Source organism: Ornithodoros turicata, chromosome 5 (genome assembly GCF_037126465.1).
Source record: "Ornithodoros turicata isolate Travis chromosome 5, ASM3712646v1, whole genome shotgun sequence".
Classification (NCBI taxonomy): Eukaryota; Metazoa; Arthropoda; class Arachnida; order Ixodida; family Argasidae; genus Ornithodoros; species Ornithodoros turicata.
The window spans coordinates 18,004,423-19,083,298 of NC_088205.1; the positions used below are offsets into that span (position 1 = coordinate 18,004,423).

The window sequence follows — 1,078,876 nt, forward strand, 5'->3', positions numbered from 1 at the left end:
GCCCCAGGCATTTTGAACGCTTTTTTTTGAATCAATTAATTTCACTTACATAAATTGCAATGCTATCTGGGGTGTCTCGAACATGTTATAAAAGGACTATATTCACGCAGATTAAACAGTCTACGGATAATTCCCTTGATTCCACGGACGTATACGTACACACACACACACACACATACATTGGATGATGATGAGGTGGGCGATGGCGTAAAATGCAAGGACTCTATAGGAAAATGGATGGAAACGCGCGAGCCGACAGTTTCCTACATAGAAAATAATACTTTGGTAGAATGATGAAACTACTATTTATATCCCGGAGAGCATTTTGACAGACAGAAGCGTTTTCGAGTTAACAGGCATGAAAGTTGCTGGCTTTCCCCATGACAAGTAAAAATTTGGGCAAACGACCCTGCGCAGGGAACCGACAGTTTTCTACCAAGAAACAAATACTTTGGTAGAATGATGGAACTATTCCTCCAATATATCCCGGAGAGCATTTTGATAAACGGAAGCGCTTACCAGTTAGGAGGCACGAAAGTAGCTTCTCTTGCCTACGACAAGTAAAAATTTGCCACATCTGCGTCATAAAACATGGCTGCGCCCATGTGTGTTTCGGAACGAATTATCTATTTTTTTCACGTGATAATGTACCGAAATGGGAGAATGAAGGTGTACCGGGGAGAGTTCGATGTGGGCTTTCAACATGGATGTGCAGCAGGGATGTGAACTACTTGTAGTTAAACTACTGCATGGTACGTAGTCCGGATGGGACATCACAAGGGGGCGTCTTCATAGGCGGTAGTGATGGAACTGCTTGCCGTAGTCGGTCACGCTCTGGCGGGCAATGTCCACGACCATCGCAGGGGAGTATCGCGCGTCCTGGGCCGACTTCACAGGGAGCTGTGCCGACGTGAGTCTTAAAGTGTCTGAGGAAAGCCCAGAGAAGACATCCCAGGCAGCACAGCCGGCGCCGGGATTCGAACCCGAGTCACCTCTCACAGCCGTATCCACAAGTGGTGGTGGTGGTGGTACATCTACCGTGGGAAAGGTAACCTGCTCGCAAGAACCAATAGCACGAACGGATTTCATCCTCATCGTCATCATCCTTACTGCCATAACAATAGGGCTCGGTTTCTCGACCCTCGAACAGAGGAATGGCCATCTCGCACGCCTGACGTCAGGGCTCAAAGTCAAGGTGTACTTCAGGGTCGATATCTCGCTACGTAGTTCACGTAGCGAAAGAAGTATTTTTCCTCAGTACTCTCGCATTCAGTTCAAGTAATGTAATCAACCACAACTATAAGTGTCACAGCATAAGTTTAAATAATTACTGCCAAGCGCTATCCCGTTCACCATCTCTATTCTGGTTCATTATGCAAGGTTTCAGGTGGAAGAGTCCGCATCCTTTGCTGTCTTATCATATGAAATATAACACATGTGCACGAAACGTGATATTTGATCAGTGACTTTTAGGTGTGCGTGTCTGTGTGCTATTATTAGAGACTATCAGCTGTCTCCACAAGCCAGATTAAAGAAGAACCGGTAGCGTTTCCGTGGGTCTGTTTTATTAGGCCTTCTTCAGGCTTTTTGATTAGGTACTTTATTTAGTTCATTCATGAAGCCTGTTTATGAGGATTATTTTGTTCTCCAACAGGCACACACCATTGTAACAGTCACATTCAGAACTCATTTTTCGTAACTGGACTCGGACCCTGGCAACACTGCCGTGCAGTCATGGGTAAATTACTTAAGAAAGTCACAGGTAACCAGCCGAAATAGTAACTGAGCTGCGCTGGGTTAGGGTTAGAATGTCAAAGTAACTTAATTACTCTACAAAGAAAAAAAATAGTCGGAGCTCTTTGGCTGCACGCATAACGTCTGTTTGAAAGTTCTCAAACGTCACCATGCCAGTACTGGACAGCTGTTTCGGCCTTATTGGGCCATCGTCAGCAGTACGCAGGCAGGCAACATTTGAGCGGATGCCGTCAGAAGGTCACATAGCACGTGATTCCTCCCGTCAGGGTGTGCGACGCGCCACTCAAAGCCCACACCCTTAGAAATGAACTTCACCGCATAGCACACTCCTAGCCAACCGTCATCTCGAATGAATCTCGAATCGTTATCTGCCCTGATTTGTGGAAAACAGGAGGCGTACGGTTTTTTTTTGTGACACTTGTGCTGTTCATAATTGTCACAAAAAAAGGCGTACGCCTCCCGTTTTCAACAAATCAGGTCAGATAAGGATACCATTCGAGATGGTGGTTGGCTAGGAGCGTGCTATGCGGTGAAGTTCATTTTTAAGAGTTCAGTGCAAAGCCAGTGAAGTATTTCAACGTATGCAACGTGGTGTGTAGTGAACTACGTCACTGGCTTTGCACTGGCCTTACACACTGTCAGAAAAAAAGGTGGAGCAGTTACACCTTTTAGGCGGTAATAGTTGTCGCATATGTTGTGCCTAAAAGGTTGCAAAGTTCTACCTGTTACCTACGAATGATAGGGTTACCGCTTCTGATTCGGTGAGCGAGCGGGGAGGGGGGGGGGGGGCGTGCGCCTTTTTGTTGCAATTTGGTACATGATAATTGCTTTTACCACCCTTTTACACCGTTTATCAGACGCTATGTTGACCTAGGTGGTAATATAGAGGTTACCACATTTTCACATCCTTCTTTCTTAGAGTGCAGTTGCCTGCCTGCGTACTGCTGACGATGGCCCAATAAGGCCCCAAACAGCTGTCCAGTACTGACATGGCGACGTTTGAGCACTTTCAAATATTAGTTACCCTACAGTTCCTAAGAAATGAAAGTATCAAACCTCCTTCCCTCTCGAAGGGAACTCTCACAAAGTATTTTAGAACTTGTATACCATCTCCACTGTTCGACCGCAATAATATCACGTGCTTGTCACGCTTAAACAGTAATCCCAATTAGGAACGAAAACAATAACAGATAATCAAATGATGATGAATGGGGAAATTCACCACATGAGGGGCGGCCCATGAGATTACGAATTACGGCTACCCAGTATGGAAAATTCTGTCCGGATCATGTCGCAACTTTCTATATAACTTTCTATAACGTTCTAAAGGACGAAGGAATGACGTATGGAAACTAATCCTCGAAAAATATGGCACTCAATAACTTAAAACTTAGTTTCCCAGGAGAGTGACTTGTTACAGGCAGGTACAGGAACAGGCAGCTAGCTACGGAAAAAGCAACGACTACTACTAGCAGTAAGGTAAAGAGTAGCTGAAACAGTTACCACCCAACACCGCTGCACTGTAACGCGATGACAGTTTTGCTTCGATCGCTTCAGAAGAAATACGAGAACCCAACCGTCTCGGCTTTCGAGCACGATGTACAACAAACAAACGTCGAAGGACGGAAGAAATCTTCGAATTGCGGTTAATATCGGAAAGAGAAAGAACAATACGGAACACGAACTGAACTCTAAGCGTTTACATTTCACGTCACATGACTGGCGGGACAAGCTTCGAACTTCGGAAAACGGCGCAGAAATTGATACAGCGCTGTAGTGTTGTTAGAACAAATGCAGTTTATGTCGACGTAACTGCCTTTGTTTTTGCCCCAGAAACATGGAAGGGAGGCTATGTAGAAAGAAAGACGTAATAACGTAATACCGGTCTGAGTGTTACAGATTAATTGCTCTTAATAATTGCGATAACCTGTGGCTTTGCGTCGCGAGACAACTATGGTAATGAAAAGTTATTTGCCTTCGACAGGTTCGAAGCAGCAAAGCTGAATGTTACTTTTGAAATCTTAAATTCAAGGTAAAATGGAGCAGCACTTACGCATTCGGGCATTATCGCGTCTAAATAAAAAGAAGCTTTCGGAGAACGTAACATTGCAACATACCTGTAAACATCCCCATCGCTATCATGTTTCGTGCATGGCTTTGAGCTCTGCAATTTATACGTACTATATACACCCTAAAAACAGAACTTCAGCACATAGCACGCTCTTACACTCTTAAAAATGAACTTCACCGCATAGCACGCTCCTAGCCACCACGGATGATATCGTTATTTGCACGGATTTGTTTAAAACGGGAGGCGTACGTCTTTTCTGTGACACTAATGCTGTTCATAATTGTCACAAAAAAGGCGTACGCCTCCCGTTTTCAACAAATCAGGGCAGATAACGATATCATCCGAGGTGATGGTTGTCTAGGAGCGTGCTATGCGGTGAAGTTCATTTTTAAGAGTGTATGCAATCATCATCCTGAATGACATCGGTCTGCCTCGACTGGTTAAAAACGGGAGGCGTACGCCTTTTTGGAATACTTATGCAGTTTCAAAGGCCGTACGCTCCGTGCTTTCCACAAATCGGGAGTGATAACGGTATATCATTCTGTGCAATGGTTGGCCTTCTGTTTTTAAATTGTACTACTACTAATATAGTATTATAAGCATTTCCGTACACTCTTCAAAATTAGTTTCACCGCATAGCACGTTGCTAGCCAACCATCATCACGAGTGACAACGTTCACTCCCCTGATTTGTTGAAAACGGGAGGCGGAGCCTATTTTGTGCCATTGTGCACGTGCATTAGGAGCGTGTTATGTGGTGAAACTCATTTTTATGAGTGTACTGTTACGTAGTTTCAGTATACACTCTTAAAAACGAACTTCACCGCATAGCACGCTCCTGGCCAACCGTCATCTCGAATGATATGGTTACCTTCTCTGATTTGTTGAAAACACGGGAGGCGTACGCCTTTTTTGTGACACTTATGCTGTTCATAATTGTCACAAAAAGGCGTACGCCTCCCGTTTTCAACAAGTCAGGGAAGATAACCATATCATTCGAAATGTCGGTTGGCCAGGAGCATGCAATGCGGTGAAGTTCGTTTTTAAGAGTGTAGGCCTTGTGGCGAAGATAAAGCTGCTGACTGTAGTGTTTTTCCACTTTTTCTTTTTTTTTTGTGCACTGGAGTTGTAATGTGAACTCCACTACTCTACGTGAGCGCTACTCCACGTTCAAAAGACCTCTCTATTTCTGCGCCCCGGCCCTGTACCCCGAAAGACTAAGAATATACACTAGGCAATCTAACAAACATCCAACGACGTTTCCTTTATTTCTTTTTTTGGTTCGCAACTTGCCGTCGATACGGCATGTAGACTGCTCAGTATTAACTTACTCTATTCTACTAAGGATACTATCCGGCCGAGCCCGATCTATATACAGGACAATCGACGCGGGGTACGGTGATTTTGTTGGGTGGCGTACGATAAAGTCAGATTTCAAATATGATACATAGACAAGTTCAGAAAGACACAATGACGTATAGGCTATGCGACTGCATTTCGTAGAAAGTGAATTAAAAGCCAAATAAAGGAAAAAACAGTGATCGTCAACTTCCATCCAGGCGTTAAGCGCCAAAGCTTCTCATATTATCCTGCCTTGAGTCCTACCTGTCACTTTTAGCGCCAGCTTTTAGCACGAGCTCTCAGCAGTCAGCACCCAGCCTCGTAGCCAGTCACGGGTCGACTGATAATTTGTGAGCGCACGCTTCTCGCCGGCGATTGGTTATGGCGCGAGTCATACGTCATCGTGACGTCACAAGTGCCCTCTGGAGGAGCTCGAAGGCAAGGACTGAGACCCGTCGCCTGTCCATAAAACTGGCGCACGCCTTCAAACGTTGTGGGAGCTACCGTGTTGCGTCCGGACCGCAAGTTTCGTCAACAGGTGAGTCCTATCTCAGTCGTGTTCGTTTACTAAAGCATCCACCCCGTCTACGCAGCGTCGTCTGCTAAGTTTGACTGGCATTTTTCTGAAGTGTGCGAGTTTTGGTTGCTTTTCCGATTTTTCGAGTTTTTATTACTATGCCGGTTCGATGTTGTTCTTACTGAAATTCTTCTGCTTTTCTTGGATTGAAGCTTTCTGGTATGTTCTCGAAGAGTTTCGGATCACTCTTCGTTGAGTTTTCTACTCTCTATCGTTGTGCTTACGAGACGACGTCATCAAAACTGCTACATAACTCTCACGGCGCATTACATGCAACACATTATTGTACAATAGCCTTTCATTAATACGTTAATCATTTTTGTAAAAGCGATGGCTACTTCTCGATTTGTGTTTCAACTTTGATGCACATCATTCTGCCATTGCGTTTTGCTGAATAATTTATGGTCGGCTTCCATGTCCACCACAACGCCATTTCACTCGCTACCGATATTTATGTAACTCAAATATGTTAACCAGTCAAAACATGCTATCGCGATACCGATACTTGTTACTTGGGCAAAAAGCAGCGAAATACCGATATCGATGCTTTCCTCTTAAGTTAACGGAGTACCGCTACAGTTACTTAAAAACGTAACGCGATACTTTACTAGGTACTTTTGCTGAAAATACGAAGAAGCTGCATGAAATCTGCAACATCGAAACCTTGCCTACGTGAGCACTCCAGTTGTATAATAGCGAATTGGGATAAGACAGTTTTGGAACTAAAAGGCAGAATGTTTATTACACTTAGACGCTTGCAGACTTACACTTAGGCTTAGACGCTTTGCTTGACTTTTAGCAAAGTCGGCGCTCAAAGTTTTCGTATAGGTCAAGCTAGTGCGCGTTAAGTGTGTCTGCACAGACACTAAACACACGTTCCGCTAAGGCACTAGAGGGAACTGCCGTGTTCACCTTTTTGAGGACAAGGTGAACGTTCTGAAAGCTGTCCTTGTCACCAGCGGCAATGAATAAAAGTAAGAAATATGAACGGCGAGGAGAAGGGCGGGAGCACTATAAAAGTATCGGTAAAGATACGGAGATCGCGTTACCGTAAACGGAAAGACTTTTCTAATAGCGATTTAAAAAAGTATCGCGATCTGTACTTTTGATACCTAGAAAAGTCTCGATTGCGGTAACGGCGTTACGTATGCAGCACCGGTTCTCGACAGCATTTCTAATTTTGCGTCGAAACGACGCGAAATTCAAGTACCCCACGGAGTACCGCCTCCCAGGGGCAATACCTCCGTTTTTCGGATAAAGTTTCTTCAGATTCTTACGAGAATCACCACTCGCGTCTCTCATAACGCCATAGTATACGTTTCCGCAAAAAATTCTTCGCTCGAATATGAATGGCTCATTCGATATTCATCTTTACGACTTACCGATGCACTTCACGATGAGATTTGCCATCCGTTTTAAAGAAATGCCACCGTCATATGGGTATAATGTAACGACCTCGAAAGTGAGAATCCCTGGTGCGATAACTACACTTTCAGAGCCCTCCCGAGTGATCATATCCGCACAGTATTTCAATCATCGTAACCGACGCCAAGATAATCGGGTTTAGCGGACACGTACGGAAGTACACCCTTTAAAAAACTAGCGGGTCATTTGTTTTATGAAGTTAAACCAATTATGGAGGCGTTTCGAAGTGTTGACTTCATCGGTAGATACGTCAGAGCGCGGAAAAAGAAGAGGATGAAAATGTAAATCAGCTGCGTCCATCGTAACGAAGATTAAGCGTACGAGTATGCCCGCCATAGTAGCCCGCCATAGTACGAGTTATTGTAAATACTAATAAATAACAAGTCGATGCTGTACGTGGCGAGATCATTATGATCGTGAGCCACGGCACGGCGAACAATTCGTGCATGAATTTTACGCGGACACAGGTTCACTCTGGCCAAATTCTAACAACACTCGGACGTTCACACACAGGCAAACCAGCCGAGAAAGGCGGTATTTGGGCAGGTCATATATATATATATATAATGGTGCCTGCCTGGGTTCGTTTGTCTCAGTGTGAATGTGAGAGTGCATCGAATAAGATACTGCGAATAAAATATTAATATGTGCGATAAAAAAATGGAAGGAAATACAAGAGTGAATATGTCTTCTTGAATAGGGCCTCGGTATGTTGACGAGAACGCGATGTTGGCGTACTGCAAACATGCGCAAAAATAAATAAAAAATAAATAAATAAAGAAAATAAAAAGAGAGAGCGTGCTGGTAATGGTAGAATACCTGACCGGAAAAGAAGAGACGTTCGATTCTCTCCACCGCTTTACTTTACTTGCTTACGTGCTTCTCCCTCTTTCATTGAGCTTCCCTTTAATTGATCCCCTTCAAAGATAGGCACCCCTTGCTTACCCTCTCTCCTACCAGCGAAAGTGGGATCGAAAGGTTAGTACACAGCATCGAAGCCCGTCGGAAATTCCCAGAGTAAACTTGAAACAGCGCAGCCGTATGGTAGGTTCGATCCCGTCACCTCGCAGTCTGCATGCGCGCCGCAAGCACATGATTATAGTCTATGCCAAAGGACTAGAGATGGGACGAATCCAGAATTTTACGAATCCGGATCCAAATCCAAGGAAGGTTCTGCGAACCCACGAATCTTGCGAATCTCGAATCTTTCGAATCCTTTCTTTAAAAAGTTTAAAACGCCAGCAAAAAGAAAAAAAAGAAAAAGAAAAGAACTCCTACTGAAAAGTGTTTTGAATCAGGATTTGATAACCTTGTTTGATAAAAAACAGATTAAATAATAGTTCACTATGAGGAGAAAACATACCCATATACTTCTTCTTAAATGTAATTTATATAAGATGCTGTTCATTGACTACATACATACATTGTATATTGTACATAAGTACCTTGACTATTGAAATACTCGAGTCCGAATTATTTCCATAAAGCTCAATGAAAAGTGAAACCATGTTACTTTTAAACTTGTAATGTAAGAGCTCCTGCCTGAACTCTTTCAGTCCGCAGAGCAATGCAAGCGAACAAACAAGAAAACGCAGCTGAAAGTTTTAAATTAATGCAGATTTTTGTTCAAAAACGCCAGCATTTTTACCTGGCCATGGTCTATCCTAGGGCGTTTTTTATCAGCTATGACACACGATGTGCTGAAGAGTCCATCTGACATTACTGTCGATGCGGGTGTGATCAGGAACTTTTTAGGCCAATCAGCTTTCGGCGGACTCTGGAGGCGCCAATAAAAAAAAGAAAAAAAGAAAAAAACGTGGTTGCTGGATTCGAAAGAATCGATTCGCCGTTTTGGATACTGGGATTCGGATTCCCGAATGTCGAATCCCTGCCCAGGATTGGAAGATTCGCGGATTCGATTGGCCGATCCCTACCAAAGACGTTGAGAGCAAAGCTTTCAAAATACAGGCATCACCGCAGCTGATGTTCGTATTTCAATACTATGGATGCTATCACAGTGGAATCGAGGCGCCTGTGAAGGATGATGGATTACGAAAGGAAAGTTAGGTAGCAAGCGAGCTGTGGTGACGATCCATGACTCGAAAACCCGAGACGAGGTAGGAACGATAACAGACAAACACAGACTTAGGAGGCTGGATGGATTGCTGCTACATAAACTTTGTACGCCTTCTAGCACGTAGGTCTTGAAGCGCTCTGTTGTGCAGGTAGCAGGCCGTACGTATAGCAGTCTCTGGATCTATTTTCCCGTTATATGCCATCTGTAATGTTTGCACGTGAAGCTCGGAGAACTATCGAACACATAAATATCGTAAGTGATATATTGTACAATACGATACGTAGTACGACACGGTAAAGAATGTTCGATTGTAAATTTTTAGGTAGTAGTTGCAACTGTAAGTATTAACCTAAATTAAGTATGTATAACGTGGACGTTAGTAAAGTCATCTTTTTACTTTCACTACTTTTGTCGTTTGAAACTCTGTATTTGGTACCCATATACTAAAGAAATACATTGTAACTACGATGGTATTGCATCAGTAAACAACGGGGCGCGCGTCCACTGAGGTGGTTCTGATCCCACGAGCACAGAAGGTAAAGGAACTAAGAGGATGAAAAGAAAAGAAACAAAACAATTAAGAAGCATTTTCGAAACGTACACAGAAACCCTTTCGCAAAACTGGAGAGTAAATTGAACGTAAGTGATTTTTAAATTACTTTTTTTAATGCACAGTTTCTATCAGCTTGTATAGAATTACTGAAATCTGGACGTTAATTAAGCTTTCGCTGCTAACAATTTCGTGACTCATTCATTAACTTTCGTTCTTCGTTTAGGCACCCGAAAGCGAGTTTAGTTTTATACCCCCTGGTACTTTAAGGAAAGAATCTATGGTTTTAGTCACATTATAGTATGTAGCCTAATGTTATCTAAGATATTTCTCTCGGTGACTTGGATATGTTCTTACGCAACCTGCTTTCTTTCTTCCGCTTTGTTTCTGATAATTTTCGTTTTGCTCCTGTCTAGATGTTGTTTGACAAAAACAGACCTTAATCTTGTTCCACTCCGTAGTACGCTAATGATCAACCGAGGGCACTCTACGCAAATTCAGGCCCACGACAAGGATAAGTAGCTCGGGATGCAGAGACAGCGTGGGGCGATCTAGTTATGGATCATGTTCCCCGTAGTGACAACAACACGCCATTGATACTGGATACTGTAGGACACAATGATGGTTGCGCAATCCGTGGGCTTTTGTGTAACGGCGTTGAACGGTAGATAGTCTCAGTTTTGTAAGACTGAGCTTGGAAGGCGGCACGTTTAAGTGCTCAGGATTTTGTTGATACTATTAATGGTTGATTTCGTGGGGGATTCAGATCAACCATTTACAGTATTAATGAGTAACATTGATTGACGTCGTGTTGTAAATTTTTCGTGTGTTGAGGACGCTTTAGAATTTTTTTTTTCTGAATATACTACCTCGGCCAGCTCTAATAGAGGTTTTACTATGTCTAAGAACCAACACGTCGCCCCGCAGCATGCGGATTACTTACGGTATCTTGAAATGTGTAACGGATTCTAGCAGCACTCTGGCGTTCACGCACAGACAAACCAACCGAGAAAGGCGGTATTTGGGCAGGTGATATTTATATATTTGTCCTCGGCTGTCCTCGTCTGGGAGTGCACGATCAAATTGTAAACATCTGCTCAACGTGCAGCCACAGAGCTTCGGCAATTTTTTTTATTGCATGTTAGCGCCGCGAAGCAACTTTGGCTATGAGCGGCGCACAGATGTGGACAGACGGAGAGAGGACAGCAGAAAGGAGTGGGGGACAGAGGGACTAGTATGCATCCTGGGCCAACTTCAGGGGGAACTGTGCCGACATTCGTCTGGAAAGTCTTCGGAAAACCCAGGGAAAACCTCCGACAGCACAGCCGGAGGTTTTCCCCACCACCTCCCAGTCTTCAGCACGACCTTGGTTACCACCAACGAGCGGACCCCTTAGCCCACACGGCCATGCCGCTGGCTATTTTTCCTATATATATATATATATATCGTAAGTAATCCACATGCTGCGGGGCGACGAAGCAAGGGGTGCCTATCTTTGAAGGGGATCAGTTAATCATCTATAACTGATCCCCATGTTGAAGGTACGTAATCCATGGGCGCACAAATAGCAAGATAGCTGACAGCAGTCTTAAGAGAGCAAACCTCACTGGCTGCTAAATATATATATATATATAATGAGGGGAAAAAGCCATTAAAGAAACAAGTAAATGACACTAGACGTGTTTGAAATTCAAATTTACAGATTAAGATGGCTTCTATAGCTGCACGCAGAGAAATAGATACTCATGGAACGATGCGACAGCACCAGAGGACACGTGACACGTGTCCACGTGAGGACACGTGTCCTCTGGTGCTGTCGCATCGTTCCATGAGTATCTGTTTCTCTGCGTGCAGCTATATAGAAGCCATCTTAATATGTAATTTTGAATTTCAAACACGTCTAGTGTCATTTACTTGTTTCTTTAATGGCTTTTGCCCCTCATTATAATTCACTTGCTCGCACAATGGCATTGAGGAGTGGTCAGTCACCCTCCCAGGTGTATATCGCTCGCTGAGCGATCCCTGGTTTGCCAATTCAAAACGATGCGCAGCTACTCAGAGCTGACGAGCCGCAAACACGTCGAAACACGTGTCCTCTGGTGCTGTCGCATCGTTCCATGAGTATATATACATGCATATGTAAATACCACCTGCCTGGGTTCGTTTGTCTGAGTGTGGTGAATGTGAGAGTGCATGGAGGGAAATACAAGAGTGAATATGCCTTCTTGAACAGGGCCTCGGTATGTTGAGGAGAACGCGAGGTTGATGTAGTGCAGGCATGCGAGAGCTTACAGGGATAAGCTAAACATGACCGACGACCCTACATGTAGACAATGCCACACAAGCGAAGACGACATCCATCTACTGCTGCACTGCACGAAATATGAGGACGAGAGAAAGATCCTCGAAAAGCGTCTCTCCACATTGGACAGCCGTTCACTTACCATTGCAAGGATTCTGGGTGCATGGTCTATAGACGACAAATGTCGCAAGGCGGCAGGCCTTGTTTTTTTTTTTTTTGAAGAGTAGCAGGCCAAATATTGGCTGACCTCTCTAACACTTAACACCAAGAACAAACGTGCGCGAAAATGTACAAATAAAAAGAGCAGAGCACTGTGATGGTAGAATACCTGACCGAAAAAGAACAAACGTTCGATTCTCTCCAGCAGTTTGCTTACTTACGTGCTTCTCCCTCTTTCTTTGAGCTTCCCTTTAATTGGTCCCCTTCAAAGATAGGCACCCCTTGCTTCGTCGCCCCGCAGCATGTGGGTTACTTACGGTATCATGAAATGTGTAACGGAAAAACATAAACTTAGTAAACTATTGAAAGGAAATCATTTCAACTGAAATCTAATGATGGTGATGTGACAAAGAAAAAAAAGGGGGATGTAAGTTTCGACGAAGTCGAACTGGCTACCCCAGTACGCTTACACACAGAAAGTACAAACATAGAATGAGATGATGAGAAAACAAAGAGATGATAACCAGAGAGGAACAGAGACGATAATGGAGTTCAACATGTAGTTCAAAAGTTCAAGTGAGTGTAAAATGTCGGAATCGTTGGGGGCACACACAGCACGCATTCAGCGTGTCATAGAAAGGTTGCATGTAGAAAATCTTCAAGTGCCCTCAGAGCCTTGTCCGACGAGTGGGAACAGTTTCTCGATGTGGGAGGCTCGGGAGTCCACACGAGAAAGGCTCGTCTCTAATACCCTTCGAGCATAACGTATTTCCGACGCCTGAGAAGGATGTGTTCTAGGTCCTCCACAACTCCACACCCACTAGAGTTCCGAGAGTCTCGCTTTCCCAGTTTGAAGAGGAGACGTGCGCTGTACGGTACATTGAGCCGTAGCCTATGTAGGACAGTCGTCGTTTGTCGCGTGAAGGAAGGTGGTACCCGAAAGCGTAACTCTGGATCGACCTTGTACAGAAGCGAATCCCAAGCAGATCCTGTTAGCCAGGAGGAGCTGCACATTTGTTGCTTCAGCTCGTTCACATTCGCCCAGCGTCACCCTTGGTGAAATAAATGGACATCATTTGGACACGCCTAAGTTGAAGAGCCCGGCGTGCAGCAGCGTCCACAGCCTCGTTGCCTGCAACGCCTCAGTGACTAGGGATCCACTGCATTTGGATGTCATGACCTTTTAAAACTGCCGCATGGTATGAGTTCAATACATATTGTGCTGCTGACGCCAGAGATCCCATATCGATGATCCAGAGAGCAACTGAAGATTGCGAGTTGATAAAAACTCGACTCAAATCTTAGAAGTACTTGTTCAGAATAATTGATCAGGTAAACAGCACCTGCTATCAAATGCCGTCGACCTAACGTTGAAAAAGCTAAAAATATAAACGATGACATTACTTTTGATAGCCGATCTGACATTGCTTCTGCTTTCAAAGATTACTCTTCACCTCTTGCGATGTGCCCTCCATATACGTATACCTTCTTATGGTCTTGCATGCCTTCTTGAGGACCTACAATATATTCTAAGCACTGAACTGGGCAGGCAGGGACTACGCTCTCCCGTAGGAGAATACAACCACGGGTACAAAGAGGCGTAAACACTGAAGACGCCCTCGTGCTCATTACTCACCGAATATATTTTAAATCCCGCCACTGTCCACGGGCCAGAGTTACACAACAGGGCTCACGTGGACCCACGAGGGATGTCCAACACGGTGTGCCGTCTGCTGGGATTTGACCTGACGTTATAGAACCCACAGGTGCGAAAAAATAATCTATGTGCAGTGATTTATCCAGATCCCCCCCTTACACCCCCAACGCCTCCCAAAATCTGCAGGAGACCCACCCACCTAAAATTTTGTGAGATTCCTCAATATGTCGTCAAAAGCATGTAAATACACCCCTTTGCGGAGCAGAGCACCCCAAGGACGAAATTCTAGGTAAACCACTGTCCACGTGTCGAGCTCCGTGGCGTCGCTCATTGTCGTAACTGTCTCGCGACATAAAGCATCTAATTATGGTGACCAGCGCACAAATAACAATATAACTTACAGCAGTGTTAAGAGAGCAAACAATCCAACAACGTGGTGCCGAGGGCCACGAACGAGAAATGCTTGAAGAGAAGTCCTAAAATAGCCTTCGTTTTGCAGCGTTACTAACGTCAACCACCTTGCCGGGCACAAGGTATCCCCGTAGAGAAAACAACTGTTTCTTTTCTTTTTTTAACGCGGAGCAGCGAGCGGTCCAGCTAGCATCCTCAGCACACCTTAGCTGCAGCCCATCCTTACCAGTTCGGCCGATACCAACAGGCACATAGCCGTTAAACAGCTATAGTTGAAATGCGTCATCCTGGCATACAGGACATGATGCAGAATCATCGACCCTCCCTCCCACGAAAGATCTTCCCCGAGTAACGCAGACAATGCTCCATCGGCTATGCACGGGTTCTGCGTTCACGAACTCGCAACTGTTCAAGATCGGCTCGAGGGAGGATTCCAGTTGCGCTCACTGTCACCATCCGGAAACTATCGAACATATCCTGACAAAATGCCGCGCATACGATATTATGCACGAAACTCACCTTTCACACTCCAGGCCCGGCACGGTGACGGACGTCCTCTTCCACGAAGGTTCTTATGCAGAACGAATTACAAAAACTCGCAACCTCGTGCGTTCTCTTCAAGAAGCGGGCCTCGCGGAAAGACCTAGTGCACCTCTCATCCACAGTGCACCTCCGTCCCATCAGTATCGTTCATGCCTCGCTTTGAGCTCATCAACTCTCTTCCCCCCCTTTTTTTTTGTTGCTATAGTCGTGGCGATGCCCACTCGTGTGCGGCCAACAACGGCAAGCTACTTCGACATCCCCTACCCCCTCTTAGGCAGAAGTGTGCAACGTCACTTTTGCCCTTTCACCATCACCACCACCACCTTCTTCTGCAGAACGATCTATAAAAACTCATAACCTCGAGCGTTTTCTCCAAGAAACGGGTCTTGCGCAAAGACCCCTCTAGCACACCTCCCATCCGCAGTGCACTTCGATCTCATCTGTTTCATTCGTCCCGTAAAGACTGTAGAGGACAAATCCAAAAGCTGATCCGCGGGCACGAGCCTCGCGTTCGTGATCTCGTCAGTTCTCGGCTGATCCACTGGTGCTGCTGACCACGCCGTTGCATCGACCCTTCCTCAAAGTGGTGACCCGGACGTCCCAATGTCGCATCCAGCAGACGTGCACACCGACGACTTACGACACGACGCTCCCCCAGCCGGTGGCCCTGATGGCTCGCACCTGCCTGATGGCTCGTCCAGCGTCGCAGTAATCGCATCCTCATGCCATTTGCCTGCTTTCTGGCCGAACAACCCTCATTTGTGGTTCAGTGAAGTCGAGTCCGAATTGGTGCTCCAGGGCATCTGTGCCGAGTCTTCCAAGTACCATCTGACCCGCGCTCTTTCCGAGCGGGACATCACTGAATTAGCTGACATCGTGGCCAATCCGCTACGCCAGATCCCCCCATGGGTGTATGGAGGACAGAACAAAGACGTCTAGATGCGACGAGATCAGCTACGGAGCTGCTCGTGATTTTAATTAGGCCGCGAGGCTTGAGCTCACTTCCTCTTTCTCGCCACAAAGGCTTCCCCCCCTTAGAAGGGACGGAGTCACTCGTAGTCTTCAAATGTGAAACTGGAGGCCGAGACGTCGGCTTCGGTAAAAGCAGGTTTGAGCCGTTCGATCGATACGGTGTCTGGTCTCCCGTTGAAGTCGATGGTGAAGTGCTGGTGGTTAGCTGCCGGGTGATACGCGGTCGTACGGCAGCGGTTGGTACCCAGGAGCTTCGTCAAGGCCGTGAAAAGGCGAGATTCGAACTGTTTTCCCCTGTCGGTTATGATTTGGGAAGGGGTACCAAAGCGGGCGATCCATGTTGAGACAAAAGTGCGGGCGACGGTGTCGGCGGTAATGTCCTGCATCGGGGCGGCCTCAGGCCAGCGCGTGTACCTGTCGATGCATGTCAAAAGGTAACGATGGTTGTTCGAAGGAGGAAGCGGCCCGACGATATCGATGTGGACCTGGTCGAAACGCGTAGTTGGCAATGGGTATGTGGACAAGGGGGGAACAGTGTGTCTGTGCACCTTGGCTCGCTGACAAGACGCGCAGCACCTTGTCCACAGGTGGACAAAGCCAAAAGCTGATTCGCGGGCACGAGCCTCGCGTTGTAGACGCTATCCGACCTAATGCGTTCCTGCAGTCCATCGACCCCTCACTGGAGTTTGTCATCGGCTGCCGGTGTACCCGCGAGGAGGAGCCCCTTCTACATCGTCTTCGGCTGAACGTTGCCCTCACCCGTTCACTCCTGTTCAAAATGGGCCGCGTCTCATCTCCCACTTGCCCCTGCTGCGCCGTAGAAGACGATATCTCTCATCGGCTCCTCCACTGTCAGAGTCACCACCATCAGCGGGCCGTGCTCTGGCAACACCTCTCAGAGCTTGGTGCACGGACGGACGGACAGACGTTTCTCTCGCAACACTCCTTGGCCCTGTGCAGCGAGCTAACCAGTGGAGAGTCACAAAAGCGGTGCTCCGCTTTCTGCGTGACACGAGCCTCCTGGGCTCCCGTGAGCCGAGTGTCTTTTCCAATTTTTCCTGTTTTCATTTTATTTATCTTTTTGTTATTTCCTTTTCTCTTGTTTATATTTTTCCTTTTTTTTCGTTTTTTTAGGGAATAGCAAGCCGGCGTGCTGCATGGCTGACCTTTCCCCTTTCTTTTTTTTTCTGCCAATAAATCCCCCCCCCCCCCCCGCGTTCGTGAGTGTTCTCGTCAGTTCTGGGCTGATCCACTGGTGCTGTTGACCACGCCGTTGCATCGACCCTTCCTCAAGACCAAGAGGGTAAAATAATAACACAGTCCAGCTTGTTGAAATGTCGTCAAGAAAAATAATAACGTACTTAACTCAAGCCTATTTGAGTGTGGGCGTGGCTGATTTTCATCATCAGTGAATTGTGGCAGTTGGAGAAAAGGCATTTTCAAGATGATTTTCATCATGTTCGCCAGCATGATTATTACAGTGAGACACTGACATGCATAAAGCACGAGCGAAGAACACAGTTCTCCAGTCAACGTTGAAGTTACCTTAGCCTAAGATGGCACGATGTTAATCATTCATCCCACCACCGAGCGTAAACGCTTAAAGTACAGGTGTTGGACATTAAACCACCTCGAAATCTGGCTGCGGCGGTGAATTCGCCGTGACGTTTGTGAGAATTACGAATTGAGAGCGACAACTGGTAGCGGAAAATGTACGGTCGCAAGGAATCCATAGTTAATGTGGACTAGAGATAATATTTATAACATCTGGTTTACTGCTTGGTTTGAAAGAAGTTTATGAGTTGCGAAGTATACTAACAGACGTTTGCACACAAGGGTTAAAAATAAAGAACTTTACTAGTTGGATAGCATATTGGATGCAACTGAATTATACGCAGTGTGCAGGCGCGAAAAGGTGGAAAGAGGGCAGCTGGCGGGAGACTATTGGGGGGAACGCGGGGGATAGGTCTCTTGAGCAAATATTACAAGCATTTGTTCCGACCCCTGTCCTGTGTAAGGACTTCCCGAGAAAGCCAGGAAAAAAACTGAAACGGCATTGCCGATAGTGACATAAACACCCCCTACCAGTCTTCAGGACTCGGTTGCGGCGATGGCGCCTACTACATGTAGATAGGTGAGCCTCGATTCCAAAGGTAGGGCTTAATTCTGACTATGGCAACAGCTACAGGGGCAAGTTCTTATCCTAACCTTACACTAACCCTTATCCTTATTGACATTGCTTAGTGTCTGTCATTAAGCGGGAGTAGATGGCGGATAAAGAATGATACTGCAAACCTCTACACCGTTCCAAGATTGACTGATTGATTGATCGAACCACCGCCACCACCATTCCAAGATGTTTGTCATCGCCTGGTTCATTACATCGATTACATTGAGAAAATAGCTCAGGCAAGACAAAGCGGAAAAGAGCTGGAACACACGAAAGAAATGTCTTTCCTGCGCCGGAGTCACGGAATTACCAACTAGTCTCGTTGACGCGGCCCAACTTCGATCTGGCCTCACGTGTCATATATTGTTATTTACGATTATCATCGCCCTGGTTCTCGTGTGTCCACGAGCACGATCTGAAGGAACAAAACCGGGCTGCACGAGGGCCGCTCATTAACTTCGGTTCTTCTCATCCAGAAGCTGGCATTTCGTCCTCATTTAAAAGACAAAGGAAGCGGAGCTCTGGTATAGTTGTCGTTACTCTGATGAAGAATCGCAACAACATCCTGCACCTTGATTAAAGGACCCCAATCATCATAATCAAATAAAGTTGTTTCTGTTTTATTAACGCACACACCTTTGTTTATTACAGGACATATGTTTACATATGTTAAAATACTGTTATACTATTGTTTGGTTATTGGTCGGATCCGTGCGGACAGGTTGAAGGAAAGAATGGGATGCAGAGGGTGATTCTAAATAAGTAAGATTTCGGTGACATATTACGCGATGTGAGAAGTCAGAAGCTATAGAAGACATTACCTCTAGGCTCGCCCCTTCCGCTGATAGGCTGCTACTAACCGCATCCCTTCTTGCATCCGATCATTGGCCGGCCCCCATACCAATAACATTAAATTTCCGTGCCCCTTGCAAGATACTTTGTTTTCGGGGCAAGTGCAGCACCTCCCGGCAGGCAGACCGCCATTTCTCTGTGTATAAGACCCCCCCCCCCACACACACACACATACACACGATTTCAGGCCATGCATGCAATTTCCACCATAGCTTGCGCAATTTCCACAAAATTTCACTCTGCTCGCCCGCACCGTTGTGCTCCCACCACGCACGCACGCACACTCGCACACACATAAAGAGACGATTATGAGATTGGGCTGATGCCGGCCAGCAGGCCTGGCGTTGCCCCAGTACTAATTCTAAAGAGTGAATGATGATGATGGAGATGGCAGTCCAGGTGATCAAAGCACGGTGGAGAGTCCCGTTGATGAGAGTGTAGCGGTAGCCACAGTGAAGACGACGACGCCTGGTACTAGGTGCTCGCGCTGAATAAATCGTGCAGTAGTTTAGTTGTCCATCGACCGCAATCAGAACGGACACCAGCCTCTCTGTCTCTGTAAAAGAGAAACTCCCAAAAGCGACGGTGACCTTGATGCATATGAGAGGGACTGGACCAGGAGCCCAGAACCTTGCCGAGGGGAAAAGTGCGACGGTCGACTGCATGCATCCCGCGCTGCACGATTTCGCGTTTTGCGCTCGTAGGCGGGACACTCCATGAGTAGGTGCTGTAGGTCAGCGTGCACATTGCATGTTGTACAAAGGTCGGACGGTTCACGGCCAAGGCGCTGCTTCACAACCGGAATAAACGCAACGTTCGGCCGCTGTCACCACGCAGCTTTTCCATCCACCTGTAAAAGCCGAACTTGACCGCATAACACGACCTAGGTAGTCAACTATAATTTCGAATGAGTCGTTCTCGCCCATGATTTGTTGAAAACTGGGGGCGGAGCCTATTTTATACCATTATGTACGGTATAACGGTACAAAATTGGCTCCGCCTCCCGTTTTCGATAATTCAGGGACGAGGACGTTGTCATTCGGGATGATGGTTGTCTAGGAGCGTGCTATGTGGTGAAACTCATTTTTAAGTGTGCAGAGGCCATAGCTGTATCATTGATGCAGAGCGCGCCCAGTCCTGTTTCTAGAGTGCAGCGAGTCAAAGGACTCGAGCACTCGCGTCTCTTAACATCACGTGAATCTGCCATTCTCACATTTTAGTGCATATGCACACAATTTCCACGTCCTTTCTTCTATAAGTACACCCTTACAGCAGAACTTCACCACATAGCACGCTGAAGGCCGACCATTGTACACACTCTTAAAAATGAACTTCACCGCATAGCACGCTGCTAGCCAACTATCATCTCGAATGATATCGTTATCTGCCCTGATCTGTTGAAAACGGGGGGCGTACGCCTTTTTTGTGACAATTATGAACAGCACAAGTGCGTAACAGCACAAAAAGGCGTACGCCCCCCGTTTTCAACATATCAGGGCAGATAACGATACCATTCGAGATGATGGTTAGCTAGGAGCGTGCTATGCGGTGAAGTTCATTTCTAAGAGTGCAGAGTGGTACCGTTATCAATCTTGATTTGTGGAAAGCACTGGGCATACGCCGTTTTGTGGCAGTCGCAGCTCGGCGTTTCGGGCCTTCGAAACTCACGATCACAATCATCTGATAAGGCGTGAGGTCCGGCCGTGCTACGAACTGACGTGAAGGTCGACATAGCGTATCGATGAGCTCGATCATGCCGCATATTAGCGCACTCATCAGATAACATTATATTTGCTCCGTTTATCAGTGCGATATTATCCGGTGAGTGCACTAATATGCGGCATGATCGAGCTCACCGACGCGCCGTGTCGACTTTCACGTCAGTTCGTAACAAGGCCCGAACTCACGCCTTATCAGATGATTGTGATCGTGAGTTTCGAAGGCCCGAAACGTCGAACTATGGTGACAGTTCAAAAGAACGGACCTAGATAATTAACTTTAAATGGGTGGTGTTGCTCGAACATGCAGGGATGACGGTCACGTGTGAGCAGCGTGGACGAGAAAGTCGTGTGAATGAGCTGTTAGGTCGGATCCACGCGGACGTTACGTTTTAAAGCGACAGTCAATTATGTCCGCGGAGAAAGACGAACAGTATTCGTGCGAACACGGTCATAGTCAGAGTGCTAGTCAGTGCCAGGACATGGACCAACTTACCATTCCGAAACAACATTAAAACCAGCAAACACTGTAGCTTTTAAGGCAGATTAGAGCTGCGTTAGCAGATACATAGCCCTCATTACCGTTAGAAGAACACGTGATTTCCCAACAAAGATAATTTAATTAGCGCGATAATTTGCTCCACACCATGCCAGTACACGTGCTGTCTCTAGTGCGCAAATTGCGACATATGGCGTGATTAGAGAATCTGCCATTCGCGAGAATCTTCCGTGATTATGGCGAGCCAATCTACGTCTGCTTCTGTAAAGAAAGACGTATGGGCTGTTTGCTGCTCAAAGAGCCGTTGTCGGATTTGGGCGAATTCCCTCTTAAAGTTAAAAGGCGGATTTTGCATTGGAAATCAGACAGTTGACTTCATAATAATCCAGTGGATGCACGAACCGATGTGTAGTTTTAGTTCCCTTTTGACGTTGGAAAGGGGTCTTTTCTCCATGTCTAGTGCTAGAAACAAGTCGATAACAGTAGATATACAGAACGAGCTATGCCGAGACGGAAGCCCTATAGAGGCATAACACAGGAGATTTCCAAGTTGCTTCGTCAACCAAATTGCCGTATGGCATACCTGAAGTTGTTATCGTGGACGGAGAGACGTCCTTAGACTTTATATTGACTTTATATTTCACCTAATCGACGTAAGAGTAACTTGTGAGGCTTCTAGTAAGTGCGTATCGGCTTAACCTCCGATTGAAAAGCTTCTATCCAACATCACAAGCTCGTGCAGCTCGTGCGTAATGCAGTTAAAACCTTTGTGTTTGTCGAAGTGATGATTGATTGATTTGTAAAAGAAAAAAAATTGAGATGTTAGTGTCGAGCCCCTCGGGCCTGGCTACTCCAGGACGCGTTAATCAGAAAAGAAGGGAAACTGATCGAAGTGATGCTTCGAGATAGTAACGTGGATTTTGCAATGCATAGTAGTGAATGCTTTTCAGCCTCATTGAAAAGGCAGGTCAATTCTGTCAGCTGCATGTTTCATACACCGTTTTGAGAAAAAGAAAAAAAAAATCAAAAAACGTCGTCATAAAATCGTTCTATAGGTTGGGCGGACAAAGGGTAGATAATGTTGATGTTGACGAAAAAAAAAAATAATACGGAGAGATTGAATTCGTCACACGACAAATTCGGCTACTCTCATAAACAGATCCTCCAGAGGAAAAAAAATAGAAAAGAGAGACCCACCGCTTTCGCGATAACTATCGGCCAAAGGCCAAATCACAGGTTAACGTAGCGCACAATGAATCACGCGGTCCTAATATAGACTGACTCCAACGCACTACTCTGAATAAATTCACAAATACTGACAAGGCAGCAGCCAGCCCTCTTGTCAGGTGGCCAGGGACCCAGCACTTTTACGAGGTCAACGTTGCGGTTGTCCAGTCGGTCGAGAGCAGATTTCATGGTAGCCCTTCGAGGTGCGTATCTAGAACAGTGCACGAGAACGTGCTCAGCGTCCTTCACGGTTGCACAAAGCGTACAGTTGGCTGAATCCGCCTTCCCAATTTTATGAATGTATTGGCGCCCGTATGGCACGTTCAGACGGAATATGTGCAAGTGAAGAGGGTCAACTAGATGGAGCAACGAGGAGTTCCCGTCGCCTTGCACACAAGGAAAAAGGGTGTGAAAAGGTGGTAACTTCTAGAGTTACCACCTACACTCTTAAAAACGAATTTCGTCGCATAGCACGCTCCTAGCCAACCATCATCTCGAATAATATCGTTATCTACCCTGATTTGTTGAAAACGCGAGGCGTACGCCTTTTCTGTGACACTTATGCTGTTCATAATTGTCACAAAAAGGGCTTACGCCTCCCGTTTTCAACAAATCAGGGCAGATATCGGTATCATTTGGTTATCAGGATTTGCATGGTCACGCACATCAAACACACAATTGGTAGGATATCCCTCGAAACGTTCATCTTGAGTGTCAGCTGGGTAGACTTCCCGGAGAAGGCATGCCCCCCCCTCCTGGGAAAGTTCGGGGGGGCTTAGCCCCCCCTCCCCTCCCGCAGTCGGCGCCTATGTGCCGCACTGCCTCTTGCGCTCGCAAAACGCATATTGCAATTTCTCTGGCCTCTGCAATAACTAGCACATTAGTGGCGGTACGAGGTACACCTAGGCATACTTTGACGCTTTTGGCTAAGATGCTTTGCAGCGTCTTCTGAGATGAGTCGCATATCCCATGTAAGACGGGTAGATAGTAGCCCAGCACCTGCTGCATCAGTGGACTATGCATGGAGAGTAGGGCCCTCGTCGACATTCCCCGCCGGGAGCACGTTATACGACGTATAATGTTGAGTCGTGCGTCGGCTTTGCCCTTAATATGATTGATGTTAGCAGCCCATAAAAGCTGTGCATCAATAAGTATTCCCAAGAACCGGTGATGGGACACCCTCTTTATCGTCTGGCCATCAAGTCTCAGTTGGAACTGTGGCATTCTTTCCGAGTAAAGGGAAGGAAGCAGAAGACAAAGCGAGTTACAGAAACAGTCTAATGTTATAGCAGACGATATATCTGCAAGCATGCATGTGATTTATTGTAATGCAATAGCGCGTGCCGATGTAGTTCTGGTACCCGCACAACTTTCGCATTCACATGACGCAGTCCTGAAATTCAAAAAGTACTTCTTATGGCTGTTGTGAAATAGGTGACGCAGAATGAAACACCTCAATCATCATCATCATCATCATCAAATTGATGTTGTTGTTGCCTCGATAACGTTTGCGTCGTCTGCAACGCATGTCATGGTCAGCATACGTGAGAAGCGATAGCAGACGGCAGGCGCGACGATGCTAACGTACCTCGCAGTTCAAAGTACAGGGCCACGTAAAAGAAAGAAAGAGCTAGGAAGACGACATAGTGCGGGTCATGTTATTCTCTTTATGTCTAATAAAAAAATCGCTAAAAGAAACTTCCAGTTGGTGTCAAGACTGAAGAGGTCGCAAGTATACATGTTCGATGTTGCTTTGTAGCAGGTTGCTCTATTTCTTGGCGCAGATATTCAAAGTATACACTTAAAAATGAGGGGGGGGGGGGTAATGGCAGGATTGGCTCGCCGTTGTTGGCCACACAGAAGTAGGCGTCGTCCTGACTATAGTAAAAAAAAAAAAAAAAACACAGAAAGAAAGACGGATGGAGGATAGAGGATGAAGGGCGGAGATGCGCAGAGGGTGCATGAGTTTGTCGGGAAGAGCAAAGTGTTAGATGGGTCGTTGAGCAAGACCTGCCTTCTGCAGAAAGAGAATAACGTTTCTTGCTTGAGCGGAACGTTCGGCAAAAGAACCACCGGGGTAGAGGATGTCCGCTACTTAAAAATGAATTATATATATAATAATTGCCACAAAAATGGCGGACGCCCCTCGTTTTCGTCAAATCAAGGATTCGGGATGATGGTTGGCTAGGAGCGTGCTATGCGGTGAAATTCATTTTTCAGAGGCGTGAAGCCCATCTCCCTCACTCCAGCTCTGGCACGCTAGCGGACATCCCCGGTGGTTCTTATGCCGAACGTTCCGCTAAAGCAAGAAACATTGTTCTCTTTCGGCAGGAGACGGGTCTTGCTCAATGACCATTCTAACACTTTGCTCTTCCCGACGAACTCACGCACCCTCTACGCATCTCCATCCTCCTTTCTTTTTCTTTTTTGGCTATAGTCGTGACGACGCCCACTTCTGTGTGGCCAACAACGGTGAGCCGATCCTGCCATTACCCTCGCACTCATTTTTAAGAGCGCACCCGAAGGTAAGTAATATGTGTAAAGTAACGTGCTATTAAGCTAGAAAAAAGAAAGAAAGGAAAAAGAACACGAATTCTAGAAGGGTGCGGTGATGGTTACAGCCTGCTTACAGACGTACAAGGTGTCAAAACTCGTTTTGATGTCGGGATTACGCCCATATGTTTTAGCGAAAAATAATATGTGGAGCATCCACAACAACACGGGGCACCAAGTTATTCTTGATGTTTTATTTTATGCGACAAACGTATGTCGCGTGTAGAATATTTTCATATACAAGAAAGAAAAAACATGAAAGGAAGATGAAGAAAAACGAAGGAAAAGAAGTAATTCTTTTGCAACTTTTCAAACGCGCATGCGGTGACGCAGGCATGGCTTGTCTGAACTGCTACAATTACGGACTGTGGTCCCCCGAAAAGGTTACAAGTGCAGAAGTCACGGCCAGCGATGTCTAAAAAATATATCCTAAAGATATCCCGAAAAGGGGAAACGTTACGAGTTGCAAAGTCCTCGTAAAACAAAAGCATCAAAAGTTACGGGCCCTGCCAGTGCTATCCCAAAGACTGTGACATTTTTCCATATAAATGCCAACTTAAGCATAACGTGAAAATCATAACATGTTGGACGCGAGTACATAATCAGTTTCACCGAGTCGCTCGTATCCTCATTTGCCAAAGGACGTGTATTAGTTTTCTCAAATGACAGGCATCGTTATACATGAAATATTACTTTGCGACTAATCGCGCACTATGCTCTGAAGTCGCGGATGCGTTTTCGCGAAATTATTGTTTTGCGACTGCACCGTGTTACGATCGGAACACGTCGCATAACTTTTACAGCAAAGCTGATGCTGCTTGCTAGATAGTAATGGGAGACATTGACAAGCCTATTTGGAAGGATTTGGCTATGAGGTTAACTCGAACGAGTCCTAGGTATTTTGACAGTAAGCAACGCTTTGTTGGAGGTAAACTAAATCACTACGGAATAAAATACACTGACACACACGGCTAAAAATAGAGTGGCCAGATTTCAAGCGGTATATTCAAATTTTGGTTGTGGAAATGTTCGACCTATGTCACTAATTTCAAGTCGCAGCTTCGTTTGATCTCTTCCAAACGAGGTAGAAACATGAGATTAAGTCATGCAGGTGAAGCAATGTAGGTCATATGTCAGTGACTACCGAGAAATATCAGGTGACATTTAAATACGGCACCCCGTTAATGGCGGGGTACCGCGTACTGGGGTTTCAACGCATGTTACAGAACCCTCAGGTGGAAGAAATTAGGCGGGAAACTGAACACCGTGGGCGTCGCTGACCATCACAGTTGTCGCGCTAGGGAAACCGTCGAACAATTATATTACAATTGTAACCATATCAGACTGGGACCAGCGGCATAGCAATGTGGGTAAAACTATATCCGCTCTTGTTCGCTCGTTGACGGGAGCCAATGTTGTGCTGAAGACTGGGAGGTGGTGGGTTCGAACCCTACCACCGACTGTGAGGTTTGAGGTTTTCCCTGGGTTTTCCGGCAGACCTTCCAGACGAATGTAGGCACAGTATGCCCTGAAGTCGGCCCAGGACACGCACTAACCCCGCGTCTTCCACTAGTTCCTGTTGTCCTGTCTCCATCTGCTCACGTCTGTACACCGTTCATAGCCTCAATTGCTTCGTGGCGCTAACACGGAAGAAAGAAGAAGAAGAAATAAATAGATAAATAAAACTGGCTTCTTCGTATATCTTTGGAGCAATGCAGGCAAAGCACGCTTTAAAGGAGATGTACCGGTAAACGGGAACTTCACATGCTGGCAACTTTGTTGTTCGACAACAACTCGATAGCGAGGATGATGATTGAGGTATTTCATCGCCAAAGGCTACTCCAATCACTACTTTATTGCCCACGGTAATTTGGTGAAAATATGATGATGAGCTCACAGCGAGGATCGAAGGTTGGCAGTGTTTTGAAGGACAGAGGCGTTGGTGGGATAGGTTTATTAAAAAAAGAAAGGGGGGAAAGGTTAGTCAGGCCGACATGCTATTCCTTAAAAGGGGGCCTTAGAGGCTGGTCGAGAGGCCGGAGGCATGAAGAAAGTGCAAGAAGGTAGTCGTAACCGGCCCCTGGTTGTGCATGACTGGGCCGAGCAGAGTGGCAAAAGAGACGTTGGGGTAACCAAGTTGGCGTAAGTGGCGCTGGAGGACAAGTCGTTGTGAAAGATACCGCGTGCAGGATAACAGATAGTGCTCGATATCGGTGTCCACGCAAAAAGTTCTGCAATTGGGGGAGTTCGTCTGACGCATTTTGTAAAGGAGTGAGGGTGTGCGTGCAACATTCATTCCAAGACGACACAGGAGTGACTTTTCAGCTCTATTGCAACGATAGGCAATAGTGAGGTTCTGCACGGGGTCGATGAGAAGTAAGAATTGGTCATATCAGGTAGAGTCCGCTCGGAGCTGTTGGGTAAGGACACAGCGCCAACAGTGAATGTACAGGGAACAGGCAGAGGCTGTTAGGGGCAGAGGGGTAGCAGAGATAGCTCTGGTAAATGTTGCGCATTTCGCCATTGTGTCTGCACGGCTGCTACCAAGAAGGCCTACGTGTCCCGGGATTCACTGAAGCGTCACAGAATGGGTAGTGGCAGTCAGTTTGGTGAGAGCTTGAAGTATGAGCGCGTGGAGAGTGCATATTGTGTTGAGGCGAAAAGAGAGCAGCAGATCCAGAAAAGCCTTGCTGTCAGTTAGAAAAACCCACTGTGCAGCCGGCAGGCCGAGCAAGTGCTTTAGAGCCGACAGGATGCCGAGGGGTTCTGCTTCCATAGAGGACATTGCACTCTAAGAAAAAAAGGTAGAATTTCCTACCCAAGCCGGTAGAACGACTGTACTTCTACCATTTCGGGGCAATCCACGCGCGCCTTCTCCTCCGTGGGTATAAACGGCGGCGTCCCTTTCCCTTGTTCCTCTCTCTCACGTTTGACCTAAGAAAAAAAAAAAGGGTAGAATTTGCTACCCAAGCTGGTAGAACGACAGTTTCTACTCCGTAGTTTGTTTCTACTCTGCAGTTATACCCGAAAGGTAAAATTGGCTTGAGTAGAAATGTGGTTGCAATACATCTCTACCGAAACGGGTAGAAACAAAGAAAGAAAAAAAAAAAGGGTAGATGGGTTGCTGAACGTCAGTGTCAGGGATATAAAATGCAGCGCACGAGTTGTCTGCCGCGACTGAGCCGTCCGTGTAGACGTGACGATGGTTCTAATACGTGGAGCGCAGAAAGACCAGAGCGAGTTGGAGGGCTACAGGTGCGGGAGTGTCACCTTGCGCTGAATACCGGGGATGGAGGAGCAGATATCAGGATGGGCAAACGTCCACATTGCTGGCATACAAGAGGGAGCGAATGGGGAGGAAGGAAGATGATTCTTCAGGCGGTTGACGGCCTTGTCGAAAGCGGAATCTGGGCAGTCGTCGTCAATACGGCGAAGATTGTGGTGAGGGTGACGGGAGAGATAGCGGGTATATACCGTAAACGTATTTTTGTTCGCGATGTGTTAATTTTCGCGAATTGCTGATTCAGCCATTTTCGCGAGTATTTAATTTCGTGATTCCAGGGCAGTACATTTCGCGGGATAAACGTAAAGCTGTGTTTGCAAGTAAAATTTTTCGCGATGTTTTAGAGATCGCGAAAATCGCGAAAATAAACACATCGCTAATAAAAATACGTTTACGTACTCGAAGGGTATCAGTATCCCGCAGAAGGGGAACAGGCGTCTAGCGCGCTTCAGCAAGAGTACAATAAGTCTATGATGTTCGTGGTACTCCCAGACAAATGCGGAGGCCGCAGGCCTGGGTGTCAAGTAGCTCGCGCTCCTGGGTTTGGCTGCCGACAAGCAAGACAAGGAGGCTGTAACGCAATGTCTCCAACACGAGGGCCTTGTGTACACGATGAAGATCAGAGCAGGACGGGCCCCAGAATGCACCAGCGATACGTCTGAGGTCGTGAACTGAGGCATTCGTCTTTGTAGTAATCATCATCACGTGACGGGACCACGTCAGGTCGCGATCAAGTATGAGACCTAGCATCTGCACGACGTGGGAAAAGTCAAATGGAAGCCGTCAAGGTAGAGCGGATACCTGCGGAAGGATTTGCGCGAGAACGCCATTGAAACAGGCTTGGCCGGGGAGACCACTAGGCCACGGGAGACAAGGTATATGTGGCAATAATGTGTAGAGAGCGTTGCAGTCGGCGCAGGATCGCATCTCTCCGTGTTGCAAAAGTCCAGATACAGATGTCGTCGGCGTATATCGTGATAGATGTATGAGAAGGGAGCAACGGGGTAAGGGAGTCCATGATAAGATTAAAGAGCAGGGGGCTAAGGACACTGGATAAGGACACTGATAACGACTCATTGGTGGGCTGGACTGGACAACGCACCAGGTAATTTTGTGATGGTGATAGGAAAAGAGTCCACCTGATTTAGAAGCACTGTGAATGCGGACTTGAAATGTTGGCAGTGTGGAGAATGGACGAAGATGGAATTTTCAAAGTCCTCACAGTGATGGTGACTTGTCGCAAACAGTAATGCCACTCAGTCGTAAAAGCGATATGGAGTCGCGTCCGATGAATTATTGCTGTATCCGGACGAGAGGTATTTCGGTCATCCGGATAGCGAAATGCTTATTCAGTCGGCGTATCTAACGCTACCAATTAACAACAATGCTCTCATAACCGAAACGTGCGGAAGCATTTAAAATAGGCAAACACATTGAAATCACGCTCCAGAGTTGCACAAGAGGTGACCTTGGCTGAAGGGATATCTGGAGGGATATTTATGGAGCGAAAGGGGATGAAGGAGTCTCTGTGCGATATTCAGATATCCCAAGACCATACATATCGATTATTGTTGACACTTGGACGCGTTTAGGCGATATATTTGCGTGAGTTACCGGATCTGACGCACGCATTAGTAAGCGGTGACGATTCGCTAACCTTGAGACGAATATTATATTACGGCAGGTCCTAACGCACGAGGAAGCATGCTTATTCACTTGTCATGGTCGTCTGTACATTTCCATAGAACACAATAAAGGGGATCCAGTATGATGAAGTGAATAAGTGTGATGTTTGGTTTTCGTCGGATGAAGCGTAATACCCGAAAATTTTCTGCTTATTGTACCTGGTGACTTTTCGTTTCGTTTCGTTTTATTACCTTAAGGGCCGTAAGGCATTAAATAAGGGGGGAGGGTTACACCAAAAGAGGGCAATTGCACAGTAACGAAGGTCACTAAGAGAACAAAAAACGAACATTCTTTCATACTTACAACCTATTTCGAGAAACAACACAGCATACTTAATTATTTGTACGCACATGCGTAAATACATTAAAAGAGATACAGCTCCTCGCACATGTTAACAAATCGTGCTTGTCCGCCGCCTTGGAAAACGTCTGACGGAAGCATGTTCCAATCCCGTACACCTGACAACAGGGGCGAGTTTTTACTCCGTCCGTGATAGGGGAACAAACAATGTATGGGGATGGCGTGTACGTTCAGAATAGGGCGGTGCCGCAGAAATATAATCAGAATTTGTATCGTAAAGATTGTAAATTATTTGTAGACGATGAATCTTTCTCCTATTTGCTAGCAAGGGAATTTCTTTTTGTCGTTTAAACTCTGTTATACTGGATTCGCGATCGTATTTATTAAATATAAAGCGGACCGCCTTAGATTGCACAGATTCCAACTTTTGAACAAGATAATTTTGCCATGGGCTCCAAATCGACGAGGCATAGTCTAATTTTGATCGTACAAATGAGGTATATGCCAAAAATTTGACTTCGGAAGATGCAAGATATAGTGTGGAACGCAAAAAGCCAAGCGTCCTCAAGGCGGCACAACAAGTCTGTTCAATATGATATTTCCAAGAAAGATCATTACATATATGCACACCTAAGTATTTCTACACAGTAACCCGATCTAGCTGTATACCGTCAACGGTATAACCACTTGCTATGATTCTTTTCGACCTTGTAAGGCTCATACATTTAGTTTTAGATACATTTATCTCCATTTGCCATCTGTTGCACCAATCGCACAAAGAAAGCAAGTCATTTTGAAGAATAACAGAATCGTCTAAACAAGTGATTTGCCGATACAATACCATGTCGTCAGCATAAAGCCGCACAGTACTATGAATGTTTAAATGAATGTCATTGACATAAATGAGAAACAAAAGAGGGCCCACGACAGATCCCTGTGGGACACCTGACAAAACCTTCGAGACGGGGGATAGTGTGCCATTCCATTTAACACATTGTGTTCTATCAGTTAGAAAACATGAAAACCACTCTGTGATATTTTTGTCGATGCCCTGATGTCTTATCTTACTTAAAAGTCGTTTATGCGGGACTCTGTCAAACGCTTTTTTAAAATCGATAAAAGCTGCGTCAACTTGTTTCCCGTTATTCATATATTCAAAGACATCAGTGACGAACTCGAACAACTGTGATTCACATGAACGATATTTTCTAAACCCGTGTTGATTTCTAAACAGAATTTCATTTATGTCTAAGAACTTTCTGACATGTGAGCATATAATATGCTCCATAACTTTGCAACAAATACACGTTAACGAAATGGGCCTATATTGAGAGATGTCAGTGGGTTTCTCAGTTTTCGGAATAGGAGTAACAATTGCATGCTTCCAGTCTGAGGGCAATTCTACATAGTCCAGTGATTGTTGAAATATTATCTGGAGTATCTTTGACGACGAGTTTTTAGTAATTTTTAATAGTTTAGAAGAAATGTGGTCACAACCAGGAGAACTAGATAGAGGCAAGAAATCTATTACTTTAGAGATGCCCTCAGCTGTAAAGACAATTGGTCCGTAGTCATTCACATGTGTAACATTTTCATCATTCAACATCAGTACACGTGGGAGAATGTCTGATTCTTGAACAAACACAGAGGAAAAATAATTATTCAAGGCAACAGAGCACTCCTCGTCGGACATAACTTCCCCATTATCGTGAAACAAGGGTCTATTTGCATTTTGCCCAGCTTGGCACCTAACTGTGTTCCAAAATCTTTTCCCGAAAGTCCTACTGTTCGTGTCTTTTCATCACTTGCTATTCTTTAATCGAAATATGTAACTGGATGACGCTTAAATGTTGGGTAATTCAGTGTCTCATTTGACTTTAGACTGCTACATTACTTTAGAAATATGCCTCCCGCCTCCATTGCTCTGTCACGCACGTGACTGCGGATGTGACTGAGAACATGTGAGAGATGATGTGTACAGGGCGGGTCCTAGGGCAGCCTCCCGTGCGCTGAAGTGCTTGAAGTGCCGTTTTCAGGCTGTCTCTGTAGCTAGGCATTTCTATCGACACGTCATGAGGTAGAGATTAAAAGTAACGCTATCACGCCAACGCGGACTCTCTCTTCAAAGGACGCGAGGGATTCTTCATAGACTTTATTGCGTTAGAATCGATGAAGGTGGGTGCGTATTGCATTTACCACCTTTTCGTCCTGTTTGTTACAGTGCAGCGAATAAATTGTTGCGCGTCGTACATCTTCCCAACTGTCAAAAGCTTCTCTATCACTTTACAATAATGCTTGCGGAGAAGCAATTTTTTTGCCTCGTGTTTTAAGAGGAGAGTTAAAGCAGCTTCTACAAGATAAACTGGTGCCTTGACAGGCGATCTTTCTAAAGAGTTCACTGAGCTAAGTAATCGAAAAAAGAAGAAGAAAGAAACAAAAAGGCCTATGCGTTTGTGGATACCTGCTGTCTCAAGAAGCCGCAACTTTTGCCGTTACCGCTTTAAAGGCAATACGCGAACTACAATATTACGCTCTATTGCACGTATTTGCCATTTTCGCGATTTGGGCTCCCAACCTTTCCTCTCCGCTCTCACTGGCTGTGAAAGGATTGCAAGGTGAAATTAGTGTCACCTCGCATCTTGCCTTCTGCCTCCTGTAGTCGCCTCCCGCATATTAGGGTGACTGAACTTGCAGGCCGGTACCTTCTCGTCTGGACAGTTGAGAGACCACAGCCAAGAATGTATCCATTATCCAAGAAATCATGATCATTACTTCTAAGAGGGTGTGAACCCTCGAATCCTTCGAGATATTTAGAAATGCACGACACGAGAACGTCCGCGTCTGTTGCCAGGTTTCTTGACCTCATCCTGGCGTGACGGGGGCACAGGATCATTAATCGTTCGAGCTCTTCGACTTGGAGGCTGCGATATTTCGACGGGCTCTCATATATGAAAATCTGCCGCCTTCGTGTCCACAAAATATTAGGCTTTCGAAAGTCGATGAAATCGGCGATAACGATCTGAAAGCATTAGGTGGGTAAGAAATATAATAACCAGCAACCCAGGTGCAGAAGTCGTTGCCGGGGAGGTGTGGTATCTTGGAAGCCAAATCTCAGAAGGAGTGAACGTCCGTCTGAGATAATAACGGGTGAGAAGATGCGCGATAGAATCTTCTGTCCCGATGAGAAAAGGTTACAGGGTGGCAGATAGACGAGGGTCGTTAACTTTAAGGAAAAGGGTCGTTTCGTTAAGGAAAAAAAAAAAAAAACGGGAGATATTAAATTCGTCACCTGACGAATTCTGCTACACCCACAAAGGAGATGAAACGAATGAAGAAGGAAACTGAAAAGATGAAAAGGTAAAAATAGAAAGACGTCATCCCTCCCAGTCACATGCACATGCGTACGTGCACATGCAGTACGCAGTCGCAGTAGTAGTATGTGCAGTACGTGCACATGCGTAGCTACATCCCCTAGAAGTGAACTGAATTGCAAGAAACTAACTGGAACGGGGAACTCGACGACACATGCCTAGAATGCAGTCCTAAAATACAGATTCCATATCGCTGCTCACTACGAAGCTGACAAGCGCTGATAACGCCGCGTCTCTCTTCTTGGGTTCCCATACACCCAGCACCTTGACTTTATCGAAGGTTTTATTGTCCAAGCGGGCTAGAGCAGACTTCAATGTTGCTCTTTGGGATGCATATCTTGCGCAGTGCAGAGCGGTGTGTTCCGTGTTTTCAACGTGACGCGACGTTCAGTTGCATATGAGGATCAGATATGGAACCCACATCCTCTGATTGCCGGTGTAGGAGGTCACTAGCATTCATGACGAGGTCACTGGCATGCTGTAAAGGTAGCATCCCTGATGGTGGCTCCGAGGTCATGCTAAACGCTGGGAATTTCCGATCTTACCACGGCTCTCTGAAGTTTTCCCGCCGTTGTCCGGCACTTGCGACACGGCCCAGTTTCCTATGAACTCGGTCCACCATGGACACCAACCGCCTCTCTATCTGCGTATACATTTACTTAAAACACGCACTCTTAACACTTTTAAAACACTTTTAAAACAGAACTTCACCACATAGCACGGTGAGGGCCAGCCATTGCACGGAATAATACCATTATCCCTCCTGATCAGTGGAAAGCGTGGGGCGTACGCCTTTTTGTGACAACTAACGTAACTGCATAGGTGTCACTAAAAAGCCTACAACTACCGTTTTTAACCAATGAGGGGTAGCAGAGCGATGTCGTTCGGGATGTGGTTGGGTAAGAGAGTGTGCTATGTAATGAGATTCTGTTTTACTCTCCCTGACGATCTCACGCACCCTCTAGCATCTCCAAACTTCATCCTCCATTCGTCTTTTACTCTCTCTCTCTCTCTTTTTTTGGCTATAGTCGTGACGACGCAAATTTGTGTGTGGCCAACAACGGCGAGCCAATCCTGTCATTACTTCTCCCCCCCCCCTCCGCCCCCCTGTTTTTAGAGTGTCTAGTGTCAAGGTTGCTTCGTCGGTTGCTCAATACGCATTGTAAAAGAAGATATACGTGATGGGCAGTTGCAGTTGGACCGTCAACTGGCATTACATTTTCACTAACTGTCGTGCTCGGGCATTTGTAAATTCATCGATAGTTCACCTACAACGTTGGAACACACACTCACATAAAGAGACGATGATGAGATGGGACTGATGCCGGCCAGCAGGCTGGGCGCTGCCCCAGTGCCATTTGCAGATAGTGAGAGATGATGATGGAGATGAGGAGGGTGGAGAGGCCTGTTGATGACAGGAAATCCCAAAGGTGACGGAGACCTTGGTGAACAACCAGTGGAGTTGGAACAATCTTAGTCTGTGAATATTGAAACTCCCACTGCAGCCCATCAGCCTAACCACGCGTCACCCTCATGCGTGAGAACCCGACCGGCCACCTCGTCTGGGAATAGTGGCACGCAAAAGACTCTCATGATCCGTATGTAAACGGCACGTCTTGGCGCTGCCCCACATCCGAGTTGAAATCGAGAAGCTGGTCTCTCTCTCTCTTCCGGATTCGGTGTCAGATTATCGATTAGGGCTCACCAACTTCCCTATTTATCGTGTCCGGACTTGCTTGCAGAAATGCCCTTCATATAAGAAAAACGATATCGGCGTCGCCGGCCCGTTTTCAGGTTTTGCAATCCAGTGGAAGATGTTGTGGACCGTTGTGTAAGCAGCGATTCCATTTTAGTCCTAGGCACGTTGCTCAACACGGTTTGTTTCAGAGTATTGTTTCTTGTGTTTTCGACGTGTGTATGTGCAGGGTTGTTTAGCGATCAGCTTTCGAGGAAGAGCGGCGTTGACTTATTTATTTATTTAGGTCTCATCATCAGGGCACGTCTGATCCTGTCCATTGTGCCTTGGGGTAGTGGGCCGCACCTCATGTGGTGAATTTCCTTATTAATGATTATTAATTTATCTGTTGTTGTTTATTTTTTTTAGTTTAGTATTCTGTTGGCCCTACAAATTAGGAGCGGAACATTTCTTCCTCTTATCCAGTGTTTGCGCAGCGAAGCAACTGTGACTATAAGCAGTGTACAAACGTCCACAGATGAGGAGAGGACAACAGGAAGAAGTGGGAAATCAAGGAGGGTACTCGTCCTGGGCTGGTGTCAAGGGGAACTGGCTTCAGGAAACAAGGGGACATCAGAGCAACGTGTAAAACGTTAAAATATGATAGTAATATTTGTGAAGGTAGTTTCAAGGCACACGTGAAGAGAGACTTCAAATGTTAAGTTTGTGCTTTATTAATACGTATTTTATGGTAGCTAAATGTCTTGGATCGTAGGATTCCATGTATATTGGCACGGAGAACAGTCTAAGCTCTCAAAACAAAGCTACAGATACCGTTATCACTCCTGATTTGTGGAAAGCGTAGGGGCTACACCTTTTTGTGAGAATTTACGTAACTGGATAAGTGTCACAAAAAGGCGTACGTCACTCTTTTTGAACAAATAATGGGAGCGAACGGTGTCATTCGGGAGGACGGTCGGCTAGCTGCGTGCTATGCGGAGAAGGTCTCTTTCATGAGAGCGTCAATACTACCCATCTCTTCCACAAGAGCTGTTCTTTCTCTACGTCTGTACACCGCGTAGAGCACCAGTTGCTTCGCGGCGCTGAAATGAAGTGTCCCTAGAGCACGTCCCGCAGTAGCGAAGGAAAGTCGGACACGTTATTTTGTCCCCCGCACAAGGCAGAAGCAGTACAGCTCTACTACACTGAACAGCGGAAAGCAGCTCGAGCTCTCGACATCTTTGTTCCCACTAGCGTTCCCCCTAAGTTACGATACACTGAAACGGTGTGTAGGTCCCTCGAGGGACGGTTCTTATTCCAAAAAAGGGCTATAGTAAATTATGGGAAGGCAGGTTTCTTTATCAGACAGGAGGGAAGTCTGTTTCCTTTCCTGCTATATAAGAAGAACAACTACAACGCTCTTTTAATGCGCTAGGTGTCACCCTATGAAAAGAAAACTTCATCGCGTAACACTCTCAAGACCAATTAACATTCAGACTGACACTGCTGTGTCACCTAACTTGTTTAGGACGCGAGACGTACATTGCGTGTTTGTAACGCGTTACAGAAAGGCGTAGGTCCCCTCAACCTGTGCTCAGCAATCAGAAGACAAAACCCAACGCTCCCCCCCCCCTCTCCCAAATGTTCCACTATTGTCGCATATGGAACAACTGGAATAATGGAATAATTTATTGCCTTCATTTATTCCGCACCTTTCACCACTGGCCTTTCGTACGTTTAGGGATGCGATTATTCGAGATGCTCGTTAGGAAAAACTTTGCCCTTTCATAATTTTGGGCGACAGAGAAATTAATCGAAGTCACGCTTCGATCCTACACGGGATCCGCGAGTCGAAGGTGGCGACGATTAAAGACAAGAAACGGTGAATCTCCGATAAATCGTCGTATTTCATATGCGTGAGCACGAAGAATTCCTCGAAGACATGAATAAACATGAACTTTCCAGTAAGTTCTTGGTATTTTATGGCTGGGAAAGTTTAGTAAATTCTTCGATTCATTCTCTTCCTGTGATTTGATTGCGTGTTCTGCGGGTGCGTGTGCAGATAACGCTGGGTGAAATATTTAGATTGCTTGCTACTATTAGTTTATTTAATTTTATTTCGTACATATTGCTTGCGGGCCATAAGCTGGCCCAAGCAGGAGGGTATACAGCAGGCAAAACAAAGTACCAAAACGATGCGTTAGTTATTGGAGCAGCACTTATATGGACACTAAGCATAAATATTGATAACAGCTGATTGACTGATTAATTTGTAAAAGAAAAACAGCTGATAACAGCTCTTTCAAAGCTTTCAATGCTCTCCAAGGAGCCAATAGATTCAGGCAGTCTATTCCACTCCTCTATTGTTGTCACAAAAAATGGATTCTTAAAAACGTTTGTTCTGGCGAAAAATGGCGGGAACAATCGAATATGGAATCTGGAACAAGCGAAAAGTGACGCTGGTGTCTCGTCCTTCTCGCCCGGTGCGGCCTCAGCAAACTCTCTGCACTAAAGAACGCCTTACATCGAAACCAAGCGATACGAGTACATACATTTTAACCTATTAATAGTTCTACGTGTCTGTACAGTAGCAATATAATTTAATTTCATTAATCGTGATGGGGAATCGAGCCTACGGTATTTGTTGAAAATGAACCTAGCTGCTCTTTTTCAAACCACGTTTATTTCTGGGCGTTTGAGGCTTACGTGTCTGTGCCGTCCCTAATTGTGGTCTGCCTCGGTCATTTGTCGTTGTTACTAACTGCTCTTCTTTGTACATTTTCTATATTCATATCACGTTTAGTAGCTGGATCCCAGACAATGCTCGCATATCCTAATTTGGATCTTATAAAAGAGTTTTGAGGTCGAGCTTATTGGAATAAACGCTGATCTGTTGGCCGGATTGACCGCTTTCCGACCCAGATAAGCCAAAGCGATGTCGTTTCTGCGCTCAAGAAGTGCGTAGTTCTGGTTTTGCCTTATTTGCATACCAAAGTTTGGCGATTAATATCTCAAAAGTACGTACTCGTTTCAGGATTTTTTTTAGAAAGAGGTGGATTCAAATAATGGTCGCCTCCAATTCTGCTGTCTCGCATTTTTGCGAGTACGAAATATATGTTTACAAGTTGATCGTGCCATCCCAGCCGACGACGGTCGTTTCTCATACTTGGGACGCATCAGCCCGGCGCAGGGAAGTGATGCGATCTTGGGTCCGCACAGACAGTGTATTTCAGCGAGACATCAGTGTTCCACGGTGACTGCGACACATGTGGAGGAGGCAGTGCACGTAGGAAAGTGCATATACAAAGGGAAAGTAGCCGAAGCTCTGTGGCTGCAAGTGGAGAATATAATATTTTTCACGTGCAGCCACAGAGCTTCGGCTACTTTCTCTTTCGCTACTTCTTTCTCTCTCTCTCTCTCACACACACATTTTCCTTAAAGGACTCAAAGGAAAAATAGCGGAAGCTCTGTGGCTGCACATTGAGCATATGTTTACACACTGACACTGAGCACATCCTCTTACGCTGTGCTGCATATGCACGGCCGAGATCCTGTTTACGGTTCGCCAAGCGCAATATCACCACCGGCCCATTAAATCTGAAAGTTCTTCTTAGGACCCTGCAACAATCCAGGACCCCAATGTTTCGCCGTAGTTGCCCAACGACCGTCAGGAAAACGGAAACCTTTACGCGATTCCTGACGAAAACGGGCTGGGTTTCTCGTCTTTGACAGCGTCAACTGCGATTCTTTCTGACTGTGTGATATAAGCAGTGTCCCAGTGACGCATGCGTTTCAATGTGTACTGTCTTCAGCCACAGCAAACGAGTACCAAGTAGCAGGTCGTCATAACTGCGACCAACCTCGACGCGTATTTTAACTTTACATATCCCCCCCCCCCCCTCCCTCTACTGGAAAACGAAGGGAACAGCTCGAACTGGCGCGGTTCGAGCTGCCTCAAACTACCTTTCACTACCTCGAGCAGTCTACCAGCGTGCAGTATTTCTTGAGGAGCCATTTTCTCAACTGGGATTTTATGTTCACCATTATTTCGACATTAAAAGTGATCATTTGCGGACAAATATGATATCAACGTCTATTGAATAATAATAATAAACACTGCGACACAGGGACAGGTTATATAGTGATCACAGTAATTCGTGTACCCGAAAAGACTGATGTTGCCATCATCACTGACCCTGCTATGATCGCCGTATCATTGTTGCAAGTAAATGAGACGATGTACTTTTGGGTCGAGAAGAGCGCCTTACGCGAGGCGCTCGTTCTGTTTCTTCTTTCGGTTTTGGGATTAAACGAAGTTGGTATCCTCAGATGACGGGTCGTCCCCTTCGGTGTCTCTGGTTTCTTTCCCCTTCACTTTGCCGTGCTGTAGCCTTCTCTCGTTCACAACGGACGACGAAACGCGTAGTGCTCACCACTTTCTCCCTCATCTACGATCCCTTAGGGTATCTTGCGCCCTTCGTCATGACCAGCAAAAATCTTCCTTCAAAAGCTGTGGCGGGAGAAGTCCTTTTGGGATGAGCCTGCTAGCGCTGAGGACCTTGTCATTTGGGAAAAATGGACAACTGGTTTAGTTCTCACTGACCGCCTCAGCGTTCCTCGCTGCGCTCTTCTATTGGGCTGCCTCGTGCTAGATGTACACTGTTTCGCCGATGCCAGCCTCAAAACCCATGGTACCGCTGTATATCTCAGAAGTCGGGATTCTGCAGCGGTCATTTCCGCAGTCTTGCTTCTTGCCAGAGCTCGCCTCGCTCCCTTGAAACCCGTTTCAACAGCTCCCGTGGCATAGTGGTTAGGATAATCGCTTTCCACGCCGAGACTGGGAGGTGACACGGGTTCGAATCCTGTCACCGGCTGTGCTGACTGAGGTTTCCAGCGGGTTTTCCGAAGACTTTCCAGACGAATGTCGGCACAGTTGCTCCTGAGGTCGGCCCAGGACGCATGCTAACCCCCGGTCCACGCTCCTTCCTGCTGTCCTCTCTCCATTTGTCCACGTCTGTACGCTACTTGTAGCCACAGCTGCTTCGCACCGATAACACGGAATTAAAAAAAAATATTGTTTGCTGGCGACGCGCCTTTACAGCCACATTTCGAGCATACCTGTTGTGGCCTCTGCTCTGCCACGCTTTTAGACAGACAGTGGCGCTCCAGTGCATCAAGGGCAATGAAGGCAAACAGCCGCAGTTCCTCAAGTCGAAAGCAGCTCATATCGTCTCCGCACCTTGCTGTACGCAATGGTCGCACTGCAAGGGTCGAGACAAACCCGCCAATCTCATCGCGCGCGGCATTTCCGCGACGTCCCCGAAGAAAAGCAGTCTGTGGTGGCACGGTCCACGTTGGCTTTCGTTCGACGACGTCAACGTCTGTCGGCAAGTTGCGGATCTCATGCCCTCGTCCGCGCTCTATACGGACGAGTTGCAGTACGCTGCAGCCGACCTTGCCGTGTGAGCTCTCGTGGTCTCCACCTCGGACTCCTGGATGAATCTCTTCGCCCATAGCACGCTGTTGGCTGTCTTACGTGTCACCGCCTGGTGTGGGAGGTTCGGTCGTAATGCTAGGCGTAGCTGCTCGTCCGTATCGGGAACCCTCACCTCTTACGAGCTTCTCCACGCAGAAGCTATCGGGATTAGATTTGTCCAGCTATACGCTTCCCCACAGGAAATTTCCGCATTACTCCATCGCTCAACGTTCCCGGTCTCTTCGCCCATTAAAGCATTCCGACCTTTCTTGGATGATTCCGGCATCCTACGCGTTGACGGACGTCTATTGCAGCTCCAAGACTCATACGACCGCAAGCATCCAATCCTCCTCCCGGTAAACACCGATTTACTTGCAACACCCATTAGTTATTCTGTGTTAGCGCCGCGAAGCAACAGTGACTTTGAGCCGTGGACAGATGGAGAGAGGACAACAGGGAGGAGCGGTGTGAGGTTAGTATACGTCTCGGGCCGGCTTCAGGGTGAACTGTGCCGACCTTCATCTACAAAGTGTGCCCGAAATCCCAAGGAAATCCTCAGACAGCGCAGCCTGTGGTAGGATTCGAACCCACTACCTCCCAGTCTTCAGCACGACCTTGGCTACCATCAACGAGCGGATGCTCTTACTCACTCTGCCATGCCGCGGGTATTGCCGTATCATTGATGTCTAAAAGTTGTGCCGCCTGAAACAGCACCGACAACTAAACAGATCATGTAATAGTTGGTGTGTCAGGACTCAAGTGTCGAAAACAAGAACAACGACAACAACAACAACAACAATTCAACATCATTTAAAGCTGGCGTCTTGGGATTATGAAGGAGGTGACAAAGAAGTCCTCGTCTTATCTCCAGTTGCCACCCGGCGCCGCTCTAAATGCTTCCACCTGCTTCAGTGGAAAAGATCTAAATGGGCCTTAGTAGCTGAAAGACAGCGTCCCAATCGGGGGGGGGGGGGGGGGGGGGGACGATCCGACGCAAAGACAGACTACTTCACGGGGCATGCTGTCGTTGCGCTTTTACCCATCAGTGTCGTATGATCGGCGGGGCACTCCTACAACAGTATAAGCAATACTGAGAGCACTGATCTGTGTCAGTACCTTAGCCTATCGTCTCACTAGCGAAGTGTTATAACTTCAGGATAAGAAGATAACTATGAAGTTGGACATTTTAGTTGTTAAAGGGCACTGCGGTATGATAACTGTGTTCTGACTCTGGCAATGAATGACAGCCGGGTATCTTTTTGCAAGACTGATTCGATATCTTTCTTTCTTTCACAAACTCTCCGCGCGATTCTCTTGAAAAGGAATAAATGTGAGGTAACAATGACAAGGAGTAAATAAATATTAATAGTTGAAAGTTGCCAATGGGACTTTAGCTGAAAAAATGACGCGTTTTTCGCCGATATTTTTGCAAACTAAAATGCGGGAAGACACGTAGGAGACGTGCATAATGCGAGAGATCCAGGTAACGGGACGCTACATTAAAGACAAAATAAAACCTCGATCTTGTAAATTTCCTCGAGAAGGTCTGACACAAGCGCTTTATAAATGGTAGCAGACAAAAAAATAAATACAAAATGAAATACAATAAAAGAGAGAGAGAGAGAGAGAGAGAACAGACAGTATACGTATTGGATCGGTCAAATCTGGTTCGCTGGTTGTCTGAATGACCGTATTGCGTGATGGCCGCTAAAGGAGAAGGGGGTAGGCATCGACGTCAAAAGACAGGGGAGGATTTTTAAACGTGGACTTTAGGAGAGGATACGATATTTAGAAACTCGTTGATGTTTGATGTTTTTTGGCGCAATTAGAAACTCACTACTTAATCGGGGACGACTGGTACATTGACACCCAGTGTTTCTAGAGGTTATTTTATGAATGAATCCTTCCTATTGGCAACGAGTATGAAATAAATTGGGACCGCGAACGAATAGTAACATTTGTCGGTTACTCGTGCGCAGAGCCGTAGCGACGGGGGTGCGACAGGGGCAGCCGCCCCAGGCGCCCTCGCAAGAGAGGGCGCCGAAGTACAGGCCCCGACAGGTTGGTTGGATAGTATAAAGCGAAAATGAAGATAATTTGAATTTACCATCTCGGCAGTGCAAATAAGCGTTTTCTTTTTTTTTTTGTATGTGTGTACAGGGTTTCTGACGTCAACGGAGAAGAGGGGGGCGCTTTAGATTTGTCCTGCCCTGAGCCCAAATTCGCCTCGCGACGGCTCTGCTCGTGCGTTAGAAAACAACAACAAATAAGTAATGACGATGTAGTGGGATGTTTCGTCGCTAAGGCGGCACCCAAGAAAACCTGCGAGTGCGATGGATTGAAAATGCTTCTCGAAAAAACACAACGGAATTAATGCACGACTACACTCTAAAAACTGAACTTCACCGCATAGCACGCTGTGCGCCAACCATTGTCGCGAATGATATGGTTATCGCTTGTGATTCGAAGAGAGAGGGGGGCGTACGCCTTTTTGTGGCGATTTGGATATATGAAAATTGCCACAAAAAGGCGTACGCCTCCCTCTCTCTTCCAATCAGAAGCGATAACCCTATCATTCTTGGTAATGGTTGGAGCACAGCGTGCTATGCGCCGAAGTTCTGTTTTCAGAGTGTAGGATAAGATCAACTGCCAGGCACCGCGTGTTGGAGATTTCTAGCGCACGTCAAATGAACCTCAGAGGGTCGAAATTATCCGCAGTCCTACCCTGCGACACGTGCATCATGTAGCCACACGCTCTTAAAAAAAGAGGGGGGGGGGAGGTGTCGAGGTAGCTTGCCTCTTAAAAAAGAACTTCATCGCATAGCACACTCCTAGCCAACCATCATCTCGAATGATGTCGTTATCTATCGAATGATATCGCTTATGCTGTTCATAATTGTCACAAAAAGGCGTACGCCTCCCGTTTACAAACAAATCAGGGCAGATAACGACATCATTCGGAATGATGGTTGGCTAGGAGCGTGCTATGCGGTGAAGCTCAGTTCTAAGATTGCACAATTGTGTGGGTGGACTCACTTTACGTGAAAATCTACTCCCCATTATTATTATTATTAGGATGATGACAGGAACCATACAGTAAAAGCGAATGGTGACAATTCTGGCTTGAAAGGATAAAGGTCGAAAGTAAATGAGCAGACCAGTCATAGTCACACTCTAAAGACAGTGCTTCACCACATAGCACGCTCCTAGCATCATCCCGAATGACAACGTTCAATGAAAACGAAGGGCGTACGCCATTCATATGGAAATTATGAACTGCATAATGTCACAAAAATGGCGTACGCCCCCCGTTTCCATCAAATCAGGGAAAAAAACGATGCCACTCGGGATGATGGTTGGCTAGGAAAGTGCTATGTGATGAAGCTCTGTTTTCACAATGTAACGAGGCCTTAGAAGTCGGCCGAGGACGCACATGTGTTGTACGTGACGTTGCCCGCCTTTGTGAGACCGACAAGGGCAAATTCTTTCAGAAGCACCACCACCCACCACCGTCTGTTTTTAGAGTGTAGGATTGTCTTTCACTGTTTCGAGGAAACATGACTCGCATGAAGTCTTCGACTCTGAAGACGTATACTGGAAAACAAAGGAGGGAAGGGGGGGGGGGGGGGTAATGGCAAGATCGGCTTGCCGTTGTTGGCAACACAGAAGTGGGCGTCGTCACGACTATAGCAAGAAAAGAAAAAAGAAAACAAAAAGACTGATGGAGGATAGAGGATGAAGGGTGGAGATGCGCGTAGAGGGTGCTTGCGTTCGTCGAGGAGAGCATAGTGTTAGAGAGATCGTTGAGCAAGACCCGCCTGCTGCCGAAAGAGAACAACGTTTCTGGGGGGGGGGGGATATGTTTAATAGTGAAAAGGAAAACGGAAATGTCAGCCAGGCTATTGCCAGCTTGCTATTCCGAGAGAGAAACAAGAGAGAAAAAAGAAATGGAAAAGAAAAAGGAACTGTGAAACAAAAGAAATAAAAGAAAGGAAAAGATGACAGAAAAACTGGCACGCAGTGCAGTGCAGCACAGGCACGAAGGAAAGTTCGAAGAACGTCCAGTCAGAGGGCAGACGCAAGGCCAGAGTCATTTAAGAAGCGGAGCAGGGCTGTGGTGATGGCCCACTGAGTAGGCCGAGGGACGGGACCGAGGAGGGTGGCCATGGACAGTGTGTTGTAGCCCAGCTGTATTAGACGGCGATGGAGGGCTTGCCGTTGCGGGATGTGCTGCTGGCAGTGCAGAAGACAATGAGCAATGTCGCCCACCTCGCCACAGCTGGAACACAAGGGGGAGCTGGATTGGCCCATTTTGTACAGGAGCAATGGGGTGCGGGCAACGTTGAGACGGAGGCGGTGCAGCAATGATTCGTCCTGACGACTGCAGCGACACGCAATGAAAAAGCTAACCGAGGGGTCGATGGACTGCACGTGACTGTTGTAGGCGACGGCTTGTGATCTAAATGCTTGGGCACGGGTTGCACACCGGCGGCGAATAGCTAAATGGCAAGCCGAAAGTGTAAGTGGTGGACGTGCAGTGGCAGGGGTAACAGCTGCGGCGGCTCGTCTAGCAGCCGCGTCTGCGCGTGTGTTACCGGTCAGGCCCACATGACCGGGCACCCACTGAAGGGACAAAGCATGACCATTGGCACGGAGTCCGTTATACCTCTGAATGATCAAGCTGGGTATACCCTGTATGAGGTTGGAGCGGGCCGACATCAAGCGGAGGAGAGACGCCTTGCTGTCTGTGAGGACGACCCATTTCCCAGGTGGCAAGTCAGTTATATATTCTAGGGCAGTAAGAATGGCGAACAGTTCAGCCTCGGTGGCTTTAGCGGAACGTACGGCAGAAGAACCACCAGGGTAGAGGATGTCCGCTAGCGTGCCCGAGCTGGAGATGGGCTTCGCGCGCAGAATGGTATGCTCGCAGGAAAAACGGGGGGGGGGGGGGTCGAAGTAGCTTGCCGTTGTTGGCCGCACAAAAGTGGACATCGTCACGACTATAGCAAAAAAAAAAAAGGGGGGGGGAAGAGGAGAGTTGACGATTTCAAAGTGAGGCATAGGCAGGATGACCGATACTGATGGGACGGAGGCACACTGTAGATGAGAGGTGCGCTAGAGTGGTCTTTCAGCGAAGCTCGTTTCTTGAAGAAAACGGACGAGGCCGCAAGTTTTTGAAAGTCGTTCTGCATAAGAACTTCCGGGGAAGAGGACGTCCGTGAGTATGCCAGGCCTGGCGTGGGGAAGGTGGGTTTCCCGCATAGTATGGTATGCGCGGCATTCTGTCAGGATATGTGCGATAGTCTCCGGATGATTACAGTGACCGCAACTGGAGTCCTCCCTGGAGCCGATCTTGAACAGTTGCGAATTCGGGGAACACGGGGAAGATCTTTCGCGGGAAGAGAGGGTCGATGATTCTGCATGATGTCCTGTATGCCAGGATGACGCACTCCAACTAGCTAGAAAAACAGAACTTCACCACATAACACACACCGAAGGTCAACCATTGCAGAGAATGATACAGTTATGAGCCCTGATTTGCGGGCGATAATTAACACTACAGCATATGCGTCACAAAAAGGCGTACGCCACCCGTCTCCATCAAATCAGGGGACAGAACGACGTGATTCGGGATGATAGTTGGCTAGGAGCATGTTATGCGATGGGTTACAACTGGGAAACAGTGGTACTTATCACATTAGCATGACTGACAAAGTAGTCTTACAATAAAATATAGTATGCTCTAGTACACTCGTAAAACATAACAACAACAACTACATGAATGATTATGGGATAAGGTGATTCACCGCAAAAATTGCGGTACCATGCCTCAGTTAAAACCCGATAAAAACCGGGCTGTTTGGTGGAACATCCTAAAAGCGATAAAAACAAAAAAATCTGGTTCGTGGGAGGCGTTTACTTGGTGCTCCTGTTTGCGTGATAACTTTGTGATAACTTTGTGATTACAGCATGATGGCCTTAGCTGCCACTAGGGGTCGGGTGTGTGCAGTTGGTGTATTTAAGCTGTGTCTCTGCCATTAAAGTTGTTTGTCAGTCAGTGCTTCGTCTGTTTTGTCTCTCTGTGTCCCCTGCACCGGGGTTTTATCGCTTCTAGGACATACCTCAGTGCCTGTGGGTTAGTACATGAGTGGGATGACGATGAAAAAGATGAGGCATACACAGTCGCACATACGCACATGACAGACGCAAATGAGATATCACACACGTGGGTGCGTCGTAACTGATGGGATAGTAGTTCATTCGGTCGGCTACCGGAGGTGAAATGCTGTGAAGAGCACGTCTCCGCATTCATGGCAACAGCTCTGAGGTCACAGGAGTTCAAGCAGGTTAGAAGACGTCAGGAATACATAGAATGAGTGCAGGCATTGACGGAGTTGCACAGGGTTAGACCAAGGACCCAAGGTTGCTGAGCGGTTTGTTGTTGAGACGGGTCAGTTGGGACTGGAGCAGTGCTCTCTCCGACCTGTATAGAGGGCAGTCGATGAGGACGTGTTGAATGCTTGCCACTATGCCGCAGTTGGAACACGAGCTGGTTGACGCATAACCTACACTCTTAAAAATGAACTTCACCGCATAGCACGCTCTTAGCCAACCATCATCTCGAATGATATTGTTATCTTTCCTGATGTGTTGAAAACGGCAGGCGTACGCCTTTTTTGTGACACTTATGCAGTTCATAATTGTCACAAAAAAGGCGTACGCCTCCCGTTTTCAACAAATCAGGGCAGATAACGATATCATTCGACATGATGGTTGGCCAAGAGCGTGCTATGCGGTGAAGTTCATTTTTAAGAGTGTGGTCTGTGTCTGAACTGCGGGGTGAAGGCAACATTGAGGCGATGTCGATGCAGAAAACATAACTTCACCACATAGCATGCTAAAGGCCACCCATTGCACACAATTTATACCGTTATCTACCCTGATTTGTAGAAAGCGCGGGGCGTGCGCCTTTTTCGTGACAATTAACATAACAGCATAAGTGTTACAAAATGTCGTACGCATTTTTTGTGAGAACTAACGTAACTGCATAAATATCACAAAAGGATGTACGCCTCCCGTTTTTAACCAATCAAGGTGCAGAACGATGTCATTCGGGATGGTGCTCTGCCAGGGCGTGCTATAGCGGTGAAGTTCTAAGAAGTCGGCCCAGGACGTGCGATCCCCCCTGCGATAGTCGTGATGTTGCCCGTCTGAGCGTGGCCGACTACGGCAGGCAGTTCCATCACCTCCACCACCATATGCACCTGCTTTAAGAGTACACAAAAAATTTGGTATATAGGGTTCTGTGGACTTTTGAGTTTGCATATTGTCGCGGGGTTCTCAGGTCATGGAGCTCTCAGACGCTGACAGTCGCCGTCATCTCAGTTTTTACTTTTATTTTAAGAGAGAGAAAAAGAAAGAAAAGGAATGAAAGGCAAAACGCGCAAGAAACTTTTCGCGTTCCTTTACATGACCGAGTGTTTTCTCGAAAAAAAGAAATAAAAAAATAAAGAAAAGAAAAAGGAAAGGAAAGTCTCATCTCGTTCAAGCGAAACACTTTCAATGTTTCCAGACGTGCTCGATTTAGATACTACAATAATACGTACAATAGGAGCATTGCTCAATCAGCTTGACGCCGATGTATCGAAAACGCCAACGTCATTCTTAAACCACAGCGATGATCCGGCATTGTGCGATTCCTAACCATCGCATTATACGTATAGTAGCCATAAACTTTGCGACGGCTAGAAGCAATGAAGCAAAACCAATACGTGTACATAACAGCATTTGCATACATATTGTGAATCGGGCACGACGGCAATTCGTGTGGCGGGGTATTATTCTCATATATGGCGACGATGACGCACGTGGCGTAGATGCGACACATATAACCGTACCGTCTACGATGTCCTCCGTTTTAAGATGGGGGAAATTCGTTAAGTGTAGGGAAGTGCGCGTTTTTTGTCCTGTGGCACTGAGCTGCCACTTATGCTGCCATGCATTTGCAATGGTTGCAAAGGGAATAAGCCTGGTACGCAAATTCCCGAAACCTCTCTAGAAACGTTGACGAAGCAGGATTCTAAAATTTTTACATACGAGGAAACAGGATTATAAATTGGCAAATTCTCGCAGGGACTTCGTGGAGCAGAGACTTGTGCGTTTTCTCATAGACGTGCGGTTAAGATGTAATTTTCTATAAAGGTTCGAGCGGTGGCTGCGACGTTCTTTTCAATTAGTATTTAGTAGTAATTAGTAGTTGTTTACAATTTCAATTATGTAGTTTTTGTACGCTCCTAATTAGGTTCTTTGCCAGCGTTCGGGCGTATTTGCATATTAAGGGATGATTGTTATTTATGCATGGGCGTTGTAGTATCGGTCATGCTGTTGATTTTAATTCGATAACTTTTGATCGCAAAATGTAAACTGATATTTATTGTGATACCAAGTTATTTACACAACGAGAGATCAAACAAGTTTAGAAATTTCTCTCTTTTGTACAAAACTATTCTTCCGAACATGAATCACCACTTCCACGTTTCAATTTCCTAGTGTAGTGTGTTTAGTGTTAACAGTTTACGCGATATACTATTTGAAATATAAACTGAATACAAAATCCGGTATTCAGGCACAATTCGAATACAGTTCAGTATTAAATGATGATTGCGAATACAATTATAAATGTTATTTGCGAGATGTAATGTGAGATACAAACGAAACGCAAATCCGCTTAGAACAACAAATGTGACTTCAAAGAATGTGACTTCAAAGGTACAGACTGGGTGTATAGACTACACTCTTAGAAATGAACTTCACCGCATAGCACGCTCCTAGCCAACCATAATCTCGAATGCTATCGTCATCTGCCCTGATTTGTTGAAAAAAAGGAGGCGTACGCCTATTTGTGACAATTATGAACAGCATAAGTGTCACGCCGTCCATTTTCAACGAGTCAGACAGATAACGATATCATTCGAGATTATGGTTGGCTAAAAGTGTGCTATGCGGTGAAGTTAATTTTTAAGAGTGTATTTTAACTCTAAATTACGGTTAGATGCGAAATGTAAAACCATCCTGCGAAGCGTCATAGCTTTTGAGATAAATAACAAGAACGAACAGCGCGTTCATTGCTTATTGCACCATGGTGGACATTAGGGTGGTGTGCAAGTCATGCGAGGGCGATTGAGACCTGTTTCGACATACACTCTGAAAACAGAGGGGGGTGTCGAAGTATAGCTTGCCGTTGTTGGCCGCACTCAAGTGGGCATCGTCACGACTATAGCCTCCAGTCAAAAAAAAAAAAAAAAAAATATGGGAGAGAAGAGAGTTGACGATTTCAAATTGAGGCATAGGCAGGATGAACGATACTGATGGGACGGAAGTGCACTGTAGACGAGAGGTGCACTAGAGTGGTCTTCCCGCGAGGCACCGCAAAAACAGAACTTCACCGCATAGCATGCTGTGCGCCAACCATTGCCACGAGTCATAAGGTCATCGCTTCTGATTCGAAGAGAGAGCGGGGCGTACGCCTTTTTGTGGCAAATTTGGGTATATGATAATTGCTGCAAAAAGGCGTACGCCCTCCCTCTCTCTTCGAATCAGAAGCGATAACTCTACCATTCGTGGCAATGGTTGGTGCACGGCATGCTATGCGGGGAAGTTGTGTTTTTATTAATTTTTTCATTCCGTGTTAGCGCCGGGAAGCAAGTGTGGCTATGGGCGGCGTACAGATGTCGACAGCAGGAGAGAGGACAGCAGGAATGAGGGGGACAGGGGGGTTTGTATGCGTCCTGGGCCGACTTCCGGGTCTGCCGACATTCAACCGTGCCGACATTCGTCTGGAAAGTCTTTGGGAAACCCAGGGAAAACGTCAGACGGCACAGCCGGTGGTAGGATTCGAACCCACCACCTCCCAGTCTTCAGCACGACCTTGGCTACCTTCAACGAGCGGGGCGCCTTAACCCGCATGGCCATGCCGCTGGTAGTTATGTTTTTAGACTGTTGGAGTTGGACGGACTAAAAATGCGTAGCCAGCAGGTTTTGTCTCGAATCGGTGGCTCGCTTGCTCGGAAGATCAGAGACCGGGAGTTACTGACAGTGACGTCACTGCAGCAGAAGCGCTAGCTATAAAATTTAGTTACAAATAATTGATGCACGTTCAGTCTTGCCATCAGAAGAAAGATATATGACAGCATTGTCTCTTAGCACTGGTTCGTGTCCGGACTGCCGGTTTAAGTACTGCTACTTTGCATTAATTGAAAAGCCACTTATATATCGCAAAATTTTCTACGAGGTTTTCTTGATGCAGCATTAGCGCCGCGAAGCAACTGTGGCTGTGAGAGGCTATGTATACACGCGGAGAGATGGAGAGAGGAGAGCAGAAAGAAGCTGGGAGAGAGTGGGTTTAGTCTGCGTCCTCGGCTGGCTTCAGGGGAACTGTGCCGATATTCGTGTGGAAAGTGTACGGAACAGTCCAGGATAAGGAGGACAGCACAGCCGCCGGTGGGATTCTATCGCTCAGCCTCCCAGTCCCTTGTCCAGAGTCAACCAAACCCTTAGATGCCGTACCCAGTCGATTACTCCGCTGGTATCATATAGGCTAAAAAGCGATTACGATAATTAACTTTCGAAGAGTTTAAGTTTATAAAGTTTATGCGGCTATTTTAGATGTGTCCTGCACGAGTGTAATAAACTTAAACGGCAACAACGAGAACACTGCCGCTCAACTTGCACAAGTCCAGTAGCGTCTGAAGCGAAGAGCAACGTTTGCGAACTTCGTCGCATGTGGAAATGAGTCTGCAGATTACGCTAATAAGCGTAATTATATTCTGCATATATTTAGAGATACAGTTACACTTCCTACACGACGCGAAGGCTGCATCCTGGAAAGCCCACAGAGATGCCGCGATGGAAAGATAAAGTCTCCATGGCAACTGTTTTTCTAGCAAAGCCTTTCGCACGATTCTCACAAAGCAAACAGACAATAGAGAGCGTTTAGTTTCGACAACGCCGGCTTGTACATCAATAAAGAAAAGGTCAGAGTGCGTCGAAAAAACCGTATAGTAAATAGTGTGAAGATATAGTTGAAGATATATATAGTTGAAGACATATATGAAGATGATGGCAATGTAATCATAGTTACAAGCGGAACTGGCATACTTCTACTAAACTTTTGTAATTGTGTCAGAACTACTATACAACTACATCTAACTACATCAAGGTGAAAAACTGGGCGTGTTGGTGTGTTTTGTTGGAAGTCTAGCACCTGTCCTGTCGTCTCCTCTCTCTGTCCCGTTCCCAGTGCTAGTTCGTCATGCTACATCTAACTATACAGCTACAGCTAACAAGTCAAAGTAACTTGGTTATATTGTAATTACCGTTTCGAAAACAAAAGCAGAGCAAACGTAACTAAAAAAAACACACTAAATATCAACGCTTGTAGTCTCCAGACACGATTTCATCGCCCTACTCGATGAACTGAATTGCACTTAGGTTTTGCAGTTATTTTCCCCAAAAGTGGCAAGTAATTATCGTTACAAGTTAGTTTCCCCCTAAAAACTGAAAACTCAACCCAAAATGTCGATCTGATAGAGCAACTAGCAACAGCTACAACCTACTTGTATCTTATTTACTACCTAACACTCATAGCCACACTTTTTCATAGCCATAGTTGCTTCTAGTTGCGCAACTACTCATAGCCACAGTTGCTTCGCGGCGCTAACACGGAATAAAAAAAACTACCTAACACTGGTCACTGGTTCTAGCCATGTAGTAACAGGTTAAAGACCACTCAGCAAGATTGGGAATCTTTTCACGCATTTCGGTCACAGGGCCATCAGTTCAAAGCTGTTCCTCGTGCAAGAGTCCATCGTCCCATCGTCATTCGTGTAGCCTACTGCCTCCCATCGAAGATGCCAGGGCCGTTAGAGTCCGTCATCCATCGCCTGCAACGCAACGTCCCGTTCGCAGCAGCGTCCCTTCATAAGATAGGAGTCGTTGGATCGCCGAACTGTTCAACTTCCGGAACTGTGGAGAACACGGAGCACGTGCTGGTCACCTGCCGACGCTTCGACTCTATAGTCGGGGAACACTGAAGAACGCCCTCGCGAAACTTGACAACCGACCATTTAGTGTTGAGAAGGTACTGGGGAGCTGGCCAAGGCAGCACCAGAAACCTGCGCTGTGTGCGGTCACGACCTACTTCAAGGACATATGTGCTGATATAATCTTTTAATTCATTCAGTGCTTCCACACGTCAAGCGTCCTGGAACAGCTGGTCGCAGCAGTGCGACCTACGTTTCAATTTTTTTCTTTCTATTTCTATTCTATTCTATTCATGTAGTAGGAGGGGGGAGGGTGATGTAGGGGGAAGGTGCGGTCAGCCTGCTCTGAAGTGGCGGCTCGGTGCACCAAGGGAAGGAGAAGAGGGGAGGGTGAAAGAGGGAGGGGAGAGATGATGGTGGCACAAGAGAGGGAGGGGCATGCTAACCTTCTTGCTCTGGGATTAGGGTAGTCCAAGAGGACTACCCACCACAGAAAACATGTGAGCATCCCTCAGTAGTCTTCATTGGGGTGCTCCCTGTACCACGGTAACCACCAGGATTATTGGCGAAGTTACCCCATCGACCAGATTTATGTAGTAGTAGTAGTTGTTGTCATCGTGCAAGAGCGGGGAATGTGACTTAGACGCAAAAGAAAAACAGTCACTCGAATAATGAACGAGTGGCGCAGCTGTTGCCCCGTTTTACGTCCGTCAACGAGAAACATTATGGCTTCAATGCCCTTGCATAGCTACCTTCGACGCATCGTTCCACCGTAGGTAGGAGCATAATATTTCTCCAGCGCTTCTCAACTACCTGCGGGATACCCTTCCCCTCAGTAGCTTGCGACATCGTGAGTGGGACTGCGGAAGTCCTCTGACCTCACATCGCGTGACTCTGACTACCCCGGCAACTTGACTACCAACTAAGGAATTATTTACCGAGAAATAGCGAGTCGTCATTTCTGGCTGACTTTTCCTGTAAAAATAACTAGGTTCCCCTCCTCCCTCCCTGCATGAAAGATAAAGGTTATTTCCACGCGTTTATGTACGGCTCAGGTTCTTATGTGTAGGGCAACGGGACGTGATACTTCATTGAGACGTCATCAGCAGGGCGTAGGCAGGCAACCCTTACATAGCTACGCCCTGCTGATCAAGTCTTAATGATGCCGATAATAATTAACAAAATACGTTAAGGGTAATTGCGGTAACGATTGGTAAGAGCGAAGCGAGTAAGAGCGAGTAAGAGAGAATTGTGTTTTCTGGAAAATTGGGAAAATATTTTTGTTTACAATCAGCGTAATCGACGCAGTGCGTAGCACTTGAATTTCATCGCGCCTATCACGGAGGCTCAGTTGCCAAGATATTTCTTTTCGCTTTATGGGCTTCTAGGTATTATAGAAGTTTAGCAGTGAAAACAGTCCTCTTGAAAGGCGTGACTTTTGAGCTGTAGGACAATAATGCGGCCTTCGGGGGCTCTGCTCATCAGTATCACTTCCAACGCCCTCTAATAGATGCCTACAACACCGCAACATCAACAAATGCGTTTAGCATCTATCGGGTATCGTGGTAACGCATGCAGGGCTCGTCTACTGCTCTGCAGATATCACACGACAACCCTTCAATTATCATTGCCCTACTGAAACGTGATCCACATATAAACTGCAATCGCAATGCTATTATCTGCAAAGTGGTGCGTGTCTCTGTTTACATAGGGAGACCGACAACTGTCCTCTAACGATTTGCTGGAGGAAGAATGTTCCGTTCGTTCAATATTGCGAAAGCGGTTTTCGTCTGCCGCTAAGATGTCCGGAATATCATCGTGGCAGAGAGAGACGAGCATAAACCAAGTACAGACGTAGTCGATACACGTTCAGATAGAGTAAAGGTTCAGTGACTTGGGAGGTGTTGGCTTTGCCTCTCAGCGGCATATACGGTATAGTAGAGGTCGCGTTTTGAATGTCAAATGCGCATCTTGCTGTGAAATTCCAGGAGTTACGGGTTAACTTGAGCAGGCTGAGTCATTTCTATGTTGTTATTCGCAGATTCTGAAAAAGCAAACGCGTAAAAAGAAATTAAAGGTGTGCTTGTAAAGTGGGCTTCGCACCATAGCTATGTAGTTGTGCTGGGGACGCGCGCTTTACAGAAGGGCACGGATGAGAAATGCCAGTCACTACGAAAATTAATTTTACCACTTTAGAACAACGAAACTAACTGAGCGTACGTATTGTGGCACGCATGCGCCGTAAGATATTTGTGCAACACTTGCATAGAAGACTCTGACAGCTTCCAAATAACACTCTCGCAGCTACGTAAATATGTTTCGACACCGATAAACGTTATTCTAGCCACACATTGTGCATCGTTTCTACGGAACGCACCTTTTTAATTGCAGACTAGTTCATATTTCACCGGACTGCGTAACCGTATGATTCTTCATGCTCGAGAGCAGACAATAAAAAGTCCGCACAATGTACCTCGTGAGAACGCGACTAAGTCGTTACCAGTTCGACTAAATTCACGCCTGCACCTGACACGAATTTCAAGTAATTATCTAAGCTTTGCAAGACAGTAATTTCGGCTAGTACAATGGAGCACTAAAATTTAATCATGTACAGGCATTGATTTTCACAAGGTGCTCTTTCAAGCAATGACGGTGGCATAACAACAAAGAGGGAAATCATCCGTCGTTCATATTAAAGCTCTACAACGCTAAGGCGCTCATGAATGCACAGACCTTAAAGGGACGGTCGCGCCCGTTCGAGTCGATTTCGAAGATATGTCATTTTATTCCTCGTGGACCACTGACCAGGGTATCGAAAATCCAACGCGATATAGTGGCGTAGTTTGGTTGTTATTCGATAAAATACATGATAAGAACAGACGTCGGATGTTGAGAGTTTGCCGGAATTCTCTCCCTGAAAAAAATTCAGTGGTGATTTAGCGGTAAATGTGAGAGAAATGCGTTAGCATTAAGCGCCTTTTCCAGTTCATACTTGACTTTCGGATATCCACTTCCGGTGTAAATCCAACTTCCGGTTGTCCACTTCCGGTCTAAACCCGACTTGCGGTTGTCCACTTCCCGCCTGTACTTGATTTCCGGTATCCACCTCCGGTCCAACTCGACTTCCGGTTCTCCACCTCCGGTCTGTACTTGACTTTCGATTGCTATATGTAAGTCCATTTACTTAATCTTTAATTAGCCTCAATTACTTTCAATTACCCAGTAATTACCCTTTAAATACCGAAGGTAACAGCAGGTTACCTGAGGTAATCTTGAATAACATTTAATTATCTTTAATTACGTTTACTTACTTTAATTACTCGCAATTCCCCTTTAATTGACGTTAATTACCTTTAATTACCTCCGGTAACCTGCGATTACCTTCGGTAATCTTTAATTTCATTTAATCTTTCTCTTAATTACATATATCTTACATTCATTACCTTTAAACTAAATTTTCTTGCTTTAATTTCCTTTAATTACCACTAATGACCTTCAATTACTTTTACCTCTTACTCTTGATTATTTACGACTAGTTCAATTTCTAATCATTTATCTCCATTTACATTTACCCTCTTATATCCCCTTTACATCATCCCCTGATACTTCTGCCTCGGTGAGGCTTCACCATCTCACACACACACATACATACAGCTTTTTCCATTTTGACACTCCTAATGCCAACGCATTAAAATGAGAAAACGCCACTCCCTAAGAACCAATCTGAACACGGCCTTGAAAAAAGGAATGCCGCAGCAGCGCGGGTGTCTCATAGAGTTACCAGCTCCGGTGGCGCAGCGGTAACGCGTGTCTTGGAGACTGGGAGGTCCGCGGTTCGAATCCGCGGGCCGGCTATGCCGTCTGGGGTTTTTCCTGGGTTTCCCTCAGATGTGTAATAGGCGTATGCCGGCACAGTTCCCCTGAAGTCGGCCCATGGGCGCAGCTATCCACTTCACCCCTTCCTCTCCTCCTCTCCACCACCTTTCCCTTCCATGCCGCCTAATCAGGCAGGCAGACCTCTCGGGTTCCTCCCAACGACACTCCTCCTCCTCTCATAGAGTTGCGGGGCCACTGGACGGCGCTTTTCCTCCTCTGACGGCACCCTCTCACTCCTCCGGTTAGAGATTGACGTCACGTCGCCGGAGCCTTTGCGGCTGCGGAAGCAGCGCTGATCTCTCAAATTCGTTTATTTAATGTCTATGCATTTTTGTGACGAAAAAAAAATAGCCAAGTATATTGTCGGGCGATGTCGAACATATAGTGATGTCATTTTCACAGGTGGGTTACCGGATGCAACCGTCCCTTTAAAATGTGACACCACTCAGCATTCGCTGACACACAAAGCAGTTCGATACGATTCATGACGGTAAAACTCGGAGACTAGGGAGCTCACAACAAGCAGACACACACAGACAAAGTCGCAAAGTAATTGAGACTTTGTTTATGCTTGTGTCTGGTTTTCGTCTTCCTTCCGTATAGTCTCGGGCTATTACTGCACCACCAGCTCGCTGGCTTTTTGAAAATATACGGCAGGTGTTTAGCACGAAGTTCCTTTGCAAGAGTAACATAAACTGCAGAGGATCAATCAAAAATTATGGCGAACATAACGCTTCCTGAACGAAGTCTCAATATGTTAACGAGGGCGGGATGTCGGCGTAGTGCGATGGTTGCACACCTGAACGGCAATCTCAGATGTTTGGGTTCGATTGCCTCCACCGACATCCGCTGACTTCTCGTCAAATACCGTTCTTGGAATTTGTTATACCCTACTCAGACGGCAAACTTAAGGCCGTTAGCGTAACGGCCTTTACTTCACCCGTAGTCCAAGCATCATTTCGAATGACGATGATTGGACGATGATTCAGAGAACGATGTCATTCGAAATGATGATTGGACTACAGGTGAAGTAACGGCCGTTCCGCTAACGGCCTTAGGTTTGCCGTCTGACTAGGGTATTACAATAAGCTCTTTCTAGAACATGGATTATACATTTTGTGTATTTGCCGCGTCTCGGCATGAACGCCTTCCGAAGACGAACTGTCCAACCGACGTCACCGAATGAGACTAATATGCCGTGCTGCCACGTGCGCCACAGAGAAAAGCATGCGCTCTACTTGGTTGTCATGGCTACAGTGCCGACGCCACCAGTGTCGCGTCGCCCCGCACATCAGGTTCTCGTTTCAGTGTTGTGTTCCCGGTTTCGCTAATACCTTCGCCTTTCTGGTGTGAATTCACTTGGGATTCTTAATACTTTAAGATAAGAAGCTAATAACAGCAGAGACATCTGAAATATAAACGTCATGTACAGCTCCCGTCAAAGTTAATAATAACACTGGAGAAAATTCCGTCTCATTTAGGAGCGTGATAACAGCCACCCTGGGGCACTGGGGGAATGTTAAGCGAACAAAATTCTTGCGTTAAACAAACAGAATAATTCTGTTCAATTAAAATTTTTCTCATGGCCCCAAGGGTTGCTGTAATCGTGCTCGGGAACAAGACCACATTTTTTTCAGTGTTATTATTAACTTTCACGGGAGCTGTACATGATTGCTCTAGCATGAGCGGAGTTTCATGCTAGAGCAAGAGCTCTCCGCATGCTAGAGCTCTAGCATGCGGAGTTCAACGCTCAATCTGTAATCTTATCATCAAGATAAGTTATCATCAATTATCTGTTATCTCATCATAATCTGTTATGTCGTTCAGGGCCCGTCGTTTAGATTAGTTAGCCTGCGCTACGGCGGCTTGCTATTCCCAGAAGAAAAAAACAATCAATTCGAAAATCAATTAAAAAAATTAAGATCAATTTCGTGCTCTGACAGATTTCATAGAGAAACAACTGCTACATATTTGATAGTCGATGTGATGTGATGTGATAAAAAAAAAAGGAATGGCGATGTGAGTTACGATGAAGTCGAACTGGCTACACCAGTACGCTTACACACAGAAAGTACAAACAGAGGTAGTCGATGTACGTCCTTACCGTGTCCTTCGTATTGTATTACTTATCACATTCGTTAATCGTTTGTGTATTTCCCCTCCGTATTTCTTAATTTCTACGTGCACACGGGGAGGACGATTATTAACATTCTGTTCATTCATTCTGTTCTTTATGGCCACGTAAAATAAAGGTTGGATTGGAGTGGATCTTCTAATTTGTAATGCCTCAAACTTTCATATTACATCTAATGAGAATGGGACCATAACACCAACATCAACAACGTGGCCAACACCAGCGCTGACAAAGAACATACTGGTGATTTATATCCGCTACATGCAACTAGCTAGAGTGAGCGGGCATCTTGAAGAGAGCAAAAATGAAATCGCCGCACAGTAGCGGCGCCAGTCAATAACGCAATTACCTTCAACACAGTTACCCCACGTGTGTGATAGATTTATGACTACTTCACATAAGTCTGGCTTTCAGCTACGAATGTTTCTGTTTTAGACGAAGCGCAACGTTTTGCTTCGGAGGAAGGTTTATGTGACTTTCTCACGGAAACCTTATTGCCTACTTGAACCTCCCACCGCCCTCCCCTCCCACCTAGCGGTGGAATGGCGCGCGCGTGGCCATTTTTGAGGTAATTTAATGCGACCAAAACGAGTTGCTGAGATTACAAAGATGACCTTTCGGGCGTTGTAGTTCATGGGCCGTAAACAGGGCGGCGTCTAATGATGTTAAAAGCTCGAGAAGTGTTGCTCACTTTAAAGGAGCGCCGTTGTGAACTCATTGCTGTTCATCACGCTCGCCGTTATCGAATTTCTTCTTGGTATGTTTCTGTTGCGAGAAAGAGAACTTATACAGAAGTTGTTGGCCGGGTTGTTCCATCGCTAATATCTTGTAGTAGTGGTGGTTAATGATTTGAATTGATGAAGCGCCGCTGTTAAATGTTTTGTGCCAATTGGGAGGACCAGGAGAGGAAAACGCTGATCTCCACACCATTCTTTTTTTACCCTGCACATTCATGCAGGACGCCCCCTCTTTAATGAGCACAGCGATGTTTTATATGAAGAATATGAGTGCACCACAGATGCCGTTTAGCAGGCGTGTTATATGGCCAGGCTGACATTCTGTGCAAAAAAGTATGGGACTACAAGATGGCTAACTGGGTGAAATTCGTGCATGAGCTTTTTTGATTAGAAGTTTTCGCAACAAGCACAGCAATCGCGGCGTGCGAGTACGTTGTTACGTGGGTGTTTTTGTTATGTCGTGGCTTTCCTTTGCGCCCGAAAAAAGGAAAAATGAAAGAAGGAGAGAGAGAGAGAGAGAGAACTACGCAAAGCGTACTGTGTTGGAATCACCTCGGTGGGGGTGTTTCTCCAGTCACTCTGCATCTTTCCAAATCCAAGTCACGGTCCTATTGAGCCAATATTTATAACTTTTGATCTAATTAACTAACGAGGCACAATAAAAAATACGGGTGTCTAGGATACACGGCTGCTAACAACGTTCAACTGGATTCATTCGCGTAGAGAACTCTTGACTTGGCGTGTTATTTGGGACACCCAGTATACAATTTCTCGTCAATAATTGTCCGCCAGTTAGCCATGAAGATGGGCATCAAGAGCAACTTTTGCAATATCCGTTGCGGGGCACCATCCACACGTTGTACCCCGAACGCGGACGCTATTGCAGTCTTTCGACGTCAAATTCGGCATGCGTGGCATTCGCTGAAATTCCTATCTAGGAATCCGTGTCAACCGGACATTCTTTCGGTATAGGCATTATAAAACGAAAAATATAAATCACGGACAATCTCTGACTCATTTGCCTGTCCTCAACCATTATCTTCAACATTTATAAAGAAAGAAAAAGAAAAGTGGATGTCTCGCCAGAGTTTGCATATAATAAAAGTGACCTCCGAATATTGTAACGCAGTAGAGTCGACTTTATCTTCAGCATAAGGATTGCGGCGAAAAACCGAAGCACTTTCAAATGCCTGCTTTTAAGCACGTAATAAAAAGTAAACGAATGGAAAAAAAACCGGTCCCTCCAAATCGTTTATAAAGGCAACATTGAGCAGCTTGATTTTATTACAGCACACGTTTGTTTACAATGAGCTTGATATGGGCTGCGAACTTAATTGACAGTGACCCCCTGCATCAAAAGGAACCAAGCAACAACACTCTCACAAAAACAACAACAAAAAGTAAGTTGGGGAGTAGTTACAGCTTATCGTGTCCTAGATTGCAATTACTCCCTATTTTAGTAGTCTGACCCCAAAATTTAGTCCCTAAAGTTTGCATAAACTTCCGTGTCCCGAAAAGGATTAATGTTCGCGGCAATGCACTTAAAGGCCTAGAATTACTCTTTTCTTTTTTTTTTTTAAATGTCGGCTGGGCTAGTTCAGTAAACTGTGCAACTGTGGAAAACACGGAGCATATCCTCATGAACTACTTCCCAAAGAGCTACATTGAAGTCTGCTCTAGACCGCTTGGACAATAGAATTTTCGATATAGTCAAGGTGCTGGGTGTATGGGATCCCAAGAAGAGAGATGCAGCGTCGTCAGCACTTGTAAACTTTATAATGAGCAGCGGTATCGGAACTGTATTTTAGGACAGCGTGCTAGCCTTGCGTGTGTCGTCGAGTTCCTTGTTCGATAGTTTGCCGCGATTCCTTTCACTTCTAGGGGATGCAGATACGCATATGCATACGCAGTTCGGGGGAGGGAGGGGTGATGTTTTTGTTTTTTTACCTTTTCATTTTTCCTTTTCATTTCTGTGAGGTCCATTCATTTAGGGGGGGGGGATATATATTTATTGAGAGGAAAGGTCTGCCAGACCAAGGTCGGCATGCTATTCCATTAAAAAAATCAAAAGAAAACGAAGAATAAATAGAAAGGAAAGGACGAATAGGAAAAGATGAGTCTCCGTAAAAAGGAGGAAAAACAAAAACGAAAAGAAAGAAGGGAAAAGGAAAAAAATAGCAACGAAGAAAGAAGCAAGAGAAGAAGAAAAAAAAAAAAAGGAGAAAGAAAACGAAGGTGAGGCTCCTGGAGCGCGCAGCTCAGAGCTTAGAGGCCAGGCCAGTGCACTTCAGAAAGTGCAGTAAAGCAGTTGTGACGGCCCACTGTGGTGCTGAGGCACAGGGCCAGGGCATTCATTTAGGGGTTCATTATGGGAGTAGCAGAATTCGTCGGGTGACGGATTCAATTTCTCTCCTTTTTTTACGTTCAAACTCAACTCAATTCTTTTTCTTTTTTTCATTTTCTTAGAGTGAGCGGTTAGGCACCATAGTGAACTTAAGCTAAGACAGCGTATAAGCGCAGGCCAGCTGCTGGAAAAAAGCCACGAAGAAGAAGAACAATGACAGATAAACTAATGATGAATGGGGAAATTCGCCACACGAAGGAATAAAAGCCTGAGCAGGCTCTTTGCCTGTCTGACCTTTCCTTTTTTTTTTTATAATAAACATATCCCCCCCCCCCCGAGCTTATGCAACACTCTCAAAAAGGACGATACATACACTTAGCTGTCGTATGTATGTGACGTCCTTCTTGAGAGTGTTGCCCGTGCTCGAGCTTATAATGTCTTCATGAAATGGCTAAGGCCTCAAGAGCTCGTCACAAAGAAAATATGCCGCCTGCTTCGATTCCCCTCGGCTGTGTTGAAGAGAGGGCAGGTAGCATGGGCTTAACTGTTATTTCCTTTTGTGTCTGTTAGCGCCGCGAAGCAACACTGGGTAAAGACTGGGACTATGAGCAGCGCACAGACGTGGACAGATGGAGAGAGGACAGGAGGAAGGAGTGGGGTAGTATGCGTCCTGGGCCGACTTGAGGGGGGAGCTGTGCCTACATTCGTCTGCCGGGAACCCAGGGAAAACCTCAGACAGCACAGCCGGCGCCTGGATTCGAACCCGTGTCTCCCCCAGTTTCGGCGTGGAAGGCGATCATCCTAACCACGCCACCATCGTCATCATGCCACGCGAGCTGGTATGGGCGTAACTGTTACATTTCTGACCGGAAATTACAAGGTGTGTGTTCGACCCCAGTTGACGCATTTGCATCAACTGCCGTTCTTTAACCGAAGTATGCAAGTGGCCGTTATGAGGCACATTTGTCCTTCTAGGTTTCATTGGCCTGAAGTACTATACTATACATTACATGGGACAACGAGACAACGTTTCTCTCTCTTTCTCTTGTTTTTTTTTCCTGTTGTGGGTAGGCGGGTCCGAACTCTCTTCTTAACGACAAAGAAAGAGAGAGAAAGACGGGGTGGTTCCTAAAGACTAGTTTCGCTTCCTACGTATAAATTCAATAGAGAGTTTTAGTACATCGTACGCAAAGGCGATAGCGTACGTAACAGATAGCGTTGAGGGTGCTGCGCACTGCGCGAAGCTCTCTTTCTGTTATTGGCGTGCGCAGAACCATTAACGCTATCCCTTACGTACGCAAAGGCGATATCATACGAATTACTAAAGTTCGCTACAACAACAATAACAACATATATATTGTGATAATGAAGTGGGGAGGTTTTCCTCTCTAGGAGTGGAACGCCACCCCATAGCTAGGGGTGTAATATGAGTGGTGACAATGATGAGTAATGACGATGAGCGATGACGGGAATGATCGAAGTGGCGATGGCGATGCTGAACGTGATCGTGATAGTGGGAATGTCCGAGGGCGCTGCTGGTGTCATAATGAGTCCTTTAGGCCTGTCGCCTCAAAGAAGTCAATCACATGACGTAAGGCCGCCCTGTAGTCGGCCGCGGTGTCCCAAGGACCGAGGATGGTCGACAAGTTGAAGGGGCGGTAGCCAAGGGTGGCAAGCTGTAACTGCAGTGTATACGCCTCTCGTTGATATAGGCCCGGCAGCGGAGGAGTATGTGCTCAACGTTGGCAAGTACCCCACACTTGTTACACATAGGGCTAGCCTCACAGCCTAGCTGGTATCGATAGGACGGAGTGAAGGCCGCATTCAGACGTAGCCTGTGGATGAGCGACTTCAGAGGATGAGGAAGCTTTGCAGGCAGCCGGTATCAAAGCGTTGGGTCTACACTTCCCCAAGAGGACCTAGTTGGAATGTCGTGTTGCCACTGTAGGGTAGACCAGGAATCGGACAAATGCCTGAGGAGGGATCTTCTGTCTCCTCTCGAGAGTATAATGGGCATAGAAGGCCGTTGTTGGTGTGCAGCGGCAGCGGCAGCGTCGGCCTCGTGGTTCCCAGTTATTCCGCAATGCCCTGGAACCCACTGAAAGGCAACGTAGTGGGAGCGATCTTGTAGGGACTTCAGGGCGCACAGGATGTCTATCACCACTGAGGACAGGGAACCGCGGATGCCCATGTTTTTAATGCACAGGAGAGCTGCTTTGGAGTCGGTGTAAATTACCCAGCGCCGCGGTTCGCAGTCTTCCGCATATATCAAGAGTAACAAGATAGCATAAAGTTCAGCGTATGTCGATGAGGTACGGTGAGATAGACGGCACCCACGTATAACAGACTCTGATGGAATGGCAAAGGCTGAAGATGAAGTGTCCCTGGTCGACGATCCATCCGCGGTACTGTTGCGGTATTGAGCCTCGATGAAGTCAAGGGTAAGTTGCCTAAGAATAAAATCAGGATAGCTCTTTTTGTTGTTCTTGAGGCCGGGGATGGAGACAGTGACAGACGGCGATGTCAACGTCCATGAAGGCACTTTGGGTGCCGTCGGGTCGACTATGAATTTGGGGATATGAGGTCTGAATGATGTCACAGCAGCATGAACTGTCGCGTTCCGTCTAGCGTGAAGCTTGTGAATCAGAGAGTGATGGTTATGATGGGCACGGAGACGCATATAGTGGCGTGCAGTTTCCCGAGTACGGAGAACCTCAATGGGGATGTCCCTGGCCTCAGCCACTACTAGACGGGTTTCAGCGGCTCGCGGGACCCCGAGACATACCCGAAGACTGCGCGCGAGCAGGGCTGGAATCCTTTGGATCAGTGTCTGAGGGAGTCCGTGCAGGACGGGAAGGCTGTACATCACTGAGCCACGAACATGGGCATTGTGCAGCATGAGGAGATCCTTCTCGTCTCGTCCCCATCTCATACCTGCGAAGTGACGAATCACGTTGACCCAGCGTGGGACTTTCTTTTCAATGACGTCTATATGTGGCGCTTCCACGACAAATTCCATGATAGAGTCACGCCGAGGAACTTGTGATGTGTCACCTGCTCCAGGGGGCTTCCACCAATATACACGCGATATCTATGCATGTTTTTGCGCGTGAAGGCTAGAACTGCGCTTTTCTCTACGGATATCTCCATTCCTGCCTGGAGTAAATAGAGGCGAATGGCATCTAACGTGCGCTGAAGGCGCTGACGGAGTGCTGGACGGGAAGTGCCTGTAGTCCAAATACAGATGTCATCGGCATACAGGGACAAGTTGACTTTCCGCTGAATGCAGGTTCCAATGCCCGCCATAACGGCATTAAAGAGGAGCGGACTTAGGACGCTTCCTTGTGGTACCCCCTGAGAGATGGGGAATTGCTCTGTGTCGCCTTGTCTTGTCCGGACGAAAATACCTCGCTGACTGAGGAAGTCAGCTATCCAAAGCAACGTTGTACGTGAGAGCGCAGCGCTGTATAAAGCATGTAAGATTGATGGATGACTAACGGTGTCTATGCTCTCTTAACATCAAGAAATACCGCCGCCGAGATCTTCCTGCCTCGTCGTGCCTCTTCCACCGACGTGACCAAGTCGAGGACAGAATCTATCGAGCTGCGTTGCCGTCGAAACCCAGCTTGCTCTTGAGGGAAGAAGGCACGGCTTTCGAGCTACCCCTCAATTCTACGCAAGACCATTCTTTCCATAACTTTCCCCACGCAGCTGGTCAGAGTTACCGGGCGAAATGATGCCAATTGGGATGGGTGTTTTCCTGGTTTTAGCAACGGTACCACTTGGCCGACTTTCCACTGCCTAGGAACCTGTCCATGCCTCCACGAGTGATTGCAGATGTTCAGCAGGGCCTAAAGGGAAGTAGGGTCAAGGTTTCGAATCACCGTGTATGTAATGGCGTCCGGGCCTGGAGACGACTTCTTGCATGCAGCTGAAATTGCTGACGAAAGTTCTGCCACGGCGAAGTCCATATCCAAGGCAGGGACAGCTGATGGGTTGGCATGCTCGAGAAAAGATGTCACATGGGCTGTATGGGTTGGTATGCTCGAGAATAGATGTCACATGGGCTGTATGGGTTAGGTACTCCTCGGTGCTGGTTACATTGGCTCCCTTCGTAATGACACGGCAGAATTCCCTGGTCACCTCTTTCTCAGACGTAGATGTTAAGAGCCCAAGAGCTCCAAGTGGGTTCCGAATTGGAGGGTTCTCCTTTAAACTTCTTGCGACTCTCCATATCCGAGCAGGGCTCTGAAAAGGTGATAAGGAGCAACAGAAGTGCCGCCACCGTTGACGGTCAAGGTTTCGGAGTTCTTTCTGTACAAGCCTACTCGCGCATCTTGCTTCCTGTATATCAGAAAGATCTCCTGTGCGTCGAGCTTTACGTTCAGCGCGCCTTCGGACAGCACGTAGACCCTAAGTGACCAGAACACACGTTGACTGTTTTAGAGGACGAGGCAAGGGCATCGGCAATGATATTTTCGACCTGATCCACAGAAAGCAAAGGGTGGGCTCTATCTCCACGTGCTGTACGAAACGAACGCCAGTCTGTTAATTTCGCCGTTCTACATCCCGCTCTCGTTTAATATCCATCATACGTGATGTATATGGGCACGTGGTCACTTCCCCTGCCATCAAGGTCCGTGTACCAATGTAGCTTCCTATAGATATCTCTTGAGCAGAAGGAGATGTCCAGAACGTCCATAGTGAAAGACCTCCACAAAAACGTGTGTGATCCATCATTCAGGATGCAGAGATCCATGCTCTCGATCAGCTCCATCCATATTTTCCCTCGACGATCAGTTTTGGTGCTCCCCCATGCAGGGTGGTGAGCGTTAATATCACCGGCCACTAGATAAGGAGACTCTAAATTGTCCAGCACAGCCTTCAGATCGGTCTTGGACACCTTAGCTGACGGCGGCACGTTCGCTAATCACTCAGATATGTCGTTGCAGTCGTGTCATTACTCATATTCTATTGAAGACTGGAGTATGGACAATGTTTGACAATACAAATTACATGTCCATTGACCATCGGACAATGGAGTATGGCATCGCTTTTCAAAATCCTACTGCTCCCGGCCTACGCACTAAAAGAAGAGCTTTTCCGCATAGCACGCTGTGCGCCAACCGTTGCCACAAGTGATAGGGTTATTGCTTCTGATTCGAAGAGAGAGGTGATCGTTCGCCTTTTCGCGTCAATTGTTATATATCCAAATTCCAGAAAAAAGGCGTACGCCCTCCTCCTCTCTTCGAATCAGAAGCGATAACCATATCATTCGTGGCAATGGTTGGCGCACAGCAGGCTGTGCGGAGAAGTTACGTTTTTAGAGTCTATATAACGAAGAGCAGTCTCACAATTACGCATTCTATTACCAGTATTTACTGACCATTACTACATTACTACTGAAACTACATTATCAATTTACTAATGAGGTGTACCCTCTCGTGTGCATACAGACAGCGTGACTGTACAGAGACTGCATCATTTAACTCGAATCTACGTTCCCATAATAAAAGGTTGCGGGAGAAACGAAACGCTGACTGAAAAGCCCTCCCATGCACTCTCCGCACGCCTTGTGATCAATAGAATGTTTCGTACACCTTCGCGTTTGCTGTTAGAACATTCGTTTTTCTTAGATCATTTCTTGTGTTCTTATCAGCCACACGGAGAACGCTCGTTCGATGTACCTTTGCAGCCTTTGTACCTTACGCTTTACCCGCGTAGATGTTACACAAGCGAAAATCTGACGACATAGCGCGGAAGAAAATCAACCGAGGACGCAATGCATACTTCCTGAGATACCTTCATGGCGCTCATTCTCAATTACCGGCAGCAATAATGCCCTCGTTGCTTTTTCGATGGCGCTATAGGACGACGGTGTTCTCCTGCAGCAAGCTCACAACGACGTTGATCTGTGTAGCGTTTAGTGAATGCACTGGACGGATTTATCGTTGAAATTTTCCAAATACTGAAATAAACATTAAATATGAAAACTTACGAACCAATTATCCCAACCCAAAAAGAAAAAGGGACCAGCGAATGATTTTAATTTATCAGGCGCATCCAGCCTAAGTTTAGCATAAAATTTGCGTAACAATTCCTAATCAAAAAATCAATTAAAGACCCCAGTGCAGCATGCGATAGCGAAAATAAGGGACGATACAATGAGACGAAGGACGACGTGGCACTGTACTAGCAACCAAAAGTTTATTTGACAGAAAGCAACGTTTTTTATGCATGATAACTATCTTCTCCTCCCCTTTTTTAACCGGTAATCAGTTCTTCGCATTCCGAATTGTTACACTAATTTGTGCGAAAGCATTGTATAGCTTTCGTTTGTAATTCTTTATCTCCAGCAGATCAGATAGGACTCAAACTCACATTCCTTGATGGCCGTCGTGTCAAAGTGTTACCTAAAAAGTTACTAATATCGGCATTAAGTTGAGCTCGTTTACTTATCTTCGATTTACTATCAACAGAGCTAATGGGCTAATGATTTAAGTCTTGCGTTAGGGAACATCGTAAAACGTTCGGAGGCGAAGCTCACGAACATTCCTTGCACGGCAGTTCATCGTTTTCGAATTCCGCTCCCACTGCCAAGCATTATTTCCGTTATGTAACCTATTAATCCGAATAGATTGGACGTGTATACGATATGTCACATCAGGTCATGCTGAAGACTGGGAGGTGGTGGGTTCGAATCCTACCACCGACAGTGCTGTCTCAGGTTTTCCCTGGATTTTCCTGCAAGACTTTCTAGACGTATGTCGGCACAGTTCCCCATTAAGTTGGACCGGGACGTTTACTAACCTTTGTCGTCTCCCCTTCCTCCCTCATGTGCTCCATCTGTCCACGCCTGTACGCTACTGACAGCTACAGTTGCTTCGATCACTGTCCTTCTAACAAGTTCGGAAGTGCCAAAAAATACCCCAGTTTGCCCGAAATCAGGGGCTGAGAACGCAAAGGCACCGGGAGCTCTTCAGAAAGTAAACAGTGTAATCGCGAGCCATCGCAAACGATGTTTGCTTGTGAGAGTGGAAGTGGAGAGCTTTTCATTCCTGCGAGCAATTAGACGCGTGTACTTTGGGAAGTGCCCCATTCTTTGATTTGCTCTTAACTTTAGACTGTTTTCTAGTGTCTAACTACGGGGACCTGGACACGACTAGACACAGCTCACAATATTGATATTTATTGGGTACCGAACAGACGTGAGTAGTTATATAATACGCTTATTTACGTTGCGAGAGAACTGTGATCACCAGCCTGTCCACAGTGCCGAAGCGGGGAATTAGCTTTACCCACCTGAGGGTTCCTTCATCTGCGCTGAATCCCCGTTCGACGCCATTTCGTTTGCCTCACGAAACAGGCGAAAATATCAATGTCTGCGATTCCAAAGAGGGCGTGGCTCAAGTGCAAGAAGAAATGGACAACCTTCTGTGTCACTGTGACGCTGCTACACGCCCCCCCCCCCAACAGGGGAACGTGGAGCTGTCTGACTTGGAGACGCGCTTGGTCGGTGTGGGGTGGGAGGGGGCGCAGGGTTGCGAGTCGCTAGTAGAAGGGTCAAAGTCTGTATAAACGGTGGTGGTGGGGCTCTCGAGATAGGCGGACTTCAGCCTGGTGTCGTTTCCCGCCGGTGGAGATGCGGTAGCTCTTCCCTGCGCGGCCAAGGACTAGATGGGGCCCAATGAACTCCGGACAGACCGCGTGCGAGGTAGACTCGACGCTTTGGGGAATATATGGAGTTCCTGAGATGTTAGCACGTGTAGGAACAGAACGTAGGCGATTAAAGGAACAGTGCAGGATCTTGCACAGCGGAGGGTCATGCCGTCTTGGAACGAGGAAATCTTCTGGGAGCCACAGGCCGCAGTCATAAACTATGTCAATTGAGCTGCATCCCAAATCCGACTTGAGTGCTACGCGTAAATCCAGAAGGACCAAAGGAAGGTGATCAACCTAATGCGCTCTGTCTTTATGGGTCACGGGGCTATCTTCAGGTGACAGTGCAGATGTTCGACCATGCCGTTAGGAGTGATAGGAAGTGGTGAGGATCCTGGAGGTTCCAAGGATTGAAAAGGCGGCAGTCGAACAGTAGACCGCGATCGGTGGTAAGTTGAGAGGGAACCATCAAACCGAGAAATCGAAGTGCACAAGAAAGAATGTCTTTGCAACAGTTTCAGTCGTCAAGTTCGGTGTGGGCGTAGCTTGAAGCATCTACCATCGGAGGCTGTCGGAGCTGTCGGGACTGAGTCCGCGTCGCCATCCCAAGACAGCTGCGGGGCATTAGACCGTGACTGTTAAAGAAGGGCTTCTAGGGGACGTAAAGTGTCTGCACAATACGGGATGTGAATCGGCGGTAGGAATTTACGATGCAAAGGAAACGCGGAAGCTGCTGTAGAGATTGCGGCGGTGGTAAACTGATGATGGCCTCCACACACCGAACTTGCACGTTTGGCGGTTTACGACGATGCCGTGGGCTGCAAGACAGGCAAAAACCTGACACAAGTTGTGCACGTGTTGTTCAGGGCTTGAGCTGGCCACGAAGCGATCGTAATGTGAGCGAAAACGATATGTAAACCCCGAATGACGGAGTAAATAGAGCGTTGAAACGTATAAGCTGCTTCGTGTGACCCGAAAGGAGACGTGATGGCGGCCTTGCTAATATCGTCGGGGGCAACGGAAATTTGGCGGTACGGCTTCATAAAGTTGGTCTTAATATAGATGGCGGTGCCGTGCAAGTTCACAGTGAAGTCGTGTAATCGAGGCAAGGGGCACCGACCGTGACGAGATTCAAGGCGCGGTAATCGCCGCAAGTATGCCAGCCACCGTTCTTCTTTGGAACCATATGCAAGGCGGAGGACCATTCTCTTGAAGATGGTCTCGCAACGCCGATGGAAAGCACCTGAAACTTTCGACACAGGCCGATATTGAGGGGGAAGCTTCGCGGTCAAAAGGCCGGATTACCGGCGTTGTTACGGCAGTAAGGTATAACAAGGTAGAGCGACGTCGATCAGCTTGATTAGCAGGAAGCACACTCACTTCGGCGCCGGTGTCAACGAGGAAACGGATTCGGTAGGCATTGTCTACGACGAAGAAAAGCCGGCTGCTGGATGTGCTGGAGACGGCTGTAGCCGGTAATTGTTGCCGCCGAGGCTTCCCGACCATGTTCAAGGACGTGTGCATTGGTGGGTAGCAGAACCGAAACGCTCATGATACCAACAAGGACAGGGATGACCCTCAGTGCTAGTATAAGTTCTACGAGAGCGGGCTCGTCGCCGAGAAGGATGGCGGAGAGAGGGACTGCGTAGCATTACGGCCGAAGCCACCATAGCGGGGAGGCGACTGAAATCTACACTGAGCTGTGCTTTAAAGCCGTCAGTGGAGGTGGCGCACTAACGAGGAGGAGGAGAGGATGGCAGGGCGTTTGGTGAAGAAAGGGAAAGTGGAGTGGCGCAAGCGGATTGAGTACAGAGTTCCATAATCTTGTCTGCATGGGACCAACTCTTGCAAAGGCAGTGTGGTGGCAGAGGTTGTACGTTGGGTACTAGACCTTTGAGGAATAAGTCATAGAAGAAGGCCCGCGTCGAAAGCAAGAGCACGATCGCTCAGAAAGCTCTGCATGGGGCGGAGAAGCTGATTGGGATGGGAGTTGCCAAGCTCTTCAGCTGTCAGAAGTTGCTGCAGGCGCTGGCGTAGCGCGCGCGCTACGGTAAGCGGTAGTGCGCTCCAATGTAACTGCCTTGAGGGCGTCGTATGGATCGAGTTGTGGTGGAGCGTTGAGGACCTCGATCAGCTGGACAGCAACTTCCTGGGGATCATAGCAAGAACCACCTTACGACATGTCGAAGTTTTGCCTGCTGCGATGTGAAAGGAGAATTGGCATTCCTCCTGGACAAACCATTGTTACGATCGCATGCAAAGCAGATCACCCCGTAGACGGATTGGAAGCAGGAGAGAATTTCGAGCGTCAAGGTTGGACCACCAAACCTGACGCACATTGCGGGAAACAAGCGCACAAAATCCCCTATTGTCCATGATGAGGGGTTTGTTCCCTCCGTCGTGAGCAACGCCTTTCCCACAGACTCTGGCCACCAAAATAGGACTCGTACCCGGAAGCCGACAAGGACGTGGCCCCAAAGCAGTATACAAAAACGGAGGCCATCGGAGCATCTTGGTCTTCCCCTACTATCCATGCTGCTGGACGGCCGCAGCGCCGACCTCTTGTATACCTCTTGTACATAATGAAATAATCACTTTCGTTATACTTTGCTCCCTGAGTCAGTTCTCCATTTCTTTCGTGGATGTCACGCTACCAAAGACACCAAGACGTAACACCATATAGCGGGGTTGTGCGTCTAGACAGATCGTAACCGGACGGTGTAGTGGTGAACAGAAGATGCCATCATGGAAACTTCCGGATTCTGGGAAATTGGCGAGTGTGATTCCAGAGGAGCTGGTGGGGTAGAAGAGGGCGGAGGCTGTTGGATCGTGCTCCGCGACGTCCGAGTCATCAAAGACTGTGGTTCCTAACTGGAGACAGGAAGTGAAACGTCTTCATTCGGCGGCTGCCGGTTAACCAACTGAGTTAACCGAGAGAAGGCGGACATGCTTCGATACTTAAGTATGGTGACTCAGGCTCGTGACGAAACGGGCAACTTAGTTGTCGCTGCTACAGGGGCATAGCAGCAAAACATATCAGAAAGCGCATTCTTTTCACTTGCACTGGACTGCACTACCTTGGACACCACGCAAGACGGGTTTTCGGGAGCTGCACTTTCCAGCTGAAAGGAACTTTATTAGTACTGCCTTTCTTTTCAACAAGAAAGTGCAGCACGCAAATAACCCAGTTCAGATCTGGTACAGAGGTGCAAGCGAAAAGAATGCTCCTAGAGTTGAAACGTGAGGGAGACTACGTTGGCCCTAATGGTGCCCTCCAAGGGAAGACAAGGAAAATGATAAGTTTGCATGCGATCAGAAAGGAAGAAGAGGAAGAAGAAAAAAAAGAATGTAGTTCCGTATCAGGACCACTGGCTTTTTTTAAAAAAAGAATAAAAACAAAAATCAAACGCTTTTACGTAAAAGAAGAACTAATTAGTAACGAAATTAAACAGGAATGATCCTCGTATATTGCGTGAAACGTATAAAAATTATTTTTTTTAATTTTCTGAAGTTTCTGAAGTTCTGAATTTTCGCCCGTTTCTGAAGGCGATCCGCCATCTTTACTGAGGGCCTTCTGATCTAACCCGAGGCACAGTCTCCACGCCCGCACCGGTTAGTGCGTGCCTGGGATCCCCCCCACAATCTGTCCAACCTAAACTGACCCAACCTCACTAAAATGAGGTGATTTAGCCCAATTCAACGAACCTACCTTTTGCAAGATGGCGAGTTTCGATCCGTTTGGCTTAGCATTCCAGTGTTTCTCCTGCGCTAGAAGTGCATCAGATGGGGTTGTTGAAATGCATATAAAAAAGTTCTTGTCCACAGAATTTTATAATTCTTACACTTCTAGATTCAGTATATGACCATCTTTCACTTCTACGCAATATTTACCTTCCAAACGGTTTCACTGATTTTTAAAAACGAGTGGTCCCGATACGGAACCACACACACACACACACATAAAAAAAGAAAGAAAAAAAGAAAGTCTTCAGCGACAAAAATTGCCAGAAAGAACGTCTCGGCCGAGGGGCACTTTCAATTTCAGTCGCAGTTTAGTTTGACTTCTGCCAACTGTACTATTTTATAGATTCTCCATTGTAACCTTTGGCTCATATTTCCAATTACTTTGAAACTGATAACAATTGTAAAAGACGTCGAGCTTTCTGTGCATCCAGAATTTTAGGCTGTGCACCGGCATGGTTATGCGGGGCTTGTAATATACGGGCATCTTCTTGCCTGCACGAGGAATATTTTGATTAATATTCTCCTATATAGTTCTGCCGAAAAGGACTCCGGTCAAGTACGTATTTTGCATTTAAATGACGGTATAACATTCTTCCGCAATGCACCATATTTCTTCGGTGAGTCTTCATGCTTCGAAATCATGTTACAGAGTATTCTGCAGAGCATGCAGTTTTGCGCTACTCGTGAAATCACGCTATAGAATAGTAGCTGCACCCGTTACATAGTATTTATCTTCCTACTAGAAGCACTACTGCAGTACTACTACTGCAGCAGCACTCTTTACAGGAACGGCAGTAAGGATACGGATCTTCGCTGTTTGTTTGTTTGTTTGTAAAAAGAGGAGAAATTGAACCCCCGCAACGTGTTCTGCTACTCCTAACATAAATCTTTTCCCCAAAATAAAATAAGTAAATAAAAATAGATAAATAAAGAAGCTCTCTGTAAAGAAGTCTTTGTTCTGTCTACGTAAGTTAATAAGTTAATTGCCTAATGATATTGCTCCTCCAATCCCCGATATACTTCCGCGCAAACGTACTTTACGCAAATCATTCCGTTCTACTAACCTCTACCATTGACTGGGATAAAGGCGCAATTCCGGGCCACAAATTAGCTGCATCTAATTGATAAACTGGAACCCCGATAAAACCCAGAACTGTTCGTCACCGATAAGTGAGTATCGCAAATAGGACTCTGGAAGATATCTCCCGTTACGCGGGGCGACGACTGAGTACGACAAAGAGGGAGCCGTTGGTTTTCGTAATGAATGCAAATTGGAAAACGTGCTTCAGATACGCAGATAAATTGAGGCGGAATACAAGTGGTCTTCGAGACGCCAAGTGACGAAATGTCAGTGGCAAGGATATTGTGACGTATTGCTGAAGGATGTACGGGAGTGGCTGCATGTCTTTGCGGGTGTACAGACGCGGACAACAGGAAAGAGTGGGTTAGTATGCGTCCTGGACCGACTTCAGGAAAAAAAGAAAAAAAAAAGAAGAAAGAGATCCTGTCACGGGCTGACGAATGTCGGCACGACGAATGGCACGGGCAGACGAATGTCGGCACAGTTCCCCCTGAACTCGGCAAAGGACGCATACTAACCCCCCTGTTCCCCACTCCTTCCTGCTGTCCTCTCTCCATCTGTCCACGTCTGTACGCCGCTCATAGCCACAGTTGCTTCGCGGCAACACATGGAATTCACATGGAATTACAAAGAAGGAAAAACAATGACGATATCCGTCTGGAAAGTCTACCTGAAATCTCATGGAAAGCCTGAGACAGCATGTTCGGTAGTATAGGATTCCAACCTACCAATATTTAAGAGAAAATTAGTAATTTTAGTCATTTTGGGCACTAGATGCACAGCCTCCACCATTCATCCCTTTCAGGACTTAAAAACACGCAAGTTTATTCGAGGTTTCGGGAGTATTTGCTGGACAGTGCTAGGGAATAAATTTCTGGGTCGGGGGGGACCAATATGGAGAGTAATTGCAGTCTAGGGGAGTAGAAGCTGTAATTGCTCCTTATTTCTTTTTAGCCTTTCAGAGTGCACCCCCTAAATATGAACGTGACTGTAGAACTATCACAGTAAATGCCGGTGGCACAGTTCTCTCTGAAGTCGTTCAAACACGCATGCTTGCCTCACCTTTTTCGCTATCCTCCCTTCTGCCCTCTCACCCACTCTCGCCATATGTCCCCGTCCGTAAACTGGTCATAGTTGTTTCGCGGTGCCAACGCCGAGTGCAAAAGGTGAACCCTTTCACGGATGCGGAAAAAGAAGCCGATTTACATTGGTGAGAACTAGGGCTCACGAAAAGAAAACAAATCTCACCTGCTCCACGTGCAGTTTTACTGCGCCGCCTTTCAAGAACCTCCTCAGCTAATATATGAAGGCCACAGAAAAGATAATCGACATAAAGAAGTAGTATATCTCGTGGTGGTTGTGGTGGTGATGGTGAAATGGCTCGCCGTTGTCTCGTAGTTTCACCTCGCACGCACGGTCGAACACGAATGTCAAGCGAAGGGTCATTCGGTTGACGCTCGCACGTGGGATTTCAAATTCGCCGGTTAAAAAAGAAGTTGTAAAAGAGCACGAGTACCGCCATGAATATTTCATGTAATACTTTTCGTTTCACCTCTGAATCGAAATATTTACATTAAAATAAATGGAATAAAAGCGTACAAGCATATGCAAAGTCAAAATTGCAGGTCCAAATATACATTATTCGGATGTTACTCACAGGCGACTGAATGATGATGCAGATTTTTTTCGACTATATGGCGGTTAATGTAAACGGAGCTGAATGTGATACGTGGGAGAGCACGTTCGTCAGGTCTGATGTGTTCGAGCCTGCAGATGATGGTGGACATTTCACATGCACAGTGATGGAATATTTCTTTTTTTTTTTAGGTGTGTGTGTGTGTGTGGGGGGGGGAGTATCGCACATGGCAGCACTTCCGACGTAAGGTCCACAAATACGCATATTCGTAGCATAGTGGGTTGCATTCCAGTTGATGATTCTAGTCCACATTTGTATGGGGGTCGTCGGTGAAACGTGTGGAGGATACGAAGGGCATTTCCAAACGGGCAACGAAATCTGAGAGGCAGTATATATAGTAAGGCCCATTATAGTCAGATTAACCGATTAAGAGCGGGAGAAAAATAATAAATTACGGCAATATTGCGAACAAGTTGTAAATTCGGTACGCTCACGCAAAAGTGACCTCTGTAGTAACGTTAGTAACTGTGGCTCGATCGCTGGGCGAGAAGGAAACCATTCCTATTTCTATGCGGCATCAACCAGAGGAGTTGACTCATTCTAGTAGTCAGACTAGTAAGAGCAACATTATTGGCTATGGAATTCCTTTTCCTAACACCCAGGTCTGCCCACAGAAATGTAATGCGTAAAAAGAAACGCCGGTGATAAAATATTCATAGTCCTCCACGGCCTTTCCTGGACAGCCACTTTGGGGAGCCATCACGAGGCCGTCGCATCCCGTTGCTTGCTTGGAGCAAATTCGTAGGCCTTGCCGTGGTAAACAGAACCAGAAGTGACTCACAAGTAATATTGAGGGGAAAGTAAGATCTATTTCGCCGACACCACCAACGTTTCCGGATGCGATATCTTTCTATGTTTAAGTCACATTCTGCGACGGTAGACGTCCGGGAAAGGTCACCAAAATGCGACGTCGATCACTGGAGAAAATAAGTTTTCGACTCAGTCTGACGTCAATTGTATATTTTTGTCTTCATCTTCTCTACATTTCTACATCGCTTGAGCAGTTAAATATTTGCGTAACTATTAAATGTAAAGGTGAAGTTCGAGTTCACAGATGCGGGGCCGTTGAGCACGAAATTGGAGAAGCCCCGTGATGTGATGTGATGTGATAAAGAAAAACAAAATGGGGAAGTGAGTTGTCGCGTGGTTGCGTTAGAACATCCTTAAACAAAATACGATTTCCTCCTCTCCTTTTTTTTTTCTTTTACGCGAGTGCAGAGACTGCGGGGCATGACACGGAAGTGGTCTGAGGTCGCGCAGTATTCTATTTCATCTCATCGTCGTACTGTCCGTTTCAATCAGTACTCACGTTTTGATGTTCCCAAACAAACCGCTAAACATGTAAACTCTTGTTTCAGCATTTTCTCCCTCGGGGCATATGCTGAGTGGCTACAAGAAGAGCTTCAACTGGTAAAGATATCCTGTGTTTACGTCACTAACCCTCGGCTATAGTTCCGACTTGGTCAAATCAAGTGATCTCAGTCACAGTGTTGTAAGTACAGTTTCTCTTGTATAGCTCCACAAGTTAACAAAACGTACGAATTTGCATCCCTCCACTTCCTTGTCCTTGCACTGCGTCCTTGCACTGCGCACTGCGTTGCCCTGCGTTGCACTGCGTCCTTGCACTTTACAAACTCACGACGTTGAATGAGTGAATACGTGTACGTGGCGAATACAAATGGTGATAAGTGTACTACACAGAGGGGACGAAAGGAAACGCCCCCAAAACACGGGTTGGATTCTCAGGTGGCAGGTGCCTGAGACGAATTGACTCGTCCTCTTACATTGGTAGCCCTAGCTTGTACCGGTCTTATTTCGCTGTACTAGAGAGTAAATACGCTTACAACATTCATCTAAGCGTGGACTGTGTTATAATACGTAACTGAGAATTGGTGCAGTTATGTACCATAATACGTACTCCTATAAGAGAGGGTGTCTTTTGGAAGAGAAACTCGTAGAAGGTAGAAAATCCAGCGAACCGGTGAGGAAATTTTAAGGGTCAATACGAGACCAACCGATATTTCGAACAGAGACTGTTCTCATACACATTAATGAAGCACAAGCAGCTAGGGACTGCGTCTTTGCAAACACTCTGTCCCTCATCTGGGCGCCAGCGTGGTATAGGACCGACACCAAGGTCCTGAGCAGTGTTGTACCCGGTACCGAAATATGGTATCGCGATACCGATACTCGTTACTTCAGTAAAAAGTATCGAAATAGCGATATCGATACTTCTTTTTTAAAGTAACGGAGTACCGCTACCGTTACTAAAAAAAAGTAACGCGATTCTTTGGACGATACTTTCGCTTGAAATGCGGAGATGACGCAACATATAGAAATAACGCTTACGTGAACAGTTTTGCAGTGAAAAGACAGCATATTTCATATGTAGCTCGGAAACGTTCTGCTTGACTTTTATCAATAGCTGGTTCTTGAAATCGTCTTCTGGCATCCTTGCAAGCCGTGGTCTCTCCGGCAGCTGACAGAGGCCAGTGTGACATTTAGGTTAGTGTCAGGCCCACACATACCATGGAGTCCAACGACCAAGAAATCCTATCCGAAGCTAACAGCGCCACAGTATATGTGAGCGTGACTCAGTGCAACACGGCAGCTTAGCAGTGGAATCCAGAGCGCACTGTCAATGTCTTTTCCTCCGTTAAAATAATAATAATAATAATAATGGTACTGTGAAGTTCCACGTAAGGTTTGTCTGCGCAGTGTGGCGCCATGCTGCACATGCCGCAGGGTAGGACTGCGGATAATTTGGCGGACCATTGACAATGAATAAGAGTGAGAAATATGGTCGGTGAAAAAAGGGTGGGGCACTAAAAAGTATCGGTATCGGTAACGATACAGAGATCGCGTTACCATAAATTTGTAACAGAAATACTTTTCCGATACCGACTTAAGAAAGTATCGCAATACGCGTGTTAGAACTCCCCAGTCTTGTTGGTTGTCGCACAGACAGGATCCTATTTTTCACAAACTTATTTTTTGTATCGCGAGAAATTTCTTTATTACCTGTGCATGCAACACATGACATTACGAACAACAACAACAACAAATACACTGATGATGATGAATGGGAAAATTCGCCACCTGGGACAATGAGGGGACAAGGGGGAGGATGATAGCAAGGCCGCACGTCAGGATCAAAGGATATAAAGGGGACCGGTCATTCTGAGGAACATTCCAAAAGCAGGAACGCATTCTTCAGTCTTGCATTCTCAACACTAATTTCCTTTTTCTTTTTCTTTTTTGGCAGTTAATTACTACTACTATTACTACTACTAAACGCTAATTTTAGCTATGAAGAAAGACTACACGAGTGTTGTTGGGGGGGGGGGATTGAAACCGGCCGACCACGTGATGACGTCAGCAGCGCATGGTCGATGCGCAGTGCGAATAAAATACTGGATGGCTTGGTACCAGGGTTGGTTATCGAAAATAATAAAGTTTCGTTCTTGTTTCCGGTAAAGTTAAACGAAAATATTTTCGTTTTCGTTTCCTGCGGAATTTCGGTATTTAACGTTTCCGTTTCCGGTAGCAAACCCTGCTTTCTACGTCATACTTGAAGTAGGAAAACACAGAAGACGTACGTGGTTTTCCCCGACCACTCATACTCGGCCCAGACTCAGGCACCAACTTTGCACAACTTCGGTACAAACTCGAGCACAGCAAACAGTGAGTTTTGCGCTTACAGCATTGCGATTTCGTCCGAATAGTATCCCGAGAAGCTTGTGAGCTCTCCTCTGGAACTTCTCTGCATGAATCATTCACATTGTCTACGTGTGTTTCGTCCACGGACTGAAAACAAAACGAATATCGCTTCGGTTACGGTTACGGTTCAGTGTCAGGACTCCAAAAGTGGTTTCGGTTACGGTTACGGGATTTGCCGTTTATATAGTGAGTTCTAGTATATCGTAGGCTATCGCCTTTGCGTACGTAAGGGATAGCCAGGTGGTTCTACGCAATGCGCATAGCTCTCTTTATGTTCTGCGCGTGCGCAGAACCACCACCGCTATCCCCTACGTACGCAAAGGCGATAGCGTGCGATATGCTAAAACTCACTAATATTTGCGATTATTATCGGTAACCAAACAGTTGAACCGGTACCTTTTTCGATTTTCTCTAGGATGTATCTGCAGGCTTCGTGGATGTCGCAAAATAAGCTACAAAGTGCAAGCGGGTAAAAATGGACATATTTATCTGTTGTGCTCCGAAAGGACGGTTCAGTGTCATCTGCCGGGTCGAAGAAAGAGTGAACTCTTTTTTCAACGCACTTTGGCCGTTTGCGACATTCCCCGTAAAATAATTTGTAGCGTTCTGTAATATCTCATGCACATTCATTTCGCTCGTGCAGCAACAAGATGTATACAAGGCAAGAAAAACTGCGTGCGTTCAGCGGTTAAGCAAGCAGATGTGGAAACAAACAACGTGCAGCGCTTCGTATCTTAAATAATCACAATAATCATAACTCATAAAGGACGTACGCAATACATGCCATACGATGCGTATGTCATCAGATTATGGGTCCAAGCGCATAAGATGATATGTTGTCTACAGTCTACATAACTTCTGAATGAAAAACACATGACGAAGAGATCTACTTTATAATAGAAGTTCGTACTACATCACTAATCAGAGTTGTAAAGCGGTACAAATATCGCATCCAAAGTTGTTTGCGTTCACGCTTGAACCGATTCGCACGAACCGGTAACCGAAATCACATTTTTCGGTTCAGGTTACGGTTTCGGTTAATTGCCGATGGTGAATTGCGGTTGCGTTCCGGTTCCGGTTCTTGAAAAAAAAAAAATTGGGTTCCAAGCGGTTTTCGGTTCCGTTTCGGTTTCAGTCCCTGATTTCATCATTGAATCAACCTGATGAGTAATGATATGTGAATGAGACATTACTAATACACGCATTTTATTGTATATTTTTTAATACCCTCAAGGCAAAGCACTACAGAGTGGAGTGGTGGTTAGTTATTATTCGGTGGAACATATCAGCATTCATACAAAACAATGACTGTGGGAAGTGATTCCACTCCACTCGTGTTCTAGGTATGAAGGAACTAAAAATATTATTGCATGCATATTAAGAGGAAAGGTAGGGGAATTACGTTACGTGAATTCCGTTTCCGTTAACGTTTCCAGGCTTGAATTTCGTTTACGTTTCACGTAAACGTAACGAAGATATTTTTGTTTCCGTTTCTACTGCCGTTTCCTGCGGAACTTGGGTATTTAACGTTTCCAGTTCCTGTTGCCGTTTCCGGTAACCAACCCTGCTTGGTACTTTCGCGCGGTATATTCGCATGTGATCGGCTACGTATCCGCTATGTTGATACGTAACCGATCCGCACCCGCTTGAGGGCTGTCCACACCCATTCCGGATATCGAATCCGCAAGTGCTTTGCGGGCACCTACTTACATCTGCGGATAGTGTCTTTCGCATACAGAAAGTGTTAAAGCCAAACACAGAAAGAGCAAAAGGGTCCAACATCAGAATAGCACTTTCTTGGCTCTTGGCTTTATTCAAAAAAAGATTTATCGCTGTTAATATTAAGACGACAAGACCTACACACCGTTTACGATTGCAAGACCACAGGGGTCGCCAGCGTTCAGTCAGATATTATGCTTGCGGAGACTCAGTCATAAGACCAGCAATAACTGAAGCCCGACGCTGTTATGTCCAGACAGTCTCGCGGGGGACCTCCACGCAATTTCGGCGTTTATAGTGTCAATTGCGGCCGTTTTTAATTACCAGGAAATGTCCTTCCTAATTGAAGGTTATGACCTGATCTATTTACTCCTCTAAGGTACGCGTAGGTTGTTACAACGTTGAAAGATTACGGCGTGAACACGAAATGCCTGAAGGTTGTGTAACAAAAGAAGACGACGCGGTTTATTGTTGCTGCCAAGCCGAGATGTTCCTGTCAGTGGCTAGACACATCGGAGCCACATTTTTGGTTTTGACGTCTTTTCCTTAGCGTTTTTTCACATAGATTGGGAAATTACCCGTCAAAAAGAACTCGTTACCGGTTCAGTTACCGTGTGAAAAATGTAACTAAGTTAATAACGAAGTTCTTCAACCTAAAATGTAACTCGCAGTTACGGAGTTACTTAAATAAAAAGAACCAGTTACTTCCAAGTTACTTCCGACACAAAATAGCACTACACACGTGCAGCGCGAGTGATCAGTTCAGTTCGACATTGAAGTGCCTGTGGAGGAATGCAACACACTTAGATCGTTTTCGCTTATGTCCAACAATTCGAACGCTTTGCCTCTTACTCCCTGTGGGCGCACAATGGTTCAGCTTCATTTCAATGGTGGCGGTTCTTACTTCCTGAATAGAATACTGCCATTGATTGAATATCACGTTTTGTCGCATAAAATGCCATGAAAGAACCGGAGAGAAAGCAAGAGAATATGTGGACGTGATTGAAAAGCGAATTAAAAGTAACTTGCATCTTAGCTTAAGTTACTTTGGCAAAGTTACCTGAAAAAGAAACGGGTTTCTCTTAAAGTTATCACGGTGCAAAAGTACCGAGTTATGTTACAAGTTACCAAAAAGGAACTTAGTTACAGTGGCGAGTTACCTCGAACTCTGGTTTTTCACGTCTGATGCAAGGCCTACGAGTTGTTGCTGAGTTCCTCTCCAGCACATAACTAATGGACGAACTCTAATAGGACACCTTTCCATCATCATCACTTTCTCATCCCTTCCACAAGCTGAATGGGGCAGTGTACCGCCATAACGGCGGGAAACGACCCACCACATCATCGTACCCATTTATGTGTGTGTGTGCGCGTGGGTGTTAGCGTTTTTCTTTCATTGCGTGTAACTAAATCCCAGAGATACTCACGGATGTAAGCGGATATTAGCTAACATTCGCAGGATACTCGCGGATTCGGATGCAGTATGCGAATCGGATGAATTTGGATCGAGTGCAGCGGCAGATCGGATATGGGTAAACCGCGCGGAAGACAGCCACGAGTTCGCGCTGCGCATCGGTATTAAGTTGCTGGAGTAGTCGACGGGGTTCGAGCTCTCAACCTTGTTAAGCAAAGTGAGCGCCGTCCAAATGCAAAATGAGTGCTGAGGAAAAATGGATGTCGTGTCCCCCCCCCCCCTCTTTTGCACGCAGGGGTGATACCCTAGCTTTCTAGAGATACAAAAATATGTCTATGTGAAATAAGGTCGCGTCTCTGTAATATGCACGTATACGCAGTTGTACCGTATACGCAGTTGTAAACTGCTCATCGTCATCATTTATTGTTGTTGTTATTGTTTTTTGTTTCCACATCTGTTTGCTTAACTGTTGAACGGACGCAGTTTCTCTTGCCTTGTAGCTTGTTACAGCGCGAGCGAAATGGATATGCACGAGATATTACAGACCACAACAAATTATTTTACGGGAATGTCACAAACGGCAAAAGTGCGCCGAAGAAAGACTTCTATCTTTTTTCGACCTGGCAGATGGCACTGCGCCACCCTTTCGGAGCGCAATGTTCATTTTCACCCGTTTGCACGTTGTAGCTCATTTTGCGACATCCACGCGGCCTGCAGATACATCCTAGAGAAACCCGAAAAAAAAAAAAAAGTACAGGTTCAACTGTTTGGTTGTCGGCAGGGCTGGGCAGTATTACAAATACATTGTATTATAATACCGTTACTGTAATACTTTAGAGTAGTTATATTACGTATTATAATACCCATCTGATAAGTGTATTTGTATTACGTATTATAATACAAGAAAATTCGAGTATTACTTGCATTGTATTACTGCAAAACTCGTAATACTTATGACATGTCCTGCCAGAGGTGATGGGTCTCACACGTGTATGCTTTCGGTACCATTCCAGTCCTACGAACACGACCTAGTTCTTCCAACAGAGGATCACACTTCAACGTGCAACAAAGGGACGATCACAGGAGCTAGCTGACTCAAATTTCTGAGGAACTTCTCCACTCTGGGTGAACAACCCGGAGCCCTTAGGGGGTCATATCATAGAATGAAGCCAGGGTCGGTGCGTCAGAAAGTAAGGCAGAAAAAAGGGGATTATACACACACACACACCTGCGTCCCGCGAGAGAATGCCCTGAGAGCTGTGCACTGTGCCGTGCGAAGTTGGAAGTCCTCAAGTACCTCGACGACAAACGCGTAGACTTGCCCATGTTGGACGACTACCCATCAGTTAAGAGTGTTTTCTTAAAGTTCAACACCAATTTATGTTCGTCCGCGCCGGTTGAGCGATTGTTTTCGTTTGCGAACCTGCTACTCAGACCAAACAGACGATCGTTAGAAGATGGCGTATTTGAAAAGATGTTTCTTCTTAAGTGCAATCAACTGAAATAAACATGCGTTGACCGGACCGGTGGCTTCAGAAATATGTCGGGGGTTCCTTTTATAATAACTGTCTGCCACGGCACAAAAGTATTACTAGTATTACATGAGTAATACAGGGAAGTAATAGTACGTATTATGTATTATAATACTTGAAAATAAAATGTATTATGTATTATAATACTTGAAAATAAAATGTATTATGTATTAGTATTATAATATAATTTTTAGCAAGTATTATGTATTTGTATTATAATAAAATTTTGAGTATTCCTGCCCAGCCCTCGTTGTCGGTAACCGCAAATATTAAAACGGCGAATCCCGTAACCGAACCGATATTCGTTTCGGTTTCAGTCCCTGGAACCAATTGACCTCTCAATGTTTGTAAAGAAATGACGTCATAGTGTTCGACAGCGCCACCAATTTGGTAGAGTTGAACTACACTCGAAGCTATAGGGCGAACAAGGTCGCGCCCGAAAGCCATGGTCTTGAGGGGATTACGATGGTCCCTGAAAGAGACGCGACCTTCGGTCCTACTTTTCTTTCAGTAGGAGGCAGCGAACAAGTGCCCATTCGTGGAACCCAGCCATCCCCTTCCGATATGTTTCGGTTTCGATCTGTCTACAAACGTCATGATGACATTTCTGGTGTAGATGTCTATTTTAACTTTCTTGACGCAAGCACCGCAACCGCAAAGGCAAGTATCCAATAGGAGGCGAGGATAGAGTGCATGCGCACTGTATGTGCGGGGTGTTCACGGGAGTGTGGGAAGCACACGGTAGCTGCGGCGTTTCCTTTTCCCCCATACACTCTAAAAACAGCACTTCACCGCATAGCACGCTGTGTGCCAACCGTTGCCAAGAATGATAGGGTCATCGCCTCTGATTCGAAGAGAGAGGGGGACGTACGCCTTTTTGTGGCAATTTTCATATATCCAAATTGCCACAAAAAAGTGTACGGCCACCTCTATCTGAGAATCTGAGGCGATAACCCTATCATTCGTGGCAATGGTTGGCGCACAGCGTGCTATGCGGTGAAGTTCTGCTTTTAGAGTGTGGGGTGTGCGCTGTAAACGGCGCTCGTTCATTGGAGGAACATAACGCTACAACGCAATGATGTGAACGGGGACTACGAGAGCGGCAACTGAACCCGTTCTGCGATAAAAAGCACGTAAACGCAAGCTTTAGACGCAAGCGTAAAACGCAGCAGTGTGAACCAGCCTTAAAGGAGCAATGAGGTGACATTTAATGTCACTCGAAATCCTGCCTCATTTGACAAGCTGCCCACCAGGAGTCACTATGCAAAATATTTTCGCTCTGCGTTGCGTTATAGATGTGCAATCGAATTTAGAATAAATAAATAAATAAATAAAGTAATAAAACAATCGAAAAAAGCAGCCGCAGACGGCCGACACGATTCTCGCGTGCCTTGTCTCTTTGCTTTTTTTTCGCAGCTCACGCGCCGCTTCTACGTGCTTGAGCTGTGCCGCTGTGCGTCATTGGTCACGTGAGCGGAGTAGCATACGTCATGGCGTCCTCTCATTATGCGATGCGCTCTTTTAACGAAGAGTAGGATTTTTCAAAGGTGTGCGGAACAGAGCCCTCGTGCTCGATCAGTAGGTCACGTGCGCTCGTCGTTTTTTCTCGGGAACCCATTTTATTCGTTGGAGAACACTCTGCACCGAAAAACAAACGAAATTCTGAAAGTCACCTCAGTGCTTCTTTAACACATCGTCCGTGCATTGCGTCATCTGCTTACGGGGACTATCCGAATGCTGCGTTCCACTTTGCACCTTCGCAGCGCTGGCACAGCCCTATAGTCCTCACCCCATTCTAGCCATGGTAGCCGCGCGTGCGCATTACACAAAAACACACTCTTCCCCATAAACGAAAGAAGCTGGTCGTGATAGATTCTCTTCCAGGAAAGAAGGAACTGAAAACAGGACACTTACATTTTAAAAACATCGCAGCTCAATGCCTTTGATAAAATCTGTACTTTTCGCTTGCTTGAGCTTCCAGTTAAGACGCCCCCGTTCCAGGACCACAGACCCAGGTGGATCTGGAACGATAACCGCATTATTGAGTTCCCTGCACCACAATGTGAAGTATATCTTACTTGCTTCAAGATTCCTTATCTTGCCACCTACGTTTAAACGCGTTCATTGAAACGTGCGGACGCTATATTTTTTTTTTCTCTCTCTCTTTATGTGTGATCGCCGCCTGTTCTTTTTTCGGGCAGAAGAAAAGGTGACGTGGGGTGAGACGGCACATTGTTATATAATTGAATTGTACGTGTAATTCTATTATCACACGGTCAGAATCAGGAAGAAGACGTTCCAATAGATAGATGGAGAGAGAAAGTGAGAAGAAAAAAAAAAGGAGGACAGGAACACCAAAATAAAAAAGAAGAAAAGAGAAGGGGCTATGTGACCATCATTTGTTTGTTTTTTTTTTGCACGCGCCCATGCGTCCTTCAGAAATTGTCGAACGAACATCTGGGTTAGCCTGCACACCTTCACCTAGTAAACCATAACAACAAAATGTATTGTGAGATGATGAATGGGGAGTTTCATCGTCTGGGCCGATACTCTACCCTCTTGCTGGTGGTGATGCGGGGAATGAAATAATGAGCCCCTTTACAATAAGGATCGAAGTCCTATAGTATCCATATTTCCTATTGTAGGGATATAAATTTAGCTTAGATATTAGTAATCTGTCAGTTGCCCTGGTATAGTTTAATTCTTTGGTGGCCGCGTTCGAGCATTCTTTAAATCTAGCTCTGTACGTCGGTTTTGATCCATCCACAAACAGTTATTTTCTTAATCTTGGATCAATCTTGGATCATATCAATCGAAAAGGACCGAAGGAGAAAGAGGCATTTATTTATTTATTTATTTATGTTACCCTCAAGGTATACACTACAGAACTACAGCATTATGAGAAAGAGAGAAACAGAGAAAATTTAAAGAAAAAAATTCAAATTGGGTTCAGGAATTTACACATGAAGGTCGGTCTCTCGGACTTCTGCTACTCCGATATTGAGAACTATTTTTTCAAACCCAGCGTTAGGTCCACGAAGCATATGTACATGTGGACACATGGGGAGAGAGGGTAGGTACGTACTACGCTTATTAGGGTGGGCTTATTTTCAGGGGGGAACTGTGCAGTGGAAAGCAAGAGAAAACCTCAGCCGGTGCTAGTATTCGAACCCACCACCTCCCAAGCACTCCCTCCAGCACGGCCTTGGAGCTACCAGGAACGAGCAGATGTTGTATTCGCTTGGCCACTCCGCTGTTTCTTTGTCACGCGAAATCGCACAGAGATATGTGTGCAAGCAAGAACATTGATTGGTGTACTAGCGGAGACTATAGACTACGAATAAACTCAACTATGAAGAAAGACCATAAAAAACCGGAGCGACGCGCGCTCGTTTCCGCGTTTTCCTTTTTTGCTCCGCTCGGCCGCTTGGAGATGTTAGTGTCCGCACATGCATATGAAAGTTAGTTCCGCCAAATGTTCCGCCAAAAGTCTCGAATAGACTTTACGGAGAAGGTAGCGGCTGCGAGTCAACACGTAAGTACTGTTTGAGGCGATTACGACGCCACCTCACGGACGGCTATGTAAGAAGAAAAGGTCGTTCCATTTTTATTATTTTCCATCAATGCTTATCCTTCACGGGTGTATTTGCGACGCGGAACGCCATCCCTCGTAGCTTAGGCTTTGAAACGGTGAACTCGGAAGACGAGGCCGTGAATACTTGCATGACAGGACTTGCCGATTTGACGCAACATACAGGATGCTGGCGGCGTTACAGTTGCGTTTGCGCAAGCATGCTGCGAGCAAGAGGGAACGCAATTGTGATTCATTGCGTGAAGCCATATTACACACCCACAGGCAACGTCGCCAGGAAGAGATAGACAGATTAGGAAAAACCGAAAACAAAAATAACCGTTAGAGTGTCGGGGAAAACTCCTGATTCGGATAAGGTATGCGTGCGTTGAAAACATCACACCGAGAGAATAAAATGTAGAATGCATATATATATATATATATATATATATATCAAACCAGATATAAGAGATTTTGAAGGTAATGGCTGGAAGCATTTTCTATCTTCTCTGATCAGTAGCAGGCTTTTGAGAGACGCGAACATTTTAAATGTGCCCCACGTTACCTTTATACAACCTTGACTTTTAAAAAATCAAATTCACGGGCTATTTCACGTTTCGCAATTTATTTCCAGAATTTAATCGGGCCGTATCATGGGTGGAGCGCTATGTTTATTGGGATATAGGGAATATTAGACCATACACGCGGACGGCGTGCTATTAAAGAAAACCAAAACAAAAAAAAAAAAAAACACACGTTCTGGGTATGTAATTTTAACTGTAATACGTAGGCAGTAATTTTTATTGTGGCATGCATGTTATGTTTTGATAATGATTTTTTAATGTTAATAAAGTTTTTTGATCTCAGTGTATTTGTTCCAACTGATGAAGTTCTGCAAACCTTCGACGCTTTCAATTGTAGCGCGCGTGCGTCATATCTTAAACTGTATTGTCCTACCACATGTGCACACACGCATGTAGTCAGTGTCCCTCCTACGTCATGCAATGGATTCCTCTGGACAGTTAATTATCTCTCATCAATTATATAAGTAATTGGATACGGAGATTCCGTACCCACGTGCAAACTTTAGGCAAACAGTGTGTCACGGGTCTTCCCTCCCAACACCCACACCGAACCCCGACAGCGCAAACACAAACTCAAGATGATCCGATAGCGGAATCCCTCCACCACGGAGAGCGTCCACATCATGTTATCCTTTTGGACACTGCCCGCTGTGATACAGTATATTTGTGACAGCGGGACGCATGTCCCACGAAGCGGAGCGTCTTTTTGTAAGAGTCTAACGGAGCATCGAAAGCTTCTCGAACAGAAGATTTTTTTTCCATCGGGACACAACTGTTGAAGACAGGTGACGAGCAGTAGTTGCGCAATCCTCAGATTAGTGGATCTCGCTGTGCTGAGAGAAAAGAAAAGATGCTACAAAACACGTGCGTCTCAGACACGAAAGCGAGCGGACATTTTTCAGGTTTCTAAAAAAAACAGATGGGTGACAGGCACCTACCTATATTTAGGGTTCACAAGTTCAAGGAAATGCGCTTTTGTATAGTATTCCAGCGGGCTATCACGTGGGCGGCTACAAAGAAACACGAGGAGGGTCACGTGTGTCTCAGACGTGGAGCGTTTAGTTGTTAGACCTTACCACTGTGTGCAGTTTCATGGAAACCAGCTCCCGTGGCATAGTGGTTAGAATGATCGCTTTTCACGCCGAGACTGGGAGGTGACACGGGTTCGAATCCTGTCACCGGCTGTGCTGTCTGAGGTTTTCCCTGGGTTTTCCGGAGACTTTCCAGACGAATGTCGGCACAGTTCCCCCTGAAGTCGGCCCAGGACGCATACTAACCCCCTTGTCCTCCACTCCTTCCTGCTGTCCTCTCTCAATCTGTCCACGTCTGTACGCCGCTCATAGCCACAGTTGTTTCGCGGCTCTAACACGGAATTTAAAAAAAAAAGTTTCATGGAATGCTGCGATGCATACGTAAGTATCATAAGTATGTGACTTAAGAATTACAAGTTCATTGGAAACGCCAAGAAGAAGAAAAGAAAAAAAAACACGTGAAATTGGCGTAAAGTTATTTGGAAACAACACACAAAATATCTAGAACCTCGTGAAAGATTTTGCGTATGAAATATTGGAAAATAAGCGACGTTCCGCTTTGTTGCGTCGTGTTTCTTCTTGAACCTGACCTTCGCTGGATTGCGCCCAATGATTAGCCACAGTTAACAATAACGCTTTCCTGTATCTTTCAGCACGAGCAGAACCATGTTACGCCATCATGGATCCCATGACCGCCTATATTAAACGTCAGACTGTCTACCTTCCGATACAAGTTGCTTAGACACGCCGTCCTTCGCAAAGGAAGTTAAATACAGTGTGCTAAGCCTTCGGTGCACGTTCGTCGAATACTCAGGCGGGGAAAAAAATGAAGGACGGTTAATGTAATTAATGTGGCGGAAATGAGTTAGCATTAGACGTATTCTCATATGTAACTGACGACGGCCGCGCACCGACTGCGCCGACCCGCCACCCACCCATCACCACTACCCACCCCTATCCACCTCTATCCACCCCTAACTGTCACTAACTGTCTCTAACTTTTACTAACTATTACCAACTAACACTAACTTTCGTTGTTCCTCTGTTTCATGTCTCGCGACGTCAACACCCAATTATTATTCCTCTGTTTCCGTTTCACGGGGGCGTAGCCAGGGGGGGGGGGTTCAAACCTCCCGAAATCGTACCTTTGGTAGTGCATTTGGGAGAGGGAAACGAGGACGGAATCCTCCTTCCCCATTTAAAGTCCCCATAGAACCCCACCCGAAATATTTTCTGGCTACCACAATTCGTTCCCGCATAGCCTCGGCATTCTTTCGGCGACACTCTTGTGAACGGTCATATACACCGCTCGTAGAAGGAACCACATCCATATTATAAACCACGCAGGCACACGCTCACGTACACTCTTAGAAATGAACTTCACCACATAGCACGCTCCTAGCCAAGCATCATCTCGAATGATATCGTTATCTGCCCTGATTTGTTGAAAACGGGAGGCGTACGCCTTTTTTGTGACAATTATGAACAGCATAAGTGTCACAAAAAGGCGTACACCTCCTGTTTTCAACAAATCAGGGCAGATAACAATATCATTCGAGATGATGGTTTGCTAGGAGCGTGCTATGCGGTGAAGTTCATTTTTAAGAGTGTAGCTACACATGTCCGAACGTGCCCAGGAGCAAACGCCAACTACACGCAGCGAATTTTGGCCTCACGCCAGCCTCTCGAGCTCCTCCGCGTGATGCCCTTTCCACTCCTCTGTACACCGACGGACGACACCGGGTTTTCGTTCGCAAACCGACCACGATCATAGTCGCGACGTAAAGCCGCGAATTATCGATAGAGAGTTTTACGAAAACTTACAAGTTACGAAATGTTACGATAATGTTTCCGAAAATATTGCCCGATTCCTTCGGAGTGGGTGACATCACGTTGCTGATATCTGATTGACTGACAGCGATGCGGAATCTGAGGGTGCTTACGATTTCCTAGAACTCCCTAATATCTGTTTACCTTCGAAGACGGAAGCGCTGAATAAGAACTAGTGATGTGGAACAACCGCGCCGGTGCACCGAGTGGGTACTTGACTGAACTACTACATGAGAGGCGCACAAACAACAGGATAATGCGTTCGAGCCAAGTGATACAAATATTGGCACTGTGTTCAGATAAGCCAGCTCCAAATATGGCAAGTGTATGAATGTACACAATGTGATGCGTCCAGAACGTACAAAATCCTGAATGATCCTAGCAAAAGAACCGCACTGTAACTATGACCACAAAAAGTGCGTAGTGTGTAATGTTGTTGTTGTTGTTGTTGTTGATGATGATGATCATGATGATGATGATCGGAGTTTTTATGGTGCCACAAGCAGCTATAGGGCTATATTGCGCCAAAACTGTATTGATAAGTGTGACTAGGTAAAAGTGGAACGATTATGTTACAACTAGACGCAAAAACTATGTGAGAACATTACAATTACAACTCATTAAGATAACCAATAGCGCTATAAAAATTAAGTACCCTACTAATGTGAACAATGGCCTCATCACCAAGCAATAGGCCTATTGCTTGTTATGAGCTTTACAATACCTTTTCACCTCTTCACCCAGCCCGTGCTGGGTGAAGAGGTGAAAAGGTATTGTAAAGCTCTCTAAAATAGTGCTGTCGATGAGTTTCGTGCAGTGGACATGAGTGTCTAATGTAAAAGAAATCAAGCGCGAAACACTCACAAATGGGCACAAACACTTTTTAAAGTACTTCATAATTTAAAACCATTATGTCTATTAGCATCGCGGTACACTCTTAAAAACGAACTTCACCGCACAGCACGGTCGTAGCCAACCGTCATCTTTAATGATATCGTTATCTGCCCCCATTTGTTGAAAACGGGAGGCGTACGCCTTTTTTGTGACAATTATGAACAGCATAAGTGTCACAAAAAAGGCGTACGCCCCCCGTTTTCAACAAATCAAGGCAAATAGCGATATCAGTAAAGATGATGGTTGGCTAGGAGCGTGCTATGCGGTGAAGTTCATTTTTAAGAGTGTAGTTGCATATAAGAGGGCGAAATGGAATGTAATCCTCATCCGGTTACAAAATAATACGTTGTAAACTTATTTTTGTGAGCCTAAACAAGTCCTTGGAGAGGCACGAAAGTGGAAAGCACGCGGTAAGCCCGTTACATTCGAAATGCTTTGCTTCCGCGAATTCTTTGTGAGATTCCCCGTTGATTTCACGCCTGGCTTTCTTCTGACGTTTCGTTTTACATGCGCAAACCTCGAGAGAATATGGGGCTTAGATGTTGCTCCTATAGAGAATGAGCTGTTGTTGTTTGCGATGGTTTTTCATGGGCGCAGTATATACAAACAAAGCCACCGGAGAAGAAAATTCAATTTCCAGATGTTCGAGAGTTCATCCTACGTAGGTGCACGTGGCACTCCACGAGATGTCCCGCAGGGGAATCCTCCACATCGGTGTGCGTACTTACCATTCCAGTGTGATTGGAACATAGCTTTGTTGCAAAGGGGTCTGGTAATGTTATGCCATGCTTTGTATTATACAGGCTTTTTTATTCGTTAAAGAATTTTTATTAAAAAACTACTAGAGCAAAATAGATGGCGTTCTAGCAGGTGGGTTATACGGCCAGGCAGACATCCTGTAGGACGGAGTATGCAACTATACTGGACGACTAATTAGCTAAAATACATAAATTAACTTATTAATTGGATGTTTTCTGGGAAATGCGAGATAGCAGAATTGGAGCCACTCATTATTCAAATCCACAGCCCTTATCAAACACCCTATGAAACGAACGCACTTGGAGATATAAATTGTCAAATTTCGCTATGCAAATGATCCGAAACCAGAAAACGGTTTTCGAGCGCAGAAACGACGCGACCTTCGCCTTATCTGAGTCGGATAGCGGTGGTGGTGGTGGTGCTGTAACTGCCTGCCGTAGTCGGCCTCGCAAGGCGGATAGCGGTCTATCTGGCCAACAGATTACCGCTTCCTCCAATCAGCTCCATCGCTCCAAAGCACGTGGCCGTGTCAGGTGGATTGCCTGTGGGTCTTTCTGCGCTCGAGTGGTGCGTATAGTTCTGGATTCGGCTCATTTGCATAGCGAAATTTGGCAATTGATATCTCGAAGCACGTTCGCTTCTGCTATCTCGCATTTTCCAGAAAACATCTAACTAATTTAAGTTAATTAATGAATTTTAGCTAATTAGTCGTCTAGCAGTTGCATACGCAGTTCTACAGGATGCTCGCCCGGCCGTATAACCCACTCGCTAAAACGGCATTTATTTTGCTCTGCTAGTTTTTACTAAAAGGTCTGTGACGAATAAAAAAAAAACACACACCCTGTATAGCTCTCTAACTGGAAATAACGAATTCTGGCCGAAATAATGCATAACGTGGCTCCTGTAAAGCGTGCTTTGCCTGCCTCGCTTCAAAGTGCTGCGGTGTGGTACCACACAGTATTCGCGAAGACAGGGTACATGCCACGAATGACCACCGTTATGATCCCCAGCACATTCCAGTACAAGAGATCCAATTATGAAGGCGCTGCAAAAGCGCGTCAAAAAAGGCACCCGGCCATCGCATACGTGGTCCGCTTCTTCCGCGGTATGCGAATCCAAGGTACTCACATGAAGTACACATTACGACGAAAGCAATTAAAGTTATCCAGACAGGTAGAGCACTTGAAGGAGTTGGTTACAGGCTGACCTTAAGGTAATGTTGCGGAGTTGAATGGCTGGAATTTCGAAACATGTCTCGACTTAGGGCGCCACAACCTTAGCGCCTACAATAGAGTTACATAATCTATTAGTAGCTCACTGTTTGTACGAACCTACTCTATGCCCTTTGGAGTATGTACCGTTCTGTCAGTTCAACAGTGCCGCTACATTCTCAACTTCTCAACGTCTCTCGATTACACCAATCCAGTTTAAAGGAACTCTGCTCGCTGCTTCGTTGCCTGGGGCGCCCCCTAGCGTCGTTTCGCCAGCCAATCGAAGTGCTTCGTTTGCGTTGGAGCAATTGTAGTACTTCTGATGCGACGTTTGCAGCACTGATAATTACCAGTGACCGTCGTAATAATATCTTTGTCCTGGACACACGTGCGCTAAGCAAGCACGATACTATTTATTGAGACAATTAAGAGTGTTCCTAATGAGGCCCTTCAGAGCGGTAGCCGTGATTGCGCACCATTATCCAAATATGGCTGAAGGACAGCAAAGAGAGGTTACGGTACAGGAGAACGACGGACATTTGCAGCGCTTAGCTGGGCACCGCACCTGGGGCCCTATGCTGAACTGAACATGGTGTTCGTTATCGTTTACCTTTATTTGTTTAGATTGGCGCACTCCAAACGTCATGCGGTGGCACGTGAAAACCGTTTCGCTAGACCGGGGTTTCAAATTAACGTCCCGATTGGCCATCGCGTGGGACATCGTGACGAATCATAGGGAAGCTATGAATTTGTTACGCCGTATGGAATAACGAAAGGTCGAGCATCGAGCCCCTGATATCTCCTCCTCCTGATTGATTTGTAAAAGAAAAAATGGTGCTCCCTGTGAGCCGGGTTTCTTTTTTATTTATTTATATTTCATTATTTTTCTTTAGGGAATAGCAAGCCGGCGTGCTGCATGGCTGACCTTTCCCCTTTTATCTTTCTTTTCCTTTTTTTTCTGACAATAAATTCCCCGACCCCCTGGTATATTACCAATGCAAGCTAACTGTCTTTGCAAACCAATGTTGCATCACTAACTTGGCGAGGTATAAGTTTACACCACGCTACAGAATTGTGTGACTTCTTTGATTCCGTCTTAGCACACGGAAGCAAATGTTGCTATGAGTGGAGGAGAAAGAGTGCAAGGCAGGGAAGTAGTATGCGTCCTGTACCGGCTTTAGGGGAACGTGATCAGTAAATTCGTCTGGAAAGTCAGCCGGAATACCCAGAAAAATTTCAGACCCCCCTCCTAGTGGTAGGATTCAAATCCACCGCCTGCCTGTGTTCAGCTTGTCAGGGCCACTCGGCTCAGCGATTGGCAAATTTTGTGTGCTTTCACAGATTGTTTTTCAAGAATGTCACTTCGTACTTTAATTCCCTTCATTTTACGATTGGCATTCTAAAATCCACCTTTCCTTAAGGTTTCCTTTAATCGCATAAGAGGTGCTTCTACTTCCTGTTACGCGATTTGCGAACGCTTATCATTCTTTTTGTCGAGGTCTATTCAGAATGTTCTATAAAGGAGACATACCGGATGGTAGAAAGACCAGTTTATTGAACAAGTGAGAGAAACTTGAAACAATGATGCGGAAACAAAGGGCAGATTCAGGGAAGTCTTTTAGTATTGCGACCAGGCCTTGCTGTGATCGGGGCCGAAGCTTACGAAGCTTAGAGGCGATCCGAAGCCTTCGCAAAGGTTCCTAGGATTACTGAGGGTAAAGTCAGGACAATTTTGCTATTCGATAAATTAAGCCCGGACGGAAAATATAATGAAAATCCCCTGGTACAATGGGCGCGATTTATGGAAGACCTTTATGCTGGTCGAGCCAGCCTGCATAGAAGTACGTTCTATATCTAAAGGGAGAAATACGTGGCGATAGAATTTCGACGGGCCTTACAGGGAACACAGGGCTCAATGTGCCATTGAACAGAGACGCCCGTAGAGGTGCGCCTCGTCATGCTTACGTCGACATAAAATCCAAACTTCGTCTGCAGATGCGTTTCTTTTTCTCATATGTATCACAATTTTTTATTTATTTATAATGTTAATCATTTGGAGCAGATTTACATGTAAGGTGAGTCAGCCTATTGGTGTGGCGACATGCTGCACGTGCCACAGGGTACGACTGCGGATAATTCCGAACACCTGTGGCTTATTTATACCATTATTTATTATATTGACAAATGTATTTATTGTGCATTGTCATTGCTCGTAACAATCAATCACAAGCCAAATCTCAAAACGCATCTTGAAACCGAAGCTTTATGTAAGCCCATTACAGTATTATATTTGTAAAGTATATTTGTAAAGTATATTACAGTATGTAAAGGGGCTCGTTATTTTATTCCCCCCATTCCACCAAGCACTGGGGTAGAGTATCGCCTGTTGCGATGAAACTCCCCACTCTCCTAGGCCGAAAATAAAGTTGTTGTTGTTGTTTGTTCTTCTTTTCCTGGTGTCCTACCACGTTACTTTCATTGATGGCTTGCATTTCAAAAGAAACGATGAGAAAGAACGGAACAGAGTGCCTCTTGTGCCTCAGAAACAAGTGGACACAACGTTGCTCTCAATGAGCCTTTGCCGAAAAGCACCTATGTTTGAGCACAATCAGGACGGCGTCATTAGCATATACGCATTGTCTTTTCCTTCGCAATTTACGCTTTTGAAGCTGCATGAATTTCGATATTTACTTTAATGAGCAAAAGTTAACAAACGAATAGCGAGCTTACAAAATAACTTTTGCTAGGTGTGTGTGTGTGGGGGGGGGGGAGTAAAGAAATAACGAGACGAAAAATATCTGCAGGGAAATGACTATAAACATGAAAGTATTTTCGTGTATTTACAGTAGCATTATTGGGGAAGGTTTATATCAATTATAAGCACGTTTTCTTTTTCGTCCCTGGTGGATGTTTGCCGTTTGTAACCAGCCAGTTTTGCATACTCAAACAGAACTTTCGTTTTATCAGGCTGACCGGAGGCACAGGCAAAAACGTGTTTTGTTCAGGTTGCAGTTATGGGACGGATGTAATGCGGCAGTAAAATATGTGGCCACACTAAAACTTTTATTGCAACATATTTATATTACATAACGCATTTGGAGTGTCTCGTAATCTTGGGTCTCGTAATCTTTTCTTGGGTGCTACGGAAAAGAGCACGAAGTAGCAGGCGAGGCTATTCCCGCTTGAGGCGTCCGCCAGTGAGTACCAATGTGGCATGCATGCGACCAATGAACAAAACTACCAAACACGTCGATCGGAATGTAGTGACCGAATGGGAGGGGTAAAAGTGAAACAAGAATACAGCAGCATAGCTGGAGTTGTGCGTTTTCAGCTTAATTCGAAAAAAGAAAAAAGAAGCCAATTAATATATGCCACTAAATTTTCTAGCTATTCAGTTTTATCCGGAAGGCGCTTAGTGGCCTACTGTATGTGAATAATGACAATTTAATAGCAAGTATAGACTTGTTGAGTGGCAATTGTAAGTTACGCTAGTGTCCACGGGGCTCAGTGAAGAAAGTTTGTCGTAGTTTACTCTAAGCGAAGAGCGGGAACACAGTAGCACAGTAGGCAACACAGGACAGGTTCACACCACGACCTACTAGATTATAACGACCATGTCATAGGCATCCCTTCCGAACGCCGCATTTAGAAGCTAGTGGTGGCGCTACTCATCGGCCCAGCTATTGCTTACTCAATTTCTTCAATACTTTGTGCTTCAGGTTACCTTAGTATTTTTGCACAAGCGTTGGATGTCCCACGGAAGATGCTAATTTCGAAAGTTGATTATCATCATCATTCTACGCGTTTTCATAGGAGCTGTTGCTGTCGTCTGCTACGGTAGTCGTGCGTCCGCTCCCGCGCGTTCAAAATTCAAATTTCCATAGTCCAATCGTGATACAGATCTCGAGGGCCCACGAGTAGCGCCCCTAGCGGATCGTGCGGACGGGCTCCTCATAGGGGTAGCCGATCATGACATGGTCGTTATAATCTAGTAGGTCGTGGTTCAAACTAGCAAGTGAAGTGATCAAATGTAGAGTACACAAACCGGTCAGAAACAGCCTTGCCAGCCATCCTCGGTCTCCCGCTTCTTCCCTTGACCTGTTTGTGTCTTGTGGATTTGAGCACTTGAGTTGCTCGTTTGGGCTTGTCTGGGGTTGTGCATTCCGTTCCTTTCTACGTTTAGAACGTTCTCTCCGTGCAAAGGAAAGAATGACCGAGAGTCACGGAACAATAGAGACACGGAATCTCTTCTTTCGATACTCTCCGTACTTGTAAAATGTACAAACACGAATAAAAACGAACCGAGTTCCTTGCGGCTTAGAGAAATCACTGCTGTGTGTCTCACAATTTAAATTCACGCCTGTCAGCGGATAAATGAGCAGGTCGCCGCAACATTACACCTAAAAACTCCGAATTATTAAAAAAAATTAGGAAAATATACTCCGAATCCACTCATTAATAAACACTGAAAAACGCGGAACCCTTAAATGCAGCCATGTTTTATTCCGCAACAGCTTCTTTCTTCAGCACCTACACACATCTGCAAGCGATCGTCGACTAATTCAATCCTGTGTGCTCGGAATTGAAGCATACTACGATGACGAACACTCGAACAGAACCCATTATTCCCCGCCCCTTTGTACACATGAACTTCCCCTACAATGTGCTCTTCCCCGAACGTTTCTTGTAAGATCGGCAAACCGGTGCATGCATCTATTCCTGAACTCCAAATCGCCATGTCGCTGCGTGAGGAACGAACATAGTTGCCCAATCGCGTGATCCACGTTTTTTTTTCCGCATCATTCTGGAGTTGGAGTGACACGTTGATTGGTTGTTTTGTCAGAAAATGAGGCACCTGCACGCTAACGGCAAGCGAAGACAACACCACACACCACCGAACCGTAGGGAACAACTGACGATGAAACTTTCTCTTGTACAGTAATTGTTGCTCGTGATTTTTCTCTCTTTCTCTTTGCCAAGACAAAGAGGAAGGGTTCATATGCAGCTGTGGAAAGAACAAGGAGAACATAAGCTGAGGAAAAAGGGCGATGACATCGGGAGTTGACGTTTGCGCCACAAATTTATCCGTAAGAACATTCGCTGCTTTCATATACACTCTTAAAAATGAACTTCACCGCATAGCACGCTCCTAGCCAACCATTATCTCGAATGATATCGTTATCTGCCCTGATTTGTTGAAAACGGGAGGCGTACGCCTTTTCTGTGACACCTGTTCATAATTGTCACAGAAAAGGCGTACGCCTCCCGATTTCAACAAATCAGGGCAGATAACGATATCATTCGAGATAATGGTTGGCTAGGAGCGTGCTATGCGGTGAAGTTCATTTTTAAGAGTGTATGACAGAGGCGGAGAGACTGAAATTAGACCCTGCTGGTCCCGGTGGAAGTCACACCCAATTCCCACTTGATGACGCACGACATGACGCGTGCGGTGGGTGTAGTCCTATGTTCTCTCGACCAATGGGTTGACATTGTTCAAATTAAGCGTTCACGTTTCTCGTCCAATAATGTTGTCCTTTGTCTTTACTTCTTCCTCGTATTTTCTTGACTCGGTGACGGTGGTGGTGGTGGTGAAAGAGGTCGCTGTTGTCGGTCTCACAGAGGTGAGCAACGTCACGACTAACGCCCATGGGGAATGTGCATCCTGGATAGATTTCTAAGGAAGCTGTGCCGACATGTGTCTGAAAGCCCTTGTCTGAAAGTCTTGACGCTTGAACCATGAGGAGCCTGAGAAGTAAAACATGATCATGATCGACTCCTGATCCAGGATCTGTGTCGGGGTACAGAAACATCGAAACGAGAGGAGCTGCGCGCTACCACAGATATCGTGGCGCTCATTCAAAGGATAGGGGACCAAGTCAACATTCCGGAGGGTCACATCAACCACGAGAGGCATGCGTTCCGTTTTAATGCGAACACGAAAAGCGTGCTCACGGGCGACGTCTCTCGGAGTCACCACTCGCGTCGTGACGCGGCGTCGGGCGTTATAAACTGGGAACCGGGCATATAGACTAAACGACGTTTTACAAATTCGATTCGATTCCTCCTTCAAAAGCACATCTTCTGAACCAGACATGCGTCACCCTTTTGCGTCTATCCCTTGAGGACACGGGCACTATTTTGTTAAGTAACTCTTGTAGGCCCACGAGGTCGGTTCGGAGGAACAAAACCGGGCTGCATGATCACCCGCATTCTCTTCTGTTCTCATCCTCATGCCTATGCTTGGCCATCATCGTCATTCAGTTTTCATTAGAAGACGTCCTGGTCCATCTTTACTACTTTGAGGAGGAATCGCAACAATTGGAAAGCTACTTTTTCTTTGACTAGCGGGGTGCGTTCGATAGAGCACACGGCTGGTGCTATACAGCCAGAAGAGTGACGATGTATTCGACTACTGATGTCATTTGTATCAAAATGAGGCTAAAACAAAAGAAGACAACAATGCATGTCCTTTCGCATCGGGGTGGACCATAATGCAGGAAGGGTGCTACGGCTCGATATTTTTGGCACATCATTTTGGTAACTCGCACGCGGGTGGCAAAAATGGTAGAACGGCGCACTTCTTCCCCTCATAATCTTCGGCTGTTCTGCTATTCGGCGACTTGCGAAGTTGTGCAGTGGAAACGTAGACATATGCGCTTACCTTTTCACAGTGTGTTCAGGATGTTCAAACGTAAACTACGACGCCTGGGAGGCCGCTGACTCAACCAACAACTCAGTCAATTAGAACCCATTTTCAGACCTGATATTGAAGATGGCTTGTACCTGGAGCGCCGTCTGATGTCAGTATGATTCGCACGTGGAAAGGAGAGTGACAAGTCTGAAAGAGAAATGACACGGTTGGCATCTTTTCCGGTGTTGGCACCGTGAAGTAGCTGTGTCCTTGAGCAGTGTACAGGCACGGACAGATGGTCTACAGAGGACAACAGGAGGTAGCCGGGGACGGTGGGAGGGTTAGCATGTGCCCTGAGTCAATTTCATGGTGAAGTGCGCCGGAAAACCCAGGGAAAATAACGGATAATAATCTGGTGGACAAATTCCACAGGTGCGGTTGAGTAACGTTTACTCGTAGTTTTTGCTGCCACAGCAGCCAATATTGGGGTGGTAACTGTGTTTACTGTGTGTAACTGTGTAGGCGACTGCTTCTGAGAGAAACGACTCGCGGTTTAGATGCCTTCCGGTGGCATTCTTCACTCGTCCAACACTGGTGCAAGTCGCCTTTCGCAACATATGTAAGGTGAAACACCTCATGTCATCATCATCATCGTCTATCTGTTGTTGTTGTTATGACAGAAAAGCGTAGCCAACGGAGGATGAAAAAGATGCATCATGGAGGCCCTGTTGTTAGATGTTTATTTGCGGATGCCTTAAAATGAATGAAAAAGAAAGGAGGAGAGAAAATGAATGAGAGATGAGAGGCAATTCTTCCTTTTTTTGTCTTCAAACTCAACACTCTTAAAAATGATCTTCACCGCATAGCACGCTCCTAGCCAACCATCATCTCGAATGATATCGTTATCTGCACCGATTTGTTGAAAATGGGAGGCGTACGCCTTTTTGTGACACTTACGTTTTCATAATTGTCACAAAAAAGGCGTACGCCTCCCGTTTTCAACGAATCAGTGCAGATAACGATGTCATTCGAGATGGTAGTTGGCTAGGAGCGTGCTATGCGGTGAAGCTCGTTTTTAAGAGTGTAGCTCAGACTCACAGAAAATGTGAAGATTGCTTCAATAAAAACTTGTTATCAGAGTTCTACAGTTGTATCAAATTACATTACAAAACTTTCCTCCTCGTCTATTCTAATGGAATTCATAATGTCCTCACAAAGAAGACCAACGTTGTAGCCTACCCGAATCCCAATCTGCACCTATCTAAGGCGATGACGACACGTGGACGGTACAGAACAACCCTAATGAGGTGGATATTGTTTTTCTCAATTGTTCTCCCTGGATTACAAAGTGATTACAGCCTAATGCAACTCGAGAAAGTTTAGTCTCCGAAAGCATTTGTGGGAGGGTGGGTCCACAGGGCGATATCTTAAGACTTTCTCAACGAGCGGGCAACGAATACGAAGCGTCTGCGCGAGGTTTCTCCTGCTGTTCACAATCCTAAACTGAAACACAACGCGTGGTTCACAATTTACGCCCTGAATGTACTCGTAGAAACGACGGGGTGGGCACGCAATCAAGTAATTTCGTTGTATATAGGCAGGTGAGACGATAGGTAGTAAATAAAGAGTTTGTTGGAGCAGTTGGGCTTCGCATAGTAAATTGCGATCGAGGTAGCTGTTGTGGTATCGTCTGGTGGCGTGCTATTGACGAGCGGTCTGAAATGGTTGAGACAAGGTTCGTGGGCAACTTGAGGCTTTTTTGTTTTGTTCGTCCTTTTGTGTGTTTCAGCCACAGAAGTGTTATTTACCATCGCGTTCACCAGATGCCGCTGCCTCGCCCTTTTATGATATGTATCTGTATGCGTATGAGAAAGAATGTAGGAGGCAATGTGAAGAGAGCGAATGCACGTCCCCTTAGTCGAATGAAGCCCGTTGGTATCAGTGGATGGAAAGCAGATGCCAGCGTAACGTAGTTGTTAGAGCCCTCGACCGGCAATCGAGAGGCGCGTGGTTTGACTAGAGATGCGAAGCCCCGGAAAAAAACCCGGAAATTAAAAAAAAAAAACGGTTTCTTTTCGTTTTTTTCCCTCGTCTCCGGAAAAATTGCCCAAAATTTCCAGGCGACAAAATTCAAATATGTAAATTTTCGTGCCTTCGATGCGTTCCAACACGCCAACAGTGCTTTAGGTGCCTCTAATCCGCCAACAACCACCAACTTAAAGCCATTAAAGCTCCGTCTGGCTGCTCCAAGCGATCGCCATCGCGTTCACACAATGTCGGAGTTCTTGTCGGAGTGGACGGGTTGTTCGAATTACCTATCGCTGAGTAGACAGCAGTCTCATGGGATGCTCTGCTCTGCATTTATGCCTAAAGGGTGAACACTACTAAAGTTTCTATCTCATTGCATGCTGTGGCTTGGCCGGCAATGCTTCGACTCACCAGTAACCGCATTTGTTTCCATTGTTTCCAATTTTTCGGGAAAAAAAAAACCTGAAAGAAAACCGTTTTTTTCGAGCGATTCAAAATTTCCGGAAATTTGGCGTCTCTAGGTTTGACTGCCCGTCGCTGTCTGGCTTTTTCGACGACTGCCATATTTCAGTTGTTCATGTTCTTAGGCTTGTGTTCATCTGTTTGCATGTTTCAGCCTCAGAACAGTTACTTCCTATCATGTTAACGTTGACGTTGAGGGGGAAAAAAATCCTCCTCCCATCATATTTTCCTTGTTTATCCATCTGTGTACAGTACTCTAGTGCTAGTCTTTGTATACGATATGAATCAAGAAGGCATGCTTTCAGGCACAAGCTAACTGGGACTGTACATCATACGCATACCAGGAGGAGAGAGAGAGAGAGAGAACATACACACACAATAGCTGAACACAACAATAACTTCAGTATCGACATTGGAACTCCTCTTGTGTCGTATTCAATTAGTGCGTCCTTTCTGTGTTTTTCCCCTCCTGGTATGCGTGTGATGCACTCCTGCCAACAAGCCCATAATCCTGCGTTAATACGTGGGAATATGCATATCTGAGGACTTTCTGAGAGAATTCTGAAACATCACAACGTTTTTAGAGCAAATAACAATATGAAGCACAGCGCAAATTCGTGTACTTTTTTTGTCTCTGTCGCATTGACGTTTGTTATGAAATTCTCGATGTTGCCACGTATAAAAAATTAAATGTAAAAAATGTAAAGCGAATTCATGCGTGCCGTCCAGTCTTTCTGCTCCTTTCATCACGTAATAATAGGTGATGGTGCATAAGTAGTGTCAGTGGTAAGTGGAAAACCGCGTGTTGTCTAGCGCATAGCGTGTACGTATCGTGTTTTCCAACTCCTAACTTTTGAACGATAGGAAAATGGTGAAAGATGAAATGGTGGTAGGGTACTACCACCCTTAAGGGTACTTAAGGGTGGTCCTTAAGGGTTGGTACATAAGGGTCTACTCTTCAGTGGTGAACCATCCCATGCCATATAGTCACGACTGACCTGTTGTTGTTGTTATGGCGTGACATTTCCAGATTGCCAACGAAGCGTTTTCTTATTCAAAAATGCGCTTGCAGACTTTTTATATTACATTTGCAGTTCGGTACTTGACAGGAAAGATCTAGACCAAATTACCTGTGGCACAGTACAAAGTAGACAATTTGAAACGTACATGAAGTAAAGAACAAGTACTCTGAAATGCACTTAAACTTACTGTACTACTTGGGTGCTTGGTTAAGTCAATTACTATCTATCACTGAACATCACATGTCACACAACGCATATCAGAGGGACGAATACTACAATTGAGTCTGATAATAAGCCCAGCTGCATATTTCTATCAATAAACTGAGACGCAATGTAAAAGGACTCGAACTCGTACGCTCCTACTTTTAATTTTGACTGCCGTTCTGTAATGGCAGTAGTTCATGTCATTACTTCAACAGGAAGTCGTAAAGCGAGAGGCTAGAAAAAAAAAAAAAGAGAGAGAGAAAATGGTGGAAAGCAAAGAATTTATAATGAGACGTTTATGTAATAGACTCCCAGAGAAAGATCTGCAAATGTAACTGAGGTATTTTCTATGGAGCAGCGGAGATGCTGTACTTTATCTTTGATAACTCTGTATTCTAACTCTGGCGTATTAATGTATGATTGTTTACAGATTACGGGTTGTTATATGACCACGCTATATTATGACTATGAATAAACAACAACTTTATTTTAAGATGACGAATGGGGAGTTTCGTCGCCAGAGGCCATGCATCATAAAGAAGTACAGACCACCGAAGGTCGCATTCAAATATTTTGACTTCGCCCATTCTCAAATCTCAATTCAATTTGAAACTACTAGTATTTATGTAGAAACCTGTCTATACAGATCGAGGGGCAGCTACATTTCTAGCCTCCAAATATACCACTGTTACCACGATACTTGGTCAGTTGAGTGACCATGAAGAATGGGACGAAATATTCTCGATAAAGGTCTCGATAACTTGAGCAGACACGTAAAGTGTGCATAAAATTGCGCGTAGTCCCTGAAAGATGCACGCGAAAATTTAGGAGCTCAATTTAATAAAGCCTGTTAGCTTATGACTATCAAAACCTGCTTTGCACGAAGCCGTTGAAAGCGCAGTGGATGCTCTATTAGGTCCTAAAAGACGAAAACGCGATGAATTAAGCAAAGAAAAAGCAGGAGGAGCAGCGTTGAAAGAGAGGGTTAATTAGAAAAGGCCTAACTTAGATGCGCTTTCAGCAAATGCGAAAAAAAAAAAAGTATGCGTCAAAATTGGATACTGTCAGCTCTCCTTAGATTGGAGCCTAAAAGGAGATCTCATATCCGCATCGTGCGGATATTTTTTTAAAGCAAGGATGGGCATAAATACGTTTTTGGAGTATTTAGATATACACAGGTATTTAAATACTCTGCATACATAGTTTTCAATATATGTATTTCAATACAAACTATAAGTACAGTATTTAAGTACCGTAACTACTACCATAACTATACTGTGAGCAATATGTCATCTGGAATTACGGAAATTATGATGGTAGTAACAACAAATCAGCTGCACTGTTAAAACAGAACTTCACCACATAGCACGCTCCTAGCCAACAATCATTTCCAATAATATAATTCTGTGTCCTGATTTGTTCAAAACGGGAGGAGGCGCCTATCTGGGACAAGATAATGTGTCCCAGATAGGCGCCGCCACCCATTTTCAACAAATCAATACACAGAATGATAACATAACAGTGTAGGACCACTGTTATGTTATCATTCTGTGTAGGATCAATAATCTGAATAATAACAGTGTAGGACCAATATCATTTATTTGTGAGACTATCATGGTGATTTTAATATTAGAGGTACAGCAACTCCACGTGCCCGGGCCCCCGACCCGGCCCGCGGGCCGGGCTGGGCTTGTTATTGGCTGTGCGCTCCTGGTCGGGCCGGGCCCGAGACGACAGAATACGCCAACACCGCGGGCGGGGTCGAGCCCGGGCCGACAAAAGGCGCCAGCACGGCGGGTCGGGCCGGGCCGACAAACATGCTTCCGAGAGCCAGGCTCGACCAGGTACGCAGCTAATTCCACACACTGGAGGAGTATTAGCTCATATCACCACGCGCTTGCGTCATTCCTGTACATGTGTTTGCAAAAACAAGTAAAGGACACTGCATTATGCGTATGATTCAACCCTTTCGAACCTTCTGAAAGCGACTTCACATTGCTCCTCACTCCTCACATATCCCGCAGTCAAGTTCGCATAGCTTGGTGAGAGGGGCAGAGATCGGGAGAAGGAGTTTGTCGACAACGCTATTTTCTTCCACAATAACTTAGTAGTGTAACGACAACGCGTATGCCTGCTTGCGTTCTGGATTTAATTTAGTCTCGTGCTATTGTGGTGTTAAACCGACAGTTCTTCTATGTTTGTGGCGTGTCTTCTCTTCTTATAAATTTACTTATAAGTTTGTTTGATAAGAGCTAGAAACGCGTACGCCACGGCTGGAAATACAAGGCCGGGATCAAACTCGCTTAGTCACCGGACCGGGCTCTATTCAGCGTGTGACTCTGCCGGGCCGGGCCGCATAAAAACATGAAGGTCCGGTGTCTGAAACGGGAAAAAGTCAGCTACGTGTCGGCTACGCAGTCATCATGAGCCTTAAGCCAATCGGGAATATAGAGCACTGTTGCTCGACAAATTTAAGATTATGTCTCACCAGAAGTCACCCCGAGCCGTTTTACCACCATTTTACGGGTAAATTGAACATAGTTCGTGTTTATGATTAAAGGAGGAAGTCACTGAAAAGTCACTAATTTCTTAGGAACTTGAGGCTTTGTACGTATTTGTCCTTTCTATGTGTTCCAGCCTCAGAACACCAATTGCCATCATAGCTAGTGTTCCTCGTCACATGTAGAACTCGTTGTGCTGGGCTTACATGCAACAAGTTGTTAAACTACGCCGCCAACATAACGTGTCCCTCCTCTGCTTTGCCGTACCTTCTCAAATATGAAGCAGTAAAACATGGCTAGAAGTCCTGAGGTCGTCACTGTTATACCGAGACTGAGAGATCGAATATGCATGTTTCTGAAACAGACGACAGATTTTCGACACGCTGTGACGTTGTCGCTTGCAAAAAAAAAAAAAAAAAACTAAATAAAAGGAAATTTCAAAAAAAGTCAGTTGTCCGGATCAACGCGAATAATACCTCGGAGCATGGCAAAAATATTGCTACTAACCTGTCCGAAGGAGAAGCTTTCTTTCAGGGACATTGTCTCTAACCGTATAGTCAAACAGCGCAGGCACACAAAGAGTTCAAGTACGTCGTCCCTTTCCTGCGTGCATTATGTGCTTTCCAATCATGAGCATGGTTCCTGTATGACCTACCTGTTTGTCTTGGGGTTAATAGGATGTTTGCGTACGTGCTCGGATGCCATCCGCTCGGTATGCGCTTTCTGAGTGGGCACTTCCGAATCCGCGTTGCGCCTCCTCTATTGAATGGAAATGATCATATCGAACCGGTATTGCCCCAAAGACCTCTCTCTGCAGCACACTCGTATGACACGCGAAACAATCGTTATCAATAACGCCGGTCTTCAGTGTGAGGATCGAGCATATTAATTGGGAACTATAGGGAATGATAATCGTAGATCGCTATGCTAGACAGATAGTATAGAACAAGAGGTCTTAGGTTCTCGTAAGGGGTTTGATAATGCAGGATTTTACGCGACGTGTGACGACACAGTGGTCGATCAGGATATTCATTTTGCTTACCTCAAGGTCCTTCAAAGTGCACTGAAACTTCAGATTGTCCATATCCCTATTCTTCCTATTTAACTTCTTATTTCACCTCCCTCATAGAGGAAGTGCTTTGACGCAGCTCCAACTGAAGTTGGCCCAAGGTGCATGCAAACCCCAGTTTTCCGCTTTCCTGTTGTACTATTTAAATCCGTTCACGTCTGTAAACTTCTCACAGTCACGGTATACATCACAACGTAGCGAATACAAAAACAGAATTAAAAAAATAAAAATAATGCCCTTGTATCTCCTATAGTTTGCACTTAGTCGCTAAAAAACCGTGTTGCAAAAGAACGCTGATGCAACTCGGGCACCTAATTTCAGTAGCTCACCCTGAACATCTTTCGCTCTCCACCTGCGTTAATTGTTGAAGGCGGCTTCCTGGACGTAACTGCTTGTTTCTCTAACCACAACCCTCTCTAGCAGCCTCGTGGGGCCCTTAATTATAGGGATCGACAAGACGCTCCCCAAGTCCCAGGTGTTACAACTTAGCAACTACCCATCAAGCCTCAGAACCGCTTCCCGCTTTGAACTTTTTTTTTACACACTTCATCACAGTTATTCTCACGGAACCAACCCCCGAGTTACATGCGAACCAGCGACAACGAGTACGAAACATCTTTGTTCTTTTGGTTTTATTTTTTAAGGAAATTTGTTCTGCTCGACTTTGAAGTTTCGAAATTTGCTGCGCGTGCACACCAGCTACGCGGTGGCACTGAAAATATATTTTATTGGCTGTATCGATCTTTCTAGAGAAAATTGCCGGAAGGGTGTAAGAACCATCACGAAATAAAGAGTGAAAAATCGACGTATTTAATGGGTTGCCTCTTTTGATCTTTTGTTTGGTAATTTTTTTTGGGTGGTTCGCTAAACTAAGGCCAAAGTAAATATTGTGTTTTACAAACTGGTTAATCATGGCAAGGTTAGAAGGAAAGGGTTGAGGTTCAACTTTACTAACATAAAGTAACTTCTGAATCTGTAGAACCATGCTTCCTGCGTTACCTAGTTTATTTATTTAAAATAAAAAATTGGAAACTTGCGCTACACATTTGCAGGAGTGCTCTTGTAATTTTAAGTGCGGCATGAACCTTAGGTCGGCATTATTTTGACCTTTCCTAGTTGAAATGAAGCGAATTACCTGGTAAAAATGAATTGGTGCGAATCTTAACGCAACGTCTTATCAATACAAAACAAACAAAAATCATCCTATCATCATCCTATTTCTCCTACCATCATCATCATCATAACAAAAATTATCAACATAGACCACGTGCGTATATCTCGATCAAATAAAATGTCATGCATTACGTAAAAGCGGATCCCTTCATCTATAGGTAATCTTTGCTGCTTCGTAGTAAACATGTCGCCCCCGTAACGCAACAGAACCCACATTGGCTGGATGAACTCTGTCCGACTCGCATATTACCAGGAAAGGGTGTCCAGGAAAACCTATGTACAAACCCCATCAGCATACAGGTCTACGCTACGCTGCGAGTGTGAAAAATGCATTAAGACGATACCTTTCCCGAGTTCCCGTGCATCGATTCCCCGGAGGTTCGTCGGTGATGTATTCCTTTCCCGGCCGTAATGGTCAAGTGAGAGAACATTTCGACCAGCGGATATCTATGTGTGCATCTGCGGCTTCCGGAGTACGTGTCGTGTAGGAGTCATTTCTTCCCTGTGAATGATGACTGCGTGTGTTTACCCTGAGCGTCTGATTGCAAAAAAAAAAAAAAAAAAAAGAAATGGACCGAGACCATCTCGTGCGGTGTCCGTCAAGATAGTGCACCTCTCTCCACCGGGTGTGGCCGAGTGGATACAAGCTGGGAGGTGGAGGGGTCGAGTCCTTCCACCGACTGTGTTGTTTGAGGTTTTCCCCGAAGTTTATGGCAGACGTGCGTGACGGATTTCGGCACTGTTCCCTCTGAAGTGCACCCACACTCTAAAGACAGAAGTTCGCCACATAGCACGCTCCTAGCCAACCATCATCCCGAATAACAACGTTCCTCTCACGTGATTTGAAGAAAACGGGGGGCGTACACCATTTTTGCGGCAACTATGAGCTGCATAATGCCACAAAAATGGCGTACGCCCGCCGTTTTCAGCAGATCGGGGGAAATAACGATGATGGTTGGCTAGGAGCGTGCTATGTGGTGAAGTTCGTTTTTAGGAGTGCTGATTTGTTGAAAACGGGGGCGTACGCCTTTTTTTGTACAAATTATGTACTACATAAGTGGTACAAAAAGGCGTACGCCTCCCGTTTTCAAGAAATCAGGGGCGAGAACGTTGTGTAGAACGAGGCGTACGCCTTTTTGTATCACTTATGTAGTACAAAATTTGTACAGAAAAGGCGTACGCCTCCCATTTTCAAGAAATCAGGGGCGAGAACGATGTCATTCGATATGATGGTTGGCTAGGAGCGTGCTATGCGGAGAAGTTCATTTTTAAGGGTTTACTTGTCTAAAGTATTCTACTATTCTCACTAGGCAAACGTGTTACAGCACTCCCACGACCCTCAACGTCACCCTGAAACATAAAGAAATTTCAATGACTTTCGGGCAGTCCATGCGTCACCGACGAAAGTTTGGAATACTATTGGTATTGTTGTAGTGCTCTAGAATATTGGTGCTTTATCTGGTGAAAGCCTTCGTGACGAAGAGTATTTCTGAGAGCGAGAGGGGAAAAAAGAAAGCAGTGCCACGCTGGAGGCGTTTCCTTTGTCAATATTCCTTCACCGACAGGTGAAACGGATGTTTTTTTGTATTCTCGAAAGAAAAGGCAGGGTGCGACATCGAGCGCAGAAAAGAAGGAGTTGTGCCCCATATTTATTGGGCTCGAATGGTCGGAGTCCCGTTGATTTTTGTCATTTTCGGACACGATGTTGCGAGCGGGCTACGCCGAGGTACACAGGCCAACGTATGATTCTTGTGTACCCATGTAGAATGCTGCCTAGAAAGGAACAAAGAGACGAACGGGTAAATACCCTGCAGTTTTCCAGAGTTTTTGCTCGTTAAACTTTTGACAGGATGCATATGCGGATGCTGGTACGATATTAAGGAGAGGTTTCTTACGGAGAATATGCCCTAGCACTTGCTGGCTTATTTTGTGGTTACCACGAGTTATCGCCGTTATTGTCAAGGTGCAGACTACCCTAATCATCTTCACAAATAAAACGTTATAACCTGCGCGAACGTATTAGAGGCATGATTACGCAACGCATAAGAAAATAAAAAAATAAAACATGCATAACCAATCCGATCGAGAATAACCGATACTCGAACAGATTGCTGAAACACGACTAAGCCTAACCGTATGATCGCAGAACAACATAGTAACTTTATTGCTTGGAAATAAGAGCCACCCGTTTTTTCAAATATCATTTTCTTCCTAAAGCGAGTCACGAGCACGAGCGACACGTGTGCGCGCGCCGCCTTATTCGTTGGGGGGAGGACGTCACTGTGACGTAATCACATGGGCGGACGTTCCCTGTGTGGGATGGACGCGACTTCCCAGCAAAAATGGTTTGCCCGCTGATAACACGCGTTTTCTCTGACCAGGTCCCTCGTGTGAAAGAATGAAGTCCGTCATAGTGGTGGTGTGCTTCACCGTAGCCCTCCTTCCACTTGCTGTCCACTGCAGGTCGGTTCTCAGGTGAGTTTACTGGTACTAAAGTAGACATTGATTGACGGATATGCTAGGTTTTCCGCGCTGTCGCCCCTTATTATTGCGAAAAATGCGGACTTTGTCGTCAAAAAGGAAGTGTTCGGAACAGTCAGCGTGCCTCTCCGAACGAATGCGAGTGCGGTTCGTACGATACAGTAAACGTATTTTTGTTCGCGTTGTATTAAATTTCGCGAATTTCACGACCGCTAAAAAATCGTAAACTATTTTTACTCGCGAACACAGCCTGCCGTTTATCCTGCGAAAGGAAACATCCTTGGAATCGCGAAATTAAATACTCGCAAATAATTTCGCAAATGAATGAATGCACGATTCGCGAAAAAATTAATACATCGCGAATAAAAATACGCTTACAGTATTTCTAGGCTGGATGAAACTTTATAGTTAATAATTATTTATCAAGAGATAACAAAGCCGGTCACGTAGCCAGTTTATGAAATTTCATGTGACTTCTACAACGAAACCAGGTCACGGTTGCTTCTACGTTTCGTTGTGATGCTATTAGCAACAAGTTAGCAGTAATTAAAAACGAATAACGGAAATATGCGAGATATTTTTCTGTGAGTCAAAAGTGAGGAAAATATAAGTGCTACGACAGCGAGTAATTTATTCAGTAATGATTCTCATAAGTTATAACATCACTCGAAAGTAACTTTCACAAAAGCTGAAATAATTATACCCATAATCAGGTACTAGCAATTGCGAATGCAAAACTTTAATTTATGCAGTATGACATAGCTGTCGACGTTCATCACCCTATAGGAAATGATACGTATGTCAACTTGTCAAGTTAACATTCGCTCGCTCGTGTCATTTTTTTTTCCTACATTGTTCTACATTGTTCGTGACAATTTCTTTTGGGACGACAAAAAGTAAGTGCAATGATGAGTATGTACGGCAGGAAGGCCTCCTTTCTCAGTGTTATAGCATAAGCGAAATTTAATTTACCCGGATCTTTCTTCCCGCAAAGAATGTGCAGCGTTAACTAACGCTGAAACGTCTGGACAGAGCGCGGTAACGTAGACGGAACACGGAACTTCAGCTCCGGATCTATGCGATGTAGCAGCGACGAATCACTCTGCAATTGCACCCGTCGCTGTCTGCACATTTCCTGCGACAATGACCTTAATGAAGATGTAACATCTGACTTTGAGTATGTCACCGGATGTAGTGTTGAAGATAGGTGTACTATGTCCGCTAGTTCGTCTGCTGCTTGATTCCCTCCTATAGCCACATGTCCAGGAATCCACTGCAGAGTTACTTTGTGGCCGGCGACTCTACATTTGTTGTATTCATGGAGTATTTAGCGAACTGTTGGTGTCATACAGCCATTTCCCAAGAATGAAAGCATGGCTCGGAGTCCGGCTTTTGAATCGCTGTATACCACCCACTCGGCAGGTGACTGTTGTGCTACTACGTACTGCATTGCTAGCTGGATGGCCACCAATTCTGCTGTTGTTGAAGTTGTTTTGTGCGACAGTCGTGCCATTCCCTCTTTCCTGTGCAGTGTAACCACAAAAGCAGATGCTGAGCCTGATGCCGTCGTCGAACCGTCAGTGAAAATAGCAATGCTGCTATACAGTGACGCTCCATCATAGATAGACAATGCTGTCTCAGCACTGTCGTGGGCAAAGTGGACTTTGGGTGGTGTACTCCAGGCACGGAGATGCAAATCCGCGGTAGCTCTAGAGTCCAAGAGGGATGCTGAGTCGCTCTTGGAGGCTGTGTTTTTGGCGAGTTGCGCTGCTAAGGAGCAATGGCTTTGTAGAAATCAGAATTTCGGCATCTCAATTTCCGTGCCAGGGGGTGCTTGTCATGGCGCAGATTCAGGCGCAGATAGTGGCGCACTATTTCTTGCGTTCTCAGCACCTCTACAGGCAGTTGTCTATAGCTTCTGCTATTGCCAAAACATTGGAGGTAGCTCGAGGTACCCCGAGGCAGATTTTAAGACCTCTTGTTAAAACTCTCTGTAGTGTCCTCTCTGCTGTGTTCCTTATCCGATATAGTACAGGTAGATGGTAAGCCACCATTTGCCGAATAAGCGCCCGATGTACCGTAAGTAGGGACTTCGTTGACATTCCCCAACGGGGGCCGGAGAGACGACGAAACACGTTGACCCGTGCCTCAGACCGCGCTCCTGAATATGTTTTATGTGAGCAGACCATGATAGTCGAGCGTCAATAACGACTCCCAAGAAGCGGTGATGAGACACCCTCTGAATTGGTAGACCATTGAGAGTCAGTTGAAGACTCTTCATTCTTTTCCGAGTAGACGGGAGAAATACAGTCTTCTCGACAGATACGTCCATGCCTCTGTCCAAGAGGAAGGATACTGTGCAATCTAACGCATTCTGCAGTCGCTGTTGCAAAGCAGGCAACCAGACGTCCATATACATATATCGTCAGCGTAAATGCTGATGTAGACATTCTTGGGTAAACGGTGCGGTAAATCTGCCATGATTACATTGAACAGCAGAGGGCTCAGGACCCCACCCTGCGGCACTCCGCTACCGAGGTCGTGATAATCACTGTTCCCCTCCTCAGTCTGTATGTACACAGACCTTCCTTGAAGATAGTCAGCAATACACCGCAGAGCCCGACCACTTATCTCCCGAATGTACAGTCCATGTAGCACGTGGCCGTAGCTCACCGTATCATATGCGTGTTTAATGTCAAGGAAAGCTGCCAGAGTAGTTCGGTTTTGGGCGCGTTCGTGTTCAACAGAAGTGACGAGGTCCAAAACACCATCCATAGTAGCCCTGCCCTGTCGGAAACCAGATATACATTCCGGAAGCATCTTCTGGCTTTCTAGGGCCCACTCTATTCGACCTAGGATCACTTTTTCCATGACCTTACACAGGCAGCTTGATAAGCTAATTGGTCTGAAAGATGCTATATTCCTGTTCCTGGGAGATTTTCCTGGTTTCAACAAGGGTACCACTTTAGAGATTTTCCAGCCAATTGGGAGCTTGCCATCGTTCCAACTCTTATTAATGATACCTAACAATGCCTTCAGAGCGGAGGGTCCTAAGCCAGCGATGTGTTTGTATGTAATACCGTCCGGACCTGGGGAAGACTTGCTTCGCCTTGATCCTATAGCTGCCTCCAGCTCTGTATAGACTGAAATCATTGTCGAGGGACGTACACGGGGCGCTATCGGTTAGCACAGTGCTCCTTGTAGCATTTTCCACAGATGCCTTGTACGCACGCGTCAGAGAGGAGGTAGATGGCTTCGTCAGTAGGCTACAAAACTCATTTGCAATAGACCTCTCGTCGGTACTGAGGTGAACAGACAGCGCCCTGAAAGGGTACGATTGCGTAGTGTTTACTGTTCCGAGATGTCTGCATTACCTGCCATAGGCATGTCATAGGTGTGAATGGTGATAGTGATGAACAGAACGATCTCCACTGTAGTTGAGACAATCGTTGTAAGTGCCACCGTATTACACGCTGCAGCCGACATGCTTCCCGATAATCGACTTGATTTCCTGCTAGGCGAAACCTCCTCTCTGCTCTGCGTCGAATCGCTCGTAGCCTCTCATACTCTGCGTCTACGCGCGTGTGCGTGTTAGGAGAGCTCTATGACGACCTTTGAGGCTCCGTCTGCTGTTTTCTTCACAGCAGCGACAAACTCTTCCTCTGTAGTTGCATCTGCGACATCTATAGCTGATTCGGTTTTATAAAGCCTCCACTCCACTACACGGACGCGGTGATGTCGTTTCTCAGAGCCGAGCATACGACGTCTAACGAGAATGGGCATATGGTCGCTTCCCAAGGAGTTAACGTGCGTAGACCATTCGATGTGGCGTGCAATGTCCGTGGAGCAGATCGTAACATCTATTGAGCTGCGACCACGCGGTCCGCGGAAGAAAGTGGGTGACCCATCGTTGACGGAGATGAGGTGTAATTCTTCTAATAGTGTTTCAAAAAATTTGCCACGAGCGTCAGTGTGCCTGCTTCCCCACAATACACTATGGGCGTTCATATCGCCACACACGATGACAGGAGGAACACCACTCAGCAAGTCTCTTACCTGTTCCAGTACGCCAGTACGTACGCGAGCGACGGGCCTTTAAATCTCAACTTGAAATGCTGGATCAGAGGCCATTCAACATCTGCATAGTTCTCGGCCCATGGAGTAACCGTGGACACCAGTGCCGTGCACTTGGCGCTCTTCTTTCCTTTCTGAGGGCCCCCGGCCTCCTTCATGAACTGTAGGGATTTCCTTCCCTCGTCATCCTTTCATGTGAACCTTTTTGGAATGGGGTAGGGTCCTGCACTCAACGCAGGGAAACATCCCACATCATCATCATCCATTCATCTATGTTGTTGTTGTTGTTACCTGTTCCACTGTGACTTTTGCGTTGGACAATATATATGCACTAGTCACCGTAACGAAGATGTTGTTCTGTCTGATGCGGCACGTCACGTATTCGAAGTCTTCGTCGGTGGACGCACGTAGGAGAGCACATGGTATGTCTTTTCTCACACATAACATGGCTCTGCTGGGGTGATTAATCGAGTGAGAGTGGTATGTCTCATAGCCTGACAGCCTGAACCTGTCGTTTACCCTAGGTTCACTTAGGGCCAGTACTGGAAAACGATTACGATGAACGAAATTGCGGAAGTCACCCATTTTCTGCTGTAGACTATTAGAGTTCCATTGGAATATAGTGGCAGACTTATTCACTTTAGCCATTATATGGGTTCGTTGGACTTTGTGCGAAGGTGTCGCGCCAAATGTACGAACGAGACCTTTAGAGTAGGCTCAGGACTGCCGATTCGAATGGCAAGATGAGCTGTATGATACGTCGTGCATTCCCGGGAAGCGCGTCCAATGTGCATAACTGGCGTAAAGCCGTAAATAACATTGTTGCAATAGTAGCTGCGAAGCTGGTTGCGACCTGTCGTTGCTTCATTCTCACCATAATTCATCCTCTCATATTAACCACTGTGAAATGGGGTAGTGTCCTGTGGCTACCACGGGGAAACATCCCATGTCATCATCACTTCTTCATTTATTATTGTTGTTGTTGTTGCGAAGCTGGTGTACGTTGGCATGGCTTCGATGGCATTGGTCGATGGCATTGCATTGGTCGATGAACGATGCTGTTGGTTATCACCAGGATGAGCCAACTTATTGTGTGGCATGCACTCACTTCTTGCTGAATGCGGGACGGGTGCTGCGAGTGCGCTGGGTGAATCTTCCACCTGTTCCCATACTGCCGGTGAATATGGCTTAGTCTCGTGCTCTCGTTCAGTAGATGTCTGATATTGTATTTGCTGGAGAGGAGCATGACTGCGTGCATCCTTATGTCTTGATCTCTCTGTAGTTTCAGACAAGCAAGGGAAATCTGATATTACATCTCGCTTTTCATTTGCTACCGCCATTGCTGGCAGTGCTACTGATTGTGTGAGCTGTTTGTGTGTCTTATGCGACATGTGGGTCCGCTGGTGCGTTGCGTTCTCTGACCTATTTTTATCCTTATGTTTTCCGTTCACTGTTTGCTTCGCCTGCCTGTATGCGCTATTTGAGCGGGACCTCTCCCTTGCGATGCGCCGCTGCATGCTGAGCTTAGGACATCCTTTCGCAGTAGCAGGGTGGTTCCCTCCGCAGTTTACACAAATGGGTTCCTTAGTCCTACATTCCTCATCTCCGTGGTTGATGCCGCAATTGGCGCAAAGTTGTCTGTTGCTGCAGCACGTCGCGATATGTCCATAGCGGGAACATTTATCACACTGTAGCGCTCGTGGCTGGTAGCGGTAGACATGCATGCTGACCAGCTGGAAGGTGATTTGCTGCGGGGGGTTGTCGCCAAGAAAAGTAATCCGTACAGCTCCGGCGCCTCTTTTGATACGGCGTGCTGCAAGGACTGGGGTGTCACGTTTGATGCTTTTTAAAATTTGGGCATCATCGAGAGAGATGTCGATATCTTTGACTACCCCAAAAGAAGAGTTTTGGGGGCGTGGCTCGTAGGCACGCACAGGTATTGTGCATATGGTCGTCAGCTTCAGCAGGCTAATCTTTGCAGTTGGATTGACGACGTCAACTGCTATGATGTTCCTTGATGGGATTCGACGAATTTCTTTTATTCTTCCTGGAAGTTCTGAGGTAAGATACTCGGACGACTTCAAGTGGTTCATCTTCGCTAGTTGCGCATCCCGTTGAATAGGTGCAAAGATGACAGTCGTTCCTTCTACTGAGAGTATCCTTCTGTCATTGCCCAGGGTCGCTTTGCGTGGACGTTTCTTCTTAATCTCGGTGAACCCACCTTCTTCATCGGAAGTGGTATTGAGGGTTCTTGACGGATCGAAGCCTGTCGCTGGCCTCTTCATGTTGCACTTTTATATGTTATCATCAATAGTGCTATCGCTGTCCGCGGAATAGGATTACTTATCATTTCTGTGCTCGACATGTATTCATCGTTTCCCGATTCCATACTGTAGAGTGCACAGGCGCACAGGTGCGCGTGGAGCGCACCTTTGCCCGATAGCCACGCAGTATATCGGGAGGTACTGGGAGTTAGTCGCAAAGAAGGTAACACAAACCTTGTCTAAGTGTTCCTGTCGCTGGAAATGAGTTAGGAATACGTTAGGCTCAGAAATGAAGAGCAGTCAAAATTATCCGACTACACTGCGTGATCGTCGTAGTCCAGGTCATGGATCTTCTATACTGCGCTCCCGTATGTTGTCATAGCCAGAGGCTTGCGCAAAACTGCACCCTAGCCGCAACGTCGGAAACATTTCAATTTTTCGAATTTAAAGGCGCAGTACTCTCATATCTCCCCGCTTGCATGAGCTTCAACAACGCTGATAGGTATAATCCAAAAATAACGATACAACATTGATTGTTAACATATTTTTTTTAATCGAGTACTTCCAAAAAACATTGTTTTAAACTTTTCAGATCGAGGATCCGTTTATCGCACATTTCCATCGTTTTCTGAAGAACTCCTAGCCTCTACTAAATTCATTCGAATATCCACTTCAAGTGAAAGCGCAAAAATTAATTAGGAACGTGTTGAAAAGCGTGTGGTTGGAAAGGAAAAACAGTAAAACGTAAAATGTGTTACGGTGTCGTACTGGATGATAAGAGAAAGTTGAAGGACTTGGAAGAACAACATAACAGACAGATAGAAACGTGAAAGCGTTACAAGAGTGGGAAAAAGGTCTTTGCAGCCACGCTTGAAACAATAGGGCGCATTCAAAGTGCATTTTTGTTTCGAGTTACATTACCTTCGGCCCAATCAGAATCGGAGACCTCTCGCTGAACCCAGCTTCCCGTGGCATAGTGGTTAGGATGAACGCTTTTCACGCCGAGACTGGGAGGTCACGTGGGTTCGAACTCCCGCACCGGCTGTGCTGTCTGAGGTTTTCCCTGGGTTTTCCGGCAGACTTTCCAGACGAATGTTGCACAGTTTCCCCTCAAGTCGGCCCAGGACGCATACTAACCCAAGACCCCTCCTCCTTCCTCCTGTCCTCTCTCCATCTGTCCACGTGTGTACGCCGCTCATAGCCACAGTTGCTTCGCGGCGCTAACGCGGAATTTAAAAAAGGCCGAAAGTAAGAGGTAAAGAAAAAAAAAACTCCAATGTCTGTTTTCACAAGAATTACATTGGTGCAGTGTGGCCAAACCGTTCCTTAAACAGCCAACACTTTGCACTCGACTGACTTTCTTTCCCTCCCGGTTTCTTTTCTCCTGCAAACATTAAAATAGAAAGAAAACTCGGTTAATTACAGATATAAATCACTTTCATATTGTTGTTAAAGGAACATGGAAAGCACCTGGAACAGAATTTTTTACCCCGTAATATGAACATACTCTCAGGAACCGTCACGCTCACGCAAAATGTTTCCTTATGGAAGTGCGAATTTCCTGAGAAAATTAGCTTACAAGAATGCGCGCAGCAGCAGCCATCTACTCCTACACTCTAAAACCAGGTGGGTGGTGGCGGTCGTGGTGATGGCGAAATGGCTCGCCAGAGGTTCTTCTTCTTCTTCTTATTCGTCTAACTGGATGGTGTCTGGAGCTATGTGGCCTCCCTGGTGGGCACCTGCAACTCCATTTCTTTTAAGCTTCTAGCCAACCATAATCCCGAATGACAACGTTCTCTGCCTTGATTTGATGAAAACGGGGGGGGGGGGGGCTCTCTTTGCGCACCAGGATTGTGCGCTGCTCTCATGCTTTTCCTGCGGATATCCCAGGGATTCTTTTTCTTATTCAATGTTAGCGCCGCGAAGCAAGTGTGGCTATGAGCCTCGTAGAGATGTGGACACATGGAGAGAGGACAGCAGGAAGGAGTGGGGAACACGGGGCTTAGTATGCGTCCTGGTCGGACTTCAGGAGGAACTGTGCCGACATTCGTCTGGAAAGTCTTCGGAAAACCAAGGGAGAAGCTCAGAGAGCACAGCCGGTGGTAGCATTCGAACCCACCGCCTCCCAGTCTCCAGCACGACCTTGGCTACCACCAACAAGCGGGACGCTTTAACCCGCTCGGGCATGCCGCTGGTTCAGGGCTTCTAGTCCTAATTTCGTCTCTTTCTGACATATTTTTTCTCGAGTCCCTCCATGATCCTCTAGTATCGCAAGACATCTCTGTGAATTGCAATCTTCTAACAATTTCAGCCGAAGTCGTCGAAGTGGGATCTCGGACCAGCGCTTGGCCGAACTGGAAACACTGGCAGGACTAAAGTCGCTGCGCCATCGGCTCAAGGGCATCACCTTCCCTGTTGCTTTTGGGCTCATTGACCCAAACAAGATGTAAGTCAATTAATTACCCTTCTTTTGATGTCCCTCCATTCATTTATCCTTGTTTTCTCCTGCCGCGGTTTGCTCTCTCTCTCTCTCTCTCGAGGTTTTCCTCTTTGCTGCTGCTATTTATTTTCTCCCGACTACCAGTATTGAAGTAGTCAGCGTTGACCGCGTCGTGACTAACATCTCCATGTTTTTCTTTTTCCTATATCGTATATAATCTGAACTTCCATGACTGACAAAAAGAAACACGATATCAAACACTTTTGTGTTTGATGTCGTGTCGTCACACTCACACACTTGTTTTCCGGACACATAAATGTTCTTCTGTTTCCATTGTCGGCGTCGTCAGCATCATCCTCATCACCATCCTCTCATTTTTTCCCAATAGCAATGGGGTAGCATTCCGCTCAATGAGCGGAAGTCATCCCCATATCATCGTCATCATGTATTTCTCCCTCTCGCTCTCTGTTTCCATTGAGGACCTGGAAAGAAGTGACATTCATCATCTCACAATAAAGTTGTTTCTTTTTCCAATATTGGAAATTTACACCTCTTTTCTTTTTGCGCGTTCACGTGATTTTATTATTTGTATTTTTGAGAAATGATTTTGAGAAATTTTTGAGTACTAATACCGCCGATTAATCTTGAATCGTCGTAGTTACCTGACTTCGCTTTCAATTACTCAGAGACTCGCAAGACACGCTTGATCTCTACGGGCTAAGAAAGAATCGATAGTACACCACCACAACCAAGCAATTCAACTTCAAAGATCATCGCCACCGGCTGTGTGTGGGGCTCGGCTTCTGATCAAAAACTCGCACATAACGAGCGCTAGCGTTATTTATTTTATTTTTTTCATTTTCTAACGCTTACACGGTTCAAGCAACGAGGTAGAAAGTCTATTCTTTTTCGCCTGCTCTACCTGCACCTCCTGAACTAGTTCAAGGAGTGCAACCCTCTCGCATTCTTTTTGCCATAGACCTCGCATGTATTAAAGAACTGGCGCAGCACTTTTGTTTTGAAAAGAATGGACCTAGAGAGGGTTCAAGTGCGACATGGCGGCACGAGAAAATTTTTTTTTTGTTCGCATAGCTTTCGAGGGTTTCAAGGACGGCTGTAGAAAACTATAGAACTAGACGTGTGAGCCTTTCCCAGCACCCTCCCCCTCTTTTATCTCTTCCCCGAGCAACGTGCCGCCAATCTAGGCAGCCTGACCCCCCCCCCCCCCCCCAAGATTCCAGATAGACATTACGAATGGCCCTCGGGCGGGAGAATCACGGGAAAAGTATGTATTTTATCCGTTCTGCGTAATATCCTCAAGTTCTGCTGGTACGGAGATGAAGCTGAAGATAGGCTGACGCATCTTACGCGTAAATCCACTCTCAACTATTATTGTAACTATTAAGTTGAAGCGCTTGGCTGTGATGAGGACGATACGAAAGGGAGAAAAAGGGGCGAAAAGGTGGGGCTTAGTTGTTCCTATACTCTATAAGAAATAGGAAAAAAATGGGAATGAAAAAAAAAAGGTCAACCTCTGAGTGGACTGTAATCGCATTATTTGCGAAGTGTAATTTCAATCTAAGGACGCAAAAAGTTACATTACACAGATTGTTTCAAACCGCTTAGCGAATAAACGAGCTGAGCCAGCGTGTCTTGGTGGTTCACACACACACACACACAAAAGCGGAAATTCTTCTCTTTATTTTATCGTGTCTTTGCTGTGCATAACAACCACATTTTCTTTTCCAGTGGTAAAAGGAAGCGATCCTTCGAGTCCTTGGAAGACCTACAGCGGTCCGCTGAAGACCAGAGGACCGACGAAGGCGTGGACGACATCTTCACGGGTCTTCCAGCCACTGTTGGGCGAATGCGTCGCTCTTCCGATCTTATGCATACGAGATAAGACGTCAAAGACAGTGTCAATTCTCGCTTCACAACATGTACGCAACGACAGGATCTCCTCCCTTCCGTGTCCGACGCATGACTCTCTAGGTTAGGGCTATTTATTTCAAGTTTTTAAACTGATCGGCTTGTACATAACGACAGAGACATGCGTCGGGGCCCTAATGTAATTTATTTTGTAGTATATAATTGTTTGTCCGTGCAATAAAAATGTAAAACGAATGTACGTCGTTCGTTCAACGAGATTCTTCCGTTTCCCTGTATATTCATGGACATACTATCAACAGACAGCCCGAGGACATGCTGTCGACATCAAATATGCTCCATCTTCTTTTGCATGCAGCAAAATTTCTCCAGACATAGCGTTATATTTCTTACGCACTGTAAACACGCACATAAATGGGATGATGATGTGATGAGTCATTCACCACCGATGTGGTGGTACGCACTGTAAAGTGAGAGGTAAACCTATATAGGGACTGTGCGACAAACTGGTGGCGCCGCGATGCGGCCTCCGGAGAAAGTACCTTGCGTGATAGCCGCCGGGTAGCCAGCTTTGTTTACATGTGAAGTGCGGGTATCTTTTTTTGCCACAGCATTGCTAACTGTGCCAGCACCTAAAAGAACTCTTCATTAGGGACCAGATGCTTCATTTCTCGTGATTTCTACGCTTCCAATACCACCGAGGTCACTAGACTCGCAGCGAATAGCGTTTGTGACGCGCGTTCGGCCATTGCATGAGGTGTGCACAACATGAGCGAATATATTATATTTCTTTTGTTCTAGTTTCAATGAAACTGAATGAGGATCTGCAAAATGATCAATAATTTACAGTTGCCACTTTCGTGACGGTGAAACGCCGCTGGATACTGTATCACCGTCAAATGCACCGACCAAACGGCAACCTATTTCGAGATAATGATTGAGGTGTTTCATCGCCAGTGCCCAGAGCCGATATTGCTCTCGGTATGACGAGTCTCACAGTGAGAACAGAAGTTCTACGTTGTCCAAAAGGTTTAGTATTTACTCAGAGACAATTTCAAAGCTGTCGTCCCGCAAGCTTACGGCGGTAGCCGACGTAAAAACTCATATACTTTCTTCTTTGAGGATCTCTTTAGAGTTATTGTATCTGAAGATACTGGAAAAACTGCAGTACAAGTTCAGGCAATAAGTTGTGATCCCACATGTTTATTTGTATGGATAAAACGGACGCACGATGTAAATTTCAGTGACGAAGCTATGTGTGTGCAAAGACGACGAAAGGAATACAAGACTCAGTCAAAAACATGATATTACAAATGGCTGGAGTCAGAGGAATACACGTATATAACCTTCGCTAGCAAGCCATTTTGTGAGGAGTCAAATAACCATCCTCTCGACGTATCACTTACAAGTGTTTTGACCGGGCAGACGCGAGTGGCTGTTCTCCTTCCGTACTGTTAGATGCATTATAAATACGGTGGTTGCTTCTGTGCAGTTTGTCTCCATTCTCTTCGTTCGCGCCCCAGAAAGGTTCCACATTATTTGCACTTCGAAAATTAGCCCTTCTAATTACGGAGGTCGCCACGCAAGCTACGGTTCCCACTTGAGAATGCATAGAACGGGTGGCCTGGTATCACGTCGGATACGTCCAAGACCGCCACTGGCGGCGCTGTCGCGACGGAGCAGCGCGCCCCCTGTAGGTGTCGCACGGTCCCTATAGAAACTGTGCCCTCCTCTTGAAAGATTGTAACTTGGAAGCTTCAGATAGAAATTAGCTCTGCTGTACATTGAGCATTTCTTTAGCAATCTAATTTCAAAGATTGCAGCGCCAAGCAAAATTTGCGGACTCCATGATGCCGCATCTCTGAGGTGATTCGCATGCCACCTATTGAGAACGCGAGCAACTAGACTAGCCATCTGGCAGGTCGTGCCTAGCTACAATGTGCGCGTCGTCGTCGAAGGTGCAGGGTTGGTGCATCCCGGAACACCAGAACGTAAACCGGACATCCGTCGAAATCGCATGGATCCGAGACGTTGCACGCAGCAGCGATACCAAGCGACATTCACATCTTCTGGTGGTGGTGACGATGGAATTGCTTGCCGTAGTCGGCCACGCTTAGGCGGGCAACGTCACCACTATCGCAGGGGGGTGACGGTGCGTCCTGGGCCGACTTCACATGGAACCGTGCAGACATGTCTTGAAGCGTCTGGGGAAAACACAGGAAAACACCCAGACAGTACAGCCGACGCCCGGATTCGAACCCAGGTCACCTCCAATGGTCACTCTATTCATTTCCCTTTCTATTAGACCCTTTTAAAAAATGAGCGCCACCTGTTGCGCTTTCGTCGAACTGACCTGCACCGGCCATGTTGCGGGAGAATCCAACGCAGCAGCAGACTGCAGACTAAATCAACCTATGAGCTATTGTGAATTTATCTTCCCTTTTCTCTTCGTTGAAATGTGCAAATGATGTAAAAAAGTACACATTTGAAACTTTCTTTTCAAGTGTTTATTTGTTTTGTACTTGACAATCAGAAAATATAGGCAACAGTATTTGAAAATCAAAATGTGTCAGCTTAGGCTACACAACAAAATCGACCCACGTGTCCATGAAATTGCCATTTGCCCGAGAATTTGGTTGTGGTTCTCGTGATTTCTGTTTAGTGAATCAGCGATAAAACTTGGGCGGGTTGGTAGAACACAATAAAAAAGTTAAAAACCCCAGTGGGTTGTGGACAGTGATGGGAAGTAGCTAACTACATGTAGCTAAACAACTAATGAAACTACTGCAAACGTTGTTAGAAACTATCTCTGGGAATGTAATTATAACTAGTAGTTAAACTACATTTTTCTGTAAACTACATTTTTCTACACAGCAGTTAGGTTACTCCGGGTTACAACTACTTCGCATTTTATGACTTCTTCTCCAACCCGCTTCGGAGCTCTCCTCGAGATCGTTTAGGATGGGCAAAATAAAATTTTCTGCTGTGCGCGTCACATGCCGGTATAAGGAACCGACAGCACGGTTAACTAGAGAAAAGGTGGAGACTCTTTTATCTGGAGCAAATGTCTACGTGAACCGTACTCACGGGAATGGTTGCACTTGCTGTTTCTCGGCACGCTCTACTGATTTCTAATTTACACCTCGGGTCGTCATTGAAAACGTAATCACACGGAAAACATAATCAACGTAATCATATGTAAAAAAAAGTAATCATATTAAGCAAAAAATATATAATTAAGCAAAAAAAAAAGCGATTAAAACACAGGGCAACGAATACTCCAGCAGTTCTGCTTCATGTAGAGCGCATCGTCCTGTTTAAACTGTCGGTGTACTTTAGGCTGGACACCGCACAAGACACCGAGGTAGTTAAAAACGTAGTTAAACAGCGTCGGCAGTAGTTACAACGTAGTTTTAACTATTGGTGCTATGATGTAGTTATACTAGTAGTTAAACTACAAAAAAGTAGTTGCCGCCCTGTAGTAAAGATGAGCTTCTGTGAAGCAACTATGCCACAGCAGACCAAAGGCACACACGCCATCACGAACAGTGCATCTGAGCCAAACAGATCAGCGACACGTAGGGGTCATTTCCTTTTACATCCTTTTTCTTATCTTCGTAGCACGATGCCTTGATGAAGTACATAACTTACTGTATATAATAATGTTTCTTTGTTTGTAAGGAAAAACGAACGAACGAACGAATTAACTCACAGTTCATAGTGTAAAGCGTCCCAAATATGCTCATGTCAAAATCTGAATTCTCCGAAATGTGAACACGCCGGCTGCGAGCCAAATACTATCTTCACTCCCCTTGTGAACAAACTGCTCAATGTAAGAGTTGTAACTTGTGAAATTTCGCACATGGAGCCCAGGTGTATATCGATCGCTGAGCGACCCCTGGTTTGCCAATTTCGAACGATGCGCAGCTACCCAGAGCTGACGAGCCGCAAACACGGCGAAACACGTGTCCTCCGGTGCTGTCGCATCGTTCCATGAGTGTCTGTTTCTTGCGTGCAGCCATAGAAGCCATCTTAATCTGTAATTTTGAATTTCAAACACGTCTAGTGTCATTTACTTGTTTCTTTAATGGCTTTTTTCCTGCATTATAATTCACTGGCTTGCACTGTGGCTTTGAGGAGTGCTCAGTCACCCTCCCAGGTGTATATCGCTCGCTGAGCGACCCCTGGTTTACCAATTTCGAGCACACATACCACAAACACGTTGTCGCATCGTTCCATGAGTGTATGTATATATATATATTATATATATATATATATATATATATATAAGAGGAAGAAAGCCATTAAAAAATAAGAAAAATGACGCTAGATGTGTTTGAAATTCAAACTTACAGATTAAGATGGCTTCTATGGCTGCATGTAGAAAAACAGATACTGATGGAACGATGCGACAGCACCAGAGGACACGTGTTTCGCCGTGTTTGCGGCTCGTCGGCCCTGGGTAGCTGCGCATCGTTCGGGATTGGCAAACCAGGGGTCACTCAGCGAGCGATATACAACTGGGAGGGTGACTGAGCACTCCTCAATGCCACAGTGCAAGCCAGTGAATTATAAAAAGAGGAAGAAAGCCATTAAAAAATAAGAAAAATGACGCTAGATGTGTTTGAAATTCAAACTTACAGATTAAGATGGCTTCTATGGCTGCACGTAGAAAAACAGATACTCATGGAACGATGCGACAGCACCAGAGGACACGTGTTTCGCCGTGTTTGCGGCTCGTCGGCCCTGGGTAGCTGCGCATCGTTCGGGATTGGCAAACCAGGGGTCACTCAGCGAGCGATATACAACTGGGAGGGTGACTGAGCACTCCTCAATGCCACAGTGCAAGCCAGTGAATTATAAAAAGAGGAAGAAAGCCATTAAAAAATAAGAAAAATGACGCTAGATGTGTTTGAAATTCAAACTTACAGATTAAGATGACTTCTATGGCTGCACGTAGAAAAACAGATACTCATGGAACGATGCGACAGCACCAGAGGACACGTGTTTCGCCGTGTTTGCGGCTCGTCGGCCCTGGGTAGCTGCGCATCGTTCGGGATTGGCAAACCAGGGGTCACTCAGCGAGCGATATACAACTGGGAGGGTGACTGAGCACTCCTCAATGCCACAGTGCAAGCCAGTGAATTATAAAAAGAGGAAGAAAGCCATTAAAAAATAAGAAAAATGACGCTAGATGTGTTTGAAATTCAAACTTACAGATTAAGATGGCTTCTATGGCTGCACGTAGAAACACAGATACTCATGGAACGATGCGACAGCACCAGAGGACACGTGTTTCGCCGTGTTTGCGGCTCGTCGGCCCTGGGTAGCTGCGCATCGTTCGGGATTGGCAAACCAGGGGTCACTCAGCGAGCGATATACAACTGGGAGGGTGACTGAGCACTCCTCAATGCCACAGTGCAAGCCAGTGAATTATAAAAAGAGGAAGAAAGCCATTAAAAAATAAGAAAATTGACGCTAGATGTGTTTGAAATTCAAACTTACAGATTAAGATGGCTTCTATGGCTGCACGTAGAAAAACAGATACTCATGGAACGATGCGACAGCACCAGAGGACACGTGTTTCGCCGTGTTTGCGGCTCGTCGGCCCTGGGTAGCTGCGCATCGTTCGGGATTGGCAAACCAGGGGTCACTCAGCGAGCGATATACAACTGGGAGGGTGACTGAGCACTCCTCAATGCCACAGTGCAAGCCAGTGAATTATAAAAAGAGGAAGAAAGCCATTAAAAAATAAGAAAAATGAGGCTAGATGTGTTTGAAATTCAAACTTACAGATTAAGATGGCTTCTATGGCTGCACGTAGAAAAACAGATACTCATGGAACGATGCGACAGCACCAGAGGACACGTGTTTCGCCGTGTTTGCGGCTCGTCGGCCCTGGGTAGCTGCGCATCGTTCGGGATTGGCAAACCAGGGGTCACTCAGCGAGCGATATACAACTGGGAGGGTGACTGAGCACTCCTCAATGCCACAGTGCAAGCCAGTGAATTATAAAAAGAGGAAGAAAGCCATTAAAAAATAAGAAAAATGACGCTAGATGTGTTTGAAATTCAAACTTACAGATTAAGATGGCTTCTATGGCTGCACGTAGAAAAACAGATACTCATGGAACGATGCGACAGCACCAGAGGACACGTGTTTCGCCGTGTTTGCGGCTCGTCGGCCCTGGGTAGCTGCGCATCGTTCGGGATTGGCAAACCAGGGGTCACTCAGCGAGCGATATACAACTGGGAGGGTGACTGAGCACTCCTCAATGCCACAGTGCAAGCCAGTGAATTATAAAAAGAGGAAGAAAGCCATTAAAAAATAAGAAAAATGACGCTAGATGTGTTTGAAATTCAAACTTACAGATTAAGATGGCTTCTATGGCTGCACGTAGAAAAACAGATACTCATGGAACGATGCGACAGCACCAGAGGACACGTGTTTCGCCGTGTTTGCGGCTCGTCGGCCCTGGGTAGCTGCGCATCGTTCGGGATTGGCAAACCAGGGGTCACTCAGCGAGCGATATACACCTGGGAGGGTGACTGAGCACTCCTCAATGCCACAGTGCAAGCCAGTGAATTATAAAAAGAGGAAGAAAGCCATTAAAAAATAAGAAAAATTATGCTAGATGTGTTTGAAATTCAAACTTACAGATTAAGATGGCTTCTATGGCTGCACGTAGAAAAACAGATACTCATGGAACGATGCGACAGCACCAGAGGACACGTGTTTCGCCGTGTTTGCGGCTCGTCGGCCCTGGGTAGCTGCGCATCGTTCGGGATTGGCAAACCAGGGGTCACTCAGCGAGCGATATACACCTGGGAGGGTGACTGAGCACTCCTCAATGCCACAGTGCAAGCCAGTGAATTATAAAAAGAGGAAGAAAGCCATTAAAAAATAAGAAAAATGACGCTAGATGTGTTTGAAATTCAAACTTACAGATTAAGATGGCTTCTATGGCTGCACGTAGAAAAACAGATACTCATGGGACCAGATACCCATGGGACCATGGGAACAGATACTCATACACATACTCGCTGAGTGACCCCTGGTTTGCCAATCCCGAACGATGCGCAGCTACCCAGGGCCGACGAGCCGCAAACACGGCGAAACACGTGTCCTCTGGTGCTGTCGCATCGTTCCATGAGTATCTGAAGTTCACCTACCTATTAGTTCACCTACCACTATTAAGTTCACCCACACGTATTCAACTGCAACTGTTAACTTCCTAGATGTTCAGGTAAGACTACAAGACGGAGTTCTAAGCACCGACCTATTCCGGAAGCCCACTGACTCCCAACAGTATTTGTCCTTTCATAGCTGTCACCCACGGCATACAAAGCTTGCCATCCCTTACCGCCAAGCCCTTCGGTACAGGAAAATCTGCTCCAACGATGACGATCTTGACAGGAATCTAAATCAGTTGCAACAAACATTCGTTGACCGCCATTTTCCACCGAACCTTGTGAAAGACGCTCTCAACAGGGCCCGAAAAATAGAGCGCCAGTCACTATTCGGTCCGCGAAAAAATAGCACAAAAGAGGACGCTATCAACCTGATCGTAACATTTGCTGGAAATATCCCAAACATTAAGGGTATACTGAATCGACACTATAGCATACTTCAGCAATCCGAGCGCACAAAGGAAATTTTTCCGCAGGCACCCCGTGTCGCCTACAGGCGCGCACGCAATCTGCTAGATAGCTTAGTTCATTCTAAAATCAACGAACCAAATGATTCACCAATGGGTTGTCACCCATGTGAAGGCCGCAGATGTCAAATATGCAAATCAATGCAAAACACCACCATACCCGAAAGTACTAGTTCTCACTTCAGAGTGACAATTAGAGCAAACCTAGACTGTAATTCGTCCAACGTTATCTATCTCCTTCAATGTAACGCATGCCAAGCACAGTACGTGGGCCAGACAAAAACCGCATTCAGAATCAGATTTAACAATCGCCGATCGGACGTGACGAAAAAACCGAATCTTCCAGTTTCACGCCATTTTAGCCAGCCAGGGCATTCAATTAACGATGTTTCAATTTTCCTTCTTCAAACAAACTTCCCCAAGCAGCACAATGTACTGAAAGTCGAGTGCAATAGGGGTGGACGGTATGTGTCTTATCAATGTTCCTTAGGTTCAAGAATCTGTTCAAGGTCTTCCACCTACCCGTCCACCCCTATTGCACTCGACTTTCAGTACATTGTGTTGCTTGGGTCAGTTCCGACCGGTGCCGAGAACAGCGCGAATCTTACCTTATCTACAAATTCCAATCTATCATAAACGAGGACCCCGGTGTACTGTCAACAATAAGAAACTTATCTGCTTAGATAGTGTACTGCTGCTTGTTCCCCTTTTCTTTGCAGAACAACAGTCCATAGCCCTTGGATTCCATCCCACCTCCCGGACTATGACCTCTTCACCGGACATGACTCAACCACTTCCTTGTACTTGACCTGCTGACGGCCGCCAGGTGGCGGGACCCCCCGATTGTGACGTCATTGTAGCACTGTATAAAACTCCAAGTGTCATTTGTCATTCTTCAGTCCTAACGAAGGCGGAGCTTCCGCCGCAACGTTGACTTCCCCCTTAATTTTCCACTAGTAAATAAATAACTCCCCCTTTTTCTACTTCCTACATCTTCGTTGTCTGCCTCATATTTTGTTAGTACATATATATATATATATATATAAAGAGACGATGATGAGATGGGGCTGATGCCGGCCAGCAGGCTCGGCGCTGCCCCACTACCATTTGATGAGATAGTGAGAGATGATGATGGAGGTGAGGATTCAAAGCCAAGTTCTGCATGATGGTATCTTCAAACATGGTGGCTATATTTCACTTTACAGTCCCTTTAATTTCAAAGGAGGTTTTGTAATTCATTTTCGCTTCATTAGATGCGCAGCACTGTGGAAACTTTTTACTTGGCATTTATAAGGTTTGAAGGCACTACCGCATCAGGAAAGGTGTGTATGAGACCGATACGGTATACGGTAATGTTCGGCACAGTCTATACTTGGCCAAGTTTCTCATCCTAAAACAAGTTACTGATTAAATAAACGAGTTCTAAAGATTCGGACTCCCTCAGCAGTTAAGCCAGAATGACGTAAGCAGGGCACACGAATGGGAGCGCAGCGCAGTTTATGGTCTCCGAGGTGGTCTGCTTCACGTTCACACCGCGATATACTGAGTAAAAGGACCTCGGTAAATACGCCGACTCTCTTTTACCAGTGTGAGTGCTGACGGACGTGACCATGTTGCGTGGAACACGGTGTTATGCTCCTGGTTGTACAAACAGGTACTTCGATAACCAGAAACAGCATTCGACGAGTTATCTCAGACTTTTCCGTGACCTGGAGACGCCATCACTTCCGCACAGCCTTCGGACGCGAAGGTCTCTCTGCCGCCCCTTGATTGGCCTTGTCTGCGCCAAAGGGCGCTCGCTGATTGGCCTTGTCCAAGTGACGTTGACAGAGAGGGAATTTCGGAATGCATCGTCGTCTGCTCTCGACATGCATTACATCAAATTGCACAAAAACAACTCCACTAATTCTCGGCGAGTGGCTCGGGACTAACATATCAATTTTTTTCTTTTACAAATCAATCAATCAACTCCACTAAATCGTTTCCAATTTTTGGCGTTATTGGCGGTGTGGCGGCCCGTGGACGACGATGAAGACGTGCCTCTGCTGGCGCGCGGCACTGCGCCTGCCAGCCAGTTCTACCGGCACCGTCCTAGCGTGAGGCCACGCACATCTGCCCGCTGGGACTTTCCATCATCGCCGGTCAGGACTCATATAGAGGAACACCACCTCCTCTACATTTGGTGACCCGAACAACGAACACCATGTTCGGCGTAATTCGGCCATTCACCATCCTACAGTTTTCAGCGACCAGCAGCAACCCAGCAGCGAACCACCCTCTACCAGGCAAGGCGCACCGCGACCACTGTTCCACCGGGGACCCGGAGGGAGACCACAGTAAACTGAGTCTCCGGCCTCCATCTGCTTCACGATGGTCCCCCCCCTTCGGCACTTCTCTGGCGACAAACAGCATCCCCTCTTACGTACCGGTCGCGGTACTGTCGCCCACTCAGCATCCCACTCACCCAGCAACGCAACTCAACGCATTCACTCAACAACGATCAACGCTCAGCAACTCAACGCATTCAACGGAATCAGCAGCCACTGCACGCAATCAGCAACCACTCAGCACTCACACCTCATCTCTGGAACCCGCCCGGATCGCAGCGCTCGTGTTCCCGCCATACCGCTGCTGCTGCATCAACAGCCACAATCACAAGCCGTGTGTCGAGTTGTCCACCATCCACGAGCCGTCCTCATTCTCCTCTTCATGGTATCGACGCGGCCCTCAACCGCATGCACCGATCCGCGTCTGAGGGGGGGAGTGATGTGGCGGCCCGTGGACGACGATGAAGACGTGCCTCTGCTGGCGCGCGGCACTGCGCCTGCCAGCGAGTTCTACCGGCACCGTCCTAGCGTGAGGCCACGCACATCTGCCCGCTGGGACTTTCCATCATCGCCGGTCAGGACTCATGTAGAGGAACACCACCTCCTCTACATCTGTGATGAACGAGGAGTAGAATGGCATATTGTGGTTTCGGAATCGATCGCGACGGATGCGATAATCGCCTTTAAGTCTGCGTGAAAAGATAGGTGAATCCGGTGAGTACACAAGTCGAAGCTACATTGCGAGGTAAGTCCGGGGTTTCCGCAGGTAATTTTCGGTTTCCGCAATTTCCAAGAGACTTGAAAAAAATATGGTACTTTCTTTTCCTTCTACAAAATACGTCCGTATACCAGTGGCTCCCACAGCGGCTCGTTCGCAAACAGTGTAGTACCACTGTCATCTATCATGATAACCCAGGCGAGCAAACCAAGTGAACGTTACCCTTATTTCCTGTTGTTGGTGGCACAAAATAAAAATAATTCATTTTAGGATTCAGACAATGTACTGCACCCTGTACTCAAGCGCTGCGATCTGTGGCTTCATGCCCTGTACAAGAGTTTTTTTATCAGCCACATCGTTAACGTACGAACGCCATACAGATCTCCACGCCAGTGAAGCAAGTAGAGATGCCGGCATAAGTTACGGAACGCCGGAGCGATGTGTTTCTTGACCGGAGCGACACCCTAACAGCGAGCATGAGTGGACACACTTACTGAGCGGTGCATGGAATACTGAGTCACCTGTCTGTAAGTCTATGTGCTCCAGTTTGCTGCAAGGGTATGGCTCCTATGACGATATACGCCTCTCCGGTGCTCCGTAAACTTTTGTCGGGACCTGTACAAATTCCCAGATCCCGAAGAAATAAACATCTTATGCTGTCATCCGGGCACTTCGTGTCCGGACAGTCACGACAGTCCTCGTTTTCGATTTGTCCCTGTATCATGTCGGTGGAGGGCCCTTGGTGGCAGACCATAATTCAAGATACAATGATGCTGTGTTCTTCGAATACCGTGTCCCTGAGTGTGCACTGCCTCGGATGTACCTCGTGCATGGGGATGGGGGATGGGGTAACGTTGTGTAGACGAGCGGTCTGCCTGTCTAGACTGGCAGCAGCTTCCTTGGGGGAGAGGGAAATCAGAGGAAGGGTCGTGCGTGGTGCAGCAAGAAAAGTCTTCAAAAAAAAGTTCGTCAGTCCACTAACAAGAACCCACAGAACTCAGCGCACGCACTTTAGCTGTCTACGCGCCCGACCAGTTTGGGATCGGTGGGAGCACAGCACCAAGCAGCTGCATTGGAGCGTTTCCTCGAAGAAACTCCACTGATATACACATTGCGACTGTGAAGTGCATGCGGTCACTCGTGTAGGTGAACTAATTCTCATTAGTTTACTGTGGGCGTAATGGGACAGCCAGTGCAACTCCAGTCGACTCCGTGGCAACTTGCGTCCCATTTATTAGTGTTTCTGTCGTCATGAACATCAAGTTATCGACTGTTGTCGCCAGCACGCGGTACCTACTGCGAACAGAAGAATCATGCATAATGTAAAAAACCCCGAGACTAGGGAACACGAAGGGACAGACACAAACACGAAGTCTCAAACATGAAGAATCATGCTACAGCGTGCCATTTATAACGAGGAACAGCTTCGTGAATCGTGTCGTATACCTCAATGAATCGTACGCAGACTACAGTAAGGGTAAGGCAGAGCAAATATTTGCGCCTCCCCCTCCACTCCAAGGGGAGGGGGCGACAACCTGAACCTCTTCTTTATTTTAGAGCGAGATCAGTAATATTTTCGAAACACTATGCATAGACACCTATAATACAGACAGTGGATTCTTGAAGTGCGGTACCAGATGTATCGCTGTAACTAGTCATGGGCAGTAACTAAGTCACAGCGAACCTGTAACTGTAACTATAGTTACTTTTTGCAGTAACTAGTTACTTTCGTGCAGAAGTAACGCAACTTAGCGCTTACTTACCGCTTACTTAATTACCGCTTTTGGCTAAAGTAACTAAAATGTAACTGACTAAGTTACTCAAATACGGCAATATTTTCCACGCGTCAGTTCCCCAGCATCGTTTTGTCGAGGCTACAAGTACACTGCCGTTTTTTTTTTTTTTCGAGAGGAACTTTCATACGCAGCCAGGATAACCTGGACTAACTCGCACCTTGCTGTTAACCCTCATGGGAAATCCACTGTTTATACTACGGTATAACTACGCTAGGTCAGTACATCTGGAAACATTTGAGGGGGATTAATGTAATTAATGCGATGACGATGCGTTAGCATTATACATTCGTCTTCTAATTGCTTCTCATACAGAATGCATACTTAGACCACATCACATCACACCACCAGGCATGACCGCACGACATGATACACAAACATCAACCGCTCGCCAAACTCTCGGAGAACGTACGAGACGTGTGGTGATCTTGCTCTCCAATGGATCCCGTCCCGTGTCGGCATCAGAGGCAACGAACGAGCGGACCAGCTAGCATCCTCAGCACACCTTAGCTGCAGCCCATCCTTATCAGTTCCGGCCGACACCGACAGGCACATAGCCGTTAAACAGCTAGTGCGCCATCCTGGCATACAGGACACCCAGCGAAAAGTGCGGCGCAGTTTGAGGTCAAGTGTCAACGAACGTTTTCCACAGGTTACTATATTTGCTTGTGTTACTTACCAGCTTGTGTATGAAGCAGGGCACAGGCTGGTTCTCCAGTGGGTTCCAGCTCGTTGTGGTATCGTGGGGAATGAGCAGGGTGACAGCGCAGCAGAGGCACCTCTCTGGTCTCGGAGACGGACGAGTATTGCGCTACTGAGAGGAGCCCGCCGTTCCATTCTTGACGCCTCGTGACACACCTGGCTTCCCGCCAATGGACAACTGACATTCTCCCCCCAGCTATGATGAGAAGAGTTGATCCAACGCTCGCTTTCCGCATGCCACGAAACACCTCTCGTCAAGATGCTGCATTAATTTATCGGATGCGACTCGATGTGGCTTTTACAACCCAGTAGCTTTACCGCGAGAAAAGTTGACTCTCCTAGCTGCTGTCGCTGTGGTGCGCTGGAGATCTAGAGCACATTCTTCTTCATTGCCCATACTACCAACCTCCGCGAACCACATTTTCCGGGTCTCTGAATCAGCTCATTATTTCATTCCCCACATCACCACCAGCAATGGGGTAGACAGTATCGCCGCTGACGATGAAACTCCCCATTCATCAGCTCACAATAAAGGTGTTGTTGTCATTCTGTAAGTGTGTGTGGTTGGTGTTAATAGATATTCTACGTAGTCCCTGTCGTCCCATTTACAGCCTTAGGCATAAAGGATGGAATCAGTGGATGCAGACACATAGCGTCACCAGGAGGTGGGGATCTGTTGCCGTGGTGACTTGTGGGGCGGCAGCAGTATAGTATCTCTACAAAGCGATGTGATCAAACATTGCGGATTGACTCGTCTTTCAGTCTACGATGGAAGATATGGTCCTTCTTTCTTAGAGTGCCTGGATACTAGCTCTGTGCAGAGGGTGCTACTGTTGAGGCGCCCTATTCTAGCGTTCCACCGAAAGATCGTTGTCTCTTGGTATCTCACAGCAGTCGACCTGATCATTGTGGTCGTGACTAGTACGATGAGGTCCCCATGTGAGTCTAATCCCTGCGAGGACCAGCTAGGGAGATGGATGTGATCACATTTTCCAGTTTTATGATCGATTGAACTTTGGAATTGGAGTTGGAAAAGAAGGAAAAATATGGAGATGTTAGAACCGACCCAGTCAGAACTGGCTACTCCAAAACGCGTTTGTGCGTGGAAAAATAGATCCAGAAAAAAAGAGGGAAAAAAACAAACAGGAAAGGGGTAGAGTGGCTGAAGCAGGAGAAGCATAACGGAAACGGGGGAAAGCAAAGGGGAGATGTTAGGCACAGAGAAACATTCACTGGTTCATAATGTCAGATACCGCGCGAACACAGTGTCACAGAAGTTGTCAGAGGGTGTCAAGCAGGCTCGAAGCGGTAAGGAAGTCCACAAGAGCGCGCAATGCCGTCACGTGGTGATGGCCAGGCCAGCAACCGAGAACCTTCCCAACGGAGAAAGCGCGATTGCCCAGGCGGGCTGGTGCCGCGTCAAGGGAACGACGGGGCGCTCTGTATCGAGGGCAGGCCTCGATAACATGCTCGGTGTCCTCCAATACCAATACCAAAACTTCCTCAAGAGCGGTACATTCAGGGCACGCATTTACGATGGCTTTGAGGTCTGCAAAAAGTAGACGTGTAACAACTATGATCAGCTCGGCTCGGGTCGTTCCGACGACAAATGTCGACTGAACTCCGCCATGTAAACCGCGTCGGTCCACTTATTAAGCCACTTCCCATGCGTCACGACCGAATGCCTATAGTCTTCCCTCGCCTGAAAGTGGAATAGGTGGATGACGGTCAGAGACGGACATAAATTGTCTGACTCACCTTACGGGAAAATCCATTCCTAATTAGAGACGGAGGAAGAAGAATAGCTGGAGGCTGTCTGATTATGAAAAGAATGGCGTGTTGAGAGGCTGCAAAAGTATTTGAGTTTAGTGTGTGTAGTGTGTGCTTGAGCATCAAGGTTGTGTGTATCGCATATAAATTTCAAGGTTACAATTCAAAGATGAGGGTGGTGCTTCAGTCGACTGAATCCTGCAGAGCTGTATGGCGGCGTAGTAGACAGTCATGTATGCCGTCACCAGTCGACCTTAATGATCAGTCGACTAGGGCCTTCAGACGACATATCCGTCCGTGTAAACAAAGTTCTGCTCTTCCTTCGACTTAAAAAACAAAAAACTTAAGAGGGTACCAGCTTCATCAACAGGTGCTCCAGGGACATCACGAACAACGCCAAGCGGAATTGAAGAGGCCCGCCTGACATCATGCACCGTGCTATCACTGGAAATAGTGTTACCCAACCGGGCTATACGCACTCTGAAGGATGCCTATCTGCAGCATGAACTCTGGTCTAACATTCCAGAAGGCATACGACTCGGTGAAAGCTAGGAAATCGACTGTCTTGCAGTACTCTACCATGCGAAAGGACGGACAAAGAAGCACTACACTCTTAAACCCGTACCTTTTATTGTAACTTTTAGAAACATGTAACTTCTATATAGACGTAGATTTCGAGATTTCTTATACGTTACACCACTGTAACGTATATTTAGAGGTTAAAAGCGACCAAAGTCATGTTTTTACAACACGAATAGAAGTTACATCTCGGAAAAAACAAAAACAGCTTGTTGTAACTTATAAATGTACCCTCTACTCCGACACTGTAACTTCTAAGCGAAATCTCCAACGATAATTTCTTTGTTAGTTTCTTATCGTTTGTTTTCCTTCTGTTTTTCAGCATAATGCCGCGTTTCAGCCTCCCATTCGAGACGACAGTGGCGAATCTACGCTGTTATTTTTTATCTGTTTCAGCGTCATCTATACGTCGACTACATGTTATCAATGCTCTATGAACACAGATTATAAGTTCGCTGTCTGGAATACTGATAGTATGTTTCTTTCTAAAGGGTGGAAAACCATTGTCAATGCCGCAACCACCAAGATTTTCGATTTCGCTGCGTAGCCGAGCGGCCGAGCCTGGTCTAGGTCTATCCACACTGAGAGCGGTTTCCTTGAAACGCTTAACGCTCGTCGTCTGTCCGTTAATCAGTGGTTTTCCTCGCGTTTATCATAGTATCGTCAGGAACAACGGAAAAGCTAGATGTCGCTAGCAAACAAGGATATTTTCGGTGTTCTCAGGGGAAAGTGTAGTGAGTGCGAAGATTGCAAAGAATATATAACCGAAAACGAACGTCACCACCGCAGCCCTAATTCACACACTTCATACACTGGGTAAGTGTACATTTTGTGCTAGGTACGTGCGTTATTTTGATAGCAAGAGCTCTTAGGGCATGTTTGTTGTGATTATGGCAAGCGTTTTGCGGTCCTGCATATGAACGCCACTTACGCTTGCTACTTTTCTGCTCTTACTTGGTCACCAAGTCAATACACCGGCGTGCATTTTGCGAGCTGCGGATATATGCATCGAGATATATAATTCGCAGCTTCCTACTTGTTGTATTCTTACGGTATTCTAAGACTCAATCGCGGAGTGAACGCCTTCCCGCATTTATGCTGCTTTGTACCTTGTGCTTTGTACGGATTTGAATAGTTCCGTAAATGTTACTCTCACTGCCCAAACTTTTGTTCCCAGGATCCCACATGCAGGTTCACATACCGTCACCAGCGCAATGCAGTACCTCACAAACTCTTCCCAGAGCGCCTCCAACGCTGATAACGCAGTAATGTAGTGTCTCCTGCGTTACTGTACACTCATATTCCTCAAGGTTGTGTGCGTTTTATGTAATACTGTATTGCCATTTGCGCTCGCCTCTGCAACACGAATGTGAAATAAATTTTTTTCTGCTGCAATTCTCCATTTCGTTGGGTCTGTTCAGCTTAGCAAACATAGGTCAGTTGTTTTGACTCGCTGGCTTCCTCGCACTTTTATGCATTGCTTCTCACTTAGAAGATAGTTCTTTTTTCCACATACATGGTAAAGCGACCATGGTTTCTCCTCACATCAGAATCGCACTTGTGCACAATGTGTCACCTCTCGACAGACTTCTGTTTTTGTAATATACATATGTTCAAGATGTCCTTTTCTGCTGGTTGATTTTGGTACCTTGGTGTGTTCTGTAAATGTCTGTCCATATCCCACGCACAGGGTGTTTGTTTTTATTCGCATCACACCAGCGCTCATTTGACAGGTGTGTTATGTTACTTTTCGCAAATTAACCCATCCGTAGTTACAAACATTTCCGACATTTCCTGACGCATGTGTTTGTAACTACGGATCGATTAATTAGCAAAAATTCACATAACCCACCTGCCAAATGAGCGCTACTCTGTTGCGAATAAAAACGAACATCCTGTATAAAAAGCCGCACGTTGGCGTAACCTTTACGGGCAGGTGCTGGACTGAAGGCCGTAACCTCTAATTAGTGGGTTTCCTTGTAACTTTTATAAAAGGTACTGCTCAGAGGGTACCTGGTAGCTTCTGAAATAGAGGGTAAAATATTGCGATTTGTTACCCTTTACTAAAGGGTACCGAGTTAAGAGTGTACCATTGTGCACCAGGCTAAGGTGCGACAAACGTCGAAGAGGAAACAGTCTTCCTTGACGGAAATGCTACAGGTGCACTGAACAGCACAACATTGACCAGTGCCAGTACCAAGAGGTCACATGCAAGTTCTGTAAGAAAGTTGGACATATAGAAAAGGCCTGTTTCGCAAAAAAGAAACCGAAGCGTGCACATAAAAAAGGAAGGAAAGTGATTCGAATATTTATACTCAGTTTTACATAAGTGAGGTATCGAGAACAACTCCGCTTTTGGAAGGCAATCATGGGCGCCGCCAGGATTTTTTCCAGGGGGGAGGGGAAAGGCAGGGGAGAATGCTTGGGATGGTGGTTTTCACGGTACGGGAAATGCTGCATCTAATTCTGTGCGTCAACTGCGCTCGCAACTACATTGTCTTGGCCCAGAAACCCTACGTTTCATGAACGTAGAGAGCAAAAAGGAAATAATTGGTGATTGTGTTGCAACGGCATTGTTTCCTTGCTGAAGCCAGGGTGGGGCAACGCCCCCTTTTGAGTTGAGTTGGGCTGGTTTGGGGTAGTTTGGGGTGAGGTGGTTTCGGGTTGGGTTGGGTTGGGTTAGGTTAGGTTAGGTTAGTGCTTCCCCCCACTCCTGCCGTGAGGAACTTCTGACGCCCCTGGCTTTGAGGGTAGTAGCGAATGACGTGGATATATCAGCTAGTAGAAGAAGAGAGAGTAGAAGAAGAGAGAGTAGAAAAAGAGGGAGTAGAAGAAGAGGGAGGAGAGGACAGGAAGAAAATGTCTGAAGGAAGCAGAATACATCTTAAGCGAGGAAGAAGACGAAGAAGGACGTTCCGGTCAGTTCAGCAATTTCAAGTCTCTTTTACATAAAAAAAAGGCGAGTTGACGTTACAAGGAGTTTAAACTCTGCTTTACCTCATGGAATATATTTTCAATGAGAATGCGTGTAACTCTGCTACATGGGCTAAGCAATCAACTGGAACATTGTAGTGAATGACAAGACACGATTAAGCCTCACAACTACCACCATTCAATCAACTGGAGCTTGCTTAACTGTACCAAATCTGCACATTTAAGGCACCTAGGCGAAGTTGCATAGATATACGTATGACGAACAAGAACAGTGAAATTAACTGTACAAGGACTGCAGGACAACTGACCTGTCAACTGTAGGATTAGAATTCTGTACGAAGTTATAACTTCTAGAATTCGCAGGAACTGGTGTTGCCAGAAACGTTCCCTTATAATCAGGAATGATTTTCAGTGAGCTGCTGTTGGGTTATGATAGGTTCTGTGGTGATACAATGTGGGTGTCAATCATCGACAATGAAGGTGAGGGCCTTGATGCAGACCCCGAACTTGCTACTTTCCCACTGTCTCCGACATCTGTGTGATCTTGATTACTGACCAAGACAGTCTCTTCTTCGATATTGACACTGAGCTCGCATTGCGGGGGTTCTTCCCATTACACAGATCGCTGCTATTATTTTACTTCACCTTCATCAACAACAAGAAAGTGCAGAGGTCTACATCTGTTGGGAGCTGTTGAAGGGCATGCCACCAACACAGATCATGATTCGCCTTCGCGGTTCTCGTTCTCGATCTCGAGATATCGGTCACCTCTAGTCAATCATGACATTATGATAATACTGAGGCCCACAAAAGATAGTAGTAGTAGTAGTCATGGGACAGGAGAAACCTATAACCTGCACAGTGGTGCAATAACAGTGCCAGAACTACGTACTCGATGACAAACCCTGGAAAGGGAGATTGCTGCTCGTACCTTTCATACCATGGAACAATCCTGGATACGTAGAAGAGGCCATAGCTGACCATTCTACTCGATGACAATACACAGACAACTAATAGAATGATGATGATGAATGGGTAAATTCGCCACCTGAGTTGTGGTCCGCTACCCCAATACCGACGGTATCATGGGTGATATATAATTTGTAAAAGATACATAATGTACAATGAGGTGACGATGGTTGAGAGATGGTGGTAAGGCTGCATCGGCATCTTCGGTGATACGTAAAGGTAAATGGAGGAAGACACGAGAGGCACAGAACGTAGAGAGGCGCACTGAAGGACATAAAGGAGACCGGTCTCTTGGAGGAAATCCAGGGAAATCTGCAGGGCGCGACGATGCTTCAGGATGTTGGTTCACGGTCCGAGGATTGTTGCAAATGGAACGGAGCGGCACTGATGTGCTTCATGTGGTTACGTAGCGCTTCTCGTTGATTCCTGAAGAGTACACAGTCCAAGATCACGCCCGTGACATCTGCCAGCACGGCACACCTGGAGCGTAGCATAGTGTCGGAGCGGCCAAGCCTGTGTTTTAAAAGCGGGGTGAAGGCCACACAGAGATGAAAGCCTGTGACAATACACATTCGAAAGTGTCCTTACGAAAAGCAGTACAATCCTGTTATGCTGACTTGAATTTGACTTGCCCTTCATCGAACTTGGTGTGTATTGTCATCATGTAGGCAATGCTCATGTACAAGCTTCTTTGACGGCTGTGGGATTCGCCAGTACGCAATTGTCGGTTGTGTTCGTTTACTGGACTCGAGCAATTCGAGAGTCGAGAGAGTCGGCTTGGGCAAAAATGCCGCGGACGGCATCCCCGTGGCAGTGACTCACACTCGAAAATTCGGAGATTCAACGCTAGAGGTGCTCGGTAGCCGACTCCCAGCGGCTCTCCTCTCAATGACGGCCGCAGGAGTCGATGACGTACGATGACTCTCTTATGCCCCGACTCCAACTCACGAGTCGCGCGCGTTCAATGCGCGGAATTGTACATTGGAGTCAAAATGGAAGTCCGACCGCAAGGAGTGGCACCATCTCAAACGGACACACACCATCTGAATGACAATTCAAAGCACTGCAGTTGCATACTGCCTTCAAGTAGGGAACCTAACTATGGATGCAGGGCCCTTAAAAGGGCCCAGTTCGTCTGAATGGACGAACTGGATGACTTGGGACCTGTTGATCGCCGATCGATTAGGCTGTCAGCTTGGACAACGAATTGGGTAATATCATTTCATTATTTTCGTCTGCTACTCTTCGGAAAATTGCAAATGAGAGCATTTCGCGTCGCGTGAGGTCGCGAGGTCATTTCGTAGTGCAGCGGGACGTTTGCGACGTTTGCGAAGCTCAGAGCGTTTTCAAGTCCGTCCCAAGGTCTTCAAAGGGTCCACACCTCAGAATGGGTGCACATGCCGGATTCCTTCCAACACCAGGGTACCGCTGAAGGAGAGAAAAACTACGCTTCCCTGTTCCGTAAACTTAGTTCACCATAGTAAACTTTTGCAAACCAATGTACCACACACACATAAAGAGACGATGATGAGATGAGGCTGATGCCGTCCAGCAGACTGGGTGCTGCCCCAGTACCAACTGTAGAGAATGATATATGATGATGGAGATGGCAGTTCAGGGGATCAAAGCACGGTTGAGAGTCCGGTTGATGACAAAGCTCCCAAAAGTGACGGGGACCTTGATGCATGTGAGAGGGAATGGACCAAGGGCCCAGCACATTGCCGAAGGTGAAAGGGCGGCGGCGACTGCATGCATCCGCGCTACAAGATCTCGCGTTCGCGCTGAACTGTCCATGTATGGGTAATGTAGGTCAGCTGGCACATTGCATGTTGCACAAAGGTCCTGCGGCGCACGGTACCTCATAACTGCGGTAAACGCAACCGTTGGAAGGTGTTGGACATGGGCCATTGCGTAGTGTTACAGTGGGTACCTGGTCATGTGGGCATACCCGGCAATGAAGAGGCAGACAAGGCTGCTTTACGGGGTCACCAGATTACACCAGCCCACTCCATCATCTTGTCCAAGAGCGACCGCCAGCCCATTCTTCGTGCTATCTCTGCAGACAAGACGAGATCTCAGCGATTGCACGACATGACATCCTATTCTCCGCTGCACGTCGTAGACCCCCCTCTCTCACACTGTCGCTTCCTCGTGGTTTTCCGCGACACGCGTCGCTTCTTCACCAACGTACCAGCCGATAAAGAGACTGTCGCGTTTTTGCGCTGCGTTAAAGAGGACCGTGCGGTCGAAATTATCCGCAGTCACACCGTTTGGCTCGTGCAGCATGTAATAACACAAGTGTAGGCGGACCCACATTGACTGTAAATGCACCACCAATTATTATAACATTTTTTTGCGTTCCTCCGGTGCAAATATTCTTAGCTCCGACAAAGTCAGCAGACAGGGCTGAAAACGATTTTCAGCACGTTAGGTGCGCACTCTGTGCATAAACCTTCGAAAGTACTACCTCGCCGTCGGTATACTAGTTCGCTCATTAGCGCTGTAAAAGGAAAGGACATTTAGCGTCAATATGCCAGTCAGCAGTCGGGAAAGAGGAGAGGAGAGTCGAGAAGAGGGACGCACAGAAAAAAAGGGGGGGGGGAGACAAGAGAAGAATGTGTTGGCGGCAGAAACTGCAGATACGCCAAGGGTTCATAATGCCCTTGATAGTGATGAGTGGATGTATAATCTTCGTTACACCATGTGGTCGGCCTGTGTCCCGGACACCGCAGATCTATACGTTGTGGAAGTGGAAAGCGATGGCAAAAATTAGAGTGAATACTGTGGGTAGTGCAATCAGACACCTTGGGTAAAAGTAACCCGTGACAAAAGGGAGAATCCGTTGGCAAGGTATCGCGAGAAGGAGAACGTATTGCCGTGTTCTTTGTTGTAATGGATTGATTGATTGATTGATTATGTGTTTAATGGCACAAAGGCAACAAAGGCCATAGAGCGCCAAAACCATGGTGAGAGTGTCGGAGATGATTGTAATGGTCACAAGGAACCTGCGTCGTTAGGTCCAATGTGATGCGAAGGAACTCCTAGTTCACAAAGGGAAGGAGGTAAAGCTGTATCAGTGCGGCGTAGCTGCCCGGCATGCGACGTTGTTTAAAAGTGAATTGGGAGGATTGGGTGGACCGGGAGTGGATTGGGAGTGAAGGGAGGATTGAACTGAAGCGAGACGCTCGACCTCAATTTCAAGTCGAGGCCTGTACCTTTAGCACGCCAGGAGGGAGTAGCGCAGGAACTGCAAAAGCTTCAACGGGAAGCTTCAACGGGAACGTTGGCTTCAAAGGCTTCAACGGGAACGGTACCTGTAGTGAATCAAGAGAGTTTGGGTGAGAATATATGGGGGTTTCAAGGTGACCATTAACCGAGTTACTTTTGGCGAAAAATATATGGTGCCTAAAATTGAGGAACGCTTGACAAGAGCTCCCTGGCGGGAACCGATTTACGAAGTTACATCTATGTGACGACTATACCTGCAAATCAAAACGCATCCAGAATACCTCAGGCTACGTTATCACGCAGTTAATTAAACCGCACATGGCGCTGTTCGAGTACGACAGGTTACCGTTCGTTGCTGAGTTCGGCGCCAGCCTGGTTCCAGAGAGAAATACGCAATTTACCTCAAGGACTTGCAGTACTGACGTTGGCAACATGTCCCGGATCTTGAAAAAAAATAAAAATAAAAAATAAAAAAGAAGGACAAATGGATAGGACACATTCCTACCTTGTGCTGTCCATTTTGTTCTGTTCTGCCTGTTCACAAAGATCAGAGACGTGTTGACAACGTCGAGTATACACCAGCTCCTGCGCACATTAGTTCTACTCGTATATGCGACTAAAGATTGCTGTCTTGCATTCGGATGACGTTGTAGTAACAGTAGTAACAGGTTCCTGTGACGAAACCTGTGTTCGTGACTTCTAGCTCGTTCTGTGTGGTTGGAAGAGGCCAGACTGCGGCTGGAGTTACAGAAGTGCACGTTTTTTTTAGCGGAGTCGTGGGGCGCGTCATTGATGCTGAGGGCTGCTAGCAAATCCTCGCAATGTTGAAGCTATTTGGAAAGCACATGTCCGAGAAATGTAAAGCAGTTACAAACCCACCTATGACTCATGAATTTGTGTATCGCAGATTGCTGAAGATGTGGCCAGAAGTTCTGCAGCCACGGAATCATCTACTGGGAGCCTGAGTGTCTTGGGGATGGACTAGTAGTAAGCAAGAAGCTGCGTTCCTCAAGCGCATGGCGCTATTCAAAGGAAGTTAAGTTTTGTGTACACTAAGTATGGCTGCCAAATACGGATAGCTTGGGTGGGGCTCTGTTGCGACGCATTAACGCCTCAGAGTAGTATTCCGTCACCGGGGTAACTCAGGTGAGGGATGTCCCGTAAATCAGCATCGAGGAGCTTGGTAGCGACAGAGAAGAACTACAGCCAATTGGCCATGGGAGACCTGGGTGTGGCTTTTGCAGTAACCGAATTTATGTACTTATGTGGGCTAAGGTATTTACGACGCTTGCCGTTTGTGATTCTGTGTCCACAAATCGTTGGTGGGACCACAGGTCCAGAGAAACTAATTCATTTGCAATGACCGCCAAGGCTGTTTCGCTGGACACTGTGAAGCAAAATACTGTGTCAATACGACCTCGTTTACGAAGCCGGGCCTCGGATTGTCCGCATTGATGGTTTAAGTTGAATACCTTTCCCAGTTGGTGATTGAACAATCACCAGTCGGGACAAGGGACATAAACTTGAAGGGTGTGTGAGAAGAAGTAAGATGCGGACCACCGTTACCTATGGTTTCAAGCTTTAACCCTCTCCGAGCTCCCCAACGTACATCCAGTCAACCCATATGTCATCGTGTTTTGACCTTACGTTCATCTCATCGTCGATAGCGCAGCGCATATCATGGCTGACTGGAGCGGACGCTCTTGGGAGCGATCATCTTCCCATCCCGGTCCACCTTCGTGGTGCCATATGGGTCCCCGTCTCACGAACAGAGTCAAGACAAACTGGACTCATTCTCGCGCGACTCTCGAAGGTGCAATCGTACGATGAGAAGTTGACTGCGGGCCAAATTTCTGTCTGAGCGTCGTTAAAGGAGCATGGAAAGGAAATTTGAATGGCTGAAAACCGTTTTTAATTTGTCAAGCAGTGCGTAAAAACCATTCTCGCAAAATATCTCGGCTGAACAATGTTTTGTTGCAACGCAATTCGATTTATAAAATCGCTCCCGTGGCGGGAGGCTCGCGCGCTCGAGCCACAAGCCACTCCCAATAGACTGTGACGTCAAACGTTAAAAGTGCTCTCATTCGCTACGGAAAATTCGTCTGCTTCGGGCACGGCATGCTCCTTGTTGACAGCGGTTCAGTATGTTCTGTCGGTTTGAGGCATAAAACAGAGGTGAAAACGAACAATAAAACATTACGCTTGTAATAGTAACGCGATCGTGTGTCCTATAGTCATTGTTTTTTGTTTATTATATACGTCTCCATCTAACGAAAAGTGCCAGCGTCTCACATGAGGCGATACGCAGGGTGGCGGTTCGTGCTGTTCGCGAAGCGATGCAACATAACGCGGCTCACCTCGTATTCGTTCCTGGAAAACAAAGACAAAGTGCGTTCTTTCTGTTTGCAACTTATTGAACTAGTTCAACGATCGCAACTTCTACTCGCACTGCACCTGCACGTCCCCATTCCCTTTTGGAGGAGTGCTGACCTCAATCCACACGCGAGTTCCCGATTTTGTTGCACTGCGTGTCTTTGCCGTGCAACCGAAAAGAATCGAAGAAAGTTCACTGGCGGCAGATTGATCACACGACCAATGTCCCAACGCCATGTTCTGCAAAAAAAGAAAAAGAGAAGCGTTTCTGATGCGCATGCGCCTCTCGGCAGAACAACGCGCGCGAAAGGCGCCCGCAGTCACCTTGACAGTTGCCGGTGTCAGATCGCAGCCGAGGTCACCTGCGAGCCCTAGGAGTGGACGCAACGTACAGCGTCACGTCGTGACGGAGGTGCCCGTCATTTCTCATGTGTCTTCCACAAGAGTAAGAGAGAGCTCTCCGCACTCGTGAGAATCAATCGACTGCTGCGCGCGACATTTTTCTGCTACGCTTATATTTCTTGCGTGAAAACTTTATTTAGTGATCGGACATTCCATCACGATCAAAAAGTATTTTTTTTTTCTCGGTCTTAGACTGCTCCTTTAACGTCACGCGTTCTGCCGCATGAGAGTACCGTGTACCTGTAAAATTCACTGCTGTCGACGGCAAGAATGAGCGACTGTGGGCAATCCATCGTCGTGCCGAACGAAGAGCTCGTCGTCCTGCCATGTCGCTCAGGCTCGCCGTATACAGAAGGCTATTCAAACGCATCTTTCCAGGCTTGCAAGAGACGGCTGGAGAAGTTTTACGTCCTCTCTCTCTCCGCGGACGCCGCTGTCTCGAATATGGAGTGTTGTCAATGGCCTGTCACCACCTGTCGTTCAGCGGGACTCTTTCAGGTCGTTGTCCGCGCGCTCGGAAGCCGAGATTGCGTAGGAGCACTGTGTCCGCCTCACTGCAACGTCTGGGTCGGTGCTACCCTTGGAACGTGACATCCCTGTAGCTCTCGAGTCGTCGGAAGATGTTGATGTTCCTCCTCTTCCTCTTGATGGTCCTCTTGATGTTCCTTTTTCGCTGAAAGAGATGATGGCTGCCATCCGGAACTCCCCTGCTTACACTTCTCCTGGACACGACCAAACTACTTACAAGGCGCTTCAGAACCTTCCTCCGAGCGCTCATGAGATTCTGTTGTCCACTTATAACGACAGTTGGCAGAGTGGCACTGTCCCAAGCAATTGGAAGCTGGCATTGGTTATTCCGATCTTAAAGCCTGGCAAGTCGCCACACAATCTTGACGCGTTCCGACCAATAGCTCTCAGAAGTTGTGTTGGGAAAACTATGGAGCGGATCGGTGCACTCACGGCTGAACTGGTATCTCGAGTCTATTCGATTTTTCCCAGAAGTTATGGCTGGTTGTCGTCAAGGTCGGTCTGCAACGGACAACATCATCGAACTAGTGGCGGCGGTGCAACAGGCCAAGCCCGAAGGCCAGCTATCGCCGCTAACGCCGCTATCTTCCTTGACGTGAAGAAAGCTTACGACCGTATTTTTCACAGTGCACTTCAAGAGGTCGACGTGGGAGGTCGCACGCTTCTCCTGGGTTCAGGATTTCCTCACTGACAGACTATTTTTTGTGCGCACTACTGAGGGTGAAAGCGCCGTCTGCCCCGCGCAGCCTGGGAGCGTTCTGAGTCCACTTTTATTTAACGTCGTCATGGCTGTACTCCCAGCACAACTACGTAGCCGTACCCGTATTACCGTGTACGCCGACGGTATCTGCGTATGGACTTCTGCTATCCGCCGCGATACTCTTCAGCGTCGTCTGCAGCACGCTCTGGACACCACGGTTTTTCCTATCTCGCGGAACGCGGTCTCTCCATTTCGCCAACAGCAACAAGACAACAGCGATGGCGTTTACGCGCCGCTCTTTCCACAAATACCGAATATTTGTGGAGGGCTCTGGTCTGCAGTTTGTCTCCCACGTCCGCTATCTTCGCGTGATAATTGATCGCGGGCTCACGTGGGTCGGCAAATTAGGGCGACTGGTGCAACCACAAAGAAGTTTGTCAACGTCATCCGGCATCTATGTGGATCATACTGGGGCCCATCCAGTGATGACCTCCGCCAGGTCCAATCTTCGGTGGTGGTTGTGGTTGTGGTGGTGGTGGCGAAAGGACTCGCCGTTGTCGGCCTCACAGAGGTGGGCACCGTCACGACTGACGCCCTGGGGGAATGTGCGTCCTGGGCCGACTTCTAAGGGAACTGTGCCGACATATGTCTGAAAAGGTCCTCTTCGTTGGTCCTCGGCACCTTAAGATACAGCCTACCAGTGTTGCACGAGCTGAGTGTTTCTGGTGACGGGGCATTACTCGATGCTCAAGCTAGAAGCCTTCGTATTTGCTTAGGCATGCCTAAGACAACAGAGACCTTCTCCGTTTTGGCAGAGGCGCGAGAACCTCCAGCCCACATTCTGCGCGACAAAGGAACTCTTGGTACTTACACCAGATTCGTCAGCCGACATACCCATCATTATCTACGAGATATCTATGTGGCTTCCCCGTCGTCCGCATTCTGTCGTGCTCTCATTCATCTAAACAGCTACATCCCTCACAATGCCACCTCCGCTGCGCACGCGCTACCGATGTGGGCACTACCACAGCCATCGTACATTAGTCTATCCCTGGCATTGCTAAGAAAAACAGCATACCACTGTCGCTGCATGTCAACTTACCCTGGACCACATTCATGCCTTCCATAGCCATAGAACGGAAGTGTACACTGAGGCCCTAGCTATCCTTGTATCTTACTCTGTCTAGATAGTGTGCGAGGTGCAGTCCATGATCCTCGTAATATACAATGAGCACCTGTCCTCGCGCCACACTGTAAGGTTTCAATGGGTTCCGAGCCATGTCGGCCTCCACGACAATACTCGCGCTGGCGCCACGGCGAAACGTACCCATGGGTTAGAGCCGATTGCTGGAATACATATCACGACATCCGTCTGCCAACTGCAGCTGCGCCACTTCCTTACTGCCAGCACGAAGCTATTTGTCAAGGACGTTGCCAGGGCCAACCCTCATTTGGGGTCCATTGACCCAACGATGGAGTACACTATCTGCAGTAGTGTCTCAAGGAGGGAAGAATCTATCATCTACCGGCTCCGCCTCAACGCCGCCCACACTCCGTCACTGCTGTTCAAAATGGACCAGCAAGCCACACCCCTATGTTCTATCTGCAACGTTGAGACAGACATTCGACACCTTCTTCTCGACCGCAGCTGTTCCAAGACCTTCCGCGACAAGCTCAAGTCTCACCTGACAGCCTCGGATACTCCATCTCTCTCGCAACACTACTTTGCACACGCTGCGGTGTAACCGCGGCGCTTCTCCACTACCTGCGTGATACCGGTATCCTCAGCAGCCTGTGACATTGTGGGTGGGACGGCGGAATACCTCTGACCCCACATATTACCCTAACTACCCCAGGAACTTGATTACCCACTAAGGAATTATTTAACAAGGAATAGCAAGCTGTCTCTTCTGGCTGACTTTTCCCGTCAAAATAAATAGATCCCCGCCCCCCTCTCCGAGCTCATTTCCAGGATCTGAGTCTACATGAAGGGTGTCTGCTCCGAGATCCCGTGTTTTTTCGCCTAGAGAGCTGTGGAAGACATGCTCCAGATCTTGCACGAATCCTACCCAGGTATTGAGCAGATGAAGGCAGTGCCAGGAGGCAGTAGAGTAATGTTTTGTGATAGCGCCGTGACCGTCACATCGCGGGAGCTGTTGAGGATGTTCCATTTGTCAAGAAGAACGACATATGGCCGAGCATATACCGTGATGAATTCTTGGCCATTTCGTGGCCATTGTCTTGACTTCGTGTAGATTTCAGCATTCTTTGTGCGGGTGGATGCTTTCTGCGAGAGGGTTGAAATGCTGCCCGCGGCGTTACCATCTTCGACAGCATTTGTTAGCCTAGTCTTAAGGAGATGCACAAGATCATTAACGCGTGGGATCCCAGACGTCATTGTTTGTGAAAACGGCGCATCTTTTGTGAGTACTGAGCATAGGAAGATTTTAAGGTGGAATAACATCAAACAACTCCTTCCTACAAAGATCTCGTCATATTGCGCAAACTGGATAAGCTGAGAGTATGGTGCAGACGATAAAGTCGCAGTTAAAGTTGAAGCATGAAGAAGAGTGCTGTCGGAGACTTTAGCACGACGTTAGAAAGGTTTTTGTTACTCGCGCTGTTCACATCCTCATGAGACTGCTCGTTGGACACCAGACAAACTCCTGATGGGGAGGAAGTTGGAGACAGTGTTGGAATGGTTCCGATCTGAGTTGCGGGAAGATGTAGTATTCCGGCAGCTTAAAGCAAAACCTGTAGCACGGCCGGCATTGCTCGGAACTTTCCGGAATTGACCCCATGACACACGGTGTACGCCCGTAGCTGCAGAAAACGACCTGCCTGTGTTCCAGAGCAAGATACACAGGAAAACAAAAACATTCATCGTTCGAAAATCCGCGACTGGATGATAGCACACAGTGGTACCGACTTTCTGATTTCCTAAGAGGACGAGAAAGCAACGCAACGTGCTCTTCCGGAACAGCCCGCTTTCAGAGAGTGAGTGAGTGAGTGAGTGAAAAAAAAAAGAGAGAAAATTGGCACCACCAACGTGGAAGCCGGCTACTCCATACCACGTAGACAACTCAGAAAACATACCAATAGTCACACGAAGTCAGAACAGTGGAAAAAGTCAGAAGTCTTTCCGTTCAGAATATATTTAACGAAGAGCTCAAAACACTGATATACAACTACGTGCAATGCCACTTGCTAACGTATTGAAAGAAAGATAAGTTATCGGAAGAAGAGGATCTAGAAGGGCATGTTCAACAAGGCCAGAGCGGCAAGAACCTACTGGGCTTTCGTGGAGACCTCAGAGGGACTGATGGACAAAGGGAAAAGAGATTGTTAGCTTCCTATCACCAAGAACCAAGCTCGTGTAAACATTGTGATGGCTCCCAAATTACCGTTGACTTTGGGTCAAGTAGTTTGTCAGTGTCATTGAGTGGCATATGGACTGCAGATTCATCCCACTCATTAAGAGAGGATACGAAAATAGGGTAGAGGATACGAAAATAGGGCAGATAGAAGAGATTCTCCAGCGGTGAATCACCCCAGGCCATAGTCATGATCTATTTGTTGTTGTTGTTGTTGCGTAGCCCAGCATAGACCAGCAACGCTGCACTGGTGCCGGCGATGTTGGGCGCCTTACGTTTAGATCTAAAATATGTGATCAGTTAAATGTAAAAGCGTTTAGCTACATACAAAAAATAAAGTGATACATAATCACATCGCCTCCAAGAAGCCTAGTGAATATCTTGATCCGGCTTTCAATGTCATGATCTGTTTCATTGATGTCGTGAGGAAGTTTGATTTCTGTAAGCATTCATTATCTTTGTTGTGCCATTACATGCCATGCATTAGCGTTGCTTAGTTACAATATAAAAACGCCGTCATGAGAACGAAGAAGGTATTCGGAATAAAATTCGAACGGTTAGATCCACGTAGTTTTAATGACAAGATTTCCTGCAGAATCTGCACTTCATCACTTATTCCGTATCAATTTTCACGCATTCGTCGTCTGCAAATCTTAAGATTGAATCTTAAACATTGATGCTCACAGTGATTTTTACTGAAACAAACAGTGAACAATTACTTAGCTACTTACCTACCGCATTTTCCGGTGTATAACGTGCACCCCCAAAAAATTATCGGAATTCGAAACAACCCCAATACATAACGCGCTGCCTCTTCACGACACCTTTTATCACGTATAATGTGCACATTGTAGACCGGCTAATACAGTGCTTACTGTAACCCACAGGGTCCATAGAGTGGTTCCTCCACTTCTACTAGTCCTGTTAGAAAATTTCTGAAACGCTGCGAAGCTTCCTGCTTCACTCGAGGCTGACTGCATCCTTGCTTCACTGTACTGCATGGTGGCACTCTTCCATGGCCTATAAGAACTCCAACCGGTTACAGCACGATGCCTTCGTCGATAATATAAGCATGGCTGGAACATAAAAAAAAAAAACATGTAGTAAGTTTCAATCCAGATGACTAATATTTAACGTTTCAATTGAATAAAAACACACTGTCTGACACACTGACAAAATGCATACTGTCTTAGCAACACGGAGGACAAAGAGAGCTTCCGACTAAGGCACGGTTTCACCAACGTCGATTAACGTTTGAATCGAGATTAGCGGTACCTTAACTTGAATTTAACGCTTAACTGTGCTTTACTAATTTGAGTTACTGCCACTGAAACGTTTATCACGTCACCAACTAACATTTGTAAAGACGAATCGAGTGTTAACTCCAAGTTTTAGCAACCCTTGATCTCAGTTCAAAGTCAACCAGCCTTGGTGAAATCGGGCCTAAGTAGGATGGAAAAGCCGTTCTTTGAACCATAGTCATCGCTGATACACGATAGCCTGCGACGAGTAAACACCGCTCTCAATAGTCGAAGGTGCACACATTCCTAATAACCTGGTCATAATCTTGGTGACACGGCGTTCAGGCAAGTCGGTGTTAGAATTTAAGACCGCCTGTCATGGCTAGGTTCCCTGTATTCCGAGTCAGGATATGTGGTTCACGACAGACTCCTCTCTATTGCGACTGGCGTGACCCAGATTCTGTCTAGACCCTTCGTCTTTCCCGTGCGTCTCTAGGGTGGCTCTGCTTATCAGCTCCTGCCGACGAACGTTATTATTAAGTATGAACTGTACTGAGTTTTACATTACGTTAGGTAAGTCCCCAACTCAATAGAGAACATTAAGGTGGGCGAAATTAGTCTGGTTAAAGACCGCTAGGTGTCTTTAATGATATCAGTCATCTCGCGACGTGAACATTATCAATCAACTGGTTGAACTGTGTGCGATAAACATTTGTACTCTTGATGACTTCAAAGAGATAATCATTCATGGCATATGTTTTGATTATTTCACCATCTAGAGTCTTCATCAAATAAATATTTCATATTAAATTGTTTTTGTAATAGGGGAAACAGTGAACTCACAACAGGCCGGGGTGGGGGGAGGAATATGTTTATTAAGAAAAAAGAAAGGAAAGGTCTCACAACAGGAATCAACTAGGTATTTACGGATATAACTGCAGTCATGAACGATACCACGATGATTGGTTACGTAGACTGGCTTAGCCCACCAATATTTATATAAATATGATTCGTAATTAATCGTAATAAATCGTAAAATTCCTATATGGTAATTTTACAACTTTACCATTTTGCTTCCCGGGTGAAGTCATACGGGTTTATTGTAAGAAATAAATATGTGCTGTCGATAAAGAGGAGTTTAGAAAAACAGATCCATACGAAAACGGTCTCTAGTAGCACGAAGAACCAGATGGGGTAGAAAAATTTCATACCAAAGAACACGATGTTGCCGACTCTTCCCTTGCATTCCTTGGAAACAGTAGAGATGGCGGAAGTTTACCTCGGAATGATCCACTCCCAGTGCTTCCCAGAAGGTCGCTTCAATTGCAAAATTACAATTAGTATATATATATATATATATACACATCAACTAGGGGGACAATATTGTTCGATATTGTTAACGGGTGTTGTACGGTATATTAATGTGTGTTGATGTTGTTCACGAAGTTGTCGGCACGAATGATTCTTATTGTATGACTTCGTTAGGTGTCGCATGTGAACACCATGATCATGAAAAAATGGCTAGGAAGCAAGCGAGCTGGTGAAGATGATGCATAATGTAAAAACCCCGAGACTAGGGAACACGAAGGGACAGACACAACACGAAGTCTCAAACACAGCTGAAAATTTTACTTCACATACAACAAGAAACAATCAACACATCCGGCCTTGAACAGACTGCTCGTTCCCCCGAAATGACCTCCTATTTTGTCCTCAACTGGTTGTTTCCTTCCCTTCTGTTTGTATATATTTCTTGTATGCGAAGTAAAATTTTCAGCTGTGTTTGAGACTTCGTGTTGTGTCTGTCTCTTCGTGTTCCCTAGTCTCGGGGTTTTTACATTATGCACCATGATCATAACTGTCTGACTGGCAGCGCTACAAAATAGCGCATTTCGTTGCGGCTGCAACGGTTAGGGACTTAAAGATGTGTCGTAATCGTTGAGGCTTTACGCTGTTTGTTTGTTCGTAAGGAAAAAAAAACGAGGAGAAATTGAACTCGTTTCCCGACTTCTTCTGCTACTCCTAACACCCCCCATCCCACCCCCCTCCGAACCGCTGTTGTGCTTCACTTCATTGAGTAGCTTGGTACCTTTCTTGGCCTCAGATTCTTGGCATTCCTCCAATCGCCTCATTTGCACAAAAGCAAGTTTTGTAAAGAGTGCTCGAGACAAGTCAATGGTCTACGCCTTACGAAATAAACTTACGATGAACGAAACTATTTATAGCATTAGTTTATCAAGCGTTCCAAGATTTTATGAGGTATTTCACTAAGCCTTATCTCTCAATCAGAATGCGGGCTTAAGGGTTTGCAACACATTACGCATTATTCAGTACGCACCAATAAGTGGAAGAAAAGCTTCGCGTACCTTAGCAGACGACAGACATACGTCCTGGGGGTCGGTATCCAACACCTCCAGGCGGAGGGCTAAAGAACTTTGCTCCCTGTACGTCCGCTTTCCTCATTGTTTTCTTCTTTCTTTGTGGGTTTCAGGAGAGGTTAGCCTAGGTGAGCTGGGTTTTCCCTGTTGGTGACGCTGTCTTTAGCTCATTGCAGGTAAAAGGAGCAGCGGCAACCACTCCTTGCAGCAGGGTCCCAACCTAACGGAAGAAGTTCACCGCTGTGTCCACCTCGATTTCCTCGGCAAAGACACACAGAAAAAAAAAAGAAACATATTAAAATTGCTTGGAAAAACAATACATTAGAGGGAACTCCGATCACCTGCTGCGACCTATTAGGAGCTGTGTATCGCGAAGTCCCATAGCAGAAGCAACCCAGGATGCGGATCACCAAACTGTACAAGGAGAGGAGCTGGGAAGGTGTAGGGATACCCTGTCTTTATCTCTGCGTCCCTTCCTTAGTGGAGAGACTGCTTCCACTAGAAAAGAGACATCTCTTTCGGACCTGCTAGCTAGTGGAGATGTTGGGCCCACGAAGCTGTTGGATCAAGAGTTATAACGGCTGTCCCACTTATCCAGGGTGAGAGCGGAATGTGGAGGGATGGACTTCAAGATCTTTGACAAGACCTTTCTCTTTGTGCTTCCTAAAGACAGTTTTAAATAAGTTTCGTAATCTGTCATTATACAGGGAGCTTTTCTTTGTCCTTTAGGATTTTTTAAATAAAAAAAGCTATGAGGGCAGCATAGATGTCGTTTTCGTAGATGAGTTGTACTAGAGTCACTAAATAAGCTACGCTTCAGCTTATTTAGAAGCGTAGCTTATTTAGTGACTCTAAGTTGTACGGCTAGGCGGACATCTTCTCGAAGAAAGTATGGAATACAAGATGAGTAATTACCTAAAATTCATTAATTATCTCCTTAAATAGGGAAAGATGAAAGGATGGGAGACAATCCTAATTGGAAGTCATTCCAAGTTTAAAAAATCCTGAAACGCGCAGGTGCATTGAAATATCTACCGCCGAATTTTGATAATCAAATGAGCTGAAACCGCGGTGGCCGGTAGCACAGCGCACGGAAGGGCACGTGCTTTGAAACAATAGAGATGTTTGGAGTAGCTGCTGATCTGCTGGCCCCGATAAACCGCTTTCCTGCCCAGATAAGCCTCCGTCGGCAAAGGTGATGCGGCATGCGATGGATTGGCAGGAGCGCGATTTTCGTTGTTGTTGTTTCTAAGGGTTGAGAAATGTCAGCTAATATTTGGCTTGCTACTCTCCAACAAAAAAAAAAAAAAAAAAAGAGAGAGAAAAGTTTGGATTTTGGTTTCGGCTCATTTGCATAGTGAAATTCAGCGATGGATATTGCAGGGCATGCGCTCGTTACTAGATTTTTAGAAGATAAGATGGCTTTCAACAAGGATTGTGTCCCCTTCTGCTATCTAGCTTTTTCTGAAATTCTATAATTAAAAAGTTAATTAATGAATTTCAGGTAATTCATCCTCTTGTAGTTACATACTGTCTTCGATGGGACGTCCGCCTGGTCGTGTAACTCAACTGCAAAAACGAACCGGAATTCGAATTGGAAATGAAAGAAAAATATGGAGATCTTAGTCCCGACCCAGTCAGGACTGGCTACTCCAAAACGCGTTTCTGGGTGGAAAAATAGAGCCAGAAAAAAGAGAAAAACAAACAAACAAACAAACAGGAAAGAGGTAGACAGAGAGGTATAGCAGAACAAGAACGACATCTACGCTCCTCTCATTGCTTTATAAAAAATGTTGAAGGAAAAAAAAAAGAAAAAAGAAAGAAAGAAGAAGAACGCGCTCTATAGATTGATACTTCTTCCCATGCTTCTTCGAACTCGAAATAAACCGCTCCACGAATACGACTACAGTCTGCAGAAAACAATAACGTGCATTCCTAAAGAGAGTGCGAAAGTAGCCTTCTGTACCGCTGGAAAGGTACCGCTAAGCATTAAATTCTTGCGTCTGGATCCTTTGGTTCATTTTTCGCCACTAAGAGAGAGAGAGAGAGAGAGAGAGTGAAGAAATGATGAAAGAGAGGTAAGGCAGAGATATCGAAACAAAACAGCTTTATTTGCTGGGAATCATCCGTTCCCATACAAACAAATGTTGTGTCTTTACTACCACACAACCTTAGGAGGGATTGCAAGAAAGACTTCTCAAAAACTGCTCAAAACACCGCCTTCTGCCTTCGCTTGCGCCTGCATTTCACGAGACCCTAGTTTTAAAAAAAATCTACCAACAGATTCGACCAGAGAGCGTTCGTGCGCTTGAAAGAGCATGGAGAGCTCGCAAAAATAAAAATAAAAATAAATATGCGTATTGGCATCTGATAAAATATGTCGTTTTGCACGAACGGAACATACCTTCGTTATTGCATCCTGTCATGGAGACACTATAGCAAGTAAAATTGCACCTTAAGATCGTGAATGTTAACATCCTATGGGCACAAGTGTTTCACAAACGAGCAATTTCATGTTAAGCACAAACTAGTACCATGTCATGTTAACAGTGAACTTCGCTGTACTTTTGAAACAACACGTGATGCATGAACACACTAGAATATGTCCTATTAATAACATCCATCTCTGTGAGCACCATAATTTTTTTTTTACCTTTGTTTCCGCACACAACAAAATTTTAGAGAATGCGAGGATGAATCCTGTGCGTGCTTGTGTACAGCAGTACAGAGAACACAAAACTCAACTCGAACTGTGCAACTCCAACAGCAACAACGATGCCCATATGTAGCTTTACTCCATAAATTATCACAGGCGACCTATGTTATATCACACAAAGTGAAACCACAGGATTCAACAAATAAAGGTTCTTTAAGCGAAACACGTGACTTGCCGCACATAACACGACACACGAATGCGCGACTCGAAAGAAACTCTGCACAAAGTTCACATTGCGTTGAGTTGAGGAGAGCGAAATAAAGCGATAGACACGAAACTGAGAAAGACGGCAGAACGAACAATTCACAACCAGAAATATGGCATGGTTGGCAAAACCTCTTTTCAAACCTCCTCTGAGCATACGGAACTATCACAACCAGTTTTTCTGCTATTTTCATCTTCGTTATTGTTTATACTGAACTGCAAACATCCCTAAAATACAATGCAAGAAGATTGGCCATCTCTCAGCTACGAAGTAGTTCTGGCATTTTATGCGCGTTAGTACTGGCAGGTGTTGCGTTTTCTTCTAACTAAAAAAACTTTTATCGTAGATAAAAAAATAGCCAGAAATGTCATTAAAAAATTAACGGAAGAAAAAAGTCAATCTAAAAGCAATAGGGACGAGGACTGTCTCGTGTTGACATTCCTTAAATGCGCTTCGAGATATTCCTACACTGTTATGCACGAGCTCCTAATGTTCAGTATGACTAAGGTTACTCTTCGAAAAGATTTCAGAACAAGAAATTCGTTCGCACTTTTTTTTTTTACTTTAGCACGCAGTCTAGCATTCATCCATTCGTCTATATTACATTATGTACATTGTTTTAGGTTAGGCTGGTCATGCCCCAATCGTAGCACTTTGAAAAAACCCTGTAAGCAGACAGAACGAAAGAGAGGTGCAAACATTGAACGACTAGTCTTTGCAAAAGCTTCGAGGATTTTAAAGTGGATTCAAAGTTGGCTCCTACGAGGTGGTCAGGTGAACCCTCATAGTAACGCTAAGCCTGCTGATTTATTTTTCAATGCAGCGGTAAAAAAGGGCGGAAGTATCACAACCTTCTCCTATCGTGTTTATATAACAACGGTTCAAAGCTTTAATCGCTCGTAGACGCGTCCTGGAGATTATTTGGACAGTTTTGGTTAGTCACAGAAGACAGAAGAAGAAACCTGTAAATATTGCGCGCCATTTGGAAAGGGGGCGCCACTAGTTCCGAAAGCACACGCGGTTATGTATTTCGTAGTGACGAGAAAAATTGATTCGTTTTCGGACTGAAATTGCTTTACAGTAAAGGTGTTGGTATCGTTGAACGCGATGTTTCTTGTCAATTTAAATCAGGTTTTAAACTAGGCCACGCTTCGATTTTTACAAAATAGCCCGAGTGATCGCTTTTGAGTCTTGTGAAATCAATCGCCTGTGCAGAAGAAGAATGAAAGTGGTATTGGGAAGGATAGTTTGCTTTTTTTTATACGGAACGACAACTAATCGCGAAAGACTTGAAATTTTCCGCTTTTAACACTCTCAGACTGCAATACGGATCACTTTCAATACAACATACTACCACTGTTGCCCGTTTGATGGTAACAATATGACACATAGGTTCCATATAGCAGCGTTTCGCGAAGACAAAGCGCACATCTGAACCGATGAACCAGCATACCGCACGGATTCTTTTATAACGTGTATATCCATTCGATTGAGTTTGCTGCTCAAATGAAAAAAATAAAAAAAGATTCTGCAAATTAATAATGACTGTATATCTGAAATAGTCAGAGCCGAAACATGATGCAAAAAAAAAAAAATCTGCATTAGGCTCGGTTGATAATCACAGCAGAGAGCCAATCGCAACCAGGCCCAATTTCAGAGCCGTTTCTACATCTCTAGCTCTACAGACCTTGAGCTCAATACATCACTTTACTTTGGGTACCTACGAAAACGAAACATTCATAACCTACCAATGTTAGCCTTCTTTTACTAACAGCTCGAAGATATGCTGTTGGAAACTATATGGAATGTCCTGAGTATAAGCGCACTAGATGAAAAGAAGTTAATTATCTATTAAGGCATCGAAGCGACTGTTGAAGGTTATCAGATATGAAAATTTTAAGCTATAGCGTTTACGTATAAACCTCACATTCAGACTCATATTCCGCTTATCTTCAACTTGGTTCGCAAGCCTGAAGCGTCGACGCCAGCAGAGATTCACACGTTATCTTATCTAGAGCTGTATGGACTATTTGCCAGTACGGCTTTGCATTTATGTGTCATGTATGGAAGAAATCTGTGTAATCAGAAGTAGTATCAGTGGGTTCGAAATCCAAGCTTGATGATTTTTTTGTTTCGTGAATGTATGATAGCAGATACAAGATTCTTCTAGAAAGTCCGAAATTTCAAAGCTCTATGGAGTAAGGTACACCTGGCGCACTATACCGGAACCGGTATGTGTGTGAAGCGCACAGTTGCCGGTATGTTCATCTCAAGCGCTTGTGGATATTTGCGCCCGGACACCCAAGCAAACAAATTTCAAGTTTCCCATTCAATAAACATGCCATGCCGGCCGTGGCCTGGGTCAGTCCGAGACACGCTTTCGTTACCATGTTCACATCAGGAAGCATCAATATTTAAAAAAAAAAAATTTCATCTCGCTAAAATTGGTAGCTGGCTATTCTTTTCCCTGTGATGTTTACTAGAGTATTATTTAAGTATTCGAGTATTGTGTCAGACCGTTGTCGTACGAATCCACAAATACTGGCGACAGGGTCGCATAAGACTTCTTTACAAACTTGAAATATTTTTTGCTAGGGTTCGCATCCAACAGCAACGTTGAGAAATGTTGACTCTGTCCTAGACAAGAAGTCCTAGACAAGAAGGGGGGACAAATGTTGTTGATGCAGAAGTATCAAACGTGGTCAACAAAGTTTAACATTTTCTACTTTGTGGTTACTGCACTGTTGCTAAGCCAGATTAATTCAGCATGCAAAAAGAAAAAAGAAAAAAAAGAGAAAAGATGTGGGAATTAAGAGAGGAGGAAAAGAATAATATAGTTTTAAGATTTATACTAGGAGGATAAATTGGCGAAGCGTAGGTACCAAGGTACCGCAGGCGTGAGGTACATCTGCACTCGTGACTGGACCAACGGAAGTACTTTGGCCACCTTTCAAGATTGAGTAGTAATTGTAGTAGTTAAGAAAAACAAAGAGAAAGATCTATTTACAATAACTAGAAAAGCTAGCGAGGAAAGTGCGTTTTTTTTTTTTTAGACAGGGTCATCAACCTTCCCGTGTCGAACATATACGCTACGGCGTCAAATGGGTAGTTAATACTGAGTGTATGTCCCTTCGATGGAATCTGCCTACACGTTCTTCCAGGTAATGTCCAGTTGAGCAGAAACGGATGTATATTACTGTTGCTGAACGCTTTGCAGACGTGTGTGTGTGTGTGTGTGTGTGTGTGTGTGAGGGAGAGAGACTAGAAAGTATTTTTTTTTTTTCATTCTCGAGAACGCAGTGACTCAGGCCTAACTGACACATGGAGATGGAGGAGGAGGAGGAGGAGAGGAGGAGGAAGGAAATGACCACAATACGAAGCTTGAAAACACTTTCGGGGAATGGGTTTTTCTTTTAAGAGCAGTGTCGTGGCGATGAGCAGAAACAAATATATACCTTTTCAAATATGTGGTCTCTCTAACTCCCTTCTTTTTTTCTTCTTTCCTTTGCAATACCACACGGCTCACAATGTACCACCATGATCGGACAGACAACACGCGTACATGGGGCTTAAAGGTAGTCTGAGTGATATATATATATACTTTTTTTTTTCACTAGCAGTAAATGCTGCCGTCTGATAGGACAACAATAGGAGTTCTGTATTAAGATAAGAGAGAACATCTTTCGAAAAATGTGGACAACGATATTTTCTGTTCAAGTCCTAGGTGTTAGCTCACCAACGTAGAATAGGAATACGGGAAGAGCTTTAGATTTTACAGTTTGTTTCATAAAGTTTTGGTCAGATCAGTGATTACGGACAGCTCAACCTACCTTTGAGCCAGTTCGCCTTCTTCACAGAATTACGCTTGGTACACTCGTCCCTTTCCGATATCTCTTCATTCACATCGTTCTATAAATTATAACGAACAAACAATGTTCAGTAGCAAAGAAAATATGTATATACATGACCGAGTCACTTCATTACATACATTAAAGACAAGCAAGTGTGAAAAGAGAAGAAGGTATTTGTAAGACCACTTGCTAGATGCGCTGTACACTCGTGTGGAATAAGTCTTTGTCCCAGTTCTCGATTCTTGAAGATAGTCTTTTTTTTTTTCATAGATTTGTTCTTTTCACTGAAGGTTTGGTTTTTTCTTTGTCTTCCATACATTCCTTTGGACGGGATGACCGCGCATCCATGAGAATCCCACACAACAAGACGCGGTGCCATTTCAATACCGAAGGCAGTTGTCCCGAAGCGATTTTTCTTTCGGTCGAAAAAATCGCACGGATTTCTCACGATTTCTGCTTCTTGCAAAGTCCGCTATACAGTCCTCTTTGTAGTGCTTTGGACGTTGGCGTGAAGAAGATTTTAAAAAGTGTCTTTGGCAGAGCCGCCACGAAGAACCATGGCGGTGCAGGCGAACGTCACGTGATGGTCACGTGATATTTTTGTTTGGGCTGTTGATAAAAAGGAGGCGTTGTGTGACAACTTGAGTGTCGACAGGGAGCGCCACGTTCAGAAAGCTTCCTTTCTCTTTTTATGTATGCGTCGTCTGCGAGCTTGTTAGGTGTCGTCGGAAAGAAGAGGAGAGTGGTTGATTTCATAAAGCTAGGCAGTTCTGTTTTTCTGAAGCTTTTCTACGCTAATGACCACGTTTGAGTTAACATTTGCAGGGTTTATACTCTGCGTGTCTCTTCAGAATTGCAGCTGTGGCGTTAGGGCTGCGACGTCACTCAGCTGAGGGATTACGGGAGAAGAAAGTAAAAGAAGGACCTGCATGGCGAGAACTTGCAGGGATTTTGCTGGCTATGACAAAATGGCGCATATGCAGACTGGCTGGTGGAGGAACTCCATAATGTAAAAGCTTCAGTCTGGGCATAACTCCATAATGTAAAAGCTTCGTGTCGTTCCTCTGTGTTTCCAGACTCAGGCTTTTACATGATGTTGTGTTGCCATCTTCCCGCGTGGGTTAGCATTGTTATAAAATGCACGAACAATTTCAGGCTTCACGTCAACATCGATTAGAGGATAAAAATATTTTCATAGTGTATCCTGCTGGAATCGAGGTCATCTTCCCCTTGAAACTTTGTGAAATTAATTGCTTCCTTATTGACGTTAACGATGCGGAGGTACCTACTAACTACACTTTACTTATAACAGCATCAGTAGTTGTACTAAGTATGCTGCTTATGAGCATAATAATGATACTCTCTGTCTACAAAAGGATTGAATTTTGGATTGAAAGAAACTTCGGCACCATGCATCCAAGAGATGCACCTGTTTGGCTCGGTTCTGGACAAGATCCTGTGTTCGTGGATAAACTCGATCCACCACTTTATCCACCAGCTCGCCTGCTTTTCTACCATTTTTATCCTGCGTTCGATTCGCTATACAGCGGTTTCAGCTACGATTTCAACGCTAGCCTTTAGGGGCAACAAATCAACAGCACAGAACTTACTTATGACAAAACGCTGACCGTTTAGCTGACCGCTTACCGTGACTGTTTAGACTGCCCGTTTAGCGTGCTACAAAACGCTGACACTGACGCTAATGATGTTTCCACTAACCGGTGTCATAAAACCTGCTTTCCCTTTTACTTAGTTAAACTTCCGATTTAACTGATTTTATTTCCAATAACAGGTTACCTGATTTGATTTAATGCAGTACCTATAGGTACGTATTTACCGAAAAAACAAAACGTGGTGCGAGGAAACTAATCAGAAAATGGTTGTTTCTGAAAGGTTGAAGAGTTCGGGCATGCCACTAATAACACATGTACGTTGCACTTTCCATCTTGTATTGAATTATTGAACTTGTATTGTATTGAATTCTGACTGTGTATTGGAATTAATTGTATCGTCCCTTGTTACACATATTACTGTAATGGGTTCTTTCTTTTGTTCCTTACTTGTTCTGTTTCTTTTTTCTTTCTTTTTCTCTTTCTTCAAGGCTATGTAACTGCGTAAATACTGGTATTAGTGACTGTCTGCCATCTACCAAGGACGGCCCACATGCCAAAAAGCATAGGCCATCCTGTTTTCTTTTCGATGTATAAAACCACCACAATAAAGTTATTATTATTATTCGATTATATTTTGAATTAAGCTTCTCTTGGATTGGATTCTGGATCGTACTGGCTTGAAAATGGGATCTCACCCCACACCCCCGTACAACTGGAGACCACAAAGTAGACGCTTCCTTGGTAGACTCTATTGGATCGTGTGGGATTTATTCTTCCGAAGCTTAAGCAACCAACAAGCTCGCAAGGTGGCGCCTTTTTCTTTTTTTGAGCTTTCTCGAAACGGGGCTCGTGACACGGAGCGTTGTTGGCCCCGTAGCACGCTGCTCAATCGCGCTCTCTCGGGAACCCTGACCCGCGTTTGAAGCTGCACTGGGAGAAGAAAATGGCAGAAAAAGGTCGCCTCGCACGTTCGGGATTCCAAGCCCGAACTTGCACTCGAACAATGGCAGCTTGTGACGAAAACGAAACCAGTTCGGCAAACGCTTTCAGGGTCGCCAGGATGATACTGTTCCTACGCTGATGCCTCAACTCCTGTGTAGCATCGGAAAGACACGAGTTAAGGAAAGAGAAAGAGCAGGAGGAAGGGATAATGTTTTTGACACGCTATATTTCCAGGACGCGCTTTCGTTCTTAGGAGAAGAGAAAGACGTGATTGGTTGTAGTATGGAAAAGGGTATGCAGTGAAAAAATAACGCAACCAAGTATTATTATTATTTCGCACTACTGTGGGCTCTATTCTGGAGCCATAACAGGAGTGGGAAAATGAAAAACACACATATCAAATACAGCGTACAGTTGAAAGATATGGCAATCACTAGAAATTATATATATTTTCCCAAACAAGCAAACAAAAAAAGAAAACGCCAAACAGTTTAAGTTTTCCCAAACAAGAAAAGAAACATTCACAGATCGTTATACAACACATCACGACATATATCCAACAAGTTACTAATCCTTAAAATCAGTCTCGGATCGGAAATAGCTGGCCAATTTTTTTTTATTACAGAATTATATACATCCGAGGGTAATCAATTCCATTCCACTATGGTTCACGGTAAGAAAGAATATTTAAATGCAATTAGTGTTGCAACTAATTTCTTTTATGGATGACATGTGGCGACCTCTAAGTGTTAGTAGTGTGCAGCGAGCTGTTTGGTGTCCGCCTCCTTCGTCTTGTCTCCGTACTTATCTCTGTCTCTGAACTGCGCAACAACAGATGGTGTGCGCCAATTGTCTTGCTACATTGATTTTGTCACTGATTATTCCCTGCAGTGCTGCAGCCAATGGAATCCTCCTTATCTCCCATAGATGAAATCTGTCTTGGGAATTTAAGTGGAATGCCGCCTATTTTTGTGTCTTGCACAAACATTTCGATGATTTTCGAAGTAAATCTGTTTGCTGTAAACAACCTTTAAACAACGAGAAATTAGCCAAGCCGGGCTACAGACATGGACGACACAAACACATAAGCATCCAACGCCCAGAATCAATTAAATCAAACAACTCGAGCAAAAGGCGCTGACGCCAGGATTCGAACGTACACTCTTAAAAACGAACTTCACCACATAGCACGCTCCTAGCCAACCATCACCCCGTATGACAACGTTCTCACCCTAGATTTGTTGAAAACGGGAGGAGGAGCCTATTTTGTGCCGCGCATAATGAGCACAAAATAGGCTCCTCCTCCCGTTTTCAACAAATCAGGGGCAAGAACGTTGTCATTCGGGATGATGGTTGGCTAGGAGCGTGCTATGTGGGGAAGTTCATTTCTAAGAGTGTAGGCCTTTTTAGAAAAACAAAAAATACAGGTTGAATATTTACCGCTTCCCCAAATGGAATTCTGCGTGACGTCACAAGTATGGCACGCGTGCGGCCCCCCTTTTTCCACCCTCGCCTCATGGACATAGTAGCCCTCGTTCTTCTGCTGCCGTCACGATAGTATGGCGGAAATGAAATCGTCGACTAGAGGGTCAGGTTTCGGTTTGAATGCAGTGTTTTCTACACAGTACTGGGCTGATACAGTCAACCCACGTGACGTTCTGTGGTTAAGTTAGTAGTGTAAGCACAATTTCACAAAGATAACGGTTTCTGGATTGAGGAGAGTGCCATTCTGCACAATGAATTTTAAGATAAAAAGGTATAGTCGTCCGGACCAACATTAACATCGAGAAGAGCTGAATGTTCAACTTCGTGTTCTCGAAATATAAGAACAATGGTTTGATGCAAGCTTTCTCGTGGTGGACCAGGCGTCCTCTACGGGGGGGGGGGGGGGGGGGGGGGATATATATATTAGAAAAAAATAAATAAATAAATAAAAAACAGGAAATGTCAGCCAAACGGTGCGTCGACTTGCTATTCCGCAAGAATATAAGTAGAAAATAACGTAACCAAAACTAACTAAGCACAATTAACTAGAAAGAAACTAATAAACTAAGAAAAGGCGAGAGAGAGATGAGAGAGAGAGGGGGGATGAGAGAGAGAGAGAGAGATGTGGTCCATAGCGAACCATGTCCCGCCACTGCGAGAAAGCTTGTAGCAAGTAAATGTAGAAAGTTTCAGTGTTCTTATATTTCTAGTGCTTTTGCCATCGCGGACCTGACTATCCTTTTGTGTCATTCTCTGCTACTCTTTGTGTTCCTGAGAATGTGTCACGTGTAAAGTTTCGTTACTTGTGACGTGTATTCGGGCTACTCTTAATTACTCTGCACACTACGGAGGTTCGCTGATAGGATGCGCAATACCACTTACCTGACATTTGTCGCGTAGTCCAGCGATCAAGAGTCAAAGAAACCTACTGAAGCTCATGCCAACGATAACAGCGGTAAGCAGGAGGCAGGCAGATTTCTGGTTCGTGCATGTCTGGGTCTGTTCACAGGTTGTGATCGCGGTCACCATGCATCATTTTGTACTCGCAGTGGTCAAACCAATTGCCCAATTCCACTGGTGGATCTGGAGCGGCCTTGCAGGGGCGCAGGGGTGGAGATGTCGTCTTTCGCAGGTCGTTTGAGATCAACTCGCTGCGCAACGGGACGCTTTTTCTTCCTCTTCGGAGGAAGCATAGATTCAGCCGGAACTCCAAGAATCACTGTCGTCACTTCCGGATCTTTCGAGGCCGGGCAACAGCGACTGTTAGGAAGCCTCGTTGAGTTTGCCGGATGCGAGCGACGACTTCCGCTAGGCCCTCGGCCGGAGGGTGGTTGTTTTTCGCTGGCGGATTCGGACTCTCCGTACCGGATTTTGTTGGTCTGTATCCGATTCGTATGCTCGCTCCAGATCCACCGGTCGAATTTGTGACGCACGCCTTCATGCCCAATACTTCAAGAATGAGAAATAACTGTAAGAAACAAACAACAAATGATGAAAGAAGGAAGTCATTGAAAAGGTTAGCCAGGCTGTAGGACTCGAATCCACATCTTCTGGATTGCCAGTCCAGGGCTCTATAAATTGAGCTAAGCTAACACGCCTTCCCAAGGACTTCCAAGGGTGCGTCATTTGAAGGGACAAATCACATGCATACACTCACTCACTCGTACCACTTTCACTCTTGCATGTTTTCTCACTCACACACACATTCATAGGACGGAGCGACTCGAGCGGCATCTGTTGAACACGATAGAAATTGATGTTCTGAGGCTGGAACATAGAAGAAAGGACTACAACAACAAACCTCAAGTGAGGCTTGAGGGTGAGTGAGGCTCACTTGAGGCTTGTTGTCGTCATTTCTTCTGTGTTTCAGCATCAGAACATCAATTTCCATTGTAAACAACAAACGCGAGGCTTCCACAGCGACAAGACGAAAATCCCGCTGTTCTTATAACTGTACGATACTTATCCTGTGTAGTGAAAAATTAATAATAATTCGTGGCATTACGTCGTGAGACAATTGCGATCACGAGCGACTCTACACCGGTCGGTCTGTGGATTAATTTTGTCCACCTAAGGGCTCTTCAACGTGCGCTGAAAGCGGAAGACGGCGCCGTCTAAGCAACTTGTACTCTGCCACCATGTTGCTGGCGGCCGAGATCAAACCCGCAATCTTGGAATCAATGGGCGGATACGCTACAAACTGATTCACCGAGTGTAGGGAAAGAAGGAAGGAAGAATACCACACAAAAAGCACTAGCATGTGACCGTGCGAGAGCGTTCCAGCAGTGACAATGAGCTATGCAGACAAAGAGAGCTTTACAGGGCCAAGCGAGCTGTCCATGGCCTGCTGCACTTCTACGAGTGACCTGGCGCCGTATGATGTCAGGGTGGTCGTCGCCGAACTGGGATTATGGGTACGATTATGGCTCACCCAATTGTAACGAGAATTCGAGGTTGGAGTAATACATCGACGACGGACCCGTCATGGGTAAGTTACTTAACAGCAAATACAAAGATGATGAATTCGGCACCTGAGTTGTTTCAGGTTACTCAAAAAAAGGTACTGAAAAACTAAGTTACAGTTACTCTTTTCGAAAGTTAATTAGTTACAGTTATCGCGTTAACGTAACTTACTTAAAGAAAACAGCTGAATAAATGTAACTCTCGAAAACTTCTGATCAGAGCATATATCGCACCTGATGAAGGAAAGACTCCGTCCGAAAGCTTGCTTTTCAGTAAAATAAATGTTCAATCTCCTTAAATACTTATTATATGTAATTAATACATATTCGGATACATCATAGTACATTGTTCACATACGTTGCATTTCTTCTTCTTAGCACTTCTACCGTCAAAGCATAGTTATACCGTTTTAGTGTGCCACCAAGTGAAAATTGCCACAGGGCCCTAGGAGCACGGTGGGAGTTAGTCCAAGGGCATCTTGTTTGCGTATGAGATGACAAAATCCGTGCAAATCCCGGTTGGAAAGAATGGCAGTGTGCTTGAAGCCTCGACAAAACGACGCTAGGGAACTGATGCGTGGGAAATAGAGTCGTCCGATTTTTCGGACTCTGCGCGGATCGCGCGAAAGTCCGAATAAACGAACAGTCAGAAAATACGAATTTCGCTTCAAAAGTCAGCTTTATTAAGCACTAGTAGGCCGGAAAAAAATTTTCGATGCTTTCCTGACGAACTTCGACCTCTGCCTGATAACGTCAGCTTCTATTTCCCGAAGTGGCATTTCCTCATTTCATCATCGTCTCTTTAGGTGTGTGTGTGTGTATTTGTACACTGACGGAGGCACCGCCATCGTCACCATTCCGCAAGTCGGCTTCACCTAAAGCCTGCGCGCTTTAGGTGAACCTTGAGTTACAGCACTGTCGCGTGACTCGCAGATGGACAGCACATGCTGGCCTTTTGAATCACGTCGTTGGACAAAAACGAATACGCAAGAGCGTTACCACAGACCTCTTCTACTCAAAGTAATGGGAAATGCAGAGACACTGTCTATTTTCTCAATTTGTTTTTTTTTTCATTTGGTTTAATTCTTTTCATACAAATTTCGGATTATACGAATACTTTCCGTCACCCCGATCGATTCGCTGGCTGGGCAAACAGAGTCCGAAATGTCGAGCGACGGGGCTGTATGGCGTCCGAAATTTTGGACGTTCTTATACATCAACATTATGGGGCCCGTGGTCATTCCGCGAACACGTCCGAATAATCGAGCATGTCCGAAACATCGGTCGGCGACTGTATTGCCGTACCTGAGTAACTTATTACACCTCCATTTTACAGATACTTTAACCAAAAGCGGTAACTAGTTTCAGCTATAAGCTACTTTTGTAGAAAACTAGCTAGCTACAACAAAAAACCACCTAGTTGCAGTTACAAGTAACTAGTTACAGTTACATTTTACAGGTACTTTAACCAAAAGCATTAACTAGAATCAGCTACAAGTTGCTTTCGTGCAAAAATAACTAGTGCAAAAAGTAACTAGTTATACGTAACTTAGTTACTGCTCAGGACTGGGACGAGCAAACCAGCAGAAATTGTTAATAAGTGATGAAATTTCAAAACAACATTTTAGCGCTAGCGTTGACTTGTACCAGGTACTTCAATTTTTGTACCTCCGTGGTGCTTCGTTACAGGAACCAACGTATGAACAACTTTCCTCTTAGGTGGATGGAGCCTGAAAATAAGAAATGTGCTGCACTGGGACGCACACTCGAGGAAGCAAAGAAACTCGAGCAAATACATCATAACGCAAGACGAATAACACGGAACTGCAATCATTTTTCCCTGCCCGGTTCTTTCGATCGCAATAGTCATCCTTTGAATGCTCTCTTTCTACAGCATTCCATACCCTCTTGCGGCTGTGCATATTTTCTGTTCAGCGCAGCCGCATCACTGCACTGCTTGCGCGCCGGAAAAACACATTATCCATTTGGGAGAGTTAAAAAAATAGTGCGCACGTGCGCGTTTGGTAATGCACATTTTCATTCGCCAATCTTCAAAATGCAACTTCTAAGAAAATGGCATCGAAACAACAAAACAAAAGTCATTCCTAGCTTTCTTACTCTATATTTCATTCCTCCTCCACGGCTCTGTTTCTGCGCTCCGGTTCCCCACCACACGGTGACGTAATGATGACGTCATACAGTATCGACCCCTTTCCCGGAGCAGCCTTGTCGGCGGCGCGAATTGCTTCCCGGGACGCTGCCGCCACTGTACGTGAAATGGAGAAAACACACAAGATCGATAGTTTGCAGAATGGCAAACTGGTAGGGCCAAGTTCGGTGGTTTTGCAGCTGCCACATGTTTCCAAAGGGGATTTTTATCTTGGGACCTGATATTTCGGTTGGTTATTATTATCCTCGTCATATATGTGTCCGCTACATTTCTTTGATGCAGGTTCCCGATCGAGGCGTCGGCCACGGAGGGTCCGTTCGCTGGAGAAAACATATTACGTAGCGGGGAAGAGGCATCGCTTTCTGGTCCACATTCGGTGACGGAAGAGGTGAACACAGCAAAAGGGAACGGAACAGAGGCTCAGCCGCTTTGTACCAGCGGGCATCTCGTTTGGGCACTCGCCTAAGGGAGTTTGGTTCAAAGGCACTGCCGTCTTTCCTACGTTCAACAGCGACCGTAATAAAGCAGACACGGAAGCTTAACAAAACAACAAAACAAAGTTATTCTCACCTGGTTAAAGTAAACTCAAAACAATGGCACTGAAGCTTTCTAAGTTTAAGATGTAATGTAATGTATGTTAATATGTACAAGCTTTCGCGTGGTGGACCACGCTTCATCAGGTACAGTATGAAATGGTGAACTCACACAAGTATACATGGGCACGAAAGAGGAGGAGATAGATATCAGGATAGAGAGTAAGAACGCGAGGGTTTAATAACAAGAGAGAGCTTCTTCCTCCCATCTCCTTCCTCATCTTGTCTGCTTAAACTCTTTCGGTTCAAACGTAAAACTAAATCGTAAGACACCCTAGCCGGCCCCAAAGGTCTCTTCTCTGCTTTGTTTTACTCAGCGCTAACCGCTACATGAATCAGGTATATCAGGCGTCATATTCGCTTCTTCACAGGCGGCAAAGCGACGTTCCCTTTCCATATCCTGTTTCTTAGTTACATTTGTGTATCTGTACCTGCTAAGGTGCAATTTAAAAATCTTTATTGCTGGTTTGAGCCTTGTACCGTTCGCCTTCGGTTTTGTCTTTTGCCCTTCCCCCAGGCTCAGTAACACGTTGCCAACGTCAAGCCACATTGGACGTGACTAGACCTATACCTGCTCAGGTTAAAAGAAACGTAATTTACCTATAAGAAAGGCTATAGCGAGCTGCACCTTCGGCAAGGCATACCTGTCAGGTCGTCAGCAGACACTATTACCGACTATGACCGAACGGACAGTGCATGAGCTCGATGTTGTAGCTCCAAGGCCGTGTTATAGACCAGGACATGGTGGGTTAGAATCCCACCACCACAGTGCTGTCTGATGTTTTCCCCGCGCTTTCCAGCAGACAGTTATCGACACAGATGCCCCTGAAGTCGGCCCAGGACTCCTCTATCTCAATGTCTACGCACTGCGGGCACTGTTGCTAGCCTGGTGGTAGTGCTAACACGGAATAAAAGAAAATACAATCGCGGTATGGCCCCGCATGTTGCCCAACTAATCTGCACGTAGGACAATAGTGTATCGGCTACAGGCCTCGGTGGCTCTGTCGGTGTTCGCCTTCTGATCCCGAGATCGCGGGTTCGAACCCAGCCGAGGACGCCAGCAACTTGGTGGCAGGGTACAAGTTGCTCAGACACGCCGTTTTCCGCGAGGGACGTTAAATACGGGGTGCCGTGTGGTGAGCTTTCATCGCACGTTAAAGAAACCTCAGGTGGACAAAATCCACAGACCGTCGCTCATGAACTCTGTTGTCTCGTGACGTAAACACCCAATTATTATTATTATTAGCGTATAGGCCGAAACGCACGGAGTGTTTTTCCGAGGATTTCACGACTCGCTGCGCTCGTCGTGCGTGTGACCTCAGAAAAACGTTTTCTAACGCGCACGGAGAGTCTAGGCTAAAGTCTGTCCACGACAGATATTCGCGCGTGAACGGGCGGATTTTCCGAGGAGTGGACACAACAATGGCCGCAGTGCGGCAGACAAAGTTGCGCGTGAGTAATTCGCGAAAATTGTTAGGACAATATCCACCACACGAACTTTACTTCTACATTTCAACGTTATGTGGAACGAATGCACGCAGCAACCGTAGAAAACAACAGCATCGTCACATTTCAACAAACGCTTGTGGCCGATGAATGTGGCAACATTGGTGCGCTCTGCACGCGTCCCATGCGTTTCGGGTGGCCGTCTCGTGGGGATTTCTTCGCCGCGTGTGCAAGGCCTCGGTGTGCACGTGACATTTTGACGCTGCGAAAACGTTCCATACGTTTCGCACTTCATAAATGCGTTTCTGTGCCGTTTCCCGAACTAGCCCCATAAGTTGCAAGCGTAGAGCGTGATTAAATCCCGAATTACGGATAAAAATATGACACCTGACTTACTGCTCGAACTTGGAAAGGGGTTTAACTTCCATAAGAGGTAGCACCCGAAGGATCAAAATTAGCACTAGTTCTGTTAGAACTCAATTTATGGACATCAGCATACTCCGACGATGTCATCAAACCAGTGTATCTCCTTTTTCTGCGAAACATCTCCACCAGCAGCACCCAGCGACAACCATCTGGCAAGACTCGAAACGGTCCTCCACTGCATATGTTCAACATCACTTAATTTACGCAATGATCGAGTAAAGGTTCTTCGTTTAGCAAAGGTTGCACATGGTTGCGAAGGAGGAGCAAATTAAATAGCGGTGCCAAAAATTAAAGGTTCCGCTCGTGGAGTGTAACGTGGAAAGGGAAGTTATCGAGAGTTACGAACGCTAAGCATTATTTTTTGCCGCTCTCGGTTTTGCCGGAAATAGAAATCCGGACGAGAATAGCAACGGAATCACGGAGTCCTCTTCGGTACCCGTCGTAAATAGAAAGCAATTACCCATCGTGTTACCTGCAGGCGGAAACACAAAACGCTATGACCTTTCCCGCACGGCAGGTGGCTGTCACATAGCCTGAAGTGGAAATTTTGTTCTCGTGGTTTACGGTTCTGGGTGTTTTTATTGCGTATCACAAATTTCATATTACAGCACGTCGCTAGCTGCACGCCATTAACTACGCCATTGACAGGGCTGTTGAAAATATCCTTTCACCCTTTCGAGTGTAAATGTCTCGTCCTTTGGCACACACCTTTTAGGTGCAGGTTTCACGACGTACAGATTATTACACCTTTCAGTGGAGTCTAGGAATAAAAAAAGGTTGTTTGCGTGTGACCTTTTACATAGTGGAGTGTGAGAGTAAAAAAATGCTGTGTATACATGATAAGGTATGTATGCAAAGCAGTAGAAAGAATTTTCCGCACAGTCTCTTTTCGCTGGGTGAGCAGGAATTCCTGCGTCAGTGGTCTAACCGGTACATATGCGTGAAGTATGGGCGCGTTGCTCTGAGGAACCTCGTTTTCTAACAGTGGACTCAGACTATGTAAATAGTGTAAATAATCAGAACCATGTTTTCAGTCGAATTTTGCCTGATATGTGTACATGCGAACGGTAGATTGTACATATATTTAGCAGCTTGTGCATACTTGTAACGATAGCTTACACGTAGCACATTTACGTTGTTACAGTGTTAGTAACACGCAAAATGTAATCTGTGCGGTTACTTGTGTAATTAGATAATTATGGTAATAAAATATTCTGAACAGAATTTTGCGGATTGGAATGTTTTACCTGAGCACGTAATAGCTGCAAACAACTGAAAAGTTCAGTTATAGTTGATGATCTTGGTGTTCTTCCTTCGTGTGATGTGTGTTATTGGGATTACCACTTATACGACTGAATCTTCTGTTATACCTCTCCTGCTTGAGAATTCCATTTTCCTGCAGTATTTCTATCCCGTTAACGAACAAAACACGAAAGAAATATTGATGGGGAATTTTAAAAAAATAAAAAAATTCTGATATAAAGATGCACTAGGTTGCCTGCGGGCAACACTTTTGACATATAGTCTATACATTTAAAAGAAAGTTTTGTGACCTGCAAAGCACGCGGGCGAACGACGGACGACACACTATACTCCCAATCTTCATTTTTCAACTATTTGTGCAGCTTTTCTTCTCTATAACGGAATGTAAGCGTGTACGACGAGGGGAGTCAGGTCCTGTAGATCACATAAACAAAAGTGCAGAAACCGACACTGATGATTTTTGTTTATGTAACAGAATGCATTGAAACGCTGTGGAGAATGAAACGCAGGATGCCGGGTGCAGGGCTGTCATTACTACAGACTGAGTGAAGAAACGTACTTAACGAAACACGAAAGTTGATGAATGCAGCAGAGACTATGTTGCTTGCTAGAATCATTGCCACATGCTCCATAAATTTCACACCGCGTTTAACGCAATATAATTAGGGAGTGACTTTTTCGGGTTAAATGCCTTTCTCAGATTCGGGGGTAAAAATCGGGCGCTATTTTAAAATCTGTAGTTCGGGGAGAAATCGGGCGATAATTGTGCCTTCGGGTGTTTTTGTTTCTCCTCTTGTCATTAAGTCCTTTCCTAATCTCTCTTTTCTGTTTTTTTTTTTTTTTTGCGGGGTCGTGACCTTCCAGCGGTAATCCCCGAAGGCATAGACAGTGTTGACACACATGAGTGTATTGCTGGGAACGTAAGTGACCCATTCTTACATGTGTTACACGTTGCGACCTTTATTCGTCTTCAGTGGAAACGTCACTTGAGGATTTCATAGTGACTGGAATTCGGGGAGAAATCGGGTTTAACCCGAATTGGTCGGAGGTCAATTCGGGGGGGGGGGGGGATAACCGGGCGGAATCGGGTTTAACCGGAAAAAGTCACTCCCTAAATATAATGTGTCGTTGTCTATAGGTACATTGCAGCATAAATGTAACCACTTATGCTGCGATAAGAGAACGTTCACGTTGCAATGGCGTAATGAGAAACTACAGCACCGCGCATTGTAACGATGAAGGCCACTAACCTCTGCTTATCGTACTGGCTACAATAATAAACCATATCAACCGCATCTAAAATAGACGCGACGAAGAGCAATTTTAAATGCGTCGCATTTGTACAGAAGGTTACTTTAAGGGCCGGTGAATAAAAAAGAAAGAATCACGGGAGACGCTGGAAATAGTGGAGGGCGGTTGAAAGAATGCGTGGAGAACAGAGACAGTGAGACAAAAATAAGCCTCGGTCGGAGAGACAGCGGTGACGCAACGGGTTTGTGCTCAAGTGGCCCTTCAGAGGAGGAAACCCTGAGGATACAGCGCAACGTCCCTCCAGATCAACCACTCCTTCCTGCTAACACGGCTTGGGCTGACACTTTTATCTGTTCTATTCGGCCGATCTGATAGCTGGCTGAAGGCTTTCATACGTGCATTTTATCACACTCTAAAAAGAGAGCTTCACCGCATAGCACGCTGTGCGCCAACCATTGCCACGAATGATAGGGTTATCGCTTGTGATTCGAAGAGAGAGAGAGGGGGGGGGGGGGGGCGTACCCCCACCATCTGAAATAAGGAAAAAAGATGCTGACGCAAGGACACGAACATAGACCTTCCTGATTTGCGGTCAGCACTTTTCCGCTCGGCACTTTTTTCCCGGGTTAATTCAATTTCATTGACTCTTGGACGTTGGAGGCTTATGTATTTGTGTCGCCCATATTTGTAGCCTGCCTAATTCTTCTGGCTTAAGCTAACTGTTGTGGACAGAATTTTATAAAATGTATTTTTGAAAATGCTTTTCTTTTTTAAATTAAAATCAACGGCCCTATATTCTTGCTCAAGTGGGCCACCTTATGGCTGCACTAATAGCCTGCTGGTGCGTTGTCCACATTAGTTTGGACCAATGACATTTTCAATTAAGAAGTTGAACGCGATGACGACATCTGTTACTTTTGGTGCCCTCGTGCAGCCTTAAAAAATAAAAATAAATACAGATGGAGCCAATAGAGCGCGAGGAAATGGTTCGGAAATAATGGCAGATTTGGAGGGAATTTTTGTCGCTCAGCAACAAACGCGCTTTTTCCCTTGCCTTTAAACGCGAGAGTTGCTGTTCGGTCGTATCTAAGGGCAAGGGAGAAAGTGCGTTTCATTCGGGGTGAGAGAAACGACATTAAGGCCTGCCGCACGGAAGGTGTGGGAGCGTTAGTATGTGTCGTGGGCCGACTTCAGGGCGTCTATTATATAACGTTGTAGAGAATGAGGCAATGAGGAATGAATAAACGGACAAATCCCATTGGCAATCATTCAACAACAACAACAAATAAGTTAATGACAATGAATGGGGAAATTCGCCACTTGAGGTGCGGCCCACTACCCCAAGGCACAGTGGGGCAGGATGTGATGTGTCCTGATGATGAGGTGATGAACGATGCTAAATAGGGATAGTCAGTGGAGTCAGTATGACATCAGAACGGTAGGCAAAACCACAGCACACAAAAATACTACACACAGCACACAGGTACGCAGGCAGATCATAGGGTAGACAGGAGACCAGTGTCCCGCAGAAAAATCAATCATTCAATCGCCGACATATATGCGGATTTTCTGCCGGGTGATCTATCCTCCAGGTGGTCCAATTCCCCTTTAAGTCGTCCTGCCTCCCATTCCCATTCATTCCCCCTGCCTCTCATTTCTCCCAGTTGTCCTCTGTATTCGCCGACGCCTGTATATTGGCCATAGCCACTGTTCCTTCGTGCTGCTAGCGCGGGGAACAGTCTTGATTTCTGGTGTCTGTTGCCCCTCGGCTATTTCGCGCCTCTGTACGGAATCCTAACGTGTGTAGGATGCTTGCGTACACTTGTAAGGCTCTTGTAATCTAGACAGACACTTTGACAGCATAAAGCGAGAGAGGTGGGCAAATACCCCCACTATCTTTGCCCTCACCTCAATTTCTTGCCAGCAGAGCTTTCTCCTCACTTCTCCTCAAAAGTTTCCTCACTTCACCTCAATCTTTGTTCTGAAAATTCCTACCTATCTGAATGTTCTTCCTGGCAATCTTCTTTTTCGTTGTTTTTTGCAAGGGAACCCCCTTTCCTATGTATCAGACTACCAGTGCATGGGGGAGTAAAAGCCTCGGCAGAGATATGCCAACGAGCCCAAAGGCATCGTACTTTACAAGGCACCGCTACGTACGTACGTAAGTACGTACTGCACCACCGCAACCACTGCACAGAACATCACTCCTGAGTTGCGAAAAGCGTTTTCGTGACAACTAACATAGCCGCATAGGCATCAGAAAAAGGCTTCCCACTTTCAACACATTACGGGATTCGGGATTATGGTTGGATAGGAATGTGCCATGCATGTGGTAAAGTTCAATTCTTTTTTTTTTTTTTTTTGCTATAGTCGTGACGACGCCCACTTCTGCGTGGCCAACAACGGCGAGCCGATCCTGCCATTACCCTCCCACCCCTCCCCTCCATTTTAACGGCCTAGAGCGATTTCAGAAGCATCACCACCACCACCATCGATTTTAACGGTGTAGGAGGCACGTTATGGAAGCAGTCGACAAAGATACATGAATTAACATTTGTAATTAAAAGAAAGAGGTTCCGGGATGAAAAACATGGACAACACAAACATATAAGCCTCCAACGCCCAAAATCAATTAAATCAAACAACCCAGGAAAAAGGTGCTGTCACCCAGGAGGGAGCCCTCCTGTCGTGGTGTGGAGGTAGCATATCCGACCGGAAATCGGAAGGCCCAGGTTCGAACCCTGGCATCAGCAGCACCTTTTTTCTGAGTTGTTTGATTTAATTGAGGGAGCAGATCTTGTCTTCACAAACAAGAACAGCTTAGGTAAACGAGACGAGGCGAGCTCCATCTAGGGACAAACACAACCCACGAAGCTTCCAGAACAGCTTGTCTTTAGAAAAGTGGTCAAGAGCAACTAAAGTTAGTGATTTAATGATCCTTGTTGGTGTCCTGTAGCCTTATCATTCTGAATACCCCGTGCCTATTTCATTTGTTCTCGTCTCGGCTCATCTTATTTGTATATTTTCAATTGTGTGGTAAGCGCCACCATAGGTTTCCTCCTCACCAGAATATTTTCAATTTCTCCACGTCACCCGACTTTTTTCTGAAACATTCCCTCACCTCACCTCGATCCTCGTTCTGTGAATTTCCCTGGCTTCACCTCAATCTCTTTCTGTAAAAATTACCTCATTTCACTTAAATATGTTTCTCAAAATTTTCTTCACCTCACCTCAACGTCAGTGAGATGAGGGTGAGGACGAATATATCCCTCAGCCTCATCTGCGCTCGTGAGGATTCCCACCTGTGTATGTAATCAGGAAAGTCCAGGTTCAACCCCTGGCGCTGGCACTGATTGGCTTTTTCGTGAATTACTTGTTGACTTTGTTCATTGGGCTCTTGGAGGCTCTTATGTGTTGTGTTTGTCCCTAGATGGAGCTCGCCTCGGCTCGTTTGCCTAACTATTCACAAAAGCAACCTGCCTCGCGTATCAACGTGAGAGTGAGTGAGAAGACATGCAAGAGTGAGTGGAAAGGAGTGTATGTACTGCCTCTTCCCATTACCTGATGCTCTCCAATTCAGGAGAAGGTCATGCATCACTGACCTGTAATACGGAGGTTCAGCCTCTGGTGAGAGCACTCATGGGCTTTTTCGTGTATTACTTGTTTACTTGTTGTCTGCATGGCGGTACATTCGGAGCAGGAGAACCGTGCAGCGGTTTGTAGCAGATGCTAAGAGCAGCGTTTAACTCATAGTTTATATAGATCAATAATACATTAATTAATATAAACAGTATTTTACCCATATAACGGAGCTGTGGTGCGTCGTTTGTGTAATTTTGTCCCGTTTGACGCTCTAACCTGCCTACATTGCGAGATCGATGACCCCATTCTGACATCACGTTTTGGCAAACATTTGCGTTGTAAACTACTTTTCTTCCACTTTGTGTCGCGTGAACGGGAAAACGTCGGCCCAGAGCCAAAAAGATCCATGAGACCACCCCCGCTCTTACGACTGATGATTGACGGTTCAAACACCTTTTCACTAGCGGACTCATTTTCAAAGATATTTTGGTACAACCTAACAAAGCTTAAACTATAATCTGCGAATAATTTCTACAATATGCGACCCCTGATGGTCAACACTAAATATGCGAAGCAAACGTGCATTTGTATCGCTATAGCCATATTGAAGAACGGCACTGGAACGTCATCACAGGCATTGCAACAATTTAAACGGAGTATTGCTGCCAAACCCGTATTGGCCATAGGTGTTTTCGTGGTACATCTCTAACATTTATCGGTATTTTGCATCATGTAAAGTTTTTCCTTTGTCTTTTATAGTATGTTCCTTTCCCTAGTTTTCCCGACGCTTACGCGGTATGTTTCCTTTAAATCAGGGTGTCGAACCGAACCCGAACCCGAACCGAAAACCGTACCCGAACCGTTATTTTTGCCGGAACCGAACCCGAACCCGAACCGGAATTTTCATGACACTGTTGAACCCGAACCGGAGCAGAACCGTAAAAAATAATAGCGGTAACCGGTTCGCAACAAAACGGTTCGGACATAAAAGAAGTCAGCATAAGAGTTCCTCTCTATCCCCGAACGAAGACACATTGGTATCATCATCACGCGCCTATATCATAAATTTCAGAAATGTTCACCTAGCAGTCAGACGACGACGTATAGTAAGTATACTTTCAGCGTCTTTTTAACATGTTGAAGCGCAGTTGTCCTTGTGCGTGCCGCGGCTAGCGCCCCACGCACGCGGTGCGGCGTCTACTCGTCAGAGACCAGGTGCCACGCGGACAATTGAAACACGAATGGAGTAGGCCAGTTATATAGCTCTACAGGACGAATATGTGATCAAATAAGCGCCCAAGATTTCCCTTTACACGTGAGCAGCACAAATTAAACAAGTCAGAAACATGAGAAGTGGAGAAGGAGCGTATGCAGAACGGTGCCTGTTTGATTGGTCGTGCTTTGAAAAGTAAATGTGGTTCTGCTTATTGGTAGCGCAGTTGTGTCGTCGTGACACATTGCCGTTGTGTTGTGGATTAACAACTACACTGCTGTGAGCTCGGACAGAGTAAGGCTTGCAGGCTTATTTTCGACATGCTTCAGTACGGTTTCAGATCGATTCACGCTGCGAAGGCAGTTTGCCGGCAAGTACTGTCGTCTATGTTACGCTGTCCATCTTATTAGGCTTCCTTTAAGTGTATCTTGCTGGCACTGTGCGTGTGAAAAAATATATTTTGGGAACAGAAAGTAGCAGGACTACACCGCTTCAACAGCGTGAACTCTTGTTGCAATAAGTGTTCATCCATTTCTCATTTCTCTCACTAAAGGGCTACCTCACCGCTAGAGACGTCAATGCAGACAACAGCAGTAAGCTATTAGCCACGCATTTCCTGATAAAAGCAGTTTTATGGAACATATATAACGGAAGCGTTGAACCGGTTCGGTGCTGCGAACCGGTTTGCGAACCGGTTCGATTTCTGGCCTGGCCGAACCGGAACTGAACCGGAACGAAATCAAAACAACGCGAACCCGAACCCGAACCGAACCCGTATTTTTTGCGGTTCGACACCCTGCTTTAAATACAAATTTACTTTATTATATGTATTCATTGCCCCGTTATTGCATTCCGTATACCGCATTTTATATTGTACACCATTCGTATTAGCTCTATTTTGCTACTGTGCCTCCGAATGTAACGCGTCACGTGTGCAATAAAACAAAACTAACAAAGAAAAACACGAAAGTGAAAAAAAAATCCGGATTATTGCATTGATTGATTGATTGGTAAAAGAAAAAAATTGACATGTTAGTCCCAAACTACTCGGGACTGGCTACTCCAGGACGCGTTATTTAGGGCTCATTATATGCAAAACAAATGAAAATGTTATTGGAAAATCGCCTTCGTTCTGTTACTTGCATTGAGAATGTAGAGGTTGGTAGAAAAGGGCAGGATTATTATGAAAAAGAGGCACCAAAACATTGAAACCGTTATATGACTCGCGAGTTGTATCCCTACCGCCACACTAGTGACGTCAGCAACAATGTCAAACTGGAACTCATGCATTTTAGCGCCATATTCGTGACCTCACACGCACTCATGTTCTGCGGGGAGAGTCCGTTTGTAGAAAGAGAATACATTCGGAATTAATTTTAAAATATTCCGACGGCTATACGTTCCCGAAAAAGAAATCCTGATTCGAAGCTCTTTATACCCTACACTTTACATATCGGGCGCATCGGGGCGTGACGCATAAAATGAGAGGAGCTTTTCACTTCAAGGGTATCTCCCACTGCTTATTTAGTCAATTTCTGCTTGTACAGGGGTCGTGCTAACAGTAGACAGACACGAACGTGAAGTTTTACATCGTTCCTTAGGCGCCGTTTTGCGAAATTTACTGTACGCATGTCGACGTCTAAACCCTGAAAGTTCATGAGAGATGACGCCCCGCTCTTGGTTACTTTTATTGTTTTCGGGAGACATATTCGTGGTATTTGAGGTGTACGACACGTTTTTCATTCCGTATAATTGGCACCGCGATGCAACAGCGGCGTACGGACGCGGACAGACAGAGAGAGGAAGGCAGGGAGGAGTGGGGGGGGGGGGTAGGTACTAGACAACACTGCTGATTCAGACAGCATTAGGCCTAACTGTGCTCTGGTGATCAAGGAAGCCAAACTGCGTCCTTCCTGGGGACAGAACGTCATAAAAGCGGCTCCTTCCAGTACCTGCTACGGAAGAGTCCATGAAATTCAGTCATACGGGACGCGCTCGAAAGCATGAAATGAAAATCGCCAAATGGGCGAAATAAAATATGTAATAAAACGGAACTGAATATTTTTCCAGATACAATATCCACCACTCGCTTCCATGAACCTGCTGGGAGATGCAGGCTTGCTGTGCAAGAGTCCTGGCGTTTGAACGAAACAAATTTTTTTATGTTGATTAGATGAGATAGAAAAGAAAAGCATGGTCAGAACTATATGCTGCAGCACCCGCAGTTCGCGAAAAACTAAACATGAAGAACAAGAAAATAATAGAACGAAGAGCAAACTTCGCAAATGGCCAGACAGACAAAGACAGAAGAAAGCATAAATACACGTAGAGATCGAAAAAAGAAAACACGCGTCGTTCTTGTAGTTCACGGACCGCTACAAGCTAACACGTATGTCCGAGGAGAACATAACCTAAGACCCTCCATGTCCATCATTGTATGACCGTCCATCCAATAAAAACAAAAGCAATTGTCAGAACCCTTTTATGCTGCAACGCAGCTAAGCAGTGCTCTTCCGAAATGGGTCGAAGGACCGAAACAGCAGGGAAACCGACGTGAGGCTAGACAAAAGACAGTGGGCCAATTTTGCAGTGCGGGGCCTTGACGAGGCCGGCCCTTCCCAGAGGTCCCCGAAATAGGAGGCGTGCCCTTCACGCGGTCTGGAACTGCACCAGCCCACGCGCATAACGCCATCCGACTCATAAATACGTTCGCATGAAACGAAAAATAGGACGAGCGGCTTGATATGCGCCCCGCCATTTCAGAGGACAAACAAGGGGGTTAAGGAAAGCGCATGTTTACGGGTAGCTCAGGAATAGTGGGTGGGTTCACGTTCTTACGGAATATGTAATATACTCACTGTAACGTTCAACCCTCAATTCTGTGGAAGGCACTGTCACTATTTTAGATCAGTGCATATTCCACTAATGAATTCCCTTCCTGGTCACCCCTTCAAGTGAATTAATCGTCTTCCCTATTTCCGATTTATTGGATTGTTGTTGACTGATTAGATGAGTCACGAGAAAAGTGAGCCCATCTTCCTTAAAGTTTTAGCCCAATATTAATTTAACGATTCGCCACTTAATTTATCTATTCGCCGTATTCCCTATTTCGATATTTCCCTATTTCCGATTTATATAATTGTTGCATCTGCATGAGGTAGGTTTAGTTCAAGCGCACGGCTTCCGCGTGATATGATCATGATCGTTAGTACATATTTCACAATATATATGGATTACAGTGTGATATGCGTGATGTCACTTACAGTGATATTGTGCTTATATTATTGTAACTGAACAACCGAAGACTGCTTACAGGAGATAGACGCGAACGTTCGCCTTTCTGTCTTGCATGCGCTCTTCGTTTGTTCAATTATGCGTGACCAACTCGCCCACCCCCAAATTTCCGTTTTCACTGATTAGTTGTAATAATGGTAATGTGTATTACACGTAGGATTATTATGTTGTGTTTTCTTGTGATCGTCATTGTATGATTTCGTACTTCCGTTGCTCACACTTCAATTCTCACACTTCAAGCAGCGTAAAACCACGACTTATCATAATCAACTTATTGTTGCGCAAACTCCTTCACTTCATGTCCACATCACTCACCTAACCTCTCACGCGTCATGGGCTAGGGAACCACACTACAGCGGTGAAACACCCAGAATCATCATCATCATCATCATCATCACCGTTGTCGTCATCATCATGTGTGCATTCAACTCTCTCGCTTAAACGTTAAAAACTAAGAACGAGGCAGGAAAACAAACAGCAGAGTTAGTAGTCCGTCATGTAAATACTTTTGCGCGATTTCGTAAAGCCACGCTTTTTTAAACCTCCTGCTCGGCTCTCGAAATGGGAGTAACATGGACAACAGCGCAGTGGACAGCTTTTGACGTCCTGTCGTAGAGCTGTTGTGGTCTTCGCCGTAGCCGTTGCTACTGGTAACGGGAAAGTGTTCCTAGGCGCAGGTCGTTACTCGTTAGACCCTGATAAGATATCGGAGGGACACTCAATGAAACTTCCTAGCCATTTTGTAGTTGTTGAATATGCACTGTGACATAGAATGACCGCTGAAGCGAGGAACGCGTAATGAGTAATAGCCCGAGCCTGAGACCATTCATTGCGTATAGGTTGATATATATATATAGCGTGTATAGAGTTGTGAAGTAATTATTATGTAAAGCGATATACGTATAATATGATCCGGCCTCGGTGGATCAATAGTACCACCCGCCGCGGCACGTCACATCGAGATATCATGTGATTGGGAAAGAGTGGGTCGTTGGCAAAACAAGCGCACGTTACTCTTGTCGTCGTGTAACTTTGTGGTTTTCGCATTTCGTGAGATGAGGTGCCTCGCACATGAAGCTTTCCTTCGTATCTCCTTCACAAATCTTCGTATCTCCTTCGGAAACAACCGTCAAAACAACGCATGTGATCGGTGGCTGCCAATTCACGTGGCTTTCTTTTGCGTTCCATTCCTAGAGTGGAAAACGACCCCACTTCATCATCAGAATACATCTGTTGTTGTTGTTTTGCCAACGATGGGCAGCGACATGTTTTTGCAAACAGCCAGTCGTCTATTGGTAACGTTTACGCTTTCTGATACCAAGGATGCGGGGTCGAAGCCGGCAGAGGACTCCAGCAACTTAACTTGGTGTTGGTGGCAGGGTACAAGTTGCTTAGACAGGTCGTCATGCGCGTAGAAAGTTAAATACCGCGTGCTACGATTTCGGCGAACCCTGAGCGAACTATATTTACAGACCGACCATTGAGGCTTCGCTCAATGACCACAGTTGCCTGGCGACGTAAAGCCACGAGTTAGCATTATCATAATATATTTCGTTCAAAATAATTTTGATGTGCTAATTGCGTAAACTCGGCAAACGGGAGAGGCATCCTTAGGTAGAATAAAGCAATAACGACAATTGACCGAGAGCACCACAAGAATCATGCAGTTTGTGTATCGGTGTCAAAATGGGAGTCCGGTCATAACGGACTGGCTCCCATGTACACCAACATCACATGCAACACCATGCAATACATTTAAGGGAGATGCGCTTACCACACTTGTGAAGACAGTTCTTAATCCTTATGGAATCTTGAAAGACGCACAATCATTACTGTATCGCTAGACTAGCACCTGAGCTGGCAAACAGGGTATTTGTGTGCTTAAGTGTAAGCACATGAGACCGAGCTTTGGTCACGTACGGCAGCCTCTATCAACCACCGTAGAGACCATCTTTTTGAAGGTCCAGGGAGCTTCGCTGTTCGTATTTGCTTAGACAGCGCTGTTTTTGCTTTTCAACTATGGAATTTGGGTGAAGAAATGTCGATTTTGTACATGCACATTTTCGTTAACACCCACTTGAATTCTTAATATTCATACATGCTTCTATTAGTAGAGAGAATGTGTAAACTGATAGAAGGACAAGCGAAGAGAACTTACCTTGAAGAAAGGTACCGAGAAAGTACCGAGCGCCATAGCGAACAGTGCAAAAGTCTTCCCAAGAGGGCGACATTCTAAGAAGAAAAGGATACACCGAGCAGACGTTCTATCAAACGTCGGTCTCTACGGCAGCCGTTCCTCCTCCACTGCCGGGATTGTTGTTGTTGTTGGCATTGCTGGGCGGTTGATGAGTCAGCGGGAACAGCGGCCCGCTGCCGTCGTCCAGCTCCATGATATCGGAGCCGGACTCCGAGTCCCTCTTCAGCTTTGCACCCACGGTACCGGGCAAGTAGGGGCAGCTGGTTACGTGGTTGAAGTTTTGAGACTGCATCTCCTCTTGGTCGGTCTCCCGGTGGTAAAAGTAGTTGAAGTTGGACACGATGACAGGCACGGGCAGCGCGATGGTCAGCACGCCGGCGATGGCGCACAGCGAGCCGACGATCTTCCCCCAGACGCCCACAGGGCGCATGTCCCCGTAGCCAACTGTGGTCATGGTCACCACGGCCCACCAGAAGGCATCCGGGATACTTTTGAAATAGGAGCGGTCGGAGTCCGCTTCCGCGTAGTACACCGCCGAGGAAAATAGGATCACTCCGATGAAGAGGAAAAAAATGAGAAGACCCAGTTCCCGCATGGAGGCACGCAAGGTGCGTCCGAGGATCTGGAGGCCTTTGGAGTGGCGGGACAACTTGAAAATTCGGAAGACGCGCACTAGCCGAATAACCCGAAGGATGGCGAGGCTCATGGCCTGATTGGAGCCCTTGTCCGGGGGCAGGAAGGACGGCCCTTCCCGCTCGCGCGCGATCACCGTGCCCAATGTAATAAAGTAGGGCACTATGGCCACCAAGTCTATACTGTTCATGACGTCCTTGAAGAAGGCGATCTTGCAGGGACACGCGCAAAAACGCACGAAAAGTTCGAACGTAAACCAAACAATACAGCACGTCTCGATTAGGAAGAAAGGTTCCGTAATTTTGGGCACTTCGTCCTCTACCACCCGCGTCATGTTGTTGGCTGCCGGGAACATGCGGTAATGCTTGAACTCCGGCAGCGTTTCCAGACAGAAGATGACTATGGAAAGTAGGATGACCACCACAGAAATGATAGCCACCACGCGGGCAGCCTGAGAACTTTCTGGGTACTCGAAGAGGAGCCACACACGCCGTTGAAACTGTCGAGCAGGCAGAGCCCGCTCTTCTTCCTTGATGAAGCCCTCGTCTTCGCGGAACTTGTTGAAAGTGCCCTCGCCCAACTCGTAGAACTTGATCTCCTCGGCAAACACGTCCAGGGGCACATTGACGGGACGTCGGAGCCGGCCGCCGCTCTGGTAGTAGTACAGGATGGCGTCGAAGCTCGGCCGGTTGCGGTCGAAGAAGTACTCGTTGCGCAAAGGGTCGAAGTACCGGATCCGCCGTCCAGGGTCGCCTAGCAGGGTGTCCGGGAACTGGTTGAGGGTGCGCAGCTGCGTCTCGAAGCGCAGCCCGCTCACGTTGATGACGACGCGCTCGCAAAAGTCGTGGTCGTGAGGGATGGGCTCGAAGTGTCCACCCCCCGATGACTGGTAGCCGCCTTGTTGTTGCTGTTGCTGAGGCGATAAGAGCGCGCCGCCGACTCCAGGGCCCTCGCACCCTCCACCGGTGTCCTCGCTGCTGAGTTTTGGTAGGGACCTGAAAAGCGACAACACGTAGTTAGTCTCTTCTACATAGTGCAAGTGAGCTTCAAAATATAACCAAATCTATAGTGAAAACAGTTGTTCCAAATGTGAGACGCGGTGCTACCTTTCAAATGCACAGCATGCACCGTACCAAGTCGGTGCTTCTTTTGACTCTATTCAGTGCATCCCAAAGAGAAGGATGCAGATAGAGAAAAGACGCACAATATAACTTCCTTGAGTCATGCGAGTCACGCTTGGTTCTCATGTGAGCAACATCAAATGCAATGAACGGCCCAATAGACACAAAACCCTTATGCTTTAACTCGCAGAAAGCAATATGCAAATAACTTGAATAGCAAAAGCAAATAACTTGAATAATGAATTGTAAAATCATTCTATTCCCGTTTCCAATGTGCCTTAGATTTATTACACGCGAGCGAATAAGCGCATGAACAGATGGTCTCGTCGCGATTCCCTTGACACCACGGACACCACGGTTAAAACTTGAAAGCTAAAGGGGGATGATGCGGCACTGACAACGATACGAACGAACTGCCAGACCTATACACGAGTCGACGATAAAACTTACGCTACATTGGAGAGGCATAGGATTTTATTGCGATAGCATTATTGGGCTAGCTCCTCAGATATTCCTGTGGTCTGCGCCGAAAACTCAGCTCGGACGATAGATGGCGCCACGGGAACCGCGGGCGCAGTAAAGTTTATGGCACGGTATTAAGCGTGACTACTCCCCTTTTCCCGTATACAGTTCGCGTGCGAGAACCCGCTCGCGGTTAGGAGTCCCTAGTAACGCATAGCACCAGGCGTGCTTGCTAGGTGAGGTTATCACGAGGCAGCTGCGGACATAGGAATGCTACGTTATATTACACCTTGCCAGCGAGACTGTCAAGGCGGGAGAGGGATGTCTTGCTTCGCCGTGTCGTCTGAGAACGACCGTTTGTTCACTTCACAAGTTGTTGGCCGTTGTCTACGGGTTACTGTAAGTCCAGTTAGGGCGGTAGTCATTTTCACAGGTTTCACGTGAATGTTTCAGATCATGAAAATCAATGGCTCTCGAAAGACGTATTTCAGCACTCATAACACACACATACATTGGATGATGATGAGGTTGGTGATTCACCGCCATTGGGGCGGTACACTGCCCTGTCGCACATTGGGAACGGATGAGAGGATGATGATGGGGGGAGCACTTTCAGAGATCCGCCACCAGACCGGTGGAGCGCAAGAACTCCGCAAGAAGAGCAACCGCAAGAACTCCGCCTTGCATCTGGTGGGCAGCGTTCGACCACGGTCCGAGGATCTTTACGAGGTTGAATGGCCGTTTGTCAATACTTTGCATAGAAACTTCCGTCGGTGCACGCTCGTGGTGGTATTGCCCACAAGCCAGGATGACGTGGCAGAGGTCGCCGTGCACTCCACAAGTGGGGCAGAGGGAAGACGAGGTGGAGCCGAGACGCGCTCATAAGCAGTTACTATGCATATGCTAAACCGGTGTACATATCGAAGAAGAAACAAAGAAAAAAAAAACGTTATTCTCTAATTCGGGTCAGAGGATCTTATTTCTTCACGTCAAACCCCACAGCGCGTTATCCTCCAGCATTACATCATAACTCATAAGCAGTTCTGCTCCTACGTTTCACCCATATCTGCAAACCAATACGCGCAATTTAAAATTATCTCCGCATTTACTTAGCCGTTCAACGATTGCTATCGAATTACTCTTCGATGCATCAGCAGGGAGATAACTTTTTTTTTGTTCTTTCACACAAAACTATTTTTTTACATGGATAATGGGAAATTTTGTATACTTTTGCGAGCATAATCCGTCTTTTTGACTAATGTTCCATATCTTGACCACGATCCCTCTCTATCTTTGTGCGTTATAGCATTAAGTTAAGAAGATGAACGCGCAGCGAGCTCTTTGGACCTGCCTTTTTCCAGAGGCACAATAATCTGCAAAACTCGCAGCCTAGTCTGCTTCCTTCAGGAATCTGGACTCCCACAAAGATTGTGACTCAGTTCATATGCTCAGGGGATTTCTCAGCAATCCGACCAGCCGACATCTTAACTTTCGACCGTCATCATTTCATCATCTAATATCATATCATATCATATCATCCTGGCTACAGTCGGGTTGAGCTCCACACATAATTGAGGCCAACGGCAAGTCGGTCTGGTCACCACCACCACCACCAACCTCCGTGTCGATCTATCTATAAATGGCACCAACAGCTCGCAGTGCGCACATTTTTTTTCTGAAATTTTGATTTTTTTTCACTGACTATCCTTCTCCCATGCTGCAGCCAATCAAATCTTCCTTATTTCCTGAAGTCCTTCCTTATCCGTCGTCATAGTGACACTGTCGTCTGCCACTAGCCCGTGTGACTATGTGTGAATCCTACCAGCAGGGCTTCGTAGATGGGCCTCAACTCGTGACAGAACAACGGACCTCGGTGGCGCAGGAACTGACAAGTTTGTTCATTTATAGGCTGGTTCGGCTGCCCAGGGGGCGCCCTCACTCATTGTCATCAGTGCCACCTGTGGTGACAAGGATAGGTTATTCCTAGCATATCTTTCACTTATTTCGCAGTTTCCCGCAGTTATATTTCATCAGGCATTGTACCCATGCACTGAGGAAGGTCGAACACAAGACAGAATTCACGAGATGACGTGTGAATTCGCCAACGTCGTCTTCTACGCTTGTAGAATATACTGGAAAAGTTTTCCTCCGTCCGCCACCAGGGAAAAACGCCGGTGCCAGCGTCGCCGTGCAAAACTATAGCCGAACGTCCCTATAAAAGATAGCGCGTGCGAACCCCTACAGCACCATTTTGACAGCCTGGTGGGTGGCTTATTGAACCCTACCATGTCTGAGGTTTTCTGGCACAGTTCCTCCTCAAATTGTCTCCCAATCCTTTCTGCTGTCCTCTCTCCATTTGTCCACCTCTGTACACTGCTCATACAGTCACAGTCGCTTCGTGGCGGTAACACGGAATAAATAAACAGTGAATTGGCAAGAAATCGTGACACGAGGCAGGAACACGGCAAACAGGACTCTCCCTCTAAGTCTGCCAATGTTTGCATACATGATCACATCTTGTCCTACACAGGTCCCAGTACCAAAGGACGCACAGGTAGCGCATACAGATGCGACAAAGAGCTTTTGTTTGTTCTCGGCGGAAGCAGGTGCGACAAGGCGTGACATGTCACGAGGAAGCGTTACGGCGAATCCTCCGAAGCTGCAAAAGAAAACCTTGATGATCCCATTGTTATTTTCGTCCTCATCATGGCCAGTATTCTTAGCGAGGTTTCTCACCTCGTCTCTCTCTACAAAGTAGTGTATGGGGACTTGTTCGTGTTAAATACATTCAGTGAGTTTGGGGGTAGTAATGGGGAGCTAGTTCTTTAATGTGGAATTAGCTCTGAAATTGCATGTTAACGTTGCAACAGAGCACACTATGCTGGGAAGTGCGAGTGTGCACAAATTCATTTCTGGAACTTGCAGTAATGGAGAAGATGAAAAATCGATGGCAAAAAATGATGGTAAAACTCGATGAGATCGAGTGTAAATTGTGCTTGTTACGGAACGGTCAGGAGAAGCTTCGCCAAGTGCATCTGTATTAAAATTAGAATATCGCTTTTTATTCAATGGGGTAAGGATAGGAGCTAGTTTGGTTTTCGCGCGCCAAAGCTGTGAATTAGGTTCTCGGGAAGGTCCGTGTTTTTCGTGTTCCTGCTGTCTTGGGATTTCCTTTTGTACTTTTGCGTAACACCGTAGGAATGCATCCGCATGGTACTACATAATTCTGCGTGACGCTGTATTAGTCTAACTGCTCCATCACCCAGCATCCTGAGGAAGTAAGCTAATAGGTAACAAAAAGAAAACTAAGCATTTTGAACTTTTTCTAAAAAATAAGTTCTTTTGCAATGTGTATTATTACCCTTAGGAGACGAAACGAGGAAGGAATAAGAACGAAACCAGTAAGGGCGCATTTTATGAAAAGATGAAGCTGCATTCATCAAACTATTTTTTTTAAATATTCCCTCCTTGTGCAAGACTGTTTACGAGTACTGAGCCTTTCAGACGACCGTTATTAAGTGAGCAGTTGTCAATAATTTATTCCAAACTTTGTTGCGACGTGTCGACGTTAAACAGCGAAAACAGTTGATGGACATCAGTGGACATAATCTTTTTCACTCTATAGGGGAAAAGGCTTTCCCACCTTCCCTACGTTCTACAAAGCATACGAAGACAATTTTCGTAGACCGAGATTTTAAACAAATGGTGTAGGTATTCGTCTTGAAAGTTTTTGGGATAACTCGGAAGTAATCTGAGACAGCACAGCCGGTGGTAGAATTCGATACCGCTATCAACATGTATATTTTCATTTCATTTCATTTCATTTCCACCTTTTAGCATCCGCTCGTTGCTGGTAGTCAAGGTCGTGCTCAAGTGTGGGCGGCTGTGGAATCGAATCCTACCACCGGTTGTGCTGTCCGAGGGTTTTCCTGCAGACTTTAAAGACGAATGTCGACACAGTTTCCCCTGAAGTCGGCCCTGGACGCGCACTAAGCCCCCTGTCCCCACTCCTTCCTGCTGTCCTTTTTCCATATACCCACGCTTGTACGCCTCTCATAGCCACAGTTGCTTAGCGGCGTTAACAGGGAATGCAAATAAATAAATAAGCGTGACTTAGAGCTACGGCCAACGAGCAGATGCTGTATCCAAGTTGCTGGCGCAACAAAGCTGACGATGTTGCAAAACCAAGCATAACCTTATGCGCATAACCATAAGCAAAACTTATGGGCTATTAGAAGCACTCACAGGCCATTGGACTTTAATTTTCCGCGATTTATCGGAAAAAAGGTCCCATCGATAGGGCTAGCTTCTTTGGTAGCGATAATTTATTTTCGGGAGACCCTGTACGTGAAAAGAATGACAGCTTCCGAGAAGACGAGGTAAACGAGTGTCCCGGAAAGACCCATAACTCAAAAGACGATTCCTCGAACTCTCCATCGTGCGCCAGAGCCAAGCAGAGGACATTTAGTGGCCACTTCACTGCGTGCCTTCCGCTCAATCGGTCCGGGTAGACGCGGCAACTCGGGAGTCGTGCCAAAGACAGTGGCTGAAACTGGCCTCGCGAAAGGAACATGTCCATCATTATAGACTCCATCACTATAGACGCCGGAATGCGTAGCCCGACGGTTGGAAACTCGACTAGATACTGGCAGGTGGAGGCGAGGGGCTTGCGCACCCCGCCTCCAGCCAGAGGGATGCAGTCGACCCTCCGTGGAGAAGAGGGTCTGTGACAGAAGATAAGTGAAGTTGGAAGTAAAACAAGGGGGTAGAAGACTTTGTTTTTTTTTTTTCCTCTTCCAACATTGCGCGGTTTAAATCTGGAGCGACAAGCTCCCGTGGCATAGTGGTTAGAATGATCGCTTTCCACGCCGAGACTGGGAGGTGACACGTGTTCGAATCCTGTCATCGGCTGTGATGTCTGAGGTTATCCATGGGTTTTCCGACGAGTTTCTAGACGAATGTCGGCACAGTTCCCCCTGAAGTCGGCCCAGGACGCATACTAACCCCCTGTCCCCCACTTCTTACTACTGTCCTCTCTCCATCTGTCTACGTCTGTACGCCGCTCATAGCCAGAGTTGCTTCACGGTGCTAACATGGAATTTAAAAAAATCTGGAGCGTGTGAAAAATGAAAAAAAAAAAACAAAGAAAGAGGGCCGCGATGACTATAGAAAATATATGGTGAAATAAAAGGTTGCAAGAAAAACCAGTTGAATAGGACTGGAGAAGAAGTTAAAGTTAGTCGTGACATCTGAAGTTTGGCTCCTTAAAGTATGCGAAACAATGCGAAAGACTTCAAAAGAGGAGTAAGACAACTGTTATGGGTTGTGAAACGATTCTCTCACTTTTGGAGGAATCAGTCTGAAGACGTGAGGTTTTGTATCCTGATTATGCAAAATCCTACGCTGATCCGATCTCGCGTTCGGAAGGTCTCGAACACAGAAAATCGCTCACTCCCACATAGATTGTATATGTATTATCGTAGAAAATGACGCGCGCGATTCTTCATGTGAAGATGCGAGGCGTACCTGTTTCCATGGTAACTGTGTGCTCCTCCGCAGGAAGGCTCCCCGTTTGGGGTTGCGCTCGGTCTGCTGACCTCCCGAAAGCGCAGCCTTTGCAAGTGTTATTACGAAAAGGACGTGATCCAATCACGGGTAAGTTACTCGAAAAAGTAAGTAAGTACGTACGTTACAGTTACGGCCCGCGAAAATAGTAGTTGAGGTAACAGAGAACTGACGCGTGGAAAATATGGTCATACCTGCGTAACATAGTTACAGCTACATTTTACAGGTACTTTAACCAAAAGTGTAACTAGTTACAGTTAGAAGTTGGCTTGATTTTTGTAGAAAGTAGCTAAGTATCGCAAAAAGTAACTAGTTACACTTACAAGTTACTTCTGACCTGGTTACTACCCAAGACTGACGTGACCAGGAGGCAAGTAATTTATTTCAGAATTCTTCCAGTACAAAAAGAATACTCCCCCCCTCCCCCAGTATTCTTTTTGTATTGGAAGAATGCTGAAATATTAATACTGCTGGTATATGTTTATTAGTAAGACAAAGGAGGGAACGGTTAGCCTGCGCTACGGCGGCTTGCTATTTCCCGCAAAAATAACAACAAAAATTAGTCACAGTTCACCCAGAAGGCCAGAGACCCGCAGGAACCGAAGAAGCGCCTTGGTCACCTCACTATGGTGTGTGGGGCCCCGCAGCGTAGTTAGGGAAAAGTCCAAGATTCTGAGGGGAGCGATGCGCCACCGCAGAAGACGGTGTTGGCGGAACGGGTGCAATGGAGCAGCAGGTGCGGAATGTCTCCAACATGACAGGTGATGAAAGGTGCCCCATCTTGGAGAGGAATAGTGGAGTCCGCGCCACATCCAGTCGAAGCCTGTGAGGCAAGGACTCTTCCTCCCTGGGGTAGTGGACTACCAGAGTTTGGGCTATCATCGGGTCAATCGAGCGTAGAAAACAGTTCGTCCTGATGGTGTCTTGGAAAAAGGTCAGAGAGCTATTGATTCGTGCAGTGTCGGCGACTGGCTACCCGGCAAGCAGACGGTGTAAGCGGAACGGAAGTGGCAGACCCGGCTGCACGGGCACACCTGACCGCAGAATCGGCGAGGGCATTCCCCGAGATACCAATCTGGCCCTGAATCCACTGGAACCACACACGGTGGCCTAGAGACGACAGCATGGCGCGAAGGCAAGTATACTGGGACAAGAACAGATACCTACTACACAGTAGCTTGTAAGTATCGAATATGTGGACTACCATATTACAAAAACACCCAAACATTATTACAAAACACAAACATATCACAAAAACACACATTAAACATACGTGGTTTTGTATGGTTTCTGAACCCATTTTCTGTAGTTTCCCTTTCTTTTCTGAATAACGCGTCTGGAGTAGGCAGTCCCGGGTGGCTCGACACAAACAACTCCATTTTTTCTTTTACAAATCAATCAATCAATCTGAACCCCTTTAAGACCGCTGTATGCAAAAATGGGTAGATTTAGACGTCCCCCTCTGCTTTCTACATACAAGGTGTTGTAAAGCAGATTTGTAATCACCAAAATTAGTAAAGATTTGTCTACCCGGCGGATACATTTCGAAAGAACATTCAGTGTTCCCCCTGAACCTCTTGGAACCGCTTGGAGGAATTGAAATGTTTCTTACGTTTGTTCACTACTACAGGTATTTGAAAAGAGATAATGCTTTAAGCTGATTAAAATAGTTAAGTAACAACGAAAATGATATACAAGACGTTGGAAATTAACTTCTATTTCTCACTGACAGAAAAAACGTGACCAGAGAAACCGTAATACATTTACAGGGCTGCGTTGAAAGTTTCCATTTTTTTAAATATATTTTGAGCGCGTTATCTTCTGGGCACAAGCTCAAAATGATGCTAATTGGAAGGCACACGGAAAAGATAACAGTCCAGTGGCTTGCCAGAGGAATGATATTTTCCGTAATTCATTACTAGAACACTGAGATTGCGGAGAAAAGCAATAAGATACAACAGGACAAGATTGCTTTTTTTCCCAATCTAAGGGTTATTGTAATGGCCTGCTTCCTTGCCGTTTTATTTTTTCGAGTCAAAACACGATGAAAGGGATTGACAATTCCCGAAAATTAGCCGAAAGATTTCGCGAATAATTGCTTGCAAACCCCTCAATCCGACAATTGTCATCCAGGTGGTGGTGATGACGATGATGATGGGAAGATGAGAAAAAAGAGTGAAGTAAGTCGTCCAGACTTCCGTGCTACGCCTTGTGTTGTATCATGTAAGGATCATTTGCAGACTGTCTACTGATTATCTTTTTAATTTGGATATTTACATTTCGTCGTGATATCCAAACGATATTAATATCCGTGGTATTGAATCCAAATTATACACATTAGGCATCTTTGTAGACTTTTGTAAAGCCTTCAACTTGGTAGACCACTCCTTGCTCTTGTAGAAGGTGCCGCACTACGGTATTCGAGGGCCAGCTCTGCGTCTGTTTGAAACGTACCTAACCCACCGTCGACAGTTCTTTTAAATAAAGGAGAACCGGTCCACAACACGTAAGCTAAGTACAGTAGTCCCACAAGGCAGCATTCTCGGGCCAATGCTATTTAATATATACATAAATGACATCGTGACCACTGGCACTAACACTCAATATAGTTTAATATATGCAGACGACACAAGTCTTTTTATTTCGCATCGTGACATTTCTCAGTTAAATATACTTGCTAAGGAGTCCATAGCTGCACTTTGTACGTGGTCAAGAAATAACAGTATGATCATTAACCTCAGTAAAACCAAAGCAGTGTTATTCAGACCCAAAACAAAACTTGCCATGCCGCCTCAACAATCGGTATAAATAATAACGTTATCAATTTATCCAAGTCTGCAAAAATTCTTGGTGTAACGTTTTCCGACACATTAACATGGAATGATTACGTCATGGAAGTGACAAGTAAAATATCAAAGGCGATCGGTGTCTTGATGAAGAATCGCTCCTACCTCCCTACATCAGTGAAGCTATTGATATATAATTCTCTAGTTATGTCACATATTAACTATTGTCACCTGATTTAGGGTCACACAACGTGGACAAATACACAGATGCTACTTCTGCTGCAAGAAAGAGCTGTTGGCGCAGTTGCAAATGCTCCGTATGATGCCCACACAGACAACCTCTTTTCCAAATTCAACATACTCAAAATGTCACAACTTTACCCGTTCATAGTCCGTAAATTTTACCAAAAAGCATTCAAATATAACAATGAATATTTTCTCTCCCTGGCGAACCTAATGAAATGCGCCCATATTTATCCCATTCGTGAAGCCAACAAATGGATAATACCCTCCTATCGCACGTCTTAGGGCACACAGTCACTAACAGTAACACTTCCTGCTATCCTCAATGAACTACAGCAAGCCAACATGGTGCTGGAGGCTAACCCCGTGTCACTCAATCAATTAAAAACTTACTTCCTGGCCGGACCTAAAACCGAACATATTAACGTATGTATAATGTTGCAAATGCTACGATCCTTGTATATGGGTGTGACATCGTTGTCCTTGCAATGTTTTTTTATAGTGTATTCTAGTCCAATATCATTGTTAGATAGTTTATTGTAGTGTGTGCATCGTATAGTTTTATTGTATTGTATTCTTCAGTAGGTAGTGCTCATTTTTGCTTGCCTTGTTTCTACTTGTATGTATCCGTAACTTTCCGTTGCAATTGCCGCATTGTCACTGTGGTCCTTGGCCTTTGTCAAGCAGCTTCGCTGCTTTTTGCCAGGCCCTCAGTATGTATGTATTTTTGCATGAGTAAATAAAGAAAATAATAATAATAATAACAATGAATGGAGGTGTATGCGTATATTAGATATCAAAGGAAGAACATGGAGATGTTCGGTTTGTTGATAAACTTTGCCCATCCGAGTGCAAATGAGCACAGACATTTAATGTAAACAACCAGAATTAGCCGAGGCAGACTAAAAACATGAACGACACAAACAAACCAAGAATTTCACGGACATTTAGTCAGCACTAAGCATGCGTTGGTGTGGCCAACAAGCCACAATGTGGTTTATGCTATACATGTTGAAAAATTGTAAGAATATTGAATAATAAATGTTATGTTATATTATTAGTGCTGCTACGCCGGTTAGAGGAAAGTACTTTCATGGTCCTATCTCGTTCTTAAGGAGACTCAAACTAGCAGTACTGCTTTCTAAAATACAGACACGCTGATAAGAACCGGGTTTACATTCTTTTCCAGTCCGAGCTCGAGTTTTCTTTGCAATTTATACAGTCTCATTTTCCCTGTTTTGTCTTCATTTCTAGGAAAAACTTCCTTAATGTCACCCGGTATAGGCCTACCGTCAAGTAGTAATGTAGTGTTACAAATACAAAACATTATAGGCATGTTAGCATAAAACCTTATAGTGGATGACGTAGGAAGAAACACGTTTTCCGCGGCCAATGTTTGATTGATTGATTGATTGAAAGAAAGAAAAAAATGGGGATTCGGCCAATGTTTCTCTATGCGTGACCGACGTATTTTCGATATTTCCCTGCATAGCCAACCAAACCTCCTTCGCATGATACACTTGCAAAAATTGGGCCGAATGATAGGAATCCGTCGTTGGTCTTGACATTGAAGTATATAACAATCGGCACACGACAAGTCGCAACTTGCAAGAGCTTACACTTGAGAAGAAACAAAGATCACATTCATTAAAATCCACAATGCCCTTTTCCTAATCCGGGAAAGCAGGAATCTTTATGAATCAGTAGCGACACGTGGTTTCATTTAAGCCAGCTGAAGTGAATGGTAATTTTCAGTGAGCAGGAGGAAGGAACATTCTTTTTTTTTCTTCTTTTCATTGCTTGCTAGAACCTCGCAGATTGGGAGAGGGCGACAGAAAGGAGAGGGAGATAGGAGGGAGGGGTTAGTACAACCTTCTCGTCCGAATTTCAGATGGAAGCAAGACGCTGTTAATGCTAGTGGTAATTGCACTCTGCTGGCAGTTGGAACTGTTAGGCACTTGTTTTGCTCCGCATAAAGTAAAGTAGCAGTATAAAAGCAGCATCGTTTAGTAAGCTGTAGCAAACGTATAAAGTGTGTAACTGAAAGTTGCGACTTCTCCTTGCGTGCCGCTTGCAAGGCTTTCAAAATACATTGATCTGGCCAAGCACTTGACCCCCCCACCGATCCTTCACAATGTCTGTCGTACCTTGCAAGAGTGTCAGCACCATAATCTTCCTCGAGCGCGTCCATAAACGCCTTAGAGGGCGAGAGCAGCAAGAAGACCGACTCGAAAACAGCCATAACGGTTGTGAAAGATGGTGCTTACGATGTATGCTTGTGAAAGGCAGGCCTAGCATGCTCGTGTCCACCAGTGCCCGGGGAGCTGCCAATCGTGCTCACGCGTATCATGCTGGTGACTCATGATGAACCTGGCCGCATTAATCCACCACCATGAAAACAGCGGCGCGCACCCGGGGACGGTTGCCGCTTTGGCAAGGGGCCGACCAAAGTCGCGACTGTTCGGTTTCTACCGTGTTCTCTGTACCCCCCTCTCCCTTCTCTTTATTTTTATTTTTTTACTCTACTTCAGCTTCCGGTACGTCACCTCCACACTGCGGTGTGTTTGTCTGCGAGGCCGTTTGATGTCGCTCTGTCGCATGTGAGAATGAAAGGGAGGACGTTGGGGGAGGGGGGAAGTGGTGAGTGATTTATGGGAACGGCGGTAAGTATAACGAGGTTCGTGAGAGGTGGCAGACGGGGAAGAAATCGTATTTCATACAGGAAAAAAAAAAAAAGAAAGAAAAAGGGGAGTAGAAAAAGGACACACGTAATTGGCAGAATTGACAGAATCGATTGTTGTGAATGTCGCGATCGTACTGGGGAGCTACGCATGGCTCAATTGGTAGTGGAGCCTTGGTAGTTAATCTTCCGTGATAATGACTGTTTTTCTTTTTCTTTTTTTTTTTGTGTGTATGATCTGTACACTATGGTGTAGAGATTCACTTATTGGTGCAAATATGTTGCCCCTATTTTGTCCGGTATGGTAATTTTAGCGTGAGAGCTATCATGATCACAAATCAGAGACACCGACTGGAAAGCTGGCTTCGCCGTAGACTAGAATACCCTGCAGGGTAGCCAGCTTGACAGGCCGGCACGAGGATATGCGAGGAGGAATAAAATGCGAAAGGGTGTTGAAGGGAGATAACAAAGGGGACTTCTGCGTCACATACTCACGAGCGCCTGCGTACACGCGAGTTCTCGTGCTTATATCTACAATCAAAGCCGCAATGCATGGGCTCAAACAGGCTTCTGCGCTGGCTGAATGCCGTGGAACAATTGAAATTCGCGGTTGAAGAACGTGAAGTGATATGATGGGTCGGCATGAACAGAGGTATGATGGACATCCAATATGGACCCTCCATGGATCTGCGAGGAGTGACGATGATTACATTTATGTTTTAATGCTGCAGAAGTAGCCATGGCCTTGATGAGCGAAGTTTTAGAGCAAAAACAACAAGGATAAACAAGGCGCGGGAGTCGCTAAGGTTATTTTTTGCGATCAAAGAACACGGGACAACGGCATACAAGGAGTGTTACGGTTGCAAGTTAAGAATTCGTCGATAAGCACAATAACAGGTTAAGTTGTCAATGTGGCTACCTTGTGATTACCTTCTCGCAAAACATTTCCTCTGCGGGCATGCTTTCAGTATTTGACAGAGGCGCCCCCGCAACATCTACCATTTTCTCGGGCCTGGTTGGCCTATTTCATCGCATACGAAGTACATCAGCCTTGCCCTGAAGTTGTGTCCTACTCGACTAACGAGTGCTTACTACTTAGTAACTACTAGGCAGCTTTTACATCGAGAGAGGCGTCATTAAATTCTGAAAAACGGCATAAGATATAAAGAATGTAGTTCCGTAAACGGGCTCATTTTTCTTCTTTTTCTTTTTTTAACAAACGGAAATAAACACAAAAGCACAAATGCTTTTACAAGAACGAAGACGAAATAGCAGTCAAAATTAACAAGAGTGAACGCTGTATGCCGTGTGGAGTATATAAAAAAATTAGCGCCGGTGTCTTCAAGATGATTCGCCATGTGTAATCATGATTAACGTTCCCGGGGGTGGAGGAACCACAGGAAACCTCTCAAAATCTGTACGATCCTATCATACCCTTACTTCACTGAGGTGTGCTAAACACTTCTCTACCTTTGACAAGATGGTGACCTCCGAATTCGTTAGGCTTAGCAAGGCCGTTGCCGCAGAAGTGTTTCATTGGCGCTGTACAAATGCCAATGAAAAGGGTTCAAGATTACATAATTTTATGTTTCTTATATTTTTCCATTCAGCTATGTCACCCACGTTCATTTCCACGTATTATCTCACCTTACTAGTTTTTGAAAACCATATGGCAGTCTACGGAACCTACACCCCATAGAAATTAAGAACCGCTTGGGTGACCACGCTTCCTTAGAGTATAATCTGTGTAAAATTACAGGGTTTTTGATGAGGTTTTTGAAATACTTTGTCCGGAAAATACGTCGCTCGGCGAAGCGACGTATGCTGGAGTTTAGGTTTGTGGTTCTGTTGGCCATGCACGAAGACCCTACTCCTTGTGCAAGAAGGAATCAAGGCATGCCGTGAGCGTGCGTGTCATCAGCCACCCGCCACTGATAACGGGCTTGCGTGATAAGAGTACTAGGCAAAGCAATTGAAATTCAGTACTCGACAAGTGCATCGCATATTCGGTCCGCGTATCATTCTATGCGTTGCCATAACGAAACATAAAACGAAACGGTGCTTCCTAGAAGACAACGCTGAGCTACCGTGCCTGGCAAAAATTATTAATGTTAAACTTCTAAGTCGGACATTGTTTTGACACATACAGAGATACTATAGAAAAAATGTGGGAGGAGAGGCCACCAGCCGTAGGAAGACACATAGCTGACCCATGCACTATATCCCGCGACAGCAGCCGCGTACGGCGAGTTGCCGCGCCGCAAGAGGGCTTTATTTATAGACATTTTTAGAGATTGCATGTTATGCCACAGTGCAGATAATAATTCGGTACATATTTGTGATGCCGATCAAATTGGCATACGAAACCCACCACTCAGTAAAACAAACGTGTCAATGAACCCCAGTCCAGTAATAAAAATGAAAAGAGAAAGGGAAAATTATCGTCCTGGCAGAGCTAACGGGCTCCAACAGCATTTTCCGAAGCTTGCGTGGGCACCTCACTGATGTGGGAACCTCCCCATTTCATCGTCACAATATAATTGTTGTTGTTGTTGTTCACGGATCTGTTCCTTCCAAGCGCAGCAAGCTCTGTACGGAGGGCACCGACACTCATGTCTTCGATACAGCTCAACAACTCAGGAGCACCGTCTGAATGGATGACTTGGCAAGGCCTTTCCTGCTTTCTTGAATGCCTCCCCGTGCCAATAATCGTCGTCACTTTTTCTGTACAATCTGTGCGCAGGAGCAGATTGCAATGACTCACTTCTTTTTGCTAGTTTTACAGCGTCCCACTTGTTTGTTTTCGAGTCGTTGTTGGTGGTTTGGTTTCAGGTGGTGTATTGTGAAGGGGCTCATTATTTTATTCCCCACCTCCCCACCAGCAATGGGGTAGAGTACCGCCTCTGGCGATGAACCTCCCCACTTTCCATTTCAAAATAAAGTTGTTGTTGTTGTTGTTTTGCGAGTGGTACAACCTCTTTAGAACGTCAGTCTTCTTGTCTATTCCTTGGCTTGAGTACCAGCTGAGACAGTGGAACTTCGATTGTTTGTAAGCCACATGATGCGCAAGGACTTGGATGTACGGGTTGAACCTCCCGTGTCCCTTTCGGTGTGTCTGGCCGAGTTGTACAAACCTTCGCAAAACATTCGCACCTTTACGTGGAACAGAGAGTGAACTGGCAGGAATTGCAGGAACTAGTTATCCCTTAAAAACTCGTATTCATCGACACGCAGCAGTGTGATCCTTCCGGACTAACAGCTTCACTTCTCTCTTTTTTTGATCTGATATATCTGCCCATAATCTGAATACATATCTCATAATCTATCTACATTAACGAACGCACAACGTGAGCCAAGAGGAACAACATACGGTTTGTGGAGGAGACGGTCGGTGAAGCAGACGTCTACATAGCCACAAGGCATTGCAGCTGCATCGTATTGAATTACGAATGAGCTGCTTTGAACCGAGGCTGTAGCAGTCAGAAGTCGTTATATGACGACTTCCTAATGGCGGGCGCTTTCTTAGAGCAGACGACGAATAACTTTGTATTGCAATGGATACCGGTAATGTTCATATATTGTTTTGCGATCACATATCGCGCTGATACTAACAGATCCTCCATTGCAATGAAGAACTTCTCAAATTCCAAGATCTGCAACAAACTGCTATAAAAAAGTCATTTCCAATACATTTGGTTCAGTTCTTCCTCTCTTTTTGCGTTAGTCGGTACTTTTCCGTTAGGCCAATAACATAGACGTAGCGTAGCAACGAAAGCGCACCATAAGCATACCAGCCAATCATAATCAGATCTGGCATACTTCGCCGTCGAATATACGTAGAATATAAGTCAGCAATTTCCAATGTAATTACAGCCCCATAGAGTTAACACAGAAGTGAATTAATAATTATAATAATATCCATGATTTCGTAACCTCAACGGCAACGTCAAAGCAGAAAAAAGAAAAAAAAACGATTTCGGATGGCCCTATCCTAAAGCGTCAAAGTGGGCCTGTTTGTGCTTTTTGGCACTTTTAATTTAGGCGCTATGCTGTCATGAGCATATTTGATGTTCGGATGAACGTTTTCAGACTCCGAAATTATCATTTGAAGGAAACAGCAAATGACTGCTTGGGTGCGTTAATAGAACGGCGAGCAAACGAGGTATAAAACAGCTGCTGACGAGAGTAGTGCGGTCGAAGCGACATACGGCGGGATTCTCACGCCACCGAAGAAATGTTTTTAGTAGGCGTCGTTTCCAGTTTAGGCGCTGACAGGACGTGACGGCAGTTTGGCGCCGTAACTATCTCGGAAGAATTTGTAAGAAAGCAATGGGAGAAGACGGTGATGCATCTCTTTCACGAGGAAGAGGACACAACCTTAAACGCCCACTCTAGAAAATGGCATTATTTTGTTTCATATCGAATTTTACGCATTGCGTAATACACTTGGCCGGTCAATATAAGCAGGTTCTCTCGAAGCCTTTGCCGATAAGTTGATAAGTAAATTTTTAAAAAATATGGAGAAATTGAATTCGGCACCCGATCAATTCTGAAACTAAAAAAGGGGAAAAATACGAATAAAATATCAAAAATAGAAAGAACAGAAACGCGTCGTGACACACCCACCCAACGCACGTGCGCAACATCAACGACAGCGCAATAGCAACAAAAAAGGTATGGTACGGCGGCTTTGTGTACACTTCCTGGGTATCACATGTAGCCGTGAAATCTCAGTGTTGGGTGCTGAAACAACAGCCCACATTTGACATGAATGGATATCGTGTCTTATGCTCAGAGGGCTGGGAGGATATTGGGAGAAAAATATATAGGAAAGGTCAGTGAAAACCAAGGCATTGAAAACACAAGGAAAAGCAAGCAGAAAAAACAAGAAGCAAAAAAAAAAAAAATAGAAAGGTACCTAGTGCGTTGTCACCCTAACTGAGGGACTATTAGTGTTGCTCATTATACCTATTAACTCTTTATACTTTTTCTTCTGGATATTATTTTCGATCGATAAATGGAAAAACTCGAGACAGGGAAACAAGACGGCACACACACGATCTCATATCGTACAGACGTGAACACATGCAGAGAGGACAGCAGGAAGGAGTGGGGGACAGGAGGGTTAATATGCGTCCTGGGCCGACTTCAGTGTGAACTGTGACGACATTCAATTTTTGGGTATTTATTGCTGTAAGTACCTTATAAAAACTCCTAAATACAGAATATAGTGGCTCATATGTTGAAGTTGTCCTCCATTTGACCTTTCGGGAAGAAGCGCGAGTTTGGGGCGCAGTTATGTCGTGTTTGTGCTAGCATGCGCATGCGACAAACCATTTTAGATGGCGAGTTTTTCACTGTGGTTGTGGACAACGGTCGCGACTATCAGATTACCTTGTTGTACGAAGCATCTTCGTCAAATTTAATAGAAGCCTCTGTTCATCGGCACCTGTGGAGATGCTGTTCTCCTTTGCGAATCTGATTGTACGGCCGAACAGAAGATGCCTAAAGATGCAGTCTTCGAGAAACTTGTAATATTAAAATCGCCACGATAGTCTAACAGATAAACGTTATTGTTCCTTGCTGGTTTATTGTTATGATCATCGTTATTTCTGTAATTCCTGACATCTGCCTCACAGTATGGTACTAGTTACGGTATTTATATACTGTATTTATATTTTGTATTTAAATACTCATAACGAAAAGTATTTATGAAGAGTATGTAAATACCCATTTCAAAAAAAAGTATTTTGTATTTATATTTAAATACTCAAAACTCATGTATTTATGCCCATCCCTGCGCCCAGCACAGCAAGACGCGCCCAATAGGCCGGACCTTCAACGAGGCTGACCAGTCCTGTGTATACTGTACTACCGACGTAGTATATATCCTACTGTCGTCGACAAATGAGGTCCAGCGGTAGCACAGGCGGAATTCTCAAAGTGTTCTCGGCTAATGCTCGCCAACCGTTATCAGCACGTACTCCGCCGATCCACCCGATCTATTTTAGGCCAATCAATAAGCGCATTTTCGTTCAAGAAAGGAAGGCTGAAAACGTCAGCTTTATCACACTCTAGAGACTAGAAAAACAAGACGAGAAAAAATGAAACTGGAATATGCACGCAGGTAGTTAATGAAGCTTAAAACGCATAAAAGCCTTACACTCATTAAAGTCCGCTAATGAACAGCATTCCATCATCCAAAAGAAAGGTCTTATGCAGGTTTAATCAAGCTAGACTAGTTAACTACTAGATGGGGAGAACTATAGAAGGAAACTTTTTTCTCCTCGTTGTTTGGTCATTTCATCATACGCGGCGTAGATGCTTTCGATAGGAAGCATGATCGAGTATGGAATTTGAATCGATTCAATGCAACTGAATATAATCATCGTTTTTTTAAATACTTGTTGCGTAGGCAGCTTTTAAAGCCAAACAAAATCTTTTCACAAGTCTTCCGAGCTTAGTTTACAACTCCTAAACGGAGAAAAAAAAAAAGAAAGCTCAACAGGGGATTATGCCTTCAATGCATAAGCTTCAACGAAAAGTGACGTCGTGCAATTGGCTGAAATACGACTTCATTAAGGAAAGGAAGAAAATGAATGCAAAGTTCTTTTTTTTCTCTCTCTCTCAGAAAGTTACGTGGTAAGCACTAGCGCTTGATTGTTTTTGTTCCACATTCGCACCGCGACGTACCTGTGACTATGAGCGGCGTACAGATATGGGCGGATGGGGACAGGACAGCAGGAAGGAGTGAATGGAACACAATGGTGAATTTAGTGGGATTAGTTTGCCACCTGGGAGGGGGGGGGGGACTTTAAAGGAAACTGTACCCACATCCACCTAGAGTGTATGCCAGAACACACAGGGAAGCCTGAGGTTTTCCCCAGACAGCTCAATCGGTGGTGGAATTCGAACCTACCTCCACTCAACATCACCCTGGCGAGAGCGACCATGAAGAGTGAATGCTGTATCCACACGGCCATGACGCTGGTGCTGACGTTTCAGGACGAAATATAAAAGTCAAGGCCATGGCTCCCAAGCCAATACCTTAATTAAGTTATTTTTCTGCGAATCTGAATGACCATCTATTAACTTGTCGGTCGCAATCACTGCACCGAATCAAGTTTCGGCACTTTAGCTCAGCAGCTAGAACTCGGGAGGTAAAGAAAGCATGGGCGAGAGCTCCGATCGTGACGCAAGGAAGCATCGCAGACAGCCACGGAAACAAATCCAATCAGGAACATGGAAGAACGGCTGCCGATGACGATGTCGATTAGTGGAGCCGACTTCCGGACACAATGGAAAGCGATAAAGGGTCATTCCTGAATGGTTAACGCCAATACATTGATTGGAGACGCGTATTTTTAGCTCCGTCTGACACGTGCCGGGATAGAGTGTTTATTTACGGCATTGAAGGACGCATTCCCACGCCATGGAGGAGGTAAAGGGAATATAATGTCTTCAGTCGTGCCGTGTGCTCGCCTATTTCACTTTATTTTGTCCTCGTTAGCGTGATAATTTTGTTTGTAATGATATAGATTTGGATATTCAACTAAACTGTTCTAACCTCTCTCTGAAGTACTTGTCTCCACCTACTTACAGGTCCACCAGAGTTGACCATATTAAGAAAATTAAGGAGTGCAGTGCTCGCACAGATGCATTTAAATATTCTTTTTTTTTCCCCCGGACGATATACCAGTGGAACAGGCTGCCTGCTGAAATAGCGCTTTTTCTAATTTTTTAGATATAAATACGTGATTTATATAAAAATACTTTTTTTTTTCAAGCTTTACGTACGTTTTCAAGTACACTTTTCAGGTGTACGTTGTTTTACGCCAAACTCCGCTCACGAAGAGTCAGTGACACTTGGTTCATACACGTACGTATTGTCGTGTGTGTAGTTAGAGTTATGTTCTTTTATATTTTGTTAATGTACCCCCTACTGTAATGCCTGATGGCGATGTAGGTAAATAAATAAATCAAAATAAGGCACGTATATAAACACAGGGACGTGGAGTTTAAACACAAAGAGAAACAGATGGAGTTGGAAATTAAGACAGGATATTATTCACGAAAAACCACTCGGAAACGATTGTTCAGATTGTATGGACCCCAGCTCTCAGCTGGCAGGCAGTAACTGAAACAGAATATCTAGCAAGCAAAAATTATATTACTATACATTTATAAGGAAAGCGTCAAGTTACACATATAGTAACAGCATGCAAGCTAGCTGATGTAACTGCCACGAAGGTGTTTGTGTTCGAGGAGTTCAGAACAAGAACAAAAGTGAAGAGAGGGAAGCTGAGGAGGTACTTACTGTCCTATGTAATTAGTAGGCAGGATAGAATGTCTAGAAATAAACACCTGATGAAAGTAGGAGTGAAAAGCAGCTGAATGAATAGCTAAAGCAGATACACGTAATACTAACTGAAGAACGACATCTTAGACAAGATATAACTCGTTGTTTGTGACATCGTATTACTTTTTCCTGCGTTAATCCATTTCCTGTTCTTTTTTGTCACAGTTCTGTTATTATTTTGAGTGCAGTTATGCGTTCTTCACATAATGCCGCAAGGCCCTTGGAAAAGGGGGGGGGGGGACGTGGGCATTCGAGCGGTCTGCTTTTCTAGATTGGTGGCATGTTGCTCGGGGAAAAAATACAACGAGGTGGGGCCAGGGGAAGGGAAAGGCTCACACGTCTGGTTCTACAGTTTCCTGGACTACAACCGACCGTGAAGGCCCTTAGAGCACCACAATAAATAAATAAATATATTTGCTATTATATAAATAAATAGATCGATAATTTCGAACCAAACGGCTGTTGTTTGGACGTGAAACAAAACTGGGAAATAAGTAAAGGAAGGCAGAACGCTACATTGAGCATGTTGTTTGTGTAACCATTAATTACAAGCCCTTATTGGCCCTTGTTGATGACTAACCTTTCCCTTTGTGTCTGTGTGTGCGTTTCACCATTACATATATCCCCCTTCTTTTTCTTTTTTTTGTTGGCTTAGGCAGGTCCTCACGCTGTTATCTCGTTGTAAAAAAATTGAATAAACGTATTGTTATTATAATTTGTTCATTTTAAGTTGAACACCTTTAATAATAATAATAATAATAATAATAATAATAATAATAATTCGTGGCTTTACGTCGCAAGAAAACTATGATCATAGGCGACACAACAGTTGTCGGTTTGTGGATTAATTTTGCCCATCTGAGGGCTCTTTGAAGTGCGCTGAAATCTCGACACACGGCGCACCGTCCCAGTCAACACCGCGTGTTGGTGTGTCAAAGCAACTTGTACCCTGCCACCAAGTTGCTGCTGTTCTTGGGTCCTCGACCGGGTTCGAACCCGCAACCTTGGGATCAATAGGCGGAAAGGCTACCAACTTACTTACTCTTCCACTATAAACTCATATTAAATATGTTATGTGATGTGGCATATAACATCAAATATACTATAGTAAAATTCACATAAGCACGTCGTTGGCGCCCACTCAACTGAAACTTCCTGACTCACTGAGTGTATATGGAAGAGAATTTCGCATAACTCCTCCGGCCCCGGAACACGCCAAACACATATGGGGCGGCCATCCAGGGAGATAAATCGACTACATAATTGACACCAGCCGAGCATGGGATATCGATTATTGAGCTGACCAGTGCTACAATGTACACAAAGGGACAATACAGGCGTTGCCTGCGAATGATGTGCGGTTGGAGAGTAAGCCCTTAAGAAGAGCCACTAGTATCAAATGTATTTTCTGTTGACTTCTGTGACGTTAAAAATAAAATAAAAACAAAAAAAAACTGAAGAGTGATATGTGGCTACTATTTGTACGCAAAGTTTTCAAATGACGTTGAACTGCCCCCAGTCTGGCTTCGCTTTTGTTCTTTTCGGCGTTCCCCTACTATGCGAAGATTCTGTGGATTCCAGTTTAACCGATGATTCGCAAAATCCGAGTTGATCTCAACAAACTCACATACAAACTTGATTTTGCCGGAGATACCTTCGCGACCTTCTTAAACTTTATTAACTCGTTACTTGACCCCTTATTGACCGAGTTTTGTTTGCAAGACAACTATACTACATATCTGACAATATTTCCAACTTGCGAGTGCAATGAACGCGGCGACAAATTAATCGATCACTAACAGTCGGGACTGAGGCACTGCACAGTTTTGTTCGTTGTATACGCAAAGCAATCAGATAACAAAACAGCGTTAACTAACGTGAGACAAGAACAAAATAGCAAGCATTAAGAGCAATTTTCAACTGTGACAGCCGCACCAGAAACAAAATACGCGAGGACACTCCATAATGATCATTCCATACTTCGCTTCAAGTGTAAAGCTGGCTTTTCTGCACTACGTCAGTGTACAGCACTCAAAGCACGATTTACAAGAAGAATTTGAGCAAATGGGGGATGGGGACATGTTTAATAGAAGGAAAAGAGGAAATGTTAGCCAGGTTGATGCTGCTATTCCCCAAAAAACAAAGAGTAAAAAAAGAAACTCAAAACGTTAAAAAAGAAAGAAAAAAATGAAAGAAATGCAATTTGTGCAGCACAGGCACGACATGGCGCGAGAAAGCCCGGTCAGAGGGCGGACGCAAGGCTGTATCCTTCAAGATCGTGTCAAGAACCGTATCCTATCACTACACGGCGTAAACTAAAATCAAAATGCTTACTGGCGGATTACAGACATTCCTTCGGATGAGACATGAGGATAAAAACGACGGCGTAAAGAGACGGAAAAAAGAGGAGGCCTTAGGAGGATAAGCATTTGCGCCCACACACAAAGAAAGCTAGATGCAAAGAATAAAAGAAACGAAAATGACCATAATTATGAACTACATAAATATCGAACGGGAGATATTCTGAACACTGACACGGCTTACATTACAATTGACGTTGTACTGACATTACAATTTATCGGAACCTTCGAGGCCTCAGTGGGTAATAACTTTTTAAAATATTTTTAATCTTACGTAGCGCAGACACCAAATGCCTCAGCGATTCGTGATGAACGAAGCATTAAACCACTAAACCTACTTCACGGATTATCGAGACATAAAAATAAATAAATAAAAGATTAGAAGGTATATTTGCGAAACGTTCAATTCCCAAAGATGATTTCTTTTCCACACATCTGCACTCTCGCAAACAACATCCCGGAAGCGTTTTATTCTTTAATCCTTCGTCTAAAATTGCGGGCCGATATCGAAAGGGTCGTTTCTGTAACAGCAGAACTCGGTGGAAGGAAATTTTATGGGTCCACGAATGGGGCCACTCTGGATTACTTTCACACGTTTTGGCACGAGAGATAGGACCGCGTTTTTTTTTTCTCGATATTTTTTGCAAATGTTGAAAAGTTTTGGACATGATGGCTAGTCGACACGACGAAAGGGGATAGACGATGAAAAGATGAAAAGAACCTGCGAAGGTCCTCATCAAAGTGAGGAGCCAATTTTCTGGTATCTAAAACACATACAGCAGCAGGTCTTTACTAAACCTGCTAGTTATTCTTGTACTTATTCTGCCTCGGTGATGTAGGTCAATGCTGATATCATGGCAGATTATTATATAGCGCTTGGCGGTGGGCTAATTGGTACGAATTCATACTTAGAGGTCTAGGCACTGCGTAGAAGCACAAAAAGGACAGGACGAGGCGAACAGACTATACACGAGACAAGTGCCTGTGTACTTCTACGCAGTGCCTCTAAGTATGGATTATTATTCCATAAATGTGTGCCTTAGAATCGAGCTACTGTTTTTCTCTTTATCCATCTTTTAACGCCTCTCGGTATGTGTTTCCCGAGTGGGGTGATCGTGCCTCCTCGGCCGACTTCATAGGAAACTGTGTGGACCATCTACCGGCCTCGGTGGCGGACTTGGTAGCGTGCTCACCTACTGATCCCAAGGTAAAAGGTTCGAACCCGGTCGAGGACGCCTGCAACTTGGTGACAGGGTACAAATTGCTTAGACACGCGAGTCTTTCGCGAGGGACCGTGTGCGGTGTGTTGAGATTTCAGTGCACGGTAAAGAACCCCCAGGTTGGCAAAATTAATCCAGTCACCAACCACTGTGGTGTCGCTCATAATCACAGTTGTCCCGAGAGGTAAAGCCACAGACTATTATTGTGCGGATATGCTTGACTGCAGTCTGACTTTGTGGTGACTTAAATGCCCCCCTTTTTTTTCTATCACATCACATCACGCTTGACTCCGATGTGTTACCGTGTGTTTTTGTGAACTTGTATCTACGTTTCATGTATGTTCAACTAGACTGTTCCACTGATGTTCTTCAAGTACATAAAGCCAGCTTAATATATGTATCTGTTTCAGATAAGTGTCACCATAGGATACCAACGCATTATACCGCTAAGAAATCTATGCGCAATAATTCACATTCCCATTGCTCTTATTTATGCAAGTTTCGAGTTCATTCTAGCAATATGCGTCGATACAAGCTTCAAAATATGATACCGTTTCACATATGACAATGTGTGACGCGGTGACACATTTCAGGATGACGATGACAATGATGATGATATTAGTGTGGATGTACATGTGTGACCTACGCCGGGATATATCAGTGCGCCGCCGGACGCTACAATACCACGCTTTATAACAAATGCAGCATCAGTGATTTCCTGCACCTTCGTATAACGCCGGCTGGATCGAAGCACGCCGCTCCAAGCTCAATAGGCTTAGCTAGCATAGTTGATGACACGCAGAATAAGCTGACTTTGAGATTTTTAATAAAGAAAATATATTTTCTTTCTTTCCGGCAAGACAAAATACTCTGAAGCACACATTACAAACAGGAGACTGAGGACACGGATTAGGCTTTGTACACATAGATATTTCGAGCTAGTTCCTTTTCCTACGCCGTTGTAGCATGTAATCCCTGAAATCCCGAGCGTAGAATCACCTCTTTGATCAATCAATCTATTCTGACTGGCGGACATAGTAATCGAGAGCATTTTTCATAAACCCTCGAAAATCTGTCAACCATGACTAAGATTTTGCGTGGCCTTATCTCGATTCACACTTCAGAGGGCCGAGGTCCCCTAGTACCAAGGCAAGACATCCAGACTCAAATTCCACGTACAATATGTACTTAGTAGGAGTGGACAGAATACAGCACCGTTTTGTAGGCTTGCTAGGCCTAAGAAAACATTTCGAGGGCTAGAATTTTTCTGTGAGTACAGCGTGTAGAGTTGGGGTGTAACGTAAGAGTTCAGGCAATAATGATATACCTGCCTTCTTTTCTGAACTGTACGAAACGATAATCCGTGAAAGATTCTTACACGCACTAGAGGTATTGCGCCATATATTATCCGATAAGCAATAATGTTGTATAACGTTAAACGTTAGCATCTCAAGCAAGATCCCAAATTTTTGACCACAGGCACGTGACGTTTCATAGAAATCTGAACGGAAAGAGGTTTCATAGCTCGCATCATGAAAGGGTATGGCGCTCCCTCTTTCGAAGAGCATCTGAAACACGTCCTAAAAGAAGTGAAACCCAATGTAGAGGTGACATCGGCGCACACAGGTCAAGCACATCCTCAAGTACACTACGACAAAGCAAGTAGCACCTTGTGCAATGCCAAACTCGGCGAACGACTCGAAATGCCGCGCCGGCACAATTAGGCTAAACGAGAGACACACCACTGAACCTGTCAAATCCTCCCGCAGCAATCACAAGCATGAGCGTTAAGGGGCTCGAATCACCGTGCCTGCCATGGTGTGTGTGTGTGTGTGTGTTGCTATTTACCTGTGGCTGGACGGATCCTTGAAATCGTCGGAAGGTGAACAATTGGTGAATCGCACAGCACCCCCGACGAACAAGAAGGTTGGGGGGGCCCTGGCCCGCGCGGCTCCACCGGGCGCCGCATGCGGGGGGGCCCGGGGCCGGAGTACGGGGGTGAGCCCCCACTTCTCGACGAATTGGTGTCGGGAAATGTTGTTCGAAGGGGCCAATGTCAACCGCGGTGTCCGGCCAGCGCTGCCATAGCGAGACACATTGGCCGTGCGCTAGTCCACACTGCGCAATCTTTCCCTCCTCCTCACTCGCTTGTGAGGGCGACAGACGAACAGCGCATGCGCTACTCCCTGCCGCGCATGAGCTTCCCGTCTGCGTTCAGGACGCTCTTCCCGATTGCGCGTGCGCTCTTGGCCCCGTTGGATGTAAATTCGCCCGCCACTCGGAGCGTTTTGATTTCTTTCTTACGTTTTACGTATCTTCTTTTTCTCCACGACGTTGTAAGTCAAGGATGTCCGAAACGTTATTAATAATTTCTACCGCTTCTGGTGGCATACCGTGCGAGCAAGATTCTCGAATTTGTTGCACGTCCGCGCGATAACCAATAAATTACTTCACACTCGAGTACACGGGTACTTAAAAAGGAAAGGCGTGGTCATTTCGATGCCCCCGTCGCAAGGAGCAGTTTTACAAGGACGACGTTTCTATTGCTGTTCGGGTCAGCTCGTAACTTCACGAACGTGACTGGCAACATCCAATACCATGTCGATTTCGAAAGAGCATATTTTGTTAGGCGTAGGAATTTTAATGGCGAAATTTTTCGTACTGGACGTCGTCCCGGTACGACGTAAATACAGGCGCATTTTCTATTTTCGTGTAACGGTTGCCGGCACTATACTTCTATAGACGGTTCTATTTCTATATCGGGGGGGGGGGGGTATATGTTTATTAAAAGAAAGGAAAGGTTAGCAAGGCAAAGAGCCGGCTTGCAATTCCCGAAAAAAACGGAAAAAGGAAAGGAGAAAGGGAAAAGAAATAAACGAAAAAGAAGGAAAGAAATGAAAGGGTTACGTGCAGCCCCGCTTTCTCTAAACGAGCATAGCGAAAGTTGTACAGGCGTCCCTGATCACCGAAGGATATGGATAATGATGGCTGTGAATGGCATCGGCTATAAACGATTAGTACAAGGAATGACACCCATCGGTAAAAAAAGAAAGAAAAAGGTGATGGAAAACGGTCAACGACGGAGGAACGCTTAACTGAATTCGAAGTTAAAATGCCACTCTTTAAATTTAAAACTGATATATGTAGGAAGATGCTTGTTCCTAAAAGTGATGAAACGCTACGCCAGTTTTGTTAAAAAGGTAAGTAAGTGCACGGGTACGTGTAAGAAGGGACACTATTTCATTCTATTTCTTTTCCCACCAAACCAAGGGGAAAATAGAAGCCCCGTGGCATAGTGGATAAGATGATGACCGAAACCGGGTGGTGAGCCTGGTTCGCACCGGCTGTGCTGCCTTTGTGTTAGGTTAATACCGGCACAGCAATACTGGCATTGCGAATTCTGCGCGGGTCGTCCCCCGAGCAACATGTTGCTGCTCCGGTAACACTCCGAGAACTAATCACCGGAAAAGATAACTACGTATGTACAAGAAGCTGTAATGTCCATAAGAACTTACTGATCTCAATGTTCGAGAAATGTTGGTCAGAATAGCGTGTAGTGCATGCACGCAGATTGAAGCTGATAATTCGACATTCCTTGGACGCTTTTTGTTCTTTCTACTGTGTTTGGCTGCGCTTTTTGATAAGAGCGTGTGTGCATCCAATTTACTCGAGTGTCCACAACGAGTGCATAAGCTCAATGACTCGATAATAAGAGTAATAATTAATTATACATTGAGAGAAGATCAATAGCTGTATCGATCCTGCTTTTCCACGACGCGTGCCTACACGGTGTGAAAGTCGAGAATTCAGTCGAACCATCGCTTTTGTGAGGCTGCCTGCGGGTGGTATCACTAATGATGAATGCATCAAATGATTTAAGGAATACATTCAATGTGAAACTAGGAACGCTTAAGCAGTAACACGTAAGTAGTATGATGAACAACACTACGCGTAAGGATGCCGGGAGGTGAAAAGCAATGCACGGGTGTAATGGCAGGAACGGCTTGTTGTTGTCGCCGGTGTTGGCCAAGCAGAACTTGGCGTCGTCACGTTTATAGTAAAAATAGAATAGACGCACTGCACAAAAACGATACGATACAAGAAGATGTCAAATGAAATGAGAGCAACGTGATGTGAGCCACTTGAAAGAAATTAGGGCTTATTATATTTTTTAACAGACTTATCGTGAAGTTCTTCCGATCTCCTAGCTCTCGTTAGTGTAAAACCAAAATAAACGAACTCTCAATAAAGCTCCGATGCGTTACCGAAGAGGTTTTTCGCGAACCAAGTGCCTCCCAGGCAAGCACGTAACGCACGTTCGCATGGGCCCTGCGAGCCTAAGAAGATGTCAGCTATTCTGTACCTACGAAGAGCGTTGAGCTTCGTTAGAACGCATATTAGTGTATCGTATATTTACAACGATCGAGCGCTAAAATAAAGGACAGGTGGATATCTCAGCGATACATTGATATACGAGAGAGACAGGAACTTTTTGTCAGCAGCTCAGAAATAATACCGAAAACATTAAAATGAGCTGCTGTGACAAATGTCACGCCTATAGAAATAGGATCGGACTCAGAACTCTGGAAAACTATAGAAGGGAGAGAACGCACGGCTAAACTTTGGCGTGACTATGTGTCGTTTGTTCTTGATCGCACAATATCCCAAGGTTTTCCGATTGTGTCCAAAAATGCTCTCCTGCAGCTTGTCTTTCCGTCCGCTCATAGACATACTGTCAGTAATATTAGTATTATAATTTGGATACGCCCGAACAACTAAAACAAACAAATGGTCATTATCAAGGAGAAAGTTCAGGCCCCGTCACCAAAGCCAAAAGAATAGTAGATAAGAAAAGAGATAATACTGGCACTCGGGTTGTACACTATATGCAAAATAGAGTTAAAGGGAGCATCGATATAAAACAACAACAACAGCAACTACATGAAGACGATGGGATGAGGTGATTCATTCAATGCACTGAGGTACCATACCTCAGTGCATGTGGGTTAACGTATGAGTGGGATGACGATGAAAAAGATGAGGCATACACAATCGCACGCACAGATGGCACACGCAAATGAACGATCTAAAAATGGATGTAGTGAGTATGTATTACTCGACAATCAACATTCTTTGTGTTTCGTCTTTGTGATAGAAAACGAACAGGCGTTCGCAATTCGGCAATAATGAGTTGTAATAGTCTGCTATTAAATAACTCATTCTCTTTCGAGCTGCCCTTTAAAGCAGTGTCAGTGTGTGCTTGCTTGGGTGTTCCTGTTTGCCTACAGACAATGCATCCACGACAATTTAGAAGTTTGTTCCAGCACCGTGTGCCGGAGATTTCCGGCGCACGTCAAAAGAACCCCAGGTGGTCCAAATTATCCGCAGTCCTATCCTGCGGCACGTGCTGCATCTCACCACACTAGGCAGAGAAACCTTACGTGTAACATCACGGCACCATTATTATTATTATTAGAAGTTTGTCATGGCGATAATGATTTGGAAATTGGTGTGTCACCCGAAAATGTACACTCAAACACAATGAGTGACATTTGGCCCGGTTTCACCAACGCTGGTTAACGTTGAACCGAGAGCAAGTGTTGCTAAAACTTGAAGTTTACACTCAATTCTTTTCACAAACATTAGTTGGTGACGTGATGAACGTTTCGGTGACAATAACTCCTTTAGTAAAGCAATGTTAGGCGTTCATTCAAGTTACGGAACCGTTGATCGGCGTTGGTGATGTGGCCAATGTGAACTAGTGTCACGAACACACACAAAGACGAAAGCGGAAAGGAATCTTCTGAACTAGCGACTAGTCGCTTAGAGAAGCAACATTTCTAGCGTTCGTTTCAAAAGAAACCCAAGCATTCACAATTCAGTTGGGCCTCAGGAATCGGTCAGATACAGTAATACTCCAGAGCAGCAGCATAGTCAGAAATATATTTCGGGAGGGGTTCTATGGGAACTTTACATGGGAGAGTAGGATTTCCCCCCGTTTCCCTCTCCCAAATGCACAACCAAACGTACCATTTCTGGGGGGGGGGGGGTTGAACATACAGAACCCCGGTCTACGCCAGTGCTCCAAAGAGTGTTGCCCCAACAGACATCCAAAGACACCACCTATGTACGTTAGTTTCGAAAACTATACTTGAAATATTGGGCCATTTATGGTTCGACCAGCAATTAAGATCTTCACCCACGGCTCATGCGCGGTCACAATGACTGCGCATGCGCAAGACAATCTTTCTTGCTTCCTCTCTCTCATTCATTCTTCTTTTTTTTTCTTTTTTTTTTCTTTTTTTTGCTGTTGTTGGTGTCAAAACTGTATTGAAGAGTGCTGTTTGACTAACCTTCGTATCCGGGGTGATAGGCTCATGCAGCAGAGGGCATTGCGTCCATTCCACGAGGAAGAAATGAGGAGGAAGGGGGAAGGATGCATCTATTTTTAGCGCAACGACAATCCCGAAAAAAGAAAGCGAGAGAGAGAGAGAGAGAGAGAGAAAATGTGCCCCAGTTTCAGACATTATAGTCGTTTCCCCCTTCACCTCTGTGTCGATCGCTTGCCTTTGTGCATTGGATGTTTTTTGCAGGATCGCTTGAACAGCGCCGTTGCTTCGGCTTTACTGTAGTGTAGGATACATTCTCCCGCTTAGCACACTTCCACTGACGCATTTCGAAAATGCGTGCGCATGTGTATCGTGTCTTCTCCAGCTGAACATCAGTCTAGTAGCGGGCAGTGTGTATAATGGCTTTCCCCTGTAAAGTGAATTTGAGTAAATTTATGCAAGAGTGGAGTCTTTGCCGCGGCAGTGCAGTGCCCAAGTAAATGTTACCCCTTTTTAGCCGCAACCCACACAGAGAGCGTGATCCACGTACTATACCTAAGTAAGATACTATAATATTATGTATTGAGCATTATGTGGTGTGCTGGTGAATTATCTACCACGTCATGCTGACCTATACGGTACAGTGTATAGTCCCTTCCGACACCGGCAGCACACTTGACTCGTTTCTCTTCACAATTACGAGTCACACAGCATCCGTGCATGACATCACAGTTTGGCACAAATTGAATATCCGTGGACACTATCCCTTTAAACGATTATAAAGCAGCGCGGGTACAAATGCTTGGAGCGTCCGTGATGTGACGTGATAGAGGAACAGCGTTCGTAATAATTAATCATAAACACGTAGTCCTATTGACCCTTTCGCGAGAATTATTTTTATTTCCTTGCTGTTTCTTTAGTCGTGACGTTGTCTACTTGCGCGTGGCCAGCAACGGCAAGCTTATCTCGACATTACCCTCCCCTCCTTCTTCCTCTGTCCCTCACCTTACAAATCCCACTCGTCAACAATACTATACTCCGTAATAGGTCTGCATATAATGAAACGAGATATAATTAGCTACTTATCCGATGCTTAGCATCGTTTGTTTGACTCAGAGTGTTATCCGTTTCTAGCCATTACGTTAATTTTAAATAAGTAAATAGATAAATATATAAATAAATAAGTAAATAAATAAATAAGTGATATATAACAGTTATCGTGCGATTCATATGCGGTGCCAGTACGTAGCAGGAGGGACAAATTATATTAGCGTCATTCCTCTGGTGAGAAACGCAAAATTAACGTCCTATTTTCCCTGTTCTGGACACCTCGCTATCTCACTTGAGCAATCATACCTCCGCCTTGGGCCGCTAATTGAGCCTGGTTATCTGCGTGTTCCTTTTTCCAGGGGCGGCGTTTGAGTGGAAGAGAGGCGGATAGCAGTTTGGCAAGGTTCCTGCATGGTAGATGTATTGCGTCCTCATATCGATTTCTCCAAGAGGGAGGGATACTCGAAAAGAGATTCCGGAGGCCGGGACCGGCAAGGTCAGCAGGACCTCGTTCAGTCTCTTCAGTTACGAGGTCTTCAACGCGACAAATGGCGGAAGGATTCGCAGGTGGGATTCTGCGTGAAATTCTGCACGGAAAGGGTTAGAAGGTCACGTGACGAAAAAAAAAACAGGAAAAAAGGAAAAGAAAGTGGCAATCGCGCGTGTCCCCGTGGCGCCAGGAACTTGCCAACTAGCACTTTTTTTTTTTGCCCGGGCTCGATACAGCCGGGCAGCGGGTTGCACAACTACGAGTATATCCGGTGACGTCACATCCGCAACGCGAGGGCCCTGATTGGCCCGCACACCGGAGTTAACATGGGTTAGCAGACGATGGTACCGGAACACAAGCGACCGCGATGCCCCTAGCGTGATCCAAGCGACTAAAACCGCTAGCTTCTGGGCACCCATGTTCCGGTCATAACTGGCACGTGACGCCTGCCACGGGCGAGTATGAGTATGTTGGTTGGAGGAGCCGGGGAATCCCCGGTTCCGATGAAGAGCAAGTGCTCGAAACGTTAACCCTATCTCTAACCACTTTACTGGGTTTTTGTTTTCTCTTCTTTTTTTTTCTTTTTGCCCTCAAGCTGTTCTTCCCCTCCTTGGTACCTTAGTCCTTTCGTTGTGTTCCTTTCGTTTCGTGTGCCCGGCAACTCGTCAACTCCTCCTATGTTGGTAGAATATCAGCAGCGTGACGGAATGCAAAAAAAAAGCTGTATGTATCTGTGTGTGCGTGCCTGTGTATGAGATGGTGAAGCCTCACCGAGGCAGAGGTATAATTGGAGATGTAAAGGGGAATAAGAGGGTAAATGTAAATAAAGGTAAATGATATGAAAATGAACTAGTTGAATGTAATTAAGAGTAAGAGGCAAGAGGTAATTAAAGGTAACTAAAGCACGAAAGTTGAGTTTAAAGCAATGAATGTAAGATGTCCCTCCTTCCACGGGTAGTCAATCGCCAGAAGTACTACAAATAAATAAATAAATAAAATATATGCAATTAAGAGAAAGATTAAATGCAATTAAAGGTTATTAACGTCAATTAAAGGGAAATTGAAAGTAATTAAAGCAAGTAAACGTAATTAAAGAGAATTATAGATGACATTCAAGAATTACCTCAGGTAACCTGCGGTTACCTGAGGTAATTAAAAGTAATTGAGGCTAATCAAACGTTAATTAAATGGACTCACATAATGAAAGTGTCTAGTGTCTGTCTAGTCTCTAGAGTGCACTACCGGACAACCGGAAGTCAGGTTAGAACATAAGTGAACAACCGGAAGTCGAGGTGGACCGCAACTGGATGCCCGGAAGTCAAGTATAGACCGGAAAAGGCGCTTAATGCTAACGCATTTCTCTCGCATTTACCACTAAATCGACACTGACTTTTTTTTTTCTTGTCCACGATAATCATCATCATATAGAATGCGCTCGTATATATACATATATATATATATATATATATCTTGAAAAGTTGGATCGGACGACTACGTAATTATAGTTGAAATAAATGGGAGACAGAAGACGAAAGTAGGGGAAATAACAAAAAAGGGGGTTTATTAAAACTTAAAAATCATAAAAGTTAGGGAGGATGTCTACGTTACGGCGGAAGCTCCGCCTTCTTCGGGACAAATTTTAGACAATTTTAGGGCATTTAGCTCTTTTGTCCCGAAGAAGGCGGAGCTTCCGCCGTAACGTAGACATCCTCCCTAACTTTTATGATTTTTAAGTTTTAATAAACCCCCTTTTTTGTTACTTCCCCTACTTTCGTCTTCTGTCTCCCATTTATTTCAACTATATATATATATATATATATATATATATATATATATATATATACTATATATATATATATATATATATATACAGGGTGTTTCTTTTTATGTGCAGCAAATTTTTATAAAAAGTGGAATTACCTTAGGACGCTTTTAATTTTGTCCTTGGATTACTCGACGGGGCTACTACTAGGAAACCGTATTTTTTCTCAGTTAGTGAACTAATTAAGAGAGATGTATCAACCAACTTTTTAATTATTGACTTTAGGGAGCACATTGCAATTGCAATATCAGAGCCTAATCTACACATGATCCGCACAAACCACTGATGAAGCACAAAAGTAATTGCAGCGCAAGCAATTGAAAATTCTGGCATCCGAGGGTCATCCGCACCGTTGGTGTTGGATGTGTTAATGGCTTACAACCTTGTCTACGAAGCAGGGCACAGGCTTGTTCTGCAATGGGTTCCACCCCATTGCGGTGTCGAAGGGAACGAACAGGCCGACAGAGCCGCAGAAGCAGCTCTCTCGTCTCGGAGACGGACGCGTATTGTGCTGCTGAGGGGCGATCGTCGTTCCTTAATTCGACGCTTCGTGACTCCTCTGGCTCCCCGCCAGTGGACCGCTAACATTCTCCCCTCAGCCATGCTGAGCAGAGTTGATCCACCACTCGTTTTCCGCATGCCTCGACATACCTCTCGTCAAGATGCCGCATTAGTTCATCGAATGCGCCTCGATGTGGCTTTTACAGCTCAGTGGCATTACCACTTGAGGCAAATTGACTCTCCCCAATGCAGTCACTGCGGTGCTGTAGAAGATCTAGGGCATATCCTTCTCCATTGGCCACACTACCAACCTTACCGAACCGTAGTCTCCGGATCCCTTAATGAGCTGGACTCTCGCCCCCCCCCTCTCTCTCTCACACACACACAAAATTGCTTTGTCCCTGGCCACATCCAGTCCACCAACGCAGTGCCCTCCAAGCTCTCTTCACCTTTCTGGATACCATAGGACATCCATCCTTATTGTGAAGGGGCTCATTATTTCATTCCCCGCATCATCACCAGCAATGGGGTAAAGTATCGTCCCTGGCGATGTAACTCCCCATTCATCATTTCCTAATAAATTTGTTGTTGTTGTAATCGCAACGCGCGCCACAGATCTAACTATTTTAGCTCTGCCGTTACTACACACACTGCATGTGGTCGGCAAAAGAGCGACGGTGACGTCGATATCTCCACTTAACGTCACAAAAACGAAAAAAAAAAACGTGATACGCGATTTAGGCGAACACTTATTGCGGTATGTTTCACGATTTTTGTTTTCTTTTTCTTTTTCCTTCCTTTCGCTCTTTCATGTGTTCGCAGACGCTTGCCGTATCAGTCATTTCAACCTGTTGGACACGGCTCCCGGTACGATAAGCGCTGATATGTAGTGGTGATGCGCAAAGGTCTTTGCAAGCAAAACAACAAAACAAAACAAAACAAAGATCGTGAAACATTACGTTTTTCTGTGACGCTAAGTGAAGGCGGAGATATCAACGTCACCGTCGCTCTTTCGCCGATCACTTGAGGTGCGCAGCGGACGGCAGAGCTGAAATAATTAGGTCTGTGGCGCGCGCTGCGATTAGTTTCGTGATTCGTGAGTGGTTCGAGCGCATCATGTGGAGATCAGACTTTAATACCGCAATTGCAATGTGCTCCCTAAAGTCAATAATTAAAAAGTTGATTGATATATCTCTGTTACTTAGTCCCCTAATTGAGAAAAATACGGTAGCAGCCGCGTCGAGTAATCCGATGACAAAAGTAAAGCGTCCTAGGGCAACTCCCCTTTCTATTAAAATTTGTTGCAGCTAAAGAGAAACACCCTGTATATATATAACAGCTGTACTCGGCTGGAAGTGTATGATTAACTTATAAACATACTCTCCACGTGCAGCCACAGAGCTTCGGCTATTATCCCTTCGTATATGTACTTGCTGGCTTGCACTGCGGCCTTCACAGGTAGCGCTGTCACCGTGGAACACTGATGTCTCGCTGAGACACACTGTTTGTGCCGACCCAAGATCGTGTCACTTCTCTGCGCCCAGCTGACGAGTCCCAAGTAGGACGAAACAGCTGTACTCGGCTGGGAGTGCAGGATCAACTTATAAATATATACAGTGTGTTTCAGTTAAATCCCCGGGCTAGATAATTCGCGAACGGGTGCACCAATCGAATAACTTTTTTACACGTATCTGTCCGATACCACCTACAAGCTGCACACCGTGTGAATGAGTGGGAGGCGCTCATTATTTAAATATCAATCCAAATGAGTTTCGCAAAAAACATAACTTCTAAAGCAGGGCGCCGTCGGCATTAAAATGGGTACTACCCCTTTTGGGACCTTCAGTAAACACCTTTTAGAGAAAAATCTGCCACCGAAGCAGGTCATTTGTTGCAGTAACTAATTGATTTCGGTTAACATATTTTTGTCGCGGCTGGTCGCGGCGAAGCGCAAAAGGACGTAATTCATTTGTGTAAGGGTGTAATTAATTGGTGGACAAGGGAATGGAAGGGCGTCCTTTTGTGCTTCACCGGGACCAGCCGCGACAAAAATATGTAAACCGAAACCAATTAGTTACTGCAACAAATGACCCGCTTTGGCGAACGGACTGGCAGCAGTACAAGGCGGCCATCGACTCGGTCCCTCTGAGCGGCACGCTGGAAGACGAGCGCATTTTCCGGGACACCGTGACCAACGCTGTACAGGCGGCTACGACGGCATTCCGTATACCGCGCAGTTCTCTGCGGTGGACAGCGAATACGCTAGGCTCCGTGCTCTACGTCGCCGTGCTGAGAGACGAGCCCGTCGCACCCAACTCCCTGCACACCAGCAAGACGCGCGTCGAATCCAGATGGCAGTCAAGCGCCATTTACGCAAGCTTGCGCGGGACCGCTGGCGAAGTTTTGCGTCCTCTCTCTCTCCCCGCACCCCCATGACCCGGATCTGGAACGTAATGAAGGGACTTTCTTCTCCTGTCACGCTCCGGCACCCATTCCGTGCCCTGTCCCTTGCCACCGCACGCACGGAGTTGGATATTGCTACGGAATATTGCGCTCGCCTCGCAGCCGATCCCTCAGCCGATCAACTATCCGCCCGCGGCATTCCAGTTGCTTTGGCGTCGTCCGCGGAGCCGGCTTTGGATCTTCCATCCTCGTTTACTGAGATGGACTTTGCGCTGCGGGACTCCGCCCAGCACACATCCCCCGGGCCGGACCAAGTCGCGTATAAAGCACTTCGGAACCTTCCGGATTCAGGTCGTGCTTGCCTCCTGCGGATGCTCAACGCCAGCTGGCAAAGGGGCGACGTCCCTCAAATCTGGAAGACCGCTATGGAGGTCCCCCTCCTCAAGCCTGGCCAATCACCCCGCAACATTGACTCCATCCGTCCGATTGCCCTTACTAGATGCGTGGGCAAGACGTTGGAATGCATGGTGTTCCGCCGCCTGAGTTGGTACCTCGAGACCGTGCGACTCTTCCCCGAAGTAATGCAAGGCTTTCGGCAGGGTCGGTCGGGGATAGATAATGTTATCGACCTAGTGACTGAGACGCAGCAGGCAGGAGCTGAAGATCGCATGACTGGTGCTTTCTTCCTGGACGTAAAGAAAGCGTACGATAGCGTTTTTCATAGTGCCATCATCGCGACACTGCAAGAAACTGGTATCGGAGGCGCTCCCCTTCTTTGGATCCAGGACTTCCTGAGCGACCGCTTCTTGTTTGTTCGCACCACTGAGGGCGACACTGACCCCCACCCTGTTAGCCGAGGCGTTCCTCAAGGAAGTGTGCTCAGCCCCCTGCTCTTCAATGTCATGATGGCCTCTCTTCCTGCACTGCTGCCCCACCACACGCGTCTCACGCTATATGCCGACGACATCTGCTTATGGACATCTGCCGCTCGCCGCGACACCATTCAGCATCGACTGCAGGGAGGCTTAAATATTATCGTCGCGTATCTCGCCGACCGCGGTCTCTCTGTTTCACCCAGCAAGACTGTGTGGCCATGGTGTTCACTCGTCGATCATTCACGAGGTTCCCGCTCGTCATGATTCACCACTCCATTTGTCCCGTACTGCAAGTATCTGGGCGTGGTACTCGACCGTGACCTTTCCTGGTCTCGCCACATTAAGACTCTCACCACCAAGATCAGCAGCTACGTGGCGGTTCTTCGTTGCCTCGCCGGTTTGCGATGGGGCCCGTCCTTCTCTGACCTCCGCCGTGTCCACCAATCCCTCGTGCTGGGTTCTCTCCGGTATAGCCTTCCCATCTTGCGTGGTATAAGCCGAAGCAGAAATCGAGATCTCCTCTTTAGCCAAGCCAAAAGCCTCCGCGTTTGCTTGGGAGTCCCCTCGGCCACCGAGACATACTCTGTCCTAGCCGAGGCACGCGAACCGCCGATCGATGTCCTGCGGGACGGCGCAACCCTCCGCGTTCGCGCACGGTACCTTAGTCGGCACCCTCTTCACTACCTTCGCCAAGTCGACGAAGTATGCCCGGCCTCTGACTTCGGTCGTGCTCTCGTTCGCCTCAAAGGGTCCGTCCCTGCACAGTTCTCCCTACCCTTGCACGCCCCTGCAATGTAAGACCTGCTTGCAAGACCCGAGATCTGTGCCACTATCCCCGGCCTCCAGAGGAAGAACGATGTGCATGTGACAGTAGCCCGGTAGCTCGCGCTCGAGCATCTCAGTTCGGCCTATCCGCTGAGGCGCGCCATCTATACTGATGGATCGGTAGCGAATGAGTCATCAGCGGCGGCCTACTACGTCTCGCAGGAAAACCGTGACCTCGCCCTCCGATTTCCCTATACAGTGTCCTCCACGGATGCGTCAGCGTCACCACCATCATCGGGCCGTGCTCTGGCAACACCTTTCAGAGCTTGGGTGCACGGACGGACGGACAGACGTTTCTCTCGCAACACTCCTTGGCCCTGTGCAGCGAGCTAACCAGTGGAGAGTCACAAAAGCGGTGCTCCGCTGTCTGCTTTACACGGGATCGCTATGAGCAGACAAAGGCAAAGGACCGCCTTCAAATATCAGCAACCACGAAGAACCGAACATGGAAACTACATGCCAACCCGTCAGCCGGACGACCTTCCGAGGACTGAGTGTAGACACTGTTCCTGGCCCAGCAGTACCACTGGCATAGCACGTGCCCTAACCGAGTATCTACCTCCGACCTCACGGGTGAGCAGGGAAACGGGGAGTGCGACCCAAGGCATCAATAATCCATTTCAAGGCTTTCATCAATGAGACTCCTGTTACTGCCTTTCTAGATACTGGATCCACAATTTCAGGTATCAGCGAAGACATCTACAGGAGGCTCCAGCTACAACTCATCAATGATTCAGTCATCACAATTCGACAAGTTACCTCATCAACGCAAACCTTGGGTCGCGTCTCCATTAACCTGAAAATTGGAGAGACAACGAAGAAGGTGGAAGTTCATGTTCTGCGAGGAATGAAGGCAGAACTTCTGCTTGGCCTTGATTATGCCTCCGATTACAACCTTGCCCTCGATCTCTCAACCCTACAGCTCACAGCGCTACCCCGCACTATCCCTTCCCAACCGATGCCGGCACCACAGCCACCGGGTGTACAAAGCCAGAATTATCCAGACGGTGATTCACTGACGCCGACACAACAACGGGCACTGGATAAATTACTGAAGAAGTACAGTTCAATTTTCTCGACATCCCAGACTGATATTGGATCCATCACGACTGAGCAACATTCGATCACACTGCTGAACAACGTGCCAATCTACAGACCACCGTATAGACCGTCAAAGGCGGACAGAGCCGAGATCGACAAGCAAGTGGAATCACTCCTGCGTCAAGGGTTCATCCGTCCGTCTTTGTCCCCATACTCATCCCCCGTAATACTGGCAGAGAAAAAGGGCGAAGGCAGAGAAAAAGGGCGAAGGCAGGACACGGATATGCATTGACTATAGGAGGCTAAACGCTTTAACTGTAGCCGATCATCAACCCATACCGCGTATTGACGACGTACTAGACTCCCTAGGCCCGTCACGCTGCTTCAGTGCACTTGACATCATATCTGGGTTTTGCCATGTGCCCATGAACCCACATGACATTTCCAAGACCGCATTCGTCACTCCTACCGGGCACTACGAATGGCTTGTCATGCCTATTGGCCTTAAGAACGCACCAGCTACATTCCAGCGAGCTGTCAAGACCATTATTGCGAAGCATAACCTCCGAAATGTCGTCAATTATTTCGACGACATAGTCGTGCACGCACCTACTTTCGAAGCGCACCTGACGTACCTCGACGCCCTGCTCGGAGCACTGCAAGTGACATTGTCAGAAACTGAAACTAAAAAAAAATGTCAGTCTGCACGCACCAGCATCGACTACCTGGGCCACACAATTTGCAATGGCACCACGAGACCGAAAAAAGCGAACGTAGAAGCAATTAAAAAATTTCCACGTCCAGCCTGTGTCAAGGATTTACAACGCTTTTTGGGTACCGTAAACGTTTACAAACAGTACATCGACCACTTCAGTGACATATATGTCTTCCTTTAACAGACTTGTTAAAAAGGACGCGTCATGGCAATGGTCCGAGGCATGTCACGCTGCTTTTAAGACTCTCAGGGATCGCCTCACAGAGGCCCCAATTCTTCGCATATTCGACCCTTCAAGACCGTGTACTCTCTTCTGTGACGCTTCTCGCAGTGGAACTGGTGCCGTCCTCAAACAAACCGGCGACGACGGCAACGAACATCCCGTGGCATACCACTCCCGCAAGCTCCTAAAACACGAGAAAAATTACAGCGTAACCGAACTGGAATGTCTGGCCATCATTGAGGCTGTGGACAAATGACACTGCTATCTCCACGGCAGCGCTTTCACGGTTGTGACCGACCACGCGGCGTTACAGTGGTTAAAGACAATCAAGCGCCCCACCGGCCGCCTTTTTAGCTGGTCCCTCAAGCTCTCTATGTATGACGTCACATTTAAGCACCAGCGAGGACTGGACAATATCGAGGCCGATGCACTGTCTCGATCACAATTGGTCAACCTCCTCTCTATTGCTGACTTACAGAACACGCCGTGTGACGTCCGTCCTGGAACCTACACGCTGCAAAATGGCATTCCCATTGTTCGCAAACGCGGAGTCCCCAAGATATACGTAGCGACTCCGCTCAGAAAGGAAATACTTCGCAAAGCTCACGGAGAGTTTGGACACGTCGGAGGGAAAAAAACGATCAGTCTAATCTACCCGTACTACTACTGGCCTGAAATCATCACCGATGTTTCGAGTTTCATCCGTCGTTGTGACACCTGCCAGCGGTGCAAAAAACAAAATAAATTTGGGTTGCTGGAGTCGTTGCCACCAGCCGAGAAACCGTTCGACCTCATCGCGATGGACACCATCGGTGGACTCGCTGGCTGCGTGTCTTCTAAGAAATTTATCCACTTGGTAGTCGACCATGCCACGCGCTACGCCTGGGCCGTTGCGCAAAAGAGTGAAACAGCCGAAGCCTACCTTTCCTGCCTCCGGGAAGTCTTCGCAGCAGGGACACCCCGTCGCTTTCTTTCCGACCGTGGCACGGGTTTTACATCCAACACCTTAAAACACTTTTTGAAGAACCACAACGTTCATCAGCTATTCACATCAAGCAGCCACCCACAATGCAACGGCCTAAACGAGCGAACAAATCAAACTATTGTCAATCGCCTACGCTACAAAATACAAGAAAACCCAAGGACACCCTGGCCTCAGCTACTTATCGATGTAGTCGCCGAGTGCAACAGAACGCCCCATGAAGTCACACGGTTCCCTCCTGCGTATTTAATGCATGGGGTTCTATCCTACTCCCCACACCTACCAGATCACGTCCCGCCACTCGAAGAAGCACGGAAACAAGCAGTGCAGAATTCCCTCGCTTACCACAAAAAAGAACAAGTTGATCTACGACAAGAAATTCATGCCAGGTGAATTTTCCACCGGAGACGCCGTCGTCTATGAGACCCCATGGCACCCTAACCGAGGAAAATTAGCTCCAGCTATGGGAAGGACCATACACAGTGCTCAAAAGAGTGTCACCAGTAAACTACGAAATTGACCGTTCAGTTCTTCCGCTCGGAAGGCAGACCGACATTGTCTACATCAGCAAGCTGCGCCCCTACCATCCACCCATCCGCTTCACTCTTGGAGGGGGGGGAGTGTGACGTAACGACGACCAGACCGAACTCACGCTCGTGCATGGGCGGGCATATTCATTAAACTGACATTGCTCGGGACGGATGTTCCTTTGTTCATCACACACACACACACACACTGCGCAGCCTGGATGGAGGGAGCCGGGATGGAAGGAGCCTCATGCGTCGAAGATGCCGTCACAGTGCAACCTCATGCGTCGAGGATGAGCTTTAACTTGCGGAAAGAAAACAAAAACACATGTATCGGGTGACGCTATCGGAACTGCCCTTATCTTGGGTTGCATTTTCTGTTTTCTTTTAATCTAGAGGCAAACTAATCGCATCTAATAGCAAGAGGCAACAGTGTGCTCTTTCGCCCTCTTACATTGAGGGTGAAGGAAAGACGGGTCTCCGAAGATGCGCAATGAACAAAATAAAAAAAAAAATGTGTTCTTCACGAATTTTTTTCGGACGATCTACAGAACAGATTTTTGTTCTGAAAACGGCTACGATATCAGGTCACCGAAGGGAACAGATATTCTCATTGGGACAATTTCCTAGCTTTTATAATTAAAAAGTTAATTAATGATTTTTAGGTAAGTAGTCATTTGACGGTTGAGCAATATATGGCCAAGAACGTCCGCCGACCCAGAGATGATAGAAGTGAAAACAGCATGTCTATAGCCCTTATAGTTTTTATGAAAAATCTGTATCGAGAAAAAAAAAAAAGACACCCTGTATATATACAGAGTGTTTCACCTAAGGTGATAAAAAATTCTAACTGGCGACGTACTCGCCGGAGGATTGTGGGACTTTCTGCAAATTTATTCTGGAAACCTTTTGCCACCATTGAGGAAGGCTTTGGACAATTTTTAATTGTGGGAAATTTATTTTTGTCAATTGAACTTTAAAAATTGCCAAGCCAACCCCACTTTTTTCTTTTTTTTTTTAGAAATATGAAGTCCTCCACGGATAACCGTAGACCCAACAAAAACTATGTACAGTATCGCAACAGAAATAGTCAAAAAAATTAGTAAAAAATTACGCTTTAGCCCCGCCTGCTTGATTTGCGCAAAGAACCGCGCGCGAAATTGCGTCTAGAGGAGGAAGTGTCCCCGCCTTCATTTGTTTTGCCTTCTTTGTGATAAGACGGTTGTCACCAGCATCAAGGTGAAAGTAGGAGAAAGAAAGGTAAAAAAAGAGGCGGGAACTTCCTCCTCTTCCCGCATCTTCCATGCGCTGTTCTTTGCGACAATCAAGAAGGCGTAATTTTTACTATTTTTTTTCGACGATTTCTGTTGCGATACTGTGCATAGTTTTTGTTGGGTCTGTGGTTATCCGCGGAGGACTTGATATTTCTGTAAAAAAAAAATTGGGGTTTCCTTGGCAATTTTCAAAGCTCAATTGAAAAAAAATCAATTTCGTTATATTAAAAATTGTCCAACGCCTTCCTAAATGACGGCAAAAGTTTCCAGAAGGTAACTGTCGAAAATCCCACAATCCTCCGGCGAGTACGTCGCCAGTTAGAATTTTTTATCACGTTAGGTGAAACACCCTGTATATAAAGGGAAGAGAGGATCGGCCAGACGGCACCAACTTGAGACGCCTTAGGAAGCATAGTGATCCAAACACGGAAGGTCGAACAAGGTTTTAGGTAACTGACGGTTGGAGTAACGTGAGAGTGCGTCTGAAAAGTTCTGGAACGAGGACGGACGGTTTGAAGAATTTTCAATGGCTGTAGATTCACTGGGGAGTCGTTGTACGTTATCGTTACAAGAAAATATGGCGGCGGTGATAGCAAAGTCTGGTTCGCAGTTAGTGCAATTACTGATATGCTTAGCCAATTCTGAGTCACTTGAGCCTCCTTTATATTGTTTGCGTGCTCCTTTAGTCTTTCATTCAGGCATCGACCGGTTTGGCCTGTGTACGAGCCTGCACACTTTAACGGGACTGTATAAACAACATAGTTTTTGCACTTACAGAAAAACTTGGCGTGTCGGGTGCGGCAAATGAAATGTGATACAGGTCTTAGGAACGTTGTAAGATGCCGTGGTAAAATGGTAGGACTATATGCGACGTGCGGAGAGTGTGGGGGGCGGTGCACGATTAATATTGCGTGCAATGTTTCATACAATCTCCAGGGGCATTATACTCCGTCTGAGCGCCGCGAGGCATCCGTGTCCATGTACATTGTACGCAAGTAGCGATATAAAGAGGGGGCAGTAGGACCAGCGGCATGGCCGAGAGGGGTCGTTGGTGGTGGCCAAGGTCGCGCTGAAGACTAGGAGGTGGTGGGTTGGAATCCTACCACCGGTTGTGCTGTCTGAGGTTTTCACTGGGTTTTCCGAAGACTTTCCAGACGAATGTCGGCACAGTTCCCCCTGAAGTCGGCCCAGGACGCATACTAACCCCCCTGTCCGACCCTCCATGCTTCCTGCTGTCCTCTATCCATCTTTCAACATCTGTTCGCCGTTCATAGCCACAGTTGTTTCGCGGCGCTAACACGGAATAAAAAAAAAAGAGGAGTAGGAACCCGTGGGTGTTAATATCCGTCCGTACTTGAGAAGAGTGTACGCCACTATCTGTCTACATGCAACAGCAAGAAAAGCCGTTGCAGGGACGTCCGCTCCCTTATGGGGTTTGTCAGACCTGAACCAACACGGCGACTACCCTTTACAGATCAATGGACGTCGGGTTTGATGGGATCTACCCTCCCCGTTGGTCCCGCTGCGGCGTTCCACCGGACATGGCTTCGCTGGAGAGTAGTATCATCTCTAATCAGCTGCTGTCATTCATTTATGTTTTTTTTCCTCCCCCCACCCGAGCGATACGGCCTAGAGGCTGTGGTACCCGTCGCAAGGAAGTTTAGTCTTTTCTCTACTTCTCTGGTCTAATTTCTTCATAGCACCTGTCAAGTTGTACACTGGAATGTAAAGCTAACAAAAAAAAGAAAAAGAAAAACAGGAAAAACCTTAGGTATACCGCATATCTAAGCCGGCGGGGATCCCGTCACCTTCCCGTCTTTACCACAACCATCACGAGCCCATGCTGTACACATTCGACCAAATAGAGGTGGGAGTGTTTTTCCCCGCCGTGCCTGTTTTTGCGCGGATTTTCTTTGGTCAAAGACCGCCAAATGCTTAATCATCGCACTTATAGTAAAAGACGGCCGAACCATGACACCGTTTGCTTTGTGGTGTTAATAGGGAATGAAAAAAAAAGGGGGAGGGGGGGGGAGAGGGACCCTGCAAAATAAATGTCAGTCAACAATTCCACCACGGAGTGTTCCGATCTACCTATTTGGACACTGTACGTACGAGACGTACATTCAAACATCAGAGGGCATATCCCTGACGAACATACATATATATGAACATAGAGATTCAAAGATCAGTCATTAAAGATATCTTCGTTGCACACTGTCGGAAACATGAAAAGATGTATCTGACCAATATTGATTTCCCTCCACCTCGCTATCGGAGAATGGACGGGGCGTGTTTTTAAACTGCTGCTGCTGCACGGGGAATATCCGCAGACGGGAGAGAAAAAAAAAATCCTTTAACGGCACGATCGATGCGTTATGTGCACGTGCGAGATGCGATCGATAGAAATCCACTTAAATAAACGGGACGATAAAAAATGGTCGAGCATAAAATGTTGCACACTTGTCAGGCTGAATGATGGGCGTTATTTGGTACGTTTCAGAAGGGATACGCGACGTACGGGAGACTAAGAAAATGTGAAACGACGAGAAAGGAACAAGAAATGAGGGTGGGAGGATACCACGCAGGGAGACTTCACTAAGGCACATCACTCGCGCGACGGCCTAAGCGTGCCTAGTGGAATCCCTGTTGTTGTCGTCCACGCAGTAGCGGGTCACTTCTTTTTTACTGGAGTAGAAGGGCGGCAGGCTGATCCGCCCCTCAGAAAAAAAAAAAAAAAAACACAAAAACTAAACGCGCAAAAATTTAGTTTCTTAAATAATATACTCTTAAAAATGAGTTTCACCGCATAGCACGCTCCTAGCCAACCATCATCTCGAATGACACTTATGCTGGTCATAATTGTCACAAAAAAGGCGTACGCCCCCCATTTTCAGGGGGCTTAATCGCTTCATCGTCGTTACGTCAGATAACGTTAACGTTAGGTCAGATAACGAAATCATTCGAGATGATGGTTGGCTAGGAGCGTGCTATGCGATGAAGTTCATTTTTAAGAGTGTAGTACAATCAATACTAAATTTCACTCCCAATCTTAGCAAGCACATCAAAAAAATGGCACGTCATTTGAGCTCCGAATCTGATGTTGAAGAATATCCCCAGCTGCCAAAATACCAGCGAGACATTTGAGGGACCAGCTATATGCTCAGAGAGTAAAGTGCCACATTGACTCGATTTTAACTTTTTTTTTATTCCGTGTTAGCACCGCGAAGCAACTGTGACTATGAGCGGCGTACAGACGTGGGCAGATGGAGAGAGGACAGCAGGAAGGAGTAGGGGACGGGGTGATTAGTATGCGTCCTGGGCCGATTTCAGGGGGAAGTGTGCCGACATTCGTCCCGAAAGTATTGGGCCATGCCGCTGGTTCGATTTGAACGATTGCCATCTGCGCAGCGATGTCATCGAACCCTTTGCGCGGACAAACGCAAGCAAGCTGGTGTAACGACGTTGACGGTATCACTTCCTTCTGCTTGAGGAGGTGTTCTATAGGGGCAGGGAATCAAAACACAAGTAGACAGGACAAGACTTAATGAGTATATAGACCTGCCTATACTTGCGTTTTGTGTTCCTGCCTCTACCACCGCCTCGAGCTCAAGGAAATGATACGTACATCAACATCCTTGTGGCTTTGGAGCTCTTTTATCTTTTAGTGTTGGCCTGTGTGTTCGCCGTTGCTGGCCACACACGAGTGGGCATCGTCACGACTATAGCAAAAAAAAAAAAAAAAGAAGAAAAAAACAGGAAAGGAGGAAGATGAGAGTTGAACGGAGCTGACAGCAGAGCGAGTGTCTCCGCCAGTGAGGCGACCGCAATAGGGGTCACGTGCTAACGAGAACCAGTACGAGTTTCAGAGACTGTTGCCAAGACAAATGTCTGTATCTCGCCAACTATGAGATCTAGAAGAATATTTCTTTTTTTCATCTGCCGTGCTTTGTTTTGAAGCTTGTATGAGATGTGCACTTTAAGCAGCTTATGCTGTTTGTGGTTACACTGGAATATGTGTATGTTACGATTTAATGTACAATAATACACAATTTATGTCTCGCGTATGTCGATGCCAGAAAATTGCAGCGGACTATATTGTACATGCATACGTGCGGGGGATGGGGGTGAGGGAATCAATTTATTTTGGCAGGAAATGGGGGAGTGCTCTGTGTACGTATTTAATTCTAGAACTCACGGTGCTGCACAGCGACAGTAGGATTGGTTGAGAACCCATCTGCCTGACGTATGTTACTAAAGGTGCTATTGGTAATAAACGTGTCGAATATCTACTCTTATGCCTCATTCTGTCCTACATCCTAGAGGGTCTTCCTACTCATAGCCTAGTCTGCATTATCCAGGAAAAGGGACTCGCCCAATGACCAGGGTTTCCTTCCTGACGGGACTTCTAACCAATCCACCGGTACACAACTTAACTTTCGATCATCATCATATAATCATCTCATATTGTCCAGTCTAGAGCCATGATGACAACAACGGCAAGCCATCATCGTCACCACCCCCACTTGGAAAGGCGAAATATCATTCAGTAAAAAAAAAAAAAAAAAACAAGAAAGAAAAGAGAGAAAGGGAAAACTCTCAATCTGACAAAGACTAGGCGAAATTCCTGTACGAGATGGAATCGAGTCGTAATTGAATAAATTGGACCCTACAATCATATTATCTCAGCAGACAAATCTGTCATAATATAAGGTCTCAACTCCTGTACCCCTCCCACCCCCCAAAAAAAATAATAATAAAAGAATGAGATAAAGGAACAGACACCCACAAAAGCACGCGAATGGAGGAGGGAAAGAGGGTCGGCGCCCTCTTTGAGGCATGCTTGCCTGTGAATCTTCTTGAAGGCAGCCGGCCATTCAGCCGCTATAAGGCTACGCTGCTAATAAGCAAATAAGTTAACAGGCCGTACGCTTTTTTTCCTTCACCTCCTTCCCTCTCACCCGCCTCCCGAGCAACGTGCTGCCCGTCTACCCAACCTGATTCCATCGTAAGGATTAAGATAGATGCGGAGGGTAACGCCACGTAAAAGTCACGATCTATCAACGGACCAATCGAATAATCCGGATGCGACACTTTGGGGGCCATCACACATCACTTGCCCAGTTATCTTGTCCCCGAGCCATCATGATCCACACAGCCTTCTCTAATTTGTTGCTGAAACGGTTAGAGCCAAGCCGAGTCCAGTATTATCAGATAAGTAGCCCCTAATCTAGGCTTTTCATCTATTTCTATCCCCAAAGAGTGCATTCCTTTGGACCTCTATGTCGCAAATTCGGGTGCCAAATATTAAACGAAGCTTGCCCGCCTTCATGCAGTTTTTCACACGTTCGGTTGCTATCTGCTCGTGGGTGCAAATGTGCGCGTTCAAGTATGCGTAGTCCCACTGAAAAAAAAAAAAAAAAAAAAAAGCGACCGGATCTGAGGGAGTATGTATTGGATTCCAGCCCTTCGACACGCAGAACGACGCGCCTAAGCGCTTTTCCGATCCCTCCGTTAATGAATATCGAAGGCGTGAGACGGGACATATCCTCATGTGCGCGAAACAGGGACCGCCGAAAAATGTTCTCCGATAAAATATGCGTATCAGCGCACGGAGTAAACGTCGACATGGGACTACGAGAAAACACAGAAGAAAAAAGAAAAAAGAAAGAAAGAAGAGCAAGTGGCAGCGCCGAGGTGGTCGACGCAGAAACTAGAAATCAATATTGTTTCCCGCCGATGAGGATAGATGGCGCGAGTGAAGCGCAATTTTTGGTACTTAAAATAGAACGCCCGGGAAAGCGCATTGGAATACGTTTATTTTCTCTCTCTCGCTCTCCCTCTCTCTCTTGTAAAATTATAGAGCATGCTTGACGCCGATTCACGCGTGGCTGTCAGGATTACATGCCACTGAGCAAGAGGAAAGCTGGCCTTTGGCAACGTGTCATGACGTCATTCCTCCAAGCGACGTCACAATGGATACCCTCAATGTCACAATTTTATTCCCATGCCATCGGCAGTTGCGAAAATAAAATTAATCAACTTAATGAAGTGGAAATATCAAAATACCCCCCCCCCCCCCCCCAGCTTGAGGTGGTTATAACAAAGTCTCCATTACTTTCTCGTAGTCCTGACCCATTTGCGATGCGTCAAACTTATCAAGCTGTCGTCGTAGCAAATAATAACCTAGTGATAACACAGGACAACTGTTAGAAGGTGGTCATCGTGTGTTGTGTTCCGTCCAAGTTGCCGCCATAGCTTCGTTGGACCCTAACTACGGTGGCCTATAATTCTAGCTCACCATACCCTAACCAGTTCCTCCGATGGCATGTTTTTAATGTGATAACTTAATGATAAGGTAAGATGTTAACTTAGAGGTTCCCTTCATTTTCTTTTCTGTCTCCTTTTAATTCGCTTTTTACGTAAAATTAGATGAATCAAAGATAGCACTCATATTTACATAAAGCTTGGATAAATTCAATAAAGATTGCAGAATAATATATAAATACCTATATAAATAATATATACTTTTTCTTCATAATGTGGGTTCCTTGTGATGTGCTGTCTTGTTTAACTTTCCTTTCAGCTAATCGTAGCTAGCAGATAAAATATTCCCACCAGAGCTCTCTGGATATATATTTCCGCCAGCACACTGGCAACAAGAGGGCAACAAGATCGGCGACAAGAAGTCGGTGTTCGCTTCGACGTCGCGGGTTTTCCCATTTCTCTTTTTAATTTCGTGCACCGCGAGCCAACTGTGTCTATAAGCGATGTACAGACGTGGAAAGATGTAAAGATGAAGATAAAGTCAGTATGCGTGCGTCTTAAGCAAACTTCAGGGGCGGGGGGGGGGGGGGGGATGCGCCATCTGGAAAATCCGCCAGAAAATCCAGGGATAGCAAGCACAGTCACATCGCTGATCTGCCTTGTTGTTCTTGTGGTTTCAGTGCTGCGTTGTAGCCTCGCCCCGGGTACTTTCCATGAGGGACGAGCCGCTTCTTTGTTGGGCATCTTGCGTAACCGCTCGATACAATAAGGGCGATTGACCGCCCGCGCCAAACAAACACGGAAGACCGTAGCGTGACCTATGCGATGCGCTGCAATAATAATATTTATCGCGAGTCCCTTCGACGTTCCTTGAATCTTTCCCAAAAAAGGGAAGCCCATTTAGGAAGGCGTGACGTTTCGTAATTAAGTCGAGTCAACGCAAAAGCGGCGCACCCCGCAGCCTCGACTGAGTCGCATGAAATATTAACCACGGCTGAGATGCCTCGACGTGACGTCATAACCGCGATGACCAATCAGGGAAAACAGCTCCTCGCTCGCGAGCTGGTTCGAGGGTACATTGAGACTGCTCGCACTTGAATGTGAATTTATCCGAGGATGATGAAACCCTATTCGCGGGGTTATTAGCGTTTCAAGGTTGGGAATTCTGGGATTATTGATGGCGTAGGAAACGTCATTTGAGAGGTTCTTGTTACGTGCGGGATTGAAGGGTTACTGAGACTGGAAGACATGGAATGCGTTACCGCACGTTAAAGTGCTGGTACAACAAAATTTTGTACGTCGATGCACCGATTAAAGGGACGGACATTAGTACAAGGTTTACTCAGAACGCCAACAATTCCATTCTCTGTCCTTGTTGAAGATATACAGTGCGAATTCTATAGTCCCAACAGGCCCATGATATCAAATGAAGGAATTAGAATTACTAAAAGTGGCATAGTCCACCACGAGCTGTGCTGGGGACAACAACATTCACTACGATGTTGATCTGAATATTCGCACGAGAGTCGATAAAAGCAAGCTTCAAATTCTTTTGGACTCTATAGAGCAGGGACCAGGACAGGGAATGCTGCGTTGATCACGTGATGACATATAAATTGCTGGATGGCAACTTCGATCTTCACCCACTGACCGACTTGTAACAATCAGACGAGTAGAGAATATATTGGCGCAAATACTACACACAGAATAGACAGACACTACGACGCTGATACAAGGGGGGGGGGGGGGCTCTTTCGCAGTTACCGGCATGTGTGCCGGGTTCTATTTTCCAATATGTGTGGTACACGGCTCACGCTACTTGCCGAGCAAGAGCCGGTATACTCTCTAGTCATGTAGCAATCACCCCAAGTATCCACGTTAGTCAATTATAAGACGAGGGCAGTTTTACCCTCCCAGTTTCTTGAAAAACGAAAAAAAAAAAAGGACTGGGACCTACAGTTCGGTTTATACGGTTCTTGAAATTCGTCTGAAACGGTTTCGCTGTTGTGCACGAAGAGTTTCCAGCTGAATTTTCATAATACTCGCGTCTTACTTACAAGATTTACTTAAAATGGATACCTTAGAAATGGATCACACGGCACGGGACCGTCCCTTTAAGATCGGCTGGGTAGGGATGTTAGCTGCATTGTTGAACCTTACACATCCGCAAAAGCTCGGCAAAATGCTCTTATAAAGATACAATCAAGATCAGTATCATAAAGTACGTATATCATCAAGTATATCAAGATCAGTTGATCAAAGATGAACAAAAATGTCAGTAAGATCAAATTAAAAAAAAGCCAATATGTGGGGGCGCGTGTTGTTGAGTAGCTGACGTTTTGTATCCCTTCAATGACGTCACACTTTATAATGACGTCAGGTACACAAACTTCTCCCCGTTGCGCGTTGACGTTCCTACACCGTGACAACCCATGCACGAGTACATGACGCAGGTAACTAGCCGCTAGAGTACTGACTAGTGTTGGGAATCCCGGAGTGCTTTTTCAGTCCCGTGATTTAGGAATCCCCGATCCCGCCGACGAATCCCGGGAATCCGGGATAGAAATGAAACAGAGACAACGATCATACAGAGCAGTTGAGTAGGAAATGTGACGTTTCCTGTATGCGTGTCTCCTAGGCGCTCTAGCTCTGCACACTCTAAAAACATAACTTCCCCACATAGCACGCTCTTAGCCAATTACCATCCCGAATGACATCGTTCTGCCCCCTGATTGGTTAAAACTACACTCTAAAAACAGAACTTCACCGCATAGCACGCTGTGCGCGAACCCCTGCTACGCCATTTCGTGTCAATTTGGATATATGATAATTGGCACATAAAGGCTTACGCCTCCGTGAGGCCGACAACGGCGAGCGCTTTCAATAGCACCACCACCATCTCTTTTTAGAGTGTAGAATCAGCAACAACAACAACATAGATGAATGGATGATGATGATGATGTGGGATGTTTCCCTGCGTTGAGTGCAGGACCCTACCCCATTCCAAAAAGGTTCACATGAAAGGATGACGAGGGAAGGAAATCCCTACAGTTCGTGAAGGAGGCCGGTGGCCCTCAGAAAGGAAAGAAAAGCGCCAAGTGCACGGCCCTGATGTCCAGGGTTACTCCATGGGCCGAGAACTTTGCAGATGTTGAATGGTCTCTGATCCAGCATTTCAAGTTGACATTTAAAGGCCCGTCGCTCGCGTACGTACTGGCTGCAGTCTTCTAAAATGTGTCGGATTGTTGCCGGGAAACCACAAGTTGTACACAGCGCCGTGTTGCTGTGGCCCAGCCTATACCGGAGTGCAAGGATGAATGCGACGCTAAGTCGTAAACGACGCACGCGAGACGTAAAGAGGCGAGGGAAAACGCCTGGGATTTCAAATAAAAGCGTTGCGTCAACAGCATACAGAAGCGACCACCGGGTGATGTCATGACACCATTCCTGATGGGCCCAAAGCGACGTCAACGCGGACAAGAAGGAGCGCCTATCCCCATTCGAAAGTATGATGGGGACTGCTGAGCGGCGATGGTGAGCCGCAGCAGCTGCCCGATCCGCTACTTCATTGCCTCTTATTCCAATGTGGCTAGGGACCCATTGGAGGGTGAGCCGGTGGCCCCTGTCTTCTAAAACCTTGAGCGTCGTCAGGATGTTGACTACCACCGGAGCCACGGATGCCCATGTTGTTTATGCACTGCAGCGCTGCCCGCGAATCTGTGTAAACTACCCAGAGGCGGGGGTGGTGATTCAAAATAGACTTTAGGAATAGCAGAAGAATCAAGCGCGAAATCAAACTTCGGAATACAGAACTGAATGGCTGAAATATCAAGATGTGGAAAGCAACAGGAAGTTGCATGACTGGAAGCAACACAGCTCCCCCCTCCCCACCCTCACACACGCACACACACCGACCGCTTAATATTGAAAAAGAGAAAAGAAAAGACTGGGTTTCAAAACTGTATATGGTTTGCTTGCTTGCGTAACTTATGGGGTTGTATTTGTCTAGCGAGTGGTCCATGTTCTGTTAAATGAGATGTGTGTGAAGGCGAGAGGCCCCCAAGGATTGTTGTTGTTTTTAAGTGTTGAGAGAGATCAGCCAATATTTGGCTTGCTACTCTTCAAAAGAAAAGTTCACCCGGACCACCACCAACAACAACAACAACAAAAACTCTCTCTCACACACACGCACACACAAAAAAAATTACAGAGTTGTCAGTACTTTGCCACGCCGTCTTTATTTAGTGTTCTGTCGATCGTTCCGAGTAAACTTCTTTTTTTTTTTTTTTTACTCTTTAGTTTGCTGATTTTCACGAGGACGGCGCCACACAGTTATGCTTGGTTCACACTGTTGCATTTTCATGCGTTACGGATGCGGCGCGACACGGTTGTCATGACAACGAAGCACGACACTCCGAAAAGCACACGCACCGCAAGAGTTGAGCTCGACCGAACTCCATGCGGTACGGGCTACCTGCGGAGATGCAGCTGACCAATGAGCGAACGCGCTCCGCGCAAGCGCATCACTGCTGTGCTGTCGCGTGCTTTTCCAACGCTTTTTCCTTCTTTTCAGCAGAAGCGCTGCTGCTGCCATTTGAACAACAAGTGGCCAGTTTACGCGCTCTGTATGACGCAGATACGCTTCAATACACCTCAAAGTTTCGCCGACCACATCACGTTGCCCGTTCATGGCTGCCTGTGGAATGGAGACGTGGTGGAGTGGAGACGTGATTGGTCAACCACAAGCGTTTGACGTATCAAGAACGCGTATGTCTGAACAGCGTGTCGTACGACAGCCGCCTCCGCACTGGATCCGCACCGTAACCGCAACGGAGAGAAGTTGTAGTGTGAACCACGCATAAACGATATACCGCTCAATAGGGCAAAATGATGCACGGAACTCCGGCGCGTGTGTAGGGCGTGCAAATTTCGAAGCCCAGCCCGTTTGCCTCCGCCGCGCAAGGAAGCAAATATCCGAACAGTATTACGGTGCTTGGGAGGCATCTAAGGACAAATAATTTTAGATCATTCCTACGAGTGCTAGAAATTGAAGAGCCTGTAATTACTCGACATTTCTGCGTCGCCTCTGCGCCATTAGTAAGTTTCCAGTATTCCCATCCAGTCCTGACATCTCGAGATTTTCTTCGAAAACATCCCAGGATTTCGGCATATCCTGGATCTCAACACGAGTACTGGCGTAACGGACCCAAAAAGCAGCGACATAACTACGTTACCACGAGGCATGTTGGATGATAAGAGCAGTTCAGACAATTAGTTACTAATTGCTAGTACATCCGAATTTTTCGTCGCGAGAAATCTCTGATCATGAAGGACGCCTCCGTGGTCGATTCGTGGATTAGCCGCGCTCGTGGGATGACTTAAAAAAAAGGAAAAAAAAAAACTGTCCGACACATTTTGATATACGGAACGATTCGTTAGAGGGACGGTCGCATCCGTTCTCGTCGATTTCGAAACTATGGTGTCATTTTATTCCTCGTTGGCCACTGACCACGGTAACCCCACACGAAATAGTTGAGTAGTTTGACTGCTATTCGATGGAATTGTGACGCGCCCTTCTGTTCAGAGAAGGACGGGTCGCAAGAAGCTCGGGAAATGAAGTGTGGGTACCCGCAGAGGCAGAGAAAGTCGAAGCGAACAGGTCAACAAGCATTTAATGAAGTGCTCACCGAGGTAAGGCTACGATCAAAGCGCGGTACAACAATGCGATCGCTGCACTAAAGCGGTCAGAACCGAAAGAATGATAGCCCTAGCCCAACGAGGACCCCTTGTGCGGTGGTGATGTCAACGTTCTCACCGAATGCTTGTCTTTTCTTGGCGGTGGTGCCTTCCTGGTTGAGACCGGGGCGCTGATGACGTAGAAACTCTGGGGTAGGCGGCGGCTTGGATCCTCCAGATCAAACAGTAAATGGCGTCTCTGGACGGTACCCGAGTTTGGTGCACAGGCCTTGTAACAGGCAGGAATGCGCGCAACTGGGTGGCGACGATGAAAGGCAGATGACGGACAGGGCCCCAGAAGTAGACGGCTGGAACCCGGAAGGCGGTACGGCAACCTACTGGCCGGTGGACGTGGAGTGGTGGACGTGGATCGGTGGCAGAATCTTCTTCCGTTGCGTCGGCTCTCTTCCCTTTGCATTATCTTCGCCAGCTTATATAGCAACGGACGGAGGAGGAAATTGGGGTCCCACGTGTCGGCCAGGACTAATCACCCCGTCGGACCATAACCACGACAGCGCAAACGACCACATGCAGCTCATTGTAGAACACCAAGCTCTTCTTGCAAATCCTAGTACAAAGCCACCTCTAGAAAATCTATACACGCAGTTCAATGCAGCACTTAACTGCTCTCTATCATAAAGGCAGTGCCCCAGTACAAAACTACCCAGGAACAATCTTTAAAAGCAAAAGCAGTTTGAACCACTTAAGCACTTCATGGCATAACAGTATTACTAACACAAAGCCGGACACGAATAAAAGGAGTTCAGCACAGGGGATTATCACCACGCGTCCCGTGGTCCGTAGCAAAAGAATAGGGGTGCGGAAATAGGGCGTGTGCCGTTGGGAAAAGTGGTCGGTTGAAAACACATTGTCGCGCCGAAACTTTGGGAACACAAGAGGAAACGGGAAAGAACACATACAACGACGACGGTGTGATTGTTTGTCTTTTGAGGAAGTCAGTCCATGGACCGCCACAGAATACATGACAAGAGCAGACGCCGGATGTTGAGAGTATGTCAGAATTCCTTCTGTGAAACGAGAAAATGTCACTCCCCAAGAACCAATGACGGCGCAGCACTGAGAAAAGGAATGCCGCGGCCGTGCGCTCGACAGCGCTTTTTCTCCTCTGAGCACCGCCCTCTCATTCCTCCGTTTAGGGAGTGACGTCACGCCGCTGGAGCCTTCGTGCCCGAACCAAACGACCCATTCTGCCGAACGGGGAAGCGAGCTACAGAGACTTTTAGCAAATCGGAATCACTCATCCCCATATGTATTCCAGACGAATTTGAGCAGACTGGATCGTGGGGGATCATTCACATGGTTTCCTTGTAGTAAATATGACATATTGCGGTGTACTTTCAGACTTTCTCTTTGGGGAAGGCCGTAGTTGAGACGAGCTACGTTAGTCACCGCGTTGTCAACGTGCTGTCAAGCAGACACCGGCACAGTTCGGAGACTCAATCTTACGTTGATGAATCAGGAGATGTAGGAGGCAATTTAGATTTCAAAAGGGCTAATCGCCCGTGTGCGAACCTCTCGATGGTTAGACCAAAAGGGGAATGACAGAGAGATGAGCACTTTGCATAGCTTTAATGCCCCTTGCATATACAACAAACTTTCTCACACGGAGCACATGTTCTGGTGCCACAAGCGGTCGCTGGTGCGCGTGAAATGCTCTACTGAATGTGTTGTTGAATTGTTGGATTTAGAGTTCACAGCGCGAAGAAAAGATCGACAGGAAAAAAGCTATAGGTAACCACCTTACCGCAGAGAAGATATGTCGTCGGCAACAGTAAACATCTGACAGTCTCACTGCAACCACTGCAACTTGCTTCGCGATGTTAATCGATCGTGCACGGCGAGTACAACGATACGACTCAGTGCGAGTGAGTCGTTCGTATGAAACCGCGCTCCTCATGACTCGCTCACCGATTCGTAATGCGCATGCGCGAAACTCGAATCGGTCGTTTCATTCAAGCGAAAACGACTCGCTAAAACTCCCAGCATTTCAAAGCATTTTTCGTACGAAAACATTTCTAACATTTTTCGCACGAAAAAAGATGGCCAAGTAGATTGTCGACCGATGCCAAACAACGCGGTATCAGCAGTTTCATAGATGGGTTTCCGGATGGACCGTCCCTTTAAAGATAGGATGGGAGCAATAGTGCCTGTGTGTCGGTTGCCTTAACATAACAGATGTCTATTATGCACGATGACAGATCCAGGCGCGTAGGTTCCCCTCCTTTCCACCCCTTTTGAACGCGCCATTGTCGATCGTTGCGCGACATTTCACCGGAGGTGAATTCCACGCACGCGAGCGCCGAATAAACGCTGCATTTGCATCGCCTACTACCATCTCGAACAGTCGTCCGTTGTTTTCAAGCTGGGACTAGCATAACACGAACCAAACACCGCTTTGTCGTATCAGGCTTTCACTCAACTTCTACGAGCCGCAGTATAACTGCACGGCGTCTTCGAAACTGCAGCCATTGCACGTTCAAAGTAACGGGTGAGCGAAGTAAAAAGTAAGCGTATAAATACGGCCAAAAGAGAAAGTTACTTACTGCTGTTGTAACCTCCAAGTAAGGTAACCAAGCAAACTCGTACGTTACGAGGAATCAACCTGCAGAATGTACTTTTCAAGTGACCTTTTAAACGTTGGTGTCATTTAAAGCTGCGTCGAAACTTTAGTTTCCTTTTCAGTTATCAATTACTGTTATCCACTACCCGGAAGTATCCAAAGCGCTCAATAAGTTGTTTCAAATAAGTACCGCGAAGCCCCTGTCTGTAACGACCTAAAATAACTAAATAAGCTACGCTTCAGAGTATTGACAGTGAGTTCCAAGAGCGAGCATGCGCCATCTTGTTTCCGCGCCACGCTAACCACGCGCGCTTTAGCGCACGGTGCCACCTATCGTGCGCGGGTGAAATGTTCCTTTTGTTTGCAAGCAGCAGTTGACGGCCTTGAGTTCAGCTTGACATCTTCGGGACACTCTGGTTGACAATTCATGAATCCGCCTTTTCAAAAAGAGCTGGCGCCACCGCGCGGCTAACCCGCAAAATAAAGTGGTAGGCAACAGTGTAGCGCGTGAGCATGCTCTCTTCGTATCCACGATGGACATGGAAGGCTATTTTCGTTCTGATATCAAGACTGCGGAGCCCCAGGAAGCAGCATAGACTACTTAGGACACTCACTGTTTCAATACAAGCTGGAGGAAGATCGCAAATAAGATCGCAAGCAAATACAGGACTTCTTGCGTGCACCGGATCTGCTACGCGCACCGTCAAGCGAAAAAGCGATTTCCACTTACGAAGGGAGGAACACAGTTGCAACATTGATGTCAGTAAACTGCGAAATAAGTTTTGTGCAACTTTTTAAAGCTCGTCACTTTTGTGACGAGCTTTCAAAGCCTTCAGAGTTTTAAAGCCTGTCACTGCTGAGGAAATGCATAAACCGTACGTTGCCATTAAGATATGAAGAAATGACGTTGACCGTGCACGGCGATTTTTATGGTGCTGCGCTGCTAAGATATACAATTATCTATAAAGTCTATTAGCGTTGGGGGAGAAGAAACGTTGTTCGACCTGCTGCAGTTTTGCATGATTAGTGAGTTTTAGTGTATCGTAAGCTGTCGCATTTGCATACGTAAGAGATAGCGTTGGTGGTTCTGAGTACGCGCAAAACATAACGAGAGCTTGCCGCATTGCACAGAACCATAACGCTATCTCCTGCGTACGTAAAGGCGATAGCGTACGATGCACTAAAACTCTCTATTGTTGTTGTGTGCCGGGCGGTTTTCAATCCGAACAAAAAAAAAAAGGGGGGTTAATCAAAGGTGCGTATGTTTCGTGTCAGTAGGCGAGAAACTGTTATTTTGTCTATTTTCAAGTGTTGTCATCTGATATATCATAATATGTATATATATCACCACAAAATAAAAGTTAAAGTCCGTACTGCCTTTGTGCTACTGAATTAGTGCTGCTGAGTAAGATACCGCAGTAGTTGAAAAAGTTGCTTCACGCGTAAAATTTGTGTACCAAACCGCGAAACAAAAATGTGCAACAAAGAGTTACGGCGAAAGTTGAGAATAAGTGTCGTGGGTGTAGAACGCACAGTCCGCGCCCAAAGGCAAAAGAACCAGGATCATGCATAATCCCGTTCCCAGACTTAACAAAAAAAAAAAAAAAAAAATCAGCGCTTGACCCTGATCTTCGTACCAGTGCTGTCCGTTGCAGCGCCCTATTGGCATTACATCGAATGCTGCTTCACTTGCCTTTGTGCTTCGCTACACCGGCAAAACAGAGCCGCGAGCTGTCCCGTGCCTACCAGATCGTTTCGGCATTCTGCCGCGCGGTGCGCAGCGGTGTCGCGCATGCGCTCTACACATTTTTTGAAAAGGCGGATTGTCGCACAACAATCATAACCGCTTCTCTATCCCATAGCAAACACTATGTTAGCCGTCTTTGATCCTCAAATGGGGATGGTACCAGTGTGGTGCGGAAACAAGATGGCGCTCCTGCTCTCCCTTGCACCTCAGTGTCGATACTCTGAAGCGAAGCTTATTTAGTGACTCTAGAACGACCATCTATCTAATCGTCGCCTGCGCGTATAGATGAATGGATACAACGCCCACCAACACCAGTGCCAGATGGCAAGAAACAGCTCTTGTCAAGACGCTGCATTAGTAGACGACTTGAGAAAATCCCAGAGAGCTTAGCGCCACTTTGAACTATGGGAACTTTCTGGTAACAAAGGAGGAGAAGGTCACAAAGCTGTTTCGGTTCCTTCTCTCTAGGCAGATTGTCCACGAGGAGTCAAAGTCAGCGAAAACGAAACGTAATCTCCCAGGATGCAACACATACGCAACATACGCAAGGAGCACTGGGATTTTCTGAAATCGTTTATGCGACTCAATGTGGCTTTTACAGGTGAGTGGCGTTACCGCTTGCGACAAGTTCACTCACCTAGACAGGGCTGAATAAGATCCGGATATTTTAAAAAAAGATATTCTCTAGTGGGCTTTTTTGGATAAAACACGGATATTTTTGGAGAATATAGACAAGCCTAGAAATGTTACACAGAGTAAAAGCAAATGCGCTTTGCTGTTCTTGATTTCTGCCTGTCCCAGTAACACTGAATGAGTTTCCATTGTTTTACGAAAGGTGGGGTCCCATGCACGCCTGGGTGAATGGTGGAGATGCTACCGCCTCAATTAGCTGTCGTACTTCAGTTACAATGCCTCCAGGAAGCAGAAGAAAGCCTCTCCCTGAATGGGCAGAAGTAGAAGAAAATGGGAAAAAAGTTAAATCTGAAAAGTTAGTCAAGTTAAAAAGTTACAAAGTTAAAAAAGGTAGAAGTTAGTGTTGCGCGTACCTGAGCTTTCGTAAACAGCTAACACTGCAATAAAATAAAGCGTGAGTTTTCCGTGTGACGTTGACTTAAGGTTGTCTTTCACATCGCATCTGGACAACATCTCTAGAAAATCCGGATTAAATTGTGTTGTTAAAATTAAAAAAAAATCCACCGAATAAAATCAGTGTGGATTAAATCCAAACAACCCTGCTCCTAGATGCCGCCACTGCGGTAATTTGGAACATCTCGAGTCCAGATCTTCCAAGGCTCAAAGGTTGGTAGACCACCTCCCACTCCATTGCCAGCACTACCAACCTTTCCCATACACACTTCCAGTGTCTGTATCAGCTATAGACTCTCGCCCTCTCGCCATGTGAAAATTGCTTGGTCCATGGCCCAATCCAGCCCACCATACGCCCTGCCCTAAAAGGACACTGTAAGGTCTTCGGTCTTCACTGTGGGGCGACTTCAAACATTACCGTCAGCAATGGGGTATAGGGTATCGCCCCTGGTGATGAAACTCACCGCTCATCACCCTTTAAATAAAGTACTTGTTGCGTAACACCTGTGCGTTTCTGTGGCTTTCCTGGGGCTTTCAGACAAATGAAAGCACAGTTCTTCCTGATGACAGCGCAAGATGCACACTAACTTTCTAGTCTCACACTCGTTCCTGCTGTCCTCTCTGAAATTGTCCACCACTCATGGCCCCAGTTGCTTCGCCGGGTCGACGCGGAATTTCAAAAAGTTCATAATGAGCAACCAGTCACCGCCCGTGCGATTAGGAACGTTGCCTGTCGAATAGACTGCTGATGCATGAAAGACTCTGCGGCCGGATTTCAGGCGACACGATCACGAAGCAGGACAGGGATTACCAGCGGAGATTAGTGGCTAGCGAAAAGATTAGCGAATGTGTAAGGGATTATAGTGTCTGGTTGCGTACAGCATGACTACAACCTAAACAGTCCATCTGTGCATGAGAAAACTGATGTTCTGAGGCTAGAACAACATGGAAGCGACAATCACATACAAGGCCTCAAATTGCCTAAGAAATTAACGATGAAAGGTGAATATCACTGAAAAGGTTAGCCAGCTGGAGGACTCGAACCCACATCTTCTGGATTACCGGTTCAGGGCTCTACCAATTGAGCTAAGCTAACACGCCTTCTCAGCGACTTCCAGCGTGCGTCATCTGAGGGGACAAACCAGTCCCTCTCTCTCACGCATCCTCCTTTCACTCTTACACTTTTGCACACTCATACGACAGGAATCGTCAGGGATACGACAGGATTCATTTGCCGCTTGCGTTATTTGTTGCGTTATATCTGCCGTGATTTGTTGAAAACGGGAGGCGTACGCCTTTTTTTGTGACAATTATGAACAGCATAAGTGTCACAAAAAGGCGTACGCCTCCCGTTTGCAACAAATCAGGACAGATAACGATATCATTCGAGATGACGGTTGGCTAGGAGCGTGCTATGCGGTGAAGTTCATTTCTAAGAGTGTACAGCCGAAAGCGTCAAACTTCCATTCAGAAGATACGAAAATATTTAGAGAATAATTCTGCAAAGTACAATAAGCGAACATATTATTCCGATCAGCCTTGGTCAACATTTCAAGAGAATTCACAAACAAAAAAGAAAAGAAAGTAAGGAAAGAAAATCCGATACGTACTTTTAGTTCCAAGTACCGCCATACGTTTTTTTTTAAATATTATTATTGTATTCTTACGGAAGCCCGTTTTGCGCTTGATTCAGTCTTAGCTACATACAGGCCTATGTTTATAATATTATCTTTCCCCGAGGAGGCGCTGTATTGCCACGATTTCTGCGCCGCTGTCTTGGAGCTCGCTGCTTCGTTTCAATAACTATTTTCTTTTATAATGCGACAAACAGTGCAACTCCCCATATTCCTTTCTCCGAAGAATGTGCGCGCAAGCAAAGAAAGACATCACAAAGAAGCTGGGTTTATATCGAGTTGTGAAAAATATATTGTTGCAGGGGCGCGTGCAGGATCTCCTCACACATGGGGCTATTTATACGACTTCATAACGTGGCACCATTGGAGCTCGGGAGGGCATGCATGCGCTGTTTTGAGAAACAACTCTGAAGGACGAAGAATGGAAAGGATGGAAATATTTCTAGAAAAATATGAAGATGGCGGAAGGACGAAGGAGTCAATATATGTGGAATGTACACATTCAGTTATTTTCAGGCTTCCCCGAAAATGGTTTCGTACTAGCTATCTGTAGGGATCATTCTCAATGATGGAAGCTTTGAATATGAACTGCGCGTTTTTGGTATTCAAATTCTCGTCGACTTGGTAGTTACGGATGTTTGAATGGATGGTTCCAGCAATGGAAATGCGCACGATGCCAATATGCACGTTGCACAAATACGATTCGTTCTTCGTGTGTTTGACGGACGTATTTCGGAGGAGGACTGAGTGCAAAGGAGTCCCGCTCGCGTGCCCCGTTGTTCATGAACAAGCTGGGCAAAGTGTATTTTAGTTAATGGCTTCCACAGCTGCGTGTCTGGCATGCGAGGAAGGGTCTGTTTTGATTCCGTGTTAGGCGTTTGGAAAAAGGAAAAGGCGTGTGTCATGTAATGTGAGAGAAATGAACGCTTCACTTGCGTCGAAACAGAGTCACTGGGGTAGCCCAGCCAGGGAAGCATTTTTTTGATTACTGGGTATATAAAAGTAAAACGAAAACTGGCCGAGGACGCTAGCAGTAAATTGCATAGACTCCTCTCGCCAGCTAAAAATAATTACAACTGTAACTAAAGGAGAACGCCCTTGATGCCTATTTTTATACGTAAATGTTTTAACACTTACATTCCACGCGTCTAGATTACACTCTTAAGAACCAACTTCGCCGCATAGCGAACCATCACCTCGAATGATATCGTTATCTGCCCCGATTTGTTGAGAACTGGAGGCGTACGCCTTTTTTTTTTTCTTTTGCACTTATGCTGTTCATAACTGTCACAACAAGGGCGTACGCCTCCCGTTTTCAACAAATCATGGCAGATAGCCGTATCATTCGAGATGATAGTTGGCTAGGAGCGTGCTATGCGGTGAAGTTCATTTCTAAGAGTGTAGTCACAGAGAAAAAAATTACCTTTACGCACCCCATGTGAATGAAAATGATCACAAATGTGACTGCATTACGTCAATTATAAGTGCGATAGACATCGTGCATTGTTCCTGATTGAAAACGTACTTGCAGACTTTTATAGAACACCCATTGAGAACATTCAAGTGATGCCCTCAGCGATACCAAGTAACACTTCTTACACTTCCCACGCTTGCTGTTCAATAATTCAAAACCCCCGCATCAACTCTCACGTGCGACAACATTCATCCTGGTCGATACCTTCCGCACACGTCTACCCGTCTATTTCTGCACACTCCGTGGAATACCGCATCTCCGCTATTCAGATCCCTTTCGATATTTCGCATCAAAAGGAAGAATAGTCCAGATAAAGAAAGACGAACTCTTTCTCTGGAAGCCAGAAGAGGTGCTGATGTCGGAAGATGGGACGGGAAAGAAATAGCTTTCCGAGTTGACAAGTGAAGTGCGTACCACGCTCAGTACGTTCTCAGTAACCGTATAAACCCTTAAACTTTGTGAATAACAATGAATGCTAGGCGTACTCTATTAAATATCTGCGAAGGTCATCTAATGAACGTATGCATAATCTCACTCGACTATGCCGCGTGGGTAAATGTTCCCTGAAGCTTCCCCCAGAATTGATATTATAGGCTTCTGTATGAATGTAGTCCTTGTTGTTATGAAGAAGTCACATTGGGCATCGTATACATATAGGCAGTTCGGTGGCAGCACAGAGTTACAGTGTACGAAACCGGCTTTCACTAGTTAAGACTCACACACACATAAATGGGATGATGATGTGGTGGGTTCAGAGACACGATCAATTATGAGATATGTGGAATACGAGCTATATGTGTGTATAGGCATTCTGGCCTGAACCATATTCTGGCACATCCACGCAATTTCTCAATCACTAGCCAATAGATTACACTGTAATATCAGACGCGATTTATCGCAAGCGTTCCTTGCTGGTAGCTGAAGACTGGAAAGTGCAAATCCTTTTTTTCTTTTTTTTTTACCAGACGAATGTCGCAACACTTCTCCCTGAAGTTCTCCCATGGAGCATCCTAACACGACTAAAATCTTTATTTACTGCGTGTTAGACGCGAAGCAACTGTGGCTATGAGCAGCGTACAGAGTGGACAGACGGAGAGAGGACAGCAGGAAGGAGTGGGGGACAGGGAGATTGGTATGCGTCCTGGGCCGACTTCAGGGGGAACTCTGCCGACATTCGTCTGGAAAGTCTTCGGAAAACCCAGGGAAAACCTCAGACAGCACAGCCGGTGGTAGCATTCGAACCCACCACCTCCCAGTCTTCAGCGCGACCTTGGTTACCACCAACGAGCGGGACGCCTTAGCCCACTCGGCCATGCCGCTGGTCCGATTTTATCTCTCGGCCACTACCTCCCGCTGTCCTCTCTCTATCTGCTCACAGGCACAGTTGTTTCGCGGTGCTAACACCGTGTTATCTGGAGAACACACACTATTTTCTCATGCTCCAAGAAGCCGTTATCAACTTTAAATGTGACGACATAACGCCTCTCTCAGTTTGTTTCCTTTTTAGAAGATATCATTCTTCCGAAAGACGCTACACGATCGATAGCGTCAAGGAAAGAAGAATTTCCACTAGAAGGCTGGCTTCAATTTTGCTCGCTTTCAGGACCACTGCCCTGCCTCCTCGCTATTTTTTGAGTCAGTTCGTAAACGTCGTTAGGTATGTGGCTGCGTCGCAAAATAAACGCATTATCCGCGGTTTTTACAGCCCCCATCCAAAGACGTCACAAACTACGGATAATGTAGTTACTGGATGGGGGGAATAATAAGTACGGACGGGGAAGGCGCTTATGGCTACGACTTTATGCACGGTGACCTTATTAACTTCTCGTCTCTTAAGTGCTTTTTCCGGCTCGACGATATTTATGAATTGATTAACAGCAGTCAATGGCTTCACGTCGCGGGAAAACTCCGAGAGTGACGCGGGAACTGCATACGACGTTTTCTCGACGCAGACACGCCGAGCTTTGAGGTCGTGACGTCACTCCCGATGGAGAAACGTCGGGCCCATCAGCAAACGGCGTTTTCTCGGCGCAGCCTAGGAGCCGACGCAAAGTTTGTACTCGAGGCCCCTGGCGGCACATCTCGTCATGAGTAAGAGCTATTATAGGCTGGTATAACATACGCGACAGATATCACTCGAAAAACATGCAGTATAACTTTGTATAAATACAATATCTGGTAACCAAAGGCAATAACCAAGGCGCGCCGACCATCAACGTGGAAATCTCTTGCTTGTGCTTCTACTTCCGTCCGCTGTTCTCCCGCGTCTCCCAGTATGGACCAAAGGCGAGAACTGCTGCCGCTGTTAAAAAAGAAAAAAAAAACTGCTTCTTCTCTAGAAGCGACAGCTGTGGCGGTAGAAGGATTGAAGAAGATCGTCCAGACCACTCTACTGGGTGCAGCGATATCTAGGCCAGAGGAAAACGACAATCGAACAATGGCTGGCAAGTGGGATGGTATGTGTTTTGTCGCTCCCGTGTACGCATTCATATTCATTTCCAGCCAATTCTGCTTGGTCCACTTCATTCTCTCGCGAACTTCGCAACCACACCGTCTATGCCCACACAGCTGAGCGGCTGTGGAGACTGTCGTTTCCGGCCAAGCATGTGATTGGTCAAGAGTCAAGACGAACACGTCGCTTCCAGCGCTTGCCGCTCCGATCTGTTCACCTTAGGTGTCGGCGTCCCCGCTCGACGGCTATTGTTCGTGGAGCTGAACGTAAAAATGCCGAGCGCTCAGCGCTCTTGCGTCGAGAAAACGTCGTATGCGGGTCGCCCTTGAGAGAGGCAAGTCTCCGGATTAATTTCGCTCGCCCGTGGGTATTTCTTAAGCGTACTCCAAATTCTCGTCATACAGCATCCTGTACTTAAGGTCACTGGCGGTTAGGGTTGCCGCCAAGCCGGTTATTTGGAAACTAGATGAAACATGGACGGAAACTCTTTGAGCCCTTCGAAGGAGTTGGGAACGGGTGCAACTGACTTGTGTGTGCAAAACATCAATTTCAACTACTCTTGCTATCAACCGGCTCGTCAACGAGAACCGATCGCTTTCTCGATGAGACGCAAAGTATGTCTTTAAAAATAAATGATTCATGGTAGTAATTCCCTGTTTCCAAGTCTCGTTTTCCATGTAGTGCTTGCGACATAGTTGTCTGAAATCGACGGCACGTGGCTTATCCTGTGTGAAATCTCCAGGTGTTGCAAGATTGTTTCTTTCGACTAGTAGACTCATACGGCATACTACCCACCTTCATACACAAGAATGGTACAGCTCCTTCAGGAGCAACCATGCCAATACGGGCTGCTGTACCTTTGAATGAAGATTTCAGACAAGTGTGTCGCAAGCAGTGCATTTGAACACGAACAAAACAAACGGTATGTATCAGATGACATCTTTTTCCTTCCATCCTCTCTTATTACATCTCTCTCTCTCTCTCTATTTCCGTCACCCACTCCCCTGCTCTCCTTTTGATCTCAGCCAATTAGTCGGCGTGTTTCGTAGCGAAAGATGACAACCCTACTGGTCGTGCCGGCCAAGCAGCTCGTACTCTGCCACCAAGTTGCTGGCGTCCTTGCCGCGGTTGTCTCGCTGTAAGACTTATGATTCTTCACGCTGTTTCTATTCTATCGTATAAGCGTTTACGTCCCGCTTTGTACAGCATATTTGTGTTAGAACGATGACTTTTGCGTTAACTAGCTACATCAGCTGTCATCAACGTCCTGGCACATTATGGCTTTAGTTGCTTGCGTGCCATAGAAACTCAAATTGGATTGGGATTGGATTGGAAAAAGAAAGAAAAATATGGAGAGGTTAGTCCCGACCAAGTCAGAACTGGCTACTCCAAAACACGTTTGTGGGTGAAAAAAAAAAGAGCTAGAAAAAAGAGAAGAACAAACAAAACAAACAAAAACAGGAAACAGGAAAGGGGTAGAGTGGGTGTAGCAGGATAAAGCATAAAGGAAAACGGGGGAAAGGAAAGGGGGAGACGTTAGGCACCGAGAAACACAAATAATAATAATAATTGGGTGTTTACGTCGCGAGACAACTGAGATCATGAGCGACGCCACAGCGGTCGGTCTGTGGATTGCTTTTGCCCACCTGAGGGTTCTTTAACGTGCGATGAAAGCTCATCACACGGCACCCCAGAAACACAAATTAATTAACACAAACTAATAGAGAATCAATATAATCTTAATAGAAACTGTTAGCGCTGTTAACACGGAATAAAAAACTCTATGCGCCGCTAAACTCGCGAACACACGTAGCGCAAGTTATTCTACTAGCATGTAGGTCGATATTCGATCTCCTTTATTAAATGCTTACCCTGACTAAGACTAAAATAATACGCCCAGCACCTGCAGAACAAGAAGAAAAGAACATGTTTTGCGTTTTTTTTAAATGAAAAACCCTCTTTGTCTGAGTGATAAAATGCGGACGAACGAAAGCCCTCCTCAGCTAACGTGCTGTGCGTGGGAGTTTAGCGATACGAATAGGCGCGACAAGGCGCAGAATATACGTGACCGGAACCATAGTCACGCGACGGCAGACGTCACGCACCCTGGCGACCACATTTCCTGCCAATCGCGTGGTTCGTGAAACTAGGCACCTCGCAAATGTACCTGGGACGGAAATGCTCCACCGTTGTCCGTTTAACGGTTGTTGTTTGAAATGACACTTTTCAAGTGGTAAAAAAACATGGTCTCCAGTAAGACAATGATAAGGCGAATGCTACAGGACTCGCTACGCGTTTGTTTCAGAGATATTTGCGATTTTTGCGTTTTTGGTGCTCGAAAAATGCTGCACATACCGCATATTTGTACGTTCTAAAATTGAATTACTGTCTCTTGTGGTGTATAGTGCGACGTTATGGTGTACTTGATAAAAAGTATCCTGAAAAGGCAGCGCGCGTTATCCACCTGCGCGCGTTATACTGCACATTGGCGTTCTTCTGGAAGGGCCGTTCCAAAGAGGATGTTGTGCAACCTTTAGCCTCGTGCCCAGCGGCTTTCGATCAAGTATCACGGTCGGGGTACACTCTAAAAAACAGAACTTCATCACACCATTGCCACGAATGGTAGGGTTATCGCTTCTGATTCCAAGAGAGAGAGAGGGGCGTACGCCTTTTTGTGTCAATTTCGATATATGAAAAATTACACAAGGAGGTAGTGGTGATGATGGAACTGTTTACCGTAGACAATTAATTGACACAAAGAGGCTTACGTCCACATCTTTCTTTAATTCCGAAGCGATATCCCTATCATTCGCAGCAATGGTTGGCGCACAGTGTGCTATGTGGAGAAGCTCTGCTTTCAGGGTGCAACGTGAAGAAACCTGACGATAAACATCTAGCACAAGTACAGGAGAAGCGGACAAAAAAAAGTACTGTAGTTCATAACGAAAAACTCGACACTGGGTGGGAGATGAAAGACGCACACCACCTTATTCGTAGTCCTTGTTGATCTATGCCACGATCTTGATCTATGCCACGGACTCGCTGGCATTTCAACCATTTTTTCAGCACTCATAGTCGATACAGTCTTCCGCTCTGATGCCAATACAGAGATACATGAGCTTTCATTTTTCTAGACCCTGACAGTGATGTAGAGATAACGGTTTCTGTGCACTATTAGCGTCCTTATTTGTGGGTTATGGATCGCTGCGCGTTATACACGGCGTTTTTCTTTCTTTCTTTTTTTTCATTTACTGGTTGTTTCTAAAAAAGCTGTGAGAGCAGATAGATGTAGTTTTTGCAGTTGAGTTATACGCCACATATTGAAAAAGGAATAGCAGTAACGACCAAGGACAGGAACCACACGGAACAACTGGTGTGGTTCCTGTCCTTGTCCCTATAGCCAGTGGACTGTCACAAAGGCGGTGCTCCGCTTTCTGCGTGATTCGGGTCTCCTGGGCTCCCGGTGAGCCACCCCGCTTTTTCTTTCTTTTTTAATAGCAAGCAGGCGAGTTGCCTGGCTGATCTTCCCCCTTTTCTATACTTTTTCTTCTTTCTTTCTGCCAATAAATCCCCCTTTGCTTCTATTCCCTTTCCAATATGTACTGTTACCAACTGCCCCGCCTTTCGATGCTCGTTGAGTTATACGGCCCGGCGAACATCCTCTCCAAGAGAATGTGTAACTACAAGGTGTCCAATTACCTAAAATTCATTAATGAACTCTTCAATTAGAGGATTTCCTTCAAGAGAGAGTGAGCAGAATGGGAGACAATCCTCGTTGAAAGAAATTCCATTAAAAAAAGATCCTGAAACGCGCACGTGCGCTGAAATATCTATAGTCGAGTGTTGATATATGCAAATGAGACGAAACCGCGGTGACCGGGAGCGCAGGGAACACAGCGCTCATTCAGTGTCAGAGGGCCACGGGCTTTGGAGCGATGGAGATGATTGGAGTAGTACCGACCTGATGGAGACCAACCGCTTTCCTGCCCAAATAAGCCTCCGACGCCCGTGGCTAGCCTTCGCTTTCTCTTTTTTCCTTCTTCTTCTTAATAAACATATACCCCCCCCCCCCTCCGTAGACGAAGGTGATACGCTCGTGAGGCGCGCTGTTCTGGTTTCGGCTCATTTGCATAGCGAAATTCAACGATGGCTATCTCCCGTTCTGTTATCTCGCGTTTGTCCGAAAATCTTTAATTAAAGAGTTAATTAATGAACAATCTCAACGAGAGGATGTCCGCGTCGCCGTATAACTCAAATCAAAAAACGACAGCTATGCTGCTCTCATAGCTTTCTAACAAAAATTATATAAAGGATAAAAAAAGAAACCTTCTGTATATTGAAGGTTTTCCAAATTCCAGTAATCTTCCCTTGGGGCACGTTACCTATAGCGACGCGATATTGGTCGGAAAATACGGTAAGTATTTTACTGCATCCCTCTTTGGAACATTGACATGTGCATTCTTTTTTTACTATTTTGATTAGTGCCTCAAAAGTGCAGAACTTCTGGATACAACACCGTCATACCTTTACATATTGTACACCGTCGCTTGAAACCTGATCAGAAAACAGACAAGGCTTCCAGACGAATGTCGGCACAGTTCCCCCTGAAGTCGGCCCAGGACGCACACTAACTCCCCTGTCCCCTACGCTTTCCTCCTGTCCTCACTCCATCTGCCCACATCTGTACTCCGCTCATAACCACAGTTGCTTCGCGGCGCTAACACGGAATAAAAAAAAAACGACAAGACAAGACGGAACGGACAGACGGGACAAATGACACGCATAGATAGATAGATGGATAGATACACATTTCATTAAAAAAAAACGTAACGAGTCTGTAAAGCGTGCTTTGCCTGCATAACACTTTCGTGCGACGGAGAAACCGACCACTTACAAGGGTCACTAGTGCTGAAGAGTCCAGTTCTAGAATTCTTTATCTGGAATAGGCGATGGTCAGAGTTCTTTCGAATCTAGTAGCTGCATGTGTATTACAGGCGCCGCTACAGGCTCTATAGTGTTTTTGTGCTTCGCAGGCGCGCAGGTGTAAAATCGAAAGATAATTGGGAAAGAAATCACGTTTTAGCCCGGTATTGACCGAAACGGGCGCAAATCGTGTTTCACCCTCAACACGAAATCGCCACCATCATTATGCGAACGGGTATTACGAAGCTACTATTAATTCCTAAGCGTACATGACAAAAAATACGGAGTATACAATTTGCGAGATCTGTACAATTTGTTTGCAGGTTTTGCCAACAGCACACTCAAATTATTCCTTCCCACACTTTCAAGGAGGGCGTCATCCTACGTGCCTATAAATGTCTCCATCAAAGAAAGCCACAAGTGATGCAGAAGTGAAGCAAGAATACATTCCCGAGAAAGGCAGACTTTATATCTTCCCGTCAAATATATGGCCCACTCCAGCGTGCGCTCTAACAATGCGCAGCTACAAATGTGAGGCATACGCTTTTGCGACTTCCATTTTCGCGCATGCGAATGAGATGTAAAAAAAAAAAAAAAACTCGAAGACTCGCATTTCTTGCCACGGCGCCGTTGTTATTTATGAAAATGGCCCCGTGATACTGACAGTTCGGAGAACTGTTTTTCTTAGTCTTTTCTTCCTTTTTTTCTCCAAGGTGAAAGAGAGCAGATGCACAATGTATTCTCGAAAGGTACGTGCAAGTACACGGCCCTAAAGAGAGATAGGCGTTAAATAAAGACGGGAGAAGTGATTTTTTTTTCGTTCGTCCCCGCAGTGTAGATACTTCCGAGGTTCGGGTTGGAATGGAAAACTGGGACAACAACTGGGAAAAACTAGAGGCTGTGCCAATCTATTTTATTTCCGTGTTAGCACCCCAAGGCAAGCAGGAAGGTTTGAGAGCCAGGGGGTCAGTAGCGCGTCTGCGTCCCGGGCCTACTCCACGGGGACCTGTCCTGATAGTTTGCTGGAAAGTCCAGCAAAAGTTTCAGGCAGCAGGGCCGATTAGGTGGTGGGATTCAATCTATACCACTTGAGGCTACCACCAAGGACCCGGATGCTCCACTCGATCCATTGTGGCCCACTCGGTCATGCTGCTGGTTGGAGTCTTGAATGGTAGTTAACTTACATGTAAATATAGTTACCAGTTTTGATGAAAGCAGACGTAGCTGTACAATGTAACTGTAATTTAGTGGCTCATGCGGTGCCACATTTTTCCACGCAATATACTTTATAGCGTCGTTTTGTCCTTCTTTAGAACGTTACACCCTGAAAGCGACAGCTCTAAAGCGCTGACTGATCCGGTGCGGGTAAATTCACTAATGTTCCCTATGCTCCCGATAAAATTGCGTGATTACACTCTCCCAGGATTTCATGGGGAACGAAACAACCAACAAGCACGACGATGTGCCTCAGAAGTGTAGGTCACGCATGTTGGCGTGATTCCAAAATCACGTTGGCGTGATTCATTTATCCTGGCTGAGGTCAAGACCAGTCTGAGTTCATCTCCGATGGAAGATTTCACCGAGCTTCACAATGAATAGTAGTAACTAATCATATAATGTTGATACGAAAAAATCATCGAGTAAAAATACGCAACGAAATGTTAAGATTACTAACAGATACAAATGGCGAGCTAAGACGTGAGAATTCTGGCTAGTATGAGCTTGTCTAGTGTGGGCCCGCTCTTCGTTAAGGATGTACTACATCCAAATAACCTAACTTTCTACACTGTGTGTGAATTCTGTGTTAGCTCCACGAAGAAACTGTGGTTACGAATGGTGTACGTACAGGCGTGGGCAGGTTGAACTGGGCGGTCGAGGAAGGAGTGCGAGAGAGAAAGTTGGCAGACGTTTTGCGCTGATTTCAGAGGCAACTCCACTGACATCCCTCTGGAAAGGCTACTTACATCTGGTGTTTGAGGCCATTTTTGTTATACAGTAGCAAGACAGAAAAATATTTTCCACGACTTAAAACGTCCGATGAATCAAGCAGGGTTTATAGCAATGCTAAGCGTCATTTGAGTGTCGCTTTAAAGTCATCATAGTTCGGCGTCGTCCTTGAATTAGTATATTTTTGGCGACAAACAGAGCTCTGCGAAAGACAATGGTTCAATGACGTTTTTAAGAATACGTTCCAAATAGCAGATGGAGGTCCCGACTCGAACGCTCGCAATTTTGTTTCTGAGCTATGTTTCAAACCACTGGCGCTCAATTGACGGGAAACCGTTCCCCCAATCACCTAATTCGAGACATCCATGGCCACATCGAAACCGTCTTGCGCGGATCCCGCACGGTTTACGCAATAAAACTCCTATCTCGGAATTGGCATCCCTTTTTACCTCCTCTATCCCTAGAAACTTGGATCCAGCACATCAATCGGAATAATGAAGCCGGAGTTCATCGTATAAAATAGAAAAAAAGAAATAAATCAAACAAAGACTCTTAGCAGGGCGATAAGGATCTATACTAGCAGCCTTCTAATTATCGTTTCACTATCGGCGGAACGTATCGCTCGCGTGTCTTCGGATGAACGAATCCATCATGATTAATCTGCGTCCCCCTCCCCGCTTCCAGACGTCTTCTCCTTCTTTGTCGGTAACGTCAGCCAGCTTTCAGATTTATTTGGGGGAAGCCAACTTGGCGCAATGGATTCAACGGGGAAGAGGATTTCGGTGTCGGATTGCGCCGCTTTAAGTGTGTCTAAAATGTAATTAGACTGACCGTCTGGGTTCAGAACTGACAACATTGTGGCCATGCTTCGGTCGGACAAAGTCGGGCAAGACACACATCCATACTTGGTGTTCACTGCAAGTCTCAACTTGATCCCGTTTACACGTCTGGCTGCGAGTTGCGTGAGTGTATAGGCTGATTCACATTACAGCGTTTACGGATGCGTACAGCGTCTTACGTGTACCTTCGTTCTATCCTGAAGGAGGTTCCGTTGCAATGATTCGCTGTCAGCTCAACGCCAATCGCACGCAGCCGAACGCACGCATTGAGACGCAATAGTGTGAACCGTGCTTATGTAGCAGTGATGCGTTGCGAAAAAAAAAAAGAGAGAGAGAGAGAGAGAGAGAGAGAGAGAGAAGCACGTAATCTGGAGCAGTTGCGAACTTTGCGTTAAACTTAACGAACATAGAATAGAAACCTGCGAAAAATTAATACAGGCTTCTGGAGAGAATGCCCTATCAAGTGCGGAGTAGTTTAGGTAGAATCAAACGTTACTGGATGGTCATGAGAGTGTCGAAGACGAGCCTGATTCTGAAAGACATTGCACGTCAGAGACGGCAGAAAAATGTGACCAATGTGGGTGCTCTTGCAAAGTCTGATAGACGTTTGAAAATCAGAATGACCGCTAGTAACCAATTAATCAACAGTACTATCGTTAAGATGTCGAAAGGCTCAGGAACAGAGTTAACCGTGTTCATCCGGAGAATGGATGCTGCATCACGACAGCGCTCCCTGTCAGACTGCCATCTCCGTAACCGAGTTCTTGACCAAAAAGGAATATTCTAGTGGTTCCGCAGCCTCCATACTCACCTGGTCAGAGACACTGTGACCACATCCATGTGGTCGTTAGAGTGTGTGTCTCCGTGTGTCCTCCTCTGCTATCAGGAGTGGAAGCAACGTCTTCGGCAGTGTGTGGCTTCCCAAGGGGAACTACTTCAAAGAGGACAATGTTGATTTGTGGTTCAGTTGTCAATAAAGAAAATGTGTACCATCAGTCTCAGTAGTTTCAAGAGTTTTAGACACACCACGTATACGACATATCTTCAACCGTATCTGCGGTTACGCGGTAGCATTGCCGAGGACAAAGTTTCAGTTCCTCTTCGCTCGATATGAAGATTAGATTGAATCCAGATACAGGAAATGCGCTGTGGAGTGGGACACATTCAGAACCGAGCTCTGATAATGCGCGCAGTGTTGCATCCCTGACACGATTATCGACAGGACGAAGGTGTTCACTCTGGGAGGTGACACGTGTTCGAATCCCGGCCCAGGACGCATACTATCCCCCCTGTCCCCCACTCCTTCCTGCTGTACTCTCTCCATCTGTCCACGTCTGCACGCCGCTCATAGCCACAGTTGCTTCGCGGCGCTAAGACGGAACTAAAAAAAAAGTGTCCACTGCAATGTCTGGTACCCCATGCTGTCGCCGCAAAGCAACTGCGACACCAGAGGCGTGACCAAATGGATACAGAATTCGCTTGTTGGTGGTAGCTTCAAGGAAATCTTAAAGGGATAGGAGGTGGTGTGTTCTTATTCTACCACTTGCCAAGCTGTCTCACGCTTGTCTGGTGGGCATTGAAGAGAAAACCTGAGAGAGCACAACCGGGAAAAGCACCGATTTTTTTGGCTACAGTCAACGAGAGGACGCTGCCACACCACTTGCACAGTTGTAGTGTACGGTGGCGTGAGTTTGAATCAACATTAGTGATTTTTACGAGGGGTGTTCAAGTCAAACCGGGACTTTTCATTTTTCGCAAAAGTAAAATGAACTTACAGGCGAGAAACTAGTTTTATTTTTCAACGTAATCTCCAGTTGCACTAATGCACCTGTCCCAGCGTGTCACGAGGGCTTGGATGCCAGCAGCGTAGAAATCCTTACAGGAGCGTAGCATCCATGACCGGACCGCATTCTTGACCTCGTCGTCGCAGCTGAAGTGGCGGCCCCCAAGCAACGCCTTCAGTGACGCGAAGAGATGGAAAACGCTGGGGGCGAGGTCTGGACTGTAAAGGGGATGTGGCAGCAACTCCCAGCCAATTTTCTGTAAGGTGCGTGCCGTGAAATGCGCGGTATGCGAGCGTGCATTGTCCTGTAGGAGGAGGACTCCTTTGTTGATGAGGCCCGGCCGCTTTTGCTTCACCGCCTTGTGCACATCCCTGAGAACCTGGTAGTAATATGCACTATTGATGGTGGTACCACTGGGCGGAAAATCAACATGAACAACGCCAGCCTTGTCCCAGAAAACCGTGGCCATGACCTTACCCGCAGACGGGGTGCTTCGGAACTTCTTGGGAGCTGGCGAGCCCGGATGCTTCCACTGTTTTGATGCGCGTTTAGACTCAGGATTGATATGGTGCACCACTCAAACGCTTTGCTGCGGCTAAGTGTATCGTGGACAATCTGAGCCTGAAGTCTTCTGTGAATTTCAGATGACTTTATACCTTCATCCACGAGAAACTTATGACAATTCGCTGTTCGATGTGCGCGCTCACCTCGTTGTCTGCCATCTTGTACAGCACGTGTCTCCTGTTTTGCACAAACTTTGGACCACCACGTGGTGAACGCGGAGGCCTGTCGCCTGCGAAAATGACGAAAATCAAGTAGCGCGAGCCATTTGCACACTCAGGAGGCAGAAAGTCCTGCTTTGACTTGAACACCCCACGTATTATTATTATTATTATTATTATTATTATTATTGGCACGGTTAATATTATTATTATTACGTGCGCGAGAATATTGTCACCAGGCGTCTTCTATACGGTACACATTATACAAGATCCTAGTTGAACACAAGCGTACACAAGACAAAACAGACAATACAGCGCGCTTTGTTTTGCGTGATCTTTTATTCAAACATGGACGGGTTGGATTTGAATTCAAAGTTAATATGGACTCCCACCAAGTTTCCCGTCTCCCCACACAGTTGGTACATAATAGAAGATGTCAGCGCCTTTCCGGTAATCTTGGATAAAATGTTCTGAAAAGGAAGGACAAGGCACAGGCTCTTCAGGAAAGACCCAATGCAAAAGATATCTGTCCCCGAATCGATTAAAGGACAAGGGGAAGTTCCCTCCATACATTTTTCACGTTCGGCTGGGACGGATTGTGCATCAAATAACGGGCGAAGTAAATATGATCGTAGCTGACCTCTAGCGTGAGAAGGACACACCGTAGAAACTCCCTCGGGAGCCCGTAAGTGAATCATGTTACCTGACATCAAGTAGCGCCGCGCTGTGTCTATAGCGGACTATTTTCACTGGGAACCTCCGCATCACTGGTTTTTCTTCTTCTTTTTTTTTTCCCCTGACTCTTTCGCCCTGAAAATTACGCCCTGACGAGACAGCGTTCAGCGAAAATATTTTGCATTGCGGCACCTGAACGGGAGTGCTTCATGAACAAAGCAAGGTATCGTGCAATGTTAAATGCTATTTCATTGCTCCTTTAAACAATACATGGTTTTAGAGAATAATAACCGCAAGTCGGCTTTGATTGCGTCTTGCGAGTGGGATACACAGAGCCCCACAAGTGTTTCAGCGTGCCGGACGCTCAGCGACTATCACGGTGCACTGTGTAACGTGTTTAACTGTGTAACGTGTCATTCGCTCCGGAATCCAGTTGCCGATATCGCCATTATAGACTTGGTGAGACGGATTCAGAGAGGATGTTTTCATTCAGCTACAGGGCCCTTTGGCTCGTAAAACGTTTTAGCTTTCGAGTCAGTTCTCTGATTGGCTCGCAGCGCTGCGGAATATGTGGGCGCTTGCGATTCTCTAAACTGCCTAATAATCTTAATATGCCAAATCACAGTTCATTACGTGTGAGTTGGATATTTTTACGAGAAAGTCAACAGCCGCTATCCTTTCTTTTCGCTTTTTCTTCTATTTTTTTTAACAATGGAGGAGCGTCAGCTAAAGAGGCAGGCTTGACGTGATGATGATGGATAACTCCCGTGTGTTGTGCAGACAGCTCCACTTTAGGGAGAAATCATTGATGCCGACAGATCTCTTTAGAGTAAGGTACAGCATTTAAACGCGGTTCTCCGTTTTTATTTACGCCGCTAGGATCTGAGGCCGAGATTTTGAAGGACGTGGAACAACATGGACCTAAAATGCATCACAGGCTTCTCTTTCGTGACTAGCGTAAAGCAAGGACTTCATGCTGATAATAGCAGGAATAAATTACGTTACCGTGACTTGGCCGTATGATACAGGATCGCAACGGCCTTGGAGCAGTACCAGTTCCTAATCCTCTTGTACACCTAGTACTGTGAGAAAGTAGTACCAAGTCATCGATGGGTTTCAATAGGTTTCACCCCTCCGCTACTCAAAACAAGGAGATAAATGTTAGAACAGTATTTCCAGTATTTCTGTTGTGGCTATATTGCAAAAGAAGCTTTCTGGACACGACTGTTACGCCACAACGGTGGGTTCTCGTTTCGAACTGCCACCTCGCGGCTACTCTCGGAAACTAACTTTTCTGACATTCCTTGTAAGAACAGCGAAACAATTGTGGCTTCGAGCGGTGTAGGCAGATGGAGCGAGGACAACAGTAGGAAGCAGTGTAAGACAGGAAGCTACGTCTGTTTGGAAAGTTTGTAAGAAAAAAGGACAGAAAATCTCAGACAGCATAGCTAGTGGAAGGAGTCGAACTCACCACCTCTGAGCTCGCGGTATGAACTTAGGGTAATCACTAACAAGCGGATGCTAGCTTCTTTTCTTTTCTTCTTGTTTTTGTTTTTCAACATAGCTCGTGGTTTGTATATCCATATACATATCTCGTTTATATATATTAGGGATGAGCCAATCGAATCCACGAATCCTAGGTAGGGATTCGAGATTCGGGAATCGGAATCAACCTAAAACGGCGAATCGAATCTTTCGAATTCACCAACCACGTTTGTTTGTTTCTTTTTCAAATTGGCGCCTCAGGACGAATCCGCCGAAAGCCTCATTGACCGACGGGTGTTTTCTTGTTTACATTTATCTAGACTGAAAGAAAGAACTCTTACATTACAAGTTTAAGAGTAACGTGGTTTTGTTTTTGATAGTTGCTTAGCTTTATGGAAATAATTCAGACTCGAGAACTTATGTATTTCTTGTAGTCGTTGAACAACATGTTAAATAAATTACGTTTAAGAAGAATTATACGGGTATATTTTCTTCTCTGTAACTGCAATATTAATTCGTTTTTCACTAAGCAAACGTATCATATTCTGCTTCAAAACACTTCTCAGTAGTAGTTTTTTTCTGGCTTTTTAAGCTCTTTTTAAAGAAAGGATTCGAAAGATTCGAGATTCGTGGATTCGCAGAACCTTTCTTGGATTCGGATCCGGATTCGGATTCGTAAAATTCTGGATTCGTCCCATCTCTGATATATACATATCAACATATCTCGTGGCTCTCCCTTAAAAAAACAAAAAAACAAAAATAAGAAATAATAAAACACGCATCTGGTTTTGCGAACGACACTGTAAATATTCAGTTGCCTACTTTCTTCTGGTCTATTTGAAGGTGTCTCCTTTTGCAGACTGATTGCTCGCGGGAGCAGAAAGGGTTACTGTGACCAATTGGCGGCAGACGTCTCCCTCGATCCAATTACAACCACTCGGTAATGGCTTCATTCATCAGAGTCGAATAGCCCTTGGGAAACCTGGCACCGACAGTTGTTTCCGCCGCGACCTCCACATTGTGTCGTCGAACGTCGCTCTTGAGGTAGACTCCGCATTTCTTTCGTCCTCATTATAAGAGTCCTGTGTTCGTTGTTTCTTCATACGCATTGCGTAGCATGAATGGATATGCGTACGTAAAATGACAAAAACGAAATGGACAGAGGTTGGTTTCTACAAGCTGGGGCTTGCTAAATTTCAAAACAAAATCGTAGCTTGGTTTGTCTTCTTAGGTCGTATGTAGGAGGCATTAGTAGCAGCTTGCTTCTCCATTTTACTTTTATTTCATGTCAGCACCGCCAAGCTACCATGGCTATGAGCGGTAAGCACACAAGGAGAGAAAGATCAGCAGGAACGAGTGAGTACGTGTCCTGGGTCGACTTCATCGGCCTTTAAAGGCTGCCGGAAAACCCATGGAAAACTTGAGACGGCACAGGTGGTGGTTCCAGCCGACCACCACGATCCCACGACTTTTCCTTTTCCTTTCCATGCTCTCTACTTGATACAGCTCGGCCACGAGGCGGTGCTGTATCTCTCGAGTGCTGCAACTGAAAGACTCGGCGCCTTCGAAAACACTCGGGGAATTTGAGAACGAAAATTATGGATGCATGCCGTGTCATCGAAAACATGCTCTTTTTAAAAGGTTTGCCAGTTCATCTTTCCAGACGGCTGTTGCTCCGTTTCGAGTGCAGTTTTCGGCGTCTGACTCTTGTACGATGCTTGCGAGAGCTCTTCGTGCATAATAATTAAGCGATGGAGGAGGCCGAAGTCGTCGGAATAGGACATGTAAGAAACATGAGTTGTTCGCACGAATCGAAATGGATATACAAGAACGTTTGGCGCTGAAACGTGTTCTATGATGCTGGAGGGATTTCAGCACAGAGTGTGGCTATACAGGAGCTTTCAGTTTGCAGATAAATTCGCTCACGATGGCAATCACGGATATCATTCCCCATCACAAAGTGGAGAATGATCTGACGTTGAGTGATGGTCTGCGATGTGATGTGGTGTCGAAGTTGATGTTAGATAATGCCCTATGATGCGGCGTGATATAGAAGTGATGTGATGAATTCGAATGATGCGTTTTGAAGTTGACGTCCAAGGATGTCTTATGAATGATGCTGACGTGTTGTGATGTTGATGTGATGGAATGCGATGCGAGTAAAACTCACCATGATATGACGTTCAACGAGTTTCAAGAAACGTGAGTTTCAAGTTCGTATTGTTAGACGTTGCTTACGACACGTTGCTTTGCACGTGCGAAAATAAATTTTCCCACACCACACACAGAAACGTGCCGACCTATGATCATAGCGCTCATGTTTTCAGCTTTTGCGTCACGAAGCTTGTGGTGTCCCGTTATCTAAAGCTTAATTGTACAAAACAATATTTGCTCACTGTTCTTCAGTCTCATTTCCTTAAAAATAAAATAAGCGAGCTTCAACACATAAGTTCTTGTTTCAGAGCCATCAGGTTTTGAATATCTGAAAACTCCTCTAATTTCTAACAAAGTCATATTAATTAACAAACATATCCGTAGTCTGCGTACCCATATCAACCAACTCATTCATGTTCTAGCCGAAGAGTACACCGATCCAATTTCCAAGAGTCAATGACCAATCCACAGAGTATCCGCGTACGATTCACAAGGAACCCACAGACGCCTGACATACTACGTATGTACAACCCGCGAACACACCACGAACAATCCATTAACAGCACGCCCATCTTTCCAATCTTGAACAATGCAGGAGGAGACAACTGAGCCAGTGTATCGTAGACGAAGTGGCATTTCCTGTGTTTCGTCCAGCACTCGATGAAATGCCACCGTCGCTTACCATCTTGTAGAATATAATATGTAGGATTACTTCTACCGGAGCCACGATTATTTCGTCCCACATATACACATCAAGATGAACCCTGTCAAGGAGAACTCGCTTGTAAGTAAGTCTTCTATCCCCTCTGAGAAGACGACCCTATAATATGCAGCATGAGACAAGGTCCCCTCGTCGTAAAGGAGCTCTTAGCCCGGACGTCTCGAGCATGTGCGCGGGGGCTATCTGCATATACTGTTCTCTGTTATGCATGGCAGATGCTCGAGAATGCATATGTGCGAGCTCGTGATGAATACGACGAAGGAGAACTGAAGAGGAGCTCGTAATTGGGCTCCCCGTTAATTGGTTCGGACGTCTCTAGGTTAATGAAGATGTGTAGAGTGAATATTCGGACTGCTGAATTCTGATTGATTCTGAAGCTGGCGTACTGCAAATATTTTGTATCTCACAAAATGAACTGAACTGGAGTTGAGTGGACCTCGAGGCAGAACTATGGATTGTGGATTCTATAAAATTTAATTGTAATTAAGCTACTCGGGTGGTGCCAGTATATGTCATGTGTTTGCATGCTCTGAACGACTTTATCATCCCGATGGTGATGAAGGCCTTCCTTTCAGCGCTCCCGCTGAACGACTTTTCATGTTTAGACCGAAGTGATGGAAGCATATGTAGGAACTTCGAGACAGATACTACTTAATAATAATAATAATACTTAAATGTGACGAGGATGTGATGCAATTGCGCTCACTAAAATGAAGTTTTTGAAAGTCACCTTCACACGAACATTGTCTCTCAGAAAGAAGCTGCATATTGCGTAGACTACGTGGTAAGTGTTCCTGTAACAAATTACGTTTCAAAAAGAAGTAACCCGTGTGACGGCCTATGTGCTCCTGCCACAGACGACGATGATGAAGACGTGCCTCTGCTGCCGCGCGCCACCGCACCTGCCAGCCAGTTCTACCGGCAAAGTACTAGCGTGAGGCCACGAACATTTGCCCGCTGGGACATTCCATCATCGCCGGTCAGGACTCATGTAGGGGAAGACCATCTCCTCTACACCCTCACCCGTGGTCAAGCAAACGCGCCACAAAGACAGGAAGCGAGGACGACAGTAATACGCTCTACTCACAACTTAAAGTGACAGAACAAAGGCGACTGATGGAACTTCCCTGATGGACTTCCCTGACGCACTGCTAGAGGCGCTTTTCCTTTGTCGTCGATAACCGTTACCGACTAGCCCAGAAGTAACTCTAACTTCAACTCAGTTACTATTTTCTCGAGCTAATTCAATTTTTTTTAAATTCCGTGTTATCGCCACGAAGCAACTGTGGCTATGAGCGGTGTACAGACGTGGACAGATGGAACGAGGACAGCAGGAAGGAGTGGGGGACAGGGGGGTTTGTATGCGTCCTGGGCCGACTTCAGAGGGAACTGCGCCAACATTCGCCTGGAAAGTCTTCGGAAAACCCAGGGAAAACCTCAGACAGCAGAGCCGGTGACAGGATTCGAACCCGTGAAACCTCTCAATCTCGCCGTGGAAAGCGATCATCCTCACCACTATGCCACGGGAGCTGGATGAGCTAATTGGAACTTGGATGCTTTTTTCAAAGTGTCATACCAATAACTGTAAGTGACATTTAATCCTGAGAAAAAGAGGGGATTTGCCGTCACTCAAAAGGTAAGGTTCGACGCAAGTACGTCAACACAATTCTTGGCCGTACACACCCGATGTTTGCCGTCAGATCTTTCCACAGCGACCACGAAGGCGACGCAACAGAATGCGAGCTTGATCCGAACAAACCTGCAGTTGTCGGTGGAGGAAGACGACGACGGAGATGAAAGACTGGAAAGGAATCGCAGTTGGGAAGGGAGAAGCTTCCGGGCACGCCTCATAAATCATGGCCCGGCCAGAAGAAACCCATTGCCGAGCTTGGCCTGGATAAACATCGCCCATCGGCTATATCCGACATTTATAACGTCCTTGTGCATCGTATAGGAAGGGGTTTAGTGAGTAGGCAGTCTTAACGGAAAGCCGGACCACTCTTAACCTTTAAAAAGCAGGCAATGAGTGTAAGGAGATGTTTGTAACCCGTACTGGCGGATGAAGCGTAGTTGCCGGGAGGGGTAGAGGAGGTAGGAGGAGGTAGAGGAGGTAGGAAGAACAACGGAAGAGGTACCATTTGTGTTTGCAGTTTCGGTTCGGGTCTGGACTGTCGAAAAAGGCAGAAGAATCTCCTACATTTGCACTATCGAACGCCTGTAGTATTTAAGACAGCACACGCACGAGCGCATCGAAGCGACGTTACAGTAAGGATAAGGTTTCCAGACTTTGATATCTTCGTTGACAGGCCCGTTATGTGAGCGTAATTTCGAAAATGTTCCTTGGGTACCAAGCAATGGAATCCGAGCAGGAACCGAGCCAAGTTTAATTTTCGAACAGTTGCGTCCGATTACTCCCTTTAATTGAACGCGACATCAAAGGGAATCCCAACGAATAATGTATACTGGTCCAGTCAGTAATTTGAGGTTTAGGAAAAAAAGAGAAGCTTTCGGTTCACAAGATACTTGCTATGGTATATGGATGCGACGTCTGCACATACAACGGATATGTCACTACCCTATTTCTTGGATTATATCGTCTTTTGTTTGGTTTTGTTTTTATCTCTCCGTTTTATCATTTATTTTGGTCTCGTATGCATACCTCGGAGTGAGTGAGCATGAGTGTGCAAACGAGGAGATGAGCATGAGTGAAACTCACTCATGAGAATGCTCATTCATGCTTGGTGTGGCGAATGAGCTGAGCATGAAGCAACAACAACTTTATTACGGGAGTGAGGTGAAACGATGCTCAAATTGGGTGGACTGAGCATAAGCGGACTTGAGTAACGCTCACGTACTGTGGACTCAGCAGCCTGATGCCACCCTCAGTACTTCTGGTGCCCTCCGCCATACACTTGCGATTTCAGATAAACCACTGCCCTACTCATTACATTACAACCTACATGAGTTCATTATTACTTCAACCTCCCTGTCCCCCATTCCTTCCTGCTGTCCTCTCTCCATCTGTCCACGTCTGTACGCCGCTCATAGCCACTGTTGCTTCGCAGCGCTAATATGGAATCATATATACCTCATCACTTTACCTTACTCCCCTCTCTCATCCCCACGTAATCCCATCACATGAGCTCAACTCTGCTCATACTACATTCTGGTGGTGGTGGTAGTGCTGGTGAAAGAGCACGCCGTTGTCGGCCCCATAGAGGTGGACAACGTCACGACTAACGCTCTGGGTGAATGTGCGTCCTGGGCCGACTTCTCAGGGAACTATGCCGACATATGTCTTGGAGCGTCGGAGGAAACGCCAGAAAAAAAAAAAAAAACAGACAGCAGAGCTGGCATCGGGATTATACTCTTCATGCGCCTGGCAACCTAGAGATCTGTGAGATGAGACCAAACAAAAGCGTTGCCCCCGGCTCCGTGCGTTCGAGCGTGGGCACCCAGAGAGCTTAGCCAGAGACGGGAAGCCGAGCCGAGGACGAGTGAGCATGAGTGAGTAAGCGGATAGCTGAATACGGAGTGGTGAGCGGCAGTCATGAGTGCCGACCTTTGCTGTTATGTCCGAGTTTTTACGAGGATTGCTGCTTATGCTGTTTCCTTTTTTTTTTCGGTTCATTTCTATTTTCGCAGACCACGAATACTGGAGTAGCCAGTCCTGATCACATCGTGACTAACATCTCCATGTTGTCTTTCTCTATCTAATCTAGTTTCACAAAACGAGGGAAAAAAAGGCAAATCAGTTTCCCCCAGGGGAGGCTCCCTGAATTATTTTAAGACGTTTTAATGAAAACGGAATTTCAACGGGAAGACACTTTCCTTGTTGTTATTTTGCTTTCTAAAAAAATCAATAAACAAAAAAAATCATGAAGAACAAGAGGCTGACGAGATAAAGACTTGACAGTTGAGAGGAAGTAGCGCACCAACTACATGACCTGTGGGCGACGTACAACTCAAAGAGGGGGAAAGACAGAGAGAGAGAGAGAGATTTCTTGTTCCCACCATTATTCTGATCCTTAGAGAGAGAGAAAGTTAGAGATGTTGAAGATGAACCGAGACGTAAAACACTGAATATGCAAGCAAGCATGGTACTTTTCCAGCTCCCTCGCACATCGCCTTCATCTTCCGTTTTTCTCGAATCCCGTTTCCATCATCTCCAAGCAGCGTGCATAGTGCGCACGCGCCTGAGAACCCCAGCGTTACCAGCTGCATTATTTACACGCATCACAGGCGGGAATAAATATTTTCCGCGGCCGCAGACAGGACTCGCGCATGACGCGAGGCAGACGACGAAGCTGGACAATGTCTCGAACTCGAACCGTGCCACTAAGTTCTTCAGCCGGGCTCGAACGCGTCAGTTCTGGATCACAGAGCGGACACCTCACCAGAATAGGGTTTTTCTCTTTTACTTCGTGTTAGCACCGCGAAGCAACTATGGCTATGAGCGGCGCGCGGACAGGTGGGGAGAGGACAGGATGAAGAAGACAGGGGAGTTAGTATGTGTCCTTGGCAGACTGTCGGAAAGCTACGGGGAAACCTCAGGCAGCTATCACAGAGCTGGTGGTAGCAGTCAAAGTTTCAGACCCACCATCTCTCCGTCTTCAGCATAATCTCGGAGGTACCACCAGCGAGCGAATGCTGCATTCCACATAGTCATGCCAAGGGTGGTTCAATACACAATATTTGCATACGAATTTTTCCCACGGGGCACCAGTTTAGAAAAAAAAAAGAAAATGAGAAAAAAAGAATGAGAAGACATCAAGTTAAATGTGGCCTAAAATAGATTAGATTATGTAAAAAAAATAAAGCATTGGAATCTCAGTAGACGTCCATAGTTGAAGAAGCCTGAGCTTGGGCACTAGGAAGAATGACAAATACACACACGGGGACCTGAGCTCCAATGTGTGAGTCTGTCGTTCATCGCACTGCACAAGGTCAGGCTTCTTTAACTATGGAATTTATCCACCAGCTTGCCTGAACTGATGTTGCGTGTCTTTGTAGACGTACTATACCATCAGAAGCTCCCAAGCCTTACAGACAATACAAGCTCACCCACCTAGAAATAGGTTGCGACTACAACAATGATGGGGAGTACTTGAAGGATCTTTCTGGGTAGTTGTACTTTACTGGAAGTACATTTCAAATTGTGTAATTTGTACTGTACTTGAAGTATTTTTCTCTAATACTTTACCGTCAAGTACTCAAGCACCGAACTATGATTGCGGACGAAGAACAAGAAAATATCAATTAACAATGTTTGCATCTCAAAATGGTACCTTCAAACAGAAAATTAGTTGTTCACGGTCTTGAAATATTGCAAGGTCATTAAGAATTGCTGCTTTTATGTTATTCAACAGTTAAAAGTTGGGAAGGCAAAGATAGACGCAGAGGTAATGCATAGCGATACGTCGGTGTGTCCTTTCTGCATTCCCATCTTCTTCGTTGCTCCCTCTACTGACAGATAATAAAGGAATGAAGAGAATGAAGGGTACTGGAGCCTTCATTTACGTTTTACCTTTTTGACATACTAAAACGTTGTATTTTCTTTCAAGTAACGAGCGAATAAAGACATTGAGTTTTGCGCAGCGCTTTATATTCTTTGTTGTTTTGATTTAAACAACTCATTGTATTTCAGAACGCAGTGAGGAGTGCCGGGAAATTTATGTTGGATTGTGTCTTTTCTGTCGGAAATCGTGCCTCCTGCACAATGTACCCCGATGTGGTCACCAGAGCACAGCACTGTGCAGGTCGATAAATCAGGCCAAGGACAATGTCAGTCAGGACTATGATACTTTGCACTAGCGAAGCTGCCTGCCCGTGCGCATGTAAATGCAAATGATGCCACCTGGTTCACTTCATACTCATCAGTAACCGATCAGGGACAGTCAAACATCAACGCTTCATAACTAGCGCTTGTTAAACATGTTTGCCAAAAATGCTCGCTAAAAATCTGAAGGTAATTACTTCCATACTTATTGCAACCATCGAACGGTGTAACGTGAGGTGACGAAACAAAATTTGCGATGATGCTTGATGAGTACTGTGAAGAACTTCACCTAGTACTGTACATCTGCAGCATGGCACTTTTTACTGTACTTAGAGCACCAATGATGCCAAGTACTTCGCACTTTGCTTTCAATAGAAGTTAGAAGTACTTTGCCCATTACTGGTCCACAGTGACGTTCACAACGCAACCCGTACCGTCTGCTTCCAAGTAGCAGAAGAGCCATCGTAGTCCCGTCTCCTTTTACTGTATGAAATTCTTTGTCTATCGGTTGATGACCGGTAGGAGCGCAGAACAGCTTAGGCCCACATCCCTAGTACATCTCAGCAAACATTTATTATCGGCAGCACGTAGGAGAATGAAGGGTTAAAGGGATCTTAAGTTAGCCGGCAAGAGCGCATCGATCCAGCTCTTCTGGGAACATCGCTATCCTCTTAGAGCATATGTCTCGCTTCTCTTGTGTTGCTCGACATGTCCTTCTGCTTTCAGAAGAACTGCGATGTCATGAGAGGCGTTGGAGGAATTTCTTAGGATGATCCGACGAAGGGTAGATACTTGAGAGACATTCGGACAATGCACGAGTTTATTTTTCTCGTTCGACGCAGTGTGATGCTCATCTGCGTTTGCATTATCGACGGCGTTGGCTGATATATCATTGATCGCCTCTGTCCCGTGCTCTAAGGCGCCAAGTTTAGTCTTCTGGTCTCTCTGATGTCAATGTACGGAGACCTTCTCCTATTTCTTGCGATAAGCATTCAGAGCAGATTCCTGTACATCGACAGAGAAACTCTACATCGACCGAAATGAATTGAATGGACAACTAATTAAACGTTACATAGAACGCAATGATTTATGTGAGTTCCTATTTGACCTATACGTCAAGGGTAATCATGACATCGCCTTCTGATCACTCATGATGTCGGCGAAACCAGGACTAACTACGGATAGACTACTGTGCGAAACCACTAGCATAGGGGTAGTTTGATAGTTTCCCGCGGTAGTCTGATGCGATACGAAAGGCAGAGCCTGGGATTTGGCGCTGCTGTTCGTCTATTCTGCGTCATGTGACTCAGTAGTCGGTAGCGGAAGCCGTAATCGCGGCGAAGCTTTAGAGGAAAAAGTGTGCAAGCGTGTAGCTACACCAGCAGCTCGCATGAAGTATGCGTCGCAAAGAGAGCCGTCAATTAATTAATTACGAGTAATTAAGTTGCCATGATAACTTATTTTCAGAGTTCCTAGTTATTGTATCAAAATACTTTCGATAAATTGGTAACTATAACAATAATTGAATTAATTTTTTTCTGTGACTTGCATCGAGGGACACTTCAAAATTCTATCTGCACTCTGCAAAATTGGGCTCTTTCCAAAGACTAAGGCTTTTCTCCTGCTGTCAAGTTTTGTATTTTTCTTACAGTCTCGCGCAGGTCTTAGCATCCACTTAAAACATGCTTCTAAAACATATAATATACAATCCAATATATTTAATAATGCATGAAGCTTGTAAAATATCAAAGGTGTTTCCAATGTAATTATAAAATGATGTAATAGAAATAAACGTTGTTTATTGACACGTTATATATATTTTTTTATAGAATGGTCTGTTAATGAAGTATAGTAATAGCATATTTTAATAGTACGTTCCAACCATTGTAATCATAATTCGTGGCTTTACGTCGTGAATTCCAACCAATGTCAAAGACGTCTCTAATCTAATTATACGAGATAATTAAGACATACGCGTCATTGATTGGCAGGTTACGTCGTTACAGCCTCACGTATTCGTAAGAGTGATACATCACAAAATGATACACACAGACGAGAGGGATAACCACAGCCCGGAAGAATAAAGGTCAGAGGGACAGCTAAGGCTGTCGATTTATGCCCTAATGAATGGCTCTGATACCTCGGACCACACCTGCCACTGCTAAGCGGTCTCGTCGAATTCCTTTTGGTCGACGACAGGAATAGCGGAGCCCAGCCGCGCGTCACTGAAGAATATCGAACTTCAATTCGTACGGATTAAAATATACCTAAAGGAGAGAAAGGTCGCAGATTCTCAGTCGATTACGACAAGATAGTATTTGGTATCCTAATGAAATTCACGCGCAGAAACGTGCGCTTTGGTCTTCCACAATGAAGAAACAAAAACGGAAATGATGGAATGGGCCTTCATTTAAGTGTTGCTCAAGCATCTCGATATATGTTTCATGAGAAAAGAGTAAACTTAAATTTTTGAGTAATATACGATAATTGTGCGAATGAAATTATTTTTTAAATCACAAACGTGACGCGCTTTGCCATGCATATTTTGAAGCGCGGCTCATAGAGAGACAGGCATCCAAATTGTTGTCGCTATCGCGCTGAAGTGTCGCTCGTCAAGTTTCGGTTTCAATGTTGCGTTTTCTTCTCTGTTTGGTGCAATAATTGCTCAATAATGTCACATTCTTCGTTTGATTTAACTTGCATGCTGACGATAGAGAGCAGTGTAAACACAATTTTGCGAACATCGGGACTGCTGAAATTACGCATGGTGTCCCAACTGAAACAAATTGGTTCAGCTAGAGGTCCAAAAGCGATCTTTAACATCATCCGCACCATATTGTTCCCGTATCATTAGTATGTAGATCATATCACGCCATACCAAGTGTAATGCCTGGAGGCCGTCCAGGTTTCCAAATAAATAAATAAATATTCACGATTCGGATTGATACAGTACGGGACTCGGTTACTAAACGTCCACACATACTCACAGGGACGCTGTCACCTGATTCTGATCAAAGAGCTTTCCCAAGAACTATGATTTCAACTTACCTGAAAAGAGAAAGAAGAAACATGTTAGAACGTACAAAGGAAGTGCAAAGAATCTCACAGAAACATTTACGACATGATCCAATTTAGTTGACCGTTTTTCTCAGAGATATGATAAATTTGAAGTTAATAAACTTTAAATTCCTGACGTGACCCACGATTGTGGTTATTACGCCCTGTTGTGTGTTTAGTCTCAATTGAATGATGGCAGTTGAACAAAAGGCACCAGCAGTGGGGGCCTCATCGAATACAACGTGTGTTTAGCCCTCCGATAATTTGACCTGGTAATTTAATGTGGTAATTTTTCTTTTTTTCGTTTTACTTGGATTATGTACTTCTTTCTGTGGTAGTTCAAATATATCTTCCATCTGTGTGTGTCAGTAGCTCGTATCCTAGTCATCGTGGACGCAGTCCATTTGTCACGCACTCGTTACAGACGAGAAATCAAAGCTACTTCCAAAGAGCAAATCAATTAATACCTTCGCCCATCGCCAACGCAATGCCCAGTTGTAAATATAGTTGTGGTGTTTATGTCTACGCAAGGACGAAAAATCTATGTTATTGACCACGTCCTCTAATCAATATTGTCTTTTAAATGTTCCTTCGATTGGTGCCTGAAAGAATGACGGGTCGACTGTGGAACATTACAGGCGGCCACGCAATTCTAAAAGCAATCACGTACGTTGCTTTGCAATCGTACGAAGTTTAGGTGTTACATAACAATACGTTCAGGACGTGTAGCCCCATCTGCAGTATTCTTACGGAAAGCTATGAGAACCACTTCCCCTCTGAAAGCGATTTGGAACCGATGCGGGATCGCTTGCTTGACTTTTGTTGATTACTACGCGTAGTTGACATAATTCTTGACATATGACGTGCTAACCCACGTTTACTTTAAATTTCATTTAAAACGCATTCCTTACCTTTATTACGACGTCACCGGCGGACGTCGTCGATAGCGTAAAGGCTGGTTTAGGGTGCGACGCAGTCTTCGCCCATCACCGCCCGCGTTCAACGCCGAAAGCCAGCGTTCGCTACCCCGCCTTTCCTCATCCTACCGGGATCATAGTCTGACGCGATTCGGCGCAGCGCAACGAAAACACTATCGGAGATTTTCACGTTTCGTAGTGGGAAAGCAGACATATCTGGCAAATGGAATCAGACTAAAGACAATCCGTGTTCCCATCATTGGCACTGTTATGTTTATACTACTGTAATACTGTTGGCGGCCGCAAACATGGACACTGAATTGAAGAAGAAAGTCACACGTCTTTCCAGCTGTTCTCCTTCTTTTGCTTGTCTCTATAGCCCATCCATCGTGTATTATATAGGCACGGATGTGCCTTAACAGCTTCAAAAGCTCAATGGGCGACATCATGTTGGGAAATGCGCGTCCACTGGAGCCCACGCCGTGCGCAGCTCGCTGGCCACCGCCAGATGTAGAGCACTGCTTCACTCCCTCGACGGCGGCTGACGCAGTCGCGCGTTGCCGTCGCGCCGCGCTTCGCCGCGTGTCGTCGAACTACAGTCGAACTATGAACTCACCAGCGGCGGCTCGCGATGCGCGGCGGTGCGCTGCGCGCCGTTACGCCCCGTTCCGTCGGACTCTAAACCAGCCTTTAGACGAGCGAATGCACTTTTGCTGCGCTGCTACAAAGAGATATAAACACCAACGTGGTTTCCACTTTATTACGTATTCACTTCGTGCACGCTACAAGCATGAAGCCTCCTGAATGCTCTACGTTTACGAGTGAAACCCATAATTGCATAAGTTTTAACAAGGAACAACTCGCATCTATTTCACTGACGCGTACTTTCAATGAAATGCTACATCGCTGCATTTTCGCCCGTCCAATAACACACAAAATTCGCCAGTGGTATTGGGAAGGCACTGAGCTACAAGTGAAGTGTCATATGCGACTGCCATCGACACATTCACTCGTTCGTTTGGAAGCATTAGCTGTTCATCGCGTCGTTCTGAATGTTACAAATACGTGGCGTCTGTTCTAAACTGCTTGCCGACCTGATGCATATTTAACGAGCATCTCTTTTGATCTCAGCAGCGCCCTCATGACGCAAAACATATATCGTCCACAGACGTCGGCGACATCAAACGATAGGCAGCCAACCTAACTCGTCGATATGAATGCAAAACATCTTCGGTTCCTCCTCGCGTAGCATGCTCCAATTAATTGACTACCTCCGCTTCCTCGGCTGAGGAGGGCGGCGTCGGACGGGCATTTTTCCGTCCCGTTGACTAGGACACGCGTCAGTGCCTTTTTAGCGGCCCTATTTGCGCTTCTTCTTCTTCTGGCTGAGTGTATATGAGAAGGGCAAACGGAGCTAGCTACGCGATGAGGGAGGCTAGAAAAATTAAATATGCGGGTTTCAGGCAGAGAAGTGTACGCCGAGAGTCTAGTCGCAGTTCAGAACATTAAAGCCCATTTTTGTTCCTCCGGAGTGGAAGATAACTATGATACATGCACAGCTCCCGTCCACCTTACTAAGAACACTGGAAAAAATTCCGCCTCATTTCCGAGCGCGATAACAGCCACCCTATAGGGGCACTGGTGGAATGTTAACTGAACAAAATCCTTGCGTTAAACTAACAGAATAATTTTGTTCAATTAAGATTTACTCTCTGCCCCAGGGGTTGCTGTAATCGCGCTCGGGAACGAGACCATACTTTTCCCGGTGTTATTATTAAGGTTGACGCGAGCTGTACATGATGCATGCGCCATATTGCAGGCCAGAGCATCAAAGAAATAAGAAAGAAAAAAATCGTTGAGCACCAGCTCTGACGTCAGGGGAGACAGAAACTCAGCCAAACCTATTGGTTATCCTAATCCCATGACCTTTCCCGAGTCACTAGCGGAGATGTCAGCCGTTATGTCCTAGACAGATAGGTTTCGATTTTCTACGCAATGTGTATTAGCCCGCTTGCTGTAAAACATCGACAAAAAATAACCGTCTTTTACACGTTTATGTGGCGCAGCTTGGTGTGAAGAGTCACAGTCCTTTTAAAATGACACTCTACTCCACCTATCCAAACTTATGTTTACTCCGTGACTTTAGAACATACGAATGAAATGAGTCATTCACACATAACATTGTTTCTCCGTTGTACCTCTTTTTGTGGCTTGCGAAGAGGCCGACGGACGGTAGACTGCCAATACCTCGGTAACAACTATGGCAGGTTCCCAATACAGTTCATTGGAAGGAAAGTGCGGAACTCCTTATCAGTATCACTCTGGAGGGATGCTAACTTCAATTCCAGGAAACTCAAACTCAAAATGTATGTGTTGCTTAACGTACGAAACACACGGTTTCTGAACATGTTTTGCATTAGTGTTATTCACAGATGTCATGATGTTAGCTTGTGCATGTATAATTGCGTTCCCCATTTTATGTGTGAATTTATTCCTTACTCAAGAGTGTATTTCATGTATTACACTGTACTCAAGTCACAGAGTGATTGCATTACAGGCTTGGTCCTCGCAATCCAATTGAAAGAAAGATTATGTTCAATTTATGTATATAAATAAAAATCCTTGAAGTACCTGAGAAAGACGACATTGTTATACTGAGATCAAAACGCAAGGATGACGAAAATGCATGTGCAGGAGCATACGTGCAGGGTGTGACACGAGATGCGGGTAGATTTTCATAAATCCACGTTATGCTTTTCCTACAAAAACTGCCCTGCATATACCTATATGCAATATGGCCCACTCAGACGAAATATTGTTGGAATAGACAGCGCCAGTCTTAATGAGCTCTCAAAACTAATTTCTTGAATTAGTAAAAATAGGTTGGTGGTTTAAATTAAGAAGTTGTAGAGCAGTGCCCTGAGTTCTTGTAATGCGGAAAACGAAAACCGAAGCAAGCTTCTGTGGTGCGAACTTCAGGGGAAACAGTCGCGCCACGTATCCGGAAGCTTGCCAGAAAACCCAGTGAAAACGTTGGTTCATATTCCGATCACCAGCGGCACGTAAATATATATATATATATAGGTATAGCTGAAATGAAAAATGAAACACAGGCTACGAAGGTACGGGAAGTAAGAAAAAAAGGGGATAATTTATTTTCATTTAAGATGCTTTGAATGCTAAAAGGGTTGTCTACGTTATGGCGGAAGCTCCGCCTTCGTCAGGACAAACGTAGAGGTAGAGGTAGAGGTCACGTTTTTTCAGTCAGTGAGAAATGGTTAGTTATTTTCCAACGTCTTGTGTATCGTTTTCATTGTTATTTAACTAGTTTAATCAGCTTAAAGCATTATCTTTTGTCATATACCTGTATTAGTCAGCAAACGTAGGAAATATATGCTAGATTTCAATTCCTCAAAGAGGTTCCAAAATGTTCAGAGGGGGCACTGAATGTTCTGTAGAAATGTATCCGGGTAGACAAACCTTCACTGATTTTGGTGATGAGATATCTGAAATATCTATGAGAATTTCTTATGAGATGCCTGTTTATACTTACAACACCTCGTATGTAGAAAGTAGAGGGGGGGGGGGCGTATCCAAAACCACGTATATTTAATGCGTTTTCTGGTATGGTAGTCCGCATACTCAATACCTACAGCTACTATGTAGTAGCCTTTTGTACTTGTCAGAGTTTTTTTTTCTGTATTGGAAAAATGTTGAAGTAAAGGATAATTACTTGCAGTCGGCCCAGGACGCATACTAACCCCCCTGTCCCCCGCTCCTTCCTGATGTCCTCTCTCCATCTGTCCGCGCCTGTACGCCGCTCATAGCCACAGTTGCTTCGCAGCGCAAATGCAGAATAAAAAACACTGTATATATATATCGGTCATAACATAGTTCACGCCTTCCCATTAAATGTAAATATGGTCGTAAAACCCGTAAAAACCACACTAGCAAGAAAAGACACACTGTCTATACATACATTAACCAGTAGAAAATTGAAAAAGCGCAGATATTATTCGACAAAGACCGGGAACAACTGTTCTTAACATATTCAGCAGCCAACGGAAACTATGTGGATAAATTGTCGTTACCGCGGAGTAACCAAGGTTACTACGAACGGCGTTATATCGCACGGCCACCAGAGGCGCTATAAACCGCACGATCTCCATAAAAGAAACAGACGACGTTGCTACGTCCCATGCTTACATTTATCACCGCCACTCAATTGAGCTTGCGCAGCAAAGCAATCTAATATAGGAGCATCGAGAATAAATGTTGCATTCCACCACCGCTGGCGCTGCTCACAACCACGAATGTGGACCATCTCGCTTTCGCCAAGAAGCCAGGATTCGTCCATTTTTTACAAGCTCAGCCTCGTAAGTAAAGTCGGTCGTCAGTCGTAAACACGAAGGAACCGACGCCGTTTATGAAATGTTTAAGATCAACTTTGCGGCTGGCTGTGACCCGCGGAGAAGGGACACCTGGAGGAGGAATGAACAGCACGGAAAATTACATTTGTTCTGAAAGTTTAAGCGCATCACTGCGAGAGCGAAACTGACTGCGTGAAGTGTGCATCACTATGTGAGATTAACATTTCACATAATCTTATCTCGCCGACTAAGGCTGACGATCTTGCTTTCATCTGAGCATTCTGTACGAGGGGGGGCACTTCAAGAGCACCTTATACTCATTCAGTTGGCTATGAATTTGTTTTAATTAGATCGCGCATCAAAGGTGACACGGAAATTGAATCTAGAGATGTTTCTGCCTTAACATGTATCATGCGTATGAAGTTGTACTTGCACACGGGAATATCAGCATGACCACTGGTTGTAGAGGGGTAAAAATAAAAAAAAGCACACGTTTAGAAATATTTTTAAGGCCGCTTTGAAGACGCCATTTTTTTCCTTTTTGTTGTTGTTCTGTATTAGCAACGCGAACCATACGCTCTGCTTTTCCGCTCTTTATCTGTTCCGGATTTCCTCAACCCTGCAACCCTGTACGAATAAGAAAGTAGAAGGGCAGAAAATTCAGCGACCCGAGTGCCCAGAAGAACACCACTCTGTTTGAAAGATTTGGCTGTGTGTCACACCAAACAGAAGAAGTAGAAGATTTTGCGCTCCTGCCCATCACTTTCGAAGTATACAGTTCCTACTTGATTTCATTCTTGAATCTACTGAAGCTCAGAGGCTTTCCTCGCCCTCCATGCTATCGTTGCACGGTGCAGTTTTTGCAACAAGCCAACACATGTACCACGGATGATAACTTAATGACTGTACTAGAGGAGCTTCCTTTCGCTGTTCACCCGCATCATCCTCAGGTCGTGACGGCGACTTTCCCGGCTAGGACACAGGAGGCCCGTCACTACACGCGGTGTATCTTGACGCCGTCGGCTTTCAACCCTCACGTCAACAAGGAAAACGGCGAAGGCAACAAGACCGCCGCGATGACACGATGAAACGTGCAAGCGTGTCACCCAGTTGGTCGGCTGAAACGCGTACAGTCCTATTCCGACCAGTCGGCACCGGAAACAGTGTATCATCTCTGCAGCTAACCAAGCTGGAGCAATGACGCTTGTGCAGTGACGTCACGCTTAGTCACGTGACTCGTGCAAACATAGTCACAGTAGGAGGGCATGCCGTTAGTTGTTGCGGTAAGCGTGCAATTGCGACGGGAAATTGAAAAAACACACGCTGCTGCCTTATTCGGCCCGCAGTATGACGCCTGTGACGTATCCCCGTGTCATGTGGCTCAAAGGCTGCGCGTGACGTCATGCGCACGATCCTCATTTTTAGAATCGGAAGCGCCAAATGAGCTCACTGAAATACGCGTTAACCACAACAAAAACATTGTTGCAGCGGACGCGAAAACTTCTGGAGGCGTCAGCAAGGTTCTCTGCTTCAATTAACTATGCGCGATCACTGCTCGTGCCTCCCCCCTCGGGGTCGAACTCTGGTGTAGTCCACGTGTCTGATAGAGCCGTGAGTTACTGCACTATCGCCGCACGTACACGTTCCGTCATCCCGACTGTCAGCATCCACAGACTTAGGGATGCTTGTGAATGCGTGAAAGTAGTCTTCTCCCATGGACTCATCCCCCAGAACGTGTATATTGAGATTGTCCCGATAACTCAGTTTCGACTAAATCCCCTTGTGTTCCTTAAATGTGGACGGATCGGCCACGTCTGTGGTGCTTGCAGTCGCGTCCAGGTAAACACAGATTGCCCAGGGCATCACCAGGTGCATAGCAGCGGAACAGGCTCCACCACAGCACACTCTGGTTTTTCTCTTCACGTTGTAGCGGCATCTCTAACTGCACCAATACTTCTTTCGGTCCAGACCTTCCTTCCTTTAAGTTCCTCGACCAGCAACGCTCAGTGTCACTTAAGTAGTATACAAGGACACTACAAAATATTACGATGGAACCGTGTTGGGCTGCACCCAAAGCTGTCAGGACTTAAAATCCGGCTTCAAAAATCCCATTACAGTATCCTCGCGCTTTAGGAACCTAACACAGCCACCACAGTTCCCTTTCAACACGGAAGTGCCGCCATACCAGCCTCCCGCACCACCAACTACCGTCCCAGCACCATTCCGACCAAGTGACGGAGTGTACTGGCTTGATCAGCGCAAGATCACCGTAGCCTCCTATCCAGGGCAGCATGTTGCCCCCCTTACACATAACGAGGATACGAAAAGCTTTTCCTTGACCCCAGATATGTGGCAACCTCAATGCACACCACGCTCTGTGGGGCGCAATGGCTACCGAGATAGACTGCGAGGACACAGCTGTCTGTCTCGCAGATTCGGACCTAATGGTGGCGAATACAGGTGAAGCCGCATCTTTCGACGCCCACACTCCAGTGCTATCGACGAGACAGTCTTGACGTCCCAAGGCTTTGCTTGACCTTCCGATTGAGATCACGTTAGCGTACAAGAAAAACACTCCCATAGACAGTGTACAGACGTTAACTGGGACAGGTACCGTGCTGTATTTTCCAGGGACGGCGAGGATATTTGCAGGAGCATAAGGCGGTGCCTTGCCTCAGCAACTGTGACCATGGCAACGGCCCTAAGCCAGATCCCAAGTATCCGCGCCGTTGCGCAGCCCGCGGAAGTTCTGACATCATGATATTCGCAGTGACGTCACAAAGGCTGGTCTGTGGATTGACGATGCGCGTGGAGCATTCATTAATTTTTTAAAATTAATGTGTCAGCGCCACGAAGCAACTACGGCTATGAGAGGCGTACAGATGTCGACAGATGGAGAGAGGAGAGCAGGAAGGAGTGGGGGACAGGGGGTTAGTATGCCTACTGGGCAGACTTTAAGGGGGGAAAGTCTGCCTGATAACCCAGGGAAAACGTTTTCCCTGGGTTATCAGTCAGCACAGTCTGTGCGGGGATTCGAACCCGCATCACCTCCCAGTCTCAGCGTGGAAAGCGGTCATCCTAACCACTATGGCACGGGAACTGGTGTGGAGCATTCCTGAACATCTACTATCTACTGCGTATGTACAACGACAATGAAAAAGCAACCAGTGTCGCAGTTACGATAGTAAACACGAATTAAACAATACGTACGGGATAACTTGTTAGATAGTTCCGACAGTCCTCTAGCCGGGCAACCTTTCAATTTCCGCGTAAAATGTACTAGCTGTTCCGCGATGTAAACTAGTAGTAGTCAGTGATGGCCAGTAGTTAACTACATGTAGTTAAACTACTAGTTAAACTACCTGATTGTAGTTAAACTACTAGTTAAACTACCTGAATGTTGTTAAAAAGTAGTTATCAACTAATTGTAGAAATGTAGTGTGCAACTACTAGTTAAACTACCATTTCGAGTAGTTAACTACAGTAGTTAGGTTACTGCAGGCGCCAACTACTTCCGATTGTGCACGAAGGCAGGATTGTGCTTCCGACTTTTACCTTGAGCTACTTGTTTGAAGAGAAAGGAGGTACAGAGCAATTCTCCTGTGCATGTGTACTAAATCTCCTCTTTCATCGCTGTGCTTGTGATCCATATTTAGGTGTCCAAGTACGCTATGTAGAATGGGATTGGTGTTGATGGGTAATGTTAAGTAGTTAGATATGTAGTTAAAATACATTGCAGTAGTTAAAGAAGTAGTTTTAACTACCTCCCCTGAAAAGCAGTTGAACTACTAGTTAAACTACTCCATCACGAAGTAGTTAGCAGTTATAGTTAAACTACTGTAGAAGTAGTTAGCGGCCATCATTGGTAGTAGTAACAGTTGCTTCGCGGTGGTAACTCGGAACAACAACAACAAAAAAAAAAAAAAAAGAGAATGGGGGGGGGGGGGAGTTTGTCGCTCCGCGGTAGTTCATATTATTCTGGTCTTTCTCTTAATGACAATTAAACTTGCAACTCTAGATGTAGCTACCTCCACAATCAACTCGTTACGGCACTTAAAATTACACGAACCAGCTTTACTGGCACATAATGACTGCGGACTTTCTATCCCCAAGGCTCCTAACCCAAGAAAAAGAATAGACTCCTATTCGACACACGAAATGCATCCATGGATTCGACATAGGAGATGCAACCAGGTGTTCCGTCGCCGGCTGTCTTTGGTCCGGGTCTTTTCCATCAGTGCGTCTCGTTTTACGATTCAGCGACGGCGTGTTGTCTGGTTTTACGACTGACCTCGCAGTGTGGCGGAAGTGACACCAGGAAGGGGCTGCTTCCGGCTGGATAACGATGGCGCTCTGAATTGCCCTTTGCTACGAGTAGGTTAGTTTTCGTAAATAATAATTCGTAATAACGTTTATAGAAATGTAAAATTCTGAAAAATGGTAGTGTCCACTAATGAGCTGCGCAGACTAAAAGTGCTGGGAACGAGATCAAGAAAGCACAGAGAAAGAACTTTACTTGCTTCGTACACCATAAAAATAATAATTATAATAAAATGACTGGATTTAGGACTATTTTCGGATCTGCGCGGGGAGATACATAACACGGTACTGAAAGCATTCGAATTACGAGAGGCGTTCCGTAAATAACTTTAAAAGATTATTCTAAATTTTGTATTGTGTATCGCGTCCACTATTCTTACTGCAGATGACAGGCCAGGTATACTAATGTCTATGTTGTTTTTTGGAAGTCACAGCGTCCCACGAGCAGTCACGTGGCAGTTGTGGAAAAATCACTCCCCCGCTGTAGGGTTCGCACCAAAGAAGTGCAGCACCCAGTTATACTTTCCTCATGAGCGCAGCTGTGAAACCCATTGACTTCCAATGCCGGATGAAAGCGCAGTATGGAGTGTGATGGTGTCTGCGTATCACTGCAGCAATTGTATCAGTGGACACGTACGTTCGCAGCAGACCACACAAATGTGTTGGGCCCGCCACGGCTTGGTAGCCGGCACAATGCTGTAACGGTCGGAGGCTGAAGCCTCTGGGTTGTTCTTCTTTTCGGGAGGTTGCTCCAAAAGTTGCTGAACGTTCCTCCGTCGCATGGTTTTCCGAGCCTCTTTGATTGGGACTTCGTTGCGGAGACTGAACCTGTAGGAAGCTGTATCGAGCTGCCGCACAGGGCAGGTCTTGTCGGTCATTGTGGACTGCTTTCCGCACTTCACGTACTTCACCAGTTTGGAATCACCAGGGTAGAATTGCTGAACATTAAAGGCCATGGCGAGAAACAGTAAACAACGGAACATACTCTGATCTATTGGTGACACATTTGAAGCCCGCCACCAGAACAAAGCGTCGTGGCCCACTCGAAAAGAGTGTACTGCTCCAACACGACAAATCCCGCCCACATACGTCACGTATGCCATCCGTGATCTTCGATTTGAGTGTCCTCCACATCCGCCATATTCGACTGACCTCACGTCGTCGGCCTATCACATATTCGCCGGTCTCAAGGAGGATCTTTGCGGTCGGAAGAGTCGTTTCCAACAAAGACGATAAGCAAGCGCTGCATGAATGGCTACGTACCCGAACCAAGGACGACCTGATATAATACAGGCCAATTGCGCACCTGCATTTAAAAGCACGAAGGCTACGTAGAAAAAAGATGCCCACTCTTCTACAGGTTTGATTTTTTTAATGCCATTTTAGCGTCACGAAGCAACCTATGGAGACCTACTATGAGAGACCTGGCTATGAGAGACCTACAGACGTGGGCAGATGGAGAAATGACAGTAGGAAGAAGTGTGGGACATGGGGGGGGGGGGGGTTAGTATGCGTCCTGGGCCGACTTCAAGGGGAACTGTGCTGACCTTCCAGTTTTGAGTAATACTCAAAAATATCTATGAGGTTATTTGCTGAACCACCCTGTATATTCCGGAGTTGTTACAGACGTAAACAACGAATATTAGCCGAGGCAGGCCACAAATATGGACTTGAGTTACTTAAATTTGTTACAAGAATTTGAATGAATCATTTTGCACGATCTTCGGGATGATAAAATTTTCGAAATAGTAGACTGTACACAATGCTGTTCCAGAACAGAGCTACGTCGTGTGCAAGGTGTACTATTTGGCTGCGCTTCGCTTGCCTAACTCACAGAAAAAAAAGGCCAAAGCTTTTCGTGCTTCACAATTCGCATGACCTAGCTGCAATACAAAAAATCGACTACAGCACTATACGTACACGTTATTGCTTGTTTGTGTATATTTCCGGATCACTTTTCTAAGGTAGCAAAAACTTCTCTTGGAAGAGCGCACGTATACAAGCCCTCCAGACTTATTTTTTACTATTAATACCACTAATTGCACCGCATTTATTAATTGTTACACTATGTGACAGCCAATACAGTTATACATGCTGTTTCCTTTTTGTTTATTTTTCCCGGTTCATGCATATTTTCTCGAGACTACGTGCATTGACATTGACAGTGCTGACAACTCTGGGACTTAGCACATCCACATCTTTTTTTTTTTTGCATCTAATCTAGTCGCAAGGCAAGCTTACTAGACTTCTAATAAACCGCGGCTTCTATCTACAAAGGGTTACGCTCTGGTATCCAAGCAAACATTTCACATAGAGGAAGCAGAAGCTAGGCCGAGTGCAAATATAAACTTTGCATAAAGATTTATACGCTTGCTTCAGAACGAAATAAAAATGAAATAAACGAGATCACCACAGAAAGGCAGTGGAAAATGGCGCAGTTATTGTGAGAGGCAATACCGGAGCATGTGAGAGCGAGCGGACAGGAAATTGTTAAAATCACCCGGGGCGGGCGTCGGAGATTGTTGGCGGGAGATGTCGTTGCGATGGCCGTGAGGTAATCGATTGATGCCCCGTCGGAACCTCTTTCAAAACCACGTCTCGTCACGTCTCAATATACGACCCTCTGTTCAAGTGGTCGAACAGCCCTCCTAATGCCTCTCCATCCGGGAGTTTCAACCAGAGGATGTCTGCCCTAAAGAAAAATAAATAAATAAAAGGTGGAATGTGCGTTACTCCCTCAGAGGAATAAAGAACTTCTTCGAGAGAAGAAGCAGCATAGCATCTAATTATCCCTTGGGAGGGCTGGACTGAATAAGACTGTTGCATTTGTAAAGTATAAAATTATGCAAAGTGATATGTTCAGTAAAATCGTGCAATCGTTTGAAAGATATGCACTTTATGGCTGTTCCCGCACGCGCTGCTGGGAGTGGGGGTGGGGTATATGTTTATTAAGAAAAAAGAAAAGGAAAGGAAAGGTTAGCCAGGCGAAGAACCGGCACTGCTAGGTTTTTCTCGGAGACTGTACGGACTCCGAAGAAGGACGTGCTTTCTGCTTCCATATTCGTGGCACAAAATCAGATTTATTTCACTTTCAATAGTGTCAAAGATGTGCAAAGACTATTCAGCCGCAGCTCTTCCTATAGAAAAAGCCCGGCGACGAACTTCCCTGTGACTTAACCCGCCAGTCGCTGCTTCTTTTACCTGTTTCTTTGTCTCTCCCCTTTTCTCCTTTGTGCGTGTGCATTCCCCCCCCCTTTTTTTTAACCAAATCTGTGTAGGTGTACTGGGGTAGCCAGCTCGACTTTCTTTTTCTCTTGTCATCATCATCAAACTTCCCGGCTCGTCATTGACATCATTGTAATTTATTTATTTATTTACCATCAAGGCCGCGAGGCAATACAGAGAGAGTATTTAACACGCGATAATACGCTAATATGAGCAGCAGCATACAGAAATATTTACGAAGTCCACATGAACAAATTGCACAGATACATGGAGGTAAAGAAAAAAAGAAAAAGAAACATTCGGGTCGATTAGAGCATACAGCTGAGCGATTCGTCGACCTTCTTAAAGAGGCGCCTCCAGCGACAATTCGACGCTTTCCAAAGCAGATGACACAGTTTTCCTCTGTTTTCGTGTCGTCTGCAATAAATTCTCCCGTGGCGACTCGCCGTTTCCTTCTGAGAATATTGCATATCCTTCAGAATCTGCGTTCTGCGTACTAGTCTAAGGCCCTCGGTGGATGGTTCGATACGCGTTCGTAAAAAGCACAAAAAATAAATCGAACAGCCGGCCGTCGAACATGTTGACAGAAGATACTAGAATACTTGAAAGATACTAGTCGCATGGCTGAGCGTGATACGGTTTTCCGAATATGAATAAGAGATGGGACATGTTTGCACACCTTAGTCACGCATGGCTCTCTTTTTGTCCTCCCCTTTGCTCCCATGTTTGGTTTTATTTTCCGATTTCCCGTTGGCGCAGCGAAGCGACCTGGCTATGAGCGCCTTATAGACGTAGACAGATGGAGAGGGGATAGCAGGAAGGAGTGAGGGATAGTATGCGTCCCTGGGCAGACATCAGGAGGAACTGTGCCGACATTCGTCTCGAAAATCTGCCGGAAAACCCAGGGAAAACCTCTGACGCCACAGTCGGTGGTAGGATTCGAACCGACCACTTCCCAGTCTTCAGCACGGCCTTGGCTACCAGCAACGAGGCGATGCTTCTACCCACTCGGGCATACCACTGGTCTCTCATGAGTTCCATGAGCTGCCGGACGGGATATTTCTTTCGATTTGAGAACATCAGTAATTTGTGCGTTGGAAGCTACAGAATATCTGGCGAACATAATGGGAGAGGAAGGTATAGTATACGAAAAGGTTGCAAGAAACACGCAACTGAGGTGGTGACAAAAAAAAAAAAAAATTTGGTCTGTGTCGCCAGCGTAACCCAAGTTTCCTGTCTCAGGTGACATCCGGAGTGGGCACTGCTAAAGCCTGGATTGTACTTTTTCTGCAGGTTGCTGAGCTTACGATATGGTAATGAAAAAGTAACAAAAATAGCCTTGCGTGAAAATAGGACTGATGATGATGATGCTAAAGAAAATAAAAAAAATGGGACGTAAGCAGCGACAAAATCGGACTGGCTACCCCAGTACACCTACACAGAGTTGGTTAAAAAGGGCGGAAATGCACACACACAAAGGAGTGGGGGGGGGAAATAAGAAAAGCAAGTAACGACTAGCAGGGTAAATCACAGTCCAGCCGATGGGCAAAACTTGTCATGTGACGAAAAGTCACAAAATATCTAGTAGCTAGGTTCCCTTAAGGAAACGTTGAAGCGCTCTCAAAGTAGCCGCTTGTTGAGGACCCAGCATTTTCACGATGTCAAAGGGCCGGGTATCCAGACGAGCCAACCTTGCTTCAAGGACAGTGCGACTGTCAGCGTACTTGGAGCAGCCGAGCAGTATAGGTGCTCTGTGTCTTCTACGACTTCGTACTCGCTGTAGTTGGGAGAAGAAGATTTGTAGCAAACCAAATATTAGCTGACCTCTCTCGTCACTTAAAAAGTAGATGACTTGGCCAGTTCTATACCACAGCTGTACGGTACATTCAGTCGAAGACCATGTAGAAGAGACGTAATTTGTCGTGGGAAGGATGGAGGTACCGAAACTCAAGGTCCACCCTGTACAGCAGCGAAGACCAAGCAGATTCTGTAAGCCAAGAAGTGTTGCACATTTGTTGGTCGAGTCCGCTAATCACCCTCTTTGCATCGTCGAATTTGGTGAAGTAAACGGACCTTAGTTAGACGTGACTGTATTGGAGTGCCCCCCAGCAGCATCCGCAGCCTCGTTTCCGGCAATGCAACAGTGACCAGAGATCCACTGAAACCAGGTGCTAACTATGTTTGAGATTTCAGCATCATATAGGTGCAGCACATCTTATGCACCACCAATGCCCGGAGCCTCGTTATGAACATGTAGCCCAAAGTCTTTAAACCACATGTTGAGTCACTGTACATAGACCATGGAGAGCTCGTAGGTTGAGAAGTGATGAAGCATAAAGGCATGTGTATCCTGTGGAGCTCGGCTGCTGAGGTTGAGGTGATGTTTGACAGACGTTCCGATCTTTTAAAACCCATCTCAGCAATCACGAACGCACAAGACGAACCAGACTTTGTTGATGTACGGATGAAGAATTTTATGATGCCCAGTGACCACTCTAATAAATCTCGACTAGAATAAATAAATTGGAAGACTTTGGTCGATACATCCTTCCTGCCCGGCAGTCCCGGGACACTGATTCTCACTTCAGGAGGCAGTAGATCTTACGTTGGAACAGCTGGGTATGAATGCTGCTTATGTTTGCGTATAAGGAAACGCTGTGTCTGAATAGCATGAGTGAAAGCAGAGTCGGAGCGTCGCAATATGGCTCTAAGCAGAGCATGGCGATGGTGGCGCGTTGCCAGTCGTGCATACTTGTCAGGGCTGCTCCTTTGCAGCCCGTGCACGACAAACTCCGGCCCAGAGTAACCCCAAGGAATGCGGTACTCTGCATATTTGGTACCCCCCAATATGAAGTTTTTTTTTACATGCCGCCGAGTAAAAGGCAGTTTTTTCTTATCGATGCTTCTCTCAAGTAGGAAGGTTTCAACACAGTCACTCTGCAGGCACACTGTAGGGCTGGCCACTGCTTTCCTGAGCATTGTATGCAAATGTCGTCCACAAAAAGACTAATGCACACCCGCTGAGATAACAGAGCAGGCAGTCCATAAAAAACCGTTAAATAGGAGGGGACTATAGGGACGCCTCCCTTGGGTACTCCGGCTGTCAAGCTACGGCAGCATGAAAGAACTGATGCTCTGAGGCTGGAACAACATAGAAGGGACAAATACATACAAAGCCTCAAGCTACGGGAGCTTCTGTCGTCTTCTGCTGATCTCATCAAAATGAATCTTCCTTTAAAGGAGCAGTCGAAGTGAGGAGCAAAAAAGTTATCTCTTTGACGCGTTGAAATGCATAACCAGTGTATTATGTTTTTACACAATAAATACTGCCCTAGCGAATATATTGCGCCCACGGCAGGCGTTTCATTGCCCCGCTCGCGCGACGATCTGCGCTTTTCTGCGGAGGCCACGTGACAAGCCAGAGAACGCGTGTCGCGATGTGACGAAGCATCTGTACCCACTCACAGGAGGGATCGCGGAGTGACGTCAGCTAGGATATGCCACGACCGTGTCGTTCCTGCGCTTTAGAAGTGCGTAGTTCTGGTTTTGACTCATTTACATACCAAAGTTTGGCAATTTATATCACAAAGTACCTGCTCGTTTCAGGATGTTTAAAAAATAGGGTGAATTCAAATAATGATTGCCCCCAATTCTGCTGTCTCGCATTTCCCCGAAAACATATAATTAAAAAGTAGGAAGATAATTAGTCGTCCAGCAGTTCCCACAGGGTGGCGTAACACGTACGCAAGCAAAAATGGCATCAGTGCTGCTCTCGCAGCCTTAAAATAATCTGTAAACGATAAAAGAAAACACACTGTATATATGACATTTATGCAATTATTATACGGGCTAGCGACCTATAAAAGTTCACCCGTACAGGCGTGCAGTGCCCAGCAATTCATGGAGGTGGCACATTCGTGTTCTCTACATGCAGAGCTTTGAAGGCGATTAAGTCCTGGCAGGTTTTAAAGTGACTGAGTAGCGCAATTTCTCATTTGCCTTAGAAATTTTCCATTGACTCACCGAGGAAAACGGAGAGAATACCTCGCACAGCACACTGATGGGAACGCTGTGTTATATCCTGAAGACGACCAAGCTGAAGCTTACACCGCGAAAGCAGAAGCCGTGATAAAACAACTTTCTTAACAGAGTCCTACTTTGAGTGTATGGAAAAATTTCGCAAAATGAACGAGGCGTGGCATTTTCACGTTGCATGGCGCGCGTGCATTGCCGGACAGAGAAGGTCCCCAACATTGGCGAGAGATGGCGCTTTCATTTTGGTCAATCGTACTACCCTCGAGTACTACAGCATGCCTTCCGAGACGCTTAAAAAGACCATGTGAGGAGACCCCATTGTTCTGCCGTATCCTTCACAGCAACACCTTTCTGCTCATTTGGCAAGCATCACGGTCGATTAAGATAGGACACAGATGAACTGGACTGTTTCTAAATTGAGAACCTTTATTTGTAGACACTGCCTTGATCGCGCATAGGGGCGCAAAGCCCTCGACGCACTAAATTGGAATCCCCAGTCGAGGCGTGAGACCCTCTCGCTTATCTGCTTTCTTATATACACATATTTTTTTGCCCGCAAATAAACGCGCTCTTCGCGAGCGGAATTAAGGAACGGTCGCTCATAATTCACAGCGACTTCTGCCGAGCCTGGATGGCGCCGCGGTTCGTCGAGTCCTTATAAGACCCCGTTTCTGTATCTCCTATAATTCTTTATTAGTTTCTCGCTAGAGCTCGTCTTTTCTTTTCTCTCTCTTTACTTGCACGATCCGGAGCTTATTTATAAACCCTATTGTTCCGGTTGAAGGAACGTTCGGAGTCTTAGTGGTTTTGACGGAAAAAGTCGACTGACTTCGTGTTTTATGTTTTGCGTGTGGAAGGGCCTGCATGGGAGTACACACGAATTCAATTGGTTTCTGTGTTCGCGGGTGAGCGAGACGAGGAAATAGACTCAGAGTGTATAGTTAGTTTCTTTCGAAAAATTAGTTACTTTCTAGTAATGCCTATGGTGAAAGTTGGATTAGGTTGGCTCAATTTCTTTTCAACAGAGTAAGTATTTTGTTTCAGCATTATGAGTGTCTTCGCTTTCCCCTGGTATAGTCTAAGCGGGGTAGATATTGTTGAAAATATGGTAATCTATATTTGTAACGGGCTCTTTTAATCTTGCTCGTGTAGTTTTTTCACTTAGCAATGAAGACACGAAGAAAGTGAAATGGAACCGCTACGCGTATGCCGTTTTCCTTCGTTCTAGTGAATCCATCTACGACTAATGTCTAAATATTAGGCACTATTTTGCTTACAAAATTGATGTAGTAGAAGTAAGCTACGCGGGACGTGATATGCAAGGTTACAAACACGTAGAACGAGCAGAACTGAACCCGAGTTTCCGACTGTAGCCGAATAATTTCACATGGATAAGATGAAGCTCCTCTATTCTGTGGACAAAGGCATTCTAGGTACCAAAAAATATCGGCATTTAAAGCCATCTGCTGGCAACAACGCAGCACTCATGAAACAACCTTATTGCGGGGTTTAGTTTTTCTATAGATTGTTTTTGTTATTCATTTTTTTCGTGCTCAATCAGCGAATGAAATCGCCTAAAGTTTTAATTTTAAAAAATCCGTGTTAGCGTCACGCAGCAACTGTGGCTATGAGCGACGTACAGATGTGGACTGATTGAGAGAGGACAGCAGGAAGGAGTGGCGGATGGGGGCTATTATACGTCCTGGGTCGACCTCAGGAGGAACTGTGCCGACATTCATCTGGAAAGTCTGCAGAATTTAAAAAAAAAAACTACAAAACCCACAGACAGCACAGCTCCTGGTAGGATTCGAACCCACCACCTCCCAGTCTTTAGCATTGCATATTTTACCCACCAGAACCATCCGGTCTATCTATCGAAAACCATTCGATTTCATAGAGTTACAATTCAAGGGGTACATGTCATTTACAATGCAAGATGCGGTGATGGAGAGCAATAAGTATAACACGTTGCACTGTATACAGAATAATATACGGGCTTGTGGTGAAGTATGTACATGCGTACAAAGCACCAAGCTAGAGAGATGAATAAAGACTCGCATAGGGTGGAAGGGTGGGCTAGTTGGTAACTTGACATGAATAAGGTAGAGCGAGAGACACACACAGCAACAAGGACCAGCTGTGTTGTTGTGTGTGTGTCTCTCGCTCTACTTTAGTCAGGTGAAAAAAACTAGTGTCTCTCGCTGTACCTTAGTCATGTGAATAAAAACTAACAGCAGCTTGCATAAAAGGTCTCCCCTTCTCTCGCGAAGAAACATATACACACAGAGAAAGGACCATGTCATAATGTTGTGCAAGTAACTGTCACAAGACCAAACAGGCTCAGTCTACAGTCGGACTTGATACAAGAAGCTCAAGTACCTGCAGCCAGCGGAGTCCGCCGCACTGCCTGGTCGGGAGAGGAGAAACCTGCACAGCGAAATCCCCCCCCCCCCAAACCGGAGTATCGTTGTGGCCCCTGATGCTACCCAAGACTGACAAAATGAGTGCATTCCACGGGAGCTGGTCTCCTGGTCGGATTGGCAGGTACAGAATGGCCGGCGGACTCAAGTATGTTTTTCTTTAAGGCACGCTGGAACAAGTCCCAGAAAAAGAAAGCATCCCTGCATGACAGGAAACCATGCTCGAGCTTGCCGCAGGTACCGCAAGTTAACTGATTCTCTTTTGACAACCTTACGGTGACGCTTGTTGTTGTTGTACTGTGTACTACTTGCAGGTATATGAAATTGTGTCTATTTGTATTCTTCACTCTCCTATTGTAGCCTAACAGATGATAATATGCGTGAAAAAATAATAATAAATATTAATGATTAAATGTGCCGCTACCAATATCTCGAACAATATGTGTCTGTCCTTCTGTTGTGTTGTTCGTTAAAAGTGTGTTTCCGCCACCTTCATGATGAGTTTGTACCAACTTATCTTGAGTAATATGCGCGTGCCCTCCCCCTTTTTGGTATCTGAACCCCAGCAGGATTCATCCGTCTTTTCAACTTGATCAGAACCGTTAAGAAGTCGTTAGCCGTGGTTACATGAATACGAGAGAAGCGCACCGTACCGAGTTTTCGCACCTCCTGGTACCTGTCCCACCAGTGGATTCGTTGACGTGATCCTGTCAGAGAGGATTCGTTGCGATAAGTCGATTCGATACTCTTTTGTCGCATGTCATGTAAGCGCGGTTCGTCATCGGGGGAGTGAAAATGGCAGAAAGATGGGCTATCATCTGCTCTGACACAGTCGAGTCATGATAAGGCGACACCACCTAGATACAGAAAGCCTGCGCGCTCGTCGACGTGACGTAACAATTAAGAGTCAGCCAATCAGGATCGTGTTATCAACGGCCATAACCAATCACGAACGTGTTTTCAGCGGTCGTGGCCAACCACCGTCTGCGAGTTGTGATTGAACGTCCCTGCGTACTAAATGAAAAAACATGGAGATAAAGCGCAAAACGGTCTCAATCTTTCTCAAAACTGTTATTTTTGGAAAGCGTTGTCACAAATCCGTGATTCCGGCGCATTTCGGGAACTTTTTCGAACATGGACTATGTAGCCAAAAGTACGGTAGCCGAGAGCTGCATTTGTTTTTTTTACATCATGTACTTTGTCTAGACGTCGAAATGGCCTTTTTCCTGCGAAGAGCAGTTAGTGTTTATGTCTGGGAACCGAACATTGGGAAGGGCAGCGAACCCCTGGCCGTGTGGTCGCAGGTGTCAAGTGACACCACCGAGTGTGTGTGCGTCTGGAAGTCTGGAATTCCTCCTTCCCGGGACTTGAGAAAAAGAACATAACAAGCAAAACGAACAGTGAACCAGACAAGGAGCGAGACCAAGAAACGTCAGTCGTGGTTTGGAAACAAGCGTGTGCGGCAGCGTCAGTCCTCGAGGGGAGACGTCGGCGAGTTCCTTTGTTTGGGTGCGTCGTGCAAGAAACCGCAGAGACCACAGACCGAAAAGGACCCCCGCCGCGCGACCCGACTCATCACAGCACCTTTCTGACAACGGACATTCGGAACTTCTGTGCAAAACAGCTATGACTTTGAAATTATTTCTCACCGTGTTGAAACTGTGTTAAGGCCATTTCCACGTAGATAATGTTCTCTTAATGAGCATTGCACCTTGTATTATTTAGTTATTAATATATTATTATTAATATCTGTGTTGGAGCATTCATCGGTTGTTTCTTTTTTTTTTTTTGTAAGATTGAGTAAAACGTTGTGTTGGATTGTTATCGTTGTACCCTGAGTCACTCCTTTGACGATTGCACCATCGTGCTCTAACGAGTGCTGATTGCCCTGGGTCGAACCAAGTATTGTCGAGGAAATCGTGGGTTGGCTAGAGTGTTGATTTGTCCGTCAGTAACCGCCGGGTGTAGACCGGCGAGTGCATAAGCCTCTCAGTCTTCGGGACCGGGCGCTTAACGGAGTAACGTGGTGTACAACCACATCGCAATCAGCATCCCCACCGATTTTGGGAATCATCTCAAAACGCGAATTCAAGTTCATTCCCAATCGACAATATTGTTATAACAAGCGTCTTGCACTTTTTGTCTAAGTATTTAGGTCTGCCGGTTCCAGGTGAGCTGCAATCATTTGCGTGTTCTTGAATTCGCAGAACGGTGAATCGCAGTTGCAGACGAATTCTGACTCTTAATTGAAAGAAGGAGAGGAGGCAATGCGCAGGCTTTCTCTGTCTAGGTGGTGTTGGATAAGAGCGCCTCCAAGGCCGCTGGCACGGAAGTTTTGGAGAGCCACCTCATCCTTGTGTGCTTATCCCAAACACGACCAAGGAGGCTGCAAATTTGGCTGCAGGGTGATCGAACACGCCGCGAGGGCACGGAGTGACGTATGCATGCAAAAGGACACGCAGGTTGGTAAAATTAATCCACAGACGTCGCAACTGAATGTGGTGTCTCTCATGAATCCAATTATCGTGCAAGCATTAAAGTTTTACGAAACTCATTTCCATCCGCTTATCATACACCTCCCTGTTCTAAACGGTACAGAGGCAGACAATATGAAGTTCCCCTGGCAATAAACGTTTTTCTTTTCTTTTTTTCCCCGAAAAGAATGGCCCGCACATGACTGTTATGTGGAAACGTTCCCGAGCGAATGCCTTGCCCTTTGTGCTGTACAAAGAGATCATTCACTGGACGGTTTCCCTTAATTTGGGTTTGACCGTCGTTTGTGTCGGACGTGTGTGTGAGAAGAGCACGGCGCAGCTGAGCTATTGATCGAGTCACGTGGTGCCTGTTTGGGCATCCCGCTTTCTGCTCCGAAAAGAATCGACCTTGACCCGAGGACGAAGAAGATAAAACCGATACCTTGGAAGGTTCTTCCGACGGGATAAGTACACCGGTAGATGCAACACTGTGCTCATAAATGTTATCACATACAACAAAGGGGATGCGACCAGACGTCCCACGATTTAGGTGGAACTGGTCCCGCTGTCAAACACCTTCTAGATAACGGAGAAGGCATCTGCACTCTTTCAAAAAGGTCACGCGTCTCGTCCGGCTGACATACATTTTCAGTTACGGTGTCTTCGACTGGTTGCTTCCGATCGCTCTAGAGCGCTCTTGAGCGACGTTTCACCTTCCACTGGTCGCAACAGAGCACTCTCACTGCATTCATCTGGTTCAGTCGGAGCGCTCTAGAGTGCTCTGACCAATGCCGTCGGAGCGGTTGCCAAATTTGGTTGGGTTCCGGTCACGTGACTGCGCCAGCTTCCGCTGAGTACAGTGTTTCTGTTCCGCCATGCATGCCATGTCCTGCGTTTTGCGTCGTCGTTGTTCTGACTTTAAGGACAACACCTGAAGTCACGCGAGTTAACATTCCCTCTCCTCTGCTCTGTTCGAACCTGGCGCGTTCAGCTCGTGCACGATTCCTCCAGCTCGGAGCTGGAGTGAGATGCGGTCTGGACCGCTCCGGCTCCGAGTGTCGGAACGACCAATCGAAGACACCATTAGTCAGTGTTTCCCTTCTTTGCTCTTTCGGTGACGTCACATATGTCTTTCGCCAACAGACACAGCAGGGCCAGACGCGTGACGTAAATTGAAAGAGTGCAGGGGCCTTCTGGTATCTAGAAGGTGTTACGCTGTCCCACCAGCCTGCTTGGGGACGGTGTTTTGTCCCGTTTTTGGCTGGAACGATCCCCGAATTGTGGGTGTGGGAACCCGAAACAAGGGTTTTCTACTCCCACGATGCCTTGTTCCGGTTCAAATCTTTCCACGGTCTAGGCAGTGGACATCAACAACAACAATATATGATGACGATGAAATGGAAATGATGATAACGATGACGATGGGGTGGAACACTACGATGCGAGGATACGAAAAAGATGCAAAATCAAAGGTTTTCAAGGCCCCTGGAAAATTCAAGGTTTTCCCCCGACCTTTAAAACTGCATTTTCAAATTCCAGGGCATTCAAGGGTTTCATGGGACCAGTGGGAACCATGAGTTTAAGGATCCTCGCGGAAAACGACGTGTCTAGACAACTTGGACCACGCCACCATGTTTCAGGTGTCAGAATTCAAACCCGCAACCTTGAGTCACTATGCGGACTCTCTACCAAATTTAAAGGAACGGCTTGAGCATCCTTGCCAACCATAACAGTACGAGAAATGTGTGCCTCACCTGACCTACACCATGTAAAGCACGGAAACTTCCGTACTCGGTATTCGGTACAAAACTTAGTGATGATGTCAGCTAGGTTAGCTTGGTTGGATCAGATTGGCTTGCATGAACTACTAGCGACAGCGGGATACTCTTAAAGGGGTTTCCTTTTTCCTTTTTCCTTTCCTACGCTTGTGTAGCGAATCTCAGTACATCAGTCCTTTCTGGCTGACTTTTCCTGTCAAAATAAATAGATCCCCCTCCCCCCCTCAGTGGATCCGAAAACTTTCACGACAATGGCACCGAAAGTCGCGCGATAAAGGAATCGCGCTATTTCTTTGACAACAACAACAACAACAACAACAACTTTATTTTAAGATGATGAATGGGGAGTTTCATCGCCAGGGGCGATAGCCTTTTACCCTACCCCATGGCTGGTGGTGATGTGTGGAATAAAATAATGAGCCCCTTCACAATAAGGATCGAAATCCTACAGGGTCCAAAAATGTCAAAAGAACTTTGAGGGCAGAGCGGTGGTGGATTTGGCCAGATACCAAGCAATTTTGACAGAGAGAGGGTGGGGGGCGAGAGTCCAGCTGATTAAGAGATATATATCTTTGACGCGGTAAATGTCACATTGCTGAGTTTGGATTTGATAGATTCCTTTATCTTATCGTGTTAGTTGAGTGCTCCCGATCTACTAAGGAGTAGAGAGGTTTCGGAAAGCAGTTGAGCACGCCGATCGGCTAGGAGAGAAAGAGCGCCTCGCATGCGCCTCGCAGGGATTATCCATCCCACGCGACGATCTTCCTGACCGCTTCGAGGTTGACGATCGGTTCGCTGCCGATCGTCAGTGTTGCCACATCCACATATTTGTATGGAGATCTACAGATTTTCGGCAACATCTACAGATCTACAGATTTTTTTGACTCCATGATGAAACAAGCCTGAGCGTGGGCTACACAAAATACACGAACAAACACGACGATCGTTGTGTAGAGTATTACTGTGTGTTCCCATGATCAGGCATGTTTCATCATGGATTTCATGCACCAGCTAGTCTGTGTTTACACTGTGTTGTCAGATTTTTGGACAACCGGTAAAAAAAGTTGTGACGAGAAGCCCGATTCGCAATTCATCTATGCTTGTTTGCTTCATGGTGTGCGTGTTAAAAAATGACTGTGAGTACCAGGGTTGCGGAGTCGCCACTCCGGGGTTGGAATGATTCTGGAATCATTCCAGATTTATCAGAGCCCGGAATGGAATTGGAATGGAACGGCGGAAACTGTCCTAGGAATGGAAATGGAATTAGGCTCTTTTTTTTTTTCGCAGGCGGAATAGAATTGGAATGAACTGCTCTGGGTGCCACACGGTCAAGGGCGAAATAACCTTGTCTTTTTGCTTTTTCCGTGCTGGGTAATGTCAATCTCCTCTACAGCACTGCTGGGCTACCCAGCACGGTTACCGGTCCCTTTTTTTTTTATTGGTAGAATTAAAGGAATGGAATGGGGTTGCCAAGCCATTCCAGGAGTGGGAATTGGCCATACCTTTTTAATTCCGAGGAATTCAAAAGAATGGAATTATCACAAATCGCCATTCCTCGGAATGGAATTGGAATGGAATGGGTGATCCCATTCCGCAACCCTGGACTACATCGTTCATATTTTGTATCACTCGTGGCACGGAAGCTGTTCGTACTTAATCACACGATGAGGAATACTAATACTAGTCATGGTTAGATAGTGCTTATGTATTGATTTGTCTGATGATGTCGCTTGATGTTTTGTTTATACTTGCTGCCTCCACTGGAAGCAAATAGACATCGCGCAGTCTGACTAAAAAAAAGAAAAAGCAAGAAAGTGTCAGATGATGAAACGCACAAAATCCCGGCCTGAAAAGGACGTTCTAATTAAGCAAATTATATGTTTTACAGTCATCTACAGATTTTTACTGAAATATCCATACATTTTAATAAGTGATCTCTATACTTTTCTCCCGACAGGTGTGGTAGCACTGCCGATCGTTCTCTTCGGGACCTCCCGAACGAAGATAAAACATGGCAGACGCCGACGCGATGGATTCCATCTACCCTACAGCACTAAAGTATTCCACGGATGACGTAATGGTTTCTCCACAAAGTTCCGTTCCTCGGAAACCTCCTTGCCGCTCGACCCCGCACCGACCGACAGATCGACCGTATACACAGCGCCGGCTTCAGAAAACTCCCTAGCATGTCGCAAGAGCACGGTGAACGAAGCCATTTCCAAGTGCGTGACGCGACTTGCGAGACATAAGCGCTGCGATACAAATGGGAACAGCGCTTTGAGAATGGTTCAACGCCGCGATATGTGTTCCTTGCAACCTTAGCGTTCACCTTCAGGCCAAGGTTAAGACAAACCTAAGATTCGAGTAAGATAACTAAAACATTAAAGAGAACTTCGTTTTCCGAGACTTTCCCGTGGACATTGGGGACAATATTACAGAAAAATTTTGTACGAGATAATATGCTCTTAATAGAAAGCAAACAAAAGGTGAACAGTGCATACAAGCCTCGCCATGACATATATGGTACAAAAAAACGGGTCTTTTATTCGTGTTTTCTTTGAGCGAGTTAAAAGGCACGGATTCCGACCTTTCGGTGTTTCATTTGGCAAAAGTCGGGGCTTTCTCGGAGGTTCTCCGAAAGGCACCTCCGAAAACGTAAAAATTTTCAAGAAATTGAAGAATCCTGCGCACACCGTTGCCAAATGAAAACACCGAAAAATCGGAACCTTACAGTTATTAATAAGGCTACCAGAGCGAGTTTCTACAAAAGACGACAGAAGAACAACCTCAGACGCCCTCCCGTCCGCTTGACTAGTGAGTGGCATTTGCACAGGGCCTACCAGGACGCCATTCCAATTTGCACGTAAGAGATGTCTCGCGGAATCCAAATCAGATTACATGGCAGCAGATCCTATCCCATCCTTGTCCGAAAGGAAGAGAACCTGTCATCTCATATTCGTCTCGTCCATCGAGGAACAGTGCCTGGCCATCGTCATGAGGTGTTGGCCGTAGCGAAAGAAAAGCTTCTCCCAGAAAAGGTTTGTCTTTCAGAGCCACCTTCCTAGGAATGAGCGATGCCCGCGGATGGATGACAGTCCAGTATCTGCGCGCATTTAGGGGAGACTCCCAAGACGGATTTTAAATAGATGTAGTATAAGGAAACGACAATCAGCTACGAAATGAAAATAGGGAGAAAATGAGCGACAAGCGAGCTTCTTCGAGGGCCGCCAGTTACGGCTATACACTCTATTTACTTCTAAATTACACAAACCGTTCGCTTATTTTCTTGCAACTTTGATTCCGTCTTTGATCATAATCCCCCAGACCGTAGCCAATTAAATGTTATTTGCTTCCTATATCTCCTGAAGATGTCGTGCCCTTGGGCGGTTGGTTATCCAAAAGGGGAACTCAGCTATTCCTTGACAGCAAAACGCGGTGTGTTTCGTACGCGAGTTCTTTAAAATAAGGACACACGAAACACTATTTTTCTTAGAATACAACTACCGCCAGATTTTAGCTAGGTTGCGTGTATTTACCGCTCCTACGAATAAAATATTTCCGCGGCATACCGCCAACATACCGTTTGGCTTACCGTTCCTACTTTCTTTTATCTGTTCTAGCTGGTAGGGGCAATATTACTCGTGAAGGTGCACCACAAACTTGCGCAGTAGCACAAAGCTTTAGTGAGCCGTCAACAACGTCGCCAGCGATAGTAATGTATCTATCATTATATTCAATGACAGAAGAGTTTCTATCCGTTGATCTGAGGCGGTACACGAGCAATTCTAACGTGCGACTGAGTCTCTGATAAGTTACAACTAGCGTCTTAGGTCTTATATGGTTCGTAAAATGACGTCCACAACCTCGGGTTGTAAAAATCGGATACTGTTTTTGTAATTGAGCGTTTCTCAACCGGAGTTCCGCAAACGATACTATTCAGCTCGCACGAGTGAAACTTGCCAGTCTTGGTATCCGACCGTATACTCATCGGCTGTCATCGGGATTGGCATCGCGTTGGCACGCGCTCGTTGTAAAGAGCTATCGTCATCATCGGTTGGCGAGCGATTGAGGGACTAGGCTCAACCGCCACCCGATAATATCTGCGCATGACGTGTGGCCCTTGTTCTGAAAGCATGACAGGGACTTGGAAAGCCGGAACTACTTGAAGAAAATTCCAAGCTACTCCCCTGCATGGACCACAAACATCAGTGGTAACCCACATTGCGTTAGCTCTGGAAAAGTACTGTTAAAAAGTTGTCAATGAATGTTTAGACTCTGTTGAGAGTCATATCTCCATATTTTTCTATTTTTTGATCAATCCAACCATTAATTCGGAAAAGCTCAAGCGACATGTTGCTACGAAGCATAACTAATTAAACGAGATCTAGTTCGCCTTACAGTTGTTTCTACAAGGAGTAGTATGTACAAGGAAATCGCGAGCCTCCCGAATAACGCAAGCTTTAATCAATAACTTAGGGAGGAGTTGGGCGCATGGGAGAACAGTTCAGTGATCCAAGCGTCTAAAACCGCTAGATTCCTTCCTGGCACTCATGTTCGGGTGGTAACGGCCACGTGATCCAGCGCGGGCGCCGACCTAGCAATTTCCGAGCGCTAGGCCGCGATTAGTAGACGGTTCATATCGTCACCGTGAAGTTATCTACATACATACTGCAACCAATGACAGCGTGCATGACTTTGAATCACATCCGTTGATTGGGTGCGGTACATATGGTACCTAGGGAGCCACGTTATCGACGGTCTACTAATACACTCCTTTTTTTGTGCGCTAGGATCGTAAACTAGTTTATCCCGACCCAGATTAAAGCCGATTCGGAGCATAGATATCGAGAGGGAGCGGATTTTATTGGAGAAAATCATACCCAAGTCAATCATATCCACATGTGAATCATATCAATTATTTTTTTGCCAACATCAACATGTGAACGTATCAATGAGGAGCAAGACGATGTTCATACCGGCATTTTTGAGGTGAATATAATCCCTTGGCAGGATTAATTCAGAACGTCCATCTCGTCCTAGCCACTAATTCGCCGTGATGCGAGGCCACGCTTTGACGTTATGTCGACGTAGGACAGAACTCGCCGAGCAGGCAGGATTGACCTCCATTACGGTAATTAGGAGGCACGTTCCCATGGGGTCCATCCGAAGAGGTCATTTAGATGGGTTTGCAATGTTGGAACAATTACAGCTCACTGGCGAGAAGGACCACAACACGTGACTCGAATGAAGCCGTTGGAAGTGAAAGATCGTCCTCTATAACCGGCTTAGGGGAAATGAGGACATCCCTTCTGGGCTTATGACGTTCAAAAGAGCAGTCCTTTCCTTGTCACAGTTTATTATTATTCTTTCTTTATTGGCCGAATGTGTAGGCAGGTATGGTTACGGGGGCCATTTTTAGAGCTTGCCAACGGACAAAGAGTTTTCTATTCTTATGTTAGCACCGCGATGCAACTGTGGCTATCAGCGGTGTACAGAGGTGTACAGAAGCGTGGTTAGTAGGCTCCCTGGGTAGACTTGAGGAGGAACTCCTCTCATATCCGTCTAAAAAGTCGGCAGGGGAAACCCAGACAGGCAGTAGTAGGACTGGACTGCGCAGCCTTATATTGGGAGTAATGCATTACATCGCGATAATGACTAATCTTAATGCATTACATATACGCACATAGGATTCCTTTCGTTGAGAATCAGGATAATTATATGGGACAACAGTACACGGCGACTCAATCCACCAATTGATTTATTACGCAAAGGAAAAGCATGACCCTCAAGGAGAAAGGCTGAGTAGGAAAGAAGGTTGCAAATCTACTGAGGGATTGCTAATGCTTCCGGAAATACGGGCCACATGATATATATATATATATATATATATTATATGCATACTATAATAACATGTCTACGTGGTTCCTTAATGTGAAATACACACTCAGTGTCATTAATAAGTGGAACACATCCTGTGCGACTATCTATATGTAAGAACGGTTATATATGTATCGCTTACTCGGAAGTCCTTGTATAATTCTTCATCGTATTGGAATGCTCCCGCAAGCGGTCAACTACACAGCGTCCTGTTTGCCCGACATAAGAAGCCCCACAAGACAAACGAATGTGGTATACCACGCTCTTTTTCTATGTAACGTATTACGTGGAATGCATTCCATTTTGTGATAGTGAGCATATTATAATGCACTGCACTAGGTATGCGTCTCAAAGAGCTACACTGAATGCTATACCTGCTCGACTGGACAGCAGGGTCTTCCATATAGTGAAGGTGTTGGGACTTTGTACCGAACACGAGGAATGCTGCTTTGGCGGTACTTGTGAAATTTGTTCAGAACTGTGGGATGGACACAACCTTTTAGGATTCTCTGTGCATGATCTTGGGATAATTCTGAATAGTGGATTTCTGAATAGCGAACATGTGCATAGTGAATAGCGAACTTGCGAGTAGAGCACATCAGAAGTATTTTTGGGGGGTGGGGGTGGGGTGAGAATTTATGTTAGGTGTAGCAGAACAAGTCGGGAGACGAGTTCAATTTCTCCTCTTTTTTGTTATCTTACAAACAAACAACAAACAAAGATTTTGTTGAGGAGTAATGACTAATGTAATGCCATTACACTTTTGGCCCAGTAATGCGTTTTGGACACATTACTCAGGTTGAAACTTGGACCAGCTACAATTGACATTCTCTAGGATTGCTCATTTAGATTATGCGTACTGCTCTCATCTCTCGACGAAACCCTTCATTTTGCAGACGCTCTAATAACTATCACCGGTAACGTGTAACGAAGTAAAAGTACAATCACGTCCCTGTACAATGCACACTGCAAACACCACGGGTGACTCTGTTGGAGGGCTCTGAGAAAGTGTAATGTCAAAGTAATGACATTAGCAATTACTAAGCATTAAAAGCTCTACTAAAACTCCAATGATCATCATGATCATCATCATTAAAAAGCAATGAGTAATGTAATGTATTACTTTCCAAAACTGCAATGATAATGTGTAACAAAATCAAAATAATTTCCCCACCTGTGCTTCCAGCCGTTGGAATGACTTTGGAGCTAACACAAACGTGTCAACTCAGCATCGCTCGCAGGTGTACTTGATTTAGAGAAAGAGTTCAGAGTTTTAATCTCGCCAACGCGCAAATATGACAAAGCGAGACACACAGAGCCGCATTTCACTTCCCACTCAAAGCCACCCACACGAAACCTACACCGTTTCTAATGGCGACATCTGCCCACCCTCGGTTGACATTTAATACCAACACATAGCGCTCTGTGTAGGACGTCGACAGTGCACGAATGAATCGAACGCCTTCTCAAAATGAATACGTCTTTGAGTTCCACGACATTTTCATTACGTTTTATGTGCTGTTCTGATACGATGAACCAGCAGAAGGTCGTATTACCATCCACTGTTTGTTCACCCTGTTGGAGTAGTTGCCTAGAGGAGCTGTTACGCCGTGCTCTAGCGACGTTTCTCTCACGCAGCTGGGAGGTTTTCAATCTACCAGAGCAACCATTCGCCGTCTTATTCTATAGAAGAAACAATTTCTCATTATTCGTCTTTGTAGTTCTCTTATGGCGAGACGGCGTGGCATTAAATTGCAACGATATCTCGTTCGAGCTTTCCTTTGATACTGGGCTACAGCTTACGCGGTTCATGTACTTTCTTCTCCTGACGAAGCGAAAGTTTTAGGCGTCGCGTTATATGAACGATACTAGTTGAATGCCTTCATAGTGGTCAAACGATCTATTTTATTTGAACTACAATAACAGCCAATAATAATGCTAAATATTTTATACTCAAAATATGAGCGTAACATTTTTTTTTTCTTAGGCTCGCGAGCTCACAGAGAGTCCTTTGGTTTTCTTTTCTCGTTTTGCTTCCTGTAACTGTGCTGGTGTTCAACGTTGTTATGAGAAAATTTAAGACACCCAAAGTCCACACAACCCAAAGTTATTGGTTGAGGCGAGTATGAATTCCAATACTAACCCACGATAGTCTGCTATTGTTGCGAACACAAAATACGTTTCAGAGATTTCGTTCACGGTTCGCTCCGGATGTTGGTAAAATTCCGCAGAAAAGATTGTTTATAATGTTGTTAAACAACCAAATAAATCGCATTAAAATTTTAAATAATGAAAGACTATGATACCTGACTTATTTAGGGAAAAAACGCGCAAGGGTGCCTCATCGTTATGTAAAGGTAAATGTAAACTCGAATCGATTATGCATGCGGAATTAAACTCGTCACTCGAACGAGAAACATCCGCTGAGCCAACAAAGAACACGACCAAGGAAATTTTAGTTTCGCTACAAAACTGCAGCATCAGCTGATTTTTGCGCATCTAACTGAACCATCGGAATGCTCTGCAGAGGATCACGCTCCCCACGTCATCGCCGTCCTGATGACGTCACAACGGTATTACCAAACGGGAGGAAGGAGGCTTCCCCGAGGGAAGAAAAGAATGCTGTTAGCTTACTGTCTCTGCGGCTTGCTCTTACTTGTTTTGCGACTCTTAAAGGGAATGAGTGAAAGGGATTGAATCAAAGAAGGAAAGTGTGAGGGAGAAGCAGGGGATAACCGCGGCCTCTTCTTTTCGGGACAAGCCCGTGGTCACGGGGTACGACAAAACGAAATACTGTCTTTTCCGTATTTTACAAAATTGTATCGCGCTTTATGGATGAAGCGATGCGACATGTAGTTCTAAAAACCATAATTTACCAAACATTCGGAAAATCTGGAATTATCGTGTCACTTCCGCTATGAATTATTTTTTTAAATATAATAATTGGTAGTCTATTTACACGTAAGGTGAATCCACCTACACTTGTGTGGCTACATATTGTACGTGCCTAGGACTGCGGATAATTTCCGCCGGAAATCTCCGCCGCACAGTGCTGAAAGCTATGTTTACCTCCCCCCCCCCCCATTGCTACCGCCCTCGAACCCGCGGTCTTGAGCCCAGCAAGCCAGTATGCTATCGACTGAGTTACCTTTTTTTACTTCGTGAGTCATTCAGACTAGATGATTTACACAGTTGAAGTGTCGTTTGTATTATCGATGCTCCAAGGAGCAAAACACCCATGCAGCCTGAATAGATGTGGAGTGATTTGCATGACTCTTGCACGTTGTCAGCTCTATGACAGCCGCTATCAAATGCGTTTCAATGTATCCCCGCAGCTTGTTCGTAGAATGACTTGAACTAAATTCAAATCGTGGTAGGTTCCTCTCGGGTTCAATTTACTCGCTTTCACCGCTACAAAAGAGCGTGAATCGTTTTCAACTCAAGTAGAAAGAAATGTAGTGCTCATCGAGCAAACGTTAACTTCAACGTGAGGCACGCGAGCCAACCAATAGACTTACTGCCAGTTATAGTCGTGCAGAAGCTCCGGGGGAAGTTGTGGTTCCTGGGTTCCCGTTCCGGCCTGCGACCATATACCCACGGCTGCCATGCTGTCAGTGACATTGACCGCATCCCCCGGCGTCACGCGTTCACACCTTGTGACGCCTCACCACTCCAGCCGCACATGAAAGTCACTCGAAGCACCACCACCGGCACCGTGCACCACGCTTTTTGTAAGAGAAAACGTTGCCTAGGAGTACAGGTATCCGATTTCCAGAAAGTGGGCAATCACAACAGTCGACACCGAGTTTAAGTTCACAAGGTGTGCACTTCCACGAGAGAAAGAAAATGTCTCACAACATTGAGCTACGGAGATCACTTCCACGGATGTAATCCAAGAAATTCGCTGTCTTCAAAGTATCCTTTTGAAAAGAACAGCTACCTCGATTTCTATATCATCCAAGATGCCCGTCATGCGACAGCTGGAGTAAAATGCTTTCTTTCTGAGCGTTGCGTCTAGCGAATCTATGTACAAAAAATGCTGAAAAGTTATCGGCTCATCGTCCCTTGAAACGCTAGGGATTCAGCAAGGGGTCTCGCTTCGTTAGAGGGCTCTATGAAATGTAAGGTAACAGTTCGGCCTCTGATTGTACGTTCATTTTGGACGATACCGGGATGGCAGGCAGGACGGTAGATATGGACGTTGAAAAAAGTCTCCGATTCCTCACGTGAACGAAACCGAAACCGTGATCGACGCAGACCATAGTCCCGTGTAACCTCGTCGGCAGGACGACTCATTCTGACTCGTTCCGAGTTTAAACTCCAGGCCTTCGAAATGTCCGCGATCCCGCCGCGGTTTGCAGACCACCATCAGAAGAGAGCACTGCGCGTGATTCTTCTGGATAACGGTCTGGGTCCGAGGCTAGGCCGCGGTCCAAACACAGCAGACACAACGCCGCACATCCTGTCAAAGCGGGGACACCGTGTTTCGTGAGTTGCGCTCCAGTCACATGACCACCGAAAAGCGAAACATTGGACGCGGGCGACAGACTCTGCAGTGCCTCGCTGTCCGCTCCTTGGAATTGAGCGGAGTGCAGGAACCGGGCTAGAGGTCGCTCGCGATGCGTCGTTTCCTGCGCAGGCGTCACACAAGCCAACGGTTATCCTCGGTCGCGGGAGGAACGGGATAACGCAGTGGCGGGATTTAAAAATCGTTCTGCTCTCCTTCTTTCTGGATGGAATCTCACGGAAAATTGGGTCACGAACATTGCTAAAGTTTGGGTGCATTATCTAGAAATCGTTCGGGAAACACTCCGGCGCCGGATGTGTTTCTGTCAGTCTCTTCGTGGAATTTCAACGGCTTCTGTGGGGTTGGTGTCGGTGATGCGGTTGAAGCTAGCAGGAATGTGTGCCGCAGTGAAACGAATGAAGTGGTTAGAGGAGTGGACCGGTCATCGAGTGATGGAATGCTCATATCATGCAGGGTCGAAATTTTTCGGAATCTGTGCTTTCACAAATTCGGGTGTAAACGTAGGGTGACATTCAGTGTGGGGGGTGGGGGGTGGGGGCTACTTATTCATTCGGCTGTTACCGTGTTAAAGTAAGTAGGATCTTTTAGGGCAATATTACAACACAGTATCAGCATAGAGACTATCGATTTTGCTGCTTCTAACACATCCTGTTACCGTTTCTAGAAGAACATTCATTAATATCATGCGCAATATTGTTTAGCATTTCACAAGGTGATACCACGTTGTAATACACCGTGACAGCAACAAACGCGGGGACACACAGGAAAACACATAGAAACAGCACGTTCTGAGTGGCGTGTGTTGTAACCTTCCAGTAAAGGACACCAAAGAAGGAACATCACCAGTTGCGGCAACTAGTCTTGTAGTCCTAGCCTTCCCTAAACATCCGTGACGTTTATCGCTCCTTTCATAAGTGACTGCAAGAAAAGAGATGAGAACTTGGCAATTAGACTGATGGCTAAGATAGGTCAAGCCTGCATTCTGAAGCAGCGGTCCACACATGCAGCACTGGATACTGCAGATGGGTGCTTGGCCTGGAAGAAATCCCTTTGTGTTTTGCTAACAAAAGCGAGATACGCAAGGAAGAAAGATTTTTTTTCATTGTGTCTTTTACTCACTTTACTTGTTATTGGAAGAAGTCGAGGAGGGAGAAAAAAGGAAGAAGGATAGTCACAATCGGATGGCAATGCACATGCCGGCATTTTCCCCAGGGCGCATGATGATTTGGAAAAACGTTATTTGGCCCGTTTATGGTGGACTGCAGTACTCAAACGTAGGAGAAACAGAGCGAGAGAAGAGGTTTCTATCGAGGGTTCTGTCTATCGTGTTTCTTCATTTTATGAGCTAAGGCTGTGCAAGGGATCCGTTGCTCCAGCCACTCGCAGCACACTGTGCCACATGAAAATGACGGGTAGCTCCATGACATTTCGAAACCAACGCACTGACTTGAAGTGCTGCATTTAGTAGAGTATGTTAAAGGAAGTACCGCAAAACGAGAGCCGTCGATATTTCGAACAGAAAGTGCTCTTCTTCCGGGTCTTTGATAATGTACTACCAGGTACCCTTAGGTAAGCAGATATAGGGAGGAAATAGACACGGCTCCGCTGTTACGTCTTGGCGCTCAAGAGCTTTTGATGGGATGACTAAAGAAGAGTGCGCTCCTGATGCACTTTCGAGTTATAGAAATGAAAATGAGAGGAAAAAGGAGAAACAGGGAAATGTGGCGGCTTCCCTGATCATCATCAACATGGAAGGGGGGGGGATATGTTTATTAAGAAAAAAGAAAGGAAAGGTCAGCCAGGCGAAGGTCGGCTTGCTATTCCAAACAAAAAAGGCAAAAGAAGGGGAAGGGGAAGGAAAGAAAAGGGGACGAAAAGGGGAAGAAAGAAGGAGAAAAGGGGAAGAAAAGAAAAATAAGAAAAGAAAGGGAAAGGAAAGGAGAAGAAGAAATGAAAAGAAAAGGAAAAGAAAAAGAAAAGAAAAAGAAAAAAGAGTTAAGAACAAAGGAGATAAGGTAAGGAAAGGAAGAACATGGAAGCTGGATGCTCGATGGAACTTAGTACCGCTAAAGTAAAGAAAATGAAAACGCGAAAAGTAAAAGCGAAAGTAACTGCATAGACATACATACAGCAGGGACTCAGATCAGTTGTGGGTAGCGAAACGAGAAAAGCCAAAATACTTAGGGGAAAGAAATCCAGACGCAAAGTACTTTGTCCCTCCCGGTGTCTCTAAGGAAATGATATGAGAGCATCCAGGAGCGAAGACTAAACACCCTAATGTGTAACCATATTAAAGCAACACTAATGTGCAAAAAATTCCCCACGCGTAAAGAAAGATGGCGCTACCTTGTCAGCAATGTAAGACGAAGGGAGTTCTTCCCCAGACAAAGACGCTTCTAAAAAGGCACGAACGTAACGCGCACGTTACCCTTAACGCGTCCAATCATCGTAGGAAATTGTGCGAAGAAATCAATGGAACTACCCCTGGCCGCATTTGTTTGTCTAATGAACGCGAGGCGAGCTCAGACTTGGTTGCGATCCGCAGAGGTACACCGGATACACTTGCGCGAAGCAGATCGCTGCCGTCAGTCTGATTCACAGAGTGCGAGGAACTAATGGTTAATTGCGCTGGTCGTTTTCGTGCAGCGCAATGTGGTGTGCCGGAGTGGGTTGAGTGTAGAAACGAACGGAAGGATCAATGAAACGCGACGCACTTTGCACTGAAGCGACCAACGGAACAAACACGCGCAAGCCGGTGTAATATTTTCTGCATTACGACGACAGTGGAACTCGTCAGGAATGAATTGAACAACAAATAAAAAAAAAGATTCTTCCCAGGACGAACAATATCTGTCTTTCCACGTCGACAGCACACCCTGGCGGTCGCTTGCAGATGTCGCTTCATCCGACGGTACTGCGAGAGCAGCGGTACCGCTCAGATCGCACATGCGTGCGCAAAAGAAGGGAGAGCAGTGTTGAGACGGCTATCCGTTGTGCGATTCTGAAGTGTATCTCTTGTGTTGTATGTTCTACGATGGTTTCACGTCGAGCAATTCTTGCTACAAATCCATACGTCATCTTCATTAGCTGGTTTCCTCATTCTGACGCATTCATTCGCCATTTTGACGCGCAAGTCCCATTGACACACACCTCCGAGTCGGCGCGCATAATGGTGCTTCGTCTTGCGTTACAGCACGCCCCTATTCTAACAAATCGGCAACTGAGTAACGAATATACCTCCATCTAGCAGCCTATAAGACCCACAAGCGCCTTTATAGAGTAGCCCTTTAAATAAGCGTCTCTGCCGTGCGCATGCGCAAAGACTGAAGACGAATACGAGCGACGGAGCGCCGTACAAACGCCACCTATACAGGAGGCCCGCTCATTGCCTCCTCTCCCTCTTTCGATTAAGAGTCGTAATTCATCCGCTACTGCGATTCACCGTTCTGCGAATTCAAGAAGACGCAAATGATTGCAGCTCACCTAGAACCTGCAGACCTAAATATTTAGACAAAAAGTGGCAAGACGCTTTCTAGAAAATCAGTTTTTAGAAAGATTGAGATCTTTTTGCGCTTTATTTCCAAGCCTTCTCATTGAGTAGCGGAGACGTTCAATCACAACTCGCAGACGACGGTGGTTCGTCTTCATGGCCCACGATCCCTGAAAACACGTTCGTGATTGGCTACGGCCGTTGAAAACACGATCCTCATTGGCTGACTCTTAATTGTTACGTCATGGCGACGAGTAAGCAGGCTTTCTTATCTAGGTGGTGTTGGCCGTACACACAACATAGGGATATGTTCTGCGTCTTCAGCTACGTCACAGTCCTAACAGCTAGTAGGCACCGCTTGCCCTATGTATTTGTCATGCATGTGTGTGAGGAGTTATGTGTTTAGACTTTCAGAGTGCTTGGAATGTAGTTTACCAATAACAGGTCACACTCGACCTGACTCGACCCGAGGGTGTGTCACGATATGCGTGTATAACATACATGAAGAGTAGAACGACATCACGAGTTGGGACGACATCACACTTATCAGTTGAAGTGAAACTGATAAATGTAGTCTTCTGACGCGTATTCATTGTTCCGTCTCAGGATCCATATTTGGAGACTGTACGTTATATTTAACTGCTCCGATTAATTATGCATTACACGCAGCATTATTACTGTTATTAGCTCTAACGACGTACCTAATATACTCCAGGCCTGGGTTCACCAACGCTGATTTACTTTGAACCGTGATCAAGCGTTGCTAACACTTCAAGTTAACACCGAACTTTTTTTTGTAAACGTTAGCTGGAGACGTGATGAATGTTTTCAGTAACAATAACTCCCTTTAGTGAAGCACAGTTAAGCACAGTTCAAGTTAAGGGATCGTTGATCTCAGTTCAAATGTTAGTCGGCGTTGGTGAAACCGGGCCTCAGTCCAGTCTTGAGTTTACTAAATGTGCCAGCAAGCGTTGGGCGTCCTGTCTACGCCCCAGCACACTAATCGGCTCAGGAATCGCTTATTTTCGCCCAAAAAAGCGTAGCTTTCAATCATATTTTCGTATAACGTCCAAACAGATATAATGCTTTCTCCTCGTGAAATGGTAAGCGGTTCGGTATTACGTAACTGGTGCACTAACTGCACGCCCTCGAAAGCAGTCAAAGAAAGCTCTCCAGTATTTATGGGCATTTTCGTAGCCGTTGCAGTAAAGTACACTTTAATACTTTGTCCAGCAGCTGGAGGCAAGCGATAGATATTTATAGCATACTTTTCCCCTAAACGCGAAAACTGTGCAGACAAAGCACGCTTTACAGGCACAAATGGTCGAATGATTTAGTATCAGCATAATCGTCGCAACAAAGCTATTGTCGTCGCCCGTGATAGGCACCAATGAGCAATATAGTAGAATATTCCGCACTAGTGCGCTGAACATGGGAAGAGAGTGGCCGTACGATGCGCGCACGTGTAGGTGAAGTCCTGTCCCCATTCGTAATTACATGTGCGGTATTTCACTCAGCGGACATACCCAGTCGTACTCAAAGTTTCGCAGAATTTTTCATTCATGTTACGCTTGCTGTCCGGCAGTAATTGTGGAGAACGAAACGTTCCGCGTCGTTTCGAACAAGTTCAATTCAATTGAATTGATCAGAATAACATATGTAGCATCCAACAGGGGCGCAGCGTATCCGAGTTGACGTAGGACAGGAGTTTTATAGATAAAATAATAACTTCGAGGAATTAAGGGCGATACAGAAATTGCGTCCAAGGTATCCTGACATGCGCTTAAGGCTACAAATTATGCGAATATTTCGTAATACTAACTTATTAGTGAGCAACACTACAAGTCAAATACAAGTGAACAGGCCCGTCTAAGCCGAGAGGCTTGTGGGTAAGCAAGTATTATGTAGTGAGCACTGCAGAGGCGGATCTAGGATTTTTCGGAGGGGGGTGGGGGTGCCTTGGACAGCTTCCTTCTAGACTACCTAGAGTTTCAATTGAAGTTCTATGTAACGACAGCAATTGGGGGGGGGGGGGTCAGGACATCCTGACCTCCACCTAGATCCGCCCTGGTGACCAGGTATAGCAAAAATATTTATGAGCTTCAATGTGCTGGCAGGGTGAAAGGGGTTTATCAAGTGTATTACTGAGGTAAAAATATTTGTAGCAATCAAATAGCCGTATTTACTCTGCGGTACTGACATGAAACGCAAAAAAGAAAAACAAATGATGTTGTACTAGCGCCAGCAAATGCTTATCCCAGAAGCTTTCCAGATAGATTAATATTATCTCAGAAGTGAAATCGAAAGGCCAGAGGCGGAAACTCGTAAGTAGTTTATGCCATCACAAAAACAGGCGGAAAACTTTGGAACGTACATTTGCAATGAGAACAAAAGGGCCATTGTACATGTAGGTCAACGCCCAGAACATAATCAATCACCCGCCTCTTTGAAGCAACGAAAACGCAAGCTAAGTGTTTCGGAAGAGCTAAAGCGGCTACTCGGCTATACGGACCAGCAAAAACCTCTCTATGGAGAAAATGCGCTCGAGCGACCTCTCTCCGTCCCCTCGTTATTATCCTCTCTCTCATCCCCTTTCGCATGCTAATACCAAGCGCACAGTTGGACACGTAATGTATTTCGTACAAAAGCACTTCCACTGGAAGTACACAGAAAACTTTTACAATACTGGGTTATTTCCTAAACTGATCACTAGATAAAATGTAGTGTAAACATTAGTGTAAAAAGTACAATGACTCCTTATTTTTATGATAATGATTGAAGTGTTCCATCGTGACAGGCGATACTGTACCCCATTGCTACAGGTAATTTGGTAAAAACGTAATGATGATCATCACAGTGGGGACCGTAGTCCTAGATTGTTCATGAGCGGGGCTTTTAAGATTATTCGTTCGTGACCTGGATTTCTGCATATTGCTGTACCCATTCCACCGTGCCGTTGCGAAATGAGAAATTTCTGCAAATTATTATTATTATTATTGTAGTCGGCATATGGTAACGGCTTGTCGGAATTATCCACCGTCCTTCGCCACGGAACATGCAGCGTGTCGCCACACATAGATACGCTGACTTATCTTCCCTATCGATCAACGACTAATTACAATGGCAGTATGAGGAACACACGGAGAATGCAAGAAATACAAAGATGTCTCTACAGATGACCAGAACTAGTTTCGATCACATAGAAAAAGAAGAAAACATTGGAATCTGTCCCAACCTACCCTGCTGCACGTTCCTGCGAAAGACTTGCAAACGTGGAGTTCTTCCGTGCAGTACAAAAAGAGCGATCTACTTAAAGGGGCACTAAAATGCAAAAACAAGTTCACTTCAAATTGCGTTACACGCTACGTTAACTTCGTACTTGTTATCACAAATCAAAACTTTGATTCCGTTATGGAACTACAATCGAAATTATACCGGGCTCTTTCTTGCTTCGGCGCCAAGCAGTGAAGGTCGTTTCAGCTCGTGCATCGGTGTTTTTAGTCTATGTTGCGCGTGCACGCGCGTGCCACGCCATGAAGCAGTCCCGGTGAAAAACATAGTGCGCGTTGTCAAGCGAACTGACGTCGCTGTCCGAAGGACATGAAGATAAACGTTGTCAGTGGAACATTCGCGAGAACTGTTGAGGGCTACAATTCAGTGAATCGGTATTGAAAAATGTAGCAACAACAACAACAACAACTTTACTACCAGAAGGAGAGTGGGGAGCTTCATCCCCAGAGGCGATACTCTACGCAGTACGTAGAGCAGCAGTACCCATCATGCCGCGCATTTACGGAACACTACGATCGGACCCGTTTCAAATCCACACGGCCACGATAGGTAAGCGCGCGCTTCTCTTGCTGTCTCATTGGATGCCGCCAATCTTCGCCTCCTGTGGATCCCATTCGTTGCCACCAAAGACGACTGTGTTTTCATTGCGTTTCTCTTCTAAACGGTAGTGCTGTGTGAACTAATTTTGCTTGCATTATACTAATTGAAACGCGGACTTTCATTTGACAGCAAGTTGTTTTTGCATTTTAGTGCCCCTTTAAGCGTTTAGCAGAACACGCTGTTGGGCTTGTTGGTGCATCCCCATGGAACTGAATATTGTCGTCTACATCTCTCCGTGTGTTGGCGCTGCATTCAGTTCCATTTAAGCGTTGTTTTTACCACCCGTCTTAGGGCAGCTTCCATTTTTACGATGGACGTCCGGTAATAGTATCGTACGATGTGCTCTCTCTAACGCGAATGGTGGCCAGGCAGTGTTGAACTTAACGAGCTTCCAACGGCACTCCATTACCCAGAGCTCTCAAAATTCCGATATGACTTCGGATGGTGTCGTGTTATCGCCATGCCGCGCGCTTGTCGGTATGGTGGCATGCTACTGCCGGCAGGGATCTTCCCTTCTAGGCCAACTTCACAGGTATGTGCTTTACTGCGTCTGAAGAAAGCCAAAGGAAACACCAACACAGCACAGCTGGGATTTGAACCCCGGTCACATTCCAGCCTCGGCGTGGAAGGCGATAATCTTAGTCACTAAAACGAGGAAGCTTTTCCACTTTTTTTTTTCGTTAGTGCATGTTCGACAGCAACAACTCCGATCGGCCACGTGAGCTGGGAGGTAACCGGAACTTGAACGATAGACACATTTCTTTTATCTCGCTCTCTAAGCTTAAAGTTGTTTCTCCATTGGGTAGAACGCGTTAGAAACTTCATTTCTTTAACCAGATCACGTGCGTCTAGTTTAAAGCTTCTTCGTTTGTGCTTACGAAGCATAAAGGATTACACCTCACCAAAAAAAGTCGTTATTTGTGTTTAGGAGAAAAGAGGAAGAGAAGAATGCCCTTGGAATTAGAAAGAATATAATTGAAAAGCAGAGAGATAGGTACCGCCGGAACGAAAGAACAGCCAGGTGTTTTAAGGAATCTTTTCCCTATCAAGTCGTGGGGAAGGATAGTCTTGTCCTGAGACTTCTAAAAACTGACAGGGGCCTCTAAAAGGGTCAAATTTAGGGTAACCGTCACGCCGTACTTAAAGAATAACTCCGGCGAAGTTTATTTTTTTCTTTTTGTTACGTTGTAAGAGTTGATCTGTAGTTGAAGCGCACATTAGGTTACACTAAAATAATGTTTTGAAAACTCAGCAGTGATAGTTTCATAAACTTGTTCACCGAAAAAAAACAATTGCGTTTCCTGAATGCGACAAGGAGTTGACGTCCTTTGCAATAGGCAAATCCAAGATGTTCGCACGATTGGCGCCGCAGCCACGTGACGACGTAGTCCAGAACACAGCGTTTGTGCACTCGTGTAGTGCTTCGTCTCGCTTTCTTTTTTTTTTTTTTTTTTGTTCACATTTTACTCGCTTTTAACGTCAACCGCCGAGCCCAATATTTGGTTTTATTGAATACAGAGATCAGTGGACACCTTTCAGAAGCCTATTAGTTCCGTCCTTTATGATTCTCGCTTCCTTGTTTGGTGACTTTTTATGTGTAACGTAACGAACCCGCCAACTAACAACTTTATTACGGGACGGTGAATGGGGAGTTCCATCGCCGGGCTTGCCCGCCAGTTGATTTGTTAAGTCGTTGAGCTTTTGTTCTCGTGTTTTCTACTTTGGATTATGTACCTCCTGGAGATGTACGCCAAGGGACCTGTCCTCCGCTAAACCGCCTCGCGGGGCATTTGAGGTCCTTCCACAGGTACAATAATTTTTTCATCGAGAAACAGGTACTCATATTTGCAGTATAGTCGACGCAAATACATCGTTGCCGTGTCCTACACATTGTGCTCCTCACCGTACTTGTTAAAATGTTAGCCCATATGCTGATTTTTTTTAGCACCACGAACAAACTGTTGCTATGAAGTCTAGTGAACCGCTCTTAATTCATCGTATTAATTTACTCCGACTTTATTAACATTACACAGGTTTTAATGACATCGTCACACACAAAAAAAATAAAGGATGGATTGGACATGAAAGTCAAGGTGACGTAACAAGGTTTCGATCGAGCGCATTAGGAAACGTGGATGCGACTGAAGATTTAAGTTCTTGTCCTATAAATGTCGGTCTGCAGCCGCACGCCTGGTTTTCTACACGTGCATCAATAATTATTCTTTTTGTATTATGAAAGGAAAATGTGAAGAATAAAAAGACAAACATCGGCTGCTCCTTCGTAACAAGAGCCCCGTTTGTGCCACAGTCGCTCATTTGCGAAATGAATCTCAGGAAAGACGTTTTTATAAGAACGAATAAAGACACACTTGGAATACGAGTCAGCATGAAATCTCCAAAGAAGCTGGGAAACAATAACATTAAATCGGAACTGCCCTTCAATTTCCGGCAAGCTTTGTTCCTCGCAAAATTTCGTTTGTCGTCGATCTTGTCTTTACTTACCTTACGTCCTTATCCTGTCTTTAAAGACGAGCAAATTTACCGCAGAAATTGTTGCGAAAAATAATGCACGAAACGCAACGTTCATGCCGGAATCTCAACCGCCACACTGATGGCATCAGCAAAATCGTGATGGCGATCAATTGCAGCGCACGTTTTTCTATGGGTGAACATACTGCACGTGCGCAGTCACGACGTCACGCGCACAAGATTGTCCACAAAGGATTTCCATTCAGAAATGCAGAAGCATTTCTAAGTAAGAAGCAAAATCAGTCTTGAAATCTTCTGGTGCCTGTATTTTTGTGTGTGTTAATTTCATGTTAGCGCCGCGAAGCAACTGTGGCTATGAGCGGGGTTAGTATGCGTCCTGGGCCGACTTCAGGGGGAACTGTGCCGACATTCGTCTGGAAAGTCTTTGGAGACCCAGGTAGGATTCGAACCAACCACCTCTGAGCCTTCAACACGACCTTGGCTGCGACCAACGAACGGTCTCGGCCATGCCGCTGGTGGTGCTTGTATTACTTCGTGAACTTTCTCAATTGTTTTTCATACCAACTGCTTTCCAAACAAAACACAAGAACCCGTTCGCGTGATACCCAAACATGAGCGACGTTGCCCGTTAATAAATCAACAATAAAGAAGAAGAAGAAAGCTCAGCATGGCGTGACGAGAGGCAGATATTCGCAGATATCAACGAAGTTTATTAAGCCTGCGTCATAAGGAATTAATAATCGATAAGATCGTTTACTGAGGCGCATATTAATGAGATCGCTCCGTTGTCACCGTGCGAAACAGCGCCAGCTTGCTCGTTAGAAAGCTATAGGCTTCTATAGATATCGGGGACAAACATGCTAGAATAAAGCGTATAGGCAAGTAGACTTTTTAATTATGTAGTTTTTATTTCATTAGTACATATTTCACTATTTAGTGACAACTGTATTTTTATGAGGCTCAAGTACACATTGAAGAGTCACAAACGATTGCATCGTGTTCCATAAGGTGGTGTCACTCCCTATGCGGATTAGAAACACCTTTGACATTTTACAACATTTTTTTTTTAAATTCCCGACACCCAGTGGTGCGGCACCTCGTCAACTGAGATTTTGCGACATCACTCATGGCCACGTGAGCGTGCCATACACCCCGTGGCAGATATCCTGATCACAGTGAGGGAAGTCCCGAGCGAAGGCAATGCTTCTTATAATGCCGAATTTAGGGAATCATCATCCGTGAAGAGGTGAAAATTTTAGATTTCTTCATGTGCCTTTCAAATCCTGACGCGTTCAGCGCACCAAGAAAGTCCTCTTTTCCTACAAAATCCTCTCACATCGTTGGATAATCGATAGATCGATAAAGAAGATATAAGGCAGTGTTGGTGGGAGTGCGCTTTCCTCCACAACCTGATTGGCACATGCATTAGAAAGAGCATCGGAGGATGACGGAATTAGAAAGGGCGGAATCATCTCTGTCGGAGATGCTTTCATCTTCCACAGCGGAGCGCATCTTTCGACGAAGACCTCTCTGAGCATAAACAACGGACATCCTCCTTCCTCGTCGGCAAATCGATGTATTTGAAGCACGGTGACAGTTGGACACAGGAAATTGGCGAATCGCCAAATGATGGTCTTTCCGTGGGTCCACGCCCTGCCTTCTTGCACTTAGTTCCATTAGAGCAGCAAGCTTTAAGTGTTATGGAGTAGCAGGGTCCTGTACTCCCACCATATCCATATTTTTCTTTAAATATCCATTAACCCGGTGAAATGAGAAATGAGGAGATGTACATATAGTTAACTCTTTTTCTGCGTTCAATACTTCTTTTTTGGCGATCTCCGTTGCTTTGAAAGGATGAGAGTCTCATCATCAGACACAGACGCAGAAGGCGAAAGCGACTACGGAAAGGGTAAAAATGAAATGTGCTGCGTTAAAAGAAATAAAATGGGACGTAAAAACTGATACGGTCGAATAAAAACGTTGCGCAAAGTTCGATATCGTTTAAATGGTCAATATCTGAACACACGAAATAAGTAATCGTAATAACCGATATCTTACTAAGGGCACGCCTAGGGCGAAAATCAGCTTTGGTTGATTTCTTTTCAAAAGAGCGAAGGAGAAGAAGCGGTCGCAAACTGTGTACGTACAATGCTTATCGTAATACCTTGCTACGCGTGCGAAGAAGAAAATGTCGATCACTAAGACACAGTTCCGAGCTAAAAGTATCAATTCCAACATTTACACAGGCTGTCTGCTCCTGTACCCCAAACTAAGAACGGCTTCCGACTTACTATTAGGAACATATACCCCCTAGATAGCCCTCGCTCGTTAAGTCCGAGCGTTCCGTATTACACTGGTAAATGAGCATTATCGCATATGGGCTCCCTAGAGAGTAAAGTGTGACTTATGATGCTTTTACCAACACGTGCAAGCAAAGATATTGGGTTCGTAGGCAGAATTATTGCGTGATGAGTACCAGGAAAAGCAAAACGTGTAGACGCACACACACAGACACACACTGGATGAGGATGAGGTGGGTGCGACAATGGTCTTCACTAATTAATTTCTACTTTGATGGTTTCGTGTATTTCTTGTTATACTAAGGAGAAAACTGTCTGTACACGTTAAAGTTGCCCCTAATTAATATTTTTACCCTACATCTTTCGTCTGGTTTTATCAAGTTATCGAAGCCTTATTTTTGTCGAATATGAGCTTTATTGAAGTGGCGATACAGAGTTTATTTGAAAGACGAAAGCGACACATTACGGTCTGTCCCCTTGCCGTACTGTAGAACCTGATAACAATGTAATTAAGAACAGGCCGATGGTATCACAATAACGTCGATACATTATAAGATAGGTGGAACAAGAAAAAATAGATACTACTTGTTCAACAAACTTTTCATCTCTGACTAATGACAAATAAATAACTAGAAAGAAAGAAAGGACTGGTATGGTACAGCTGTGAATGCTTGTTCTTTTTTTTACTTGTTAGGTGAGTCGCCACAAGATGAACTCACGTTACTTAACGTTCAGCCCACCCGATCACCGAATTCCCTTTTCTTTACGTTTCCTTTTTTCTCTTCTTTCTCCTAATAAACATGTCTCCCTTTTTTCGGCTTTAACTAACGACAATGAATAATGGCAAGTACTAATTTGAATACTAAGGGTTACGATACATTACGGTAAAACCCAGGGACAGACAGACAGACGTCCCTAGTCTCAGGGCTTTACCGTTCGCTCTTTAGGGGCACCAGTATTTCGGTAACTCTAGATGATAAATAATGAGGTAACAGTAAAATGGTGACGTGATTTCTCCGTTGTCTCACGTATTATACGCAGGAGACAATACCTTCGCCTGCCAGCCGGAATAACGACGGAGATGTCAGAGCTTAACTTTCGCTTCGTACACGTTCATCACGTTCGTTCGTTCGTTCGTCGTCCCCTCAACATGATCTCCTCATCCGTTCCCAATGAGCAATAGGGCAGTGTACCGCCACAGCGGCGGTGAATCGCGGTAGACTGAGACGCAGAGGTGTACCAACAACAACAACAATAAATGATGGAGAAGTGATGATGACATGGGATGTTTCTCCGTGGTAGCCAGAGGACCTTACCCCATTTCACAGAGGTCAATATGAGAGGATGAATTAATGATAAGCGCGACGGCGAAGACTGGTTCTGTTTAGAGCTCTTCGAGGATGCCAGTGGCTTGCACGAAAGCAAGAAGGGAGCGAAGAATCCGGCACTGATGCGTAGGGGAGCTCCATGGGCCAAGTACTTTGGACAAGCTGAATGGTCTATGGTCAAAGAGCTCAAGTTGGCGTCGAAACACCCGGCGTTCACACGTGTACCGGTCACAGTCCTCGATGATATGGGGAATCGTAGCTGGGGTATGGCAAGCTGGGCACAACGCCGTGTTACTGTAGCCCAGCTTAATCCTGAACACGGGGGTGAAGGCGACGTCGAGTCGTAGACGCCGCAGAAGTGACGTAAAGCTGCGAGGGAAGCCACCTGCCATCTTAAATGATAATGACGGGTCCACTGCATGGATGAGTGACCATTGAGTGATGTCATGGCGGCAAGGGTCATGGCGCGGTCCAAGGGTGACACCAACGCAGACAAGTATAAGCGTTTATCTCCGTCGGAGAGGATAATGGGCACGGCTTTGGTGATACGGTGGGCCGCAGCAGCCGCCAAATCTGCTACCTCGTTGCCTTGAATGCTAGTGTGGCCGGAGACCCATTGTAGGGTCAACCGATGTCGCTGTTCCCCAAGAACCTTGAGCGACGTCAGGGTACTCACTACCACGGGCCAAAGAGCCGCGGATGCCCATTCTTCCTACACATTGCAGGGCTGATTTTGAGTTAGTGTACATTACCCAGGAGCGAGGTGCAACAACAACAATAAATGAGGAAGAAGTACCCGAGGTGTACCAGCGGGTAATATAGCTTCGAAAAAAAAAAAAAAATGTCGGTGCATATTAGGGAGTTTTAGCAGGTTGGAAAATGTTCACGATAACCGAACATTCGGACATCACGATAAGCCAATGGCGCTATTCCTTTTGAGTGGCTGACATCATTGTTCCCGAGCTCTCACTTGGCAGCTTCTTTTATCGCATCGTTTTCATCGTTCTGCTCCCGATCCACCAAAACTATTCATCGTTAATTTCTTAGGCAATTTGAGGCTTTGTATGTATTTGTCCTTTCTATGTTGTTCCAGCCTCAGAACATCAGTTCTCTCATGTTCAACATTTGCCGCCTGCGTCGGTCCCGTCGTATGAATGTGTGTATGAGTGAGCAAAAATGTATGAGTGAAAGGAGGATGAGTGAGAGAGAGTGGCTGGTTTGTCCCTTCAGATGACGCACCCTTGGAAGTCGCTGGGAGGTGTGTTAGCTTAGCTCTCTATTGTCGAGACGCCATCTTCTTTTGGGACGTTTTCCAGCGCGCATTCAAAAAGGATATCTACTTAAATTCCCGTGCTATACGCTTCCTTCCTGTCAGGCCTGGATGCGATTTGCCTCTGGACATCCTACTCCTGTTGGGGTTGTACGCACTGTGGGTAGCTCGACGAATATATGACGCAAACGAGCCACCGGTCGGCTCCTGGCCCATATTCCGTCGCATGGTGTTTTCGTTAGAGCACTTTTTAGTGTTCACGTCCTCTGACGAAACAGCGCACACCTGGCTGAACGTCATCAATCTCTTACGAACGGGCCCCGTAGACTACTCATTTTTTCTTACCAGTCAGTCCTGCTCATGTCTTCATGCTCCTACTTCTTCTACGTGTCCTTATTATAGCAAGCTTACTTTTCCTTGTTCATGTGGGGTTTTGTGTTGGTAACGTTTCGCGGCGTTTGGGCTGTTGTGAATTTTGCTTTTGTAACGCGCATTGCTCTCATTTTGTCGCTGTATTTTGTTAATGTGCAGCAGTTTTCAATTAGTTGTACATAATGTAAATATTGTTATTCATTCACTCATGTCATCCTTGTACGTAGCGCCATAAACCATAACAAATGAAGAAAAAAAAGTGTTAGCTTAGCTCAATTGGTAGAGCCCAGGACCGGTAATCCAGAAGATGTGGGTTCGAGTCCTACAGCTGGCTAACCTTTTCCAGTGACTTCCATCTTTCATCGTTAATTTCTTAGGCAATTTGAGGCTTTGTATGTATTTGTCTTTTCTATGTTGTTCCAGCCTCAGAATATCAGTTCTCTCACGTTCTCTATTCTGTTTGAGCCCCGATATCTATGTAGCGTCGAAAGCTTAAATCTCTATGTCTAGTTCCAACATGACTATACCACATAACAGCTTTCTCTAAGCGATCGTTCAGCTCGTAGCGAGGACCGGAGGCAAGGAACATGCAAGCATCAGGCTATAGCCATGCCTTCCAACATTTTTTGACGCCTTCTTCACCAAGCAGAGCTGCTGGAGCAAACGCGCTAGAAAAAAAGAAAAGTACATGTACCCTAAAATCGATAGAACGCGGCGGCAGCCAGGGAGCAGCACAATCGTCGGGGGAAGTACGTCACATCTAGGTCACAGTGACGCAGTACGGTCTTTCCCGGGACACTACTTCCGGTAACTGAGGTCTTCTTTGGGTGTTCGCGCCATCTCTCCTCGGTGGGATGAAATCTTTTGCTGGGAACTGGGTCGGTCTCTTCTGGCGGCAAATGTCAGACTTCTTAAATAGTGCAGTGGCAAGAAACGACCTGGTCAGCGCATTGAGAAGAAATTAACTCTATTCCACCAGAAAGGTGAAGCTGAAATTGGGGGCAACCGATGTTGTTGACAACTAATGAATTTCACCAATGTTGACACCGCTCGTTTTCCGGTTTTCATTTTACCGTCACTTGCATAGCCTTCTGAATGTTAGTTTGGGAATTCCTGGGTAACGAGTCTGAAACGTGAGATTGGCCCCGAAGTGAGGTGTGCAAAGCCATTCTCAGGAAAGCTTCAAAGGAGCCTAAAATTCCTCCTCTCCGTCTTCTTTCCCATGCACATCAGCATGACTCACGATCGTGTAGTTACGAGTAGCTACGTAAGCATGACGCGTTGCCTTCCTGCCGTATGCACGTATTTCATCGTACCGCCAACATTGTCAGGTTTCTGATGGGTATGTACATTGGACTTCAGGTAAAACAGATACAGTATTACCCGAGTCATACGGAGACATCGGCGCTTCCGAAACACACTATGTCACTTAACGCTTTATTCCATTCGACGACGGTGAAAGTGGGAAATATGAATGATTGGACGTGTAAATAGATCACATGTATTCCGCCGCACTCCTCTAATAGCTCAACTTCAAATGGCCAGAGGCAGATGCTCTACGTTCTAGGTGATACAGACTCTAGTTGACAAGGGCCATTTTATTATGAAACAAAACATGTTGTCAGCAACCTGTACATGAGAAAATTGTTGCGCACAAGGCAATACCGAGTCAGAACGTAAACCAGAATGACCACACTTCTATGTGAACAGCGTGCGGCGAAAATCCTAATAAAATTGATCCTTGCGTGTGTGTGTGTGTGTGTGTGTGTGTGTGCGTGGTGCCTATCTTTAAATGATGTGATGTATTCAATTCATAGCAAACGTTAATAGAAAACTATGCCAAAAGAATAATGGACACATGCCCGTCAACAACACAGCTTTATCTCCCTCTCATCTTAACAGACGACAGTTTTGACGCTTGGGTTCATTAGCGTACGACACATCCGACGTTACCATGATAGCGGAAGACTATGTGATGTGAAACTCATGGAAATATATGGATTGCAGCGACGCTTACTCGGCTGCTATAGATTTTGACACTAGCCAACATATCTTGTCTACGTTAATGGAGTCCTGAGATGGATCACCCATATGCAGTGTTACACAACACTCTGTAAAGTTAAGAGTCCTAATTCGCGTCAAAATGCGCAGCACGTCCTGTAAATATCACGTGGACTTCACGAGTGGCATATAAACGCAGGACTCAGTTCGCCACGAGTGCTTCAGAATTTGACAACAAGCTTCTAATTGATGTGCCGTGATGTTATACAGCTAAGGTTTGTCTGCCCGTGCGTATTGTACTGTGTGTGTATTACATTCAAGAATGTCTCACGGGAGAGTTTGAATACTGTGTGATCAGCCGTCTGCGATTTCTAAAAAGTGAGATGGACAAAGCCAAAATCTCATCTTCCGGCTACAGTCCTGACCCAAATTCTGAGGCCAACCACGCAATCTGTTAACTGGGGAAAGGTACAAGTGGTCCATATTGAGTAGCGCAACCAAAAATACGGATGGAAATGTGCGTGTCGTCCACGTTGTCTTATCGTCCGCGTTTTTCGTTGCGAAGATCATTATGAACAGCACGTTGTTGACGTCATCACCACGCTAAAAGCATGGTGATGTTCAAGCCTCCAACATCTGATGCGCCGTTTTGATGCACTTTTATATCCGCATCCGATTCACATCACCGACAAAAGCAAATCACGCAATGCACAGGCCATGTGTAAGAATATTCCTGCCCATGCGCACGTAGCAGAGATGTGATCTTGTTTTACATAAACCTCTTAAGGGAAGTGCCTCAAGACGACAGCCGCCGATAGTTCGAACCTGTTCGAAATTTCGGCGGCTCTCGTCCTGAGGCACTTCACTTTCCTTAACATTTCCTTATCGCTTCTCTGGATTATCTACTTTTCTACGTTTGCACAAGCTTGTTTTTTTTTTGTTTCTTTTTTTTTTTTGTTTCGCTAGAACCTTCGTTTATTACTTATGCGTATAAGACCGTACATTCCAAACATTGCAAACGCAAGAACGCATTCTCGAGGGATTTATTCTCAACATTTCATTTTTGTTCTGCAAAAAGAGGATATAGACTGCAGGATGGAACCCTGCCGCCAGCAACTTAAGGTTGATGTGAAGGCTCGTTTCATACCAGTGTTGTGCCTGTCGGCGCTACTACAGGTTTTCCCGTTCATTTTAGTCCAAGTGCCAACTGGATTAGTTCAGGTGTCATTTGAAATAATCCAAGCGCCATTCAATTTAATCTGTGCGCCATCTGAAAAAATCCAGATACTATTCAATTTAATCCGGGTGGCATCTGAATTAATCCACGGTGTTTCTAAGCACTATAACCGTGTGTTCACACGCAGACATCTTTGTAGAGTATTTTAGTAGAAGAAAAAGTGAAAAAGAATCTGCTGATGGAACTGAAGTTGTGCCGTGTCTTATGTGGAACATTCGCTCGACGCTGAGATATTGGGAGCTGGAGCGGAAGAATAGCAAACGACGGCACTGGTGCTGTTGTCTGCTACACAATATCTTCTGCCTGAACTGTTGTATATTCCGTGCAGTTAGAATAGCCACCACTAACACTGCAGACGACACCACTGGTGCTGTCGTCTGCTACAGAATGTCTTCTTACTGAACTGCAGGGTATTCCGCGCGGATAGCAGAACGCGAAAAGGCATGATGGTCATAGCAGACGACACTGTTCCTGCCGTCTGCGAAGGAATATATTGTGACGCTGCCGTAGGATATTCTCTGCGGTTTGAAGAGCACGGAAAGACATCCCGCTTAGTCACAAGATATTCCGTAGCAGACGACAGGACCAATGGTGTCATCTGCTATGTGAGTCATTCATTTTGTGCTCTTCTAACCACGTGGAATATCCTGCAGCTCAGTGAGAAGACGTTCTGTAGCAGACGACAGTACCAGTGGTGTCGTCTACTATGTCAGCCATGCCTTTTCGCGCTATTCTAACTGCGCGAAATATCCAGCAGTTCAGTCAGAAAATATTCTGTAGCAGACGACAGTACCAGTGGTGTCGTCTGCTATGGGAGTCATGCCTTTTCCTGCTCTTCTAACAGTGTGGAATATCCTGCAGCTCAGCCAGGAGATATTCCATAGCAGACGACATGACCAATGGTGTCGTCTGCTATGCTTCTGCTTTAACACTCGATATCTGGGCGCCGTGCGAATGCTCAACATAAGACGCAGCAGAATTTAAGTCCTGTCAGCAGCTTTTTACTTTTCCACAACATGTCTGTAGAATATTCTGCGGGGATGTCCCTCGTGCGAGTACACGGTTGTAGTGCTTAAAAGCACCATGGATTAATTCAGATGGCACCCGGATTGAATTAAATGGCATCTGGATTTTTTCAGATGGCGCCCGGATTAAACTGAATGGCGCTCGGATTAGTTCAGACGGCACTTGGACTAATTCAGATGGCACTTGGACTAAAATGGACGGGAAAACCTGTAGTAGTTGGCCGTTAGCGCCGCAATCGTGCTTGCTTCTTCTTCATATTTTCTTTTTTTTTTCTTTTTTCAAATTCGGGTAGCGCGGTACCCTTTCACCGCTGCCGCTTGTTTCAATAGAATGGAAAACGGTGAGCACAGAGGGATGAAGACAAAACACAGATGAGACAGCTTTCCTTCCTATATATTTCATTTGCTTGCGTTTCGTAGAGAGTTCGAGTTTGAACGTTACAAAAGAAAAAGAAAATAAGAAGAAATTGAATTCGTCTTCCGTCAAATTCTCCTACTCTCGTAATGAACCCCTCAATAAATGAAGCCTGCAAAAAGAAACAGAAAGGAAAACATCATCCCTTCCTCCTCCCGAACCGCACATATGCGATATTGCACACGCATATCTACTTCCCACAGAAGTGCACAAAATCGCGACAACTAAAACTGGAACAATGAACTGTACAAGACATGCTTAGCATGCGCTCCTAAAAGACTGCTTCGATATCGCAAGTTACTATAAAGTTCACAAGTGTCGACAACGCTGCATTTTTCTCTTTGGGTTCGCCCAGTACCTTTACAATACACAACGTCTGTCAGGCAGATATGTCCTTGCGATCCTCCTCGATTTCCACTACTCTCACTGAATATAATGAAAAATTATGCAATTCTATTGTACTATATCAGAATATATTACAATTTCTTGTGTGAGTGATCGAGTGAGTGAAAAAGAAAAAAAAGGCTTATAGTTTCCGACGTTTTGCGAAGCGCATAGCACTGTGTGATAGTGAGCACCGTGATGGTAAGTAATGTGCACAACAAGGTTTCGCTTTTATTTATTTATTTATTTATTTATTTATTTATTTATGATACCCTCAGGGCTTTGAGCCTTTTAACTGGACAAGCAGCTGCGAAGCTACTGTGAGCTCGTTGATATATTTCAGTTGTTTACTTTAGTCATATTTTTCGCCGCAGGTAAATACTATGTTGCGTCGTGCGGAATAGGAACACAGAGACACATGGAAACACAACAAAATTTATCCATGGTCAATTCAATGCACAAGGAAATAAAACTTTGCATTCAGTGTTTTTCTTTTAGTACGATGTGAAACAGACGTGGCTGAAGCATTTCTTTCGAGGTTAAATCATCTTAGCTGTAAGAATAATCGAGCGTGATTCTGAATGTTACAAGAGAGAGAGAGCGAGAGGGAAGAAGTTGGTTTTGTCACCCGACGAATTCTGATATGGTAGGCGAATGTGATATTGTTTTGCATGAGACATGTAAGCCTACAGGAAGTGAGCTTTACCTTTATTGACGATTGCCTTTAGTAATAACCCCAAAATAGAGTTGTTGTTGTTGTTGATGTTGTTTCGTTTCTAAGCCTGTTTCTAAATTAATGACCGCCCGCGGTGGCTCAGTCGGTAGCGTGTCCGCTAGCTGATCCCGAGATTGCGGGTTCAAAGCCGGCCGAAGAGGGTGGCAACTTGGTGGAAGGGTACAAGTTGCTCAGACACGCCGTCTTCCGCCAGGGACGTTAAATGGGGTGCGTCGAGATTTCGGCGCACGTTAAAGAACCCTCTGGTCGGGGTCCACACACCCAACCACTGTGGCGTCGCTCATGAGCACAGTGTCCGGCGACGTAAAGCCCTGAATAGACCATTTTAGAAAAGCAAGCGCCACCTGTGGCACACAAGGGCTTATGGGAACTTATAGCGCCTTAAAGGGAGAATCCGCATAAGGTCCCTTCCGAGGTTTTCGAATATTCGTCACCTTTAGCCATCAACGACCATGCCTGTAAAATATCTCTTTCGAAAACTGAGTCAAACTTGATAAAAATGATTTTCTTCTATGACGCGCTCGGTGACAGGGTAGTGCGAGCCACGAGCGCTTTTCTGCAAGCAACACCGAGCGTGATGTAAGTCGCGAGATATCCCGCGCCGTCCGCCTTGCTTTGCTGTGTGTTTTGGCAGTTTTGACGAAGGAAATTTTCCGTAGCAATTGTGTTCGTTACGTCGCACACTGATCTTACACCCACCACGATGGCCGGTATGACATGCTGTATAATCAGTTGTGGCAACAGGTCGGATACAACAACAGACGTAGCATATTTCCAGTTTCCGACGGCCAAACAACGTCGTTTGGAGTGGGAAATGGCGCTGCGCAAAATCAAGTGGAGGAAGACCAGCTCGAGAACGATATGTTCTCATCATTTTGAGCCAGGAATGTTCGACACGAAAAGACGGCTCATGCGGGAACTCGGAGTGGCACCTGCGGGAGGCACCGACCGCATGTGCACCTGCAACATGTTTCATATTACGCGTGCACCCGTGGCACTTATACAGGGTGTCCCAGAAAACGTGTCATTGAATTATAATAAAAAAACTACGCCACCTAGAACCATGCGGTCAACAGCATTTGTTCTTATTAGTTTTTGCCACCTCCTAATGTGAATGTCATTACTCCAAGTTTAATTATGTAAATATTTGCGAAATGAACTCGGAAATTTGCCAAGTAAAGGTCACTTTTTTACCCCACCAATATGAAGAGCGTGCCGAATACACTCAAATTCATGATAATTCACAGTGATATTCACGAGCTATTCCATCGGAAAAAATAGCCGAATATCATGCTTTTCGGAGCACCGGACAATAGCGCGCGATGACGTTTTGAGCGCAATCGCTCTCAGTGCGACGAAAGGAGGTTCCGAAGCCAGCCCACAGAGTGATAGTAGAAAAAGTAACAGTTCCTAAAATTGGGAGAAGGAAAGCAATATCCCAGCGAAAGTCGGACATGATAAGCCGTGCCTGTTTTATCTCTTTCTGCGATGTCGGGGAGGGCTGGGTTTCCAACCTCCTTTCGTCGGACTGACAAAGATTGCGCTGAAAAATTCATCGTGCGCTATTCTGTGCGACCTCCGTAGAGTATGATGTTCGGCTATTTTCTCCGATGGGATAGCTCCTGAATATCCCTGTCAATTATCATTAATTTGACTAAATTAGACACGTTCTTCACATTGGCGGGGTTACAAAGTTACCTTTACTAGGCAAATTTCCGACTTAAGCTCGCAAAAATTTACATAATTAAACTTATGTTACACGACATTCATATGAGGAGGTGGCAAAAACCCAGTAAGAACAAATGCCATTGGCCGCATGACTCTAGTTGGTGTAGTTTTTTTATTATAATTCAATGACACATTTTCTGGGATACCCTGTATAAGAATGTGCGACAACCTATTAGAAACTCATCATTAGTTACTCCGAGTTCGACAGTCTTCAGTGTATGGGTCCGAGGCCTCGGTTTCAAGTGACGCGCGCACTGGTACAGGGTCCGTCGAATACGGCGAGTCGTTGTGGTTTATGGTGACGGTCAGGTCATTCTCCTCATCAGAATACACGTCTGAATCAGGCTGAAGTCCCGTGGAGTTCTATTCTGATGCGGAGTCGGTTTCCATGATTGCACGTTGAGCGTAACTTGCTTCCATGCGTCTTCAATGCAATACAACACATCGGAATCACGGCAGACGAATCTCGCGACTGACGTCACGGCGTGGCGCTCCTCGATTCCGATGCCACCGCCTGCTCTCATAGTTTCGGTTTCGCTTTATCGTTTTCGCTGTTTATAAATTATACGCGCACGTTTATAGGAAACGAAGGCTGTTGTCAGCATCTGGGGGGTGGTCTCTGCTGAAATCAACTTTCACTTAATTTTGGGCACAACCGTTGCGGACCCTCCCTTTAAAGCATTACGAGACGACCAGAGGCGGAGGTAGAAGAAGAACAACAACATTCCCAGTGTGCGCAGCAGCAGCGTCAACCAGGGTAAACCCTAACCGAAGCAGACGACACAGCAGTGTCCCTCAAAGTTCCCATGCTGCTTTGCGCCACGCGCATCTTTTAAAATCGTCTATTATGTATGCTGGGCTTTTCTAGAAGAGAACTCGCTTTACAGCTAAGAAAGTACAACCGAAAATAGTTGTAGCGAATATTCACCTGTAAGGAATCCTGTCATGCATCTCCAGCAGGTTGCTGTCGCTCAGAGTCATCTTCCACAGCTTCGAAAACGAGCATCCGCGCATCCGGACGGCAGCTGATGAACAACACCACGATGACGTCACAAGCTACGACACGCGTCGACGTACTGGACCGGAGTTCACCGAGAGAAGGAGATACAGGTTCCGTCTTCGCACGATCGGTGAGGGTGCTTTCCTCTGAGATTCCGCAAAGACGAGAAGGCTTTCGAGGAAGAGGTACTATCAAAGTTTACATGAACGACTCTACGATCCACAGAACAGTAGAAGGCAGTGTTGTGAAGTAAGTACGTTCGCACGTGGTCACCACTGTTTGCGAGGCTTTACAGTGTAGAAGTTTCAAAACGTCGAGTGCTTGTCTTCCAGTAAGCGGGCAGTGGTTATCCCTGCACGTGAGAGTAGTGCCTCTTATGTCGTTTGTTTCCAAATTGGTTAATTGCGGACGGCTAGAACGTCCTAATGCTTATATGTACAAAATCAAGCACTCGTGGACGGAATGTTCCTTATTCATCTAAATATGGAGCAAGGCGTATCCACTTGCACAATGTAAGTCCACTTTTCGCGCCGAAAGAAACTTCGAACTTGCCCACTCACAGTTCCTTCCACGTCAAACACCGCTCGTAGCCAAAGACGAAGCCACACACTAAGCCGCACAACTTGGACGCACGCTTCTCTGAACTCCACCTAACAAAGCCGGCCACAAGGAGAGTTTACAAACAGTATGCCACGCCCAATGAGACAGCTGGCTACTGATCAATAATGTCGTCTGCTATCTCGTCGCAGGCACTGAAGCAGAAGACACAAGAGACAAGGCACTTTGATCCTTCCGGCTGCGAGGAATGGACGGACCGAACGGCAGGCTGCGGCGATTCCAACTGACCCAGTAACCACGGTAGGCATACTAGCCAAAAAATTGGCCCAGTCACGCGCGCGGGCGGGCAGGCGGACCTTCATATTAATTGGGTCGTCAGGTATTCGGCATTCAGTGGGTTGCCCCGACCCCTGGTGGTCGATGCTCGCTTCAGCGACATTCACGTATTCATGACACGACAACGTCACGAGAGTGATTTAAAGCGATGTCGTTCGCCGTTTTGTGTGACACGTGGGATGCTACGCGGCGATGAGAGGCCAGCGTGAACGTCACGGTACGTGGTTTTGTCCAGTGATGGATGACTTGGAGGGTAAAGGACGCTGATTTGAGCGATTTCCTTTCTGCGTGTGTGTTCGCGTGAGGGAGAGGGATTGTGAATGACCTGGTAATGTGTACAGGTGTGACGTTGGCACTTGTGGGTGTGACGCCAAGTTATCCTGCTAAAGAGGTTAGAACAGTAATATATATCCACTTTCGCCAGTTGCATGGTCGATATATGGCCATGGAAGCCCCGAAACATCAGTATCTCACGTGCATAGTCCACATGATAGCGAGTTTTCGTACATCGGAAGGACCCTTCGAAAACGATACGATAAACGAAATTATCAAATCCAAGCTTATCAATTGATGTCACCCGGTTCAAGGACTTCATCGACCCGGTTCATTGGCTTATCATGTTTTTGGAACCGATATCATGAACACATTCCGACACTGAATCTGCGCCACATGAACGTGGTTATAGAGCCACGACGGAAACCTGCATTTTCTGTTTAAGAGTAATCCAAATAGTTAATATAAAACGACCAATATTGATACAGCTCTTGGTCGACTAGTGAATATATCGAACATCATAGGCTAATTAATGAGCACTACTTACACAAAAAAGTAGTATAGTCAGCGTGAGTAGCTTTTCCTGGGTTGTGGCCATGCGAACTTCCGTCAGTTCGATATTTGGTGGGAAGCGAGGAGGAAAAGTTCAGTCAGCTCCGAGTTACCTTCCTTAGTCTTCCTGCTCATGTCAGCCGCACTGTTGTTCCCTTAGTGCCAAAGCCATTAGGCACGTGACACCCCTTTTAAGCTTCCGCTACCTGTTCTTGGGTCCATCTCGCCAGTGTGATCGTAGCATTTTTTTTTTTAGAGAAAAAAATGAGCGAAACGTCTTATTCTCCAAGTAACACACTAGCGATTATTCACATTCAAAGTAGCCGGCGCTCATCAGAGAGTTACTCGCGAGACCGACGTCAAAACGGACTGGCTAATTACCGACATCATTTAAAGAGCGCAGTCTGAAACGTCGTAATGTTCCAGCGTCATATTATCCGGCGCTGAGACGAGGTCGGACGAAAAGTAGGAAAAATGCAATGAAACGTTCGGAGACGATCGAAGTGGAGCCAGAGAGGCGCCTGCCCGTGCACGGCTGCCAAAAACGGGCAGAGGAACAATTCCAAGGTCATTATGCTGGGTCACCGCTCAAGCACGCCTGGCATTTCTCAGTCGCGCACACGTCAGAGTGACAAAACGAAAGCGACACCGGGACTTTGGAATCATTTGTTGTTCTTATGATGTGGTACAGTTATGGTTATTGTACTGGTATGCGTGCTATCGTTCCGTGTCTTTGCAGTGACGCTGAACATTGAATTATTTCATACTTCGTTATAATGCGTTTTGCTAACTCGCACGGCACCTCTAGGAGCACACGTGAAGCATGAAGCTAAAAAAAGACACGTCACGTGCCTTTCCTTCGTTGTGATTGGCCCGAGACCTTTGGACCAAGTCGCACGGTAACCGACACCCACTGACTTCGGTTGGCATTGGTCTGCGGACACCCACCAACCTTGCAGTAGGCATTAATAGAGAGTTTTAGCAGGAGCAGAGGCAATCGCCTTGCGCATTTTTCTTTCTTTTTTTTACATTCAAACTCAACTCAACTCATTTTTTTGTCTTTATCAAATCACCATCATCATCACGCAAGGAAATTCTCCGCATGACCAGGACGTGACTTCGTGCGCAGTGTGGACACGCTACTTCCTTGCGCCCGCAAGGCGACTGCGTAAGCTACAACTAAAACATTTTGATAATTTGTTGCTTGACGTTGCAACGCCAGAGTGGCTTCTCCGTTGTTTAATTTGGGCCTTCTGAGGGGGGCCACTCTAACGTGCAGCGAAATTTCAGCACGACGCATTTAGCGTTCATGGCACAGGGTGTAAGCAACCCGTACCCTGTCACCAAGTTACTGGCGACCGGGTCCGAAACCGAAACTTTGGGATCAGTAGGCAGACGCGCTAGCAGAAACCGAGGCCGGTGTGTGTGTGTGTGTGTTTTGTTCTTTGTTGTCGGTGTGTTGATATGAGACTGATGCTAGCAAACGTACAGCAAACATCATAATCCACTATTTAACTTAGCATTCTGGGCATAGTACAGGCACTTTACTAACCGAAATAAATTCCGACAACGAAGCATTATGACAACGAGCACGGCGTTGTATAATATGAGGAAGCACATACAAAGCGTTATCGTGAAAAGAAGCCTCAGTCTTGGGAACACACGAACGAGAGCGCCATTATTTCTTCGGCGAGCAGGCGAATACTGATGAGCAATTCCATCAGCATTCGGAGCGCCTTTTACGGCGCGCAGCGATGTCGCTTCGCCCAACGCGACCATGACGAACGGTCTTCTTTCTCTTGCGCGGCACTCGCATCAACCAATTCTGACGCTAACATTTGTGAGGCTACGTGAACGTTCGCGCGTTGACGAGAACGTCGTTCTCGTCAACGCTCGCTTCCATGAGAAAAAGAAAAACAGAGAAATGCAGGGCAGCGAAACCTGCGAGTATTAATTTGATTAGACGTCAAACATAGCGTTGAAGTTACCTAATTTGAATGTTCATATGCTGTGTGCAACGTTATTCACAGTGAGCTACGTTCCCACTACAGGGCAAGCGGCCGCAACGGTGACCGTAACGGCTGAACGGTCGCTTAGTGGTCATCTGAGGCCCGCTTTCCTGCGCCATCTACGGCAGTAACAAACTAAACAAAGCAAAGATGAAGGCGGGGGCCCGTGGCGGATGAAAGCAAACGATTGCCTCGTAGCGCGTGCGGAAGTTTCGCTTGTCTCGCCCACGTTGGTATCTCTCGAGTGTACGGCGAACGTCGGTGAGGGCACTCTCGTCCAGTGGCGTAGCCAGACCTCCAAGGTAGGGGGGGCTCGATACGAAAACTCCCCCCCCCCCACTGACCCTGGGTGCGACAACACACATATACTTGTCCACACCCCAAAATGCGGCTGAAAAAAAAAACCAAAGAACGAAAAGAATTTATTTGGACGTTCACAATACGATTACATATATAGGCTGTCATGTCCAATGAGGCGGCGTCACGAGATTGTAAGTACTTTGAAAAGCTCATACTTTGAAAACCATTCACGAGTGCTGCTTATATAGCCGCCATGAACTGCAAGAACTTCCGCGATCGTCACACTGGTCCTCCCCCCCCCCCATATATTATTTTCTCCTCGGATTTGCACGATTTGCGTGGGTCGGGTCGTGGCAGGCAGGGGGGCTCGAGCCCCCCCTAGCCTACACACGTCCTAGCCCTAGACACGTGCACTCATCCACCCGGGATGCTCTGCATATTACGTTACCTTCTTACCTTGTCTTCTTCGCTGTCAAGTTGTTTTTATTCTGTGTACTGTAAATATGCTCCGACATGATCACCGTGAACAAATATACCTCTTATAAAGATGCAAAAGTATTCTAAAGCATTCTGTTCTTCACGAGCTCCCAGCACTTGCAATCCATATGTGATATCCCGCAAAAAATGCGAGCGCATCTGGTTGCTCCACAATCTACATTCAGCGATTACAACACTGTTATGAACATAAACGCTCAGAACGGCTTCAAACTGTAGCAATTACTTTCATGTGAAGACAGAAGTTGAAAGTCCCTTTGGAAAATTTGATTTTGCAACATGCGGGACATGGAGCCAGCGCCCTGAATGCGCTCCGCGTACAGGGGTGGCAAAAAATTCACAGTACGCCTACCGATCAAGTCCGAATTTTTATTTTTCTGCTGTGCATAGTCTAAGGGACTACCTACAACATTATTTCTCCTAACTCACCGATGGCTGCAACATATATTTTTTTCCAGTTCAGTCGAGACATCAAGTGTACCGGATTGTTCGATCTGAGATGGAACTAGCCTTTTGCCAACGCGGATAAGAAAGTGAAAGCTTCTCACGGCGGACACGCCCCTGCATCCCCAAGTGACGTTGCGTGGAGCGTCATCAAGTGCGCACTGGGCATAACTATTATAACTAATAGCGAGAAAATGTCTTGTCAGTATCGCCGTGACCATGGGCATCGTGCAGATGGCATATGGTGCAAGGACAGCATAACGGAGACAGGGGATCAGTATGTGTACCGGGCAGACTTCAAGACTAACTGTGGCGCCATTTGTCTGAAATCTTAGACGGCGAGCCCGTGCTGGTTCATGTGCATGTAGGACACAGCGAATGTCCTCATGTACATATGAACACCAAAATGCGTTTAAAACGCACAAAAAAGGATGTACGTATGAATGTAACAGGCACATACGTGTTCGTGCACGGCAGTGCCAAAAACAAGCAAATGTGTGTACAAAAATCTCAACATAAAATCTACATTGAACAACGTCACTACAGGGGAATATCCATGCTACTCATAAACCCTGTGGTTTCTGTAGAAGAATGCTGAATCCCGTCTATTGGATATGAAGCTCTGACGTGAAAAGCGTGACCACAAAGGATGCTACGGATATTTGCTGACCGTGCGCCGCATCCATCATTTTTGAGGTTCACATGCAAACAATCTCAACAGCATCAAACATACGATAAGATTAACACACTTCAAAAATAAGAAGCTTTCCACTGCAGCTCAAATTCTCAATTTCACTCGCTTAATATTATTTCCTGTTTAAAGCATCCACACGTCATCTACAATAAAGAGTTGGGCTTCGCCTCATAAAGCCTCTGCGTGAGGCAGAGTGTCCTTTACAGGGGCGCCCCTGAATCAACGTTCGAAGTGGCTCGCATTTCGTGGACGCGGAACATACACATATTGCTCCACGGGTTTCGGATGTCAAACAACCATCCACAGAGGACGCGAGGAAATCGGAGATGTGCCCGCCCTGGGTGCCAGTTTCCGTTCGATTGAGCATCGTGCGCGTCAGAGCCATCTGTGATGCAACCATTAGAAATACGCTGGTTCGGAAAATAGGCGGTAGATGGCGGTAGCGCCGCGGATCACATAAGGAGGTTTCAGCTTCCTCCGCACGTATTTCGTCCGTTTTAGGGAAAGAACGTCCTGGGGCGTCCTCATAGGCTCGTGAAATTTGAGGATCCACAGAAGTTACCGTTCATGATGACGCTGGTAGAAAATTATCCGAATATGTTTGAAGGCTCGAAAGATGACTCGTTCAAAGAGCATTTCAATGACGATACCGGAGAAGGAAAATAATGCTCGCCAATTACTTGTGCGATATTATGTTGCAGTAACTCTTTTGTGAACATACTCTTCCCCATATGCAACAGGATTTGAAGCCAGACAGCAAAATGTATGTGACAACAGTTGCATAGCGATATTCAGGGTGTTTGCTCTAACGTGTCCAGAAATTATATTCAAAGCGAGCGATAAAGGAAAAGCAAGTGGTACTTTTCTGCTACTTGAGTAAGAAACAGGTACTGCTTCAATAGTAGCACATGTGTCTTAGTCAAGTAGCTGAAAAGTAGCGCTCGTTTCTCTTTCATCGCTCGCTTTAAATAAAATTTCTGGACACGTTAGAGCAAACACCCTGTATAGATAAGTTAGGCTAACCATAACGTACATAGAAGACAACTATTGTACTGATATTCAAATTTTACATATTATATATACAGGGTGAAAAATTTAAAAGCAAGGATTCGTATACAGTGTGTTTTCTTTTCTTTTCCCTTTCTTTTTATTTTTATTTTCTTATTTTTTATCTGGGCCAGATTTTCTTTCATTTTTTTTTTTTTTTTAGAAACAGCTATGAGAGCATCATAGATACCGCTCTTGCAGTTGAGTTATACGGCCAGGCGGACATCCTCTGGAACGGGAGTATGTAACTACAAGATAAATAATTACCTAAAATTCATTAATTAACTCTTTAATTAAGGGCTTTCTGGCAAAAGTGAGATAGCAGAATGGGAGATAATCCTCGTTGAAAGCCATTCTATTTTTTAGAGAATCCTGAATCGAGCACGTGCGCTGAAATATTCATCGCCGAATTTTGCCATGTAAATGAGCCAAAACCGAAACCGTGCGCCTCAACTGGTATAGCTCAACTGCAAAAATGGTAGCAATGCTCATGCAGCTAAAGAATAAAATAAAAAATAAAAAGAGAAACACAATGCCTCAAGTCTCAGGGCTTTTTTGCCCTTGTTTCCCGCACTTCTCTGCTCAATAAAGTTAAAGTTGTGTATATATATATTGTCGCCATCGCCACTCCTATAATCGTCGTCATCACTCATATTAGACCCCCTAGCTATGGGGCAGCGTTCCACTCCTAGAGTGGAAAACCTCCCCACTCCTCGTCAAAATATAATTTTTGTTGTTGTTGTTGTTATTGTCGCGAGGGACGCGAAGCCACATCGACGTCCCTAGTATTTTTATCGACCGGTTTCCATTATTAATGCGGACAACAGTAGTAAGGAATGTAACGAAAATGTTTTTATTGAGGAATACAGAATTCAAGGAAGTGTCGGAGGCAGTTTTTTTTTTCTTTACCGTGCTTGACAGCTAGACGCTATTGTTTATTTATTGAATATTCTTAAGATAAGTACTTTATTACGAGGGTGGTTCAATAAGTAGCTTTAAATAGTTTATTGACTACCAATGAAACTGAATATTCTTGGAAACAATATGTAATTTTCCTATACGTAGCCCCCTGCGTTTCAACGCAGGCGTGCCATCGTTAGCGAAGTGCCTGTATTCCAGCAGAGAAGTAGTCGAGTCGATTGATTGATTGAAAAAAAAAAAGATAAGGAGTGCGGGTGTGTAGCCACGCATGCACCGCTTGCTCGACGTGTTCATCGGAACCAATCTTCCTGACGCCCAGGATCCTGTTTAAGACCGCTCGAATATGCAATAGTCCGACGACGGGAGGTCAGGCGAATATGGCGGATGTGGAAGACACTTAAATCGTGGATTGTGTATGGTCGAAGCATATGTTACGAATACAAACCGGCGTCGTCATGTTGGAGCAGTACGCTCTTTGCAAACAGTCCACGACGTTTTGTTCTGATGGCGAGCTTCAAAAATGCCGCCAAGAGATCACAATATGCTTGTCCCCTAGGCATTCAACTCTCAACAATTGTACCCTGAGGATAATAAAAAAAGGGGGGTTTGAATAGACTCCGCCGAAACAGTGCGAGGGCTACCAGGTCGTGGCGAGACCAACATATTTGTGCTTCCTCCTGAGAACCCGCTGCATTGATATGCCGTTGTTACAATACAGTGTCTTCACTGCGACTGTGTGACTGTGGATGTCAATGGGTTTCACACCTTCTCTCATAAGGGAACAGGTAACTGACTGTTGCTCCTCACTGTTGCAAACATGAAGTGGGACAGCCATGTCTAATCAGATGTTGCGTGCTTGGACTTGCCACGCGGAGGCGGCAAAACGCAACATACAGAGTAGAGGACATGCACTACACGCAGCAAGAATATTAGGTATGATACAGAGACCGGAATTTTAATTGAAGTTTTCGGGTCATATCTTGAATCCCCCTAATATAGAGCTCTCTGCGATCTCCTTCCGTAAGACGTTTGTGGGACAAACATGAATTAGGATCCTTGGTAGCGAGACTTCGCTACCCTGAGCGTGATGGAGTAGCCGGTCCAATATAGAGTTGGGCCATATTTCTCCTTTTTACACCAACCAATCAACTAGGACTATGAAGAGCGATATAAACTGAGTCAACAGTTTAGACAGACTGAGAAAAGTGGTAACGTGCAGGACGGGTCATGAGGAAGGTGGAGCTTCCGCCAAAACGTTCACTCTATTTGTATCGCTTTTTATAATCCTAGAGTTGCATAGCTATCAGTCACCTTATATAGTCATAAATTACCAGTGCTCTCTTCCTCCAAAGTCTCGCTTAGTCCTATTACATCCCATTCCTCCCCATTTTATTTTTTTCTGCTGTCACCATCATTATCATCTATTTGTGCATGACTTAGCGACTGTCTTAACTCAGGGACGTTATATGTATACAGAGTGCCTCAACTAACATGCACCAAGATTTCAAGGAGAAAAGATAGAGCAGTCCACACAAATGAAACAAGGTGAATGAATGTTGTTAGCGGATCTGTGTGATAGTTGCCAACATGATAGTATCTTTCATTATTTTTTTTCGCCAACATCAACATCGCCAGTATTTGGTTTCTCATTGTGCCTATAATTACTTAATCAGATCAAACTAATTAGCTTTCTCCTAAAATTCAACTGCTATACGTGCCGTGGTGTCAATCGGATAGTTGTAGAGAGCCTTGAAAGACACCCGACCCAAGTATTTTCAACAGCGTCCGCGTCCTACGAGTGCAATGGGCGGGTGACTCGCTATTTACTTTGATTTCTTTCGATGCCCCAAAACGAAAGACACATATAGTTGCGAGCACCTCGTTCGGGTCTTTTCCAAGGTGCTCTAGAACTTTCCAACTAGCACACCGGACTTGAATTTAAAATTTACCTAGTTAGTCTTGTCTAATTAACCAGTTAAAGAAGAAATACTGGCAGCTGCTAACAACATTCAGTTCAAGGTTGAACGTTTTGCTAATCGGGTCAAATCCAAGGGGGACATGGCACGAACTGAGAAAGAAAAAAAAGGGACAATCAAAGGAAAACAAGAAAACAAAGACAAAAAGAAAAAAGAGACAGAGAAACAACAAAAAGAAAAGAGAGACAACCACAAGAGACAACCGCCCGAGGCGCTTGTCTCTTGTGGTTGTCGCTCACCTTTATTTATTTATTTATTTTTCTTCTTCATGTCCCCCTTGAACATTCAGTCTGCATGTGTAAATGTTCAGCCACGAAGCAATATGAAGAGAAGAATAACTGAAATGGAAGCGGAAGTTCACAAGAAGACAATACGTTTGTGATTCATTGGGGAATGTCCAAAGGAGACATTCACGTTCACTTACAGGAGTCGAAAAAGTTTTCAAGTACCAGAGAATTAGACGCTTCCTCTAACTCTCAACCGGAGAATTACCGGCGAATTAGACGCTTCCTCTAACACTAAACCTCTGCCGAGGTTTGGTGAGCCGTAGTATGTAACCGCATAACGCATTGGCCGCTGCTCGGAGACCACGTGTTCCATCGCGCTTATATTAGAACCGCCGTGAGAAAAGGCTCCTTATAATGTCGCAGCCCATGCCGCGCGACCGTACCAGTTGTCAGGGGAGGAACTTCTCCAGTGGTAATGCGCCGCCAATGGTAACGCCAATGGTAACGCCAGCGACTTGGTGGCATGGTACGGGTTGCTTTGACACGTTGTCTTCCGCGTTGCACGCTCAATACGTGTTCTGAGGTTTCGGGGCGCGTTCAAGAACTATCAGGTGTGCGAAATGAATCATCAGACCGACCACTGTAGCGTCATAGTTGTCTCGAGACGTAAAGCCACGTATTATGACTGTCGGTGAAATGCAAGAAGCTAAGCGGGTCTGCCAGACGAAGTTAAGCGAGGTATTGCGGACGAAAAAACATTGGAGAAGGATCGCATAGCGGTAGGATAAGATAACTGTTGGGAAATTATCACTGGAAAGATATCTAGGATAAGAGATTCCGTAACCGGCAGTGGAGATAACTGTGGGATATGTATAATACGAGGACATGGTAATAATAAATCCCGCACGTCGTCGCACAGGATTCCAAAGGGAATGTAACGGCGCGAATACACGTTTCCAATGGAAACCTTAGTGGCGTCCACACACGTCGCGCGAGAAGCACGTCGCCGATGATCCATAGGCGTTAAAAATGACCGCGGTCTCTTACATTATGAACAAGTGAGTGTTTGTCGGTGCCTAACGTCTTCCCGTTTCATTTTTCCCCTTTCTCCTTTATGCTCTCTTCTGTTTGGCCCACTCTACCTCTTTATTGTTTTCTTTCTTTTTTCCTTTTCTATTGTTTCACCCACAAACGCGTTTTTTGGAGTAGCAAGATTGGGTCGGGACAAATATTTCCATATTTTTCTTTAATTTCCAACTCAAATTCCAGAAAAAGAGTCTCAAAGTCTTCCGATCAGTTTAATAAAAATACGCAGTACAAAACGGCGTTTAATCTCGGCGTAACAAGATCGCGGCAGAAACTGCAGCACAGAAACTGTCGTTGAAGTGCGATATAATTTATGAGTTCATTGCGGAGTCGGAACATGCCCGCATTGAGCTCATAAATGCCATCGCATTTCAACGACAATCTGCGCAGCGATTTCTGACGTTATTTAATAATGCCCAGATTATTCACATAACTACTCGAAACACCATTAATGATAACACTCAACTTACGTATAATGGATCTCATCGCGCTTTAATATATTACTGCTGTATGCCGCAGTTAAAGACAAACAGAGGTCATTTTCACCAAGACTTTGTCGTTGGTGATACGCACACAAGACATTAGAGAGTTTTAGCACATCTTACGCTATCACCTTTGCGTACGTAAGGTATAGCGTTGGTGGTTCTGCGCACTGCGCGAAGCTCTCTTTCTGTTATGGGCGTGCGCAGAACCATCAACGCTATCCCATACGTACGCAAAGGCGATAGTACTAAAACTCTCTATTCAGTCGCTGGGTATTGTAGCGGTTTATTCGCCCTGGAACCACAACAGCGTCTTGCAAACAGAGGGCAATATTTACGCATCAGTGCATTACATTGGCTTCGCACAATGGTCGCATTGCCGATAATACGGGAAGGCAAAAAGTTTGCATACGTCATGTTTCTTTTTTTCTCGCTGTCTGGGAAACGGAAATGCTATGCGTACTTCCACTTTGAGGAAAATTGTATATAGGAGACATAGGTCATAGGAGAGAGCACAAGTAACGTTGCGTGTTCATGTTTACGTCCCACGCTTTTGAGTGATACTAAAATTTCCTTCATTGGTTGCACGTGTTGTAAAGGTTTGCGACCGCCGTTTATGACATGGTGATGCTGGTGGTGACAAAAAACACTGCATCGAGTAATGTATTTGTGTCGGGTAGTTTTACACAACAGATAAATGATGACCTCGACACGGGCTGTTTCACCGCTGAGGAGCAGTACCATTGAGATATGTGGATCAAATGTAATGAGCTAAGTACAATTGAGGTGAGTTTTATACAGGAAGTCAGCCCAGCCTGCGAAAATAAAAACGAAAGATTAAGTCGTCTTATATGAATAAGACCGGGAAAGTGTGGAGGACTTCAATGGTACGGTTTGTCGATACGTACTTCAGTTTCGCGTGCGTAGGTAAGTTATGATAGGGCACGGTATGTGAAGGTATAATACCCCTGTCACACGGCAAATTGAATGTCATTCCCAGCGAATGACGTTCGCACTGAATGACTTCGTTCCGTGTCATATTCGCCTGGTGAATGGTTTCGGGGAACTCATGTGCTTTTGCCTCTCGCACCCATTGCGTACCCTCGCAGCAGACAGGTAGCAAAAACAACAACGATATACCGTTTGAGGAAATCAAACACGAATGTAATCCAATATTATATCACGAATTTGATAACTTTTGACACGAAGGAAGGAAGGCTTAACAATGCTTTTCGGAGAACTAACCCAGTTCCCATACGCCATGTTGCAGAGTGTGGTGCAGATAGGGTTCTTGTCCTCACTTGAGGTACTTAGCCAACTAAGCGTTGTCGAAAACGCAACGCTTTCGTAAAATAATCTAATGCTTCGCTGGTTTCAAGAAACATAAATAGAAACGTAACTAATGTACCTGTATAATGTTTCATATGTTCGGCTCTTAATTTATTATGTTCGGCTGTCTTAATTATCGGCAGTTACATCATTTGCGTACGGCATTCTGTTTCTTCGTGTAGCTCGATGCAATACAAGCGAATGACATTTGGTGCGACTGTCATTCGCTGGCAATGCCATTTAGTTTTCCGCACGCACACACACACATAAATGGGATGATGATGTGGTGGGTCATTCACCGCCATTATGGCTGTAGAGGTATAATAGGTGAATGCAGTGGAGCGACAACTACACACCCTACGTGACGCAGCTGTATTTAACAGCACTAATGAAACAGGAAATTTATTGAACTATGTTACATTCTGCTGCTCGTCTTTTCTTGTTCTTCTACTTTTTTGTTTTGTATGTGCGTGTGTGTGTCTCAGTTTTAGAGTGTTGCGCAATCACAAAAGAATTATTTTGTGAGATTGAAAAGAGAATAAAACGCACGGGGAAAATCGAAAACGAAAACTGCTAGTTTTGTTACTGTCGGGTAACAATTCCGGAGAACATAAGTCAATTTAAGTTGGTTACGTTAGAAGGTTTCTATCTCCGGGACACCAAACCACCGGTAACTACTATATAGGTCTGACGGTAACTATCTTTCACGGTCGTCATCAACGCAGTTTTCCCTTATCCTAGAACACACTCTTCAAACAGTAACCCTCGCGATATGTGACCGCTGAGGCATGTTCGGACAATCTACCTGTAAAAACACCTCTTTTTTGTATGTGTGTGCGTTTTCACACTCGCAAATCGATGAAAATTGTATTCTACGTGTCCGACAACAGTCTGGTGCTCCAAAATACCACTCCATATGTTATTACGACTACGTTGGGTGTCGTACAGAATGTAAACATGGTTCAACGCAGAATAGTATAACCCCACAACATCATCTAGAAACAATATCAATGTCGTGGGCGAATACAAACATGCTTCTATGGCGATTTGAACCATAACTCTGATCGTTGACGAGCCCAATTCGAAATAGATTTCACCACGGTTTCAACCTCGTTCAAAGGGCATTCACTGAAATCCCCGTCACGATTTCTGTATGTCAGCCACGCTTTCACACAGTCACACCTGAAAAGAGCCTCTAACGTGGCATAGCCACGGGTGCCGACCACAGTTTGAACATTTCCCGCAAAACCTCCTCACCTGTCGTCGGTCGGATATTCCTCTACATCTGTATGGCGTGCTCTAGCACTGACATGCCCCGATCCAGTACATCCAGGCAAGTAGAACGCCATTGCGACACTGGCTCGCAGCCAAACGTCTCACACGTCCGCGCGTCCATTGACCAACGCTCGCACCCAAGAGTTAACGCATCACATAACAGTGTTCGGGACAAGCGCCGAACAACTGGCCGTCCGACGCACCGTCCGCACGGCGCGGTGCCGCACCAAGAACTGCGCGCAAGAAAGCTTCTCGAGGGGGTCTGAGCCGGCGTTGCTCGGGATACTTCGATCTTTCTCCAAGCAAAAGCGAAATCGTTTCCAACTGAAAAAGGCCACGGCAAAAAGCAGAGAAAGACCTCGCTATAAACACGCACATGAATGGGTATTATGACGTCGCAACTATATTGGTGCCTGGCTCTGCCACGCGACGGACTGTTATATTTTGGACGGGCTGTAAGGTACGGTGCTTTGCTGATAAGGGTATGCACTCTGCGTTGTTTGAACACGGCGAAAATGTCAAGATGGGACATACAAAACACTGGTAAGATTGTGTGTGCATAGTTTCGTTGGATAATGGTATCATATAAATCTAAATATACGAATAAGTTGTTTCAAAGAAAGATTTCGTATCTGCAGTGCCAAAACTGTTAATAATACGGGGCTTTAAGTTGCGATAGAATAATGGCAGAGAAGGACACCGCGGTGGTAGATTAGTAGTCTAATTTCGGTCGACTTGAGGGTGCTCTAACGAGTGCTCAAATCTCGTACGGACCGGCGATTTTACCACTTCTCGCGGACGACGACGCCTTTAGGCAAATTGTAGCGTCTCAGCAAGTTGCTGGCCCCGCCTCCAAGGCGCTAAAACCCGGTTCCTCGTGCTCATTTAGTGGACACTGCCGAAACTGTAGTGGTAAAAGAGCACGCGATATACAAATGAAAGAAAATATCGGTATTTTAAAAAAAATTCGTAATAATTAAACTTAAGCCGCAATTCAAGCTTTTACACACAAACGGCGTGCTTTTGTGCATAATCCTCCTAGATGAATTAGAGAGCAGCGTTTCGCAAATCCAAACTGACGATTCGTGTGCACCCGTTCTTTCTGAACAACGCCAGTGGTAATATGCAAATCAGACGTATCTGGATCCAGTTTTACAGCTCTCACCAAAAACACACAGTGAAAAGTTCGCAGGGAGTTATTCAGAGGTAGCTAAGAAGCAGTAGCTATGGAAATGCAGCTAACACGTGTTAGCCTATTTATGAGCCGCACAAAGACGTTAGTGTTAATCGCAATTTTATCTAAGGCGTAAAACTCCGCGTATTGAAACGCAAATACACCTAGTGGTTTCTTTCATATACTCACAAAGCGCGTTCTAATCGGATTGAACAGTACATTAAGAATTTGTTGTTCCTTGCGATCAAGCTGAGGCAGGACTGAAACCACCCTCGCCGCTTCAGTCGCCTTCGCGGTGCCTTCATTAACCCTATGTACGCGTCGCTGAATGTCCGCTGCTTCCATCTCAGTTTCAATAATAGCTTGACGGAATTTTTGTGATAGTTTTCAGCGCTCGTTTTATGTCCAAGTGCAGGGAATACTTTCGATTCGCGAATGCTTTTGTTCTCGGCTCATCACCGCTGCTTCCTTAAGCGTCTCCTCCATCAAGTCTTCTAATCCCTTCTCGCAACTGTAACGGTCACGAGGTTAGGTTCCAGTGGGTACCCAGCCACTGCGGTATCCCTGGTAATGAAAAGGCTGACTGTCTCGGTACAGAGGCACACAGTATGCGCGGATGTCGTGCTATTCCATTCACAGCGCATGACGCCCGCCGGCTACTACGCAGCGTCACGTACGACGTTTCTCGTCGACTGTGGTTTGCGGACAGTAGCCGTAACCTGAATGTTCTACGACAGATGGACCCCAATCTAAGATTTTTCATGCCTGGCGGCGTACGCCGAGCTGCTGAGACTCTTATTCACCGTCTTCGAGCTGGCGTCCCGTTCTGCAGTTCTCTGCTGCACAGGATGGGTCTGGTTGAATCTCCGTTGTGCCCCGAGTGTGACGTTGTGGACGACAGCGGTCACGTCTTGCTGGAGTGCCGGCACTTCAGATCAGAGAGACAGTCACTCCTTGCCGGCATTTTACGCATGACGAATGGCCCAGTGGAGCTGACACATTTATTGGGTCCTTGGGATACTCCGCGAAATCAACGGAAGGCAGTCCGTCTGCTGCTGATAGCCTTCTTGAGTGAGACTGGTCTCACTACCGTAATGTGAAGACTAAGTGCGAACTACATTTTAGTGTGAACTGCTGCCACCGTATTTTGTAGATCTGCAGTGTGCTATATTGTTTTCCCGTTCTATTGATTGAGTGCCTGTGAGTATGTAAGGGATCCCGCTGTGATTTGTTTTGATTGCTGTATTTTGAATCATAGTGTGTAATAGCTATACAGCTCTTGCAATGGAGCAGGTAGCACCCATGGTGGGTTGCCGAAAGCTCTAAGGTTGACTTTATTCTACTAATTTACTAACTAACTAACTAACTAACTTGGAATATGTAATGTGCGCACGTCAGGTGCGATTTCCTTCAGTAACGCTGCCAGGGCGGTTCGTGGGTTGCACTTCCTTTGTTCTTCCATTATCTTACAGTGCTCTGTTGACACCGCTTTCAGCTCCTGTTCTCTCTTTTCTCAATGTTTGCTTGTCCAGGCTATGTTAGACTTATTTGCACAAGCTTTCGTTTTTCCACACACCTTCATTCAGTTTCCTGTAAGATGTTCGCTTAGCGTTTTCGTTTGCACTGTTGGCTTGGTAGGAGGAGTTGCTTTCGCGAGTGATATGCAGCCCATGGATCGGAACCGAAACTGAACCCGAACCGAAAACCGCTAAAAACCGGTCTTTTTCGCTGAACCGGAACTGAACAAGAACCAAAACATTTTTTTTTCTCGCGTTGAACCGAAACGGAACAAATAAAATAATAAATTTAGGCGGTTACCGGTTGCCGAAGCGGTTCAGACGTAATGTGCGTTGTGAGAGATTGGAACTGCGATTTACACAGCAGACTGGCGGCGTTGCCAAACATATTGGAAACCGAAACTGACCAAAACAGAACTGCATCCAAAGTGCGCGAGGTATTTGCTCCTAGCAGCTATTGCGTTAGTTTTGAGGTAGTCCTTTTGGCAGTTGTAGGCTTCCTTGTGCGCGATTTTTGTCGTCCAGCAACCTAAAGTTTTCATTTTAGGCTATGAAACTAACGGCCAGTCCCTCAGCACGATGTAACGGAGTTTATACGATGAGTGAACATAGGGAGTGCAGTATGTGCAGTACCGTAGCGTTGCATCTGAAATATAGATCTAACACGCAGTGTTGTTGTGAACCGCTGCTGTATTGGCAACAACACCAAAAGCACGCTTGTGTTTGAGAACTGTAAGGATGTGCTTGCTTTTAACCCATGGCAATCTGCTCAAAATTCACTTTCCTGAACCGGTTCGAACCGATATTTTTCACTGCTGCGGAGCCGATCCCGAACCGAACCGAAAAAGATAACGGTTCCAATCCCTGATGCAGCCTATCTAATCCTACTTGCGCTGATCCCTCCCAATTAGTGTCTATCCATGTGCCATGTTCACGTGCCATGTCACGGCACATGTTTCACTTCTTCCACGCTCTGTTCTTTCGGTCTTTCATTTCGTGACAAATCTGAGACAAGCGAGATCGGGGTTCTCAGGAAAGTATAGAAACGTTGGAAGGAAGATTTTCTGTCGAAGAGATCCTCCCGCACACAGATACTAAATAAGTCCCCCACCCCTGCCATAAAAGCGATAGAAAGAGAACAGTTATACAGGGAGTTTCAACTAACGTGATAAATCGACTTGTCTGAACATTATGTTCAGTCAAGTAGATTTTTAGTACGATTTTTTTATCACGTTATAGGTGAAACACCGTGTATAAATAACCTACTAAAGCAACTGCATACCAATATTTTATGCATACTATTGGCTACAGTATAGCATACCACCCGATGGTGTAACGCAAACGCATTACGGTGACTAGCGTGACTGACGAAGGCACCAAAGCGCACCAAGATTCCAAAATGCACATTAATTACATTAGCACACTTATTTCTCAAACTGAAAACACGCCACAATAACGAGTACATTAAAAAAAAAGCATTAATAGAGGCCGCAAACGCTAGAAGAGCCATTCCAAGCACCGGTGAATGTCATCTCTTAAAGCGGCACATCTTCCAGTTCTTTGTCACTCACAAAACATTCCGGCGACGAAGTCGTGGGAACAGCGTGTTCTTCAGAAGGTGGCGCCACTTTCGAAGTACATTCTGCTTCGTCTCTCTTCTTCGTGTCGTCTTCAAGCGATGTCACAGATGGCGTGATGACGATTTCGAGGGTTTCTTCGTCGGCAGAGCTGTCCAGCTTCGTCTGAGCACCGCACATGTTGCAGTGGCTGCTCGACGAAGAGCGGGGGCTTTCGACGCACTCGAACGGCTTGCTGGGTCGATGTTCCGTGCGGTCAGACACCCGGAAGTAGTCGGGATCAATGCTCATTTGCTCAGAGTCTTCGTCAGAGTACGAGGAAGGGCTGAAGTAAGGGCTTGCGCTAGCTACCGTTCCCGGACACAGCGAACACTGGCCTAAGGGTGCGCAAGTTCGAAATAAGAGAAGTGGCATAGTACCCAAAAGCTCGTTATACGGGGGCGTACTGTTCAAAGCTTATGCGACGAGATTATAAAATGTTTTGCTGATTATAAAATATTGCTCTCTTGCACGTCTGCACCTGCCACTCAGATTAGGGAAGACAGCCGCTCTAAGTCATGCAACACTAGTGGGAAACTACGTTCCTAACTTCGCCTGCATGAATCCCCCCCTGCGAATCCACAAATAGAATGGGTGTTCCTGTGTCGGAAACATGCCATTTGAGAATCGTACCTAGATACGCGAGGCAGGATGACATTTCGGGATCCTTTGCTTCTAACGAAATCCGACAGGTGACTATAAAAGAGCTTTCATTCGTTCCATAATTCAAGAACTATTCGCTCGACATCCGTTTAAGAGCTCTTGTACGCTATCGTACTCTGCCAATGTTGCTGCTAGGTTACGTACACGGTTGTGGACTATCAGCTCGATAAAAGAGCGGCACGGGGGCATGGAGAATCGCCGTATTCAGCACCTACATGAACACTGCTGTGTATGAGTACGCAGTCTAGAGCTGCCCCATTACGAAGTGACCGTAGCTATGAGCTGTGCGCAGATGAAAGAAGGTCGGCACGAAGGAAGAGGATACGAGGTGGGGGGTGAGGGGTTAGTACGCGTATAGGCCTACTGCAGGGGGAGCTGTGTCGACTCCAGTCTGGAAAATGTGCCTGAAAACTAAGGGGTAAACGTGCGATTCGACCCCACAACACCCTAGTTTTCAGCATGACTCTGGAGCTATCACGAAGCAGCGGATGATCTCGGTCTCGGCTGTTTGTCGAAATACGCGTACGACTACGAAACATAAAGGCGGACTAACCTGGCGAAAAGGAATCGGTGGACGAGTACCGTTTAAGGACCTTCACTTGCGTCTCAGTCACCGTAGTGTCAGTGGCTGTCTCCACACGAGAATGAACGGGAAACCCATCTCCTTGCTGCCCCAGATGGTCCATGGAAGGTCTGTCGTAACAGGGTGGAGGGCATTTGCCGTCTTTCTTCCCGGAGGAATCCTTACGACTCCTGGCCAGACATAAGGCTCCGATGAGTAATAAGGGCAGAATTCCCGTTATGGGAATCAGAGAGTACATAGTCTTCCCCGCCGTGATCGCCCCAACTGCTGCGGCGAAAAGGCAAGCGAATATTACGATGGCGGTAAAGACTTGGAGCCATCGGATTCGGCAGCTTGACGGGATAGGGGAAGACATTACGAGGCTCTTCACTGTGTCGTTTGCGTGAGTTCGAATCGTCGACGAGCTTCTTTGTCGTTTTTGAGCGTGAGTAGTAATGGTTGATGGCGACAACCTCTTCTTCTTCTTCTTCCACTCAAAAGATAGGAATTGATTGAGTGTTGTTTGTCTCTTTTTTTGAAATTTGTTATCGGTGAGGCCGCCTTTACTGCAGTACGATGTCCATAACTGTGATCATCAACGTGTACAATATTGACAGAAACTCTTCGGTTCGTGTTTCGGGTTGTCCGAAAATATAGCGCTTTTTCGCACATCTATAAAAGCGGAAGCTCGTCATCACCTAAGGAGCACATTTCGTTTGCTGTGAAATTGTAATTATATTATCAATAGCCTTATCTTATCATCGTAACAATTTTGATCGTCGGAGCTCGTTCTAGCTTCCGCGACCACGAGGCGGCCAACCGTGTTCGACCTCAACAAAAACCTTATCGCGTAAGTTATAACACCGATCAGCCTTATAAAAATTCGCAAACATCAAAAAAGTGCGCGAATTTGTGCTGTCTGATGTTTATATCTGATAACTGTCTCTACCGCAATATTTGACGCATTGAGCGACAAGTGGTGGTCCATTACGGCCTAACAGTATACCGCGGTAGACTCCCTCGCGATGACTTTAATGAAGCAAAGAGAACGACGTCATTATGTGCCATGCCAGGAAGGAGAAGGTCATTTGGCTAATTGCCATTATGGACGCAAAATGTAGTACAGAGCTCTCCCTAAATATAGCGAGGGTGTCCGCTCTACAAGGCCATTATCGTACGTAGAGCAATTCAGCAACTTCCGGTTCTAGTTCTGTGAGCACTCGCTAGCAAATAAAAAAAATATGCGAGGCTCCAACAGGCATAACAGTACAATGCCAGCTGCGTGCGCAAGCAGCATCCATATTTTGCGAAGCTCTATCGAGTATTGCCGACGTCGACCTCGAAACGACAGCGAGCACCGCACTTTTCGCGGACTAAAGCATAAGCAGGGTTGAGAGTATATAATGCGCAGACAGTAAACTGTGTGTTTGGAAATGACAGGTAATATTTAGTAAGGTATACTTCACCAAGGTGCAATGCTAGAGGAGTGAGATTGTCAGTACGTCGGTTCATGCCGTGCTCAAAGATGCACTTCGGCTTCGCTAATACGAAACTCAAATGACATAGCGATAAATGCGATACGGCCAAAATTTCGTAATGTACTACCATTGCGCATAATCCTACCACCAGCTACCGTGGCATAGTGGTTAGGATGATCGCTTTTCACGCCGAGACTGGGAGGTGACACAGGTTCGAATCGAAAGGTTTTCCCTGGGTTTTCCGAAGACTTTCCAGACGAATGTCGGCACAGTTCCCCCTGAAGTCGGCCCAGGACGCATACTTACCCCCCTGTCCCCCACTCCTTCCTGCTGTCCTCTCTCAACGTCTTACGTCGCTAGCCACAGTTGCTTCGCGGCGCTAACACGAAAAAAAAAACAACAACAACAACACACACACAAAAAAACAATCCTACCGGCATACAGGAGGAACCACCTTCTCAGACGGAGCAGCTGTACACAGCCTAAAACATCAACCGGTTCAGTTGTGCCGCCTGCAATGTTTTCCGACTGTATCCTCGTAATCCACTCCGTTTTCGCGCGAAGGATATCTTCTTGAAACAAGTCTCCCGGAGCGAAACACTGCAAGCACTTCGGATCATTTAAAGATCGCTCTGCCTTCTTACGGACTCCACTCTTCTGGTTTGCCGAACAGGGCACCACATTCGACCACTGTTCCGGCCAATCATCTATCGATCCCCCCATAGTAGAAGTGCAGACGCACCAAAGCACAAATAGAACGGGGAAGGAAAGCATGAGAACGGGTCTCCGAAGAAGTGTGGTTGCGGTTGAAGAATAGAGATGGCTTCACATGGGTAGGTAACTCAGGACGTTTCCCTATTGGTGTAGGGACAGCTCTCACATTAGGGAAAAATTTCGGACGCGAAACTTCCGCTGGACACCGGGCTCATCCCTGGTATTGTGGTTTAAACGGGTCACAGATTACCTTCGGATAAATGTAAAGGACGGTTATTCACATCAATCTGAACATATGTTATGTTCTTAGGCACCTTGAGACTTGTGTTGTCTTCGTCTGTTGTGCGTTTCAGCCTCAGAACAGTTACATTTTATATGTTATAAGTTTTACAGCAAAGGGGGATAATATACTCCTCCGCACCGCGACTACCAAATACTATATGGGTCACTTCCAAGGAAGGAGGCCGTGGGAAAGGTCACGCATTTAAACGAGAGGCACTCGGAATGTATATCTCAAAAGCAGCAAATACACAGGGACACGGATCTGAGATGTCCGCTCAGTACCAACTACCCCAACTTCCCAGGTTTGCACTCAGAATGGCCTACCCTCATAGGCACCTCTGACGTGAGAACTCGAAGCCGAAGTGCGTGGAAGGATCTATATCTTGCCGACTGGAAAGGTAATTCCCCTCCCTTTTTTTTTTTTTGATTGCGTGTTAGCGCCGCGAAGCAATTGTGGCTATGAGCGGCGTACTGACGTGGACAGAGGATAGCAGGGAGGCGTGGGGTACAGGGGGAGGGGGGGGGGTTAGTATGCCTCCTGGGCCGACTTCAGGGTGAACTGTGCCCTCCTCCCCACAAGTCCTCCCCACAACTTTCGTCGTGGGGAGAAGAAAAAAAAAAAGAACGCTTTTCCACTCACTTATCCACCAATGAATTACGTCCTTACACCAATGAATTACGCCCTTTTGCGCTTCGCCGCGACCAGCCGCGACAAAAATATGTAAACCGAAACCAATTAATTACTGCAACAAATGACCGGCTTCGTTGGCAGATTTTTCTCTTAAAGGTGTCCACTGAAGTTGTCCCAAAATGGGTAGTACCCATTTTAATGCCGGCTTTAGAAGTTACGTTTTTTCATGAAACTCATTTGAATTTTTATTTAAATAATGAGCGCTTCCCACTCATTCACACAGGACGCAGCTTGTAGGTGGTATCGGACAGATACTCGTAAAAAAGAAAGTCCTTCGATTGGTGCACCCGTTCGCGAATTATATAGTCCGGGGATTTAACTGAAACATCTGGTATGTACGCGTATATATATATATATACAGTTGAAATAAATGGGAGACAGAAGACGAAAGTAGGGGAAGTAACAAAAAAGGGGTTTATTAAAACTTAAAAATTATAAAAGTTAGGGAGGAAGTCTACGTTACGGCGGAAGCTCCGCCTTCTTCGGAACAAAAGAGCTAAATGTGGCCACGAGGCTGATAAGCCCCTCAAGCCCCTTATCAGCCTCGTGGCCACATTTAGCTCTTTTGGCCCGAAGAAGGCGGAGCTTCCGCCGTAACGTAGACTTCCTCCCTAACTTTTATAATTTTTAAGTTTTAATAAACCCCTTTTTTGTTACTTCCCCTACTTTCGTCTTCTGTCTCCCATTTATTTCAACTATAATTACGTAGCCGTCCGATCCAACTCCAACTTTTCAAGATATATATATATATATATATATAATATATGAAGTTATATGAATTTGATACGAAGTCATATTAAGTCAAGTATATGTGTCAAGTTACTTCCGGTAACTTTTAGCTGTGCTGTCCCACCATGTAATGTGGTAAACGAATAAATTGAATTGAATTGAATATTTTGGAGGCTGATAGTATTTTGCGCCTACACGCTCCCTCACGGAGCTCGTAACGCGACAGTGGCGCCAACCTTCAATATAAGCATCAAAGAAAAATAACATATATAGAAGCGGACCTCATTTAGCAGGTATAGCGAAAGGTAGAAAATGTAGCGAACTGGTGAGGAAAATGTTAAAGGAATAGCCTGAGGACGATAGGGAAGGAAGAACGACTTCTTCGGAGCAGAAGAAGAACAAGTCTCTGTTCGAACGGGTGTATTACATTTTTCTTTCTTGGAATTCTTAGCCCAGCGTTGCCGTTTCCTCCTACGTCTGTTTCGATGGATTCGATTACTTGTCTGAAGCGACCAACCGTGTGGAGCTTATTGATTCTGTCATCGAGCACCATTTTAACATAATTCTTCGATTGTCGAGAAGCGCCGTGACGGACGTTGTAGGTACACCGTCTGGACATACCATTCGTTGTCCTACTGCAACAGCTGTCCGAAGCTACGGAGAGAGATAAATGAAGATGATAACGGGCGTTCAAATACCTTATGGGGAGGAAGCATTGAAGGGTAATTTTTCTGGAACATCGCGAAGAATGGTGATATTCTTTTTATTTCATCAGTCAGGGTGAACCAGATGGTGGTGTCCGTCTAGTGATCACGAGGATGCGGGTTCATACCCTGTCAAAGGCGCTGCCCTCTTGGTACACGTTGCAGGTTGCTTAGAGACACGGCGGAAGAGTCGGCTTTGGAGCCTAAAAGGAAATGTTCGCTCTCTACCGTAAATAAAAATGGCCCCAAAACTCCGAACAACGACCCCCGAGCTCTTTTGTTCGAAATCGACATAGTTCTAGAGCTACTGCTGCGATCTTCAACTTTCACATGGCAATGGCAATCGTTATCGTTACATTTAAAGTTCGCGCGCTCCAAAGCCGCTCTGGTAGGCTCGCGCAAGAGCTCGTGGCGAATCACGGGCCTATGTGATGCCGCGTTATGCGCGTTATGGGATAACGATAAGTTGAAGGTCGGGCTCCGGCGAAAAGTTAAACAGTGCCCTTGGCAACAAATATCCACGAATTCAACATTCGTTTGGACAATGAATTACACGCTTAAACATCGTACGTGGATTTTCTTACCGTTCAGATCGTTTTCTCTACCACAGATGTCTACACGTTTCCAATGCATTCTATTCTATTGGGTCACGTGACGTACCGTCTGCCACAAAATGGTGAAGCGCCGCGAAGACTTTCACAATGGAATTTCTGCGCTTTATAAACTCCCTCTAGACCATAAGCTAAGCTTCAAGAGCGTACACCTCTTGCTGCTTAGCCCTCGTGAGCCCAAGCTCCGTTTGACGCCTATTTTCGTAAAGGTTTATTTATTTATTTATTCATTGCTTTTTTTAGAATATCGTCAGGCTTCAGTTAAGACGGCACTATCGCCACGTGTCAATGGCATAAACAAGTGCACAGATCGTATAACTGACATTTTAGTTGGACTCTAGGTGAACGCGTTCATCTCCAATAACGCACGCAGTGCTCAGTCATCGCTACGGCACGCAATGTCCACAAAGAGACAACATAAGCTCCATGTTCAGATACTTTTCTATTGATCGCCCTAACTGGATATACAGGCTGAGCGTCCCACTCGGTTCAGCTTCATGATGTCACTGGCAAATGGTAGAGGTTTCGCGTTGCTACTGCAGAGGCAGCTTGCGCTGATTTAGCTTACGTGATTGCTCGATAATTGCTCCGGTACTTTGTCTGGTTAACTCGCAACGCATTTCGAGGCAGAAACTTATGGAAATTGTGTTTCCTAAAAGCACGTTTAACCAGGAATTTGAAACAATTTGTTATATTTCTGTGATATGATGCAATGACTGGGCGAGCGGCCTGTGATTCATCGTCAGGGTGCACAGCGCTCACTCATCACCTTCGTTAATAATTATGCGCATAGCAGAGAACTAGTCTTTTTAGAAGGTCTTTTTTCCTACTACATCTCGAATAGCTTGTTAGTAGCGGTTAAGCGGGGCACATCTCTATATTCTTCCTTCTACCACCATCACCATTATCAATCCCTATCATCATCATCATCATGACTTCCGGAATACTGCGGGAGATTCTGGTGAATGCAGGGGAAGACACCATGATCATAAGAAAAATGAAGGAAATGATATGATACGTTATCAGTTTGCTACCACTGGCATACTATACAGGGTGTCCCAGCTAAATGCGAACAGATTTTTACGCTTTTTTCGCGGTGAACTCAATTGCAATATAGCATAGGGCACTCATTAGAAGGACACCGGTAAACTCCTAAGACAATGTCCTAATTAACTTTAAATAATTACCTTTTTAATTATAGAAACTACGAAGTTGTCCCAATGAGAACATCTGGTCCCTTCGGTCACATGATACCATAACCGTTTTCAGAACAAAAATCCGTTCGATAGATCGTCCGCAAAAAAATTTGTGAAGGAACACATTTTTTCTTTATTTTGTTCATTGCGCATCTTCGGAGACGCGTCTTTCCTTCACCCCAAATGTGAGAGGGTGAAACAGAACACTATCGCCTCTTACGTCATGGAAAAAAATTAAAGCAAAACAGAAAATGCTACCCAAGATAAGAGCAGTTCCAATAGCGTCACCCGATAATTTTGTTTTTGTTTTGTTTCCGCAAGTTAAAGCTCATCTTGGACGCATGAGGCGGCACTGAGCACTTTCACCCTCTCACATTGGGAGTGAAGGGAAGATGCGTCTCTGGAGATGCGCAATGAACAACATAAAGAAAGAAAATGTTATTCCTTCACGATTTTTTTTGCGGATGATCTATCGAACGGATTTTTGTTCTGAACACGGCTATGGTATCAGGTGACGGAAGGGACCAGATGTTCTCATTGGGACAACTTCGTAGTTCTCATAATTAAAAAGTTAATTATTGAAGGGTAGTTAGAACATTACCTTAGGAGTTTGCTGGTGCCCTCTTAATGAGTGTCCTTCAGCATATAGCTGGGACATCCTGTATTTCGTACTCTGGAACGTTGCAAGTTAATTTCTACTATCTTAACTGTTCTAGAACGTTGTACCGGTATCAAATGTTCCGCTAAGAAAACTAAACATGTTTTCATCCGCATTGAAATTTCATTGTTACGTTTACTGCGAATGACTAGCGACACGAAAGTAGGCTCGCTGTTCAAAATAAACGAATAGATAAATATTAAAAAATTGAAAGAGACGCGCGAAACAGTACTCACATGAGATGGTTGGTCATTGTTCCCTCCCTGTTGACAGTTTGCCAAGTAAGCCAAGCTTTCTGATAATGATCATCATAGCTGGGAAAGCAACCAGCAGGCGGCCGCAAGAAATGGATGATAGGCCAAACTGGATATGCGTACTCCGGTTGAAAAATGTAACTATTGATCCAAACCTCGGTGCATTATGAAGGCATTTTTTTTTCTGGGTCTCCAGTAACATCTCTTCTCTCTCATTTCTTGCCATCCCATCTAACTAATGACTTTCGCGGTTTGCCGTTCCTTTCTCTCATTCTCATTTACGCTCTCTCTATCTATGGTTGTACTACAGATGCAAAATTTCCGGAAATTTTGAATCGCTCGAAAAAAAAAAAACGATTTCTTTCGAGGTTTTTTCCAAAAAATTTGAAAAAAAAGGAAACAAACGCGATTACTGCTGAGTCGAAGCATTGCCGGCCAAACCACAGCATACAATGAGCTAGAAACTTTAGTAGTGCTCATCCTCTAGGCATAAATGCAGAGCAGAGCATCCCATGAGACTGCTGTCAACTCAGCGATAGGTAATTAGAACAACCCGTCCACTCCGACCAGAACTCCGACATTATGTGAACGCGATGGCGATCGCTTGGAGCGGCCAGACTGAGCTCTAAGTTGGTGGTTGTTGGCGGATTAGAGGCACCTACGGCACTGTTGGCGGGTTGGAACGCATCAAAGGCACGAAAATTTTCATTTTTGAATTTTGTCGCCTGGAAATTTCGGGCTATTTTTCCGGAGACGAGAAAAAAAAACGAAAAAACTTTTTTTCCAAAAATTTATGTTTTTTTTTTTTTTTTTCTGGGCTTCGCATCTCTAGGTAGTACGCTGTAATGACCACTATGGATAACAAGAAATATGGTACTGTCTTCAGGCATGCCACCATACTAGTGAATAATACAATAAATGAAAATTGCTCAAACTGTATATCTATCACGCCCGTTTCAGTCAGTGAACGAGGAATGAAAAAGTAATTTCCCCGTTGCGATCGAGAAGGACGTGTTGCACTTCTCTTCCTTCCTTTATCGCAGAGAGACACAGGTATCAAAGTGTAATTTGCGAAAACGAAGTGTATTGCAGAGTAAGAGACGAGGAGTGTTCAATAAGTTGATGTTGGCAACATGCCCCTGAGCTTGCGGTAAGGACAAAAGACAAAAACGAACAGCGCAAGACACGGCTCAAACCAGCAATGAAAGTTTTTATATAGCAGGTACAAACATATAACTATCCATGAACAGAGGAGGAGCAGGCAAGCTAGCTGGTGCTGACTTGATGTTAGCATTACCTTGAGCTTGAGAGAAAACACAGAACGAGTCTATGTCTTCGTCTCGTCCTGTGTTCGTCCTGCGTTTTCCCTAAAGCTCAAGGCGATGTTAACATCAAATATAACATCAAAACACCAGGTAGGGGAAAGGAAACGCCGCTTTGCTGTCTCTGAAAAAGCGAATATGGCCCCTGACTCATTCAACGGTTACCGGCGAGTAAAAGTAAAACAATGCACAGAGCAGGCCGTTTGGGTCGACAAGTATGTCTTACGATTTTGTACAACGGAGAGGTTCAAGTACGCCAGAAGATCAAGTGCAAAGGAGGGGAAGCAACAGAAGCAAGAATCTGGAATAGTCTATGTGTAGAGATGAGTGCGGGAATGTGAATTCGTACCCGCAATCGCACCGTACCCGCGGGAGCAGGACCCGCATCCGCACCTGCATCCGCAGCAATGTCATTGGTGCAACCCGCTTCCGCATCCGCACATCCCGCATATACCCGCAGGTGCACCCGCAGCCCAATGCGTACGCATATTTCAGTTACGCCACATGATCGTCACAACACGAAATGATTTATTGTTGCTGGGCAAACTCTCCGTTAGCGAGCCACTTTTCCAACGGTCAGACGTTGTGGTGACAGTTGACGAGGTTGCCAGCTGACTAATGCGAAGCGTACCTGTCGTCCTGTCGAAAGATAGCCAAAATTAGCCCTATATGTGGCAAACACAGCCAAAGAGTGGCAGTAACAACAACTTTCTTTTGAGATGATGAATGGGGTGTTTCATCGCCAGGGTCGATACCCTATCCCATTCTTTATTGCCCACGCAACCAATCTTCCCGGTCTCATAATCAGCTGGACTCTCGCCCTCCCTCTCTCTCTCTCAAAGTGTAAGCATAGCACGTGGTGCCAGTAAATGACAAAGCTGACATCGTCTCGCACACCACGAAAGAAATGGATATGGAACGCCTTAGAAAATATTTTGTGCATAATGCTAGCGGCAAATCGGGTCATACACCAAAAGGCAACAGGCTAGTTCTGTGCCTGCATGCGGGTATTGCGGGTATACCCGCGGAGGCAGTGGGGGTATACCCGCGCACCTTACCCACAACTCGCGATTACACGTAAGTGTGTACCCACGAAGAACAAATTTGCGCGGATACCCGCGGATATACCCGCACCTCACTCATCTTTATCTATGTGGGGTGAATGGATTTTAAAGACAAGTGGCGATAACTGTGGACGGATTACTTGTGCAACCTGGGATGTGAGTGATAAAAGTTGTTTCCAAAAGTGTGCGAGGAGCATCATCTTTGCGATGCATAGAGTTTTAGCCTCATTGGAGAGAGGAAAGCAATCGAAACACATGTCTAAATATTGGGAAAGTTCGGAGGTTGGTGAACCATTGGGAACGTTGTTTTTGTGCTCTCTTAAGCACTCATTAGTACACCTTTCAGTTTGGCAAAAGTAGAATGCTATACATTTTAACGGAATTGAGTGTAGGACGCTCGATTCACGAAAGGAAATTTGTGGTTTAGGGCGCGTGCTGTCGAAGCGCTGAAGCCGAATAATAATAGATCAGGCCACTAGCAACAGGCACGCCTTGTCAAACACACATTTTCCTCACTGAAAATGGTTAATTTTCTGATGCGTAGATTTACTGCAATATTTTTATTGCAATAAAATGCGTGAAATGCATAAGGACATATCTATGGCTTTGTACTTCGCAAGATGTATTCGTGAAAAAGTATTGTTAGTCTGTTTTTTGCTGGCGTACGCTGGCGAATCCAATCGTTCTTTAGCAATCTTTATCAGGGGAAGTCACCTTCCAAATGAAACGAAGATTTCGCAACCTAGTCATTCATTTTTAATATGCAAATGTAATTACCGCATAGGTGGCGTTAGGCTTGTTTCTCAGAGATTTCTTTTTGGCTTATGCCTAGGATTTTCCAGCAAATTTCCCTGTTCCCTACAATATTTCCAGCAAAGCAGAAGCGCACGCAAAAACGAGAGACCAGCGACACGTCAGACTGGCGGTGCCTTGTTTGCAAAGGAAGGCAGGGCAATGCAGCACCGGGATCTGTGTGATTTTATTGCACATCGTGAGGGCGGTGGGCTCAAAGTGACTGTGTAGTGGCCCACGGGCTTTACTTTGTCTGCTTTGGATTGCGAAAACTAGTTTGTACAGTTCATTACCAGGGGGTGTCTCATCTTGCCCTGAGGGTTGGGGCAAGATGGGACTATCCGAATTTCTTGTTGTGTGTTTCTTTTACATCGTCTACGTCCGTTCTGCATTTGCAGGTCGGAAGCACTAGACCCCTGAGAATGTGCCTATGGCTAGTTTTCTTGAAAAACGCGAAAAATAAAAATTACATATTCAATTGCAAATTTGTCTCATCTTGCCGCATCTTACCTTATTCCAAGGTAACGCTAGATATTTATATTCTGTTAATTCATGTCGTTGCTCCAAAGCGAAATTTCCGTTTCACATTTAAAGTGTCGAATAGCTTTAGGACACATGTGTTTAATATGGCTACCCTATTTTTGATCGTTCCTAATAATGTCCCCCAAGTATTTATCCTTCAATAGCTTACACCGTAGACTTCAGTCTATTTTGAAAACATGACAGTACATTTTTTGTGGTCTAGCAATAGCTAGTGCGATCAGAGCTAATTATCATCTAGGCACGACTGGGTTATGTTATCGGGACCGGTCCTCATTTCTTTGTTTGGTCGGAAACCAATTTAACTAAGGAGTAAAATAGACATTCATATGGAAACCGTCACACAGTAATTTACTCTATCGACTACCCTACACTAGATCGTAGCAATGGTCGGGGACACCGTTACAACGCTGTTCAATTAAATCGGCAATAGACTGTCCAATATTAAAGTTATCGTGCTGGAACACGAAACTTTTCTGCTAACCAAGGACCTGAAACGTATCAGCATGTATTGTACAAGCCACATGGCGACGTGTTGAGTGAAGCGGCATTCGATGAAATGACGTTCGATGGAGTGGGCGGACACCGTATATGTAACATCCCGGGACATGTCCCAATATGCAGATACTTGTTTCAACCATTTCATTACGTTCTTTCATACTGAGGTAGATAAATTATTGAACGCTCCTCGTAGAAGTAAAAGCATACCGCGTGCAAGTTAATGAGAATGCGAGTAAATAAGAACGAACGTAAATAAGATCGCTGCCTCCGTATGGATGTCTCTGCGCCAAACCGAGAGAGAAAACTTTGCGAGCATAGCCGGGAAAAGTTCTGCCGAAATTGCAAAAGAGGACGCAAGCGATGGTGAAACTCGAATGTACTAATTGCATTAAAAGAGAATGGAGTCAGTACCTGGTGATACGTAAATCCAAACGGCAATCCTGCGTCAATCGATGAGGGCAATGCCTGGGAGTACAGGCGGCCGAATGGCACGAATACATTCCTCCGATGTCACATCCGCAGTTGATTCGCACCGATCACATAACGAAGACTCAATTGCCGTGTTGGGAGTCCCCTGCGGGGATCAGGCAGAATCCTTCTAACCGTTACGAGATTCAGTCTTGATAAAGACTCCACCTATGATGGTCTTCGGTTCACATCGTCTTTGCAGACGTCGGGTAGTTCTCCACTTTTGGAGATAGAGCTTGAACCGACATCCAGATATCAGATAAAGATACGAATGCTCACTGATGTCTCTAGCATTTGCTTCTTTTCGTTTTCTTTTCTTTTTTTTTTTTGTGTGTGTGTGTATGCATATACGTACTCATGTTCCAGAGTAAATCCTTTTTGAATAAGAATAACTGAAATCCGTCCCTATGGCTATCAAGCAAAGCTTCACTCGTTTTCTATAGCTTCATGCGAACATTTTCCGACGTTTGATCTAAAAGTAGTTCGTGCATATAGCCTCCAAGCATGTGTCTTTCACAATACAAGCGCTACGCATTATTTATCAACCTTTTAGGTATTCTCGACTTCTTATATCGATTTGAAACCTCCCGTGAAGACTCTCTGCGTGTAACGCCTGAAATATGGCGTCTGCCGTTCTTTGAGGGTCGCCTCTATACCAAAGCGTCCACTCCACTTCGTTGTCCTCGCTACTTTGCTGACGTCACCGGTATGGGGGAAGGGAAAGAAAGGAAAGAGAAAGGCGGAAGGGAAAGCGAAACATGACAGGTCACGTTTCTCTTTCACTGTTGCGTCCTATCTACGTCCTTGGGTTTTTCCATCTGAAGTCGGCCCCGGACGCACGATCCCCCAAAAGAAGCATGTTCGCGGAGCAGTAGGCAGATCGCTCGGTAAAAAAATCGCTATAACAAAGGGGCCATCCAATCATCCCACGTCTTTTTTTTCTAATAACTTCGTTCTTTTTGATCGGATTTGGTCGACATTTCGGAGGACAGGTAACAGTGTAAGCGGATTGTTGCAAATAATAAAGATTGTTGAACTTGTGAGCGGAGTTCTATTCCAAATACATAAATTTCCCTGTTTAGTGCGCCCCGTACAGCATTTTGAAATGTATCGTTGTAGATCTATCGTTGTAGAATCTATACAAATGACATTCACCATGTTTCGAAGGGCAGCACCGAATCTGTATATGTCAGCAGGCACGGATTTCATCTCCTGGTGTTTCACGTTAAAATATTCTGCGTCTTTCCCGCAGTTGGACGGGTCGTTACCAGTGAACTATGGGACAAGGTTTAATCATTGGGATTCATCGCAGTCTGGCGAAGCTAGGCTGATGGAAATGAGCAGTTCTTCTACGTGTATCGATAAACGCACGCAAGCGAGAGAACATCAAAGGAGATACAGCAGCTTCGTGCACTGTCCTGGGGTTGCTACATAACGTTATGAACGCAGTATAATGCCACTAGAAGAATAGGGCAGTTGGTTGTGTCGTGAAGTCAAAGGTAGTTCTAATAAATCACGAGATAACTATGACCTCGAGCAACGCGCCACAGAGTATTCATTCTGGAAGTTCCTGCGCTGGAATAGTAGACATAGCTGAAAGTTTCTCCCTAAGATTAGATTAGATTAGATTAGATTAGATTGGAAAAAGAAAGAAAAATATGGAGGGGATAGTCCCGACCCAGTCAGAACTGGCCACTCCAAAACGCGTTTGTGGGTGAAAAAAAAAAAAAGATGAGCGAAGAAAAAGAGAAGAACAAACAAACAACCAACCAAAAACAGAAAACAGGAAAGGGGTACAGTGCGTGTAGTAGGATAAAGCATAAAGGAAAACGGGGGAAGGGAAAGGGGAAGACGTTAGGCACCGAGAAACACTCACTGCACAATGTCAGATACAGTGCGAACACAGTGTCACAGAAGTTGTCAAAGAGTGTCAAGCAGGTTCGAAGCGGTAAGGGAGACCACAAGGAAGTCTCCCTAGGATATCATCCTGTGTCAAATCGGTCCCTGTTTCATGAACAAGACGTTGATTCAGAACGTTCCATAACGTGATTTTTTTCTGCCGCGAGGCAACTGTGACTATAAGCCTTGTAAAGACGAAGACAGATGGACAGCGGGGGAAGATAGTTCGCGTCCTGTGCCGGCTTAGGTCGAGATTATTTCATGTAAAACCGAGCGCAAAATTCAATATTGAAGCATAACTCAGATACATTTGAGTGACAGATGACAATTCGAAACACCAGCTCCCGTGGCATAGTGGTTAAGGTGATCGCTTTCCACGCTGAGACTGGGAGGCGAGACGGGTTCAAATCCTGGCACCGGCTGTGCTGTCTGAGGTTTTCCCTGGGTTTTCCGAAGATTTTCCAGACGAATGTCGGCACAGTTCCCCTTGAAGTCGGCCCAAGACGCATATTTACCCCCCTGTCACCCACTACTTCCGTCGCTCATAGTCACAGTTGCTTCGCGGCGGTAACACGAAAAAAAAAAAATCGAAACACAAATATTAATGCTCTCTGTGGGAGGTAAGTTGTAATACAATTTAAACACACATTTGCCTAGCACAACAAACGCGTTATTACACGCTTCTAGCTTGCTTGTATACTTGACGATACCTAGTTTTATTCAGTGTTAGCTCCGCGAAACATTTGTGGCCATGAGCGTTGTACGAACGTGGGCAGGTGGTGAAAAGACAGCACGAAGAAGTGAAGGGAGTTAGTATGCGTCTCGGGCAGACTTCAGGGGGAACCTGGTTCATATCCGCCTGAAAAGTCCGCGGGAAAACCGCAGCCTTTAGTAGGATTCGAACCCACAACTTTCCGGTCTCCAGCATGACCTCGAAGCTCCAACTCGGCCACGTCGTCGGTATTTATTTATTTATATTACGTTAAAGGCCCCGAGCCCGCCGCCGCCACCCACCGCGGCATATCACATCAAGATATCATGGGATTGGGAAAGAGTGGATCGTTGGTAAAATAAGCGCACGTTGGTGTTGCCGTCGTGTAACGTCGTGGTTTTCGCATTTCGTGAGATGAGGTCAGGGTAGTATCAGCCTCGCACACGAAGCTTTCCTTTGCATCTCCTTCGCGCAATGGCATCCATCGTCGGAAACAACCATCAAAACAACGCTTGTGATCGCCGCCTGCCAACGGACATGGCTTTTTTTTTTTTTTTTGCCAACGACGGGTCGCGGCATCTGGCGTTGTAACGTAGATTGTTTGCTAACAGCAAGTCGTCTCTTTAGCCCTTGCTGTTTGCAAACACAGAGTAACGGAGTGGCTAGCGTGGGTAGCACCGCAATTTGTACAAACAAAGAGCAATAGCACACGTTCAAACTCAACTCATTCAAACAGCTCGGCTCAGTTTTTAGCTCTGCTGAAAGGGTCCGTCCCTGCACAGTTCTCCCTGCTCTTGCCGCCCCGTTGATGTGGACGCTTGCCAGATCCTAGGTCTGTGCCATTATCCCCGGCCTCCAGAGGAAGAACGATGTGCCTGTGGCAGTGGCCAGCCAGCTCGCGCTCGAGGATCTCAGTTCGGCCTACCCGCAGAGTCGCGCCATAGTATATACTGATGGGAACGGTAGCGAATGAATAATCAGTGGCGGCCTTCTACGTCTCGCAGGAAAACCGTGACCTCGCCCTCCGACGACCCTATAGGGTGCGTTCCAAAACCTACTCGAGTCAACTCGGGAGTAGCTCTCTACCCGAAGCGCCGTTCCAAAACCGGGTCGAGTAACTCGATGACGTCACTACCCGCGCTCCAAAACAAGGTGGAGTAACCAGAGAGTTAACTCGATCCAACTCTCCTCCGAAGGCCGGTCAGGGAAGGTTCGCTCGAGTAATGACGTCATGCTTTTGTCGTCTGCTCTTTTCCGCGAAAGCGCGGTATCGAAACCAGCTGAACGTGTGGTTGTCAAAAAGCCTCGAACCCCACGACGGGTTATCAATACACAACTGGGCACCAAAATGGCAACACTCTTCCGTTGCGGATTGTGCGACATGGTTTTTGAGGACCAGGCCAACGCCCAAAGACATGTGAGCAGGATACATTTCCCAGGATTCCCATTATTACTTTTGTGCGCTTGTGTCGGAAATGGGATTGTAAATGGAATATTACTTTTCTTCCTTACCTTCACAGTTGTAAGATGGTTTGTCGGTACGTTCGTGTGAACAGGCTTCAGATAAAATATGTACGATAGGCGCAGGTTAGCTGGTGGATGAATGCTTGGGTGGAACTTGGATAAATTCTGAGCTGTGAAAGGAAGGGACAACACGACAGAACTCTGTCACGAATTTCCCGTCTTTTCGCCCAAGCTCAGACTTCTTCCAGGATGATTGAAACAGGAGGCTTTTGCGCGCTTCGCGATACGTGTACTATCAGAACCACTTCATGACGCCCTGATTACGTTTTTTGTTTCAGCCGTTCAGCTCACATTCGACTCCGACGCCGCGGACATTTCCGTGACCCAAACCACGCCCGCACCACTACCTCAGTTCTAGGATTCCAACCAGCAGCTTGCACCTTTTGTATTTTTCATCTTCTGTCGTCATGATGTTAACATTTTTCTTTTTTATTTCTTTTGACTACCAAATGCAACGGGATGTATCCATTTCATGCATTTTGGGTAGCTAATGGTACGTGAAAACTTCCATCCCACAAAAAAATTAACAAATAAATGACGACAATGTCAACTGCTTTTCCCTTTCATTCTCCAATAGAGGGGTTTAAGAATAATTCGGCAGTGTCTTGGAAGAAATACTACCAGACAAGCAATCTCTGAATGTAACTGCAGAGTAAGTAACTGCATACACAAAGTGCTGAAAAACCCAACTGCCCACTGGGCCGACAAGACAGAGTTCAACTATGTCCGACGGGGCATGGTGACTCCTGTAGACAGCTCACAATACATTCCCAGTCGCCGTTATCGTCGTCTCTGTAAAATAAATCTGACGCGCGCGAGATGAGAGCGGTGCCGACACCGGCCTCCATCTTAACTCGGTCGGAGTCCCCCATGCGTTCCCAAAGTTACTCGACCGGACGCGTACTCTGTGGTCACATGGTACAACTCGGTCATGTGACCTACTCGACTCGAGGGTTTGTTTTGGAACGCACCCATACAGTGTCCTCCACGAATGCGGAGCTGCTCGGTCTTCTCGCCGCTTTGCGGCATACCGCAGGATCTGTGCCTAACGCGTGGCTCACAGACAGCAAGGCGCCTTTGGCACTCCTGTCAGCATACCACCCGATCGTCGTGTTTGATTTGCGTACCATGGTACTTCAGGAGTACGACCACTTCTCCTCGGTTGGCCACCGTATCTACCTTCAGTGGGTACCCGAGAATACAGGGCTACACGGAAACACCTGTGCTGACGCGGCTGCGAGACGCGCCGCGCTTGATGCGGCCACGCCGGTGCCCCTACTGCCGCTCTCGGTGTCTGCGTGTTGCCTGCTAGTACGGCGTCTCTGCGGCGACGGCACCCGCCAGTTTTTGGTAGACGCTATCCGTACTCATGCATTCCTGCAGTCCATCAACCCTCACTGGAGTTTGTCATCGGCTGCCGCTGTACACGCGCAGAAGAGTCCCTTCTACATCATCTTCGGCCGAACGTCATCTGTTCACTCCTGTTCAAAATGAACCGCGTCCCATATCCCACATGCCCCTGCTGTGCCATAGAAGACGATAACTCCCATCAGCTCCTCCACTGTCGGCGTCACCTCCATCATCGGGCTGTGCTCTGGCAATGCCTCTCAGATCTTGGGTGCACGGACGTTTCCCTCGCAACACTCATTGGCCCCGTGCAGCAAGCTAGCCAGTGGAGTATCTCAAAGGCGGTGCTCCGCTTTCTGCGGGATACGGGCCTCCTAGGCTCCCTGTGAGTCGAGTTTCTTATTTATTTTTATTTATTTTTTGTTTGTTTTTCTTTAATCTTTCTTAGGGAATAGCAAGCCCGCGTGCTGCATGGCTGGTCTTTCCCCTATCTTTCTTTTTCCATTTTCTCTGCAAATAAACCCCCCCCCCCTCATTCAAACACTCAGACTCAACTCAACTCAACTACACAGAATACACAGTTCACACAAATACCAAAAAAAAAGCAAAGAAAGTGCATTGCGAGGTGGTCACCTGGCCGATAAGTACCGGAGAAGTGATGCTTTAAAGCGACCGGGATCAGTTGTGAGGACAACGTGCTCAGGAAGCCTGAGGTTCCAGTCGTTAATTGATTTCGGGAGAAAAGATTTCTGGAAGTTTGTCGTAGCTCATAGTGGTCGCTTTAATTTATGTATATGATCGTGACGTGGTGAGATATAGTCAGGTGTTAGAAGGAGGCGCTTTCTGCTACTAACGTTGTTATATCTAACTTTGTCTGTGTCACGTGCTCCATTTGTGCTTCCTTAGAACGCAAAAATACTTTCATCGAAAACAAAACTGCTTACAAAGTAGCGTAGCAAAGTAACTCGTACAAATGACACCGAGAGATAAAAAAAAAAAAAAAGCGCTGTGTCTTCGTTGTTCCCTGCATGCCGCGATGAAAGTCAATCCAATAATAAGCGGCAGGGACAAAGCTAAGCACTAAACTTGTATTTTTAATGCGCCATTTTCTCAGCGGTAATGTTGATGTGCTACACAAATACATGCTCCTCTCCTTCCTTTCTTTTCTTTTCTTTTTTGCGAGGGAGTTTCAACAAGAAGGGAAGATTCTTCCAAGAGATAATCCGTTCAGGGGAATAACGTTATTGATAATTCGTGACTTTACGTCGCGAGACACCAATGGAGCGACGCCACGCTGGTCGGCCAGAATACGAGCGCATTCAACAGTAACGTTGCCACGGACCAGCACTACGCCTGACCGGCATTCGCGGGGATGCGGGCTCGATTCCCCTGACTTTTCGTCAACAGCCGCCCTTGGATTCTTAGCTGCATGTCGGTAGCGCTTAAACGCTGTATTTATCCATATTGTCGATTGAGTCCTGCTACTACAACGTTGCTGATGTTCGTATCGTGTCCTGCTCATCTATCGTAGCAGTGCATAGCGTGCTTTAAATCTGTGCGTGTTTCGTCATCAGAAATTTATTGCTCTATTGCTAGAGTCTGGTTCCCAAGGCTGCAGCAAGCGTGCAAACAGGCGAGGATTTTTAGGTCGATTAATTCCACTTGAGCTGCGATGTCTGTCATATGCATAGAACTACGTATCAAGTTGGTTGTATTACTTTCGAACTTACATGCTTTTCAGCGACCCATAAGTTACATGGTGATTTGGACAGAGAATCTGTTCAGGAAGGCTAAGTTCGTTTAGTGTAAAGATAACCTGATGCATCGAGAAAAATAATCGGAACACGTCTATTGGACAGCGGGCAGCACCGTGCACTAGAGCCCTGCACGGGCCCGGGCCCCCGACAGGGCCCGCGGGCCGGGCTGGGCTTGTTATTGGCTGTGTGCTCCGGGCCGGGCCGAGCCCGAGCCGACAAAATACTCCAGCACCGCGAGCCGGGCCGGGCCCGGGCCGTTAAAATACGCCACCACCGCGGGCCGGGCCGGGCCCGGGACGACAAATATGTTCCCGAGAGTCAGGCCCGGCCGGCCTACGCAGTTAATTCCACACAATGGAGATGCATTAGTTCATATCATCATGCGCTTGCGTCATTCCTGTGCATATTTTGCAAAGACAAGCAAAGGATACTGCATTATGCTTATTCGATTCGACCCTCTAGAACATTCTCCAAGCCACTTTACATTGCTCCTCACTCCTCACATATTTCACAATCACAAAGCTTGGTGAGAGGGGTAGGGACTGGGAGAAGCAGTTTGTCGACAGCATGCTCTACCTCCGCAAAATCTTGACAGTGTAACGATAACGCCCATGCCCGCGTGCGTTCTGGATTTAACTTGGTCTCGTGCGGTTACGGTGTTAAACCGCCATCACTTGTATGTTTGTCTTCTCTCCTTATAAATTTACTTATAAATTTCTTTGATAATCGCCAGAAACGCGTACGTCGCGGTTGGAAATACTAGGCCGGATTTCTACTCGCCGGGTCACCGGGCCGGGCCGGGCCGGGCTCTATTTGCTTAGACGCCGGGCCCTGCCGGGCTCTAACTCGCTGGGTCACCGGGCCGGGCCGCATAAAAATATGAATGTCCGGGCCCGGGTCGGGCCGGGCCATTTTTCGATGCGCCCGGGACGGGTCGGACCCGGAAAAGTCGGCCCGTGCAGGGCTCTACCTTGCACAACGCTGTCCAACAGGGGCGTTCCGACTACTTATGTCGACCCATGAAGTGATCTCTACATTGAACGAACTAGGCCTCCCAGGATTTCTCAGTGATCACGTCAAAGACTGTAATACAAGACCACGGTATTTATCTTCAGGGAGCTCTAGCCACGTACTTCAGGTAATGTTATCCAAACTTAATTATGGTAAGTTTATTTTCCTCAACTGAACTTCGCGAAGAAGCGCGGTCCAGCGATTGCGCCCGTCTACGCATCCATTTGGGGTGCTTTCTCCAGCTGCTACCACTGCACCAGGAACAAGGGAGCGTATCTCGCGGGAGATTTGTTCAAATCTACGATGTGCTCCCTAATTCTAGCAATGAAATGATACTTTCACTTGGTAAGTCTAATAAAATTTCTCGTAGTACGTGCCAAAAGTACCCTATTCTGAGACTCACTGTTCTGTGGCATACTTTTTTTTTTATTACAACCTTTTAACGCACGTACAGGGACAAACTGGTACAACGAAACAACTTGACGGCCTACTCTTTAAATGAAGTGTTTTCGAATAGTCAAATAGCATCGTCACTGAAGTCAGTAATATTTTAGGCATTTTTAAGTAAGCAGATTTACAAAAATTGCTATCAAACAGTATGCGAATACCGTGGTGGTGGTGATACTGCTGAAAGAGCTCGCTGTTGTCGGCCTCACAGAGGTGGCCAACTGAGTACCGTATATGTTGGCAGAGTACCTTCTACGCCAATACGTAGACGGCTCTTTCAAAGTGATAGAATACATCCGGCCGTGCCGAACAGTTGAACGAACTGTGTCACGCACACCGATAGTACAAACTTCTCTTCCTCGTCTACGGCCCAAAAAGAGGAACACACACACAACACACGAGAACACATATTTGAACTGGTGCTAGCACTCCCATCAACAGCATACATATACAAAACTAATATATACATCTTGGCATGGAACAGCGGGGTGTCGCATTTCTCAATTGAGGCGACACCCTAGCAGCAAACAAAAGCGTGCACACATACTGAGAGATGGATAGAATAGGCAGTCACCCATTTCTTATTCGATCTTTTTTTAACAGCAAGCAGGAGGTTGCTCCAATGGAGAAATACGCCACCGCGCGTGTTCCGTAAAGTTTTGGCCCAAGGTGTGCAAAGAAACGACCTTAGGATGAAATGTTCCAATGATCCAGTGCTTCACACTATTTCACGTTTTGGAGCTCAGCTACAACACCTCTACGATAGGCACATCCGGTTTAACTCCTAGCATCCTATTATGTTTTACAGGGTCGTAAGCAGTAATAAAGTGGGCATTCACAGCATGAGGCACACAGACGGCGCCTCCCCCCTCCAGGTTAATCCATCGCTGTGGACAAATGGCTCGACTGTTAATTGCTTTTCCCTCTCGATCCATTAATATTTTAGTCGGCTCGTACGGGCAGGAGTTATATATTTCTATTTGTAGCAACCTTAGTTCTGCCAGGTTCTGCTGTGATTCGGAAGAATGCAAAGGTGATGACATGGGTGACCGTGCTTAAGAAAGATAGAAATGTGTTCCATGACAGCAATTTGTCATCTGCGAATTACAGTTGTGATCTGTTATACGGATTCATTATGTTAAACATATAATCACTTCGTCCGGTTTATTAGCGAATATTAGCCGCTATGTCTCAAAACTCAACTGGAACGTGCACTGCCTTGCTATTCCTTGATGGAGACCACGTGAACGCCGACACACATAACGCCAGCGGATAGTTGTGGAGAGCAGGAAATGGTGCACGTACCTGAAAAGAGAAACGAAGGTAGTTGTACATTGCGATGAAAATGCCAGAGGCAGAGGCAAAGCTAAAGGTAAAGGAAAAGGTTAATAGCAGTGACTTTTTAAAAGTACTATGGTTGTATAGTTACTCCTGATATTATACTGGTAGAACAAAGTTTTCCTATATAAAATATTTCCTCGTAGTCCAAAGTTTCCTCGATAAAGTACCTAGTGTGTCTCACCGCAAGACAAGCGTTTCTGTTTCTCCCATAGATCGCTATAACGTCGACAACAATGTGCCTGCCAATGCTAACATCACCGTAAAATCGAAACCGGATGTTACTAAATGGTTCGTTGTTCTCCGTTTTCTCTCTCTTTTTTTCTTTTTCTTCTTCTTAGAGTACGAGGCTCTGTTGAATAGCATTTGATCTTGTCACGTGGTGAGGAGGCCACAAAGCATTCCGAACGACTCTTTCAGCCTCAATATCAGCCTGCTCTATAATATCAGGATTTCACGTACTTCGTATATAAGACACTGTACAGTTACCCTATTCTGTAGCGCGCATCTAGGTTCCAGAAACGCGCGCTCCGCTTCAAAAGCGCCAATACAATAGTTGATAGGTGAAAAGTACACGCCGCCCGCGCATTTAATAAGAGGCTCTACAAGGTCGCGCCTTTCGGAGCAGCAGGGTGGCCAGCAAGGACGCGAAAATTTCAAAATCGATTCCTGGAGGGGAGAAAGGAATGATGGGAAAGCCACGAATCGGCGCAGCGACGCTCATTCAGCGGCATTCAAAAAGCGTCGTGCGTTCACGGCGCCTTATCGCAGTGCGCAGCGGCCAGGAAAAATGGGCTGCAGCCAGTATTGATGGAGGAAGTCCTCCCTCATATACCGCTTCTCAGACCTCTATTAGTGCAGTCTATTAAATAGGGTGACTGGGGAAAGAGAGACGTTGATAAGAACTATCTTCGTGCTCATGCGGGTGCCTATTTTTTCCCTATGTATCTAACCGCAATAAGACAACGTAGTGTTTGAAACGTTGTAGTACATAAAATTACTACAGGTCATACGTGCGTTTGAGAAAAGTTATTTCCATAGTTAAATGAAATAAGAATATATTATAAAGTGTTTAGTTCTTCGAGTTCTTCGAGAGTTTAGTTCTTCGTTAAAGTAGTGTTCGAGGTGCTGTTCTTCGGTTGAACGTCACTATAGACAACGAAGCAGTTCTCTTTTGTTTATTCGGTGTTAGTAAAAGAAAATCATCGATGCTATTAGCACGGACGTGAACAGGCGAGGGGAACAAGAAAAAATGGAAGAGAGCAGGTTTTGCACGCGTCCTGGGCAGACTTCGAGGAAGATGTGCCCTGTGGAATGTGTGCCCAGAACGCCCATTGAGAACCTGAGGCAACGCGACAAGCGTTGGTTGGGTTAGATTAGATTAGACTAGATACAATGAAAAGATTGGGACAGTTTTATGCGAGGACACCCTTACCTACTAAGTTTCGTTAACACAGTGAAACGTGGTTAGGTGGTTAGGAACCATGGGAAATAACGGCGTAGATGGATACTAAGTTTCGTCGCTTGACTAGAGGTATACACCTTCTCATTGCCTTATCCACCACATGAAGCCATATGCGAGTAATTTCTCACGCAAACAGCGGGTTGCCCAGGCAGCAACGCTGTTTTCAAATTCAGCGACCAAAATCAGGTAGAGGCAAGACACGAAGCTTAGGCGCACCGCACCCGGATACCGGAAAGTTATGCTTCACAAGTTCACAAATTTCATCGTGATTAGAACCGTTACAGGTTCGGACTCCAACCGCAAGTGTGGGTGCCGCGAAAATGACAAACGCATGATACATTCACCTACGAAGAATCGGAGTAGCCCACAATAGAGGCATAGAAACTTCTCTCTCACTCACTTTCTCCTCATTTTTGTTTTACCCAGTACTTTTTCTCCTTCAGTCCTCCTCTCCCGCCTGGCCTACGTAGTCACGTGTCGCTTCCTCTGCCTTAGCGCACCGTCTGGAGGCAAGCTTTGGAAGTGACTTGGGGAGAATTGCATTCATTCGTCGCGAGTGGGCGCTCTTTGGCGTCGTGCCTCCTCGTTGTTAAGAGCAAAAAAAGAAATGCTCTATTCGTTGCGAGAGCGAGACACATGTGCCGGACATCGCACAGACAAGCTTCTCGGTATTCGAGTCGCTGGCGTCATGCTTCATCACGGAAAGAAAACAAACACTAGTGACAGGAGAGCCATTCATGAAAGATGGTGGAAGGAAGTGTCTTGCCCATGAGAATATTTGGTTATGCTAGTTTCAGCATGGTGTCGTGCGAGATTGTTTTGCGACATCTTAGAGCAAATAGACTTAGCACTAAACAGGCCGGTTGGTACATGTCTATTCCAATCAACAGATCTTAGAGCAAGGTGGCTACAAAGTAAAAAGAGCGCGCAGAAAGACTTTGGGAACATTCTCGTGATACGATTTGACATGCGTCAGATATCGATTCGCGAGAGGGACGGCGCGACAGATGAACCATAGAGGCCTGAAACTTGCTAACATAGCCTGTAAAGCTTGCTCTGCCACATTATAAGAGTGCATGTGGCAAAACCTGCTTTACATTACTTTCGAGCATCAATGTTGCAGTATATCCTCTCATGTGCGGTGCGGTGAGATGGCCAAAGCAGCTCCAACAACCTGAGCTGTGTGCCCTGGCTAATTACCTCAAGGACATACGTGATGAAATATTTTTTTGTTTAAATCATTCAGTGCTTTCACACATCAAGCGTCATGGAACAGCTGGTCGCACCAGTGCCACCTACGTTTCCAGTTTTTTCTTTCTACTTCTATTCTATTCTGTTCTGTTTGTCTGTCGCTGGGGTTTCCTAAAGTTAGGGTCGTGGCCTTGTCAAATGATTTTTACCAGGAATATATATTTGTCATTCTCTAGATAGTTCTCAGTTCCAATAGCTCTGAAGGCTTTTTTTACTTAATTCTGCCACATGTGGTAATGCGCCCTGTAGCCATTATATTGCCAATATCCGGTGGCACTCGGTCCACGTAAAACTGAGCAAGTTTGCTTGAGGAGGCCTGTGGCGCCATTCTACGTACTAAACTGAAGCACGTTATATTAGGTGCTCGTACGCGATGCATTAACCGTGCATTCACACGAGCGACATTTCCCAGAATACTACAGCGGAAGATGCGAAAAACGTCATAGCTTTCTGCTGTCACGTGAGCGCGAGCGCTCAAGGTTGTCGTTACCACGACCTACTAGATTGTAACGACCATGTCATAATCGGCAACCCCTATAAAGAGCCCTGTCCGCACGATCCGCTAGGGGCTCTACTCATCAGCCCGCGAGATATACGTCATGACTGGACAATGGAAATTTGAATTTTCAACGCGCAGAAGCGGACGTACGACTACCGTAGCAGACGACAGCAACATCTCCTGTGAAAACGTGTAGAATGATGCTGATAATCAACTTTAGAAAGAAGCATCGCTCGTGGGACGTCCACCGCTTGTACAAAAATACTAAGGTAAGCCCAAGTACAAAGTGAAAGAGGAGCAGAAATTGAGGAAGCAATAACCGGGCCGATGAATAGCGCCACCGCTAGCTTCCAAATGCGGTGCTGGGAAGGGGTGCCTATGACATGGTCGTTATAATCTAGTAGGTCGTAGTCTTTACGTACACTGCTAACCGTGGGGAATATCCTGCGACACAGCCACAAGATATTCCGTAGCAGACGACAGGAAAAGACGCTGACGGTGTCGTCTGCTAAGTGCGCAGTACGTCACTCCCGATATTCCTGCATCGTGTGAACACTCAACATAACACGGGACAAAACTGCGGCTCAGTGAGCCGTGTTTCCGCTTTTTCTTCCATTAGAACCTTCCGTGACGTCGCTCGCGTGCTCGTACACGGTAATGTCCCTGGGCGGATTCACGGTAATAAAAATTTGATTGGCTGCACTGTGGGAGAGGAGAATCAGTGACCAAATCGCAGAAACATGAAAATGAGCGCGCAGCGACCTGTGTGGCCGAGAATTCTTCGCGAGTCGCATTTTCCTCCTCATTCGGCTGCCTCCGAATGGTACGAACAGTTGGCTCATTTTGACTCTATTTCAATTTAATCACTGATTATCCTCTCACATGCTGAAGTCAATCAAATATACCTTACCCTCTGAAGACAAAACATGTCCTGGGGTATTAAAACGCCGCATGTACCGTAAGCAGACCAATAGTTGAAGTCACTATAGTTAGTTAGTTTCAACTGACAATAATCGGAAGTGGTAGCAGTAATGCAAGTTATAACAAAACAAACAAAAAGACATTTGTTTCGAAAACAAAACTATGTTGATCCGATTTGAGAAGGTGCAAACAAGGATGATTTCACTGGCAAATATAGGATGGAGTCGGGTTTCACCCAAGACACGATGTACGCGAAGGATTTTGTGATTGAAGCCCTTAGAAGGCATATGACATCACAAAGACGACGAAGAATCCCGTCAACGTCCTCGGAAGGCACAGACAGTAAAAAAAATCAACGCTGAAACTTTCTTGTAGCAGAATAATACTTCTACACTACACTTCTTCACACCTGAGGAAATGTAGTCAGCTACAAGAAAGCTTGTGTCAGTATATACTGTTTAAGACGTATGACATGCTTGACCCTACATACACTCTACAATCCAAACAGTTATGATCGACAGGACTCACAATTACGAACAACGAAGACACAGAGAACAGTTTCTATGGTAACCGCGCCGTTTGTAGCGGGAAAAGCTCCTGGCTAGAAACCCCTGACCCGCGAAATTGCAGCACGTCGACGTGAAAAGGGAGGCCTCGCATTGTCAGGGAGAGAGGAACACACGTATAGAACGGAAGAAGGAACAAGTAATATAGGCTGTTACAACCAATGCGGATTTCAGCCGAGGAAAGTTTGATGCAAAGTGAATCACATTTTCATCATCATTCATCACTCGTCGATTCCTCAAAGATGTTGCCTGAGGAACATCTTTCGTGGACACATCATATCTTGTACTTAAGGGCTGCGTTAGCAAATGCAGGTGGTATCTTAAATATCTTAAATGGAGCGAAAAAAAAAATTCTCCGGTGAAGGCACAAATCATGTTCTACTGTTCAACAATTTACTCTCGTTTTTATTATTCTATGCTGGTCTGGGGATCAACTACAGAAACAAATCTACAGCTCTGCATTCGCTGCGGGCTGCATTTGAGCGCTACGTGCTATAGGTACTCCAAATGTACCCCAAATGTACTACCGTCTTCGGGTACCAACGTTTGAGTTTTCTAGTACCCGTCTCTTTTTAACAATCGTCGCGATACTATGTTAAATGCAACATCCCTTGGTGATTTTAAGCGTCGGTTGGTTAATGAAGTTATGTGCCAACTGAGTAGATGCTCCATACGCTGCTCTTTAGATTTGTTGTGTTGTTTTTATCTGTTGTCTTTGATCTGTTTGGTTATCCTGTGGCAACTTGTTTGTAACGATTGCGTCATTAAAGTTCCTTGTTGCCGTCATTGCTTTTGTTTTCTTTTCTTTTTTGTATGTATTCAACTCAACTCAACTTGTTGCCGTTTTTTTATGTTGGTTATTTGCTTGTACATATTCCTTGTTGCCATGATGTGCTCTTTATACCTTTTTTTATCGCATTGGTGCTGTCAAGGTGTTGTGTGCTGAAGACCTGCGCCTTGGGGGGTTTAGTTCCCCTTTTGCGGGAACACAGGTGCTTGCCTTTAACAATAAGTAAACAAACAAACAAACAAACGTACTAGTTCACATAACAATTAAAAAAGAAGCACGGCCGTTAGAGGATGTCAACCAACAGAGTGAAATAGCGAGCCAGAGAATGAGAAACGAGCTCATCTCAAATTATTTTCCTGCGTACAGCTCGGCTACACTGGGTAAGAGAGTTGGACTGAGAATGAAGCTCGTTGGGTTCCAAACCTGTCGTGTAGAATCTGTTCTGTAGGTATATTTCTATTTTGTAAATTAGGTTAAACGAGAAACTTTCGTAATCTTCACCAGCATTTTCTTACTGGGGCACTAAAAGGGGCACTAAAATGCAAAAGCAACTTGCTTTCAAATGAAAGTCCGCGTTTCAATTAGTGTAATGTAAGCAAAATTAGTTCACACAACGCTACCGTTTAGAAGAAAAACGCAATGAAAACAGAGCCGTCTTTGGCGGCAACGAATCAATGCTCAGGAGGCGAAGATTGGCGGCATCCAATGAGACAGCAGGAGAAGCGCGCGCATACCTATCGTGGCCGTGTGGACTTGGAACTGGTCCGATCGTAGTGTTCCGTATATACGCAGCATGATGCGCACTGCTGCATTTTTCAATACCGATTCACTGAATTGTAGCCCACAACAGTTCTCGCGAACGTTCCACCGACAACATTTATCTTCACGTCCTTCGGAGAGCGGCGCCATTCCGCTTCGCAACGCGCACTATTGACGCATTCCATTGGCAGAGCTGGGTCAAATTTTTGCCCCGGGAAGGGACAAAAACTGTTCCAATGGCAGAACCGTGTCAGACGTTGAATGTTATATTGGCGGAGCAAGGGCAAAACGTCTGCTCGAAAGAGCAGTAGTTTTTGAGCCACGTGACCAAAGCGAACCCGGGAAAGCTCGGGCTCACGCGCTATGCGCAGCGCGCGCTTCGTACCTTGAGAGATTGTTAGCATTCCATTGACGAAGCAAACCCGTGTGATCCCGCCGGAGCATGCACTCAAAACCCACCCAGCGCGGGACAAAATCTGCTCTTCCCATGGAATCCGCCAATATGTCCCCGTTTTTTTTTCCTTTTCGTCTAATAAATATATCCCCCCCCCCCGCCAATATGTTTTTCACCGGGACTGCTCCGGGACTGCGTGGCACGCGCGTGCATGCGCAGCATCGTGATAACAAGTACGGAGTTAACATAGCGTGGAACGTAATTTGAAGTGAACTTTTTTTTTGCATTATGTATAATGTAAAATCCCGAGACTAAGGAACACAATAGGGCAGACACAACACGAAGTCTCAATTTTGCATTTTAGTGCCCCTTTAATATATTTTACATTTTGTGTGCCCCTATACTCCAAAGGAATTCGTTCGTGGAGAAGCTGAAGGCGTGACATCGTGTCAAAAATTTGGCGGACCTGCGTGTGTCGCCTATACCAGAAAAGCATGGGCTCCACTTGACGCTAACCTTTCGACGTCAGGGGTGAAGGGAGAACGTCGCGTGGAAAGTCAGGATCGCTGCTTCGTGGTCCAGACAAGCCTCCTCGAACTGGCAGTCCTGCTCGGCAGCCAAACCAGCAGTCGAAAAGAGAAGTACTTCAACTACTTGCCAACAGAAGCCGTTGGCCAAAGCTAAGTATTTGCAATCAATTTCGCCACTACATCGAGATGACGGGCAATGACGTCGGTCGCATTCTGAAAAGGCAGTTGCCGTCGCTCATGCATACAAAGTATTAGCTGCTGTTTCTTTTCTCCTACTCTGCCACGTTTCCGCTCAAAGAAGCGAAATCTGCAACACAAAACGCGCACGAAGAGCGAAAAACGTTCGCGCGGCTTAAAGCATACTTCTCCGCACGTTTTCATGACCAAATCGATCAAGTAGGAAACAGCAGAAAATACAGGATTTCTCTAGAAAAGTGAGTCAGCCAGGTAACATTGAAGAAGACCGTACGAAGGAAAAACAAGCTTTCCTTTTTGACATATCCAGGAGTGCCAGGTGTTTACGCAACTTGATGAACATCAGTACGACTCAGTGTAAACTGACGGAAAATGTAGTCTCGTGCCTATTGAGCGAGACTTTGTAGCAGCAGGGCCGCGTTCGAGAGAACAACTGAGTACGTCAAATGCATGTGTGAAACTATACATAATTCTCTATCAATCTCGGTTGGAACGACGTCGTACTATTGAGATATGGAATGTATTGAAAAACTGAAGGTGTTCAAAGTGGAGTTACGAAATATCGTGAATGAATAGGCAAATTTTAAGGAATCCCACGCTCCAGCTCGTAGCTCGATTTCGCATTCTCTTAACAACCGGAGGAGCGAATGATGCATAGCGAAAATGTCTGACATTTCAGAGTTTTATAACATTTTACGAGTGAAATGTACAGATATATCGTAATGTAAGGTCATTACTGCCATAAGAGGGCTGTCGCTTGAATTGAAATATCCATCAACGGAGCTCTACTTTTGTGCGGGACCCGGTATGTGCAGATACTACGGCTGCATCAATCATCTCATAGCTCAGGCGTAAAACTTTAAATGGGGCTTCTCCTTCCGAACCGTAGATATGACAGCCATTTCGCCGTCGCATGTGGTTGGAGGTATAAACATCACGTTCAATGATATCGTCTTCCTCCAGCCTCTCTGGGACGCATGATACAAATGACGTCGATTCCTTACAGATGAGAATGCGTGATATATCGAGAGATCCCGCAGCGCAGGAATCAACGTAGGTAGTGCCACTGCTAAGCAGAGGGCGTTGTTGCCTCGATGGACGAAAAGCTTTGCGAGCTAGAATGTTCTTACGGTGAACGAAGATCCAATTGTCGACTTCGCCATTGGTTAAAGGCATCTTTATCGCTCGCAAAACTTTGAATAACGGTACCTTCAAGGATAAGAAGCACCTTCTTCGAAAGGGGAATCAGTGCCAAGAATGTTCACCGTGTAACGGAGCTCGCTTGGAGACATCTATGATGTGCTAGGTCAAGTCTTTGGACATCCCATAGTTCGAACCAACTTACACTTGGACTTGGAATACCGGTCAGCTATCCCGTCGATCGATACTACAGGTTTTCCCGGCGATTTTAATCCAAGTGCAAGCTAAATTAATCCACGTGCTATGCAAACTTTATGGGGCATGGATTAATTTAGCCGGCACTCGGATTAAAATGGCCGGGAAAACCTGTAGTCGCCTCCTATACGTTCTTTTAATCTTCTGTCGTGTATCTTATCTAATCTTAATCTAAGCTATAATCGTGACGTTGCGCATAACTGAGTCCAACAACGGCAAGTTGTTCATGCCTTCACCACTACCACTAACCTAGAATAAATTGAAGCCATAGCCTAGGACTATGTAAAAGAGTCAGCAATACTGATTCTTCCGTTTATAGAAACTAAAATTGGTAATATTTGCGCTGTTTTCGAGCAATCGATACGTCACTGACGACGGTTCCAACGCATGCCATAAGACTGGTACTTGTTTACCATAGTAAGATACGTGAAACCTCATATAGGGAAAACTTGTATACTTGACAGACATATTTTAAAGACTCTCGCTCCAATTACTCATATCATGTTTCCTTTTGGGTTAATTTTGCATTGCACGCAAGATGAGAAACTAGCAACAAGGTTTCACTTTCACCAAAGCACGACCATCCAACTACCTGTATGATTTGCATCCCGCACGCAAAGAGGGGGGACATGTTTATTTAAAAAAAAGAAACGGAATAGGGTCTTACATCCTTACATTATATTATATGGAATTCATTATATACATTATATCTTTTATGTTACACACGTTTAGTTTTCTGCGCACAGTTAACGTTAAAAGCGCGTCTTTCGGAACCTTTTACGGAGCTTCCACGACGTGGGCACGGATCTTCAACTTTCACATAGCGATCGTTGTCGTTATATTTAAAGCTCGCGCGCTTCAAAGCCGCTGTGGTAAGGAGAGAAGATAAGGTAAGGTAAGGAGAGAAGAATCACGGGCCGAAGTGATGCACTTACCCCGCGTTATGGGATAACGACAAGTTGGAGACTGGGCCCTTGTTTCACTTCGTCAAAATTGCATATATTATGCAACTTCTCTGAGGTGGAACAATGAAGGCTTTCTCAAGTTTAGCTTCTTCCTCTTCTTTATAATGCTCGAGACAATGGCTTTAAGAGAATGATAAAAATGTGCGAAGAATCTGTTGCATTGTTTTGTTGTTTTATCTATGTCTTAGAGCTTAGCGATGTGATTCCTCAGTAGCGTTTCCTGTGCTCCATAAGCGATTTGTAGCGTGCAAGTTGTGAAGAGCCTATTATCTATGGGGTAGAGTATCGCCCCTGGCGGTGAACCTTCCCAATCATCATCTTAAAAATAAAGTTGTTGTTGTTGTAGTAAGCAAGTTGCAGTAATCTAAGTGTAACGCGATATAGGCGATGTGCAACTTGCAAAGCTTAGAACTTAGACTTAGAACTGGAAGTGCATAGAATGGGAGAAGGAAGCACAGGAGAGACGCTGTCCGGTTCCGTAAAGCAGAAAGATAAATTTCGAAAGTGACGTCAGAAGTTAGGAATTGTAAGTCTTACTCACTTAGGCTTCACCTGATTTCGCTAGTTGCGGTCTTGTAGCAGGGACGTTTGCATGTATGTGATGATAGGTTCAGGTGTTATGGTGCACAAAGTCGTGGTGCGCCAAACAATGATCAATAATGGACAATTAAAGTTACAAATTGAGAGTGGCACGTTAAAGGAAAAGAGTTTTTTATAATTCGGTGTTAGCGCTTTCGGTGTTAGGTTAACTGAGGCTATGAGCGGCGTATACACGTGGACTGATGGAGAGAGGACAGCAGGAAGGAGTGGGTGATGGGGGCGAGGGGGGTTGTATGCGGCTTGGGTCGACTTCGGGGGGCTGTGTCTGGAAAGCATGCGGAAGGGTCCCAAACAGTACAGCCGGTGGGTGCGGGGATCCGAACCTGCGTCACCTCCCAGTCTCGGCGTGGAAAGCGGTCTTCCGAACCACTATGCCACGGGAGCTAGTAAAAGGAACGACGCGTACAATTAAAGTTGATTACGAAAATAAGTAGAAGTCGTATGAAAACTACAGATCCTCCGAGAACCGTTCACTTAAGAAGTCGCAAACACAAGAGAAAAAACAGAGGGGGTTATCATGCAGCAACAAGGGGTGGTGAAACGGTAAAATCATTAGAGAGTTTTAATGTATCCGACGCTATCGCCTTTGCGTACGTAATGAATAGCGTGGTGGTTCTGCACAAAGCTCTCTGTATGTCTTGCGCGTGCGCGGAACCACCAACGCTACCCTTTACATACGCAAAGGCGATAGCGTACGATGTAGCCAAGGCCATAGTCGTGATCTATTTGTTGTTGCTGTTGTACGATGTACTAAAACTCGCTATTATAAAGCACAGAAAAGTGTCGCTAACGCTAATGGGTTATGAATTATGATATGATATGATGGACATGATACGAAATGGGCGTCACTGAGCGTTACTCCTTACAGTGCGGTTGCCGGGGTAGAATGTGGCTTCCGTGTGGCTCTGAAATGTAGCAACGGCCCGCCATGTAGAAACAAGGAAGGGAGTTGCCTCAGGACAGAAGCCGCCGATATTTCGAACAGAGACTGTTCTTCTTCTGGGCCTTCTTTGATGCCAATACACTCTAAGATTACTGAGGGAAGTTCGGATGTTTTTTCTAGTGGGTTGTCCCGTGGGACCACCGAATTTAGATGGAGATATCACCCCCCTACCTTTTGTACACTGTCATAACACTTCCCTTTGTCTTTTATGCACAACTTTTCCCATCCCCATCGAGTGTGTACTATTGCGAGTCGCTTATAAGCGGATGCACATATATTCCCAGAATAAATACGCCCATATACGCCCAGAAGAAGAACAGTCTCTGTTCGAAATATCGGCGGCTTCTGTCCTGAGGCAACTCCCTTCCTACATTCTACCGGTTCGCTGGATTTCTACCCATCTACATGTAGAAACAAGTGCGTTAAAACGGCGTTCTCCACCCTTAGGGTAGCCACATGCGAAGTGATTGACGCCATGCATAAAACATGACAAGACACTATGCAGTGATGCTCCGCCATGCAACTTTTTTCCCCTCAGAAAAAACCGCGACGCGACGCAGAATCGGACACTGCGGGATTGCTTCTACTGTTTTCCTCCACAACCCACAGTGAAACATTCATCCATGTTATACTAACGAAGTAGAAAGTAGTGTTTTCTCCTGGTTGTGCAATAGGATTAACCGCTAATGGAAGGCGCCAGTAATGCGGTTCCTTATTTAGCTATAGAATCTTCCCGAAGTCACAACAGTTTTGGGAAGGTCGTATGAAGGTCACGTTAATGACAGGAAATCTATCTTGCAGACGCGGATATTACGTGACATTCTAACAATAATAGCATTTTATATTTTCTGTCGGACGTCATTAAAACGGAACAGAGAAATAGGAGGCAAGGTAGCTGGTACGGATGCGATGAGGGAAAGATATTCTTGAGTTTGAGGAGTAAGCACAGGAACACAGACTAGGGGAACATGGAAGAACACGAAGTCGGAGTCGTTTGAGTTGTCTCGTCAGCGCCTTCGTGTTTTTCAGTGTTCCCCTAGTCTGTGATCAATTTCGAGTTGTTTCCCTTTTTGTTTGTTTGTTTTTCTTTTTCTTCTTTTCTTGTTGCTTTCTTTTCTGGGAATAGCAAGCCATCGCAGCGCAGGATAACCTTTCCCTCCTTTTTTATAATAAACATATATTCATATACATAATATATTACATATAGGCTGAGGGAAAAAGATAATCAAATAATCAAACGTCCACGAAGTTTTACAGAAGTTGCAGAAAAAGACGCAGAAAAAAATTTAGGGAAGTTAGAAACACTAGTTTATTACGTAGGGAGACGCTAAAAAGTAAAATGGGCAAGAGGTCGGCGATTATATATATATATATATATATATATATAGGACAAGTAGGTAAATATATCAGACGGCTGCGAAGTTGAATAAAAGTGAAATAATAAGACGTGGACTACAGATTATAGGAACGTTAACAAAAACTAATTTATTTAATGGGTAATTTAACACATAGATTAAAAAAATTTTAGAAGTAGATTTTTTATTTATATGTTAAATAACCCATTAAATAAATTAGCTTTTGTTAACGTTCGTTAAGGGGCGATGGGGGGGGGACGATAGGGGAAAAAAGACACCGGAGGCTGAAGTAGGGAGTGGGGGAAAGTTATTTATTAAGGTGGCGTTTAAACTAAGGGCCTGGGGAAGTCTACGTTTCGGCGGAAGCTCCGCCTTCTTCGGGACTAAGACGAAAATCTATGTACAAGGTCTTTTAAAAGGTTGACCTTTTAAAGGTTGTAATACGTTACTGATTAAAAATGTAACGCGTTACTTTTCCCGTTACTTTTAAATTGTGTGCCATAGCAAAGCCAACAAGCCTGCACTGAATGCAACCATGCAGCTCTTGTTGCAAATTCTAGTATGAGACACCAACATACGTGATAAGTGAAATTCACAAATACATTTGAAAGCAACATACAAAACACATACACGCGTTTATTACAGTTTTATACATACATTTAAAACAACATCGAAACTTCGGCTTCGTTTTGTTACTGTTGTTGTGTTCAGCCCCACAATTTATCAATACAGTCACCTATTTTACTGTTGCTCTAGTAGGTCGCGGTTGTAATATTATCATATCATCATATTATCGCGGTGGTATCATATTACTGTGGTAATAACGCGTGTGTATAACACGTGTGGACTATAGAGACGGCCGTCACAGTGACGTCTGCGTCATTGCTTCAGTCGAACTGGTGGTGGAACAGAAGAACAGATTGGCTTGCTGAAAACGGTTGCCATTGTTGACAGAAGCTTAAAGAAGTAATCAATTACTCAGTAATTGATTGCCGTCAATTGTAATCGGATTACTTGGAAAATTACTTGCTCACAAAATTAATTGATTACGTTAAAAAATGCAGAAAGAAGTAATTGATTACTAGTAACACAATTACTAGTAACGCGTTACGTACAACTCTGTTCAGCAGGTAATGAGGTAAGAGATGAGGGCACAATTTCTTTTTGTACCTGTTGACGCGTGCGTGATCCATCACGCGAAGGCCTGTACACATTAAACCTGAGAAAGCTTTAGTGTCATTGTTTGTGTGTTACGTTCCATTAATGCCAGGATGCTGGAGAGAGAGGTACCTAACGTTGGGTAACTTCTGTGGATGAATATAGAACGCATGCGTCACGTTCGGAGAGCAGAAGTGGGAAGAAGGGAAAGAGGTCCAAATGAAATAATAGTACCGTGACGTTACACGTAAGGTTTGTCTGCGCAGTGTGGCGACATGTTGTTCACGTGCCACAAGGTAGGACTGCGGATAATTTGGACCAGCTGGGATTCTTTTGACGTGCGCCGGAAATCTCCGACACACGGTGCTGGAAACAATGTTTATCTCCCCAACATTGCTACTGCCCTCGGCCTGGATCGAACCCGCGATCTTGAGCTCAGCGAGCCAGCACGTTACCGACTGAGCTACCGAGGACGGTCGGTCCAAATGAGGACTTGAAAAACTCGACAAAAAAGACCGCTGGTAATTCAATTGAATTTGGATACTTCGTTGAATTTTTTTTTTTTTTGTACACCGACGCGAAGCACTATAAGAAGTCACGTGATAGAGGTTTACAGGAGTATAGAGTTACAGAAGAAGTCGTGCGAAGTAACAGCTTAGCTTTGTCGTTTCGAGAGAGAAAGCTTGATTACCGTGCAGTTCCAGTCGTATTGTATGGTTGCTTGTATAACATACTGCAAAGCAGATGGATAAAATACAGACTACATGACGCTTACATCAAATGGGTGTGGTTCCTTTAACAATATGGGAGATTTCTTTACGACAAATCGACAGCGGCTAACAGAGGAATAATAATACATTTTTCGACAAGGCAAATAATACGTTTGATAAATATTTTACTGTAATAATTAAATACAATATATAACTACTAATTAATATATCACTACATGCATATTACTTATAATTATACATTATATTACATAGTTTACTACACCGGCGGGAACCAAACTACCTATTATTTTAAAAAAATTAAGGAGCCTTTCGCCGTTTGGGAGATCCGCGGGGTTTTGGGCGTAAAACTTACTTTGGTAAGCTTTAATTTAATATAGGTAATTAATTTAGTGTTATTGATGAAGTTAAATAATTTAATTATTTTAACCCAACACCAAGCCATTAACAATATCCCATGAAAAAAACATTCATAATGCGCCTAGCGAGACGTATACTGAGCTCAGTTATTTACTGCGATACTTTTAGCTTTGCTTGCTGCCGCTTGTGCATGAACATTCATGTTGCACTAATGCACACTATATACTGAAACAGAAGTTGTCTAGTTTCTCGTTCGGAATAGTTATTCGTGTGTGCAGGAATCTAATTTGGGCCCGCAGCGCGCCCGAGCACGTATTGTTAGGTAATTCAGGTAATTCATCGTGGGTGTAGCTTTCCTTGAAAATATATGTTCCGGCGTACGGCGTATGTTCCGCTAGGGTGTCGTACCGAGGAGAAAATACACCGCTCGCGTGTTCCGTAAACTTTTGTCGGGACCTGTACTGAAAATCAAGTGCAATAGGGGTGGGCGGTATGTGTCTTATCAATGTTCTTGAGTTTTAGGAATCTGTTCAAGGCCTTTCACCTACTCGTCCATCCCTATTGCACTCGACTTTCTTCCGTACATTGTGCTGCTTGGGAACATAAGTTCGCCCGGGAACTCCTGCCCCCCAAAGGAGTAATGTACTTAAACAAATACTTCGCACGCACTTTTCTTGTGACAAAGATAAGATTTTGTGACACATCGTGCGTGTTTCGGTTTCTGTTACAACGCGGTCAACTTGACGCGTCAGATAACAAAGATAACAAGCAACATTTCAGATATGACACAAGAAAGTGTACCGGTACTAGTTTACGCAGCAATCTTATGCGCTCTGGGGGTAGCACTCATGCAGTCGCTTTCCTTTAGTTTTGGATGAAGCTGTGACATTAGTGGTATTCTCTTCACATTACGAGTTGATAACGTTATCACAGTCACGCACAATTCCACATGTTAAGTACACAGCATGGTATTTCGTGACAAGTACCCACACCCCTTAGTTCAATTTTCGTTTACGCTGATAACAATTTCTCCAAAAGCCTAGGATTCCAGGGTACGCGCTACATTCCGCAGAATTAGTGCAGTTAAGGGCTGTACATCCGCCTATTTTTACGTTGAAAACACGCTGATGCTATACGACTCCAGTAGAACTTCGGACCGGAAGCGTAAGACCACGTGACTTTGCAATATTCGTTACGTGATTTTGACAGGAAGTTGCAAACCACCCATTAAAACGGTGAAAAGAAACAGCAGATTAATGCAAGGATGGAGAGGTGAAAGGACAAGTGCTCCGATGACGGGTTTTCTCTATGAAGACTCTCTCGCTACCGTAATGGCTCTTGACGTCACAGATGACGTTTTCGTCCAGCTTCGCAGTTTCACGAGCACATCAAGTGCAGGTTAGCTTGGATTAGATTAGACATAAGAAGAAACGGTCCTGGATGTAGCTCTCGTACTTGGTGTAAACTGGCGTAAAAAACGAGAGAGATATGACATATCGGACGCCGAACGGTTCTGGGTCGACCACCATTTGTAATCTCTTTGAAGATTTCAACTCCTCGGTATCGTATTCGCAAAATAAGACCTTGCCAAAGCTGCCTTTCTTTCTCGCGTGGCTAACAGACGCTTCATATTACCCACCGACGATTCGACCGTCTTTTGAGCTTGTACTTGATAGTACAGTACAGTAATTCTAAGGGACTTCAACGATTATATGTCAAAGCGTCCAACGAGCAGGAGGATCCAACGTTGGATCCCCCTGCTCCTTGTATACTCCAACACGATGAATCTTTCAGCACGTTTGGATCCTTTAGCTCTTTGTAAACTTCTTCACGCATTCCCCAATACTTTGCAGGAAAGATGTTTTAGTGTACCGTGGATAAGGTTATCGGAACCAACCGCAGTCGTGCGTGACTCAGAATCTTATCCACTAGTTTTTTTCCGGATGGTACAGTTCGACGCAAGCCGCGTATCAACGGTCTGTGAAAACTCTCTATTAATACCGCAATAAACAGATGGCCGAAAAACATTGCGCGCGGGCGGTTGGGGACTATACTATGCATCCGTGGCATGCACATCACTGCGAACGGAAAGCGCGGATACGCACGGAGCCGTAAATCGAAATGAACGGTAGCATTCGTGTGTGTTATTCATACCTGGCTGAATGTCATTAAATTACTGTAAGTGCAAGGAATGCCATTGCACAGTCATTACTGCCAGCCAGCCTCATGGGCACGATATATTTATATTCGTTTTAATGCAACTCCTTTTAACTGCTCCATCACGTCATAGTTTTTTGGGCATTATGTTCTTTGTTGTGCCCCCCCCCCCCCCCCCCCCCCCAAGTGAGGCCCTTTTTCTCACTTTACTTCCATGCAGAGTACGTTAGAAGTGTGGCGGCATCACTTTGTGTTACTGTTGGGCCAAATCGCTATGCAGTACATACAGTGCTTAATATATATATATATTCCAAAATACAATAAATATACGAGAGAATACACAATAAATATATTCTAAATAAAAATATTTCAAAGGCCAGAGGGGCCGACATTGCGAAGAACTATTGAACTCCAAAAGGTATATGCTCTCGCATGGCCCGGCACTACCAATGTCTATCTCACGAAGGACGAAACCTCTAAGTAAATTTTGTTACGTTATGTCGGAGCTCTCTACTTTACAATTTATTATTGTTGTTATCTATCATTGGGTCCTTCGTCTTGCATTGTATCCTTCCTCCCGTTGGATCATTGTTCCCTTTGGATCTTCCGTCTCTGCGTGGATCCAGTGGATCCATCTTCACGTTGGATACTTGTTCACGGTGTCACGTGACCCGATTGGATACACCTTCTCGTTGGACCATTACGCTCGTTGGACACTCGAGCCACAAGCGGACTTCAACCTGTTCCATCGAGAAACATCTGCTGGCATTCTTGAAGAGACATTGTTTCACATATCATACCCGTTAAGTGTCTGTAGAGGGTAAATGCAAGGTGCCGACCGTTGAGAATTGACCGGGCGTTAAATGGCCCTCACGTGGACAAAAAATGTACCACGGATGCCGCTCACGATCAATGCTTTTTCTGGATTTGCAGAAACAGAAAGCGGGTCTTGTGCGTACCAAGGGCGCTCACTAGCATACAATCTCCAAAGGAGAAGAAACTTTTGGCCCAGTTTCGCGGGAAGTAGACGAGGGATTGGATTGGAAGAAAACGGAGACAACAAAGAACCTGGGCGACCTATTTCTTGCCGAAAGAACTTGAGGGGCGTAGTCAGACAATGGACTAACGCCTGTTCTTTCATTTTCTTTCTTCTATTATTACACGTCATCGTCGTCGTAACGTCGTCGTAACGTCATCGTCGTCATGTTGCTCATTATGTGTTAGCACCGAAACTTTGTTATGTGGAAGGGTAGACAAATGAAGAGAGGACAGCAGGAATAAGTGGATGACGAGGCGACGTTAGTGCGCGCCTTCAGCAGAATTTAGGAGGGTTTGCGCCGGCATTGTCAGGAACGCCTTGCGGAGAATGCAGGGAAAATCTGAGGTAGCATAGTCAATGGTGGGATTCGAGAACATCCCAGTCTTCAGCATGATCTTGTACAACAGTAACGACTGGTGCTGCATCGACAGGTATGTGATGCATTATCCGAGCACGTAAAAGGTTTCGGTCTCATGAACAAGGAAGGGTAACGAACATATTTTCGTTACAGTTTCCATTTTCGTTGCTGTTATATATTCGTTTCCGTTATCCGTTTCTGATACCAGCCTTTCAATTTCGTTTCCGTTACATTTCCGTTGTTGTTTCCGGTAATGGAACAGCTGTTAGAGAGCTGCGGGAGGTCAGTCCGTCCGGCTCTGTGAGCACCCTGCTTTTTCCCCCAAGTGCTGCTTCGGGGGAACCGGAAAAAATGTTCCCGGAAAAAATGTCCCCGGAAAAAATGTCCCCAGAAAAAATGTTCCCGGAAGAAATGTCCCCTGGAGAAAATGTCCCCGGAAAAAATGTCCCCTGAGAAACATGCACTCTTGGTACGCGTGGAATTTTTGCGCAATCCCCGGTTGCGATATTGCCGGCCTTGAAGTCCTCGGATTCAAAATAAATACGAAAATATCTAACCACTTATTAAGTGTTTTTACTTTGAAAGCTTGGGCCACTTTCACTTATGATTTCGCGTAGAGAATACACTGCAATCAATTGTCACGTTTGTTGATACAACGTGCACACTTGGCTGGGATATTCTTATTTTGTTTCTTTCTTCTTGTACTAAAAAGTATATCCTGCATGACGTCACACTGACTCGTGTGCAATCAGAACGCCGGGATTTTGCGACTGTAGATTTTAGGCCTGATGACACAGCTATCCTTTCAGGTTTGAGGGAATTAAAAGCGGGACGTACATTTTTCTGTATCTGCTCGCGTGGAGTAGCGGTTAGGATGATTGCCTTCACGCCGAGACTGGGACGCGGCGCGGGTTCGAATCCCCGTGCCGGCTGTACTGTCTGAGGTTTTTCCTGGGTTTTCCATCGGACTTTCCTGACGAATGTCGGCAAACCTAGCCCTGAAGTCGGTCCTGGACGCATACTAACCCCCTGCTGTCCACGCCTGTACACCGCGTACAGCAAGAGTTGCTTCGCGGCGCTAACACGGAAAAACATTTTCTATGCTAATTCGCACAAATGTGAAGTGTCGCAGAAAGGCGTACGCCGCCCAGTTTCAACAAATCAGGAGAGAAGATGTCATTCGGAATGGCTAGGAGCATGTCAAGTTCTTTTTTTAAAAGTGCGCGGATCGACGTGCAGGGTGATGTGTAAAAAGGAAAATAAAATGCGGGGGGGGGGGGGGAGCAACAAAATTTACAGGCAAAAATGTATTTCAATATGCCTAGCGGTGTCATGCGTTGGGTCTCGGGAGCCCCATGACTGTACAGGCAAAACACAACGAAGTAAATTCACCAAAAAATGACCCTGGTCACCCGCAGCGACTCCCTAGGCAAAGAAATGCTATGTGTGAATAGTAATTTTAAAACGGAATTGAATACGAATAAATTAAGCGACTCGTCGAATAACCGTAATTGGATACATATACAGCATATATTGGAATATAAACATGTACGGTATGCGTAAGTATAGCGCTCACTCTGTTCTATGCCCTCCATGAGCCGGCCTTACGTGTGCAACTTCGGGACTATTCAAATATATTCGGTTTAGAAGAAACATCAATTCGATTTGGAATTCGAACATTGAATTCCATATTTGATTCGGAAATGGAATATGATATACGATTACTCGCTTCGGTGCTCAAAAATCCACACCGTCCTATATAGTAAAAAGTCAACGTCCGAAGTCAACCAGTCCACGCGTACCAAAAGTGAATTTTCCTCAGGGGACATTTCTTCCGGGGACATTTCTTCCAGGGGACATTTTTTCCGGGAACAATTTTTCCGGGGGCATTTCTTCCGGAGACATTTTTTCCGGGGACATTTCTTCCTGGACCCCTGCTTCGGTGTCACGCGTACACACAGCACAAGTAATTTTACGTCGTTGGGATGCGCACAGCTTGCAAGATTGTTTAACAAAAAATGTAGGAACATGTCCTCAGTCTTCAGCCACTCTGAGTCCAGCAACTCAAGATGGGCGTGACCTTCATCCAATGTCGCCTTGATAGGCGGACGCTCTCAGTAGTAAATAATACTGTCATAGCTACGGTGAAATGAAAAAGTTAAAAAAAATTCCTTTTTCATCCTCGTGCTATGGTGGAGTAGAGTGCGTGGAGTCTATGTTTTGTAAGTCACATGTGTTGATGTCATGGAGTTATGAGGACTGGGATGAGTAGGTAAGCGAGGGATGCACCCTCGAGATCATTTCCACGACCTACTACTATACTGTAGGTACCTGGACATCCGCAAAGCTCTCAGTACCGGGGTAGTAGTTCTGGCAATCACCGCTGCGCTATGGGATTTGGCCTGACTTGTGCGTAACGCGTTACTAGTAATTGCGTTACTTGTAATGAATTACTTTTTTGAGTAATTTTCGAGTAATCAGTTACTTTTCGGAGTAGTCGATTACTCAGTAATTGATTACTTTTCCGGCAGATATTAACTTATCTTTCAGATGTTCTGCACGAAGTCAAGCCCCTCGTCACTGTAACGACGTTCTGGAATTTCAGTCTCTCTTTCCCTAGTCCCTGCCTACACCAGTGTGGTCGGTGGTACCTGAAGCTTTGGAGGTTTAGTGAGTCATGGGGAAGTTCCACGCAATGTTCTTCCACAATCGGGTCAACGTCTTCCCGGGCGATAAATACAGTAGACGTACAGATCTACCTGTCCTACGCGTTTTTGTTTTTCGTGTTATTTCAGCTGTTCTGCTGTTGAACTTTTTTTTTCTGAGGCACACAAAGACGGGTATAATTTGCGTGAATGCAGAGTAACGACCGGAGTAACGCGTGACTTTTCTACTCGTTACTCAGTTACATTTGGAGTCGAGTAATTGATAATGGTAACCAATTACTTTTTTCGAGTAACTGGCACAAGCCTGGATTTTGCGCTAGTTAGCACTATTCGTTGCCAAGTGATTTGCCGAAACCGTGCCAATGTACGATGGGCTGTGTTGAGTCGTGACGTTGCCCACATACGTGAGGCCGACAACGGCAAGCCCTATCATCACCACCACCACCACCACCTGTGTTGACAACGACGAAGAGGTACGGAAGAGGGTATAGCGCGCGCTTAGCAACAGCCTATAGCAGTGTGTAGCAGACGAACGACGGTGGCAATGATGATAGTAGTGCACATGTTATTTCCTCTCCCCAATAATGCTATGTGGCGCTTGCAGCGGCCACTAGCGTAACTAACCCATGACACGGCTCTCCCATAGGCGGTTGCCATTTGTCCAGGTCTCTAGTATAGAGAAGATCGTGATCATTTCTATGCTCGAGACCCAATCCAAATCCAAAGGCTAGGCTAGGCTGGGCTGGGCTGGGCTGGGCTGGGTTGGGTTGGGTTGGGTCGGGTCGGGTCGGGTCGGGTCGGGTCGGGACGGGTCGGGACGGGACGGGACGGGACGGGACGGGCTGTGTCATGTGTAGAATGCATGACTCCGACCTCAGAGGAACCGCGGGTACTGCAAGTCACCTATGTGTGCGAATGTGTGTGAAAACATGTATGTATGTATGTATGTATGTATGTATGTATGTATGTATGTATGTATGTATGTAGGTAGGTAGGTAGGTAGGTAGGTAGGTAGAAGAATGAGGGGAAATGACCAATACGGCGAAAGGAGGCTCAAAGAAAGAAACCTCGAAGACAAACCCTCCAACGTGTGCGGCTACAGAGACAGCATATCTAAACTCATAGGACGACAGAGCACGGCAGTTATTGATGTCTTTCCGTTCGTACCTTCATCCCTCTTCATATTCTGACTCTGTCTCCACGGATAAGGCAATGTCAGCGCAATGAATCAACCCGGCACACTCACTTGCGCTATTATGAACACGAAAGGAGTTTATACACTAATAGAACAAAATAAAATAAACGTGCTGCCAGGCTCGTATACACAGGAAAAAAAATAGCGGAAGCTGCTGTTTGTATATTAGGGTTTATCTAGTTAGAATTAGAAAGAATGTTAGAGTTATTTCGGAGCAGCAGTTGACAACGATTACAGAAAAAAATCAAGATCAAATTGGGAGTAGATTGACACGTAGGGTGCAATGGTTATAGAGTTTTCGGTGTAAACAGGTGTTTCTTCATAGGAGTATAAGGTGGGTAAAGGGGTGTAAACGGAAAAGCATACATGGGAGCACCTCTCACAATGATTATAGAGTTGAACTGAGTTGAGTTGATGAGAAAAACAATGGGGACATTTAAGCACTCATTACGAGAGCCGGCTACTTCAGATCACTTACAAAAATAAAAATGGCTAACTACAATGAGAACAATGAGTGACAAAGACACTCAGTCAGTCACTCACACACACTGTCAGTCACACCATGATTATAGAGGTTTCGGTGTAAGCAGGTGTTTCTATGTGACGACGTACTACCATGTATGCGCTTTCGTTTCTCATATCCATGTTTCTGTCGAACGGGCGGAGAACAAGAAGTTCCATCAGTTGCATCTTCAACTGCGAAATTTAGTTAGTTAAATGACGACGACAAGAAAAGAAAAAAAAAAAGACATGGCATTGAAGAACAGACATTTTCCAGCCTAGCAAGTAGTAGTAGCATCGATAAACTTTTTGGTTTTTGGTAACTGCGGTTCCGTTTAGAAGGAGCCGCTTCCTGTAACAGCATTGTAAGACCCAACACATCTCATTTCATTTCATTCCATTACCTGACAAGCCTAGAAAGGCATTACATCGCAGGAGGTTGAACAAAAACCCATTATCTATAGTATATGGCAGTGGTGAACGAAAATTCATTTTCACACAGCCTAACAAATTCATTCTTGTTAGTGAGAGTGTTAACATGGGGTGGCAATGCATTCGATTCACGTATACAGCCCTGCGAGGGAGAGTTGAAAAATATTCCATTGATCCAAATGTCGGTTGCAGCTTAAAAACATGGAGAACCCATCTAGGGACACATTACGCTGGCCCTAAGTATGGAGGGTGTGTGTGTCATAATAGATGGATGAGCGTCTAATTAAGGGTCTATTTTCGAGAAGCGCGATGTCGTGTTGTTGTTTTAATGATGTAGGCTAGTGCTAGTAGAAAGTATCACGCACATTAAAAATAAAACGCACAAACTTGTATGCTCTCAAACCTTCCAATTACATACTTCTGGTACAGGATTCAAATCGCTGATAGTTTCGTGCGAATAAAGGTTTCATACGCGATTTGCTTAATTTCCGGTAATGCTACGTACAGTTCGAGTTTTAATACACCAAAGGTTTGCAGAGCATTGCCACGTATATAATCATTATGATAATTATGATAAGACATGTCATAAGAAAAACGGATCCCTTGGTATTTGTAATGGCTTACACGCTCAATGGGGCTATTTAACAGGTAATACTGATTAGCCGCATGTCGTTTATTACTTGATATTGACATAAACTCGCTCTTAGATGTGTTGATTTCCATTTACCACTCGCTGCATCAGGCTACAATATAATCTAAATCGGATTGTAGTATTAAACTGTCATTTTGATCACTAATTTCTTGCTACATAAAGTCTTATTCTATAGCAAATGCCTCCTGGAAGATCATTGCTGTAAATCAAAAAACAATATAGGGCCTAGGACAGTGCTCTGTGGTACGCCCGATATAACTTCAGCAGTTCTTGAGAAAGAGTTTGCCCATTTCACAAAGTGTGTTCTCTTGCGGAGAAACGTACATGCCCAGTCTGTAATACAAAGGTTAACATTTAGTGACATTAGTGTATTTAATAGTATCTGACGCTGAACCCGGTCAAACGGCATTGGAAAGTCTATAAATACATAATACATTGTGTGTTGTTTAGAGCGTTATGGATATCTGAAACGAACTCAAAAAGCTGTGCACGATCTTCCTTTTCTAAAGCCATATTGATTACTGCTTATCGTATCGGTAACCTCAAGGTCGTCCAATATTTTATATGCTACATGCTGCACAAATTATGATATCTACCTGTAGTTTTTTTTTTCTTTTATGTCTGATTGTCTTCCACCCATAATGAGCTTACCTTCCACGTTACTCTCGCTTCAACCATGTTGTTACAATGCTTCCGCTATGTTTCTTCCTCCTTCTAACCGGAATCACCATCGAGGTAAAGCACATTAGGTAAGCACGCTTGCTGTAACTGAGTGTCCGCCTATACTTATCCCAAGGCAGCGTCCTCGAAAACAGTCGACAACACCAGCAACTCAGTGGCAGGGTATGTACAAGTTGCTTAGGCAGGCAGTTTTCCACGAGACACTGCACGTTCAAGAACCCTCGCGTGGGCAAAATTAACCCCCAGACACCCCACTGTGGCGTTGCTCATGATCATAATTGTCTCGCGACCAAAAACGTGAATGGTCGTAGTTATCACAACTTGATGTCCACTGTTGGACGACCCTATATAGCGCCTGGTGATGCGTGAAAAATGGCATTTATGCTACGTCAGGGCATTAGCAGTATCACCAGCGGCCGAGTGGAACAGCGTGTTCGTGTCGGCGTCGAGGTAAAGGCTACAACCTGGCGCAACCGAATCCAACAATCGGCAGACTGAGGACTATCGTGTGGCACAATTTCCAGAAAGATGCCGGTATAAATACCCAGGAATCATTCCTGCTGTTGTCTCTCAATTTCTACATCGCTGGTTGTTACAATTGCTGCGCTTTCGCTAAGAAAGAATGAAAAAAAGTCTGCACTACCTCTTACTTGCTGCTACTGAAGAGCTGTTGTGATACGTTATTTACTATGAAGAACTCCTGAAGCCAGAAACATGTGGAGATATAAGCATTACAGTAAGGTGTACACTACATTTAAGTTATATATAATTCGTCAACTATACATAAGCTAAATATTGTCATCGATATATTTTCCTTCACAGCGGGCTGTGCTTCATCATCTTTGTTGAATTATACGAGCAAAGAAATATTCCATAATTAAATTGAACCGCATATTATACGTACATCTTGTTCGATCACCCAAAACATTTCCCTCTTCGACCAATGCTCGCACTGACTTAAAATAAAGCGGTTTCCTTGTTTTGCGACCCTATATTTAAAAGAATTCCTCTATAGAGCGCCATCCGCGGTAGGGCATCCAGGGCGATCGATGGTTCTGCCTGACCGCCAATGGTCATCATCCTGCGACCGAAGCAAAAACGAGAGGGCGTCACCCTCTTGGCCTCATGTCAATACTCTTGGCGAGCTTCAAATGGAAAAAGTGAAAGATGTGTAGCAAATACGTAAAATACCCAGCAACAGGCCCGGTATTTATAAAGCGAAGAAATGTTTTTATTCGTCCCCACTTTTTCTCTTTCTTGTCATCATCATCAATAAACAAAATATTAAATCTGTAACTTTTACAAAATTCAATAAACATTATCAAATAAATATATTAAAGTCTCCCGTGCATTTCGGCAGACTTTCCAGTCAAATGCACCGTGAAGTAGGCCCAGGACGCGTGCACACTTACTGCCGTCTCCTCTCCATCTGTCCACGCCTTCACCTCACTCGTAGGCATAGTTGTTTCGCGGTGCTAACAGTAGATCTAGAAACAAAAACTCGGCATTCCCCCACATGTACATATCGCATCGCCCAATGTTACGTTTAAATTGTCTCCTTCCCCCTTTTCATGCCTAATTAAAAGAATTCTTCGGTGGAAAACTCGCTCGTAACTCTCACAAGACGCAATCCACCAGCAATAGAATATCCAATGTCCCAAAAATTGTATACCATCTACATCTGTGCTTGCAGCGCACATGGTAACGGTGCACGACGTGTGTAAAGTGCAGGATGGACACAGGAAAGAAAAGTAATCGTCCAGATCGTCCAGCTTATCATTATTCGCTCATCCGAAGGCACTAAGTGATTCCAAACGTCGACCTACCACTGCATTCGTTCAATAAGCGATATTCAGAATCAAAACCAAGGGAAGGAGAAACCGTTGTCTCCCGCAAGAGCAAGGAAGTGTGATTTGATTGTCCAGATTTGCTGGAGCCTGAAATAGTGGGCTCGAATCTCGCAACGGGCTGTGCTGCATTTTCCAGCAGACGTTCCGAACGACGTCGGCACAGCACCCCACGAAGTCAACCTAGGACGCGTACTGACGCCACGCTCCACAACGCCTTCCTTCTTTTCCTTCTCCATCTGCCAACGTCTGTGCGCAGGTCATTGCCACAGTTGCCTCGCAGTGCGAGCACAAAAATAAATCAAACTGGATAGACAATAAAAGGGTACAATGTAGAACTCCTTTATTCTCTCAAGCAGTAGCTAAAGTAATTGTCCAAGTCTCGAACAGGAAATTTTTAGTTCTGTACCCATCACAGAGACGTTAAATTTGCGCATACCCAGTCGATGTCATCCTTTCAGAGAAGCCAGAGGTATAGTGCAGAGGCATTACGAGTTTGAAATAGAAAGAAGTAGTCGCTCTGCGTCTGTCGAGAAAAAACGGCGCTCTTAAAGCAGGCGTTACGGGCAATTGAATCTCTGGAGGTCGCTCGCTTGAACATGCCGTACTTTCCAGCAGACAATTGCAGCCGCAAGAACGAAAGACGTCTTGTAGAAGGGATTGCTGATGGAATTCAGTCGCGAACGCCTTGCAAGTGCTCTGTGTAGTTCGCGTGCTAACGAATATTTCTACGCAGTGCGCCTATATGTAGTACCTACTAGAGCTTTCTCCTTCCGTTTCACAACAACCAGTAAACATTATCCTATCTTGCTCCCATGGACTTCCTTTGGCACATATTATTACACGCTGTCGACGAGGGCCATATACCCGCTATTACCGCCCATAGAGTAGATGGCAACAGATCGGATATGGTAAGCATAGATCGGAATCCCTCTCTTCCTCTTTTCTCTGGCCACTCTGCTCGGCCCAGTACGACATCACACACAGCGGTCTGTGACCAAAGCGGTTTTGATTTTCGTGAGCGATTCATGTCTTATGAACAGCCTGTGAACTCCAGTCGTGCAATCTCATTCTTCAGTGCCCCACTCTCACCCTCAACGCATTAACCTCATGCTTTTCTTTTAAAGTCATCTTCTGTAATCCATCTCATCATTCTTTCACCGTTTGTTAGTTTATCCTTTATTTCCGAGTTGTTTTCTTTTCTTGTGTATTTATGTTATTCTTCTTTCATTTATTTTTTTTTTCTTTGCGGAATAGCAAGCCAACGTCCCGTTTGACAGACTTTTTCCCCCTGTTTCTTTTTTTTTTTCATTTTGTCCAACAAATATATCCCCTCCCCCTTCTCTTCTTCTTCTTTCCGTACCGTTACGATAATAGCGAAGAAACAAAAGACAGACGGAAGAGCTACGGGGGGGGGGGAGGATATGTTTATTGAAAGAAGAAAGGGAAGAAAGGTTAGTCAGTCGTAGACCACGGTGCAAGGCTCGTCAGTAGCATTAACGACGGAACGGGTGCTACGAGCCTCAGGTATTGGCGGTGAGACCCTCACTAGGGGCGCCACTGGGCCGTCTCTTGGTGGGGATCCCCGTTTCGGTTTCGTTTCTGTTACTTACAGTAAAAACTGTCATATTGGAATAAAAATGAGATTTACTTGGAACACATATGTCGTTTTCTTCATGAATCACCAGGAAATATCAATGCTGGACAGCCCCTAGCACGTGCAATGCCTTTATACGCAATGCAATGTGAGAATACTGCCCGGGGACATCCCCACGGCAAGGTTCGTTCAGTGAACACCAGGGGGCGACTCCCAAACTTCTCGGCGCGAATACAAACAGGGCGCGACCTGACCCGTTTTCCGACAGAACATCAAAGTAGAGAGGAAGAATACGAATGGAATAATCTTGACCACCCGGGGTTCTTTAATGGGCGCTAGGAACTCCGATACGCGGTGCTAGGGGCAATGTTCACCTCATGTTCACACCCATCCCCATCCACCCCACGGTGCTATCGCCCTAGGCCGGGATCGAAATCGCTAACTTGAACACAGTATAGGCCAGCACGCTACTGTGTGAGCAGCCCGCGTGGAGCGCTTTCTACACGAGAAAACACGACTCCTGGCAAACGCCGGCGCAGTTGTGGCCGCTAGGACAACGCACAAAACAGCGGGGCTCGAATACTTGGCGTGCTCATGTCAGTATCACACAGGACGGAAACTCTCACAATCACGTAACTGCTCGGCCAGCTCGACTGCGAGAGCCGCCGAACGTATTTTCTAGCTCGTCTTGTAAACTGGAGGTGCTAACTCTGTAAATTTTAGATTACGGGAAAAAAAAAGAGAAAAACTTTGTTTCATTCTGTCTTCTTTTTATTGAGTGGCGTGAGAAGGTCAAGGTCAGCGTCGGAGGAGAAAGGCATTTTCTTATTCTGTTTTTATCTGCCCCCCCCCCCCCCCCCATAGTTTTCCGATAGTATACTATCGATAGTTTTCCTACTATCGGCACTCGACTATCGATAGTACTATTGATACTTTTGCATCACTAGCTCCCGGTCGTCCACAATTGGCTGAGAGAACTGGACGTTGACCACGTAAGCCCGCTTCGAAGGGGTGTATCCGGCGGTCACGCCCCGCTATTTTTGTGTGGTAACTGCGCCCTCGGTGCACTGAATGTGGTTAAAAATCGATGTGTGTATGATAGTGAGGGATCATGTGAGAACCGTTTGCGGCAGAGCACTCAGAATTCACGAAAATCATTGCATAGTCCCTTTCAGGCCTTACGAAACGTCAGCTGTTCTGGCAGCCAACTGCGTTATGTCACGAAACTGGTCTTAAATTGTAAATGTGCATACTAAACTGCACGATGAGTTCGCCGGGGAAAACACGCTAAGACCACGGAGCCTCCGCTTGAATCTCGCGTAAGAAAAGCTGCGAACGATGCACGGGGGAACGTTTTCTCGCATAGTGGCGAAGTGCTTCGACTGCGTGTCACAGCATGCAAAATGCAACTTCCCCTTCGGTTAAAATGCTGCAGGAACTTTGTTTTCCTTCGAACATTTTGCAATATTACGGAATAATTGCGTGAACAGAGTAGGATGGCGTAGGAGGATGGTGCTGAACAACGTCAGGACAATATTTCCAATAATTCCTTGAGTCTAAGTAGACAAGGAAGGACAGACAGGCAATGATGTGGACATCACACAACTCACAACCTGCCATGGACCTGCCATTGTGGACTCACAACCTGCCATGAACACATTCTGCATTGTTCGTTTTGAATATGTGTTGCTCACATCGTACCGCCCCTGCTTTTCCATGTCACCTCAAGCTACAGGAAATGTTGCCGTTCTCATAATAATAAATGTGCTTCATTCCTTCTCGTTTTTTCCCAAAAATTTCCAAACCAACCACAAGGTCACGTGGTACCCTCTGCACTGGATTGACTGGCATTGCAGTCTCATAAGTGCATACGATTTTATGTTGAGCATCTTCTTTCGCTGCTTCACATTCAGTGCATTATTCATACATTACGGCTAAATTTACGGAAATTATGTGTCGTACGTGATTCTGTTTTCGTTGTCACTGTGCAAGTGCGAAAAAGAAACGGGAACGAAAGCATCGGTAGTGAGAACCAAATCTATAGCTATCGATAGTAAAGAAAAACAAAAGAACAATACTATCGGTAGTCAATTATCGTAAAACTATCGATAGTTTTGCAACACGATCGATAGTACCATCGACAGTCAACAATCGACAGTTTTTAGACCACCGATAATAATATCGATAGTCGACTATCGGTAGTTTTGCATAACTACCGAGAGCACACACCCCGCGGGACCACGTGGGTGCATGGTTTCGGTTTGGACAACAACAACGTCGTATATCTGCCGTCAAAATCAGTAGAAATATGGCGAAACGCAAATTGTCAGCGATTGAGGAAGAGATTATGCGACGCAAACAGCGTTCTGTACACAGCAGCTCCCAAAAGGCCACCGACAGGGACATTTTCTGACGAAGCAGCAGCTCAGAGGGGAAAACGCTCGCTTGCAAATTTTGGAATTTGCTCGCAAAAGACCGTCCGCGAATCGGCAACATCCCCTGTATATGACGTCACGTCCAGTTCGCCTCGCAGGCAGGCCGTTAGAGCCGCCGTTCACGGCCGTGGTGAATATCGAATAGTTTCGCTATCTGAACGATTTTCAACTTCATATTTCACGGGGTGAATGCGTTAGTACAGAGGAACAAATTGAAAAGGATCGTATAGGCTTGTCAAATATCCTTTCATGGTCCCTTTAGGAAAACCGTGCGGCAGTGTACAGTACTATAAACTGCTCGCATTTTTTCTGGAGTTCACGATTGGCACATGAAAAATTATTGCAGTCAAGGTGGAGACCTGGGCTAGTTGGTTAGACTTAGACACGGCGAAAAACGGTGAGCTAGATACACAGACACAACGCCGGCCAGGCTCAGACGAGCAACTGCTTTAATGAGAATACGGCACTGAGCACAACAGGAGGAAGGTCAAATTATACAAGGTGGCTCTAGACGGGGCGAACTATGGTGTAAGGGGAGGAAGATGAAGGAAAGATATCTATTCACTGGAAAGGAAAACTGACACAATTGTCCCGTAACACAAAAATTATTGCCGCTTCCAAATTCTCACGTTTAGACCTTTTTAGAATAGCAAGCGCCACCTGTGGCACTCAAGGGCTCATGGGAACTTAGAGCGCCTACAAGCATTATGAGACGGCCAGAGGCGGAGGTAGAAGAAGAATAACAACATTCCCGGTGTGCGCAGCAGCGGCGTCAGCCGAGATACACCATAACCGTAGCAGACGACAGAGCAGTGTCCCTCAAAGTTCCCATGCTGCTTTGCTCCGCGCGCTTGGTGGCGCGAGCATCTTTTTGAAATCGTCTATTATTCCAGTCCTGTGGAGGTGCACTTCACAACTGCAAGTATCCACATGGCGTTTTAAATGCGGCTGCGATGAACTGTCAAGAGACAAGGCGTGTTCTCTCAGCCGCTGGTTTACGCACCGACCGGTCTGGTCCACATAGACGGCGTAGCATGGCATTGAGATCTCGTACACCACGGCAGTGGCACGCTCGCGGAACTTGTTGCGGTGATTCACGTCACACGTAGAAGCTGAAGGGGCTGTAGTCTTCGCTAAGCGAGCGATCTTCCGGACACTGCTAAAAACGACGTCGATGCCGAATTTTCCGGCCACCTTCTTGAGCTGGACATAGGGCGTGTCATAGGGCGGGAACTGTGGATGAGAGGTACGCTAGAAGGTTTTTGAGCAAGGCCCGTTTCCTGGAGAAAACGGGCCTTATCATCACCGAACATCTCTGCCGCCTTCCTTCAGTGCAATAGCAACAACGTAGGAACTAAAGCTTTTTAATGCTCCCGCTAGGCAACTAAGACATCATCAGGTGCTCGTAGTGACTCAAGTGAATTTACTAAATCCAATCATACGGCTGCAATGTTTATTAATACGGTAGATGATGTTTGTGATATTGACCTGTTTATTTCAAACGGTAACGAATTCAAAAGGGCTTATAACCGGTACTTGCTAACTTAGCCTGCTGTTGTGTACGTCTGTTTTCACTTATTGTCCCTGCAGCATTGTTTAGGCTCGAGGACCGTTTATGGGCAAGTTAATAAATGAAAAGATATAAAATAAAGAACGTTACTTCCATATTCTTCTTTTTGTTTTGTATCTGATACATTCAGTACATGCATTCTTCCTTGCTTTCTCTCTCCTCACTGTGTTCTCTACCAGCTCCAAAGAGGTTATATTGGCGTTGCAAAACCAACGTGTAATGAGATATCTGGCAATTCTTCAGATTCGACTTGCGCGGAATTCTCCCTTAACCTGGTTACTCTAAAGAGATCATAAGTTTAACCCATCCTGCGAGGATGTGACATTTGAACTTTTCATGGCTCACTAAAGGTCTGCCAGACAAACCATTTCTTCTTGCTCTCCTTCTTTGTGTATCCGCATGACCGAGGCATATGGATAAAGTATAAAAATAGAACCGCCTAAAACCATGAAAGCGAGCATAAAACCGAGAAGGGCGACACGGATAAGCGAAACGAATAGCCTGAACATTTTTAAAGGTCATTAAAAGTGCGATAAAACGAGCTATTCAAACAACGTAACACGTACTTGGAGCAGATCATTATGGCTATCACGCTTTTTTATTCTGAATTGCGTTTTCACTGTCATTTCCAGGCTTGACGACTGAGCAAAGAAGAGTCAAGCGAGCTGGTGTAACGCAAGTGTAAAGTGTGCTTCCAGGAAACGTTGAGGAATTCCTATCCTGTCACACAACGTCCGGTTGGCGAATGCGTGGAGCGCAATGGAGCTTCTTCGAGCTACAGTTTTGCCACGTACGATGTGAAGGTCCTAAATTTTAGGATAATCGGTAGGTTCGTAAAGGTTGCGTTTGGAAGCTCGTTGACGTGGAATATGTTTTTACGAAAGAATAACTTCACAAAGATATCCATAACGAAACCCGAGACTAGGGGAAAAAATAAATGAAAAGGACGCCAGTCTCGGGTGTCGTTATGAATATCTGCCAAGAGCTCGCTTGCTTTCTATTTTTGTTTATCGTTCACAAGGAGTTGAGACAACGAAAGAGATTTCGACCGTTCCACAACCGGGAACCAGTCATAAGTGCTCCACCTCCATCAAATAAAATTCACGCTCAGATCTGCCCTTCGAGCCCTCTCTTGCCTTCATGCACTTCTGTCTAGCAGGCCAGGCATGTCCTGTCTGAGAACGTATTATATCGTATCGTATATATCATATCGTTATATCGTATTATATCATAGGTTCGTCTACATGTTCATGCAGAGAATGTGATGGGGAAACCGCCGACGCATAGACGAATGTTGGGGTTCTTAGAAACGCAGGGCCAGAGACCGCCTACTGTAATATACGAAACCATGAACAGACCGCCCATCTTCAAATGATACGATACAACACATTCATGAAAGCGAATGACCACGTCCGCTCTATCGCCGTAATTTACAATATTTAAGTAGTCAAGCAGTTTGAATGCAAACTCAGCTGAGCGATATGGGGCACGGAACATGCATGAATAAGTGACGTGCGCAGGTGATTTAGTTATCGTCAAAAAAGAAAAAAAGAAACGTACAAACTGCAGATCTGTTTTGTAAAACTTTAGTCATGCTATCAGTGGCGGTCCATTTTTTTCTTTCTACTTCCATTCTATTGTATTCTAATATCAACAAAGTGCTTTCACAGTGCAAACAGCGCTAAAAAGTGATTTACTGGAACAGCAAGCCTTGCTAGCCACAAGAAGAATGGGAGACAGGGGAGAGGGGGATATATTTATTAGAACAAAGCAAAAAGAAGGAGAGGAGGAAAAAGGAGGATGAGTACGCGTCCTGGGACGACTACAGGGGTTCTGGAAAGTATGCTGGAAACCCCACAGATAACCTCTGAATGCACAGCCGGTTGTAGGATTCGAAACAACTATCTCTCAGGCTTTAGCACGGCCTTGGAGTCACCATCAGCGAGTATCTACTGAGGCCACTCCCGGTGACGCGTGTGTGTCTGTCACCACAGAAATTGTACGGATGAATGGATTTTTCTTTTTTTTTTTTCTTGTAGTAGAGCGGGGTCTGTTTCCCAAGCAGCACAATGTACTGGAAGTCGAGTGCATTAGGGGTGGACGGTATGTGTCTTATCAATGTTCTGTGGTTTCATGAATCTGTTCAAGGCCTTTCATCTACTCGTCCACCCCTATTGCACTCGACTTTCAGTGCATTTTGCTGCTTGGGTTATGGAAGTAGCCGAATTTGTCGTGTGACGATTCTTCTTCTTCTTTCTCTATTACTTTTCTTTTCTTTTCCTTTTTTTGCGCCAACATCCAAATCAACGAGTGGGCCAGGAAGTTCCTTAGTTTTCGCTTGACTCTCTCCCATAAAATCAGAGCTAAAAATAAATTGTAGCATTTTGACCCCAAATTACTGGAGCTTCGCTGCCAAACACGTTCCTATGTAACAGCAGAAAGATTTAATGTCGCCATAATTCTGGCAGCGGTGAGCCTACTATGTAGTATATGTGCTGGGAATGACGTGGATATTGGTTGTAAGAGTCCAGAAAGAGGATTTACTGGTTGCTGAGACTCAAAGGCGAATGCTAATAACGCAGTAGGGTGGAACAATAGCAGAAAGTAGCAGTAGAGCTTCGTGAGTGATCTAAGGCACGACGGTTCAACATGCAGCCGAACCTGACGGTAACAGGTTTACGTGGCAATTAGGGCCACTGCATTGAGGTTGATAACGTCCAAGGTCTTCAGTGCCGAGCATGAAGAAGCTGTGAAGTTTGCTGCTCTGAATATGTTACATTGGCGCATGAAGTCTCATAAAAATAATAACAGGTATCCGACCGATAACCGTTGCATACTTTCGGGACTTCGTAGAGAACATAAGGACAAGGAAGCGCTTGTTCCTTTGCGACTTTTTTTATTCTTGCTTTGTGGTAATTACAGCAAACATAACATATTCAAGAAACCAAACATTCGACTGTCCTCAGCAGAGAAATAATTACAAAAAGCTTTATTCTCTATGTTTATAGAAAACTAAAACCGATTAAAAACACAAATCAATCATGGCGGAGGAAAAAGTAGGTTGCGCAAAACCGGCATGAATATTCACTTTGAACAAGGCACTAACCCAATGTTTCTTAAACTGCGAGCCATGACCCCCAAATGGGTCATGAACCTTTTTCTGGGGGCCATGGAGGGTCCAAGCAGATATGCGATATGTCTTGAACCACACAGATCAAACGTATTGATTTGCTTGTATCAAGCTAGCAAATACATCCTGCTCATTAAAATACATGATTAAATCGATCCTTGTTAAAAACAATAATAAGCGTTTTTCGTAGCTCTTTCTGTGGTTAATGTATTTTAAATAAATTACAATGTAAATGTATATGCGTCATTGGAAAAAGTAAATTTTCCGAAGGCTTATAAAGGGGGGGGGGGTCGTGGTCGTGGATACTCTACCTCATTGCTGGTGGGGATGTGGGGAATAAAATAATGAGCCCCTTCACAATAACGATCGAAGTCCGATGGTGTCCAGAAATGTCAAAAGTTCCACTGCACTATGCGTATCAAAACACTTTCTATAAAGCTTCATAAACACTTTCTATAGACCTGTAAAGCTTCAACCTCGTTGTCCTTTGTTTTATACTTCAACATGCTGTCTACAAGTGCACATTACCTTTCGTGCGCGACATATTTATTTCGCGCCATAAGGCTGTCTTTCGGCATCACCTAATGAGACCCGGCAGCGCACACTGGCGCATAAATACCTCGACGCACCATCATTGCGTCTCGTCATTTCCTCCTAATATCGGCTTCCGCCATCTAGATAGATTGATAAAGGCGCGTAAGCGATCTGATATGAACGGCTGTGAACCGGATATGAGCCAACATTTTTGGGGTTCCTAACTTACGCCGGAGTGGTGGTCTGGCATTGACTGCTGACATGATGCGAGGAAGTGCGTATTAATGGTGTTGGCCCATTCTGCGTCACAGAAAGCCATGAAACAAGCAAAGCATTAAGGTACCGTTACTGCTAATAACGTAAACGTAATGGCTTCAATTGTAGTGTAATTAAAAATAATACTGGAGTTTGTGTGTGTGTGTGTTTTCAGACAACAAAGATCGCGAATGACGCCACAATGCATGGTTCGTGGATTACTTTGGGTGTTTAACGTGCTTGATATTTAACGCCTGATGGGCATTTAACTCTCTGCATACCACACCTCGTATTATATGCGGAAGACGATACACAAATGCAACCTGTACCGTGCCACCAAGTTGTTCACGTCCCTGGACAGTTTCGAACCAGCAACCCGAGGCAGACAGACCGCTCGTCTACCCAACGTTACCCCCCTCCCCAACCCGATCAACTGATCCACCGAGATAAGTGCAGTAATATTAAATAAATATATAACAAGCGTTCTGAATGCTACTCGTAACGCGTGGAATGAAACAATGTAGTTTGCACGTGTGAGAAAGGGAGAAATGTTACAAAAATATCACCTTTGCACGTTTTAGGTGCCTAGGGTTGCAGCTGCATGTGACACTTTCCCGTTCTTGGCGTCAGGTTCAAAGTGAACTCGCCACTCGCACGGTGTGAGTGTTATCCTTCTACGACCTTCGTGGCACGTCAAGATTCTCCTTTGCCGCTAACAAAACGCTGTATCAAAGTCCACCTTTCCACTACTCACCTTTTTTGTTTCTTACGAGCAATTAATAAATGAAGAAGGGCACTGGAATTTCGCTGAAAACCCGGTCTGTAAACTGAGTCACGGAAACATATTCCTGAAGCGATAAGAGGGCGTTCAGAGACTCTAGCATGCCAAGCAAACCGGAATAAAATAAGTAAAAATGACCGAGCAATCACACTTTCTGCTGTTTTTACGTAGACTACAATAATTTTCCCCGATTTGCTGAAGTGACGCGTGACAAATTTCCGTTACCTATTTTTGAGTTGCTTCTAAAGTTACAGCATGCCTTTCACACTGATCCTTTTTCTTCTGCCTTATACTCCTGACACACGGGCACGTTTGAACTCCTTTCCATTAGGGGTCCTTTACAGCTGCAAAGGACACGTTCGCGAAAGGAGTTCGTGCCTGTGACACACGGCAAGAGCAAACTCCTTTTGGTGTTTCGTTTGAAAAACGTACCCAGAGATGTCGCGCTAGATATTTCCATCAGAACCAGCCTAAAACCTACGACATACTAGCAGTAAACCAACCAACCGACCAACAATACGACCAATAAGTTCAAAATACGTACTGCAACGGCAGTATCTGCACGCAGACTTCGAGTACTTGAAACACGAAAACGCGGTCTAGCCTCCGTTCGAGAGTATTGTCCTCGTATCGCCCTTTGTTCGAGGCTACGCCATACGTCTTTACAGATGAAACGGAGATTGCCGACCTCAGCTTTCCATAAGGACCGCTTCGTAAAAGGAGATTCTCTTCTGTCGTGTGTAACGTCACGCAACGCCTTTCCGTTAGGAGTCCCTTTGTGTAGAGGAGTTCAAATGTGCCCATGTCTCCAAGCAGCTGTGGTTGTGAGCGGTGTTCGTGGCGTGTACAGACGGAGAGACAGCGGCGGGAAAATGTGGGAGACGTGCGAGGTAGGTATTCGTTCTGGTCCGACTGTACGAAGACGTTCGGAAGTGCAGATGCATGAAAGCGAGGAAGAACGCACAAAAAAGTGACAATACAGGTGTTTCTTTGTGTAATGTTTCCCAGACACACAGCCGCTGTGAGTGTCTGTAAAGTTTCCTTCTCAGAGAGCTTTCGTATTATGCAGGCAAAGCACGCTTTACAGAATCGTACACCGACTGGTTGTCAGGGTGAACTATGGTGACGCCCTGCGTAGTGATCATTGATATTATGTGATAGCGATCTGCTAGTTCAGTGTGGTGATAAGGTACAAGATTTAATTTCTGTTTATTGGTTCATTGTGTTTCTCTCTCTCTCCCTCTTATATAGCTCTGGGTGGCTCAACAACAACAGGTAAATTAATGATGATGAATGGGGAAATTCGCCACATGAGGTGCGGCCCACTACCCCAAGGCACAATGGACGGAATGAGATGTGCCTTGATGATGAGACGAGGAACGACGCTGAATAGGGGTCGACAGTCTTTGAGACAACATCAACAGAATGCTAGGCAAAAACACAACACACAAACACACACACACAGCGCACAGGTACGCAGACACATCATAGGGTAGAGAGGAGACCGGTGTCCTGGAGAAAAATCTGGAAGTCCTCCAGTGCTTGACGATGGTCGACCTGGTTAGACCAAGGGCCGAGGATGGTTGCCAATGTGAATGGTGCGGCCGCCATCGATTGCAGGCGACACTGCAGAGCTGCTCTTTGGGAGTTGTAAAGATGGCAGTCAAGAAGCACATCCTTGGTATCCGCCAAAACGGCACAGCGAGAGCAGAGCATGGGGCGAGTGAACGCAACCCCCTAGACGAAGCCTATGCATCAGCGATGCAAAATTGCGAGGCACACGAGAGGGCATGGTGAAGCAAAGGTCAGTATCCACTTCACGCAACACACACAACTTGTCCCTAGGTCTAAGTGGGCCCGCTCAAGCGTTGTAGCTGAATACAAAAAGAAATAGAGGTGAAACGAAATATTCTGGAAAGGACAGTACGATCTCGGATTACTAATCCTCATCATGAACGATACGGTTTTAATCACATCAATGTCTTTGATAAGCGATTGGTTAAGATACTTGCTGGAGGATCACAAGAGAGGATGTATTACGCGAGGTGTAGATAGGCGCAAAAATGCGTACCAAACAGACCTCAAGTTGTTGCCCTAGAAACCGAATCCTGACAGAAGAATATGTCACTGGAAACGTTCGACAGAAAGCCGCCTGTGTAGCATATAGATCGACCTCTATTCACTGCGTTCGTATCTTCGCAAGCGGGTTTCTGCGGCCTAGCTTTCAAGTTCCCTCTAATCAACGAAAGTCCTCACAGTTTGCAAGAAGCCTCTGCCGTTCTTTCCTTATAAAATAAGCTTACGCCTGTCTCGTTGAGTATAATACGCTGCCATCCCACGCTGAAGGCTCCATCCATAGTACGGCATGTGCGCGATTCCTATTAAATTGCTTTCGTTCCAGAGTAAAATGTGTGAGCACAGTATCGCACACGTTGTGCAAAAGGGGATATGTATGAATAACAGCAACGCGGGATGGCTTGTATTCAGAATACAAAGCCCAATGGTATAGATCTGGGCAAGTTGGTGAAGATCCATGACACAAGAAAACGACGCAGAGACGAGGACAGATAGAAGGACACAAAATGTGTGTTTGTGTCCTATCTGTCCTCGTCTCTGCGACGTTTTCTTGTGACATGGCTCTCCAAGCCCTCACCACCTTTTTAGCAGCAACAGGGGTTCTGTGTGAACTCTGAACATTCATCATCATTCACCATCTTCACCCCCTCAAGCAATGGGATAGGGTGCTGCCTCAGCGGCGAAACACCCCACTACATCATCATCACTTATTTGTTGTTGTTGTTGTTTCACAGAAACCAGTCTTTTCCCTGGAGTCATCAATTCCTCTTATAACACCTCCACATTGTTTTTTTTTTCTCTGCTCTACTTTACACCCTGCCTTCCAGTAGTCGCTCGGAAGTATAGCTCCACAGTTGTTGACACGAACATCCACGAAAGACGTTCCATAGCTACGTTCCATTGGAACACGAGGCCGTGCTCAGCCATGGAGACGAAGCAAAGCCTTAGCGGTCTTATCTGGTCAGGTCAAGACCACCGTCCTGAAGCTTCCAGCGTTTTGGACGAACGAGCCTTAAGTGTGGTTCCTACGCGTCTGTCGCTAGTATGGTTCCTACTTGTGAGAGGCGAGTTCGCTAAGCGGCACATCAACAGGACACCGGACGATGGAGCAGTTTTTATCACGTCCTCACGGCGCTATTTTCAACCATAGTAGACGAAGTTCGCGACGTCATAGTCGAGAGATCGGAAACCAAACCTCATGACAAGACGAAGGAGCGACATATAGATCTATGGATCACAGCGCTGCGAACAACGTCAAACACAACCCCGGATGACAAAGCTAACAACGAAACGTCGCTCTTACACAGATGCGTATGTGACAGAAGAGTACCTGTGGAGGACTATCTGGTACTGCCACACAGAAGCTCCCCTTCATATAGTACTCGGTACAATAAAGTGTCCACGTTCTTCGGCTTCTTCTTGTGTGGAGCTGTACTGTAACTCTACCGTAACTCTATCGAGACTCTACCGAGACTCTACCGTAACTCTGCCGAGACTCTACCGAGACTCTACCGAGACTCTACCGAGACTCTACCGAGACTCTACCATAGCCCTACTGTAGCTCAACAATGCTATCAATGCGCATGATTGGTTGAGCGGCCAGCTAGTGTGGCCTAGTGGCTACGATGATTGCATTCCACTCCGAGACTGGGGGGTGACCCGAGTTCGAATCCAGGCGCCGGCTGTGTTGTCTGGGTGTATTCCCTGTGTTTTAGTCCGACGCTATAAGACAAATGTCGCAACAGTTCCCTCTGAAGTCGGCCCAGGAGCACGATACCCCCTGCGATAGTGGTGACGTTGCACAACTGAGCGTGGCCGACTACCGCAAGCAGTTCACCTCCACTACCGCCTTGATTGAGCAATGCATATATTTCACCGTGCATTGTACATATCATCATCATTTCGTTCGCATCACGTGTAATATGTATATAAATTTTATGTACATAATAGCGCGTAAAGTCTGAGAGAGGAAAAGGGTTCCAGTGTCGTTAATAGAGAATTGTTTGTGGGCCTGAAATGGCACCATGCTGTTTGGGGTGGATTCTGCATCCTTGGCAGACATCATAGAGAACTGTGTACCGTACCGTATACTGCCGATGAGGAAAACCCAGGAAAACCACGCGTAGAACACCGTTCGTAAAGGGATTCGAACCCGAGTCATCTCACTGTCTTCGAGACGAATTAAAACACAGACCAGTACACTCCAACTACGCCAACAGAATGTGTGTGGCTCGGCTGAATCACACTCACGATGCTTGCGTAACACCGTCGAAAAGTGGAAGCCCTAGCGTCCCTAGGTTCCTCCCCAGAAACCCCAGTTTTTCAGTTCAGTTTGTTCGAAACATCGGCCAGACACCGACCTGAGGCTTCGATTTGCATAACACCGTGTTATTCAAAACAGTCCCCTATTTAGTAGGCAGCAAGTGCTACTGACACGGTGCTATCTTTAATGATCGCGCGACATTATTTGGCGACGGATCGTTTGCCTGATGCATAATTCACATCCACCTGGAGGCTGTTTTTAGCCACGAAACGACGCGTGATAGCGATACTGGTCGCCGCTTGTAAACGAAAGCCGCGTTTTGCGCAACTAACGTCCAACGACCTGTCACTTGCAGCCTGTGATTTATACGTGCACGTGTATGGTACCGCAATTGTTGCGGTGAAACACCTCATCCCATCGCCATTCATGTAGTAGTTGTTGTTGTTGTGCACGCGTTCCATGCAACCAGAAAGGCGTGATTTGTTAAGAGCATGTTTCACAACGTCCACTTCATGTCAAGCGCGAACCGCATGGCATAAAAAAAACTAACCCAATTCACAGAATGGCGCAAATGCAGGCTAGCTGGTGGATAAATTCCATGATAGGCAAGCCTGAGCGATGGGAAAGACACGTAAACAAACACAAACACGAAGGAGTTCGTGTTTGTGTTTGTTTACGTGTCTTGCCCATCGCTCAGGCTTGCTTATCATGGAATCTAACCCAATTCTCCCTTAACCAAAATTCGGGAGCGCACTTTTTTTCAGTTCTTCAACGCATCCCATCAAACTGGAAGCCGAAGTTCGGCCGAAAACTACTGACCGCGGCAGTTGACTTAGGGTCACATCTCCGTTTAGCTATCGATCTCAATGGGATAATGATGAGATAACCCCTGCCCCATCTCCCACTTGCCCCTGCTGCGCCGTAGAAGACGATATCTCCCATCAGCGCCTCCACTGTCAGCGTCACCACCATCATCGGGCCGTGCTCTGGCAACACCTCTCAGAGCTTGGGTGCACGGACGGACGGACAGACGTTTCTCTCGCAACACTCCTTGGCCCTGTGCAGCGACACACACACACACACAAATAGAGATACGATGATGAGATGGGGCTGATGCCGGCCAGCAGGCTGGGCGCTGCCCCAGTGCCACTTGTACGTGATGAGAGATGATGATGGATATGATAAGGGGTCCTGCGCAGCGAGCTAACCAGTGGAGTGTCACAAAAGCGGTGCTCCGCTTTCTGCGTGATACGGGCCTCCTGGGATCCCTGTGGGCCGAGTGTATTTTTTCATTTTTTTCTTGTTCTTATTTATTTATTTGTCTTTTTGTTATTTATTTTTTCTTTCTTGTTTATATTCTTTCTTTCTTTTTTGTTTAGGGAATAGCAAGACTGCGTACTGCATGGCTGCCCTTTCCCCTTTCTTTTCTTCTTTTTCTTTTTTCTGCCAATAAATCCCCCCCTCCCCCTGTATTCATAGGAGCCCATCAGCTGGCCCGTTTGCGAAATCAATGTTGTTATAGTTCCTGTTCTTGCTGGATAGCCATAGGCTGCTTGCTACTTATTCGGTACACGACAGTTCCGATTCCGGTGCAGAAATCTGACTTCGCGACACAGTACCGAATTCGGCCAGAAGCTCCAATTGCGGTATACTGGCAGCGCCAGCAAGGTTACGCTACATGAGCAGCGCACGCTATTTGGTTCCATGAGCATTCTAGAGCTGGCTGCTGTACGGTCCGGATGTAGCTAGGAATAGATCCCTTTGTTAAGTTACGATATATCACACCACATTTCGGTTCCGAAGGAATTCGGCTGGTTTTCGTGGTTCAGGTGTCCGTCATGATTGTATGACCTATACCGTCAGTTTAGTTGCCATTAGAGCACTCTTTTTTTTTTTTTTTTTTTTGTTACTTAAAAGAAGGTGCGACACTGCTGATATTTCCTATCCAGTTCTTCAAGAAGATACACGGATTCTACAGAGAAGCTACAAGTCCTCGCAACGCAAATCGCAGAGGCTGCATGAACAAATAAGGTAGTCGCAACATTTAAGCATTACTGACGCCCGTAACATCATCTGCAGTACTTCAGAAGTTCTCCTGCAATTTGGCTAAAAGGGACATAAAACGTCCATGTTTGCCTATTATTCTCAGAGGCAGAATATCCGAGTACCTGCATTCTACTAAAAGCGTTAAAACCACGACAACAAGCCCAAATGGATGTTTTAGTATCAGAATACTCGCTGCATGATCCGGCAGCTGGCGCGCCTTCTGCACAGCTTGTTGCTTCCTCTCCCTGATTCTCTCCGAGGAAATACAGATTCACGCTTTCATCGCACACGATTTGAAACGTAGAAAGCCTGAGGCTCCGCGTGGCTGCCCGTTCGGCTCAAAGCCATCTCGGTTCCTTCACTGCAGCCAGGGAGAGCGTGGTAGAGACTGTCCAGAGTGAAAGCGTATCTTCGAGTAGCTATCAAGCCTCATTTAGACCAGATGACGTTGGGACGACCGCTCTTATAGGAGGCTCTACAGCTGAACTGTGGCAAGTAACGCAGTCTGGGCTCGAGGTTGTTTTTCAGATCAACGCTTCGTGACGTTTTTTTTTTTTTTTTTTTTTCAAGTTTGTAACGCAAACGAACGTGTGTACAGTAACAAACAAATTGCTTATGCCAAGGGCTCCGCCTTTTTCGCGTCACTGCGGCATCAGCGTTTCGACTTTTATTTTATTAACTTTCCCCAGCGATATTTTAAATAGTTTGTCCCTTATTGAGTATATTTTTCTTCAACATTGCGGGGCTCCTTTATTTTCCATTCTCTTCTTTTAATCTCATTACATTATCCTTGTGATGTGATGTGATGTGAATAAAGAAAAAAATGGGGATGTGAGTTTCGACGAAGTCAAACTGGCTACCCCAGTACACTTAATACAGAAAGTTCAATCCGATGATGAGATGATGAAAACGCAAAAGGATGATGTCCAGAGACGAACAGAGATGATAATGGAGTTCAACATGTAGGTTCAGTATTATAGGTATTGTTTCTATTATTTTTGCTCATCTTTATATTTAATATGTATTTCTTATTATTCCTATCTTCTCTATCTATCTCCATTCGTAGCGCTTTACTTTTGTTCAATCTGTTTGATCTCATCGTCAGCATCTGTTGTTGTTGTTTTGCGAGGAAAAGTAATGACGGAAAATCAGACATCTAACAATAAAATCCTTTCGTGTATCATTAAATACGTCTTATACTCTTTCAATAACCACATAAAACCCCAGACACATGCGTAAATTATTTATAAATAAATCTAATACGAAGACAAAACATAGGACATACTAAATAGATTGTACTCCTTGTATAGCTTGTATTCCACCGCGGGGAAGCGTCATCACTTTTCCTTCATTCATTCATTTATTGTTGTTGTACTCCTTGTATTCCACCGATCATGTACAAATTTCAGGGATCAGTCTTCGTACATGGATGAAGTGAGACAAGGATTACATGAGATACAACGGGTGTTCTGCACACTTTGACGACACTCGTTACTAACGTGCGTGTCTATTTAGCGCACAAAGTGTAATTAATACGGCGGCGATGGGCCCTCAATCGGATGACCGATCCATCGCAGCAACAATGGAGGGAGGTTTTAACGAAAGTCCTTCTTTATAGTGCGTGCCCAGTGAGTTTTACGCATCGTCAAAGGACAACGAGAATACTGCTCTTCGACGCAAAAAGGTAGGGAGAGAATCTTGGGGGAATACCGACGTTTTTTCTTTCTTTTATTTCATCATATTGCAATTGACAATTGCCAAAAACTGTGTGGTCCTTTAGCAGTTGCTAGTGACGGGTCCACTAAGTTCATACACTGTGTAGTAAAGGCAGTCGGGCAGCAGATCTCAGGAATTCGTATACTCCAACCATATGACAAAAACACAGCAATAAAGTACCGCCTCAGAAGCCACAAGAATAATAGGAAAAATGTTTGTTTAGAAGCATGAGACTATAACACAAGATTATCATCATGTACTGAAAGAAGGAAATTCACAAAATACATAATTCTACATACTTCAAGGTCTCCTACAGGAGTGTAAGCAAAAGACTACAAATATGTGACAACGAAACCATGACACAGATACAGTATTATTACCATACACTGAAATGATCACTAACAATGTATTGGCGGCATGCCGCTAAAAATTGTTGTCCTGGAAATTTTTTTACCTGGACGGGCAGTTGATTCCATATTCGAACTCTGAAGTACTGAATAATACGAGTACCATAAACGTTCCTTACTATTGGGAGGTTGAGTATAGGTTGAGTATTGGGAGGGTGGTACGTTATCTTCGCAGTGAACGTAAAAACTGGCCCATCGCAATCTGTTAGAGCACTTCTCAATATTCCTACCGTTTAATGGAATCCTCAACGTAAAGTATAGCACAAAAAAAAAAAAAACGAAGCCATATGTCACATTTTTTTGCTTATATTGACTCTGGGATCAGAAGGGATGATCCGAAGCGATATTCCAATAATGATTCTCGCAAGCTGAATGCAGCTTCAGCCCAAACAGATCGACCAAATTCGCTACCGAGTCTTGTCAATGATCCTACCAGGGGGGGGGGGGGGGATATAGGGACACCTGCACTTGTCTCTTCAGCAAACCACTCTGGACGAGGTCAACTAGGTCAACCCCTGTTTACAGTGTAGGGGTAATACATACTGATGCGACATTTGCATTTCCCGTTGCTTCGTTCATAGGAAGTCTCGAGACACTCGAAAGAAGCAGAGACAAAGATAAACAAGATGACTGGATTCGGCAATGTTGTTTGGGCAAGTCCAAAAATAATTCCTTCTTCCGGCCATCACTTGAGTGAAGAGAGCCCCAACGGCAATATACGTCTGTCGAGGCTGAGGAACCGGTGCTGTTTTCAAAATGAGTCTCTTTGCGACGCCGACAGCTCGTTACTGCTTTTCTCTTTTAAACTCGACATGGGGCAGAGTGTCAAGCTACTCCATAGACGGGATGTACATACATGTTCACTTTGGCGTCGTCCCATTTCGATATTACGAATGTGTCTGGTATTCCTTCAAATATCATAATTCATTTCTATCGTATTTCTTTTCTATTCTATTTTTTTCTATTCCATGTTGCTACACGTGTTAGCACCACGAAGTAACAGTGCCCATGAGCGCTGTACACACGTCGACGTAGACAGCAGGAGGGTGTGAGAGACAAGAGAGTTAGGGTATGCATCCTGGGCCGACTTCCGGGAGACTACGCCGACATTAGACTGGTAAACCTGCCGGAGAAATTCAGACATCACAGCCTTGAGGTAGAGTTCGATTTCTCAATCTCCCGCTACACCATTATTTTGTAACCTACGATTTTTCGAAGAAATATGGTGAAGACATTTCTCGAATCCAACAACAACAAAATGAGAACGGTGGTTTTGTGAAGATGAGAGACAATTCTGGTTACATATGGTGACATGGTTACAAGTATAAATTAGTAGCTTCTTCTCAGAGGTGGTCGGTAGATGTATCACGTATTTCTTTACATTGTCAATACATTTAAACATTTCTCATATGTAACTGCAGTGCTGCTTTACTCTTATTACGGGGGTCTCTGCCTTTGTCAAGCCCCGCAGCCTTGCTGCTTTTTGTCGAGCTTCCTCATCGTGTGATAAAATTGAATTAGCAAAATAAAAATAAGAAAAATAATTAGCACAATAAAATTGCATTAGCACGCACCGGGAACAGAACGTGAATAGTTCACGTGGGCTTCTCGAACCAAAAGAACTGAGGGAACGATAAGTTTCCAAAAAAAGAACGCTTGATTCACATTTGCTATGTAAACTACCCTCACAGAAGGGAAACTGTTTTCGAAAAAAAAAAAGTAAGTCGTAACCTTTCACTTCGTTCTGCTAGCTTCAGCGCCGAAATTTCCCATCGCTGGAGAGAAATTATTTTTCCTGTTTGCTCAACCTTCGGGGGATTTCTCTTGCTTTTAAACCAATCTTGCTTTTCTCGGAAAGGCCGTGCTCGCCAACTTTCTCATCTCACTGTACACGAGTATTGAGTATACTAAGCTCGCAAATATTGTTACTTGATGTTTAACCCAAACTTTTCCATAACCGGATTGTGATATTAGTCGCCGAATATCAGAGTGCGTGAAACAGTTACGAAGGAAATGATTTAGTGTTCGTGGTCATCAGTGATGCCGGTTTTTATAGTAACGTTCAATTTGAGGTAGACTTATCGTTTCTACATGGCCTTCACGACTTATACACATATTATGTAATACATTAGCTGTTCTGAGACGTGTAGCATTCTATCACAAGTTTTTGTGAGTTACGACCCATTCACTGCGGTTAGCCCACGTAATTTACGATAGAAAGATTGCTCATTTAGAAGCAGAATAATGCGCACAAGCGAGCACAAAAGACGTAGACAATGTAGTAGGTATGTGAGTCTGTAAAGAGTAGTTTTGATTTCTTTAAAGCACAACAACGCAAATGTGCGCAGGAAAGCCTAGAGAAAACCTGAGACAGCCGGTCGGAGAATGGATTGGCACAACCTCCCAGAATTTTAACACGAAAGTGTAACCAACGAGTGACTGATGATAAACAATCTCAAATCTCTCATTTCAGAAGTAGTCGTCGCCTCCTTGTCTTCCTTCGGTTCTTCCAACGTACAAATGAAAAAGATCCCCTGCTCTTTCTTCTCACTTAAACCTTATCAACATTCCACTAAACAAGTAACTCTTCGAAGACTTTCGTCTTGAGTAGGCGACAACTTCTGTTTCCGCATCTCAAGTTATCCCCGCACAAACCACGTAAAAAAAGCACTCGTACTTGAACACGAGGTCGCGAGCGATACGGCATGCATGCGAGCGGAAACGAAAAGACACGCACCAATGGTGGCAAGAAGTCAGCCCAGGAACAACGCCTCCTTTCTGCGCTCTCGTGCTTTATCTCCGACGAAGCCCGAGCTCATCGTAAAAATGGATCCCAGAAAGGGGCTTCTCTGACGGTTCAATAGGAGTGACGTTTCTCGTCCTTTTTATACCGGCACGGAGCATTCTGTTAATGAGAGAGAGAGGACGAATTGTGCCTCTATGAGCGTCGGTGCCGCGCACAAAGGACGACTTCACAAAAGGTTCCACTTTTCTTACACGTGTTGCAGATCTATAAAACCTGTGCTGGGGTAAAACACTTGCGAGGCACCAAGTGTCATGTGTATGTACTCGTAGGTAACCATTCGTGGTTTTATGTCGCGGGGCACCTGTGATCATGATCAAGACGACGTGTCTGAGCAAACTGTACCCTGCATCCAAGTCGCTGGCGTCCACGGCCAGATTCGAACTCGAAACCTTGGGATCTGTATGCGGATTTTTTGTAAGCAACCTGTAGGCGGACACACTACCAACTTTTTTCTCCTGTATATGCTATTTCTTGTTCTCACCGCGAAGCAACTGTGGCTACGCGCGCTGTACTGGCGTGGACATCAGACATAGCCTCGAACCTCGTGGAAACCCTAAGATACCGATCCCGCCACCTTCCATCGTGTAGCATCACCTTGAGGTCACTCAAATCACCTGCGGAAGATAGGCATGCAGACAAAGCACTTTCCAGTCAGCGGTTAGTCACTAAATTTTTCCACACCATTCATCTTCACTGACTATTTCACTACTGCTCCCAACTGTTTACAATGTCCGCCACCCTGCCTCAGTGATCCCGTATCTACCCGATCGCGACGCGTCATACACAGCGCAAGCATCTTGTATCAACGTACCATTGTAGTGTATGAGGCAATTAAACATACAAGAAAAAGCTCGACACAACCCTCACAACGCGTAGTTGCGTACCTCAATTCTTGTATTAGCCCCTTTCAAACCCATACGCGAAAGACAATTTTTTCATGGCGAAGTCGTAGCGGGAAACAAGACACATCCACGCAGTTAACGATCTATCACAGCAACAATGGCAATACATAAAAGGAAGATCACGACACAGCCATGCATGGGTCACGTTCGCCACATATAACAGACGGCTGGAGCGACGCGCGGCAGCTAATGTTGTCCTCTGTACGTGTACAAGCGATGCTGTTGAAAGCTCCACTGAGTTATACCTAACACAACGTCCTGATAGCCTTTATTTTTATTTTTACTAGAAGACATATATCAGGAGGCCTCCGAAAATGAGAGCTTCGTATTTTGCTTTAAAACATAATTTGTTTGAGAGGAGTTTTTTTTTTCTTTGTTTTTTTGGGGCCGTGGAAGTCAGTGTATTTGTAACTAACGCAGTACTCTCCCAACGCAGTACCGGATTAGAATGTACGCGAGCAAACATTTTACGAACAGATATGAAGCTTGTAGTCATCGCTGTTATTATAGTTGTGCCCGCATACGTAAACGCTACGCATGTATCGTAAATGCAAGCTGGAAATCCTCGTCGGCATGTCCTCTCACAGCAGTTTGATAAAGAAAGCCTCATGCTAACATTTCTCGCGGCGATGCTCCGCTTTCTGCGGGATACGGGCCTCCTGGGCTCCCTGTGACCGGGTTTTTTTTAATTGTTATTATTTATCGATTTTTTTATTATTTGTTTAGGGAACAGCAAGCCGACGTGCTGCATGGCTGACCTTTCCCCTTTTATCTTTCTTTTTCCTGTTTCTTTTTGTTTTGTTTTTTCTGCCAATAAATCCTGCCATTCTCGGGGCTTCAGATACATTCGTAAAAGTCGTTACCTTACGCCGCCATAATACATGAGTCAAAACAACAATGATCGGTCGAAGAAATTATTGTTCTTGTTACTTTCTACAGATGAAACATACCCGGTCGCTTACATAGCTGGGCGTCCTCACTGATGAGGACCCTCATGAAGACGCCTCACCCTCACCTCACGACGATGAGGTGAGGGTGAGTGAGGCCAGACCACGCTGAACGTTCCTCACGAGGACAGTCGTGAGGCATTGTCCCTCATGAAGCCCACCGTGAGGGCCCTTATGAGGCCAGTCGTTGTGAGGCCATCAATACGTGAGGATATAAGGTACTCCGTGAGGAGCCTCACGGATGAGGCCGTGAGGCCCTTTGTGAGGAACCTCACGGATGAGGCTGTGAGGCCTTTCGTGTGGAACCTCAGGGATGAGGCCGTGAGGCCTTTCGTGAGGGATATCACGGTTGAGGCCATGAGGCCTTTTGTGAGGGGCCTCACGAATGAGGTGATGGGTTCGGGCTCCTCTTTGCTGATGCCCAACACTAATGTTAAACCTCACTGTGACAGTAACAACTGTTACCAAATTTATCCAAGCACCAGCACGAAACCCTATAAGCAGTTTAATGCCGCGTAGTATCAATAGTACCAGCTACCGACACAGTAGTTCAACGCCGACGTGTCATGTGAACACGCCGGGAAGTTCTTATGAAGCTCATGTGCCTCCTAATGACCTGAAGACATGTCAGGCCATGAGGGTATTCCCGAGGCGACGGCTCGTGAGGATGAGGGGTCGTGAGGCCATGAAGGTCCTCATTAGGCGAAAGTACGTGAGGCGCCGTGAGGATATGAGGGCCCTCATGAGGTGAGGACACGTGAGGATGAGGACTCTCATGAGCTGAAGATACGTGAGGCCATAAGGGTTGTGAATAGCCTCATGAGGTGAAGGCATGTGAGGATGAGGATGGTGAGGCCTTTCGGGATCTCGATGCCCTGAGGTGAGGTTTGTGAGGGCAAAATTTAAAATGGAATGTGAGGGTGAGGGCGTGTGAGGTTTAGTTACTGGTGAGGAAAATTTGGTGAGGGTGAGTGAGGCCAATGAAGTCTGTGCTTCGTGAGGTGAGGATGAGTGAGGCCGCAGAAAATGCCCACCTATGGTCGCTTATATAGTTAATTATCGGAGGCTTCAATTGATTTTGTATTGTTATTTGTCAATTTGTATGTCAATACCTTGCGCGTTGAATACAGGACTGTAATGATGTTTGCCCATGGTTGGGTTTAAGAAAAAATAAAATGGAGATTTTGGCTTCATTAATGTGAGGCCCGCAACTCCACATCCCTCGCACCAGTTACTTTGGTGGAAAACTCCTGGAATGATGATGCCAATGAAGGTGCAGGATGATGGCGATGATGCGGATTAGTAGTGGTGATGATCTTAAACGCTTCGTCGATCAAATAAAGCTTGGTTCATACCACAGTGGTTCATACTCGGGTTTCATTGCGTGCGGGCACCTGTGTCTACGTGCGACACAAGCGATCCTCTGGAGTGTTCACATATATGCGAGCACCGCAAGCGTGAAATGCGCGCCTTTCACGAAGCGTTATGGTGGAGAGCTTCAAGTCCACGTTTGGGGTTGTCCGCAACAACAAGAACAATAGATGATGACGATAAGATGGGTAGTTTCACCGCGGTGGTGCGGTACCTTACCCCATTGCACGTGGAACATTAGATGAAGATGATGAAGGAGGGATGAAAATACGCGAAAGAATTAAATCCGCCGCCGTGACACAAAGTGCAGTTCGTTTGAGTGTAATTAAAGTGTTAAAGAGTAAGAGCATTTTCTTTCATGCTACTCTATGCGCTCCACGTTCGCTGCAGCCAAATTGAAATTCATCTCACATTGAAGAAGAGCAGCGCCTTAACGCACGCGTAGAAGGCGGCGACTGGTTTCCGCTTGCGGCTTGGTGCTTGCGTCAGAAAAAGTTCAGCTCGGGCGAACTCCTTCCGTGAACTCATCTGCTGCGGAAAGCCAATGTAACCATCGTTCGCCCGCGTCTGCACGCAATGAAACGTAGTAGTTTAAACCATGCTTAAACCTTGACGTAAGACTGGTAGAGGGTATCACAATCCTGAAAGGCCACCTATAAAACGCAGCGCTGACTCAATGCACGGTTAACTCCAAAGTGAAATCGGCGTTACGAAACATGATTTCAAACTTTGCTTTCACAGTCGATCATATTGATTGATCATCTGTCTAATGCTGCTTTCCAGCGTATTTTCGCTAATGCCGTGTGAGGCTGTCACCGCTATATCTAAGGGAAAGTGCACCGAGCATTCCCATCTGTCATGGGCATGATAAACGAGATACACGAAGACTCTTCTGTTTGGCATCGGTTAGTTGGCAGCGTATGATTGCCAAGCGGTCACCCTGCCGGCATATTGCTCCAGCAGTGTGGGTAACTGTGGTAGAAACACACGTAAAGTGTATCTTCCTATTTGTGTGGCGACATGGTGCGCGTGCCGCAGGTTCGACCATTTTCGACCGTCATTTCGACCATCTGGGGTTCTTTTGACGGGCGCCTGAAATCTCGGGCACGCGGTGCTGGAACCAATGTTTACCTCGTGTCTGCCTCCTCCTGTCCTCGGCCGGGATCGAACCCGTGATCTTGAGCTACGTAGGCCAACACGTTACCGACTGAGCTACTGGGGCCGGCATTGTTCGAGTGTAATCGTGCGTCGCGCGGGTCGACTTCCTAGGATACCAGCAGACATCTCCCTTACTGGGCCCGAGGAAAACCCAGGGAAGACGCCCAGACAGTACAATCTGTACCGGGATTTGAACCCGGGTTACCTTCCAGTCTCGGCGTAGAATTTAATTACCTTAGCCGCTAAGCAGCTGTGGACTTTTTTTTTTCTATTCAGCTTTTAATTTAACGTATAGTACGTACTATATACAGGGTGTGTCACGTAAGAGGCTGACCAGGCTTTTTATAAAACAGTTATGAGAGCTGCAGAGATGTTTTTGCAGTTGAGTTCTACGGCCAGGCGGTCATCATCTCAAAGAGAGTGTGCAACTACAAGATGGCTAATTACCTAAAATTCATTAATTAACTTTTAATTAGGGGATTTCGGGAAAATGCGAGATGGCAGATTGAGAGACCATCCCAGTTGCAAGCCATTTCACGTTTATAAATCCTGAAACCCACATGTGCTTTAAAATATTCATCCCCGAATTTTGATATGCAAGTGAGCCGAAACCCAAACCGCGGTGACCGTTAAGGCGGGGAGTACGGCGCGCATTTCACGTCAAAGGGCCACGTGATTTGCAGTAGGTGCCGCTCAGTTGGCCGGGGGGGGGGGGGGGGGGGGATATACGTTTATTTCGGAAAGGTCAGCCTGACCAAAGGTCGGCTTGCTATTGCTAATCAAAATATATCGCAAAGATGAAGTAAAAACAAATATAAGAAGATGAGGGTGGCGTGAGCTGGCCAGATAAACCGCTTTCCGGCCCAGATAAGCCTCCGTCGGCGTGGATGATGTGCTCCTCATGCGCCCTTTTTCGGTTTCGGCTCATTTGCATCCTAAAATTCGGGGATGGATATTTTAGCGCACGTGCGTGTTTCAGGATTTTTTAAACGTGGAATGGCGTTCAACGAGGATAGTCTCTCAATCTGCTATCTCGCTTTTGCCCGAAATTCCGTAATTTAAAATGTAATTAATGCGTTGCAGGTAATTAGTCATCTGGTAGTTACATACTCTCTTCCAGAGGATGTCCGCCTTGCCGTAGAACTCAACAGCAAGAACAACATCTATATGCTGCTCTCATAGCTTTTTTATAAAAAATTCTGGTCGGTCTTACGTCACGCACCCTATACAGAAACTACATGTACAGTAGCATTCGCTACGCCTCATGTGACACTGTTTATTTACGGATTAACAATACTTTATTTTGACGCAACACAATAATTAGTCAATACAAAGAACGTAGTACTTGTATTATATGATCACCATCGCGTTCTTACATAGCAATATTTTCCTACCCAATCAGATACTACTAAACCTCTGGCCAGAGTTACTCTGAGCTCAATCACATCTTTCTTAAACAGTGTCAAGGGGGCAACTGGGGTTTCTTCTGATTTTTTCCATAAGCAAAACCAGCACTATTGTGTCAAATCTACAGGATTCCCCTGGGGGTAAAAGGAGAAATCTAATCATGCGCCGATTCAGATGTAACTCTAGCTATAATTTTGTTGAACGTCATTCCAATAGAACTGGGCTTCTGTGCAGTAAATAAATACACGATCAGTCCTCTCCGGTACTTCACAAAATCTACAGTTCACGTTCCACGGCACACACACACAAAAAGTACATTTTAACCATGGCAGCTTCAATGTGTGCAGCCTAAAGGAAACAGCTTTCATTCTAGGCTCGACAAGCATTTGCTTGAATCCACAAACAACGTCTTTCTCTGGCTATTCGGTTGGCACTTGCCTCTATATCAGTACTGGGAAAAGTGTGTCAACCAGGTCAGCCGTCAATCTCTTTTTCGATACAGAAAGTGGAGAATGGAGAATGGCCTATGGCGAACCGTATCTTCAGGAAATTTACCATCTCTCTGGAATAGTCCGTTAGCCGTATACAGTTTATTTTAACAGAAGCTCTAGTACCTCTGAGATAGTGGAATTCAATGCATCTTTCCACAACCTCTAGAATTGGGCGCCGTATTTCTCTAAGAAAGAACAATCTCATCACCAATTGCGTGACAAAAACATGCTGCGGTCCATTAAAAAGATTTACCCTTGTCGTAGCTTCAATGCTTGAGTTCCAAACGAAAGTCGCAAAAAGTCTACGAAAAATATTTGCATTTTTTCTCGAGCGCTGCAACACTTGTAACAACACACACACACACACATACATTGGATGATGATGGGGTGCAACTGGGGTGCACTTGTAACAAATACAGAAGCTTGGTCATCAGAAACGCATTGCACACATTCGCTCTTTGGAAGATACAGTGTAGCGGTCTTCTATATCGCTGCATCTGCCTTTATGCTCTTTGCTCTGTCTACCCAAATCAATTGTATTCTGGCTTGCCGTTAATGGCGCACACAAGTATTCAGGCTCTACTACTTGCCGCTTGATAACACAAAAATCATTTGGCCTTAATTGTCATTGCCGTCTATTGTATAGTTGTTGTTGCTCTCCCCATATACCCAACGATTCATCTTTGTTGATACACGCTCCCGACGCCACACACACGTTTTCGATACGTTCAAACACTTTCAATACGCTTACAGTTCTTTTTCTTTCGTTCTTTTTGCGATGAACTAAGCCACGTCGGCTGGGCTGCCATTGCGTCCTCAGAAGATTTCTATTCTCCGGGGCACGGACGTCTAAAAAGTGTACAATTGTGGACGGTTGAACACGAGGAAACAGTGGGTTAGTACGCGCCGTGGTCCACTTCTAGGAGAGCTTGCCGTCTGGTAAATTTGCCGTGATACCCAGAAAAAACCTCAGGCAACAGAGCCGGTGGTAGGATTCGAACCCACCACCTCCCAGTGTCCAGCATGACCACGGGACTATCATCAGTGAGCGGATCAGCCGCACAATGTACACGTTCAGACAAGTAGGGTTTGAGCAACGTTCCTTCTTTCAAACATTCACACGCACGTTCTACTGAACTAGAGAAGAGATTCGCTCGCAATATACATACATACAAATCTAAATGCTCAGAGAGATCGAAAAGCAAGCTAGGCCACGGGGAAATAGGTTGCAATTGAGAACGGTTGAGGAGTACGTATAGATGTACGTACAGCAAAGAGCAACCGTTTCGCCCGAAATTGGCCGCTTAGTCGTTCAGGTTTATTGGAATCCAGGAAGGGGTGAAGTGAAAGAGATAATGGACTACATTGCGACATTTCAGACCATGAAATTATTTACATTGGTGGTTGCTGTGAAAAAGCGGAATTAGCCGGACATCAGGTACGCAGCCATGTGAACTACAAAGCTATTGAAAGATCCCTTTCGCAAAAGATGTGGGACTTTCATCGCTTTTCAAATGTGCGTGAAAAGTTTAGCTTCTTTATCTCCACTATTTCCGACGCAATTAAGCAGTATTCTACTCAAACCATATCTAGTCGGCGCACAGCTGTGAGGCAGCCTTGGATTACGAAGGCAATCCTAAGGAGCATTAAGCACAAAAACAACATGTATAGGAAACTTCGCTTGAACCCGCTGAACACACGTCTTCGTGCTAGATATTCTAGGTACAGTAACGTGCTTAGAGATACCTTGAGGCTTGCAAAGCGAAACTACTTTTCTTCAGCTATAGACAGCTCTGCTGGTGACCCCAAATTGATATGGCGGACAATAAACACTGCGCTATCAAGAAAGCTTAATGTAACTCCCACTGGTGCGCGCCGGCTAACGCAGGACGGAACGTCTACTACAAACCCGAAGGAAATTGCAAATCAGTTCAATAACTATTTTTGTAACGTCGCAACTCGTCTTTGTCCGCCTGTAGACCCACTTCCAGCGGCCCCTATGCCTGCTCGAAATGACACTTCTTTTTTCTTGACACCGACAGACCGTTCTGAAGTCATTTCTGTTATTAACGGGCTGAAACCGCTTAAGTCATCCGGACATGACAACATTTCTCCCATTTTTCTCAAAATGTTTTGTAACTATCTCGCTGATCCTCTTTCGGAGCTATTTAACGAAATATTCACTGAAGGTATTTATCCCCAAGAATTAATGACTGCTAAGGTGTTACCTATCTTTAAAAGTGGGGATCGTACCGACACTTCCAACTATCGACCCATTTCGTTGCTCTCAGCCGTCAGTAAGGTTCTTGAGAAACTTATCCTACGTCGACTAGAGAGCTTTTTCGATTTGAACAAGCTACTTTCTCCATCTCAATTTGGTTTCCGCAAAAACAAGTCCACCATTAGCGCACTGATTTATGCCACAGAAAAGATCAGAATGAACATTGAAGAGAAACTTTTAACTATAGGTATTTTCGTCGACCTCTCTAAAGCTTTTGACTTAATCAATCATAAAATTCTACTACAGAAGCTGGAGCGCTATGGCGTTAGAGGAACACCATTACAATTATTACAGAGCTTCCTGTGCAACAGGGATCAATTCGTTATCCAGGATGAGAGCTGCTCTGATGTTGGGTCTATAGGAGCGGGTGTGCCTCAGGGTTCGATTCTGGGTCCGTTCTTATTTCTCGTTTACATTAACGATCTACCTAATCACCTTTCTACCAGCTGTTTTCTCTACGCGGATGACACCAACATATTCATAGAATCTGATAATCTTTCATCTCTATTCTCTAAAGCAAACAGTGTCCTTGACAGGTACCGCTACTGGCTACTGTGTAACAGATTAGTTATTAACCTGGAGAAGACATCATATATCGTCTTTCACCCTCCTCAGAAGCGTCTTGACGTTAGTGACAAACAACTTCACTTCGGGAACTATGCTCTTACACGTGTTGCTTCAGTGCGCTTTTTAGGTGTAATTCTACATGAACATCTAAACTGGCAGCCACATATCACTTCGGTCCGTAACAAAATATCTGGGGGGCTCTACGCGCTTTCAAAACTACGGCACTTAGTTCCGACCTCAATGCTCCTGAACGTTTACTATGCGCTGGTGCACTCGCATATAAACTACGGCCTCGAGGTATATGGCCTGACGTACACTTCTCATCTTCGTCCCTTACTCGTAGCCCAGAAGCGAGCCCTGAGAATTATGCTTTCTTTGAACCCCCGGGACCATGTGTCATTTGCGTTTCCTCTACTCTCTGTGCTTAACATCTTCGACCTCCTGAAATATAAGATGTCACTATTGATGCGTACTTTTTTCTATGGGACAGCCGACCGATTCGAACTGTGCAGCTGCACATTCCTCACACATCTTACTCCCTTAGGAGTCTACAACTTTCTCTCTACAGCCCCACCTTCCGCACTAACCTTGGATTCTTCTCTGTTTCTGCTTTTGGCACTCGTCTGTGGAACGAGCTTCCTATTGCCATACGATCCATCGATAAGTATGCAGCGTTCAAACACTCTTGCCGAGCCTATTTTCGAGGCAGTTATGATGATCCTTGTGTTTAAAAATGTATAATCATGCATAGGTTATGTACATATCCGTTACCTTTTGCAGTTTCTGTGTCTTCTCTTTTTTTTCTTTTTCTTTCTTCTTTTCCTTCGAGATATGTTATCTAATAGGTTATGTATGCATTTTGTTTTCTCTGCTTCCCGCAAGTCATTTGTGTAAAATTATGCACGTGGGTATAAGGACCGTTTTACAGGGTTCGCCCTCACGGTCCTCTTGTACTTTGTAATCGTACATTGCACTAATAAAGGAATCTTGAATCTTGACTATGCGTTAATTTCGCTGCGGCACTGCGGGATGCTGTTGCTATAGAGGGCTATAGGAAATATACTACAGAGCTAACACGGTGGAAAGAGGCTTAAAATGGGAAGAGGAGAAGCACAGGAGTTTTCTCTGCAAACCATTTGCACTTGTAACCTGTCGTGGGTATGTTACTAAAAAAAAAGTAAGATACAGTTACGATTATTCTGCAAAAATGGCAACTGAGTTACAGTCACTCGTTTTGAAATGAAACTAGTTACAGCTACAGTTACCGCGTTAAAGTAACTGATTTTTTGTGCACAGTAGCTATGAGCGGAGTACACATGTGGACAGATGGAGTGAAGACAGCAGGAAGGAGTATAAGGGACAAGGAGGTTAGTATGCGTCCTGGGCCGACTTCAGGGGGAACTGTGCCGAGATTCGTCTGGAACGTTTTCGGAAAACCCAGGGAAAACCTTAGCCGTCGGTAGGATTCGAGCCCACCGCTTCCCAGTCTTCAGCACGACCTTGGCGGCCATGCCGCTGGTTTAAAGTAACTTTTTTTTATTCCGTGTTAGCGCCGCGAAGCAACTGTGGCTATGAGCGGCGTACAGACGTGGATAGATGGAGAGAGGACAGCAGGAAGGAATGGGGGACAGGGGGGTTAGTATGCGTCCTGGGCCGACTTCAGGGGGAACTGTGCCGACATTCGTCTGGAACGTTTTCGGAAAACCCAGGGAAAACCTTAGCCGTCGGTAGGATTCGAGCCCACCGCTTCCCAGTCTTCAGCACGACCTTGGCGGCCATGCCGCTGGTTTAAAGTAACTTTTTTTTATTCCGTGTTAGCGCCGCGAAGCAACTGTGGCTATGAGCGGCGTACAGACGTGGATAGATGGAGAGAGAACAGCAGGAAGGAATGGGGGACAGGGGGGGTTAGTATGCGTCCTGGGCCGACTTCAGGGGGAACTGTGCCGACATTCGTCTGGAACGTTTTCGGAAAACCCAGGGAAAGCCTTAGCCGTCGGTAGGATTCGAGCCCACCGCTTCCCAGTCTTCAGCACGACCTTGGCTGCCATGCCGCTGGTTTAAAGTAACTTATTTTTATTCCGTGTTAGCGCCGCGAAGCAACTGTGGCTATGAGCGGCGTACAGACGTGGATAGATGGAGAGAGGACAGCAGGAAGGAATGGGGGACAGGGAGGGTTAGTATGCGTCCTGGGCCGACTTCAGGGGCAACTGTGCCGACATTCGTCTGGAAAGTCTTCGGAAAACCCAAGGAAAAAACCTCAGACAGCACAGCCGGTGACAGGATTCGAACCTGTATCACCTCCCAGCAGAGGTGGGGAAATTACTTTTATTTTATAATGAATTACCATTACTCATTACTTGTCTAAAAAACTAATGCATTACATTACTCATTACTTTTTGGATATTAGTAATGCATTAGTAATGCCATTGCTTTAACGAAGTAATGTCATTACTCTGGCATTACATTTACGTTTTAGGACATAAGCTTCAAAGGTGCTGTGCATAAGTCTTTTCCTTGCTTTTTTTTGCTATAGGCAAAAGCCACCCCAGTGTCCCCAAATCGGTGCCACTAAATCCCCGCAGAAGCGAGTCTGATAGGCAAAAGCTATAGATAAGATTTATTGCAGATGATGCCTTTTCTAGCATTATGGAACCGGCGGATGAGGCCCAGCTATACAGTTCTGTCCTGGCAGAAAAACCACCTCTGACAGCACAAGAGAAGCTAACACGGTACCATACCAAAACAGTGAATCCCACCGGCAATTGTTACGTATTACCCTCATAGAGGCTATGTTTCTATTTCATTGATTTTCCTTTGCTCCAAATGCGCACAAGCGAAAATCGGTGATATCATCATGCAGACACTTGTGACACACACCGCCGACTGTTGAACTCTTGCAGAATTCTCCAGGCTGCACATGTGCCTTTCTCTTTCCTTGTTGCCTTGTGCTCATTGTTAAAGGGGGTTGAAGAAAACCTGGATGTTCCCAATCTTCACGTGGCGCAATGAACATTCGACAAAAGTAATGAGTAATGCCACCCTGCATTACTCAGTCGAAATGTAATGCATTACCATTACTCATTACTTGATGGCAAAACGTAATTCATTACCATTACTCATTACTCAAAAGTAATGCATTACCGGTAATGCATTACTTTGTAATGCATTACTCCCCACCTCTGCCTCCCAGTCTCGTCCTAACCACTATGCTACAGGAGCTGGTTTTAAAGTAACTTAGTTACTGTACATCTACCTTTTAAGAAAACAAAAGCCAAATAAACCTAACTCTCAAAAACTTTGTATTTGTTTGCACTTGTATCGACCAAGCATGCTTATACCGTGTTATACACAGAGGATTTCCCAAGGGCAATAACAACGCACTTTGAGCTAGTCTAAGGCTATCCTGGCTGCGTATAAGATGAATATTCCTGATTGGGAAACACCGCAGTGCATTGGAAGCCTCCGCAAAAACGACGCTAGGAGCCTGACACGTGAAAAACATTGCCATTCCTGAGTAACGTAGTTATAGTTAACAGTTACTTTAAACCAAAAGCGTTAACTATAGTGGAAAGTAACAATAGTTACTGCAAAACGTTAGTAACAATATAGTAAGTTACAAGTTACTTCTAACTTAATTACTACCCAAGAGTGCCTAACCAACCAGGGATAAGAACACCCTTTGTCAGGATGTTTTGATAGGTAGAATATCAGCTAACCACATCTGTCTTTAGCCTCGAAACCAAGAAACAAACGCTGTATACCCCCCTCCCGCGCTGCTGCTTCGAAAAAGCGCGTCTCGCTACCTACAGGACGAGAAAAAAGCGGACTTCTTTCAAACCCAACGCACGTCTCGCCTCATCTATATGCACGCATTATATCCATTACCTCGCAGTTAATATTAACAAATCTAGCAGTTACGCCATTGATATATATATATATACATGTCTTTCTTTATTAAACACCTCATTTACGTTGTCTCATTCCTTCGAGGTACTATGCATATACAAAGCCTTAAGATTGATGAGTGCACTATCACTCTAGTCCTGACTATGAATTATGCTGGACGTGATGTTAATGTTGGGACACGCAATTACACGGCCCGGTACCTAAGCCTAATTACGTTATCTTTTTCCTGATGGGGTTTTAGGTATGCACGGAACGCCTACCCCACCACAATGCGCCGCGTCGAGCAATCCTGCTGCGCCACTTTTGTCATGCGGTTCGATGCGCTTCACTCGTGTGTAGCTCGTCAAGCGTTATGCACAAGATCTGCTGGTAACTCGGATTGGTGCGTTTAAACGTGGGTCTAGAGGCGTTCGCGACACAATGTTTTTCTCGTTCGTGTTTTCAACGGAGGCAAAACGGACCCATTGGATACGGGGCTCGATTGCCCTTAGCTTCTATATTTGAAGCAAACGGACGACACAAACGGATGTGTGAAACTACCCTTAGACCAGGGATGGGCATGAATACATTTTTTAAGTATTTTAATATGAACAGAAAGTACTTTGTTGAAATAGATATCTAAACACTCTTCATAAATACTTTCCAACATGAGTATTTAAATACAAAATATAAATACAGTATGTAAATACCGTAACTACAACCATAAATATTGTGAGGAAAATGTCATCTGGAATTGCAGAAATAACGATGATCATATGAACAAATCAACAACGAACAATAGCATTTATTTGTTAGATTATCATGGCGATTTTAATATTAGAAGTTTGTCGAGGACTGCATCTTATAGGCATCTTCTGTTCGGCCGTACAATCAAATTCGTAAAGAACAACAGCATCTCCACAGGTGCCGATGAACAAATGCTTGTATTAAATTTGACGAAGATGCTTCGTACAGCAACGTAATTTGTTAGTCGCGGCCGTTGTCCGCAACAACAGTGAAAAACTTGCCATCTAAAATGGTTTGTCGCATGCGCATGCTAACTGCACCCCAAACTCGCCTTCTTCCCGAAAGGTCAAATGCAAGGCGACTTTAAGATATGAGTCAGTACATTTAGGAGTATTTATAAGGTATTTACAAGAATAAATACCCGAAAATTGGTATTGAAATATAACTACCTTTTTCGAGATTGTATTTTAATACAAAATATAAATACGTGTATCTATATGTTAAATAGTATTTTAACTACAATGTATTTAAATACTGCCCATCCCTGCCTTAGACCAACACTAGATAGTAGAAGGCCTGCGCACTGCCCGACTCACGGAGGCATGCGTGAGCATTTCGAGCTGCTTCGAGCTTTTCTGTTGTTCGCTCTTTAATTGACGTCATAGCAGCATCCACAGCAGAGGCGGATTACTGGCCATTGCGTCGGCCTAACGTGGCAACGCCCACCGTGGGGCAAGCGCGTGCTGCCGACGCACGGTCTGAAGTGGTCGGCACCGTCGTCCGCTGGGTAGGCGAGCCTTGCTAGCGCGAGGAGCAATGACGCTATACTCTCAATGGCAGACGCAAGTCTGTCAAGCAAAAAGCCTAAATTTGACGACATTAACTTACTTTGTATTTACCTCTAAGAAATATAAATTTTGTTACCGCGTGGAAAGAAGCCTTCTTGCACATCCTTCGCTAGATGAGCACGTAAGACACGAATCAGCCACTGCGAATGCAGTGCAGTTTCGTCTGCTGCCGTCATCGGCTCGAAGAGAATCCTTCGGTGCTCGGAGCTGTCTCTTTTTCTTTTCACGCGAAACATGTGTTGAAGATTAATTGCGTATTTTATTTTAGCATTACATTCGTAGAAGACGAGGACGGTGATCTGTGCACTATACGCCGCGTGGAAGATTGCTATACTGACGAGGATAAAGTTATTTGGTGGACTTACGTGCTGAGCATTTCGAGTGACCTCCTCCTCCTTTTTAGTTGTACAACTAAACTAAGCAGTTATTCGGGTAAGAGCTCAGGGCGACACACAGCCTGCTGAGGCTTCCAGAGAGTTGCCGGCTACAGCAAGCAGCCAAGCTCAAAATGTGCGGAGCGGAGGCAGATGTCGACGGAGGAGGAGGCAGGTGCCACCATCAATATCGCCCCAACTCCTTGAAGAACGAAGGAGAATGGTGGAACAACAACGGCGGACCGCAGGAAGCATTGACCGCCTATACTAGGATTGCCAATCAGAGTTACTAACAATACGGACAATAAAATATGTGCTGGCTCATTCCCGTAGGAACTGGTTCCAATATCACAATATTTTGCGCACAAGCTTCTGCAGAAAAAGCATACAAATGAATAGCGCAAGTATTGCTAGTTTTTTTTTTTTTTTATTGCAGTGTCCAAATATTTCATAAATAAAGGAATGTCATGTTTGTGCAAGACGAAGTTAACTTCACAATGGTGGGTTACAAACACACTAACTCAGCTTATGCGGGTGATAACATTCCCTACATGGGAAACACTCAATGTCATGTCCATGTTTCCATATATGTACATCCTGTATGTGTATACACGAGGCTTTGGACAGTCGGAAGAAGGAAACAAGCTGCTCTTCCGACAACCACGTGAAGACATCCTTGTGAACACGAAATGTCCTCGTTGACTTGAAGCGGCTCCTTGTTCCACTAGAAACGCGTACACAAGCGCCATTTTCAACGACGAACATCGCAGCGTTTTGCGTCGGCTGACCTCCTCGCCCAATGGCTACGAACGCCACACGCCCGGCGACGGTGGCAGGCTGCGAGTAAGGTCACTTCTTCCTTCTGACGACGAACCGGGTCACGTGCAGCACGCGTTACTATGGAGACGACGCTGCGCTACGCACCGACAAGTGGCCAGATCCGCCCCTGCCTTCTGTGTGACGCTGTGTCACGTGGGGCGCAGGCCTGATGCTATCTAGGCACAGGGGTGACACAAACCCGCCATTGTTGTAACTACCCTCAAGCGGGTGCTTTTGGCAAAACTGCCATCTTGTCCTGGTCGTACGTCATAGAAAACGTCATTTTGAGGTCATGTGACTTTGTTTACATGTTGTTTTGCCGCTTACCGACATATTTTCACCGTCATAACACCAAGAGATGACAGTATTTTCCCTGCGTAAACTATGCGGTGCTTCTTCCGCAACATGGAAGCCCATTTCACCTTAGTTTAAGTACATCGCATCGGCTCGAAGTCTTAACGCGCGGTCGTCATTACATCTTTGGAAGTTGTCAACAATACGAGCCTTTATGTGTAAAACTGTGCGTTTTACTGCGAGATTATCGGATAAAAATAATTACCGTGATCGAAAAACATCCAAAACATCGTCCAGAAACAACAACCGCATTGTTTACAAACGGTTTGGCCGCCGATCACGGGCGCCGCCATCTTTAAGGTCACGTGTGCCTTGACGTTTGCTGTGACGTGCGACCAGGACCTGTCCAGGATGCATTGCGTTCGCCCAGCACGCTTTCGTCTACGGAGCAATATATTGGATGCCACCCCTGTGTATCTAGGAGGTGTTGCTTAGACCAAAGCCACCTAGACACAGAAGGTCTGCTTATTGCCTCCTCTCCCTCCTTCGCTACGTGGACATATTTATATAGTCAGAATTCGTCTGCTACTGCGATTCGCCGTTCTGCGAATTCGAATTCAAGAACGAGCAAATGATTGCCGCTGGAACCTGCAGACCTCAATATTTAGACAAAAAGTACAACACGCTTTCCAGAAAAATCAGTTTTGAGAAAGATTGGGACTGATTTGCGCTTTATTTCCAAGCTTTCCCATTTAGTACGCAGGGACGTTAAATCACCACCCCTAGACGACAGTGGTTCGTCTTCATGGCCATGACCGATGAAAGCACGTTCGTGATTTGGCTGCCACCGTTGAAAACACGGTCCTGATTCGATGAATATTAGTTTTTTGCGTCACGTCGACGAGTAAGCAGGCTTTCTCTATCTAGGTGGTGTTGCTTAGACCCGCCGTCTTCGATAGTTGCAGTTATCTCCGTATTTATCACCACAGACAGCTCGCTCGTTTATTATTCCGATTTCGTCACTGGTATTCTTCTCCCAGATAGAAGCCAATCTATCATCCTTCCTTACTGAAGATAAAACCACACTCTAAGAACAGAACGTCACCGCATAGCGCGCTGTGCGCAAAACCATTGCCACGAATGGTACACTCTTAAAAATGAACTTCACCGCATAGCACGCTCCTAGCCAATCATCATCTCGAATGATATCGTTATCTGCCCTGATTTGTTGAAAATGGGGGCGTACGCCTTTTTTGTGACACTTATGCTGTTCATAATTGTCACAAAAAAGGCGTACGCCTCCCGTTTTCAACAAATCAGAGCAGACAACGATATCATTCAAGATCATGGTTGGCTAGGAGCGTGCTATGCGGTGAAGTTAATTTTTAAGAGTGTGTATTGGTGCTGAGAGCAGGTCCCAGGTACATAACGAGCATTATCGTTATTTTTTTAAGGTGACGCGTTCCAAACGTTTTTAAATCCTGGCCTACAGTTTCCACATGACTTGACACCACGTGACAACCGTTCTGATATTTCAAATAGGCATTCACGCGCTGGAGGCCAATCAGTGGGATGCATTTAACTCGCGATGCTCAATATCGACCAGAGTCCCGTTTGCATAGAAACCTGCACTCTTAAAAATGAACTTCACCGCATAGCACGCTCCTAGCCAACCATCATCTCGAATGATATCGTTATCTGCCCTGATTTGTTGAAAATGGGGGCGTACGCCTTTTTTGTGACACTTATGCTGTTCATAATTGTCACAGAAAAGGCGTACGGCTCCCGTTTTCAACAAATCAGGGCAGATAACGATATCGTTTGAGAATATGGTTGGCTAGGAGCGTGCTGTGCGGTGAAGTCCATTTTTAAGAGTGTAGGGTTATCGCTTCTGATTCGAAAACAGAAGGGGGCGTACGCCTTTTAGTGACAATTTGGATATATAAAAATTGCCACAAAAAGGCGTACGCCCCCCCTCTGTCTTCCAGTCACCAGCGATAACACTATCATTCGTGGCAATGGTGGGCGCACCGCGTGCTGTGCTGTGAAGATCTGTTTTTAGAGTGCCGTCGTCGCACTTTCAGCGGCCCAATACTCCTATAGCGCGACCTTGGAATCGGAGATCCGTCCAGCAGCGATGAACTAACATTGACCTCCACTGGGCCGATGTTTCCCTTCTTGCGATGATGAAGAACTCGCCTTATTCCCGATCAATGAGAAGTCAGCTCTGTATCGTCGCTGTTGACTTATCCGGACACTCCGTCGGATCAAGCGAGAGTTCTCGCTCCCAGATGCGTCGGAAGCAGAAACGTTTTACGTTGTCACGCGGTTCATGGGCCCATACGTATAACCTGTTTTCCCAGCTGATATTAGTACCATGTTACATTTAGGGACTCCGTTTTTAGTGTATGCAACGATCGCATCCAATGCTTCGCGAAAAGATTTTCATCTCAATCGTGCGAGACACAATTTCCACAGAATTATTAATGCGTTAGCATTAGGAGTGTCAAAACGGAAAAAGCTGTATGTATGTGTATATGTCCGTGTGTGAGATGGTGTAGCCTCACCGAGACAGCGGTATAAGTGGACAAGCAAAGGGGATATAAGAAGGTAAATGTAAATGGAGGCAAATGATTTGAAATTGAAGTAGCCGAAGGTAATTAAGAGTAAGACGTAAGAGCAACTGAAGGTAATTAGAGGTAGTTAAAGGCAGTTAAAACAAGAAAGTTGAGTTTAAACGTAATGAATGTAAGATATATGTAATTAAGAGAAAGATTAAATGAAATTAAAGAATACCGAAGGTAACCGCGGGTAATTAAAGGGTAATTGAAACTGAGACTATTTAAAGAGAGGGGAATATGTTTATTCAGAAAAAAGAAAAGAAACTGTCAGCTAACTAAATAATTAAAGGTTAATGAAATGGACTTACATAAAGCAATTGAGTGTCAAACCGGAAATCAAGCATTGACTGGAAGTGGAGAACCGGAAGTCAAGTATAGACGGGATTTGGACAACCGGAAGTCGGGTTTAGACTGGAAGTGGATACCCGGAAGTGAAGTATGGACCGGAAAAGGCGGTTAATGCTAACGCATTTCTCTCGTCTTTACCGCTAAATCGCCGGTGTCATTTTTTTTTTTTTTTGTCTCTACAACACCCGCGCTCCAAAAAGAGGCTGAAACAATGTGTCAAATAACACCTTCGACGGCGTCTACCTGAAAAGTTGGAACTAAATCATGTAAGACTAGAGGTTGTGCGAGAAAACCTGCACGCAAAACGCAGAAACGAAGTACCATTATTGCAGGTGCGGTTAGGAAGATAACTTAACATGCAGAAACGGTAAGCTGACTCGACTGGTTCGACGGTTGTTCTCGTCTTCACGCATACGTTTTGGTTAGTACATGTAGACACCGCTCCAAATGCAGTCTGCCACTTTCGCCAGCAACATGGCCCCTGTCGTACACTTCTATAACAGAACTTGACCGCATAGCCGCACGCTCCTAGCCAACCACCATCCCGAACGGCATTGTTCTGTCCCCTGATTGGTTAAAAACGGGAGGCGTACGGCTTTTTGTGACACTTACGTTAATTATCACAAAAAGGCTTTCCACAAATCAGGAGTGATAACGGCATCATTCCGTGCAGTGGTTGGCCTTCAACGTGCTATGTGGTGAAGCTCTCTTTTAAGAGTGTAGGACAACTGTGCTACACACAACTAGTGGTGTTAAATCCAAAAGTTATGCTAGACTAGAAACAATGATTCCGGCAACAAACCAACAACATTTCGCCGATTATGACAGTAGCGCGTTTTCAAAAGACACCGGAACTCACAAAATTTGCTAGCGGACGACGCACAAAGCGGCAATCAACCGCTTCGTCGGCTTTATCTAGTGCCGAACGCGGCAATTACTCCGACAAAAGCAACACGAACCGGCATTTCGCATCTGAGAAAAGTGCTGTCGCAAAGCTAAAAGGCAGGCTGTACCTTTTATCCCTTCCCAAAGGGAGAGAACGTCCTTGATTCCTCGAGCCAAAGAAAGTAATTCGCGCGAAAGGCACGGCTGCCAACTCGTACCATGCTGTCGATTGAAGTTGCTGCTGTACAGATGAAAAGGAAAATTAGATGCGGTCTTTGGTTTCTATGATTATTACGAATGGGGAAAATGTAGGACAGCGGAACTTGGGCAGAAGTGCTGTATTGGCTCCTTTTTTACTGGTTTTTCGGAGTTGCTGAAAGAATTTTATTTGATGAAATTATTTCGCTCAATCACCTTTCCTTTTCTTTGTTTTATGCCGCACACTTCAATCAATGTAAAGAGCGGCCCCATGATGCGTGAGTTGCTTCATTGAAGATGTGTTATCGAACTGCGGATGTGTTTCGTGTATTTTATATCTATACGAGCATTTTATGGAACACTGTTTGAGCAGTAAACCACGTAATGATCCTGCACGATTGACGTGAGACATGGCAGAAGCAGTTTTATTTTGTCTTTCTAGTAGTTGAACATAATATACAATTCTTATTACGGTTATTAAATAGCTGGTTTGTTTATTTATTTTATTTATTTATTTTATTTATTTGTAATACTTCTGGCATGAATGCCATAGAAGGAGGGACAGTACGAACGCGAATACAGAACACATGCAATGAACAGATAATCACACAAATTAAAAAGGATACTAACAATAAGAGAAAACCTATAACGCTCTGTAATATTGTGAGAGAGATGCCGTCGTCAAATAAAGACAGTGTGTCACAGTCAACCACCGCCTGGGGAAGGCTGTTCCAGTCCCTGATGGCCGCCGGGAAAAAGGAGTCCCGTAGACAATTAGTTCGAAATTTGTATGGCGTTAGGAGCTGGCTGTGTTTCCCCCGTCGGCTGCCATACTGCTGTAAGCGCAAGTATCCATCTTTCGCAATACTGGTCAGATCGTTGTAGATATTCCATAGGAGTTTTAGACGCTGAATTTTATTTCTAGAACGCAATGAAAGTAGATTGGCTGACTCCAACATCTGGCGTTGGTGAGTCTAAACGAGAATAACGGTTATACACAAAGCGAATAGCCTTCCTCTGTACCATCTCAAGTTCTCTTACTTTTGTAACAGCCTCGGGAAACCATATTACAGAGCCGTAGTCAGTGATAGAGCGGACAGGAGATTTGTAAGCAGTTAGTTTTGTCTGGGAGTCAGCCTCCACTAGAGTTCGCCGTAGCAAGTATAACCTGCTACTAGCTTTGGAGATAACTTCTTTAAGGTGCTGGCTCGATGTCAAGTCGCTGGTGAACGTCAAGCCGAGATATTTGTGTGCATTTACTTGCTTTAAAGGAACGCTCTTCACTTCGTATTGGCACTGCATGGCACTGGTCTTCTTTCTAGACACCGTCATGTAAACACTCTTCTGCGCATTAATACCCATTTGCCAAGTTTCGCACCAATGGACTACAGAATCAAGGGAACGCTGAAGGGTTACTTGGTCCTCAACCGTATTAACAACTTTGTAAAGCACACAATCGTCTGCGAAAAGTTTAATGTTAGCGTCTACGTGCTCTGCAATATCGTTTATATATAAAAGAAAAAACAGCGGACCGAGCACCGACCCTTGGGGAACTCCGGAAACTACACTGAGTGACGCGGAAGATGTATTATTGTAAGTAACAAACTGGAGCCTCTCCGTCAGATAGGACGCAAGGCAGTTGATGAGCTTTTCGTTTTTAAATTGACAGCTGAGTTTCCAAAGCAGTTTAGAATGCGACACACTGTCGAATGCCTTTTGGAGGTCAAGAAAGATAACATCAGACTGCTTTGAATCATCAATGGACGTAGCTAGATCGTGTACAAATTCTATTAATTGATGTGTAGTTGAGGATCCTTTGCGGAATCCATACTGACATTTGCTAAGCACAGAATGCTCTTCCAAAAACTTTACCATGTGACAGTACAATATAAGCTCGAAAATTTTTGAGCAACTGGATAGCAGTGAAATGGGTCGGTAGTCACTAGTACCGCGACACTCAGACTTCTTAGGTACGGGAACAATTTTATCACTTTCCCTGTTCGTGTCGGCGTCTCGTTTATTTTATTTTATTTTTTCCTTCAGTGCAAAAGTGTTATAAATATTCTAGTCGTAGTCAGTTTGGTTCGGGAAATCACACGGGCGGAAATTGTGCCGAAAACACGTCCAACTTTTCGGACCATCCCAATGAGTGTCATTTAACCGAATATCCGACCATTGCCGACACCACCTACCTCTGGTTTGCTGCAAACGCTGTGCTTGCTTTCGAAAGCTACAGCATGATACTGACCTGTGAACCTATTTAGGCGAAAGAACCACTGGCGTAGCCGGCTCTCGTAACGAGTGCCTATTTCTCCATTTATTTATTTTTTCTTCTTCTTATCAGCTCAACTCAACTCAACTCCTCGCGTTATACACTTTTTCCTCCTCATCCCTCTTCTCGCATACACGCCAGTTACAAAGATCAATACATCCAGCATTAGAGCTCCAAAAAGCCAAAGAAGCACGCTAAATAAAGCGCACTACATTTTCCTAGCGAGAGTCAAGGTTACGCTGATAATAACGATTAAATTACGAATGATGATGTGAACGCTTAAGCGAATTATCAGCACACTAAGCGCTAATCGCGAAAAAGTACGCAAGGTCTTAGCTTCGAAGCATACATATCGTTGCACCTTCTATCGCAAACAGACCGAGTTGCGTAATGGTGTGCACCGCTTATCCTGGCATGAGTGACATGCATTGTAAAAGTACAGGAGCTGACGACGGCTGCGGAACATGTCTCTATTATAGTGATTTCATGCAAAATCCATATCGCATAGTATTTTTCTTTTCTTTCATAAACCTTAATCCCCTCCGCAGTATCGTAACACAGAGCGAACCTGATTCATTCGTTCTCGAGTCTCAGTGTTCGGAAAATTGTTTTTCCGTGTTCGAAATTGACACTTGGATGATTCTCTGTCGCGACCCTAGTGCATTTCACACCATTTCTGAGGAGAGCAATAAAAGTTGTATCAGGCACTGTCCACTAGCTCCGTAGATGGATGGACAGCGAAAAGAAGAAAATTGAGACGTAGGTGGCGCTGGTGTGACCAGCAGCTCAATTACTAATGTGACAGTTCAGTGTCTTAACAAATAACTTTAGCAGTGAACCTAACCTGAAGCAACATCGCTAGACCTTCATCTTCTAAACCTCAATTGAAAAAAGAGTCTCCCTCTTGTCTAATTGCGCTACGGGCAAAGCAATTTTCGCTCAAGACGGGTATTCGGCGTCTGTTCTTGAAGTCTTAACTGAGCATGTGGAAGCGTTGGAAAGTCAACAGAAGGCTCTCCCTTCTTAAGGGGTTGTCGAGGGGAACTTGGAAATTAACATCCATTCGGAGACGTAAAATATGCGTCCCCGTAATGCTCAATTAGTGCTCGGTCTCCGAGACATTTTGGGAGCACATCTGCAATCAGACTCTCTCTGGAATGGGGGGGGGGGGGGTATTTTGCCTCTCATTTGATTCGATGCAGAATACCCCTTCATTCTGTTGCGAGCCTTTCTTTAGATCGTTTCCTTTAATTCTGTGTTAGCGCCGCGAAGCAACCGTGGCTATGAGCAACGCACTGTCGACGTTGTCAGATGGAGAGAGGCCAGCAGGAAGAAATAGGAGACAGGGGGATAGAGAACAAGGGAGAACCCTGACAGAAAGTCTTCCAGAAAACCTCGGGAAGACCTCAAACAGCACAACGGGTGGTAGGATTCCCCCCCAAAAGCACCGCCTTCTCCATTTTATTTTTTCTTAAAACCAAACCAAACCAACCACCGCCTCCTAGTCTACAGCGGGACCTTTGAACGTAACCCAGCACAACGCGCATGCTGCACACAGTTGGCCAAGCCACTTTTTTTCTTTTTTTCGGCAACCGTAGCGTCGTGTATTTGTAGTAATATAGCAGAGTGACAATACACGGCTTTTTTTTTATCCTCTACAGAATTTGTGTAAGAAAGCTATATGAGCAGCATAGATGCCATTTTTGCAATTGAGTTATACGGCGTGGCGGACATCCTCTCGAAGAGATATGCAACTACAAGATCACTAATTACCGAAAATTCATTAATGAACTCTTTAATTATGGAATTTCGGGCAAAAGCGAGATAGCAGAACGGGAGACCATCCTCGTTGAAAGACATTCTCTCTTTTAAAAAATCCAGAAAAGAGCGCGAGCCATGAAATATCCATCGCTGAATTCCGGTATGCAAATGAGCCGAAATGAAAAAGCGCTCCTCAGGATCGCATCACCTTCGTCGATGGAGGCTTATCTGAGCCAGAAAGCGGTTTATCTCGCCAGCAGATCGACACCTATTCCAACAATCTCCATGGCTCCAAATCACGTGACCCTCTGACGTGAAATGAACGCTGTGCTCCCTGCGTTCCCGGTTGCCGCGGTTTTGGTTTCGGCTAATTTGCATATCGAATTCTGAGATGGATATTTTAACGCACACGCGTGTTTCAGGATTTTTTAAAGCGTGGAATGACTTTCAACGAGGATAGTCTCTGATTCTGCTGTCTCGCTTTTGCCAGAAATCCCTGATTAAAGAGTCAGTTAATAACTTTTATGTAATTAGTCATCTTGTAGTTGCATATCTTCTTCGAGAGGATGTCCGCCATGCCGTATAACTCAACTGTCTTGTGCTGTTCGTTTTTGTGCTTTGCCTTTCCCCCAAGCTCAGGGACATGTTGCCAACGTCAAGTATACACCAGCTCGCTCGCATTTTACTTCTATGTTAAACGATATCTATGCTGTTCTCATATATTTTTTATACAAAATATGTAAATGATAAAAATGAACACCCTATATAGTAAGTATAGAGTTAATCAAAATTAAAGAGCCTCGTGTAAGTGTAATTTTTTTTATGGATAGATATCTGCATATAGTGAGCTTTCCTCGCGTTCTACACTGCAATGCTTCCGAACGACATTATTATCAAGCCCTGCAAATCACCGACTTCCGGGTCTCAATTCTGCATATTTTACAATTCTGAAGAGCTGCAAGTAAATTTAGGTTAAACGTTAGCATGGTGAGCGAACGCTGTCCCCGTCCGGGCTCGTCTCTCTGTTCGTTCGTGCATCGTGCTTCTGAAGAGCTAAATCCACATTATAATAGCGATGCAAAATACATTCCTCGTTTAATCAGAGTCCGCTAGGAATGAATCGTCCGCTCTTACTTTTCTTCGCCTTGCCTACCATTACCTGAATTTATTGCGATACCTAGACAGGGTCGTTCAAACTACCCCGTAGGAGTTCTATCCCAACTTCTGGTCCTATCGCACAAAGACAAGAAGCAAGCTGTGCACTAGAGCAACGATAAATACGCGTAATTAAAATACGCGAGCTTGCCAGCTCGTCCGACTGTAATTTACACGAGTAGCATGGCTACTAATGCGTTTCCTTCGTTGTGTTGGGGGGGGGGGGGGGACGCATTCTGAAACGCGCCTGTAAATCGTGGTTTGCCAGCATTAACTTAGAGTCCACAGGTGAAGATATCTTTACAAATGTTCCTGAACACGCGCGCGCGTCGCGGTTGCTCCACGTTGTCACTTATTTCTTCCACGTACGTCCAGGTGTTTTCTTCTTTATTCGTTGTACGTGTTTCTTTTTTTTTTTTTTGCTTTTAGTCTTGAAAGCCACATAAAGCTTGCCTTCTTGGAAACAGCTCGGTCGGTCGAGAGTTTCTCAAGGCGCTCTACAACTCTCTAATGGACGCCTCGGCCCTTAAACCAAAAAGGTAAAACTTAGCTAATTAATCTATCTAATTAGGCGCAATAGAAAGTACAGGAAACTGTGACACACAACTGTCAAGAGAGTTTAAATGGTTTTGTTCACACACAGTTCTCCGTGTGTTCTTTAAATATTGGTGCATGTTAGTTACAAACGTAATATTAAACAATGACAACAACACCAATAGATGATGATGATGAGATGGGGTGTTTCACCCCGGTGGTGAGGTACCCTACCCCATTGCACGTGGAACATTATATGAAGATAATGAGGGACGGTTAGGGGCAACTAGGGTTTATTCGAATGAGAACTTTCGTGCAAGAGGCTTCCCTTCTGCAAGCTGCACTTGTTCAACCTGAAGGACTGCAGCCTCTTGCACGAAAGTTCTCGTTCGAATAAACCTTACTTGTTCCTAACAGTTTTAATATTACGTTTCTGACTCACCCTCATCGCGAGAGCTCCTTGCCAGTCTGGTTTTATTTTTATTGTTGTTATTATTTCCCGTTTCGACATGTTAGTTAGGACAGCTTCCATAATCTGAGAACCTTAGTCCACTTGGAGCACGCGTTCCTTTACTGATGGCCTCTCAAACAGGGCCATAGTTCTCCTGCTTGACGACAATACGCATTTGCACGTTGAGTGATAAAGTGATAAATGTGTTACTTCTCTGACGTCGTAGTCAATTTCCGTCCACAAGAGAGGAAGTGCTCGCACAATGGAACACGTGTTCTTCCGCTTCTTTTGTATCGCGCACCAATTCCACGCTAGCTACGAAAGAACGCGTCGATTCAGCCTTTATCGGTGCCGTCCGTTTTATTCATATTGAAATTCGGACGACAACAGTGATGCCTGCAGTCACGCTTTCCGATAGCATCTGCTTACTCAGACTTGCTGGAGTTCAGAGAACTACAGATGGTTCCATTATCCACCAGGTGCCAGGATGTAGATACCGATTACTCTGTATGACATTCGTGATAGTCAGACGCCCATGGGCTTAATACTCTTTAACTTTATCATCCTGGCAGCTTTTACTGTTAGTGTGTTATCTTCTTTTCGTCCGCACCCGAGTGTGAAATGACGCTGTCCTGCCGCTGGCCAAAACCGTTTTCACTTGCAAACAGAACCACAGAAAAAGTTTTCATCAAAAAGACTAGAATCTCCAAAATATCAATGTTCAATACCTCCGTGAAGCTACGCTAACTTAGGCACGAGACGTTTCGTACTTCGCGTTGGCACCGCAAAGGAACTGAGGATATGAACGAGAAAAAGCGCCCTTGACCGACCTCAGAGAGAGCTGTGCCCACATCCCACTGTAAAGACTGTCGGAAAACCCTACCACCGGCTGTGCTGTCTGAGGTTTTCCCTGGGTTTCCGAAGACTTTCTGGACGAATGTCGGCACAGTTCCCCCTGAAGTCGGCCCAGGACGCATACTAATCCCCCTGCGTCCCACTCCTTCCTGCTGTCCTCTCTCCATCTGTTCACATCTGTGCGCCGCTCATAACTGCAGTTGCTTCGCTGCGCTAACACGGAATTTAAAAAACATAATAGAAACCCGCGGAAAACCTGAAACAGCACCGTAAATGGTAAGACGAATTCTCCGCACCTCCCAGACGTTAGCATGTTTTCAAGCTGCCATCGAACAGCAGCAAGAATACAGACCGTGATGATCGCGTCAACATGAAATATCCCCCATTCAGGACAGCAACTACCGAGAATGGCGAACAAAAAGATGGCAGGGCGTCGTACTAATCGATAGGAACGTACAGAGCGAAAAGATTAACGCGAAGAGAAAGAAGTATGGCGACAACGTAGGACCTTTTTAACCTCCCCCCCCCCCCTCCCGTTATGTCACGTTCATACTTTATCATCGTGTCATCACTCCGCGTAACTCGATAACCCGTCACTAGATGTCAGTAGTGTGGCCCATAAATGGCTCGCTAACAAGGTTGTGCTGAATATAAATGAGCGTACATCCATACCGCCCTGCACGTTTACCCATCAAGCGATGTAAGTCCTCAAGCAGGGTGAACACGGCGGAAGTAGCAGCGGGAAGAGAAGAAAACAGAAAGCCCACGGAAGACAAAAGAGGAGACACTGAGTGAGGGAGGCACTTCAATATTAACTTAGCTGTATCACGCTACGCTACATTCGGCGACAACGCCCGGATTCACATTGGATTTTTTTCTTTTTTGCGTCATTCAGTTGTTCCGGGGTACGAGGAGGGAGCAAGAAAAGTCACCGTGTGACCTTCATAAAATGTAGCGCACCAACGAAAGAAATAAGACAGCGAAGACACATTTCACGCAGGTGTCATGCGTTCGGAAGCTACACTAGTGAGTTTTAGTGCACCGTTTGTCTGTGTTTGTGTGTTATTGTTTGTTTGTTTGTTTGTTTTGGCTTCTATGACACGAGGGCAACAACTAGTGTATCGTACACCATCACTTTGCGTACGTAAAGAACAGCGTGGTGGTTTTGCGCACTCCACGAAGCTCTCTATGTTTTGTGCGTGCGCAGCACCACCAACGCTATCCCTTACGTAAGCAAAGGCCATAGCGTACGTTGCACTAAAACACACTACTGTCACCGCTGCCTCAAACATGGAATTACCCGCGGCCTCTCTGCTGAATCGTCGTGATCCGTGTGCCATCTTTCCATGAAATCGTGCGGGTCAAAAAGAAATACGTTTTCATAAGCGAGGACTAAAGATGTGCTCATCATTGTTCAGGAAAAGTGCGATATTATGCGAAGGCCCGGTACATAAACGAACACGGGCTAAAAAGTTATATCGTCAAGACAGGAATAATCTGCTCCTGTCAAGCTGTATCGGAACAAAATTCCAGCACGTCGCCCTGTCAGCCGGTACTTGACGCAAGGTGTTGCGGTCGTTCGACGTCCGCCGCACTAAGTGGCCGGACCACGCTTTTCGCTTTCCCTTCGCACGAAATATTTCGCAGCTGTCTATCAATATTGGACACTCTGTCGAGACGAAGTTAGGTAACGCCTTTGTGTGGCTTCGGGCAATTCACACGATTCTCTTGCGCCTCTACGTTTGCGTTTGTGCCCAATATATTATCCTTTTCTATTCCGCGTTAGCACCACGAAGCAACTGTGGTTATGGGAACACGCGAACGGCGCGATGACGGAAGGAATGAGTGGGGGACAGCAGGGGTGAAGGTCAGATTTCAAGAAGAACCATGTCAACATCCAGTTAGGGTTCGGAATCCCGTACGGTTTTTACAATCCCGGGACGAAATCGGGATTTGTTTTTTGCAGCCATTCCCAGGATGCCGTATATAAGACTGTATCCACCTGCACGTCCATGCTATCACAAATTGCGATACAGAGCACGTTTCTTGTCATTCCCGCGGAACATTCTAGTGGAAGAAGACACACACAAACAGAAAAAAAGACAACAACAAAAAAAAAGAGCTTTCGTACGGTGCAATAATGTCGACTTTGCGTTGGAATGCGTCTCTCCTCGTCCGTTACGGAATATCTTGTGTCTGCGCTGCAGCATATTTCCCGTGGTTATAGCAGTGTACGAGAGGACATGACGTTCAGCACTTACATACACTAAAGCGGCTACTAAAAGCAATGACGTTTTTCGCATCTTCCGCTGGAGTATTCTGTAGACTGGTGCGTTGCGCTCTTCTCCCCTTTTACTCATCCCCTTTAATTGCTGTTCTGGTCTGGAGCATTCCAATCTAGTTTTCTCAAAAGGCTGTCTGAGCTTTTTTTCTTCTCATTTTCAAACATACATATCCATGGAGATTAAAAGAACAACAAAGAGAAATTCTGCAGAGACAGAGATTCTGCAATACTTTGCGTGGCCTTATGAATCGGAAAACTCATGATTTCGTAGAAGTTTTAAGGCAAGTTGAGGGCCGTTCGTGGCCATAGCTTGCGTGGTTCACATATGTTAGCAGTCATTGCAGCAGTCAGCCGTATTTGTCACGTGTCGTGGACGATGAGGTTGGCTAGGTTTCGGATGCCAAATGATATCTTTTAAAGGAGGGCCGTTTGAAATGAAAAGTCGGTGAGACATCGTTCTTTCCTTTTCACCCGTACGACCGCATATTCGTTGTCCAGAAAGTCGAAATTCATTATCCCGAAATCGCGGGATTTTGCCTCGTGAAATCCCGGGATTTCGGGACACGAAATTATGCCAAAATCCCGGAATCCGAACCCTACATCCAGTCTGCCGAATAACTAGAGTTGGTGATAGGATTCGAACCCACCACCCCGTAGTCTTCAGACACCACCAATCAGCGGATGCTGCTTCCACTCGGCCGTTTGGCCCTTGTCGTGTGACGTAGAGCCTCCAACGTTGAGGCATACTGTCTAAGAACTGTAACTGTTTCCGACTAACGTAACGTCTGGGAAGACTGCTCCGTGCTGCAATGTCGAACAGATTAAGAACAAGTTCGACTATGTTAACGTAACATCGCGGGTAGACTTCGTTGCAAGCTTAAACTAACGCTCCGATTCGATTCTGCCGAAGACTTCACGTTGGAAAACGACTTTCGGACCATTCCGGGTGGCCAGTTCGCAAAGATGTGGAAAATGTGAAACTAAAAGCAGCCTCTAAACGATGTAGGTGGACAAGATATGCGTGTTTTGGGTGTGGTAGCTAGCATACAAGATAGAAACCCAATGATTATACAGCTTACGCACGTTTTCATGAGCTAAATGGACTCAAATTAATGCGAATTAGGACATCTGATTCAGGGTGTCCGAACTAGCATGTACCAAGAATTAAAAAAAAAAGGACGAACCGCTCTACGTGAACGAAACAAGGAATGTTGAACGAACAATGAAACACCAATGTTTCTAACAGTCGTCTATCGTAGTCACCAGCATTCCTTCTATTGAACAAAGTTAGTCACTCAGATGAGACCGATCAGCTAACTTTTAAAAGTCTAGTTGAAAAGTTGTACGTAGAGCGCACTGAGAAACACACGAGTTGTTTTAGACGGGGTAAGCGTTGTTAGATTTTATTTTTATTTTATTTTGAAGCCAGAGAAAGAACGCCACACAAACCGTACCATGCGCAAGGCATTAAGTTTTAATGTCACTTGTACTGTTACACACGGAATGCCATCGTCCGTTTAATGGATTTGCAACAGCTCATTCGCCCGTGAGATACCTGCTATCCCTGTCATTGTACCTGTAGAGCACTGTCTCTCAACCGGTGTTCCGCGAGCCTTGCCCTGAGGTTCTACGAACAGGATTCTGTTAAGCACCTGCGAGTGTAACTTTATCGAAGGTGATATATATCAAGGCGCGTTCTCAGACAGCCTTGTTATCGTACCGTGCTCGCTATTTGATTGTTGGCATTGGGATTGACATCGAGATCATAGGGCCAGGTTGTTGTGTTAATTGCAAATAGTAGAGCCAGGAGCTAACGTCTTCATCGGTTGGCGCAACCGACAACTCAACACGACAATTTCTCCACACTTCTCCAGTCTCAAAGTTTCTCCAGGCTCACAGCCACACCCCTACACCGCATACGTACAAACTCAGTGTATTCGAACGTCATACTCCACCGCCTGAAGAGTACGCACGATCCAACATGCCCTTTCTGTCCCTGCCTACAGTCAGGAAAGACGTAAGCATCTAGACCCAATCATCCGCAAGTACATGACCTCATGAGCAGAAAGACGTTATCACGCCTCAAAACTGGCTTCCTTCTGGGAGATACCAAGCTGATATACTGTCTCTAAAAACGCATCACAGGTGGCCCGTCCGCCGAGTACTCTTCAAGACCTTAGTCAAGCATTCTCACAGTGATTTTTATTTTCATTTTCATTTTCTGGTGTTCTATCGCTCGTCGCTTAACCCCTGATTGGACTTCACTGCAAATCCGAACCTACACTCCTGTTTTTTTACGGACCTGCGTTAGTCCTGACGTTGCCCGCCTTGCCGACTACGGCAAGCAGTTACACCACCACCACCACTTCCGCACCACGCTTTTGTTTTTCTCCTGTGTTTCGAAGCATTACAAGCACACGGAAAGTCGAAGATAATGCGGAGAAACTTTGGAGCTACTCTCGTGCCTACATGAACTTGGGATTTAGAAATATCAGTGGCAACGCATAATGCGCTAGCTCTAGGGAAGTATTGTAAAACAGTTTAATGAATCCGGCAAACCTCAAGCGACATTTTGCGACGGAACAATAAACAATTAAGTGAATTATAGTTAAACAATTAAATAATCAGTTATATGGAACAAAAATTTAGTACTTTTACGACGTCTAGTTCGCGTCACCCACTTGTACTAGTTGCCCCAGTGTAGTAGGTTCCATGAGGTCGTGTTGGCATGCTCGCAGGTTCCCTCGAATAACAAAAATTGAGAACCACTGCTGCAGAGTGACAATTTGTTTTCAAAATGGTTACACAAGTATCCCCACCTCAAAGAAGCACTGGAGTCATTAAGAATTCTCACCGCGAAAACCAAAAGACGCACCGCGAAAAGCAGATAGCTGGTACATTAATTGACCACGTTCGTTATTCAATCATATTAAAAACGATCCGCACGAAGATTAAGTTAATAATGTTACGTTTCAAAATATTAAACGCATTTTTAAAGCGGTCGCTTTCCTTTAGTGAGTGGACAGTAGCATCATCATTATTAATGTAATCAAAAACAGACGTGTGGAACGAACTTCATATATGCAATAGCATTCGAGATTCCAACCGCACTAGACGATAATCTCGTTATTCTTGCCCGTGCGCTATAAACCCTTCTATCAATGACAATTTCATTCCTCCACATCCACGTCCTCCGCTTCTAAATATATCTCGTTCTCGTCATCTACTCCAATGTTGCAGGACGCATTTCTGCGCGTCACGGAATTTCGAACGTCAGATGCGACAGATATCGAGACACGATGCCGCATGTACATAAATACACGACACGTACATAAATATTGCCGTTTCGTTTCTGGGAGAAACGATCAGCGCTGCTGTCGAGCGCGACGATAGATTATCTTTTCCAAACATCGCTTTCAGTATAACGTCATCAAGTTCCCGTGTGGCGTTTTGGATGTACAGCGAGATGAATTTACTTTGTGCGAATTCCGGAGCGTCCGGATAAAATATTTTTTTTGCGAATTTTGTTCCGACTTATTAGCAAAACATCGACGGTGAACGTGCCTAGAATAATTTTTCAGTGTATTCGACAAAAATATTATTTATCGGAGCTATAGTGACCAGCGTTTAATATACGTTTTACTACAGTTACTTTTCTGGCGTCACAACTACAGTTTTACTACACTTTGTTTACCACAATAGGAATAGTTGGTATAGGTTCTTGATGGCGAATAGCAGCAAGACGACGACGACATAAATAGAAGTAGACAGGTGAGGTAGAAGTGATGGTTGCGTTTAAGATGCTGTTTTCTTTTATTAAACCTCAGTTGAGAGTCTGCAGTCGTCCTGTCTACTCCTACCTATGTCCTCGTCTTCTTGCTGCTATTCGCCATCATGAACTTAGTTTACCACGCTTACTACACCTTCGAAGCACAACTATAAAGTATACACGTCTATAAAACATTGCCCGTTAGCCCCGCGAAGTAACTGATGGTACGGACAGTGAACCCACGTGGAAAGAATAGACAACAATGGGTCCTTGCTCGACTTCGGGCGGAAGTGGGTCGATATCTGGCCGGTAACCGGTGGTGGGAGTCGATCCCATCACCTGTCCGTCTTTATCGCGCTGGTCTTACACGTTCTCCGAGCAGCGCATTCAGGCAAAAACATCAGTGGCTCCCTTCGTGTCAGTGCGAGGCACCCCGTTAATATTTCAGCCTGCTTCGAAGATAACAGGGCCTTCTCCGTGCAAACGGAAGGACGTTACTCAGCTACACAAACGAGCTCTTGATTCATGGGCACGAAAGCGTCGCTTCGGACACTCCACCCCGATAACGTATGGCCAATGGATGCAGCTAGATGGACTACAACGGAAGACATAACTGAGGGAATTAGGCGTCGCGCAGTTTTCGTAATCGTATTCGCGACAAAGATGCAGACATTATTTCTGGTTATTAGAGATAATTAGTCATCAGGTGTCCATGTATTGTGGAAAATTGGCACTCTCGTATGTAACATGTTCATTGCGTAGGAGAAGAAAAATGAAGACTTCCATTACAGCAGCTCGCATTCTTCCTACTCTTTTTCGTTTTGTTTTTTTGTTTTTTTTTGGGGGGGGGGGGGGGCGGAGGTGGCATGAGGGCTGCTTCGTAGCTTTCTTTTGTTGGAGGTGGGTTCAGTCTGGGAGAAGCTGAATTTGTCGGGTGACATCTTCAATTTCTCCTGTTCTCCTTCCTTATCGCATTCCTACTCCTCTGTTCAACTCAGTTTCCCTATTTTTTTACGAGGCGCACTTTATTTGAGAAGTCGCGTCCACAAGATTACGCATTTTCACTTCAGCCAGTACACTTTTGTATTTCTTTTAACTGTGCAGTGCTGACGAAGAGGCTACTTACTAATAATCGGCGAATACTAATCACATCTAGGAAACGAGCGAAAACGTGCAGACTTCGGCTCCAAGACATTTGCGGCTAAGTGGTCTGGGGTAGGCAGTCTGACCTTGTCATGACTTAAATCCCCATTTTTTTCTTCTTTTATCACATCACACATTTCATTCATTTGCTTTAACAACGGGTTTCTACCGTCACGTTCATTCAAAATGCGCCGTCTTGAGCCTTCGCGGACTTGAAAGTTCCGAAGTGGGTATGTTGGACATGGGTACGTCACGTGTTGGAGGGTATATACGACAACCATGCTAGAACCGGCACCAGGGTAGGAGAAAGTGTCACGGCTAGCATGTAAGAGCACGCGATCACCCCCATTCTTATGAAGAGATTAGATCAGATTAGATGAAAAAGACAAACGTGGAGATGTCGAGACTAGCTACTGCGATACTGATCGTCTGGTAAAATAACTCGTGACTGGTTATGGGCTCTTGGAACCACCAATTAAAGCCGAGACATCGCGGGACAATAATGATATGGTACGTTTAGTATTCAAAATACATTGAAAGCAGGAAGTCACTGAAAAGGTTAGCCAGCTGTAGGACTCGGACCCACATCTTCTGGATTTCCTTCTTTCATCATTAATTTCTTAGGCATTTGAGGCATTGTATGTATTTGTCCCTTCTGTGTGTTCCAGCCTCAAAACATCAACTGCCAACATTGAAAGCATTCGAAACGCAGGCACTGCCCCGAAAACTAGCTTGTGAGTTTTCTCTCTCATAGGCTATATGCAACACTGAGAATCGTTAAGATTGTGAAGCTAACACGGTTCATGCCATTTATGCTCTTATCTCTGCGTGAAAAGATGAGGTCTCATTCACGCTACGTAAATATATTAATACTCCAACAGCAGCGCGAATGACAGCGAAGTAGCTTACGTAACACACAATCAGATTACAAGCACTGCACACTGCAACTCCTTCATCATTCACCACTCTTCCACGTAAACACCTACTCCACCTTATTTCCTTCAAAGGAATCACTCAAGCACCTCACAAATCACATCACCACTATCAGCAGGACTTGATCACCTCCAGCAGTGGCACACACTATATCCATCCCCTCGGAGGCAACACTGCGCTTAGCTCGGGCATTCGACGGCGGAGCATTGGCGATATTTCCCGCACACTCACCTTCCCAGCAGCGGGGCCCACATCACCTGGTGGGCCCGGATAAAGGCAGAGGTGGATGAAGATTGGAGGGACAGCATCGCGCTGCCGCGGACGACGCGCCGCACGCGCCTACTGACGTATGACGCGGCCTCGCTCGTACGCGCGGGAGGGAGCGACAACGGGAAGTAGGGGGCGCCACGGAAGAGCTTCGCGCCGCCTGATTAGATTGCAGCTTCGTGATTAGACGCCAATGTTAGCTTAGGATTGCACGCGATCGAAGTCTTTTGTGTGCGTTCCAGTCGTTTTCTGCATTGCACTTTTTTTTTTACTTGGTTGATTCTGTTGTCGGTGTCAGAATAGCTATTGGGTGGTGCTGGTTGATTGATTAATGGCTGTAATGGAACAGAGCTGCCTCGCTGGTCTTTACTCATGCCGGGATTAACCACACATATGTAAATGCCTGCTCCTACAGTGTTGCATTTTGTCTTATTTATTGTTACGTGCATAATTCGTCTTTGCCCCTTTAATAAATACTGCGCCATATTTATTGCCTTATATGTACACTTCGCTACAATCTTTTATTCTGAGTAGTGCGCCGAATTCATTCCACACCTGCGCATGTGCCGAAAGTATCGCAAATAAATAAATAACATAAATAAGTTAGTAAAATTAGATAAATTATATTAAAGCTACAAAATAAATAAATGGCTCGGTAATACAAAAAGAAATGAGAATAATTTGGTTCGACGACAATGTCGGTAGTAAGAACTAATAATTCGGTGATAAATGCGATTTGATTGCTATTTGTAGCGTTCTACGCTTCAACTCACGTTTTGAGACTCCGAATGTCATCGGTGGTCGGCGAGGTGATGCTTAAAACTGAGAGGTCGTGTGTTCAAGTCCGACCACCGGCTAAGCTGCAAAATTGTTTCCCTGGCTTTCGAGGCACGACTCCTCCTAAAGTCTGGCCAACACGTGCCCCCCTCCCCCCATGCGCAGCAAGAACGAGTGATTCGTCGGGGACTGTTTTGTGCTCAATCTGAGGCTTATCTTACCCAGTTTTACTGTTACAAAGTAAACGCGCCGTATTCTCTTTTCTCGTACGTCCGATCTGTTGTGTGCGATGAGCCATACCGTGCTGACGTCCAAAGACCCTCGACGAGTCCAATAGTGCTTCCCTCTGACCTGCCAGTCGGGTGCTTCTCTGAGCCAAATCGCGAAAATGGGATATTGGCTAGAAAGTGACGACGACGGTACAAGAAACATGCGAGAAACGGTGCACTGTTTAGCCACAAAAGCTCAGGCAGACTCACCGAACAACAACAACAAATAAGTAATGATGATCTAGTGGGATGTTTCCCCGCCTGTGCAGCGCCCTATCCCGTTGCTTGAGGGGGAGAAGATGGTGAATGATGATGAATGCACCACCGAACGCATATATGTCTACTACCAATTACAGTCGACCAGCATTTATCCGGACGGCTTCGTATCCTGTGAAAATGTCCGGATAGCGGGGGAACCGGATAAGTGAAACACGAAAACCCAGAGTGATCCTAAAAGGACGTCTTTATTGACCATTACACAGAAAACTATCCATTGTCATCTGTTTCATTCTAATACACACATTCAGTTCTTGCACACAGCTTGTGTCACAGCTGGTGCATCCACGCTTTCATCATCAGATTCTTATTGAACACTATCAGAAGCGATGACACTGACGATGTCGTCATCTGTGATTGCAGCGCAGGGGTCCTCGTTGCGGACCTTTTCAGTCTGAAATTACCAGACTGCTCAGTGCTCAGTGGATTACTTTTGTGTAACGTGCAAAGTCGGAAAGGGAGAAAATTCTTCCTAGCAACACCGTCTTAGTGTCAGTAAAAAGGAGGCCACGACCAGGGTTCTCGGCCTCGCTTGACTAGGTGTGAGCCAAGTGTCATTCCTGGACAATGACCGGATAACTGAAGCCGATTGTTGGGTATTAGTCACTTCTGTTCCCTGTAATTCTCGTCCGAGTCCGGAAACTGAAGTCCGGATAAACGAGGGCGAAATACATGGGGAGAAATCCGTCCCCGTGCTTTTTTGTCCGGATAGTGCAGGATCCGTATAAACGCGGGTCGACTGTATTATATTCCCTCTTTTTGTTTTCTTTCTTACAGCGTACAACTCCCCATTGTGCCACTCAAAGGTTCCGAGAAGAAAGTTAAAGCGCTCCTTGACACTTTCCCGGCAGATAAACATGATGCTGCTGCGTTAACGCGCGTGCATTCCAACCAAAAGTTTGCTTCCAAATACGACCGCACAAACGCTTAATAATTTCTGCGTATCTTTTCATCGCTTTAACGTAATCGGTATTGCTGTTCCCAATTACCGACGAGTCTCGCAGCATTTTCGTTTTTCCCCTCCATCCGTCCTGTCATATTAAATCAGAGTCATATCCACCTTAGTTTCTCGAGAAAAAAGAATGACCCGCATTACGAAGTAACAGCCCCTAACGCTTCCGCATTCTGCTCGCCCTTATATCTTCATAAATACGTACGCGTGTGGAGCAATTGCGCTCGTGAATATTTAAAGCGCCCTCGCGATACAAAACGCAGGTGGCGTTCTTCAAAAATAACTAAGTGCAGTTGCGATCTAACGTACGCTGCTCGCCAGAATATTAAGATGCTGCAAACTTTATCGAAAGTGAAGCGTTAGGCGATGCACCTGGGTTTCGCTCTCATCTTGCTCTTACAGAATGTAATCCGAGATACCGGCAGCTTTGAATATTGTGGCTTCTTCGTGTGCAAGTTTATCTACATTCACAATGCAAGGTGATTGGTTACGGTTAATAGTAGTTAATTAGCTACCAATCAACGCTCTTCAGCTGAGCGTACTGACTGGGAAATGGTGAGTTCTTATCCCACCACCCAATGTGCAGCCTAAGTTTTTCGCTGTTTCGCCCATGACACCCCGTGCACATTTTATGGGGTCTGTGCTGACATCTGCGTGGAAAGTGTTTCGCTCGGTTTTCCGGCAAACTTTTCCACGCAGATGTCAGCACAGACCCCATAAATTGCGCACGGTATGCATACTGAGCCCTTCCTGCAGTGCTCTCTTCACCTGTCCATGCCTCTACAGTCTACACCACTTATAGCCACAGTTGCTTCGCGGCACTAACGGAACTGTCGTTCGTAATTCCGCCAGTGACCCATGTGGTGGTTCCTAACCCTCAAACCATCTATCTTCGCTTATCTACAGCCTACAGTCTCGCTACACTACCCTTTTTCGTTCTTTTACTTTGATGTTTTTCTTGTTCCTCTACCATCTACCAGTTTCGCGTTGTAGCAGTCAACCTGCCAGCATGGAATATGGGGCAAACTTCTCCTCTCTTCTTGGAGCATTTCGTAAAGATGTGATGCAGTTTGTACGAGAATTTCCTGTGGACATGCACGGCGTTATTAATTACGCCCGCACCTTTCGTGTCGAGCTTCCCCAGCGCCATCTCGCGCCGATAACACGGACTTGGTGCTTCTGAGAGGAGGAAGCCAGCAGTTGCCTCCTCCTCTTCCACCGATGGAAATAGCTTCCGCCTGTCGTCTGCGCGAAGTGCCGCAGGAGTGCGCTGTGGTTGCAGCCTCTCCGGAGAGAGGCAGAGTATCACTCTTCCCGCTTAAGCGCTCAGTGGGGTACCATGTAAAGAGGGATAAAGTTGATAAGGATGAACGTGAAACCTGTCCACTCTGTAATTGTACAGTACTTTATGGCTATACCTGTCATAACCTAACCCTATAGCCATAAATACATTCAGTATGTAACATGGTAGTTGGCGCATCCACAGTTCCACTGGTTTTAGAGGTAATTAACGTGACGCTAATTATCACCGCAGCAAAACGACGATGAAACAGCTAGCCTCCGTTTCCAATGATCGCGGTGACATCAGTAGATTTAAGGGAAAAGCGTAATCACAGATTGAAATCACCTACGAAAAAAAGGGGCGTTTATCTAATTATATGGACGAGGGTTTTCTCAAAATTATTCTCGAACTGACCTTTCCACGAAAATTTCCTAACAAAGTTGTTTACGTAAAGTTGGCTTCTTCTGCGTGGTGACTTGCACTGTAGGGAAAGCACGCTTTACAGGAGGCACCGATGTTTTATTTTGGTAACAGCGACTGCGATGTGTACATGGCAATGCGCAACTCATTGGTAGAGGAGTGTTGCGACGCAAGGTCCCAGGAAGCGTGTAGGAGGTAGAGGCATTGATCTGGTCTTGGGAAAACGTAACAGCTTTTATTCTGACATGCTCGCTCTCAAACATAACAGACAGCGAGACTTGGCTAGTTCACTCCTTTTGAAGCATACGAGCGGAAACTGGCTCTTACATACAATAGGACACTCCCTTCGTCAACAATAACAGCTCTTTGGCTTAAAAGTATTAGTTCCGTACACATCCTTGTCGTCTGGAATCCAAGGATGTCTCCAGTCTACAGGGGACTGTCTTGCCAGAGGGAAGAAAGGGTAGCTGATCAGACCGTGACCTGCTTTTGCGCACACGCTAGAGACATGTTGACGGATTTGGCGGATTAACCGTACGTGGAGGTTTTTGAGAAGCGTTTCGGGAAACTGGTTGTCTGCAGGAAGAAAGGGTTCTTCGACGCCAGCGAGTCATCCTTGAACACATAGAGGCTCTTGTGTTTGAGAATTGGCCCCGTGGAAACACATGTAGCAACAGGGGGCACCGAATTGTAATCTTGAATATTATTGTGTGAACACGACCAGGTGTCTAACAGAAAGCTTTAATTCAGAAGACTTGCACTTCGTAGGACAACATGCCGCGCGACAAGCGCCCACTATTTTTTCTTTCTCTTGCTCGTAATGATGTTACCAATTCACTGCCTTCCTGCCCCGTAAATGTTATCTGCCTTTTACTTCTACACACTGTTACCACAATAATACAAGTACAACTCCCAGCCTTCTGACTTTGTCTTCCGGCTGCACACTGCCGTGTCTTATAATGCTCTTTTATGCAAAGATAAAGGTATGGCTCAACGGCTTCCTTCTGCCAGAATATACGGATGCATTAAGTCACGTTAACTTTCGTCAGGACACGTTAAGACACATTAGGCTCCTTACAGTTAGTGATTTAGTTTGGCTGGATATCTTAAGAAGAAACGAGCACGGCATCGCGGCATCAAAGTCGCAACACTAACGTTTAAGTCAGTATCGACGATAAAAATTGGCCCTGCAAATTTTCCATCGTCCCAAACTAGTGTAACAGGGACTACGGGGCTCTACAGCGCAGTTTCGTGATACGATTACCGGAGCATCGTTTCGGGTTCGGGTTCGGCCATAAAGATAAGGTTCCAGTTCAGCTCCGGAGTTCACATATGTCGGTTCCATTATTCCGGTTCAAAGGCTGTAAACCAGTTCGGAACCTGTTCGAGGTTCTAATATGCTACAAAATTATAGGTAGCCACTAAAAATGATACAATATCTCTTAGTTACGTTTTTATGCATTCATTTCTGTTTTTCTTTTAACAGGACTCCCTTTCGTCCCTTCCTTGAGCAACGTGCCGCCAATCTAGACAGGCAGACCGCTCGAATCCCCGCGTCACTCCACCCCCCTCTACAGCGCATACGTGAGCTGCTCATACGAGCTCAAAGGTCAAATTCTCCGAACTCAGAAATACCCCTCTCACAGAACAGCCTTAGGCAAAATGTAGAGAGCGAGAAAAAAACAATAGTTACGTATATTTCCAGTCTCCCTCAACAATGAGACTGAGCGAAGCAGACTGCATTTGAATATATGTTGGGAATAACACTGCGCACCCTTCCATCCTTGCCGCTGGTAGCTGTTAACTTTGCCTCTTAAATTGAATGGGGTTAAAAGGGAAAGAACTGAGAAGGCAAAATGGGATCAACTTCATCGGCGCCTGCTGATTTGTAAGCAGAAGCTAGCGAAAAATAAGCTACCAACCATTTATACGAAGCGCCAGGACAGACCGAGGGGGAACAGCTATTTTCGGGAACAGGAGAAGCTCAGGTCGAGCCACTCAAAGTTATGAATACGGGTAAGCTGGCTTCGTAACGGAGCCTCGCCGTATTCTAAATTACGTGCTATCGTACCATTTCGAATGAAAAAGATAGTGAGCTATAATTCACAGGCTAGGTAGGCTTTCACTCAAAGAAAAGCAGGTCTATCAGTGCTGGTTTTACTTCTTGTAAAGTGAAGGATAACATCATAACTTCGGGAAATTTTTCTGAACGAAGACTTTTCTTGAAACGAGCAAGGGCTCACAACTGCTCAAATAGGTAAAACAAAATATCGACCAGTAGTAGCTTCGGAGGGGAGGGGGGGGGATATGTTTATTGAGAAAAAAAAAAGCAAGGAAAGGTTAGTCAAGCAAAGACCGACTTGCTATTCCTTTCATAAAAAGGAACGAAAAAAAGGAAAGGGAACAAAAAGATAGAAAGCAGGCGGCGCTGGATCGTATCTCGACGGGACGCAGAAGTTCAGATGCACATGTCATCGGCGTATATTGTGATGGATGTATGAGCAGAGATCAACGGGGTAAGGGAAGTCATAATAAGATTAAAGAGGAGGGTGCTAAGGACACTGCCCTGCGGGACTCCACGGGTTACGTGGTGCTTGGTGGTGTCACCACCAGCGGTGCCCACCAAGAGATAGCGGCCGGATAAAAAGTCTTGTATCCATCGCCGAAGGCAGCCGCCAACCTGTACCGCAGTAAGAGCGTCAAGGATGGCAGCATGGCAAACACTGTCGTAGGCTTTCTTTACGTCGAGGAACACAGCGGCAGTCAATAATCTCTCTTCGTTTGAACCAGTGATGGGCAGTACTTGAAGTACCAAGTATTCAAGTAGTACTTTAAGTACATTTCTGTGTACTTGTACTTTACTTTAAGTACGTTTTAAATTGTGTACTTTGTACTGTACTTAAAGTACTTTTTTCCGAGTACTTTTCCATCAAGTACTCAAGTACCCAAACTTGGACTCCAGACAAAAAATCACAAAAGAGTACCAAAAATACACCCCACTAAAAGCGCTAAAATGACAAGAAGAAGACGAAAATTGGGCTATCTCTGAGGTTTCGTCTTCTTGCCGTCATTTTAGCGCTTCTAGTGGGATGCAGTACCAAGATTCCCAGTATGACATTTTACCAAAAGGGATTTTTGGGCTTTTAAAGAGCATATTTGTTGAAGCAAATCTATTGTTGAGAGGCTTGAAATGTTGAAAAAGTATCAACGCTTCTATGATTATGTAACACGAATGGAATGCAAAGACACGCACACATTATGACACTGCAACCGGCAGCACAATGACTTGGTCAATTGTCATTTCAGTTCTCCCAATGCAAGGTTCTATGCTTTTTTTGTATTGTTTCCTTCATTGGCAATTAATAATCAATTTATATCACAACGTGTGATTGCATTACACGATGAACACTCTGAAAGACAGACATGCTTTCATTTTTACATTTTACGTTTTTGTAATTGGCCACATGGATTACATTGTTGCATATCACAGTCGTATAAAAATGAAGGCTTACATCGTGTTTCGTCCTTTTTAATTTTCTTTGTGTTCTTTTTTTAAACATGTTGTATTTCAAAAAGCTCAGGCAGGGAGGTCCGGCGACAATTACCGATTTCCTTCGAAAAAATATTTGTTGTACATATATGTCGCCAGCGAACAGTCCCCAAACTATAGATTTTTTTGCGTGCAATATGTCAGATGCAATGGCTTTCAGCGTGCGTAAACAGCACGGGTCAATTATGTTTTGATCCTCAATTAAAAATCGCCAAAGTTGCAAAAATTTCAGATTTTGCTCATATATTTGTCTTTGTAGTGTACTCCTCCTATACACGCCATCGAGTTGTATGAGGTCCATGCGTGTAAGCTTTTTTTTCTTAGAGTGCACATGTGGCAATACTATAGATTCCGACGGGCGCTCGCTCTGCTTTCCATTCTTCCTTCTTTGAGACCCGGAATGTTTCCAGGGAACTTGCTTCTAATAACAAAAGCGAGGCTCTCTCGATTTTGTTTTGGCTTAAGATGGCTACCGTCGCCGCAGCAGAACTTATAAGTAATGGTGCCTGGGCCCGCAAGTTGTACAGGGAGTCCATGTGCTTTATCAATCCACCAATTCCGTCAGCCGAGCTCTTGCCGTGACCCGTGTCGGAAAATATCCATTCCGTCATGTGCGATCTCTTCTGGAATTCATACCGCCGATACCGGTTCTTGAAATGACTGGCGGCGCCGTCTGGCACGAATAAGGCTCCGGCAAAGACACCAGCATTTTCGTCCATCCAGTCCTCAACCAAGTTCAGCGCCGCCGAGGGCATGGGCGGAGCATCAGTAATCACTTGTATTTAGACAGGTCGTGCAATATATTGTTAAAAGACGCCTACCTCCATATAGGTAGCTCTCCTGCGTGATGACAATACACATGTCTTGTTAAAATTAGGAGTTGCTTTTGACAGTGCAGGGGTCTCAGCTGTCAACTGGCTTCGAGTATTCAGCCGCTGTAGTGCTGTGCTGCGAGATCTTAAGGCGGCGCATCAGAGCCTGCACTTCGTCGTCTACAATCGAGGGGTGGCGCCGCGAGCGGAATGGTTCGCGCAGTCACCGCTTCACAACATTTTGGCGCTTGCTTGGAAATGCGGTATCGCTTATGTAACGTCTTCTTTTTGTGTTATTTTTGTTTTCTCTTGGCGCGCGACGGGTCAAGCGAAATCTTGTGACCTGCCGATCACTTTTCGGACACGGCTGTTAGCAGCACGGTATTACAGTCGCTTGCGGTTTTTACCGGCTGTTTCATCACCGCCAGCGGCAATACAAGCTGCTATCACACGACACGCATTCCGCTTTCTGTGTGGCGGATCCGTTGAGTGGGTCTGTGGGTCTCAACTACAGCTTCTCTTGCGATAACGTGCCACGTGACCAATTACTGAACGAGGCAGAATCCCCCTCCATTCCTGCGGTTTCGTCCTTTTTAATTTTCTTTATGTTCTTTTTTTTAAACATGTTGTATTTCAAAAAGCAGCAAGGAATGCCCAGAAATGTATAATCTCTGTTGGCTTGAACTTTTTTCCCCTGAAATTATCTAGCCTCTTATACCCGAAGATTAGTACCGGAACACCACACTAGGCGGGTGATCTTGGATCAGTCAGGGTATAATACGTACTATTTTGCATAATCACAGCACAGCTGACTGATTACCTCTCCACATGTAACTGCAAATTAGAACATCTGATTAAGTTCATATACACGGGTTGGCACTTACCCTAGGACTTTATGGTTTCAGAGCATTTGTCAAGAATCGCTCGCTAAAGTTTTTCCAAAAAAGCAAGGCAGATACTAAACAGTGAAATGCAAAGTGATACAAATTAAATTGGCGATGTACTTGACCAGTACTTGAAGTACTTTGCCTAGTACTTTGTACTTTACTTGAAGTACATTTGGAATTAGGTACTTTGTACTGTACTTGAAGTACTAATGACACCAGGTACTTGGTACTTTACTTGAAGTATAATTTTGAGGTACTTTGCCCATCACTGGTTTGAACAAACTGCACACAGGGAACAAGCAATATGGGTATGACCCCCGGAAGGGTGATGTGCGACAGTTAATGAGTAAAGAAGCAGGTGCAGAAAACTAAAGGATATCACATCTGCACTTGTTCTACGTGTTAATATTCGCTGTGTAGTTAATAAAAAGTTGAAATTGAATGTCTCTTCTTGGGAACGCTCGCCTGGTATGTTTTTAAAGCAAGGAAACCTGTCTTTCTTCTGATATTTCCTCAGCCGAAGTGTTTCCTCTTAATTACAAAGTAGTGCCGAATGATAAGGTCATGGTGGCGGAGTTGCTCCAGTTTAATAAAGACGTAAATTCCGAGGAGATACCGCAGATAGACTATGAGTGGTGTAAAGTGACACTGAACAGCAGTGCCTGTTTTTGTAGGCGTTGTACGGATCCCGACAAAAGTTTACGGAACACCAGAGCGACGTATTTCTTGATCGGAGCGACGCCCTAGCAGCGAACGGGACTGGACACGCTTACTGAGAGGAGCATGGAGTACCCTATCACCTGTTTGTAAATCTATCTGCTCCTGTTTGCAGCAACGGTATCGTTCCGATGACTATATACACCACTCCGGTGTTCCGTAAACTTTTGTCGGGACCTGTACATACGCGGGCAAGTATGTCTTGTTTCCTTTGTCGAGCTACTTAAATTAAACCAAGGCAAAACCAGAAAATTTTCATGTACGGCGATTTCAGTCTTCACGGAAACGGAGCGGCAGGCCTTGTCGACCAGGGCATGCTGAGATCGGGTAATGGAGCAGAGAATTGCCTATGGGGAAGAAACGCCCCCTACCGTCATCATTGCAATCAAATTGTTGTGAAATTTGACGCAAACCCTTGCTAGGCCTACACGTGACTGCAATTTAAAATTGTCTTCTGGATTTCACAATCGTTAGTCAAAACATTTTAGATTACAGTTGCCAGATGATAGCAAAGTTGTTGTTTTTTACCATGGTATTATTGTCGTTAATTGTTCTCTAAATCCCTGTGAAAGGAAGCGTACCAGTTCCCGTGACACAGTGGTTAGGATGATCGCCTTCCGCGCCGAGGCAGGGTTCAAATCCTGGCACCGGCTGTGCTGTCTGAGGTTTTTCCTGGGTTTTCTGGCAGACTATCCAGACGAATGTCGGCACAGTTCCCCTTGAAGTCGGTCCAGGACGTATACTAACCCCCCTGTCCCCCAACTCCTTCCCGCTTTCCTCTCTCCATCTGTCCACGTCTGTACCACGCTCATAGCCACAGTTGCTTCGCGGTGCTAACACCGAATTTCTTTTTTAAAAAAGAGGGAAACACGGTGACTCTATAGGGTTTTTCTTATTTTTCCTTTACAGTTTTTTTTAAGGTATTAGAGCAGCATAGGTATCGTTTTTGCAGTTGAGTAAAACGGCCAGCGCCGGACACCCTCTCGAAGAGAGTATGGAACTATACGAAGTAGCCGCGTTTACATGAATGTGACAGAAGCGCATCGACTCGACTTGTCGCATTGAATACGCTGATGTGAACGGTCAATTCGCTAGGACTGATTGCCTAAATTCATTAATTAACTCTAAGTAGAAAATTTTGGGCAAAAGCGAGATAGAAGGGGGGCGTCGAAGTAGCTTGCCGTTGTTTGCCGCACATGAGTGGGCATCACCACAACTGTAGCAAAAAAAGAAAAAAAAGAGACATCAGAATGAGAGACAATCCCCGTTGAAGGCCATTCTATGTTTCTATGTTCTTTCTTTTTCCAATCCAATCCAATCCTATGTTTTAAAAAAGTCAGAAACGAGCGCGTGCCGCGAAATATCCAGAGCCGAATTTCGCTATGCAAATGAGTCTCGAGGACAATCCCTTTAAAGAAGCCTCATGCGGGAAAAATTAATGCACAGACCAACTACCGTGACGTCGTTCGTGAATCATGGTTGTCTCTCGACGCCACGTCCTTCATACCGCAACGGTGCAACGACGGTAGAACCAGAGAGAAATCGCATAGAGCCTATCTTATCACGTAAATCACGGTAAATTACGGTAGCCGAGCAATGTCACATCATATTAGGTACATGACGGGAGAAATAACGACTGAAAACGTTTCTGGCTCAGTTCCAGGGCCCGTTGCGGAGATCGTACATCAGCAAGACATAAGAACTGATGAAGCACCAACCCGATGGAAAAGAGAAGAAGAAAAAAAAGTCGGGTACGGGTGCTCACCGTCAACAACAATTATTGTCCAGATTGCTTTGCGGGGAAACAAAGGCGCCAGGCTGGAAAAAATCTCAACTACAATCGTGCAGACTCCATCACGTAACAATGGAGTTAAGCCGTGCGCCTGGTTATGTGGAATTGCTTTTTGTTTTGCTTGAACACGGCAGCGCTTTCTGGCAACTTGTTTAGAATTTTAAAACGCGGTTCTTTGGCTAAGGTTTTGTCAGCTCCAGGGCGTACCGAACCCTCTTCCAATCACAGTTGTTCTTTCCGTCTCGTCCCCCTTGCTTCTCCTCACGACGGAATATTTCGCTGCGTCCAACTAGCGCAAATTCTGAAGGCAAATGTTTTTGGAGAAAAGTCTTCCAGGAGCAGTATACTGCCCTGCAACTGGCCATAAATGTTTTACAACGGAGCTTTGAAACACCAGCACGAGAATGATATTCAAATGGCGGTTTATTTCAGCCCATCCTTGATCCCATCGCGACCAACAAACTCCACAGTTGTCTTTTGCACCTAAACTAAAGTATACTTCGTGGAACCATTCATGATGGTCCTACGAAATGATGAATGATGAGCGGATGAAGCAATTGTAATTATCATCGGTGTAGGGACACGAACATGCGGGGAAAGGGTAGCAGGGAGAAAAAGGAGACTGGGACTTTGTGCGTCCGGGGTCGACTTCATGGCAGACTTGTACACGTTACTAAAAAAAAGTAATTGACTACCGTTACCGTTACCTTGTACGAAAAAGTAATTTTTTACCGTTACCGTTACCTTGTACGAAAAGTAATTTTTTACCGTTATAAATTACTTGCCGGAAAAAGTAATGAAGTAACGCCTTGAAAAGTAACGCGTTACTTTGCCAATTACTTTCGATATCTGAGAAAACGATATAAAAAAAGATAGAAAAAATGATATCCACAAAAAAAAAAGGAAACTGAGCGTCGGCATCGTTGTGATATCGACAGTATTCCGCACAAGACCGACAGGGGCTCATGGTCACAAGTGTGGGATTAGGTTATCGGGGTCGAGAGGTCTGCGAAAAATGTGTCGAGAGGTTGAGAGTTTTGAGAGTTCTGTGAAAAGAGTCCCAACTGGAACTCCCACAAATGACTCATCAGGTTCACGGTACAACCTACAGTCCAACTTACTGCATACAGGCCGGGTTACGGATAGATAGTACACATGAATGGGGAGAGGACAGTGGACTCAAAAATACACTACACGTGCGGAACACTGTGGCAATTGACCTCGGGGTCCTCGGGTAAGTAATTGTTGCGGGAAAAGTCCTAGAGATAAGACAGCTGCCTTGCACCGAACTTGCAGAGGGCAGTTGGTTTTGTCTTCTCGCGGCGGTGAGTCATCCCATATATGTGTGTGTGCGTCGTCCCGAACAATGTGGATTCTTTAGTTTCCAAGTAATCGATTACTTGGTAATTGATTACTGAAAATTGTAATTGAATTACTGAAAAAGTTACTGGGCCCCAAAAGTAATCGATTACGTTACAAATTACTCAAAAAAGTAATTGATTACTAGTAACGCAATTACCCGTTACGTACAAGTCTGCTTCATGGTGAACTGCGTGCCGACGTCCTTCACGAAACTCTGCCAGAAAATCGATGGAAGAACCTCAGGCAGCACAACCAGCGGTACAATGTGACCAAACCACTCTCCAGTGTTTATCGTAACCTTAAAGTCCGTATGGGCCTTTAAGGTATAATAAATAAATAAATAAAGCTAGCACCAACAAGTAGATGCCCCACCCGGTAGCGCCGTTGCTTCTGCTCTAAGTGTCTGCTAACATTTCGACTCGAGCCTTTCTGCTGAGGGCAACCGACAGACTGTAATAACCCATTCCCACAGACGCGAATACACGTAATTTTTTCTATATACAGGCATTCATACTAAAAACAGACGTGTCTGCGTTAACTGCAGCTCACACAAAACGAGAGCGCCGAACGTTAAGCGAGACCCGCCACAATGTTTACTGGCTACGCAAAAGCCTCGTCAGTCACTGACTGCCACATACATTATACCGGCAAAGCGTTGGCCAAATAAACTATCCGAAACCTTCTCCGCTGTTTTGTTTCTTTTTTCTTTTGTTTCTCTCTCGCGGTAGCGAACGAGTGCGCTGATAACGTGTCTTTACCCTCGATGCTGCCGAAAGCCCTCCACTAGGAAAATGCATATAGGCATCTCGGCTCCCTTGCACTGATTACAGCGTTGCCATCGTGTTCTTTTTCTATTACGTTAAGAGCGGTAGTAGCTGTACTCACAGCATTGCGGAAAGCTATAGCGCGGTGGTAGGAGATGCTGCGATACATCTGTTAAGCCTAGTTAATGGCTCCTTGTTCTTGGCAGTCACGATGTATCGCTTTATTCCTCCACTATGAAAAAAAAAAAAAAAAGGCATCCCCAAACCCCAATACATGGATAGAAGACATGGCGCCTCGTTAATCACGTGTTTCTTAATCCCAGACTAAGGACAGAGGACAGAACGGATGTTTCCTGGCTATTCTGAAATCGGGCCTAATGTTCAACAATCGTTCTCTCGTTTACCGTGAGACGCTTCCTGCTGACAAGGTTAGCGACCCGGTTGCTTGGATGCTGGCAGAATTTAGATCCATAGCCAAACAAAGGCACGGAGTATGAATGACGTCACTCTGTCTCCCCACCTCTCGGGAAGTTGTTGGGTACGTAGGTGTGATTCCATGTTAGCACCGCGAAGCAACTGTGGCTATGAACGTCGTACAGACTTGGACAGGTGGAGAGAGGACAGCAGGAAAGAGTAGGAGACGGGGGGAGGGTGTAGTATGCGTCCTGGGCAAACTTCAAGAGGTATTGTGCCGACTTTCGTCTGGAAAATCGGCCGAAAAACGCATGGAAAATCGCAGACAGCAGAGCCGGTGGTAGGATTCGAACCCAGTCTTCAGCACGACCTTGACTACCACCAACAAAGCAGATGAATGAACCTTATTAACAGCGGATACTTTTACTACTCGGCTATGCCGCTGGAGTACCCAGGGTCACATTCTCGTTAATGGGCCAGTCTGAGTGATTTTTACGATTAGAGTTGTATTCGATTGCATGTTGAGTGTAGATGCCATATTCAAAGTTTCATCCATTAGAGGTTCGTAGTATATGTATTGACATCGAAGCATAAGGACTGACCCCCACATAACCGTCTCAACAAACTAGGACTAAAACTAGAACTAGTGCAATACCCACTCCTGCCTGTGAAAGCACATATCACGTTAAGGACTGCTGTTCGTGCTTGTCGTCGCCATGCAGCGGACCAAGACCGCGGAGAGGATAACGGCACGGAGGAATGCTTAGTAGTGGACAGCGTAACTTCCATGCGTTTCTTCGAAGAGCGCAGAGGAAGCTAGTCAGTGTCTTCCGAACTCCGCAGCACCAAGAGCTGCTCTCTCCCTGTCTCTCTCTCTCTCTCCCTCCGCTGATACCCGCTGGAACGAGGCTTACAACGTGTGACGGCCCTCGAGCGCCACCGCTGCGTACCGCTGTGCAGTAGTTTTGGAGATAAACGGAAAGCTTGCTCACATCCGGTATTGTCTTTACGATGACGCAAGCACGAGCTAGTACACAGCTAACACCACCTAGATAGAGAGAGCCCCCCGCGCATCGCCTCTTCTCCCTCTTTCAATTAAAAGTCAAAATTCGTCTGCTACTGCGATTCACCGTTCTGCAAATTCAAGAACCCTCAAACTATTGCGGCTCACCTGGAACCTGCAGACCTAAATATTTAGACAAAAAGTGCAAGACCATTTCCAGAAAATCAGTTTTGAGAAAGATCGAGACCGTTTTGCGCTTTATTTCCAAGTTTTCCCATTTAGTACGTAGACACGTTCGGTCAACTCGCTGACGACGATGGTTCTTCTCCATGTCCACGACCGCTGAAAGCACGTTCGTGGTTGGCTACGGCCGTTGAAAACACGATCCTCATTGTTACGTCACGCCGACGAGTGCGCAGGCTTTCTGTATCTAGGTGGTGTTGACACAGCAGGCGGACGGTCACGATGGTGCGCCACCAAGATAAAGGTGACTCAGGACTGTTTTAAGATATTGCCAAACGTAGTCATGCATCTAATTTTCTGTGGAATCGGAGACTTGAGTGCTTTGCATAACAAGAACCGGTAGCTATTGACAGCGGCGTCACGGCGACTATGGAATATACAATTCGAATCAAATTCAATTTTATTTGCGTTACGTACCTACATACAGATAGATATAGTACAGGTGAATGAGCCAGTGGGAAGAAGTTCCCAGTTAAGTTCAATTACGTTCAATCGTAAGTAACGCCGCCAGTTGAAGTATTTTACGCTGTGGTGATTCTGAGCGTGATAAGAAAGGAAAGCTGTGTTTTTGTTTGTCTATGGTTTTGGACCGGGCTGTCGGTCCCCGCCCTCTTTTCACTGTTTCTGGTTAGTTTCTACCATCTTGTCTGCTCTCTTGCCTGTTTGCCTTTCTTGATCTTCGTGCTTATTTGTTTGTCCGGATACAGATGACAAGACAACGACATCAAGGGGAATCAGATGAAGCGCTGAACCGAAATGACGAACGATCCAACGAGACAGTTCTTCCCCAGTGATACGGTCTGGCACGGAGAAAGTCCAATCCATCTTTCCATTCTCCGATTCAAGTATAATACAAACGGCGAAGAGATGCTACGAGACAATTCCTCAAGCACTATCCATCGCCTAAAAGCGGTAATGTGTCTCTGGTGCTTAACTGTTTTTACAAAGGCTGTACACTATGGAGGAAGTGTGTGCGTAAATAAAGCTCCAGTAAGCGAACGGGGAAAAAAAGCGAAGACTGAATGAATACTAGCGCCAATCAACAAGTGTGGTCTTGGGTCTCGTTGCCTTCCAAATTATTTTTGCTTATCTCATCGAATTGTAGGAACGACCAAATCACCGGCAGTGCCGTTTGAGGAGGAGTCGGTGTTGCGTTTTGACACACGGAATGTGTGTGAGGGCATACTATGCCCTCTCACTCCTTCCTGCGGTCCACATGTAGCCATTGCTCCTATAGTCATAGTCGCTTCGCTGTGCTTGGCGCAGAATCATATAAAAAGGTAATAAAACTCCGTATAGTGCTAACGTCAACGTGTAAAGGGAAGCAACACCTTGAAATGCAGAAACTAAAAGTGGCTCCACCATTTCAAGTTGGCTGAGGAGACACTCGGATACTCCATTCACTGATGCTGAGCCTCCATTCAAGACCTTATCTGTCCCTCTGTGAATACGTTAGAGTGTCCGTCAGTCGTAACATCGAAAGGGGAAATTCTAAATTACTCTCGAAAACGATATCGTGAAACTGTGGAAGGACCATAACGGGAAGTTTAATTGCCCTCAATTACACGGAGGAACTCGAGCGTGGCTCGATTGATGTGGGTAATTGAACTCTTTCCTATCATCTGCTTTCTTTTTCACATTCCAAGCGGTCCAAGCGATCGCGGAGCAATCAGCTTTAAGTGTTACGGAGTAGGAAGACCCAAATTTTGTGCAACCACAATCTCCGTACTGTTCTTTAAATATCTATTAATCTACCATGCAGGATGTGGTTTCGACGATTCCGAATAAGAATTGTCTCACGTTATCGCACCTTTTCTTTTCTTTTGTAATTGGGGAGGGTTATTCACAACTGGGACTGACAACAAAGAAACACATTTTTAGTCATTCCGCGTTAGCACTGCGATGCAACTGTGGCGATGAACTGTGACATTGGATGCAGTATATTTAGTGCGACCTTCGAGCCGCAACCAAACAGCGGACTCTGTATCCAGTCGACATCGCCGCTGGTGAAACAAATGTGTATATTCTGCAATTCCAGAAATGCGATATAATAATATTTTCATCTTTCAGTTGTGTTCGTTCGTAAATAGGGGATTCTACGGTAATTCTTCGATGCTTATTTAAATGGTCACAAAAGAAATTTCGAAAAGGGCTAGAAAGTGATGAGTAATACGTCAAGTCTGTCTGTCAAGCCTGTCAAGTCGCCACGGCGACTTTCTTTCCGCAGTTCCTGCCACAAACAATTAGTGGAAATAAAGATTATTATTATTAAGCTAACCGAATTGAAGACGAAGTTGAACACTCTAAGAAATACAATGAATATTTTAGTCCCTTTTGCGACCAGATGCATTGTGATGACCATTACTCGCTTTCGCTGCTAAATGCGCGGAGCTTTATGCGAAGTTTAGGGAACATTTGCAGTGCTGCGGAGTAACTTTCAGGGTGATGAGACTAAAATAGGGAGAAATTGCTGTCCAGGAGACTAGGGGATGTAACTGCTCCCTTATTCCTTTTTTTTTCCCCTTAGGGTGCACGGACGCACATTCCGCTTGCTTATCGTCGTTTCGTAAGAACCTCGATTATCCGGATTCTTCAAAAGGAATAAAGAAACAACCATAGCGTGCTATTTCTTTGGGTTTTCCAAATGATTACCCATCAATATGCATAGGATAGCGTATCCTACACTGTCTTCTTCTTCTCTTAGCTGGGTGTTTGCTGAAGCTATGAACACTGTCTATATACGCTATAGCTAGATACATTGTCCGTAAACTGGGCGTCAAAATACTGAGATACTAGCGGAAGTAATATGGTATTACGTTGCGTGAAAGCGACTAAAAATACGCACTGAAAGCAAAAGAAAAACAGTAATAATAGCCCATTTTACATCGTAAAAGTTTTAAAACGCTACGCGGCAGTAAGCTCATTTTCCATTCCAGCCAAAGCTAAGTACTATGGCTATTGCTCGGGGTTCTCTTTGTGACAATCAAAAACTGGACAACTCGACAACAATATTTATGAATGCCTCGCGGTGATAAGGAGTATTTGAGGTACCCAGTGCTCAAGTACTGCTCTAAGTACATTTTCGATTACTTGTAGTTCACTTTAAGAACATATAAAATTGTGTAGTTTGTACTGTACTGTACTGTTTGTACTGTCGAATACTCAAGTAACCAGATGGGAACGCAAAGAGAAAAGAGGGAAATATCAATAAATAATGAACTTGTCTGAAAATGCAGTTTTGAAGAACAACATGCATTGCTGACACGTCACAAGAGTATGTATGTATGTATCTGTATCTATGTACGTATGCATGTAGGTACGTATCTATGTATGTACGTATGCATGTATGTACGTATGCATGCATGTACGTATGCATGCATGTACGTATGCATGTATGTACGTATCTATGTAGGTACGTATGCATGTAGGTACGTATGCATGTAGGTACGTATGCATGTAGGTACGTATGCATGTAGGTACGTATGCATGTAGGTACGTATCTATGTAGGTACGTATGCATGTAGGTACGTATGCATGTAGGTACGTATGCATGTAGGTACGTATGGATGTAGGTACGTATGCATGTAGGTACGTATGCATGTAGGTACGTATGGATGTAGGTACGTATGCATGTAGGTACGTATGCATGTAGGTACGTATGCATGTAGGTACGTATGCATGTAGGTACGAATGCATGTAGGTACGTATGCATGTATGTACGTGCGCGCGCTTGTGTGTGTGTGTGTGTGTGCCTGCGTGCGTGCGTGCGTGCGCGCTTTAACGGTTCAAAGTTGGGAACACAAAAATACACACTCATGCTATGCAGTGCCATAGAGAGCGAGGTCACACAATACCCGATTTATGTAGCTTCTTCTACTGACCACTGTTACATGTAATAGCCGCATCGCGCGATTTCATTTTAGGTATCGCACGACGCGAAAAAAAGAAGCTGGAAGGCACGCATGCTTTCTTTTTACGCTTTACCTTTTCTACATTCCAACATAGAGATTTTAGGAACAGGAAGTCACAAAAAAAGTAAGCATGTTAAAGGTGATCGATATTATTTGATAATTATTTGTTTTAGAAAGCAGGTGACACGTCTGAAGACAGCGGGAAGTGCACAGAAATGTGTAGTCACTAACCATGGAAATGTGGGCCGTGGAAAAGTTGGTATCCGTTGGCTGGTTCTTTTTGCATGAAAGCCGTACTTTTTGGTTCATATTGTCTGAAGGAATTTTTCTTTTTCCAAGCAATCTATGTGTAGGGATAACCACATGAATCCATTGCACTGGGCAGATGGGTAAGTAGGAATATGCAATAATTCGCACCACAACAGCTGATATCCTACGCTCAATTAATGCAGTTATATTAGGCCACCTGTCTCAGTTGATGCTCCTGAATTAGCAGTAGACTATATAGGAAGGCTTTGCAACAGACGTTCGCTAAAAATGTCAATCCAAATATAATTACTCATGAAACTGTGAAATGTGGAATCATACAGGGTGCGTCACGTAAGACTGACCAGAATGTTCTCAAATCCGCGGTTTGTTTTTGTTACAGGAAAGTCGTTGAATATATCTATTGCCGATGGGGCCTACTCAAAGGCGGTGGTGTGTCAGTAACTAGTGCGGTCGTTAATTAACTTTCATAATTAATTTTTACAATTAGTGAAAATAGGTTGACCACGCAATTGTAAAGTTGTAGACCTCAACCCTGAGGAGTATCGTCCGCTAGATTTGATACGCAGCGCTTTTCTGTGCTCTAGTAAAAAATACGCGAAAATGCACAACTTTCGAGCGTTGCGCGAAATTGGCGGCCGATTTTTCCTATCCCCCTCTCGGTGTCACCCTTTCTCAACTGACATCAGGCTGTTCCTCAAAGCATGAAGCACCCCACCTTCTAGTGTCCCAGTCGATACCGCTATTTTTTGTTTTGTTAGAGCCTGTAAGAACGTACCACACTTATCGAGCGGCTGAATCAGTGATTTTATTTATTTTTTTTTTTATCTGTGCGGTATATTGCGGTTCAAGAGGTTTTTGGAAAGTCTGAAGGCTTTGCAATCAGCTTTCGGGCGGCGTTTTAGCGAAACGTAGGTTGAAATATGGCAACACTATAACCCCTCACACCCGCTCCAGGGGACAGAGTGAGGTGCTCCATGTTTTAGAGAACTGCCTGACGTCATTTGAGAGAGTGTGACACCGAGAGGGGGATATAAAAAGACGGCTGCGAAACCCGCAAAAATTGTAAATTTTCGCATTTTTTTTTTACCAGAGCACAGAAAAGCGCTGTGGCTTCAATTCTAGCGGACCAGACTCCTCAGGGTTGAGGCCTACAACTTTGCAATTATGTGGCCAACCTATTTTCACTAATTATAAAGATTAATTATCAAAGTTAATCAACGGCTGCAAAATACTGATGCACCACCACCTTTGAGTAGGCCCCATTGTGAATAGATGTATTCAACGGCTTTTCCTAAAGACAAACAAACCGCGAATTTAAGCAAATTCTGGTCAGTCAAACATGACGCGTGACGTAAACAACTTTGCTTAGTGCTTTGTAATTTACTTTTAGTACATTTTCGGTATGATACTTTGGGTACTGTAGTTAAAGTACGAATGGTGCAGGTACCTGGCAACATTCGTACTTACCTGGCACTTTACTTTAAGCGCAGGTCTGGGATGCTTTGGCCAACACTGAAAAATATCTCTGCAGCTATGGTATACTACAAGCAGAATGTGCACTACTTTTTAAAGTCAATTCCTTCTGATAATAGTGTAATGAAACGAAACAGATTTACAGGCACAGGACTCTGAATATCTCGATTATTTCTCAACCGAAGAACAAGCGAGATCACAGTTCTTTAGTCGAAATATATAATTGAGCGTTGTATCGTGTCCGTTCTCCTGTGTTTCATTCGCCTCAAATTTGCCTGCGTTAGTAGAAAAAGGTGCCGTTCTGTTCGTCTGTACGAATGTGGGAGAGGTCGTGTGGAGGGTGAGTGCGTGTGTCTGAGCAAGGCTCTGAGTTCATGAGAACATAGATAGCATGATGTACTGGTGAAGAAGAAACTTTATTGAGGGTAGTATTTGCGTAATGCGTAACACCGCATTTCGTCAGCGCCGTAGACTCTTTCGTAAAAATATCCGTTTGTTTCCCAAGTTTCACTTTATCCACACTCTAGATTATCCGCGGTATTTCTTTTTAGTTCCTCCCCTTTCCTACGCACCAACCACCAAGATGTTCAATTTCACGTTAGGTTTCAAACGAGTCCCAAGAACATTACGTATTCTCATTTACCACTACACCGAATACGCAAGTCCAGATCCTCACTTTCCAGGATGAATCCAGTTTAAACTTTTTCCCCGCATTACGCCTGCATTTTAACCTTCTATGATCGCCTGTTTCTTTTCTTTTCTTTTTTTTACATATTCTGGTGAAACTAGAGGTAATTCCGGAAGCCTTCGCTTTCTCTAATTGCAAGTCGATACCCCGCTCTTGTCTCTTGCTTTGGGAGTTGGAAAGACGGCTAATTTCTCCCTTGGTGTTTGTCCTTGAGCCATTAAAAGAAAACCTGCGAGCAGAAGGAAGTGTGCGTCATTTGCATTTTGCAATTCCCCGACACATTCTGTATCCATTTTAAGTTACCTGTGACACAACGGCGCTTCATTCATCACACATCAAAAGTGAAAGGAGGATGTAAGAGTAATTTACGTTGGAAGTATCATATTGAATATGCCACTAGGAAGGTTCCTCTATAACACTGATTTCTTCGACGTAAACTCAAGCACGCAACCTGCAAATCGAAGCTAACAGCCTACAAAACATACATGCGCCCTTTACTTCGATACGCTAGTGGGATTTGGGATCTATACACGAAAGAAAATACGGATATGCTTGAGAAACTTCAGAGGAAAGCACTGCGTTTCATCCTCAAGAAATATAGGAGGGACGATACCTTTGCCTCCCTTTACAACAAAGCAGGCTTAGTTACCCTCTAACATCAGAGTAGAATAGACCGTTAGACCGTCTCAAACTGTTTTATCTTTTAGTAAACCGTCCCTTGAAACTAGGGGACGACAGGTATGTAACACCTATCACAACTAGAGATACGTACTCGATAAAACAACAACCGGCAGTTCAGGTCCCTTCCAGCAAGAAACGGTTATTTTAAGCACTTTTTTTTTCTTCAGAACCATTCAAGAATGGAACAATTTGCCAGAGAAAGTAGTGCACGCTCAATACCTCAGGCATAAAATACTAGGCAGGCTCCAACCTGTAATCATTTTATTAACAGTTTCATTTAACAGGTTGAACAATAAATCTATTGAACAAAGTTAAAATCTGGGCAGGTTGGTAACTCATTTTAAAATCGATAAAACCCCAGTGCTGGGTAAAAAAGGGACAAAGGACAATACAAGTAAAGACTCAGTGCAGTCGTTGTTTGGCTTTACTTGTACAGTCCTTTGTCCCTTTTTTAACCTTGGGGTAAAGTAAATCTGTGCTGTTCTGTTGTTACGAAGGTTGTGCTTTTTGTTGTAATAACACATTTGTGTGGTACTGGTAACTACACACTGCTACTTTGTGTTCCAGACGGAAACCAGTACCATCTCGAAATAAATAAATATGGTTTACTGACGAGATCTTATCAATCACAAAGGCAAAGACATTGTCACAGATAGGTAATTATAAGCTGCTGTGAGACGGAGTACTCGTACGTCTATATCTGCGGGTGTAATTCGGAATAGCATACTTTATTCCATAGTTTAATTAATTTACCGTATTTAGAAATTAATAATTTCGAATTTTAACGTGCCGGACGCACTTCGTAACATACTGCCTTTACAATGTTCCCAATACGTACAATACCATCCTATCCTATTGACATTTTTGTGCTCATATACGGCATAGAACCTTACCTTTGTCGCACTGCAATAGTCTGGGGCGTTACCAATGCCTCTTCCGACAGAATGATAGACTAACTTGCTTGGGAATGATACCAGTTTCACACCTCTCTGCGAAAGTTGGCTTCTCCTTGTAACTCCTAGTCGATGCGGACAAAGCACGATTTACAGACACATATCACACACCATTTAGCTACGGAACGGCGCACTAGGCAGGACTGGTTGTTTCTCGCATGGAACAATGAACCTATCGCTCGTCGCACTTCAGCTATCTTTCCCTATCACGCAGGTGTCCATGAACGCTGCAACAGAAGGTTCAAGTCCTATAAAACAGACTATTACGGCTGAGGGCACTCGAGGTCCAGACGATGGCCCCCGCTATAGTACGTAGATCGACGCCTTTCGGAATGGTTTATCGACAGCTTGTACGAGTCAACACTTGGCTCGATACTAGCAACGCTTATACGATCTGTTTGTCTTTACACGTCGATACAATGAGAGTGTAGCGAGACACAGATTCGAACACAATGCGCGATTATTGTATTTCATCCTCAAGGCTGGAAGTAATAACTAACAGGCAAAAAATGGGAAAGGTCTACCACTCGCAAGTGAATAAGACAAGTATTTAAAGAGATTGAAACATTCAAATAATTTATTTTAACAAAAAACAAGTTTTCGGACGGAGCTATCGCACCTGATGAAGGACGGACTCCGTCCGAAAGCTTGTTTTTTAGTAAAATAAACTATATGAATGTTTCTATCTCTTTAGATACTTATCTGGAAATAATAGTTAAAAGCAGCCAATAGGCGTGAGTCGCTTTAGCATAAAACGTTACTATTAAGCGAAAAGATGTATTCGATCGACATATTTATATTCGATGCACGTACATAGTCTCACATTGTTGCTTTTTATGTTCCTAAATTCATCGTATTAAGTAGGTGTACCATTATTAAGGCATGCGAATGCTCATTGACACCTCGTGAGAGGAAAAACAGATTGGATATGATCATGTGACAACTAATTAATGCCCAGGAACATGTTAATACTCGCGACTTCTTTCTCCTTTGCGGTGAGGATCAGCTATCTGCGCACCATCGTTTCAACATTCCGAAATGCCAGCAACCTAAGTTTCCCCTGACTATCAGTGAATTAAAAACGCAACATATAGCACAACAGATGCACCCAGCTGACAACCAAGACGGTTTATTTCGCACCTCCATGCTTTTCTCCTCTCTTTCCTTCACCTCTCATGACGAATCAACCCCATTCCTTTCTGTTTCCGCCTATTCCATCCACCTATTTCATACCGTATTATTAAAAATATGATACATCTATATTTCCCGAAAAGTATACCAAGCATTACTTCACATTTTAATTACGTTTTTTTTCTTTTTTTCGTTTCCCAACATAATGTTTTTTTTTTATCTCCGTAGATCACTTGTGTCTTTGAAACGGATATTTTTACCGCTTTTGACGGATTACCTAGCGGAAGTTTTAACGCTATTTATCGGCGAATACTTTAAATCATGCAAGATATTTTCAGTGGGAAAAAGTCCCGCGTCTCGCACCCAAAATAACCCACCGTGGGACCACCGAGGGGCCATCGTAAATAACTGAATAAATGCAACCTTTCCACACACACATCAGCCTTGAGCCAGCAACAATCACAATAGCTGAACACATTAAAACCCACCCATGTTCGTACGACACCTGGAAAAATAACCGCGTGTAGCGCAGTGATGCGTCTACGTGGCATTTACTTGCACTTTTTCTTTCTTTCTTTCTTTTTTTTTTTGTGCGGCATTTTCCTATTGTTCCCCCAAAACGGCCGGGCGCGCCCATGGGTGGGACCCTGCGACGCTGCACCGATCGAAAAGAGGCATATTGTTGGAAGTTAGTGTAAGCCGGCGTGTGCCATGTTGTAGAGAAGCCGTTATTCCTAAAATGTCGCTAACTAGTTGGAAAGGAAAATATATTTTCCGCCCATTTTGGAGCCTCGCCAGGTTTCATGGGCTCTATACTATACTTGCCGCCATCTTCACTTTCATCGGTGATGACGTCGCGTGAAGCGCTCATTGGCTGACGCTCGGCGCACGTATGACTAGGTACGTTCGATTAGGCCTGCACTCCCTGAACTAGTTCCGGGCGGTGCAGGGCTAGTTCTGAACTAGCGCAGCACTAGCCCAGCTCCAGTTCAACAGTGCAACACTAGTGCCGCCGCGAAACGAATATCGAAGTGCAGCGCTAGTGCAGGCCTTCTGGTCTACGCGAGTCTTAACACCGCTACGGATTGTAAGAACGCGTGTGACATTTCAATCACATGTGCATTGCTGCTTTTTAATTTCGAATACAATGAACTGTTCAACAATTGTGCAAACAGCCATGGAACTTGTGGATTCTCACAGCGAGGACGAAGAATTCGACGACCTGGTAACCGTGATAGCGTTGCATCTTCTGCGAACTGACAGGAACCGTGTACCAATGTACGCCGAAACTGTAGTGAATCGTTATTTCGACCTCGAATTCAAACGTTTCTTCCGGCTGTCTCGGGATACGTTCGAGAATTTACATTAACTATTATTCGCCTTGTGTCGTCTGCTGCCATTGCCGCCATTACTCTGCACTACCGTTGAACTGACCCCTGCGGGAATGCAGAGTTTCCTTACACTAGGGCTACACTTGGCGTGCACTGGTTTGAAACGAACGAGACGGTACAGGGGGCGCTCGGCTGCACTGGCGAAACGAACGGGCGAGTGCAGCACCACCGGAACTGGTTCAGGCAGTGCAGGCCTAATCGAACGTACCTTATGTATGTATGTGAACAGTCCTACGGATTGCCTGTGTCGCACGCACACGCACGCAGATGTCCCCAGGCAATGAAACGCAGTAGTGTGAACCATGCTTAAAGCGTGCGCCAGCAAACCTTTGCACAGTGAGCCGTTGTATCGGTCGAAAAGTGAGTCCTCTCGACGTCGCTACCGTAAACGTAGGTTATGATAAGCTAGCTTAAACTAGGTTCCTATTTTATACGGGTTTCGAGGTACTTTGCATTGTGACGACAAAACATTCAACTGTAGTAACATGGAACTACTAGTAGCGCCGCTACGGTATTCGCTACCTTTTTCAGTAGCGGAGTAGCGATATCGCTACGTTTTAAATTGGTAACGGGAAAAGTATTTCCGCCACAAATGTGGGTAGCGACGGACTCTTTTTCCGCTACCGTTACCGCTACTTTCCATAATATGGGAGAGGGGGAACACGAAGCAAAACAGCAAGAACGGCGAAGCAGAATCTTTTTCTTGTTATTCCTTTCAGTTAGTTGTTAATCAGGCAGATTGACGTGACGATCTTCCTCATTTTCACAAGCTCCATAATTTAAGCGCAGTCGAAAATTTGGAATATAATTTGCGTTTATTCTGTGCATTTTCTAACTTTTTTTAGGTCACATTTGCGAAACACAAACAGGTATGTGTAACAATACCGCATGTGGGCTACGATGCTAGTTTGCGTCATACAATCAGTTGCAAGACTAGTGCGAGTGTGTCGATATCACATTTCAAACTGTGCTTTGCAACTTTATTGCTCGTCGTTTCACCTTCGTCGTTCGTCGCATCGCGATAGCCTTTTTGTGGAGTAGCGTGTGGCGGTATTGCGTTACTCTGTTTTGGTAGCGGGTACAACACTATTTACGAGCCACATTAGGGAATGCGCAAAAAGGGTGTCGTTATTTCATTATGCCGAATGGTTAGCATTCAAATGGCGCTGACTGACTCAGAAGAAGCAGCTTCCTGCTGCTAGCTTCAAGTCAGACTTGTACACGTTACTAAAAAAAGTAATTTATTACCGTTACCCTTTACGAAAGTGTAATTGTTTATCGTTACAAATTACTCGCCGGAAAAAAGTAATGAAGTAACGTCTACAAAAGTAACGCGTTACTTTGCCAATTACTTTCGATATCTGAGAGAAAAAGTACAAACAGAAGTGTCTGAACGCCGTCGTGCCTAACAGCGAGCACTGCAAGCTGCAAGGCACCGAGAAATTGCATGAGTAACCTGACAGAAATTTTGCTTGAGGGAGACACAGCAGCCATTTGAACAAGATTTTTTTTTTTTTCTGACCTTTCTCTCTTCCGCTATGAACATGACAGATAACTAGGCCACGGGGACAAGTCATTGCAGAATTAGTCAGGTGACGAATTAAATTTCTCCCCCTTTTTTTTATATATTCAACTCAGCTGAACTCAACTCATTGCGAATCGTCGACATCGTTGTGACATTGACAATATTCCGCACAAGACTGACAGGAGCTCATGAATGTACAAGAGTCGCAATAGGTTATCGGGGTCCAGAGTTTTGTGTTCTCTGTGCATCTCGCATAGTGAGAGAAGACAAAAGAGTTCCAACTGGGACTCCCACGAATGGCTCATCAGGTTCATGGCACAACCGACAGTCCTACTGTATGCAGGTCGGATTAGGGAAAAATAGTCCACAGGAATGGGGAGAGGACAGTGCACACAAAAATACACTACACGTGGGGAACACTGTGGCAATTGACTTCGGGTAAGAAACTGTTGCAGAACTGTTTGTTTGTTTTTCTTTTTGTTTGTCTTTCTTTTTCTTTTGTTTCCCTTTCTTTCCTGGGAATAGCAAGCTGCCGTAGCGCAGGCTAACATATCCCTCCTATTTTTTTATATAATAAACATATCCCCCCCTCCCTTGTTGCAGAAAAGATCCTAGATATAAGACGGCTGTCTTGGAATTTGCAGAGCGCAGCTGGTGTTGTCTTCCCGAACAATGTGGATTCTTTAGTCTCAAAGTAATCGCTTACTTGGTAATTGATTACTGAAAATTGTAATTGAATTACTCAAAAAATTACTCGGCCAGAAAAGTAATCGATTACGTTACAAATTACCCAAAATCTAATTGACTACTAGTAACCTAATTACCCGTTACGTACACGTCTGCTCCAAGCTCATGGAGCTGCTGGTCTGTTGCGCTGTCTCAGGTTTTCCCTGGGTTTTCCGGCAGATTTCCCAGTCGAAGGTTAGCTGGGAAAGAACCCACTCAGGTCGGCCTAGGATGCATACTGTCTTCTTCTCACCATTCATCGATACATCATAGTAGGGGTTGTTTCGCGGTGCTAAGCGGCCGCACAAAAAAATAGTTCCCGCTTCTATTTGCCTTTCCTACTTTTTGAGAAACCACTTCCCTCACTGTATCAGTATCAACATACTTTTCACCAAATTACCTCCTGAATTGAACTGAACTGTGAGGGAAAAAATTACCCCTCACAGTGAGGCACACGGTACGTAACATCACTCACAGGGAGCGAAATAAAGTGTCGAAAAACATCACATTTTGATAGCCCATGCTCATGAATGTGTGTCGTAAAAGTGAAACGAAGCTACGTGAAAGCAATTGCTGAACCGTAACAACAACAACAACAGATAAATTAATCATGATGAATGGGGAAATTCGCCACATGAGTTGCGGCCCACTTCCCCAAGGCACAATGGACAGGATGAGATGTGTCCTCATAGTCTTCGTGTAATGTAATTAGAGCCACATCTACTACGAGATTCTATCCGTGCAGTTTCCTGCCAAGGTAAACAAACATCGTTTCCAAGGCGCTGCCAACCCCAGCATCTCTTAACATAGCCGATCAAGTGCTGTAAGTTTTTCCCGCAATGTTCCGCCGTTTTGAGTACGAAGTGCAAGCTCCTCTTCTTTTACTTTCGTCTTTAATGATTATGTTGAGCAACAATTAACACCGGAGAAAACGCAAGCACTTCACGTACATAGGCTTTTGTTGTGGACCGTATGTTGTCAAGATAAGGGAGAGTTTTAGTGCACCGTATGCCATCGCCTTTGCGTACGTAAGGGATAGCGTAGATGGCTCTCCGCACGCGCAAGACATAGAGATCGAGAGCTTCGCGCAGTGCGTCAGAACCACCACACTATCTCTTGCGTACGCAAAGGCGGTAGCGTAAGATTCACTAAAACTCACTAATGTCACCAGCATTGGTTTCCAGGCGAGGTGTATTACGCATGACGTTAACATTGAGTTTCAAGTAAAACGCAGGGCGAGAAGAACACACGACAGACTCACGAGTCGATGCTCAAGAGTGTGTTGCTTTTTCGCACATTTGATGGTCCGTCTTGGTAGCTATGTGGTAGCATTCCGCTCCTAGAGCGGAAAACCTCCCCACTTCATCGTCAGAATATAATTGTTGTTGATGGTGGTAGGAAACCCATTTCGTGTCTACAGTAAGGCAGCAGAGAAACCTTTTTCCTTCTGTGTCTGACAACGCCATTTGATTGTTTCTTATAGTGCTCTCCCTACAAGGACTGCAGTCTGTAGTATAAATAAATAAATACAATCCGTAGTTAACGTCCCCGCTACTGATAATGGTATGAAATGCAATACCCGACACACTATCAAAACCTATTAATAGATTAATAGGTAGCAGCAACATTTAGGATGATCGCTTTCCACGCCGAGACCTGTGAGGTGAAGCGGGTTCGGATCCCGGCTCCGGCTGTACTGTCTGAGGTTTTGCCTGGGTTTTCCGGCAGGCTTTCCAGACGAATGTCGGTACAGTTCCCCCTGAAGTCGGTCCAGGACGCGCACTAACCCTACTCCTTCCTGCTGTCCTCTCTCCATCTATGCACGTCTGTACGCCACTCATAGCCACAGTTGCTTTGCGGCGCTAACACGAAATTAAAAAAAAAGAACATGTAGAGGAATTCCGATAGGGATAAGAGTTATAAACGACACTGTCGATAGAGAAAATAGATAGAAAAGGCCACCGCGACATAGTCAATATTAAGCGCGCAAAATTACGAGCTGCAACAAGTTCTGCTGCAGCTCAAGATCGCGGCCGAGTGCGATAGCAATGTGGGAGAGGTAAACATTGCTTCCAGCACCGTGTGTCGGAGATTTCCGGCGCGCGTCAAAAAGAACCCCAGGTGGTCGAAATTATCCGCAGTCGTACCCTGTGGCACGTGCAACATGTCGCCACACAAATAGGAAGACACACCATACGTGTAACATCACGGTACCATTATTACCATTACCACTTAACAAGCTCTGCAACAAGCGTTTTCGTCGTTAGCGACGTCGGTTAGGAACTAAGCTCGTCGATAACGAAGGCTGATCCTCTTACCCTATCACACTCCGCGCTACTTGAAGCTTGTCCTGTGCCGTAAATGCTCGCCCGATCAATCAAAATTAACAATCAGCCAAATTAAAGCTACCGACCAGAATTAACCCGATTAAACCGACTTGAATAAAAAAAACTTTAAAAAAAAACACCTCCAGGGCCCTTGCTTCGTCCCCTGCATACCGGAAAATCGCTTCCCATTAACCAGGAAATTCCCGAGGGAGAAAAAAGTGGAGAAGAACAAAAAAGAAAAGAAGCGGTGCATGCGCGTTCTTTACTGCAACGTGACGACACAAGCCTGACACAGCGTGATCCAATGAGAGGACGCGGGCCAGGCCCACTCCGCAGAGATTATTCCACGCGATCGTGAATCCCCCGGCAGCTATTTTTAGAGCCAGCTCTATATTTGAAAGGGGAAACATCGCTAGCGGAGAGGTGATGCTGTCCCCATCACTACTTACGCGTGACGCGAGCTTTCTTATCGCGGTCTCTGTGTCAACGCCGGAAGCGAAATGAAGGCTAATGGACTTGCAATGCTCAGTTTACGTTTTCGTTGTCTTCAGGAGGGAACGTTAACGCCTTGTGGAACGTTGTTTCGCGCTGGAACAGGAACAGCTAGAGACAAAATGGCACTTTGCCAACACTTCTTTCTTTTTTTACGTGGGCTAAAATGTTATCGCGCTGCACACCTTATTTAACGTCCCTCGCGGAAGACGACTTGCCTAAGCCGCTTGTATAATGCCACCAAGCTACATGCGTCCTCGGTCGAGTATGGACGCGCAACTTTGGGGACACAAAATAAGTGTGTGGGGTGGGGAGATATGTTTAATAGAAAGAAAAGAAAGAAGGAAATGTCAGCCAGGCTGATGCCGGCTTGCTATTAAAAAAATTAAAAAAAGAAAGGGAGAAAATAAAGAAATAAACGGTGTTGGTTGGGTACCGAACTGGCTAATGCGACTGAATTTCCCTTTGTTTTTGAGTCGCCATAGTCCACATTGGGACATCTCGCAAATTATAGAAAAACAAAGAGTGTCATGGCGATGCAGTTATTTCACTCTCTATGGACACGACATCTCTTAACTAACAAATTCCGAAGCACTTTACGCTTCTCGCACCTTGTCCCGCCAAGCCTCGCTTCTATATCGTTCGCTAATTAGAGATGAATCTTGAAGCTATTTGGTGCAAACTACATATATATATATATATATATATATGGCACCAATGGCACCAAACTATGCAAATCTATTCATGGGTTCACTAGAAGAGGCATTCTTGAACACGCGTGAGGACAAACCCACTTTATACAAGCGCTACCTTGATGACATATTTATGATCTGGCCACATTCGGAAGACAGCCTATTGGAATTTATACGCGATTTCAATGAGTTCCATACTTCTATTAACTTCACTCACACCTATTCTGCCGTCACTGTTAGCTTTCTTGATGTTCAAATTAAGCTAACCAATGGAGTTTTAACGTCTGATCTGTTCCGTAAACCCACAGACTCTCAGCAGTATTTGTCATTCCATAGTTGTCATCCTCGCCACACGAAACTGGCCATTCCCTATAGTCAAGCCCTTCGGTATAGGAGAATCTGCTCGAATGACGACGATCTGGACAGAAATTTAGAACAGCTGCAACAAACCTTTGTCGGTCGTCAGTATCCACCCGATCTAGTTCAAGATGCTCTCAACAGAGCTCGCAAGGCAGACCGTCTAAGCTTACTGGAGAAAAGACAAAACAAATCAGAAAGTAATGCCGTGAACTTAACTGTAACATTCGCCGGAAATATCCCAAACATTAACAACATACTTAGCCGCCACCACAGTATCCTTCTCCAGTCAGAACGCACGAAAAACATATTTCCTAATCCACCACGTGTCGCTTACAGACGTACACGTAACTTACAAGATAGCTTGGTCCGCTCTAAAGTAGGCGAACCCACTAGCCATCCGGCGGGCTGTCATCCATGTAATGGCAGGAGATGCCAGATTTGCAAGTTAATGCAGACCGCACAAACGGTCAGAAGTACGAATTCCAACTTTACCGTCAAGATCAACGCAGACGTAGACTGTAACTCATGCAACGTTATCTATCTAATCCAATGCAACACATGCCGGGCCCAATACGTGGGTCAGACAAAAACTTCTTTCCGAATTAGATTCAACAATCACCGATCGGATGTTACCAAGAAACCTAATCTTCCAGTCTCACGCCATTTCAAACAACCAGAACATTCAATCAACGAAGCCTCAGTTTTTATTCTCCAGTCGAACTTTACCTCCGACCGCTCCCGGGAACAACGGGAATCTTACCTAATTTACAAATTCCGATCGGTCATTAACGAGGACCCTGGCATGCTGTCAACAATAAGAAGTCTAACAACCTAGATAAGACCCTGTTGCCTTTTCTCGTTTCAGGCAGATCAAAATCCCCACTGACCCACAAGGACGATGACCCCACTCCTGGACCTAACACAAAAACGCTCTGGAATTTCCCCAATTGACAACCGCCAGGTGGCGGGAATTTCCCCCAACCGACCACGTCATTCTCAAGCCCCTTATCAGCCTCGTGGCCACATTTAGCTCTTTTGTCCCGAAGAAGGCGGAGCTTCCGCCGTAACGTAGACATCCTCCCTAACTTTTATGATTTCTAAGTTTTAATAAACCCCTTTTTTGTTACTTCCCCTACTTTCGTCTTCTGTCTCCCATTTATTTCAACTATATATATATATATATATATATATATATATATAGGAGTATAGAAGCTATTTAGCAACCGGTAATCGCACAATATTTGAACTTTTTTTTTTTTTGCGATCTCAGAAGAGATTTATGATATTTTGTGGATTTCGACGTGGTGTCGTCAGTTGTTCTCAGCATAATCGATGACAGCCTCACGCTTGATAATGGTGCTATATCTTCACATTAACGTTTCTATTTCACGAGATATTACCATCTGTTTATGAGTAAAATTGGTGTACGCTCTGTGTTAATGCTTTTCACCAAGCGCCATTCCTTAATCTTTAGTCTCACTACGTTACGTTCCACCGTGTTCCATTTGACACCAGCGCATAAAGCTTCCAAGAACTCAAGAACCCCCCCCCCCCGTAGCCTAGAATACTCTCCCCCCCCCCCCAAAGTCAGAATTATTTTCTCGCACGCACTCAAAAATACTCCTACTTTCAGCATACAATGTTCCGGTTCCTAATCTCTACAAACCACGGCGAGTATCATCGAAGACGACACTCACGAACCTTCATGAGCCGTGTCAACCTACAAAACCTACGCGAATAACGAAGAACGTCCGGGGCTTTCAAAGAGCATTAAGAGGGTCTTTTTTGTACCCTCGCCATATTCCTTGATCTGTCGTGCGTGAAGACGGGCGATATTTTTAACGAGTAGAAAATAACCGACCTGGCTCCGAATAAACAGCGTCATAACGCCGCTGACGCCAAGGACGGTGAAAGCACTCTTCAAGATGGATGCACCTTAGCCAGCCGTGGGTAAATTACCTAAAAAAGTAACTCAGCAAAAAATCGTTACTCAAGTGCAGCGATTAGCGATTTCGAATTCGATTCGAAATCGATAGCGATTTCGGCGTTAGCTACTCGCAGTTGTACGTTCATTACAGTTACCTCTCAAGAAACACAAGCACGTATTTTTTTATTTTTCTTTCGTGTTAGCGCCGCGATGCAACTGTGGCTATGAGCGGCGTACAGATGATGATAGATGGAGAGAGGACAGCAGGAAGGAGTGGCACGCTCGTTATATTTAAGCCCGTTTCGAGAGAAGAGCTGTGGAAAGGTGTCAAAACTGGTCGTCGTTCAGGCATGGGCAAAGTACGTCGGAGTTGTAGTCAAAATGAGGTACAAAGTAGCAGGTATTATTTGTACTTTAAAGGGGCCATGAAGAGATCCTCCAAACCTCTGCAGGCATATGTAATGTGTTCCTGGAGGCTAACACATTCACAATGCGGAGTATAAACCGAGCATTGGTTAGAATAACGAATATATTAAAGGGACCATGAAAGGGTATGTGAAGCCAACTATCATTTTCAATTTGTTCCTCACTACTCAACAATTCAACCAATTCAATTTGCAAGCAAGCTTCCAAACTTCGCCATGAAATGTGTTTTAATTTGACCTGGTGCTAAGATCGTATCTAATCGTTGACACAGAATCCTACCAGAAGTGTAATGTAGCCGTTGATTGTCAGCATGGTTACCGGAAGCAAGTTTCTTTCTCTGAGCTGCTTCTTCGTCAGAAAATGTCTCTGTCGTGGCCTTTTGGGAGCTGCTGCGTACGGAACGATTCTTAGACGCTATGTGCGTCGCATAATCTCTTCCTCCATCGCTGACAATTTGCGTTTCGCCATATTTCGACTGATTTCGACGGCAGATATACGACGTCGTTGTTGCCCAAACCGAAACCATGCACCCACGTGGTCCCGCGGGGTGTGTGCTCGGGATCATCCACAATTGGCTCAGAGGACTGGACGTTGATGACGTAAGTCCGTTTCGAAGGGATCTGTCCGGCGGTCACGCCCCGCTATTTTTATGCGATAAACTGCGCCCCCGGTGCATTGAATGTGGTTATGAGTCGATGTGCGTATGATAGTGAGGGATCACCATGAGGTTGACCTTCCCCACTGGCGGAATGGCTCGGTGCAACCTGAGCAAGTGACGTCTAGCCGCTTGTAGGGGGGGCAGCCGCTCGGCGTTCTTTGTGCGTGAAATGCGTCCGCGTTGAATGCAGTATGACAAACATCTGATATAATTCAGATAAATGTCCTCCTTCATTTCATTTCATTTATTTACTTTAAAGACCCCCTATGGGAAGGGAGCTTTACATAGAAGGGAGAAACAAACTACACTCTTTGCACAGTATCAATACAACATATACTTCTACTACTACTACTACTTCTATACTTCCTTTCTATTCTATAAACCATACTTACGAGATAGCTGATTACAAGGTGATTTAAAAGTAGGTAGTGGTAGTGGTGAAAGGGCTCGCCGTAAAGTAAGTAGTAGGTAGTGACTACGCGGTAGCTGGCCGATTTTTTCAATTGGATTTCATGTATTGTTTGTGTGTGTGTTTCTTTTTTTCTTTTTGTAAAGGAAAAAAAAACGAGAAGAAATTGAATTCGTCTCCCGACTTGTTCTGCTACTCCTAAATAATAATAATAATAATAATAATAATAATTTCATGTATTGATGAGGTGCGTACAATAATTTCTTTTGTGCATGAGGGAGGGATGCAGGGGAGAGATGCTACCAAGGTATAGCATCTCTGACCGGCGATCTGAGGGTGTGGACTCAACTGGGCGTTGTGTGTTGTGTTTGTCCTTCTATGTTGAATTGCATCACCCACTACGACGTGCAGCTCTATTTTGGCGTGCCTCAATCTTATCTACAGGGTGTCCCAGAAAACGTGTCATTGAATTATAGAAAAAAAACTACGCCACCTAGAATCATGCGGTCAACAGTATTTGTTCTTATTAGGTTTTTGCCACCTCCTAATGTGAATGTCATGTACTCCAAGTTTAATTATGTAAATATTTGCGAACTGAACTCGGAAACTTGCCAAGTAAAGGTCACTTTTTTACCCCACCAATATGAATAGCGTGCCGAATTCACTCATATTCATGATAATTCACAGCGATATTGACGAGCTATCCCAGCGGAAAAAATAGCCGAATATCATGCTTTTCGGAGCACCGGACCATAGCGCGCGATGACTTTTTGAGCGCAATCGCTCCTAAAATTGGGAGAGGGAAAGCATTATCCCAGCGAAAGTCGGACGTGATAAGCCATGCCTGTTTTATCTCTTTCTGCGACGTCGGGGAGGGCTGGGTTTGCTGGCTGGGTGAAAAATTCATCGTGCGCTATTCTGTGCGACCTCCGTAGAGCATGATGTTCGGCTATTTTTTCCGATGGGATAGCTCCTGAACATCCCTGTCAATTACCATTAATTTGACTAAATTAGACACGCTCTTCACATTGGTGGGGTAAAAAAGTGACCTTTACTAGGCAAATTTCCGACTTAAGCTCGCAAAAATTTACATAATTAAACTTACGTTACACGACATTCACATGAGGAGGTGGCAAAAACCCAGTGAGAACAAATGCCATTGACCGCATGACTCTAGGTGGTGTAGTTTTTTTATTATAATTCAATGACACGTTTTCTGGGACACCCTGTATAAGTAGGGTTCCGCGTTTTCGGTTTTAATCGAAAAACATACACCGGGTAAATTTTCCCTGATTCGGTTTTAAACGAAAAACATGGAATACAGAGGAACATTCCAGGAACCATGAGAGATAAATTGCTGCACATGCCAAGCTTAAGATTCCGACATACCAAGCAGGCTTTCCTTTGTTACTCTTCTTTGCTTGGTATTTGCTATGGTTGGACGACCTGCGACCACATTGAGTGTTCCAGGGTCAGTCCTTTTGTCCCGGATCGGGTGTGCTGGTCGGAACCTCATTCTTCTGCCATTGCACGTGCCCCACAGCGCTTGTAAACCTTTTAGGGACGTGACGTCAAGTAGAATCTCGGTCACCGGCCTTTAGTTGTTTAGTGGACAGGTTACGACAGTACATACACCTCCACTTTCCACCTACGGCGGTCCTGTCTTTCCGCGGCACCCGAGATGGGAAGAAAAAGGAAGAGGGCCTCTGAGGCTCGGACTACGTTTGCGAAAATCAAGATTTTGAACTCTCAGGCAAGGAAGATGTTGTCGTATGCAAGTATTGTCGCGTGACAGTTAATGTGGGCTGTGCAAGAGTGCGGCGCACATATCGGAGCACGTGCAATCGCGGCGCCACGTGAATCTGAAGAATCCTGGTAACGAGCAAGGTGAACATTCCGGTCATTTCTTGCAGCACTTATAGAACTGGTAATTCGCATTGGTTGTTATTGTTAAGGCTGCGTTAGACGCGCACAGCACTGAAATTATATTGTAATTGCTATTCGCCGATAGCTGTCGGGTAAACAATGTACACGCAAGGAAAAACATCGAAACCCCCAATTTCGCGAAAATCAATAAACATCGAAAAACATACACCGGATCAGCCCAACAACAACAACAAATAAGTTAATGACAATGAATGGGGAAATTCGCCACTTGAGGTGCGGCCCACTACCCCAAGGCACAATGGGGCAGGATGTGATGTGTCCTGATGATGAGGTGATGAACGATGCTAAATAGGGATAGTCACTGGAGTCAGTATGACATCAGAACGGTAGGCAAAACCACAGCACACAAAAATACTACACACACAGCACACAGGTACGCAGGCAGATCATAGGGTAGACAGGAGACCAGTGTCCCGCAGAAAAATCTTGAAATACTCAAGAACTTGACGATGGTCAGTCTGGTTAGACCCAGGGCCGAGAATGGTTGCCAATGTGAGTGGTGCGGCCGTGATCGACTGCAGGCGACACTGTAGAGCTGCTCTTTGGGAGGTGTATAGATGGCAGTCGAGGAGCACATGCTTGGTGTCCGCCAAAACAGCACAACGAGAGCAGAGCATCGAGTCAGAGCGGCCGATCAGATGCTTGAAATGGGGGGTGAATGCAACCCCAAGACGAAGCCTGTGTATCAGCGACGCAAAATGGCGAGGCACACGAGAAGGCATGGTGAAGCCAAAGTCAGGGTCCACTTCACGCATCAGAACTCTTGATGGAACGTCTCGAGACCATTGCGCATGTGCGAGAGGCCTCACCACATCATTTAGGAAGGTTCGCCTGTCGCCTTTGGGGAGGGTAATCCGCACGCTTGATCGGGAATGATACGCAGCTGCTGCAGCCTCGTCAGCCTCTTCATTGCCGCGGATGCCGCAGTGGGCAGGAACCCACTTGAAGTAGATACAGTGCCCGCTGATCTCAAGACGGCTTAGTTCCTGCAGTATGTCCACCACCACAGGCGCAAGTGATCCACGAATACCCATGTTCGCTATACACTGGAGAGCTGCCTTGGAGTCGCAGTATATCACCCAGCTGCTGATAGCGGCTGATGCAATGTGCTTGAGGAAGAACAAAATGGCATGCAACTCTGCAGACGTAGATGAGGTGCGGTGCGAGAGACGGTATGCGTGGCACGACGACATAGTCGGGATTGTAAAGGCAGCAGTGGAGCCGTGTAAGTTGGTCGACCCATCTGTGAATACTGCAGTGTGCGAAGGATAACGGCACTGCATCATGTCTAACGCAAGTTGTTTCAACACGGGTGCTGCAACGTGATCCCTCTTGCTCTTGAGCCCAGGGATGGTAATGGAGATCGAAGGTATCGAAAAGACCCACGGAGGGGACCTGGGGACGACTGCGCTTCCGACAAAAGCCGGTAGCAAAGGCTTTACAGCAGCGATGCAGTGAGAAATGTTGCTCTGCCTCCGCCTGTTGAGCTTCGAAACCAAGGGGTGACGACGGTGTTCCGCGACGAGACGTAGATAATGGCGCACAGTTTCTCTGAGACGTAAGACCTCTACTGGCAGCTCGCGGGCCTCTGCCACCACCATGCGCGTTTCAGCGGCGCGGGGTACACCGAGGCAGATCCTCAAGCTTCTGGCCAACATACACCGAAGTCTCTGTTCAGATGTTCTTGAGATGCCATGTAAGACCGGGAGGCTGTAGAGAATGGTTCCCCGAACCAATGCCCCATGAATCGATAGGAGCGCTTCCTGATCAATCCCCCATGCAGCGCCAGCGAAGTGAGGATCAGCCCAAAAATAAACATCGAAAATGCGAAACCCTATCTATAAGATATTTCTTCAATATATTTCGAGGCTGTGCATGTTCATCACACATTACACCCTACGTTGTTGATAGTCACCAACATCTTGCATGACATCGAAGTTTCAGTAAGGTTCACGTGTTGAATAAATTCTCCTTAAACATATTTCTGGAATGGATTCAAAGTTATAGAGGCAATTCAAGGTGACGCCGTACTAGTGTATAGTATCAGCGAGAGCATTTGTTTCTTGTTAACCCAGATGTAAATTGCGCCTGTGACTCGTTTGCACGGCCAGTTACAGAGTTTCATATGGGAGCTCCAAGAGAGATCGCAGGACAGAGTGATACCAAAGTATTTGTAGTGGTTGAGTCTTTCCAGGGAAGGATGTGACGTGGGTATGGGGAGAGATTCGTGAGGTGGGAAGACATGGATTTAGACTTATTGCCTTTAATTTCCATGAGGCAATTAGAACACTACGCGTGGAGTGATCAAGGTCAGTCTGTAATATCTTGCAGTCATCAAAAGTGCTAATGCTGCGATAAATTACGCAGTCGTCTGCGTGCCGACGAATGGTGGATCGTATCATGTTGGGGGAGATCGTTAACGTACATCATGCAGAGGATGGGGCCTAAAACAGAGCCCCGGGAAAAATCCCGATTTCACTAAGCAGTTTTCGGAGTATTTTCCATCTATGACCACTGCCTGTGGTTCTGTGGTGAAAGCGCGAACCCAGTTTGGTACCTCGTGATGTAAATGACATGCGGCAGTTTTTACAAGGAGGTGTTGGTGGGGTGACTTATGAAAGGCTTTTTTTGTTGTTGTTGTTTTTTAAGTCAACGAACGGGGCGTCGATCTGACTGTTCGTATATGTAAAGAATTGTCATGATCTGTTACTAACTCGCATAACTGCCGTTCACATTGCAGCGGTGAATCACACCACGTCATAGTCACGATTTATATGTTGTTGTTGTTGCCGTTCACATCAGAAGTTCTTGCGAAAGCCATGCCGATTCCTGAAAAGATTCCTGAAATTGTTAGCGCCGAGGATGGGCCATGATATGGGAAAAAAGAACACGTTCGAGAATTTTGCATGGAATCGATGTCAGCGTGATGGCACGGTATAGTTTTGGATCGAACTTTTGTGGTGGTGGTTGTGGTAGTGGTAGTGATGGTGCTGGCAGTGCTGAAAGAGCTCGCCGTTGTCGGCGTCACAGATGTGGGCAACGTCACTACTAGCGACGGACGTTTCCGTATCGGTATGACGTTAGCTCGCAGCCAATCCAAGGGGAGGGCTCCTTGGGAGTCCCGATAAATACGGGAGAGTAGAATACTGCAATGCTTGCTCGTTACCTTGAAATTTTTGCTATACATTCCACCTGGCCCCGCAGAATAAGTATTCGATAAACAGTTTATTAAAGCGGAAACATCTGATTGAGACATTACCCTGAGTGTGGGGTATACAGACGAAATGCGTGACGGAACAACAGGACGCAACGAAGACTCAAGCCTCTTTGTTGCGTCCTGTTGTTCTGTCATCCGTTTCTTCTATACCCCAGACTCAGGGTAATGTCTCAATCAATTAGCTTATACCAGCTCGCTTGCTCTATGTCACTTTCTTCTACCGGAAATGCCTGGTGGGGAGGAAGGCAACATGTCTTTGAGCTTGGAGATCGTAGAGGGACGTGAACCGGACAGGACGAGCATCGTCCTGTTCGGTTCTCTGTTCACGTCCCTCTAGGATCCTCAAACTCAATTAGATGTTGCCTTCTTCACCATCACACCGCAGCTCGCTTGCCTTCCTGTGTTATGTTCACCTAATGGGGTTATTGTTACTGGGGGCATATCTTGACGCTTAGAACTTTTCTTCCGGGCTTTTATGTTTCTTTATTTTACCTTTTTTTCCCTTACCATTGTTGATAAACCTGCCTTGTAAAAGAACTGCTTGCTCTTTCGTAACTTTTTCTCGTACTGTCTACAACACACACACATAAAGAGACGATGATAATGGGTTGATGCCGGCCAGCAGGCTGGGCGCTGCCCCAGTGCCAATTGTATCGGGCATGAAAGACGATGATAGAGATGGCGGTTCAGGTGATCAACGCACTGTGGAGAGGCGGGTTATGACAGACACTCCCAAGGTGTCGAAGACTTTGATGCATATGGGCGGGACTGGGCCAGGGGGGATATGTTTATTGAAAAAAGAAAGGGATGAAAGGTTAGTCAGGCGTAGGCCGACCTACTATTCCTTTAAGAAAAAAAAAATAAGAAAAGAAAAAAAAGAAAAAAAAACAACATACCGCACACAAAAGGGGCCTTAGGGGTTGGTCGAGAGGCCGGTGGCACGAAGAAAGCTCAAGAGGGTAGTCGTAACCGGCCCCTGGTTGTGTAAGACCGGGCCGAGCAGGGCGGGCAAAGAGACGTTAGGGTAGCCAATTTGTCGCAAGTGGCGTTGGAGGATGAGCCTTTGAGAGGGATACCGGTTGCAGGATAATAGGTAGTGCTCAATGTCGGCTTCCACGCAACATGTGCAATTGGGGGAGTTCGTCTGGCACGTTTTATACAGGAGTGAGGGTGTGCGTGCAACATTCATTCGAAGACGATGGAGGAGTGACTCTTCAGCTCTATTGCAACGACGGGCAATAGTAAAGTCTTGCAGGGGGTCAATGAGACGTACGAAATGATCATATCAGGTAGAGTCCGCTCGAAACTGCCGGGTACGAACACAGCGCCACCGGCGAATGTGCAGGGAACAGGCAGAGGTCGTTAGGGATAGAGGGGTAGCAGGGAGAACTCTGGTAGATGTTGCGTGTCTCGCCATTGTGCCTGCGCGGGTGTTACCAAGAAGGCCAGGGACCCAGCACCTTGCCGAGGGTAAAAAGGCGACCGCATGCATCCCGCATCCCGCGTTACAAGATCTCGCGTTCCCGCTGGTAGACGGTGCACTCCATAAGTAGGTGGTGTAGGTCAGCGCGCACATTGCATGTGGCACAAAGGTCCACACAGCCAAGGCGCTGCCTCATAACATAACATTCATTATAAGCATTCCATCTTTCAGGGATATTAGCCTTCCTAACCCTACGCTACGCTGCTAGGCCCCACACAACATAGTCAGGTGACAAAGGCACTTGTTCAGTTCCTGCGGATCTGTGGCCTTTTGGGTGGACTGTGATCAATTTCGTGGTTGTGTTACTTTTTTGTTTGTTTTCCTTTTTTCTTTCTTTGCTGGGAATAGCAAGCCGCCGTAGCGCAGGCTAAACTTTCCCTCCTTTTTTTTATATAATAATCAAATCCCTCCCCCACCCCCCCTACGGAACAGTCTTTTCTTTTTCTGCGCTATGCTCCGTAACGTACCAGGGACGTTTTGTTTTTGATCGTGATACTGGATACAAAGCGGTCGCGTACCGTGTGGAGATCACTTTCTATGTCATTTCAGTTGTGTTCGATAGTATTGTTTTACATATTATGAGGTCTAAATAACGCGTCCTGGAGTAGCTCGCCCCGAGCAGTTTGTGACTAGCATCACCATCTTTTTTTTTTTTTACCAATCAATCAATTGATAGTACTATATAAATGATGTGTCGGCATAAATTTCTCGAGAAACATCGAAAGTAAATGGTCAATTTGGTGTACTTTGGTATTTTTGTTTAGTTCAAAATCCTTGTTCTGCGTATGGTACCTCTCGCAGTTTCAGTATTCGTTCGTATGAACCCGTTATCGTGGTCACTCCAGCATTTTATATGTACGGGAGGTAATGTGTTATTTTTTTCGGGTACGAGAAGTACATTCTGTAGGGTGTCTGCACGTATAGGATGAGTTATCACTTGAGACAATTGGCAAAGAGCATAGAATGGTAATGGTACTGTGAGGTTACACGTAAGGTTTGTCTGCGCAGTGTGGCGACATGTTGTACGTGCCGCAGGGTAGGACTGCGGATAATTTCGACCACCTGGGGTTCTTTTGACGTGCGCTAGAAATCTTCGACACATGGTGCTGTAAGCAATGTTTTACCTCCCCCACATTGCTACCGCCCTCGGCCGGGATCGAACCCGCGATCTTGAGCGAACCCGCGAGCATAGAGGTCAATAGAGTTTGAACACGAGTTAATATACCTGCTACCACTTTCAACTGTTGCTTCCAGTTTATAGAAGGTAGGTCAAAATCACCACCTATAATGACGAAATTGATGGGACCTTCTACGTAACCAGATGTATACAGTTTTGCCGTCGATACACAAAGGGTCTATAGCAGGTTCCGGACACTATCATTACATCTCGATATTTCCTTCCTTTTTTTTTTTTTCTCGTAAAATTTGGTACGTGAGTACTTGACTACAAACTACCGGATAAAACCACAAAACGTACAGTGCAAAGTACGCAATCTGAATACATTGTTCTGTTGGACTAACTGGATGATGAAAAGGTGCAGCTGTGCTGTCAAAGCTGATAAAATCGATTGATTAATTAACCTTTGCATTTCACGAAAGTATCTGCAAAATTTCTTCTTAGAGCTGTAGCCACTTTCTCTTCCTAGTGCTGCGCGAATAAAGTGTCGCTAATCTTTTTCTTCCTTTTTCCCATAGTCTTTTTTATGTCTCTTTCCCAACTCCTATCTCATCGCCGTAGTGCCATCCGCTCAGGTCAAAAGCCGGGCATCACGCAAGAGGGCAATTTGTGTCATCCGAGAGCCAGATGGGCCGCGCCGAGGAAAAGACCTATCGACGCCCAACGTCGATGTGAAGAAAATGAGACAAAAGAACGTTTCCCTCGTACGTAAAGTGTAAAGAAGACCGACATTACCAACCCCGTTCTGCATAGAAGAATGGAAGCCCGCTTTGGCTTTGCCGTCTGGGGTTGTCGCGCATCCATTCCACATTTCAGGACAGATGTCTTGCCCTTTGACGCATCTCGAATGCGGTCTTCAGCTTGGCCTCTAGCCAATCTTGTATTGAAGCCAGTACGCGATGTGGTCAGATATTTCGTGCAGGCACACACTCCAGTTATCTACAGAACACTGACTACAGATCAATTCTAACGACCGCCGTTGGGGGGAGTCAAAGTAGTGTATGCCTGCTCTTCGTGTTTAGGGCGAGAGCAGGACGTGATGTGGGCGAGCTTGCGCTTGTCCCGTCCTACAGTTGGCAATACAACGACAGATCAGGCTGACAGCACGTAAGTGCCTGGACAAGAGTTGCATTCAGAATTTCATATCGTATTCGTGAAGACTCTCTGGGACGTTACAGGAAGCAAGCCCTTGTAGCCGGTTTTGAAAGAGGAATGCTCGAGGAATGGTGTTCCTTACAGATAATCCACAGATATAGAAACTAGGCCACGCAGCAGAACGGAATGCAAGCGTTTTACCTTCCTTGTTTTCTCTCTCTCTCTCTTTTTTTTCGCGTTTCGCGCATGATTGGCCAATTGATTAATTGAGGATCTTAAAAAATAAATATGGAGATGCGGCTCCCGTCCTGACAAAGCCGGTACACGCTACTCCAGAACATGTGAATAGAAAAGAAAGTAGGAAACAGACTAAATGCAACTCCAAGATGTCCAAGAGACATAACAAAAGAACAAGCAGGATCCAACTAATGAATGAGTCCAGTAAATCAGACTATAGTTCAAAGGACCGTAGACAAAATAAACTAGCGACCCTCAGCGCACTGTATCAATACACTCTGTCCTTAGGACAATAGCCGAGAAACACGGAGACTTCAGGGGGTGTCGAGAAGGTCTCATGATTTCAAAAATTGCATAATTGCGTGTGTGTCCGGCACTTCGTGACCCACAGGCTTTTTCGGTGCTGAAATGGCGGTTATCCAGGTGAGCCAGCGACGATTGTAAGATACGGCGATGCTCTCTGTATTTAGTGCAGTCTCGAATGACGTGCGCAGCGTCCTCTTCGACGTCGCATTCGCTACACTTCGGCGAGGGAATCTTTCCAAGTTTAAACCGGAGGCAGCCGCTGTATGCAGCATTCGGCATTCCCGCATGTTTCCTTTTCTTCTTTATCTTTTTTTTTCTTTTTCCCTTTCGCCTTTTCTTTTTTGGAATACCATGCCGACTCTTTGCCTGGTTAACCTTTTCTTTCTTTTTTCGTAATAAACATATATCCCCCCTCCCGCATGTTTATGTCACCTGCATATAATTCGTGCATATTGAAGTACCGAAAGAGCGAAAGCAGTTAATTTACCTTTCCCTCCTATTTTTTATATCATAAACATATCCCCCCCCCCCCCCCAAGTTAATTTCGCGGTCTTAGGTCGCGAAATCGTATGACGTATATGTGCACGTAGCAAATATTTCGCGGGACCCTAATTTCGCGATGCACGGCCTGCGCAGTTGTACTATACCCTAGAGCTCATCTGAATCGGAATGCTGCAAGTCTGAGGCTTCGCCGGGAATCCCGCGAATCCATGCGGAACGAAATCCTTCGATCAAGCGTGCATTGTCAAGTTTTGAAGCTTGGGCGGGCCGCGCGCGAGACCAGAGCAGAGTAGCTTCCACGCAGAGACTGGGAGGCGAACTGCGCTCAAATCCGTGCCGGTCTGGGTGTTTTCCCTGGGTTTTCCTTAGTCGCGTAAAGGAAAATGTCGGCACAGTCCCCTGTGAAGTCGGCCCAGGACGCACGATCCTCCCCCCCCCCCCCTGCGATACTCGTGTCGTCCGCCGGAGCGTGGCCGACTACGGCAAGCCATTCTATCATCACTACCACCCAAATAAGAAGGTCGTGTCGTTTCTCCGCTCGAGAAGTGTGTAGTTCTGGTTTTGGCACAACTATACACAACGAAATTTGGCAGTTACACCTCAAGGTACGTTCGCCCCTCAAGGCGTTTAATAAGGACGATGTATTTAAATAATGGCTGGCTTAAATCCTCCTATCTCGCATTTCCCAGTAACCATCTAGTTAATTAATTAATGAATTTTTGGTAATTAGTCGTCCACTAGTTGCATACGCTGTCCTACAGGATGCCCGCCTGGCCGCATAACCCACCTACCAAAATGGCATCAGCGCTGCTCTCACAGCTTTTTTTATAAGAAGTCTGTAAAAACAAAACAAAACAAACATCCTGTATAAAAGACGGATGCTGTCCACGAGAGTTCATCCGGGTCTCTCTTTAAATCCGCGTCCCAATCGTTCGCCAGGGGACAACGCAGCGAGCTTGGTTTCCGGACGAGAGCAACATGTCATCCGATGTGATCGCACATTGCATACTGACTCATCCCCACGGAAGAGAGCTTTTGTGCAGCATAAAGTCGGAGGTTTGCGCGCGCAAGAAAATAGCGGGTACATAACAACAACAATTATATTTTGACGATGAAGTGGGGAGGTTTTCCACTCTAGGAGTGGCACGCTACCCCATAGCTAGGGGGTGTAATATGAGTGATGACGATGATGATCGGAGTGGCGACGGCGATCCTGATCGTGATGGTGGGAATGTCCCAGGGCGCTGTCGGGGTCACAATGAGTCATTTAGGCGAATCGCCTCAAAAAACCCAACTATATATGAAGTAAGACCGCCCTGGAGTGGGCCGCGGTGTCCCACAGGGCCGAGGATGCACGACAAGTTGAAGAGTCCCGGCTTGCCAAGTGTGACAAGCTGTGATTAAATTGAAGTGTACACCCCTCGTTGATATATGTCCGACAGCGGAGGAGTATGTGCTCTACGTTTGCAAGTGCACGACACTCGTTGCGACACCGCCGACGCGCCGAACCCAAACCACATTTGAGCATTGCGTGCATCCGCTATCGAGGAAAGTTTGTACAGGAAATACCTGTCGCGTTTTCTTTAGCAGGTGGCGCTGTAGTCATTTGCGTTCCGTTGGACACAACATTACGCTTTTTTTTTTACTCCGGGTTAGCACCGCGAAGCAACTGGGGTGAGATTGCTCTTCGAGTTCGGCCCACGCAAGAGGCACAAACGCAATACGAAAGCGCTCAAGCTCGATAGCAAAGTCTTATAGATTTTGAGAGGAACACCAGCCGGTGTCAACTTTGATGTGACCGAAACAAAGACGAGCGTCTGGAGATACTCGAGAACGTATTTTTCGTCCGAAGCAGCTGACAGATGATGGGGCATCCGCTCTTCTAGAGCGCGCCCATGTCAACAGGAAGAGTAATCCGAGACAAGGAACAGAAGAGAACGTGTCGCTATTTGTCCCTTCTGTTCCTTGTCTCGGGCTACTTTTCCTGTTGTCAGTGTAGGTTTGAGCTGTAACCAGATAACAGTATTGGGCCCAGTGAATATGGGATGCTTATGCGCGCGCACACACACACACACACACACACACACACATTAGATGATGATGAGGTGGTCGATTCACCGTCGCTCTGGCGGTACACTGCCCTATTGCACATTGGGAACGGATGAGGGGATGATGATGGGGTGATGCTTATGCGAAGTCTGTACGTGTTCCAATTATCATTCGAGTATCATTTTGGAGGTTGGTAACGACGCCACGGAGCAAGAGGGTCGTCGCTGTACTACTACGTTGCCGTCAGATATAACTCTGCAACGATCGACAGCTTGCTTTTCCCACAGTGCGAAACATGTTGTAGGCGTCGTCAGCGGTAATCGACTGATGTAGGCTCGTTAAGGAAAAGGCGACCAGACGGAGCCCAGCAGGATCGACGGAGGGCCACGTTCGCTCCGCGGCGGCTGGAGTGGCCCCGGTGCGTTGGAAAAAGGCCCGACCGATCGATCCCTTTTTCGTTTGGTGGGGGGGAGGGGGGCGGAAACGGCAGTCAACGCTCATTCATTCATTCCTCGCTTTTTAGCCTGTCCCGAAAGTCGCATAACGTAAGGACAACCCATTCTCGGGAAGTGGGCTGTCTCAGGTTGTTCTCCAGCATCACGAGAGGTCGGCACTCGTGACTTCCCTCACTCGCTCCCTATTCAGCTTTCCACTTGCTCAACTCATGCTCAATCATCCGCAGCTCGGCTTCCCGTCTCTGGCTAAGCTCTCTCGGTGCTCGGAGTTGGGAGTTGCCTCCGATACTTGCCTGCTGTCTCATCTCACAGATCTCTAGGTTGTCAAGAGCGGGAAGTGCATGATATCAAGACAACTGAGCTTATTTGATGGGTATTAAGTGAGGCATAGTCTACTACGTACATAGTCTATTTGCGAGCGCTCGTACGTACCGTACTAAAAAATGTTTGTTTTAGAGGTCTATGTGAGAGCCCTCAAAGAGCTTAAAGAGTCACTGTATACAAGAGAGCGATGTAAGATGTGTCTCTGTATATTATCTAGAGCTAAACCTAGCTCTGAAAGTTCTGCTGTAAATACCCGTAGCGTTAGGGTTTAGCTTGACAGCTACTATGATGTCACCCTTTACAGCAGCTGCTGCTACACCACTGCTGCATTTCGTAGCATCTGTGTAAATTGCGTGGTGGTCACCAAAACTTTCGTGGATTTCCGAGAATTCCTGCTGAATAACATTTTGCGTGACCTTGTGTTTATCCATTTTTGTCAACATATAATTATATTCTACAAAGTGCATGTGCTATGGCGGAAATCGGGGACTGTCTAACAGCGAGAACCTCATCTCGTAACTTGTTCGCGGAGATATGGCTTTCGTATGAAATGTCTTGGATTCGTCATAAAGCCGACGCATGTATCTCCTCTTTCAAAATGGGCTACTCATCTTTATAACCATGTTTGCCATTTCTCCTTCATTCCGCTCTACTACCACGAACGTGGTATAGCCACGAGTGTGGCTATGAACGGTGCACAGGCAGAACGGGACAGTAGGGATAGTATGCGGCTGACTTCAAAGGCCTCCCTCTTTTTAACAAGTCAAGTCAAAGTTCAGGGAAATCCTCACAGAGCACGATCTTCACCCCGTCTTTCTCAAAAGCGTGAGGATTACCAGCAAGAGGCGGATCCACTTGGCCACGCCGATGGTGATTGAAAATCGGCCAGAGACAAAATGATCCAGTGATGACGAAAACTTATCTATAGATGGCAGAAACGGAGCAAAATCGAGTTCTGTCAAAAAAAACTCTGAATGCATGTAAGTGACCAGAGGGCACAAATCTTGGACACTCATACACTTTAAATGGGCACTAAAATGCAAAAACGAGTTCAATTCAAATTACGTTACACGCTATGTTAATTTCGTACATGTTATCACAATTCAAAACTTTGATTCCGTTACGGAGCTACAATCGAAATTACACCTGTCTCTTTCTTGCTTCGGCGCTAAGCAGTGAACGTCGTCTCAGCTCGAGCATCGGTGTTTTTAGTATATGCTGCGCGTGCATGCACGGTGCCACGCCATGCAGCAGTCATGATGAAAAACATTAGTGCGCGTTGCGAAGCGGACTGGCGTCGCTCTCCGAAGGACATGAAGATAAATGTTGTCAGTGGAACATTCGCGAGAACTGTTGTGTGCTACCACACAGTGAATCGGTATTGAAAAATGCAGCAGTGCGCACCATGGCGCGCATATACGGAACACTACGATCGGACCTGTTCAATGTCCACACAGCCACGATATGTACGCCTGCGCTTCCCCAGCTGTCCCATTGGATGCCGCCAATCTTTGCCTCCTGAGTATCCCATTCGTTGCCGCCAAAGACGGCCCAGTTTTCTCTGCGTTTTCCTTCTAAACGGTAACGCTGTGTGAACCAATCTTGCTTGCATTATACAGATTGGAACACGGACTTTCATTTGAGAGGAAGTTGTTTTTGCATTTTAGTGTCCCTTTAAGTTGGCGCGCTCCAAACATGGCACGACGTAAATCCGTTGTGGTAGGTCGGGATCTGAAATGAACTTAGCGATTGGCCTTCGCCCGGGAGATCGAGGCGAATCGCGGAGGATGCATTTAGCGCTCGCTACAGAATGTTACGAAGTTGAAGATCGGGTCACACATCGCAATTGGTCCCATCCAATAAGGACCGCTGGCTCAAACTCTACCGTTCGAAAACAATATTTATGGCACATACTTCCGCACAGAGATGCTGCTATGGTAACACATCAAAAATTTAGCCCCCCGAAATACGTAGCAGGGAAGAAGAGTTGAACCGTGACCCCCCACGAACGTGACCGTAGACGGAAATGACGCTTAACGACCTCCCTACCAAGTTGCCTAAACATTTAACGGCTCCTTCTGCCTATAGTGCGTGCTACACAACGTGTATCGGACTTGTTTGGGTAGACCCCGGTTCCAGCATGCAGATACCGCACTTACATTCTTAATTTAAGGCTGCTCTCACACTTTGATATACAGGGTGGGTGCAGATAAAGTAGCCCGACATTTATGCACGTCGTTTGTTGATTACCGCATGAACTTCCGGTGGCGCGGGATGACGCATTTATCCCATGAAAACGAACAAAAAAACCGTAGTGACCAATCTCCACGTAACAAAAAAAGTTATCCATGCAAACGTTGCTCTCCCTGCATCCCGATTCTCCTATGCAGAAGTCAATATGGCGGTCACGGCACAGTTGCGTTTAACAACAGCTAGGCGTACCAGGGGGCTTAATCGCTTCATCGTCGTTACGGTCGTTATGAGATAACGAGCGGCGGGAAATTCAAAAAGATGTGCACGTGACACATTGCGCGTGACGTATCCCACGCCCTCCACGTATATCGCGCGAAGAGCGCCGTGCACGTGTTTTATCACGTGCCGTTCTCGACGAGTGCCCCGCCTCTCGTTAGCTGCTAACGCGTGCAAGTGATTAAGCCCCCAGATCTCTTTTTGTTTCTGTGTGGGTGGCAGCCCCAGCGGTATGGCGACGCAACTGTGCTACACTACCATGTCCCATTGGAAATACACGGAGCGAAGTTCGCGTTGCTAACGATTTTATTACGCAGAGCTCGGTTACCATGATTTTTTTTTCTCGATTTTCATCGCATAAATGCAGCCCCGATGGAGAAATACACCAGTACCGTGTTCCGTAAACTTTTCTCCCAAGCTGTACGTGGTCCATTGCATGATGCACGCCACAGTATTGAAGGCAAAGTTCGGCATCAAGCTCTGACATCATACGAACGAATGCTTCGGCCGTTCCTATTGGTTTTCGAAAGTACAAGACCTCTCCGACGAGCGTTTCACTGGCGGAGATGATGTCGGTGGGGGGGGGGGGGGGGGGGGGGGGGGGGGTGCCGATTTACTAATGGTGCTGATGTCTTAACCATTCTTCTGTAAAACTTGGAATGCATCGATGCCAATATTTATTACATGTAGTCATGTGCTCGATGCAAACACTGTTTTGTGAAGGCGACACAGCCGATGCTTGGGAAGATGGCTCGAGATCTCAGACAAGTGTGTCGCAAGCAGTACGTGCACCTGATAGGTTGACAACAGGTATTCCTGCAGAGCGTGCTCCGTCCCATCAGTATCGGTCATCCTGCCTATGCATCACTTTGAAATCCTCAACTCCTCTCTCCCCCTTTCCTTTCTTTCTGTCTTTTTTTTTTTTTTGCTATACTCGTGACTATGCCCACTTGAGTGCGGCCAACAACAGCGAGCTACCTCGACCCCCCCCCCCCCCGCTATTTCTTTAAAAACAATCAGTTCGTTTCCATCAAGGTTGGCGGCAGCCCGGGATAAAAAACATGCGGGGACCGCAAAATATATGGCAGGGGCAGCAACCAATAAAAAGACATTTACAGACATACATTTGCTTTTGCACTAGACGCATAAACAAATAACAAGACCAGCTTACGTCGCGGATGTGAAGTATTTTTTAAGTGTTTGACAATGTAATGACGAGACAACAAAACATAAATGTATTATTGTCCTACTGAGTTGTATGTTTTGGACCCAATACATGCGCAACCGTTTCTTACTAATCCTACTAAGTTCTGCATTCTCAAAAAGATAACTGCGTTTATCCAATAACGCAGGAAGCCGATAGCGGAGCACGTGCGATCCGTACGATGTTCGAATGCGTGGAAGTTTCCAGGTTTCTCTAGACCGAATTTGAAGGACGATATCATTTTTCACTAACTGTGATGTGCTCTGTGTCCACTGAAGTAAACGATTTTTGGAATATTTTAACATTGCTACAAATATGTACTCATATAAATACGGCACCAAAATTATACCTTTTTTTTTTTTAATAACGGCTGTGTGCGCGCCTGAAATTATTGACTACAAGTAGCACGGACAGCCCTTTTTTGTATTGTGGTCGGTCTTTTCGGTTTGTCATTGTTGTTGATTCCCAAAATGGCCTACTGACCGTAACATAGGTATGAACAAAAACAAGGCGTTGTACAATTTCAGTTTAACCTGGGTTGGTAGTATTCTTCTGTACTTAAAAAAATACCGGATGCTTGTAATAAACTGGTGAGCAGAACATTAACGTGTGCGTTCCAAGTCATATGTTGCACGAAAAATGTACACCGAGTATTTTGCCTTCACTGACTAGTTCAATAATTGAATTTCTCATCACCAAAGGAACATTTATGTTTACCGCTCTTATTCTTTTGTCTAAATAATACACTCTTTGTTTTTGCATTGTTAATCCTTAAATAGTTTTCGTCAGACCAGATGTACAAAGCAGAGAGAGAACCGTATTAGCCATCACAATTACCTCAGCCGCATGCGGAAGGCTTATATATAAGGCGGAATATTACCTCATCCAGAAAGGAACAGCCTGGCGTCATCAGCATAAACAACGAATTCAACATCAGAACTAATATATGAAATATCATCGATCTAAATACATGTATTAAATAACGGAGGTCGACCTATGCTGGCCTGACTCTAGACCTCTCCCTGTTTGTAAACAAATGACGTCATAGTCGATATATAGCGTTCGACAGCGCCACCAATTTGGTAGAGTTGAACTACTCTCGAAGCTAGGGACGAACAAGGTCGTGCCCGAGAGCCACGGTCTTGAGGGGATTACGGGGGTCCCTGAAAGGGAGATGACCTTCGGTCCTACACTCTTCAAAATGAACTTCACCGCATAGACTGCTCCTAGTGGCTCTAACTGCTCCTAGCCAACCATAATCTCAAATGATATCGTTATCTGCTTTGATTTGGTGAAAACGGGAGGCGTACGCCTTTTTTGTGACAATTATGAACAGCATAAGTGTCATAAAAATGGCGTACGCCTCCCGTTTTCAACAAATCAGGACAGATAACGATATCATTCGTGATGATGGTTGGCTAGGAGCGTGCTATCCGGTGAAGTTCATTTCTAAGAGTGTACTTTTCGTTCAATAGGAGGCAGCGAACAAGTGTCCATTCGTGGAACCCAGCCCTCCCCTTTCAATTTGTTTCGGTTTCAGTCTGCCTACCAACGTCATGATGACGTTTCTCGGGTAGAGGTCTATTAGTTGCACATCTAAACGAATACGCGCTTATCGTTGGTGTGGCTTGGTGGGACGTTGCCCAGAAGCTATAATCCGCCCCCCCCCCCCCCCTATAATCCAATAACACTGACTGGTGGTGATTCGCCCGAGGCACCATCTCGTCGAAAGCAACTTGATAGGTTTCCACTCGGTGTACACACTGTTAAAATTGATGGTGGTGGTGGTGGTTGTGAAAGGCCTCGCTGTTGAAATAGATGGTGGTGGTGGTGGTGATGTTGAAAGGGCTGCTGTTAAAATAGAACTTCACCACATAGCACGCTCCTAGCCAACCACCATACCGAATGGTATCATTCTGTGTCATTATTTGTTCAAAACAGGGGGAGGAGCCTATCTGGAACAAGCATAATGTGTTCCAGATAGTCGCCTCTTCCCAGTTTCAGCAAATAAGGACACAGAATGATATCACTCGGAATTGGCTAGGAGCGTGCTATGCGGTGGAGTTCTGTTTTAACAGTACACTGCCTACCAGCTCGAGTTGCCCTTCGTCGGTGGTGTCCGCCCACGGTTGCCAACTGTCCAAGTAGATTGGTTAGTGTGAAGGAGCCTGGTGCGCGAGGCATACTCGAGGGAAACAAGCAGGTGGCCCGGGCAGAGTTGTGCCTAACCTGTTACAAGTTACTTTTTTTGGTAACGAAGTAACGACTCAGTTACTTTTTAAAAATCTGTAATAGTAACGGAATCAGTTACAAAAATTGGTAACTCGTTACTGACGTTACTCGCTCCTTTTCTTCAGCGCGGGGGAGCACATTTCGGCACTCCGTGTGGCGCAATGCGTGCAGATTTGGCCTGCGTGACCCACGACCACGTGTGACTCAAAGTATTATTGCAGTCCCTCGCTCGATCTGTTGTTGACGTGCTGAATCGTCTTAAACGAAGGCCCTTGTCTTTTCTCTTGTTTCCATAATCTCCAACCATCACTCCTTCCCAAGAATGGGCACCAATTGTGCTATGGCTACAAAAAACGCGTTTCGACTTCTAACCTTTTCTTGTCTTTGCTAAGCTTCTGAGCGCCCTAAATTATGACGCAGCTCCTCGTCTGTTTTTTGGGAACCGTTGGTGATCGGTGGCACGAAAACCGGTGTCTTTTCTTGTGTTTTCCGGTTGAACACTGCGGTACCTTCCAGCGCATCGGTGGAGCGACTGATCAGCTCGGCAGCAGATGTCTTCACACGAAAGAGAACGAAAATCACTTACGTAAATTTCGAGTATACATCTTCTTCTGAAGTGCAATTTCTCATTAATAAAGAGTTGATGGCAAGTGACGGCATGTTTGTTGGCTCCTTTAACTATGCGGCGGTAACGTAAAAGTAACTCGTTACCTGTGAGTAACGAGAACTCGTTACAATTTTGTATGTTGGTAACGTGTAACGTATTTAGTTACTTTCTTCTGAAGTAACGGGTAACGGTATTTAGTTCTTTTTTTCGGTAACGGGCACAAGTCTGCAGGTGGGCACGGACTCATCTGGTGAGTTCATCGCGAACAGTCATAAATTATGATGGAGAAGCTTCAGTTACTCCTGCTATGTTAAGAGGGCTATATTTGGCCGACCAGATATTTTCGACAACCGGGATTTTTTAGCGACTGATATTTTGGGAACGCTGATTTAGGACACTGGAGAGAAGCACGCGTACAGCAGGTACTCGGTAACGTAAGGGCGAACTCACTTTCGAGTGTCACTCTTCGATACCTTCATGGCTATTCAAGGATTCGATATGAACATCCTTGGAGAAAATGCTTCGTTGGATATACAACAGCAAGATTTTAGAATGGCTTTTCGGTATTTTTCGCTTCCCCGAATGTCCGTATGCAACCTGTGATGTCACGCATATGACTAGGTCAGGTTTCGGTTATGTTGCGTTTCCTTCTCCGTCTTTTCCATATTAATTTCGCATTTCTAGGTGGTATAGTAGACATTCTGAAGGGAATTAATGCAATCACACGCAATTCTGCGACCGACGAGGATTCCGCGAAGGATGAATGGAGCTACATTTTAACTGAGTATGAGATGTTACTAGGGTTGTCAATCCCGAGCCATTTTTGCAGTCCCGGGATTTCGGGATATTTTTCTGTCAATCCCGGGGTCCCGGGACGGGATTTGGGGATTGTGACGAGTGAAGATGGTGCATCCAATTATCGTCCTGCTCGGGTCAGAAATATCTGACCCGCATCCGACAACGTAACCGCAGGTGCAAATGCGCACCCGACACGCAACCCCCGTCCCCTTACAAATTGGGCCGCAGCCCGCATCTTTTTTTTTTTTTTTTACAAAAGCTCACCGCCACCCGACCCGCCACCCGCAACGCGATGAACGTTGACGGGTAAACTGAGAGTACCCAGCAAACCACCAACGGCACACAGACGTGCATAAGACGTCGTAACACGGATATCTGGATATCCAGTGGATTTTCCTGAGGGTCCAACTTACATCCAGTGGATATCCATGGGAGCTAGACTTTACCCCTGTTTATATGAGGTGGATATTGTACGGTGCCAGTATAATAAACCCATTAATTCAGTAGTTTTTACACTGTGCGTAGTTTTTATACACGTATCATAGCCCAAGGTTATTATTCAAGATGTTATATTGTTAAAAATGCCCTCACCAAAAAAAAACAAAAAAAAAAAACAGCAGGCTCCCTTTTTGCACCTTGCAGAGCGAACGCGGATTTGAAGGGACACCAAAGCATTCACAATGGCCTCTGTTGGCGAAATGGCCGTAGGCTGGAGCATATACTGAAGTACAAGTTGTTGGGGCACGTTCATTATAAGTGTATTGGGCGTAAAACGTTTGTTACGGTGAGGGGATGTGTCTTTGCAATTAGCTCACGTATCTGCAGAGTCAAGGTATAACCAATAACGTTTCTGACATTCCTTCCTAACTAGTATTATATTTTTAATTCAGACTATTGTCTATAATGTCATTACCTGCTGAATATAGCTGTAAAAGTGATCAAATTCCTCTGTTGCTTGACGAGCGTTACGCACAGATAAATACTTTGCACGGCGAGCAGCACGCGAGCGAATATATGACGATTCTACTTGTTCCCCGATATCTAGTAAGGTTCACAGAAGTTTCTGCTTGCTCTCAGCAGAAGAAAAACGGTGCTGTCGGAACATGTCAAACAACACATATTTATCCGTATATCTCCAGGCGACATCCTGGCGATATTCCTCCGACGTTCAGTAAGTGCCCAAAATCTAGTCTACTTGTATCTTCCATGGATATCCCGGGGAACTGCAGGCTGCTTCCTTTCATCATCCGCATCATCATCATCATCCATTCATCTATTTTTTTGTGTTGTTCCTTTCAAGCATTCAAAGCGCGAGTAGTATAGATATAGACTGTATAATTTTCGAGCGGCATAAGAACCGAGCGGCATAAGAACCGAGCGGCACAAGAACCGAGCGCTATAACGGGCTCTTTTTTCTAATCCAAGATGGCCGATTCTAAGCCAACACAATCCAGTTCTAAGCCAACACAAGCCAAATCCAAAGCCATCTGATTGGCCACCATTAGCTCCGCCCACTTCACACGTTGATTGGCCCATGCTAAGCCTACTGATCTTTGATTGGTTGACCGTAGCTCCTTCATGCTAATTAATTGGCTCCGCCCCCACTTCACACGCTGATTGGCTCATGCTAAGCCTTGACTGAGCATTGATTGGTTTACCGTAGCTCCACCCCTTCATGCTAATTACTTGGCTCCGCGCCCGTTGATTGGCCACCGCTACTGATCGCGCGTTGATTGGTTCACCATAGCTCCGCCCCCGCCCGTTTATGTTCATTACTTGACTCCACCCCAGCGGGCTTCACGCTGATTGGCCGGCGCGACCGCTGATTGGTCCAGGCGCGGCGACCCCGCTGCGGCTTTATCTCAGATGTCCAAACTTACCCATCTGATTGGTCCATTCTAAGCCACTCTCCCAGCCCCCCCCCCATCTGATTGGCCGCCGCCACTGCCTTCACCGGCACCCACCCGTTGCGGCCCTATCTCAGATGTTCAAACTTATACCGATTGGCCCGCCACCAGACGGTGCGCGGCGGCGGCGGCGGCGGCTTCAGATGGTTCTAACCCAATGTCTCATACATCCAAACTTACCTCGTGCCACCAGATGGCGCGACTCAGGTGCATCAACTCCACGCGGTTCCGCTTCGAGGCGTCACACGAGCGAGAGAACTTCGTCGAGATGTGCTGCCACATATTGCGCTCCCGTATCACCGCAAGCAAGTTGCGGGAAATCATACGCGAAATCTTGGACGAGTACCTGTCGGCTTACAGGGAGCAATCACTGCGCGAGCTTCAGGAACTATGTCAGGAAGAAATAAGAGTCCTGGAGACGATCATCAATCGCTCTAGGAGCTATGGATGAAAATAAAGATGCATCACACCTCGGTACACAGTCTGCTCGAGTTATTCCACGATGCGCATGCAGTTCCAGCACCCTGCTCGAATTCTCATCTCCGGCGCGTCCATGTGTGGGAAGACGGTGCTCACGCAGAATATAATGAGACATCCCGAATTATTTAGCATTCCACCGCAGAAGATACTCTACGTACGAAAGTATGCAGCCGGCTGGGAAAAGGATTTCGACGGTGTGGAGTTTATGGACAGGATACCCGCAGATTGGGATGAGCGATATCCCACTCTCATAGTTATTGACGATCAAATCACGGAAAAGGGGGTTCTATCGGAGGTAGAGTCGCTGTTTGTACGTGGTAGCCACCATAAGAATGCGTCCGTGATCCTGATCACACAAGCCTTGTTCTATCACAATGCCGCTTTTCGAACGATATCGCTGAACGCCAGTTATATCGTATTGTTCCGGAACGCGCGGTCCGTACAACAGATCGAAACCTTCGGACGTCAGGTATTCGGGAAACAGGGGCTCTCCTATTTTCTCGACGCATATAACCAGGCGACGGAGAAGGCGCACGGTTATTTAGTTGTGGATCTGCACGCGCAAACACCTCCCTCTCGTAGCCTGCGAACGGGTATTTTACCGCACGACCGGCAGTTCCTGTTTACGCCCGCGAAATGACGGCCGATCTTAGAAGACATCTCACGCTCCTCAAAGTATTGGCCGCCAGCAAACCGACGCACCGCGCAGAGTTACTTAAAGAGCTCAGCTGCGACGACATTCGAATCCTTTCGGAAATCTGTCTGAACATTCTACGCGGAAATATCCCACTTTCGACGGAACTTCATAAAAACCTGAAGAAACACAAAAAAATCCTCCGCTTCCTCGCCTACAAGTCACTTCATAAGTGCCCCCGGCAGTTGAAGAAATATATTAGGGGACAACGAGGTGGTCTCATTCCCATACTTCCACTGCTCCTCTCAGGGCTATCAAGTCTCGTGGCGGGAGTCGCCGGGCGAGCGATATCCAAAGCCATCGGTCATGGCTCATAGAATAGAAATAGGTGAAGTTCTGAAATCTAACGATTCGGACGATGTAAAAGTGGGCAAAATACTGGAAGCCCTCTATTACTTGCTGAAGCGAGCTCACTATCATCCTCCTCCTCCTCCTCCTCCTCCTCTGGAACCTGTCCATTCGGAGCCCGAACCAGAACCCAATCCATTCGATTTTAATCTTCTACCCTCCGGCGTTGATAAAGCACGCGCGAAATCTGTGCTAAAAGAATTGAAGAAAGTTTTCACCTGGCAGGCGGATAATGTGCTAGTATATAGAGGGAAGCGAATCAATCGCTCAAACATTGTGGCTCTCGTGAGCTACTTAGCACGTCGTAGCGCGCTCATCAAGAAACCCAGCTGGTACAAAAAAGTATCGAAAATTATAAGCGCTCTGAAAATACACCGCATTGCTCGCTGGAGCAAATATGGGGCCCTATAGAAAGATCAAGGAGAAAGGGTTAGGTGGAGTGGATCGGTACCGACGTTATCACAAGCTCACGCGCGCAGAAGCCGTGGAACAGCTGAAAAAAGAAGATGCTTACACCCTTCACAAGCCAGTGAAGAAAAAATTTAAGCGGCGCTCCATCATCGCAACTCACGTGCGGGATTTATATCAGGCAGACCTTCTGGATATGCGCAAATATCAGAAATTTAACAAGGGCTTCAGGTACATCCTAACGGTCATAGATACGCTATCGAGGTACCTGTACATGGTCCCCATTCGCACAAAGCGCCCGCAAGACGTAAAGAAAGCCTTCCAACGAGTTTTCCGTCACGGAATTCCGAAGAATTTGCTCACGGATCGCGGGAGCGAATTTTGGGGTTCCCCAGTTCGTCAGTACTTTCAGTCGCTGCTAAATCACTATAGCACACAAAGTGGAATGAAAGCGGCCTCCTGTGAACGCGTGCAGAGAACAATTAGGGAAAGAATAGCCAGGCATTTCACTAGTACGGGGAAGTTTAATTATATCAACGCGCTGCCGAAGATAGTGGCCGACTATAACGACTCGGTACACTCTGTCACGGGCGAAAAGCCGAAAAACGTGAACGCCGGAAATGAAGTAGCTCTGTTCAACAGATTGAATCGTAAGACGACCCCGCGCGAGAGCAAGTATAAATCAGGGGACCAGGTGCGGCTCGCGTTAGACCGCGGCGTGTTCGCCAAAGGCTACGATCAAAGGTGGACGGCCGAAGTGTTCGAGGTGTCGCGAACGAGAAAGACCGATCCGCCCGTAGTGTACGTGAAAGATTCGACGGGAAAAGAAATACTGGGATCATTCTACGAGCAGGAGCTGCAGCCAGTCCACCATCTTTCCTCGTACGATAAGCGACTCATATCCGCGGTGATTAGAAAGAAGAAAATTAACGGGGTATTGCACTACTTGGTTCGTTGGTTCGGATACGCCAAAGATCACGATTCTTGGGTGCCCGCCAACGATGTCAGAAAATGAATTTTACGTGTATCTGCTCTCGAACGCCAGCATGGACCTGTACCCGTCCAACACGCTGAATGACTTCACGATCGCGTTAGATAAGCCGCTACACCTGGATGATTCGTACGTCGTCGGTCTAGAGGGATTTTCCATTCCCAACAGCTTCCTGAACGTGAACCAAGCGCCTGATAACCTGATAACGCTATCAACGGAGAAGTGGCAAACAAAACAGCTCACGTTCGAAGACACGGACACGCTACTGAATAAAATATTCCCCGAATATGGGATAGAGTGGACTTACGAGGAAGATCACTACGTGTTTAAGCTACCGTCGCGCGCGCGCTCGGCGAAACTAATCGACAGACCGCTGCATCTCGCCTTTGGAATCGTCGACATCGATGGAGATCACCGGGAGGGCGGTAAAGTACGCGCCGTCCCAAACGTGTTACCGCTCGCGGAGGAAAGAGCCGTTATGATGCGAGTTCGCCGGGTGATAGTGATCAATAACGATCTAATTTTAGAACCCCGATCGCTCATTACCGACACATTCAACGAATTCTTCAGAGCGACGAACGATACAGAATCACGGGTGGAATACAAAGACAACACTTACTCGCTTTCTCTCCCGACGAATTTCAACTTGTCGACCGAGTTCCTGGACCTCATTCAGGTGAAGCACATCCACGTTGAAGGATCCCGAAAGCACATCACGTGTAATCCCATAGTGAAGACGTACCGCATCCACATAAACACTCGAGAGACGGAAAGTCGGCGCATTTCACTTCCACCGAATTACTACGAAACACCCGAAGCTCTCGTGAGCGCCATCCATGAGCGTCTGCAGCCGGAGGCTTCCCTCACGTACGATGCATGGGCGAGGAAGTGTTCGTTGAGCTTGCGGGAAAACGTGTCGCTTACATTATCCGATTACTTTGCGTACCTACTGGGTTTCGGCGCGAAAACCGTATTTACGGAAAACGATACGGGCGTCGACGAAGTGACCATAGATCTTCCCATTAACTGTATTATGATATACACGGATCTCGTCACGCCCTCCGTAGTGGGAAACGGGCGGCATCCGATACTGAAATTAATTCCATTCGTATACGATAGAACGAAAGAACAACTGAGTTTCAGCTTTCTACCCGTTCAGTATTTTAAGTTAGTGCAGCGCGAAATTTCCTCAATCACCGTCTCTATACGCGACGACACGGGTCGCAAGCTACCGCTACAAAATCGCGGTAGATCGACGCTGACGCTGCACTTTAAGCATGTACACTAAAGCGGTACCAATCTACGGATTTGGCGTTCCGACGGTATACAGGTCGCACCTGTACCAGAGGGGAGGCAATTTCTTTTCTCAGCTCGGGCGTTTCGCTATTCCACTCTTTAAACGCGTATCGCCCTACTTAAAAAAGACGGCTGTTGCGGCCGCTAAGCGCGTGGCCAAAAATCTGTCGGAGGGAGACTCTTTCCGAAGTGCGCTTAAAAGATCGGCGAAAGATACGGGCCGTGAAATTCTCCGCGACCTCGGAGGGGCTGGCGGGCGAAGAAAGAGGAGAAAACCGGACGTCTTCGACGGCATAAATCACGCTGGTTGCGCGGCCACAATTTAGTTGCGAGATGGACACGATTAACGTCGTACATCCCGACACTCCTCTGTTGGATAAGTCGGAAACACAGTTATTTTCCGTGCCGGGAACGCAGTGGCATATACTGAAGGGGGAATATGAGGTATTCTACCCGGTCGCTGACATATCCTCCGTCATAGAGTTCCAGCTTTCGAATTTGGGGCACCACTATCTCGATTTGAACTCCGCGTACATAGTGACGAAAGTCCGCATCGTACGTGACGATGGTTCGCTACCGGAAACACAGGCTGGCGATCGGACGACCTACGACGAGGTCTACCCCGTCAACGCGTTCGCCAGCTCGCTTTTCAAGAACGTAGCCGTCTTCTTGAATCAGACCATGATTACGAATAATGATTTGTATAGCTATAGAAGCTACTTGGATATTTTGCTTCACGCCAGCACCACGGAGCAAAATACTGTGCATAAAGCAGGTCTGTACACGCAAGAAGAAGCACGTCAAACGGAAAACAACATTCGCGCTCGTGGACCGGCCGAACGATACAACCTCACACGTGGCGGCAAGACCATCGACCTGGTTTCCAAGATCAACTCGGACATTTTCCTGCAGCCTAAGCTACTCATATCGGGAGTGGAAATTAGGCTTGTTTTTTATCAAGGCTCCGACGCGTTCCGCATTATGAAGACCGACCAGGAGCAGCACACGCATAGAGTGGAAATCATGAGTGCCACTTTGTACATAAAGAAAATCACCGTGTCTCCCAGCCTATTCCTCGGACACGAAACGGAATTGCAGAAGCGCAAGGCTCTCTACACACTGGCCGGAAGTGAATCGCGTATTCGTTCGCTACCAGTTGGCAACCTGGATGCATGCCTGGAAGATTTATTTCCTGAGAAGATACCGTCTAAGGTGGTGGTCGCATTCGTGCCCACCCTAGCCTACCAGGGAGCATTCAATCGGGACCCGTACCGATTCGTGAACTGCGACATTGAGTCGGCGACGCTCACCGTGAACGGGACGCAGCGAATAGACACGTTCGACTTCAACAATAACCTGAACCACCGAAGCTACTTCAACCTCCTGGAGCAGCTGTGTGAGAAGCACGTCTCCTACGAATACGACCACTACGTTGGAAACAAGTTCCTACTGTACTACGACCTGGATCCGGATCAATCCTCCGTCCACCTGTCACCGATCAGGCGTGGAAACGTTCGTCTGCAACTCAAGTTCCGACGTGCCTTGGCCGAACCCACGACCGTATTGATACTGTCCGAGAGTGTGCGAATTATGTCCATCGATAAGAACAGGAACGTCACACTGGATTAGCAATGTTCGAGCAAGATATCGAGAGACTCCTGAAGTACAACGATTACACTTCGGCACTCTTCCGCGGTGTATACGCTCGAGACGATCGTCTGCCCGCACTGGATAGACCGGGTATGATCGTGGTGAACACCGATCGGCGACAGCAAGCTGGGGAGCACTGGATTTTGTACGCGAAAATGAAGGATGACCTCATCTACTTTGATTCCTTCGGATTGCCGCCCATCGAACCCGAGCTGAAACGCCTCACCGTCGACGAATATAATGATGTCTGTATCCAAAGCCTGTATTCTCCAATGTGTGGTGTGTACTGTTGTATCGCGGCGACATTGTTGGCGAAAGGGAAATCACTGAAGAGCATTGTATCCCTGTTTTCCGATAATCTCGCCGCTAATGACCTAAAATCAATAAAGCTGCTAGAAAAGTTGTTTGTCGCTTAAAAACGCCTGGCGTCCTTTATTCTCCCCCACGCGAACGCATAGAACACACTGTTTTTACCGTCGTGTTTTTATTAACTTTTTGTTTACATGGCGCGTCGCTGGCCTCGACCAGCGACGGCAAATGGTTGCTGTTGGTCGTTCGTTTGCGGCGTGATAGACAGCAACCCACGTCCGCGACCCCTTCCGCGCTGCTCTTCAAAATAGCTAGGTGGAGGCGGTTGTGGTTCACTATAGGGAGGTGGTAATGGAGCCTCCTGGCCTCCCACCACAAGAACACGGATATGCGACCCTTCCGGCAAACGGTGACCACAGGTTGGGCATTGCATCTGAAATATGCGCGCAAGTCTATAGCTATTGGAGTGAAAATAAGTTGGTACTCACTGTTGCTCTTTCGGTGGTGAGACTGCGGCGGGTAACGCGAACCACCCCCACCGAGTATAAAGATTTACAACTTCGCGAGGGGAATTTTCTTTTTTCTTCTTTTTCTTCCGGATAAAGCGCGTCGTTTCACTTAGCGTGAACCCCTCCTCAACAGACAACTACGATTTATAGGCATTGGCTGGAAGCGTTTATTAAGCGGTAGATGATAGCGCGAAAGAAAAAAAAAAAAAAAAAAAAAAAAAAAAACATACATGGCTTCGAAGCGGTGCTCCTCATATGCGGCGTGAGCAAAGCTGTTGGCTGTGATGGCACTCAGTAGAACAAAGAGGAAGGCGTAGAAGCGATGTTATGACCGGTCTATAGTCCAGCTATGGTTGAGCACAGAAGAAGAAGGTAGCACGTGCACTTGATGGCTCAGCTGTCGGGCGGTGTTGGTGGCAGCATCGGCGAGAGCGCATTCAAATCAATGCATATATATTCCGGCTCCGGCGAGGGCTGCAGTGGTGGCTGTGGTGGTGGTGATGTTGCGTCCCGTACCTTAGGTCCGATGACCAAAACGCGGAAGTGCGATCCTTCCGGTAAAGGCCGAGAGCAGGTTGGACAGTTCATCTGAAACACGTGAAAAAAAGCTATACCCATTGAATGACGTGTAATCTATTCAGTACTTACGATTTCAGTCTGGGGTGGTTGCAATCGGGTGAGCAGTGGATGAGGTCTGGGCTCACGAGATCGTTTTTGTAGGCAACCCCTCCTTTCCACGCTCGCGCAACCTTGTTTCGTCTGAATGCGCAAACTTGTTTTGAACACGCTGAACGCACAAAGTTCGTGATGGTTGTTTATGTGGTGCCGTGATATAAAAATGTGGATCGTCTGCCGGCCTTCTAGGTTTTGAAACCGAAATCTGTTTACACCGTCTTGACAACATTTTCTGCGACTGAGCTCGCCACGGAGTTTGGTCGTGAAGTACGTTTTGATATTGGACAGGTGGCCCCACGGCGACCCAGTTCCTCGGAGAAACCTTGAAATATTTTTTTTCGCTTGGGTCCGATGCGCGCGCGCGCGCGAAGGACATTTGGAAACTGCATAAGCGAACCCTTTTGTTTTTGGCGCTTGTTTCGGCAATGAGCGGGTGGGCTCGTAGGGATATTTTCCTTCAGATAGACTTGTCTCATCAAGCACAACAGTTTACTTTTGGTTTTAATACGTGTGGCCTCGGAAAACATGATTTACGAGGTGACCCAGTTTCTCGTTACATCACCTTGACGCAACATTTTTTTCGCTAGGGCCCGCCAGGATGGGTGGAAGTGCGTTTTTGATATTAAACAGATGGCACCGTCGTGTTGGGGCTTGTCTCAAGGTGACCCAATTTCTCGTTACATTACCTTGACGCAACTTCCCCGAGAATAAAACAAAGCTCACCATTCTATAGTATAAACTCATTTTCGGCCATGAAGCGCATTTTGATATAAAACAGGCGACCCCAACGTGTTGGAACATGCAACCGACTCAAGGTGACCCAATTTCTCGGAGAAGACCTATTTACATTACCTTGACGCAACATTTTCTTCGACGGTGAATGCTCACCATTGCGGCCGCGCGCGCGCGTTCTGATATTAAACAGATGGCCCCCAACGCGGCCTCATCCTCGAGGTGCCACATGATTTACGACCGCGTGGTGAACGTGTTGTCTCCACGTTAGAAGACATCCTCGCTAAAGTGTTGTGAATACAGTGTTTAGCAGTACCGCGGCTATTTTCTCGACGCATATAACCAGGCGACGGAGAAGGCGCACGGTTATTTAGTTGTGGATCTGCACGCGCAAACACCTCCCTCTCGTAGCCTGCGAACGGGTATTTTACCGCACGACCGGCAGTTCCTGTTTACGCCCGCGAAATGACGGCCGATCTTAGAAGACATCTCACGCTCCTCAAAGTATTGGCCGCCAGCAAACCGACGCACCGCGCAGAGTTACTTAAAGAGCTCAGCTGCGACGACATTCGAATCCTTTCGGAAATCTGTCTGAACATTCTACGCGGAAATATCCCACTTTCGACGGAACTTCATAAAAACCTGAAGAAACACAAAAAAATCCTCCGCTTCCTCGCCTACAAGTCACTTCATAAGTGCCCCCGGCAGTTGAAGAAATATATTAGGGGACAACGAGGTGGTTGACAACCGCGAAACTGCGAAGCCTCAGTGTGTCGTGTGAGATGGATCAGTTCGTATGCAAACGCATGCTGGCAGATTTACAATGCCTACACAACTTTTTAAATGGACACGGAGAAGAGAGTGATTTTAGTGACATTTTGAGAGCTATTCCCGTGCGGAGTACTCATAAAATAAGACAGTTTGTGAGATACAAGTTGCAACTGCTGGAGCGATATAGAAACGGAGAACCCATCGACGAGACAATCATAAATGCCGGGTTTTCCATCCCCGTGGTGCGCGACTACTGGAAAAAGAACTACACGAGCTTGGACATTACCTTCACTCGCTGGACGTGAGCGACAGCTACGAAGATATCCAGTGCACGCGGAAGTGCCAACTCACGGAGGACGAAATTTTTCTCAGCCGCTGTCCCGGAGACGTCTACATGATCCGTCACTTCCGTGGAACCATGCCCAGCATCAAGGGAATCAACCTCTCCAAAACTGCCATGCTTTTCCTCAAACATGTACTCAATAAACGTTGAAAGGTATTTTTTTCCCTGTCTGTTCGATCTCATAGAGCTATCTGAGATAGGTTAGAACCATCTGAAGCCGCCGCCGCCGCCGCCGCGCACCGTCTGGTGGCGGGCCAATCGGTATAAGTTTGAACATCTGAGATAGGGCCGCAACGGGTGGGTGCCGGTGAAGGCAGTGGCGGCGGCCAATCAGATGGGGGGGGGGCTGGGAGAGTGGCTTAGAATGGACCAATCAGATGGGTAAGTTTGGACATCTGAGATAGGGCCGCAGTGGGGTCGCTGCAGCCGCGCCTGGACCAATCAGCGGTCGCGCCGGCCAATCAGCGTGAAGCCCGCTGGGGTGGAGTCAAGTAATGAACATAAAAGGGCGGGGGCGGAGCTATGGTGAACCAATCAACGCGCGCGCGCGATCAGTAGCGGTGGGGCGCGCGCGGAGCCAAGTAATTAGCATGAAGGGGTGGAGCTACGGTAAACCAATCAATGCTCAGTCAAGGCTTAGCATGAGCCAATCAGCGTGTGAAGTGGGGGCGGAGCCAATTAATTAGCATGAAGGAGCTACGGTCAACCAATCAAAGATCAGTAGGCTTAGCATGGGCCAATCAACGTGTGAAGTGGGCGGAGCTAATGGTGGCCAATCAGATGGCTTTGGATTTGGCTTGTGTTGGCTTAGAACTGGATTGTGTTGGCTTAGAATCGGCCATCTTGGATTAGAAAAAAGAGCCCGTTATAGCGCTCGGTTCTTGTGCCGCTCGGTTCTTATGCCGCTCGGTTCTTATGCCGCTCGGTTCTTATGCCGCTCGAAAATTATACAGTCTATATCTATACTACTAGCGCGATATCCTGCACACCTACCACAGACATCTGCTGTTCACTATTTAAAACCGATACGCGAATATCGTTCTGGAACATCCTACGGATACCGCATGGATGTCCAGATATCCAGGATGTTCACTACCTTATGGGTATGCCCTAGGAATATTAGTGGTTTACTGCGTAGTCCCTGGTCTATGCCTGATGATTCGATGTGTCTGTGTGCATGGTTTCTTGTACGACATCAGCGCAGGGAGCAAAAAGGTGCAAATGCGCGTTGGCTTGTGACTTGAGGCGTGATGGTACGAAACACGACATGGACAAAGAAGGACACACACAGGCGCTGTTGCACCCTAACGGTGTGAGCGTTTGTTAGGCCCGTGTCAGCGACGTTTTACGTCATATTTCGAGCGACTGCAGTACAGACGCGTAAGAAATTGAGCAACTCGGTGTACTTTCTAGTAGTGTTTCGGTAAGATGCGTCAACTGCACTCGACCCGCTGCCCACTCCGCCGTCAACAATGACGCCCGCACCAGACCCGCTACCCGCACGACACCGAAAACCTAGACCCGGCACCCGCACGTTGGTGCGGGTGCCGGGCTTTGCCCCGCCGGTGCCGGGCCAACCCGCGGCTGCTCGCGGGTCCCGCGGGCCGTGCAGGACTCTATTTCCAAGTCCACTTACCTCAAGCGACTATATCGGCGTGTTGTGCGCAGTCCATGTGCGCTTTGTCAATTCTACCTTTTCCTGAAGGATAATCACACTGGTAAAATAGTGACGGCGAAATGGTTACATTTCTTCTTTTTTTGCTATGATAAAGCCATTATTCATCTGCATTTCACTGTTGCACGTGAAAAGAAGGCGAGTCCCACTACAGTTGAAGTAACAGGAAATTTTACTTCATAATTTCCTCGAACGGTGTAACGCTCCACTTGCACGGCTGCCGTGGCCACGTTGGCCGTGCTCGCACCGCCGTTGAGGTACTGAAAAGGGTCAGAGCGGGCATCCGTAGAGTGCTATACAGGGAGAGCGCAGTCCTTGGGGCCGTCCAGTTTGGTAGGCGGTGGCAAACATCAGCGACCCTCTTCGAAGAAAGCAATGGTAGGTATGTCATCCGCTTCTAACATCCTTCGTGCTGCTGTCCCACGAGCAACTCTCCGTGAGTTTTGGTTTGTTGCGAGGTGGAATCTAGCACGTACATGACTCCCAGACCTGCCGTGCCGTGAGCTGGTCTTCGGGTGTTGGCGTTGCGATGGTAGTAGACTAGTGCGTTTGTTGCGTTAAAGGGAGCCAGCCAATATGGCTGGTCTTCCACGATGATCCCAACACATGACTTAAATAAAAAACAGAAAAAAAAAAAGGAAAACGAATGGAAAGAACGGAAACACTAAACGGTTTACAACCTCGTCACTTCGTGCTTATCATATTGTACAATGATTAGAACACGACGTGAGAAAGCACAGAGCGTCGAGGGTGGTGTCCCCCAGTTTGGAGCGAACTTTTGTGCAAACACTGGATGCCGAACTGAAGGTCCGTTCAGCTTCTGCGGTAGAAGGAACGACAGTCATCATTTGTACGCACGAGTAGGCAGCGCTCCTCTGCCACCTCCCATGTGGCATTTTCTTACGCATGGCATGGCAAAAAGTGCCATTTCCTTACGAAGGAGTGAGCCTGTGCCTGATGGCCTATACAGGTGTTTGATTTTCCTGTCATATTTGCTGGCACTAAATCCCGGGATTTTCGGGAAGAAATCCCGGGACTTCGGGACGTCAAAAATTGGCCGAGATCCCGGAGTTTCGGGATTCGGGATATCCCGATTGACAACTCTAGATGTTACCTATATACTGTTACTTGCAATATGCTTAATTAACGTAAGGCGTCGAGCTGCTTCTGTTATTAGGACATCACAAATTAATAGCGCTGAAAGCAAATACGAGAAGACGGACAATACACACAGGTATCACACTAACATCAAATCCGCCTATTCCAACGATTCTGTCTATTCGTCTTTCGGGCAGGGAGAGGGAATTTCTCGGGCATTTCAAGCGTGTCGTTCGTATGTAATAGAAATTTGTTGTCAGTGCACTACCTGTGTGTGTGGTTAGTACTCGCCTTCGGTGAAGACGCCTTTAGTTCGTGATGCTTAATTAAACCACTGACCATTCAATATCAGTCGTTGAGTACGAATATTTAGCCTTTAAGTGAAGCGCGAAGGCAGTCAATTTGCCGATAATTACCCCCAAACACTCCGTTACATTTTATAAAGGCAATATTTAGAGCAACGAAAGGTTTTATTGCTTTACACCAAACTACCAGTGGAGGGCTTCCGGGGGAGTAGCAACATCGCACATGATATGCAGTAAGGGCCGACTCCCTTATAGACCCGGTCAAAAATTATTCACGTCGCGAGATGGGATGAGTCTTACAAATTTGGTGGGTCTTTTCGTGCAGGACAATATGTCTAAGGAGCTTGTACAATGCCACAAATTTGCTGGCACCCTCGGCTAACGTTCGAACCTGCAACTTTGAAATCAGTAGGAGGACACAGTGCGAACTGTTACAAGAAGGACATTACCCATGTGGAACCCTTTTGCCACAAAATTTTCAGCAGAAGACTTTAAACGCTGAATACTCAAATGAGAAAACGCAGTTTTTGACGGCGCAGCGAAATGAAAAAAGGGAAGTACCATAGTATTCAGGACGGGTATTTGGGTATTCAGGACGAAAAAAGAAGGCGTTCGTTTCACAGATCCTCGCATACCAAAAGCGTCCGGCCATTTTCCAGGGCACGATCTCTCCCTTTGGCTGACACACAAAGCACGCGAGCGCTGCCCGCATGCCAACCGCGAATAAAAGGAATATATGTGTGGCCCTGCCATGTCCTGAACTGATGGCCACGTTTGGACAAAGGCGGAAGAAAAAGAAGATTGCAAAAAAGAATCGTCTTTTCGACGTTACCGCTCTCTGTGCACATGCGCGGTGCGTGCCAAACGGGAAGGAACCGCTGAGTGTTACCGGCGGAGAATTTACGATTGGCAGTCAAGCCGCTGTTCTTGCTGTCCGGTGGGCCTTGATGTGGCCTGTGTAGCTCGTGGCAGCTTGCGCCACCCGGGGACAATTTCGTACCACTCTTAATTAATGGAACGAGGTTCTTTTTCTCGCGTGAAACGACGAGATTTTTACGTGGGAGTAGTTGGAGCTCCTTCCAATGGGGTGCAGCAACCACGAATGAGTGCATGAACACCGGGAATATGGTGCACGCGCTCTCAATAGAAAAACGACCCGGTAGGTCGCCGCTGGCTTCGAGGGAAACTGTGCCGACCTCATCATGGCCCTATAGCTACCACCAACGAGCGAGTGCTGTGTCCACTTAGCCACACGCCGCTCGTGGCGCCATCTCACTCTAGAATGTCCATCCTCTTTGTATACACAAGGAAATAGAGAGAGCGCATTCCGACGATAAAAGAATGCCATTATCCCAATTACGAAACACGCGCCTTTACCAGCGAAAACACACGGAACTATTTTCAGGACACGCGCTTCATTACCATTTATCCAATAGAACTGAGGCAAAAAATAAAATAAATAAACGGTAGAACAAAAAAAAGAAAAAAACGTCAGTACTGCGCGAGACACGCGGATGAAGCGGACGAAACGAGCGCCCAACAGCTGCCGGAAATTTGTTCGTCTTCTGCGTTTCTTGAGGTCACGACAAATTTATTGCGTGCCTGCGAAACCTGGGCTGCGAGCAGTTCATCCCGAAAAAAAAGGGGGGAGGGGAAGAAAAACGCTTCACATTTTCTGACCCTCCACAGACGCGTAGAAACATCAGGAGTCGCAAGGGGAAGTTTCACTTCGCGGAATGTGGTCTCCGACTGATATTCCGCATTGCCGTTTTTGTACCCAGCTACATTTCGTCATAAAGAAGAAAACGAAGATAAGGAGAGAAAAGAGAGGAAGTGTAAACTAGAAAGAGAGTCGGGAGAAGGAGTAAAATAATAAATCTCGAGTCAGTGTGTCGTACTTTTCTTTTTCTTTTTCTCGGGAAAACGGGATTTCTTTGTTCAGAGGCAGTTTTCTTCTCCTTTTTGTGTAATTTCGTTTATACCTTCTTGTGCCTATATAGTAAACTGCGGTTATTTTTTAGTACTAAGAGAAAGAGACGGGAATTGGTTTCATGTAGCAAAAGTGTGCTCTTGATGCGTTGTGGAGAAGCAACCTGCTACATTTTACAGACACATCATCTCTTTCTTATCTCTAAAAGCACTTTGGAAACCACAGGACTTCGGTCCCCACTGTGGGACGACTCATTATTATTATTAATTTAGTTTCGCGTTAGCGCCGCGAAGCAACTGTGGCTATAAGCGGTGTACAGACGTGGACAGTGGAGAAAAGACAGCAGGAAGGAGTGGGGGACAGAGGGGTTAGTATGCGTCCTGGGCCGACTTCAGGGAGAACTGTGCGGACATTTGTCTGGAAAGTCTTCTGAAAACTCAGGGAAAACCTCAGACAGCACAGCGGGTGACAGGATTCGAGCCCATTTCACCTCCCAGTCTCGGCGTGGAAAGCGACCATCCTAACCACTATGCCACGGGAGCTCGTGAGTCTCCTCACCGCCAGCAATGGGGTAGAGTATCGCCCCTGGTGGTGAAATTCAACATCGTTCAAATAAAGTTGTCGTTTTATTCTTTTTATTTAGGGCAATTCTATGGAATTACTCTTCGGTTTTCTTTGTATTAAGCCGGTCTGCTTTTAGATATCCGTCGTGATACGCGGCTATCATTTAAAACTCAGAGATACATTGAGTTCCAAGAAAACAACAAGAAATGTCCCAAGCAGCACAATCTACTGAAAGTCAAGTGCAATAGGGGTGGCCGGTATGTGTCTTATCAATGTTCTTTAGTTCCAGAATTCTGTTCAAGGCCTTCCACCTACCCGTCCACCCCTATTGCACTCGACTTTCAGTACATTGTGCTGCTTGGGGTGTGATGACAATGTCACGGGGTCGTTCGCCCTTTAATCTGCAGCTTCGTACCCGATTTCACGTGAGCTTGTACTGAATGCTGCACGTACACATACAGGTACTATGGAGTGGAAACATTCATCCAGTAGGCCTGTTGTCGTTCGCAACCCCATAACGGACGGAAGGGGACAGCGTTGACGTGCAGGATTCATACAAGGTCCAATGACTTTAAACACAGTGATCGGTTTATTATCAATGGATGTATATATCAATGTATGTCTACATTTAGTACAAATGGATGAATGTAATCAATGCAGAAAAGAATAAACACGCACAACAGCAGAAAATGTCTCCTTTGATGCGTACGCGTATGGGGGTGTCATCAGAAGTAGGCACACGTCAGTGATGGTCACTCATGCTCGCTCAGCTCTGTGCTTGTTCACTCACTCCATGCTCAGCTCCTTGGGTGCTCAATGCTCGCGCGCTCGGAGTTTCCTCCAATCCCAGTTTGCCGCCCAATTTCACAAAACTCTACGTTGTAAAGAGCGTGAAGGGCATGAAACGATGCATGAGCAGATGCATGAGCAGATGCATGTAGAGCATGATGAGCTGAACTCGTGTGACTGCCCAGCAAAGAAATGAGTCGTGCTTCACGTAAAGCTGGGGTAACTTAGGGTAACTGTAAGACACGAGCACAATTTCAATACTCGTGCCCGGGGAAGGTCGGCCGTGTGCCGCTGAGCATGAGATCCTAAGCAATGAAGATGCGTTCGGCCTTCGCGGAACTCAGTAGAGCAAACTTGAACTTGATGTTGGAAGGCAGGTCGTTCTATAGTACCAGCTACTGCCAGTCCACTATCTCCACACATCGGAACTCGGGGTTTTTGTCACGGAAAGACGTCTTAAGATAGTTTCATCCCGACTCTCACTGCTACTGGACCCATTCTCCACGCGTACTCGGACGTCAGAAACTATGGGGACAGCGTTATAAAGGACGTGACCAGATATACGAGTAGACACTTGATGTGCTGCGACGAAGACATAGCGGAGGATGGGTTAACTAGAGTCACTAAATAGGGTTAACTTGTGGGACGAGCATATGATTTTTCATTATGTGTCACGAAACAAAGCATGCCCAGTGACTCATCTTAAATCTACCCCAAGCTCGTTATCGGCAGCTTTGTCAAATGAGCTCTTTCGAGCAATAAATGACTTCAAAACAACGTGGCCAAGTCACGCAACGCGACGCCTTCTACAAGCATTATCTCGTTCTGCTGCCGAAGAGTCATTTTAGGCAATTTTTGAGCAATAATGCGGGGTTGTAGGCGTTTACGCGAAAATAGGCACAAACGGCGAATCACTTCGGTAGGTTCCCCATCGCCTAGTTCGTGCTCTTTTATCAAAAAGGCACTGTTAGAAGTATACAGGAAAAAATAAGCATCTGCCTAAGAATCCCGGGTCCATTTATAACAATAATAATTTCTCATAATCAATATGGACATTATGAAAATGCGCGGGATGTCACTTTATCAGCGACTGTACACAAAGTCTTGTTCTCGAGATGTCCTCGCGTATCGTAAAGCGACGACCACGCTAAGACTGCGAATTACTGAGCAAGCTTAAGAGAGGAACCGCAACGTTCTCTATGAAGCCATTAAATTAGAAAAATATATCTTTTTTTATTCCGTGTAAGCGCCGCGAAGCAACTATGGCTATGAGCGGCGTACAGATGTGGAGAGATGGAGAGAGGACAACGGGAAGGAGTAGGGGGATGGGGGGATCAGAACACGAAGATGGCGTGATAAATTATTCGTGTTCCGTGTCTCCAATTGTTGTTGTTTTTTGTTTGTTTTTTTGTACAATTTAACCGATATGCGCAGCTAGTCTGCGCCCTCCCCCTTCTCTCTATGAAGAGAGGAGCTCGGCCAGCAATGGACACCTTTCACGTTCTTTGAAAAAGCTCGTACACGGCCTTCTTTGAAGTGCTTTGTGGCATTTGTGACTCTCCAGGGTTTTCTACAGCTGTATGCGCTTTCAAAACCGAACTAACTCTTACAAGCGCTTTGTACACAAGAAGACAGAACTTCCCCCTCAACGTCAATATCCTTACTAGCGCCTTTTCCAGCTATTAAACAGACTGTTTCTCCGTTACGATCCGGGACTAAAGGAAATCAGCCGTCATTGTGAGTATAACACGGGAATGTGGAAATTAAATACTCGGAAACGACAAGCCGCGTTATGTAGTGAGCAGCGTGAGTGGTGTCTTAACACTGCCGTCTCTTTTTTTATTTATTTTTTTTTTCATTCCTTCGCGTTTGCACATACGAGAGGTCACAGACGAAGCCCAGGAGCAAAGCAAAGCAAAAGCTGTAAAGCAAAATGGAAAAGTAAGAACGCAGAGAAACCACATGGCAACGAAGTTACAAAACAAAGTAACCAAATCGCAAAGCTGAAAAGCAGCGAAGCAACACGCCGACAATGCGACGAAGTAATGAGGTGTTCACGTTCCACGGAGATGAACTAACGAGGCGACGAGGTGATGAAGTAGCCGCGTTCACGTGAATGCGACAGAAGCGCATCGAATCGAGCGGAAACCGGAACGAAGTCGACGTGCCACCGTTTACGTGGATGCGCATCGAGTTTGGCTCGACACTAGCGCCCCCACGATGTCACATTGAACATAAGCTCTGCACTTCCGGAACTGTTGTTTCTGTCGCCGTTTCTCGAAATCATCCGTAGAGGAAATCTACCCCACAGCCACCTGAACTTCTTCGTCCCGTCGCAGACGTCATCCTATAACCTTCCTTTTATTTTCGATGCGCATCTTCTGTTTACACACACGCTTTCAAAGCGCATCTACCGGCTCGATTCACATATCTCACTCGCGGATTGAATTCGATGCGCTATCCTAGCGAATTCTCCCCCCCCCTTTTTTTTCCCTTTCCCCTTTCACAAAGGAGTGAAACTTGCCGCCTTCACTGAGCCGGCAGTCCTCACCTACTCTTCCTTAGAACTTCCTACAACCAACCACCACTGTTCACATGAGGGCATTCAATGCGACAAGTCAGTCGCTTCCGTCGCATTCATGTAAACGCGGCTAGGGTGACGAAGTAGGAAGGCGATAAGGCAAGAAAGCTGAAGTAGGAAGCATCACCTTGAGCATGAGGAGAACAAAGTACACAGGAGGCTCACGAACCAGCAAATGAACAGTTTATTAGCAGTATCAAAATCAGGTTGTTTATATCCTAGCGTGGAACGGCACGCGCGTGGTATATTCTGTCCATAACAAGCTCAGCAGCCTCCCACTACGTTTCTCAGCCCCAATCAGCCAGCCTGTTTGAAAAAACGCACAAATCCACTTGTGCCGCGCAAGACGGGGGTCGTGTACTCAATCCCCTTGAGTTGTGGCATGACTTATATTGGGCAAACGAGCCGCTGCATTAACGAACGTATCCAAGAACACGTGTGCTCGCTCTGTTAAAAGTAAAAACAATTCTCCGGAATTGGCCAAGCATGTTATCTCCTGCTCTGATTGTGTTCCCACATTCCTGAAAACTGAGTGCCTCTATCTTGTTAAAAAATTGCCCGTCCCGAATCATTATCGAAGCTGTTACAATTGCCTCCCATACCTATTGTATAAGCCAACCCTCAGTGACACTAACACCCTCTCTCTGTGGCCTCCTATCCCGAACCTGATTTTGTTACTACTAATAAACTGTTCATCTGCTGGTTCGTGAGCCTCCTGTATACTTTGTTCTCCTCATGCTCAAGGGGATGCTTCCTACTTCAACGTTACACCAGCTCGCTTGTGTACTTTTTCTCTTTTCGACGGTAAGAAAAGCGACGAACTAACGAAGAAAAGGTGCAAGAAAGCAATGGAGCAACCAAGCGACGAAGGTACGGAATCAAGAAAAACGGCACGACAAAAGAATGAGGCGACGAAGCAACAAAGTAGGAGCAGTAAACATTTAACACGGCGACCGTTAAACGCAACAGTTGAAGAGCGCGTCTAGAGTCAGCGCTTGTCATAAAAGCGAGGAGGAAAATGAAATTTGCACAAAATCACCATCATCCTTAGCTGTCGACGAGGAACGCCTAAATTAGAGGGTTACATCGCGCTCCGAAAATTGCGGCCGTTTTCAGCGACAATCGCATAATTCAAGCTCCTGTAGAAAGACGCAAAAAGCACACAAACATAACAGTATACACGAACTATGCATACGTGCGGGACGACGCATTTTAATGCGTCGGATCTCGAATGAGAAATTTGGCTCCGAATCCGTTTCTCTGACATCTGGCGATTCACGACGGACTGAGACGAGAGTGGTGATGGTGCTGCTGATGCGCTTCTTTGCCTAAAGTATGCCGCTTGGGGAGGACAGCGCTCCTTTGCCTAACTGTGCTGTGCTGACGTTTGGCTAAGATTGATTCCAGGTTAGCATCACGAAGCAACTGTAGCCATCACGGAGAGGTAACAGCAGAAGAACGTAGGAGGAGTATAGTAGGCGTGCTGGACCGACTTCATGGGGAACTATCTCGAGATCCCTTCTGGAACGTCCGCCGGTAAATCCAGGGAACGCCTGGGACAGAATAGCCCGTGGAAGGATTCGAACCTACCACCTAGGGCAATCTGCAGCACGGCACTGCACTGAAGTTATTACAAACGAACGGTATCCACTCAGTGAAAAGGTGGCTAAGAAGCAAGCGAGCTGGTGAAGTTGATGCATATTGTAAAACCCCGAGACTAGGGAACACGATGGCACAGACACAACACGAAGTCTTCGTGTTGTGTCTGTGTCTAGTCTCGGGGTTTTACATTGTGCATCAGGTATCCACTCGTTGAGATCAAAACCTGGCGTCCGTGAATCAGCTGATGACGCTTTTCTCGTCTGGTCCCAAGGTTGCGGATTGCAACCCTGCCGAGGACGCCAGCGTACAAGTTGTGCGGACAGGTTGTCCTCCGCGAGGGACGTTAAATATGGTGCTTGAGGTTTTACAGGAAGCCATGGAACCCTCGGATGGACAAAATGTATTGTTGTCAAGACGGGTAATCCCGGAGATTATTATTACGATAACATCAAAACACCACGCATGAGCAATGCACAATGTTGTCGTTGTGACAACGACTTTGTTCTCATGCCGATGTCAAAATGTTGCACATTTTGCATTTGCGTTATTCGAGGAAACTCAGCTGCAATTACTTTACCAAATATTCACTTGAAGATTTCTCGGTTTTGGATTTTTCGACTTTCCCCTTCGACTGTCCCCTTATTGCATACAGAGGTTCAATTTTAGACTGATATTTCCAGCGGATTTTGAGAGGCAAACACTAAAAATACAAGGCGTCTCGTAAACACGCCACTCGCATACAGACATATCGCTATGTTTATGCATAGCGGTGCATGTGTCTTTGCATACAGACATATCACATATGCGATGAACAAACTGTCAGTACATTATTAGCAGCACGGTGATTCAATGCTTTCTCAATAGAGAGATTTAGTGCATCGTACGCTATTGCCTTTGCGTACGTAAGGGATAGCGTGGTGGTTCAGAGCAATGAGCGAAGCTCTGTTTTGCGCGTGCGCGAAACCACCAACGCTACCCCTTACGTACGCAAAAGCGACAGCGTACGATGCACTCAAAACAGAGCCGTAGCGACAGGGGTGCGAGAGGGGTAGCCGCCCCAGGCGCCCTTGCCAGAGAGGGCGCCGAACGGCAAACCCTGACAGGTTTTTTGGGCAGTATAAAGTAGGAATGAAGACAATTTGAATTTACGGTCTCGGCAGTGTAAATGGGCGTTTTCTGTTCCTTGTTTACAAGACTTCTGACGGCAGTTTCGCTTTAGATTTGCCCCGCCCCGGGCGCAAACTCGCCTCGCGACGGCTCTGCACTCAAAATCACTCATATCGTCCCTCAGACGCTGAACAGAAAGTCCCGAAAGTAGCGAGGGTTAGTAGACGGTTACTGATAGCCCGGTAGGCTACCGCGTCTACCGCACCTTATCAGCAGATAAGATTCTGAGTTACGCTCTCTGTCATTGGTTCCGGTATCCACCCTTTCACTGTTTATAAACAGAAGACACAGCCGGAAGTTGCCTAGGGCTCCCAGCGTCAGCGGCTGCATGTGGCGCCACGCCCTGCCACTCATTTGAATTAAACCCTTTCACTATTTGTAAACAGTGAAAGGGTTTACCTTAAATGAGTGACACGGCGTGGCGTCACATGCAGCCGCTGACGCTTGGAACCCAAGACGACTTCCGGTTGTGCCTTCTGTTTGTCAATAGTGAAAGAGTGAATAGGCACCGTAAGTTAACGGTGACGTTATCAGCGGTCTACTAACACTCGCTGTGTGACCGCTATCATATCTCAGATAAGAGCTGTAGTCCCGTAGCAGGTGCTCCGTGCGTTTGAGAAACGCTTTGTCAGTGACCGATGAGTCGCCGGTAAGTGATATCGCTGATTTCAGAGGTGATAAGCCTGCAACGACCCCGCGTTTGTGTACGTATCTACAGCTGTACCTGGGGGGGCGTTTTCAAAAACCAAGTCTTGTAGTTCTAAATTATTAGCTGCTCACAAATTCATCCGATGATATCTTGCTGTTGTCACAGCTTTTTGCAGGTGACGTAGCAACGCAGCGGACTCTCACCTTGAGTTTTCGTCAATGGTTATTTGTTCTGTTCCGTGTAATTGGCTCGAGCAGTATGATATTGATGCTTCAAATTGTGAATTACAAATAAAACATAGTCAGCCTTCTGAAAGCAGCTGCTATTTTGACTTGTATTCCGGGTATGTCCTAGATTTTGCTTCTTTTGAAATATTGTATTCTGAAATATAAACGTTCTGGATTTGCCACCTTGGTAAGACATACAAAGATATGTACGCGGCACACAGTGTATTCATAAATACGTCACAACAGAATCACAGTTTTGTCTTTCCAACCCAAAGTCATCCTTTGAAACTGCATCCATCACGAGCATTTCTACTATACAAACACTCGCACGGTTTATCCATCGTCGGCAGAAATTCTCACCTGCCATCCTTGCTACTTTGACTGTGCTGCTGCTGCTGCTGTTGTTGCCTGTAGAACTTGGACATAAGCTTATCCCACGGCCCTCCGAAGCCCCCTCCGCCCCCACCGCCGCTGGGAAATCCACGCAGCATTTTCACTAAGACGACGACTTTTCCTGTCGTTATCCGCTCGGTTCGCCCGTGTCACAGCCACTCACAACAAACTCGTCACAGACGCTCCACAACTCACACAAGTCGCCGGCTGATAGTTCAAAGCCCGGCGCCGCATGCTGCCTCTTACGTCGGCATCGCATATTTTCACTTCCCGCGGACTTTCACGACGCACGACAACACAATTTCTACCACGCACATGAAGCCGTACATTGTATGTACTGCACGTTCAGTGCCGTGTGCGATTCTACAGCTGCTAGAGTCTTAAAAATCCCGTCCCATAACGCAGACGACAGTTCGACAATTCTCCTCTCGTCTGCCTGCCAAAAATGGCGCCCTTTCCAGATAGCAGACGACCGCTGAGAGGTGGCGCCGCGTGTGAGGCGTTGGAGAACCTCTGGCGGCGGACCAAGAAAACGATGGGAGCAACACAACACAACCAACCAGACTGAAGAAGAGGGCGTGAAAAGGGTTACAGCTCGTCGATAAACTGATCGACGTGGATGAAGTTGAAATCAGGCGCCCCTCTTACAGATAGTTCGCACTTCCAATCGGATGTCGTCTGTTGCAGACCATCTGGCGTGTGTAACAGACGACATTAGAAATTCGGTTTGAAAAAGAAAACGCGCGCGCGCAGCTGCCGAAGCATATGACGGCTACGTTGAGAGGAAAAAAATAGGTAGATTACTGTTTAAGTTCAGGGTGAAGAAGCAGCGAAGAGCGCGGGACGCTGCGCTCTAAGTCAGGCGCGCTTCTTAAAAAGAAAAAAAAGAAAAACAGCTCAAGGGTACGAGCATTTTCGGGGTGACCTGCCAAGCGTTGCCAGAGTGCGTATGTTCCGGTTTCACCCATAATCGTTCAATAGTTCAGAATTTTGTAACGTCACGCATTTCTGCAAACAAAAGTCAAGGACTCAGGTTGGTAAGCGTCAGCATTGCAAACAGAAAACTGTTCTTCGATGGTTTCTTCTCACTAGCATTAACCTTTGAAATCATCTGCGCGTTTAATGTTACCGTTGAAGTGCTCATGTTTTGTGGCAACAGAAACAGTTCAAGTGCGGTCAAAACACCATAATCATCAACGCATCAACGTGCTCTGCCTGTTTGCCTGTAAAGCAGAATTTCCAACAAGTCGTCTGCGCATAAGGTGAAGCCAGCCTACGGCCGAAGGAAAGCGAATGGTAGAGTACACACGATATTTGTCGTACTATTTTACCTTGAACCGGATAGAACAGCCACATATGCTGCTTTAAGTACGGGCAAAAATACAGGACAAAAATTGCAAGTTTCCGCATGTGTGTTTCATTTTACTGATGATGGTGACAGCGTTGGTATATTCTAGTCGTCCAGTGGAAACGACGTGAACGCTACAAAGCAAGCAATGAAATGCTATTATTCCGTGATGGTTTCGGTCCTTGAGCTTTCAAAGTCCGGTGTCAAATGGTGTGAATCTTCAGGAAGGGAACCAATCCTTCCAAGCAGTTCCACCACTTCTCGTCCACAGATGTCCGGGTAACGAATGAACGGAAAATGAGTGCCTTTATCGAAGCAAACGACTTTCGGCCAGCTGTCTTGTGTGCCTAGTAGTACAAAAACTCAATGTTATACAACTTAAACATGATGGTAGTAAATGTAACGTAATCATGACCATAGTAATAAGGCTGAAATACGCGTGCCTTTCGATATCAAGTGAAGGTCGTCATCGTAGCACCAAAAGTCTTCCTCGCTTCTGCCCAAGACTTCGCAGACGGCAGTGAGCGTTTTGTACTGTAGCAGCCGATCGTTCTTGCTTATAATTACAAGCGTCGGAAGATGGCGTTCTGCGATCTGTTTCAAGAGTTTGTCGCCCTGGAACGAGTGTCTGCGTGTTACACGCGCGTGGACCAGCCAACAACTTCCATAAATGTTGCATACCTCTTTGTAACGGGACTCCATGAAAGTGATGAGTGACAGCATGACGTCGTCAATGACGGGCTTCAGTGGTGCCGGCCCGATATGAAGGAGCGTCCAGATGAGTGGTCTGATCCAAGGACGTAGCGATGGATACTTGTAGGCAGACACTAGTCGGGATGTAAGCCATATTGGCTCCACTGCGCTGAGATTGCAAATAGGTGGTGATTAAGTTGGTGATAAATTGGTGACTAAGTAAGAAACTGTTGCAATGGGGAGACCTAAACAACATTCCGTACGTTTACACAATAAGAAATAAATGAGTTGAAACGTAAATGTCAGTGCCGTGTGAGGTCGTTCAAGGTCATTGCTACAAGACAAGCAACGAGCATCCATAAACATTTATCGGTCAATAAAACGCACACGATTAGTAAGACAAATACATAACGGTAACAGTCCACTGGAACGTGGGAGAACGAGGCTAGTAAACATGGTGAACACTGACCAAATGTTCGGACGCTTAGTTCCTCGTGAAGTGGCGCTGTAATGTTACGCATACACTGCAGATCTGTTACATCGTTCATCCGAATGAAATGAAATACACGGGTTGGATGGTGGGTGGCAAACAACACTGTGCACCGGGAATAGACGGACTCTCATAAAACGGGTTGTAGATCATTACAGCACGCGTTGTGCTCCCTGCCAGATCATTCGAGGACCTACTGTCGTATAGATCAAACTAGAAGTGTGCAAATGAGCTGGTACACTGTAGAAAGGGGCAACATTGCCCAGAGAGTGCTGAACACACGAAGAGACCAGGCTTCCGTGGGCATAGTGGTTAGGATGATCGCTTTCCACGGCGAGACTCGAAAGTGAAGCGGGTTCAAATCCCCGCTGTGTTGTCTGAGGTTTTCCCTTGGTTTTCCGGCAGACTTTCCAGACGGATGTCGGCACAGTTCCCGCTGAAGTCGGCCCAGGACGAATACTACCCCACTATCCCCTACATCTTCCTGTGTCGTCCTCTCTCCATCTGTCCATGTCTGTACGCCGCTCGGCTGCTTCACGGCGCTAACGGGGAGTTAAAAAAAATAAAACTATAGAGTCGCCCACATAATTCCGTGTGTTATTTGTGCATTCCTCAGGACTAAGGATGCGTCGTAGATAGCAAGGTATGGACCACTGAGCGCATCTCCGTGTCGTCAGTGGACCGGGAGTCTCGGTCATTCCTACTGGCTCTTCCAAACACGTGACCTCTCTAGCGGATAAGCTTGCCATGATGTCACAGTCGAATAAGTTTCCACATTCGCGCGTCCATTACCCCTTCGCTATAAAACTTGGAATGCACGTTCACATCAATGTGCAAATAAACCGCCTTTTACATTCTCAACGGGTTATCTCGGGACAAAGTGTTATACAGCATTTCATTTGGGAACTACCGTCGGGAGAGATGCCCAAATTGCGAGTTGAGACAGGATGTTTCCTTTAGTCAATGTCGTTGGATCCTTGAAAGGAAGAGCAATATGCGACAACAGTGGGTGATTCGATATAGGAGTCTGAAATATACGTTTTAACATCGACCACACTGCATTTAACACCCACTGCAGATGCGAGCTATAATTAATCACTGACCACCATAAATGCAAGGACATCGATATCAATTACAGTGTCAGCCGTATGGCGTTCAAATACGTAAACTGCTTTTCGCGTACCCCAGTGCTCTCATTATCGAATGCGTATCGGAAGTCAGTTATGTGTAAGAAAAGACCTCACGATGCACCACACTTTCGGCTGTTTTCTTTTCTTTTTTTTTCTTTTTTTTGCTCTCTCTGACGCAGTTTGCCGTTGGCATCACCAATTTTGTGTGTGCGAACGGAAACTATGACATTCTTCAGCTGCCAGAGAAACTATGCGGTGTATGCTCATTGGAGGACAGACACAGGGAAAAAAATGGAAGGTCGATGGGATAATTATAATAATTCAGCATGGAAAGCTGACCCGTACAGTAACCTGAGTAGGTTATTTAAGTAACGTATCTTAAATAGCTTTGGGAAAAACTTGGTATCTTGCAGAAACCTTCGAAGGTCAGTGTTTAGTAATCTACTTTAAATACTTTTCTCAATAACTTCTACTTATTTCCCGAGTTATTTCGAAGATACTTCTCTGCAGCATCGAAAAAGTTACTTCAAAAGTAACTGAATTTCCAGTTTCAGATAATACACGAACAAAGTAACTAAGTTACAGGTACAGTTGCCCTGCACAAGAAGTAACTATAGTTAAGTTACATCTACAAGTCGTAAAAGCCCGTACGGACCCTTTCTTCCCTCCGGGCTGTTGACCCACAATTCGCATGAACCTTTAAACACGTCACACCTATTAAATACCATACCAATGATGAGGACGGTGCCCAGAAGAACAGTCTCTGTTCGAAATATCGGCGGCTTCTGTCCTGAGGCAACTCCCTTCCTACATCTCTACCGGTTCGCTGGATTTCTACCCATCTAGTTACTCTACAGTTACTTTCCAAAATTGCAAAAACAAGGACTCCAATTCGACAACTTGTATCGTAAATTCTGTACTAGTGCAATGTGATGGACTTGTGCTGGTTGTACTGTAGCAACAGCTGCTCGCTTCAAGCCTGTCTCTGTAAGTCTCTCCCGCTTTATTCCGAAGCGTCCCTACCAACATGCTGAACAATCACGCAACTGGAACAATAGAGGGGGCCAACACTTCTTCCTATAGCACTTATAAGGGCGCCGACCACAGAACTGTTTTCCTGTCATCAGAGTAATGGTAACGTTTTATGTTATAGTTGTTATAGAGTTCCAGCGGTGTACCTCTCTGCCGCCGTGCTGCACAGAGGTGCACAAGGTGCTGCGAGCATATCGTAGTATAGTGGGGTATTGCGGTGTCACGTGTCACCATGTGTAGCGTCGAGTGGAGGGCCACCTCCGAATGCAGTGGACACGCCATGCGCTTGTTTCTATATAGCTACACCCTTTTCACATCTCCATTCTTTTAGAGCTACGGGCAGTTGTGTGAGTGACAACGGGTATAGTAAAAGAAAATATGAATGCTTTCCGAAATTATTGCGAAAAAGTTACGATTCTGAGAGCAACTACAGGTTTTCCCGGCGATTTTAATCCAAGTGCCAGCTAAATTAATCCATGCCCCATAAAGTTTGCATGGCATGTGGATTAATTTAGCTGGCACTTGGATTAAAATCGCCGGGAAAACCTGTAGTTACTGCGGCTAGTAACTGCAAGAACGTAACAAGTTACAGCTGAAAGTTACTTTCTTAGGAAGAGTACTTAGTTACAGTTACTAGTCACTGTGACGACTTCTAACTAAGTTACTTCCCAAGACGGCTTCTCTGTGGATGTGACAGGGAGGTCGAGGGAAAGATTCTCTCTTTTGTCTTGGCACGCTTGTACTGTACACGTGCTTTAGCGTCTGAGATATTCAGGACATCCATTGTACCATTGCCATTGTACCATATTAGAAGGCCATCGCGCTGTTTATGAAGAAGCCAATAAAAACTATAAAAACTATATCTATTTCCCTCTTGGGAAGGGTAGCTGGCAGCGCCTTATGTTTGAGAGCATGCGTGAGGCGATGTGTTGTTCTGAATGGCATGCGGGTAAACTATTGAGAACCCCTATCAGGCAGTATAGAAGACCCACACCGAAAGCAAGAGGACACGTAAAATATTGATTAACTCTTTATGAGGTGAAAGCGAAGATAAGGCGAAAAAGGACAGTAAATTATGTCGTTTCTATAGAGTATTCGTTCGTATCTGTAGAGCGCCTGTTGAATATTGAGCGTAATGTATAAAAAAAAACGGTGGAGGCTTTTGGATAGCAATTTTGAAAAGCAGTTATTCTTGCGAGATAATAAAGCTTTTTGGTAATGCCATTTTCAACTTCACGCTCTTCGTTCTTCGTATTTCTTTGAGAACGAATTCCAACTGTGACGTCAAAGTATCTTAAAAGTAACGAGTTACCTTCGATAGTATCTAATACTCATAAGACGGGTATTTAGCACTGCACTCAGTGGCTTTATTTTAATTATTTATTTTATTTTTATTTTATTTTTTTGCTCGGTACTCAGTAACTTAACTTAAATACTTTCTCCGGGCGTCTTGCACAAGATTGGTTGAAAGTCACGAAACATCTATAACTATAAGCCATGCCGCCGTTGTAGGTACAGGACGAGGGTTCTTTAACAACCTTGTAAACACTGGCATTTAACGTCATTCGGACTTATACGGAGTTGAATCCTCCCCGTGAGACGTTCATCATTATATTTTCACCAAGTTATTTCTAGCAATTGAGGCATTTTTAGTGTATGGCCTGTGACGACGAAACCCCCCGTAGTTCATAGCCACCAAAATAAAACGTGGTTGCTGTTTCGTAATTGGATATCTGGCCGAGAAGGGTTATTCCGGAGAACGTCTTTAGAGCTGCATATCGTTCTGTGAAAGTAGTCACAATACGAGAGCCGCCCTCGGTGGGTCAGTCGGTAGCGTGTCCGCCTGATGATCGCGGGTTCGAACCCGGCTGAAGGCGGTGGCAACTTGGTGGAAGGGTACAAGTTGCTCATACACGCCGTCTTCCGCGAGGGACGTTAAATGTGGTGTGTCGAGATTTCGGCGCACGTTAAAGAACCCTCAGGTGGGAAAAATTAACGCACAGAACTGACCACTGTGGCGTTGCTCATTATCAGGGTTGAGAAAAATCCGAATATTTTTAAAAACATCCTCTCCAGTGAGCTTTTTTTGGGGGGGGATGAAGCCCGGATATTTTTGGAGAATATATACAAGGCTAGAAATCTGACACAGAGTAAAAACAAATATGGTTTGCTGTTCTTGGTTTCATGCGACCTCTCATAGTTTCTGTTTACGGAACTGCCTGTCCCAGCAACATTGTATCAGTTTCTATTGTTTTCCGAAAAGTGGAGTTCCATGCACGCGTGGTTGAATGGTGTGGATCCTACACGCCTGGATTAGCCGTCGTGTTTCGGCGCACTTCAGTTCCAGTGCCTCCAGGAAGCGGAAGAAAGTATCTCCCTGAATGGGCAGAGGTAGAAGAAAGCGGGAAAAAATTAAATCTGAAGTTCAAAAGTTAAATAAGTTAAAAGCTAATGTTACGCGTACCTGGGCTTTTGCAAACAGCCAATACTACAAGAAAGTAAACCGGGAGTTTTCCGTGTGACGTTGAATTCAGGTTGTCTTTCACATCACATCTGGAGAGAATCTCTAAAAAATCCTGAAAAAATTGTGTGGATGAAATCAAAAAAAAATCCACCGGATAAAATCCATGTGGATTAAATCCAAACAACCCTGCTCATGATCGCAGTTGTCGCGAAGTAGAGCCCCGAATTATTAATTAATGGTACGAGAGTGCCCCTGTAAGGTGGTTGCGCGCTTGTTCCTTATTGCTGCTGCTACAAACATCTAACGCATGTATCAATGATTAAGGCGGCTCAACTCTTTTGGATGGCCTTGTAACTAGCAGAAGTGATTAGGAAATTCCTTACCGAGGTGACAAATGCGAATTTGGAGCCAACAGCACCAGCGACTTCACTTCTGCCACTCCCTCCAGTATGATACGCATTGCTGGGTAAACACCAGCGCTGTGTGCCACGAGCGTGTCGATTCTGAATGAAGAACAGTAACACGAACAATTTCAATCGAATCCAGCAACGTAGAGATGGAAAGAGCGAGTCACTTTTCCACGCTGTCCTTATATAGTTCATTCGGATGTTATCGCGTAAAGAGAAGCTTTTCATTCGGCACCGCAAAACATCACAAATCCATTACGTGTACACGACACAATGCGTTAGTTTTTTCTTAGTGTTTTATGCGCAGCTGCAATTCAGCAACTGATTGCACGGCGAGAGAAGGATTTGTTAATGTACCCAGTGCATGTATATGCTGCACAGGGAAGTGTGTGTGTGTGGGGGGGGGGGGGGAGCTCCAAAGTTTTTGTGCGCTGGAATGCAGGACCGCGGATATCGTTGGAATCGGAGCAAAATTCACCCGCTGGATATAACCCGATGGGCAATGATAACTACAATCGGATTTCATGGTATCGGATTCTCTTTCCTCTTTGGAAGTGCAAAGCAAAGCGTTATACCTTTTGACGCCTAATTGCATTAACCAATCCTTGAGCAAAGCTGTTCTCTCTTCAACAGTATGCCAGAAGAATGTGTTCTTTGCGCTAAATGCCAGGTCTGCAAAGAGAAATAGTAGTCCTATATTCATAAGCTATGCCACCCAGGGTGAATTTAGCAAAGGTTACACATTTCGATCGCGTCGTAACAATAGAAGGTGACATCTCTGGAGCTTCAAACTTTACACACTTATAGCCATTTGTCTCAAGTTTTAACAATATTTTTCAAACGGTATCATTCTGTAGAAGAAAAAAAAAAGTCAGAAGCCAAACAAATTCTCACCCCATGCATATAGCGCGCACGAAAACCACCACGTTTTCCTCTCCCTGCTTCCCGTTCACATCAGCACGAATAGGTGGCGCTGCCTCGAAACCCTACATCTGGTCCATCTGGTTGGTGGTTGTTCCATAGGGGCTGATTTTGCTTCGTCTCTAGCGACGTTAACTGCTGTACTACACAACAACTACTACTATACTACTACCTGAAGCAGGCAGAGGAAAAAATGGCGGTTTGCGAGCGGTATAGGCCATAGGAAATGCATGGGGTGAGAATTTGCTTTGCTTGTAGCTTTTTTTCTACAAAATGATAGCACTTGATAAAAATAAGGGTAAAACTAGGGTCGAACCAGTCTGCAATGCTTGAAGCCCCAGAGACGTTATCTTATATTTTTACGACTCGATCGAAATGTGTAACCTTTGCTAAATCCACCCTGCAGTTTCCATTAACTCTAAGGAGCGCTATGGATAGGGTAACGACCTACTTTTGCATGCCGCTACCCTTCATATTCCTGGGTGGAAGTATTGCGTTAGAGCTTGCAAACAATAGACGAGTTGAGAAAATCCCACCGCTCTTTGCGCACGCATTGCATCCTGGGCGCTTGCTGAGCGGAGGAAGGAATAATAATCCTTAACATTTCGCTTTCGCTGACCTTGACATGTCGTGGATAATGAAGCGGTAGGGGAGAAATCGAAACAGCTTGGAGGCCACCCGTTTCTTTCGTATTAGTAAACTTCCACAGTTCAAAGCGACGCTAGCACACTGGATTTTCCGAACTCGTCTATTCCACAGAGTTCCGAAACTTACTCGGAAGCTTGGGTGCGAGGATGTCCACGCCTTGTCCGCGCAAAGTCGGAATGAGGTTGTCTGAAAAGTCCCAGAAACTTCCTGGAGCCCCATGAAGAAGCACAGCCAACGGTGGACTTTCCGAGGAACACGCGTCGTCCGTCAACGTGGAAACATATGGGACGTTGACCACAATCCCGTTGTCCGGCGCATTCCTATAGAAGGGCTTTGTGTGTCTCCATTCATTATACAGGTCAACGCAAGTGCGCACGTCCACAGCATGTTGTTTGAGACCAATTTCGCCTATTATTCTGTCGGCTATCTTGCCTACATAGCGACGTTGTGTGGGCAAATTGTGTCCCTTCGGAGTCGCTCTCAAGATCAGAGCGACACAGCAGCAACCTGCAAGTGACAGACCTACCTTTCATTCATTGTTACTCGTTTAATGATAGAAGGAATACATGAATGGGGCATCGTTAATGGTCAACGTGAGGAAATGGTTAATCGACTCAAAGCCAATCAATTAATTGAAACCTACGGATCATCTTTCACTGGAGCTTTTCTTCGTCATGGTACCTGTGATACTGCAGACGCCATTATTAATCTTCTCCTTGTCGTCCTAACTTCATCCCTTTCGTCGTTTCCATACCTGGTACGTGAATGTATTGAATAGTCATATAATATATATATATATATATATATATATATATATATATATATATATATGTGTGTGTGTATATATATTAATCCATATATTAATGGACCATCGTAATCCCCTCAGGCGCAATCTTGTTCGCTACTACAGCTTCAAGCGTAGTTCAAGTCTACCAAATTGGTGGCACTGTCAAACACTCTGACGTCATTTGTTTACAAACAGGGAGAGGTCTATTCGTTAGACAATGAAGGGGATCGGAAAGTTGTTTTTGGAGTGAACACCAAAGGGGATCTTTCTCAAACTTCACTGCATTTCATGGGCTATAATGACAACATAGACACTCGCCATTGCCATGACAGCGAATATTGTGACAAGATGGCGGTCACAATTTAAGAAACTTAGTTGATGAAAACGCGTCAGCAGTGGAACTGGAACTTTTACACCACGTGCTCGCCACTTTCTCAGCTCTGACCAGTAATCAGGAGATGCGGGTTCCAGTCCCCGTGCAGCCGTCTTCCCATCAACTGACATTATTTAGTCGCAATATGCAACGGGGGAAATCTAAGGCTGTAGTTTTGTGTTCGTCCTCCTGCGTTTTAATGACTTCAGCTACTGCATTGCCTTCCAGAATCTTGTGAGACATCGAGCGGGCAACTTAAGAGGACTTACTCCAAGAACATGTTTACGTGTTCCTATTTTTTAATACTGATCTCACCTCTCAAGTTTTACGAGTAACGCTAATTCAATTTGTAAGGCTAACATCATCCTTGAGTCTGAGGACAGATAGCTGCACCTCGGTGTCCGCCCATTCCATGAAATGCCGTTTCGTTGAAGGCATGCAGCTTCACCGACGTCGTTTCATCGAATGCCATTTCAGCGAACGGCGCTTCGCCGAAGTCATTAGCATGCGACTTGTACAAGACAGACATGCATATATGTTTTCGACGCCCTTACTAAGAACAAAATCGAGTATACATGTAGTCCCATTATTGTTTTGGTTTGGTTTGGTTTTAAGGAAAAAATAAAATGGAGAGATTGGCTTCACTAATGTGAGGCCATTATTGGTGTCCCATGACCGTCTGATTCACTCTCCAGTTAAGAAAAATAAAGGAGCGGTATTAAATCACACAACCCAGTGGTTCCTAAAATGGTAGATAATTACTGATGCAACTTTCTATTGGCAGATTACAAACAAAAGATACCAGTGTGAAAACTGACTGGGCCCTGCAGGATGACCGGATAAGGTGAACTGAAGCTGAGCTGAAGCTGAAACTGATAAGCTGAAGCTGAACTGAAAGAATGATGATTACTTTAAATTACTTAGCTGTTATCATTAGGAATGATCCAAAATAGGATAGCCATATTGAAAACTTGTGCGCTAGAGCTGCTTTGGATCTTTAAATGGAAAGGAAATTACGCTATGAAGCAGCATGGGCAGCGCCACGACTGTATAGCCTTATCGTGAGAAGTGAGATGAACTGATGTGATAGCAGGAGATGGGGGTAGGAACCGATCAGATTCGTAACGCGTTACTAGTAATTGCGTTACGAGTAATCAGTTACTTTTTTCAGTAATGTTTTAACGTAATCAATTAATTTTGCGAACAAGTAATTTTCCAAGTAATCCGATTACAATTTACGGTAATCAATTACTGAGTAGTTGATTACTTTTTTAACCTTCTGTCAACAATGGCAACCCTTTTCAGCAAGCGCCAATCTGTTCCTCTGTTACACCACCAGCTCGACTGAAGCAATGACGCAGAGGTCACTGTGACGGCCGTCTCTGCTCCACACGTGTTATACACACGCGTTATTACCGCAGTAATATGATACAACCGTGATAATATGATGATATGGTAATATTACAACAGCGACCTACTAGAGCAACAGTAAAATAGGTGACTGTATTGATAAATTGGGGGGGGGGGGGTGAACATAACAACAGTAACAAAACGAAGCCGAAGTTTCGATGTTGTTTTAAATCTATGTATAAATCTGTAATATACGCGTGTATGTGTTTTGTATGTTGCTTTCAAATGTATTTGTGAATTTCACTTATCATGTATGTTGGTGTCTCATATTAGAATTTGCAACAAGAGCTGCATGGTTGCATTCACTGTAGGCTTGTTGGCTTTGCTATGGCCCACAATTTAAAAGTAACGGGAAAAGTAACGCGTTATATTTTTAATCGGTAACGTATTACATTTTTGATGAAGCAATTTGTAACGGTAAAGAATTACCTTTCGTGCAGCAGTAACAGTAACTGTGATCAATTACTTTTTTGAGTGTACAACTCTGGGCTAAACCCATTTTGTGAGCATTAATAAAAGCGGCACGCTGCATCGCTGTAAATGCGCCGTATCGAAGACGCATCGTTGCACACACATTTAATATACATGTGCATATCGACGTTCTCTTTTGTGTAGATATAAGTCAATACAGTGCGTCACGTGCATGGTATGCGCTGCTATGTTGGGGAAACGAGAAATAAAGTCGCAGACGAAGTTGGTGAGCATTTGTCCGGCCTCAGCGCTTACTGTCCCTTGTGAAGTCGGCGCAAGACGTACGATACCCCCTGCGATAGTCGTGACGTTACCCGCCTGAGCGTGACCGACTACGACTAGCAGATCCCCCACCACAGTGCTTCGACGGTGAAGGATTGTCCGGGATCCGTTTGTAGTCTGACCAGCCAGGGAAGTAACCACCCACGCAGAGAGTGCTCCAGCTGAAGGGCATGAGAGAGTAATCCTAACATCAATATTTCGAGACAGATTCTTCATAGAAAAACTATAAGGGCTAGAGATGGTAGAAGTGAAAACAGCATGTCTTTAGTCCTTATAGTTTTTTATGAAAAACCTGTCTAAAAAAAAAAAACACCCTGCGTATATATACAGGGTGTCACAGAAAACGTGTAATTGAATTATAATTAAAAAAAAAAGCACCGCCATCTAGAGTCATGCGGTTAACGGCCACCTCCTGACGTGAATGTCGTGTAACGTAAGTTTAATTATGTAAATTTTTGCGAGCTTAAGTCGGAAATTTGCCAAGTAAAGGTCCCTTTTTTACCCCACCAATGTGAAGAGCGTGTCTAACTTACTCAAATTAATGATAATTGACAGGGATATTCAGGAGCTATCCTATCGAAAAAAAATAGCCGAACATCATGCTCTACAGGGCTCCCACAGGATAGCGCAGGATGAATTTTTCAGCACAATCTTTTTCAGTCCCACGAAAGGAGGTTGGAAACCCAGCCCACCCCGGCATCGCAGAAAGAGATAACACTTATCGCGTCCGACTTTCGCTGGGTTAATGCTTTCCCTCTCCCAATTAAAGAAACTGCTACTTTTTCTACTATCACTCTGTGGGCTGGCTTTGAAACATCCTTTCGTCGGACTGTGAGCGATTGTGCTCCAAAAGTCATTCCGCGTTATGGTCCGGTGCTCCGAAAAGCATGATGTTCGACTATTTTTTTAGATGGGATAGCTCATGCATATCACTGTCGATTATCATGAACTTGAGTGTATTCGGCACGCTCTTCATATTGGTGGGGTAAAAAAGTGACTTTCACTTGGCAAATTTCCGAGTTCAGTTCGCAAATATTTACATAATTAAACGTACGATACATGGCATTCACAGTATGAGGTGGCAAAATCCTAATAAGAACAAATGCCGTTAACTGCATGATTCTAGGCGGCGTAGTTTTTTTATTATAATTCAATGACACGTTTTCTGGGACCACCCTGTACATACATATACGTATATATATAAAGAACAGATACAAGGGATCCTTTTCGGCAAAAAATGAAATGAAAAAAAAAAAGAAAAACACCAAAATATCCTTGCACTGAATGACCCGTGCGTGCACCGAAATGTCCGATAGACTCCCTCTCTACTTATGTTTACCTTTCATATTTTGGGCATTCCTTTTATGGGCCTAATAGCACTTAGATTATTGCACCAAGTTCGGCGGATAGGCATATACAAAATAACTGGTGGTATTTTCTTATAGCAAACGGGGGAGTGCTTCCAACAAGATAAAAATGCGATGCGATGAAATGGCCTTCAGCGCTTCGATGGGGAGTTCGATGAAATGTCCCAGAACCGTCTACCTTCCGTTTACTGTTGCAACTCCGTTATTGTTTTGTAAAGAGGCTCTGCAGTGCGTCTTGTTGGAATCGTCCTAGATTGCTAGAACCACTGGCCGCATAAGAAGCCCCTCTTCTGAAATCATTGATGACATCCATTGACCTATTGTATACCAACGGTGTCAGCCCATTTCTCCGAACGCCGTTTCGGCGAATGCAATTTCATCGACGTCGTTTCGTAGAAAAGTCGTTTCTTCGAACTCCGCTTTACCGAACCCGTCATTAGTCCCATTACTTCTTCTATTGTTTGCCAGTTAAGAAAAATTGAGGAGCAGTCTTGATAACATAACCCAGTGGTGCCTAGAATGGCAGGAAATCCAGCGAAGCGGTAAGAAAATATGAAGGGAATTGCCTCACGTCGAGAGCCGTCGATATACTTCGAACAGAGACTGTTCTTCTTCTGTGCACCGTCATCATCATTGGCATGATATTTAAAGGGTTAGGGATGATGTGTGACATGAACCCTTTAACACGTCATCCCTGGCCCTTTAAATACCCTGCCAATGATGAGGACAATGCCCTGAAGAAGAACAGTCGCTGTTCGAAATATCGACGACTCTCGTCCTCAGGCACTTCCCCAGTGGTGCCTAGAATGGTAGATGACATTTTAGTTTTAAAACGGTGTATTACTACGTTACAAGCAAACACTACCGGTATTCTGGAAATTGGCTGAAGATCGCAGAAAAAGCTATTGAAGAATGTTGATTACTTTAAATTACTTTGGTGTTATTAGAAGGAACACTCTAAAATGGGATAGTCATATTGAAAACAAGTGCGCTAAAGGTAGGCTTAGGATCTCCATAACGAACCCCGAGAGTGGAGAAAAACACACATTCACAAGTGACACTATAGTGTATGTGTGTTTTCCCCTAGCCTGAGGGTTCGCTATGGAGATCTGTTACCACCAGCTCGCCTGCTTTTTAGCCGCTCTTTATATACTTAGGATGTTTGGACGGAAAGAAAATTGCGCTACGGAACAATGTGGGGAGCGTCACGACTGTAGTCTAATCATGAGATGAACTGATGCAGGATATTGGGGCGGCTCGATTGATATTTGTCTATTTGTCGATTTGCCTATACTGAAAAGTGAAAATGCACCATTTCGAGGCCGCATCGTAGCACACATATTTGCATATGTGCATGCATTTTTATTTTTATTTTTATTTTTTTCTTTCTGAACATATAAGCTCGCATCGAGGTATATACCTAGAGTGACCTCTAACGATGCTTCCTAGAAAATAAAAAAGCGGTTCGATAAAACGGCCGTCGCTGGTCCAATGAAACAGTGTTTGATCAATCGGCGTTCGACGAGTTTGCGTGTTTTCCGTGTCGACGTTTTTGTCCTTTGTCCCTCGTGCAGGGACTGAAACTGGAACTTGGAACCCAAATTTTTTTCAAGAACCGTAACCGGAACGTAACCACAATTCGTCGTCGACAATTAACTGAAACCGTAACCTGAACCGAAAAATAGGATTTCGGTTAGCGGTTCATATGAACCGGTTCGAGCGTGAACGCGAACAAATTTGGATGCGATATTTGTATCGTTTTACAAATCTGATTAGTGATTGTAGTACGTGCTTCTGTTTCTGTGAGACCGACAACGGCGAGCCCTTTCATCATCACCACCCCCACTACGTGCTTCTGTTAAAGTAGATATCTTCGGCATGTGTTTTTCATTCAGAAGTTGGTGTAAACAACATACCATCTTATGCGCTTGAACCCGTAATCGGGTGACATACCGCATCGTGTGACATTGTGTGCGTCCCTTTTGTGCTATGAACTGCACGTTGTTTGTTTCCACATCTGTTTGCTTAACCGCTGACGCACGCAGTTTTTCTTGCATTGCAGCTTGTTACAGCACGAGCGAAATGAATGTGCACGCGGTAATAGAAACCGCAACAAATTATTTTACGGGGAATGTCGCAAATGGCAAAAGAAGAAAGGGTTCACTCTTTCTTCGACCTGGCAGATGGCTGCACCACTCTTTCGGAGCGGAACAGATAAATATGTTCATTTTTATCCGCTTGCACTTTGTAGCTTATTTTGCGACATATCCACGCAGCCTGTAGGTACATCCTAGAGAGAACCGGTGGGAAAAATAGCGGTTCAACTGTTTGGTTACCGGTAGCCGCAAATAGTAAAACGGCGAATCCCGTGACCGTAACCGTAACCGCTTTCAGAGTTCTGATACTGAACCGTAACCGAACCAATATTCGTTTCGGTTTCAGTCCCTGCCCTCGTGCGGTCCTCAGACAAAAAGGGAGGGTGAGACAGAGCACAAGGCAGTCCGCCTTGGTGGACCTTGCTTTCGATTTTTCGATTACGGCCGAAAGGTCACGGGGCAGTATTACTTGCAGTACTGCTCCATGGAATGATTTTTCTGAATCCTCAGACTGAAAGGGATGCTGTTGGCCTCGTCTACACACGGGACCTACTACAGTGGTAGTCGCTCTGATCTCTGATCATAGTGTTTGGCGACGTGAAGCCTTATTAAAAGCATTTTTTTGTTTGTGTTTATTTATGCTACGCGGCAATCATCTGCCGCGACGAAGAAACGGGCGGCCTCCAAAGACACTTTTCAAATTTCGCATCGTCAACGTCGTCCCTTTCCAAAGCAGCTGGAAATCGAGATGGCGCTGTACTCAATATGGCGCCGTCCTTGCGGCATTCAGTGTGACGTGGTGAAACCAAACTTATTCGTGTTTTATTTATTGAAATCATTCGTGTATTATAAAGAAGAAGCGTGATACTCCCCCTAGTAGAACAGAGATGTTTGAGGTGACAGATTTTCAAAGTGAGTACAGAGGAGAAGGGTATTCAGTGCACTCGATGACAACCGATGAAAGTTCGCCCGCTCGTTGGTTGACGGTTGGTTTGAAACACACGCTGAAAGCAAGGCATTATGTTTTGCTCTCTTTAACATTTGCGCTCTTTATTTTTAACACTTTATTAGAACAAACGGAGTGCAGCCTCGTGTGGAAAGCTACACGGCGGTACCTGTTGTACCTTCATTGTGAAAAAGTGAGCATGGGCAAAAACACAGAGGCAACACGCTCAGGATTTCCTCTACTTTAGAGTTCCTTCACCAGCTTGCCTGTACCTACCTGATTTTGTGTGTTGCATCTTGTTCGTTCTTAGCACTCTTCGTGCTGAGGAATCCAGGGAATATTTGACTTCATTACGATGAAATTTTGCAGGCATCTTGTTTGAAATGTTATAAAAATGTTTGTTCTCACCTCATGGTAATGCTCACACAAAATGTAAAGGTAGGGTGGTGTAGGACCGAATCCTGGCACATATTGGCATTTGAATCACTTCTTTTTTGGTGCTTGTGCATTTTGATTACCCAGGTTAAAGTGACAAGCAGGCATGGAACACAGATGGAGACATCCTGCCTCCATCTGCAGTCCCCTTCCATGTTCTGTGTCTACTTGCTGATTAATGACCAGGATGCGCTCAAATGTTATTTACATTATAGTTACATTATTACGTATAGTCTAGAGGCACTCATATTGTGACTGATTCATATAAAAAGAGTGTACCCATATAATTTGCTATCATGTTTCAGCAGCTGCTCAAAAATGCTTGATGATTCTATTTCAGTTTGAACACCAAAACAAAACCTATTTGTAATGTGCATTTGTTGTTTCTCGGGTTTATTTCAGAAATCGGCATTGGCCTCACGGGCTTTGGAATAACGTTCCTCTTTCTCGGTGTGCTCCTCTTCTTTGATAGAGGTCTGCTGGCTCTAGGAAATGTGAGTTTGTCTCGAACTGCTTAATCGAGTGCATCAGATTCGTGTTTGCCATTCTCTGTACACATGTTACACCAGGCATGGTAGTTAGTTGTGGGTTAGATGTTCCAGCAATTTGGTTCGGAATCACTCGAACACATGAGGAACACGACACACGTTAAGGAACCCCAAGGTACACAAAATGAATCTGTCATACTTCATGATTACTGTAATCGTGTGGCATCGCATCATGCGACTGCCAGCCGCGTGTTATTATTGTCACACCTATAAATCTTCTTGTTTTCAGATCCTCTTTCTCGCTGGTTTGGCTTTTGTCATCGGTCTAGAGCGGACATTCCGATTCTTCTTTCAAAAACACAAGCTCCGTGGGGCGTTTTCATTCTTTGGTGGGATCTTCATCGTCATCTTTGGCTTTCCCTTGATTGGAATTGTCATTGAAACCTATGGTTTTGTCCTGCTTTTCAGGTAACCACATAATCTATATTCTAAGAGCTACCTATCCTACGTAATCTATATTGCATTGTGTGTAATAGAAGCCGGTTTCCTCAATGCTTTTGCAACAACTGTAACAACTGTGCTACTGCGACTTCTTAGAGAATTATGTAGTTACTGGTTTGGTGGCCAGGAGTGTTTCTTCAAATCGGAGACAGTAATTACCCAGAAATGTTTGAAAGCTGTGATTCATCGGAATCACTCTGAAAAATATTACGCCAACTTGACAAAATGCGGAAAAAATAATTTAATCATATGTCTCATCTTCCATGCGGCGAAGATCTTAAGGCTCATTCACACATGCGTTTCAAAAAGCGGCGCCGCCTCAGCGTTCGCGGCGCTGCCGAGAGGGGCCTGTCACACATAGCCGAGCCGCCATCCTGGAAACGCGCTTCGTTGTTGCTACGTGAAGATCGTACCGACACTTCCAGCTCTCTTCCTCAAAATTTACATTGTGAAGCATGTTATTCATTTTATAGTTATTGTGAAGCATTTCTGCTGGAATCATCAATCGTTGGAGTGACAGACGTGACACAATGGCAGAGAAAGACGAGACACATGTTTACCTACCGACGACCAACACGCGGTCACACACAAGTCTTAATTATTTTCGTCGATTCCGTGGTTTGCGTAAATTCCCAGCTCATCGTTGACAGCTCAGACACCAAACAGCTATTGCTGACAAGGAATTTACTCATGCGGCAGCACCAAACACACACACACACGTACAAATGACAAAAGATCCCAGCGCGGTATCGGGAGGCCCGCTGTTGCCCGCCGGCGCCAAAGGGAAGCCACCTCCACCCCTCTGAGCGCTCCGATTGGCTGGATGAAAAGCGTTCGCGTTTCTCCCCTCCGAAGCTGCAGCACGGAGCGGTTCTCGAAAAGCGGCTGGAAACGCTCCGCGGCTCGCGTTTCGCGGCACCGCGAACGCGAAACGCGTTCAAAAAATGCATCTGTGAATCCAGCTTTAGTGAGTACCAAGTGCAACCACTTGGTACTCACTAAGATCTTCGTGACTGACCGGCACAAAAGTAAAACAAAAGAAACAGTTTTACTATTGAAGGGAATTGAAATATGTTGACTCCCCACTTCTCCTGCTCCCAAGCCACCCTGATCCGCATAGCTATTCGTGATTGGTGGAGAAGGGGAAGTTACTCGACAAAAGGAACTCATTACCGATTAAGTTGTTGAGCAAAACATGTAACTAAGCTACTTTAAAGTTACTTGCTGCCTAATACTATACACTTTTTAAGTCTTGACCTTTCTATAATTAATTCAGATCTTGATCTCGCAATGGGCAGTGCAAGACATCCTATAATAGTTTTGATATATGAAAATTAGGGATGTGCCAACCGAATCCTCGAATCCTAGGCAAGGATTCGAGATTCGGGAATCCGAATCCCATTGCCCAAAATGGCGAATCTAATCTTACGAATCCACCAACCAAGTTTGTTTGTATCATTTTAAAATTGGCGCCTGCGGAGTTCGCCTAAAGCTTGATTGGCCGGTGGATGTTTTCTTGTATGTTTGTTCACATTGCTCTGGACTGAAAGAGTTCAGGCAGGAACTCTTATATTACAAGTTTAAAAGTAACGCAGTTTTGCGTTTCTTAGTTTTGCGGAAACAATTCAGACTCAAGAATTTATGCATTTCCTGTAGTCGATGAACAACATGTTAACTAAATTACATTTAAGTAGTATATGGGTGTGTTTTCTCCTGAAAGTGAACTATATACAGGGTGTCCACGCTAAGTGTGAACAGATTTTTAAAAAAAATATATAACACTTTTTCCAAGATGAAATCAATTGCAATATAGCATATGCTAAAGGGCACTCCCTAGCAGGGCATTAGCAAAGTCCAAAGGCAATGTCTTAATTAACTTTCATTAATTAACTTTTTAATTATAAAAGCTACAAAGTTGTCCCAATGAGAACATCTGTTCCTTTCGGTCACCTGATATCGTAGCCGTTTTCAGAACAAAAATCCGTTCGATAGATCGCCCGCAAAAAATTCGTGAAGGAACGCCATTTTTTGCTTTATTTTGTTCATTGCGCTTCTTAGAAGACGCGTATTTCCTTCATCCCCAACGGGAGAGGGGGAAGGAGCACTGTGCCGCCTCATGCGTCGAAGATGAGCTTTAACTTGCGGAAACAAAACAAGAACAAATGTATTGGGTGACTGTATCGGAACTGGTTATCGGAACTGGTTATCGGAAGCCTTATCTTGGGTTGCATTTCCTCTTTCCCTTTCATCTTTTTCCATGACGCGAGAGGCGTTAGTGTGCTCGTTCTTCCTCTCACATTGGGGGTGAAAGAAAGATGCGTCTTCTAAGAAGCACAATGAACAAAATAAAGAAAAAAATGGCGTTCCTTCACGAATTTTTTGCGGGCGTCCTATCGATCGGATTTTTGTTCTGAAAACGGCTAAGATACCAGGTGACCGAAAGGAACAGATGTTCTCATTGGGACAACTTTGTAGCTTTTATAATTAAAAAGTTAATTAATGAAAGTTAATTAAGACGTTGCCTTTGGACTTTGCTAATGCCCTGCTAGGGAGTGCCCTTCAGCATATGCTATATTGCAATTGATTTCATCTTGGAAAAAGTGTTATATATATTTTTTAAAAATCTGTTCACACTTAGCGTGGACACCCTGAATAATTCAGTTTGTTTTTCATTAAGCAAATATATCATATTCTGCTTAAATACTTTTCAGTAGAAATATTTTTTCCCCTGGCTTTTCGATTTTGGCCTGGATTTTTTTGTTAAAGAATGGATTCAAAATTCGTAAGATTCGTGGATTCGTCCCATCTCTAATGAAAACTGTACCAATATCTGATGTGACAAAAGAAGCCTACCTTTATGTGCTTCTTTAGTCAGGGATTTGATGATTTTAATCTCGCAAAACATGCAGGCATTAAAAGTTGAAAGTTTCATGAGTTGTCCTCTATGCACATATCGTAGAACCGTGCTAAGTTTTAATCCTGCTTCACAGTGCCCTCTGCCATTAAATACACTGGTCGTCCGTATGATGAGCGTCACCTGAGCTTCCATATGTGCGGCCAAAGTATAATTTGTAGTATGCTCTGTGTAACAACAAGGGAATCAGACACGCCGTGCACGTGGGACCAGTGTACATGTGGCTGTCGTCTCACAACGGAGGGAGGATGCAGCTCGTGATGTTCGTAGATGAGAACCAAACAAACGGAACTTGGAACTTTTCCCAAGTTCCTTTGACAAATTTATCTAAAATAGGACCAAGTTCAAGAAGTTAGCTCAAAAGCAATGAGTTAACTGAAAAGTTACTGAAAAGAGTAGCTTAGTTACAGTGACAAGTTACCACCAACACTGGCAATTGGTTCACCACACAAATAGGCTGATGCACCTTGTGTGTAAATCTACTCCAATTACCTTAGACTGAAACACACAGCAATAGATGTTTTGTCTTCAGACACTGGAGCATTATAAACACATTGTATTGACTCTCACACGAGCTTTGTCTTGACACTCGTTATTAATTCACACAACTAAGTGTGCTCTGAAAAAAATTGCGAGGAGTACCTCAATTAACCAGAGACACTCAATGAGTGAGAACCACTCACAAGCAGGGATCGGAACCGGAACTGGACCCGAACCAAAAACCGTAAAAAACGTTATTTTCCATCGAACCCGAACAATTTTTTTGCTTGTCCTGAACCAAACCGGGACTGAACCAAAAAAATTTGATACGGTTACCGGTTCGGGAATCGGTTCAGAGGTGAAATACCTAATTGTACTATCGACCGACCTTTTTTGTTCTTTTTTTCGATTATTTATTTTTTGAACGATGCCAGATGAGAGTAAAAGTTTCTGACTGTATCGCCAGTTTTTTGCCGGAACAAATGAGGGCACTGACCGGGTTCTGCCAAAAGGCTTCCAGCTCCTCGCTTTTCGTTTTCAGCAGACACCTGTAGCCGAACCTGAACCGCACCGATATACCTGAACCGGTTCAAGCTGATAATTTCGGTTCACCGGAGCTAAACCCGAACCGAACCAATATGCCTGAACCCGAACTGGACCGAAAAAAATACCGGTTCCGGTTCCCTGCTCACAAGTAGTGAAAGGAGACATGTTACAATTTGAAAAATGCAGCTGACCACACCCTCACCATACTAGTAGCAGTTTTGAGTGTGCATTGCCACTGATCCCATGTCATGCCTTTCCAGTGGATTCTTTCCTGTTGTCATCAATTTCTTGAGGAGAGTGCCTCTCCTGGGAACAGTGCTCAACCTGCCTGGAATTGGGCCAGTATGTGTTTTGTACTTCTTTGCATTGCATTGTGTTTTGTACTTTCTTATCAGTCAAAACTTGTTTGGCTTGTCCTACCTGACATACAGTATTTGACCACATATAATGCAAGTTTTTTTTTTTTACCTCAGGAAAGGGCCCTAAAAATGGGGTCGGATTATATGCGGTATCTAGGCACTGCACTCGCTATCACAGGCCTCTCGTGCTCCGCATTTCCAATCTGCCACGCCCAGCTCCACAGTGATTCGTCTACGACGGCGAGTCACATGACAGCCATGTTCGTTGGCAAAACAGAAAGTGACTTGAAAATGCAGTCGAAACGTGCCATCTAACGTTCTGAAATTCGAAGGGCAAGCTATATTGGAAGCTGAGATTCCCAAGAACATGTCGGCATTTCGTCAGGAACCGACATCTCCTCTCGTAGTTCGAAGTTTATCTAGAGATCGATCCTTGTCGGATGCTCGACCACCCTGATGATACTGGGAGGTTACGTTCATTCAGTGTAGAGATAACTTGATGTACCGAGAAAAATAATCTGAACACGTCTATTGGACAGCGTGGAGCACCGTGCGCAACGCTGTGCAATAGGTGCATTCCGATTACTTAGCTCGGCAATCAGCAAACATATCCTCCCTGAAAGATGGAAGTCACTGAAAAGGTTAGCCAGCTGTAGGAGTCGAACCCACATCTTCTGGATTACCGGTCCAGGGCTCTACCAATTGAGCTAAGCTAACACGCCTTCCCAGCGACTTCCATCTTCCCTTCCTTTCTTTCATCGTTAATTTCTTGGGCAATTTGAGGCTTTGTATGTATTTGTCCCTTGTATGTTGTTCCAGCCTCAGAACATCAGTTGTCTCATATCCTCCCTGGTCAGACAAGTGATAGTGACATCAAAAACATGTAAACAACGGAGTGGCAAGTGGTCACGCACGACGTTTTTGCTCGGTAACGCATCTGCAAAGTGCTCACATTCAGTCCACTTCTGCCCAGCATCCACCGTTGTAGCCATTCTCGTACGGGAATGCAAAAATCCTGCATCACATTATTCAAGAGTTCGTCGTAGCCTTTTCTCCAGTCGGGAAGTGAAAATGTCACTTCGTATTATACGTGGGTTTGCATTATATGTAGAGCCCGAAGTTTTAGGTTTTAACTAGATTCTTCCTTGAATTTGCACCCCGAATTGAAGGTTGCCTCCTTAGGGCGAAACCCGATTTTTACCCGGCAAATTGCCCTCACTGAAACGTCTGTAGGAATGCACACTAACTTGTTTGGCAGCAAACGCAGTTATATCACCATTTGTACTGAACTAGTTAAGGTTAAGGTTAAGAAGAATATTTCCCAAAAACTTCAGGCTCTAATTCTAGGAAGCTGTGAGAGAACTATTCAAATTGTTTGTAAGAGAGGGGACAACTGAGAAAATTGAATGTGTGAGCCCTTTATAGGACAACGAAATGACACTTGTTAATTCACAAAGCAGTCTATCAGGCGTTTCCATGTAAAATATTTTCATTCAACGGTGTCGCATCACTGCACCAATTTATTTTACAAAAATACCCTCAAAAAACTATCACGAGAGGTGTGGTGTGACCTTGGAGGCCTGGCCAGATCTGCTGGTGTGACATAGGCAGGCAGGCAGGCATCCCTTCTGAAGGGGTTGAGGTCATGCTAGAGGTTACCAACAGTTCGCACATGCTATGTGTGCTCTAAAGGGTAGCTTTTGTGACAGTGACTTACATTACTGCCACAATAGTGACTGAAAAATATTACATAAATTGACTATTACTAAACTATTACTGAAATATAACAAATTTTTATTCAGTGTAAGGCCCAAATTTTTTTCCTGGGAAAACAGAGATAAAACATCAGTGTTTATATTTATAAATTGACACATACAGATGTATATTAAACTTGAGTTTTGACATCAGGCATCAGTACTTCTACGGAAGACACGTTGGACAGACAAAGTCTGTTTTTGCGTGAGTCGCAACATAGTAGCGGATGAGGCAATTGAACACATAATGAATACAACACAAGCCTCGCAGCCTCAGTTAAATTCCCCTCACAAACCCACATGCATAACTCTTGTTGCAGTTCATGGACTACCTTGCCGGTGAGAAGAACAGATCCATAGTATGATGGTGGTGCAATTATGGACACTCCATTCCACAAGCTCTGTAGATCAGTGCGTGGTCATCAGCATCACCTTCCATTCATTCATGCCAATCACTCATTGTCTCCGGATTTCTACAGTAAATAAAGTTATGTCTTTACATTTTTGAGACACTTTGATGAACGCCAATGCCTCAAACATTGGTGTACGAGGAGCTATGAAAAATTTGGTGCAACCAGGGAAAGGTAATAGGTATTCGCCTCGAGATCGAACTGTAGGTGGCGCTGCGGCGGAGCTCTAGTTAGGGAGCCTCCATGGGTTGCTGCGACTTCTCCGCTTTTCAGGGAGGAGACACCCTTTAACCGTGCCAACGCCGCCTTTCCTCCTTGCCCTCGTGCGGAGCGCGCATTTTGACTCCCAACTTGCTACGCGCTGACCATTGCCTGCTGTGCATTTTGCGCGTTCGAGCGGCCATCCGGCACATGTACACGCAAGTGATTGCATTTCTTCTGTACCTTAGCGTCATTGTATGTTTTGGGAACAAATATCGCAGCATATCCCTCTGGAATTTTAAATCCGGCGTGCAACAAGCGTGTCAGAACTTCCTCTATTACTGCTGAAATCGGTCGTTCCACGAGTCATTTCCTCGGGTACCAGTGTTCCGTCCCATTTTTTCTGCGTGTACCACGTTCGGGTCACAGTTCTTTTGCATTGGAATTTACGCATGAAAGTGCTCCTCCCTTCTTTTCTCTATTTCTTTGAGAACCACTGCTAGGGCTCAGTTCATCTCCGTATTGTTGGTATGAGGTCGTTGATCTGTCGGCTAAAGAGCTAGGTCGCGTACCAGCGTTTGCTCTTGTTTGAGCAGTTCCTATTTGATTGAGCAAATACATTCGGTTGGTGGACGAAGACCAGCGTGCGTGAAGATTTACAATGCGCGTTGCTCGCATGATACGTCGTGCAGCAAAATGCCAGGGTGTTGTGTGCCCAAGTGTGCCAACCACTCTCGGAAAGTGCGCGTTTGTATCGCTTCCCAGCATCAAAAAAGCGGAAAGATGTTTGGCTCGCGCAGGTAAAGAGAGCAGAATGGTAACCAACAATGAGCTCGTACGTGTGCGATGTAAGCAAGCACCCTTGCAGCGTACAGTGTGTACCGTGTATTCCGGTATTGCTCACTGGTCATTTACGTTAAATTAAATTCCGTTAAGTCTCCGGAAAGCCACAACAAGCTCATGGAGCTTCGTGAACACGTACGTGGTGCAATGAATCTTCGGTATATTTCGGGCACCGTGCAGCGTAGCACATTTCTTCGTACAATGCAATGTGAAGAGGCATTCAGGGCGATATCTGCACTCACCTTTCAAGACTGTGTCGACTTTTATTCATAATAACGTGTACAATAATCCGGCTTGTGACAAACACGAAGAACTATATCATGTAATCGTGTACAAATTTGTACAACTGCGATTGAGGGTGAACTTGCGACAGGAGCACATGTTGGTAAAACAACGTCGTCTTCAAGCAAAACGGCACCAGTGCGACCTAATTTCCATTTTTTTCTATTGCTATTCTATTTTATTGAATGAGATGTGTAGCGGCCAATAAACATCTGCATTCCGCTATGCTCCTGGCCTCTCTCTCTCTCAGCCGCGCTCACAAATGTAATAAAATCTGCTTGCAATTAACATATTTTTGTTGTCTATACACATTCCCATGTTTACTATTGTAAATCTTTGGTCGAGACACGACTGCATGTGCAGGTGCAGTGATGAGTTTAGACAAACGTTACAAAGCATTAACAACATATTTTACAACCCATGACCAGCTCTACTAGCATATATGAAAGTTTCGCTACGCCAGTATCCTTCATTCCGCTTTTACCCTCTTCCTGTCGCGAAAAATCGAGACAAACGCAACCCCCCCGCTGACGCCCAATGCGATGTGGGAGTCAAGATGCCGGCGCTCGTAGCAGACGACGGAGTTGTCGCCTCCCTGAAAAGGGGACGCGCATGGAGGCTCCCTAGCTCTAATGGGGATCCGGCGCGATCCGGCGAAGCAAGCGCACGCTTTTCTACGCGGGTATCGCAGTGTTTTTGGATGAAATGCCGCTGTCAGTGCCTCACATATTCCGGATGTGATGAAATGCGCTACTTAGAACGCTGATAAGGTGTGAAAGTTGACCAAAAGTACTGCACTGCGAAACACTGAAGTCGCGAAGTTGTGAAAAGCAAATCACCTGTGTGCGCTTGAAGGGAGACACTGCCTCCTTTGTTCCAAGCAAGATTTTGTTTTTGTCTTTGAGAAGAACAAGGATTTAAAAAAAAAACTTTCCTGTCTCCACTGGTCTCGGAAATCTAAATGTACAATTGTGCAAGAATGCAATATAAGGGCAGAATAGCCCAATAAGTACTGAAGCCCTTCGCTATAATTTTTGCGTCGTATAACAGCGGTGGTTATTCAGGTCGTGCGAGTACGGGAGAGGTTTGAGGTTTGATTCGTCTCCTGTGCAGACATGCATTAGACGGTGCTAAAATATGTTACAAGATAACCAGACCTCTGTGGTGGACTTGACTTTGTCTGGGGTGCTACTGGTCAGGTAATAACTATATACAAAGTAAGCTTTTGGTTCCAGCGGCAGGTATATTCTGAAATTCGCTGTTGCGCACGTGCTTCATACACCACGAAACACGTGTGTTTTACAGAGAACGTTCGGAGATGGTGATAGCATTTTACCTTGAGTGCGTGTTTTCCAATGATCACGTCTGTGAAAGATAAAAGTCAAGCCTGTCATACGGTCAGATGAAATGAGATGAAAGCTTGAAGTTCACATATTTTAAAACCTCCATATGATAATATATTCATACATTCGATGCACCTTGTGTCTAGCGCGCGTAGAATACCATAACTGTGCATTATGAAATAACGGCCAGCAGAGAAACCATTCTATAAATAACTGTGACATCGTTATACTTATGACATTGACTACAATTATTGACAATTATACAATACATTGACTTATACTACAACATTGACCTTAGCTCTCGGTACATTTTGTTTGACACACACAACCGCAGCGACAAATATAATATAACAAAGGCCGAGTGGAATCCGCATAACGGAACATATGCACGTTCTGTAGTTTTCTTCCCTGCTAAGCACTCTAATGCAGGGAACCAGACAAATTCAAAAAAGTTCCCACTAAGTCATTTTCACTCATCTTGAGCGACGTTAAAAGCTCAAATGTCCAGAAACTCAACCTTCCAAGCATGTTTTCGAGCACGATGACCACAGCGAAAGCACCGGCTCAGGCCGCGCATCCCCACTAAGGGCAGTTCACGGAGCTGCCGCATGGTGGCGACATTGTTCGATCTCGAGGCGAATATTGGTAATAGAGGGGAAGGTAATATAAAGGTAATAGGTATAGAAGTATTTTCGTTCGCTATCCGTTTGATACCAGCCCTTCAATTTCTGTTACATTTCTGTTACTGTTTTTGGTACTGGAAGGGCTGTAATAGAGTTGTGGGAGGACAGCCCGTTCAGCTCTGTCAGCACCCTGTCTTGACCAAGTGCTGCTTCAGTGTCACGCGTACACACTACACAAGTAATTTTGCATTGGTGGGATGCGCACATCTTGCATGAAAATTCTGTAGAAAAGTCTTCGTCCTGTAGAATGTCATGCTCAAACTTCGAGCCCAGCAACTCGAGATGGGCAGAGCTCCATTCAATGTCGCATTCATAGATACATAGACGCTCCCAGTAGTAAAGAGTACTGCCATAGAGTGTTGTGTAGGTCGCGTGTGTTGACGTAATGAGTTATGAGCACTGGGACGAGTAGGCAATGTATGCACCCTCAAGGTGGAATATTGCACTTTCCGTTCTCCCGTGTAGTGTTCAGGACATATATTAGAGAATGGGGTCACCCAAATTTTAAAAAATCACTCATGTCATCGCACAAGAGGAATAGCCATTACCCAAATTCAATACCAGACAATTGTTTTCGTTACTGGCAATGAAGGACTGTGGCATGTGTTTCCATTAAGATTTCAAATTTCTGTAATATACCGTTTGTTTCCCATTACCATTACCTGGCTTTAGTACGGAGGCAATTCTGTGAAAATCTGCAAAGCTCACACTTGAGCCGTAGCTCCACCTTGGTGCAACTATATTCATAGTATTTATTGACAAGCTGACTTTCTCCACCCAAACGCATTATAGTAGGGGTGAATTTTCCCTGTGCATATTGTGTAAGTTTTATTAGAAAAGGCCCTTTTTGGTACAGATGTGTGAAGACAATTCACAAGATAACATTACAACAACATGAAGTATTATTAGCACATTTTGCTGATGAAAAAAATCCTTGCTATTCCACATGCTATGCACACATTATTAAGGCTCCTTAAACACAAGCTATCTCGGCTACATGCAGCCAGAAATTATGTCTTCCGGGTTTTCTTCCGGCCTGTATGCTTGGAGTCTTTTGGACTTTGTCCCAATATAGCCTGCTCGATTTGGTCGAGCTTTCCTATTGTTGGCTTTCGACGTTCGGGCTTAGTGTCTTCCACAGTCAGGGTTCTCAACGTTGCAAGTGATGCCCTTGTGTGGAGGTAATGTTCTTCTGGGGAGTCATTGCCTTGTGCGTGACTCACTGACTGTTCTGGTAGCGTGAGTACAAGGAATCCTACCACAACACACGATGCTGCAACTACGTAGGACCCAATTCCAGGAATATAACTGTCCTTTAAGAAAACGTTTATATTAATTAAGAACTGTGTTGTACAGCTTCGGACAAAAGTTTACGAAACACGGTACTGTCGTATTCCTCCATCGAAACCTCCCCCTGCTAGCTATCAGGAAGAGACTGAACAAGAATCAGGTGACAGGCTATTCTACCCCTCTCCCAGTACGTGTGCCCACTCCTGTTTGCTGCTAGGCTGTCGCCCAGTGGAGAAATGAGACACCTTGGTGTTCTGTAAAGTTTTGTCCCAAGCTGTGGCCTTACTTCTCCAACTTTCAATGGGTATGTCACGCATTTTTCTTTTTTTTTAATGAGCCAACACAACGAAGCTCACTATCGACTGTCCTTCCTGAATGCAGTACAGTGAACCCTCATTAGTATGACCCCCGATATTATTTATGACATACTGACTTTATGACCGTTTTTCTTTGGAACCGTTTCGCCGCCATGTAAATCCCATCTCGTTAGTATGACAATCCGCTTATCCGACTATGACTGAGATTTTTGTCACAAGTAGTGTCACAGGTATTATCTTCTCGTTATTATGACCACGTCACATGACCTGCAGAGTAGCCCCAGGGCGAGGCTACACACATACCTCAGGCAGAGGGTGACACGAGTTGAAGTAGGGTGCCAAGGTTTGGGACCTGATGTTATTGACCTCCGAATTACTCATAGCGCTTTTCGGACTGCCAAAGCACCGTAGTGCTTAAAACAGAAGTGACCACGAGACCAGGTCACACTGTGCTGTTGTTGTGCACCTAATAATGGCCGGAACGAAGCGGTCTTTGAGGTGAGCGGACTGTGCATTTGTCGTTAGTATGACAATTCGCTTTATGACGAAAATCTGCGGGGTGGTGGTCATATTAACGAGGGTTCACTGTATGTGGATGTGGCATGCTTCGATTTCCATGTGAAACATGGACAGAAAGTGGAACATGCGAGGGTGGTTCCATAAGTTTCCGGCCCGACCAACTTTTAATAGTCATAGAGACGAAACAAGTTATCACTTTTCGACATAGTCATCCTTAACTTCGATGCACTTTTGACACCTTTCAACCAGCATTCTTATACCCTTGAAAAAATAGTCCGAAGTTTTGTCCGCAAAATGCTGGAAAACTGCCTCTTGCACCTCACTATCGTTTTGAAATCTCCGTCCTCTGTGTAGTCACTCGGTGCCAAGTCTGGACTGTAGTGTGGGTGGTGGATTTCTTTGAAGCCGCACTCCTTCAGTGCAGCCTTGGCAACAGAAGCCGTGTGGACATGGGCATTGTCCTGGAGCAACCGGACACCTCGACTCAACCTGCCGCACCTCTTTTCCTTGATGGCGTCTCGCAGTCTGTGCAGGAGTGAAGCATAATAAGTCGCATTCACTGTGGTGTTCCTTTCTTTGAAGTCGATGAGGAGGATCCCGTGACAATCCCAAAATATTGTTGTCATGATCTTTGTGGATTGTGTGACCTTGGCTTTTCTTGGGGGTGCTTCTCCTGGTTTGCGCCATTCCATCGACTCCTTTTTCGAATGGGGATCATAGTAGAGCACCATAGTCTCATCTACTGTGACAATTGACTTCAATATTTCTTCTTCGTTCTCTTGACAGAGCTCCAAAAACTCTTTGGCACAGACGACGCGCTGTTGCTTTTGAACTGACGAGAGAAGTCGTGGCACCCATCTCGCACTGACCTTTTTCATGTGAAGGCCCTCGCCGATGATGCAAAAAATGGTTGTTTTGGAAAGACCCAGTCTTTCTGAGATTTCCTTCACCTTGAGACGCCTGTCGCTCAGCGCTTCCTCCTCGACAAGAGACAAATTTTCTTGTGTCACCACTTCCACTGGACGACCATCGCGTGGATCATCTTCAATGGACTCTCGCCCCAGTCGAAACTGCTTAGCCCAATCTTTTACCGTTGTGTACGACAGAGAGGCTTCCCTGTACACATTGTCCAGTGGCGCTTTAATTTCTTTAGGCGAAAGTCCCTCTTTTGTCAAGAATTTGTCAGCGCGGTACTCGATTTTTTCCATTTTAACTGAAGAGTGCACCCTGGCTGTTTGAAATGCCGCTCTCCAACCGACAAAACCATGGAGAGGGTTGAGAGTGGTGCTCCGGCCCTCCAACAAATATGGCGCCACGCGTCCTTAATCGCATTTTCAAATTCGCGCGAATTTTCTACCTCGGGCCGGAAACTTGTGGAACCACCCTCATATGACTGGTCTAGTGGCAAAATCAAGCTTCAGAAAAGTCAATAAGGCGTTACGTCACGATACAGCTATGGTTTTGAGCGGCGCCACAGTGGTGGGTCAGCGGCTTGATTTTACCCACCTGGGTATTTTTCTAAACGACTCGTGAAGTCTTAAAAGGAAATAGTGCTGAACCTCCAGGATACAAAGCGCAGGTCACCCTACCATCTGAGAGGTTCCGACCAACAAGGAAAAGGCAAGTGATCGTGTGTTAGATGAGGGCAGGGTGTCAAACTGAACCCAACTGAGAACGGGAACTGAACTGCTATGTTTTCCCAAAAAGGAACCTAACCCAGGGGCGGATTCAGTTCCGGGCAGGTGAAAATATAGCGATTCAGTTCCAGTTCGGGTTCGTGAAAAATTTCCGGTTCAGCTCCGGTTTTCAGTTCGGTTCGGTTCCAGTCGACACCCTGCCCCCCGATGCGTGCCACGTGCCCCGCCTATTGCTATGACGATAGTCTGAATCTTGAACGGAAACTTGAGAATCTGCGACGTGGCCGTGACCACGCCCTCCCACGCAGCGAAGGCGGAGCAAAAGCGAAATTACGAGGCCACGAAATGGCGAGGAACGCGCTCTCTATAGTCAAACCTGGCCCACGGTTCGCATCGCTGACGTCCTTGTGGGCCACGCGCTCGCGCGCTAGCCAGACGGTGGCTGTACGTTGTAAAAATTAAGACTGCTTTCTTGCGTTTTTGGACAGGGCGAACTTACCACAATAGATGTAACATCACTGGTGAAAAATCCGGTCACCGTAAACATGTTGAAATAACACAACGCCTGGCCTCGCACTTGAGTTGGATAAAGCTCGAAGGCTAGTGCAGGTACAATGGTGAATGCTATGCTGATTCCCAGAAGTGCGATGACCCTCATGCTCAGAAGCAACACAGGGTATGCCCTCGCGGAGACTGCAAAAAGCAAGTGTCATTCAGGACTGCTTGTTTCACAGAACAAGCAAGCATGCTTGATGGTGTACAGCAAGTAGACTACATCATGGGCATGCTACTAATGAGCACGCAGTCAAAGACCGTATTCTCCACATCTATACCGGTCTCCTCGCAGAGTCTCCACCCTTTCCGTGATGGAGTTGGTCCACCAGCTAGACTGCATTTAATGACATCCAATAAAATGTTTTCCCACAGCGTTACTGATTTTATATCTGTCGAAGCATTGTCATGAATTTTGAGTGTTTCTTGCATGTACTATGTTCTATATTATCCTAACAAATGCCAGCTAAGGCCTCCTGCTGGATGGCGTTTGTTTGCTGGTGTGTACCTAGTCACCGCTTTTAATTCTTGATGGTTTAGGAGGCTTAGCTCAATTCTGAGAACATTCACAAATGTGAGAAAGCAGTAAACCTGGGAGGCAGCAACAGTGCGTGTGCACGGGACGGGTTTATTCCGAAAGTGGGGCAGGTGCGCCAGAATGGGTGCGCACGCAACGAGGTTAGCATGTAGACTTCTTCTAACACCCCCCCTCGACAGGTTATCCCTCGATGAGCCCCATCCGTTGCCTTAACGCCTCCAGTCTCGGTCGTGGTAAAGGTTTCGTCAACGCGTCCGCGATGTTGTCAGCGGACTCGCGGTACTGAAAGTTGATATTGCGTGCTACTAGATCACGTAAGTGATGATGACGGACATCGATGTGCTTTGTCCTGGCGTTGATCGCTTCACTAAGGGCAAGCTTAATGCAGCCCTGATTATCCTCGAACATAGGTGTCGGTTGATCAATGACTAGTCCGAAATCTTCCAACAATGGACGCAGCCACAAAACTTCCTGTGAAGCATAAGCCGCGGAAATGTACTCTGCTTCGGTGCTCGACAGAGCAACAGATGACTGTTTTCTGCTGGACCAAGTGACCGGGCTGTCTCCAAGCAGGATGATGTAGCCACTTGTTGACTTGCGGTCAGTGACGTTGCCAGCCCAGTCTGCGTCGACATATCCTGTCAAGTCCAAGCTTTGTCGACCTGTAAGGGTCAGCTTAAAGTCCCGAGTATGCATCAGGTACCTGAACAGCTTCTTCACAGCCCCCCAATCTCGCTGACGCGGACTGCTCACTCGACGACAAAGTATGCCAGTTGCGCAGGCGATATCAGGCCGTGTCGTCGTGCTCAGATACAGCAGCTCTCCGACTGCTTTCCGATACAGATCGTTGCTGGGCAGTATAGGTCTTCTTCCCCCGTAAGCCTCAGATAGTCTGGATCCATTGGTGTGAAGCTGATCTTAGCAGTACTGAGGTTATATTTCTCCAGCACTGCATCTATTTTGTTCTTCTGATGTAGCAGGAAACAGTCGTGACGTGGTCTCTCTATCTCGATACCAAGGTAGTGGCAGACATGTCCAAGGTCCTTCAGCTCAAAGTGCCTATTCAAGTGATGCCAAATTCCTGTTATGGTAGGATTGTCTCGATGGCAAATTAACATGTCGTCCACGTATACAAGTACGTATAGCCGGGATCCGTTCACTACTTGGGTGTACAAACAGGGGTCTGCCTGGCTCCGTGTGAAGCCCGCTCCAAGTAGTACTTGATTGGCTTTGATGTTCCATGCCCTGCCAACCTGTTTAAGTCCATACAACGACTTCTGAAGCTTACACACGAGATGTTCCTCCCCTGAAGCGATGAACCCTTCCGGTTGCTGCATATAAATGTCTTCTTCGATTTCGCCATTCAAAAATGCGGTTTTTACGTCGAAATGACGAGCTCTCGGGTTCTCGGCAGCTGCCACTGTTAAAAGAATCCGCAGTGTGGTGAGCTTCGCGACTGGAGCAAACATGGCATCATAGTCCTCTCCAAACCGCTGGGAGAACCCCTGAGCGACCAGTCTTGCCTTGTAACGCTCAACATTGCCATCTTTGTCCCGTTTAGTTTTAAAAATCCACTTGCAGCCGAAGGGCTGCTTGCCCTCCGGTAACTGTGCAAGAACCCAGGTGTTGAGCTGGTGAAGCGAATCGATCTCATCGACAGCAGCCTTTATCCATTTGTCCTTGTCAGCAGCTGGCAACTTCTGCATGTCCTTCCAGCTAACTGGATCGGGCGCGGATGCCGCGCAGGCTACATAAGAAAGACGGTCCGGAGGTACTCCTTTGTTGCTCCGACTCGAGCGCCGTGGTTGAACGGGACCATCCCCATCAGCTGCGGGAGCAACTCCATCTGCCATCTGAAGATCCGCACAGGACCCTGGTACAACTCTGTCAGTCACCGGAACATCTCCAACGCTGTCACCGCGCAAGGGCAAGCTAGGAGGGCGAAAGCTAGGCAGCTCCACTTCAACGTCACCAGAAGACGACTGCTCCGAACGCTGTGTGCCCGGACGCCGGAAAGCGGGTGATTCTCCACAGAACGCTTCCATGATCGGGCTTTCGTCAACGATCACACTGCGTGTCACTTTGACACTGTGACTACCTTTAAGAAGCACCCGGTACCCCTTCTGCGTCTCGCTGAAGCCCATTAGCGCACCCTCAAGAGCCCGAGCGTCCCATTTGTCTCGCTTCTCCTTAGGAACATGAAGATAGGCCGTGCTCCCAAACATGCGCAAGTGTTCCAGGTGGGGCTTCTTGCCAGTCCAGATTTCGTAAGGAGTTTTCGATACCGCTTTGCTAGGCAGCCGGTTCTGAAGGTAGCAGGCAGTCGTAACAGCTTCGCCCCAATATAACTTTGGAAGGCCTGCCCCGAAAAGTATACTCCTTGCGCTCTCACAGAGTGTCCTGTTCTTTCTCTCGGCGACCCCATTCTGCTCTGGGTTGTACGGAACTGATGTCTGGAATGTTACACCGTACTTGCGCAGAAGGGCCTGTGTCTTGCCACTGGTGTACTCTGTCCCATTATCGGCGCGAATTATCTGCGGATGACGCCCAAACTTCGTGTTCACCAGGGCCAAGTACTCCTCCAGCTTTGCAGATACCTCGTCCTTAGATTTCAGCAGGTACAGGACAGTGTATCGTGAAAAATCGTCGATGAAAGTGAGGAAGTACTTGTTTTTGCTAGGCGTTAGAGTCCTCATGGGGCCGCAGACATCCGTGTGGACAAGCTGCAGAACAGCTCCCGCTCGCGACGAAGTCTCTTTAGGAAAGGATGCCCTCTTCATCTTTCCTTTGATACAGCTGTTACACTTTACCAAGTGGTCGCAGTCACCGATCAGGATCCCATCTGCCAAATCCTCCTGCTGTAAACGCTTGACTGCTACTGCGTCTCTATGCCCGAGACGAAGGTGCCATACGTGTACGCACCCTCGGTGACTAGACGTCCGAGAGACATTGGCAGCCGTAGTACTCAAAGTGGACAAGCGATAGAGGCCATTTTCCACTCTTGCCTTAGCCAACACCTCCTGCCTCCTAGTGACGATACAGTGGTCTCCTTGAAATGTCACCACGTTGCCTTGTTGCGTGAGGCGCTTGACAGACAGAAGATTACTCTCGAGGGAGGGTACGTAGAGTACATTCTTCACCTTGACCGACTTGCACTTGGAGTCAGAAATGCGACACTGTAGAATGCCATCACCGATTCCATGTGAAGAAATTCTCTGACCATTCGCCACGGTAACAGTTTCTGCTGACTGATGATAATTCTCCGTGAAGAAATCCTTGTCGTTACACATGTGGCTGGTAGCGCCAGAGTCAACGTACCATGGTCTACCTTGCAGTTCGGGAGAGGCGAGAAATGCAGTTTCGGACGATGACGAGCGGTCGGACGCTCCTACCTTAGCGCGCTGCCGAGGCTTCCTGCGCCCCTTCAAACGGGGGCAGTTCCACTTCAAGTGGCCTACCTCCTTGCAGTAGTAGCAATGCCTCCCGCCGGACGAAGGTTTCCTACTGTCGACTCTCTTCGTTTGAAGGGCAGTTCCCGAACCAGACGTTGAACTACTTGTTGCTCGCTTTTTCATATACTCGTCCACGAGTTTTCCTTTGACGTACTCCACCGTCAGGTCGTCGTCGGGCCGTGCGTCCAGGGCTGTCACGAGCGCCTCGTAGCTCTCCGGGAGACCACTGAGCAAAAGAGCCGCTACCTGGAAATCCGTGGTCTCCTGTCCGATCCCTCTCAGCCGCTCGACTAACTCCAAGGTACGCCTTATATATAGCCTTGCATATCTTCGTCCTCCGCTAACTTAGATTGGTAGAGCTTCCTTAGCAGGTAGAGCTTATTGCTAAGGTTTGCTCGCTCATGAACCTTGCGTAGCTCTTGCCACATCGCCTTCGCTGAGCCGCAATTACAGATGTGCACAATCTGGTTGTCCTCAACGCTGAGGCAAACCGTGCTCTGCGCTTTCTCATCGCCAGCCGTCCAGTCTCCAGAAGGTGTCTGTGGAGTAGGTCCGTCCACGTACGTCCACGTTCCTTCCCGGGTCAGCAACATCTTCATTTTGAACTTCCAGACCTGATAATTGCCGTCCGTGAGCTTTGCAACCGTAAACTTGCCGCTGTCTCCCATATCCACAGTTCTAGGGTTCTGGGCCCATAACCTGTGAGAAAGCAGTAAACCTGGGAGGCAGCAACAGTGCGTGTGCACGGGACGGGTTTATTCCGAAAGTGGGGCAGGTGCGCCAGAATGGGTGCGCACGCAACGAGGTTAGCATGTAGACTTCTTCTAACAACAAACCACATAGGATAGGTCAGAACCTTTTTGCTCCGTGCACCCCTTTTGCCGTTCATCAAGGCGTTATCCCCCACGCAGAAAAACTGGACGCATTTTATTGCTTCTTCCAAGTTTCTTGAGAGTGTTGTTTGTGGTGGGCGACCTTACCACTAAATAGCCCTGTAGAGTGCGCATCCAGGAGCCATCGCGAAAGACCGTCGAGGTGTTAAGGGGGATGCTCTGTATAGGTAAATGATAGTGCCGCAGAGCGAGCGCAAGGGAGGCGAATGTTACATGGTGTCATTCCCGCCACGACATTCCCAAACACCCCTCAGGGGGGTATTCGCAACCTGTTGAGAACCCCTGAGCTAGGTGATGCAAAATAACCGATGTGTAACCGATTTAACGTACCCGACTGAACAACTGCAAAGCCGCAGCAGAAGATCCCGGACACGATGAAGGATCCAGATATGGTAAAACGTTTGCCCACATTAACTGCAACAACGTAGCTGACAAACAAGGTTAAAGGCTCCACTAGTAAGGACCATGAAATGGTCTTGGCAAGCTCCTCCTCGTCTAGGCGACGACGGAACAAGAAGAAAGTGGTGGAGAGAGAGATCCTGCAAAATCAGGCAACGAATAATACAGTAGAACCACAGACGCGGGAACATCGTATGATGGGGGAAAGCACTGCGCTATACGGATGGAGCACAAAGCACATCGCATCACGAGGACATTGTATCTTTCGGGACCTACGTTTCACCGTGAGATACAGCGACATCTACAATAGAGCAGACTCGGACTTGTGACACTTTGGTACACGTGGCTCATTACATCATGTAAGCGCTCATCTGCAGGCCATATAGTAAGAAAGCTGGGGGAAATTTTTCTGCAGTTGGCGAGATAAATCCCTCGAACACACCGTGGTCTGAGGAGCCTCTGCCATTCTTGTTGGTTCCCGTAAGCATGTGACTAGAGCACGGACAAATATGCACTAGAATCTTGGAGGTATGCAATAAAACCGATTAACCCCCCCTCCCTCCCCCTTTCCAACAGGGTAAGTACACTTAGGATCACGCCGCTTACCAGGCCACTGTAATGATGAGAGTCCTGTGAAGGAAGAACTCTCCGAAGAGGGCCGAACATCCTTTTTTGAATATAACCTGGCGTCGTTTCGTCTGCAAACATGTACACATGGACAATGTTACTGTTATGCAAGGGCAGAACAGACGATCAGGAAGTTCCAAGGTTTTACTGAACTCGAAGCCATCAAACAAGAATGTACAATACAGCACGTGTGCCTCGTGCCCCCAGTGCTGCGCTGAACCATCTTCAACACTTCCCCGGCCGCTGCTGTTATTGCTGACCTCTAGAGGCTTTGTCGACTTCTATAGAGGATGCAGGCAGACAAACCTTACGTGTAACATCACTGCACAATTATTATTATTATTTCTAGAGGATGCAGCAACTGAATTAGGCGTATACAAACTCCGGTGGCAGTCTTGAGGGTGCATGAACGGACACGCCCATGACGACCAGTATGTACCTGGTGGACCCTGGCCAATTTCCACAACGTTCTTGGTCTACTTTCGCTGGTCTATACTAATAGCACAAATGGATCTTGCCAGACGTTGTATGCAGAGGCCTGAGGACTCAGATTCACAGACGTGAAGTAGCAAATAATCCCTATTCCACTGTCACTAGCAGGTGCGAGGGCGACAAGGCTTGAACATCGTCTAGACCTTCCTTTTGGCTCTGGCACAAAGTTAACTTCAAAGAGCCCTTCAACAGAGCGTACCGTTCCTTCTCAGAAGCTGAACTCGAAACAAGCAAACAGGAGTGCACGATACTGCTCGTATCCCTCGTGCCCCCGCGCCGCCACCGCGCTGCGCTTAATTTTCTTCAGCAGTTACATTTAAATGAATGAATGAATGAATGAATAAATGAGTGAGTGAGTGAACGAACGAATGAATGTCTGTTTATTCACATTTTTACAATGCGGGAAGCAAGAGCTAAAAGCTGATTTCCTTGATCACCCACAGGGGTGTACACTCCCCCGTTTTTATTTTCCTTTTTTTGTTTTTTTTGCAACATCCCCTCTGAAATACATTCCAATACAGCTCGGTTACCAATGCATGTACCATATGCCGTGCATGCATATGCAATATGTATGCATGCACTATGCAATGCTACCCTAGAAAGATTCAAGTAAGGCGGTTGTCGGAAAAGCTACGGGACTCGAACACACACATTTTGATTGCCATTCATGTGCGCTACCTATTACGCTGCACTGGCACGACTTCCCGAAGACTTGCAAGCAAAGGCGAAGAGTTTTCATTTTCGCGGGGGGGCAAGGGCGCACCGTGAAGTAAGTAAGACAAATAAGTATTTAAAGAGATTGAAACATTTATTTTACTGAAGAACAAGCTTTCGGACGGAGTCCGTCCTTCATAAGGTGCGATACATTGAACACTTGGTAGAGATGTTTATACTAATGTGCATCAGAGAAAGGGGACAGCGAAGGTGGTGAGGAGGAGATACAAATTCTTATTAGGGAGGACTGAGGGCGCGAAAACGAAAATATAAAAGAAAGCGATGTACAGTCGGAGCGTTACCGGAGACCAAAACCGTTGAGAGATCTCAGGTGAGCGAACATCGTAAAAAAGACCGCTGGAAGAAATATTACACTGCTGGGGTTTGAAAGATAAACAATGGCAGCACTCGTGTTTAGCCTGCATTCTAACGTACAGAAACTGAGAAAAGGCTATAGGCTATTAGGAGTTTTGCAAAAGTTGTACAACCTTAAAATGGGTAAAAAAAAGGAAAGAAAAAAGTAATGAGCAAAGAAAAATAAAATCTGGAGAAATTGTGACATGTCTGCTGAGAACGCAAGGTATATGTAACAGTTTGAAGTTAGCGGGCCCTGGAGTTGGTAAAAAAAAGGGGGGGGGTATGCACTATACAATACTAAAGGGGCGAAATCCGAAAGCTTGTTCTTCAGTAAAATAAATGTTTCAATCTCTTTAAATACTTATTTTATTCACTTGCGAGTGCTAGACTTCTCCCATTTTTGCCTGTTAAGTAAGACAAAGGAAGACAAAGAAGGCAAAGAAAAGAAGAACGCAAAAGAAAACAAAAAGAAGGAAAGAAAAGGAAAAGAAAAATGAAGAACACAAAACTAAAGCTGAAGAATCACACACTCTGGCGGGAGCCTGTGATGTATGCAGAACTGGTATAGAAATAAGAGGAAGGAAGAACGAAAAAAAAAAAACAACGTATAAAGTGAACATGTGCACAACTGAAGGCATTACGCCTTTGAAAACTGAGTGCAAAAGGAACAAAATGCATTGAATCCTCGGTGTTTGACTCGAAATGCACGCAATATATGAATATGGTCAATGAAATGGAGCAGCGGGAGTTGAACCCGCTCCCAACGGATATGCGTTCCGAAGACACTACCGTTACACCTCACGGGCAGCTGCGGGTACCTTTTCGACTGCTTCGTTTCATTGATCTGATTGCTTTGGGCGAAATTCAGGCTATGTGTTGTGTCGTCCTCTGTGTTTCTTCACCTCCTCTTCTACTGTGACAATGAGTATGGCGGGCGGATACATATTTTACAAATTGCCAGATGCATTTTTGGGGTTGGTGCCTCTTCGCTCTTTTGACCCGGGCGCGCCGAGCCCCAAAGGTTGGTGTCAGTCTCTTAGCTGGACTTCCCGGGGGAGGCGCCCCCCCCCCCTAGTTCACGTTCCGGGGGGGCAAGGGCCCCCGCGCCCCCCCGCAGTCGGCACCTATGCTTGCAAGAAGAGCGTCGAACCGAACCGGAACCAAAACCCGGAATTAACCGTTATTTTTAGCTGGAACTGAACCGTAACTGAACCGTAATCGCTATATAGCGCCATCTTGGGGCTGTACTGGAACCGAACCGATCGAAAAACTTCGGTTACCGGTTCGGGGTACCGGTTCGGGTTGGTGTGTGCCGCATGTTATCTATCCCATCGTCTGTTGGCGACATCCGTTTTTATGTGACATAATACTCAAGATCTGGCGGTCAATTCGGTAGCGCGGGACATACAAGGCCCAGGGTGAAGGAAAGGTTCCTCTCGCCGCCGCTTATACCGGGTGTTTCAGTTAAATCCCCGTGCTAAATAATTCGCGAACCGGTGGATCAATGGAATAACTTTCTTTACAACTATCTGTCCAATACCGCCCACAAGATGCGCACCGCGTGAATGAGCGGGAGGCGCTCATTATTTAAATAAAAATTCAAATGAGTTTCGTGAAAAAAGCTAACTTCGAAAGCAGGGCGCCGTCGGCATTAAAATGGGTACTACCCCTTTTGGGACCTTCAGTGGACACCTTTTAGAGCAAAATCTGCCACCGAAGCTGGTCATTTCTTGCAGTAATTAATTGGTTTCGGTTTACGTATTTTTGTCGCGGCTGGTCGCGGCGAAGCGCAAAAGGACGTAATTCATTGGTGTAATTCATTGGTGTAAGGACGTAATTCATTGGTGGATAAGGGAGTGGAAGAGCGTCCTTTTGCGCTTGTAGCAGATACGTGTAAAAACGAAAGTTGAAAACGAAACGATTGGTGCACCGGTTCGCGAATTATTTAGCCCGGGGACTTAACTGAAACACCCGGTAGAAGAAACATGTTTTGTCATTATTACCTTCGAAAGTTTGCAGCAGCAGTACGTCGTAACATCATCAAGTGGAACATTTAAAACGTAGCCAAAGAACCACTATGTTCAACAAGGCTGCACTGCACTGCTGCTGCAAGTGTGCCACGACTCGCCTGTCACAGCACTTCAGTCCTTCCATTTGCAACTTGGAAGTGCTCCGGCGCTGACAGCGGCGGCTGCGGCATGGCGTACTTCTATAGTTTCGATTTTAGACGTGTAGACGCTGGCCGAAGTTGCGCCAGTCTGTCAGAACGCAGACGCAAAGAAGGCGAAAGGAAGCACAGGGAGGTGAATGCAAATTTCGGCGAGTGAAGTCAATCAAACTATATATATATATGTTAGTGACTAGTTCTTTTGCAATATGAAGATGCTACATAAAAAGTACGTTCCACTTTCAGATGACGTATAATCGTTATAATCTAGGTGTATCGTTTTATTCTTATCTTATTTTTTGTTTTTCGCAATTTAAATTATATCCTGGAGAGGGGGGGGGGGGACGTAGCGATTCGAGCGGTCTGCCTGCCTGGATTGGAGGCACGTTGCTCGGGGAAGGGATGAAAGAGGGTGCTGTTGGTCAAAAAACAGAAATGTATGCATAAAAAACGTAACTAAAGGGTGAACCGCATGGCAGAAAAAACTGGCCGAAAACTGGCCGAACCGAAATCGGGACCGAACTTTTTTCTGTGCATCACCGCATGCTACCGAAATGCACCCCGAATTTCGGCCGAAGACTTCTGGCCTTGGGGAACATCGCCTTTTAACCATCCAGGTCAATGAGACAATTCCTGTATTCATAGGGCTATAGAAGTCGCACACACGGCAACAGTCAACCCCATTGCTACGTCATCGTTGCTATGGTTCTCCTTCCGGCTGGATAGCTATTGGATGCTTCTACTTTTTCGGTTGGCGTCACTTCCCATTTCGGAGGAGAAATCTGGCTTGGCCAGATCGGGCCGAATCCGGCACGGAATTCTGTTCTCCGAAAAAAGTTCGGTCCCGAATTCGGTTCGGAAAGAATTCGGAGCTTTTCGGGCCATACGGTTCACTTTTAAGAGATCTTGTATTATTTTTAGTGGCTACCTATAATTTTGTAGCATATTAGAACCTCGAACCGGTTCCGAACCGGTTTACAGCCTCTAAGCAGGTTAATCCAACCGATATACGTGAACTCCGGAGCTGAACCGGAACTGAACCTTTATGGCCGAACCCGAAACAAACCGAAAAACGTTTCGGTTCGACGCTCTGCTTGCAAGTCGGTGTCTTTCCGGTGGACACGCACTCTCTCTTTACACATTCTCTCCTATACATCTAGTGAACATGACGAGTAGAGCGTTACGTACCCGTTCGTATTTCATCATGGCTTTGTCCACCTCATGTTTGACATCTAGACGGTTAAGTCCGTTGATTCTACCAGCTTCTAACACCACCTGTTCTGCTTCCAGCATCTTCTGGGCCACTACCAGCCACTGGGGTGATTCATGGAGGTAGCTAAAGAAAGACAGTTATATCATACATCTACGTATCTTAAAGGATACATCCCTTCCTGTAGAATGTAATATGTAATTGTAGGCATAAGTGGTAGAGCACTTGTGCTCACCCAGGTGTAGAGCGAAGCCGTGAGGCAACTGATAGCCGCATTATTTAACGTACTGCTTGCAACACGCATGTCACCGTACGCCAAGTGCACTCTTAAAACAGGACTTCAGCACATAGCACGGTGAATGCCAAACATTGCACTGGGTATGGCGTTATCACTCCTGCACACTTAAAAATGAACTTTATCGCATAGCACGCTCCTATAGTCAACCATCATCTCGAATCACATCGTTCTTCCCCCTGATTTGTTGAAAACAGGAGGCGTACGCCTTTTTGTGACAATTATGTAGTTCATAATTGTCACAAAAATGGCATACGCCTCGCGCTTCCAGCAAGGGGGAGGAGAAAGGGGAGGAGAACGATGTCATTCGAGATTATGGTTGGCCAGGAACGTGCTATGCGGTGAAGTTCAATTTTAAGTGTGCAGGAGTGATAATTGCATACCCTGTGCAATGTTTGGTATTCACCGTGCTATGTGGTGAAGTCCTGGTTTAAGAGTGTACTCGGCGTACGGTAACAAGTGTGTTGCAAGCGTACGTCTTTTTGTGACAATTAACGTACTTGCATAGGTGTTAGAAAAAGGCGTACGCCCGTTGTTAAGGAATCGAGGGGCAGAGCGATGTCATTCGGGATGGTGGTTGGCTAAGAGCGTGCTATGCGGTCAAGTTCTGGCTAGTATTGGCTCATTATATTACAAAGTTCTACTTGCGTTTTATGCTACTTGAGATGTTCTCGGATTGTTATGGCGCGTATATTGGATCTAGAATGCGACGACACAGTTTTAATTCCGTTAAAATGAAAGATACGTTTCATTTTAACTGAATTCGGATAACGTTGTCTCCTACATCCAAACAACATATCACAATGTCTCTTATTTATGGAATCCATACAACTCCGTAATGTCCAGCCGTATGTCCGTATACGCTGCAATCACAAGCTATATTTCAGAAGTGACATCATATTTCGGGGATTACGGTCAAACAGGCAGTGTCGTGCTGAGACGTCCACTGAGCTCTGAATGTCTCCGATGTATAGCGTAGTTCCTCAAACCGCTCACAAATAGCAATAAACTAGTTCAGAAAATCCCAGTGCTGTTTGCGCACGCGTTGCATCCTGGGCGTTTGCTGAGCGGGGGGTAATCCTTCACATTTTGCTTTCGCTGACCTTGACACGTCGTGGACAATGGACCGGTAGGGAAGAAATCGGAACAGTTTGGGTATGGTGGCTAGATGAATATTGTCTGGTGTGAGGAGCGGCCGCAGCCTCCTACCCGACGGAGCGGGACTGTTGCGGAAGACGGCCACCAGGTGCGCTGCTCCACGGAGGTATGCTAGTTTCTGTGCGCTCTGGCTAGTCCCCAGGCGGAGTTCGTTCGTGCGTGACGTATCAGAGGGTGGGATAACGGCGCTGTCGCGTCTTCGAAGTGCTTTATTTTACTTTATCGTTGGCTGGCCACTGTTTTGTGGAATGGTGAACCTTGAGAAGACATCTAACGCCAGTGTGAAGAAAAAGCAGCGTGCAAAAACGAACAGAGCGCAGACCATCCGTCGTCGTATATGAAAGAATTCAATATGGGTGGCCTACGCTACTGTTCATAAACACTCTTCAAGCTTGTCTCCAAACTTGAAGATATCTTCACAAGGTTCTTTTCATGTCGTAAAAGGCACGCAGACAGCCTATACTAGAAGTCATGGCATGTGCTATGGGCAGTGATGGGCAGTACTTGATGTACCAAGTACCCAAGTAGTACTTTAAGTACATTTCTGTGTACTTGTACTTTACCTTAAGTACATTTTAAACTGTGTACAGTCGACCCCCGTTTATCCGGACTTCATTTATCCGGATCCCGCGGTATCCGGACAAAAGGCACGGGAACGGATTTTCCTCCATGTATTTTGTTCTCGTTTATCCGGACTTCAGCTTCCGGACTCGGACAAGAATTCCAGGGAACGAAAGTCGAAAATTCTTGTAATCCAGCTTCAGATATCCGGACTACCGTGAGTACGAGGAGACGCTGACCCCGCTTCGTCACCCTTTTCGCTGTGTTGGGGTTATTCCCGTCACACGTCAGGGACCTACATTCCTCCGTAGGGGAGACAAAACCGTGCACGATGACCCCCTTTTCTATTTGTGTGCGTTGGGTCTTGTTGACCAGTCGAGTCATTTGGAAATATCTCGAGCAACTGTCCGGTTCTAGAGGGGAATACTCCAACCCAAGGGCCTGCTGCTTACGGCCCGTTGGCCGATGAAGACATTCCCCTAGCTGAGCTGCGATCCCTGATGCAGAGGCTCACTGCGACTGCCGTAGATGATGCTGCGGTTTCTGACTACGTTGACGTTGATAAGGATGATGACGCGTGTGCAGCTATGACTGATGACGGTGTGATTGCTGCTGTTGCCTCCGATGATGTGCAGCAAGACGGTGCCGATTACGCCAATGAGAAACAAGGCTCGGACACACTTTGCGTCCGCACCGACATTCTTCGAGCAGCGCAACAGCGTGGCTCAACTCTATGCAATTAACAAACGTATGCAGGAATCGAGTGCCTACACTACTATGTAACAGCTGTCATTGACGAGATTTCTGTGTTTTAATTAAACCTTGCTCTGTAGGACGTTTCTATTCGCTCGTTTCATTTATCCGGATGCCCCGCTATCCGGACGATTTCGCCGGGAACGGCACCGTCCGGATAAACGGGGGTCGACTGTACTTTGTATCGTACTTAAAGTACTCTTTTCCGAGTACTTTCCCATCAAGTACTCAAGTACCCAAACTGGACTCCAGACAAAAAGTCACAAAAGAGTATCAAAAATGCACCCTACTAAAACCGCTAAAATGACAACAAGAAAACGAAAACACCCAGATAGCGCTATCTGTGTGTTTTCGTCTTCTTGCCGTCATTTTAGCGCTGAACAGCCCAGTTGACTGATTACCTCTCTTCATGTAACTGCAAATTATGTCATCTGATTAAGTTCATATTCACAGGTTAGCACTTAAGCTAGGACTTTATGGCATTAGAGCATTTGTCAAGAATGCTCGCTAAAGTTTTACCAAAAAAGCAAGACACATATACTATAAACTGTGAAATGCAAAGTGATACAAATTAAATTCACAGTGTACTTGATGAATACTTGGAGTACTTTGCCTAGTACTTTGTACTTTGCCCATCACTGGCTAGGGGGAGCCTTATGGAAATGTTGGCCGTCAAGCCCATAGTGAATATTTCACGATGAACATTGTAAAATTCTATGCTGTGATGAGAATGCACTTCCTCGTAAAGAGCATTAACCGTTCTCACGCAGAGCGGAGCAAAAGCAGAAACTTCCAAAGGAGGCGCGTCTCCAGTGAATACACTTATGTGAGCATTCAGACTCGTGTACAGATATTCTTTGTTTTCATTGTGTGGATATGTATGTACATATATATCGTGATGAGGGGACGAAACAGGTTATTTCTATTGCTGTGTATAATAAATCTTGTTTTGGCATTACCATGTTGAAGTTTGGACATGATCGTGTCTTCACTGACTGATAGGAAACTTTATACATCGAGGAACAAAAAGATCAACCGGCCTTGTTGTAACCTGATAAAAGGAAGAGATATCAAAGTTGAAAAGGGAAGTTGCCATCAGCTTTGTTCACTCCCAGCTACGCGTGGGACATACCAAACTGAGTACCTGATCCGTTGCATGCTTGGATAAGCGATCTTCAATGTGTTTTAAGCTATTCGTTTGCCATTGATATTTAACCCTCACTGTTCCATTCCTCCGCAAACTTTCTCGGCCACACGGGCGAAAACGACCCGTTCAGCAGACGCGCTTCGGAAGAATCTTCGCATACATCCGTGTTGGCGCGCCACCTGACGGCGTCTTCCGCGAACGGGCCGCCTCGGCTGCGGCGCTCCTCACACCAGACAATATTCATCTAGTCACCATAGTTTGGAGGCCAATCGTTTCTTTGGTATTAGTGAACTCCCACAGTTCAAAGCGACGCTAAGCACTCTGGGATTTTCTGAACTCGTCTATTGCTACCTGTGAGCGGGTGGGTGAACTCAACTGCTATGCATCGCACGCGTTTAAAACGAAAACTGTGACCGCACAAGGCATCAATGTCCTTCACTCAGTTTCCCTGATTCACTTTGCATCACAAGCTGACTACAGCGCTTCCGTACGGTAACGCAGCGGCAATACATGTGGTTAGTCGACACAAAGTGGTAAGCAGCTATTCCTAGATTTCAGCGTCATTTCTATAGAACGCATCTGGTCCGGTCCGCGCTGCGGTACGAAAATCTGTCTATTTATGACTATATTATTGGCCCATTATGGTGGTGTGACAATAGGGGGCATTCCTCGACACGGTCCCATAGTCCACTATCAGCAGTGTACGGCTATGGATGACAATGAACACTCACGGCACTGCGAGAATGGTGAAGGACGTAGTGACCATAATGACCACTTGGAGCGCTCGGAATCCCAAGTGCCATGCCCTGTCGACAGCAGTCAACTCCAAGCCTGACACCAACGATCCTCCTTGGACGAGGATGATATAGGTTGTGAGGTGCTCTAAAGGTACGCATTCACTCACTAGGAAGAAGAATGATTTGTCGTCATGGATAACAAGTTCACTTTCGAAACATGCCCCCTTTAACGATCCGCGGAATACCAACGCGTATTACCGAAAGCTCTCAACAGACTAGGGGATGTCGGAGTTCACAAATGCAAGATATCCTTACTCACTGCATTGCTTTCTAGTCGGGAGACGGAACATTAAAGGAGGTAAGAACTCCTGTAAGTTGCGGGTATTTAGCTAAGGGTGTAATATTGTTGTTCTAAGCTTCGTAATTCTATTTCAATTTACTGTTCAATACATGTGCAGCGTTAATACAAAAATGCACCTTCTTTCGGATACGGGCGAGTACACTCTTAAAAATGAACTTCACCGCATAGCACGCTCCTAGCCAACCATCATCTCGAATGATATCGTTATCTGCCCTGATTTGTTGAAAGAGGGAGGCGTACGCCTTTTTTGTGACACTTATGCTGTTCATAACTGTCACAAAAAAGGCGTACGCCTCCCGTTTTCAGCAAATCAGGGCACATAACGATATCACTCGAGATTATGGTTGGTTAGGACCGTGCTATGCGGTGAAGTTCATTTTTAAGAGTGTAGACGTACCGCGCATCCCAATGCCCTTATCCATTGTTACATCATTTGAAGAACTGTAGCACCCAATCAGTCACCAACGCGGAGGTACACATAACGTTCTGCTCTACACTCTTAAAAATGAACTTCACCAAATTGCACGCTTCCAGCCAACCATCATCCCGAATGACAACGTTCTCGTCCCTGATTTGTTGAAAATGGGAGGCGGAGCCTATTTTGTAGCCACAATGACGTACATAAAAAAACATTATAGGAAGGGAGATGCCTCAGGACAGAAGCCGCCGTCTTCTGCGGCTTCTGTCCTGAGGCAACTCCCTTCCTACATCTCTACCGGTTCGCTGGAATTCTACCCATCTACATAAAAAACATTATGTTGTGTAGTGACTCCGCCTCCCGTTATAAACAAATCAGGAGTGAGAACGTTGTCATTGAGGGTGATGATTGGCTGGCAGCGTGCTGTATGCGGTGAAGATACGGACCTATCAGATTCGTCCATACAAAAGGTGTCACAGCCAACAAGTTACAATAGCCGTTTGGAGCCGACACAGTCGGCGGAATGGTAGAGTTCATACCCCCTTTAACGCCTAACGCCATTCATGCTACACCGTTAAAACGGAATTTCACCACACAGCACGCTCCTACACTCTTAAAAATGACTTTCACCACATAACACGCTCCTAGCCAACCAACATTCCGAATGACAACGTTCTAGCCCCTGATTTGTTGAAAACGTGGGGCGGAGCCTATTTTGTGACACTTATGCTGTTCATAATTGTCACAAAAAAGGCGTACGCCTCCAGTTTTCAGCAAATCAGGGCAGATAACGATTTCATTCGAGATTGTAGTTGGCTAGGAGCGTGCTATGCGGTGAAGTTCATTTCTAAGAGTGTAGCCAACCATCATTCCGAATGATATCATTCAGTGTCCTGATTTGTTCAACACAGGGGGAGGAGCCTATCTGGGACATGCATAATGTGTCCCAGACGCCTCCTCCCATTTTCAACAAATCAATACATAGAATGATATCATTCGGAATGATGGTTGGCTATGAGCATGCTATGCGGTGAAGTTCCGTTTTAACAGTGTACTTTCAACGCATATTAGCGGCATCCACCGGGCGACACCCACTTTGTAGTTCTGGTTAAGGAGCCTGCCTTAAAGGGACGGTCGCATCTGTTCCAGTCGATTCCGAAACTACGATGTCAATTTAGTTCTCGTTGACCACTGACCACAGTATCGAAATTTCCATCTGAAATAGTGGCTTACTTTGAATAATGATTGATATATGACATGATGATATCTGAATGATAATTGAAAAATGATAGAATACACGGCAAGAGCAGAGGTCGGATGTTGAGAGTATGCCGGAAAGGTGAAAACGTCATTCTCCATATCAAGGTTTTAGAAAAATCAGTGCACAGATTTGAGAAAAGGGATACCGCGCGAAGCAGACGAAATTCGCGGAAATGAAGCCTTTCTACTCTGCGAGTCGCCCCTCTCACGTCTTCTGTTAGCATATAACTCTCATAATAACTAGAAACCAAGATGGCGAAGAAGAAACCGAGCCGCCATGAAAGGCATCCCCATAAAGTCTCCATAAAATTCCCTTGCTCTCCTCAATTCCTCTTTCTCCGAGGTTTTCTTCTATCCTCTCTCCTTGTAATTTCTACGTCTGCTTGGGAGGGACGCAAGGAGGAAGGAAAACTAAGAACGGAGCGCCGCCGCTTGTTTCCGAACCACAAAAGTGTAGTGGAAGTAACGACATGTAGTGTATCAGATCATATAGATATACCGGGTGTCTCAGGTAAATCCTCGGCTTAAAAAATTCGGGAACAGGTTCACCAATCGAAGAACTTTTTTACAAGTATCTGTCCAATACCACCTACAGGCAACGCACTGTGTGAGTGAGTGGGAAGTGCTCATTATTCAAATAAAAATTCAAATGAGTTTAGTGAAAAACAACTTCTAAAGCAGGGTACCGTTGGCATTAAAATGGCCGACTGCCCCTTTTGGGACCTTCTGTATAAACACCTTTGAAAGAAAACTCCGCCATCGAAGCGGGTCATTGGTTGCAGTAATTAATTGGTTTCGGTTGACATATTCTTGTCGCGGCTGGTCGTGGTGAAGCGCGAACTGACGCTCTTCCACTCCCTTATCCACCAATGAATTACGTGTTCTTGAGCTTACTTCGCAACGGGGAGTGCTGACGAAAAAGTAACAGCGCCAGAGAGACTTCGCCAGCCCCCCACCCCGCTTATCTGAGTGATATGCGCCCTTTCTCTGTTATGATCGCACGGACGAAACGCAGTGAATCACAACGTATATTACCAGGGTTGTTAAGTAACTTAGTAAAAGTATCCGAGTACGTGTACTTAGATACTTTGTGTATCTTAAGGAAATATTAGATACATTTTCAAACACGCACTTCTACCTGTAACTTCATTACTTTTTTCAGTAACTTGTATCTGTCTTTTTGAGTATTTTTCGAGTAAAAACGACGAAACACCGTCGCCGATCAGGAGGTGGCGCGAAGGGCCCGCCGACACTAGGGATCCACCATGCGCGTGAGAAGCTGTAGCAACCCGTCGAAGCTCCCAAGCCGACACCAGGTACGACCTCCACTCCTCCTTGCCCTTGCTGCAGGTGCTCACGCCCTCGCGCTCGCACGTGACATTCCTTGTTCCGCGCCACTCTCTTGGCGGCCTAGCTTGGCGGTAGTGAAGACAATGGCCGAGTTTAGGCGTTCCTTTCAATGTTTTGCCTGCAATTACGTACGATTACCCAAGAAGGGATGTCTCTGCGGCTCTAGAGTGACACCTGTTATGGGCCAAAGGCGGAAGATATGGTCTGCGTACAGAATTGCAAAAAGTAACTCCACCCGTACTCGGATACTTTTCCAGGGTATTTGTAACTGTATCTCAGTATTTTTTCTTGTCAGTAAGTCTAACTGTAACGTAATTACTTTCGAAGCTGAGTATCTGTAACTGTAACTTAGTTACTTTTGAAAAGTAACTTTAACAACCCTGGATATCACATGCTTTCCTCGTTTTCTTCAGCAGTTCCCTTTGCGAAGTGAGCTCAAGAACACGTAATTAAGTGGTGGATAAGGGAGTGGAAAGCGCCATTTCGCGCTTCACCACGACCAGCCGCGACAACAATATGTAAACCGGAACCAATTACTGCAATCAATGACTCGCTTCGCTGACGGAGTTTTCTCTAAAACTTGTCCACTGAAGGTTCCAAAAGGGGTAGTTACCATTTTGATGTCAACGGTGGTCTGCTTTAGAAGTTATGTTTTTCACGAAACTAATCCGAATTTTTATTTAAATAATGAGCGCACTCCCTCACACAGTGCGCTTGTAGGTGGTATTGGACAGATACTTGTAAAAAAGAAAGTTATTCGATTGGTGCACCCGTCCCCGAATTATTTAGCCCGGGGATTTAACTGAGACACCCTGTAGATCATGTGACCAGAGTAGACCAACCTGCGGTGAGACGTCGCCCCAACTGGGACAAATAATTCAGCTGCCACTCTAAGAACACAGCTTCACTTCATAGCACGCTGCGCGCCAACCATTGCCACGAACGATAGTGTTATCACTGGTGATTGGAAGACAGGGAGGGGCGTACGCCCTTTTGTGGCAATTTTCATATATCCAAATTGCCACCAAATTGCCCCCCGCCCCCCTGTTTTCAAATCGGAAACGATAACCCTACCATTCGTTACAATGGTTGGCGCACAGCGTGCTATGCGGTGAAGTTCTGTTTTTAGAGTGCACAGCGTACATGGCGTATAGACCTGTTTCACCAACGCCGATTACCGTAGCATTTGAACCGAGATCAACGCTTCTTTTACTTGAATTGCTAAAGCTTGAATTGCTCAAGCTTGAATTGCTTCGACGAACTACTAGACTACTAGACTTAGAGACTAGAGTCTTCGACTCTAAAGAGAGTCCGCTAAAGAGAGTCTGTTGTCACCTTAACATTCATTACGTCACCAACTAACGTTTGTAAAAAATAGTTGTGTGCTAACCTTAGCAACCATTGTGAGTTTTAGCAACCATTGATCTCGGTTCGAAGTTAACCAGCGTTGGTGAAACCGCGCCTACACTGTTAAACCAGACCTTCCCCACATAGCACGCTCATAGCCAACCATCATCGCGAATGATATCATGCTGTGTATTGATTTGTTGAAAATGGGAGGAGCCTATCTGGGACACATTATCTTGTCCCAGATAGGCGCCTCCTCCCTGTTTTGAGCAAATCGGGACACAAATGTGCTATGTGGTGAAGATCTGTTTTAACAGTGTAGGCTCCTCGGCGAGCTCCTGTGAAATGGGAGAGGATAATCGTTTATCCCAGTTGTTTCCGCTCACCCAAACAGAATCAGCAGCAGCAGCGCTGATCTTTAAAATTCGTTTGTTTACTGTCGGACGAAACCATTTGCCAAGTAGATTGTCTGCCGATGCCAGTGATATTTAATAGATATGTCTCCGGATACGACCGTCCTTTTAAGTCGAAGCTAAGTTCAGGGACTCACTTAGAACTGTAGAGACTGTGTACAAGGCTCCGCTTGAGGCTCCGACTATGGCACGCATCACTTCAAACATGATCAGAGACTTGGCGAAGACCACGCTGAAGCCGCCCACAATAAGGAGTGCCGTACAGACGCAAATGATTGGATAGCGTCCGTAGCTGAAATATTGTTTCGGTTCTTATGTTAAGTCGGCAAGAATGTCCAACAGAGCTGCACTTAAACAATACATACCTTATAACTATACTCATCCTCTGTGACAGAAACCCCAGAAATACAACATGTCGCTTCTGTTCGCCTGCTCTGGATTGTTTATCTTCTGCCACAGAACTAACGTCCTTCGCCGCATTATCTATGCGGGTGATAACTTGGGCATTGAGCCTCCTCACATAAAAATGCCCCCCTGGCGTCCGGAAGGAAAATCAAGACCCAAGTATGGATATCCTCACGCACACCTGATTTTTTGCAACCTCCCCATAAAATTTCTGAGACTGTCCGCAATACAACTCGGCACACACAGTGCACATTCCCATAAACATCGGTACTTCCCTCCCCCCCGATGCCCTTTTTTTGGGGAAGGTACTGAACCCAAGAAGAGAACCTGAAGCCTTTCGTCGACATCAAGGATGCCCACACTCTAAGAAAAAAAGAAGTAAAACGGGGAGTAATTGCAGCTTCTACTCCCCTAGTCTGCAATTACTCCCCATTTTAGTCCCCTAACCCAACATTTAGTGCCGACATTTACTCCCCAGGACTGCAAATTGTCACTAAACTTTGCGAATGGTCTCCTGAATGCGACAGTCTACGTAAATATGTGGTCCTGGTCAATTTGAACGACATAAGGCTGTATAACTCAGACAACGTAGCAATTTTCCAGCCACACCGAGTAAGAAACAGTTAGTATCTTTCTTCGCAAATTGTGCCCTAGTATGGCGCAAGATTTTATATCACTCGATATATCACGGTTGACGGTTTGCTTCAAAGTATTTTCATGCATGCGCACCAATTATGTACCTGGGACTCCAACAGCGCGTGAAATGCGGTCTTCATCTGTGACATTCATTTACTCCCGTGCATTTACTCCCGAAAGAGACTATTTTTTGTGGCAATGCAATTACTCCCCAAAAGGAGTAAAAGTACTCCTTTTTTTCTTAGAGTGCAGGGAGCACCGGCGGAGCGTGAGCAGAGTGCACTTTCCAGCGCCGCAGTATGTGCAGGCGCCTCTGTCATCGCAATTGCAGCGTAGATACACAAGACGTCGTATAGCGATACAAACATCATACACCAACGAATGCATTCGAAAACTTGAACGCCAAGACGCGGCACTACAAGACAAGCGTCGCCGAATATATACGTCGTGGGCTATAACGGACGCGCAACAGTTCTACGAGGGCAATCATGTTGAACTGCAACGGGATGTGGAGGACGGGCTGACTAGTGGCACGATACACGATGTCAAAAACTTGGAAAGGACGCAACCAAAACTTGGACGCAAGCGATGCGGACAAGATTCGGCAGCTTCAATTTGAGAGCGCGTTCTCGGTTCCAGTGTTTTGCGGCTGGGTCGCTGGGTACCGAGCAGCACGCGAGGATCCCAGACAACCCGATAACGCGCCTACGCTCGTGCACCGACATGGTCTTCGTAAGTAAGTTGGAAGGCTTGCGATGCAGCCGCCACCCACCCTGACGGTGCCCGTGTCCCATTTTTGTTTTTCCTTTCTCAAACATATACTACCATAATAGCGTAACATGTTTCATGATGGCATAATAGATTAATAGCATAACGTTCGTTGGTGGTAACTCCTAGGCCATGCTAAACACTGGGAGCCGTTTAGCCTCCGAAGTCTGCCCAGGACGCGTACTAACCCCCCCCCCCCCTGTTCCCAACTCCTTCCTGCTCTCCATCTGTCTGTGCCGGTACACCGCTCATAGAGCTGCAAACACAGAAAAGTCTGATACGGCCCCTGGTGCTTCCTCTCTTTCTTTGTTCCCATCAGCACAACAAGCGGTCATGCACGAAAAGCACGGGCAAAGTATTCTACTTACGTGTCCGAAAGGAGGCCAGCGATTGGTTGGAAGGCTGCGATGGACAGTATGAAGGTGAGACGACTGATCTGGACAGCCCCTGTACTGTTGCATACCAAGTTCCACTGAAAAGTTGCGGTCGAGAAACAAAACTCGTATTTTCCCCACTGTCTTGGCAAACCGCGGTCGGGAAATCGCCGACCCCAGCCGCAAAGAGCGATTTCAATACGGTAGTTCGCGTCCGGCACGGGGTTTGTCGTGCGGAGTCCGGTGTTTCTTTTTTTTTTTCCTAACGAGCCTCGACTATAGAGGAACATATGCGACGCATAGTTAATATTTCGCACGCGGAACACGGAATGCGGTAATGCATGAATATAATTTATTAGTTAACACGATATACAAAAACGCAACAGTGGTACGCACCAATATTTTGCCATGTGGACCAATATAACGCCGGAATATCATCAGCTTCAGCCAATCACCACTGACGTATTTCAAATACGGCCTTTCCATGGCTACCAACGTCTGCTCCACCGCGGAAAGTACACTCTTAAAAATGAACTTCACCGCATAGCACGCTTCAACCATCATCTCGAATGATATCGTTATCTGCCCCGATTTGTTGAAAACGGGAGGCGTACGCCTTTTTCGTGACACTTATGCTGTTCATAATTGTAAAATAATAATAATAAGGCGTACGCTTCCCGTTTTCAACAAATCAGCGCAGATAACGGTAGCGTTCGAGATTATGATTAGCTACACTCTAAAACCAGAGCTCCACCGCATAGCACGCTGCGGGCCAACCGTTGCCACGAATGATAGTGTTATCGCTGGTGATTGGAAGACAGAGGGGGGCGTACGCCTTTTTGTGAAAATTTTCATATATCCAAATTGCCACAAAAAGCAGTACGCCCCCCTCTGTTTTCGAATCAGAAGCGATAACCCTATCATTCGTGGCAGCGGTTGGCGCACAGTGTGCTATGCGGTGAAGTTCTGTTTTAGAGTGTAGGAGTGTGCTATGCGATGAAGTTCATTTCTAAGAGTGTACGCTTAATCGATCAAGCTTGGTTCCCTCTACCGTCTGCTATTCTCACTACCACTTCCGGTCAGCACCCGAATGGTCAAGAAAGACGCGTACTTTCCTTCCTTCGCGATCTTCTCGTCGCAGTCGTCGGCGAAAAAAGTCCGGGTGTTTTTTTTTGTTTGTTTGTTTGAGTCGAGCGGAAAATCGCAGAGCTGTCGCCGTTTCTCCGTCGAGAAAACGCTCCAACACAGCTAGGTTTAGAGAACTACGAGACACGACTTTAAACATGGTGCGGGTTACCTCGATTTCCTTACGACCGGTGCCTTATTCTCGTCAAAGTAACCGACCTCGATTGCTTTGTCTCTCGCCTGTCATTGGTCATTACGTGAAGAAGGCGTGAAGAACAGAAATGAATGTCGTGATGATAATGAAGGATAATAATGAATGATATGGTAGATATAGCATGAAGAGTGCAGGATCAAGTGCTCGACTATTGGTAGAATGCTCGTGATATTCATTTCTGTTCTTCAGGCCATTGCACGTAACGACCAATGACAGTAGTAAGACACAAAGTAATCGGGATTCATAACTGAAAAAAGATAATTAAGCAGCAAGGGTATTAGATGATGCATTCGATCCCTACAAGTTCGTTCAGTGTCGAGGTAACTTGATGCCTCGAGATAAGTAATCGGAACGCGCCTATTGGACAGCGCTGCGCACGGTGCTGCCAGCTGTCCAATAGACGTGTTCCGATTATTTTCTTTGCGCATCAAGTTATCTCTACACTGAACGACCTTAGCTGCCCTGGTCGGGGAGTCTGTACAAATGTTTGCATTGCCTCATTCTTAGAACCCAGCTCTCCACTGAACCATCATTCCGAATGATGTCATTTTGTGCCCCGATTTGTTGAAAATGGAATGAGGCGCCTGTGTAGGACAGTCATGCATGTCCCAGGAGGCCTCCCCCTGTTTTGAACGAATCAGGACACAGAATGATATCATACGGTATGAAGCTTGGCTAGGAGAGAGCTATGTAGTGAAGTTCTGTTTTAACACTGTACGCGGAACGATGACTATGGGTCGCCGTAAGCGTGTTAAGGCTCGTAGTACAGACTTTTGACGCTCACTTCCGATACGATGCTGTCTCCGTGGTCGCCAAGGTCGAATTCCCAGGAGTCGCAGGGTACAATGTTCCTTTCGGAGATGTTATTGAGCGGGATTGGAGGTTCGTACCTAAAACAGAAGACACCGTACGTTTTTTCGAGCCAATGAAGATCTAGGACAGTACCACGTCTACACGAAAGTGTACCAGGGCGGAAGGACGATCCCCACAGTGAAATCGACCTCTGAGATGGTGCCGAGCTTCCCGAGGGGGTATAGTGTTTATGAGTATATGTATACATGCCGTTTTCACCGCTTCCGGTTTGGTGCCAAAACGACATTTGGTTTCGCAGCAAACAGGCTCTGCGCCAGCCACTGTGCCGATTGATATAGTTATCGCTTCTGATTTGAGGAGAGAAAGGGTCGTATGCGCCCTTTTGTGGGAATCCAAATTGCAACAAAAAGGCGCATGCCTCCCGTTCTCAACAAATCATGAAAGCAAAAGATATAATTCTGCATGGTGGCTGGTTAACCTTAGTCGCTGCATCCTTAGTCGTTGAAGGACCGGAAGTCTTCGTGGCGCCGGAAGTTGTGGTGGGGGCTTGTTTATGTTTACCCGAGAATGTCATTTATTCGTAGCCGGGCTTTATTGGGCAATCTAAAAAATTCAGGGGCGCGGGGTGTAGGGAAATCTCTGGTTTCCCCATGACCACCTGCCGCTACTACGCTCAAACGTTGGCAACCTGCGCATACTGCTGGAGAATGAGGTACACTGTTAAAACAGAACTTCACCACATAGCGCGCTCCTAACCAACCATCATACCGAATGATATCATTCTGTGTCATGATTTGCTTAAAACAGGCGGGAGGTGCCTATCTGGGACAGATTATCTTGTCTCAGATAGGCGCCTTCCCCCTGTTTTGAACAAATCATGTCACAGAATGATATCATTCAGTATGATCGTTGGTTAGGAGCGTGCTATGTGGTGAAGCTCTGTTTTAACAGTGTAGGCCCAATGTCTCTACCGCGACGTTTAAGTCGTAGACAGTGTATATATACATATTCGTATCAAATGTTTCTCCCTATGGGAGGCTTTCATTGGCAACAAACGCTGTAGGGGATACTTGCTGAACGGATCGCGGACAACTGTGCCGCAAGCAGTACATTTTACTGACCTGGAACAAGCATCTGGAACACCTCTGTGGTCCTTAGGAATGGCTAAATGTATCCATTCGTCAGTTGATATGTGGCGGAACGCCTCGGATTTCTTGCACCAATGATCGAATGGGTGGTCGATGAACTTCATGTAGGACGTGTGTATGGAGACCACCTGGAGAAACACATCCTCTCAGGTTAATAAAGGGAAAGGTTTTAGTGGGAGCCGAAGACAAGGGTACAGGCTACCTGAGAGCGTGCTTATACAGCTGTTGAATTTTCCTTCTCGAAATCTTATCAACCTAGATTTTTGACGGCTACCTTTACCAAATCCAGAAATCCTTCACTCAAATGCATTACCAAAGGTATAATTTCGGGGGGATGGGAGTGAACTTGCAGTTCTATGAACCATACTCACATGAAAGGCGAGAAATCCGAAGAAGAGCAACCGAAGTTGATATGGTCCGTCTCGTCCCGCTGCTTGGGAAAGGTCGTTTCCCAGAATGTTGAGGGGATAATGAAGTGGGTCGACCGGGGACCTGGAGTCCTGATGCCCTTTCGCGGTATCGTCCCCTCTACGCTTCTCCATACTTGTTCGAAAGAGCTACAACTCCTTTTCTTCTAATAGGAACAACCAGCTTGTCGCGGCGCACAATGTTGCCAGCGTTATAACGTGCGCATTTCTCGTGACTTTTATTTTTTTTTTTGCCAGATCCCGAGCAGTTCTGTTCGCTTGGTCAAAGCGCAGCAATCTCGCATATTCGCGTGCCGCTTTCCGAGAGGCCGGAATTCGCCAGCTTGCACTTTTTTCGCCAGTGCTCGATACGACCGGGCAGCGGATTGCCCAACTACTGTATCCGGTGTCGTCACATCCGCAATGTGAGGGTGGCGAGGGCCCGCGCTGGCCAACACCACCTAGATACAGAAGGTCTGCTTATTGCCTCCTCTCACTCCTTCTCTGCGTGGACATACAGGGTGTGTGCAGAAAAACGTGACCCGCATTTTTACATGTAACTCGTTGTCTACTTAGCCGAGGAACTTCCGGTGGCGCACGATGGCGCATTTATGCGTTCGAAATCTGTAGAAATATTGTGGAAGCCATACCCAGCTTTAAAAATAAACGGAACAACGAAAACGTCGGCTTCCGTGCATCAGAATAGGGCAACATGCATGGTGGACAACAGGGTGTATGTGAAAGGGCAACATGGTGCACGTATAGGAGAGTTATGTTCAAGTACCGCTAGGGGAGCTATCGGTGCATGAATCGAAACGATCTCCCACATGGATGCTCATCGGCAGTACCCCTAGCGGTGCCTGCACATAACTCTCATGAGACCGAAATGCACTACCATGCACTGTCATGACCGCCCTATTGTAATGCATGGAAGCCCATGTTTTCGCGCTCCGTTTATTTTTTTACACTGAGTATGGCTTCCAGGATTTTTTTGTAGCTTTCGCACGCATAAATACGCCGTCGTGCGCCACCGGAAGTTCCTCAGCTAAGTAGACAACGAGTTACATGTAAAAATGCGGGTCATGTTTTTCTGCACACACCCTGTATACAGGGTGTTTCAGTTAAATCCCCGGGCTAAATAATTCGCGAACCGGTGCACCAATCGAATAACTTTCTATTTTACAAGTATCTGTGCATAAGTATAAGCACAAGTATAAGCGCAAAAAGACGCTCTTTCACACCCTTATCCATCAATGAATTACGTCCTTACACCAATGAATTACACCAAAGAATTACGTCCTTTTGCGCTTCGCCGCGACCAGCCGCGACAAAAATACGTAAACCGAAACCAATTAATTACTGCAACAAATGACCCGCTTCGGTGGCAGATTTTTCTCTGAAAGGTGTCCACTGAAGGTCCCAAAAGGGATAGTACCCATTTTAATACCGACAGCGCCCTGCTTTAGAAGTTACGCTTTTTTACGAAACTCATTTGCATTTTTATTTAAATAATGAGCGCCTCCTGCTCATTCACGCGGTGCGCATCTTGTAGGTGGTATTGGACAGATACTTGTAAAAAAGAAAGTTATTCGATTGGTGCACCGGTTCGCGAATTATTTAGCCCGGGGATTTAACTGAAACACCCTGTATAGTCAGAATTCGTCAGCTACTACAATTCGCTGTTCGGCGAATTCAGGAAACCGCAGCTTACTTGGCACCTGCAGACCTGAATATTTAGACAAAAAGTGCAACACGCTTTCCAGAAAATAGTATTGCGCTTTATCACCAAGTTTTCCCATTTAGTACGCGGGGACGTTCAATCACAACTCGCAGACGACGGTGGTTCGTTTTCGTGGCCACGACCGGTGAAAGCGCGTTCGTGATTGGCTGCAGCCGTTGAAAACACGATCCTGATTGGCTGACAATTAGTTGTTACGCCACGTCGACGAGTAAGCAGGCTTTCTCTATCTATTGATAGAGACTGGGAGGTACCCGGGTTCGAATCCCGGTGCCGGCTGTGCTGTCTGGGGTTTTTCCTGGGTTTTCCTCAGAAGCTTTAAGACATATGTCGGCACAGTTCCCTTAGAAGTCGGCCCAGGACGCACATTCCCCCAGGGCGTCAGTCGTGACGTTGCCCACATACGTGAGGCCGACAACGGCAAGCCCTATCGCCCCCACCACCACCACCTCTATCTATTGGTGGTGTTGCATTGGCCCGCGCGTCGAAGTTCACGTGGGTGCGCGTTCACGCGACTAAAGTTCACTATGTTCACGCGACTAAAGTTCACTATTTCGTGGCGCTTATGTTCGGGTGACAACCGTCACGCGATCCAGCGCTGCAATAGGTTGGTAATATCCGAGCGCTCGGCCGCTTTGCCACATTTTGTCATTAGAAAGTTGAGGGCGCTTCGTAGTTCCTCCCTTCGTGACGTTTTGGGCACTGGAGATTATGAAATCATCCCAGATTTCAACACTTTAGGACCATTTGTTGGACACGAGAAAGCGTGACACCGAACATCATCAGGGACATTCCCACTGCGTTTCTGATGCAGTTTTATAAACAAAAAACCAAGCCCGAACGTTGACAATTTTTTTTTACAGACGAGCAAAAAGTGGGACTAATTTGTCCCATGAACCAGCAAAGCTACTTGAAGTGGGAGAGTGTATGTCCCACGATCCACTTGAGGCCCCTGAAAAGGCTCAAAATACACTACGGAGAGCGGGATCCCGCATACACTGCACAGATACTTGACACACTCTCTTAAAAATGAAATTCACCGCATAGCACGCTCCTAGCCAATCATCATCTCGAACGATATCGTTATCTGCCCTGATTTGTTGAAAACTGGAGGCGTATGCCTTTTCTGTGACAATTATTATTATTATTAACTACATAAGTGTCACAAAAAAGGCGTACACCTCCCATTTTCAACAAATCAGGGCAGATTACGAGGTCATTCGAGATGATGACTGGCTAGGAGCGTGCTGTGCGGTGAAGTTCATTTTAAAGACCTATTTGCCATTCGTTGAGCACAGGGTGCACATGATGCGTCTTTGCCATGGTTGGACTTGCATTTGGCAGCAAGCCGGAACCACTCAGGCACGCGGGTCATCGCGTTCTTGCGATGTCGCTCTCTATGCTACCTCACTCTCAAAACAGAACTTTACCGCATAGCATGTTGTCCGCACAACCGTTGCCACGAGTGGTTGGGTTATCGCTTCTGATTCGGTGAGCGAGGGGGCGTACGCATTTTTGTAGCAATTTGGATATACGGTAATTTCTTTACATCCTTTATGAGACGCTACGTTGGCCTACTCTCTTAAAAATGAACTTCACCGCATAACACGCTCCATATCATTTGAGATGGTTGGATGGGAGCGTGCTATGCGGTGAAGTTCATTTTTAAGTGTGCAGGTGGTAACTATAGAAGTTACCTTTTCACACTAGTTTTCTCCCTCTCCCCTCCTTAGCTACGCGCTTCGACAAAGAAACCTTCCTCCCTCCCCTACAGTGAGGGTCTGGATCCGCCCGTCTACAGCTCGTCTCACTCTCGTCGCTCATGTTGGGACGATTCATCAGGATCAGCGGCGCGGCCATTCGTGTCGCCACTAAACTAAACAGCGCTTCTTCCGTGGGCGTTTGCAGTTGTCGCACATATGGACCAAATCAAGCAATTGCAGCCGGCGATGTAAGAACTTCAGTCAACCGAGCCTACACTCTTAAAAATGAACTTCACCGCATAGCACGCTCCTAGCCAACCATCATCTCGAATGATATCGTTATCTGCCCTGATTTGTTGAAAACGGCAGGCGTACGCCTTTTCTGTGACAATTATGAACAGCATAAGTGTCACAGAAATGGCGTACGCCCCCCGTTTTCAACAAATCAGGGCAGATAACGATATCATTCGAGATAATGGTTGGCTAGGAGCGTGCTATGCGGTGAAGTTCATTTTTAAGAGTGTAACGCGAGCACACGGCCTAGCGGGAAGACAGACCAAGCAAACTCCCTTTCTATAGCGAGAACACGAGTCCCGTAGCTACAGGTATACGGACGCCCTATATGCCGGTTCCGGTTGCGAAGGTTTCCGAAACGGCACATGAAACGACGCATCACTCACGGAGAACAGAGAAAAGAACCGTCCTATTGGGTCCAGAGCTTTTCATGTATAGGAGAGTGAAACACTGCACTCCTCATAGATGGAGCCACAGCAATTCGGGAATAATATGGTCGCTCGGCGTAGCTCAAGCCCGCATATAAGATCAAGTGACAAGTAGGACACCGGTATCCCACAGTCCAGCATAGGGTTAATCTTTGGCCTAATCCTTGTGTGTCCTTGTTCAGCCTTATCTAGATTTCCACTCTGATGCCACATAACGGTCAAAATTGTAGCACAAGATACTGCAGTAGATATTGCCCATAGTAGTTAGGTCGTGGTTTGTGCTGCCCGGCGTCTGTGCGCAATGATCGCTAGAGACGTTCCTGTGACGTCATACCACAAACGCCCTACCCCCGAGCGTCGTGCCGCTGTAGATACCGATAGGCAAACAGTTGGATTAGCAGATGAAATGCAGAAACACTACGCGGTTTCAAAGTACGTAAGTGCAGCACACCGATGTCAACAGAGCGAATGCCTTTCTTCACTTTCAGCGAAAAGCAGCAGCAGTTAGGTAGACACAAGATTGTACGCGATGAGCATTTCCTTCTTTGCACGAGACCCACCAGAATGCGTCATATATTTGCATAACGATCAGCACAGCTTAAATCGCTCCAGCTGGAGCGCGTTCATTAGGTACATCCCATGACAACATCTAACGGAGTGCCATAAAAAATTATTGGTTCACTGTATAACGGTATAAGTAGTAGTTTCGGCCTGGTTACTTCTTCACATTCTTTTTCCGAACGGGACTTTTGATACCGTGTGGACTCCGTGGACCGAGTGGGATTGGACTCTTGAGTGAGATTGGACTCCCGGTCGGACTAGCTGACCGGACCATCTCTCCAAGCTGCTCCACCGCTCCTCTGACTGTTTTCGGCGAAGCCGCCTTTTCAGCTGCGAAAGACTTCAGCTCAGACATCCCTACTCGACGCGTGGCCATGGGACTCGATGGTGAGTAAAGCCCATCTTCGTGGACGGTTTCGTGCGGTTCTGGTAGCAGTAGAACCAGGACTCCAACAAGAATGCAGGTGGCCCCAAAAAAGTAGGATCCTATTCCCTTTACGTAAGAATCCTACAAAGGACAACAGGTTACCAAATGTTACGAGTTGAAACCCCAGCCGAACACATCAGCACACATAATAAAGAGACCGTAAAAACAAGGGGTTGTGTGCACGGACAGACCACGGTAGCATGAACATGATCATTTGATTTCACATTATCAATGAACCTCACTCAGAGGTTCAGTACGCTAAATATAAATGCACATCACACGGTTCCACGAATTTTCGAAAGAAACCGCACAACTCTAAGGCGTCGCCGAGAATTCTAGCGTCTACCTCCTAACACCAGCACCCCTCCGGTCTCCGCACCACGCTGGAAGAAGCTTGCCGCCGAATCCTTTTCTTTCAAGGACACTAAGCCTAGTAACGAGACGATGTAAACACCGAAGACCGTATATGTTTAGTGTCCTTCGAAGTACAATGCTTGGCTCGTGGAATAAAATCCTACGTCTTAAGGCCGACCCGCATGGTGCATGTTTCTGTGAATGTCGCGCGGCGTAAAACTCTGCATAGCCACGCACCGTGGGGGCGCAAATCCCGCTGCTGCGTGCACAGCAGATTTTGCGTATGTGCTTTACGAAGTGTTGGCAACATTCTCCTCTTTCCTGTTCAGTCCTGAAATGGTTTTTTTTTTTTTTTTTTGTGGGTGTTTCTTTGGTAAAATGGACCCTCACGAGCGAAAATTGTTGTACTTGGAGATGTCCTTCTGCAGCTTTTTTTTTTTTTTTTTGTAAGAGCGGCCATTGCTAAAAAGGAAGTAGGATGCTAGACCGGAACCAGAAGTGACTTACTGCGCCCTGAGCGGTTGCTATGAACGCCCGTGAACAGACTGCTGCTGAACCAGCTCTGATGCAGTGAATCCCGCGCTACGAGCAGCAGCGACGTACAAAATTTTGCGCTGGGCGTGAAAACTCAGCTTTTACGCAAGAAAAGCGCACCATGCGGGTCGGCCTTTACAAGAAGGGACGAAGAAAGAGTTTTTTTTTCTATGCCCTATATCTCACCTGCGTAAGTTCTGATGCCGAAGAATGAGTGGAATATTGGCTATGCGACGGACCAAAAGGCGTTATGGGCCTGTTTTGCCCTCTCTTACTGTAGCGACATTCGCGAGTTTTAATATACAGGGTGTCTCGGTTAAATCTCCGGGCTAAATAATTCGCGAACGGGTGCACCAGTCGAAGAACTTTCTTTTTACAAGTATCTGTCCAACGAGCTGCGCGCCGTGTGAATGAGTGGGAGGCATGAAAGGAACAACATAGAAGGGACATATAGAGGCGCTCATTATTAAAATAAAAATTCAAATGAGTTTCGTGAAAAACAACTTCTAAATCAGGGCGCCGTCGGCATTAAAATGGGTACTACCCCTTTTGGGACCTTCAGTGGACACCTTCTCGATAAAAATGTCACCCGGCCAAGCGGGTCATTTGTTGCAGTAATTAATTTGTTTTCTGTTTACATATTTTTGTCGCAGCTGGTCGCGGTGAGGCGCAAAAGGACGCTCTTCCGCTCCCTTATCCACCGATGAATTAAGCGTTCTTGAGCTTACTTCGCAACGGGGAGTGCCGAAGAAAAAGTTTGGGCCAGTGTTGTGCTAGTGGAAAGCGTGTGATATCAAGGTACTATGCGCGATCATAACAGAGAAAGGGCGCATATTAGTCAGATACGCGGGGTGGGGGACTGGCGCTCTTACTTTTTCACCCAAACCTTATCCATAGTGTTAAAACTTCTTGTCGCCCTTTTTGGAGAGGAGTGCGACGACTCTCCTGGGTAGTCCTGTGTGGGCGGGCGAACTAAATGTAGCTTGAACCTCAAACGTACGCAGCCTCGGTCTTCCAATCACCAGCGATGACACTGTCATTCTTGGCAATGGTCGGCGCGCAGCGTGCTATGCGGTGAAGCTCTGTTTTTAGAGTGTAGATGGTATCGGACAGAAACTTGGAAAAAGGAAAGTTATTCGATTGGTGCACCCGTTCGCGAATTATTTAGCCCGGGGACACCCTGAGACACCCTGTATAGATTGGAAGGAGTTCATGGCAGCCAATCGCATAATTCCTTTAGTCACGCCGGTGATATTCCATTTGACAGCTTCGATCATCGTATCGTAGAATGCTCCCGATCTCCTACACTCTCAAATCCAAGCTTCACCACATAGCACGCTGGAGGCCAACCGTCGTACAGAGTGGTATTTGTGGAAAGCGCGGGACGCACACCTTTTTATGACAATTAACATTTCTGCAAAGTGTCACAAAAAGGCGTACGCCTCCCGTTTTCTACAAATCAGGGGACAGAACGATGTCGTTCGGGATGATGGTTGGCTAGAAGCGTGCTATGTGGTGAAGTTCATTTCTAAGAATGTAGGTACCCCCCAACCTGTTAACTCGGTATTGTGCATTGTCATTGCCCAGAGACGCCGCAAGACATTACAAGAGGGGCGTCGTTCGTACCAGAAAGGTTGTGAAACCCTTGGTGAAGACACCGGAGTAGGTGAAGACGCTGAAGGTGGTCATCGCAGTTGCGCGCATTTCTGTCGGATAGTGAGTCATAATAAGAGCGGGAAGCATACGGAAGGCAGTGATTGTTAGCATCACCACGGTCGCGCTTAAAAACAAAATCAGCAGGGCATCGCTGGTCCCTGAAAGGATACAAAATGGGTTTGTTCAGCCAATGCTCCGATGGTTGAGACGAAAACACATACGTGACTTGACAAATGTGAAACCCCCGAAGAGAACTCCCGATATGATTAGGGAGCCAGAGGCGGTGAAGCGTATTCCGACCATGCTGGCTACCATGTAGGAGACGCCCAGGCCCAAAGCGGAAATGAAGAGATGCCAGGGGAATATCTTGGACATATCCGACGTATTCAGCTCCACAATGAAGATGTAATAGGCCGTCGACAGGGATGTACTGTGTATGTTGGAGGAGCAGATCACGCTCATTACATAGAAGTTCGTTGCTAACTCTATCTCGCCTCATCGATAGGGTCTATACTATATTAATACGCTCGCGGGTTCACCGACTTCTATAATTACAGAGATCGAATGAATATATAACTGACCTCGATGGATCAATTGATAACGTGTCGGCTTACTGATCCAATTTTACAGGTTGAAACCCGTCCGAGGACGCGAGCGTCTTAATGTCATCCTTCGCGAGGGACGTTGAATACGGTGTGCTGATAAGTAGCACAATGTACTGAAAGTCGAGTGCAAAGGGGTGGACGCTTGTCTTGTCAATGTTCGTTAGCTTCACTAGTCTGTTCAAGGACTTCCACCTACACGTCCACCCCTATTGCACCCGACTTTCAGTACATTGTACTGCTTGCGAGGATTTGCAGAACCCTCCGTTTCAATCAAGAATACCACGCATAATAGCTCATGATCATGTAAGGCAGTTTTGGCATCTTATCGTGGACCGGTGATCGCATTCTCGTTCTCTCTCTCTCTCTACCAATTCTTTTAAGTCCAGTGCAGATAACCACGACAATCATAAACCGCGATCTGGTATTTTCGAAAATGGCTTTACGACCCTCATAGTAGTCGATTATGATCCTGATACGACCCGAAATGTATATTGGTTGTAATTCGTTCGCCCATGCAGACTCAGGCTTTTACATTATGGAGTTCATCCGCCAGCTGGCCTGCATATACGTAGGGAGTTACTTTTTCGACCCGACTCCACCCGTTATTCCCCCCGAACTGACCTCCGACCAATTCGGGTTAAATAAACCCGATTTCTCCCCGAATTCCAGTCATTATGAAATCCTCAAGTGACGTTTCCACTGAAGACGAACAAAGGCCGCCACGTGTAACACATGTGAGAATGGGTCACTTACGTTCCCAGCAATACACCCGTGCACTTCTGTCAATACTGTCTATGCGTTCGGGGATTACCGCTGGAAGGTCACGATTTCGCAAAAAAAGAAAAAAAAAGAGAGAGAATAGGAAAGGACTTAATAGACAAAAGGAGAAACAAAAACACCCGATAACACCCGAAGGCACAATTATCGCCCGATTTCTCCCCAAGTTACAGATTTAAAAATAGCGCCCGATTTTTATTCCCCGATTTTGAGAAAGCATTTAACCCGAAAAAGTCACTCCCTACATATACGCCATCTTGTTAGTTTACTATCCATCCCCATCGGTTGCGTCGTATGGCGAAATTCTTGGTCACTTCAGACAATCGTGCCCAGCTTTCAGTTTGTTACCGACGTTGAAACTGCTACGCGTATATAAAGAAAGTCGTACCAGGCGATTGCCAGAATCACTGTCTTGCGGCGGAGCGTGGGAATGAAGAGACCCAAGCACCCAACTTTGGACGTCGATATCTGTTTTCGAGACTAAAATATACAAAAGAAGAACGGCGTTGAACAGACTGAAGCCTGCAATAGTTCTAAAGTAACCTACTAGTAGCTGAGGTCAATTGTACACAGGAGAACTAACACGACGTTGAAGGCTAAATTCGATAAAAGAATTGCTCTTGATAGTAAGGCAACAGCGCATTCTTCCATTTCCGGTCGGACACGGTACTATCGCGCCGTGCACCAACCCTCATACTTTCCCCTACGGTACTGGAGTTTAAATACTCTAGTACCTGAAATTAGTGAGTAAATCAATGAAAGAAGGACCGTCGCTCAAGGCATTGCGGTACTCTGCGCACCCGTTAGGCACCATGTTACTCGCGAAGGAGGCTAAAGTGAAGAGCTTACCCGTTCATACTTGGTCAAGGCCTTGTTGATTTTTTCTTTCACCTCGGCGTCGGCCATCCCATTGATTCTGGCCGCACGTAGCACAAGCTTTTCCGCTTCGCCGAGTCTTTGACTGATCACTAACCACTCGGGCGATTCCTTCATGAGGCTGTGGAGCAGACAAGTAGTAACTCATGCAAGCGAGTGACACAGTGAGAGTACGTAATATTTAAAGCGAGCCACGTGGCCATCTAGATCAACGCCGAGGCTGTGAAGAATGTCAAACACGGCGCTCTTCACGCTTCACCGCAGAGCACGCTCCCAGCCAACCATCAACTCGAATGATATCGTTATCTGCCCTGATTTATTGAAAACGGGAGGCGTACGCCTTTTTTGTGACACCTATGGGGGGGGTGTCGAGGTAGCTTGCCGTTGTTGGCCGCACTCAAGTGGGCATCGTCACGACTATAGCCAAACAAAAAAAAAAAGGAAAGTGGGAGAGGGGAGTTGAGGACCTATACTTCACCGCATAGCACGCTCTGCGCCAACCATTGCCACGAATGATAGGGTTGTTGCTTCTGATTCGAAGAGAGAGGGAGGCGTACGCCCGTTTTGTGAAATTATGAACAGCATAAGTGTAACAAAAAAGGCGTACGCCTCCCGTTTTCAACAAATCAGGGCAGATAACGATATCATTCGAGGCGATGGTTGGCTAGGAGCGTGCTATGCGGTGAAGTTCATTTTTAAGAGTGTAGAACAACTTATCGGCGGACCGGCGCGTAGCACAAGACGCGCCGATAACAAGGCGGGTGACATTCCACCATACACTCTAAAAACAGTTTCACCGCATAGCTCGCTCTGCGCCAACCATTGGCACGAACGATAGTCTTTTTGTGGCAATTTGCATATGTCCCGCCACAAAAAGGCGTACGCCCCCCTCTGTTTTCGAATCAGAAGCGCAATGGTTGTGCAGAAGCGAAGTGGCAATGGTTGGCGCACAGCTTGCTATGCGGTGAAGTTCTGTTTTTAGAGTGTATTTTGTGCAGCCTGAAAGAGCTCGTTGAGATGCGCGTGAACTAGGTACAACGAGGGACGTCCTTAAGACGTTCCAAGGGATGAAGGCATCTCCTTGGCGTCTATCTTTCCATATGGAACTTTTGCGAGAATACAGAACAACCTACTACCAGTCAGACGTGTACATATTTGGAGTATTGTATTTAAAATACTGTATCTTAAATACTTTTTTGAAGTATTTTGTACTCTATCTTAATTACCTTAATTTTCATGTATTTATTATCTTATCATACAATTTTCAGTTTCTTGTACATGTCTGCTACCAGTGCAGGGTACACAAAAGACGAGCACTATACACGAAGCACTGCATGAGCTAGCAACCAGGCTTTGCAATAACTATGACAATAAAGCTTGGTTGTGTAACGACTGTGAGGCCGCTCGTTATTCCATTTTACCACCTTACCGCGAGCATGGGGTAGAGTATCGCCTCTGGCGATGAAACACCCCAGTCACCATCATTAACATATCTTTTAACACTCTTCTGCTGGTTGGTTACATACAGGGTGTCTCACAAAAGGTGTCATTCGGACTTTATAAAAAAACGGGGCGATGGAAAAATACGAGGTAAACGGCATTTGTGTGGGAACTATCTTTGCCACCTTGCGAAAATATTTTCATTTGATTTTAATTAAAAGAAACTGAATTTCTTTAATTTCCCAAATCAACCTCACGTTTGTTTTACAGAATTAGAGAGCTCGTAGCGAACTTAGTCAGATCCACCAAGAAATCCGCTCGATATTGCAAAGGGAACTGTCAAAAAAAGTCCCGAAATTGAGGCTTCAAAGTTTCGGGTATTCAACGGCACACCAAATCAGTCGCAAAGATGCGCGGAGAGGAGGACATGCTCCTGCCCCCTTGAAGCTACACTCTTAGAAATGAACTTTACCGCATAGCACGCTTCCTAGCCAACAACCACCATCTCGTATGATATCGTTATCTGCACTAATTTGTTGAAAACGGGAGGCGTACGCCCGTTTTGTGAAATTATGAACAGCATTAAGTGTCTTTGCGACTGATTTGGTGCGCCGTTGAATGCCCGAAACTTTGAAGCCTCAATTTCGGGACATTTTTTTGGGCAGTTCCATTTGCAATATCGAGCGGATTTCTTGGTGGATCTGACTAAGTAAGCTACGGGCTATCTAATTCTGCAAAAAAAGAAAAGAAAACGTTAGGGTTGACTTGGGAAATTTTGGAGTTCAATTAAAGAAATTCAATTTCATCAAAATCAATTAAAATCAAATGAAAATTTTTTTGCAAGGTGGCAAATTTAGTTGCCACACAAATGCCGTTTACCCCGTCCGAATGACACGTTTTGTGAAACACCCTGAACGTTATCCATGAGCGCTGGAGCAAGAGTGTGTTCTGTAAATTAACGCACATGTAATATATAACTTTGGATGGTTGGTAAGTACCCTCTTTTCAATGAAGCCTCCATGGTGATGCGTGTATACATGTATAGGAGAGTATTACACTAGTCTTGCGTTCTCATCCAGTAGGTATGTGTCAATGCCTGCTATTAAGAATCAATCTCAAACTGCCCTTACAGATATTCGTCAAACGTAATCGCACGTACTATCTCGTCTCAGAAAGCCCCATGTTGAACGTCTTCGCTCATAAACTTTCCAACATCTCGTCTCATAAAATCTCGGGGGCAGACCGTACAAAGCGATATCAATCACGTACCATACCGATATCACAGCCACCACAGAGTATAAAAATACTTACAATGTTGCCAAGAACATGCCGGTAGTGTTGACCATGATAATTGTTTGTAAGCTTCGCCACCCCATCGCCATCTGTTTGTCTATGAAGTGCAGCTCCAAGCCGGCTGTGGTCATGCCAGCTTGAATGACTATGGTGTAGGTCGTCAGCAAGTCGGCTGGAATGCTCTCGATTGCTATCAACATTGCGAACAGGACGTTCAGTTCAGGACAGTGCCCCAAGCATTCGTGCAAATAATGGTCTTAACTATGGCATAGGTTGGTTGAAAATACACGAAAAAACGGGCGGTCCGAATATGGTGCACCTGTATTGGTGCTGAGAGCAGGTCCCAGGTACATAACGAGCATTATCGTTATTTTTTTTAAGTTGGCGCGTTCCAAACGTTTTGAAATCCTGGCCTACAGTTTCCACATGACTTGACACCACGTGACAACCGTTCTGATATTTCAAATAGGCATTCGCGCGCTGGAGGCCAATCAGTGGGATGCATTTAACTCGCGGTGCTCAATATCGACCAGAGTCCCGTTTGCATTGAAACCTGCTATATAGGAACCACAGGAAATCCACAGCTTCCACAGCACATTTCGCGCAAGACTGAATTCAGCGGAGTTTAGGGCTGCAGCCATGGGCAAACGGAAGTTCTCGGCACATTTTTTGCGCGGACGGGAATTGCACATCACTTGGCCCGTAATTTAATTCAATTGAATTCAATTCAATATTTTAAGATTTCACATTCATATACAGGGTGTCCCAGAAAACGTGTCATTGAATTATAATAAAAAAACTGCGCCACCTAGAATCATGCGGTCAAGAGCATTTGTTCTTATTAGGTTTTTGCCACCTCCTAATGTGAGTGTCATGTACTCCAAGTTTAATTATGTAAATATTTGCGAACTCAACTCGGAAATTTGCCAAGTAAAGGTCACTTTTTTACCCCACCAACATGAAGAGCGTGCCGAATTCACTCAGATTCATGATAATTCACAGTGATATTCACGAGCTATCCCATCGGCAAAAACAGCCGAATTGCATGCTTTTCGGAGCACCGGGCCATAGCGCGCGATGACTTTTGAGCGCAATCGCTCTCAGTGCGACGAAAGGAGGTTCCTAAGCCAGCCCACAGAGTGATAGTAGAAAAAGTAACAGTACCTAAAATTGGGAGAGGGAAAGCATTATCCCAGCGAAAGTCGGACGTGATAAGCCGTGCCTGTTTTATCTCTTTCTGCGATGTCGGGGAGGGCTGGGTTTCGAACCTCCTTTCGTCGGACTGACAAACATTGCGCTGTAAAATTCATCGTGCGCTATTCCGTAGAGCATGATGTTCGGCTATTTTTTCCGATGGGATAGCTCCTGAATATCATTGCAATTATCATTAATTTGACTAAATTACACACGCTCTTCACATTGGTGGGGTAAAAAAGTGACCTTTACTAGGCAAATTTCCGACTTAAGCTCGCAAAAATTTACATAATTAAGCTTACATTACACGACATTCACATGAGGAGGTGGCAAAAACCCAGTAAGAACAAATGCCATTGACCGCATGACTCTAGGTGGTGTAGTTTTTTTATTATAATTCAATGACACGTTTTCTGGGACACCCTGTATATAAGCAGCTCAGAGCCAGAGCACATGGCAAATGTACCATTTCCCAAATTAAAGTGTGCACTGAAAAGTATGGCGATATGGGAAGATTCCTCTTCACCTGGCTGTCGCACAGTGTGCTGCTTTCATTTGCTATGGTTGTAAACTTGAAAAAACATGGTTGCGGCAATAAACAGCAACTGTCATCAAAGAACGCACTCACCAAGAACGAATGGAAGTACATAGACGACACCACTGGAAATTGCTACGATGCAGCGGCAGGCGTTGTACATGGTCAGTGACCTGGCGAAGATCACTCCGAACCCTCCGATCATGATCAGAAACGAGGACAAGCGAATCATTGTATAACGGCCAAGTCTGTCAGGCAAAGAAACGGAAGCTGTCTTGTCTGGTGGTCTCCTATACCGGTAATGGTAGTGGTACGTCTAGGCTCTGCCTCCTAGTGATGGAGGAACGAATAACCGAGAGACACGGGACGGACACGAAGACAAGCACAAGTGCTTGTGCTTGTCTTCGTGTCCGTCCCGTATCTCTCGGTTATTCGTTCCTTCATCATCATGCACCAGTTAGTCTGCGCCCTATCTCTTTTATCTGCCTCCTAGTGTTTTGCGTCCAGCTTTTCGACCAAGTACGATCGGCGTCTCATAGCGTTTTCCTCTTTGTATTATCCTTGGACGACCTTGTTTTCCCGACGGATGACGTTTCGATTGCATTACTGTTCTATGCAGAATTATTTCACCGTGATTCGCTTTCAACTCTAGTATCGTCGTCCCCGGGTGCAACATGATGATTTTCACTTCTCGACTGATTCCAGCCGACTCACGAACTCTGCCGATTGCTGTCACGTCTCATGTGGCCTGCTATGGATAGTTTTTTTTTTTTTTTTTTGCTTATGCGTGCGCGGCCAATGACCTTGGGTGCGCCGGACGAGGTTATCTCTTGTTCAATAGATGGAGCTGCATGGGGACGGCAGAAGTGGGTACCATTTGGGACCAGAGCGTCGAACCGAAAAGTTTTTCGGTTTGTTTCGGGTTCGGCTCCGGTTCAGCTCCGGAATTCACATTCGGTTCGGTTCGATTCGGGTTCGGTTCGATTGACCAGTTCAGAAGCTGTAAATCGGTTCGAAACCAGTTCGAGGTTCTAATATGCTACTAAATTATAGGTAGCCAGCATCTATTTCTGCTTTTCGACCAACAGAACCCCCCTTTCATCCCTTCTCCGGGCAACGTGCCGCCAATCTAGGCAGGCAGACCGCTCGAATCCTCACGTCACCTCCCCCCACTCCCCACCCCCAGGGAAAATGAAACTATAGGCCTAGATTATAGCGGTAACACGTCATCTGGAAGTGGAACGTATTTTTTATGTAGGATCTTCATATGGCAAATGAACTATTGTCTCTATTGCTCAAATGAACTTCCAACGCCCCATTGAAGTCTCAAGACTTGCCTTCTTGGTCGTTTCTAGGTTGATGCACTAACAGTATATTGTTGGAGAGACTTCACTCACCGAAACATGCATTCACTTTCATTGTGCTTCCTTTCGCCTTCATTGCGCTCGCCTGCATTCTGACAGACTTGGAACAACTTCGGCCAGCGTCTGCACCTCTAAAATCGAAACTAAGTACCGCACGCCGCTGTCGGTGCCGGGGCACTTCCAAGTTACAAATGGAAAGACTGAACTGCTGCGACAGGCGAGTCGCGGCACACTTGCAGCAGCAGTGCAGTGCAGCCTTATTGAACATAGTGGTTCTTTGGCTACGATTTTAATGTTCCACATCATGTTACAATGCACTGCTGCTGCAAACTTTCGTTCGAACGTAGGAATGACAAAACACGTTTCTTCTATAAGTGGTGGCAAGAGGACAACTCCGTTCACCCTTGGCCTTGTACGTCTCGCGCTACCGAATGGACCTCCAGATCTCCAGTATTACGTCACATATGACGGATGTCGCCAAAAGACGATGCGATAGATAACAGGCGGCACACACCAACCCGAACCGATATCCTGAACCGATAACCGAAGTTTCTAGATCGGTGCGGTTCCGGTTCAACTCCAGGCTGGCGCTAGTAATTACGGTTCAGTTCCTGTTCAGTTCCAGCTAAAAATAACGGTTAATCCCGATTTTCGGTTCCGGTTCGATTCGACGCTCTGGTTGGGACATCGCTCGAGCAGAGCGAACTCGTCGGCTTCACTCAATGACCGATTATTGTCTTCTGTGCTAACCACATGGGTTTATTTTGGCGCGCGCTGAGTGTGGTTCGCCGAGGACCGCTATAGGATGCGACGAAAAAAAGTCACCGACGACGAAAAGTCATTTTCGAAGTCACCCTTCGACGCGACAACTCGTTTTCGATCACTTCATTCGACGACCTACTAGATTATAGCGACGACGTCATACGGACCCCTTTCCAGCGCCACATTTGGAGGCTAGCGGTGGCGCTACTCATCGGTCCGGTTATTGCCTCCTCAATTTCTACAGTACTCTGTACTTTAGCTTACCTTAGTATTTTTGTACAGGCGGTGGATGTCCCACGAGAGATGCTTCCTTCTCAAGTTGATTATCATCATCCTACGCGTTTTCATAGGAACTGTTGCTGTCGCCTGCTACGGTAATCGTGCCTTCCGCTTCTGTGCGTTCAAAATTCAAATTTCCAGCGTCCAATCACGATGCGAATCTCGCGGACCAATGCCCCTGGCGGATCGTGCGGACGGGCTTCTAATTGGGTTTGCCGATTATGACATGGTCGCTATAATCTAGTAGGTCGTGCTTCATTCACAACTGTAACCCAGCCGGTTGTTGCTGTTCATACCTGTCAGACACATTTCCAGCGATAGGTTGGCTCGTCATTATGGCGAAAAGGTAGAGCATGTTGGAGGACATGATAAGCCCTTCTCTGACGCACACCAAATCCCACTGCGAAAGAAAGCAAATGTTTTGGACTGTGCTTGCTCGCATTAATATGTTGCCGTCGTATACGAGGGGCGTTCAATAAGCCTATCATAGAAGCGCGAACTCTGGGGCCCAAGAACACATTTTTACTTTCCACCCCAGCTCCCCCGGACATCAGCGCACTTCACACATCGCTTCCAAGTTCCCCCGATTCCTAAAGAGGAGAAACATTTGTCGCGACCCTGCAAATAGTCGATGAAAGAAGGAAGTCACTGAAAAGGTTAGCCAGTTGTAGGACTCGAACCCACATCTTCTGGATTACCGGTCCAGGGCTCTACCAATTGAGCTAAGCTAACACACCTCCTTTCTATGTGTTCCAGTCTCAGAACATCAGTTCTCTCATCTGCAAATAGTGTTCGACTGCCTCCTTGAGCTCATCATCATCAAGAAATCGCGCTGTCCTCGAAGCATGGGCGGATCCCGAAGGGACGCCTTGGGGGACCTTGGGGGCCCGGTTGGCGTTCCGGTTGGCCCAATGGTTGGCGGACAACGTGCTATGCGGTGAAGCCCTGTTTTGAGAGTGAGGCAGCTGGTAGAACTTTGGAACATTTTATGCACAACATATGCGACAACTATTACCTCCTAAAAGGTGCAAATGCTTTTTCCAAAGGGTGTATGGTGGTAAGGTTAAGATTGTTTGCTATACAGGTCCACGCGCGTGTTCGAGGCGGTGAGTTTTCATTTTCCCGGGAGGGGCAAGGGCGCACCGCGAAGTAAGTACTCTGGCTGGGGGGGGATATGTTTATTAAGAAAAAAAAAAGAAAGGAAACGTAAGCCAGATGGATGTCAGCTTGTTATTTTAAAAAAAAGTGAAAGGGGGAAAACAAAAAGGCAAAGAAAGGAAGAAAGCAAAAGAAAACGAAAAGAAGGAAGAAAAGGAAAAGAAAAATAAAGAACACAAAACTAAAGCTGAAGAATCACACATTCTGGCTTGCTCCTATGATGTGTGCAGAACTGGTATAGAAATAAGAGGAAGGAAGAACAGAAAAAAAAAAGAAGAAACAGAGAGAGCGTAAACAGTGAACACGTGCACAACTGAAGGCATTACGCCTTTGAAAACTGAGTGCAAAAGGAACAAAATGCATTGAATCCTCGGTGTTTGACCCGAAATGCGCGCAATATAATGAATATGGTTAATGAAATGGAGCAGAGGGAGTACAACCCGCTCTCAACGGATATGCGTTCCGAACACACTACCGTTACACCTCACGGGCAGCTGCGGGTACCTTTTCGACTGCTTCGTTTCATTGATCTGATTGCTTTGGGCGAAATTCAGGCTATGTGTTGTGTCACCCTCTGTGTTTCCTCGCCTCACCTTCTACTGTGATAATGAGTATGTTTTGCGGATACATATTTTACAAATTGCAAGATGCATTTTTGGGGTTGGTGCCTCATCGCTCTTTTGACCCGGGCGCGCCGAGCCCCAAAGGTTGGTGTCAGTCTCTTAGCGGGACTTCCCGGAGGTGGCAGCGCCCCCCCTAGTTCATGTTCCGGGGGTGCAACGCCCCCCCCCCCCCCCCCCCCCCCCCGCAGTCGGCATCTATTGTGCCAGCATTATAGACTATTCCTGAAGTTGTACTTTTGTGGAATGTGTATATCAGGGGCCGTACGTATTCGCTGTTACGATCGTCGCTGGGTAGGCATCGAAATTTTTAATCGTGCCGCTAACGTTTTATGAAGCCGGTGTACTTCACCAATACTTCACCAATACTTCACCAGCGCCAGCGTTTTGTCTATCTTCTGTCGGGTATGCTGAACGACAACAAAAGCGGGGAAGGGGAACTTCGCAGGATTTCCTTTCAAGCTTACCTCCGTAACGATGGTGTGTCCGTGTCCTTCTAACTGGAACTGCCAGGATTCGCAAGGAACTATGGTTCTCTTTGCGGAGTCATCAGTCGGAACTGCGGGTTCGTACCTGAAAGTAATAGGCTTCACCTCAGAGTGCTTTCGCACGTTCAGTGTAACCAACACCCAAGTAGCTATACATGCCTTTCTGCACCGCTTCCGGTTTGTTGCCAAAAGGACATCCGGTTTCGCATCAAACACTCTCTGCGCCAACCACTATGCCGACTGATACAGTTATTGCTTCTGATTTGAGGACGGAGAGGGCCATATACGCCTTCTTATGGCAATTTAATTTGCCACAAGGAGGTATACGCCTCCAGTTTTCAGCAAATCAGGAAAGCGAAACATATAACTTTGCATTGCGGCTGGATCCGAGCGTCCTTAGTCGCGGAAGGACCGGAAGTCTTCTTGGCACCGGAAGTTGTGGCGAGGGCTTGTTTATGTTTACCCGAGAATGTCGTGCATAGTCGAATACCGTCTATCGATGACTATTTGGCGCACTATTACTATACTTGTGCATCAACTACGGGCGAGTCATGTTATATTGCTGTGCAATTTCATGATTCTCGTTCCATAAAATACGCTCGTTGTAAACTTGATACTGCGCATTTTAATAGAAATGAGAGGATCAGAAGAACGGCTATGGAACCCTATCTCATGAAATATTTACCTGGTGCAAGAGGACAAGACCCCTCTATCGTCCTTTGGTATGGAGACATTCAGCCAGTCAGAGTCTGATATGTTTGCAAGCGTGTCAGGCTTCTTGCACCAGTGGTTGTAGCTTGCTGTTGCGTAGGTCATGAAGATCATGTGCAGTTCGTAAGTCTTATAATAAGCAGGAAAAAAAGACATTTGACATTAGTGCTCCATCCCTCGCGCGACGAATCATTTACGCTGCTTTCAGAGTTGGAATGGGGAAGCCAATGGCGACGGTCTCAGCTGGGTGGTACCGACACAAATGAAATTCTGATTCCAGCTGAATAATTCATACACAGGTGGCGCTATCGAGAAGCTCCCTTTTCAGTGATCGTCCCTGAGCATAGCCTTCTACAGGGTGTCCCAGAAAACGTGTCATTGAATTATAATAAAAAAACTACGCCACCTAGAATAATGTGGTCAACAGCATTTGTTCTTATTAGGTTTTTGCCACCTCCTAAGGTGAATGTCATGTACTCCAAGTTTAATTTTGTCAACATTTGCGAACTGAATTCAGAAATTTGCCAAGTAAAGGTCACTTTTTTACCCCACCAATACGAAGAGCGTGCCGAATTCACTCAAATTCACGATAATTCACAGTGATATTTACGAGCTATCCCATCGAAAAAAATTGCCGAATATCATGCTTTTCGGACCACCGGACCATAGCGCGCGATGACTTTTTGAGCGCAATCGCTCGCAGTGCGACGAAAGGAGGTTCCGAAGCCAGCCTACAGAGTGATAGTAGAAAAAGTAACAGTTCCTAAAATTGGGAGAAGGAAAGCATTATCCCAGCGAAAGTCGGACGTGATAAGCCGTGCCTGTTTTATCTCTTTCTGCGATGTCGGGGAGGGCTGGGTTTCCAACCTCCTTTCGTCGGACTAGCAAAGATTGCGCTGAAAAATTCATCGTGCGCTATTCTGTGCGACCTCCGTAGAGCATGATGTTCGGCTATTTTTTCCGATGGGATAGCTCCTGAATATCCCTGTCAATTATCATTAATTTGACTAAATTAGACACGCTCTTCACATTGGTGGGGTAAAAAAGTGACCTGTACTAGGCAAATTTCCGACTTAAGCTCGCAAAAATTTACAGAATTAAACTTACGTTACACGACATTCACATGAGGAGGTGGCAAAAACCCAGTAAGAACAAATGCCATTGACCGCATGATTCTAGGTGGTGTATTTTTTTTTATTATAATTCAATGACACGTTTTCTGGGACACCCTGTATATTCTATACAGGGTGTTTCACCTAAGGTGATAAAAATTCTAATTGGCAACGTACTTGCCGGAGGATTGTGGGACTTTCGGAAATTACCTTGTGGAAACTTATGCCACCATTATGGAAGGCTTTGTACAATTTTTAATTGCGGGAATTTTATTTTTGTCAATTCAACTTTGAAAATTGCCAAGCGAACCTCGCTTTTTTTACACAAAAATGAAGTCCTCCACGGATAACCGCAGACCCAACAAAAACTATGCACAGTATCGCAACAGAAATAGTAAAAAAATTGTAAAAATCACTCCTTAGCCCCGCCCGCTTGATTTTCGCAAAGAAGGGCGGCCGAAATGTGTGTCTAGAGGAGGAAGTGTCCCCGCCTTCATTTGTTTTGCCTTCTTTGTGATAAGACGGTTGTCCCCAGCACCAAGGTCAAAGCGTGGGAAAGAAAGGTAGAACAGAGGCGGGAACACGTCCTCCTCTTCCCGCATCTTACGTGCGCTCTTCTTTGCGACAATCAAACAGGCGGGACTAAAGCGGAATTTTTACTAATTTTTGTGAGGTTGTGACTAACAAAAGTGAGGTTCGCTTGGAGATTTTCAAAGTTCAAGTCAAAAAATAAATTTCTCTCAATTCCCTTTAGGCGAAACAAGACAACAAACTTACTAAAACTTACTTACAAACTAACAAGAAACAACAACAACAAACTTCGGTCAAGAACTGAGCCGTGAGCGGCTCTGAACTTTTACATTGTACTTCGGACGCTTTTGGAACCTGTGTTTTATAGATTGGAACCTTCAGGGAAATGTATTCAAAAAGAAACAAAAAGAACGCGTCGATTAGTGATTTTTTCGAGTAATTAATTGCTTTCTGTTTACACATTGTTTTTGCGTGGAGCAGCATACCAATGCACTCTTCGCTCAGATGACCGGCTGTCAATAACCTGTTCATCCGCCTATAGTTCACACGCGGGTGTAACGGAAGATGAAGAAACGGAAGGGACGATTCGGCATGCCTTCTCGTTGATACTCAATCACAGTACACAGCCTTCGCCCTATCAACCTGTAAGCCTATCTCACCTGCTAGGGAGAACAGCGTACCAACCGGGTAAAGAAGGAGAGGGAATACCAAAGCGTCTCCTACGGCTGTTTCTTATTTTCCGTCAGGCCTTTGCGTCACCTTAATTAATTACTGAAAAAAAAAAAAAAACTGTGTGGAAGCGGGAATATTTTTAGCTGAAGGTTCGGTAAAACCGGTTCCGAAAGCATCCGAAGTAAAATTTAAAAGAGAGGAGTTTTATTTACTTAATGAATGTATGCAAATGAGCCGCTTACTGCTCAGTTCTTGGTCGATATCTCAGGGATGCTCACTCAAAACAAATCGTTTCGATAACTCCACCTCCTCACGAATTATTCTGGGGGGGGGGGGGGGGGACAAACGTGAAACGCACGGTATAGGTGGCTATGGACGAACGCACCGCGACCGCTGTGTACTTGTCGAGTTTGGAAGGAGACGGCAGGAGAAGGCATACCAGATAGCTGAGCGAAGGCTGCTCCGCGCAAGGAATATGTAAACTGAAACCAACTGAGACACTTAAACGAATACATGTATTCAGGGATGTAGTTCCGTATCGGGACCACTGGCTTTTCTAAAGAAAAAAGAATAAAAACAAAAATCAAAGGCTTAGTAACGAAACGAACTAATTAGTAACTAATTTCGTTAGTAATTAGTTACTGACTAATTAGTAACTAATTACTAATGAAATTAAACAGGAATGACCCTCGTATATTGCGTGAAACGTATAAAAATTAAATTTTATCGCCCGTTTCTTGAAGGCGATCCGCCATCAGGACCTTCTGATCTAACCCGAGGCACAGTCTCGACGTCCGCACCGCCTAGTGCGTGCCCAATCTGACGAACCCAACCTGGACTAACCTCACTAAAGTGAGGTGATTTAGCCCAATTCAACGACTCTACCTTTTGCAAGATGGCAAGTTTCGAATCCGTTACGCTAGAAGTGCGTGAGATGGGGTTGTTGAAATGCATATAAAGAAACTTCTAGTCAACAGAATTTTATAATTCGTACATTTTTAGATTCAGTATATGACCTTCTTCCACTTCTATGCAATATTTACCTTCCTAACGCTTTCACCGATTTTTAAAAACGAGTGGTCCCGATACGGAACTACACCAACGAAGGCATATGTATTCGTTTAAGTTTCTCAGTCCCGATACGGAACTACATCCTTATTCGGAAACGTAAGTATCGATGCCGGTTTTTCCCTCGAATATTTCCCCATGAGTCGCTGTAATCGCGAGGCCTAGGGTAATCTCGAGCGAAAACTTACATGGTAAGAGAGGAACGCGAAGAAGAGCACGGTATAGTTGAAGGTGCCCTTCTGCCCCACCGCATCCTTGAACTCTTTGCCCAGAACGTTGAGGGGGAATAGTGCGGGGTCCACCACTTCGTCTGCGCCAACACGATGACGCCTCATCTTGGTTCCGCAAAGTATGTCGGGCAAAGTGCCAGTCGATGCAATATGCAATGGAGAAACAGAAGAGTATATCCAGGCACGTGACACCTTTCTTCTTCTTCTAACCAATCAAATCACATCATTGCCGTGGATCAATTATTGATGTGTTCTCTTTTGGATGTTTGATGTGTTCTACTTGATGAGTTTTGTTTCCACGTCTTTTTCTCCGATTTTGTACAAAATGTATTATTCCTTTTTTGCCCTAACCGTCATCTTCTACATTAGCCGAAATCAACGTGGCTTGTCTCCGGTTTTGTTTTTTAACAGTTGCTGCTACTGCAACCCGGGGGCGGGGCTCCCCTCAAGCTTCCCTAAGCTTTTTGCCTCGCCTCCGTCCATCATGTGTATGGAAAAATAAAGTGAAATAAAATGAAATGAAAAGATGACCGTGAGCCACTAAGGGTCAATATGTAGTGATGAAATGTAAGAAACGTAAGGCGCGAATGCTAACTGACATACAGGGTATCCGGTGAGAAAGTGGTTTTAAATTTCTAAAAATAGGTTTAACATCAGAAAATTATGAAACTACTTGGAATACACACACACAGACTTTTGACACAGATTCAGGCCGTTTGCGTTCGCGTCACACATTAATTAAGCTAATTTTGCTAATTGAACTCGAAAATTAACCAAGCATAGGTAACGTTTTTCTTGATGAATTCGGAAGCCAATGGCCATAGCACACTATTCCAACCGAAATCACAGGTTTTTTCAGAAGATTTGTACAAAAATTTGACAGCCGCAAAACCGTCCCCGTGCGAGGTTGCGCTTGCTGATATTTACGTTTGCGGAACTTTTCGTTCCATCCAAACACCCTCCCTCCTATGCAAACAAAGACATAATCACGCCTTCCGCCCTTATCAAAACGTGCATATCGTCAGTCCCCAGCCACTGATAACGTCGGTTTCCGCGGTAATGCCCTCGATCGGGTGTGGCTGTTTCCTCTTTGTCTCGATAAAGGCAGAGCCAGCATTAACGCAAACGAAAATGTCATGGAGCACGCTTTGCCAAGTGATGGTTTTGCGGCTGTCAAATTTTTGTACAAATCTTCTGAAAAAACCTGTGGTTTCGGTTGGAATAGTGTGCTATGGCCATTGGCTTCCGAATTCATCAAGAAAAACGTTACCTATGCTTGGCTAATTTTCGAGTTTAATTAGCAAAATTAGCTTAATTAATGTGTGACGCGAACGCAAACGGCCTGAATCTGTGGCAAAAGTCTGTGTGTGTGTATTCCAAGTAGTTTCATAATTTTCTGATGTTAAACCTATTTTTAGAAATTTAATGACACTTTCTCACCGGACACCCTGTATATATGACGTATGACGACTATGCATGGATAAGTGAGCATGTAAGAATGTGCGTACGTGAAAATGTATGAGAGGAGCGCGGAAATGCCTCGAAGCGGTTCGAGAGCACACTGTACGACACGAGACCTGCTACAACAGACCTATTACAGAGCGCAGTATGTGGGATGCTCTGAGAGACAGCACTAACGCTAGCGAAGGTGGGGCTCCCAATAAACACAGCGGGATGCAGATATACATATGGCGGGGTTGGCCAAAATGGGGGCAGAGGAGCAAAAAGTGTTCAGTTGTTTCATCCTGGCCAATCCTGGCCACAATGGGAGCGACCAGGGGACAAAGAGCATCCAGCACGATGAAGGTAAAAATTTAACGGTAGCGCCAGGCATCGAGCTCGCGTCACCCATACTTCTGTGGGTTATATCTCATATGGCCCGAGTGTGCATAAGGCCCAAGTGACCAAAACGTCCAAATGTTCATAAGACCCGAAAAAAATTGGGCCTCTTGCGCATTTGGGTCAGATGAGCAGGACAGGGACCAGAGAGGGACATTTTAGCCAGGGTGTCATTGGGCTCCGCAAGGAAGTGTCTTTACATCCTTTTGACGAAATATTGCGCAATCTCACAAAATTTTAGGGGAACCTCCTGCAGATTGGGGGGGGGGGGTTAGGGTGGTGTAGGGGGTCTGGGTAAATCACTGGAACGGAGTGAACGGGAGAGAGTTACAGAGTTTTAGTAGACCGTTTTTCCATCTCCGATACGGTACCCGTTACGGCATTGGTCTCATGGCGCATGCGCGACGCTATCGGGGCTTCGCTAGCGTATCGCCGGTACGGATCTCGTCGAGGAATAGCGCACCGTGTTATCGGAGACGTCATGCGGGTTGCGGGGCTCCGCGAGGAGGAGAAGAAGAAGAACACTATAGGCCAACTATGGTGAGCTCACCATAGGCCAACTATACGCGAATCAAGATGGCGGTGCGGACTGCTGTAGCATTTTTATGCTGCTCAAGGTGATGGTGAGTAACCCTTTCGTGGATGCAACGAAATGTACTACAATAACCCTCAACAGCATTGCCCACCTCAACGCGCCGACTCCAGTGTTGAGGTGCCCCGTCTTGCATGAACATGCAGACTCCTTTCTGCATGTGCAGTGCTTCTGGCTCTGGCAAGAACTCATGCTGGAGCATGGCAGGGTAGCTCTCGCCAGTCACGGTGCCGCTGAAAAAGAATAGAGGGGACCAACAATCCATTCCCTCCGCAACCCACCCCACACAACGACCTTTGGGGACTGCAGAGGGCATTGCATCACCCAATCTGGGTTGTTTGTGAACCAGAATCGGCAGTTATGGCGATTTACGTGGCCATTGAGATGAAAGTTAGCCTCGTCGCCAAACAAAATGAACTCCAAGTGAGCAGGGCAAGTGCGCCGCAGCTCGCTACTGCGGAACTGCACAGGGCGATCGCAATCTCCTCACCCCAGCTCGTGAAGCATTTGAAGCGTATGCGGAAAGAAAGAACTGTCTTTGAGAATCCTTTCCACAGAAGTCTTTTCTACGCCGAACAGTCACGCGGGTTGTGGACATGCCAGAACGGTCTCCGAACGTGCCCACTATACAGCGTCGGCGGGTTCGTCCGTCTGTTTATTCGGGTAATCGTGCTTCTTGTTTTCGACAGAACCTTCCTCAATGAATCGCTTGGTCCCCTTTTCATTGTGTCTTTTTCTGAATCTGTGTCTGAACATTCTTTGCGCGAGTTCAACTCTTAAGCTCCGTATACCAGAGCACTATGTTTGTGCGCTCCTGTACAGTTATTTGGCGCACTATACGTAATGTGAATAAAGTGGAAACGTGGTATATATACAGGTTGACACCACATGAATACACAATAAAGAATGAGAAAACGGTGAACGATATGATGAAAACAAGTACACGTCGAATAATTCGAAGAGATTTGCAGACGATTGCTATGAAGACAGAATCGTCTGCACTAACGAGATTATAAGGGGTAGTTGGTATATATTCGCTACAGAAGAAACGCTGCCAGACACAAGAAACGACATACCGTACTTCACGCAAGAGCTGCTTACTAACAACTGACAGAATTTAATGCGACAGAAAACAAGACATAGCAGGGGGAAGTGACAGGAGAAACTGGCTTGTTAGTCATTATCTTCCTGTCCGATGGTCTAACAGCGCGTGTCGCACAGAGAGCTAACCGCTTGTGGCGTTAAATTAAGGTCTGGCTCACGCAAACGTCCTTCCCATGATTAGATATGATGCAAGCCACCACTGTCTCACGCGTACTTTGTTTTGAAAACATTGCTTCTATACTGCGCAGACAAATCTTACGTGTAACATCACCATTGCTTTTATAGTGGTGTTCTGAAACAAGGGAGAGCCCCCACAGGTTTTACAATGTATTGCCAAGTGTCCAATTGGCGTGGTGTTCTTCACCAAGCGGGCGTGTTTACGAAGGCGATCGTTCAAGCACCTACCAGTCTACCGACCTGTTCAACGTACGTCCTGCCGCACGATAGTGTTAGTGTAATGTTGCAAACAACAGCCTCCTTGCAGTCAACGTATTTGTTCTTATGCTTGACCTGACACCCTTTCTTCTCACCATCCTGGTTCGCTTTCACGCAGAGGGACACGAGTTTTACCGGGACTGTAAAAGCGGTACTCCATGCCTTGTTCCAACCTACTTGTGCCCGAGCCTGTGGATGTACGGTATTCGTACAGGCCTCTCCTCAGGTCGCTGGGACGCTCTCCTCCCACGCATGCCCTTAAGCTTGGCAAACACTGTTTGAGCAACCAACACCAGCATAGACCCAGGGTAGCCCGCAGCCCTTCCTCCTGCTGCGCCATCGCTTCTTCCACCCGATGGGTACAGGACTTCTTGGTGACAAATTCTAAAGTGGTCATGGCAATACCTCTTTTCACTAGTTTCGAGTCCCCTGAGATCTAAGGCAAGAGGCAGTCGCCGAAATAGGCTTGTACGACCAGCGCCCGTATGATGGGACGTTTTGCATATCCTGATGTCCAGGAACTGCAGGCAACCATTAGCTGGTAGTTCTCATGTGAAGCGTAATCCCCCAGAATTGGCATTGAACACATCGAGGACAGCAGATGGAGATGGGCAACCACTATGTAAGTCGGTCCTAGCTTGGAAGAATATTGAGAAATCGTCCTAACATATCGAAACACCCGAGAGTCAAACACTACCTCCAGGCAGAGGTGGGGAGAAACGCGTTACAAAGTAGTGCGTTGCATTCGAGTAGTGAAATATGGTAACTCATTACATTTGGGAGAAAAGTAATGAATAACGTAACGTCATTACATTTTTACTAACTAACGAGACGGCGTTATGCGTTCCTGCGTATTCGGGAACATTGCTTCACTGTCTAAACTTGAAAGCTTGAGCTGAGGACCCTGCCTGCAGAATCCGGGAAAATCCCCGAATTTTTCTATTCGTCTTTAACAACGACAAGGTCACATCAGCACCCACGAAGAACGCAAATGTAGGATTACTGCCGTGCACTTGTTGAGATGCCACCTATGTTCACCACCTTTATTTTTCTCTCCCTCTGGTATTTCTTGGACGAATGAGGTGAAACCGCGAAAGCGACAGAAAAATATCTTTCATGTTGTTTCAAAAATAGCCTCTACCCCTTGAACAAGTGACAAAGTACCAAGGGATCGGCTGTTTTGTACTGATTTGTACATTGTGAGATTTGTACACTGTGAGGTCACATCACTGCAAAGGACGTCCTCTCAGCCAAAAGGTCAAAGCTCACAAATGAAAATTTTGAACACCAACCACTTCTGCGTTGTAATAAATTCTACCTGTAAGTTGTGTTCACGTGACCATTGTTTGTGCCCGACACGGCTTGTATTGATTTACGGAATGTCCTTATGTGACTCAACCAAAATGTGATACATATCATAAGGATTTCCTCATGAAGTAATGCAGAAGTAATGGCATTACTTATCAGAAGTAAAGGCATTAGTAACGCGTTACCTACTACCGCAGCAGTGACAAATAACGTAACGCGTTACGTTTTCAAAAAGTAGTGAGTAACGGTAGTGCACTACAAAATAAAAGTAACTTCCCCATCTCTGCCTGCAGGGCATCTTGGACCCTCCAGTCCACCTTCTCCAAAAACAGGTCGCACAGCATGGCTTGCACCTTTCGGCCGTAATGAGACTTGGGCCGTAATGAGACTTCGGCCGTAATGAGATGTTACCCTTGCACCGGCCCTAAAGAAAGAGGGAAAAGAAGCACGCGTATAGTCGGAGTGCGCCGGTCCACCAGAAAGAGGGAAAAAGCAGAGTTCGAGGTAACTCGTTACAAGTAACTCGTTACTGTAACCAAGTTCCTTTTTTTTGGTAACTTGTAACTTAACTCGGTACTTTTGCGCTGTGGTAACTTTCAGAGGAACTCGTTTCTTTTTCAGGTAACTTTGCCAAAGTAACTTAAGTTAAGTTCCATGTTACTTTTACTTCTCTTTTCACTCACGTCCACTTATTTTCTTGCTTTCTCTCCGCTTCCTTCGTGGCATTTCTTGCCATAAAACGTGATATTCAATCAATGACAGCATTTTATTCAGGAAGTAAGAACCGCTGCCATTGAAATAAAGCTGAACCATTGTGCGCCTACAGGGAGTAGCATGCAAATACCCTGAATTGGGAAAAGTACCGCCATTCCTTGATCTTACCGTCTCGACCTTGGACCTTTCATGGCGGTCATACCACGCAAACCTATGCTATGGCCGCCATTAAAGGTCCAAGGTCGTGACGCGAAAGGGAAAAAGATGTCGCTACTTTTCCCAATCCAGGGACTTTAGATGCAAAGCGTTCGAATAGACCTCTACCAGAGAAACGTCACCATGACATTGGTAGACAGACTGAAACCGAAACAAATCGGAAGGAGAGGGCTGGGTTCCACGAACGGGCACTTGTTCGCTGCCTTCCATTGAAAGAAAGGTAGGACCGAGGGTCGCGTCCCTTTAAGGGATCATATCGTAATCCCCTCAAGACCGTGGCGCGACCTTGTTCACCTCTAGCTTCGAGCGTACACTCTTAAAAATGAACTTCACCGCATAGCACGCTCCTAGCCAACCATTATCTCGAATGATATCGTTATCTGCCCTGATTTGTTGAAAACGGGGGGCGTACGCCATTTCTGTGACACTTATGCGGTTCATAATTGTCACAGAAAAGGCGTACGCCCCCTGTTTTCAACAAATCACCGCAGATAACGATATCATTCGAGATAATGGTTGGCTAGGAGCGTGCTATGCGGTGAAGTTCATTCTTAAGAGTGTAGTTCAATTCTACCAAATTTTGGCGCTGTCGAACACTATGACGTCATTTGTTTACAAACAGGGAAAGGTCTATTGTTGGACATAAACGAAAAAGATCTAAGCGTGTTGCACTCCTCCGCAGGCAACTCAAGGTCTAACTCAACTGCTCACGCGCTCTGCACCTGCGTAATGCTATTTTGTGTCCGAAGTAACTGGGAAGTAACTCGTTCTTTTTTTTAAGTAACTCAGTAACTGCGAGTTACATTTCAGACTGAAGAACTTCGTTATTAACTTTTTGACGGGTAACTTCTCAATCTATGGGAAAAAGCACTGGTAAAGCTATGGTGTGACGTCACATGCAAGCCATGTATATAGGGTTCATTCACATGACGTCATCCGTAGGAGACCGCCACTGTCGCCAGCAGGCAGATGTGCTGCCATCTGCTGCCATATTGTAGGTCCCATCCAAGCCATCACCCATATCGCATTCACCGTATATTTGGTGTTTCGAAGTCATTGTGCTGTGTGATTTGTAGCATATGCAAGTAATTTCCACGTTTTCGAGGTTAATAGTCATCCAAAAAGAATATGGCAGCGAACGATTGCGGGAACATAACTTCGAGGGGCCTACAGTATGGCAGCGCGAGGTGACGTCAGTGAATAAACCATATAATCAACCCTCGATTTATGAACACCCTCGGTTCCCCGAAAAATCGTTCATAAATCGAGGGATTCATACATCGAAAATTCCATTAAGTGAGTACTGTCAAGCAAATGGAACAGTATTTCCGAGTTGGTATTGTGTTTGTAATGCAATATATTGTGTAATTTTGCTTTTGACCATGCCTTCTGCTGTATCAATCTCACAAAGCACAGATGTTATCGCATTCACACTCTGTTTATTATGCGATACACTCTTAAAAATGAACTTCACCGCATAGCATGCTCCTAGCCAACCATAATCACGAATGATCTCGTTATCTTCCCTGATTTGTTGAAAACGGGAGGCGTACGCCTTTTTGTGACAATTATGAACAGCATAAGTGTCACAAAAAAGGCGTACGCTTCCCGTTTTCAACAAATCAGGGCAGATAACGATATCATTCGAGACGATGGTTGGCTAGGAGCGTGCTACGCGGTGAAGTTCATTTTTAAGAGTATACTAAATATAAACAAAATACAGAAGCCGACACTGAAGATTTTTGTTTAAGTTTAATTTGTACAAGCTTGTACAAATTAAACTTAAACTTAAACAAAAATCTTCAGTGTCGGCTTCTGTATTTTGTTTATGTGATCTACAGGACTTGACTCCCCTCTTCGTATACGCTTCAGTATACGCCTCGTGCACAGACTAAAGGTGGCGCTTTGCGCGGCCACGTAGCGGTGGGAAAGCGAACTTTTTGTGTGAGTCGTCCGATATCGAAACCAGTCAAAAGTGTATGTGGCGGGCGTCATGAACATCGAAATTGTGTGAATCGGTTGTGTAACTTTGTGGATTTCAATCGCTTTGAACTCCGAACGACTACTTTCGGTCCTCAGCGGTCATAAGACTATATGCAGAAGCAGGCATGTGAGCGTTATTACAATTCTTTTAGCCTTTCTTCGTGAGCACTGCACTTGCGTATGTTTTCTTTTATACAGCAACCTTACAAATGTTGCACCTACAGCGGACGCAGAATTCTCATTAGCTGAGTTGGAAAAAGCGACAAGGTCCAAGCTAGTTGGAAGTTCTTGTCTGAATGGAGAACACACATCACAACATCACTCAACACAACACGAACGATACGGTCTGATTATGGCAACCAATTAGGCTCATTGGCATAAAAGAAGACAGATAGCATCCACGGAGTAGCTTATTTTGTGACGCATACGTTTGACGGCCGACATTCATCTTCTTTTCTGTCAACTTCGTGTGGATTTGGCGGGAAACTCTAGAGTGTGGAAACTCTAGTATGCCTCCCGATATGTTAAAATTGGGAGACATAGGTTTTTTTTTTTAAATTAACATTGATGTTAATGAACAATAAAAGCTGCACGCCATTCAATGAGGAACATAAAAGCGATTACATTCGCTGCACCGGTTGTACTGAGCGCAATGCGTCTGTTCCTCCTGTTCCTCTCTCTCTCTTTTGTGCAGTAAAGACAAAGCGATGTCTTGCAGATATGTCGGGAAAATGGTACCCGCATTCTTTTATAACAGGACGGATTACAGAGGAGTAAGCAAAGAGGCACGTTACCTTCTGTATTCATACCAATAAAATAAAGGACACATAAACGCTTTACACCATGAGCTCACTAGCCTGGCTCCACGACCTCACACTCTCTGTACGGGGGGGGGGGGGTCGTTGGGTGCAGTTCCCAATTCAACCTGGATGCTAGTGTTGTCCTATTGTTGGTCACACAGGTTTTACAGTTGTTCTGTCATACTTTCTATGTCGATGAACCGTATCTCTAGCAGAAGCGGAGTTGTAAAGCCAATGAAACAACGAATGAGAAGACGACAGCTTTTATTGTCCATAAATATCACCACGGAAAAGATGCAGGGGAGAACTGTAAAGCCCGTGTCTCCTTTTTCTTTTTACATTCAAGCAGGCGTGTCTGACCACCAGTAGAAAAATACTAGCATCTAGCGAACGATATCGCTAGCGATCTAGTGCAGCGTATGATGTCGCTTTTATGTTACTCATTGAATGGCGTGCAGATTTTATTACCTACTAACAGATGAAAAAGGTCTATGCCTCATTTTTCAACAAATGGGAAGAGCGAATGGTAACACTCGGTCGGCTGTGACGTGTTTCGTCAGTTACCCCATCCGCACCCCTGTATTTTTGGGCGCGCAGGAGCCTAGGGGACCATTTTTCTGCCTACACAACCAGGGACCTTTTTTTTTTTCATACCCCGCATTATCATACGTTTTTGTGCACCCAACGACGCAACAGTTTGTGCGGTACGGCATTACCTTTAGCAGCTATCAATTCAGGCGCGGCGTCACCGAAGCAAGGTGACGATTGAAAGCGTACGAATAGTATGGTGGCTAGATGAATATTGTCTGGTGTGAGGGGCGGCGCAGCCGAGGCGGCCCGTTCGCGGAAGACGCCGTCAGGTGGCGCGCCAACACGGATGTATGCGAATATTCTCCCGAACGCTCCCGAAGCGCGTCTGCTGAACGGGCCGTTTTCGCCCATGTGGCCAAGAAGTTTTGCGAAGGAATGGAACGGTGGGGGGTAAATATCAATGGAAAACAAAACAGTAATGGTAATAGCTTAAAACACATTGAAGACCGCTTATTCAAGCACGCAAAGGAACAGGTATTCAGCTTTGTATGTCCCATGCGTAGCTTGGACGTCACAAAGCTGATGGCAACCCTCCTTTTCAACTTTTTTATCTCTTTCTTTTTTCAGGTTACTTTTCTTTATTCATTCTTACTTTTAGTTCTTTTTTTTTTAATGTCACAGCAACGAGGCCGGTTAATCTTTCTTTTGTTCCTCGATGTATAAAGTTTCCTATCAGTCAATGAAGACACGATCATCTCCAAGTTTCAAGCTCGCAATGTCAAAACAAGATTTATTATACACAGCAATAGCAACAACCTGTTTCGTCCCCTCATCATGATATATATGTACATAAATATGCACACAATGAAAACAAAGAACATCTGTGCACGAGTCTGAATGCTCACATAAGTGTATTCACTGATGGAGACGCGCCTCCTTTGAAAGTTTCTGTTTTTTGCTCCGCTCTGCGCGAGGACGGTTAATGCCCTTTACGGGAAGTGCATTCTCATCACAGGATAGAATTTTACAATGTTCATTGTGAGATATTCGCTATGGGTTTGACAGCCAACATGCTCAAGGCTTCGCCTTGTCAGTGATGGGAAAAGTAGCTCAAAATTATACTTAAAGTAAAGTACCAAGTACCTGGCGTCATTAGTACTTCAAGTACAATACAAAGTACCCAATTCCAAATGTACTTCAAGTAAAGTACAAAGTACTAGGCAAAGTACTTCAAATATTCATCAAGTACATTGCGAATTTAATTTGTATCACTTTGCATTTCACTGTTTAGTATATGTGTCTTGCTTGTTTGGCAAAACTTTAGCAAGCATTCTTGACAAATGCTCTAAAGCCATAAAGTCCTAGGTTAAGTGCTAACCAGTGAATATGGACTTAATCAGATGACATAATTTGCAGTTACATGTAGAGAGGTAATGAGTCATCTGGGCTGTGATTATGTATTATACCCTGACTGATCGAAGATCACCTGCCTAGTGTGGTGTTCCGGTACTAATCTTCTGTTACAACAGGCTAGGAAATATCTAGGGGGAAAAAAGTACAGGGCAACGGAGATTATATATTTCTGGGCATTCCAGGGTGCTTTTTGAAATATAACATGGTTAAAAAAGAATACGAAGAAAATAAAAAAGAATGAAGCATAATGCAAGCCATGATTTTTATACGACTGTGATCTGCAGCAATCTAATCCATGTGAGCAATTACAAAAATGTAAAAAGCAAAGCATGTGTGTCTTTCAGAGTGTTCATCATGTAATGCAGTCACACACTGTGATATAAAATGATTATTAATTGCCAATGAACGAAACAATATAAAAAAGCATAGAACCCTGCATTGGAAGAACTGAAATGACAATTGACCAAGTCATTGGGCTGCCGGTTGCAGTGTTATAATGTGGGATGTCAATACATTCCATTCGTTTTACATAATCATAGAGGTGTTTATACTTTTTCAACGTTCCAAGCCTCTCAACAATAAATTAGCTTCAACAAATATGCTCTTTAACAGCACAAAAATCCTTTTTGGTAAAATGTCAGACGGACTCTTGGTACAGCATCCCATTAAAAGCATTGATGGGCATTTGATGAGCATTTTTGATACTCTTTTGTGACTTTTTGTCTGGAGCCCAAGTTTGTGTACTTCAGTACTTGATGGGAAAGTATTTGGAAGAAAGTACTGTAAGTACGGTACAAAGTACGCGGTTTAAAATGTACTTAACGTAAAGTACAAGTACACAGAATGTACTTAAAGTCCTACTTGAGTACTTGGTACATACTGCCCATCACTGCCCCTAGCACATACGAATACTTCTATTAGGCTGTCTGCATGCCCTTTATGATATGAAAACAGCATTGTTTGGAGACAAGCTTGAAGAGTGTTTTTGAATAGTAGCGTGGGCCCCCCTATTGAATTCGTTCATATACAACGACGGATGGTCGTCGCTCTGTTCGTTTTTGCACGCCGGTTTTTCTTCACAGGGGCGTCAGAAGTCTGCTAAAGGTTCACCATTCCACAGAACCAGTGGACAGCCGACGATAAAGTAAAATAAAGCACTTCAAAGACGCGACAGCGTCGCTATCACACCCTCTGATATGTCACGGCGAAAGAACTCCGCCCGGGGACCAGCCAGAGCGCCCAGAAACTAGCATACATCCGTAGAGCAGCGCGCCTGGTGGCCGTCTTCCGCAAGTGTCCCGCTCCGTCGGATAGGGGGCTGTGGGCGCTCCTCACACCTTTACTCAAACCAGACAATATTCATCTAGCCACCATACGAATAGCCCTCGAAAACGGAGCGGACTCACACAACAAGTTCCTATGGCTGCCGCCAGGATTTTCCGTGGCGCGGTCTTTGCATGGTCTTTGGACCATGCCTTCCACTGTGTCAATCTTGGAAAGAGGAGATGTCAGCACGTTCGCACTCAACTTGTCTCGGATTTCCTCTGGGGTTTTTAACCTATGTTTATTAATCTCCGGGTGACAGCGGACACCTTATTCGTGAATTGAGGTCAGGAACACTTCTGCAAAAACCCGTTTGTTGTTCGGATTTCGAGGGGTTAAGAACCGAGGGTGCAATACCTGGAAAACGTTTTGTCTGTTCAAGCGTCATTCGTAAGACCACGAATAATACCTTTGAAGAAGAGAGAACTGATGTTCTGAGGCTGGAACAACATAGAGTGCTAGTGTTAGGGCACGTGCTAGTGTTCATAAATCGAAGGTTCATAAATCGAGGGTTGACTGTATAGGCTTCCGTCTATGCAACGTGTTTTTGGCGAAGGTGGATTGGAGGCAGTATGTGACTCTCGGGTGTTTCGATATGTGGATGATTTCTTAGTTTTCAGTTAAAGCACAATACAAAAAGCAACACTGAAGCTTCCGTAGTTTAATATATACAAGCTTATATATATATAAATATATATATACAAAACCAATTAGGCTCAAATCAAATATATATACAAAACTACGGAAGCTTCAGTGTTGCTTTTTGTATTGTGCTACATTTCTGATCGGACTTGACTTCCCCTGTCTCACCGAGATTCTGCTTTCAGTTAAAGATAAAATTGTGTGGTCTAGAACCTGTTTTATATGCATTTGAATTACACCATCTGAAGCACGTCTACAACAGGAGAAATATGGCCTTGCTATGCCTAACTGATTTGGAGGTTGCCACCCTGCGAAAGGTACATAGAGAAGCGTTGGATCATTTTAGGTATCGACTAGGTTAGGCTGACGTACTGCTCGCGACACGGTTTTCTGAAATCGCCTGTCAGTAGTTCCGCAGTCCATATTACCATCGTTGCACTTGAAAGTGTTGTGCGGTATTTTATTTCAAGGTGGACCATACGCTGCACGTGTTTATATTCCTCGAAAGAAATAGTCTTGCAAGACCTAGAGATTAGAGATGGGATAAACCACCTGTGTCCCGGTTGCAGACAAGCGTGTCGCGAACAGTACCTCTTGAGGCTAGGGCCGCCTTGCCTCCTGAGCAAACATGGCGGAACATCTCGAAGAAACTAGCGCTGGTCCAATTTGATCCAGAAACTAGTTTCTGGATCAAATTTAATTTTCATACGTATCACACGACATTCGTCGTTCATTCTTGTTTCATCCTATCCGTTATTTTATCTTCTTTCCGGTAAAATCATTTGTTATTTTGTCTTTATTTCTCTTTGTTACAAAAGCTGCAACCTTCTTCTGACAGGAAGTTCGTGGCAGCCCAAAGTTCAACTATAGCCACAGTTCAACCTTTGACAACTTCATGCTAGACATGGTACTGTTGATAGAATATTTATTCAAACTTAAACTCTGTTGACAGCACGAGCAAACATGAACGCTTCGCGTTACAAACCTAAAATTTATCTCCTTCTTCGTCTCGCTCCTTGTGTCTACGATGACGAGACGGCACTTGTACATCTGGAAGTGGCTCGGGCCGAGAACCTTTCAGCACGACCTCGTATTTCTCTGCTACACCTCGTGCTGAAGACCTCTCTGTTGCGCTGCCGTCACAGTCTTTTATCTATGTGCGTGTCCGTGTTGCTAGCCTACCATGGTGCTGCTTGCCGAAGTATTGGTCTCAACTCCCAAATGACCCATGAAATGACCCACCAGCGTTCAAAAATGCCGCGCTTACCACGCATACCGCGCTTACTTCGACTGCTTTGAGTACAGCAAATAGCTGTAGCCATAGCCATAGTCTGGAATACCAACTTTGCTGTCATGACAACCATACCCCACTTCTCATTGGCTGCTGACAATCACGCGACAGCGCGTGGCATCGTCAACAGCGCCCTCGCTGGGCCGGCAATCTGTCGTCGGAGCATGGCGGTTCGGTAGAAGCGCGTAGGGTAGCACTTTTTCAATTTGTTTTCACCTTTTTTAGATCGTCTCCAGTGACTCGCTCCACTTGTTTTCGTTCACCGGTGTACCACCGTTTCAATGGTCCGAGGATAACTCTCCGTCTGTCATTTATGATACCCAGCAATATCAGCAAGCATGTTAACGACGGAATCAGGTAAGCCGGCCTTTCTTGACGGATGAGGCCCTTGCCTTATCTGTGAGCGCGAAATGAGACGTGAAATCTTCAGTATCAGAACAGGTTTTACCACTCTGAGGGCTTGGCGGGCAAATATACATTGAAGCTCATCGCGTGCACACTATTAACCTTTGGCGTCTTCAAGAAAGGGCGGATATTCCGCCTTGGAGATAGGGCGTTTCCAAACGACTGGATAAATCCACTGCCCATATTGCTCGTCGTAGAAGCATCATGCGCAATGTTCCACCGCTGGCTTATTCATTTCGACCGGAGCGACTGGCCTCGACTTTTTGCTCACAACCATCACAACTATCCTACGGGAGATGGGCGAGCCACATTTTCAAGTCTCACGAACACGCACGCGTGACTGATCACGAAAATGAGCTGTTATGACATCCACTGCTCGTCTTGTATAGTTAGATGGACAAGGTTCGCTGTATAAAAGAAAAAAAGAAATAGAAGGGAAGGGAAGAACACGTTCACAAAAAGCAGAAGCGTCTACCTGTTGCAAATTTGATAAGCAGCCGTTCAAATGGACTGTCAAACAAACATTACCTTGAAATCATTGATAAAACATTGTGTGTTCTCACGGCCACTTGGCTACCTATAACGGAGCCGTGTAATTGTTTTTGTGCACCGAGCGCAGATCGGTGTTGGACAGTGCCCTTGAAACTTTGTGTGTGTGTATCCTGGGTCGAGTGTCTCGTCTGCTTGTGTCCTAATCAGCTGACAGCGGCATTCCGGCAACGCACTTGGCTCGAATATCTGAAAGACTTGAACTTTTTATTTCTCAAGTACCTGAAATCAAGCACTGTCCTAGTTGCAGAAGCTGTCAACTTCGTCTGCTGTACGATGAGTTCCGAGTGCTTTTAAATATCTCTGCGGGATGCTATACAAAGATTGGAGTGCCGCGGAACAGTTGGCACTCAAGCTCACGCCGTCGGCTTCTGTTGTGATTCATATCGTTCATGACACGTCGGCGACCTTTGCTTCTGCACCTGCGCTAAAACTGAACATTACATAACTACAGAGTTTAAACACATACGTGATGAAACATTGGTGCATTATTATTGCTGTAACTGCCAGTTGAACGTCGCGCGAAACAAAGTTTTTTTGTAGAACCTTGTTTTAAATTTTTCCAATCCAAGCTTATCTGTGGCAGTATGAGTACCCTTATAGGCAAGGTTTGGTAATTTTGCATACCTCGTTTATGATGCTGTCATCTCAAAATAATTTCGGATGTTCCAAATTATTTTATTCATCCAGTAAAAATGAGAAAATGTAATGTGTATTGTGTGAGACATCTGGTGTCTACCAGGCCCTTGTGTGAAAAAATGGGTGACAGTGTTTGTACTTTTAGCATTGCCTTCGAAAGAAGAAGAATTGGCAGTGCAGGAGTTTTACCAAGATAAATGCATCCTCATCACTGGGGTCACTGGGTTCCTTGGTAAGGTATGCACTTGTCCACAGACTTCTAGTTCGCAACTATCTAGGCAGACCAGGGGTGTCGGAAGGAAGGAGACACCACAGAGCTCGGACTACGAGTAGTTACCCTACTGCCATGCACAAGGCTCGGGCAGAGTATTCAGGGTGTCTTATAAAGCAGACTTTTACAGGATTCTCTCATTCACTAGTATGTATTTTGTATACTAAACGTAACATTTTTTTAAGTAAAGGTCTGGTTCTTTGCATAAACATATTTCACATCACTGCTCCGCTGACACAAAACACAGCTCAAACTTAAAGGCATGTATTTCTGTTATTTCCATGAACTATCCATTCCTTAATTAACCGATTAATCAAATGCCATAAGTTGAAACTGTTTTATATATTTAAAGTAATTTTGCACTGCGTTTAGCATGTGTTTTTAATTTCTTAAGGTACCAGTCCTTTGAATCCCCTCCTCAGTAGATGCCCTTCCGATGCCCCTGGTGCAGGCACAGAGTTTTTTTTTTATTATTATTACGAATATTGTATTTTGCAGAATAGCTGTCCTAGTAAGGTCACGTGCAAGGATAGTGCAGTAAATAAAAATATGTGTCGCTGTCACTTTCAGATCCTACTGGAAAAGCTCCTCAGGTCATGCCCCGGTATCGACAAGATCTACATGTTGATTCGGCCTCGAAAAGGGTCCAAGTCAAAGGAGAGGCTGGATGAACTCCTGAAGGCAGAAGTAAGTGCTTTCTCTGGTTCAAGTACCTTCTGGTCAAACTCCTTAGAAGAGTGCTCCAGATTAGACTCTCAGAGATTAGTGCTGAGTGCCACGCGCTTGCCCGTCTTTTCATTGAGAAAATTGTGGCCTGTTGTTCTTTTGCGCAGTGTGGATGCTGTCGTGTCCGTGGAAACTTCTAGATTAACTAGGAAGTACAGATTGTTGTAGGCCAATTTACCATATCTCCATATCCCAACTTTGTTGCGAAGAAAGTGCACATTGTGCACGTGAGCAAGTGGAATGAGGCGCAGATCTGAGTACGTTTAGTTGAAGAAGTGTTTTTGACAGCTCTTCTCGGCACCTCCTTGTCAGTGTTGTACGTAGCGCCGTTACTAGTAGCGGCGCTACCGTATCCGTTACTTTTTTCGGTAGCGGAGTAGAGATCGCGCTACTTTTTAAAACTGCTAACGAAAGAAGTACTTCCGTTCCAAATTTGCGGTAGCGCAATCTTTGAGCGCTACCGCTACTTTCCGAGCTCACGTTCGTGACAACTCGACTTCGACCTATCATCAAGCATCCACTCCGCCTGCCTTCGAACGAGCTGCCCAATATCACAACTCTTTCTGTGAAGACCGGCCAAATAGCAGAAAGGAGGGCACAGAGGCCATTATCTTACAAATAGGCTGTGTCCTCCACACGTTCCCTATTTGGGATTAACCTTCTTGAAGATTCGGTGTATGGCCGGAGTTATCTGCAAACTGACGTCACTCCTACTGCATTCCAGAGCCGTCCTCGCTAGCTATGAGTCATGACATTCCACATGACATTGCACCACGTACGCTTAAGTGCTTGACCGTTGCCATTTCCCGTTGCCATTTCCTGTTGCAATGGAGGGGCCTACTACAGCAAGCATCTTTGAGTATAAGGGGGAGAAGGAAAAAGGTAGCATGGTGTTCAGATGTATGCTATGCGCTCCGGTGGAAAAGCTTTATCTGTGCGTCAAGGAAGTCAACGTCGAATTTGAAAAGCACACCGTGGTACTTTTACTAACTTCTCGTTCCGGGCAATCTGAGTTTTTTTGTGACAAAGCTGTTGAGCCTTTTATCGGTAGACTTGCTGTGTGTTTTATTTGCTTTAGAGGAAGAGAAAAAGATATGCAGGATATGGACCAAAGCGGCTTTAGTAGATCTGTAAAAACGGTTTTCCAAATTATAGCCTTCAGGCGACCTACGTGTAACCTCCATTGGACGTAGATTTATTATTTTGGGATATTTTATTTTATTATTTATCATTTTAAGACGTTTGAAGTACATCATCAACAATACTGTTTGTTTCTTTCCTAAAAAGTAGCGCATGAGGTATCGCGTTACTTTTTACGGGTAACGGTGGCGGTATTCCGCTACTTTTAGGTACATTTAACGATATCGGGATTTAGTTACTTTTTGCTCAGGTAGCGCGTATCGGTATTACTCTACTTTTTCTGGGTAGCGGGTACAACACTGCTCCTTGTGCTGAAAGGACCAATAATACCCCTGTCAAATGGCAAATTGAATGTCATTCCCAGCTAATGACATTCACACTAGAGCCCTGCACGGGCCCCCGGCCCGCAGGCTGGGCCAGGCTTGTTATTGGCTGCGTGCTCTGGGCCGGGCCGAGACCGGGCCGACAAAATACACCAGCACCACAGGCCGGGCCGGACCGGGCCCGGGCCGACAAACTTGTTTCTGAGAGTCAGGCTCGGCCGGGTCACGCAGCTAATTCCACACAATAGAGGACTACTAGTTCATATCGTCACGTGTTTGCGTCATTCCTGTGTATATATTTGCAAAAACAATCAAAGGACACTGCATTGTGCGTATGATTCAACACTCCAGAACATTCTCGAAGCCACTTCACATTGCTCCTGGCTCCTCACGTTTTTCACAATCACGTTTGGAAAGCTTGGTGAGGGGGGTAGGGATTGGGAGAAGGAGTTTGTCGACAACATCCTCTACCTCCGCTAAAACTTGATAGTGTAACGATAACGTGCTTGCCCGCGTGCATTCTGGATTTAATTTGGTCTCGTGCTGTTGCGGTGTTAAACCGCCAGCTCTCGTCTTCTGTTCTTATAAATTTATTTATAAATTTGTTTCATAAGCGCTAGAAACGCGTACGTCACGGCTGGAAATACTAGGCCAGGCTGTACTCATTGCCTGCCAGGCGAGCACTGCCGGAAGTGCCTGCCCTCCGCGCCCTCCTATTGGCCGGCATCCAGGATGCGGAGCCTCCCTCGTTCTTGGTCGGCAAATGCAAGGATAGTTGTTTTTTTATTCAACGCGGGTAACGCTCGCATAAGTAGGTATCGTATGAGGGTAAGCAGTCACGTGACCAAAGGGTGACACATCTTCAGTAGAATTTTTGTCCAACAGGGGTTAGTATTAACATGGCTGCCGAAGCAGACGCTCTTTTCGAATTTTTGCTTATGAGCGCTTTTTGCTTCGATATTTCTGCGCTGCGTGATGTACAAGGAGGGACAGAAGGAAAGAGCAGGACGAGGGACTAGACTTCCAACCGAAGAATTTATTTGCAAATAAGATCTGTTAACTTTATACTCCCCCATACATGGTGGCTGCAATATCCACTAACCGGTCGAGCATCGTTCCCTTTTTCCCATCTTTACGGGAGTTTGAATGATGTTCGACATGTTAGTGGATGACTCAGCCACCATGTATGGGGGGTATAAAATTGACAGGTCTTATTTGCCGATAAATTCTTCGGTTGGAAGCCCAGCACCTTGTCCTGTTCTCTCTTTTTATCTGTCCTTGTTACGTAGCGCTAGTACATATTGCAAGACCGATACCAACTTGGCCCAGTTTATCACCCTAATGGTAATTTCTGCACTGATCTGCAGTATTGGTGTTTGGTATAGGTGTCACATTTTCGGAAGGTACGCCATGTTCTGGAGTGCAAGTTCCGCCCAAGAAAATCGACAATATGGACCATCTTAAACGGAGTAAAAAGGGGCATGATGCAAACGTGACACACAACACCATCAGCAATGGGGTAGGGTATTGCAGCTGGTCATGAAAGTCCCCATTCATCATCTTAAAAATACGAGAGGTGTTCAAGTCAAACTGTGACTTTTCATTTTTCGCAAAAGTAAAATGAACTTACAGGCGAGAAATTAGTTCTATTTTTCAGCGTAATCTCCAACTGGCACTAATGCACTTGTCCCAGCGTTTTACGAGGGCTTGGATGCCAGCAGCGTAGAAATCCTTACCGGCGCGTAGCAGCCATGATCGGACCTCATTCTTGACCTCGTCGTCGCAGCTGAAGTGGCGGCCCCCAAGGAACGCCTTCAGTGGCCCGAAGAGATGGAAATTGCTGGGGGCGAGGTCTGGACTGTAAGGGGGATGTGGCAGCAACTCCCAGCCAAGTTCCTGTAAGGTGCGTGTCGTGAGATGTGCGGTATGCGGGCGTGCATTGTCCTGTAGGAGAAGGACTCCTTTGGCGATGAGGCCCGGCCGCTTTTGCTTCAGCGCCTTATGCACATCCCTGAGAACCTGGCAGTAATATGCACTATTGATGGTTGTACCACTGGGCAGAAAATCAACATGAACAACCATGTCCCAGAAAACCGTGGCCATGACCTTACACGCAGACGGGGAGCTTCGGAACTTCTTGGGAGCTGGCGAGCCCGGATGCTTCCACTGTTTTGGTGCGCGTTTAGACTCAGTAGTGAAATGGTGCACCACTTTTCATCGCACATGATGATCCGATCAAGGAACGGCTGTCCTTCAGTGTCGAAACAGTACCTTAGCTCTTGGGAGATTTCCAGTCTTCTCTGTCAGTCAAACACGGAGAGCTGCCTCGGGACCCAACGGGCACTAACTTTCTGAAACTGGAAGTGTTCATGAATGATGGTGTTCAACGTTCTCACAGAAAGGTCCGTCTTTCGAGCCAGTTCGAGACATGCTATCCGTCAGTCCTTGGGGATCAGGCGACCCACAAGTTGTATGCTCTCAGGAACTCTGACACTGGGCTCTGAGCCGCCCTGGCCAGGATCGTCCTGCACTGATGTACGGCCACCTTGGAACCGCTTGTACCACTCAAACACTTTGCTGCGGCTAAGTGTATCGTGGCCATACTGAGCCTGAAGTCTTCCGTGAATTTCAGATGACTTTACGCCTTCATTCACGAGAAACTTCATGACTGTTTGATGTGCGCGCTCAAGTCGTTGTCGGCCATCTTGTTCAGCACGTGTCTTCCGTTTTGTACAAACTTTGGACCACCTCGTGGTTAACGCAGAGGCCTGTCGCGTGTGAAAATGACGAAAAAGAAGTAGCGCGAGCCATTTGGACACTCAAGAGACAGAAAGTCCTGGTTTGACTTGAACACCCCAACACCCCTCGTAAAGTTGTTGTTGACACACAACACCAAGTGCGGGAAAAGGAGGAGGCAAATGTTTTCAGGAAAGATACAGAGAAAAGTAAAACAAAGTCAGACACAAATATTCTGAGACGTCAATTGAAGGAGGTATGAATTGTATTGATTGTATTGAACGTATGAGCACTTAACGCTACAAGGTGCAAAATTTTGAGACTTCAAAATAATTTCCACAGCAGTGTGCTCTTGAAAATAGGGACAACTTGTCCAAGTGACAAGCACTAAGAAAAAAGAACAGCCGCACATGCTTTATCAGATACTGAAGTCAAATTATGACTGCAATACGGGGCAGAGAAAACAACGAATCAGTTGTTCTTTTTTTTTTTTTTTTTCTGTGCTGTTACGCATGAAAGGTGTTCCATGTTCCAAGCAACACAACTTCAAACCCAGATACCTCACAGTTGTTCTTGTTCGCAGTTCACATAGTATTTTCTCATTTTGCTAGAGTAGGTGTGATGTGAACAAGCTCTAAACTCCAACAAGCTAAAACAGTCTCTCCCTTGTTTTTAGTGAGCAAGAACAAAATGAACAGATTATCAAAGTATAAGACCTATTCATCATCTTATTCTCAAAAGTGCTCTTTTAATCAGCATCGATTTTGCCTCTTATGTGCCTATTAGGTAGCTTTTAGCATCTTTTTAGGCACCTATCTTTTTTAGTGCCTTTATTGCCATGGCTGTCAGCAGTGTTGTCAGGGAAAAAGTGGTTCAGGCCAACAACAGACAGAAATCTGCGGGTGGTCACAGAAAGCTGACACCGTTTGGGACTTTAGGCATGATCGTCACCTCATTGGTGAAGAGAGCATAGGTTGCACATGCTTTGGTGGAGAATGCTGTCCAGAACGTTCAGCATGTCAATGGACCTTTTTCACAGCTGTTTATGCGCATGACCGTGAGGCGCTGGAAACGGTTAGTTCCGTTTTCACTAGATGGCGTAGTATGGGGATGACTGCACGAACGGTGCAAGCTCGTCGGTCCCACTCTGGACCGGTTCTGGTCCTTTCTGCTACCCACGTGGATTTGTACTGGCACGTGGTTCGCTGGAGAGCCACTAGGATACGACGCATATGTTAAAAAGGTCCATTTTTGAGACATCTCCTCTTGCAATGCCAAGCGTCTGCTTCTGTCGCCTGCAGGCAAAGTCACGTACGGTGTCACGTGGGAATTGATCATAATCATAATTCTCCGTATTCCTTCGCAGACACAAACTGAAATTTTATGGAGGGAGCTTTCCGAACTTCTCTTTTGTTTCGTGACTCTTCTGTTTGTTTCAGTGCTTCAAACACATCCATCAAGAACATCCCAGTGCACTGAACAAATTAATAGCCATCGACGGCGATCTCACGGAACCTGGCCTTGGCCTTCGAAAACAAGACTATGACCTACTCACGAAAGAAGTGTCTGTGGTTTTCCATTCTGCTGCAACAATCAAGTTCAATGAGACACTCAGGTATGTGCCGCTATCAGTTGATGGCTTGCCTTTTTGTCTATACTTTTTACTTTAATTTCAGGCATGCAGTGGAAATGAACATTGAAGGTACGAGAAAAGTCTTGGAGCTCTGTCATCAGATGCCAAACCTTCAGGTGAGAATTGTTTGAAATACAATATGAAAATTCTGTAACACGTAAATGTGTAAGGGTGCACATGCTCATTCATTCTCATGGTAGCAATACTCGTATCGAATGTTTGCCAGGAAGCCCCAAAAGCACAAATACTTAAAGTAGCACAGAAGTCCTTTTTAGCACCCTGTTTTCTTTCTGTAAAACTGTTAAGTAAATAAGGCCAGTAAGATGCACCATGCGAAGTAATTCACACCACAGAGTCATAATTATCGCAGAAATTAATTAAAAGTACGCCGGAAAAAGCGACCTTGCGCAACGGCGTTGGAGAGCAGTATCAGCCTGTGATCTGCCTTCTCGCGCTGACGCTATAAGGAGAATGCTCGCTGATTGGTCCAGAGAAATGTCTGCTACTCGGCTGTTCGGGGTTGAGAAAAAGCATTGCCATTGGCTCGGTCATGATTCGGCCGCTCCTTCTATCCCCAATTCTCCGGGAGAACTGACAAAACAGGTTGGCGACAAGGTGCTGACCCGCACTCACCGGCGAAGCAGAACGAGTTCTCCCTGTAAGGTCGTCGGTGACGTGGCGTCATACCTCCTCCTCCTCCTCGTTATGCCCGGAGTGGCGAGTTAAGGGTGAACGCGCGGAGCCATGTTTATGTGAGTTTTTTTTTCTGGGAAACGAATTGCACATATCAAAACCTTTCACGCGATTCGGTAAAATGACACACACACTTCTATCAGACGTCTTACCCTGAAATTTTTTGGATGGCCCTCTGTACTCCTTTAAAATCTCTGACGGCTCTGAAGCTCTAAACTTATTATTGTTTATTGACCCGTCTTTGTTTATCATCATTTATTGTTCTTCTGCGAGCCTTACATTGTGACAGCACACTGAATACTTGATTGACACACAGTGTTTCTGAAGCATGTAAATGAAGTGGATTCAGCTGTTGTGTGCTCATATTATGCCTATTTGATTACGTCGGTTTCCGCAGTATTTGGGCAACCTTTAACGCAGCGGTGCAAGACCGCAAAAAAAATGTTTCTGACACTCCTTTACGCTCTCCCCTTCCACATTCCACAAGGTGCAAAAAGGAAAAAGTTCAGTTCAGCTATGCGGGCTGCATCATTCAATCAATAAATCAACCTTTATTGATAAATCATGCGTACAACTTCATTTATTGATTGATGCATATCTGGATAGCATATAGTAGCTGGGGTTCGGGGGTTTTTGAATTTATCTGAAAAAAAAAAATCGAAAAACATATGCCAGTAAAATTTGAAGCAGTTCCTGAAGAGTTCCGTTGAGTCCTGGTATAATAATTACGTGGCTCGCAAATAATACTGAACATTTTGACCCCATAGCCACGGACAATATCTCTGCATAGGTTTTTGTTTTGTGTGCCTTGGGGTATTTCAAAGTGTTCAATATGACACTGTCCACAAACTTGATTTTTGTGTTCAATTTGAACTTTTTAAAATGTTTCTTTGTAGGCGGTTGTGCACGTATCAACAGCATACTGCAACTGTGACAGCAAGACACTGGATGAGACAATTTATCCACCACCTGTTCATCCTGAGCATGTAATTTCATGCACAAAGTAAGTTTTGGAAATTAAATTTGCAGTGATAAGACATCACTTATCAAAAGTACAATAGAACCTATTTATAGTGAAGTTGGTCAGGCCGCTAGAAATATTCACTGTATCAGTATCTTTACTACTATATCAATAGTTCATGGTTGGGGTTTAAACAAATTTCGACTGCAGGTTTGCTTCATTAGATTCATATCTGATGCATATGCAGGCTCACTACCTAGTCAAAAATCACAAGCTAGAATATTTTTGGAAACTCAGGTGGTTCCGTCTAAGCTGGCTTATGGAACAAATCCAAGCTCAGATGTAGCCAGCTGGAACCCCTTCAGCTGGGTATTATCTAGCTTAAACCAATTGTACATGGACTCCAGTTCTTCTGGAACCCTTTCAACTGGATATTATCCAGCTTAAACCTATTCTATGTACATGGACTCCTGTTCTTCTGGATCCCTTTCAACTGGATATTATCCAGCTTAAACAAATTGTATGTACCGTATTTTCACGCGTATTAGCCGCGGCTTATGCGAGATTTTTTGTTTTCACGGACGCTCTGCGGCTTATGCGCGGGTGCGGCTTATCTGATGACTATCTTTCCCTGGGTATTTTCCCGATACCCTGGATGAAACGAAAGGGCAGACAGTGCGTCATGTTTTTCGGAACAGGACCGCCCTGCCATTGCACGAACAATACCGAACAGGGACGAGTCCATATTCGAGTGGTCTGACCTTCCGGATACATTCCCCCACGCAGCTTTAACAAAAGGGATGACAGTGAATCATGTCTTCTGGAACATGTCTTAGTGAGCCGCTCTGTAATATTTCTGATGTTAGCCTTTTTTCTGTCGAATAAATGATACCCGTTTTCATAGCGATAAAGTCTCTATTGATTTTCCATGTGCATCACTGGTTTAGCGCACAAAGCAGTCGCGTCGTATTACTCGCGGCTTATCTGCGAGTGCGGCTTATCTGCAAAAAAATTTTCAAAATGTATCTAAAAACGAGTCCTGCGGCTTATCTGCGGTGCGGCTAATACGCGTGAAAATACGGTACATGGACTCCAGTTCTGCTGTAACCCTTTCAGCTGGATATTATCCAGCTTAGACCACCTCAGCTGGTCTCCCGTGGTAAGCCGAAACCAGTTCAAACGTCCACAAGAACCATTCAGAACCAGCACGATCCCTCACTGGTTCCATGTTGTAATTTTCGACTGGGTATGTAGAGATTCTACTGTCATTCCTGATAGGCTGCTTAATTAGTATCTCCAGCAATAGTGAATGTCATTTCACTGCTCCTTTAACCTGCACTACCGGAATCCTCGTAGCCCATGCGCCTGTGCATTATGGTTAGGTCTAACGGCAGCTTTCCACACAAAAATTTGGTTGTGTGCACTGCTGTTAATTCAAACTCGAAGGGGACCGAAGATTTGATCAAAGATTGAATAACACAGAGTTCAAACTAAAGGGAGCCACTGTGAATGAGGGCTTAATGCGTTGACAGCTCGTACCAGCTGTGTCGGGGGACGCGTTATGGCTCGCTAGGCCTTGCGGCACGTTCGTGGTGGAATATAATGGTGGAAATATAAGATACTCATTCTTTCCAGAACATTTGTTTACAGGCAAGCATCAAAGTATCTCAAAGCAGAAAATAATCTGTTACATGCGCTTGCATTCGTTTCTTCAGCCGAGACTCCATTGACAACGTTTGTGATGTTAAGCTTAACCCAATCGCGAACGTCGCCAACACAATTCGAGAAAATATCGAATCTCTGTTATTTTGTTGTCTGTGTAGTCAACAGGAAAGGTCCTGATCTCCTTAAAATAGCGAGGCTTGCTTGCTAGCAAGGACGGTTGCGTCCCCCCTATAGAAATACACATGGTTTTGTTGGGCAAATCTTTCAGAAGGATTATTAAGGTGGAGATCATGGTAGGTTTGGTACTACTAAAAGGGTCACGTACTGGAAAAGTTTCAGAAGCACTGCTGTAGAGAGACATATTTTTTTTAGGTAAATGAGCAAACTAAACAGCATGTTCGTGTCTGGTTTCATTAAAGGGGATGAAAGCAGGGGGTACCCACCTTGTTGGATGTTACAAAGGTGTGCCACAGAGATCAAGAACACTGAGGTCTGTTCTGAGATATGATAAAATGCGAAATTGAAACAGGTAGCATTTCCTTGAGTCTGAGGAACAACAAAGGACGCTGACAAAGCAAACTGGACACAGAGACTCACAAACCCAAACAGACTCGAGGTAATGTTGCCAGCTTCGTCTACGCTCCAGCTAGCTTGCCTTCTCTTACTTCGTTCACTCATGGGACCCGAAATTTTTTTTCTCTATTGCTCGATAGGACAGAAACTGGCCGTTTCTGACAATGACGTCAAGGCAGCAAAAATGTTGGCTATAAAGTTGAATTATAAATATTTGGCTGTGAATTTAATTTAGACATTTTGCACAGCGTCTCCGAGCATCATGAGAAAGCATGTGGTGGTGTTTGTTTAGCTCCGGCATGGGTCTGGACTGTCGCTATAAGGATGCAGAAACTGTCTGCTCACAACTTGGACAGGTTTATAAACAACACGAGGCAGTCCATTAAAATGGCTAACATTTTAGTAAACAATGTGTACACATGGTTGCCTGCTGGCTCCTTTTAATGCCTCGTATGAATTCTTTTTGATAGGTGGATGGAGGACAGCATGTTGGCAGCCATCACGCCCCATCTGTTGAATGCCAAACCCAACACTTATGTACTGGCCAAGTTCCTAAGTGAAACACTGGTTGCAGAAGAGGGCAGTGACCTTCCCGTTGCCATTGTTCGACCTTCCATTGTGGCAGCTGCCTGGAAAGAACCTTTCCCAGTAAGGGTCGAATGTCTTTGTACAGTGAAATGCCTCTGTCAGACAGTGACCTTTAGTTAGGCCTCAAGGAAAAAGGACTTTAAAGAAGGCTGTATCGGCATGAAGACCCTCATGCAGCATTGCCCGATGGCAGCCCCCACAGCCTTTTCTGTGAATGTATGTGCATGAGAGCAAGCCAAGACGTGAAAGGAAGCATGCACATATGAATATAGCTGTGTGTTTTACCCTGTGAAACCTGTTTTTACCCCCGATTTGCGTCATCGTCACTTTCAGGAACTTCCAATTCTCCAAATGCACGTCTCCAAACTGGTACACACTCACAAATATGTGAGAGAGAGAGAGACTCGACACATTCTAATCTTTTATTTCACCTTCGTCAAGTGACTAGCTACTCTAGACGAATCACTGCGGCGCAGGGCAGATTGAAAATCCGGAGTGCGAGAGGCCTGTAATGGCGACTCTGGCGCGAAAATGCCGCGTATAATGCCAGGCTGCGTATAATGCGAACCTATTTTTAACGACTCATTTCTGAGGTAAAAAAACCTTGCATTATATGTGGACAAATACTGTAGTTAGCCTGCAAAAATAGGAACTGAGTTACAGTTAGAGTTACTCTTTTTGAAATGTAACTCGATACGGCTACAGTTACTACATTAAAGTAACTTAGTTGCTGTAGAGTTACTGTTTCAGAAAAGCTGAATAAGTTTTACCCTAACACACTTTCTTTTAGCATTTGTACTGTCCAAGCAATAGTACATAATACCGTGTTATAAACACAGACCTTTCCACGAGCCCTAATAGCACGGGTGGAGGTAGTCTCGGGCCATATTGACTGCGTATAAGATGACAAAATTTGTCGAATTCCTGGTTGGGAAAAATGGCAGGGTATTTGAAGACTCCACAAAACAGCACTAGGGAACTGACGTGTGGAAAATGTTGCAGCACCTGAGTAACTTAGTTACAGTTAACCAAAAGTCGTAACTAGTTAGTTACAAGTTACGTTTGTGGAAAAGTAACTAGTTACTGCAGAAAGTAACTATGTACTTGGTTACAAATATTACAGTTACTTGCAACTTAGTTCTAGTGAAGTTCAAACGGACCTGTTTGTCGTGATGTCATACGTAAAGTACTTTCTTGCTGGGTTGGCGCGATCGCGTCCCATCCGAATGTCTGTTGCTACTGTCTAGCCAGCAAGCACCACCGCACGAGTACGACGCAAATCGAGGAACACCTTCACTCACAAACGCGCTCGACGGCTCCGTTTTATTTTCTTCGTGTCCTGTCCACAAAAGAGTTGCCACTTCGCATGGGCTTGCACTCGCGTATACGTAAACGTATTCAACTTAGCTGCTCTCAAACAAGGGACGCGTTGCGCGACATTACCGATAAAGAAGCAGTTATGCAGCCCCCTTAGGTCGCCGTTTAGTTGAGGAGAGTTTGGGTGGTTCAAATTAAAAGGAACACTACGGCACATTGCTAGAGAGTGACATGTACCTCTAAGTCTGCGTGCGTGCGCGAATGATAAACCATTACAAAGGGAGCCTAAGGGTCATAGTATACCGACATACATTCTACCGTAACTGTAACCCTCGTATAGTATCCATGACATGACTTCAGAGCACACGACGTCTGTTTCATTCGCCTATCCGTAGTCCAAACCGGCGAAGTTTTTTCTTGGACCGAAAACCGTTAAATATATTTTTCGGTTTCCCTCCTGAGCGAAAAAAATGTATACGGTTTCGATTCCGTTCCGGTTCGCACCAAAATAGCGTTTTTCAAACAAGTACTTGAATTTTGCTGCATATAATGACCTAGTTTTCACCCCAAAATTACTTTTCAGGGCTGGGTGGATGCACTCAATGGATCAACGAGCCTTTTAGCTTCTGTAAGTATCTCCTTATTTTTAAAGTACTCATAGGTCAGATGGGAGGAATGGAGAAGTTGAGAAATTAGTGACACACTTTTTTTCCCCACCATGGATATAGCGAGATTGCAAGTATTTCTGTTCTTCTCTTTTTCTCTGTGTGCTCAAGGTAAACATGCTCTGTTTCTGAGAGATCTGAGGTTATGAGACCTGGGATTATGCAGTTTCTTTCCTGCTCTGTTGGCATTACACTAGTTTTTACAGCAAATGTTAATTAAGTTCTTTAATAGGTCTTCGACTGCATTCGATAATAGAGTGTTGTGACGTATCAAAACATTTGGACAACCATTGGAGCCTCACGTTCTCTTGCAAATGACAAACATTGTCATGTGAGACATTGGTGTTTCTCGAGAGGGTGTGGCCCATTCTTTATGTACTCTCTTTACTTCAGATGGTTTATTCGAGACTACCCACAGCTACAAAGGAATTTATTCATGAGATTTGCTTGAGACGAGTAAAATTTCTGTCGGGCTCATACAATGTTCAAAGCAGCCCCATTTGCGCCGTAGATAAAAAAGCGTCCGCCCCGACTGTTCACCATTCGTCCATTCAGCGATTTAGTTTATTTTTATCTTCATTAAAGATTTTGAACTTTCAAGCATTTCACATCAAGTTTTACACGCAAAGATTGCTTTGAGTTCATCAATCGCTGTAACATTGTGCTGAAACTGTCTATCTTTTAATATCTAGTGTGCGTCAGGTGTGATGACAACCATCGTGACTGACGTGAATGGCATCGCCGACATTGTCCCCGTCGATGTGGTTGCCAACTTGCTCATTGTGGTTGCATGCCAGACTGCTAAGAAAAGGTAAATCTGGCAACAAATTTCGTCCAACTTGGCATTGAGGCAAGTGCAGCAGGAAGCAAGATACTACCAATCCTTGTTTCAGGAACGACACGCCGCGTCCCGCGGTCTACAACTGCGTAACTGGTTCTCTGAACAAGTGTGTGGTGGGCGACGTGAAGCAGTACTTGAAGAAGTTCCTTCCAAAGTACCCCCTGCAAGACACTTTTGGTTACCCGTGGGTTGATATGACGTCGAGCCGTGCGTACCAGGCGTTCATGGTGTTCTTCCGGAACTATCTTCCAGCACTAGCTGTGGATTTCTACAGGAAATGCACGGGAAAGAGACCCAGGTGAGGGCTGTACACCCTAATTTTAAGATGCAGAGATCTTGGTCTGTCTTTTCTTACAATTTATCGAATGATTGAACTGAAGGGCAATTTTTGTGGAATCGTAATACATTCTCCAACGTATGGTTCAGCTTTCAATTTTTTTTTCATTTATAATTGAGTACTACTAAATTAGCAAAATATTGCCTTCATACATGTAGTTAGGGCCCAACCTTTTTGGGTTATATTTTTTAACAAGATGGGGGTAAATATCGGGTTATATTTTGCTTCATGAATTCGGGTGATTCAACCCAATTCTGATTGAGTCTGATTGGATCAGGCATAAATCTTTGGGTTTACTCGGCATAATATACATGGCACACCAGTAGACACAGAGTATCAATATTTAGTCCATGCATCTAAGAGGTGGCATGGTATCTGTCTTGACAGTTTGTATCAGCATATTTAAACATTTACAACACAGTTCCCAAAGTTCTGTGTTAGTTGTGATGACTTTGGATCCCCCTGATCCAGCAGTTTTTGGGGAAATACTGGGTTAAACCTTGTTTCTTTTTTTCTTTTTTCAGATTTGAATCAGGAGGTAAAAATCGGGCATAATCGGGTACAACCCTAAATACTAAGGCCCTAATAATAGTGTCCTCACAAAGAACAAAAATGGTAACAACAACGTTAGTAATTGGAATAACTGGAGGTATTTCGCGTACTTACGCTCTTTTCCTCGACTCAGACTCAGACTCAGCTGCGCTTTGTTTTGTAGAGTTAAGAGCCATGCGTTTTACACTTAACCTACCCAATTTGCATCACTGTTACTCTGGGTAAAAACTAGGGCTGTGCGAATATTCGACATTCCGAATACGAATAGAACATTTTCAGTATTCAGATTAGATTCAACAATTTTATATTTGTGGCTCTCGAATGAATCTAATTATCTTCGAATATTCGAAATTCCCCGAATTCACGAGCCTTATGCGCTAAACCCAGGCAGCATTTTCCCGACAAGAATGCGCTGTAGTGACGCATTTTGTGTTCATCACTCAAACTCATCAAGTGCATCCGCAAGATTTCTCTACGGCTTCTCGCCACTCGATGCACGTTGTCTGGACTTGCCACTCTTGGTAACGAGCCTCTACTAGCGAAACGCACGCAGTAGATGTCTAAAATTTTGTGTGAGAAATTCGTGTGGAATGCATAGGCACACGTACAGAACTACGCAATAGCAGATACAATACTATCAGAACTACACAATTGCGGCATGTGGGGGTTGCATGTGCGTGTGCAAACGCTGTCGGGAGTTGGTTTCGTTTCGCTGTTCTTGGGCGTGGGTCCGTGTCGTGCTCCCCCCTCCTCATCGGGTTGGACATTCGAATGCTGCACCTGAACTAGGAATCGGTGTCGGGACGATCCAACGGCATGCACTCTGAAGGCTGCATGCGCATTGAGCAACGTGTAAACAGTCGTGTAGACTGCCAGTCGGAGAAGGTGGGTGCTGCAAGGGAAGGGAAGGAGTACTTAAAGTGCAAATTGCCGGTTGCGGCGGAGGTAACGGTAATGCTCGCGATCAAATTCTCCAAACACCAGCAAAGTACCGCATCTCCGTTGCACATCCATACTGAACTGTACCACAGTGTCTCGAGCGAGTTCCTTATAGGTGGTGGTTGTGAACACGATGGATGGTGTCCCGGCCATCACATTTATCACAAAGTGAAAGCAACCTATGTCACGTGAAAGAGTAGCAGCTTTGACGTGAAAGATAGCTGGAATGATAGTACTTATTGTGCGGGACCAGAGCAATAGCACCACCGGTGATGTGCTGACGTTGCGAGCAAACCTGCTACCTTCTTACATCCACCATCGAGCTCAAGATGTTACTGCTAGAGGCATGTGGTACATGACTTATAGTCAATCTATAATGTGAATACCCTGAGTCTGGGACATTCCCTTAGAGCCACACTGCATCTAGGAACTTTACAATGAGTGGGGTGCACCGAAACTGTAGCAGCGTAAATTGTCTTATGGGGGTGGCAACCTTTCTCACATCCTTTCGTAGTTGATGCTTCCTACATACCGGTATTCTGTGATTATCAAAAGGTGGTTGCGTGTGCAATTGCAGTAAACACGGTATGAGATCATTGTTCGATGCGATATTCGTAGTCAAATATTTGCAATGTTCCTATTCAAGATCTTTGCTATTCACACAGCTCTAGTAAAAACCGGAAAAACCTAAGGACCGAACTCTCAAAAGCGAAAAGAAACGGGGGAAAAAAAAAACAGCCACTCGTGCAGGCACGGGTGAAGAAGACTAAATACTATGCGCTTGACACCCATCTCGTGGGCTGTTCTTTTCACTATTCCACCACAAAGTCTAATCTTTCACATCATATCATCAAGTTTCATCATGTTTTATGGCTTCTTGGAATTTGGAGGAAACATAAAACCCCAAAACACAAGTGTCTGTATATTATAGTTAGGGCCCTGTGTTTCAGGGTAAATCTAGGGTAAATTCAGCCACTAATACCGACACTAGAGGACGCTAAGTTATGCATCTCATGGTTCATGTAAAATGCCAGCAGCACTCCTTTTTTTATTTCCACCTGAAAATCTGCTTTTCCACCAGATATTGCCCGATTTTGCCCTGTTTCACGGCCCCTGAAATAACACCCGATTTTTACCCCCCAATTTTCAAAAAATATAAAACCCCCAAACACAGAGCCCTAACTGAAATAACACCCGATTTTTACCCCCCAATTTTCAAAAAATATAAAACCCCCAAACACAGAGCCCTAACTATAGTCCTTGTGCAACCTGCTAGATTACATTTGAAAGCTACCTCCGTTTTATGCAGTGCTACGTAGAGCCTTAAGGGAACATGTTTCTGCCTGCAGGATGGTCCGATTCCTGGAGCAATCTAAAGGTGCCATGGAGGCAGTACGCTTCTTCACAACACAAACTTGGGAATTTTCTTCCAACAACATGCTGCTACTGCATAGTAAGCTTTCATCCCTGGACAGACAGGTCAGTTGTCTTTACTTTCCTACAACTGGTGTATTTAGTGTTTGTTGTGCTGGCTCAGGTAATTTCTTAACCCAAGCTTAGTCCAGCATTTTGAGTTAGTGGTTATGAGTGGGCAATACATCCACGGGGAGTTTCCAAGCTGCCAGGTAGGGCTGTGGCACAATGTTTCTACTGCACCAACACTAAATAGAGTCCCTGACTGATTTTTTGGACTTCTAGGATCCCCGAAATCAGTCTGAAATCAGTTAATTTCAAAAGCCAGAACATTCAGTGACCTATAAAAAGTGCATGAGAAGTTGATTCTCTGAGGCTGGAACACATAGAAAGGACAGATACATTGTATTTGTCCTTTCTATGTGTTCCAGCCTCAGAACTTCATTTGGTGCCGCTTGCATTGATCCCGTCGTATGATGTGTGTATGAGTGAGAAAAACGTAAGGGGGTATGAGTGAGAGAGAGTGGTTGGTTTGTCCCTTCAGATGACTCGCCCTTGGAAGTCGCTGGGGAGGTGTGTTAGCTTAGCTCAATTGGTAGAGCCCCTGGATCGGTAATCCAGAAGATGTGGGTTCGAGTCCTACAGCTGGCTAACCTTTTCAGTGACTTCCACCTTTCACCTATAAAAAGTGCCTGTACCGTATTCCAACGCATCAGCCGACATGCCGCATACAATCGAGGGGGGAGTGTCCAGTGCAGCAAAACCATGTATTTTGCAGCATGCTGTAAAATCTGAGGTGAATTTCCTTACTTGATAACTGAATGTACCAAGCACTACAGAATATTCCTTCCAAAGAGGATTATCCCAGAAATGGCTATACGAGTATACGTTACTCATGCCAACACGTTGGTACGTCACTGATTAAGGTCGATAGGCGCAGTGACATTATCTTGTCACTTTACCTTGACATTAACGTCTTTCAAGTTCAGTGCGAGCACAAGAAGCAATGGAGATGGACGGCAGACATAGGTGTCGTGACAATCGACCTGAGACACCAGCATCAGAAATATCTGCTATGGATGGTGAGTGGACATATGGAAAACAGCGGGGGCGATCTCATGCCCAAAGGTACTCTATCGCATTCAAGTTCCACGTTCTGAAAAGGCGAAGAAGCCGGAGGTAACACCAGCGCTGCTGCAAGGGCGTTTGGAATTTCTCGTCAATGCCTGCAAGATCGGATCAGATGTCAAGACCAGCTAAAGGCTCGCAGTGTGGACAACAACATTTTCGTTCGGAAGAAAAGGAACCTGCCATCCAGCGAAGAAATGCAAAAGAAGCAAGCCAAGTTTCCAGAGATGGAGGAGGAGTTGTCAGCCTGGATATCGCTCCAATGAAAAAGTGGCTTTCGATGGGGGGGAAAAAAAAGACCAGCTTTTGGAAACCTCAAAGCTGGACTCGCTGCACTTTTGTGGCATGCTGGCTGAAGCGGGGAAATACGGTATGTGTCTGCTTTGCAGCGCAAACACGCAACAATGTATCGCTGTGAATTTCAGCGGGTATAGTACCGTGATTGTACGTGTTCATCATTTTTCTAGTACCTATATGTGCATCATTAGGTTGGTAGATAAATTATAGTCGTGAATAATAGCAGAAAGATGGAGTAGTTTCTTACTAACGCCTGACTAACTTTTCAATCACTGTCTAGTTGTGTCTAGGGTTTCTTGTTTTTGGTGATTATATTTTCCGAGGCATTACGAGGTAGCGCGAAGATAGGTGACAAAGAGAAATTATCCTGTTATCTCATGATGCTATAAGACCATTGAAACTTGTACAGTGAAACCTTCCTATGTTGGACACCCGCGGTGCAGCCGAAACGTGTCCCACTTATAGAGGTGTCCGAGTTACAGAATATGAGGGAAACAAAAAATGGAAAAGATCACAGCTGTGTTACCAGAAATGTCCCCCTTCTTCAATTCATGGTCATTAGTGGTACCTGGTGGTAGTGGTACCTCTACCCATTCTTCACTGATAATTATATTACTGATTTTGGTAGATTCAATTCCGTTCAGATTCCACTCAATGGCATTACCTCTGGAGCTTTTCGAGCAGCGAGGACATGTCTCTGAAGTGTCAGCCCGCTTTTCATTGCTTTGGTGCAGTGCGCGTTCAAAGGCTCTAGACAAACCGAAGACAAGTGCTCACACAAAGAATTACAATGTGGACGGACAGCACTTGTTTTTGGACTCGAAAAACTAAAGTAACAAAATGCTGAGACCAGTATAGGGGAAAAAAGAGGCGAAAGTCAAGGCCACTGGCTCATTTTAAGTCTTTGGTGCAAAGATAGGCCGAGATTGAGGTAATTTGGCCAGGGTTTTGTCCGACTTTGCAGGGAAAACCCTGTCCTACTTCCGGGATAGGGAGGTGTCCGACATAGAGAATTTCGTCCCCATGTAGTTTCAATGGGAGCCTGCCTGTGCAATGAAATCTTGTCCGACATGGGGAGTTGTCCGAGGTAGGGAGGTGTCCGACTTTGGAGGTTTTACTGTACCACTGTTATTTGATTTTGCGCACCGTTTTTTGTCACGTTTCGCGAGGTGTCGAAAGAAATTAGAATCACCAAAACCGAGAAACCCTAGTTATGTCATGCCTCAACACTGGGTTGGCATCTTGCAGACTTTTGACATTGACATCCGAAAAATTGACTGGGAAAGCTACTGGGAGAATTACCTCCTAGGTGTGCGGCAGTATCTTTTCAAACAAGATCCTTCAACCCTTGCGGAGTCTAGGAAAAGATTAAAAAGGTATGTCTCCTGCTTTGACATCACATTGTGCTTGGGCTGAAGACTGTCACAAAAGTCCTATCTTAAGCTCTGGTGTTTCCTGCAGGCAACAAACCTTTCTGTTGCGTTAAGAGGCTTTCCCTTTTCTGGGATGCAGCAGTGATGCTCTCAAGCAATCTCGTCTGCTATTACCTTTTGTTATATGTGTTTCTTCACTGAGAGGGAGTTGTGATATCCCTGCACTCAGTGCCGTTTATGCCAAAGGGAGTCTGGCCATTAGGAGGAGCCTAAAAAAGGGGCTCGACCTGTCAATCAAATTGAGCGTTTTTCATTGGCTACTGTTTTCTATGCGGGCCTCCATGACACCGAAATTTTCCCGAAAATGGCAGCGTAGCCTGGAACGGCGAAGCGAGGATTTCATGACAATTTTTTTTCACAAATACGTCAATTTTATTCCGTAAGCGTACATTGTGTTGCAATTATCTTGCAACTCACCTTTAAATTACGCTCCAGTGTCGATGTTTACCTGAAAATATGTTTCGTCGTCCTTGTTAGGCCTAGTAACGACAGCGATCACAGGCAAATAGCAAGAAAAACGCTACAGATGGCCAAAAATTTTGATTTTATGACATACTTTTATTCATATACACACCTTTGCCCGTTCTTGGTTCAATCTTGTTATGTTTCATAGTTAAAATACGTATAATACCGGCAGTCTGTTCCAACTAGCGGTTCTGCCGGCCAATCAGTTCTGCTAGCAAGCACTTCTGCTTCTGCTACTTCTGCTATTCTGCGTCTTCCCGGAGTGCCAATCACCATCCAGATGGCGCCGTTAAAAGTGGACGCAAAATCCATTATGTTGCTAGGTCGTCAGGGAATATCCTATTCAATCTAATCCAATCCAGTTTCCCGAAAATGTCGGCACCCAGTTAATACAGCTAGTATATAGCTTGGATAGCCTGGGGTTAATAGCGAACTGTATTTTGGCTCGTGATTGGCCAGAGAGCTCAAAAAGTGGGTGGAGCTCCAGGTATAGGCAAGTCCCATTAATGACCAGACTCCCTTTGGCATACGCGGCACTGCCTGCACTCGACACCCTACATTTTGTTCTGCACAGCATTTCAGGGCCTTCGATGTGCCGACATGCTTCACAGGCAACAAAAGCGTATTCCTTTTTTGCAAACATTGTACAGTGCAATCCCGTTAATTTGAAAATCTCTTCATTCTAACTTACGAATAATTTGAACTGACGCTCAGGTTCCATCAAAGTCGTGTGTTTCATGGGGAAAAGTGCCCTGTAATTCGAACACATGAACGTGCACAACGGTTTATTCGAACGAGATTGCCCGGCCGTTCCCGATTCCACATCAACCCGGAAGCACCCACCGGCTGACACGCCGCTTGCGTGTCATGGACACGTTTCCTTATTAAGTATTAGGTGTGCTTGTAATTTATAAGACCATTACTTATGGAGGCAATATTTGTGCCAGAGGAAAGAAGAGCAAGGAAGGAATCACCAATGTGCAAGCATGACTTCCACGGAATGATTCCGCTTGCTTATGTTAGGCGAAGTATGCCTCGCTGTTTTGAGGGTATCAAGACCCTTCCTGTTGACAGCTAACAACAAGGCATGGATAGAGGCCGACATTTTCTTGGATTGGGTTCGCAGTGTCGCGATTGGTTTTAGTTCAACGTTGTAAGCGACGTTGATTGAGTCACGGCTGAAGAAACGAAGGCGAGCGAGTATAACAGATTATATTCTATACAACTTGGGCCCTATTAGGTATTCATCATTAAAATCGGTAAAACAGTGCAATATGACTGAGTGTAATGAGATGCAGTGCTCACTGTGTCCCATTTTTTAATCCCCGTCCTTACTGCACTGTTTTATGGATTTTAAGATTATGTTCTGCCCTGACGTGTTTTGATGCTTCCCTGTAAATAAATATTTTGGCACGAATCCTGTTATATATTTTGGGCATCACATATATTTGGGCGTGCATACATGCAACATGGCCTAGCGAGTCGTGACATGTCTCTGATGCAGCTAGTGTGTGCTGCCAATGCATCAAGCCCCCATTCAGAGCAGCTCCCTTTCGTTCCGAACGCCGCTTTATTGAAACATATCTTCCGTCCCCTTCGAGTTCGAATTAATGGGATTGGACGTATCTAGTATTGGAGGCCAAAAGTGTTGCCTATAGGTAGGGCCTGACTTTTTAGGGTTAAACCCGTATCCGCCCGATATTTACCCCCCGAACGAAATCTGTAAAATTCGGGTATAACCCGAATCTACCCGAAAACATCCGGGTCGCGTGGCACACTCATAAGCGTGCATTAAAATAAAGTTTGATAACATTTATAAACATTAGTTCCATGTTAAGACAAATTTTTATTAAACAAAAAAAAAATCACCCGAATACACCCGAATTCCTGACGACAGAATATGCCGTAACGGAATTTAACCCGAATACACCCGAATTTTCAAATGAAAAATATCACCCGATATTTACCCCCCGAATTTGGCCAAAAATAAAACCCGAAAAAGTCAGGCCCTACCTATAGGCAACCAAGTCAGATCTCTGTATCAACAATTCTCATAAAACGTAGCCACAAAAGGAAACACATGAGAATGCAACACACAAAACAAGAACAAAAATTTTTTTCGTAAACCTTTCATGTGTGGGGTTGTGTGGGGCATCACTCAGGGAACAAGCTGAATGTGGTGTTGTTTCCCTTTCTTCTGCATATCTGTTAACCAGTACGATTTGTCCGTTATGTTTCAGGAATTACTTGTTGCAGACGGCACTCAAGTTGGTCCTCCTGCTGGGCTTCCTACGGTTTCTAGTCACACGTTCGAAGGCAGCGCATCAGGTCTGGTGTGCGGTGGCAAGCTTTCTAACAAGGATGCTGCAGTTTTTACTGCGCTTTCCCTAGACCTATATTTGAATCCGTTTCGGACACGATCGCTTTCACTGTTACAGTTTAGTCTCATACAATGATGGCTTCCTAAGAGCACGACTGAGGCAGACGATAGATTCCGCGGCATGGTATATTGGATATTGCAGTTTGACATGACACATAAGACACTGTAACAAAATTGTGGCGATTTGTCAGTGGCGATGTTTGGTAGGGTGACACACGCTGACGTGGATTTTGGTCTAATCTACGTCTAATCTACGTCTAATATTGTAATTTTGATTGCTGCAATGCTCGCGAAGCCATCCTCCAGTGCCCTCGAGTTCTTTGTCTCAATCACGCAAAAACTCTCCGTGGCAAATCGTCATTGAAGCAGGGGCCTTAACCACGCTGGCCGAGGCTAGTGCTGTAGTAGTGCTTTTGCGCACAAACCCTGCAAGTCCCATTTTCCTGCAAGGCATCACGGGAAGGGCGCAAGTACTGGAATACAGCGCGAGGATGTGCCGATTGGTTGAACATGTCAGTCGAGAACATGTACTAAATGATGCTTTGTGCACGAAGCATATGTAAATGGCATTTACACTAGGCATGTAAAAATGTGAGTTGTTGTAAGGGGAAGTATCATCGTTGATAGTAGCGTTGAGCCTTTGTTCTTCCCGCTTCCTGTTCAAGGTGGTTCCAAACCTTGTGGTGGATTGTGATTTACGGTACAAAGGATGTTTTGCATCAAAAAGTCTCGGCCTTTGTATTTGTTTGGCAACAGCAGACTGACACGATCAAATTTTTGTTATTCCCCGCTGTTTCTTTTAATTTTATTTTAGTCCTTGTACGTAATTGTTTTTGAGTTGTCTCATCTCTTTCGACTTGTTATCTCTACAAGCGGCTCATTTCTACTTCACTAACACCTGTCTGAAACGAAAATTATTCTCCCGCAACATGTGCAGCCGTTGCGGTCCTTGTGCAACCACATAGTTTAGTAACAGACTAACTGGACAGTCCCTCTGCTTTCATTCCCGTACCGATGCAATGCTTAACAAAAATGTTTTTCGTGCTATACGACTATGTGTTTTTCCATAATAATGTATGGCAAGTGAAATCTCAGTGTGGCTGGACTGCCATGGCAGTAGGTAAATAACTCTGCAACTTTGCTTTGATGCCACGTACAGCGTGATTCACACAAGCTGTCCGCATTCTGTTTGCATAAACTAAAGCCATGCAGGTTGTTCAAAGATGAACTTTGCAGCTATTTCTTCACCTCCCGTAATGTGTACTTACCTTTTGACAGTCCAAACTCTGCAGTCTCATTTTCTGCTTCAGTTTGAGTCCTTGTCTTGTTTGTCAGTTTGAGTAACATTGCCCAAAAATGGCCAGCCACGGTGTCACGCGGATGCATTTCCGTGATGTCCCACAAAAGGCATATCCAAATTCTCAGTCTTTGATTCTGTGTAGGTTCTTAGCTAGTGCGGAATTGGTTGCAACCGTACTTTGAGCTTGCAAAAGGTGACCTGGTAATGCCATCGCCGGCCGGGTAGTATTGTCCATGGCAATACATGAAGGTCAGAAATTAACCTTGTCCTAGTTTCTTTAAATAACATCAGTAACTTGGCTGGTTGGTAGATGGCTTAAAAGCGTTAAAAAACCCCAGTGCTAGGTAAAAGAACAGTACTAAAAAAAGACACATAACAACACAGCAATGAACTTCAGCTAAGGGTGTGTTCAATATAAATACATGTACAAACTAGGTACAATACAAATACATAAAGCTTGCTTGCATTTTAATGCTCTGCTCATAAATGCATGTTCAATAAACACAGCTTTGGTTGAAGTTCAGTGCTTGTGTTGTTGTCTCTTCTTTTTAATCCTGTTCTTTTACCCAGCACTGGGGTTTTTTAGCACTTTTATGACTAGTTTCTTTGTCACATAATGAAGTCCTTCCTGGTGTTTAACGCTCAAATTGGAGCTGAAAATGAGTCTGTACAATGTTTTGCCGTCAAAAAGTAAATGTAATTGCAGGAGGCAAAGAAACAACTTTGATCACCCTTTAGATGCTGTTTAACCTGATTCAGCTTATTGAGAATCTGCTGTCTCATGACCATTTCTTTTTACTCAGTTGTGACGCAGAAATGAAACTAAAGCCGTGTAAATCTTGCCCATTGGCTTGATCGATCGAGCCAAACAACGCTATAGTACGCTTCTTGTTCTTTGTACATGTCATGACACCTGCGTGGTGGCAACCATCAACATGGCTCACATACAGTTTCATTGCCTCTTGGTGGTGAGAATGTTAACATGAAGCAGACGATGGTGTCGTTTGGATGGTATAGGTGGATCAAGTGCATAAGGTGTGGTTTACAATGTTTTCAGCTGTATTTGTGCTTGATCCCAAAGTCTGAAAAATTTTAAAAAATTGGAGGAATAGCACTATCCATGTGCAAAGTCATGGTCATGTATGACATTGTGAAGCATCTTTGTTTATACGAAAAGTAACAGATTTGGCTTCTGCAAATCAACCTACCTGTAGGCAGTGTGAATGGTTTACAAAGTATATATTTGCTGAAAGGAGGGCATGCATTCCCGCTTGCGTTTGTATGCACGTGTGTGTGTCCACATTCTTTTGCACGTTTATCTCTTCAAACTGGGCTGTAAGATTAACATAGTACGAGTGGAACATATCCAGGGACCTCTCTAGAGTCTGCCGCACTTATTTCAAAGAAACACTCTAACAGTAATTCGTCACAAGGAGGAAGTATAATTTGGTTTACCTTTACGTTAACTCACTCAGTGGTTAATTGAACACTTGGATCTCATGCTATAAAATGTGTGAGTGAAATCAAAAGTGTGCTCTGGTACTCGCACAATTTTGTATTTTAAAATTCAATTGCCATATTTGCTTGCATAATTAACATGCTTTTAATCAAAAAGCCTATAGAGGGTGTGTTAATTTGGCTAGGAAAACCTGCTCTATGCTGCAGTGGCCATGCTGTGGAGCTGTGCGAATAGCAAAACTTCAAAATTAAATACAAATGTCTCGTTGGCACTGCAAACTAATTTCCAATTGGTTATCTCACTTTCGAATCGAATTCGTGTATCCCCAGAAAAGGTTAAAATGTTTTGGATATCCATGCGAATACCATTACCGATTCAAATATTACGTATTCAAATCTTGAGTTTTGATGTTCATACTTATATTACTTAATATGAATACTAATAAGCACCTGATATTCACGCAGCTTAATGATGGTGCTAAAGTTACGCTGCGTGAAATATGCTGGGAAGTAGAACAGCCTTTTGGGCACTAATGTGGTGGTGCATTAATTATGTGAGCAAGTGTGGCATTAACCGGAGAACACTTGAATGTTGCAACATAAAATCCTGTGAGGCATCAAGGGTTAGTCAGACGTGCTCACTTACATGCAGTGTGCGGTCAGCATTCTCGACGTAGTTAGATTTGCAAGCAAAAGCTCGAAAGTAATTTGCAGGAAGTCATGGAAATGGCTAGTAGAGGTCAGCACCCAATACTTCACAAGACCAACACACTGTTTCATGCTAGAATTTACAAAAGTGTGATCTGCAACACCGAGAGACGTTTCGTAACATGTCATGACACACATGTCAAAGTGCTTTGTTGCCGTAGAGGCAGCGGATATTGTGACCCACAAAAATGAATTTAAAATGCCCTCTAATGCAAGTTAACCTTTGCAAAAAATGCAACATGCTGTCTGGAAGGTATAAATGTAAATGTCCATGTTGTTGTCATTGCTGTTGTGCCTGACAATTTTTGATATCCTTTATCTATTGTTCAGCGATGACTGTCCACATTTGGGCTGATGTTTTCCTCGTGAGATGAGTCTTGGATCAGGATCTTGTAAAAATAACTGAGATTTAACAGTGGTGATCAGTTGTTAAGGTGATTGGAAAGGAGCTGGTAATTTGGTAATTGTCAAGCAAATATGTGTGAAAAAGTACAGAAACGATATTCCTATACATTACTGTGAAGGTACATAGAAAATACTTAGCCAACAGTTTCGATGGAATTTGAAGTGAAATGAAATTTAAGGGGTGTTTAAAAAGGGCAGCCAAGTCGAGCCAGATTGGTGGAGCTGAAGACGGCAGTTTTGTCTGACAACATTGAAGAGTGACCACAGCATTTGTGTGGAGTATAGACAGCTTTGTAACAACACAAATTTCAATTGAGCTGGTGTAATTGTCATTCATTACATTTTGGCAGAGGTCAGGACTAAACACTCCTTCGATACTTTGGATATGGTAACTCTTATCACAGGCTGTTTTTCTTGCGGAGTGCTGGAATTTACTGCAAGAGCTTCATCCTTGCGCTAACACATTTTGGGCTTTTTTGGTTGATGGTGCAAATAAATTAGAAACTTGAATATATTTTGCGACATCTTACACAGTGCTGGTGTCTACGAAGGGGGAGGGAATCGCCCCCCTTGAGCCTCCCTGAAGGGGAGCCAAACAGACACCTTTTGGGCAGGAAGAAGCTACTCTAGGACAACAGAAGAGAGATAGAAAATTAACAATACTGGACGAGGGGGGGGAAATTTCCCAATTGTCCCTGTGGAGGTGAAACGTAGATGCCGGCCGTGATCTAACACATGTTTTGTGATGCTTTTGTTGTATTTTGGAACATGTGATCGGAATACACGATAACAAATTGGAACTGGTGTTTTGGGGAGTAATTGGGTACGTAAGTGAAAATCTGTTCTGTTGGAAAGACTTGTCTTGAGGAAAGATCGCGATATATATTTGGAGGGAAGCTTTTTCGTGTATAAAATTCTCGGGGCACAGTAGAACCTGCATGGACTTAAGGTGGAGTGTTTGTAAATGTGCTGAAACTTTTTAACATGCTTATTTTTTTGGATGGTTGTATATTTGGTGGTTCAACATGTTTACATATATTTCTACAAGGCCATACTAGAGTGCTTTAGAAGCAGTCTGTGTTGCAACATATCGGATGGAACCAGTTATACTTTGGATGCATTCTATTTTTAACTGCTGATACCAGCTTTATGCAGAAGAATAGGTCTAACCGGTGGGAGGCTTGGAAAAACTACTAGGCACAAAAGGACGTATTTGTGTAACATGTATCTATGAAATGTTTGTTGATTAAAAAAAATCTTCATACAGCATAGTACTTAGTCTTGGGTGGTCCCCAGCTGTGCAGTTATTTAATGCCACTAAGCTTCAGTGGCATACACGTGGTGTATGTCAGTGGCACAGCCAGAAGAATATTTTGGGAGGAGTTCTATGTGGACTTTACATGGGGGAGGAGGATTTGATGCTCGTTTTCCTTTTCCACATGCACTACCAAAGCTACGATTTCGGGGGGGAGGGGGGGAGGGGGGGGGGTAAACCCCCTGGTTCGCCCGGCTGTGCCACTAGTGCATGTACTTTTTTAAATTTCATATACAGAGTCTGCTTACCTGGGTTCCAGCCCCCTAAACCTGGCGGCAGACAATGAGTAAATGGAAGCTACCGTACGCCAAGCACCAAGAACACAGAAGCTACACGAAGGCACAAACACAAAAATATTAAACATATTAGGCTAATTTTGGAACATACATAATTCTTTCACACTTGACTGTCCCATAGTATCAACACAAATTCTGCTGCATGCGATGTCATTTAACAATTGCGGGAAGTTGAGTGCAAAGATGTTTTTTTTTTACCAGTCAATCAGTCGATACTGGAAACCAAAGTTTTACAAACTACATGGGACTACTTAAGGAGAAAAACGTCTGCAAAATGCTGGGCCGACGTGCGGTTGCAAAAAAATGTTGGGCAGAGCTTGCGGATTGACATTGGCCTTATGTGGTACACGAGAACTTTATTGAACCGTATAAAATGTGTTTTGGCTGTCACCATTGCTGAAGGTAGATTCACAAGCAAGGTGAGTTAGACCACAGCTGTGTAGTGACACGCAGGAGGTGCCGGCGGGTATAGGGCTGCAGGTAACTTCGACAGCATGGGGTTCTTTTACGTGCACCCGGAAGCACAAACACAGGTTGCTGGAAGACCCACATTGCTACCGTCCTCAACCGCGGTCGTACCCGCGATCTTGGGCTTAGCGAGCCAGCACGCTATCAACAGAGCTAAAAAGGCTAATCGTCATTTCTTCTCAAAATAATTTTGCAATGCGGATACGTTGAATTCGGAGAACTACAAAGACATAGCAACTTTTATTTTGTGTTTCGAATAGCAGCTGCGTTGTACTCGAGCTTGTTTTCAGTGCAGGGCCGACATTGGCCAGACTTTATTTTGCCGAGCTTTCAATATCAAGCCCGCAACACGTCGCACAACGTTCTCGGCCCAATGTCGTTTGCCAACCATCGCAGTGAGCGACATGAGACCGACGTTGGTCCAACGTTAGCCAATCAAAAAACGACCACCTATGGTTGGTAGTCGGCAATTTCCACTTGGGTAACCACAAGGGGTAGCTCTAAGAGCACAGCTGTTACCTTTTTAGGTGGGGAATGGAAGATATCTAGCTAAGCAATATCTATTTGTTTTATGTGGAAACAAAGTGGGCAATATTAATTTTCAGCGCAATCCTGTTAATTCGAACTCTAAGGGTACCGAAGACTAGTTCGAATAATGCGGAGTTCCAATCAAGGGGAGCTGCTGTGAATGAGGGCTTAAATGAGAACTGAGGTGACCCCCCTTCCCATTTTTTTTTTCGTTTTTCGCTGCAGTGTTCTGCAACGAATAAAATTAGTTCCTGCAAAAGAACGATGAGTGCAGGTAACCTACAGAGCGAGCACCAGGCACTCTGTTTCGCACACCTTTGCAGATCCTCTCGTCGTGAAAAGAGCGCATCGCAGACCGAGAGGACGTCTGACGTAACGTGATACCCCTGCACGTCATCCGTGACGTACAGCGGCACAGCTCAAGCATATGCACATGTGGCGCGTGAGCTGAGAAGAAAAAAACAAAGTAAAAGAGGCTCGGAGCATTCTCCCCGTCACGCGAGGATCGTGTCGGCCGTCCGCGGCTGCTTTCTCCGACTGTTTTTGGTGATGAAGGAACGAATACGAAGGAATGAATGAAAAGGTGTTTTTGGTGAATTCGATTGCGCAGCTATAACATCGCAGGGTGAAAATATTTCGAACGGTAGCTCCTGATGGACAGTTTGACAGATGAGGTCGGGTTTTGAGCCACGTTAAATGCAGGGAAGGGTAACGGACGTATTTTCGTTTCCGTTTCCATTGTCGTTACTGCTGTATTTTCGTTTCCGTTATTCGTTTCTGATACCAGCTTTTAAATTTCGTTTTCGTTACGTTTCCGTCACTGTTTCCGGTAATGGAGCGGCTGTTACGGCACTGCGGCAGTACAGTCCGTCCGGCTCTGTCAACACCCTGCTTTGCCCAAGTGCTGCTTCGGTGTCACGCGTACACACCACACAAGTAATTTTACGTAGTTGGCATGCGCACGTCGTGCAAGATTTTTTTAAAGAAATGTAGAAACATGTCTTCAGTCAGTCTTCTGTCTTCAATCACTCTCAGTCCTGCAACCCAAGATGGGCGTAACCTTCATTCGATGTCGCATTCATAGGCGGACGATCTCAGTAGTAAACAATACTGCCATAGCCACGGTGAAATGAACAAAAAGTAAAAAAAAAAATCTTAGGCTGTCATCCTCGTGCTACGGTGGAGTAGAGTGCGAGTCTATATTGTGAGTCTCATGTGTTGATGTCATGCAGTTATGAAGGCTGGGACGAGCAGGTAAGCGAGGGATGCACCCTCGAGATCCAATATTGCGCTTTGTTTCCATGCTCTCGTGTAGTATTTTGAGCATTACAGAGAACGGAGTCATCAAAATACCAAAAGAAAATGGAGACGCACTCAAATTGCATCGCACAACATGTAGAAGACAGGACAGAAAGACGGGGTGAAGATGTTTACTGGTGCGCAGGTGATACAAGGAATGATTAAGTGCATGAGGCACGAGCCACGCTCTGGGGGCAGTCTGTCGTCGTCTATAAAAGTTTCAACATCCTGCCCCCCGACAACGTGGAGGTGGATGTTGGTACGTGGCTGACGGGTGGTACGTGGACAATGTGGGTTTGCGCGAAGTTTCCAGGGTCCGAGTACGGAACGCAGGTCGGTCTCCTCATCCATTCAGTCGAGCGCTGCAAACCATTGATGTCGCGGTTCCGCAACTTCTGGGTGTGCCGCAAGGGCGCTACTGCCACACTTTGCGTCTCATCGTCTTTGGAGGGCAGTTGACCACTCCTGTGGCAGTCTCGATGCTTCGGAGCTCGTGTGCGGATTTCAGCGTGTCATCAGCTGAGAAGTCCAGTTGGCACAGGCAGATGGTCTGGTCAGCGGTAGTGGCGGACACGTTATGTACCGTTGAGAAGTCCGCAGTGATTCGTCCTCGCTTGTTTAGATCTGGCGCGACAACTGAGCTGCATCCAGGCGGTGTAGCTCCCGTTGGAGTGTTGCACTGCGGTCTTTGCTGAGGAGTGCAGCTGTCGATCGAAGGGTCGAAAAGCTCCGGCTGAAGCTGCGGTTGGTTATTCATCGGAACGTTTGGGTTGTGTGCTATGTCATGCTGGCGGCTCGGCTCTCCATGACACCTTTCAATCGCTATTTGGGGGAGGAGCAAAGCGTTTTGGTGGATGACTGTCCGTCCTTCGATCATTTGGCATTCATCAGCCAATGAGCATGTCGTTTCACTTGCGGTCTTTGAGGAGGTGGAGATCATTGGGTGTTTTGAAGAGTAGTTTTGTACGGTCTGACTCACTTCTACAACAAGCGATTCTGCCGTCACAGTCTTGCACAGCACTTCCTCCGTGTCTCCCTCTTTACCGTTCCCACCGAGAGTATCCTCAACAGTCAGGCTCCTGCTGTCAGACCCGTTTTGGCCCTGATTATCGGTTGGAGGCTTGACATATACCCATTGCGATGTATAGTCTTTCTGGGAACCTGCTTGTGACGCTGCATGCCTGGCCTTTATCGCGCTGATGATAGACATTCGTCTTGCGGTTAGGTAAGCCTTCGCCCTGTAAATCGCAAATGCGATGTCGCCCTGGTAATTCAGTTGCGTTAGATATTCGTCTTCGAATTCTTCCTCATCGTAGTGAGCTTCGATTTCGTTGTCCGTATTCCTCAGGGCATCGTTGAGGTTCAGTAGCCGTTCCACGTCCTCTTGTAGTTTCGATCCTGTAGTTGGTTGCTGTCGATGAGACGCCATTTGTCGTTCCATTTCGTTCATGATGGCCCTCACCTGTGCACGTAGCAAGTTCCTTTTTGCGTTCAGATGCTGTAGTTCCATGGCTGTGGTCAGGTCTGTCGGCCGCATCCTTCTGTCGTCCTCACGTTCTGTCAAGCGATCCTGGTCACGGCACCATGTAGAAGACAGGACAGAAAGGCGGCGTGAAGATGTTTACTGGTGCGCAGGTGATACAAGGAATGATTAAGTGCATGTGGCACGAGCCACGCTGGGGGCAGTCTGTCGTCGTCTGTAAAAGTTCCAACACAACAGGAATAGCCATTACCCGAATTCAATACCGGATGATAATTTTCGTTTCCGTTTCTGTTTCCGGTAATGGAGGACCGTGGTATGCGCTTCCGTTCCCGTCATCGTTACCATCTCCAATTTCGGTAATATACCGTTTCTGTTTCTGTTACCATTACCGTTACCCTTCCCTGGTTAAATGTCACCTCACTGTTCCTTTCATGCGTGGCAGCGCATTCTAGCTGCATGAGAGACGCTTCATGGCTCGCTAAGCCTTGCCGCGCGTTCGTTGTCACGCGATGCCGAAGGCAAGCATCAAAGCATCTCAAGGCAGAAAATAATCTGTTATACGCGACTGCATTCATTTCTTCAGTCGCGACTCAATCAACATCGATTGCGATGTTGAGTTCAACCCAATCGCGAACCCCGCGACCGTGAATAGACCTCTCACCTCTCCCTATTTCTAAACAAATGACGTCGTAGTGTTCGACAGCGCCACCAATTTGGTAGAGTTTGGTTCATAGGAGTGAATAATTGTGCCCACTCTGGAACCCAGCCCTCCTTTTCTGATTTGTTTCGGTTTCAGTCTCTACCAACACCATGATGACGTTTCTCGGGTAGAGATCTCAGAAAATCCCAGTGTGTGTGTGTGTGTGGCGGGGGGGGGGGGGGTCCTGCACATGCGTTGCATCCTGAGGGATTACTAGAATGAACAGTCCTTCACGTTTCGTTTTCGCTGACCTTGACTCCTCGTTGACAATCGGCCGAGAGAGAAAGAACCGAACCAGCTTGGAGACCATCTCCTCCTTTGTTATCAGCAAGTTCCCATAGTTCAAAGCGGCGCTAAGCACTCTGGGATTTTCTGAAGTCATCTATTTGGAGATTATATCAGCTGTCATCCATGCCCTTTTGTTGGGTGTGTTGCCAACGGGGCATCGTCCCGCGGGTTCGCGCAAACCATTAGGGCGAGTTGTTTCTCTTTCCTCTGGTATAACAAAGTATCACTTTTATAAGTAATGATCGTAAAATGATAATAAGTGAACTGAACACTTCAACCTTGTCGCTATATGCCAGCTGCATACCAACCGGCCCCATGTATCTGTCATCTACACGTGACTGACGGGACCCAAGCGCCAGTTCGAATTATCCGGAAGTTTACTTTAAGATATTTCGAATTAACGGGATTGCACTCTAATACGGCAAATCTCAAAACATAATGTGGCACTTGTAAGGTAAATTGAACGCAGTTTGGAACTCTATTTTACAATGATGTCTGCTTTTTTTCTCTCTTTTTTTGCAGATTTGCTAGGGATGTTGTACCTCACAGCATGCGCCATAGCAAAGAAGGGGACGAGCAGACGTTATAATACATTTAATATTTGCTGGGAATATGGATCAACATCCGTTTAATACGCCATGTATTTTTATCTTGTGCATGTCCGTTCTATGACACCAGAAGAATAAAATTACCGAAATAAAGCGTACCGGAATCGGGGAAGGGGAAGTACCGGGCAGTAAGTAGCCATAAAGACTTGCCGGAAAGGAAAGCGATGCGCGCGCAGGCTACGAAGGCAGACGAAGGCTACGAAGGCAGCGCAGGCTAGACGAAGTCACTGCATACTACAAGCAGGGGCGGGTCCAGGATTTTTCTGAGAGATGGGGGTCCAGCCTTGGCCAGCATGGTAGATATTGGTAGATACATGGTAGTTCAATTAAACACTATGTGAAGACAGAAATTTAGGAGGGGGTCAGGACATCCTGACCCCCCTCTAGATCGGCCCCTGACTACAAGTACACGCCTCACACGCATATAGCGACGCGTGTTTGACTGTTGTCAATGTATATGACATGCGCACACATGGTTGTGTGTATGGTTCCACCCACCATTGACTAGGCCTTCGCTTTTATCTGGCATAGCTGTCGTTTGCTACGAAGGCTCTGCTTCAACGCTGATAACAACACTTCGGGAAGGGAAGGCTGCAAGGTGGAGTAGTGTGCGTACTTTAAAATATGTAACTTAATTACGTTTTAGTTCTGACGACTTTCCTTGTGACTGTAAAAGACTATTTCAGTCACTGCCGCAGCTGTGGTAGTGAGTACATGGACCATTGCTTCACTTGAAGCTGTCTGGAAATGGAGGCGACAGCATAGCAGTGAATAGAATAGCTGATGCAGATTTGAATGATGGAGAACTGCACCATTGTGAGAGCAGCTCGACCATCTCCGGTTCTCCTTTGCAAGGTATACGGAGAAAATATTAGAGGCACGTAGAAAAACATGTGATTTTTGACTCCAGGCAGGGGGGGGGGGGCGGTTAGGGGGTTCAATATCCCCAAACCTTCCCTTTGGTAGCGCATTTGGGTGAGGCAAACAAGGGGGAAATCCTCCTACTCCATGTAAAGTCCCATAAAAGCCCCCCCCCCCCCCTTTATTATTTTTCTGCAGGAACACATTTCTGCGCAGATATCGATGGACCACCTCATCTCCGTTTTCCTAATCTTAAAACGATTGTCAAGACCTAGTCCTAAACAGAAAGGGAGTGCCTTTCTGTTGCTCCTTACGGTGTCGACAATCGCCGCTCAAATAAATGCTCGCAGCCATTCATTAATGCGCTTCCTCCAGCCTTTCAGGTCACTTTTAGCAGAGTCTGCTATTTGTCTTACGCAGGGATACGGACAAGGGGGAAAAAAAAAAGAGGAGTCTTTAATAGTTTAGTTGGTTCATAGTTTAGTTAGCAATACTTTTTTTTATCTCGCACACAGAGGCTTGTACCAGCAGCGTGATCCGCCTTGGTACCTCGAAGACTATGCCTGAGATTTGTGGTGGTGCGATCCAGCCTCGCGAAGGAATGCGCAATCTCAAGTTTTCCGACAGAGGACGGATGTCGACCCCGTTACCCCTGGAGTCTCCCTCTTCCTGCAGTGGAATTGTCTGTACATAGCTCATCGCCACAGTTGCATCGCTGTGTTAATACGGTATGAAGAGAAAGAAAATACCTCATATCCCTGTGTGTGCGCCGTTTCGTTCGGTCGGCTGCACCAAGTGCAACAACGCGATGTCTTTCGTTTTCAAAAACGGGCCTAAAAAACTGGCGACACTTCCAAACGAGTTCTTTTGTGGAGCAGTTCTCAGTCCGTCTTTGATGATGCGACACCGCGCGCACTTGACTGTGAATCTTCCTGTTTTTCTTTCGCTTTCTTTCGGATACCCTCACTGCACTCGGGGAAACAAACAAGGGACACGCTGATTGGGCGACGCTGCTGTCACATACAGTATATATAAGCTTGGAGTTTGCCACATTCAGTGTGGATACGGCCATTCGGAGCCTGTTGCACGTAAGTCCCTTTTTTGTATATTGACGTCTGAGTGATTCTCACATACAATTAGGTGATGTTGCTCAGTCGTTTTACTTGTCGAAATGCTACTAACTCACTCAAAGGAGTACAGAGGGCGATCCAAATATTTTCACTTTAAGACATTTGATGAAAGTATATGCGTCAATTTGTCGAACAGCACAAAAGGTTTTGACGCATGCAGCTTTTCTTTTAAAAAAAGAAAAAAAGAACTTAGTACACAAACACAGCCACGCTCATTCACTCTCGACTCTCCCTTCGGGGTGTAACAAGGAGGAGAGGGACAACCTATGTCGTCATAACGTCTGCGCGGTCAGTCGAGGTCAACGCCTGTCTTTTTCTTTTTGTGTGTCAGGGCTTTCTTCTCTTGTAGTCGGTAAACCTGTTCCCACGGGGGCATTGGGAATTGAAAGGGTGTCCGTAGGCATGGAGGATTTCATTGTCCCGCCGGGGTGTCCAATGCTTCTTCAGAACCCTGAACAGCTGACTAGCATACGATACTATGAACCAATCAGCGCGCGCGGACGGTGTAGCGTCAGCGCAAGGGCACAGGCTGGTATACTGCTCTCCACCACCGTGCGCACGGTGGCTTTTTGCGGTGTACTTTAAATTCGATTTCTGTGATAATTATGACTGTGGGATGGATTACTTCTCATGGTGCATTTTACTGGCCTACTTAACAGTTTTATGTACAGAAAACAGCGTGTTAACATGACTTCTATGCTACTTTACCGGCCTCGTGGGATCCGTTGGGAACGCGTCCAATAAACCTCTACCCGAGAAACGTCATCATGACGTCGGTAGACACACCGAAACCAAAACAGATCGGAAGGGGAGAGCTGGGTTCCACGAATGGGCAATTGTTCCCTGCCTCCTATTGAAAGAAAAGTAGGACCGAAGGTCGCGTCCTTTTCAGAGACGATCGTAATCCCCTCAAGAACGTGGCTTTCGGGCGCGACCTTGTTCGTCACTAGCTTTGAACGTAGTTCAACTCTACCAAACTCGTGGCGCTGTCGGGCATTATGACGTCATTTGTTTACAAAGAGGTAGAGGTCTATAGACCTCTATCCGAGAAACACCAATCTGACGTTGGTAAGCAGACTGAAACCGAAACAAATAGCAAGGGGAGGGCTGGGTTCCACGCATGGGCACTTGTTCGTTGCCTCCTATTGGAAGAAATGTAGGACTGAAAGTGGCATCCCTTTCAGGGATCGTCTTAATCCCCTCAAGACTGTGGCTTTCGGGCGCGTCCTTGTTCGCCTCTAGCTTCGAGCGTAGTTCAACACTACCAAATTGGTGGCGCTGTCGAGCGCTATGACGTCATTTGTTTACAAACAGGGAGAGGCACATTGCTGTTCCCGAGGTCGTGGGCTCAAACCCGGACGGGGACGCCGGCGTCTTAGTTGCTCACAGAAGCCGTTTTCCGGCCGTGACGGACGTCAAATACGATGTGGGTTGGGAAAATTAATCCGCATGATCTCCGATGTTGAAGCTATTTTTTGGCATTGATCATATTTCAGAACCTGCAGCATGGACTTCCGCTTCGGTGCTGTACTAGGACTGCTGCTCATGCTGGTGCATTTCAGTGAGCAGGGTAAATTCCTCAAGTATGCTGCAATGGCTGCAATGGGTGGACATAGCGTCATTCCTATTCCTATTCCACTGCCGCACGAAGATAAAAAATACTACCCGGTACACTACCCTGTACCAGTCCCGTAAGTCCCGTGTCTCGTCCTCTATGCCGAAGGAATAAATGTTCCGCAGATACTTCAGTAAAAATGTCACGTAGGGCCGTGCGAATGTTCTAATTTGTCGATTACTGAATCTTATAGTCGTGTATTCGATTTCAATTGCGAATCGAATATGGAATTTATTTTAGAATCGAATCGATGTTTTTTTTTCCCCAATCCGGATATATTCGAAGCTGCAATATTTAGTTCACGAGCTATCACGATGTAATTCGAGAAAATTCATGCGTAAATATGCTTCGATATTTCGAAAAGCAACCGTATTTTCCTTCCGATATTCGTGCGTGATGCATGACATGTCTGTAATAATGACACGCTTAACATGTATTGCGACGAAATGACTGAAGGGAATACCAGAAGACATCGTGTGCTGTCGTGTGTTTCCTGAGCAATGTATTGTCCAAACCAACTATAGCCCAACTTTTTACGCTATAAGTTCGCTTAACGTATCGTCTCTCTTCCAGAGTGACCAAACATCATCACACGCACCACAAGGTGCACAACATCCACCATCACCATAAGGTCTACGTCCCCGTTCACCATCATACACACACCGTTCATACGGTGGGCCACAAGTACCACGATGATGATTACGGACACAAACATCATGGTTACCACTGAACTATCACGTGACATATGTCAGCGAATGGGATGCCTATTATGATGACTGCGCATCGAAATATCCATCAACTTTCTACACCATCGCAGTCATTAAGTTGGCACAAGAAATGCAGGATCCTGAATGGTTAGGTCAGGGTTTTTGGAGCATTCAATTGCCTACGTATTGTTGTAGTCAGTCTGTAGTCGACGTCATAAGTAACTATCATAATTAACATTAACACAATTAACACTAACATCGCATATTATTTGTGTACCGTTTACTATGATGAACTCAACACTGTTCCTCCCGATAATAATAGTTGTACTGGTTCACGAAAGTGTAAATGATATTCCTTCTCTTGTCAATCATTTCGATTTGTTGAGCATCTCTGTTTTAATGATCCAGACACGTGATAAGCTCTAAATGAGTACTTCGATGCACTAATATGAATACTTAATATTAACGGTGATAGACGCGTACTTGTGCATGTCACCCTCAGTGTATGTGTAAATGGGCACTTGTCGTTTCGATGCCATCGAGCCCCGTTAGGCCTATAACAGTCCTACGGCCTTTCTTCGATTTCCAGCTGTTAATTTCTCATCCTTTTGTGCCCGATTGTAATCTCTGCAGTATGCGATATGTAGAACTATACGTCGTTTGGACATGTTATACGTGAGATATGTCAGGTGAATGAAATGAGGTACATGTCATGCGAACCGTTCTGACCGAGTGCAATAATCTTGTCGCTATAAATCCATGCGTTACATCTGTAAGTATAACAACATGTTATAGTTAGGAATTGAAAATACCTTTACATAACGCATCTATTTCTATGTAAATGTATATGTATGTGCCGCAACGGCGCCATGCAGTGTCAATAAAAGCAGAGAGTATAGTATTTGCAAGTTAAGAAAATCGATTTATTCGAGGAAGGTATAACACAAGGAAACTTCTTCAAATGCAGAAAACACACGATATTGAGGCAGGCGTTTCGGTTCCTTCATGTCATATCAATAAAAACAATGAAGCTTTCTACGTTTATTATGCACAAGCTTTCATGTCGTGTGTAGACCACACGTAGTGCATCTGACGAAATGCTGAATTCCATATGAAAGCTTCGTTGTTTTATATTCATTGTACCTGCACAATTGAGGACGTAATCTTCTGACTGACATACCATCATGACTCGGGTCTAAGACGGAGCCCATCTTGCACGGGCTGTGAGTCCTCAAGAAGGCGCGGTCCCTCTTTGTCGAAAGTGTTTGTATTACAAGCAAATTTCACCGGTAGTTGCGTAAATGTTCATGGTTTTTCTTCGCTAAATGGTAACCTCTTGATAGTTTCTCAACTATACTTACTCTTCAGTCCATGTGTGTCTTACTATATGGTCGTTCCCACACTGAGGTGCAACATTGTCCCGTGTAACGTGCATGCCAACAAAATGCTCTTCTGCTCCGATGTTATACGATGATCACCGATGTATATTTCATTCCTAATGTCTGTAGACCATAGTGGCGTCATGAACACAGTTGTCTCGCGGCGTAAATTGAGTGAAGTGTGTCAGGACGAGAGCCGCCGATACTTGGAACACCGACTGTTCTCCTACTGGAAATTATCGAGTTAATAAAGTTACCTCTGTTACCAGCGTGTAGAGGACAAGTTGTAGAATTGGCAAAGTGTATCACTTTCGTTGGGAGATTATGCTGTGTGTGTTCTTTTTTTTTTCTTACTCCCTGTTGACACCGCGAAACAACTGTGGCTGTGAGAGGTGTTGCGTCTTCTGGTCGTTACTCCGTTGAAACATGAGCACGACGTTGCAGCCTAACTGGCTCGTTTTTATCCCTGACGAGTACAAGAGTCATATACAAAGGAAAGGGCAGAAAGTGATGCTTAAAGATTTCCCATTCGTACGACTGCCAGGAAAGCGACCGTCTCGCTTCGGTGAGTCCTTTCATTTGTGCGTCATCGAGTTGACACTCTGCCGATGACACTCAAACAGAGCGAAAAGACGGTTCCAAACAGTAAAAAGTAAACTAAAAATAAACGCTGTAAGCTGTAGGAGGAGAACATCTCAGAACTAGGAGAATTCTGAATGTCACTGCCCTCAATTTTTTTGACAGATTAGACACATTTCTGTAAAGGACACTTAAAGGGACTTTTTGAGACATGAGACATGTCCCGCATAAGTACGCCTGCGCAAGGTACTCCTGGCAACTTTGCAATGCGAAAGCGGACACGTTTTTAGACGGAGACACTTCCGATAGAGTCATCGAGCAACAGGTGCGCCTGCCTGTGATCAATGTGAAGGTGGCTGCGCGCGCAGATTGCCATGTGGCGCCCTCTCAAATATTTCTTCGTTCGAACGTCAGTGTGCTCCGCGTCTTCCGGGACTTAACGTCAGGTAGGATCAGTGGCCAACTGATTTTGTTTGTGTCATGATGCGCCTCCTGCACTCGAGGCAATTTCGGAGATAATGTATATTTTCACCTCACCTGGAGAGTATAAGAGCCGCTATCTTCTACTTCATTTTTCTGCTGTTATATGCTGGTTACGTTCAGTATGAGATGATTAGGACGAGTAGAGGTGCGTAGTGAGGAACTAACGATGTTTTACTGTAAAAACGTTTTCGTTTACAAATTTCTGTTAATACTGGTGCTGTTATTTTTCTTTTCGTATCTTGTACCACCCAGCTTCGACTCGTCAAGGGCTGGCAGTATTATATAAGTAAAAAATAATTTCGGGTGTCAGCGCCTCGTTTCAAGACCTCTTCTTGTTACTGTCATTAAACCGAAAATATGTCGCCTTGTTAATGGGTCCAAGGGATGATCTAGCATCGCACTTCTTTCCCATCGCATACGCAAAGCAGACATCCAGGGAGCGGAGCATGTGATGGCGACGACTATGGTGACCACAAACGGTGACGTCACAGTGCATCAGGCGGACGTCATCACAGAAGAAGAAGAGCATTTTACAGGCTGGAAGAAACGCTGTGTGTACATCCTGGTTGGGACATCCACCATCCTGGCCACAATAAACCTGTCCCTCGCGCTATGGATTGTACGCGTACTAGATTTAACATCGGTAAGGAATGCGTGCGTTGCTCTTGACTAGTTCGTATTAATACCAATTAAGTACGCTGTGTAGCGACTGTTTATTTTGGCTATTTTCGGCAGCTGCTAATTGAACCCGGCCGAGGGAATCAGCATGTTTGTGGTATAATAGTACATGGTACAAGAAATACCATCCGCAGCAGGCATAGAAGTTGAGTGTATGCTACCCACATACGTGATAGCGGTATTCCTCTCATGACTAGGATGGACCTGGTACTTTGGCGTTGTCAGCCAGAGGAATACGGGCCCGAGGGAACGGAGAGCTCTGGGACATTCTGCAGACGCAGAAGATACATCGGGACGGAAAGGCAAGGCGCCTTATGTCCAGTTTTATGTTGCCCTTCTGCTGACAGAAAGAAACGGTGCTCTTCATTTTCGCAGCAAAAGTCAATTCAGTTTAACTTGAGTGCGGTTCTAAGGGACGCGCAAACGGGTAGAAGCACGTGTCTCGCTTTCAATAAACTGCGTCTTGTTCTTTTTTATGCCTCTTGGTCTTCTTGGGGTCGGTTTTTATACTTCGGCTTTTCTATTCACGTGTTTTGGAGTATCCTGACCTTGCTCGGTCTCACGCTTCAATATTTTTTATTTTATTTGTCAATCAATTTATCAATCCATCACACTGTGGCGGCGACGGTGCCGAGTGGATGCCGCGTCGGCTCGCTGATTCTAGCTCCAAGGTTAGGCTAAAGACTGGAAGGTGCTTTGCTCGAATCCTACCACCTGCTGTGTTGTCGGGAATTTTCGACAGACTATCAGGCCGTTTCCCCTAAAGTCGGCCCAGGACGCATACTAATACTCCTGTATCGCCCTCTTTCTTATGGTCCTCTATCCATCTGTCCATGCTCGAACAGCGCTTTAGGCACAGTTGCTTCGCAGAGCTAAGACGGAATTAAAAAAAAGTAACCAACTGCGTTTATTTTCCAATGTGCTTCTTCCCTTTTACAACCTTCGACGTTCCCTTACTTTTTTTATCCGTAGAATCTTTCCTTCTACAAATCTCTTGATGCTTCCAGAAACGTGTAATATAGAACACTGTGAAGTTTTGTTAGAGGTCTCTAACATGGTCGTCACTTTCAGAGAGAAGGTCTGAGGTTCGAATCTGCGAGGGACATAAAATTGCAATCTGCCGATGGACGAAGTCGATACTACAACACCTTAGCGCTCGGTTGGTGAAATGTTTCTTCTCTACTTTTGTTTCAAATAAATATCCATAAATTTTGGGGGGAAAAATAACTGATGGAGGACATGAATGAAATAGGCTCCGGTGTATTGGAGTCCAGAGGAAGTCACTTTCTGGTGAGGAACTCAGTTGATGGCGTCCTCTTCCGAAGTGATCCCTCCGAAGTGCTGGTGGCGGCAGATAATCTGAGGATATCCAGTGAGTAGGAAGTTCCCGTGTACGTCGTCCCCAATTTCACTTGTGGTCTCTTTGAACCGGCCCTGTCACACTATATGATAAGCGTTTTATTACATAAATGTAGCACTTTACAGCGAAAGCTGGGTTCCAGCTGGATGGATCCCTCCACGCCGAAGTCGTTCGCGGGTCGCCCACCAAAGCTTTCAGGTAATCACGTGACTCCTACACTACTCACGGTACAGGATTAATTGGCTGTCCGAGGCTATACGTCTGTTGTGACAGTCTTGCGTGGAGACATCGCTATTCGGTTTTGCTGCCTCACTGGTAACAACACTTTTATAGCGTGTTTGGTAAAGACTTTTACGGGTACAGTTTGGGACAAAAGTTTACGTAACACGGCACCGGCGTATTTGTCATGAAGAGATAGAATAAATAACGGGTGACCTGCTATTCTGTCCATCCCTCAGAATGCGTGTCCACTCGTGTTTTCTGCTACGGTGTCGCTCCAATGGAGAATTGCGGCACCTCTGTGTTCAGTAAACTCTTGTTCAAAGCTGTACCTGACAATTATTATCGGTCATTATGTTTTATCGGCACGGATGAACCCCTGAAAGTCCCCCATTCATCTAAGTGTTGGATTGCGGGACTAATTGTGTACGAGTTTATGTTGAATGACCATAATTATTCCTGCGACCTTCAGTATACAGAATTTGAGTTAAATTCGCTGCGATAATTAGTTGTTTCTACGAAATTGCAGAGTTGAGTCACCAATGAAAAGAATCAGCATCCACGGCGAAGAGGAAGTAGCTATGTTGGCACGCACCGGTGACGGCTTAGTGAAGTCACTGCAAGATATCAAGTTGCACGGGCGCAAGGGAAAGGTCAGTGTGGGGGTGATTTTTTTTTCTTTTTCTGCAAGTGGCTGTTGGGACAGTGCGAAAAAGATTTAGCAAAAAAAAAAAAGAAGAGAAAGAAAGTAAAAAAGAAAAGTATAAGGGGCGCAACGTAGCAAAGCAGGAGGATGGATTTCCACTTGACCGATGTTTTTACCTCAGTGCAGGTGCATTGCAGGCAAGGCACACTTTACAGGGTAGCGTTTTAAACTTTTTCTTTCAATCTCACGTGGGTACAAAACGAACGCCTTTCGCGCGGATGCAACTTCTTGTGGTGGTTATGGTGGTATGATGTTCCAAGGAGGTGGAGTGAGGTGTGTCTGCTCAGACAAGGCGGCAAGTTTCACTCCTTTGTGAAAGGGGAAGGGGAGAGGGGGGAGTAAAAGAGAAAGGATAGAGGACTTCTTATGGACAATCATCGTGGTCCATATCGAGAAATAATGTGCCCGCACGACGGCGTACTGGTACACGCTCCTGAGAAGCAGCTGTTAATGTTGAGTACACAAATATTTTGGTGCGATTAAAATTTGTATTGCCAACTTGCGATTGAAATTTAGGGAACATCGCGATGAGAGCCGCGGAGTAACACTCACCAGTGAAAGAATGAGGAAAAGTGATGATATCGGTTGTGGTAAACAGCGTTCCCGGCGCGCGCAGCAGCAGCGTCAGCAGGGGTAAACCATAACCGAAGCAGACGACAGAGCAGTGTCCCTCAAATCTCCCATGCTGCTTTGCGCCGCGCGCTTGGTGGCGCGCGCATCATTGTAAAATCGTCTATTGTGTAGCAAAACTCCATAAGACTGGTATAGACCAGTGCTAGGGGTAGCTAAGCTAAATTTTTCGGTAAATTTTAACTTAAATCGTTGCTTTTGAGCTCCAGTTACTTCTTGAGCAACTCAGATTCTCAAAAAATTTTCAAAACTCAAAACCTGAGGCGCAAATTCCCCACTTGTTCCTCTTAGAGGCGAAAGGTAGACACCGGACTTGACTGAGTATCATAATGATGTGAGCGAAGACTGCAGGTAAAAATGTTTTGCTGAACCCTAAAAATATGAAAGGCATAACTGAGGAATGTAGTTGTCCACCACGATTATTTAGATCGAAGTCGACTCTCATCGTCTGGAATTCAAGAACCTGGAAGTGGCCGACGCGTCTTTTCCAGCCGACGATGTCAGAGTGTATCAAGTTTGTGCCTGTGACAACGGAAAGATTTTTCTCACCCCAGCAGCCAGACTGTGCCGCGCAGTGGAACAACTTTGCAGGGACAGCACCGCTACTGGCCACGGGGTCAAAGTGCAACGAAATTGATTAGTCAAAATCAGGACGCTTCAGGCTACAAGAAATTCAACATTCCTGCGACGACAGGCTCAGTGGACCAGATGATTCTACTGGATACCACCTGCTGGTCACGTAACGCTGTAGTGGATGAGGCAATTAAATGTAGAACAAACCCAACACAAGTCTCACATAGTTGCCATGCCCAGTTGCATACTTCAATTGAATGATGGCAGTTGAAGAAAGGAGTATTCTTCAACTGCCACCATCCAACATGCCAGCCTGCAATCGCTCTGGGTTTTTCACCAATGTCTGCAATTATCGGGGTATAGTTGGTAACAGTTCATGATGGATAGAATCAGCCAAAATAACACAGGGACGAAGAGAAGGAAGTAGCTTACCCACAGTTGCTTCCATGTACTCGCACGCAATTAAAGAAGTAATTGTTGAAATTGTTGTTCATTGGAACGATTTGTCTGGAGATGTCTTTATATGCTGAAAATGTGCTCCCGGATGTTGCCATGAAAGCGATCCCCCTCGTGTGCAAAGATGTATGACGGAAAGACGAAAAGGAGATGACGTCCGTATTACCATGCTACGTTCTAAGAAAAAAGAGTGTGAAAAGGTGGTAATTTCTATAGTTACCACCTAGGTCAACATAGCGTCTGATGATGGGTGTAAAAGGGTGGTAAACGCAATTCTCTACAAAAGGGCGTACGCCCCCCCTCGCTCACCGTACCAGAAGCGATAACCCTATTATTCGTGGCACTGGTTGGCGTACAACGTGCTATGCGGTGAAGTTGTGTTTTGAGAGTGTGATGTAGCAGGTACACTCTTAGAAATGAACTTCACCGCATAGCACGCTCCCAGCCAGCCATAATCACGAATGATATCGTTATCTGCCATGATTCATTAAAAAGGGGAGGCGTACACCCTTTCTGTGACAACTATGAACATCATAAGTGTCACAAAAATGGCGTACGCCTCCCGTTTTCAACAAATCAGGGCAGATAATGATATCATTCGAGATTATGGTTGGCTAGGAGCGTGCTATGCGATGAAATTCATTTTTGAGAGTGTAGAACTTTGCAACCTTTAATTAGGCACAACATATGCGGCAACTATTACCTGCTACAAGGTGTAACTTACAGGGGTGACACAAACCCGCCATTGTTGTAACTACCCTCAAGCGGGTGCTTTTGGCAAAACTGCCATCTTGTCCTGGTCGCACGTCATAGAAAACGTCATTTTGAGGTCATGTGGCTTTGTTTACATGTCGTTTTGCCGCTTACCGACGTATCTCCGTCGTCCTAAAGCCAAGAGTTGAACATATTTTGCCAGCGTAAACTATGCGGTGCTTCTTCGGCAACATAGTAGCCCATTTCTCGTTAGTTTAAGTACATCGCATCGGCTCAGTGGGTCTTAAGGGGGTTGAGAAACCAAATGCAACCCACTAAATGTATGTCATCGTTTCATACGTCGTAGTCCATGAAGCCGACACGAAAAGTCCCACATTCAGCACTTCAACGGTTTTTTTACTATTGGATATTTAAAACGGCAATTTCTTCAAGCCACCGTCGACGGTGGCGCCGATCAACGCTGAGAGACATTGGCAGGCGAACAGGAAGTGACGTTTTAGGTGTGCGCGCTTGCCCGAAGTTCCCGAGGGTCACCGTGCCGAAACCGGTCCAGCGGCCGTCTCCCTCTTTACAACAGCTTACATCGTCATGGAAACGGAAAAGAATGCGCTTCCTTTCTCGAACTCAAGACGTCATTCGGATTGTAATAGCCTTATAACGCGGGATCGCAGAGACATAGCGTTTTGATGTACATGTTCGGTACACATAGATCAATATGTACAAGGTGATTTCTTCAAAAGTTTTGTACGAGGCCTTATGTGCAAAACTGCGCGTTTTACTGCGAGGTTATGGGATAAAAATAACTACCGGGATCGAAAGACATACAAAACGTCGCGCAGAAACAACAACCGCATTGTTTACAAATGGTTTGGCCGCCCATCGCGGACGCCGCCATCTTTACGGTCATGTGTGCCTTGACGTTTGCTGTGACGTGCGACCAGGACCTGTCCAGGACGCATTGCGTTCACCCAGCACGCTTTCGTCTACGGAGCAATACGTGGGATGCCACCCCTGTGGTGTATCTGCTCCGCCCTTTTTTCTAGGAGTGTAGGTTTGGTTCAGCAGCGACGTTATCATCGTCATCACTTCGTAGTTCTTGGAGTATGGTGCTTGGAGAGTAGAAATAAAGAGGACGTTGAGTTGGTAAAACAACTTTCCCACGTCTCGTTGGCATACACGGGTCGGTTGCCAAGAAATTTGTCCGGACTTGGTGGCAGTATAAAGTCTCTGAGCGCGACGTATCTATTGTTCTACCAATATGGACGAGAAAACTTGGTGACATGGAGCGGGAACCAAGTTGGCGGAGGTGAGTACAAACCTGAGGCTCTTCCCTCGTCGCTGGATATTCTACCTTTCTACGTGAGTACAAACCAGCGGCGAATGCGGGGGGGGGGGGGATCGCACAAAATACAAACAAACAACAACAATATTAGTTTAAGCACGAGATGTTCCCACTCTCTAAGAACAGAAACTTCACCACATAGCACACTCTGCTCCAACCGTTAGGAAAGGTACGATTATCGCTTCTGATTGCAAGAGAGAAGGGGGCGTAGGCCTTCTTGTGTCACTTATCATATATCCAAATTGGCACAAAGAGGCATACTACCTCCCTCTCTCTTCGAATCCGTATCACAACCGATCATAACCGTATCATTTGTGGGAACGGTTGGCGCAGAGCGTGTTATGCGGTGGAACTCTGTTTTTAGAGTGTGTCTCCCCCCCCCCCCCCCCCACACACACACACACACACTACGCGCTTTGAGAAAAACAACAACAACAAACCAACAGAAAAAAGAAGTGAGGGTACAAACTGGTACAAACTGCTTTCTGAAGGTATCACATATACGTGCACAGTGGAATAAACTACATTTGCTCCCCGCGGGCCCCGGCAGCAGTCGCTGACCACAGGGAGTTACGACACTGTATATGCACATGTTCTCCTGCTGCGCATTACGGTAAAATCAGCGGTATGGCCGAATGGATGCAGCATACGCTCGTAGCTCCAAAGTTATGCTGAAGAAGACTAGGAGGTGGTGGGTTCGAATCACCAGCTGTTCTGTCTTAGGTTTCCAGGCAGTTCAGTTACCCCCGAGGCGAATGCTAACTCACTGTCTCCGTCCTACTGTGCTCTATATACCATTGCACGTTTGTGCGTCACACAACGTTGCGCCGCGTTGGCAGAACTACCCGACGACTGCCTTCTTCTTAGGCGAACCTGTTGGTTTATGCATTACCCTCGGCTTGGCTGCTTTCCATGCGACCAGGTGTCTCCCCGGGTGTGTGAGCTTGAGAAAAACGTTGAAGAGGATGCGAAGGTCCGAACGGGAATGTCCCTGGAGGTCCTATGTTTCAGTTCCACCGTCCGTTGGCGTCTTATTTGGTTGTAATATTCGTGACGTCACAGGTTGGAAACGGATCTATTTCGAGAAGCGACAAATACAGCTTCCAAAATGAAAACAACTTCAGAGGTTATATTCTGTGCTAGAAAATTACTTTCAAACCTGTTCACTTTATTGTTAAACATATAGCGATGTTCGCGTGACGCCTAAAAATAAGCCAGATTTCGCTTCAAAGCCGTCTTTAGTGACGAAGACATGTAATGGGACTATCGCATCCGTCTCGGTCGATTCTAAAACTATAGTGGCGCTTCACTCCTCGTTCATCTGCGACAAGAACGCCGGAAGTTGTTGAGTAGTTTCTGCGCAATTTGATGTAATGCATGGCAAGTGCAGAAAACGGATATTGAGAGTATACCGGAAAGCCCTATCTGGAAATCAGAGAAAATGTCACTCGGGCAATTCGAATCAGGGAGCGGTCGGAGGACCTTTGGCGACCGGCCAACACCATCTAGATAGAGAAAGGCTGCGCATTGCCTCCTCTCCCTCTTTCAATTAAGAGTCACAATTCGTCTGCTACTGCGATTCACCGTTCTGCGAATTCAAGAACCCGCAAATGATTGCAGCTCACCTGGAACCTACAGACCTAAACATTTAGACCAAAAGTGCAAGACCCTTTCTAGAAAATCAGTTTCCAGAAAGATTGAGACCGTTTTGCGCTTTATTTCCAAGTTTTCCCACTTGGAGAGTGAGAAGAGGGAAGAAGGAGGAGGGAGAAGGGAAGTGGGAAGAAGAGAGACTTGGCAAAGTAGACTGAGAAGCGGTGCCGAACACCGTACCGTACCGTTACCGAACACCGTTACCGTATCGGTCTCGTACACACTCCAGATGCGATAGTCCCTTTAAGCTACTCGATCAACCCAAGAATATGTCGGCCCACAACGTAGCAAGAAACTCAAACCAAAAGTCAGGAACAACTTTCATTTATTATAATATTATTCGTCACAACAGACGCAACATTACTTACTCAGTATGCGACGTCACACGTCTAATAAATGACTCGTCTCAGAGTAAACGTTTTATAATTATTGCTCACTCACGTAAATTTGTCCGCTCGTATTCGCCATAAATTCTGTCTTGTCAACTCGTGTTGAGATATGGATAAAAAAATTCTCTCGCGATGCCCAGTATGGAGCTTCCACGAAGGTGGTGCAACCTGTATAACTCACCTTAATTTTTTAGCGATATCAGCCATGGCCCATTGTCCTATTGAAAAACTGTTTGTCGAAGTCACAATAAATTAGCTGATATCCTACAATACCTTGTGCATCGTTTTCTAGGCTCGCTTCTCGACGTGGCCTATTATTAATCGCAACCTTCAATAATAACTTTTCTCTCTTAGCGACCGTAGTCATGATGACAAGCAGCATTCCTACGCCAAATGGATATCCATGCACTCGTTGTATGTGGAACAGTTTCTTTGTCTGCGGTGATTCTTTAGGGCAAACGACATCGGGACGACATGTGACCACAAGACGATGGAAGTCATCGAGCAGGCCTTCCTTAATTAATCTAGATGACGTTGCCAGCTATATTGCCTGTCATTCTGCACTCAAACCATACTATTACCGCTTTACGTAAAATTTTTCTTTTTCCTCAGAAACCGCTTCAGGCCCTGCTAATACAGCACCAAAATCGACAAAAACATTCAAAATTGCACCACCAGATGGCACCAGATTTCCACGTCCAAGACCGTTGTCGTCATCCTGCATGCACATACATAATCATCATATACGTAATTGTCGTGCGCGCTCGTTCTGGCTTGTCCTGTCTCCTTGGCTTCACGTGGCTTCTATTTGTTCTCTGGATGTGTCTTTGGATTGTTCTTTGGTACAATATCTTCTTCCGCCGGCTGCACCGGCTGTCTAACTGACGCAGAATCGGCATTATTCCGTGGCAATATGTTCAGCACGATGTCACATGTCACTTGCAGACCGAGTCGTCTGCTTGACAGTGTCCTTGGGGATGCGACAAGAAGAGCATTCCGTTTTGGCACACACACAATTGGTAAATGTTCTGGTACGGACTGCCAGACTTTGCCGGCAGCGGTGTCTTGAGGTTCTGGAAGACTAGTCGTTCAGCATCCATCGTGATCTGGAAAAGAAATTCGTCATCAGCGGAACGCCACGTGCTGAGATTTCAGCGCTGAAGATCCTTCAAGTGGGCAAAATTACTCCATTGACCTTCGCCGCTGATCACAATCATAGTTCCCTCTCGACGTGAAACCCCCAATTACTAATATTACTTAGAAATATTCTATGGGATAGCGTACACCAGGGAGTCTTCTGAGGTATTCTCCCATGTGCTCGTGCATGGCACACTGTAGGAGCTACCGAGTACCGGTCTATCGACAAGTTAAAGGATTCTTCTATTAAATGAGATACAGGTAGTTCTTCTCCTCCAAGGAAGCAGTGCGAGATATCCTAAGGAAGATGTTGTTGTTGTTGTCGTTGTGATGGAACATTTGGTCAATTCATTTCCTTGCTTTCCTTTCTTTCTTTCTTTTTGCTTGACTTTCCTTGCTTCGCATACAGGTCACAGTGCGCGGTTGACGCCATTCTGTCATGCAGGTGGGTCGAAGCGGCAGGAAGCTATGAGTATGGCCTATGAGGTTAGTGGATGAATACTCGATGGCAAATGAAATTTAACTGCGCAGTGATAAGATTCCGTTGAGCGAAAATATTTTGTATTGTCGCTTCTGATAGATTGCTGGATAAATGAAGAGAGAAATCTTCTGGCAAATTCGCGCGGTCGCCGCTTTCTTGGCCAGATTCAGAGCGTTCTCTTGGTCAAAAAGTGGTAATTGCGCGTGTTCTCGTGGCGCTTTCCTAGCGCCAGGAATTTGCCATCTAGCACTTTTTCTGCCCGGCCTCGATACAGACAGCACTGCCCCCGCATTGGCCCGCACGTCGTCGAAGTAACACGAGTTTTGGGCACCATTGTTCGGGATCTTGACTTTTTTTTTTTGTGCACCCATGTTCTGGTGACAACTGTCACGTGACCAGGCGCGTGCGCAGGGCTAACAATTTCCGAGCGCTACGCCGTGTTGCCACATTTTGACAAAGCGAATCTCCTCCGGTCACCTTACCCGCATATAATTGCGCACTTCTGACATCGCTCAGAGACACGTAACCCCAGTACGAGTAATAAAAACACTCACGGGCTGTGCCTTGCATCTTTTGTATAATTGACGACTGCACGCAGAGAGAGTCCTCTTTCGCGTTGTCATTTCAATCTCTTTTCTTTCGAGAAAAAAAGTCACTCATTCAACTGTGTAATGAGTTCCGTTCTTATTTCCAATGTGCGCGGGGATTATTATCTCTCGAAGCCACAAAGAAGGGTAACTTAAAAAGAAAAAAAAAAAAAAACACGTAGAAAGAAGAAAGTTGAAAAAGCGACTGTGTTGCTATCTCCGTTTCAACGACGGCAGTCTGCATTAAGCACTTTATCTGCCTCAGTTTCATCAATAAGTGGGAAAAGGCACGTGAACTGCGAGTAATAAAAGAGGGAACCACTCGCGTAGAGGGCGCTGTGTGCACGTTCTTCGATTGCCAATTTAGTACGGGGTCTGTCTTTCATAAAAGACTTTGATTGTAGAACGCAAAAAAAGAAAAAAGAGTGCGTTTAATAACGCGTAGTTGAGAAGGATCCGTATCTTGCGCTTGTGGGAAACGTAATTGGTTGATCGGTTGAGCATTGTTGAGGCTTTATGAAATAGAAGACGCGTGTAACAGTAAAGTAAGGATGAATAGGGATGGAACATAACTTTGTAAACTGCTATAGCAGATGTCGAGTATACAAGGAGAGTCAAGTCAGAGATGAGATGCACAAATAAGATAGCCCTTGTATGTAGCCAGGGCAGGGATGTGTAGAGCAATGCAGCCGCGTTAGGATCCGTGACCGTGGTGCCCTCGTCAGCTATACCACGGCCGAATAAGAAATAGAGCTTTCCCTATTGAGAGAACTTTAAGGTAGAGAGGAAGAAAGAGTCGGTTGATTAATTGATTGAAAAAGAAAAAGAAAAACATATGGGGATGTGAGACACGACAAGGTCAGGTCAGGCTGCATTGTAAAGAAAAAAAACTAGTAATTTTGCACAAAAGTGACTGCTGAATCTGTTGCCGGCATATGTGCCGTACTCTGCACAGCTCCCATAAGCAAAAAGCATGCCACTTACATGGCAACACTTGCAACAGCAACACAGCAAAAGCAACACTTGCCGGCACATATGCCCGCAACAGAGTTAGCAGTCACTTGTGCAGTACAATTATGTTTCTTTCTTCTTCTTCTTTTTGCAGTGCTAGAACACGTGACTAAAAAAGACAGTAAAAAAAACAGCCACCAAGTTGTCCAAGAGGCATAAAAAAGAACAACCGGGTCCAACTAATGAACGAGTCCAGTTTATGAGACAATATAGTTCGTCAGAATCTGTCATGACAGTATCATCGCTGCGTGGCTTATCCTTTAAGCAAACACGTGCAAGGCACGAAGAGCAAGCACCTTAACTATTTTGTTTCGGTGCCTGACACCGATCAGAGTTCATGTCACAAACAACAACAACAACTTTATTTTGTGATGGTGAATGGGGAGTTTCATCGCCAGGGGGCGATACTCTATTGCTGGTGGTGATGTGGGGAATAAACCTCTATCTGAGAAACGTCATCATGACGTTGGTAGACACACCGAAACCAAAACAGATCGGAAGGAGAGAGCTGGGTTCCACGAATGGGCATTTGTTCGCTGCCTCCTATTGAAAGAAAAGTAGGACCGAAGGTCGCGTCCTTTTCAGAGACCATCGTAATCCCCTCAAGACGGTGGCTTTCGGGCGCGACCTTGTTCGCCACTAGCTTTGAACGTAGTTCAGCTCTACCAAACTCGTGGCGCTGTCGAACATTATGACGTCATTTGTTTACAAACAGGTACAGGTCTATTAAATAATGAGCCCCTTCAGAATAAGCATGGTAGTCCTATGCTGTTCAAAAAGGTGAAAAGAGCTTTGAGTGCACAGCGTTGGTGGTCTGGATTTGGCCAGGGACCAAGCAATTTTGAGAAGGGGGGTGGGGCGAGAGTCCAGCCGATTAAGAGACCCGGAGAGTGCAGTTCGGGAAGGTTGGTAGTGTGGACAATGAAGAAGAATGTGCATTAGATCTTCTAGAGCTCGGCAGTGACAGCATCTGAGAAAGTCAACTTGTCTCAAGCGGCAACGCCACTGAGCTCTAAAACCCACACGGAGTCGCATTCGATGAATTAACGTGGCATCTTGCCGAGAGGTGTGGCATGCCGAAAGCGAGTGTTGGATCAACTCTTCTCAGCAAAAATGGGGAGGGGGGATGTCAGTTGCCCACTGCCGAGAAGCCAGGGGTGTCACGAGGCGTCGAAGAATGGAACGAGGGTCTCCTCTCAGCAGCCGAATACACGTTCGTCTCCGAGAGGAGAGACCTGCTTCTGCGGCGCGGTCGGCCTATTCAATCTCCCCGATACCACAATGGGCTGGAGTCCACTAGAGAACCAGCCTGTGCCCTGCTTCGCACACAAGGTGGTAAGCCATTAACACATCCGTCATTAGGGGAGCAGACTAGCCTCGTATGGCAGAATTTTCAATAGCTTGCGATGCAGATTTTCAATGAGTGAACAGTGCCCATTCCCGCGGGGTAAACTCAACGATATGCTGCAGAGAGAAGAGGATGGCATAGAGTTCCGCAGCTGTTGATGAGGCTGTTCATGTCACAAATATATATCATATCTATATATTATAGTAAGAAAAAAGTCCAGATGGCTATACGTATATATGGATAAACAGATAAGAATAAATGCGACTTAGATGACGACTGAAGGGGGAGGGGGATCTTGGTGATTTGTTTACATTTAAGGGAGGCTAGAGTCTACGTTTCGGCTATATCTTTCGATTCTCAATTTTCTCATATCCCAGATAAAATCAGGTAAGACATCACCATAGGAAAGCTGAGAAAAGGAGATTGAGCGTGCATCAGGAAAGTGCATCTTACCTCTCCTTCCTTGGATCTGAGCGTTAAGTTTCTGAAGCATGAGACACTGATGTCGCCGGCTCTGGACTCCACAAGGACACCTTGCGGACCTTGCATAACGAGATTGCGAGTTGGAGACTCTAGTCTGCAAAGCAAAGGCAATCCTAAGCAACCTATTGATTTCTTTGGGCGTCCCGTTTGATTAACCATTTCCTCGTTTCCCGTTTTCCTATTCAGTCCGCCCAACAGAAAGGTTGCCTATTCCTTCTACGTCGGCGTCACGCTCCCAACTTGGGTCTCATTGAACGAAACTGAGAAAATGACGGCGAGCTCGCTGGTGAGTCTTACAGGACGTGACTGTGACGATTTCCTAGAGAAGTAGCTACACATATTCGAAAGATGATTTGTTTCCCAAGGCACTACGAGTACTGCCAACAGCGGTCACATGAAGCCCCAGAGTTGATGGCTTCCGAATCTTCTTCTCAACTGTGACGAGGGAATGCCTTAATTTGTCCACAAATTAGATGGTTATGTCTGTAAGAGTTCCCACGCATTTCTATTATCTTCTATGGATTGTGTGTGTATTCTCTGTGGCTTGCTTTATCGCGGTTCATGCTTGATTAGTGTGCTAACCTGTTTCGATTCCGACAAATGGCACGTGCGACGCGAGCAGCATTTTGCATGTATACAAACAACACCTACTTACTGCTACTAACCACTGCTATACCATGGGATTGCGTTAGATGGAAAACTTCTCGGTTGCTTCGAAAGGACCGTGAGTGAAATGTAAGTGTGTACTTGTGATGAGGTATATGTAGAGATGGTTCTCAGCATCCACTACGTAATGTTGTTTACTTACGTGGGAACTTACTTAAGTTGCTGGAAGGTTTCCGCACGCACTAACGGCGTCTGCAGTGAGCCGTCGAATCGGACACCTCCGGGACCTGTGGCATTCTCCGAAAGTCAGTCAGACGGTTTTTCCACGTCACCCCACTGTTTCTTACTGACCTGTCACTCGTAGTGTGTCCGCTGCTACAGCCACCTCGTCCTCGGCTGCTCGGAAGAGAAGCTTCCCCTGAGGATTTCGGACCAAGAACTCTTCGGCGAAAGCTTCCACAATCGAATCCCCTGTCGTCATTCAAAGAAGGTCAGAAACTGAGTTTTCCATGTTCAATAGTAAGATAACGAACGTGGGCCTACCTACAAACAGCCGATTGGATATTCGGCCATGCTTGTTTCGGGCATTCAAGGTGACATTCCTTGCCGACTCTATTTTCAATGGCTGCTCCTGCGAGATACGAGAAAAAATAAAAAAATAAAAAACAGTGCAGTAAACGTACACATCGTTGTCAAATCGGTCAGTTCCCAATGAAGTTGGTCCAAGAAGGCACAATCCCCCTCTCCCCGAGCAACATGCTGCAACATGGGTCTCTCCTATGAAAATTCGTCACCCAAACGACAGCATCACTTGATCATCACAAAATGAAAGTAGTCTAGTAGGCTGGGCCAACGACACCTAAGATCATTACTCGAACGTGTCGTAATTATCAGGAGTCGATCCAGTCGCGTTCATGTTTTCACTGGCCATACCCATGAAGCTGAGTCTCTTTCAGTCGCACCTACAGCCTTTTAGTGTTTCACATCGTCTGCGGCCAAAATAGACGATGTCGTGGCTTTATGCTATGTCCACGTGGCCAAGGATGGAGCCATCGCCCATCGATAAGTGCTGCGTCTGAGTATCTAAGATAATTGCCATTCACCCTGCTTCAGTCGAGGCGATGAAATGGCAATTGCCAATAAAGGACAGCTGAAACAACTCCGCGGATAATGAAGAAAACCAACTCTGAGATTATCGATTCCGATAATAGTTCTCTAACGAGAAACTACAGGCTATAATCCAGCGGCACGGCCGAGCGGGTTAAGGCGTCCCAATCGTTGGTGGCAGCCAAGGCCGTGCTGAAGACTGGGGGGTGGTGGGTTCGAATCCTACCACCGGCTATGCTGTCTGAGGTCTTCCCTAAGTGTTCCAAATACTTTCCAGAAGAATGTCGACACAGTTCCCCGTGAAGTCGGGCCAGGACGCATACTAACTCCCCTGTCCCCAATCCTTCCTGCTGTCCTCACTCCATCTGTACGCCGCTCATAGCCACAGTTGCTTCGCAGCGCTAACACGGAATAAAAAAAGGACACGCTATAAGCTTTCGAATCAGCGCGCTATGATACTCGTAAGTTGTAACACTGCTGAACGGCAGGTAGACAAACAAACATACAGGCAGCAATTTACACACTCTTCCTCGTATGTGCCTGTTCAGTGGCCACCATGATGAAGATTAGTCAACATGCGGTAATCACTCCGCGTTTGCGGCTCAGGATAAGTATGCGCTCTAATGAAGGTATCTCCGGAAACAGTGTCTTTAATGAGTCGCCCTGATTGCTTCGACAGTCCCTGCCCTGATTTGGGCCCTTCCGTGCACGTAGCGTCTGACAACAATGCATGGGGCCGACAATTAGTGCTGCACGTCCTCGTGGGTGATCTAGGGGAAGGAGTCCTCCTTCATCCTATTAAGGGTCGTCAACGACTGTTGGGTGAGCATGGCTAACAGCCGGTCGAGTTCGTCCTAGTGTTTTGAGGTTTGTAAGCGGAGATCAGGCGACGCTCTTTTCGCCAGGAATCCTACTATGGCTGTTCAACAGGAATGAACCCTGTGCACAAAAAAACGCTAGTAGTGCAACAATTGAGAATAAAACACGTGGACAAACGTTTTCTCCACGTCAGTTGTTGCGCTATCAGCATGTCTGGACAACACCACCTAGATAGAGAAAGCCTGCTTACTCGTCGACGTGACGTAACAACTAATAGTCAGCCAATCAGGATCGTGTTTTCAACGGCGACAGCCAATCACGAACGTGATTTCACCGGTCGTGGCCACGAAGACGAACCACCGTCGTCTGCGAGAGGTGATTGTACGTCCCCGCGTACTAAATGGGAAAACTTGGTGATACAGCGCAATACGGCCCCAATCTTTCTCAAAACCTATTTTCTGGAGAGCGTGTTGCACTTTTTGTCTAAATATTCAGGTCTGCAGGTTCCAAGTAAGCTGCAATCATTTGCGGGTTCTTGAATTCGCAGAACGGCGAATTGCAGTAATAGACGAATTCTGACTAGATATGTCAACGTAGCGAAGGAGGGAGAGGAGGCAATAAGCAGGCCATCTGTACCTAGGTGGCGTTGGTCTGGATGGATGCCAACTGACCCAATATTTCACACAAGCAATGTCGGCGTCTACAGTGTGTCTGTGTGGGAGGAGCCAATCCCCCCCCCCCCCGAGCAAAAGCCTCCTAGATACAGAAGGCCTGCTCATTGCCTCCTCTCCCTCCTTCGATTACGCGTCAGAATTGGTCTGCTACTGTGATTCAACGTTTTGCGAATTCAAGAAGCCGCAAATGATTGCAGCTCACCTGCAGACCTAAATGTTTAGAAAAAACGTGCAAGACTCTCTCCAGACGCTTTCCTTTTGTGTTTTATTTCTAAGTTTTCCCATGTAGTATGCGGGGACGTTCAATCACAAATCGCAGACGACGGTGGTTCGTCCTCATGGCCACGACCGCTGAAAGCACGTTCGTGCTTGGTTACGGCCGTTGGAAACACGATCCTCATTGGCGGATTCTTAATTGTTACGTCATGGTGACGAGTAAGCAGGCTTCCTCTATCTAGGTAGTGTTGCACGAGCCCACCTGCAGGGGGGCGCAAAAGAGACACCTTTCGGTATGGGCTGATGTTCACAATATGCGCATGCGTAAGTACAAGGGTCGTTCAAGGCTGACCGAGGCTCTTGCTCGAGAAAAAAGAGTGAGCAAATGTAAATGAATAAATCTTTCGGAGGACGAAGTGCAATCCTTCTCGGGTCACCTATCATGGCAGGGAGCAGTGTGTCCGTATCGGTGGAACAGCGATGCATAATCAAGTTCCTTGTATGGGGAACGTCAAATAAGCTAGATTTTAAAATGATTACAGGCACAGTATAGCGAACAAACGATGTTAAGGGGGAAAGTGTACGAGTGGTGCAGACAGTTTGGCGAAGGACGGGATATGGTGACGAATGAACCATATGGATACGTTCGTCCGACTGCAGTCACGCGCCAGTGAATATCGCAGGCGTTGAGCAAGCCATCCTCCAGAACCGGCGAGTTCGGGACATTGCAGCCCGTAATATTAGTGTCGGCAGTGTAGAGGCAATCATTCACGAGCACTTACTGTTCCGAAAAGTCTGTGCAACGTGGGTTCCCCGACACTTCATTTGTGACCAGAAGGGAGCGCGCATGGCAGTCTCTGAGCAGAGCCGTTTATTAGGAGAGTTTGGCCATTGGGAGGAGCCTGTCTCAAAGCGCGCCATTTGACGTCACACGATGAGCGGCGCCAAGGCCAGTGGCACCATTTTGAATCTTGGCTATCGCATTGAAATCTCTCATTCCACCATTTTGGAGAAGACGTACAGCCTTGAAATCCCCCCGTGCTGCCGCGGCTCGCCTTTCATACTGGTCAAGTGGACGGAGCGATGACGGCTCTAACTTCACGGCGGCTCCCCATCTCCAGACAGCAAAAGATCACAGAATGGCCAAACTCTCTTCATAAACGGCTCTGTTTCTGAGCAGCTGCTGAACCGGTTTCAATACGAGGGGGACGAATTTTTGCAATCAATCATCAAATGTGATGAAGCCCGGAGGCATCATTTCACCCCAGAGACAAAAAGTAGCGCGGCATGAAACGGCGACATACGGCTTCACCGCCGCCAAAGAAAAGCAAGATGCAGCCGTCTGCTGGGGAGTCCATGGGAACTGTCGTCTGGGGCATGCGGGATGTCATCCATGTGGACTTCTTGGAGCAAGGGGTCATGATTACTCCCCAGTACTACTTCACGTTGATAGAGGGTGTCGTGCGAAATGAAATTTGCAAGAAAAGGCCTGGTATGTTGTCCGGAAGGGTCGTTCTTCATGACAATGTCCGGCCTCACACTGCGAATTTGATGGTAGCGCCGCAATGCGCCGGGAGGTTTTCCCCCATGCCCGTTGCAGCCCAGATTAGCCCCAAGCAATTACCATTTGTTTGGGCCCCTTAAAGAGGACTTTGGAGGAAAGAGGTTCTACGCAGATGAAACCCTCCAGAAAGATGTCCTGCGGTGGCTACGACAGCGGCCCACTTCTTTCTATACGCAAAAGGCATTAAAGACCTGGCACAGCGATGGTGGCGGTGACTAAATGCGCACGGTGAATACTTTGTAAAACTGGCGTGGTTTGGTGCTTCCCGAATTTTTCATCGTATTTAAAGAAATAGATATCTCGGTCAACCTTGAACCACCCTATTCCCAGCATCCTATTTCACCGATATGAATTGAAAAGTAGCATCGGAATTCTTTATAATATCGGGCCAACGCCGAAAACATTTTTGGCGCATGTTCCTTTAACACGTTAGATGAGACAGCCCGCACATATGGATAGTCGTAACATGAATGTGTGTTACCTTCCTGGAGCGTATGTCGGAGGCGTACAAAGAGTGCAAGAACTCTGCCTCGCCGTCTAGGCGTACTCCACCTTCCACTATTCGTAGTCGTCCCATGCCGTCCTGGAATGAGATAGTTTAATAAATTTCTGTTCTCACTGCTTCATCTACCCAGCATAGAAAAACCATCGATGGATATATGATTTTGTAAATAACTTTTTGTCTTCAGTTCGGTGTTCTGCCTCGGACGGAGAGCATCATTAAACACAGTTCCTACGTTAATATGTGATTCGCTGGTGTTGCTACATATTAATTGATGACCCATTCTTTAAAGTGACCTAAATATGAGTTCGGACAAATTATCATTTTGCGGCAGACTTGCGAGCGATAACATGTCACCGAGAGTTCATCTTTACTTGTTCCGCAACCTCTTCCGCCACTATCATACGCCGAGCGAACGGTCTTGCATACACTGAGGCCCAGCTACCTGTCAACAATACAGCGGTTACCAGCAAATGTTTTGGCATATGAAGAAATCTACCCGGAATTTATATCGAACGTCATTCGCAACTTGGAAATCACAACGTCAGTTTTCACCGCCCCTATCCGCTTAACACTGTGACATAATTTTTGCATTAGAGTTTTTACACCGCACAACTGGACTGGAAGAGTGGCGCCTGTATGGGCCGCTCTATGTACAGCTGTCGTGAAGCCAGTGACGTAGCCACGGGGGTGCTAGGGGGGGCTCGAGCCCCCCCTACCTGCCACGGGCCGACCCACGCAAACCGTGCAAATCCGAGGAGAAAGCGCTATATGGGCGGGGAGGGGGGGGGGGGACCAATGTGACGATCGCGAAAGTTCTTGCAGTTCCTGGCGTCTGTCTACATTTTAAAATGATTTTCAAAGTAGGAGCCTTTCAAAATACTTCCATTCTGGAATCTGGTAACACGGCCTCATGACAGCCTAAACGTAATCACATTGTGAACGTTCAAATCAATTATGCTAGAGTTGCCTCTCCTATCTTGCCGTATGCACAAGTATGTTTGTGGAGGCGCACCTAGTATCAGCGGGGGGGGGGGGGGGGTCGGAACTAGGGATGGTATTCGTATCGAGACCCCCTACCTTGGAGGTCTTGCTACACCACTGCGTGAAGCAGCTAGTCTATGTATAAGCTTATGTCCTCAACGCTCCGTTGCTGACCAATGCACTCATTCACTTACGCATGTACTCACCAGTGAAAAATCTAGCACCCTGAGCACCCAAACCGTGAGGGCAATGTTCATAATGACCATAGCCAGTAGCAAAATGACTAGGAGGTAGAGGCATCGTTTCCGCCAGCCGTAGATCCCGATTCTGTACGGAGTCCTCCTGCAGGCGGCGTCAATCCTATCCAGCTCAGCAGCTGCCACCACACGAAGTGCTGCCGACTCTACCGTGTACGTAGATGGCCTACGGTCCCAGGCTGAAGCTCTTCTGACACCGGCATCCCACGCAGAAGGGCGGCGGGTTAGGGAACTGGTGGCTGGCACCACAGCGCCGCTGCCGGCTGAAGAGGCCGCCATCGTCTGTCTGTCAACCAAGTTTTCGCATTAGTGTCTTCTTCCGAGCTGACCTTTTTTTTTCTGCCTTCGTACAACGCGCGTGCTCGAAATTCGCTAATTTTTAAAGAAGTATACAATGGATAGTGTGCACCAGGAACGTTTCTATGGCACGCGTCGTTGTGACCTCCCGCGGGAGAAACGTCTGGAGGACTTAAAGCTGGTTGAGAGTCCAACGTAGTCTTCGCCCATCGCCGCCCGCGTTCCGCGCCGACAGCCAGTGTTCGCTACGCCACGCTTCCTCATCCTACCGGGATCATAGTCTGACGCGAATCGGTGCCGCGCAACGAAAACGCTACCAAAGATTTTCACATTTCGTAGTGGGAAAGCGGTCCTATCTGGCAACTGTAACCGCGTGCTGGAATCCGACTAAAGACCATCCGTGTTCCCATCGTGTTTTTGTACTACTGTAATACAGTTGGTACCCGCAAACGAGGACACTGTGAATTGAAGAAAAAAGTCGCACGTCTTCCCAGCTGTTCTCCTTCTTGCTTGTTTCTATAGTCCATCCGTCGTGTATTATATAGGCACGGATGTTCCTTTGCAGTTACAATCAAAAGCTCAATGGGCGACGCCATGTTGGGGAATGCGAGTCCACCAGAACCCACGCCGTGTACAGCTCGCTGCCGAGGAGGAGGAGGAGGAGTGTCGTTGGGAGGAACCCGAGAGGTCTGCCTGCCTGATTAGGCGGCATGTTTCTCGGGAAGGGAAAGGTGGTGGAGAGGAGGAGAGGAAAGGGTGAAGTGGAAGACCGAGAAGCGGAATCCGCTCGGGGGGAGGATAGCTGCGTCCATGGGCCGACTTCAGGGGAACTGTGCCGGCATACGCCTATTACACATCTGAGGGAAACCCAGGAAAAACCCCAGACGGCACAGCCGGCCCGCGGATTCGAACCGCGGACCTCCCAGTCTCCAAGCGCACGCGTTACCGCTGCGCCACCGGAGCTGGTTAGCTCGCTGCCCACCGCCAGATGTAGAGCATTGCTTTATTCACCCGACGGCGGCTGACGTAGTCGTGCGTTGCCGCCACGCAGCGCAGCGCTTCGCCGAGTGTCGTCGAACTATGAACTCACCGGCAGCGGCTCACGATGCGCGGCGGTGCGCTGCGCGTCGTTACGCCCCGCTGCGTTGGACTCTAAACCAGCCTTTAGTGAGTGATAGCTAGGGTTTCCGGTTTTCGGTGCTTATTTTTTTAGAGAAACCGGGTGAAAAAGAAACGGTGGTTATTCTGCTCACCACGAAGCGGTGGCTTTCGATGGAAATATCTTAAACAACAAGAAGCTCGGTGAAAATCGGCGAGAAACGACACTGGCGCTAGCTATACACTCTAAATCTTGTAACATTTAACGTTATCTTCAAAACAGGATAACTTTTGAAATAATGTTACCGTCTTCGAACGTAGAAGTTCCATTTATGTTTAATAGTTATTTCGGTGCTGCTTGGGTGCCATTCAAGGTTACTGGCATATAATTGAGGTTCGTTACCTCTAAAGATGACGTAACCCATAACTCTACTCCCTTCCTCCTCACTCTCTTTCCCAGACAAGAAAGAGGGTCGAACGAGTGCCCATGAAAGAAAGGTGTAGCGATCTGAAGCAGGCGCTGCCATTGTCTTGCATGGCACAGTGGATAAGACGCTCCGCGCGAAGGACCCCTGTTCGAATCCCGGACCACTTCTGCTGCTTCAAGTTTCTCTCGTGAGATCTCTCCGACCGAAGCATGCTTACACATACCAGGCCACATTCGGTGCTCCTTAACAAAGCAGTTCGTGAGTACACAGCTGTGTATTTGTGAACACACTATTTGGAACTACCCTCCAGATTTCGCCCCCGTGGAAAGTTGAGTGAAGTGCAAGGGCACAGTGAGGTGGATAACCGTCGTTTTCGAGTGCTGGTTTGCTTTGCCCGTTCCAAATTCCCTTCTTTGCTGCAAAACCGAGCAGCCTGAGAAGGTCATTTACGGTGGTTATCGGTGCAACATCCGTTTCCACCGAACATGAGAAAAATTTACCGGCGTACGTTTATCGGTGCTTTTCGGTAACTACCGAAAACCAGAAACCCTAGTGATAGCTGTAGAATTCCGCGTTTGTGGAGTTAATTTTTTGGCATATTCGGAAGCGTATTTTTTAGAGTTGATTATTCCTCGAGGATTTGGAGTTTTTCGCGATCTGTATTTTGTTTTTGTAACTGAAATTTGGAGCAAAAGCAACGGCTGTGAAACGGCATGCTGCCAAAAGGGGTGAGACGCTGCCTAGCAAAAACGATCCCTGTTGTGCAGCGGGACTTTGCGTAGAACGGCATCTGTATCACGATCACCTGGAGACGTGAATATATCGAAATCTGCATCTTTGTTTTTTCATCATCTCATCATCTGTTTGTACTTTCTGTGTGTAAGTGTACAGGGGTAGCCAGTTCGACTTCGTCGCAACTCACATCCCCATTTTTTTATTTATCATATCACATCACATCAGAAATGATATAAATATAATAGATAATCTCGAATGATACAGTTGTCTGCCCTGATTTGTTGAAAAGGAAGGCGTACGCCTTCCGTTTTCAACAAATGTTGAACCACTGTTGAACCACCAATGGGCTGTTGACCCACAATTCGCATGAACCTTTAAACACGTCACACCTAACCCTTTAAATACCATGCCAATGATGAGGACGGTGCCCAGAAGAAGAACAGTCTCTGTTCGAAATATCGGCGGCTTCTGTCCTGAGGCAACTCCCTTCCTACTATCCACTTGGGACGGCTTAGGTATTTTAACGCGTCTACTCCCTCTTTCTTGTAAAGACTTGCAATGCAAGTCCACAAATGTGAACACAAGTCTCCGTCATCATCATCCGTCATAACTTGTGGTGTCATTAAAGACACTTTTGGTTATATACAGGGTGTCCACCCTCGCTATAGAAGTAACTTTTAAAAATAGAAAAATCCCTTTTTCCCAGTTTTACCCAATGACGATGCACTCCACGCCTAAAGGCCCACACTAAGATGGCCCAGACAAGCTTCTGTGACGATGCATTAATTAACTTGCGTTAATTAACTTTTTAATTTTCAACGATAGAAGACTGACCCACTTAGAACAGCGGATCCCTTGGGATCGCTGGTAACGTTGCCGTTTTCAGAACAAAAATTGAGGCAGTTATAACGCGAGGAAAGGGCCTGGAAATAAGGTGCTGTGGTGGTCATTTTTCGACGCTCAAGTAGAAGCGCTCCCGTTTTCATTTCCCGTGTATGCGGGGGTAGGAAATAGTTGTCGCACCCGTCTGTCCACATGCAATGTGTTCTCCCTTCGACAGTGTTTTCCCTCCCCCGCATACAGAGGAAAGGAAAGCGGGAGCGCTTCCACTTGAGCGTCGAAAACGACCACCAGATCGCCTTATTTCCAGGCCCTTTCCTCGTGCTATAACTCTCTCGATTTTTGTTCTGAAACGGGTAATGCTACCAGTGACCCCAAGGGATTCGATGTTCTCATTGGGTAATTCTTTTATCGTTGATAATTCGAAAGTTAATTAATGCATCCACACAGAAGCTTACCTGTGCCCTCTTAAGGTGGGCCTTTAGGCGTAGAATACATCGCCATTGGTTAAAACTGGGAAAAAGTGATTGTCAATTTTTAAAAAATTACTTCTATAGCTACGGTGGACAGCCTGTATATATATATATATATATATTGTATCACTTCTTAGCCAATTATACCTCTATCAGAACTATCTCTGAATATTGTAAGCATTCCCGCATTATGAGAGACACTACCGGTGACACTGAAGAAACCATAGCTACAGGAGAGCACATCCGCACGGTAATCGCGCATGTAAGATAGTTAACGCGCGCTAGTTAACATAGGTGTATCCTCATCCGCACCCGCGCAGATATTGGGTGCCGCGCACATCCGCGGTCATTGTTTTTGTAGGAAAAAATCCACATGACAAAAATGTTGATACATATGTTTTCACTTCTCAGCGTGCAAACTAGTCAGGAACCTATATGTCATCCGCAATTGTCCAGCAAAAGCAATACAAGGGATGACATACCTCGATGCCATTTTGAATTCATTGCGTGCTCTCAAGTCTGCCGAAAGATACATTAATGCTTATTTGTTTATTTCATATTTGCGAATAAAGTAAGGGCACCGCAGAGGTTCGCGGTTTCATCCGTACTTTATCCGTGCGGATTTCAAAACTTTATATTTCTATCCACAAACCAAGACGTATTGCGCGGATGTGACCGCATCTGGAACCATATCCGCCGCCTTTCAAGTGCGAGTCATGAGGCCTTCTATCACGTGCAATGATCGCCGCCTGCGCCTCCTCGTGTCGAATATGATAGTGATTATAGAATATCGACGCTTTCATTTCCCACGTCCATCAAGCCACCTCCTTATTAGGCAAACTGCTGTCGGAGCAACGATTCTCGATTTACCCAACACAAAATAACGAGCTCATCCTCTCTTTTGTTCCTCCCCCTGTCAAATGGGAAGGGAAGTGGCGTCGTAACGAGGGGTCTTTGGCGGCGACTTTCATTGGGACTGACTCCCTATTAGGGAGCAGCATTGAAGGCCTAACAATGGGTTCCCTGTCAAGACGTGTCGTGGATGCTAGCTCGCTCCATTACTCCTGTGGTTCCTCCCTCTTTTTATGACTGGAAGTTTGATTGCGGCTGACGTAAAATGGCCCTGAAGTTTCCGTCAAAGCTACACCACGCGAATATCGATGAGAAGTGACGGGGAACCAGTTAATGAGGGTGCCAACAATCTGCAACGAAAACATTCATTTTGTGTTAGAGCGTGTGGAAAACAAATATGCGACGTTGTATTGACAACTGTAGGATGGGACAAGCGCAAGCTTGCCCACATCACGTGACGTTATGATGTTATATGTGACGTTACGGCAACAATGCAAGGGTGTTATATCACGCTTCTGATTTGTTTATGAACCGTTTGCGTCGGTACATCCCGCTCTCACTCTTGGCCGAGCAGACGACGCGGAGGAAGGCTGGTGTCTACATTTTTCTACATGTTGTACGTGTCTGGTAATGCAGAGTCGCAAACGTTACATATTACGTACTTTTCCGTTAGCATAGCGCTTTTATCTGTTAATGCGATGCAAAAATCAAAAGATCATCAAAAAAAGCAACATCGAGATGCTCGCATCCTCGCGTGCTCGATTGAACCGCGAGCTTCGCCATGAGCTTCGCGAACACATCTAGCGCCATCTGGTAACAAGAACTGGTGACGGGTTTTGTCTTGTTACCCATGCGGTGTTCTTCGAACAGAAATTTGTCGAATGCTAAGCGACCACCATATTAAAACTTGGAACATTTAAGGTATTACATGTTCTTCGAGGTTGGCACTTGCGTATTTTTGCGTACTGCACGCATCGCAGACGATGCTGTCTTCCAGCCCGCCCGCACACTATCGCAGACGACACTTTTCCAAACGTTCGTTGTGGTGCTTCGCGTCACGGTAAGTGACCTAATTTAAAATAGTTTGACGTCATGTTTATGCAATAAATAGTGGGTTTATACTACTGCATAGTGTTCTATGAAGCTTCTAGAAGCTCATAAGGCAGATATTTTTGTGAATTGCTGAAGATTTTGCATATTTCATCGTCGACCAGACATCGTCGCCGCCGGCACCCTTATATCGGACAGTATCCTTTCATTAATGCAGCGTTAACTAATTTTCTTGTCTTGAATATGTTTATACGAATGCCGATACTTCTAATCAGCCGTGTATGATTTATAACAACCAAAATGGCTTCGCAGACAGGGCCCAACCATTTGATCAAAGCGGCGGACATGCCAAAGTGGCGTCCCATTTTCATTGCAGAGGACGAAGCTTCGTTATCGTGCAACATCGTCTTCGTACCGCCATTTTCTATCGTGTATCTGTTTTAGTGAAGAAGCGTATGGGGGGGGGGGGGGGGGGTCGTTGTCCACCATAACCATCTGTTATGTATTTTCTACGAGCGTACTCTTTTTACATTTTGACCTACCTCTCAGCTGTGCCAAATTGTTTTCTGAACAACAACATTTTTCTTTATTTTGATGATGATGATTGGGGTGTTTCATCGCATATGTGTTTAGCAGTTTAGTGGTAACGGCAAAGGTGGCTGCCTGGTTTCGGGTTGTAGTGATGGTAACGCCGTTTCTTACTTTAGTTCCCTTTCAGGGTATGGCTATTCAAGTATATTGAGTGATGCAAGTGGACTTTTTCGTCTTGCAATTCGCTTTCAGTAGATGTTGTTGATAATGAAATGTTCTTTGAACAATTAATTATTCGTTCTCGCTGTCACATTGGTAAATGACTTCCCTCTCAGCCAAAGCAATGTGGCTCAGTAGGTTCCGGTTCCTTGCTGGTGTAATTGTTTGACTTATATCTATTCTGCTTATTTTGTTGCTGTTTGCATTTTTGTTGTGCCTACTTAACCGCGCAACTCTATGAGTACAGGTAGGTAGGGTTGTTCTTCTCTTAATATATTCTGGACACTGGTATTTGTCACTTTCATATGAAGATTGAGATGAAATTGAGAAAAATGTACCGATAGTGGCTGCATGTTTTGACGCATTTTGAATGCGATATCATATTGACAAATGGCGGCTGGCTGGCTGACCCGTCGGATTGTAGTGATGGTGTTAAAGTGCCGTTTGTTAGTTCGGTTACCCTTCAGCTGGGTATAGTTATTGAAGCATACACTTTCGCGTTTCGCTTGGTCCTCCCATGTTCTGATAGCGTGGGTTTCTATCTCAGACCATGACGCCCTGTCTGTTTTGTCTTCCGTTATTCAGTGCTTCACTGCGGGTATTTCGCGATTTCGCCGGAAACACTTAACCACCGTGCAATGTCAACGAATATGGCTGCCGCGAAGTGGATTACGAACTCTACTGGGCAGTCTGTGAACGAGAGTACCGGTAAATCACGCCAAAAAATCCTTACGTCTTTCTTATATAAATCAGCGCTGTCTTAACAAACTTGTCCAAATATAAATTCCGGTTGGGTTGTTTCTTTCCTTTTCCAAAAATAAGCATTTGTTACGCAATTCCTGCCGTGGAGGCTACGTACTTGATTGTTGCAGGCAAAGTGAAGTGAGTTTGGCGAACTCACTTCATCGTAAGTGTACTTTGCATTTAGTGTCACTAAAAGATGCCGTGTGACTCGTAAAGAATGACACTTATTGCAAGTGTACTCGCTGAAAGTGACACTAAATTAGTACGTCTGACAGGTGTATAAGTGAATGTTTCCGTCCTGCAATTCGCTTTCAGTAGATGTTGTCGATAATGAATTAATGTCGATAATGTCGATTTTAATTATTTGCTCTTGCTGTCGCATTGGTAAATGACTTTTTTTTCAGCTAAGGCAATATACTCAGGGGCGGCGGAAAGGGGGGGGGGTTACAGGGGTTACCCGGCATGATTTGGTGATGGCGGTGGGGAATTGGGGGGGGGGGGGGGAATGGGGCGCCGGTTGGGATCTGGGGTCCCTGAATTCGGGACGTTGCGCCGCTACTGTAACTTGTTTGACTTGTCTATTTTGCTTATTTTGTGGCTGTTTGCATTTTTCTTGCGCTTATTGTGCGGGTTTCCGTTCACACTGATGGTGTTAAAATTCTACTTCTTATTATAGTTCCCTTTCAGCTTGGTATAAGGTTATTCGATAAGTGATTAATGTGAAATTTTTTCGTCTTACAGTTCGCTTTCAGTAGACATTGTTGATAACGAAAGAATTCTTTTGACAGATAGTGATTTATCCTGTGATTTCGTTGTTGCATTGGTAAATGACTTCTCTTTCAGCTAAGGTATGGTAATTTCGCAAGTACCCGTTCCTTGCTGGTGTAGTTGGATTTAAATTTGATTGCTATTTCGCTTATTTTGCTGCTGTGTACATTGTTTTCTGCTGATTTAATCGCGCAACTCTTTCAGCACGATCAGGTTGTTGTTCTCTTGGGGTATTTTGGAGGAGTATTTTAATATCATTTTCATGATAACAGTGGTGAAATTGGGGAAAACGTGGCTTTTCTTTTTCCTTTTTTTTTTCACAATTGAAAGATGACGTCATTGACGAACGCTGGCTGGCTGGTCGAGTTTGGGTGATATCGATGATGTTTCATTGCTGTCTTTTCATTCTGGTTACATTTCAGCGAGGTACGGTTATTTGGGTATGCGGGGTACTTCGGTAGGTTTTTGACGATTTGCAGTTCTCCTTTGGATTTGCACCTTTTCAATAGTAAGATTTAAGAAATATCTGTCCAGGGACAATACTGCTAGCAATACTACTGATAAATAGTAAGAGCGGGTTTCAGAAATACTCAATCGCTCTTTTCTGATACTTGATTTGCTGCATTAGTGCATTAGATTCCTTCCAGCTGAGGTAGGTTACCTTGGTAAGTGGTCTTTATTTGCTGGTGTTATTAAATATGAATTGCACAGGCTGTTCATTTTATCTTGTTTTGCAGCGTGCTGAAGTGTGTGTTTTTTTCCATGTTTACCCAACCGTGCAAGTATTCCAGCGCGCAGGTAGCATATTCTATTGCATGTTGATGTTTTGTGTTACATTGTCGTTGATTTTTTGTTTTTATTCCTTTTTATGATTTTTTTTATATTACTCAATGTTTGGTTCAGGCGTTCCTCCGTCCATATGCGACACCGAGCGCTTTGCCTGCAGCTCTCTGGTGATCGTACGTCCTGGGCCGACTTCGAGGAGAACTGTGCCGGCATTTGTCATATAGTGTCTGAGGGAAACCCAGGTAAGACATCCATAGAGCACAGCCTGAGCCAGGATTGAAATCGGAGTCACCTCCCAGTCCTGGCTCCGAAGGAGGTTATCTCAAGGACACCGCCTCGGATCCGTACAGACCTACTTCCTCAACATCCCTTCAACGCCGCGTGAGTGGGCATAATTGTTCTTCTCATTGTTACACATCACTGCTAGATTGATTGTAATTGTTATAAGACTGCTTCATTCGTTCGTCTCCTTCTTTCCATAGTGAATCGGTTCAGCATCACCTTCTATCCAAGGACGCATCGTGAAGCCTTACGAGCGACAGGTGAGACGCTCCATACCGGTTCACAGCTGTTGATCAAACAATACCGTGTTTCTTGGTATATATCACGGTATCTGGTATAATACAGGGTGTATGCTATAAAAGGTCAGTGACATTTTCGCGCGTGACACTATATCTATTTGAAAGACGGACTTGTGCTGCCATACAGTGAATCACTTATGCCAGAGAAACCTACGAAAAAAATTCTGGTTACCATTCACTGCGTAATAAAATAAACACGGCCACGGAAACTTTCGTCTTCATGTGTTTCCTATGCGCAGTACCGATGGATGGAGGTGAAAGTTTGCATGGTTATATTTATTTTGTGACACAGTGCTAGGTAACCACAATCGTTTCGTAGGTTCCTCTAGCTTAAAATTATTCACTTTGAGGCAGAGGAAGTCTTTTGATAGAGTTATAGCATCAAGGAGGTATCACTTCTTGCACGAAAATGTGACTGACCTTTTATAGCATACACCCTGTATACATGGCACAAATTGTCTCGTGTAACTTGTGCCACTTAGTGACCGACTCAACTTCCATCTTTGATATATCCTGTTGTTGTAGAATCTTCTATTGACATACCTGTTTGTTCGCTGTCCTGCAGGCGCGTTACTTTCCGATATTGCTTTTAACGCCCTTTGAGCGTGACTCCATTAATTACCTTGTGACGCCGCAAGCCCCAAGGCTACCTCACGATTATAAAGATTGATGCATCCATCATCGCCGTCACGTGTAGCTCCTTTTCCCGCTTGCTTTACCCATAATTAAGTTTGAATGGTGAAAGAACCGTGTCTTCTTGTACCAAATTGTTTGCTTTTCCTTTAGAGGAAAAATGACCGAGAAAAATGGTCGCTCGAAACGCTATTTTCTCGGCCATCGAACCGTACGGGAAAATGGCAAACATTATTTTTCTTTCGCTTCGGGTTTCAGACTAGGTGGCCTGTCGATGATTTTTTTTTCTCTGTTGCGTCGCCGTGAGAATTTTCTTAGTGCTCAATGTTTGTCGTCTGTCCGAATGAGATACGTACGTAACGGGAAAGGCGACGTCATATTTATTCCGAATTGCCCATCTTCAAGCTTGACGAAACGTTAGAGAGCATTCTTATTCTTTATTAGTTTTGAATAAGTCTAGGATATCTCCGCTTTTTCTTTTTACAGTCAATCTAATAGGTTTGGAGAGGGCAGCTTCTAGTGCTTACTTCTCGAACGGTTCGCGAATCTTTACAATACCACTGAATTATTATTATTTTTACAGTGACATCTGTGTATGCGGAGTGAAGCATCGGATAGCTTGCGCGCGTCGTGGGTCCCAGATATCGTGGCACGGTAAGTCACCGAAGAAGCGCGCTGCGAAGGTGGCGTGATGCGACTTTGGGTATCACGTGAGGTGTGGTGATGCAGGTGGCGGGAGTGGAAAGCACAAGACGCCAGGCCTTTCGTCGGGATGGCTCCACCGAGAAATGTTCTTAGTGAAGGTTCTTGTCTTGTGTAATTGCAATACGAACTCGTTCAGGAAAGATCGTAAACATTCCTAAACATCTGAACAGGGTCCGAGTTGCAATGCATTTTGAGCGAATACCAAAGGTTGCACAGCTACTCAGAATTTTTCTGTTGTTGTCGACCTCTGTATGCATTTTACGGAGTCACTGCTATCACTGCTACTGTAGTAAAGGTCAAGTAACGTCCAAGTCAGTCAGATATTCCCGAAGCTATTGTGCAAAGTTTGTCCCGGAGAATACATGGGGTCAGTCTTGGGTAGTAACTGAGTTGCAACAAGTAACTTGTAACGGTGTCCGTCCTTCAATACCCCGTTGCAGTAACGAGCTACTATTCTGGGAAAGCAACTTGCAAAACTCTAAATAGTTACCACTTTTTTGTGAAAGGATCTGTCCACAGTAACTGTAATTAAGTTGCCGTGGTATAGTGCCATATCTTGGCATATGTTCACACGCTCTGCACGACTTTCTCATCGGGAAGATGATACGGGCGCTCCTGTTGAACGACTTCTTAGTGCGGGAAGGGATGTCTTTGGACTGAAACGATAGAGGCTTGTACCTCCGAGAAGCAACTGCTGCTTAAGCCTATCAATCGTGTTGTGTAATTGCTATTGAACAGTACAAGTGCTAAAATAAGAATTTTGATAGTTGCACTTACAGAAATTTCGTTTCTTAAAAATCAGTCAATCAAATAGAGTTTAGTGTTGATCAAACAAAATACATACTGTACATATACAGAAAAAAAGCGACTCTAATTAAGTTACTATTTTCACGAGGTAGCTGTAACTGTAACTTGATTACTATTTTCGCAAGCTAGACTGTAACATGGTTAATTTTTAAAAGATAATGTAAGGGAACTAGCTGCACTGGGCGTCATCTAGTTTGACTAGATGACAGATAATCTAATCACACTGTGCTGGTGGAGCTAGAAGTTTCGATGCGGCATTACTTTCGCCGTTGCTGCGAAGTATCGCATTAATTCTCGTTGATTTTTAAAATACACGTCTGAGCGCTCCGTGTATTTTCGTTCCTCCAGTCTGTATCGTCGTTTTTCTTGACAAGAACACCAGTCCTCAGTGCCGTATGTACTCAATATGTAACTGCACACTTTACGGTAATGTTGTACCCGTTTGGGTTATTGGTGAGGATGTTTCAATTTTGGAGAAAAATTTATTTTGTCCAGAGGCATCCGTGCTTCGGGCCAACACCAATTACAAAAGAAACTGCTTTCTCATGTTATATCCCCTACTGAATGTCACTCAGATCGTGAAGCGAGATCCCTGACACAGCACGTGGTATCACTTTTCTCTGAGCTGCCACGAAAAATGGCGACGCGTGATGAGTAAATTGAAAGAGTTAATTTTTGAGTCCTTCTCATATCCGATTACATAACGGGAGGGAGTGTACTCTATGAAAGCAATATGAAATTCTGCGTTTTGACAGGTTATGTTGATACCCCTCTTCATGAGACGCACTACAGACACTACGGTACCCCAGTCTGATAGCAGGCAGTGCCGTGTATTAAAAGGAAGTCTGGCCATTAGGAGGAGCCTAAAAAAGAGGCTCGCCCCGTCAATCAAACTTGGGAGCACTTCATTGGTTGCCGTTTTCCATGGGGACCGCCATGACACCAGAATTTTCTCCAAAATGGAGGACGGTGCTTGGAACGGCGGAGCGGAGATTTCGTGACAAAACATTTTCACAGACTGCTTCAATTTCATACTGTGAGTAGCCAATATATTCTCATGTACGCATCCGCAAAATCAGCTTCAACTTTCGCACCGCCATCATTATTTACGCGAAAATGAGATGTTTCGTCGCTAACGTTAGGCCTAGCTAAGACCGCGATCCCAAGAAAATAACAAGAATGACGCCCCTGATCCGTAAGATTTTTCATTATATCCGCATCTGCGCGATTTGCATTATATGCTATCCGCATGATACTTGTTACAAATGCAACGGGCATTATCAGCATCGGAAGAAGAACGTGCGTAAGTGTCACTCGCTTAATTTTTAACAAACATCAGTTTGAAAGGACGTGTCTCTTTTCAGCTAGCCTCGTCAGAATGGTGCCGTGACCAGGACCTAAAAGGATAAAAGACTGCAGAGACTACAAGATTGAATGTCGGCATCAATCATTTCGTCGACCCTGGTGAGTTCACGTCATTTACATACACCCGAGGATATATGGATCATGTCGGTCATGGATAAGCTGAAAAGGGATTTTCGCGTTCACAAGCAGCAGTATTAAGGAATGAAATTGTCCAACAGGGAGCTCAGTACATTATGGTGACACAGTCGTGCACAGTGAAGTCGTGGATTGGCTTGTAGCGCACAGCATCAGTTGAAAGTTCATTCCTACCACAACAGCAACAAATAAATCGTGGCTACAAGTGCACCATGGTGGGGCGGATTTTACGAAAGCCTTATAAGGTATTTCAAACAAACACTAAGGAAGGCTTTATCGACCATTTGTTTCCAACAATATCAACCCGAGAACGACTCTCCCATGCACGCAAAGGTAATCGGCAACACTGACCGACTTTCTTTGCGGAAAAACGACTGAAAATAAATTAAATACCACCCACATACCTCGCTCCAATCTGCCAGCAGATCAGCACCGGTAGTAAAAGACATCACCACCGGCGAAGGCTACACGAGGAAGCTGCTTTTTACAGGAAAGACACGCTCGTAAACGCTTGTAAACGTGGCAGCTGTACACGTACAGCAGTGAGGCGTCTCAGATTTACGACGGTTTCGATTTAGTTTGGCCATCTAAGAAAGCTGCCATGCCCTCTCTGAGGAGGGATTGAAGTGGCTCCCCCTGGAGGCTGTGACGGTTGTCGCGGGCCTTTTTTATGGGGCTGTCCTTCGTCGTTATTGATAATGGCGCCCGTATATAGGTCCTTGATCTGTATGAAGAAGGGTTCCTCGTGCTGATACCATATAGGCAACGCCTCCAAGTTGTTATTCAGGGTATACCCGATGGTGGCGAATCTAGGAGCAGCGGAGGCTGATGAAACTTCCCTTCCCTAATTTATGTCCTCTGCGTGTCTTACACTGTACACTGGCAATATAAGTGACGCGAAAGTAAAGGGAAATTAACTTTTTTATTGAGAAGTATGATGTCACACACTCTTTAAAAAAAGGGTGTATTGTAACTCCTTTTGGGGAGTACGCCCTTGCCACATATTTCACTCCCTTTGGAGTGTACAATTACTCTTTCTCACTTCCTGAAGGGAGTGAGGAGACCCCTTTTTGAGAGTAATTGTACACTCAAAAAGGGAGTAATCTATGTGGCAAGGTTACTCCCAAAAAATGTTAAAATACACCCTTTTTTTTAAGAGTGCAGTGTGCGCAATCCCGTGTGCAGCGTCGTTCCTTCAACGTTGCCTTATGTCTTCTCGCCAGAGCGTCCTTGAACGTGAAAAACGAGGGAGGTGCCGTTGCTAGAGGCACCAGCAGCTGACTCGAACCCCACTCGGCTACTGGTAAGACGTACTACCTTTATACCGTGCTAACAACCCCCTCTGTTGAACACCGCAAGCCTCGCTGACAAGCACAAGGATTCTCTTTTATCCGCATAAGTTCCCTCTCCAGTCACAATCGCATTCACACTGACAAGTACAATCCAGACTTCGTTTCATTTACTGACGGTCTTTACTCGCAATGTACAAACGCCATTATTTAAGTACGGACTTCGCAGGAGTAGGCTTCTAAGAAAATGCGCAACTTTTATACTTTGCAATACATTTACACTTAGTAAGTTCCCCTGCTGATCGCAATGTTTCTATAGTTCGAACCCACCCGAGGACGCCAGGGTGCAAGTTGCTTAGACACGCCGCCTTTGCGAAGGACGTTAAATGTACGAGTGCTAAGATTTAGGCGCACGTTAAAGAACTCTCGGGTGAGTAAATATGTGTGGTGTGCGACGTGCGTAATCCACACAACGACCACTGTAGGGTCGCTTATGATCATAATGGACCTTTTTCACATACACGTCGAATCCTAACGTCTCTCCAGCGAACCACGTTCGGAGTGCGTCAAAACAAATCCGCATACTGCGCCATCTAATGAAGACGGAGATAACCCTCTCCGGCGCCTCAAGGCCATGCGCATGCGCACAAGCCGTTGTGAAAAAGGTACATTGTCTCGCGGCGTAAAGACACGTATTATTGTTCTTATACTGCGTACGTATTTTCATCACCCGGGATGGTTTCTCCAGTTATATGCCTCACAGTGATTTATCCAGGCCCCCTACACCCCTCAAACACCCCACAAATGTTCAGTGACACCCCCATAACTTTTTCACCTGTGTACCTCCTACAGGGGGTGCCCTTGCAATTTCAGCTTCAGACGTGTCTGTAATGATATGTTAACTGTAATGACGTAACTATAATAATGGCCCCCTCCTCCAACTTTTTCCAACGCCCCTCCGTGCTTGGGATTGTGGATAAACCACTGATGCCTCATCTTCAATGTTGCAACAACGTCATAATGAGGAGCTGGTCTCGCAACCGGACACTGCGCTTCTAGCATTCCATTTTAGGGGCACGTTTTCAAATTCTAATCGCGCAGTATCAAACTTTTGACGCAATGTCTCCTCCGAAAATAATCACCACGGACGCGCATATATACGCTCGCTTCGCTCACCGGAGACAAAGTTGAACTCGAAACGGAATCTCGACAACGGAGAAGTAACTTTCCACGGCATCGAATTCACTCCCGTTTATAGACACGCAATTCGCCAGAAATGCAACTGCAACTCTAATCCATCTGCGTGCAGTGACGACGAGCAAGTACAGCTCTGTCGCCCCCGCTCGTGTCGTAACAAATAGAATGAACCTCCCGCGAGATTTGCTTCAATCAGTGAGCTCAGTCGTTGAGGAAGCACTTCGTCGAGATGCCATGAGATGTGTTCGGGTCAAACGTACCCTTGTGTCCATATCTCCAGCCGGGATAAGGTTTTTTCTTTTTTTCCAGAGTGTCTGATTAAGAGTGGCCCGCAGTGTCCGAAAATTCGTTGCGTTTCGGAATGGGGAAGAACAAATGGAAAATCTGCTCTGTGGCGTTTTCCTAATGAAATCAGTGAGTGTGGATGCGAAGTACTATCGTTGCCATCCGTTGAAGCTTGAAGCTGAGTACTTGGAAGCCGCCGGAGAAATGTGCGGAATAGGGAGTATTCGGAGTAGGAGGTGCCGCGTTCGAGTCCCGCCACCATAGGCTGTGCTGTCTCAGGTTATCGGCGGCGTTTCTGACAGACATTCCTGACGGATGTCGGCGCAATTTCCCTTGAAGTCAGCCTCAGATGCATACTAACCCCCACTCCTTTCTGTTGTTCATTTGTCCACGTGTGTGCAGCGCTCATAGGCACAGTTGCTTGGCCACTGACAATAGAGAGTTTTATGGCGAATTCGGGTGGTCATTTCTTGGCAACATTTTTTTGCCAGATTCCGAGCAGTCGCTTGGTCAAAGCGAAGCAATCTCGCATGTTCGCGTGGCGCATTCCGAGCGCCCGGAATTTGCCAGCTAGCAGTTTCCCGATCTCAAAACGACCGAGCAGCCGGTTGCCCAACTATATTCGGTGTCGTCACATCCGCACTGCAACGGTGGCGAGTACCCTCATTGGCCCGCACGTCGAAGTTCACGTGGTTTAGCAGACGACGGAACTCGAAGAGGGGCGACCGCGATGCCCCTTTCCGCCAAGTTCTCTTGCCGATGCCGCCAAGTTCTCTTTATGTTTTGCTCGTGCGCAGAACCACAAACGCTATCACGCAAAGGCGATAGCATGCGATGCACTACAACTCACTAATGTCATCGCACAAACCGTTGCCACAGGTTTGTTAGGATTTTCAAAGAAAAGGCTGGCACTCAGTTATTCGTAATGTGATTTTGTACCTGGCGTTTCTCTTGTTGTGTCGTCACCGACAGCACATTAATGTTCGTGCTTTAGGAATCACCCGAGCCACCGGTACAGGTTAAACTCGTTGGATAGGAAATCTGAAATTAGTCCTGAGTGGCCTTAATCTCTAGCCCCCTGTGACGGACACAAAAGTTCACGCTTACGTGAGCGTGAGCTGTGGATGAGCACACAGTTTATCTTATAAGTTTTATTTCGACTTATATCTGAGGCAGGTCATACCGTCACGCTAACCTACGAGACAGGTATCATAACTATAAGCCCCATACTTGTGCTCCAAGCTGATGACAATACACACTCGTTTTTGCAACATTTATCTACCTTATTTCCATCCTTACCCTTAAAAGCACCCTCTGCCATCTATCAGCTTAAAACAGGCGCAACCACCTGACGATGCCCGTAAATGCAATCTGTTTTCCATCCCTTTCCGCCTTAGACCAGCATAACCTGACAGATGAACCTGTAGCGCGGAATCTGTACGATATTTCCTGGCGAACAGCATTCTTAGCAAAGACAAAGCGACGGGTCTCAAGGCGCAGCAGAAATGGACCTGGGCCGACTTATATGGATGGTGATAGGGCGTTAAGAAGATCGTATTATACGGACCCAAATAAGTATGCTTCCTGGAAAGGCAGGAAGCTGATCAATATAGATGACACTGTCGGGAGTTGAGATGTCAGTACAGGAGGGGACAAAGAAGTCGATGTTTCGAGCTGCTCGAAGAAAATGTGTGCGCCACGGATGTTTCTTTGAGAGGAAAGGTGTCGTTGATAAATAGGATGTTGAGGATAATGCTGTCGAGGTGGTCGAACGTTATTATCGCTTTCTAACGTGCGCTCTTCTTGAATGCTTGTATAGTTGATAAGTCTGTTATATTCCTCGCACTGCTTTTCATATAGAGGATCACTTGTGGTTGCTTTGAGCAAACTGTGATATTGTGGTTGTACAAGACCGTAAAACGCGTGTTTTTTTTTTTCCATTCCGTGTTAGCACCGCGAAGCAACTGTGCCTATAAGCAGTGTATAGACGTGAGGATTAACATTAGGCATGTGCGAATAAACCCAAGCGAATACGAAGCGAACAGACACATAGCAACAGTAAATACGAAACGAATAGTTATGGAACCGAACTGAATACGTTTTCAGCATTATGCGTAGCATATATCGGATATACACACATATACAATACGTATGAGAGATGTGTACGTACGGATCGGGATACGAAGCAGATTTCAGTTCTCCATTCTCAGTAGCTTTCGGGAAATGGAGTGCAGTTTCGGAGCTGGAGTACACAATTCTTAGGTCCAGTACCCTCAAAGTTTGCCCTTATTAGCGTGTGTCCTGGGCCGCGGGGAGGTGTGTCGACATCCGTCTGGAAATTCGCCCGGTGGTGAGATTCGAAGCTTACACCTCCCATGCATGCAGTCTTCAGCATGGCCTTGGAGCTACTAACGACGAGCTGATCTGTATACACTCGGCCTCGTCGCTGCTATAAAATCCAATAACGGTGATCGTAGGTGAGAGAGCCACTTGGTTAGTACTCCCTCTAGAAATCCCTCAAGTCCTTCAGAGAACAGGTTAGCGTGAATAAGTGATGTTGACGTCACTCTGTGACGAAACAGAGTAAGCGCAAGTACGTAGCGCCGCACCGTGCTCCTAGGAGACGAATTTTCGAAAGTCGAGAGTGAAAATGTGGCTGGTGCTACGTAACACAGATCTGACGGCGTCACTCCGGGAGATTGGGCCGCGCCTCCAATTGCGGTGTGACATGACACTTCTCGGCGAAAATAATTTGCGTTATGGCTTCGGATGAACTACAACTTTATTTTAATGATGAAGATTGGGTGGTTTCATCGTCGTGGCGGTAATGTTGGGAAATATAATAATCAGTACCACCTCACAGTGAGGACCGAAGTCCTACGGTGTCCAAAGTATTTAGAAGTGTTTTTAGGGGGGGAGGGGAGATTTATTAGAACAGAGGGGGAAAAAATTCAAATTTGGAGCAGATTTACACGTAAGGTGAGTCAGCCTATTTGTGTAGTGACATGCTGCACATGCCGCAGGGTAGGACTGCGGGTAATTTCGACCATCTGGGCTGCTTTTGACGTGCGCCAGAAATAAACAACAATAAATGACGAAAAAGTGATGATGACAGACGGAGAGAGAAGAAAAGAAGGAAAGGTAAGCTAAGCGGTATGTCAGCTTGCTATTCCGCAAAAATAAATAAATAAAATAAGTAAAGAGCGTTGGTGGGCTGGATTTAACCGTGGACTGAGGAAATATATAGAGTCTCAGATGAACGGCAATTTTGAAGTAGCCAAGCAATGCTAAGCAAGCTAAGCAAGCATAGCTGCAGTTGCTTCATTGCGTTAAAGCGGATAAGAAAAAAAGTCGCCTTAACAAGGAGACCCTGGGCATATTCATGCGTGTACATACTGGGCGTTCGAAAACCGCCGTACACTCGAGACATCCGTGTCTTTCTCTCTAAAATTGTCGACGGGACGACTGGGAAAGATGCATTACCTTGGAAGTAAGTCTCCGCGAGGGGCATTTCAAGTATTGCCCATACTTTCGATTACCTTCGATCCATTTGTGCATCTCTTCTGTATCTATTTGTAGAATGTTTTCCGCTAGGACATTTTATTCCTTGTGCATCCCTAAAGAAAGGGAAAACGTTATTTGAGCTATGTTATCTGTCAGGAAGCTGGGGGGGGGGGGGATAGAAGTTTCGGATGATAGCTGCTGTTGCGTGTCTTCTTTGTTCAGCTGAGAGGATGGAAGAGGTTTAGCAAAGAAGCTACGGAGGGGATAGGGTTTCCTGTGCAGTCGAGTCAAGACGTCTTCTGCACTTCGCGAAGTGAAGTTTCGATCGAGAATGCTAAGTGCTACTTTGGGTCCACGAGCGCTATGTTTAGGCTTGACGCTTGTGTTTTGCTTGGTGGGAGGTCTCCGTGAAAAAGGGTTTCGACACTTTGCCCACAGCCGTATCATCGATGTGAATACGCGCATTTCCAAGTTTTACAACGAAGGGGTAATAGACGTAGGGTAGAAAATTGCCACCGCGAATAGCTGAACACATCTCCGCCAGTGAGGCGACCACAGGGGAGATTACGTGCTCTCTCGTCTAACGTCAGAGCCCGAACGGTCTCTATATATCCCAGATAAATCTCAGTAAGTATAACCGTCCAGCGTGTACACAGTTCCTCGCCGGGCTATCACTAGTTTTTAAGCTTCTTTAAGGACAAAGACGTAGATGCGGCATCTGCTGCTCGCCAGTCGTATAGCTCCAAAGCCATTTTGAAGACTGGGAGGTGATGCGTTCGAATCCTACCACCGGATGTACTACCCGAGTCGGACCAGGCGGGATGCAACCTCCCACACCTTCCTGTTCTCCGTCTGCCCACGTCTGTAGGGCACTCATGACCACAGTCGATTCGGGGCGCTAACAAGGAATAAAGAGAAGTGTAAGAATCGCGGAGAATTTTGTGAGCCTCGGAATTGTAACTAACAGCGAAAAGGATTTCCACCAGAGTTCGAGGTAACTCGTTACTGTAACTAAGTTCCTTTTTTTTTTGGTAACTTGTAACTTAACTCGGTACCTTTGCGCCATGGTAACTTTCAGAGGAACTGGTTTCGTTTTCAGGTAACGTTGCCAAAGTAACTTAAAGCTAAGTTACTTAGAATTCGCTTTTCACTCACGTCCACTTATTTTCTTGCTTTCTCTCTGGTTCTGTCATGGCATTTTATGCCACAGAACGTGATATTCAATCAATGACAGTATTCTATTCAGGAAGTAAGAACCGCTGCCATTGAAATGAAGCTGAACCATTGTGCGCCCACAGGGTGCAAAGCGTTCGAATTGTTGGACATAAACGAAAACGATCTAAGCCTGTTGTACCTGTGTAGTGCTATTTTGTGTCCGAAGTAACTTCGAAGTAACTCGTCCTTTTTTTTAAATAACTCCTTAACTGCGAGTTACATTTCAGGCTGAAGAAACTACTTTTCGCACGGTAACTTCTCAATCTATGGCCTCCGCACAGCTACGGTTTTCCGTGGGGCGTAGTCGACGAATATAGCCTAAAAAGTGTGTTTCAGCGAGTAGCGTAATACGCCCGATGTACTCTTTGTCTAGGTGGAACTTTCGTCTATGTTTTCGTCTCGTACAACACAGGTCTGTCATCGTGTACTGAAAAGAGACTAATGTGAGTTTGCTGTTCCACGAAGAGCCATATTCGAAAGCTCTAATGTCGCACACACCGAAAGATCGCATCCGTTTGACATCTGACTTTCGTTATGGAACCTTCGGGAAAAAGAAGTAAACCTTCACTCCAAATAGACGACGCAGTGTTTACCCGCTGGACGGTGCGTTTTCGATATTGAAACTCTGGATACACGTACGTCAGAATGTAGCCAGGGGAAAAAAAATGAACAAAGAAGGTAAAAAAAGGCAAAAGTGGAATGTTTATTTGAACTGGTGTAAACAAGCGGGACTTGTATCCTTCGCAAGAATGCCTCGGGGGTTCTTTGTACTGCAGACTTCTGCGATGTCAGTGTCAGTAGGGGGTTTCCATTTTGAGACCGTGTTAACGCCGCGAAGCAACTGTGACTATGAACGGCGTACAGATGTAAACAGATGGGAACGGGACAGCAGGAGCAGAGAAAAGAGTAGTTAGGTATATGCGTCTTGGGCCAGCCGTGAGAAAAAGAAATCGCACATAAGCCGCGGCTAATACGCGTCAAATTACGGTTATTAGAAATAAAATCGTAATCAGTATTTATAGTCATTTCTTATAATTGTGCACTAACGATGCGCGCAATGAGTGTTATAGGCTTATAGCGTAGTGCTTTAAAGCATACACGTTCCAATCCAATCCAAATCCAATCAAATCCTGTTATTGATGCGTTGCTTCAGCTAGTTTGCTTGACACGGTTGTGTCAACACCACCTATAGATAGAGAAAGCCTGCTCACTCGTTGACGTGACGTAACAACTAAGAGTCAGTCAATCAGGATTGTGTTTTGAATGGCCGTAGCGTACTAAATGCGAAAAACCTCAAAGTAAAGCGCATAGCTTCTCAAAAGCGTGTCGCACTTTTTGTCTACAGATTTAAGTACGCAGTTCAAAGTTAGGTGCAATCATTTGCGAGTTCTTGTATTCGCAGAACGGCGAATCGCAGCAGTAGCGGACGAATTCTGACTTTAGATGTCCACGTAGCGAAGGAGGGAGAGGAGGCAATAAGCAGGCCTTCTGTATCAAGGTGGCGTTGGTTCTGTTCTTTCATTCAACTCGCGTGTCGGAGTCGTGACGCATGAGCGTCATCGTTCGTACGTCATCGACTCCATCGACCCGCCCACCAAGAGTCGACTCTCTCGACTCTTGAGTTGATCGAGTCCAAGAACCGAACACAACCTTATATGTAAAATTACGTGCAACCAACCAGGAAAAGGAGACGTTAGATAACCAACAGGACAACCGTTTATATATAAGGCATCTTTACTCTTTGGCGTATGGACAGCGGTCGAAAGTGAGCTTGCTCCTGCTGTCCCGATGTGTGTCGACTTTATCCGCGCTCTAATATAGTGATTATGGGAATATGACCGGCTTCTTAGAGGATATGTGGGAACGCATCATGTTATGAAGGATTGTATTCCTTGTAAGCAATACAATGATAACAGGAATTAACCGCCTGATTTACGTCTTGCTTTTCTTTTTTTTTTTTTGCTTTTCGTCTGGTAAGACAGAGATGCGAACGAAGGCTGCTTTTACCTGACCCCGTTGCAGAGGGCGCCCTTTAACGAGCCATGTTAACGTCCAAACCGAAGAAAGATGGAACGCGTCAGCAGTTTGAATACCGCTGACGTTTCACTTTAAAAGGGAAGAAGAAAACTTGAGAAAACAACTTGCGAAAAAGAATGCTAACGAGCTTTCTCACCGAGAAATTCACGACGCTTCGGAAGACGAACAGCTCGCAGTGACATCGAGGTGAGAAACAATTTCCACTCGTTAACTCAATTAAGGCAGCCCAAGAAACAATTAAACTCTAATTACAGGGGCAATTCCAGGTCAAAGAAAAATAAACAGCGATGAAAGCTATCGAGAAACGTTTTCCTCGATTACCAGCCTTGATGGGGGAATTAAACTGGCCTCTCTCGCGAGCACGTTTTGCTCAATTGCGTTGGATCGAGATGACTATGGAATGCTATCGTTGAGCCGCATATTAGATAAATACTTAAGTATAGCGATCCCCATTTTTTTAAATATTGTTGTAAGCATTGCATACTGTAACTCTGTACTGTACATCACAACGCGCTCATCTATGTAAATGCGGCTTAAATTGGCAGAAGCGTGCAAAGAATATTACGCTCTTATGATTTATCAGTATCGGAAGAGAGAGATATTGAGTAGAGAGAAAGAGGGTTTAACGTGTCCCGGGTGAATACCTGATACGGAAGCACATGGGATAAGAAGGGACACTAAATCATCCTGACGAAGGGCTATCGGGAGCCGTTTTAGCTTCAGTGGCAAACGCTATATGGGCGCCGTATTTCAAAGAAATAATCGTAAGATCCTTTCTCTGTTCCTCGCCTTGGTGAGAGGTATGAGAACATAACCATAGAGGAGCGTGAATGTCCCTTCATTAATTTTTTCGATTTTAGTTGCGGCTGATTGTGCAACAGATAGCGTGCGCTCTTGCCCAACATCGGTGATCGTAGCTGACCTCTAGTGCGCGCGCAAGACGCCTTTGATTTGTCCACCGTATACAAGCCTCGCGACTGCAAGCGAATACGCGAAGCGCTTTCACTAAATCACAATTATTCAAGATTGGCTCTCTAGACAACGCAAACTGCATACATTGAAACTATCGAACATATCCTACTGGATTTCTGTGCATATGCTGCGGTGCGGGAGAAATCATTGCAGGAATTGTACGGTGGATGGTGTCCTACATCGCAGAGGCGCTTTCACGGAAAGGTACTCCAAAATTCGCAGCCTCGTCTGCTTTCTCCAGGAATCGGGCCCCGCTCAAAGGCTATGAGTGCTGCTCGGACTTCTCATCGACTCTGGCAGTGACTGCCCATAGATCGTAACTTTCGGCCGTCATCATTCCTTCATCTGTTATCACATCCTCTCATCTCATCCTGGCTATACAGTCGTGAAGCAGCCCACATTCGTGAGGCCAACAACGGCAAGCCGGTTTACGCCATCACCACCACGCAAGCGAATACGCTACACTGTTAAAATAGAACTTCACCACATAGCACTCTCCTAACCAACCGTCGCTCCGAATGATATCATTTTGTGTCCTTATTTGCAGAAAATGGGAGGAGGCGCCGATCTGGGACACATTATGGTTGTCCCAGACAGGCTCCTCCTCCTGTTTTGAACGAATCATGGCACAGAATGATATCATTCGGTATGGTGGTTGGCTAGGAGCGTCACCACCTTTCACCGTCACCACCACCACCACCATCTGTTTTAACAGCAGCCGGTTTTCGTCGTCACCACCACCACCTCTATTTTAACAGTGTGCGACGGTACATCTCTGAGCATGAGAAGAAGAAAAGGTTGGTTGCTGGGAAAGGGCTCGTCGTTGTCGGCCTCACAGACGTGGGCAACGTCACGACTGACGCCCTGGGGGAATGTGCGTCCTGGGCCGACTTCTAAGGGAACCGTGCCAACATCTGTCTGAAAGCGTCTTGTGATATTCATAATTGTCACAAAAAAGGCGTAGGCCTCCGGTTTTCAACAAATCAGGGCAGATAACGATATCATTCCATGTGATGGTTGAGCGTGTTATTCGGTGAAGTTCATCATTAAGAACGTATGGGAGATGATTATCAGTGACGAAAATTGCGAGAAAAAGCACTGCAAGCCTGCTGTCCGGCATCAGCTCCATCTCACCATCATCTCTTTAGGTGTGTGTGTGCGTGTGTGTGTAAATAAGGAGATAACTGCGGTTCTCAAAGAAGACAGTGCCAAACAGCGCGCTCACATTCTCGCTATTTCTATCGCGTCAGTGATAAGCTTCTCCCGCTCTGCAGCCAATCAAATCTTCCCCCTGAAGTCGAAATCTGTCCCGTGACTTTAAGAACGCTCCAGATCGACCCTATAAATAAGGAAGCGCGCTTTCAATCGCAGTCGACGCCGCTTTCCGTTCGCTATTTTGGGAGGGCGAGTTGAGAAAAGTGTTTTCTTTATTCGTCCGCCTTAATGACAGACGCGATCGTCTGTTGTGGTCCATGCAGAGTTGCCGCCATATGACTACAGAGTGCGCAGCTGGAGATGATGGCCGGTGGCGATACACAGTTGCCGGCCTTCGTTATCTCCGCCCTTCTCCTTGCAGCTGGCGAAAAGTGAGGTCTACCGATCCTGCCTATTGGTTCGCTGCGTTCTCTTAATAAAACACGACGTATTATCGAAAACTTTCCGCGCTTACTTCTTAAAATTGAAGCTCTTAGAGACGGGGGGATCATGGCAGGATCGGCTAACCGTTGCTGACCACACAGGAATGGGCGTCGTCACGACTATAAAAAAAAAAAATAAAATAAAATAAAATAAAGGAATAAAAATAAATCAATCAATCAATAAAATGAACTTTACCGCTTAGCACGCTCCTAGCCAACCGTCATCTCGAATGGCGTCGTTTGATGGTCTCTCTCCTCTGATTTGTTGGAAACGGGAGGCGTACGCCATTTTTGGGACAATTATGAACAGCATAAGTGTCACAAAAAAAGGGGTTGGTTAGCAGCGTGCTATACGGTGATGTTCATTTCTAAGAGAGCAGGTGCATGCTATGCGGTGAAGTTCATTTCTAAGAGTGTACCTTATCTGCGATTGACCTTAATAGACAGCTTATGAGAACATCGGGCACAGCGTCGCTTTGATCAGTAGGAGAACCGTAGAAAGGAAGTCTCTAAATTGTTTCCATCCCTCCTCTCTCTACTCACAGTTCATTAGGTTCCAAAGTCTGGATGCAAAGAACGTTGGGAATTTCCTGACGTCGTCTGTATTATTTAAAGTTGTCACATTGTGAACTCATGCAGCGACAACAAATCCCCTGTGACACTATCTCGATCACTCTTTGATGTTGTCGAGGACACAGAGCACATCCTCCTCAGCTCCTCCAAGTATGCCGAAGGTCGTAGGATACCAGAAGCAAGTCTGCTCGCCTGGTAGGGTTGCCACCTTTCGTAGTGAAAAATACCGGATGAGGGAGAGGAGGTGGAATAGAGGGAAAGGAGGAAATGTTCGCGGGAAAGGGAAAGTGGGTGAAGGGTGGAGAGTATACAGAGAGAGAGAAAGAAAGAACGAGCGTACTCGCTCAAGACAACAATGATAATAATAATAATGAATAACTAAGAAAACGACTGGTGACTACGGAGTTAAGTGTGCTCCAGATTTATTCAAGCTGTAGTGGAATGTTGAAAGGAAAACCCCGTAAAAGCCCCTATGAAAGGTGTTGAGCCACAAATACCGGCAAAAGGCTGCCGGCATCACCTTCCTACCGGCAGAGCGAGCAAATAACCTGCCGTGCCGGTATAATACCGGCCTGGTGGCAACCCTATCGCCTGGACGCCGGGCCATTTGACCTTGTAAAGCTCCTGGGTCCTCAATCATTCAGTCATCAAGCGACTGCATTGAAAGCGCTCTTACGTTTCCTTGAAGAGACGCATCTGATTGACATTTTGTCACACTTTCTGGTCCGTCGTTTGTGACAAGTGTTCCCACTAGTTCGGGATATTTGTCTCCCGCCCCTCAACTACTGGGTTTTCTCCCTTTTGTTTTTCCAACTAACTGCGGCTAGATGGTCTGGGGCAGCCAGTCTGACTTTATCGTGACTTAAATCCTCATCTTCTCTTCTTCTTCTTCTTCTTCTATTACATCATATCACATCGACCTCTCGTACTGTGTTGAAGAGTCACATCTCGAGCTTCACCTCATAGTGTCGTTTTCTTTTCCGTAAATCGGCCGAATTAAGCGAAGTAATCGGCTATCTCCGGCGAGACCATAAACTTCGTGTTTCTGTTCTCTCCTAGACTCACAGGGAGCCTATTTCACGTTTTCCTCTACTTTTCTTCTACTTTCACGAGGGTATGTCGCCTTTGAAGAAGGAAAATGTACTCATCGTAAACGAATCACGGACTCTTGCCCCCGTTGAGTAGCACAGCGTGTGCTTTTTTTTTCTCCCGACGCAAACAAATTGCACAGCGATCACGCCCTCTTAATGCAGCTTGGTGGACGTTTTAAGGGGAAAAAATAAATAAATAAAAAAGAAACTGAAAGAAACAAGTGTCCCATGAACCGTTCGTGAAGGAGCGTTGAACTGTTGGAGAATATGAAGCAAATCCAGCATGGAGCTACACGGGAAAGGCAGTTCCCGCTTCGACGGCAAACATGGACGTTTATCTTCTAAATGACTCTTTTCCCTTCGACCGCAGTTGCCTTTTTCGCCAACGGGATTAAGATTACGGAAAATTGAGAGGCTCTAGAGAAAAATAGTCGGGGCTGTAAGCGGGGGTAGATGTCGTTAGGTTTTCTTCTTCTTCCGTCTTCCGCGCGGTTTGCTCCGTGTTCTCGGGAAATGAGCGAGGAGTCTGACTCTGTTGCATAAACGATGGGGCGATTCGGTTTGTACCCATGCGGAGCAACTTTTACTGGTTTAATTTAGAAGGGCGCTCGGTCGACCCACACGGTGTGTATTTCACTGCATGAAAGGTACTGCGTAAATTTTCACGCGCGGGACGCATTTTTCGTGCGTAGAACACCGCGTCAAAATGGATAAATGAAGCACGACTTACTGCTCTGTTAAACTGTCCCGTCTATACCGAGTGACAACATTGGTCTCTCGATTTTCGCGGAGTGACAGGTTTACGCGACCATGTATAGCTTGCTCTACAAAGCCGGGCATTGCGTGTTATGCACGCGGCAGCGTTTTACCTCATGCTGCAATACGCACGATGGGATACCAGCCCCAAGACACACAAACACAATACAAGAAACACAGTGTAACTATGGCAACTTAATTCAGGGGGTTGCTTTGGAGGTTCAACCCCCCCCCCCTCGAAATCGTACCTTTGGTAGTACATTTGGGAGAGGGGAACGATGGGGAAACTACCCCATATAAAGTCGGCGTATAATATCCCCCCCCTTTCTTGAAATCTGTTTTGGCTACCATCCTGGCTCAATCCTGGCTCAATCCTCCAGGGAGTGCAATTCGCACTACTGTGCCTCGTGTCCGTGCGCAGTGTAAATATTGTAAAATTGTAAAAAAAAAGTCGTCTCGTTTGAAAAAAAGAAGAAAGAAAAAGTCCCCGTGGCCTAGTGGCTATACGATGATGGCATTCCACCCCGAGGCTACACTCTCAGAAAAAAGGGGTATAGTCGTTACACCTTTTGGGGGGTAACTGCACTCTAAGAAAAAAGGGTGTGAAAAGGTGGTAACTTCTATAGCTACCACCTAGGTCAACATAGCGCCTGATAAAGGGTGTAAAATGGTGGCTAAAGCATTTATCATATATTCAAATTCCTACAAAAAGGCGTACGCTTCCTCGCTCACCGAATCAGAGGCCGTAACCCTATCATTCGTAGGTAGCAGGTAGAACTTTGCAACCTTTTCGGCACAACATATGCGACAACTACTACAGAGTCTTCTAAACGGTGTAACTGTTCCACCCTTTTTTCTAAGAGCGTGGCCTGCTACATATGTTGTGCCGAAAATGTTGGAAAGTTACACACCCGGTTACGGGCGCAAAATTACACCCCTATGTAAGGGTGCAACATTACCACATGCAGCAGGTAACTGTGCCACCTATAGAAGGGTGTGATAATAATAATAATTCGGGGCTTTACGTCGCGGGACAACAATGGCGTCGATGATGTGAAGCGGTATAACGTGTCGTTTGAAGAAGGGCGGTCTGCCTACCAGAAAGGGCAGTAAGGTGCCCTAAAAAGCAGAAAAAGAGATGCAAACGAAGTAAAGAAAGTGGAAAGGCAGAAACGCGTCATGGGAAAAAAAGAAAGAAAAAGAAGAGAAATCAAGCACGCTTCGCCATGTGTTCCATTTTGCCTTTCCTTCTGCCTATGCAGCAACACTTTGGCAGATGCTTCGCATTTGGAAGTACTACGATCATTTTCCCAACGCAAAGTGGTCTGCCTGGCCATTTGCAATGCATCCACGGAGCCCGCACCGTATGAGCGCATTCAGATTTAAAATGGCCCGCTCTAGTTTCAACATATTCTCTCTCTTTTTTTCTCTCTTTTTCGATCTCCACTGTATCCGAGCGTTGCTTATGCGTCTAAGTTGATGGCCGCTCGTAACACGACTTCTTAACAGCAGTTTAAGCTTTACGGAGGAGAATAGAGTGTAGGGTGGGAGAAAAACGCCCATCCTTGATGCGAAGAATGTTTTGGAATGCGCTTCGTTCGCCACAAAGTGCCCGTCCCATCAGCTTGTGGGATGCATCGCTTGGATTCCAGCGAAGAGAAAAGGGCGTTAAAGGTTCAGCGCGGATGCATGGACTGTCCAAGTGCCCTCATCCGATTATATATCGTGAGTCGGCTTCATCCAGGGAGCACTTATCATAGTTGTCAAACGAAATGTATTTAAGATAAGTATTTAAAAGGATTGAAACGTTCAAATAATTTATTTTACTAAAAAACGAGCTTTCTGACGGACTCCGTCCTTCACCAGGTGCGATGCAATTGACAGGTGGTACAGGTGGTACGGAAGCGTCAATAGACGACACATCTCTTAGGTAGTAACTAAGTTACAAGTAACTAGTTACGATAGCTAGTTACTTTTCCGCAAAAGTAACTCGTAACTGTAACTAGTCTGCACTTTCGGTTAAAATAACAGCAAAACGTAAATGCAAGTACGTTACTCATGTATACGGCAACGTTTTCCACGCGTCATTTTTGTGGACACTTCAAATACACTGCCGTTTTTTCCAATTAAGAATTCCACGGATTTCCAGGACGGCCTTAGACTAGCTCACACCGTGCTGTAGGGCCCGTGGGATATCCCGTTTGGAATTGGTATTGGAAATGGAAATGAAAGAAAAATATGGAGATGTTAGTCACGACCCAGTTAGGACTGGCTACTCCAAAACGCGTTTGTGGGTGGAACAATAGAGCCAGAAAAAAAGAGAAAAACAAACAAACAAACAAACAGGAAAGAAGTAGAGTGGGTCAAGCAGAAGAAAGCATAAAGGAAAAAGGGGAAAAGGAAAGGGGGAGGGGTTAAGCACCGAAAACACTCACTGGGTCATATCCTGTTTATAACACGGTATATTAATATTGCCTTGAGTTTGAGGGAAAACACAGGGCGAGAAGAACACACGACAGACACACAGACTCTGTCGTGTGTTCTTCTCTTCCCGTGGTTTCCCTCAAACTCAAGGCAATGTTAACATCAAGTCAGCACTAGCTAGCTTGCCTGCTCTTGTTATGTTCATCGGTATAAGCATGCTTGGTTAGTACAAGTTTTGGAGTGTTGCAATTATTCGGATTAAAAGGTAATTGTAAAGTAACTAGGTTACTTTACGTGGTAACTGTAGCTCCAACTATAGTTACATTTCAAATCGAGTAACTGTAACTCAGTTACTAGTTGTACTGTAATTTATAGTTACTTTTTTTAGTAATTTGCGCATGGCTGCTCCTAATATTTTGTTCTTAAACCTTTGACGGAGGACTTGGAAGATTCCTAATGGCATTTTCCTGTTTTCAGAAAGCATCTCCTCGACTTCCGACACTGCACAACGTTGTTGATCCGTAGCGAAGTGTTCGGCCAATAACGGACGTAAGAAAAAGAAAGGACGATTTGCTGCAGCTTGTCATCGAGAAAGTAAGTGCCCGAAAAAGAAGCTCCCCCATGGAGATTTCTATCGGAAAGTGCGTTTGCCAAAGCGATCATCTGGAACGTTTTAAAACGCTCTTGGTAAAGAAGACGTTGTGACGGTGAAAGTTAAGGCATCACCATTCATCTTCACGTCTTCCGTTTTTTCTTTATCGGAGCTTTTCGTCGTTTTCTTTTTGAGAAATGTCGTCTATCCATCGGAATGATCTTGTAGTTGTTATGTTGTAAAGCGCGGAATTAATGCAAAATGGCAATAATTATGGGGAAGTGTGTTTGGAGATCACTTAAATGACGCCGCGCAGATCCTGACGTCAACGGCTTGCCTAGGTACCGATAAGACATTAGGGGAACTCGATATAAACGCGAGCTTGCGATAAAATTTAGCAAAACTCCTGTGTGGCGTAAACAGAAAGGAAGAAAAGATTTTCTGGGATCACTCAACAGTGACGTCACACGACTGCTATGACGTCGTTGTTCCTGACACCGCGGGCTTACCTTCCTGACATCAAGCTTGAGCATGATAGCATGTCGAGGCAAAGGACAATGCAATAGGGAAGGACCAAGAAAACACAAAACCCGGAAGAAGAACAGTCTCTGTTCGAAATATCGACGGTTCTCATCCTGAGGCTCTTCTCTTAAAACTTCAGTGTTTCACGCCCCCTTGCGTAATAGTACTACGTTTTCGTCAACTGCCATTCTTTAATAGAGACAAATCTAGGTCATACGGCCCGTATCGAAATAAGGCTAATAAAAGCTTAACTCTATCTGCACATAGCGACGATGTTTCCTCCTTTCTTTTTCTTACGATCAGTCTATTTTAATTGTTTGCCACGACAGATTTGCGCGTAGAAGTTCAAAGGCAGCTCGGTAACCGTTCGAACGAAACAAAGTATAAAGATTTGAACTACGAGATGAGATACGTGTCTTCCTGCCCAGGAAGCATCAGTCGCAAACCCAACCGGGGCCTAGCCCTAATTCGCGTACTTAGCCATCGTCTAATGGCCCGTAACGAGCAGGCAATGTGAGCCTCGCGAAGAAGTGCTAATTAAAACCACTGTCAGTAGCAAGAAAGGCTCGTTCGCCGGGCGGAACACGACACCGACTACGTATTTAGACGCGAACATCGTTTCACTCCACTCGTATCAATGTATGCCACTCGGCTTTTGCTTCTTGTCGAAGCAACTGTGAGAGCCATCGTTGTACGAAGTGGGAGGGAGGGGGCAGTGCACACCAAAAACAAAACTTCGCCGCATAGCACGTTGTGCTCCAATCGTTGCCAAGAATGATAGGATTATCGCTTCTGATTCGAAGAGAGAGAGAGAGAGAGGGGGGCGTACGCCTTTTTGTGACAATTTTCATTTATCTAAATTGCCACAAAAAGGCGTAGGCCCACCACTGTCTTCGAATCAGAAGCGATAAGCGTATCATTCGTAGCAATGGTTGGCGCACAGCGTGCTATGCGGTGAAGTTCTGTTTTTAGAGTGTACACTCTTAAAAATGAACTTCACTGCATAGCACGCTCCTAGCCAACCGTCATCTCGAATGATATCGTTATCTGCCCTGATTTGTTGAAAACGGGAGGCGTACGCCTTTTTTGTGACACTTATGCTGTTCATAATTGTCACAGCAAAGGCGTACGCTTCCCATTTTCAACAAATCAGGGCAGATAACGATATCATTCGCGATGATGGTTGGCTAGGAGCTTGCTATGCGGTGAAGTTCATTTTTAAGAGTGTAGGAAGGAGTGAAGGGTTAGTACGCCTCCCCGGCCTATACTACAGCGGGAGCTGTGCCAACATATATCTGCACTCTTGTAAAATAACTTCACCACATACATTTTAAAAACAGAGGGGAGGGCGGGGCGGAGTCGAAATGACTTGCCGTTGTTGGCCGCACTCAAGTGGGCATCGTCACGACTATAGCCCAAAACAGAACTTCACCTCATAGCACCCTCTGCACCCACCAACCATTGCCACGAATGATAGGGTTGTCGCTTCTCATTCGAAAGAGAGAGCGGGGAAGTACGCCTTTTTGTGGCAATTTGGATAAATGAAAATTGCCACAGAAAGGCGTACGCCCCGCCTCTCTCTTCGAATCAGAAGCGATAATCCTATCATTCGGAGCAACGGTTGGCACAGAGCGTGCTATGCAATGAAGTTCTGTTTTTAGAGTATAGCACGCGGCCAGCTAACTATCATCCCGAATGGCAGCGTTCTGTCCCCCCCCCTTTTTGTTGAAAAGGAGAGACATACTCCTTTCTGTGACACTTATGCAGACATGCTAATTGTCACAAAAAGGCGTACGCACGGCGTTTTCGACAAGTCAAGAGTGATAACGGTGTCACTCTGTGCACTCTCAAAACAGAATTTCACCGCATAGCCCGCTGAAGGCCAACCATTGTGCAGACTGATACCTTTATCGCTCTTGACGTGTGGAAAGCGCGAGGCGTACGGCTTTGCGTTACAATTAACATAACTACATAAGTGCCATAAAAAGGCGTACGCTTCCCCTTTGATGATTGGCTAGGAGCTTGCTATGCGGTGATGTTCATGCTTAAGAGTCTACACAGTTTCTATGACCATCAATACTAAATGTAACCTTTAGAAAAAGAAAAAAGAAGGGAAGCTTACAAGGGTACACTCTTAAAAATGAACTTCACTGCATAGCACGCTCTTGGCCAACTATCATGTCGAATGATATCGTTATCTGCCCTGATTTGTTGAAAACGGGAGGCGTACGCCTTTTTTGTGACAATTATGAACAGCATAAGTGTCACAAAAAAGGCGTACGTCTGCCGTTTTCAACAAATCAGGAAAGATAACAATATCATTCGAGATGATGGTTGGCTAAGAGCGTGCTATGCGATGAAGTTCATTTTTAAGAGTGTAAGAACACAACCAGAATTTCATTTCAGCTTGTACAAGCTCTTGCTGAAAGGAAATCTACTGCGGGAACTTGAAAGCCCCATTACAGAGCAACAAATACTACTTTATAACCGTCTAAGTCCGTCTCGCCGAAAGTTATGTAATGTACGTGATTTCAATGTTAGTATCTGCACTCTCAGTATTTTGCCTACTGTTCTTCCCGCTAGTGTTACCTATTAGTATAGTATGATTTTCTCTTAGTAGCTGGAGAACCTGTCTGGGCACGATGTCGCGTTCATAATTATATGGGAAAAGGGAGAAAGCGAGGGAAGAGGAATGCTGGGGAGGGAGTTGCGGCAATTACAGGCAAGGTATTACGTACCGCAGGAGGCACGCTGTACCTGTTGAATATGCATGTAAAGTATTGAGAAGTCAAAGGGGAAAGTGACTGAAAGAAGTTGCAGACGTCTGAAGCTATTTAATAAGCTCCCTTTGCCAAGGCCACAATCTTGAAAGGGAGAATGAACGCTTTACTTGTCCGGAGAATACGAGTATGCTGGGCGTCCCTAGCAACGTGACTACAGTTCTAAAGTGCTACAGGCAAAAACAACGGCATTGAAACGGCATTTGTTGCGTTTTAACGACATTATACGAGGGGTGTTCAAGTCAAACCGGGACTTTGCCTCCGGAGTGTACAAATGGCTCGCGCTACTTCTTTTTCGTCATTTTCACACGCGACAGGCCTTCGCGTTCACCACGTGGTGGTCGAAAGTTTGCGCAAAACAGAAGACACGTGCTGGACAAGATGGCCGACAACGAGGTGAGCGCGCACATCGAACAGCGAATTGTCATGAAGTTTCTAGTGAATGAAGGCGTAAAAGTAATCTGAAATTCACAGAAGACTTCAGGCTCAGTATGGCCACGATACACTTAGCCGCAGCAAAGCGTTTGAGTGGTGCAAACGGTTCCGAGACGGCCGTACATCAGTGCAGGACGATCCCGGCCGCGGCGGCTCAGAGCCCAGTGTCAGAGTTCCTGAGAACATCCAACTTGTGGAGCACCTGATCCTCAAGGACCGACGGATAACATGTCTCGAACTGGCTCGAAAGACGGACCTTTCTGTGGGAACGTTGAACACCATCATTCATGACACCTCCAGTTTCGGAAAGTTAGAGCCCGTTGGGTCCCGAGGCAGCTCTCCGTGTTTGACCGACAAAGAAGACTGGAAATCTCCGAAGCGCTAAGGTACAGTTTCGACACTGAAAGACAGCCGTTCCTTGATCGGATCATCTCGTGCGATGAAACATGGGTGCACCATTTCACTCCTGAGTCTAAACGTGCATCAGAACAGTGGAAGCATCCGGGCTCACCAGCTCCCAAGAAGTTCCGAAGCACCCCGTCTGCGGGAATGGTCATGGACACGGTTTTCTGGGACAAGGCTGGCGTTGTTCATGTTGATTTTCTGCCCAGTGGTACCACCATCAATAGTGCATATTACCGCCAGGTTCTCAGGGATGTGCATTAGGCGCTGAAGCCAAAGTGGCCGGGCCTCATCACCAAAGGAGTCCCCCACCTACAGGACAATGCACGCCCGCGCATCTCACGATACGCACCTTACAGGAACTTGGCTGGGAGTTGCAGCCACATCCCCCTTACAGTTCAGACCTCGCCCCCAGCGATTTCTATCTCTTCGGGCCACTGAAGGCGTTCTTTGGGGGCCGCCACTTCAGCTGCGACGACGAGGTCAAGAATGCGGTCCGATCATGGCTGCTACGCGCCGGTAAGGATTTCTACACTGCTGGCATCCAAGCCCTCGTTAAGCGCTGGGACAAGTGCATTTGTGCAGCCGGAGATTACGTTGAATAATAAAACTAATTTATCGCCTGTAAGTTCACTTTACTTTTGCGAAAAATAAAAAGTATCGGTTTGACTTGAACACCCCTGGTATAGGCGGGCCTATAATTCGATCGCCTCTTACTTCGGCGCTGCGGAGAAACTGAAGCCATGCGAGGGGGGGTCAGGAAAGGTTCCACCATAAATGGAGTAGAACCCAAAGCTAGTTTCTTGGACACAGGAAATAATGGGAAAACTAAAGATAATGTGTTGGAAGAATGATCAGAGCGTTGGTGTTGGAGAGTATGAACTGTATTACGGGAGGGGAATATATTTATTAGAACAAAAAAAAAAAAAAGAAAAAAAAAGAAAAGGAGGAAAGGTCGGCCAAACGGGACGTCGGCTTGCTATTCCGCAAAGAAAAAAAGAATACAACAGATAAAAAGAAAAGAAAGCAGCAGAGTTCGAGGTAACTCGTTACTAAGTTCCTTTTTTTGGTAACTTGTAACGTAACTCGGTACTTTTGCGCCGTGGTAACTTTCAGAGGAACTCTTTCCTTTTTTAGGTGACTTTGCCAAAGTAACTTAAGTTAAGTTCCAAGTTACTTTTAACTCGCTTTTCACTCACGTCCACATATTTTCTTGCTTTCTCTCCGATTCCTTCATGGCATTTTTTGCCATAAAACGTGATATCCAATCAATTACAGTATTTTATTCAGGAAGTAAGAACCGCTGCCATTGGAATGAAGCTGAACCATTTTGCGCCCACAGGGAGTGAGATGCAAAGCGTTCGAATAGACCTCTACCAGAGAAACGTCATCATGGCATAGACAAATTGAAACCGAAACAAATCGGAAGGAGAGGGCTGGGTTCCACGAGCGGGCCTCCCATTGAAAGAAAAGTTGGACCGAGGGTCGCGTCCCTTTAAGGGACAATATCGTAATCCCTTCAAGACTGTGGCTCTTGGGCGCGACCTTGTTCACCTCTAGCTTCGAGCGTTGTTGAATTCTACCAAATTTTGGCGCTCTCGAACACTATGACGTCATTTGTTTACAAACAGGGAGAGGTCTATTGTTGAACATAAACGAAAACGACCTAAGCGTGTTGCACTCCTCCGCAGGCACTCCTCACGCGCGCTGCACCTGCGTTATGCTATTTTGTGTCCGAAGTAACTTGGAAGTGCTCGTTCTTTTTTTTTTAAGAAACTCAGTAACTGCGAGTTACATTTCAGGCTGAAGAACTTCGTTATTAACATAGTTACATTTTTGCACACGGTAACTTAACTTGTAACGAGGTCTTTTTGACGGATAACTTCTCAATCTATGGAAAGCAGTTCGGATATGAAGGATAAACTAACAAACGGTGGAAGAAGGATGAGATAGATTAAAGAAAAAGATTACGATTACGGTTTCTCAATAATAATTCGAAGTTCCAGCATCGCGAGATAACTGTGATCATACGCTGCACCACATCGTTAATTTCTCTGCCCTTATGCTTCCCAGACGTGTGCTGAAGCCTCGGCACACTGTGTTTAACGTCCCTCGTCGAAGGCGTCGTGGTGTCTTGTCGGCTTATACTTATACCATGCACCAGGGAGTTACTGCCGATCTTGATTGGGTTCTATCCCACAACCTTGGGGTCAGTATGATTATACCAACTTTCTTTTGTTTTTGTGAAAGTTTATTCGTCAACGAAACTGAGTGAGCTACGGAGACCATCCAGTGCGTTCGTCGCATGTATTTTTAGTTATTCTATGAGAGAGCACCCTGGAATCGGTGATCGCTTCCCACGCAAATTTCGGTCTCAGTTCGAAAAGTTGATATGTCTTGGGAGTGAGATTTTTTAAAATTACTACGTGTAAGTTAAACCCCCTTATCTCGCATAAATATCCCATAAAGTTCGGACAAGCATTTTTAATATAATATTTGGCCACGATACGTATAACGCAGTCACTTCCGAGTTTGCTGGTCTACAAATAAATAAATAAATACATTTTTTTATCTAACAGCCTTTATTCTCTCTAGTTGCAAACAGGAGTGAAACTTGGCCGGAAAAAAGGAGTCTGCAGAAAACGAGATAGAATCGATATAAGAAGTCTACACTCGGTTCGCTTTCAAAGGGAGCTGCGGAGCCAGGGAGGTCCCTGGGGGTACAAGGCTGCCAATTGGTTCATTCATTCGGCTATAGAGTGGTAGCCACTTGAGGGAGCTTTCTTTTACAGAGAACAACGGTACCTCTTACAAAAAAAACAAAAAAAAAAACTACAACAGCAACAAGAATACTTGGTGAAGATTGGAGAGATTGAAAGCAACAAAGAGTTGTCGATGACGGTTATCGATTTGATATATTACGGACAGGGGTAAGACGGGTGAGTAAGAGGGACTTCCACCCTCGGAAAGCTGGAAGAAAGAGAGAAAGGAGAAGACGTGCAAACATCGCTCTACACTCTTGTTGAATGTTACGTCAATATTTTGTGTCAACAAAGAAGATGAAGTCAAGGTCGCTTACCACGGGACGGAATCACGTTCATTCTTAGGTCAACCTTCATAAAATAAACAGCTCATCTTTGTCCTTCCTCTCTGTCCTGTCTTATCTTCTAACAACTCTAAAAGGAGAGGTGGTGACGTCGTTATTATACCAGTGTATATCCAGCCAACTTCATAGGAAACTGTGCCGACATTCGGCTCACAGTGTCTAAAGAAAACCCGGAGGAATACCTTCCAGTTCTGCTTCCTTAAAAACAGAGCTTCACCGCAAGACACGCTCTTAGCGAACCATGGGTTTCTCTCCTGTTTTGTTGAAAATGGGAGGCACTTTGTGACCATTTCCGTGAATGGTCACAAGGCGGCGCGCTCTCTCCTCAATGCAAGAGTGTTGGCCTGTAGCGTGTCATCTGGTCAAATTCTGCTTTTAGAGTGTAGAAGAAGTGACTTTATTATTCGAGTCTTTATTATTGAGACGGAGCATTTAAACGAAAACAGCGGCATGGCCGAGCGGGCTAAAGCGTCCGCTCGTTGCTCGTGGCCTTTGGTTGGGGGTCCTTCCTGCTGTCCTCTCTCATTCTGTCCACATTTGTACGTCTCTCATAGCTACAGTTGCTTCGCGGCGCTAGCACACAAAAACAACAACAAAGAACAAAAACGGAAACCGGACCCCGGTTTTCCGTTCCGCTTCAGTCGTGACATGGCGCGCTTCCCAGAAGCCACAAATACACTGCCGCACAACTCATTGAAAAATCGTCCAGCGGTCCCATTCTAGCAGAAAAGAGAAACGAAAAAGAAAAACTTGTTCGAGGAAAGGTGGGTGGGGGTGGCTTTTAATAAGCTACACTTTTACACGAAGGGTATCGAGTCGATTAGCGCGCCTTTTTACAACTAAAAAAACACCAGAAGAGGATGAGAGTTCCGAACTAAATTAAACGGAAAGCTGTGACTGTATGCGAATATTCGTATTATGCGCCACTGTTGTTGTGTTAGCATCCAGCACATCGGAGGTAAGATAGCGATGTTCCCTGGTGAGGATACCTTCGTGAACTTGGTAATGTGAGTGACCGACTTCATCGTCACTTTCATCGAGACTTCCTCAGTCTGCCCCAGAGACAGGTTTGAATACCGAAAATTACTGGCTCCATTATTTTTATTTCAACGGTACGTGAAATTACTGGAAATAGGTATACAGTAAAACGCCCTCCCACCAATAGGTGGGGTAAAGTAAAGACAAGGGAAAAGAGCGACCCCTCCAGTATTCTCTCGCACAGCAACGAATCTTCTCACCGCACCGAGAAAAAGCGAGGCCAAGGGAGGGGAAACTCTGCAGGCGAAACGTCGAGGTTATGGTTAACGCCGCGGAACGGGGCTTGGCTGTCGTTTGGAGCGCGAACCCTAATGCTCCCGCAGGAGATGTTAGGGCGAGATGAAGTTTCCACTACCACCAAAGAGGGACCTATCATGAACTACGTTGGACTGGGTTTATAGGATCCTACACGGGGAAAGGAGTGTTTCGTTTTATTAAAACTGCGCGCTGGTTGACACCGTGCATCCTAGTGGTGGAAGCGGAATAATGAAAGCTTGTGCGATCGATAGTGGGACTGACATGTAATCATTTTGCATGATTGCATTGGTGATTACGGGCACAGATGAAGTTGCGCTGAAGGTGATACGGTAGAATTGCATTGGGCTGTAAAAAAAAAACAAAAAAACATACGGGATGATCTCATCTGAAGGAAGCAGGCGCACTGGAGAAATAATATCCGTGTCGTTAAAATGCTGATTACGCAAGCCATTGCGGTGTAGCGTTTCTCGTTTCAATAGTGAGTTTTAGTACACCGTACGCTATCGCCTTCGCGTACGTAAGGGATAGCGTTGGTGGTTCTGCGCAATACGCGAATCCTACCACCGCATAGGATGCTGCCACCGTCACCAATCCTACCATCGCCTATGCGGTCTGAGATTTTCCCTGCGTTCACTGGTGTCCACGTCTGCATTCCGCTCATAGCCACAGTTGCTTCGCGGCGCTAACACTAAGTAAAATAAATAAATAAATGTAAAATGTAACTGTAATTAGGTTAAGCGGGCAGCGGGCTATATTTTTCAAAATAACTTCGAAAAACAATTGTACTGCTTATATGTAATAAGGATGCCACGTAATTATTCTTGGGGCAGCACAAGCGCTACAACGAAGCTATTGAGAGTTGTATCTACTGATGTTTCGAAAAGTCGCTAAATTACTTTAACCGTAGCTTATATCTGGAACTACTCACATTTCGAAAAGGTAACTGCAACTGTAGCCCGCGTACTATCTTCACGAGCTAACTGTAACTTAGAAAGTTTTTAAGACTGGTTTACCCAGGACCGCGTCAAAAGCGGAGTGCCGAAACATCGGAGCACGTTTAACAAATTCCAGGTTGCAGTTGGTTGCAACTCACGGACCCACCACCGCGGCTTCACTCGTGACCTTTGTTGTCTCGCAACGTAAAACCTCGCCATATTAATTTTGCCATCCACTCGCTCTCCGCGCCGTCACATAGTTTGCTAAGACAAAGAAACAGCAGTGACGTGTGAAAGACACTTCACAGTTGCCGGAAGGGCAACAAATAAAACGCGCAATCGCCACCAAAAATCCAAAACGAAATCTCGAGCACATGCCAAACTCTGCCATAAAAAGAAAAAAAAGTATATGAAAGCAACTGGAGCCACAGAGGCTGAAGCCAGTCATGTCGATTGTGAACTTATTAAGGAGCCCATGCTGTCTGTTCCGAACTCAGCGACAGGGCTAGCGCAGACTGTCACTCGGTCTCTGTCTAATACGCGGACGCCGGAAGCAACGGCTGTGTCACATGTTCTTGACAGCAACCTGTCACCGGGTCCCGTGCGTGCAATGCGCGTAGCAATGTCGGAAAATGTCGAAGGAAGACCTAATAGGACGTGGGATGGGCTGCACCTTTCTCTGCTGGACGGTTACCTTGCATGGCCAAGTGTCAGGAAGATATCCGTAGTGTACGGCAAGTTTTTTTCGCCTTCGAACACGCGGATTCCACGTGTTATAGGTTCCACGCGAGAAGACGGAGAAATGGAACGCGCGTAGAATGGTACGTTTTTGCGATGCAACTTTACTGGAATGTGGACAACAGTCGAAAGCGGTGGCGATGTGTTGCGACGTCAACAATGCTTTGAGATTTTTGGTGAGTGTTAATGGCGCAGGCACGTGACACTTAAAGGGGCACTAAAATGCAAAAACAACTTACTCTCAAATGAAAGTCCGTGTTTCGATTCGTACAATTCAAACAAAATTAGGTCACACAACGCTACCGTTTAGAAGAAAAACGCAATGAAAACTGTCTTTGGCGACAAACGAATGGAATCCACAGGAGGCAGAGATTGGCGACATCCAATCAGACAGCAGGAGAAACGCGCGCATGCCTATCATGTGCGTGTGGATTTGGAACGGGTCTGATCGTAGTGTTCCCTATATTCCGGCATGATGTGCACCACTGCATTTTCCAATACCCATTCACCGGATTGTAGCCCACAACAGTTCTCACGAATGTTCCACTGACAACACTTATCTTCACGTCCTTCCGACAACGCCGCCAGCTTGCTTCGCAACGCGCACCATGTCTTTCACCGGGGCTTCTGCGTGGTGTGGCACGCTCGTGCACGCGCAGCATGGACTAAAAACACCTATGCACGAGCTGAAAAGACGTTCTCTGCTTTGCGTCGAAACCAGAAAGAGTCCGGTATAATTTTGATTGCAGCCTCGTACGCAATCAAAGTTTTGAATTATGATAACAAGTACGAACTTAACAGAGCGTGTAATGTAACTTGAAGTAAACTTGTTTTTAGTGCCCCTTTAACATTACCGGGAACCCTACGTCTACGTATACGTCGACAAGTATTTTCGCCGGACAATGTCTCGTTGCTGTGCAGTTTCATTTACAAAAACGCTCTGAAAAAGCGTCACGAGTGGCCCGGTAATGGCCCATGACGTAATCAGGTCCGCGTGACGTAGCATCACGGCAGTAAGCAGCCGTAAGGTCTCATATCTCACGGAGCAGCTCGCGTGGAGTAGTGGTTAGGATGATCGCCTTCCACGCCGACACTGGGAGGTGACACGGGTTCGGATCCACACACCGGCTGTGACGGACAGTTCGTCCGCTACGGCTAATGTGCGGCGCCACTTGAGGCGTACATCACACGTTATTCACATAATGGCTCTCTGAATTGACTTTGAAATTGAAGGAGTTGAGGGGTTTGTTGAGGGTGTGCAGATTCGACACCACTCGCGTGCGTAGAGGCGAGCTCGTTCTTGCGCAAGGGCGCACGTTATTCGTGGCGCAATCTGCTGCAGAGGCAACTGAAAAAAAAAAAAAAAAGCACATATAATGGTACTTTCGCTGCCCCTACCCCCTTCTCCTTTTTATCCCTTCCCCGAGCAACGTGCCGCCAATCTAGGCAGGCAGACTGCTCGAGACCCTAAGTCAACCCCCCCCCCCCCCTCGAGGACCCTTAGGTGGCGGAAATTTTCTGCGGCCCTACCGCACGTACAGCTCGTCGCCACAGTTACTGTACGTACTGCACATATTGCTTATAGCGTACCAAATATTGAGACCCCCGCACCCGTGCAAAGCGCTCAACCTGGTAGTGTTTACATAGACAACTAGCATACGTCTCATACCTTATCACCCGTACACAGCGGTATGAATGTTGCCGAGCGAAATGTTATTGCAAGTTGACGTTTGGGCGGCGGCCAAAATTGATTCCGCTCAAGAGCTCGTCTGTCGGTGGGTAAAAGAGCGGACGTTTCATCACGAGGAATGTTTGGACAAGGGCACCTCGGGGAGGAAGGTGCCAAGGCCAGGACAATTGGCAGGAATCGATTAAAAAAACATTGGGTATCGAAACGCCCATCTGTGCTCTGTGTGGAAGATTGAAAGTAACGAAATTTCTGGGGAGAGAAAACAGTGTGGCCGGTGGTTCGTTAGCGGATAATAAGTCGGTAAAGGTTTTGCCATTCTGGTTATGGAAATATGTGTTTCGGAGAGAGCAGTTTCCCTTTATGTATCGCGGAACTGCCATATTGCCAGTTGTCCAAAGTGGCAAAACGGGGACAGCTCAGTCACTGATCCGACGCAATAATGTATTTAATTTAATTTTATTTATTTATTGGTATTTTTATGGTGCCCTTGAGCAGCAGTTGCCTAGGTGATGGGGTGCACTCCCAATTTAAACACAACCAACAACAGTAACGAGTAGTAAACGAAATAGTAAAGGTACCAATACTTACGGTACAACTAACGCGCTACATAGCTAATCGGGATTGTTCCTACAAATTCTGGAAACTTGGGGAACATAAAACTTGATCATATACCACTGCACAAAATGATGTCGTTATCACTCCCGATTTCGAAGGGTGAGCGGCGTGTACGCCTTTTTGTGCGCGTAAGCAAAATGGAAAGTGTCGCAAAAAAGCCGCCATTTTCGAGAAACCAGGAGGGATAAGGATGTCATTCTGTGCGTCAGTCATGTCATTCTGTGACTTGCTAGGAGCGCGTTATGCGGCCAAGTTCTGTTTTGAGAGTGTTGCGATCAAGGTTGATGCTACAAAGAAAACTGGGTTTGTATACATATGCTGTTGTATGTAGCACTTGGTGCCCGCGTCTGCACTGGTGTCTTCCGAACTCAGCGCCATGCTGACTGTAAAATTCAATCCTGTTAGGTGGGTTCATGCTGTGTCATCCCCATATCATCGTCATCATGTATCTCTCTCTCTCTCTCTCTCATGCTGTGTGATCAACATCAGATCAGAGTTTCATGTGATCATTTCAGTGATCATGCGTTCAGATCAGACGCGTAATATTGACCAAAATAGGGATGATATTAATTCGTGTGAGAGCATAGTATTTGGCGAAAATTTTGTACGGTCTGTTACATCGACGATGTAAGGGTGTTTCCACCTGCTGACAACTGAGTTCTGCAGAGAAAGCACGCTTTACAGGAATTTCAGTCCTTTTACGAATTTCGGTTTTCGAATGTGACGTTTGGCATCAGCGTCGTTCATCATAAGGACACATCTCATCCTGTCCATTGTGCCTTGGGGTACTGGGCCACACCTCATGTGGCCAATTATCATCATTAATGTATCTGTTGTTGTTGGCATTAGCAGGAACATTTTTTCTAGTGCCCCTTGTGTCATGCGTCAGTGGATAATTTTGATAATGGATAAAACGTAGTTCATAAAACGCTCGTGATCGTAGTTATCTCGCGGTGTAAAGCGGCTAGTTGTATTCTTTTACTCGTATAGTTACGTAAGCACCATGCCATAACAGAAATCTCAATAAACGGCCCATTTCCTCGTGTTTTTGTCTTGAACCTGTGATGGAGTACTTTGAGAATCCTAATAGCGTTTTCCTGTTTTCAGAAAGCGTCTCCTCGACTTCCGACACTGCACAATGTTGTTGATCCGTAGCGAAGTGTTTGCGCCAATAACAGAAAAGAGGAGGACGATTTGCCGCCGCTTGTCATCGAGAAAGTAAGTCCCCGAAAAAGGAGCTTTCTCATGGGGATTACTATTGGAAAGTGCTTTTGCCAGTACGATCATCTCGAACGTTTTAAGACGATCTTGGTAAAGATGACGGAACTGATGGTGAGATTCGAGACCCACCTCGGGGACTGAGCACGGTGGCATCGCTTATGGCTACAGATGCGACGCGATGCTACGACTTGTTATTGAATCGTGTGGCATTCATATTAAAGCTTTAAATGCCTTTTATTTAAATCATTGGCCGGGCGTTAAGCGTGAGAGGATGGCGCTAGTTAAGTACGCTGTTCGTTCTCCCTCGTGGATGCCTTATCGGAAGGCGTTCTCAAGAGAGAGATAATGATGCAGGCTGGTTTCGACATCGCCGACGAAAGTATCTATAAATATGAAAGGGAGCGGCAATTAAGGCTTAAGGAGAACCGTCATTAAGAACACCTACCGCGCTTCCGGACGCCTAGAGGAGAATGATGAGCGCTCAAATAAGTACTATAAGTAATAAGTACATCGATATGCCAGTGGAAAGATAGTTCTAAAGCACGCAGTCATCACATAGTAATTGGGCCCAGGCGACCTGAAATACGGATAATTTATAATCGTAGAGAAGTGGAAAACCATACTTCATTCGCTTACGCTTTAAAAACGGTACTTCACCGCATAGCACGCTGTGCGCCAATCATTACCACGGATGACAGGGTTATCGCTTGTGATTCAAAGAGAGAGGGGGAGGCGTACGCCTTCTTCTGTCAATTTATACGGTAATAGACCTCTACCTGAGAAGCGTCATCATGATGACAAGGATGCAACCCGAGGCAGGGAAATAAACAACAGACGACAATTTCCTCAGTCTGTTGTTTATTTCCCTGCCTCGGGTTGCATCCTTGTCATCATGAACCAGCTTGTCTGCGCCCTCTCTCTGTTGTCGTCATCATAATGTTGGAAGACAGACTGAAACCGAAACAAATCGGAAACCATAGCTAGAGGAGAGCGCATCCGCACGGTAAGCGCGCATGTGAGATCCGCATCCGCAAACGCGCTAGTTAGCGTAGGTGTATCATCATCCGCACCCGCGCGGATATCGGTATATTGGGTCCAGCGCACATCCGCGGTCATTGTGTTTGAAGGGAAAAAATCCACATGACAAAAATGTTGATACAGATGTTTTCACCTCACAGCGCGCAAACTAGTCAGCAACCTATACGTGATCCGCAATTGTCCAATAAAAGCAATGCAAGGGATGACATACCTCGACGCCAGTTTGAATAAAACTCTACCCGAGAAACGTGATCACGACGTTGGTAGACAGACTGAAACCGAAACAAATCGGAGGGGGAGGTATAGGTTCCACGAATGGGCACTTGTTCGCTGCCTCCTATTGAAAGAAAAGTAGAACCGAAGGTCGCGTCCCTTTGAGGGAGAATCGTAATCCCTTCAAGACCGTGACTTTCGGGCGCGACCTTGTTCGCTCCCAGCTTCCAGCGTAGTTCAAGTCTACCAAATTGATGGCGCTGTCGAACACTATGACGTCATTTGTTTACGAACAGAGAGAGGTTTATTGACACAGGGAGGTGGTGGTGATGGTGGAAGGGCTCGCTGTTGTCGGCCTCACAGATGTGGGCAAAGTCACGACTGACGCCGTCGGGAATGTGCGTCCTGGGCCGACTTCTGAGGGAATTGTGCCGGTATATGTCTGAAAGCGTTTGAGGAAAACCCACGAAAAACCCCAGACAGCATAGCCGACACCGGAATTCCATCCCGGGTACCTCCCAGTCTCGACGTGACAGAGGGTAACAGCTTGCTTACGCCCCACTCTCTCTTCGAATCAGGAGCAGTAACCTTGCCATTTGACAATGGTTGGTGCACAGCCTCCTTTGCCGTGAAGTTGTATTTTTAGAGAGGGCATTTTTGACAGTATGAGCCGGAAGGGTGACCAGCCAGCTCATACCAGTACAACTCATACCAAGTGAATGAGTTGTTAATCCTTGGGTTGCGCGTGTAGCACCAGTACAGTGAAACGCCGCCCTCTAGATGAGATGCATTGTCTTTTGTAGCAGAATTGCCATTGAGAACATTCTATCAGTGACACACACAACACAAGCACATTGCATCGGTACCCGAATGGGATTTCGAAATTGATGGGCAAAAAATAAGCGATAAAGTGTAAATCTTGTTGAACAAGGACGTCACTGTGAGATTGCATGCGAATACATCATAATAACACAACAGTGAAAGTGAAGACAACAGTATCCGAAGAAAGCAATTGGTCTGAAAGATTCAATTCAGAAATTAAAAAAGCATCACGAAAACAACCCCTGGAGAAGCGTTCCAATGGACCTCTTGCGGATAGCATTGTGATGACCCGGAATACGGGTTGAGGCCGTTCACATGTCTTCGTATTTCTTAGTATTTCACGCGACGACGGAAATGTCGGACAATTTCAATTTGATTTCTTCTCAGTTTCAACTACCCTTCAGTGTGCTTCAGTAAGTGTTATTTGTGGGATCAGTAAGTATGGGTTATATGTGGGTCTGAAGTGTCGGAACTGCGGCTGACCGCTATTGACCCAAAACATCTGATGGCGTATTCTAAGCATGAACCTGTTCATTTCGCTGAAAGAGGTCATATTGTTAAGCAGCACCTTAAAGGGACGGTCGCATCCAGAAACCCATCTATGAAACAGATCAGGCTCGGGTTCAGGTTCGCCTCGTCCTTTTTGAAACAGGGTAGGAAGCAAATAAGTTACCACAGGCGAAGTTCAGGAAGTCAGATACCACTACGTTTGGCATCGGCCGACTATCTACTTGGCAATCTTGTTCCACCCAAAAAGTGATTAGATAGACGTATTTTAAAGATCAGGGCTGCAGCTGCAGAGGTTCCGGCGATAGCGACATCAGCGTGACGTCACTCCCTAATAGAGGAAGTGAGAGGGCCTCGTTCAGAGGAGAAAGGCGCCGTCCAAACGCCCGCACGGCCCCTTCTCAAGACCGTGCTCTGATTGGTGGTGTAGGGAACGACTTTTTTTGTCGTGTATCCAGAGAGAGAATCCTAGCATACTCTCAGCATCCGGCGTCCGCTTTTCCCATGTATTCCATCGAATAGCGTGCGACTTTCGACACCGTAGTCAGTGGTTCACGATGAATAAAATGACACTATAGTTTCGATATCGACTGGAACGGATGCGACCGTCCCTTTAAAAGAGGTTAGATCTTTTTATGCTTTCATATTAACTTGCACGATCCCCACCGGAGCAGAATTCAGGCAGCGGCTCGATAAATAGCGGCATTACAACCACCAACGCATTAATGCGGAATAAATATGGTGAACCTTCTATTTGAAGGAGTCAGCGCCTTACCATGACTGGGAAGTTAATATATTAAGTTGACAATGAGCGCGACTTTTAGCCGAGTTTGAGCGGCCGTTACAGCCATGTATGTTTGTAACGGAGGCAGCCTCGCAAAGGAGCATGCAAGACATGCTCGAGAGCATACATCAACATGGGCTGGATTACAAAATCTAGTTTACGGTGAGAGTTGACGCGTTATGTCAGGAGACAACTTTTTCTCCCCTGAAACTTGTTACGAGCCGCCCAGTGCAACCTGGGAAAGGTAGCACTGGCGTATTTTAGAACGGGTCGACAAAGCCAAGGAAGTGAAGCGTCCCTTCTTAATTAACATTGCGCCTTTTTGTCGGGACAGCTTGTGGCACGAGTGAATTTAACACTTTTGCTTCCTCTCGGCGTGTCACGCGTCTGAACTGAACAGAGAGGTGGGTCGCACATTTAGGCGTAGCTTTAAACGGGCAGATAGTTCAGCGTGCAATGATAAATATTAAATTACGATGCGATCTTTTAGAATGTCGGAACAGTAACGGAATAGGAGCCGCTGGTGTTCCACCTAACGTTGGCGGTCTTCCACTTCATAACTATGAAATTATTTAATCTTTCCGTGAAGGTAGTCTTGGGCAAAATGTATGGTGCGCAAGGAGAGTCAGTCCGGGATGAAATGTGGAAAATTGAAAAACTGCGTTGTTTGTAGGTTAATTGAATCTCTCTATAAGGGCATAAGTCGACTTATCGACTTCCATATGTACCTGTAAACGAAAATTTAGGACCCTATTGCAATTTATTGGCCCGCTACAGGAGGGTAAGAAACGGGAAATGCATGTGTGTCAATGGGACGGACAATCAGATCAGGCCCGTTTTCTCGTTCTTTTTTTTGGGGGGGGGGGGGATTTTTCATGCTGATAAAAAAAAGAAAGAAACACAGAGAAAACAGTAGGGAAAGGTCAGCCGTGATAAAGGCTTGCTATTTCTCGGTTTGGGTTTTTTCGATTTATCCCCTTATTGCATACAGAGATTCAATTATAAGTACCAAATTTATTTCGCTGCATGCTACGCTCAATCTATAATCCTAAGATGCCCGAGCCTGCTAGGACCGTAAATGATATCTTTACTCCACTGCCCAGTGCAGTGACGCTGGAGAAGGAGAATCCAGGCCGTTGCCTTCCTCCTACACATGTTCCCATCAAATCACGGAACCTTCTTCTGGGAACGCGTCGGATAAAAGAAAGCGTTATGTCACATAACACCTGCGCTTTGTTAGCACTTACACTGCGCAAGATTTAATAGAGGTACATCGCTGGAATGCCGGAGATAAACATCTCGGTGAAGAAGGTGCTTTCGAGTTATACGACGGAGAGCTGCTTGCGCAAGAGGCATTCCTTTTTCCCGGCCTTTATGACTTTCTCAGTGACGGTAATTCGCTCAACGGTGCTTGAGAAGTGACTGATGAGATTAGCTGCCTCACAGATGGGGCTGGCTGGGCGTCACGTGGTCACCGCTCAAGTAATGAAATGACGATTGAAGAAGCCCGTGCCCGGGGAAAAAACGACGTCAACACACAAATCAGCCAAACATTTTGCTAGTTTAAGTCGTTTTTAGCTGCGCACAGACCCAGGCTTTTTCAATACGAGGTTCCTCCACCAGCTCGCCTGCATCTATGCCATATGTTATCACTCAAAAAAGTACATTTCTGTTTCTGTTTATTCTGTCATTATACGCAACGTTACATGTTATCGGGCTGTTTTCCTTTGTTGTTTTCTTTCAAATTTCTGCAATTTCTTCATTGCAGTTTTTATTTTTGTCAAATTTCTTTGTTGTTTTCCCGTATGCGTTCATGTTAACTGAAGATATGTAGACGGAGACGCCGTAAAGAATTTCACGAGTATTACGAATGCTCGTCGCCTTGGCACAACCGACTACAGCAGCTTCCTCAAGTGTAATGGATAAGGGTCTAGTCGGCTAAGAGGAACACGAAGATCACGTCGATGTGAACAGTATCGATGGCAGCATGATAAAATGTGTCATCTGCCCCTCCGCATGTTCCGCAATCCGGCGAAATCAGACTTTCCAACTTCGCATAGAAGGGCGCAACGGAAATACAAAAGTTGCGTGGAAGCCATCGGATAAATTCTCTCTTCCCAGTGAGCAGTCTTGCACAGAGACATTGTGAGCGTTTGCATTGAGGAGCGTCGGCTATTCAGTGTCACGGCTAATCGTCTGGCCCATCTATTTCATCCGAGTATTTTGGGCGTCGTACCGCGTTCACCTAAGAATAGCGAACACTCTGGCTGTTCGAACACTGGAGACCCGCCAGATGGCTTTCTAGTCTACTTATAACGTAGAAAACACTAAATATTCGCTTCTGGGCACGAACTGCTTTATGTCAGCCAGTAGAGAAATCATCAAAGTTTGTGTGTATTTATATAAGTGTAAATCTATGTCGGTCTCACGGTGGCCGCCGTGCCTGCTGGCCAAGGGCTTTTACAAGTAAACACTGAGCGGGAACATAAATACTCGGCCCACCTATGAGCGTCCCTTTATTAGGTGAGAGACAAAATAAAGCCTCATAATATTTGCCAGTGGAAGGCTTCGGTAAGGGTTTCCTACGCAGTGCACGGTCAAATTTGTAGTCGTCAATGTGAGTGGTGGAACCGCATCTGGATATGCAAATCTATTAGAACGCACTTTGAACGTAAATCAGTAGCGTAATTTCTGCTCATTATACTGTGCGACCATGGTTGTTAACCCAACGCCTCGGAAAGTCACTAGGCAAAAACGGTGTTGATCGTGGCTTCCCGAAACTCCTCGGGCGTGGTAGAGGTCAGCTATGGTCACCGTTCTTCCCTGTGTTACTTGTCACACAATCCATCTCATCCATACATGAAAATTTTTTCGTGGGTGCTTTCGTGCTGCTTTCACTGCATCGCTTAGAGCGATTGTCGGGAACCAAACCAAAACGAAACTAACGCTGTTACGTGATTTCTTATGATGCTCAGTCGTCGTGCAAAATATGTCCATTAAAATTGCATCACATTTTTCGTTACTGAATAGCCGGCGCTTTCGCTGCCGTGTCGTCTCTGTGAGTGACTTCCAGTTTCCGTTGCATACCAAGCAACCGATTCACAGACCCGAGATACAACTCACATCATCATCACAAAAACTTGCTGATTACGTTTTACTATAGTTTTACTATAGTTTTACTATAGTTTTACTATGTCTGTCCTCGCTCACCTTCTTCTTCTTCGTCTTTTTTTTCTCGGTCATATACTCTCGTGACGCCCGCCAATCATATGCTTACGTCTTTATGAGACCGAAACCGGATCTCAACATTCCGTCTCGTTTTTCTCGAAAGCTGGGACACTCTTTTGGACGAAATTTAGCCTTTGGCATCTACACGTAACTTACAGTCGAACGCAACTCTGTTCTTAAAATGTATCGACAGCTCCAGACTGTTCCCTTAATTACGCTGTAAGTCAGAACAGTAGCATTTGAAGAAGGGACGGAGATTGCAATCGCTGTGGGTTTCTTCATCTAACTGGGCAAATTGGTTTCATTATAAATCCTTCCCGCTCCTTTAACGATATCCTCCAAGCGCTCATTAGACGACGATGACAACAGTAGATGTGGAGGGAGAACTTACCCCATTTCAAGAGGAAAGCAGTTAAGTAATGCACGCCAGTTACAAAGAGTCTTGGTTAGTAATCAAGTTACTTGTGACTGGTAACTATTTACCGCTTTCGGTGAAACTAGGTGTACAATAGAGCTAAGTTACGCATGTAGAGCCATATTTTTTCCGCGTGGTTCCATGTCCTGAACGACTTTCCTATCGTGAAGATTATGTCTGCTAGATTCAACCTTGGCGTTTCTTTCAGCGCCCTTGTGGAACGACTTGTTCGTGATGGAAGATGAGAGCCGAACCGACACCGAACCTGAACCGAAAACCGCTATTAACCGATATTTATTTTTATTTTTTTCACCTACCCAAATTACCGACTGTGGGAGAAACTTAAGGTATGCCACATAGAGGGGTGGCTGATGTATGCCAACGACTTTCATATGCCACACGTTAAGAATAAAACAACTTGTAGAATCACAAAGAGGCGTCGGAAAGGACAAACTTTACTCTGGCGATCAAATTTAGTCCTTTTGGAGACTAAATGAATTTCCACAACCATTATAGTCCCTTTCTGGACTAAATGCATGAGGCTAAATGGATTTTGGGAAGTGTATGCTTTTGCGTGCAGCTTAGAGACACGCGCGCACACACACACATGAATGGGATGATGATGTGATGGGTCATTCACAGCCGTTCATGCTTAGAGAATGACTGAAGTAAAACCGCTAAAAACACAACACGAAGCAAACGGACGACACACACAACACGGAAGAGACAGGATTAGTTCTCTACTTACAATTTTTGCGAACCTGTTAAGTGCACTTATCCTGCGCAATTTTGAATTGAATTGTGAAATCAAAAAGAAAAGAGAGAGAAATTTAGCCCGTCACCCGACGAATTCTGCTGGTCTCTGACTAAACTTTACTCCCAACTCCGAAAAGGGAAACCTACTATAACTCTTCCCTCCCCCTTTTCACGCTTACCACTCCCGAACTTCGGCAAGTGCAACGAAACAACATCAACAATAAATGGAGGGGTGATGATGACAAGGAAACGCGATGACGACTACAACGAAGAACTGGGTAACACACGCCTTACGCGCTTGCGTTGTAGACTGTCTTCGTAGCAGCAAAACTTTAAAGTTTCGAAGTGCCGAAAACGCCTCTCTCGTTGGACTCCCAGGTGCTACTACCTCTACGGTATCAAAATTTCTATTGTCCATATGGTCGAGGGAACATTTCAATTCTCAATTTCGAGGTCCGTGTCCTGTGCAGTGTACGAGGATACATCCCGTTGATTGTTTGATTGGTAAAAGAAAAAATTGAGATGTGTTCCGTATACTCTCCATCGACACACTTTGCTGGGTCAGATGTGCCAGAAGGAATCAATCACTCAATCTTGTGTAGTAGGGATGGGCGACAATCGGCTTGTAGCCATGCCTCCTGCATACGTCCTTCGTCAGCGACCTCAACAGATTCTTAACGCCTGTCTTGGCAATATGTCACAAGATGTTTGGTTGACGATAGTTGTGCTGTAGAAGGCGCTGCTGGTTGCACCGTTTTTACGCCTTCCTTGCGCAAAAGTTGAAAGGTACACAAAATTAACTATTGCGGCAATTCGGGTTTGGCGTATCTCTACGACACACTTACATGAATAGGGATTGCGCATCTTCTGCGCAGTTCCCGTATAGGCTATAGATAGTCCGAGAAATATTTTGTTCTACATGTTATCGTCTCACCGTGGTTAATTACCAAGTTCCATCATGCCGCAAAATATGAGCATAGACTTACGTGACAACGACCTCTTGTGTCGCAATAATCATTTATTAATCGGGAGTACTTTTTGTACTGTTCTCCGCTATGCTTTCTATTAAAGATGCACGGATACCCGTCGTCAGCTGTTCGAGTTGCGGTAATTTCTATAATTCAAACATTTACTGGGCACAGCTCGTCATTACCGTCGCGCTTTGCGCGGTCGTTCTTCGTAGAATTTGCTTTTAATATGCATTAGGAAGGCGCAGCAGTAGCCTTGATTGTGTTTCACGCGTTTTCAAGGGTACACTCTAAAAACAGAACTTCACCGCATAGCACACTGTACGCCAACCATTGCCACGAATGATAAGGTTATCGCTTGTGAATGGGAGGCAGAGGAAGGCGTACACCTTTTTGTGGCATTTTCATATATCCAAATTGCCACAAAAAGGCGTGTACCCCCCCTCTCTCTCTCTCTCTCTCTCTCTCTTCGAATCAGAAGCGATAACCCTATCATTCGTGGCAACGGTTGGTGCACAGTGTGCTATGCGGTGAAGTTCTGTTTTTAGAGTGTAGGTTTAAAGCCCCACACTCTTAAAAATGAACCTCACCGCATAGCACGCTCTTAGCCAACCATCATCTCGAATGATATTGTTATCTGCACTGATTTGTTGAAAACAGGAGGCGTTCGCCTTTTTTATGACACTTATGCTGCTCATAATTGTCACAAAAAAGGCGTACGCCTCCCGTTTTCGACAAATCAGGGCATATAACAATATCATTCGAGATGATGGTTGGCTTGGAGCGTGCTATGCGGTGAAGTTTATTTTTAGGAGTGCATCACTGTAAAAACAGAGCTTCACTGCATAGCACGCTCCTAGCCAACCATCATCCCGAATGACAAAGTTCTGTTCCTTGATTTGATGAAAACAGGGCGTACCCCATTTTTGTGGCAAACTGAACTGAATAATGCCACAAAAATGGCATATGGTCCCCACACTCTAAAAACAAGGGGGTGGGGGTAATGGTAGGATCGGCTCGCCGTTGTCGGCCACACAAATGTTGGCAACGTCATGACTGACGTCCTGGGGAATGTGCGTCCTGGACCGACTTCTAAGGGAATTGTGCCGACATATGTCCGAAAGTGTTCCAAAAAAGGCTTCCGCTTCCCGTTTTTAACCAATAAGGGGACAGAACGATGTAATTTGGGATGTCGACTGGCTAAGAGCGTGGTATGTGGTGAAGTTCATTTTCAAGAGGCCATGTCACGTCGAAACTGGGAGGTACCCGGGTTCGAATCCCGGTGCCGGCTGTGCTGTCTGGGGTTTTTCCTGGGTTTTCCTCAAACGCTTTCAGATATATGTCGGCACAGTTCCCTTAGAAGTCGGCCCAGGACGCACATTCCCCCAGGGCGTGAGGCGTGATGTTGCCCACATACGTGAGGCCGACAACTACAAGCCCTATCACCACCACCACCACCACCACCACCTCATTTTCAAGAGTGCAGATCGGAAATCATCTTGAGGAGGTTAGGAACATCAAATTCGCTGCAATATGGGAGAGCGTAGTCAATGACGAAATCAAATTGGAAAGAAAATGCCCGAGCTGTCATTGAGAAGTAGATAAATACGGAAATAACTACAGCCCTCGTTAGGCAGGCCTGCACAAACCGCTGGCTCTTTTCTACTTTGCTACTTTTTTTTTTTTTTTCATGATTATCCTCTCCGCTTTACTACAGCCAATGAAACTTTCCTTACATTCGGAAAACAATAACTTTATGGTGATGATTGGGGAGTTTCATCGCCAGGAGCGATACTCTACATTCTAAAAACAGATGGTGGTGGTGGTGGTGCTAGTGAAAGAGCTCACCGTTGTCGGCCTCACAGAGGTTGGCGACGTCACGACTAACGCTCTGAGGGGAATGTGCGTCCTGGGTCGACTTCTAAGGGAACTGCGCCGAAAGCTGGCACAGAACTTCACGACATTGCACGCTTTTGGTCAATCACAAAATGCAGAATGACATCGTTCTGCAAACTGATGGGTTAAAAACGGGAGGCGTACGCCTTCTTTGGAGAACTTATGCAGTTCCAAAAAAAGGCGTACGCCCCGCGCCTTCCACAAATCGGAAGTGATAAAGGAGTGCAATAGTTGGCCCCCACCGTGCTATGTGGTGAAGTTCTGTTGTTAGAGGGCGTTCCGCTGAAGCAGGAAACCTTGTTCTCTTTCTTCAGGAGGCAGGTCTTGCTCAACGACCCCTCTAACACTTTGCACTCCCCGACGAAGTCACGCACCCTCAGCGCGTCTCCACCCTTCATCCTCCATCCGTCTTTTTTTCTTTTCTTTCTTTTTTTTGCTATAGTCGTGACGACGCCCACTTCTGTGTGACCAACAAGGGCGAGCCGAGCCTGCCATTAGCCCCCCACCCCTCTGTTTTTAGAGTGTACCCTGCGTTGCTGGCGGTGAAATGGAATAACGAGTCGCCTCACAGCATATCCTCACAGTGAGGACCCAAGTCCTACGATGTCCAAAAACTTTAGAACTACTTTCAGGGCAGAGCGTTGGTGGGCAGGATTTGGTCATGGACCTAGCAATTTCGATATCGTGAGAGTGCGAGAGTTCAGAAGATTTGGGGACACTGAAAGTAGGCATCTGAAAGGTTGGTATAGTGTGGGCAATGTAGAAAGATGTGTTCTATAGATGTTCTAGACCACAGCAGTGACGGCATCTACATGCCGTCTCATGCTACGATGGGGGGGACGATGATGGGGGAGCACTTTCAGATATCCGTCATCAGACCGGCGGAGCGCAACAACTCCGCAAGAAGACGAAGGCCTTGCATCTGGTGGACAACGTTTGACGACGGTCCGAGGATTTTCGCGAGGTTGAACGGCCGTTTGTCAATACGTTGCATAGAAACTTCCATCAGTGCACACTCGTGGTGATACTGCCCACAAGCCAGGATGACATGGCAGAGGTAGCCGTGAACGTGAGCCGGGGCAGAAGGAAGACTAGGTGGAGCCGAGACGGTGTAAATGCAACGTTGAGCCTTATCCGGTGGATGAATGTAGTAAAGGGGCGCGATAGTCGCGAAGGAATTTCGGTGAGAGCGTGCGGGGTCTACATCCGAGCGAAGGGACGGGGCTATGTCGTGTCGGTTACTACCCAATAAAGGCGTACGTCCTCATTTTGAACAAATGAGGCGACCAGCTCTATTTTAACTCTAACTTACGCGTGTCCTTATTCCGAAACTCAGAGTTAAACGTACGCAGCAGGACGAACATAGACCGAACGAACAGAGAGACACTAACGCGGCATAGCGGGATTTCCCGTCAAACGGGGTCACATAGGGTCGTTTGGTAACACAGGGTTGACGATTGACCCCAATTTTAGTCTAAACTCGGTTAAAGTGTTATCTAGCGTTGGTGAAACCGGCCTCAGCATAGAGAAGCATTCTACAAAAAGAATATTATTTTAGCGAGCTCAAAAATCGAAGCAGTCGTATCAAAATGATCTCTGCCATATGAGCGGAATATCGCAAGGAATGGAATATGCGCCGCTTTCGCGCACTGATGCTGTGAAGTCGCGAGATGATCAGGAACAATCGTTCTTTTGTTTGTTTGTTACCTTTTGGGAAGAGCAAGCCGACATCAATGCTAACCTTTCCCTTCTCTTTTTTTTTCTTTGCATTAAACATATCCCCCCCGGGGGGGTGACGTGGGGATTTCGAGCGATCTGCCTGCCTAGATTGCCCCCCCCCCCCCCCCTCGACCAGACGAAAATCAACTAAGGAGTTTGTTGTCGGTTGCAATAGCGAGTTGCCCGAAAAGCTCCTACCCATATTTCACGCAGTGGGGGTCGACGCGGCTTATTACAAGTTAAAACGGTTCAAAGATTGTCACGGACATAGATAGAAAAAAGGAGAGGTAAGTAATTGACCTCCCTTCCTCCCCTACACCTAGATCACGAGGGTGGAAACTTGGGCTAGTTGCTAACGTATGGTATAACTCAACTAAGGGAGAACAAGGGCAGGCACACGAAGAAGCGCTAACTTCCAACTGACTTTAGTATGGCTGTAGCACTAACACAAAAAGAACTGGTATTTCTGAGAACCTGATCTTTTACGCACGGCTTACTCAAAACCTGGAATTTCATTTATATGTGTTGTTTGATCCCAATAAAATCAGTTTGAAGTTAGTGCTTGTTCTTGTATCTGTCCTTGTCCTCCCTCGGTAGCGCTGTCCCATCCGTTACAAATCTAGAGTGCAACGCTTCATAATATTGTGGGCGTGGATTTTTCTTAAATTTGTTTTCTTGGTTTACCTGCTATTGCGCGCTCAACGCTTGACCATCCGGTCGTTGGTGATAATGCCGAGGTTACGCTAAGTTGGGGCGTTTGAATTCTACCACCGGCTGCGTTGCCTTAGGGTTACCCCCGTTTATTATTATTATTACTATTTTTCTGTAGGCATACCAAAGGGATGTTCCCTGAGCTCCCCCTGAAGTCCACCATGGACGCATACTAACCTCTGTCTCCCATTCCTTCTTGCTGTCCTATATATGTTCACGTCTGTCCATAGCTGAGGGCCATGCATTGCTTCGCGGTACTAGCAGGAAATTTAAAGAGAGCTGAGCTGGCCTAAGCGACAGTTTCAAAGGATCACCGTCAGACGTCACCGAGACAGATGTCACGCAGATGCTGAACGCTGCCCCTAGTGACAAGGAGGGTTTGTGCTAAAAATGGCCGATGTCACCTCCGTTATATACTCCCCTGCGTATTGGTGACGGGGTGCAACAAGTAAGACTATGATCACTATATTTTGCCCCGGAATTCTACAAAGTTCGCTACCCGGAAACGACGTCAACCTTCTGTACTTTAACCGAATTTTGTGAGGCAACAGCTGGTATGATTTTTTTTTTTTTTTCGGTGGTGAAAAATTCCCAAATTCCTTTCCGAGCTAAACTGAAAGATGCATACTCTGAAACGAGATGGGTGATGGTGGTCAATCTACTCGCCGTAGTCGGCCGCGCTTCGGCGGGCAACATCACGACTGACGCAAGGGGGGGATAGTGCGTCATGGACCGACTTCACAGGGAACAGTCTTAAAACGTCTGAGGAAAACCAAGGGAACAGCCGGCGTCCGGATTCGAACCTCTAAAACGAGAACTTCACCACATGAAAGACCAATCACTGCACGTCAGGATGCCGTGATCGCTACTCACTTAACGAGTGACCTTTCTGTGACCGTTGGCGTAAATACAGAGTGTCCCAAAAAAGTATGCGCGTCCCATTTTAAAGAATGATGGTTGGCTAGGAGAGTCTTATGGAATTACCTTGTGTTTTTGGAGCGTGGTTTGACGGAAGTAGTAGATAAAGTAACGTAAAAATCAATATTCACGTGATTGTTGTTGATTTCCTTGACTTATTGAGCTCGTTTACGGACTTACTAATGTTGGCTAATTTAATTATGATTTCCCCAAGCTTCCTTTTTTTCTAACTTTCGTAGTGATTTCGCGACACTTTGCAATACGCGACGGTTGCGCTCCATTTTCCCTTACTAGAAAATATGCATGTGCGAATAATTATATTTTTAAAACCGAGGCGAATAGTTGTATATTCGGACCATATACACATGCAGAACATGTACGAATATAAACATGTGTACAGTATGTGTGTACAGTATAGATATAGTCGTACGGATCAGAATATGAAGTGGCGCTCACTTTGTTTTATGCCCTCCCTTGTGACGGCCTTATGTGCAGTTTCGGAAACATTCCAATATATTCGGCTTGGAACAACCATCGATCCGGTTCGGAAGTTCGATATTCCGTATTCGATTCGGAAACGTAATCGTACATAGCATTATTCGCTTCGGTATTCGAAAAGTTCGAATATTCGCGCATGCCTGCCATAAAGTCAAATACAGATAGTTCCGATATTTTACACCACCAGCCTATGAATCTCTGTACATGGAGATATACAGGTAGGGGGCCGCCTTACAGTACAACGCGTACATTTAGAAAAGACCGCTTGGTTGATGAAACTCAAACTATTATTGGATATTATTCAATCGGAATTATGGAATCTAAATTTCATGACGGAAACGAAGGAAATGATGACTCACAAGGATAATAGTTATTTAAAAGTCAGAGCGAAACAAGACAGTTCTTTATACTGCTTGCTGTATGAAAAACTTTTATACATAAAAAGGAGTGAAAGAGAGAAAAAAGGAAGATAGATAGATGCATATTTTATGCAGCCCGCCGTATAAACAAGTTCACTCTCGTTTTCTTTTTGCTTTTTTTATAATTGTGAGTCTTCCCCACCCTTTTGCGCAATATCGCACTTCGCGATTTTCGCGAGCACTTTCGCACTTGCACTCTGGTTTGTCAAAAGCGTAGACATTTCGTATGGCGCGAGTTTCGCAACATCCCCCCCCCCCCCATTCCAAGACATGCAAACTCACCTTGCCGTCCTATCCGAGCACACACCGGCCACTACAAACTTTCTTGGGACATGCTGGATGTAACAGATGATCCTCTCAAAAAGACATTCGTGAAACACAAAATGTTACGACCCGCGCGACAAAACACGTCCTTGTGAGCGCACCACATAAGGATACACGTGCCAGGAACGGACGTATTTTGGGTCCTCCCGGAGCGGTTCGTCAAGAACTCTCTCCCCCACCCGAAAAACTTTTCTTCCTGCCTCCAGGAGTCGCTCGAGTTGGACGTGCGTCGAACTGCCCCGCCCATCGTGGGAACAGCGCTGAGTTATTGGACGCCACGCTAACCGCCGCTATGTGACGTTGAGCGCCGTCGCGTTAGAGAGCGGACGCCGAAGTTCTTCAGGTGGCGTGCGCCGCGCGAGACGGACGCGCGCGGCGTTGCTAAGGGGCTCTTCGGAGACAGCCCGGGGGCCGCTTGAGGAACTGTTATTCGGGCGCGTTTGAATCTGTGTGCTCGAGCAAGCCGCGCTGAGGTCGCACCCTAATTGCACTACACTCTTAAAAATGAACTTCACCGCATAGCAAGCTCCTCGCCAACCATAATCTCGAATGATATCGTTATCTGCCCTCATTTGTTGAAAACGGGGGGCGTACGCCTTTTTTGTGACAATTATAAACAGCATAAGTGTCACAAAGAAGGCGTACGCCTCCCGTTTTCAACAAGTCAGGGCTGATAACGATATTATTCGAGACGGTGGTTGGCTGGGAGCATGCTACGCGGCGAAGTTCATTTCTAAGGGCATACGCGTCAAACTGCGAGAGGCCTTCCCTTCAATATTTTTGGGCCATCTTGGAACTGAATCCGAACCAGAACTAATGAAAAATACTGCCATAAAGCGATTCGACAAACGGTTCAGACTGTATTTTCTTGTCAGCAAAAAAGCGCTACGGAAAACAGGGAGGAAGGAGGAGACAAATGGCGTGGACGAGAAGCCAACTATGTATTGTTTATTCTTGAAATCTCCCGTTGGAGGGGGCGATGAACAACGAAGAAACAACAAAATCGGTGCAAATGTCACTTTAAGGTCCCTTTGCCAAAATGTGGTAAAAGGGAGGCGTGGACAGAGGACAACACGAAGGCATGAGAGACAGAGGTGTGAACGTGCGTCCTGGACCGACTTCATGGGGAGTTTTGCAGGCACCTCTGTGGAAAATTTACCGTTGGAGAACCTGAGATACGGTGGTTCTACCCGTATCTCAGGACTCTCAATCTCGACTGAGCTTCCGACATCACGGCGGTTCTATGTTCGGACATCCTCTGGGAGTCTCACATCTCCCAAACGTGTGTCCTTAGGACATCCTCTGGACGTCACTGTGTACTCTACGTTATTGAAGTACATCAGTTTCGTATCTGTTAGAAGGCTGCCAATAGTAGCTTTGAATGTAGTACTTCTCGGTTATCAACTCTCATAACTTCGTTCAGTTCTTGCTTATTTTACCGCTGTTGTTCAGTAGTATAGCAGGGGCGATACTACGCGTTTTAAACTGGCATAATGGAGAAATAGCAAAGAGATGTAAAAGATTAAGTCACGTCCCCAATAATGCACAGGATGCACAATGGATGTAAAACAATGAAGCTTTGTGTGTTTATTCTACACAAGCTTTCGTGTAGCAATGTACATTTCATCAGGCGCCTGAAGAAATGCATACTGCTAGATGAAAGCTTGTGCAGAATAAACATAGAAAGCTTCATGGTTTTACATTCGTTATACCTATAACGACGAAACGGGATAAATGTTTTGCACGGTCACTTGATGTACTTTTTGCTATTCTCTAAGAAAAAAGGAGTAATTTTACTCCTTTTCGGAACTAGATGCATTGCCACAAAAAAATAGTCCCTTTCGGGAGTAAATGAATGTCATAGAATGGAGACTGCGTTTAACGCTCTGCCCTAAGAGTCCCAGGTACATAATCCGTGTGCATGCATTGAAATACTTTGAATCAAACCGTCAACGGTGATATATCGAGTGGTATAAAAGGTTGCGACATACGTAGGGCACAACTTGCGAAGAAAGAAGCGTTAACCGTTTCTTACTCTGCGTGGTTGGAAAATTGCGAAGTTGGCTGAGTTTTACAGCCTTATGCCATCAAAGTGACCAAGAGCACATATTTACGTAGACTGCTGCATTCGGAAGACCATTTTCGAAGTTGAGTGACAATTCGCAGTCCTGAGGAGTAAATGTCGGGGGTTAGGGGACTAAAATGGGGAATAATTGGGCAGTCTAGGGGACTAGAAGCTGCAATTACTCCCCATTTCACTATACCAATAGATATGCATCGTCCCTTTCTCGCATTTTAAATTACTCGTGCCGTTTTATTTCGTTCATTGGGAGGAAACCATAGATGAGGCGATCCCCCCGATACGATTCGGGTGTACAACTGTTTACATGGAAACTAAGCTAGGAAACAAAGTCCAGACGGCGACCACGGGTCTTTGGGCTAAGGGGCCAACGGGCCGTAGGCAAAAGGGATTTCTGGGCTTCGCTTAATCCACGACCTGTACAAGGCGATTGGCCAATCAGCTACGATGGCAGGCATCATTAATCCTGGCCTCGTTAAGGCCGCTTCCTCCTCTCTTTGTGTGGGGCCAACTTTTCTCTGTGTTCGGGCAATAATAGGAACGTTTCTCCTTGGATAAAAATGGTATTGATCGATGCAAATCAATTAAATTGCTCAATGCGACTCCTAACTAAAAGTTTTTTTCCTTAGGAATTTACCGTGGGTGTGCCACATAATAATGATATTTGCGTCGCGAAACAGCCTTCACGATGCCACAGTCTCCGGATTAAATTTGCCCGTCAAAGGGTACTTGAACGTGCGCTGTAACATCAGAGCACTGCACAACGTATAAACGTTCCTGGCTGAGGACGCCTTGTTTAGGCAACTTGTACCCTGCCACCAAGTTGCTGGTGTCCTCGCCCGGGACTCTACCAAGTGATCCTGAGAGGCCTGATGGGGGTCATTATATGAAACCGATTAGCAATCCTGGTTGCTGATGGGTGAATGGAGTCATTACTTTGCAACTTGATATCGATACACATTCGCTTGCATAGGAAGCTTCGTTGTCGTCCACAATAAAAGAAACAAAGAAAAAAAAGAGAGAGAGAGATCCCTTCGCTGTTGGCAGTCACGACAATCTTTCCTTCGTCCTCCCCTTCAGGTGATGGCCACTATTTCACTACTTAGCCACGTTGTCGACACATAAGATAAAACCATCAGATGCTGATATCATCCTCCAGCATAGAGCTGCCAACTCAGATGCAGGTATTTATTCCAATTTCTATTATAAATCATCTGCACGCAGTTTCTGCAGACGAAATCTCAAAATACTATCAGCAAAGGCTACGGAACTGATAAGATAGTAAACTCACGTTAAAAGCGCTAAAATTGGACTAGGACGAAACACGAACCACACGCACCAAGCGCCACTCTGAACAGTTTGTTAAGAAAAAATTAGTTAAATTCAAGAACGGAATATGATTATAGGGAGTGACTTTTTCGGGTTAAATGCTTTTCTCAGATTCAGGGGGTAAAAATCGGGCACTATTTTTAGATCTGTAGTTTGGGGAGAAATCGGGCCATAATTGCGCCTTCGGGTGTTACCCGGTGTTTTTGTTTCTCCTCTTGTCTATTAAGTCCTTTCCTAATCTTTCTGTTTTCTTTTTGTGGATGATCTACCAGCGCTAATCACCGAAGGCATAGACAGTGCTGACACACATGGGTGTATTGCTTGGAAAGTAAGTGACCCATTCTTACGTGTGTTACACGTGGAACCCTTTGTTCGTCTTCAGTGGAAACGTCACTTGAGGATTTTATTGTGACTGGAATCCGGGGAGAAACCGGGTTTAACCGGAATTGGTCGGAGGTCAGTTCGAGGGGGAATAACCCTGCGGAATTGGGTTTAACCCGAAAAAGTCACTCCCTAAATATGAATAACAGAACAGTTTAATAATTTATTCACAGAACAACAGAGATCATGCCGACAAATAGGTTATCTCGTTTTCACCCAATATTTTTTTATAGAATGAGTTTATGATGACATGATTATGATGATAACAGGATAAGTTTATTGTTACACCAACTGTCCCAAAAAGCGGTCCTAAACTGATAAAATAGCGTAAACGCAAGCTAGCTGGTGGACGAACTGCATGACGAAACAAGCCTAAGCAATGGGCAACACAAATTCTGTCTGGAAATCAGTTTTCCTGCTCGAATTCCCACGCACATTTGTGGGTATTGTCTGTATATAATTGTGGTTCTGTGTGAAGTAAAAGTGTTTTGCTGGTTTGAGCTTCGTTATGTATTTTCGTCAATTTCTAATTCGTGTTGCCCATCGTTCAGACTTGTTCGTCGTATTTCCTCTGACTTTTAGAGGAACCGGCAAGATTTGGCAAGTTTGGGTTTCGCGATAGAGTAGGTGACGCGCGCGCGAGCGTTCGTCTCACAGTACACTTTAAAACCAGGGGGGGGGGGGGGGGGGGGGGGTGTAATGACAGAATCTGCTCGCCGTTGTTGGCCAAACTGAACTTGACCACATAGCGTGGGGCATAATCACCACATTGGGGCATAATCGCTTCATCGTCGTTATGGTCGTTACGAGCTAACCAGTGGCGGGAAATTCAAAAAGATGGGCACGTGACATTGCGCGTGACGTATACCACGCCCTTCACGTATCGCGCGAAAAGCGCCGTGCACATGTTTTATCACGTGCCCTTCTCGACGAGTGCCCCGCCCCTCGTTAGCTCGTAACGCGTGCAAGCGATTAAGCCCCCCAGTCATTGCACAGAATGATACCGTTATCACTCCCTTGATTTGTGGAAAGCGTGGGGCGTACGCCTTTTGGTGACAATTAGCACACACACACACACATATATATATACATTGGATGATGATGAGGTGGGCGATTCACCGCCGCACAGCTTCATAAGTGTCACAAAAAGGCATATCTCTGCCGCTTTCAACAAACCAGAGGAACGAACGATGTCATTCGGGATGATGGCTGGCTACATTCTAAAAACAGAACTTCACCACATAGCACGGTGAAGGCCAACCACTGCACAGAATGGTACCTTCATCACTCCCGATTTGTGAAAAGCGCGGGGCGTACACTTCTTTTGGAACTGCATAAGTGTTCCAAGAAAGGCGTACGCCTCCATGCAGTTCTTAACCAATCAGGGGGCAGAACGATATCATTCGGGATGGTGATTGGATAAGAGCGTGCTATGTGGTGAAGGGCCGTTTGCTTAGAAGTCGGCCCAGGGCGTCAGTCGTGACGACGCCCTATCCTGCGAGGCCGACAACGGGGAGCGCTTTCCCCGCCACCACCACCCGGGCCGTTTGCATAAAAGCTGAGTACCAGACTCGTACTTATTCTCAGTATCTACTGAGAATGAGAATGAGACTCGCACTCCACTTTTATGCAAACGGACCCTGTTGTAAGAGTGTAAGGGCGGAGGTGTATTCTCCGGTCTAGTGATTCTGGTGTTGGCAACCTAGAAGTCAAGCTAGGCAACCTAGAAGGCAATAGGAGGCAACCTAGGAGTAACAATGTTGCCATCAGGGAACCAGACCCCACGTACCTTCATGCGTACTGACCTCTCCCTGTTTTCAAACAAATGACGTCATAGTGTTCGACAGCGCCACCAATTTGGTAGAGTTGAACTACGCTCGAAGCTAGAGGCGAACAAGGTCGCGCCCGAAAGCCACGGTCTTGAGGGTATTACGATGGTCCCTGAAAGGAACCCGACATTCGGTTCTACTTTTCTTTCAGTAGGAGGCAGCGAACAAGTGCCGATTCGTGGAACCCAGCCCTCCCCTTCCGATTGGTTTCGGTTTCGGTCTGCCTACCAACGTCATGGTGACGTTTCTCTGAGGTCTATCCATCAAAGAAGTGGTGAAAGAACCTTCCTCCGTAAATTTTGGCTGTGCAGGTTGCACGATTAACGTTTAAATAATGACGGGTATAACATCTATGCTGTCTCAGGGGCAGTATTCAATGATCTTTGAAACCAATGACCATTGAAAGTGTACGTAAGGCCATCAAGCGTGTAACGCGTCAACTTCTCCCTGACAAGTTGACACGCTACACACTTGATGACGCTACGTGCATTTTCAATGTCTATTGGTTTCAATTATCATTGAATACTTCCCCTGTGATAGCCTGGGTATTCTTCTTTGACTGAGATGTCGTTCTGTAATCCTTTCGGAGAGAGAATCCGCGGGCACGGTGGGAGTGCCTTTCAGGAGGCTCCTTACGCTGATCCTACTTCACACTCTACTGCTTACTTCACAGCAGCAGATCGGGAGGTACCTTCAAGGTCACGTCTCTCTACGCCTTACTCATGTTTCGGGTGTGAATTTGTAAATGAAATTCACCGTGATGAGTCTATTTTTCATAGACGCTGCTTTGATATACTGCTTGTCATTTCATTCTCCTATGAAACTAGACATTAGTTTTGTACAACGTGGCATAGATTGAGAGAGAGAGAAAAAAAAAAGAACATGTTACTAGAATATACCTACGATTTCAATAACGGAAATTAGACAAGATTTTGAAAGCAGTAGATTTACTTCGGAGTCGCGCTTTACGAAATATATGATGACAACCATACTAGAAGAACGACCTTGAGAAATACGAGGACACAGACACGAGTTTTTAGTCTTTGTGTCTTTGTGGAGAGGATCCTTCTGGTGTGAATGTTCACAGCTCGCCTCCATCCTTTCAGTCTTTCCTGCAGCCTCATATTTTCAGATAATTTTTAATCCCTTTCGCGTCTCGAGCGAAGATATATAGGCGATTTGTGCCGTATTATGTGACGCATGGAAGATAAGCAAACATTTTTCGCCGTCTATAGCGAGCGAAGTAGAGAGGGAGCCCCAAATTAATGACGTTTAGCATCCATCAAACGGCGTGGTCGAGAGATGCCAAAAACAGACGAACAATCTCTATTTTATAGCCATTATTCGTCGTTTGTGGACGAACGGCAGGAAGGCACGTTTTAACGTGTAATACACTCGTGGCCATGGAATGCGGGAAATGTTGAAACCGCTCAGGGCGTGGACGTGTGTATCCTGAGCGTTGGGCCTCGATTTGCCTTCCAGTGCGAGTTTTCAAAACAGTACCGAAATTCATATACACACACAAAAAAAAAGAGAAAGAAAAACAAATGAAAGAAAAGAAAGGAAAAGGTGCTGAGGTCATACGAGCAAAACAGCAATAAAAAGGAGACCGTCCGACTTACGGTTCCATCCGCGACAGATAATCCACGAAGTCATCCCTGCTGTGTGTAATTGCGAGCGAGTTTTTCTATGTCTTATATATGCTGTCCTATGGAATGTCCCGTAGTCTACTGAGCTCCCAATCAACAGCTCATCTGCACGAAGTATGTCTGTGGGACATCGTATCATATGCGGCTACAGCGCCTGTATTGCTAAAAATAGCAGTAATTTCGAATATCATTCTCTCTCTCAAGAAGCGATAGAAGAACAATGAGGTCTATAGCGCCGTTGTTGTCTGACGGGACTTTAATTAAAACCGCGGTAATGGAGGTTCAATTTTCGATTAACGGAAGGCTAATTAGCTTAAGAAACGATCAACGTCTGCTTCCAGCTAAAAAAAAAGGAAAGGGAAACAAAACTGGTCAATATACGCAGAATTAATTAAATCGATCGCATTTCACGGTTAATTTCACCGCCACTCCCTGAAATAACACTGACGTTTTTAACGAACTTAGGCGCCAAATATGTTACCGCGTTAAAATCGCTATACTAGATAACGTGACGACAAAGAGAGCAATTTCGGCTTATGATGTTTGTGAAGGCATTGAGTGGTAATGTAGCTGTCATTAGGGCGACAAGTAGCTCTAGCAATGCACTTGGACACGAAAAAAAAAAAAAAACGAAATGAAGAAATATAGTTCACCGTGGCGCAGAGAAGCGACTAAGGAGAAGCAACTGAGCGACGTGTGGACGAAGACGGATGGAGAAAGACCCGCGTGAATAAGTGTAAGACGGGTGGGGGTGGGTTGGGGTTTAATATTAGTCCGGGGAAGACTTCAAGGGGCCGATCATCGTCCAGAGAGTCTGCAGAAACCTGAAAGAGCGCAGAATTTTATGCAATTCCGCCACCTTTCCTGCGCCTTGAAACCAGAACTTCACCGCATGACACTCTCAGGGAGAGAGGTAGCTGCACTCCTAATTCAGAACTTCACCGCATAGCACGCTCTCAGCCACGCCTTTTTGTGACACTTATAAAGTTACGTTAATTGTCACAAAAAGGCGTATGCCCTGCGCTGCACTTTCCACAAATCAGGAGTGATAGCGGCATCATTCTGTGCAATGGTTGGCCTTTGCCGTGGTGAAGTTCAGTTTTAAGAGTCTGGGATGGACACTTTCAGAACGAAGTGGTATTCCGAATGATATCGTTCTCTCCAATGACTTGTGGAAAATTGCAGGCGTACACCTTTTTGTGATACTGTTCATTTACGTTAATTGTCACGGAAGCGGACAGACACATAAAAACAAAAGATAAGTTGAAAAAAAGTGTATAACACAGAAAAATCTGGACACCGGAGACGGCAAGGCTCGGAGATCCAGGTTGGTAACTTTTCTGGAAGCGCAAAGATAACTTTTCTTCGGTCGCTTTCTTTTTCTTGTGGTTGCCCTCGAACGTAGCTCCGTTGGCATCATGTTTAGCTTTGGCTTGGCTCGGCAGCTTTGTTACCATTTCATGAAATAAATAAATAAATAAATAAAAGTAAACAATGTCTTTCAATGCATGTGCAGAGCAAGGCGCTTCTCCTTCGCTACTCTCCTTCATCGCACACATGATCCCTCTATTGCCTTCTGTTTTGGGAACTGACGTTCTATCGTCAATAGTTAGAAAAGAGCCCGCCCAGCACGACTTTGCGCCTTTTTTTTCAGCTCTTTTGAGAAGCAATGCTTGTTTGAAATCGACAAGAGAGAGCGAGAGAGAGAGCGAATGTTTGATGCGCAAAACAAGAAACTAAAGAGCGAAAACGACGAAACCAGATAGCGCCAAAGATACCAACACAAGTGAAATGTATAGGTGCGCTTCTTTTCAGATAGCATTGAACCAAATAAGTGAAGGAAAAAATAAGTATACGTTGAACAAAAGAGGGGCACCGAACACGACATATCGCTCCGAGGGTGTTCCTTTTGCAGCTTCTTGTTTTCCCATTCGCTGTTACGGCCAATCGGGATCTTTCGTCGCCGAAATGATGCCAACGACGCTTTTAAAACTTGGATCGCTCTTCGGTGCGGTGCAGCAATGGACAGCTTTTGTGTAGGGTGCACTCGGGATATTCGAAGGTGAACTGCAAAAAAAAAGAAAAAAATTATCAACATTTTTAATAAAGTGAAAGAAAAAATTGTATTGACTATGTTCAGGAAGTTTGCCTGACAACGAGTTCGCCTTTACTTCGCGAACCCTGTTTGGTTCGTTTATTGTTATTGCTCACTAGGAATTAATTATACCCCGCTACACGTGTCGCGGAAAACAAGACTTCCTCATTATCGTATCGTTATCGTTGGGATGAAGAAGAGGAAGAGTTTGAGTTTGTTTATAGAAAAAACCCGGATGATATTGAATTCATCACCTGACGAAGCAGAAAAAGAAGAAGAGGAAAATGTTAGGGAGATTACTGCTTGAGGCGACTGTCTGCACCAGATGCAGAAGTTACAACTGTTGTCGCACGACTTCTCATGGTGCTCGGAGCCATAGCGATAAAGGTTTAAATAAAGTATTTTTTTTCATTCCTCATTAGAACCGTCAAGCAACTAGGGTTATGAGCGGTGTACAGACATGGACAGAGGATAACGGGAGACAGGATGGATAGTTTATGTCCTGGGTCGCCTTCAGAGGCATCTGGGCCGACAGACAGTCAGGAAAGTCTTCCGGAAAACCTCTGACGGGGCACAACTGGTGGAAGGATTTGAACACACCACCTCCCATTTCAATAAGAACAGCAGCCAATTACTTACAACTGAGCTTCCTTGCCAGCGGTCAGAGGCAGCAGCGCCGGTTACTCCTCTGCGAACTTGTCGAGTACCTCTTAGTGCATCTAGGGGGGGGGGGGGGGTAATGTCTTAATCGGCTCGCCGTTGTTGGCCACACTGAAGTGGGCTTCGTCACGAGTGTAGCAAAAAAGAAAGAAAAAATATGGATGGAGGACGAAGGGTGGAGATGCGTAGAGGGTGCGGGAGTCCGTCGGGGAGTACAAAGGGCTAGAGGGGTCATTGGGCAAGATCCGCTTCCTACAGAAAGAGAGGGAGAGAGAAAGAAAGGAAGGAAAGGTTTCTTGCTTTAGCGGAACGTTCGGCATAAGAACCACCGGGGTAGATGATGTCCGCTAGCGTTCCAGAACTGGAGTGAGGAGAGCCGATCTTGAATAGTTGAGAGTTGGTGAACGCAGATCCAGTGCACAGCCTATGGAGCATGGTCTGTATGCTTCGAGGAAGGTTTTTTCGTGGGAAGAAGGGGGCGATTATGGTGCCTGATGTCCCGTATCCCAGGGTGCCGCAGTTCAACAAGCAGCTGAACAGTCATTTGCGTGTCAGTGTCGTCCGGAGTTGGTAAACAAGGGCTGAAGCTCAGGTGTGCTGAGGACGCTACCTGATCCGCCGGACGCTAGCTGATTCGCCATGGGACGGAATCCATTAGAAGGCGATATATCCTCCGGTTATCGCCTTGCATTTTTAACAAATCAGGGGAAAGAACAATGTCATTCAGGATGATGGTTGGCTAGGAGCGTGTTATGCGGTTAAGTTCTGTTTGCTCAACGACCCCATAACACTTTGCACTCCCCGACGAACTCACGCACCCTCTATACGCATCACCATCCTTCATCCGTCTTCTTTTTTTTTTTGCTATAGTCGTGACGACGCCCACTTCTGTGTAGCCAACAACGGCGAGCCGAACTTGCCATTACCCCCCTCCCCCTCCGTTTTAAGAGTGCAGAATAAAATTTTGCGTACGGCATCTACGGCTCGCATTGGAACACGATCTCCAATGTCGACAACCACACAAAGGAATGTCTCTTCAAAAGTCATTTTAACACATCGTCCGCAGCATAAAACACTGAGGTTTCCATGTGTGGAAATTCGCATAAATATTATCGAGAGCGTTATCCCCCGAGAAGCTGAGCATCGCCTTAAGGAGCGATGAAGTTACAAAATGCGCGCCTAATAGCATTAAGGCGTCAGCTCATGCAAGATAATAAGCGTGCTTAAGGAAAAATGTGTGGGAAGATTAAATTGTGGCCTTAAATGGAGCGCAATAGGGTGCTATTAATTAGCTCGCTTCTATGCCATTTTTCTGCGGCTCTCCTTAATGATGGGACGGCCATTATGATGGGGTGTTTTTTTTTTTTTTTTGTAGGGTAACGATGCGGATTTATTTTCTTCCTCCTCTGTATGTTATATTTTTACGCATTCGTTGCGGTTTCTCAGTGTTTTCTTCAATTTACTCGATAAGTAAGCGATTAATAGAAGAATAGGACAAAATAGTGTGAGTGAGGAGAGGTTTCTGTCCCCATGCACTGAGACTTTCCGCTCCTGCATTAGCAAATAGTTACTTGTGGGTGTTATGCGTGAATGTAACACATGCGGTTCGATGCGTTCCGTGCGCGCGATATTTACCATAAACAATCATTAACGAAGCTTTTCTCTTTTTCTTGTTTCATTATGCATACGCATAATTTTAAATTAAATTTTGAGCATGTGCATACTTCGCTGCGTGATGTCTCTCTGCGGAGAACGTCTGGTCACGTGCAGTGTTTCAACATGCGCGCAACAGGAAACTGCGCTCGATATTTCGTGCACTATTCTTGTGACGTCACTAGTATGGCGGGACGGAACGTGCACGCGTCGGATCTCTGCTGTTTCATTTCCCGTAATAAGTCCGCTTTCTCAGCTAAACTAGTTTGGCATTCTCGAGGCAAGAACGTGTAAAAAATCCCATTACAAAATATTTGTTCGAGGGACATTATATCCATTACAAGGCCATTTATATCGTCACCTCTAAATGTTGACACACTGATGAAAATGGACACCATGCCTAAACACCGTCATAGCTGGCCGCTCTCTGTTCATGGTATCAGCAGCACCGACTGTATCTACAAGCTTCTTTAGCTCGGCTGAATGGCAGACCCTTCGATGTTCCTAAGGTTGTGGGCCCTTGGTCACCCGACCATCAGTTCCACGCCATGCAGGCATTTGTGCGATTTTGCGCAGACTCCAAGTTGGTGGGCACAGTGTGACTGACAATGTGTGTGAGCGTCTGACTGAGCCTCTTTGTCGCTCATTGTTCTAATTGTAGTTAACCATTTTTGTTTTTCTAAGTGATCTCGAATAGCTGGCTCTCGTAATGAGTGCCTATTTCTCTATCTTTTCCTTCTCAACTCAACTCAACTCGTTGCACGAGCCTCTGACGGCGAACAGTGGCGAACAGTTATCTCTACCTTACAGGAATTATTGAGTTCAAATTTTGGAAAGAGTCGACTGGGAGATATAGAAGCACCTGCGGTTGAAACCCGCGCTGATGGTTCGCAAACCTTGTTTCTCGCCGCTATTGTAAGTGACATGCGTGAATTTGACAGCCGTGCGTCCTAAATGGAACCATACTGGAGAAGCATAGAACTGGAGAAGAATCCAGTCTTGCCGCTTGACTTGCATTCCATTGCGATCACGGTGTCATGAATTTCTTTCTATCTTGCTCCTCGTGATCAGTCGAACATTTCCAATCTATCCATTCACTATGTATTCTATTGGGTCAGATTTACTGAGCGCGAATGAGAATCTCCCGAGCGTCGGGTTATTTGCATAATTTGTTTGGAAACTTGATTGATCAAAGCGGTAACCGAGCCTGATTATTGGCGACGCTGATTGCAAGACAAAAGAGCTTACACTGGAGTAATTTTTGGGGATCATATCATCGTTTCGTGGTATGGGTACAAGCTCTGTCGAGTAGTTTCATTCCAATACTGAAATTGTTCCGTTTTTTTGTTTATATCGTCTGTTAAACACGTCTGATGCTCTGTTCCAAGTGGCGAGATAAGGTGTTATGCAAAAAGCGCGAGAGATAGCTAATGTTTTGTAATCATGTAGTAGTAGTTGTTGTTGTTTGCGTTTCGCTAATATTGGGAAGTGATTTTAGAGTTTCACACTACTAAATGACCTTTGCAGGGAGCAGTTGTGCGAGTCATGTGTCCTATGTAGTGCACCGTTGCTACGTACATGTTAGCATATTGTTGAACAATACATTCACCTGTCGTGTCTGGTATGAAAGGTCCTCCTGACAGTCTCTTCAGGCTCAATCTCTTCAATCTCAAGTTCTCTGTTTCTTCGGTGGCGGCAGCGTGTTCTGACTTTGGAGCGAAAGTTTGGCTTACTTTGCTTTTGCTTTCGACAAGTTTATACAATTCCCAGTGACATGACAGTTCAGTCAAAGGACGTACACCGGAAGCTACAGCAGTGAAGTCATGGCGTGGAATTAAAGTTTAACTACAAGAGATTGGATGCGGGTTTGCTTGAAATGTTTTGCATGGTGAGTTTAAACAAGAAAGCTTGTAACACCATTTGTTTAGCTTTGGTATGGGTCCCACCATCGGAAAGGCTTACGCGCTGGAAGTGCCAAAACATTATAGCGGGTGATAGGTCGCCTACAGGACGACGGAAGCGAAACTAAGCTGCAAAGCTGTTTACCTCACATTGCAATGTGTACAAAAAAAAAAAAAAAATGCGGAACTTGACTGAGATTTACGTATATTCGTTGAACAGCCGCCATAATCGCGATATCAAATTCGGCCGCGAAACGCTCTGAGCCCCTGGTAAGCGTAGCTGCGCCGCCGTAGCAAACCACGGAAATGCCGCATTTTGTTCGTCCTGTTGGGAGCTCCTGACGTTCGTTTCGCGGTTCTTTTGCGATCGGAGCTTGATTTTCGCGACAAAAGAAATTGTACATTTTAGTGAAGTGTTTCCTGACTGTGCTACAGCGTGTCGCCGACTTTCTTTCGGCAACGCGAGTGTAGAATGCGTTCATTGGACGTACGACACACGGACAGACATCACAGACACAGCGTCAAACATCGACTGGTAATCGAGAGATGCGAAGTTCAAATCCCGCCGATATCCGGCTTTTTCGATGACTGTCATATTTAAATTGTTTCCAAAAGACGGGAAACTTATTCGCGCCGCGAATCCGTTTGGCTTACTTGGAGACAGGTGAAACAGGAGAAGTAGTGTGCGGCACAGTTTGTTGACGAATGCTTCAAAACAAATTCGGAGCAGCTATTACCCTTGTCTCGTCAAACGAAGTACATCAGGCCTAAATAAGGAGCGGTCCGTTCTGTATTTTCGCGGAAACGTAAGGTACAAATCTCCTCCACTTGGCGTTTCGTCGTACGCCTGATTCGCGCTGCAGGGTATGTGTGTGTGTGTGTGGGGGGGGGGGGGGGAGAAGAAAAATGGGCATGACCCCATCTCTCATCGGAGATGTCGCCTTCAGACTTCCATGAGATCTCCGAACCGAGCATTTTGAGGCGCTGTTCGGTATTCGCCGTGTTTGTCCCGCTCACTTGACTGTCGCCCATGAAGCTCGGGCACATCTGACGTCACGCGCTCATCAGCTTCTCCCGCAATGCTTTGCGATAGCGGGCGTGCTCCGTGAGCGACCGTGTCGGGCGGGCGGGCAGGCCAGCGGGCTCGTAATCGTCAAACATACGCCCATCCGTACACCGTACTCACAAAATACTGGTGGCAACCATAATTCTACGTAAAGTTTACACCTTGTTCGGACATGTTCCTTCAATTGGCAAATTTCGCTTCAGTTTCCCTTTAAAGTAACCTTGGCAGGTTTGAGAATTGCTTCTGATTTGCCACTCCGTATCCCCGTGGAGCCTCCTCGCAATTGTTGCGAGGCGGTGCAAAGTGGTACGGAATAATTCTTTAATTAATAAAGGCAAGGCGTAAACATATCTGGAACTGCTGGCGTCATCACTTCTGTGACAGTCGGAGGCAGCGGGGCCAGGGTTCGATTCCATCAAAATATTAGCATAATTGAAGGCGCATTTGCATGTGGCCGATGGTAATGAAGCGAACCGGCGCCAGATGGCCCCCGCATTGACACCCTGCTGCTATTGATGACCACCCTATCTGCCCGTCTTGGAAGCGACGCAGTTTTATGATGCGCAAAATCTAAACATTTTCTTGCGCCGTTTGACACGTTTATAAACTGGACGAGAGGTTTCTGCAAGTGTTGGGTTGCAAATTGAGATTGCATTCCACTGCAAGTTACGTGCAAATGTCATATTCAAAATTCCATCTAGTAGTGCGTCCTAACTCTTGAGATAAACAGGAAGAACGAACGACATGTTGAAATCCAGTTTCTGTTTCACGATGACATCTTGGCTGACCTCACAACTGCGTGCGAACCAGGTAAAGGTGATTGAGGACCGTTTAGAGATGCGATGAAACGTAATCGGCAAATTTCGTCTTGAGTCGGCTGCTCGATCTGAAAGTCTGAGAGAAAAGCGACAAGCTACTCACAGTGACACGACAGCGAAAGTTCTAGATACAACATTTAATAATAAATACTAGTCGGCAAATTTAATTGACATCTTTTACACGGTGGGTGTGAGCACCGCATGAAAGCGCGTGAAAAGCGTTTGTTTAGCTTTGGCTTGCGTTTGGTCTATCGCTTTAAGCCGCATCTGGAAAGTGAACAAGTTCACGCTCTCTCTCTTTTTTTTCTTTTTTGTCTGGCGTCTAGTGGTGCTTACAAGTCTTTATAACTTCATCGTGTGGACAACAGTGAGGATATTCTTCTAAAGGGAAAACTATTTTTTTCCCCGTAAAGATTTCGCCCAACTCGAGCGGAGAATTCTCAATGAAGGAGGACAGCAGATGGTTCCTCTCTGATGGATGACTCCGACGTGATGCGAAAGAGAACTTCCCCTTCGGATGGCCTTATTTCTTATTTCGGTGCTCGTTGTTTCACGGAAGCCTGTGCGTGAGTACACGATAGGATTGGTCGACGAGTCGCGTATTTTTTTAAACTGCTAAGAAATGCGGGCGGGCGAGTTTAAAGTTCACGTGCGTGTTCGTCGTGAGACGAAAAATAAACTGATCTGCAGACTGAACCGATGAATGGGTTTTCATCGAGCAATGTCGAATAATCTTGCGTTACGCGAGCATGATTTTGAGCTTATGGCCTAGTAGGGTGTAAGGGTGTTGTGTGCTAAAGATATTTGAGAACTTAGACAAACTGGCTCGGAGATTAGGCTAGATAAGAGAGAAAGGGAGTTAAATATGGCTGCATGTTTGGGCATTGTGCGAAACGCGTTTAAATGCGGTAACTTTACGGCGTCATTGCTCGCGGTCAATGTTTTGTCACGGGGTCCTTTAAAACTACGGAAGCGCCTACACGGTCGTTGGCTATCCCTTTCAAAAGATATGCTCCGTAGCGCTTATACACGGCATTTTTTTTTACCCATTGCATAATTTTATAATAAAATATGAGAGCAACTTAGATGAGGTTTTAATAGGTGGGTTACGCTGCCAGGCCGACATCCTGTAGGAAAATGCACGTAAGTACTGGTAGACTTGACTCTTGTGTAATTGCGTTTGCTGCCGATTATTTACCTAAAACCAACAAAGTTAACAACAACAAGTTAACAAAGAACGAAAAGCCGCGCGGTGTAATGTTGAACACGTTGCAATGGATGTAGACTGTGAGACCAGTGTAAACGTCCGGATAAAAGAACACAAAAATAGTGTAAAAAATAGGGAAGGAACTATTTATCTGCGCATAAGGGTTTGAGTGGCGATGGTGGTTTTAACAAAACAGCGATTAGGGGGCATTTTAAGATGCAGATCGAACATGATATTGGGAAGGCTTTTTTGATAACACAAACAGATTGCACGTATCTTAGCACTGAAAACAGGTCATTAACAGACAAAGAAAGAGATTATCTTTCAGAGTAAAAAGACCGGAATCTTTCACAATAAACCTGTTGACAGCGTAACGCTCGGAGTGCTGGTGTCTCTTTGGTACCCCTCTTTTTAAAGTTTTTAGTGCGTTTAGACACGACGACTCAATACAAACAAGCCCAAAGACCTAACACTCCTTTATTAACTTATTAATTAGATGTTTTCGTGGAAATGCGGGATAGTAGAATTGAAGCCAGTCATTATTTAAATCCACCCTCGTTTCTAAATATCCTGAAACCAACACGTACTTTGATATATAAATCGTTAAATTTTGCTATGCAAATGAGCCGAAAGCGAAACTCCACACCCGAAATCAAAGACCATTTTCTGGCCCAGATGAGCCGGATGTCGTGTCGTTTCTGCGCTCGGGAAGTGCGTAGTACTGGTTTCGGCTCATTTGTTATTCATCATCATCAATTTTTCTGTTGTTGTTTTTGGCAACTTATATCTAGGGTTCCGCGTTTTCGATGCTTATTTTTCGGCGGATTCGATGTATGTTTTTCGATGTTTATTGATGTTCGCGAAATCGGAGTCTTTCGATGTTCTTTTCTTTGCGTGTACATTGTTTACCCGACAGTTATCGGCGAATAGCAATTACAATGTAATTTCAGTGCTGTGCGCGTCTAACGCAACCTTAACAACAATAACCAATGCGAATTACCAGTTTTGTGACGTCACAAAAGAAACTTTATTGCTCCACAGCGAGGTGATGGCGCACGCATTCACGAAACCAACGAAAGCACAACTCATTTAAGCTTATTGTAATAAATGCAAGCATACTTGCCGAGGTTCTTGTCAGACATTGCTGCGCGCTCTTTACGGTTTACAACGCGAAGCATGGAGTCGCAAACGTAGTCCGAGGCCCCCTTCCTTTTTCTCCCCATCTCGGGTGCCGCGGAAAGACAGGGACGCCGTACGTGGAAAGTAAAGGTGTATGCACCTCTCCACTAAACAACTAAAGGCCGATGACCGAGATACTACTTGGGAAGTAGTATCTCGGTCCTTAAAAGGTTCACAGGCGCGGTGGGGCACCTATAATGCTAGAAGAATGAGATTCCGACCAGTGCACCCGATCCGGGACAAAATGATTGACCCTGGAACACTCAATGAAGTCTCAGGTCATCCAACCATACCAATACCAAGGAAAGAAGAGTAATAAAGGAAAGCCTGCTTGTTTATTTATCTGTCATGGTTCCTGGAATGTTCCTCTGTATTCGATGTTTTTCAATTAATACCGAACACGCGGAACTCTACGTTATATCTTAAAGTGTGTGCTCGTCTCAAAATTTTGAAATAGTGGTTGCCTCCGATTCTGCCGTCACGCATTTTCCTGAAAACACATAATTGAAAATGTTAATTAATGAATTTTAGGTAATTAGTCGTCCAGTAGTTACACGCTCTTTCCCACACGATGACCTGCATGAACCCTTTCCTTTTCATCGCTTCCTTTTCTTTTCTTTCCCCTTTTTCTTTTCTTTTTCTTTTCTTCCCCCATTTTTCCATTTTTTTTTTTGGAATAGCAAGCCGACCTCCGTTGGCTTAGCTTTCCTTTCTTTTATCTTAATAAACATATCCACCCCCCGCGTGCAAAAATGGCATCACTGCTGCTCTTACAGCTTTTTTAAAGCCTATAAAAGATTAAAAAAAACACGCCGTAAATAAAAGGGACAACAACAATAGACAAACGAACAATATGTTGGGAGATACCTGTGAGCGACGTGGCCTAGTGAATGCAACATGCGCTCCTTTGTGGTTTGTTCAAGGCCACGGTACACACTTCGAGACCGAATATCTCACCGGTAACATCTCATTACGGCCGAAAGTCTCATTACTGCCGAAAATCCTTTAATCCCCAAGTGTCTCGTTACGGCCAAAGTCTCAATACGGCCGAAGGTAGTCTCATTACGGCCGAAGATGTCTCATAACGGCCAAAAAGAAAAAAGAAGCATCCACCATATTAGCTGTGTATATACTGTGTTTTATGCTTCCCAAAATGTGTCCGAGGCGGTGTGCCCCCACGACTTGTGTCACACACAATGGTTCATGCACACAATATTGCGACAGTGTTTCATGCATCCCTCGTGAAAAATGGTTTTATTGTCATATGTGTCACACGATATTTGTATGTGTTACGCCATTTTCTCTCAGTATTCAAGCAACATCCTACTCGTTGGTTCTGTGAGCGAACTGTGTGCGTGTTCTGAAAAGTACTCCACAAGGGAGCCCACTGGGAGCTCCAGGAGCCACATGACCTATGACCATGATCTTCTCCCCCACTAGCTGCCTTCTACAATTTACGTCCACCTGAAATTTAAAAAAAGTACATAAGGCACAGAACAAAATGACATATGCTTTCGTTTGATGATGACCATCAGACATATGCTGTCAAGCAGACTTTTTTTCCATATATTCGAAACATATTCAAGAATTATGGACAACAATGACAATTACGTCATAATGATGCAGCTGCATAGCCAGGAAAATATTTCAGGAGGTGCTTTATGAGGCTTGACATGGGGTGGAGGAGTCCCCCTCGTCAGTGCTTTACCCAGACCCCCCCTACACCCCCCTAGCTTTTATGCTGAAACCCGTGTACGCAAAACACTTCCGCCGTGGTGGGCGACGTCGTTAGTGTAATCATACACGCAAGACAATTGCGGGCACATGGAGTAGTGGCAGCAACCTGAAAACGATACATTTTCTTGCTTTATGAGTAATCAAAAATATACATTCCCACATGTTTCGTTTTGTCATTTGCAGGAAGCGCTAATAAGGGAACAGCACTTGGTTGGTCACATGCAAGTCACAATGCGAAAGGTGCCCATATTTCGATTACGCGATCAAAAATTAAAAGTCTACAACCATGCACACTTCCCCATGCAACTACTTCCCCAGCATCGTGAGACATGACACCATGTATTCACGTATAGTGTAATGTGAAATGATATGCAGGAATGAAAAAGATGCCAACATACCTGTAATCCAGTGTCCCATAAGTTTGATTCGATTTTCTGGCAGCTACCATGAAGAGCAAATGCACGATTCACAAGTTTCGTTTCGCCATTTTCATTGCTGTTAATTTCGTAACCGTCAAGCAATCCCACGTGACCTCCTTTGGATCAGTGCAGAGTGAAAATTACTCGCGTCATGAACATATATGTTCATCTCAGCGCAAATCACGTTTTGCATGCTATAGAAGGGAGGGGGGATCAATACTCTTCCTTTCGTGTTTTGATATCTTGTTGTTTTGCTACTCTCACTTTGGAGTTCGGATGGTGTCTAGCAACGTTGGGTACCTCGTTTCTTGTGTGAGCGAGTGGTTGCTGTTTACGACGTGTTCATGTATCGATTTGTAGTGCTGTAATGTGCAAATTAGCGGACTTTATAGCGGCTCTCTATTTTCCGTCGTTGTCTTTCGAGCAGCGCCTGTTGTTCCGGTACAAATCGAGTTGAATGAATCGCCACAGCCCCAACGTACGTATATCGCGCAGTGTTGACCAAGTCCAGCAGGAATTCTGGTGAGTAATGCTTTCGTAGATTGTCTGGATTAGTAGTGTGCTGTCCACACATCGTTGGATTCTCATACGAGTAATTTAAATGAATCAAAACAGCCGAAGTGCCTGTAATAGATGTAACTCGGTATCTGTTCGTAGGTTTGCGTTGTTTCTAGTTGGTTGCGCGTTTAGGAACAACAAATTTATTCGAAGACGATAAGATACCGACAGTGCATCACCGTACAGCAGCATTTACTCGTATCATTGTGAGCCATATTTAATTTGTTAAAATTTGTCGTCGTATTTCTTCAAAAATAAAAGCGCAAGTTGGCGTACTTGAATTGATCTCCTTGAACTGCTTACGTCGAACGTGTGCAAATATTGTACTTATGTGCCTTCGCGCACCATACTAGGCACAAAAGCATATCTGATTAGAATAAATACTTCAAGAGGAAGTCATTCAAATACATTGTTATTTATAGCTGGTTTTCCATTCCAGGCATGGTATGTGGCTGCACGGAGGATTCCGAAAAAGAAAAACAACATGGCTAATAGGATGTTGCTGCCCAGGGAGTCGTGGCCGAAGAGGTGAGCTGTTAAGATCATCATAAGGTTCTGTTGTGAAGTGAGAAATTTTGTAGTAGTGCACGAATGTTAATTCGAGCACTACCTTTATAAAAAAGACACCAGAAATGGAAAGTTATGCATGCATCATTTCATGAATTGTAATGTATCACTATTTGATATTCACATGTTTCCATTAAGGGAATGAACTACTGAACCTATATTCATATAATGGTCATGCTCTGTGTTCACCTGGAAGTCACATTTTTAAGGCTTGTCATTCTTTTGTCTAGATGAAGATTTATGTTAACCTTGTATGAAATAACAGACACGTATCAACACATGTGCAGCTTGTGCACATTAAAACCAGCCATGTAGAGACAAATGCTTGTTTTTTTTTGTTTTTGTTTTTTTATATTCTAGCCTATTCATGGTTGCTCTTCGCTTCTTGCAGGTTTATTCATTCCAGAAGCAAGAATTGTACAATTGTAAGGCGAATGGAAATAAACTGACATCGACTGAGATAGGTGTTCCGTCTTGGCCAGTGACTGTAGGATGGCTCCAAAAGCGTCACAACAAAGCCAATATTCATCTAGCTCTCTACAAGTAGCTAACTCCACATACTAGCCTGCTTCACAGCAACATCAACACTACCTTGTGGGAGCACACATTACACAATATGTTGCATTGTGCTGTGGTATGATAACATACCGTTTGTCTCGCAATATGTGTATATAAATATGATAAGGGCCCTAAGGGCACAGTGCATGCCTTATACCCTGCTGAATATATATCCATACCTGGCTGCGACATTGCATATCAATGCAGGTTACAATACACATTTTCACATTTGGCCGTTATGAGACATCTTCGGCCGTAATGAGACTGCCTTCGGCCGTGTTGAGACTTTGGCCGTAATGAGACACTTGGGGATTAAAGGATTATCGGCCGTATTGAGACTTTCGGCCGTATTGAGACATCGGCCGTAATGAGACTTCGGCCGTAATGAGATACAATCATATCACCAACGGGTGTTGCTCACGGCCTCGACTAACCTTACCAGCATGGTACAATCCTTCCCGATGTCCCGTCTCAGTCCTTCCATGAGTGTGTACACCGATCGTAGCCGCTCTGGCTATGATCCTGTTCGGGCCACAGTTGTTTCGCGGTGCCAAGGAATTACACTCATTGATATTTGTGCTTATAAAGTATATCCGCGTGCACGGCATGTATCCACGTAACCGCGTTCACGGTATTTGAACGAACTGCCTCGAAAATACACAAGAACCGCTACGCAGTGACCTTCTTTTAAAGTGGGCTTCTCCACATACAGATCCTTTGTGCTGTGGAGCATGCTTTACAGGCACATCGTAGGACCGATTCGCATTATGCAACCTTAGTTGCGCTCAATTCCAACTGAGCGAAGTGGGTTAGTTGATGCAAACGGCTGCGACAACAGGAGCCTCGAACCTTACATGCAACCCAATACTCAATGTTGAGCACCACTCTTGCTTCTGGGGACAAAAGTGGGTACAACGGTTAGTCAAGTCCAACAACAACAACAACATATATATTCTGATGATGAAATAGGGAGGTTTTCCACTCTAGGAGTGGAACGCTACCCCATAGCTAGGGGGTCTAATATGTCCTAGTCGAGTCCAAGATGGCTGTAGAACACTCAAAAAATGACATTGGAGCTTCTAAAGATTCAGTATATACAAGCTTTCGCGTGGTGGACCACGCTTTATGGGGTACCAAAAAGAAAAAAAAGTGCACTCACACAAGTACGTGTACAACAAGACCACGTGTGCACAAAATGGGATGAGATAAATGTAAACGGCAAGCCAAAGAACGGGTAAACATATGTGTTATGCGTGCATAATACATCATTGTTTCGTACCCACTTCTATTCGCCCGTGCCCGTGCAATTCTTCAGTTTGTGCCCACATGATCTTGTTGTACGTATGCTTGTGTGAGTGCACTGTTTCTTTTTCGTACCTGATGAGGTAGGGTCCACCACGAGAAAGCTTGTGAATATTACATCTTTAGAAAACCTCAGTCTCATTGTTTGAGTATTCTGGTGACAAAGACGTGACTCTGTGGAGCATAAGAACATTTCTTTTTTCGTGTTTATGCACTCTAGCCACTAAGGCTCTGAGCTGTGTGCAGACATGGACAAATGAACATCAGAAGGGAGGGGGTTAGTACGCGCCTAGGGCCCACTTTAGACGGAACTGCGCCAACATCTGTCTGGAAAGAAAATCGCGAGAAGCCTGCGAAAGCCTCAGCCTGTGTGGGATTCAAAAGCTTCCATTATCCATCACTATCAGCTAACAGAAAAGAGATGCAGTACTCGCCACGTAAGACCACTCGAAAGCATTCTTGTGCCAAAGTGCAATTGATGTCTCTCTATAGTATAGTACTGTTTATTTGTTTGTTTGTAAGGAAAAAAAAAAAGAGGAGAAATTGAACTCGTCTCCCGACTTGTTCTGCTACGCCTAACATAAATTCTTACGGTACATCATCATGGCCCTCCTGTGAACCGTTGTGGTAAAAGAGAATTTGGCCACATAACACCATCATCCAAAATGGTCTCGTTCTGTCTCGTAACTTGTCAAACACTAAACTTTTTGGGACGTTGGAATTAGCGCTAAAGGCATGATGTCCAATAACGTAGGAATCTTCCTATCTTCAACAAATCACGAGAGAGGGCGCTATCATTAGGAATTAGGCTAGGATCGTGGTACGTGGTGAAGTATTCTATTTTAAGAGTGTACTGTGCTTGAGGCACGGACCAAACAGCTCCAAGTGCAAGATGCCCCTTGTAAAGAACCTAAATAAACAGTGCGAATTTCAGCTATTTAAACGTTCAGTGCCCATTGTTGGGGGTCATTTGGGGTAGCGTGTAATATCCGGAAAAAGGAGTACAGTAATTCAAAATCATGTTACGATTTCGTTGGTGGGGCGTAGTACGTGTTACGGGCCTGTCCTTTTGAATCTCACGTGGATATTCGTTATCGATTGGAGTATTTGCTTAGCGCAGTACGAAACCAACCATCTCGGATACGAAGCGCGCCATGTCTTTTCCATCCCGTTATGCAGCGACGGGCACAAAATGATGGGAGAGGAATCACGGAAGCGCCGACAGAAGGAAGGGTGTGCTCCACATCTAGTTTTTCCCACGATAGGATTTCAACTGGGCCCTGTCTTTTCATAATATATTGATTCTTCGTGTTACGCAAATATTAATACGAACACGGAATATTACTTTGCTTCTTTCACGCTTCGTAAAATATGCAGGTCTAGATAAACGAATTTGGAAAATAAAGACGGGGACAAAAAAAAAGTAGAGAAAGGAAAGAAAAAGTAGGAATGTCGTGATGCTCATGGCAGGTGAACTTTGTACAAATCCGCGTTTTTCGTTCTGGAACGTTTCGAAAATTTATTTGTTGTTGTACGTATAAATACATTTTACTATATTTTCCACATTCTTTGAAACGTATGAACCCGGTCCCAAAACTCGAAGAGAAATAAAAAAAGAATGAAAAGTAACTTCTTTTGATACTTAGAAGCGTCATGCGCATTAGTTACTGGCAAGTTCGGATCCAATTCAAATGACATAATCGTAATAATGCAGTGGAGTGCATGTAATTGCATTTGCTGCAGCTCGCATGCGCCGTGTGGTCCCGTGAAAATGGAAGTGTGGGAAATAAGCTTTATTGCCCTTGCATCGGCATAGCGCGGTTTCAACCAGTCACGGGTAAGTTTACTAAAAACAGTAACCAATGTACAGTTACAGTTAGCCAGCAAAAATAGTTTAGTGAGTTACGGTTGCTCTTTTTGAGACGTAGCTAGTTATAGTCACCACGTTAAACTAACTTAGGTTACTTTACAGTTACATTTAAAGGGAGCCGAATAAATATAACTATAAAAAGTTGCTTTAGCACTTGTACTGTCCAAACGTAGTCATACTGTGTATAGTTATACTGCGTATCGGAGGACGGATTTCGTTGAATTTCTGGTTGGGAAAAACGGCAGGGCATTTGAAGCCCGACGTTGGAAAACCGATGCTAGGGGACTGACACGTGAAAAGCATTGCAGCACATGAGTAACTTAGCTACTTTGTTCTCACATACAGCGCTTTACTCTACAGCGCGATAGAAAACAGCGCCGTTTTTTTTTTCCTTCTCACGCCGTTATGGACCGCAGGAAAACAGCGCTTGTCAGAGTTGAGCTCCTGTCATCGTTTAAAGCGCTCATTTCTAGCGCTGGTTTGTGATAGACAATCAAGAGGTTGTTTTGCCCATGACGACGCGGAAGCTGCGCGATGGTTTTGCTTTCTGATTTTTGCCGTGTTGTGAACTGAACATGGCGTCGAATTTTCCGTTTGCCTACCCAATTAAGCTTGTGGGTCGTCATAGGTTACGGTAATCAATAATCAACACAAGCGAAACTGCGTTGCGTCACGCTTCCAATAAGGTTCCGCGAGACTTGAGCTGCCGAGCCGGCAGAGCACTGTGCGCCCTGCTTTGCTATAACACGAAAGTAGAAAACTGCGATGGAAAGTGGTGTTCTGAGGCTGAAACACATTAGAAAAGACAACACACAAAGCCTCAAGTGCCTAAGAACAATGGAAGAAGGATATCACTGAAGTCCCACTCAAGTCCTATAGCTTGCTAACCTTCCAGTGACTTCCTTCTTTCGTAGAAAACAGCACTTGGTGTCTAGCGTTCTGGAGCAAAGTACTTTAGGTGAGAACAGGCACTTACGTAACCAAAATCTGTAACTAGTTACAAGCTAGTTTTATAGAAATATTACTATTCACTGCAAAAAGTAACTAGACAGTTACAAGTTACGTGTAACTTAGTCACTACCCAGGACTGCTCTCGACGATGTCAGAAATGCACAGATTAAAGTGTCTTTATAGCGTCTCCCGTAAAAGTGGACAGGAAAATTATTTCGGGTCCGCTTCTAAAGTCTGTGTCGAGCTGGCAACGTTTAAGGGTCAAAGCCATGAAAGCTGAAACGTGACGAGTCCTTTCTCCGAAAAGGTTTATCCTATTTTCTCATTCCTGCCTTCTTCAAATATTACTTTAGGAATCTCATCGAGTCAACCTTTCACTTGAGCTGTTGATTTTGAGTTTGGATTGTCGCTGAGTCAGCTATTTTTCTCCGCTCCTCATCGTCATGCAATCCAAAGCCAGAAGTTGAATCAAATATGCAAATTTTAGAGCCATCATTCGCCTCGTCTTTTATGCGTTTCGTTCTTGTACTTTTTCCGTCCTTTCTTTTTTATGTCTGCCTTCATTATTCGGCTTAAGTTCAGTCGTCAGTTGATACCGTTTTCTTTCGGCGAAGCTCAGATTGTCCGTATCGTATTCAAATGGCGCGCTCAAGTTCTTAGAACCTGATAAAGCAAATCGCATAAAGAAATTTCGTTTAATTCGTTTTCCTGAAAGTGAGCGTTTATGACCGACAGGATGGTTTTCTTTGTTATGAGATATATGTTTTTTCGAGCATGTTCGAATACTGTTTCTTTTGGATGCAGCATTTATTATTTGCGATAACACTTACGTGTGTAGGTCATGAGTGCTTTAATCTGCAGTGAAAATGTGGGTTCTAGTGTCCGCTGTCTACGTTTTCAGCGATCACCTTATTTCAATCTTTTTCTTGGGCGTTGTGTGCATTGTGCGCTTGCCTCAGCTTGGTTACTTACTACGATGTCCACCAGAACTTGCCTGCCTTGTCTGTCGGGAGTTCAAGAGTTGTACTTGCACATAACTTCATTTTAATATTTCACATCTCATGCTTCTCGTGTAATGGGGTAGGGTACTGCTCTCAAGCGGTGAATCACCCCAGGCCATAGTCATGATTTAGTTGTTGTTGTTGTTGTCTGCCTCGTTCTATGTTAAAAAGACACGAAGGAGATAGTGCGGAGAGGCCGAGTGTGCATATTGCTTGTCCGAAAGAGATCGCTTGGTAATTTTGGGGGAAGTCGTGCCAGCGAGGTGTAATGGTCACGCGGCTGACCGGCAATCATGAAAGGTTTCAGTCCCGCCGCTGTCGGGCTTTTTGGACGACTTATTTTAACACGTACACAACACGAAGGGATTGTATGCCCACACTTAGGGATTTGTTAATGTGAAGCGTCTTCACAAACTATCCTCTGTACACGCCATGCTATCGGGGAATTCACACACTTGATAATTTATAAACAAAACGTCTGACAATCTTTTACAAACATAGTTTTCCTTCCTTTATGTGCATACTGTCCATAAATGAACATTTCGTTGCGAGAAAATAAAATCCGAAAGTCCCAAATCGTCAAAGTTATAACTGCGATGTTTTATTTGACGCTGTATCTTGGGGGATCGGTGATCTATGTCTGAAGACTAAAGAATCTTCATTTTCCTCCTGTGCGGGACCGAGGAGAAAATTGAAACGCTTAAGTGAAATAGGAGTGTCAAAGCGTCGGCTATCGCTTATACGGACGGGGTCTTCACCCCCTTCTCGATTACAGGAGGAAAGTTTCATCAATCTGTGCAAGAGAGAGAGAGAAAGAGAAAGAATGGGTAAGGAATGGAGCCCATCTTTTCTAACCTCTCTCTCTCTCTCTCTCTCAGTCTTCCTCACACTGTTGGGGGTAGCCTCTGCGCTACTGAATCAGGCGATTGGAAAGAAGTGAACCCGAGTTTTATTACGTTAGGCTGTCTCATCTTAGAGGATATTTTTTCTTTCGTTTAATTTCCAATCTCATCCGCGCAGTGTGTATAAAATTTCTTTATTGCTTTTACTGTTGCCACTATTGCGTTATATAAGCCCACGTGTCTTATGCTATAGGTACGTTGCATGTTAATGTAAGCAAGCTGGATTCACTCTGAAGGAGCAGTTTGGTTTTTCGATTGACTGTTGATACACTGTGGTTGAGATTCGCAGCGATCGATCCGTGGATTGATTTTGCCAGGTTGCTTTACCATGTGCGCTCAGAACTCTTCGTTTCATGATCACATAATCCTCGACGTATTTATGGGACACTGCACGAAAAACTGCGATATAAAAACATACCAAAGAAAGTTCCGAAGCGTTTTAACGCTGTCCTTACGTGGCCCTTACTTAATGGTACCCCTCACAAACACCACCCCGTATACATTCCATGAAAAAAAAAAAAATCCAACTTGTAATTCGGCTGTGTTTGACGCGAAACGAATGAGGCCATACATGAGCAGATAAAAGCAAAGTGGTCAGACCCTTGATACCTCCACACCATTGTTTATGCACCATCTCGTGTTTTTCCCGTTCATTTTGTCGTGAACTTCCTCAACCACAAGCGCTCGCTCAAGATGAAATGGCTTAAGGTTTTGCTATGGACCAACTTCACTGAACCACCGAAAATGGAGCTTGAACCCTCACGTGACTTCGCAGTGAAAGTCATGTAATGTAATGCACATTGTACCATGTAATCGAGGAGTACATTCAGCAAAAGAGAGCTCGAGCGGTACTTGACCCGCAACCTATCACAAGTGCTACACCTCCGTGAAAGAAGTCTTGCAAGTATCGCGCAGCCGTGCCAGTCATACCCAGCCCAAACACAGGTTGCCAAATTTAATTTCTAAACAAGCTTTGAAACATATTTTGCGTAAAATCAGTTTGACAATTATGCTAGAAATGAGGGATGTCGCCAGCAGCAGCTTTTTTTCTTCTTTCGTCCATCCTGTACAACAGCAAAGCCAAGTGCAGTGTTCTTCCAGGAAGACTGATACCCTACACTGTTAAAACAGAACTTCACCACATAGCACGTTCATAGCTAACCATCATTCCGAATGATATCATTCTGTGTATTGATTTCTTGAAAATGGGAGGAGGCGCCTATCTGGGACACATTATGCATGTCCCAGGTAGGCGCCTTCCCCCTGTTTTGTACAAATCAGGACACAGAATGATATCATTCGGAATGATGGTTGGCTAGGAGCGTGCTATGTGGTGAAGTTCTGTTTTAACAGTGTACACTCTAAAAACTGAACTTCACCGCATAGGAGGCGTACGCCTTTTTTGTAACAATTATGCGACATACACGGTGTACGCCTCCTGTTTTCAACAAATCAGGGGGAGAACGATATCATTCGAGATGATGGTTGGTTAGGAGGTGAGGTTGGGGAGGTGGTTACTGCCATTCCGTTTAATGCATTAAGTTGGCCGTGTGCTAGGGTATAAAATAATATAAATACGGTGCTAGTAATAAAATGGTACATTCTAATAGAATACTTCTTCTCAGTCCTATTACAACATGAGCGTTTGTGACAGCCAAGTTGCACGTATAGCAATCCATCCTACAGCGGGTCATCAGGTCCCCCTTTTCCCGTTCAAGTGCCGGTCTTCTGTGACACGTGATTACCTCAGGCCTTTGAAGGTGGATAGGAAGTGTCTCTGTTTGCGATTCTCCCGACGGAGTGACAATTGTGTCCTAAGAGATGTTTCCCATTTAGCCGTCACCACATCGGAGGGCAATAAAAGGAGGATGAGGCGTGTTCTATTGACTACTGTCATCACAGGCGCGTCAGATGTTTCTTCACATGTGAGCGTGTAGCCAATCGAGGCATATAGTTTAATATTACTAGTACTAATACTTATAGTAGTTCCCGTTTATAACGAGTATGACTGGACGCATTAATTCGTCATTATGCACTGCCTTAGCGAGGTTGCCAGCCGAAACCGCGTTACTTATTCCCTAGGGGACAGTTTAATATTACTAGTACTAATACTTAAAATTAGGGAGTGACTTTTTCGGGTTAAATGCCTTTCTCAGATTCGGGGGGTAGAAATCGGGTGCTATTTTAAAGCCTGTAATTCGGGGAGAAATCGGGCGATAATTGTGCCTTCGAGTGTTATCGGGTGTTTTGTTTCTCATCTTGGGGGGGGGGGTCTATTAAGACCTTTCCTAATCTTTCTTCTTTTTTGTGTGTGTATGTGGGGGGGGGGGCACCCTGCCGGCACTAATCCCCGAAGGCATAGACAGCACGTTGGCCCAACATTGGGCTGACATTGCCAATATCAGTCCAATATTGGGCCAAGATGTTGTTCTGCTTGGGAGTGCTGACACACATGGGTGTATTGCTGGGAACGTAAGTGACCCATTCTTACATGTGTTACCTTTGTTCGTCTTCAGTGGAAACGTCACTTGAGGGTTTCGTAGTGACTGGAATTCGGGGAGGAATCGGGTTTAACCCGAATTGGTCGGAGGTCAGTTCGGGGGGGAATAACCGGGCGGAATCCGGGTACCCGGGTTCGAATCCCGGTGCCGGCTGTGCTGTCTGGGGTTTTTCCTGGGTTTTCCTCAGACGCTTTCAGACATATGTCGGCGCAGTTCCCCTAGAAGTCGGCCCAGGACGCACATTTCCCCAGGGCGTCAGTCGTGACGTTGCCCACATACGTGAGGCCGACAACGGCAAGCCCTTTCAACATCACCACCACCACCACCGGGCGGAATCGGGTTTAACCCGGAAAACTCAATCCCTACAAGTTAGTTCCCGTTTATAACGACTATGACTGGACGCATTAATTCGTCATTATGCACTGCCTTTGCGAGGTTGCCAACCGAAACCACGTTACTTATTCCCTAGGGGAGAGTTTAATATTACTATTACTAATACTTATAATTAGGGAGTGACTTTTTCGGGTTAAATGCCTGTCTCAGATTCGGGGGGTAGAAATCGGGTGCTATTTTAAGCCTGTAATTCGGGGAGAAATCGGGCGATAATTGTGCCTTCGAGTGTTATCGGGTGTTTTGTTTCTCATCTTGGTCTATTAAGACCTTTCCTAATCTTTCTTCTTCTTTTTTTTGTGTGTATGTGGGGGGGGGGGGGGGAGGGCACCCTGCCGGCACTAATCCCCGAAGGCATAGACAGCACCTTGGCCCAACATTGGGCCGACATTGCCAATATCAGTCCAATATTGGGCCAAGATGTTGTTCTGCTTGGGAGTGCTGACACACATGGGTGTATTGCTGGGAACGTAAGTGACCCATTCTTACATGTGTTACCTTTGTTCGTCTTCAGTGGAAACGTCACTTGAGGGTTTCATAGTGACTGGAATTCGGGGAGAAATCGGGTTTAACCCGAATTGGTCGGAGGTCAGTTCGGGGGGGAATAACCGGGCGGAATCGGGTTTAACCGGAAAAAGTCACTCCCTACTTACAATCCCTGGTGGAAATGGTCTGCAATCCCAAGTGGTTTATGAAACCTTTTCCACTTTGTGGGAGCCTATTCCCACTCTCGGGGGCAAAGCCCGTTCATTCGACTCCCGTGGAAAGCGAGGCACAGAGACAAAGTCAAAATACGGAAAGAAACGTGATATTTAATAACCCACATAATGGAATCTTTACACCGAGAATGTTCTCCAAGCCAGTCGTTCTGTATTGCCAACTGTAGGATGGGACAAGCGTAAGCTTGCCCACATCACGGTCGTTCCACGCACCGTCTCCGAGGCCAGCCGCTCCAGGCTCTCATCTCGCTCACACGCGCTCACGGTTTTTGATTTGTCCAAGCCAAGGCCCCTCCCACAGCGCGTGAGGCTAACATCTGACCTAGACACAGGTTTTGCCTGGTGCCATCTATGTGTGGTGGCCGGATTCACCCAAATTTTTAATTTAATAATTTAATTTAAAATATTAATTTAATAATTTAATTAATAATATTTAAAAACCCTGTAGAAAATGAAAGGAATATCCGCTTATGTGGAACCAGAAACTAAAAGGCGGTTGCATTATCCGAACGCGGCTGTGACATACGAGAAATATCTGGGAACCCCATTTTTCCGAACGTGTCACTGATGTCTTTTCTTTCGCTGACGCGTTTACTGTCTATGTCAAGGGGATTGGAAAGTGTCAACAGTGAGGATTGCGAAGTCTTGGACAAGACACGATTAAGTCAGTGGGAGAGAACAGGGAAAGGAATGCCTGAAAACACGGCAGGAATCCGTCACTCGCCTCACAGTCCGTACAGGCAGTGACAGTTAAGGACCCAAATTGTCCCCTTGATCTTCCTGATCTGAGGTGTGCGAAAGTATCATTTTCTCGATTTTTTTTTCTCTATTGAATCTTGGTTTAGGTTGCTTACGTTGCCGTCCGCAGAATTGTCCCTAATATGTTATCCGCGCGGCATTGATGTTAGTACTTCTGTACTTAGTATTGCCCGTTTAGGCTTTGAGGGTACAATAAATAAATAAATAAGTACTTGTTGTGAAGTTTGAGCTTCCGTTTTTACGCTTCCCTATTGCTGGTACACCAAAGACAACATCCAAGGTTTTCAAATAGTGGAAAAACAAACACCTGTTTCAAAGAGAACATCGGAAATGTTAGAAATTTGTCAAAATCGTTCATTGTAAGCGACAAACCATCTTGCCGAAAACCAAGGATCCAGCTACACCATGGTCATCACCATTGCAACCCATCAGCTGTAAACGGCGAATTGGAATGTTCATTTGTATAACACTACAATTAATAATCTTCGAGATAGACGTGACACTCTCCTAGTTAATAGGCATTCAGTTCTCCCGTGTGAACCTGACTTCCATTATCCTGTGTCAGCTGTGGAAGGATACAGCGAGGGACCTCATTACTTCCTCGCGGGTCCTCCTGGAAAGCGTCTTCTCGGCTTTCCAAGTCGACCGCGACGACGACGCCTTCTGGCGGGAGCGGTCGTCTCGAAGAGTCCCGAATCGACACCGCGGGACCGGAAATAAGATTGCGCCTTTCTTCTGATGTCATTTCCGCTTCGTCTGCCGTAATTGTGGGGAGGATGTGGACTACTGTCTTCTGTCGACGCTATAATAGAGGTCTGCTTCTGTTTAAGCCTTGGGTCTATATTAGGCTTCGTGGTCTCTTAATACGCCCCGTCTGTCTATTGGGGATCTAGAGTTGGTTGGTCGCTGCAAAACGCGTGAAAAGTAGACGTAGAATAGGATACACAGGATGGCGACAACGGTATGCTTTGTGAAGGTCAAACTAGACGCGTAACCTATCTTGGTTTTTATATTTCGTTTCACTTTTCTTAAAGTTACATCCTCCAACACGTTTCTGATAGGAAGAAGTTGATATAAGTCGAAAAAAAAAAGAAATATGTATGGGGACACTGAATTCGGCAGCAATTCTTATAGCAACTGCGACGCGTAACAAATGATCTATTTCAATTTTGAGCCAACCACTCTTTAAGGTAATTTGAGTTAGCGTTATTTGTCTTGTCAACGTCCCTTATGATGCATGATGTAAAACCCCGAGACTAGGGAACACGAAGGGAGAGACACGAACACGAATTTTTTTCAACGTCCCTTAATTCATTTCGCAGCTTAGAAATAATATAAAATTCTACCTGTAGAGCACGCTGTTCTGGCCCCTTGTTGGTACACGTTTGTTGGTATACGTGTCGGTTTATCGCCTCTGATTCGATGAGAGAGAAGGGGGAGTACGCCTTTTCGCGTCAGTTTCGATATATGATATACACAGAAATACATACGGCTCCCCTCTCTCTTCGAAGCAGAAGCGATAACCCTATCATTCGTGGCAATGGTTGGTGCACAGCGTGCTATGCGGTGAAGTTCTGTTTTTAGAGTGCACCGCCTCGATCGAACCCGCGCACGCTACCGACTGAGCTACCGAGACCAGCAAGCCGCATTTTATTGGCATTCATCAGACTGGTTGCCTAATTGGCTAATGAAACGTAATTCTAACAAATTATTAACGGCTGAGCAGCGAGCCATCCCGCTGAATAGGCTAATTCCAGTGACCAGTGTTTGTCCTAATTGCTGCCTAAGTCGTAATGACTAGAGACAGCATTGCCTCTTTTGTATCTGCTGTACTCGCAGTTGGGTTCTGCCAAAGTATTCGCATATAGCTTCTTTTATGAGTTTCGCTAAGTACAATCAGGTGACTTATTCTGGGATAAAGTTGATTTTAGCGTCCTTTCCTAGTACTTCACTCCGCGGATTGCATTAGTGCGGCACGCCGGCTCACGCGATCCGGAATTTGAAAATATCCAATTCCTATCTCAATGTGCCCTCGACGAGCATCCTGGCTCTACATTAACCGAAACAAATATTTGCGAATAAACTCTCAAAAAAATGCCCCGCCCGTTGAAGCCCGTGGATGAATTTCGCCCAGAAATTTTCCCAGTGTAACTCTGGGCTGTACACTTTAATGAGGGCAGTGACACCGGTTATCTGACACTGAAACCTTCCATGGTTAGTTGTTGGCTTGCTTTCTGCTGGTAGCTGGAAACCCGATAGGGCCCATTTGGCTGGCTCTCGAAACACTTCCTTTTCGTCTTCGCCAAACGCCGACAAAAAGGTGAAACGGCACAAAAAAGGACCTCTAATGGATCCGCAGTATAAGATGAGACTGATGCTATAAAACGGCTTCGCTTTCATTTCTTCCTTGCACTATACATTTATTATAAACGAGTACCCGTGAACGAGTGAGTTTTTGTTTTTTTTACATAGAAAATATGATTCTCACGTATTCGCGCTCGTGTTAACGCACACTATCATTCTTATTTATTTATTTATTTAAACATACTGCAACCCCTTTAAGGGGTTATTGCAGGAGTGCATCAAAGAAGCATTCACAGGAGAATTGGCGGACAGAACCATCCATAGCGTTCCAGTCTTCAACGCAACGAGGAAAAAATCTATACTTAAAAACGACAACACGGGTACAAATGGGGACAATATTTAGCTGATGAGAGCTTCTGAGTGAGGATGTTCCAGCGTATGATAAATATTTGCTAAAAGGAATTCTTACTTTACCATTAATAATAGAATGAAATGTTCTAAGGCGAAGAGCACGCCGTCGAACCTTTAGTGGAGTAATGTCAAGATCACGAAGTGCTGCACTTGGTGAAAACCATGGATCGTAACGCGATAATATAAAACGTACTGCCTTATTTTGGACCGAATCAAGTTTAGCAATATCAACAAAAAACAACTTTATTTTGAGATGGAGAGTGGGGAGGTTCATCGCCAGAGGCGATACTCTACCCCATTGCTGGTGGGGATGTGGGGAATAAAATAATGAGTCCCATCACAATAGCGATCGAAGTCGGTGGTGTCCAGAAATGTCAAAAGCGCTTTGAGCGCAGATCGTTGCTGGGCTGGATTGGGCCAGGGACCAAACAATTTCGATAGGGAGAAGGGGCGAGAGTCCAGCTGACTAAGAGACTCGGAGAGTGTGGTTCGGGAAGGTTGGTAGTGGGGGCAATGAAGAAGAATGTGCTCCAGATCCTCAAGAGCACCACAGTGGCAGTAGGTGGGAGAGTCAACTTGTCTCAAGCGGTAACGCCACTGAGCTGTAAAGGCCACATCGAGTCGCATTCGGTGGATTAATGCAGCATTTTGACGAGAGGCGTTTCGTGGCATGCGAAAAGCGAGCGTTGGATCAACTCTGCTCAACATAGATGGGGGGACAATGTCGGTTGTCCATTGGCAGGAAGCCAGGGGTGTCACGGGGCGTCGCAGAATGGAACGGCGGTCTCCTCTCAGCCGAGCAATACTAGTCCGTGTGCGATACGAAAGTGCTGCTTCCGCGGCGCTGTCGGCCTGCTCGTTCCCCACGACACCAACATGGGCTGGAACCCGCTGGAGAACTAGCCTGTGGCCTGATGCGTAGACAGTGTGGTAAGCCATTAACGCATCTGTGACTAGGGGTGCGGATTAGTAATATCAGACTTATTGTATGGGTCTTACACTTCGCATGCATATTCCAGGACCGGGCGTATTAGCGTTTTGTATGCAAGTAACCTAATTTCAGGTGCAGCAAATTTTAATGTCCTCCTCAAATAGCCAACCTTCTTCAGCGCTTTGGAACAGATCATTTCTATATGTGGTGACCAGGACAATTTGGGGTTAAGGATAACACCCAGGTATTTGTAACTGTCGACCGATGTTATAACCGAATGGTCAATTTTATAGTCAAACTTAAACAAAAATCTTCAGTGTCGGCTTCTGTATTTTGTTTATGTCAAAAAGGAGCGGAGAATAACGGCGTGTAAATGTCATTTTGGCACATTTTCCGAGGTTAATGAGCATGCCCCACTTGTTGCACCACGCAGTAATTCTATTTAAAGACTCTTGGAGTAATAATTGATTACTATGTGAAGTTACCTCTTTATAGATGACGCAGTCATCTGCGTAAAGCCTTACCTCCGCTGGAACATCCTTAGCAATATCATCAATAAACAGTGAAACAGCGGTCCCAACACAGACCCTTGTGGAACGCCAGAGATCACATGGGCATCTGCGGAAGTACACTGGTTATAAGAAACACTGTGATCGACATGAAAGGTAATCCTTAATCCATGATACAATTTTCGAGTTCTTCAGCAAGGACTGCAATTTTAAGAGCAGTTTACGGTGGCATACAAGGTCAAACGCCTTGCTAAAATCAATGAATATATAACGTCTGTTTGTTTGTTCCTATTAATGCCAGTTGCCAGACTGTGGACAAACTCTATAAGCTGTGTAACAGTGGAGTACCCACGCCGAAAACCGTGCTGATACTCAGACAACAAAGAGTGGGACTCCAAAAAATCGGTTATATGGTTACATAATACATGTTCAAATACTTTGCAGGCGGTAGACGTTAATGAAATTGGACGATAATTCTGTACAAGCTGCTTGTTGCCTGATTTAAAAATAGGCACAACAATAGCTTTCTTCCATATATCAGGCACCTGCTCAGAATTAAACGACTAATTGAATATTATTTAAAAGTACGAGTATTTGGACATCCACTCTGCATATCTAGCCAAGAAGACGTTTGAGATTGTGTCGGGACCACTACCCTTCTTAGAATCACTGGGATTGGTATTCGCTGTCATAGTGCTCGTTTTCTCTGAAGCACGAACTGGGTTCAAACAAACATATCCTTTTCAAGGACCAGACAGTAATATTTTCCCACCTGTATTTCGATAGATGTGGCTGGTGTACAGATGAGGCCAGCAGGAACGCGACAGCGGGGTTAGTATGCTTCTTGGGCCGACTTGAGGAGGGGGAAGGGGGGGGGGGGCTTTTGGGAAAGCAAGGAAAAGTTGACAGGGCAGATGTGGATTTGGTTCTGAAGGTCACATTCATACTTACGAAGGTACGACTAATGAACGCACGCTGTATCACCTTGGCTGCTACATCTATCATCCCACCACCCCAGGCCTAATTGGGCGATATGCTCTTCTCAATCAATTTGTCCCGACAGCATGTTTGCATCTAAGTACTAGGATTGACCACGGAGTTTTTTTTTTAAATTCCATGTTAGCGCCGCGTAGCAGCTGTGGCTATGAGCGGCGTTCAGATGTGGATAGATGGAGAGAGGACAACAGGAAGGAGTGGGGGAATGAGAGGGGGTCAGTATGCGTCCTGGGCCGACTTCAGGGGGAACTGCGCCGACATTTGTCTGGAAAGCCTTCGAAAAACCCAAGAAAAACCTCAGACAGCACAACCGGTGACAGGATTTGAACCCGTGTCACCCCCCACTCTTGGCGTGGAAAGCGATCATCTTAAGCACTATGCCACGAGAGCTGGTCCCACGGAGTTAGACTTCCTTGACAGATTCAAGGAAAAGGTGGAGATGGAAAGTGAATGGAGGCCGAATTAGAGCATATTATTGTGACTTTTAGCCGCACCGCATTATAGTGTCTCTTATATCCGGCTCCGCGTAGACAGTAAATGGAGTCCCGTGTTGACGGGAGTCTCCATTCCAAACCGTGTCTCTGGTTGCGTGCCTTTGGCTGGATGAAAACAGAGCTCGGGTTTCTAATGGAATCTCTCCTGCAGCTATGTGGGCCCTCCTCTCTCAAGTTTCACCATTGCGGCTCTTTTATTTCGTGTACTTCGTTTTTCTCTGTTTTAATGCTGTATCCACCGGACACGCGGTATGCGGTAAAATACAGAAGACGACGTTCCGCTTAAAACGGGATGGGAAAACATAAGAGAAGACACGCTGCTCCATTCGCTTCCCACCCAAAACGTCCTCCGCGCAATGCATGATATAGTGCGATGTGAAAGAGGCGAGAGGGCAAAGGTTCAAAGGGGGCGAGCGCAGCCCACTTTCGTGTGTGGCTTGCACAGCATTTACATCAGCATCATCATTCACGCGACCTACTAAGCGGAAACAGCCAAAGAAAGGCATAACAGAATGTCGCTGTCGTACATTCTATGATCACATCCGCGCTCTGCAAAACATGCCTTTTTTGTTGTGTGATATGCAGTTACAATGCGCGTTTATCCACATTCATTGACCGTTGAGTGTCATCCACGTCCAGACATGCGCTGGGATGTCCTTGATGGGAATGCACGCCCCCTGGGTAGCGATGACGAAAATATATAGTGCCAAAGGTGCAAATGTAAGGTAGTGGAAATATATTCCGTAGGATATTTCCTACATTTTGTGCCTACAATGTGCTCGTAGAACAGATAGAAGACGTGGAAAGCTATAGTTGATCTGCGTAGGGCGTCCCCGACATAGCAGGTATTAGTTGGACGTGTAGAGAAGGTGGTGTTCCTCTACATGAGTCCTGACCGGCGTAGCCTCACGCTAGGACGGCGCCGGTAGAACTGGCTGCCAGGCGCAGTAGCGCGCGGCAGCAGAGGCGCGTCGTCGTCGTCCACGAGCCGCCACATCACTCTCCCCCTCAGACACGGAGCGGTGCATGCGGTTGAGGTTCGCGTCGATACCATGAAGAGGAGAACGAGGACGCCTCGTGGATGATGGACGACTGGACACAGACGGGATGTAGGCGCATTTGAATGCTGAGCGACCCCCTCCCCCTTCTTGTTTAAACGCATTCGCTTTGACGATGTTTGGACGCGCGCGTTTTTTCTTTATTATTCAAACCAACCCACCTATATGTTGCTGCCAGTGAACGGCACCACTGTCCGACGATTTCCCACACATACCACAAGGAGCATTGCACATATTTCGGGGGGCTAATCTCGCGTAGTTGTTCGCGTGCCAATCTCGCTAAACACTGTCGTTTCAGCGACGCCCCGTGTGTGGTTGTTCATGCGGCGCCTTCAAAGGATGAGGTGCACCAGAATGATTTGCATATCGAAGCGTTTAGTTGGGCGGCGGAGGCTGTAATCATAAAATCAATGACGGCGTAATAATGATCCCTTCGGCCATGTGTCGAACGGAAACCAAAAGACTGTGGAAAACGGTCGTTAATCAACGCTTAAAATATGCGGCGGGGATCGAATCTTGGGTCGCGTTCCTTAAGACGACGAGATGGACGTTTGCCTAAAAAGTGGAAGCCGAGCAATATTCTCGGATGTAGCGATGTCGTAAGAGTGTACGGTATCTCCGGGTGTGTATTCCACGTAGCTGTTACGCCCGTGTCGTTATTAATACCTTGTTTAAACTAACGCTGATTTGACTCGTATGTTATTCTTTGTGATTTTTGAATATTCTCTCGGCAATATTTTGTGTCTGAAAATGATACCAGACCGGAGAAATTGGATTATTGTGGATAAGTTCAAGAACGGGGAACAGTGGTTACGAGTGTAATCATCCCGCGCTTGATGTGGCTTCGCGTCCTGCAATTTCTCCGTCAAAAATGTGTAATCTGGAACGTTACACTCATTTTCACGTTTTATACGTAATATTCGTTTTCCTACATGTCGTATCAGTTTATAATTTACGGTTTCTAACCTTAACGCACGATGCAGTGATGATTCGGTTGAATTTGATTTATCGCCACATCACCTCACATCATCACCTCGCCTCCTACACTCTAAAAATAGAGGGGGGGGGGGGAGGGTGACGCCGAAATAGCTTGCCGTTGTTGGCCGCACGCGAGTGGGCATCTTCACGGCTTTAGACGAAGAGAGAGAGAGAGAGAGAGAGAGGAAGAAAAAAGGTGAAGTGTTCAAGGTGAGGTATGGGCAAGATGAATGACACTGAAGTGCACTCTGGATGAGAGATGCGCTACAGGGGTGTTAGCACGAGGCCCGTTCCCCGGAGAAAACGCACGAGGTTGCTAGTTTTGGTAGTTCGTTCTGCATAAGAACCTTCGAGAAATAGGATGTCTGCCAATATCCCAGGCCTGGAGTGTGCAAAGTGGGATTCCCCGCATAGTGTGGTATGCGCGACATTTTGTCAAGATATGTTGGATGGCTTGCGGTTGACGCCAGTGGGTGCGCAGCTGTCATCCTCCCTAGAGCCGATCTTGAACGGTTGCGAGTTGGCGAACGCAGAACCCGTGCGTAGCCAATGGAGCATTGTCTGTATGACTCGGGGAAGGCCTTTCATGGGAAGAGAGTGTCGGTGATTTTGCAAGGATGGCGCACTTCAAATAGTTGTTTAACTGCCATTTGCCTGTCGGTGTCAGGGCGGCAGCTGAGGTGTGCTGAGGATTCTAGCTGGTTCGCTCGTTCGTTGCCTCTCATGCCGACATGAGAGAGGATCCATTGGACAGCAAGATCACATTCGATTAGCTTATGTTGGGCACACGACCTTCTTAAACAGCGGGCTGGGATGCTACCGCACATGAGGTTCATCACGTTACAGAGGGCACTTCTCGTAAGTAAAACAGCCTTAACTATTCCACAACAAGATATTTACATGACGCTCATCTTGGGATAGGAGTGTTATTAATACTGAGACTAAGAAAAACTTTGCCCACGTGCTTCCTATGGAGACTGCAAACCATGCACTGTGACTTTTCTGGGGCCGCTTCCAGCCGAGCAGCTTCCAGCTTCCAGCGCGAGCAGGGCCGCATTGAACTCGTTCAAAGCAATATCAGCTGTGTCACGATTTTTCTCCTTGTCCGTTCCCAAGATGCGAAGACAGGTGTCGTCGGCGTAGATGGTTAGACGAAGGGCATATAGGACAGATTCCTCGGTGGATCCCGGCAAGGTTAGGTTGAACAGTGTAGGTGATATGGAACGCTGCCTTGTGGGACTCTACGTTCAAACTAAAGCGCCGGCGGACGGACACGTCAGACGTCAGATAGAAACTCAGAGAGGTATCTCCAGCAGGCGGTCAGTAATACGATCTTCTTTGAGCGCAGCTAAACATGCCGTGTGCGCTACCGAATCGTATGCCTTATTCACATCAAAGAAGAAAATGAGAGCAAAGGCATTGGACTCTCTCGCCTGCTTCAGAGCGACGCAGTCCTTCCGAAATGCTGTAATGTGATCTGGGAAGCAATTGCCTCGCTCCAGGACCCAAGCCAGCCCTTTATGGATTATACGCTCCAATAGCTTGCCAACGCATGACGTTACAGCAATGGGGCGGTAGGAGGACAGTTGACTTGGTGGTCTCCCCTTCTTTAGAACAGGTATCGCTCCAGCGTGTTTCCAGTCAGATTGTATGCATCCAGTGGCCCAGACTATGTTAAATAGCTGGAAGAGAGCGTCGAGCTGGTGGGAGGCGTACGCCTTTTTGGAACACTTACGCAGTTAAAAAAAAAAAGAAACGTACGCTCCGCGTTTTCCACAAGTCGGGAGTGATAAAGGTATTATTGTGTGCAATGGTTGGCCTTCACCATTCTATGTGGTGAAGTCCTGTTTTTAGAGTGTACCGCGCGAAGACTGGGATGTGACCTGGGTTCGAATTTTGTTTCCTGTCTGGGTCTTTGCATGGGCTTTCCTATGACGCTTAAGGCAAATGAGCGTTTCAAATGAAGTCGACCAAGGGCGCACGATTTCCCAAGAACAACATCCCTATTTAGCTCATATCGATCGAGCTAGAGAGAGAGCGTGTTAAGGTGGCGTCAAACTGTCTCCCTTGTTGCCATAGCTGTTCTTTTTGATCGGGGTCCACGTGACGTTGAGTCCTGTCCTGGACGGTTCCTTAATCCGTCTCAGCTGTTGCCTTCGCATATTGACTTACCCTAGAGTGACATCGATTGCATCATAAGACGGCGTTGACAGAGAGCGCCCTCTGTAATAAGGATGGGGGGAAAAGCCTGATTAGATACGGCCACACGTAATAAGGCACAAAACCTTTTTAACGCTCTTCTACGCCGGCTACGATGATCTCGAAAATTACGCCGCTTCTGGCCTTGTAGTATTTTAATCTGAGTACAGTTCAAACGTAGGGAGCTCCTAGTTTCAGTGGCAAGCTTTCGAGCAGGGCCTGCACTTGATCAGCTAACCCTAATGTGGATACATACATGACATTCTCGGGTAACGATAAACAAGCCCCCGCCACAACTTCCGGTGCCACGAAGACTTCCGGTTCTTTCGCGACTAATGACACTCGGAACCAGCCGCTATGCAGAATTATATCTTTCGGTTTCCTGATTTGTTGAACACGGGAGGCTTACGCCTTTTTGTGGCAATTTGAATATCCACGAAAGGCGTATACGATCCCCTCTCTCCTCAAATCAGAAGCGATAACTGTATCAATCGGCACAGTAGTTGGCGCAGAGTGTGTTTGCTGTGAAACCGGATGTCGTTTTGACATCGAACCGGAAGCGGTGAAAACTGCATGTATTCGCAACAGCACCGGAAGTGAGCCTTTCCTTTAAAGGGGCAATAAACAGGTATACGAGGCACACTTTTTTTTAACGCATTGTGATACGTTGCCGACGGTGAACGTTTTCAAAAAAATATTGTCGCAAAAAAGTAAATAATGGCTCCAAACCGACTGAATATTCACTGCACTCTTTCGCCCTCATGCCCCGCCCTGCGATGTCCTGGCGACAATAGCGACACGTCATTTTGACGTCGCGCATCATCAGCCATTTAAAATGCGGGACGCATATACATTAAATTTGTTGTAATATCGAGAAGTGAGGTCAACTCTAAACATATTCCCACTTGTCCAATCCAGGGAAGCCAGTTCGAACCGCACCAAAAATGCTCAATATTCTATTTCACGTGCGCACTATGTTTTCATTGGTGTACTGCTCCGCGAGGTCACCGCGATGTTCCCGTAACCGGTTCCCTCACGAGCTGCAGCTTGTCCCAGTGGGGTCCGTCATTGGCTAGGAGAGCGAAATCTCCCCCACCTCACCTTATGCTCTTTGAATGGCATTATTTCGTGCTAAAGACGCTCGCTAGAAGCAAAAGAATTTCATATTTCGATATCGTGAGCTATGTTCTTTCATTGGACATAATAATGTTCGTCGACCTGTTTTGTGCCCCTTTAACGTAATGCACTCCTTGTTTAACAAGGACACCCCTTGTAGACGCTCACGGTCTCCCACCCTTTCATGTCTTTCGTAGGAAGCGTGATAGAAAAGCGCGTTGCTCTACCACTTTTTACCACGCCGTCAACTTGCTTAGAGGAACGGTCGCATCCAGAAGCCCATCTGTGAAACCGATACTACGGGGTGTTCAAGTCAAACCGGGACTTTTCATTTTTCGCAAAAGTAAAATGAACTTGCAGGCGAGAAATTAGTTTTATTTTTCAAGGTAATCTCCAGCTGGCACTAATGCACTTGTCCCTGCGTTTCACGAGGGCTTGGATGCCAGCAGCGTAGAAATCCTTACCGGCGCGTAGCAACCATGATCGGACCGCATTCTTGACCTCGTCGTCGCAGCTGAAGTGGCGGCATCCAAGGAACGCCTTCAGTGGCCTGAAGAGATGCAAATCGCTGGGGGCGAGGTCTGGACTGTAAGGGGGATGTGGCAGCAACTCAAAGCCAAGTTCCTGTAAGGTGCATGTCCTAAGATGTGCGGTATGCGTGCATGCATTGTCCTGTAGGAGGAGGACTCCTTTGGTGATGAGGCTCGGCCGCTTTTGCTTCAGCGCCTTATATGCACATCCCTGAGAACCTGGCAGTAATATGCACTATTGATCGCACTATATGCACTATTGATATCGAGACATGTTATCCGTCGGCCCTTGAGGAGTAGGCGCTCCACAAGTTGGATGTTCTCAGGAACTCTGACACTGGGCTCTGAGCCGCCCCGGCCGGGATCATCCTGCATTGATGTACGGCCGTCTTGGAACCGTTTGCACCACTCAAACGCTTTGCTGCGGCTAAGTGTATCGTGGCCATACTGAGCCTGAAGTCTTCTCTGAATTTCAGATGACTTTACGCCTTCATTCACGAGCAACTTCATGACGATTCGCTGTTCGATGTGCGCGCTCACCTCGTTGTCGGCCATCTTGTCCAGCACGTGCCTTCTGTTTTGCACAAACTTTGGACCACCACGTGGTGAAGGCGGAGGCCTGTCACGTGTGAAAATGACGAAAAAGAAGTAGCGCGAGCCATTTGTACACTCAGGAGAGAGAAAGTCCTGGTTTGACTTGAACACCCCTCGTACTATGTTCGGCGCCGGCCGACAAGCGCCCGCAGAAGCTCCGACGGCGTACGTCACTCCCTAAGCGGAGGAGTGAGAGGGCGGCGCTCAGAACGGGAAAGGTGCACATCAGATGCCCCGTATCAGACGCCCAAACGGCATTCCTTTTCTCAAGGTCGCGCTCTCATTGTTTCTTAGGGAGCTATGTTCTCTCGTTTGTCCAGAGAGGGAATTCAGACATACTCTCAACATCCGGCGTCTGCTCTTGTCACGTATTCCGTCGAATAACAGTGAAACTACGTCACTATTTCGCGTGAGATTTCCGGTGCTGCGGTCAGCGGTTCAGGAGGAATAAAATGAGACTCTAATTTCGAAATGGACTGCGACGGATGCGACCGTCCCTTTAAATGTTACGTTATTTGCCGCAATTACATTTGTAGAATGCGTACGGTGACGCGAGGCGGTAACGTGCCTCGTTGTTGCTACATTTACTTTTAATTATGTATAATTGTAACGTATTGAGATATGTATTCTAAAAAAAAAAAAAAACACCTCTTCCTGGCACTCCTAAATGCACACCCGCACGGACGCACCGGACGGTGCGCAGAATCGCGCGAACAGCTCGACTACGATTACAATTCAGTCGAAACGCCAGAAATCCCGTTCCGAATTCCCAGGTGCAATCACGGGTCCCGCGCAGCGAAATTTGAGTAGCGAAGCTGCAAAAGTCGTCGAGCAATGGCTCGTATGCTTTGGTCGTGTTTGCACTCGGGATTTGAGCCGTCGTCGGATTGAAAATGGAAAGCGCTAGTACAAACACAACGGGACAAAAGAAAGCAGCCGAGCATAGCGACGGACGGGAGAGAGTGGTGGCTGATTGAGGATTAGGGAGAAAAGTCTGCAGATGATTGCACCCTCAAAGATTAAGGCACCCTTTACAGCGGGCAAAGTTGCTCGAGTAAGTGTTGTTGTGCATGTAATGACGAAGAAATTAGGCAAACTTGATCGCGCCGGAACAGGCGCTTCACGCCGGCGTCTACTAGTTGAGAAATGATTACGGAAACAGGTCGCTCGGGAGTCACTATGTGCGTGGACTAGTTTATCTTTTCAACGGGTGGTATGAAGCCTGAAAGACTGAAATTTTGTCTTATGTTACGTAGAGTTATGCCTGTAAAGCGTGCTTTGCCTGCAAGGCGCTGTAGCTCCGCAGTGAAAAGTGCACCCTTAAAAACGTGGTGGTGGTGACGAAAACCGGCTTGTCGTTGTTGACCTCACGAATGTGGGCTGCGTCACGACTGTAGCCAGGATGAGATGAGATCATGTGATAACAGATGAAGGAATGATGACGGCCGAAAGTTACGATCTAGGGCAGTCACTGCCAGAGTTGATAAGAAGTTCGAGCACTATTCATTGTCAGCAAGCTAAAACTGTTGAACACATCCTACTGCACGTAAACGAACTTCACCGCATAGCATGCGCATGGCCAACCATCATCTCGAATGATATCGTTATCTGCCCTGATTTGTTGAAAATGGGAGGCGTACGCCTGTCTTGTGGAACTTATGCTGTTCATAATTGGCACAAAAAATGCGTAAACCTCACGTTTTCAACAAAGGGCAGATAACGATATGATTCGAGATGATGGCTGGCTAGGAACATGCTCTGCGGTGAAGTTCACTTTTAGGACTGTGGGCTACCCACAGCACTTTGCGTCTGCTACGACCGTTATCTTTGTATTTTATTTTTTTTATTCCGCGTTGGCAGCACGAAGCGTCTATGAAGACTGTTCTGACATAGAGGGAACGAGGGATGGAAAGAGGTAAGCAGTGGGAGGGTTAGTACGCGTCCTGTATCGACTTCGCGGGACACTGTGCCGACACCCGTCTGGAAACCCAGTCTACGGGCATCGTTTCAGTGCATTTAGAGTTGGCAACAACCCTCGTAGGAATACGATCCAGGACATCTTTCGTTCCTGTATGTGTGAAAAGCGTCATTCGAAAACTCTGACTCTGGGAGCATCGCAAAAGGCTGTGCCACCATCTCTCACAACCGCTTCTCACCCACTAATGGAAATCCCTATAGGGTACAAATTGAATTTAAACTCTACTCCCGAAGAATCTTGGCCAGCCGTAAATTTAATTCAGGCCCATGAAAGAATCATTCGAAAGTCTGCTCTCACTTTAAAGGTCCCCTGTCAAGAAGCGGCCTCCATGAATAAAGCATCGGATGGCTTGTTTTGAACGAATAATACAGATCAGGGGTCCATGTCTTGACCGACGCAGAGTGGCTTCCCTCACCGGTAGTGGTAAGTTATAGGTCCCGTTCCGTATATTTCCCCTCTTTCTCATTACATAGCACTACACTTCCGTTCTTCATCGGAGAACTGAAAACTACGTGCGAGAAACCGGGGCAGGCGCTAGGACTTAACAAATATGAAAAGGAGGTCCGCGACCGCAGCTAGTATGTCTAGCACTCAATGAAGAACGCAAGAACACAAAAAGCAAAAAAAAAAAAGCTATGTGTGTGTGTGTGTGTGTGAGAGAGAGAGAAAGATAATTGGTATGGAAAGCTGTGTCATTGATTTAAGTAACGTGAAATATTAACCCTTTAACGACGCTTCTGTCGTGTAAAAATATTATTATTGCGCGGGAATGATCGTCAGGAAGCCCCGATGAGGACAGCGACTTCTCTGAAGATGACGGGAATTGAACTCTCTGAATTGAACTGAACTCCGAATTGGAACTCGCGACTGTCACGAATTCGCGACAGATGTCTGTATCGTATACAGGGTATTTATTTTTAGCCTTTACAGAATTTGTATTCTTAAAAAAAAAAAAAAAACAAGCCATGAGAGCAGAAGAGATGTCTTTTTTTTTTTGTTGAGTTATTCGGCTAGGCGGACATCCTCTGGAAGAGAGTATGCATCTACAACGTGAGTAATTACGTAAAATTCATTACTTAACTTTTTAATTAGGGGATTTCGGGCAAAAGCGAGATAGCAGAATTAGAGACTCTCCTCGTTGAATGCCATTCCACGTCTAACAAATCCTGAAACGCGCACGTGCGTCAAAATATCCATCCCCGAATTTTGATATGCAAATGAGGTGAAACCAACACCGCGGTGACCGGGAACGCGGGGAGCCCAGCACTCATTCTACGTCACAGGGCTACGTCATTTGGAGCGACGGAGATGATTGGAGTAGGTGCCGACCTGCTGGCAAGATAAACCGCTTTCCGGCCCAGACAGGCCTCCGTCGGCGTGGATGATGCACTCTTGAGGCGTGCTTTTTCGGTTTCGGCTCATTCGCATACCGAAATCCAGCTATGGTTATTTCACGGTACACGCTCTTTTCTGAATTTGTAAGAGATAGGATGGCTTTCAACGAGGATTGTGTCCCGTTCCGCTCTCTCGCTTTTGCCCAAAATTTGCTAATTTCAAGGTTAATTAATGAATTTTAGGTAATTAACATTCTCTTCCAGAGGGTGTCCGCATGGCCGTATAACTCAACTGCAAAAACGACATGTGTGCTGCTCTCATAACGTTTTAGTAAAAATTATGTAAACGATAAAAATAAACACACTGTATATATAATCTTAGAAACATTCTGACCGCCTTTATATCGCTATTGATAATATATTAGGTTTTTTCTTTGTCCGGTAATACGTAAACCCTCCAGTAGAGCAAGCGGTATTATTAGCATGTAAAATTACGCGACAAAATTATAGCTTAAAGGGACTCTAAAGCGAAATATACCCACCATGTTAAAGGACACCATCGTATAGAACTTGGCTGTGCGATGACACACAAATCATCACCTCTCAGTTCTTCATAGTTTTCGTACTATTTAATTTTGGACACTTCTAGAAACTGAAAGGTGGTGGCCTTCTACGTTCACCGATGACAAAGTGGGAGCTGGCGCCGGATTGGTGGACAGATATCACGTGATGCTGAAGTACAACGTAACGCCTTTGAGACAGGTCGCTAATTACTATCAGACCTGTTTTGAAGAATAACAGCAGCTCCTGAGAAGCTCGTTTTAAACCGTTGTAACGGGTGTAACCTGTACTGTCACAAATATGTGTGCGACGTGCGTGTGCGAAATGTTGGTCCTTCTCTCTGTACGTCGTCTGCTCCTGCGTCCCATTGGAATAGAGGGACCAGAAGATTAAAGCTGTGAAAGTCGCTTGGTATCGCCGCTGTGTTCAAAACCTCGCAATGCAAGCGATTTCTACGGATGTCTGATTTACCTTCTAGTGTTCTGGGATGCAGCATCCGTGCATATTCGACGACGAAACGCTACGATCTACCAGATCGTTCGCCTAGTTGCTTGAGTTTTCAACAGATGGCGCACGAGTCGCCTCAAGGTTGGCGCGTCTTGGAGTCCGCAAGTTTTGCATGACGCAGAAATCTTTGAAATTAGGTTGCTGAACAAATACTCAATATACAGCAGAGCTATTACGTATATGAAGCATCCAGTGGTTACTACAGGTTTGCCATCACTTTCACTTTCTTTGACACTATAGTAATGATATAAAAAAATGAAGCAAATGAATAACTATATAAAGAAAGTCAAAGATGAGATAATAATAATAAAAAAACGAGCCAGTCAACACATCACTTTTGCGCATTGTCTTGTTCAGAGTTAACAGTCATCTTTCTTTCTTTCTTCTTCTTCTTCTTTTGTATTTTTTTTGTAATGGGCCTGATAAAAGTTCAAGGATAACCAAAAACTTTCGTTTTGAATTTCCACTTGGGAATTGTCCAGAGAAAAGAACCATCTGCGGGGGAATGGTGTTATCTCTGGTGTGTCGAGGTTTTCATTTGCGCTTTCCTTTTTTTTTTTTTTTTTTTGAGTTTTCCCTTTTCGAGTGAATGACGTCCCTCAAACTTCCCTCGAAAACAACCTGCGAAAGTTTCAAGGCGACTAAAACATGTCAAATCTCGTACAATATTCTCTGTGCCCCCGTAAGGACCGTCCCCGAACGGTGCTCCCATTTCCTGTTTGTTCTGTCCGATGAATTGATGATTTAGGTCGCCATACGAATCACGCGTGGGAATTGACGCCTCCGAGGTACAAGACAATCATGATAATGGAGGCGATGGAGTTCGCGTCGTAGCCACAGTTGAAGCGCTTGCTTCCATGGGGACTGTCGTGACTTTGTACCCTGACGGATTGCAGCTTGATTGGCGGAAATTTGAGGCTCCTCTCCCAATGCGTGCCCGGAAGCCCGGATGGACTTGCGTCAGTCGTCGTGTGTCCTGGTTGTCTTCGGAAAAACGAGTCTAGAGCCGCATGGTTTCTTATTTCCGTGTTAACCCTGGATGGCAGTGTACGTGCGCCAGCAGGGTTAGCATGCGTTCTTTGCCGACTTCATGAAGAATTAGGCAGCCCTGAGAGGCAACTCAAATAAATAAATAAATAAAGAACCTGTGCCGAAATACTTCTGAAAAGTACGCAAAAAAAAAAAAAAAAAAAGAGGGATAACCCCAGACAGTGCAGCCGGTGGTATATTTTGAATCCATCACCTCCTTCTTTACAATGCGTGGTCCAAGCGTGAAACCCAAATTCAACACAAACCTTTCCTTTCTTTCTCAAAACTAAGCTCCCTGTCTTCGGCACATACCTTTCTCCCTGTTCATAGAAGGAAAACACTCCTTATCATCGCTGTCATCTCTCTAAAGTGCTGCCTTATATTTTGTGCAGGGACCCGCGAAACGCGTAGAAGGCAAAATACGCCTACGTACGCGATCCAAAATCGGTTATCGCAGTTGGGCCTCAAAACTCTCGACAGTTTTCAACGGCGCTGCTCACGAATTTGTGACACGGCGTGCTCCAGGCAGCGGCCCCAAATCCCGTCCGATTTCACGGTCTCCGGAACGACTTGAGCTTCATACGGTTCCCTGCCGTCGAAGAGCGAGGGTACGTGGTTTCAAAGTCGGTGAAGCGCGTACAGGGGGTTTTAAACTTTTTTTTTTTCATCTGCGGATGAAAGCGACTCCGATTGTATAGTAGTGATATAGTTGCGGATTCGGAGTAGTTGGTTAGGGCAGATATATTAATTCAGATAGGCGAAAGCACGACAGCAATAGGAATGCGCCAGTCGATACAACGAGGTATTTCTCCCAATTTTTATTTCCAATTCAATTCAATGCGGCCACTCGTAAGAGCTAAGTTTCGCGAATATACGTCGCGTGTGGTAGATATACGTAGTGAAGATGACTGTGCAGCTTTACACAAAGACCACACGAGATTTCGAACCTTTAGGGGAAAATGAGCGAACTTGCAATGAAGAACGTGACAGAACATAGAAGACAAAATAGTTATTCGGGTACAAAAATTGCTTTCTCATGAAGCCGGCAGCGTCTTCTTCTCCTTCTCTTCTTTCTCTTCTTCTTCTTTTTAAGTGTTGAGAGAGGTCAGCCAATATTTGGCTTCCAACTCTTCCAAAAAGAAAGAAGAATCACACACACAAGAAAAAAAAAATCACTGACACAGGGAAATGAAGATGCGTGGAAGCACACGTGTCACAGGTCCCGCAGGTTTGCGGCCTTGAGGAATTGTAGCAGGTAGCCCGCCGCCTTGTGGCATTTGTAGTCTATGGACCATGCACCCAGAATCTTTGCAATGGTAAGTGACCGGCTGTCCAGTGTGGGGAGACGCTCTTCGAGGACCTTTCTCTCGTTCTCAATTTCGTGCAGTGCAGTAGTAGATGGATGTCGTCTTCGCTTGTGTGGCATCGCCTACATGTAGGGTCGTCGGTCATGTTTAGCTTATACCTGTAAGCTCTTTTGAAAGCAGTACCAAGGCGGAGTCGACGAATGAGTGCTGCGTCAGTTCGGTTCATGTATCTACAGCCTGTGTACCTATGTGGACCATCGAGGTCGATAAGCCTTGCGGTGTCTCCAGTGTAGATTGTCCAGAGCTCCTTCATCTTCATATCTGCTGTTCGCTTTGCTGCCCTTTTGATGTACTCGTCATCCGCGCTACAAAGGTCGGTCGTCTCTTACTGTGTATTCACACGAACGACATCCTCACGGAAGTCTCCAGTGGAAGGAAAAGCAAAAACACTGTTCACAGAGACGAAGTTCCGTCCCGTGTTATGTCAGCATTCACACGGTGCGTAATCATCGGGAGTGGCGTACTGCGCACTTCGCAGACAACACCGTCAGCGTCTTTCCTATCGTCTGCTACAGAATATCTTGTGACTGTGTTGCAAGATACTCCCCACGGTTAGCAGTGTACCTGAACACCGGACGTTGAGCGCTCGCGCTCAGGGAAAGCCACGTTTTTCGCGTCTTCCGCTTCTGCGGGGAATGTCGGGCGTGTGAATACACGGTTACTGTCCAAAAAATTTCTGTGTTAGACATTAGCACGTCTCCTTCCTATCGCTGTAGGTTGGACTGAAAGATTAAACTTTTACAGTGCACAACCGCATGAATTGTAGCTTGTTTGTCGGGGCTCATTACGGCGTTCCTACGGCTGATTTAAGCAGGTATGCCGCTCATGGAAGCAGATGCTTCGCGGTGCTAATGCGGAATAAAAAAGTTACGTCATATTATCTGTCCTAAAATATTCCAGCGTCCCTTTTACGTCACTGATTCATCTTTCTGAATTCCTTCGTTTCTTTAAGCCTCTATACTTCTGTTTGAAAGACATCTACACACAGGCATCTCCGATAAGCTTCCTTCCTGGCAACCTTCACTAAGAAAAGAGAAGGAAGCTGTTCAATTATCCTCACCCCTATCCTCCTTCCCTTCACGTCTTATTTACATGTACGAGAAAGTTTAAAAAAGAACAAACATAAAAATGATGGCACACCCGAAGCAAGTATTGGCATCGAAGGACAGACAGTTCGGGGAAATACAAAAACAAAAAAAAAAGAGAGAGAGAGAGAAAGAAGGAGAGAAAGAGGGGGCGAAGTTAAGACATCATCATTACTGCGATAAGTCTCCGGCCTTAATTTTTGCCGGGGTTGTTTGCCGGAGGAGGAAGTTTTAATACATGGTATTTGCTTTTCTGGGATATGGTAGCAACGGGGGATGTCGTCGACATGACTGTGCTTTAATGAACTTTCATGTCAACAGAGAGTCTTTTCATAGTTGTTCATTTATCGGTTTCTCTTTTGAGCTGTCTGCCGTCATGAAACAAAGAAATTGGATGCAAATCGGCTGGGCGAGAGTGCTTTTGGTCACCGACAAGTTCTATTATATTTCCGTTGGTTTCTTTCGAGTTCTACCTGAGGGTCCGGTAGAAAGATTGTGTGAATGACTGGGAGACTGTGGGTTCGAATTCTCCCACTGGCTGCGCTATCTGTATTTTCTGACATACAGTGACATGCCCGTTGTAGTGGATGAGGCAATTAAACATAGAAAGACAAACACAAGTTTCACAACGCATGCCTCAATTGAATGATGGCAGTTTAAGAGGGGGGTGGGGTGATGTAGGGGGAAGGTGTGGTCAGCCTGCTCTGGAGTGGCGGCTCGGTGCGCCCAGGGGAGGGTGAATGAGGGAGGGGAGAGATGATGGTGGCACAGGAGAGGGAGAGGTGTGCTAACCCTCTTGCTCTGGGATTTGCGTAGTCCAAGAGAACTACCCACCACAGAAAACATGCGGGCATCCCTCAGAAGTCTTCATTGGGGTGCTCCCTGTACCACGGTAACCGCCAGGAGTATTGTCGAAGTTATCCCATCCGCCGGCAGTTGAAGAAAAGGCCCCAGCAATGGGATTCGAACCCACACCCTCTCAGTGCCGGTCAGAGATGCCACCAATTACACCATGCTAGCTACCCTCTTTTCAACTACCAAGCATCGCTAGGAAAACACGGGGACATGCGCTCACCCTCACTGTTACATTGTTGCCAGTCCCTCCCACATTCGCACAGCCGGTGGCACATTCGGTAGCGTGTCCGCCTCCTGATCCCAGGATCGCGGTTTCGAACCCGGCCGAGGATGGTGACAACTATGTGGAGGGGCACAAGTTGCTTAGACACGCCGTCTTCCGCGGGGGACGTTAAATGTGGTGTGCCGTGTGTCGAGATTTCGGAGCACGTTAAAGAAGCCCTAGTTGTCTCGTGACGTAAAGTCCCGAATTATTAACACAGACGAACACACTCGTAGCCAGCTACATCTTTCTCTGACAGACGAGAGAAGAATCCCCCCTGTCACAAGCTCCACTCCACCACTCTATCTACTGTACTCTCTCCATCTGTCCTCGTCTGAAAACCGATCATAGCCACAGTTGCTTCGCGGTGCTAGGCGTGGTTTAGGGGTCGCACCTCTGACCGAGATCAGGAGCTTCCATGTTTTTTCCTGGGTTATTTGTATTTGAATGCCTCTCTCTATACGTCCTAGCTGCGATAGTTGTTATACTAAGGTACACTGATATCTCGTCTTTGCACCTCCGGGCAACGCCAACGCATTTTCTCAAACACACAACCCAAGAATCATTCAGCAAAAGCCTGTGGCCAGCAAACCGGAAATACGCGACCGCACCCCGAAGCGAGGAACCCGAGGTTGCCAACCTACGTGACAGGTCCCATTTCGCTATTGTCGGATACCCTCTCTCCCGTTCTTCTTTCAGTCCTGGTCATTTTTCGTATCTTATCTCGGCCGCTGAAAGTTGTAGGTCGCGAGACATGTTAATAATACCCCGATCTTCGTAGGAAAAGAAAATGAACAAAACGGTTACAAGAAAGCGGAAAGTAAATGTAAGAGACCGCCGACAGCAGTGACATCCATCATAGTTTCTGCTACTGACCGCCAGATGGTGCAAGATTTTCTTTTCTAGTCGCCTGATCGTCTGGAAGGGAAGAAATCAGAGGGAAGAAAGACATGCAAAGACATTACACCATATTTTACGATGACATCGCGTTGAAAGAAGATACATAAAGTACAGTCCGTGGTTGTGAGGAATCTTCGACCGTGCCGTCAGCTTTCTTTTCGCCGCTTGTCAACCAGAAAAATCAGGAAGATGACTGGAAGGGGTAGCGACTCGGTTTCAACCGAAGTGTTTCTTCGTTAATGTTCGGCGAAATGTACTCGCAAGTTGGATTATTGCATTTCCTCCTCATTGGTTGTGCGAATGTTTGAAAAGTCACTACATGACTAACGTTTGGTGAATGCTGTCCCTCTCCCGTTGTTCAACCGGTTTTATTTCTAAACGCGTCCGTCGTTCCTAATCTTAACTATCAATTAATTTGACTACGAATTAATATTGTAAGGTTAACTTTTAACTGTGCGTCAAACACTGAATCCTCGCTCTTCCGCTGGTAGCATAGAGGGAATCAGTTTATACAGGTAGAGGTATACAGGTCTGGTATGCAGGTACCACTCCAATGGAGTAAAAGGACAGGTGCGCCGCTATTGATAAGGATGAAAAGTGTGTCGCGCTTCGATGCCCTGTGTATGACGCACAGTGTAAGAACCCAAATGTGGGCCGAAACAGGCATTCCGTATTGCGAATTAGTGCTGTGGGGACTCCAATAGATGACCAGCTATATGACAACCAAACGTGCTGAGGAACAACAACAAAAATACATATCGTTACGATGCGTGAGTAAATTTGCCACTTCATTTGTGGTTGAGAAAATAACGTGAGAGTGGTGTTTGTGCTCGACTTCATCGATGTTGGTCTGATCGCTCAGAAATGTTGCTCCGTCTAAGATACATGTGCCTAACATTCTAATCAGAAAAATCTTATAGGAGAGGGCACCTCGACACCAGCATAAAGTAGAAAGAGAGATAACGTAGAAAGAGAAAGCAGAAAGAGATAAACCTGAAGAAATGCAGCATAATTCACACAAGTCTTGTTTTGTATATTAAACAGATGCTCTCATCTGTATTATTTTTATTTTTATGTAGAAAGCGAGAGTTGAGAATTTCTTCGTAGAAATTCGACACACATCGCAATTCTGAACAGCTTCGACTGTACCGGAAAGGATCGTACGATAAGAGTCCCGTATCAGGAAGATAGAAGTTTATGCATTTAGGTATTATCAAGAGTAGTGTAAGCATTATTTTTTAACTGGGGCAATAACGGAGGCGTAGGTACCAAAGTGTGTGGCCCGTGCACGACACTGAAAGCGAGTTGAACTGAACACTAGACAAATCGATACTCGTGTCTAGCAGATAGTCATTCCGAGTTAGTTCATGTACGGAACCCGTTCTCGGATATCGGAGTTTTATGTCACCCTACAAGCAACACGCATGCCCAGCAGCGGGCTCATTGGAGATGCTACACGTATCATGTAGCCCGCTCTGCCAATATCCACGGGGGAATTTGCGGCTACACTCGATCAGCATATGGTAGATGTTTCCGGAACTGAGGCATATAACAGCATCATAGCGAGGAATTTTCTTCGCGAAGGACGTGGCCGGGGTTTCCGAGCATGGGGAGGAATGGGGAGTTGGTCACAAGGGGACATGTATACGTGCCACTTTGGATGTGGCAAATGTCGTCGCGAAGAAATCTTTGGCTGTAAAACCCATCCTATCGGCTGAGGTAGTTTAATGTTTTTTCTTCTTCTCATGTTACTTATACGTAAAATAATTTATTTTCCTGGTTCCTTCTCGCTCAAATGTCTGCACAAATGAAAACCGCGAACATAGACTTTTCTTTTTTTTTTTTTCACGTCTCGACGTGCTCAGTCTGAACTGCAATGCTGTGTGCATTGAGCCTTGGAGGAGAGGGGGGTGGTATACCCGAGTGCACCCATGGTAACTAGCTTTCCTGTCGCTCTTGGCTTTTGTGCATCATTGAAGTCAATGCTGTCACAGATCAACCGGTCTCTCGACCAGCCTCTAAGGCCCTTTTGTGTATCTGTCTGTGTGTATGTGTGTGTGTATTTCGTTTTCTTTCCTTTTTTTCGTTTTTCTTTATTTTTTTGTTTCTTTTTTTTTCGTTTCTTTCTTTCTCTCTCCTTTTCTTTTCCTTTTTCGTTTCTTCCCTTTGTTTCGTTTTCTCTCTTTTTTCGTTTTCTTTCCTCTTTTCCGTTTCCTTCCTATCTTTTCGTCCCCTTTCCTTTTCCGTTCGTCTTTACGAAAGGAATAGCAAGTCGGCCTTTGCCTGACTAACCTTTCCTTGTTTTTTTTTCTCAATAAACATATTCCCCCCCCCCCCTGTCACAAGTTTGCCATCAATGGACTTTTATCGCGAGCAGTTTTAAACAGCAAAGAGTGCGAACCGAAGCGCTTTACGTTGTACCCATGCTCCTCAATATATGATGTGTTCGCTGTTTCATATTGCTTATCCAATACTTTATAGGCAAATTAAAACGAAAGTTAATATTGTAAGTAGAACGCCAGACCATGTGCACCAGACTGTCTGCATTCGAATTATGGAAACCCCGTCTGTGTAGAGCGCTCAAATGATGCCTCCATCCTTCTCTCTCTCTCTCTCTCTCTCTCTCTCTTTTTTCACACTTCCTTCTTCCCCGTGATTCCTTTTTCTGTGTACTCGTCTCGTATTGGCGGAATCAAGGGCGCACCGGCTGTGCCGCAAACAGGGCTTCATGAAACAGAGATCATTGTGATTCAGTCCCCGTTCCCCGGCTTTCTGCGAAAGGCCGTCAAGCTGTTGCCCGGAATTCGTCAACAGACCAACACCGACGACATGGTAGACACGCTAACAAAGGCTCGGATACAACCCTCCACCTGCTTTGTAAAAGAGAGAGATAGAAAAAAAAAAAACGAGCCGAAAGAGATGCGATACAGATAGATTGCCAACAATGTCGATTGTCGTGTTGCCAGGCCTGGAATATTGTCTGCATGATGAGGCCCTATAAGGCTCTAACTCTGAGCGGGAAGCAGCTACACGATGTTCCATGGCGTAGTAGAAGTCGTCATCTGCAAAGAGACGGTGCGCCATAAAGAAGTACGGACGAGAGCGCATCTCTCATGTATCGGACGTGATGTGATATTGAAGTTGAAAAACCCCCAGGTTTCTCTGTTTTGTACTTTATTGTACTTGAGTGGATGGCACGTTCATTATTCGTGCACTTTTTCAATGTCTAGGCATATTCTAGGTAAAAAAAAGACAAGCTATTTTTATTGTTTTGGTACACTGAAAACAGTTTCCGAGCAGGAATGAGTTGTTTGCAAGTGGATCTGGTGAATGTCACCACCTTTTGCTGCAAAATCTGCAAAATTCAATCCTGACTAAAGTGATTTAAATGGGCGTCCGCTGTTCGTAATCTTTTTCGCTCAAGTACTCTTACGTAAAATAATTTATTTTCGTGATTTCTTCTCGTTCGAAAATCGCATCTCTCACTTATAAATTGGGTATGGTTCTAATCGCGTGATACTTCTTCTGACTTTAACTAGTTAGGCTCATTTCTTCTTTTTTAGGCTCTCTCCTCCACCCAGAAAAAAAAAAAAAAAAAAAGGATCCCAGCCGCGCTTGCCATGCAACACTCTTGTATAGTTCGCTTCTCCTTTACACTGCACAGATATGCAGGCAAAGCACGCTCTAAGGAAAGTTTGGGATGACCTTCGCTTTGTTGGTCTCATGCAAAGTTCACAGAACGTTTAGTAAAACGAGCAAGCATAATAAGTATAGTGCGTTACGCGCTCTTGTCAAGAAAGCTTGTGCGAACACAAAACCACGCTATTGCTCCTTTGTGTGTGTGTGTGTGTGACCTGAGATAATGGCCGCTGTTAGGCACTTCCGCCGAGTGTGCTGTAGTTCCTTATTTGCCGGGAGTATCGACAGGCCCGTTATCTGCTTTTGTTGGCTTTCATAGTAAGAAATCGGGAAGTGTCAGGGTGCAATGAAAGTGAAAGAAGTCTCCCGATCAATGGGGCATTTGTCGGACACTGACACCCGTCCTTCAGACAAATGGCATTGTCTTGTCTCAGCCACACTTATAGAGAGAGAGAGAGAGAGAGGAGTGAAAGCGAATATTGAGTTTGCAGCTGAAGATCGCGTTTATGACGTATTTGGAGAGCATGTGGGTTTTGGTGGGGTGGACTACGCTGTTATTGCTCACAGCCACTAAACCTTTCTTTTCTCCCCGTTCGAATAGTGGAGATTGGAACCATTAAGGTGTGCTTAATCGATTGATTTGACAATCACACAATAGTGACATTCCACAATAGTGACAATCCACAATAGTGACATCAGCAGAGTAGCGACTATGACGAACTGAAGTGCATATTTCCCCCATAGTACACAGCGCGTGTAACATATTCGTGACATCAAGTTTTCCACGGAGGGCTTTCACTCGGAAATGCGGTAAATACTAGAGAAAGTGCGAGGTCCGTTTAATAAAGGGACACTAAAATGCAAAAACAACTTGCTCTCAAATGAAAGTCCGTGTTTCAATTAGTACGATTTCAAACAAAATTAGTTCACACAACGCTACCGTTCAGAAGAAAAACGCAGTGAAAACAGAGCCGTCTCTGGCGGCACCGAATAGGATCCTTAGGAGGCAAAGATTGGCGGCATCCAATGAAACAGCAGGAAAAGCGCGCACATACCTATCGTGGACGTGTGCATTTGGAACGGGTCCGATCGTAGTGTTCCGTGTATGCGCGGCATGATGCGCACTGCTGCATTTTTTTAATACCGATTGGCACGCGCGTGCACGCGCAGCATGGACTAAAAACACCGACGTACGAGTTGAAGCGACGTTCACTGCTTAGCGCCGAAGCAAGAAAGAGTCCGGTATAATTTTGATTGTAGCTTCATAACGGAATCGAAGTTTTGAATTATGATAACAAGTACGAAATTAACTTAGCCTGTAACGTAATTTGAAGCAAGCTTGCTTTTTGCTTTTTCGTGCCCCGTTAACGTCCTCTGGTGGTCTTTTGTTTAGGCTCTCTCTCACACTTGTGGCGCACGAAAAAGTCCGATGACGATTCATGACATTCATAAATGAGCGGAGTTTCTCTTTATATGAGTTGTGCCAGATAAAGGTTCAAATGTTAGAGTCAACCCACGATCTATAAAACCTCGATTTACGAATTCCTTCGCTTTACACCTCAATTACCTCAATTCACGAACGCATTCCCACCATCACGATCAGGATCGCCATCGCCACTCCGATCATCATCGTCATCTCTCATCATCCTCATCTCTCATCATCGTCATCATCAATATTAGACATCCTAGCTATGGGGTAGCGTTCCACTCCTAGAGTGGAAAACCTCCCCGCTTCATCGTCAAAGTACAGGGTGTCCCACCGAAAAAGGGCCAGGTGCTAAAGAAAAAACGGAGTGGTCTACAAAAATGGAACCAACTGTACGTGCTTGGCAGTTGTGTGGTCTATCCAAAAACATTTTTTTCATCGGCCATTGTCAATTAATTACCGGCAATTAATTTTTCTAACTTTTTAATTATCGGTTTTAGCTCCCAGATGTCAATGAGAAAGTTGTAGTACATGTCGAAAAAGGCACAACTGAAGTGGTTCGAGTTCGCTATGGCTTGTGGTTTCGTTTTTTCCCGGGTTTAAAAGTTGGTTTCAGATGCCGGGCGGACCGCAATCCGGCACCCGCGCGCGACGATTCCAGCGCCCTCCGGCGTACATTGACCTTGAGATTAGCGCTTGGAGACCATTCTTGGGCCACGTCACGCAAGAGGAAGACATTTCACCTGTTTCACGGCACAGCTATCGGAGCGCACTGCAATCGTCGCGCGCGGGCGCCGAATTATGAGGAGAGCTCTGTGGTGTGCGCGGCTTCTGAAACCAATTTTTAAACTCGGGGAAAAGCGAAACCACAAGCCATAGCAACCTCGGACCACTTCAGTTGCGTCTCTTTCGACATGTACTACAACTTCCTAATTGACATCTGAGAGCTAAAACCGATAATTAAAAAGTTTGAAAATTAATTACCGCTAATTAATTGACAATGGCCGATGAAAAAATATTTTTGGATAGACCACACAACTGCCAAGCACGTACAGTTGGTTCCATTTTTGTAGGCCACTCTGTTATTTCTTTAGCCCCTGGCTCTTTTTCGGTGGGACACCCTGTATAGTTGTTGTTGTTGTTGTTAGGCAAGAACCTAGGTACGGAGGGTACAAACCTATCTCCTACTCTGCAGGCCGAAGGATAAGAGAATGAACTTTGTCTCTGTGGGATGTCAGCGGCTGTCATTTCAAGTCGAACGTCGCAGTGGACGCGCTGCAAGGGTGTAAGCGGAAGACCTCGGCATAGTTACCGCAGGTGAGTAACGGAGTATCTGCCTATTTTCAAAAATAGATAATGAATGCCAGTAACCGTAAAGTAAATAAATGTTATGAAATGTCGCAATGCAGTTCCTGTCATTTTAAGACTTTCAAGTCCCCCAACTCACTGTGAACTTCGGTTTATGAATTCCTTGTTCTATGAACGATTTTCCGAGGAACGGTGGTTGACTCTATGTGTGAGCCTGCACTCCAAGAGGGGCAAAGGTGGCAAAGAAGCGTTGAAAATCGGCACCACGAATATCGAAACTCATCCGGCTCTGACTTCACTGAATATATGAGCATATATATATGGCATATATATATATATGGCATATGAGCTCTGAGAGAGGTCACGTGCTTTCGAGAACCAATGAGAATGGTCGAGGTTCTCGCTCTTCTGAAGGTGACGTCAGAAGAGTGAGAAGTGTCTTTGAGGATTTATTTTTGTATTTATAAGTGCACATAACAGCATAAGCGTCTTAGAATGTTGCACTGATTTAAACATGAGGACAACGCGTAAAAAGACACTTTTAAGAGTAATAGGCGAAAAGGCTTTCCTAAAACTCGCTTAGAACTGAAGAAAGGTCAATATCAGGAGGAAGGGAATTATACAAAACCTGTAACCATGACGATGGTGAAGCCATCAACTCAATTGCTGAATAAAAGAGTGAAACCCGTTTATTACGCTAGAAAGGCACGTTAAAGGAAAACAAAAAGGCATCCCCCATGCAGCTGCAGCTGTAGAGTGTACTCAAATCAAGCTTTGATAAGATATGTACATAGTTATAGTAATATCTACGCTCAGGGTACCTGTCGTAAACAATGCGAACAAGACACTTTTTCTATGTTCTCGATCTCCGCCTCGTAGCACTTAGATGAACAGCTCCACACAACGGAGACGAACAACAACAACTACATGAATGAAGATGGGATGATGTGATTCACCGGAACAATTGCGGTGCTATACCTCAGTGCACGTGGGTTAATATATGAGTGGGATGACGATAAAAAAGATGAGGCATACACAATCGCACACACACAACGGAGATGAACTCCAGCCTTCACCGTACGATAGCGCAATATAGGTGAACAAGACAATGAAAACTTTTAACATGCCGCGTTAGGCAAACATAGGCCCCGCTTCACCAACGCTCCTTAACTTTGAATCGGATCAATCGTTGCTAAAACTGAAGTTCACACTCAATTCTTTTTTACGAGGGTTAGTTGCTGACGCGATGAATGTTTCAGTGCCAATAACTCCCTTTCGTGAAGCAGATTTAAGCGTTAAATTCAAGTTAAAGGCCGTTGATCTCGATTCAAATGTTCTGTTAATCAGCGCTGGTGAAATCGGGCCAGAAAACACCAAGTAATCGCGTAACAACGCTGACATTAACACGCACGTGATCTGCGAAGCATGTGTCTCCTGCCTCATTTATGTCTCGCCAAGAACTACATCACATATAGAAAAATAATTATTGTTTCCTCAATACGCTGGCATGCTGTATAATGCGTCCGTGAAATAATGAACCACGTGCATATATGAAAATAGAATTCTCCTTATCTCCGTTTCAGTCGGAAAACCATCTCAGACATTTTCTAACGTTTTCAACTGAACCCTTCCTTCTTATTTTCCCTTTATATGGCTTCCATTTAGGAGTTGGCCCTCAAGTGCTATCTATCTCCCGGACACTAATTACGGTTCCCTCTTCTGCTTGCGACTATTAAAAGAACGGCAAAAGTATTGGCCGACAGGCATTTGGAAGCCGAGGGTTAAGAAAGAAAGGAAAGCGATGAAAACAATGCATTACCCGTCGAGATTAAGCGGAAGGAAGTTGTAGAACCGGCGGAAGACCAAAAATGGCCGATCTATATCGGCGATAAGCCGAGAGGCTATTATTACACTTCGATCAGAGCTTCGGGTGTTACGAGATTTCTTTCTTGTTAGACTGACTATAATGGATCTGGCTCTGTCTGTGTTTGTTTTTTATGAGCTATCTTTATCTTGGCCAGCATTATTGATTTCAAATTGTTCGCTCTTATCGCCTTTTAAGGCAAAGAATGCTGATGTTGTAGAACATCTTTCACTTGGGAATATGTGGCAGTAGTTGATATCGGAATGTACTCAGTGGCTCGCCGATAAAGAAGCTGCCATTCATGGTTTGATGTGCTGGTTTGTTTGGACGTTGTTTTCCGTTGCGCCCTTCACATCGTGCGCCTTGTGCAACTATGATATCTAGAATATTACCGGTGCTATGAACACGATTATATAATATATATATATATAGATAGATAGATATAGATCGATAGACATAGAGAGATATATACATCGACAAGATAACGATAAGCAAAATTGTCTGTAGAGCCGTGGTGACTAGTAAAGCCGCGTACTCACATGCGGAGAATGTGCGCGGAAACGTGAGCGGTGGCGTGGAGAAGGCTTGCAGCGGGACGGGAAAAGTCGCCTCCGCTTTCCGTTTTTCGTCGACCGGGCAGTGCACGATTTTTGGCGGCATGCCACACATCCTGGGTCAATCAGGAGGTCAACTAAAGTTGAGTTCTTGTTTTCTTCCGGGCTACCACACGGAGAACATTCACGGCGTCGTTGACTGGAAGGTACGTCGCAGCGGGGCTCACGTCTTTCAACCGTCGAATTTAAGGAAATAAAATGTCATTGCTGCCTACATTATAAAGCGTCGATTAAAATGACTTTTTGGTCCGATATTGAAATAAAATTTGCGAGTGCAGTCAAGTAAAGTGTAAGATATTGACTGTTATAGTGTCAGGAAAGTGAAAGCGCAAGAAAAGAATGCGGTCAGCGAGTGAACCCAAAAGCCTGCGTTTCTAGCGTCAATGATGTTGATTTAAAAAAAAAAAAGCTCAGATGTCAGGACGGGAACTTTCAGTACAGTGAATAACTCGACTTCGCTGCCGTTCGCCATCTTGTCAGACGCGGTCTCGTGTGCTCTCGCGTTGGGCGAGATCTCGCTGTGGAGAGTCACGCGCGGAGATGGTACAGCCAACAGCACCTCAATGCAGAAAACCTGCTTCCTCGTCGATGTGACGTAACAACTTGATGCTCGTTGATGCTGGAAGGGTATTAGAGACGAGCCTCTCGTGTGGACTCCCAAGCAATCGACATCGCGAAACTGTAGGTCCTCCGTCGTCCGACAAGGCGCTGAGGGCACTTGAAGATTTTCTACATACAACCGGGCTTATGGACATTCTATGACTCGCTGAATGTGTGCTGTGTGTGCCCCCAGCAATTCCGACATTTTACACTCACTTGGTCGAAACTTTTGAACTACATGTTGAACATCATCATCATCATCTCTGTTCATCATCTATCATCTGGCTGAACTTTCTGCCTGTAAGCGTACTGGGTTAGCCAGTTCGACTTCGTCGAAACTCACATCCCCATTTTTTATCTTTATCACATCACCAGCACGTAAAAACTAAGAGCCAGCCAATTGGGATCGTGTTTTCAACGGCCGTAGCCAATCACGGGCGTGCTTTCGGCGGTTGTAACCATGAAGACAAGCCACCCTCAGCTTCATGGACAGCAACTGTCGTCTGTGGGTACTAAACGTACGTCCCCCGTACTAAATGGGAAAACAAAATAAAGCGCAACATGGTCACATACTTTTCTCGAGACTGATTTTCTGGGAAGCGTGTTGCAGTTTTAGACTACAGGTTCAAATTTAGGAGTTTTGCAGAACGACGAATCGCGGTAGCAGACGAATTCTGACTTTATATGTCGACATAGCGAAGGAGGGAAAAGAGGCCTTCTGTATCTAGGTGGCGTTGGTATAGCGCGTGCGGCATGCATGCGCAAGGCAAGCCGCAGGCGGTTCCGCACATTCTACCGCATGCGGATACGGGATACGGTCCTTTACAGGGCAACATTGTCTGTGAAGACTTACCTGTTGTCTTCGATTGTTTCAGGTAACCCCGGGACGCATATAAAACTACGTCTGAAAATCATACGAAGTTTGTCGTTTCTGTGATCGCCTGATTGTTCTATTCAATTATATTTATTTATTTGTTTAAAATAGCAAGCCTTGCTGACCTGTCCTCTTTTCTCTTATTTCTCCTAATAAACATATCCCCTTCTTTCAACCTCCTGCCTTCACCCTTCATCTGCATGTCTAGACCCCATATGGCTTCAGTTGTGCCGCTGACCCGCAACTGGACAATAATGATAGAGGAACTTGGGATATTCCCTCAAATTCCTCTGCTTGTTCGCTTTTAACCTGGTACTCTTTCGTACTCTTTCGGAATGTGCGCGGTTTCACACTGCCCGTTTGCAATTTCAGAGATCCCTAGACCGTCTTGATAGCCGGCCCTTTGACGTTGTAATTGCTGGGCGAATGGTCTCCGATTCATCGTCAGGTTGCACAGCGCTCACTCGTCACCTTCGTTAAGAGCATAGCAGACATCTCGTCTTTTCAGACGTTTCTTCCTTCCTCTTTTTCTCTACTAGATCTGGATAGAGTAGCTTGTCCCGCGGTGAGCCGGCTCACATCTCCATATTTGTTCTCTCACCATCATCATCATGTTTCCTGCACTTTGAAAACAGAACTTCCCCGCATATCATCTACAACGCATCGAAGGAGCGTACGCCTCTCTATGACCATTAACATTAATGCAAGCCATCGTAAAAAAAAAAAAAAGCGTATACGCTTCCCATTTTCAACCAAGCGGGAAAGAGAAGGATTTTGCTAAGGGCGTGTTGTGTGGTGAAGTCGTGGTTCTAAGAGTCGTTCCTAGGGTATGCATCCCCCCCCCCTCATTAGCGCCACGGTATTTGCGACGAAGCGATCGCAGTCTCCACAGCGCCACTCCATCTTTTTTCGGCGACTGTAGCGCTCGATACACGACAATCAATCGAGTGCCGTCAGTCTAAGTGTGATGAATGGACCGTTAGGAACACAGTCGCCGTCCTGTATGTTGCCCCATGCTAAGAACAAAAGCTCCCAAATATCCCCCGGCCACAGCGGATTTCCACTCCAAGTGCTCTTCGATGTTCTTTAATCTCTGTCCCGAGTTCGATGCTGATTTTTATAGCCGTTCCAGATCCTATTCTGTGCGCACACAGATATACAGAAACTGTTCCCACTCGAAAGAACGGTTAAAGGAGCAGTGAAGGGCCCCTTTGCGGACTAAACTATGCGGTGCTTCTTCCGCAACATAGCACCCCATATATCCTTAGTTGAAGTACATCGCATCGGTTCAGTGTGCCTTAACGCGCGGTCGTCATCACATCTTTGGAAGTCGTCAACGGTACGGGGCCTTATGTGCAAAACTGCGCGTTTTACTGCGAGATTACCGGGTAAAAATAATTACCGTGATCAGCAGACATCCAAAACGTTGCGCAGAAACAACAAACCGTATTGTTTACAAACGGTTTGGCCGCCGATCACGTGGGCCGCCATCTTTAAGGTCACGTGTGCCTTGACGTTTGCCGTGACGTGCGAGTAGGACCTGTCCAGGATGCCAGGATTTCATTGCGTTCGCCCACCGCGCTTTCGTCTATGCAGCGATACGTTGGGTGCCACCCCTGTGCTCTAGAAGCCCTCCATTCCTTCAACGAAGGAAGTCGGCGAGGCTTGGTGACGTTTGCTGTCTCGCTGAAAGGGCCGATCAGGTGACTCGTGACGTGTCCCGGAGCGGCTAAAGTGGTGTCCAATGAGAGCTCGCGGCTGCTTCCCACGCATGCCTGATGCCGCGCAGGTCTGCTGGCGTAACTCGAGGAAATCGGGACGGTTCGTTGGCTGCTTCCTCCGGACGCCTTTGGTTGTCTGATTGCGGCAGTGACTAACACCGCACAGCGAAAATATTGTGCATGGTAGCACCGAATAACTGCTAAATGAACGAAACAGGATTTCGAGTATTTCGAAAATTTATGCATGGGTCTCGTACTGCTCCTTAAAGCCTCACAATGAGTAGTCGCATAGTTCCATGAAAGAACGGCCTCCTTTGAGAAAAAACGCTGCCTGCTTCGATAACGTTTGTCTTCATAAATCCTTGTGGATGTGACAGAAGATGATGAATGCGCGTCCTTGTGTACCTGAATGCGGCTTCCTGTACGTATTTTTTGATGTCGTGTTAGCGCCGTGAAGCAACTGTGGCTATGAGCGGCGTACAGACGTGGACAGATGGAGAGAGGACAGCAGGAAGGAGTAGAGGGGGTTTGTTTCCAGAAAAAAGGAGAGGTAAAAGGGGAAAAGTCGGAGTGGCAGTACACCCGCTTGGTATTCCTTAAAAAATATATAAAAGAGAAGGAAACCACCCGGCTCACAGGGAGTCCAGTAGGCCCGTACCACGCAGAGAGCGGAGCACCGCCTTTGTGACACTTCACTGGTTAGCTCGCTACACGGTGCTAAGGAGTGTTGCGAGGGAAACGTCCGTGCACCCAAGCTCTGAGAGGCGTTGCCAGAGCGCGGCCCGATGATGAAAATGACGGCGATAGTGGAGGAGCTGATGGGGGATATCGTCTTCTACGGCGCAGCAGGGGCAATTGGGAGATGAGACACGGCCTACTTTGAATAGGAGTGAAAGAGACAATGGCGTTAGTATGCGTCCTGGGCCGACTTTATGGGGAACTGTGCCGACATTCGTCTGGAAAGTCTGCCGGAAAGCCCCAGGCAGCACAGTCGGTGAGGGGATTCGAACCCGTGTCACCTCACAGCCTCGAAGTGGAAAGCGGTCATCCTTACCACTATGCCACGGGAGCTGGTGTGCCTATTGTCACCGAATAGGGCACCTACCTACGGAGGTAGTCATCTGAACTCTAGCCTGCGTACACGAAAACAGCTTCGCCTCAAGGTTGATCGCGGTGCGTACCCGCCGCACCATGCGAAGAATCCAGAACTCAAGAAGAGTCCCTTCGGAGGCTAGTATAGCCCTATCTCGGCGACCAGAATATATAATCTGTAGCTCACCTTGAATAGGGCGAGATATGTGCGGAGAATAACCACCGGCCAGAGCACTCCAGAACTTCGTACAGGCACCGCTCACTTCCCAAGATGCGCGCGAAGACCAGTACGAATGGCCTGAATACGCTTCCAGAGCCTGAGCAGCCGAACGCTAAGCGGCACCGTGTGCATTGAAGGTGCAAGTACGAGACCCACCTATGGAGCGCCACTGGCTTCGTGTACCTGATGAGAAGTCTCAACAGACAAAATGGTGTTAATGCAGGCTCCGAGCTGAGAAAGCCTAACAACAACACCTACAACTACATGAGTGACGACGGGCTGAGGTGTTTCACCGCAACAATTGCGATACCATAACTCTCTGCATGTGGGGAGATATGTTTAATAGATAGAGGAGAAAAGAGGTGCATGTGGGACATATGAGTGGGATGGCGATGAAACAGATGAAACATACGCACACGCCCACACACATGACAGAACATATAGCAAATGAGAAAGGAACCAGCATTAGGATACGCTTAGACTTTCTCCGTCGCAATCGTTGCTGTGAAACACCTCATCTCGTCGTCATTCATGTAGTAGTAGTTGTTGGTGGTGCTTTTCCACCCACTGACATGCTTGACCCATTTGCGTGGTGCGTAAAACACTGTAAACATGATGAAAGAAAGGAGTCACTGAAAAGGTTAGCCACCCTTCCTTCTTTCATCGTTAATTTCTTAGGCACTTGAGGCTTTGTATGTATTTGTCCTTTCTATGTGTTCCAGCCGCAGAACATCAATTGTCGCACTGTAAACATGTTCGCAATTTGCTGCATTGTTAAACCCGAATCATTTTTCAACTCGTCATTCAGTCTCGACACGCTTTCTATTTAACCAGAAAGGGGGGAAAAAATCTCACGCATGAGGTGGACGAATATTAAAGCATAGCCTAGCGCATTAACAGCCCGACACAGCGAGTTCATGTGGCCGCGCTGCGCAGATAAGGAGCGATTGTGGCTTAATTAGAAAGGGTTTCTTGGAGCTCATACCCTGCTGGGGAGGCTTATAGCGCTCAGCCGTGCCGTTCGCCGATAAGCTGCGACCCGCGGTTATTGGGAAAACCGCATATTAAAACGGCGTTCCGTCAAAGTAGTTCATGCGAGAGCCGAGATAACGGCCACGTCTATATGGCAGCAAACGCGCAGCCTCGCTGCCATTGTTTTGAGGCGCGGTGTTTACGTGACGTACGATGTTGTGCACGCGAATATTTTGTTAGAAATTTTGCCAATTGAAGTTCAATGTGGTTTACTAAGAGCGGGACCAAACTTACAATTCCGATGATCTTCGTTCCGTGTCGTAACTGTTCCGTCCGTAAGCTTCATATTCCCGAGTGTTATAAGCCGAGGAAGGCGATTTTTTTCGCAAATACAATCGCAAATCGACGTTGCTTTCGGGCGGCAGAAGTATCCGTCGAGCGTTGGAATAGGAGAAGCGTCGAGGCCCCTTCTCCTCCAAAGAATAAAGAAACACACCGGTAACGGCAGCGCAAAAACAAGAACCACCAGGTGGAGTGCATGTTTCGCCATGGAATACACGTGATAATTGATAGACATGGGTGCAACAGGGCTCAACTTATGTGTTCGGGTGTCATTGGCAACACTTTAGATCAGTCTCACGCCAGGCAACATCTACAGCGCCCTTGTTTCGAAAAAAAATGTTTGTTTCCTGTACACGTCCAGTCCTGCAACAGATGCTGTTTGTGTTGCAATCTGTAGGATGGGACATAAACAATGTTTGCCCCCATCACGCTTCAAAAATAGTACTGCCCTCGCCCTAAAAACGCAACAAGTGCTGCTGTCTAAAGACAGTTGTATTGCCAACTGCACTCTAAGAAAACAAGGAGTAAAATTTTGAGTAATTGCAGCTTCTAGTCCCCTAGATTGCAATTACTCCCGCATTTTAGTCCCCTAACCCCAACATTTACTCCCCAGGACTGCAAATAGTCACTCAACTACACGAATGGTCTTCAGTCAGCTCTTCCTTCTTCGCAAATTGTGCCCTATGTATGTCGCAGGATTTTATATCACTCGATATATCACGTTTGACGGTTTGATTCAAAGTATTTTCATGCATGCACGCGAATTATGTACCTGCGGACTCTTAGAACAGAGCGTGAAATGCAGTCTCCACACTGTGACATTCATTTAGTCCCGAAAGGGACTATTTTTAGTGGCAATGTACTTAGTCCTCAAAAGGAGTAAAACTACTACTTTTTTTCCTTAGAGTGTGTAGCATGGGACACGCGCAATACTTGCCCACATGACGCTCCAAAAACAGTGCTGCCCTCGCCCTAGAAACGAAGAGCAGGTATGGACTGCTTTGTTTCCACCCACGGCGATCGTTAGAACGGCGATATGAAAGGAAACGGTTTAATCTGGAGTGAGAAAGTTTCATAAACGCGGAACTTTAGATTCCATCGTAAACAGCGGACAGGTATGCTATACCAAGTACATGTTGCTACATGAATGGGTGCCGCTACTATCCCTTGAGTACTATCCCTCTACACTATCCCTACTATCCCCCTAGAGCCCTTGACCGGCAATCCAGAAGATGTGGGTTCGGGTCCCTGGTTAACCTTTTCAGTGACTTCCTTCTTTTTTCATTCATTCTTTGTGTGTTTTGTCCTTTCTTTTGTGTACCAGCCTCAGAACATTTCCATCGAATTTTCCAAACATGTTCCAATTTCCATCGAATTTCCATCCTCATCAGTTACGACGCACCCGCGTGTGTGATATCTCATTTGAGTGTGTCACGTGTGTGTGCGTGTGCCTAATCTTTTTCATCGTCGTCCCACCCATATATTATCCTATATGCACTGAGGTTTGGTACCGCAATTGTTGCGGTGAAACACCTCATCTCATCGTGTGTCCTTGTAGTTGTTGTATGAGTGGATTTGGGCTTCTCTGCTGCGCTACATGCGAGCTCCTGCGAATATCGGGGAGTTTTACCAGAAGAAGTAAGGCCGTACGGTTTAGGGGGTCACACACTCGTTGTATATCCAAATACAGAGGCTGTCTTATCTTTTACACACAGAATTATCCTGACGTAGGTTCTGAGCCCGATGAGACACACCTTGGCGTAAGATACGCACCCCATCGAACTCGAGGGATGACATACGAGGTAGGATCCAAAAGTTCCCGGACTGAGTCTATAACTTCAAAAGTATTATCAATTAAATTGCTGAAACACATTCGCCTTCGATATAAGACCCTTGCGCAACAGCACACTTTTGCCGTCGCTTGTAAAGCTCATCGAAACATTTCTGGAATCCATTTTTAGCCATGTCCTTTAATTTAGCAAGCGATGCACTTTTAACTTCATCTGCAGATTGAAATCGACGACCCTGCAAGCAGACTTGTACACGTTACCGAAAAAAAGGAACTAAATACCGTTACTCGTTACCACGAAAAAAAAGGAACTAAATACGTTACCCGTTACCAAAGTAACAAAAGGAACGCGTTCCCGTTACTCGACAGTAACGAGTTACTTTTACGTTACCATGCTATTACAGAGCCACAACCATGTCAAAATTGACACGTGCTTTATTTGGTCCGACAATTTCCATGGAATTCACTTTGAAGAATAGTTGGTACGCGAAATGGCCATCGGTTATTTTTGGTGCGTTTGCTCGAGAGAGCCTGTGTGGCAAGACTGAAAAATTGCTGTGGAAATGCATGGTTGCATCAAATACAGCCACATTTGTTTGATGCATGTGTTGGATGCGCCTGACTAGTAGCGAGGCTGACTTTCCTTCTTTTGTTGTTCTGTGAATTCAAGGTCAACAGCTGCTTTTATTCCCTTATTTTGGCACCACGGTTAGGAGGCTACACGACGTCAGCGCGATATTGTGCGTTTATGATCAGATAAATATGTGATATATACGATATGTTCTGATAAAACTGATAAATGCTACAGCAACGTCTACAAGCCGTTGTATAAGCTGGTACTTTGCATGGCTAACCTTTCCTTTCGTTCAGTAACAACACCCCCCCCCCCCTCCCTCCCGTTGTTAGCCACCAAATCAACAAAGGTTCTCTGGCCTCACAACACGGCATTGGCTCCACGAGGTATTCGATTGATTCATGGAAAGCAGTGCCTTTAACGTGTAATCCTCGATACGGTAACTGCTACAGCTAACTAAAATATTCAAGACGCTTACCTGAGCACGCTCCTCCAAATTCGAATACGACGAGTGGGATGCACTCGGCCATTTTAGTTTGGGAAGGCAAAGAAGACACTAAAATACTACATTCCCGTCACCTTTTGCCGCCTTCACCCTGAACGTCTCGTCCAACCCAGGCCACACTCACGTGATTATCGTCTGTGCCATCTTATAATCCAACGAGTGATCCTCAGTGGAGCCCACAAGTGTGGAGGTGGGAGCGAAAATACGGGGACTAAGGTTTCTTCCCGGGTTACGCTGCTAGGTCAATGACGCGCGTAAGCTGCATATCATAAATCCGGGATTTTGTGGTCCACGTCCGGTGGACCCACTTTACAACAACACGGCGAATTAGCAGAGATTGACAATGCCATCTCAGGATCCGAGTTTCGGCCAGCTTAGTTACTCTAGTATATCCATTGGCAGCTGCTTGGAGATAACACCCACACGCCACACCCACAAACAAATCCAGGGTATTTTTCCAAGAATGCTTTCATTGTCAATGACACGACCCGGAAGTGTTGCTGCATTCGTCATGCCGGTCACCTCAGGACTCAACAAAAGAATGACTGTCGACCAGAGGCTCCCAGGAGCTGAACATCCAGGTCAGGTCACCTCGTGTTAGAAGCGTAGAGATTTCGGGAATTTCCACATACTAACTGACCATGTCGTCCATGTTGAAGCCGAGCATAAACGAACGAAAGGAACGAGTAACGTGAGTAACGAGTTACCGATTTTTGTAACTGAATACGTTATTAGTTACAATTTTCAGAAAAGTAACTAGGTCGTTACTTCGTTACCGAAAAAAGTAACTGGTTACTGGGTAACGAGTTACTTGTAACGAGTTACGTACAACTCTGCCTGCAAGTGACTTGCCAGTTCAGGAAATATGCTGAAGTCACAGGGGGCGAGATCAGGGGAGTAAGGAGGATGTGCCAAAACAGTAGTTTTCGTTTTCGCAAGAAAGTCAGCGACGAGGAGGGATCGGTGTGCAGGAGCGGTGCGGGAAGTCTGCGGTCGGCCAACGGGTTCGTCGTCTTCGGCACTTTCCCTGCCTTCTCTGAAACCTCGGTGCCACTCAAAAGCTTGCGTTCGCGATAATGTATCACTGCCGTACACATGCTTCAACATTTCGTAAGTCTCCGTAGCACTCTTTCCCAAGCGAAAACAAAATTTGATATTAATTATCTGTTCAACAAACGCCATTTCTTTCAATCGCCGGTTACTAAATGCACCCGCCTACAAAATACGACGCCGTGGCGAGCCACCGACCACGTGATTTGAGTCAAACCACATTTAGGAAAGGGGGAGCACGTAGTTACACAGATACGTTATCGAAGTCGCCCTACTGCAAAAAAAACAAAAAAAAAAAACAAAAACAAAACAATTAAGTTATAGACTCAGTCCGGGAACTTTTGAATCCTACCTCGTAAGTCGACCTCCCCTCTGTTGCATGTATGCATGCGTTAGTGTAGCAACAATCGATTACCACTCCTGCTGTCATCTTCATATCCGCGTTCTATAATGTTCGCCAGGGAGGGAGTCGAACCAGTGAGTGCCTGCTCTTCGTTTTTAGGATGAGGGCAGTACTATTTTTGAAGCGCGATGTAGGCAAGTACTGCGTCTTGTCCCATCCTACAGTTTGCAACCAAACACTTAGGTGGGGATTATCTCCACAGGTAGTTCTCCTACTTGATGTCAATACACCTATTAGGTTCTCAGGTCTCCCTTCAAATCCGCGTTCGTGGTGGAGAGGGGGGAGGGGGGGCAAAAGTGAACCTGCTCTTCTTTTTAGTGCACGAGTAATGCAGTTTGCGTTGGTCTGTGTCTTGGAATATGACGTAACGGTCGCGGATCACTACTGCTAGCAGTACTGTTCCTGGAACGATTTTTCTTAGTGGGTGCCGGTTGGTCTTCCATACACGAATCTCCCTTTTCGGGAGCTTCTGTGTAAATGGTCTACCACGCAAGGTAGTCATCCTACTTGTTCATTATAAACGCGCTTCGTGTTTCGCTTCGGTTTTTATTTTTTATTTTTTTATTTTTGCCACATTGGTCCAGAGCTGCGGATACACACTACGTGGCACCGCCGCTGAGGGTCGCGGGTGTAGATCCATTGCGCTTGATCGCACAGCAGGTGATGGATACCTTTGATGGCAGTTCCCGGTAGTCCATCCCACATGGTGCCTTGGGCAGGTTTACTCACTGCCACTACTTACATGCAGTATTTTCTGCTTCACCCCTGTTTCACAACGAAAACTTGCGCCGTTTAACGAGAGCGCATGCGAAATAAAAGAAGGAAAGTTAACGAAGAGCAAAATTTGTTTATAAAGGGAACTCTGGCCGTTGCGGTTCCTACTTTCTTCCACGACGCCTATCTCGACAGCCTTGCAGGGGCCATTCATGAGGCTTTGAAAAGGAGCGAAATGCACCATCAGGGCCCGTCGAACCTTATCTCTCTGACTGAAGTTTGCAACGACATCTTCTTCCAATAACTGAGGTTGCATTGTGTTCGCTCGGAGTTCTTGTGCTCGTCTGGTGACTTCTTTTTATTTATTTTTTCGGTGTCGGGGGGTTTCAAATTCTTCGCTGTCGGTTTTATGTGGCGGGAGGAAAGAAAGTAGTAGAAGCTGGAAGAGAGGACGGCTTCGGACCGACACGTTGGCCAGGGCTCTGCTTCCCGCTTTTCTCTCTCTATATACTAGTTCTGAATTTAAGAAAAAGAAGCTAACCCATATTTTCGCTGTCTTAGTCCCATTTACATAAATTACGCTTTATCCAGCTCGCGTGGCGTAGTGGTGAGGATGATCGCCTTCCACGCCGAGACCGAGGGATGACGCGGGTTCAAATCCTGGCAGCGGCTGTGCTGTCTGGGGTTTTCCTCGGGTTTTACTGCAGGTTTTCCACACGAATGTCGGCGCAGTTCCCCTGAAGACGACCCAGGACGCATTCTAACCCTCCTGACCCCCGCTCCTTCCTGCTGTCCTGTCCTCGTCCGTCCATGTATATGTGCCCCAGCCATAGCCACAGTTGCTTCGCGGAGCTAACACGAAATTTTTAAAACAATTATTAAGCCCTAATGCAGCTTACGTGATTCGGAGGTCATTGTCTAAAACATCTTTCAAAATTGAGTATGTTTTCATTACTTTTGTTACATCGACACATTTTAGACGACTGCAGCCAGTACGTATGCGAGCGACGGGCCTTTAAATGTCAACTTGAAATGCTCGATCAGAGGCCATTCAACATCTGCAAAGTTCTCGGCCCATGGAGTAACCCTGGACATCAGTGCCGTGAACTTGGCGCTTTCCTTTCCTTTCTGAGGGCCACCGGCCTCCTTCACGAACTGTAGGGATTTCCTTCCCTCGTCATCCTCTCATATGAACCTCTTTGGAATGGGGTTGGGTCCTGCACTCAACGCAGGGAAACATCCCACATCATCATCATTCATTCATCTATGTTGTTGTTGTTGTCGTTACATCGAAGAACGAACGATAATGCAGGATTTGCAGACTTTTTATAGCCTTTTGGTCCGACTTACGTCATTCATACTTCTAGTGCGGCAGCAACCGGTCCTGTTTTTTTTTGTGCGTGTTTTTTTTTTTAGCAAAATCTTTCTTAGACTTGGAAGACGGTCAGCAAATTTAGCCCAATATATGTCAGAATTCTATATATGTATACAAAGGAAAAATAGCTAATGCTCTGTGGCTGCACGTTGAGCATATGTTTACAATTTCATCGTGCACTCCCAGCCGAGTACAGCTGTTTCGTCCAACGTGGGACTCGTCGTACTTGGTCGTCGTACTAGTAGGACGAAACAGCTGTACTCGGCTGGGAGTGCACGATGAAATTGTATATATATATATATTTATTTATTTATTTTATTTTATTTTTATTTTTTTTGCGGTCTCCGCTACCATCTATATATATTGAAACTTCTTAACCTACTATTAAGAACGGTCTGTCCGTCGATACTCAACAAAACAAGCTGAAGGGCAGCCAGAGTTCGCTATGGTATCGCTTTGTCTTCCGATTGTTGGAAGGAGGAGGATTTCTGTAACACATTTCGCATGCTGAAAATGTCACAAAAACGGTAGTTACACAGAAAAGTACGCGCAGCCAGTAGCCTGCGCAAAGTCATCTCCGTCCAACATGGTTTCGTGTATGTTTGTTTGTTTGCTTAATGGGGGCGCACAGGGCCATCGTTTTGAACATTCAGAAACATACACGAGAATCCCTTTCATTTATGTTCCAAGAACCTATTTGAATTCGTCGGAGTTACAGGGCGCATGTTTTCCTCCATCCCAGTCAAGTGCTGAATAACCGTTCGCTCCCCTCGAAAACAGCAGTCCATTGAGGCGTTTAATCGAAATCGAAAATTGAAAAATTTTTCAACTTCTTGCCGTTGCACGTGGAACACGTGATTCTCGTTTTCCTCCTCCGCTTTCCCTCTTCCATTTTCTGGTTTCCGTTATTCGACGATGGTTGCACATTTGGATGGAGATTCGAAGAAGGATGAATAGGAAATGCAGCGAAGCGTTCACTTCCAAAGAAAGGACGAAAGGAAGAGCCATCGGCGGTTATACACTTGAACAGGTTGTGTCATCGTCCTCATTCGTCGGAAGAAATGCCGCGGAAAATAGTTGTCGACGGCAGAGGGTCCCTTTTCGGGTCCCTTCCTCCCGATTGTGAACTCGTTTTTTGTAAAGTGTACGGCCATTTTTTATGTCTCTCTTTAATGCGGGAGTCTTGCGCTTCGTGCAGGTGTGCTATGCATTGGAAGATTGCGGCAGCTCTGTCGCCAATAATTTGGAAAGCTTAAAGGGGGGGGGGGGGCTCCACTGACGTGTCGGCGTCACGCAAACGGTATGATACGTTAATACGATAATTCGTTAATACGAAAATTCACTGACGGCGTGGATACAGCTTCCGCTCGTGGCGGCGGCTTCAAAGTCATGCTGAAGACTAGGAGGTGGTGGGTTCGAATCCTACCACCTGGCTGTGCTGCGAGGAAACTGCGTTTCCGGATAGACTTTCTAAGCTGTGCATTTCCACTTGAAGTCGGTCCATGAAGCGTACTAAACCATCCTCTTCTACTCCTGTGTGCGTTGCTGAGAAAAAAGGCGAAAGCTCAGTTTCGTACGTTTAGTCATCTGAGGTCTTCTTGAATGAATGAAATTTATTTACACCAAACGGCGCGGGGTAACTATGGCAAAAAGCCGGAAAGATTCTTTACGTAATACAACCGCAAGAAACCTTTCCAAACGGATTTGAAAACGTCAGTATATGAAATCTGTCCCGCGTATGAAAAAACCTGGGTGAGGTCGCGAACCTGGCGCACGTGCCGTGTTCTGGTTTCTATTCTGCTGACGTCACCAGCGTCGCCTGTATCGCGCGAAGAGTGAGGTTCTGTTTCCGTGCTGTGTTTTTGTTCCCTGTTTGGGCCACACTAGAAAATTTCATGTAAGCTCTTTTTAGTCCAAATGTAAAACGAACCAAGGAAACCTGGGAGCGAGAGATAACTCCGCCTTTCAAAAGATACACATAACGTGTAACGTTTTACAAAATTAGAAATGCAAGTAAAAGAACGCTACCTTTTCGAGGGAAGGCTTAGCCCGAGGGTCCTGAAAAACTTCTTAGAAATTTGTAATGAAACAAAGCCGGCCAAATTTGCGTCGGAAGGCGTTCTAGAGAACTTAATCGGATTAAGAAAGGCGCCAAGAAATTTTGATATTTTGCAGCCAATTTAAGGACTTTGCTTTTCAAACGTCGCTAAGAAGATAGGAAGCTTTCAATGCGAGCACGTAAGATGCATGCGAAGGGTGTTTCAGAGAAAGGTGGTGGAGTGTGAGTTTATCCGGGAAAGCGAACTCTCTTCGGCAATCTAAGATGGAACGCGGGTTTTTAAATAACTTTCGGGATTTTACTGCGTTGTATTAGTTGAGTAGGAGTTGGCCAACCTTCTATCGCCTCAAACTTAACTTGGTCTCTGGCATTTAAGTTCATTTCTGTAGTAACATTTAATGCCTGTGCTGCGCGAATTTGTCTCCTACGTATACTTGGTTAATCCGCGTATGACCTGAAGACTAATTTGTCAAACCGAAATGGCATGAACACTCACATTACTCTACGCTAACTAGCCATGCTACTACGGCTTAGGCCTTAGGTCTTTAGGTCGATAATGGATCGAAGTAGGAGTTAATTGGAGGTGTTGATTCGTCGACGATGCCCGATGGACTCCATGGCATGCGCTTTCACGCATTGTTTCCACGATGTTGATGATGATGGTCATAACATGAGGCTTTGGCTGCAGCTAATATTTATAGCTGAAGTGGCGGTCCCCAAGGAACACCTCCAGTGGCCCGAAGAGATGGAAATCGCTGGGGGCGAGGTCTGGACTGTAAGGGGGATGTGGCAGCAATTTCCAGCCAAGTTCCTGTAAGGTGCGTGTCGTGAGATGCGCGGTACGCGGGCGTGCATTGTCCTGTAGGAGGAGGACTGCTTTGGTGATAAGGCCTGGCCGCTTTTGCTTCAGCGCCTTATGCACATCCCTGAGAACCTGGCAGTAATATGCACTATTAATGATGGTACCACTGGGCACAAAATCAACATGAACAACGCCAGCCTTGTCCCAGAAAACCGTGGCCATGACCTTACCCGCAGACGGGGTTCTTTGGAACTTCGTGGGAGCTGGCGAGCCCGGATGCTTCCAATGTTTTGATGCGCGTTTAGACTCAGGAGTGAAGTGGTGCACCCACGTTTCATCACAGATGATGATCAGATCAGGGAACGGCTGTCCTTCAGTGTCGAAACGGTACCTTAGCTCTTGGGAGATTTCCAGTCTTCTCTGCCAGTCAAACACGGAGAGATGCCTCAGGACCCAACGGGCACCAACTTTCCGGAACTGGAGGTGCTCATGAATGATAGTGTTCAACGTTCCCACAGAAAGGTGCGTCTTTCGAGCCAGTTCGAGACATGTTATCCGTCGGTCCTTGAGGATCAGGCGCTCCACAAGTTGGATGTTCTCAGGAACTCTGACATTGGGCTCTGAGCCGCTCCGGCCGGGATCTTCCTGCACTGATGTACGGCCGGCTCGGAACCGTTCGCACCACTCAAACGCTTTGCTGCGGCTAAGTGTATCGTGGCCATACTGAGCCTGAAGTCTTCTGTGAATTTCAGATGACTTTACGCCTTCATTCACGAGAAACTTCATGACAATTCGCTGTTCGATGTGCCCGCTCACCTCGTTATCGGCCATCTTCTCCAGCATGTGTCTTCTGTTTTGCACAAACAAGCGGTTACCAACGTCAGTGTTTTTCCTACACAGACTCTAAAAAGAGGACACGCTCAGAAGTAACCGTGATTGTGGATGACGTACGTCGTTCTCCTTACTCATTCCCCCAGTTTTGCTATTTGCGAGAAAAAATCTGGTGACACTGGGGGTTGCGGATGAAGCGCTGGTGTACCCGCACTGCGTCCTCGGGTTTGCGGGTGGAGTGGCACAACTACGGGTACGAAATTACCTACCCGCAGTCAGCTCTACTCATAGCCACAGTTGCTTTGCGGTGTTAACGCCGAATCAATAAGAAAATGTACGTGTCATTTCTAACCGCCACTCTGTGTGCAGCCTCGACGGCGGATATGCTGTAGTGGTGATGTTACAGACGTTTGCGGTACCGACTTTGTACGCGGCTATTACCCCCTTTGGTGTGAAACGTGAGTACCAGATGGACATCCATGTGATTACTTCTCTCCAGTAAAACTGGGTGTAGCTCTTCTCTCGTTAGAGTTAGCAATATACAGAAGAAGAAAAAAGCAATTTCCGTCATAGTACAGCTAAGTTCTCCTTCGCGCCCCACTCCTATTCCCACAAGATCTAGAGAGAGAACAATAAGGGGATCTCAACAACATCCCGCTCCCTCATCCGCTAATAACGCTCCAACGGTGGCTCCATTCGAAGACCGTAATTACGCGCCTTCTCTCTCTCTTTCCTGTTGTTCACGGCTTTTTGACTGCATCCAAGGGATCTTTCCCCCGTTGCTGTAAATGAGCCATCGATTGATTGCCGGTGATCCGTTCTTCGGATGTTCGCTCTGTCGCTCCAAGTTTCTGGCGTGATCAGTCGTTCTTGCGTGCGACTTGTGGTTCTTTGTGGAGGAAGGTAACGATAGGTTTTGCCTTGGGCTCGTTGGGTGAGCTATATAGACCGGAAGCAAGAGCGTAAGAGGTTGTGTTTCAACTGTATGTTCAAAGTCTGTGTTTAGGGTTGGGTTTTTCTGTAGTGAGGCCCTATTCCACCCGATTGGTCTAGATCCCTTTTTTTGCTATAGTCGTGACGACGCCCACTTGAGTACGGTCAAACAACGGCAAGCTACTTCGACCCCCCCCCCTTTTTCAGGAGTCACCACTCTCACTTTACCAATCCAGCGCAAAAAAAGAAAGAAAACAGAGAAAAAAGACACAAGAATAATGAATCCAGCAACATATACGTCAACCAGCCACGTGCGCGAACTTTGTACGTTAACAACAACAAAATTTGTTTGAGCTGTCCACCGCCGTAAATTGCACAACTCTCCCCGTGAACAAAACGGGAGTATTTTTCAGATACGCATATTAGAAGTGTAGTCCAAAGTGATGTTCACCTAAGGCAGCGTTTTAATTTTGTCCGAAAACGTACGAAGTATTTTTTCATGGATTCCTTCCCAAACTAAATAGATCCCCTCCGCCTATCAAATCTATTCTTAATATACAGTTTATGTCGTCTCGTTTTTCGTGTTGTTTCCCATGATTGATTTTTTCTTTATTTTTTTTTTCACACTTAACTTTTGCTGCTTTATGTACGTAATTAGTTGATGTAGCCTATTTCTTTCTTTGTATTTCTCTTCTATTTTGGTGCACCATTTCGGGATGTTTACAGGCATCTAATCAAAAATAAAATTATTATAGTCGTCTGGCGACGTACAGCCACGAATGGTCATCATTTTCTCTTCATGCTCAGCCGCCCACTTTGTCTTTTCTTTTTTAAGTGTTGACAGAGGTCAGCTAATATTCGGCTTGCTGCTCTTCAAAAGAAGAAAAGTTCACCTGGAACAAAAAAGAAAAAATAAAAGAAAAAAGCCACACACAAAAAAAAAAAAAAAAACCCACAGACACTGGGAAATGAAGATCCGCGGAAGCATACGTCTCACAGGCCCTGCAGGGCCGTGGCTTAACGGTTAACATGATCACCTTCCATACCAGGGCTTGAAAGTGTCCAATCCCGGGCTTTTCCAATCAGGGCCAAATGTCGACACAGTTCCCCCTGTGAAGTCTGCCCAGGGCGCGCCATCGGCAGGCAGGTCGCTCGGCAATTAAACGCCCGCAAGCAACCGTCCCGCTTTCGATTTGAGCCTGGCGAAACGTTGTCTCCGAACGCACCTTTTCCTCGCAACAAACTACGCGACTGAACCCTCGAAAACTCTCAACGTATCAGAATGCGGCACCTGTGCGGAAATGAGAGCCCGTTTGACTTTAACCCCCGTCGGAAGAGACCTCGTGCGGTAATTCCTGGAGGACCGATCTTCAAAGAGCGTTCGACGCGCAGAACAAAAACTCTTTAGCCACTTGTTTTCCCTGGTGGGTTGTTGGGCGAGATGTTACGGCTCGTTTTCTGCTCTTCCGCGGTCTCAATGGCGAACTTTCTGGTTTTGGAAGATAAAAACGTGCAAGTTATCTTTGCACTGGCGTGTGTAACTCCTACCCTTGCGCGTGTCTCTTTTCTTCCTTGTGCTGTTTGAGTTGAAACTCAACTTGCGTCGTTTTACGCATACTGATCATAGTGATTGCCAAATTTGCGAAAACTGACGTAATGATATGTCGACTGTTGTAAGAGCGCAAGTAGAGGGTTCCATAATTGAGAGAAATCAACGAAACATGCGTTATGATGTGTCGCGTGCCTCTACCTCTTTACTGTCTTTTTTCCTCTATTTTCTGGCTCTTTTGTTCCTCCCACACACGCGGTTTGGAGTAGCCAGTCCTGACTGGGACGCGACTAACATCTCCATATTTTTCTTTCGTTTCCAATTCCAGTTCACAATGTATCGCGTGCGCTGCTAGACGTAGTACGAGAAAATAGGTGTAACATGCGCTATCATGCGTTTACACATTCCGGCAGACGACGTCCAAATTCGAGAAGTATCACTGCAAAGTGTGCCACATTTCTTACATATACTATAGTAGACGATTTTCCAGCATAGGCAAATCAACGCAGAATATGTTACATGTGCTGTTATACCGTTCCCTATAATTTCGTGGAATAAACGTAACGTGAGTTACATCGTTTAGCGTATAGTGCTGGACAACACGGAAAAGCATAGTAAATAATGCGCGAACAACGTAGTCGCCTTATTGAGGTTATAGGCACGCCGTAGGATGTGCTAATTGTGTTTCATAAAAAGCCGGTCCCACTACATAAGTGGGTAACATGTCAGCCCACTAATTCCAAAGCTGCGAGGACTCCAGTAACTACACTCTAAACAGAACTTCACCGCACAGCACGCTGTGCGCCAACGACTGCGAAGAATGATAGTAGAAGAATGACGCCCACAAAAGGCGTATGTCGCCCTCTCTCTCCGAATCAGAAACGATAATACTATCATTCTGTGTTGGAGGAAAATTTAATATAGCGTGGTAATGCATACAAGTGTGAATAGGACAATTAGTACAGCAAACAAACAGCAATACATACAGAAAACCCCACAACTACAAAGAACACCAGTCAGTAAAACCAGACTATATACAGTTCATTACATGCAACATCTCCGCAAGCGACATGCAACAACAAGACAGCAGAATATTTACAACAAATTCTTCGATATCATTCTTCGCGGTGGTTGGCGCACAGCGTGCTATGCGGTGAAGTTCTGTTTTGAGAGTGTAGGCAGCAAGTACAACATACTAGGAAGTTGCTTAGACATGTCAATCTCTTCAAGGGACGTTACAACAGGCCGACACCGTCGCTGATGATCATATAGTTGTCTCTCGGCTTCAGAGAATGAAGCCACATGCTTTACGTAAAACTATACGATAATCTAATTCTCTGCAAGCTGCAGAACACAGTTTACTTTTCTACAAGTTCTCAGAAAACTAAACGCATTTTCCTTTCGTTTAAGTTTTTTTTTTTTTTTACTCTTCCATAGTTTAAACAGTATGGTCCACACATTTTTGCAGGCTTCATTAATTTATGTTGCTCGGAACAGAGGTAGTATTAAACCGCTCGTTCTTCACAATGACGTCCGATATCCAACATCAAAGACTGTAGACATCTATGTATTTTTAAGCTTTGACCTCGCGTTGAATCTAAAGGAGATTACGGGCTATATCCTCTTCGATGGATTACTCCCAGGCAGGGTTTTACGAGAACGAAACGTCGGCTGAAAGCACCGCGTAATGTCCTTGTGGTCGATGTTTTCTCAAAAGAAACTTTTTGTTCCTTCGAGATGATAAACACGAGTCACGTTATACTACAACCTTAAGTGTTCCAAAGGGTTCTTGAGTTTCGTTGATATATACTTATCTGCAACTCTTGAGTTGAGCTAAGTTGATAAGCAAAGAAAAAAAATGAAAAAAGAAGTGAAATAGGCACTCATTATGAGAGCCGGCTACTCCAGATCACTTAGAAAAGCGAAAATGACTAACGACAATAAGAACAACGAGTGATAAAGACACTCAGTCACACACGCTGTCCACACACACTGTCACATACACTGTGTCCACCAACTTGGAGTCTGCAGCTGTTCAATCTTTAATCACCATTACTTTCGTTAGTGGCCCACAAAGGTTCGTTCCTTTCTTTCCCCCTTTGTTTTCTTCATAAATATATCCCCCCCCCCCCCACCCTCAAATGTCCTTGACATATAGAATTTGGTGGAATGCTGGTGGTCATGTTGTATTCGCTTGCTGATGTTTATCTCACGCAGTATACAGTACCTTTTACAAATAAATATGAAGTGTATGTTTCTTCTTAGCGCCGATGAGCGCCAACTCCGACGAAACGGCCATCTTCCATCAAATGGGCGTTCTAACGTTCGCGTTCGCCGGGAATGGAGACAATGCTGTGGTAGCCTGTTCTTCGTTTTTAGGGCGAGGGCAGTTCTGCTTTTAGAAGTGATGTGGGCATCCTACAATAGAGGAGTACAGAAAATCCCAGAGTGCTTTGCGTCGCTTTGAATTGTGGGAGTTTACTAATACGAAAGAAATGGGTGGCCTCCAACTGTTCCGATTTCTTCCCTACCGGTCCATCAGACACGACGTGTGAAGGCCAGAGAAAGCGAAACGTGAAGGATTATTCTTCGTTCCTCCGCTCAGCAAGCGCCCAGGATGCAATGTGTGCGCAAAGAACACTGGGATTTTCTGAACTCGTCTATTGGCAATGCAAAATAAATCTGTGTAAGGACCTAGAAACAACTGTGGCAATGAGTGGCGTACCGAGGCAGAAGGAGTGAGGAGAGCAGGAGGTTAGTGTCCGTCTTTGGCCGACTTCAGGGGGCCATTACCGACATTCATCTGCGAAGTGTGCCGACAAAAACCAAGGAAAACCTCCGATAGCGGATATTGTCCCGCGGTGAGCGGGCTCACATCTCCATATTTTTCCTCCTACTATCATAATCAGCAACAGCAGAGCCGTTAGTGGGATTCGAATCTTTCATCTCCCCCTCTAAGGCATGACACTGGAGCCACAACCGAGGAGAAAATGGGAGATATAAAGTATTTTCACTTGAGTACGGCCACTAAATTTCGAATGGTATTAGGAAGGAGCGATGTACCGAAACGGTATTTAGCGCTCTATCAGACAATCACGTATTTTCTCCATTTTAAAAAGGCGCTTTTAGTTAAGCTTCGTTCGTTTCGTTAGTCTGACCGGAAGGAACAAAGCACGTTGTTTTTCACTTGGCTCCACTAGCCAGTGTGTGGAATTTGCTCACTCGCAACACCGTCGTGGGACGGAAGTTCAACTACACGATGAGGCAAAATTCTTTCGTTCGCAAATACTTGCAGGAAAAGAATGCTGAAGCCTATTTCAAGTGGCATCCGGATCCAGATCTGTGTATTCCCCATCTGCGGCGGGAGAGCCTTCAGCTCCATTATATGGGGCAGGGTGCAGTACACATTTCCTTTACACTTTTCAGCGTGTAAAAGGGGCATCGTTGCTAATAAACGTTTTCTTCTGTCTTTTTTTGTGTGTTGTTGTTCCGCAGTCTGGTCTGAAAGGTGTAATAATTACCATTTCGGAAATGGTGTTATAACAAAACACACCTAAAATAGTGCTTGAAACGGCATACACTCCCCTGTTTTATGAAGAATATGCCATTTGAAATGGTGCTTTATGTAGAATATGCCATTCAGAACAGTATTTGAGAAACTTCATTCCATATGGTATGAAACCTACACCGAAAAGGTGTGTGCCACAGGACATTTACACCCGCAATGCTTAAAAAAATTTGTTACTACTATTTTAAAATCTATTATAATTGTAACTACCATATGCGCACGTGTTGTCAGAGTACGACAATGTTGCCCAAGTGTAGTGGCAAGTACACGTTAGCCTGCATTGTTGCTGGGTATGCTAGGGCCAATCCTCTCATTCTTTAGCAGGACGTGCATTATTAATTAAATGCATCGTTATTATTACTACCTTAGATATTGCAGTACTATTCTTAAAGATTTATTCTCCTTATGAAATGTTTTTGCCCGCCATACGCTCCATGTGTAACGTAAGCGTCAGATGCGTCCAAGTGGACTGAGAGTTTATAATTGAACTGGGTGGGGGGGGATGCTGCATTTTATTTTTCCTTATGTTTACATATATATATATATATATATATATATATATATATATATATATGAATGTATAACTGAGTACAGATGGACGCGAAAACAAATAGACTACAAGTAATGAAGAGACTTGGGAGGCCGTATAAGGGTTAAAAACACTTGCTACTTTTATTACATTACTAATTAAGGGGGCGCTAGGAATATATTTACAGTTAGGGGTCGACGTTTCGGCAGTCAGCGCTGCCTTCAACAGAACTAAACTTGGAAATAGGTGACAAGGGCTTATATACAAGGGAAAGGGGGAAAATGAGAGGGAAACAGTGCACGTGGAGCGGAGTTGGTGATGTTGCAGGAGCATTGTTGCTAATGGTCCATTGAGCACTTGCAGGAGCATTGGCTGTCTTCCAGGAGAGTTCTCCTTGGTCGTCTGATAAACCTGAAATGATAACAGAGAGACGGCAGAAAGAACGAAAGAGGGTCGGGGGACTTGATCTAGGAGCTAAGGCTGCGAACTGTAGACAATACGCCGGGGTCTTCGTTTATCGTGGACTGGAATTTGTGGATTAGGAATGATTCACGCTGTTGCCTGCTACGGTCTGAGGGGAAACCAGATTGTAAGATGTACACGTGGATGTCCTTGAATGAGTGGCCGGTTTGATTGAAATGACGCGACACAGGGAGATTTGGTTTCTTTGTAATATCGGACTTGTGATTATTAAAACGAATTCGGAATGATGTTGTAGTTTGGCCGATATATTGTGCTTTGCATGCGTTGCATTCCAATAGATATACTACGTTGGATGAGTTGCAGTCAGAAGTAGTTTTGATTTTTACTTGGAAGTTGCTGTTTGTGCTTTGTACCCTGTCTGCAGTCTGCATTACAATACAAATTTGGCATCTTCGTCCGTTGCATGGGTGGCAGCCTTCGGTTGTAGGAGGTGGCTTATTGACTTTTGCGTTGACTAAGTGGTCTTGAAGATTCCTTGCACGACGATATGCTATGCGAGGCGGTTCTGGGAATATTTCTCCAAGGCGCTCCGACTGTGTTAAAATTGGGTGATGACGTTTCAGTATGTTTTTAAGGTTAGGGATCGCGCCATTGAAGGTGACTGTAAGATTAACCCGCTTGGGGCGTTCGGGGCGTGTTGAGTTTTTTAGAAGTTCACTGCGATTAGTACGGCGGGCTCTACATATCGCGTCCTTCACGAGATCCTGGGGGAAGTTTCGGCTGACCAGCGTGTTTTGAAGATCGTTAAGGTTTGCGTCCAGCTCGTCCTCTTGGGAACAAATGCGCCGGTAGCGGAGGGCCTGACTGTACGGGATGGCCAATTTTGTATGTCGGGGATGGCAGCTGTGAAATGATAGGTACTGTTGGGAGTCAGTTGGTTTTCGGTACAGATTTGTTACGAGGGTGCCATTGGATATGCCTATATGGACATCTGAAAAATCTATGCTTTCTCTAGAATAAGCGTGAGTGAATTGTATTGTGGGGTGCACGTTACCGAAGTTTTCAATGAAAGACAGAAGCGAGTCTTCAGAATGTGGCCACAGCATGAATATGTCGTCCAAAAAACGCTTAAAAATTAGGGGTTTAAGTTGACAGGTGCCAAGGAACCGTCCTTCTAGATCACCCATAAAGATATTTGCGTAATTTGGGGCCCCAAATTACGCAAATACCTTTATGGGTGATCTAGAAGGACGGTTCCTTGGCACCTGTCAACTTAAACCCCTAATTTTTAAGCGTTTTTTGGACGACATATTCATGCTGTGGCCACATTCTGAAGACTCGCTTCTGTCTTTCATTGAAAACTTCGGTAACGTGCACCCCACAATACAATTCACTCACGCTTATTCTAGAGAAAGCATAGATTTTTTAGATGTCCATATAGGCATATCCAATGGCACCCTCGTAACAAATCTGTACCGAAAACCAACTGACTCCCAACAGTACCTATCATTTCACAGCTGCCATCCCCGACATACAAAATTGGCCATCCCGTACAGTCAGGCCCTCCGCTACCGGCGCATTTGTTCCCAAGAGGACGAGCTGGACGCAAACCTTAACGATCTTCAAAACACGCTGGTCAGCCGAAACTTCCCCCAGGATCTCGTGAAGGACGCGATATGTAGAGCCCGCCGTACTAATCGCAGTGAACTTCTAAAAAACTCAACACGCCCCGAACGCCCCAAGCGGGTTAATCTTACAGTCACCTTCAATGGCGCGATCCCTAACCTTAAAAACATACTGAAACGTCATCACCCAATTTTAACACAGTCGGAGCGCCTTGGAGAAATATTCCCAGAACCGCCTCGCATAGCATATCGTCGTGCAAGGAATCTTCAAGACCACTTAGTCAACGCAAAAGTCAATAAGCCACCTCCTACAACCGAAGGCTGCCACCCATGCAACGGACGAAGATGCCAAATTTGTATTGTAATGCAGACTGCAGACAGGGTACAAAGCACAAACAGCAACTTCCAAGTAAAAATCAAAACTACTTCTGACTGCAACTCATCCAACGTAGTATATCTATTGGAATGCAACGCATGCAAAGCACAATATATCGGCCAAACTACAACATCATTCCGAATTCGTTTTAATAATCACAAGTCCGATATTACAAAGAAACCAAATCTCCCTGTGTCGCGTCATTTCAATCAAACCGGCCACTCATTCAAGGACATCCACGTGTACATCTTACAATCTGGTTTCCCCTCAGACCGTAGCAGGCAACAGCGTGAATCATTCCTAATCCACAAATTCCAGTCCACGATAAACGAAGACCCCGGCGTATTGTCTACAGTTCGCAGCCTTAGCTCCTAGATCAAGTCCCCCGACCCTCTTTCGTTCTTTCTGCCGTCTCTCTGTTATCATTTCAGGTTTATCAGACGACCAAGGAGAACTCTCCTGGAAGACGGCCAATGCTCCTGCAAGTGCTCAATGGACCATTAGCAACAATGCTCCTGCAACATCACCAACTCCGCTCCACGTGCACTGTTTCCCTCTCATTTTCCCCCTTTCCCTTGTATATAAGCCCTTGTCACCTATTTCCAAGTTTAGTTCTGTTGAAGGCAGCGCTGACTGCCGAAACGTCGACCCCTAACTGTAAATATATTCCTAGCGCCCCCTTAATTAGTAATGTAATAAAAGTAGCAAGTGTTTTTAACCCTTATACGGCCTCCCAAGTCTCTTCATTACTTGTAGTCTATATATATATATATATATAGCTGGAATGAAAAATGAAACACAGACTACGAAGGTACAGGAAGTAAGAAAAAAAAAAGGGGATAATTTCTTTACATTTAAGATACTTGGAATGCTAAAAGGGTTGTCTACGTTACGGCGGAAGCTCCGCCTTCGTCAGAACAAAAATATGTTAGTGATACACAGAGCTTATAAAGGCTCGCATAGTGACGTCATCGGGAGAGGGAAAACCCCGCCACCTGGGGGTTGTCAATGGGTCATGTTTAGGGTTGCCACCAGGCCGGTATTATACCGACAGAGCCGGTTATTTGCTCGCTCTGCCGGTTGCCGGTAGGAAGGTGATACCGGCAGCCTTTTGCCGGTATTTGTGGCTCAACACCTTTTATAGGGGTTTTTACGGGGTTTTCCTTTGAACATTCCACTACAGCTTGAATAAATCTGGAGCACAGACCCAACTCCGTAGTCACCAGTCATTTTCTTAGTTATTCGTTATTATTATCATTGTTGTCTTCAGCGAGTACGCTCGTTCTTTCTTTCTCTCTCTCTGTATACTCTCCACCCCTCACCCACTTTCCCTTTCCCGCGAACATTTCCTCCGTTCCCTCTATTCCACCTCCTCTCCCTCCGCCGGTATTTTGCACTCCAAAAGGTGGTAACCCTAGTCATGTTCGAGAATGTTGACTTGTCAGGTTCAAGTGTGATGTCATCGTCCTTGGGGGAGTGGCTTTGTCCAGGTTGTACCACCCGTCCGGCTGAAAAGGAATTGGAAAAAGTGTCTTATCTACGAGGTTAGACTTCTTATTGTTGATAGCATGCCGGGGTCTTCGTTAATGGTCGATTGGAATTTGTAGATCAGGTAGGATTCGGGTTGCTCTCGGGGGCGGTCAGAGTTGAAGTTTGACTGGCGAATAAAGATTCATACATCGTTAATAGAATGACCTGGCTGCTTGAAATGGCGGGAAACTGGAAGATCAGGTTTTTTGGTGGTATTTTTGTCCTGACGAAGGCCGAGCTTCCGCCGTAACGTAGACAACCCTTTTAGCATTCCAAGTATCTTAAATGTAAATAAATTATCCCCTTTTTTTCTTACTTCCCGTACCTTCGTGGTCTGTGTTTCATTTTTCATTTCAGCTACATATATTCGCGGTCGTCCGAACCCCATTCGCTAAGTATATATATATTATTTATTATATATATTATATTATATATATATACATATTGTAGAGCACACTGGAGTAAAAGGGGTTGCGGTTTCAAGGTCAAGTTGGAGCTTGGGGATCCCTGGAGCGAAGAGTTACGCAACGTGCCACATCAAGGTTGTCATCTCTTCCTCTTATTGTATTGTACTGTAGATGTATTCAAGCATTGTCCATTGTCCCATCCCCTCAATAGAAGTTATTATATTAGAGAGACGTTTTCACTAATCGGTCTCTCATCCGTATCCTTCTTTTCATGCAATCACGGTTACTGCCTCCAAATTTGGTTTCACTCCCCAATTTCTTTTCTCTCTCCCTGGAGAATTATTTTAATTCATCCCATTAATTCCTCACAATTTCAAATTGTTGTGTTCTCATATATTTCATCGCCGTGAAACCTCCCCACATATTTCATACCCACCGCAGAACGGGCGCTACAGCGTTCACATCACAGCGCCGCAGAAACCGTCCCATAAAAATAGACTGAACACGCACAGCTATTCTGGCGCAGTAATGTGAACATTCCTCTTAGTAATCGGATTCCGGCGTGACCGTAAACGGTATCATTTTTCGATCAACTCCATTTTGTCGCACTTTCTTCTCCTTTTTTCTTCTCTTCAGCACGAAGCATTTTCACCAACGGCGCAGACCAATTCTGCAGCTGCGACGATATGAGATTTCACGCGCACAGCGCATGGAAGCGCTGTTTCTCAAATCGCTATTGTTGCTTTGGGCGAGAACGACGTATGATTTCGCCGTTGAGGCTACATTCGCAACGAGCGTCAGTTTTGCCTGATAGAATGTGCGCGTTTACAGACACTGTGTGAGTCGTTTTTGAACGATTCAAGTATTGCGGCGACATGTTATGGATTCAGGAATTTTTCCATGTGCGGATGGTTGAACGGTTTTGTGTGGGAATGGCAGGATCTTGCGTGCGGTGTTCTGCATCTGGTTTTATCGTCTTCCGCTCCATCTATTGATGTAGGTTTTAAAAGCTCGCAGAAGAGTTTACTCCTGCGGCTGTGAACAGAGCTATCTTCGTATAAATGAAATAACTGAGAGCAGTTTTTGAAATAACTGAAGATTGTTCCCTCTGTTTCGGGAACATGGAATATGCGACTTGGAAGTAAATTATGCTTACTTGGGCACAGCATTGAAAGGAAATAATAAATAGTCGAATGTCGAATGTTGATGGCGGTGGTATCTACCTGCCGGTGCTGTGGCATGTTGGTTGGGGGGGGGGGGGGGGGGGAGGGTGCGTCCAAGGACTACTTCACAGGCAAATGTGCCAACATTTGCCTTACAGCGTCGGAGGGAAGCCCAGTGAACACAGCCGGTGCTGGGATTCGAACCCAAATCACTGGGCCTGTTGGTAGTGGGAACAAATTCATGCTAGGGATTCGACAGATGTGGAATTCCACAACAGGCTGTTCGGCAGGCTGTTCGGCAGGCTGTTCGGTTCGGTTCCCTTCACGCGCAAAAAGTGTTTCATATGAAGATCCTGGAATACAACAGTCAGAAGATTTTTAACTGGTTTTCAAAATTTACGTTTTTGTCGCGTTTCCGTTGGCGAACAATCTCTGCGTGTGACGTGCGTGTGTGTGTGTGTTTCCAGGCGCCCTACAGTGGTCGTCGTGACTGTTTTTACTGACGTCACCAGTGTTGCTAAAAGTGAAGCGTCGATTGGGGAGTCGAGTTTCGCTTTCAGTGTTGGATGTCTTATTTTTTTGTTTGGCGTAATAATTCCCCCCCCCCCCCATTCTCACTTAAATCTACTCCACAAATAAGGTAGTAAACACGATAATGCAACAGTCGCTCGAACTTTGAGCGAGGCTCCACTTTAATATTGTGTTGCCTTTACCTGCTGTGCATCGGATGTTTAATTACTTCTGTATAGGAGGAGAGTGTGGAGGCGGGGTAGTTGGTGTACATTCATCGGTCACTAAGCAGCACAAGGACGCGGACAAAGAACGAAGACAGGACGACTGCTAACTCTCAATTGACAGTGTTTACTAAACGAAACATGTTTATATACACGAAGGAAAAAAAAAATGTGGGGGGAAGCATGTTCCTAACAAACTGACATCATCGGATTGAACTGCAACGTGTTCCCGAGATAACTTATCTCTGCGGGGGAGAGGTTTAGTGACGGAGCGCTTACGCATTGATCATCCTCGCGTTTAGCAATGAAAAAGGCTTCTACTATCTCCCTCGTAAGCTGCTCATTGTGTACTGACAAGAATTCTCTATAGGAACTTGGGCAAAGCGCGATAATACCGAGCACTTTGCCCACAGATATGTCTTATGAGCTGCTACCCAGATATGTACTCCAGACGCTTGCTGTAAGCACGAAGGAACGTATCTTCCCATATTGATACTCATGTGCGCATATTTCTGTCACGCAGTGACACAATAATTTGCGCGAGTTTAAACGTTTATCATATATGCTTTTGTCTGTGTCAAAAGCACATCCAATTGCGCCAAATACGGTGCGCGGTTGTGACTTTTCTCTTTTATTAGGTGCGTTTCTTTGCAGAGATGGGGCTGTACTAGTGACGCCCCCGCGCTTGATAGTTTCCATTTTGTTCTGCACAGCGTTTTTGTTCATTCCATAGCACAAAAGAAAACGTAAAAAAAAAAGAGAATCAAACCACGCATCTCTCGATTGCAGGTCGTGCGTGTTGCCCATGGTAATCGAGAGAGACCTGGTTCGATTCCGACGCTATTTCAACGACTCTTCATGTTCTTAGGCACCTTGGGGTTTGTGTTGTGTTCGTCTGTTTGTGTGTTCCAGCCTCAGAACAGTTACTTTCCAGAGTGTTTGCATTGATCGCGCATCTGTGTTAACAGTCGTCTGGAAATGTCACTGAAAATTACGAGGAAACATGTGAAAGAACAAACACATGAAACATGAATTTTTCTCCGTAGTTTTCATGTGTTTTCTCGATATTTTTGTTTCTCTTTTTTTCATGTAAAACATTAAGAAGTTCGTTATCGAAAGGAACCTCGTTTAAATGAGTGTTTGCAACGTTTTTTGAACGGACTTCAATCACATCGGCGATAGAGTGCCGCCCTCTGTTGCCCCTGCCCTAGCTTGTTGTTGTGCACTTCACCGCTGAGCGGCACCACTCGTCCGACCCCTTGGTGGGGTGCCTTGTTCAAAAAAGTAATCCTATTGTTCTGTTGGTCTCGCGGGTAGCGCGAACAGTATAGGAATGGAAGACTGGTCCGCCTAAATAAAAACTAACTTTGTTATTGTTGATTGCTTTTGAACACAAACGAAAGTTAACCTGCGCTCTTAAAACAGATGGTGGTGAGGGTGGCGATGGAACTGCTGCTCAAAACAGAACTTCACCACATAGCACGCTCTTAGCCTGCGACGCCATGCCGAATGACATCGGTCTCTCCTCTGATTTGGTGAAAACGAGAGGCGTGCGCCTTTTTGTAATACTTATGCAGTCATGATAATTGTGACAAAAAGGCGTACGCCCCGTGCCTTCAACAAATGATTCTGTGCAATGGTTGACCTTCAGCGTGCAATGTGGTGAAGTACTGTTTCAAGGGTGTGCTGTGGCAACGTGAAACGATATGCGTTTCCAAAAATGCAGCCGTTGAAAGGATCATTTAAAAGGATCCCTAAAACATCTGTAAGCATATCTAATGCATTCCTGGACGCTAATACATTCATGTTGCGGAGTATGACCGAGCATTGGTTAAAATAACAGATATATTAACTAAAAACCATGGCCAAAGAAAAGGCGACTACCGCGCCCCAACCGCTGCTGGCGCGATGGAGAATGTGATGTCAGAAGCAGGCAGCCATGTACAAGATACTCTAGAAATTATTTAAAATACGACAGTAAATACTGACGGGGAAACGTGCTACTGTACGAAGAACGAGCGGAGTCAAAGAGCAAATGTCTTTATTCGGCCTGACGCCGGGCGTAGACTAACCAACTATCGGCAGTCAAACAGCTGATCCACGCAGCGCTCGCGTCTCATCTTCGTCAGTCTACTCCACTAAGCTTACGGTACAGACACTCGGAAAAGAAAGTATTTAAAGTTGAGTAGTAAATACTTGAGGACGTATCTACGGTAGTAGTATTTAAGATACATTTGAGGTATTCGACTATTTGTCAGGAAAATTATTACTGTTTTTTTTTAATTTAAGCATAGACATTATTGACTCGTTGTATTATTTGTATTACAATATGTCCGTCAGTCAGCCTTCCTCTCTCTCTCTCTTTTTGTGAAATAATGTAGTTGCCGAAGTTGATGTCCTTCTCTACAATGCGTTGAAAAGAAATAGACCATGGTGAATTTGAATATGATATCAAGACAAACAGACAAACGAAGAGTAATTACATATTGAGTCGAAAATGCTGAAAAAATATTTTAAATACAGTATGCAAATACCTTTCTGAAAAAGCACACTGTCAGATATTTAAAAAAACGAACAAAAGTATTCAAAATACAGTATTTTGAGTTTGGTACTCAAGATATCTACAAGTCTGGAAAGCAGATGACCTTCTCCGCTGGCAGACTGACCTACAGCAAGTGAAGTCAGGCCGCTTGAAGGGGTGTGTCAGCCGGTCAATGTTTTGTACCTCCGTTTGTGAACTGGTTCTGTATTATAATCTGCCGTCACCAGAGTTTGAAAAATATTAACAATACATTAAAGCTTTTACTTAAATGAAATACAGTCATAATATGTACATCTGACATTTTCTAAACACCGTAAACTAACACCAGTAAAGTGAACAACCGATAAGCTAGCTACTTTGCACGCCAACAAATATAGATCAAAGCAACAAAACGACAATGTCAAAAAAAGAAAGAGAAAGACGTTGGACGAAGTTGAATTAGGTAAACATTAAGTAAATCACGACTATAACAAATGGTTCACATATGTAGCAGATGTAGTGCACTGTTACCGCAGGTTATATTGCTCCAGAAGAAAAATTGGACGAAAGCTGTAGTTGTGAGTGCAAGGTACAGCAATCTTACGTTCAGTTGATATCTTTCTTAACGTTTTCGCGGCCTAATGTATTTCATTTTATTTTTTTCGCGCGTGGACACACAGTTCCTTTGTTGTTCAAATGCGCTTACAGTGGCGTGTGAAGTACGCGGAGTAACTAAAACGAAATGATGACGAAACGTGACTTTTGGTACACCTTCCGAATTGCTTATGGTTTTTATCTATGCTTGTTCTACTCCGTGTGCGTGTACCGAAATCAAATGCTCCTCATCACTTGCCACACAGCGCCACCTTGGGTACGACGGCTGAAGGAGTTAGTTTTCTTCCTTTATCGATTACTTTGCCAGCTGTGCTACCATCCTGCTCCGGGAGATAGAGCCACTATATCGCCCCTGTGGGAACTTCGTCACTTTTCTTCTTCTGCTGTTTTTACATTTTGCATGTTCGTCATTTCTGTGAGTAAACTCCCTTCGTGGATAACCTGCGTGAGGTCACGAATATGGCGCCGTTCTATTCAGGCTAATAATAATAATAATGGTACCGTGATATTACACGCTAGCTAGATTCAGGCTAGCCCGCGGAATAGCTATATAGCAAGGGTTGCAGGTAGGAGTCTAAAACACGTGGGCCGCATGGGGCCCGCACTCAGGTACTCTGTGGCCCGAGGGCCCTTGTCAACCAAGCACAAGAAAGCTTCCCTCTAAAAAAAATAATGAAGAATTAGGAATGGAACCAGATATTCAGGCGCAGTTTTCGCCCTTGCTCAGAGTAGACCTGCCCATGTTAGGCAGCACATATGCGCGTGAGCACTTCTTTATGGCTCTTCAACCTCAACAAGTTCCACAGCAACAATGCTCTACCGCGTGCACTTTGGTAAACTAACACTGTTACTAATGTGAAAAGGGGCTCTCCCTAGTTCTTACACTGACTTCACAAGATTATAGAAGCAGCAGTCTCTCCGGATATCATCCGCTGTTAGGCATAAACGAGATGACCCCGCTGGTGCTGGTGCGCACGGTGCTGGAAGCAATGTTTACCTCCCCCACATTGGTACCGCCCTCGGCCGGGATCGAACCCGCGACCTTGAGCCTAGCAAGCCAGCACGTTACCGACTGAGCTACAAACGGTGGCCCAGATGACGTACCCGTTCAGCCAGACGAGATGTTGAGAATGGAGGAACGAATCAGTAGGAGTGTTTAAGAAAGGCACGCCAGAGGTTTATTTGGGCTTTAGGGTGATAAAGGGCCGAATTAAGAGTTCATGGAATATGCTTAGTCGTCGACGACGCCCGATGAAGGTGGCGCTCCTTGCTTTTTACCCGTTGCTTCCACGATGTTGATGATGATGGGTCTGCGGAGGTGATGGTGATGACGCTGTCGCTCACATCCCGGGAAATTATGAAAGAGCAGAGAGAGGCAGCGGAAGCAAAAAAGAAGAAAATAGGGGCGGAGAGGCCAGTGTATTCAACAACTTTATTTTTTTTTTTTAATTAAGAATTGGCTGACTCACTGTAGTGGCGCTAGTGGGTTCGTTTGCGGACACCGAAGACGATGCGCGAGAGCACGGCTTGTGTGATTCTTCTGGCTGATTCGTCTGGAGGCACAGCTTCCAACATGAACTCCACTCCACTCTCTAGTTACTGTGATTAAACCGTTGTTATTCCACTCATATCGGCTATCTCACTCACCTTCCGTGTAAATCTCGATTATTAATTCTTGCCGTTTCTCTCTGAGTTTTCTGATTTCTTTTTCCTTTGTTTTTTGTTTGTTTGTTTGTTTTCAAGTTGAAAATGTAAGCAACGGCAAGAATATAGTCTGTAAACAGGAGATAATTTCACTGCTCCCGAACATTGTCATAATCGTAAACAACGAGAAATGGCCGAGGCAAACCACAATTGGAGACCCTGAGTTGTGTGAATTCCGTGTCATAATGGTTCGGGAAGAGTCGTTTGGAAAGTCAGCTTATTTATTCTCTCGGTGTGTCGCGTGGAGAGCCTTTCAGTAATGAATTTTGCACACCGTCCGGCTCCATAATAACTACAGCGCTCCTGTTTTTGTGTATGTCTATTATTTTATGGTTATTACGCTCATTTCTTTCCTGTGCTGCCCTTCATGATATGGTGTAAGGTCGATGCGGCCCGCGACACGATTTCAGTTGGTTCTTTCGACAAGTTTTCAGGCCCCTGGGCTATAGCATATACTCCGCTTCGGCGTCTGTCGTCGCCGAACGTCCGTCGTCCGTAACGCCGTGGCTGAAAGGTCATATGACTGGTCTGGCTTCGGCTTCGATGCCCTCGTTTTATTCACCAGTTTATTTCAAGAATTTCGTCTTTAACGTTTAACGTTCTGTGCAGCACGAAGGTAATTTTGCCAGGAACGAGCATTAATGGAATTACGAGCGGAATCTCATTTTCCAAGTAACTGTGACACCTTGATATCCGTGATTCATTGCGTCACAAACGCATTGTACCGCACGTCAGAGCATTCAGGGAAATAACTTCCAACTTGAGTAACTTGAGTTCCAACTTCGAAGGAGCGAGAACCAAATCTATTCGTTCTCCTAATCAAATGACCTCTCCAACGGCTGCCTCATTGAAGGATACGGTATTCGCGGTGTCGATTTTCTACGCTATGTCTGTTATCGCCCCTTTGCTGTAAAATTTGAAGTGCGTGTTCACATCGATGAAAATAAGTATTTTACATTTATGTGGGATAACCTGAGGTGAAGTACCACAACCCGGCCCTTTAATGCTATTTGGTTTCTTCGCGTTGTTTGGCGGCCAGCCGCTTGAGCTTCCTGTCCGCTCTTCCCCTGATGTAGCTTCAAAACAGGAAGCTTCGTTTCAATGCTTACCGCTGTTTAAAGGAACATCGGCACCCCCTTGGCTGTCATTTGACGTTTTGCAGGTTATCTCATCCCTTCCTTTACGCAAGGGACCCCGTGGTCCCTTCGTCCAGCCAAGCAGTGGTCTGGAATAGTATAACGTAGTCAGCAAAATACTGGCGTCGCCTCTTACAATTGGCCATGCAGATGTTTTGTAAGCAGAATGTGTCTTACGAGCGCGTACAAGGCCAATGCTGTCGACAGATTCCAAAAAAATTTATGTCAAAAGAAAATACGGTGTGCACGCACCAAGTGAGCTCGTCGTAGATATGCATCCCCTGAGCTGTGACGTCACAGGACATCTGTCTAATGGAAGATAGAGACCCCAAGGAGAAGCGGGAGGTGTGAGGATAGAGAGATAGGTGGAGAGGGAATAAGAGAGAAACTGATGTTCTGAGGCTGGAACAACAGAGAGGGGACAGATACGAACAAAGCCTCAAATTGCCTAAGAATTGAACGATGAAAGATGAAAGTCACTGAAAAGCTGGCTAACCTGGCTAACCTTTTCGCTGGCTAACCTTTTCAGTGACTTTCATCTTTCATCGTTGAATTCTTAGGCAATTTGAGGCTTTGTTTGTATCTGTCCCCTCTATGTTGTTCCAGCCTCAGAACATCAGTTTCTCTCTTGTTCAACAGGTGCCGCTTGCGTCTATTTCCGTCGTATGAATGTGTGTATGAGTGAGCACAAAATGTAAGAGTGAGAGGAGGGTGAGTGAGAGTGAGTGGCTGGTTTATCGTCCCTTCAGACGACGCACCCCGAAAGTCGCTGGAGAGGCGTGTTAGCTTAGCTCAATTGGTAGAGCCCTGGACCGGTAATCCAGAGGATGTGGGTTCGTTCCCTACAACTGGCTAACCTTTTCTGTGACTTTCATCCTTTCATCGTGGAGAGGGAAGTCAGCGAAGGAAGACATACGCCGTGGGAAAGGCACTGTCTCTGCTTGCTGTGAGGAAAGGGCACCACTAAGGGCGCGTACTCTAAACCCACTTCCGTCGTTCCAGGCGTGGATTGTTTGACTATTGTCTGTACATGGAGAATGAAGAAATCGAAACACAATTAATACTGACTGAGTACGTAGGTCTATGGAAAGACATTTAACTTGGAAACTAAAAACACTGGTTGAGGCAGGACGGTGAAACTATTTTTCGGTGTTCTTTCTATGGGGACACACGATGCCAAGCCAGACCAGAAAGATTCTGAGTTAACGTTCTTCCATAAGAACAAAGGGCGAATTAAATCCCAGATAGCGATGGAACTCGAACATGAAGTTCATCATGAGCGGTGCAGTTACCATTACACAATATTGACAGGACTTATTCAGGATTTGCCAACAGCGGCAATATAGGACACGCTGGACACGGCGTCTCTCTTCACACCCTCTTCTGGACGCACACTTTACGCTCAGACAGCACGCAGGCGTCAACGAGAGAGTGGTAACATTTCCTTGAGCCTAAAGAAAACGACATGTGTCGGAGGAAAACGACGTCCGAGCCTTAGCACAGGTGTCGCCTGGAGTAGTCACTGGAAGTGATTGGCGCCACGAAGACAAACCTACCTGCAAAAGCCGATAAAATGATTCACGGAGGATAAAAAAAAAAACGATGCACCGAAAGAGTTGTCGCGTCGTACAAATGCTTTGGACGCCATTTTCATGGTCACATGTATCGTGCTGTCTGCAATGGGCGCGTTAAGCAGGCTCCCGGGCGTCCTTTCCCGGGTTCTCAGGTGTACGTGCCCTTGGTGTCACAACTTAACGGTGTTTGTGCGGCTATCCGGCAGCAGCGTGCTTCGCACGCGCTCCACATTTTGAGCTTTCTTCTGTCGTCTGCATTCTGTAACCATGGCGAAGGCGTGCGGGAGAGTTGAAACCGCAAATCAAGCCCACCGGACGGCGCGTACACCGGAACGTGGGTAACGGGCCGGAAATGGTACCGCTTTTCCCTGGCATGAGACAAGGGGCGCGCAGGGTGCACACGGGAACGCGCACCGGCAGTCGCTTTGGAGGTGTGGAAGTGATCCTCTGAAAGAGGGAACCATCTTAACGCGCCCAATGACGTGTGCCCAGAATACAATGCGCGAGTCGAGCACGAATATTGGTTTGTTTGTTTATGAGGTGAAGAGAGGTTGGCCATGCTCAGCAGGCCTGCTACTCTTAATATTTGCTGGGAGGATGATCGGGCAGGGTACCATGTGTATTCCACTACCAGCAGTTGTCTCAGGTACACCCCGTATATTCGGGTAAACATTCTAGTCCTGCAAAATTCTCCAAAAAATCGGGACGCAGGGTCACCTCTTCCGTTTCCCTTGCCTACTGTCCCCTCTCATTGTGCCCGCATCTGCAGTTAGACGTACTTGCTTCGCAGTGTTACCGCTGTATTTACCATTGTAGAAGGTATTGAAAAACAATTGTACAGAAATAGTTAAATTTAGTAGCTCAAACTAATCAATGATTCAGAAGCGAGGCATTTAAACAAAAACAAAACTCTGGGAGTGGGTGAGCCACGACGGCGCGAGAATATATTAAGAAGGCGGCGCTCTCCAGCGAGACGTCGTCAATTTCTCGTTCGTTCCTCTTGGCTGCTTCCCCAAACCGAGTTTTCTTTACATATAAGGCATGCTTGATAGTGCTTCTCAATCTTTGCATTAAACGCAACGTATTCTAGTTAGCACACAAGTCCGACGAGTTAATAACCTTCAGGACTGCCGCGGGACCATAACCAAATTCACTTTCTCTATTTTCCTATACGTAATATTTTATACTAAGATTTTTAAATTTCCTCGACGTATGTCGGTGGCTGCCGTTTGACGCAGTTCAATCAAACCTATAATAAGGCCGTTTAGATGTCAGCCACAGGGTACCGACGTCAGCCCTTGCACCGGGTACCTGTTGTAAATCGATTACGTCGAAATGGAATAAGACCCTAATAAGGTACAATGCGTGGCCAAAATATGAGTACATTTCCTCGGGCTGTAACGGTCTTTGTGCGATCGATACTGTTGCTTGTGTACTTTTGTTTTTGTTTGATCTGCTATTTTTCAGTTATGTATTTTACGTGCTTCTGTATGACGTCAGGGGTACATTCCGAACGCAGAAGTGGAGTCATAAAATACTTTACAAATTCTTTATGGTATTTATTGCGAGCCATTACTTGTCTGTCTCTCTATAAAATATGCTGTTAGATTAAACCGAAAGCCTGGGATCGGTAACAGCCGATATTCGCAACGGACGCTGTTCTTCTACTGGGCAAACCGCCGTATATGTACCGCTATTCCACTAGCAACACCCTGATTCCACCCGGTACACGTGTAGCCCTCGAAACAATTTTCGTCTGGGTCGTCGTCTGTTTTTTTCTTCTTCTTCTTTTTGCTTTTGAACTATCCCGTGACCCTGTGGCGCTACATGTGCGCTTTCACTTCCTTTTGCCAGAGAGAGAAAAACAATCAGAAAAACGCAACAAAACTGGCTTCCCTCCTGTGGGACACCAAGCCTCTACCTCTGCCTCCGCAGGACATATCGCGTCTAAGGACAAGTGGGTTTTTGTACTCCTTTTCTCAGGCAAGCGCTTCGGGCTTGTACAAGGAAAAAAGTATTTAACTCATCTTACTATGCACCAGACAGGAAAGTATCTGAGCAGAGTTTTAAACATTCAACCTTGAAAGGTATTTGCGTATAATACTAAACACTCACGAAACTAATTCGATACTATCGAGTGATACCTTGTGAAATTTACTATCACAGGAATACAAATAAAGTGAAGATAAGAACGGATGCCCGTAAAAGTGCCCTTAATCTCCGGCGATATGTTCTTGATTCGTGGTGACCTCCTCGCTCTCCTCCGCGGACATCTCGCCCGAAAATCGGATAGCCGATTCTCACTCGCTTTGGCTCCATGAGACACTGGTCCCATGGACATGGGACCCACGGTACTGACCAACATTCCCTCCGGGCCAACGCATCGTCCCACGTATTCACTAAACCTGAGACTTGTTCAGACTGACTTTTTTCGCAGGAGGACAGGGGTACATCTGCGTGTGTCAAATGTATGTCCGCAAGGAAGCGGCATGGCGCCGAACCACACGGCCTTCCTATGCCCGAAAAAAGCACACCTGAAAGGAAATGTCTTGAATTTAACAACATACGAGGGTGGTTCCATAAGTTTCCGGCCCGAGGTAGAAAATGAGCGCGAATTTGAAAATGCGATTAAGGACGCGTGGCGCCATCTGTTGGAGGGCCGGAGCACCACCCTCAACCCTCTCCATGCTTTTGTCGGTTGGAGAGCGGCATTTCAAACAGCCAGGGTGCACTCTTCAGTAAAAATGGAAAAAATCGAGTACCGCGCTGTGATAAAATTCTGGACAAAAGAGGGACTTTTGCCTAAAGAAATTAAAGCGCGACTGGACAACGTGTACAGGGAAGCCTCTCCGTCGTACACAACGGTAAAAGACTGGGCTAAGCAGTTTCGACTGGGGCGAGAGTCCATTGAAGATGATCCACGCGATTGTCGTCCAGTGGAAGTGGTGACACAAGAAAATTTGTCTCTTGTCGAGGAGGAAGTGCTGAGCGACAGGCGTCTGAAAGTGAAGGAAATCTCAGAAAGGCTGGGGCTTTCCAAAACAACCGTTTTTCGCATCATCGGCAAGGGCCTTCACATGACAAAGGTCAGTGCGAGATGGGTGCCACGACTTCTCTCGTCAGTTCAAAAGCAACAGCGCGTCTTCTGTGCCAAAGAGTTTTTGGAGCTCTGTCAAGAGAACGAAGAAGAAATATTGAAGTCAATTGTCACAGGGGATGAGACTATGGTGCTCTACTATGATCCCCTTTCGAAAAAGGAGTCGATGGAATGGCGCAAAACAGGAGAAGCACCCCCAAGAAAAGCCAAGGTCACATAATCCACAAAGAAGATCATGGCAAAAATATTTTGGGATTGTCACGGGATCCTCCTCATCGACTTCAAAGAGAGGAACACCACAGTGAATGCGACTTATTATGCTTCACTCCTGCACCGACTGCGAGACGCCATCAAGGAAAAGAGGCGTGGCAGGTTGAGTCGAGGTGTCCGGTTGCTTCAGGACAATGCCCCTGTCCGCACGGCTTCTGTTGCCAAGGCTGCACTGAAGGAGTGCGGCTTCGAAGAAATCCACCACCCACCCTACAGTCCAGACTTAGCACCGAGTGACTACTTCCTGTTCTCAAACTTGAAAAGGGATCTCAGAGGACGGAGATTTCAAAACGATAGTGAGGTGCAAGAGGCAGTTTTCCAGCATTTTGCGGACAAAACTTCTGACTATTTTTACAAGGGTATAAGAATGCTGGTTGAAAGGTGCCAAAAGTGCATCGAAGTTAAGGGTGACTATGTCGAAAAGTGATACACTTGTTTCGTCTCTATGGCTATTAAAAGTTGGTCGGGCCGGAAACTTATGGAACCACCCTCGTACATCACATCACCACCCACTCTCTGCCTCACTCCGTTGACCCCACATTGTCCCTTACTCTCCCCCGCCCAATGCCACGTTCCTTCAGACTTCCACAGCATGAGACTTAATGTGGCTTTTATACCGGCTTTCAAACACCTCCTCGGTGTCGGCGCATCCAACCTCTGTTCCATATGTGGTGTGCGCGGTGACCTCCATCACATCCTCCTGGAAACTGCTCTGCAGCGCGTCGATCAACGCCAGTTCGACTTGACCAAAATTCTCAGGTCATGGTCGGACCCCTCACATCAGATGCAAGGTCTACGAGTTGTTGCTGAGTTCCTCTCTAGCACTCGACTAATGAACAAACTCTAAAATGTCACCTTTCCATCATCATCACTTTCTCCTCGCTTCCACAAGCGCAATGGGGCAGTGTACCACCATAACGGCGGTAAATGACCCACCACATCATCACCCCATTTATGTGTGTGTGTGTGTCTTGAATTTAAAAACTCAAGAAATTAGTAAAAGTTACTTCCATAAAGTATTTAAGTCACATACTACATGCTGACACTTTAAAGTATTTGTAGGATACCAAGTTGTTCCCAAAGTATTTAAGACAGATCATCTTGACTAGCGTATTTCAGATACGCCTGCAGCATTCCCATCGCGATGAAACTTCCCAATTATCATCGTCATTAAAATAAACAACAATAACAACAACAAATATATCATGACTATTAAAATAAAGTTGTTCTCTTTGCTCCCCAAAAACCTTTCATTTTCTAATGTGTCAATCTCAATGTCTTTCCTCCTGTAAATTGACGACAGCTCTCGGCGGAATCAATCGCACGAACTGTGCCCTACGCACCTCTTAAACCATCCGCGGAAAATCCTCTTTAGGCTTCGATTGTCGAGAGGGGGAGCTACAACGATAAGGCCCACCACGGACAAACTCAACACACCTTTCATATTTTCGGTTCATTCTCACAAACACGACGATGAAATATGTCTGCATCTTATTTGCTTTCCTCTCCGTCATCATAGATACCAGTTGTGACATCGGGCTGAATATACTGCGAATCTTTGCAAATCGTTCGGTCTTGTATCGTTGCAGAGACGAAATTCGTGGAAAAGATTCTCCAGACACTCTCTCATAAAATGACCTCCGACCAATATCAACTTGACACGCAGAAAAATTGAGAAAAATTACCTTCATAACATTCACAATACACGGCGACGTGTAACAGAAAATAAAACCGTCTACTTGTGAAGCGAATCACAAAGAAACGACAGCCAGGAACACTTAGAAACGATCGCGTGACGAGATCGTTTCTAAGTGTTCCTGGCTGTCGTTTCTTTGTGATTCGCTTCAGAAGTAGAGATGACTCGAGAGACGCAATTGTAAAGAGTTTGAGTTTGATTATAGAAAAAAAAAAGGAAGATATTGAATTCGTCACTTGACGAATTCTGCTACTCCCACAAAGGAACTGAAATGAATGAAAGGAAAAAGAAAACTGAAGAGATGAAAAGGTAAAAATAGAAAAACATCACCCCTCCCACTCACCGAACTGTACGTGCACATGCGTAGCTACATCCCCTAGAAGTGAACTGAATTGCGAGAAACTAACACGAACGGGGAACTCGACGGCACATGTCTAGAATGCAATTGTAAATGCGAGTAGTGTACCTTTTAGAAACCTGCGATGAACGTGCAGTGTGCCTACTGGACCACCATCACAAACCTATGATTCTTGACATCCCTGCGTTCCGGCGTTATTTTTTTTCAAGCAGATCTCACTCTACCATGTCATATCCGCCTTTTTCCCCCCGTAAATCTCTTCTATTTTTAATGCCCAGGAAACTAAGTGAAAGACGGCATTCAGGGTGTGCCCACTTCTTTTATGATATTCCCAGGTTTTTGAAATACTGAATAGACCAAATAAAACGAGGTCTAACGCGATATATCCGCCTTTTTCGGCGATCTCTTCTGTGGATTTATCACGGAAGGTTGAACCCGAAGATCACGTGATACAATATAGCAGAGAGATCGCGCTACACTATCTTAGATTTACGTATAAACGCTCGAATGGTGTACATACATATGCCTATAACGCTACACGTGTGCGTATGTGGCATTTCAATCCTCGTGTTTTGTGAATCGGAGCTTTCCATAGAAGCGTTATATTGGGTTGGCATGTCATTACGCTGGCAGTACTGAGCACGGGAAAAAGCTAAATAAAGGAACTGTTGAAGTGGAATACGTTTTTGCTTCTCCCGTTTTTGTTTGTTTGTTGTTTTTTAAAATATCTTTCGAGTAGAGTAGGGCACTATTCCGTAGGATTTGTCCCATTACTTCCGTTCATAAGACCGCCGGCCCCTCACTTGCATACCCTCCGCACTCTCCTGGACCACGTTACAGTCACGCCACAGGGACCTTTCCACAAAGCGTCAGTTTCTCTTTCCCATCGCTGTAGCTCTCGCCATGGTGTCGCGGCTATATACCATTGAGCATATCCTCGTGATCTGCAAACTGTACACCAGGGAACGACACACGTCTAAGTACCACTATAGGCCTACCAGATGAACGCTCCTGTCGCCTAGTGTTTTCCATTCTATACCAGCTCTTAGCGGTAGCGGTGGAACAAATCGTCATACGGTGGTGGTTGTGGTATCGTGCGCAATGAGGCGTTAACGTCTGAAGATACTGCTCTAACAGGCATTAGTGCTGTCACAAGAGCTTTTCGGATTATATGCGACAATATCGTCATTGCAAGAATGCGCGAAATCAAACGGGATTCACGACTGCACTCCTACTACAGTCGACGGAATTAGCTTCAGAAACAGCAATGAAAAGTGTACAGAGGGCTACTAAACATATTGCACGTAAAAGGTGTTTCGTAAAGCGTGCTTGAAAAAAAGAGAAAGATGCTGCTGAAAGATCATCGGGAAGTTGTTCATAACGATGATGATGATGCTAGTAGAGAAAAATATGGAGTTGTTGTGTGGGCCCAGCTGAGCGTGAGATCGGCTACTGCGGGTCGATTACGTAAAGGCAGAAAACAGAAAGCAGTACGTGGCTAGAACAATGTCGAAATGATGACTCCTCCTCTGTGAAAGTGAAGGTAGCGCAACGTATCACGCCACAGGTTGAGTAGACAGATGAGGTTGTATAGCACCCATTTTAAAAAGGAAGTTGTCACGAGGTTCTCCTTGTACTTTGATGTTAGTAGAATAAGTATGGAGGTGATAATTCCGGGGTTTTACGTTGCGCGACCGCTGCGATGATGCATGGGCCATATCACAGTGGTGGGTCCGTAAATAAGCTTTGTCAACCTTACAATTACCAACTGGTCGATTGAGGCAGCATCAATGAGCCGAGGCACACCGGGGTATTTACAGTTTACCGCATCACCTCCACATGCGGCTGCTGAAACATGAAAGGTCGTTGCCGTTCATGGCGCTTTAGAAACAAGAACAGCTTTGTTGTAATTATAATGATTGCTGCTTGCCACTCGATACCACTTTAGTATTCGATATAGTCCCAACTATAGAAGTGGAGTACATACCTGCTTTCTTGCTTTATACGATTGGTGTGGTTCTGCTTTATCACCAAGAACGGTAGTGTAAGGAAGTATGTTCCATTTTCCTCCAGAGTCGTGAACTAACTACCACATGTTGAGGGGTCTTTTTTTTTTTTTTTTTCTTGTTGTATCGCTAAGGAGCGGATAACACACTGGATAGGGAAGACACGAAATTTACTCTCAATTACATCAGCTTTTATTCACCAGCGTGGTCACGCATTTTAACTTTGAATCATGCCCCCTCGCGGCGCCGAGGAACATCACACATATACTCTTAAAAATGAACTTCGCCGCATAGCAGGCTCCTAGCCAAACATCGTCTCGAATGATATCGTTATCTGCCCTGATTTGTTGAAAGCGGGAGGCGTACGCCTTTTTTGACACTTATGCTGTTCATAATTGTCACAAAAAAGGCGTACGCCTCCCATTTTCAACAAATCAGGGCAGATAACGAGGTCATTCGAATGTCCCGTACAGCGGTCGGTTGCTCTACAAACTGACCAAGTCCCCATCTGCAAACTGCAGTGTGTGCGATGTTGTCGAGGACACAGAGCACATCCTCCTCAGGTGCTCCAAGTATGCCGACAGTCGCAGGACACTAGAAATAAGTCTGGCTCCCGGCCATTTGACCTTGTAAAGCTCCTCGGTCCTCAGCCATTCAATCACACTCTAAAAACAGAGCTTCACCGCATAGCACGCTGCGCGCCAACCATTGCCACGAATGATAGTGTTATCGCTGGTGATTGGAAGACAGAGGGGAGCGTACGGCTTTTTGTGGCAATTTTCATATATCCAAATTACCACAAAAAGGCGTACTCCCCCCTTTTTTCTTGGAATCAGAAGCGATAACCCAATCATTCATGGCAATGGTTGGCGCAGAGAGTGCTATGTGGTGAAGTTCTGTTTTTAGAGTGCACCAAGCAGCTGCATTGAAAGCGCTCCTACGTTTCCTCGAAGAAACTCATCTGATTGACATTTTGTGAGACTTTCTGGTCCCTCGTTTGTGTCAAGTGGTCCCACTAGTTCGGAATGTTTGTCTCCCGGTCCCCAACTACTAGGTTTTCTCCTTCTTTCTATTTATGTCTCTATTTCTTTTTATTTATTTCGACTAACTGCGGCTAAGCGGTCTGGGGTAGCCAGTCTGATTTTGTCGCGACTTAAATCCCCCCCCCCCTTTTTTTTTCTATCATATCATATCACATGGTTGGCTAGGAGTGTGCTATGCGGTGAAGTTCATTTTTAAGAGTGTATCACCGAAACACATAAGCACGATTATTAAAGGCCTTGCACATACTGCGTTGTGGAGGAGACTGTGTATAAGTTACGAAAAAGGAAAAAAAAAATCCGTTTATTTAGATATTTTCCCTCCCTCGTTTGTTTCCTTACTTTTTTTTTCTTTTTACTAACGGGTTTCTTAAGAGCGCTGGGAACGTTACTTTGTCTGTTCCAACTTGAAAAACCCATCGATCGCGGTGGACTCCTCGTTGTAGGTAGTTTCGTTGGAATAGCTCGCCCTGTCTTAGGCACAACTAACATGTAATTTCCTTCATAAATATTTATGCTTCTTATCCTTATACGATAATTCTCCAACTTCCACGAGCATCGAGGAGACATTCGATGAAGAAAATTCGAATAAAGACAATGGTAAGATTCGTTCATAGAAGCTGTCTGTATACGGGGTGGATCTGTACCTGACATATATAACCCACTATTAACTACTCACATGCTTCACTCGTATTTATACCTTGTTCGCTGTCTCTAGTATCATCACGAAACCCGTTGAATTTAGTGCATACGTCTGAAAGGAGAGGATGAAGTGACATTAATGATTTCACGGAATCTCGCTTAATTCACCAAGTGTCGATTGGTAGCAACTATGCAAATATTTTCGCTGAACACCGTCTCACAATTCCATTTACAAGCACGATTCAATTTGCAAGGTAGCAACGTAGCAGTAGCAGCTGTGAGCGAGCCTCATATTCGTCACTCCAATTGGGTCCTGCTGCGTCACGAAGTGACGTCACCTTCACGGGGCGCGGACAATTGCTCACTGGACAATTGCTCACCGGACAGTTGCTCCGGACAACTGCTCACCGGACAATTGCTCACCAAAAACTGCTGAGGCCGGACAATTGCTCACCGCCTCTTTCACCACACTTATATTGTGATTTTATTTCGCGTTTCTGGCGCTTGACTTTTTTATGTTAGCTGAACATTTTTTTTAGCTGTATAAGTTGCTTCAAATAGATCTAGGAATCCACCAGTGAAGAGGCTGAGGCGAGAGGTCGTCCACTTGAAGGCACACCTGAAGCGTCTTTGTCAGGACCTGCGTCCATGGGGCGTTCTTAGAGGATTATTTCCCAAGGGGGGGCAGAAAAGTGCTTCCAAGGGGGCAAAGCGTGCAACCACGTCACCTCCTTCCCTGAAGACGGACGCTGCGGACTGTGCGGGTGTTCACAGGTTCATATTATGATGACTCTGAGAAAATAATCATGACCTATCAATAAAGAGTGCGCAATTTTACAAAGTGACCTTGTCCCCTTGTCCCACGCTCATGCCTGCGCCACCAGGATCTTCCAAGACACGAGACGGGGAAGATTTAAAATCACATCATTATTTGACCACTAAAATTAACGAATTTTCTATATGTGTCCAAGTCGGTTTAGCGAACGAAAGCCAGAGTTTAGCGCCCGTTAGGCTTAGTAGGGCGGAGACGCCTGAACAGTACGGTGGTTCGTTTATTATTAGGTTGGTCCAAGTTTAGTGTTTGCACCGCTATGTCCAGGTTAGTCAAGTTCGCTGTTGGCAGTTTCCCGCGTGCAACTGTGCATTGTTTAGCCAGATAACATTTATTTACAGTAGTTTGTTTTGAAATGGGGGTTTCGATCACTTTATTTCGAGGTACACCCAAGTTCAGCAAACAACTAAAAAGTCAAGTATATGAGCACCATAAACGATAAATAAAATCACATCACATAAAACGGCGAAATAAAATTACATATAAGTGCGGTGAAAGAGGCGGTGAGCAATTGTCCGGCTTCATCGGTTCTGTGGTGAGCAATTGTCCGGTGAGCAATTGTCCTGGATCCCACCTTCACTTACTTTCTTACTGGATCGTAGAAGGAGAGCGGAGGATTCTGGAGACTGTGCAGAGCTCGCGCTGACTGATCTATATAAGAACACACGGTATTCGTCGCGCACATCGAATGCGACCCGTTGTGGCTTTTACAGCTCAGTGGCGTTACCGCTTGAGACAAGTTGACTCTCCCGGATGCTGTCACTGCGCTGTGCTCTAGAATATCTAGAGCACATTCTCCTTCGTTGCCCACACTACCAACCTTCCCGAACCGTACTCTCCAGATCTCTTAATCAGCTGGACTCTAGAGCCTCTCTTTCTTTCAAAATTGCTTGGTCCCTGGCCAAATCCGGCCCACCAGATCAACTCTCTCTCTGCTAGCGCCAGCATCTACTGTAATGTGCTCCGGCACACCTGTGGATCGACATGGGGCCCGTCCTGTGCTGACCTCCATCGTGTGCATTGCTCCCTGTTGATTGTAGATGGGTAGAAATCCAGCGAACCGGTAGAGATGTAGGAAGGGAGTTGCCTCAGGACAGAAGCCGCCGATATTTCGAACAGAGACTGTTCTTCTTCTGGGCACCGTCCTCATCATTGGCATGGTATTTAAAGGGTTAGGTGTGACGTGTTTAAAGGTTCATGCGAATTGTGGGTCAACAGCCCGGAGGGAAGAAAGGGTCCGTACGGCTTCTACGGCCGGAGTGAATGGCTGCTTTGTTAGAGTGTGGAGGGGATTATGTGAACGTAGTGATCTAGGCTACAGACCGGTTACAGAAAAATGGAAGGTTCACGAACACGTGGACGAAACGGGACAACAGGCAAGAATTGGCAATGAAAGTCAAAAGGCCGAAAAATCAGAACGCCGAACTATCATAAGGCCGAAAGCCAAAAGGCCGAAAAATCATAATGCCGAATTGTCAGAAGGCCGAAAAATAATAAGGCCGAGCAATGAGAAGGCCGAAAGTCAGAAGGTCGAAAATCAGAACACTGAACCGAACACCGAAATAAAACGGCCAAAGAAGCAGAAGACCTAGTGTAAGCATCCCTGTGAACGACCACTGAAAGGGAATTGCTCTTTTCATTTGAAAAAAAAAAAAAAAAGCAATAAACTATAACCTCGTATCGCCAACCTAATCTAGCAATAATCTATAACACGTTTACTACAAAGAGAAAGTGTGTGGTAGGTGAATGCCAGTGAATGACTTGAATCAACCACTGAACGTGATTGCCACCGCGTACAATAAACACACAATAACACAGTGGTTCATATCTCTGCTTTTCCTTTTTGTTTTGCCCTCAGTTATCGAAAGTACTTTATTAATGCGACGTTCGATGAAACGATTTATTTGCTGTATTAATTCCCAACAAGTTTATTCTATTTAATCTGTAGAGCTATTTTTTTATCGCAGTTGGAATACCAGTTCTCTTATCCTGTGTTCCTCATTTGTCGGCGTTTCGATAATTCGGTTTTGTGACTTTTCGGCGTTGTGATTTTTCGGTGTTTTGATTTTTCGGCCTTATGATTGCTCGATGTTTTGATTTTTTGGCCTTTTGAGTTTCGGTCTTTTGATAATTCGGCCTTGTGAGTTTCGGCCTTATGATTGCCACCCCGGGTGAAGAGCGTTGAACTTGTATATGAGATAAGACTCCCTATCACGTCTGTCACGTGTGGATCTAAACCCGGTTTCTAGAATATATAGTTTAATGTTGTCAAAATTGTGACCAGGAACGTTAAAGTGTTCGGCGACTGCTTTGGGGAGTTTGTTGGACGTGTCGGTTCTGTGTCCGGTAAGGCGGTTGTTCATTTGTTGGCCGGTTTCACCAATGTATTGCATAGAGCAGTCGCCGCGTGGTTAACGCGATGGGTGTAATTGCTCGCAGTGCTTTTGATGGAGTTAGCGTGTTGAACGTGCTTGCATGTTTTGCAGCGCGGGAGGTCGCAGGGTCGTGTTCCCGTGTACAGGGTGCTCATTTTGCTGATTTGGGCATTGACCAAGGAGTCTGCTAGGTTTTTTGCGCGTCGGTATGGTCACCTGTATGGGATGGGTGAATATATTGCTAAGTCGGTCACTGCTTTGGAGGAGGGGCTCGTGCTTCTGTAGAATGGCTTTGATGTTTGGAGGTGCGTTGGAATATTTTGTGATGAAGCTTATTTGGCACGCGTCAGGATTTTTTCGGTTTTCCAGAACCTCGTTTCGATCGAGTGTGAGTGCCTGAAGACGGAATTCGATTAGGAGGGAGTCTGGATAGTCCCTTTGGGCAAGTGGACTGCAGAGTTCGTCAAGTTTCTCAGCGTAATCTGTGTCGTTTGAACAAATTCTGCGTAGTCTTACACTTTGCCCATTTGGGATTCCAACCTTACAGTGACGCGGGTGGTGACTCTTGAAGTGAAGATATTGTTGTTTGTCAGTTGGCTTTTTGTACAGGGTTGTGATGAGGTTGCCGTTGTCTAGTGATATTGTGGTGTCGAGGAAGTTAATTAAGTGAGTTGACTGTTGTGATGTGAACTTTATGTTGCTATGCGCGGTGTTCAGTAGATCTACGAACTTTTGAAATTCATGTTCGCCGTGTTCCCATATTATCAGTATATCATCGATGTATCGAAGGTACACAGTGGGTTTTAATGAGAGGGCGCCGAGAACTTTGTTTTCAAAGAACCCCATGAAGATATTTGCGTATGTGGGTGCAACAGGTGTGCCCATACTTGTACCGTGTACTTGTAGGTAGTATTCGCCATTGAACTCGAAGTAGTTCAGTTTAAGGACCAAGTCCATTAGAGCGAGTACGGTTTCCGTGTCTTTTCTGGTGTTTGTTGTAGAAAGGGTATTGCAGAGGACTGGGATTCCGTCGTTGTGTGGGATGTTAGTATACAGTCACTCTAAATCAGGTAACGCATATGTAACGGTTAAGTACCGCTTGGCCAAGAGGTACATTTTTTAAAAAATGTACCTCTTAAAATTAAGAGGTACATGCGCCCTCACATGCGGTACATGTAACGGATAGCGCGCAGCGATTTAGGCCTACCCGTCGGGGTGGTTCCCCTCCTCCACGATATATTAACAGCCCCAGGAAGCTACGCTGCATGATAAATATAACAAACAAATACCTTTATTCGAAAATTATATCCATTTCAGGATTGATGCTTGTCCATCGCGAGCGTGCATTGTCATGATGCACAAACGCCGAACACACGGGGCACAGCGTATATGGATGAACGATGACCACTGCGTCTCTCCTTCACCACTGCAGCTGCTCTGTGGTCACGCTTCTTTATCTCTTCCACACCTTTGGATAGCTGTTCTTCCCCAACTTCCGTTTCTTCCGCAGAACGTAACACCAACCACAGTAGACGATTGACTCACCCATTTACGACATCGCTTGACGTAACCTAGGAGAAAATACAATGTAAAAAAAAATCCAACAACCGAAATAGCTTGCCTGAAAAACATGCTTCCTTGCTTGTGTAATCCAGGTGTAAAATGCACTCTCGGCTCCTCTAATTCACGCATCAACGTTCGTGCATGAAGCACAAAGTTCGTTGTCTCCGTCCCTCAGTCGTTGTGTCCAGCCTGCCGGTGATCAGGACCACTGGGAATCAGAGCGAAGATGAACGAAAATGCATCGTGAAGACGAATAATTACTTCAGAGATATAATACGCACCTTAAATGACTTCAACCTTGAACGCGTCGAACGAATTTCTTGGAAGACCGAGCAGACTCGTCCTCGCTCCCCGACGTTTCAAAACAAACTGATTTGCAGCGGTTGCAAGAAACGAATTCTTCCCAAACATGCGATCCCTCACGGTCATGGGTTCTAGTTATTGCACTTCTTTGACAGAATGATGGTGCTGATCCATTACGGCACTGCTGCATAAGGGAATTTATAGACTGGTATTCGGAATCACACGAAATATTTTTGCAGCGCATGGATATCGTGAGAAGGCGTTCGTACTCATGCGCCGGAAACACGCGGTACACATGAGGTACAGCTGCTATAGATCGCGCTTAAAAGGTACCTAGCCGGTACGGATGGGTCTCGGAGCCCTTGTACCGTTTGAATTTCGCAGTGGTCGCGGACTGTACCTGCTGGTTGAGGACTGCACCTCATGTGTACCGCCTGGCCCAGGTGCGGGTCCTCTTTCATGCGGTACATATCGGGTGTCGGATTTAGAGTGTACAGTGATGTCAGATCCAGCGTGGCTAGTATTGTGTCCCTACCAAATGTACGAGTGTTGTTCATATCTCTGATTATTCTGAGGAGGTGGGGTGTGTCTTGTACATGCGATGGCAGTGTTGTCGGAATATGGTTTAAATAGTGGTCCAGGAATTTCGAGAGAGAGAGAGAGAGAGATTGTGGTTTTAATGGCACAAGGAATTTCGAGAGTCTTTCTGTTGGTGTGTTGTTATTAGATACAATTGGCCTGCCGGGGATGTCAGCCGTATAGAGCTCGTTGGCGTGTACCTTGTGGATTTTGGGCAGTAAATAGAAACGACCTGCGCCTGTGTTTGATGGGATGAGATATCTGAGGTCATCACGTATGATGAGCTTTTGTTCGTGGAGGTCCTGTATGGTATGGGTTATTAGCGCCGTGTACTCCTTTGTTGGGTCATGGTCCAGTTTGAGGTAGTGTTGCGTATTGTTGAGTTGCCTATGAGCTTCAGAAATATATTTATCTGTGGGTCAGATGACGATACTCCCACCCCGTATCTGCGGGCTTGATAATGATATTTATTTATTTATTTATTTATTTCAGAATACCTCAAAGGTCCCTTGGGGACATTACATGGGGGAGTGGGTTACAATAATAAACAGCATCACGAGTATATGTAAATCACATTTAGTACAGAAAAATAGTGAAAATACAACGTCGCGGTAATGTGAGAAAATAATATGATATACAACGAAGTTTATGCATGAAGAAACAACAACATCATAAGCTACAATGAAAAATGGATCATGTGATATACGTTAATAGTATGTTAAGAGGTACTGTACGCAAGCAAAACACGTAGAAAGGTAACCGAATAATAACTATGAGAACAGAACAGAGATGGCATTACGAAATTCCTGAGTTTGTGTTATTGTAGCGATGTTGCTCGGAAGGTCATTCCATTCTAGGACGGTGCGACAAAAGAATGATTTTGAAAAAAAACATTAGAATGACATAAAAAGCGGTCGACTTTATTTGGGTGATCAAGGCGGGGAAATATGGCAGTAGATCGGCGAATCGGACACTGGTTGTGAGGGAATGTTATGCAAGAATTTATGAAAGAGAGATAGACGTGAGATAAGACGGCGCTGTTCTAACGACGACAGGTTAAGTTCGCGTTTCAAAGCAGTGACTGATGTATTAGGAGAAAAATCGTTACAGATGAATCGTGCTGCTCTGTTTTGAATGGATTCTATGTTACGTATTAAGTACCTCTGGTGAGGATCCCATATTGATGATGCATATTCTAGTTTAGGACGAACTAATGTTAGGTACGTGAGTCGTTTTAAGTTAGGTGGGGCCGATTTAAGATTACGTCGGATGAAGGCTAGGGTGTGATTAGCATTTGACATTATTTTATAAATGTGGTTATTCCATGTTAAATCCGCTGAAAGATTTACTCCGAGGTACTTGTAAGTACTAGAGGGCGTTATGGGGGTGTTGTTAAGGGTATACTGGAAGTGATGCGAGGTTTTACGGCGTTGGAAACTTATAAGTGAGCATTTGCTTAGGTTCAGTGGCATCTGGCAAGTGTCGCACCAGGATTGGATTGAGGATAAGTCGTTCTGTATAATGTTATTTCATCATCGGAGGAACAAATTTTACGGTATAGCACACAGTCATCGGCGAAGAGGCGGATTTGCGAACATATGTTATCGGGAAGGTCATTGATGTATACGGAAAACAGAATGGGGCCTAGTACAGATCCTTGGGGTATGCCAGAGCTAACGGGTGTGGATGATGAATCGTTACCATTGCAACTGACGAAGAGAAGACGTTGAGAGAGAAAATCACGTAGCCAGTGAATTACATTGCTGTCGAGATTCAGAGCAGAAAGCTTAAGAAGGAGTGTGTCGTGTGGTACCCTATCGAAAGCTTTGTAAAAATCAAGAAAAAGCGCGTCAGTACGATATCCACTGTCTGAGTTAAATGTTATGTCATGTATGAAGCCTGCTAGTTGGGTTTCACAAGACAGATGCTTGCGAAAGCCGTGCTGATAGGGGAAGAAGAAGTTGTTGCTCTCAAGGAAGTTAACTATGTGTGAGTAAAGTATGTGCTCGAGGATCTTACATGGAATGCTAGTTAAGGATATAGGACGATAGTTACTTGGGGATGACCGGTCACCGGACTTGTGGATAGGAATGACCTTTGCTAGCTTCCAGTCCGCAGGCAGGGTCCCTTCGTTTAATGATTGAGTAAATATGCAGGACAAAATGATGCTCGAGATGTTCTTTGTGCCAGAGAGGATTTTAGCATCTCATCATCATCAGGACTTTATCATCTCTGTCAGCTAGCGCTTTGATGATTTGGGAAATACCGCGAAGGATGCCGTTGCTTACTTGTTTAATGTACAGGTCTAATGCGGGTTCTCGGCCGTGATTTGGTGTCCACGTGGATGCTAGTCGGAGGTCGTTGTTGTTTTCTTGTGTTGTATCAGCGAAGAATTCTCTAAGGCGTAGCCGTCTCGCAAAGTCTGATATGTCTTTGTGAATTTCGTAATTGTTAACATAATTGAGTGTAGGGCAGAATGTTAACCCCCTAGAGAGGACTGGTAGTTCGTCGCTGGTTAGTGAACGTGATATATCAATTAAGGTGCTTGCGTCAGCGTTTTCTCGGGGTGGCTCAGCGATGTTGCGGAGAGTTGTGGTTGTGGTGCTGGAAATGATTTGTTCGGCTGCTGCGTGTGTCGTGGTAGTGGGTCCAGTATCCGTGTCGTTGTCGGAATTAGGTTTTCCGAGCTTTGAGTGTTCCTTGTTAGCTAGCTCGCGGTTGAGTCGTTGAATGTGTATTTCGAGAGTGTTTGCCTCCGCGTCGGTGAGACTGATATTGTTTATATGGGCCTGGATCGTAGCGAGTTGCGCGTGGCACTGTTTCTTTAATATATCTAGAAACGTACGGTCTGTGTTGCTAAGGGCTGATGCCCTTTAGGTACTGTGTTGTGAGCCAGGTGACTATATATTCTAGAAACCGGGTTTAGATCCACACGTGACAGACGTGATAGGGAGTCTTATCTCACATACAAGTTCAACGCTCTTCACCCGTCCGGTATCAGCAAATCACAAGGCACCCTAGAAACACTTCACAAATAAAATATGCTTTTCCCTTCTACCTCCATTATCATCTGTTATGTTCTGCATGGGCACTGCTTTCTGCTTTCTTTATTGCATGCCACAACTTTGTATTACAAATACTAAAAAAAAAAAGCCTTTGCTCGTTTTGGAATTTTCCCCACGTAACCACTAACCTCCTTATTTTTCGCTATGCTTGCCAATTCTTGCCTGTTGTCCCGTTTCGTCCACGTGTTCGTGAACCTTCCATTTTTCTGTAACCGGTCTGTAGCCTAGATCACTACGTTCACATAATCCCCTCCACACCCTAACAAAGCAGCCATTCACTCCGGCCGTAGAAGCCCGTACGGACCCTTTCTTCCCTCCCTGAGAGAGTGACTCCGTTGAACATGCACATGCACCACATACCATATGACATGATCGCAGTTTTCTCCTGGAGACGACAGTGGCAAGAGATCTGCCATATTTAATTTCTCTACGAGCTCGACCCACAAATTAAATGAAAAAGGGCTATTCACAAGGCTGTCCACAAAGTTCGCATAAACAATACTTCTTGCGGAAGTCCTACCCGAGGTCCTACCCTGCGGCACGTGCAGTATGTCGCCACACAAATGTGGGAGGACTCACCTTACGTGTAAATCTAATACTCTACTTCCAACCTGACTTTTTGTTTTCGGAAGCGCCTGGTGACTACTCCAACTGCGCTCTCTGAGAGAGCGGAAGGGACAGTGAAACAGTTGGACGAGCAAATGGGATGGCGGGTACTAATTTTAGTAAGTTACGTTCCTTGCGTCTTAAAAAAGCGTCATAGCGCCTACACATGTATATTCGACGATATATAACTGCCTAGATTTTGAGCAAGAATTTTATTTTATTACTTTTATTATTTTTGGGGGGGTCGATGCAACTTCAAATTTCAGAGATATTAAGAAAATTCCCTAGGGCTTGCAACGCTGTACTGTGGACAGCCGTGTTTTCCATCTCGAAAATCGAGCAACGTCCGAAACACCGCTTTTTGTTCGGCGCTCATGTTCTTCATGCATGTTTTTGTTCGCGATTTCAATCACGCTGGCAAAACATTTGCTCTCCTCCGATGTTTTTTGTCTGCTTCTGCAGTGTGCGAGGATGTTCGGCGAACGTGCTCTGGAAACATTGTTCGCGAGCAGTTTTGCTTTCGTGTTTTGCTCGTGCTTTGCTGCTGCTACGTGTTTTGTTCGTCTAGTGTGAGGCGCCCTTTAGGGATTTCGTGCAAAAGTGAAATAGCAGATTGAGAGACTGTCCTGGTTGCAAGCCATTCCACGTCAAACAAATCCTGAAACACGCACGTGCGTTAAAATATCCAGCCCTGAATTTTCATATGCAAATGAAACCGAAACCGAAACCGCGGCGAACGGGAATGTGGGGAGTACAGCGACCATTTCACGTCAGAGAGCCACGTGATTTAGAGTGATGAAGATGATTGGAATAGGTGCTGCTCAGCTTAGTGTCCCAATCCGCTATCTCGCTTTTGTACGAAATTCCCCAATTAAAGAGTTAATTAATTAATTTCAGGTAACTAGTCATCTTGTAGCTCTACACACTGTCTTCCAGAGGATGTCCGCCTGGCCGAGAATCACCTCCAAGAAAGAAGTCCAAGAATCACCTCGAATGATATCGTTATCTGTTTTGATTTGTTGAAATCAGGGGAGGCGTACGCCTTTTTTGTGACAATTCTGAACAGCATAAGTGTCACAAAAAGGCGTACGGCTCCCGTTTTCAACAAATCAGGGCAGATAACGATATTATTCGAGATGACGGTTCGCTCGGAGCGTGCAATGCGGTGAAGTTCATTTTTAAGAGTGCACTTTTCACTGCGAAGCTACAGCGCCTTCCAGGCAAAGCACGCTTTACAGGCGTAACGCTACGTAACATTAGACAAAATTTCAGTCTTTCACGCTTCATACAACCCGCTGAAAAGATAAACTAGTCCACGCACATAGTGACTCCCGAGTGGCATGTTTCCGTAATCATTTCTCAACCAGTAGACGCCGGCATGAGTCCATTTCGAAGAGTGTAGAGGAAGGTTGTACGGATTTTCGTCTTCGCTACCAACTTCAGTTTCGGTACTATATCGCTCCCATTCCCCGATTAGTACACAGTTAAGCAATTTGGAAGCTGACAGGTCCGATCCCGCAGTAGCTTCTTAGCTTTCTGCACTCTCTGTTCCTATCTGGAATTTCGTATGTTTCTCTCACTTTGTGATCTCTCTCCAGACTGCAACCTAACAACTGAAAGAAGTGTTTCATGTTCATTGAAACAAACTACACAAGCAGAGAAGCTGTGTTGATCAGAAAGGACAACTATCCAGTCGTGAACTGTTAGGTCGGCGTCACAAAGTGAAGCTGATGTCGCCGCCCCAGAGAGCAATTTATCGTCATTTAACCCTACGTCGAGCGCAGAGCATGACGAAGCAGTAGAAATGTCCTTCTTGTGCTGGGTGACGCCGTGAAAAGAAATAGCCCGTGTTCAATATGGCTAGAGAACTAGAAAAACAAGTTTCAGAGTACCGCCAGCCTTTTCCCTCGCCTCCACGATGGTTATTGGCCGAATCCACCCACGTGACCGAGATCCACCGTATCCCTTCCATTTATTTATTCATTTGGTTATCTCTTGTACACGTAATGCTGCCATTGATTACTGGCCCTGTTGATTAAAATACTACGGTCTGTTATTATATTGTCCCTACTTAGGAAAACTTTTTTCGCTTTGTAATTGTCTATGTCCGTATATCTGTACACACAGTACTTTCTGTATTGTCCATAATAGTCTGCACAGGTAATCTCACGCGAGTTTAGATAAATTGCATTTGTCGCAGAGCGTTGATCGGCAGGCCCAATGGACGATTTTACAAAGATGCGCGCGCCACCAGGCGCTCGGCGCAAAGCAGCATGGGAACTTTGAGCGACGCTGCTCCGTCGTCTGCTTCAATTATGGTTTGCCCCGGCTGACGCTGCTGCTGGGCACACCGGGAATGTTGTTGTTCTTCTTCTACCTCCGCCGCTGGCCGTCTCGTAGAGCTCCAAGGCGCTAGAAGCTCCCATGAGCCCTTGTGTGTCACAGGTGACGCTTGACGGTCTTCCGCTCCGATGCCAATACAGGGGTGACGCTTGACGAAGAAGACGACGAGGTGGTAAGGCGTGCACTGTTGCTGCTCTGCTTCGCGGAATTCTTTTCGTTGCTTGTAACTGGGTGCGAAGCCGTGTCTCCCGGTTGAGACACCGGCTAAGCTAAAATGTGCCACAACCAAGATGATCGCATCTTGGTGTTCAAAGTGCGAGCACCGCAGGGTTACTTTGGAAAAGATGTGTTGGATGCTTGTAAACGTGTCGCGCCTGCTAAAGTTCGTGGTACGCAAAATCAAGGGTATGGTTATTATGACGTGGTAGTGAATGATTTGGAAAGACTGAGGTTGCTTAAGGAGGAGGGATCGGTTGTGATTGGGGGGGAAAAGTTGGTGCGTTTTACTTGGGAGCAAAGATGAGGAGGGTCACGGTGTTCAGGTACCCGATTGATTATCCTGACACAGACTGAACAGAAGGAACTGGGGAACTACGGAGTTGTAATTAAGACACAGAGGGAGAAGTATGGTGGTGACCACGAGGACTGCGAGACGGGTACGCGATTCGTTCTCATGGAGTTAGAGGGGAACTTCCCAACTTTTTGGCGGTGAGAGGGACCCGCGTTGAATGTCTGTACCACGGGGTTACACGAAGGTGTGCTAAGTGTGATGCGACAGACCATTTAGCTCGTGACTGTAAGGCCCTTAGATGCCGGTGGTGTGACTCCTTGTATGAAGGAGAATGTGGGATGGCTTAAGGCAGAAAAGGAGAGGAAACGGAACGTCCCAGCCGACGTTAGAGTTTCAGTGTGGGGAGGAGTTCCTGATCCTGTTCACACTCCGTGGATTTCCGACGAGAATTTTCCTTGTTTGGGAAACACGGACAAGGACATGGAGGGGAACAATGGTGTCGCTGAAGTTGTGGAAAATACGGTAGATGCGGATGGTGGTGGTGAAAATTCGGTAAGAAATGTTGCGGGGAAAGCAGATAAAGAAAATCAGTGGTCACTTCAGGAGGAAAGTGCTGTCTTTCATCAGGTTCAGCATCAGAACAAGCAGGATGCTGAGGATGACGAAAGCCAGGTTACGAAGGAGTCGGAGGATGTGGAAGCGTGTAGTAGTGTGGACATAAAGAAAGTTGAGGTGCTCGAAAATCGCTCTAGTGATGACACAGGGAATATGTCGGACGTATCAACCACGGCAACGCTGTGTGCCTCTCCTGGGTCAAAAAACGAGTCGTCGGATAGTGGGGAGAGCTTAGCTACTCTGGTATCTGAAAGTGAAGTGCGTGTGAGTGACAGTAGTGACAGGAATGATAGAGGCATGACTCTGAAAATGAGGAGAATATCGAAGAGGAGGAAGAGGGTGGGTAAATGCGCCTAAGGTGCGTGTCTAGATGAGATTGGTGTTCTCCGGTGTGTTACGTTTTTCATGAAAACTTCCCCGACTTCGTCAATGACTTTCAAATTATTAACGTTTAATGTAAGGGGATTTAGAAGTAGAGTCAAACAAAACGAAGTCATAGACCTAGCCAGGTATTTAGGCATGAATTGTATATTCATTCAAGAATCGCATTGGCACAAACAGCTGGAGGCAAAAGAATTTGACAGATGGTTTAACACACTGTCTTATTGTAGCTACGGAACCCATAACTCAAGAGGGGTCGGCATTATCTTCTTAAAACCAAGAGAGGTAAAAGTTATCAAGTTTGAGAAAGACCTGCGCGGGAGAATAGTAACCGTAGACATAGATAATGATGACACGTTGCTTACACTTATCAATATATATGGGCCCAATAAAGCAAATGAGTCGGGGGAGTTTTATAGAGATGAGCTTCCTTACTATTTCATTGGAGCTTACAGTTTCATAGTGGGAGGTGACTTCAACTGTGTAATTGATGCAAAAGATACATCATCGGGTGTACATAAAAACGTTTCTGGAGCTGCAGAATTGCGGCAGGCTATAGATGCGTTTAAGTTTGCAGACGCTTGGACATTGGCTAGAGGAGGAGGACATGGGTTCACACGACTAAACAAGTTGGGGGAAAGTAGACTAGACAGAGTTTGTGTGTCAAGTACCTTGTTGTGTAATGTAGAAAATATTCAGACGATTGAGACCATTGACATCTCTGATCATAAGGGAGTTTTAGTTGAGTTAACAAAAGTGGGTCTTCCAGCGGTCTGGGAGAGTGACGCTACATTTGCTTGGTGGGTGAAACTCAAAGATGACATCAGGAACTGTCTGAAAGCCTGGGGCCAGAAAAAGGCCCATGAGATGCGTGCTTTGACATGCAAACTTCAGGCACATCTGCGCCAACTTCAGCAAACCGGCACAGGGTTTCTTCCTGGTATGACATTTTCTTCTGCCAACGATCACCTGGCACTCCTGAAGGAGGAGCGGTGGGAGGCTGTAAGGTACTTGGCGACTAAAAATAAAGTTGGGAAGGAAGCCTGGTGCTCCCGAAGGCTCCTCTCCAAACATCTTTCTTCATGGAGACTTTCTTCAGGACGTGGAGAACACATTGCGGGTTTTAGAAGATTATGGGACAAGAAGTGGAGCGAAAATTAACAAAGAGAAATCGAAAATGTTGTACATGGGGGGGCGAGTATCCAAGAAAAGATCTAGGGCTTAGGATTGTTGATGAAGTAAAAATTTTAGGAATCCTATTTGATAAGCACGGAGCGTCTTGCAATAATTGGTCCTACTTGAAGGCAGCAGTTGAAAAGATTATGAAAGATCACGACGAGCCTGCAATGTCACTGATGGCTAGAGCACAGGTGATTAAAGCTATCGTGGTGCCAAAGTACACCTACTTGTTCTCTGTCATTCGCCCATCTCGGGATATATGCCAAGGAATAGAAAAACGTTGTTTTAGCTTCATTTGGAGTGGGAAGACTCAGTGGATGGCGCAAGAAAGATTAAAGCTTCCAGTGGATGATGGTGGCCTGCAAATTCCGGACTTTCGACATTTGGCACAGGCATACGCGGTACATGGAACTTACGGGGTGCTAGCTCAGGAAGGTTCTGGGAAACTGTTATCAAGATTTTGGCTGGGCTCTAACATAAAACTTTTTAGATAAGAGAGCATTGATCATATACTGCCCATGTCTGAAAACCAGTCAAGACTATACAAAGTAGCGAAAGAGGCTCTTGTACAGCTTAAAAAGTTGAACAATAATAAGGACTATGGCGATTGCAAAGTCGTGGAAATTTACAATTTACAAAGACTTGAGGGAAGAATTAGTCGAGAACTCCTCTTCCCAGGTAACACGACAGGGATGGAGAAGACTGAATAGCTTCTGGTTGGATAGTAAAAGGAAATCGTTGTTGTGGAGAATGGGGCATGGAGTGCTACCTGTAAAAGACAGATTCTATTTATGGGGTAAAACCAGTAGACGGAGCTGCACACTTTGTAGTCGCACAGAAACAGTAAAACATGCAATTTGTGAGTGTAAAGTGCCTGCATACCTGTGGTTATGCTTCAAAAATTATTTTGGAGTAAGTAGTCTAACTTTTGAACAAGCTGTGGGGCTCCATATCGGGCACCTAGTTAAGAAGCAGCAAAGATTCTATCTACTCTATCGCAGAAATCGTCTATCAAGTTTGGCCTAATAGGTGTAGGGTTGTTCATGGAGGTGATTGTTGGAGCAAGGCGGAATTTAGAAAATATCGTGAGCTATTATGTGCGCATGTGGCTTGGTGGGGAAAGGTTACGTCTGGGGCCGCAAAACTTCTTCAAACAGTGGCAGTCAGGCAGTGCAAAAGCTTTAGGGGGCTGAACGGGATCATCAAGTTCCACTTCAGTGAGTAAGTATGAATGAAATTATATTTCTCCAGCATTTTAAAGCTCTCCAGGGGAGGGAATTGGTAACATATGCGGTGTGGTTTAAATGTGAAGCACAGCGGTTTTAGCGCTCCTCCTGAGTATACGATGGGATGCTGCACTTCAGTGCGATAGCAATGTGGCAAAGTTTTAGAACTTGTCTCAGTTGTTGACTCAAGGATGGAAATAGGCAAGATATGGATAACAAGCAGGCAAAATGGTTAGGGAACGTTTAGGAAGATGAGTACACAATCTTCTGTGGCTCATCTCATAGAGCCAACAATACAACAAAAAGGTCAAATAGTCCTTGAAATAGTTGTTGACTCAAGGATAGAAATAAGCAAGATATGGGTAACAAGCGAGCTAAATGGTTAGGGAACGTTTAGGAAGATGAGTACACAATCTTCTGTGGCTCATCTCATGGAGTCAACAATACAAAAAAGGTGTAATATCCTTAAGGTGGCGCTTTATTTTTGAAGCGTGATGAGGGCAAGCTTACGCTTGTCCCATCCTACAGTTGTCAGATCATGAAAAGATCTTCCCGGAACAGCACCGCAAGCGGTACTGCCCCGACGACCTTGTTATCGGCCACGCGTTCAAAGACACGACCCACCCAGGGGCGGACCGCGTTATCAAGGGGCCCTTCTCCAAATATGAAGGACCGGCTCCCTTTCGCCTCCCTCCACCGCGAAAGATCCTGGCCCTAAAGGTGAAAGTTGTCAATACGAGGTCTAATAGCGTGATGTGGGTAAGCCTACGCTTGTCCCATCCTACAGTTGGCAATACAAGGTCTCATAGACCTTGGAATAGGCGTGGAAAGGAAATGGTGGCTTTGCCTCGTTCCATGAGACGAAGCCAAGTAAAGCCAAGCGGTTGGCGGTACTCTGAAACTTGTTTTTCTTGTGCTCTGAATACGGCGTCACTTATCCGCTCCCTGGTGGTGCTTTGCCAGAAGTCGGGATTGGACTCCGCTTCCATATGGACCGTCTAAGTTTTTCCTTGGGTTTTCCGGCAGACTTTTCGGACGGACGTCGCAAAAGCTTCCCCTGAAGGCGGTTCAAGACACCTGTAGTAACCTCCCCATTTCCTGTTCCTTTCTGCAGTCTTAAGTCTCATAATGAGTTCAATACTGCGGCTTAACGTATTAACAACTGTAAAAGCATAGACGTTTCGCTACCTATGCATAACCTAGCAGAACCTGGACCTAGCCTAGAAAAACCTATAAGTGTAACGCTCTGGTTTAACGTACCAAGGCACTAAGGTCTCCGTCACCTTTGGGATTCCCTGTCATCAACAGGCCTCTCCATCCTGCTTTTATCCCCTGAATTCTAATCTCCATCATGATATTTCACTATCCACAAATGACACTGGCGTAGCGCCCAGCCTGCTGGCCGCCATTGGCCCCTTCTCATCACCGTCTCTTTATGTGTGTGTGTGCTTGGCTTAACGTAACATTAAAAAGTATTATACTCGTTATGACTCCTTTCCCCGCCTTTTGGAGCATCCTTTCAGTCTTAACTTTGTATGTTAAGCACTGACACCTCTTTCTTCGCTACCAGGTTCCTTTACATATTTCGTTTTACCGTGTTGCGTTCTTTTCGTGCACATTTTACCATCTCCAGATATGAATCCTGTGTTGGATGCTTTCCACGTCTCTTGTTCAGTGTTATTGCGGTTACGATAATGAATTTGGTAATTGGCTGACCGTATTAGCTTACCGCTGCGTGCGTCATATTGCATAAAGCGTACAGTGGGGGTATTTATAGTAAGTTCGATCCTACGTACGCACTAGTTAATAGAGATTTACTTGGACGATTATGAAGCCAACATGACAACACGGAACTGAGGGCTGTTTCATCGCAGTTGATTAAAGTTAGTATAAACAATATTCGGAATCATTACGTTCCATTCAAGAGGATGACAGCCGGAAAAGCCGGCTGTCGTCGAGATCAGCGCGACCACTTGTAGAAGCATTTTATTTACGTGAGGGTAGTCTTAGTGAAGACGAGGAATAAAGTAATCAGCGGGGTAGCGCAGCTGTCTTAGGAAACAACAACAAAGTTGTCGCTGTCGACTATGCTTCGACACAGCATGGTGGTGGTGACTGAACTGCTTGCTGACACAGTATGGACCAAAGGCATCAATCAGCCCATGCGCTCTCCAGTACCGTGGGTTGCAGAAAACAAAACTGGCGTTTATTTCCACTGGGGTTTCTGTCGTGTTTTTCGACCGTCTTCTTTTTCTATGACCGCTGGCTTCCGACACAGATGGCTGAATGGCGTGGACACTACACTGGCTCCTATGCCAAATGACGAAATCGCGTACGCTGGGGAAAGGTTTTGATAGAAAATCGTTTACGAGCCTGGCAGCATTTTTTTATGATGCTCATCAACGAACTGCCATTCATTGGCCGCCCATTCTCGCTTTGTTTTTACCACAGCAAAGTTGGTGCGTATATTTTGTACAATAAAGGCTGGCGGCGCTATAGCCGTAGCTTCTGTCGGGTATACGATAGGTGATTAGGTCAATCACATTCTTCTCATTGGAAAAATTTTTGTCTCACGCGCTTGGAGAAGTTAAAAGCAACGCAAAAGGCGCGATACAAGTTCACAGAACGCGAATTGTAATAGCCAGTCAAGGCAAAGTGTTGTCAACAAAACACGTTTATTCGGCTGGTACCAATCGAGAATTGAACTACTGGAACGGACGTGGAAGGGGGGGGGGGGGAGGGCATCTTCATCATCTCGTTCCACTATACCCCTCAAGTGTTTGCTGTGGTCACGTGCTGAGTGATACTATAGTGTAGGAGGAATCTCTGGATAGAATCTTTATTACTCCACCCCATCGGCACTGCGGCCTTGAACACTCGCATGAAATTTTCTGCTTGGCTATTAGACTTCGCAAGGTAGGGATGAGTGAGTTGATGCGGTGCTCTTGTGGGAACAGTTTAAGAACTTGGCTGGTGAATTAGGGCCCATTGCCAGTTACCAACTGTTCGGGGAACCCATGGCGCACGAAGGTGTCTTGCAGTGTCGTTATTGTAGCTGAAGCGGACGTTGACGGCATATAAACAGTCTCGGGTCATTTGCTATTAGCGTCAATGACAACAAGAACATGCGGATTCTGGAACTTTGCGAAGTCACTGGGTGCGTTCAGTAGGCGCCACGGGGCGCGAGTGTTTCAGATTCCTCTTACTTAACGCGACGCAAGCGCTCTCGCTTCATTTCGGTGCCTGGAAGCAGACGACAAACGCCCGGGAACTTGAGCATTTCCATGACGTACTTCCTCTTGAGCGGCGGCAGGACGACCTTCGACGTCTGGGCTCGGAAGCAAAATATGGACTTTCTGTGTTACCCGGTCCTTCAATTTCAGAAAACCTTTTTTTTTTTATGGATAACTTTTGTGGTGAACAATTCCGTTCCGTTGGTGGACAATTCGTGGGAAATGCAGTGCTTTAATGCAGACACCTTCACACCATGCAGTCATCTTCACAGCAAATACCTCCTATAGCGTCTGTCACAAATTCCCATCTTTTCCACTTCGTTCGCTGTTACAGGAAAAAGTATTCACAACCGCCGTCATCTGTTCCAACGTCGCTACAAGCCAACGTGTCTTCCGCCCGTGCACTGCATGAGCAGACAACAGGAAGCGGCATCAGCGAGCGGGCAGTGTAGCGCTCCAAAGATGCTTTTCGCTGTTTAGTGACCGCTCTGGATGCCTCATACTCCCAACTTGGGTGCGCCAAAAGAGGGGCGCCTACTTAACGCATCCAGTGTGAATGCGAATCCAAGGTGCACTTAGTGATTCCCAATAATGCAGAGGAACAGTACGTTTCTGCTCACTGAATTCTGCATATGTACGAGTATGTCACAACTTGGGCATCTCGGCGGTCTCGATATCCTCGTCTGCTTTAGGCCACCACACATAAGGCCTGGCAAACATTGTCATCTTCGTTTGACCAATGTGACCTGAGTGCAGGACATAATGTCTGGCACTGAGAACGAAACTTCTATGCAAGTAACGTTTGCAAGCCCTAAACGATACATCCGCTTAAAACTAAACATTTAGTCAGGTGCGAAACGTTCGGCGCTACACGTGGAAGTCACCCTGCTACAATCCCAGTAAACCATAAATGTCCCTAGGATGACACCAAGACATCCTTACCAGGATATGTGGACTACCTGTGGACGTCCACAATGATGATGATGTCAGAGTGGACATCCCATGGATGTTACGAGGGTGGTTCCATAAGGTTCCGGCCCGAGGTAGAAAATGCACGCGAATTTGAAAATGCGATTAAGGACGCGTGGCGCCATCTGTTGGAGGGCCGGAGCACCGCCCTCAACCCTCTCCACGCTTTTGTCGGTTGGAGAGCGGCATTTCAAACAGCCAGGGTGCACTCTTGGAAAAAATCGAGTACCGCGCTGTGATAAAATTCTTGACAAAAGAGTGACTTTCGCCTAAAGAAAGTAAAGCGCGAATGGACAACGTGTACAGGGAAGCCTCTCCGTCGTACACAACGGCAAAAGACTGGGCGAAGCAGTTTCGAGTGGGGCGAGAGTCCATTGAAGATAATCCACGCGATGGTCGTCCAGTGGAAGTGGTGACACAAGAAAATTTGTCTCTTGTCGAGGAGGAAGTGCTGAGCTACAGGCGTCTGAAGGTGAAGGAAATCTCAGAAAGGCTGGGGCTTTCCAAAACAACCGTTTTTCGCACCATCGGCGAGTGTCTCCACATGAAAAAGGTCAGTGCGAGATGGGTGCCACGATTTCTCTCGTCAGTTCAAAAGAAACAGCGCGTCGTCTGTGCCAAAGAGCTTTTGGAGCTCTGTCAAGAGAACGAAGAAGAAATATTGGAGTCAATTGTCACAGGGGATGAGACTATGGTGCTCTACTATGATCCCCTTTCGAAAAAGGAGTCGATGGAATGGCGCAAACCAGGAGAAGCACCCCCAAGAAAAGCCAAGGTCACACAATCCACAAAGAAGATCATGGCAACAATATTTTGGGATTGTCACAGGATCCTCCTCATCGACTTCAAAGACAGGAACACCACAGTGAATGCGACTTATGCTTCACTCCTACACCGACTGCGAGATGTCATCAAGGAAAAGAGGCGCGGCAGGTTGAGTCGAGCTGTCCGGTTGCTCCAGGACAATGCCCCTGTCCACATGGCTTCTGTTGCCAAGGCTGCACTGAAGGAGTGCGGCTTCGAAGATATCCACCACCCACCCAGACTTGGCACCGAGTGACTACTTCCTGTTCTCAAACTTGAAGAGGGATCTCAGATGACGGAGATTTCAAAACGATAGTGAGGAGCAAGAGGCAGTTTTCCAGCATTTTGCGGACAAAACTTTTGACTATTTTTTCAAGGGTGTAAGAATGCTGGTTGAAAGGTGTCAAAAGTGCATCGAAGTTAAGGGTGAGTATGTCGAAAAGTGATACACTTGTTTCGTCTCTATGACTATTAAAAGTTGGTCGGGCCGGAAACTTATGGAACCACCCTCGTAAAACAAGCACCCATATCATGTCACTGGGATGTCTTCCAGAGACATGATCTGGTACCTTGTTGGGACGTTTTTTATGTTTTGCTAGGTGTATATACTTTGAGCAATATCATGATGCAAATATCTGGTTCAGCTTCAACATTTATTGGTACACTGACTGAGTACAGTAAGACACCATTTCATAAAAATACTCTCGACTAGAATGAATTAAAAGTAAGATAGGAAACTACAATAGTACCACGGCAGCCAGGAGCTTATACATATGCTGGGTTTATAAGCATTTTTAGCAGAATGGAGACAAAAATATACAGGTTGTGTAGAGAACAAGGTTAAGCCACATACATAGCATGTAACCAGTGCAGCAGAGCCACTGCCGTGGTAACACAGGTTTATGGGTGTGTTCCCTATTGACGAGTGATATCAGGTTTGATGTGATTGGGGACACTGTCTTGATGCTCATGTTAACACCTGGAGCTGCTCTGATACTAATGTTAACAGAGCTGTCCAGGCTGATGTTAACACTAGAGCCGCTCTGATGCTGATGTGACACAATAGTTGCATTGATGCTGGTTATGGCAGTCTTGAAAATGCTGCTGTGTGGCCAACAACACGGCAAGCTATTCACCGCCCCTCCCCCTTGATGCCTACATGTTTTCTGAAATGTTCTGCTAAGTAAGCCGCTCATGTCAGGGGGAGATGAGAACCCGTAAAAACCCACGCAAAATAGTAGATAGCAGCAAGAAATCGCTTTAGTCACCACTCACGAGTACGGACCTCTGATAGCATCCATTCATCATCAACGCACCTGAGCGCTCGTCTCACGCGGGCACAAAATTCGCAATGATCGGACAATGAACAACAATTAAAAAAAAAAAAAAAGCACATAGATTCTCACTTCCGGTCCAACTTGTCTTTCTCAAAGCATTTGCAAATCTTGTAATGACGTGCATGAGTCTCCACCACACTGAACACAATGCTTGCGTCTTTCTCCCTGGTGGCCATTGCGTCATACACGCCTAATCTGCAAGAAATATATTTTTAGAAAACACGATGACACCATAGCCATGTGCAGTAGGTGTCAAGACATATACCGACCGTCCGCACAAACCGTACAGTCGCTCACGGTTTCATCTTGCGTTCCATCTCCCTGTCGTTGTTCAGATTACCTGCAAATGGAGTGAAATCTACAATGACAATGCATGACACAGTCGAACATGTTATTTCACAGTTATATTAATTACACACCTCACACGGCAAAAATCCTGATGGCGAAGAGCGATTTTGGCTTCAGATCCAGGGCCGCGTCCTCACTCTTCGACATTTCAAACGAGCCTGACTGGTCTGGGGGTTGACAGAAACACTTCCCCTTACGGGCTCTTTCGCAGACGGGTTGCTAGAACGGCAGCATCAACTGGGAACGACAGTACAAACGCTATAATAGCTGCAGACTTAGCGGAACTATAGGGACTGTGCGACAAACTGGTGGCGTCGCGATGCGGCCTCCGGAGAAAGTACCTTGCGTGAGAGCCGCCGGGTAGCCAGCTTTGTTTACATGTGAAGTGCGGGCGTCTTTTTTTGTCACACTTGAACTGTTGCATCGCTAACTGTGCCAGCAACTAAAAGAACCCTTGGACCAGATGTTTCATTTCTCGTGATTTCTATGCTTCCAATACCACTGAGGGCACTAGACTCGCAGCGAATAGCGTTTGTGAAGTGCGTGAGGTTGCACGAGGTGCATTGCATGCGGTGTGCACAATATGAGCGAATATATTCTATTTCTTTTGTTCTAGTTTCAATGAAACTGAATGAGGACCTGCAAAATGATCAATGATTTACAGCTGCCACTTCCGTGACGATGAAACGCCGCTGGATACTGTATCACCGTCAAATGCACCGACCAAACGGGAACATATTTCGAGATAATGATTGAGGTGCCCAGAGCCGATATTGCTCCCGGTAATCGGTTGACGAGTGAGAACGGAAGTTCTACGTTGTCCAAAAGGTTCAGTATTTACGCACCGACCATTTCACAGCTGTCGTGCCGCAAGCTACGGCGGTAGCTGAGGTAGAAACTCATATAATTTCTTCTTTGACTATCTCTTTAGCGTTATTGTATCTGAAGATACTGGAAAAACTGCAGTAGAAGTTCAGACAATAAGTTGTGACCTGACGTGTTTACTTGTATGGATAAAACGGACGCACGATGTAGATTTCAGTGACGAAGCTATGTGTGTGCAAAGAGGACGAAAGGAATACAAGACTCAGTCAAAAACATGATATTACAAATGGCTGGAGTCAGATATATATATATATATATATATATATATATATATATATATATAAAGAGAGGAAAAGGCCATTAAAAAATAAGAAAAAGGACGCTAGATGTGTTTGAAATTCAAACTTACAGATTAAGATGGCTTCTATGGCTGCACGTATATATATATATATATATATCGTATATAGCCTTCGCTAGCAAGCCAGGATTTTGTGAGGCGTCAAATAACCATCCTCTCGACGTATCACTTACAGGTGTTTTGAACAGACAGACGCGAGTGGCTGTTCTCCTTCCGCACTGTTAGATACATTAGATACACGCGACAGACAGCGCTGACTGGTGGCATGGTGAACAGGCAAGGACGCGGGAGTTCGTGTTGGCATGCAGCCATCGGAGCCGCGCATCGCAATTGCTCGGCGGACGAAATATGACGACGGTAGAATCGTACTATCTCTTGAGTTTGAGTGGTTCCAAGATGTTTCGGGAGATGCTGCTGTTTTCATAAGAACCACTGAACCTTGTGTCTTGGAGCTTGCAACTTGTGTTCTCTGATATTTGCTACTAAGCCGCTGCAAGATTTAGAGTATTACGACACATGCACATCACCTCAGGAATATGAACCATAACAACATAATATGTATGACATGTGCACACGGACCATCATGCAGGCAGCACTCATTGTGTCGCACCCTTTCTTTATCGTTTTTTACATATAGTAAAAAAAGCAGGCTTAAATACTACATATTTCCTCGACTGTGTGCGATCGTGTACATCGAGGTTCCTAATGTGCATTGAAGCCACTTAAAACGTGCTGATGCTGTCAGGGAGCATCACATCTTTCTGGTGTGACATCAAGCGACATGGTGCGACACACCACGCACACACATCTGACGCACCTGATGAAACACCCACTAAGAGCATGAAGAATTCTTGATCGGACACGAGAATGTTATGATGCTTTTTTATGTCACATCAAGAAATCTTAGTTGCATCAGAGAGTTATGGTGTTAGAAACATTAGGATTTTCCTATGTGTAAAGTAGCTTTTCATAAAAATAGTCTTAATAATACATGAATAATAAATTTTGGGTTGCGTGGAAAGCTTTGGAAAGCTACCTCGAGGAGTGAAAGGCCCAATGGCTGTGCCGACACATTTCATCTGGGTGGGACTGGGAACCGGTCCACTCGTCACAATCCCACTCGTCACCGGAAGACTTGTCACAGGATAATTGGTCATACCGGCCCTCTGGTACGAGGTCCTTTTGTCACCGGAACACTGGTTGCAAGGTTGACCCCGTTCCAAAGGGAATGCGTTTCACCGTGTTTTACCGAAGGGAGTAGTCCAGTGCCCGACCCGCACTTCCGCGAACCCGGATTCCGAAGACCGCTGACCGTACAAATTTCACGTCTTTACTAAGGGCACGGAGAGCATGGAAGTGACGAAAACTCAGCGTGGGGCTCCGTTGCTGGGGCGCGGACAAAAGTTGAGAGACTGACCAAGGTTAGGTCAGGAGAGCCTTTTACGTATTTCACACGTTGGGGCGTGGGTCAGTTCATGTAGAATATGCACCCGTCGAGACTGACGAAGATTAGGTCAGGAGACCCTTTTACGTATTTCACACGTTGGGGAGTGGGTCAGTTCATGTAGAATATGCACCCGTCGAGACTGACCAAGGTTAGGTCAGGAGACCCTTTTACGTATTTCACACGTTGGGGAGTGGGTCAGTTCATGTAGAATATGCATCCGTCGAGACTGACCAAGGTTAGGTCAAAAGAGCCTTTTACTATTTCACACGTTGGAGAGGGGGTCAGTTCATGTAGAATATGCACCCGTCGAGACTGACCAAGGTTAGGTCAAAAGAGCCTTTTACTATTTCACACGTTGGAGAGGGGGTCAGTTCATGTAGAATATGCACCCGTCGAGACTGACCAAGGTTAGGTCAAAAGAGCCTTTTACTATTTCACACGTTGGAGAGGGGGTCAGTTCATGTAGAATATGCACCCGTCGAGACTGACCAAGGTTAGGGCAAAAGAGCCTTTTACTATTTCACACGTTGGAGAGGGGGTCAGTTCATGTAGAATATGCACCCGTCGAGACTGACCAAGGTTAGGTCAAAAGAGCCTTTTACTATTTCACACGTTGGAGAGGGGGTCAGTTCATGTAGAATATGCACCCGTCGAGACTGACCAAGGTTAGGTCAAAAGAGCCTTTTACTATTTCACACGTTGGAGAGGGGGGGGTCAGTTCATGTAGAATATGCACCCGTCGAGACTGACCAAGGTTAGGTCAAAAGAGCCTTTTACTATTTCACACGTTGGGGAGTGGGTCAGTTCATGTAGAATATGCACCCGTCGAGACTGACGAAGATTAGGTCAGGAGACCCTTTTACGTATTTCACACGTTGGGGAGTGGGTCAGTTCATGTAGAATATGCACCCGTCGAGACTGACCAAGGTTAGGTCAAAAGAGCCTTTTACTATTTCACACGTTGGAGAGGGGGTCAGTTCATGTAGAATATGCACCCGTCGAGACTGACCAAGGTTAGGTCAAAAGAGCCTTTTACTATTTCACACGTTGGAGAGGGGGTCAGTTCATGTAGAATATGCACCCGTCGAGATTGACCAAGGTTAGGTCAAAAGAGCCTTTTACTATTTCACACGTTGGAGAGGGGGTCAGTTCATGTAGAATATGCACCCGCCGAGACTGACCAAGGTTAGGTCAAAAGAGCCTTTTACTATTTCACACGTTGGAGATGGGGTCAGTTCATGTAGAATATGCACCCGTCGAGACTGACCAAGGTTAGGTCAAAAGAGCCTTTTACTATTTCACACGTTGGAGAGGGGGTCAGTTCATGTAGAATATGCACCCGTCGAGACTGACCAAGGTTAGGTCAAAAGAGCCTTTTACTATTTCACACGTTGGAGAGGGGGTCAGTTCATGTAGAATATGCACCCGTCGAGACTGACCAAGGTTAGGTCAAAAGAGCCTTTTACTATTTCACACGTTGGAGAGGGGGTCAGCTCATGTAGAATATGCACCCGTCGAGACTGACCAAGGTTAGGTCAAAAGAGCCTTTTACTATTTTACACGTTGGAGAGGGGGTCAGTTCACGTAGAATATGCACCCGTCGAGACTGACCAAGGTTAGGTCAAAAGAGCCTTTTACTATTTCACACGTTGGAGAGGGGGTCAGTTCACGTAGAATATGCACCCGTCGAGACTGACCAAGGTTAGGTCAAAAGAGCCTTTTACTATTTCACACGTTGGAGAGGGGGTCAGTTCATGTAGAATATGCACCCGTCGAGACTGACCAAGGTTAGGTCAGGAAAGTCTTTTACGTATTTCACACGTTGGGGAGTACGGTGCAGTGAGCAGGTGGCAGGTTCACTGTGACGATTATTCCGGCGTGACGGCAGTTCCTCGTACGAGATGCCCTGTGACGAGTTGGCCTCCTTGACGAGTTCACCTGTGACCAGTTGGCCTGTGGCGACCGGCCAGGTAAAAACAGCAAGCTGCACACAATAATTTGTGTCCATTTAAACTGAAAAATCTTGTATCGGGCACGTGCCTGGTATCGTGCATATCAAATTCCGCTGAAGTGACACTCAGCCCCACCTTAGAACCCCATTACGTCCAGAGCAGAATGTCAAAATACAATCCTGAGGATGTCATGCAATGACAGCCTTTGTGACACTACCTATGGATGTCCTAATGATGTTTAAATTGGACGAGGACGTCTGGACCAGATGAGGACGTCCATGGGCGTTTTATGGTTTATTGGGATGTAACCATATATCCCTGCGTCTTTGGTCTTTGCTCTGTCATGCGCTGAAACTGGAAAATTGATGGTGTTGACGTCACCTTTGACGAACTCCTCAAATTCTAGATCTGGTCCCAGTGTGAAGTGTGATAAACATCAGCATTTCCAATATCGGTCAAAGACATGTATACAATGAGACATGTATACAATCCTATGAGTTGTTCATGAGGACGAGGACCCTACATTTTTGTAAGACAGGCCATCGGCACACCCTTATAAGGACCAAAAATGGCTGTCAACGGCTTAAGATCGGTGCGCAAAGTAAGCTCGCGTCACCACAAATATTCATGAAACTTCACGGCGCCGTAAATGATGCCCAATACTTCCCTTTCAATCTGGGCGTACTACTTCTCCGTGGGCGTGAGAGACTGCAATTTGACGTTCTCACCCCTTTCCTGTCGGTCGTTTGAAAGTTAGCCCCTCTGAGGATGCATCACAGCATCAGTCATAAGAAAGAGTGGTTTCGCAGGATGAGGCGATGAAAGCTTCCTTTTTAATTTCCAAGAAACATTCCTCCGGTCTCGGTGTCGGTGGATCGCAGCGTGTCAGCCGACTGATCCCAAGCTTGCGGGTTCGAACCCGGCTGAGGACGCCTGCAACTTGATGGCAGGTTGCAAGGTGCTTAGTTGTCGTCTTCCGCGAGAGGCACAGGGTGTACGGTGTCCCCGCAGGCCGCTGATGGTCGTTGATGGTAAAGGTGGTGGCCCTGTCTTCGCCCCCCTTTTAACCAAACGAGATATGAAGGATGAAATCAGCAGGTGAGAAAGGCAACACAAAGGTTTATTAGCGCTTTAGGATGGTAATGGGTCGAACTAAGAATCAAATATAATAAGGTAATCGGAGTAGGTTTACACGTCAGGTGTGTCAGCCTATAGCATGTAGAGATGCAAAATTTCCGGAAATTTTGAATCGCTCGAAAAAAAAAAAAAACGGTTGTTTTCAGGGGTTTTTTTTTCCCCCGAAAAATTGGAAAAAATGGAAACAAACGCGGTTACTGCTGAGTCGAAGCATTGCCGGCCAAGCCACAGCATACAATAAGCTAGAAACTTTAGTAGTGTTCACCCTCTAGGCATAAATGCAGAGCAGAGCATCCCATGAGACTGCTGTCTACTCAGCGATAGGTAATTGGAACAACCCGTCCACTCCGACCAGAACTCCGAAATTATGTGAACGCGACGGCGATCGCTTGAAGCAGCCAGACGAAGTTCTAAGTTGGTGGTTGTTGGCGGATTAGAGGCACCCAAGGCACTGTTGGCGGGTTGGAACGCACCGAAGGCACGAAAATTTACATTTTTGAATTTTGTCGCCTCGAAATTTTGGGCAGTTTTTCCGGAGACGAGTAAGAAAATCGGAAAAAGAACAGTTTTTTCCCCCAACATTTCCGTTTTTTTTTTTTTGGGGGGGGGGGGGGGGGGGGCTTCGCATCTCTAATAGTATGGCGTGCCGCAGGCAAGCTAGCAAGCTTTTTTAACTGGCGTCTCTGAAATGCGGTCATGTTTTTCATTACCTTACAATTTCAAACGTGATATCTTCAGTTCGAGCCGCTGCTGCAATCAACATAATATTTGTTTGCCATTCGGGGCTCGGCGAATCAGTTAGGAACGCTTACTGATAGGATAGAGCAACTTGGTGGTAGAACGCAAGTTGTCCTCCACTATGGACGGCAAAATACGGTGTTCTATCATCGCACGCTGAAGAACCTTCGGGTGGGTAAAAGTAGTGCAGGAACCGCCGTTCCATGAGACAGTTCGCTTGGGACGTAAAACCTCCTTTAATGTATAATCCTTTCACCAGCCGAGTTCAAGGTACCGAGAACGGTTCCTACTAAGGGAGAACTTGTCGCCTAAGCGCGGACCTCACTTCTTTTGTTATCCCCCTCCCCTGGATAAGGGATAATCGACCTTGATTCCAGTGCTAATCCTCGTCGGTCAAACCAGGCGAGAGTATCTTCCATGCGCATGCGCCCATAACTAAGCCTCTGGCATACTGCAATGGATAATTCCTACGCCTTCACAGGCAAGACTTGCAATAAGTTACATATTGTCACGGATGAAAACAGACGAGCGAGACGGCGAATAATCGGCGAACACTTTATTCAGCTGCTTAGCTGGCTAACACAAGAGCGGTAGCGCTTGGACAGAACTAAGGTAAAGGAATGACGCTCCGACTGGGAGCTCACAAGCTTTTATGCACAGCGGCGAACATCGTAGAAAGCGCGCGTCGGTGGAGAGAAGGAAATACAGAAGCCTCTCCAAGGTCGTCGGCCCGTCCTTGAGATTCATGTGAGCGAAGGAGCAGATACTTCCAGAAGGATCGCTTGGCCATGTAGCGCGACGTGTCGCGGGCCCCAGCCCGTCGTTCGACGCCTCGTTGCCTGTCGTTGTTGTTGCGTGTGGTCGCCCCAAATACGATACGTGGCAATATAATGTACCTCTCTTGTACATCCTTGAAGGACGTTACACCCTGTGCATCCAATCAGGCGGTGGATACTGATACAATTTCAGGTAATCTCTTGGCGTGTTAGCGACGTAACATGATCACGACATGTTCGTGTTCTATAGACCAACAGAAAGAATAACCAGCAGCATAGCGGAGCCGATTACGGCGTCCTGCTTGTTGGTGGTAGCCAAGGCCGTGCTGAAGGCTGGGATGTGGTGGATTGGAATCCTACCACCGGCTGTGCTGTCTGAGGTTTTCCCTCGGTTTTCCGGAGACTTTCCAAATGAATGTCGGCACAGTTCCCCCTGAAGTCGGCCCAGGACGCGCCCTGTCCCCCAGTACTTCCTGCTGTCCTCTCTCCATCTGTTCACATCTGTACGCCGCTCATAGCCACAGTTGCTTCGCGGCGCCTGCACGGAATAAGAAATGAGATTTAAAAAAAAGAACAGAAAGAATACCTGCTGTGTGCTACAAGATCGGCAGCACGCTTCTTCTTTCTTCGGACACTTTCTTTTTGGAAGAGTTTGCTCTTTTCAGAATGCACGTAGAGTGTCTCAGAAAGATCGCAAGAGGCATCCCCAATATAATAATAATAATAATAATCTTTATCAACGTGCCCAAGAACAGCCAAAGCCTTGGTATTGGCGCACGTAGACAATGCAGTACTTTCACATATACATATACAGATTAGGCAGAACATAACATGCCTATTCAGGACATATTCAGGAACACAACAGGAAGATATTCACTCTGATACATACAGTTCAGACATTCAGATATACAGTGCATGGCACTAAAAGGGAAGGGAAAAAAACTGTACAACTCCACATGTTATTGAGTGAACGCCAGAGGAGAGTTTTGAAAACGTTTGTATGGGACTTACAGCTATCAAGAGAGGGTTGAACCGCGTTTGCCATTTGTTGAATACGTGCGATCGGATTTGCAGGCACATGGTGGGATAGGTACAATATATTCGTGTGTCTGGTTACATTCATAGGTACGACGATATGGAGCTGATGTACGTAAGAAAGATGGTGTATCGAGAAAACTGTGTAAGATCTTATAACAGAGCACTAAATCATGAAAACGGCATCGCGTTGAGAGTGGTTCGAGATTAAGAAATGACATTATCTCCTGTAGACATACATTCTAAAGTCAGGGGTCTTGCTCAAAAACACGCTATCTACAATGTGTAGAATTTTTTTCTAGGCAGCTTCAATCCGTGACGAGTCAGTGTAGGAAAGAGAGTTCCACACTGGAGACGCGTATTCCAGTCGAGGTAAAATCAAGGAACGATAAAGGTGAAGAAATACACAGTGTGTGGAAAATATTTTGCATGTATATGTGAGCAAACCAAGAGTTTTAAGAGCTGAAGAACGTACGTAGGAGACGTGGTCATGGAAACGCAGCTGGGAGTCGAAAACATCAACACGCTTGATGGAATCTGAACAGATGTATGTATTGCATATTATGTTAGTTTTTCTTTAGTAAGTAACATGTTTCGTCTTTACGTGTGTGTGTCGTCTTCGTTGGATTAATAGCCATCCCATTTTTAGAGCACCATTCAACCACAGAAGCAACGTCAGTCTGTAGCTTATGAACGTCATTTGGGTCGTGGATATCTTTAAATATCTTCACGTCATCGGCGTACTGAAGGACATGAGAATGACGAATATGCCCAGCTAAGTCGTTAAAGGTCAGCTCCGGAGGTACCTTGACTTCTTGAAACTGTAACAATATTCTGGAAGCCCATATCGAACTGTGTCTGAAAGCACCCTTCATTTCCACAAAACAGCCCCATATTTTAAATAATCGTAAATGAACCATTTCGAAACAGACATGGGGGCCGCCATTTTTATGACGGCAGCTGTTCACGGGGTCTATATCGCCGACGTAAGTGATATCAGTGTTCTTCAAGACTTCCCTCCCTCTCTACGGAGCATACGGGAATGTAAACAGGCGATGGTGGCAGGGAGCGTCTGCTCGATCGACGTAGGCTTCTTGATCGCATCGTTTTTTTTAATATTTGGGATGATCTGCCAATGCTAAAACACGCTGCTGATACCACTTGTGCAGTTAGGATTCGTGCAATTATGCTGTCGCGTTCCGGCCAGCGGCAGACTGGTTAAGAACGCAATGAACGTCACGTATATTGTCAACGGAACTGTGCTACGCCTACATACGAAATATATTTTTATTCGCACTGTAGGTGTCTTTGATAAAGTATGTCACTTCATCGCTTAATTGAAGACTTCACTCTCTTATAGTTACGGCTCACCACTGCTGCATCACTTGCGCATATCTTTCTCACTCTCGAATACCTGGCGTTTGACGTTACAGGAGCAGTAATCGCATTTCTTGGCATTATAACCGGGTGAACGAGTTGTGTTTGGCAACGCCATGTTATCGTATACACACTGGAGGTACTACGTACGTAAGAATTCGGCTTGAATGACAACCTTAGTGTAGATTCGCGATGAACGTATTTGCCGAAATTTTACACTGTCGAGAGAGCAAGCACCAGATACAAGAACAAGATACTTACATGAGGGCATACGTGGCTTATGAGAGCTGAACAGAAAAAGAAAGGAAGGAAAAAATAAACGAATACAAAAATACACTGCACAGTACAAGGACACCATGCAAGTGTAATTATCAGGGATATCTTGCACCTTATTTCGGCTGGTTTACTAGTGCAGTGCAGCCATGAGCCATCACATTGATCAACCACAAAAAAAGAAAGAAAAAAAAAGAGAAAAGAAATGAAGATGAGTTGCTTCCATATGTGAAAGACACCAGTATTACATCTGGATCTGCATGCTGGTTTCAGGAGCCGATTTACTTCTTGAATCAATGCACATCTCCACACATTCCACATATACTGTAATTTTACACGTAACACTGAATAGACCATAATTTTATTGAATACACAGAGATCATAAAACTATCTGACTCCCCCCATAATCCCTCGCAACAGGTAAACAAGCACACTGCAAGATGGACAGAACACAGGTGTCAGTTCAGGTGTTCTGTGGTAGGTCTTAGGTGCAGAATCAAGTCATTCCCCACAAACCAGTGAAAGGGGTTGCAACACCACCATCCCACATGAACATAAAAGCTTCTTCGTACCAATGTGTGTTTTACAAACCAAGGTTGGAATAGAGCGTAGAAAATGGGCACCTTGAATAGCAAAACTCAAGCAGCTCTGACGTCACAGACCTCAGGGCTATCAGTGGAATTGGCTGTATCTCTGAGGTCCTTGATATTCGTGCGTTAGTCAGGCATCTGTTCGAGAGCTTTTATCTCGCGAAGTATGACACATGAAAAAAAAAAACAGATTGATCAGCATTATGGAGCGCAATGCATGATGCACCCATGATGTAACAAACCACCTCTATGAAAGCGTCCAAACCCCTTTCATTTTTCCCTGGCACTTCATGTAGTAAAATGGCTAAGGAACATGGAGTACCATTTACCGTGTGCTCCAAAATCTTGTGTTTGTTTCCCCATCCCCTACGCTTCTACAGAAGCCACCGATTAATGGCGAATGAAATGCCAAAAACTAAAAATCCTAGGTATGCGACTGTTTGTACATGTTCGCTGAAGCCCTTCTGCTGTCGACTTGCATTTAGTGCCTTGCAGAGTTGTTAGCGTTTACTCATTCACTGTAACTCTTGCGGTGAGCCCCCCTTGTGTAGTCTCTTCCTTCTGTTCGGGGGCTCATGAACAGCTATCGTCCACAGAGATCGAGCAGAGCACCAGAAAGCCCCTGGACATACCCTGACATGAAAATTAGCATTATTAGAATTCCTAAAACAGACAGAACAGTCTTGTGCAGTAAAGAAGCAATGCAATTCTCTGTTTCAGTAGTTTTCTCACACACATTCCTTATGTGTAGATACAATATGTGGCACACAGATAAGATGGAAGTGATGCATGACCTACTTACCATGACATACTTAGATACATGACCGAGTAACAGCACTGAGACAAGGAAACTTTTAGTGCACACAATGGCGGGATGTCCTTCAGAAGGGGAAGTAAACCCACTACAGTAGTAAACCCCTACAACACTTCGAATGTTCCAGCTCCTGTAAGTGAGGAATGCAGGACGGTTGCTTAGTAATCGCTGCTAGCTTGAAATACTGTAAATCACCTTTGTGGGGCCAAAGCAGCTTCCCAATGTCTTGATGTGCACATCTTGCATGGTGACTTTGATGCTCATGAATATGTGAAGCAACGTTATGATCCAAATATCCATGACATGCCAGAGTATCACGAGCCATTTTACCGGAAACAGGTTGCCATTATCATTGCTTGTCCATGTGCGCACACATGTACATGTTCACGATACTGTGGCACCATTATTGTAGCACCAGACGTTGCTTCACCAGTACTGCTGTATGTACCTCTTTCCTGGGGCTGAGAAAGGAGAAGCAGAAATTATAATTATATGTGTTAAGGCTAATATTGTTAGGAAAAGTGCAAAAAAGCATCTACATATTTAAGAGCTACAAAATGTGATCAACAATGTTGACAGCATAGCTTGCCCCCAGCTATACCCCTTCTAATAGGAAATATGTTGTCAACCAATGGACAGCATACATATGTGTTATGACGGTGTGCTACAAAGCAAATGTGGCCCTCTTGCAATGTGCCATGTGTCAAAACGATGATTCACAGGTAGATGAGCCTTTCTCATGACTTCACCTATTTCTGCTAATCTGTGACGAGCATGCTGATCGTCATCCCTTGCTGGTCAAGGTACTCAGTTGCTGGAGTCAACTTCATTAGTATAGAAGGACAGAATGGAATTTCTGGCACATAATAACTTTACATTACAACTTGAATACACAGCACTCACAGACACAGCCCGGCTTTTAAAGAGGAACAACAATATGCTACCATGTATGCAGGATATGGTGTGGTTCCATGGTTGGGAAGAGGCTGAATGTGATCACACAGAAGTCCAGACAGACACAGAGTGTCCCAAAACAGGAACTCCTAAGCTGTTGCTGATTTCAGCTGCTGTGACTGTTTTGTCTTCCCTGTGCCCAAGCTCAGACTTCTCCAAACTCATGTAATTTCTCAACCAGCTTCTCTGAGAAACTGCGTAGTTTTACATACAACCGCGGATTATAGGGTTTAGCAGTCCCATATTTGTCGTTCACATGTTTACATTGTGTGCAAGCCATAGTGCAAGTTCGTGTGGACACTTACCCGCAACTTTGGTCCTTTGTTGCTATCCTCTCCTCTTTGTTGTCGTCGAACGAGGCGGGTGCCGCATCGCTTTCCAGCGACTTTTACAGTCCAAATCGGCCGTCAGGTGAACGACCTCGTAACATTCTGATGCAAAATGCTTCGAGCACACACGACAGTTGCCTTGATAAGTTCAGAGCACTCAACCACTGGTTTTCGTACCACTCAATCACGCACAATATCAACTGGGAACCTGGCACGAAACATCTTTCTTAGTAGCGTACCTGCTCGTACTGCGAGAAGCACGGCATTCTCACAATTCACTCACGCTGCATCTCTCACAAAGTGACAACTTAGATGAGGTTGTGTGTACTGACTAGCCGGAGTAAAAAGATGATCAAATTAAGACGCGGAGAAAGTTGCCCATACGTACACGACTCTCGATTTCGCTTTCAGCCTGACGAGTGACGAGTTGTGATTGCTGGCGATTGCGAAACTGCGAGCCAGCAAACAAGCCAAGAGGAGCCAAAGCGAAAGCTGAGCGTGACGTCAGCTGTTCAAGCGGACGATCGGACAGCAAACCAAAAAAAAGATTTCGCAGTAAATACAGGGTATTCGCCGAAACTATTTTGGAAGTACATTCAGTAGGCATCAACCTTTGTGCCTGCGAGTGTTTGTTGTAATCTGTGGCAGTGAGTTTCCTCCGGAGCTGACCTTAAATACATTGAAAAAAAGCGGACCCAAAATTGAGCCTTGAGCAACACCTGAAGGGGGAAAGTAAGGAGAAGAAAAGGCACCGTGTACCTTTACGATACAGCATCTGTTACCCAGGAACGAAAGGACGAACGTAGGCGTTCCCGAGAGTTCGCGAAGAAAAATAGTATGGTCCATCATGTCAAAAGCTTCAGAAATGTCGAAATAAATAGCATCTACTTGTCCTCGTCCTGAGACACAAGGAGCCACAACGGACATAGACGATACAATAATAATAATAATAATAATAATAATAATAATAATAATCTCTATTAACGTGCCCACGAACAGCCAAAGCCGTGGTATTGGCGCACGTAGACAATACAGTACTTACTAATATATACACATATAATATACAAACATATACAGAGTACGCAAAACATAACATATTTAGGACCTATTCACAAACAAGAACATAACAGGAAGATATTCACATTGATACATACAGTACAAACATCAGATATACAGTACATGGCACTAAAAGGGAAGGGGAAAAAAAGACTGTACAACTTCACATGTTACTCAGTGAACGCCAGGGGAGAGTTTTGAAAACGTTTCTATGCCGGGGTTAAAGGTATCAAGAGTGGGATGAACTGCGTTTGTCATTTGTTGAACACGTGCGATCGGATTTGCAGGCATATGGTGGGATAGGTACAATATACTTATTAGTGTGTCTGGTTACATTGACAGGTACGACGATATGAAGCTGATGTAATAAAGATGGTGTATCAAGAAAACTGTGTAAGATCTTATAATAGAGCATAATATCGTGAAAACTGCGTCGCGTTGAGAGTGGTTCAAGGTTAAGAAATGACATTATCTCTCTATAGACATACATTCTAAAGTGAGGGCTCTTTCTTAAAAATACGCTATGTACTGTGAATTTTTTTCTGGACAGATTCAATCCGTGACAAGTTAGTGTAGGAAAGAGAGTTCCACACTGGAGACGCGTATTCCAGTCGCGGTAAAATTAAGGAATAATAATAATAATAATAATAATAATAATAATAATATAATAATAATAATAAACTTCTATATTTTCCTTCTTGAAACGTCGCGTGCAGTTACTGGGCGCTTTGTATCCTATCCGTATGCATCCTATTGTATACTATCCGTGCGTTGCGCCGCCCAAAGCATAGCACCTTGATTCCTGCGAAAGCCGGCTCGTACGCAAAACTGCAACTGAGCCAAGGCGCATGTGCTTGTGCAAAGGCGCGTAAAAGCTTTCCTTTTTCTTTTTTTATTTCAATCATGAATAGAGTTCGGAATCCCCAACCGTTTTTACAATCTCGGGATTTCGGAATTTCGAAATGTGGATCCCAAGATTCCGTGACGGGATCGGAAGTTTTTCGTAACTATACCCAGGATGTCGTATAGCACTGTATCCACTTGCACAACCATGCTATCACAAATTGCGATATAGTTCGCGTCTTCTGTCATCCCCACGGAACATTCTAGTGAGAAAAAAAAGCGCAAAAAAAATTGCTCACGGGGCAATTGAGCATTGGGCATTCGCATCGTGCCGGAATGTCCACCTTCCAATGAAATGCGTCGCTTCTTGTCGTCTGCTATGGAATATCTTCTGGCTGCGACCCAGTATATTTCCCGCAGCTCGTGCACGAGAAGATGCATACTTATGACGTACAGCAATTCTACTTACGCAGCCGCAAAAATCAATTACGTATTTCGCATCATCCGCTGGAGTATTCTGGGGAATGTCGCTTGTGTGGGTACATGGAATGGTGCGTTTTGCTCTTTTTGTATTTTATTTACCCACAGTGACTGTTGTGTTCTATTCTAATAGCCGAATCTATAGTTTTCTGAAAAGGCTGTCTCCATTTTCTCTTTTTACATTCAAATATATATATACACGTATTCGTGCGGATCAAAAGAACAAAAAGAGAGTTTCTGCAGGGAGACAGAGAGAGATTCTGCAATATTTCTCGTTGTAGGATTGGAAGACTCCTTCTGATTTCATGGGAGTTTTATGCTATTTGAGGGCTGTTCTCCGCTATGGCTTGCGTAGTTCACATGAGTCAGCAGCGAACATCGTTGTAATGTGTCGTGGACGACAAGGTTGGTTCGGTTTCGGATTGCAAATGATATTTTTCGGGGAAGGGACGCTTGAAACAAAATGTCGGTTGGACACCGTTCTTTCCCTTTCACTCGTACCACTGAATATTTGTTATCAGAAAAGCCGAAATTTATAATCCCGAAATCCCGGGATTTGGCCTCGCGAAATCCCGGGATATCGGGACATGAAATTATGCTCAAGTCCCGGGATATCGGGACATGAAATTATGCTCAAGTCCCGGGATATCGGGACATGAAATTATGCTGAAATCCCGGGATTTCGGGATCCCGGGCACCGAACCCTAATCATGAATGCGGCTCAATGGTTTTCTATCATTCTCGTGTGTGTTACGTTTGTATATTTGTACTTTTATGTGTTTTTTACTTTTGTTTGCATATATTTGTCGCCTTTGTTTCAGATCTTCTTGATCTGTACCTTCGTTTTAATACAATTGTTATTCTTGTTTTACAATTTGAAGGGGCACGAAACTCAGAAACAACATGTTCTCAGATGAAAGTTAAAGCTAAGTTAGTTAAGCTAAGTTAAGTTTCGATAAGCGCTACGTAAGCAGAATTATTTTATTTAGCGCTACTGTTTATTAAGAAAACGCTATCAAAACAGGCACGAATAACGCCGTCGTTGGCCAATGGGATTTTCAAGAGGCAGAAACGGCGGTAGCCAATGGGACAACTGAGCATGTCTGTCAAGCCTGTTGTCACAAACGTAGTCTGCCTTGTGTAAGTACGCCGCATTATGCACATTGCTGCGTTAAAATAAGATAATTCCCTACTTCATTACCATTTGCAACATTAATGATAAAATTTCTTATGCAGTAAACTATCCGTAAATCTCTCCAGCTGCTGGCAAGATTTCGCTTCACTGGTGGAACTGTTTTAAAGAGCACAACCACTTTTCCCAGCGAGGCACGGACATCCGACAGCTGCGACTTCTCTATGTGCAAACTGAAGCAATGGTCGCGACGCGGTGCCGAGACAAGAAAGAGTTGGGTACGATTTGCATTGTAACTGAATGCAGACTTGTGCCCGTTACCGGAAAAAAGGAACTAAATACCGTTACCCGTTACTTCAGGAAAAAGTAACTAAATACGTTACTCGTTACCAACATACAAAAGTAACGAGTTCTCGTTACTCACAGGTAACGAGTTACTTTTACGTTACCGCAGCATAGTTAAAAGAGCCAACCAACATGCCATCACTTGCCTTCAACTCTTTATTAACGAGGAATTGCACTTAGAAGAAGCTGATACTCGAAATTTGTCGTCCGTCCTTCGTGTTCCGTGTCTCTCGGCCCGTTACCATGAGTCTATATCAGTTTGCCTGGGCCTTCTCCCTTGTTTCCGAAGTGGGGGTGATCGGAGATTACGAAAACACAAGAAAAAACACTGGTTTTCATGCCACCGATCACCAACGGTTCCCAAAAACAGACGAGGTTGCTGCGTCATAATTTAGAGCGCTCAGAAGCTTAGCAAAGGCAAGAGAAGGCTGGAAGTCCAAACGCGTTTTTTGTAGCTATAGCACAATTGGTGGCCATTCTTGGGAAGGAGTGATGGTCGGAGATTACGGAAACAAGAGAAATGACAACAACACATTCAGCGAGGGACTGCAATAATACTTTGAGTCACACGTCACGCAGGTCGAATCTGCATGCATTGCGCCACACAGAGTACCGAAATGTGCTCCCCCGCGCTGAAGAAAAGGAACGAGTAACGTCAGTAACGAGTTACCAATTTTTGTAACTGATTCCGTTACTATTACCATTTTTTCAAAAGTAACTGAATGGTTACTTCGTTACCAAAAAAAGTAACCGTTACCAAGTAACGAGTTACTTGTAACGAGTTGGGCACAACTCTGAGTCTGAATGGAAATTTGGAGTTGTACGTCCGCTACTAAGTGAACAAGACCTTTAAAGTAATTGGCAATCAGCTTGTGGTGTGTGTTTCACTGTTTCCTTCAATATATAGCAATGCCCCTCAAGGGACATTCATCCTTCCCCCCCCCCCCCCCCCCCCCCCCCACCATTCCATCTCATCATTCTTTCACCGTTCGTTAGGCATTTTTCTTAAAAGTCTCCTTTCTCTATAATTTATCTCATCCTTCTTTCACCATTTGTTAGGTTATTCTTTATTTCCTAATCATTTTCCTTTCTTTTTATTTATTTTATTTCTCTTTTATTTCTTTTTCTTTTTTCTTTGCGGAATAGCAAGCCGACGTCCCGTTTGGCTGACCTTTCCTCCCCCTTTTTTTTTCTTTGTTCTAATAAACATATCCATCCTCAAGGGACCTTTGGAGGTATATTGAAATAAATAAATCAATATTCGTCACTCATGTATCGTTGCGTATCTGTCCCCATTACCGGTGATCTGCCTTGCGGCGCGTATACAGGGTGTTTGCTCTAACGTGACCCGAAATTATATTTAAGGCGATGGATAAAAGAAAAGCAAGTGGTACTTTTCTGCTACTTGAGTAAGAAACAAGTACTGCTTCACTTGTAGCGCCTGTTTCTTAGTCAAGTAGCTGAAAGGTATCGCTCGCTTTAAATAAAATTTCTGGGCACGTTAGAGCAAACACCCTGTATATACAAACCCAACTTTTCTTCGTTTCACTTTGACATGGGTAACAATACAAAGTACTGTACTCTGTAACTTGCATTGCGTGGTCGCCGCAGAAACCTCGCTAAGCATTTCTTTCGAGGAAAGAAGACGGAAAACAAAATAAAACCAACGCGGCAACCACGCAAATGTTGCAACGGCGTGAAGGCAGTGTAGGAGTATGGGACACAATCCAGGTGCACAGGCGAGCTACGTGAAATACCGACTAAATGGCCGACCTTTCTTTGTTATCGAACCTGGCGATTTTTTATTTTTATTATTATTATTATTATTGTTATTTTATACGCCGGCGAACGCGCCTGCTCCTGCTACGCGAACGCGCCGTGCTCCCTGAACGTGACTGAAACGGCGCGCGTTGTCCAAGGAACTGGCGCGCGAAACACTCGGCTTTTTGACTTTGTCCTGATTCATGAGAACGGCTGACGTCCGGTAATTTAGGAGAAAGCGCATCATAATAGCTCGTAAAAGTAAGTGGATATTTGAGACTTGTGCGTTGTAATCGTGTTCTTGACTCGTTTGCGCGCTATATTTTCTTTTTGGCGTCCAAGTGGATGCACATGGTTGGCGGGCGGTGCTCTCAAGTGCTCGTTGTAAAACCGCAGAGTGTCTGCCGGTTGGGGTGCGAAACAAAGCGTCGGAGATTAATAGGGAATATCTTCGAAGCAAACAATACCATTTTCGAGCATTTTACAGCGTCAGCTGTATGGCGGAGAAGGCGGCAACCGCACGGAGCAGTTTTGCCAACTGAATGGCAGCAGAACTTGAAAGGAACGGTGACCTACTAAGCGAACAATAGACGACGGACCGATGAGCCGGTTTCTGCCGAGGATAGATATTTAGGCGGCAACCGCATGGAGCAACTTTTGCCAACTGCATCGGGCCAACGAAGCGCCAACTCAGCGTGAACGGAACGGTATCGAAGCTATGCAACCGCATGGAGCAGAATGTTCACGTTGAGGTTGTCATGGTGAAGCGTCGGCCTCGCGTTTACCACCGCTTGTTGCACGCGATGTGGCAATGCTTATTGTAGTAAACTGCTGTACGCATTGTTTAGTAACATGAATGATATTTTAGCGGTTCTTGAAAAAGTACGGTGCTAATAACATCTAGAAATCAGGTGTTTACAAAAAATTTTGAGATACGAAGAGAAAGTTGTCTTATGAGTGTTTCTAGCAATGCTCACTAAAGAAATATCAGACTGCATTTTTGTTACCGTTATCTCATTACACATTTCCAATTTCCTATGTGCCAGAAATAATATTTTGATGTTTCATTTAGTCACCTTGGCCTTGCACACACCTTGCCACCTCCTGCCAAACGATATATTTTAAGTTGATGTCCTTATACTGAATAAGTTTGACGTTCCAAAGGGGTGGCCTCCTTGAAGTTCACACGACGGGTCTGCGTGTCCTTCTAGGAGGCAGGGCGAAGAGGGCAAAGCCCGAAGGGGAAAAAAAAAAGCGGTCACAGGTGACTTTGTCACGTGCTTGTGACATTTCCTGTGAAGGGTGTTTTCATTGACGCACACGATTCCGTCGGGTGTGTCACTTCCTCTCCTCAGACTAACCCGAGATTGCGTCGGCGTCGTCGGCATTCGCATGTCCGCACAAACCTCTTATCGCATGCGCGCTCAGCGCTGGGAGTAAGGAGGAGAATCCCGCCGGTTTACAACCGCTATCGATGGAAAGTGAGATAAAGTCAGGAAAGTGAGATAAAAACCAAAGTACGTCAGTTTTACAGCGACAGCTGTATAGTGCACACTTTCCCGATATCGCGTCGGCGGAGACATGTGTGGGGTAAGGAGGAAAACCGCACCGGTTTACAAGCGTTTTAGTATAGCAGAAAGGGTACACGATGAGAGCCCCTCTCACCTTCCCACCACTCGCCTCGCCAACCGTTTCAGCGACCACAAATCAATACTCATCACGCTTAAATAAGTTTGTCACACTTTCATCCGGCCTCATTTCACCACACGCACAGCTGACGCTGAATTTCGCGTTACACGAGCCGTAACCGTCCTGTAATTAGTCCTGTAATTTTTCGTAAAACAAATTAGTTTTACTCAAAAGACGGGGATTTCCACTTCTTCTCTTCTCTTTTCAATCAATCAATCAATCCTGTCCTTGTCTCATTAGTGTCCAGAGTAGTAGGTTCAGCACAGAAGGAGTTATTAGGGAGGGGTTCTCTATTACGTGCAGAGTAAGGGCGTTACTCTAACGTCCTTCTCTTCTTCTTGCAAAACCTGCTATGGTCACCAGAAGCTCTTTGTTGATTTTATTTATTTTCGAAACAAAACATTAGCTCTGCCTATATGGCGGCAGCTACTTCGAATCAATCTTGCAAGTGTCGCCGTTTCGCAAGCTATGGCTGCGGCGTCGCTTTCAAAGTCTTTCGGGTTTGAGAAGCAGTTCCACGTTGTCGAGTGAGTGATGGATAGGACAGAGGTCTTAGCTGGGGAAACTGGCGTGTCAGGCTTAAGGAAGGATACGAGGATAGAAATCGAAACTGGAGATGACCTTAAAAAGAGCTTCAGATGCTCCATCGCAATGCAGGCCAATGGTCCCGTGGTACCATTGGTCAAACGACTCCTATCCGCAATTTCTTCTATGACTGTCGTTTCGCAGTGAAATATGAAGACGGCCACCAGGTGAGATCTCCGTAGACGTGCATCCAGTGATCCACTGAACATCTGACCGATGATATTTGCACTCGTACGAGAGGGGTAAAGAGAGAAAGTGGAAAGGAAAGTCAGGGAAGGGACACACCGTCTCTGCTTGGTACGAGTGGGAAGAGAGCCACGCCATATAACTCCATCTCGAAAGTTACTCCTCTCGTTCTTGTTGTGGTGTGTAGAAATAAAAGAGAGAAACGCACTTCACGCCGACTGAGCGCACAGGAGCGCGCCTGTAGTTCTATATTGAGGTGTCTAAGAAGTAACGAACCCCGATTCAAGCCACATTCAGAACAGCGAAAGGCCTTTCGGACGTTCTTTCAATGGAGGCCGCGTGGCGGCTTATACACGAGAAATTCCGAGTTTGCGCTCTTCCGCATGAACGCCTTCTCGTATTTATTGTTACACGTTATCACAAGTCTACCGTGCGAAAACGCAATCTTTACTCATGTCCCAGTCAGCACAAATTGTTGCAGTGACATTGCACCAATATTGCCATGCAATGGTGATGCGCTAATGACAGCCTTCGTTATGCTGCAACAATGTTGTGTAACAACACTGCAAAAATGTTATATAACTAGGGACCGCCATCGTTATTTTGCAACAATGTTAGAGAAACAACATCGCAATGTTGATCCAACACTGCTAACCAGTTATTTTACATTGTAGCAACGTGACAAAAGAGATACTGGAGAAGCACCGCAGTGCTGTCTTGGTGATATATGTGCTATGTAGCACAGTATGCTTACATATTCAGTAATCGTCCTGGGTAGACTTCAGGGGAGAGGTGCCGACGGAAAGTCTACTGGAAAACCGTAGACATCACAGCCAGGATTCGAACCCGTGTTACCTGCCAGCCTTTGCGCGGAAGTCGATCATTCCACCCACCATGCCACGCGAGGGCTCATTGTCGCACTGACGCTATGGAAGAACGCCATATCGAGGGTCCAAGCAGCACGCATGCTGCGATAACACTGTAGACGACCGGCGCAAGTGAGGATGTCGTCGATCCTTGCATTGCTTTGAGGCCAGATTCTATAGTCGTCCCCCATCGTGCGTCCGCAGTGCTTGTCTCAGAATATAGTGTCTCTCACGGTCTGCATTAATTCTGCCCATAATGGTCACATTAAACATTCTCAGACATCTTATATTTTCTTTTATCTTCGGCATATTGCCTGCATTTATTTATTTATGTATATTTCAGCTCCCACGGAAGGTCTGTTGTTGCCCCAGCATTGCTATGATATTGCTTTAATAGCATTGCATCTGTAGTCTAAGTGTAATGTTCCCTCACCGAAGCACGTCAAACATTGCCTAAGCAACATAACCGTAAAATGCAACATCTGAAATGCCGCATCAACACTGAAATAGAAGCATTGCGGTAACATTCCATTTGTGCATGAAACGTTGTCGCAACATTTGAACACATCGACAAAAACAAACCGACAAACGACGGGTGAACATCACGGGAAGTTCCGAAAATTTCATTCCATTGGTGGGAATCACAAATAGAACACGATGGTGCAAACATTGTGTTACTGAAACACTGAAGTGCTTCGGGAATGTTCCATGCAAAAGTGCAACATTGCAGCAAAATGATCGACAGAAGTGAATGCAGCAATATGTTCGTTTCAATGGTGCTGCAATGTTGCTTAGACGTAACATCTCTATTACACATTGTAACTGTGATGTTTCCTAAATATGCAATTTTGCTCTCGCAACAGAATCACAATATATGCTCTATACTCATCCTTTGAAATACAGCAGGCACATTGATACAATGATAGTGCTGCAACGTTAAGATTAGGTTGCTGATGCAGTGTTTTGTGAGCAATGCTATTGCAGCATTGCATTAAAGTTGCTTGCCAGACACCACATCAGCAATGTATCTGCGACATTTCGTCAGTGTCGCACACGCAACATTGCCTCGGCAATACAATCACACTGTTAGATCTACGCATCTTTTGAAATACACCAGAAACTTTGAAACAGAACATATTGCACCAACGTTGAATTTACGTGGCTGATTAAGCGTTTGGGAAGAAATGCAATTGCAACACAGCATTGTCGTTGCTTGCAAAACATTGCATGAACAATGTAAAGGCCACATTTCCTCAGTGTAACATATCCAACATTGCTTCAGTAACATCATCGCAATGTTAGCTTTATGCAAGCTTTGAAACATAGCATGACCATTGAAACAAATATACAGCGATGGATGTGGGCATGGAACATCGGTGCAACACTTCAACGCTCCGGTAACATTGACGCAATACACTTGCATCCTATTGTGCTGTCTGGGGTTGTCTTCGATACATCACTAGTTACAGCGTCCGCAAATTGATGGTAGCTACCAGGTCATCCTAGAGACTAAGAGGTCCCGAGATAGAATCCTACCACCGGCTCCGGGCAGAGTTTAGCCGAGTGTCGGCACAGTTTCCTCCGAAGCCGACCAAACGCGTATATCACCCCCTCCCCCGTCTCCCACTATTGATGCTGTACGTCCTATTTTCATCTGCTCACATCATAGCCGTAGCTTCACGGCGCTGACACGGGATTAATAAAAAAAAATGTTGTTTTTTTGTTTGTTTGTTTGTTTGTTTGTTTGTTTGTAATAAAAAAGAGGGGAATTTGAACTCGTCTCCCGACTTGTTCTGCCACTCCCAACATAAATTCTCACCCCCCCCCCCCACCCACCCACCCTAAAGAAAAAAATACTTCTGATGTGCTCTACTCGCAAGTTCGGTATTCACTATTCACATGTTCGCTGTTCAGAAGTTCACTATTCACAATTATCCACTATTCACAATTATCCCAAGATCATGCACAGATAATCCTAGAAGGCTGTGTCTATCCCACAGCTCTGATCGAATTTCACAAGTGCCGCCAAGGCAGCATTCCTCGTGTTCGGTGCCCACAGTCCCAACACCTTCATTATATTGAAGACCCTGCTGTCTAGTCCAGCAAGTGTAGCTTTCAGAGTAGATCTTTTGCAATGTATACCCAGTGCAGTGCATTATAATATGCTCACTATACTCCACCGTTGGACAAACCGAACAATTCGATGAGTTGGCTCATCCAAGTTTATGAAGAAAATGATGGCCATAAGGCACGTTCAACCGACACCGGTTGTCTTCACTGTGTACTAAGTGAATCGATAGAAAACAGCTCAGCCCAAAGGAGGTATTGAATGCACAAGAACTTACACACAAAAAATGAAACATCTCAAAACAGTTGTGATGAGCACAGTGCTTTCGTTGCAGTGTGCACTTTATCAGGTCGTTTCGTACTCGGTGCTGGGTATTCACCGTGGCACAAATAAAGCACCCATCGTACGTCGGTCTCTGCAAGTCTCAGTGCATTGACCTGCTTGGGCATATTCGCCCGATGTTGAAATAATCCGCTCTGCGTACTCCTTACGCTGCTACTGACACGACAGGAGCTTTTGCTGCGTCTCTTTTTCCTCTGTGTTCGGTAAATCCTCCAATGTGGTTACCTCGCTGGCAGCATTTCCTTTTGCCGTAAGACGTGCCTCCTTCTGTTACAAACCCTTGTGACCAGCAGGTTCTACGTTTCTCGTCTGTCGTGGTATTATGGGAAGGTCTTATTGATCTTAAAATATCGATCAAGCTCTTCCACTCGGTATTCATTTTATCCGTCGTCATTTATTATTCTATCTTTGCACAATGCAAAACAAAGTACGCAAATATCGTGGCCCCCCGTTGGAACTAGACCGGAAACCTTATGATATGCAAGCGCAAAGCCTGTTCTTTGGAAGTGCGTTACCTTGTTTTCTGTTCCTTTCTGGGGGTCTCATGCGAATTGAGCGTTCGAGTTTGGGCATCGTGTACCTACATAGTATGCTCTCCTTTGCATTGTTTGCTCTCTTCTGGGTGGCTTTTGCGGAGGGTGGCGGTACGTTGTTAAAGACGGTGAGCGACTGCGAGACGCTGCTCCAGCTCATTCGATCATGTCATCACATTGAATTTAGAATAATGTACCCAGGCGCTTTGGGGCCCCACTGAAATTGGGTATCGTTTGTAGCCCGTCCGTACTTAACTTTTTCGGGACTAAGACTGGATTTCGAAGACAACGAAAAATCGGCCCGAAGTGAGCGTCGCAGACGTCGCGCAGCGCGTTTAGTGTTTCATAAATTGAAGAACGGCGTTTTGGACACAATTAATCAAATGAAATGAATGAAACCGCTTGATGGAGTGTTGGACAAAAATTTACGGGTCACGCTTCGGCGCATTCCTTTCTCAGAGTGACACGCTGGTAGCGAATGGTACCGCACGGACTTGCAAACAGGTGACTGGGTTTCCTAGGCACATGTCTGTAATCCCCACGGAGGAGAAGTAAGGAAAACGAACTCGGCTGGAGAATCACGTCCAAATTCCTCGAGTCAATCTGCCGCCGGGCAATACGCCGTTGTGTGTCCGAATGCTCTATGAAGAAACGCTCAAAAGAAGTGTCTGATAAATAAACATGAACATGGTGGCTCCTGTTGTCGGTATATATTTTTTTTTTCTGGTCAGCTATACTTCCTTTTCATAGTTTGCGCTGCCTCTTTTTTGGTGTCATATAGGCAGAAGCTACCCCACAGGACCCAAAAGTTGTGCTGAAAAGCCACTTTAAAGGGTGTGGAGCAATATGGAGGGAAGCTCTGTATTTGAAAGGTGCCGGACGCTATCTTTTCCGAATCGCGCGCTTTGTGGGTGTTGCAGAAACTGTAATAAAAAATTTTCTGCTTGTTCTTTGTCAAGCAAGAGACGTTTGCGTATGTGTGTACAAGGAGGGGATGCACTACTGCAGGGATGTGGTGGGGTTCCGGATCGATCGCTGAAGCTATCCATGAAGCATTAAAAGCGCGTAAAGTGCCAGCGATACGTTGGCACGTTCAGTTCATGTGGTGTACACTCGTCTACTTGTCGCTGCATAGCTGCGGAATATGTAAATGACAAATAGTCAAAAATAAACAGCTTTCTCGTTTCTCCACGTCAGTGCGTCGAAGTGTTACCATAGCTACCACGAACTTATATATGTATAAATAAACGCAAATTATTTTGTGAAACAGAAGGTTATTTGTATTTGGTTTGTTAGCTCTCCTGAAGGGGAAGCGTAGGGGCGGTCGCTCCGGGCGCAAGATTCTTTTCTTTTCTTTTTTTTCGGCGCAGATTATCAACAGAGAAAAAAAAGTTCGAAATCATCTGTATACTTCGGCAGTAGACTGTCTGCGTTGAGACATCAGTTCATATTCTCTATTGAATGGAAGGGGGGGGGGAGGATATTCTGATGTACTCCCGTTATGTGTTTTATTTGGGGGCGCTGTACTCATTTCGCCCAGGGAAGCCACGCGCACCGCTGGGCCAGAGAGGTCCGAGAGAGGCGAGTTCGCGGTTTACTTTCAGTTTGCTCCTTCCAGGTTTATTGTTGACGCACTGTTTATACGCTTTCAAGAACGGACGGACGGACGTGTTCCTTTTCTGCTCTCTTCTCTGATTTAATTCTCTCTGATTTGTTATTACTGAATCTGCTGGTCTACTGCTCATTCCAATCCCGTTGGATGGACGTGGGCAGAGGGAGACGCCGCGCATCAAGCGCCAGCGGCGACTCCCGGAGGTCTGCCCAGCCGCTTGGCGCCCGGAGCCGGTCACCGGTTGCCAGGTGCCAGAGCAGCGCTCTTGGGAGCGATAACGGGCCGCGGTCATCGACAACGGAGCTTATGCTCGGCCTCGACGGCGCTCCTGACCTGCAGGGCCCAGACAGCGCCTTACGCACGGAAGGCATGCTCGTCGGCGACCTACAAGGTCACCAACAGGGTGAGCCGCCATTTCAAGTCGTCACCCACAAAAAGAATCGCCCAGGGGGCATCCCGGTAGTCTTCAGGTGCAAGAGCGACTCGGATTCCTTCTGGAATGTGAACCCCGATCTTATCGCCCATGACATCCTAACAGCAACTCAGGAGAAAGTGCTCCATCACCGAATCAATAAGCAGGGCACTCTCATCCTTCATGTCTCCTCCGAGCATTCGGCGCGCAGACTGCTCAGCCTGAAGTCGCTCGCGAATATACCTGTCGAACCCCGTATTCCAGCTTCATACACTCGTACCACGGGCAGAATATCGGGTGTTCCCCGCCATTACAGCGAGGACCAGCTATTGGAGTTCTTCAAACCCCGTGGAGTCACCGCCGTTAAAAGAGAAATGGCCTTCTCCCGTGAAAGCGACGGATCTGCCACCGCAATCACGAAGTCCAGCGTCCTCTTGACTTTCCAGCCGGGCCTTATGCTCCCTGCAGAGATTCCCCTTGGGTTCACGTATTACCGCGTTTCGGAGTACATTGACCCTCCTGTTCAGTGCTTCAACTGTCAAAAGCACGGTCACTATGCAAAGGCCTGTCGTGGGCCACAAAGATGTAAAGTGTGCTCTGGCCCACATGACTATAAAGAGTGCACTGCTCGGCGCGAGCCGAAGTGTGCCAACTGTGCCGGACCACATACTGCGACCTTTCGGGCGTGTAAAGTTGCCAAGGCTGCTGCTGCTGCCCATCGTCGACGGGTCCTGAATGGGAAGGCCAGCTCTGCGCCGCCAGACAAGCGACCGTCCCCTGGTTCTGCGGACCACTTCCCGAGCCTTCCTGAGCCTTCCCGAGTCTTCTCAAGCGTTCTGAGGAGTGAACAACCCTTAAGAGAAACAAACCAAGCACCCCGGTCTCACAAGGCCTACGCTTCAGTTGTCAAGTCAACAGCGCCTCCACCTCCTACAGTACCTGGCCCTCGCACGTCCGATGCCGATCGACCCCAAGTATCTGGGCCTTCTGTAGCAGGCTCCTCCCAGCTGCCCAAGGGACAGGACACCCACTTTGACGCTATCCTCCCCATGCTCTTCGCTGCGCTGCGCGCCATCGTTCACCAGTTTCCTGCGTCTGCTGGTCTGTCAGCAGTCCAAGTGCTGCTTGCTCTAGAGCCACTGCTCAACAGTTGCCTTCGTGCCCCTGCCACCCATAATGGATAATTGGATGCACCACTCGACGTCAGTGCGCTACGAAACCACGGCCATCTTCCAGTGGAATTCCAGAGGGCTACGGTCGAAGATATCGGACTTCCGCCAGTTCGCATGGCGTCATAAATTCCCTGTCATGTGTATAGCAGAATGTGGACTCTCGCCTGACTTTCGACTGTCTAACTATGTTACTCACCTTTCGGAGCCCCATGGTGCACGAAGCCGCGCTGCCATTTTCGTTCGTTCTGACACTCCGGCCATTCAGCGCGACGTGCAGGCGCAAGGCTTCGGCGAGTACGTCTGCTGTTCAGTCCGCCTGGGCTCCCTGGATGTCACATTAATATCTCTATACCTCCCGCCGGCAGTCAACTACAATGTCGATGATCTGGCTGCGCTCCTCGCCAGCCTTCCCCCGCCTTACGTGCTATGCGGCGATTTCAACGCGCATAATGCCATCTGGGGTAGTACCCACACCGATGCAAGAGGAGAGGGGCTCGCAAGCTTCTTTGCAGACCACAGTCTCTGTGTCCTCAACGACGGCTCACCCACTACGGTGCGTTCCTCTCGTCGTGCCTGGACCTCACTGTCACCTCAGCGTGCTTAGCGCGGCGGCTTTTCTGGTGCGTGGATGCTGACACACTCGGTAGCGACCATCTCCCCGTTTTGATCGGCGTCAGGGGCATTCGTCAACTCGCCACGTCCCATCCTGTCAGGCGAACGGACTGGCAGAAGTACAAGGCGGCCATCGACTCGGTCCCTCTGAACGGCACGCTGGAAGACGAGCGCATTTTCCGGGACACCGTGACCAACGCTGTACAGGCGGCTACGACGGCTTTCCGTATACCTGCGCAGTTCTCTGCGGTGTACAGCGAATACGCTAGACTCCGTGCCCTACGTCGCCGTGCTGAGAGACGAGCCCGTCGAACCCAACTCCCTGCACACCAGCAAGACGCGCGTCGAATCCAGAAGGCCGTCCAGCGCCATTTACGCAAGCTTGCGCGGGACCGCTGGCGAAGTTTTGCGTCCTCTCTCTCCCCCCGCACCCCCATGACCCGGATCTGGAACGTAATGAAGGGACTATCTTCTCCTGTCACGCTCCGGCACCCATTCCGTGCCCTGTCCCTAGCCACCGCACGCACGGAGCTGGATATTGCTACGGAATATTGCGCTCGCCTCGCAGCCGATCCCTCAGCCGACCAACTATCGGCCCGCGGCATTCCAGTTGCTTTGGCGTCGTCCGCGGAGCCGGCTTTGGATCTTCCGTTCTCGTTCCTGGAGATGGACTCTGCGCTGCGGGACTCCCCTCAGCACACATCCCCCGGGCCGGACCGAGTTACCTATAAAGCGCTTCGGAACCTTCCGGATTCAGGTCGTGCTTGCCTCCTGCGGATGCTCAACGCCAGCTGGCAAAGGGGCCACGTCCCTCAAGTCTGGAAGACCGCTATGGTTGTTCCCCTTCTCAAGCCTGGCCAATCACCCCGCAACATTGACTCCTTTCGTCCGATTGCCCTTACTAGCTGCGTGGGCAAGACGTTGGAACGCATGGTGTTCCGCCGCCTGAGTTGGTACCTCGAGACCGTGCGATTCTTCCCCGAAGTAATGCAAGGCTTTCGGCAGGGTCGGTCGGCGATAGATAATGTTATCGACCTAGTGACTGAGACGCAGCAGGCAAGAGCTGAAGATCGCATGACTGGTGCCGTCTTCCTGGACGTAAAGAAAGCGTACGATAGCGTTTTTCATAGCGCCATCATCGCGACACTGCAAGAAAGTGGTATCGGAGGCGCTCCCCTTCTTTGGATCCAGGACTTCCTGAGCGACCGCTTTTTGTTTGTTCGGACCACTGAGGGGGACACTGACCCCCACCCTGTTAGCCGAGGCGTTCCTCAAGGAAGTGTGCTCAGCCCCCTGCTCTTCAATGTCATCATGGCCTCTCTTCCTGCCCTACTGCCCCACCACACGCGCCTCACGCTATATGCCGACGACATCTGCTTATGGACATCTGCCGCTCGCCGCGACACCATTCAGCATCGACTGCAGGGAGGCTTAAATATTATCGTCGCGTTTCTCGCCGACCGCGGTCTCTCCGTTTCACCCAGCAAGACTGTGGCCATGGTGTTCACTCGTCGATCATTCACGAGGTTCCCGCTCGACATTGAAGGTTCACCACTGCCATTTGTCCCGTACTGCAAGTACCTGGGCGTGGTACTCGACCGTGACCTTTCCTGGTCTCGCCACATTAAGGCTCTTCCAACCAAGATCAACAGTTACGTGGCGGTTCTTCGTTGCCTCGCTGGTTTGCGATGGGGCCCATCCTTCTCTGACCTCCGCCGTGTCCACCAATCCCTCGTGCTGGGTTCTCTCCGGTATAGCCTTCCCATCCTGCACGGTATCAGCCGAAGCAGAAATCGAGATCTGCTCTTTAGCCAAGCCAGGAGCCTCCGCGTCTGCTTGGGAGTCCCTTCGACCACCGAGACATACTCTGTCCTAGCCGAGGCACGTGAACCGTCGATCGATGTTCTGCGGGACGGTGCAACCCTCAGTGTTCTCGCACGGTACCTTACGCGGCACCCTCTCCACTACCTTCGCCACGTCGACGAAGACTGCCCAGCCTCTGACTTCGGTCGTGCTCTCGGTCGCCTCAAAGGGTCCGTCCCTGCACAGTTCTCCCTGCCCTTGCACGCCCCTGCGATGTGGACGCTTGCAAGACCCGAGACCTGTGCCACTATTCCCGGCCTCCAGAGGAAGAACGATGTGCCTGTGACAGTAGCCCGCCAGCTCGCGCTCGAGCATCTCAGTTCGGCCTATCCTCTGAGCCGCGCCATCTATACTGATGGATCGGTAGCGAATGCGTCATCTGCAGCGGCCTACTACGTCTCGCAGGAAAACCGTGACCTCGCCCTCCGACTTCCCTACACAGTGTCCTCCACGGATGCGGAGCTGCTCGGACTGCTGGCCGCTCTGCGGTATATCGCTGAATCTGTGCCTGATGCGTGGGTCGTCCTCACAGACAGCAAGGCGTCTTTGGCGCTCCTGTCCACATACCACCCGAGTGTCGTGAGCGATCTGCGTACCATGGTACTTCAGGAGTACGCCCAACTCTCCTCGGTCGGCCACCGTATCTGACTTCAGTGGGTACCCGGGCATACAGGGCTACACGGCAACACATGTGCTGACGCGGCTGCGAGACGCGCCGCCCTTGATGCGGCCACGCCGGTGCCCCTGCTACCGCTCCCGGTGTCTGCGTGCCGCCTGCTTATACGGCGTCTCTGCGGCGACGGCACCCGCCAGTTTCTTGTAGACGCTATCCGACCTAATGCGTTCCTGCAGTCCATCGACCCCTCACTGGAGTTTGTCATCGGCTGCCGCTGTACCCGCGAGGAGGAGACCCTTCTACATCGTCTCCGGCTGAACGTTGCCCTCACCCGTTCACTCCTGTTCAAAATGGGCCGCGTCTCATCTCCCACTTGCCCCTGCTGCGGTGTAGAAGACGATATTTCTCATCAGCTCCTCCACTGTCGGCGTCACCACCATCATCGGGCCGTGCTCTGGCAACATCTCTCAGAGCTTGGGTGCACGGACGGACGGACAGACGTTTCCCTCGCAACACTCCTTGGCCCTGTGCAGCGGGCTAACCAGTGGAGAGTCACAAAAGCGGTGCTCCGCTTTCTGCGTAACACGGGTCTCCTGGGCTCCCTGTGAGCCCTGAGTTTCTCTCTCGGCCCAGTGGGCAGTCACCACAGCGCTCCTCCTTCGAACCTTGTCAACGCCTTGTAATTGTGTGACTGTGTGTGTGACTTTTCAGTTTTAGTTTTGTGTTTTAGTTTGGTTTTTCTTTTCCTTTTCTTTTCTTCTTTTTCTTTCTTCTTTTCCTTTTCGTTTCTTCTTTTTCTTTCTTCTTTTCCTTTTCGTTTCTTCTTTTTCTTTCTTCTTTTCATTTCTTCTCCTTTCCTTTTCCTTTGCTTTCTTCTTCTCCTTTTCTTTTCTTACTTTTCCTTTCTTCCCCTTTTCTCCTTCTTTCTTCCCCTTTTCTTTTCTTACTTTTCTTTTCGTCCCCTTTTCTCCTTCTTTCTTCCCCTTTTCTTTTCTTATTTTTCTTTTCGTCCCCTTTTCTTTCCTTCCCCTTCCCTTGCCTTTTTTGTTTGGAATAGCAAGCCGACCTTCGTCTGGCTGACCTTTCCTTTCTTTTTCTTAATAAACATATCCCCCCCCCCGCTTTCAAGAACACGCTGGCTGAGGTATCAGCACTGAGCCACGCGAGCTGGTGAGAAGCTGTGAGACATGCTTGTAAACAACGATGCCAAATCATGCGCAGGTTAGGCTTATTTTTAATCTGCCATTCGAAATTGCGTGGCATGAAGGTGTGACCTTCCTAATAGCTCTGAACAGTTTTGCTTTGCTTAACTGGCCACTTAACTTTGCCACGCAGGTTAACTTTGGACAGAGATCAAGGGTTGCTAAAACTTCAAGCGAACATTCAAATCATTTTTACAAACGTTAGACGGTGACGTGATGATAGTGACTTCAGTGACAGTAGCTTCCTTTAATGAAGCAGAGCTAAGCGTTAAATTCACGTTAAGGGACCGTTGATCTCGGCTCAAATGTTAATCCACGTTGGCGAAACCGGGCCTTAGGGTCACACACATCTTAAACCACGTATTGGTACTACATTCCTCTTCTGTTCGTTTATACGCAGATGATTGTAAGTCCATGACTGTCTCATGTTCTAACGCAATGCACGCAACATACCCAATTAACAATGTCTCACTTGAACTTGTGTCGAACTATAAATACTTCGGAGTTTTCATCTCATTTGCTAATTGTCATGATGAACGCATCCCACACTCTACACTGTAAACTTTTTCACACCTTTAAAGGTGTGCGCTATGCACATTCAACCTGGTTGCGTAACATTGCATCCCCATGATGATATTTTACAAAATTTGGAAAGCATTACTAAAGATCAAGTGTCAGTGCAAATCTTGCTTTCATTATGTCTTGCATATCGTAGGTACGAGCTAATGCATATATGCATCGCTATCGATAATCGAGCACGCGCAAGTGTCTACGATACTGTTGAACAATGTTGAGATGTTGCAAGACTGAATTTTTGAAGGACAGACAACACTCGAGTAAGGAAAATTTGTGGGAAACCGTGCTCCATTATGATGTTACCAAAATTACACCTAAAAAGGCGTGCGCCATGCACGAAACTTCATCTACCCCGGTTAATGTTAAAATTTACTGTACAAATCGCTACTACGAACCAAGTTCGAATATGCAGCCCCTGTATGGGACTCCGGCCAGAATTCACTTTCAGACTTGATCGAATCTGTATACAATAGAGCCCCTCGTTTTATACTTGCGAATTACAACCGCACTGCTAATGTCACAATTGCCATGAAACATTACCTTTCCATCCGTCGTAAATTTATTCGTCTCTGCTTCTTCCACTGAATTTTTCCCCACAATAGTTACCTTAAGGAGCCTCTAATCTCATAGCCGACATATATTTCTTATGAAAGAAGGAAGTCAGTGAAAATGTTAGACAGTGACCGGTAAGCCAGAAGGTGTAGGTTCAAGTCCTACAGCTGGCTAACGTTTCAAGTGACTTCCTCCTTTCATCATTAATCTCTTAGGCCCTTGAGACTTTGTATGTATTTGTCCTTTCTATGTGTTCCAGCCTCAGAACATCCAATTTCCATCATATAGGGTAAGGTGGTCTACGTTGAAGACAGTTGAACCATATATTTTGTCAATAGCAGTCACAATAATTGCCTAAATTGAACCATAATTCATTAACTGAATCCCCAAACCTTTGAGAAATGATCCACAAATTACTGTGGTGCTAAACCAGATATTTATTTCGTACGAGCCGAAAATAACAGGCTACATATTTTTATCAACGTACCCCACACTCTTAAAAATGAGTTTCACCGCATAGCACGCTCCTACCCAACAATCATCTCGAATGATATCGTTATCCGCCCTGATTTGTTGAAAACGGGAGGCGTACGCCTTATTTGTGACACTTATGCTGTTAATAATTGTCACAAAAAAGGCGTACGCCTCCCGTTTTCAACAAATCAGGGCAGATAACGATATCATTCGAGATAATGGTTGGCTAGGAGCGTGCTATGCGGTGAAACTCATTTTTAAGAGTGCACCCCATGGGTAAGTTGAGCACATCAAAAAATTAATGCCGGATTTAAATTTTGTCTTTTGTCTGTGCCAGTCGAAACGGTCAGCCACGAGTAATGCACATGAAAACACAGGGCAGTGACACAGCATCATAGCGGCGATGTCATATTTTATTAGCCGAGGAGCAGAAGTGAGCAAACTGGAAGTCCCATCGCTCGCGAAAGTTACAGATGGCAAAGGCCCCTCTTACCTCGACCACATCTGCAAAACATCGTCTGACGTCTTTCTAAAAAAGCCACGTGCAGAACGTCAACACGTTACTTCAAAGCCCAGACAACGACTGTGCTCACTCTGGTGTCACAGACGAGAAAAAATATTGCTAAGAAAATGTCAAACTGTCCTCAACTTGCGCCCGTCTTCAAGTAACCCACCTTTACCATATTTCTTCCCGCATTGATCATAGCCAAAAGGTCATTTCATGATTCGCTTTTACTTCGAACATCGTCTGAGTGGAACCACCTTCCTGGACCCATCGCATCGATCATTATATCACATATAGTTCAAGAAGGGCCTATGTGACTATACTTTCATGTTTAAATCACCGGTTCCTATAACGCCGCATCTATATTTTATATGTACTGCATTTTCATGTGTAAATCGTGCTTCTTTGCGTTTCTAACACTACATACATGTTTTTTCCTATGTATAATATAGCTACCACTCTCCTCTGTAATGCCTCAGGGTCTTGAGGGTACATAAATCAAATAAATAAACAATATTTCCGGGTAGAGCGCCGGGAGGCAGCAATAATCATGAGCGACACCACTGTGCTTTGCTTGTGCTTTGCTTGCTGTTCTACACACCCGAGTGTTCTTTAATGCGTGCTAATGAACGGTACTTTTCAGAATATTTTTCTCGTATAGTCAACACAAAGTTCATGTTTCGATGTTTACAACCCACGAAGACATGTTGACCACCGCAGGAAACAACGCGGACGGGCGACACACAGCCTACTCTGTCTTTCTGTCTGCGTTGCTCGTTGCGCTGATCACATGATCTATGGATAGTGGTTGGTATATAACTCGCAACACCAATATATCACGAAGTCTTCAAATATGCGCGATTTTGATTCCCTCGATTCTTTTTAATCCTTCAACACGGAGGTCTACACAGAATCAAGTTGCACAGGCATTCAAACAGCCCTATCTCAGTGTTTGCCCAGCGGCCCTGCAGAGCCCGCATTACACCATTTGCAAGCGGAGCCGCATCTCAATAATGACCTGTATTCTTTCGTTATAGGTGAATATTCACTATGACTTGCAGCGTTTGGATGTTTCCAACCTTCTGGCACAAGTATAAGACGCGTAATAGATGTCCGTAATATACACTTCTTCAGTAGCTGATAATTGAATACTGAGGATACTATATTCAGGGCATTTTAAAGGTATGGTATAAAAGCAGCAAGACAAAGCAAGGGCAGGAAGCATAGCACACATGATGACTATACTGGCATTCTGTGTGCTGTACTTCGTGTCCTTGCCTTGTCTTTCTGCTTTCCACGTTAGTGCAGTTCATGTTAAAGGTCCACCTCTGCCCCGCACTTTCCAAAGGCCTGTTCATTAACTTGCCATCAGTGGACCCGAAATATCATCTTTGCAAGCAAAGTGCCCCAAATGCACATTGTTCAACTTCCTTCCAGTTACAGTTTTCTAATATAGTAGATGTACCGAGTTCCAAAAGATGAAAGCACATTCTGTGGAGAATGCCATCATCGCTATTTCTATAAGAAAGGCACCTTTTGAGAAAGCCATACTTTTTAAAGAACAAATATACTTAGAACTCTTCTCCACTGTCTTCAGCAGATTCCCCAGCGTAACCAATACGAATACCCTCGTAGTCTCTCTCCAGCTAAGTCTTCGCGTGCCTCACAGAATTCTTCCTCTTCCCTATACCTTCTGTGCATACCAGTGCACGAAAGCACTTTTACTACTACTTGTAAAAAAATGACAAGGGACCAGATAGATCCTGACCTTATGTCTAAATATAACGCGAATCTCGCAGGTAGTAGTAACATAATTACTCCCTCGTTAGATTCCCAAGGTGAAACCGAACACTGTGACAATCAAAATCCTAACGCTCATGACAACACAACCAATACGTCACCTCAAAATGTTGTTAATTTGTCGTCCCACCCCCTCAGCGATTCTGAACTATCACTTCTTAGCCGTGGGCATTCATTCTGCCCAAATAATAACAAGGTAGACGAATACCAACTCCATCTCGATTTAGATAATTTTGCCCGACGTATGCGTCTGAAAGAGTATTTTCATGATAAGCCTGATACAACACCCAAACCTTTCAAGCCACCGTGTGAATTTACGCCAGAGCCCAATCGCGAAAAAGCTCTTGATATATATATAAAAGCAGTTCAAAAAGATATAATTACTTCATATAATCCCTCTTCCCGCAAAACCAAACCAAATTTGAGTCAAGCCGAGCAAAGTAGTCTGTCGCATCTTAAAAAATCGAAAAACCTAATAATCAAAAGGGCAGATAAAGGTGGTGCAATTGTCGTAATGAATATGCAGGATTATATCGATGAGGGACTGCGACAATTGGCTTGTGCCACGTTTTACAAAACTTTAGACACTGATCCCACGGAACAGATTGTTTCAGATATCACAAAACAACTAAAGGCATTAAAGGCCGCAAAGAAGATCGATTCGGCGGTATATGAATACCTTCTTCCCCGTAACTCAAAGCCAGGTAGATTCTACATGCTCCCAAAGATTCATAAACCGGGGAACCCCGGACGTCCAATCGTCTCCTGCAATGGGACAGCCACTGAAAAACTCTCTAGTTTCGTAGATCATCTTCTTAAGGACATACCCCCGCGACTACCATCGTACATCAAGGACACCAATCACTTCCTGCAAATACTAAATCAATGTCAGCCACCCCCATCTAGTCTCCTAGTTACGTTAGATGTTTCTTCCCTGTATACCAATATTCCCCACGATGATGGCATAGCTGCAGCCGAGGCCGCTTTTTCAGAGTACTCTGATTATTCTTGTGATCCATCTGTCGTATCTACTCTACTAGAACTGATCCTAAAGAACAACAACTTTGAATTTAACGATGGCCACTATTTACAAGTCAACGGCACCGCTATGGGCACTAAAATGGCACCAAACTATGCAAATCTATTCATGGGTTCACTAGAAGAAGCATTCTTGAGCAGGCGTGAGGACAAACCCACTTTATACAAGCGCTATCTTGATGACATATTTATGATCTGGCCACATTCGGAAGACAGCCTATTGGAATTTATACGCGATTTCAATGAGTTCCATACTTCTATTAACTTCACTCACACCTACTCTGCCGTCACTGTTAGCTTTCTTGATGTTCAAATTAAGCTAACCAATGGAGTTTTAACGTCTGATCTGTTCCGTAAACCCACAGACCCTCAGCAGTACTTGTCATTCCATAGTTGTCATCCTCGCCACACGAAACTGGCCATTCCCTATAGTCAAGCCCTTCGGTATAGGAGAATCTGCTCGAATGACGACGATCTGGACAGAAATTTAGAACAGCTGCAACAAACCTTTGTCGGTCGTCAGTATCCACCCGATCGAGTTCAAGATGCTCTCAACAGAGCTCGCAAGGCAAACCGTCTAAGCTTACTGGAGAAAAGACAAAACAAATCAGAAAGTAATGCCGTGAACTTAACTGTAACATTCGCCGGAAATATCCCAAACATTAACAACATACTTAGCCGCCACCACAGTATCCTTCTCCAGTCAGAACGCACGAAAAACATATTTCCTAATCCACCACGTGTCGCTTACAGACGTACACGTAACTTACAAGATAGCTTGGTCCGCTCTAAAGTAGGCGAACCCACTAGCCATCCGGCGGGCTGTCATCCATGTAATGGCAGGAGATGCCAGATTTGCAAGTTAATGCAGACCGCACAAACGGTCAGAAGTACGAATTCCAACTTTACCGTCAAGATCAACGCAGACGTAGACTGTAACTCATGCAACGTTATCTATCTAATCCAATGCAACACATGCCGGGCCCAATACGTGGGTCAGACAAAAACTTCTTTCCGAATTAGATTCAACAATCACCGATCGGATGTTACCAAGAAACCTAATCTTCCAGTCTCACGCCATTTCAAACAACCAGAACATTCAATCAACGAAGCCTCAGTTTTTATTCTCCAGTCGAACTTTACCTCCGACCGCTCCCGGGAACAACGGGAATCTTACCTAATTTACAAATTCCGATCGCCCGAGGAGGAGGGAGGAGGAGGAGTGTCGTTGGGAGGAACCCGAGAGGTCTGCCTGCCTGAATAGGCGGCATGTTTCTCGGGAAGGGAAAGGTGGTGGAGAGGAGGAGAGGAAAGGGTGAAGTGGAAGACCGAGCGGAATCCGCTCGGGGGGAGGATAGCTGCGTCCATGGGCCGACTTCAGGGGAACTGCGCCGGCATACGCCTATTACACATCTGAGGGAAACCCAGGAAAAACCCCAGACGGCACAGCCGGCCCGCGGATTCGAACCGCGGACCTCCCAGTCTCCAAGCGCACGCGTTACCGCTGCGCCACCGGAGCTGGTTTCCGATCGGCCATTAACGAGGACCCTGGCATGCTGTCAACAATAAGAAGTCTAACAACCTAGATAAGACCCTGTTGCCTTTTCTCGTTTCAGCCAGATCAAAATCCCCACTGACCCACAAGGACGATGACCCCACTCCTGGACCTGACACGAAAACGCTCTGGAATTTCCCCAATTGACAACCGCCAGGTGGCGGGAATTTCCCCCAACCGACCACGTCATTCTCAAGCCTCGTGGCCACATTTAGCTTTTTTGTCCCGAAGAAGGCGGAGCTTCCGCCGTAACGTAGACATCCTCCCTAACTCTTATGATTTTTAAGTTTTAATAAACCCCTTTTTTGTTACTTCCCCTACTTTCGTCTTCTGTCTCCCATTTATTTCAACTATAATTACGTAGTCGTTCGATCCAACTTTTCAAGATATATATATATATATATATATATATAATAACTATAACTGCGACCGTGGCCATCAGAAACTCGTGCTAAGTTCTTCTTCCTCTTTTTTTTTTTATGTTCTCACATGTCTTGTTGAACTTTGCGTCCACGTTCGCTAATTTTTTGCTATTTCAGATAATTTTGTATTTTTGTCTAGTTATCGTGTTTTTAAAGCCACATGTGCACGTACGGAACTATACAACAACAACAACAAAAACAACTTTTGTTTGATGAAGATGATTGGACAGTTTCATGGCTAGGGACGATACCTTACCCCATTGCAGGTGGTGATGTGAAAAATGGACGTACGGAACTACATCCAACTACCGTTAACGTCATTCATCGTCCCGTCGCTTTCAGCCACAGAGAAATTCGCAGTGAAAGTTGAAACACCGGCGTGTTGGTAGGGGCCCATATTATAAAAAGGGCTTCCGATTCTTCGTGTCGTCTGCTGTTTCTTGTGTTTCCCCTTCTTGGAAAAGGAATTCTCGTTTGCTTCGTTTCAAATTTAACCAAGCGGATGTCCAGCCTTTGAATGGTCCTGGTACACAGGGAAGGGAACGCCTTCACCGTTACAGACGGAAAATGTGCATGGACGAACAAGTGCGTCGTCCGGGGCGTAGTTTAGAAGCCGTCTGAATAGACACAACATCCTCCAAGCTGTAGTAGGTTCCAGTTTTGTCCTTAAAGCCACCCACCCCCACTTCGTCGGCTTCGAGAAATATATGCGGAGCTTGCACGTTGCTTTCACTTCTAAACTACTCCGTGCTCTTGCTGAAGAAAGACTACCAAAGATTATCGTCATCACAGAATTAGAGAGTCAATCGGAGCGGATGCTGAAGTATAGCTGAAGGTCTGCGCGTTGTAGAATCTGACATCGTCGTGCAAAATCACATGTCAGATCCTGTCATACTTGAGTAAAAGCAAAACAGAGTGTGTTGCAGTTCGTCCTGTCTTGTGTGTGCCTTTTGTCTATGTTTGTGACTGCGGCGTTGTGTACTTGTCAAAACAGAGAGGAAACATGACACCAATGACCTATGTCGTTGTAGGAATTCCATGCGTCATGAAAGGGTGCGCGGAAGGACCTAGCGAATCGCATTGTTAAGCATGGTTCACACTAGTGCATTCTGCTACGTGCGGATGCGTGCGGGCGCTGGTTACCGTGGCAACAGGCACGTGCGCGACCTCCCGTAGAAGAACGCAAGGAGTTCGCCCGAGCTCAACTTTTTCCGACGTACGCAGCAGCCCGCAAGCGGAGAACGAATCGCGCGGCCGCCTTCCGAGCGTGCGCAGTTGGTTTCTCTCTGCGAGACTGTTTTCAACATGGCGGCTACCGAAGTGGAAATCCCGCTCTGCGCTCATTGGCCTACAGTTTGGTGACGCACGCATTCGGACGCTCAGACGCTTTCAGACATATGTCGGCACAGTTCCTTTAGAAGTCGGCCCAGGACGCACATTCCCTCAGGGCGTCAGTCGTGACGTTGCCCACTTACGTGAGGCCGACAACGGCAAGCCCTTTCACCACCCACCACCACCACTACGGACGCAGGTATGTGAACACCGGAACGGATTGCTTACAACGCACGCATACGCGCGCAGGCGCCCTGCACGCAGCAGAACGCACTAGTGTGAACCATGCTTTAGGTTAGTTACTTTTTGTTTACCTTTTTCATGGTGAGGCAAAAATCCCATCTTCTGATCTATAAATACTCCTAATACTTTAACTTGTGCTTCAAATTTAATACTACGACCCCCGACCACACTGACCGGTGGTCTACCCACATATTTGTCCCCCTTGGCAACTATACTATGGTTTTGGTCCTTAAAGGATTAAAGAGTACCCCCCCTGCTTTAGCTACAATGCACTATCAAATTCATAGCCTCCTGAGCTTCACCTTCCACTCTCGCTCTAGTCTTGTCCTGAACCAAAATATTTATGCCATCCACGTAATCAGTCACCTGCATCCCTTCAGGGAAAGGGAGCACGAATATGCCATTTATGAGAACATTCCAAATAAGGGGACTCAGTGGAGAGCCCTGTGGGCATCCTTGAGCCCTATCTATTATAACGTTCTCTGTGCGTGCCTGGAGGGTACACCACCTGCCCACGAGGAAGGCCCCGATTTCCCGGCTAAGGTTTCCCGAGCATCTTGCATCCATCAACGCCTCCGAAACGGGTTTTTGCGTGACATTGGAAAATGCACTAGAAACGTCTATTGATATGAGGACAGCGCATTCCCCTTAAAGGACGACGGAAGCGAAAATAGGCTGCAAAGCTATTTGCCTCCTATTGCGATGTGTACCAAAACAATCCGGAATTCGACTTAGATTTACGTATATTAGTTGAAATGCCGCCACAATCGCGATATAACATTCGGCCGTGGAGCACTCTGAGCCCCTGGTGAGCGTCGCCGCGCCGCCGTAGCAGACCACGGAAGTGACGCACGTTGGCTCTCCTGTTGGAGTTCCTGACTTTCATTTGGCGTTTCGGCGTACGTCTAATTCCCGCTACGGGGAAAGAACGGAGACGAAGAAGCATGTACGAACCCATCTCTCATAGGATATATCGCCTTCAGACTTTCACGAGATCTCCGTATCGATCATCTTCAGGCGTTATTCAGAATTCGCCGTGCTTGTGCAGTTTACCGGGCAGCCGCACATGGAGCGCGAGAGATATTTGACGTCACGCGCTCCTCAGATTTTCCCGCAATGCTTGGCGCGCTCCATGGGCGATCGTGTCGGGTGGGCGGCCCAGCGCGCTCGTAATCGTCAAAAATATGCCCATCCGTACAGCGTACTTGCAAAATACTAGTGGCATCATAATTTTACATAATATTTACACCTTGTTCGGTCCGTTTTTTGCAATGGACAAATTTCGCTTCCGTTGTCCTTTAATATATTGCGTTTCTTAACTCTGATATAATAAAATCTAGTGCTATGCTGCTAGACCTGGCATGCATAAACCCATATTGGGCCACATCAAAAAATTATTCCTTCGAAAATGCCTATTCGAACCTTCTGTGAATTAACTTATCGTATCGTTTTCCCAGAACGGAAGATATGCAGATTGGCCTAAAATCCTTGGGGTCCAATATCCCGTCTTACTTTTTAGGTATGAGAATAACCTTGCCATTTTTTCATGCTGTGGAACAATGGCCCAACCTATAGCAGTTATTGAGCAGCCAGGTCAAAAAGTTCCCGTGGTTAGCCTGCAGTGCCACTACAACATCCAAAGTAATATGATCTGTACCAATGTCTGATTGTCTGTTTAACTGTTTAATAATAAAATCTACCTGCTTTGCGTTAAATAATCTATCATCGTTACCGTTATCGGAGTCTACCCACTCCCCTGGTCCCGTCCCAACCCCTTTATGCTGTAATTCTTGTACCCCCCCCCTCCCCAACTTGAAAAAGTTGATGGAGAATTAACTTGCAGCTTTCCATATAGTCTTCCGTGACTGGTCCATCTGCAACGCTATCAGCAACTACTGAAGCACCCAACCACTCAGCACTCACACCTCATCTCTGGAACCCGCCCGGATCGCAGCGCTCTTGTTCCCGCCATCCCGTTGCTGCTGCATCCACTGCCACAATCACAGGCCGTGTGTCAAGTGTCAAGTCGTCCATCATCCACGAGTCGTCCTCATTCTCCTCCAATCGCCATTCTCTACTCCTTCAACCCCCCATCTGACATCCGCCCATCCGCCATTGCCTCGGAGGGAGGGAAGGCCTTGTAGCACCATTGTCATGCTCATCATCTGCCTGACAGAGAAAGCACGAGCGCGAATTCCGAGCGAGTTATTAAAAAAATGACCTTTGACCAGCAAGGCGCTCGCTTGGTTCTTTGAAGCGCACTTACAATATGATTTATTGGGCATTGATGTACTACCGTTCATATTGTGGTATATTTACTATTTTTAGGGCATGTATAGACAATTGCATTACCAAATGGAGAACTAGGACACCATATTATATTCGCTAACTACCATACAGCTTGTACAAATAAAATGATAAGAACATGCTGCCCATAGTGAAACATTCTGGACGAACGCTAAGAAAAGTCACGGACACACCGAACAGACATTTAAAACACCAGTTCTGTGCGTGTCCGTCCATGTCTTTCATTAAAGTTTTCCCAGTATGTTTCATCGTGCAGCTTGCATCATGAAGCAGGGAGCATCCGTGATAGGATTGTTGAAAGCTGAAAGATTTTTTAGACTTTCGTTACTACTGATTTACTATGTGCATGTGAGCATGTATAGACAATTGCATTACCAAATGGAGAACTAGGACACCATATTATATTCGCTAACTACCATACAGCTTGTACAAATAAAATGATAAGAACATGCTGCCCATAGTGAAACATTCTGGACGAACGCTAAGAAAAGTCACGGACACACCGAACAGACATTTAAAACACCAGTTCTCTGCGTGTCCGTCCATGTCTTTGCTTAAAGTTTGCCCAGTATGTTTCATCGTGCAGCTTGCATCATGAAGCAGGGAGCATCCGTGATAGGATTGTTGAAAGCTGAAAGATTTTTTAGACTTTCGTTACTACTGATTTGCTATGTGCATTTTGTTCATGGTAACTAGAATCCTGGCATCCCTGATCATTACGTACAAAATTTCGGGGGTTCTATTCGTTGATGAGATGAAGCACACAGAAGCTGTTTCTATCGACAAATCAACGCTCAAGCTCCATGGTTTTACAAACTTGGAGAAGTACACCCAACAGAAGCAGAAGGCCCAGAAAGAAGGTCACTCACTTGTATTCATGTTCCAGCCTTTCAGAGGAAAATGGGTACCGGCTCTACAGGTTTTCTCGCTCAATTTAATCCAATGGTCACTCAATTTAATCCTGTGGTCACTCATTTTAATCCCATGGTCACTGAATTTAATCCTATGGTCAACGAAATTAATCCACTGGTCAGCCAATTTAATCCGGTCCGTATCATTGCATGTGCCGCCATTGTAATCACTATAACCCAGTAATATATGACTACTGCTGCACGATAGAGATAAATTGAGAGTACTTCGTCATTTATTACATTGGTATTGCGTCATGACGTATGACTATGCGGAACTTAGAGCTTTTCATGACTATAACCTACATTATAGGCTATAACTGGACTATTTCGGACTACCCTTGTCGGAAATGGTATCATGATATGAATTATGACTATGCGGGACTTTATGAGCTTTTTGTGAGACTATAAGTGGACTATTTCGGGGTAACCTCATTGCAGGGAGTATAATGCCATGATATATGACTATGTGGGATTTTATAAGCTTTTCATGACTAAAACCTGCATTGTATACTTTGACTGAACTATTCGGAATACTCTTGTTGGAAATTGAGTAATGCCATGACTTATGACTGCGTGATTTTGAGCTTTTTATGACTATAAGCTGCATATAGACTATGACTGAACTATCTCGGACTACTCTTCTCGGAAATGGTATAATGGCATGAATTATGAGTATGCAAGACTTCATGAGCTTTTCATGACTATAACCTACATTATAGACTATAACTGGACTATTTCTGACGACCCTTGTCGGAAATGTTATAATGAGATGAATTATGACTATGTGGGACTTTATGAGCTTTACATGACTATAACCTACATTATAGACTATGACTGGACTATTTCAAACTACCCTTGTCCTAAATGTTATAGTAAGATGAACTATGACTTTGTGGGACTTTACGAGCTTGTCATGATTATAACGTGCATTATAGACTATGACTGAACTATTTCGGACTATCCTTGTCGGAAATGGTATAATGACATGAATTATGACTTATGACTATGCGGGATTATGAGCTTCTCATGACTATACCTACATTATAGGCCATGACTGGATTATTTCGGACTACCCTTGTCGGAAATGTTATAATGAGATGAATTAAGACTATGCTGGACTCTGAGTTTTTCATGACTATAACCTGCATTATAGACCATAAGTGGACTATTTCGGACCACCCTTGTCGGAAATGGTATAATAACATGAGTTATGGCTATGCGGGACTTCATGAGCATTTTATGACTATAACGTGCATTATAGACTATGACTGGACTATTTCGGACTACCCTTGTCGGAAATGTTATAATGAGATTAATTATGACTTTGTGGGACTTTATGAGCATTTTATGACTATAACCTACATTATAGACCATAAGTGAACTATTTCGTACCACCCTTGTCGGAAATGGTTTAATGACATAAGTTATGATATGCGGGACTTTATGAGCTTTTCATGATTACAAGGTGCATTATAGACTATGACTGAACTATTTCGGGCTACCCTTGTAGGAAATGTTATAATGAGATGAATTATGACTATGCGGGACTTTATGAGCCTTTCATGACTATAACCTACATTATAGACCATAGTGGACTATTTCGGATCACCCTTGTCGGAAATCGTATAATGACATGAGTTATGACTATGCGGGGCTTAATGAGCTTTTCATGATTATAACATGCATTATAGACTACGACTGGACTATTTCGGACTACCCTTGTCGGAAATGTTATAATGAGATGAATTATGACTATGCGGGACTTTATGAACTATAAACTACATTATAGACTATGACTGGACTATTTCGGACTACCGTTGTCCTAAGTGCTATAGTAAGATGAATTATGACTTTGTGGGACTTTATGAGCATTTTATGACTATAACCTACATTATACCATAAGTGGACTATCTCAGATCACCCTTGTCGGAAATGGTATAATGACATGAGTTATGACTATGCGGGACTTTATGAGCATTTTATGACTATAACCTAGATTATAGACTAATGTGGACTATTTTGGACTACCCTTGTCGGAAATGGTATCATGATATGAATTATGACTATGCGTGACTTTATGGGCTTGCCATGAGCATAACCTACATTATAGACTATAACTGCAATATTTCAGAGTAACCTCATTGCAGAGTACCATGATCTATGACTATGTGGGATTCCATGAGCTTTTCGTGACTAAAATCTGCATTGTATAATATGACTGAACTATTTCGGACTACCTTGTTGGAAATTGAATAATGTCGTGACTTATGACTATGCGGGATTTTATGAGCTTTTTATGACTATAACCTACATATAGACTATGACTGAACTATACAAACTACTCTTGTTGGAAATTGAATATTGTCATGACCTATTGCTATTTGAGCATTTTGAGCTTTTCATCACTATACTATAATCTGTTACATGTGCTGACACTGGACGGTTTCGCACTGCCCTTTTTGGAAATGGTATAATGTCACGACATCACTATTTGGAATCTGATGATCTTTTCATGACCATAGCCTGTTATGGACGACCACAAGACTAATTTCAACTACCCTAACTGCAAATGGTGCAATGATATAGCATGTTAGTGTTGGGGTATTGACGGTTCGATGTATATGCTCCATCAAGCGGAGGACAGCACTGCCATCGTCATAACCGATACAGTAAGATAAGTTATGACCACCGACGTAGCCTGCGGCAATTTCATGACGATAGGCCATGTTGCAGACTTTCAAGGCAGACAGTATATATCGAAGTAGCCTCTGTGCAAGCAGTATAATGAGCTGGCGTGCGTGCATGTACTTACATGCTGTTCCTGTGTGGGTATCGGAAGTGGACCTTGAGGTTATGATTACATGGAGCTTCGTCTTTTTCTTCTTCCTACTTTTTCCATTCCTTCTTTTTATTTCCAATCCAATCCACACGAAGCTTCGTGTCCCAATTTAACGTTAAAAGATGACCCGCGCCCACGTGGCATAAACTGCCAACCCAATATATTCGGAGTGACTATGAGCTGCGGCACGAAACATTTGTTATCTTAATCTCACAAACACGTTTTTATTTACATGAAACGAAGTAAGCGTTAGGCTCATGTTTATCTGGTGCACTAACGTAAAACACCGAAAAGAAAAGAGAAAGGCTTCGTACACAAGGTTGCAAGCATTTTCTACTTGTCTACACGTTCGAGAGCTTGAGTTATGTAACGGAAGTGATTGCGATCAAAAGATGCACAGTCCACGCGATGGATGCTCTCCATGCATTGCTGAGTGGCTTGCAACAAAATAGTACGGCGATGGCCGCGTATGGTTACTCCAGACGGGGCTGCCAAAATGTCTTCTTCCCTTTCGGTTAGAAAGGCACAATATTACAATACCAATTACTATTACTATTGCTATTACAATAGCAATAGGTCATGAAAATATTCAATTTCCAACAAGAATAGTTTGATATAGTTCAGTCATAGTCTATATGTAGGTTATAGTCATAAAGAGCTCATAAAATCCCGCATAGTCATTAGTCACGACATTATTCAATTTCCAACAAGGTAGTCCGAAATAGTTCAGTCATAGTCTATAATGTAGTTTATAGTCATGTAAAGCTCATAAAGTCCCACATAGTCATAATTCATCTCATTATAACATTTCCGACAAGGGTAGTCAGAAATAGTCCAGTCATAGTCTATAATGCACGTTATAGCCATAAAATGCTCATAAAGTCCCGCATAGTCATAACTCATGTTATTATACCATTTCCGACAAGGGTGGTCCGAAAGAGTCCACTTATGGTCTATAATGCAGGTTATAGTCATGAAAAACTCAAAGTCCCGCATAGTCTTAATTCATCTCATTATAACATTTCCGACAACGGTAGTCCGAAATAGTTCAGTCATAGTCTATAATGCACGTTATAATCATGAAAAGCTCATAAAGTCCCGCATAGTATAACTTATGTCATTATACCATTTCCGACAAGGGTGGTACGAAATAGTCCACTTATGGTCTATAATGTAGTTTACAGTCATGTAAAGCTCATAAAGTCCCACAAATCCGTAATTCATTTTAGTATAACACTTAGGACAACGGTAGTCCGAAATGGTCCAGTCATAGTCTATAATGTAGTTTATACACTCTAAATATTTTCACACCTTTAAAGGTGTAAAATTGGTGTGTTCTCATGTATTACACCTATTTTACACCCTAGAACCTTGGCTTCAAAATTTTCGAGGGTGTAACTATGGTGAATTACACCCTTTTATGAGACATTGTCAGGAGGGTGTGATGAGGGTGCAACAGAGGGTGTATTTGGAGGTGGGACAGGCTCCATTTCACAGGCTAAATGTATTCCTGTTCCTGTGCAGTGTTGGAGTCCTTGTGGTACTCAGAACATAAGCTTGTGATACAAGTTGTGATATAAAGACCAAATGCACAGTTACTCAACATTTGGTACACTGTCATCTAACCCCTCAAGGTTAGATGACTGGAAAATATAAAATTACTACTATGTGATAAAGCTGTATTAAGTGATACGTTTGAATACCTTCATGCCTACGTAATGTAGGATATGTATGCTGCATGGTATAATGTCAACCTAATAAAGGCATAACTATTCAGTTCTTGTGATTGTGTCTGATATGTATGATGCCCGCATATATCCACATCAATCACCTATAACATGTGTGTGCTGTGCAACATGTGTCTGCAATGTCCTATGTTTGCTTCACACAGGGTACAGCTGAGTAGTGTACTTGAAAAGTATTACACGTTCAGTGTGAGAAAAGTATATTCTTGACTTCTTAAAGAATATTTTGCATGGCTGTGATCGAAGAGTGATGCCAAGATAGCCACAATGACACTGCAAACTACCAAGCATGTGCCTTCTGTAAAAACTAGAAACACTATATTTTCGCAGTGAAGCTGTAACAATTTCCAGCTGCCTCTTCTATGGTCTGCAGGTTACATTACACCCTTCCATACAATTACACCCTTGATTTCTTGATGGTGTTCCGTTACACTTTAAAAGGTGTGCGCCATGCACATGTTCTTTTACACCCTTTAAGGTGTAAAATTATTTAGAGTGTACTCATGTAAAGCTCACAAAGCCCCACATAGTCATAATTCATCTCATTATAACATTTCCGACAAGGGTAGTCCGAAATAGTTCAGGCATAGTCTATAATGCACGTTATAATCATGAAAAGCTCATAAAGTCCCGCATAGTCATAACTTATGTCGTTACTCAATTTCCAACAAGAGTATTCCGAATAGTTCAGTCATAGTATACAATGCAGGTTTTAGTCATGAAAAGCTTATAAAATCCCGCATAGTCATATATCATGGCATTATACTCTCTGCAATGAGGTTACCCCAAAATAGTCCACTTATAGTCTATAATGCACGCTATAATCATGAAAAGCTCATAAAGTCCCGCATAGTCATAATTCGTATCATGATACCATTTCCGACAAGGGTCGTCCGAAATAGTCCAGTTATAGCCTATAATGTAGGTTATAGTCATGAAAAGCTGATAAAGTTCCGCATAGTCATACATCATGACGCAATACCAATGTAATAAATTACGAAGTACTCTCAATTTATCTCCTTATCGTGTAGCAGTAGTCATATATTACTGGGTTATACTGATTACAATGGCAGCATATGCAATGATACGGACCGGATTAAATTGGCTGACCAGTGGATTAATTTCGTTGACCATAGGATTAAATTCAGTGACCATAGGATTAAAATGAGTGACCGCGGGATTAAATTGAGTGACCATTGGATTAAATTGAGCGAGAAAACCTGTAGATTGCTTTCTGAGCAAGGGGAGTGCCCCAGGAGACGTGCTACACAAGCTCATCCTATATAATGCTCCTTGAAAGAGGGCTCAAAGTAGATGCTGTGACAATAGATGGCGCATCCTGGAACAGGAACATGTAAACTCACTTTGGCATCAACACAGAGGAGGTCAGCTGCATCCATCCTATAGTGACTTTTCTAGGAGGATTTGGTTCACTTTGGACTTCCCACATTTAATCAAATGTCTCCGAAACAGCACCCTGAAAGAAAGAGAGCTGGTGGTATGTCTGCATTCTCATGACGGTAAAGCACTGGTGAATCAAGCAATTATCCTGTATTGCAGACACCACATGGAACTCTGAGCATCAAGCACTGGCAAGCAGTATTTGCAATGGATCAACCACAGGCCCTCACTTTGAAGGCATGCCCTAAGCCAACACGAAACCACATAAGCCCACGACCATTTCAGAAGATGAATGTTGCCATGGCATTTCAGGTGAATTTCTGCATAACATAGTAATGATGCTATAGTTAAGTATAGTACACTGTAAGAACCCAGTTACGTGATATTATTTAGTTGCAGTAGCAGTTTTGGACATGCATGCTCAACGGAGTGTAAAAAGGTTAAAAGGAGAGTAAAGATGGTTTGTAAATGGTTGTGTATTGTAGAGTAAAAAAATGTTTGATCCTTTGAGTTCGATTAGACTTTGAGGAGCAATGACAGTAAATATACATGTGCATTTTTTTTGCAAGTTCTTCGGCAACAGCGTAGCAAGGGCTATGCGGCTCAACATGTCACAACATCCAGACTTAGATGACTGCCAGCCATCTATTGCTTTCATAGAGCAAGTGAACATGCTTGTAGATGTAATGAAGTCAAAGACACCATCACAGGCTCTGAGCAATAGTCCACAGCCGCGCAGGGTGAGAACGAATATTTAAAGGAGCATGTAAGGGACCTGGAACATATATCTTTTTACTGCGTCATATGAGCATACTACCTTCAGGAACCGTCACGCAAAATATTTCATTTGGGAAGTGGAAAATTACTGAGAAAATTGCTTCGCAAGAGAGATCGCTGCGGCGACAACCTCGCCCAGCGGCTCCTTGCGTCTCGTGACGTCAGGTGGTAGAGCATTTTCCATTGGCCACCGAGCATCATCTGCTAGCTAGCGCGACCAGTCGAGACGCGGGACGGGTGGCACTGCAAAAAGAAAGAAAGAAAAAAGACCGCGCTCGCCTCAGTATTGGAGAGGCACATAACGTTGCAGACGCTCTTGCGCTCCAGGATTATACGCTCGCAGTTTTTGTGCGAATGTGTGTCCCGGGGCTAGTTTCCTAGTTTCTGGTTCTCCTGACATATTTGTTCTCCAGTCTTTCCGCGCTCCTTTAAAATACTCTTTGTGTTTCTTCATGCTAGGAATTTCACAAATAAGCCAGCAGTGTGGTCCAGCAATAGCTGAGAAAAAGCAGTCATACTGTGCAGGAGTTAAGTACAGTCGACCCCCGTTTATCCGGACGGTGCCGTTCCCGGCGAAATCGTCCGGATGCCGGGGCATCCGGATAAATGAAACGACCGAATAGAAACGTCCTACAGAGCAAGGTTTAATTAAACCACAGAAATCTCGCCAATGACAGCTGTTACATAGTAGTGTAGGCACTCGATTCCTGCAAACTTTTGCTCAGTGCATAGAGTTGAGCCACGCTGTTGCGCTGCTCGAAGAATGTCAGTGCGGACTCAAAGTGTCAATGTCGGGGCCTTGTTTCTCACTGGCGTCATCGGCACCGTCTTCCTGCACATCATCGGAGGCAACAGCAGCAATCACACCGTCATCAGTCATAGCTGCACACGCGTCATCATCCTTATCAACGTCAACGTAGTCAGAAACCGCAGCATCATCGACGGCAGTCGCAGTGAGCCTCTGCATCAGGGGTCGCAGCTCAGCTAGGGGAATGTAGAACCGGGGAATGTAGAACCTCTAGAACCGGACAGTTGCTCCAGATATTTCCAAATGACTCGACTGGTCAACGTGACCCAACGCACACAAACAGAAAAGGGGGTCATCGTGTACGGTTGTCTCCCCTACGGAGGAATGTAGGTCCCTGACGTGTGACGGGAATAACCCCAACACAGCGAAAAGGGTGACGAAGCGGGGTCAGCGTCTCCTCTTACCCACGGTAGTCCGGATAACTGAAGCTGGATTACAAGAATTTTCGACTTTCGTTTTCTGGAATTCTTGTCCGAGTCCGGAAGCTGAAGTCCGGATAAACGAGAACAAAATACATGGAGGAAAATCCGTTCCCGTGCCTTTTGTCCGGATACTGCGGGATCCGGATAAATGAAGTCCGGATAAACGGGGGTCGACTGTATTCTAAACATGAAACAAAATGGGCACTGACCAATTCGTACAAAACATATCATTGTCATATTTGATGTTGTTCTTTAGACCTTTTGTAATTTTTCTCGTGAAGATTGTTCAGTGTACAGCTGTAACAGCTGGTATACAAATGTGGATTAGTCACCTCAATGACCTAATTTCTCTACACTGCGAATTGTTTGTGGGAAGCGCGCACTGCATCCATGGATGTGCACCTCGCAGTAATAACTTCCATCCTGCACCATGTGGAACAACACCATTGTGCTTGTGGAGTCTTGTGTCCCGTCTATCCCACACAAGAACGTTCTCCTGCAACCATTGACAGCTTCTTTAACTGCAAGCGTTCACACATCGATGGAAACTACGACGAAAACATTCAAGCCGAGCTTCCATGGCAAACTACCATATTGTCAAACACGGGGTGTTGATGGAACCCCCGTTCCTATGTTTCTTATGATGTACGGTTCATTTTTGTCCTTTGCGGAATTTTTATTTTAAAAAAAGTTCGGAGAGCAGCAGAGATGTCGTCTTTGCAGTTGAGTTATACGGCCAGGCGGACATCCTCTACAAGAAAGTATGCAACTACAAGATGACTAATTACCTAACATTCATTAATTAACCCTTTAATTAGGGGATTTCGGGCAAAACCGAGACAGCAGAATGAGAGACTAATCCACTTTGAAAGCCATTCCACGTCTAACAAATGCTGAAGCACGCACGTGCATTAAAATACACATCCCCGAATTTTATCCAAATGAGCCGAAACCGCGGCGACCGAACACAGGGAGTACAGTGTTAATTCTACGTCAGAGGGTCACGTGATTTTGGAGCGATACAGATGATTGGAGTTGGCGCCGATCTGCTGGCCAGATCAACCGCTTTCTGGCACAGCGGCGTAGACAGTGCGCTTTAGAGGCGTGCTGTTTTGGTTTCGGCTCATTTGGAAACCGAAATTCAGCGATGGATATTTCACGGCACGCGCTCTTTTCTGATCTTTTAAAAGATAGAATGGCTTTCAACGAGGATTGTCTCCAGTTCTGTTATCTCGCTTTTGCTCAAAATTCCCTCAAAGTGTTAATTAATAGGTCTTATATAATTAATCATCTTGTACTTACATACTATCTTCCATACTACTTCCGCCTTGCATAACTCGCTCGCAAGAACGACATCTGTGCGGCTCTCATAGCTTTTTTAATAAATGTTTCGTAATTCTCTGCCACCACTGGACAGCTGTAGCATGGCCACCCTATAGTGGTAGCTTCGTCACGGACCTACCAGTGCTCCTGACGAGATGTTGCTGTTTTCCGTAACCATTGCGAAGCAGCGCGCCAATATTGGTTCAACCATCATTGGCCATTGGCCAACCATCATACCGAATGATACCATTCTGTGTCATGATTTGTTCAAAACAGGCGGGAGGCGCCTATCTGGGAGAAGATAATCTGTCCCAGATAGGCGCCTCCACCCTGTTTTGAACAAATCAGGACAGAGAATGATATTATTCGGAATGACGGTTGGCTAGGAGCTTGCCATGTGGTGAAGTTCTGTTTTAACAGACAACGGGAACGGACAAGAAGAAAGTTCGTGACATAGCTGATATTGCCTTGGACGGGCTCAATGCAGCGCTGCTTGCGAGAGGGCTGGAAGCGTCGCCAGAGAAGTCAAAATGCATGGTCTGCATTCCCCGTGGAAAGTATGTGGGCAAAGACTTCCCAAGCCTCAGCATTAACAACACTCGCATCCCAAGAAGCGCGTCATGTAAATATCTTGGTGTCACCATCAATAGCGCATTACGCTGGTCTAAGCAAGTGAACGAGACTATCTGCAAGGGAAATAAAACGCTCCAACCTGCTTCGCAGATTCAGCGGAAAATCATGGGGCTGCAATGCGCGGTCCTTGCTCACCCTTCACAAAGCCCTAATCTTGTCACGCATTCTCTACGTGGCGCCGTACGTAGGCATTGCGCCTACACAGTGGCAGGCCCTTGAGCGCTTTCATCGCGCCGGAATAAGGACTGCGCTTGGTCTCCCTACCTTTTCTAGCGTCACCCAAACGTACCTGGACGCTAAGCAAACGCCTGTCAGTGTCCACTCTGAGCTCAAAAGACTCCAGTTTCTGGATAATGCGGCAACATCCATCAACAAGCATTCCCTCTTCACGGACCTCGAACAAAGGACACACACATCCCTAGGACGCCTGGCTAGTGCCTCCAGCTCTCTAGCCAACAGGGGGGCTCTTCCTCGGCTCCCAGCTAGTCCACCTGCACCGCCATGGCGTGAGTTCGTGCCCGCAACAACGCTTCACATCCCGGGTTTACGGAAGAAGAGCGAGTCAGCCCCTGGTGGCCAGGATGGCGGCTGAGAACCTGATAAGCGACGTCTTTCACACGCATACTCTGGTGTTCACCTATGGCTCCACTGACCACCGTTCCGAGAGCGCTACCAGTGCGTACTACATCCCGTCAGTGAACATGGCCTGGCAAGGGAAATCAGTTCGTTACCCTATCTCTTCTACGACGGCCGAACTCTTGGCCTTGTTACACGCAGCTGCTGCGGTTCAAGTCACCGGAATAACTAAGGCCGTTTTGCTTACAGACTCCAGAAGTGCCCTCTGCAACGTGATGAACGCTATGTGTGTTAGCATCCTAGCCCGTTGTATAAGGAGGTCGTGTGCCCAGCATAGGCTAACCGGAGGAGAGCTTACTCTCCAATGGATCCCGTCTCATGTCGGCATCAGAGGCAACGAACGAGTGGACCAGCTAGCATCCTCAGCACACCACAGCATCAGCCCATCCTTACCAGTTCCGGCCGACACCGATAGGCACATGGTCGTCAAACAGCTAGTTGAGGTGCGTCATCCAGGCATACAGGGCACCATACAGATGAAAGATGAAAGTCACTGAAAAGGTTAGCCAGCTGTAGGGATCGAACCCACATCTTCTGGATTGCCGGTCCAGGGCTCTACCAATTGAGCTAAGCTAACACGCCTCTCCAGCGACTTTCGGGGTGCGTCATCTGAAGGGACGACAAACCAGCCACTCACTCTCACTCACCCTCCTTTCACTCTTACATTTTTGCTCACTCATACACACATTCATACGACGGAAATAGACGCAGCATACAGAATCATCGACCCTCTCTTCCCACGAAAGATCTTCCCCGTGTTATGCAGCCAATGCTCCATCGGTTACGCACGGGATTTGCGTTCACGAACTCGCCACTGTTCAAGATCGGCTCCAGGGAGGACTCCAGTTGCGGTCACTGTAATCATCCGGAGACTATCGCACATATCCTGACAGAATGCCGTGCATAGCATACTATGCGGGAAACTCATCTTCCCCACGCCAGGCCTGGCATACTGACGGACGTCCTCTTCCCCGAAGGTTCTTATGCAGAACGACTTTCAAAAACTCGCGGCCTCGTGCGCTTTCTTCAGGAAACGGGCGTCGTGGAAAGACCACTCTAGCGCACCTCTCATCTACAGTGTGCCTCCGTCCCATCAATATCGGTCATCCTGCCTACGCCTCACTTTGAAATCGTCAACTCCCCTCTCCCCCCCCCCTTTTTTTTTTTTTTGCTATAGTCGTGACGATGCCCACTTGAGTGCGGGCAACAACGGCAAGCTACCTCGACCCCCCCTCTGTTTTAACAGTGTGCGGGAAGTTGTTGGATGTAACGACGTATTGAATTGGGCATTTCACACGCTTCAACATCCAATCTTGCCGTGCTGCTTGGGCATTTGGTACAAGTATACCAACGCGGGTGCGTACCATTTTCTTCATTTTCAGTCAATATGGGTTGTACATGGGCAATATAGGGCTCATATTGTTAAGAGAAACGGGGGTGACTCAGTCTGTTTATTATCGGGCCAGCACGAGAGGAAAAGACCGCCACCCGTGCCAGAGAACGTGAGAGGACGAAGACGTTCGCCTATTACCCGTGACAATATTGCCAGGATTTCCCCCATATTGGTTCAAACTTGTCAATATGGGGCCCATATTGCCAAGTTTGAGCCAATGTGGAAAAATCCTGGCAAAATGGGTCCCATATTGGACCCGTATTGCCAATGCCCAGCCAGTGTGGGTCCAATATTATGTGCTGCTTGGGTAGTGGCGTAGTACTTTGAATGTCGCCACGCAATCGTTCCGTTCGTGTTGCGACGCTGCAAATTGAACCTATACCCATAAAGTACGTTCACACTCTTGCTCTTGAAGATATCCATGGCGAGCTAAGGTCGTGCTCTTCCCGTAGCTCATTTAAGCCCAAGGTCTAACATTGCTCCCTTCATGTGATTGGACAAAGGTTCCTTGAAAAAATGGTTATGGAATTCTGAAGTGTGCCGTCCAAAGGCAAGGTTAGGCGGCCCTTGATGACCTCAGAGGACGCAGGTTAGAAGCACTTTCCCATCTCAAATGCCGCGCGCGGGGCAATCGCTACGGGGAAGTTGGCGCAGGGGGACTTGACACGTGGGGGAAACGGCACGGGGGAAGCAAGATGTGGGGTCACATGAGAGCGGGGAAATCGTGCACCACCCAGGAGGGAAGCCTTTAGAGGGGGCTCCCTCGCATTACTTTCATTTGCGTCCGTCCCGTTTATTGGGTATGAGCTATAATTGCGCTCAGTGCTCTAGAACCCTCCATTAACGTTTTAGATCTCATATCAATTCATATGGTTCAAAGATATTGTCACGTGCCAAGATGGTGGCTGCTAGTAAACACTCTCGCGACATAACATCTCTATAGTGTGAGAAAAGTTTCCGTATATAGACGTGATACCCCAAGCACTTTTCTTTCAGTGTGCATTCGCAATGGGCTATAAGTACCGCGGTGCATTAAATCTTTCCTCGTGCGCGTGAACTGGAATTGATCGATTGATTGGTCAGTTTTGGTCGCCGGCGGGCGAGAGCCACGGGAGATACTCTGTAGCGGCATCGCCATTACCATTCCCGCGCACCAATAACCTAGGCGCGCGGGTAATAAAAACCTTTGCCTCGGCCAGCTCGGGCTCTAGTTCGACTGGCCTGGCTCTCACGGCACCTAGGTTATTGGTGCGCGGGAATGGTAATGGCGATGCCGCTACAACTCTATCCACTCCATCCCGTCTAGATCCACTCTACACGGGAGATACCTTACAATAGGCAGCGTCCAGGTGATATACACTCGAGGAGTGGCATGTGACGCTAAGAACCGTGGTGTAATGTTCCGGCCACCATGGATTAGCCTGGACAGGCGGCAGTGTCACCAAGACCTCCTTGACTTCACCAGAGAACTGGCTCGGACAACAGTAGGCCCTTTACACCACATCCTAGAGACCTCTCACCTCTCTTATCTTAAGGACACCTCTCTTAAGATACTAAGAATTATAACTTGAGAAACTATCTCTCCAAGGTCATGCACATGAACGTGTTATACCAATGCTGCAAGCTGAACCCCTGATAAGAAATGCTGCAAGTTTTCATTTTGTCAACATTTGTAGACCACTTGAAGCGTCCCCAGTTTCCTTCTAACGACCTTTCAGAAAGTCCCCCCCCCCCCCAAAGACACTCAGTCTAAACTAAGACTCTTCGTGTTTGCCATTTTTATTGAGGAGCACAGGTCATTGCTAGAAACAAGAGTAAATTACACGTCCATGATGACAAGACAACAATTCTTTCGGGGGTCCAGTAAGACGACAAGGAAAACAGTACAAACACAAATTTTGCATCGTTTCATTTTACAAAGGCGAGACGCTATTATTGGGTTCAAGTGCTACAGACCACATCATAGAATCCATCACCACAAAAATATCGCCTTTAATATACTTTTTATTAGACGTATTTCAGTAGCCGGCCAGTCATGTTTCGTTTTCATCCACACAACATCTTTCCGAGCGATTTGTGAAGCTAGCATCCGTTACTCGTGCCGGATTTAAGGTACATGCAACAGCACTTTCCCAAGCCTGGACACTACGCTCTGCAGATTAAGTGCTGGGAAGGCTGTATAGCTTTATGGAATAGGGTAACGTGTATGGGTATGTGAAAAGACGAGTAAAACCAAGCGGTCGGTTCTGCCCACATCGCACACTCAATTTGGTTTCGGTGTTTCCTTCTAGAAATCATGATACATTAGCGAAACTTAGATAACGATTTTTTTTAAACCACTTTCACAGGGAACTATCTTTTCTGTTACATTCAAACTATCATGCCGCAAATATAGGCAATGTTATTTCAGTGTACCTTTAATATGAATATAACGTTCGAGCATCGGAATCATTGTCACATCGCATCATAAACTTTGTGTCAACAACCACTCAACAACATACATCTAGTTTCGCTTTTAGCCCGTATGTGTTCCCAATGTGAACAAAGTGTTGATTGATTGATTTTCGATGACGACCCTCATGGAGCCGTGAATTGATATATATAGTTTTCAGCTCTGTATAGTTCAGCTCTGTATCTGTTTTTTAGATATATTTTTCTCCGCTGGACCCGATCTGGATCAGCACGATCTAGATCAGCTCTGTGGGTTTTGTCTACATCTATCGGACTCTTGTTGAGGGGCAAGAAGACCTGGCCTCTACACATAATCTATGTTTCAGAGGAATCTATGCCCCTCTTTCGGTGCGTGTCACATACCCTTTCCTTGGACAACCAGATCACGCTAATCCAGATCACGCGCGTCTTCGCTTACAAAAGAGTGCTCTGGAGGCTACGATGGAATCATTGTTTTCTCTTAAATAACGCCACAGGACGTGGTATTGGGGTAATCGATTTCATCAAAAGATGATGTTGCCTTTATTATTATTGTTATTAGTTATTATTACTACATTATCGTGACCGTTCCGCTCACTTGACCAGTGTTGCTAAGCGAAATGTTAAACAAGATCATCTCAGCAATGTGCTTTTTTGAACCAGCAGGTGGCTGGTGCTCGAAGAGCAGTCTGGTAACAGTGGTTGGCCCAGCCGTCTTCGCCCTCAACTTCGTCCGTCGTCAGCGCCTGAAAGGTTCCATATGGTCGTCGTCTTTCACATCTTCGTCTTCGTCGAAAAGTTGCCTCTGATTCCTGAGTTGCGCAGGGACGAAGACCTTGTCGTAGAGGCTGTGGTCCCGAAGGTATTGTAGGAGATTCGCCTGGAATTCATTGCATGGTACGTTAAAGTGGTTGCAACACTTTCATATTTGTGCTTCATAACATCATTCATGCGAAATGATTCAGCAAAAATAATTATTTTTCTACGTGTCTCAGTTGGGGAGATACAAATCATCCAAGAAAGCTCTCAATGGCCTTTTAAGAATATGTACTTTTTCTTTTTTCCCTCACTTTCAGTTCCGGAATAACTACACTCTTAAAAATGAACTTCACCACATAGCACGCTCCTAGCCAACCATCATCCCGAATGACAACGTTCTTGCCCCTGATTTGTTGAAAACGGGAGGAGGAGCCTATTTTATGGCCATTATGCACGGCACAAAATAGGCTCCTCCTCCTGTTTTCAACAAATCAGGGGCGAGAACGTTGTCAATCGGGATGGTGGTTGGCTAGGAGCGTGCTATGTGGTGAAGTTCATTTTTAAGAGTGTAGATAATAGATTCTGGAAGATCGACAGGTGGTACCGTGTCAATATTCTTCAATGCGCTGCTTGAAACCCTTGTCTGAACTCTGGAGCTACCCGCAACTTCCCCTACCTGCAGTGTCGCCTACTAGAATGGAACTCGAAGGGGCCTATGGGCAAACGCAACTACAAAGTACGAAATATACCGTCCATATCTCCGAGCCTGCTCTTATGGTCTACTGTATTACTGGGCTGGGCGACACAGTCGGTAGGGGCTACTTGCGTTCCAAATTTCCGTCGTTTCGAAAGCAGCATATCTGGTCAAAATCTGACTACGCTTCAAACCTCGAGTATCACTTTTACCAACTTCCTTGGACAATTCAGAAGTGTTCCGATTTTTTAATTTAATTTTAAGGTTGTCATTTGACTCTCCCCGCCTCCTTTTTTATTTTTCATCTCAGCTCTATCTTTCTCTTAAAAGCTAAAAGAGCGTAGATATATGAAGGCGATAGCTGATCCTAGAGGCTCAGAACACAACAATGATATTCTCTTTGTTTCGCCAAACTCTCTTTCGATCTGTTATCTCGTCCTCCCCAACTGAAGAGATTAAATTGATGAACGAAGTGGGGGATACCAGCTGTGCTATAAACGAGCAACAATATTTTGTTCCAGTTTCCCCGAGGAAATGTTGTCGTTTTCCAATTGTATTGAACATCTTTCCCGGCATGGCGAACCTACTCCCTTATGTTGGTGCAAAGATAATACTAAACTGAAGTTGTACACCTGCTAGGAATCTATCTTTGTCCTGTCCTAACACTTATCAGCCCTCGCATTATTTATTTATTTATTACACCCCAAAGGCACGAAGGCATTACATGGGGGGTGGACAGGCAACTTTGGCAAAATTGAATCAGTAAGCAAACAAAGATAAAAAAAGAAGAGAAAACGACAGACAACCATGCTAGAAAGCATTGCACTAACATGACAACTGACATGACAACTAAGATGATTTTAGAAAATGGTGGAGAGCCGTCCGCGAATGAAACAAACTGAATGTTGTTGGAAGTCGTGTACCGCAGTGGCGTGTACTTATTTCTTTCATTGCACCGGATTAATTAATTACCGCGATGGGAGGGCACGGTATCACGTGGTGTTTTGTATTTTCTTTGTAGGACGAAAAACAGTACATTCTCGGAGACACCTTGGTCAGGCATCACTCCCAACCGCTCCGCAACCATCAAGTTGACACCTCGACCCAAGCTTAGAGCAATATTTTAGAAGTTAGCTAATCATTTCCATCTAACTAAATAATTCGGTACAATGAAAAATGCTGACGACTGCATGCGATAGACATCTGTTAACTACATTTGGTTGATTCCATTTGCACTCCGTCCTTTTTTTCTTTCTCTATCACATCACATCACATCCATCATTTTTTTCGACCTTGGTGCGTATTTGTTGGGACACTTTGCATACTAACTGCATTTTTGTCATTGTGCACTGACAATACCTGAATTGTAGACTTCATGTGATACCAACGACTTGGATCATTATAGTCACCCACCACCTGATCATTTCATATCACACACTGAGCCCCTAGGGTAGTAAGCCACAAATGAATTTCCCCCATATGAGAATGATTTTTAGTGGAAGGCGTATACAAGACGCACGCCTTTGGGACGCGTTTATGTTGAACGGATATCAAACTCCTCGAACTTGCATGAAGCTGTGCTTTTTAGAATGTAGTATAAGTAGTTTTGCTGTCCTTCAAACATGCAGCTGTCCCTTACCGTGACGTCTCTTCGCTCGCTGTTCATGACAGTTGGATCATCGTAAAGCATCTTCTGAGATTGAATATCCAGCCTACAGAGAAAAAAAGCAAAAACACATTGTCATAAAACAATTCATCAACCAGCAACAGTGTGGCAGTTGAAGCCACGGGGTGGGTGCTCAGATGTCACAGCGAGGTATACGCGATTTGAATAGGCATCAAATTAGATCCATTTAATTCGATAACGATAATTTGTGGATTAAACGTATCGAGCAAGATATCTAATGTATGTACACTTCTGGGTACTACTTTGTGTAGCTACAGCGTATGAGTCACGTATAGAAAAACGACTATATCAGACGTATAAACTCGCACATTGAGGTGCCTGGGTTGAAACCTTGCACTATCTGAGGATGTAATCCATTATCCGCCGAATGCTAGTAGATTTTGATGTAGTACGAATATGCGTACTTTTGCTTCATCTGTGCATTCTATCATTTGCTTCAGAGGACAGTGCCGATCGTGCGCGATCGCGCAGGCGGACATGAAAATGCAGTGCGGATGAAGCGTGTGCGGATGGCAAAGAGGTCATGCGCCCAGGGATCGCCCTGGGGCTCTTCGCTCTCTTTGATCCGTTCCAGTGGCACGTCGCTGAACGTGCCAGCGACATCAGCGTACCAACGTGTAGCGTTCCCAGCGTAGTGATTCGGTGGGGCGTCCAGGTTGTCACGTCCCCGGAAGACATTAAAGGATCAATGAAATGCGCCGCTTCGTGCATCGAGCATCCCACCAGCAACCAGCACGCACAATACTTTCGCTCTGCGATGTCTTCTCACTACGCAATTGAATTTGCAAAAAGCAGCCGCGGGCGTTTCGACCTCCCCTTGGAGTCCCGGCCAGATCGTTGTAGCGTAACATGAGCCTAGTGACAAGCCTTCTCACTGAAAATCGGGAACCCGTTTCTTTCAGTTGTGTACCCTGCACGCCACGGAGTGACGGGCTATTTCAAGAAGTTTCCAAAGGGTCTCCAGATCAAAGATGTTTCTCTCGCACACTAGAGGTCAGATGCGATCATCTTTATCTGTTTGCGCAAAAGTGCACTTTATTTGTTGCACATTGGTACACTCTCAAAAATTGCTTATTATGTACTGCATAATGAGCACAAAATAGGCTCCGCCTCTGATTTTAAACATATCAAGGGCGAGAACGTTGTCATTCGAGATGATGGTTGGCTAGGAGCGTGCCATCACGTGGTGAAGTTCATTTTTCCTGGTTTTCCGCAGACGCTTTCAGACGTATGTCGGCACAGTTCCCTTAGAAGCCGGCCCAGGACGCACATTCCCCCAGGGCGTCAGTCGTGACGTTGCCCACCTCTGTGAGGCCGACAACGGCGAGCCCTTTCACCAACACCAACACCACCACCATCATTTTTAAGAGTGTAGTCTGTTCGGATTTTATCACGCGTACATCTTTTTTTTTAAACCATGAAGATCCTGAGACGGGCGAAAATAATCATTGGACTGACCACTCGGGGGAAATGAAAGCAACCCGGCTGAACCCCGAAAAACAATCCACCCACTCCCTCTTCTTAATGTAAGCCACTCCATATTTCCCTCGTCACAGCTTCAATGCCGCCGACTTGGTCTTTACCGATGTTTCCGTTCCATCTACAGTCGAATTCCGCCAATTCCATCTTTATTTGCCTCATTAGCATATCGGGCTATGAATTTATTTGAAAGGTGCTTTTATCGCTGGCATTCAGGAGCAAGTGGAGGAGAGGCATTTTGAGCCCTTCCGCTTTGAGCACCTGCAGTCAATTGATGACTCCGTCATGCGGACCGAAACTTATGTGCCCCTTCCTAACCTACCCTAAGTCTGAGTGGCATGAAATTCGATTATCGTGTTCTCGAGCGCTAGAGACTGCTATGTGCTGGCAGCATTTTTCTGCGAGCAGAGAGATCACAAAATATGGCGGGCATTCTATTTTATTATGACAAAACCGTCTGTTTGCTCTTTCAATTGAATTCGTTATCTTTTTCTATTGTACTGGTCTGAAACAACCGCGAAGATGAAAACGAAAAAATACGCGCTTGGTAGTAACTTGGATTAGCCTCGGCCAAAGTATTATAAATATGGATTATACATAGGATTGCGGATTTACGAAGTTTTTCCGAAAAACGTAAGCCGCTAAAATTTAATGCTGTTCGGATTTATATATATATATATATATATATATATATAGAGAGAGAGAGATATATATATATATATATAGAGAGAGAGAGAGAGAGCGATATATATATATATAAATATATATATATAGATACTCATGGAACGATGCGACAGCACCAGAGGACACGTGTTTCGCCGTGTTTGCGGCTCGTCAGCCCTGGGTAGCTGCGCATCGTTCGGGATTGGCAAACCAGGGGTCACTCAGCGAGCGATATACACCTAGGAGGGTGACTGAGCACTCCTCGTCATTTACTTATTTCTTTAATGGCTTTTTTCCCCTCTTTATAATTCACTGGCTTGCACTGTGGCATTAAGGAGTGCTCAGTCACCCTCCCAGGTGTATATCGCTCGCTCAGTGACCCCTGGTTTGCCAATCCCAAACGATGCGCAGCTACCCAGGGCTGACGAGCCGCAAACACGGCGAAACACGTGTCCTCTGGTGCTGTCGCTTCGTTCCATGAGTATCTATATATATATATACAGTCAAACTCCTTTATAGCGAACACCTTTTTAACGAAAATACCACTACAGCAAATTTTTTTGCTGTCCCGCTGGAGCCCTATAGGTCCAATAATGGACATCCTTTTTAACGAAAATACCTTTACTGCGAATTTTGTTTGCAGTCCCCTGAGTTTCGTTGTAAACGAGTTTGACTGTACATATATACAAAATAAATCAGGCGTGGACAATAGAAGTAGGAGTATTAAGTGAAAAAAGTTTCATTATGAATTAAACTAGTTAATGAAAAAGCGCCTTGCACGGTGGCCCAGTCAGTACTGCCCTGCCCGGTAACTCAGCGAGTAGATCCCGGTTTAGTATTTCCAGCCGTGATGTACGCGTTTCGAGCGCTTATCAAACTAATTTATAAGTGAATTTAAAAGAAGAGAAGACACGGCCACAAACCGACAAGAACTCTCGGGTTAACACCACAACAGCACGAGACCAAATTAAATCCAGAACGCACGCGGGCAAGGGCGTTATCGTTACACTACCAAGTTTTTGTGGAGGTAGAGAATGCTGTTGACAAACTCCTTCTCCCAGTCCTTACCCTTCCGACCAAGCTTTGCGAACGTGTTTGTGAAAGACGTGAGGAGTCAGGAGCAATGTGAAGTGGCTTTGAGAATGTTATAGAGGGCCTAATCATACGCATAATGCAATGTCCTTTGCTTGTTTTTGCAAATGTACGCACAGGAATGACGCAAGCACGTGAAGATATGAGATAATAGTAACCCATTGTGTGGCATTAGCTGCGTGACCCGGTCGAGCCTGACTCTCGGAACTATGTTTAACAGTCGGGCCCGTCCCGTCCCGCCGTGCTGGCCCGTGCACTGCTCTAGGAGGAATGACCAGGGTCATTCACGCACGCAAAGTATACTTAGCAAACAAACGCTATATGGTATAATGTCGTACCGTCAAAAGAACGCGTTATTCCTTGCTCACGATAAAATTGAACTTCGTATGTCCACTGATGGCGTCTTACTTCTCACAGAGTGTTCGCTTTCTGTTCCCATGTTGGTACCAAAAACCACTAAGCAGAGAGAACGTACCGAACGTAAAACGAAACGTGAAACGATTTCCACTAAACCTCGCGTGGTGGTGGTATGATAGGTTCTCCTCGCGAATAGCAGCTGTTAAAACGGTTCCCCGCGATCCCCTGTAGTCCGTGGCTTTGAAAATCCCCACCATGTCTGACGGTCTTTATCACTTCGTAAGAAGTCATAGAGACCAAGAAGTCTTCGAAGAAGCCTTACTTCCAAGTAAGAACGGAAGTACCCGAACGCGAGAACAGCTCGTAAAGCCTCCTCCGTGGCGGTGTAGTTTAGCTCCGCATCGGTAAAGGTGTGCGAGTGGTAGCCCACAACCGCGAGAGAGAGCGCCCTCGGGGTGTCAGGGTGTCTTTGGTATAGGATTGCCCCGGTACCATTGAGAAGCATCCGCCTTTAACTAGAAAGGGAGTACAGTCCGGGAGCGTCAATACTGGGTCTGCTGAGATCTTCCGGGCAAGATACCAGTATACCGTCTTGCTTAAAGGGAATTTCCTTGCGGGTCAGCTGGGTGAGGCACTTGGTGAGGGTTGCGTATTCTCGGATGTACGCACGGAAATGTCCCGCCAGGCCAAGAAAAACCCTGAGTGAGTGGAGGTCGTGCGGTTTCTGCATAGTGCTGATGCGAGCAACCGATTCTTGCTTTGTACTCTTCGTCTTGCCGTCCAGGACCCGGCCAAGGAAGGTTACCTTTTGCCGAAGAAGACACATCTTCGCGGCGGTGAAAGCCGCTAACCCCTGACCCAAATGACGACTGTGCTGTTCGTGCGACCGGGAATGTACGGCGATATCGTGGATATAAACCGCACAAAATTTCCATGTGAAAGGGCGAAGCACGTGGTCCATAATCTTCAGGAACCAAGCGAACGAGTTCTTCAAACAGCTCTCTCATCTAGGCGACGAACGAGTACGACTGCACTGCTGAGAGGAGACCGTCGTTCCATTCTTCGACGTCTACTGGCTTACCGGCAATTGTATCTCCATCGCATCTCCAAATCGTTTTTTTGCACAACTACCATTGAGTGGAACAACCTCCCATCATCAATCGCTACCATTGACGACCATACAGTTTTCCGTAGCTTCCTCTCTCACTTTCTTCATCTTCAATACTAGTGTTAGTTCTGTTGTATTGCTGAGTTTATCGCTTTGTATACTTACTTGTATTGTTCTTATCCTGTTATTCCAAGATGTTGCTGTTATTTTGTTTCCCTATTTCTGTTTTCTGTTTCTTTCTGTTATTACTGTTTCCATTCTCAATGTTCCATGATGTGTTCCAATATAATGTTCCCACCCCCCATGTAATGTCCTCCGGACCCTTGGGGTTTTTTGAAATAAATAAATAAATAAATAAATTGACAAATGACATCCCCCCATCTATACTCATATCACATAAAGACGCTACATTAATTCATCGGATGCGACCCAATGTGGCTTTTACAGCTCAGTTGCATTCCGTTTGTGACAAGTTGACTCTCCTAGATGCCGTCACTGCGGTGATCTGGAAGATCTAGTGCACATTCTTCTTCTTTGCCCCACCCCGGGTCATAGTCACGATTTATTTGTTGTTGGTGTTCTTCTTCTTCTTCATTGCCCGCACTACCAAGCTTTCCGATCCACACTTTCGGGATCTCTAAATCAGCTGGATTCTCTCCCTCTCGCTATGTCGAAATTGCTTGGTCCATGGCCAAATCCATCCCATGAACGCTGTGCCCCAAAAGCACTCCTGAAGATTATCGACACTGTAGTACTTCGGTCCTCACTGTGAGGCGACACAATATTATATCTCGCCACATTACCGCCAGCAATGATGTAGCGTATCGCCCCTGGCGATGAAACTCCCCAATCATCATCATTTAAATAAAGTAGTAGTTGTTGTTGTTCTCTCCCCTTTTCGTTTTCCGCAGGTCACATACAAATTCTCTGCTTGAAATGGTAGGGTAGGGATGTTCAAGTCGTCAAGTGATCGAGCACAGAGCGTGATACAGATATGTCTTGTCTGCAAGTTGCACTCCTTCCTAACGGTACGCGTTTTTGCAAGGTACCTTCTCATTCTTCTGTTTCTTAGCCGCAAGAGGGATCCTGCATGAACTGTGAACATTCATCATCATTCACCATCGTCTCGGACAGAGTGCTGCCTCAACGGCGAAACATCCCATTACATCATCATTACTTATTTGTTGTTGTTGATGTTGTTCTTTTTCTGTATGTGGTTCCACAGCCGTCGCCTTTTCTTTGAATTTGGGATATCAACACTATAGTAAAAATATAATAAACTCCGAAGAACACCCCCGAATATCCCACAAAATAAACTCCGAAAACCCGGAAACCCTAATCGTATCATAAATGAGGAACCGAACTCTTGCGCGTTTGGGGGGGGGGGGGGGGCAATATACCATTTTTGAACAACCACGAGAGAAAAACAAAAAAATATTTGCTGGGAAGATTAAGTGGTCCGACTCGAAATATCACCCATGGGGATGATTATCCGACGCTAAGTATTTATCCGCGTTATAAAAGCATCACAGATAGTTATGGTCACTGGACGTGGAACATGGAGGATGAGAAGAGGCATCCTATTCCAGCGCGAACAGTGAACGTAATTAGATTGGCGTTAATTTACCGAGTCTCGGAACAGTAGTCATCAGTCACATTGTTCTCGGTCTCCCGCGCGATGTCCTCCAGGACAGGGTAGCTCATGCTCACGTCACCGTCAAAGCAAAAGCGGATTTTCTGGTTTATCTGAAAACTTGCGACAACCTTCTGGATGAAATATCGCATATGGCACCTACATGCCACTCACAGCCATGCTCACAGCGAAACGCCATTATCTTAGGATCAGTCGAAGGCTTCAAACCATCCATTTACAGTTCAACGCTTCTGGATTCTCTTCAAGGACCCTGTGGGTCACCTGAATCAGTCGACATTTTGTTTCTAAGTCGTATTAGAGCCATGTAGCTCCATGTACGCTGTTCTTTAGCGATGAAGGTATGATTGCATTCAGAAGCCACCTACGCCGAAGGGCCAAAAGGCGTCCGTTCCACCATGTGACCTGTTTTCGCAAGGGAATGGCATAGTTCATTATTCCAAACGGCCTAATCCGAAACTCCTAGGTCGTGCTGTACGCGTAATCCGGTAGGGGGCCCACGGGATCCGCATCTTGATATGGACGGTCGAAAATTGAATTTTAAAAGAGGCAGAAACAGCGGTAGCAGATGACAGGGCGTGCAACGACTCTCCGGAGACCGAGATTTGCTGCAATATCAAAGGACGACCTGGACGAGGAAGAAGGAAACATGGCGTTCATGGGAACAAAATTGATCAGAGTATAAGGAAAAAGGTTGAACGATGCAAACGTTGAACGAACACTCATTTTCATTTTCATCAACGAACACACATCTGCGCCACTGTGATCTAGAGAAGTGAACCATTTTCAGACACCGGTGGTTCGTTTGTGATGTCTACAGAAAGCTGCTATGTCTTCTTTTTTTTTTCAGTGGCCGATATCAACGCACTGGTCAAAAATAGTGAGACAACCACTTAGGTGTAAAACGAGCATGTTTCCATTTCAATGTTACCTGTCTGCATAACACTTTTGTCATTGAGGAATGCATTCGTTAGGAGACAAGTTCCACTTTGGCAAATAGGCAATACAAATAGCTCATTTACATACATATACATACAATTATGATATCTAACAGTTGATATTGATGGGAGTCGGTAGAGTTCATACAGGGAACTTACGAAGGTAAACTTGCGTAAAATGAATGTGCACAGCACGACGACAAAATAACATCACCGCAAACGCAAACGAGGGAACAACAACAACAATAGATGATGACGATGAGCTGGGGTGTTTCACAAACGAGGGAAGAGGAAAAGACACGTGACGCGCATTGTACAGTTTTTTTAGCTCCATCTATAGAGTGTTGAAGATGAGACAGGACAGAGAGGGATGACGATGTGTTTATTCCGTTAAAAAAACTAGAATGAACGCGATGTCTGTCACGCGAGTGTCACAGACAATGACTCATCATCTTCTTTGTTGACAGTAGAATGTTGACATAACATTCAACACAGAGGCTGGGATTGGCGATTTTCTTTGAATGTTCGTCTCGAGGTTACGCTAATCGAGGGAAACTGCAGTTGTAAACCATCATATTAAGGGTCGACATGTGCCGAAGTATAATTTCGCTCGATTGCGCTCAGTTTCTTCACTCCTTCGTCTCTTTCCGTATCCTTTTCTTACTCACTTTTTTTAAAACCCATATACATAATGCAATGCAGCCTCGTATCTTCACCGGCTTGTTCGTGGAGCACGGAGCTGATTTTCAGACCGATTTATGCGCAGATTACGTTGTTGAAAAAGAACAATTAGATAGGAATGGTGCCTTTATACGGCCATTCACAAAGGAAGATGCAGAAGAGGGCGTTGTTGTCGGTTCTCTGACGTTGCCCAACTAAGACGCAGTAATTGCTTTCAAAAGAGAAAGCAGTTTTTGAAAATGCTAGAGGAACTTCTTCTCCGGCTCCCTCGGATTCAAAGTTAATTACCCGTTTCTCATGCCTTTGTAATTACGTAAATTTAATTGCCAGGAGCACACGGCTGCCCAAGATAAAGTACCGGGTATGACATGAAAGAAAAAACTCTATAAAAATAATCCGTTTGCTTTTGAGCGCTACGCTATACATTGCAGAATCTAAATGCGCTAAAAATGCATGCATAACAATTAATTGTCCCATGATCCCGGTCTTGGTCGATAAATTATGAAAATTAAAAGGGTGGTGATGATGGAACTAGCCGTCCACGCTCAGGCGGACCCCATCACGGCAATCGCGCACTCTTAAAAATGGACTTCACCGCAGCACGCTCCTAGCCAACCATCATCTGGAATGATATCGTTATCTGCCCTGATTTGTTGAAAACCGGAGGCGTACGACTTTATGTGACACTTATGCTGTTCATGATTGTCGCAAAAAAGGCGTGGGCCTTCCGTTTTCAACAAATTAGGGCAGATTACGATATCATTCGAGATTATGCTTGGCAGGGAGCGTGCTGCGGTGAAGTTCATTTTTAAGAGTGCGCGATAGCCGTGACGGGGTCCGCCTGAGCGTGGACGGCTAGTCCCATCATCACCACCTTTGTAATTTTCATAATTTATCGACCGAAATAGCGATGGCTGTCTTCCTGGACATCAAACGGGCGTACGATTTCGTAAGCCATCCTTGTGTTATTCATGGGTTGTTGAAGGCCCAGGTGCCTCATAGGGCGCTGACGTGGCTCTCCGACTTCCTCCGTCAACGGAAGATTTTCGTCACTACAGGCAAGGGGGACACGGAAAAGATAACTGTGCCACAGGGAGTTCCTCAGGGAAGTGTCCTTACCCCCTGTTATTCAACATTGTCTTGATGGGCCTCAAGGGGTGCCTTCCTCGGAGGGTGCATCTGTCCATCTATGCTGATGATATTTGAGTCTGGACGGTTGGCAAGTCCCGCCCTGCAATTCAGCGTCGACTCCAGAGCTCACTTGATACCATACATGCCTACTCCCTGAACGCAGGGATGGACATCTCCACTGAGAATACTGCTACCCTTCCGTTTACCCGGAAAGAGATGCGCCGGTTCCAAGTACACATTGGGGGATCCCCGTTAAGGCAGGTCAGGCACCACAGGTTCCTCGGTGTTGTGTTGGACCGCAACCTGTCGTGGGCAAGACACATTGACTATCTCACTTCAAAGGCGCAACGTTGGGGAAATGTGATACGTCACTTTGCCGGCTTGCGCTGGAGATGTACTCAGCGGGACCTTCTTGCACTCCACAAAGCGCTTGTTCGTGGCTCAGTAGTCTACAGCCTTCCTGTGTTGCACGGACTATCACAGACGTCCGAACACAAGCTCCGTTGCGTCTTGGCGCGCAGCTTGCGGACCTGTCTTGGCGTTCCGCATTGCGCTGAGACGAGGATGGTGGTGGCCGAAGCCAGGGAACTCCCAATTGGCGTCCTCCGCAAGAGAGAAACTTTCCGCCACTATTTGCGATTGCGCGCTCACCATCGCCGTCACCCACTGGTACAGAAGCTTCGTAAGCGTAACCGCAGCAAAATCGCGAAGTATGCGCAAGAAATAACGGACCATATACCTGCCTTCACTGTTGCCCCAACCGTTTCTTCAGTAGCACCATGGACACTGCCGAAACCATCCATCTCGTCTCACGTCCCGGGGATCAAGGGGCCGAAGAGCCAAACCCCTGCTCCAGTCCTCAAGCAGAGTACTCTGGAGTGGATGAACGCTGCATACGGAAACCAAACCGCTGTATATACGGACGGTTCCTCCACTACTGGCGGCTCATCCGCGGCATTTGTAATTCCAGAGGACTCAATTTCACGTGGGTTCCGCCTATCGCACCGCACCTCGGCCACCTCTCCGGAGTTGTATGCCATCCTGCTATTCCTAAAGTCTATTTTGGATCACCACCCCCGCCTCTGGGTGGTTTACACAGATTCGCGGGCAGCGCTGCAGTGCATAGACAACATGGGCATCCGTGGCTCCTTGGCTCCGGTGGTAGTGAACATCCTGACGACGCTCAACGTTTTAGAAGACAGGGGCCACCGGCTCACCCTCCAATGGGTCCCTAGCCACATTGGAATAAGAGGCAATGAAATAGCGGATCGGGCAGCTGCTGCGGCTCACCATCGCCGCTCAGCAGTCCCCATCATGCTTTCGAATGGGGATAGGCGCTCCCTCTTGTCCGCGTTGACGTCGCCTTGGGCCCATCAGGAATGGTGTCATGACATCACCCGGTGGTCGCTTCCGTATGCTGTTGACCCAACGCTTTTATTTGAAATGCCAAGCGGTTTCCCTCGCCTCTTTACGTCTCACGTGCGTCGTTTACGACTTAGCGTCGCATTCACCCCTGCACTCCGGTATAGGCTGGGCCATAGCAACACCGCATTGTGTACAACTTGTGGTTTCCAGGCAACAATCCGACACATCCTCGAAGACTGCAGCCAGTACGTACGCGAGCGACGGGCCTTTAAATGTCAACTTGAAACGCTGGATCAGAGGCCATTCAACATCTGCAAAGTTATTGTCCCATGGAGTAACCCTGGACATCAGTGCCGTGCACTTGGCGCTTTTCTTTCCTTTCTGAGGGACACCGGCCTCCTTCACGAACTGTAGGGATTTCCTTCCCTCGTCATCCTTTCATGTGAACCTTTTTGGAATGGGGTAGGGTCCTGCACTCAACGCAGGGAAACATACCACATCATCATCATCATCATCTATTCATCTATGTTGTTGTTGTTGTTGTCGAGGTGATGGTTGGCTAGGAGCGAGCTATGCGGTGAAGTTCATTTTTAAGACTGCAAGATGGATCGTGCATCCTTGGCCGACTTTACAGGGAACTGTGCCGACATTTGACTCAAAGTGTTCGAGGAAAAGCACAGCCGGCTCCCGGATTCGAACCCGGTAAAAAAGAACCGCAGTCCTCTTAACACTTCCAATTGTCGTCTGCGAATCCCTCGTGATCATGCCTGTTTGCGTAGCTTGTTAGCAGTCAAACTTTGTCATGATGTTTATTTCGCTGCGCGTTTAAAATTTCGAAGCGGAACGCGCACTTCTGTTGTTCCACTTCTAGTAAATGTGCCTCCCATAATTAATTTCGAAGCGTCGCCAATAGCTCCAGAAAATGGTGGATTGGGATCTGACGGCCGTGGACGAAAGAGCGCTTTCTAATTTTTCATAATTTTCTGAAACAAAGCTGGAAGCTGAAGATCTTTGTCACTAACTTTAATCACTCCATTGGTCATCGTCCATAGTCTTCAACGTCTGTCGTTCCTGCAGTATATCATATACTGGACGTAAGAAATCAGCCGCTGGGGTACTCCCCTTGAAGTCGGCCCAGGACGCATGTCCTCTCTCCATCTGTCCACGTCTGTAGGCCGCTCATAGCCCCAGTTGCTTCGCGGCACTAACACGGAATAAAAAGAAATATGTTTTGAGGAACCCTGTGCATTTAACTTATTTCATATTTCTTGATTAGGCGAAACCCGAAGACTGGCTCTCGTTCTTTACAGTACCATAACAACGTATCGAGAAAACCGTGAAGAAAAAATCGTGCGATCATTTATTCCATGACGTTCTGTCACGTCACAAAATAACACAGCTGTCCAAAATAACCGACCAAAATATATAGTAATATATATTTATAGCTTATCTATGTAATCATAGTGTATAACGTATTTTTGTGCAATGTACGCGCTGACCTGCACCACCTACTTATGCACTGCCCGGACTACCAGCGCGGGCGCGAGATCTTGCAGCACGGACTGCATGCAATCGATCACCGCCCATTTACGATATATAGGCAAGGTGATGGGCCCATGGTCCAGTACCGCTCATACGCACAAGGTCTCCGTCACCTTTGGGATTTCCTGTCATCAACAGGCCTCTCCACCCGGCTTTGATTACCGGAATCCTCATCATCTCCATCATCATCTCTCATTACGTACAAGTGGCACTGGGGCAGCACCCAGCCTGCTGGCCGGCATCAGCCCCATCTCATCATCGTATCTTTATGTGTGTGTGTGTGCTGGTCACTCTGTCTTGGTCGTCACACGTCGGCCGGTAGTATTTATTAAATAAATAAGTATATAAAAATCATTGTTATGAAGTACGCGCACCCTAACATATGCCGTTCAAGAAATCACCAATCAAGGCCGCTTAAAAAGCTACTTTCGAAAGTAGCGACCGTTCCGTGATGCAGCATCCATCAGGCTACATTATTCATATTACCAATTTAGCGTAACGCAGGTGCGACGAACATTTATCTCCGTCGTAAGCAACACGCTGTGCGACTTCCCTCCTAAGGTATAAATGGGCATTAAGGATGAATGTGGCACCGCCCAATGGATGGCGCTGCATTCGAGATGCGAAGGAACAACGCTCGGCCACACAAAAGTTGCCTTCATCGCGCCAAGAAGGATGTCTTGTCATGCTGGGGGTAACATCCGTTACATGTCGAGGCTAATGTCTAAGCGTAAATGACGGTTGAAGCTGAAAATAACATGAGCTTAGCTGCTTACAATATTAGAGAATGACGTTGACAAATTTGACATTGATTCTTGAATCTCGTGCGTTCTGCGGGTTACTGAAATGAATGATGGATGTGGTTGTCGAATGAACTAGTACTAGAAAATCGATTATCTCTGTAATCCTTCCGACTTGCGTCGTATAGATTGGGATGAGCAATTACGGCTTCGACTAAACGGCTCAACGGCAGACATCATGTTGAAAAATGAAGCTCGCAGATTTGTACAGTATTTAAATTACATGTCTTAAATACTTTTACGAATAACTTAGTATCCTGCAAATACTTTCAAAGGTCAATATTTAGTAATGTAATTTAAATACATTTTTCAATAACTTGTACTCATTTTCCTTACTTTGAAGATACCTACTTTTCTGTGCGCGACACGGAGGTCGAACGAAAGGTTCTCTTTTGTCTCGGCAACGCCTGTTGTGCTCTATATACGAGAGACATCCATGTCACTCTTGGGAAGGGGTAATGTAGAATAAAGATTTTTTGATTCCTCGGGTTTGGGAGCATGCATGAGGCGATGTCTTGTCCTGAAGCGTATGTGGGGTAAACCACTGAGACCCCTATCAGGCAGGACAGAAGACCCGCACCGAAAGCCGTAGTGAGACAAGGCACGTAAGATAGTATTTAACTCTTTACGAGGTTAAAGGGAAGATAAGGAGAAAAAAAAAAGCTGTAAATTATGTCGTTTTGGATTCGTTCGCATCTGCAGAGGTTCTGTTCGGTATTAAAGGTAATGCGTTAGAAAAAACACACACACACACACAAAACGGGCAGGCTATCCGATACTAACTTTGAAAAGCGGTTGTTTTGACTTTCTTGAGCGATTCAGGCCTTATGAACAGCCTGTGAACTCCAGTCGTGCAATCTCACTCTTCAGTGCCCCACTCTCACCCTCAACGCATTAACCTCATGCTTTTCTTTTAAAGTCATCTTCTGTAATCCATCTCATCATTCTTTCACTGTTTTTTAGTCATCTTTTCTTTTGTCATCTTTGTCTTTAATCTGTCTCATCCGTCTTTCACCGTTTGTTGGTCTATCCTTTACTTCCCAGTTCTTTTCTTTTTTATTTATTTTATACTTCTTTCTTCATCTCCATTCTTCTTCTTTTCTTTCCTCTTCATTCTTTACTTTTATTTATTTTATTCTTCTTTCTTCATCTTCATTAATTTTCTTTTTGTTGCGGAATAGTAAGCCGACGTCCGTTTGGCTAACCTTTCCCTCGCTTTTTCCCCTTTCGTCTAATAAATATATCCCCCCTCGGTTGTTCCTGCTTACTTTTTGCTTTTACTTACGTTTAGTTACTTTATTACTTTTGTTCCCCCGTTACTCACTAACTTCTCTGCAATGTTTTTTGTGAGTATCTTGTACAAACCTGGAAGGCTACCACGATCCGTTGCCAGGAGCAGCCGGACTTGCACTATGTTTTTGATGACGTGCGCCCCCTTCTCACCACGCTTCACTTGACACCGTGGAACTTCGACGGCAGACTCGCCACACGTCATCTGCTTCACTCCGTCAGACTGTAAGCCAGCCTTCAGGCTATGTCCGGTTAACAAACTTTTCTGTTTTAATAGCTTAGATTAGGTTAGGTAAGGTAAGAAAGATGAAATGTCTACAGCTAACTTTGGTTAGGTTCTTACTAGGAACAGTGCTCGGTTTACTTACGTCCATTTTATGAAGCCACCTAAGTCCATCGTGTGAAGCTACTGCTAATGATACACCACATGCATGTCCAGCGGCGGATCCCGCATTTTTCTGAGGAGTGGATAGTGGACAGAGTTGTGCCTAACTCGTTACAAGTAACTCGTTACTTGGTAACGGTTACTTTTTTTGGTAACGAAGTAACGATTTAGTTACTTTTTAAAATAGGGTAATAGTAACGGAATCAGTTACAAAAATTGGTAACTCGTTACTGACGTTACTCGTTCCTTTTCTTCAGCGTGGGGGAGCACATTTAGGCACTCCGTGTGGCGCAATGTGTACAGATCTGACCTGCGTTACCCACGACCACGTGTGACTCAAAGTATTATTGCAATCCCTCGCTGGATGTGTTGCTGTCTTTTCTTTTATTTCCGTAATCTCCGACCTTCACTCCTTCCCAAGAATGGGCACCGATTGTGCAATGGCTACAAAAACCGCGTTTCGACTTCTAGCCTTTTCTTGTCTTTGCTAAGCTTCTGAGCGCCCTAAATTATGACGCAGTCCGTCGTCTGTTTTTGGGAACCGTTGGTGATCGGTGGCACGAAAACCGGTGTCTTTTCTTGTGTTTTCATAGTCTCCGATCACCCCCACTTCGGAAAGAAGGGAGGGTCCAGGCAAGCTGACATAGACTCATGGTAAGGGGCCGAGAGACACGGAACACGAAGGACGGACGACAAATTATCAGTCTCAGCAAGAGGTTTACTTATTACAATGACCCATACCCAAGACGCGACGCATAGGGGCAACAAGACAAAACGAAGGGTCACTAATTGCGTTTCCACATGTGGCGGCATGTTTGTTGGCTCCTCTAACTATGCGGCGGTAACGTAAAAGTAACTCGTTACCTGCGAGTAACGAGAACTCGTTACTTTGGTATGTCGGTAACGAGTAACGTATTTAGTTACTTTTTTCTGAAGTAACGGGTAACGGTATTTAGTTCCTTTTTTTTGGTAACGGGCACAAGTCTGATAGTGGAGTATATAGCTACATACACTCCCGAAGACTAATTGAAGCACTGTTGATGACAGAAATTGAGGGGGGAGTGGGGGGGTGGCAGGACTTCTGGTACCTCCACCCCTCCCCAATCAGCCGTTGAGCATATCAGCATGAAACATCACGTGCATACCCCACGGAGAGGGTTCTATTCTTCGTGGCGGATATCCCTTCTGCTAGCTAAGCGAAAATGGCTTGCAAGGCACACTTTGTTCGTGGCATTTCCTTCTTCGACACGTTTGTCCTACTGCCGTATTAGCCCCAAACATTATCTTCTATGTCTTCCCCCGCGTAGGCGCCAACAAACGCAGACTACATCTACAGTGGGAATCATCGTTCTCGCGTTGATTAAATTGCGCATGAAACGGGCGAATCGCCAGCGGAGGATATTACGGTGACTCGGCTAATTTTGGTACCTCGATTAATGGAAACAAAAAGAAAAGAACGCGGTGTTGACTCAGTCGTTAGTCGTGTGCGCGGAGGTAATGCTTCTTGTGCAAAGATACTGGTCGTTTGTGCTCGGCAGTCGTCGGGCTTTTAGGAAGGAAACCCAAAGTGGAACCGCGTTCATAATTTTAGCCATTCTCGTTCTTTGCAATGTTTTTACTACTACTATATGCACTCAAGGTTTATGGTATTTATGTTTGTAGCGTTAGAAGTGTTGTGATACTTGGGCCCAGGTTACGCCGGATAAATGATACGGCAAGTTTATGATAAACCACGGTTATGTGCATCCGTACTAACGTGCATTCCAAGTTTTAGAGCCAAGGAAGTAAGAGGAAATCGCCATCACGAATACCGAAACACCCCCTTAAGATTCCCCCGAGAAATGCGAAACTCAGTGTATTGGATACGGGGAAGAAAACATGATAAAGTGGGACACATGTACGCCATCTGATGTACCGTTCCCACTATTTCTAACAATAATAGAGCCTGTGCGCAAAGTAAACGGGACATTTGGTTGTCTGCGTTTACTCAACTGTGCGCAAAGTAAACACGACGGTCGCGTTCGTTTATTCAACTCGTGGGACCCGCGAGTCGGAGTCGTGACGTATGAGTGCTATGGTATACGTCATCGACTCGAGCGACCCGCATCGAGAGGAGAGTCGCTGGGAGTCGACTCTCGAGCACTTCTACTGTTGAATCCTCGAATTTTAGAACTACATCTAGTCACTTCCACGAGGATGACTCCACGAGAGCCGCGCCGTGACATTTTCTCCCACCGGGAGTCAGCCCTCTCGACTTTCGAGTTGCTAGAGTCCAATAAACGACCGCATTCACTCTGACAGGCCACACTACGTGTTCTGAAAAACTGATGACGTCAGAAGTGTGGCACGACGGACTGGGACGTACCAACGCCACCTAGATACAGAAGCCCTACTTATTGCCTCCTCTCCCTCTTTCGCTACGTGCACATATAAGGTCAGAATTCGTCTGCTACTGCGATTCGCCGTTGAGCGAATACGAGAACTATCCAGTGATTGCAGCTATAGCTTGGAATGTGCAGACCTGAATATGTAGACAAAAAGTGCAACACGCTTTCCAGAAAATCGGTTTTGAGAAAGATATGGGACCGTCTTGCGCTTTGCTTTAAAGTTTTCACATTTAGTAGGCGAGGACGTTCAATCACTGCTCGCAGACGACGGTGGTTCGTCTCCATGGCTACGACCGCTGAAAGCTCGTTCGCGGTTGGCTACCGCCGTTGAAAACATGATCCTGATTGGCTGGCTCTGGCGTGATTGGCGTGTAAACAGGCTTTCTCTGTCTATGTGGTGTTGGACGTGCGCCATGATTGCGTGCGCCGATATTTCTCGAAGTGACTCTACGTAGAGTACTTAAGATGTACGGCCCATTTTCAAATATTCTGCAAAACACTCCTTTCCAAACACTTTTCTTTCTAACACTTTCTAACCAACACTTTTCGTGCGAAACTGATGCGTTTGTTTTCCTTTTGTTTGTTTTCCTTTTTGTTTGTTTTTCTTTTTGTTTGTCTTTCTTTTCCTTTCTCCATTTGTTTCCTGGGAATAGCAAGCCACCGTAGCCGTGGCTAACCTTTCCCTCCTATTTTTTTATATAATAAACGTATCCCCCCTCGCCCCTGATGGAGCAGTTTGATTACACAACACTTTCGTCGTCTAACGCGCAAAACACGCTTATGAAGGGATCCATATCATTCTTTTTCTACTTACTCTGGCGCGGCTGACCTCTTGGCACTGATGCCTCTGCACTTGTGGAACCAAGGATATTTCCTGAAAGAACAATACACCAACAGTTGATATGCGGACAAATGACGTCACCTAAAAGAGATGTTAGTTTCAAAGTGGCACGACAGGGAACCCTTCATCACGACGGGTTAACTCGGTATATCATGGCGGTTAACGAGGACCGTCCCAATGGTTTTCTGCGTAGTTCCGCGGGACTACTCAAGTCTCAAATTCAGAAGGGTTTCTCGCCCCCTCCGAACCACCATCCTCTTTCCCATCTTCTTACACTGTACACCGAGCCGCCCATTCACGACGTACCTTCCCCGAACCTCACCACTGCTCCAACCTTGGTTTTTTCACGATATATGCTCACATTCACAAGTTGGCACCGTTCCGTGCGCGGTTAATGCTGTCTATTATTGATGTATCCAGCAGAAGGTGTACAGAAAAGTATACCTATTATAGACGTACCCAACCTTGCCGTGTCCATTCCGTCCCATACGGCCGTAGACATTCGAAAAAACCAAAAAACTTGTGAATGAAAGCTAGAAAGCTCGATACAGGAAACATAGTAGGAAACGGCGCGCATGCGCTAATAGACCTTGGCAAAATTACATCTGGAGTTTACGGCGCTAGGTTGCAGAATGATCGGCCCTTAGAGAGATTTCGCGACATATTATTATAAGGTGTCTTTTCTGAGGTGCCACAGAGTTTTTATTAAAAATCTAAGAGAGCAGGACAGATTCGTCGTTTTTGAAATTGAATTATACGGCCAGGCGGACATCCCCTCGAAGAATGTATGCAACTACAAGATGACTAATTACTGACTAAGATGACTAATTACTGATTACTAATTACCTATACTTCATTAATTAACTCTCTAATTAGGGGATTAACGGACTTTGGGCAAAAGTGAGATAGCAGAGTCAGAGACTGTCCTCGTTGAAAGCCATTCCACGTCTAACAAATCCTGAAACACGCACATGCGTTAAAATATCCATCCCCGCATTTTGATATGCAAATGAGCCGAAACCGCGGCGACTGGGAACGCGGGGAGAACAGCGCTCATTCTACGTCACAGGGCCACGTGATTTGGAGCTATGTAGATGATTGGAGTAGGTGCCGCTCTGCTGGCCAGATAAGCCTCCGTCGGCGTAGATGACGCGCTCTTCAGGCGCGCTTTTTCGGTTCCAGCTTATTTGCAAGGCAAATAGTCGAAAAAATTGTTAGTAAAAATTACGCTTTAGCCCCGCCTGCTTGATTTTCGCAAAGAAGCGCCCGCGAAATGTGCGTCTAGAGGAGGAAGTGTCCCCGTCTTCATCTGTTTTGCTTTCTTTTGTGATAAGACGGTTGTTTTGTTTTGTTTGTGATAAGTCGGTTGTCACCAGCATCGAGGTCAAAACGGTGGAAAGGAAGGTAAAACAAGATGCGGGAACGCTTCCGACTCTCCCCGCAACTTCCGTGCGCTCTTCTTTGCGACAGTCAAGCTGGCGGGGCTAAAGCCGAATTTCTACTAATTTTTTTAGACTATTTCTGTCGCGATATACTGTGCATAGTTTTTGCTGGGTCTGTGGTTATCCGTGGAGGACTTCATATTCCTGTTCAAAAAAAAGTGAGGCTCGCTTGGAAACTTTCAAAGTTCAATTGAAAAAAATAAATTTCCCTCAATTAAAAATTATCCAAACCCTTCCTAAAGGGCGGCAAAAGTTCTCAGAAGCTAATTCCCAAAAATCCCCCAATCCTCCGGCGAGTACGCCGCCAGTCAGAATGTTTTTATTACTCTAGGTGAAACACCCGGTATATAACGCGCGCCGAAATCACAGCACAAGGCACCCCCGCATTTAAAGGGACGGTCGCATCCGGCAACCAATCCATGAAACCGATACCAGTGTGTTCGTCATCGACCAACAGTCTACCTGGCTAATTTTTTCGTTCCAAAAGTGCTTAGATATTATGAGCGCTGCCTCCGCGACTGCAGGACCTCCGGCGGCGTGACGTCACCCCGTACGAGAGTGGGGTACACAGGAAGAAAGCCGCCGTACAGACGCTCCGTAACTCTATGAGACGCCCGCACAGCCGCGGCATTCTCAAAGGCGTTCAATCATTGGCCGGTTACGGAATGACGCTCTCTCGTTTTTCCAGAGAGGGAATTCCGGTATACCCTCAATATCCGTCGTCTGCTTTTGTCGCGTATTCAGTTGAATAACAGTGAAACTATGCCAGTATACCTCGTGGGATTTTCGATAGCGTGGTGAGTGGTACCCAAGGAATTAAAGGACTACAGAGGGCCATCAAAAAAAAAAAAATTCAGGTTAAGACGTCTGATGAAAGTGTGTGTGTCATTTTACCGAATGGCGCGAAAGGTTTTGATGTGTGCAATTTGTTTCCTAAAAAAAAACTCACATAAACATGGCTCCGCGCGTTCACCTTTAACCACTCCGGGTATAACGAGGAGGAGGAGGTATGATTTCACGTCACCGATGACGCTACAGGGAGAACTCGTTCTCGTTCGACGGTCAGTGGGACGTTACAGGAAGAACTCATTCTGGTTCGACGGTCAGTGGGGTTCAGCACCTTGTCCCTGTGCAGCCGTAAACCAGTTTTGCCAGTTCTCCCAGAGAATTGGGGATAGAAGGAGCGGCCGAATCATGACCGAGCCAAGAACAATGCTTTTTCAGAACCCCGAACAGCCGAGTAGCAGACGACAGCGGAGTAGCAGACAATATATCCCTGGACCAATCACGAGCGCGATCCTTGTAGCGTCAGCGCGAGGTCCTTGGCAGACCACAGGCTGGTACTACTCTCCACCGCCGTTGCGCACGGTCGCTTTTTGCGTACTTTAAATTCAATTTCTGCGATAATTGTGATTCTGTGGTGTGAATTACTTCGCATGATGCATTTTACTGGCCTGCTTAACAGTTTTACAGGAAGAAAACAGGGTGTTAAAAATGACTTCTGTGCTACTGTAAGTGACACTATAGTTTCGAAATCGGCTGGAACGAATGCGACTGTCCCTTTAACCTCCCCGACGGAGGGGCGGCGTATCGAAGCAACTTGTACCATGCCCTAAGTTATTCATACGGGGTCCTTGGTAAAGGTACGAGGGCCCGTCTGTCCTTTAGTGCGTGTTGGGTGTTGCTGCTTCTTTCCAGTGTGCTCTACCATTCCACCACGTCGCTGTCGTTCCCACCTGGTACGAACCCGCAACCTTCGGATCAGTAATCGATCTCGTTGACTGCTGACCAGCGGCGTGGCCGAGTGGATACAGCATCCGCTCACTGATGCTAGCTCCCAGGTGACGTTGAAAATAGACCTCTTCTCGTTTGTAAACAAATGCCGTCATAGTGCTCCACAGCGCCACCAATTTGGTAGAGTTGAATTAGGCTCGAAGCTAGGGGCGAACAAGGTCGGATCTTCCAGATCCACGTCTTCGGATCGGAACAAAGCCAGGATCTTGAGGGGATTGCGATGGTTTCTGAAAGGGACGCGACCTTCTGTACTACATTTCTTTCAGCGGGAGGCAGCGAACACGTGCCCATTCGTGGAATCCAGCGCTCTCCTTCCGATTTGTTTCTGTTTCAGTCTGTCTACCAATATCATGATGACGTTTCTCTGGTAGAGGTCTATTCGAACGCTTTGCATCTTACTCCCTGTGGGCGCACAATGGTTCGGCTTCATTTCAATGGCAACGGTTCTTACTTCCTGAATAAAATACTGTAATTGATTGAATATCACGTTTATGGCAAAAGATGCTATGGAGGAACCGGAGAGAAAGCAAGAAAATATATAGACGTGAGTGAAAAGCGAGTTAAAAGTAACTTGGAACTTAACTTAAGTTACTTTGGCAAAGTTACCTGAAAAAGGAACGAGTTCCTCTGAAAGTTACCACAGCGCAAAAGTACCGAGTTAAGTTACAAAAAAAAAAGGAACTTAGTTACAGTAACGAGTTACCTCGAACTCTGTGGAACCCCCAGCCCTCCCCTTCCGATTTGTTTCGGTTTTAGTCTGTCTACCAACGTCATGATGACGTTTCTCGGGTAGAGAAATATTGAGAGGTAAGCGAAGCGTTTCGAATCCTATACCACCGACTGTGCTGCCAGATCCTGAGTGGTTCCCTGATTTTTCCGACAGACGTCCCAGACGGATGTTCGCGAAGTCCGGTCGAGAAATGAACCCACCTGTCTCCCACTCCTTCACGCTGTCCTCTTTGCACCTGTCCACACTCTTAGAAAAAAGAGTGGAGCAGTTACACCTTTTAGGAGGTAATAGTTGTCGCCTAAAAGGTTGCAAAGTTATACCTGCTACCTCACCCTCAAAACAGGGCTTCACCGCATAGCACGTTGTCCGCCAACCATTGCCACGAATGATGGGGTTACCGCTTCTGATTCGGTGAGCGAGATGGGCATACGCCTTTTTCTACTAATTTGGATATACGATAATTGCTTTTACCACCCTTTTACAGCTTTATCAGACGCTATATGTTGACCTAGGTGGTAACTATGGAAGATACCACCTTTTCACACTCTTTTTTGACACTCTGTGACGCTCTTTGTTTTTTGTGCATTGAGATTTCACACGTGAACTCTCCTACACCGTTGCTTTTGGTGCCAAGTTTTCTGGTGATGTTTTCATCTACACTCTTAAAAATGAACTTCACTGCATAGCACGCTCCTAGCCCATCATCATCTCGAACAATATCTTTATCTGCCCTGATTTCTTGAAAACGGGAGGCGTACGCCATTTTTGTGACACTTATGATGTTCATAATTGTCAGAGAAAAGGCGTACGCCTCCCGTTTTCAACAAGTCAGGGCAAATAACGATAACATTCGAGATGATGGTTGGCTAGGAGCGTGCTATGCGGTGAAGTTCATTTTTAAGAGTGTATTCCGTTTCAAAGTGTATAGATTTGTGTAGTCTCCCTTTCTTCCTTTCTTCTTTTCTGAATATCGCGTCCTGCACTCTAAAAACAGACCTTCACCCCATAGCACGTAGTGCGCCAATCATTGCCGCGAACGATAGGGTTATCGCTTTTGATTCGAGGAGAGAGGGAGGCGTACGCCTTTTTATGGCAATTACCATATACCCAAATTGCCACAAAAAGGCGTACGCCCCCTTCTCTCCTCGAATCGGAAGCGTTAACCCTATCAGTCGTGGCTATGGTTGGCACACGGCGTGCTATGCGGTGAAGCTCTGTTTTAAGAGTGTGGAGTAGCCAGTCCCGAGTGGCTCCGGACTAGCATCTCCATTTTTTTCGTTTACAAGTCAAATCAAATCAAATAATAGTTTTTTTTCCTTAGAGTGCACATCTGTATGACACTCATAGCCACCGCTGCTTCGCTGTGTTAACGATGAACAAACAAAAGTTGCCAGCTAATGCACCCAGGCTGTCGTACCAGAGTAGAACAGGCAAGGCAAGTAAGGCCGGGACAGGCAAAAAAGGAGATGTACGTTTCTTCTTTTTTTTTTCTTTTACCAAACATTGGATAATGCAAACACGTGAACAGCATGAGATGCACAAAAACAGCATGCGTGGGTAATTAAGAGGCTCCATTGGCTGCACCCAGAACCATTAGAGCTGTTAAATGGTACGCCTCGTAGAGCCTCTTTCATTTTAGTCTCGTTTGACGCTTTTGCCTTTCCAACAACCCTTTTGAGGCTTCTCACAGGGAATATTAGAGGAAGGATTAACGAAATTAGGCCGAGATCCCTTTGGGGGAAAATTGAGACCGATAACGAAAGGGTCGAGGACTTAGGAAATGGGATTAGCGAATTCTCCTCCCCATCTCGTGAGATAAGCGAGTTGTTGATGGCGGACGTCGTTAAGACATCAGCATCAAGGTTTTGTGTTTGTCTTCAAGTGTTGATGCAACTCAGAAGCTGGATCCTTAAGACACACTCTTAAGACACACTCTTAAGACACAACTTCACCACCATACCACTGTGAGGGTCAACCACTGCATAGAATGATACCGATATCACTCCTGATTTGCGGAAAGCGTACGCCATTTTGTACTATCACCACCACCACCTTGTGACAATTATCACAACTGCATAAGTGTCACAGATATATATTGGCATCAGAGTGAAAGACCAACCACAGGGGCTGTCTCAGGATTACGCCTCAGACGAACATACACTAACACAGATAGACTAACGCGTCACAAAAACGCGTGTGTATTGTAGTCAAGTATAAGGAACGAAAAAGCGTAGGCTACGCCTTTCGTTTTCATGTAGATGTCTCTCGGGATAACGGTTGGCTATGATCGTGGTATGAGGTCAAGCTCTGTGTTAAGTTCTGTTATTTTTTTATGATTTCTGTTTGAAGAGTGCAAGGTCACGGAAGGTAATGTTTAATAAAAATAGGACCATGTGAGCCGGTTGGTGCAATTGGAATGGGCCAATTAGGTCTCCCAAGTAAGTTTTCCGTGTTTGGGTTTGTGTCGGCGGGAGTATAGATTAGATAAATTAAAAAAAGGAAACCGTGGGGGATGTTAGTTCCGACATGGTCAGAACTCGTAGGTGCATCAGCGGTAGCGAGGTTACTTCTTCGTTGTCCACATCACGCACCCAGCTTGCGCTCTTTGAGACTTCGAGTACACTGGATGACGGATCCCGGACCTGAACTTCAAGTCAACCCAACCCAACCCAACCTAACCTAACCCATCCCAACCCAACCTAGGTAACATAACTCTACAAGAGGCTGAACCCGACCGCACGCAATTAACTCTACAGGATGAACCGCAACCATCGTGAGAACCTAGAGAGACAAAACCAGAACAAGATAGTAACGGATATCGTATAAAAGACGGAATGCATACAAATATTGTACGTCTGTATAGCGCAGTGCATCTGCAGCGTGTATATTGAAGGTCTTGGTCGCACGCGCGCCAGCATCCCTTCCGAGAACAGCGCCCTCGGAGAGTGAGTGCTATGTGCGTCACACCGTGACGACATCGCCAGACTCAATCAGATGGCTCGTAGGCACCGGCTTCGCCGAAGAGGCTGCAGCGTATGCGGCGGTGTCACGCAAACGTGCCGCGGGCAGAGGGCGAGTGCTCAATGATGAATCTCAGGATCACCTCGCGATGACGTCAGGACAGCTGAACGCCAAGTTTAGCCGCCTCGCATGTTGGTTATTCTTTCTTGGAGTTTTCATGAACTGAATTGTGTGGGTCATTCTCGTGATTCTTGTCATCATTGAATCTTGCCATCATGGTCATTCTTGTCATTTCTGTGGCAGTTACGTTAATTGTCGCAAAAAGCTTACTACAAATCAGGGGTGATCATTCTCGCAGTGCATGGTTGACCACAGCGTGCTATGTAGTCAAGTCCTTCTTTAAGAGTGTATACAATCATGTGAGCGCCGTACATAGAACAGTCAGCCCAATTGTTGTCCCATCCTAAAACTTGGACTTTGGAGTCAGTCTATTGGGACTGTGTGCTTCATTGTGCGCTACGATGTTTTGGCCTTTGCCCGATGTTTACCGCATGCACGTAGGGCGAGCGAAAGCGCTGTTTTTTGGGATGGGGGGGGGGGGGTCTGTTTATGGGAGTAGCCGTAATTTGTCGAGTGATGAATCGAGCCTCCATGTTTTTTTTGTTTTTTTTGCGAGCATCAAAATAAAAAACATAGCATTCTTCCTTCTCGTTACTAAGATATCGCAGTCGCCGTGGCCCGGCCTCACCAACCCAGTCTCCCACTTCTTCCTGCCATCACCAACGTCTGTCCACGTGTGTACACCTCTTACAGCAATAGTTACTTCGCGGTGCTAACACGGTACAAAAATAGTATTGGCTACTGACGCTAATCTGAAATTGCTTTGGCTACCTGTATCGCTTTTTGTGGAGGATATAGCCGTGTACGCGGAGGAAAAAGGGACCATTTTCTTTCGTTCATTTCTCTCTCTCTTGCAGATTTCCTTCTCCCATTTCTCCTTAATATCTACGGGCAGTTACAGAATGACCACCCTTCGCGTGACTCCGCGTGACGGCGTCCTTTCCTTTGTATTTTCGCCAATATGCGGGTCACAAAGAAAATCTTACATCTCCCTAACACGGTATTGCAGCTCGGTTTCAGCTGCAAAAAAAAGAAGAAGAAGAAGAAAAAAGCAATAATTGCGCGCGCCGACTTCGTGCGCTTGTCTAACCTATGTGTAGCAAAAACAAAATCCTGTCTATTCCACCCTGACACCCCTGAGTAACATTTGTAAATCCCGCAGCGTAGCCCGGGGGGCTCTGAATGGAAAAGTAACGCCTTCCTTGTCACCGTGCTATACTTGGCAGTTCACAAGGAACCTCACCTAACAAGCACTGCAACGAAATGCTTTGGATTGGGCCCCAATTGGCATTTATGTTGTGGAGCGGAATTTCCTGTCCATTGTGAATGGCTCTTCGGCGAGACGGAGAAACCTGCGTTGTGCGGAAGGACGCGGAAACTATCGATGCCATAGTGCTTCCCTTTCTTTGGTTATTTTCTTCCTGACGCGCGTGGCATGATCGGCGACTCGGAGAGGACAGGTACTGTTACGATTAGTCGTTCGCGGTAACAGTGAGGTTTATGCCGCCAGACGACTATGTTCATGACCGGCGGTGGTTGGTAGGAGGACCGCCCACCTAGAATATCCGCGTGCGCGAAAGACGACGTGTCTGGACCATTTTTCAACAAATTCAATGGCGACCTCGGCTGAGTTTGACAATGGCATCAGCAACCGACGGTGCAACAACTGGAGGGTCAGATGCTAATGACTGACTAAGTATCAAGCTCATATCCTGACATACAATATATGTACGTACTTACTACGAACATTGGTTGGACAGCGCCCAGTCATGGACTCGGTTACGTCGTGGTGCAAACGCCAAGTAGAACAAAAAAGACCCCTGCTAAGTTGCGTCGCGCACTTCGTCGTTTTGACGTCGTAAAATGTGTTTGTACGTAATTACGGCACGATGCCACGCTGCGAACCCTATAGTGCTCGAGCATACGACGCCCACAGCGTTACGTCAAACACAGCTGTTACATAAATGAACAAACAGAGACTGAACAAACGTGTTGCTTGCGTTGAAGGATGAGCTTCCTGGAGCGTTTCAAAAGGTGCATTCACCGGTGCCATCTTCTCTTACTATTGTCACAACCGTTTTTAATATTCAAATCGAGCTACCCCCAACTTTCCAAAGACGACCATGTAATGCAACGCTCGAGTTTAAAAACTCAGAAAATAGATCCATCTGTTATGATATCATTGCAAAGTGTGTCTCAAGTACCTGCACACTTTCGAATCAGGAATAATAGGATACCGCGGAATTGCTGTTTAAGCGGAACAGCAGCCACGGAGTTGTTTGGGTTTGTGCTTATGCAATACAAAAATGTCCCCGCTAATCGAAAACAACATGATGGCACCTCCAGGTAAAGGAAATAGAAAGGGAACCCACTAGACAGGTTCCGGGTTTCGGGGGCCTCACCATCATTTTCTAATCGGCATCGCTATATACACTGTTAAAAGAGTACTTCACCACATGGCACGCTCCTAGCCAACCATCATTGCGAATGATATCACTCTGTGCATTGATTTGTTGAAAATGAGAGGAGGCGCTTATCTGGGACAGATTGTCTTATCCCAGATAGGCACCTCCCGCCTGTTTTGAACAAATCATGATACAGAATGATATCATTCTGTGTCATGATTTGTCATGATTTGATTTAAGAACTCCTTTCACTCTGAGCATTGCGTATACAGTGGACCCTCGTTATTATGACCATGGTCGTTCCCGAAAATTTGTGTCATAATGCGGAATTGTCATATTAACGGGGGACATTTGCAGAGGTTTCACTAAATTGTTCCCCGTGAGTATGGTCGTAAAGCGCGTATGTCAGATTATCGAAGGTCATATTAACGAGGGTTCACTGTATATCCATATCTGTTGAGTATCGTGTTGTGTACTGACCTGCAGTCGACCTTAGAGGCTGCTTGCAGAACGTTCACGGCGGCCAATAAGCAGCAGAAGCCAAATAGTGCCTGCACTGGAAGTACAGTCCGGACCATGCTTTCTGTCACCCCGTTAGTTTCTCTCTACTGTTGTGGTTTGGCTGAAAAGAAGATAAAACGTACCATTAGAACCTTTCCTACCTTGAGGTCTGCATATTGACACCGATTTCGCTGGATCACTTTTTGCCATCACTATATCGTTTTCTAATAGTCAGGCTGTGTCTCAGAACAAACACAAAAAAGAAATCGCTTATCACACGTTATCATCAGAATTCCCTGGTGTCCTCCAGTAAGAACAATCCCGAACACAAATTTACACCGCGAACAGTTCGAGCTTGGTCTTCGGCCACTGATTATCACACCATATTTGCAACACTTCGTCACCGATTCACCGAGGTCGTGACCTCTCCTTAAATTTTTTTTTTACCTTATGCTCTTTTCGTGCGTGTCACAGAATGATGCAAGCATAAAAAACATTTCCATCAAAGCAGGTGCCGACGCTAAGCCCGAAAGATATGCTCCTGGAATCTTTTTTATAGACACTCCTATACATCGTTACGCGCAGCAACGGAATGGTATCTTGAAACACTGAAACACGCACCAATTCCCCCGACGCCCAATAGAGTACAGTGACCGGTTCCCTTGTCGTACATGTTCGAGGTTTTGTGCTCAAGTGTATCTGCGCGTGCATCGCCATTCCAGTGGACGCGGTGGTACGTGTCACTGGTAGATGCGATGGCGACTTCTTACATTTGTTTCAATAGAATCGTTTCGTTCATTCCGTTAGGCCATCGTATCCTTCCATAACGATGTCCATTTTGTAGCCGGCTCTATACATAGTGGCAGGGAACATCATCGGGGAGAGAAACGGCATTTCGGCATTTCGTACGTTAATGTTTTTGCTTGAAAAACATTTTCACGCTTTTCCTCGTTTCTCTTTCTTTCCCCTGGCTACCCGCCAATGGACAAATAACATTATCTCCCTCCCGCACCCTCATCTATGCTTGCAAGAGTTGATCGAACCCTCGCTCCGAAACACCTCTCGTCAAGGCGTTTATTCATCGGATGCGACTGAATGTGGACTCTCCAAGATACCGTCACTGCGGTCATCTAAAAGATCTAGGCACATCCTTCTCCATTGCCCACTCGACCAACCTGTGCGAACCAACCTTTTGTTAGTCGATTCTTTATTTCCTAATTATTTTCTTTCGTTTATTTTTATTTTTCTTCTTTTTTATTTTTTGTGGAATAGCGAGCCGACATACCGTTTTGCTGACCTTTCCTTCCTTTTTTCTTTGCTCTAATAAATATAGCCTTTATTATTATTTATTTTTAGAACCACGTTTTCAGCGTCTCTAGCCAGATCAGCTGGACTCTCGCCCTGTCCTGTGTCTAAATTGCCAGTACCAGGTTGCCGCGGCTGACGGACGCCACAACAATGTTGTCGTGTGTGTATTTTTTTAGCGTTCTTATCCGTGCTGAAATCTAGTTCGCCTCACCTGCTTCTACGCTGTTGCCCCAGTTTAGTAGGTTCCTTGAGGTTGTGCGTAAGTTGAGAACCACTGAGGTAGAGTATCGCCCCCTGGCGATGAAACGCCCCAATCATCATCATTAAAATACAGGTGTTCTTCTTGTTGTCTCTTTTCTTTTCTAATAAAAATATTATAAGATAAGATTATACTGCCTCATCAGATGTTATCCCCGAAAAACCAGTCCTGTCTCACTTATCCGGACACCTCGGGAGTCGTCCTTTTTCGTTCAGGTAACGAATTTCCGGATAAGCGAGTGCAGCAAATTTGCAGGGCACCCGAAAATTTAGGAGACGTCCTTATCGCTCTAGAAGAAAGAAAACAAGGAAGAAATCGCCCCTGGTGTCCTTTATCTAAAAAGTTACCTTAGAAAAGGCACCAGCTGCGTCACCCAGCTGTGGGTTCGCTGAGGTGCCATTTCTTTTTTTTTTTTTCGGAAGAATGTCGCAGATAGTGGACTTCCCCAAATCAATGCCCGGGCCAAGGGACTGAAGATGCTTCCGGACGGCCTGGACATTCCAGGCGCACATATGAATGTCTTGTGCACGGTGGATACAGGACACCTCTTCGGCATTCCTCGCCTACCACCTCTACTTTGTACCCGCACACGTCAAAAGGGAGTGACCTCTTAGGAAAGGCGAGCCAAACAGCACAGAAGGCCCCGGTGAGATGTGACCTTTCTTCCGGATCAATGCGAACACAGCACATGCCAAGGCCAGAAGCCGTTGGCACATTTCCGGAAGCAAATCACAATGCACTGCTCCCCGTATACTTGCTGTCCGGATACGGATGACGAATTACGGATAACTGAGACAAAAGCCAACGGTAGCAGCTTCATTCCCGGTAATGTAGTCCGGATAACGAGTTTTCCGGATACCTGAATTCCGGATAAGCGAGACTGGACCGTAAATACAGCCGGAGGCTTCCGGTCGCGCGACAACTGATCTTGGGTGACGTCACACTGGTTGGACCAGAGATGGCTTTCACCAGATGTGGTCCCTGTAACGTGCGTTCAAGTCACAGCGCAGCTCAAAACGGATTTTGAACGTCCCTCGTGTCTGAGAAACTTGTACCGCGTCACCCGAATTGCTCGCGTCATCGGCTGTTTCTGAACCTGCAACCTCAAGATAATTAACTGGATACATTACCAACTGTTCTGTCGAGAACGGTTGTAGCTGAGAAGAGAGTTCTATCGCGCGGCAGGCTTTGTGGTCAACAGGATTTCTTTCACGTAACAGTCAAACGTTCCACCCACATCATCTGTGCTTTGCAAACGCTATTAGTTTGCGTTCGAACTTAATTTACACGTGCGCTAGATCTTTCGGTCTTCGTCATGGCAAAGTGCGTGCGCTCCGCTGCATCTAATAGTCTTTCATTTCCTCAGGTGCGTGTTTGAAGCGCGCGTGCGATCTCCAAACACGACACTGTTGCCGAAGCGAGAAACGCGCACGCCAGACCTCCTTCGCATTTCATCAACCCAAGTGAGAGCAGGATTTCGTTTTTTCCTATTCACGTTATGCATTTCGCTCGCAAAATACAGAGCTGAAACGCAAATAAGCCGTTTACGTTAAAGTTTTCTTCTCCGCTGATTCATCGCATTGAAATCCAAGGATGTGTAAAGGATTGGCGGAGTTTGTGAAAACCGCCAAGGGAGTTGAGTAAACGAACGTAGCCTTTCATCGGACCAAGTTTAATTGGAAAATTATTTTTTGTGCGCGTTAATTAGAAGCCACGGTAAAGGTGTTTGTAAGAATTGCTTTTGGCTTGCCTCAAAATCTTTCCTAAAGTCTTAATTTTAGGTAGCTTGGACTTTTCAACTCGTCACGTCTGTCATATTGAAATTGGAGCTCAACGCTAGACAAGATAAAAAGAAACAGAGCAGCAGTGAGCAGAGAGAAGCAGTGAGATGGAATCTGTATTTTAGGACCGCATGCTAGGCATGCTAGGCATGTGTCGTCGAGTTCCCCGTTCCAGTTTTGTTTCTTGCACTTCAGCTCACTTGTAGGGGATGTAGCTACGCATATGCACGTACAGTTCGGTGATTGGGAGTGGTGATGTCTTTCTATTTTTAGCTTTTCACCTTGGGAACCCGTTCTTCTTTTCTTTTCTTTCTCCTTTCATTCATTTCATTTCCTTTGTGGGAGTAGCAGAATTCGTCAGTGACGAATTCAATATCTTCCGTTTTTTTTTTTTTTTCTATAATCAAACTCAACTCAAACTCAATAAAAAGAAACAGAAGAGAACTACGTTAAGTGACTTATCTACAGTGGGCAGAAATTGTTCGATATTCGGTACTTTGTAAGTGAGCGAATTTAATCTTGATCGATGTGAGGTTCTGTTTGAATTTGTGAATTGGTCCAGTTATTTCTGTGCACCGATTTGAAACAGGTAATCTTGTGAAGAAGCATGAACTCACAGTAAACGACGCGCCGTTGCACATGTTACTCCTGACAACACGGATGCACTCGATATATAGTCTCCACCCTTTGTCAAGGGTGGACCTGCTTCATACCCGCCTAAAATCCTGCAGATACCGCGTAAAGCTTTTTATGCGTAACTTCTTCAAGGTACGGAGACGTCCCCATAATGGATATGTCGAAAGTTGTGGTACCGCAACTGAAAAGTTTGAGCGTACAGATGTTATTGGTTGTCTTGCGTGGCCAATTCCAGGGCACTTCACATTTCTTCTTCTTCATCCTGCACTCTTAAAACGGAACTTCACCACATAGTACGGTGAAGGCCAACCAGGCACATAATCATACCGTTATCACTCCTGATTTGTAGAAAGCGCGAAACGTACGTCTTTTTGTGACAGTGCTGTCTGGGGCTTTTCCTGCGTTTTGTTCAGACGCTATCAGACATATGCCGGCACAATTCCCTTAGAAGTCGGCCCAGGACGCACATTCCCCAGGGCGTCAGTCGTGACATTGCCCACCTCCGTGAGGCCGACAACGGCGAGCCCTTCACCATCACCACCTTGTGACAGTTAACGTAACTGCATAGGGCCCGGTTTCACAAACGCCGATTAACATTTGAACCGAGATCAACGGTCCCTTAACTTTGCTTAACTCTGCTTCACTAAAGGGAGTTATTGTCACTGAAACATTCATCACGTCACCGACTAACGTTTGTAAAAAGAATTGAGTGTTCAAGGTTCAGCAACCCTTAATCTCGGTTCAACGTTAACCAGTGTTGGTGAAACCGGGCCTAAGTGTCAGAAAAAGGCGTACGCCTCTCGTTTTGTACCAATCATGGTGCAGAACGGTGTAGTTCGGGATGGTGGTGGGCTGGGAGCATGCTATGCGGTGAAGTCCCACCACCACCATCCGTTTAAAGAGTGCGCAATGTGTGCTTAACTTTCGACTGTCCAAGTTGGCATAAAGTGTCGACGTCGGTGGCAAGAACCTTGAGAGATCTCGTTATGTGATGAAGCAACTAGGATGAGTTTCGTTCCCGAGCTAGATGTATTCGTGTGGGCAATGCCGTCCAGCCTGCCATTGGCATTACAAGATACGCGTCGCGAGCTATACCACTAGAGAGTCGCAACCATTCCAGAGTTAGTAAGTAGGGATTGAAGGATCCCTGGTTTTACCTACATTCGAATATTCGTCATGAGTCTGACTGACTACTTTCGGATTCGGACTCTCGCTTGACCCATGTGACCCTCATCGGCGTTGCGATGATCGATTAGTGTAAAAATCGATGATCGATTGGATCAACTGAGTAAAGTTGGACCTTGTGGAATACGCCTGTGTGTGTGTGCTTTTGATGAATATCATCCACGACTCCCCAGCAATGAAAAAGCCAAATCGAGGAGGCTTTTCTATTCTCATACGTACGGGACATATTTTACTTTCATAACTGTGCGTGAAATAGTGCCTCGTTTCCGGAGTTCTCCCCGCGTACTCGACTTTCGATGATATGGGAAATAAATAGGCTCGGTTATATCATCCCATTTCTTTTCATTTCCATTCCATCTCAATTGCGCGCTACCGACAATCCGTAAAAATCGCATTACGAGCAATTTCGTGACTGCAGTTAGCTCTGAGGACTATAACCTTGTTTCTGCGACGAACTATTTTAAAAGTCAGCCAAAAACCTTGGTGCAATAAACGGAGTATGTTTCTCACGCGAGCCGTTCTCATCAGGTTCCTACTTGGACTGAGGAAACTATATAAGGGCAACCCTCTCGCGCTCAAAATGGGCGAGCCGATCAAATTTTGCGCGGACGTGTCCCACATAAGGGCGTTGTGTTTCCCACACATGGTTTTGGCTCTTGTGGCACAACAGGAACATTTTCTTTGCTCTATTTTCTCGTCCTTCCAGGTTCGTTGCGGACAGTTGAGATAATCTAATGAGGAGTTACGCGAAAGCAATGATTGACCACGTTCGCTATTGTCTTTGGAAAGGGAGAAATCAGTCGTGTAAGGGGCGGCTGTGTTGGGTGTCTCGTGGTCTAGGACATTTTGGCCGCTGACTTGTCCAACTGCCAGACATCGTCTCCACACTCTCAGGAAAAAAAAGTGTAAAAAGGTGGTAACTCTACGAGTTACCACCTTATGCGCACGGTACCTCCTTGCTCAAGCCCACAAGGGGTGTAACTGCCCTCGTTACCACCTTCATGGTAGGGTGATAAAATCTTGCAAATCTTGTGACTGTGCGCATTTAACACAAATGTTGCGTTTCATCAGTCGCCTTCGGTTGCTCAGTCGGTAACGCGTCCGCCTGACGATCCCAACATCGCGGGTTCAAACCCTGCCGAGTACGGTGGCAACTTGGAGATTTTGGCGCGCGTTAAAGAACCCTCAGCTGGGCAAAATTAATCTACAGACCCGACCACTGTGGCGTCGCTCATGATCGCAGTTCTCTCGCGACATAAAGCCTTAATTATTATTATTATTTTTACACCCTTCCATAGGTGGCATAGTTACTTGCTGCATGTGGAAATGTTACACCCTTGCATGGTGTAACTTTGCACCCATAACCAGGGTGTAACTTTACAACTTTTTGGGCACAAGATATGTAGCAAGCCAGTTACCCCCAGAAGGACGGGAACCCTGAGGCCCACTGCCTGCGCGTCTGCCTGGGTGTTCCGAAAACGTCGGAGACATACATGGTCCTAGCAGAGGGCAAGGAGTCTCCAGCGCACATTCTGCGCGACCTGGAAACCCTTCGCGCCTACTCACGATACCTTACTCGTCATTCCGCCCACCGCTTGCGGGAAATCGACCATGACTGCCCTGTGTCGGCATTCGGTGCCGCTGTCCGGCGACTGAAGGTTTAGGTCCCATCAACTGCGTCTACTTCGCCTTACACCCCACCAATGTGGTCGATGGTCACACCCACTGTGTACACACATATCCCTGGCATCACGAGCAAAAACGACCATCCCCCGCCTGTCCTGCGCTACCTCGTGCTGGAGCACCTGGACGCCCTACACAGCCAGTGACTGCAAACATATACCGATGGCTCGGTCTCCGCGGTCGTCTCCACAGCATCACTGTTCCTCCCTTCCGAAAACATCGAACAAGCCTTCAAGCTTCCCCACGAAACGTCGTCCACCGAAGCGGAGCTTGTAGCCATCCACGAAGCACTGAAGCTTGTATCCTCTCGACCACCTGGAAGCTGGACATTCCTCACAGACAGCAAGTCGGCACTGGAGGCACTGTCTTTACCTCGCTCGCAAGTTGTTTCTGACATCCGCTCACTGATCCTGACTGTGCACAACCTCCTCGTCATCTCCGGCCACTCCGTGTGGTTTCAGTGGGTGCCAAGCCACATTGGCTTGCCGGGAAACACACGTGCCGACGCAGCAGCGAGGCGCGCTCATGGCGCAGCTGAGTGCAACACTGTCATCCCGTTATCACCTTCCGTCTGCCGCATACACATCCGCCGGCGCTTTTCCTTCGACAACTAGCCTTTTCATGGAAAACACTGTCGCAGCCAACACCTTCCTCCACCGCATTGACCCGAAGATGGCCTTCACTGTGTCGCTATGGCTGTCTCGAAAGGAAGAGTCATCTCTCCATCGTCTTCGCCTGAATGTTGCCCGTACTCCATCGTTCCTGTTCAAGATCGAGCAGCGTCCCTCTTCGGCGTGCCCCTCCTGCTCCACCGCCGCCGACACCCATCATTTACTCTTGACCTGTCCAAGATATGCCGCTCCTCGGACTGCACTCACGCACCGCCTATCTGCCCTGGGCCACAGAGACCTCTCTTTGGCCACCCTATTGGGCCCTGTAGGACAGAAGCAATGGGCTGTTACCAGAGCGCTATTATGCTTCCTGGGTGACTCTGGGCTCCTAGACTGCCTCTGAGCGATCGTGCACTCATGCTCCCCTGCTGCCCATGTGCCGCTTGCGTCTTTTTCCTTTTCTGTTTCTGTTTCCTTTTTTTCTCTTTTTTTTTCTTTTTTCTACAAGGAATAACAAGTCGACTTCTGTCTGGCTGACCTTTCTTCTCTGCTTCTCTTTTTTTTTTTTTTTTCGTAAGAAACATATCCCCCCCCCCCAAAAAAAAAAAGGTGTAACTACTCTACCATTTGTTCTGAGAGTGCAGTTATGAATGTAAGAAAGAAAGGTGGTAGTTGGAATACATAGGGGTCAGTTTTCAGAAGCGATTGTCGAATTGATAGAGCATCTTCTCTTTCTTGCTGCCTCCAACGTCACACTTTAAAATACCCGCTAGTGATGCCTTCCAATCTCACCGCAGGCTTTTCTGCCCGAGGTTCTTTCTTGCAGTGGCTTCGCTGTTGGAGACATGTTCGCAAAGTCATCCGGAAGTTGCAGGCAGCAACATGGTGACATTGGACTAGTTGCGACAAGACCACAATCAAAAACGATGTGACGAAAGACAAGTACGTTGATATATCTACGATAAGGGAACCCAACGAATGTAGTTCAATACTGTTAAGTTTCTATGATCATCTAGAGCACCTCTCTGTGCAGTTTGTATTAAGTCACTAATTAAGGAGCATTTGTTGACTCTAGTTGTATTATCTTGTTTGTCAGAACCCGGTTTACTCAGTCGCCTCTTTCCTTCCAGAGGGTTTTGTTTAGAATCACTTTCATTGATACACTCCTCCGTGAATAGATGGGATTATCTCCAGACGTCCGTGTATGAATGAGCATTGTGGCACGCGGAACACTGGAGTTTGTCTTCCCTTGGGGACTCCATACCAGCTCCGGTGGCGCAGCGGTAACGCGTGCGCTTGGAGACTTGGAGGTCCGGCTGGAGGAGGAGACTTGGAGACTTGGAGGGCCGGCTGTGCCGTCTGGGGTTTTTCCTGGGTTTCCCTCAGATGTGTAATAGGCGTATGCCGGCACAGTTCCCCTGAAGTCGGCCCATGGACGCAGCTATCCTCCCCCCGAGCGGATTCCGCTCGGTCTTCCACTTCACCCTTTCCTCTCCTCCTCTCCACCACCTTTCCCTTCCCGAGAAACATGCCGCCTAATCAGGCAGGCAGACCTCTCGGGTTCCTCCCAACGACACTCCTCCTCCTTCTCCTCCTTGGGGACTCCATAAACATGAATTGAGGCCAAACTTGCCATATGTAGGGAACTCGTATCCTGCGAGCCCTTTCCTTTTCAATGTATACATTTCGCTTTGAGCCACTAATGGGTTTTGGATTTGTAACATTGTTTATTTGATCGAATTCTAGGAACTATCCTTTGTAATTTGCTCACTTCAGGATTGGAGCATTTTGGAGACCTTTGGTAACGGACCAATCCTGGGGCTTAGGAACGTGAAATTTGCATCTTTGATTTTGTTTGTGCAATTTGTGGACGGCAACCTGATTTTGAACAAAAAGGCCGGTCGCTCATGTGTAGGTGTCTTTGATCTGATCTTTTTCGGACTTTCTTGTCGGGAGTCGTCTTGGTGTATATGGATGTAAATAAACTTCTTCCGCTGCGACCTGGACTGGCCTGGCTCTCTCCGCGGACCGGACTCGCGTCGTCCCACAACCACCCTTCACGACAACTCTCTTCCTCGGCACCCGAGGAAGAAGTTGACTAATACCCTCACGGAACAATTCCGTTTTAAATTATCTTTCAATTCAAGCATGTGCGGCGTTACACTACACAGCGTTTATCGTTAGAGGTGAGCGCCCGCTGTTACTCGCAGATGCCCGCGCAGTTCTGCAATTTGCGGGTGTATCCCCATTCATCTTTGGCTATTTATCCGTCGTTGTTGCGGGTAGAAATTTCCTGTCGCTGCGAGTTGCGGGTAAAATGTGAGTGTACCCGCAACGCGTCCGCGGGTAGTGTGGGTAAACCATCATTACCCGCACTCTCTAAGCTCACTTTTCGCCACCCTAACTTAATCGTTAATTTTGTCATTTTCCCAAGTTTTCATGCAGAGAAATACCTGAGAAAATTGTTTCACATATGCAATGGTCGTTCGACGTTTCACCGGAGCACCTGTGTATCTCGCCAATAGAGCTGACATATTGGAATATTAAGCGAAGCAGCAGGCCACCCGCCTGTGAGCCGGGTTTCATTTTCATTCTTTTATATATTTTTTGTTTTGTTTTTCTTTCTCCTTTATTTTTTAGGGAATAGCAAGCCGGGGTGCTGCATGGCTGACCTGTACCCTTTTATCTTTCCTTTTCCTTTTTTTTTTCTGCCAATAAATTCCCCCCTCCCAACTCTCTCCGGCAACACACGAGCTGATCATCTCACACTATCGCGACCAGATTGCACTATAGTCGTGTTAATCCTAAGGACGGCATTGCGAATGCCTCTTTCTCTCCCTATATTTGCCCAAAAGAACCACCTTTTTTATACAACACGTGGATAAGACTCAAAGTGCACGCTAACTGGTGAAACATGACGAAAAGTAACCCGAGACAGAGGAAGACAACCACAACAAATTCTCGAATCACAAAGCGCGGAGTGCGGAATGTCCTTGGTTGGTAGGCTGAACTGACACAAAACCTGCTTTCGGAAATTTCGAGAATTTATTACGGTTTTCTACATGTCCCTTTGTATCGGGGTTACTTTTCGTCGTCGTTGTGCATATAATTTGTTCGGGTCGTACTTACGGTTGGCAAAAGTTATTTTCGTAGTTTAATATTTTTGAATATATTATAAAGTTTCGGCCGAACACGATTGTAGCTGTTACCACGTAAGTCGTATTGCAACGCGGACTCTAAAAGCAGAACTTTACCGCGTGCCACGCTTCAGGGTTGGGGTAAATGCGGGTATAGTTGCATCACATGCTGCGGGTTGCCAGTATTGTGCGGTTAGGAATTTACTTACCCCCACCTGCTCTCTTGCCCTTACGCCCACCTCTACTTATCGTGTTATGCATCGTGAGCATCTAACAGTGGCTCCGCCAAATACATTCTGATTTTATAATAAGTACACACATAGGTAAAGAGGAAGTCAGGCACGAATCATGTGAATGAGACGTCGTCTATACACACAACGCGCATATCCGGGAATAGCAACTGGCATCGCTCCTGTAAAGCGTGCTTTCACTGCGTGGCTACTGCGTACGCAGGAAAAGCGCGAAAAGAGGACGTGTTACCTTCTGGGTTTTCATTCCACTGTTCAACGCATCAGTACAATAACTGTCGAGGTTCCCGAGGGCAAGCAGGTTGAGAGTTGCGTTAACGAACGCAATGAAAGAAATTAACTCATTAACGCAAATCAACGCATTAACGAAAGCTCTCGCGTGCATAGTAATAATAATAATAATAATAAATTATTATTATTGTTATTACTAACAGAAGAAGAAGAACCCAGCTCGTGATGTGCCGGCTCTATTTTCGAAGTTCATGACAGTACAAAGCAGCGTGTGGCGCATCAGTATCACGTAAATAAGTATTCGCATCTGAAAAAGAATGTGCATTGTACCTCGTAGAATTGCAGGAAAGCCTAGCCATGAAAGATAACGGAAGAAAGAACGCAGCGTCCCACTGACAACAGAGCCGGCAAATTGAAAGTGCCGGTTGAGAGAGACGACGCTTTCGAAGATCAAAGTCTTAAGGCTGTCTTCCGGCCCTGAATGCATTCTGCGAGGTAGGACTCGGCAGATTGTGGAGGCAAGTTTCTCGGAAGGCGGGATTGTAGCTCTACTCCTACGTACGCTACAGGTGAAATACGCGTATTGTTTTCGCGTAAAAACGGATAATGTATTACCCTACGGTCCGCACCCGCCAGATCCTCTAGCCATCAAATGAAAACGCTCTGAAGAAAACCAAGCGTAGCTCACCACAAGAACGCATTCAAAGGTAACAGGACGTGTCCACTCCACGTACGACAAGAGGTGTGTGACACCACCTCGAGTGTTATAATCTCCGCAAACATTTGCGCTACAGGCCGATAAGCTGTTTTACTATGGAAACGGCTGAAGGAAGCACTCTGCTCGCGACTGAGCGTTCGGCTCTCGTTGGCGTCGTCCGTTGACACAAAAGCACGTTAGAAAAGTTGCTAATTCGGATATATTAAAACTCCATTCTCGAGTGACAATGTGGGAGGTCGTGGCTTACCACATTCACGCAGCGGCTTATGGCCCTGATGCGTTATATTTGGCTCAAGGGATTATTTTTGCTTTCTCTCTCACGGTAAATTTAGTCATTTAAGGGAGGTTTTGCACGCGGCTGAATTTAGTAAGTAGCAGTGTCGGCATCTGTCGTGGGTAACGTACGAGATTAAAAGCTGGACTGCCATATGTTTGATACCGCTGTTTGCAGGCATTTTCTTGGTCCGTTTCGTGGCTCTCTGCTTTAGATCACGTAATTCACTTTTGGCTAGCCAGGTGGCATACGCCGCTTAATCAAGTAAGGCGATATGAGTCAGAAAGAAAAAAAAACAAAAAAAAAAAACGCCGGGATGATAGTTGCATCGAAGTATAGAGCCCGCTATTCTGGAGCACTCCTGAACCTCCGGGTCAGATAAATTAGTGCAGCAATACGAGAGAGAACACACACACTCGTAGTGTAACAAAACCTATGGAAGTGTTCGAGGCAATCACGTGTCCATCTGATTCTTTCGCAAAGTTCGCTACGTGCCTCAGTAGATCAGTCGACGGGTACGTTCACTAATGTGGGGTTACAGTTTCATTCGAACCCGGTTCAGGACGCCAGTAACCTTGTGGCACCGCGCAAGTCCATTAGGCAAGTCGCCATCTGAGATTCCGTTGCGATTTTAGTGTTCAGGAACCCTTCGCGTTGGAAAAAGTAATCCCCGACCACTGCGACGTCATCGCCGGTGTCTCGCGGCGTAAAACCATGCATTATTATTAGCTATGCTTCAGACTACGTCTCGTACAGCTGCTTGGTAGCTAATTCCCTATCTTGTAAGTGCGAAATAAAATGTCGTTACTTTCCCGGTGTATATTTTGTTAATTACTAGACTCGCTGCAGCCCGCATGAAACTTCCACGGGATATATTTTGGCTCTTTCCCTGGCAATCTAGTGTGGTGCGGGTAGGAATTTACTTACCCCCACGTGCTCTCTTACTCTTACGCCCACGTCTACTTCTCGCGTTATGCCTCGTGAGCATCCAACAGTTATTACGCCAAATACATTCTGCTTTTAAAATAAGGACACACACACAGATAAAGAGGAAATCAGGTGCGAATCAGAGGAAGGACATGTCGTCTATACACACAACGCCAGATAATGATAATGAGCTTTGGGGTGGGGCGGGGGAGGGGGGGGGAAGTGCAGGAATGGGCTCACGGTTATTGAGCATCGCCACGACTATAAAGGGGTAATGATGAAGCGATTGAAGGTGAAAGGGTTGGAGGTGCGGTGAGTAAAGGTTGAATGAAGGGGCACTGTGGAGGGGGGGGGTACGTCAGAGGGGCCTTTGCGCAAGGTCCGTTTCCTGAAGAAAACGCACGAGTTTTTGTGTATCAATCGGCTTGAGAACATCCGGGGTATAGGGTGCCCGCCAACGTGCCACTCCTGGAGTGTATAAGATAGGTTTCGCATTTTAAATGCGATAATATTTATGAGGGAACCCTCCGAGCTTTCTTGAGACCGAGTATGTCGCAGCGTAAGCCCCGCACCCGTTGACTGCTGCTTGGAGACCACGTGTTCAAGCGCAGCTACAAAGCTGTCGGGAAACACTAGCTCCCGTGGCCTGGTGGATACGTTGATGGAATTTATTTATTTATTTATTTATTTCAGAATACCTCAAAGGTCCCTTGGGGACATTACCACGTCGAGACGGGGAGGCGGCCGGGGTTCGATCCCGAACGCCGACTGTGCCGTGTGTGTGTTTTCCTTGGGCTTTCTTTGGACATATTAAGTTAAATGTCAGCATAGTTCCCTGTGAAGTAGGCCAAGGAACGTGTGACACCCTCTTCCCCCCTGCGGTATTCGTCATATTGCCAGCAAGATCGTGGCAAACTATGGCAAGCACTTCCATCGCCACCACCATCGCCGCCATGAGGGAGGGCAAGCTTCAGGTGTCACACCGTGGAAGCAACGGCTCTACGCCGGCGCTACAAGTTGTCGGCGGAGGGACTTCTCCAGATACAACTGCGTGACAGGGAGCCCCGGAGCGTATTTGTGTAAAATGCGACACGCTAAGCGGGCGAGAGCGTCTCGCGAAAACTATGAAGAGCACGAATTCCGTCTACAATGCAAGCGGGTCGCGCACTATAGTCAGTGACAACTTAAACCGAACTCACTTCTTAAGAGAAAGTCCATGGGGAATTTTTGTTCGCAGGGTTCTAGTAAACCTCGCTAAATTTCGACACGAAATAGGCGTGATCCTCTCGAGTTTGTCTAGGGAATGACATAGTTTTGAAGGCCTGACACGATTCACTGATTTTTTGCGAATTAAAGTTTGTCAAATCTTCAATACATGGGAATCTATGAAAAATGCAACAAAATCGCTTCTCTCGGCACGCTCGCCCGCGATATTTGGGCCAAAATGATGTCATTCCCTACAGTAGCAGTCGGAAAACTGATTGCAATCAACAAATTTGACAAGCTTACTGCAGTTTTCCAGATCCCTGGGAATGAAAATAATGGCATTGTCGTTTGTTAGCATGTTGTGCATGCTGGAGCCGATTACATTACATCCTTAAAGCGCGTCAGGAAGGCAAAGCGAACAAAACTATTTTGCGGCGGTGCAGCCAACTCTCTTCGGAAGCGAACGTCAACTAGACCGCATGAGTCCGCACTCCTACAATTGGGACCGCCCACTCCTCCGTGGAAGGCTCTTGCGATTGGCTACGAGCCTTTGCACGACGCCCCCGCGTCGTAATGTAGTGCCGACTCTCTCTCTCCTCCAGTTCCCAATTGGCCGCGCCGCACTACATTCGCGCGCGCGGAGAGATTCTTGTGTGGGGGCGGGGTCAAGTGTATGACTTATGTTGTCACTCACTATAGACAACCAAGAAGCTACCTGTACTACCCTCGGGATTTCCTAAAATATGGTCCAGCTGGCCAGGGAGAACGACAGCATGTCCAATAGGGACCCTTAACGTGCAGACCCCCAATGAACATGTTACCGCCATGGCCTGGTTTCACCAACGCCGATTAATACCCCTCTCAGACGTACTAATTTAGTGTCACTTATTTGAAGTGCACTCCGTCCTGTAATGTCACTTTCACTAGGCTCCTGCTACACGGCATGGTGATGACGATGGGCGAGCTTGAACTCCCACCTAACATCGGGGAGTGCGCCATGCTTTCTTGGTAAAATCATTTTTCTTACGTCCAGAAACATTTCATAAAGATTTTCTTCGCAGTTGAAGTCGATTGAACGTCATAAATATAATTGTTGCGAACCAACACAAGTATATTTATTTGACAAATTTTCAATCTTCTTCTTCACCTCTTTGGTGATGTTTACTATGTCTTGCGCGTGCAACTGGCCCGCGATGTCAGCATACACTTTCGCGTTTCGCTTGGTCCTCCCATGTTCTGATAACATAGGTTTCTATCTCAGACCACGATGCCCTGTCTTTTTTCTCTTCCATTATTCAGTGCTTCACTGCGAGTATTTCGCGATTTCGCCGGTAACACTTAACCACCGTGCAATGTCAACGAATATGGCTGCCGCGAAGTGGATTACGAACTCTACTGGGCAGTCTGTGAACGAGAGTACCGGTAAATCACGCCAAAAATCCTTACGTCTTTCTTAGTGAAATCAGCGCTGTCTTAACAAATTTGTCCAAAAATAAATTCCGATTGGGCTGTTTCTTTCCTTTTCCAAAAATAAGCTTTTTGTTACGCAATCCCTGCAGTGGAGGCTACGTACTTGATTGTCGCAGGCAAAGTGAAGTGAGTTTGGCGAACTCACTTAATCGTAAGTGTACTTTGCATTTAGTGTCACAAGTCGTGTGATGCGTTTCTGATGCCAAGAGAGAAGACAGCCGATGTGCCGGTGCCGCCATCTACTCGACAAATGACGAAACTATATATATATATATAAAAGAAACCATCAAGACAGCCAATCTCAAAGTAGACAAGGTAGAACACGCCATAGCCGCTGGCAGAAGAAGTTGGGGGCGTATGCATCGTAGACAGGGAGAGGGGAGACGCTGTTTGGTGAAGGTGCGGTCAGCCTGCTGGGGTGGCAGCTCGGTGCATATAGGGGAGTGGGGAAGAAAGAAGAGGTCAAGTAAAGAAGTGGACTACACTACAGTACACTACAGGTACAAGTAAAGGGAAGAAGTGCGTCGTAGAAGTGGACTACAGGATGCCTCCACACTCATCGTGGTGGTATACATTACGTCGGGATGCTCTAAAGGCAAGATCAAGAGGCTCCTTCTAGCCAAACTCTTCAATCACTCTGCCAGCAACGCTTTCGTAGAAAACTTGAAGGAACACCACATGCACGTGACCGTCATGGCAGATTTCAATACGGACATCAATAAGCCGCAGAACAACTGGTTCGCAGGCATTATGAATGATTTATACTTAAAGTTTCATGCAGCAGAGAGACAAGGACAGAAGAAACCAGACGAGAAGGCTGCGTACCTACCCAGTTTCTCTACCTTAGTCATTATGAATGAAGTCCCTTTAAGATGCGTCGCCTTTCGTCACACAACTGCCCCACCTGTCATGTTGAAGGAGACATTTCGCACCTACTGCTCCACTGCACCTGTTACCGCAACATCGTCTTCTCCTACGGTCGCGCATCGCTCGCCTCAGGATTTCGGACTTTTCCCTAGCTACGCTGATAGGTCCCACCCAACATAGTCAGGTGACAAAGGCACTTGTTCAGTTCCTGCGGATCTGTGGCCTTCTGGGTGAACTGTGATCAATTCCGTGGTTGTTTTCCTTTTGTTTGTTTGTTTTCCTTCTCTGTTTGCTTTTCTTTTTCTTTTCTCGCCTTCTTCTTTTTTTTTTTTTTTTTGGGTGGGGGGAATAGCAAGCCGCCGTAGCGCAGGCTAAACTTCCCCCTTTTTTATATAATAAACATATTCCCCCTCTCTCCCTATTATTTTTTTCATAAACATCAACATCAACATGAATGAAGTCTTCGATTTGCATCTAGCCAGTGACGATCAAAGTCCTACAACCCGGACGGGAAGTGTTATAGATCATGTCTTCGTCGGGAGACATAGAAAAACTAGTGGTTATGAAGTACGTCCTTCAGTCTCTACCTGTCCATCGTCAGAGAATGCCCGCGATGAGCTGATAAGTGGTATCGCATTTTAATGACAGCCTGCACAGCCTTATGTGCCGTAATTTTTTTATTTTCATTTTTTTTTTCAGAACACAGTTATATGTGCCGTAAGTTTTTTTTTCTTTTTTCTTTTTTTTTTCAGAATATGTTCGATGGTTCCAGATTGTTGACAGTTACCGCAGCTGGCATCATCCCAAGAGCCAATCTTGCATAGTTGTGAGTTGATGGACGCTGATCCTGCGCGTAATTAACCTATGAAACATGGTCCGTGTGACCCGAGGGAGGCCTGTCGTGGGAAGAACGGATCGGTGCTTTTTCATGATGTCCCGTATCCCAGGGTGACACATTTCAAGTAGCTGCTTAACGGGAGCCTGTCGGTGTCGTCCGGAATTGGTAAACAAGGCCTTCAGCTCAAGTGTGCTGCGGATGCTAACTGGTCCGCTCTTTCGTTGACATTGATATCGACGTGAGACGGGATTCACTAGAAAGGAAGATCGGCTTCAATTATTGTATGCTGGGCCTTCTAATTCGTCGGACTAATACGCTATATCGCATATCTTGTTCATCGCGTGCCACAGGGCACTTCTCAAGAACTGTCTCAGCATTTGGACCGAAGCAGCTGCGTGAAATAGATGTAGGAGTTCGGCAGTCGTAGATGATACCAGGTAACGTGAGGATACCTGAGCTGTGGTGGCGCTGGTGGTGGTGCTGGTGAAAGGACACGCCGTAATCGGCCTCACAGAGGTGGGCAACGTCACGACGGACACCTTGGGGGAATGTGCGTCCTGGGCCGACTTCTAAGGGAACTGTGCCGACATATGTCTGAAAGCCGTATATGAGGAAAACCCAGGAAAAACCCCTGACATGGAAAACCTGAGCTCTACCTGACGCATTCGCAAACAATTAACCAATGGAAGTCAAGTGCTGTGTGCGTCCATGTAGGTTCGATTCACCTACGCTTTCCTCAGTTTTCAAAACGCTCACCTTCCATATGCGTCATTCTTTTTGTGGAGCCCATACCTATCCCTTATGATATCATCTTACTACGTCGCCCTGTATCCTACTAACGTATATCTCAACACTTCAATGGATGAAATAGGAAAAGTAACCGTTGTAAAGTAATACGTCATGTACGAACTGAGGTTTGTCCCACGCGTGCTTGGAACTCCCTTTTAGAGCATTATTGCTAATTAACGACGTGCGTATCTTCTACGCACGTGCATGGAATGTGGTATTTACGTACCTCATTCGGCATGAGCGTGGGCACCGGCAAAACCGACTCGAAAGTTTGTGCGTTCTAGATACACCTGCAAGGCAGCCTAAAAGGATGAACGTGCACGCATAAACCTTTCACCGCATTTTAGAAAGATACTGAAACATTGTCCCACGATATCACGTGATATTGCTATAATTACTATAATTATAGCAGAGGGAGCTGGTTAATCGAAGTGCTGACAACCTCAGCTCACTATAGATATTGTTTTGAACAAATTTTTTTTATCTTTATTCGTTCCAGAGATGGCATTGCGTTGGGGCAATCATTCGGATGGATGGTCATTAGTCTTTCCGCGGGTATAACTGGGAGTGTTGATTCCAAAATGCTTGTGGTATGATACATTACATACATATGCAAGTTTCCTTTTATTTCAACTAAACTTTCGTGGCGCATGTCGTTGCATTCCAAGTTCATCGTTTTGTCCTACGTAGTCTCGTCTGTCTTCACTAGCCTCGTGCGGGTGCTATTTTTATTTGGTTGTTACGTATTTTGTTTCGCCAACAACAACAGCAACTACATGAATGACGATGATATGTGGTGTTAAGGTGTTTGTTTCGCCAATGCTCTGCAAGCGTCCTCAATGTCTGCAAGACTGTGTAATCAAGCACACATATCGAAGTATAAGTGTCGAAAACCCTTTAACGATACCGGAAACATGAGAAACATCTTGAGACATCTCCTTATGAATGAGGAAACAGGGAAAGCGTACAGTTGAGGATGGTGTCACTTTGGATAGTAAAGAAAAGGGAAAAAAATCGTCAATCAAGTCCCTTTAATGTTATTCGTGCGTTGCCGTCTACACAAATATGTCGCCTAGCTCTCATTCTCAATGGACGTTCTTTGGGCGTTTATCTCACTGCGTAGTTCGCGGACTCCATTTTGTGGACTACCATGCAGTCGGCCTCAAAAGTGAGTGTAGGCCATGACGAAGAAAAAGCGCACGTATCAAGGGCGATCACTAAAAATATACAGTGAAGAACCCCTCGTATGGTTTGTGCTTTCCTCTTTGACAATGGCTGTTAACCTTTCTTATGAATGTTACATTTACAAAATATGTCGTAGCTCTTCAAGATTATTTGTTCCTCGCGATGTTGCCGCTCGATATATTGACACCAGCCAACGAGCAAAAGAAAAGTGTGAGCGGACAAACTGGGGCTAGTTCAAAACTCCTTCCAGATTGGTGCTGCTGACATTTTCCGTAATAGTTCTTCTCCTCACCTGAGGTATTTAAAGAAATGCTCAGCGATAGTCTACGAGAGAAAAAGGAGGCTGTAAAAGTTATCTAAACACAGTCGGAGCTCATGTTGCCTTTCGAATCTTCCACCTCGTTAAACCCATTGTTGCACGCACCCTCAGGAAAAATCGCGCGAGCTAATTGGCTTCGTCCTTCACGAATCATTCGGTAACCAAATAGCGCCTTACTACACATCTCGCTCTATCCTGCTAAAATTAACCACACGTTGTCAAATTAATACAGGTAGTAACACAAATTGGCTGAAAAGATACGCCGATAATACGCTGGCACATCGCCACCAGAGACACTCTTGACTCTTCGTACCTGAGTGTCTGCACTCCAAGTGCTCCTCGCAAATGCATTTTTAAGGCGATGTTGTGAATATAGAGTAGATACTGTAGTACAATATTTAATTTATCGTTACTCTCAGGGGAAATACCTGATGGCTGGCGCCTACCACGTGTAGTTCTTGTATTTAAGAAAGGTCACCCGTTATCTGTTAATAACTACCGTCCGGTATCGATAACTAGTATGTGGTGTAAATTGCTCGAGCATATTGTGTCTTCGTATATGCATACTTTCTTGAATGAGCACAATCTTTTGACTGACACTCAGCACGGTTTTAGAAAAGGGATGTCGACGATTACCCAGCTAGTCTCTGTGGTACATGACCAATCTAAAGTGCTGGATAATTAAGGACAAACAGATGTTTTGATTTTTTTATTTCCGCCGGGAATTCGATAAAGTCCCACATGGGAAACTATTATACGCAAGATGCAAAATATGGGGTTTCCGTACTGGGTTTTTAGATGGATAGCAGCTTACCTCAGGGAAAGGAAACAATTTATCGAAATTGGAAACTGTTCCTCAGAGGTGCTGAACGTCAGTTCTGGTGCCCACAGGGCAATGTTCTGGGACCCTTGTTGTTTTTAATTTTTTTAATGATTTAGAAACAGTTATTCCTAGTGATGTGTCAGTAAGATTGTTTGCGGACGACTGTATTGTATATAAAGAGATTTCGTGCCTGGCAGATCCCATTATATTGCAGGATGCGTTAACCGCTATTGATAATTAGTGCAAACAAAGGGGAATTGATGTTAATATACAGAAAACGGTATTATTACGTATTACGACGAAGAAAATACCTAGCAGATTTTCCTATTGGGAACTGCACCATAGATCCTCGAGGTAACCCTTACTAGCGAACTAACCTGGTCGACCCGCAAACATCTGTGCCTCAGCGTTAAATAAGTTATGGTCTATTAAAAGGAAATTGAAAGATTCTCCACTGAGCACTAGGATGTTGGCATGTAACGCGTGTGTGAGATCAAAGCTCGAGTATGCATCAGTTGTATGGAACCCCCATTTAAAAAATATATATATTTTACTACTTGAACATGTGCAGAGAAAATGTATTATACCCTAGTCAGACGGTAAACCTAAAGCCGTTAGCGGAACGGCCGTTACTTCACCTGTAGTCCAACCATCATTTGGAATGACTACGTTCTCCGTCCTGATTTGTTGAAAACAGGAAGCGTACGCCTTTTTTGTGGCAATTATGAACTGCATAATTGGCACACAAAAAAGGTGTACGCCTCCCATTTTCAACAAATCAGGGGGCTTAATCACTTCATCGTCGTTACGGTCGTTCCAACCTAACGTGTGGCGGGAAATTCAAAAAGGTGGGCGCGTGACACACTGTGCGTGACGTGTACCACGGCCTTCACGTATCGCGCAAAGAGCCCCATGCACGTATTTTATCACGTGCCCACCTTTTTAAATTTCCCGCCACACGTTAGATTGTAACGACCGTAACGACGATGAAGTGATTAAGCCCCCAGGGCAGAGAGTGATGTCATTTGAAACGATGGTTGGTTGGACTACAGATGAAGTAACGGCCGTTCCGCTAACGGCCTTAGGTTTGCCGTCTGACTACGGTATTAGATTTATTTATAGAAAATATGGGAGACAAGATTCCCCTTCCCTGTTAATGCATCAAAACAATATTCTTACCTTAGAGGTACGTCGGAAAATAGCTCGTTTATTATTTTTGTACAACTGCCTTTCAGGGAAAGCTACGCTAGTGAAGCCAAGTTGTTTAAGGCCGCTAGCGACCAGGAGGACGCGGCATAGTAACCAGGAACATTTGCTGGCGCCCATATTTGCGAGGACCAACGCACATAAGAATAGTTTATTTCCCCGAACAATGCCTGATTGGAACTTACTGCCATCAGGTGTGATACAGACAGGTGACTTTGCTGATGAGCTTGAGCATATGTGGTGTCGATTTGGGACAGTGTTATTTAGCGGTTAGTGTTGGTTATTCTAACATTTGTTGCTGTCGTGTTGATATGTTGTATTTCTATTGTATTTGTATTATGTTCCACTATCACTAGGGCCGAGAAGGTTCGCTGCATATATAAATAAACAAATAAATATAAGTGTATGTACGTTCATGTACTCACAATTTGTTCACGTGGTATGGAGTTACCGGCTTCCACGTTGGCGGTGCCGACTTCTCCATGCTTTTCTTCTCTTTACTCACTCACTCACTCACTCACCAGAGGTACCTAGCTCGTTGTGTTGATCTTACGAGGAACATCATTAACCATTTCGCTGTGCTCGAGGTCATTGGCGAACTAAAAGTTACTATGGGGGATGGAAAAAAATATATTTGGGTTCTTTTGCGAGGCTACCTAGTGAAACGCCCTGTGCAAAAAATGTGACGTCCAGGTCCCTCCTTATGGTAATTTATCAGAGTGTGGATAGCTACAGAGGTTGTGATAACTTGCAACAAAATCCTGGTGTATTTGCGGCATAGTACAGTGCACAACAAATGGCAGTCAACATATTACAGAACTACTAATGTGATGTCTTTAGCACAAACAAAATCATGCATAAATTACAAGCGGGCATTTCGAGGTGATATATGGTCGAAAGAGTCAGGTGTTACAAGTAGCAGATAGCCGGTAGTGGATAGGAATTATTAGTATTTAGGAGTATTCAGGTCAGACTCCTTACTTCGGAAATACGTAGAACAGCTTTGCTGTAGGGCTTCCCTATCAAAGTTACCTCATACATGCAATACTGTGCAAAACAATGCTGTCAGCATTGTTTTGGATCTCGTACTCATTTTGTTGCGCAAGCTGTACCGTTCGAGTTCCCCTCGTATTGCCCTTGCCCACTTCTCCTCAAGCCATCTAGATCACCCACAAATCTACAATCAACATTAAGTCGCACTGAAGCTCACAAACAAGCTAGATATTTGTGAATGGAAGCATCCCTCTGAAGAAGCTGTTACGATAAATGATTTGCACGAATTTCAGGCTGTGTGTGAAGAAGTGTTTAGTTGTTTTTATGGAAGTACCGGCAAGTACAGCTGTGGTTTCCTTGTATAACTGTGGTTCCCGGCAACAATCCGACACCTTATAGAAGACTGTAGCCAGTACGTATGCGAGCGACGGGCCTTTAAATGTCAACTTGAAATGCTGGATCAGAGGTCATTGAACATCTGCAAAGTTCTCGGCCCATGGAGTAACCCTGCATATCAGTGCCGTACGCTTGGCGTTTTTCTTTCCTTTCAGAGGGCCACCGGCCTCCTTCAAGAACTGTAGGGGTTTCTTTTGTTTTCCTTCCCTCTTCATCCTTTCATGTGAACGTTTTTGGAATGGGGGGTCCTGCACTCAACGTAGAGAAACATCCCACATCATCATCATCCATTCATCTATGTTGTTGCTGTTTTGCTGATTGTTCGTTCTGAATCAATTACTCGAATATTTTGTGTGTTTGACTTTTTCTCCTCTTATGTAGTACCCTTACGGTATCATAAATGAAATGAAAAGGTATTAACACCGCGAAGCAACTGTAGCTATGAGCGGTGTTGAAACATAGACTGGTCGACAGCAGGAAGGAATGGGAGACAGGGGAATCTAGTATTCGCTGGGTAAACAATGTCGAGGATCTTTAGCAGAAATGGTTATGGAGACTCTAAAGGTACCCACGACACGGCGAAGCGAAGGAGCACCGGTTTGCTCTGCAGTGGTGGTGGTAGTAGTGCTGAAAGAGCTCGCCTCACAGAGGTGGGCAGGGTCACGACTAACGCTCTGGGGGAATGTGCGTCCTTGGCCGGCTTCTAAGGGAACTGTGCCGACATATATCTGACAGCGTCTGAGGAAAACCCTGGAAAAACCCAAGACAGCTGTCTCCGCGGGATTGCCCTGCAGTGGATCACTGGCCACATTGGAAAACGCGGCAACGAAGAAGCAGATTCGGCGGCTGCAGCGGCTCATCGCATCCCTAGAGTCGTTCCCAACATACTCACAAAAGGTGATACGCGATCCTACCTTTCAGCAATGGTGTCGAGAGTCGACACCATTGCTGAAAGGTCGACACACTTGTCGACAACCGGTTAACGGGTCGACCCCTTAACCGGTTAATTGACCTTTGGTCATCACTTATTGCGAAAGCGGCGGGTTTTTTTTTCTTTTTTTTTTTTTTTTTTGAGGGGTGTCTGTTTAGGGAGTAGCCGAATTTGTCGTTCGAACATCAACATCGACCCCGGCCAGTGGCGTCAAGATTCATTCTTCCACAGTGGTCATTCTTCCACGTGGTTGACCCCGCACTGTCCTTCATTATGCCAAGCAGGCTTCCCCGTCACTTCACGTCCCTTGTGCGTCGAGTGCGGCTGAACGTCGCCTTTACCCCTTTTTTCCACTTGAGGTTTGGCGTCTGCAACTCAATGCTGTGCGCAACCTGCGCTGTGCCGGCCACCATTCAGCACATCCTCATGGCCTGCCAACGCTTGACGCATGACCTGCCAACGCACGAACGAACGACAAACACTTATACGTCAACTCGAAGCCATCGACAGAAGACCATTCAGCACATCCAAGATTCTTGGACCTTGGCGCAATCCCGCTCATCAGCGCCGGGCTCTTCGATCGTTTATGGCTTTTAATCTCACAGCCAGCGGCCTACTGGACGAACTCTAAGCCGTTGCCCTGATACCTTCATGGACGTGCCACCCTCACTCGTCAAATCATATCAACGCACATGCTCTGAGGTAATGTCTCGCAGCCTAAGCGGGGACATGACATCATCATTCATAATTTAATTGTTGTTGTAATTGGGCAAACAACTGTGCTGACATATTTGAGAAAGTGCACCGCAAATACCAGAAAAAAATCTGTGACATGCGGGCACAACTGCAGGATGCCAACCCACCGTCTACCACCACCTTGAAGTTACCGCCAACGAACGGCCGGGTAGATCCACTTGGCCTCACTTTTTTTTTTTTTTTTTTTCTGAACTCAAGTTTATTTCTATACTGTGTACACTTATATACATAACACGCAGGCTCGTATACGCCAAATACTCTGGGCCTGGCTGCAGGTAAACAAGATTTGAATCGATATATTTGGCTCGCTAATTCATTGCTTATGGGGAGTTGCATAAACACAGTCAGTCAACATTAACGCGGTCACATAACCGGTTAATGAACCGAGAGCAAAAAAAAAAAGAAAAAAGAATCACAGTCATGAGCTTTGTTTTCACTGAGGTCGAGCGAAACTTTCGCAAACTTTACGGGGTCAACGTAAACAGAGGGTGATTATTGAAGCGTGGGATGCGAACAAGGTATTAGAGTTTTCGGCTTCGTACAACATGCGAGACACGTGAAACATTTTGTTGGAAGTGCTTGTGTGTGCCTCTCTCTTCTTGTCTCTGTTTGAGTAGCGATTGTGTAATTATGAAACGAGACATGCCAGCATGAAGCGATGTATTCGCCGCACTGTGAAAGTCATCCTCCCCTTTCATCGCCGCGAAAACGCAGTGCCTACAATAGACGAACTGCTTTTTGCAAACAATCTACGTCACAACGCCAGATGTCGCGACTCGCCGTTGGCAAAAGAAAGCCACATGCGTTGCTGCGATGGTTGTTTCCGATGATGGATGCCATTGCGCGAAGGAGGTACGAAGGAAAGCTTCATGTGCGATAAGATAAGATAAAAATAACTGCGAAAAAAATATACTGTCCTGACCTCCACCTCACGACACGCGAAAACGACGAAGTTACACGACTGCAACTCCAACGTGCGCTCGCTTTGCCAACGATCCACTCTTTCCCAATCACACCATATCTTGATGCGCTGTGCCGCGGAGGGAGTCTGTCTATTGTACAGACTCGAGGTAGTTGGTATAGTCTTGGATCCTTCATACTATGGCAGCGCAACACACGAGACGTAACACTTCTTCAGAAGGGATGGTGCTGTTCAAGCTGCTCTTGCAACTGCAAGAAGGTGAGGTGTGCTGGTCGTGTGAATAATAATAATTCGGAGCTTTACGTCGCGAGAGAATTATGATCATGATGAGCGACGCCGCGTTATACCCAAAACGCACCGATGCAGGATCCACATCGCGCGCAATCGTGATCGCCCTCAGGTGCGGACAAAGCGAGTCTCGGCGACAGAGATCAACAACGCAGACACTTGTCCTGCTTGTCCCCCGTTCGCGAACATGATTACACACTTCAAGAAGGGTTGGCGCAGGCGCAGTGGCTTCCTTTCGCCCTCGCCTTCTCGCTATACTCTCACTGCCGGTTCCGGGTTGGCAAGATGGCGCCGATGACAGCGGCCCGCACGAAGAAAACAACATCGACAAACGCCGAAACAAATGAAATCGCGTTTGAATTAATGTGAATTTGAAAAGTGAATGAAAGTAGACATCCTGGACCAGTGTTTTCTTTTAATAGCTTAACTTGTGGGGGTATTGTGTAAAGCTTCCACCAGACGGCTGCAAATGAAACCCAAGATCACGAACGTGATAACGTTCTACCGTCGTTCTAACGTCGTACTACCCCCTAACGCGGATAGGGGGTAGTACCAGAGTTGTGCCTAACTCGTTACAAGTAACTCGTTACTTGGTAACGGTTACTTTTTTTGGTAACGAAGTAACGATTTAGTTACTTTTTAAAATAGGGTAATAGTAACGGAATCAGTTACAAAAATTGGTAACTCGTTACTGACGTTACTCGTTCCTTTTCTTCAGCGTGGGGGAGCACATTTAGGCACTCCGTGTGGCGCAATGTGTACAGATCTGACCTGCGTTACCCACGACCACGTGTGACTCAAAGTATTATTGCAATCCCTCGCTGGATGTGTTGCTGTCTTTTCTTTTATTTCCGTAATCTCCGACCTTCACTCCTTCCCAAGAATGGGCACCGATTGTGCAATGGCTACAAAAACCGCGTTTCGACTTCTAGCCTTTTCTTGTCTTTGCTAAGCTTCTGAGCGCCCTAAATTATGACGCAGTCCGTCGTCTGTTTTTGGGAACCGTTGGTGATCGGTGGCACGAAAACCGGTGTCTTTTCTTGTGTTTTCATAGTCTCCGATCACCCCCACTTCGGAAAGAAGGGAGGGTCCAGGCAAGCTGACATAGACTCATGGTAAGGGGCCGAGAGACACGGAACACGAAGGACGGACGACAAATTATCAGTCTCAGCAAGAGGTTTACTTATTACAATGACCCATACCCAAGACGCGACGCATAGGGGCAACAAGACAAAACGAAGGGTCACTAATTGCGTTTCCACATGTGGCGGCATGTTTGTTGGCTCCTCTAACTATGCGGCGGTAACGTAAAAGTAACTCGTTACCTGCGAGTAACGAGAACTCGTTACTTTGGTATGTCGGTAACGAGTAACGTATTTAGTTACTTTTTTCTGAAGTAACGGGTAACGGTATTTAGTTCCTTTTTTTTGGTAACGGGCACAAGTCTGGGTAGTACGACGTGCGCAGCGGGATTACGACGGTCAGGATTGCGGACCGATCCAGATTGTGTGCGACAGTGCGTTTTGGGTAATTGTCGGTCTGTGGATTAACTTTGCACTCCTGGGGGTTCTTTAAAGGGAGACTTCGTGATCTCAGCACACGACACAGCGTATTTAGCGTTCCTCGCAGAAGACGGCTTAACTTGTATCCTGCCACCAAGTTGCTGGCGTCCTCGGCCGGGTTCGATCCCGCAACCTTGGGATCAGAAGGCTGACACGCTACCAACTGATCCACCGAGGCCGATGTTTGTCATAGAAACCCAGGGTGTGAAAAATCCACGAAGGCTTGGAAAGAACCAAGACCCCCACTTAAACACGACTCCCTCCAGTCAGCAAACTCAAAGATAAAAGGCATTGCAGAGCCATTTATGCGAGCTGCATTCATAAAGATGTACTTATATTCCCTAGCTGTGCCCTGATAACATCCTAGAAAGTTTCTCCTCGCAGATAGACACACCTGTAGGAGCGAGGTATCCGAAGGCGCTGTTAGGGGAGGCAACAGAATCACTCCTCACCAAAAATTTGAACAAAAAAAACGTGATATACCAAACGGGAGACCGAGAATTCCATACGTGCGTACAGTGTTATCACGCAATCGAAAACCGCGGGCAGTGGGAAGATATGGAGCCTCGTTTTTGTTATCAGTGTCAAGCGAGCTGATCCACCTTTGCGTGGAGGTAAACCAGCCTCGAGAAGACAAAAAAGTCTGCGGGTAGTTGCATAGGAACAAACATGTGAAATACAGCACCGACTCACTATAGTATGGCGACTGCTATACATAGTCCAGACAGGAAGATGCATAAAGATGAGATTACGGGAACTCGCGGTAAACGTGAAAGGCACACTGTCAAGGCGACTGGCTGTTGTCACGAACCCCAAGTTCAGATATACTAAAGTAATAAGCAACGAAACTAAAAGAGAGGCCCTGGAGCACAGAACAGTGCATTAAGAAATTAGATTAATGGAGGTAGGTTATCCTAGATAGGAATGTAAACTAAGGACCGGTGCGTCGCCGTGCCATTAGAGTTTTTTTTTTTTTTTAATTCCACGGTAGCGCTGCGAAGCAACTGCCATCACAGTGAAAAGAAAGGAAAGAAAGCAACACCTTTTTATTCCGTGTTAGTACCGCGAAGCAACTGTGGCTATGAGCGGCGTGCAGACGTGGACAGATGGAGAGAGGACATGAGTCCTGGGCCGACTTCAAGGGGAACCATGCCGACATTTGTCTGGAGAGTCTGCCGGAAAACCCAGGGAAAACCACAGTCGCTGGTAGGATTCGAACCCACCTCCTCCTAGTCTTCAGAACGACCTCGGCTACCACCAACGAGCGGGTGCCCACCCGCTCGGCAATGCCGCTAGTACTTATTTAACAATAAACATTTCTTCTTCGATCGAGAGTGCACCCAAGTGTCTTACACCCTAGTCAGACGGCAAACTTAAGGCCGTTAGCGTAAGGGTCGTTATTTCACCGGTAGTCCAACCATCATTTCGAATGACATGGTTCCCTGCCCTGATTTGTTGAAAACAGGAGGCGTACGCCTTTTTTGTGACAATTATGCAGTTCATAATTGCCACAAAAAAGGCGTACGCCTCCTGTTTTCGACAAATCAGGGCAGAGAACGATGTTATTCGAAATTATTGTTGGACTACAGATGAAGTAACGGCCGTTCCGCTAACGGCCTTAGGTTTGCCGTCTGACTATGGTATTCGCGTATATAATCCGCGTATCGTACATACCTACTGCGCTGCTAGCGCGGTGAAGATCAGTTTTTAGAGCGCGGGTGGGCTACTAATGGCTAACCGTGGAATATACACCATTACCAGTAAATACATTATACTGCAGCACTCACAACTTTACGTGTAGTTAATTCCATTAAACACTGCACTGAAGACTCCGCAACATTTTTCACTCATATCCATTACGCCGAGGTTTCCAAGTCACGTTCTTCTATAGTGTGTGTACCGAATAAATTTCAGCTATAATTGTGACAAATTAAGTAACAGTAATCTAAAGCCACACCTGTAGAAGAGGACTCTTTCGCCCCTTTTCGAGGCTCCTGAAAACTTTCCAGCAATTCTTCCTGGTGCTTTAGAGCATGCATAGTAGCAAATAGTAAGGGTGAACAATGAGCTCGGGTCTGTCGACAGGACTCGCGCATTAGTACTCGCCTGTGTTTTTATCGCGAATGTTGCCCAGCTAATTAGCTGTGTATGGGCTTTCGGACGACGCCGGTAATGCAAACATGACATTGCGACCGTGGGACATTTCTTTGAAACTGATAAAGACGGCCGCGAGTGAAATATGCTGGGGTAGGTCGGCCTTATAGCAATCCTGTATCAGATCACCGGAAAAATACCCGTAAGAAATTACAATTCTGGATTACTATTGTGCTGGCCCAACACACACACATACATAAAGAGACGATGATGAGATGGGGCTGGCCCAAGGAATTAAAAGAGCTTTAACATTTGTGGTTTGAATACACTTATATTTATGCGTAGATCTTTCTGGGTACCTTAAACAATCTTGTGCCCGTTTAATATGTGCGAAAAATACTCGCTTCATTTCAATACCAATTTCACGCAAGATTTAGCACTTTTCGCGTTTATGTTCGAAGTGCAGTTCACTCTTAAGAATGGACTTCACCGCATAGCACGCTCCTCACCAAACGTAATCTTGAATGATATCGTTATCTGCCCTGCAGGCTTAATCGCTTGGACGCGTTGCCATCTAACGAGAGGCGGGGCACTCGTCGAGAAGGGCACGTGATAAAACACGTGCACAGCGCGCAATGTGTCTCGTGCACATCTTTTTGTATTTCCCGCCACTGGTTAGCGCGTAACGACCGTAACGACGATGAAGCGATTAAGCCCCCTGATTTGTTGAAAATGGGAGGCGAGCGCCTTTTTTGTGACTCAGTGGTTAGCGTGCTGGCCATATCACACTGTTAAAACAGAACTTCACCACATAGCACGCTCCTAGCCAACCATCATTCCGAATGATATCATTCTGTGCATTGATTTGGCGAAAATGGGAGGAGGCGCCTATCTGGGACAGATTATCTTGTCCCAGATAGGCCCCTCCCTCCTGTTTTGAACAAATCATGACACAGAATGATATCATTCGGTATGATAGTTGGCTAGGAGCGTGCTATGTGGTGAAGTTCTGTTTTAACAGTGCACGTTGAGACTGGAGGCACCCGGGTTCGAATCCCGGTGCCGGCTGTGCTGTCTGGGGTTTTTCCTGTGTTTTCCTCAGACGCTTTCAGACATATGTCGGTACAGTTCCCTTAGAAGTCGGCCCAGGACGCACATTCCCCAGGGCGTTAGTCGTGACGTTGCCCACATCTGTGAGGCCGACAACGGCGAGTCCTTTCACCATCACCACCACCACCTTTGTGAAATTATGAACAGCATAAGTGTCACAAAAAAAGGCTTCCCGTTTTCAACAAATCAGGGCAGATAACGATATCATTCGAGATGATGGTTGGCTAGGGGCATGCTATGCGTTGAAATCCATTTCTAACAATATATGCGCCTTGCGTCCACCGCGGGGAGACATCCCATGTCATCACCACGTTTCCTTCATTCAGTTATTGTGGTTGTTCTTGTTGTAATATAGCTGATACTGTGGTGATATTGAGGGAGTTCTTTGTCCGTTAATGTACCACCGCTTGCCCGATCTAGCACCGTAAATTAGATTCCGGTGGTCCATTCTTTCCCCGCGCATATGATATGTCTTATCTCATGCTCCAAGAACAAACTGAATATTTAAAAAAAAAAACACATATCAATATCCACCAGCCAGCACCAGCAACCTGCGCTGTGTGCACTCACGACCTACCTCAAGGACATACGTGCTGATATAATCTTTTAATTCATTCAGTGCTTCCACGCGTCAAACGTCCACCAGTGCAAACCTACACTCTTAAAAATGAACTTCACCACATAGCACGCTCCTTGCCAACCATCACCCTGAATGACAACGTTCTCGCCCCAGATTTGTTGAAAACGGGAGGAGGAGCCTATTTTGTGCCCGTTATGCACGGCACAAAATAGGCTCCTCCTCCCGTTTTCAACAAATCAGGGGCGAGAACATTGTCATTCGGGATGGTGGTTGGCTAGGAGCGTGCTATGTGGTGAAGTTCATTTTTAAGAGTATACGCTTCCATTTTTTCTTTCTATTTCTATTCTATTCTACATATCAATATCAATTATCATTAATCCGAATTGCCACAAAAAGGCGTGCGCCCCCCTCTCTAGCGAGAACCCTATCATTCGTGGCAGTGGTTGGCGCACACCGTGCTATGCGGTGAAGTTCTCTTTTGGAGTGCACACGACGTCATTATGCGGATTACTACGTAATGCGACATTGTATACGTACCTATCTACTACGTGATGCGGAAGTGTGACTCGGACTGTCCACGGTACTCAGTTGCTTCCCCGTTGTCTCGTCCAGCTACTCGATAACTACTTACTACGCCAATCCACCAAATGAGATGGCTCATCCGTCCATGCGATAATTGCGTCTGCGATATGCTAATAATTATGCATCTAAATCAGCGAGTTCGAAGCTCGAGGCTCCCTACCCTCGACGCTCAAATGACAGTGTTTCAACTTACGGTCCTGGAAGATATTGTGGTTATTGAAGGAGACGAGGGATAACTAAACTTGTTATACCTAAAGTTAGGATCTTGTAGTGTGTTTAGCGCGGACCAATAGTAACCTTGAACGAGTTTCCTAGCGCGAGGAACTGAGATGAAACCACTTTCTCCCTAATGGTACACCTCTTAACTGAGTCCATCCACTGCATCGAACGCTATCGTTATTATTTCCGATTTGAAGAAAGGGCGGAGCATGTGTGTCAAGATGGTGTAATTAATACTCCGCTTTTAAACAAATAGGGAGAGGAAAATATAGCATTCTGAATTATGGTTGGGAGTGTGTTATGCAGTTTTAGACTCTACATAACAGTGATAGTAACTTGAGGTTCTCTGAGAACGTTACAATGTTAACTGATAACTTGACAACATCATTTGAAATGACATCGTTCACTCGTATCATTGCTTGAAAATTGGTTGGATCCATCTAGTTTGGACGTTTTGCATAATGTGTACAAAAAAGGCGCACACTTCCATTTTTAAAGACAACAGCTTTATTGTGAGATGATGAATGGGGAGCCTCATCGCCAGGCGCGATAGTTTTCAAAAAGTCGGGAGCTAGTGTTGGGATCCGGGATATCTAGGATATCCTGAAATCTCGGAATCCAGGCTGTTTTTCACGTCCCAAAATCCCGGGACTTTTTCGAAAACATCCAGAGATTTCGGGATTTGCGGTGAATACTGGAAACCTATTGTTGGCGGTGCCGCGACACAGAACGGCGTAACAGGTACGAATTATTTTCTTTTCTTTCTTGCTTCTTGTACGCATTTTGAATTGTAGTTCCTCGTCCTTACCTTCCTCTCAAGCAGTCTAAGAGTGTAGACGTCTTATGTCATTCCTTACGGTAAGCACCCTTCTATTGTTGATGCCTGTGTCACACGCGTCAGAGCTCCCTCCGTTGCTTTCATCGTTCGAGGAGCATCGGCGGCGTCGAACTGCCTTTATATTGGCACGCATGTGAACAACAGCACAAAGAAGGAAGAGAAAGCGACAGCCTTTTCCTCAACATTAAGCAGCCGGGCCCTGTTTTTGCACAACTTTTTGAAACTTCTTTTGGGAAGTCGAATCTTTCTTTCGTATTCGATGGCAATATGAAATAAATCGGTCTGGCATTATACGCGACGGCTACGAAGAAAAACGTGCCTTTTACGTGAGCAGAACATAAAACAGGCCTTAGCAGTTTTTTTTAAAGGTAAAAAGTGTCGCATATTAAAAGCGAATGTCTCGATTAACGCGCGGTGACGGAATGCACACAGAAATCATGGGAGTTACTACACTAAGGCTGCGTATACATGCTGTTTCGGTTTTGCATCAATCCCGGGATACCGAGATTAGGCGGGAAAAATCCTGAAATCCCTGGGCTGTAAAAGTGACCCGGGATTCCCAACCCTAGTCAGGACGATGTCATCCTGAATGACGGCTAGCCTTGAGCGTGCTATGCAGTGAAGTTCTGTTTTAAGAGTCTAGAGGTATCCAAACCGACCACCGAGCCCTTCTTCATCGCGACACCCTCATCTTCTTTTCATCACCGTCTTCGCCTATGACCTGTCGTGGCGGCAGTGCCCACAGCTGTGGAGCCAACAACGTGCATTTTGGAATAGCAAGTCGAGCTTTGTCTGGCTGACCTTTCCTTTGTTCGTTTAATAAAGTGTCATGCCCCCCCCCCCCCCCCGCCCAACAACGCCAGTACCACCACCCATGTTTTAACAGCTGTTGGCTTGTGGATTAATACTGTTTAACATCGGTTCTTGAGCGTACCCTGAAATCTGAGGAAAATTCTGCACCGTGTTAGCAAATTGCTATCGTCCTCGCCAGGATTCGAACCCCTACGGAGGTCCGAGGCACGAAATTGTTGTACCAACTCCCGCAGCTTCGCGGAACGGCCAAACGCTGCCATGCAGGTTGCTATCAGTTGCTAAGAGGTGGAACTGACACGTCGGTATCGTAAATCTCTGCGTGCGATCGATGCTTTTACGATGAGAACACGAGAGAAACGCAATACTTTCCAAGTTCATTCCATTGTTTCTAATACGTCAAAGCCTTAAGAGAATATGCGAAAAGAAAAACGTTAAGAGGACTTGAGCGCATAACATAGCCAAGGCCGTACAGAATAATACAACGCGCGCAGAATGGTATCGCCACGTCTCACGATTGTCTGAGGATGACAAGTGTCCCGTTTTCAACAATCAAGAGGCAGAACGATATTATTGGCCGTACTATGCGCTCATGTTCTCTTTTTAGAGTATGCAGGCGCTTCTCCCTGCTTTGAACAAATCAGGGCGAAGCACGATATCATTGGGAATGATGGTTGGCCTGCAGCGTGCTATGTGGTGAAGTTCTCGTGTGTGGGCAACAACGGCAAGCATGTTACGACATTAACCCCCCCCCCCCCTCTGTTTTACCAGTGTGCAGCGAGCGGTAAAAACTGGATCACATCTAGTGGGCGCACCTACACTCTTAATGATGAGGGGGGGGGGGGGGAGGGTGATGGCAGGATAGGCTCGCCGTTGTTGGCCACACAGAAGTGGGCGTCGTCACGACTATAGCCAAAAAAAGAAAAGGAAAACGCATAGCAAAACAAAACACAAAGGAAGGACGGACGGATGGAGGATAGAGGAGGTTGAAGGATGGGGATGGCGGTGAGGTGCACGAGTTCATCGGGGAGAGTACAGTATTAGGTGGGTCGATGAGCAAGGCCTGTCTTCAGCAGGAAGAGAATGAGGTTTCTTGCTTTGGCGGAACGTTCGGCAGAAGAACCAGCGCGGTACAGGATGTCTGCTAGCGAGCCAGAGGTGGAGCGAGGGAGATGTGTTTCGCGCGCAGAATGGTATGCTCGGCAGTCTCGCAGGATGTGTTCGATTGTTTCGGGTTGTTGACAGTGGCCACAGCAGGCGTCACCCCTAGAGCCTATCTTGAACAGCTGAGAATTGGTGAACGCGCACCCAGTGCGGAGCCTATGGAGCATGGTCTGGATGCTTCGAGGAAGAGTTTTCGTGGGAGGAGGAGGGCGATTATGATGCATGATGTTCCGTATTCCAGGGTGGCGCTGTTCAACAAGGAGCTGAACAGGCATCTGCCTGTCGGCGTCGTCCGGAGTTGGCAAAACATTGCTGCAGCCCAGGTGTGCCGAGGACGCCAGCTGGTCCGCCCTTTCGTTGCCGCCGACACCGACGTGGGACGGTATCCATTGGAAGGCGATATCGCCTCCAGCTTGTTTATGTTGGGCGCCAGTTACATAATTCGTACACTCTTAAAAATGAACTTCACCACATAGCACGCTCATAGCCAACCATCATCCCGGATGACAACGCTCTTACCCCTGATTTGTTGGAAACGGGAGGCGGAGCCTATTCTGTGCCGTGCATAATGACACAGAATAGGCTCCGCCTCCCGTTTTCAACAAATTTAGGGCGAGAATCGTTGTCATTCGGGATGATGGTTGACTAGGAGCGTGCTATGTGGTGAAGTTCATTTTTAAGAGTGTACGAATTATGTAACTGCCGTATCCACACGATATGTCGCTTTCTTTCGCGCCTTGCAACTGTACACTCTGAAAACATAACTTCGCCGCATAGCGCCAACCATTGCCACGAACGATATGGTTATTGCTTCTGATTCGAAGAGAGAAGGGAGGCGTACGTCTCTTGGACTCCGGGCGCCGGCTGTGCTGTCTGGGTGTTTCTTAAGACAGACGTCGGCACAGTTCCCTGTGAAGTCGGCCCAGGACGCACGGTCCCCCCCCTCCTTGCGATAGTCGTGACGTTACTCGCCTAAGCGTGGCCAACTACACTTTCAAAACTGAACTTCACCGCATAGCACGCTCTGCGTCACCCATTGCTACGAATGATATGGTTATCGCTTCTGATTCGAAGAGAGAGGGAGGCACACGCCTTTTTGTGTTAATTTGGATGTATGATAATTGACACAAAAAGGCGTACGCCTCCGTCACTTCTACAATCAGAAGCGATAACCCTATTATTCGTGGCAATGGTTGGCGCAGGGCGTGCTATGCGGTGAAGTTCACTTTTTAGAGTGTACGGCGAGCAGTTTCGTCACCGCCACCTCGTGTGAACTTGGATATATAAAGAGAAAAGGGCGTACGCCCCTCCCCCCTCTCTCTCTCTCTCTTCGAATCAGAAGTGATAGCCCTGCCATTCTTAGCAATGGTTGTCGCACAGCGCGCCATGCGGTGAAGTTTTGTTTTTAGAGTGTATGCACTCTTAAACCAGAACTTGACCGCAGAGCACGTTCCTAGCCAGCCTTTATCCCGAATGACATCGTTCTCGCCCCTGATTTGAGAAGTACGCCTGTTTGGGACGCTCATGCACTCATGTTACTTGCCTCAAAAAGGCGTACGCTCCGCGGTTTGTACAAATCAGGAGTGGTTGTTCATTTTTAAGAGTGTACTCGTAAGACAAAACTTCACTGCATAACACGCTGCTAACAAACCATCATCCCGATTCCCGAATGATGTCGTTCTCTCCCATGATTTGTTGAAAACGGGAAGCGTACGCCTTCTTTGTGACATTTATGCTGTTCATGACTGTCACAGAAAATGCGTACGCCTCCCATTTTCAACAAATCAGGGCAGATAACGATATCATTCGCGATGATGGTTGGCTAGGAGCTTGCTATGCGGTGAAGTTCATTTTTAAGAGTGTAGACGTACGTAGGTTTATCGTATCTCTGCGTTGTTAACCGAGACTTTCTCGTTCGTTGACCCGATAACGCTCGAATGCATAAATAGCTCACAATTTGACTCCGAAGTGTGATTTTGGAAGATTACGCGACCTTTGCATCCGGAATATGCAGAGAAATAAAAACAAAAAAGAAAAAACACCGAAGACGTTCGTGAATTTACTACCGTACAAGCTTTCGTGCAGCAGTCTGCACTTCCTCAGATATAAAAATGCATGTGTCACCGTTGCACATATACCGGGTGTTTCACGAAATACACCCCACCCCGGCTGAATAATTCGTGAACAGGTGGGGCCATCGAAGAAAGTGCTTTTTAGTAAAGATCCCTGGGACATCGGCCATGAACTGAGTAGTGAGCGGCTCAGTTGCGTACGCTGGCTAATTAAATGAACATCCTAACTTTTAAATTTTATTTCGCACGCTTGAAGAACCTCTGTTTTACGCATCGGGACCTTCAGCGAAAGATATTCCAAGAAACAAAAACGCGTCGACACTTTGTGATCTTTCCGAGTTTACATATTTCTTACGGGGATCAGTGCTCTCTTTGGATCAAGTATCCGGATGTCAATTTCGTGTTCATCCGCATGGTTCACGCACGGGGGCGACGGAAGATTAGGAACAGCCGCAAGAGACGCTTTGGTATTCCTTCTTAAAGCGACTGGTAAACACCACTGGCGGTTCTGTCGTTCCGTAGGAGAGATAGCATGCTCTTATCATGAATGATGACGAAGGCGCCGCGAGCGCTGTGAACTAGTGGGGTACACTCTTAAAAATGATGATGGTGGTGGTGGTGGTGAAAGGGCTCGCCGTTGTCGGCCTCACAGATGTGGGAAAGATGTCACGATGTCACGATGTCAGATGTCACGACTGTCGCCCCGGGGAATGTGCGTCCTGGGCCGACCTCTAGGGGAACTGTGCCGACATATATCTGAAAGCGTCTGAGGAAAATCCAAAAGAAACCCCGGAGAGCACAGCCGGCACCGGGATTCGAACCCGGATGCCCATCCCAGTCTTCCTTCTCCTCCTCTACACTCTTAAAAATGAACTTCACTACATAGCACGATCCTAGCCAACCATCATCCCGAATGGCAACGTTCTCGCCCCTGACTTGTTGAAAAGGGGAGGCGGAGTCTATTTTGTATCCATTGTGTACGGCGTAATTGGTACAAAAATCTCGATCGGTCTCGATCGTATGTAGCACTTGTCCTGTCAAACACTTGTGATCTCGTGAAGTGCAAAGCGCTGCTATTCTATTATTGCATTATGTGATAACTTCGGAATTTCTTGTGTGATAGATACTTGTTTGCATTCCTTTCTGTGTAGTGTCAGAGACCACTCCTGCTCGGACTCCAACGGAGTCTGCAGTATTTCATAAATAAAATAAAAAAAATAAAAAAAATAAATAAATAAAAAAAAGCGTACCCACGCCTCCCACTTTCATTAAATCAAAGGAGGGAACGTTGTCATTCGGGATGATGGTTGGCTAGGATCGTGCTATGTGGTGAAGATCATTTTTAAGAGCTCTTTCACCATTTACCACCACCAGCATCATTTTTAAGAGCGTAGAGACGGTGAAGGAACAGCAAAGCCTCTATTGCGGTCTTCTGATTGTTCCTTATCATCCGTCACCCCCGTGTGCCAACCAGGCGGATGAACACGAAATTGACAGCTGATCCAAAGAGCGCATTGGTGCACTGCTTCGCCCAAGAAATATGTAAACCGAAACCGATTAATTACTCGGAAAAATCACTAAGTGCCGACGCGTTGTTTTCTTTTTTCTTTGAATATTTTTCGCTGGCTCCCGATGTGTAAAACAGAGGTTAAGTAAGCGTGCGAAATAAAATTTAAAAATTAGGATGTTTACTTAATGAGCGAGCGTATGTAAATGAGCCGCTCACTACTCAGTTCATGGGCGATGTCCCAAGGACCTTTACCAAAAAGAAATTTCTTGGATAGCGCCACCTGATCACGAATTATTCAGCCGGGGAACTTTCGAGAAACACCCGGCATATATATATCTTTTCTAATCAGAGAGGGGTCACCAAATAACTAGCTATAGTAATATTGTACATATAATAATTATAATATCTATCTAGTTATAAATAATGACGTTTGAACTCGCGACACAGATGTTTTTTACATGTTGTACGGCATAGATTGTTTACATACTTGTCACCATCACTTCACTCCTTCATTTATTATTATTGTTCTTGTTGTTGTTGTTCACATACTACAATACATAGGCTACGTTTTCATTCAGTCTTCTTCTTTTTGTCAGAATATAAACAACCGGTCTTTCTGGTCTTGCTTTCTATTTTGTGATATGTATTTTCTTAATTATACTCCAACAATAAATAATTTCTTACGCAAGTAGCTTCCTGTTGCAATATACGTCGAGCACAATTGCCTGTCTCTTGTTTGCAATGCTGATATTGGAAACGGTATCTTGCGAGCTACTTTCGCTTGCCAAAGCAAGAAATACATGAGCCCAGTATCCGGGTGTTTCAATATCGGATGGATGGACAGGAAAAGTATGGAGACAGCACACAGGTCCACAGATTTGGAACGTGTTACTTCGTAACACTTAAAGGTGACTGCATGTTCAGTGAAAAATTTGAATGTGATATCGAAACCAGTGTGCAAGACTGTAGACCGATAACTCAACTTTTTTTTCTTCTTCTTTTCCTTCTTCTTTTTTCACTGAGATGGTGGTGGAGCTTCACTGAGATTCCTCTTGGCGAATGTCACACGAATTCATTTCTTGACGACTCTTCGCATTCCACGTTCTCTCTGTGCGCGAAACTTATTTCTGATTCGCATACAGCTCGACTTTGCGCGACTCATCAACAAACAATTTAGAAAGGCCAGAGGATATTTTACGGCAGACACGTCTTCATATAACTGCAATCTACAGGAAACGCCGTTAGTTCTTTTTGAGTCGTATTCTTCTCGATAATATTGGTGTTCTTAGTATTGGTGTTCATTTGTCGTTCTGTCATAAATTGACCGTATCCATTATTCCTGCTGAGTCACCCAGATATTTTCCCGTCTCTTACACCGGTGCTCGTGGGTGAATATGGTCCTTTGATATACCGGACTACGAGCTCGCGTGGCTCGAGGGTTAGCGTGCTGGCCATGTCACGTCGAGACTGGGAGGCACCCGGGTTCGAGCCCTGGTGCCGGCTCTGCTGTCTGGGTTTTTCTTTCAGGGTTTTCCTCAGACGCTTTCAGACATATGTCGGCACAGTTCCCTTAGAAGCCGACCCAGGACGCACATTCCCCCAGTCGTGACGTTGCCCACCTCTGTGAGGCCGATAACGGTGAGTCCTTTCTTTCACCTCCGCCACCACCATATACCGGACTTAACGAATCTCCACGTTTTTTGTCGGGAAACAGCAGAGGACATGGTTACTGAAATGTACGTCTTTTATTGCGTCTTGACGTTGGACCGAATAGTCTGCTCGTTAAGTGGTTGTATACGTTAGGTAACCGTAAAACGATCGTAAATATCGCGCCCGCACAACGTCACAACAGTAACGATTGAATTGGATCTCGTTTTCTTAAAGAAATCAAAGTGGAATTCGGAGCATTGAGTTTCTAAGAATTTCATTACGTCACCTTTTTCCTCGAACCACGGTTGCCTGACTAAGGAACGTACCTAACGGGGACGTAACAAATAGCCCAGATCTTTTAACTCATTAGAGAATCCCTCTGCAGGATAAACTTTGTCGTTTTTGCCAAGTTTCACCTTGAGTATTTTCCCTCGGGTAGATCCGTCTTGTCCGTGGCCTTCGTGGTACGAGCGTTGTGGTGTAGCAGGACCAATTGAGCACGGTCCAGCAAAGCTGCTGGGGTCAATATGCCACCGGTTCCTCGCTTCAACTGTAGTGAGTCAACAATGGGGAATTGGGAGTCAATATCACGGAGAGATTGCGCGTGCCTCGCAGGACACATTGCCACGGTGATTGGTGGCATTCGGCGTTCCGACACTTGGGGATAAAAAGGAACTCGTGTTCTACCGATGGCATTTGGTGGGGTTAGCGAGAGTCTTAGAGCAGTTATAAACGAAGGCTTCATAAATGGACTGCGGCATCTATTAGTCGGGATTGCAATGGATGTTTGTTGCATTGTTTACGGTGGGTGATTTTTTTTTTTTTTTTCGCAGCAACTGGTGGGAATGTTATAAGACTCTAGAAAGAATATCGGATACTTAACGATAATATTGAATAATTGACCGATGGCGTGGGTTCGATTACTCTGGGTTTCGTTATACATGCCCTTCTGCATCGCTTACGGTTTGTTTCCAAAACGACATATGGTTTCGCAGCAAACACGGTCTGCGCCAACCGCTATGGCGACTGATACTGCTATCGCTTCTGATTTGAGGAGAGAGAGGGTCGTATACGCCTTTTTATGGCAGTTCAAATTGCCACAGAGAGGCGTACGCCTCCCGTTTTCAACAAATCAGGAAGGTGAAAGCTATCATTCTGCATGGTGGCTGGTTCCGAGCATCCTTAGTCGCGGAAGGACCGGAAGTCTTCGTGACACCGAAAGGCTTGTTTATGTTTAGCCGTGAATGTCATGTGTACTGTGTGCAACTCAGGGTCGTTCAAATGTGGCGGGCAAGGGGTGGTCGCCCCTCCCCTGTGCTCAGAGTGCATCTCCAACACGTGCATGGAAATCGGGAGGACGCCTTATATTACATCCTACACTGTTAAAACAGAACTTCACCGCATAGCACGCTCCTAGCCAACCATCATTCCGAATGATATCATTATGTGCATTGATTTGTTGAAAACAGGCAGGAGGCGCCTATCTGGGACAGATTATCTTGTCCCAGATAGGCGCCTCCCCCCTGTTTTGAACAAATCAGGACACAGAATGATATCATTCGGAATGATGGTTGGCTAGGAGCGTGCTATGCGGTGAAGTTCTGTTTTAACAGTGTATGTAAGGAATGTTTTTACGGGCGTCTGCACTCTTAAAAATTAACCTCACCGCATAGCACGCTCCTGTAGCCAACCATCATCTCGAATGATATCGTTACCTGATTTGTTAAAAACTGGAGGCGTACGCCTTTTTTGTGACAATTATGAACAGCATAAGTGTCACAAAAAGGGCGTACGCCTCCCGTTTTCAACAAATCAGGGCAGATAACGATATCATTCGAGATGATGGTTGGCTAGGAGCGTGCTGTGCGGTGAAGTTCAGTTTTAAGAGCGTGTGCTCGTACGAATTCTGCTTCTAACTTATTTAGTGCTAAAAAAAATCTGTTACTGGGCATAAACATATTCACTTGGTGCCATCATATCCCCCGTAACACAAAAAATTCCAAACTTAAAAGACGTGACTGCCTTTTATTCACGTTGATGAAGCTGTTGAACATGCATGGAGTTTGTCTGCACTTCCCGTACACTCTAAAAAATGAACTTCACCGCATAGCACGCTCCTAGCCAACCATCATCTCGATTCATATCGTTATCTGTCCTGATTTGTTGAAAACGAGAGGCGTACGCCTTTTTGTGACACTTATGCTGTTCATAATTGTCACAGAAAAGGCGTACGCCTCCCGTTTTCCACAAATCAGGACAGATAACGATATGAATCGAGATGATGGTTGGCTAGGAGCGTGCTATGCGGTGAAGTTCATTTTTAAGAGTGTATATAGCGTGTCTTTGTGTCATCTGCCTTTTCTAGCCCATTACATAATACACTAGACTTGCAAACTCGTTGCTGCTGCCCTCTTTCTGTCTGCTGTCCACGTCTCCAGCTACTTCGCGGTTAGTACGGAGTAAAAAGAAAGAGAGAGAGAGAGAGATCAGGACCCCGTATTTATAGGAGCACTGAGGTGATTCACGTGGCTCGAAATCCTCTTTCATTCTCGGGCTGTCCATCAAGAGACATCGCGCAAAATATCTTCATGGAACGGTGAAACCCAACCATTGGACAGAATGATGCCGTTATGTCACTCCTGATTTGTTGAAAGCGGGGGGTCTACGCCCTTTTGTGACAATTAGCGTAACTAGATAAATGTCACAAGGTGGTGGTGGTGCTAATGAAAGAGCTCGCCGTTGTCAGCCTCACAGATAAGTGTCACAAAAAGGCGTACTCCCGTTTGGAAGCAATCAGGGGGAAGGACGATGTCATTCGGGATGGTGATTGACGAAGAGCGTGTCAAGTTCTGTTTTACCTTAGAAACGAGCCAGTCGTGACGTTGTCCACCTCTGTGAGTCCTTTCCCCACCACCACCATCACCACCACCTGTTTTTGCGGGGAGCAGATACCTCGCCACTTTTTGTTTCTCCCCCAACCACTCATGTGATACAATAGATAAATTCTATTAATAGAGTTTTAGTTGTAGCGAACGCCATGCGTATGTAAAGAAATAGCGTCTTCACGCGCAGCGTACGCGCTAAGCATAAGTCCACGTTCGGCGCATACGGAGCGTGTGCCAGCTTGGTTCTTGCGTACGTTACCAGGTTGCGTACGCAGTGCTCAAACAGTCTAATGTAGGCCAAAATTCGCGTACAATAAGTGCCTGTCCCAAAACAACCTGTATGAAATGCACGCTCCTAACGCCGGAGGGTTCTTCTCGTTGCTTTCACGACTCGATGGCGCCCTCTGCGTATCATCTTCCTACGATCAATACTATTAATTCCACTGTGGTAAATTCTAAAAATGCTAAACGGCGCTAAAGCTTCGAAGCGGCTAGAGCATCGCCTTGAGCGTCTCAGATCCGCTATTAAATGTCCGCGAAGCGGAAGCTACTAGAGTGGTAAAGGCTTTTCGTGCCTGGGTTTCTTTGCCCTGGAGTTATTATGCACGCAACGGGGTTCAGGTTTTCGACTACGTCGTAAGAGGTTACGTTAATAGAGTTTTAGCCGTTCCTACGCTATCGTCCTGCGCACGCCATAACATAACGTTACCACCGCCGCTGCGCAGCGATAACGAACGCAAAGACGCCTTGTGACCGTGCGCTATTTTTTGGGAATAGAGAGTTTTCGTAGACAGTTTTTGCACCTGCGATTCGATAACCGCTACGGCATGGGTCTCATGGCGCATGCGCGTGCGCTGTCGGAGCTTCGCTAGCGTATCGCCGGTACGGATCTCCTCGAGGAATACTCTGTTATCGGAGACGTCACGCGTCACGCAATCGCACACGGGCTGCGGAGCTCCGCGAGGAGAAGAAGAAGACTAGGCCAACTACGTGAGAAGCAAGATGATGGTGGAGACTTCCGTAGCATTTCTATATGCTGCTCAACGGGATCGCGAGCAACCCTTTCGTGGATGCAACGAAATGTACTGCAATAACAGAACTCCTCAACAGCGTAACAACGAAAGGCTTCGCGGTTCAGGGTTCGGGATGCGCAATGCGGGAGCGCTACGACGTTAATTAACCGAACCGTCTCCTTCCACGGTGTACTAAAACGCCCGGCGTCAGTCCGCACGTATATCGTGATATCGTGTGCGTGATATCGCGTCGGATTATCGTACCGTGTAACGTACCAGGACGTTGCAAAGTGGTTTGCTGAAACTCACGGGTAACGTGCGTACTGTACAAACTTCTGCGAGAGCACCTTGCAGGGTTTAGACTTGCTCGATATTCAACGAGCGGCAGTATACACCCCAAAAACAGAACTTCACCGCATAGCGCGCTTTGTGCCAACCATTGTCACGAATGATTCTGATTCGAGGAGGGAGAGAGAAGGGGGGGGGGGGGGGGTAAGGGGTCCTCCTCTCTGTCGTGACGCAGCCCACATACGTGATTCCAACAACGGCAAGCCGGTTTTCGTCACCACCATCACCACCGCGACTCTTTATGAGAATTATGATATACCCAAACTGACACAAAAAGGCGTACCCTCCTCTCCCCTCTCTTCGAATCAGGGGCGATAACCATATCATTCGTGCTATGCGGTGAAGTTCTGTTTTTAGAGTGTATATATATAGGCATGAAAGCCGCGGTTAAACGCAGGTGACGAAGTTTGTCTCGTGCGAGAAGTGGTGGCATTAAAGTATAAATACCGTCAAATATTACAACAATAGATCCGCGCAGATCGTTTACTAGCGTCCTGTCAGTTGCTATTGCATTTGGGCTGTTTCTGTGTGGGGCGCACTACTCACCCACCTGCCTTATTCCTTTATTTCATAGTTCTTTCCTTTTATTTCTCTTTATTTTATTTATTTTTATTTTTATTTACGGAATAGCAAGCCGACGTGACGTTTGGCTGAACTTTCCTTCTTTTTTTTTCTGTGTTCTAATAAATATCCCCCCCACACACACACACCTGCCTTCAACTTCCTGTTGTCCTCTCTCGTTTGCATCCTCTCACGTTAAAGAAGAAGAAGAATGTTGATGTTGATGAAGCAAAAATACTATAGGGAGAGGTTGAATTCGAAGAAGTAAATAGAGAGAGAAACACTCTACTGTTGTCTCAACAGAAGTCTCAATCAATGTCTTGATAAATGTCTTTTATCAGACGTCATCCTGGCTTGCCTCCTACACCTTCCAGCAGTCAACATGTTCACGTGTGTACACCACTGGCAACAGTTGCTTCGTGGTGTTAACGCGGCATCCAAGAAATAAACTGCCATGTGACTGGCCTCGTTCCAAGTTTTAGTGCACTTAGGAAACGATGGAATTTGAGAGCCTTTATGAAAAACCTTTTCCTTGCATTGTACACACGTTGAAACCAACATTTCCTTTAGTTCGATTAATGAAGAAAGATACGGAAAACGGACACTACACTGTATTTTCTTCGTTCCTCAAACTCAAGGAAATGTTGCCTTCATCGAATGGCCACCACCTCGCTTGCACATTCCTCATCTGTTCGTACATATACGTGAGGCTATAAACCTGCACGTGTTGCTATAACCATTCATCTATATTGCTGACGTAATTCTGTCGACGTAGTGAAACAAAATATCCGACTCTATCTTCCAGGTAGGTTGTTACGAATTCTCGGAGTCTTCGTTCGTGGAAGGAATCTTTATTCACATTCTCTTTTTCAATGTTGTACAAAGAGACAAAGACACTGTTCACGCCATAACACTGTGGTTAAGCGATAGTTTCACTTGTGGTCGGAGAATAGCGTTAGGTCCGAGCAAAAGCAAAAACCTCAAGTTTCTTACGCGCGATATTGCGTTTATTTCAGTCTAGTGTATTAACGAGGTTGCGTGGCCTCTGCTGCGTTATCGCGAATGCACGTTGACGTAAGCTCATCTTCTCTATGGTGTCAAAAAGAATAATGCCCAGTTCCCACTTTATGACGCCCGACGCGACGTCATGGCGCGAATGATCAGGCCGAGAGACGTCGGGAGAGTGCACGTTTTTCACTATACGGAGAGCTTGCCGCGATGTCTCGCGGTTGACGAGACTCTTCGGTGTATTTCCGCGATCTGCTCCCCTTTCAGTGCGTTCTGTGTGCGCCCATGTCCCCTCATTTCGAGGCTTCAGTAGCTCACCACATTAAACTTTTGATTATATTAATGACGGAAGCGTTAAGCAATCAAAGTCATGAAAAAAAAAAGCTGCCGCGACACAGGCGAAAACCAGTGTTAGACGAAAGGCGTAGTTTCAACATGTCACCTAGATTACTCCCCACTCCCATTACTTCCCACTCCTATAACTCCCCACCCGTCATCCTGAAATAAAGTTGTTGTTGTGTCACCTAGACCTGTGCGCCGATGGAACTTTAACCGGCGGCGGCGTCATGCCCATTTTACCACCGGCGGAACCAGCAGCGGCGCACATAAGTCAGCAGCGCGAACACAAGTCAAAAACCGCACAAAACCGCAGCCCCACCGTCATCGCGATCAGTACATTGGCGAATACGTGAGTGAGCGAGATGCATTTACGCCGTGCCTTTAAATATAGTTTCCGAATATAGTTTCCGTGTCGTTACACGCGGACAGAAGCAAATCCGATTTCGCGAGAGGGCTGCAATACGCGTTTTCGCGTCCGAAAACGTGTGCCAAGATGAACCCAGTGCGCTGGTTTGGAAACGTCGTCGGCTTACCGGAAATTACTGGCGGCGGCGCACATGTCTGTCACCTCATTCACCAAGAGAACATCGGTCTCGCGAACGCTGCAAAACGCCGTGAAGAAAGTTCGGCATGTCGAACTTTTTGGCTCGGCGTCTCTCCTCTCTGAACGGCGGATATGCGCCACGCAGACTTGTACGTATTTGGAATATTGTATTTTAAATACAATTTGCGGTATTCCTGTTACAATACTCAGTACTTTTTGTTTTGTGTATTTGTACTCTATTTAAAATATATTTTATGGTATTTTCTACTCAATACTTTAACTACATATTTTGGATCTCCCTCTCAAACTTTCTGTGTCTCGTCTTTCCATTGTCTTGCTTGTTCACTGGAAATTTCCTGAGTCCCTCGGACTTGACCCGGACATTGGCCCTTCCTTGAAGTCCCCATTTAGAGATCTTGCCCCGTGTGTACTAATCCTTGGCGAGTGAGGGTTCTATTATGTGTGCCCCGATGCCGTAACGATGAATTCTGACCTGGCCGAGCAGGGACCTGCAGGAAGTTTGCTTTGTTCTGCGTCCCATATATGGGGTTATGTGGTATACTTTGTCATCTTTTTGGGACTAGTGCTTAGGTGGCTCCTATCACACAGCAGCGGCTTGCGTAGTGCACGGGGTTTAGGTGATTCATGTCACAATGCGGCAGACTTGTGCCCGTTACCAAAAAAAAGGAACTAAATACCGTTACCCGTTACTTCAGAAAAAAGTAACTAAATACGTTACTCGTTACCGACATACCAAAGTAACGAGTTCTCGTTACTCGCAGGTAACGAGTTACTTTTACGTTACCGCCGCATAGTTAGAGGAGCCAACAAACATGCCGCCACATGTGGAAACGCAATTAGTGACCCTTCGTTTTGTCTTGTTGCCCCTATGCGTCGCGTCTTGGGTATGGGTCATTGTAATAAGTAAACCTCTTGCTGAGACTGATAATTTGTCGTCCGTCCTTCGTGTTCCGTGTCTCTCGGCCCCTTACCATGAGTCTATGTCAGCTTGCCTGGACCCTCCCTTCTTTCCGAAGTGGGGGTGATCGGAGACTATGAAAACACAAGAAAAGACACCGGTTTTCGTGCCACCGATCACCAACGGTTCCCAAAAACAGACGACGGACTGCGTCATAATTTAGGGCGCTCAGAAGCTTAGCAAAGACAAGAAAAGGCTAGAAGTCGAAACGCGGTTTTTGTAGCCATTGCACAATCGGTGCCCATTCTTGGGAAGGAGTGAAGGTCGGAGATTACGGAAATAAAAGAAAAGACAGCAACACATCCAGCGAGGGATTGCAATAATACTTTGAGTCACACGTGGTCGTGGGTAACGCAGGTCAGATCTGTACACATTGCGCCACACGGAGTGCCTAAATGTGCTCCCCCACGCTGAAGAAAAGGAACGAGTAACGTCAGTAACGAGTTACCAATTTTTGTAACTGATTCCGTTACTATTACCCTATTTTAAAAAGTAACTAAATCGTTACTTCGTTACCAAAAAAAGTAACCGTTACCAAGTAACGAGTTACTTGTAACGAGTTAGGCACAACTCTGCAATGCGGCAACTTGCCGCATTGACCAGTGACCGGTGACTTTTTGCGTTCAAGGATAAATAGTATTTTAATTGTATTTCAAATACTTTTTGAAGTATTTTGTACTCTACCTTAATTACTTTAATTTTCATGTATTTATACTCTATCTTAATTACATTCTAACGTTGGTATTTATTATCTTATCTTAAATACATTTTTGAGTATCTTGTACACGTCTGGCGCCACCTGCAAGCGACGTCGCGTCGGACGTATTAAGCGGGAACTGGGCCTAAAGATAATAAAAGTAAATTCAAAATGCGGTGAAATAAATAAAACAGACGCGCTGCAAAACGAGCTTGTACAGATCCTTGAAGTGCGATCAACACAAACGCAGGATGACTTCTGCATCCATGTGCGAAATCACTTGTGCGCTCTGGCCCGTCCGTGAGAATTTGGTTGTGTCGGGTATTTAAAGTATATAGTAGTCGGGTATAAAGTACAGATAGCGCAAATGGAATCTGTTGTAGAGGTAACAATGAAGAAGCGAATAAATCTAAGTTAAAGCGAATGAAATGAAGGCTGCATGCTCTCGGTTCCGTGTGGTCTCACACACACGGCAACGATGGTAAACGTTAGACAACTGTACTGCACCTCGTTCCACTGACATTATGAGCCTGCTCTCTCTAGAAAGTTATTATTAAATTCAATTCCACTACGTGCCAGTAGTGGTGTAGCGAAAGAAAAAAAGCACTTGGGCTCTTGATGGCCTGGAACACTTTGCATAGATTTTATTCCATCTCCTCTTTTATGCTCTTCTCTTTTCTTTCGCTTTGTCTTCGCCACAGTCCTAAGGGCTCCGGAATAATTTGCCCTATACATATGTAAATCCCCCGAGATGCCACGTGACAGCTGTGTCGATCTTCTGTGCCTCTCTCATGGCTGCCAATAACGGTTTCTTACATCCCTCCTATAGGACTTGACACGAGCGATCAAAGCCCCTTTTAAGCCCTTAAAGCCGACTTTGCCACATACATTTCGCTTTCTGTAGCAATATCACGCCTCACTGCTCGTGTTTCAAGGTTGCGGGTTCGATACCGCGGTACAGCTTACTTAGGCACGTCGTCTCTCGCAAAGGACGTTAGAGGAGTACAGAGGGCCATCCAAAAAATTTCAGGTTGAGACGCCTGTTGAAAGCGTGTGTGTCATTTTACCGAATAGCGCGGAAGGTTTTCATGTGTGCAATTTGTTTCCTAGAAAAAAACTCACATAAACATGGCTCCGCGCGTTCATCCTTAACTCGCCACTCCGGGTATAACAAGGAGGAGGAGGTAAGATGGCACGTCATCGATGACGGTACAAGGAGAACTCGTTCTGTTTCGCCTGCCAGTGGGGGTCAGCGCCTTGTCCCTTTACAGCCGTAAACCAGTTTTGCCAGTTCTCCCGGAGAATTGGGGATAGAAGGAGCGGCCGAATCATGACCGAGCCAATAGCAATGCTTTTTCAGAACCCCGAACAGCCGGGTAGCAGACGACAGCGGAGTAGCAGACAACATTTCTCTGCACCAATCAGCGAGCGTGATCCCTGTAGCGTCAGCGCGAGGTCCAAAGCAGATCACAGGCTGGTACTGGTCTCCGCCGCCGTTGCGCACGGTCGCTTTTTGCGGCGTACTTTAAATTCAATTTCTGCAATAATTATGACTCTCTGGTGTGAATTACTTCGCATGGTGCATCTTACTGGCCTACTTAACAGTTTTATAGGAAGAAAACAGGGTGTTAAAAATGACTTCGGTGCTACTTTAAATATTAGGTGCCGTGTCCCGAAATTTCAGCTTACGTTAAGAACCATCGAGTGGGTTGTGTTTGTGTGTCATCAGGCGTCATTCATGGGGATAACAGTCTCGCGATGTAAATCCTCGACTAGCCAACACTCTTAAAACAGAACTTCACCACATAGCACGCTAAGGGCCAACTGTTATTAATACAGGAAGGAACCGGAGAGAGACGTAAGATATTTTGACGATATTAACGGTGCTTTGAGGGTCTAACGAAGGAGTGAATCTTATGGCGAATTCACGTGGCCATTTCATGGCCTAGCGCTCGGAAACTGCTAGTCGCTGCGCTGGAACATGTGACTAGCGCCACCCGAACATGAGTCCCAGGAATCTAGCCGTTTTAGTCGCCTGGATCACGCTAGGTGCATCGCGGTCGCTTATGTTCCGGTTGTGTCGTCTGCGCTTATAACCTATGTTAACTTCGGTGCGCGGGTATAGCGCGGGACAATCACACTAAAAGCAGAGCTTCACCGCATAGCACGTTGCTACCCAATCATCAGCCCGAATGACAACGGTCTCTCCCTTTATATGATGAAAGCGGGGGGCGTACGCCTTTTATGATGCGGTTATGAACAAAAATGGCGTACGCCCCCTGTTCTCAACAAATAAGACTCAAGAACGATGTCAGTCGGGATGATGGCTGGCTAGGAGCGTGCTATGTGGTGAAGTTCATTTCTAGAGTGCAGAGCCAATGCGGGCGCTCGCTGTGCGGATGTGACGACACCGGATACAGTTGTGCAGTGTCGAGTAGGGTTCGGAGCCCAGGATCCCGGAATCCCGAAATCCCGGGATTTCAGCATAATTTCATATCCCGAAATCCCGGGATTTCGCAAGGCCAAATCCCAGGATATCGAGATTATAAATTTAGGCTTTTTTGACAACAAATATTCGGTGGTACGAGTGAAAGGGAGAGAACGGTGTCCAATCGATTTTTTGTTTCAAGCGTCCCTTCCCCGGAAAATATCATTTGCAATCCGAAAGCGAACCAACCTTGTCGTCCACGACACATTACAACGATGTTCGCTGCTGACTCATGTGAACTACGCAAGCCATAGCGGAGAACGGCCCTCAAATAGCATAAAACTCCCATGAAATCAGAAGGAGTCTTCCAATCCTCTACAACAATAAATATTGCAGAATATATATATATATATATATATATATACAGGGTGTCCCAGAAAACGTGTCATTGAATTATAATAAAAAAAACTACACCACCTAGAATCATGCGGTCAACAGTATTTGATCTTACTGGGTTTTTGCCTCCTCCTGATGTGCATGTCACGTAACCTAAGTTTAATTATGTAAATTTTTGCGAGCTTAAGTCTGAAATTTGCGAAGTAAAGGTCACTTTTTTACCCCACCAATGTGAAGAGCGTGTCTCATTTACTCAAATTAATGATAATTGACAGGGATATTCGGGAGCTATCCCATCGAAAAAAATAGCCGAACATCAAACTCTACACTCTTAAAAATGAACTTCACCGCATAACACGCTCCTAGCCAACCATTATCTCGAATGATATCGCTAGGTGCCCTGATTTGTTCAAAGAGGTAGGCGTACGCCTTTTTTGTGACACTTATGCGGTTCATAATTGTCACAAAAATGGCGTACGCCTCCCTGTTTCAGCAAATCAGGGCAGATAACGATATCATTCGAGATTATGGTTGGCTAGGAGCGTGCTATGCAGTGAAGTTCATTTCTAAGAGTGTACGCAGCTCCCACAGGATAGCGCAAAGTGAATTTTTCAGCGTAATCTTTGTCGGTCCGACGAAAGGAGGTTGGAAACCCAGCCCACCACGGCGTCGCAGAAAGAGATAACACACGCATGGCTTATCACGTCCGACTTTCGTTGGGATAATGCTTGCCCTCTCCCAATTTTAGGAACTGCTTCTTTTTCTACTGTCACTCCGTGGGCTGCACTCTTAGAAATGAACTTCACCGCATAGCACGATCCTAGCCAACCATCATCTCGAATGATATCGTTATCTGCCCTGATTTGTTGAAAACGGGAGGTGTACGCCTTTTTTGTGACAATCATGAACCGCATAAGTGTCACAAAAAAGGCGTACACCTCCCGTTTTCAACAAATCAGGGCAGATAACGATATTATACGAGATGATGGTTGGCTAGGAGCGTGCTATGCGGTGAAGTTCATTTCTAAGAGTGTGGCTTTGGAACCTCCTTTCGTCGGACTGTGAGCGATTGCGCTCAAAAAGTCATCGCGCGTTATGGTCCGGTGCTCGGAAAAGCATGATGTTCCGCTATTTTTTTTTTTTTTTCGATAGGATAGCTCATGGATATCACACTGTTAAAACAGAACTTCACTACATAACACGCTCCTAGCCAACCATCATTCCGAATGATATCATTCTGCGTATTGATTTGTTCAAAATGGGAGGAGGCGCCTATCTGGGACAGATTATCTTGTCCCATATAGGCGCCTCCCCCGTGTTTTGAACAAATCAGGACACAGAATGATATTATTCGGAATGATGGTAGGCTAGGAGCGTGCTATGTGGAGAAGTTCTGTTTTAACAGTGCATTGTCAATTGCCATGAATTTGAGTGAATTCTGCTCGCTCTTCCTATTGGTGGGGTAAAAAAGTGACCTTCACTTGGCAAATTTCCGAGTTGAGTTTGCAAATATTTACATAATTAAACTTACAATACATGACAATCATGTGAGGAGGTGGCAAAATCCTAATAAGAACAAATGCCGTTAACCGCATGATTCTAGGTGGCCTAGTTTTTCTTATTATAATTCAATGACACGTTTTCTGGGACACCCTATATACAGGGTGTTTCAAAAAACGTGTCATTCGGACTTTATAAAAAAACGGGGCGACGGAAAAATACGGGGTAAACGGCATTTGTGTGGCAACTGAATTTGCCACCTTGAAAAAATATTTTCATTTGATTTTAATTAAAATAAATTGAATTTCTTTAATTGAACTCCAAAATTCCCCAAGTCAACCTAACGTTTTTTTAACAGAATTAGAGAGCCCGTAGCGAACTTAGTCAGATCCACTAAGAAATCCGCTCGATATTGCAAATGGAACTGCCCAAAAAAAGTCCCGAAACTGAGGCTTCAAAGTTTCGGGTATTCAACGGCGCACCAAATCAGACGCAAAGATTAGTGGAGAGGAGGACATGCTCCTGCCCCCATGAAAGATAGAAGGTCGAAAAAACACAGGGCGGGAAAAAAGAGGCGGAATCATTTTTGTTTGCCGCTTATCAACGTATGGTGGAGTGTCACCTGCCTTGTTATCTGCGCGTCTTGTGCTGCACGCCGGTCCTGCGATAAACTGTTCTAGCTTCGTGGGGGCAGGAGCATGTCCTGCCCTCCGCGCATTTTTCCGACTGATTTGGTGCGCTGTTGAATACCCGAAACTCTGAAGCCTCAACTTCGGGACTTTTTTTGGGCAGTTCCATTTGCAATATCGAGCGGATTTCTTGGTGGATCTGACTAAGTTCGCTACGGGCTCTCAAATTCTGTAAAAAAAACGTTAGGTTGACTTGGGAAATTTTGGAGTTCAATTAAAGAAATTCAATTTATTTTAATTAAAATCAAATGAAAGTAATTTTGCAAGATGGCAAATTCAGTTGCCGCACAAGTGCCCTTTACCCCGTACTTTTCCGTCGCCCCGTTTTTTTATAAAGTCCGAATGACACGTTTTTTGAAACACCCTGTATACCGGGTGTTTCAGTTAAATCCCCGGGCTAAAGATTTCGCGAACGGGTGCACCAATCAACGAACTTTCTTTTTTACAAGTATCTGTGCGGTACCACCTACAAGCTGCGCACCGTGTGAATAATAGTGGCAGGCGCTCATTATTTAAATAAAAATTCAAATGAGTTTCGTAAAAAACATAACTTCTAAAGCAGGGCGCTGTCGACATTAAAATGGGTACTACCCGTTTTGGGACCTTCAGTGGACACCTTTTAGAGAAAAATCTGCCACCGAAGCGGGTCATTTGTTGCTGTAATTAATTGGTTTCGGTTTACATATTTTGTCGGGGCTGGTCGCGATGAAGCGCAAAAGGACGTAATTCATTGGTGTAATTCCTTGGTGTAAGGACATAATTCATTGGTGGATAAGGGAATGGAAGAGCGTCCTTTTGCGCTTCACTGCGACCAGCCGTGACAAAAATATGTAAACCGAAACCAATTAATTACTGCAACAAATGACACAGCTTGTAGGCGGTATTGGACAGATACTTGTAAAAAAGAAAGTTATTCGATTGGTGCAACGGTTCGCGAATTATTTAGCCCGGGGATTTAACTGAGACACTCGGTATAGATACTCATGGAACGATGCGACAGCACCAGAGGACACGTGTTTCGCCATGTTTGCGGCTCGTCAGCTCTGGGTAGCTGCGCATGGGCGAAACACGTGTCCTCTGGTGCTGTCGCGTCGTTCCATGAGTATCTGTTTCTCTGCGTGCAGCCATAGAATCCATGTTAATCTGTAAGTTTGAATTACAAACACGTCAAGTATCATTTATTTGTTCATTTGATGGCTTTTTTTTTCCTGCATTATAATTCACTGGCTCGCACTGTGGCATTGAGGAGTGCTCAGTCACCCTCCCAGGTGTATATCGCTCGCTGAGTGACCCCTGGTTTGCCAATGCGGAACGATGCGCAGCTACCCAGGGCCGACGAGCCGCAAACACGGCGAAACACGTGTCCTCTGGTGCTGCCGCATCGTTCCATGAGTATCTGTTTCTCTGCGTGCAGCCATAGAAGCCATGTTAATCTGTAAGTTTGAATTACAAACACGTCTAGTATCATTTATTTGTTCATTTGATGGCTTTTTTTCCTGCATTATAATTCACTGGCTCGCACTGTGGCATTGAGGAGTGCTCAGTCACCCTCCCAGGTGTATATCGCTCGCTGAGTGACCCCTGGTTTGCCAATTCGGAACGATGCGCAGCTACCCAGGGCCGACGAGCCGCAAACACGGCGAAACACGTGTCCTCTGGTGCTGCCGCATCGTTCCATGAGTATCTGTTTTTCTGCGTGCAGTCATAGAAGCCATGTTAATCTGTAAGTTTGAATTACAAACACATCTAGTATCATTTATTTGTTCCTTTAATGGCTTTCTTCCCTGCATTATGATTCACTGGCTTGCACTGTGGCATTGAGGAGTGCTCAGTCACCCTCCCAGGTGTATGTCGCTCGCTGAGTGACCCCTGGTTTGCCAATTCGGAACGATGCGCAGCTACCCAGGGCCGACGAGCCGCAAACACGGCGAAACACGTGTCCTCTGGTGCTGCCGCATTGTTCCATGAGTATCTATATATATATATATTTCTCTCTCTCTGTAGAATATCTCTTTTTGTTCTTTTGATCCTCACGAATACGTATATTTGAAACGTCAATATATATGAAATATATGAAAGTAAAAAAAAAAAAGAGAAAATGGAGACAGCCTTTTCAGAAAATTATAGACGCGGCTGCTCCAGACCAGAACACAACAGTACTGTGGATGAATAAAAGGCAAGACGAGCAAACCGCATTATTCCATGTTTTCACACAAATGACATTCCCCAGAATACTCCAGCGGATGATGCGAAATATGTCATTGATTTTAGAGGCTGCGTAAGTAGAATTGCTGTACGTCATAAGTATGTATTTTCTCGTGTAGTAGACGACAAGGAGAGACGCATTTCATTGCGGCATTTCAGTTGACATTCCGGCACGGTGCGAATGCTCAGTGTAATATGCAGGTTTTGCCCCGTGAGCAGTTTTTTTTTTTTCGCTTTTTTCCCCTGCTAGAATGTTCCGTGGGGATGACAGAAGACGCGAACTATATCGCAATTTGTGATAACACGGTTGTGCAAGTGGATACAGTCCTATACGACATCCTGGGTATAGTTGTGAAAAAATCCCGATCCCGTCCCGGGATCCCGGGATCCACATTCCGAAATCCCGAAATCCCGGGATTGTAAAAACGGCTCGGGATTCCGAACCCTAGTGTCGAGTATACGCTGCCCTGCCAGATCGGGACTGGGCAAAAAAAGTGTTAGCTGGCAGATTCCTGGCGCTACAGGAAAACAGCACTCGAACAGGCGAGATTGCTACGTTTTCAGCAGGCGAACACAAGTGCTCAGAATGTGGCAAAGAAATCTGCCAGGAAATGACCACGCGAATTCGCCGTTAGCACGGCATCCATGCGCGATGAAATCTACTAAAAGCGCGAGATCCATAACGGTTTAGCTCTATCGTCGTCCGTAACATCAACAATTGCGCAGAGTGGTATCGTTATCGCTCTTGATTTGTGAAAACGGCGAGGAGTACACCTTTTTTGACACTTGTGCAGTTATGTGAATTGTCACCAAAAATGCGCATGCCTCTTGGTTTCAACAAATCAGAGGAACGAACGACTTCATTCAGGATTGTGGTTGGCTAAGAGCGTCTTATGCAGTCAAGTTCTGCAGTCAACTCACCGGAGCACCTGCTAAAAACTTGGGCATTTTATTCGTCGCGGAGAAAGGGATATGCACGGAAGAATCGTGTATATCGTAAGCACCCCTAGCGGAAACGAATGACATCCTTACACCAGACGAAGGCAATAAATCCACCGCCGTGTTTCAGACGATGATGACTCCGTCAATTCCGTGCGGGCTTCGCATCGACACTGGAAAATTCACGCGACGAGTCCGTGGTACCTTCAAGCGTGGAATATGTCTTTCTACTACAACGTTTATAAGAAATCTAGTTGAGATAAATGCCTTTCTCTCTGGAGAAAAAAAAAGTGTGTTGCATTCTAAGTGTCCTTGCAGTCATCCGGCTTTGTAGACGTCTCTAATGATGACGTACGATGTGAGAAAACAAGTGCTTTATTTTCTCGAAACGCGACAGATTTTGTTGTACGACATGTGTTGCACTTTTGACGCGGTACCTCGTGTGTCGCCCTCCCCTTTTGAACTTTTCGCATTCTCTGCCACGTTCCGTGAAATATAGAGACGGACGGTGGTCCTGGTGAAGGTAAGAACGAAAACTAGTCTTTCATTGGTCCAACATATAACGCAGATTCTTCACGGGTGAATTTGAATTGCCAGGATGTGCGTCTCGAACAAAGACGATTTTTTTATTTCTAATACGAGGGGGGTTCAAGTCAAACCGGGACTTTTCATTTTTCGCAAAAATAACATGTACTTACAAGCGAGAAATTAGTTTTCAACGTAATCTCCAGCTGCAGTAATGCACTTGTCCCAGCGTTTCACGAGGGCTTGGATGCCAGCAGCGTAGAAATCCTTACCGGCGCGTAGCAGCCATGATCGGACCGCATTCTTGACCTCGTCGTCGCAGCTGAAGTGGCGGCCCCCAAGGAACGCCTTCAGTGGCCCGAAGAGATGGAAATCGCTGGGGGTGAGTTCTGGACTGTAAGGGGGATGTGGCAGCAACTCCCAGCCAAGTTCCTGTAAGGTGCGTGTCGTGAGATGCGCGGTATGCGGGCGTGCATTGTCCTGTAGGAGGAGGACTCCTCTGGTGATGAGGACCGGCCGCTTTTGCTTCAGCGCCTTATGCACATCCCTGAGAACCTGGCAGTAATATGCACTATTGATGGTGGTACCACTGGGCAGAAAATCAACATGAACAACGCCAGCCTTCTCCCAGAAAACCGTGGCCATGACCTTACCCGCAGACGGGGTGCTTTGGAACTTCTTGGGAGCTGGCGAGCCCGGATGCTTCCACTGTTTTGATGCGCGTTTAGACTCAGGAGTGAAGTGGTGCACCCACGTTTCATCGCACGTGATGATCCGATCAAGGAACGGTTGTCCTTCAGTGTCGAAACGGTACCTTAGCTCTTCGGAGATTTCCAGTCTTCTCTGCCTGTCAAACACGGAGAGCTGCCTCGGGACCCAACGGGCACTAACTTTCCGAAACTGGAGGTGTTCATGAATGATAGTGTTCAACGTTCCCACAGAAAGGTCCGTCTTTCGAGCCAGTTCGAGACATGTTGTCCGTCGGTCCTTGAGGATCAGGCGCTCCACAAGTTGGATGTTCTCAGGAACTCTGACACTGAGCTCTGAGCCGCCCCGGCCGGGATCGTCCTGCAGTGATGTACGGCCGTCTCGGAACCGTTTGCACCACTCATACGCTTTGCTGCGGCTAAGTGTATCGTGGCCATACTGAGCCTGAAGTCTTATGTGTATTTCAGATGACTTTACGTTTTCATTCACGAGAAACTTCATGACAATTCGCTGTTCGATGTGCGCGCTCACCTCGTTGTCGGCCATCTTGTCCAGCACGTGTCTCCTGTTTTGCACAAACTTTGGACCACAACGTGGTGAACGCGGAGGCCTGTCGCGTGTGAAAATGACGAAAAAGAAGTAGCGCGAGCCATTTGTGCACTCAGGAGACAAAGTCCCGGTTTGACTTGAACACCCCTCGTAGTTCCTGCGATTGACTCGCCGTGGGAGGAGATCGCATTTTTCAATCGCATCTGGCGCGCATTCTGCTTCTTTTTTAAGTGCAACTGAATTCAATAGACACAGTGACTGGATGACATATTTTATAATATCATCATATAGAGTAGTTGGTCCTTCAAGGCGGACGATAGACTGGACAACACAACATCCTATTTTGGTGTTGTACGAGCTGGTCTGTACGACAAAGAACAGAATGTAGAACAAAAAGCTCAGATCAGTCACCCGCATCTGCAAGACTTACTAGGAAGAATGCATATCCAAGGTTACGTGGTATTAATCTTCGTTTCCAGTCTCCCCCTGTATAGGTAACTGATTTTTCGACTGCTTTTTTTTTTTTTTTTTTTGCTTATGCTTAATGCTTGCCCTCTCTTCTCAATCTGATACGCTGAGTGTATCTCTCTGGTGACCTGATCCAACGTTGACCACAGTACTCTCAAATATTTTCTGTTTTATTCAATATCTTACTGTCTCTTTCAATAAGCTTTTTTTCTCCTTGAAGCCCATAAAGATACGTGTTCATTGCCCGTGACTATTGGTCCAAAAATGCCAGAGTGCAATATAAAACTAATCATTCGTTCTCGGAAAAGCGCCGTAGCCGTCTACACAAAGCATAAGTAAAACGTAGGCAACTTGGCGAAAAATAAAAAACTCTTTAAAAGCTCTTTATCCAACAACCACGGACAGATGTTGTATACATACATAAATAAAAAACAAACATGACCAGGTATGTATACAACATCTGTCCGTGGTTGTTGGATAAAGAGCTGCGCTAAACAAGAGTGGTATCCCACCATAAGTGGTGTGTTGTCACATATTGAAGCGATAGTTTTATCGGACCAATCACCGTATACATCCGTCCTAAGATTGATACGACCATGTGACTGTGCGTGCTATCACCACATGCCTCCCTACACTCTAAAAACAGAACTTCACCGCATAGCACGCTGTGCGCCAACTATTGCCGCGGATGATAGGGTTATCGCTTTTGATTCGAGGAGAGAGGGAGGCGTACGCCTTTTTGTGGCAATTACCATTTATCCAAATTGCCACAAAAAGACGTACGCCCCTCTCTCTCCTCGAATCAGAAGCGACAACACTATCATTCGTGGCAATGGTTGGCGCACAGCGTGCTATGCGGTGAAGCTCTGTTTTTAGAGTGCAGAAGGGACCGTATCGCAAAGGTGCAGCTTTTTTTTTTTTTTTTTTTTTTGCGTTGCGCCTTCTTTGACCAATACTACGAGCATTATGTATGGAGCGATATAAGTACATTCCTGCTGAGACACCAGTAGAAGTATTTTTCCGAAATAAATACATAAAAGTACATAAACCGAGTGCTTACATGGGCAAGGTACTCACCAAGAATGTTCGCTTAGGTAGACTCCCAATGTACCGACGTCGACGGGCGTATCCGAAACGGGCTAAGTCACTTTGTATCTCTTTTGCAGAGTTCACTTGTTCCACAAGAGGGCGGAAATAGACACTGAGGAAAAGGTGCGTTGCCTTTCTTTTAAAGCGTAGCGTGCGGAAGAGAGTTATCTATCTCCGTTGCGTGTTTCCTCGCTATATAAAATTGAGACGTTTTTCTATTTGTGATCTTATAGTAACCGTCTTTTTCTATTGAAGATTGTGACGTCTGCAACAGCGACTGTTTCAATACGGTTGAGTTGTCGTCTGCTTCGTAAGAAGTCACCACCAACTTCTCGGATCAATCTATAAAAGAACTTCACTCCATTTATGGTCCACCCTTTCCGGTTTAAGCTACTTTAAGGGGGATACTGCTTATTATCCGGGGTGAGATTTCGTGCCATTTACGCAATCCGACGTCGGGATAGCCGGTGGTAGTAGTGGTAGTGGGGGATAGTAGGTGATAAAGTAGAAAGGAAGGCTGGCTGTCGTCACCGTCTCGAGACCGCGCCAAATATACCCGTACAAATGCGCATGCGCGTGTGTTTTGCGGGCAAGTTCAATTGTACTAAAGATGACGTTGTACGGCGATAGGATAGGATATATTGCGTGCGCACACAGCATGTTTGTTGCAGAAGGTGTTACTAAGTACAGCACGTTTGTGCTTTTCCTCTTTTTGTGAATGTGTGTGCAGTGGAGTTGAAAAACCCGAAAGGAGTTGTGTGAGAAAACGGGGTTAAGACGATTTCATCGAAAATAATTTGGAGGGGTCGGGATTTACGTGGTCGAACCCAAACTATATTTGACTAGATGATGCACTCAATAGTCACGCTTGGCAAGTTTAACCTCGAGAGACATCAGGGTCCTAGAAATAGGCGATAAAATTTAGTGGAAGTTAATTCACTACCGCTGAGCACAAACGTTGAAACTTCAACGTCAAAGCATTCGAGTACGACGAAAAGGGCTGGTGACGGGAATTGAACCTCTCCGATTTCCGGTCAACATACAACAACAACTTTATTGCGAGATGATGAATGGGGAGTTTCACCGCCAAGGGCGATACTCTACCCCATTGCTGGTGGTGATGTGGGGAATGAAATAATGAGCCTTCACAATAAGCATGGCAGTCCTATGCTGTTCAAAAAGGCCAAAAGAGCTTTCAGGGCAGAGCGTTGGTAGGCTCGGTGTGGCCAGGGACCAAGCAATTTTGATAGAGAGGGACGGGGGGGGGGGCGAGAGTCCAGCTGATTAAGACACCCACACTCTTAAAAATGAACTTCACCGCATAGCACACTCCTAGCCAACCACCATCTCGAATGATATCGTTATTTGCCCTAATTTGCTGAAAACGGGGAGCGTACGCCATTTTTGTGACAATTATGAACAGCATAAGTGTCACAAAAAAGGCGTGCGCCTACCGTTTTGAACAAATCAGGGCACAAAGCGATATCATTCGAGTTGATGGTTGCCTAGGAGCGTGCTATGCGGTGAAGTTCATTTTTAAGAGTGCACCTGATTCGCACCGACGCTATTTAGGATCCAAATGCGTTCCATCGTCTAAATACAGCGTGACGTCCTGATAGGAACAGGAATAGAAATAAGCCAGAACTCGGCATGAAAAAGTTCTATAAGGTCATATGAATGCAACAAATTCTGCAATTGGAACGTGGAGCTCGTCTGGGTTATTTCGCGAAGTGTGTCACGTAATCATTCCTGGTTCGACTAAACGAGTTGCTGCCAAAAATTTAGACATTCTGACGACGTGTCTCCGTCTCCGACTACAAAGCATATTCTTTGGGGAACGTCTCATTCGGGATAGAGTGTTCATTGTCATTCAGACGGCAGGAACCACTTGGCAACGAGCACAGCGCGTCTTATCCAATGTCCGACTCTGTGAGTTGAAAGAGTAGAAGGTGAATATTTTGTGCGTGCGGAGAATGACAAACGCGAGTCTGCGGAAACTACGACTCCTCGGAGGGTTTGTTAGCAACCATGTGCTCTCGTATGCGGTATGATATGTGGGCACCCGGCGTGAATTTTGGATGCAGGATCGAGACAGACAGCGGTGTTTTGAGTACGTGCGCTTTCTCTGATCACCGTCAGTTGGGAGATACAACGAACTGGGACCTCTGAATGACGTCAGTGATCCTTTTCCTTTGGTAGGATTTCTAGTCGTTTGTGGTAGAGGGCGGGAGGGGGGGATATATTTATTGGAAGAGAAAAAGGAGAGGAAACGACGAGGAGTATGGGTGTCTAGGTGAAGCAACGCCTCTAGTCGATTGGCGGGAAGACGCAGACGCGGAGTACACCCACCGCACAGAAAGAGACCAACACCGAAGGGTCCAGGATATCGTTCCCACACTCTTAAAAATGAACTTCACCGCATAGCATGCTCCTAGCCAACCATAATCTCGAATGATATCGTTATCAGCCCTGATTTGTTGAAAACGGGAGGCGTACACCGTTTTTGTGACACTTATGCTGTTCATAATTGTCACAGAAGAGGCGTACGCCTCCCGTTTTCCACAAATCAGGGCAGGTAACGATATCATTCGAGATGATGGTTGGCTAGGTTCGTGCTATGCGGTGAAGTTCATTTTTAAGAGTGCAGATATTTCCAACTCAGCCTTAACCTAAAATGTTCGCAAACGGTCTTCAGAACGCGATTAGTGTTTGGTCTGACAAAAATAGGTACTATAGTAGATGAACGTACTAACTACCCTACCCTATACGCCCACCTCATCATCATCTAGCGCGTGTGTTTGTGTACGTATATACTACCTTATATCTTTGCGCCTGCGATATTAGAATATCTTGAATACAGGTTTTTTTTTATTCGTTAAATATTTTTTTTACAAAAAGCATTTGTATATTTGCGAGTGAGTTATACGGTGAGGCGGGCATTCTCTCGAAGAGTCCGTCGAACTACAAGATGACTAATTACCTAAATTTCGTTAATTAGCCCTTTAATTAGGGGTTTCGGGCAAAAGTGACATAGCAGAATGGCATGCAATCCTCGTCGAAAGCCATTCTAAAAAAAAAGAACATCCTGGCACGGCACGCACGTTGCAATCCTAATTTTCCAATGCAAATGAGCCGAAACTAAAAACCGCGCGCATCCGGACTGCATTGAGGACATGACCTTCGCCATTGTCGGCTTATCTGCACCGCGAAGCACAGATCAGCATATACTCCAATCACCTCCATCGCTGCAAATCCCGTGGCCCGACCTGAATGAGCGTTGTACTCTGTGCGCTCCTGATGTGCGCGGTTCGGTTTCGGCTCATTTGCGTAGCGGAATATCGGCCATGGATATTTTACGTATTTGCTAGTCTCAGGATTATTAGATAAGAAAACAATGGGTTTGAGCGAGGATTGTCTCCCACGCTGCTGTCTCGGTTTTGCCCCAAAGCCCCTAATCAAATACTTAAAGGGGCATTAAAATGCAACAGCAACTTGTTCTCAAATTAAAGTTTTTGTTTCACTTAGCATATTACAACCAAAATTAGTTCACGCAGCTACCGTTTGAAGAAAAAAAAAAGCAATAATATAGGTACCGCGGCGTTACAGGTAAGGTTTGTCTGCCTAGCGTGGCGACATGTTGCAAGTGCCGCAGGACAGGACTGCGGATTATTTCGGCCGCCTGGGGTTCCACAAACTTTGCCGGGATCGAACCCGCGTTCTTGAGCTCAACAAACACGTTCCCGGCTGAGCCACCGAGGAAGGCTGAAGAAAAACGCAACGAAAACAGAGACGTCTTTTGCGGCAACGAATGGAATCCTCAGGAAGCAAAGATGAGCGGGAGAAGCGCGCGCATATATCGTGCGTGTGTATTTGGAACGGGTCCTGTCCCAGCGTTGTGTACGCGCGCGGCATGATGCGCAATGCTGCATTTTTCAATACCGATTTACTGAATTGTAGACCACACATTCTTATGGACTGCCCGCAAAGAGGTATACTGTGTGATGAGCTTGCCCGTATCAGCAAGAGACCGTTTAATTTAGCTGCATTCATTGGGCCCCTATGAAGATCCTATGAAGATCCATCGTCGTTTTCTTCACCTGTTCATGGACTTCCTGTCTTCCACTGGATCGCTCCAGACGCTTTAATTCTTTCTCATATTTTCATCCTCCCCTCATCATCTTCATATAATGTTCCACGTGCAATGGGGTAGGGTACCGCATGCACCGAGGTGAAACACTCCATCTCATCGTCATCATCTATTGTTGTTGTGTTGTTGTAGAGCACAATGGCAACCACAAATGTTCTAGTGATAACAATTATCTTGACATCCTTCGGAACTGCACCATGGCGTAGCACGCGCTTACACGCACTCGCACTAAAAACACCCGATGTATACCGGATGGACGAGCTATGCGTACACGAGGTGATGCGACGTTCACTGGGTAGTGCGCAGCCAAGAAAGAGTCCGGTATAATTCTGCACTCTAAAAACAGAACTTCACTGCATAGCACGCTGTGCGCCAACCATTGCCGCGAATGATACGGTTATCGCTTCTGATTCGGAGAGAGGGGGGGCGTACGCCTTTTTGGGACAATTTTCATATATCCAAATTGCCACAAAAAGGCGTACGCCCACCCCTCTCTTCTAATCAGAAGCGATAACTATATCATTCGCAGCAATGGTTGGCTCACAGCGTGCTATGCGGTGAAGTTCTGTCTTTAGAGTGTGATTGTATAGCTTCTTAATGGTATCAAAGCTTTGAATTACGACAACAAGTGCGAAATTAACATAGCGTAGAATGTAATTCGAATTGAACTTGTGGTGACATTTTAGTTCCCCTCTAATTAATAAATTTTAGTTGATTAATCATATAGTTCTTATATACTCTCTTCGAGAACATCAACAAGTAAGTAACGATGATGTAGAGAATGGCCGCCTGCACTCTAAGAGCGGAACTTCGCCGCATAGCACGCTGTCCACCAACCATTGCGACGAATGATAGGGTTATCGCTATTAATTCGAAGAGGGAGAGGGGCGTACACCATTTTGTGTCGATTTGGATATAATAGGTGACACAAAAAGTCATACGACCCCTTTCTCTTCGAATGAAAAGCGATAACCCTGTCAAACAACAAAACAACTTTATTTTGAGATGGAGAGTGGGGAGGTTCATCGCCAGAGGCGATACTCTACCCCATTGCTGCTGGGTAGGTGGGGGATAAAATAATATAGAGAACCCCTGTCATTCTTGTCAGTGCGCTCTAAAAACAGAACTTTACCACATAGCACGGTGACAGGCAACCATTGCACAGAATAATACCTCCATTACTCCCGTTTTTAACAATCAGGGGGCAGAATGATGCCATTTGGGATGGTGATTGGCTAAGAGCGTGATATGTGGTGAAGTTCTGTTTCGGGTTCGAATCCAGGTGTCGACTGTGTTGTCTGAGGTTTTCCTCAGACGTTTTCAGACATGTCGGCACAGTTCCCTTAGAAGTCGGCCCAGCACGCACATTCCCTCAGTGCGTCAGTCGTGACGTTGCCGACCTCTACACTCTAAGAAAAAAAGGAGTACTTTTACTCCTTTTGGGGACTAAATGCATTGCCACAAAAAATAGTCCCTTTCGGGAGTAAATGCATGGGAGTAAATGAATGGCACAGGGTGGAGACTGCATTTAACGCGCTGTTGTAAGAGTCCCAGGTACATGATTCGTGTGCATGCATGAAAATATGTTGAAGCAAACCGTCAACCATGATATATCGAGTTACATAAAATCCTGCGCCCTACATAGGGCGCAGTTTGCGAAGAAAGATGCGCTAAGTGTTTCTTACTCTGGTGGCTGGAAAATGGCTTTGTTGGCTGAGTTACCCGTATTTTCACGCGTATTAGCCGAGGCTTATGCGCGATTTTTTTTTCTCACGAGCGCCCTGCGGCTTATCCACCGGTGCGGATTATCTGATTACTATTTTTTCCTGGTATTTTCCCCATACGCCGATTTTAACGAAAGGGCCGACAGTGTCTCTGGAACAGCACTACCCTGCCGATGCACGAACAGTGCGTAACAGGGACGGGTCCACATTCGAGTAGATTGATCTTCCTGGTGCATTCCCCCAAGCAGCTTTAAGGAAAGTGGTGACAGTGATTCACGTCTTCTGGAAGATCACGGACCCATCAGTCCACGAAAAACACCCGACAAGGGCACAATCCGATCTTGGTAGAACTCCAGAACTGACCTCCTCTGTTGTACACTGTGCTGATCCCGGAGTATGGACCACAGGGTTTATGGCCTTCTCTATGGTCTCCTTTGTCGCACAAATCAGTCGTCTCGTATTGCCCGCGGCTTATCTGCGGGTGCGGCTTATCTACCAGAAAATTTTCAAATCGTCCCAAAAAACACGTCCTGCGGCTTATCTGCGGTGCGGCTTATACGCGTGAAATTACGGTATACAGCCTTATGCCATCAGACTGACCAAGGGCACATACTTACGTAGACTATTGCATTCAGAAGACAATTCGCGAAGCTCAGTGGCAATTTCTAGTCCGGGGGAGTAAATGTCGGGACTAAATGCCGGGTTGGGGGAGTAAAATGGGGAGTAATTGCAGTCCAGGGGAGTAGAAGCTGCAATTACTCCCCGTTTTACTCCTTTTTTTTTCTTGGAGTGTATGAGGCCGACAACGGCGAGCCGTTTCACCACCACCACCATCTGTTTTTAGAGTGCGGTTCGCGCACAGCATGCTGTGCGGTGAAGTTCCGTTTTTAGATTGTGGCCGAATAAGCCATTTGCAAAAGCGTCATCTATACTCGTCTTATGGCTTTTTTAGAAAAAAAACTGTAACGAATAAGAAGTTAAACACCTTTATATTACAGCATTGCAGCTTAGACAAAGAAAAAAAGTACTTCATCTCGCAACACACTATACTAGCTAGACACCATTCTATACATGATATTGCTCTCTCTTCTGATTTGTTAAGTGAGGGATTTTTTTAGCGCTTTGCACTTATGATAAAGATCAGAGAAAGGCCCGCTTCGCCATAATGATAACGGTATTGTTCTGTGCAGCGTGCTACGCGGTGAAGTTTTGCAGTGACTTTCTACTCCTTTACTGTCCTCTAACTTAGCAAGCACATTCCCCGAACATCTAATGGCGCAATAGGAAAGACAATGCTGTTACGCACACTTTAATATTCTCCAAGTACCGGGGAAGTTAAAGCATCTCGTGTGCTCTGTCATCCGGGCATTTGAGTTTGACACCTATCTCTCCCTAGTTGTACTACACAGAAGGCATGAGAGGAAGATTTTAATTACGGACTACGTATTCGCGACGACCCAGTGCATATCACATGACCGGATGCCAACTGCCGTGACGGGAGGGAGATGAACATCAGCTCGTGACGGCGCCATCTCACTGCGAATGCGGGGTGCATCCGAGACGACTGTACGCAAAAGTTAGCGTTTTCTTAGCATCCTTTAAATACCTACACTGTTAAAACAGAACTTCACCACATAGCACGCTCCTAGCCAACCATCATTCCGAATGATATCATTCTGTGCACTGATTTGTTGAAAATGGGAGGAGGCGCCTATCTGGGACAGATTATCTTGTCCCAGATAGGCGCCTCCCCCCTGTTTTGAACAAATCATGACACGGAATGATATCATTCGGTATGATGGTTGGCTAGGAGCGTGCTATGTGGTGAAGTTCATTTTTGAGAGTGTATACACTCTCAAAAATGAACTTCACCGCATAGCACGCTCCTAGCCAACCATAATCTCGAATCATATCGTTATCTGCCCTGATTTGTTGAAAACGGGAGGCGTACGCCTTTTCCGCGACAATTATGAACAGCATAAGGGTCACAAAAAAGTTTTCAACCTCCCGTTTCCATCAAATCAACAAATCAAATCGGGAAGAATACATTGAGTGACGCGTAGAGGCGCTTTGCACACGCAACGTGCACATACCACGTGCACACTCAACGCTCTCTTGGCTTGGCTTCGCTTCGCGTGTACCATCACGGTACCATTATTATTCGAAAACCCGTTTAGCAGAAGTTATGGAGCGAGAGGGACAGAGTGGACGAAGCGCTCTCTGCAGAGTCGCCACTTAACACACTTTATATGGCTATTTCTTTTGATTCGAAGAGATAAGGCGCGTACGCCCCCGTCTCTCTTCGAATCAGAAGCGATACGCCTATCATTCGTGGCAATGGTTGGCGGTCAAGTTCTGTTTTTAGAGTGTACGATGCTTAGCTTCATCCTGTCTCATCTTCCCACGCCCAATACACCACTCAACGTTTGGTCGTTAGCAAAAACGAAAGAAAAAGAGGTCTAACGGCCACGTGATTCGTAAACGCCACTGTTATCCAGCACTAACTTCATCGCAGGAATGACTGGGACCAGGCGTCGACAACAGCCGTGTCTCGTATATGCAGTTTCGCCTTTCTTGCCTTTATCCTCGGCCCTCGCGACATTGACGCCTTCTTTTAGATCACCTGAAAATGGAAGTTTCATTTCCTATTTCGATTTCTTTCCGACCTTATTTGTCCCCGGCTTTAAAGAACGGGTCAACAGTTGAGAAAAGAGCGGTTCAACACGATTGGCGACAAAGTCTACACGGAAAGGAAAACGGCTCCATGGAATCAGCTAGTTTGTTCTTCTTTGTTCCCTCCGCTTTATTAAGCCCAAAGTAAATCGAGTCAGTTACGAACATAAAAAGGCGGCCCTCGAGGTAATTAAACCTCCCAACATCTCATAAGTTGTTCTCTCTTATTTACTCGCTGCAAATGCTACATACAAAGCTCGTTCAAGGTTGACCGAGACTTTTGCGCGAGAATAAAGAGTGAGTAAATATAATTGAATAAAACTGTCGGAGGATTGAAGTGCAATCCTTCTTGGGTCAGCAGCACTTGCAACAGTGGCAGCTGTATGTGTGTCTGTAGCTGTAGAACAGCAACGCATAAGCAAGTTACTTGTGCAGGAGAACGTCTAACCAGCTGAGATTTTTCAAAGATTACAGGCACGGTATAGGGAACAGACGATATGTCAAGGGGGAAAATGTACGAATAATGCAGACAATTTGTCGAAGGACGGGAAATGGTGACGAATGAACCACATGGGCACGTTCGTCCGACTGCAGTCACGCCAGTGAACATCGCGCGCGTTGAGTGAGCCGTCCTCGAGAACCGGCAAGAAAAAGTTCGCGACATTGAAGCCCAGCGAAATATTAGTGGCGGCAGTGTGGCGATAATCATTCACGTGCACTTACTGTTCCGCAAAGCCTGTGCGAGATGGGTTCTATGACACATCACTTGTGACCAGAGGGGAGCGCGCATGGCAGTATCTGAGCAGCTGCTGAACCAGTTTCAATCCGAGAGGGACGAATATTTGCAACCAATCATCACATGTGATGGAACCTGGATGCATCATTTCACCCCAGAGACAAAAAGAAGCAACAATGAATGGCAACATAAAGCTTCTTCACCGCCACAAAAGGCAAGATGCAGCCGTCCGCTGGGAAGTCCACGGGAAGTGTCTTCTGGGACATGCGGGGTGTCATTCATGTGGGCTTCTTGGAGCAAGGGGTCAGGATTAATGCCCCGTACCACACGACGTTGGTAAAGGGTGCCGTTCGAAACGCACCTCACAAGAAGAGGCCTGGGATATTGTCCGGAAGGGTCATTCTTCTTCGTGACAATGCCCGACATGCGCTGGGATGTTTTCCCCACATCCCTTACAGACCTGATTTAGCCCCAAGCGACTGCCATTCGTCGCGGTCTCGATGCTCACCGAATTTCCCAATGTATTTCAAGAAATAAAGGTCTCGGTCAACCCTGAACGACCCTTGTATATTGTGAAAATTATTTTAGTTTTTTCATTGCTGAACTCAATATTTTTACGGATCGTATAAGCCCTAAAGAGTGAGTTCTGCATTATTTTGTAGGATGTATTTTAAACAGCTAGCTGTAGGTTTACTTTTGAGTGTTCGTGACATGTATCAGTTGACATGTACTTGATGTTGATTTCCTCTGTACACTTGGTACTATCACTTAGCTGTTGGCGGGCAGCAAGACAAAAATAAAAGTCTGTAGAGGAGGTGGTATTCCTCTACACAAGTCCTCACCGGCGATGATGGAATGTCCCAGCGGGCAGTTGTGCGTGGCCTCACGCTAGGATGGTGCCGGTAGAACTGGGTGGCAGGCGCAGTGGCGCACTCCAACAGAGGCGTGTCTTCGTCGTCCACGGGCGAATGTGGCTAACGGGTAAACAAATGACTAGAGACAACCGTTGACCGTGAGAGCCAAATGCAGACTGATCAATGGCTTGCGCCACACTGTTTATTCTCCGCGCGCCTAGCGCTAGTACCGTTGACGATGAGGGTGCACATTCGTCGTCCGCGGGCCGCCACATGTGAAATTAAATCGAAGGCTATTATTCTCCGTTATTGTAAATAATAAAAAGTAAACTGGTAGTGGGAAGACCTAGGGGTGTAATCGCGTAAGTATGTGAAGCTGCATTTATATCCAGGTAATTAAAATTCGTAACAAACTCGTTTTTGCTTACTCATCCTCCACCTCTTCTCCCTCCCCTGGGAGCACCGAGCCGCCACTTTAGAGCAGGTTGACCGCACTTTCCCCCTACATCACCCCACCCCCGATCAAGACATGGTGAGCAAACGTAAGAGACAAGGAGAGGGTTCCCAAACAAAGAAGCCATCAACTAATATGTCTTTTCTGTTCATCCCAATAAAGCAGCCACTGGCGGATGCTGTCCGTGTCTCTTTTACGTTTGTTCATCATGTTTTGAAGTAATGCAACGCGCTCCGCATTTTGTTCTACTCTAAGCAGTTTATATCGATTAGTACACTGAGCTCTGCTAATGATAAAATTTGCGACCAACCTGGTTTCTCTCGAAAGACAGCAAAATCAGAGGTATATAACGGATTTGTTTTCTCACTCGTTGTACACCCTGTTAGAACAACGGCTGGTCTTCTGCTGCTACGTGTAATTGACTGAATAATCCCCACTCAGTAGCGAGTTTCAGCTGATCGGAAAGAATCTCATAAAGAAGATCTGCGGCCCCACAGGAGTGGGGGCGCAGTGACGTCAAACTTGTTCTGTGCTGCGTCACCCATTTTGGCTCAATTTCTATTGGCTAACCTCGGCGATGTAACAGCGCCGTGTCGCCGGCTCGTAAACGTATGGAGGCCATGCATTAAACACAACACTAAACGATACTGGAATGCCTTGGAAAGCCGTCGTTTCCGAGGAAGACAAGAAATTACTAGATTACCTCTCGCCCCTTTCCATTCTTTATGAAACGACTATACGGAAGTGATCTGTCGAACCCGCCATCTCTGTATCCTGCTTCTGCAGTTTCATTACAAGCTAGACGTAAATATGTAACGTTGTCTTCCTTGTTTACTGGGGCGTGGGAAGTAACTAAATCTGATTACATGTTTTACAGATGAAACCAAGACGTCGCTGGAGTGCTTGCACTTTATTTATTTGTGGATATACCTCGTAAGCCCCTCGCGGGCGTTACATGAGTTCTATAAGACCAGATGCATCGTCTAATCGTAAGCAACTCGGACGCAGATGCATTGTTCCGGGAACCTACAGGAAGCTGTCCGTCCTTCATGACATAAAATTCGCTTTTTATCTCCACAGTCTACAGTATTTCTGTCTCCACAGAACAGCGGTCAAATTATGTTGACTCGAAACTGGGGTTGGCTGGACGTTGTTGGCGGGACATCCCCAACATGAGGTCCAGTTGCCAGTGTGTTTAGAGATGCGCAAAGGCCTCAATGCCTCAATGATTCCCGTCTTGAGAAGTAGAAAGTACTTTATCGTGTAAGTCAGATGTCCTTCACGTAAGTTTCGAACTCCCAAGCAGCACAATGTACTGAAAGTCGAGTGCAATAGGGGTGGACGGGTAGGTGGAAGGCCTTGAACGGACTCTTGAAACTAAAGAACATTGATAAGACACATACCGTCCACCCCTATTGCACTCGCCTTTCAGTACATTTTGCTGCTTGTGCTGCTTTCGGTAAAACTCGATCCCACCCCAATGTGTGCTATACACCTCATTCCCAAACAGATGTGTGTCTAAACCAGGTGATTAGATTAGAATTAGAGAACAAAAATATGGAGATGGTGGCTCCTACAAAACACAGGAGCCGGCTACTCCAAAACACTTAGAAATGAACTAGGTGAAATGTCGTCTTCCCCCAGTTGACTTTTGAATCCGTAACTCGAAAGAAAAAAGAAAGCACAAAAACATTGTAGCTGGAAGGAAATTCCGCACCATCCGTGCACCCAATACGATCACAACAAATCTTACTATCACTGTTTAACACTAATTTTGAGAACACGACGTGTGCATAAAACACAAAGCCGGGCATTTCTCAATGGGCGTTTGGTGCTTCGAAAGCTTCCCTTTACTGTAACTTCTAACATGGCGATTCTTAGACCCGCAGTGGCATTGAGCCCGTAACCCTAAGAACAGACAATGGGAAGACACAATTTAGATGGTGTTTCCATGGGATTCTATGATTTTTTTCAGAGGTGGGAAGCGTGCAACCCCTCCACACACACATCTTTTCTGGAGACGGGCGCTGCGGACTAAAGAGCGCACTATTTTCACAAGTGACCTGGGAGCTTCGGGGGGGGGGGGGGGGGGCGCACGCCTCCCTTGTCCTCTGTTACGAAAGGGGAGAGACGACCGAGCCGAACTGCCTTCGAACGTTTTCCTGACAATGGTAATGGTACCGTGATGTCACACGTAAGGTTTCTCTGCGCAGTGTGGCGACATGTTGCACGTGCCCCAGCGTAGGACTCCGGATAATTCGGACCACCTGGGGTTCTTTTGACGTGCGCCAGAAATCTCCGACACACGGTGCTGGAAGCAATGTTTACCTCAAACAACACAAGCAAACAGTAAACAGTATCCTAGGCGCTACCGGCGCGCGCTATCAGCTCCTTCCTCGTCTTTCCTCAACATGCTCCCCGGCTGGCGTTGTGGTGATGCGCTTCCGAAAACGCCGCCGGTCCCACCATACTTCACTTCCTGCTTCAACCAGCCTACTGGGGACCTTCTGCTGGAAGTTATACAGCATCTTGATGAGCGCCCTCGTAGATGAGCCATATGCGTCGGAGTCGTAGAAAGAAATCGCTCGTCCCAAGTTTCCCACACGTCCGGCACGCTCCACACGGCGGACGCACCCGTCAATGCTCTGAAACCGGTCGTAACTGACGACGTAACGCAAATCCTTGATGTCGAGTCCACAGGATGCTCCTGCAGCTGCCACTAAGACATGGCACCCCCGGGACAAAGAAGGTATTATCTCGAGGATAGAGTCGTAGCCGTACTCATTGGCCACATTCGCAAACTGAATTGCCGGCTCACGTATCGAAGATAGGACAACGGCTGAGAGTGCTCGAACTTCGCGGTTCGATGGGTCTTCAAGGTTAGGGCACTCCAGCGTGCTTCGCGAGTTCCGGCAGTGTAAAAGCAGACATATTCACATACCCAGTCTGTGCGGACATAATGGAGCTTGTACCAGCGAGCGCGATCCTGATCCTGGCCGATTTCTGAGAAGCCGTTGGCATCATGTGCCTTGCACGTCGCAGACCGCCGCTCTTGAGGAGGTGGCACAGCCCTATCTCACCGAAAGGAACGAAAGGCACACTATCTGGCTTCGACGGGAATGGTGTCGTACTTGTCGACGCTCATGCTAGGCGATACCGTAAAGATGTGCGGGTCTTCACCCGCAGACAGGGCCGGAGGAATATGGGGGTCTCCACAGGCTTGCCATCCGGTCCCATCCGTGGTACGGGTTCATCGGTGCAATCTCTTGACGTGTGTCGTTCTTGCTGACACATGAAGCGGTCCTTTGGCTCGTCAGAGTCATTCCTGCTACCTTCTTGAAAGTCTAAATTTGGGAGTGTTGAAGTAAAACGCGACGTTGAATGATGTCGTCGATGTGCGCTGGGACGGACAGAGGCAGACGTTGGCGGTTGGCTGCGGTGGTCGTATCGAACGGCTCGCAATATCGATAGTAAACGGAGTGGCCAACGTTGATGTAACCGCCGAATGGCCCAAGAACCGGTTGGCACGTCCTAAAGTGAACGACAATCAGCTCATCGACTCTATCCACAAGACAGTACCTTCTTTGTCCCGAGGGTGCTATATCGTAGTGGCAGCTACAGGAGCAGACCGCGGACTCGACCTCAGGGATTTGCGTTACGTCATCAGTTGGGCCGAGCGATGTCTTTCTACGACTCCGATGCAGGTGGCTCTACTGCGAGGGCACTCATCAAGTCGCTGACGCTGTCGAACTTCCTGCAGAAGGCGGTCTCCAGTAGGCTGGTTGAAGCACGAAGCGAAGGATGGTGGGACCGGTGGCGTTTTCGGAGGCACATCATCACAATGCCGGCCGGGGAGCATGTTGCGGAAAGAGAAGGCAGGGGCTGAGAGCGCGCGCCTTTGGCGCGCCCTGCAATTCTGTTGTTAGGTTTGTTGTGGCAGTAAAACGCTTGGACGTTTGGTCGCGGGGCTGTGTCCTTCCTTTCCGTAACACCCCCCTCTCGGTATGCTCGTGGGTGCTTCGTGTAACAGCACTGTGGCTGCAATAGCTGGACAAATATTGTCATACATGCATACCATACCATGCACAGATGGCTTCGTTTAAAGCCCCAGGACTGGTACAGTCTCCAGAAGGCAAGGATGATTGATTGGATGCACTATATGGAAGAATATAGCCAGCGACAACGTCAAAATAAAAATAAAATGAGTGAGCTGCTTGGGATCGTCTTCCTGGAGGACCACAATTATCTCCGTATTAATCTCTAAATGACACCGAGGGTTTGCTCTTTTTTTTTTTTTTTTTTGCTGTTTTGATATTATCGCCGATTATATATAGTCAATCGAATGTTCCTTGCCTCTTGGTGACGATGTCTGCCATTGGCCTTCAACAATAATTGCGGCACACGAGAAACTTTTGGCACCAAATATAACTTGTGACCACAGTAGGTGGGAGCATACAATCAGTTTTGAAGATCAATCCACATCGAGATTCGAACGTTTGTAGAACTCATCGATGTCATTGAGGACCTTCGTGAGGGCCGTGATATATTCAGCACATTGCGCAAGCAACTGTCTCATATAGTCAGGGTGCTTCCAGTCCTCAGGAGACGGTGCCATGTCTTCTACGAACTTTGAGAACCGTGGCATTGCGTTGAGCATCATCGCAGAAACCCCGCGAACAATGAAGTTGTGGTATTTCTTTATGGTGGCGTCGTACGCAATTCGAGCAGCCTGCACCATATTTTCGTTTCCTTCTTGTATTTGCTTCAAGAAGGCACTGATGAACTCGAAGGTCCTTTTGAGCCACAGGAGAGCTACCGTGGCTTCAGTCTTTCCTGCGTCCCTTTCGCGCTGGATCATAGCCAGCAGGTATTCTGAAGCAGGCGGGTCCTTCTCGTATGTCTTCTGCAAGGTATTGATATTGCCCTCGAGGTCCTTCTTCATTGGAGAGAACAGATTCGGGCCGAGCACGTCGAAGACTGGAAGAATCTCGCGGCAGCAGTTGAGAAACTCTGCGGTAGGGATGCCGTCCTTGGTGTCAAGGTTCACAAAATTGTGAGCCATAACAGAAAAGAAGGTCCGCACCTGTGGAGCGTTGGGCAATCCACTCGCCGCTGTGCTGTTGTTGCTGGCCATGTCCCGGTGAGAGAATTTTGCGGATCTCTGCACGTGAGTGGTTCAAACTGGCGCGCGAGTCTCAACATCATCGTGATTTTGCGGTAAAAAATCAGCATTTACAGGATCGGATGTATTTATGATTGGACTTTTTTATTGGATTGACAAGAAAAACAGTGTTCCTTTCAATTCTGCACGAATTGGCAACAACGATACTGACTTAACATTGTGAAATAATATTCAATAGACGTTGTACGGTGGTGAAATATTATTTACTCGTAGTATCTAAGAACTCTAGTTCCCTGCGGCTTGGCCGAATGGGTATGGTCGGGTATAGACCAGTTGCCGCGCCTGACTTCACACTCTTGTGGTGGCGCTGCAGTCAGCAGGGCATCTGCTTGGTGCGGTCGAAACAGCCGTCGTTTTCAATTAAAGTGACCGCTGTTCTCATGGAAAGTGAGTAAGTAGTAGTGAGTACATGGGGGTAGCCAATGAACACTGTGTTAAATAAATGAAATGTGTGGGTATATTTGCTCCCGAAACTGAACTATCATGTTTTTTAACCATATATATCATATTCTGCTTCAAAACACTTTTCAGTAGAAGTTTTTTTTCTTAGGTTTTTAAACTCTTTTCAAAAAAAAGGATTCGAAAGATTCGAGATTCGTAAGATTCGTGGATTCGCAGAACCTTCCTTGGATTCGGATTTGGATTGGGATTCGCAAAATTCTGGATTCGTCCCATCTCTAGCCAACAGCAAAGTGGTCTATGGTCGTTGGTGGTAGTAGTTTCAAAGCTATACTATGTAGTGAAGGCCACAGGATCGAATCCCACAATCGGCTGTGCTGTCCCTTATTTTTTCTGAGCTTTCCTATCACTTGTTCCAATGTCGGCCCAGGACGCATACTAAACCCTCTCTCCTACTCATTCCTACCTACATATGCTAAAAAAGATCTTCAGCCACCGCCGTGACCCAAATGCTTTGCACACAACTACAAATCAAATACAAATGCTTTGCACACAACTTGCTACTCAGGACCGTTCGGTACGATGGTTCATGGTATTTCATAAATATCGTACTAATCAGGAAATGTGGAAACTTTCAGTCAACACAAGTGACAAAAAGATAAAGTGAGATAAATACTGAAACTCGTGTTTATTAGAATACAAGCTTTCATGTCCCCCATGGTGGACTGCACTTAATCAGGTACATGGTATATGACGAACACGAAGGAAAACGAAGGAACCTTCAGGTACCTGACCGAGCCCTGGAGCAACTTGGTGGCAGGGTATAAGTTGCTTAGATACATCGTGCTCCACTGGGGACGCTAAATACGTTGTGTTAGAGATTTCATCGCACATTCAAGAACCCTCAGGTGTGCAGCCCGATCACCGTGGCAACGTAAAGCCACGTATTATTATTATTATTATCACTAACAATCCCAGAGCAAATTTGACTTATTATTACGGCTCCTCGTAAATAGCTTATACCCTTGTCAAGCACTCTCAGAAAAAAGGGTGGAGCAGTTACACCTTTTAGGGGGTAATAGTTGTTACATATGTTGTGCCTAAAAGGTTGCAAAGTTCTACCTGCTACCTATGAATGATAGGATTACCGCTTCGAATTCGGTGAGTGAGGGGGGCGTACGCCTTTTTGCAGCAATATCGGTATATGATAATAGCTTTTACCACCCTTTTACACCCTTTATCAGATGCTGTGTTGACCTAGGTGGTAACTATAGAAGTTATCACCTTTTCACACCCATTTTTCTTAGAGTGCACGGGGAGCGCTACCCACGGTTACACGTAAAGCAGCGTACAGCGCTAACCGCGGTTCGCCGCAGTCACACGGCTGACCGAACGGAGGTTACGCCGCTAACCGCGGTTATGGGAAACCGAGCTTGGCAGCTTCGGCTTTCGCGAGGTAACCACGGGTTCGCGATTCCGCGAAATGACAATGAAGTGATACGCGTGTAATGACATTTCCCGCAAATAATCATGTGCGTGCCGTGTATTCAATGATTGTTAAGCTTCTTAACTGCCATTGTATTGTTGACTGTATGAGATGAGCCACAGAATATTGTGTACTCATCTTCCTAAACTTTTCCTAACCATTTAGCCTGCTCGTTATCCCTTGTTACCGCTTGTTAATTGTCATTATGCTTTTTTCTTTTCACGATATACAGCGTAATCAAAATATACCTGGCCCTTGTGTCACAATCACGATGTCACTGCTAAAATGTCACAAAGTGCAGTGTGACAACAACAAACCGTGGTTCACGATAACCGCGGTTTGGTCGGGTGACTGCGGTTAAGCGTAACCGCGGTTAAGACTGCCCGTGTGAGAAGGGTATTACAGGTAACGCCTTAAAAAAATGAATTTATCGTACCAGGAATGCCATACGTCCGCTTCGCTTCCTCCGCTTCGTCCGCGTGAATGCCCTGGCAGACAATTTTAAGTTTGCATGGGCAGCGTTGTCTTCGTGTAACTTACGCGGTTAGTGATCGGGAAAATGCGCCTTATATGTTTTCTACTCGTGCATCACGAGAACGGCATGATTTTGTTCTCATCCGTGTGGGCACCGCGAAGCAAACTGTAGTTATGAGCAAGCTGGCTGTGTACAGGTATGGACAGGTCTAGAAATAGCAGTCATAATAGTAACTATTCGCTTTGCGTCACAAGAAAACTCTGTTCGAAATACCGGCGGCTCTCGTCCTGAGGCACTTCCCTTAACGTAATATTATTATGAGACGGTCTGCTCTGTGGATTTTTTTTTCATAGTAACGTAAATAGCAACCGGTGAAACCGGGTGGACGATTGACACCAAGCTTAGAGAAGATCTAATCTCTGTTTGAAGTGTTAACTCACATTTCTGAAACCGGGCTTACGACGAATACAACAGCTAAGCTTCTCGAAAAACCAGCGAGTGCAGGGAAGCGAACCTACACCTCTGATGTGTACTATACCATTACAGTACCAAGGCCTCGTTCAGGGGGGCACTGTATTTAAAAGCCCGCACGGAAGACGAGGCGTATGTCGTGCCACCAAGTTCGCGTACGCGACTGGGTTCGAACACACAACTAACTAATTCTCGTCAGGACAGTAGGAAGGAGTGACATTTATTACGCGCCTCCGCTGACAGATGACTCGGCAAGAAACTGTGGTGGTATCTTACTGGACATTGTACTGCAAAATCATGAATAAACTTCCAAGAGAAAAGTGGGATTGATTCGACCACGCCATCTCCCGATGTTCAGCGTGATGAAAACACCAAATCAATGGCGCTATTCCGTCAGCGTGGCTGACATGACGTAGCTCAACTTTGATTTGACAGCACCATTTATAGCATCGTATTTGTATACTGCTCCCGTTCTCTAAAACGCCCCATGCATAGCTGGGTTAGAACGATACTCGGTTAACGAAACTAATACATCGCGCAGCCATTGTGCAACAGGCATGTTTTTATCACGCTCGGCGTTACTCCCCCGAAGCTCGAGAAGCAAGTGATGGCAGTGGACTCGAATGGTGACAGCTGCTTCACTAAATAGTTGCAACATAAGCCATCAAATTTGTTCAAGAACTGAAGCCAACGAAAGTGGATTCATTTTCTCAATATTTGGGACAGGGGAATTGCTGACAACTCCGCGTACATGTACAGTGTCTGTACCATTCACTGTTCATTGGGTCATTGGTGGGGCATAGTCACCCAAGAAGTGCGTACGCTGGTATAAAAAGGGGTGACAGTACTGCGGAGAACGAAACTGTGACGCTCAGCGAAGTAACCGTTTCGCGTACCTACATGGGAAAGAAGTTGTTTAAAACAGCATCTAAAATATAAACTAAAGATGTTTACCCTCGTCTTTGCAGCTAGGTAACATACCGAATGCGCACCTTCATTATATCATGAAAAGTCGCTTAAAATTTTGTAACTATTTTGTCAAAAGGCTGGTAAGCAGTAAACGATAACTGTTCACCCTGCAGGAACTACTCAAGCACACTTTTGAAAGAGAGCTTCGCTTCATAACACATTCAGGGCCAGCAAGCGTGATATAGCTCTTGACTGGAAAATTGTTTTACACAGGGGCGCACGCATCGCGTTAACGGAAGACGGGACGATATCGCCCTGTCGGTTGGTGCAGTGAAGTTTTCTCTTAGGAATGTACTTGGTCCCGAACTCACCTGTACCCGTGTGTCCTGCTCCTCTGTTCCCGGATGAAGCACGGCGTTCCAAGTTCCGAAGCGCCGCGTACTGAGAACCGCCTGTTGCAAGAACACACAATGAGAACTGCGAGCGTCCAACTTTCACTTTTGCCCCCTCTCTCTGAAACACTTTGCCTCCTATTAAACGAACGTCGCCGGTTGCGCTCTCTCTCGGCAAGCGCTCGCAACTGCCTCTTTGCTGGGGTCTTATAGTTGAGGGGCACCCACGTTTCGAATACGAGGGCGGATGGAGGCTGGACTAGCCAGAAGGAAAGGGAAGGACGTTGTTCCTTGAGAAAGGAGGTGAGTGAGGAGGAGGAGGAAAGTAGCGCGTGCGCCGTACATGCAGTTTCTGCTCGGGAACTTTCAAGACTTTCGTCTGCGGTACAAGATGAGGTAAACCAGTTAAGTTTGCGGGTAGCTTGTAAAGATCTCGAGCTTAGAAGTATTCTGACCTTGGGGTTGCACTTAAACCTTGTCTGCTTTGCTTGGCTACGAATATTTTAGGATGAGTATGATGTTTATTTAACGAGGTTGTATCTTTCATGCCGCTTGCGCATTTATGGTGGAAAAAAGAAATTAAAATCAGAAAGTAGAAAGGTGAACACTGAGGAACCTCATTCGTGTTCGCAACAACATGGCTCTTTTAGCCACACACATAAAAAAAGAGAGGGAGGTATGGAGAAAGACGCTAGCCAAAGCCCTGCATCCTCTGCTTTCAAAGTATTCATGACATTCTCGGGTAAATATAAACAAGCCCCCGCCACAACTTCCGGTGCCACGAAGACTTCGGGTTCTTCCGCCACTAAGGACGCTCGAAACCAGCCGCCGTGCAGAACTATATCTTTGGCTTTCCTGATTTGTTGAAAACGGGAGGCGTACGCCTTTTTGTGACAATTTGAATTGCCACAAATGGCGTATACGACCCTATCTCTCCTCAAATCAGAAGTGATAACTGTATCACTCGGCACAGTGGCTGGCGCAGAGCGTGTTTGCCGTGAAACCGGATGTTTTTTGGCACCAAACCGGAAGCGGTGAAAACTGCATGTACACGTGCGGCATGACATGTTATCTCTGCCTTAAGGACGGCCGGCCTGTCATACTAAATCGCGTAACAGGAACCTGCCTTCTCCTGCAATCGCACTCCACTTGCAGCCCTTGACGTAATCGCGTGCCCCTCATTTAATCCTGTGAAAGTATGTACGGCCATTGCCATATTCCGAACATAAGCTGTCAATCTTGCAGGCTGTCTTATTATGCAATACTTCCAATTAACGCTTATGTAAGAGGAGGAGCATTTTGTTTACCAATGAATAGAAAGCGAACGAGAAATGAGCTCTAGTGTAATCGCGTTGGTCGATGACATATTTTTTTAGAGTGATACTGCCCTCTTCTTTGAACGCAATTGCAAACGGTTAGCTTTGTCCGGTATAACATGTACACTGATACACTACTTAAGTGCACTTTTAGTGCTGCTTTCCATTCTCTGTCCGAAACCTCCTGCCGTCCGCGGAATCTAATATACACCTGTTATCACAGTTGTGATGCCCCGGTGGATGAGTTCGTAACGCCTACCGATCCTAAGGTAGGGAGTTCGAACATGACGAAGCTCCAGCACTTTACCGGCGCCATAAAAATTGCTTAGACACGTGGTCCGACACGCATCGTCAAGCATCGTGCGTAGCGTATGGTGCAGAATAAAAACCCCCTCCCCGCACAGAGAGCTAGTACTCAAGCATCCTCGTCTAGCGCACAATGAAGGACACTCTAGTGGCGAACAATTTTCTACGGGTAGACTATAGGCGGCGTCACTCGTGCTCTTAGTAACCGTGAAGCCACGAATCATAAGTTGCAATGTTAGCTTCTCCTACCAGCGCGTGCGTTGTGCAGGCAAAGCACGCTTTACAGGTGAACAGAGAGCAGGTCGCACGCCTTGTTGTGGCACTGGCAACTACCGCATATCCAAAATCCGAAGAAAGCACACACACACACACACACACACACACACAAAGCGTGCAGCTCCCATTTTCAACATATCACGAAAAGGAACGATATCACTCAGGATTGATTGAGAATGTGTCATGAGGACGATGATCCTCTCAGACTCTTTCAGACATATGTCGGCACAGTTCCCTTAGAAGTCAGCCCAAGAAGCACATTCCCAAGGGCGTTGCCCACCTCTGTGATGCCGACAACAGCGAGCCCTTTCACCACCACCACCACCACCACCACCACCATCTTGTTCGTAGAATGAAGCGATCTAACGACATTACATTTTTCTTCAAATTAAATAATGTCAATGCATAAAAAACGTTTATTGAAAAGGAAACTACGTGGAATGATAGATACAGCCAGCTGCGAACAGTGGTGTCACGGAAGAGAGAGCACTTGTTACAGAATAGAATTCCGCGAATTATTGGTCCGCGAATTTTTCTCGAAACGGTTCGCAAGATGATTTTAAGCGTCGCAAAAAGTCATAGGTTTAGTTCTGTTCGTACATCATCAGCTGGGAGTCTTTACATATACAGCGTCAATAGACAAATCAAGAATTGATTGTTTGTTTGTGAATCTCTGTGTCCAGTTCGTTTTGTCTGCGTCCTTTGGTGTTCCACAGATTCAAAGAAATGTAACTTATTATATCTACACACCATCTTGCTCGCCTTCTCGCCTTGCTGTATTTTCGAACACTCTCCCACGTTAATACCCTTGTCGCGCGGGCTAATTTAGTGTCACTTTCAACGAGTGACACTTGCACTCAGTGCCATTCGTGTGCTGTCACACAGCATCTTTCAGTGACGCTCGGCAGAAAGTGCGCTAACGATTTAGTGAGTTCCCAAATCTCACTTCACTTCGCTTCGGCGGAACAAGCGCGTAGCCTCGACGGCAGGCTTTGAGGTACAGGTTAAAATATTAACGAAAAGCAAAAGGCCCTGGCAACTACAATATTTTTAAACAAGTGTTTTCAACAGCGTGCTTATTTGACTTAAGTACAGTGTAACATTGTGCCCAAAGAACACGTAATTATTCGCGTTAACAGCGTGTGAAAACTTCGTAGTCTGGCGATCTGGCCGAGGCCATATTTGTTGCGGTTATATGAAGTACCAGATTTTGGATCTGATTCTCACTCGCCTTGACCTGTGGCAGCTCGTCACAGTCACATATTTTAGGCCAGTCCCTTTTGCTGTTGGAAGAACATTTGTGGGAAGTGTTTCTAAATCAAAGAAAAACATTCTTACGACGGAATTGTGGCGCACGCCGAAAAAATTTGCTGTCGTTCATTCTCATTCATCGCCATTGCCATCATAGTTTAGTACAACTTACTTGCCGTGTAGGAAGCATGTAGTGAAAGTGACATTCGCTTGGGAGGAATGCGAATTGACGAAAATGACGCTAAATTAGCCCATATGACACGGGTATAAAAAGAAGAACCGGGCGGGAACACGCACAGACGCCAAACCCATTTGCTTTTACGAATTAACGCGGCATCCAAACATGCTTTTATAAGCCTCGTTGCAAAAGGAGAAACAGCGTGAGCTGGGCTTGAACAGGCCTACAAAAGGGCAGAGTGAATGCGATCAAAGCTTCTGTTGTCCGGACTTGTTGGTGCATACGCAAACATAATCTGCGCCGCTCTCTAAGTACTGCCCCTCTCTTTGTAATGCTTACAAGGTGGTGAGATAGGCACGTTCTCGCAGACCCTGTCATCGTCATCATGACCGTCGTCGTGTTTGGGATCGACTTCTAAGGCGCCACCGAGAGGGCTTAGGTAGGAATAGCAGTGCAAAAACGTTCACATATAGAAAGCGATACAGAGAAAAATGCTGGAGGAGACGTTGACTTTCTGGTGTTAGCGTCCTGTTTTTTTTTCTTTCTAATCTTCTTTCTTTCACTAATTTTTTTACACCTTTCTTAGTGTAAGAAGGGTATATTTTACAATATACACCCAGCTCACTTTAAACTCATATTAAACCCAATTGAGGTCGATCCTCTCATAGATGGGTGTGAATTGGGTGCACATCTACGTTGGTGTGTTAAGGGTGTACTAAGGGTGTAATAAGGGTGTATTGCCTCTTAACTGCAGTTAGTATGAGGTACGGGATAGTAGCAGAGGCATTCACCGTCTAATACAATATCAACGCTTTTCTAAATTTTCACCATGAAAGCAAGTGGACGAATCGCACATATTTGGAAACTTTCGATGGCTGCATTGTCACGATGGCTGGTTATTGCTTTATGGAAACGCGTTTGTTGCAAAATGCAAAGTTTCAGTATAGTTCGGGTAGTCTGGCAACACTCCGCCGTGTCCGGGCCACGATCTGCTAGTTTATAGCGACCATGTCATAATCGGCAAACCCTATGAGAAGCCTGTCCGCACGATCCGCTAGGGGCGCTGCTCATTAGCCCGCGACATGTATGGGCATAAGAAAGATACCATTAAAATGAAAAGAGGACATTGATTTTTCATCATCCTCAATGCGAAAATGCGAAGACTGTCTCCTAGCGGATCACTATTTATCCCGCGATGTACGTGAGTCCAACAAGGAACACTTTTTATCGAATCCGATAAAATCTGTTTCAGTCTCGCGGGCCTCGAGTTCTGCCAGATTTGGTTGAGCGCAGGTACTATTGCTTCGGTGAGAGATCAATAACGATATTAACAGAAAACAAGATATAGAGAAGTTGTTCACATCACCTTTCGTCAGTTAAGGTGTTATGTTCGTGTTGTAAGAGGAACAAGGAGAATTAGAAGGCTCGCTGCTATAGACCTTATGCGAAACGACTGCCATCTATCTGGAGAAAGGAGCTGAGCCGCCATGTTCAAGGGTAGCGTCTTACAGCTGATCGTAGCCGACAGTCGTGCATGGACGCTTCTCATCGCTTACATCCGCTATAATCGCAGCCTTTTGCCACTTCAAAATGATTGAGTGGTCTTCGGACCTTTCTTGCCTTCCAGTGTTGCCTGTAGATTTCACAGAGCGGTACAGTGTGAGCAAATCTTCGTCCAACAAACACAGGAACCGGAGTAATAATTTCGTAACCGAGTCGTAGGTTCTTGTGTCAACACTACGGACGAAGAAACTACCAAGGTACGACAATGAAAAAATGGCTACGAAGCAAGCGAGCTGGTGAAGATGATGCATAATGTACGTTCCAGGGTACGTTCTTTTCACACTTGTCGTTTCCACGCGCTAAAATGTCTTTTGGTGGCCCCATACACTGCATGAGATTTCGCTCGAAGTATCCCAAGCTTGCACGACGAAAGCCGCAGCGCAACTGATAGTGTAGTTAGATGGGGGGGACAGCAGGGACATCGCACGCGCATTTTATCTTCAACTTGTTTTGTACTTGCGGTCTATACAGGGTGTTTCAAAAAACGTGTCATTCGGACTTTATAAAAAAACGGGGCGACGGAAAAATACGGGGTAAACGGCATTTGTGTGGCAACTGAATTTGCCACCTTGAAAAAATATTTTCATTTGATTTTAATTAAAATAAATTCAATTTCTTTAATTGAACTCCAAATTTTCCCAAGTCAACCTAACGTTTTTTTTACAGAATTAGAGAGCCTGTAGCGAACTTAGTCAGATCCACTAAGAAATCCGCTCGATATTGCAAATGGAACTGCCCAAAAAAAGTCCCGAAATTGAGGCTTCAAAGTTTCGGGTACTCAACGGCGCACCAAATCAGACGCAAAGATTCGTGGAGAGGGGGCATGCTCCTGCCCCCATGAAAGATAGAAGGTCGAAAAAACACAGGGCGGGAAAAAAGAGGCGGAATCATTTTTGTTTGCCGCTTATCAACGTATGGTGGAATGTCACCTGCCTTGTTATCTGCGCGTCTTGTGCTGCACGCCGGTCCGGCGATAAACTGTTCTAGCTTCATGGGGGCAGGAACATGTCCTGCCCTCCGCGCATTTTTCCGACTGATTTGGTGCGCTGTTGAATACCCGAAACTCTGAAGCCTCAACTTCGGGACTTTTTTTGGGCAGTTCCATTTGCAATATCGAGCGGATTTCTTGGTGGATCTGACTAAGTTCGCTACGGGCTCTCAAATTCTGTAAAAAAAACGTTAGGTTGACTTGGAAAATTTTGGAGTTCAATTAAACAAATTCAATTTATTTTAATTAAAATCAAATGAAAATAATTTTGCAAGGTGGCAAATTCAGTTGCCACACAAATGCCCTTTACCCCGTATTTTTCCGTCGCCCCGTTTTTTTATAAAGTCCGAATGACACGTTTTTTGAAACACCCTGTATAAGCGTGCATCACACGCCTACACTCTTAAAAATGATCGTGGTGGTGGTGATGGTGATAGGGCTTGCCGCGGAGCCTATTTTGTGCTCATTATGCACGGCACAGAATACGCTCCGCCTCCCGTTTTCAACAAATCAGGGACGAGAACGTTGTCATTCGGGATGATGGTTGGCTAGGAGCGTGCTATGCGGTGAAGTTCATTTTTAAGAGTGTACGGTACTCCGTTAAAAAATAGTGGCAGTGGTTGTATGCTTGTTGAACGCCTCACATATGAAGTCAACCGAGCTCATGAATGGTGTGCTCATCTAGGTCACCGAGCTCCACAAGTGTCCTATGTGCATAGGATAGCTGACACATATAACCCTTTATTTACGGTGCTGTCCAACCAAGTTACGCCGTGCAATGCAAATGCTACAGGAGCAAAAAGAAAGCACAGGCGCCATACGCAGTCAACATAACTCTCTGTGCAGGGCCAGCTGTTCAGTATGCTCACTGTAGCTGTCCAGCAGGAAGCGAAGGGTACTGCCACCACCTTCTGGCGGTACTACGGGTATTATCGAAGCTGAAAAGCCTCGGGTACAACGAAGCGCCGCAAGAACTAGCGTCAACGGAATTCACGCAACAATGGAGCCCTATTGAAAATGGCGACATTTGGCCTAGTGTGATTTCGGACATCCTAATGCTAATGCTGACATTTGAGATGGTAATGTCGACATTAATGTCGGCATTTGCATTAGATATCAATCATAATGTTAATGTTTGCATAGCATTACATATTAATCGCACTAGAGATCATAAATCAGCATTGGAAATTCACATTTTATGTCAAAAGTGAAAATAATGGCAATCAAATAAACCCATTCTTCTTGTCAAATTTGGTACGTATTGTCTTGAACAATCATGCAGCGAGAAGAAATGGTTCTGTAACATTAAAAGACATAATCATCTTGCTGTGCTACATCAGGAGACCAATACCACAATATGATATGTAGCTGTCACATTAAATACACCTAATGCCACACTTGGTAAGTGAACTGTCACGCTAAGAACACCAAATGCCACATTAGAAAAGTTAACCGCCACATTAGCGGCAAAATTTAAACCGAGGCGAGTACTTGAACGCAAGAAAATCTAATGTCACGTTAGAGAAGGTAAGTGTCACATTAAGAATACCTAACACCACATTAGGGATGTAAACTGTCACATTAAGAAAATCTGATGTCACAGTAGGAATTCCTAATGTGGCATTAAAAAACATCTCAGTTTTCAACTGCTCATTTTCAATAAGGTGGCGAATACGCACATCAATGGCACCCGAAATTGTCATGGATGTTAACTGGCGTAGAGTTGCAGAAGGTTGCCCAGAAGCCCCTTTGCCATGCAGGCTCTGTGACACACGCAAGCGTGTGCGCACGGAGGACGAAAAGCGAGAGGCCTAACAGACACTAGCAGTCATGTCACAAGAAGCAGGTTGCAGTAGCAGTCTTGTGTATGTCCTTGGTTCAGCCTCAAGTTGTTCGTATGTTGACACGAGTTTTGGACGGGCCACCCGCGGCTCTACAATTGATGTTCAGTTGTCGATCCCCTCTCCCACCAGATTATACTGCACTGGTTTCCCTTGGAAGACTTCATGCTGTACCTTCTGATCCCATACCAATCTTAACGTTATTCAAGGATGAACCACAGCGGACGCCTCCTCAAGATGTGGCTCACGTCTTGGCTCCGAAGGTAATGGTACAACACTTGTACAGTTTAGATGCAGCGTAGCTTAAACTTGCCGCCGCTGCGCTTGCTGCTTTCATTTGAACCTTTTTGGAATGGGGTAGGGTCCTGCACTCAACGCAGGGAAACATCCCACATCATCATCATTATTCATTCATCTATGTTGTTGTTATTGCCTGTTGTTGTTGGACTATTTTCGCAATTATCTGCTATAATGACGTAAGCAGCTCTTGAAAAGGATGCTTTCACACTGTAATATTTGAAGAAATTTCGAACAGAAAAAAAAAAAAGAAAGAAATCCGTGGCCAGTATGTCTCGCAGAATGCTATTTCTACGTGTAATAAATCTGCATGGCGGCACTCCATATTCTTCTTTTGCATATGAAGTGTAAAATTTCAGTTTCGTCATTACTGCAGAGGGCCATTCAATGTTGCGACGTGATGTCTCGGCAATATTTTTGCAGCTGAATATTAACATGTTTTTCAGAAGAAGAGGCAAGGAATGTGGAAAGGGACACCAGGCAGCAGTTTAACAGCTCTCTATGGCAAAAAGTACGGCTAAATTGGCTGACAGCATCAAGATTCGACATGGTGCTGAGACGTAAGCAACCGTGGGCAAATGTTTGACTTCAAAATGTTGTACAGCCAAAGTCGTTTACGTCATTAGCGGTGAGGTATGGAATTTCAAGCGGGGGGAGAGCAGTTGCCAGGTACATCGAAGTGATGGAACGTCTTGGCCAAAGTGTCATGGTCCAGAACTGTGGACTAATGGTCAGGCCAGGCAGTCCCTGGCTGGCAGCCACATCTGATCGTGTTGTCTATGATCATCATGAGAAACCTTCATACGGACTGTTGGAGGTGAAATGCCCCTGGACGAAGAGATCCACCACTCTGGAGGATGCCCTGGAAGATTCCCAGTTCTGTATAGAAACTGTGGACGGTAAACCCAGACGAAGGTGAAGGAGACGAGTGTGTAGTACTCCCAGCTCATGGGGCAAATGTATTGTGCTAACATGAGGTGGGGTCACTTTGTTGTGTATTCTTCAGGATGGATCATCATTACACGTGTGGATTTTTCAAATTCAGCATGGTCAGGAATGAAAAAGAAATTGGATAGCTTTTATTTTAATGACGCTCTGGCATTCATTGTTGAAGTTGAGCAGGCAAACGGCACATGAACTGTGTACGACTATTCTTCCATTACTTTTTCGACTGACAAGCACTGCACAAGACAAATTGCCCGTTCGAGTGCGTCGAGTGCGAGTTCGAACAAATGCGAGCTGTGTCCACGTCGAAGTCTGGAACACGCTTTATGACAACGAGCCATTTTTTTCGGAGCTCTTTGTCTGCTGGAAAACAGTGAAAAGAGACCTGTAACCGAAAAACTAGAAACATTGAGGTGTGATGATCAATAAACAATGCACTAGTAGATGTGTATTACATATAGTATATTCATAAACGGGCACCAAAACAGAAACCGACTTTGCCGGCACGTATAGTATACGTAATTTATTGTGTCGAGTTTCGCGTCTAATGTACGTACCAGACGTGTTTAATGCCGTCGTTCTGTATAACCCGAAGCGTAAAGAGCGAATTTGTTCGCAACGGGTAGGGAGTCCACGTTTCGGAAAAAGCGTCCGCAAAAGGCTGATTAAGTTGCACAGGACGCCTTGGCTTTCGTTGCAAGCTTACAAAAGTTGGAGAACGGGCAGTGAAAGGGGAGCAGTCTACACTCTTAAATTTAAAACACCCTTTAGGGTGTAATCCGGGTGTAACTGGGGTGTAAACTAGTTTTTACTCTCAAATTACACCAGCTCGAAGACACATCCTGGGATGAGAGGTGTTAAATGGGTGTAATAATAAAGTAACACCTTATTTACAACGTCCACTGAGCTCGGGTGTAAAAGAGGCGTAAAATGGGTGTAGCGGGCATAGAGCTTTTACATGAACTGTATTTCTTTTGAAAGCACAATGATATGCTTCATGTTACCTACAGATGCATACACTAGGGCACCTCAGTAGAAATTTTGAGTCTACACTGTAAATCCTGTGGCGAACATGTGCCGGTTAAATAAGTTCCCTCAGAAAGTACAGCCGGTACACAGCCGTAACCGTTTGGAAGCAGCCCAGACAACACGAAATGGTCCGATAGATGTTACTGGGATGTCACATTGTGGATGTTGCGGACATCCCGGGGATGTTCCAAACACAGCCTAAACTTGTCCCAAAAATGAAAAAATGAGACACCGAGAAATGTTTCAGGGAGATCCTGTGGATGTCCTCGAGGGATGTGCATCAGACATGAATGGGATATCTCTGAGAAGCCCCTCCCCCTCGTGCCGTCCCCGTTTTAGTGCTGTCCTTTCCACTTTATAAGCTATATAATGTATTATGAGCACTGCAAACAACTTGCACACACATTGAGTAAACATGACAACATTTTATTGTTCCTTTGAGTTTCATCTGTCATCATCCAGCACGTTGACCATACTATGAAGCTAATAAAATATTACAGTTCCAACAAATACAAACACTTGTACGGGATTATAACTATTCCCTGTAAACACTAAAGAATCCAAATGAGGGGACAGCAGCCGCCGCTTCTAAAGAAATTTAAAGCTCCAAGTAGATTGTTAAAATTGCCCTCTGTAAAAACACTAAAGGGTTCCCAACCCGAAAAGGGTCAAATGGTGAGGTAGCAGAAGTTTAAGCTCATTATAAGCAAGTATAGGCATTATAATATGCAACTGCAACATTCATGATATCCCTTCTGCATCACACCGCAGCGTCGGACTTTGATAATGCAACTTGCAACAACAAAAGGCAGTGCAAAAGTTCAAATATGATGTTGTAAGTAACGACGGGTACTGAAAATTTTACCTGAAATTTTATTATGTTACCTCGTAGAGGCGCATTTCTGGCTTGGATAGCTGAGGAAAGAGCGGAAGCTGAGGCAGAGGTATGGCGAATACGGCTGACTGCAATTCAATAGAGAGTTTTAGTGCACCGTACGCTATCGCCTTTGCGTACATAAGAAATAGTGTGGTGGTTCTGCGCAATGCGTGAAGCTTTCTCTATGTTTTGCCCGTGCACAGAACCAGCAACGCTACCTCTCGCGTACGCAAATGCGGTAACGTACGATCCACTAAAACTCACTATTGATACAGAGGAAATGAAATGTACAGGTGAATATACAACAATGGTATAAATGCAAGACATACCACAAGCCCGTATAGACTATATACAAAATTCAAACAAAAAAATTCTGTGAGTGTGGAAGGAAATTGTCCAAACGAAACAACAAACAAAAGAGTCCAAACTAACAAAAGAGCACAAACTGGAATGTTCCTGGTACAGTATGTGGGGCAGTTCAACTGCGCTTCTGGTCTGGGCAGCCGAAGGAAGAGCAGAAGTAGAGATGGAGCGAATACGGCTCACTGCAAGAAAACCATACAAAGGGAGTTAAATGTACAGGTGAATATGCAACGGTGCCAAAAATGGGAGATGTATCACAAGAACGTGAAACTTGCTCTCAAACATGATGTGGCAGGGTATAGGCCAAAACTGATCTTTTGTCAGCGGAAGTCCATTGACGTTCATAATTATCGCAATTTCGTATAGTATTTGACTTAATCCCTCCAGTGCGCACCTCTTGCCAAACCGAAATGGCAATATTTTCCATCTTCCATTCCTTCCACACCGGATGCAAAACGTGGGGTTCGTAGCAGGACGTTGCTACCGCAAGCTGGGAGATCGACAAAATGACGGCTGCGTCTTCAGCAATTTCAACACTTTTGTCAGATCTACATGTGACACAGACGATGCAAGCGCCCACAACCTCGGCCGCTCTTCAAAGTTAGCATGCAGAGGAACACTGGATGGGGAAGCGTCTCCTTCGTATTCTTGGTTCTGACAACTCGATTCCATAGATGTTTCACTCAACACGGTGTCAACGTTGTGAAAGGGTAATAGACTAGAAACCGCGAAAATGTTAGCTGGCACAGCCGTGTTCTCAACGGACACAGAACGCATTTCATATCTTCGAAGGGCACGTTTTGGAGGAAGTATAAAAGCAGCAAAGGGCACATTAATTGCTGATAAGTTTCCTTGCACCGCTTTCCGTAAGTGACGGTGAAATGTTTGTCTACATTTCTTCATAGTGATGCAGCCCACAAATAATCCGAACATGTCACCTCGTCTGCAAAGAGTAAAGCAACTGGGAGACGCGCTTTGTGTTTCAGCTGCATCTGCCTGACGTGGTCATGATGGGTCTGCACCCGCAATAGTGGTCACATAACAATGCAGTTCAAGAGTGCGGAAACTTGAAATATACTTACTACTTTTGCTTGCCATTGCTAACGACAGTTCCGTAGCAGAGTCGCATCACAATGGACGCCCGAGCGGCCTCCTTCCCGCCGCTTTCCGCACTGCTCATCGCCGAACGTCCCAATTTGACATCCACAGGGCGATTTCGCGGATTTCAAATGCTGCGTTTCAAACGCACATCCTACCAATGTACTAAATACATCGCCTGTGGGACTGCGGATGTTGGGACCTGTTTGGGATGTCCCTACAAAGTTTCGTGTTGTCTGGGAGCCGTAACAGCTATCAAATAGCAAGCTCAACGATCCCTATCGCCAAATATGTGTGCCCCGCTGAATAATATGTGTGCCTCCTGAGCCGTATATTCGTGTGCTTGTCGAATAATCCGTGTGCCGGCTGAATATGTGTGCCTTCGCTGGAGCGTACTACGTTGTTCCGCGCTCCGCCCGTGAGGAGTGACGTGGCACCGCGTATTCTACCGCAGTGCATTCGTCGCTGTGTTCGTGCCTGTTATGTGCGCTGCAACCTCGCCTTTGAAAGGACGACAACCTTGCTTTTTAATTACAAGTTTAATGTTTGCTTAAGGTAAGTCAACCTGGCTGTGATGCAACGTACGACGCCTGCGTTTTACTTGTGTTTAACAATCGTTCTGTTGCAGACGATGGACACATTGCAAATGGCGGCAGGAGTGGATCGGCTACATCGGTGAAGCGACGATTTATATTACAAGCGAGGCTAATTGTATTCTTTCGTTATAGGTGAACGTGGGACTGTATCGACTGCAAGGACGTGAGTTACAAAAAGCTGTAATATTCTAACATTAACGTTTGAACAATACCAGCGTGATGTTCACTTCGGTTTCTTTACAGGTAGTGTCCTGTCTCAACGGTCACGCATATGCGTGCAAAACTGCAACTGCTTCTCACATCGAAGAGGGGTCTGGTGCCACATGCTCGGACAATTATTCGTCGGCCATTTCGTTTGAGGAACTGTCGTGTTCGTCACTAAGGATGGTCTTGGTTGAGCTTTGCAGTGCCAGCCTGGTGCATCGGAGGGGTTGTGTCCATGCAACGTGTGCTCCATATGTGTGTGTTGGGATTAGTAAACCGTGTATGCTTTCCATTCGGCCAACGATGATGTACTGGATGAAATTTAAAGGTATGTGCACGCCAATAAAATTTGGTGTTTCAAGTTCAATGTCCTTGGTGCATTTTTTCCCCTATTTTCTTCTTCTTCTTTTTTCTTTTTCTTTTTTTGCGAAGCCTGGAGATCATTTTCTTTAGAGAACTCGAGAGGCATAATGTGTCTCGCGTATTAGTTGGTACAAGTATTCCTTCATTACGTCGGTACACTGTGGCTCCTGGCGTCAGCAGCGATGTCGTACCAGTTGTTTCAGGGGGTACAGGGCACGTACAGCTTTCGCAGGCTTCCTCTTGAAGTCATCTGGTGCACTTTTTGAGAAATGTGCCAGTTGATCAGGCGGCACCTATCCGTCAATGGGTTTAGAATGTACATTGTACCTATTCGAGACGTACTTGTCTGAAGTTGGAGTTTCGGGCTTTCACAGCATTCTGCAGCCTCTGTGAAGAGTCGTTGCAAGTAGTAAGCAGCAGGCAGGTCGGGAAAAATCTGCTGTGCCTGTTTATTACTCACTACCTGCAGCGTGCCGCAGAATGCAGCGAAACCATGAAACCCAAATGACAGACAGTATGTCGCCAGCAGTACATGTCCAGCTCAATATGACTTTTTTTTAGAGCATTCAAGAAAACCAGTGAAGCGAAAAAGCCGCTGCTCCTTGCTCGCTCTTTCGCTGCTCCTTGAGGGCACCTTAAGCTTTAGCACACTTTGCTATACTGGCGTCAGGAGTTTTAAAGCAGTGTTGCCCAGCAGGACTTTACATCATTCTTGTTGAATGTTTCTTTTAAGACCCCAGAACAAAGGGAGACCGAGCTTTGTTATGCAATGCACAAAGCAGGTGCTTTGTATCCTGGCAAGCAAGAGTTTCATGCCATATATAGCTTCGGTGGTAATTACGGTTCCAGTATTGATATGTGGTGTTTGTCTGGTTTGGCCTCATTAGAAATACAAAGGATTGTAACTGCGGTAGCAATTGGACCTCAAGCACTATGAAATAAAGAACCAGTATACTTAACCTACGTCTGGACTTTTCTTTTCAGGTGCATTTCCCAAATGCTGCAGTGGCTGTGCATTTGGTGCTCGTGGAAATTTCTTGTGTCCTGAGTAATTAGCAGAGAGGCACTCCCCTGAATTATGTATGAGTAATTCAACTCCTCATTTATTGGACTGCGTACATGTGGATAGATTCACAGTTTCTGGCTGCTGGCATTTGTGAGAACTATAGCATCTATCTCTCAAGTAGCACATGTATTACTTGACAGATAAACAACACCCTTTTGAAGGGTGTAATATTACCAGGGGTGTTAAATTACACCCTAAAGGGAGTGAGTTATAGCACTTTTGGATTACTCCCTAAAGGGTGTTTTTGAAGTAGCAAATTACACCCTTTTTTGAGGTTGTAGCCGGTGGAAAAGGGTGTGATATTACACCCTAAAGCGAGTGAGTTATCGCACTTTGGGATTACACCCTTATTACACCCTAAAGGGTGTAAAAAAATTAAGAGTGTACGCATTGGCGGGAAGGCACTTGAACGGGCAATTTGTCTTGTGCAGTGCTTGTCAGTTTAGGTACTGGTGCTACTTTACTCTGGTGTCGATATCCTCACTCTTACTTTCCTCACTCGATGAACCCTCCCCAGCCATCTGAAATTGCTGACATTTCTCACGCATGTTAAGTCAGTAGAGTACGAAACAGTTTTCGCTCACCTTGCTTCTGTCCTCTCCAATATTTCCACTCTGAGTGCAACGTGGAACAACAGAGTATGACGGCATCGCCACGCAAATCAACAAAATTGGCCTGAATAAATTCACAGACCAGCAAAATAGCCAAAACTTTGACTGAATAGCCCGCGCTTACCTACGCGCCATCAAAGAACCCTTGAGCATGGCGGACGGCCTCCTGTTGATGGCGGTGCGCGGCAGATGTCTCTGAATTTCGCATAAGGTCTATAGAGTCCTGAGTTCTCGCCATTAACTCATTGTGTTACGCAGCCAAATACTAATGAGCTTTGCTCCACTTCATTTTTATTTATTTATTTTTAGGAAGAAATCGTCAATCTTCCTTTGTGCATCGTGTATTGTGTATTTGATCAGTTCTTTTGCTTTGCCGACGTCTCTTCCTTCTGAAGTCTCATTTGTGTTCCCGATAACCCAGTGGTGCTGGTGAAAGGACTCGCCGTTGTCAGCCTCACAGAGGTGGGCAACGTCACGACTGACGCCCTGGGGGCAATGTGCGTCCTGGGCCGACTTCTAAGGTACCTGTGCCGACATATATCTGACAGTGTCTGAGGAAAGTCCAGGAAAAACCTCAGTCATCACAGCCGGCATTCGAACCCGGGTACCTCCCATGTATAATAATGGCTCTGACCAATCTTCCTTAGTGGATCACCGCCAGTATCTATGAGGAAGAAAAAGAAGTAGTATCGCGGCCAGGGTCTTTCAAGAAGAAGAAGAAGATATCATCGTCCTGTTCGGCGTCATGGAATCTGCGCAGGGGTTTGCAAGGAAAAACGCGCCAGCAATGCGTTATCTCATTCTAGTAGCGTTAGGTTTAACCAGCGTTCTGCTAGTGGCCGTTACGCTGCCTGTGCTATGGAAGATGGCAAAGCTGGAGCCCAAACAGTAGTCTTCGGTGACACCTGTCCACGCAACGACCGTCAACGCTGTGGTCTTCTTTCAACATGAAGTGAACTCTGTGCACTGCGTGGGAAGATTCCTGTTGCTGGTGCCGTAGCAAACAGAACGGAAGTCTTGGTCCGGTACCTGTTTTCGAGGGATGTCCGCATTTTGTCTCATTCAGTCGTAGAACATATCGCTTCAATTTACTGTGATATCTGCCTCGATGTTTGCACCGATTATTTGCCAGTTGTTTTATTTTCAAATAAATTTGGAGACGAAATGAAAAGTTTGCATTCACCCACCCAAACCAGTTGAAAGTTACACTCCTCACACGGGAGGGTCGGCGTGCCAGATTCTTGTCATTCTGTTTCACTCTGTTTCCTGCGAACTACGCCTTTCCTTTGTTCTTGGTGTCCAACTCCAACCACTGCAGTAGAAAGTAGAGCACAATAAAGAGAAGCCTCCAGAGTGCGTGTATTATGTTGGAAAACTACAAGCGGTGTCAAAGCCTAATCTTATGACTGCGAGAAGGACGGTACCCGAGACCGGGAGGAAACACAAACACATACAAATTTCTCACAGCTAGCCAACAGCTAGTCAGCGCCCTTCTACTCCTTTCAACCCAATCTTATCCCTCGTGAAAATCCAGGATGAAGCAGGCCTGGTCTGGTTTTAATCTGGCCCGACCAGGAAAATCGGGGTGGTCCCGGTACTGTTCCACTTGATTCGGGGCTGAATGTCTCAAGTGACACGTGGGTTATTGCGTGTAATTATCACGAATATGTCAAGAAAAAATGACTTATTTGTAAGCCATTGTACGAATATTGTTGATTGATAGCCCCGTTTGCCCGGTGCCACTTACCCTCTCTAGAGGGAGGTGACTCGGGTTCGAACCCGGCTGCCGGCTGGGCTGTCTGGGTGTTTTCCCTGGATTTTTCTCATACGATTGAAGACAAATGTCGGCACAGTTCCCTGTGAAGTCGGCCCTGGACGCACGACCCTCCTGCGGTAGTCGTGACATTGCCCGCGTCAGCGTGGCCGACTACGACAAGCAGTTCCACCACCACCAATCACCAACTACCACTTCATCTACAACTCTCTGTGTCCTCAGCGTCACTCCTAACTATTCCTCCGTCCTGTTTACGCTAAGCCCATCGTGTTTTCTATTTTTTTTTAAATCTAACTACGGTGCATTATCACTCATTAAGCAACATCTGACCTGCTTTCAGAAAGTTTCCTGATAATGCATTCTGGCATATTTCGTTCGCGTTCATTAAATTTATTTTCTCATTTTTTATACTACTTGCTTTAATTTATTATCGAAACCGGGGGTTAGGATACATATATAGACGTGTTTCGGCAGAGACTGCACGGAGGCCCCGAACCTTTTCGCAGAACTAACCTCAGAAAAAGCAAAAATACCAGCTGAGGCCGCGCTCTACGGGCCACCTGGGTTCTTGAAATATCACCTTTCAACAGGTGGATGTCACTTTCTTGTAGCTGCTAGTCAACCTAAATAACGAAATACGTCTACAAAAGCCGATGCCTCGCACTTTCCTAGAATGTGCTGTCCTATATATCGCTTTTGTCGCTAAATATACCGCCTCAATAGAGATCTGGCAATCTCAAAAACGACGTTTAACAAAAAGAACCGTATTCTGTTCCACGCCTCAAAAGCAACGTCCATCGCTGCCAATATAAGGGGAGCAATAACGGCGATGAAAAAGTAATTTGTTGCAGAGGAAAGAAAATGGGAACTCTCTTCCGAGCAGATATCGAGAAAACGGCTTTTAGCAGAAAGCGAATGTCAGATGGAAAAAGTGCGACGAAAACAGGTATCGGTACGGATATTCGTGGTTTCATGAGCGGCCAACACGTGACAGTACCATGCAGAGACCCAACACAGCATCGTTGGCCATGCTTGTACGAGAAACTTAAATTGTTCCCACTTGAAACACTTGGAATACGAAACTGCAGTTTTCAACCCTGGAATTTTCCACAGACATTGAAAACCTTGATTTTGCATCCCTTCCTTATTCTCGCGGAGCCGCTGTACAAATTTCGCGTAATCAGAGTCAGAAGTATATAGTTCCGAAACCACTGGAGTTAGCACGGATTGCGATTGGAAAACTTGAAGCGGAAACCGGACGTGCGAGACAGGAACGGCGTCCTCCTTTGTAACTTTAAGAGGTCATACCAGCTGTCCGTCCCAATGTATTTCCTATGGAACATGTTTTATGCTTTTTCACGGTAACCACCGCGCAGATATTAACGCGGGTGGTTTCAATGTAAAGAGGAATACGAGATGAATTAAATAACAGGGCACAATTCTGAAACATGTCGTATGTAATTTTACGGCGTCACAAATGTGAAAAAAAAACACATTTTTTCTCGTTCCTCTTTGAACAGGTTTTTATTAAACTTCTATAGCCATTTCGAAAATATTGCTGTGATATTTTTTCTGGAAATATTTCACGAATCGATAGACACCAAATTTATATGTCTACCACTTTTCGTTTTTATAAAAACAACATGAAATATGAGTACACATGCACACCGACTGAAAGCCCAGTGACCAATGTCACTCTGTGTCGCCATCTGCTGTCGCACAGGAAAAAACTGCGCAGTATCCATCCGCTGAGCAAGCGAGGAGGTTGGAGGTGGCTGCTTCCTGCGTCTTCTCTCTCTCCCCTTTACTTTCATGGCTCACGGACTTACGGCATGGCCTTGGAGTCCAGTACAAAAGGTTGCTTATCTGCTCGTAAATGGGTTATCCTCTGAGCCTGGATACTCGTGGCCCGTGTAATGTAAAGAGAAAGCACACTGAGACCTAACAACCCTCTTATTTTTTCTATTTCTCTCTGTGCACGTGCGTACGCCTTTTTTATGACCCCCCTTCCCCCCCACTCTTTCCTGCTGTCCTCTCTGCATCTGTCCACATCTGTATGCCGCTCATAGCCACAGTTGCTTCGTCGCGCTAACACGAAATTAGGAAGAAGAATAAATACACATAAAAGTAACTCGTTAACTTCAACATACTATCAAATTGCAATTTGTAAAATTCGCAGTTAAGCAAGTACGACCGACGTGAAGATAAGAACAGGTACTTGTTTGCATACTCGTATTTTCCCGCAAAATCTTCATGACGCACACTCTCCTAGTCGCCCTCCTCCGCAGTTATCCCACCCGATAATTGCTGCAATTACATGAAGGCGAGGCGACACATGTCGACTTAACTGAATAAGTCGACCTATCGTCCGCATGTAGACTGGCCTATATCGACTTAAAAGAGAAGTCGACACAGTAAAGATAAGTCGCTCGGCTTGGGTAGTTCAGACGACAAATGTTGACTGAACTCTGCCATGTAAACCGCGTCAGTCGCCTTATTCAGCCACTTCCCATACGTCACTTCCGGATGCCTCGTCCTCCCCCGCCTCGGAAGGGTCAGAGACGGACGAAGAAGAAGAGGAATGTGGGGGAGCAATGTGGGGGTAGCAACGTGGGGGAGGTAAACATTGCTTCC

At 45.8% G+C, this 1,078,876-nt stretch overlaps 12 protein-coding genes and 5 long non-coding RNA genes across 28 annotated transcripts; 8 read left to right on the top strand and 9 right to left on the bottom strand.

Moving 5' to 3' along the window:
• The first annotated feature begins 5,604 nt into the window (after positions 1-5,604).
• Positions 5,605-122,725, top strand: LOC135395341 (uncharacterized). The gene is made up of 4 exons (XM_064626578.1): positions 5,605-5,704; positions 111,701-111,794; positions 120,450-120,584; positions 122,328-122,725. The coding sequence occupies exons 2-4, from the start codon at positions 111,718-111,720 to the stop codon at positions 122,479-122,481; spliced, it is 366 nt and encodes a 121-aa protein (XP_064482648.1). The 5' UTR covers positions 5,605-5,704; positions 111,701-111,717; the 3' UTR covers positions 122,482-122,725.
• A 30,535-nt stretch (positions 122,726-153,260) lies between these two features.
• Positions 153,261-156,988, bottom strand: LOC135395342 (uncharacterized). The gene is made up of 3 exons (XR_010423029.1): positions 156,127-156,988; positions 154,972-155,077; positions 153,261-153,595 (listed from the first exon to the last, which is right to left on the bottom strand). It is a non-coding gene; the product is annotated as an uncharacterized LOC135395342 (long non-coding RNA).
• An 8,537-nt stretch (positions 156,989-165,525) lies between these two features.
• LOC135394156 (potassium voltage-gated channel protein Shaker-like) lies at positions 165,526-541,496 on the bottom strand. Of its 4 annotated transcripts, none has more exons than XM_064624712.1 (3): positions 540,886-541,496; positions 186,901-188,475; positions 165,526-165,615 (listed from the first exon to the last, which is right to left on the bottom strand). In XM_064624712.1, the coding sequence occupies exons 1-2, from the start codon at positions 541,014-541,016 to the stop codon at positions 186,918-186,920; spliced, it is 1,689 nt and encodes a 562-aa protein (XP_064480782.1). In that variant the 5' UTR covers positions 541,017-541,496; the 3' UTR covers positions 165,526-165,615; positions 186,901-186,917. The 4 variants fall into 4 exon arrangements, with proteins under 4 accessions (XP_064480782.1, XP_064480783.1, XP_064480784.1 ...); XM_064624713.1 differs by lacking the exon at positions 540,886-541,496 and adding an exon at positions 311,328-311,456; XM_064624714.1 differs by lacking the exon at positions 540,886-541,496 and adding an exon at positions 199,925-200,113.
• On the top strand, positions 336,100-372,040 carry LOC135395344 (uncharacterized). Its single transcript, XR_010423030.1, has 3 exons — positions 336,100-336,134; positions 336,754-336,862; positions 371,958-372,040. It is a non-coding gene; the product is annotated as an uncharacterized LOC135395344 (long non-coding RNA).
• LOC135395343 (uncharacterized) lies at positions 353,981-356,005 on the bottom strand. Its single transcript, XM_064626579.1, has 2 exons — positions 355,532-356,005; positions 353,981-354,653 (listed from the first exon to the last, which is right to left on the bottom strand). The coding sequence occupies exons 1-2, from the start codon at positions 355,914-355,916 to the stop codon at positions 354,235-354,237; spliced, it is 804 nt and encodes a 267-aa protein (XP_064482649.1). The 5' UTR covers positions 355,917-356,005; the 3' UTR covers positions 353,981-354,234.
• An 816-nt stretch (positions 541,497-542,312) lies between the features above and the next one.
• LOC135395345 (uncharacterized) lies at positions 542,313-550,788 on the bottom strand. Its single transcript, XM_064626580.1, has 7 exons — positions 550,695-550,788; positions 550,178-550,558; positions 549,058-549,154; positions 548,459-548,578; positions 542,948-543,128; positions 542,710-542,881; positions 542,313-542,613 (listed from the first exon to the last, which is right to left on the bottom strand). Exons 1-7 carry the CDS (start codon positions 550,699-550,701, stop codon positions 542,426-542,428), a joined length of 1,146 nt encoding a protein of 381 aa, XP_064482650.1. The 5' UTR covers positions 550,702-550,788; the 3' UTR covers positions 542,313-542,425.
• Positions 550,789-557,567: 6,779 nt separating this feature from the next.
• On the top strand, positions 557,568-565,761 carry LOC135394157 (vesicle transport protein GOT1B-like). The gene is made up of 5 exons (XM_064624717.1): positions 557,568-557,749; positions 558,621-558,712; positions 558,996-559,174; positions 563,408-563,489; positions 565,581-565,761. Exons 1-5 carry the CDS (start codon positions 557,725-557,727, stop codon positions 565,623-565,625), a joined length of 423 nt encoding a protein of 140 aa, XP_064480787.1. The 5' UTR covers positions 557,568-557,724; the 3' UTR covers positions 565,626-565,761.
• Positions 565,762-569,839: 4,078 nt separating this feature from the next.
• On the bottom strand, positions 569,840-600,081 carry LOC135395346 (organic cation transporter 1-like). 3 transcript variants are annotated; one of them, XM_064626582.1, is made up of 11 exons: positions 599,841-600,081; positions 599,443-599,597; positions 598,293-598,398; positions 596,164-596,267; positions 594,124-594,278; positions 588,832-588,949; positions 584,165-584,312; positions 579,226-579,317; positions 578,551-578,759; positions 573,285-573,478; positions 569,840-570,335 (listed from the first exon to the last, which is right to left on the bottom strand). In XM_064626582.1, exons 1-11 carry the CDS (start codon positions 600,009-600,011, stop codon positions 570,033-570,035), a joined length of 1,755 nt encoding a protein of 584 aa, XP_064482652.1. In that variant the 5' UTR covers positions 600,012-600,081; the 3' UTR covers positions 569,840-570,032. The 3 variants fall into 3 exon arrangements, with proteins under 3 accessions (XP_064482652.1, XP_064482651.1, XP_064482653.1); XM_064626581.1 differs by having other exon boundaries at positions 588,832-589,003; XM_064626583.1 differs by having other exon boundaries at positions 570,137-570,330; positions 588,832-589,003.
• A 4,494-nt stretch (positions 600,082-604,575) lies between these two features.
• Positions 604,576-623,437, bottom strand: LOC135395348 (solute carrier family 22 member 4-like). The gene is made up of 11 exons (XM_064626584.1): positions 623,245-623,437; positions 619,648-619,802; positions 618,942-619,047; positions 616,993-617,096; positions 614,385-614,539; positions 612,581-612,752; positions 609,803-609,950; positions 609,342-609,433; positions 607,793-608,001; positions 607,542-607,729; positions 604,576-605,108 (listed from the first exon to the last, which is right to left on the bottom strand). Exons 1-11 carry the CDS (start codon positions 623,389-623,391, stop codon positions 604,755-604,757), a joined length of 1,830 nt encoding a protein of 609 aa, XP_064482654.1. The 5' UTR covers positions 623,392-623,437; the 3' UTR covers positions 604,576-604,754.
• A 14,157-nt stretch (positions 623,438-637,594) lies between these two features.
• LOC135394158 (putative fatty acyl-CoA reductase CG5065) lies at positions 637,595-667,288 on the top strand. Of its 2 annotated transcripts, XM_064624718.1 has the most exons (13): positions 637,595-637,834; positions 639,216-639,307; positions 639,912-640,028; positions 645,706-645,881; positions 645,943-646,015; positions 647,489-647,595; positions 650,262-650,439; positions 652,280-652,324; positions 653,054-653,172; positions 653,255-653,500; positions 656,380-656,509; positions 659,117-659,244; positions 662,007-667,288. In XM_064624718.1, exons 1-13 carry the CDS (start codon positions 637,816-637,818, stop codon positions 662,155-662,157), a joined length of 1,581 nt encoding a protein of 526 aa, XP_064480788.1. In that variant the 5' UTR covers positions 637,595-637,815; the 3' UTR covers positions 662,158-667,288. The 2 variants fall into 2 exon arrangements, with proteins under 2 accessions (XP_064480788.1, XP_064480789.1); XM_064624719.1 differs by lacking the exon at positions 637,595-637,834 and having other exon boundaries at positions 639,222-639,302.
• Positions 667,289-667,775: 487 nt separating this feature from the next.
• On the top strand, positions 667,776-678,038 carry LOC135395349 (uncharacterized). Its single transcript, XR_010423031.1, has 3 exons — positions 667,776-668,047; positions 676,490-676,684; positions 677,182-678,038. It is a non-coding gene; the product is annotated as an uncharacterized LOC135395349 (long non-coding RNA).
• A 1,620-nt stretch (positions 678,039-679,658) lies between these two features.
• Positions 679,659-684,382, top strand: LOC135395350 (delta-sarcoglycan-like). The gene is made up of 8 exons (XM_064626586.1): positions 679,659-679,719; positions 680,185-680,399; positions 680,632-680,736; positions 681,506-681,593; positions 681,687-681,806; positions 681,920-681,992; positions 682,543-682,666; positions 683,777-684,382. Exons 2-8 carry the CDS (start codon positions 680,208-680,210, stop codon positions 683,984-683,986), a joined length of 912 nt encoding a protein of 303 aa, XP_064482656.1. The 5' UTR covers positions 679,659-679,719; positions 680,185-680,207; the 3' UTR covers positions 683,987-684,382.
• A 4,019-nt stretch (positions 684,383-688,401) lies between these two features.
• LOC135395351 (delta-sarcoglycan-like) lies at positions 688,402-759,999 on the bottom strand. 3 transcript variants are annotated; one of them, XM_064626587.1, is made up of 8 exons: positions 759,786-759,999; positions 700,202-700,538; positions 698,991-699,092; positions 694,673-694,760; positions 694,481-694,600; positions 694,344-694,416; positions 693,494-693,617; positions 688,402-689,582 (listed from the first exon to the last, which is right to left on the bottom strand). In XM_064626587.1, exons 2-8 carry the CDS (start codon positions 700,529-700,531, stop codon positions 689,412-689,414), a joined length of 1,008 nt encoding a protein of 335 aa, XP_064482657.1. In that variant the 5' UTR covers positions 700,532-700,538; positions 759,786-759,999; the 3' UTR covers positions 688,402-689,411. The 3 variants fall into 3 exon arrangements, with proteins under 3 accessions (XP_064482657.1, XP_064482659.1, XP_064482658.1); XM_064626589.1 differs by lacking the exon at positions 759,786-759,999 and adding an exon at positions 718,241-718,485; XM_064626588.1 differs by lacking the exon at positions 759,786-759,999 and adding an exon at positions 713,704-713,832.
• On the top strand, positions 705,854-775,812 carry LOC135395352 (uncharacterized). Of its 2 annotated transcripts, none has more exons than XR_010423032.1 (10): positions 705,854-706,035; positions 709,191-709,315; positions 709,373-709,454; positions 709,556-709,615; positions 710,871-710,941; positions 713,164-713,263; positions 714,523-714,602; positions 730,757-730,873; positions 744,498-744,608; positions 775,702-775,812. It is a non-coding gene; the product is annotated as an uncharacterized LOC135395352 (long non-coding RNA). The 2 variants fall into 2 exon arrangements; XR_010423033.1 differs by lacking the exon at positions 705,854-706,035 and adding an exon at positions 709,013-709,085.
• Positions 775,813-947,878: 172,066 nt separating this feature from the next.
• LOC135395354 (uncharacterized) lies at positions 947,879-1,059,519 on the bottom strand. Of its 2 annotated transcripts, none has more exons than XM_064626591.1 (5): positions 1,059,280-1,059,519; positions 979,330-979,471; positions 969,371-969,430; positions 951,640-951,712; positions 947,879-949,427 (listed from the first exon to the last, which is right to left on the bottom strand). In XM_064626591.1, exons 2-5 carry the CDS (start codon positions 979,425-979,427, stop codon positions 949,287-949,289), a joined length of 372 nt encoding a protein of 123 aa, XP_064482661.1. In that variant the 5' UTR covers positions 979,428-979,471; positions 1,059,280-1,059,519; the 3' UTR covers positions 947,879-949,286. The 2 variants fall into 2 exon arrangements, with proteins under 2 accessions (XP_064482661.1, XP_064482662.1); XM_064626592.1 differs by lacking the exon at positions 1,059,280-1,059,519 and adding an exon at positions 1,039,387-1,039,474.
• LOC135395353 (pleckstrin homology domain-containing family A member 8-like) lies at positions 1,054,394-1,055,166 on the bottom strand. The gene is made up of 2 exons (XM_064626590.1): positions 1,055,070-1,055,166; positions 1,054,394-1,054,996 (listed from the first exon to the last, which is right to left on the bottom strand). Exon 2 carries the CDS (start codon positions 1,054,926-1,054,928, stop codon positions 1,054,458-1,054,460), a length of 471 nt encoding a protein of 156 aa, XP_064482660.1. The 5' UTR covers positions 1,054,929-1,054,996; positions 1,055,070-1,055,166; the 3' UTR covers positions 1,054,394-1,054,457.
• Positions 1,059,520-1,071,883: 12,364 nt separating the features above from the next.
• Positions 1,071,884-1,073,964, top strand: LOC135395355 (uncharacterized). 2 transcript variants are annotated; one of them, XR_010423035.1, is made up of 4 exons: positions 1,071,884-1,072,183; positions 1,072,257-1,072,387; positions 1,072,468-1,072,756; positions 1,073,776-1,073,964. It is a non-coding gene; the product is annotated as an uncharacterized LOC135395355 (long non-coding RNA). The 2 variants fall into 2 exon arrangements; XR_010423034.1 differs by lacking the exon at positions 1,073,776-1,073,964 and having other exon boundaries at positions 1,072,468-1,072,937.
• The last annotated feature ends 4,912 nt before the right edge of the window (positions 1,073,965-1,078,876 follow it).

What these genes read in the sequence shown, in the direction of transcription:
- LOC135395350 (XM_064626586.1), top strand. Translation starts at nt 680,208, where the DNA reads ATGGCGACGACTATGGTGACCACAAACGGTGACGTCACAGTGCATCAG. An exon ending in AGATAATCTGAGGATATCCA is followed by an intron (nt 681,807 to 681,919) that starts GTGAGTAGGAAG and finishes AGCACTTTACAG; the next exon opens with CGAAAGCTGGGTTCCAGCTG. An exon ending in TGCACGGGCGCAAGGGAAAG is followed by an intron (nt 682,667 to 683,776) that starts GTCAGTGTGGGG and finishes ACGATTATTTAG; the next exon opens with ATCGAAGTCGACTCTCATCG.
- LOC135395353 (XM_064626590.1), bottom strand. Translation starts at nt 1,054,928, where the DNA reads ATGAAGAAGGACCTCGAGGGCAATATCAATACCTTGCAGAAGACATAC.
- LOC135395354 (XM_064626591.1), bottom strand. Translation starts at nt 979,427, where the DNA reads ATGGTCCGGACTGTACTTCCAGTGCAGGCACTATTTGGCTTCTGCTGC. An exon ending in AAGAGGTCAGCCGCGCCAGA is followed by an intron (nt 951,713 to 969,370) that starts GTAAGTAGAAAA and finishes TTTTCTCTGTAG; the next exon opens with GCTGGATATTCAATCTCAGA. An exon ending in GCGAGCGAAGAGACGTCACG is followed by an intron (nt 949,428 to 951,639) that starts GTAAGGGACAGC and finishes AATGAATTCCAG; the next exon opens with GCGAATCTCCTACAATACCT.
- LOC135395341 (XM_064626578.1), top strand. Translation starts at nt 111,718, where the DNA reads ATGAAGTCCGTCATAGTGGTGGTGTGCTTCACCGTAGCCCTCCTTCCA. An exon ending in CACTGCAGGTCGGTTCTCAG is followed by an intron (nt 111,795 to 120,449) that starts GTGAGTTTACTG and finishes TAACAATTTCAG; the next exon opens with CCGAAGTCGTCGAAGTGGGA. An exon ending in CTCATTGACCCAAACAAGAT is followed by an intron (nt 120,585 to 122,327) that starts GTAAGTCAATTA and finishes TTTCTTTTCCAG; the next exon opens with TGGTAAAAGGAAGCGATCCT.
- LOC135395351 (XM_064626587.1), bottom strand. Translation starts at nt 700,531, where the DNA reads ATGGCGGCCTCTTCAGCCGGCAGCGGCGCTGTGGTGCCAGCCACCAGT. An exon ending in CCGACATACGCTCCAGGAAG is followed by an intron (nt 694,761 to 698,990) that starts GTAACACACATT and finishes CGTATCTCGCAG; the next exon opens with GAGCAGCCATTGAAAATAGA. An exon ending in TCAGATCCAAGGAAGGAGAG is followed by an intron (nt 689,583 to 693,493) that starts GTAAGATGCACT and finishes TTTCTTTTCCAG; the next exon opens with ATCACGATGGATGCTGAACG.
- LOC135395346 (XM_064626581.1), bottom strand. Translation starts at nt 600,011, where the DNA reads ATGGAGAAGCGTAGAGGGGACGATACCGCGAAAGGGCATCAGGACTCC. An exon ending in GTTCCAGATGCTTGTTCCAG is followed by an intron (nt 598,399 to 599,442) that starts GTCAGTAAAATG and finishes CTTCTGTTTTAG; the next exon opens with GTACGAACCTCCAATCCCGC. An exon ending in CCATGATGAAATACGAACGG is followed by an intron (nt 579,318 to 584,164) that starts GTACGTAACGCT and finishes ACATGTTTGCAG; the next exon opens with ACGAAACGACGCCAGGTTAT.
- LOC135395348 (XM_064626584.1), bottom strand. Translation starts at nt 623,391, where the DNA reads ATGAGGCGTCATCGTGTTGGCGCAGACGAAGTGGTGGACCCCGCACTA. An exon ending in GACACACCATCGTTACGGAG is followed by an intron (nt 617,097 to 618,941) that starts GTAAGCTTGAAA and finishes TTTCTTTCGCAG; the next exon opens with TGGGATTTGGTGTGCGTCAG. An exon ending in GTGATTCTGGCAATCGCCTG is followed by an intron (nt 608,002 to 609,341) that starts GTACGACTTTCT and finishes CAACATACACAG; the next exon opens with TACATCCCTGTCGACGGCCT.
- LOC135395345 (XM_064626580.1), bottom strand. An exon ending in ATGCAATTAGGCGTCAAAAG is followed by an intron (nt 548,579 to 549,057) that starts GTATAACGCTTT and finishes TTCTTCATTCAG; the next exon opens with AATCGACACGCTCGTGGCAC. An exon ending in TGGAGTCCCGTTACAAAGAG is followed by an intron (nt 542,882 to 542,947) that starts GTATGCAACATT and finishes CACTCGTTCCAG; the next exon opens with GGCGACAAACTCTTGAAACA.
- LOC135395343 (XM_064626579.1), bottom strand. Translation starts at nt 355,916, where the DNA reads ATGTCTTCCCCTATCCCGTCAAGCTGCCGAATCCGATGGCTCCAAGTC. An exon ending in CACCGATTCCTTTTCGCCAG is followed by an intron (nt 354,654 to 355,531) that starts GTTAGTCCGCCT and finishes GCGCACCCTTAG; the next exon opens with GCCAGTGTTCGCTGTGTCCG.
- LOC135394157 (XM_064624717.1), top strand. Translation starts at nt 557,725, where the DNA reads ATGTTTGAGGTGACAGATTTTCAAA. An exon ending in TGAGGTGACAGATTTTCAAA is followed by an intron (nt 557,750 to 558,620) that starts GTGAGTACAGAG and finishes GGTTTATTTCAG; the next exon opens with AAATCGGCATTGGCCTCACG. An exon ending in GTCTGCTGGCTCTAGGAAAT is followed by an intron (nt 558,713 to 558,995) that starts GTGAGTTTGTCT and finishes TCTTGTTTTCAG; the next exon opens with ATCCTCTTTCTCGCTGGTTT.
- LOC135394156 (XM_064624712.1), bottom strand. Translation starts at nt 541,016, where the DNA reads ATGCTGCGTGGATTTCCCAGCGGCGGTGGGGGCGGAGGGGGCTTCGGA. An exon ending in CAAAGTAGCAAGGATGGCAG is followed by an intron (nt 188,476 to 540,885) that starts GTGAGAATTTCT and finishes GTCGCTTTTCAG; the next exon opens with GTCCCTACCAAAACTCAGCA.
- LOC135394158 (XM_064624718.1), top strand. An exon ending in AAGTTCAATGAGACACTCAG is followed by an intron (nt 645,882 to 645,942) that starts GTATGTGCCGCT and finishes CTTTAATTTCAG; the next exon opens with GCATGCAGTGGAAATGAACA. An exon ending in TCTAGGAAAAGATTAAAAAG is followed by an intron (nt 659,245 to 662,006) that starts GTATGTCTCCTG and finishes GTTATGTTTCAG; the next exon opens with GAATTACTTGTTGCAGACGG.